The sequence below is a fragment of the Camelus ferus genome, chromosome 31 (assembly GCF_009834535.1).
Source record: "Camelus ferus isolate YT-003-E chromosome 31, BCGSAC_Cfer_1.0, whole genome shotgun sequence".
NCBI classification, from domain to species: Eukaryota; Metazoa; Chordata; class Mammalia; order Artiodactyla; family Camelidae; genus Camelus; species Camelus ferus.
The window spans coordinates 9,017,586-10,140,781 of record NC_045726.1 but is presented as its reverse complement, the minus strand read 5'-3'; the positions used below and the strand labels follow the sequence as shown (position 1 = coordinate 10,140,781).

Below are 1,123,196 nucleotides of genomic sequence, written 5' to 3'. Positions count from 1 at the left end.
TACTCAGTTCATTCACTCAACTTGGCTTCGAATTACTTTCTGTGTTTTCCTGAAGTCGCATCCACCCGCAAAGGACACAGATTGCCCACACTGGGCAACTCGGAAAAGGGCTCTGTGAGTGCTGAAGGAACATCCCAAGGTCACGTTCAATGCAACTTAGCAAGGAAGCCAGCATTTGTGGAGTACTGACCTCCCACAAGAGCCGGGATTCAGGGGTGAGTGAGAAGAGCCTGCTGTCCTCAGTGGGTCGTGATCCAGGCCGAAGGTGGGCTTGGGCACAAATAACTGTAAATCTAATGTAAGTGTAAGCATGACCGATGCTGTGTGAAAAAGGAGATCTCATCAAACTGCTAAGGGGGTCATGACCTTCAGATTGGGGTGGTGATGGGAGAACTCATCAGGGAAACTCCAAACACAGTCTGAGCCACTGCGCACAGTTTACGCGTCCACCCCCCACCCCGATCCCCCCACTGCTGGGACAGAGCTCTGAAGGTGGCATTCATGAGCACACTCCTGTTTATGGGTTACAGGTTCCGCCTCAACACTTGAGGGTCAGGCCTCATACATGACACTAGTTTGCCAAGGCTCAGCTCTCTGACCACTGTGCAGCCACCAAGCCACAGCTGAGTCAGAATTGCCTTAGTCATTCTCAGTGCCTCACCTCCTGACCGTCCCTGGGAGGCAGCTACCAGATGAGGCTCCAAGGCTCCATTTTACAGCAGGGAAAAACAGTATTTACATAATAATGATGGTGACAATCATAATAATTGGAGGAGGAGGGGAGGGGAAGGAAAACGAGGGGGAAGATGTGAGAAAAAAACGCTTTATAGTATGTACCCTGTGCTAGGCAATTCCAAATGCTTTCCATATGTTAACTCATTTAACCTTGACAACAACCCTGAGAGGCAGGTGCTGTTACATTCCCACTTGATGGAGATGGAGGGACTAAGTAATTTGTCCCAGGTCAAGCAGCCTGTAAGTGGCAGAGCGGGATTCCGCTTCAGGCAGGGTGACTGTAGAGTTTGTGCCCCAGCCCCTCCCCCAAACTGCCTCTGGTTAAAAGGAGTGTTTTTGCTTTTTTTAGTCACGCATCAATTTATCAATATTCCTAGGAATGTAATTCATCTTAAAACTAGCAGGAAATGTGCTCAAAATGTTATGGCCAGGGACCTCGTTGCAAAACCGGAAGTATTAGCAATAAATGCAGTAGTTGGTGAGACCCTGGTGCTGTCCCACTTTACATAACACAGAGCATTTTTCTTAGCACTCCTACACCAGTGTGCCCTGCCCTAGGGGAAGGGAAGGATGGGAGCCCAAATGCAGACCAGACAACTGGCTGAGCCTCTCCTCAACATTGGTGATTGATGATGTGGACATGGAGAGGTCTAGTTTTCTACACGTGAGACCCACAAGTAGATATAGAACTATTAAACTGTAACAGTGCAGGACGAATGAAGTTTATCCTTTTAAATTCAGTAGCTTCAGGCAAGAGGTCATGTCTTTCTGTCTCGTTTCTGATTGATTTCACTTCTTATAGTGATAACATTTGTCCATGTTGGTGTGTATAGCAGTAGTTCATTCTTCTTTTCTTTTGGCTGGGTAGTATTCCATTATATGCATATAGTGCAATTTGTGTATTCATTCTCCTTTTTTAAATTAAAGTATACTCAATTTACAATGTTGTGTTAATTTCTAGTGTACAGCATAGTGACTCAGTTATAGATATATATATATTCTTTTTCATAATTTTTTCTTTGTAGGTTATAACAAGCTATTGAATATAGTTCCCTGTGCTGTACAGTAGGACCTTGATCTTTATCTATTTTATATATAGTAGTGTGTATCTGCAAATCCCAGATTCCCAATTTATGCATTCTCCTTATGGTAGGCATTTGGGTTATTTCCCATCTTTTTCTATTATGAATAAAGCTGCTCAGACATTTGATAACAAAGTATAGGGATGACTTCGGAGGCATGTTTTCTAGTGGTTGAGGGTCCTTCCGGCATCTCATAGCTCAGAGGAACTTCTTGTCTCCTGAAATCAGCATGGTCCCCAAAATGGTTTGCTTCCGTTCAACCACGGAAGGTGTTTGTAAGAGATACCCCCTCCCACCCGAGATGGTATGATGAAACTGTGATTGCATTGAAGGAGATTGGGATCAACTCCTGAAGAAGCTGTGTCTGTGGATATGGAGGCCAGTGAGGCGCATCAATGTGCTCAAGCGCTTCCTGCTTTCTTTGATCTCATTTGATTGTCCCAACTCTCTAGAGCAGAGGTTGGGGAGGGAGTTATCACCCTCAGTTTTCATAAGAAGAAATCGAGCAATGCTGAAACCGAAGGACACGATGCTGGGCTGTTGGAAACAACCTCCACCACTGACCTCTACCTCTGAGGCCTCTACTTCTGCAAGGGATTTCTTCCATACATTCGGTTATTCATTCAACAAACATCTGGTGGGTAACTTTCAAGCAAACTATTTCAGATATTTTTACAAACATGAATTGGGCCCAGCCCCTGTCCTTCAGGATTTCCTTTGACTGTTCCATCTACCTGGAATGGTTCCCCCAGATGTTTCAAGGTGAACTCTTGCCTCCTTCCAGTCTTTTCTCAAATGTCTCCTTCTCAGTGGAGCTGACGGTGATGATCTTGTTTAAAATTCCTCTCCTTCCCCCACCTTCCTGATTCTCCTTCCCCACCTTCCTGATTCTCCTTACCCTGCTCCACTTTTGCTCTTTTTAAAATCACTCTGATTGACTTAACTCACCACGTTTGCGGATGATGACTGACGTACTGTTGACGGTCTGCAGTACACGCACTCTGTGAAGGCAGCTCACTCATGTGTCCCAGCTGCCGAGACCCGTGCCTGGCACACAGTGGGTGCTCCACTGATACATGTTGTGTGAAGATCTGGGGAAAGTGTTGTAGACACAGGGAGCGGGCAGACTCGAAGGCCCCTGTATGGAAGCAAAGTGGACCTGCTGGAGGGGCAGGCATGAGGCCCATGTGGCTAACCGGAGAGAGCGAGGAGGGGGAGCTGGACCATTCTGAGCACAGCGGGAAGCCCAGGCCACTGCTCCTCTCCTCACATCCTCTTTTCCCAGGGAGTGCAGAGGTCCTGTGTCATATATTTAGGGTTTTTTTTAAACATACATCTTCACCATAATTTGCTATTTTTTTTATTAAAGTATAGTTGATTTACAATGTTGTGTTAGTCTCATGTGTACAGCAGGTGATTCCATTTTATGTGTGTGTGTGTGTGTGTGTATACACAGATTCTTTTCCATTATAGGTTAATACAAGGTATTGACTATAGTTCCCTGTGCTATGCAGTAGGACTTTGTTGTTTATCTATTTTATAATCTATTTTATATATAATAATGTGTATCTGTTAATCCCAAACTCTTAATTTTTTTCTTGAAGTATAGTCCATTTACAAGTGATTCAGTCATATATATATACACACACACACACATTCTTTTTCATTATAGGTTATTACAAGATATTGATTTAGTTCTCTGTGCTCTACATTAAGACCTTGTTGTTTATCTATTTTATATACAGTAGTTAACAGTTGGACTTAACTGATGTTTTTTAGAACATTACATCCAAAAAACCCAGAATATACACATTTTTATTTTTACAGTTTAAAAAATTTAATTGTGCTCAAATACACATAACATAAAAATACACCATCTTGACTATTTTTAAGTGTCCAGTCAGTAGTTAAGTATATTCACAGAGTCATACAACCAGTCTCCAGAACTCTTTTCATCGTGCAAAACCAAAACTCTGTACCCATCGAACAGTAACCTCTGCCCGCTTCCCCCTGCCCCTGGAACCCTCAATCTCTTTTCTGTCTCTATAAATGTGACTATCCACGTACCTTGCTGCTCCTTCATTTGTGGCCTGCTCTACAAAAAATACATTCTTTATAATGTTTACATTTAGCCTTTTCTTCTTCATTTGTTTTAAGCCTGATTCATGGGATATACAAATATTAAAAAACAATTTTCATCTGTGGTTCACAAACCAGTGTTTATCTTCTTCTGTGGCTGTTCAGCTTCATGGGAATGTCCTGGCGAAAAGCACGTCATCTCTCAAAAGCCAGAATTTAGATTTGCTGTTTTAAAAAAGTAACTCTTGTTTAATCAGACGGTGAATTTCATCGCTCTATTTAGTTCTTGTTCAGGGGAGTTTTGGTAAGAAGTTACTGTATACACGTGAGATGATGTGGGAATTCGGCTTTTGTGGTTTTCTGCAGTTTTGTTTGATCAATAATATAAATGCTTTCTGGCTTGTCATCTTACTGTTTATTTCAATCTTAACTGAACTCCATCAGCTATCTCCAGCCACTAGCCCCACGGGCCCTGCCCACGGGAGCTATGTCAGCAGAGAGGAGGTGGACCCGAGGAAAGGGGCTTTTGAATCAGACCAGCCCGGGCCTCTGGGAGCGTCTCCATCTGATTGGCTTTAAGTCATTCCTAGTGACTTATTACCTCCTCCACAACTTTCTGCATCCACCCCTCTCCTCCAGATAATTATGTATACTTTGTTAGGAAAAATACAATAATCCTGTTCAAAAAATGACAGGCACTGTAAGGCTGAATTAGGACAAAGCTGTAGACTCGTAGCATCGAGTCTAGACCGTAATCTGAGCATTCCTACTTGCAAGTCCTTGGGCAAAGCACTAAAGTTCTTCATCTCAGTGTCCTCATTGGACATAAAGATGATAACCCCTTATCACAGGGCCCTTGTGAGAATCAGATGGGATATGACAGTGACTGTGAGCCCACTAGTTTCAAGAGATGTTCCGAGGATCCCCTTGAAAAAGGGTTCTCTGGTCAAAGCAAAAGTGTCCCTTCATTGCAGGACTTATCAGAGCCTTTAAGATGCTATTGCACATGGCACCTCTTCAAGACGGGGATGGAGAATTAAGGCTTCTGCATTTTTAACTGCACGTAGAGAAAAGGGCTCGTGTTCCACAGCACACACTGCAGGAAACGCTCAACTGAGGTAGTAAAAAGACTTTGTTTATAATTTAAACAAAAACAAACTTTAGAAAATTGAGAGGCTCATCCCTCTGACTGCCAAACAGTAGAAGATGTCTCATGCTACCAGGGTGTGGGAAGGAGACATTCATTCTGTGAGGACAATAAGACAGTCCCATCTGTCACCTTCCTGAGGGAGGGGCCGTGTGCCACTTGTCATTGCCTCCCCAGCCTTCAGGACAGCCCCTTAAGTGTCTGTGAGCTGGATGCCCAAAGCATGAGTTCCACTTCCTTGCTCCCAGCCAGTGGCTGCCTGCTGCCACCAGCTCATCCTCTTCAGCTTGTTTTCTTCCACCTTGACCCCACTTCGGCCAGTCCCTTCTCACCCCTCCCCACCCCACCCCTACTGCATGCCCGCCACCACCTACTCCTCAGACCTTCCAACACAGCTCACCCTGCAGGACCAGCCCAGGCCCTGCCCCTTGCCTGGAGCCTCCTCCTCCACCCACCAGGGCCTCCTCTTCTCTCGGTGGCTCTTGTGCTCAGGGGCCGCCCCACCCACTCAGGTGCCTGAACAAAGTGCAGTAGGTTGCTCTGAGCTCACGGAGGTCAGAGTTCACGTGCTGTATTCTGTAGGTCCCCGCCCGCTGCAGCATCCAGCCCAGCGATCAGCCCAGAGCAGGGGGTAGATCAACACTTACTCATCGGTGACCTGCCCGTAAACCTCAGAGGTGCCTCGTAGAGGGAAGGCTGGATTCCAAGGCAGGACACCCAGCCTTGCCTCCCAGCTCCACCCTCCCAAGCCCTGTGGGTCTGGGCGAGTCACAGAACCTCTTTAAATCTGGCTTTCCTTATCTGTCACACTGGGTTACTTCTCCCGGCCTTCCCCTCTCAAGGGTAACTGCGAGGGAGGGGGATGTTAAAAACAGAAAGCCTGTCCCAAATGTTAGCCATTGTTATTATTTTGCAGAGTTGACAGCCCCTGACAGACGGAGTATTAATTGTGATGTGGTTCTTTCTCTAGTGTCCAGCTGCTGACAGCTGGCGCTGAGTCCGAGACAGAGGGGGCAAGGGCCTCCGCCTCGTGGAATTCCCTGCTCTGCATCCAACATGGAATCCACCCAACCATCTGCCTGGTCTCCTTGCGCCCCGCTCATTTTCATTCATTTCCCAGAAGGTGTGGGGGTGATGGATTGCATGAGACAGCGCAAGTCTTCTGACACTGGTCCAGAGGTCCAGAAGTAAAGGCAATGAGCCCCCTCCCCATCATGTGCACCGACCAGAAACCCAAGAGCAGCACTTGCCCGGACCTCCTCCTATTGTCAAACTCAGTAGCCCAGGGTACCCAAAATGGGTCCTACAGTGAGGGGCTCTAAGGAGATCTGCCTTGGAGCTGAGATGATGTAAAGTTTGTTGGGGAATTGGGTGATGAAGTCATTTTAATGTGAGCAATTTGTAATTGGGAGCCAAACATATTCATTCATGTGAATCATAAGAAACTTCCCAAAACAGGATGAAAATTTGGGTCAAAACTCTGAAGAAGGGATTTAGTGAGATAAATGTAAAACAGACAGCAGTGTTGGAAAAACTCAGCTGTTTACATCCAGGATATGGGCTACTAGGCTTCTCAGGAACACAGAATTTTAAAAAAAAACTAAGATTTTAAGTGAGTTTGAGGTTGATGTAAGTCAGGAAGCGTTGAGAGAAACGGCTATTCAGCTATTTCAAGACTTAGGCTGCATTAATAGAAGCATGATGAACAGAAAAATGGAGGTGACAGCTCCTGTAGTTTGCATCCATGAGCTCATACCTGGTGAAGTATGTTCCGTTCCAGGTGCCTCTGACTGAAAGAGTAAGTCACAGCTTAGATGGTGCCCTTGGCGGTGATAGGGTGGAGAAGAGTCCAGAAATCCACAGGGAAGAGCAGCGTTTAGCCCCGAGCAGAAAGCACTCAGCAGACATGATTTCTGTTTGCAGACATATGATGAGCTGTCATGGGAAGCACTGTTGGTTTTTATTTAAACTATTCTAGAGACAGAGAAAGGCAGACTGCCATTCAACATACAGAAGCTGGATCCGGGGATCACTGGCTGATGACTGAAAATTCATACCGTTTAATCAGAGCCTGGGTCATCTGTCCCGGACGGAAGCACCACAGAGGGGTTTCCTCCACCAGGAGGCCGGTCGGACCCAGTGATCTCTGATCTCTCCCCAAGTCTAAGAGCGCCTTTGCATGGAAATTTTCTCCACCTTATTAAAGAGTAACTTAAACTTGATTTTGCTTCTGAGATTGCTTTGGTTGGGGGAAAGGAAGGACATTCCATGCATGCTTTGAATATTAAGAACTAAGAACAGGAAACATTATATTCAACAAATATAATAAGTAATAATAATGAAGATATTTTGGCCGTGTGTCATGCCAGAAAGAGAGAAAAGGAGAAAAAGGGGAAAAGATGAAGAGAAATTGAGAAAGAATGATGGAGACAAAAGAGAGTAAAACAAGCAAATACATGGAAAAAGAAAGGGAGAGAGAAGAAGAGGGAGGGAAAGAGTGAAGGAATCAGACAGAATACAAAGTGAGAGAATATTTTCCTTTTTCTCTCCCCCTTCCTGAAGCATTGGACGCATAGCCTGGCTAGGCAAAATGAAGGTTTTCTTTCTTTAATTTAGATGTTATGTTTATCAAAGATATGCATGATTTTAATATGCTTTTTAAAAGAATCAAATATTTCTACAAGCTTATTAGGAATGCAGCAGCTCCCTAAACTCTCACACCCGTGTCTTAATTCCTATAGGCAACCATTTTCAGCCTTTAAACTGTGACTTTTTAGTTATTTCCACATTTCTAAATGACACTGTTATGCTGCTGTTTTTTGATTTTTGTTTATTTGTTGGATGCATTATCCATTCCCATTAGGGAGAAAAGAATTCTCTGCCTTTCCTCCATCTCCCACCTCACACACATTTCTTCCCCTCCTGGTACAGCTGTATCCTACCTTCGTTTAGGCCATTTTTCAGTTTACTTTATTATGACTATGTAAATGCTATTTACAGCCAAGCCAGGCAGTATCTTTTCTTCTACAACATTTTACTTTCCCTGGAGTTAATAATTATCTTATTTTTCTGATTCAGTCGTTTTCTATTTATCAATCACGAATTCGTCTCCAGTCTCCACCCACCCCCACATCACTGGCATCTATCTCTTCTAGACATAGTCAAATACATCAGATAGTCTACTAATTTATATTTCTGTAGATATTCCCCCAAATTTTCCAATTTGCGTCATGTGGACCAATTGCTCTCTACACCTAGTTCGTGGCTAGTATACAGAGGTTTTCCTTCACCTTAATCCTAGAGCTTTTCGTTCTTTCTGTCTTAGGGCGGGGCCTCTGCTTTCTTGCTGTCCTGTCTCTTTCTTCCTCATTTGGTGGAGCACATTTATGGTGGGATACTTTTATGGAGACCTTGCATGTCTGAAAAGAGCTTCATTTTTACTCTCACCCTTGAATGATAGTTCATCTGGGTATAAAATTCTAAGTTGAGAATTTTTCTTCTCCAAATTTTGAAGACATTCTACCATGGTCCTCTGGCTTCTGATATTATGAAGTTCAAAATCATTTCTATTCCTGACTTTTACCCATGACCTTCTTTCTTTCCTCTTAGGAAGCATTTGAAACTTTCTCGAACCCCCCACGTTTTGAAACTTTACAAAGATGAGTGTTGATGTGGGTCAGTTTTTACCCATTATTCTAGACACTAAATGAGACTTTTCAATCTGAAATCTCAGGTTCTTTATCTCTGGGAAATTTTCTTAAATTATTTCCTTCACAATTTCTTTCCCCCCTTCCCCTCTCTCTTTTCTCTTTCAAAACTCGTCTTACTCACATGTTGGGCTTCCTGAACACATTCTCTAACTTTCCCATCTTTTCTCTCCTAGCTTCACATTCTCATTTTTTTTTTTTGTCCTACTTTTGGGAACATTTCCTTGAACTTATCTTTCAAATGTTCTTTTTAATTTTTAAAACATTTCTGCTAGCCTATTTTTTAGTCTCCAGGGGTTTCTTACTCTGTGATACATTTTTATCATAGCACTTTGTTTTCTCATTGATGCAATATCATCACATATCTCCCTAAAGATTTAATAATAGTTCTAAGAAATATTTTCTTCTCCCTGTTTCCTCTAAGCTGTTTATATTGTTTGTTTTGGTCTTTATCTTTTACGTGAAAGACTTTTCTCTAAAGTCTTGGTTGTCTCTCATGTTTAAGAGTGGAGGACTGAAAAAGCTATCTGAAAGATCTGTGGACATGGGCGAGTCAACTAAGGGTTTCACTGTGGGGTGATCTCATGAGCTGTTTTACAAGGGAACCCCCAATGTTTGTAAGATTTTTTTCTTATTGTTTCATCATCTTCAGCCTTCTCTTTGGGGAGTCTAAGACTGGCAACCAATGTTCTGGTAGCTGAAGGGGAAAGAGGGCTGGCAAGTAGGCCTCAGCACCTGCTGTGCACTGGATTTGTTTTCAGTTATGCCATCAGTATGACATAACCAGGCTTGATGCTCAGTCTAGAAACCCTTCAGAGACCAGCCTATGGTCTTCCGTTGAGGAGAGGAAGGAGCAGTTGCCCTGGAATATGGAGTCAGAGAGCCCACCTAGGAGTTGAAATGGTTAATATTTACATTCTCAAAATTATCCAGTTTTATGCTCTACCATCAACCCAGTTCAAGAGGTATCTGGTGCTGCCAGCTCCTGAGACCCTGGGGAGTTTTATGGTGTTTATCGGCTACTATTGCTGTGTAACAAACCATCCCAAGTCCTCGTGGCATGAAACAAAAACAGTTTTAGCAGGTTCGTGGAGTCCATGGGTGAGGAATGTGGAAGGCCAGACAGTGATGTCTGGGGTCCGTTGGGCACTCAAATGGCCAGAGGTGACTCAAAGAGCTAAAGATTAAAGTGGCTGCGGCTGGAGGAGCCACATCTGAGATGGTTTCTTTATCCCTTGCCTAGTACTTGGGCTGCAATGACATGGACTGGACTCAGTCTGCTAGGCTCGACTCATCTGGAACTGCCTACGTGGTTTGGGTCTCTCACAGAGTGATGGCTGGGATCTGAGAGGGATCATCTTGAGAACAAGCATTCCAGGAGAACCAAGCAGAGGCTCGTGGCCTTTTATGAACTCACTTCAGAAGTCCTAACTCCAACTCTCAATTCTAACTCTTTGTTAAAAACTTCTAACTTTTCACGGTTCATCCATTCTTCTCCCACGTTCTTCAGGCATCCCTGTGACCATTACCTTGAACCTTTATTGGATAGATTCCTTATCTCCACTTTACCTAGTACTTCTTCTAGGCTTTTATCTGTTCATTTGGAACATATTTCTCTGTGGCCTCATTTTGCCTAATTTTCTGTTTTTATTTCTATAGATTTGGTAAGTTGGTTAGGTGTCCCAGCCTTGGAGAAGTGTTCTTTTGTAGGAGATATCCTGTGCATCCCAGAATCCCTCTCCCCTCTGGTTACCAGAGCTATAAGAGCTAGGGGTACCCAATTTGTGCTCTGGGGGTCCTTCTATTGTGGTGTGTTGACTACCATGGATGGTGTGGTAGGCGTGACCAGCCACCAGTCCAGTTCAGTGCAGAGGCTGCCAGCCACTGGTGTGCAGGGCTGGGTCACGAGGTAACTAGCTTCAGAGCACAGGGGCATCCCAGGGCTAGTGCTGGCCCACCGATGGGCAGAGCTAAGTTCCAGGGTAAGTGGTTGTGGAGCAGGGGTCCTGGATCTAGGGTCAGTCTGCTGGTGGAGGGGCCTGTTCCTCACACAGCTGGCTGCAGCATCTGGGGTGTCCCAAAGCTTTTGTTGGCCCTCTGATGAGTGGTGCTGGATCCTAAGGCAACTGGCTGAGGGGCCTAAAGTGTCTTGGAGCTGGTGCTGGCCTACTGGTGGGTTCTTCCCATCTACCCATGGTGGCCGGGTCCCCTAGCTAGCACACCTCTCCTACCCTGTCCATCCTTGCCCCAGTTACCCTCCAAATCAGCCAGTGTCACTCAGGACCATAAGCCACACCAGTTACCCGAACAGAGAGAATTTTAAATGAAGACTTGAGAACTAGAGATAAAGTTGTAGGTAAAAGAAGGGGGAAAGTAGCACCCTTCAGCCAGTTGCCTGGAGGGGGGCAGGTGTTCCTTCCCCTTTTCATATCTGTGGGATGAATGAAACCCTTTTCCCTTCCCCTCTGCTCAGCTCTGATCTCTGAGAAACCTATGCAAGTCCTGCCCACCCCCCCCCATCACCCGCTGAAGATTGCTCTAAAATTAACCTTGAGAATAGAGTTTTAACCAGAGAAACTTGGTCAAAACGTGCTGGACCGACGGAGCTCTAAGGAAATACCCTGGGGGGACATTTCTCTTTGGTCCCCATCTCCCCTTCTCCTACCTTGTCATTTCCTCTGCTTTTACGCAACCCCCCTGGCCCTGCCCCATCCCTCTCATTCACATGGCTCACCCTGCCTTGTCTATAAAGTCCCAATAGAGTTGGGAGTTGCTCTTTATTAGGTTTTTAAAAACAGAAGTAAATCTGATTGTTTGTCTCCAGGTTTGTATCCCATCCCTTTGGTGCTCGATCCTAAGAATTAAATCTGCTTGGTGGGGGAGCCTTGCTGGGGGACATCCTCAGAAGGAAGTCCTGCATGCCCCTCCGCAGCACTGCATTCTCAGCAACCTCCCGCAGGCTTCGGTGCAGCTTCTCCATCTCCTTGTATTCGCTTTTGACATCTATGGAAGAGCGGGATTCAGGGTCCTTCTCAGAAATGTCCCCAGAAAACAGTCTCCCTGAGTATCCTGTTCTGACCTGGTCACTGGTCCCAGAATGTGAGGTTGGGAATTGAGATTGGGAATGGAGCTTGGAGATCAGTCCAATGGATGTGTTTTATAAATAACCTGGTCAAACTGGGCATTCCTACTCTTACCTTAAGGCTTATCTCAGCATAAGGGGCACCCTCAGAATAAACACAAACCTACTCATTAAAAAGGTCTGGGAAATCACTGGGTCTTTACGAAGGCCTCACAGGTGCTCAGTGGAAGGAGTTACAAAGCACACCCCACCCCAAAGCTCCCCCAGGTCCCCTCCGGGCACCCCTCTCCTTCTCTGACCCCTCTCCTCCCAGCAGGCATCGTTCTAAGTGCATTTGCTCCATTTTGGCATCTCAGGTTTTCAGCCCACGTTCTGCATTCAGATGACATCCCAGTGATGGTCTCGGTCGGGTGCTCAGCCAAGGAGCCAGGCAGGGATGGGGGCAGGGGCAGTCGTAACTGTTGTCATCATCTCCATCCCTTGCTCTAGACGCTCTTCCTAACTTAATTTCTTTACACCCAGCAAAGAGCAGCCACGCGGTGGGGGGGAGGGCCTGTGCCACTGCCCCTCCCACAGAGGTCACGTGGGTTTACCTGCAAGCTCCTTGTAGAGCCCGTCCCCCTGGGACGAGGCCAGTGTCAGCATGGTGGCGATGCTGCCCTTCACCTTCTCCGTGATCCCGTTCTACATGACAGAGCAGGGCATTGGGTTAGGACAGCACGGCCCAACTGGAGAGGAATCTTATAAAGGGATCCCACCCAACACCCCCACCAAAGTCTGCAGGGATGGGGGCTGCCCAAGGGTAGCTGACCAGAGTCACCAGGACATTTCTCAGGGTCCCATCTGCCTCGGCATCTCCCTGCTTGCTTCTCACGACTCACAAGGGCTGTACCCCTGGTGCCGAACCAACAGCTACTTCTTCCATCTTCTGTACCTGCTCCCCGTGCTCCCCCAGGAGCCTCTTTGGGATGGAATGCAAACCCTGGCGGCAGAATACCTTCAGCTGCTGGAACTGATGCTGCATCCTTTGCTGAGCCCTTTCGAACATGCCCTCGGCCACCTGCCGGTCCACCCCTCTTCTGATGACGTCTTTCATTCTTTCACATGCTTTTTTGCCAGTGATCTGAGCTGCCTCTGGCAAAAATGAGAGCCACGGTCACACCACAACAAGGACCTGCTTAGAAATCTTCAGCATCAGAAAGAAAGACAAGCAAACAAACTATACACACACACATACACACACACACACACACACACACACACACACACATATACATACCTACATACACACACTTAAATGTACTCATACATGTGGCACCGTTTTCTACACAGTGGAAACAGAATAACGTGATCCAAAAAACTAACTCAATATTGAGATCATTTTCACTTAGAAAATCTAAGGAGTATATTAAGCAGATGCTTCTAAAATTCCAAACTCCCCTGCCCGCCCCAGGAAAAAACCAAAATGAAAAACCAATGGAACCACCTAAACAAGAAAGAGCTGGAAAATGAGTTTACAAATACTTAAGTATGAGGATTGGATCATGGATTTTATAGTTTAATTGGCAGGGACACAGACTGGAGAGGACAAGCAAGGTGTCTAGATAAAGGATGACCTGAAGGAACCAGAAACACGCAGATTAAAAATGGTTTGTGACTTCTCTCTCCCCACATCCTCGCAATTACTTGGTTTTCATTTGCAGACCAAGAGTGTTACGGGGACTTAGGACAAGCACTTGGCGGGGCAGGGAGCAGCAGACAAGGACGCCAAAGGAGCTGACAGATCCCAGAGGAAGCAGAAATGTCGCCTTCCGGGGCCCCCACCTTCGTAACAGGGCTTCAGGTCGCTCTGAACAGAGGTGGTGAGAGACTCATAGATCCTCCTCCTCTTTCTCAGGATGTGTCCCTCCAGGCCGCCCAGGATGGCACTGATCTGAGAATCCACATTAACAAAAGGCCACTGGTGACAACTCCTTCAACAGAGCAGGTCGGGGGTTTCCATCTGTGGCCACCGTTTCTTTTGCCTCATTGACATTGGTTGGCTGTGTCATCTCCACAACTAGGCTGTGAGCTTCTCATAGGCAGGAACTTTGTCTTAAGCAGCCTTGTATCCCAAAGGGCTTCCCACAGTGCCTGGCACCTCAGCATCTTGTTAACGATCAGCTGAGTTGAACACGGGCACATGCAAGGCGCTAGACCAGAGCATCCTTAGGGGGGCGGTGGGAGGCACAGGCTGCTTCTCTCGTGTTATTGTGTCAAGTGGGCTGAGCCTGTGCTGTGGACTGAATAGCTGTGTCCCCCCAAATTAATATGTTGAAATCTTAAGCCCCAGTGTGATGGCATTAGGAGGTGTGCCCTTTGGGAGGTGATGAGGTCTTGAGGAGACAGACCTGTGCTGGGATTGTTCCCCTTACAGAAGAGGAGCCCTAGAGAGCTCCTTTCCCCTCTGCTAGGTAGGCACACAGCAAAAGGACGGCCCTCTGGGAGCCAGGAAGTCGGCCCAACTAGACCCCAGATCTGCCTGTGCCTTCATCTTGTATTTCCAGCCCCCAGAACAGTGAGAAATAAATTTCTGTTGTTCTTAAGCTGTCTAGTTTGTGGTATTTCATTACAGCAACCCAAGCAGACTAAGACAGCCTAGGAAAAAATGAGTGATGGGTGAGAGTGTTCAGTACTCAGAACTGAAACATGACCTGCAAAAAAATGACACTTCTCTAAATGTTTGCCACTGCTGTGGCTAATACTCCATGATATTGGCAAAAATGAGAAAGAGGTTGGTGAAAATGTTACAAGCGGATGCGCGTTTTTATACATCAAAGGGTTCTTTGAAGATTCTTCCTGGGAACGGAGCCTGCTTGACAAGCTCAGCATTTACTGCTGGTTGCTTCTCGGTGGCACGAAGTTTGCTACGTCCACAGCAGACTTAGGACTGCTGCCCTCGCCTCCATCCCACTACATTCCGTACCTCACAGCGCCTGCTCAGAGACACATCCAGACCCTGGGCCCTTCAGCAGAACAAGCCGCAAGAGACAGGCTACCTCCAAACTCCTGGTGGGAAGAAAGCCACTGCCCGACCCTACCGCCCTGTCCACTTTATAAGCATCTTACCTCCTGGATCAGGAAACTCCTCTTGTAGCTATCATATTTCCAGCCATTTCTTATCCCAATTTCTGTCATTTTCTCCTGCAGAGAGTGCTTAAAGGCATCTATATGAGGCATCAGAGCTAAACCATCAGTGGGCTTCCCAGACCTACTGAGGAAAGCAATGTAAAACGTCGAGACAGCGGTGGTTATTGTGGGGTTAAAACAAAGAGGAACCTAGCTGGTATCCTTTTATTCATTTTTAAGAGAAGGGGTACAAGATCTAACAGTTATAAAATCCCTGTAATGTGCCAGGCACAGTGCTGTGCCCTTCACATAAAAACCTGTGAAGTCAGTACAATGATGCCCATTTTATAGATGAGAAAACCAAGGTTCAGAGATGATGTATTCAAGGTCACAGAGCTAGTAAGTCGCAGAGCCAGGCTTTGAACACTGACCTGTTTAACCTTAAAACTCAGTCTTTCTGTTCCCAAGGTGTTCCCACTGAAAAGATGGGACTTGAACTACACCTTAAGAGATGGGTAAGATTTAGGGAAGTGAAAAGAAAGAGAAATCGTCCCCATGGGAACAACATGGTAAGCGAAGTTTCAGAACATCCCAGGAGTACGAAGCAGCAGGTTATTAGAGGAGAGGGCAGAGGCCTGACATCCAAGCTCTCTGCCTATGAGCTGGTGACACTGAGAAAGCTGCATGATTCCCCTGAACGGCGACGTGTTCACTTGTAAAAAGACAGAAGCCATTTCAGAGGGTTGTTAGGAAGCGGTGATGACCTAATGTGTGCAAAGTGCTTAGCACCGTTTCTGGTCCACCTCAGCTGCTCTCTGCTACCCTCCAGGCTGGTTAAAGCCAGGGGCTGACACTGGTGGGGAGAGGTGGGAAAGGCTGGCTGGGGGCAGGTGGGATGTCTTGATGGCCATTCTAAGGAATCTGGAGTTTACCCTACAGACACACAAACAGGGTGAGCGGGCGTAGGTGGAATGACAGGATCCCAAGCAAGTTTAAATGAAGGCTGGGCGGGGGCAGGGGCCACTGAGCGAGAATGAAGCAAAGGCAGAAAGGTTCAAGCAGGGACAGGTGATGGATCAGGTGACACGCCAGAGGTGAAGGAGGGAGGCTGGGGACCGGCTGGGGATTAAGAGATTCTGTTTCTGTTAATGGAGAAAAGCATGGGAGGTCACGGAAGAAAGGAAGGAGGGCGCACTGTGAAGGTACACGCCCCCCAACTCACACCATGCGTGAGCGGGCCAAGTGCGGAAAGGAGTTACCGCGAGCAACTTTTCTTTTTTGCATTCGAGGAAGTTTACAACAGCCGTATGTTTGCTTAACTCCACTCTCTCCAAACAAAATATCCCGTCCCAGGCTCAGATCCATAGGCAAACTGATCCCCTGCTGCTCGTAGGAGATGTTTGAAAAATAATGAGAATCATAATATTAGTCTGAAAGCAGCATCTCCATCTGCGCTGCAGGTACCGTGGGAAATTTTTAAGCAAACCGGACCAAGGAGTCGCTGTGTTTCACCGAAGACTAGGTTTTCCTCATCAAGTCGCAAGCTGCTCTTGGCGCTTCCTGATCCAGGGCACAAATTCTTAAAGACTCTGGCCCAACGCTCTTCACATGTTTGTTCACAAAGGAGCAAGATGAAGTATGCCTTACCTGAAAATGCCTCCAAAAACGGGATCAATCCGGTCGTAGATGGGCTGAGTGATGGCTTCGTTCAGATCTATTCTCGCGAGCGTCCTGGAGGCATAGATTCCGTTCTTCAGGCAAACCGCTTTCAGAGTCTGGTGAAAACCCTGGTTCCCTTTACTCCTCTGGATAATTAAACAAGTTAGCGGAGTCAGTGGGCATCGCCTAGAATGTCCTAGGATCAGAATTGCACTGCCCTTGGCCAAACGCTACTACCAAGACTCACAAGGAAGAGTGGGAACAACATGATGAAGCTATGCAAAGAGGGCGGCAGTCACACCTGTCGGCAGGCGCCCCCGCCCTGGGCTCCCGGAGCATCCTCCCCTCACTTCACTCCCATGCAGCTGTGTGTTTTGTCTCTTCTCTACTCATTAGGCTTTTACGCTAGACCATCAGCTGGTTGAGGAAGGTTTGCTGGGGCTCCCAGGGGCAAGTTCCTTCACTGTTATGGGAGAACTTCCAGAAATGACCGCCCCTCTCCTCCTCTGGGCCAGTGGTTCTCAGCCTGGAGAGATGCTGTCACTGCTGAAGAGATGGGGGGTGTTAACTCTGTCCTAACCTCTCCTAGCTCTTTACTTCCTTCAGAAGCCATGGGGGAGGGGGGAGGGTATAGCTCAGTGGCAGAGCGCATGCCTAGCATGTATGAGGTCCTGGGTTCAATCCCCAGTCCCTCCACTAAAAAATAAGTAAGCCTAATTCCCCCCATGACAAAATCTTAAAATAATAAGTAAATAAATAAGGTAACATTGTAGATGAACAACCCCCAGTACCTCCATTAAAAAATAACTAAATAAATTCTATTTGAAAAGCAATGGGGTAGTGAAGAAAGTGACGGGGGATCAGGCAGATCACTCACCACCAGGCACGCCCCGAGGAGCCGTCGGTAGGCAGTTCTGGCGTCCCGGACCCCCTCCTGCAGAGGCCGCTCTATGTGGGCAAAGCACCGGTCGATGCTCCTCTCCAGCAGCTGTATCTTCTCTTCCACAAACCTCCGCAGGACACTCACGTGCGAGTATTCATTCTAAGGACGAGGACCACGGGGAGCATGAGGCCACCCCCTCCCGAAAGGCCCCTTCTCCTTCATCTGTTTCCTTCCAGCCTGTCACCAAGACAAGATTTGGCTCGAGCTAATCACCCACAGTGGACCCCTCCCTGTCACCCCAATAAGGTCCCGCAGCACACAGTCCTCTTAAGCTTTGTGGGATTGGAGAATGGAACAAAAATATGACTCCTGCAGCTTATTTTAGGGGTACAATCCATTAGGCTATTCGGAAGTGTACATTTTTTTTAAAATCCAATTGCTATTGAAACATTTTTTTTCCCCAATGACATCTGAGTCGACAAATATTTAGTGAAATTTTGGGCACAAAGCAGTTTTCGAGGAGAGCGTTTCTCAAACTTCAATTGTGCATAGAAATCACCAGGAGAGTCGGTTCAGACCCAAGGGCCTGAGATTCTATGTTTCTAGCAAACCCCATGTAATACTGGGCTTCTGGGCCCGGACCACACTTTGAATAAATAAAAAAGCTACAGGACTACAAAAATCAAGGCTTGGTTCCTATATCAAAGGAGAATAGTCTAGTCAGGGGAGAAAATCTTGACTCAGATAATACAAGGGAGTGACCGCCAGGGTCACTACCCTACCCCTTGACCACTAGGTTCCAAACTGGGATCTCTGTAGTGTCTGTCCCCTGTGTGAGAACCTAGGGGCCACACAGCATCTGACTACAGCGGAGGGAAGCCACACTCCTTAGCTCAGACCTTCAGGTGCTTTGCGGCCAGAACTCAGCCACTTCTCCAGCACCTCCAGCCTTCTGTTTGCCCAAATGTCCTCCCACGTAGCTGCCCCTGAACTAGCTGCCCTTTCCCAAACGTGCCATCCCTCTGTCCCCTGCACATGCTATTCCCACCTTCTCATCCTCCCAGACAGAGCTCAAAGGTCACTTCCTATGTGCTGCTTCCCTGCCTCCCCGGGCGCAGCTGGGGCTCCCGTTGCATTTTGAACATCCCTGCTGAGCCAGGTCCCTCTCATGCCACGTGTCTCCTGCCCCCGGGGCTGGGAACTTGCGGGAGAGACAGACTGTGTTTTTCATGTGTCTTTATTCCGGGGCAAGGCACAGAGAGTGGAGTCCACAAACATCTGTGGAGCGAGTGAGGGACAGAGAGAAACTGCTGGGTAACGCAGGCTTTTAAATTCTGCTTCAAATTTGATGCCAAAAATAGCTCTTGAATTGAGGTGTCACCTTCCAGAGGTGAGTTAGCATCTCTAGATCTCAAGCACACCTTCTGTGGAGTAAGTGAATGGACTGACTGGTCCTGAAAACGGCCTCTAACGCCCACTGCCTATGTGTCTCAGGATAGACGAGTTTCAGAATTGATGGAAACCATTCCGCTTCAGGCCACCGCTGGGGAGCTTCAGGGTTTTCACTCATTAGAATTCTATAAGCTGTGCTTTTTTTTTTTTTCCCCAGAGTGCCCTCTGCATTCTTTTGAGGTCACTGGTGATCAAAATGAAATAAGGGTTGGAGGTATAGCTCAGTATATATAAATAAATCAAACCTAATTACCGCCATCCCCAAAATATAAAATAAAATAAAATAAAATAAGAAGTCACAAAAAGAAACCCTCAACAAATCTTTGTTGAAGAAGCAAAAGAATGATAAGGGGGAAGAGCTGGGAATGACAGAGCAGGAAGAGGGGGACAGGCTGGCTCCGACTCCTTCGACACTGAGATTGTCCTAATCAGCTTCCCGCTGATTCTCAAAAATAAAGACCAGATCCCTGTTCATTTAAAACCACTAACTATCTGAACTCTACATTTTTTGGTTTGAGTCACAATCTTAAAAACTGATCCATCACGTACATTTTTAGGTTCGATCCTTTTTTTCCCCTAGCATGCAAAGGAACTGACAAAACTCTTGCCTTCCAACTTTCCATCAAAGAACTAAGACTGAGACCAATATCTGAGGCCAAAGAATTTGGAGGAAAGCGGCCTGGCAACTCCCTCTAAAAGGCTATCACAGAGGTGCCAGCCAGCCCCGCCCCCGTGTCTTCTGTCGCCCGGAGTCTGGCTTCAGGGAGAGACTGAGCCCCTCCAAGTTCTGCACCTCCACGTCACACTCCAAGTTTAACGGCAAAACGCTTTGTCCTGCTGTTTTGAAAGGAAACCAACCACACACAGCGTCACATCTGATTCGTTTTCCATCCGCACTTCCAAAAGCAATCTTTGGCTGGGCAGAGAGGCCACATTCACCCCGAAGAATTCTTTTGGGAAGTTAGAATGTCAAGCCCTTCGCTAGTATTTCAAAGGACAAAAGTCAAATGAGAAAATTTCTGATTCCAGGATGTTTTTTTTTTTCTCACAGAACTAGACCAAAACAAGGAAGAAGAAATACAATTAAAAAGATAGTAATTCTTGCTCTGTCTGTCACTTTTATATAGAATTTCTAAAATGTGGGCATTTGACCGATGCTGCATGGACCATCAACAGCTGGCATGGCTTCTTTTCACACCAAAGTCAGTCTCCACCATCTGTCTCTGCTTGCCACTCCCAGGGCCCTCCCAGGCTCCCTGTCCCACATTCTCAGGGCCAGCCCTACTGGTCCACTTTTTCTGCCCCTTCTCTATTCTGCATAACAAGAAGTCAGACAGTTTGGCTGTGCAAATCTGATAGGTGATGACAAGTGAGGAAATAAAGAAACACCAACCGAATGACAACACCCAAAGGCTATTCATTTTCTGAGCTTGCTACATAGCAGGGGGGTCAGCTTGCATTTGGTAGGTGCTCAAAAGCAGGCAGAGGGGTAGGAAGGCTTCTGGGATGTCCTGATCAGAGGCCACCGGCGGGGGTATGCTATGGGTGTCCACCTCGAAGTGGGGATCCCATGTGACCCATGAGGGTGCCTACTTGTCTTTCTTTGGTTGGTCCTCGGCTGGAAGCAGGGATAAAGATGAGGGAAGCTGCCAGCCATTAACCAAGGTCTGGCCATTTGGGGCTGATGGTTACAGAAGTTGCTGTTTAGCTTCTCAGCTAGTTAGTAGAGATTGCAGTCTGACTTCCTGCAAGTCCAACTGAGGGTTGGCTGGCTGCTGGAGCTGTTCATTGTAGATAAGAAGCTGGTTTTCTGGGCAGATTGCTGCAGGCTGTGGGTCAGAGTTCTGTTTTTATCTATGATTGTCTGTTTGTATATTCAGTCCCTCACAAGGAAGCAATGCAGTTGGTGACTGATTCCAGTAACACATTTTTCTCCAAAGCTCCGTCAAACCTCTAATTTAGCAGTTTATCCCTCTTATCTTAGGGTAAAAAAAAAAAAATTCATCCATCCAAAAGATAAATTTGTCCACTACTATGAAGAAAGTCATTTATAACTGGTTATGCAGAAGACCTGCATTCTAGACTGTGAAGATAATATCTAACTCTACGCCGAAAAGGCCTCCTAGTTTCGTTCCTCTCACATGATCTAACTATGCTGCTCTGAGTTTGAGATTCTGACAGCGCCAGGCCAAGTAGGAAATCCACAGACAGAAGAAATGTTACAACTCTTTAGCCCTCAATTTATCTTTTTGTTCTCTTTAGAGCCTCTGAGCTTAGGGTCTTCCTTGAATAGGAAAAGAAAAATTCTCGCAAGTTAATCTTCTGACATGGTGAGAGGGAGGCTCTGCCCAGGCTGGGGCAGAGGACACACAGCCCAGGGGTCTCTCCTACCTGCAGGTTCTCCGCGCAGTTGAAACTGTCTGTAAGGAGCAACAGGCCAAAGGCTTCCGTGACGTATGTGGTCACCATCCTCCTCTTCTTGTCCAAGAGCCTTCTCCTGATATATTCTCTTAACTTGGGGATTTCTGGAATTCACAGGCAGCACAAACAATTTTAAGAGACCAGAGTTGGCAGTAAATAGAAGTTAGAAAAATTAGCCGATCAGGACAGCAGTCTGAATCAGCCACAGCTGGGGTCCTGTGGGCGCGGTGTCAGTGTTTCTGCTTTCCCCAGTCTAGGGTGGGCAACCACGGACAGTAGATTAGCAGTGATGAAGATTCATTTTATTTAGTGGTAGGAAACAAAGCAAACTACGTGGAAACGTGCAGGCTGGTTTAAAAAACTGGGCACTCGCCTTTCATTGGTACTGACCTGGGTAGTAGAAACAAAGGGGCTCACCTTTCTAGGGTCTCAGCAGTTTTCTGGTCCCCCTAGATTTTTCTGTCTACATCAAATAACCATTAATATCAAAATAGGTCACGCTGGCTGTAGAAAGGGATAAGAGCTCTGATGACCACGATTCCAGATTAGAAACGTGTCTTAGTCCTGACCCTCTGGTGGGAATGACAGCTGTGGTGCTCCTGTCCCCTCTTTTTCCTCTAAGTGGAAATTGTTCTATGCTATGCGCTGTGTGCACCGTGCTATTTCTTTTATATCCTTGTTTAAGCAGTTCCTCCACTTCTGGGGACTTTTCCCACCTTCTGCTCCTTAACCTCCTTTCACATGCATCCACATCTAGGGAAATGCATGCACATTTTAAGCCATTCGCAGCTCAGATCAAGGTCAAGCTCAGAGCCTGCCTCCTCGCCCAGCTCTCCCCAAGCACTCCAGTCTTTGAACTTCTGTTGTAATCAGAGCACCACTGCACGAAGGCTTATTTTTTTTTTTTTTTACTGTGCTTTTTGCACGTGGCTTAGTATTAGCTCCTCATCTAAATGGCAAGTTCTCTGAAGAAAGGGGCCATGTCTTCCAGCTCCCCCACCCAAAGACAAAGCATGCTGGAGATGCTCAGTAAATACTCCCACCACCCGTCACTGGTGAGTGAGGACTTGCAAGGCAAACGCTAAATGACGATTCGTGGTAAGATCTGGAGGAGAAAGGAATTGTGGTCTTGGTGCCACAACAATGCAGAGAGAAGTCACACATATATTTGCTTATAGGTATAGAAACTGTGGCAAGCGGAAAGTTCAGCCCAGAAAGTTCTAGAGCAGGAAATTCAGAGAGCGAAGCTTTATCTTGAGAATTTTAGTGATTGAGATTGAAATATATATACATATATACGTGTGTGTGTACATTACCAGTTTCCTCCTCAGCGAGGAGACCCTGCTGCCAGTACTCCTGGGCGCTGACTGTGTACACCAGCTCTGAGGCTTCCAGAATCTTCAAGTCAGCTGGGAGTTTACTCTAAAGTGAGAGAGGCACACAGGGAACAGAATAACTCAATCGCAGCAAAGGCAAGAGTGCTCAGGCCTCACCAAAGCCTTCAGCAAACTCAAGCCCATCCGCTGTCAGTCCTGCACAAGCCCCATAAGGAACAGGCAATATTCCCCGTGTCCAGGGTCCGCACCTCACCAGGTCAGAGGTCACCAGGAAGCTGCTGCATAGAAACTAGTCTCCTGGGAGTTAGAAATAGCAATGCTAGAAGGAAATGTGTAAAGAAAATAATTCAAAGGGGTATTTCAATATTCAGAGCAGGAAACATACCAAGATCCGTTTTGGGAAAAGGAGCATAACTCTGGCCAAGGCCGTGACGGGCAGGAAGCCCTGTATCAGCTCCCAGGAGTCCATCGCTCACAGCTCCTCCCAACTCTGCCTTCAGTGGCAGCACACTGGTAGCTTGAAACTGGCAAGGGAGCATTTACACCATGGGAATCGGCAAATGCTACCAACTGGGCCCCCCCCCCTTTTTTTTTAACAGAGAGCTGATTTTTAAAACATTTACTAGCAGAGCATAACACGACACTGGGCAGAGGTCCTATAAAAGTGCAAGTTTCAAGAGTTTGGGATTAACAGATCCGCACTACTGTATATAAAATAGATAAACAACAGGTCCTACTGTATAGAGAACTGTATCTTGTAATAACATATAATGGAAAAGAATCTGAAAAAGAATATATATATCTATATACATACCAAGATCCATTTTGAAAAAAGGAACATAACTCTGTTGCTCCTCTGTTGTGTTAGTGTCAGGTGTACAGCAAAGTGATTTAGTTATACACACACACACATACACACACATACACACACATAGAGATATATATATGTATAACTGAATCACTTTGTTGTACCCCTGACACTAATACAACATCGTGAATCAACTCTACCTCAATAAAAAAATTTTTTTTAAATTTTTAAGTGCAAGTTTCTCTGCCGGGTGATTTGTGAGTCATCACACACTGTTGAATGCAGAGTAATATGGAAGCAAATGATGGTCTTAAATGTCAAGGAATTAAGAATCAGATGAGACCCTACCTTGTACACACCAATCGGCCACATTTATTAGCAATACATATAACTGTGAGTTGTGTATTGAGGTATTTTATGTTTCCGCTTCCAGAAACATAATTAGGTACTCATAAAATGCATATTTCTTTATTGCCAACAAGAACAATTAAAGAGAATAAGGACAGCTTTACTGAGTTATTGCCTCATTAAAACCAGCGTTCAAGAATTGCTCGGTAGAAGACTTTGGCTTAAGTCGGACGTCTGATTATTCTGAATTAGAAACAAAAAGCGTTGAAATTTTTAATTCCACACTGTCCCACAGATACGTTCCGCATCAATAGAATTGGAGTCAAAATAGAGAAAGCAATTAAATACAGAGCCAGACGTAAGGCTGTATGTTTTCACTATTAAACTCAGCACTAAAGATTTAGTTTCATGGGAGTTTGATATTTGCAGATACTACTATACATAAAATAAATATACAAGTTTCTTCTGTGTAGCACAGGGAAATGTATTGGATATCTCATAGAAACCTATAATGAAAAAGCCTATGAAAACAAATATATATGTATATGTACATTATGCTGAACACCAGAAATTGACACAACATTGTAATCTAACTATACTTCAATTTAAAAAAAAAAGAAATCACAAAAAAACCCCAAAACAAACGAAAAGATTTAGTTTCAGCCAAACCATCCCATCTCTCACATTATACTGACTGTGATATAACCCTTATGTTGTTTTGTCTATATTTTATCTTCAAATTGGTTTTAGTTTTATAGCTGCCCCAGACTATTAGAGGAAGGAGTTTTATGTTTGTGCCTCTTTTTGTGACAGAATAATCAAAATAATTTTAAGGAAACACCCAAATTCCCACAGAACAGTTACTCAAGCTTGAAAAGTACAGCTCAGATCTGATCTCCCAAGACGCCTGCATATGCCCTTTCCTGAGCCATTCATTCAAAACTGCTTGCATACAGTTCACCAAGCAGAGCAGATTTTTTTCAGTCGGGCTCTTCCCTCTGTCTCGAATGCCCTTTCCCCTGCTTCACATCACTGAAGACTACTGGTTCTTTGAAATTCTGCTCAAGAGGCTGAGAAGTTTTCCCTGAACTCCTCAGCACCGCCTTCCCCACCTGCCAGGGTGACTGGGGCGTCCTTGGCCTGTGTTCGCACAGCCCCCACGCATTTCTCTAGCCAAGCACACCTCAAAAATGCACGTGTTTCTCAGTAGACCATATGCTCGTTCAATCTTTCCACCAGTCACAGGGGGTAGATATTATTATCTCCCCACTTGACAGATGAGAAAATGGAGGCTCAGAGAGGGGCCGTAATTTGCCTAAGGTCACAAACTTATTCATCAACAGGATGAAGTCCAAAATGTCTACTCCAAAGCTTTTGCCCTTGCTACCGCACGAGACCAAACCCACGTCTGTTTCTCAAAATCTGAGACGGCTGAAAGGCAGAAAAATGAATAGAAGAACTTGTAAACTCACCTTTAGTTTTTCCTTGAGCATTTTATTCCTCTGTAGCTTTATCACTGTATTTCTTTCTAGAACAGCCTCTCGCTGACTTTGAATAGCTTGCTAGATTGTGAAAAGAAAGAAAAACACAGCAAAGAGTCCAGGGTTATCAAGAGTGATGAAGGGATAAGATGCACATTTTGGGGGCAGATCTTCATTTGGCCCAGACAAATGTGCATGTGTTCGAATTATATAATATTAATCATAAAAAGTAGTATTTAAAAATAAGTAGCCCAAACTCATCAAGATATTTACACTAAATGTGTGCGATTTTTTTTGGTCTATCAATTACATCTCAATAGAGCTTTAAAAACAATTTAAAGTGAAAATAACTAGTTCATACTTACATTTCCCACTTTTCTTTCCCTGAAATGAAAAATGTAACAATTACTTTACTCATGATCTGTCACAGGGGTCTTGACTTTCCCTGAAAGCAGCATTCCAGTGCCATCCCTGTAATCCTCTGCCTAAGCTCTTTCTTCAGTCCCAATACTCTCTCTCTGATCTAACCTCCAGTGTCTATTCAAAAAAAAAAAAATTTATTTCTCAATATTTTGTCATGGGTGGGATTTTCTGGGATGTCACCCCCTGGCCCAGTCAAAATGCAGCCCTCGCTGTCTGGGTCCCACAGCACTTTGCTTTTCTTTTCCATATCACCTTTCACCCTCTTTTAAGATAGCAACCTCAAGGACTAGGCGACGTGCCTCTCGGAACCTGCTGCCCCTACCACAGGGTTCAAGAAACGTTTAATAAATTCGACTGAATTATGTTCACTTTTAGAGCTGGCACTGGAAAGGGAGAGCTTGAGATGCTATTCTGCAGTAGAGGTTGGGGTGAACGGACTCACAGAGGGGCAAAAAATGAAGCTGAAATTCCAACCTAGACCATGAAAGCAAGAAGTTGGGGGGAGGCCTTAGGCTACTTCTTCATCGAGGTTTTCTCTGCTAAGTGAACTCCTGGAGCCAGCAGACTCATGTTTCAGTGGGGGAGGAGGGAAGGACACGGCAGAGGTGGCAGGTGAAGACACTCTTGGTAGAGCAGAGAAGCACCAACCAGGACACATTCCATGACCACACGTCCCGTGTACCCAGGACAGACCAGTTTATAGCTGCTGATCCTCTGTAAAGGTTAGTAACACCCCCTTTCACTTTCAGGATGTCCCAGTATAGAAGATAAGTTACAGTCTTCCTAGTTATAGGGGAAACAGAGATCTGCATGGAAAATCAGCATGTATTAACATCTGTTGAACTCTGAAATGTTTACCTTTCATTATTTTTGGTTAGAGTGTATCTCCGTAAGAATGCGTTTACTTTTGGCCAAAGTTCTAAAACTTTGAGAACCTTGCTCCAAATGGGTTTAAAATCTCAGGAGCAGACAAATCGGAAACAGAATCTGACACTTCAAAGCTTCACGGGGCCAGACAGTGTCACAGGAGCGCCTGCTGACTGTGGGCGCCTGCCCTTTCAGCATCGGTGGGGGTGGGCAGCTCCATCACGCGGTCCAAAGCCAGGAGCCGCTCTTTGCATCTCAGATGTGTGAGTGGCATCCCCTGAGCTGTGCAGAGCACAGCCTGTGAGGCCTTAAGCAGCCACTCTGGAATATTCCCAAGACAATCCGCCCAAGTGTCTTGGTGTCCCAGGAAGTCATCCTGACTTCTCTTTCCTCCCCAAGAGTCACTTGCCTAGGTCCACAATCCCCAGGGGTCAAAGCTCTGTCAAAGCTACGGTGGTGGGGACCCGGGAGCAAAGCCCACATCCCTGCAAGCCCAGCGCGGTACCTTAGGTATTCCGGCAGGTGGAGCTTGTCGGTCTTGGTGACCACCAGGGCCACGTCCCTGCAGAACCCCCTTTGGCAGGCTTTGATGCTCTCATTCAGAAGGTCTTCATGTGCTCTCCCTCCAGAAACTCTCTCAATGTCACTAATCACCCAGATTACTGAGCATTTATCGATAGTCTGTGAAAGATGAAACCACGGTATGTTTAAGAGTATAAATGGTGCCTTGGTTTTAGAGGACGGGCTTCCGTAACGAATCAGGTACATCCTCCAGGTCTGCCCCGTCTCTCTCACCACTCCCCACCGCACTCTCCACGCAGCAGCTATGCGAGCGTCCCACAGTTTCTCGGACGGAACTTGCTCATTTCTCTCTTGAGGCTTTTGTACTTGCCACAACCTCTGTTTGAACTCCATTTGCCCCTCGAGTCTGCCAAGGGCCACCTGAGGATGAGTTGGCCACTCCTCTGCACCCTCCAGCACCTGGACTCACCTGCCCTAATACTTCTCAGACAGAGCTATTGTACGGGGCCGGCACTCTGCACCTTCTTCCCCCTAGATTGTGAGGACCTGATGGGAAGGGGCGGCACCTTTCGATTTGGAATCCACATCATTTCAAGCACAGTGCTTGGCCCGTCCTAGAGGCTTCATAGATATTTGTGGCATTAGTGATTGATAGAACTCAAGAAATCAGACCTCTAATCCTCGATCTATCACTGGCTTGATTTACCCCAGCTGTCATCTATGGAAAACTATTGTTTTTCCAGGACTAGCGCTGGTCAAAGCTATCACCCCTGGACATCATTTTGAGGTCTGACTGCCCCTGCATATTCACGATACTACCACCAGGTGGCAGCAGGGAGCCAGAAACCGTCTGATTCGAGTTGCAAAGGCCAGTGAACCCGAAATGACCACTTAATGACTGACAGCACACATATTGCTTAATCAAATATGCAACTTTCATGTGACAAGAAATCATGGGTTGCCTTGTGACATTTCCCTTACTGCACTGTTTCATTCGTCTCTTCTCTCCGTGTAAGGGAAAAGCTGGTCAAACTCCAGGACTGAGTTTATTAATGATTCCTCAGAATAGCACTTTGTATGTAAAAGTGGTGACACGTTTGCAAGTTGCCAATTAAATCATTATTTGCTTTAGATCCACGGTTCTTAACTAGTGGCGATTTTGTATGCCAGAGGACACTTGGCAATGTCTGGAGACATTTTAAATTGTTTTGACTTAAGGAGGCACTAGTCATTAGAGGCCACGGATGGGGTTCAACACCCTGCAATGCCCAGGACGGCCCCTACAACAAAGAATTGTCTGGCCCCAACATGTCAAAAGTGCTGAGGCTGATAAACCTGGGCCTAGAGCAGGAGGTTCCTAACTTATTTGTAGCAGTGGAGCCTTTTTCAAATGAAAGAAAGAATCCAACTGCCAAACTCGATTTTTAAAACCAGAACCGCTTTAGTTGAATTGGGGCTGGAGAGTTTGCTGTGCGCCCCCCACCCTCTGCCCAGGAATCTCTGGGTTTTATGGATCATGCTTTTGAAAGCATCCAGCTCTAGAGTCAAACAAACTTCATTATTTTCTAGAAAAAGTACATAATAGGCCACCAGGGGCAAAGGACCCACTTAAGGCCACACAACTATGGGTCCTCAACCTCCTCTTTTGAGGATGGACCCAAATTCAGGCAGGAAAATTAAACCAATCACTCCCTCCCTCTTCCCAACTTATAGCCAATATAAGGAAGCTTCAGGCTCTTCAGTTGGGTTCGGAAGGAGGTAGGTTTCCAGGCGGCCAGCTCCTCCTCTAGGGTGGGGCCTCTTTCTCCTTTATATTCCCCGTGGCCCTGGTAAACTACAGGTGCTTCATAAATGCTTATTAACCAGAGAAGAGAATGGCAATCATAAAGGCTGCGGTGGTTAAGTTTCAGGCCCTACACAAAGCTCCTGACCACCAGGATTTGGTAACGTGAGAGTCGCAGAAAACACACTAAGCCCATCTCTGAGACAAGAGCCCCTGGACTTAGGAGCGAGGGGGGTGGTCCCCTGCCACCCCCGCAATGAGAAAGGGCCTCCGAGAGGTCGGGTGACGTGCCTGAAGTCTCAGGACTTCTAGGCGGCAGCAGAGGGATGTCTGCATTCCGAATGGTTTTAGTTTAGGGAAGGTACCTAAACTAAAACTGGAAGGATGGGGGAGGGGCACTGTGTTCTGTGCTCCCTGGAAAGAGGGGAGTCTTTAGTGACTTCTTGTGAGAGGATATCACAAAACCACAAGAATGCAGGGGAGCTGAGGCCAAACGGAGCAGGCTGGGAACCATCGCTTTGCTTCAGCCCGACCTCCTCAGAGCCAGTGTTCTGAGTCAGATCTGCTGGCTCCTCTGTTCTAAGTGGCCTTTGATAAGCTGCCCACTGTATCTGAACTGGCAGCAACCCTGGCTCCAACCTGTGAGAGGCTGGTCCCATGCTGTCATTCCCTGGGCCTGGCCTGGAACTAGCGGGGGCTGGCGATGCTACTCCAAGGGCTGAGATCCTGCAGAAACAAGGGCTGTCCTGGCCAGGCCTGAGCAGACCACCGCGGAGAAGGATGCTGGGCAGCCCCCGACTGCAAGAACTTAGGAGGTGAGACATCCTCAGGGGGGAGAGACAGAGCCTCCCTGGGAAGCAGGAACCTGCTCTCTGGTTCAAGTTCTGCCGCTCAGTAGCTGTGTGGTCTTGGGTAAATTACTTCCTGTCTCTGAGCCTTCATTTCCTTGTCCATAAAATCAGGGCATAGGCTGATTATCTGTAAGCTGCCATCCTGATCTTTACTGAAAACCACAGTCACAGAGCTTCCCCAGCCTGCAGTCATTCATTTAGCACAAATCTGCTCAATGTAAAGTCTCCCTAGAACAGAGAATCCGTGGTCCCGCAGTGACTTGTTCGGCAGCTGCTGGTTCCTTGGCTTCTCTGCTTTGTACCCAAATCTTGGCCTCCCCCCGACCCCCGTTCTTGTTGCCTCTGCTCACCCTCAGGCTGGTCCTTCTCAGATGTCACATATGCTTGCTCCAGCTACCAGGTCTATCTCCTGATTCCCCCCCTCATCTCCGTTGTCCCTGGCCACCCATATCCTGCCATTGTTCTGAGGCTGAGAGTGCAGAAAAGTAGAAGAATTCAACCCCAATGAGCTCATAGAATCCCTTAAACTGAAAGCAGAGCATTCTTTGTTGCTTTAGAAAGAGTGTTAGCACTGAGGGGAGAGGGAATGAAGCCAAAGGAAAGAGAATCACCTTCTTCCACATCTCATCCCTCTTGCTGTTGAAGTCGCCTGTGCCTGGAATGTCCACCAGCACAACCCCTTCTGGGATCAGCTCTGATTTGGGAAGAGTCACTTCCACAAGTTTGATCAGGGGCCAGATGTGTGTCTCAGCTGATTCTCCATCCCAGCCTCTCCTCTGAGTCCGGATGTAGGGGTCCAGCTTGACAGACAGCTCCCCCGCCTGGAGAAGAAGGTCAAGGTCACACACACGAGACATCCTCCCAGCCTTCCACCCTGGACTGGCTGTGATTCAGGGTCGTCAAAGGCACATTGAGTGATGCAAGAAGCAGCGCTGGGCAACGGGCACCAGGAGGCCCGTGATCCAGTCTGCAAGAGTCTAGACTCAGAACCAGAAAGGACGCTGGAGATCCGGAATTTCAAGCTCCTTCAGTGACAGATGAAGAAAACAAAGTCAGTTAGAATGGGACTTCGGGAAAGTTACAGCTTCACTGGATGATGATTTTAGCTCCTGAATTCCATTTCAGTTCAAAATTAATGTCAATCATGCAATTTCCCAAACTTAAGAGAGACAGGATTCTTCCCACATGGCTAATATGAACATTTTCATTACCAGAAAGCCCTGCCTATGGAAAATTGATAGAGACGGGGACCATATTTTCCAAATTGAAAACTGGTCTGAAGCTGATCTTTTAAAAGGTTTTTAAAACGCACCTTCCAAATATAAAACATGTATTGACGGAGGCATTTTCAGGATGTTTCAATGGTGGTGGGTGAGATGGGGAATCATTCTCAGACTATTGCTTTTCCGTAAACATGTCTTGGGATAAGGACACATTCGTGCCAGTAGCTATGTATGCTAGCAGGTCTCCCCTGGGATCCTTCCGAGGACAGAGGGCATGCGCTGCATGGTAGTCACTGTTAATAAGTGTCTATAGAATGGCCCTGAAAGAAAGACAGAGTAAATCCCTAGGAGAATTGAAACTGAATCACAGGATTTGTTGCAATCTGGGTAGGAAGTAAGAGATTCCATCCATTCTAATCAAATCATAAGAAATTGTGAAAGAGGAGATGATACAAGTTCTTTACGATATTTTGATTAAAAAATAAAGGAGACACAATAAGTGAAACAGAAAAGAGAGAGCATGGGCTTTCTATAAGAAGAGGGCTCAACCCAATAATCCAGCTGAGGCAACCATTCTAGGGAGGTAAACTCAGATTCTTTCATCCCAGTCTAGAATCCCCGACCCAAATGCTGACTTTGTGCCCTCACTCATGGAGATGGAAATTCTGTCCTCCTTGTTCAGTGAGTAAATCTGTAACACTGGGAGGGAATATTTGTAAATACAGAGTAGTGAAGAAATGCATATTATATTGATACCTTCATGTAAGTTGTGTGTATTCAGATAAAGTGACTAGTTTTATAATCAGTGTGTTTCTTTGGACATGTGTGGTCTATGTTTCAGACATTAGGAACATAATCAGTTTTAATTATAATATGCATTTAAATATAAGAAGTGGTTGCAACATGTGTTTGATTTTCTAGGTACATAAGCGCTAAGTGCCTTTAAAGGTTTAATTCATTTGACTTCTAAGTATGCTTGGTCAAGTGTTTCAAATTTTGTGAGAGAATCGAATTGAATATATTCAATTTGAACTATAACATAAAAAGTCTAAGAAATGTTGATTAATTATGCAAGTAGCATTAACTTTTAAAAAATTTTGTTACGCAATTTTTAAAGGTAACTTTCTATTTACAGTTATTACAAATATTGGCTGCATTCCCCATGTTGTACAGTACATTCTTTTTTTTAGCATTAACTTTTAAAGGAGGCTTCCCTGTGTTATTAAACTTAGGTGATAATTGGACATTAAATTTTAGAACAGGTATAAGTAATTGTCCTTTTTCACTACAAAAATTGCCAGATTTACAAATAGAACAATATTTTTAAGATGCAAGGAAAAAAAGAGGTGGGGTTTTTTTTGGGGGGGGGGTTCTTTCTTTTTTTTTTTTCCTCCTTAATGGAGGTGGTGGGGATTGAACCCAGGACCTCATGCATGCCAAGCATGTGCTCCACCACTGAGTTCTACCCACCTCCCCTAAATAAGGTATTTAAATGTATAACATTTATAAATTGCATATTAGTCCCACATGTATTCTGGTTTAATTTAAAATTGAATTTTAATTTAAATAAAACGACTCGATTACAAAAGGGAGGAGTGTGTTGTTCTACTGTTGCATGTCCAGTCTCTGTCCCGTCCTTCGCCCAAGCTAGAGGTATCCTGACTGTTTCTCTGGGGAGGCACTGCTTCTTGTTTACTCTGGACTCCCTTTCATCTCAGAAAGGCCGTGTGACTCAGTTCTGAACAAGAAAATCTACACAGAAATGTGCTGGGCATGTTTCTGGGAAAGCTTTTACTTCCCAGTGAAAGGGGAGATGTGGTTGGTGCCACTTTTTTATCCATGTCTTCCTTCCATGAAGCTAGCTGTGAAGTCCAGCACTTCAGCAGCAGTTATGTGACAATGAGGCAACAGGGTGATGGAAGGTCAGGTGATCCAGAGGGATGTTGATCTTGACATTGGTGAGCTACTGAACCTACCTACAAACCCAACTTGCCCCCAGACTTCTTATGTGAGAAAATGAATAAATCCCTATTTGTTTAAGCCCTTCTAAACTGGGTTTGTTTTTTTAAAAAAATTATTTGCAGCCAAAAGCGTCCTTAATTAATCTTCAAGTAACTGTAAATAATCTTTCCTGTGTATGAACGCTCCCCAAATGGACACTGAAAATTCCCATTTGATAGCCATAAATAATGAGAAGTCACTTGGCTAAAGATCCTCCTGATTTTGGTATCAACTTATTTTCAGTGAAAACACTGTACCTCGTGCAAATCCCCTGCACGGGGTTCAACTATTATCCTTGAGACTTGGGATAAAATAAAGAAAAACATCTTGAAGCTACCTCTTCTGCCTTGAGGGTGATGACTCTGGAGGTGGGGATCTTCCCTTTGGGCTTTGCCCTCAGTAACTCCTCATAGTTCTTCCCTTCGGCCCCATTTCCATAGAACAGTTGTAGCTTCCAAACAGCTTCCTCCACTGCATCATCCCTGCCCCACGCGTCCTCCTCTTCTCCGCTTGGCTCCTCCGCCCTGTGCAGGAGCCTTGTCAAGTTCTTCAGCTCCTCCTTCCACTCCTGTCAAGGCAGAGCAGAGCCAAGCACCTCATGACACAGACACAGAAGACGGCAACAAAGGGTGACAAACACTGTGCCCGGGGAGGGGGAGGGGCGGTGTACTCAGGAAATCTAAAATCGTCTAAGACAACCCTCTTGTTTTGCCGAAGAGGAAACAGGAGCCCAAAGAGGGAAATGTCTCACCCAGTGTCCCATAAGGAGCTATGACAGGACCCAGGCTAGGACCCTCTTCTACTGAACTTTCTCATTCTGTATTATGTTCTTTTTGTTCAACAAAACCATGAAGTACATTTACAAGGAATATAGTGTTCATCTGTAGGAGAGAGGCGAAGGAAAAGAAAAGGAAGAAGGAAGAAAGAGAAGGAAGGACGAAAGAAAGGGGGGAGAGAGAGAGGGAAGGAAGAAGGGAGAAAGGAAGGGAGGGAGGGAGGCAGGGAGGCAGGCTACACTGACCTGGTCAGAGAGAAGGTGGATTTTGGCCTCGTACTGCTCACAGCAGCCCGAGCTCACTTGCACAATACACGACGTACAGATACTTTCTCCAGACACTGGGAGCAGCATGTCTTGCTGGATGATGGCGTTGATCAGGGAGCTCTTCCCAGCCCCAGTGCTTCCAAATAATCCAATGTAGATTGGGTCCAATGATGGCTTTTCAATCAAGGCAAGGAGCCTGTTTCTAGATCAATTTTAAAAATGTCCCATTGTCATGGTCATCAAAGCAGAGTGGGGAGAACAGCAGAACAGAACACAGAACAACTGAGTTATAAATCCTGGACAAGTCACCACATCTTTCTGAGTCTGCTCTCTCTTTGGCCAAAGGGGAATATCAACCCCTGTTTACTATGCAGAGTTGTGAGGATCAAATGAGATTATGCAATTGGGGTCAAGACGGCGTAGTAGAAGGATGCTCGTTGCTCACCCTCTCCCATACATACACCAAAACTCACATCCACGGACCCACCCAGCCAACCAGAGCACGTGTGGAACTCCAACAGAACATCGCCCTCTTCAAAAGACAAAGATGCCACAAATCTGGCAGAAAAGGAAAAAAGAAAGAAGAAAAAGCAAAACAGCACAGGACCAGTCCCGAGGGGAGGGAGCGGCAAAGAGGGAACAGCACTTGTTCGCTGAACCTCCCCCCTCCAACAGAGAGGCCAGCGGGACGGAGGGGGAGCCTCCGAGGCTCAGATCTGCCCCGAGCACCCCTTGACCGACAGAACTGAGTAAAACGGGCACAAAGGGTCCCCGCGACACCCAGCCCGAGATGCGGGCCGGCAGCTGGGGCCGGGCCGAGCCGCCCGAACCGGGCGGGGGGCAGGGGGGAGGGGGGCTGCACTGAGGCGGCCCCGGGGGGACTGCAGGGGGCCACACTCCGTGGCCGGGAGGGGATACGGAGCAGAACAACCTCGGTCCCCCATAATAACGGGAAAAAAAGCAAAGCAACCGGCTGGTGTGCCCTGGGGGTAGGGGCGCCATAGCCTTTGTTTCCTCAGCCCTGCGCCGCCATCACTGGCGCTTCTCGCGAGAAGAGAGGTGGGGCGCGGCCACAGCTGCCACCTCCTCCCGTGCGCAGCGCCCGGGCGGGGGCGGACCGAGCCCTGAATCCGCACCAAGGGCTCGGCAACCTCCTAGGCAGGACTGACGCTTGTTTACAGCTCGAGGCAGATAGGATCTTTCTGCCCTGGCACCTCAGAGAACTTGCGCCGCCAAGACACACAAGGAGCTGAGTTTTGGCACAGAGCAGGGACGGGACGGTTCCATGGTCCTCCCCGAGCCCGCCTTCTGAGCTCCGACCCCAGGCAGAGCTGGCAGCCACACAGAGCAGCAAAGCGGAGCGACCGGCGCCAGGAGAGGGCGGGTGGCCCCGCCTCCGCCTTCCCAGCAGGAACACAGCACCTGACTGCAGTGCTGGAAGGGGGCGTGACCCGCCCGCCTACCTGGCCAGTCTGCAACATCTGACTGTGGCATTGGGAGGTGGAGTGACCCGCCCGCCCATAGCGAAGGAGAGCTGCACCTGACCCAGTGTTGGCAGGAGGCGCGATCTACTTGCCAACAGGCACTGGGAGCAGCAGAGACGAGAGTGCCAACGGAGGGCCTTTGGAAACAGCAAGCTGAGTTCACGAAACACAGCAAAGACAGAAGGACCTCTTGATAAAATCATTAAGAGTGCACAGTCTTCATGAGAAAACAGCCCTTTCTTTTAATCTTTTTTTTAATCTGTTCTATTTTCTATTACCTTTTTAATTTTTACTTTTTAAACAGTTGTATTTGCTTCCAGTTTTAATCCCTTTTAAATTTTTCTTTTAATATATATATATATATATATATATTTTAAATCCACCTCATTTCATTTTTACTTCTCTTGGTTTTGATCTCCTGTTATTGATTATACACAGGTTTCAAATATCTTTTTTGTCCTTTTCTCCTTTAAAGTTTTTAAAGCACGTCTCAACTCGATTGCTATTCTGCTTCAACTTGCTCTTCTATTATTGATTATACTCTGTTTTCAAACCTTTTTTTCCTCCCTTTTAAAATTCTTTTTTATTTTACCTTTTATTATGTTCTATTTTCTATTACCTTTTTAATTTTTACTTTTTAAACAATTGTATATGTCTCCAGTTTTAATCCCTTTTAAATTTTTCTTTTAAAATATTTTTATTATTATTTTTAAAAATCCACCTCATTTCATTTTTATTTCTCTTGGTTTTGCTATCCTGCTATTGATTATACACAGGTATCAAATATTGTTTTTTGATCTTTTCTCCTTTTTCTAAGATTTTTAAAAGATGTCTCAACTCAATTGCTATTCTGCTTCAACTCGCTCTTCTATTATTGATTATACACTGTTTTCAAACTTCTTTTCCCCATTCTTTTAAAATTCTCCTTTTTTTTTTTTAAAGTTTTATTCCAGCATAGGCATTAGATAGATAAATAAATAAACTCCTTAAGGACCACAATAGATAACTGGTACTCCATAAGCCACAGTGCCAGAGAGATATGAGCAAGATAAAGAACCAGAGGAACCACTCCCAATTAAAAGCAAGAGAAATCCCCTGAAAGAACAATCAATGAAATAAACACTGATGGCCTACTAGATCAAGATTTCCAAAAAGGAGTGATCAAAGTACTGAAGGAACTGAAAGAGATAGTGTTTAGAGGTATAAAATACATCAAAAATGAAATTGAAGCTATAAAGAAGAGCCAAGTACAATTAGTAAACTCATTTACTGAGATGAGAGCTGACCTAAAGGCTGTACAAAGCAGACTAGATAATGCAGAGGAACGAATAAGTGACCTAGAAGACAGGACAACAGAAAGCACCCAATCAGAACAGCTGAGAGAAAAACAAATAAAAACCAATGAAAACAATATAAGGGACTTATGGGATAATATAAAGCATACCAATCTACACATAATAGGGGTTCCAGAAGGGGAAGAAAGAACAAAGGGGATTGAAAAGGTATTTGAAGAAATCATGACTGAAAAATTCCCAAACCTAAAGAAGGAGTCAGATATCCAAGTACAGGAGGCTCAGAGGGTCCCAAACAGGAAGAACCCAAACAGACCCACACCAAGACATATAATAATCAAGATGGCCAGAGTCAAGGATAAAGAAATGATCCTAAAAGCAGCAAGAGAAAAACAAAGAGTGAGTTACAAGGGAACCCCCATAAGGCTCTCAGCTGATTTCTCTACACAAACACTACAGGCCAGAAGAGAGTGGCAAGATATATTCAAATCCTCAATGAAGAAAAGATGCAGCCTAGTATACTTTATCCAGCAAGGCTATCCTTTAGGATAGAAGGAGAGATAAAGAACTTCACAGACAAGCAAAAACTAGAAGAGTTTAGCAACACTAAACCCATGCTAAAAGAAATATTGAAAAGTCTACTCTAAATAGAAAAGGAGCAGGATGCTACAGAAACGAGAAACTCATTACTGGAAAGGTGACAACTATCATGAATTACAAATAGAATAAACACAAAATTGTAAAAGAAGACATCTAAACCATTAAGAGTGGGAGGGGGAAGCAAGTAAATATAGAGTGTATTTTTCTTTCTTTATTAAATTTTTTGTTCTCAGTAGGATGGGTTTGAGATTATATTACTATCTGTTTAATACAAATACTTATAGTAATGGGTTAATAGACTTTTAAAAAGGGTAACCACAAGCCAAAAACTTACAAGTGAGTCACAAAAACCAAATAAAATCCAAGATAATAAAAGGAAAATTACCAAACCACAAAAGGAAGAAGAAAGGAACAAAAAGGAAATACCATATCAACTGCAAAAATGTTCAAAATGGCAATAAACAACACATCTGTCATTAGTTATTGTAAATATTAATGGAAAAAATGCTCCAATCAAAAGACATAGAGTGGCAGACTGGATAATAAAGCAAGAACCTTCAATATGCTGCATACAAGAGACCCACTTTAGGGAGAAGGACACATATAGATTGAGAGTGAAAGGATGGAAAAGGATATTCCATGCAAATGGAAAAGCCAAAAAAGCAGGTGTAGCAGTACTGATTTCAGACAAAATAGACTTGAAAACAAAGGCCATAATGAAAGATAAAGAAGGACATTTTATAATGATTAAAGGAGTAATACAAGATGAGGATATTACACTCATTAATATATATGCACCCAACATAGGAGAACCTAAGTACATAAAACAATTACTAACAAAGATAAAGGGGGAAGTTGATGGGAATACAATCATTGTCAGAGATTTTAACACCGCATTAACATCTCTAGACAGATCTTCCAGACAGAAAATAAATAAGACAACAGAGAAATTAAATGATACAATAGAAAAATTAGAGTTGGTGGATATTTTCAGAGCATTACACCCCCCCCCCAAAATAGGATATATATTCGTTTCAAGTGCACATGGAACATTTTCTAGGATTGATCATGTACTTGGGGACAAAAGAAGCCTCAGCAATTTTAAGACGATAGAAATTATCTCAAACATCTTTACTGACTACAATGCCACAAAACTAGAAATCAACTACAGAGAAACAAAGGGGAAAAAAAGAAAGCATGGAGATTAAACAACATGCTATTAAAAAACCAATATGTCAATGATAAAATCCAAGTTGAAATTAAAAAATACCTTGAGACAAATGAAAATGAAAATACAACCACACAAAATTTATGGGACGCAGCAAAGGCAGTGCTAAGAGGGAAGTTTATAGAGATACAGGCCTTCCTCAAAAAGAGAACAAATCTCAGATAAACAATCTAACCCACCAGCTAACAGAATTAGAAAAAGAAGAGCAAACAAAAAACACCCAAAAGTCAGCAGAAGGAAGGAAATAATAAAGACCAAGGAGGAAATAAATAAAATAGAGATTTTTTTAAAAAATAGGAAAAAAATCAATCAAATCAAAAGCTGTTTTTTTTTTAAAGAGTAAATAAAATTGACAAAACTCTGGCCAAACTCACAAAGAAGAAAAAAGAGCACAAATAAGCAAAATAAGAAAGGAAAATGGAGAAATTACAACAAATGACATAGAAATACAGAATATCATACAAGAATATTTTGGAAAACTATATGGAACCAAAATAGATAACCTAGAGGAGATAGACAAGTTTCTGGAAACATAGAGTCCACCAAGACTCAATCAAGAAGAAACTGACCACTTGAACAAACCGATCACTAGAAATGAAATCGAAATAGCAATGAAAAACCTCCCTACAAATAAAAGTCCAGGACCGGACGGCTTCACTGGGGAATTCTACCAAACATACAAAGAAGAACTCATACCAGTCCTTCTCAAACTCTTCCAGACGATTGAAAAGGAGGGAATACTCCCAAACTCATTCTATGAAGCCACCATCACCCTGATACCAAAACCTGGCAAAGACACTACCAAAAAAGAGAATTACAGAGCAATATCACTCATGAACATAGATGTAAAAATCCTTACCAAAATATTTGCAAATAGAATCCAACAGTACATAAAAAAGATTGTACATCATGATCAAGTGGGATTCATCCCAGGGACACAAGGGTGGTTCAACATATGCAAATCAATCAATGTAATACATCACATCAACAAGACAAAGGACAAAAACCACATGATGATCTCAATAGATGCAGAAAAAGGTTTTGATAAAATTCAACACCCATTTATAAAAACTCTCACTAAAGTCGGTATAGAGGAAATATATCTCAACATAATAAAAGCTATATATGACAAACCTACAGCCAGCATAGTACTCAATGGTGAAAAACTCAAAAGCTTCCCACTAAAATCTGGGACAAGAAAAGGCTGCCCACTATCACCACTCCTATTCAACATAGTCTTGGAAGCCCTAACCACAGCAATCAGGCAAGAGAGAGAAATAAAAGGGATCCAAATTGGAAAAGAACAGGTAAAAGTGTCACTATATGCAGATGACATGATACTGTATGTAGAAAACCCTAAAAGGTCAACACAAAAACTACTAGAACTAATCAAAGAATTCAGCAAGGTAGCAGATTACAAGATTAACGTTCAAAAATCAGTTGCATTTCTTCACACTAACAATGAATCAACAGAAAAAGAAAATAAAGAAACAACCCCCTTTAAAATAGCACCAAGTAATAAAATACCTAGGAATAAATCTAACCAAGGAGGTGAAAGACTTATACACGGAAAACTATAAACCACTGATTAAGGAAATTAAAGAAGACTTTAAAAAATGGAAAGATGTCCCATGCTCCTAGATTGGAAGAATCAATATTGTTAAAATGCTCACACTGCCCAAGGCAATCTACAGATTTAATGCAATCCCTATCAAATTACCTAGGACATATTTCACAGAACTAGAACAAATCATAAAATTTATATGGAACCATCAAAGACCTAGAATTGCCAAAGCATTACTGAAGAAAAAGAGGCTGGGAAAAAAAAAAATAGGCTGGAGGAATACCTCTACCAGACTTCAGACAATACTATAGAGCTACAGTAATCGAGACAGCCTGGTATTGGTACAAAAACAGACATATAGACCGAATGGAACAAAGTAGAGAGCCCAGAAATGAACCCACAAACTTTTGGTCAACTAATCTTCGACAAAGGAGGCAAGAATATACAAGAATATACAATTCGGTAAATGATGGTAGGAAAACTGGACAGCAGCATGTAAATCAATGAATCTAGAACACTCCCTTACGCCATACACAAAAATAAACTCAAAATGGATCAAAGACTTAAACATATGACAAGATACAATAAACCTCCTAGAAGAAAATACAGGCAAAACAATCATCTCAAAAATGTTCTCCTAGGGCAGTCTACCCAAGAATAGAAATAAAAGCAAGAATAAACAAATGGGATCTGATTAAACTTAGAAGCTTCTGCACATCAAAGGAAACCATAAGTAAAACAAAATGACATCCTATGGAATGGGAGAAAATTTTTGCAAATGAAACCAACAAAGGCTTGATCTCCAGAATATATAAGCAGCTCATACAACTTAATAAGAAAAAAAACAAACAACCCAATCCAAAAATGGGCAGAAGACCTAAACAAGCAGTTCTCCAAGGAAGAATACAAATGATCAATAGGCACATGAAAAAAAAAATGCTCAATATCACTAATCATCAGAGATATGCAAATCAAAACTACAATGAGGTATCACCTCACACCAGTCAGAATGGCCATCATTAAAAAGTCCACAAATGACAAATGCTGGAGAGGCTGTGGAGAAAAGGGAACCCTCCTACACTGCTGGTGGGAATGCAGGTTTGTGCAGCCACTGTGGAAAACAGTATGGAGATTCCTCAAAAGACTAGGAATAGATTTACCATATGACCCAGGAATCCTGCTCCTGGGCTTATATCCAGAAGGAACCCTACTTCAAAATGACACCTGCACCCCAATGTTCATAGCAGCACTATTTACAATAGCCAAGACATGGAGACAGCCTAAATGTCCATCAACAGATGACTGGATAAAGAAGAGGTGCTGTATTTATACAGTGGAATACTGTTCAGCCATAAAAAGTGACAACATAATGCCATTTGCAGCAACATGGATGTCCCTGGAGAATGTCATTATAAGTGAAGTAAGCCAGAAAGAGAAAGAAAAATACCATATGAAATCACTCATATGTGGAATCTAAAAAAAAAAAAACATAAATACAAACCAGAAACAGACTCATAGACATAGACTACAAACTTGTGGTTGCCAAGGGGGAGGGGGTGGGAAGGGATTCACTGGAAGTTCAAAATTTGTAGATACTGACAGGCATATGTAGAACAGATAAACAAGATTATACTGTATAGCACAGGGAAACATACAAGATAATTGTGGTGGCTCACAGAAAAAAATGTGGCAATGAATATATGTATGTTCATGCATAACTGAAAAATTGTGCTCTACACTGGAATTTGACACAACATTGTAAAATGACTATAACTCAATAAAAAAAGTTTTTAAAAATGCGATTATGCAGAAATATTTGGAAATGATAATTCTTTATACATGTAAATCATCCTTGCTTGTGTTCTATGCAAATGACATGGTCTTGATCTTAGAAGTAAAGTTTCTGCCGTGGTGAAGTATTATCAGGACCAGCATTAAGCGCTTACGGGGCAGGAGGTGGAGTCTTGACACCACGCAAGTCCTTCAGGTCTGGTGGGTCCAAGCAGTGAAGGGCACAGGCTCAGAGTCACACAGGCTAGGCTGGGCTCCGGGCCCCTTCACTCACCAGCAGTGTGACGCTGGTCCACGTCTTGGCCTCTCTGAGCCTCAATTTCAGTGTGATGGGGATGACAGTGATACCTCCTACTTTATAGGGGTCCTGGGACAAGGAAATGAAATTTGATACATGTAAAGTATTTAGCAGATTACCTAGCACCAGGGACAGCTCTGTGAATGGCAACTATGGGTAGTAATAACAATGGCCCGGAGCTACTGAACTTTCCAGCCTTCTTTGCTTAGTCTCTAATTGAAAATTCCCTTTCATTGTTAGAGAAAAAGCATCGACTACCACCTGAGGCAAGACATCCTAGCAAGACCTGATGGTGGCTGACACCAGACTCACATGAGGTACTTGACGCCGTTAGGAATGCTGTCATCCAGGAACACAGACTGAATAAGTTTCTGGTACGTGTTGCTCAGAACCCTTCTGGTCCGGGACTCCAATCTTTCATCTGGAAGCAACAGGGACGGATTAGCTGGGAGGTACCTGGTAGGGACCAAGTACAAGGTCTGCACGGGTGGAGTCTGCTCAATATTGCAGAGAAGGGAAAAAAGAAATGAAATGAAAAGCCAGTGAAACAGGAGGGCAAGTTATCTGACACGAGAGATCATGGCTCGTGGGAGAGAGTCATTGCTGCTAACCAGGGCCTCCCAAGGAGCCAGCCTGCTCCGAAGCTCCCTGTCACGGCAGTCAGCCTGTGTTTCACCATGGGCTGTAGCCCTTCTAGAGGTTTCTCTCCTGTGGTCATAGAAAGAAAAAAATGCAAGGACATCATCTAAATACCCACTAATGACCAAATCAACCATATTCAAGGTTCTATCAGGAAGAGATTATTTTTAAAGCAAGTCTCCTATCCAAAGACTCCTAGAGAGAAATTGTCACTCTACGTCTCTCTGCAGAGACTAGGAGGCCTTGTGTTTTGGATCAGGATCATTCAAAGATGTTCCATCCTGCATCTCAATTTAAACTTCTCTTCCTCTGAGCATTTTAACACGTCTCGAAGAGAACAGAGTCACAGCAAAACCAGGGGCCTGGCACTCACATTCCTTCAGGGCACTTTGTTCCACGGAGGGAAATGCTCGGAACCTCTGGTCTCTATCTGATCGTCTTCTTTTTTTCATTGGTTCTTTAAATAAATCATCATCAACTAGAGATAAACAGAGGTTATATAAAATTATAAATTTTGTATATAATTTGTCTAGTCCCTGTTGGTCTTGAGGCAGAATATATAACTGACCCTTGAACAGCAGAGTCTGAACTGTGGAAGGTCCATTTATATGCAGGATCTTCGACTACAAAGGGGGGTTGGTGCTCTGTTCACAGGTCACTGTATTTGCCTGACCTCTATCCATTCACAAACCAAAAGAGTCTAAGAGGACCCCTGCCAGCTCTGGAAGCCTGTAAGCTCATTTTGGTAGCATCCCTGTTGGGCATTTCCGGTCTGGTTCCCAATTCCCTGAGTCCCAGGATTTTGCATCTAGTTCCAAAATGCAAGTCCAACATGTCTTCCCAGAAGACACATTGAAAGGAAATGATAAGTTCCTGTTTGGAAATCCTGAGAAGCCAAAATGGCTGGACAGTCTTCACCAAATGCCAACAGTGTATAGAGAAGCCCAAACACAGGGCTCATGGTGGGACAGAGGAAGGCCTCTGGGAGATCTTTTCAAACTGGGAAATGGATGGGGAGCAGAATCAGAGGAAAGAACGGGTCACATGACCAGGGCAAATCCCTTCTTCTCCCTGAGCCTCAGTTTCCACATCTGTAAAGTGAGATAGCTGACAAAAATACAAGCAATACAAGAGTTTTGGAGGGTCCCCTACCAGCGGATGTCCTCTAGAGATTAAACTGGCGGGGAAAGTATAGCTCAGTGGCAGAGTGCATACTTAGCATGTGTGAGGTGCAGGGTTCATTCCCCAGTTTCTCCATTTAAAAAAATGAAAAAAAAAATTGAGGGGGATTTTCCCCCTTCCTCACTGGAACACGTTAGCAGCTGCTTCCTCACAGAGGCAAGAAAAGGAGTCGCCAGGAAGAAAATCTTTGCGGTTCTGCAGAGATGTATTCCTTCCAGTGGTTTCCCTTCCCTTGGTTCTGAAGTGAAGGGCTGGTAGGGCCCCTAATCCCCTAGAAGGGTAATAACCCAAACGGTGTGTTCGGATGGGTTTTAGGAAACACTCTGTAGCAGGATTCACCTGGTAGGCAGTGTTTGAAGTCAAGGCTGTTGGAAGTGGTCCCAGCCCAGTGCCCCCAGGGCTGCAGGGGCCTAAGGAAACAGCCGCGAGGTGAGCTGGAAGGACCATTGATCCTGAGAGTCACAACACTCTGAGTTCATATAAGGGCGTGAGGCCCCAAACTGAGCATGAACTTGGGAGGTCATTTGCCCTCAAAAACCACAGAGAGGGAGATTCACTCAGGGACCCAGGAGGGCAGTCGGAGCAGAGGGCCCAGCCTCCACCCCTGGGCACTAGATGCGGGTCTCCCAGACAGCTCGGTCACAAACCCGCCGTGTTCTGGAGCCCGCTCACACCCCCTAGAGTCTCGCGGTGCAGGGTAAGCTGTCTGCCAGCACGGCATCTCTGTCACCTGGGGCGCACACGGTGACAGCGAGCTGACAGAGCTTGTACTCAGGCCCTTCTAACGCAGATGTTTGCACTTTATGAGGGAGCTCGACTCAGAATCCATCCTGGCTCCGTTGAAGGACTGGATGAGAACTAAACACCAAGTGCCTGCTGCCTCAGTGGCTAGAGCTGGGGAGGAATGGGCAGAGAAGGAAAAAAAATACGCCCCTCGGGCCCCTGGGCAGCGGCCGGATGCAGGACACTTCAGTCTGTGTCATAAAAGGCGTTTCAGGATTCCAGGGTATTTTCACACCCGTCCATGGAAAGAAAGGAAAAGGATGGAGGGCCTTGATCTTGACTTTGTAATTCAGGAACCCGTTTGTGTAAACAATGTCTGCACAGTGTCTTAGCCACACAGACAACTGGTCTCAGTACATTCTGTACATCCATGGCCTTTATTTCAACTTTGGTAAGGACTGGCCATTAATCTGAGAAAAGACGGGAAGCTTACTTCTCAAGTAAAGCAAATGCTAAGAAGTCAGATAAAACAGCAGGGTTTTAAACTTCTGCTTCAGTTTCTAAGATGAAGAAACATGTGGAAAGAAGAAAGTATTCCGCCTGGGATTTAAACCATTTAAGGGTAGTATATCTGTGTTAAATTGCAACCAGAATGAATTGGTGTGAACTGGCCACGTCCCTTCTTCTTGCCTGTGTTTGTTCAAACACTCCCTAACCTTGTCCAGCATTTTACACTGACTGATGCCAGGAAAGAGTAGAGTCTGGGGACGTCAACCTTAGGCTCTGCTGCTATTGCTTCTTGCTGCCACAAGGTGTCGCTTTTGAAAGCTGATCCCAATACAAGCTCTTGGTTGATCCAGATGGCGGCCAGAGCCGGCCACACGTCTTCCGAGTAAAGTGCGCCACGCCGCCGTGTCCGGGCTGAGCTCAACCAAGGGAGCCCCAAAGTTACAGCTCTTTCAGTGTGCATGCCCAGCCATGCCTCAGATGTTCACACCGCCCAGTGACCCAGAAACTCCGCTCCCCTTGCCCCTAAAGGAAATCATCCCCAGGAGTAAAGAAAGTTTTCCTCTTCAATTCTCAAAACACAAAGGATGTGATACACCCCATTTTCTGCACATCGGGGTTACTGCCCTGCATCATCCGAGGGAAGCTTCCCTCCTTGGCTCCAGGGTCCCAACACCCAGCCTTCTAGGAAGAGAGTCCACTCTCACTGACTCCAGGGTGATTCATTCATCCTACAACTCTCCTTCTAAGGAAAGTACATGAAATGATTCCAGGGGCCTGACGGAGAGACCACCCTCAGAAAACCCAAGATGTTTTCCTGGAAACTTCTTTTAAAGGAGAGGGGAGCAAAATTTAATTGCTGCTCAGACAACCCACTCTAGTATGCACAGGCTATTTTAGTTATTGAAACAATTGATATTCATTCACTATTAAAACGTGTCATGAAAAAAGCAGCTTCTGAATAGAGAACAAGGGACAATGGCTACAGCTGAATGCAGTCTCAACCCAGGTGCCCTTGGATATGTAATGATTAACAGTCCTGTTCACTTCATCAGGGGATACGGCAGAGATGTTACCTGGATGTGGTTCCTGACCCAGAAAATCTTCAGTTTCTGCCATTTTCTGTTATGTAAACACCTGCTTTTGTCCACTTGGAGAATCAGCCTGAAACAATACATACGAAGTATAAGGAGTGGACAGGAGAAATTGTAAATACCAAGCCAAAAGCCAAAAATAATGTGTAATTTTGCTTACGTCCCTCCAACTAGATTCCAAGCTCCTAAAGGGTAATGGCCACTCTAACTTATTTTTGAATCCCTCACAACAGTTAGTACACTACATGTTGATTTCAATATGATTAACATCAGTGTTTGACTCTTGGTTTTCAATAATGTTTGTAGCTATAGAAACTTCAACTGATATGACCTGAGACCTTTAAGGCAACTCATTCTGAAAAGAGAATAAACCTCTCATGACCAGAACCTTGAAAGTGCAATGACACGCCTTCTCTGCTTTGGGAGATGCCAGGTGCCCCAACCAGGTAAGCCTTAAACAGTGATATTTATCCCAGCAGGTCTCAGCGAGTATCTTGGAGATGGATGGAACATTTGATATTCCTAGGGTCCCCTGGAGTTGCTCTGGGGGCTACTGGGTGGGGAAGGAGAGATGCAAAAACTGGGTCCTCTGGACCTTCTCACCACCCCACCCCGACTTCAGTCAGGAAGACACTCTTCCTAGGGGCTTCCTGCCGTTCCACCTCATGGGGCATCTGCAGGGGAAGGAGAAGGAGAGGTACTTCTCAAAGAAGAAGCACCAGATCTAACCTGTCTCCCGCCCATGGGCAGACAGGGCTTGGGCAGGCTCAGAACAGGGGGCACCGCACAGACTGGGTGGGATACATTATCCTGGAGTTTCTCGTCTCCACGCATAGGGGAGAAACTGAGGAACACAAGTGGGGAGCACCCTCATTTCTGATGTTGCTATTTGGATCCTCAGCCGCATCATTCAAAAGCAGAGAGTCACCAGTCCTTCTGAAATATGCAAAAGCCCGCCTGATCTGTCAGCCCCGACTAGACCCACAGTCCGTTAGTGAGAGAGTCTGTGCCTCATTTACATAGTAACCCCAAATGAAAATCACAACTCATTGGTCAAAGCAGCCTCTTACTCTTAGTTTGACTCGTGGATGCCAACGAACAAATGTTTTATGTACCTGATGGGTGTTGGCTGAATGTGGTGTGAACCCTACGAGGTCCAAGGTTCTGAACCTTCGGTAGAGTTCCTTATCTCTCCATTCCTTCTCCTTTTTTTTTTTTTAATTGAAGTATGATTTACAAAGTTGTTTTAGTTTCTGGTGTACAGAATAGTGATTCAGTTATACATATATTTTTTCATATTCTTTTTCATTATAGGTTGTTATAAGATACTGAGTGTAGTTCCCTGTGCTATACAGTAGGTCCTTGTTGTTTACCTGTTTCAGATATAGTAATGTGTATCTGCTAATCCTGAACTCCTAATTTATCCCTCCCCCTTCCCCTTTCCTTTTTTAAGTTTGTTTTCTATGTGTGTGAGTCTGTTTCTGTTTCGTAAATAAGTTCATTTGTATCATTTTTTTTTTTTAGATTCCACATATAAGTGATATCATATGATATTTGTCTTTCTCTGTCTCATTTACTTCACTCAGTATGATCATCTCTAGATCCTCTTGAGGCAGGGAATCCAGGAAAGAACATGCTGTTCCTTGTGCAGGGTGCCCTTCCCCTCCTCTTCTCCCCTCCCCCTTCCTTCTTCCTGGTGACTTCCTACTCTTTCTTCACAATCCCGTTTTAGCACTTCTTCTGTGCAACTGTGCCTTGATTTGCAGTCATTCCCTGCTTGTGTCACCGCTGCCCCGAGCACACCAGGGCCACAATGCTGACTGAGCTCCCTGCGTGTCTCTCCCTCCTGACTGAACCACGAGCTATTTGGGGTCATGGTTGCATCTGTTTCAATGTTGCACTTCTATCAGAAGTGCAATGACTGACAATAATGATGAATGAATGAATTAATGAATTAATGAATGAAATAATGGATGGAGAACTTTGGATGAGATTCTACACCAAAGGATGTTTAAAACCCAAATTCGTTTCTAACATGGTTAGACTCCTGGCTTAAAGAGTAGGAATAAACAGACGTGGGCAGCGTTCATAGTGAGGACTGCTCCCCTGGAACTAGGGATGTTTAGCTTAAGGAAAGGAAGACACAGGCCAAGGCAGAAGACAGGAGAGGACTTCATGGGGGTCTTCAAATACATGACCTTAAAGCTACACTTAAAAGAGGGACAATGCATGTTTCCAGTGGTCCCAAGAGGGGAGAATTAGATCCACTCGGTGGAAGGTACCAGAAAGCGCATTTTTGCTTGACATTCTCTGGTCATCAGCGTTGTCTAAAGTAGAACAAGCTCCCTTAGAAAGTGATGACTTTTCTGCCTCAACCTTTACTGGCAGATCCACCTAATAATGGCATTAGACTAGATGAATTTTCAGGCTTCCTCAAATCCCGAAGATTCTACGTTTTTGCTTGAAATGTTCACCAGCAAAGCTGGCACTGGGAGTGCTCTTTGGAGAACAAGGTTATGAAAATTCATGAGTTCCCTGGTTTGAAACGCTGAGCTGGAAATGCCAAACCACATCAAAACCTAGTTCAGAGTAAAAATTGGGTAAAGCCTGCCAATAACTTTAGATACGGAGCTAGGAATTCCCCCTTGGAAATAGATCGGCGGCTCCATGAGCCACAGTCACACAAAATGTCAGGCATTCGATCATAGTGGGCACTGGGAACAAAACAAAATGTGCAGACCTCTCAGGGACAAATCCGCTGTCACCCTCCAGGACAACCTGTGCTCCAGAAGTCAAATTCCAGGAACAGAGAGAGGAGTGGGATGAAGCCCCGAAGACCTGAGAAACTGATAAGTGTGACCCCCATTCCAACACTGATTCTAAGGCCCTCCAATCGGAGAGGAAGTGGATTTGGAGTGGAAGAGACATGTTGACCAAATTTTAGAATGTGGGCAGGGGTTCTGGCTTCCTGCAGGGTCACAGGACTGCATGTACTAAATTAACAGCACACAGTGGCCAGCAAGGGCAGTTAGCATGGAATTACCCAGGGTTGGACTGGGTTTAGCTTCAGGTAGAGGAGACACCAAACCATGACCCTCCCACTGTAGCAGCACCTGCGGTCCCAGCACACAAGGAATTTGTGACCCCGAAATGCACAATTGGAGAAACTGGAAGCTATCTGAGTCATGTTGTGGTGACTTGAGCTTCATTTGTTTCTTCTGCCAATGTTCAAGCACTGCCAGAGAGGAAGCCTCTGACCAACAAAATAAGATCTTGGAAAATGTAAAGGGATCGTTTACCAAAAGGGCTCAGGGGGCAGAATGAAATAAATGCCAAGCACATACAAAAGAGGACCTGTAAACAAATATATCAATTACTAGGGGGGTAGTCAGTACAGACCCTCAGTACAGAGTCTTTGAGTTGAACTAAATGATCTGGAGGGAAGGACGCTAAGCTGGAAATGAGGTGTGGAAGTTTCCAGTTCTGGCTTTGCCAAAATCAAAGGAGCTGCAGGACTTCACACCCAGTCATCAGATCTCACAGTTTTCCCATCTGTAAATGAAAGACTGACCTAGTCCTTAAGGTGCGAATAGTCTCTGATTTAGTTGAGAGCCAAAAGGATTAAAGTTCTTAGTTTGCAATGTCGCCTGCTGTTAAAACTAAGGCTGTCCCAATGACCAGGACTACTGAGTAACCAAAAGTAGCACAACTGAGATACTGTAATTTCAGGTTCATTTTGCTTTAAGGAGCAAAAGACCCATAGTCCTTCCTCAAATTATGTTGAGCCCCGCTTTCCCCCAGAGAGAGGCAGCAACCATGGTGTATTTTGTGAAAATTTGGTTTCTATTGAGAAGCAATTGAAAACATTCAAATGTATTGCTCACACAGGCGAGGTTTTCCCGTGTGGTTTATTTCACTGTCGCTTCACCTATGTGGTTATCGCTTAAGTTTGCTTTCAGTACTTGTTTACATTCATGGGCACTGAGCTAAGAATATCTTTCATATGAGATCCTCTGCAGATTTAGCTAGATGTGGGAAGGCTGCACAGAACCAGCTTCCTGTTAAGTAACTGCCTTTCGACGGTTTTTCTTGCTTCTCTCACTCTCCCATTCTTCTGTTTGGATTTGCTTATCATCTTTTTTTTTAAAAAAGAACTTAGCAGAGGTGACACCAAGCAATGGTCATCCCTATACTAGAACAGCTTCACATAGTGCAATTAAATAAAGAATGTTCTAGAGCTCCTTCTTACGCAGATATGGACACTGAAGCCCAGAGAGGGAAAGGAGTTTGTCCAAAGTCACACAGCGAGTCCAAGTTCAGTATTCTCTTCCCTCCACCAAGCAGCCTCTAATGAGTACAATGTAAACAAAGCCTCTGGAGCTTAAGAGTAGAATGGACACAACATTGTAAACTGCCTATACTTCAGTTAAAAAAAAAAAAAGTAGGAGAATGGAGGGGACAGGGCCGGCCAGTGAGGGGCTCCCTCCAAAGCATGACAAGGCATTTGAGGAGTGAAGGGCATTGAGCAGGAGGGAGAGTACTTGATAAAACTGGACTTAGGGACTCCAACTGACGCCTGAAAATTCTTCAATGCGCTTAGAAGCCAAATAAGCCAGATCGAGCGTAGGGGTAGGTGGGGGGCTGGGGGGGAGTGGGGGAGTGGGGGAGTGGGGGAGTGCCTGTGTGCGAGCATGCGCGCGTCGGCTGGTGGGCGCGGAGAGAGACTGAGGAGAACCTGTTCACCGCACTTAGTTCGCATCAGATGCAGAATCGAATGTGTTTATGGAGAATTACAAACGTCCGGGCCTCTTCTCCTTTAGTCATCCAGCTCTCCCTTGCCTCGTGTCATTAGCCTCTCCCAACACTATTCTTGTTTTCCTTTCATTTCTGTCCCCTACTGACCCCCCACACCAAGGCAACACCAATAGGGAAAAAAAACGCTGCAATTAGCACAGTTCCTTTAAGAGACATTTTGATCATTAACATCGGTTTAGTTCCTACTTTTAATCAATGTGGGAAGTGCTCAGTGCTAAGTAAACTGAATAAAATACGTGTTGAATGAGGAAGTGTATCTTTCAAATGTGTCTTAGATGGTAGGATTAAAAATGGCAGGAATTATATTCATTCATTCATTAAACAAATATTTGTTGAGTATCCGCTGTGTCCCCGGCACCATTCTGGGTGCCGGAGACACAGCTGGGAATAACGCGGGCGAGGCGTCTGCCCACCGAGGGCCGACGTTCCATACTGCAAACGGTGCAGTGGAAATTACTCAGGATTTGGAGTCAGAATGCCTGGATTTGGGGATCCTGCTCCAGTACTGCGATGTAACACTGAACACACCCCCTAACCTCCCTGAGCCTCAGTTCATTCACATAGAAAACCTGAATGTAAAAACACTTCGGGCTGGAGTTCATTGCGGGGACTAAACGCCATCGTTCCTGCATGCAAAGTTGGTCTACAGACACTCATCTGTACAAACGTCACTGACTTTCAGAATATCTGGTGAAGACAGTTAAAAAGAAATCAGTACTAATATTGACCTGGGCCAAGTCTATTTATTTCGGAGGGAACAGATGCCCCCTTAACTGATAAACTGACTCCCACTCTTGTGCCCCTTGACCAATCACCTGGAGGGGTCCCCTCCCCTTGGTAGAGTCCGTCCCCTCCCACAAGGAGGTAACTGAAGAATGAAGTGAGGCCAGGAGGAGACTCTTAATTACATCACGGAATGTGGATAACGTTTAGGATTCATCTCCTTTCTTTTTAAGTTTTAAGCACCTTTGGTGTTGGCAGGAAAAAAAAAAAAAGTGGTTTCCTAACGACTTTATTGGACATTGCACTGCTTTCAGCGTTCCAGAGGAACAATTTAAACACATTAGCCTTGAAGCAAAAGTGAAACAAGGGCCTTCAAACCCCCAGAGGACAAGAGTTATGTTTTCAGCACTAACGCATCAGCTAACATGAGCAACATGAGACGTGCAGCCATCAGTGGTGGGCAGAGCAGAGGAGGCACTGCATGAATCAACAGAGATTTTCATAACGTACTTTATCAGATTCTAAGGAAATGAACCTGAGTCCTCTCATGTTGCTCCCCGAAGCTTGCCAAAGTTAATGAGGCACAAAATGACATTAATTCTACCCTCAGTGATGCCTGGAATATATGTTTTGCTTGGGGAGGAATGCTCAGCACCTTGCCTAAGATCACACTGTTCAGTAAGATTCAAACTAAACCCTGGTTCTCCAGATTTCTATCTAGTTCATCAGCCTTTACATAACCTTCAAGTTCACTTAAATAAACAAGAAAGTAAAATTCACTTTCCCTCAAGAAATAATTTACTTCAGGCAAATCAAGAGGAGAAGAAACAAATCTCCCACACAGAAAAATTCCAAATGACTTTGGTACATGCTTTACCCTCCAGGAAAGGGAACTTAATCCCCAACTCCTTCAGTATGGGCTTTACGGAGTGACTTCCTTCCAAAAGGGACAGGATGGGAAGGAGGAGGAAGGGAGTAACTTCATAGTCAGAAGACTTGACAAACAATCCCTCAGCCAGATGATCGAGGTCAACATCAACAGTCATAAATCATGTGGATGACGTGTCCCTCGATATGATGGGATGAGAAAGACATCTGAACTCTGTCATCTTCCTCCCTAAGCCCATAACTCCAGTCTAACCGTGAGAAACACAGCCAAATCTCCATAGAAGTGAGTCTTTCAGGATATCTGATCAGGACTCCTCAAACCTGGCCAGGACTCTTCAGAACTGTCAAGGTCATCAAAAACAAGGTCACAACCAAGAGATGCCTAAGGAGACATGACAACTTAACGTAATATGGTGTCCTGGACAGGGTCCTAAAACAGAAAAAGGGCATTAGGTAACAACTAAGAAAATCTGATAAAGGTACAGCCTTTAGTTAATAATAATGTTATAAATGTTGGTTCATTAATTATGATAAATGTATCATGCTGGTGTAAGATGAGCAAGGAAACTGGCTGTGGGTTATATGGGGACACTCTACTATCTTCATTTTTCTGTAAATCTAATGCTGTTTTTTTTTTTTAAATCAAACATAAGTTACGGCATAAATTGCATCAGAGAAACAACTTACCAGATGTCACTTTTTCAGCTTCAGCTCCAGGGTGCCACAGAGGAGACAGCAGCAGTTTCTCTGCCTTGGTACAGAAATGTGAAACCAGCTGGGGTATGTAGCCCTTTGTGGCCACAGTCACAAAGCCACATTAACACGAGCAGAAGTGAAACTAATTTGCCATTGGAGGGCTATTTATGACAATCTCCTCCCTCAGAGGTTGATTGGTGCTATTTGCCCCTGTCATTTAAATTTAAATTGTATGTGAATTGGGGATCATATATTCTTCTCTGTCCTATCCCTATGAACAGCCAGATTCGTCATTTTTCCTTTCCCAAAAGATTGCGGCATCCTTTCTTTGAGGATGAGAGTTATTCAGATAAATCTGACTTACACGAGCAGGCAGGAAAAATGCCCCAGTCCTAAGAGGGACAAAGTACTGGTTCCCCCACCCCTAAATACAAGACAACTGGGAGAGATGGTCGATTTAAGAGGGTGAAGATAAACTGATTCTTGATACAAAATCTTGAAATTCACCAAAAAGTGAACAATATTGTATCAGTTGATTGTAGAAATGAATGTCATTCAGTTTTAAATAACTCTTTTTGGAGCTTAAATTTTACTTCTATATTAAACAACAACAACAACAACAACAAAAACCAAATACTTTTAAAATACTATCCAGGAGAAGAAAGCAGAACCTAGTCCACATTGCTGTATCTGGCAACCCGTACAGTCACATCAAGTATGGGGGGGGGGGATGTTTTTTTAACCTTCAGCTTCAGGTACTGTTTGACTTTCAAAGACAGACTCAGTTCATTTCCAGGATAACCCTCAGTAACTCCAGGTATGTGTTCAGCCCAACTGGGGATTCAGAAAACACAAAAGTCAACAAGCATTGAAGATAAATATTTAGACTGTTGTCTCAAAAACTGCTTTTGAACTTTGGACAAGATGATGTGCCTCGTCCATAAAAAAAACATAGAAATACCCATAAAAAGTTCAAAACCAACGTGAATACCGTCATTAGTGTTGGATCTGCTGCTTATCTCTGAGCAAGATAAGCCCTTATGTCCGTATTCACCTCATGTGTGCTTAGCACTCCCTCTACCGGCTGTTTCTCTGCTTCAACAGTTAACTGTATTTTTTGTTTGTTTGTTTTCGAGGGGAGGTAATTAGGTTTATTTCTGTTTTAGAGGAGGTGCTGGGGATTGAACCCAAGATCTCGTACATGCTAAGCATGCGCTCCACCACTTAAGCTATACCCTCCCCGCCAACAGTTAACTGTATTCTTAAATCACAGGTACTACTAAAGTACCTAATGACTAAAATTAATTTTGATCATGTTTAAAGCTGCCTGGGTTCTTTACAGTGGTCCTGACATCTCCTATTGGACACTTGAATGCTAAGTCTGTTAGAAGTCTGGGCAACCTACCAGGCTGAATTTTCTGGAACTTGCTGGAAACATTGAAGCAATTGAAAGAGAACTTCCAGAGTCCCACCATCACGCCCAGCCACCTGTCAGGATCTGCACTCACCGGCTCCGCCTGCCAGCCTGTTAACAGATGAAGTACCCTTGCGCCCGTCAAACCCTAATCCCTTCTCTGTGCAGCAGATCCCACCCGTCTCTCCAACTGCAGGACGAAGCATAGTACTTCCCTGTTTACTCATCAAATTTTCACTCCCCACTGGATGATTCCTGATGGCATACAAACTTGCTGTTATTTGTTCCATTTTAACAAACACTCCCTTTGACCCTAGTTTCCCAGCCAGCAACTGCCCCATTTCTCTGTACTTTTTTAGGGCAAAACCCCTCAAAAGAGTTGAGTCTACACTCCCTGTCTCAAATCTCTCTGCTCTCAATCTATCATAAACCCACTCCAGTCTTGTCTACCATTCTATGAAACTGTTCTTGTTAAAGTCCCCAGTGACCCCAGTCAATTTTCAACCTTCCTGATTCCTGACCCATCAGTACACGTGATCACTCCCTCCTCCTTAACACATTTTCTTCGCCTGGCTTCCAAGTAACCACACTCGCCTTGTTTTTTTCCCACCTCCTTAGAGACACCACTTCAGCCTCCTTCCCTAGTTACTCCTCTTTCCCCAACCTGCTAATAGGATGCCCCAGAGTTTAGTCTTTGATCTCCTCTCTTTCTTTTCCACATTCACCCTGTTTCATAGCTTTAAATATCACCTTTATGCCCATAACTCTCTTTTGGCATCTCCAGCCCCAAACTTTTTTGTGTCTTAATGCTCACTTAGCATCCCAAACAAAACGTGTCCAAATTGGTACCCCTCTGACTCTCCCCCCAATATCCCATTCCACCTTCAGTCTTCTCCATTTCAGCTCACGGCAACTACATGGTGACCAGCCCCTCAGTCCAAGAGCTTTAGTGTGATCCTTGATGTCGATGCTGTCTGTCACATCCCACATCTGGCTGTCGGGAAGTCTGGGTGAAATCTTCAAAACATATTCAGACTCTGAGCACTTCTCACCGCCTCCGCTGCTTACTACCGTGACTCAAGTCATAACCATCTCTGGCCTCATTCAGTGGTTCCCAGACTTTGCAGCACATTGGAATCATCCAAGGATCTTAAAAAATACTAATGCCTGGTTGCCACCCCTTGATATTTTGATTTAATTGGTATGGGATGTGCCCTGGGCACGGGGAGGTTCACTACTCTTTGTGCGTCAAAGTTTGGGAATCTCTGGCATAGGTCTGCTAATAGCCACCTAACGGATCTCCCTGCTTCTACCCTTCCTCCCTACAGTCCACTCTCAACACAGCAAATCGAGGTACTTTAAAATTATAAATCAGATTATATCTCTGCTAAAAACTTGCCAATGGCTCCCCATGGGACATAGAGTAAAAGTCAAAGCCTTTACACTGGCCTACAAGGTTGTGTATGAGCTTCACTGTCCACCACCCGACCTCACTCTATCCCTTCTCTGACCTCTGTTACACTTCCCCCTTACTCACTGCTCCACTGACAGCAGCCTCCTTACTTTGCTTGAAAACACCAGGCATTCTCTAACCCTAGGACCTTTGCACTAAGTGTTCCCTCTACTGGAAATACTCTTCCCCCAGATCTCTGCATATCAAATATTAGCTCAAATGTCACCTTCTCAGTTATAATTTAAAATGTACAACTCTACTACTCATCTCTTTCTCTTCTGTGAGGTAAGAGTGATGAGTTAGATGAAGGTGTCTTCAGATAAGGAAGATTGGGGGAAAGAGCAGATTTGGAGTAAAAGCAGAATTTCTTTTTGGCCATGTTATGTTTCAGATACATATTTGATACGCAGATCTAACAAGACGTCAAATAGGCAAGAAGTTGGGGCTGAACTATAAAAATGGGGACAGATGATATTTAAAGCTTTGGTACTCTGGTGGTCACCTTGGGGGAAACAAGGCTGAGGAGTGACCTCTGTGGTACACCAATATTTTGATGTGAGGCACAAGAGAAGTCCACCAAGCAGACTGAGAAAAAGCAGAAGAAAAACCAAGAGTGTGGAGGGTCCTAGCATAAAAGACTCTAGACTGTCACTTGGTACTAGGATGACAGTAAGAACATAAACATTACTGAATTTGTCCCGATGGGAAGTCACAAAAGTTGACCAGGACAGTTTCAGTGTCCTGAAACTGGGGCAGACCCGGAGTTAGCTCAATTCTAGTGGGAAGTAAGGAACCGGAAACAGCACATATTCCTGTCTTTATTAATGAGAAGTGTTCTTAATTTCTGGTCCAGTAACAAAGGAGATCATGCACAGGCTTCAAGAAAACATGATCCCAAGTCTTGCCTCCAGACTCTACAAAACTTTATGCGTGTGTGTGCTTTTCTGGAGACACCTCTGGACTTTTCACTATGGTTATTGATGCATGCCATTCTTCTGAGCCCAGGGTGATCAACTGGGGTCAAAGCCTGGACCTCAGATCGTAACAGAAAAGAACAAATCTCACTCCATATTAGATCTGTTTCTTTTGCTATAACCCTGTGTCCTATTTTCCAGGCTTCGTCTTGCTAGCTCTACACCTTTTGTAAAAGAATGTTGCCGTTAACCTTAAATATACAGGAGAGCCTACTCTCAAGGCTCTGACCTTTAAGGATATTAACACTTTTGCACTTACATAAAGATAACAAGTTGCAGAAAAGAAAGTAACATTTACTTTGTCAGAGGTTTAACAGGGACACCGTGACCTGACCATGTGGACAGCTACAAGAACAAAGAATTCCCACACCAAGAAATTTGCACCAACCAACCACACCGCCCCCCCTTTTTTTAGTATAATAGGAGCCTGATTTCTGACGAGTAAAATGGTTCTCTAAGACATTAGTCCGCCACCTTCTTGATCTGCCGGCTTTCCAAATAAAGTCGTTATTCCTTGCCCCAACACCTCCTCTCCTGATTTATTGGCCTGTCCTGCGGTGAGCACAATGAGTTTGGACTCGGTAACAAGATTGTTACTTGATTTCTGCGCGGTCTCTTCCCAGCTCTGAGCTTAATTTCCACCACACTGGCGGGCAGGCCCTCACGCGACCTCCCACTCACGTTAGGCCCAGCCACCCAAGGTGCTGCACACTGGGCTCTTCAACCTTTATTTAGAGACCACCCATATCCACCCTCTTATTTAGGCTTCCTGGCGCAGCCTCTATCCATAAGCCTTGTCGGTGGCTGTACTGCCCAGATTCAGCTTTCTAACTTGCAAGCGGCGATGGCGTTAAGACGCTAGCATCCTACAAGCCTGAGACCCAGCCGCAGGACCCCAGCCGCAGCGTTTCCCCGCCTCCCGCCGGCTCCGCGAACCGCCGCCGGGAGGCGGGGCGGACCTTTGCGCGCGCTGTTTTCTGGGAACAACTTTACGGTACGTTGACCGTCGTTTTACGACAGGACAGGGTTGCTTTATGGCTGTTAATTTACCCCGAGGTCCGAGCTAGTAGATCCAGTACCTGGGGTGGCGGCTGCTACGACATCGGAGAAATGAGGCAGAAGCGGAAAGGTGCGAAGGGGAGGGAGGATGTGGGAAGGTGGGAAAGGGGCGAGCCCGGGCCGGCAGGCGCTAGAGCCAGTTATTCCCTCGGGAATCCGCTACCTGACCTGACCAGTGGCCCCACCACCTGTCTGCCCCAGACCCCTGCTTTCTCGTTTAACCTTTTGTACTTTTTAAGCCAACCTATCCTTACCTTCCGTTTTTGGCAGTCACTTGGTGTCTTTTGCGTAAATGATAAGAAAAGCTTTATTCCAAGGTATGCCCTCCAAGAAGTTAACGTGGTCGGTAGATCTAACGCGTTCTGGGACTCCTAATTTGCTAACATTTGTTTTACGGCACATTTCGCTTGTTTTTTTGAGGTTTTTTTTTTTTTTTTTTTTTTTTTAAGCTCTACGTTTAAAAAAAGAAAAAAAAAACCACTGAATTATTCTTGGGTTCTGTGTGGCAGTTATGCAGTTATTCACATTTGTATTACCTCCTGAGTTAGCATTGAAAAATTCCATCTTTAGTTTTTCAACAGGTTGGAGTCAAATTTCAAGTATTTTCTCACAGATTATAGTATTATCTCTGTACACTCATTTGAGCAGTTGGCCTAATAATTAATAATGATGGTTATGATAACCATAGCTATCATTTGTCGAGCCTTTGCTAATAATTATTAGGCCAATATCATATCCATTTCACAAATGAAGAAGCTGAGAGTCAAAGAGTTAAGTAACTTTCCTCGCCCAAAATTATACTTAGAAAGTGAAACTGGTTGGTCAGGCTGTCTCTATGAACCCCCAAACAAAAAAAATTTTTTAAAGATAAATAAATCTGTCCTTAATCACTATTCCTCTTGGCATCACCTGCAATTTCTTGAAACAACAATTCCAAGTGTTAAAAATTACCTTCAGTTGCCTTGTAGCATCAAATTCTACATGCCCCAGATAAGTCATCTCACTAACTTGCTCCTCCTGGGGGTGTCAGGCCAGACAGCTTTTACACTTTTAACTTTATCACCAAGCCCTGTTAGTTCTTATTTAGAAATTGCCTCTTTAAATAGCCGTCATCATTCCAGCCACCATGCTCCTCATCCACCTTCATCAAGAACTAATATTCAGATAATACTTTGGCTTTCATAGATATAATATTTCAGTTGATTCTTACAGTGGTCTTGGTCTTAAAGTATTCTTTAAGACATAATGCTGCTGCCCACTTAACAGACTACAGTACAGTGTAAACATAACTTTCACATGCACTGGGAAACCAAATGATTCGTGACTTGCTTTATTGTATTCGCTTTATTGTGGTGGTCTAGAACCGAATCTGCAGTATCTCTGAGGTTTGCCTGTATTTTTATCACCTGAATCCCCTTTTGCCCTCCAAATAATTCTTACGCAGACCCTCAATACATAAACAGTTGAAAGCCCAGCTGCTTTGGTTGAAATGGAGAAAAAGGCCCTCCCTGACCTTCCTTTCCCGCTCCCAGCTCCCTCCCACTGCCGCCAACCCTCCCTCCGCTCCACGGCCCCCCTCGGGTGCCTTTGTAGAACTCCAAAGTGCTGAGTTACACGGTTTAGAAAACATTTAGCCCTTGATTATAGATAAACTTCTTTTTCTTTCAGATTGTTTTATATGTGTTAGCTTTGCCTCATTGAGTTAGAGGCGGCTTGGTACAGTGAAGAAAAGCATGTGACTTGCGGAGAAAAGACCTGATTTTGAGTCTTAACTATACCACTTACTGTGGTGTCTTACCTTGCCTTAATTTCTCACGTCTGTAAAGTGGTATAACAATACCCACCTGGCTGTATTGTTGTGAGGTTTCGAACGAGATGAAGTAATGAAGGGCTCTGTCGGCGCCAGGTTTCTCATCCGTGCTAGTCTCTGTTGCCTTCATTATCTGCACACCTGCTTTCTCTCCAGGCAGGAGGCATGCTCGTGAGCACTCCCAAGTTGAAATCTCACAGCTTCTATCACTGGAGAGGGACTGGTGTTTTTTGCCTTGAGAAAAAGAGCTCAGATTGGCCTGACTTGGATAGATACCCATCCTTGAACCAGTCAGCCTTAACTGGGGAGGCGGGGGAGGGGTCGTGTAGGAACACATCAGCTTCTGCTGTTGGCTTGTAGATGAGGAGGGAGGCCTCAGTTGCCAGGAGAAGGTTGGGATGGTGGACAGACTATATCTCAGAGGTGCATTAAGATCTGTAGGCAAGTATAGACCCACATCTTTTTATTTCAAAATAGCATTATGTTGCTTTGTAATTCTGTTCTGCGGATACCTGGATTTTGGTTTCAGCTGCACCCCTGGTGGCATTTTAATGAGACAGGCAAATATTCCTGTTCCATCTACCTCACTCTGTTCTGAGAATCATGAAATAATGCATCTAAATGTCATTATGAATCTGGAGATAAAGGGAAGCTATTTTAACTACTTGGGTCCTTTCCTGTGTGATAGGGTTCTTTTTCCTCATGCTTGTCTCTACTCTTTCCTGTATCATTCTCATGGTGTCTGTGCTTCTAAAGTGAGCTTTTCCCGTATATAGGTGTAGGCAGGTTTCCTTTAAGTTAAAGATACAAAATATATGATCAAATTGTAAACAAAGTTTTAGTGTCTCATGAACTTGAGCTACTCATTTGGCATGATTGAAATGATTTTGGAAGGAAAATTGCTAATAAGTACAAAAGTCTGTACTGAATAATATGATTTTTTACATTGTTAAATATTGTCTTTCCAGGAGATCTCAGCCCTGCTGAGCTAATGATGCTGACCATAGGAGATGTTATTAAACAGCTAATTGAAGCCCACGAACAGGGGAGAGACATTGACCTAAATAAGTAAGTTCATCTATAAGGGTAGTCTTGTTCTGGGGGAGCAGATGTCTTTGATGAATTTATCAGATACAACTGGTTCTAGCTCACATTTCATTTTTCAGTTGAGAATTTAGCTTTCTGCCCTGTTCTGTCAATTATTTATGGCAAAATCATCTCATGGCCTAATAGTACTAATAAATTCTAACATTTCTTGGGCATTTACTATATTCCAGTCACTGTTGGTAGCGCAGTATATGTATTTGCTCAGCTGATCCTCTCAAAAACTATGAGGTTGGTGCATACGTCACCCTCATGACACATGGGTCTCCTGAGACAGAGACAGGTTAAATAATTTGTCCAAGAGTAAATAAGTAGTAATTGGCAGAGCTGGGATTTGGAATTAGGTCGCCTGTCTCCAGAGCCCATGTTCTGTTCTTCTGTGCTGCCCCACTGCACATCTTTCTCTCTTCCCTGTCATCTCAGAGGAAGTGGTAGCTCTCTCCCAGGAGACCCTCTCTTTGGGGACTTTGATCTAATCCACCCCTTCCTTACTGGAGATCCTCTATGAATGTTCATCCACTTCCTCGCCACAGTCATGTTCAGTTTTGACTTGCTACATCCTCAAGTAAGACTGGTCCTTCCTCTCTGCATCTGTTTATTACTGTGTATTCACTGTGTAGATCTGCTCTAGTGAGAGGGTTCCCTCCCACTCCCAAGTCGTCAGTGGTCTAATCACAACACACATGACTTTTTTTAGACCCTGTCTTCTGTTACTGAGATACTGCAGTAATTTTCCTCTTCCTTGGAACATTGTGCTTGATAAACATTTGCTAAAGAAATAAATAAGTAACTCTTCTTTTTTTTTTTTTTAACTATGAAGACATTATGTTTTATTGATTTTTCTACCAAGTGTTTAGCAGAGTTGTTCTTTTCCTGTTTTTGTTGTCTCTACCCCTAATTATACAAATCTTTTCTTTCTTATGAACATCTCCCCTTCTTGTATATTTTTGTCATTCTCTTGAATTTAGCACATCTAAAGCTAAAGCTAACATCTTCCTTAAAACCAGCTTCAACTCAGGTGTCCTCTTTACCTAATTGTTTTAACCTTCACCCAGGCTTGAAACTATAGTGTCGTCTTTGAGGCTTTTTCCTTAGGTCCAGTTGCGGTCTAAATTTTGTCTAGTCTTTCTTCATTGTGACTCTCACTTCCATTCCATCCCTTTTTAAACTTCTTTACTGTTAAATTGAAAATCTCTTGCTTTCCATCAAGTTGGTCTACCCCTAGTCCTTAAAATATGTGCATTCCTGGTTTTGCATCTTCACATGAGCCAGCCTGTCTGCTCTTGGTGTCCCCTCTATGTCTTTACTGCCTGTCTGAAGTGTACTCTTTTTTCTGTGCACATGACTTATCTCCGCAGCACACACTAAGTTCCTCTCTTGACCTGTGGAAGCATTCATTGTTGTGTGTGTGTTTTATTACGTGTGTTTTTATTACTTGTAGATTATTTTTGTGTCTGCCTGTCTGCAAACATGCAGCCATAGAGTGCAAAACGGCGATGCCTTATACCTCCTGACCTGCCAAGTACTTAGGTAGCCTCTTGTACTGGTCAGGTACCCAGTAAGCATTTGTTGAAATGATTCAAACACCCCATAATATTTCTAGATGGATTACAATGAGAAGATAAAGTGGCTATTAGGATATGGCATGCAGCCACAAAGAAAAGAAAAGCTGGTAAAATTATAGAGGAAAGCAAGGAATTATTAGTTGGGGTAAAGGTTACTTCTGGGGGTTAGGGACAGGGTTACAGTCAGGAAGGGGCAAACAGGGGTCTCTCTGTCTTGGAGTGCGATTACGCGAGTGGTTGCTTTATAGTTGTTAAAGTATGTTTTATGTTCTATTCTTTATGTATATAGTACTTTGTATCAGAAAAAGTTTTAAAACACTTTAAAAAATACATAGTTTATTTTCTTTTTGGTTTTACATAGATTGGCTTAAATTGTTTTGTTTTGTTTTGGCCTGAGACAGTGGTTTGCAACCAGGCAGCCAAGTTTGCAACCATGACCCCCCACTTCTCCCACCCTCTTGGCAATGTCTGGAGGCATTTTGGGTTGTTACAGTGGGAAGACAGGGTGCTAGTGGGTACAGGCCAAGGTTGCTGCTACACATCCTCCAGTGTACTGAACAGTTCCCTGGGACAGAATTAACCTGATCCCAAAGGCAGTAACGCTGAGGTTGAGAAAAGGGTAGACTCCTTTGAGGCTGGAGCACGACTTCGAACGAGACTTCCGTTGTGTCACTGTCCTGGGCCCCCTCGCTGTAGTCATCTCGTTTTCTTTCTTATACTCCAGAGTGAGCACAGGAAGTCACGGATTTTGTTCTTCTATTTCCCTGATAGTTGCAAATGTTAAAGCCACTATTGTCATCTGGTGGGAGGGGGGAATGACAGGAGTTGTTGGTGTTATTCGTAGGTTATCCTGCTGGTAGCTTGCCCTTGAACTATTGTGACTTTGATAATGCTGGATGCTTTCCTTTCAGGGTGAAAACCAGGACAGCTGCCACCTACGGCCTTTCAGCACAGCCCCGCCTGGTGGACATCATTGCTGCCGTCCCGCCTCAGTACCGCAAGGTCTTGGTCCCCAAGTTAAAGGCAAAACCCATCAGAACTGCCAGTGGGGTGAGTGATTCAATTCATTAAATACTGATTGTGTATCTGTTCTGCCACAGATCCCTGCCTCCATGTAACGCCCGGTAGTGAGGCGGAGGTCGGGGATTCAGACTGATAACATCCATGTGTTACGACATATGCTGGAGTGGAGACGTGCAGAATGCTAGGAGGGCAGAGAGGGAAAAAATTCGTTGTGCTTAAAGGAGTAGATGACATTTTGGATTTTGGTGTCTTTAAATGTATAGATGAGGTTTGGTGACGATCATAAGATGATAGCTATTGTTGGCCATCTTAAGCTCGTGGTTTATAAGATTGATACTTACAGGGGGTACTTTTAAAAGTTGCAGTGGTGCAAAGTCGATCTGTATGTGGTAACCGTGAAATAGTTGACACTGTGAATGTGTAGAGTGACGGGGGAGTCCAGGGGATGAGATGTCCCTGCAGTAAGAGGGACAAGGGAAAGCCCAAGAGAAAGCATGGGGCTTGCTTGATGTATAAATGGTGCTCCTATAAGCAGAGAAGAGCAGGCTCAAAGGGGAATGGGAGCAAGGGCACAGGACCTAAGGCACAGAAGTAAATAATCTAAGAGGGGTGTGTGTGTGTGTGTGTGTGTGTGTGTGTGTGTGTGTGTGCGCGCGTGCATGTGCGTGCGTGCGCGCGCGCGCGCGCACGAGCAAGGAACCATAAGTGTACCAGGCTCATTGGGTTTGACAGTTCATTTTTGAAAGCAGTGAAGAGTTAGTTTGTGATCAGCTTGTAAAAGATCTTAAATGTCCTGCAAAGAAGGCAGATGATAGGAAACAGTTTAAAAAAATTTTTTGAGAAGGGGAGTGATAGGAACCAAATAGATTTTCAGAAAATTAATTTGTATGTAAGATGTAGGGTAGGTTGGAGACAAAAAGATCAATTGAGATGCCTTTGGTTTGACCTGGATGTGGTGTGTTAAGAGCCTGAATTAAGGCAGGGCCTCTAGGATAAAAAGGATGAGTGTGAAAGGGAAGAATTGATTTAACCTGATCCCAAAGAAGGATTTGGACCCTCCTAAAACATAGCATCCAGAATCGGAGTTCTGTGTTCCTGATGTGATCTGAAAAGTTCAGTCTGATGTTTGTTTTCGTGGATTTTTTTTTAATAATCTAGTTTTTTTGTTTTTATTGAATGAAAGATTCTTTAACAATTCTGTAGTACCTTACAGTCTGTTATTTGGATTGGGGATGTTATACTCCTAGTAAATGCAGCTTAATACTGACTTGTTTAGTAGCCCTGTCTCCTGGATCCTGTGACATTTGTGTCTAACTAAACCCCAGAACTTTTACATACAGTATACCTACCACCAATCCCAGTCTCTCCTCCTTTGTATTTAAGTATTCTTGTTTGTACCTAATGTGAAAGCCTCTTTCAGAAAAACTAATAGTTCTAAACCCCTCTCTTTCCATTCCTCACCCCCCACCCCCGCCCCGGGCAAGCACTTGTAAGTCTTTTAGGACTTTTAAGTCTTAGCTGATTTCTTGGCGTTTACTTCCATATCCCTAAATGGCACGCTTTGTAGATGTGTTGAATGTTCAGTTTTCAGCATTATGTATGAGCTTGCCACTGTGGAAGACACAGATTTAGCAGCTTTTCAACTTGACCCACACACCTGGCTTCCGTGACACCTCTCTGTACTCCTCCTGCCTGGGATCGTTTTTGGTTTTGAGAGCTCCTCCTGTTCTGCTCGCCTCTAGAAATGGATGTTTTCTGTGGTCCTGGGCCCGCTGTTTTTAGTGCTGTATGTGCATTCTTTGGTGATCTCACCCACTGACAGTTTGAAGCATTGCCGTTTGCGGACTCCCAGCTCCAGCCTCTCCCCAAGCTTCACATTCAAGTCAAACTGCCTGTCGGACATCTCTCCTCTGATTCCTGTGACCCTCAGGTACAACATGACCAAACCTCAAACTTGCTCACTCATCGTTCTTGTCCATCTTAGTTCAGGGTGCCCTATCTGCCCAGTGTCCAAAAGATACGAAATTGTCTGTTCCTACCACCATGGGTAGGAGTGTTTTGGCCTTTCCTATTTCTCGTCTAGACAATTTCAGGCATTTCCTAGCTGGCCTGCTTTGTCTGACCTGCACCAAATCCATCTTTACAGTGTCAGGAGGGTGACCTATTAAAAATACCCGAAGGACACAGCTGGTTGTCATTCCCTCACTGCTGTGCACTGTAACCTCCATGCTTTTATTCCTGCTGTCAGTGTAGTGCTTTGTTTTTATTTTTGTTTTTTATAGAGCAGCTCTAGGCTTACAGAAAAACTGAGCAGAAAGCACACAGTTCCCACATACTTCCTCTCCCTCTTCCCCACGTTGCCCTCTTATTAGTACTTTGCGTTGATCTGGTACATTTGTTACAACTGATGAACCAAAATTGCTGCAGTATTATTAACCGAAGCCTGGAGTTGACATCAGGGTCACTCACAGTGTTGTACATTCTGTGGGTTTTACCAAATGGATGATGTCACGTATCCACCATTAACGGTGTCATACGTAATAGTCTGGCTGTCCTGAAACTCCCTTAATCATCCTTTCCTCTGCTTCATAGACCTTTGGCAACCACTGATCTGTTTACTGTCTCTGTAGTTTTGCCTTTTCCAGAATGCTATAAAGTTGAAATCAGTGTGTTTTGTAGCCTTTTCAGAATGGCTTCTGTCACTTAGCAATGTGCATTTAAGGTTGCACCATGTCTTTTTGTCACTTGATATATAGCTCATTTCTTTTTAGTGCTGAATAATATTCCACTCCGAGTGTACTATAGTTTGTTTATCCACGCACCTCTTGAAGGACATCTCAGTTGCTTCCAATTTCTGGCAATTATGATGAACAAAGCTGCGGTAAACATTTGTGTGAAGGTTTTTGTGTACATACAAGTTTTCAACTCATTTGGGTAAATAAATACCTAGGTGCATGATTGGTAGGTCATATGGTAAGACTATGTTTAGCTTTGTGAGAAACTGCCATGCTGTCTTCCAAAGTGGCCGCACCATTTTGCATTCCCACCAGCAGTGAATGAGAGTTCCTGTTGCTCCACATGCTCGCCAGCATTTGATGTCAGTGCTCTGAATTTTGGCCATTTTGGTAGATACAGAGTGCTGTCTCATTGCTTTAATTTGCAATCCCCAGAGGACCCACAATGTTGAGTATCTTATGTACTCATTTTGCCTTTTGTGTGTCTTCTTTGGTGACATGCCTGTTCACATCTTTTGCCCTATTCCTAACTGGATTGTTTGGTTTTTTATTGTGAGTTTTAAGAGGCTTTTTTGTGTGTGTATTTAAGATATATGTCTTTTATCAGACATGTGTTTTGTAAATATTTCCTCCCAGTCTGTGACATGTCTTTTTAGTATCTTTCTCAGAGCAGAACTTTCGAGCTTTAATGTAGTCTGACTTCAGGTTTTTCTTTGGTGGGTCGCGTTTTTAGTGTTGTATCTAAAAACTCATTGCAAAACCCAGAGTCATCAAGGTATTCTCCTGTGTCATCTTCTAGTAGTTTCCTAGTTTTGCATGTACGCTTAGGTCTGTGGTCCATTTCGAGTTTGTATTTGAGTTTTTGTTTGTTTTGCTTTGTTTTGTTTGTTCTTTTGAACAGCATGACTTTTTATCATCTGGAGTAGTATCTTTATTAATTACAGCAGTAACTACCGTTCGTTGCCCACCTGTTAGATACCAAGCACTGTGCTGGTGTGTTTTCTAACTTAATCCTCAAAACAGTTTTGAGGGTAGGTAGTACTGTCTTCATGTCACAAAATAGGAAAATATACAGTAAGAGGCAGAGAAAAGATTCAAAGCTTCACCTCTCTGGCTGACTTTTAAAGTCATTGCTTTTTCTACCTTATGAATAATTTTTAAACTATCTTCTGCAAAACTGCAGGACGCTTGCAAGTTTTTTAGGAGCTACTGTGGGGAATAATAGGGAAGCTGTGGGAGCAGATCCCATCTCTGCTTCACCCAGGCCCGGTGCTTTTCCTCTCCTCTGTAAATTGAGATTTAAGCAAAACGTTATGGGAAAGGAGAGCTCTGCCGCTTAACAAATGTTTGGAAACGACTGCAGTTGCTCCCCTGGTCCCCACTCCCCCGCCTTCTTAGCGCGGGTCACTCATCCTCAGCATGCTTGTCGGTCCCTTGGGGAGGCATCCCTGACTCCCCTGGTCAGGGCTAATTAATTGCCTTCTTTGGGCATCTCTAGTTTTTTCTGCATGCTTCTTATATGTGGTTTTGAAATAGCCTAGTTTTTGTATGTCTTCCCTGCTGGGTAGTATGATTTCAGAGGACAGACTTAATATTTTTGTAGTCTCAGGGCCCACCTGCTGTATGGAGCTCGGAATCTGGCCTATATGTAGGCCCTCAATAAAAGATTGTGAAATTAGATTGACCTCATCAGTGGTGTTTGTGGTTGTGTCTCATTTTAAATAAAAACATTTGTTTGAAAATAGAAGTTTTTAATTCCGATTTGTAAAATGATTTTGGAGTTCCTCTAGATGACTATTCAATGATTTAAATTTTAATAATTTTTGTTATGAAAAATGATCACAGTCTTATAGAAAAGTTGAAAATCTAGTACAAAGAACACTTTCTCCCTGAACTATTTGAGTGTAAGTTTCAAAGCTGATGCCTTCGAATACTTTAGTGTATTTCCTACAAACAAGGACATTTTCTTACATCACCACAAGACAGCCATCAAAATCAGGAATTTAAAACCTATGCGTTATCATGATCTAGTCCCCAGACCTCCTTTCAGTAGCTCTTTCAAAAATGGTCTACAGGACCCAGTGCAGAGTCAGGTGCTGCGCTCGCCTGACATGTCTCTTCAGTACGGACGCTTCCTCTGTCTTTCCTTGGCTTCATCACCTTAACACTTTTGAAGATTTAGGGCAAGTTATTTTGTAGACTCCATTTGGTTTAATTAGACATTTCCTCATAACTAGATTCAGGTTTGCATCCTTGGTGGGAGTGTCACTAAAGTGAGACTGTGTTCTTACTGAATCTTACCAGGTGGGGCATAGTTTGTTGTCCTGCCACTGACGTCCACTTTGGTCAGGGTGGTGTCTGCCAGGCTTCCCCTTTCTAAAGCTATTCTTTTCCACTTCGTAATCAAGAAGTTTTGTTTGGTGAAGTACTTTGAAACTTTGTAAATATCCTGTTTCTTGTTAGACTTAGGGTTCCTCATTCCTCTGTATGAAAGAATTCATGGTTTCCTGGTTGGTGGGTCATAATCTGTTTCTATCATTATTTATTTTGATGCACAAATTTTCCCAGTTTTGACTAGTGGAAGCCCTTTCAAGCTGATTTCTGTGTCTTTTTGAAATGTCCCCATCATTGAGCAGTTTCTACCTTTCTGTCATAGTAAAGTGTTCCAGGCTCATCTTGTACTTTCTCTGCCCCAGCCCTGGAGTAAGTCATTTTTCCAAGGAGCCTTGATTTCTTTCAGTAGAGAAGGGTATTTAGAAACAAAGATCTGAGTGATAAATGTGGTCAGGACTATTAAGGTGCTGCTGCTCCCAGACCTTCTCAGCCAGCCAAGCTAGGAAATACACACATATATGCACACACACAGACATGACACATTTGCATCTATATCTGTTTGGTGTGTGTGACTGTGTGTGTGTATATATATTGAAAACAACAGTACCTTTAATTTCATCCAGCACACAGGTTCGTTCTACTTCTCTGCCTTTCCATATTTGTAACCTTCTTCTGTGGCTGGCATTCATCTTAGTGCACACCCTTATTTGACCAACTGCCCCCGTGTATAACTGGTCTTCTAACTCTGCTGTCATCTCCTTTCTCAAGCAGACGCTCTTCTTACCCCGCTGGGGCTCTGACAGACCCCTCTGAGAATATCTTACACACACTCCGAAGTCTGGCTCCAAGTTTAGTAGTCTTTGCTCTAAATATTGAGATCTAGTGGGAGGAGTTTCAGTTACAAAGGTTAGGTTTAGTTACAATTTTATAGAGTTGCATAAAGTAATTTTTTTCTTGTAGGCTATTTTAGTAAAAACAGATCAGAGAGAACAAGAGAATAAAAATCACTGTGACTTTAAAAATTATCATTTTGCCTTCAATTTATTGTAGAATAGAATACAAACTAGTATCTACAATGCATGCATACATTTTGAAGATTAATAACATTGAAAAACAATCACCTACAGCCCAGCCTAGGAAACACAGCATCACTGGTACCTTTGCAGCCCTCGTGTGCCTCTCTGACTGCAGTCCTCTCCCTCTTCTTGAGTGATAACAACTGTCCAGAACTTTGTGGTAATTATTTCATAATTACTTTTTTATTAATCTCTCTTTTACAGATTGCTGTTGTGGCTGTCATGTGCAAACCCCACAGATGTCCACACATCAGTTTTACAGGAAATATATGTGTGTGAGTATGGTGATTTTGAAAAGTCGTGTACGTGTGTGTATTTTAATTGAACCAATTAAGTCCCCCTAGAGCCTTGATCAGTGCATGCTGGTGATATTTAAAATTTTGACTTAACAGATGTGTAAGTTAGTTCTTTGAAACAAGCAGCTATCAATAGGGTATTTCAGTGCTTTAAAAATGAAACATACAAAGATTTTAATTTGTTGCAATATAGAATAAAAAATGCATAGGTTACAGAACTCAAAAGAGTAGATATGCTGTTAACTTCATAAATGAAACATGGAAATATGAGCTTCCTAAATTCCAGATGTCGGAAATTGAAAGTGAATTTGGGATCAGAATAGTATCAAAATAAGAAGTTATCCTTGTAAATAATCTTTAAACTTCTTAAAGTTAGATAATTGGAAAAATTAGCAGAAGAATATGCGTGATTCTAGGTTGGAAGATTAACGGGGAGAAAGTAATTACTGCGAGAGCACAGTGAGCATCGTCCAAACTTAGGAAAACAGGTCCTATTATTTGCCCCTAGAAGTTTAAGCCTCTAAAATAATAGTGACTGCAACATCCTGAAAAATGACTAATAATGTTCCTTTATATGTTTCTCTTTTTACTTGCTGGTAGAAAATATAAATATTTGCAGATGCTGCAAAGGTAGAATCTTCTCTTAGGATTTGAAAATGAAGCTGGTTCAATCAGGACTTCACGGAGACCATGGATACTTGAACTAGACTGTTGGACTAAGTTCTGTATCTGACAGCCTCATTCTTTTGTTGTGTTGGCAGATACTGCCCTGGTGGACCTGATTCGGATTTTGAGTATTCGACCCAGTCTTACACTGGATACGAGGTACAGGAAAGTGAGGCTGTCTTGAGGAGGGTTACATCATGCCTTACCTAGAGTACACTTTTACAAGTACTGGCTTTCTTGGAATTTTTTTTTTTCCCAAATTGCAAAAGTTACTCATTCACCAGACATTTGCTGAGTGTCTGTATTGTTCTAGTCACTGGAGAAATACTTATGAAAGCACTTATTATTAATATGTGTCAAACACTGTTCTAGGTGCTTTGTAACTTTAAACCTCGTAGCAAGATTTTGAAGGTAGACACTATTATTATCCTAGTTTTATGGAAAAGGAAACAGGCCTGGAAGCCTTAAGCAGCTGGCCCAGGGGCACACTGCTAATAAGCGACAGGGCTAGGTTTTGAATAATGCTCCTCACCAGTTCTCTGTCCTGCTTCTGCCCCCGTGAACAAACAGGCCAGGTCCCTGGTCTTGTGGAATTTACATTCTACTAATGGGAGACAATAAAGAAACAAAAAAGAAAAAAAATATCAGGTACCAGTAAATGCTAAGCAGAAAAGTAAAATCGAGTCAGGTGTAGTAGCTGGGTGGGTACTTTAGCATTGGTGGCTGGCAAGGGGTGGTCTGAGGAGGTGACATTTAGGCGGGGCCCTGAATGACAAGAAGGAGCCTTTCAAGGGTCTTGAGAAAGAGCACCCCTCGCAGAGAGAACAGCTAGCCCCAGGGCCCCTGGCCAGAACGGCGGCGGGCGTTCTGGTGAGCAGGCGGGAGGCGGGTGGGATTGGAGAGACGGCTGGCGCGGGGGGTTGTGAGCAGGGCAGGGCGTTTGGGTTTTATTAGGGGTGTCGTGAGAAGCCATAAAGGTTTACAGCGGGGGAATGTATAATCCCACACAGGTGTTTAAGAGGTCATCTGATGGCTGTGCGCGGGTGGGGTTAGAGTAGGGGCAAGAGTGAAAGCAGGAGACCAGTGAGCAGGCTCTTCAAGCGGTCGCCTCCTCAGAGGAGGTCAGCAGCCAGCAAGCCGCGTGACTTATTTTTCTTATCTATGGTTTTTCTTTTTTTTCATAGTTAAATTTTTTAAAAAGTACAAAGGAATTTGTTGGTGAAAAGGCCCCTCGCGCTGCTGTCCCTTAGCCACCCCTTTCTCCTCCAGCCCTGTGGACAGTCAGTGCAACCCCTTTCCTATACATTCTTCAAAGATATCATAGAGGTATTAAAATAACACATATCCTTTATCCTAATTGTTTACACAAACGTTGTCTATCAAAACCTGGCACCTTGCCTTTTTCACTTAACAGTGTATCTCAGACAACATTTTATATCAGTCTGTTGTTTCATGGCTGTAGAATATTCCACTGTGTGATCACATAAAGGCTTTTTGTTAAGCTGTACAAACTATGTTGTATTTAGTGACCTGGTTTGAAGGTTATTTTATCCCAGTAACTTTTGGGTATGTATGCACATCTGTGTCTTTGAGCAGGATAGCAGTGTGGTGACCCTGGGGATTCTGTAAGTGTTTACACAAAGATATAAATATGATCCAAGGAGATGTCTGCTTTTAAGATACTTCTGACAGCGGGAGTGGGGACCAGCCAGGTGCTATTCAGGACATTATTTGAACCCTGACAAAGCTGAGAAAGGAAGAAAGGAGCCCAAGGGAATTTTATTTTTAATACAGCTCTTTTGAAACTACTTTTTATTTTTAATTCAGTTTGGGCATAATAGGATATTTTTCCTTCTTAGCCAACCTCCATGCGAGCTATCCGTGCTAGATATGACCCTTATCTACAGACAAGACACCGAATAGAACAGGTAAGTTTTAAAAAAAAGCATTTTAAAATTGGATCTCTATACTTAGAAGGTATTATTGCTTGATTTGAGTTGGACCTGAAATAAGAACTAAAAGAGTTTTTTTCCTCTTTGTAAGTTTTTAATATCCATCTGAGAGAGGGGGACTGTTTTGCAATACCTAGCAAGGTCAAAAACTACATCCTTTGAAGACTTATTTTCTGTAAGGATTTGATAATCTCTAAAAAGTCTTTTAGTTTGTAGAAGGTCGTTTATGGTATGAAGTGTACAGAATGTAGATGTGTGGAAGGTCTTAGGGTGGATTGAATCGTAGCTTCCGTAAGCCAAATGAGAAGTATGGTGACTACTTTGCTGGGGTGAGAATACGGGATTGACCGCAGAGGGATACGAGGGACTCTTGGGAGCTATGGAATTGGTCTGTGTCATGGTTGTAGTGGTGGTTACACAATTCAACATTTATCAAAACTCATTCAACTGCACACTTAAAGTTAGTGGATTTTATTGTATATAAATTATACCTCATAACTGATTAAAAACAAGTACTACGTAAATGGCCTTGCTCTGTTCATGAAATCTGAAGATTAACACAAATTTTCTTTCGCATGATTTATTTTAAACCTGTCTGATTTAAAACTGTGAGCACTGTCCATAGTTTACAGTTGCATCTAGTAGGGCAACCAGAAAGTCTGAAATGGAAAGTGGCATGTACTGCGGTCTGTAAGTCGCTTCTGTGTTTCACTACTATTGTTAGTGAACGCCGGCCGGTTCTAACTGTCACATCGCTGTCACCCGAGCATGCGTGGCTCAGGATTGTCAGCTGGAGGAGAGGACCCCACCTGCCAGGAGCCTGCGTAGTTTCTGTACCAACTATTGCTTCAGTTTCTGTTTCAGCCATGATAGTTAATTCATTTGAAATGTTTCAGTAGAGTTCGAAATGTTTGTGTTTACCAAAAAGAAGCATGGATTTTGAGAGCTTTAGAAGCGACCAGAGACCAGTGATTCTTTCCCTAACTATAAAGGCACTGGAATCACCTGAGTGACTTTCCAAAATACATGCCGATCTTCCCCCCTGGAGTTCTGATTAAGTCTGGCTTAGGGTCCGGGCAAGATATTTTGAAAAGGCTACCAGTAAGATTTTGTCGTTTGTACTTTGTGAGCAACCATAGTTGTATTCTTTCAGTGTTGATGGCTCTATACGTGTACTTATGTATATATGTATATTCGTATGCATGCGTGTGCAGGCACATAAACATATATGTGTGTATAAATTATTCTCTGCCATTTTCAGGGACAAGTATAAAAGTAACTTTTTACCCATATTAAGTGTAGGCATCCTTTTTACACAGTACATTCGAGTTCATAATTTTTAGTCTACTTACCTAGTTTTTCTCAATTCTAAGATCTGGCAAGAAATTTTAATACCTGTTTTTAAAAATTAGAATCTTGGCTTATTGGGGTTGACAAAATGAAAGATCTGTACCATTCCATCTCCTAGTAGAGGAGACAATGTATTTTGGGGATTTTTTTGGTTTTTTAAAAATATATTTTTATTGAAGTACATTCAGTTTACAGTGTGTGTCAATTTCTGGTGTACAGCACAATACTCCAGTCACATAGGAACGTACATATATTCATTTTCATGTTCTTCACCATAGGTTACTGCAAGATACTGAATATGGTTCCCTGTGCTATATACAGTATAAGCTTGCTATCTATTTTATATATATTAGTATCTGCAAATCTCAGACTCCCAGTTTATCCCTTCCCACCCTCTTCCCCCACTGGTAACCATAAGTTTGTTTTCTGCATCTGTGAGGGAGACATTGCATTTCAGATTTTATCAATCAGACTTTAATCTTCTCTCTCCCCTACTCCCAGCCACGCCCCCAAAGCAGGCTTGGGTGCCACCTGTGCCCAGGATCCTCACAATTGATTTAAAGCTTTGAAGTTTTGATTTAAAACTACTTTCTTAATGTTTCTTTCTAATCTAGCGTTCTCTTTCATTTACAGCAAGGCCTGAGTATGTTGCAGATAGTCAGCTTTTTTGTACCCAATGCTTACCGTAAAGTCTGGCATAAAATACATAATCAGTAAATATTTGTTCTATTACACTGTGTTATATTTGCCTTTACTGCTCTGTAATTTATGTTCTATGTTTTTAAACTTTCACTTAAGTATTGACATCATACTTATTTTTTTTAATTCTCAGTCTTCATTATTTGAGCTGTAATTTTCTTTTTTTCTTTCAGACTCTAGAGTCTTTTTTTTTTAATCTGTAGAATTCTCTTAACATGTTTCATTGCTTCTCATTTTTAAACTTTACTGATGAAAACATTGCATAATAAAATTAGAAACTTGCAGTACCCTCTTAGGGTAGTTGATTATATCCTTCTAATGCTGATGAATTTATATCTTTCAGTTAAAACAGCTTGGTCACAGTGTGGACAAAGTGGAATTTATTGTGATGGGTGGAACGTTTATGGCCCTTCCAGAAGAATACAGAGACTATTTTATTCGAAATTTACATGATGCCTTATCAGGACATACCTCCAACAATATTTACGAGGCAGTCAAGTAAGAAATTCTTGTTTTATCGTATTCTCCACAGTGGTTATCAGTTTATTCTCCTAGCAGCAGCTTATGAGAATTCCTTCTGCCCTGTGTCTACATTCCTAGTTCTTTTTATTTGCATATTTTTCATAGTTGTAAGGTTAAATACATTTTCCCCCAGTTTTCTCAAGATATAATTGACTTACAGCACTGTGTATGTTTACGGCATACAGCATAATGGTTTGATTTCACATGTATCATGAAATGATGACACGATAAGTTTAGTTAACATCCATCATCTCATACAGCCCTAGTTCTGGTAGTTATTTCTGTTTTGTGGGAAAAAGGGATTATGGTTTTAAAAAGTGAGTAAGGCTCATTGGTATTATTCTCAAAAAGTCACTGTGAAGCTCTTTTCAGCCTTCGGCTGCTCTAACCTGCAGGAGTAGCTTTGATCGGGCTAGTTGAGCACTAACTAAAAGAGCACTGGGAGTTCTCATTATCTGAAATGTTTAGCTGCTATAAAGTCAACAAAACATGCGACTATTATTTTAAAATTACTGTTTTATTAGTTACTATGTAATAACTATTAAATATTTTATGAGAGGGATCTCTTATTCATTTCAAATTCTAGTTGACAAAATGAGAATTATTCATTCCTTTGATACCTCAAATCTCAGTTTTTAGCAGGACAAATACTAAGGTTTCATATATAGTTCGGTGATTTAAGAAGTGAAAGTCTTAAAATAGTTCTTATTTTCAGAAGTTTCGGGAACACCCGGCTGAGTCACTGCGTGCCATTCCCTCTTACCTGCTGAGCGATTATTGAAGGCCCACTCGATACCATGCGCTGCTCTGGGCACTGAGACAGCGTGGTAAATGAGATGCGTGTTGTCCCTGCCCTTGAGGTGCTTCCATTCTGCTGGTTCAGCAAATAAACAGTCAGTGCTGTGATGGAGATCGACTGTGTGATAGGGAAGAAGTGGGTGATCCCCTGGATGAGGTGGTGATATCTAAGCTGAGACCTGAAGTGTAAGGAGGAGTCGGTCAGGCCAAGCGCAGGGAAAAAAAAAAAAAGACAAAGGCACTAAGAAGAGGAAGAACTTGAGGTGTTCTCGGAAGAGAGAGGAGGCCAGTGGGGCTAGATTGCAGAGACCAAGGAAGAGAGTATCATGAGGTGAGCTTGAAGAGTTAGGTATGGGCCAGATTACACATGCTTTTGAGGCGTTAAAAACTTTTCCAAAATGCAGTAAGGAGATGAGTAGTTTTAAGAAGAGTGACATGTTCAGGTAGGTAAGTATAAAGGTTGTTCTGGCTGTTGTCTGCCTAGTGGGTTAGAGTAAAAGTGGGAAACCAGACAGAAGACTGCTGTGTCCATCCCAGCTCAGATGAGGGTGGAGGCCCTAGTGATGGAGAAGAGAGGATGGGTTAGAGTTGCGTTGGTTTTTGCAACTGACAGGCTTGGATTGGGCTGTGGGTAAGAAGGAGGACGGAGTCAAGGCTGACGCCCAGGTTTTGGTTGTAGGACGTGATTGAGGGTAGTGCCGTGTACTGAGAAGGAAAGAGAGAGGGAAGAACAGGTTTGTGGGAGAAAACAACAGTTTTACTTTGGATACATTAAGTTTGAAACGCCTAGGACATGTCCAAGTGGAGAGAGCCATAAGTTGTATCAGAGACGACTGGGCTGGGCGTATAAAATTGGGGGTTTATCAGCTCAGGGATGGTATTTATAGCCATGCAAATTGATAAGGTCACCTTAGGGAGAGTTTCAGATTTCCAAGGTATACTACGAAAAAGCAATTTTTAGAGCAATTCTTCCAGTGTGAGCCCACCTGTGGGACCCAGTGCACGTGTAGGTGTAAATGAGTAGAAGAGGCGGCAGAATGATGATGATCGCAGGCTTGGTCAGAGCTGAGGAGGAAGGGACGTGGGAAATGGGGGTGAAGGAGGACGTTTATGTTTATTCCATGTCCAGTGTGCTGGGCATTGTGTCAAGTGTTCATTGTTTAATGCTGATAAGACGTCTTCGAGTTAAGCGTTTAAAGTATCCCTGTGTTACAAGTGAGGCAGCTAAGGGTCAGGGATTAAGCAGACTTGCCTGAAATACGCAGGGAGTTGGTGGTGGAGTGGGGCTGTGAAACCCAGAGCCTGAACGTGGCTGTAATGCAAGAGACCGTGCTGGGTGTGAAAAAAGCATGAGCGTGTGTGTGCACACCATCCATAACTTCACAATATTGGAAGAGATGTTTCTTTTTCTTGCACTCCCTCTCCTACTGCCTTCAGGCTTTGTTCTGACTTCTCTTTTATAACACGGGAGACGGGTCATATAGCTAATTATAAGATTGTTCAAATAGTGTCCCTCTTAGAGTTTTTTGGCAGGGTGATAAGTAGGACCAAATCTGCATGAACCCAAGGGTTCTTTCATTACCCTGTAGTTAAGTTCTTGGCACATAGTAGCCGTGAGCAAATGTGTGAATGAATTTTGAGCAGTGGATCTGTTGGTCAGATACTGGCAGCTAGTGACCCAGGTGGGGCTGCCTCTTAGAACTGGGGGCAGGGACATCTTTTTGTGTTCTTCCTACTTCTCCTATTCCCTTAACTTCTTTTGTTCTCTTTGGGGTTTATAAAAATGAAAAGAGTAGAGAGAGCTTTTCATAAGTTTAAGTAAATATGAAGGGTAGTTTGAGGGACCTGGGTAGAGAGTTCAGCAGCTGGGAGTGTGTGTGAGCAACCTGCTTTGCTCGATTGCCACTGGAGGATGCGACAAGTTAATTCTGTCCGTGAATCTGGACTCTCAGCAGCAGCTGGCCAGGGCGATCTCTTCATCCTGCAGGACCTTCAGTGGCAGGATAAGGTGGGACCGTGTTTTTACTGATCATTCATGAACATGAGTCATGCTTAGTAAAACGCTGAAGTCTTTCAGACTTTAGAGGAGTAATGGTGTAATGAAACTCACTCCTCTTATTTTGAAAATCAGATGATAGTTTAGAATAAAATGCATTTGGAAGAAAAACAGCCTTAATTGGTTCACAGCCCCGTGACTTTACGATGGCAGCTGTACCTGGGAGGGTTACTGACTGAAACCCGTTGAACTCTGAGAATTCCCTCGCTGGGTAATCTCTTCAGACCATCGTTGTTTCTCGTCGTGCTTGTGTATTGTATACTCTTTTCTCAGTCCAGCTGTTCTTATGTTTGCAGACCTTGCCCATTAAATGGATTTAAGCCATAAATATCTTGGACTTGTCCCACTGCCCCCAACCCCCATGCAAATTTGCCGCAAAGCTTTTTCATCTACAGTTTGGGTCCCCTGGGTCATGTGAGCTAGGCCAATTGAAGCTCTGCATAAGGGATTTTTAGGATGCAGTCAGTTTGACATTTTCATCAATTGAAACTTTAAAATTTTTGCTTTGTTCTTCATGTAAAGTTTTAGCTTTATTTTTGCAGAAATGGTCCAGAGCCCAGTGGGGTTTGTAAATTGTCTGGTTTGGGGGTGAAAATTGAGTTTTATAGTACAACTTCGGATCACAGTGTGTGTGCAGAAAAAGCCCTTCGGTGAAGAAAGCCTCTTTCTGTAGTGGACTAGGCAAAGCCAGCGTTGTTTTGCTTCTGTTCTTGAATTTACCTCAAGGGGGCAACAAACACTTTACTTTCAGATAAAAATGTTCATATGACTTGAGTCTTCATTGCAACAAATCTCATGAATGGCTCTTGGGAAGTAATAAAAGTACAATCTGGGAGCCATAAAAACCATCCATAAATGTTACACTGAATCCTGCCCACCCACGCTTGCCATGTTTTTGCTCTTTTCTCCTGGTCTCTATATTTTTATGAGATATTCTGGAAAAAGCCAGTTTTGGGCATCATGTTTCCTTTGTTGAGGTAAATTTTTACTTCCAACTCCCTATGCTAGAGTTGGTATTTGTTTTTTAGGGAAATTTTGCATACTTTGAAGAAATAGTTACCTGGTTTGCACTTTAGAACTAGAGACAGAAAACTATTTTCAAATGTTAACATCTTTGCAAAATAAAGAGCAACTCAGAGATACTGTGTTTTGAACATAACATGTTTTCTTCTAAATTTTTGGATGAGATTTTTACCTTGCTGTTCTCTAAGTTTTTTTGCACAGAGGGTATTCGTGAAAACTGGTTGGGTTACCCAAGGTGGCCCACCTCTCTCAGACACAAGGCAATGAGTTCCATGTTTATTTTGTTAGTGGTTGACATTAGGACAACTACACAGATGTAGTACTGACCTGACTAGCTTGGCATAGGTTTTTGGTTTTGTTTTTTAAGATTAATCTTAAATTAGGTTAAAAGTTATGTATTGTGACAGATGAGTCAACCATATTTAAGAGGAAAATTCTTTGTTGGAATTAGGGTCAAGTCTCAGCTCGTGTCCCTGCTTTGCTATCATGTGTCTAACCTGATTAAAGTTTTGCTTTTTTCTTTAAAGATTGAGTTAGGGTAAGGAATAGCCCTAACAAGGTGAACTTGGTTATTATTTATGACAAGTTAGTAGCAAGCAGTAAGTTTTGTCCTTACGGGTGGGAACATTGGAAAGCTGAGTGAACAGAAAGTTCAAGGGCAAAGCAGGTACGGTGTCTGTGAAGGCTCGTTAAATCAAGCAAAGTGATAATCACTCATCACTATCAGCGGTAGTCTCCAAGAGCATCAGTTACTGGTGACTGTCATCCTCTAAAAATCATAGCTCTGGAGATGAAAAGGACCGGCAGCGCGATCTGAGTCACCTGTTCACCAGAACGCAAACATTGCCAAATAACTCAGAGCAACCTTTTAAAACAGTTTTATTCCTTATTAATCAGCCTTGCCCAGAAGCAGTTTTACATTCAGTCCCTAATGCTCCTTGGCTGTTTTCACAAGATGCAATTTAAAAGGCTAGTTACCCATCCAGAAGTGGTTGAGTCATACCTTCTCCCTCTGGAATTTTTAATTCATTTCCGTTCCTTCCTCTTTTTTCCCCTCCATCAATGACTTTACATCCTTCAACTGTATCTTGTGTCTTGGAAAAGCTAGAGTGCTAAGTAATCCTGGGTACCAGGCCCACAAGACGGTTTCATAGACTTGCAGCGATGAAGAAAGCGAAGCAACCGAAGAAGGCCTGGAAGTGACGTCTCCTGCCTTGCTGCTCTGGCCTTATTTCTGGCAGGCCTCAGGACCGCCTGCATCTCTGGGTTTGGGCTCTAATACCCGCCCACCCCTCACTTCATGTGTTGACCACTTTTATTTCCTCCCTTGATCAACGAGATTTTCATAGATGGTGACCAGGGTCCTTAACATTGGCAGTCCGACCTAGAATACAGTCTTAGTCATGATAAAAAGAGATACTAGTTGTTTTTCTTTAAACATTTTATTTGAACCAAAAGTTGAAAGAATTTTCCAGTGAACATCACATACTTGTCGCCTCGATTCTCCAGTACTTGCATTATCCACATACTTACCCAGCTACCCATTCCTCTTTCCATCCATCAGTCCCTCTTTTTTTAAAAAATGCACTTCAAAGCAGGCTGCAGACTTTATGCACTTCTCCCCAGATGCATCATCATGCATATCAGTAGCTAGTTCGCTGTTTGTGATATTTTCTTTTCAAGTAAATTTACGTACAATGAAGCGCAGATCTTATGGGCACTATTTGATGGGTTCTGACAAATGCATATACCTGTGCGACAGAACCCTACTGAGACACATTACCACCACCCCGGGAGGTTTCCTCGTGCCTCTTCCCAGTAAATCCTCACCTGCACCTCCCAGGGGCAGCCATTGTTCTCATTTTTTTCCCCTTTCGTTAGATCAGTTTTGCCTTTTCTAGAACTTTATATAAATGGAATCATATCGCATGTGCTCTTTGGGGTAAGGCGTCTTTCACCGAGCACTGTATTTTGAGATTCATCAGTGTTGAGTATTTCAGTAGTCGTTACCGTTTAGCGCTGAGTAGGATTCCACTCTGTGTAGAGACCGCAGTTCCTCCAGTCCATTGATGGGTAGCTGGGCTGTTTCCAGTTTGTAGCTATTATGGTAAAACTTCAGGGAACATACTTATGCAAGCCTCTTTGTGAATGCGTGCATTTATTTCTCTTGGGTAATAACTAAAAATGGAATTGCTACATCATATGTTTATAGTTTTAAAACTGCCAGACATTTTTCCAAAGTGGTTGTACCATTTGTGCTCCCACCAGTGCTGTATGAGTGTTCAGTGGTCCCACATCCTCACCAGCATAAGGTACTGTTAGGCTTTGAAAGTTTAGCCGTTCTGGTGGGTGTATCTCATTGTGCATTTTCCTGGTGACTAATGATGTTGAGCACTTCATTATGTGCTTTCTGCATATATTTCCCTTGTGAAGTGTGTGTTAAAATCTTTTGTCCATCTTTTATTGGGCTGTTATATAGCTTGGATACCAGTCCTTTATTCGATCTGTATTTTGCAAATATAAAAACTCAGTCTGTGGCTTAACTATTCACTATGTTAATATCTTTAATCAGAGTATTTTGTTTTGGTAAAGTCTAATTTAGCAATTGTTTTCTTTCATAGTTATTGCTTTTTGTATTATCTCAATTAAATCTTTGCCTACTCCCAAGGCAAGAAGATATTCTGTGTTTTCTTCTAGTTATAGTTTTAGTTTTTCTGTGTAGCTTTCATACTTGGGTTTATAATCTATCTTGATATTAATGATGTAAATGATATAAAATGATTAATTTTATATGTAGCTTGAGGTAGGAGTCAAGGTTTCTTTTTTCCATGTACATACCTAATTGTTTCAGCATTACTTGTTTAAAAACTTCCCTTTCTCATTTACATTGTATTGGCACCTTTGTCAAAAATCAGTTGACTGTATAAATTTGGGGCTGGGCTCTCTTCTGTTCCATTGATCTGTTTTTCAGTCCTTATGCCAGTACCACACTGTGTTGATTGCTGTAGCTTTGTAGTATATCTTGAAGTAGTGCAAGTCTTATAATTCTGTCTTTGTTTTTCAGGATTGCTTTGGATATTTTAAGTCCTTGGCATTTCTATCTAAAGTTTGTTCTTGTTAATTTCTATTGAAAAGTGTGATAGTATTGGGATTGTGTTTAAACTGTAGCACAAATTGGCAATTTAACAACATTGAGTCTTCCGGTCTATGAACGTCGTCTACCTGATTAGGAGAATAAAATGGTAGCATTCTCGTCAGCTGTTGAAAGAACTGAAACCCAAAATGTTACAGGTTGTTTCTCATATGTCACACTTTGTCAGCTAGCATGACAAGGGGGCAGGGGTCCCCGATTAGTCTCTAATCTGTGTCACCAGGTTAGCTTTTCATAGGTTGTACTCATTTAAAAATCAAAATTCTGTTCCTCTCTGTTTCCTCAGTTTGTGTTTGGAAGAACCTTATTATTTTATCGACCCTCTTGACACAACTGCCAGTATCCAAGAAGCAGGAAGCAAACTTGACCACCGTCTCAAACGGAAAAACAGAGTTGCTTTTAAATCCTCCACCACACCAAACATCCAGCTCAGTTGTTCGTATGTCTAGAATATCACTAGCACCACATTATACAGAACATAAAATTTTGTTTGAGATATTTTCTAGGTATGATTATAGCCAAAAAAGAGTGTGTTCTATGGTACTGCTGCTGAGGAATTAACACCAGTAACCCCCAGATGTTGCTCGACAATTCAAACAGATTTTTGGCTATCCAAAGAAGTTTATAAATTCTACTTAGTTTGGGACTGTAGGTGCAGAAGAGAGTTTATACATTGTGACTAATGAAAATCAGTATTTCATTTACATAACATTACTATTTACTTTGTAATTTGGTTTGAATAGGTTGAGTTTGAGGTAGAGGAATGTCCACGTAGAAGTTTCCCTAAGCCTCTCGGGAATTTAGGCCTAGGCCTCTAGTGACATTTCACACGGGAAATCTAAAAGTAAGACACATCCTGCATTTATAATCTCCTCCCTTCACAATTACTGTTTTTGATACCATATTTTATATATTTAATTTTTTGTCTAGCCCTTAACTACTTATTGTGGATATAGTAGATTTTACTTTTTTTTGTATTTTAACTTTCCATGTAGCTGTGTGCATGGATGATTTCCTACCTTTACCATATATTTACCTTTAACCATGAGCAGGATTGTCTGGGCATATAACCAGAAGGAACCCTACTTCAAAAAGACACCTGCACCCCAATGTTCATAGCAGCACTATTTACAATAGCCAAGACATGGGGACAGCCTTAATGTTCATCAACAGATGACTGGATAAAGAAGAGGTGGTATATTTATACAGTGGAATACTACTCAGCCATAAAAACACAACGACATTTGCAGCAATATGGATGTCCCTGGAGAATGTCATTCTAAGTGAAGTAAGCCAGAAAGAGAAAGAAAAATACCATATGAGATCGCTCATATGTGGAATCTTAAAAAAAAAAAAAAAGAAAGAAAGAAACAAAGAAAAAGACAAATGAACAGAAATACAAAACAAACAGACTCATAGACATAGAATACAGACTTGTGGTTGCCAGGTGGGAGGGGGGTGGGATGGGACAGACTGGGAGTTCAAAATTTGTAGATACTGACAGGCATATGTAGAATAGATGAACAAGATTATACTGTATAGCACAGGGGAATAAAAAAAATAAAGTAAGATACATCCACTTAATTAATGACAGAGGTTTAGAGAGGACTGCAGCAGATTAACAGCAATCAGAAGTATTCTCACAGCCTTCTTGTAGTGAATCAAAAACAGTTTACAGAAGATGATAAAGTGACTTTAGCATCGGCGTGCTGTGTTCCGTCAGTGTCCCCCTAGTTGGGGCCTTAGTGTGAGGAGGCAGTAAGTGATAATAAAGATGTTACTTTTATGGGTCACCTTCTTCCTTCCAGAACTGGAAACAAGCTTTCCAAGAAATAGTTTATATCCGTTTAAATTTCTACCACTTCTGGCTCTTTGTTCTTAAGTGGTTATTGGTTTAATCTCCATGTGTTATTCCTGCAGCTAGATTGTTGAGCAACTCTGGGACAAGAACTATTGTCATTTTACTTTCTGTAGAATTCCTAGCCTAGTGTTAGGCACCTTCTAGGGTTAACTGTTTGCAAAAGGAAGGAACCAGTAGAATTATCTAGAGGCTGCTGTGAGAGTGAAGGGAGACCTTTGTGTCCTCAGCTACTCCTAATCCATTTATTCATTCTTCGTATTTATTTTTTTTATATTGAAGGAGAGTTTTTAGTGCTAAAGCTCTTAACCTCTAAACGTATACGAGCCTACTGCCTTCCAGGAGTTTCCTGTCTAGGTGGACAGACAGACCCACAAATAACGAGGCCAACTGTATTCATAGTATGGGCAGGGAACTTTGGGAATGGGAGCACAGAGTTACTGAGAGGTGCTGGGAGGATGTCACAGGAGGAGAAATGTATTGAGCTATGTTTTGAAGGCTGAGTAGCATTTAGGTTTTATATGCGTTTATATTCCCAGGTTATTGTCCCATTTCCCACCCTCCTACCCCCTTGGTTTAAAAAAAATGTTGTTAACATATGTTATGCTTCACAGAGAACATTAGCATCTTTTATGGTTGGTGTGGCTCTGTGGCATACAAAAGACTGTAGGATTCAACATAAGCCCCACACTAGTGGTGTATAGGCTTAATTAAGGTGACCCTATAATGCCACAAAAAGAGAAATGGAATTAGAATCAGAAGACCTGGTTACAGGTCCTGACTTTGTCTCTTAGAAGCTTATGATCAGGGTTGGAAAATGTTTGGCACATTTCCTAAATGCCCAACAACTTAACAAGTCTATGCCCCCCTCCCACCCACCACAGGTATGGTAATTGAACTAGGTTTGGAAGGAGAGCCACACTGTTGGATGGCTCTCTGAATGACATGGAAGGGTAGAGCAGGCTGTAGAATGCTAGCTCGGATATTTTGCTTAGATTAGTTGAAAGCCTTTATGCACGTATTTGCATATTGAAAAAACAGTCGTATTGATAGCTCTACATCTCTGTTAAATGAAGGGGCAAGGTTCAGTGATGCGTAGGACTAAATATAGCATTAACCAAAAAATCCTTTTAAAAAAAATGATCTTATTCTTGTGTAAGTATAAGATGAACTTATACCCTGTTTTTTAGAAAACACTCCATTGTTTTTGTTCAAATTTGATAAGAATTTGTGTTTAATTGCTTTTCAGATGAAAATACAATTCTGAAAGGAAGACAGTGGTAAAAAACCTTTTGTAAATACAAAATATTGGCTTTTAAAAACTTAGGTTATTTTTTTATTCCTCTACTTCTGCTCCCACAAAAGGTAATGACATTTCCCCCGGAGGAAAGATATTTTTGAAATGGAGTTAAATTATTGAGAACCAGGTTTGTCTCTGTGTCTTATACTGTATTCTAACCACTTGTAAAGAGACCTTGGCATCCTCGCAGCAGCCTTCCTGATCAGCCTTGGTCAGGCGTTGGTGATGTGTGCAGTAGAGACATTAGCTAGGGAATTTCCTTCCTCCAGACAGATTCCCATCTGTGCAGTTATCTGTCCCCTAGTTCTGCTCCCAGGAATGCAAGGTCCTGTTGTGCTGCCAAGCTTGCTGACTTAATGGCATCCTTTTAAGAAATACTGTGAGCTTTATAAAAATATCAATCGACAGAGAAGTCTGTGGTATGATTTTGGAATGGCTGATTGTAAGATGTTCTCATTTACCTTGTTAAATATACATATTTAGTCTTCTGCTCTTTGTTTGTTTTAAATCAACCTTTGTGCAGTTTGCTTTCTCTATAATGTTTTAATTTTTAAAAATACTGGTTTTCTCCAAGCACAATAGTTGACCTTCCAGGAAGGCGAGTCACAGTGTCGTGTGGCATTTGCACTTCTCTTGCGTGCCTTGGTACCCGCCTATCTGAGAGGCCTGGGACTTTGCGATCCAGTTGTTATCAGAGAAGCCAAGTGGTTTAGTATCCTGTCAGAGGCAAGATTTGCTAAGATCTGACCCCTTTTTTGTCTTGGTTCCTGGTTTAGTAGCCGTGGAGATGTTTGCCTTTAGCTCTTGCTGCCCCTGGCAGTCCTACACGGCACCTTGGAGCGCAGTGTTATGTGAATGCGCTTGAATGTCTGGAGTGAAAGGCTTCAGCCCCAGTCTTCCAGTGCAGTGATTCTTAACCTTCTTAATAATTATTACTAACACTAAAATTAAAGATGTCAATTTTTATTGATAATTATGAATGAATGAACTTAAAGGAAAGCAGTAGTTACAAAACTATGGAAATTTTATTATTTTTATTTGTCAAGGAACAATGAACGTCTTTGGCAAGAAGGAAATTGAGTGGCAAAAAAAAAAAGGCTCCCTTCCCCCGCCCCGAAGAATTGAGAAAGCTGGGGAAGGGCACACTGAGAAGAGTGATTTCGTTCTGGGACCTTAGAGAGTTGAAGAGACAGAGCTGATGTCCCCCGCTGAACTGTCCAAGCAATCATGGGACAAAGGGAAACACAGAGCAAGGATTCTGAAGTCAGGCAGATGCACCTTCAAATCCTGACTTGGATTTGATGAGCTCTGTACCCGTGGACAGAGTATTTAATCGCTGCAGGAACTTCAGCTTCTTTATCTGTAAAATGGGGATAGTGAGACACAGTTCATGATGCTGATGGGAGCGTTCATCATGTGTGAGGTGTGCAGCCTAGTGCTCGGCCACAGGGGCCGCTCTAAATACTGGTTCCTGTTCCGTCACATCAGCAGCCCCCTTAGCAAGTCATTTTCACTTTTCTGGATTTGGGCCCAGCATTAAGGCTATTAATTCAAAACAGCTTGAATCTAACATGGTACTCACTGCTCTGAGACCTGGTTTTAGTGAAGGAGAAAAATGATCCCTAATTTTGTAAGTCACCACTCAGATTAATAGACTTGGCGAAAAGACTTGTGTATATAGAAGACATTTCATCTAAATTATTTCTGTGATTATTATACATGCCTCTCCCCCTTCTTTTGTTTTCTTTTATTTAATATGACTCTGAAATATAGAGTGGGAAATAAATAATGCAGATGGTTTTCACTTACATGAGCTATTGTTGCTAGGAATTTAAAAATAGGGTTTTCAGTTGAAATCACTGCTTTCAAGATTATGGTCTCAGCACACGGCAGAGAATAATAATGATAATGATGGTGGTACATTACCATGCGCTCGTTCTGTCACGTCAGTCTCAGCGACAGGTAGGTACTATTATCCTCATTTTGCAGATAATGAAACCGAAGCACAGAGAGGTTAATGACATTCCTGCTTGCATAGGTAGGAGGCAGCAGAGCCAGGATTTGAACTCACGCAGTCTGGCTGCATAGCCCATGCTCTTAACCACGGGGTTAGAGCTGGGAAGACATCCTCTAAATGAGAGCAGATGTCCTAGCACTGCAGCAGGTTGTTTACGTTTAGATTTGCTCTGCAGGTATTCTGAGAGGAGCCTCACAAAATGTATCGGAATTACTATTGAGACCAGACCAGACTACTGCATGAAGCGGCATTTAAGTGACATGTTGACCTATGGCTGCACAAGGCTGGAGATTGGAGTGCAGAGCGTCTATGAGGATGTGGCCAGAGATACCAACCGGTAAGACGGTGGCAAATGATCTTGCACAAGCCTTCCTCTCCTCCCACCAGTTAGATCTGTGCTCCTCCCCACCTGCGAGAGAGGTCTAGATATTCCTCCTCTTCAGTCATTCTCTGTCTGTGCTGTTAGTTCCCTATCCTCCTTCCTTGACTTTCAAACTTCCTCTACTGGCTTTTTCCCAGTAGCCTATAAACATGCTCATCTCTCTTCATAGTCTTGTCAGAATAGCCTTTCCCATATGGAAAGCAGAAGGCAGGGCTCAAGGTCGGTAATTGAAAGCAGGAGAGAAGGCCAGGGAGAGTCAGAACAAAGAAAAGGATCTCAACAAGAAGGGAGCTGTGATGAGATTGAAGAGATTGGTTTTTGTGAAGCCAGTACCATATGGCAGGTTAGTGAAAGGCTGGTGACGTGATGGGTCCAAACTTTGAGATATTTGAGAGTGTAAGGAAGGAAAGGAACAAGGCTGGATAGTGCCGAATGAAGTCTCTTCTCTCTAGAAATAAAGACGGGCTTCAGGGAGTAGGTGTGTGTTGAGTTGGACCTTACCGGCTACTTCACTTTAATGGGATTTGGGTAGACATGCCGGAGGGTTGTGCTCAGAGAAGGAAGCAAAGGGAAACGTACGGGTCAGCATCTTAGAAGCAACCAAGAAGAATGTCAGGCTAAGGATGGAGGACTCTTTCCTTTAGATAATAGAGGTCTGTGAGATATTTTTTGAGCAGAGGGAAGACTGAGGGAATCGGGCTTGAGAAAGGTTAACCCAAACAGGATGCCTTCTTGGAGGGAAGGCTCAGCCCAGAACACGGCCGGGCTGCTGCAGTAACCCGGGGCTGTGCTGGCAGGGCCCTGGGAGATGGGGAGAGTCTCTTGAAGATCAGGGAAGCCTTCTGGAGAAAATGACATCTAGGCTGAGACTTACAGGACGAGTATGAGTTTGTCAGGTGGGGAAGAGGAAGATTGTTTCAGAAAGAAAGAAAAATACGGGCCACTTCCCAAGGATGGGAGCCCAAGGCGCATTTAGGGAATTGGGGTGGGGCGGTTCGGTTAGGGCGTGGTGCCTGAGATAAGAGGTGAGGACAAGAAGGTAAGCAAAGGGGCCGAATTATGAGGAGCCTTAGAAGTCAGCCCAGTGAGTGTGAGCTTTAATCCAAGGACAGGCTGTAAGCTCAGCTGTGATAAAAGCATACCTGCCTTTTAGAAATTTCACTTTATGGGGATCCCAGTACGAGGATGGGCTAAGCCCAGCAAGCTGGAAGGAAGCCCAGTTAAGTGACTGTTGCAGTCACTTAAGCAAGAGATGCTGTCCTGAGAAGAAGTGTTGGGTGACTGAGTGGAAATGAGGATGGGAAAGAATGGGGAGTAGAGAGGCTTGGGGGAAAGCTGAGTTTCATTTTGGGTAACCTGAGTTTTAGATACTTGTGGACCAACCAGTCGAAGGTGTGCTTTAGAGCAGGGCTGCCCACCAGAACCTTCTGCCATGACTGAAATGTTCTGCACCTGCACTGTCCAAAGGGTCGTGCAACTGAGGGACTGAAGTTTTCATTTTAATTAATTTAAAGATAAACTTGAATAACCACGTATGCCGAGTGGCTACAGTATTGTACGGTGCAACTTCAGAGAATTGGCTATTAGGGTATGGTATCAGAGGAGGGACCTAGCCTAGTCTTATAGATTGAGAAGTCATTAGCAGAAGGAGATTAGAGAGTGAAGCCAGAGAAATGGATGGGAGCATTCAGAGAGTGGGATGGAGCCCATGGTTTCTAGGACTTTTTCGTGGTGAATGGGAATGTCTTGGTGGTGAAAGGATTGACAAAGGGCTTCAGTCTTTAGTAGCCCCACTATTATTAGGGTTTGCTGCTCACTTGGAGGTGGCGCTAGAATGTTAAAATGATTTATCCAGCTGGCCCCAGATGATTCTGCCTTGTCACTAAGTCATTCTCTCTTCTTTTTCTAGGACCCTCCAACCCACCAGAGTGAAATCTGCTTTGTGTATAGGTGTATCTCTCCCTGTCTTTTTCTCTCTCTCCATCTTTCTCTCTCCCTCTCTCTCTCCAAATAAAATTATTTGTAAAAAGACATTTAAATGAAAGGGCATCACAAGGTGCTGCTTCTGCGTAGTTTTGAGCTCATTATTCTTGTTTTAACTTAGATATTTACACTAGCAAGCTTACTTTGGTCAATGATGCTAAACCAAATAATTTTGACATTCATTAACTCCTGTTACCTCATTTACTGTCAGAACTTTGAGTAGGTACATAAGGGAATTTCTGAGAAATATATCAGAAGTAAAAAAAATTTTTTTCCAGACTTTCTTAGAGGTGGAGATGTAAAAATGACATTCTAAGATTTCTTTTCCCCCCAACCATGTCATTCTTCATTATGGACCTGCTGTTACATGTCTCAGAGATTGTTTTCCCTCTGTTCCTTGTACTAAGCTTGTTGCCCATTTATTTGTGTAACAGGCAGTGAATTTTCTTTCCTCAGGGGCCACACGGTGAAGGCAGTATGTGAGTCATTTCACCTGGCCAAAGATTCTGGTTTCAAAGTTGTGGCTCATATGATGCCGGATCTGCCAAACGTGGGACTAGAGAGAGACATTGAACAGTTTACAGTAAGTCCTGCCAAAAGCCAAGCTACCTTAGAATCTCCTCTGCGTGCTGCTCCTACCCTCTGCTCTTTCTGATTATTTACTATTGACTTTTTTCCCTCATTATTAAAGCAATACAACCTCATAGAATAGTAGAAACACATAGAGAAAGAAAAGTCACAGCTCCGTCACCAAATAAAACCCTAATTTTTTAATACACTCCCAGGATTTTTTTACACTTAGGCTTTTTAAGGGGATGAGGTGGTTTATGCATATATGCATTATGCACAGACACACTTAAACTTGTATATATGATAGGTAATTATTTTAATAGCTATTTTGGATAACATTAAAACAAAGATTTATTCATTTTATAGCCTGGTGTCAATGAAAATGTTAACATATTTAAATGCCTGCCTAATTTCCATTGAATAAATATGCCATACTTTGCTTAACCACTTCCAAATTTTTTAAAACCAGTTTTTGATATTGTAAGTAGACGGCACATAAAACAATTTTATGCCTGTAATATTTTGCAGAATTTAAGATGATTTCTTCAGGATAAATTCCCTGGAGTAGAATTATCAGGTGAAGGTGTAAACACTTCTGTGAATCTTCCCATGTGGCCTGGTTGCTTTTCTGAGGGTTGTCACAATTTGTACTCATTTCAGCAGGGTTGTCTTTTCCCCCAAATAGTTCTTTTATCTTTGTTAATTTGATGGATAAAAGTGCCATTTCAGCTTGCATTTTGTAATTTTAAGTAATACATTTTTCAGGTTTGTATTTAATAATTATGAGTCTTTCATCTTTTTGGAATTATGTGTTTTTGCCCTCTGACCAATTGCTCTATTGGATATAATATTTTTAATCTTAGATGAACTTTCTAGGTAAGGACATTGTGGATTCGTTGTTTTTTATATTAAAACTATTTTCCTGCAACCTATCTTTATCCTTTTACTTTGGTTCTATTGTTAAACCTGTAGTATTTACTTACTTATTTATTTAGTGACAATTTCTTCCAATGCTTCTAAGCTTAGAACTGCCTTTCTCTTCCAGGATTTAATTAAACAGTGAAAGAAATAATTATGTTTTCTCCCAGCCTTTTTGTTCTTTGGATTTTAATACCTAACTCTGGGGTTGGTTTCTTTGTTTTGACTCCTCGCTTATTTGCTTGATCCATGTTAGCTTTGTCTTGGGAAATGAGATTGGTCAAAATTCTTTTTTCCTGCAGATTCTCAGATAGGGCAAGTGGCTTAGGGATATCCTTTTACAGTAGAGGATGAAAAATATTTATCAAGTTATTTCACCCACAAAAATACTTTTACTTTGCTATGTTTATTAGAACAGTGGTATTCATGATGCTTTATTTGTGAAGTTAATAATTTTTCTTTTATTATTTTTAAGCCAATGAATTATAACTAAAGGCCTATTTATAAGACAACATTAATTCACATGTTCACAGATGTTACTGATCCCCCATATTGGCTGTGTAATAGATTTCAAGTCTATCTTCCCTTCAGTAGTACTAGCCAGGTACTCAGACTTCAAGCCTAAAAGACACCTGAAACATACTTTTCTTAGTACAGTTTCTAGGTATAGCCAAAATTTGCAACTCTAAGTGCCCTTGGAAAAAACATGTCAAGTAATAGTGAATTGCTGAGTCTCACTATTCATTTTCCTTAATGTCTTCAAAATAAAGAATAGTTCGAAAGTAATATTGCAGAGACAGCCTCTTCATATAAAAAGATTTAACTGCTTGTTTATAATCTTTTCAAAGAAACCCCCAGGGAATATAAGTAGACCATATGCCTTTTCTAACTGCATACCAGCAAATGAGTAACAAAATAGAGCTAAAACGAGAAACCTGTTTTCTCTCTAGAGAAAAATTCTCTGAAAGTTTATAGATTGCTTTAAAATAAATATTTTTTTACAAATCAATTAAGAAGACAGACAACCTAATAGAATGGGCCAAAAAACACTTGAACAAGTGCTTTGCAAATCAGATATTCAAATAGTCAATAAAACTATTTAAAGGTTCTCAAAGTCATTAATCTTCAAAGAAATGAAATTTAAAACTACAGTGCATGGCTACTGTATACCCTCCAGAATAGCTAAGAATAGCTAAAATGAAAAAGACAGTATCAGTTGTTGGTAAGAGTATGGAGCAACTGGAACTCTCATTTACTGCTGGCGGGAATATGAATTGGTACATCATATTAGAAAACTGTTTGACAGTATCTACCTAAAGTGAACATACGCATACATCATGACCCAGCAATTCTCCTACTTATAGACCCAACAGAAATGAACACACATGTTTACCCAAGGACACGGACACAAATTACTGTTATCATCAGAGTGGAAACAACCCATGTGTCCATTAACAGTAGAATACAGAAATAAGTTGTTGTGTAGTCAAACAATGGAATACTGTAAAACAATCATTTAATTAATGACTTCATGCAACAACATGGCTGACTCTATTCAATATAATATTGAGCAAAGGAAACCAGATCCAGAAGACTGCCTAACGTACAGTGCCTTCATGTGAAGTTCAAAAACTTTGGGTGGAATTGCAACTGGAAACAGGCATGCTATGGGCTTCCGAGGTTTTGATAATGTTCTTTTTCTTGACTTGAATGTCTAGGTGCTGGTTACATGATTAGTAAATGCCTATCAAGATGTACACTTACGTCTCGTGCAGTTTTTTGTACCTAAGAAGTATTTCAGTTGAAAGTTCACAGAAACATTTTCAAAACTAGTTTTTGTTTAGGAGGTCTTGTTTGGGCCTACTTAGGAATTCACAACTTTTCCTGAATTAGCAGGCAATATATTTTACACTTTAAAACCTTTTTTCCCTACTTTATTTTATTGTCACATTATTAGCAACCCACAGATATAGTTCCCTTAATGTGTTTTGTTCCATAGGAACAAAAGGGTTGCTCGGTAAGAGGTCTGCTCGTGTAACTGTGGAAGTCTACAAATGTTCTGTCTGTAGAGGACAGGATAGCCTTTCCTGGCACGGATCCATAAAGCCACTGCCCAGCCACTGAGATGCTGTTCCCTAGGGTTGTGTGCCTCCGTGTGTTAGTTGTAAGTTGGCTTTGATCGCCCAGCTTGTGATTTAGGTCGGTTCCGGATCGCTCAGAGCGCACTGGTCATTTGCGTCTGTTCGTGGCAGAATCATTCTCTTACCTCGTGGTAGGTGCAGTGCTCATAGCTGTGTGTGATAAACAGCGTTTATTATATTTTCCAGTGACTCAGATTATTTTTGAAATGAACTTTTCCTTTTTCTTACAAAGCTGGAAGTGCTGATTGTGATGGAGGATGTTTAACATCTTAGGAATTGATCCTGTGAGCATTAATTTCACTCTTTCCACCTAGCCTCACATAGGACTCATTAATTACTCAAAATAACTTTTAGCTGTTTTGGTATTTTGTTCTTTTAAAAATTAGACTGCTCCTGGATATCCAAGCTCAGGTTGCTGAAAATGTTTGAAGAATGTCAGTTGCTGTTGAGGAAAAATTATCTCCAGAATCTCCTGTCAGTAATGAGAAATCTTTCAAAGTCCATTAATGTTCTCCTACCCTTTGACTCTTGGTTCTTCCCCCACCCACCCCTCACTGAGCTGTTTTTCCCAAAAGCTAATGTGATCAAGTTATGGTTTGGCAGGTATGGTTAGAGGTATTTATTGTTACTTCTTTCTTTGCTTGGGTTTTTGTTTTGTTTTCGGTGTTTTTAATATAATATTTTTATTGTTTTTGAAAATGTACATATGGACCTTCTGTATTTCTTTTTTCTTTTAATTTTTCATTTTTCAGTTTTATTAGGTAGAATTGTTACAATTTGACTGCACATATGCAATATACTGCATGTAAATACATATACATACAATACATATATATACACATGTATATAATATAAAGGCTTGTTAATTAAGGTAATGTCATAGAATACAGGTAAGTGTAGAATTATATCAGAAAAGACCGCCTGTTGCAGCCTCCTCAGACAAGGAGAAGAGACCTGATGAGGTTAAGTAACTGTTAAAGGCAGTGGTGAGTCTCAAGGAGAACCAGGCTCTTAGGAAAACCCCCTTTCTGTTGCTCCTTTCTGTGTTTCCTTTCTTAGGTGAAGGGAAGTCTGTTTTACTGTGAATGACTATTCATGACCTGAATGATGTTGAAATCCAGGTCAGGGTGGATCTTACAGAAATAAAACTTTAAACCTCATTCCATTTTCAGTTATTTTTTATTTGTATGAAAGCAATACATGCATAACTTAAAAAGTCAAATTGTACTATCAGACGTGCAGTGAGAAACAGCAGTCTGCTTCCCTTCCTCTCCCTGGAGAGTATCCAGGTCGTTTACAAATGCTCCAGCGTCCCTGCCGCCTCCTCCCACTCACTGACACACACGCTCCAGCAGCTTTCTAGGAAAGCATTCATCCTGTGAACTCAGCCTTTTACATGCTCAGAAATGTCTCTGTTCTAACTTCACACTTACAGAATTCTATAAAATCATTTTCCCTAATTTTTTTTTTTAAACACTGCATCATTGTCGTGGAGCTCTTAACACTGTTGTTAAGCACAATGTCGGTCTTACTCCTAACCTCTATTCCCTTTTTTAAAATTTTTATTCTTTTTGGGAAGGGAGGTAATTAGTTTTATTTATTTTCTTTTTTAATGGAGGTTTTAGGGATTGAACCTAGGGCCTCATGCATGTTAAGCACACACTCTACCACTAAGCTATGCTGTCTCTCTTATATTCCTTATTTTTACATTTTATAATATATATAACCTTTATTTTAAAAATTCTGGGATATGTTAGGAAAGTCTTTTCATCCCGTATGTTGTGAAATTTCACAGTGGTATGTCTTGGCAAGAGTTTTTTAATTAATCATGCTGTATTTTGAAGGACCCTGTCATCTGAGAAATTTCCTTGTACTGCTAGATAATTTTCCCTCTTTCATTTTCTATGTTCTCGTTCTAACACTTCTGTTAAGCAAACATTAGATCTTCCAGATTGATTAGCTAATACTCTTATCTTTTCTATTTTTCATCTTTTTTTCTGCTTTCTTACTATCTTCTCACTTTTATCTTTCAACTTTCCTATTAGATGTTTTTGTTACGGTTTTAATTTCCAAGAGTCCTTTCTTACATTCTTGTTCAGTTTTTCCCTAGCATCCTGTTCTTGTTTTATGTGTGTAATATATCTTGTCTGTCTGAAGGAATTATAGTTTGTTTGAAGTTTTATTTTTCTTTGTGCAGTGCCTCTGTTTTCTTCGAGTCCCTTCTTCTCTTTCTGTTTTGGTCCACCCTTCATGTTCTATACTTCCCCCCAGGTTTCCAGTAATCCTTAGCCAAATGGTCATACTTTACGAGTGAGGGGCTGAAAAACCAAATTGCAAGCTCTTTGTGGCTACCTGCTGATAAGCCTCACTGAAGGATCTTCATGTAATAAACCCTCCTTTCTTTAGAGGATTTCCAAATGTCAGTGTCTTGAACTCTTAAGTAGAGCCATTTGATTAATCCAGAGATGACTCTCCAGCTTCTTCTTGGTGGGTGGGTGGTGTGCGTAGGTCACAGAAAATTGGCTGCTGACACCCAGGGAGCAGGGCGGGGAGTCCACCAGACACTGTGCTGACTTTCACTTAATCTCCCTGTTTTCAGCTTTGATCCTCTCCCACGTGTTCCTTTGTGTCTGGAATCTGGAAACCCAGCAGCTTTCTACTTTCTCCAGGGAGCAGACAGGCAGGTGACCACCTGTACAAGGACTAGGGAATAGGGATAAATCCCTCCATGAACAGACTTAAGCAGTGCTCCCTTCCATCCTGCCCAGTTCCCAGTACTCCTGACCACGAACCTTGCTGGGACTCTGGTGTGACTGAGCTGCCCTCCCTTCGGCAGCCCCATTTTCTGTCTTCAAAAATTTATTGCCATCACTTATTTCTCCTTTAGTGTGATTTGGAAAGGAAAGGAAAGGAAAGGAAAGAAACATGTATTTTAATTCTCTGTGTTTAACCAGAAGTCCAGAACTAATTTCATCTATCATCATTCTTACAAAAGGAGTATGTGAGCCTATTTGTCTCCTACCTGAATTTGTCATACAAGTGACCAGAAGTAATTCACTGAAATATGTCCCAGTATGGATGCAGACTAGTGACAGTGACTTGCATACATACTCTTTGTGGATGGCTGTAGAATATTTATTAAAGACCTGATGAATCTTTAATATATAAACATTACAGCGGAAATTACACGCAGTTACAGAAGAATATCCCTAAGAGCAAATGATGCACAAAGATTACAGCACTTAAGACTATGACAGAAATCAATGAGAGAGATCGAAAACTCTGTAGTTAGATTTCTTAGAAAAGCAAGTTAAACAATGGAAAGCTCTGCAAGAATAACGTTGCACAAGATAAAAAAGCATTTTCACGGTTCATAAACCGTACTACTGCTGGCCGTGCAGATACTGACGCTAGGGTCGGGGTGAGAGGGAGCTGTGCGGGTCCACCCTCATTCCTCCATCACATACCAAGCAAAATCAAGATAAGAGCAAATTCCCAGTGCAAGATTCATGGAAAGGAGAGTGCCTGGTGTCCCTGCTACAGCCCCAATAAAGAAATAAGTCAGCCAGCTGGGATGATACAGTGCAGGAAATGACTGTGTCAAAGTAGATGAATTAGATGTATCGCTCAGTGTCCAGATAACAAATGGACAGTGTGTATCCCGGGTTAGGAATGGTACCAGTTGGCCTGGGGACAAAATAGTTATACCCAGGGGTCAGCATACTTGTTCTGCAGAGGCCATATAATAAACATTTCAGGTTTTGGAGGCTAGATGATGATCTGTCACACAACTTTTAAAAGTTTGAACAGTTACATATATTCCATTATTAAAGGAGGGTACAGCCTGGGGGCTCGGGCAGGCATCAGACAAATGGTCGGTGTGAGGATGTTAAGAAAGCACAATTTTTTTAATTGAAGCAACTTGTATCTGAAGGTCAGGGAGACCTCTCTGAAGAATTGGTGTTGGAGCTGAGACCTGAAGGTTAGCTCGATGAAGGAAAACAGATGAAAGTTCCAGGCAGAGGAAACTACCTTTGAGGGCAGGAAAGCAAGGGGTGAAGGCGGGTGGCACGGGATGAGACCACAGCTGTGGACAGGGGCAGGGTCAGCGAGGGCGTGGTCACCCAGCACACCCGTGTTTCCCTGCAGGGAGGCTGTAAAAACAAGGAGTCTCTATTCTGTCTGCCTCCCCTCGCTTGATGGGAAGGAAAGGCAGTGTAAGGACCGGGTGTGTGAGAGATGCTGGCCCAGGATCGAGACTTCAGCATGGGTAATCAGTGCATAATTAATGGAGACCTCATTTTCTCTGTTCACAGGAGTTTTTTGAGAACCCTGCCTTTCGTCCCGATGGTTTGAAACTCTACCCTACCCTGGTGATTCGTGGAACTGGGCTTTATGAGCTGTGGAAATCCGGAAGATATAAGAGCTATTCTCCCAGTGACCTGATCGAACTGGTGGCCCGAATCCTTGCCCTTGTGCCTCCGTGGACCCGCGTGTACCGAGTGCAGAGGTAGGGCGCTGTCTTTCACGCCGGATATAATCAGTGACTAGTCTGTTCACAGTTTCCAGAGAGAATGGTCTGATTTCAAATTAAAGGATTTGAATTTTTTTTCGTTGAATATGGGACACCTGGAATGCTCTCTGAAGAGAGGATGGAGGTGAAAGGACAGCAGGTCCCGGCCACGTTGCCAGTACCATACTTACTCATCCGTTCACCTCTCCATCGCGAGCCGGGAGGTGGAGTGTGCTAGTGACACACGTGCTGATTGGTTCCTGGAGCTTAAGGTCTAGCTCAGGGCTTCCTTTTTCAGATCTGCTTCTACCCAGATACAGTAGTGAGCGTGGGAGGAGGAAGTATTGCCATGTGTCTGTTATCCCTGCTCTGGAGGAAAAAAGAGTGGCAACCAGCGCTCTTTACAGATATTAATGTAACATGGAGAAAGAGTGACATATTCCTGATGGCGTCAAGGAAATCATCTTAACTTTTTTTTCTAGGAGAGAGAAACTAAGATCTCATCTATGATCATGGGTTTTGTGGGTTTGTTTTTTTTTTTTAACTAGAAACGTTACGTTGAAAAAATTTAGGAGCCATAAAGTTACCTATTTAATTACAATCCCGACAAAGCCATTCCAGTATTACCAATACAAGGCCAAATGGGGACTGACGGGAGCTGACGGGGTACGGTCACCTGCTGTCACTAGTGCTCCGCTGAGCACACGATTATGTTCCTAATAACACACAGCAGAACTGTCAACTAAAGGAAAAGGGTCAAGGGTATAAAATAATGGATTTACATGAAGGTCAGAGGATGTTTATACCATATTTCTGCCACAATGTATTGATTTCTTAAATTTTTAAAATTACTGGCCCAACCTCAGGACCTGAATTGCTTAATGATCTCTATTTTTTAAAATACAGTTAAAAATACTAAGGAGATAGTGAATAGAAAACTCACCTATTAAAATTGTCTGTGTTATCCTTCCTCTTCTTTTCAACCCTTCTGGAACAGTTGAGCCCAGAAGACAGTAGGAGGTAATAAGCAACGTAGGCGTCCTCGTGGGTGACGCAGGGAGCCGCAGGGCCCAGAGCGGGACAGGGGCGTTCCTGCCCGAGGACGTGGTGCGGGTCAGGCTGAGGTGGCCCAGATGTGTGAGGTGGGGGGTTCTCACAGAGGGCTCCGGATGTCAGAGCTCAGCAGGGCGAGGAGGGGTCTCTGAGGGGTCGGAGAAGAGGACAGCAACAAGAGGTCAGCTACTTGCAGGGGCTGATCTGATAAGGAGACAGGTTTAAGGTTTTCTGTTATCTGGAAAGGGAATTACAAATACGAAAAAGGAGAAAATAGGAATGTGCCCCCATGGTGTTCTGGAACAGGAGATATCAGTGTGAACTTGTGGTTTTCAGCCTATTGGTAGGTACAGAAATAACTGTCAGTGTCATAAACAATAATTAATACGATGTGTGCATGTGCACATGTCCTTTTCACAGTCTACTTAAGGGCCACGTTTTTGGCATTTTTGGTGCTGCTTGTTGGTGATTTCGCTGTTTGAAATGGTCTCTAACATAGTACTGAAGTGTCATGTAGTGTCCCTAAGTGCGTGAAGGCCATGGTGTGCCCTGTGGAGAAAATACATGAAAATTATCTTTGTTCAGACATGAGCTATAGCACTGTTAGCCATGAGTTCAATGTTAATGAATTGTCTATCTACTTACTGAGAGAGACAGTTTCAACAGAAACACACATAAAAAAGGTCATGTATTGATCAGTTGATGGAAATGTCGTGCTAAAGGCTCACAGGGCTCTAACCCTGTATGTCCCCTGGGAGAAGCATTCTAGTATTCCACTAATGCCGAGTTCACGGCAATTTTGTAAAACGTAACTCCGGAGAATAAGGAGAACTGACTGTTCATTGTTTTAGAACCCCCCCGCCCCATGTGAATTAATTACAAAGTAGAAAAGAGTGGCCTGACCCTGGAGAAGCCTGGCAGCTGGTCAGAGTGGATGTCGTCAGTAATAGGACCCGTCACAGCTGTGTGCCACCTGGTCGTGGACTGAAAACTCAGCACCACTTCTGTGTTACTCAGCCAGAACTCCATAATCCAAATCTAATAATGAGGAAACCGCAAATGGAAATTGAGGAACGTTCTGAAAAATAACTTCAAAAATATGAGGATCAAGGAAGGGAACTAAATACAACACAGAGTTCTGCCTGGGTCCTTTTGCTGTAAAGGACGTTATTGAGACGCTGGTGAAGTCGGAATGGAGTCTAGGATGAGACAACAGTAAAGTGCCAGTGTTAGTCTCCTGGTTCTGATGGTGGTATTGTAGTTATGTAAGAGAATATCCTTATTGTAGGAAATACTTAGCATATTCTGGGGATGTTGGGACATCTTGTTCCCAGTTTATTTTCAGGTAGTTCAGGTATATAGTTAGTTACTCGTACCACACTTGAGAAGTTTTCTGTAACTTTGAGGTTGTTTCCAAAAAATTAGATTAATGCAACAGAAAACAAAGATGTAATAAGTGGTATTAATGAAACAAAAGAAAAAGTTCATTTGCATTTAACTTGGGCATCCAGAGAACAGTGAAAATTTAAAATCTCAGCAGCAGAACCTGGCAGCAGATACCACAGAGCAGATAGAAATTTCACAGCCACGGACCCCAGAGTTTTCTTTCCAAGAGTTAGGAAGGCATAGATTACGTGAGCAATCAGATGAAGAATTTGCATTCTCCCCATTCATTTTTAGCTTTAAATTTCTTACTGCTGTAACCAGTCAGTCAAAAGCAACTAAGACACTACTATAACATTAACAGCTTAACTTTATAGACTTGAGGAAATATCACTAGGGGACGTCATCCTGGCTCACCACCAGCTGAGAAAATAAGGGCTTGGAGAAAATGGGGGCAGCAAACATAATCTTTGTAGGAAAAGTTTAGAGGAGTCACTACAGGAAGAATTAAGAACATGTATATTATACAACCGAAAGGTTGTATGAGGAGAAAGCAGGATGTTATGGGCAACCAACATGGGACTGGTTAAAGAAACTTCCCTGTTCTCAGTTCTCCTGTCCTGACCCCACTCCAGCTCTCTGGACAGTGGGCCAGGAGAAGAGTCCCCGAGCTCTGATCCCAGGTGGCACACTGTCGATTTTATTTCTTTATCAATACATCACTTGCAGGGTTTATGCGGGGCAGATGGTACAGGTGCATGTAGGCTTAAGATTTTGAACTGACACCCTATTACTTTACCAGTGTGTGGGTGAATTAAAGCTCAATAGAATACGATAAAACAAGAGGTAAAATCTCTTTTAAAATGTGGAATTAGTAATGTCCTCGGTGAGTCTGAGGGCAGTTTGCTTGAAGAAAGTCATGACTAACACAGTACCTGCCTTTGGTGGAGAGAGTCCTGGAGTCTAGCTGTCATGTCAGATTTTCATGCTTCGGGACTGATAATTTACTTAACTTTGACGGTAATTATTTCTTTCTAGGTTTTTTAATATAAAGAGAAAATCTTTATAATGTTTTTCATTTTATTATTATGTTTTATATGTTTTTAATATAGCTATGGTATTATACAAGTTTCCATTAGAATTCCGTTTTTTTATGTAGCTTACTGTGGACTGATAGCAATAAAGCATTTGTTTTTCTATAAGCATGGGCAGAATTCCTTAAATGTATTATGTTACTTTATGTTTTACCTTGAATATTACCAGACTGTTACTGTGGCTACCTGCATAGGAATTCATTCAAATCTGTTGTATTTTGGGGTTTGCTTTTTGCCCATTTTATTTACATAATTTTCTCTGTATATACTGCATAAAATGATTCATTACTTTATATTGACTTCCTTTTTGTTATCAATAATCACTGAAATTCTAGACTTGGCTTTTGTGGTACTGAGGTGCAGGGTGTGATGTGTTTCTGTTGTGGACCGCTGTTCATTGACCCCAGTACTTTGCCTTTTGATCATGTGATTTTATACTTTTTTCCAACAAAGTTTGTAACATAGTACTAATTACCAAGAACTTATATTTTCTTTCTTTTTTCCAGCCATATAGCTATACTTACATGAAGAAAATGATACTTTCTCTATAAAGGTACTTTAAAATTCACTTTCAGTATGTGTATTAATAATAGGCTTACATTATTTTTCCAAAACTTTCCTTGTATGATTGGGATGCTTCAAATTTATCCACTGGCAAATAATTCTTTCTTCATTTTTGCATCCCATTTCTTGTCAAGGACTTAAAAATCTTCCTAGTTACAATGTTAATGGCAGCATAGTAGTCTAGCATTTAAATTTTTCTTTTTCAGTAAACTGTTCCTTAATATTAGACATTTATGTTGCTTCCAAGTTTCTTCGCTTTGTAAAAAAAAAATCATTATCCTGGCCTCACGACAACTAAAATCCATGTGCCTAGAACTCTTTACTTCTGTGGAAATAATCTGTTAAGAGCAGTATAATCTAGGAGAAGGAATTACTCAGGATAAAGGATTTAAGCATCGTTGTTGTTGTTGTTGTTGTTATTATTATTATTAATAATAGACTTTCTGGAACAAAGGGAGTGTAAATGAGTGTTGTAGTTTTGCTGTGTATATTGATACGGTTTTCCAAAAGGATTATACCAGTTTAGAGTAATTATGTAGTCATCGGTTTTATCACAACCTCTATAGAATTGGATGATTATTTTTTAAATTTCATTTACCTAGAAGTATTATTTGCATTTTTCCCTAGTTATTAGTGAGGATTAACGTTTTTTTTCCAAGTAGCTGATTATTTGTGTCTTACATCAGTTATCTGTTCATATACAATTTGCCAGTCATGGAATTTGGATCATAAAGGAGGTAGATGGTGCTTTTATTGAGATAGCTCAAAAAAAAAAAAACTTTATAAATTTTACTTTGCCTTTCAGAGGCCTTTGAACTGATCTACTCTTTCCTGGACAGACTTAGAGACTAGGAAACCGATAAAGCCGTGTCCCTGCTCACATAGCACACTTAACACTTAATAACAACTTGATGGCTGTGCTCTGGTAAAACAGCTTCATATATCTACTTAAGAACTGTATATTCCATTTACTGTTTTTAACATCATGTTCAGAGATCGCTAGAGTTTGGTGTATCTTGACTTCTGGAAAGAAGTTTGCACCGAGAGCCAGGTGGAAGTGCTAAGTGTTAATGGGGAACTCAAGCATTATATACAAGTGTGTGCAAGGGAAGGCTGAGTGTTTAGAGAGTGTTAAGTGGCTGAGAAACCTGATTCGGGAAAAGAGAATCACCGGGGTTTGACTCTGCTGTGTTTCTCCTAACTTGGGTTTTAACCTTTCGAAACAATTCTGAAAATGTAGAAAAGTGTTAGTGGTCTAAGAGTGCAGTTAGTTTGGAAGCAGTTGGTTATGTCTTGGTAGAAAGAAACCATTGGCAAAGGGAAAAGCCTCCTCCCATGGTGTTAAAGCCAGGTAATTTTAATTATTACAGTGTTTTGTTTTTTTTTAAATCATAGTAAAGGAAAATCATATGTGACTTTGTGTTCTATGCCTTTAGAACATCTGGCTATTTCTACGTAGGTTCATCTAGTGACAGCTTCTGATTATAGGCAGTTTGCTTAGTGTTGACTAGTGACACTAAACTTACACATGGAGAAGATTTTAGAAATTATTTTTTAAACAGCTATCAGAAGGGAGGAACAGAGGAAGGAAAGCAGGAGAGAAGATATTTCAAGCGAAAAACGCAATGTTTTACACTTTAAAAAAAAAACTATAATTTACTATTAGATTACCTGCTGTTTTTTAATTGGCCATTTTTCCCACTTCACCCCCCTTTTTTTTCTTAACTAATTTACACTTTACATTTCCTGACAGTTGAGTCAGTAACGTTTTACTGGGTGTTTTTATGAAATAGCATCTCAACAGATGATTCTCTATTGCAGCCCTGAAGGGTGCAGTCAGTGATTAAACGTAAAATTCTGTCCAGACACATGATGGAGCCACATTAAATTGCTGCTGCCCACAGGCTATTTGGCAGCTGTCTGCCTTGATACGATTTTTAAATCACTGTGAAGTATTAGAATAGAATACCAATTTGCAACCAAAACATGCTTCTGAAGTGTGAGAAACTTCAAACCTGAAAAGCTCTAGACATCACTTTGAAAGTTTTTTGATGAGCAAATTGCAAATATTAGTGCCTCTAAGCTTGAAATGTTACCTGTTGAAATAGAAAAGAGAATATTCTTGAATGTATTATCTCTTTAAGCCAAGAAAATGAAACTAGATTGGAACAAATTGAAAAACCTAAAAATAATTTTAACTCCTGCCCAGATGGCTGTAGCAAGTTCAGATGGTCAGTAGTTTTACCTGGGTTTTGAACTCCTGGGAGACTATAACAATGTCTGTTTACTTTTATATATTCCAGTCTGTTTAATATACTGCTTTGCAATAGGAGATGATCTGCATGTGTAGAACTCTCTCCCTTCATTTTCAGTGAAAAAACTTCATCACTGAAAGTGGAGATTGCCACATTCCTATTCCTCAGTGAGGAAAAACTCCCATCTGGTATACTCCAGGCATTTCACTGCCAGAGCCGTGTCGCATTTTGGCAGTGACAGACATAAATTTAAGGACATTTGTGAGCAGATTTCTCGTTGTCTGAAGGGGTTTACAATAGTTGAAGGGCAGAAAGCTGAAAAGAACACTGATGTCCTGGATTGCAGTTGTAATTATCAGCATGATTTCACAGCTTTATAAATTTGCATATACAAATAGTTATATGTTTATGTGTGTGTATATATGAATATATATGTATATAGATACATAAATTTATTAGTTGTGTACACTGAGACGGGGGTAGGGGCTATGATACCACAGTAGAAATGAGCACAGTGAGTGCCCAGATCTTGGTTTTTAAATACTCTCCACTGGAAGGAATCAGGGCTGCATGGCGATATGGCCAATTCCAGGGCTGGGGAAGCCAACATATAAGGTAAACCTGAAACATCTTGTTATTCCAGAAAGTAAGGAAATAGTCAAAGAATGACGGGGACAGGTCAAAAGGACCCAGAAACCAGACGAAATGCATGCCCACGGTGCAAATCTTGCTTAAGCAACAAAATAAATAATGTTAATATCAGATTACAACTCATTGAATAAATTAGAATCTGTGCGTTCATAAATAAATGGAGGAAAATGCAACGTTATTCCTTAAAATACAAGCTCAACTAATAAATGCAGAAGGGATGATAGAAACAAATAGTCACCACTGACAACACTGTGGGGGAGGTGACTGGTGGATGCTAGCCTGGTGCTGGAGGGTCCGTGAGGCACAGGATGTTGGTGACGCTGTGTACCCGTTTCACCTCTCATACTGTAACAAGTATCCTTTCATGGTCTACATTTTTCACATTTTTGTGCTTTCTGTTGATTTTGCTGTTTAAAATGGTCCCCAAGCATAGTGTGGAGGTGCTGTCTATGTAATGTTCCTAAGCACAAGAGGGCTGTGATGTGTCTTATGAAGAAAATAAATGTGTTAGATAAGCTTCACTACGGTATGAATTGTAGTGCTGTTGGCAACAAGGACAATGTTGATGAATTGATTCTGTTTCAAATAAAGTGTCTTTAAACAAAAACACACGTAAAGCAGGTTTTGTGTTGATCAGTTGAAGAAAATAGACTGAAAGCTTACAGGAACCTAAGCCCGCATTTTCCCCAGGAGCCATGCTTCAGTATTTGCTAATTCAGTGTTCATGGCACGTTTAGAACATCACTGCCATGGATAACAAGAATCAGAGGTATCCGTCACGTAACGGGCACTAATAGTGGTTGCTGTTGATTGTATCAGATCAATTTCATATCATGTATAACAGTGTCTTAAGCTTTACTTTATAGTGAAACTATGTACACATATTTGTAATTTATAAAATATTTCAGGGTGAAAAGGGGCATTTGGAAGACTAACCTTGGTTTATATAATACGAAATAGTAAGATATTTAAAACAGTTGTTTGCACATTCCTTGCTAAAATTGTACTTTTTACTTTACTCGCCTTTCAGCTTCATCTGATTACTAACTTAAAATGTATTTGCTTTTAAGAAATTATAGTTCCAAAGATAGAAAGTTTATTTCACTAAAAATTAGAAGTAAACTATATATTAACTAATTGCTCTGAAATATTTTTTCTTACGTCAGTCTCACTATGAACTTCCTGGCACGTCGTTGTCTTAAAGAATTTTCGCTTATCATTGCTTTACAGTAGCTTCCAAAACCTAATCGGTGTATTGTGATAGCTTTTCATGCTAATTGATTGGCTTTTGATACTTTTGAGAGATCGAGAAATATCTTACTAGAGTCAATTGGGTGAATTAGCTAATTGTGTTAACATTTGGAGGGATAAGGGAAAAGAGAAAGAAAAGACTCAAGTTGATTCAAAAGCAAAAGTGAGAAGAAAAGATAATCAGCGTATTCTTCAAGTCTCTAATTAACCAAATATTAGACAAAACAAACTGGGGACTTGTCTCTCAATAGGAGATGCTGAGCATTCTCTTACTTCAGATGTTTTGTTTGTTTGGTTGTTTTTAGTTTTGGGGGGGGGGTTTAAGTGGAATTCTTTATTTTATTGGTGGTTTTTTGCGGGGGGGGGTAATTAGAGGTTTTATTGATTTATTTATTTTAATGGAGGTGCTAGGGATTGAACCCAGGACCTTGTGCATGTCTACTGCTGATCTATACCCTCCCCCTCAGGTTTTTTTTTAAACTGCTTTGTCTTTAGATATTGTCTTTGTCTAGAAGTGGCGTTGAAGGCTACTGAAGTGAAACTCGTAACTTCAACTTTTGATTGAAGTTTCCTTAATACGCGCTGCTTTCCACCATATTGATGCCCGGAAGTGAGTTCTGTGTATTCTCATCTGTAGGCAAACTCTTAGCCTTCTAATGCAGAGTCACTTCTAATTTAGATTTTTAGGAAATAGGAGGAAGAAGTTATTCCTTTGAGACCAGTTGTCATCTAAGCCAGGCTTTTGATTCATGGTTACCTGTCATTCAGCAACCGTATGGGAAAGTGTTTGTAAGCTGTAAATCAGTGCATTAATAATAATTTTTATTTCTCTTCTTTAAACAAATCAGATTTTGTTTTTTTAAAGAAAGTTTTATTTCTTGTTTTGTTGAGTACAGATGTCTCTTCAGCCAAAAATCTTTACTAATGGTTATTGGACATTTGTTTTGTACTTTATAATCTTATAAATTGATTTTCATCAGAAAAACCCTGAGTGGTGGGTGAAAATCATAATTTCATAGATGGGAAAATGGGTAGAAAAGCTGTGAACCTTGCTTCCCTGGTTAGAATACTCAGCCTCTGTTTTCCTAGTCTGTTTTGTAGATTTGAGGGCAGGGTTTTTTTGGGTTTTGTTCTTCCCCTCCCCCGCTTTTTTTAATGTCCTGTCTTCCTCCTGTAGAAAATGATTTATATTTTGCAACAGCTGATGTTTTTCTCCTACAGAGATATTCCAATGCCCTTAGTCAGCTCAGGAGTCGAGCATGGTAATTTGAGAGAGCTGGCGTTTGCAAGAATGAAAGACCTTGGAATACAGGTAAGAGTTTGACCATAACTGTTGAGATCGAAGTAATGTGACACACGAAAACCTTTGACACTATCGCATCACACACTTACGGGTTTGGTCAAAGAGCTTTTGTACATTGAAGCCGTTCTTACTGTATAGCGTGTTGAAGTCGAAGCGAGTGGTTGCAAAAGCAAAGGCTGCCTATATCCCCATACCCCTTCTGCTTTCTTCTGAAAGAATGTAGGTTTGTTGATTTAATGGTGGTTTTTTCCTGCCTACTCAAATTGCCAACTATGTTTCAACTCCTTTTTAAAAGACATTTTTCCTTTTGAAGTATTCTTGGCTATTCGACTCTTGACTAGTGGCTATAGGGAGAATATGACATTCGAAGAAACAAAGATTACAGGCATGAAATAATTACCAAACATTGTTACTGCCCAGAAAGACCAGCCTCGGTCGCCCCCTCCACCCCCATGTCTATTCATTCACTTACTTATTTCGTGAACATTTACCAAGCACCTCCTTTCTGCTTTGCCTGCGAGTACAAAGAGCCCGGGAGTCTGCAGTTTAATCGTCTCTGTAGATGATTCTGAAATCACGGTAAGATTTGAAACTCAGTGCCCTGGGAACTACTTCTTAGAGCTGCTGAAGAAGAAAGGCCAGGAAGGTGCGTAGGCCTGAGCATTGACTCCTGGCCTCTGCCTTCAGAGGTTCTGATCCACTAGGTCTGGGATGGAGCCACGGGTGGGATCAGCCCAGCCACCGTCTTCAACCTGGTACCCCTCATAAGCCGTGATAGCATCTCATAAAGTAAACTGGGGTTGAGTCTAACAACTGGGTCAGTCAAACCCAAAAGACATCTAGTTCACATAGACAGTGTCTTCACTAGAAAACAAGCACACACCAATCTCTGCCTTAGAAAACACTCCCCTCCCCTCCAAAAAAAGAAAAAAGCACGCGTGTGTTCATTAAGAGCTTGTAAGAGTAGTGTGTTCCACATGCACGCTGCTGTGTAGAACTGCTGTAGATTAAATATATATATAAATGTAATAGATTCAAAATTACAGAGATTTGTGATCCTTGTTTTCTGTACAATTTTTGTTTGAGTTCATGAAATCCACATCAGTAAAGCATTATTTTGGGTTTTTCCTGGCGCATGGAAATAGCTTTGTTTTAGAGAACTAAATGATGAGCTCTTATTTTTCTCTTGGAACCCTATCCATATATAGCAGTCCTTCCTAAGTATGCTATTAGTAGTACAGCTTGCGTGACAGCATCACATTTCCTAGGATGATCTTTCCTCATTGATGGAAAATGTTAGAAGCCTGGAAATAATTTTTACTATCCGGGAAAGTGTACCATAGGACATGTACTGGAATACTGTAACGGTTTTGTAAGTATAAATGTCAGGCTGTGTAGCATGCACCTGGGGTTGTGGAATAGAAGCCAGCGTTGCCTCACATAGCTTGGCTATGCAGACCAGCTCTGCATCCATGTTACCTGCAGGCAGCTTTGTGCCTCCCAGGGACACTCGGAGAGCCAACCTGTGACCATGGTTCAGACTGTATAGTAAATGACTCTAGGTTCCTTCTTTCTTTTCATCTTTCTTCCTTTCCTTCCTCTCTCCCATCCTTTCTTCTACCAAGCCTATCTCTGCAGAAAACAGCAGTCTTAGCAACCCTGTCTTTGACATTTCTAAAAACGATACAAATATGGTGATGCTAAAAATGTTAACTGCCATAATAAAATGGTGAAGGTTTTTAAAAAATGAGGAATTTGCTTTTTACTCTTCTATAAACATAGTTTTGGGTTGCACTTTCAGATACGGTTCTATCCTTTGGGTAAAACCATTTGTAGATTTTAGGATGCATGTTCTTTACTTTCCATATTATATTATATATTGATCTCCTTTGGATTCTAAACTGATTTTTAAAGAAATACTGTACTACATGTATTTTCACTTTGTTTTTCTCTATTCTCGGATTTATTTAAAAATGGCTTTATTTTTAAATTCAGATCTTTTATTCCAATATACATTATGTCCAAACTTAATTTTGAGCCCAGGATTTGGTGGAGAAGTTTCAATAAAAATGGAATTAGTGACCAGTTTTATATTTGTCCCCCCCCCCCGCTTTTCCTTTCTTTCGTCCTCCCTGCCTTTCTCCTCTCCCTCTCTCCCTCCCTCCCACCTTTCTTTCCTGCCTCCCTCCCTCCCTCCTCTCCTTCCCTCCTTCCTTTTGTCAGTGTCGAGATGTGAGAACCAGAGAAGTTGGAATCCAAGAAATTCATCACAAAGTACGGCCATACCAGGTTAGTGTCTTTATTTTTTAGAGAGATTAGGTCCTGTTCATCAGTGTTTGTCAAGCCTGGGTTTACACCTACTTACCAATAGGACCAAATCCTAGAAGTTAATGAGTAAACCAAGAGCAAAGAGTAACTGAGAGGTAAGATAGCAAGCCAGGAAAGCCAAATATGAGGGTGGCTCAACTAAGAGTCAGGTTAGGAAAACCAAGTTTGAACTTCATTCTAGATCAGTACCATCCAGTGGAACTTCTGCGGTGTTGGCAGTGTTCTGTAATCTGTGCTGTGGAGTATTGTATCAGCCACCAGTCACGTGGGACATTTAAGCACTTGAAAGGTAGCTAGTGCAAATGAAGAATTCAGTTTTTAATTTTTTTTAATTGCAAGTAATTCAAATGTAAATAGCCAGAGGTGACTAATGGCTGCCTTCAGATAAAGGGGATGTGATCTGCTTATCTCTGTGCGGCTGTTAAACCATGGCCCGTTGCTGGCAATCAAGTGAATAGAGCGGCCTTATTAGCAGGGGTTCCATAAAACTTACTTGTAATGAATTAACTTCTCTCCTGTAATGTCATAATGTTAGCTATTTGCCAAGTTTTCTGTGGGGTTTAGCTCTCCTATGGGAGCCCATTTGAGAAAGGCTAGAATAGATGATATCTACACAGATATTTCTGTTCTCAAAATGAGTTGTTTATTTCACATTTTTCACATTTCAGACCTTTTGAGGGAAAAAGTAGCCTCAAACACAGTTAATCATGTTGCCAGATTCTTGTGCAATCCAGTTACTCAGCAAACATGAGTGCAAAAAGGAATCTAAGTCTGAATTGCTCCCCTCACTGTGGGCGCAGCCTGCCCATTGTCAGACCTGCCCACACGTGTGGCTTTGTCTGTATGCATTTTGCTTAAGTTTATGCTGAGTGCAAGGGCCACGTGAGCAGTGAGCAAGAGTCCAACGCTATGGGGATTGCTAACACACAGGCTTCCCCAGGAAGCTACTCTCTGGTGATTGGGTTTTCTTTCACATGGTAATTTCAGAACTAGGCATACTATTTTAAAGGTCCTATGGGACACTTTTTCTTAAAATCCCATCAAGAAATAAGTGACCAGTAATAATATTTTTTTTCTCCCAAGAGCAGGTTTTAGTGGAGGAGGTAAGGACTAGAAAATGAAATCATTGAGCACCTGACAGTTCTGGGGCTCAGGGCTGCTTCTAAGACGTGATGTAATGTGTCATTATACCTTAGAGATTCTTCATGGAGGGTCAGAGATCTAAATACATGGAAGCATTTACTGAGCTGATCTCTAAGAATTGGAAGGTTAATGAGGTTCAAATATTTATGAAATTGTAAAATTGTTTTCCTTTAATAATAGTCCACGAACAAGTCATGAACTCTCATTTAACTGGTGGTATTTGAGAGTAGACAAGCAAAAAGAAACATAATTTGTGATTATTTATTCTTTATCCCTAATTGTGGCTATCAGTCTAAATAAATACATATAATTATAAAAATGAACTTTGTTCTCTAATTTTAAAAAGAGTTTTTGTGTGGTTTTCCTATTAAACAGGTTGAGTTGGTAAGAAGAGATTATGTTGCAAATGGTGGCTGGGAAACATTCTTATCATATGAAGACCCAGATCAAGACATTTTAATTGGCCTCCTGAGATTACGAAAGTGTTCAGAGGAAACGTTCCGTTTCGAATTGGTTGGGGGTGTTTCCATAGTCCGGGAGTTGCATGTGTATGGAAGTGTCGTCCCTGTGAGCAGTCGGGATCCCACTAAATTTCAACATCAGGTATGCTGTGTTCCATTTCTAGTTGACCATAATTAAGACATGGCCCAAAGGAGGAAAAGAGAAAAGGAATGAGGGGAGGGAGGAAGCAGAGGAGGAGACAGAGGAAGAGGATAGGGGAAAGGGAAGTATAGAAACAGCAGTCAGTATTGCAGTGGTTCAGAGATGTTTTCTCTTTAAATTGTACCCTTTTGGGTGTGAGGGAGGAGGAAGAAGAGACAAATTGGACTCAGTGAAGTGGAATATAATAATAGTCTGAACCATATGAAATTGCTATTTTTGAAAGTCAGAAATGGTCTAATACCGGCAATTTCGTATGATTCAACAATTGTGGAATCAGAGATGATAATGTGAGTGAAAGCAGTTATGAAACATTAAAACACTTCGTAAATGCATGCTATGTGATAGACTGGGACACTGCTCCGCTCCCCCTAAACCTGAATAAATAACTCACTTTTTTAAATTTCAGGAAACTAGATTAAAACTACTAATGGTAGATACAGCATACACCCCCAAGTCCGTGATTTAAGACTATTGCCTGGTTTCAAAAAGCCTTTTAGAAATTGAAGGGGTGACTGATAAATACAAGATTAGATGCCCCAGACTTTCATCACCTGGAGATTGCCTAGAACTTGTTTAAAAGAGACAAAAGTGGAGAGGCAGTTACCCCCTCGCTGGAACTAGGCTACATCATCCACAAAACACCTTTTGATGGCTTTTGTTGCACATTATTCCTAGTCCACTCCAGTCTACTTTTGGAATAATTGAATGGTTTCTTTCCTTATTCCCATAAATGGTTTGTTTCACTCTTACTTTAAAAGGTTTTAGCAAGTACTAAAATTAGCCACCTTATTTTCTCGACCCCTCTTAACTACTTCTTTCCTTCTTAATTCTCTAACCCCCTCCATTGCTCCTCGTAGGGGTTTGGCATGCTGCTGATGGAGGAAGCAGAAAGAATAGCTAGAGAAGAACACGGATCTGGGAAAATAGCTGTTATATCAGGTAATGGGGGAGGGCAAAGTTGCTGGTTCATTCACATTTTCAGCTTGATACCACAGTTAAAAGTACCTCAGGCCTCTCTTGCCCCTGTTTATGATTATTATGTTCAAACTTAGGCAGAGCCAAAGAGGGAAAGACTTGTGCTCAGACACAAAGAAAATTCCCACATGCAGTTTGGTGGAATAGAGCTTGCAGACTCACTCCCTCTTGAGCAATAAGACCAGAAATCCTTATCCTGTCTTCCTCGTGGTCTGTCACGCTGGTCATTGTGGTCAACTCGTCTCTTATATTTTGTGCCTGGTTACTCTTTCTGGGAGAATGAAATTTGATGACATGGATCCAGGAAAAACATAAATCAATGTTGTTGTTCAGAAAATTAAAGCAGAACCTAGTTGCCAGTACAATATATTTAAATGCAGAATTCCTCGCTCCTGAAAAATTATTTTCAATGACTGCTTCCGGGGAACAGCTTTCCCCTGTTTGGTAGCTTTCCCCTACCTAACCTACGACATCAGATAAACGGCAGGTGGGCATGAAAGGGGAAGTCCGGTGTGAGTGGAGCAAGAAATAACTCGTATGCACCCTTTCGCTCCTGCTCTTTAGTGTCCTTACAAAAATCGCTATTCCCAATGAGAAGCTAACATGGTGAGAGCCATGATCAAAAGTTAGGTTACTTTCCCTCCAGCATTTGGCTTCCCTTTAGACTACTGCATTCTTAAATGAGAGCCGAAATGAGACTTGAAAAAAAAATCAGTAAGTTGTTGCCAATCAGTAAGTCAATCCTCTTGCCCAGGGTTTAATGGTTACAGTTATGAAAATGTAATGATCCAGGCTCGCTTAATCAATGATTTAGCCTGGCTGTGGTTTTTGGCGTTATTACCCAGGCAGATTCCTAAAGCATTTCTTAACATGGCTAGGTCTGTATATTTTTCTGGGCTCTCTTTAATCGCACTAATGAAGTAGGGACTAAGGCTCACCTGACCGGTACCTATACTTGTAATAAAAACATGTTTACTCCTCAATTGTTTAACCTGTGGTTAAACAGCCTTTCCAGGAAAGGGCCAGATGGACTTGGAACTCATTGTTCACGTGCAGCTGTGGATCCCCTGAAATTTCAGTGGCCTCTTTGGTCAGTGTTTTTTTAGTACAGTACTTCCCAAACTTTCCCGTGCTTGGGAATCATCTGGAGGTGTTGTTAAAATGCAGATTCTGACTCACTAGGTCTGGGGTGGGACCTGAAAGCCCAGACTTTAACTCCCAGCGACACCTGTGCTGATTGTCTTCAGCTCTTACTTGGAGTAACAAGGTTTTAGTATTCTCTTCCAAATGTGGTGTCCTCTTCCAGGTCGTTAAGGTAAAAATGTTCTCTGGGACCCTGGCAGTGCCTGCGTTCCCAAAGTATGATACACACTCATGTGATTCTCCTGGTATCTGTGGGAACCAGATCAGTTTTAAAACTGAAGAGCTAACACTTCTCCACATTATTTAATTTGCCTTCAGGATATCTATCTCTTTTTAGAAATGTTACATGCGGAGGGGGCCTCTGACTTGCCTGAGGTCACATTCAGTCACCCCGTAAAAAGCCTCCGTTCCTGCTTTTTCGAGCAGTGTCTTTCTCAGTGGAAATCGGCAGCTGTCCTCTTTCTAGCTGTTTATTATAATCTAAATAGTAGCTCAATTTAAGATCATCGGCTTGTAGAAATTTTTAAATAACAAGAAGAGGCTTGCTAAAAATAGCAGAGAAGAGCCTTTCTCCTTATTCGCTATCACAGTAGGACTCCTGGGTTTCTGTGCAGGGTTTCTTTTGGCCAGTGGGTTTCTGCAGGAGCAGCCGTGGAGTGCCTTCATGGAACTCAAGTGAGTTCTGTGGGAGGAAGGAAGCGTTGCTTCCTATCTCTCTGGTCAGTAAGCCCCCACCGGTGCTCTCCACTGGGGAATCCAGCTAGGGCCTTGACTGACTCAAGATGTGATCACCCTTCAAATGAAAACACTAAGAGACACATTTGCTCAGATGCGATGCATTTTATTTCTCTAATTTAGTAATATATTACTGTTCTATTAAGAGGTGTCCACTATTCAGAACTTCAAGGAGAGCAGATTTAAAATGTTTTTGTATCGTAATGTGTTTTGTTGTTGTTTTTGCCCATTCATATTTGTTTATTTTTAACTTTGGCCTTTCTGATTTGAATACCATGCCATGTGTGTGCGTTTTACTTGTTTTTTGTAAAAAGTCAGTTATTCTCCTTAAGTTGACCCTTAAAATGAACATCTCTTTGTGGTAGTGCTGGTGTTTGCGTGTTGCGTTTATTCGCAGCACGTCTTTAGATGCGGTACAGAAGAGACACTGGGTGGAGTGTCGGAGGGTCGGGGTGTCCGGATTCTGTTCCTGCATTGACAGTCGCTCTCCTTGTGAGCTTGAATAATTTTGCTTGCTCTCCAGGGACCTATATGTCTGTACTAAAAATAAGTGGGTTAGGTTATCTTTTACAGTTCTAACAGTCTAGAATTCTGCCCCTCAGTATCTTCTTTTCTTTTAGCTCTCAACAAGACCAGTTGCATTTCACGGATTACATTTTAAGTAGGTTCTTTTCTGAAACCGTGTTAGGAGACCCTTTAATTTCATTAGTAGTTGATCTCAGTCTCATTGTAGATTGGTATTTGGTGATAGAAATAAGCAAGTTTCCTATAGGTAGCTAATCCTATCCGTGATTTGTGGATGTGTATTAACTTTAGCCCCAACTAGTGATACTTTGTGCCCTAAGTGTCCTACTTTTTTTTTCTGACCTTGTCCTTGATTTGTAAATCCATCCATGTTTTGAGCCATAGGCTTTTGTGTAACTCACACACAGTGGTGGCCTAGATACTCTATCTGGGCATAACTAGCAGCTTGAGTAAGGGAGAGACAGATCATTTATCATTCCGGCTACTGTGACTGTAAGAGTAATGCATTTATATAGTTTTCTTTTAAAATTACATTCTGATTCATTATGACTTCCCTTCATCTTGCCAGCAGATTTTCTGTTGCTTGGATTTATAATCTTTGATTCTGCCTCTAGGCAATGTTATTAATTGCACAGTAGATCTGATTTGAATCACTAGTCAGAAAGACTCCATGTATTCTATTTCTCCCTATTAAAAAACAAATTGTTTTTGATCTGATATCTCAATATATTTTGTTTATTAAAGGTACATACTGTATATTTTATAGCTGATTTAACTTTCTTAAAAGATTAACTTTATAGCTACATGAGAAAATTGAGAACTCGTTTATCAGTCAAATGAAGCACTTTCTCAGAATGACTTTTAAGTTAATCCATTCTGGTTTTTTAAGTATATAAAATCGTCTTAGTAAGTAGCCTGTGTTTTACAGTTAACCATCAACTCTAAATGTGAAAATTAAACAGTGCAAAAAAGAAATGTCTCGCTTCACCAACATCAGAATAACCAAGTGTATGGAGTCTCTCCTGTGTGCAGGGGAGCAGGGCTGGGGGGAGGGCAAGCAGAGGAAGAGCTGCCCTGTCTTTGAGGGATGTTCACACTGGGCTAGAACAGCTCACCAGTTTTCACCCGCACGTTGTCTTTAACTGCAGAAGAAGACAAGTGTTTCCTCCTACTTAAGACTGTTTCTCAACTCAGCATTAATTGCTTCAGAGTAAGAAAACAATCTTTTTCTACATATAAAAACAGGTAAATCAGTAGTATGAGAACAACCAGCTTATAAAGTAATGTGTAGGAAGGAAATAGCAGTTATTTTCTGCTAAATATTTAAGCAATTAATTAATCCCTGTTAAGCCCAAGTGCTTTAGTATCTTTCACCAACTTATTCATGTCGCTTCTATCAACATACATTTGTTTAAGATTAACAGATCATATCTACTTGAAAGCCATGATATTTATCTACTTGGATGATCAGCATTCTTTAAAAATGTTAAGATGGAGCAGTTTTCTTCTCTTCCCTCTCTTCTGGTGTAATGTGGAAAGATTATACTGTGGAACCTAACCACAACGTTTGAAATGCCATCACTAATAATCACCATGGAAACTGGAGATCTCTGATGTCACACTGCCCGTACCATTTCCAAAAGGGCAAATAGAACTGTCAATAGCCACTGTTTAAAAAGCCACTTAATACCTCCAACAAAATGATTTTTTTTTCCTTTAGGCAATTTTGGCTAGGTATCAGATCCAATCATCTTACTGCTTGTTTGCCAAGCTAATTGCTATGCATCAAGACAAACAGCTATTCCCCAAGCTCCCCTACTACCTTCGTCATAAGCAGCATCCTATTTGTGTTCTTTCAAGTAGAAAATTAACATGGCCATTGGCCAAGGATTGTGCCAGGCTGACAGATTACACAATGATGATGAGAAATGAGGAAAATGTCCGAGTGTTTGATGACAGAAACTGCTGAAGTCAGAGACTGATAGCCATTTTGTTTAAACCTCTTAAAAAGGCAAAGAAGAGGAGAGGGGGAAAGAGCTGAAATATAGGATGGGCAGACGAGCCACTGTGGGGACGAGGTCACTCTAAATCGTCGTGCTTGGAGTTGTGGGATCCCATAGCCACATCCACAGTCCCTACTACTGAAAAAAGTCAGTGTGCCTGGGATTTACGTGGTCCGGTACAGCTTCCTGGGGCTGAAACTAAGGGGTGCCCCAGAGCCCCAGATTAATAAAGTGATACGTGGGCAGAAAGTAACAGTTGTTTCATTGACCACAAATGGCTGAGATTTCCTTACTGGACCCCAGAAACTCTGTTCCAGGCTGTAACACGTGTCTCTGCGTTTGAGGTAAAGGGAGTTCTATTCTTTGTATTATAATCTAGTTGGAAAAAAGTGTACATTTGTAACTAGATCTGTCTGGTAATGGACTCATAATCCTTACCGAAATGCCTAGAAAGGCCTTTCCTCATTTGCCTTACCTGTTTGCTAATGGACACAGGAAGACTGCCAAATGCAAACCAGTCTGTGCCGCATGTGTTAATACAGGACTTCTCGGAGCGGAAGGGGAGAGCTTGTTTGCTCTTTTATAATTTGTTTCATCCCTTTACATAATTTATCTTTCCATGAATTATCCCCTATCCCTTAATTAAATGCACATTGTTAGGGCTCTGGATAGTCCTCTGTTTCTTTCATTTTGATATTCTGTTCTATGACATAACAGTAATCATACATTTTTTGAAGCATGTTCCAGTGGGGTTGTGTTGTGCTGGTGAATTTTTTTTTTTTTTTCAGAAACAAGAGTTACAACATAAAATACTGCTTTACTATAAGCACTTTATTAATTTCGGCATCATTGTTAATGAGACTAGCATTGATGACACAGAATACTGTTTGGCTTAATAACAAATTAGCTGAATGTTTGCCCCGTGGTGTCTGTACTGCAGCTGGACTGTGAAAGCATTATTGCACAGCTCGCCCCAGGACTCTTTATTCCCCGACTTCAATGTATTCATTTGTAGATGAATCCAGTACCAGGATACAGTACACTGCATACTAGTGCATTAGCCCCATCCCTCACTTGGCATCACATGACTGTGTTAATTCATTCATGTTTCTCCGGTATTCCTGAATAGGCCACTAGTGAGTTTCCACTGTTTGGATCTGATGGGCAACTGGATTTTTGGTGACGTTTCCTGGGCAGAAGCTAGGGATACCAGGAGGCAGTGGCTTGCTGGCACCTGAGAACCAGGATTTGGCGACTGCCGTTGCTCTTCCCAGGTCCATATGCTTGCTGTCAGGTCTTCTTGTGTCTGAAATGTCTTGGAGGACGGCGTCACCTGTGCTGTCACACCTACATGTGTGGACTTTTTCTCCCCATTCTTGTTCCTCTTCATTTGTGGACATTGGGAATGATGGTTGTATGCTTCTGCTCGGGTAGAGGAATAGTGTTATATTGTGTGGTTCCTAATGATCTTCCTGAGGGGTCTTCCTGAGGGGTCTTCCTGAGGGGTCTGGGAGCTTTGATATAAATGACTGCCTTTATTGTAAAGTTACACACTTCACAGACTTTTTTCTGGGGAAGGACGCCTTTTCCATAGTGGTCTAGCCATCTGCTACCTGCCACTAAGTCTCTTACAGTTTGTTGCAGTGTTAACTCCTTATCAATGCAACGTTCATGTGATTAGTACTGTTCTTTTCTCTAAATATGTGACATTGCTATAACTCATTCAGTTTGATAAGGCTGTTCTGTTTTAGGCCTGTTAGAGGCAGGGATTTGGCAGGTTCTTCCCCTTGGGGTGAGCAGATGGCTAAATAATGCTGGGAGACACTGATGCTGCCTTTTTTTAGCAACAAACAAGATACTGATATTAGCGAGCCATTTTAGTTTGGGCATTTGTAATTCCAACAGGACATACACAGGGAATTTCTTTGATCACCCTGGCTTAACCTGTTGTTTCTAACCAACGGCTCACATTTCCAGGACATTAAGTGGTGGACTTGGGGTTTTAGATCATGGCAATGGGATAGTGTTTCCTTATGCACCTCATTCTCTGCCTCCCAAAGTCACCAGTTGTTCAGTTTGTCCATCGTTCATGAAGGAATCACTGGTGCGTGGTATACAGGCCCGAAGCCCCAGACCTGCACCCTGCGTGGCCTGTTACCTCTTACTGCAGAGCCTACTAATTAGTGGTTGTTGGGTTATTTATTGTGGTGTAACACACCACTCCAAAATTGAGTGGCTCAAAACAACCCATTTATCTGCTCAGTGATTCTGTGGGTCAGAAATACAGCAAGACATGGAGAAGATGGCTCATCTCTGTCCCAAGATGTCTAGGGCCTTGGCTGGAGTGGCATGAATGGCTGGCAGCCGGCTGGGGTGGCTTGTCTGGAGTCTATCTTCTAGTTCGTAGTGGGTGCTCGGCTGAGACTGTCAGCATGGGCACGTTGGTCCTTCTCCACGTGACTTGTGCTTCTAGCATGAGGGCTGGCCTCTGGGATGCAGGAGGTGAGGGCCTAGGCTTAGAAGTCGCAGAACACCTTATATTCATTATTTACTGCTGTTTAATAAAAAAAATCACACAACTTAGTGGCTGAAAATAACAAGCAGCTATCTCACAGTATCTAGACATCAGGGATCTAGAAATGACCAGCGGGTGCCTCTGGCTCCGAGCATCTCATAAAGCTGCAGTTAAGGTGTCAGCCAGGGCTATAATCACTTCAGGATTCAGTTGGAGTTGAAGGGTCCACTTCCAAGTTCACTGTGTGGTTTCTGGCAGGCTTCAGTGCCTCATGGGCCGTTGGTCTCAGGGCCACAGTCCCTCCCTGTAGGGCTGCTCGTCACAGGGCACCTGCTTCCCCCAGCGGAGTGACCACAGAGACAGAGCCCGTGTGAGATGGAAGCCGCAGTCTTCATAACCTGCTCTCAGAAGAGAACCGAGTCAACCCACCTTGAAGGGAAAGAAAGGGTTTACACCTGACCATGAATACTAGTAGATGGTAAAGTTTGGGGGTTATTTTCGAGACTGCCTACCATGGTGTGACTTCTGCCCCATTCTCTTGGTTAAGGAGGTCAGCCCAGATTTACAGGGAAAGGAAAAAAATCGCACTTCTCAAAGGGAGAGGATCTGGCAATGGCCGTCTTTGGATACTAAGTGGCAGAATACATTTTCATTAACCTGTGATTAACAGGCACCCGGTCCCTTTCTGCAGGGAACCTAGTTAGCCTTCGCCCAGGATGGACTCGCTTTGGGCATACCTAGAGTCAAGGGCTCCTGTCCTGGTCCCGATATCAAGGTTTTCATACATTCCTGAAATGTATTTCCATCATGGCAGCACAGTTACACCTAACTTGTCCTAAGCAGAGTGTGGCCGGCGCCGCAGGAAGCACCTGCATCTGACCTTTTGTCTGCCATCTCTCCCATGAGGACATTCTTCTATTTTCCCTTCAAGCCTATCTAAATGTTTGATGCTTTAGGTCTACAATATTGGCCATTTATACCTTCCTGCTAGGTTTTGGAGTATAGAAGACCATCTCTGGGCTGTGGGTACATGCTTTCCCTAGGGAGAGCTGACCCTGATCTACATTCCTTCTTCCCTATAAACACCTGAAGATAGTAAATGCACCCTCAAGTCTCCCCATCCCCAATTTGGGGAAGTAGTAAGTTGTATATAACATAAAATTTGACATTATAACCGTTTTTAAGTGTATGATTCAGTGGCATTAGTTATATTCACAGTGATACGCAACCGTGACTGCTATTTCCAAAACATTTTCATCACCCCAAATAGAAACTCTGTCGTCATTAAGCAATAGTTCCCAATTCCCCATCTCCCAAGCCTCTAATACAGTATGTGTCCTTCTGTGTCTGGCTTATTTCACTGTCTTCAAGGTTCATATCTCTCTCTCTCCCTCTCTCCCTCTCCCTCCCCCCCCCCCACATGGGTTGTTTCCATCTTTTCACTGTTGTGAATAATGTTGCTGTCACGTTGATGTACAAGTAACCATTTGAGTCTCTGCTTTCGATTCCTTTGCCCAGAAGTGGAGTTCCTGGGTCAGTGGTAATTCTGTTTAACTTTTTGAGGAATCACCAAATTGTTCTCTACAGCTGCTGCATCATTTTACTTTCCCATCAACAGTGCACAAGGGTTGCAATTTCTCCACGTCCTTGTCTGCACTTGGTATTTTCCTTTTTTCTTGAATAGCCATTCTAATGGGTGTGAAGTGATGTTTTATTGGGTTTTGACTTACATTTCCTTAATAACTAACAGTGTTGAACATCTTTTTGTATGCTTCTTTGTCATTTGTTTATCTTTAGAAAGATGTCTATTCAAGTCCTTTGTGAAAGACTGAGGGTCTGCCCCACAAAACTAACTTTCATCAGGAAAGACAGACCTAAAGCAATTTGATAAATATGTCTGTGGACACTGCCATTAAGGAAACAAAGAGATGAGACAGAGAACAATATATTGGAGGTGACAGCAGATGTGGTCATCAGGAAAGACATCTCAAGAAGAACCATTTAGGGCTACACCTGGACGAAGAGAAGAGCCAGTCACATAAACAGCCAGGAGAAGAACATTGTAGGCAAAGGTAACAGCACACGTAAAGGCCATGGGCTATAAAAGCTTAGCATGCTTAAGGAAATGAAAGAACCCCAGAGTGGTTGAAACTTAATGATCAAGGGGCAGAGTGAAAGGAGACGAGTTTGAAGAGACAAAGAGGCACCAGACATGTAGAACCTTGCTGGTCATGGTGTTGAGACAGGAGGGAAGGGGGCAGGGCCTAACTATTAAAAGAATGACACAGCAATTAGCACCAAGATGGTGGAAGATTCAACTCCCAGTAGACCTTGAGCTTCATTATATGCTCATTGTAATACAACAGCGTGCTAAATGGTACTCCCACAGGCGCCATGACAGTTTCAAGGCTAACCATGAAAGGTCAAAAAGTAGGTTAGGACCCAATTCCTGGGAATGCCAGCCCCTTTCCCAAAGTAGTTGGAATAATCCTCGCGCTTGTTAGCATATGAAGTTACTGGCCTATAAAAACTCACAACCCTGCACCTCGTGCGCGGCCTTTCTCCTGCCTTTTGAGATGGCCTGCATTCTGTCTATGGAGTCTGTATCTATTTTAATGTAAACTGAATACCCACCCATATGCCTCATAGCCTCTCTGGCCTTCTGAGACGGCCTACATTAGGTCTATGGAGTGTGCACCTCTCTGAATAATAATAACCTAGTTTGAATACCATTTTAGTTTGCAAATACTCTGCTCCTGCACAGTCTCTCGCTCTCATTTATATTGTTATTGTCTTAGGTTACATCTTTATGCCTGTCTGACCTTTAACATAAATTTATAATTATTATTTTATGAATTTGCCTTTTAAATTATACAGGGAAAAAAGAGGACTTACACACCAAAAGATCAATAATATTTTCATATTTTTGTATTTACTTATGGAGTTACCTTTGCCAGTGTTTACTCATTTGTTCATTTGGCTTCAAGTTACTGTCTAATGTCCTTTCACTTCAGTCTGAAGCCTTCTTGTAGGGTAGGTTTAGTGGTAACAGACTTTCTTAGCTCTGGTTTATCTGGAAATGTCTGTTTCTCCTTTATCCTTGAGAGAGACTTTCGCCAGATAAAGCATTATTGTTTGACAGTTTTTTGTTTTCTCTCTGCACTTGAAATGTGTCGCCCTACTGCCTTTCTGCTCTCCACACTTTCTGGTATCAACTCTTCATCTTACTGAGGATCCCTTGTATGTGATGAGTCACTTCTCTCTTGCTGCTTTCAGGATTCTCTGCCTTTAGCTTTCAGCAATTTGACTGTAATGTTTTTCGGGCTGGATCTCTTTGAGATTATTTGCTTGGAACTTGTTGAACTTCCTTGACGTCTAGATTCATGCCTTTCATCAAAGTTTTTGTCCATTATTTGTTCAAATGTTTTTTCCTACCCTTTGTCTCCCTCACCTCCCACTGAGACCCCTGTGATGTGTGTTAGTATGCTTGATGGAGATGGTGTAACCCAGCCCCTCATCTTAGTTGTTGTACTTTTCAGCTCCAATATTTCTGTTTGGTTCCTTCTTATAATTTATCTTTGTTGGAGTCCCCTCTTTGTTCCGACAGTGTTCTGATTGCCTTTCGTTCTTTTTATTTTCTTTTTTAATTGAAATATATTTGGCATATAACTGTAAGTTTAAGGTGTAGAACATGTCGATTTGATACATTTATATTTTACAATTTCATTGCTCTTGTAGTAGTACTGACATCTGCAAGATCACACAATTATTTCTTTTTTGTGGTGAGGATAATTAAGATCTAGTCTCTCAGCACATTTTATATTGTCGTCTATAATCACTATATTGTGTATTACATCTCCAGGACTTACTTATCTACAAGTCTCAAGTTCATAAGCTTAAATAAACATCATCCCTCCTATTTCCCCACCCCTCAGCCCCTGGGAACCACCATTCTAGTCTCTTTTTACAAGTTTGGCTTTTGTAGATTCCACATGTAGGTGATACACAGTATTTGTCTTTCTGTCTGACTGACATTACTTAGCATAATGTCCTCAAGTTTCATCTGTGTTGTTGCAAATGGTATGGAAATGGATTTCCTCTTTTCTTACGGATGAACTGTATTTCATTGTGTGTGTCTGTGTGTCACATTTTTTTCATCCATTATCCACTGACAGACACTTGTTTCCGTATCTTGGCTATTGTGAATAACACTGTGTAACATGGGAGTGCATTTATCACTTCAATATCCTGTTTTTATTCCCTTCGGATGTATACCCAGAAATGGATTTTACTGGATCATATGGTAGTTGTAAATTTTTGAGGAACCTCTGTTTTCTAGAGCGTCTGCCCCCATTTACATTCTCCCAGTGGTGTGCAGGGCTTCCCTTTCCTTTGCGTCCTCACCAGCACTTGTTACCTCTTGTCTTCTTGAGGATGGTCATGCTAACAGGTGTGCGGGGACACCTCACTGTGGTACTGACTTGCATTTCCCTGATGATTCGTGGTGCTCAACACCTTTTCGTGTACCTGTTGGCCATTCAGATGTCATCTTTGGAAAAATGTCTGTTTAGTTCCTCTGCCCTTTTTTTTAATGAGACTGGTTTTTATTGTCGAGTTGTATGAGTTTATATATTTTGGATGTTAACCCCTTACTTACATGGTTTGCAAACATTTTCTCCCCTTCTGTAGGTTGCCTTTTCATTTTGCGGATTTCTTTTGCAGTGCAGAGGCTTTTTGGTTTGATGGAGTCCCACTTGTTGACTTTTGCTTTTCTTGTTTGTGCTCCTTTTGTTCTTTGTCCATGGTTTCCTTTAGCACAATTAATACAGCTGACTTTGATCTCGTAATCCCAGTGTCTAGTATTCCTCAGGCTTAGTTTCTGTCAGCTTCTTTTTTTTCTTGTGAATGTGCTTTAGTTTCCTAATTTTTTGTATGCTTTGCAGTTTGTTGTTCAGAACTGCACATACTCAAGAATTATAAGTCAGGTTCTCTCCTTACTCAGGGGTTGTCCTTGAGGGCTACAGTCATCCATTTGTATTTTTTCAAACTATTTTTGCAAAGTCAGTGATCTTTGTTGCGTGTGGTCACTAAAATTTCTGTTTCATTATCTCTGCAATTAGCCTGTGACCTGACAGGGATTTCCTAAACTGTCTGGATCTTAAAAAAAAAAAAAAAAAAAAGAAAGTTGGTGGTGGCAGGGGAAGGTGAGGGAGTATGTCTCTTCAAATCTTAGAACAGAAACCCTGGGGAAGCCAGCACAGCAAGGGCTGGGGGCGGGGGTGCAGAACAAAGGCAGGCGTCTGCGCTAGTCCTTCCAGGATTGTCCAAACCAAACAAAATGTTCAGCCCTCAACTGTTGGAGGACACCAGTTTACTGCCCAGCCTGGCTCCAGCCAGCCACTCTAGGATTGGGGGGTGGTAGGTGGTTCACATCTGCCCTCTTGCCAAAGTTCAGTGGCCTCTCCCTTCACTCCCCGGTTGCTGTAAGTGCCTTATCAGGTTCTGGTGTCCCCGGATAGTCGGCTCTGATTGTTTTTTCCAGCTTAATGATTGTTTCAGTAGATGGACTGATCTCTAGAATTTCCTACTCTACCATTTTCCTTCTTAAAGTCTCCTTTTTTTTTTTTTTTTTTTTTTTTTTTTTTTTTTACTATGAATAGAAGAAAAACCTTCCTACCAGGTGATAGATGGCAGTCTTTAACTCCTGCAGGAACACACTCATGACTTGGGACATGAGCAGAGTAGTAAAAATTATCTGTGACACAGCAAATACTCTGTGCAAAAATGAGAGCCATCGTTTTTGAATTAGGTGATTGTGGGCCCTCCTATGTCAGACTCCCCGTGAAAAGTAAGTGTCAGAGCTATAGGATGACCTCCAGCGTCTCCCTACTGTAAGTCACCATAGTAGCGTCTGTCTAGACTCTGTACCTGCTTTAGAAGTTACCAGCTTTTATTCTTTGTTCATTTTTATTTTGTTATTATCTTGGTATAACCATTTCAAAAGGGACAGGGGAACCTTTAGGCTGCTGGTCAACAGGTTGAATCTTAAACTTCTGAAATATTCTCTGCATCTTCCAAGGTGATGGAGAATAATGTACTAATGTGCTGTGTGAATGACTTGCAATAACTAGCTGCTTTGAAGAGCTAAGATTATGTGTGGGTAACCTTGTAAAGGTTTGTTTTTTTTTTTTTAACAGAATAGGGAAAAAAAATTCTTTTTCAGAGATTTAGGTCATTGAGTTAATTGGCTCATTTTCAAACATTCAGAATAAACACCTTTCCCCAACTCTGATATCAGTGTGCATTGTTGAAGAGTGAAATATTACCATCTTACTAAAAGATCAATGAGATGTAATAAAGTCCATTTCAGGAGCTAATGAACGAAACTAATGAATACATTTGCCTAGGCATATATCAAGCACTCAATAACTGTTGATTAATTGAACCCAAAAGTAATTAAAACAGTTCTTTGAATTTTATATTTCACTGATTTTTTTTTCTATTAAATGATCATGAATCATTCTCTCAATCTTTTGCATCTCATCAGAGATTTAAGTTTCAAAGGATAGATTTAGCATATTTTCTCTTTTTTCAAGTTTGGCTTTAGGAATGAGATATGGGCTCAATTTTAATTCAGTCCAGCACAACTAGCAATGAAGCCCAGCTTTGTGTGCTAACAAAGGTCATGTCAAAGAGCAGGAAGGTGCCTCCAGACTTCTAATTCATTTTCCTGCTTCAGACATGAAAATGTCTAAATTACTAGGCCAGGGTATTTCCTTCCTTGAAGAATTCCAAGAGAAAATTCTTTAATTTCCAGGCTCCTAGTATATACTCAGTAAATACTTGATCAGGTAAACTTCCTTATTTCTTCCTCTGTTGAATCACATTAGAAATTTCATGTTCTTTTTTGTCCAGTGGAATCACTAAACCCACGTCCTTGCTTAATTTTCCATATGCATGAAGAATTGATTTATTTCCACATTTAAACAAGCATTCATGTCATTGAAATAACTTGATCTTGCCCTCTCTTTTTCATTTTTAAAAGTTGACAGTAAACTGTAGCAAATGACAGCCAGGTTCATTAAATGTTAAAAATGAATTGCTTAACCAGTGTGTGTGTAATCCTCACTTAGGTCAAAGCATAACCACCCTCCAAGAAGCGCCCCCTCTTGCCCCTTCCCAGTCGTAGTCCCCTCCCCCTCCTTGCCATCTTCCTTCCCCCAGTAGCCTTTTTTTTTGTTTCTATTTTCTTCCATGTGTTTCTTCATAGTCCACTACCTAATTATGAATCATTTAACAATATAGTTTAGTTTTGTTTTTAATTTTAGATAAGTGGGATCATTTTAGTGTATTTTTGTTGTTGTTCAGGCTACTTTTGTGGAACACTGTCAGACTGAGTCATACTGTGTGTGACTGTGTTCATTCGTTTTCATGGATAGGCAGGGTTCCATTATTCAGATACCTCACAGTTTATCTGTCTTACTCTTGCTGGGTATTGGGGTAGTTTCCAGTTTGGGCTTATGAATATTTTTCTACATATATCTTGGGACCCAGAAACACATATTTCTGTGGAATATGTACCTAGGAGTGGCATTGCTGGATTTTAGGGAGTACATGTGTTCAACTGTAAGTCTGCAAAGTGGTTTCTAAGATGCTACCAATTTTCACTCCCACCAGGAATGTGTAAGAGTTTCAGTTGTTCAGTATGATGAGATGTAATGGAATTTCTCTGTAGTTTTGATTTACATTCCTTGATGACTAATTGAGTTGACTACCTTTTCATATACTATTGGCCATTTAGAGATCCTCTTTTCTGAACTGCCTGTGTGATATATTTTTTCAGAAATCCACAAGGCATTATTATTATTGTTGTTATATATAATTATTATTCACTTAGGTTCACTGGTATATTTACCACTTTCTTTGCTCTTCAGTCCTTGCTGCATCTCTGAGGTGATTTATTCATTCTCATTGACATACAGGATTCTGTGAATGTGGCTATATCACAGTTTATCTGTTTTTACTATTGATGACTAATTGGGTACTTTGCAAGTATTGTTTTCTCTGTGCCTAAAGATTTTATTTTAGTAATAATCTGCTGGTAGCAAGTTATTCTACTTTTGATTGTATGAAGTGTCTGTTTTTCTTATTCTTGAAGTAAGTTTTCACTTACTATACTTACGAGTATAGATTTCTGGGTTTGCATTTATTTTCTTTCAACATCTTGAAGCTGTCTTTCCCCTGTCTTCCGGCTTTTAGTGATGCTGTTGAGAAGTCATATGTCTTCTGTCTTTGAGGCTATCCCTCTGGCTGCTTTTATGATTTTTTTCAAATGTCATCTTTATTTTTAATTGTTTTCTCTAGTTTTACTATGATTTTCTAGATATGCATTTCTCCTACTGGGCCTTGCTTAGGTTTCATTGGGTTTAATTGGTAGTTGATTTTTTTTTTAAGTTCCAGGTAATTTTCAGCCTCTAATTCATATACTGACTCTGTCCCATTCTCTTACCCCCTCTTCCTGCTCCTCCAGTTAAACACACGTCAGACCTACTCATTGTATCCATGGTGTCTCATATGCTCTTCCCCCACCCATGTTATTCTGCTTTTCTGTCCTTCATTGTTGATAGTTTCTTCTGACCTCATTTACAGTTCACTGATTAAGTCTGATCTCCTGTTAAACTCATCCATTGAGGCCTTAGCCCTTATCTCTCAGTTCTCTGATTTCTGGTATCTTTTTCAACTCTGTTCTATCATGTTTTATAGTATCCTGTTGCTTTTAAACATTCTTAACTTCAGCTTCTGTCTGCACGTAAGTGGTAAGCAGAGCCCTTCTACAGCGGCGGCAAGTGTTTTCACATCTGGAGTCTGCAGGCTCTCACCTCTCATCGTGTTGTCTTGCTTGAAGTGTACCTCATGGTTTTTATTATTTGCTGAGCACTTGATGAGAGAATTCGCTTTCAGGAATACTACAAGACCTGGGTGGTGTTAGCTTCCTCCAAGGAGGGTCTGTTTCCTTTGGCCAGGCATCTGAGAGCACTCGCTGTCCAGGAACAAGGCTTGAGGTTTATCCAGGACATCTAGGTGACCCCTCCCCCCCACTTCAGAGTGGAGCCCTCCAGAGAACAGTCCAGAACGGGGCTGTTGTGCTGGGCGCCGCGCCTCTGCCAGGCTCTCAATTCAGACCCTTGTTCCTTCATTCCATCTCCTTGAGTCTTTTAAGCAACCCTGCCTCTCAGCTGCTCCCCCGCCTCCCACCCAGCACAGAGCCAGCCCCGCGCGGAGGGGAGGGAGGCGGTAGCGGGGCAGTGCGCCCGCCTCCCGGTGGTCACGTGACTGCGGCCCCCCGCCCCCCGCCGGGGTCTGCGGCCTCCGCGGGTCTCGCTGCTCTTTGCGGGCTGGCGGCCACTGCAGCGCGGAAGACGCGCCGCCGCCTTCCCAGGGCTCGCGTCTTCTCCCTGTTGTCTGCCCGACAACCGGTAACTGTTAGACCTTTGATACTTCTTAATGGAAGCATTTTTAATTTTGTCTGAATTTTTAAGTTGTCCTCAGCTGGGAAGTGGGCCCTAATCGGTGAGTCTGCCGTAATCAGACCCGAAGCTGCCTTTTCTGTGAGCTTAAACACTCCTGATTTGTCTGCTCTTCCTCTGCGGTCCAAGTGTCCATCATCGTTCCATCTTTGTTGCTTTTTTCCTCTAACCTCTATATCGTATTTCTCTTCATTTTAACAAATAGGTGACCACATTTATCAAGCGGTTGTTAAAAAGTATCCCCCTTCCCAGTAGTTCTCACATTGGTAAGCCATATCTGTTAACAAAGTTTTCTGTTGTCTGCCTATGTTTGCAGACCCTTTTATAGGTAAGTATTCTAATTCTTACTGAGCCTTGTTTATCAAAGGGAAATAAGGTTACATACTTGTTTCATCTAGTGATTTATCAAACAAAGGGCACCGAGAGACTGGACAGAAGTATAGGAGACAAGATGATCAAGACCAGTCTGATGTCCTTTCTGTGCTGTTTAAAAAAAAAAAAAAAAAACCACACCATGGCTGTGTTATTACCAGGGCCGACTTGATGTGTAAAGCCAGAGCTGGGGAAGCAGGGGCACGCGGTACCCGCAGCACAGGCGCCGTGGCGCCTCAGGAAGCCCGCGTGAGGCCTGGAGTTAAGCTGGCTCTGAGCGATGGTTCTTCTTCTGAGCTGTGTGACCTTGAGTCGTGACCCTTGCTGAAACTAGCCTTGCACGTTCCTCACAGGATAGTGATCTCAGTCTTGGTTGGTACGTGTGGAGCATCTAGCATGCAGCGCCTGGCGTGTAACTGCTCAAAAACTGTCATCTTCCTCTTGCTTTGTCCTTTAGAGTCCCTCGGCTTTAAAGCTGTTGCTGCTTTTGTTTTGAGATGGAGTTAGTCAGAATCACAAGCTATGTTGAGTTGAGGCTCACTTCCTGCTCCTGACTTACTTTCTCTTAAAGGGAATGTGGGTTTATTTTCAGTTTCTAAGCCTTTACTGTGGTGTGGGATTACCCACCGGAAAGAAAGGGCTGTGGTAACACGGAGAAACAAAGAGTTTTGCAGTTAAATCAGGTACCGTATTGACTAATTTACGCCTTTCATCCACTTCCTCTGTGTTTATTTTAAAATGGATTCTGTATTTTCTAATATAGAATCAGAGTAGAATTTAAGAAAACAGTGAGGTTTGTTCCATTTCCGTCTTTGATTCATCCTTAAGGTTTTGTGATCCCTTAACACACAGTTGATAATTATGAGCCAGCCCATGATTAACTGCTCTAGAGCCAGTGGCTACGGCACTTGGCACTTTTTAAGGTGATTGCCTCTCTCTCCTCAGTTTTTAGAGAAAGGGAAACGATCCCGAGCTAACTGGTGTGCAGCTTTCACAGAGGGAGGGGGGTGAGGACGCAGAGGCGTTTCTGCCCGCCTGGAGGGGCTAGAAGGCACTTGGTGCAGAGCAGTGCTGCCACCCTGGTCCCCACCACGCTGCAGTTCAGGGCGAGGCTGGCAGCTCTCGGCAGCAGCCCTGGAGCCACAGGCCAGAGGGCAGAGCTGGGGAAGGGAGGGCTTTCCCGCCCCGTGCTGCGCCTGGCCGGCTCTCTGCTCCTCCCATCCACCCGGAGCGGACGGTGTAATACTCAGCCCTAGGGCTGTGCACCCACAGCTACAACATCACCTATCATTTTAATGCCCTAGTTTTTAATATCAGAAGTCTATGCACACACACGTGTTTCTTTTCCTCTCCCGAGAGAGGTGTACGTCGTAGGGCAGTGGTGGAGGCGTGGAAGGTAAAATACAGAGGCTGGTCCCTGAAGCCGAAGCTCAGAGTGGCCCTCTAGGCACAATTCAGGGGATTCTTTTTTCACCTTCTGTCCTTTCATTGACATCATAGCTGGTAAAGTAGTGAAGATAAAAATATTTATCCTGCCTCCAAGAGGAGGGAGAAGGCCCCTGTGATACAGGTAAAATGGGGTTGTGGGTTTGGTAACTTGGAGGATAAAATAAGCAAGCATGTAGCCCGTCCTGCCCCCGACAGCTGCTGGCTCTGCTGATCAGGCCCCAGGACAGCTCGTCTGGCCCTCCTGCTCCCTCCCCAGCCCGGGGACTGGCAGAGGCGAGCCGGCTGTCAGGTGGGGAACTCGGGCACTTGCGCAGCCTGCCACGTCTCCTCAAGGGCAGGAGCAGCGTCACGCCGAGGCCTGTGAGACAGCTGCCCACGTCAGTCAGTCCAGGAGGTTGGCTGACGTCAGCTGTGAAATGTAATTGCTTTTTCTTGGCTGGCTAACAAGAGGAAAGTTACTGTGATGAGGACTGTCTCGGAGCCCTGCGAACAGGAAAGCAGATGGGGACAGAGTGTGGCCTTCACCCGGCCCTGGTGATGGCACGTTCCCTTCTAAGCTGGCTAAGAGTGCTCGGACTTTTGCCAGCCTGTTCTGCAGAGTGTAGAAACGAAGGGAGATCTTTCTTCACAGAAACAAAGAGGCACAAAGAAATACAAATGGGGAATATTTTTGTTTAGATGTTTAAGTAAGAGGTTGGAGTCCAGACTGGCTAGAGGTCAAATTTCTCTCCCCGCAATACTCAAAGCTTCCCTGAACCTGACGGTCCAGAAGTAAACCTTCCATCTTGGTGCTAATGTGTGTTGTCAAAAACAAGGACAGGAGCTTGAAAATGTGCCTTTCCTTCAGAAAGGCATGTAGCAAAGCCTGAGCGACTCTCCTCACGGTGGTGGTGGTTTCTAGGGCCCACCACCTGTGTCAGGGCCAAGGTCGGGGCCCTGGGGAGCCCGGGGCTTGGTGGGAATCGTGGCTGAGGAATGCTTGGTTGCACCCCAGGAAAGCTGTTCCTCTGACCAGCATCCGTAAGAAATCGGGGCACGCCAGAGCCTGGGGCTGTCCAGTCCTGCATCAGGGGAGGCGCGGCTTCTCTCTTACCTCTCAGCTGTTCGTGGTGGGCAGGTCGGGTCATGGCATGTTTGGGGAAGTAAAGCACATTGACCAACTGCACATCTTCAAGCTGGTAATGCCTGGGAAAGAAGACGGTAAAGATTATTCTCATCTTTATTTGAAAGAGGACAGTTAAATATGCCTCCAGTGACTGAGCTGAGCAGGACCAAAAAGAAGCATTAAATACGCTTTTTGACTTCACATGGGTAGAAAGCTAGATGCAGTAGAGGTCTGATGGATGAACTGATAACTCGGAGCTGGCTAGTGGGTTTGTGGAGGTCCAATATACTGTCAGCTCTCCCTCTGTGTACTTGAAATTCTCCATAATTGTTTTAAGTCCATGGGAAATGGCATCTGTTTTGTAAAATTAGAAGTATAGAACGCCAGAAATAGTTCTGAAAACTTTAGGGGCAGTTTTTGTTAGCGATAATAGTGTAAAATCAGAACGCTGCCTCCAAATTTTTAAGCTAACAAAGTAGGAAATCTGTAACTAGACTAAAGAGCCGTGCCCGTCGTCCCTTTTACGTTGGCTTGGTCCCACTCCCTGGCAGCTAACACACGGCCAGTTCTTTCTTTTCTTTTTTTTTTTTTTTTTAATACACTTCCCCGAGGAGCACATTTCTGCATATGTGCACAACATAACAATAACGGACTGCAGGACAAGTCTGCAAGCATTTATTGCATGTTGATTATATGCAGACACTGTGCTAAGCCCTGAGGATGGAAATCATGGACTTCAAAAGGCTCACAGTCTAGATGGGGCTGGGCATGCTAGTAAAATAGAGCACAGCGTGGGTACCAGAGCAGCAGAGCTCTCTGTGAGGGACACAGCCAACCTGGAGGGGGGTGGTTATGGATGTGGAGGGGGGCAGTGTGTGCAGAGGTCTCCTGGTGGTGGTGGTGTCCGAGTGGGGGTCCAAGGGGTGCCCCGTGCAGTGGCAGCTGCAGAGCCAGCTCCATGGAGCAGTGAAGTTATGCCTGGTTTGGTCACCCTGGACCGTGAGGAGTGAGGTCAGTTGTGGCAGGAGCTAAAGCTGAAGCAGTAAACCAGACTGGACGTGGAGGACTCTTGTGTGTCAGGCTGGGGACGTGACAGCAGGGGAGCGGCGTGGTCACCCTGATTTGTGGTTTTAAGTGGTGGCTTGACCTCGTGTGTTTCTCTCTTCCTCTTCTCAAGCTCACATGTCAGTTTCAGTATTTTCAGTTACAAGTAACACAGAACTCAACTCGATGGTTTAAACTCAGCATGGATGAACCTTGAAGATATTATACCAAGTGAAATAAGCCAGTCACAAAAAGACAAATACTAAATGATCCCACTTAAATGAGGTACCTAGAGTAGCCAGAGACAGAAAATAGAATGGGGGTTGCCAGGAATGGGGGTGGGAGCTTTGTTTAACAGTACAGGGTTTCAGCCGTCCGGGAGGAAGAGTTCTGGAGATGGATGGGGGTGAGGATTGCATAACAGGGTGAGTGCACTTAATACCACTAAACTGTACACTTAAAAATGGTAAATTTATCTTATGTACATTTTATTACAGTACCAAAAAAATACCAAAACAAAGAGGCTTAAACCAAATGGAAAACATTATTTCATAACAGCACCTGGGCTGAGCAGCATCTGGGGTGGTTGGCTCATGGTTCAGCGGTACCACAAAGGACCCAGGCTGCCTTCAGCCTCCCCCTCTGCCTCGTCCACACCTGTTCCATCCTCAGCCAACTCCCCAAGACAACTGCCCCAGTCAGAACTGTCTTCCCAGCAGACTCAGGTACAGAGAGCAGATGAGTGGCTACCAGTGGGGAGAGGCAGGGGAGGGGATTCAGAGGCACAAGCTACAAGGATACAGAATATACTGCACAGCACCGGGAATGGAGCCCACACTTTATAACAACTTTAAATGAAGTATAATTACAAGAATTTTGCATCAGTTTGTGGCGCACCTGAAACTAATAATTTTCTAAATCAGCTATACTGCAGTTAAAAATTTCTTCCCAAACCAATACCCAAGAAAGACTAAGAGCAACAAGAAAGGCTTCCAAAATCACAGATTACTCAGCACCTCCACTTAAACGCCCGCCAGCCATTTCCCTGGCAGCGTGGCCCAAACCGAGCTCCTGGCGTCCTCCTGCGCTGCTTCTCCCCACCTGTCTGTCTCATTAAACGGCCCTTCATTCTTCCTCCAAACCATTTCTTTACTCAGACCAGAAACCTTCGAGTCCTCTTGGGCCCCTCTTTATGTCACACCCTCCATCTGTCAACAGATTCTTTTGATGCTGTTTCCAGATCCCCCCTCCTCTTCACCACTGTGACTGCTCTGAGCCAGCGCCATCTCTGACCTGGAGTGTCGCATTCGCTTCCTAACTGGTCTCCCTGTTTCTGCCCTTGATCACTCGTTCATTCATTGAGCAGGTACTGGCTGAGCACCTAATATGCACAGCCATTGCTTCAGGGAGCAGCAGTTCTGTGGGTAAAACTCCCTGCCCTGCAAGAGCTTTCATTCTGTTCTCAAAACAGCAGTCAGAGTGACCGCTTTCAAGCTGAAGTCAATCATATCACTTCTCTGATCCGAATTCTTAGATGATTTATGTTGTCATCGGCACATGTAACTGATGGTGCGGAAAAGCACATTTGAATCTTAAGGTGCCTGTGCCTCTGCTGAATGCCGTCATGTCCCAGAGCGGAGTTCAGGCTGAATGTATAGTCTAAACCCAGAGAAAGTTTCTAGCATGTAGGATTCTAGCAACGGAAAGCACTGTAGTGAATGACTTCCAGGACATCTCTGTGATAATAATGGTCATTCCAGTAAGGGTTTCTTAACCATCTTCCTCTCATCCTACTCCTCTGCCTTATTTCACTGAATTCTGTGGGCAAATTGAGCTCTCAAAACACACTGAACATCTAGTAATTGGATGTGCCCCTCCTTGAATTTTTTTTTAATTGAGATGTAACATACATGCAATAAAGTACATTTTAAGTGTACCACTTAAGTTTTGCATGTCTGTTCCCAAGTAACTTCTAACCCAGATCAAGATACACCATTTTCGGCACTCCAGAAGACTCCCCTGTTCTTTCAGTCCCTGTCTTCTTCCAAACAGAACCAGTGTTCTGACTTCTGTCACTGTATGGTTTTGCCTGTGTCTGAACTTTGCACTGATGGACTCTTTTATACCTGGTTTCTTTTGTGCAAAATTAGGGCTGTGGTATTCATCCATGTTGTTGCGGGTGCTATAGTTCCTTCCGTTCTTTCACAGTTTAGTAAGTACCCCATTGTGTGAAAATACCATAACTTACCCGTTCTAGAGTTGATAGATATTTGGGTTATTTCCTGTTTTGGATATTATGAATAGCGTGTCTTTTGTTGGCTGTAAGCATTCATTTCTCTTTTCACTTGGGGAGGATAAGTGCTGGGGCACAGGGTGTGTTTATGGCTCTAGAGCTTTAGGAGATAATGCCAGTGATACAGCGGTGGTGCCCGTCTGCGGGCTGTGAGACGTCTGCCTGTATCCAGCGGGTCTGAGCAGCTGCCTGACCCGTCACATGTTCGTGTTTTTGTCTTCCCCCTGCTCCACCCCTTGCCATGATGTTGAACAGAAGTAATGACTAGAACACAAAGACGAGGTGAAACTGTGCAAGACGGAATGTCAGTAATCCTTGGATTAAAAGGGAAATTCTCCTGTGACCTGTTATCACATGATACGGTCCTGTTACCTCCATCACATCAGCTTCAGTTCCATTTTCTTAATACTTGAAAAATTTTGAAGGGAGTAAGAAACAAAACATGGTAGGAGATCCTGTTCCTAAATTGCAAGTGTTTGGGCTAAAGAATCAGACTAGACCAGGGAAGGCTAGCCATGCTGTGATGTCGCGCACAGTTCTGATCACGAGGAATACAGAGCAGTGAACAAGACATGCAGAGCTTACCCCTCGTGCGGAGGCCGACCACGCTCACGGCGCAGCGTGGGGAGAGCTGCGGAGGCAAAGCCTGTGAGGAAAAGCTCCACTGTCTTCAGTTACCTTATACACATACTCTGAATACCCCACCACCCCTGCCCCCAGAGGTGGGGGTTCTCCACACATCACGCAGCTCTGCAACACCAGCTGGGTGGCCCACGTTAACTCGGTTCTGACACTGCCTCCCTGGAGGTAGCAGCAGACCCCATAGGTTGAGGACTCAGTCCCACAAGACCAACAGGCTGTCAATCACAGGTTCCCACGACCCCCTCCTTGGGTTTGATTAATTTGCTAGAGGGACCAGCAGGAATAGAGACTGGGAAGCTAGGCAAAGAGCCAGACACGCAGGGAATTTAGAAAAATTAGCTCACCAAGGCTGAAGCCTAGTGTGTCAGGGACGAGTGGTAGCAAGAGACGGAGCCAGAAATAAAATAAGGCATCAGATCATGAAAAACTTTAAAATAATAACACCCAATGTTTCCAAGGAACTGGCTTTTTCCCAGACTCTGGACTGAACACATTTCAAGGACTATCTTATTTCATATTCAGCATCCTTAAAATACAGGTACATTATTACAGATGATAAAATGTAGCTTCAGAGAAATTAAGTAATTGGCCAAGGCCACGGACCTTAAAATGGCAGGTCTTAAACCCATATCTAACTGATCAAAAGTCCATTCTCTTACCCACTCCCATCAGTAATCCACACAAGCCATGCTTTATCCGCCTGTGAGCTCAGCTTCTTCTACGTGATCCTGTTTGATTGTAGAGGCTCCATTTAGGACAGTGTTTCTCAAACATAATATATAGATTCCTTTTAAAGAAAAAAAGTTCACATATCTTTAGTACCGACTTAAATCAGCATGTTCCTTAAATGTATGCAAACATAAAACCAGTGTAAACTCCTAGTGCTTATTACTGCTCATATATCAAAATAAATACACCAATCAGTACAAACAAAGCTACAGAATAGTGAAATGCAAACCAAGTAGCATGAATTGAATGTCATGGATGGTGTTTTGCTGAAATCTCCGCCCTGGATGTGTAGCGTTGTCAGCGAGGTCCCTTTCTCGGTCACATACCTTCACTGCTGGCAGCTGCGGGGACCCTACTTCTCTCACCCCTCCTTGGTCGGCCTTCCCGGAAGCCAGAGTGCCGTGCCTTCATCTGGAGCGTGGCCTGGCCTCCCCAACGTGAAGTCCACCCCTCATTCATCTGGGGTCGTGCTGCACTGTGCCCGCGAAGGGTTGTAAACTCACAAGCTCTGAAGTACGGAGTTTCTGTGTTTTAATGCAACTTGAATTCAGAGTTTTTAAAAGTTCCAAACTTATTACAGTGAGAGTCGATCTGGAGTGGAATTTGGTCCGTGGATGAGCGTGGGAGCGGGAAGGGGTCCGGCCAGGAGGGGCGCCTCGCTGGCTTTGGAGGGTTACTGAAGTTATGCTGACTAGAGACTTCCTGCTTTTGTTTTCCTGCTTCTTCCCAGGGGTTGGCACCAGGAATTATTACAGGAAGATTGGCTACAGATTGCAAGGTCCGTACATGGTAAAGACGCTGAAGTAACAGCTGTGCCAGTCTACCTGCTGCATCTGCTCCCTGGTAGAAAACAGATTCAGGATGTCTTGGATACTCAACAGAGAGGCCGAGCAAAACAGATGGACCGCACGCCCCCCCTGGCAAGGAGCCCCACCCTCACCCTGGAGCTGCAGGCTGGAAACCTGCTCAGGGCTGGGCATCCACTGACCAAGCGCTCGCAGCCTTGACGCTCAGCCCTCCCGCACTGTCCCCTTCTGCATGCTTACAAGACATCAGTCCTGTTCTAGGTCATGTATCCAGTTTCTAAATTCTGCATGAGGCCTGCAGGTGACCTACCACAACTCAGGCACAGTGACAAACACAAATTAATCAACTCGTTTGGACATGATAATCCACAAAATGAAACTGACTAGGTCATTGGAGGAAGAAACCTGGGAGTAACTTATTTATATGTACTATAGGGACAAGTCAGACTGGGACATGTGAAAACCTGACTTGTCCCTACAATATAAGCTGATCGGTGGCCTGTTAAACTACGTACGCATTCCAGCACAAGTTAAGAAAATGAGCTTTTGTTTTAATGGAAATCATTCTGGTTCCTAGTGCGGATGTTTGAAATAACAGTGTGATGGGGAGAGAAGTGAGTTGTTGGTTTGTGTTTTGAGCTTGAAACCAGCCTTTGTCATTTGGGGGCATACCGCCTACAAAGGGCCATCACCACAACATCCAGTCGGTTCCCATGCCCTTGACAGCTGCACAACAGCGTGGGCAGCTCTTACGCCCGGAGAAGCGTGCGGCTCCTCCGTCTGTCTGTCCTGAGCAGGCGGACTCCAGCCGTAGACAGGGCTGAGTTCCCATGGCCCTAAGTCAAGGTGCATGTCCACGGGAGCTGTTCCCTGCACTTCCTTTCAGGTGGATTCTGGTTGGTTTTAAACAGAGAAAAGTCAGCGTTAATCTCATGTATGAAAGCAAAAAAAAAAAAAAACCACGCCCAAGTCTAAAAATAAGAAACAGATTATTGGCCTTTTCCAAGGTTCATCATACAGAACTGCCTCTGTAACTTCCAGACAATCCACTAAGGAGACTCAGCCTTCAGGTGAGTTTAAGAGCGTGGCTTAACCCTGTAGCCCCTGATTTGTGGTACCTGACAAACATTTATTAAATGGCACTGATTCCCCAAAAGATTCGTAAAATAAAATCTCCAGCACACAGAGAAGAATCACGCCAGGTTTCTTCCTCTGCCCGTAAAGGCAGTGACGTTTGCCATGAGTTGACAGGTTTGGGTTTCCTGTCTGTGGCACCGTTTATTGTCTCCCGGGCGCCGTTTGCCGTTTTGTTAAACTGCCACTAGGCCGATGGCAGCAGCGTCCTCGTGGGCCCGCTGTGGACCTGCAGGGGCTTTCCATGAGTGCTGTTTGGGGGATTCAGCTACTTCTCAATGATGCTTGTTTTCTTTTTAAAAATAAAGTGATTAAAAAAGCACACACTATCCTGGCTGTTAGCGCACACGCCTAGAGACAGGACAGAGGGTGTGCTGGCCCCGGCTGGCCTGCGCCAGCTTCGGTCTCTGGGCCTCCGTTGTCTCATCCATCCTGTTGACCTAAATGGATCGAAATGTGTGACGTACAACAAGGCCCTTTGGAAACCTGTAAAAAGGCATTCACTTGCAAGGCTTAAAACCACAGAGCAAGGTTTTACAAGGAAAGTGCCTGGGAATTTACACATTTCTAATAGAGGTCAGTCACTGATTCATCTGGATTTTCAGCTCAGAGTCGGAATACCTCTGTCTAGCTTGTCCGCAGCCTGCCTTGGAGCGAGGCTCCAGGCTTTGTGCAAAGCTGCAGGACTTCTAAAGCTTCGCCAGAGGGTAGCGCTCCTGCAGCCTGTCAACAGAAATAATGAACAGTCTATAATAGGAATAGAAAAGTTTCATCTGAGGCAGACTGAGGGCTATAGACTGGAAGACAACCTCTCAATAGCTCCGAGGAGCTGCTCCAGGGAAGCACGGTTTTCAGCAGTTTTACGTCCTGCCTGGACAAAGAACATGAAACAAGTCAGAGATACATTCCATCAAGGTTCGAAAAAAGAAAAAAAAAAAAAGATCACGTACACAGAAATCAGCATGGCCTTGGCGTCTGGGAAGGGAGCCTTCTCATCCAAGGAGGACTAGCCTTGGCATCCCAGCAAGGGAGGCATTTAATTTTTTTTTTTAAACATGGACAGTCTTCTGGTCTGTGTGCTCTTTTCATTAATAATTAAAGCAGATGTACAGTGTATGTTTGATAGGCCACAAACGGGCTGTTTTAATTAGCAGAAAAATTCAGGTTAACTCCTGTATAAGCCAGAATGACCCAGACCTCAGTATGTGAGCATTTCTTTCATCAAGGGTTTCTGCCACGAGAAGCCTCAGCTTCTCCCCTGACTGCCAAGGACTTTTCCTGGCATCTGTGGCACTCGGCCCCTCCATGGCCTGGCTGTCCTGGTCCTCCCATAGCTGTGTGCTCAGTGGACCGCCTCACAGGAAAGGTCAGTTTGGCATGATCCTATTGGCCTCAGCACGAAACTTATCTGTATTGAACGGCTCCTTAGCAACCACCTCCAGCCCAATCAGATAGCTCTGCTTCTGATTCGCATTTTTCTTAAATCACCTGGGGAGGTTTTTTGTTTTTTTTTAAATCAAGCTCTTACTGAAAACAGACTGACATCTATTTGAATAGAAAATGGAATTTTTTTAAAAATACATTATCTCCAAGTGAAAGGGCCTGGTGAAACTCACAATTTCTCAAACTTGGGATTGAATGATGAAGCCCTTTTAAAGGGAAAAAAAATCCTTGCTGACCCAAAAGAATACTGACAAGTACGAAAAGCCTTTCAAATTGCAAATTTTCACTTCCAGAGGTGTGTGTGTGCATGTGTGTGTGTGTGTGTGTGTGTGTGTGTGTGTGAAGATTATCATCTAATTTAAAACAGGGTTTTGTTCATAAAGAATTCACAGACCCCTGAGTTTATGGAAGATCTCAAGATCTGGGTTCTGAAAACCTGGGCTCCTCTATTAACTCTGAAGCTGTGGGCCGGTCCTCTCACCTTTTTGAGCTGCACATTCCCATCTGTAATGAGAGAGACACCAGTCTGGTGGGGTGAGTGCAGGGATCAGATGCAAGGACATCTGAGAGATGCTGCATAAACCATATCATTCTCTGTAAAGCATTACTCCAGTGAAGTGGCTCCTCGGCAGATGTTAACCAAAAAAAGCAGAGGTAGCTATACTTATATCAAACAAAATAGACTTTAAACTAAAAATATAAAAAGAGACAAAGAAGCTCATTATATAATGATAAGAGGGTCAATCCATCAAGAAGATAAAACAATTGTAAATATTTATGCACCTAACATCAGAGTGCCTAAATGTAGAAAGGTAAACCTAAGGGAGCTAAGAGGAAAAGTAAACAGCAATACAGTAATAGTTGGGGAATTTAATACCCCACTCTCAACAATGAATAGATCATCCAGACAGAGAGTCAATAAGTAAACAGATTTGATCAACCCTATGGACCAAATGGATGTAACAGACATTACATTGTATCTGACAACAGCAGAATATACATTCCTCTCTAGAACACGTGGAAAATTTTCTAGGATGGACCAAATGTTAGGCCACAGAACAAATCTTAGCAAGTTCAAGAACAATGAAATCATACCAAGTGTCTTTGGCCACAATGTTATGAAACTAGACATTAATAATTGGAAAACATGAATAATGGAAATTAAAAAACACTCTTCTGAACAACCAATGGATCAAAGAGGAAATTAAATGGGAAATTCAAAAGTATGTTGAGACAAAACTGGAAACACAACATATCAAAACTGACAGAATGCAACAAAAGCAGTTCTAAGAGGGAAGCGCATAGCAATAAACACCTACATTAAGAAATCAGATGTCAGATTAACAACCTAATGGTCTAAGCTTCAAAGAACTAGGGAAAAAAAACAAACTGAGTCCAAAGTTGGCAGTAGGAAGGAAAAAATAAAGATCAGGGCAGAAACAAAGGAAATAGAGAATGGGAAAACAATAAAAAAGATTAATAAAACTACGAGTTAGTTCTTTGAAAAGATAAAATTAACAAACCTTTAGCTAGACTAACCAAGGAAAAGAGGGAGGAACCAAATCAACAAAATTATAAATGAAAAAGGAGATATTACAGCTGATATCACAGATACAAAGGATTGTAAGAGGCTACCATGAACAACTACATGCCAACAAACTAGACAACCTAGAAGAAATGAAAAAATTGTTAGAATCACACAACCTGCCAATACTGAATTGGGAGGAAACTGAAAATCTGAACAGACTAATTACTGGTGAGGAGATTGAGTCAGTAATCAAAACTTACTCAACAATGAAAAGCCCAGGACCAAATGGCTTCATTGGTGAATTTTACCAAACATTTAAAGAATTAACTTCAGTCTTTCTCAAAGTCTTCCAAAAAACGTAAGAGGACAGAACACTCTCAAATTCATTTTACAAAGCCAGCATTACCCTGACATCAAAGCCAGAAAGGTCATTATGAGAAAAGAAAACTACAAGTCAATATCCCTGATGAATATAGAAGTAAAAAATTCTCAATAATATACTAGCAAACTGAATTCACATTACAAAGAACATTCACCATACTGAGTAGGATTTATCCCTGGAATGCAAGGGTGGTTCAACATATGCAAGTAAGTCAATGTGACACATCACATTAATAAAATGAAAGAAAAAAATTATATGGTCATCTCTGTCATATGATGCAGAGAAAGCATTTGATAAAATTTATCATACATTCATGATTTTTAAAAAACTTACCAAATTGTGTATAGAAGGAACATACCTCAACATAATAAAGGCCATATATAACAAGTCCACAACTAACATTATTCAGTGGTGAACAGTTGAAAACTTTTTTCTAAGATCAGGCACAAGACAAGGGTGCCCACTCTACCACTCCTATTCAGCACAGCATTGGAAATCCCCACCTTAGCAATCAGCCAAGAAAAAGTAATAAAAAGCATCAGAATTGGAAAAGAAGGAATAAAACTCTCTATTTGCAGATGACACGATTGTCTACGTAGAAAATCCTGAAGACTTCGAAAAACCATTAGGTCTAGCCAATGAATTCAGTAAAGTTGCAGGATGCAAAATTAACATACAAAAATTAGTAGCATTTCTATACACTAACAATGAATTACTGAAAAAGAAGTAAACCTATCCCATTTATAATATCACAAAAAACAGATTTTTAAAAAACTTAGGAACAAATTTAGCCAAGGAGGTGAAAGATCTCTACAATGAAAACTACAAACACTGATGAAAAAAAATCAAAGAAGACATAAATAAATGGAAAGGTATCCTGTGTTCATGGATCAGAAAAATTAATATTCTAAAATGTCCATACTACCCAAGGCCATCTGTAGATTCAATGCAATTTTTATCAAGATTCCAATGGCACTTTTTTACAGAAGTAGAAAAAAAAAATCCTAATTTATATGGAACCACACACACACACACACACACAAACACCAAAGCAATCATGAGAAAGAAGAACAGAGAGGGAGGAATCACCCTTCCTGACTTCAAGCTATATTATAAAGCTACAATAATCAAAACAGTATGGTACTGGCCTAAAAACAAACATATAGACAAATAAAACAGAATCAAGAGCCTGGAAATAAACCCATATTTATCCAGTCAACTAATATTTGGCAAGGATGCCAAGAGTACACAATGGAGAAACGACAGTCCTCTACTATAAATGGTGCTAGGAAAATTGGATATTCACATGGGAAAGAGTGACGCTAGACCCCCACCTTACATCTCACAAAAATTAACTTGAACTGCATTAAAGACTTAAATGTAGGGCCAGAATCCATAAAACCCCTAGAAGAATACATAGGGAAAAAGCTCCTTGTCATGGATCTTGGCAGTGATTTTTTAGAAATCACATCTAAGGCACAAGCAACAAAATAAAAGCAAATCAGTGGGGCTATATCAAATAAAAAGCTTCTGCACATCAAAAGAAATGATTATTGAAATGAAAAGACAATCTGTAGAATGGGGGAAATATTTGCAAACAACGTATCTGATAAGGTGTTAATATCCAAAGTATATAAATAATTCATACAACTCAGTAGTAAAGTAATCCAATTAAATGGATAAAGGACCTAGACATTTCCCCAAAGAATATAAATAGCCAACAAGCATGTGAAAATGCGCTCAATATCACTAATTGTCAGGAAAGTGCAAGTCAAAACCACGTGATATGTCACCTCACACCTGTTAGATGGTTATCATCAAAAAGACACGCAACGATAAATGCTGGCAAATAGATGGAGAGAAGGGAAGCCTGGTGCACTTCAGGTGGGAATGTAAACTGGTGCAGTCACTATGGAAAACGGTATGGAGTTTCCTCAAAAAATTTAAATAAGAATTACCATATAATCGAGCAATTTCACTTCTAGGAATATATCCGAACAGAACAAAAACACTGTCAAAGAGCTATCTGCACCCCCTCCCCCACCATGGCCATAGCAACATAATTTACAATAGCAAAGACATGGAAACAACCTAAATGTCCATCAACAGATGAATGGATGAAGAATTTGTGGTATATGTATATACACACGATGGGACACATACACACACACACACACACACGAATATTATTTAGCCATAAAAATGAAATCCTAACATTTGTGACAATATGGATGGAACTTGAGGGCATTATCCTAAGTGAAGTCAAGTCAGTCACTTATATGTGGAATCTTAAAAAAAAATAAAAAGGGAACGAGAAAACCAAACTCATAGAAAGGGTTGATTTGTGGTTACTAGCAGTAGAGAGTGAGGAGGGGAGAACTGGATAGTGGTCAAAGGTACAAACTTGGAGTTACAAGAGAACTAAGTGCTGGGGATGTAACACACAAAATGAGGACTGCTCAACACTGCTGTATGTTATATGAAAGTTGTTAAGGGACTAAATCCTAAGAGTTCTCATCCCAAGGGAAAAAACTTTTTCATTCTTTTTTGTTTTGTATCTGTATGAGATGATGGATGTTAACTTACTGTGAGGATCATTTTGCAAAATATGTAAGTCAAATCATTATGCTGTACACTTTAAACTAACACAGTGCTTTATATCAATATTTTTCCTAATAAAACCGGGGGGAAAATAAAGAAGAAACAACAGAGATCTCTCTCTCTTTCCCTCCTCCTCTGTCTCCTCCTCACCACCACCATGTTGAGGACACACCAAGAAGGTAGCCATCTGCCAGCCAGGAGAGTCCTCAACAAGAACCAAACCTGCCAGGACCTTGATCTTGGACTTCCCAGCCTCCAAAACTGGGAGAAAATCAGTGTCTGCTGTTTAAGCCTCCCAGCCTGTGTCATTTTATTTTAGCAGCCCAAGCCAGTGTGTTCACCCACACATTGTAGACCCAGAGCTTCCGATCAGCTTTTAGTTCCCCTTCCCTCTTAATCATGAGCACACAGCCAAGAATTATTAGATTTCTGAGGAAAACCTCTATCATAGAAGATAGAAACCAAAACAAACAGGGCAAAGTGACTTGGAGAAAAGATACATTGGAGGAAAAAACTCCAAAAACTATTAATAGCCCCAAAGAGATGAGAGACGATATCACATCTGTGAAACAAGATGCACAAAGGTAAACACATGTTTAATTTCTCTTCATACTTTACATTTGATACATTCTAAAAGATGATACATTTTCCTAGTTACCTAAAGGTTAAAAAAAGAACAACTATATAAGAGGATTATAATATAATCATAATGGACTAGAACAAAAGTTCAGCTACAAATAAAAGGAAGTAGACGAAACAGAGGAGAGGAAGATGTAATTTCCTCATATTTCACAGCAAGAAGCAGTAGGTTCAGCTTCATTTTTTAAGATGACATCAAGAAACAGACATTAAAGTTATAATGGTTGTTAACAGAGGACCTGAAAACAATCTATAAACTTCCAATTTTCAAGAACAGCAGAGGAGGAGAGTACAGAAAAGACAAAGCATAAAGGATGAGGTCAAGAGACTTGCAATATATATATATATACACTTTTCTGCTCTATCCTGTTGTACTTTGGAGAATAGAATTGTTTAAAAAGTAAAGTAATAAAGGAAAATTGCAAGGAAGTATTAAAATCAGAACAAAACAAAACAAACAGACAATAGCAATAAGACCAAACATATACTTGTAATTTTAACAAACATGAGATGGAACAAACTCACATTAGGTCAAATAGTAAAATCCAACTATATGTGGAATATGAGATATTTAACATAAAGCAATTCAGAAGGATGGAAATTAACGGGTATCTAAGCTGCTGTTTCTGACCCATGACGTACTAAATATCAACCAAAAGCAACAGCTGGGATTCTTAATATCAGGCAAAGCTGAATCTGAGGTTTTAATACTTTAAACAATACATTAATACTTTTAAAAATACTTTAAAGGTATTAAGCCCATAAAAGAAAACTTTGATCATAACTGTCGTCAATTATTATGCACCAAAAAACAGAATTCAAATGTATAAATGGTTGAAGTAGAATTTTCAAAAAGGTAAAAATCCTGACTCTCAGGCAAAAATGAAAAGGAACCTGTGTCAAGGAATTTATTTAACTAGTTAATGAGGTGACCAGAAAGATGTTAAAGCCTGTCCAAAGACCAAATGAGAAGCTAGATATGTATGTTTGGCTAATGATGGGTTAAATACAAAACTGGTTAATATCCAACAGGGCCATAAACCGCAACCGGCCCCCACCGGGGAGAGGGCAGAGGTCACACCCTTGAAGTGTGGATTTTATATGGAACAGGACATTCTCCTTGTTGAACTGAGATTATGTCGAGACACTCAGAGAAAGGGAGGGGCCTTTCACAACCTAAGAGAGGTCACAAAAGTCATGGTGGCCGCTGAGAACATCCCATCCGCTGGGCTCGCTCTAGACAGGCATGACACTTTTCTGATCCCTCTCCATCTCCTCAGTCCGTTTAGAGCTCACGGGCAACCCTCGGTATCTATTTTAAATTGAATATCGAAAAAAATGGAAGAATAAATATTTAACTATTGTTTTTGTTTAATTCTTTACCCCCTTTGAAAACAGACTTTTTTTTTCCCCTTCTGTACCAATATCTTGGCCCCAGGTGTGAAATTTGACCCTGCCCTGCAACTCGAGAATGCAGCCTTGAATCTGTGGACAAAAAAAAAAAACAAAAAAACGTTGCTGGCCATTTCAGTAAACAAAGAATGTTGCCTGCTATTCCGGTGAACAGTGAATTATTATGCTGGCCATCAAGCCGTCAGCCTCGGAGCCCTGAGGGGAATTCAGGATGGAGAAAAGCTGGATGCTGGCCCCAGATAGTTAAGGTGCTTATCAAAGGAATAATTTCAATCAGCCTAGACTCACATCTTCCTATATGCAGAAAACTGCTAAAATTATTAGCTTGAGTTGTCCGGCTTTTTGTGGTTAGCAATCATCTTTTGATGTTCAACTACATGTTTTGGGGTTTTTGTTTTGTTTTGTTTTGTTTTGTTTTTTTCCAGCAACAAAAAATGCCTATAGATCCCGGCTCCTCCCTTACCTCTTTGGAAAAGAGTAAGAATTCCCTCAGAAAAATCTGAGAGGCTGCCTTCCCCAACCATATTCCTTAGTAATGTCCTTAAATAAAACATAATTTTCAATTTTTAGGTTGTGCTTTTTTTTTTATTTTTCCAAATCCTTAGAGTCAAATTATATAATGGGTGAAATCATTTTCAACCATGGAAAGTTTAGAATGAAATGAAATTCATATTATCAATACTTTGGGGTTAAGGTTAGACATAATCCGTGTATTTGGTATTTAAAGTGTCACTTTTCAGGGAATATGACATTTTAGATTACTTGACAGATGGGCTTGTGATTCCAATTTCAGATGTGCAGGTTTTTAGATTTACAATTTTAAGTTGAAAGGTGTGAATTTGTCTGAATTTGTAAACAATGCTGGAACAGCTAGGAAAATGAGGCTTGTGATATTTGAATTTTTATGTATTAGATTTCTAAGAATTTTTTAGAATTACTTGGGAAGGTTGTGTGTGTTGAGGTCATCAATCGCCCAGTCAGGATTTGAACTGTATGAAAAGAAAACCAAGTAGAAGGAATTCATGTGAATTTATGAATGTGATTTATAACGTCTAAGGAAGTTTTATCAGCTGAGTTGAAAACAGGACTGGTTTTGAAGATTTGTGCTTTAACCTGCACACCAAGTATGGAGCAGTGTATGGACTCACAGCGCAGTCTCAATGTAAAGTCTCATTTATGTTCTTACCCCTTGCAGGTCTGGAAGGGAGGCAGCAAGGTTAGCTGAGAAAGTCCGTATCCTAAAACTGCCTGATGGTCAGTTCATGGCATTCGTTATTACCAAGCATTGACTGTAGCAGGAAAATCTACAGAAGCCTAGGGGAGGCCATTCAACAGGAGGAAAGCCTTCTACCGGGAGGGCCGCGCGGACAGACGACAGTGGCCGGGGCACAGGGAGGCAGAGGCAGCTGTCGGTGAGGGAATCTCACGAGCCTGCACAGAGAAGTCACAGAGCAGAGTGCGCCCCAGCGCTGGACCGGGGTGGCGGGGGGATGTCCACCCTGGGACCTTTTCTTCGCACTGGTGGTGTCGGCTGAAAAAAATGCACAACCTTAAAGCTGAGAATTCTATTTTATTCCGCAGACCTGCTGAGGACTTAAGCCTGGGAAATAGCCTCTCAGTTATCTCTGAGGGACTGCTCCAAAGAGGTAAGAGGAAGCCAGGATGTACAGGAGGTTTTGCAAAAAACAAAAACCAAACAAAAAAGCAAGTAATGAACATCAAAAGATTACTGCTAATTAAAGGAGAAATAGACATCTCAAGTTAATGAATTTAGCACTTTCCTTTGTATGGAAAGATGCAAGAGTCTGGGCTTACTGAAATTATTTGTTTGATATGTACCTTAACTATCTGGGGCCAGTGTCCTCTTTTTCTGCATCCTGAATCCCCTCAGGGCACACAGTCAGGCGGCTGCGGAGTGGTTGGTGGCTTGATGGCTTGACAGTTGAAACATCCTTTGTTTACTGATACGGCAGGTGACCATTCTCCATCCACAGTGGAAAGACTGGTTTTAGAGAGAAGTAGGTTGACAAGGAGAACAAAGTAGGATGAACATCCGAGAACTCAAAATGCAGCAGCACGTGGACAAGAGGGCGGGGGTGGGACGCAGAGCTGCAGATGCAGTGAGCATCCTTGACCCCACCTTCCTTAGGCAGGATGATGCAGGATTTTTAGAACCATGTCGAAGCAGAGGAGGTAAGTGAGGCGCCCCCGCTGCCCGCGCCGGGCTGTGAGCTGCTGCAGCCCAGGCCCCTGCTCCCTCACCTCTGTATTCCCAGAGCCCGGCCCCCGGGGGGCCTCAGGAGTGTTGGCTGGAGGAAAGCCAGCAAGAGAAGTCAGGGTCCTGCTCGTGGAATCACGAGCTGATTGGAGAGGAGCCAGGCCTCTGCCCAGGGTCTTGTTGTCCAAGAGTTGCTTCTCTCTGAATCTTTGTGCACTTGTCTTGTTGGCACAAAAAATCACCAAAGCTGCTTAATATTCTTTGTAGCTTGCTTTTAATAACTGGTAAGTCAGGAAGCTTTTGCTTTAAGCGCTTTAACACAGAGTTTCCTCTGCTTTAAAATGTCAACATGGATCTCCAACTTTAAATTCCGCAGACCTTTTTCCCAGAGTTTTCCCCCCCAGGTCTCTGTCCAACACAAGGAAGCTCCTTCCCGCCTTCCTTGGGCTCCGAGGACACCATGTTATACAGTTGAGCATCCCCGCCATCCTCCCCTCCCAAGTCACCTCTCCATGTGGACAACGGCCTCCACTCTGATCTAAGATGGACCGCAAAGCCATTAGTGACCATCAGGTCCCCTCTTCTTGGGCTCCAGTCACCCTGTTTCCCAATTGCATACTTGACATTCCTACTGTCATGGCCACTGTCACCTCAAAGTCATCTAAAATTAACTTGAGTCGCTTCATCCCCATAGGAGAGCTGTCCAGCCTGACTTTTACTCCCGTTAATGGTTCCCAAACTCTGAGTTCATGGTCATCTTGAACATTACCCACTCTCTTGCCTCCCCTGACTCCCGGCTGCAGAAGTAGCCCATTACTGAGTTGTTCCCTCTAACCTTCACTAGCATTCACCTGGATCTTCACTGCCTCAGCCACTTTTTAGGTTCACATTTGCTCTGCTCCTAACAGATCTGCCTGCCTCCATTTTCTCTCTTCCTTTAAGCCTGACCTGGCAGATTAATCTTCCCATAATCATGTGAAAGTAACCATCACCAACATTTACTAGGCTCTTCCACATGCCAGGTTCTGTTCTAAGATCTTTACATACATATATTCATTCAATACTCACAGCCATCTTCATTTGGTTATTCTGACTTTACAAATGAGAAAACTTGAGGCCCAGAGAGGTTAAGCAGCTTGCCCCAGAACACACAGTTAGGTGTGTGGAGCATTAGGATGACATAAGGGCACCACCCCCCGGCAGTGTCTACAGAATGTCGACTAAACTACATCCCCCCCAGAGTCACCCCCACTCCACTCTCTCTGCTCTACTGGTGTCAGCAAGCCTCGTGCCTCTCCCTTAACTAAGTATGTCTGGTGTTTTCCTTCTCCTGTCTTCCCAGGTCCTCTCCCATCCTTCCTGCCCTCCTGACCCTGCTCCCAGGTACAACTGTACTAGTCCTCCTTCCATCCCATCTCTGAGGCCATCCTAGCTTGTCGTGGTCCCTGCTGCTTCTGGACCCTGTTATTGTCAATGCCACTCCTTAGTGGTGCCAAGGGTGTCTTACCTCTTGGGGCATATGTGCCAAGTAGGATGCTCTGGCATCGCTGGTCTGACGGGGCCGTTCTGGCATGGAAAGTGTTTTGAGGTAGTAGGGTCCAAATGGTCTATCTGAATGCAAGTGAGCTATTGTTTTTGTTTTTTATTATATTTCACTTTTAATAACCAAGAAATGTTTATAATAGACATCCTTAACCCTCCCCCTCCCTCATTTCTCACCCTCTCCCTGAGCCTGGCTTTTGCTCAGGAATGGAGTAGGGGCGGGGTCTGTGACACACATGACTTGATCTTTTTTTTTTCTTAGCTACTGTAACTTTTCTACTAGGACATACATGCACATGGCACAAAGTTCCAAAGGTACAGAGGGTATATCATGAGAAATAGGCCTTCCTTACTACCCTGTCCCCTGCCACCCCATCCTCTCCCAAAGACAACCAGTCACCTGTTCAGAGATACTCAGTACATGCTCAAGCATATAAACATATATGCTTGATAGTTTTAAAGATGAAAGTTTAATCACTTATTTTCTGACATTTGGATTATCAAGGCATAGATATGAAAAACTATTCTGATGTTGAGGTAATTAGTATTTAATCGGTGCAGAGTTTCACTGTTGTAAGTTTTAGAAATCTGTTGCACAAAATGTGAATATAATACGTACAATTAACTGTACACTTGAACATGAGTAAGGTGGTAAGTTGAATGTTACGTGTTTTTTACCATAATCTAAAAGAATGTTCAGGATTTACAGATACTAACTACTACATATAAAATAGATAAACAGCAGGGTCCCACTGTATGGCACAGGGAACTACATTCAGTACCTTGCAATAGCCTATAATGAAAAAGAATATGAAAAGAAATATGTGTGTATAACTGAATCACTATGATGTACACCAGAAATTAAAACATTGTAGACTGTCTATACTTGAATAATGAAAATATTTTAATAAAAAAATTTCGAGAATAAAAACCTGAGCCTGATGTCAAAATGGTGGCGTTGACTTGTCATGCACCAGCCCCCCCAGCTCTCTGTAAAGCACCTGTGTCTTCTACATCCTGTACCCCTGCTCCCCTCTTCCCCAGTGTCCAGGGCTGGTTCCATGTCTGGACTCGGAGCAGACACTCAATAATCTGGTCTGGCAGGGTGGGGGGCTCAGTGAAAACCACAGTGTAGAGCAAGGAGGGGCCCCAAGTGAGAAATGGAGTGAAAGAAGCAGGGTAAAGAGAGGGAAACGATGGAAGAACAGACCCAGGAGAGAAACCCAGACACGGAGAGGAGTGGAAGCGAGGCAGAACGCTGAACTGCATCCCTCGCCAGTGCTCCCTGCCCCACCCGTCAGCGCGCTGATGCGACACCCAGAGGCCCCGCCTTCCTCTCTGCTGGGGCCCCGCTCTCCCAAGTCCGACCTCCTGAGAAAGGGGGGTCCCAGCGTGGCCCACCTTCGCTGCACTTGGTTCGCTTCGCAGTACTGGCCTCTGCTTAGTTTTCCAGGTCGCATTCCCCAAACAATTGCCACCCCTCTGAGAAAATTGCTTCTCTGATGACTCACAGAGAAGGAGCCAGAAAGCACTGAATCACCAGTGCCCCCTCCTGCCCTGCTCCATGGCTTCTGCTTTGTGTTTTCCCTTCCAGAGACGATTTAGGATCTGCTTCTGTGCCCCTGGCCCCACACAACGGCTGCCACTGGCGGCTAAACCAGAATCAACAGTAACCTTTTTCCCAACTCATTGTTTACCTGAAACTGGCCGTCACTGATAAATGCCCTGCCTTGCCTGGCTACTAACCAAGTCGAAAAAGAAAAGAAAATTAGATCAACAAGAGAACAAATCTGTACTTGGCTGAGGCCCACGCTGTTTCTAAATGATAAGCAAGAATTTCATGCCCCTTACACTCTGAAAAGGCTTTCTCTGTAAAGACTGTTTAAGAATTATTTCAAATGATGCAACTTTGAAAAGGCCCACATAAAAGGGAAATGAAATAGTCCTTTAAAACATACAAATTTTTTTCTAAAAAATACCCAGCAATTGCCATGCCAAAAAAAAAAAAAAATCTAGACATAGACCTGATACTCCTCCCATAATTAACTTAAAATGGATCAGAGCTCTAAATGTGAAATGCAGAATTACAGACTCCTAGAAGATAACAGAGGAGGAAACATAAAAACTTGGGTATGCGATGACTTTTTAGATATAACACCAAAGGCACAATCCATGAAAGAAAGGATTGATAAGCTGGAATTCATTAAAATGTAAAAACTCCTGCTCTGGAAAAGACACTAACAAAAGAGTGAAAAGACAAGCCACAGACTGGGAGAAAATATTTGCAATAGACACGTCGGGTGAAGGATTGTTCTCCACAATGTACGAAGAACTCGTAAAACTCAACAATAAGGAAGAAAATTAAGAATAGGGCAAAAGACCTGTATACGCACCTCACCAAAGAGGATATACAGATGGCAAATAAGTTTATGAGAAGATACTCAACATCACATGTCATTTGGGAATTGAAAATTAAAACAATGAGACACCAATGCACACCTACTGGAATGGCCAAAATCTGGAATGCTGACAACACCAAATGCTGGCAAAGATACGGAGCAACAGGAACTCTCATTCATTGCTGGTGGGAATGCGAAATGGTACAGCCAGCTTGGAACACAGTTGGATGGTTTCTTACAAAACCAAGCAGTACTCTTACTACACAATAAAGCAATTTGCGCACCTTGGCGTTTACCCAAGAAGTTGGAAACTTATGCCCACGCAAAAAGCTACACGTGAATGTTTATAACAGCTTCATTTGTAATTGCCAAAACTTGGAAGCAACCAAGATGTCCTTCCATAGATGAATGGATAAATAAACTCTGGTTCATTCAGAAAATAGAATATTATTCAGCACTACAAAGACATGAAGGAATCTTCAGTGCATATTACTTAGTGGAAGGAGTCAACCTGAAAAGGCTGCATACTGTATGACTGGTTTCAACCAAAGGACATTGTGAAAAAGGCAAAACTATAGAAACTAAAAGGATCAGTGGTTGCCAGGGACTGGGGGAGGATGTGTGATTAGGTGGAACACAGATGCCAGTGAAGCCGTTCTGTATGATACTGTAATGGTGGATACTTGTCATTATACATGTGTCCAAACCCATGCAACGGACGCCACCAGGAGTCAGCCTTACTCAGTGTAAACTACACTCTGGGTGACAATGATGTTCACCATGAGGTTTGATTATTGTAACAAATGCATCACTCTGGTGGGGGCACTGGTAGTGGGGGCAGCTGTGCATGTGTAGGGGGCATATGGGAACTGTCTGTACTTCCTGTTCAGTTTTGTTATGAACCTAAAACTGCTCTAAAAATTAAATCTACTTAAAAATCACAAGAGGAAAGATTTTTAAGAATAAATTAACATTCAAAGATCATGTTGAAAAAATGCATATCCCTGCTAGAAATGACCACATGAGTGACCACATGAACCCCTCAGGCCAGAAGGCATGGGTTCTCCACACATACTCTCTCTTGGACCTGTTGGGATGTGTGTTTCTGCCCTGACTTTTTTTAAAAACACCTTTATTGTGGTGTGATTCCTGTACAGTAAACTACATATTTCAGATGTACAACTTGATGAATTTTGATGGATGTGTATACCCATGAAACCACTACCACAATCAAGACAGCTAACATTTCCATCGCTCCCCAATGCCAACATTTTAAACCAAACCGTTCAGGTGTGGCACAGTATTTTTTTTTTTGAAAAATTAGTTTCCTCCTCGTATTTCTTCCCTTGTTCTTCCGCATGCTAATAGACTCCATTCCTAGCCTCAGGATGCAAACCCTTATTCCCCTTACCTTGGTGGAGTTAACACGTGGATTGGCTAGATTGGCAAGACATCAGGGAAACAGAAGCTTGAACCAGGAGGAATTAGAGATTGTGCAGAAGACTTTGTGCAAAGCCCATCAGTTGCTCATGTCTACATGGACCCCAGGGACCAGCAGTCAGAGCACTCGACCAGGTCAGAGAAGGGTAATTCATGTAGTCAGGGGCAGTTATTCACACGATGCAAGTGAAGAGGACAAGTGCAGCCATTAAGGAATAAAAAGGATCTGACCAGCAACTTGCACAGATCTGCACATGCGAATACTAAACTCATTTGCATGAATATGTGTGCATCTCAGTTCATACATAAATTATACACGCAATACAAGATATCCACTCATGGACACGTGTATACGCAAAAGATCAGAACAACTTCTGAGTAGGCACCATTAGACACAATGCAAAAGAAAATATTTCGTTTTCACCATTATCGTCATATTAAAATTAATGAGCAAATCACAATGTAACGCCAGCTGGTTTGCTTCTCAGATAACAAGTTGTGCCCTAATACACAGCTTTTTGGGTTTTTTGTTTTCTTATTCTGTTGTTGCTCCTTCTCCTAAAATTATAAGCCGTTCTACAATCATTATCCTGAATTTTTTTTAATCCCTCTGAGTCTGGAATGTAAGCTCTGAATATATTTATACTAATTTTTCTTTCTTTTTAAAAACAACTTTATTGAGTTATAACTCACACCCTAGACAATTCACCCAAAGTGGACAGTTCAATGATTTTTTTAGTATATTTACAGAATTGTGCAACCGTCACCGCAATTTTGAAAGCTTTCATCTCCACAAACAGAAACCTTGTGCTCTTAGCTGTCACCCTCCTATGCCCACATCCCCAGCAGCCTTAAGCAATCACTACTCTACTTTGTATAGATTTGATTATTCTAGACATTTCACATAAATAGAATCATATAATACACAGTCTTTCATTACTGGCTTCCTTCACTTGGCCTTATGTTTTGAAGGTTCATCCACGTTGTAGCATCTATCGGTGCCTCGTTCCTTTTTATGACTGAATAATGTAAAATTGTACGTGTGTATCCTTGTTTGTCCATTCATCTGTTGGTGGACACGGGTTGCTTCCATCTTTTGGCTATTGTATAAAGCTGCCATGAGCATTGGTGAACAAGTTTGGTTGAGCTTCTGTTTTCAGTTCTTTTGGGTAAATACCTAGGAGTGGAGTTGCTGGATTATATGGTAATTCTGGGTAGAGCTTTTTGAGGAACTACCAAACCATGTTTCATAGTTGGCTGTACCATTTAAAATTCCCACCAGCAGTGGGTTCCAGTTTCTCCACATCCTCACCAGTACCTGTCAGTTCCTCGATGACAGCCACCAGGAGGGCCATTTAAGTGGGCATAAAACGGTATCTTACTGTGGTTTGGATGGCGTTTCCCTAATGACTAATGATGGTGACATCTTTTCATGTTCTTTTTGGCCATTTGCATATCTTCTTTGAAAAAATGTCTGTTCAAGTCCTTTGCCCATTTTTGAATCAGATTGTCTTTTTCTTGTGAGGTCAGTTTTCTTAGTGGTCATTGTTTTAGCCCAGTTTTCCATAGATGTTAGTAAGGGAGGCCCAGAGGTTAAATTCCACGCCCCTCACTGCTATGACTTCAGGAAGATGCACAAGTCTCCTTTGTACGGTGCTGCTGCCCTGCCCTGTTGTCCTCACCGGCAAATCTGTTCTTCTTACATCATCTGGGGACACCAAGTACTAGCATTCACGTTGTACACACTGGAAGACAGATCTAGTCAAAGCCTAATCGTTGCTTGAAGAGAGTCTGAGGCAAGGAAGATCATGAAATAATTTCGTGAAATAGAGTCTAATCCTCCCCCTTTTAATAAACTACGATGTGAAGAAAAAAATTTAAATTATACCAGCCACAGAGGAAGTGGTCAGTAATCCTTGGTATCATGTGCAACTTAATCTTGATGGAAAATGTGAGCCCCAGTGAAGGATAAGCTGAACTTATATGAGGAAGAAAATCTGATCGATTCACTGCTAACTGCTGAGACATCAGAGAAACATCCCGTGCTGAGTGGACGTGAACTGCCATGTCCACACCCACTCACCCGGCAGAAGCTCCCCTGTAAGCAAGCATCACAGGGCTCCTCAAAGCAGGTTAACGTGCGACACCGAGGGTGCTGGCTCATAATACATATCCCCAGGTCCCGCGCCAGCCTGGAAACATACTTTCTGCACCTGGGCCCAGCAATCTGAATTTTAACATATTTCCTAGGCAATTCATATGCAGAGGACAGTTTGACAAAATTGGGCTGGAAGGCCTTTATCAGGCTCTAAGGGAGCTGGCAAATTTAATATACAGAAACAGTGATCACTCTTAAAGTCCTTAGATTAAGCATAAATAGTGTATGTTAAGACTCCCTCCTTCAAACAGGTACTCAAGATTTGTTTTTACACTAGTCCTTTATTAAGGTAATATTTATATGCAGTAAAATGCACAGCTCTAAAGTGTACAATTGAATGAGTTTTGAAAAATGCTTACACCTTGTGTAACCAACACCATAATCAAGATACAGAAAATTTCTTACCGTCTTAGTCTCATCTCTCACAGGTAGCCACCATCCTGATTTCTATCATCATAACTTTTAGCTATTTCTGAATTTCATATAAATGGTATCATACAATATATACTCTCTGAGGTATGTTTAAGATTTTTAAGAGTTGTCGTGGTAGAATTATCCTGGTTACCCCGTTTCTAGTTATCATCTGCCTATTGGACCCAAGCAGCCTGGGCGCTGTACCAGCACACACTGACCTTGACATTCCATTCCCAATATTTCCAACATATACCTCCTTTAGAGGACATTTTTCTGTCTCTGTCTCTGTCTCTGTCTCTCATACAGTAAAAGAATAGAAACAACCACATTTTCAATAATAGAGAGGATACTAAACTGGCCCATTAATACAATGGGCTACTATGCACTTACTAAAGTTATATTTATAAAGGCTATTAACAGATGCTTATAATGTGGTGTTGAGAACAATAACCTATATAGACTGATTATTATAACCTATTATAGAAAATACAAAATAGCTGGAGGTAAGTTCCCGAAAATGTTAACAGTGGCCCCCCCCCGCCTCTCTATATATATGAACACATGGCTAAATAGATACATCGATATAGACTAGTTTGTTTCCTTCCGACTGTTCAAAACGTCCAACTTTAAAGACCGTATATTATTTTCATAATGTAAAAACTTGTTTTTCCAGTAAAGGGGGCCCTTTATTGTCATGAACACCTACTGCTGCTCAGTCCACTTTCTCTAAACATTGGCTTGGCAGCAGTCCTCTGTCTGGCCTGCAGGAGAGTTCATCTCATCAGAAATGCAAGGAAGTCAAGTCTTCCCGAAACTGAGGACTTGTCTTTCTCGTTCGCCCTGCACTGGGCTGGCTTCCCTGGGGCGAGATGCTGAGAGCATTCACTGCGTTGTTGACTTTCACCAAACTGAAGGTGTCACCTAGACAGGGTGTAGTGCTTCCTGAGATGAAATTCAACGAGTGAACAGGGTGGCATCAACTCATCTGAAAGCATAGAGTTATGAAACTTGGGTTCTGGGCCCCAATCTGCTCTCAGCTGCCTGCCTGGTGTTGGGAAAATTCCTTCCCCTCTCTTAGCCTCCATTTAACTGAGCATGACGAGGTTTGATAGGTCCACAAGGTCTTTCCAGCTTTCATAATCTGTGAATCCCACTTAAAGAGGGCAACAGGCCAAAGAGACCACTATTTTAATAGAAAATACCTTCCTGTGTGTATGGGTGTGTGGGAGCATGAGAAGGGGCCAGGAGGATTTATCCCCAAGAAATCGTAGACAAAGGGCATAAAGATACGAGCAACAATATTCTTTACAGTGTTTGTAACAGTGAAAAAATAGATACAACGTAATTTTCCAACAATATGGGAAGAATCAAATAAATTATGGTATAGCCCCAAAATGTAATATTTGGTAGTAATTTAAAATTATCTAGAAGAGGAGGGTAAAACTTAGGGGTACCGTGTGTGCTTAGCATGCACGAGGTCTTGGGTTCAGTCCCCAGTACTTCCATTAAAATAAATAAATAAAACCTAATTACCTCTCCCCTACAAAAAATTTACCTAGATCTGTACCTACTGATGTAGAAAGCTATTCACTACATATTCAGTGGAAAAGCTACTTACAAAAATGTAAAAAATAAGCCTTTTTGAAATATGTGTATCTACACACAGCTCTTGAAAGGTTGGTAGTGATTGTTTTGTGATGATGGTGAGATTGTTAGTAAGATTTTTCTTTTGGTTTTTCCATAATTTCTAATTTTCTATATTAAACATGCCTTACTTGTGCAATTAAAACAAATACACAGGGTATATCAGTCAGGGTTCTCCAGAGAAACAGAACCAATAAGAAATACGTAACTACAGATATATAATGTATTATATATATATATATATATGTTTATATATACATATATACACACACTCACAGAGAACCAATAGGAGAGATAGACAGAAATACATAAACACAGGATATATATGTATGTATATGTGTCAAGATTCATTGTAAGCAATTGGCTGTGTGATTGTGGGGGCTGGCAAGTCCAAAATCTGTAAGGTAGGCTGGCTGGCTGGAAATTCCGGTAGGAGTTAACTTTGCAGTTTTGAGGCTGAACATCTTTGTGGGGGAAAAAAAAAAACACCTCAGTTTTTGCTCTTAAGGCCTCCAACCATTGGATGAGGCCCACCCACACTGACTTTACTGAAAGTCAACTCATCTACAAAATACCGTCATAGCAACACCTGGATTAGCGTTTGAGAAAATAACTGGGTGCTGCAGTCCAGCCAAGATGACACTCAAAACTAACCGTCACTTGGCAGAAGTCTCTTCAAGGGATAGAGTAAAACAAGATGGAGACACTTTAATTCCCCGGGATCTCGGTGGGTCTGGGCCCAGCAGTCTGTTTCCTCCCAGAAGAGCCCGCAGGGTGTGGCCTTTTCCAAGGTCTGGCTGTGAATGGTCGGGCAGGTGTGGGAGTAGGGAGGCCTCAGGTAGGAGGGCACAGGAGACCGGGCAGAAGGTGAGTGGTGCGTGGAAATGGTCCCTCCCTGAGAATCTTTACCAAATTCACGAGACACCCGTGACCCAGAGCTGCTACCGCGGAAGCAGCGTTGCAGAAAAAAATTGACAAGAAAAGCAAGGATGGAAAGTGTAAGGAAGCTTAATGTCCCAGGCTGTGGAAATGAGTTTGGGTCAAGTTCCCCTGGATGTTCAAGACATGCGGGAGCCCCCAATAACATCCGACTTTTACAGATCAAACCCACATCTAGAGGGCTTTGCAGAGCTCCTTCCCCCCACCCCACCACGTTGGTGGCAATCAAGTGGCGGAGGCTGATGTAACATGTATTTCATACAGATCTCTCCATCATTATCAGTTCTAAATTAACCAGTGGGATCATCTCACTGCAGGAAGGAGCAGGCGGGTCGGGGGATTCCTGGGCATCCACGGGGTGCTGAGCAGCATAGATGAAGGAGGATTAATAAAATGGCCGCACTTAGGCTAACGGGTTGCTCATTCTTACACTCGCCCTAAAACCGTTGATTGTTATCAATGCCTCATGGTCTGAGCTATGGTTGTATAACCACCCTGCCCCATCCCCAAGGTGGGTTCACAGTCCTGAAGGCACCACCCTGCTGTGAGTCCCCTTTGCCTGGCAAAACAATAAAGCTGCCTCTTTTCTTCTAAGCTCTAAGACCCTGAGTTACCTGGCTTGTCAGGGTCGGGGGCTGATCTTTCCACAACACAAGTGCAGACCAAGAAAGACGTTAGACCAAGTGAAATTGTAGAAGCACCAGGGACGACTCGAAAATACCAATAGAAGACCCTGCTACTTCATTTGGGGAAATGACAAGGCAAAACTGGATGATCTTTGTCCGACAACATTTTTGGCAAATAGGAGAAGGAGGTTGTTTCTTTTCCATTTCTCAGTCCTGGCAGATGAGAGTGATCTCCACTCTCCAGAGAGTGAACGCCCTGGCCAATTTCTTGTACCTCTACACCTTTTCAAAAGCTCAGGGGTGTTTCCTCTTGGCTTCACATGGTTTGTACGATGAACATGCATTACTTTTCTAATCAGGAGGAAAAAACAATTTACATTTTAAAAATCTATCAGGGGACTCCTGCTTGTAAGATGGCAATTTGAGGACACATGCTTTACCTCCCCTGTAGACCAAAAATTCTTTGAAACGGTCCAATAAACAGTAATTTGGGGCAAATATGTGTAGCAGGGCTGGAAAACGGAGAAGGATACCACAAATGGAACAGAAGCTCTGCGGACTTTCTGGAAATCCTGAAGTAGGGTAGAAGCAGGGAGACGTATTGGGAGAGAATAAACTGGTACCCTTTTCTAGAGGGTGACTTGGCAGTATATTAATTATAAATGTACACACCTATATTTGCAGCCACCCAGCCCCTGGGAATTGATCCTAAATGTAAAAGCTGTATGTTATGATGATAGCTGTAGTTTGACTTTTTGATATATTTTCAAGGCTTATTAACTTTCACTCTGTCCTTCATCTAAGTGTTCCCCACTCATACGCTCACTCTAAAAGGTGAAACCGATAAAAGAAAGAATTTCATTATTATTATGCAAATATTTTCCCATGCTGGGCTGTATAGTGTGTTAGAATTAAATTAATTTCTCTGTGGATTTAATTTTATAACACCAGGCCACTTGAAAGAGACTATCTCTAGCATCAAGGAAAAATAAGATTCTCTATTTTTACATCCCATTAATGCCTTATAATTGTGTCACATTTTATGTTGGCTTATGTATTTCTTGTGCAATTTTATCCCTTCCAATTTCAAATTTACTTTAATGATTTACCTTTACACTCTCAATATTTTCCCAACCTTTTAGTCATACTCTCCATTCTGTGACCCTCTCCCCTTTTTTTGAAGAAGATCTCTGGTCCTCTTCTCCCTTGTGGGCTGGGACTTCCAAAGTCCACCCACAACCATCTCCCAAAACTTTCCTGCTTATCCTCCCAGAACATGAGTTCCATGCTTTCCTCTTTCCTGGTTTACATCTTTGTTTTTCTGGAGAACATCCTCAAGTAACTTCCTGAGAAAGATAGTAAACAATACTAGAAATGAAAAAAAGGAATACAACTCCCAATGCTGCAGAAATGAAAAAGATACGGACCATCAACAAAATGAAAAGACAACCTATGGAATGGGAGAAAATATTCTTGAATGATGCAACTGACAAGAGGTTAATATCCAAAATATATATACAACTCAATAGCAAAAAAAATAACCCAGTCAAAATGAGCAGAAGACATACAGATGGCCAGCAGGCACATGAAAAGTTGCTCAACATCACTAATTATTAGAGAAATTCAAAGCAAAACCTCAATGAGGTATCACCTCACACCACTCAGAATCTCTACCATCAAAAAGTCTACAAATAATAAATACTGGAGATGGTGTAGAGAAAAGGGAGCCCTCCTACACTGCTGTTGGGAATGTAAATGGGTGCAGCCACTATAGAAAACAGTATGGAGGTTCCTTAAACTAAAAATAGAGCTACCATATGACCCAGCAATATCACTGCTGGGCATATATCTGGAAAAGAGAAAAACTCTAATTCAAAAAGATACACCCCAGTGTTCACAGCAACTCTATTTACAATAGTCAAGACTGGAAACAACCCAAGTGCCCATCAACAGACAACTGGCTTGAAAAAATATGGTGTATATATACACAGTGGAATATTACTCAACTATAAAGAAGAATAAAGTATTGCCATTTGCAATAACATGGATGGACCTAGAGAATATTACACTTGGTGAAGTAAGTCAGACAGAGAAAGACAAATATTCAATATCACTCATATGTGAAATCCAAAAAGTCATACAAATGAATCTATATACAAAACAGAAGATTACTCACAAACATAAAAAACAAATTTATGGTTACCAAAGGCGAAGGGGAGGTGGAGGGATAAATTAGGAGTATGGAATTAACAGATACAAACTACTATACTTAAAATAGATAAGCAACAAGGATTTATTATATAGCACAGGGTATTAATATCTTGCAATAACCTATAATGGAAAATCATCTGAAAAATATGTAGATTATAACTGAATCACTTTGCTGTATACATGAAACTAACACAATATTGTAAATCAACTCTACTTCAATTTGAAAAGATATGGAGGATATACATTTTGAGCAAATTTATTGTTTGAAATATTAGTTGAAACGGATCCATTCTTTTAAAAAGTGGAGCCTACCAAAATTAATAAGAAAACAGAAAACCAGATCATTCCATAACCAGTTAACAAACTGAATCAATTGTTTAAAATCTTTCCACAAAGAAGCATGGTCAAACAGCTTTAATGGAAAAATCTACCAATAACTTAAAGAATGAATAAATTTCAGTCTTACCCAAATGCTTCCAAGAGAGAAAAGGAAGATATAAATACTCCCAATTTATATATCCTTTTATAACTAGTATAACTTAGTCTATCCTTAAATAGCAAACACCAGATGAGGAACATATGAAAGAGGGAAGTTAAAATCCAATCTCATTCATATAAACACTATAGTAAGGATGCCTGATGCTCAACCAGATCCACATTCTCCTTTTCTTCTTGGCCACCATGACGACCTTTGCCAGCCTCCCTTGCAGTTTGCGTGGCCAGGGGACTGGGTTCCATAGAGTGGGGTGGGAGCAGAGTGATATGCACGATTTCAGCCCAAGGCTCTGAAGTGCTCATACTTCCCACTGGCTGCATGCAGAGGATGACAAGGTCCTTGGGGACCAGGAATCCACAAGACAGAAGGAGCCTGATTCCCACCATCCAGATGGTTACATGAGCAAGAAATAAACTCTGATCCTGGAAAGCGATAAAAATTCTGGATTTGGGGGGGTGCGTTATTTGCTGTAATGAATGTGACCGCAGCTAACAGCATCCTTAATTAGAGATTGATGGTTTGAAGTGCGGAGCTGCCACGATAAAACCAAAAATCTGTAACCTCAGCTTGGAGTGGAGGGCCAAGCTGCAAGAAAGCAGATTTCACGGGCCAAACTGACACTGGGTAAAACATTTGGTAAAACTTATACTTGGGAGAACTTGGAAGGTAGACTGTGGGCCCACTCGAGTTATAAGGAAAATGGTCAGACAGGCCACAGTGTTAGCACGTGTCTGTTTTTACTTGTTGCATTCTGCAAATATTCTGAGAAAAAGGTGAGCACAGACGACCATGCCTGGTTTGAGAACAGAGATGAGCACAAAAATTGGTGCTGAAAAGTAAGGGGAAGAGGGTGAGAAGGGATAAACTGAGAGTTCGAGACTTGCAGATACTACTACATATAAAATAAACAGCAAGTTTATACTGTGCAGCACAGGGAACTATATTCAATATCTTGTAGTAACTTATAGTGAAAAAGAATATGAAAATGAATGTATGCATATTCCTATATGACAAGTATTGTGCTGTATACTAGAAATTGACACAACATTGTAAACTGACTATACTTCAATAAAAATATTCTTTAAAAAGAAAAATACTCAAAGTTGAGTATTGGACAATGCTGACCTAACATGGACCTACTACTTTCATTACTGGAAATGCTCTTCCCTTCATAATAGTTGGCATGAAGTTGAATGGCATGATATTTGATAATTCTATGGTTTTGAATTTCTCTGTTCAAAATTTCCCAATGTAAGCAAAGAATTCTTAGTTACCTGAAAGCTATATAGGTATGAGGTTCCAACAGTGATAAACAATGATAAACTTTAGACACGCAGCACATCTGAAATGTCCTCAATGAATCTGGGAGTTTGAGATTTGCAAATGTTCGCCACTATGTATAAAAACAGTTTTTTTAAAAAACGAGTTTCTTCTGTCTAGCACAGGGAACCATGTTCAATATCTTGTAATAACCTTTAATAAAAAACAATATGAAAACGAATGTGTGTATGTACATACATGACTGGGCCATTGTGCTTAAACCAGAAATTGACATGTTGTAATTGACCATACTTCAGTAAAAAAAAATAGAATTTTTTTAAATTAAAAAATAAAAAAATTTGTAAAAATGAAATGTCCTCAGTGACCACATTAGATGAAAGAGACATGGTATAATGACTTGAAATGAGCGCAGCTCCTGACGTCCCACTGCCTGGCCAATACCACAGCCACACTCTGACTGTGGCCCCGAGAAAGCTTCTACATGCCTCAGTTTTTAAATCTACAGACTGAAAATAATAATAGTATCCACTGTGTAGGGTTGTTTTTAACTTTAAATCTGTTGATTGAAAACTTTGTGCTACTTACAAACAGGTATAGTCTCTAAGATTTGTAATTGTCATAGTATCAGAGGACTTTTTCCCAAGTTTTTTTTTTTTTGAATACCCCAAAGACACGAAAAGTTTAATGGGAAAAAAAAATTTACATTGAAAATGCTGAGCCAGGAACCTAAACCCCAACAGTTTGGCTGGTTTATCCAGGCTTCTCAATTACTCAGAGGGACTCAGTCCTAGAGCAACAACCGTCTTAGGAGAGTGGCCATCCACTCGCACCATTCCTGACAGCTCCAGGTGTCTCCCCTTAAACTGAAGCAGAGCAGCTGGAGGGTGAAGCGAACAAATAAGGCCGGCTTGAGAGTCGTGTCTAGAACTATGCTGTCCTATAAGCACCGGAAATGTGGCTGGTTGAAACCGAGATGCACTGTTCAGCGTAAAACCCCAGATTTCAAAGTTTTGGTTTTTTTAAAGTAAAATATTTCACTAGCAATATTTTTACATATTGGTTACATCTTGAGACAACATTTTAGAGTTGTACTGCCCCCAGAAAAAAAAAATTGGCTTGACCTAAAGAGGCTGCAACTTAAAACAAACTTCAGACCTTCAAACTCACAGCAGCAAGGAATTCTCACGCCCATGTGGTTCTGTTTCTGGGCTCCAAACTTTCTGAAAAACGTAAAACCCCCAAATCAGTGGACTAAAATATCTGATGAATCATCACTTATTCAAACTTAAGGAATAGAAAACACCTGAGGAAAGGAAGAACGTGAGCGAGAAAAAAGGGCTACCCAGAACACATTTTGTTTTTCACTACTCAAATTCAGAAGAACCGACTTAATAAGAGTACTTTAAAAGGACAATTCCCTATGGCTTGAGATCTAGAGAGGCTAACACTTTAAGTAAAAGGTCTGTAAATACGCCTGCTGGAGAGCAATGCCCGCAGGTAAAGATGAAGTGCTTTCAGATTTGCACAAGCTATGACCCCTTGGTACCAACTTACTTCTAGAAAACATGCTCATTAAAATACTAGATTATTTTCTGCTACGCACCAGCCTCTGGGCTGGCGGTACAGCCACTTTATGAAAACGCATATCTCATTTTCTTTAAGAAATACCTCTATTCTGGAACAGCGCTTCGTGGAAGCCATCCTCACAGGGGTCCAGCGATCAGGACTGGATAGAAGCAGCATTTCCACAGGCATGCTGTTCCCAAAGCTCAGTGTTGTTCCCTCTTGAAGGTTTTGAAGTCCTGCCCTCTTTCTGTAGGTCCTCTGGCCCCATGCCGGATGGAGGGACCGCCGTGCCCCACACGTCAAGGCCACAGCAGTGGGCTCTCACCTAGACTCCTGCGGCCGCCTCCTCACAGGGCCCAGCAGGAAGGACCCACTGTTCGGAGAGGGGCTCCTGATAAAGTGAAGAGCTTCACGAGGAAAGCCTGTGGTCTGCCGTTTTTAAAGAGCCCGAGTTCCTTTTTCTAAGCACATGGACTTGTAGCAAAGGACACTGAATGGAAACAGCTGCCATGTATTTTGGAATTTTCCATTAAATAAATTGCTTTTTCCAGGGAGAAAAAAATGACGGTCGTCCTCTTCTTGGTTGGTTGCTGCTATTTTAACCAACTTACATCCCATGAGTTCTTTCTAGGATAGTGATAATTGGCCTCTGCCTCAGTTTCAGGTAGACTGTTGAATTTTTGCCATTTGAAGATCAACCAAACTGAATATTCAGTGCACCTCAGTCAAGCCCAATTTATCCAAGCACCCATTCTAATTTAAAGAAGCACCCATGTTAATTTAAAGAAGCTGGGACTTTCATTTCTAAGTCAGTTCAGCACAGTCACGACGCTGACAGGGGCCCACGTGCCCAGAGTTCTAGCCTCTGCTTCCCCCACAGTGACCACGGAGAGTGAGATTAACAGGAGCGGGCTTGCTCTCTCCCCGGTACCGGGGTGTGTGTTGGCAAGGAGCCTGCAGGGCTGCAGAGACCGACTCTGGTCATTAGAGACCCAGACACACAAAAACTACGCTCTCTCCATATTAACGAAAGCAGAAATGGATCTTACACCCCGAGGGGAGAAAGCCGCCCGGGTTACACCGGCCCCTCCTCAGGCTGCTTGGGAATTTCCTAAATTTGGTCCGTTTTGTCTCTCAGAGGACTCGTGTATAGTTGGGCGACGTCCCTTACAAAATAAAACCAAGAATAAATAGGGTTTGGACACCAACAGAATCTTCTGTGTCTCTTACTTGGTTAGGAAAATAAAACTTGATTAAGGTGAAAGAAATCACGTACATCACCACTTTGGCAGAATCAGAGGTGATGTTGTTAAGCAATATTCGTTTGTTATTTTCCTGCCATTATTTTCACCTGGGAGCCTTTGCTTTGAAGGTCAGGAAATTCCGGACTGTCATTGCCCCAAAGAGAAAGGAGTCATGAAGAAACTAGAGAGAGGGGGAAAAAAAAACTTTTTGCCTTTAGGTTGAGAAAACCCCAAATTCTGCTGCCATTGTGATTCGTCCTCCCTGATGAAACAACCAAAACTTGGACAAAATACATGAAAAAAATGGTTTTCAAGACAGCAGATATCAAACAGGGAAGGCCTGTGATCCCTGAGATGGGAAATAGACAAGAGGAGTCCTACAGTTGCCCCAGGTAAAGCCTTGAGAGAGTTTCCAAGGTACGGTCCAGAGATGGGGGGACCAAGTGGGACCTGGAAGATTCTCTAAATTGGAAAGATGAGACTCTAGAGAGATCAAGAAGGCTAGAGTTTACAGGACATAAATCTGCACAGGGGGAGAACGCCTGAGCTCTGCGGGGGTCACCCTCCAGTATTCAGCAGAGCCCTGATAGTGCACCTGTGAGGATACAACCCGGGCCGGGAAAGACTCACCCAAAAGGACTAGAGGGAACAGTGCCCCGTGATTACAAGAGCTGGGAATAGGGGTCTGGGATTAATGGCAAATTAGATAGCAAAGCTTGATAACAGTGATTTCAGATGATAGGGTTCCCCCAATGCAGTACCCATTTTTAATCAAAAATTTATCCAGGGTTGACCCCGAGGAAGAATACACAGCCTGGGAACCAAGGAGGCAGCATCACTCACCATCACACTCTGCCCCGTGTGGGGAATTTGTGCTTTTTGTCCTTCTGGCAATCCAGGAAAGAGGGGGAGGCTGTCACCAGCGCTAGCCAAGGCGGAAGGGAGTCTAGAGAGTGGGGGAGGGGGAAATGAGCATCACTGTGGCTCAGAGGCAGGTGTTGTGGGTCATCCCACTAACCTTCCCCTTGTAAATTTCCCCCAGGAGGGAAAGTGCACTGGCATCCTGGGGTAGCTGCTCCTGGAACAGATGGAGAAGCAGAGCCAAGCAGTGGGATGGACGGTAGTGGACACTGTAATGTGTCACTTGATTTGCAGCTACTCGGTGTTGAGAGGGGGCTATTGACAGACAGCTGTCAGCCGTCAGCTCTTTAAGAGGTTGCCCCAGCTGCAGAGAGCGGCCTTGCCTGGGACCACATCACTTCCCAGGGCAGCCCACCTCCAGTGACTGACCAGTGAGGGAGTATAAGGACCTGGCCATCTCAGCCCAACTGGGGACAATGGGGAGTGCTTATCCTAGCTTCAGGACAGCCTGTGGGGTTGGCCAAAGCTGTCATTGGGCCTGCATCACAGTTGGACATCTCCCTCTGTCCACCTCTGCTCATGTCCCTCCCCTCAAATGTGCTCCTTCGCAAACATCCTGTATCTCACTCATAGTTGGCTCCCAGGAACCCAGTCTACAGATCTACAGCACCAAGACTGCACAGGTTGTAAGCAGAGATGCTGGTTTTCAGGGCAGGTAGTGTGAGTTCAGAGGTTTCACCCTCTATGGCCTGCCTAAGACTGGGGCTTAGACTCAATCCCGGGGAGAGGCAGGGGGGTAGGGGAGATCCCTAGCTAACTTTACATCTAAAAGGACGGAGAAATCATTGAAGGGGTTGAATTTTTTAGAAATGGCTTGATTAAATTATGAAAGCTTGAGATAGAAATTATAGGAAAACAATTAAGGGTTTCCTCTTTGCCTATCTGAGTTTTAGAAATCCTACCCATTACATAATATTCAGAATCAGCGAGATTTCACTATAGGAACTAGAGCAATCATCAGAATTACAGTGTTTATATAGTAACAAAACCATTTCTGTGTTTTCCCAGAAACTATCTAGTATACGTTTCTGTGCCCAGAACAGCAAGGCCTGGAGCTAAGGAGACGATGTCTGTAAGGCGCCCACTGGAAGTCATTCTTAGTCCTCTGGGGTGGGCTGAAACAATGGCCCCCGAAAAGATACCCAACATCTCATCTGGAACTTGTGAATGTGACCTTATTTAGAAAAAGAGTTTTTGCAGATGTAATTAAGTTAAGGATCTTGAGGCGAGGATTACCCAGGTGGGTCCTTAATCCAATGACAAATGGATTTAAGAGAAAGGCAGGTGGAGTCATGAGACATACAGGAGAGGGTGGAGAAGACCCAGGCACACAGAAAAGAAGATGATGTGAAGATGGAGACAGAGACTGGAGTGATGCTGCACCCCACCCCCCGGCCCAGGAGTGCTGGGGCCGCCGCCAGAAGCTGGAGGAGGCAGGGAATGGACTCTGTGCTAGGGCCCCCAGGGCGCACTGCCCTGGTAGATCTCAGACTTTCTGGCATCCAGAACTGTGAGAGAATAAAATGCTGTTTTAAGCCACCAGGTTTGCAGTCATTTATTACAGTAGCCACACCAACACACACTCCCACCTTCTGCATCAGAACGCATCCTTGCCTGTTGGTGAAGGACACAGATTTCCCTCCCTCAACTGGCCAAAGAAGCAGAACGCACAGCATCCCCCGGGTGTAAGCACGATGGGTACAACTGCTGTGTAAAAACTGCCCACCGCTGAGGACACGGCTGCGTTCACCTGCCTGCGGAGAGGAATCACAGCTCCTTTCCTGAGCGGGTGCACAATGGGGTGGGTGTGCTTCAGCCATGTCTACCCTCAAGGTCAAGGAACCTACAAACCCACAGGCAGTCAATCTTAGATCCAAAGAATTGATCTCACCAGCATCCTGATAACAAAAAGTAAATCACTTAGCTTTCCATGACGTGCAAATGACTAATGCCACACTGGGAGTCAGACCTTCGCTTTGATCCCATTTTCCACTATAGAAAGAGCGTTGATAAACTGGTGAGGATGTCTGAATATGGAAGAGGACGCTGCCAAAGAAAGCCAAGGAGAGAGATTGTTCTTTCACCTACACCTACTGCAGCGGGAGACTCATTTCACAACAGCCCTCTGACAGTAACGTTATCTGCAGAGAATACGGCCCTCTCCCCCGGGAGCGCACGGAATGATTCAGCCTTATCTGTGGAGGTTCAGGAACCTCTCAGGAGTTGATTAGGGGCCCCCAGCTCAGCACCTTTTCTCTGGGGAAGGTGTGGGCAGCTGAAAGGGGGAGCAAATTAACGAATAAAGGATGGGTTTTTAAAGGCATTGGAGAGAACTCCCAAGTGATGGCCAATTGTCTCGTGCAGAGGCTTAACAGTGAAGAGGCAGAGAGGAATAAGTATTTTACTAAACTCTGCGAGCAATTCTGAGAGGTAGGTGGTATTGTCCCCACTGTACAGATGAAAAAAGTGAGGTTCTAAGACATTGAGGCACTTGAGGTCACGGTAGGAGATAAAGCTGGAATTAGAACTCAAACCAGTCTGACTCCAAAGGCCCTGCTCCTTGAACTCTACCCTAATTCCCCAAGGTCAAATATACACATAAATAGAAAGGAAAATAGAAAAAACAGAAAAATATTTGGACACTTCCTTGGGAGAGAGAACAGGAATATTTGTCTACCTCACAACACACGAGGCAGGGGTCAAATAAGATAGTTAACTTATTCATATAAATTAACATTCATATTAATATATCATATATTGAGTTATTTCCATATTTAACCAGTAAGAACATGGGGCATAGAAAGATGAAAAAGGCACAGTTGTCTCTACTTTCAAGAAATGTGTAGTTTAGAAGGGGAAGGGTGAAATACAGAAATAACCAAAGTGAGGATGGTGTGAACCAGAGAACCCTGGTAGTGATCCAACACAGAAACTCAGAAGGGAGAGGCTACTTTTAGATGGAGGCGGTGTTTTACCAAGTGGGAGGAATTTGGTCACGTGACAAAGGAAATTTCACGTTAAAGAGAGCATACACGAAGTCAGAGAGGCAAGATGGGATATGAAAAGGCTTTGAAGATGTATACAATGCAAAGAATTATTTGGAAAGAAGCCCATATGGAAATAAATATTGAACAGATTCCAGCTTTTGTCCTATCTGGGGACAGACAGACGCCACGTATCCGGGAGAGAATTCACTGGCCTCAGCCCATCGACTATTGGGGGTCTGAAGTCGAAAAGGATTCTTTAGAACTCCCCACTACGCTGTAACTTCTCAATAATGTCGTATGTAATACATTCATTTGATATATCAAATCAAATGCAGTAAAATAAGCATAAGGGTGAACTGAAAATTAGAGAACAGAGAAATTCAGGTTATAAAGACCATTTTAAAACGTAAACTGTTGTGTGATATAATATGCAGTGGAGACTTCTGCTTCTGGGAAGATGGAGTCAGCATACTTTTCCTTATCCCTCTCGCTAAGTGCAGCTAAAATTCTGGCCATTTTATGTGAAACAAATACAAGAAGACCTGAAAGATAGAGAGACGACGGCCCACTCTGCAGAGACTTTGGCTCCCAGGGAGCCTAGTAGTGACCTCCTGGAGTTTTCTCTTCCACCTCACGTCTCAGACTTGGAGCTTAGAAGCTGCCAACTCAGAAATGCCGGATGATAACACTGTTCGTCACCACAACCACCACCACCCCCCTCCCCGTGGTGTCAGCGGAGATCGCCCTGGGAGCCCGCACTGCCACGCCTACCCGGCAGGAAGTTCAAGATCAACCAGGTACAGGCACGCCTCCTGCAGCACCAGCAGTGGTGTGTGCGGTGCAGGCACTTAAGGGGTGGCTGTGGGGCCGGGGTCTGGAGTGCAGGTGTGCACAAAGCTGGGTCCAGATCAGGGGTGTGCACGGAGTGACAGGGGCCCTAGGGTCCAGGTGCTCCACTGTGGCAGTGGCCCCACCCATTGGTTACTTTATTTTTCAGTTCTAAAATTTTTATTTGATTCTTTTTTATATCTTCTATGTCTTTGCTGAGATTTTCTCAACTAAGGTCCAGAGACCAGAAGGGCTTTCCCCAGTCACACAGCTAGGAGGTGGCAGACACAAAATAGTAACCCAGGTTGACTCGACTCCGAGTCCAGGCTACATCTGGGTTAGGGCCCAGAGGGACCTATTGTTGTACAGAACCAGTAAACAGAGACTGTAAGTGGCTTCCCGTCACACAGGTCTTAAACGGGACCTTAGCTTCTTCATGTATTAAAGGTGGGTTCCTACCTCACAGGGTTAAATAAGGATCCAGTAAGACAGAATTAAATGGGGTGAAGTTTAAGAAGTGCTTGACAGTTGGGAGGGTATAGCTCAGAGGTTAGAGCACTGCTTAGCATGCATGAGGTCCTCAGTTCAATCCCCAGTCCCTCCATTAAAATAACTAGCTAAATAAATAAACCTTGTTCCCCCCACCAAACAAAAACAAAAAACCCACAAACAAAATAAATAATTTTTTTTTAAATGAAGTGCCTGGCTCCTGCTAAGCACTAAGTAAGTATTAGTTTCCTGACCCTTATCTTAAAGATCGCGTATCCTCAGGTAGCCTGTAGACTGTAGACTGCTGGGTACTTCCCCATAGCTTCACATTTTCATCTACGTTTCACTTGATTTTCAGTTAAAATAGGAAGGGGAAACATAGCCCCGTGTTATAGAGAGGGGAAGCTAAATGATTTGGACAAAACGCAGAGCTAAATGTAGGGGAGACGAGAGTCCAGGCTTCCTGTTTTCCTGCGACTGCAGAAGGGAGAAAGTTCCCAGGATGGAACGTGGCTGTGCCCACAGAGGACAGGAATGTCTGTCGTTGGAGGAAGGGGAATCGGGGGTGATGACACTGCTTGTAAATACAGCCGAACTATCTAGTAAGAGATATAAAAGCACTTGATCCAGTAATTCCACTTTGGGGAGTAACCTCCAAGAAAACCCAAAGGAAAAACAATGCTAATTGAATACAAAGGGGTTCACAGCGGTTTCACAGAGAGAACTGAAAGTTTGGGCATTCCTCAAACGCCCCCCTCAGCATGTACCACCAGCTCCCCCCTCCTCCAAAATTAGGGACATGGCACAAGAAATTATAATAAGTCAAGATGCTGGACTATTCTGAAGCTATAAATAATGTCAAACAGATGAATGATTTTAACGCATGGAAATGTGTTTGAAAAAAACAAGCAGTGAAAACCACACACGTGACTGCACCCACGGAGGCGTCATCTGTGCAGGCGTTAATCACCCAGCACTGACAGACCCGGGCAAACGGGAGTGGTGGAAAGAAAATGTTTCATTCATTAGGTTTTTTAATCTGTAAAGTCCCTTAAAAGTTTTAAACATGATGCCAAAGGAGTCCTTCCGACGTGCCACTATTTTAACCACGTCCGCGCCAGAGCTGCAAGCATACAGAGTCCCTCACCACCTTCCGAGTGGTCACTTTACCAGTGTTTCAATGAGCAGAGCAAGCAGGAGGTGCTTCCTCGTTCCTAAAGCTCTTGTGTTTTCTCCTCTTGTTGGTTTTGGAGCCCTGTCCTATTTCTGTAGGTCTTTTGGCTGAAAGCTCCAGCGGGGTCTGTCCCAGGAGCCCTGAGCAAACGCAGCTTTGCCAAAGCCCAGAATTCAGGACTGAGTCTCCCCCTTACTTCTCCTCCCACAAAACTTCTCCTCCCTCCAAAAACAGCTGGGGAAAAGACATTTATATAGGATGCCTAATCATAAGAGTTTCCCCAGATACTGTTTTTCCCTTGTGCAGAGGTAAGGGGGCCTTGAGAATCTGAATTCTGAGCCTGAATTTTGAGCTGGCTTGGTCCAAGTCCAAGATTTCCAAGTTGGCTCTGGACCAAGTGTCAATTTCTTCATCTGCAAAATGAGGACCCTGCCATCAACTGTGATGGGGTGGCGTTGAGTATAAGCATGTGATGGGCTTGATACCCAAAGGGAGAACCATCATTCCATCCTGCCCCCCACCTTCCCCTCCCATCATGCACCACATCTCCTCATCTGGTTTTCAGTACTTTAGCTCCTCAGCTGTTTCTCTCCTGTAGACACTTTTTGATTCACTGAGGGAAGGAGTGAGCTACCTCCCAGGAATGTCTCTAATTCTTTAAGAGTCCCACATGAAGGAGGCTATGTCATACAACAAGGAACAAATGAGTCTTCTCCAGAATGAGGGAGGACATAACTGAGCACACCTTCCCTCTCACACACAGCCTTGCCCAGCATTGGTGCCCACCAGGCACCCAGGGGACCGGTCTCTACCAACCTTCTCATCCAGGAGCACGCGGACCAGGAGTCCTAGGACTTGAGTTTGAGTCCTGGTTCTGGCAAGTGCGGAGCCTCTGGGTAGACTGCCAGGGAGGCTAAGCCTTCAATATCCCAACAGCCTCACTCTAAGGGGTATCCCTGCCCCCCTAAATTCATTCAGACTCATTCTTCTAAAACACACTGTTCATCCCTTCTCTTCTCAGAACCTTCTCTGGCCCCTCTCCTCTGATTTCTAAAAGAAACCCTGCTCAGCACTTCCATCTGACCTTCACACAGCTCCGTGGCTGGCCTCATCCTCCTTGCCCACCCTCGTCCACAGGCCCCTCCACTCTGGGGGTCCACTTCCAGGCCCTCCCTCGCCAGCCACACTCACGTCCACCCGGAGCCTTGGCTCCAGCTTTCCTTCCTTGCCCCTTTTCTCCATGCAAAACACCTTTATTCTTCTCTAAAGGCTTCCCGGAAGACAGTAACCATCCCACCCCACCCCACCCCCTCGCCTTTCCCAGCTCGGCATACCTCAAACACTGCCCCCCCTCCAGCTCCCATTTCATTGAACGATCATTGCCTTTGCTTAAGGATTACCCTTCACTGCCTCACCACCCCCAGGACTCAGAATGGTCCCAAATGCAGCTTCCGCTGGTGAGAAAATCTTCTTTCAAAATAAATTAGTAAACAAGGACCCAGGGGCTTTTTCCTGAAAGGAAAATTAAAGGGTTTGTTTGAAGAGTCTTTTTCATCTTAAAATGTACAGGGATGTTAGCTTGGGGCTTCCTTCTGAAAGCAAGAAAAATACAAATTTCTTTTTAGAAGGCAAACATTCCATTTTTGTGGATTAAATCCAATCCTCGGGAGACAGACTTGGTAAAAGAGAGTTGTGCTTTCTCTTAACACCACAGACAACTGGTGGCTGGCTCCCTCTGGGGCCTGGCTGAGCCCCAGGAAGAGTGAGGGGGCGAGGTCGAAGGTCAGAGGGGAAAGAGGACTAGACATCCCACACACTGGCTAAAATGAGTTCCGGAAAACTATTTCGTAAAGATGATCATAAAGCAGATTATATTTTCCTCATGGAAACTATGTTATAACTGGAAGTTAATTGAGCACCATTAATATGCCAAGAAAACAAAGATGTTATCATCTATAAAATAGTCCTCTAATTATTTACCAGAAAATTTGTGCATAGAATTGGCATAAATATACCATAAATATATGACATATGCTCATTAAAAGGCGAATTCATAGTACACTCATTAATGCATGAATGTACAATCCTGTGTCATAAATTTTTATCTACAACTAACACATGAGTCATAATAACTGTGAACAGTGAGTGAATACTGACTTTCCTTGTCTTCTTGGTATTCGGACGAGTTTTGAGAGGACGGCTTGGATGGCCTCGGTTTCCTAGAGAGTTTATCGGGGAAGTTTGAACGTATGTAGCAGATAGATGTGTTCAAATGATCTGGTTAATCTTAGAGTGACCTCAGGTGGTAAGCAGAACAGGTGAGAGGGACAGGAAGAGTGTAAAAGCCAAAGAAGGAGGGAAAAAAGCAAGGGGGTCATCCAAACTTTAGTGAAAGTTTTGGCGGAAGAAGGAGAGAGGAGGACCAGTGTGGATGCTGGGGCGACAGCCGCCCGCATTCTCTTTGTGCTGGTGAACTTCATGTGTCTATTTGGCCAGCTCTGGTAACCCAGTTGTTCGGTCACACACTAGTCTAAGTGTCTCTGTGAAGTGATTTCTTAGATGGGATTGCATTTAAATCAGTAGATAGAGAGATATTTTTGATTCGCTGTTAGTGATAGGGACTGAATGTTTGTGTCTCACCAAAATCCGTAAGTTGAAGTCCTAACCCCAATGCAGCTGTAATTAAGTTTACATGAGGTCATAAGGATGACGTCCTCGACTGGTCCCCCACACTTATTCACTTTGTACTATAATTAGCTGGATCCTTGTCTCCTTAAGGACGGGGAGTTTCTTGAGGGCAGGGATACCCTGACACCCAGCACAGGGCCCTTTTAGAGCTGAATGCAATAGAGGTGAGGCTGGAGGCAAGTTAGGGCCACGCCAGGAGTCTAAACCCAATGTGCTGGCAAGACCATGAACTTTCAAGTCCAAAAGACTGTGTTTCAATCCTGCACTAGTCCTTACTGGCTGTAAAACACAAGGAAGTCACTCAAGGCTCCCTAAACCTCCCTTTCCTCATCTGAAAAATGAGGTACCACCTTCCCAGGTTGGGTGTCAGATAAAGTGCAGGATGCCCAGTTAAATTTGAATTTCAGATAAATAACATTTTAAAAATATGAGCATATTTTAATGTTTTGGACATTGTGAAAAACTATTATTTATCTGGAATTCAAATTTAACTGGGAATCCTGTCTTTTATCTTTTTTTTTTTTTTTTTTTTTTTGCAAAATCTGGGAACATGTTCAGGGGTATTGTGAAGATTAAATAAAATGATTACAAGGGCCTGTCAGTGGCCTGCATACAGTAGGCGCTCTGTGGTATTACTTACTAAACCACAGGACACCATTAACATTACTTGAGCAAGAGTGTGACAGAACTATCCATCTTAGAGGTTCTAAATTTAGCTCTGGCAAAAAAACACTTTTTTGAGATTTCTTAACATGCCTACAAGGAGAAAGTTGAACTCATTTAAAATCTATCACGGAAGTAACTTTCAATTATAACCTCATCTTTTGCAGGTTCCACCCCAGCAAGTTTGTAATCTAGTGGTTTCTGAAGTGTCTAAAGTCTCCACACGTAATGAATGGGGATAATCATTGTCTCCCCAAATGCCTTGGCTGTGATGATACAGTGTCAGACATATGGTCTGACTCGAATGACAATTGACTGAATCATTGTTTCCGCTCAATTACCTTCCAGCCCCCCAGGGAGCAGAGCCTGAGTTCTGCGCTCCGGTCTCCTGACAAGACCTCTCCCCATCAGCAGCCCCAGATCTCAACCCAAGGTCTCCCTTGAAGAACGGAATACAACTTCTTTCATAGGTGACTTCTGCAGCACGCAAAAATTTTAATAAATATGCAAAGAAATCATGTAAAACTTAAAACAGGTGTACTTGTCTCCCGCATCACTAAAAACACGATGCACAGACTCTACCAGCCAGTTGCTCTCCAATTATTTATTCCCTCTTTCCTGAACATGTGGTTGGACAGCTAGAGACAGGCTCTCCCAGTTTCCCTTACAGCCCAGTGTGCCGATGGGTTTGTTCCAGCCCGTGGGCTGTAGATGAAAGTGTGACTCCTACAGACTTGTTGAGAATGGTCCCTGTTAGTCTGGGATCCTGGATGAAGTCATGGTGTAGAGGCCACCCCCCTGTCCTAGACCAAATCATGAGAGAGCAATAAACTGTTACGTTCTTGAAGCCACTGAATGTTCTCGAGTTGCTTTGTTACATCAGCCTTGTGTTTACTCTGTGACATTAGCCCATGTGACTCGTCTTTCTCACATCAATTCCCAGAATGAAATCCAGATGCCTTGATCGAAGCCCGTGGGTCCTTGCATGATCCAGTGCTCACCTGCCTCTGCAAACGCGATGCCCCGATTCTTCTGTTTCTGCCTCCTTTCTGACTCCTCCCAAGTCTCACCTGCTGCTGTGGTCTGAACATTTGTGTCCTCCCAAGATTTATGTGTTGAGGCACTAATCCCCACGTGGCTATGTTTGGAGGTGGGGCCTTTTGGAAGTAATTGCGTTTGGATGAGGTCATGGGGGTGGAGCTGCCAGGATGGAATTGGTGCCCTTATAAGGGGATAAAGATGAGACAGGCGGGACAAGGGCAAGGGCACAACCACTAAAAGAATGACATAGCCGTTGAGGATACAATATAAACCAGTTAGAGCCAACCTAGTCCCAAGATGGCAGAAGATTCGACTTCCCGGAGACCTTTAGCTTCATTGTAGGCTCATTGTAATACATTAGCATGCTAAGTGACACACCCACAGGCACCAGGACTGTTCCCAGGCCAATCACAAAGGGCCCAAAAGTGGATGGGGCCCAATTCCTGGAAATCCCTGCCCCTTCTCCAAAACAGTTGGAATAATTCTCCCACATGTTAGCATATGAAATTATCTGCCCATAAAAACTAACCACCCCCACACCTTGGGGCCACTCTCCCTTCTGAGATGGAGGGCATTCTGTCTATGGAATGTGTATCTAATAAATCTTCACTTCACTTTCTTGACCTCCATGTCTCGTCTCTGAATTCTTTCTGTGATATCTACTCTCCAGTAACAAAGAGACTAGAGCACTCTCTGTATTACTCAGCCATAAAAAACAATGAAATAATGCCATTTGCAGTGACATGGACAGACCTCGAGATGATCATACTAAGTGAAGTAAGTCAAAGACAAAAATCATATGTCACTTATATGTGGAATCTAAAAAAAAAAACACAAATGAACTTATTTACAAAACAAAAATAGACTCACAGACATAGAAAACAAACTTACGGTTACCGAAGAGGAGTGATAAATTGAGAATTTGGGGTTAACAGATGTACACTACTATATATAAAATAGATAAACAACAAGGACCTACTGTGTGGCACAGAGAGCTATGTTCAATATTTCATAATAACCTATAATGTAAAAGAATCTAAAAAAGAATACTTCTATGTGTGTATCTCTTTGCTGAACACCCGAAACATTGTAAATCAAACTATACTTCATTACAAAAAAGAATGTTGATTGTGCATAATAGAAACAAAACAAGTCCCCAAAGATGGAAATAACCTGCTGCCCATCCGCAGGAGAATGGATGACTAAAGTGTGCTATATTCAGAGATATGCAGCACCATATGGCATTTAAAAATGAAAGCACTAGAGCTACATCTATCAACTTTGAATAAATCCCAGAAACAATTCTGAGCAAAAGAACCAAGAGGCTGTGGGACATTTACAATAAGATATCATTTCTATAAACTTTTTAAGTGGCCAAAACAATGCTTTATAATTTTTATGGATACATAGCATATGTGGCAAAAAATATATGAAAACATGGATGGAGATGATAAAGGCTGAATTCATGAGTATGATCCCCTCTGGGGGGAGAGGGAGGGGAGGAAAGTGCCGAGAACGGTACACAGGAGGCCTCCACTGTATCTGTCATGTGTCATTTCTTCTAAAGAATTCTTCAGCAAATGTGGCTTGATATTAAGATGTAATGATGCTGGCTAATGGGTATGTGGGTTTTGATTATATTCTTCTTTTGTCATATCTCTGTGTTTGAGACAGTAAAGTTCTTCTTTGATTTGAGTGGGAAGAGGCAAGTTCGTCTTTCTAATAAATAAAGAGCAGGGAAGGAACCAGGAGACGGAGGTGGGAAGCTATGGCACTGGGGCTGGCTGCAGAGAAGAGGCACAGTAAAAAGACCTGGAATGTTTTCAGGACCTCCTCCAAGAAAGCATTTCTTGATCCCACCCCTAACCTTGGTCTGGTCTCCTGTAACGCCCTGTATGTTCATCTGTCAATCATCACACTTACCATAGTCAATGGAAATGATCTGTTTTCAGTATTCATAACACGATCCCATTATTTTATATTTGTAATATATATTTTTTTCATATATATAGATTTTACTTATATATGTAAAACTGATGCATAAAGATGGTTGTCTCCAAGTGGACAGGATCAGGTGATTTCTACTTTATTATATACTCTTTTAATTTTAAAAAATTTATTTATGCATTTATTTTACAATATCATTTTTTTAATTCAAGTATAGTTGATGTACCATGTTATATGTTACAGGTATACAATATAGTAATTCACAATTTTAAAGGTTATACTCCATTTATAGTTATTATAGAATATTGGCCATATTCCCCATGGTGTACAATATATCCTTGTAGCTTATTTTATACCTGATAGTTTGTACCTCTTAATCCTTCACCTCCAACTGGCCCTTCCCCTTTCCCTCTCCCCTCTCCCCACTCCCTACTTTCAATAACATTTATATGTCTGTCTGCCTATCCCAGAATGAAGCTTCCTTGAAGACCAGCACCACATCTCATCCAGATTATTTCCTCCTCTGAGTCCAGCCCTGCATAAGCTCACAGAGGACGACTGCAATTTGCTGAATGAATGTTGGGCCATTTAGAGGAAAAGCTGAGGTGGTGAGGAAGGAGGTGACTCAGGCAGGAGGGAGGGACCAAGGATCAGTGTCCCCACTAGGATTTGCTGTCATGGAACCCAAACGTGCTCTCAGATGGGCAAAGAGAATCATGATGCATTTAAAGTTGTAAACAAACAAAACAAAACAAAACAAAAACTGATGGCCCAGAAGACCACGTGATTTTCACAGAATTATTAGAGCTTTATTATAGGTGTAATCCTAAAGACACCTTGTTCTATTGCTCAGCTAATACCAGAGTCCTCACAGTGTCCCCAGTAAACCCCTAGCCATTGAGCACATCAACCTCTCCCGGGTGTAGCCATCCTATCTTTGGAAAGCTCTGTTGCAAACTTTTCCTTTTGATATTGTAAAATCTGACACCCTAGCTCCAGATTCTATTTCTTGGAACCATTAAATGAAAAATAACCTTCTTTGGAACCTTCATTCTGGTCCAAAATGGAACCTGGCACATCACTGTAAATCCCTAAGCCAGCATGTAGACAGTGGTCAAGGACCAAGGGGCTAAGAATGAAGTTCCCTGGACCTGGGGATGCGAGCAGATGTCTGAAGGGGACATGGAAGGGAGCCTTCCACCTAGAGAGCTGAGAAACTGTCCCGAGACCTTCTCTTCACCTTGACTTAGCTTTCTACCTGCTGCCAAAGCTCCAGGACTGGTTCTGTCAGATTTCTGAGGCCAAAGGAGAGATGGTACAAAAAGGAAGAACAAAGTAGGACTGAGCAAACCTGGTTCTTTGATGACTATAATTTCTAGATTTCCCAGGTCCTGTTCTAAGTGCTTCAATTTCATCCTCACCGTGGGGTAATCCTACCTAATGGTAGTCCTATTATCTCTTTTGAAAGGATGAGGAGACAGACCCAGAGAGGTTATGGGATTTGCCCAAGGTTGTATAGCCAAGATTTGATGCTTGAGGTCTGGCCCCCCAGCCTGTGCTTTGACCCCCTCCGCTCACTGACGGACGGAGCGTGTAATACACAGCCTGCCGCTGGTCCAGTGCTGGAAGGAGGGACGCCAAGACTCTGCTCACTTCAGCAGATGGCAGGACACAGAGTTCCCAAACAGTTGGCGACTAGACACTGGGAAGCAGCAGGCTTGCTGGCAAGAAGCAGCAAATACCAAATCAAAGCCCATGGGACCTGGCGTGAGGGCAAGGCCACTTCCAAAGGGAAGGGAAACCTGTGCACACTCTGGACAGGGTATGTGTATAAGGCTGCATCTATGCTCTGTCTGTGTGATGAGTAGTGTGTGTGTGTTGTGTGTGTGTGTGTGATCTGAATAAAAGTTAGAGCCACTCTAGATGCAACTCTAATGGTAAACCCTAACTAAAGAAACATCGATTTGTGACTGGCAGCCGAAGCTTCCACACCTTGAGCCAACAGTCTCCATCACCACTGACAAAAAGGACTTGAGAGAGGAGGGTACAGCTCAGTGGAAGAGCACATGCTTAGCGTGTACAAGGTCCTGGGTTCAATCCCCAGCACCTCCATTAAAGTAAATAAATAAACCTAATTCCTACCCCCATCAAAAGCTTAAAAAAAAGGATTTGAGACCCAGATGAAAGGCAGGAGCTCTTCTCTGGCTACTTTGAACCCCAGAGTCTGCTCACTGAAACTGCCTTACTACTATTTCATTCTTCAGTGCCTTGGCCCAGGACTTTTTCACTTCGGGAAACTGATTATTATCACAAGCCCAAGTAAATGCAACCCTCATTTCCCAGTCCTAGTGTAGTGAGCATGGGCTGGACAAGCGACCACACAGATCTTAGGAAAATAAGCCATTTTTTTCTGCTGTTACCTCCTTTCCTTTCTGGTATCATCTGTAGGCACGTGCTCCAGTGAAAGGTTATGACATCCTGAAATGAGAATACTTCCCTCTACTGAACTGCTCTCTGAATTCCCCAAATACAATCATATCTGAACAGCAAGGCCTTGTTGCTCACCCTGTGACTCCTTCCTTGGAGCTGCTTCCCTGAAAGCAACTCTTTCAACCGTGGTCCAATGTAATCTTAAGAGTAAAGATAACACAGCAACAGCCGTCTCTCACCCTGGGTGTCGTGCAGAAGTCAGGAGAACCATGCTGCGTGCAGAAGAACATAAACGGTGACTCACTCTGGCTTTCTCCTGGCACCCTCTACTGAAGACGAAAATGTGTTCCCACAGAACAATGGGGGAGAAGGATTCATTGGTTTGAGTATGAGTAACCAGTTCAGCAAAGAGAGATTTCCAAGCCATTGAGTCTAAAGAGTAGACTGGGGTCCCCAACCAAGAGGCATCAGATAACATGCAGAGAAACACAAAATAAGGAGAGAAAAGGGGAAAAGAGCCACAGACACAAGAAAAATAGACAGAAATAAGAGCTAAAACATCCAAGAAAGTAAGAGATCGTGTGGACAGCAGCAGCAAAGGGCTTAGAGGAGAAATCGCAGAGAAGAAAAATGACAGGTAAGACGTGGACAGAAAGAAACAGACACAGAGTCAGCTGGAGATGTGATAGAAATTGACATGTAGAGATAAATGCAAGAAAAGACAATAGGAAAAGCAACCACTGGCAGAGGTCCTGTGTCTTAAAATAACCCAAAACGATCAGCCAAACCCTTAGTGACAAGTATGTTATTGAAAGGACTGTCTTTTAAAGGAAGGCTGCAGGTGAAGGTCTACAGTATAGTTTTGTCCGCTCTGTGTCTCCAGTAAGCTATCCCCAGTGGAAAAGCCTGGAGAGAGAGAGCCCTCGGGCTCATGCATCCAAGTTAATCCATGCGCCTGAGGAAGAGCAGGTGACTAGCCACAGGTAACAGTGGAACACTTCCCTTGAAGGTAACATCAGAGGTTCTTTTCCACCGGCGGTCTTCCCTTGAACCCAGTGAGCCTGGAGCAGCACCCTCTGGAACGTTCCAGTGGGCACTAGCAGAGACAGAGATGTGGGTGGGAATGTGGAACATGGGCAAGGCTTTAGGGATATTTTTCTGCAGTGATTGTCAGGTTTTTCCTCTTATTTTTTGAAACATTTTATTTTCTATATCTAAGCTCTGTATTGCTGATAAATACAGAGGTTCCTCACTATAGGCTGGTTGCTAGCCTCAATTTTTTCCTGGCCTAACCATGTATATTCTAAAGCTCCAACTGGTTGCTAATAACCCCTTGTTTGGCGGACACTCAACAGTGTTCATAAGGTATTCATATCCATTGAGGAAAGGATGTTCACAGAGATGCTAAGGAGGGTAGGGCCAAATGTGGTTTTCTCTATTCTGTAAAAGGGAGCCCAGAAGAAACTCATTCAAGGTCTCACAACTCAGCCAAGGCAGAGATAAGACCCAAATTTAGATCCCCATCCAGTTCCCTTCACTTTCCCCTCCATCTCCTTGGCTGTAGCCTTGGGGAGTTTCTGTTCTCACGCATTTCCCCTCCTTTTGCTTCAGATCTTTGTTGTTGTTGTTGTTAGATTGATTTTTTTTATTAAAGCCTAGTTGCTGTACAGGATCTTTGTTGTTTTTAATTAAAGTATTACAATACTTGATTCCCTACCTAGACCCCATTGTCCTTTCCTCCCTCTTCAGAGATAACCACTCTCCCAAACTCAGAACTTGTCATTTCCGTGTATATTTGATAGTTTTATTACCTGGGTATATACACACAAATATCCTGATGCATTGTTCTGTAGATTTCAAAATCTTTTCTATTATTCCCCAACTTGCTTTTTTCTTTCCACAATCATTTTGAGCCTTGTCCATATATTAGCTCTAATTCATTCATTCAAACTGTTATTAGTATTCCATGGCCTCACCTCTTTTCAGCAGCCAAAAGCCTGGCTGAAATTCCAATGTATCCCTTCTTTACACCCGCGTCTTCAGGACTGAGTGTCAGAATTTGGAACCAGATGGGCTCAGGGATCCCTCCTGTGCTTCCGGTGGGCCAATCCCCTGCTACGTTACAGACTTTACTAATTTCCATTGGGGTTTATCCTGAGTGATTGGATTAATGAGACTGTTGATATTGTAATTTCACTGCCATCCTCATAATTAGTTCTCAGTGGAAATGGTTATAGTCATGATCCTTCTCAGTAGGAAGAAATCGAGATAAAATTCTGGGAATAGAGCTTTTCGAAACTATGGGAAGCAGGAAATTTGAAATAGGACCTGACTAATTCCTACTCCATAAACCTCTTTTTTCTTGCCTTTTTTTTTTTTTTTTTTTTTGAATGGAGGTACTGGGGATTGAACCCAGGACCTTGTGCATGCTAAGCATGTGCTCTACCACTGAGCCATACCCCCTTGCTCAATTCCTACTCCAGAAGATCACTGAGACTAGGTAAATAAAAGTAAAGTTGTAGTTTGGGAATGTTGGGAAAACCTGTGTAGGTAGGGATGTCATTTTTCTAAAAATATCCTGATAAAATAATTGAACCAAATAATCATTATCTGAAAACTCATTTTGGGGGAAAACTCTAGGAATTATATGGCATAACAATGGAATAAAATGGCATGTCTGTGCTCACCTCTACCACAGAACTCACCGTTACATGAGAGCGACTTACAAGCCCTTCCCTCCTACTGCAACTGCAAAGTCCGTCATGGGAAGATCCAAGTCATTGGTCCCTGTAGCCCGGCAAGTATCTGGAGTTTCATTTGTCAAATGAACTGTTCAGTAAATAAAGAAACGTAGCATCAGTGAAGTCCTATTGACATGTAAAAATCTCCTAGAGGCTGTCCATGAAGAAAGGAATCCCACCAAGTCTCTAAAATTGCAACAGAGCAAGCTTGGATATGGTGGCTACAAGAGGAAGGGGCAGGAGCACATCTATGGATGGACAAAGCCAAGGTCATTCATTCAGCAAACACCACCGAGTGCTTTCCAAGCCCAGTGCAGGACCTGAGGAGGAACAGAAATGGTCTAAAGGGAAGGGAAGGAAGGAAATCGTTACTGAACATCTACTTTCTAAGCTTATTTATGTTGGATATAATACTGACCACCCAGAAAAGTGGGTGCAATCTCTATTTACTCACGAAGATACCAAGTCTCAGAAAGACCGCCTTACATAACCACTATCGTTTAGCTAATCAGCAGAACACCCAGGATGCAAGCTCAGTTCCAGCTGACCTGCAAACCAATGGACTTTCCATGGCAAACAAGGCGTCTCTCCAAAGTGAGGAATGGTTCTTAACTTTGAGGAGCTGATGGTCTAGTAAGGGAGGTCATTTGGGCTGAATAAAAAAATAATAATAATGACAAATTAGAAAATAAACACAAACAGAAATTGAGATTTCAGTATCCTTCTAACCAGGTCAAGTTTAGCCTATTAAATTTGGCCTCCTACTACTGTTTTTCCTACATTCTAGAAAAACACCACGTCCATGCTTTCACTTCTTCTGTTTCTTCTTTACTAGCTCTACCCGACCGTTTACACTGAAGGTATGTCGTGGACACTGTCACTTTGGTGTCACCCGGAATCTCAACCTTTGTCCAACATTTGGGGAATTCCCAATCTTATGAATTTTAGCGAGGCAGAGCCCGTCGCCCATGACAGAGGCTAAAAATGTCACCTGGTCACCTTCCAATCCAACCTTGCAGCTAGAACACAGCCCCAGCTCTGCCAACCAGGCACACTCGCCCCAGACTTTGGAATAGGAGCAAATGAGGCACAGAAGCAAGGACCACAGATGATTCTGTCTGGAAGTGGAACAAGATGGAGGTCCTAGAGCAGGAGCGGTGCGGTGCTCATGACGGCAGCCCAAGACCAGAGCCGATGTCTCGGTGCTGCAACAGGTGGCCCAGTACTCGCAGGACAGCAGTGGTGTCCTCCCCAGGCCAGCTCTGTAGCGGGAGAGACTGAGATTTAACCCTTGATCCTGGCCCAGCGGCCTCAAAGCCCACATCTATGGGCCTCTACCATTCTAGTCTGCTAGCCGATATAATTTCTTCTAACATTTTAATTTACTGAGCAAAATGTAAGGGATAGAGGGTATCAGGATAATAAACCTTAAAAGTAAAACTTCGACCAGTCAGTTAGATCCCATTTGCCTCTTCCCAGTGAGGCAACCGCACTGCTCTGAATCGGCGTCATCATTCTTACATCTTTCCTCCATATGCATGTAACTCTGAGCACTAGATGGTAATCATCTTGCTTATTCTTAAATTTCAAGTAAATGATGTCATACGGTATGTGTCCTTCTGCAGCTGGCTTTTCTTCACTCAACATTATGATTATGGAATTCTTCCAGGATGAATTATGTGCCTGCTAGTTCATTCATTTTCACTGCTGTGGTGTTACAGAATTCTACTGAATGAACATGCCACAATTTCTGCATTCCCTTATGGGCAGACATTTAAGTTATTCTGATATTATGCTAATATAAATAATATTGCTACAGACTCTTCTGTACGTGTCTCCTGGTATGTGTGTGTAAGGGTTTCTGGAGGGTATAGTTCTAGGAGTAGAATTGCTGGGTAGGACCATATGAGCATTTCTAAGTCTACTAGCTGTTGTCATATATCTAGTCCTCGAAAGTGGTTGTCTCTGACATCATTTTAGCAAGTTTCTTCTGCTTAAACCAGCCAGAGTCAACTTGTAACCATGAATGCAGACTGATGCTGGGAAGCAAATTTCTGTGGGTCTCTCATATCTCTGCGTGTCTTAGAGCAGATGCTCTGATTGTCTTGATTTAACACTATCTTTTTAAGAATGTTTGTATAGTGGACAGCCTTGGGAAACAGAGATAAGGTCTTCCTCAGGAGCAGAGGGGAGGGCAGATTTGTTACTGTCCAGTCTAATGAAGACAATGTCTCCTTCTAAGGCAAAAGTCAGGCAGGCTCACATCCAAATTGTATAAAAGGTACAACTGACTTAAGCTCTGGGCTCCTATCTTGAAATTCACCCCACTGTGCGTGTTGGTATCACCGGGGCCTCTTGGCATCACCCCGTGGGAACTGAGGCCCACAGAACTGGTGTAGATGTTGATATAAAATGTTCTGGTGGTTGCATTACCCAGGAAGGAGTCTCATGTCTTCTGCCAGCATCTATGAAATATGGGTGAGCTAGCTTATTAGTTTGCAAGTAGGATAGACTCTCATACCATGCACAGTTTTTCGACAGTTGACACAGGAAGGGGGTGGTTTGGGCAATGGACCATCAGGGAAACCAGGAGGAAACTGGGATTGGTTATCTGAAGTGGTCTGAGCTTAAGACAATAAAAAAATCCCACTGGCATTAACACACATGACTTCAGCAGTCCCTGTGTGTCCATTAGGAAAGCTTTCAGTGCTAAGTCATAGAATATTGATGTTAATTGTTTAAACAAGAAAGGCTGTAATTATATCATATTAAAAGAACTCTGGAAATAATAATTACAGGGTTGGTATGGAAACCCAGTGAGGCCAAAGTTCCGGGCTTCTTCCTAGTGCTCTGCCCTACCATCCTCATTCATCACCTCATTGTCACAAGGTGCCTGTCGCAGCTCCAAGTATCTTGTCCACATCAAGGTGAGAAGAGAGGGAAGGAACTGTACCAGTCATCTGTTCTTTTTAATCAGAAGAGCAATACATTGCTCTGAGGGCCTCAAACAATGAGTTCATCACAACTCATTACTTGGGCAATCCCTCCCACAGCCCCCCACTCCCACCCCATGACAAAATCCAGGTTCTGCAAGCAAGCAAGAAAAGACCAAAGGAAAGTGGGGCAAATGGTGTTTGTCAAAGATTCAACAATGTCCACCATAGTCTACCCATGAGACCAGCCAACATCTCAACTGAGCTCAAAGTCCTGAATCTCAGACCCAAAAGTGCCTTCTTGAGGGGAAGCTACAAAACACATTACTCACCCAGTTGAATTCACCCAATAAATAGGGATAAGGAAGGAATAGGAAAAGGGAATTGACATTTTCCAGAAAAGGGAAGAATGGCAAACACAAGGCAGGCATGAGTCCTAACACACACAGCATTCCACTGAGTAGAGGACACTGTGGTGGGCAGAAGAGTGAGCTCCTTGGTCAGCCAACCCAGCAACCCCTGGTCCTGCTTTTGGAATGGTCCTCTTTGTCCGTTGGCCTCTGTGACAGCTTGTCTTGGCCTCTGAGAGAAACTTCCATGTCCATTGTCCTCAAAGCCCCATCTGAGGCGGGCACTGAAGAAGACAGCCTTCCGGGAGGTGTATGTCTTTCACAGCCTTTTTAAAATGGATACAATGGTTCTTACTATTGTGAGTAAGACTACCAGGTACAGTCTGCACAAGGCTCTCTGTGGATATGAGAAACTACTTTTCACTCAACAGATAGGGAAAGATCAAAGACTTTGATCACACTCTGCATTGGCAAGCCCACGCAGGCAGACACTTTCATCTATATGCTGACAGGAGCACAGGCTAGAGCTTCTCCATGGAGGGCAATTGGACTAAATACATTACTCATATATACATCGGAGTAACGTTGAGATATACATAGATATTTCCCTATACATTTGGCTGTATACATACACATTAGTCGTGCAAGGTCTTCTGACTAATTTCACTTCTAGGAATTTATCACACTACATTTCACACAAATAAAATGACATTTCTGCAAGATTATTCATTGCAGCTGTGTGTCTAAAGCACAGGATTGGAAACCATCTAAATGACAATCAGTAAAGGACAGTTAAATAAAGTATGGTACACGCACACAATGACATCCTATACAGCTATGTAAAAAAAGAATGAAAAAGTTCTCAATTTAGATCTCCCAGAAACATTGTCAAATTTTACAAACAGGTGCAGAATAGTGTGCATGGAATAGTAAGTGTCATCTGTGTCAGAAAGAAAGGAAAGTCACACATCTCTGGAAAGACACACAAGAAGCAGAGAACAGAGGCCGCCGTTAGGGAAGGGAACTGGGTGGCCGTGAGCATGGGTGGGGGAAGACTTTTCACTGTGTATCCATTCTTTTGTATTTGAGCCATATGAATGTCTCAGCTATTTAAATTTTTAAATTAAAAATGTGATAGGCCACTGTTTATAGCAGCATTATTTACAGTTCTGAAAAGATAGAAATTATCCAAATGTCCAAATGAATGAGTAAACAGAATGTGGTCTATCTATACAAGGGAACATGATGCAGCCTTAAAAAGGAAGGAAATTCTGACACGTGCTACAACATGGATGAAGCTTAAGGACGTTCTGCTGAGTGAAATAAGCCAGTCACAGAAGGGCAGATACTGTATGATTCCACTTATGTGAGGCACCTAGAGGAGTCAAATGCATAGACAGAAAGTAGAATGGGGGCTGCCAGAGGCTGGGAGGAAGGGGAAGAGGGGATTCTTGTTTACTGGCTGGGGAAGAGACAGATTTCTGGAGCTGGATGGTGGTGATTGTTACATGACAGTGTGAATGTACTTAATGCCACTGAACTACACACTCAACAATGGTTAAAACAGCCAATTTTATGTTATGTATATTTTCCTACAATGATTTTTTTTAATTTGGTAGGTTATACTGAAAGCCATTGAATTGTACCCTTTACACGGATTAAATTATATCTCAATAAAATCATTTAAAAAAAAAACTTGGAGGCTTCCAATGTATTTGCTTCGGACCAATTTCACATGTAAGTAACCACCATCAAAGACCTTGTTTAAACAGAAACCGGAAGCCTGAAAATGCGTGCCTTATACATAATACCTCCTTCTGTTCTACCCATCCCCCTTGTCCAGGGCTCCTCAAATCATGGTCCTCAGACCAGCAGCAGCAGCATCACCAGGGAACACAGAAATGCACATTCTCAGTGGGGAGGGTATAGCTTAAGTGGTGGAGCGCATGCTTAGCATGCACGAGGCCCTGGGTTCAGCCCCTAGTCCCTCCTCCAAAAAGTAAATAAATAAACCTAATTCCACGCCCCAACCAAAAAAGGTTAAAAAGAGAAAGAGAGAAAGCAAGAAAGCAAGAAAGAAAGGAAGGAAGAAAGAAAGAAAGGAAGGAAGACACATTCTCAGGCCCTGCCCCAGACCTACTGAATCTAAAATTCTGGGTGTGGGACCCAGCAAATGGGGTTTTAACCAGCCCTCCAGGTGATGCTGAAATTTAAGAAGCACTGCCCTGGCGCGGTCTCTGACTAATGGTTATTCGAACAGGGGGCCTTGTATTAATGAAGAACTGGGCCCAGCTGCTAATAACTGAAACCAAGAACTACCAGCAGCTTCAACAGAGAGTTTCCCTCTTTCCCACACAAGACCAGTTCAGAGGTGTGGGGTGCTGGTTCCACTGTGATCACTGGGGCACTGAGTCTTTACCATTCTGCTCTAGTACACTTGACTTTTTTTTTTAATTTTTAACATTTCTAATTGAGATATAGTTGATGTACAATGTGATACAAGTTACAGGTGTATAACATAGTGAGTCACAGTTTTTAGAGGTCATGCTCCACTCACAGTTATTATAAAATAATGGCCATATTCCCTATGTTGTACACTATGTCCTTATTTTATTCACCATAGTTTGTACCTCTTCATCCCCTGTCCTTGTCTTGCCCTCCCCGCTTCCCTCTCCCCACTGGTAACCACTAGTTTCTCTCTGTATCTGTGAGTCTGTTTCCTTTTTGTTACATTCACTAGTCTGGTGTATTTTTCAGATTCCACATGTAAGTGATAACATATAGTATTTGTCTTTCTCTGTCTGACTTATTCATTTAGCGTAATGCCCTCCAGGTCAATCCACGTCGTTGCAAATGGCAAAAGTTCATTCTTTTTTATGGCTGAGTAGTACACAGTCACAAAAAGTCAAGTAGTACACATTTGACCTTTAACCCAAGGTCACCACGTGGTCCAAGGTGAGTACTGGAGTGCCAACCATCACATCTGAAGTGCAGACTGAAGAAGGAGGAGGAAGAAGGGACAAAAAGGAACCTATAAAACTCAGTTACCTCCCTTTAAAATAGTCTTTCCAGAAATTCTCATACCTCACTGACAGCACCAAAATCCCAGGTTCACACCTACCAAGGGGCTGAGACATGTAGTCCTTTATTCCAGAAAGCAATGTGTGCTGCAATGTGTTACTAAAGAGGAAAGGGGAAACGGATCTGGGGAGAAATAACCTTTAGTGCTGGCCACTGTGAGTACGGCTGCTGCTGACATCAGTCTGCTTGGTCTAGAGAAGTCAGCTTTCCTAACCCCTCAAGGCTCCAAGTTGCAAGAGACCTCAGTGAATGTAGGTATCAGGCTACAGGAAAAGAATATCTCTCTTTGAAAAGTTCTATTTTCTTTACTCTAAATTCCTCCCTCTCTTGTGGGACTTTGGTGAAACCTACGTGCAAACAAGCTAACGCAATATAGTGTCCCGAATTCCTCCTGCTATTTGCCCCAGTATTAGAGCCCCAGTTCTCAGAGGAAGAGCCGCCCACACTTCATGAACGCAGCCATGCCACTTGGCCGGCTCCCTGGCCAGTGCATCCGGTGCTGATCCATGTGCCTGTGCCAGATCGGGATGCCCTGTGGGGACCATGGCAAGCCCAAGGGAGAATCTCAGCAGGAGCCCCAAGGTTGTGGAGCAAAGCCACATGCCCTCTGCAGTACATAACCATCTTCCTACTGAGGAAGAGCACACTTGACGGGGGACCCCATGAGGCCATGGCAATGAAGAGCCCATGAACTAGATAGTCACTCAGCAGCCATAAAGGCAGGGGAGCCCGGCGCCCTCAGGGGAAAGCGGTATAGGCAGGACTGGACCAAGCAACTGGGATCCAGGTTTCTCAATGTTCAAGAAAGAAGTTACAGATAAGAAAGGAAGACTAGGATGGACCATGTGATACTAGATTAGAGTTGTTCAACTTTTTGCAGATACGGGTGTATGTTACAGTTGAAAAGATACAAAGCAATTACAGATACATGTGCACACATGGACTTGTATATATACATATATTTCCTAGTTCTGTCTGCAAAACACACCCAATGGCAGTAGCACCCAAGTAGTAACAAGAACACCCAGCCCTCAAATCTTGTTTTCTAAATACACTTTCCCTGCCTAGGGCTGAGGAAAGGAAAATACAAGAGGAATTAGGAGTACCTTGTAGTGCCAGAAAGTTAGAAATTGTTCCAAAAAACAAAAAATGGGAGAAGAAGGCGTGTCAGTGATCAAAGCTGGAATCATTTGAGCAATGAGGTAAAGAACAGCACTGGATTATAATTCAGGGTAAATCGTTTTATAAATAAATAACTGGGGAAGAAGCAGCAAATCTTCGTTGCAGAAAGATTCCGAATAATTTATGTAGCTGATGCCTGCTCCAGAAGTGGTTTAATCCACCACTCTCAACCTTCACCACCCCAAGTGTGGACCAGATTTATGACTTGATTCCAAATATCAGAGTGTGGAAAGGGGTGGGGGGGAGGGGGTAACCTGAGACTGAAGAAACCTGGCAAACATGACCTTGATCAAGATTAACATCACTGGGGATAATTCATGTTGATATCCTGTACCCTGTGATATGACGTGACAAGAAGAATGCTTCACCTCTTCAGTACTCTTCCCCAGGACCAACAGCCCACCTCATCATAAGAAAACCATCAGCACAAAGTCTGATGCAGAGGCATTCTGCAAAATACCTCACCAGAACTCTGCAAAACTGTCAAAATGTTGAAAAACAAACACTGTAACAGATCTGCTAGAGAATGAATGTTTATGTCCTCTCAGAATTCATATGTTGAGATCCTAACCCCCCAAGGTGATGGTTTTATAATGTGGGGCTTTTGGGAGGTGATTAGGTCATGAGGGTGGAGCCCCCATGAATGTGATTAGTGCCCTCATAAAAGAGATTCCACAGAGCTCCTTTGCCCCTTCCACCACATAAGGACACAGCAAAGAGACAGCCATCTATGACCAGGAAACGAGTCCAAACCAGACACCAAATCTGCTGGTGCCTTGATCTTCAACTACCCATCCTCCAGAATTATGAGAAACATATTCTGTTGTTTACAAGCCTCCCAGTCTGTGGTATCCAGTTATAGCAGCCTGATCAGAAGGCAAGATCAGAAGAAACTAAGGAGACATAACAGCTAAACGCACTGTGGTATTCAGGATTGGATCTTGGAACAGAAACTAGTTTTAAAACTAGTGAGATCTGAATAATGTCTAGAGTTTATTTGATAATAATGTGCCAGTGTTGGTTTCCTACTTTTGACAAATGTACCTTTGTTATGCAAGATATTAACGATAAAGAAAATTGGGTGAGGGGTAAACCAGCACTCTGTACTAGCTTGGCTGATTTTTCTGTCAGCCTAAAACTACTCCAAAATTTAAAGTTTATTTTGTAAAAAAATTAACCCAACATGTTGAGTTATTTCCAGAAAGCAGAATTTATCAAAATAATCTGATTCACCTTAATTTGACAGTGGGACTCCTTCCTCCAGATACTCCCCTAAGTATCTCCTTCAGGTCTCTGCTCAGATGTTACCTTATCAAGGAATCCTCCTTTGATCACCCCATTAGAAATAGCAAACCCCTTACCTGGTTACTCTAACCTGCTTTGTTTTTCTCCCGAGCACATATCACCAACCTAACCCCATACATAGTTTATTGGTTTACTTTCTTCCTTTCCACCTCCCCCAACCAGAATTTTTCATGAGAGCAGAAAGTTTTGTTCCCTGCTAAATCCTCAGTGCCTTCGGCTGTGCTGATACACAGCTAAGGAGATGTGCCTGACCTAGTGTGGAAAGGAAGGGCAACTCTTTAAGAAGAGTTGTTATACTGAACCAGGATTTCTCTAACTTGGGGCATCCACAGACCACTTAATGGACCAAATTTTAGGTCATTTCTAAAGATAGACATTGTAATTTTAATAATAAAAATTAAAACCTTTAAAAATTCATAATGTTTATTTCATATCAATTGAAAGGGATGAGAGTTTGAAATCTTTCTCTCTTTGGCTTGATGACGTAGTTTATGTCACCAGATTCCACATCTAATTGGCTTCTCCTTTCTATTTTTTCCTACCTAATTATCAAATTCTAAGTCCCAATTATAAGTTATTGAGCGTGGCAGCGAGAGTTTGGCTCTGTCAGATAATGCTAGATATTCAGGTTGAACAGGGACACGGAAATCACGGAGAGATGACTCACTGAAGACTTCTTTCAGCTCTCCATCAGATGCAAAGTCAATAAGCACATCACACTCAAAAGCTGGAGGGATGACTCTCAGCTTGGAAATCGGTGCTGAATGGATTCCTAATCTACTCTGCGGAAAGTAGCTTTTCATGGTCCACTGCAGCCCTTAGAGGTAATTGTGAAATATGCCCAATAATACGTCATTGATTTCTTTTGCCCTGAGAAGAAAATCAGCAAGTGCTGGAGAAAAGACAAACTTTCTGCAAGTGAGCTGTTTGCACCACAAAGAAATTCTGGTATCTTAGGCTCAGTATTAAAATTCATGATCCTTCAGCCCTGAGGCCATAGGCTCAGGCTCTAAAGACAATCATAAACATATTGCTGAAATATACAGTTGAACAAAAACACTTGAAGTCCTAGAAATGGAGTTTATGACATTACCAGGGTCATAAAGAAATGTTTTTATTTCCTTCCTGGCTTCAGGAACTCCTGAGAGCTGCTCTCTCTCTGACAGCTTAGGCATTTCAGCAGGAAAAAGTCACGTACCAGATGTCCATTTCTTGACACAGCACATTAAAAAGATACGCTGCCAGTGCGTATAATTTGGATGGATTCACAGTTTTCACTATTTCTATTAACCGTAAATCAAGATCAAGATGTGTGTTTGAAAATGCAGGCTTTATTATTATTCAGATGTGGTGAGGCCAACAGATCTGGAGAAAACTGCCACTGAAAAGACAGATTGCTACACAGATCTCAAGAAGTGAGGGCATGCCATGCCATGGCAGAGGGGCACACGAGGAAGCACCACGGTTGGTCACAAACCAGAGGGATGAAGGGAGAAGCTTGAGCAAGGGTCTTTATTGAGGTTTCCATGGGAAGGAGTAGGTGATTTAGGGTAAACCATTTGAGGATTGGCTAAATAAATAACTTTGGCAGGCCCTGGGGCATAAGGGCTGTCCCTAGTTGTCTGCTATCTGGTCCTGGAGTGATTAGTGCAGATGGATAGTGGCCGGAGTGTGACAGCCTGATAAGGAGGGTGGGGGGCAGTATGGGCTCTCAGTTGATTGATCTGCCTATGAAAGGCAATTCAGGTGACTTTCCTTTACCTTCTCTAGGAATTAGCTACCCTGGGAGGGGCAGTCCCTCCAGTGTCAGCAAGACCCCGGAGGTCAAAGCATCATCACACAGAACACAAAAAGCAGCTGAAGGCAGGATGCATACTGTTGGCCAACAATTGTTCTCATGTGTGTGGCTCGACATTACAGAGAAACCTTTTTTTCTTTGCAGAGCCATCAATGCCCCTCTTTGCTTGACACACAGCTAGGTATATGCAGAGAAGGTCCCCACACTTACTTGCTAGTCTACATCATCACTCAAGAACTAATTAGCAACTAAGGGAAAACGCTCTTCTGCCGCATGTGCTTTTAAAGTGATAAACAAGACAAAAAGTCTCTCAGCACTTCTCTCTCATGCATGTATCACACGTATCCCAAGAGCTATTTCTCACTCTATACATCAGTAGTTGCGTCCAACCGCATGTGGTGGTAATTGCACATTCATATTGCCTGCGAGGTCCAACAGCACCACTTTTTAACAGCATCATTTGTAAATGAATTTTTCAAAAACTTGTTAGGCTTTGTCTCCCAGCATATTTGTCATCCTATTTGGCTGGTTTTATAAGCTTCCCTTCAATAACATAAATAATACCTTTTGCCATGAGGATGGCAACTCTGAATGAGGCCTCCAGTTTGGAGTGCTCTTCTGCCTTTAACAATAAAATTAATCAGCTGGAGGTTTGCTAAAGAAGTTTCTGTGCTTCATTTGCAAGAACTTTGATGGCTCTGCATCACTACTTGACAAAGTTTCAGACGACGGATTAGGGGCCAAGGGGAAATAAATGACCTGCCCAACAAAATCCAATTTCTAATTTATTACCTCGTTTCTTCTTTGCACTCCTCTTTTGACAAACTGTGCGGTTTTGTTTGTTCCAGCACACAGAGTCACGTTCTAAGTTGAGTTGTAGTGTTTACATGATTGTTTTCACCTCTATTTTTATGCTTCATTGAACCACTTCTAAGCCGTATCTTCCTTTGTAAACTAGGGAAATACTGCAATACATTTTAATCTAGAAATATTCTCTTTGACATTGCTTTCTCTGTTCCCAATAGATTTTGACATAAAGTGTTCTCCTGTTCTCCATTTCATTGGTTTTCTAGACATTACAGTACAAAACTTAAACTATGATGAAATTGAAATTCAACAAATGTAGACAATAACATGCAAATGACACGTAAGTGATATGGAAAACGGAGGGTGGGGGCAGGGGGTATAGTGAGAGGATGGCTGTGTCCCAGGTCTCAGCTGAGTCCCTGGGATGCACCCTGCCAAGTGAGGGCCCCTGGTTTTGTGCAGGAATGAATTCAAGTGCAAGTCACAGTTGAGTAAAAGTAGATTTATTTAGAGAGGTCTACACTTCATAGACAGAATGCAGGCCATTGCAGAAGGCAAGAGAAGAGCCAAGAGGTGGAGGGCTGGGGGGGTTAGAGTAGAAGTAGATACACCCTCCATAGGCAGAGTGCAGGCTAGAAGGCAAGACAGAGAAAGAGTGCAACCAAGAGCTGTTACTGGTTTTTATATGCTAACAAGTGAGAGGATTATTCCAACTACTTTGGGGAAGGGGCAGGGATTCCCAGGAGTTGGGCCACTGCCCTCTCTTTGACCTTCTATGCTTAGATTCAGAACTATGATGGCACTTCGGGGTGTGTCATTCACCATGCTAGTACATTACAATGAGCGTAAAACGAAGCTCAAGGTCCACTGGAGGTCGAATCTCTCGCCATCTTGGACCTCCAGGTCTACTGGGAGTTGACTTTCCTGCCATCTTGGTGCTAACTGCTATGTCACTCTTTTAATGGCTGTGCCCTGCCCCCTTCCTTCCTGTCTCATAAGTACAGTGACCTAGATGAACTGATTTCTATTCACAGAAATGTTACAGGAGATGATGTTGCCAACAAGAAAAAAGTACCTACACAACCTTTCTTACAATATACAACCTTTAAGAAGATAAACAATAATGTAGTGAGATTTCAATAAAAATTATAACTGAGATTATAAATTTATAAAATGTATATGAATAATATGGTCCAATAATATAGTAAGATTTGTATAATTTTTTAAAATCTCTTATTTCTTCCTAAAGTCTTTATCAGAACTCCCTATTCTGGTTTCAGTTTGATTTGCCTTTAATCTCCTGAGTCCATTATATGATTTAGGGGCTTGCTTTGCCTACTTGCATCACTTAATGCAAGTCAGGACGTTGGGTTCTTGCAGGGAGTGGGGAGCTGGCTACTACTTCTTCTGTAGGTCAGAGCCAAATGGCCTGGCAAGCTGGGACTTCTTGATTGAAGCACCTGAGGAGGCACCCAACTTTCCAGGAAATACAGGTGGAACAGTCCTCTCCCAAATGTGTGGAAAGAGAGCCATTCAACCCAGCAAGGAAGTTCCCCTTAAAGGAGACCAGGATCAATGGAACCAATAGTCCACACCTTTGGATCGGTGGGCTGTGGCTTAGGTTTCGCCAGAAAGTCTGGCTTTCTCCAATGACCTTGGGTTTTCCTTCAGAACTGCAAACAATGATGCCCCAGTGCAACCATGCACTGGCCCACACCCATGTGTAGCCTCACACCCAAAGTTCCAGATGTGTTTGGGGTTTCCCTCCAGGCTCCAACAGTGAACCATGCTTTTCCTATTAGTTGGTGATCCCAGCAGAGAAAAGGGGACAGGGGTCATAAAAGTGGGCTCCAGCCAACATTTTCCCAGCGTCCTCAGCATCCAGCCCATATTTCCACATATAAAAACAACACATCTGATGAGAACCCTTCATGATTCTTCACCAGCAAAGCCAAAGGGCAAAGTCTATGGCAGGGTTTACCAGTTGTACACGACCGCTCACAGATGCACATTCCACCCCTGAGTGGGATGGGACCCCTTGTGGCTCAGCATCGCTGCTGCAGACCTGTGCGCTCCAGCTGGGGCTGCCACATCTCCCTTCTAAGTTTTCTTTAACCTCAGAATTAGCTCAGGGGTCAACTCCTTCCAGAAGCTGCCCCTAAACCTTCAGGCTGGGTTGAGTATCAGTACTCCCACAGCACTTTATGAATGCCTCTCTTCTAACGTTTACTACACATCACCCCGAACTTCCTTTGTGTTGTCTCCTTCCAAGCTGTTAGATCCTCAAGGTGGAGGACTTCGTCTTATTCGTTTGTGTATCTCCAATGCCTAGCATAGCGTCCGCCATGTGGCACATCCACAAAATGTTATTTGTTGAGTCTTATTGAACGTACGTCACAATTTCCAACTAGAGTGAAATGTCTATTCTTTTTACAATCCACCCCCAAGTGTTCCCTGATTACTGCTACAGTTTGAACGTTTGTGTGCCCCCCAAAATCGCATATCCAAAACCTAACCTCCAATGTGATGGTGTCAGGAGGTTGGGCCTTTGGGAGGTGCCTAGGTCAGAAGGGTGGAGCCCTCATTAGCACCCTTATAAAAGAGACCCCAGAAGGCTCCCTGGCCCCTTCTGCCACGGGAGGACGCAGCAAGAAGGTGGCTGCCTGTGAACCAGGAAACCACCCCCCAGCAGACACCAAATCTGCTGGCACCTTGATCTTGGACTTTCAGCCTCCGGAACCGTGAGAAGTAAATTTCTGTTGTCGGTAAGCCATGCGGTCTGTGGTATCCTGTTACACCACCCCCAAAGGACTAAGACAATGAATTAATTGAATTGAAGTATTTAACCTACAATTCACATGATAATAAAGAATTTTCCTTTTTTTTAACATGTAACATTGGATTTCAAGAGCCATTTGAGATTAGAATATTCCCCAGGTCTCTGCTAATGGATACCTTTGCCAAAACAATATCGCCTGGCTTCTCTGATACTTGAAACTCTTGTTCATCCAGACGGGAAGAGCTCATTCCCACTGCCAAGGTCACAAAGTTCTACAACGAACCATGTGAAGTAGGTCACTGTGTGCTCTCAGCACCGAGCGATTCTCACCTGGCAGAAGACTTGGATGCTTCGCCAGAAGGATTCCTTCAACCAGACCAGAGTGTCAGCTCCTCTCTGAATATTCCACGTATCCACTCCATCACGATGCATTCTTTTCGCAGCCCCTTTTTATATGGCCTCATTACCAACTGCCACACCACCACCGTAGAATTTCCACAACCCACTTCCTATAGAGTATTAGACTTGGCACCAGATCTGATTGTTCAGTTATGCTCAGGTGGAAACAGCTTGGGGGGAAGAAAACTTTTGAAGAGCACACGCATTCTTAGGTTTGAAGGAAAGGAGGGGAAAAGGAAGGAAGGAAAGAAGGAAGGAAGGAAGGAGAGAAGGAAGGAAGGAAGGAAAAGAGAAAGAGAGAAAGAGAAAAGTAGAACAGAGTACATTTTAAAACTTAACCGGGAGGATATATTTTTGCATCCACATGACAACGAGCCACCACAGGATCACTTAGTTTCCCAAAAGATGAGTGTTTTCCTTAATCAGCAACAGAGGTACCACCACTGCAGGCCATTAGCAGACAATATAACCCTGAACCACCTACTCTGCTCTTTTCCGAAGACTTGCTAAGAGATGTGATGTTTAAGGAGGGCCTAGAGGCCTCCATTTATAAATTCAATCCTACCTATTGTTCAGGTTAAAGCACCAGAAGTCTTCATACCTGGCCCCCAAGAGCCTGAGCTATAGAATCGTCTTCCCTGAAGTGCTCTTAAAATGTTTTAACATCAGCTTTCATTAAGCACCACTACAGAGGACAGTATACGAAATGTGATTCTGCTTTGGTTAAAACTCTGGTTATTAAGTAAATTACTCCACATTCCTAATAACAAGGACAAAACAATAAAAACCCTGAGTGAAGGAAAGCCTGAGAAGCTCACAGACCAGAGGAGACCAGGGAGACAGGCGATTAAATCCATGCTTCAGCACCAGATACCTGGGTACCTGGAGACCCAGACTGAATTTGGGGTACCTGGATATCCAGGACTGAATCTTGGATGAGAGAAAGGAGGCTGGTGAAATTCAAATGAAGCCTCGAGTTTAATTAATAGTTACGCACCAGTGTTAATTCCTTAGTTTTGGCAAATATATTAGGGGAAATTGAGTGAGGCGTCCGTAGGAACACTGTTACTATCTTGGCAACTTTCCTATAAATCTAAAATTATTCCAAAATAAAAAGTTTATTTAGGAAAAAAATGTAAGCATAAGAAGCTTAGAGTCAGGGAAAAAAACACATCTCCCAAGAGGGTATTCTGTGTTCCTCTTTTTTAACAATAAATTCCAGTACCATAACTTACTGTCCTTATTTTTACATTCGCTGTTCAGAAGCTCAGAGCCAAATTCCACGCTGGATTACAACTTCATTAACCTTTAGAGTTATTATATTTATTTCCTCATTTTTCCTGAATCTAATTTCCCATTTCTGTTAGGAATAAAGCCTGACCTTGCTGCGGTTTGCTGTTGCTGTCAGAAGCCACCTCTAATCTTTTTAGGAAGAAGGCTCTGCGTTAATTACAGACAGACGTGAAAATTGTCCAAAAGCAGGGAAGCAAGATCGTGAAGGCCCAGGAAGTCATGGGTCACAATGAACAGTTCCTGTACACAGAAAGATGACTCAGGGGAGAAACAATGGTTGTCTTCAAATGACTGAAAGATTGCCCTTGAGAGAGCAGGGAAGACTTTCTCCGTGTTACACCGAAAGGCCAAACCCCAACCAAGGGGTGCACATCCCTAGAGGATGATCATCAACTCAGAGTAAGGAAGAAATAACAAAGCTGACCCACGGGGGAGTAGTACCCCTGCCCTAGAGATACTTAAGGCGTATCTAGATTATTTCAACAAGATCCTCTATTTTTAAAAATGCCATTAAAATGCATTAAGTCTGATTCAATGAGTAGCAAGACCCTAACCTAGACCATCTGTCAGGAATTCCTCATTGAAGAGGTAAAGCTAGATCTGGAAGCTTCTTTCAGCTGAATATTCTTAGTAGTTCATATTGCACTTCTGGGATGTGGAATGAATAAACAAAACAGCTGTGGGTGACATTCATTAAATGCTTACTCCGGGTTGGGAGCTGTGGGGTGCACTTTGCAGCCACTGTCTCTTTTGAGGGGGGGATGTAATTAGGTTGATTTATTCATTTATTTATTGTTAAAGGAGGTACTAGGGATTGAACCCAGGACCTTGTGCATGCTAAGCATGCGCTCTGCCACTTGAGCTTTCTATTTTGACCCTCCAATAACTCTTCCAGCTGGCCAACAGGAGACTTTACGCCCTCCTGGTCATGCTTCTTGATGCTCCCCTCGTCCCTAGCAGCAGTGTCTGGAAGCAGGCTGCAGTGTGATACCCAAAGGCAGAGTCTAAGAGCATAACTTGTGTCTCTTTGGAAGGGGTATGACTGGCCGAGTCAGATGACACATTTAGTCAATAGCTATGCACAGGCAATCAACTTAATAACGTGCTGAGAAGATGGTAAGTCTGTCTGCTCAGGGAGGAAATCTTCCCTTCAGCATCCTTAGCTTCGAGCAGAACTTCCTCTTCTTCCGAGCTTTGGGCTAATGCTGTGTCATATATGCAGCGTGGCACCCATTCGCTGTGTGACCGTATTCCAGTCACTTAACTTCTGCCCACTTCTCACTCTCTCCAGGGAGCCAAATATTTCTGAGAACCTTTAGTGCCAACATTACAGATGACAGAGGTGAACTGGTGTTTTCAGCAACATCCAAAAATCAAATAGCCAGTAAAGGATCATCTGCATGTTTCATCTTGAGGTTTAAACTTTTCTTTATAAAGTGCTCATTTGCCAGCAATTTTATTTTTATCCTTAATACCCCTTGAGAAGTCATTACTGAGCTCCATTTTTAACGTCTGCAGAATAGGGACGTGGGCCTCACCCAATGAGTCAGCCCTTCCGACCCTGGTGGGTTACCACGCTGGGCTTCAGGGCAGTGAAAATGGCACTCTTGTGAGATCACAGCTTCTGATGACATTAACTGCTATGACACCATCCAGAGGAACATTTGGAAGCAAAACAGCATTGGCTCTACAGAAAATCAAAAACAGGACTTTGTGGAAGGGACCTGGGAACCCAAGAGTAATAACATGTAGGAAGAGAATCAGTGATGCCCAAGGTTCAAGGGAGGGAGTAGTGACAGTTATAACAATTTGTCCCTGAGTGCTGAGGTGCCATGTGGCATACACAGATCAATCAGACACCAGCCGAGCTCTCAATTACCTGCAGTTCACAGGGAAGGCAGAAAAACAACCAACAAACGAGGCAAACTGGGTTACAGGCGATAATGGTGCTGCGCCAGCAGAGAAGAGAAGAAGATGGATTCAGAGAAGTCTCGATAAGCTTTTTGAACAAAGCAGCACCAGAACTTGGTCTGAGGGATGGTAAGAGTCCAACCGATGAGGTTAAGGGAGGAAGGAGGGAAAAGGAGGAGGTTCTAATCAGGAGGACAAGTTATGAATAAAGACACAGAGGCAGCAAAATTAAAACCGTGACTTTCTGTAAGATGAGGAACAGAGGGGATACAGGATGTGAGAATAAGAAAGCCAAGCTGAAAAGGCTAAGAAAATCAGCTGCCCTTGGAGGGCTGACGGGGGAGGTTTGGAGGGTTTTTCAGCCAGAGGAGAGGCTCGTGGCTGTGTTTTAGTGAGACTGCTCCAGAAGGAGTGAAGAAGTCGTCATCAGGAGAAGGGACAGAGGCAGGAAGCTCAGGTAGGAAACGAGATGGTCCAAGTCTACATCATTAAAGGGCTCTATCAATTGAAATGGAAACAGTGTGCTGTGCAGCTGTTTGGGATATTACCAGGGTTGGAAGTCCAGGGGCACACACTTGCTTAGTGTTGGAGGGTTTCCACACTACTTCCCCATCCCTTTTCTCATGCTGGGGCCACACCCGACTCCCTCAGGGTGTCACTCCCCTACCATCCAGTCTTTCCTACCCCATGATCCATTCCCAAGAGGCCACTAGAATCACCCTCCAAATGCATTTTCCTAGTGGCTCAAGAACTGACGTGGATCCCAGTTCACCCCCTCAGATTCCTGGCAGAAAATGGAGAGAAGGGATTTCTGGTGACTAACAGTCGTTCAGTTTCACCCACATTCTTTCCCTCCCGGGCCCTGGTGGCAGCCGAAGTCTGTTTTCCACCGTGTGAGTTCTGCCTCTGGTGTTCCCTGAAGTCATTTGCCCTACTCCCTTCCCTCCATCCATCTATACCCATCACGGTCTTCAAGATTCAGCCTGGAACTCACCTCTAGGAAACCTGAGACTGACACACAGATGACCGTGATCACCCGGACATGCCCCCCAATTTTGGCTCCCTGTCCCTCGCTCACTGCTGATTCGATGGGCAGCCCTAGAGGTGGCCCTTCTGCCCAAAGGGACCCCTTCTGCTCTCCCCCACCTGATGGGAATCACAGCTCCCTGAATCTCTTCCGGAACAACAGAATTCTGCATGCTGCAGGCTTCCACCTTCCGAGGTCCCTGGTTCCCCCTTTATCTTCCATCTGTTCTCAGAGGAGTCAGCGGGCAGAAAGTTCTGAGACGCTGACATCTCAGCCTCACTGAGACTAGACTGCCGGGAAGACTCACAGGTCCTGGGATGACCTGCCATCCTTCCTACCAGCAATCTGGCAGGAATAGTGAAGGTGCCAAGATTTCTTCAACTGGAGAAAAGAGGGTGCTCAGCAATGGAGAGAAAGATAAATACTGTAGATAACTGGATAAAGCCCTTGAAAACACTCAGTGGTGCAGCCATCTTTTAATTACCTTGGGAAGAGGAGATAAGAATAATGGAAAGCTACAGACAATCCACTCGTTTCCAATAAACCTCCACGTCAAATGTGCAATTTAAGTCGATGTGTGCAAGACACAAAAGAGACCAGTGAAAGGTTTTCAGGAAGGAAGCAAAATCTAAAGACCAGGAAAGACACAAAAACATCCTCCATAAATGCTAAGTGCGACACGCCACAGTTAGTAACCGAAACTCTGCACACGCTTTCCCATTAGTGGAAAGGCTAAATCTTTGGCATCCGATCACTCACTGGGGAGTCTCTGTTCTTGAGCCACTTAACAGTCACAATAAATTTTTCTGTAGCTCCATTTAAAATATTATTCTCCAGGGGGTATTCTAGTTTACTTCGAACAGCCTGTGGCAAATATCCCAACCAAGAGCAAAACCACTTCATCCAACCCACTCTAAGAGGCATAAAAGCCTGCCCAGCCCAGGGAACTCTGAGGGTCAGGGAGCGCCTTGGATGGAAACTGGCTCCAGCTCTGATCTGAGGCTCTCTCACTTCTATAGGTGAGAATGGCTAGCCGAGGGGAGGGGAAAAGACACGCCCAGGGTCACACAACTCATTAGTGGCAGAGTCTGCCCCAGGTCCGGGTCCCTTAAATCTGAGACCACACCTAATTTAAAATAGAAATTTTCGGGAGGGTTACAGCTCAGTGGTAGAGCACATGCTTAGCATGCACGAGATCCTGGGTTCAATCCCCATTACCTCCATTAAAAAATAATAATAATAAAATAAAATACATTTTTTTAAAAATAAATAGAAATTTTCTTCCTATTTTTCTGTTCTTCCTATGACAGCCTGGGATGAACAGGGGGATGTATTCCCCATACACCCCCTTTCGGGAAGGACTGTGGCCCAGCTGTGTGATGCACACTCAGGACATGGCCACCAGCTCTCAGCTCCTTCGGGGTCTGCCTCATACATGAGGCGGGGTGTAAGGCCCCAGCCACTTCCGCCCAACACGGGCACCTCAGATGGGCAATATTGGCCGGAGAGCTCCCCATGGGCCACCCAGAATTACCCCAGCCCTGCATCACACTGTGACTTCTTCCTCTGTCCAATCTTGTTTCCTTCCCCTTTCTTTCACAGATCCTGATCCCTAATTCACTTCTCACACTCCAGACTCCTCCAGGGCCCCGGCTTCTGGAGAACCCAACCTGCCACACAGCACCCCCTCCCCCCCCGGGCCATGCCGTACCCACACTCAGCTGGCCACCACCTGTCCTGGCTTTTGCTCATCCCTGACTTGCCCATCCTAATTCTAGGTTTGGGCTATCAGCCACCAATTCAGGAAGTATTTTTTCCATCATTCTGTACCCCAGGTCTTCCTCTTTACCCTTAACTGCAGCTCTCTAGACTGTGGTCTTCCTGCCTCCAGACCAAAGGCAAACACAACAGAATAGAAGCTTAGGTCAGCTGGACCATCTCCCTGCAGGTCTCTGCCCATCAGCCCAAACCCATCCAGGGACTTCAGCTCACAGGGCATCAGTCAGTTCCGGGAGCTGCTCATGTGAGTGGGTGTGTAGATACCCTCATGGCATGCCTTCCCTCCTATCCTGGGAAGTGTGGATTGCTGATGGCTCCTCTAACATTTGCCAGTTTTGCTTTAAGGGATAGGAAGTTTAAAAATCAACGCAGGATTCTGGTAGAAAAACATAGGACTCTTGGGTTCCAGTGAAATTTGACTTTTCATGGGTGGAGTTATCACACATCTGGTTTACCCAGAATAGCTCTTATTTGAGGCTGCCATCACAGCCTAATTATTAGCAGCACCACCTTTCACTCCCAAGAGTCCTGGTTTGGTGGTAATGAGGTTACCCCGTGTACAGGACAGGTGACCTCAGAGTAGGTCTGTCTGTTTGTCTAACCCCCTCCTCAGTTTTTTTTAAACATTTGTTATTGATTTATAATCATTTTACAATGTTGTGTCAAATTCCAGTGTAGAGCCCCAGTTTCTTGAACACACTGAGAGAGAGAGATGGTGATGCTCTGGGTGGTAAGTGGGAAGGACAGTGTCCCAGGACAGACCTGGGTTTGAATGACCTCTGGACTTGGCACCAACATCACCAACATGGATGATTTCTTTAGTTTTTTCTTGCTTTATCCGAAAAAAATGGTAGTACTAAATTCACACAGTTTTTTATATGTGGTTGTTGAAACTAAACTAAAATAATGGATATGAAGGTGTTTGAAACTCTAAAGCTGTATTTAGATGTCAAGCATGGACAAATATGCCCAACACAATAAATACTTGCTGAATGATAGACTGATCGATAGATTGATTGATTGAATGGCAAAGGAGAAAAGTTAGGTATAATTATTATCAATATGTGGTAGTAAAAAAACAGCATTTTTTTTTTTTTAAAGTCAGTGGGCCTCCCATCAAGAGGGAGAGACTCATTCCCTTTCCCCTGAATTGGGCCGGACTCAGGGACCCACTTCTAGTGAAGAGAATGCAGCCACAGTGACACTGTGTGACTTCCAAAAATAGGTTATAGCAGGCGCTCTAGCCTGGCTCTTCCTCCCTTGGGATCACAGCCACCATGATGTGAGGAAGCCCAAGTGACAGTGGAGAGGCCAAGTGTAGGACCTCCGGTCCTCCGCCTCAGCCAAGGTCCTAGCAAACAGACAGCCTTTGAGATGACTCCAGCTCCGGTCTCAGTCTGACTGCAACCTCAGGAGAGACCCCAAGTGAGAACCACCTCCCAAGCCCAGTCAACAATAAATGATTGTTTTGTTAAAAGAAGAAGGGTGGGGGAGGGAAGGGGAGGGAAGAGGTGGGGGAGGGGAGGGAAGAAGAAGAGGAGGGTCGGGGGGGAGGAAGTCATCACTGGGCATGAGTTCTGAAGACAAGATGCTCTTTTTTGTGCAGACTGCCTCCCAGGGATGGAGGAAGGGGCACAGTAGGCGTGACTCTGTCCAAGCAGTGAGAAACATGCAGCCCTGACAATAGCCTTAGGGGAGGGCCACTCAAAACACTCGGTTTTCTTTAATAGCCAATTATGACTGTCATCTCCACATTGATCTTAATCTTTGAAATTACTTTTCAGGCACTACCACCTCTTGGGATAATGGTTCCCATAAGCTTCTTCCCTACAAAACTCTTCCAGAATTTGAAAAACAAATGTGTGCTCCCTTTATCTACCGCCATTAACTGTTTCAGCACATAACAATCACATTCATTCTTATACTGCAACCTTTCCAGACTTAGAAATGTGTATTTTTCATCACATACCCCACTGACAAATAAAGTGTGGCACCTGAAACCCTCAAGGTCTGTGGAGTCAGTGCAAACACCCAATGGAATGGGGTTTAACTAAGTAGCTTATTTGTTAAAATGTGTATAGTTTTAATTGACTTTGGAGACAGTGTGTGGCATTGTAATTTGTGTAAAAGAAGGTAATACATATTGAAGTGCTTGAAAATAAATGCATAATGGTCTGAGCTGAATGTGAAGATTCTTATGTATGATTTTTATCACACATTAAAAAGTAAAAACTTCCCTTGGGAATAAAGCATTATAGTCATAGAAAACAGCCAGAAAATGCTAGCATGCACCAGGACACCCCGGCTCAATACCTTTCAAAGCTTCAATGCCTTGCCTTGCAGGATACAGTCCACATCACTCACCTTGGATGATGGCCATGAATGGACCCCCCCCCACCTGACACCCTCTGCTTCCCAACAAAGCAATATAAATCGGATCTACTCAGACACACAGTGCTACCTCGCCTCTGGTGTATCTGTTTGCCAGCCCAGCCCCACACAGCTGGAGTGCCTGTCCAACTTCACCCACTTTTCCAAATCCCCTTTTGCACTTTTTTGACTTCTATTTATAAGGATTGATACTTTTTGACTTCCTTCTTTCTTAGAGGCCTTCCAAAGAACAAAAAGAATTTGCATAATTTTTAATTAAATAAAAGCTTCCATCTTGCAATTACCATACAGAGCCTTTTATCTAAGGGCAATGTGTCTAAGATACAACGTGGGATCTTAATGATCTCATTTTTCCAGCACCTTAAAACTTGTCACTCTTCCAGTCCCTGGGAATTATTGTTACTCATCTTTCCTCATCCTTACTCATCAACTGTTCCCAACTATGCTAAAAAAGATGAAAATAACTTTTAAATGGAAGGATGATGAAATCATCTAGGAAGATGATGTGATAGTGAAGAAATCATCGTCCTTCTGTTTCCTTCTTGTCGACAGGAACACATCATCTTTCAAGAAGGTATAAAAGAAGGCAATGGACGCCACCTTTGCAGTCTGCCCTCAGCCTTCATTGAACACAAATGACAATTTGGAATTTTTTTTTATTTTCTACCTTCAACAGTAAAGAAAAGAAAACAGACAGAGAAAGGCGCTTCAAATTATTAGACAAACCAGAAAATGAAATGCAAGGAGACAGAGAGCAGTACTCTAGGCTCGAATCATGATGGGAAAATGTAACCTGTAAGTGAAATCTCGGCCGCGAGTCCTCAGATGACTGAAGATTTTTGTCAAATCTAAGAACCAATGTGTGAACAATGTTTTTTAAAGACAAAAAGGGAATACGACATTTTTATCCAGTGAGTCAGTCAAAGAATGGGTAATTGTTACAGGAACCCGGCCTATCCCGTTTTGCTAAAAAGGGCATGTAATAACACTGCTTCATTTCTGATAATGTTTGTGCCTCAAAATTTACTTGATACAAAGAGGTTTCATATGTTTGAATTCTTATTAAAATTTCAGCAGTTGTTTTTCGCTGATCCTTTAGTTTCATGTCTATAGAATATTCATAGAATGACTTAAAATATACAAGAAAAATAAATAAGCCATTGGACCCTGATGGTGACTACTATTCCTGGTGTCCTGAGAGTTCAGATCCAGCTGGAGTCCCACCTACCTCCTGGAAACTTCCCTTCTGTTTCAGCCCACCCTGACTGTCCCTTCTCAGAATTACTTTTCCAAAAACCTCCACCATAACCATGGTTTCAGGTCGGTTATACACTTGCTTGGATTCTTACCTAAACCAAATCATAATGCTCTTTAGGGCAAAGATATTCAGTCAACGAATATTGAGTGCTGTGATTGGTACTTCAGGAGGCCATGGGGACAAACGGTAAGCACATGAGACACCATCCTTGCCTTGAAGGCACCTGCTCCAGCTGTGGCAGTGCCAGAACTTGACTGAGGGGGAGTAGAGTGAAAACAGTCAGAGCTTTGGTGTCAGACAGACCTAGGTTTGAAGTCTGGTATCACCACTTCCTACCTGCAGGAACTTGGAAAGTTTGCCTCTCTGAAACTTGTTCTCTTTCTTTAAAAAATTTATTATTTTTTTTTAATGGAGGTTCTGGGGGTTGAATCCAGGACCTTATGCTTGCCAAGTACATGCTCTACAACAGAGCTATCCCCTCCCCTGAACCTTGTTCTCTTTATCTGAGAAAAGGAGGTTCTATTTCCTTCCTCGAATGGGTATTAGTTTGTTAGTGCTTCCATAACAAAATACCACAGACTGGGTGGCTTAAAAAACAGAAATTCACTTTCTCAGTTCTGGAGGCTGGAAGTCTAAGATCGAGGTGGTAGCAAGGTCTCTCCTGCAGCCTCTCTTTGCCCCACAGACGGCCACCTGCTCACTGTGTCCTCACATGGCCTTTCCGCTGTGAGCAAACATCCCTGGTGTCTTTTCCTCTTCTTATAAGAACACATTGGATTAGAAGCCCACCCTTATGACCTTATTTAACCTTAATTATCTCCTTAAAGGCCCTCTCTCCGAGTCACACTGAGGGTTAGGGCTCCAACATATAAATTTTGGGAGCCACAGCTCAGTTAGTAACAGGGTGATCTGAGGATTAGAGCATATACCATATATGACATTCCTAGCACACAATAAATGCTCAATTTAAAAGTATCAATTATTAAAGTCTTTTGGCTCCTGGGTCAATTCTTTTTCACAAAGTCCTTCAAACAAGTTGAAACGACATCACAGTTGTGACAGAATCCATTCACTAGACATTTATGGCACTTTTTTACCCCACATTCTTCAAGCTAACATGCACCTATTTCTTTGTATGAGATTTTCCACGTGTTTCCCCTCACTCCCAAGTGTGAGTGTGAAGTCCTGAATAACGGGAAGCGTGTCTTCCATTCATCTGCACATCAATGAGCTTAACACGCAGCACACAGTCAGTGCTTAATAAATGATGCATCCCCAAACATGCCTAACAGAACGGTGAACACAGAGGGGGTACTCAGGACCCGCTTGATTGACAGTATCAGGGTACCAGCTGTTTTCATCCACGGGGTTCTAAAGAAAGTGCCACCTTGGGCGCCTGAAAAACTGGTTCAAGTCAGGACACTGCCACTTACTAGCACGTGACCTGGAGCAGGTTACTTAACCTGACGCCCCTCCCCTCGTTCGTAAAAGGAGACTAGAAGTGTCCATGCTGCCTGGCTGTTCTGAAGTCTAAATGAGGTAATGTCTGTGAAATCCACTATCCTGGCACGTGTGGGAGATCAGTAAATATCAGCTGAGTTTACGAGGGTTTGTCTGCATCTGGACCTCTAGGGAGGTGAGGGGCCCAATACACAAAACTGCTCCCACCAGCATTTCCATGCGGGTAAAACCAGGGTCAAATGAACATCAGAGGTAGGTTTGAAGTATGTTTCGTTTTGTAAGAAACCACCAAACAGTCTTCCAATGCAGCTGTGTCATTTTGCGTTCCCACCAACGATGAATGGGAGTTCCCGTTGCTCCGCATCCTCGTCAGCATTTGGTGTCGTCAGTGTTCCAGATTTTGGCCATTTTCCTAGGTGTGCAGTGGTGTCTCGTTGTTTTCCTTTGCATTTCCTTGACGACATATGATGTGGAGCATGTTTTCACATGTTTTTTTCCCATCTGTATAACCTCTTCGGTGAGGTGTCTGTTAAAGTCTTTAGCCCGTGTTTTAATCAAGTTTTTTTTTTATTATTGAGTTTTAAGATTTATTTGTATGTTATGGATAATTGTCCTTTATCTCATGTGTCTTTTGCAAATACTTTCTTTCAGTCTGTGGCTTGTCTTCTCATTCTCTTGATGTTGTCTTTTGCAGAAAATAAGCTTTAAGTGTTAGATTAAGTCCAGATTATCAGTTCTTCCTCTTATAGATCATTCCTTTGGTGTCAGATCTAAAATGACACCTTCATACTCAGGGTCATCTAAGTTTGGCTCCCCTGTTATCTTCTTGGAGTTTTATAGTTTTGCATTTCACACTTAGGTCTGTGATGGATTTTGAGTTAATTTTTGTGACGAGTATAAGGTCTGTGTCTAGATTCTTTCTTTTTTGCAGGTGGATTTCAAGTTGTTTTAGCACCATTTGTTGAAAAGACTATCTTTGCTCCATTGTATTACATTTGCTCCTTTGTCAAAGATCACTTGACTATCTACATCTGTATGTTTCTCCAGATGAACTTTTACTTTTATCTGCATGCTTTTTTTGGTATAGTATAAATATTATTTGTTAGAATGAGCACACATTGCTTGTATAGTTAGAAAGAAACTATTTTCATTTTGAGGAAAAATACCATTTTCTGTTCCATACGTGGCCTTTCCATCCCTGGAAATTATTGGAATAATTGTTTGTGTGATGCAACATTCATTCATTCAGCAAATATTTCAGTATGAGAGGATATTCTATTGTTTGTGAAGACTCTAGATATAGCTTGAAGGTTTTTTCATCTAAAGTTTTTTATCCTTAATTTCCTGTATAAATATTACTGTAACAACATGAAATAAAGTTTTGAAAAGAAGGAAAAATCACCACATCGAGGATTTCGTTCTTGTTTCCCTCCAATCTGTGTCCATATCATTTTACCCAAATGTAATCATCTGACCTTTCCTTTACTTCTTCATTTAAAACCCTCTGGAATCTTCCTATTTGGGGCATGTTCTGCTTTGTGTTAATCCTAAATGCTATGTTCAAGCATCAACAGCTGTGACGTGCTGCAGACGGGATGCCGTCTGGTTCTTGTCTGTGTGCCCAGCCCCGAGCCCAGTGCCCGGCACAGAGGAGGCCGTCAGTCCGCGTTTGTTGAATGAATGAACAAGAATACGGAGCGTTGTGTTGGCGAGGAGGGGGGTGGTCTGTGTGTGTTTAGACCAAGCACACGCAGGAAACTATGGAATGCAAATGAGAATGCTCCCACCCCAACCCCAAGCCCTGACTCAGAGCCCTCTGGTGCCTTTTGTCTCCAAGCAGCAGGGAATCCAAGCAGAAAATTCACTATTAATGGTTCAATAAAACATTCAGGTCCTGGATGCAGCCCCACGGAGGGCGGAGGGCGCGTGGCAGCCCGGAATGCAGCTGTGCCGGCTCGGGAGGGAGCCTCGTTCTCATTTAGTCGTACTGTCATTAGGACAGGAGCCTGGTTCCCTGGGGCCAGGCCTGGGGAACTCTTCCACACTGGTGGGCAAAGCGGAGCAAAGTTTTGGCAAGGCCCACTTAGTTTCTGGAAAAGTTCCTCTCCTGGAGGGCTGCACCCGGTTTGGTTCTATATGACACAAGACCCTAATCGCCTACCTTTCCCTCAGAGAAACAATTCCATTGTCTTAACCGACCATGTGGCTTTGGATTTTTTTAGGCGCTGTGCTGGTGTGATTCAACGAGATACATTTTGCAAGCAATTCTGATGGCACCAGCTTACACAGGGTCTTGGGAAAAGCTCTTTGATTGTAATGATGGCAGACAGAGCTGCAAGTACCTGCTGTGTGTGTGTGTGTGTGTGTGTGTGTGTGTGTGTGTGGTGGGCAGGGGACAAGGATGCGTAGAGGGTGTGAGGGAGGGGGAAGGTCACGACGAGGTTCTTAGGAAATGTCTTTTAATTGATGCAGAAAACTTGGACTTAGAGATCCATTATTTTATTTTGCAAAAGACGGAAACAATTTTCTTCTTCTTCAAAAAAAATATGTATATCTGTTTCGTATTTTCCTCTTCTGAAACCATGAAATAGCTTTGGGAAGATAGTCATCTTGAGTGAACAGCAACACAATTTCATGAAGTGGCATTCTATGAACTTTGTTTGGGGAGAGGGAGGAGGGAGGGGCCCTTCCCCATGAGGCCCAGGCTCAGACCCTGGCTGGTGGTCAGGCCTCTGACGGCGCTGGTGAAGGAAAGATGTGAATGGATGTAGAAACAGGAAATGTCAAGAGATTAGGAGATTTTCATGTGACACTATTTGCTGGAAAAATAGAAAGCTTTCAGTGTGGGTGCTTGACTATTTTTATGGCTGTTTCTAGCAGAATTTGGAGGCTATAGTCATCCTTACAGAACCAGCCACAGGGAGACAGAAGCACACCTCTGCAGACATGATCCCACTTCCTCCGATCAATAAGTATTTAGTGTCAGCCCTAGCTTACCGCTCCCAAAAGACTGCCTTAAGCATATCACCTCCCTGAGCAGAACCATGTCTCCCGATTGCCAAGATAGAACACAAATCCCTGAGGCCGCCATCCAGGCCTGCTACTGTCTCACCCAGCCAGCCAGTCCAGACCCTTCTCCAACCACCCTCTTCTGCAAAGCCTCCTCCATTCCAGGTCGCCTGGCCTTTTCACTGTAATTGTCTTCCCCCATCTCCCACCCTCCGAGACTGGCTCAGATCTTCCTTTTCGGCCAAGCCTTTCCCACCATCCCAGCTGGAGGGGCTCCATCACCCTCAAACACCTGCATATCTTTTGGTAACACTGTAACTGTCGTACACATCCTCTTCTGTTCTTGCAGCTCATCTTCCAAGCCAGACTGTGAGCTCTTTGAGTGCAGGGATTTTTAATGTATTTCAATGAATCTCTTGCCTATTAATACGTGCCTTGCGTGGATCAAATATTTGGTAGTCAATGTACGTGCGATTGTTTGGCTTCAGAGTGCTTGGCACTGTGCTCGGGGGTGGAGGGGAGTCAGAGAGGGTGTAAGTGCGTCCCTCAGGTGATTTGTGATCCTCCTGAACAGACAAGATGCGAAACCGGCAGGGGACAGCAGGGGGCGCACCACACAATGCAAACCGCAAATCTGAATACAAGCAATTGTCCGGGAAGAGGGTTGTGGGAGCTCTGGAAAGGAAAAGGCCAGCTTGTAACTCGTTGTAAGAGGTGGTTGTACTTGAGATGGTCTTGAGGGATAATTATATTTTGTAGTATTTGTATGGTACCTTGGCGTTTTTCAAAGCCCCTTCATTTACATTAACTGAATAAATTTCACACCGCTGCTGTCCGGGGTTACTATGCGCATTTAAAAGAGTAAGAGGACAAGGTCCCGGAAGCAGGAGTGATTTGGCCAGTCACATGGCAGGTAAGGGGCAAAGCTGGGACTCAAACTCAGGTCTCTGGAGTTCAAGTTCAATTGGGCTGTGCAGTTCACCCCAACGACTTTCCAAGTCTCTCGTCCTCTGTCTTTTAAAGTAGAACCTTGGAGAAAGGTAGTAACGCAAAATGAAAGCGCAATTTAAAAAATATTAGTCAGGATAGGATAGATGTGTATAGGATAGATGGGCGAGAGAAGGGAGAGCTGGGGGCTCTGACGAATGGCAATAATAGCGAAATGACTGCACTTGATATCATCCCGAATACAAAGGTATGGAAAAAAGGGAGAAGAGAGAAGACTCAGGTTGTCGAGCTATGTGGCCGTGAGGATGCTGTTTGGGGGACACTGGAGACACGGGCAGGGGTGAGTTAAAGGGGGCATCCACGTGGGCATCACGGTCACGTGGTGAGAACGTCTGAAGTTACCAGCAATCTGGCACCAGAAGTCCAAGGGCACATTTGGGCTGAGGGAGACCTAGGAGTCCCCCCCAGTGGGTGGAGCTGGGAGAGGAAAGGAGCTCGCCTGCGACACCTGTGCTTAATAAACATAATTTAACTTGTGCCTGATTTAAGCAGAAGAGGGGGCTTGTAGCATTTATTTATAGAAGGCATGGAACCTGAGGATATGGGAGCCACCCACCAGCATTCAGATACTGACCCCACAGAGGAAAATGGCACCATCCTATGAAACTTCTCAGGGACCATGATCTGAAGCGTCAAGATGCCTTCTTACTCTGAGCATGGCATTCCGGTGACCTTCACACTCCAGGGTTCAGGATACAGCTCCCTGTGGGGATGGGACACTGAGACATGGCCATGGGAACTGCGTGGGTTCCGAGGACACAGTGGTACGACAAAGCAGGACATACATTATCAGCTTGGTGTCTGGGGTCACCAGTGCCTGGGTCTGGGAACCAGAGGGGAGCAGGAACCCACCGTACATATAAGTCACCCAGTATCCCACAGTGACCTGTAGTTCCCTTTCGGGGTTTTATCCCCATTATCCCTGGGCACAGTATCAGTTCTCCCTGTTATAGGTTGAATTGTGCCCTCCTTCCCCACAAAAATGTATCTGTTAAATCCTTACCCCCAGGACCTCAGAGTGTGACTGTATTTGGAGACAGGGTCTTTACAGAGGTAATTAAGGTGAAGTAAAATCAGTCGGGTGGCCCCTATCTGAGACGACTGGTGTTCTTGTATAAAGAGGAGATGAGGACACAGACGTGTTACCGAGAGGAGACCACGTGAAGACATGGGAAGAGACAGAAGGAGAGAGGAGGCCTCAGGTGGAACCAACCCTGCCGACACCTTGACCTCAGGCTTCCAGCCTCCGGAACTGGGAGGCTATAATCGTCTGCTGTGAAGCCCCCTAGTCTGGGGCCGCCCAAGCCAGCCCATTCATTACCCCTCACTCTGATCCTTGCCCACGAGGAAGCCCAGCTGCCCTTTTCTACCCATTCAGAACCTGCAGCTGACCCTCAGCATCTTAACATTCGGTTCAAAAGATAAGACAAAACTCACGTTGTCTCTCCTCACTCAGACTCCTCTTTCACTTCCGGTCTGATCTGCCATCAGCACCTTCTCACGAGGGCCGTTCTCATTCTCTCATTTCTAAGCCACTCTGGTGTGTGCTGTCCCGGCCACCATTCATTAGCGTGTGTCTTTTCCCCAGGCTCGTGGCTCGAGGGCAGGACACCTGAGTCCACCTCCCTTTTGTCCTCCCGTCACCCAGCACAGCACTGGGCTGGACACCCCAGGTTGTAAAACCTACCCTTGCAAAGGCAACAACTGGCTAATGGCCTTGAAATTGTATCTGCCCAACTGTTCACTGAAAATGACACCACCATTCAACTTTCCCTCCAGAGCTCAAAAGCCCATATATTTAGTGCAGCAGCATTGAGGAGAAACATGGGAGTCTCTCTATTTTAAACATCCATTTGTGTTCCTATTTAAGGGGTTTTAAAATGTGAAGAGGGTCTGCCCTCTTTGAAAATACGTAGCAGCTTTTCCAGCTGGGACCCTGCTAGTGTGGTTACTAAGGAGACCAGTTGGCTGTAGGTGCCGTAATTAATCACTAAATTCTGAGCAGCCAAGTCCCTGGTGGTGAGGGGCTCTGTGGTTTGAGAGGGAGAAGTGCTGGGTGGGTGGAGGGTGGAAGAGTTCACCGTGGGAGCCCAGCTCTGGCTGCCTCCTTCCCTCTCGGCTGAAATTTGCTGGTGGCTGTTTTAAAAGCAGCTAAATCTGCCTCCAAGCTGACCTGTCCGAACGGAAGGGTGTGGGATTCTTGCAGCCACCCTGGCTCCAGCCCCTTGATTGTAAGAGGGTGGCAAGCTGGGGTGAGCAGAGGTGACCTGCACTGGACTAAAGCTGGGTGACCTTTCCTCTCGGAAGGGTTGAATAACTGTGTCCTATCGGTAAGAAGAGCGGAGGGCAGAGTGCTGCTCCAAGACCAGGCCCCGCCCCCGAGGGAAAGCCCGCCAGCCTCACGGTGCTGGGACTCAGCCGCAGAGTGCTAAGCAGAAAGCCTTTACGTGGCCACGAGCCCCGCAGTCTACACCCCAGCTAGTTCGCTCCTGCTGTTCTGAGAAGCAGTGTTCTCACCCAGCCCCAACACACACACACACACACACACACACACACACACACACACACACACACCCGTGGCTGTGAACTCCCCCCTGGGCTCGCTCCTGCCCTCCCCTCCAGGCGTTACAGGAGACTGCCCCACACAAAATGCAGCTTCGTACCACCCAAGGGGGGCTTCCAGCTCGTTTGGTTCCATTCTTCCATTCGGTAAATGAGAGAAGTTCAGAGAAGTTAAGTGACTTTTCGCTCCTGCTTTTTCTTCCCCTCAACTGCAAGGGAAGAAAAGCATTTGGCCATCAAACATCCCGGAAATAACTAGGTGCTCAAAGGCAGGAGATTATTTAAGATACTTTTCTATCATGTGTAACAGAAAACTCGAATAAGTGGCTTCAACAAAATGTGGGGGGGGGGGTGAAAGTTAGGAATGGCTCCAGTGAACGGCCTTGTGGTCTCCACCCAACCTAGCTCTGGACTGGCCTTATGGCTGCCTTTAGCCAATAAATGCAAGAAAAGAAAAGGCGCGGGTCTCCAGAGGTTCTATATGCTCCTGCTTGGTGTCCTGGCTCGTGCTCACACCTCAGCCTTGCTGTGAGATCACACCAAACCAGCCTGCGGAAGAGGTGTGAGAGATAAGACCCAGGGAAGAGAACCAAGGTGCCCCCAGCCGGCAGCCAGCTAAGCTGCAGCTGACTGCAGATTCACGGGGGAGTCTAACTGAGACCAGAAGAACTGCCCTGCTGACCCCAGGCTAATCCACCAACTGCAGTAGCACCAGCCAAAGAAGTGGTTTGTTGTTTAAGCCTCAGACTTTGGTGTAGCCTGTTACAAAGCAACAGCTAACTGAACTGTAACTGCTAAGTGAAATAAATCTTTGAGTTTTTTCTCTTAAAAAAAAGTTGGAAGTTGGAAATCCAAGATCGGTGTGGCAGCTCCATAGTCATCGAGGTCCCAGAATCCTTCTATCTTTATGCACCATTGTCTTTAGTCCATGCTGTTTCATGATCCAAGATAGCTGCTGGAGCTCCAGCCATCATATTTTTGTTCCAGGCAGGAAGGAAAGAGGGCAAATAAGGAGCTTCTTCTAGTTGAACTGTCCCCCTTTAAAAGAGCTTTCTTAGAAGCCCCACCCAATGACTAGCAGCTTGATTCTCATTGGCTACCCTTGGCTGCAAGGAAAGCTGGGAAAAGTAGCCTTTTAGGGGAGCTCATTGCCACCTAGAATAAAATCAAGGGTACTGTTCAGTAAGGAAGAATGAGGGAATGGGTGCTGAGTAGGCAGCCAGCAGTATCTGCCACAGCATGTGTCACAGCAAGCTCCAGGCCCCAACAGACATCAGCATGACCACATGTCACGCTGATTTCTCAGAGTTCATAGTGGTGGCTTTGACCTGTAGTAACGAAGTGTAAGATTTGGGCGTAGAGACCTAAGTGGAAAATCAAGAGTATGCTGGTCTCCTGGACCCTTTGGTTGTGATTCCACATAGAAGGGAAGTTTTATTCTTAGAACACCTTGCTCTTAACCTGGGGTGGCTTTTGTTTGCTGTTGCCTGCTGTCTTCCTTTTTTTTTTTTTTTCATAAAGATACAATTCACCTAACATAAAATTCACTATTTCCAAGCACACAGTTCAGTGCTTTTTAGTATATTCACCGTGTTGTGCAGCCATCAGCAATATCTAATTCCAGAACATTTCCATCACCCGAAAAGAAACCCCATACCCAACAGCCGTCAGAGCGGATGTTTTTAACCCTTCTCCACCCAGTCTCAGGTTGATGAGAGAGCCGGACTTGCCACGTGAGACGGAGGAGTTTTTAAGATTCTCCAACAACCTAGGCTCAAACCCTGGGTTTCTGGAATATTGGTGGATCTTCTTGGGTGAGCTAAGGAGAAGGCCATGGTGCAATTCACCCACAGCAAGGAAAAGAGGGGTCCCCAAGAATACTGCAGAATCTAAATATTCCCTGCCTGGGCTGACCATGAGCTAGCTACACTGAGTGGCGGGGGCATCTTCAAAAGCTTCCAGGACTCCGAGGCACTTGGTGGTGATGCCCTAAAGTATAGTAGAAGCTTTAATAGCTCCCTGTTGTGACCACAGATGTTGACAGGGGATTTTTAGATTCAGTTGGTGTTATTTAACATGAAAGGATGGAGAGGATGCAGAACTCACATTTATTAATAGGTGCCAAAGACGAACAGAATATTGTTTTTCTACCACCACCATCCTGGAAGGCGTTATACTCATTTCACAGAAGGAGCACCCAAGGTTTGCAAAGAGAAGTAACTTGCTCAAAGCAGAATTTCAGACAACATCCTGAGTCTAAAATCTAAGCGTCTTTCATTGTGCTGGGCAGCGGGCACCTGTGGTGTGGCTCCGGACCTAGCCCGTGGCAGGTGGAGCCACTCCGCGGAGCGGCCTAGTTGTTGCTGCCTGTGGGGTGGTGACAGGAGGAGGGGGCTCATCGGAGCTCGGCTCTGGGCTTCTCTGTGCCAGTGGGAGCTCCCCTCCCTTCTGCTCGCTCCCTGTTCTTCATTCCTCAGGCGAAAAGGTTGCTCAAGGAGACTCCAGGACTGGGGTCTGCCTCGTCACTGTCACCAGGAGCCTTTTTTCCTTCCTGACTTGCCAGAGCTCCCCGTCAGTCCTCACAGCGCCTCTGGAAGCAAAGGGAAGGCAGCTGTGGGATCCTGGCTGAGCAGAGTCCAGGTAAAGCAGGCTTGGGAATGGACTGGTGGGGAGGTTGGGATGTCACAGGTCTGAGCACAGAGCCAGGGGGGTGGGGAACAGCCAGGAAGGATTGTAGGTTCTGCTGCTCGCTTGATTAAGGGGGTCAGCGTGTGTATGTGTCATCGAGGTGGGCAGGGAAGGGGAGGGCTGTGCGTGGGGGGTGGGGGGAGGTTATATAGGCTGGTGTGGCTGATACAGCGGAACTGAGCCTCGCATCTGAAGGAGCCCGGCTACTGACAGCTCCCAGGTAGGCAACTGCACGGGAACCCCAGCCCCAAGACACACTGCTGGGAGCCTCGGGAAGGAGCAGGGCATCAGGGCTCTCTCCCCAGCCCCTCTCCTTTGTCCAGGGTGGCTGCTGCTGGCCTCCCGTGAGGTTATTCCTTCATTTGTCTTATTTTCCGTGCTCGGATGGGAGGGTAGAGAGGGGAGGGCTGAGGCTTTTATCCTGAAGAGAGATGCAGAAGAGCTGAACTTGGAAATGAGGAAAAGTTTGGATTCCCCAGATGTAGCCCCTACTTGGTCACTGCTGCCAGTCGAGAAAAGCTGGTTATAGGAGTGAGGAGAGGGGAGGGGCAGGCACTTGGAGGCGGGGGACTTGCATTTCCAGGCAGCCCTCGGGAAGCCCCCACCCCTCCAGGCACCTTTGTGAGTGGTTTCTCCCTGTGGCTGACTTCCCTTTCATGGTGCGTTCAGCCTGGTTTTCAACGTATCGCTGAACTTGATTTGGATTTGGGTTTTTCATCCTGAGGAGACCCTGCTCACCGAGGCACGGAATACAAATCGCTAGTAATGATGTGGGGGGAAAGTCAGACCCAGGCGTTTTATGCTGCTGAATGGGGTCGCTGTGTGTGAACTGCACGCAGATTTCTGCAGGGATGACCTTGGTCTCCCAGACCCTGAATCCTTTGGAGGGTTCCTCTCTTTCTTTGCATCCTTCTCCTCCTGCCCATCTCTTCCACCTAAAGGTCTCCGCCCGCGTCCTGTGGAATACGACGTTCAGAAGTCATCCAAACTCTCTCGCTCTCGCCCAGCCTCCTTTTTCCGCTTTCTCTCTTTGTGCGTCTGTCTCTCTCCCTGCGTGTCTTGCTTCCCCTCCCGCCGCTACCCACCCCCTCCTCCCCCATCTCATTCTGAACATGGGCAAGTTCTGGGGGGAATTTCAAGTAAGGCAGGATGATTCGGGAAACGGACTATTTAAAGCAAGCTGCTTTGGACTTGAATACCCTGCTCCTGGGCTCCAACATCTGTGTTTCGCTTCCTCTCGAGCAGCCCATAATTGCCCCAATTATAACCAATAACATTGTTCGGCAGACTAACAAAAGATGAGCTTTGCATGGCATTCGCCAGCAAGCCTAAACCAGACTTATCAACATAGAGTGGGGGGGGGGGGGGGACAAGTAACTGCCTGGCTTCTCATCAAAACCTCCTAAAGAAATCACTGCCTGTGGGTGGCTGCTGCAGGCACGCTCCTCGTTCTCATTTGTAAAGTGTGGCAGGGAAAAGGTCTGCATGCTTCCACGGGTGCTGTGACACCTTACACAAAAAGCATTCGTGTTCCTCTGGCTGAGTCTTCTGCAAGGGAGGGTCCCTGGGAAGACGGCCCCCAGCCACCACCTTGGGAAAAGGAGCCGCTTCCACTGTTCCATGTGCTGCCCATCGAGGGCGCTGTGATGCATCCGGGGTCGTTGAGGGGTGGGTGGTGCAGTTCTGTTCTTTGAGGGGCAGCAGCTCTGGCTTTGTCAGCTGAAGGCTGAGGGTACTGGGGGATTTAGAGGATGCAGGAGATTTTGCATTGTCAACAAAGAGGGTAATTGCAATATTAGGCTCAAATCGGTGCTTTCTGGAGCCCAAGACAGGAACTGTCATGAAGCTATTATTCTGTATTCCATCAATCAGGTATTTATCATCTACACTCCACTAGGCAGGGGAGGCGCGCAGGGGCTCCGATGGATCTGATAGAGGTGATAATAACAGCTCTTTACGTTCGTAAAACGATTTACATCTTAGCGCTTTCACACCCATTATCCCCTTCAACAGCCCTGCAAGAGATGGTGTCATTATCTCCATGTTGCCAGTGAAGAAACTGAAGCTGAGAGGTTAAATAATTTGTTAAGGACATGGCAGAGATGGGACTGAGTCCAACCTTGCTGGCTCCTGGGCATCGCCCACCCTCTTGGGGCCAGGGGTGCTTACAAACTATCGGGGGTTGGGGTGAGGCAGCAAACACCGTGAAGTAGCTGCAGGACGGGCCAGGCTGGGTGTAATTAAGTCCTGAACTGCGTGGTCCAGACAGCAAGTGCTGGCGGAGTCTGGGGGAAGGCATGCTTGCTGCAGAGATTCCAGGGGTTCAAGACAGGCGGGGAAGGAGGTGGAATCTTGGTGGGCCAAGGGCTTTGGAAAGGGAGGTGGCAGCAGGGACAAAAGCCACAAAAGGAGGGCAAAGGAGTGAACGTTTATTGAAACTTACTATGTGCCAGGTAGTGAGCTAAACATGTCCATATGCTCATTTCATGCTAATAACACACGGACAGTAAGGATGTGAGGTTTAGGGTGAGTGTTCCATGCTTTTATCCACACGGTTCAGTCAGCCTTGCCCCACAGCTCCCACGAAGGAAATCTACCTGTTTTGAATCTGGGTGGAACTACTCATCAGATATTCCAGGGAGGGGATGGGCCCCTCCCAGAGAACAGGAGTCATTGTGACAGACAGCCCGCAGTGGCTTGAATGGCTGGGAGCTCATCAGGCAGACTGGAGGTTCTCAACGCCTCTATTTCCATGCCTGTGCGTCCTCTCACTATCCGACATGAATGAAGCTTTCCTCTAACCACAAACTAGCTATAAGATTTAGGGCACACCAATTTGGGGGGCAATTTGGTTTTCTGGGCATCTCCCTAAATAGCCGAGGATTACGTTTCCTCTTGATTTTCCGTGATCCTGTGGTTTTTTTCCACGCACCAGCTTCTGCCTTCCGCGTTGCAGAAACACAGTATCGCCAGTTCTGAAGGGCCTGGCTCGGCGGGTGATGTGCAGGGTCTCGGTCACCACCAAAATGTCAGCGCAACACCACCCCACCCCCAGGGCTCTTCATTCCCCCACCCCGGGGTTCAGAGCCAGCCTCCCCTGGGCTCACGCTAATCCTGTGCTCCTCCCCCGCCCACTCCCCATTCATCCTTTCGTTCATTCAGCGGAGAAACGTGTGCAGCGTTCCTGATAGGAGCCCGCAGTGCTGAGCGCCTGGAAAACAGACCCAGCAGCCTTTCCCCAGCTTCCTTAGAGCTCAAGGCCAGTGTTATTAGATGTTAAGGAGTTTCGGCCAGTGGTCTCCAAAAGGGTCCACTGGGCTCTGGGAAACTGAGGCTTAATTTTTTATGTTATCTTCCTTAATTTACACCTTAGTGGGTTTTACAATGTATATAACTTATCAATAAATTAGAAAGGTGGGCTCAAAACTGTTTGATTGCCGGAGGTATAAAGTTTAAGAAGTCTGAAGATTTCTAGTCTAGACCCATTGCTTTTTCGCCTGTCTGCATTTTCTAATCTTTCTGAAAGGAACGTTAAGTGATTTTATTCTCAAAGTAAATAAAAGCTTTTAAAAATCCATTTAAATTACTTTGACCGTGTATGGGGAACCATGGTCCAGAATCAGGAAGATCCAAGTTAAGAGTGATACCTCTCCAGGCTTGTGACGGCACCAACAAAGTGTCTGTTGCCCACCCCACCCCACCCCGCAAAAGAAACCATCACCCTGCAGGCCATCTCCTGAGCCCCAGCTGGGCTGTTGTAACAAGTGATCTGGCCACTACTAAAATCAAAAATAGTAACCATCTAATCCAACTGCCTCTTTTTTGGAGAAGGGGAAACTGAGCCCTAGGGAAAGAAAGCGCCTTGGCTCAGGATCCCACAGGTCATGGCAGAGCCGGGGCTGGAACCGAGGCCTCTTGTTCACTGATGGCCCACCAGATCCAGGCACACCCGTCTGTGTAGGGCGGGGACTTGCTTTGCCCCTCCCCTCTGCCTAGCCCCTCCTTCCAGGTGGAAATTGAGAGCAGGAGAGGGACCTTTTTGGAGGTAAGCATATTAGGCAGAGGAGGAAAAAAACTAAAGGAGCCTCAGTCATAGCTGGTGAAGAAGTAAAACTCAGTGCAGGGGTCGTATCCACATGGGATGGAGACATGGGGCGTGTGGAAGACAAACCCCTGTGCTGATGGGCAATGAAAAGTTCCTCTGGAAACTGAGGAAAGGCAAAAATAAAGAGGGAGTCATCAGAGTAGAGGATCCCCAGAGTTCAGGACTAAAGGAGGTCCTTAGAATGACTTCACCTACCCGAAGACAGACAGACAACTGCCGAGAGCACTGGGAGATCTGGTGAGAGCAGGAGCTTAGGAATCAGATGGGTGGGAGTCTCAGCTCTTCCAGTCCCCATTATTTCCCCTCTTCCAGCCTCAGTCTTCTCGACTGTAAAGGGGGGACAACAGCACATACCCCTGAGGATGGATGCTTATAAAGCAGTCAGCACAATGCCTGGGACAGAGGATGCTAAGTATAATAATAATAGTTGGATTACTATTAAATACAAGCAGATTCGACCAGAATTCACCAACCCATCTAAAGCAGGATCAACGTGTAGAGCTTATGGTTTCCCAGAACACATGTTTTAGAGTCAAAACACCTGAGTTTAAGTCCTGGCTCTTTCATAAGCTGGATGATCTAAAGCAAGTTGCTTAACCTCTCTGAACATACGTTCATCTAAAAAAGGGGGATAATATTAACCCTAGACTATAGGGTTGAATAAGAAAATAAAAACTCTTTTGTAACCTGCAAGAAAGATATCTACACATGCAATTGATGAGAAAGAGAGGACAGACACGCCTCTAGGAGAAAGGCTGGTCCCTCTTTCCTTCTCCACTAAATGCACTAAAATTACAGGCTTTCTCATAGGTCATAAGTCAAAACTCAATTAACTTTTAGCTTCAGCTAAAGCTTCACATGTAATCCTCCAAACAGATAAGCAACTAATTATATTGCCTCAGAAGCAAGATTACATGCAAATAGATTAAAGCTAAACACAGCGGTAGTTTTATCTTTATAAAGAGTGAGGTGCAATTAAATTTATGAGGTGTTATTACTGAAATAAAAGGTAGTTAAACATTTCTTTATTCAATACGAGATGTCCAGATTATAGCATCCCCACACAGGAGTGCGAGCTGAGTTTGGTTCACTAAGTGAACACGAGCCATGCAAAATTCAAAATTACTCAGGGAGATTGTACTGACTGATGGTTTCTATTGTACAAACAAAACAAAACAAAACAATAACCAAAACTGTTGTTAGACCCCATTTTGCAGGTGGGAAGACTGATGCTCTCAGAGGTGAAGTAACTTGCCCAAAGTCACACAGTTACAAAGTGTAAAGACCAAACATAAATATAACTTGAGTATTAATAAATCACTCACCTTCATTTAATCAGCATTCTCTGATATACAGAACTACAAAGAAAGCACACAGATGTCGTCAAGTACTTCTCAAAAACAAAAAACTTCTACTGAATTTTCAATAGTTTAAAATCTAACTTCACCTAGAACACAACTGTACCAGAGGTGAAGGGGTACCTAAAAGGACAAAATGTGGTCCCTTTCACAGGGATAATTACATATATCTTGAGCTTTTATTTATATTAATCTTATTTAACTATTATAAACCACATGTGAGGTTGTACTGGGTGGTGATTCTCATTTTAAGGATTCTCTGAATCGCAGAGGAAAATGAATAGCCCTGAGTAATAAATGGTTTTTAATGAATAGGTGGAGTCACTTGTTAAAAGTGAGGGGTAGAAATCTCTGGCTTCTTTTTACAGGATAAATGCCCCCTGGCATTGGTCAATCTATCTGTTTCAGTGCAGATGGAACATTCTTATGAAAAAGAAATAAAAACTTCAGCCTTCAGCATCAACTACTCTTTATAAACTCGTGCTGATTCATAAACAAGGATAAGAAGGAACCACTTCTCCCCGCACTGAATTGCTTCCAAGTGTTTTTCATTAAAACCTAAGTGAAAACACTTCCCAGGATGCAATGTTAGGGGATTATTATTAATCGCATGCCTTGAGTAGCCTTGGGGAGTGGAATACGCAAACTGGCTGAATAAAAATGATTTTCTTCTTTCTGAAAAAAAGTAAAATTTTAAAAAATTTAATTTAAAATAAATAAAAATTAAAGGTGGGACATGGAGGGGTAGGGAAGTCAGAGACTGGTGGGTAGGAGGTAGGCGGACCATGGGCTTGCAGGGAGGGTCAGGCTAAGGCCAAGTAGATTTGATAGGGTTTCCCCAAGTGCCAAGTCAATGAAGACCCACATTTCACATGCAGGAAAGGCTGTCAAATGGGACACATGCTACATGCTAAATGTCCCGGGAGCTCATCTATTTTCTTCACCTCTCCCTAAAAATCCATTTACCCAGAATTTGAGATAACGAGGAACAGCCAATCCACCAGACATTTCCTGAATGTGCAAGTTGCCACCGGTAATGAAGTTCATGAAAAACCTCAGCCGGAGAGCATTTCATTAACATCTGTCACAACCGATCAGCTCAGCCTCTGCACACATTCCGTACTGCAGTGTTGTATCAGGAAGGGAAGGAAACCGTCCCTTTCTCCTTCCCCATCTTCTGTGACATACAGGCACTGCCATCATGTGGCCGTAGAGAGCACAGCCTAGCCATTCTGGGCGAATTCTACAAGACTCTAGAAAGACTGAAGTTGAGTAGAATAAGAAACTTAAAGACAATTATCAAGTGAAACAAAAGACAGTCTCCAGGCAGCTCTCAATTTAAGACCTTTGCTTATTTGGCGGCTGCCTGGAACTCAAGACACATTTTTCATCAGAAGATCCTGTAAGTGGTGATGAGTTCCCCGAGGTGCCCCTAAATACACCCCAACTCCACATCCGCGAAGGAGAAGGGAGAGGGCGCCAGAGACAGTCCACTGTCATTTATCAAACTTTCTTGAGCATCTCCTAAGTGCCTGGCCCTATGCCGGGTGCCAGAAATACAGCGAACCTTAGAACGTGATCTCTGCCCTGTGGGAGGTCACAGGCCAGTGGGAGACACAGACACACAAGTCCAAGCTTCCTCATGGGTTAATGTTTTTAGGAGTTAAAATAACCCCGGGCACAAGCACAATATAAAAGCTTGTAAAAGAACCCAGTGCACAGCCTTCACTCAACAATACCAAACTCTTATTAAGGTAAGATTTATACACAGTGACATGCAGAGTGTAAATGTACACCTCAGCGGGTTTTTGGCAAATGCATACATCCCCGTGACCGTCCCTTAGTCAAGAATATTCACAGCATTTCCAGAAAGTTCCCTGTTCCCTTTCCGTTTAATCCACCAAATAAAGATGGTTCTACAGGGACCCAAAATGATACCATCCAAGAAAACAGCTTTCTGATTCAGGAGACTTGATCACAGGATAAATTTCAAGAGAAACAAGAAAAACTGTACATCTTTGTATAAAGAACATTAACTACTGATCTAATAATCATTGGAGCTATTACCTTAGAAGAGTCTCCATTTTTCAACAAATAACTCCACATGCCTGGTCCTGTGCTTTGCACAGAACAGCAAGGTGAATACATTGGCTCCGTGCTCAGGAAGATAGCTCACTTCTAGCAGGGGAAAGGACAAGGAACTTGGAATCTTCTCGAAAGAGCAAATTCTGGGCCGTGGGGCATTCCTGGCGGAGGATGGAATTGGGGTGGGGGATGAGTCACTCATAAATTTCCTATTTAAACATATTCACTGCACTTTGTAAAACGTCCCTTCTGGATCTCACCTTTGCAACAGTCCTGTGATGAGGTGGGTACCACCATTCCCCTTTAAGAGCTATGAAAACTGAGGCTGGGAGAGGCTGTCCTGAGGTCACACACTGGTAAGTTGCAAAGGGAGGCCTTCAGCCCCCCAGAAGTGCTTATGCAAGTGGGGGCCAGCCGAGTGGCAGGAATCACAGGGGTGCTCCCCCCAGGAGCCCAGACACTAGCCCCTGTGTGAACATTATGCCTGGCTGACAGGTCCAGGGTCACCAGCACCCTGGACAATCCACTCCCTCCTGGGAGGCGAATCTCGGGCCCCAACTGCGCTGTCCCCTCAGGAGCGTGTCTTTCCTGAATCCCCTGTGTGAGGGTCTCTGGCCCCAACGGGCCCCCACAGAAGGGCCGTTCTAATTGCCTCTCCTGTGTTTTAGCATCCTGCTTCCTGCTCCTTCCTGCACCATGAAAATCCTGTTCTGTGACCTCCTGCTGCTCAGCCTCTTCTCCAGCGCGTCCAGCAGCTGTCAGAGGGACTGTCTGGCCTGCAGGGAGAAGCTCCGCCCAGCTCTTGACAGCTTCAACCTTGAGGTAGGTCCAGGGGTGACCCTGTCTTCCCCTCCCTCCCCCAGAGCGGACCCAAGGTGAGAAACTGAAGCTACTACCCCCAGAGGGTCACGTGACCCTCCCAGTATCAGGAAACAGCTGTGGACGAGAGCAAACCCTGTCATCTTTCCGCTGGACCACATTCAAATAAGACCCACTCATGCTGCCGTCTTGTTCCCATTATTTAAATAATACATACACATTGTAGGGAATTTGGCAAATTCAGAGAACCACAAAAAAAGACAAACACACCTTTAATCCCACCAGAGAAAAAAAATCCTAGTTTTTTCACTTGCTCTATGACACCAGGATAAATATGCCATTTTTAAGTTCCTTTGTTGAACCGTTCCCCTCCCGTTGAACCTGTTTTGATATAGTAGACAATTCTACGATGAACACCTATATGCTTCTCTGTAACTTAAATTTCGATTTGAGCACTACCTTTCTTTCCATTAAATATGCTGCTTTCTTAGCTGCTTCCAATAGTCTGAAGAGTTACTCATCTCCTATTAAACCCAGTAGAACTCAACTATTTTTCTTTGTAGTCAGGCAAACTTCTTTCAAAAGATGTGATGTTTGAAACTCCTCACTCTTGAAAAACAACGTTGTGTCTACTTTTCCTTAAGGCAAATGTACAAATATAGAAACCAAGTGCTCATGGTGGGCTGACGCACTAAGGTGAGCGGACACAGCCCCCAGCCCACCCAATCACCTGGCCCTTCCCACGCCAGCTCAGTGCTCTTCAAGCCTGTTTTCTGAACAGTGATGACTACAGTGATGACTACCACATCCCGAAGAGCCCCAGAGAACCCATTCAAAGTTCACCCCTCATTCAGCCATCACGGTTTTTCTGAGCATCTACTTAAGTGCTGAGCACTGGGTTATGCAAGGGTCCCGAAGGTGAGCAGATGGATGGGGTTTGCGACTGGTGGGAGAGAAGACCCCACAATGCCTCCATAAGAGCCATTACTGGGCACCCAGGGGGCACAGAGCAGTGGACCCCAAGCTAGTCTAGAGGGGCAGAGGGGGCTGTTGGAGGAACTGAAGTCTCTAAGGAGACCTGAAGATGAGTGGGAGTGAGGAGACAGGGAGCCCCCGGTGCCCAGGGGCCCGCGTGGCAGAGGGAGGCGTGGGGGCCGGTGTGCAGTGCCTGCTGGGGGCAGGGGATCGGCATTTAAGGAACTGAGAAAAGCTGAGTTTGCTAGAACACAGAAGGCTCACGTGCCTTTTCTGTGCAGCCCAAAGAGGCTTCAAAGTTCACCCCAAAAAACGCTTTCCCTTCATCTTAGTAAACAGAGCAGACAACTTGTTGACACATAAACCAGAGAAGTAGTTCATTAAGCGATAATCTCGTAACAACCACGCCGTGAAGGTTCTGAGGTCGCAGCCTGGACAAGACTGAGAGTCGTGCACAGTTTCTGAGTCACCAGCTTTCATTGCAACCCTTTCCCTCCCACTCAGAAAGGCACTGGGACCTGAACACACATCTGTACTCTCATATTCATAGCAGCATCATTCACAGAAGTCAAAAGGTGGAAAAGGCCCAAGTGACCATCACAAGACGACTGAATAAACAAAATGTGGCATGTACAGACAATGGGATATTATTCAGCTTTAAAAAGGAAGGGGATCTGGGGTGTAGAGGGGAGGGTATAGCTCAGTGGTAGAGTGTGTGCTTAGCATGCATGAGATCCAGGTTCAATCCCCAGTGCCTCCATTAAAATAAACAAACCTAATTACCTTCCCCCACCAAAAAAATAATAATAAATTAAATTAAAGCGATGTATTTTTAAAAAGGAAAGAAACTAGACATTAAACAAATAAAATTAAATTTAAAAAAAAAAAAGGAAAGGAATCAAAACACAGGCTCCGGCTGGAGGAACCCTGAAGACATGTGCTGAGTGAAATAAGACAGACACTAAAGGACAAAAACTGTATGATTCCACTTAAGTGAGGTTCCTAGAGTAGTCTGGTTGGTGGGAACAGAAAATCGGGTGGGGTTTGCCAGGCGCTGCAGGAAGGGGAAACGGGAGTTAGTGTTTCATGGGTACAAAGTTTCAGTTTGCAAAAATGAAAAAGCTCTGGAGCTGGATGCCTGTGGTGGTTGCACAACCAGGTGAATGTACTTAATACCACTGAACTGTACACTTAAACACAGTTCAGACGGTAAATTTGATGGTACGTGTATTTCACAATAGAAAATAGCGTTAAGAACTCAACTGCAAGGCTAACTCTGAGTCTGCTCCTTTGTTAACAAAGAAGCATTCACAGATGTAGGTAATTTGTTTGTAACACATCACACCTGACCGTGAGGCACCACGACTCCCCCCTCCCCCACCCCCGGGACACCACGACCTTGGGGGCCCTGTTCTGAGACTACACCACTACCACGTGCAGATTCTCTCCAGCCTCCTGACTGCCATCTCGGGATCTGTCCTCACTCCCTTCTTCCTCCTCCTCCTTTGTACCATTGACTTCCATGCTGGGCAATTTCCTTCCTTCTTCCCCTCTCCCTCTTGCTCTTTCCTTCCCTCCATTCTCATGTTTTTTGAAAAAGCAAAGACGCATGTGACTTTGACCCCCTTGCTGCTTTCGGAGTCACCAGCAGCTCATAACCACAGAACCCCCGACCAATTTGCAATCCTCTCCTTGTCCTCCTTTGGTGAGCCCAGCTCTCTTCTCCACTCCAACTCTTCTTTTTCTGTTTCCTAATGGGATCCCGTTCCTCTTCCTCCTCCCTAAACACAGGTGATCCCCAAGATGCTCTGCTTCTTACCTCCAAGTCCTCTGTCCTTCTGGGACATCACTGCATCCCAGGCTGTCCGCTCTCCCCAGGTGGCAGGTGACTCCAAGGGTACCCTTCTCACCTCCTCTCTGCTGGGCTCCAGTCACTCTCCACAGTTCCTGGGAAATCCAGCTTTCCCTTCCTGGCCTTCCCATGGCTCCAGGAACTTGTCTGGTCATCTTAGGCATGCCTCCCGCCTCCCCGAGCTGATAAATCCTACTCAATCTTTGAAACCCAGATTAAGTTTCACCTTTTAGGGGAGAACGCTTCGCTAATTCTCCACCTGCCCCCAACTGAGCCAGCCCCTGGCTCCTTTGTTCTCTGACAGTTACTTGCACCTGCTGGTCTATCTCTCCCCACAAGGTCTGCGCTATCTTTTCTGATCAGTTTGGGTAACCCCAGCACGTGGCACGGTGTGGAGCAGAGCAGTACTTAGAAAACCTGTCCCATGGTAACTGTAAAATTGCAAGATGTCCAGTGTCCTCAGAGGTACATCCACTCTAGACAATGTGGAGCTTTCACATTGGTGTCTATCAAAGCCAGAAAAGAATTTGGAGCATGTTCCTATTTCTCCGTAGCATCTTAAATCTCTGGGGTCCCAACAACACTATTAGAAAATAGCTGGTGCTAGCCTCCCAGGGAGGGGTGACCCCTGCAGCGCCTGCCGGCCTCCCAAGGACCTGGCTGCCTGGTTGTTTGATTTCTAGCTTGTATTCACTTTGAACCTATTTTTTAAAGTTTTATGAAATGCCTAGAATTTAGGCAATTATATCTTATTTATTTCCAAATCACGCAAACCTTGAGTATGTCCGCACTGTGAATGATGGGGGAGACTCAGATATTTCAGCAAGGGTCACCTTGTTACCAGAGGCAAGTTCGTGGCCCAAAAAATCCCTGAACTCTTTGAAGGGTTTCAGCAAAGCATATTTAAAAGCCAGGTGAGGGAGCGGGGTCGCAGGGTACGTGTTCAGCTCGTGCACAATTCTCTGATCGGTTGATACTGAGGTAACAGGGTGGTCAACACTATCAACCCTTAGGCACCAGAAGGTCAGGGCCACATGCTCTCGATCATCAGGGAGTTCATTTCTTCCCATTGGTGGTGATTTTAAGCATCTGAAAAACTCTGGAAATATACATGAGATACTATTATCTGGTACTTCAGAGAAGAGCTACAGCAGAGGATATGGGGGAGGGGTCTGACCCTGGAAGGCCCCCCAGGGTCCTGATCAGTTATAACCTCCCCAACCCCTCCACCAAGTTATGTAGTCCTGAGCAACTCCCAGGACCCTCCGGACTGTTGGCCTCATCCAGAATTTCTTTATTTCTCTCTCCAGGTTGATGGTCCAAGGATGGCTGGCTTTTTTTTTTTTTTTTAGGCTTTTTTTTTAATTTTGGTGGATGAATGACTCATACACCCCAAACCACTGCAGTGCAGTGACCGGGGCTTTCGGCTAATTGTGAGTGATACCTACCCCATCAGCTTAAGTAGAAAAAACTAGATCCACTGAGTTGTTTTTAGAGACAAAGAAGGGGGTAACTACCAAGGAAGTCCTGGGGAAATTTATCCAAAACTCTATTATAAACAGCGGAAGAAACCAACTGCCTTCTGGTAGCCTTTCTGTCTTCTTTACATGACAGCTCTTAGTTGTTGACTTGCAGTGGGAGTTTCTTACATGTTTTTCTTTCGAAATACTCATCTGCTGGCCTGCCAGTGTTGGCCCTCAGACATTCTGGCAGAATCTTCTAAAGCAAATAGATCCCAAATGTCTCTTGGTCAGAAATGATTCGATTCCTTAATGGCAGAAACTGACAATCTCAATGAGCTGCTTCTTTTCCTTCCAATCGGCTCATGGGCTTGTTTCCCTAATTTTTTTTTTTTTTTTTACTTTTTTTTTTAATGGAGATACTGGGAATTTAACCCAGGACCTTCTGCATGCTAAGCACATGCTGTTCCACTTAGCTGTACCTTCACCCCCCATGTTTCCCTAACCTTTGGTCCCAGACAACCAGATAGCCCTTTGTTCAGTTTCCCCACAAGTCCAGCTTTACAGATCAATTTGGCACCAACCTAGGACTTTTCAGACTTTCCTCCACACTCTGGCTTAATATAGCAGTGCCATCAGTGTGGGCTGAGAAAATGTGTCCAGCTCGCTTAACGGGCCATTAACCCCTCTCTGGAAAGAGGCTGGTGGGTCCCTCAGACCCGAGGCGTAGGCATTAAGCTCCTATGCCCATCTGGTGCTACAAATGCTGTTGTCAATTTGGATTCATTTTAGCCCAAAACCTTCTCCTAAAGCAAGCGTTGAGATGATTTTTGTGAGTACCTAATGCATTGAACAGGATGCTGAGTCTCCGTACGGGCTATGCATCTGGTTCGGTCACAGAAATTCATTTTCTCTGATTGACACACAGCCTAATTACCATCTGGGCTCAGAAACCCAGCGGCTCACAGAAGACCTGATAGCCTCTAGGTTTAAGAACTTCTACCCGTTCCTGTAAAGGAAGGAGCCAGCCCACACGATGTCCCTGGGGCTCCTATTCTGTGAGGATTGGACCAAGTGTGCTCAAACGTCCATTTCAGCTCTAAAACTCTCCATTCTGCTGGCTTTCCCAGTGCTGCCCGTGCCTTCCTCCTTTCCCCTTGACGCTGCAGAGCAGGGCTTCTCAGACACACCACTATAGACATTCTAGGCTGGATCATTATTTGTCAGTGGAGGGGCGCACTGTCCTATGCATTGTAGGAAGTCTGCCAGCATTCCTGACCTCTACTCGTTAGACAGCAGCAGCATCCCCTGCTCCCACCTGCTGTGTGATAACCAAAAATGTCCTCAGACAGCCAAATGTCCCCAGGCCTTTGGTGGTGGGGGGGGGTGGTGGCAAAATTGCCCCTAGGTGAGACCTACTGCTACAGAGCAATAACCCCAAAGGACTGTGACCTAGAAGAATGAACTACAAATCGGTTCTACTCGGTTTTCCTCAAAGTGTTTCAGGAGCAGGCTAAGTACAGACCCAAGTGACTCTTTCTTGGAAGGAGTCTCCAAACACTACGCTCCATGCTGGCTTCTTTCTCGTCAGAGCAAGTTACAAAGCAGGATTTCTCAAAGTGTAGTCCAGCCTAAGGTGCTTGAAAATGCAAACTCCTGGGCCTCGGCTTACGGCTTACAGAATCAGAATCTCCAGGGGGTAGACTATGAATTTTCATTCCAACAAACTTCCAGTTCTTAAAGAACGCTCAAGTGTGCAGCTCTGTTGTTCTAAAGGTCGCCCTCCCCATCTATGGAACGTGCCTGTCATTCACTCTTACCCAGTGAGTTTGTGGGAGTGAAAAAGTGGTTTCTGTATGTATTTCACTGAGCTGGCACTAACGACGTCTCGGTTCTGTGAGCATCTCTGAGAAAACTCTAAATGGAAAAGATATTCTCAGAAAAGGCTTGTGTATCAGGAGGGGCCAACACCGCCACCTCCGGCCGGCAGGTGGGCTGGGCAAAGGTGCTCCTTGGAAACCTTCCCAGTGAAAGAGAACAGCTCTCCCACTGTCTCTGTCTTCTCTCTGGTCCAGCAGAAAATGAGCAATTTCCCCATCAGAGCCTTACCTTTTGGTCTCATAGAATCCTTATTTTCACACTATTCGTATTGAAAGCACAGAGAGGCGGTTGAGTAGGAGGTGTTCTGGGCTGGGACTTGAAACATCTGAGTTCTTGTCCAGGTTACACTGTTATCTCATGATGTCGTGTTGGACACAATACTGAACCTCATCGCAACATGCAAACACTGACTACGTGTGTGGTTTCTGAGCCTGGGCAAATATCAGAGTTGTCTTAGCTTTGTAAAAATAAGTTTTAAACCCTGGTTCTAGTCTTCAGAGATTTAACTGGGTTGTGAAATTCTGTGTTTTCAAGAGTTTTGCAGATGATTTGGATTCACACCCAGGTGCAGGATCCACTGGACAGGTGTTGCCGAGGCCCCTCCTGGCGCTAGGATTCTCTGCAGTGCTTTGCTCATGTACAAGAGAGCTGGGGCATCTCCCAGTATGGCCACTGGGTGACCTCAACTGCAAATTCCCTCCTTTCTCTCCTTGATTCTCTCCATTTCACATTCTCACTATGGAATCCACTTTGTATTCCAGCTATGAGATGCCTGGAATGCATGCACATCCTCCCTAGAGCACAGCTTACAGCCAAGTGAAGAGGTCCCCAGCCTGGAGTCCACAGATGCCCATCCATGGAGAGACTTTAGAATATTGATGAACCCTCTAAATTTGTACTCAAATGTGACATGATGAGCATTTATATGGTGAAAGGGTGGGTTCATAGCTTTAATTAGCTTCTCAGAGGAGTCCACAAGCCAGAAAGGGTTAAGAACCCTGGTCTAACGGGACAGACAAGTAATCAAGTAAACCAAGAGCGGCAACAGGGTGACAAGTACAACATCAGAAGCGTGTGCTGAGTGCCGGGGGAGTTCAAGCCTGGTTGCAATTCCTGTTCTTCCAGTGACTCTTCCTCATCTTTTAAATTTTTTTTAACTAATTTATTTACTTATTGGTGGGGGGCAGGTGATTAGGTTCATTTATTTTCAGAGGAGATACTGGGGAATGAACCCAGGACCTTGCACATGCTAGGCATGCGCTTTACCACTTGAGCTACATCCTCCTCTGCTCTTTTTTGTATTTAAAAAAAAAAAAAATTTTTTTTTTTCCTCTGTCACCCTTAGCTAAATATAAAGTGGCCTCTTGATTAATTCAGCTCAGGGCAACAAATCTCTACTGAAACCCTCCTACTCACTGGATGGAGACGATTCCTCATTGAGTACAGTGTGACCCCTGGCTTGTCCTATTCTGCTGTGTGAGGTGTTACAATTACACTAAGCAGTCACACTTCCACAAGGACGATACAAAGTTCCGCGGGAGCACAGAGGCAGGAAAGAGCAGGTCTGGCCAGGAGACCAGAAGAAGGTGTCATGGAAGGGTGGCTCTGGAGCTTGGCTGGCCCCAGAGGATGGATGCAAGGAGGTCATTCCATCAGAGGGAACAGAGTGAGAAAAGGCATGTGGTGAAGGCGGGGGAGCTTGGGGGTGTTGGAGGTACAAGGAGCAGCCCCACACGCCTGAAGGGATCGGGGCATCGTGCAGAGGATTCAGAAAGAAATCTGAAAGATGGGCTAGGACCAGACGGTGGAGGAATTTGAATGCTCTGCTCAGGAGTTTGGAGTTTTTCTCTAGACAAAGACAAAATATTGGACAGTTGTGAATAAGTAGCGATATGATTAGATCTATTCTTCAGGAAGATTGTTCCGCCAGGGACATAAAATGGCTTAAGACAGCAAAGATTAAAGATGGAGAGGTCCTTTAGGAAGCCACTGCACCCCAAGAGGGACTTAGGCAGAGGTGATGGAGCAGAGGGAGCAGACTTCCAGACCGACTGGATGGAGGAAAGGGGTCGTGAGAAGGGAGACATTGGAGAGAAGCCCAGGGTTCTACACTTGAGTCAACTGGGGAATAAGGTGCCATTCAGAGAGAGGCGCAGGGAGACGGAACAGGAGGACAGACTTGGGGCAGGGAAAGTATATCAGATAAGAAATAAATTCACCTGCTAGTAACAAACACCTTCGTAAAGTGACATCTTTAATGAGATGGAAGAAGTCAGGAGGTGGCCAGTCCAGGGCTGGCCTGGCAGCTCCTTCTCCTCACAGACTCCTTATCTTTCTCCTTTACCTGTCTCCGGCCGCCTATGGCTTCCATCCTCTGAGTCACCCCATGGTTTCAAGGTGGCCCATTGAGCGCCAGCCAAAATGTCCACATTCTAAGCTGGAGGCTGGAGGAAGGGGAGGAAGAAGCAGAAAAAAGATGTTCTTCCCAGATAAGTCTGCCCGTTACTTTCCAGAAGACCCACCTGGTCATATCCATTTATACATCGTTGGCCACCTCTGTCTACAAAGGAGGTTGGGAAACATACCTGTGGCCTTCAGGAAGAAAACACGTGTTCTGTTGGCACGGAAGAAGGGAAATGGGGACAGAATGAGCAATTGGCAGCCTCTGATACAGAAGGGAAAGTGAGCTTTACTCTTAGCAAATTGCGTTTAATGTGCTGGTCAGACGTTTTGATGGAGAGAGGGGACAGAGATCAGAGAAGCGTCTGGAGCTCAGGACATAACAGGGGCCGGACACAGAGACCCAGGAGTCCCTAAAAGAAGTAATGGGCAAAATCACAGAAATGAACAAAGTCCCCAGGGGGCAGATTGTAAAGAGAGATGACAAATTTAAAGACAGAATCTTAGGAACACAGGAGGAAGGAGCTCAAACGACCTGAGCGGTGACTGCGGTATCAGAGAATTTTCCGGAGGGTGTGGTCCACGTTACCAAACACTGCAGGTCAAGGAGGAGGAGGCTATGGAGGTGGTGACAGGGAAGTCACCAGAGGTCCTCAAGAAGGCAGAGATAGTGGAGGGGTTGGGGGAGGGGAAGCAGATTTCAAGGAACTGAGGGGAAAGTGGAAGACGCTGAGAAAGGCACTAGCACAGTCAGCATCGTGGAGAAGCCTGGCAGTGACAAGAGGGGGTCAGGGTCGGGAGGTAAAGGCTTGCAGGAGAAGTAGGAATGAAGGAAGTATGTTTAGGGTCTGCTGGAACAGGCTGTGAGGTCTGTGATTTAAGCGGCATACGCGTCTCACTCCTTGGTTAGGGATCTGGTTGGAAACCTTGCCGGTTAAGGCATCTGTGCCGCTCTGAACACCCGGGTGAAGGTTTCTGCCCCCAAAAGAGGGCCGATGGGGCAGTCTTCTCACACCTGCACCTGCCCAGGCAGAGCAGTAACTCTTGATGCCCAGAAAGCCCAGCTGAAACTCCAAGCTTTGACGAAGGGCTCTGCAGCTTCCTGTTGACCGTGACGTCAAGGGCAGGTTGAAGTGGGGTTTTCACCTGGCGAAGGCCAGAAACAGAGGAGCATTTGGGCTGAAGCTGAAACAGCTAATGGAAAAAAGTTGGAGGCAGAGGCTTCCAGGAGAACCAATCAGAGACGGAAACGTGGGAGGGAGGGGCCAAGGCCAGGACCAGCCTGGAGGGTGGGGAAACATCACAGTCAGGTGGTCTAGATGAGAAGTGGGAGATGCCTGGAGACACAGAGCAGCAGCAGGGGTTCCTGGGAAGCTGGTGGGTCTGCTGGATTGCATCTGATGTTCCCAGATTGCCTAACCTGCCTACATCCCCAAGAAACTTAACCCCAGTTTTCTATAACTGATACACAGATAGTGATGACTAGTGTATGCAGGGTGAAAAATGACCACCACCAAGGTTGATCTTTACCTGATGACCTTAAAGTAACCATGCAGATTTAACTACATGACTATGTGCTTTGACACCCCCAATTTCTTAAACCAATCTGACCTTTCCTAAGCCTAGTAAGCGAACAAGATAAAATTCTTCTTTACAGGTGACCCTGATGAGCTGTGTTTGGCTCCAAAAACCTAACTATGGCTATGACTGGGTGCAGATTTGATGCACTCATTCTGTCAATTTGCTGTGTCACCTGAGGTGGATTAACCTCACCTCTCTGAGCCCCAGCTTGCTTTGTTAGTGAAATGAGAGAGCTGGGCCAGAGAGTTTTTTGTTTCTTTCCAACTCTGAAATTCTGTGAACCTACATGTAAACTGTAAAAGTGACTGCCTGTAAAACGGCTGCACGGCACTTGAGGAAGATGATTCAGAAGCATTTGCATTGGAACCGAAATAGACAACAGAGGGTCTTCATCTCATTGCCTTGGACTAACAGATGGCCCTGGTCCTTCTCCTTCCTCCCACCTCTGTCTCTGCAGCTGTGCATCCTTGAATGTGAAGAAAAGGACTTCGCCAGCCCTCTCTGGACTCCGTGCACCAAGGTCATGGCCGGGGGCTCCTGGCAGCTCAGCCCGGCTGACCCAGACCACGTGGCCGCTGCTCTTTACCAGCCAAAAGCCTCTGAGATGCAGCATCTGAAGCGAATGCCCCGCGTCCGGAGCCTGTTCCAAGAGCAGAAAGGGACAGAGCCCAGCATGGGTGAGGCTGGAGAGACGGAGCAGAAGCAGCTGCAGAAGAGGTTCGGGGGCTTCACCGGGGCCCGGAAGTCGGCCCGGAAGCTGGCCAACCAGAAGCGGTTCAGTGAGTTTATGAGGCAGTACCTGGTCCTGAGCTTGCAGTCCAGCCAGCGCCGGCGCACCCTGCACCAGAATGGTAATGCGTAGCCGGAAGGGGAGCCCCTCCCAGCTGCACCGTCCACTTCAACCCATGAGTGAGTTGGGCCCAAATGAGCTGGGGGCAAAAAGACACCTCCTCCACCCCCATCTAAGGCTTCCTCTCGGGCCTGCCTGGGGAAGCTCATGAGCCCCCAGACTCATACACACACCCAGACCACCTCCAGGTGTTCAGCTCCCAGGAGGCCTGGGAGGTAAATCCACCTCCCTGCCTCCTGCCCACCCTTCCTCTGGGAGCCAAGATTTTCTGGGGTTGCTCCTGACCACTGCCATTAAGAGATTGGTTACCATGGGGATAATAGTAGTGTGTTAAGATAACTAATTCCTCTATAGCTCTCCAGGAGCTTAGTTACTATGGGGACAGTTAAGTGGACCGAGCCTCCTATCTGGTTGCCATAGAAACCATTCAGCTCACCTTTCCTCTGAGACTTTATCCCTGAGAACCAAGAGCTGGACCTACCCTTAACCGTCCCCGGAGGCTGATTTCTGCAGCTGTGATGTTGCTCTCTCACCTTCAAAGATGGCTTAGCTCTCTCTCCTCCTCCCCCCTCTACATCTCAAGGTGACTGGACTCCATGGAAACCGGTAAACGTTTCCACTCTCCACCACCCTGTCAAGGAGTTCTGGGTAGGACCAGTTCCCATCAGGACACTTTCTGTTCTTCTTTCTTCCACACATCACTTGTCTGTCTGACCACTCTGCCAGAGATGGGCTGCTTTTTGCAGCTGATGGTACCTGAGCGCGACACTGAGGATCTGGCCCAAACGACCTGCGTAGCTTTTAGAAGAGGGGCTGAGGGAGCATCACTTTTTCTCACTTTTTGCTCCTTCCCAGGTGCCATTTTTACTGTGTGTGTGTTTGCTTGTTTGCCCTCATCCCTTTCTCCCTCCTCGTCTGTTCTTACCCCTGCAGGTACTTTTATACACGTGCCCATAATACAGATCGGATAATAAACATCAGCGATCCTAATTTATTGCCCAGTCATTACAGACTCAGCTTTCCTCAGCCCATCAACCTGCATATAACGTTGTGTGGCGTAGGTAACTAGCAGAGTGGAATCTTCTGAAAATCTAAGAAAACCCCAAACATCTGGGCATATCACATGTGGGGAATATAACAATCGGCAGGGTCTCGGACCTCTTTTTAAAGCCTAGAAACTTTCCCTAATGGAGAGAACCCATCAGTTGGTCAAAAACATTCCCAAAACATTATTACCCAAGTGGGGGCTTTTCCCTGACTCAGAGGCATAAAAGGAAAAAGTCTGCGTGCGCTGCTTTATTCTGCTTCCTGTACGTCAAAGGTAGCCAGATCGGGAATAATCTCCCCTCAAAGTATGTTAATACACATGTTCATCGTTGGCACCCATACTCCAGCAGGGAGGCAGCCCACGTCGCTCTTTGCAGGTAGGCTGCCTCGTTTGCAAAAGGTCCACTGCCAAATACGGGTATAGGTATTAAATTGTGAGGTGAAGGTTGCATGTTTATTCTAATAGAATGACTAATCTCAGATGGCCCTGAATTCACCTGCACTGTTCTTGAAGTCAGACTCTTGGATCCTTAACAAGCATCCTATTTCTTCCTAAGCAATATCTGCAGGACCTAATGGTGGATCTTTCAGAACTAGCATGGATTGAATTCTTTCAAATCTGCAAGGCATTCTTCTTTAAAGTGACTCTTGGTGGGGAGGGTATAACTGAAGTGGTAGAGTGCATGCTTAGCATGCACAAGGTTCTGGGTTCAATCCCCAGTACCTCCTCCAAAAATAGATAAATGAATAAGCCAAGTTACCTCTCCTCCCACCTAAAAATAAAAATAAATAATGAAGTGAATCTTAAGGGATGCTAACTCTGAACTGCCACCATTTTCTTTACCTAAAAACAGTTTGAAATCAGTCACGTTAGCAAGAATCAATTTATTAAAAAAAAAAAAAAAACTATTTGAGCCCCTATTCAGCCAATTGGTTTTTCTAGTTTTCTATTAAGCTTCCCACTGAGCAGTACTGAACGTGACTGGTAACCGGCTTCTGTCTGCAGCTTTGTTCAGGATGTAAAGTTCTTGATGGAAACGCCGAAGACGTTAACCAACTCATCTGGGTATTACTGATCACTCGCCAACTGCAACCATCTCACTCATGCTTTTCCCCCACACATTCATGGTTGCTGAGTTCCAATGCAGATACGTATCTATGAGCCCTTTAAGCTGTCTTTTTTTGTCTCTCCGCACCCCAACCAGCCCCATGCATGCTTGGGGTCTCTCCACAGTGGAGGCCACCTGTTGCCAGGGCTATTCTGGACTTCCGAACTCCTCTGTACTTAGAAGGCTGGAGGAACTGGCGCCCCCTAAAACATGGGATAAAAACCCTACTCAGAAAATGTAATGATGTCTGAGAAGGGAGGGACCTCGAGGTGTAGGACCAGTCCCAGATAGACTCGTGAAAAGTGGCCAACTGGTCTCCGTATCCACCATCCCTTCCCCTGTTGCTCATTCCTCCTCTCTTCTGCTACCCCAGACCTTGAACTTCAAGACAGTGGAAAGTGAGTTGATTTATTCCTGGTGAGGAATGAGTGAAGTTAGCACTTGGAATATGAGAGAGCCAAGAACGAGGGCTTTATTGAACCTGAAGGAATGAATTACTACACATGGATTCCAAATACGAGGGATGATAGAACTGTTTCCAGGCAGGGGGCCTATCCTATGCCTTTCAAGTCCCAGCCCACATACCTCTGCTTTATTCTGCTGGTCCTGCCAGTGGACTCAGGGCCAAGGAAAGCAGGTGTGTAGAGGGAATCAGGGACCCCTTTTTGCTGCTTTAGGCACTGTTTATTCAATGTAGAGTTTTTCTTTGCCTCCTTTCTATTGCTCAGTCACTAGGGCAAATAGGATGGATGGAAGGGTCAGAAAAACTATCGGGTTTGCTATTTTAATCGTTTCTGTCTCCCCAGGTGTCCAGGCAATCCCCAAATCAGCATGTCTCCAGCCCCAGACCTGCCGGACTCGGCTGGGAATCAAGATTCCTTCTTCCCCAAGGCACTGAGGCCTCCAGGACCCCACCCCCAGGGCCCAGCACCGCCCTGTCTGGTTGTCTGTCCCTCCCCCTTCTCCCCCCACGGCATGTTTCATGACAACCCTGTTGCTACATCAGAGTGTATTTTTGTAATTCCTCCAGCTAACATCTAAACAGCCCATCTTCCCTTCTCACCCGCCTCTTCCCTCTTCTAGGGCGGGTTAAAGGAACAGGAAATCAAGCCTGGGGTTTTGACTTGTCACTGCCATAATTTGTTTGTAAAAGAGCTGTTCTTTTTGACTGATTGTTTTAAACAGAGATTTCTCCATTAAACTTCTACTTAGAAAATGGTTAATACATTGGATGGCTGTTTTTAAATGACGTAACTGAGAAACAGACCCCAGACACACACACCGTCAAAGCTGCCTCTCTTGGTAGGCAGAGACCAAAAATAAGCGGCATCTCTGTTTTCTGTGAAGTGTGCCGGGCGAGATCATCTCGTGGGCATAAACACCCGACTGGCTGTGTCCCCAGATCCAAGCCCACAGCTGTGTGAATGGATGGGCGGGATATAGGGGGGGCCTCATCCTCAGTTTCTGCCTCACTAGGAATTTGCATTTTTAACAAGTTCCAGGAGACGCAGAGCCTGACAGTTTGGGAACCCTGGATTGGGTTTCAATGGACACGAAACATATTAAGATGTGTAATGATCAGTTCAGCCAGGAAACCCCTGGTCCACCCAAATGCAGTAACCAAGGAGAGTCAAGCACCTACAGAACTCGACAGGGCCATGGGAAATCGGTAAGGGAGAGTCAGGCACTCTGCTGGGGCCCTGGGGGGCCCTGGGAAGGAGGTGGTGACTGGAACCCAGTGAGAACTACAGCTCCCTCTGGCGGTCAGTAGGGAGACAGCCATTCATACATTGTGCAGGGCAGTAAGGGCCGCGAGATTCCAATACCCTTGCTCCTCTCTCCTCCAGCCCTTCAAACTCCGGCCCAGTGTCTCCTGTTGGTCAAATGCAACCGGAAGCCAGAAAGTTAGCGGGTCCCCCAATGCAGCCATAAAGGGAAGCCTGGGAGGGCCCAGGGCTGCAAATGGCCAACGACCGACCCAAGGGCAGTTAACTGGTTTGTGGGGAGGGGCGAGGGGTTGGGAAGGGGAGATGCACTGACTGCAGTGGAGCAGTGATTCTGTTCCGGGGCTTTCTTAGACAGGGCAGAGCAAGGAAAAAGGGAAGGCGGAGAAAGAAACCCTCTGTTCCACCCCAAGGTGAGGGAGAAGGAACACCTCCCACACCAGCCATCCAGGCTGCTGAAGCCTGCCCCACTCCCGCCTTGGACTAGTCCCTGGGTCTTCTCAGGATGGCCCTTGGACCTGCTCCCAGACACGCCTCATGGTCCCAGTTTAAACTGCATAAAGCAGTCCTGGTGCTACCAGGGTAAGACATCACTTTCTGCTGCCAGCTCCCCTCCCACCGAGGCCAGTTTTTAACCCGCCATCTGGGCCATCACAGGACACGGAATCCATGAACTCATGGAGCAGCCTGTGCTGTTCCCTGGGGACAGAACTCATTGCATAGGCAGAGTGTGACTTATTTTCTCCTCGGTCACTTGCCCGCTCCCCAGCAAACTCAGGCACTTGGCCAAGAATATTCCACCCACCTTCTCCCCCTCCCCCGCCTGCTGCTGTCAGTACAAGCAGTATAGAAAATGGTTACTGCCTGGATTACAATCCCAGTGCCACTACGTCCCAGATTATGACTTTGGGCAAGTTTTAAAATTTCTGTGCCTCACTCTCCTCATCTGTAAAATGGGAATGACAACAGTAAGTCCTTCCTGGGGTTATTCGGGTAATCCACATAAGCACTTGGCCCCGTCCCCGGTAATGTTGCGTCTTGTTCTTATAAGCAAGTGAGTCTGTGTGCTTCGCCCCCAGGGCCATCACGTGGTTAACACCAAGGACAATGATAATCTTATCCTTTATACTGGGGAGGGCAGACAGCTGGGCACACATTAAATCAGACAATGTACCATTTTATTCTTTATAAAATATATTTCATATTGTTGCTGTAAAAACATTACATTTCACATTTTTTAAAAAAATTTTTAACAGTAAAAATAATACTTGGAAGACAGCTGGGGGGAAAGGAGCCAAGAAGACAAGTTCACAGATGGGATTTACCTCCCTCTTCTTTTTTTAAAAATCTTTTTTTTTTTTTTTTTTTTTTACCCCTGGTAAAGTCAGAACCTGGGAGGACCAGAAAGTAACAGGACAGATTTTTTTCAAACAAAACAGAGTTTCCACAACAAAATGAACAGTGTCCTCCAGGGAGTCAGGCCGTGGGCTGACTCAAACTGCTCTCTGAAATGACGAAACTATTTTCACAGCCGGCTTCAAAGTCCCATGATTAGACCCAAGTCATCTTACGTGCTCGTGGGTCCTTGTGCTTTGCATCTGTGACCTCACTTGAGCACAGGTACTATTTGCTGGACTCTCTCTGCACCGAATGAACAGGAGCAGATGCACATTCAGTATCATTAAGGCTGCTCAAAGCAGGCACCACGGACTCCAAAACTAATTCCGAGAGAGGTTCTGAATGAGGGTAACGCCCCTGGAATAGAGTTTCCCAAGACAACTGCTTTTGGCAATCAGTCCTGTTAGTTTCCCACGCACACCTGCGGCATCCCACCTTCTAGCAGATTCTGAAGCACAGGTGGGCCAGGAAGCAGGGAGAGACACAGAGATGAAGAAAACAGGCACGACCACTGGACCAGTTCACAAACCACCCCCACCCCGGGACAGACCACACGTCAGGAACCAACACTACAGCCACAAGACGGAGCAGCGGGAGGAGGGAGGCCGAGGATGGCCGGAGGAGGCCACCGCCACCAGGAAGGAGGCAGGAGCAAATGCTGATGGGGAAAGCCGCACCAGAACATTTTAAAAAAAAAAAAAAAAAAAAGAAAACTAAAAAACCCTCAGTTTTTAAAGTGTTGCATCCATGTCTCCTTTCTCTCTTCCTTTTCTGCCCTGTGATCTGAGAAGCCTACTTCACTCAGAGAAAATCTTCATATCCATTTACATCTACACAGCCCGAGCTGAGGGGGAAATAAAAAGAGCTTTTCGAAAGACTAGACTCAGCAAGCGCTCTGGTTAAGAAGGGAAGGGGGGACGCTGTGGGGCTGTGTCCCCGCCTCCACTCGTGGGTCAGACATGCTGTGGGGTGGGGGTGGGGTCAGCCCAGCAACAACCTGCATCTGCTTTGACTTCTCAGGGAGCTCGAAGGGGCGGGAGGAAGAACCCAGGGCCCCTCTGGCTGGCCAGGTTTCAAGCTTTACCAAGGGACAGAATTCCACATACTTTTTTTTTTTAACTAAGTTACAAAGATATACCCCATCACCACCAAAGACACCCATGTATGAGGGCATCTTTCCCTTCTGCCCTCAAACCCAGGTCACCATCACCCTTCACAACATCACACTGCTATTCTTAGGTTTGCAGGTTTCAAACACTCGGCGTGTCTCCGATTGAAAAGCATCTTCCTGGTTCCCACATGAAGAGCATCAGTATCGAGGTGTTCCCACCTGGACCAAGAGGACAGCCTCGATCACAGCCAAGGGGTGGACTGCTGCTGTTCAGTCCCCAGACAGGTGGCTTGGTGGCAGTCCCTGAGCCCCTGACGACTGGGACACAGGCCCTGAGGAATCTCCAAACCAGTCGTGCTTAGAAGAGAGGCGAGGCGCCAAAACAAAAAAGGCCCAGCCTTTGTTCACCAGTGGCCGGCGTGGCACTGAGCTCCCCACATCTCGCTCCTCAACAAGAACAGCTCTGCTTATTTACCTCCCAAGCAGTGCAGTCCAGGCTCCCCTCAATTCCCGAGGCTTCCAGAAGCACCAGCAGCTGATAATTCAACCCCAGGTCCCCATCACGTGACCTCGGGACTCTCTCTAACCTCCCTCATCCCACCTGTCAGCAGGGATATCTGGGAAGGTGACACCGCATCCAACTGACCCTCCCCGTCCCATGGACTGGACCAACACTAGTAAAACCCAGAAGCCTCCTGAACTGACTGAAGGGTCTTGTCCTATCTATCATCTTAGGAAGAAGACCCGATTGTCCTCAAAGGGGCAGGTGAGCCAACGGAACAGTGGGGGAACATTCAACGCCCTCTCACCGTGGGGGAAGCGGCCACCTACCTTTCTGTCGGCTTTCTTCGCCAGCCCTGCCTGCAGCCTCGAAGGAAGATGGGGAAAGTCTCTGGTGAAACGGGAGACAAAGAGGAACCTACCCCGGGGCGGGGGCAGGAAGCTTTCACAAATGCTAAACCCTCTCCCTCCTCAAGGAAAGAGTGATCAAGGTAGTGTTTAACTGCCGCCTTGCAAAACGGGAATTCGTTTCAGCCTTTTGGCTCAGCTATCTTTACAAACCTCTGAGTCTGGGCTTGGAGAAGCAGCCAGTGACCCAGCGTCTGAGGGAGCCCAGATGCAAACAGTCGTCACCAAGGAGGGGGTTTACTTTCACTTCCATGGAAGCTGCTCGGTGAGGACAAGATCTCCCTTCCTTTGGATTTGGGCAGACAAGAGGGGTGGCTGCACCTTACAGAGCACAGACACCCCCGCTCTCCCCACCCCATCCTCCCCTGGTTCTGCTCTCTGAGTCACCAGCCAGAAACCTTTTTTTTTTTTAAAGTAAAGTAAATTCATCTTGCTCACAGTCCCTTCTGGAAGAATGAAGAAAGCAAAGAATTCACCAACTCAGCAGGAAACAGAATGAGCTGTTCCTTCTTTCCCTATGTACAAACTAATCCCCTAGAGAGACGGGACAGGGGAGGGGAGGGGAATCAATTCTTTGGTCTCTGGTTTGCTGGAGAACACCCTCGGTAGGTCTTGGCTCTCTCCTATTTGAGGGGGAAAAAATAACTTTTGTCTCTTTTTTTAAAAAATAAAATGTCCCTGGGAGGGAGAGGGAAGTGTTTTAAGTGTTAAACCTTAACCAAAAGAGCCCAAACTCCCACTGTCCACTCTTCATCTTTTAAGGTTTCTGCTGAGGGCTGGGGACGCGTCTGCCTTTGTCCTCCGGGCGCAAGGGCCGAGCCGCCGGCCCGCTCAGTCCAGGAAGCGCTGGCAGGCCTTCTTCCAGCGGCAGGCGGTGCACCACTGGTCCCGGTGCTCGATGCCATACACCTTGCGGCACTTCTTGGCCTCCCCGCGGGTCTTCCTGCGAGAGAGCGACGAAGGCGGGAGGTCGGTCATGCACTGGCAGGTGGACCCGGAGCCCGGCCAGGCCAAAGGCTGAGCCAGCGAGCAGCAGCACAGTGGAGCCACCGGGGCCAGAGAACCAATCACGGCCCCTTATCAGGTCCTCCCCTGGGACCAACTCTGAGGCCGAGAACCAGATGGAGCCAGAAATGGGGAGGAGAGGTGGGGTCGGCCAAAGACAATCTCACCTGGCACTGCTCTGGGCCCGGGGTGGAGAAGTGACGATCAGGTGAGATTTCACGGCAGGTGGTGGCTGCTGGGGCTCGCTGAAGCTTAGTGACCGGCTCCGGACCTGGGCATGGGAGAGGGGCCGTGAGCACAGGGCAGTCGTGAAAGGGGAGAGGACCACTCCAGCTGGCCACATCCGCCAAGCCTGTCTCGTGTCAGAAGGCCTTCTCCGGATGGAGAGTCCAGGTAGGGGTGAGCAGGGGCCAGGGAGGGAGGGGAGGTGGCCAGTGAGGAGCAGGCCTTTACAGCCACACTACTGACAGAGCAGGGGTGCCGCTCGGTCTGGCCACCTTGTGGGCCGCTCCCTGCAGATTTCGATGGAGCCACCACAGGGTGGGACCAAAGGAGGGACAGCACTGCCGAGACCGCACCTTCGCGCCCTTGGGTTTTACAACATGTGACGCCTCCCTACAGAATATGCTCAAGATCAGAGCCCACTATGCCTGGTTCAAAAGGCCTTCCGATTTATTTTAGTCTGGAGGCAAGCAGCTGAAGGTGCTGGTCCACGGGGGCCTCTGGATTTCGGATCCACCCACACAGCCCCCCAAAAGCCCCTCTCTTCTTTATCGCCCACCCTCTTCCTCTCCAGCTTTCCCATGTTCTCTCCCTTTTTCCTCTCAGCATTAAGTCCTTACCATACCCCCGCAGACACTCAGGGCTAAACACTTAGGGGGTCACTGCCCTAAACATCAAGTTTATTGTGCGGTTCTCACATTCCAAACTCAACCCCCTCTCCCAATGGGGGGCAGCAGAGAGAAGGATTTTCACAGTACCTATATGCCTCCCCACCAACTTCCCCTTCTTAACCATCAGTCCATCTATCCATGGTCCACTGAAACCCAGCTAGGGACAAGGGCTGTGGAGAAATGGGAATCTCCTTGTGAAGACAGGAGGAAAAGGCTAGAGAACTTGGTGGCCCCTACCTCCCGTGCCCTAGGAGAACAGAGGTCAGCAAACAGAGGACATTGACCCCACCCCATGCCTCCTGATCTTCCTGGCAATAAAATTGCTTGACCTGGACCTCCTCTGCAGGCTCCCCCCACCCACCATCTACAAGGGGCCTTGGGGGGCGAGCCATGGGGAGAAGACCTTCAGCACCAGGTAGGTATGGAAGAGCCCTTGGGGGGTTCTAGGGCCCCCGGAAGTGCCAACGGGCTCAGAGATGGGCACACTCACCGGAGAGAGGGAGGAGGCCGTGGAGGGGGCGGCGGCCCAGCTAATACTGGTGTAGATGTGTGGTGACACTGGGATCTGAAAGGACGGCAGGGCCTGGGGAGACAGGAGAGTGTCAGCTGAGGCCCCAGTACAGGACGCTTGTGGGGCCCATCCCTCTCCCTGTAAGCTCAAGGTCTGCAGCAGCAGGTGCCCCTGGGACTGGGAAATACTGGGCTACCCCAGAACACTCTCCCCAAGAGGAACATCAGAGTACCAACACTCTGTGGTCTCCTTGTCCTCGAGATCCGGTCTTTTTTTGGAACACTTCTCTTGGAGCTGGTTTACATGCCAGCTTCATGACTTAATCACCTCCTTGAATTAACCTCTTGGCTGAATCACCTACCAGGAACAGGCTATATGGCAGCTCTGCAAAGAAGTCCAAAAGCCCTGAGTGCGGGCGGTGGTGCTGCGCTGAGTATGTGGTGTCCCCAGGCAACCACTTGGAAGCAGCAACTCTCTCCTGCCTGCCTAGGTTTAAGTTTGTAAAAACACCAGCTGGCCTCCCCAGGCCCCATCTCACAGGCTCAGCAGCTGCTGGAGGGGCCACCTAAAGTTGGCCAAACATGAAACAGCTAAGCGGCCACTCGTTCGAATGAGAAGGAGAGCTGCCTCGTTCTGTAAAGGCTTCCTGATGGAAAGCACTGCTTCTGAATTACCAACCTGCGAATCAGCCTAGAATCAGATAAAACCAAGCTATAGGCATAAAAGGATTTTAGGAAAAACCGGCACACAGCAACCAGAGTGGTTAGTACCCACTACATGCAGTGAAGACCATCGGAAATGTCACTTTCTCAAGTTGTCACACGCGTAACAGCTTGCTCTTTCTTGTACTCACAACAATTTCTTGTGCCTCTAATAAAACACTTGGACTACTTACTGTAATTAATCATAGTTACATACTCATTCTTCTCTCTAGCTAAACCATGTACTTTACAAGGTCAGGAACTATGTTTTATTCCATCTGCAAAGCTTAGCACCATGCTTGACACGTAGTAGGCATTTGGGGAAGAAAATGCCAGATGATCTGTTAATGTAGCACAATTCTAGAAACTAGGGAACTGCTCTGGGAATCTCTATCCCCATTTATAAGCAGCAATGGAACAATTCTCCAGTCCAAATCCATCAACCTAGGTTACTGAGGGATTCAGCCAGATTTCCCATAATCACTCGAGAGCCACCAATGCAGAATTCTGGAATTCCCATATTTTTTTTATACCTGTGTTTTAGTTGTTTTAATTCCCATGTTTATTGAGGGTGAAGTCACTTCCCTTTCCTTCTCTGTAGGAATTAGAGATTAGTAATCTGGCCAAAGGATTCAGCATTCAAGCACGGTGGTCTGGCCTGTGATCAGGCTGGCCAGTGACAGACACTGACCATCCTTACTGCCACCAGGCTGAGCTCCCAGAGTGTCCCCGCCCGGTACCTGGTATGCATGGTCGGCCTGAATGTGCCAAAAGGAGCCAGGAGCTGACTTGCTGAGAGCAGCAGAGGGCAGGTAAGACTCCAGGCCGGGGTGTTCTGGGCCTGAGGGCTGGGCTTTGGGAGGAGGCGGTGAGAGAACGGCCAGGGGTGGGCTGGTCATGCTGGGGGCGGGAGCCGGGTCAGCGGCGGGGGCGCCAGCAGGAGCAGCAGCTTCCTCCTTCATCTGCACCTCTGTGTAGTAGAAATCCTCCTCCCGCTTGAACTGGTCGGAGTCCACCGTGTCCCTGCGTAGGGGGAAGGAGGGGATGCGGTGATGACCAGGGACCGAGGCACGAGGAATGCGCTTGCTCAGGACCACCTGGCAAGTCAGGAAAGGGGCTGGAGGGACACCAGGGAGTCCCCCTCCTGATGCAGGGTCACAGAGGGTTACACGCTTGTACATCAGTGGAAACTGTTACTTCCTGGTACCGAAGGCTTCTCTCCCAAAACGTGTGCAAACTTCTCCTTCTGCAAGAGCTACCTGACTCTGAGCTCTGCCCCGGGGTCCTCTCTAGGTCCCACCCACTCGCCGACCCGCTCTCTCCTCCGGCGAGAGGGCTGAGTCCGTTCCTCCACCATAAGCAGCCCGGGCCCCAGGGGGTCAGTGTGGAGGGAGCCCTGCTTCCCTAGGGGAAGCAGGCGCGGAACTCACAACAGGCCCTCACCAGCCACCCTCCGTCTACCCAAATCGAAGCATCTTCCTTCCTTCCTTCCTTCCTACCGTGGCTGCGGGGAGAAGACACACCCCCGAGGTGGGCGGAGCTCCCGTCCCACCAACCGCATCAACACCCACCAACCGCATCAACACCCACCTACCGCATGAACACCCACCCCCGCAGGACGGGTCTCCCTCCCCAGCAAAGGTCTCTTCCCAACGGGCTATTCTTTGGGGCATCAGGCAGGGATAGGTGGCGTCCTCAGCCAGCCAGTTTCCAGGAGGCAACCCGGGCTGGGGTTCCAGGTAACCAGTAGGTGGAAGATGCCTGCCCGGCACCCTCGGCATGCCGAGGGGCCCTGGGCTCATACCTACCCCAGGTGGAGGGCTTTGACGTGACGTTTGATGCCCACGATGGAGCGCAGGACTTTGCCACAGTTGGGCCACAGGCACTTGTACATCACCTTCACCGAGTTCTGGGGGAAAGGAAGACGGGGTAAGGGGGATGTGTCCTCTCCCTCAGCCCCCCTCAGCCCAGCCCAGCGGGGACTCTAGCTGCAGACTTGAGGAAAGGGGTTCTCAGGGACCAGAGAGACAGACAAGCAGAGGCAGAGAGCCTGGACCCTGGAGCTGGTGTGTGCCTGAAGTGGAGGAGGGGGGAGACCCACCAGGGGCTTCTCACACACAGGCTCTAGGGGAGATCAGGAACAAAGGCAGGGGTTGGGGCAGAGGTGAGAAGGCCAAGGAAGTGGCATTAGCGAGGAGCAGTGGGCTCCTGGGAATGTCAGGAGGAAACAGAAGCAGCAAAGGAAACAAGATGGAGCCTGAAGAAGGCCCAGGGCCCATGGGGCCCCATCCCCACATGGCCGCGCTCCCACTCACAGCACGTACCTTCCTCTTGCGAGGCGCTGGTTCATCCAACAGGAAAGCATCCGGATCGGTCTCAAATCCATTATCAGTTTGAGGAGAACCAAAGGCGTCCCCCAAATACTTGGGGCTGGCCTGGGGGTGGGGGGGCGACGGGGTGGAGACGCCGCTGCTCCCGCTCCAGTGGCCGCTGGTGGTGCTGCTGCCGCTGTCCGACACGTCACCGCTCTCCTTCCATGGATCACAGGCCGCGCGGGAAGCTGCCCGGAGAGAAGATAGAGAGGATGCTCACGGGCCCATTCCCGTGTCTATGCAGATTCCGCAGGGACAGCCCAGGTCGGAGACCAGGAAACTCTAGTTTGGAGTCTGGGTTCCTGAATCTAATTCCTGGCTCTGGATTGCCTAGCTTTGCCACTCCAAGGAGGAAAAATCCCAGCCCTCCCCTGCAAAGAAAGCCCTCCCCTTTCTGAGCGTTGGTAAAAATGAGGAGCGGGTCCATTCGTTGCAGCACTGTCTGCGGGCGGCCCGGCTCTGCTCTGCTTTGCTCTGGTGGACGTTTCCTGCCACAGTCATGCTGACGATCACTGAGACACACACTGCAACTTTATTCTGTGTGCAGGTGTCCCCCGCTTTTCAAAGGTTCACTTTATACCATTTCCCTTTTACGAAAGACCTACAGTTGGCCCTCTGTACCTGTAGGTTCAACATCCAAGGATTAAACCAACCATGGATTGAAAATATTCAGGAAAAAATTTTTTCAGAAAGTTCCAAAAAGCAAAACTTGAATTTGCCACTTACCAGCAAGTATTTATGCAGCATTTACACTGTTTTTACAACTATTTACATTGTACGTAGCATTCACATTGTATGAGATGTTATAAGTAATCTAGAGATGATTTAAAGTATACGAGAGGATGTGCAAATACGATGCCATTTTATACAAGGGACTTGAGCATCCAGGCATTTTGGTGTCCGCACGAGTCCTGAAACCAATCCCCTACTAACAGTGAGTGACAACCGGACCTTAGTAACTGAAAGAAATCTGAGGAAGGGTTTCACTTTCTGAAAAAAAGGCGAAAATAACAGCATTCAGCGTTGGTTTTGCAGAGCGAGCTGTTAGAGAAGCAGTGCACACCCCAAGCACTGAGCGCGGCACCGCCAAGCTCTCTCCCTGGGAACCACATGCGGTATCTCAGCATCCAGCTGCCATAGCTCTGAACTGTCTGTGAGCATCTGTGCTTTATCTCCAGGTATTTTGTGCCTCCATTAGCAGGTATGTCCTAAGGTAACTGCTTCTTTGCTTTATGCCACTTTAGTTTAGGAAGGTTTCAAAGATATCTCTACTTTCAGAGAGGGGGGAAACCTGTACTGTTAATGGAATGATAACTAATTAAAGTGGACTTCTCACTTTAAAGGCAGGGGGAGAGTGTGGAGAGGGGAGGGGAAACGCCTCTCCTGCCTCCTGTGCACAGGCAGGTGGGCTGCTTTCCCCATAGAAGAGAAGGTTGGAGAAGCCAAGTTAAGGGCCTGTTACCAGGCTTTCTTGAAAAATGCCTTCAGATGATTTAAACTCAGGCTGGTACATCAAAACCTGTGTGTGGAAAGAAACCATTCAGCCAGCTCTCACAACTGCCGGGAGGCGCAGCATCTACCAGAGTTACTGCCCTGGTGGTGCCGGCTTTTATCCACAAGGAACACATTTGGAGAAGGAAAGACAAGCTCGGGGAGCAGTTCAGACTCATCACAGGATGACAGGAAGCCAGGATGCCCCACGTGGCCTGAACCAGCAACCCTGCTCCCAGCAGTGCATGTGAACAGAAGATCACAGGGAGATGGGTGAAATTTTCAGTTTTTAAATTGCCTTTCTTCAGGCTACTTTAGGCCCAACCCTGATTCCTCCATGCCTCGGCCATAAACCCATATTAATTTATAATGTAGGAGAATCTGACATTTTGATACACGGAAATAGCAAGAGAAGGGGGGAAAACTGTGACATATGCAGGTATGGTGGCCTTGTCCCCAAAAGCCCTAACTCCCAATGTGGGCAGAGTTCCATGGAGCCCCCTTACCCTGGATTCTGAAATCGTCTACCACACACCCTGTGGTCAGGATATAAACCCCACTGCTTTTCTTTCTTCCTTCTCCACATTCCCAGCTTCTAGGCTAACCTAGACACCCAGCATTTCACATTTCCAAGGCAGGCGCTCCTCACTTAAGACTCACGTGCCAGGAGAAGCCCACTCAAACAGAACAGGACAGAAGAACTCTGCCCTCCTAAGTCTCACTGTCAAGTCTCAAAGCTGTGACTTCCTGGAAACCCAGAGTTGATGCTATCTACACGTGGGGCTTCAAATAAGGTAGCCCCCCAGGAAAGGACTCAGGAGCCAGCCACAGGCCCACAGGTCAGGGGTCTGCACACATCCACTCAGGAAACCCATCAGGGGGAGAAGAACACAAGAGCAGAAGGCTACATCCAGCGTGCTCAGGACTGCAGAAGGGGGCCGGTCAAACGGCAGGCCCACACTAGGGGGAGGATAAAGCAAAAAGTCAGTTTCATCCATTAACCTGTACCTTGTAAGATGAACAGAAATTCCTCTACCTTAGATCATAAGATTTTCTAGGGCAGGGGCAACAGAGCTTCTATACCATGAAAGCAAACTGCTCTCCTGCAAATACACAGCAGCAAGAGTTTATGGTGAACTTCTAAGAATTACCTCTGATTCCCTCTGCTCTATACATACACACACACCCCCTCACCCACACAGAGCCACCCTAACGATACAGAAGAGACCAAAGGAATGGGTGGTTTCCGTGCAAACAGTCTCTGTGATTAGAGTGAGGTTCTGGTTCTCGTACAGACCTCACCTGGCAGAATACGTCAGCATAATTCACTGCCCGGGAGGCCTTCTTTTTCCACTGACTTTAACTGTAAGATCAGAAATATATTGTAACGGAAAAAAACCCTTTAACAGACAATGAAAAATGTTTATCCAAAGAGACTCAAGATATTAGGATCACGGCATAGTATCAGCTAGATGTATATAGGTTGGTGTTATGGATGGGTGGGTGGGTGTGTGTGTGTGTGTGTACGTGTACGTGTACGTGTACGTGTGGCTTCCCTGCTTGGCGTGTGTAGCCCCCAGGTGCTCCCAGAGCAGGCCTGCGATGCTACACCTCACAGCTGTTGCCATCAGACTGAGTGACCTCCTCTGGCAGCCTGGTCACCGACGACAGGCCCTGGGTGCAATAAGCAAGTCCGCCCTATTGCTAAATTTAGTTTCTATCTAGGGAGATTACTTACAAGGCATGTTTGTAAAGGCCACTTTCCTCCTGGTGTGAGTTCAGAGCTAACTTCATATCTTCCCATAAGCTTTTAATAAGTAGCTTGCAACTCGGTTAGATCTCACCAGTGAAAATGTTATTCCCTGGAAGTAAGTTAGGCCAGCCCTACAGCGAAATTTCCAGAACCTTCAGATTAACTGCCAGTCTTGTCACAGTACCAACATCCAGCAACCCGTCTTCCTCCCCTATAACTGATATTCAATGTATAAATTTGCCGTGAAGTCAGACTGTCGGCTTGTCTTAAACAATTCGATTTATCGAGACTTCAGCTCAGTTATTCCACACTAATTTACGAGGCTGAATCAGGCACTTGGAACAGGGGCATGAATCGGCTGAGGCCACTAGGAGACCATTCAGTAAGTTTCTGCCTTTATTTATTTATTTTTTTCGGGGTTTTTTTTTGGGGGTGGGTGTTAATTAGGTTTTTATTTCTTTACTGAGGAAGTACTGGGAATTGAACCCAGGACCTCATGCATGCTAAGCATGCACTCTGCCACTTGAGCTATACCCTCCCCACTTTTCTGCCTTTAGAACTAAATATCCCTCCACCTGCCTTGTTCAGCCCCACAAGGTCCTCACTCGCTTATGCCCATAGAAGAACTGACTCCAGGCGCCAGTGTGGCTCAGTCCTGTGCTTGAATCCTCACACTGCACCAGGAAGCTTCTCCCCAGAGGAGGAAGCCAAGGGAAAAGGACGGAAGCATCTAACTCTGTATCACTCAGCCAGTCTGGGCTACAAGGGAGAAGAGACTCCAGAAATCCTGCTGCCAGGCCGGTGACTGTGGCAATTAGCTGCTCCGGGCAGAGGAAGTCGACGGCGGACCTCTGCCGCGCCCAGACCCCACCCGGGCCCCCGTCCTCACCAGAGAAGTTGGCCTCGACCGCAGGAGGGCTCTGCACGACGGGGCTGCAGGACAGGGACGTCAGCACCATGGCCGCCATCATCTCATCCATTTCCACCGCATCAGACTTCCTGGATGCAAACAGGTGAGCGCCAAAGTTACTTCCCCACACAGCAGGTCCTGGGAGCCTCTTACGTGTCTGGACTGTTCCCTCCAATCAGTCAGTGTGTACTCAAGTAAAGCAGTTAAATAAAGCAGGAAAACCTCTCCCCATTCGTGAAAAATACTCATTCTGATAATATCAAGTCAACCCCAGGATAAGCAGACGGGTCCTCATCCCACTGCTGACACCCAAAGGCAGTGCCACCCTCCCCTGAATTCACTTCCTAATTCTAACTCTGCAGCTTAAAATCAGGAATTTTATTTGGGGGAAGGGAAGAATAGTCAAAGCAATGAAATAAAGCATGGGCATGAAAGTCAGCCAGCTGGAATTTGAAAGCACCAAAATTACCTTCCTCTCCTGTGTTATATTTAAATTTAAGGGATAACAATTACACTAACCAATTTCCTTCCCCTCTCCCCAAGGTATATCAGAATACCAAGAGGTATTCTGACAGATTCTGAATGACAACAGAACCTGGTACGTAAGCCAATGAGAAAAAAAAGAAAAAAGGAAAAAAAAAAAAAAAAGACCAGAAATACTAACATAAATCTCCCAATGCAAATCTCAATGCTTTATATAGCAGAGTTCTATAAAATTTTACATATAATGTCTTTAATCCACATAAGGTTACATTATTCGGAAATAAAACGAAAGCTGTCAAGAAGTTAATGCTAAAGTATGAAAAATTAGTGTGAAATAAATGTCTGTGTGGCTCATCTATTTCAAAGGGCTGTATTAATTCATTCTTTACAATTCAGATCCACTAAAATATGCGACTGGGCTTTGAAGCAGCTAAACCAAGACTAGTCATATACTAAACATGTCAGCATCCCCTTTCTTGTCTGATTGTTTGAACTTTTACTTCCATAGAACAGAAAAATTCTTCGCCAGCATTCCACTAAACACACAATCACAACTGCTGTTGCTCGGACCTGGTCTCAAGACACTGCCTGTACTGTCAATAACAGTAGTACCCACAGACAAACACAGAGACAGAGAGGTGGGACCAGGACCAACTGCTTACACGTTCTGCATGTAAGAATTTCATTGGCAGGTTTTCTTTTTTAATCTTAAAAAAAAAAAATCAACACACAGAGAGTATACAATTTAGAAGTCAGAATATACACATGCTCGAGGGAAAAAACCGTGTCATAAAATTCTGAAGCAAAGTACTCATCCTTCATTCAGCATCAGTGGTTTTGACCAACTAGCCAGGGGCAGATGGTTCGCAAGCCAAGAATGGCTTAACAATTTTTAAGTGGCTTTAAAAATCAAAAGACAAATTTTATTTCTTGGCATGTGACACAGGAAAATTACATGGACTGGAAACCTGAGTGTCCATAAGCGAAGTTTTATTGCAGCACAACGTGCTCACCTGTCTCCGTACTGTCTGCCGCAGCGCAGAGCAGCTGGGACAGAGAACGCTGGGCCCACAAAGCCTGCGTTCTTTACTATCTGGCTCATTCAGAACACGTTTGCTGACTCCCAGTCTAAGCCATTTTTTCCCCTCTCATGAAAAACTAAGAACTAATTTTAGTTTAAGCATGAAAAGGGGAAAAAAATAGCCCTTAGCCAGATGAAGCTGTATCACCCGTAACAGAGTTACGGGGAAGAGAAGACGCCCTTCTGGGTTTTTTCAAAGGATGCTCTCTCAGTGTATCCCATCTGTCTGATACCTTGACAACTAGACACCTAGGACGTTCACATTCCTTCCCCATCACACAAGGCATCCCACAGCCCCATACCTCACCACCCACATGTCTTTCAGAGCCCAGGTTCTCCCACACAAACCTCTTTGGGACGTCAATGTTCCTGGAGACAGGCCTGTAGGCTGGTGCCTGGGTTCCCTGCTCTGGCACCTGCGGAATGGGGCCCGGCAGCTCGGCCAGCCACACCTCCTCCGCCTTGCAGCAGATTTGTAACTTCTGGTCCAAAAGCCAGACAGTCACCTTATCCTCGGCCCAACTATGCCGCTCCACTAGTCCTGTGCGCTCTTGACCCCCGTACCACACACAAACCTGGGGGGAGAAAAGCAGCAGCCAGTGATCAACTCTTGGGAGTCTCACTCCGTATGCCCCGAGTTCTGGGAGCCAGGAGCCACCTGCCACAAACTGCATTCTCTGACACCTCTAATTCAAGCAGATGTTCCCAGGTACTTGCTTCCCACTTGAACACCCAGACTAGCCTCAGTGAATTGGTTCTTCCCAAGACAGATCCATAGAAATTCTCTAGATGGAGAGAGTGAATGCATCCGTTTCTGAGATTTTTTTTTGGAACTTGGAATCTATATGCAACTAAAGTTAAGTCACTATCATCTTAAAATAGACTGTTAGAACTATAAGATGTTTTCTATAAGCCTCACGGTAACCACAAAGAAAAAGCCTCTAGTAGATACACAAGAGATAAAGGAATCAAAGCACAGGACTATAAAGAAAAAACAAAAAACTAGATCACAAAGGAAGATAGCAAGAGAAGAAAGAAACAAAGGAAAACAGTCAGAAAACAATTGACAAGGTAGCAATACTAAGTCATGACCTATCAATAATTACTTTAAATGTAACAGATTAAATTCTCCAATCAAATGAATTTGGAATCTGTGTCTAGTCTCCCAATTTCTTGCCCAGCCTTAACTCTGTAGTCCTATATATCTGTGGTTCCCGACTATTGCCTTGGGTTGCTCACAGCCTGCGTTTTTCCCTTCAGAGAATTCTGAGTCTACCTGGGAGCAAGATGGTAGTGGTGTGTTCATAGCAGCACTATTTACAATAGCCAAGACATGGAAACAGCCTAAATGTCCATCAGCAGACGACTGGATAAAGAAGATGTGGTATATTTATACAATGGAATACTATTTAGCCAAAAAAATGACAACATAATGCCATTTGCAGCAACATGGATGTCCCTGGAGAATGTCATTCTAAGTGAAGTAAGCCAGAAAGAGAAAGAAAAATACCATATGAGATCGCTCATATGTGGAATCTAAAAAAAAAAAATAAGTAAAGAACATAAATACAAAACAGAAACAGAAACAGACTCAGACATAAAATACAAGCTTGGGGTTGCCAAGGGGGAGTGGGGTGGGAAGAGGCCTGGATGCCATAAGCCTTGACACAGAGGCAGAAGGAGGAGTCCCCGTGTACTGGCTCTGGAGAAGGCAGTGGGAGAGAAGCCCATGCACCTGGACCTCATGATAACCGCAGGCACAGGTGATGACCAGGCCCTGCCACAGAAGCAGGGATGCTGCAAAGGGAAACCCAGGTGGCACCCCAACTAAACATGAAGGTGTTCTTCATCTCTCGAAAAAGTCTAAAAGTAATTCAAAGATGCAGTCTTATCTGTCTCTTACAAGCCTGAGGTTCTTTCCCTTGTCCTTGTGAAGTTGTAAACTGAGGCAGATGAAGAGGAAACTGAGTTCTGGCCATGCTCTGAACTGAGGTTCTGAGCAGGCCTGAGCCCAGAACTGTCACAGAGGAGCCCTGGGTCTGCGAACAGTGGCTCATTCTCTCAGGAAGCCTGCTCCCCAAGGGCTCGTATGGCTGCAGGGAAAAGGTCTGTGCTCCAGACAGTTCCTGGCCTGTCACTTGGGGCACTGCTGGGCTGCCAGCTCCAAGCCTGGGGAGATCAGGGACACCTGTCCACTCAAGGACCAACCTACCTTCTGCCCAGGCTGGAAGGCCACCTGCTGGAGGCGTGAGGTGCCAGGAGCCTTGAGGACTTCCTTGGGCTGCTCCTGGCAGGGAGTGTCCTTAGAGGCCAAGAAGGGCTGGGGAGCCACCCCCTCCAGCAGCTCTGCCTGAGGCTCCAAGGGTGGGGCAGCCCCAGGTGGACCCAACACCCGGGCTCCCAGAAGGGACCGCTTGCCAAGGCGCCGGGACAGCACGCTGGCCATGCTGCTGCCGTTCCTGGGGAGGCAAAGGGGACACACAGTCATTTATCCATTATCTGGAGGAATCAGGAAGCCTGACACGCAGCAGGAGCACAGGAGTGTCCACTAAAAAGGATGACACCTTTTAAGGTAACTTTTACACCTTTTTTCCTTTTACAAAAATGATACCTATTACTAGCAGGACAGTCAGAACATACAGATGAGCACATAGAAAAACAAATCACTCAACAAGCTGCCTCCCAGAGAGACCCATGTTTCCTATACATTCCAAGCTTTCTTCTATACGTAGATTTACCTGCTTTTATTTCTACAGAAACAGGACCGTGGCTTGGTAAAAATGAATTTTCACTTATCCTGTGTAGTTGTACTGTATTATTAAATATTATTCTATAAAAACACTTTTAGAAGCCACATAGCATTTTCTTAGGCAGATGCATCCTTGCTAATTTAACAAACCCTTCATGACTGCACCCGAGGGCTGTACCCAGGGCTGTGCTGCTTAAGCCGCTCTGTCCACAGGGAGCATCTCCGCTCCACCTCAGCACACGCACCAAGGGCCACTTCCCAGGGCAGGTTCCCATCACGCGATCTCGAAGCCGAAGCAGGAGGGATTTTGTTGGATGCTTGTGGACTATCAGGCTCAGCTGGCTTCAAAGATGCAAACAGCCTCAGAAACGAGCCATGCTAACTCCTTGTTTTCCATGTGAGGAAACTAATGCTGGGAGCTTAAGTGACCTATTTGCGGCTACAGGGGTAGTTGGTGTCAGAGTCTGAACGAGCTCTGGTCTCCTGACTCCAAATCTCACCACCTCCCCCGGCACCTGGGGCCAGGCCACTCGTACACTCAGGGGTGATGGCAACACAGGACCACAGCCCTGACAAGAACCAAGGAAGACCATTCCAGGCCTCTGCACATGCATCCCACGAAGGACAGGAGCTAGCTCTGGAAACCATGCACATCATTTCTATGGGCTCTGGGGCATCAGTGCATCCCCACATGTCATACTCCAGAAAGCGGGGTCCCGTAGCGCCACCCTCCACATTTTATACCGGGGAAGAGCTAGGAAGGAGACAAAACTAGGAAGGCTGGTGTGATGGTCCTTTAGTCAAAATCCGCCTGCCCGAGAGGTGGTTAACCACCTGGCACTCTATAAGCCCCAGGGCTGAGGGCAGGGGGAGCACCCTTTGACCTTCAGGTGCCTACCCTATTCCAGAAAAAGAGGAAGGTGATCTTCCAGGGCCTCAGCCAGCCCTGCTTAGTGGTATGCAGGGAAAACACAGCAGATCTGCCTCAGGTCCCAGTGTTGGTCTCCACTCAGAGCTAGTTTCCTTGTCTGCAAGTTACAACGCTAACATTCCCCTGACCAACACCTCGGAGGAGCAAATGAGGACGTTCCAGGGAAAGACCATTGGGCACAGGCTTCTCTCAGATTCTTAAAAAGATGATGAATGATCCCCTTTCTTCCCCGTTAGGTAATAAGATCTAACCCCTGGGTCATCTGGACAGCTCACCCCTAAACACCTCATTTGTGTACAGACAATATTATCTTCAGACCTAACACTTAAGGGCATTTCCTATGCGCTGGACTCTGTTCTAAGTGCTGTACTGGCATCCTTTCGTTCCTTGGGTACCATGAGCAGCCATCCTTGTTCTGTTCTCAAAGAAACAGGGACTGGGAGAAATTAAGAGAACCAACCGAGGTAAAAGTAAAAGGCCAAACCAGGGCCCCTGAGACCTGCTGAATTCAAAGTCTGTGTTTTTTAGGATTACACCATGCTCCCCCTCCTCTTTCCAAAGATGCTCTGCCTGGGGCCCAAGACCTATGACCTCTTCTTCCCTATTCCTCACCTCCTGGGACTCCCCTGACTTCCAACCCTGCCATGAACTGGGTCACAAGGTCTTGCCCAGCCTCCGGTGGGTCAAGCTTTGTGCTCACAACCCCCAGCCACACCCTCCCTTCTCGTCCCCAGGCTATGAGTTGGCCCTTCTCACCAGCTTCATTCCCACCAACTCTTCTCTGAGAACTGACTTCCACTGGTCACCTGACAACAGATCAGAACTCTGTAGCCCCTGCTCCACCAGAAACCTGAAGCCCTTGCTCCTGCCCAGGGCTTTGGGGGCAGATCCCTTCAAAGGGGCCCGGGTGTTCCCAGGCGCGGGTCTGCTGGCAGAAGGGAGGAACCAAACCCAGCATTCAGCAAACTCATGCTGCCCCTTCTCCAGAGAACTCATGGTTCCCCAGCCATCCTGAGGTTCATTCACTCTGGGGCCCCTAGCACGTTCCTGGTCCTCTGTTTCCTCCTAACTCATTGACTCAGGAAAATATTTAGTTGAGGAACTTATGAGTGCAAAGCATATTCCTGGTGCCGTGGCAGATATCAAATACTAGGATTCTCCTGGACCCGGTATCAGCGCGATTTCCCTACCTGGATGCCCACCAGGCTAACTCCACCCCCATCTATGAAGCCTGGTGTTTCAAGAGACTGTTCCATCTCTCTGTTCAGAGACTGCATCTCTCCTCCCCACCGCCCCCTTCCCCCTGCCGCATTCAGGCCAGATGAAAACTGCCTCACAACTCTGGGTTTGAACTTTCTTTAGATCATTCCATAAACTTTCTTTACTTTCCACCCTCGTCCACAAGTGCCACTGGGCTCTGTGTAGGTCCTACACCATCTCCACCTCTCCTGAATTCTGGCCTCCTTCCCACCCACCCCAGCAAACTATGCCAAGCAAACATCTCCTCTGTCATAACAAAGCATGAATGGGAAAAATAAGCTTTAAAGATAATAATAAAGTCACAAATATGGAGGAAAAGGGGTTAATTCATTTTTCCAAGTGCTTTACTCAAGAGTTTCAAGGGCTGGAGTCAGAGAGCATGGTATCTCCCCCATGAATTCCCTAGAAAGCAAACAAGAGGTAAGAAAAACATCAGAGTCACCTACAGAGTTCCAGCCTAGGTGCCTGGTGACTTTACATCCAGTAACACTCTGTTGGAAAGTTTTACTATGTATGTAATCAAAATGAAAAGTAAGGAGTAAATTCTTTACTACTATCGGGAAAAAAAAAAAAGGTCCAAGCTAATATGGTTTCAAAAACTCAGTCACCTACCATCATCCTTGAAGCCTCAAGGCAGAAACAAGAATCTCTAACCCTCAGTTTAATGTCACTGAGCTAGAAGTGAAGCCACAGTGCCACTTAGAGACATCAGATGGCAGCATCTACCCAGAGAAACAATCCTGCTCTTGACCAAAAAAAAAAAAAACCAAAAAACACACACACAGTGGCCACCCCCACTTTCCACAGCAGGAAGTTTGAGGTTTCTACCACTGAAAATGAAGAAAGGGTAGTATTTCCAAAATTCCTGGGCTTCCAGTCTTCAGACAGAGACTGAAATATTTGGCTAACAGACTCTGACGATGTTTCTCTAAGTCTTTTTTTTTTTTTTTTTTAACGTAAAGAACACTTTTTATTTGGCGGGTGACGCTGCACCTCCTAGGGCCTGCTGGATTTGCAGAGGTGATGAACCTGCCCCCTTCCGGCTTCTTCCTCTGGGCCTTTCCCCTTTAACTGGCCCGAATTCCACCCTGAGATTCAGCTTATTATTTGTTTTATTTATAGTATGCCCCAATCTTCATTTTTAAAAGCAGAAGAGAAAGAAGGAAGGGAAACTGCCTTTATAAAGTGCCTGACAGCACTGGCTTTCACAAATTGTATCTAATTTAATCCTCAGAACAACTCAAGATAAACATATGGTCTTTTACTTCTGATGAGGAAACTGAGCCACTGAGAGGTTTGGTTGCCAAGGCAACACACCCAGGAAAGGCGCCCCTAGGGGCTGAACTCGTGTCTACCTGGTGTCACGGGGCAACATCCTGCCATTATTCCAGTACGTGTGAGATCTCTCAAAATAAAACACTCAGTTAAGTTACTTTTTATCTACATGTTTTTTTGTCCTCCCCTGTGTCAGTGAACCGCAATAGGAAAAAACAAAAACAAAAACCACAGCTGCCAATCCTGTGAGTCCCTACTTCCATTTCCTTGTGTGTTTTCTTTCCTTGAAAGTCCCTTCTCCACTTGCATCTTAACCTCCCACCTACAAAATAAAGGTCAGTGCTTTACCCCAACCTTGTTCAGCTGTCCAGTTCACTGTTAATCATTCAGCAGTTTGGTAGGAACTTTATACACCTATCGCCCTCTGAGAGGGTGCAAAGAGATAATGTAATTGATCCTGAAAGATAAGGAAAATTTTAGCCAAATTTACACCAGGGATGGATAGTGTGGAAAAGATATGAATCTAGACCAAGTGTAGGCTGGGCAGGATGCTCAGGTGTGTTCATCTGCACAGTCATATTATGAACGTGGCTCAGTAGAAAACCCAGTCAACAGAATCCTTCAGGGATTCAGAAGTGAATTCAAGCACCTACAGAGGTCTGCCATGCAGGTGGGTGGAGGAGTCAGGTTATCTCTGGACCCTAAAGGAACTTTCCAGGACCACCAGTTACTTTGTATCTCAGACTGAGGGTCCCAAGCCCCTCCCAGCGTGTTTCTATCAATGTAACTGCAGCTTCCTTCAAATCACTCTTCCCTGGTCTCTGCTTCTACTCATTCCCCTGTTGGTTTCTTTCTTGGGAGCTATCAATGGTCCATATAAACCAGCCAGCCCCTAATTTGCTATGTGGTTCTGGTACCACAAAGAGAAATCAAGAAACATCTATCACAGGGTAACAGTAACAAGGTTTCATCATGGAGTCAAACCCAGCTTTACAATGTTACATTCTCAACGTATGGAATTCCTTGATTGAAATATAAACTCATGCTGAAAAAGACTTCCCGGCTGATGTACAGTTCTAAGGAGATCCTGAGCCCTCTTTGCGTCTCACCCCTACCGCTGTTTCACCAACAGGGAGGGGTTGGCTCCCCAAGAATATTTATTTTGGTCAATGTCCAGAAGGGGTTAGCCCTTTTCCAGGCTCAGCAAACATCTTCTCATGTGCTAATAGCCCTTAGTGAGGACATCTGCCATTAGTTAAATAACTGGAACAGACAGAACAGGAAAACAAACCCTCTCTGTGGTTCTAAATTGCAAATTGCCATTTGACATGTGACTGTTGCCGGACAACCACATGTCTCAGCACATCCACGTGTGTGTGTGTGTGCACGCGCTCATGCACGATGGTTGCTCTCTCCTACCTCCTGCGGACACTGCAACAAGCCATGACATTGCCTAGTGGCACTTCCAGGACACAGGTCATAAAGTTCAAGTGATTCATTACACAACTAACGGGGTGGTTTCTTTTTCTTGTTGTTAAGGAGGGTGAAGTTTAGAGTAAGGTTCCCATGTGCTGAAGCTTGGGTGCTTGCTGCCTCTCTAATGAACGGTTTAGGGACCAAGATGAGGGACATCATTCCTCTGCCAAGAGTTTCAGGTTCTCCACTTAACCTCAGCTCTCCAGCTATTTTATGACCTCCACTGGGTAACCACTGCACAGAACAACAATTTGAGTTTTTAGTTCTTTGGCTAATATTCCGCATATCATTCTTTATCTTTTACCAGAAAATTGCTAATTTTTTTCTTTTAAATCTGTTAAGTTTTAACTTAATTTCTTTTTTCAATGCGATGTTCTAAGTTCATCCAAAGATCAAAATGCTGTAGCCAACCACACCTTTTATTTCATAACAGAACTCAGTGGAGAATAGGACAATTCATTTGCCCAAACAATTCATTTTTCAGCAATTCCTGGCCAGGGATGATCTCTGTTGAGAGATACCATGTGCGTTCACAGCCTATGATTATATGCAAATATGTCTGTGGTTCTCACCATTTGAACCTTGGGAGATGGAAGCAAGCTGTCGAACTCTGCCATCACCACCTGAATGCTGCCTGGTAGTTCTCAAGCCTTAGTTTTTTCCGGGGTGCCTTTTCCAGAAAAAAATTAAAAAATAAAAATAAAAAAACAACTTCACTGAGCATATCTTGACCTTTTCTTCCCAGAGTATTCTCTGCCCAACCTGGCCTTCGATAGAAAGTCTCCAAGAGTAACCAAGGGTCTGAGCTAAAACTTCTACGTCTCTCAAGTTATGTATCCGACCCTGTTACACTATTTTTTTAATGTGTGGTGTGCATCTTAGATTTTCATGAGTTTAAGATACAAAGCACTGAGCATATTAGTAGTTAATTCAATACCAACATTTCTGTATCAGCTGTTCAGAGAATGACCATCTGGATTCTCAGGGCATTCTAATCATGTCTTTTTCCAAATTTTTTTTTAAACCTCTAATTTGAAAACACATATGCACCCCAATGTTCACAGCAGCACTATTTACAATAGCCAAAACATGGAAACAACCTAAATGTCCATCAACAGATGACTAGATAAAGAGGTTGTAGTATGTATACACAAAGGAATACTACTCAACCATGAAAAAGAATAAAATAATGCCACTTGCAGTAACATAGATGGACCTGGAGATTGTCATTCTAGGTGAAGTAAGCCAGGAAGAGAAAGAAAAATACCACAGGAAATCACTTATATGTGGAATCAAAAAAAAAAAGGACCCAAATAAACTTATCTACATAACAGAAACAGACTGACAGACATAGGAAAAAAAACTTCTGGTTACTGGTAGAGGGTGGGAAGAGATAACTCAGGAATTAGAAATTTGCACCTCTTGGGGAGTGACAGAAATGTTAGCTATCTTGATTGTGGTGGTGGTTTCATAGGTGTCTACATCTATCAATAGCCATCAACTTGTACCTCTGAAATATGAGTAGTTTGCTGTACAGGAATTATACCACAATAAAAGCGTTTTAAAAAATTAAAAAATAAAAACTGGATTACACCACATTCGTGTATAACAAACAGTTTAGACTATGGTACAATTAAAATTAGACTACCAGGATCGGCAGGGATCTGAGGGGTTGCCCATCCCCCATTCAGGGCCAGTATCCTCTCCACAGCATCTCCTAGGAGTGAGTATCCAGCCTTCCCATTATTGTGAGTAACAGATGTAACACAAATGGAAAGGGAAAATAAGGGCCCCAAACAGCCATGCTATTTTCATATTCCAACAGATGGGCCACAGAAATAGGTCACCTGATATGGTTACACTGAATTTTCTCCAGCAAATAATAAATGACCCTGATCAACAAATACTTCTGCTGGGCTGACTGCACAACAGTCATTCAATCAAGTCAAAGAGACCGTTCTGTTTGCACTGCCGGCAGGGAAGGAAAGCGTTTTCACAGTTCAGCCCAGGAACAAACACACTTCCCCTTCCTTCACACCTAGCTCCCCGTTTGCTTTCAAAACCACCAGCGCCCTTTATTCACTGCCCCGTAGGGCACACTGTACTCTGTGTTACATAAGAGAAGTCTTAGGCTCAGTACTTGCCACCCAGGGCTCAGTGATCTAGAAGATTTCTATTAGTACCAATGGACTACATCTCCCTTAGACTGCAAGCCCCTTGAGGACTGAGACCATACCTTGCTTATCCCAACAGGTTTGTGATTGTGAATGATACCATTCCCAGAGGTAAAGAGAGCCACAGATTAAAAAATATGTTGTAAGAAATAAAATGAAGACAGCTATCAAAAGCCAGAGTAGAGGTTTAGTGTTCAAACTTGGTTCTCAGACAGCTGTGTTCTCTTGAAAACGAGGAGTGAAGACTGTATAAGGAAGCAGGGATAAGTAAAACCATGCCTACAAGGACCTGCTGTATGGCACAGGGAACTATATTCAATTTCTTGCAATAACATATAATGGAAAAGAATCTGAAAAAAAAACACATCTATACGTGTAAGTGAAACACTTTGCACTATGCCTGAAACATTGTAAATCAACTAACTTCAATAAATAAAAATTAAAAACTAAAAACTCTTTATAAATTTTTTTAAGTCATGCCTACAAGCACGCCACGTAGGGTGGAGAGGTGATCCAGCACTGTTTTCGTACACGAACGGGGGCACGCATGCACGTGTGGGCGCCCGCACTGTGATGAAACCTGATTTGGACCATAGGAAACCATGTGAGAGCTCCAGCAGGAGGCACACAGATGAATTATTGCTGCCCCAGCAATTCACCCAGAGCCAGGTGGCAAGGAGGGAACTGGGAGCTGAGCATCTCTGGGAGAAAAAGCCTCAGAGAACTAACAGTTCCCTCCAGCGGTTTGCAGAGGAAGCTTGTAAGCTGCGAGTTAATGCAAACGGCCAATGAATGCCTGCACGGCACTCGGCTTTCCATTCTCTTTGATACACACATGTGGGGACTTCCTTATTTTCCCAACCTCCCAGCAACTCAAGAAAACATGGAGGGACAATATAATCCTAATTTGACAGCTCAGAAAACTGAGGTTCTTTCAGAAGGCCACTGATTTGCCCAAACCAGCAAGCTGTGGCATCTGCAGCATTCCTGGCCCCTCCCTGGTCTAATTTTCTCTTCCCCAGCAGCAGGACGGGGGCTCGGGACAGAGGACTCTGGAGTCCCTCGGCCTGATGCCTTCATATCCCCTTGTCTGGTCTTCACAGCACTGCAAGGAAGACAGTGTGAGTTTCACTGGGAAGAAGGGATCTATCGGAGGAACTTACAGGAATGAAAAGTGAAAGCTGGCAATGAAAGAACCATCCCCCAAAATATAAAACACAGAGGGGAGAATTTAAAACGCCTGCAATCCAGGACCCATTAGCTTAAGTCCCTGAGTGTTGCTTGCACACGCCAGGAAAGGATGCCTTCGTGGTCATGCTGCCTGAGGTGCCAACCCCCAAGACACGAGGAAAAGGGTTCCTGATGTTCTCAACGCTTTGAAGGCAGAGAAATGCAGGCTCTCTATTGTTTCATTGAAGTGGTTAAAGCAGAAAAACTATTTGAAACGCAACAGTCATTTGAATGAATAATCATGTTCCCCCCCCAAAAAGAAATCATGCTCCCTGACCATGCTAAACAAACAGGAGGGTTGCAAGGGAGGGGAGAGCCACCTGGTGACTTTCCTGGCTCAGATCAATAGGTAATAAAAAGGCAGCAGCCCTCGCCTGGGGTGGGTAATCAGAGCACACAGGGCTGCAGGTGCCCAAGAAAGGAGCCACCTGGGCCAGGGGCCAGGCAAGGAGCGGGAGAGCCAAAATTAAAGATGCGAAACAATGCACCCGCAGATCAGAGGGCCAACAAGACACCTCACAAGAAAAGAGAAGCGGGTGAGGGAAGGGATCGAGGTGCCCGAATACCCCCTCGGGAGCCCCAGTCTCACCTGGGAGCCACCTGTGCAAAAGGTAAAGGTAAGCCAATGGGAAAGCAGCTGTAATCTTGGAAATTATAAATCACAAGATAAGCAACATGTGCTGCTGGAATGACAGAACATTCTAGTGGCAATAATATTTAAAAACCTGAAATAAGAGCTGGACACCAGAATCTGTTCCAAGACCAGGATGGCTGTCTGGCCAGAAGGGAGGTACCAGGCTTCTACAGACCAGCTTTTAATCCAACTTTTCCCTTTATTCTGACCCCCTAGTGTACAGGCTATTTCAGGATCGGAGTAGTTCCTCACCCTGTCACTCTGTCACCGTCTCCTGGGAGACACTGCTCTGCTCTCCTGGGACTGGAACATTTCCTCCAATGCCAACGGGAATGCTTCCAATCCCCCAGGAGTGCCTGTGGCTGAAGGTGGGGCAGGAGTGGGGGGAGTCTGGATACACCTGGGGAACTAAAACCAGCTCCTCAAAACAGAACCAGCACATGCAAGAGCGACCGAGCCCGGGCTCGCTGCAGAGGACGCCTCTCCGGGGAAGTAGCACATGGCAGCCTGTCACCTTGACCTGTGTAACTTGTGGCAATTGGCCGCCACCTCAGAGCTTCCATTTCCCACCTTACCTGGGGAAAACGAGAACAGTGCCCAGCATCTGGAAGGATCGCAGCAGCTGTGCTCCCTCCCCTATTCCTCGATTTCAGCCTGGTGCTAGACAGCTAAATGACACAGCAAGCCGTGGGGAGTGCTTAGGCGCCACTGTCCAGCTGGCATCTGGGGACTGAGGCTGCAAAAAGATACTCAACCAGAACCAGCAACACAACTACGGACTCTAAAGGGAATCAAGGAGCTGACCACGGGGGAGCCACTGATTCACTGAAGTCACAGAAGAACTGATTTCCGCAAGACGGGAACCCGGGAATCCAATGGATTCCATTCAGAGGCCAGCTGGCATCGATGGACCAACCCCAGGGCTCCCTGCTTTCAGCTCGACACCCAGCCAACCAGCTCTGCCCTGAGCCCAAGCCAGGCCCCCACCACTGCCGGTCTCCCCCGTGGCCTGGCCCCTCGCCTCACTCTTAGTACCCAGGTCCCAACCCTGCTCTCTTCTCCCAGCCGAAACCTGTCTTGCTGCCCTGCCCGGGGCGGGTCAAGGCCTGCGGCCAGACCTCCCCAAGGCGGAGCGTGAGCAGCCTCTGCAAGCAACCTCCTGAATCTGATGCCTGGGTCCCAGGTTCCAGCTGTCCTGGATCCGGATCCACGTTTACCTGTGCAGACCCACACAGCAAACAGGTCAGCACAGACTCACCAGGAAGCCGGGGGAAGAGGCACCACGGAACCAAAATGCCCCTGTTTTAAAAAAAATCTGCTAGTATTCAATGCAGGCGCCAGGCTTCTGCTGAGGAACTGAACAGGACAACCAAGGAGCCTCCGCTTCAGACCCTGCCTTTAAAGACCTGTAGGCCTCACTGAGCTCCACCTGCAACCCACCCCCAGCACTTGCTTATTAAAGCACTTAATACGCTCCAGAGCTACATGCACATACTTGTGCTATATAATTAGATGAACGAATCAGAATTTGCTTTTCAGGAGAATGCAAAAACCATCCAGCAATCTGACACCTATGCCTGATTTTAAAAAAAAGACAATTTTTAGGATGAAGCTCATAAAGTTAAATGAATGTGCGTGCTAAAATTTTAAAGTGTTTGACATAAGTTACAGAAGTCGAAATTAAATGTGTTATGAATCAAGGGGAGAAAAAAAACCTGCTGAGTGACTGGAGGGTGAAAGAGACAGACTCGTTTCTCCCAGAAAACAGAAAGTCAGCCTAAGTGAGGAGACTACAGACACCAGAAGGAAGATGGTTAAAGACACGGTGAAATGAGGGAGTGCAGGAGGGGCTGGCCCCAGGCACAAGCCACCAGAAAGCAGCCTTCTCTGAAGAGGCGGTTTAGGGAATCTTCATGCCCCATAACTGTGGGGCTGAGGATGCGTGCAGTGGCCACACAGAGATGCAGACGCAGGCTAAAGGAACGGGCATCCCTGTCCTAGCTCACGATATCGGGGCGTCCACTCTCGGATGTCCTTCCTGAAATGGACAGAGGATGAGAGCATGCTCACTGGTGAGGACGTTCTAAGCCAAAGTGACCAAATAAACATGGATCGATCAGAAACCAGAGGGCCCGCGAACATGTGCTGAGAGAAATGAAGGATGACGCTGAGGCTCAGTAGGTTGCGGCCATGACTGCCCAGCGCTGGTCCTGCCCCAGGACAACTGACGAGGCTGAGACCACATCAAATCCTGCCCCAGGTCAAGCAGGCAGGCAGGCAGGCAGGCAGGCTGAACTTGGTTTAGGGCCAGCAGAAGACTAGACTCTTTCGAGGGGAAAGACAGGAGGTGTTCACAAGCCACAAAATCGCATCTAACGACTTCCTTAGAACTGCTACAGAGTCAACGGGCAAGAGAAAAAACACGATTCCGTGCAATCCACAACCTTTCGAAGACGGACAGTCCTTGAGGAATGTTCCAATAGCTATCACTTCTCAAAGACGGATATGCTAGCCGCTAGTGAAGCATTTCACGGACTGTATCTCACTCTACCCTTCACAATAAGCCCATGAGATCAGTACCATCGTCTTCTCCATTTTACAGATGAGGAAACTGAGGCTTGGGGAGGTTTGAGAATGCTCCCACGGCCACAGAGCTGGGAAGTGACAGAACAAAGACATGAGCTCAGATACGTCTGATTCCCAAAGCTGTGCCCGTTCCACTTCATTAGACAGGAAAACTATGCATCAAGTGAGAGTAAGGGACGAGACGAGACGAGGTTCCTTGTTAGTGAAAATTTGAGCCGCTGGAGGTTAATGTGGTGGCAGTGGTTTGGGCACAGAGGGGAAAGGAAATGCAAGCTAGGAGAGCCCAGCATCGAGCCTGGGGCTCCCTGGGATCAGGGTTACAACTACTCTTTTTTACACTTTTACAAATATCCCAAAGAGCATGCCCAGGGGAACAATCAGGGTTTGCAAACGAGCTCTAACTGCCCAATTCTGTGAGCTCGGGCAAATTACCCCGTCTCTCTGTGCCTCCGTTTCCCCACCAGTAAAATGAGAAAAACTCTGGCTCCCACTCCAAAGGAAAATCGAGGGCTTTGATGAGGCAATGCAGGTTATTTTCAACAGTGTCTTTAGGAGTCACCAAGCTCCCCCCTCCCTCGGGACTCTGATTCCCCAGGTCTGAGAGAGAAGCCTGGGCCAGAATGGGAAAAGGCACCGCCCATGCAAAGCTCAGTAAATATTCGCCTAAAAAAGGCACCAGGCTCTGGGTGGCGATGAGCCAAACTCAGAGGAAGATTACAGGAAAAATGTTGCTCAACTAGGGGAAAAGCAGACAGTAAAGTTTAACATCGATGAAGGCAGTGTACTACACTGAAGGGAAAAAAAAATCGAAATCATGGAGGAGCTCTGTGGCAACAGTGAGAACCCAGTAAAGGGACCTCTGTGTCACTGTAGCCCAGAATGTCATCCTACTGTGGTCACAGAGGCCAAAAAACAAACAAATCACTTTGCCCAGTACCACTGCAAAAGTACTAAAAACAGGAAGAAACACACTGCCCACTACGCTCCTATAAACTTACAGAATCGTCCACACTGGGAACACGGGTGGCCGCCCACCGAGAAAGATGTAATAAAACCAGAGGACAGTCCCCTTAATGGGCTGTGTGATGGGGAGGGCACGCTAAGGGAGCCAGACAGACCAAGGCCAGTAGGGCCCTCTCTAGCAAATGAGAGAGATAAGACAGGGCCCCAACCTTGACCAGAGGAGGAGATGCCTCAACACCCCCAAAGGCAGCAGTATAAATGCCTTACTGGGTTTGAACAACTGTTTGAATGCAAGAGTGGGGGTCCCCTGGGGTCAGAACCAGAAGGTTTTCCAACCTCTGAGTTAGGAATCTGAAGACAAACGCATGGGGGGTAATTAAGGCTGCAACAGGGCTCTGCCCTCACCAGCAGGGTGACCTGTGGCAGCAGCACGGGCCCTTCAAACGCAACAGAGCCAAGCCCTCCCTTACCTGGCTAAGGCCTGGGTTTGGTCTGCCATGATGAATTTGCATGTTTTCTAGGAGTTCCCAGAGATCTAGAGATGATGGCAAGAAGTGTAAATACAGAGAGACACGCACCATCCTCCAAAGAAGATGGAACTGTTAATAGGAGTAACACGACAGTGTTGAGGTTTTAAAAAAAACAAAAACAAAAACATGAAAATGCTTCCAAACGCCCCACCCTTGGCTTGCACGATGAAGCCACACTTTGTCTTCTAAAGACAGACGGAGAAGCATCAACAAATGCACGGAAGGTCTCCAGCCAGGGAATGAACTGGGTTTAGAGTTTACCATCCAGAGTCCACCAAGTGCTGCCCATGCACCCAATGGACTGTCCTCCAACCAGGCCAAAGTCCTCAGGGGACCAGACAGAACTGACTCTGGGGCTCAGCCGAGCTCTTCCCAACACCACCCCTTCCAGCTAAACAGCGCTGAGGCGTTGGGGCCACACGCCTAGCACAGCCTAAAGCCCACCATTCTAAGAAAACAACTGCATTCTGTCTGAGCCCACCTCCAGGACGCCCTGCCGACATTAAGTCTGAGCTTGGAACTGACCTTGTAATGGGTCTTTATTAAGATTTAAAATTAAAGTCCGGTCCCCACCCTAGAGAAACACTCACACGAGTTTCAAAGAGGCCTGTGCAGCCATGTTTATTGTAACAGCATTTGTAACCATAGAGGATCTGGAAATAAATGTCCATCAATTAGGCTAAATCAAACAAAGGTTTAGCCTTCTGAGTCTAAGGAAGGCCATGCAGGAGCTCAACAAACCCAAGGAAACCTCTCCGTGCTGAGAGGGAGCGCTCACCAAGACGCCCCGGCACTGCTGGCGGCCGGGGCGGGGGGTGGGGGGGCCAGCACACTACTATTTGCAGGGCAGCGCGCTTCACTTTTTAAAAATTCTATAGGTATAAATGCAAGTATGTCAAGCATCTGAAGAATACCAACAAATGAGTAACAGTGGTTAACCTCTGGGGAAGGACTGGGATTAGAAGTGCTTGTCAAGGAAGATTCTGTTTGCTCTGAAAGGTTTGCATTTTCTTTTTTTTTTTTTTTTTCCTACAGAGAATGTGTTCACCTACTACTTGCGGAATGAAAATTTCATTTCAGCATTTAATTTTCTTAAGACAGGCAGAAACTAAGCCTGTTCCATACATTTCAGTCAAGTGTCTGGGGGGCAATTTCTACCCGAATCTGGACGTGCTTCCCGGGAGGCTGAGAGCTCAGCACGGCAAAGCCATGGGCTTTGCAACAGATCTTGTTTCACTATTAGAAGACCAGCTTTGGGACTCTGTGGATGGTTCCATTTAGATGCTAGTTCAAGGAAGAGGCAAGAAAAAGGAGAAAAGCAGGTCAGGGGGCTTCTGGGTAATTCAAAGGGGTGTCTTAGGAGTAATTTCAGTTCTCTGAGTTGAGCATTCTAGCTCTCCAACACCACACACACACACACACACACACACACACACACACACACACACACACTCTGTCTAATGGCAGCCTTTGTGCAATCACACGTAATCCACACCAGGCCTAGTTGTCTGTGCCTCAGACCCTTCCCTCTGTAATCAGGATTTCTAACGTAAATTCGGATCCCGTGGGCTAATGAGAAGGAAGAATCCAACCACCACATTAGACAAGCTCCAAAATATTATTTACTCCCCCGGCTCACCTAACCATACAGAACAGATTTTTAAACACACACACATACTCCTCCACCTCTTCAAAACACTATGTATAATGTCCTTAGGAACACAAATTTCTAATATTAAGGACTGAGTAGGCAAAACTAACCTAGGGTGATAGAAATCAGTTGCGGTCCTTCTGGCTGGGAGAGGATTGACTGGAAAAGGTCATAAGGAACACTTCTGAGGCGATGGAAATGTTCTGTCTCAAAGTGCATTTGTCAAAACTGATTAAACAGCACACTTCAGATCTGAGCATTCCACTGTATGCAAATTACACCTCAATTTAAAAAAAAAAAACCTACTTAAACACTGTCTCTCTGCTGGCTGCAGCAGAACTTTGAGCTGTCCTATCAGACATCTGAAATCTCTGTTGTGCTATGTAAGGAGCACAAGTACCATGGCGACAGTCACCATAAAAATAGATAACAAGATTAAAATGGATAGAGGACACATGAATTTAAGAACGGCACACCAGGAGCAATTCATTTTCAGTAGAAGAAGTAAAACAGAAAGAGGAGAGGGAGTTTTTCATTCTCCCCGCACTGTGAAAAACAGTCACTGAATGTGGTTGTTTTTACTAAAAGAGTTTTATGGCTTCCCAATACTCAAAGGACAAAAAAGGCTGAGAGCTGTTATTTCTTATCGTATTTTGCCTTAAAAAAAAAAAAATGCTAGTCTAAGTTTCTCCCCTCCCCACTGTATGTGGCCCACAAACCTGATTCCTACAGTTTAACAAGCACAGCTGACGTGCCAAACACCGTGTCCAAGTGACAGTGACATAAAGGCCGCTTGGGCCCTTTATCATCAAGTGCACAAAGATTTCCAGCTTCCATTCTGAATAACCAAGTTCTGCCTATAGTTTTTACAGACATCGAAACTGGCACCCCCGAGGTTGTGCACCCCGGAATTACCCCACTTTTATGCCCAATGCTGATTTTGCAAATGCCAAAATGTGGGCACGAATCACATGGCGACACAAATCATCTTGTGTCATTCTCCAAAAGATGAGATAAACCTCTATTCTCTTTGCAGAGCCCTCTAAGAAACTTCTGCTCTGTGCTTTGCCCCAAGCACTGCCCCCAACAACAAAAGAAGTAACCCAAAAATATCAGGAAGAAAACCTAATTTTTTTTTTAAAAAAATCAGAATGGATCCTTAAGAAACTATGTATTTCAGTAAAAATGTTGGCAAAATTAAATTTCCACATGTAAGCGACAAATAATAAAATCACAAAAATGAAAAAACTTTCATTCAAACCACAAATTTATTGTCTGATATAAACTAAATCATATGCATTCCTGGAAAACCCCACTCAAGATTTTCTTTTAATGTATCTGTCCCTTGTTCTCTCTGTCACTAAACCTACAGAGCAATCGCAAAGTTCTGACTTGTCCCTGGTGTCAGGATGGCATTTAATGTGCTGTACCTGGTGATATAAATCTGCAGGGTAAAAATGAAGAAGGAGACAGTGAAGGGCACTCCCAGGTCCTCCACAGCCACGCGGAGGACCCAGGAGTCAATTAAAGGTCCCATCTTGATTCATGCATTATAATGAATGTAACTGGCCAATAAACACATTAGTCTTCTGTATGTCGATCTATTTTATTCATGGTTATTTGCCATTTCCACCCCACCCCCATCTTCTTATTTTTCCTAAAGACCAAGTTCAATTTTCAGCAGCTCTGGGGCCACAAACTCAGTCCTAATCCACCTTGGAATAGTTCTCTTCACCTTTTCTAAAAGGACCCCAGATCCATTTACAAACATTTTTTAAAGCGCTTACATGATGATGTTGACTCAAATACTATAAAACTTGAGGTATAGCCCATATTCCACATTATCTTTCAGTTTTAACAAGTCACACAATAACCTGACCTACGAATTGGAGAGGACTTTGGAGGTCAGCCTAATTCCTGTTCTCTTCCACAGCACCCCTAATCCACAGCATTCAACCCAACTTTAGTACCTCCAACGATAAGAAGGTCACTAGTCCATGGACACATTATTTCCATTGCTGGCCAGGTCTGCCAGCTTAGAAAGTGCCTTTTCAGACTGCACTGAAATCTGCTCTCCCAGTCTTTGGGGTTAAAAGGAACCTTCAAGCTCATCGCCTTCAGTGTAATCATTGACCAGATGAGGAGTTACATAATGGAATCATTCTGCAGAGGAAAAATCTGGAGCTAGAGAGGATACAGCAATTGTTCCATCCATTGGTCATATTCCAACACCAGGAGCAAAAATGAAGAAGTCTACTCTTTCCTATAGCTGACAACCATGAAAATATTGGAAAGCACTACTGTGTACCCCATGAGTACACACTAGTCACACCTGATCCCACATCATCCTAGTCTCCTTCCTGTGGATGAAGTCTTGTTTGTTCATGTTTCTTTTAAATCATGGCCCCACAGTGGTCCAAGTGTCACATGACCAGCAGAGGTCGTTACGACTAGATCCTCTGATTGGACTGATGAATTTCAGATCCTGTTATGAACCAGATTCAATTTCTAAGAAGGTCGGTCTCCCCCTTTCAATCAGATCATCAACTTCAGGTCAGGGACCGAGTCTTCTTTTGTGACTCCAGTGTCTAATCACTGCTTGGCACATAGCAGGTAGATACTCAAGATTAGTCATTGAACAAACCATCTACATTTACCACATCCTGTCCTTGAACAATAAAATGTTTTTAAAAAAGCAATGTTTGGGGCAGAGGCGGGATATAGTTCAGAGGTAGAACATGTGCTTAGCATGCACAAGGTCCAGGGTTTATTCTCCAGTACCTCCATTAAAATAAATAAATAAATAAGCAAGCCTAATTCCAATGTTTTTATAAATAAATAAATAAATAAATAAATAAATAAATAAATAAATAAATAAAACTAGTTTTTTGAGAATTAAAAGACAAACCACAGACTGGGAGAAAATATTTGCAAAAGACACATCTGATAAAGAGCAGTTATCCATAATACACAAAGAACTCTTAAAACTCAACAATAAGAAAACAAACAACTTAATTTCAAAAAATGAGCCAAAGACCTTAACAGACACCTCACCAAAGACATACGGATGACAAAAAAGCACATGAAAAGATGTCATCACAAGTCATTAGGAAAATACTAATTAAAATGAGAGACCACTACACACTAATCAGAATGGCCAAAAGCCAGATTACTGACAACACCAAATGCTAGTGGGGATGTGGAGCAACAGGAACCCCCATTCATTGCTGGTGGGAATGCAAAACAATGCAGCCACTTTGGAAGACAGTTTGATGGTTTCTTACAAAACTAAACATACTCTTACCCTACAGTCCAGCAACTGCACTCTTTAGTATTTATCTAAAGGAGCTGAAAACCTACATTCACACAAAAACCTGCACACAGATGTCTATGAAGTATCATTCATAATAACTGCCAAAACTTAGAAGCAACCAAGATGTCCTTTAGCAGCTGAATGGAAAAACACACTGTGATACATCCAGATAATGAAATATTATTCAGCGCTAAAAAGAAATGAGCTATCAAGCTATGAAAAGACATAAAGGAAGGTTACATGTATACTACCAAGTGACAGAAGCTAATCTGAAGAGACTACAACCTGTATGATTCCAACCATATAACATTCTGGAAAAAGCAAAGCTGTGAGGCAGTAAAAAGATGAGCAGTTACCAAGGGTCAGGGGGTGGGAGGGATGAAGAGGCAGAGCACAGAGGATTTCCGAGCAGTGAAAGTACTCTGTATGATACTGTAATGGTGGATACATTTGTCCAAACTCAGAATGGACAACACCAAGAGTGAACCCTAACGTAAACTATGGACTTTGGGTGACTATGATGTGTCAATGTAGGTTCATCAATTACAACAAATGTACCATGCCACTCTGGTGGGGGAGGCTGATAGGGAGACTGTGCACGTGTGGGGGCAGGGGGTGTATGGGAAATCTCTGTACCTTCCTCTCAATTTTGCTGTGAACATAAAACTGCTCTAAAAAATAAAGGATATTAAAACACATAGAGAGCAGTGTTTTTCCCACTAGATATACATACACACTATAGAAAATGCAAATAGTAAATTTGTTTCTTTAAGATTTGAAATCATACTGCAGATGCACCTTAACTTTTAGCAGAAACATCTGTCCATGTTATTTTTAAAACTATTTCTAAACATTATTTTTAATGGCTATAATACTCCATTATAAAGACACTTCCATCAGGAAACCATAAACAAAACAAAGACAACCTACAGACTGGGAGAAAGTATTTGCAAATGATGCAACTGACTAAGGCTTAATTTCCAGAATACACAAACAGCTCATTCAACTCAGTAACATAAAAACAAACAACCCAATCCAAAAATGGGCAGAAGACCTAAAAAGACATTTCTCCAAAGAAGACATACAGATGGCTAATAGGCACATGAAAAGATGCTCAATATCACTAATTATGAGAGAAAACTACAATGAGGTATCACCTCACACCAGTCAGAATCACCATCATTAAAAAGTCTACAAACAATAAATGCTGGAGAGGATGTGGAGAAAAGGGAACCCTCCTACTTTGTTGGTGGGAATGTAATTTGGTGCAGCCACTATGGAAAACAGTATGGAGATTCCTTTTAAAACCAAAAACAGACTTACCAAATGACCCAGTAATCCCACTTCTGGGCATATATCTGGAGAAAACTCTAATTTGAAAAGATACATGCACCCCAATGTGCATAGCAGCACTACAATAGCCCAGACATGGAAGCAACCTAAATGTCCATCGACAGATGATTGGATAAAGAAGGGGTGTGTGTGTGTGTGTGTGTGTGTGTGTGTGTGTGTGTGTGTGTGTGTGTGAGATGGAATACTGCTCAGCCATAAAAAAGAATGAAATAATGTCATTTGCAGCAACACGGATTGACCTAGAGATTATCATACTAAGTGAAGTAAGTCAGACAGAGATAGACAAATATCATATAATATCACTTATATGTAGAATCTTAGAAAAAGATACATATGAACTTATTTATAAAACAGAAACAGACTCACAGACAGAAAACAAACTTATGGTTAGCAAAGGGGAGAGGGGAAGAGAGGGATAAATTAGGAGTTTGGAATTAGCAGAAATAAACTACTATATATAAAATAAACAACAAGGTCCTAATGTATAGCACAGAGAACTACACTCAGTATCTTATAATAGACTATAATGAAAAAGAATATGGAGAAGTATATATATATACACATATATATACAAAAAATTCAATCACTATGCTGAACACCAAAAACTGACACATTATAAATCAACTATATACTCCAATTAAAAATAAAAGACATCCATCAGAATCACTTATGGGTTACTTCCAGCCTAATCACACCACTGGATATTTAGTTTTTTTCCAGTTTTCCACTATAGTTTTTTTAAAAAAAAAAAAACCTCTAAATAATCTCTGCGCACAAAGCATCATCTACATTTTGGATGTGGTCTCTGAAAGTGGAATTATCCTGCCAGCAAGCTTTACATTTATTCCTTTTTGGGTTTCTTTCTTTCTTTTTTTTAATCTGGGCCCTCATTCTGGGTATCTTTGAACCTTGATTTATCTACCAAGTAAGCAATTCCTCCCACCTCCACTGACAAAAGCTGACAAACATACCCACCGTATCTTCATCCACAACACTGGAAAAAACGGTGAACAGCTCAAGGCCAAGAATAGAACACCACGGCACTCATTTTCAGACTCTTTTCCAGGCTGACTCAGTGCCACTAATTAACAGTTTTTGCATACGACTGTCAAATTAAATTAATAACACCACTCAGCCCACATGCCACCACTTATTTAATATGGACCATCCTATCTTAAGAAACTGTTAAATACTTTACTGAAGCCAAAGTGTACTGTAGCTGCTGCTTCATTTCTCTGAACTAGTAACCGAAACACCATATGAAACAGGAAATGAGTTTAATTTGATATGATTCGGCTGACTTCTTGCACCCTACGGCCACACTTTTTTTAAGCAACAAGCACTTCAGTTTCGACCTTTTTTTACAAAAGCAGTACTTTAAAATAATCAGACTGCGCACCTGTAAAAAGCAGGGTGACTCTTGTTCGATCCCTGTCACCTGTAGCTCCCCTGGGAAGCGCTCTGAATCCCAGGTGGTTACTGACCCACAGGGTAAACCAAACTGTCTCCTGACCACAGAGACCTGAACTTACTCACTCGTCCCCAAACCAGCCTAGTTTTCCAGGGGTCCGTTGCATTCACACCTGGGCTTGAACCAGTTATTCCATGACTATTATGAATCCCAGATTATCAATCTCTGGATCCTGGAGGCATACCCCTAGACCCATCCCAGGGAGGAAATAAGCAAAGAACATAGCCCCCCTCCTTGCTGTTCCTTTATTATTGAGTCACAGAACCTAAGCTCCTGCGAATCCAATGTCATACGGCACTTGGCGGTCATGACTCACATCTCACCAAGTTATTACCCCGCCATCGCTCTCAGAGGATATGTACCAGGAGCCACCATCCAAACAGGCCAGCCAGAAGAGGAAAATGGGAAGGCCTGAGAGATCTTGGGGTCACTAGAAATTGGCCTCACTATTAGATAATATAGCCCAAAGCCGTCTCTAATCACTACCATTCCAACCATCAGAAAAATCTTTCAAAGTCCCAGCCAGCAGCAACTCATAAAGTGTTGCTGACCAGCCTAAAACAAATCATTTGCGCAGAAAGCTCTCAGATTCCATAATGTCATGCTCCTACTCAAATCCACCAGTGGCCACCCAAAGCCTGAGACAGCGATCCCAAATTCCCTACTCGGCTTCCACGTCTCTTGAAAACTCAGGTCACAAATCCGAGGGCCTGAGCAGGGAATTGACAGCCACTGGATGGAGGCAACAGGGCACCCTGGGCCAGGACAGCTAGTGGCCACAGGGCCTGTCTCCCGCCCATGGAGGGCAGCCACCACTCAGCTGCACAGGCCTGCCTGACCTGAGTCTTCCTGAGAGTCCCAAATCCAGAGGCTTGCTGGATCATTCCCAATCTTTGAAAACCTTGGTGTGGTCCAAATTACAACGGTCCGAAGGCTGAACACATTCTTTGGGCCTCCCATTTATAACTCCTCCGCTACCCTTTGATCCCAGCCTACCTTTCCAGCCTGATTTCTCCCTCCTCTCTAACAAGGACTCCGTTCTGGACTCTCACACACCATGTGTACATCTCTAACTCTAAGCCTTGGCCCGTGCGACAACCCCCACCTGTGTGGCCCCATGAGACACCCCTAAGGGTTCATCCCGGACTTCCTTCCCTCTCCCAGAAAGTTCTTCCAAGCTACAGCAGCACAGCCCCTTCCTCGGAACCCTATGAGTGCCGATTTCTCTCTCTGGCATTTCACCACCTTGCCGGGCTCCTTCAGCACAGGTAGAGCCTCTCTCTCCATGGAGCCTGGAAACTGCCAAGCCCGTGCTCAGGCCTCCTTCCACCTACAGTGCCAATCAGGGCAGCTGAGCACACAAGCAGCTTCCTAAATCCTTCCTCGATGTGAAGGTGCTCTAGCACTGTTTTCCAAACTGTGGGTTACCATCCATTACAGACCAGTTAAGTCAACTTAGTGGGAGTCAACAGGCATTTTCAAATGAAGACTAACAGAAAAGAAAAGAAAATTATCAGCGGAGACTGCACCAAGCAAGAGGAGGTAGTATTTCATGAACTTAAATTAGATTTTTTACATACATACATGATTGAGTGTACTAGGTCATGATGTAAATTTTATTTCTTAATGTAGGTCACAGTCGAAACAGTGTAGAAAACACTGCTCTATTACCAGCAGATCAGCTCAATCAGTGCGCCATGGAACTTTTTTTTTTTTTTTTTTGACAGTCACGTAATCCCTAAAAAAAAAAAATATCTGATGAACACTTCTTCCCCCCATGAGTTGGCTTCCCCTGTTAGTTCACTGATCCTGCATCTCAGAGACACAGGAAAGCTAAGTAAGTGCAATTACATTCTCACTTATTCTGCAACTTTTTGCAATCATCCTTCAAATTCACCAGCCCTCAGATGTTGCAAGTTATGAGGCTTGGGGAATTTGCTCAGCAAATCACACTAAGCCACCCCTGCAACAAGAAAGCAGAATTCCGAGCTCAGGAGAAGCACCAGTTTTCCCTCTGCCAGCGAGTCGCTGGCTTCCTGGAACCTGGCAAAAGCTCCGGTCAGGAGGGACCTGGTCCCGGGAAAGGCACTCCCCCAAGGCCCCAAATTTCCTCCTTGCTCTTTTACATCATCCTGCTGGCCCCTCATCTTGTTGCTTCCCCCACACACACCCTGCGAAGGACACCAGGACTAGACTGAGGGTCTCAGTGGAGAGCAAAATGCAGCTTGTTTCAAAGCCCAACAATTTCTGTGTTTAGCGAATCTCATTCGACTTCCCTTCAATCTCAATGCCACCTTCCTGGTTAGAAGAGTAAGTGGCCCCTCCTCCTTGGAGCCTCAGTTCCCCAGAGGCACTGTGCCAATTTCAGGTTCAGGACCAGGGGTGTCACCTGAGTGGCAAGACAGAATAAAGCCTTCTAACTCCGACCTCTGTCCCCTTTACTAGCAGCCTCTACTGCCTCCCTATGACCAAGAAGACACTCCTCCCCAGAGCCCTCCCTCCCCCCAGCTTTGGCAGCCTTCCCCACCCTACACACCCCAGTTTCCCACCAATCTCAGAGCTGCAGCTGCCTGCAAGACACCTATGTTTGGATGTCTTGGCAAACACGAGAAACTTCTCTGCAGCCTGAGTGTCAATTACTTCTCTCCAAAACACACATTTCCGATTTCTCGAGTTACCAACTACAGCAGCTCCGAGGCCCTGGCGTGTAATCAATTTCCACAAAGAATTAATTCCCCTTCATCTCCTTCCTTCACCCTGCCCCTGTCAACAGATTATTTCAACAGCAATGCTTCTAAAACCCACCCTCTTTTCCATGTCCAGTTATCCCAGTCCAACCCCTGGGCACTCCACAACTGTAACAGCCTACTAACTGGTTTGTCTTCTAACATGACTTTTTAAAACCATTCCAAACACCATTTCATTACATCAGTCTCCAGCTCAGAGACTTTACTGTCTCCCCAGGACCCACAGGGTAAAGTATAATTTCCCAGACTGGCTTTCTAGGGTGCTCATAATCTCAACCACTGCTTCTCTCCATCTTTAGCTCCTACTGTTCAGGAAATACCCCCTAGTCTGGCCAAAGCCATCTCCTTGTCCCTCTGCAGTTATGTTCATTTGCACCTCAGGGCTCATCTCAAGGGTCTCACGCTCCAGGAATACAGTCATGATTCTCTAACTCCAGCAGCATCTATTCCACACCTCACAGTTTGACAGGTAACTGTGCCGTATCTTGAGGTCTTAGTTCCCAGGCTGGAGTCTTTCTGTCCCCCCACCACCCCCGAGATTATAAACCCTGGAGGGAATCATCTCACATATCTTTTGTGTCCTCTCACACTGAGATAACTGCCTGAACCTCTTTCTCCTCCCGTAGTCCCTTTGCGACCTCTCACACCTGTTACTTCCTCCTCCCTTGCCTCTGGGCCCGTGCCAGAGGTATTCTCCGCGTGCACAGCATATTTCATAACTTGGTACTCTAAGTCCATTCCCTCAACTCTAACCATGCCTTTGATAGTCCCGCTGTTTTTGCAGCATTTGCAGTCATTCTGGCAGTCAGAGCACATTCATTTGAACTTGAGCTCTCAAATCATTTCCACCTGGTCAGCTGGCTTTCTGAGGTCTTCGATTTCTTGGGTGCCTCTTATCTCCCAGAGAGCCTGGCATGGTGCTGAGAATACCGCAGCCCCCGTGTACCTGTAGCACTGAACTTCACTGCTATGTGCTCCTGGTGTTTCAAGTTCCTTGAGGCCCGGAACCTCTACACAACACCTTGGGATAGCGTCATAAAAGGTCTTCAATACCTGTTGATCACTCACTTTCAGGCAAAATGCACCAAATACACTTTTCTAGAAAAGGTGGTGTAAAGAACGGACTGGTGGCCTGTAGGTAACCCCTGCACCCGGCCGCCTGGCGGAAGCGCTCCAAAACCCACCGGGGCACAGGCCAGGGATGCCTGAAATCAAGGAAGTAGCGGCACCCTCCTCGTTGCCTGGCAGGTGGGCTGCTTTATATTTGAGTCCATCCTAAAGTGGAGGCGCTGAGCCCTGAACTCCCAGGCAGGGAAGAAATCGCAGCCTTTGAAATTGCTTGCACATGACAAACTCCGCGCCCAGGCCCCCACCCGGGCACCCCACATGCCCACAGTGCCAGCTTCCAGGAGGGCTGGGGGCCGCCAGGGAGCAGAGGCAGTGAAAGCGCGCAGAAGGAAATGGGGGTGGACAGAAGGGGACCAGACGGTGGGGGCCAGCCCCCGGGGTGGAGGGTGTGTCGCGCCGCGCGTCCTGGAGCCCGGCACTCGCCCGCCCGGCCGCTCAGCGGAGCGGGCAGGAACGCGCGGGGCGCCTGGAGGGCTGGGCCGGCGGCCCGGCCGGAAAGGGTCAGGGAGGAGGCAGGTCACCCTCTGTCGGAAAGACGACTCGGAGACAGCGCTCAAAGTTGGGGAGGGGATTCCTTGGAGAGCGCCGGCGGCAGTCGAGATAAACAAGGCGGCGCACGGGAGAGCGGGAGGCCACCCCCCTCCCGGCCGGCGCGGCCACTGCCGCAGCGCCCCCGCGCCCCGACCGGCCGCGGCCCCCGCGACGCCCGCCTTCCGCGCCCTCCGGCCGCCGGCCCGGCCCCCGCGGGCGTGCGGAGCGTGGGAAGTTCCCGGGGCCGCCCCCGTCCCCGGGCTGCAGCGCCGCGAGGTCCCCGCGCAGCTCACCTCGCCCCGCCACGAGCTGCGGCGCGGGCCGGGCAGCTCCCGCTCGGACAGCTCGACTCGGCTCAGGGCTGCAGTGGCCGCGGCCCCTGCCCGCCCACCCGGCGCGGCCCGCCGCCCCACTCCGCTCCGGCCGCCCGCCGAGGCTCCGTTCGCGCCCACCTGGCCGGCCTGCCCTCCCTCTCCGGGACACTGCGCTCACGTACGCGGCCGCGGCCACAACCCGGCCCGGATTCCCCGCCCGGGAAGGGAGCGGAGGCGCGCGCCAGCCAGCTAGCGCCCGGGCGAGGCTGGGGACACACCCCCTCGCCGCCCTCCCCCCGCGACCCCCGCCCCCCGCCCCGCCCCGCCCCCGGCGCCGCGCGCGCACGCGGCCTGCGCGCCTCTCGCCGGCCACGCGCGCCCGTGCCCCACAACCCCGCGCCGGCGCCCCCACCGCGCGCCCCGGTGTACACACCCCCGGCTGCTCGTAGACAGTGGGCGCTCAATAAGTGCCCGAGTGACTCCTCGCGCACATGCGCACTTGAACCTGACCGAGTGGTGACGCCCCCGCCCGCCTCCACCCGCCCCCACCCCCAATCGGACCCGGCGTCTGCAGCCCCGAACCAAACTTGAGTGTTGGCTTGTTTCACTGAGCCGCCAACCGAGCCAAAGTTTCTTGCTGTTGTTTTTCCAGGCCAGGCTCTAGGACAGCCTTCTCCGAGAGAGGCCGAGCTCGCCTCAGGGCGGGAAAGGCCGCCAGAAAGCGCCGGGCGCCACCGGCGGGCGCTGGGCGGGGGCGATCGAGACCCAGGCCGCGCAGCCCCGACCCGCCGAGCGCGAGCGAAAGGCGAGAGGAAGGGAGCCGGGAACCAACCTTTCCATTTTCCTTTGCTTTAATGTTTTCTTCTCCATTTTATGACATTTTACTGTATCTCACTCGTTTGTAGTTGCAAAGTGAGGCGTTATTTACTGTTTCTGGAATTAACAGGAGAGAAAGTTAACTATTAGCTTTCAGCCCTTAAGTAAACAATACCAGTTGCTTTTGGCACCGTTAGGCTCTGGCTTTTGTATAATTTGTAACGAGAATTGAAGCTGTTCCATTGTGTTGCTCTGTGTTTTTCAGAGATAAGACCAGAGCCACAACGGTAGTGAGGGGCCCCGGTGCCTACATGTATGAGCGTAGACAGATTCATAGTCAAATAAACTTAATGAACAGAAGAAATAATTCCCCTTCCCCCAAAAGTTTTAAAATATTTTTGGACATACTTGTTGAATGTGCAGTCAGTTCACCTTCTGTCTGAGTTACGCCGTTTCTCTTGCAGAGAGTCAGTGGGAGGGTGCTGGAAAGGAGTGCCGGCTTTGCAGTCAGACAAGCCCGGTGTGCAATCCTGATTTTACTGCTGAACTAGTTTTATGATCTTCAGCAGGTTCTTTTATCTCTGTTGAACCTCAGCTGCTTTATCTGAAAGGTGAAATAAAAACATAAGTATGGTGCCTAGCTCAAACCAAATAAGCAATACATACTATCTCCCTTCCCCCATCTCCCACCATTTGTGACAAAAATATCTAAATAGAACCAAAATTCCTATAGGACATTGGTTCTCAACTGGGGACGATTCTGCCCCCAGGAGACATTTGGCGACGTCTGGAGACATTGTTGATTGTCACAACTTCAGGCAGTGGTAATTCTCGAAGCTAATAGGTAGAGGCCAACAATGCTGCTAGATGTCCTGCAATACACAGACCAGACCCACACAACAAAGAATTACCTGGTCTGAATTGTCAATAGTGACACTGTTGAGAAATCCTGCCACAGGATAATTCTGCCATGGAATAACTCACCAAAGACTGGTTCTACCTTTTAATTCTCATCCTCAAGGAAACATTCTTATTTTGGCATTTCTAAAAAAAAACAAGAAGAAGAATGAAGGCATTTGGGGATCACAGCAATTATATTAATTTGCAAAGCTTTCCCTTCACATGAAAATGCAGGTGAGAATTTTACACTTTATTACTAAAGGAAAATTTTACTTACTTCACAACAATGTATGCTCCCTTATTATTAAGGTATCTGGTTATATATTATGTATTACTACAATTTCCAAATAGCTTTCTGTTCTGTTTCCCTTTTTTCTCAGACGGTGGGTGTTGACTCACTTCTGCACACTCACCTCTCTGCTAAGTCCCTCACCTCTGCTGAAGTTTATAATATAGTCCGTGCCCCCAAGGAACGTCCAGCCTAGTTGGAAGTAGATGAATGCACGTGCAACAATTAAGGAACAATACAAGAGCATGTAATTAAGCTTATTGCAGCACCCAGACTAAGGTGGTTCAGAGGAGAGGGAAATGAGTTCCCGCAGTAACGCCCAGTGCTGTCGGGCTGAGGTGTTCTGGAAATGTTTGTTGAATGAAATAAAATAGTGAAAGCTTTTGACATGAGGGTAGGACTCTGCCAGTATATAAACTCCAATCTGGTATTTAAACTGCTAGACTTTGTAAATGGATGGCGGTGCCTGGCTGCGAGTTTATTTATCTTCAAACGTCCAGTTCAAACTTGTAACCAAACCTATATATTTCCTAAGACGATTGAACTTTAATAAAACGGAAACAGTCATTCATTGGACAAATATGTGAGTGCCTGCTGTGCGCAGAGTGAATCAAAAGTCTCTACATTTGAACAGAACCCATGGCTTGTTCTGAGACAGGCTGTCCAGAGGCATGTGCTCTTGCAGCACATGCTGAATGAATATCCCCTTTCTCGGCAGGTATGTACTTGCTCAGAATGCATTCCAGAGTTTCGCACATTAACTCAGACTTGGGGAGAACTTCCCCTCACAAACATCCATTCCCAAACACACACCCTGCACTCAGCACCTTTGCACAGACTCCTGTCCTAAACACACACTGCACAGCATGTGGGACACGAAGCAATTTGTGCAGAAAAAAGGTGTAAGTGATAAATGACAAGGCCCTACTGTACCACACAGGGCATGATTTTCAATATCTTGTGATAACCTACAATAAGAAAGAATCTGAAAAAGAAGAGATGTATTTCATCATATGTATATGTATAAATGAATCACTGCTGTACAGCAGAAACTAACACAACGTTGTAAATCAACTATATTTCAAATAAAAAAAAAAAACAATATAACTGGTTGGTTTCCAATTTTGGTTCCCCCGAACCCTCTGTGAGTGGAGCCTGCCCTCCCTGAAGGCTGTCCCATCCTACAACTGCCTTTCACCTCGCTTCCTTCTACGCTCTGGCCCCCTCTTAAAATGTAGGCACGTGTACCTTCTTTCCATCAAAGTAAGTAGCTTCTCAGAGACTGTCCCCCCTTAGCTGGGGTTAAGCAAAGCAGAACCCGTCCTTGCTTCCTATTATAGGAACACATTTAAAGGTGATCTTTAGGGCAGTCTCAGAGACCACCACCTTCTCCAGTCCGTCAATGGAACTGTTTTCAGGCTTGCCTCCCTCCAATCCCCATTTGCCACTAGCCTCTCTCTTCTGCTTAAAACTCCTCAAAGGCTTCCTGGAGCTTTTATAATAAAGTCCCAGCATTGTTCATTAAGGTCCTTCATGGCATGGCTTGTTAATTCCTTCTCCAGCCACCCCTTGCCTCTCTCTCTCTCTACCTCCTTCACTCTGCACTCCACATGTGCTAAACTGGACTTTCGTCCTTTGCCTGAACTGACTTTTTTTCATTGTTTTTCTTCGCCTAGGACACTCTCCACCCCTCTCTCTCACTCCTGTACCTGGCTATCCCTATCCATCCTTCAGGAGTCAGCCCAGATAGCACATTCTCTGGCCTCCAAGACTGGATTAGGTGCCTCTCCTTCAGGTCCAATAGCACCTATACTCGCCCCTGCATCTCATTGTACCAAAATCGCCATTCTCCTGTCCTCATCCTCTACAAGACTGAATATTCTATGAAGACAAGCAGTGTCTCTTGTCTCCATTGAATACCCAACATCTGGTAGAGTGCCTGGCATGGAGCAGGCACGTGATAAACATTGGTTAATGATGAACTGCTAGCTGGACCTAGGGGACTGATGAGCTATTCCACCTGTGGTCCAGGCACTCCCTGGTTGCAAGCATTCCTCAGATGCTTAGAAGATGTCAGGGTTGGTGAACTTTCTAACCATTTATTTAGAACAGGATGAGGCCTGTGGAATGAACCAAGTCCTCAAGTTCCACCAGAGCCTCATTTTATACATAACTTGGCTTCTTGAACTCCAGGTTTTAGTCACCAGTGATCTACTTGACACATTCACTTAGATGTTGGATCAGATCTCAAATGTTTTATGTCTAAAACCAGACTTCTGATTTCCCTCCAAAATTGGCTTCTCCCCATCTCAGTAAATGGCAATTCTGTTTTTCTAGTTGCTCAGGAAACAAATAGACAAGCAAAAGCTTGGAGTCCTTTCTTTAATTCTTAATGCCTTTCTTTCTCTCATGTTTCACATTGAACCCACCAGAAAATCCTGTTGGTTCTACCTATGAAATATAGCCAGAATTCAGTTACATCCTTCCATTTCCAGGACTGAGTCACCAGCTGGACCACTGTCTCTCCGAGCTGGACTTGCACAATAGGCTTCTAACTGCTTTCTCTGTTGTCTACCTACACTCCACTCAACACCACAGCAGCCAGAGTGATCTTTTTCAAACCTAAATCAGATCAGATTACTATTCTGTTCAAACCAACTGCTTCCCACCTTCCTCATTACAAGGCCCCCAGTCAACTCTCTGGCCCCACCACCCACCACTCTTCCCTGGCTCCCCCAGTGCCAGCCCCACTGGCCCCCTTGCTCCTCCTCAGACCCACTCCAGCGCAGCCTTTGCAAGCCTATTCCTTTAAGCCAGAATGGTCTTCCTCCAGATCTCCACATGGCCAGCTCTATCACTTGATTCTGGTCCCTGTTCAAAAGCACTCATATGAGAAAGACATTCCCTCGCTAACCTATCTAAAACAGCACCACCCAAACACCCCTTGGCCCTGCTTTATTTCCCTTCTTAGCACTTATCACCACCTGACAGCCTGTTTCCATCCACTTGGCTACAAATTCAAGTATAGTACAGACTGCAATTTTCTTTACTGTGTGTCCCCAGCTTCTAGAACAGTGTCTAGCATACAGTGGGCATTCAAGAAATAATCATGAATCAAAGCTCTGGTTTGACTGCCAAAAAGCTACCCCTGAGTAGGTTCGTATCTCCTGCTTTAATCCCACTCATCCATCCAGAGTTTAGCTCTCCTACATTAGGGCATCGGGATACTGGCTGCCCAATTGCCCGCCACCCTGCTTCTCATCCACTTAGACCAGGGACTTCTACTACCCCTAGGATACAGAGTTCTAAACACAGATTCCACATCACGACCTCAAAAGAATACTACTGAAAAGAATGATACTGCAAATTGTGCATTTGTAGCATACTTGATGCTTTTCTTTTGACTAAGAAAAGTCACAGTGTATCCGAGTGACAAAAACAGACCCAGCACCTATTTTAAGCTTTTCGTTCTAAAAGGCACAAGATGCAGGCACTCTAAAGAGAAAGTCGTTTGCAGGTATGCCTGGGGCAACTGGCATCTTCTCTCTGACCTATGCAATCTGTAAGGCCTTCCTGGAGAAGGTGGGCTTTGCATCTCATTGAAGAGAAAGGATTGATAGGTTGCACGTAGGTTATTCAAAGCTAAGGGTATCCCTGGAATAGCAGCTTAGATCTGCACAGCCACACTTTCCGGCAAACAAGCCCCAGCACGTGTGAAGACACCCACAGATACACCCGATGCATAAGCCCAGGTCCCTGCTTTCTTCTTCCGAGCTCTGAAACTGGGACTATGAGCAAGAGGACGTATTCAAAAGGGGAAAAACTGAGCTGGCTTTGGGAACACAGATCATAAAGCCCTATGACTCTGGGTATGAAAGAATGTGTAAGCCCAGGCAGGCTCTCCGTGCACATCTGGTTTTCCCTTTTATGCTTCTGTGATTTCTATGACACAGGAAATCCATTCTGGAACAACCTTGTCTGCTTTCTAGTGAGTACATAAAAAATGGGGATTAAAAGTATGTTTATCTCACTGTTCAGGGCAGGAAGATAAAATCCAGAACAGGACCAATTTGAGGCGGAACCGACTGCAGCTTCACCCTCCATTGTGCCCCAAGGGAGGTGCTAGTAACTGAGACCAGAGGAATGAGAGGCCAAGGGAAGAATGTCTGCACAGGCTTCAGACTCTCTAGACATGCCTCTCACGCTGAAACATACCAGGTACTGGAAAGTACCACGTGGTGAAAATACCAGTTCGGTCAACTCAACAGATACTTTTGGAGCAGCTCCCAATATCACTGGGAGTCCTTCTCTGTTCGGCCTCCAACCTTTGTAAAAAGTCCTTAAAATGAGTTGAAGCCTCCAGCTTTCCTGCCCCATAAGGGAGATAGCACAGAGCTGTTTAAGAGTTAAGCAACAGTAAATAAGATGGAAAAGGACAAGAAAACTTAGACTGTGAAGGTGAAAAGAGGACCAAGCTATACCCAGTGGGGGTGGGGGTGGGGTAGGGGAAGTCATCCCCCCAACCCAGATGACAAATGTTGCTAGGAAAACAGATTGGAGGCCAGCCAAAGAAATAAACAAGAGCTCCAGCAAAGGCAGGACAACCAGCAAGAAGCAAAGAAGTGCCAGAAAAGTGGGTGTTGTCAATGCACGTCCATGCCACCCCCTATTTTAGTTTCTTGGGTTCTGGTCAACAATAATAATGCCTTTTTCTGCCCCATGTTTTTGGACATGTGATTTTGCTCTTAAGCCTTCTATTTTTATTTTCCCGCCCATGGCGGCAGTGCTCTGCCCACCCCCACCCCCCGCCCCTGTCTCCCACAGAAGGGGCTGATGGCCTTTTCTCTGGAAAACATACCAGAGTTCCATTTTGCCAAGCTGTTAAACTGTATCCCATCAAATGTCTGCCATGTTGTCCACTAGCCCCATGGCAGCATTCTGCCACTCTGCCTTCTCCTGCAAGACCAAACTCCTGCCCAAGACAGGTGTGCCTGCCACCACCCAGACCACCCAGATGGTCAAGAATGGCCCAGACCCTGTCTAACTCCTCTACGGGGGAAGGAGCACCTAGGGGTACCACAGTTCTGGACAAGTAACAAACAAAGGGCACAGGACGATCTGCACCCACCATACATACCGTGGGATGACAGCACCATGAAACACTAGGAAATACTGACAATCTCTACCCAGCCAAGCCAGTGATGTGCTAACTAACCATTGCCCAGGATTGAGGGTGATTAACTGAATGACTTCTTGACAAACAGAATGGAAAAAAAAAAAATTATTTAAGTCCACGAACCCATAAGCCAATCAGACCAAAACTCAAATATAAATGCTTCTTTCTAAAAAGCATTTTAATGGCTGCCAATCATTTTATGACCATTTCTGGCTCTTCTGAATGGAAGAGCAGCCACTGCTCCCTAATTGTATCAGACATCTTACTGTACGTGCAGTCAGCACAGTTTCTTTACCTCCATCACAGGCTGGCCTCCATCACTACCCAGTGGGAAATGCAACTTCACAAGACCCGCCTATAAGACACTAGAGGCAAAAGGGGGTTGATGCACACTATTGAATTCCCTCTGGTGTTTGGGTATAGATATCAAGGTCTGAAACTTAGATTCTCCTTCAAATTTAATTTTTCCGAGTTGAAATCATTTACCAACAAAAAGTTTCTCTTCTTTCCACAGACCTGCCTAAATGAACTTAGATGAAAAGAGTGAACCTTCCTGACCTTTGGCTTTCTGAAAAAAAGTCAATCAAACATGTGCCCAGGAAACCTATAATCTTACCTTGATAATATAGCCATATACTCACCATACTGATTCTCTTAACCTACAATTCACCTAGCTTTAGACCACATCCTGCCTTCATAATCCTTATAATACATTAGAGGAGAAATCCTGTGAATTAAGAAAATCCTGTTCAATTACCCTTTTGTATTATCCACCTGGGAGCACTCTGACTTTCCAACATTTGTTTTAGACATGGCCACGCACAACCTTCTCACTATAAACTGTTGAATCACCAAAACCCAACCTTCTCCATCTGACAGTATAATTGATTGCCTCTCAGATCACCCCTGACAAGCTTTAAATGACTCCTGAGGGCAAAAGAAATGTCTAGCAACTGGGTTTTCAGTCATTTCCCACCCCAACATGGGAGTGAGATCTGCCATATATAAGAACCAGACTTCTATCCACTCCCAGATCATCCTGGGCTATTATTCTTCTGGTATTTCTCTTCTTCCTTCATGGATTACCTCCCAATCCAAACTAATCACCCAAAGAGCTTTGAAATTCACTAGCTAATAACTTGATGATACTAAGAGTCAAAACGGCAGGAAAATCATTTCTATCATGTACTTTAGCATCCGCTGGCCCCATAGCCAACATGCTAACCCACCACTTGATAAACGGAAGTTATCATTGTTACTCTGATTTCTTCTGTGCATTGGGAAAGATGCAGGAGGTGAGATGCTACAGCATCTTCAGTTAACTGGAGCGGGGGGTGTGGAAATGCTGTTAGCAGACTCATGAGGTCTGGGTGACACAGCCAGGAGAAAAACAAATTCAATTCAAGGAAGTCTCAAAAAGTAATGTAAGTCTTTGTTAACATCTTCTTTAGGAGGAACCAAGGAGGAATTTCATCTCACCACACACAACAAAGCTTCCAAAAATCCTCTTTTCAAACTTCTGTCCCCCCAAATTCGAACCCCATCACAGCTGTTTTTCTCCCTTTCTCCTCCTTCTCTTCCACTGCCCTCAACCTCATTCTCCTGGTCTCCTTACTACCCTTTCCTCTCTTTCTCCTCCTTCCTCAAGTGGAAAAATAGCCTGTGCCTGACTTCTGTCTCTTAACTTTGTCAAAGAACTAGCAGCTGACCGGGCTAGCCAAGAATCCTCCTGCTGGAAGTCAGGGAGTGGCAACGGATTGGTATTGTATACATTTACATTTAATTTTTTTTCTTTTCTTCTTCTCATGACGGCAGTATCAGACCAGTTCCAATCTCTCTGGTGCCGCTAGGATTTTATCTCCAGACCCTTAGAGTAGCTGACAGAGGATGTGAAGGACCATCCTTCCCTGCTCTCCTTGGACCACTGGCCACCTTTTGCTCAGTGACCTACCTAGCTTTTCATCACCAGAATTGTTTAGGAGGAAGAAGAGACTCTTCTGTCAGGGACTCCATCTGTATCTAAGATCCTGTGATTCCTAAGACCCCTGCCTCTTGTGGTTCAGTTATCTTGTCTTTTTCATTGCTTCTCTAAAACTGACCCCTCCCCTTCCCATGCTTCAGCCTGAACCAGCTGATAGAGTGGTTGTTACTGAAGCCACATTCTTTACCATTTCACTCAAAGCCTTCTAAGAATCTCATCTCAAAAATCTCAGTCTTATCCTCTTCATGATTCAGACTGCCACAATGGCCCAAGGTTAAATGTTATCTCCCCGACTTCTAATTTGGGTTTATTGGCTTGTGTCTTATTTATTGTACAATAATATTAAGGAAGAATTACATTTTCTTCTGTCTACCCCTATCTATGGGACTCAAACTTGGTATGACTCATGGGAACCAGAATACTTAAGAAGTGATAGTTGTGGCCAGCACCCAACTTCCATTATTTTCTAAGAGATAAATAAATAATACTGTGCCAAACTTATTAGTCAGGCCTCTCTTTAGAGACAAGTGACAGGAACTCAATTCATGCTAGCTTAAGCAAAAAAAATGAATTTGTTGGCTTACTTAGCTGGGAAATCCAGGAGTTTGTACTGGCCATAGACATAGCCAGACCCCAGGTTTAGACAAAGTTGTCAGGGTTTGTGCTCTAAATCTCTCGTTTCTGCTTACTCCCTCTTATCAGCCCCTTCTTTCTTACTTCAACAGAGCTCCTCCCCCCACCCCTGCCAACCCCTCCAAAAAGAGCTTCCTTCATACACTTGGAAAGCCTGTTGCTGGCAACTACCAACTATGACATCCCAATTTAGCAACACTAGCAGAGGACAAAATTTTCCCTCTTCGTATTCACATATTAGTTCCAGGGAAAGACTCTAATTGATTCTGCTTAGTTAAAATGCCCTGCTTTGGACTACTATTGCCAGAGGGATGAGTTACTGTGATTTTGAGCCTAAATAAAATTACAGGGAAAAGAGGACTGATGTCTCAAAGGAATGACTGCCCGACAGAGAAACCACATGCCTCGGCTCCAATACACCAATGGGAGGGAGGGAAAGAAGGACAGCATTTGGGAGTCCCAGGACGCATGTTTCTGTGCTTTTAACAGCTGGGTAATTTCTCAAAAGCCACTTCGTCTTGCTGAGCCTCCATTCCTCGGGTGTAAAATAGTTACACGGTATTACTAGAACAATATTAAAGTATATGTTACAGTATCTCTGAGTGGTACCAGGTGATCTTTCAGATAATGGAAAACCGACTTAATTGAGGAAGGCATAGCAACAGTGCCCGCCGTCCTCTATTTTTATACGAAAACATTTATGGAGCAATTTACATTTTACAAAAAGCTTTTTAATCTATCATACAAATTGGAAAAATGAAGTTCAAGCGGCTAGAGTGCCGAGAATATAAAGTAAAATTAACTTATTTGTGTAACTGTAGCCACACGCAGACACGCAAAATATGTGACGATACTGCAACTGAATCATTTCCTGGATTAAGAAAAGTGGCAGAGACTCGCTCCGGGACAACACACACGCAGACATCCATCCCGTAAGGCAGGCATCCTAGAAGCACGTCCGCACAGCCCTTCTCCTCCGGGGAGCCCACTCTCGGTTCAAGGAATTTTAGAGCTGCAAAGGATTGCGGCCTCCACCAACTAGTGAGTGTGTGCTTGTGCTTGTGCGTGTGTGTGTGTGTGTGTGTGTGTGTAGAGAAGAGGCGGGGAGAGGGGGGCGGGAGGTGGCGGACACCGAACAAGCTAGGACTTTCAAAACACACACACCAAAAAAAAAAAAAAAAAAAAAAAAAAAAAGTCCTGGGCGTCTTTAGCTAGACCCTTCCAGGAACACAGCGGCCTTGGCACCCTCGCTGCAGTCCCGCCTTCCGCCCCTCCTCCGCCCCGCTCCCGCTCCGGCGGCTCGTAAATCCAGCCCCGCATTTTCCCGGCCGCCCTCCCGCCCTTCGGGTTAAAGCTCCCCCGCCAGGAGTAAACAAGCAGCCCGACAGGCAGCCAGTAGGACCGGCCCCCTCTCCCCGTTTCCTGCGCCAGCCCCAGCAACAGGCCCCGCCCTTCGCGACAGGCCCCGCCCCGCGCCGTCCGCCCTCCTCCCCCAGCTCGCGGCGTGCGGCGTCCGCCGGCCCCGGCCGGGTCCGGGCAGCGGGCCCAGTCCCCAGCCCGCCCCGAGCCTCCTCCCTCGGGACCCCCGCGCCCCGCCCGCGTGCCCCCAACTCGCGCCGGAGGGAGGGTGCGTGGCGCACACGTGACTCGTGTTGTGGGCGGAGCCTGCGCGGGCCCTGGCTGGCGGCTGCGGCCGGGAGGGCGGGGCGGGCCTGGCCTCGCCTCCCTCACTCCCCCGAGCCCGCCCGGGCCGCGGCCCGCCGCCAGCCGCCTGCCCCTCCTCCGGGCCGGCTGGGGCCCCGTTCTGGCCCCTCGCCCGGCGAGCGCTGCGCTAGGCCTCCCAGCGACTTTGCCGCTGTTGCTGTTCCTCCTCGCGCAGCCCGGCCATGGGGCTCGCCCCCGACCCCTCGCCCGCAAGTCCCCACGCTGCGGAGCCTGTGAAGTTTCCGGCCCGGTCCACAGAACCCTGCAGCCTCCCAGCCCCCTGCTGCATAAACACACCGCCTTCCTGCCTCCACCCGCAGAGACGTCCTCCTGCACACAGACCCGTATTGTACCGTCTTCCCACACCTCTTCATTCATTACTTCCCCGTAATCGGAACGTTGGAGGGACCCACGAGCTCACCCGACCCAGCACCCTTCCTTTTCTCTTACTTTGAAGGCGGGGAAACGAGGTTCTAAAAGGTGAACGGATTTCCTAGACCTGGAACTAAGACCAGACCTCCTGTTGCCAGGGCCTTCTCTCTACCCAGATCCTTTCCTGCAATTCAGGGTCAAACTGACTACCCTGAACCGGTAGTTCCAGCCTTGGTTATCACTTAAACACCGTCCAGATCTTAACCCCCCGGAAAAATGTATCTGCCCTCTACCTTCTGTCTGTCTCAAGGTAGCTCCAGGAAATAGATCAGAGCTGGCAGAAAAGAAAACCTTTACCAAGAGGCAGTTACACCTAGAGGCTGGGAAAGTGGAAGTGGAGCCTGGTGGCCAGGATTCGCATTCTAGCCCTGCCACCTACTAGGTATCCTGGGCAAGTCATTTGACTTCTCACTGCCTCCAGTTCCTCCTTTGTAAATCGAGGATAATGACACTACCTGCCTCGCAGAGACGTTGTGAGGATTAAATGAGTGAATAGAAGTAAAGTGGTTAAGACAATCAACATATATTAAAGCCATCAAAAAATCACTCTGGGCTAGCCACCATGCTGGGTTTCTTTATGTCCTATCCCTCTTTCCTGATGCCTCCCTCCCTATATTGCAGCCAGATTAATCTATCAGGCCAGGCTCAGCTTTAGAAGACTGGCTTCAGGCTCCAGCAGATAGTGACTGGAAGGGCAGAGGCAGGGGAGCCATGCTGGCTGGGGCCTCCCCAGGTTGACTGCAGCACAGCTGACTTCTAAGCCAAGTGGAACAGGATGTGTGCAGAGTGAGGACAGAGGCAGGGAGCTTCTGAGCAATGCCCTTCCAGGCTGTGCATGGTGGGGGATCATACAGGGAGACAGGTGGGATTCAGAGATGAGATCCAAACAGTGCAGTGGGGAGACAAAAGCCACTACCAGCCAGAATGTCAGATAGATACTCCACCAGTTCCTGACCTTCTAGCTCCTGACTCCTCACTGAATAAATTCCACAAGTGAGTACCTGCATCTGGTCCTCCCTTGAAAGTTTCCTGAGAGTAAGCTCTGTGCTTTGTTCTCTTTTTTTATCTTTTAGCACCCAGCTCAGTGCTTTGGGAATAAGTGATCAACAAATGTTTGAATGTTGTTTTTTTGTTTTTTTTTAGTGAAATTATAATATACAAGTCATTGAGCTGGGCCTTGTGCAGAAGGTCTTCATTTTTAGAAAAAGGATCTCAGAGTTTCCCTATCCAACCCCCTTCACGTCAGAGTTAATTTGCCCTGGGGTTAAACAGTGAGTCAGAAACAGAAGCCAAGTCTCTGCTTCTGGTCTGATGTTATTTCCCTGACATTGCACTGAACTTACAACGCAATTGGAAGGAAAAATAACCTCCCTAAGAACTACAGAACAAAATAAGGCAGTGTGTGGTTAAGGTCTGAATGCAGGGTACAAATGGGGGAGTGGTAGAAGCTGAGAGGGCTAGAATCCCCAGGGCCTGGGATCAGGAAGAATAATGCTCACTGCAGGAGAGGGCTTGAACTCGTCCTAAGGATGGGCAGGATTCAGGACTGTGGAAAGGAGACACAATTCCTGGCCTTCCCTGAGGCCAGGGTAGATATTTAAAGGTCAGTGAAGAAACCAGTCTGGTTAGAAGAGAGGTTTGGGTTGGGTTGTACTAGGGAAAAAAACAAAATGTTAAGAGGGTTAAGCTGAGATCTGGGGAAATTTCAAATACCAGGATACCTTAGTCTGTGGATAATTGGGAACCCCTGAAAATAGACATTGAGCTAGGCGCTGCACCAAGACAAGACACCAGGCAAATATCTGCCAACTTGGTCTGATTTGCATCTTTTGTAGACGGTTGCTGGCCATATATGTGCATTTACTTAATTTACCCACACACGAAGGAAACTCTACCAACCAGCTTGTCTATATTTACTTTGTCTCCAAATACATATGATATCTGTGTGGGAGCAGAGGAAAGAGAGGGAGATTGAAAGATTTGTGTGCCTGCACTAGACCAGGCACTTTCATCTGTGATATCTCATGTAACCCTCAGTCTTGTGGGCTGTGGGTTTCATTCCTCCAGGAACACCAGAGATGGTAAGTGACTTGCCCAGATCACAGAGCCAGGAAGTGGTGAAGCTGGAATTCAGACTCAGCTTCGATGCCGAAGCCCTTTCCAATGAGAAGATACAGGAATTGTGTTCCCACTCTCAGGTTCCTTCTTAAGGTCAAGTGTGGAGATGACCAGCTAGGCTCACATTTCCAGGAGTGCTTTCTCATCCCTGGTTTTCTGTTCTTATCTTTAGAAGGAAATTTCCATTTTGTGTCTTTAGAGGCAGACAAAGCTGATTCCATTCCACCCCTTACTAGGTGGTGACCGAGGCAGATTTGCTGTGAAGCTAATGAATCTTAAGCACCAGGACCCGTCCTTGCATAAGCTCCTGGGAAGCCCTCTGCCCAACTGTGAATCCCTAATTGTGCATTATTGTCTGTAGAGGGTTCCAACAATTGTATAAGCTTCAGGCTCCATAAAACCTGGATTTGCCCCATCTGGATGACCTTCATCAAGTTACTTTCTGAGACTTAATTTCCTTGTCTGAATAAAATCATCCTAGACTCTGGCCTACCAGCTAAATGTCCAGTTGACGCATAGTACCAGAGGTGCTGAAATAACTTAAAGAGCCTGATCTCACCTGGCCTTACACCTAAGGCCAAGGTTCACAGAGAACCCAGGCCAAAAGAAATACCTACTGGGTCCATTTATCAAGCAGTTAGGCACAAACAAAAATTTAGTAAGTATTTATGTTCTAACAAGTTAGTGGTTATTGGCAAAAATAATGCACGCTGAGGAGAGGGTATATAGCTCAGTGATAGAGTGTGTGCTTAGCATGCACGAGGTTCTGGGTTCAACCCCCAGTACCTCCATTTAAAATAATAATAATAATAAATACAAATAAATAAATGAACCCAATTACCTCCCCCCTCAAAAGTAACGCACATAAATTGAAAGAAACTGACATTTTTATATTATTCTTAAATAACTACAATGACTTTCTAATGAAGTGCACTGCAAACTTCTCAAACCTTGGAATCAGATTGTCCACAGCCACCCTCATTTCCTTTTCCCCACCAATCATCTCTTTAACACAGCATCCACGAGAAACCCAACTCCCTAAAGACAGGATGGCACTGAAAGGAATGTAATGCAATTTTATGTTGAAATTGTGGATTTCCTTTAACTAGTAATGCATGCAATGTGTAACTGATGTTACACAGCACTGTGTTTCCTTTAACAATTTAAAATATCCCAAGGTGCCCTGGTGAATTTTCTGCAGCACCCTGGGGTGACTTGGCACACCATTTGGGAACCATAGGATTAAGGACCATGTTAGAGACTATTTCAGGAAGCAACCAGAGGGCAGAAGAGTTCTCTCTGATAGAACAGAAGAGAGGGAACCACCAGTACCCTTGTTCAAGGTCCGCCAGAGTGTTATCACTCAGCCAATCCCAGGATATCCTCCAGAAGTTGCTCTTCCTGCTGGCTCTCCACTCTCGGCTGTGGCAATTTACATGACATTAGCAATGCAGGGGAGAATGGTGGTTTGTTGGGAGGCCTGGGCTCCAGTTCCAGATCTGCCACTTGGGAGGTCCAACACCTTGACCATCACTTCTTCTTTCCAAAGTCTCTTCCAGCTTTAAATATGTGTGAATCTATGAATCTACCCTCAAGCTTTCTCCTGAGAAGCCCAAGTTTTTGATGAACTTGATTTTTAAGTTGGCCTCATAAGAGTAGGAAGGAAAGAAAGAGTTCTACTGGACACATTCTATGTGCTAGGAAGCTGGGGAATGTGCCATCTTTAAATCAAATAAAAATCCATTTTCACATCAGGCAAGTTTATGAAAAGACAGAAGAAAGAACAACAACAAAAAGCTCTGTGCAGGGGGGCTTGTGGAGTGATGGAAGTGGGTCTGAATGCAAGTAACTGGGTGTGTTCCATTTGGGAAAACACATCAAAATGTACACTTTTGATATTTACATCTCTCTCTCTCTCTATATATATATATTATACTTACAAAAAGAGAGGAAAGCAAATTGAAGAATTATATAAATTGCACAAAAATACAACACAAATGATGCTATTCAAATTAAAAAACAAGAAACAAACCCTAACAATGAATTGTAAAGGTGTCAGTATGCTGTATGTTTGTGGTAAGGTATTGAAATCAATTTTCAGTCATTTGAAAAACAAAATAAAAGAAAGCTCTTGCCAGCTCTAAGGAAGCTTAAGACTTGGGCCAAGAGGACGGAGGTGCCATTCCTTCTGTTTACGCTATGGTAGGATTTTTGACAGGTTCTCCTTGGTACCTGCTCTTCTCCCTGTGACACTGGGAGGGTCAGACGCTTGGCCAGTGCAGACCTGTTAAAAAGGCAGCTTATCAGGATATTTTGCTGAGTTAATCTAGGCAAAATCCACATTTCTCAAGAATTCAGGATTGGCTAAACAATCCCGAGTACCTGAAAGACAGAGGCCTCTGCTCAATCTAAGGGCACACCTGGTGGTCACCTGCTCTGACGGTGAAGCTAACAGAGGAGAGCCCAGAGCCACGGGAACAGCCAGTGAGCAGAGGCTGCAGGAAACACTGGACACCGGTGTCTTGGCCTTGGTGACTCAGCTAGCAGACTGACCAGAGCACCTTCTCTTTACAATGATAAGTAGACAATGGATAAGGTCCCTTCTAGCTTGAAAATTCAATCACACTGTGATTTAGTGATGCTAAGAGAATGGTTAATAGTCTTAAGGAATCCCCAAATAAGTCCACTCTGGAAAGAATAAAGTGGTCTTTAAAAACATCACCAGGCCAGTGGCCCAGATGGGAGATGCAAGGGAAATACATGAATATAACTAACTTCAAAGATGAGGGCAGAACAGGAGGCTCTAGGTGCAGCAGGAATGAGCTGAATTTATGGGGCTAGGAGGCCAGCTTAATGGACAGAGTACAGTAAAATCACGTGATGATGGATTAGCAGCCAAATAGAAGTCAACATGAAAAGTGGTTGCTGCTGCTTTATGTTTTGATCCCATCAGGGCTATGATTGGGTTGACACAGTACATACGAGTTTAGAATTTAAGAAAAAGTGCAGATCTTGTTTGGATTCACTCTCTCCACTGGTACAAAGGCAGAAGAGAGAAAGCAACACATGCTACCAGTTACAGGGTATCAAGGAATCAGACGAACCACTCTGACTTCATCCGTAAAATGAGGGCCATAATACTACCTTCCTCAAAGGGTGATGATGACCTAACACTCAGAGCATGCAAGCTGGTTATTTATTCTTATAACACAATGCCGAAGCTCCAAAAAGTCTTGCCAGGCAGTCCTGAATGGAGAGGCACTCAGTTTTCCAAGAGATTCTTTTTTTACCCCTCTCTCGGCATTTTGCCTTTACCTTTATTATAGCACTTGTCCATTTAAATTTTAATTGTTTGTGGGATGAGGTGAGAGTGAGGTTATTTGTATGCACAATGTTGCTTCTTTTCTAATTTATTTTATTCTCTAAGGCTTTAGCTCTATGGGACTTATTTTTTTAGTTGAAAGATATTTGACATATAACATTGTGTAAGTTTAAAATGTACAACACGTTGATTTGATACATTTACATATTGCAATATGATTGCAATTGTAGCATTGGCTAGTACTTCCATCACAAAATTATCATTTTTGTGGTGGGAAGAATTAGGATTTAGTCTCTTAACAAGTATTGTTGTCTGTAATCACTGCACTGAGCATTAGATCTCTAGGACTTACTCATCTACCAGTTGTAACTATGTATCCTTACACATCTCTGCTACTCACCTCCTGCACCGGTCCCCGCCCCTGGTAACCACCACTCTACTCTGTTTTACAGGTTCAACTTTTTTAGATTTCACATATAAGTGATATTATACAGTATTTGTCTTTCTCTGACCTATCCCGCCTAGCATAATGCCCTCAAGGTTGAATTGTACATATATAGTATATATGTAATATTTATCTATATATCTATATCTGTATCTATTCACATCATCTTTAGGCACACCTCCCTCTCCTGGTATTTAGGTTGTTTCTCTAGAGAACCAGAGAATTCTTAATGGGAATATTTATTTAACCCCTGAGCTTTGACTTCTTATTGGCCTGACCCCATGGGACCAGGGCATCTATTAGCCTGACATTCTGAGAAAACACACTCAAGAAAGCTCACCTGGAGGCACACCTCATCCATCTTTAAGACACTGTTTGGGTGGCATCCTTTCTAACCTTTTGGGGATAGAAAACAACGGAGAAACTGATAAACAAGAACTGGCCAAAGCCCCCAGTAGCCCGAATGTCTGAATCCAAAAGGCTCTGGTTTTTCTCTACATTTTTATTGAAAAGAGGCAGGTAGGGTAGAGGTCTGGTGCCTAGAAGGAGAAACGGGGTTACCTATTCAAGGCCCTGGTGTCTTTCTCTGACCAATATTCATGGGTAGGGTAAGGCTGGCCATTCATTCAGCGCGACTAGAAATATAAATTAGTACAGTCTTCGTGGAGAACAGTTTAATATTAAGAATTAAGAACTTTTAAATATGTATTTTAAAATATTTTTTTCCTTTGGACCTTTAAAAAATGAAAATGGTTACATTTTGGTATACCTATAGAAGGTTAGCATAGAACCACAACAAATGATGTGTTCAAAAAATGGGAAATGTTTATAAGCTATTAAGCACAAAAAAGCAAGATATCAAATAATTTGCACGGAATTATCAGCTACAAAAGAAAAGTACACACACAGCCACATGTGAAGCGATACCCCAGCACGTCGAGTGTTTGCGGGTAGTGGCATCACGGGTGCTTTTTCTTTTCTTTTTGGTCTAATTAGTCACACTTTTCTGTACTTGCCACAGTTTCTACAGTAAACACGTATTACTTTGATTATACGGTGGCAGGCCGAGGTTGAAACCGACCTCAAATATCCTCTGTTTCCTTCCCAATTCTTTGAGTCAGGTTAATCTCCTCCCTTTTGAAACTGCTGAAGCCTCCGCAGGGCCCCACAGGCACCCACCCGAGCTCCGGGAGGCTGGAAGGAAGATTCGAGAGGCCACGGCGAAGTGGGGAGGCGGCGTGGGGGAGGGCGGGCGTCTGCACGTCCCGCCAGCGCCGCTCGGGCCGGTCCGCTTCGTGCGCCCGGGCTCGTCCGCCCGGGACGCGCCCTGGCCGCGCGGGGCGACGGCTGCCACAGGGCCCGCCCGCCCCTCCCCCCTGCAACCGGCGGGCCCCCCCCCCCCCCGGGCCCGGCGCCCGAGCCCAGGCAGCGGCCGGCGGAAGCGCCCGGGCCCGGAGGCAGCGCGAGGCCCCTCCCCGCCAGCTCAGCCTCCGGGCGCGCGGGGCCGGGAGGGCGGCGGCGCGGACGTGCCCGGGCCCACGGAGGCCTTCCTGCACCGCCCCGGGCGCGCGGCCGGCGGGCGGGGAGAGCGGCGGGGACGCGGGGAGGGAGCAAGGGGCCGGCCAGGCCGGCCGGGCCGCCCCACAGCCCCGACGCTTGGCCTGCCCCGCGGCCCCTTTGTCCCCGAGTCGTGCTCCGCCCGCGGAGGGGAATCGCGTCGCCTGGCGGCGCGCGCGTTTCTGCGCCGGGGTGGCCGGCCTCTTCCCGCGCGCTCCCGGGGGTCGGGCCCTGCGAGCTCTGCACCAGCCCGATCGTTGAGGCCGGCTCAGTCCAAGGCCCCAAATCGGCGCTTGGCTTGTCTTTGGCCTGTCCCCTCACTTTCATGGCCTCGGCTGTCTTTCTGTCTCGACATTCCTCCAATCCCAACGCCTGTGCAAGGCTAAGTCTGCCGCCCCTAAGGCCTTGAACCCACCGTTCACCCCTTCGGTAAATCCACCCGCACTCCCCAGCTTCGATGATCTCCTCCCACCGTCTAGTACCCACTGCCAACACACATGGCCAAGGCTAAGAGGAATTTCACCTGCGCTTTTCCCCTCGGGACAAGATACTGCCCTCTCTCTGTCACCGACAAATATTCCCAAAGGCAAGAATAGTTTAAACACACTTGCTCCGCCACTCAGGACCAGCTATGTAATTTGCCGGGTCCCGTGCAAAACGAAAATGCAGGACCTCTTGCCCAGAAATTAAGAATTTCGAGATCATTAAACCAAGCCTGCAATTCTTCAAAGCGCACAGCCTTAGAGTTGTCCACCGAGGAAGCCGACCTTGCCAGCACTCTTTCTATCCTCAAACCTAAGCCCTAATCACCCTCCCGCCCCGCCGCCCACCAATGTGTGTAGAATGCATACAAGAACAATCTCCTTACTGTACCTAGTTTTGAGAACTAGGGCTCTTTCCCTGGTCAGCGGTCTCCTTTAACTTCTTTGCAGTGCTAACATGGCTGAGTACTCTTTCCCTTCTAAAACCCTCTATTCCTTTGGTTTCTGTAACGCTGCACCATTGGATTTCCCTCCCTCTTTGATGCCTTCGTCTAGGTCATTTGCTGGCCTCCTTTCTCCTTCTATACCGCATCGGTGCCTGTCCCCAAAGGTTAGGTCCTCAGTTCCTCTATTTCTAATTTCCTTGGAGAGATTATTCTCCCCGCGTCAGGCACCACCTTTGTGCGCGTGTTGCCCCAGCCTTTATCTCCAGACGGGATTTCCCTCCCAAGCCCTACTCATGCTTTGCTAACCCTTAGATATTCTGGCCACTCAAATGTTACAAGTCAAAAATTGAATGTATGCCTCTTTGCCCCTTCCTTCCCTCCTCCTTTCTGGGAACTGAACAAAAAAGTAAACCAAACCTGGGACCCTTCTAAGTGCAGGACCCAGTACAACTACGCAGGTGGTACTGTTCGGCAGCCAGACTTGCCAGCACGCTTTCGAAGCATCTCTGCACAGTGAGTTTTCAGTAATTAGATTGGGAGGGACGAGTCACTTCACACCATGGAGAAAACTGGTAGATACAGTCTTAATCACATCGTGAAAGTTAACACCACAAGTAATGAGATAATCTCTTTGCCTGATGCCAGTGAGAACAGGGTCACTTCTGTGACAGTCCGGTCAGAGATGCGTCACCTGGGTCTAATCATGAGGAAACACTGGACAAAGCTACACTGAGAGACAAGCCTACAAAATGGCCTGTAATATCCTAAAAACTCATGGCCTTTAAATTAAAGGAATATCACGGTTTCTCTAGATGGAAAGAGATTTGACAGACGTGACGGCTGAGTGCACTGTGTAATTCTGTGTTGGATCGTTTTGCTAAAAAAGGCGTTTTTGAGACAAAAAGTGGAAGTTGAGTGAATCTGGGCAAAGGGAATGTGGTAGTTATTTTATACTATTCTTTTGGTATACCTTTTCTCTAAGTTTGAAATTATTTCAAAAGAAAAAGAAAAAGAAAATTTATTGTTATAACTCCCCTCCTCCCCATTAGCTTTTTCTCTAGGCTTCTGTTCAATAGCAGCCAAGTGTCCAAGGTCAAAAAGTTTGGGATCATCTTTGATTCCTCCCTTCCCTTCTGCCTCTTTCCCCACCACCCTACCACTCACCAAGTTCTGTTTTTGTTTTTGTTTTTTTAATCTCTCTCAAATAGCCACCTTTTAAATTAAACTTTCACTTTTTTTTTAAATGACACTTCCTCACATAATCGTTGTAAGGACTTGCCTGTGAAAAGAATGTCTATAACATAAAGCAGTGTAAATAGAAGGTCCTGTTACTCCATCTCACGTCTGGATTACTGCTGTTTACTGCTGTAATCTCCTAACTGGTCTTCCTGTCTTTGGTTGCTCCCTTCCACAACCCATCACGTATACAGTTACCAGAGTAATCAGCCTAAAAGCTCACATTGATCCTTTGGGGGCCTTGCTTCCCACGGTTCACAGTGGGACTTAATCCACATTCCCCAGGAAGTCTGATGTTCCATGGGCTGAACTAAGGTGGTCTGCCCGCATATCAAATAACCTTGACCTTTTCCCAATGCATAGAGAAAAGAGTATGTAATGGGTAGAGTTTCCTCAGTTTGTAAGGTCCCCCCCCCCATATTTGTTTTTCCATCCTAGTCAGGATCCAAACTTTTATCTGCTAGCATTAGCAGATGACAAACTGAGTGAACAAGCAGCAAATAAATAATAACAAAGATTTGGCAACGGCAGATCGAATTTATTTCAACAGCTTGGTTTTCTCATGGGCAGATGGGCTGGTAGTTGTGATTGTTATAATGCGTGTCAAAGGTAGAGTCATTTTCTTTCTTAAAAATTGTTTCTTTTGGGGATGACGGAATGAAATATATCAAAATTTCATCATGAACAAGTTAGAGAAAACACTGCACTCCCAAGAAAATACCTTGGCTGCTTCTTCAGGGTTTTTCCAGCTTTATCACTACTACTCCCCTTCATGAAGCCTTGACTTCAGAAAAAGCTGTCTAATCTCTGCTCACATTTGCTTTTTTTTTTTCTTTGCATAAACCATCTTATCTCGCTGGAACTCTGTCCCAGCTCACGCCTACCCATCCAAATCCTGTCCAGCCTTAAAGGAACAAATCAACTCTCTACTTGGTGAAAATGTCTAAAATCACGATACTCTCTCCTTCTAACTCACTGCATGACTGTGAAAAGTGCAGGGGAAAGAACAGAATGGTATACAACAGTGTTCTTCAAACATCAGAGGGCATAAGACACACCTGGGGATCTTTTTTAAATGCAGAGGGTTTGTTTGTTTTGGTGAGAATGTTTACGTTCTACTCACAGCAAATTTCAATTACACAACACAGTGTTATTAACTACAGTCACCATGTTTTATATTAGATCCTCAGAACTTTTTCATCTTACAGCTGAGTTTGTACCCTTTTAACAACCTCTTCTGTTTCTATCTTGCCTCCAGCCCTTGGCAACCACTTCTCTACTCTCCGTTCCTATGAATTTTGCTTTTCTTTTTTTTTTTTTTTTTTTTTTCAGACTCTATAGATCAGTGGTGCCATCAGTATTTGTTTTTCTTTGTTTATCTTATTTTACTTAGCATAATGCCCTCAGGATTCATCTATGTGGTCGCAAATGTCAGGACTTCCTTCTTTCTCATGGCTTAATAATATTCCACGTGTATATACACCGTATTTTCTTTCTTCATTCATCTGTTGATGGGCACTTAGTTTCCGTATCTTGGCTATTGTGAATAATGCTGCAATGAACATAGGAGTGCAGATACCTCTTTGAGACCCTATTTAATTTCCTTTGGAATATACTTATCAGTGGACTTGCTGGATCATATGGTAGGTCTATTTCAATTTTTTGAGGAAGCTCCATATTGTTTCCACAGTGACTGCACCAATTTATATTGCCATCAAATGTACGAGGGGTCCCGTCCCTCCAGATTCTTGCCAACACTTGTTACTACTTGTCTTTTTGATGATAGACATTCTGACAGCTGTGAGGTGATATCTCATGGTGGTTTTGATTTGTATTTCCCTGACGATTAGTGACGTTGAGCACCCTTTCATGTGCCTGTCGACCATCTGTTTGTCTTCTTTGGAAAAAATGTCTCTTCAGTTCTTCTGCCCATTTTAAAATTAGATTTTATTTTATTTTTGCTGCTGAATTTTATGAATTCTTTATAGATTTTGGATGTTAACCCCTTGTCAGTTGGAAGTCAGGAAGCATGATGCCTACAGCTTTGTTCTTTCTCAAGATTGTTTTGGCTATTCAGGGTCTTTGGTGGTTCCACACAAATTTTAGGATTGTTTGTTCCATTTTTGTGAAAAATGCCATCGGAATTCTGATAGGAATTGCATTGACTCTGTAGATTGCTTTGGGTAGTGTGGACATCTTAACAATATTAATTTTTCCAATCCATGAGCACAGAATCTTTCCATTTACTTGTATCTTCAATTTATTTCATCCATGTTTTATAGTTTTCAGTGTACAGATCTTTCAGCTCCTTGGTTAAATTTATTCCTTTGTACTTTATTTTTTTTTTTGATGCAATTGTAAATGGAATTGTTTTCTTAATTTCTTTTTCTGATAGTTCACTGTTAGTGTATAAAAATGCAACTAATTTTTATATATTGGTTTTACATCCTCCAACTTTACTGAATTCAATGGTTAGTTCTAACAGTTTTTTGGTGGAATCTTTAGGGTTTTCTATACATAATATGTCATCTGCAAGTAGAGACAGTTCTCATTCTTTCTTTCTGATTTGCATGCCTTTTATTTCTTTCCCTTACCTAATTGTTTTGGGTAGGACTTCCAGTACTATGTCGGAAAAAAAATGGTAAGAGTGGACATCCTCGTCTAGTTTCTGATCATAGAGGAAAAGCTTTTCACTTTGCACCACTGAGTATAACTTTTCACTGTTGAGGGATCTTGTCATATACGGTCTTCATTATGTTGAGGTACATCCCCTCTACACTTAGTTTGATGGGAGTTTTTATAATGAATGGATGTTAAATTTTGTCAAATGCTCTTCCTGCATCTATTGAGATAATCATGTGATTTTTATCTTTCATTTTGTTAATGTGGTGAATCACATTGCTTGATCTGTGGATGTTGAAAAAGGCCTATCATTTTATTTTATTTTTTTTAATTGAAGTACAGTCGATTACAATGTGTCTATTTCTGGTGTACAGCACAATGTTCCAGTCATGTATATACATACATATATTTGTTGTTATAAAACATAGGTAGTTTCCTGTGCTATACAAAAGAACCTTTTTAAAATCTATTTTTACATATAGTGGCTAACATTTGTAAATCTCAAACTCCCAGATTTATCCCTTCCCACCTCCTTTCCCTCAGTAACCATAAGATTGTTTACTAAGTCTGCAAGTCTGTTCCTCTTTTGTAGATGAGTTCATAGTGTACTTTCTTTAGATTCCACATATGAGTGATATCATATGGTATTTGTCTTTCTCTTTCTGGCTTACTTCACTTAGAATGATAATCTCCAGGGCCATCTGTGTTGCTGCAAATGGCATTATTTTATTCTTTTTTATGGCAGAGTAGTATTTCATTGTATAAATATACCACAGCTGCTTTATCCAGTCATCTGTCGATGGACATTTAGGTTTCTTCCATGTCTTGGCTATTGTAAATAGTGCTGCTATGCACATTGGGGTGCATGTATCTTTTTGAATTAGAGTTCCCTCCAGATATATGCCCAGAAGTGGGATTGCTGGGTCATAGGGTAAGTCTATTTTTAGTTTTTTGAGGAATCTCCATACTGTTTTCCATAGTGGCTGCACCAAATTTACATTCCCACCAGCAGTGTAGGAGGGTTCCCTTCTCTCCACACCCTCTCCAGCATTTATCATTTGTGGACTTTGGAATGATGGAAAGGCTTATTGTTTTAATTCATCCATTTCTTTTAATCATTAGGGCCACTGTCCATAATCCAGTGCATCATCATTTTATCCCTGGATTGTTGCTGCAGTAGTCAGTTTACCTATATAGTCTTTTCCCACGTGAATTGATCCTGTATCTAACTTTTTGGAAATGCTCATTTTATCTCATCATTTCTTGATGCAGGCACACACAGAAGCTCCTTACTGCATCTTGCTCAGGTGCTGCCTGCCCTCAGCCCCACCCTCCCACCGCCCTTCCTGCTCTGCCTTCACAGGGTGTCAGTCAAGCCTTCACTCCCCTCCTGGTAACAAACTGCCCTACCTCCGTCCTCTTGCTCCTACTTTTGCTGCCTCCTCTCTGCCTATCCAAGCCTTACCCTTCCTTCAGGACTTGGGTCAAGATTCACTTTCAGAACTGCTCTTTAATTATTACAGCCCATACTGTGTTCTTTGAACTACAACTATGCTTAACACTTAAAATGAAGACTAGAGCTTTGAGGTTCTCTAACAGTTTCTTGCCTACAAGGAAACTCCCTGCTACATTGTAGTTTCCTTGATTGCCGGGATCCTGTCTTGCCTTTAGAATCCTTATGGATACGGAAAAGAAACAACTTTTTTTTTTTTTTAAAGTACAAAAGGATGGCATCTTGGTTAAACACACTGATGACAAGCAGATGGGGGCTCATGAAAAGTCAGTTATTGGTGTTTCAATGATATTAGCAAGGGAGTATTTATTTATTTGGGCTTTTCCATAAGATGGCCTCATAACCCAGATGCTTGTGTCCTCCCTAAATTCATATGTTGAAATCCTAACCTCCAGAGTGATGGTTTGACTATTTGGGGCCTTTCGGAGGTGATTAGGACATGAGGGTGATTTAGTGGGATTAGTGCCCTTATAAAAGAGACCCCCGAGAGCTCCCTCACCTATTCCACTAGGTGAGGACACAGGAAATGTTGCTGGCTGTGAACAAGGCAGAGGGCCCTGGCCGGACACTGAATCTGTCAGTACCTTGACCTTGGACTCCCGGCCTCCAGAACAGGGAGAAGTAAGTGTCTGTTGTTTGTAAGCCCCCAGTCTGTGGTATCTTGCTTTAGCAGGCCAAACGGACTAGGACAGCATGAGAGTACAGTTGCCCTGAGGTTCAGGTTGAGACCAGGTTTTCTGATTTAAGGAGAGTGGAGATTGAAGAGAAAAAGCAAGATACACATATAACTTGCAAGAAAGTGAGATGAAGGAGGGGAACAAGGCTGGGTCACATGAAAACCCTTTTAGGACAAGTTGTGAAGTGAGGAGTAAAGAATGTGAGACACCTGAAAGAGGCTTAAATGAGAACGCACCGTCCCAGGACACCAAAGGGGGTGGAGCCAGAGCCCGGGTGGGTGGGACACAGTCTTAGCAGGGGTCGTTCTCAGAAGCCTTGGTAAGAAACAGGGCTGTATCTGAAATGGAGTTTAAACACACATCTCTGTCTCTCTGTCTCGCTCATTCTTCTACCTTTCAGTGTATACTTTAGTAGAATTAAGTAGATTCACATTGTTGTACAACCATCAGTATTATCCATCTTCAGAACTTTTTCATCTTCCCAAACTGAAAGTCTGTTCCTATTAAATACCCCGTGCCCCTGGCACTCCCATTCCACTTTCCATCTCTATGAATCTGACTACGCTGGGAACCTCGTGTAAGCAGAACCACACAGTATTTGTCCTTTCTCCATCCAGGTTATAGCATGTGTCAGAAGTTCCTTCCTTTCTAAGGCTTAATTGCATTCCATTGTATGGATGTACTACACTTTTGTTTACCCATTCATCGGTCAAGGGACACTTGGGTTTCTTCCACCTTTTGGCTATTGCAAATAATACTGCTATGAACCTGGGTGTACAAATATCTCTTTGAGTCCCTGCTTTCATCTTTTTGGATATACACCCAGAAGTGGACTTGCTGGATCTTATGGTAATTCTGTTTAATTTTTTGAGGAACCACCATATGATTTTCCATAGTGGCTGCCATTTGACATTCCCACCAGGAATGCACAAAGCTTCCTGTTTCTCCACATTCTATTTTTGATAATACCTATCCTAATGGGTAGAAAGTGGTTGGTTAATTTTTAAAATAGATGTTTCTTCTTTAGACTGTAAGTTCTTTAAAAACTGTGAATATTTGTTTGATTTGGGTGGAATCAAAGACTTGAGCTGAATAAATATTTCTCTAAAGGTATCGGTATAAATATTCAAAGTCTCCCAAAGCCTCTCCCCAGTAGAGGTAAAAAACATGTTTTCAGTGGCGCCTGAGTTTTGAAGATACAGCCCAGTGGGCAGAAAAGGAGCAGCTCCCTGGACTCAGATAAGAAGGGAAGGAGCGCCCTCTGGTGTCCTTTGTCTGCCAGTGTCAGTAAATAAAGAAGCCAGCTGAGACATGAACATCTCAGATCTGGTGACCCACCCTGCAATGACAACAGTCAAACTCCAGTCATGTGCCTACTGCGTGAAAGAAAATGTGAGAACATGGAGTGAGTGAAACTTGGATCTTTTGAAGAATTCCCAATCTAAAAGGGGGACAGGAATACAATACATGCAGAAATAATAATAGGATACTCTAAGCAAAATGGATAGATTACTATGTGAGTTCAGAAGGATTAAGACTCTGCAGAGATAAATCGAGATTCACATCCAAATGTAAAGCTGTGAGGCTGGGTATGATGGAGCTCAAGTTGGCAATGGGCTTTCTCTTACGGCTCCAGCTCCAGGGAGTCCAAGTCCTAGGAGGGCAGCCTCCATGGAGGGGCCACACGGGTCTAGCTGTCAGGTTTCCAGAGCCTCTTCTAAGGTTTGGACAAGCTCACCTGCGCACACCCATCTTGTGGGGAGGGGCCCTGAGGACTCATCCCGTGGTCCTTCCGTCCCTGTAGCGTCCTGCCCTTGGCTACCTATCCCTTGAGTTCCATCTCCGGACACTCCCTCCCTCCCTCCCTAAACAGGCTGTTGATGGACACACTGTCTCCATAGCTTCCCTTACCTTGATGCTTACAAAGATAATTACATAGGACGTATGGCTTTGGGGCTTTTGCAGGCATAATCAGCGTGGGGACCAGTTACAGAGCATTAAGAAGCTCTTTTGCAATCCTTGCTCCAGCAAGCAGCCTTCAGCTGGCCTCTTAGAGCCCTGGGAAGGGTGGGGTGGGGTTTAGAGTCCTTCCCTTGGTCCGCATCCTTCTTGAATGCTGAATGAAGACAGAATCAAGGCGTGGCATTAGAAGTGACAACGTGTGCATTTGGGTAGAAGCAGGTGCTCATCAGCATGGTGGAAAGAGCAGTCTTCAGAGTCAGACACACCTGCGCTCAAAGCCCAGCTCTGCTGCTCTGTGGCTGGGACTCTGCCTCCACTCTGCAGCTATGAGATGGGGATAACAGTCCCACCCACTACCTCCTATGATTAGAGTATGTAAACCTTTAGGAAGGACCTAGTGCGACAAATGCCCCCTGCTTTCCCTCTCTCGCCCCAAACCTCCTCCCTATCCTGATGTTCCTGTCAGCCTCCTGACAGTTCAGGCCTGGGACTTCTGGGGCAGTTGCACAATAACTGAGATTTTTAGGTCAACAGAGCAGCATGGGAAGCAGAAGAAGGGCTGCTTTGTCTGTCTTCTCGTGGAGGATGCTGGGGGGAAGGTATTTCCAAAGCATCTTAATTACTTCCTGAGACTTTTTCCAGTTTCCCAAGCCAGCATCTGAGAGTCATCCTTGATTTTTCTTTCTCCCTCACCTCCCACAACTGTATTTCATCTGTAAGTTCTCTTACTTCTTAAGATGTTCCTGGCCCTCTGGTTCTCTCCATCTCCTGCCATTATTTTACTTTAAGTCACCATCATCTGTTCCCTGGAAAAACACAATGGCTTCCCAACTGCAGTCTTGTCCCTCTTCTTTTTTTTTTTTAATTGATAAAACAACTTTTTTCTTCCCATGGTGGGTAGTAATTAGGTTTATTTATTTATTTAAAACAGAGGTACTGGGGGTTGAACCCTGGACCTCATGTATGCTAAGCATGCGCTCTACCACTGAGCTATATCCTCTCCCCCGCCTTAATTATCCAGCAGATAGAGCTGTTTCTAAATGCAAGTCTCAGCACGTCGCTCCCCTATTTAAGATTGCTTATTGATTGCTCAACTACCTCTAAGAGAGTCTTAACTCCTACAGCGGCTTGGTTCCTGCGTGGGCTCCTGCCCCCTTTTCCAGCTTTTCTCCCACCAACCCCGCTGCAACCCCTGCTTCTCTGTGCGCCAGTTCCACTGAGCCATTTACAGTCCCTGGATAAGGCACAGTGACCTATGCATTCCCTGGACGTGGAACTTTAAGTGCCTAAACCAGGACAGCCCTGGGCAAACCAGGATCGTGGTCACCCTAGTTTCATCTCGGGCCTCCGCATACCTTCCCCTGAACGCTTCCCCTTGTCTGACCCAGCCCTGCTTACTACTCGGTACTCCTCAACCACAGTTTCTACTTGGACATCACTTCTGCAGCTCCCAGGAGGTGGTTTATTCCCAGGACAGGTCTTTGTAGGAGCTGTCACAGCAAGCTGTCCCTGCAGCCATCACCATCACTGTGTCACAACGGCTGCTCTGTCTTCCTCACAGTTATAAACTCATTAAAGGCAGCAACAGGTTTTTTGTTTTTTTTTTTTTTTTGGTCCTACCTATATTCCCAGAGCTTCTTAGCAACGAGTCTCGCACATAGGTTCAGTGAAGTTTTCTTGAATATCAATATAAATTCATCTTTATCAGCTGTTGTCTAATTCATATCGCTGTGGGGGATGTTATGGACTGAATGTTTGTGTCCCCTCTGAATTCATGTGTTGAAGTCTTAACTCCCAGAGTGGCTGTATTTGGAAATGGGGCCTCTAAGGATGTAAATAAGGTTAAATGAGGTGTTAAGGGTGGGGCCCTGATCTGATTAGTGTCCTTATAAGAAGAGACATCAGTGAGACACACTCTTTTTCTCTCTCCCTATACTGTCTTGGAAATGGACCTTCCAGCCCTCTGTTGGGGGGAAGATGTTGTATGGATGGGAGACAAGGACACCCCCCACCCCGCCAAACCCTCCCAACCTGCAGATTTATGAGAACAACAGACTGTTGAAAGCAACTACATTTGGGGTTGGTTTGTTTCACAGGAACAGATGACCCGGTACAGCTTAAGACAAGACATAGCCACTCCTACTGGACGAGTACTTCTTTCTGTTGATTGTACCTCTGCCCCAGGAGATTCTGGTTTATTCCAGAGCGGGGCTGGGGACATACTCCAGACTGGCCCATTCAAACATATTCCTGCAACGTGACTGGCTCCAGACATAATCAGAGGGGTTCACTGGGGCAGAGTGGGGCAGAATCCTGCAACTGCACCCCCTACCCCCACCCCTGCAGCTGACACCACTGCCCCTGGCTCCCAGGGGCCGACCGTGTGGGCTCAGGCCCCTGGAAGAGGAAGCTAACTGACAGCTGTCTGCTTCGCCCCTGGGAAGAGCAGCAGGTCTCACTCCTGGCGTGTTTTCCTTCTCTCAGTGCCACACGTTAGCCTCACCCTGGGAGGTGCAAACCAGGAATCCACTGTAAGTTGGTCGTGTTTTGTCTCCACCGATCATTCAAGCATCCAAACCACTGTATCCTGGGCCATCCCACCAGGCCACCATTTCAAACCATTCAAAAATACACACATTACAGTATACAGAATAAGAACGTAAGTGCTCAACATGGCATGATTGACAAACATATTTGTCTTCCTAGCATTCTGCTTTACTCACCCAAATAAGTATCCTGGAATGGCAACTTCTGGGACCTTGAAATGGTGACAGGAGTAGGTGGCTGAGTTGAGAATGTATGATGAATATTTTCACAGCTAAGTAGCATTTTCTGTTCTCCAGTAACTCTTTAAAGCCCATTGACGTTGCCTGAATTTCCATCGTAATTCCTCCTTTGGAAATGTCTACTGTGGCTCCTCCATCAGCTGCTTATTCCTTATTGTCCTCCTCAAATCCTCGCCCTCCCCGCCCACTCCCGGGCACACCCGTCAGCCCCACTCCCTGCCTCAAAGGCTGACATTGACCAGCTGTAGCCTCCAGGCTTCTCTGTTCTCTGACTTCTTCCTCTTTCCTCCCTGCCAGGCCCTGACTTTCCCAGTGATCACAATGTGCAGTGTACTACTCTGTGCCTGGTAGCTGGGTGGCCCACTCCGGGGTTCCGCTTTACTGGGTTCTAGGAATAGCATGACCTTTCTCTTCCGTCCTTTCAGGCTGAAGGAGGAGAAAGGTTTCCGCTGTTGCTAATTTCCAGGTGCCTCGCCAACTCGTCTTGATTCTCTTAGCCCTGCCCATGGGGAGTGTTAATGGGCTGAGTTGCATCCCCCCAACCAAGTTCCTATGTTGAAGTCCTCTCCCCCCCAAGACCTCAGAACGTGACTGTCTTTGGAAATAAGGTCTTCAAAGAGGTACTTAAGGTTCAGTGAAGTCATATGGGTGGGCCCTAATTCAGTCTGACTTGTGTCCTTATAATAAGAGATGAGGACACAGATGCACACAGAAGGAAGACCGTGTGAGAACCCAGGGAGAAGGTGGCCGTCTGCAAGCCAAGGAGAGATGCCTCAAAAGAAACCAACCCTGCTGACACCCTGATCATGGACGTCCAGCCTCCAAAACTGAGAAAATAACTATCTGCTGTTTATAAGCTACTCATCAGGGGGTGTTTTGTTATAGCAGCCAGAACGGACTCAGCCAGTGGCACTTTGTTATGACAGCCGTAACAAACTCAGACATCACGGTCAACAGCCCCATCTTTAAACTGCTCAAGCAGCCCTGGGAGTGTGCTGGCTTCCAGGACCCTGCCTCATCCATCCCTTTATCAACCCCATGGTACCCTCAACATTTCTATCTAAGTTTATAAATATGTCAACCTTTGTGTCATGAATACTTTTTACTGAAACACTGTATCATTTGCACAATGAGGTACCTAGACTGTTTCTAACAGAGGAACCAAGGAACATCCAACTTTCCAACCTGCATTGCGTCATGTCATTTCTAGAGAAGTCCTTTCACATCTTTAAATCATCTTCGCCTATAAGGCCTGGGGTAATGCTTGAAGCCTGGAGTGTCTCTGGAGATGCTGCATGAGAGTTTTTGTTGCTGCTTCGGTGGCTGGGAGCCCCACTGACTGAGGAGGAGGCCAGGCAGGATGGGCTAAACCTGCAGAGGGGAGCTGAGCTCTGCACTCAGGGAAATCTGGGGACAAAAAAGATATCACTAGAGTGAGCATCGTTAAAACATCAGTGGAAGCTGTATCATTAAACTTATTTTAAGGATAAAAAACAATTTTATAAATAGGGCTGAATGGGATTTATTGAGACTTGCCAATTTCCCCACCTTTCCCCTCATGCACTCTTCACCTTGGGCTACAAATAACAAGCTCCCTAGTCTCCAAAGGGCTTTCACAACCATGTTTCATTTGAACCTCAAGAAAATTCTGCGAGGTAGGGAGGCAGGGGTTAACATCTCTGTTTTATGAATACATGAAACTGAAGGACAGGTAGGTCAAGTGCCAGCTCAAGTTCATGGAGCTAGAGGTGTTAGAACTGGGTGGGGAGACGTGTGACACTTAGACCAGGTGGGCATTGGTGGAGCTCCCACCTCTGATACTCCCTAATCTGCACATGCACACAAAAGGCTAACGCCACAGGCTGACATTCCAACTGAAACTCACAGTGAGAAAGGATTTCTCCTCGACATCTGGCCATAGCAGGACCGGAAGAGGGAAGAATGAGAGAGCAAGGGAAAGAAAGAAAACCAGCTGAGCTTGCAGGGAGCAGGAGGGATCTTCCCTCGTGCATTCACCCTCCTCTTGGCCCCAACTGCATGCAGACTGACAGAGGAGATTCAGCAGATGTACAGAGGCCGAGCCTTCCCTGAGCGCCGGCCCCCTCCTGTGACTCCATATTCAGCTGGCAGGTCCCAACAGTCAGATCACCCGCTGCATCCCTTTAACGCCCTGATGGGTATGCTTGCAGCACATAGGCTTTCTATTAACCTGGGGAAAATCCTACTCTAGACTTTCATTGAATCAGAAGTTGCCTCAGCCAATGACTGCTGCCTCCAGAGAGCCAGGTCCCTCTTCCTCCCCTTCCTTCCAGAGGCGCCCTCCACCTCCAACTTGCCTCACCTGCTGTCTTTACTCCTTCTCTAAATCTAACTGTCTGGGAAGCCCACCTTCTCCAAGAGCCTTGAGTGTCCTGACCCTCAAGGATTTCTGCCTCAGCTGGATTCCTGAAGCCATTATTATCCTGACTCCTAACTTGGCGCTGAACATACACTCTTGAATGTTAACACTCATTTCTTTTTTCTTTTTCTTTAATTTAAGTATAGTCAGTTACAACGTGTCAATTTCTGGTGTACTGCATAATGTTTCAGTCATACTTATACATACATATATTTGTAGTACTGGTTTCTGAATGTAACTTTTTTGCCTCCTGATGAGGCTGTCAGCTCCCTGAGAGCAAAGCTGGCATCCTATACCTGCTTGGTACCTCCCTAGAGGGAGATCCATGCATATTTGCTGATGACTTTTCTGGGAAAGAGTAGGCAAAACTGGGGTTAAACAAAGCTGGTTGTTAGAATCTAAGAGGAGAGGGAGGAGGAATGGGAGTAAAGCATCTTCCCATGTTTGAAGTTTTCAGTGTTGCTTTAAGATCGGCGTCCAGTCAGCATTTTCAGCGTTGTTCTAAGATTAGCCTAAGGTAAGATGACAAATAGAAGCGTTCCTTTGCGCTATTTTAGGAACAATGAGAATAAAATAATACCAGTTGAATGAAGAAAAAGCCTAGGTTTCTGTGATACAAGAATGGGCTGGTAACACCTCATCTGTAACAGTTTCAAGTTTAATCCTATTACAGTGCAAAGCTTATTTATTCACTGTATTTGAGGAACCCTTTCCTCCTAAGTCCCCCGGGGAGGTTCACAGGCCCAGGCAGGCTGCTCTCAAGTTCTCTTTTTTCACTGTGGCAGGTCCCAGGGGTTCCCCCGCTCCCCTCCTCTCCTCTTGGTAATTGTCACCACCTACACAGACCGTGGCTTCTCATTCTTCTTAGATGGGCTCTGGAAAATGGTCTCCCTACACCCAACTTCCTCGCTGCCCCTGAAAACAAACTCGCAGACCCTCTTCATTTTAAAACTTTAATGTCCACTATTACAAGAAAAAAGACAAGATTTAAGGGGAAAATATGGGGAAGGTATAAAAAAGTATACAAATCTGACACTCTTGGACCTTGGTCCTGAGCATTTGACGATCTGGTTGAAATAGCTGGAAATTTCTTTTTTACTAACATTGGGTACTGAGAACCAGGTATGGCTCTCTTGACACAGGAGAAGCCATTTTTGGCCTAAGTCACTGTGATCCAAGCCTGGCCACAGTGAATGCCCTTAAACAGGTCTCAGTAACTAATGATCTTAAGGGAACAAAGTAAAAGCAATCAAGAAACAATAGCTCAGTGATAAGACAGAGTCCTAGATATTACAATCTGATATGTATCTTCCAGTTCTGCAGAATCTAAGGCCCAGGTTGAGGATGGAAGGACCACGTTGATCTTTTCTGATCCTCTTGACTTCTATCAACTAAGGCTTGGACTCTGTCAACCTTGGCCCCAATTCTATGCTAAATTCTCCTCTACTTAAGCCCCTTCATGAATATGCATGTACCCTTAACTTCAAACTTCCCCAGTTTTGCTGTTGGGGAGACACTGCTTTGTTCGGAAAGATCCCCAGCGTTCTCCTTCCTTGCTGCAAGTAATAATGAATCCTTCCTTCTCCCACTCTTTGGCTTGATTGTGTCTTTTGGCTCGACACCCACCAAGAGGCAAATCCAGTTTTTTCGGGTAACAGATCCACACCAGGAGGGTGACAAACCCCAACTCCATGGGGACAGAAGCTCCTGTGCTTGGGAGCCTTCCAGACCTTGCCCGAAGTGGCTTTTCATCTGACTGTTCATCTGTGTCCTTTAACATATCCTTTAATACACTGGGAAATGTGTTTCTCTGAGTTCTGTGGGCTGCTCTAGCACATTAATTGAACCCAAGGAGGGTGTTGTTGTGAGACAGGAGGGAGGTAGGCAGGGCACAACCATTAAAAGAATGATGTAGCCGTTTAGGATACAATATAAACTGGTTAGAACCAACCAGTCCCAAGATGGCAGATTTGACTTCCAGTTGACCTTGAGCCTCATTACACACTCACCATAACACATTAGCTGCTAAGCGACACACTCCCAGGCACCATGACAGTTCCCAGGCTGACCATAAAAGGTCAAAAAGTAGGCAGTAGCCCAATTCCTGGAAATCCCTGCCCCTTCCCCAAAACAGTTGGAATAATCCTCCGATGTTAGCATATGAAATTACCCAGCCCACAAAAACTAACCATCTCCACACCCCAGGGCCACTCTCCCTTCTGAGATGAACCGCATTCTGTTTATGGAATGTATATCTCTCTAAATAAACTTGCTTTCACTTTTCTATGGCTCACTCATGAATTCTTTCCTGCGCAAGACAAGAACCTTCTCTCGGTAACAGTTGGAACCTCTGATCTATAGCTGGTTGGTCAGAAGCACAAGTGATAACCTAGGCGGTGACAGGTGACTGAAGTGTGTGTTGAGGTGGGAAGGAGGGGAGTCTTGGGAGACTGAGCCCTTAACCGGTGGGATCTGAGCTGTCTCCAGGTAGACAGTGCCAGAATTGAGTTAAATTGTATGACATTCAGCTGGTGTTGCAGAGAATTGCTTGGTGTGGGGAAGACCCCCACCCATTTGGTGACCGGAAGTACTGGAAGTATGAGTGTTCTGCATGCGAAGTAAAAGCAACAGATAGGCTGAACTGAGATTTTCCCCTACAATGGGAGGGAAAGGTTGGTTTTTTCTGTCACACTGGGACTCATCAAACCTTTTTCTTCCTGCTCATCTTTGCTGCCTTGCTGTGAAAACCCCTCTCTTTTCTTGCCCCAGACAACTCCATCTCCCCAGCACAGAGACTTAACAACAAGGACTGTCTTAGCCGGAGATGGTTGAACCTTATTTCAAGTGGTTTATTTTAAGTTCTGAGCACTCTGAGACCAGGCGAGGCTTAGTTTACTACCGTTCTGTCCTACATTCTTCCTTCAAGACCTTTTCCTACAGCTCCTCTGACTTCTCCCCCTTTTCTCTGTCTTTTAAAATAATTGTTAATTTTTGAATAGGTTACTTTTCTGCATAGTTCAGCACTGGAAATAAACAAAAAAGGACAGTGAAACACCTCCCTCCACCTCATCTCCCAGCCCTTCAGTTCCCTTCTGCAACCAATATTATCCTTTTTCGTGTGTATCCTTCCAGAGGTAGTTTATGCACTGCAAGCAAATAGACATATAAGATGCAAATATATCCTCCCCATCTCCTTTTTGATACCATTGGTGTTATACTACAAACACCATCACTTTTTGTTCACTATATATATATGATAGTATGTGAATGGGCGTGTGTATGTGTGTGATTGTTACAAATCAAAACTTAAAGAACTTCCTCAATCTCTCAACGGTTGTACTATAGTCCATTTACGGATGAACCATATTGACAGCTGTTTGAGCTGTTCCCAATCTTTTGCTCCTAGAAACAATGCTGATGTAAGTCATCTTTACATTCAAGCAGGTCCGCCTGCTGTCTCCTGTTTTCTGACGGGCTTAGGGTGCCAACGGCCACGCAATCTACCAGTAATCCTAGGACTGGAGCATCATCACAAAGAGTATTCCTCTCCTTGATCTGATACCAGATGGAATCAGGTAATCTGAATGTATTTTTCTCATCAGTTGAATTTATGGTTCTTTTCCTAGAGAGGTTTCGCCAGTAGTGTCTCTCCATGTTGCTATCACATCTACACAAAGCCACGTGTTACACATCAGCATTCTCCGGGGTTCTTATCAGCATTCTCCGGGGTTCTGTTCTTGGCCCACTTTCTGGGCAATCAGTGCCTAAATCTTCAACTGTTGGATTTATACCTCTCGCCTCGCTCTCCCTCCTGAGCAGGTAGAATCAGTCCTGTTGGAGACGCCAGGGTAATTTACGATGCACAGAGTGAGAAAACAAAGGGCCACAAGACAGAACAGGTAAACTATGCTCTCTTAGAGGCAAAGGAGAAATGCAAAGACTCTAAGTAGGGGTCCTGCCTGAGAGTTAATTTTGCCCTCAGGATTCTTAGCCATTAGGCATTTTCTTCTCGTAGGTATCAGAAATTAACAAGAGCCAGCACTGTAGTTAGAAGGCAGGGGAGGGCACACAGCACAGAATTCATGGCACTGAGTTTAACTACACACACACTATCCCAATCTGGGAGCATGGAATAGAAATCCCGACACAGATGAGGAGGAATGAGCAGGCACAAGATGTTAGAGGTTGTGCAGGAAAAGAAAATAGATGACTTATGTTTCTGTACAGCTCTGGATGCAACCATCTTTACACAGCAGAAACTGTGAGGGAGAAGACAAAGGAGAAAGATAAAGAAAAGTGGGAATTAAGGTAAAAGTGAGAAGGAGAAGCTTATGCCACAGGCTAGAGCCTCCTCCTGGCCACCTGGCCGACCCCCATCAGCCTCTTGCAGCTCTCAGCATCCGTGCTCTCCCACCCTTCCTTGCCAGCTTAGCGGGGGTCTGGTGTGATTCCCATGGCTACTATGGCTACTATTACCTCTGCTGGCTACCAGTTACTGAGTGCTTACTTTGAGCTCGGCACTGTTGTTACTAACTCCACTTTACAGACCAGGAAGTAGAGCCTCCAAGATTGTTAATAAGTTGGCCCAACTCAGCGAGCTGTTAAAATTGTTCAGGCACTGAACCTAGGCTGATTAAGTCCCAATCCTGGGCCATTGGTCAGCAAAGTGAAAAATAAGGTATTTAATAGGGGAGAACACAAACATGTATTGAGTGTTTAAGATACACCTGGCATTTAGTCCTCACCACAGTCCTGCAAGGGAGGTATCATTAGTCCTATTTTACAGATAAAGAAACTGAGGCTCAGAGAGGTTAAGTACTTATCCAAAGTTGCACTGTTTAGTAAAAGAGCCCAAGTCTCACCAACTGCAAATCCCATATTCTTTCTGATTCTTCTTCCAAATAGCATTCTCAGGAATTTCACTGATTGAACTGAATCATTAAAAATCTCTCCTTTAGATATTTTTAGTTCTGCACATCCAAACCAAATAGACATTATAAAACAAACACGGGGGTGGGGGCAGTTCGTTAGGATTTGGAAGAAATCTATTAAAGATTGCCTGCAAGGAAGCAACTGTGTAAACTCTGTTTTGTAAATTCTCTTGTTCTAATTAATTATGTTTTCTAAGGTTCAAAGAAAAAGATGGGAGATAAACCAGTTTCCATCAGTTTCTAATTAGGATTCATGAATATGCTGGATTCTTTGTTGGTATTCTATGTAAAGTCACTTTAGTCACAACAGTGTCCCTCAGGTACTAGATGGGAGAGAGGATCTTCGGTCTGCAGCTTCATATTTTAGCCTGGAATGGACTTTAAAGATGTAGTTTAAACATTTTATAAGTGGGGAAATGAAAACTCAAATGGGTGCGTGGCTGCCATTTAACAGTAGAGGTGAGGCTAGAAGTCAGGGTTTCCTGATTCTTAAACCATTGTTCTTTCCAGGACATAAACCAGGAATCACTTTCGAGGATACTCTTTTTTCCTCCTCTTTTGACCCAGAAGGAGGAGGGGTGGGAGTGAGAAAGCTTAAAGAAGAGTTTTTAAAAGAATCAGGACACTAAGAATCAAGTTTTCCTGGAAGGCAGTCAAGAAGGTAACTGCAGAGGCTGGAGTCAGCAGAGCGAGGAAAAGATAAGGTCTTATCTAAAGCAATTAGAGTAAGCAGGCAATTAGCGGCTTCTGTTAACGCTGTGAACAGCAAGCTTTTTGAAATCCTTGGCCAAATCAGCACCTAGAAAGTGAGGACTTCTAATCTCCAAGAAAAAGTTCAGTGTGAGACAAAAGGTATCTGTTTTTATACTTAACTTGATTAGAAAAAGAAAAAACAAAAGACCTGAAACAAGATGGCAGCTGGGGTCCTGGGAGTCCCAATTCCAGGGCCTGGGAAGTCTGAAGCCCACCGCCTTGGTTTTTATGAATTGTCATGAGGGGATTTCGTTTTCTTGGTTTCTAGAGATTTTGCTCCCAGGTGTAAACTGAGTAAAATTTATTATAGAGATGGAAGGCAGGGTTTACATCCCAGTGATAGCCAAATTAATTTGATGGGCATAGATGGCGCACCATCTACCACTGACCGCCCAGCTCCCCTGCCTGGTCTCAGCTTCTCTCAGTCTGGCTGGCTTCTCTCTCCTCGTCCTCTCTTTCCTCCCCCAACTCTACTCCCCCGCCCTCCCCTGGCAGGAGCAGAAACAACAACTCTCCCTTTAATCTACAGCCGGCGGCCAGACAGGTTTTCCCTCCTCTATAGTCCAACCCCTCCCGACAAGTGGCTCTCCCCCAGGGAGACAGCTCCCCTTCCCCTTCCTGAAGAGGACTCACGGGGCCAGCTGTTGAGAGTTTGGAAAAGAAAAAATTTTTTTCACATCTTTACACAAGATGGGAAAATCTCTGACGTCTAAGATGGTACCCGGCTATACTGCAGTGTTTATATTTTTTAATTGCTTTGTTCTGTATGGAATTTTTTAAAAATAATAACTAATGGTAGCGGGCATTTCTTGTTATTTTATATACTTAAAAAAAAAAAGACCTTCAAAATTGCAAAGCATTAGTGATCAGATCTAGGCTTCTATCTTCTATCAAGGATTCACACCAAAAGGTGGTTCAGTGAAGCGGCTGCAATGAGGCAGCACTGGAATTAGAAGAAGAAAAGGAAATCAGGTGCCTCGGATGGAGAGGGGGAGGTTTTGAAAACTCAGACCTAATAGTAACAGAAAACATCACCAACTCACAGCAACATATGTGGATTCGCAACTGTTTCCCTGAGAATGTTTCTTTTTGGAGAGGACTCTCATATTTGAAGACTCTGAGTAATGACAGGCAAAAAGTGAAGATGTCGCGGTGGCCTGACAGCCACGCCCCGGAGAGATGACCTAAGGAGTATTCTTCGGACTCTTCCATTTCACAAAGCTTTAGCTTCTCCCAGTATCACGTGCCCCTTTTCGGCTTAGAGGGGTTAAGGAATACTCGAGGGCCTCGTGCTCGCCTACCCATCAGGCTTTGGCAATCTGTGTCTCATTCTTGTCTTCACAATGTGTTCCCCTAAGTTTTGCCGGCTCACCTGTTTGTCTAGTTCCTCCTGAATCTTCCTCGATAAACCTGTCTAAATGATGCAAGAACTTCCTATCAAAAGAGTGTGTGATCTTCTCCGCTGCAGTCACACCCGGGCTCCGCAGCTGCACACTTGTCAGAGTTTCATTTGCTCCCTGCTCTCCTAGGTCCTCTCACTGAATTTCCTCAGTCCCCATTTCCTCTCCTCTCAGGCCCCATATCCAGCATTTCTTCATTTTTACAAGCACCTTGCCTCGCATAGGAGGTTGCTCATCTCCTCAGAGCTATGTGGCCCACTTACCTGCCACCATGTGTCGGGGGGGCCTTAGTCACATGCAGCCTGTGGCCCAAACAGCCCTGCTTATCCGGAGGACACTGCTACGGAGTCAGAGATCCCTGCTTACTTTTGGAGGGTTTAATTGTGCCTTATGCATCTTAGCCGAACTACTAAGCAGCAACAGTGGTGCTAATTAGCATATTTACATAAACATACAGACCGATACAATCACATTTCATTTGTTAACAGCTTAACTGCTCTCCACCATTGTCTAATTTGCCCTGGTTTCCCTTTCAGCTTTCATTCGCTCAACTTGTAAAGTTTTCAATTTATAATGATTATTTTAACTTAAGCAAGCCCGGCTCCTGTGTGACAGACAGTGACCGTCAAAAATCCACAGGGAAGGCTTCTGTTTAGCCTTTGATTTTATTTTGTTTTTATTTTGCTTTTTAAGCTGGAAAAATGTTCGACTGTGTGGATGATTTGTAAGCATACCTTACGGATCAACTTTGATCGCCCTTCAAATTTCCTGTTCTCCTTTAGACTTCTCTTGGCCTCGGAGGGGCTGGGGAGCCAGGCAGAAGCACGACTGAATGGCCCAGGTGATAATCCTCCTCAAGTTACTTCCCTCAATAATGGTTTTCACTGACAATTTTACTGCTCTGTTTTAAGCTTTCCCCATCCCCTGGGCATCTGTACATATGTCTATGATAAGCCTCATCCAGCCCAACAAAATTGGCCCCTCAGAATACAGACTACTCTATTTTTAAAAGCTCTTCTCTCTCTCTCTTTTTTTTTTTGAACATAACACTTGAAATGCATTTAAACAGAAAGTAATTGGGCTTTAAAGGAGAGCCATAAAAGTGATTTATTCATGAGTACACATTTACTCCTCTCCCAGTGGACATCCATCTGATGTTAATGTTCCTTGAGTGTATATCCTCAGCCCTTTTCTATCCTCACGTCTACTATGAACTTTTTATTCCAACCTTACTCCTTTCTACTGTGCTCCAAAGACCCTCAGATGTGCTGAAAGGGATCCATTGTGGGTACAGAACCACAATCTGGGAAACTCTGCTATCAAATAATAATGCTCCCTAGTCCCAATCACTGACTTTATTAGGTAGTCAATTAGGTATTTTTTAATTAGGGAAAGAAAGTTCTTCATTTTTTTCCCTGACGTTATTTGAAATGCACTTTTGTACTCATGCTGCACTGGTAGCAGGAACGCTATGGAAAGCATACCTTTTTCTTAGAGCCGTGGAAACTTCATTCTACAGAGAAGTAATTTCTATACAGAAATTTCTATAGGTCCCCCTCCCCAACACCCCAAAAGACTCACAGCAGAAGAAAGAACCAATGACAATAATGTTCCCTTCAGATAGTGTAGGTTTCAAAGTAAATTCATAAACATCAATTCATCTAAGCTTTTTTTTTTTAAACAGGTGAGAAAACAGGCTCAGAGAGTTAAGATAAAGGACATTATCAAGGTCACATAGCTTGTCAGTCAGTGTCAGAGACCAGGATTTAAACCATCACTTGATGATTCCAATAAAAAAAAAAAACAAATTCAGTCTCACAAATAGAAATCCAGCAATTTTCATTAACGCTTTGATGGGGAATCTTTTGTAAGCAATACTTACCAGTGAATGTGCTTTTCTTAGTTTAGATCTGTCCTGCAATTTCTTTTTCTTATCACGTGACTGTCGGCTGACCTCCGGGGTCATTTCATGTCTTTTCCTTCTTCTGTAAATTGGAACGCATTGGGGAAAGCACAAATATTATTTTAAAGCTTTGGTGTTGGCATAACTATTTGTCCACTTGATTTTGTTGTTCCTGTGGTTTAAAAGATTGTTTTCACTCAGCTGGAAACAAGCCAGATGTCCATCAACAGGAAACAGGTTGAATAAACTCTGGCACATCCAACAATTGAGGACTATGAGCCTTGAGAAAGGAAGGCAGAATGCTTCTTGATGTAACTGTGGGGTGATCTCCAGGACATACTGGTGCGTGAAAAATGGGGTAATAAAGTGTCATGTCATGTGTGCTACCATTTCTTTCAGAAAGGTGTGTGTGTGTGTGTGTGTGTGTGTGTGTGTGTGTGTGTGTTTGTTTATATTTTTTTAACTGGAAGGGCTGTACCACAACACTTTGAAAAACAGTTACCTATAAGCAGGATTCCCAATCAGGAACAAGCAATAATATGGAGGAGTAGGAACAGAAGCGAAACTTCTCCAAATACATCTTGTTTTGTATTTGACTTTGGAACCATCTCAATTTTTCCCAGAATTACAAAATAAAACGAAGGAAGAAAATTCCTAAAATCTAAAAACAAGATGAAACAAATGATCTTGTCTATCAAGTTGGTGGCATTACCCCACACAAAGGAATTACTTCATGGGATTTTAAGACAGTAATTTGTCTGAATATTCTTAGTAGTAAGGACAAAAACAAAGGTAAAGAAATCTTAAGAGGGGGGAGGGTATAGTTCAAGTGGTAGAGTGCATGCTTAGCATGTACGTGGTCCTGGGTTCAATCCCCAGTACCTCCATTAAAAATAAATAAATAAATAAACTTAATTACCTCCTCCCACCAAAAAAAAAAAAAAAAAATGTTAAGCTGTGTTTGTATCATTATGAGTATTTGTTTTTTAAAACTATCACATATAATAGGATAAAGTAGGGATCCACAAACTACAGCCCAGAGGGCAACTCAGACTCATGCCTATTTCTGTAGATAAAGTTTTATTGGAACACAGTCATGCCTATTTTCGCATATTGTCTATGGTGGTTTTCAGGCTATGATGGCAGAGTTGAGCAGCTGGGACTGAGATATGGATATGGCCTGCAAAACCTAGTGCATTTGCTGTCTGACCCTTTGCAGAAAAAGTTTGCCTAAAATAATGGACCAAGGTTGATCATCAAGGGCCACAAACATCAGAAAAGCAGAGACAACCAGAAATTATGTGCTTTATGATGGAAGTATATGATCATTATATACTCAAGCCTCTAGATCTGACCACCAGTGTGACATTGAACAGGAGGCAGAGGAACGTGTTCAGCTGCAGTGTTGGGAGGACAATCACCAAAATCCAGAAGGTGAGAAGTTTTACAGGATAAATGACTGGATTTCTATAACAAACAACATGCAAGGGGGAACAAAAAAAAAAAAAAAGGACAAAGAGGAAATCTATGGATCGAAAACAAAACAAAGCAAAACTTATGTGACATGGATCAAATGCAATATGTAGGTCTTACCTGGAACCTGATTAAACAAACTGACGGTTTAAAAATATCAAACCCTTATGAGACATTCAAGGAAACCTGAAAACTGACTTGGTATTTGATTGACTTTATTAAGGAATCATTCATTGATTAGAAGTGGTATGGTATCAGGTTATGATTTTTAGACAGAGTCTATCTGTAAAGGACAGGCATTGAAATATGTATGAATGAAATAATCTGACATTTGGAATTGCCTCCAAAGTAACCTGGGGGAAGAGCAGAGTGGGTGAGGAATGAACTGGTCACGAGCTGAAAACTATAAATGCTGGGTAATGGTTACAAGGGGTTCTAGTCTCTCTACTTTTGCATATATTTGAATTTCTATTATAAAAAACTTTTATTGGAAAAAGATCGGCTTTGCCCAAATATTTCCTGATACTTGATTTTCAAAAATTTCCCCCAACCTTTATAAGAGATACACCTTAAACATTAAGACACAGTTAGGTTTAAAAATAAAGTGATGAGAAAAGATGTACCATGCAAAGAGGAAGCATAAAAAGGCTAGAATGACCATTAATATCAGATAAAATAGAATCAAGACAAAGAGTATTATATTAGTAAACATAAAGAGGAACATTTCATAATGATACAGGGATCAACTAAACAGAAAGACATAACTGTTGCAAATGTGTGTGTACCTAATTACAAAGCCTGAAAGTACATAAGGCAAAAATTAACAGACTTAAAAAGATAAATAGACAGTTCTACAATTTCTTTTAAAGTACATACACTATATTCACCAAAATAGAGGAGATGCTTGGACTCTTCAAAGGGTCAGTGCCACAGGGGAAAAAAAGAGGTGGGGGAACTGTTCTAGATATGAGACATAGCAAATGCAGTGGGGGTTCAGGTTGGGTTTAGTGCAAAAAAGAAAGACTATAATGGGCATTCTTGGGAAAACTGCAGAAATTTGACATGGACCAGGTATTAAAATATTAAAGAATTACTGTTCATTTTCTAAGATATGATGATACCAGTGTGGTTGGGTAGGCAAATGTTTTTATCTTAGGAGATGAGTGTTGAAGTTTTTATTTAGCGGTGAAAGTCTTTAGTTTACTTTCTTATGGCATGGGAAAAATATGTAAATATAGAGACACAGAAGATGAAGAAAAATAGCAAAATATTATCAGTTGTTGAGTCTCGTTGGAGAGTATATGAGACACTATATGCACTCATTTGCAACCCGCGTTTCTCACTTAACAATATACCCTGGAAATCACTCCTTACCAGTTCACAGAGGTCTTTCTCGTTCATTTTTACAGTTGTTTAGTGCTCCATTGTGTGAATGGACCATACATAGTTTACTCAACAAACACTCTCCTATTTTGAGCATTTATTTCCAATATTTCAGACTCATTAACAATGCTGCAAGAAACAAACTTGGGCTGATGTACTTTTGGTATTTTCAAGGTTTATTCCTTGAAGTAGGATTGCTGTGTCAAAATGTAAACACATATTACTTTTTGCTGGATATTATAAAATTTTTCTCCAAAAGATTTGTGCCAATTTATATTCCCACAAGCAATGTCCTAGGGTACTGGTTTGCCCACAGCCTCACCAACAGAATGTATTGTCAAACTTTAAAGTTTTTGCCAATCAGGTATTTGAAAAATGGCATGTTTGGTAGCTTTGTGCAAAAAAGCAACATGGAAAGGATAAACTAGAAGCTATGGATTGGTAAGAGGGAAAGGGTGGGCGAAGTGACAGTGCAGAAGTGGTGTGGAGGAGATGGGGGTGTGGTGCTGTTCTGGGCATGCCTTCTGCACATTTTTTGTGTATTTTATAAAGTTTTAACTTTAGAGTCATGTAACATACTCATCCTGAAGGAGATATTTTTTCAAGAAAGAATTCACATAACTTTTGAACACAGTTTTATGAGTATACACCCAAAGGCTAAAGGCAAAAAGAACCATAAACAAATACTGAATTTTAGTTAGTAGATTGTCTTCATAATGATATGGGTTAGCAATCTGAAATTAGTTTCAGAATTAGTAAGTCAATATATATTCTGTGTATATACTACATGTAATACCTTTTTATACAAAATTATATATGTACCTATAATATAAAATCAAAATTATATGTGTGCATGTATGTATGTGTGTGTGTATGTATGTGTGTGTGTGTGTGTGTATCTCTCACTGTCAGAGAAGGGAGGTGCAGATATGGAGAAGGAAAAGACTAGAACGAACCCTATGGTGCTAGATTGGAATCTGAGGTATTAAAATATTAAAAGAAGCTGTAATGTTGAAGCATTACAGCTACAAAATGCAAACAAATCCTAAAGAACAGGGCAAATTTACCAATAGTGGTTCATTTACTCTTCAATTACTTTTTGCTTCTATGTAGTTAACAGCACTTGTACTTCACAGTAAGTTCTGTTTTCATCTAGCCATAGACTGAAGAGCTAGGAAATTGTTTCTAAAAGCAAAGAAGTGGAGGAGGGTACGATTCTCACCCTTGCCAGCTTTGCTCGTTGGGGTCACAGTTGTCCAGGTAATTGAAGCGAATGATATCAGCTGGATGCTTGTCGGAGGATCGCCAGGGTGGGAGTTCTTTCTCCCCTGGGTGGTTCTTCTTTCTTAAAGAGGAAGAGGACCGGAAAGCTAATGAAGGAGACGGCTTTGCCTCCAGAGAACTGCTTGTAATTGGCTGAACGTCTGCGATCACAAACCCATCTTTTGGAGGTGTCTAGAAGAAGAAAATTTGATTATTTCTGGTCTCAAAACACTATAATAATAACAGCAGTAAAACAAAGAACATCATTGTCATCATCATCATCATCATCACCACAATGGCAATGATAACGGTGGCAGCGATCACAGGAACCACCAGCCCAGAAGGACCTGCTATGTGCCAGGCACTGTCTCAGGAAGTATTCATGCAATATTTTATTTAACCTTCACGATCACTCTAAAAGGCAATCGTAATTACTCCCATTTTACAGAAGAGGAAACTGAGAGAGGATGAATTAATTCATTTGCCCACTACTACTACCACCTAAGCACTAAGACACAGGGTCAGAATTTGAATCCAGGACTGTTCTGCTTCAAGTCCACATGCTGACCCTCTCTGTCCCATATTGCCACCTCTTCCACCACATCATTATATAGTTTTTCCACAATTGCAGTTAATTTATTCATAAAAATATACACATTCCAAAAAAAAGTACCCCAGCCCTAACTACCTATAACATACAGAGACAATTTCGAGTTATGTAGGCGTACACTTCAGATTTTATCAAGTATCAAAACCTCGACCATTCCCAAAGAATACTTCTGCTTTAATTGCCCAGACTGAAAGTCTATTTGTGTGTGTGTGAAATTTGTAAGGTTTTTATGTGGTTGTAGCCTAAGGGAAGTGGTACTGGTATGTTGAGAAGCCATTAAAGGCTTAATTTTTGTTCTTTAAGCGATTAGGGAAGCTTTGGTTGGTAAATTGGTTTGCTTGAATTGTCTGTGAAAATTAAAAAATCTCCCAGTCCCTCCAAGCAGAATCAGTTAGTTTCTTATCCTTGTTTCGACTGCTCTTTGTCTGCATTTCTATTACAGGATAGCACGTAGTATTCAGTGCTGTGATATTTGTTTATTTGTCTATATCCTGGGCTCCCAGAAAGCAGGGTTAAGATCACTGTACTCTTAGCACCTAGAGCATAACAGTATTTAATAAATATTTACCCATTTAATCAGTGATTATGGTAAAGGAAGAAGACATTTAACATTTATGGAATAGATAGCTCATTACTGGTTTAGCATTCAGTATTTTGTGCAGATCTCATTGTTCCCTCTTCCTCTATTTTCTGAAAGAGTTTATGTAGAATTGGTATTTCTTTCTTAAATATGTCACAGAATTCACCAGTGAAGCTATCTGAGTCTGGAGTTTTATAGAAAGTTTATTAATTCAATTTTAAATTGATGAAGATTTATTCATGTATTCTATTTCTTATTGAGAATGTTTTGGTAATTTGTGTTTTTCAAGCATTGTCCATCTAGGTTGTCAAGCTTAGTGACATGGACTTCTTCTGTTCATAATATTCTCTCATTATCCCTCTAATGTCTACAGGATCGGTACTGATTCCCCCACGTCTATTCTTGTTGCTAGTAATTTATGTTTTCCCTCTTTTTTCTCCTTGATCAGTTTAGCTGGAAATCTATTACATTTTTTTTGTTTGTTTTCAAAGAAGCAGCTTTGGTTTCACTTTTTTTTTTTTATTGTTTGTATGTTTTTAATTTCATTGACCTCAACTCTTTATTATTTCTTCCTTCTACCTACTTAGGGTTTAACTTACTCCTTTTCGATGAAGACTTTTTGAAATTGTTTGTTTTTTTTGTGGGGGGAGTAGGTAGCATAGACTTATAAACAGTTATAAAGATCATTCTGGTCCAGTCCTCTCATTTCAAGGTTGGGGAAATGAGTATTAATCCCTACCATCTACGCAACTCATCAAATGCATTCAAAAGCTCTGCTGAAGCACATGCCAGGTACCAGGTACTGGGGGGAAGGGAGACAGTGATGGGGCTTGAAGGAAGGTAAATTATGCTCTACTCTGGCAACTGTCTATGTTCACCATCTTTGAAGCAACCTTGGGGAATCACACCAATTATTCAAGTACTGACAGTTGACTCTGTTAACCTTAGTCAGATGGCTTTATTAACCTTCATCTTCCATAGGTCTATTATTTTAATCAATAAATTTAAGTTTATTAGTTGATTTTCCTAACTTTTGTTTTTCTGATATAGGTCTATTTCTTCAACAGAAAAACTGAAGTTTAATATAACAAAGTTCTCCCTACAGAAATGTAATACTAAGCAAAGATGTGGCAACTTTCTTGCATTAAAACTATTCATTATTTTAAAATATAGTTGTGCATAAATATTTTGTGGAAAAAGACTTCTTGCTGAAGACAAAGCATTAAAGTCAGTATTATATATAATATTCAAAACGTTTTTTCATTCTACAAGTTGGCTCATCACTTTTCTCTCCTCTGCCCCAGTCTTCAGCTATTGAATCCCATTTCCTGCCTACAATTGAGAATAGAGTCAAGGGAAGCCTTATGATAAAAAGAAGTCACAGCTATTGTCATTTTTAAAATAACTTTTCTACCACTGAAGTTTAAAAAAATTTTTTTGAAAGAAATCCTCGTGGAGAACACCAATTATTGAAATCAGAAAGACTTAGTTTTATCATTGCAATTATAACAATATTATCTATGCATAGTTTATTACTATATTAAATGTAGATGGATTCTACTTTGAGCAAACACAATAAAACTGAACTTAAATGGAGCACGTTAGGAGTTGACTATGCATATTCCAAAAGGATTCTTCAGTTTGAAAAGGATTCACTGCAGCTTTTTCACAGAAAACCCCTGTGGTTTTAAAAATCATTAAACATTTTAAAATTTGCATATAATTTTTCACTCATCTATTGTGCAAAACTCTGCATGTGTATAGATCACACCATAAAGAAAAGGCTCATAAAAAAACTCCCATAAGTTATCTAATTAACTGTGATTGTAAGAATGAATATAAACATTGGTTATAATGCATAGAAAACCACTAGAAAAAATTATGCTCACATTACTTTTTATGAGTCTATGTGAATGCTTTACATTGCTAGTTTCTAGCTTAAAAAGAACTTTAATGTGCCCGTGATGCCCTTCCCTAATTACTGATTTATTGGAAAAATCTTTCTTTACAAATGATACAAAAATAAACTTCAGCTTGTCTAGTAGAATCACAGAAAATGTCAATTGTTTAAAATTTGATGACCCGTAGGTAATAAATACTGCACACTGCCCACAGAGCCCCAGTGTCAGGACCGTGTGGTGCAGGAGTCAGAGACACAGAAATCCAGGAGTCTGGGCAGAGTCCTGACCTGGGCGGGAACCGCGGTTGGGGAGTATCAGATGACAGCTCTCAGCTGACGTGGGTATCTTGAAAAGGGTTGTCAAGTTCGCAGAAGAGGAGAATTTTGAAGTCGTAGTATCTTTCCTTTGAACCAACTGCCTCCCCCAACTTCCGGTTTGATCACTTAGTCTTAGTTCTAGAATTCCCAAAAAGCTGATTGTAATTTTGCTGGTTCCGTCCCCAGATGTACCTTGGGCTTGGTAACGGGGAGCTCTTTCACCATTTGAATATAGTGCTTCTTCCATATACCCTGCTCAAAGCGAGTCGGAGAGAAATTGATGTACCAGTTAAACCGTAAACATTTGAGCATCCAGAGCTGATCCAGTTCAGTTAAGTTCTTCCAATGCCAGCTCACCTGGAAAAAAAACAACAATTAAAAAAAAAACAAACTCTATTCAGTTTACATGCCTGCTTTCTCTAGGTTTTGAACTGTCACCCTGAACTGAGATCACTTTTTCGTCCTTTTCCTCTAAATCACAGCTTCATTACCTCCTACCTGAAGTGCTTCCTAGCCAAGCAGATGGATTTTTTTAAAAAAATATTAATTCAGACTTAGAATCAGAGTCAACTAATATTTACTGAGCGCCTATTAACCATCCTCATAGCAAACTAAGGAGGGAAGCATAATTACTATTCTCATATTGCAAATGAGGAAGCTGAGGCTCGGATAGAATTTGGGACATCCTAAAGGCTCCTGAAGGTCTCCATATGAAAGCTATATGAAGGGTACAGAAACTCAGGTCTGCACATTGCTTATTCTTCTCATGATGTGTTTCCATTTTCCCTCCATTCCTATGATTTAACTAAATATAAATTTTATGAAGGGAACACAATTGCTAATACTACATTGGCAGGTCCTAAACAACCTTTAAGATTCAATAGAGCATTAAGAATTTGTTCTGTACATTCCACTTCCACAGCATCACGGTCAATCCCACACATCCAGCACATGGTGGAGGTGACTCTACTATGTGTAGTAGTATTTATGGTAATTTACTTCAGGTTTTGAGTAAGTCTTGCTAGAAACTAGAGTCAAGCTCATATGTAAAACTGACACTAGGCATTCTATGTCTCTTATCATAAGAGTCACAAAGATGACATCTAACCTTCAAATTCAGGTTTCATTCTTGGAAAACTGGCCTCTTTTTCAAGATTAACCAAATAATGAACAATGTTTGAGTGCCAAAAAAATAAGCAGAATGCTCTATAATGGAATTTGCTACCCATACATCCATTTATCTCCCTTCCTCCCTCCTTCCATCCATCATGTACTGAGTTCCTATTATGTTTATCATTGTTTTATGTGCTAAAGATGAGACTGTGCAGGAGAGAGGCATACAGGAGAGGGCACAGTTAGAAGAAATCACAGGTTGGAAGGAGGAAAAAGGTTAATGGGTCCAATAGAGCCCTGCAGGCAGAAACAGGAATCACATCTACTTTGTTCAACCCAGAAATGAAACTACACCCACCTTAATCCCCATATGGTTAGTTAACTCAGAATTCAGTCAAGAGGTGAAGTTTAGGAGGGAGGGGCTGGGGAGAGAAGTTTCTCAGTTCTCACCCTTTCCTTCTTTTTTCTTAGATCTTGTTTATACCTGGGTATTTAAGTTGTGGTTTCCCCAACTCCGGGGTAGATAAGGTTTTGTGTGTTTTTGTTTGTTTGTTGTTTTTAAACTAAGCAGGAATGAAGAGAATTGAAGGGTAGGTAAGAGCTTTCAAAACTATAAGACATTCCCCTTCCGTATTGTTAAACTGCTCAAAGCTCATCTTGGTGCAATGACTTCATTGTTTGCTTTAAATCTGGACAAATAACTGCTGCCTGTGTTTGCTCACAGTCGGTCCTGGGAATACAATACAATGCTGAAATCTTGCAAGACTGACACATGGTGCCTGTGGATGATAGGTTCAGCTATTTCAAATAACGTTTCCCTGGAGTGATGACATTCTCATTGTGGAAAAACATGAAAAATTCTGAAAAGCTTGAAGGAAAAAACAATAGCCATAACTCCCATCAATCAGAGATGATCATTATTAACAACCTGATAGAGTTCTTTTCCCTTCTATCTGTTTTCTAGGCACATACGGAACAAAATCGGGAAACTGTATACAATTTAAAAACATGCTTGCTTAGGGGGTGGGAAGGGATAAATTTGGGAGTTTGAGATTTGCAAATGTTAGCTACTATATATAAAAATAGATTTAAAAAAACAAGTTTCTTCTGTATAGCACAGGAAACTATATTCAATATCTTGTAATAATGTTCAAAGAAAAAATATGAAAATGCATATATTATGTATATGCATGACTGGGACACTGTGCTGTACACCAGAAATTGACACATTGTAATTGACTGTGCTCCAATTTAAAAAAATAAAAATAAAATCATGCTTTCTTCATTTTACATATAATAAGCACATCTGTTCTTTCAAAACATGTTTTGTAACGGCTGCATAATATTTCATTATATGGCTGTATGATACTCTCCTATTTTGGACATTTAAAATGCTGTGCTTTTTAAAAAAATTATTTCATTTTTGGAATAATACGTGTACATGAATACTAAATTCAAAGACACAAAGGGCCACACAGTAAAAAGGAAGTCTCTCTCACCCCTGCCATCTAGCCACTCATTTCCCTCCCTAGATGTAACCATTGTTACCGGTTTCTTGTGTATCATTCCAGAATATAACACATTCGGATATATTCTTTTTTTTCTTTCCAAAATGGTAGGACAACTTGGTACCTTCACTTTTTTCACTGATGATATATGTATCTTGGAGATGGTTGCAATTTATTTCACTAGTCCTCTAACAGTAGACATTTCCATTGTTTCCAACCTTTTGCTACTACAAACAGAGCTGCAATATTCTTACATAGACACAATTTTTGCATGTGTTGAAGTATACCCATCAGACAAATTCCAAGACATGGAACTGCTGAGGCAAAGGGAATCTTTATTTAAAAACTGACTACTACCAAACTGTTCTCCACAGTGGCTGTATCAATTTATCTGCCAGCAATATACAAAAGTGCTTGTTCCCCACGCCTCTGCCAAGATAGAATATTACCATTAAAAAAAATAACTCAGTCAATTTGAGTCATGAAGGATGGCATGATAATGAGGCTAAGCATTTTACATATTTTAGAAATGTCTGCTTTTCTTTCTGTGAACTACTTATTCACTGCCTTTGCTCATTTTTCTGCTGGGTTTTGATCTTTTTTCCCCCCTTAATATAGATTTATAGTATTTCTTCAAAAAGTAAGAAAATTAGCCCTTTGCTGGCAATATATTTTTTTCCCTATTTACTGTTTGGTTTTATTTATGGTGTTCTTTTCCATGGAGAAAATTTTAATTTTTATAGTCACAATTTGAAATCTTGCTTTCTTTATGCTAGTTTATAATATATATATATATAATATATATAATATAAAACACATGAAGCAAGATTTTAAGTTATATATTTTCTTTTGAAGCCCTAAGTATTATAGGATACTCAAAAAGGCCTCCTTCCCTATGTTTCCTTTGAGAACTTTAATGGTTTCCTTTAATTTCACATCAATCTTTTATTCTTCTAGAATTTTTTTTTAGATAGCCGCCCAACTGTCCCGATCATTTATTGAATAATTTATCTATCTTACTGCATTCACTTCTTTAATTTAAAAAACTAAAGCTAACGTGTTACACATATGCGAATGCAGGGTAACAAGGTAGTTTGCGGTCTTACTAGATTCTATGAAAAGAATCAACAAAATGACTACCAGTTTTACACCTTAAATAATACACTTTGATACACCAGGGAATTACCTGTAAGAAAATAATGGTCAGATCCTTTTCCAGCCCCAGCCCCTGCCCCTCACCCCCATGAGCACATCTGCTCACTCTGAACTCTTTCGGTCTCACATTGTTTTGTGTTTATGTCATCAGCACCTTATTTTGAGTTTTTCTATTTATGAATGGGCTGCACTGTCTACTTGAGGATTTTGCTGTTCTGTGCTGCGTAATGTAAGACTGTTCTGCTGACGATGTTACCCATATGTGTCTTTGTCTCCCCTACTAGCTGATACTTTTTTGTGGACAGTAGTGGTGTCTTATACATCTTCCCCTTTTGAGCACAAAATGCAGAGTTAGACACAAAGGAGACGGAGGTTAATTCCAACTGTGCAGACCAAACATACTGACCATCTCATCAACTCCTTGGTTCTGTGAGTGTGTATTTTTTTTCCCTCAAGTTTCAGAATTTTCTAGGCTGCCTTTACAAAATGCTGGACACTGCTTCATTGTTCTCACCTGTGCACAACGACAAAGGCTTCGGGGGTCCAGGAAAGAAAAGATGTATAAAGATAACACCCTAGGAAGCTTGGTAGTAAAATCCAGCGCTTCTGCCGGAATTTTTTCCTGAAGCTTTCGACAGCAGAACTTTTGCTGTGACAGGGAGCAGCGTTCTAACAGGCCTGTCAGGATTCTTCTCCTTTGAGAGTCTGTCCATTTGTCAAACTGGAAAAAAAAAAAAAAAAGCAAAAGGGAAAATAAACTCCAGGTTTAGTCTGCTACCAGAGATTTGTCATGCAAAAGAGATAAGAATGGCACAGAAAGCGAGTTTAGTCATTTATTCTGAATGGATAGCATATATTTCTTTCGCAAATTAGTAAACTCCATGTTTTTCCACTTACCTGTCCTTTCTCACGTTTACATCTGTGAGCACGTGCAAGACCAGCGTGTGCACAGAAGTGTACTTGACCTCAAAACTTTTAGTTACGTAAGAACAATAAGCTGGAGGCTGGCCATATTCATAAACTGAGAATATGTATACTTTTAAAAGACAATTCTTCCTCAATTTATAATGGGGTTACATCCTGATAAACCCCTTATAGGTTAAAAACATCACAAGTCGAAAATGCATTTAATACACCTAACCTATCAAACATCAGAGCTCAGCCTAGTCTACCTTAAACGTGCTGAGAACACTTAACATTAGGCTACAGTTGGGCAAAATCGTCTCACACAAAGCCTGTTTTATAATAAAGTGTTGACTATTTCATGTAATTTATTGAACAGTGCACTGAAAGTGAAAACCAGAATGGCTGTCTGGGTACAGATGGTTGTAAGTGTATTTGTTGTGTACCCTCGTGATCACATAGCTAACTGGGGGCTTCCCAGCATCAGAAGAGAGAATCCTACCACATATGGCTGGCCTGAAAAAAGAACAAAATTTGAAGTTTGAAATATGGTTTCTGCTGAATGTCTATTACTTTTGTACCATCTTAAAGCTGAAAAGTCATTAAGTGGAACCATCCTAAGTCGGGGACGTTGGCACAACTTCAAGAGAAGACGCCTGGGCAGCCTCTCCCCACCCCCCAAGTTTCTGTATTAGCTCATTAGTGATTAAAACTCCAGGACCAGAAACAAACCTTTGTGTTCACACTGGAGATAAGGTATAAGGAGCACATATTCCTGAGAAGGGGAGCATGTGGGGTTGAAGTCCTACTAATACGTAAATGATTGATATGACTGGAGAGAAAACACTGATGGGGGACCTGGGAAAAAAGAGTGCCAGAGACAAGAAGTACATGCCAAAGCGACCCGGGGCATGCCAAACAAAAGCTTCGGTTACTTCACAATTTTCGGCAGAGATAACCCCAGACTGGTTCCAAGATCAGTGACGGGTCAGAGGGAAGAACTTGAGGGCTGGCCAAAACCAAAAGAAAGGGTCTTATGGGAACATCTAGCAGCTGAAGGAGTCATTAGCAGGGTATAAAACTCTCCTTTCTCCACTAGAGAAGAGAAAATAGAGAAATCTGGGGCAACTTGTGTTTGTATACTAGTGCATTTCACAGATGGATATTTATTAGTTATTATAAAGTAATCAGAATTTTATAATGCACTTTAGTTGCAATCATAAAATACACTGACCACCTAAAAAGGCATATAAAGCAAAAATGTATTTTTATAAGCTTTATGACAAGTCAACTTCCTTATAATCATAGGATGTATTTTTTAAATTAGAAGGAATACTTCTTGATTAAAACTATGCACTGTGACAGATCTATTCAGTGACCCAAGAATCTCACTTTGGAGACTAATTCAAGAGCAGGGTTGGGGGGTAGGAATTCTAAAAAACAACAACAACAACAACAAAAAACCCACCAAAAACCTTAACTTACAAACAAATGAATAAAATGTATTCACATGTGAGTGTTCCCAGATTTCTTTTATGCCTGTTTCTGCATATCCATAATCTACAACTCCCAGAGACTTCTCTCCTTTGGGGATGGATTATTAAAATGAACAGAGAGAAGCCAGACCAGAATGGCTGAGCCCAGGGCCCAGGAAGCTGTACTGACCCATAAAATGAAGAGCCAGTGGGGAGGCGTATGGAGACAGAAGAGCGGTGGAGCTTGCGCTTGTAGGGACTTTGGGGCTCAGACTCTAATTGACTTTGTAGCAGTTACAGATGAGAGGGAACTGGGGAAGGAAGGAGGGAGAGCTGAGAAGCACCATTACGAGTTTTGAATTGGATCCCCTGTGATTCCTTTGAGAGACAAAATGAAGATTGGTATTCATTTTTAAAAATGACTTTTGGGCAGTGCTCTGTAGCTTTCTAGAAACTGAGCTACTTGGGGACCCAGGATGATTAAGGTTACAAAGAAATTTTTATGTGATATTATTATCACTGCAAAAAATCAGAAATAACCCCAAATGCCTAACAATAGTGGACCAGCTAAGCAAACTAATATATCAACATGAGAGGAGAAAGTATGGCATTATGGATGGATGGTGGGTTTGGGAATGAGGCCCTTGGGAGTCTCCCTTCCAACATTCTATTATTTCTAATACGCTTCGGAAATAAATGAATAAATCCCAGCTCTACCACTAACAACCTCTTAATTTCTTCGTTTATACATTAAGAATAATCATACCCCAATTGTAAGGTTGTTCTGAGGATTAAATAAAACAATATGTGTATAGAAATCCTAATTGAGTAAATGACTCATTGTAGACACGGCAGCTAGTATTATAAAATACCATGGTCATGTTAAAACAATAAGCACGTGAGATAAACCAACGTAAAACGAATAGATATGTAAACAGTTAAAAGGCATGAGATCACCCTGTTTGTACACTGACAAGGATGGGAAGTATGTTTGGAATGGCTGAGGTTAGCTCATTTGCTTTCCTTGGTGCCCACAAAAAGAGAACGACCTCAGCTTGAAGAACAAGTGATTTAAAATGAATATAAAAGAACATTAGTATTATAAAGTGCTGAAGAAATCCATAAAAGAAAACATTAAAACCTTTTCCTCTAGAGATTAAAGAGATAATTACATTGGTTCTTCATTTATTTCCCTGATTACAACCGTCAAAGGTAATTTATATTTGGCTTTCATAGGTGTTCTGTGCCTGGAGGGGTTTTCCTTTCTAATTGTGTTTATTTAGGCTAATAGAAAACGAATTTGCATTCCTTGAACTCCTACCAATTGAAGGTGGGTAGGTGACTCACAAGAATGCTTAACAGTTGGGGGGAAATCCCTTTGGAATTTAAAAGGTGCTAGGAATAATCCAAAAAGTAAATAATCCCTGGAGGAGTTAACTGTACAGGAATTTGGTAATCTCCCAGTCTCTCATGCATCACCTCTCAAGTGAAAATAGCCTTAACACTGTAGCCAGGGATCTGATGTGTGAGACTGGGGAGCAGCTAGGACCATTTTTCTATCCTGGTATCATGTACGGTACCTCACTTCACAGTTAGTTCCTTTTGAATATTATATATTATATTATATTATATTCTGCTATACTATCTTATATCATATAATATAATCCTAATTTATAACTACTTTAATGCCTTTTTATAGGGCTTTTTTGGCAAGAGAATTGTGAAATCCTCGTTTTTAATATTACATATTATATTGCATTATGTTATATTATGCTATGTTACACTGTCTTATATCATATAGTAGAATTCTATTTTATAATTATTTTAAATGTCTTTTTATAGGGCATTCTGGAGAGAATTGTGAAACCCTCTTCTCAGAGTAGTTGTTACAAGGATTCTTGCTGCACTTTCGGGAAGTGAGGATGGTGGCTAGTGCCTCTCATCTCACACTGAATGGCAAGGAAGGTTCCCGGGGTGTGGGGGACGAGATGAAGAAAGACACTTCTTTTTTTTTTCCTTATTGGTTATATGATCTTAACTTGGTTGAGTTTCTGAATCCTATGATCAAACACTTAATTTCGCAATTAAAGCATGAATACTTTATTGTTTTAAAAGTTTCAAATAGGCACTTACAGAAGTAAGTGTGAAAATCTGTTATGATTCCTCACAATCAAATCTCACTCCATTCCCCAGTAATAACCAGTTTGCAGTTTGATGCTCAAGCATTTCTATGTATTTACGTATACATATACATACACACACACACACATATATCCATCAATAGGGAAGCAGTTAAATAAATTAAGAGTATACCCATCCCATGGAATATACACAACAGTTTAAAAACAAACGAAGGAGGTAGGTATAGCTCAGTGGTAGAGTACATGCTTAGCATGCACAAGGTCCTGGGTTCAATCCTCAGTATCTCTATTAAAAAAAAAAAAATATATATATATATATATATATATATATATATATATATATATATATATATACACACACACACATATATATATAGCCATAAATGTCCTGATGTGCAATGAACTCCAGTGCATAATATTTTCTCCAATCATTCACAGTAGAATGGATATGCCATAATCTACTTATTCAACGATTTATTCAATTTCTACTGATACCATTTAGGATGTTTCCAACACACACACACACACACACACACACTGCAAAATACTTGTGCATGTTTTTTCATGTCCCCTGTGAATATTTCTCTAGTCTGGATAAACACGCATAACCATGTTTTCAATCCTCTTGGGTAGAAGAGACTATTAGGTGACACTCCTGAGGAATTTGATGAGTAAGACACGTTGCCCAGAGAGGGATGACTCAAGGATGGACAACAATCACTAAGACTCTGTGTTTCCTTTGAGGAAGAGTGTGAAAGTCTTCATTTGTACTAAGGGTAGTTGTATCTTGTTAGATAAGAACATAAAGTTGTTACAGTTTTCCTTTGCAGGTTTAAGTATACGCATGAGGGGTGTAGATGGATGTTACATGCGCATGAGGGGTGTAGATGGATGTTAAGTGGTTAAGTGGACGGACCGTGCCGGTTCTTTAGCCATCATTTCTCAGATCCAAACCCACCTTCCTATACTCTGTGGACATGGGAGCTTGGTGCTCTGTGAACCATATTTCTCCTTTGACAGTTGGCTCTTGGTTAAATGCTGCTGGTGGGAAGGGGGGCATTAGAAGGAAACTGAGGAAGTAGATCCTTACTTCTTTGCTTCCTTGCTGCTCCTGGCACTGTCCCCCTAACTCTTCACCCTGGCCGTCGCAGTTGACTCCTGTATCCTGCTTTTTCCACACTCCCAGAACCATGCTTCCTCAGATATATCAGCATCAGCTGGGCATGACACCATCTACTTTTTACTCCTTAGACGTCTAAGTCCTCTAGAAGGATGGTCCCAGCTCCAGAGTCCTCTCTCTGGGCTCCTGAGGTATCAGTGAAGCTGGTCATAGCTACTTCCTGCATCTCTATCTCCATGGTACCTCAGTGGTACCTCAGTGTTCTCTTTTTGCCTTTTCTAGTATTTGTTTAACCTGTTCTATTCATTAAATTGTGTCTGTTAAAATAACTGGTATGATTTCTATTTTTCTGACAGAACCCTAACTGTTATATACAGAAAATACCCATCAAACGTCCCAGGCAATGAGCAATCACGCATTACCTTATGTACACACTGAATTCTTTGGTCTCTATGATGATGTAACATAATAAAAAAGTAAGTATACTTTCAACAGTTACCCATTTTCCAAGCAGGGCTCTTCTTTCTTCAAATAACTACAATAAATAAAAAAAGAATGGAATGACTTCATATTTCATGGTTCAAAATACCCGTTACAAAAAAGCATCAATAAATAAATACTGGGCAGTCTTTTCATTATATCAACTGAGTACAAAATGACAGATTTTATACCTGAGAAGGTACTTTATGATTTTGAACTTGGGCAAAGTTTCGCTTTTTCCTCCATGTAGGATAACTCACCTTAAAGAAGAAGTAATCATTTTTCTTAAAGGCAAGGCATAGGAAAAGAATGGACTTGTAAAGTGAAATCATTTTTGGAATTTGAAAGGAGATGCAAAAACTGACAAAGGAAAAAAATAGGAAAATGGAGAACCTCCTGCCAAATATTTCAACATCAAAAGTATGAGAACTTGTGAAATTTGCAAGGGAGAGACTCTGTTTTTACATCTCCATGTGGACATGTATCAGTGGGTATACACGACATATGTCTGCAGCTTAGAAATCTGTGTGCGTGCACCTCGGCACAATGTGAGTGGTATTTATATATTGGTAAAGAGGTGATTTTCTGAGAATTAATCATTTGTGTATTTGAATGAGCGAGGGAGGGACAACTAGTGTGAGAATGCTTGGCAGGGGAGGGAGTTCTGGGGAGAGGAAGCAAGAGAGAGTCATGAACAGATGTGAACGTCTCTCTCACTCCCACACACACACACCCTCCGGCAGCTTTCAGAACCGGGCTCAGTGTTTCCCCCTTCCTCTTGGCACTAACTTCTCTAGCACTGTCAAACGTTCCTACTTGGAAAGTAGCTCAGGCCTATTTCTTCCCTTTTGGGTGGAGGAGGATGAGAAGCTGGCTTTGTGCTTCCAACAGATAATGCTTTCTTCTCATTTTTAGACTCTCAAACTCTAGTTTCAAAGGGCATTCAAAACGGAGACTGAAATAATTGGTTCAACAACAACCTCAAGACCTGTAAAAGGTCATCTTTGATACCAACCGTAGAATCTCACACATCACAGGTAGACACATTCTGTACTTTAAAAAGAATACCCTTCTCCCCTCCCCCCAATTAACTGCCACCTGGGCTACTAAGGCTGTCAAAACACAGGAACAGATAAACTCACAATTTCTAGATGAAAAAAGGAGAGAACCTATAGAACACAGAAGATTCAAAAATCTGGATTCGAATATTTCCTGAACTCTCCTGTATCTAAGCAAATCTTATCAATCCTCTAATTTCCAACCCTGGTCACTGGCACCAGCACTTTGCTGATGCCCACTGATCTGGCTCCTTCCATATGCCACCTACAGCCCACGCTCTGCCTGGACTACTGGGTTTGCTGTTTGCTCTCCAGGTGGTCCTGTTCCTTTCATCTTCCCACGCAGATTACAACCACTTTGTCTTCTATGCTCTGCAGTCTTGATGGCAAGCCCTGAATAAACACCTGCTGACTGAACAACAACAAAATGTCTATGGTTTCTGAGGCTTTGGCTTTGACTTCAGAAGTCATAGAAGTTCAGTGCTCAAAGGAATCCTAAGATCTTTTTGTTCAATTCCCTTATTTTAGAGAGGATAAACAAGGCCCAATTGGGTTACATTTATAGATTTTTTAAAAAATCATTGGTTCCAGACTGTCTGTGCAGCTCAACTCTGAACCTGGTTCTTCACTAGAATCCTGCTGTTCCCTGACTTCCAGTCCTACATTCTCATTGAACTGCTGCCAATGCTTTGGCCTGACAGTGGGAAGAAAAAAGGTCCCAAGACCACAATCTCCTTTCAAAAGGAGGCTGGGATGACCACCATGGTGTCCAATGACAATGGGGGGCGTTGGTAAGAAAGGGGCACTGACTTGAAGGGAAGAAGAGAGTTAGCAAGAAGGTGGCCGGAAAGGAATAGGGTGGGTGGTGGGGTCTTTAGAGGGCCAACGACCAAGACTAAGCAGAAGCCGAGCAAATCCATTTCTTCACCAAAAGGCATTTAGACCCAAGTAGAAATGGATGGGAGTGCAGAGGGGGAGGAGACACGCCAGACAAACTCAGATCTGGTTCTGACTGTACCCTCAACAAGAAATATAAGTGGGGACAAATTTCATTGTCAGGTCCTTGGTCAGACTCAGAATCATGTATTCTCTGGTTTGGAGCAAGTCTTTATTCCAAAGATTTGCAATCAGGTCTTTCATCTTAAGGAGCTGGGAAACAGTATGACTTCAGGTGGAAATATTAGAATGGATTTTTTTTTTCCTTGCAGAATGCTGCAGTCTGTTTACATCACAGTTTACTCAGAGCATGCTGTCATGTCAAAATCCCACGGTTGATATTTTAGTCTGTTGACACTGCAGTTACATATTGCACCATGTGACATCATTACAGTGTAGGAGTAAGACATTTGGGGGCTCCTAAATGATGACTGATGGATGGTAATTAGATGCTTTTTCTCAGAACACCCTTTTAACATGTACTGAACTAGACGTGTGTACCATACTCCAAAAGAAGTGTTGATCACTTTCAATTAAAATACTGGATGGCAAAGAAATGCATAGTTTTAAAATATTCGCCTCTCAAAGTTCAAAATGCCTGAATTATTTTCTAATCTGCTACATTTTCCTAAACTGATGATGCTACTTTTTTTAGGCGTGTACATTTGAATTTCATCTCTACTTAGAGCCTGCTGTGAAATTAAAATCCTATGATTCTGTTTCAGTCTGAAACAGCTACATATTTCACATTTTTACTGTAGAGTAGAAAAAAGGCAAAATCAAAAACCAAAACCAAAAACAGAACCTCAAAATTACACTGATCATTCATGACATATGCCTGGTTGCAGAAGTGTAGAAAAGTCCTTATAATTATTGTATGGACATCTTCTGGCCAGTTGTATTCTTGGGCATTTGTTTTTAATCCCTTTCACACAGTCAGAATGTTAGATCTGGAAGGGAACTTTGAGGTGGTCTGATCCAACCCACTCATTTTTCGAAGGAAGGTAGTAAAGACCAGAGACATCAGTGACTTACTGAAGTCACACAGGAAATTAGTTGAAAAGCTGATCTGGAATCTGTATTTTCAATTCTCAGAGTTATTTTTCTTTGTTTGCTTTTATTTATATATGTTTTTAAATTGTTTTAAAATTTGAAATATTATTGCACTGTATAAAGTAAAAAATAAGAGCTCTTTCTTCTTGAGCTTTTTAAATTTTTTTTTTTCTTTTTTGGGGGGGTAATTACGTTCATTTATTTATTTTAATGGGGGTACTGGGGATTGAAACCAGGACCTCGTGCATGCTAAGCACACACTCTACCCCTGAGCTATACCCTCCCCCGAGAGCTCTCTCTTCGAATAGACCTCCCTCCCACTTCCCTATGCCACCCAACTCTTTGGGGCAACCACTATTAATAATGTGCTACATGCATATGCATATTCCAAGGGTGTGTCTATGTCCATTAGGACACACACAGATGGGTACATACACAAGCCAAGATTTTTAAAAATAATTTTACTCCAACCTAGAACCTAACTGAACCAAAATAAATTTTTTGGAATCAAATGGGAGTTGTGAACAACAAAATAAATACTATCTCTAGAAATTATCATGAAATTTGACAAAAGCTATTCAGGAACTGAGATAAGGCCGTGGCATGCTCGCTGTGATGCACTGATCTGATCCACCTCCAGAACTGAAGGATTTACTCCCTCAACTGTTAGGAGTGCTGCTGGCTGATAGCCAGGAGCTTGCGAGATCTGCCTCGTCCACGATCCCATCCGCCACATGGTCAGTGTGGCGCAAGACTCGGAGGGTCTTCAGGGTGTCCTGTGGGGTCTGCAGAGGCCTCGTTGCAACTGCCTGACAGCCTGGCTTCTTCCTCTGCCCCACATCTAAGTCCTGTCCTTCCCTTGCCTCCTAGGTCTTGATCCTGAGAGCCCTCCCACATCAATGCCCTACACACCAATCTGAGAGTCTGCCTCGCTAGGAACCCAACCTGCGGTAGGCAATCAGACCATTAAGATACTTTTTCTCCATGGCTGCTAAATCGATCAAGACTTTGAATTTTTCAAAGAAAATCTCTGAAAATCAAGGCATCTAACAAATACGTATTTCAGTTCAAGTCACTTTTTCACACGTGGGTAAAACCTTTACAATTCTATGGGAAAACATTTCAAAACCAAGCACTGGAGTCTCCTGGAGGGTGGAAGCAGAGAAGCTGTTACAGAAACTGTGGGAGAGCAAAGAGCATTGCCAACAGGTGCTCAATAAGTAACTGCTGAGTTGAATAAAAAAGACTTTCAATAGACTTGCTTGTTCGTCAGGCTTGATGAAGGCTGGATTTCTCTCATTCTGTGCCTCTCCTTTTGTTTCTCCTCATGCCTCTTTTTCCCCTGTTTCTCACTCTTTTTTCCTCACTTCCTTTATCTTTTTCCTTTTCAGTCTCCCTCCCTTTTATTTCTCACTATTCTGATCGCGAAGCTGGCTCCTCTGTCTCTCTCCCAGATTTGCTCATGTTTTGCATCAGAGGAGGAGAAATAGGAAAGTACGTAGAGGGAGGGGCCAGGATGGATGCTCCAGCTTTGCCAGAGCAATGAGCATATCTGTTAGTTCAGAGAGGCAAAGGGTCAAATCCAGACTCAGGAAGGAGAGGAGTGGGGACAAAAAGATGAGTCCATGAAGGGGGTCCCAGGGAGTACAGCCGATCTCTGCCTCCATTCCTTGTGCTTCAGAGACATACCGGGCACTAGAGATGCAGAGATAAAAGACAAAATCGCAACCCTTAACACCTTAGAGTCAAGTGGGGAAGCTGGTAAACAGGGATGAGAACAAAGAAAAGTAAGCCAGAGGAGGCTTCCCTGAGAAGTGACATTTGAGTTGACTCTTGCAGGAGGCAATGAAGAGCACACTGCAACAGCGTGGAGGCATGAGAGAGCATGGTTCGTGGGGGCCACTTAGCTCGGCCTGGGTGTAGGATGAGAGGAAGCAGAGGCAGGGCTTGGAGCTGGGAGGTTGGTTGAGTCAGCTCATGAAGGGTCCTCAGTGCTATGCGTGGGAGGTTGGAATTTATCCTTTGGAGCAGCCTGTTATTAATTTTAAATAAAAGGATTATATTGGTGCTTTAGAAAGATCATTCTGGAACCAGAATAGAGGATGGACTGCTAGGGATAGAGGCAGTAAAACCAGTTGGGAGGTTATTGCAATGTGCCAGGTAAAGAGTGATGAGGGTGTGAATGGAGAGTGTGGAGCTGGAGGTACCCAGGTGAATGAAAAGGGATCCAGATGGAGACCGAGGAAGAAGATTCATTTAAGACTTGAAAATGAATTGGATGTGGAGGTGAGGGGGTTCCAGCAGACACTCCTCCCTGAACCTCTCATCTCCTACATGTCTTGGAATGCCAGGAATGCAAGGTCCTGACTGCTCTTTTCCTGGGCCGTTTCTCCAGGTTGTATTGGCAGTAAGGAACCTTGAGAGATGTGGTACTAACTCCCTTTGGGACGAAGAGTACCCTTGTTTACTGCTTATTATGAAAGCAGGGGATTCCCTGGACTCATTGTTCCTCAGCTGTGATGCAAACATAGTGTGTGTGCAGTATTTATCCGCGTCCTCTGCATCATCCCCACGGGAAAAGATGGGCAAGAGAACCCAAGCTTATGCTGCTTGCTGCACTGCAAGTAATAAAGTTCTTTGTCTCTGACCCAAGAATCTCGTGTCTCCTACTGTGGAAAAAGTAGCATCTTCTTTGCCATAGTCACAGGCTAAGTTATAAACCTGTAAATTGGGAGAAATCCCAGAGCCTGGGTCAAATCCCAGACCCAACAGGGAGAAGGAAGATGTCTCGCTTGAGTGGCTTGGTGTAAACTGGTGCTTTTCACTGGTGGGAGGAACTAGAATATGGTAGCAAGATAATGAGGTCAGTTTTACTGATGTTGATTGTAACTTACTGCCAACTAGATGTGGTCCTTGTATGTAGCTACTGATAATAGGAGCTCACAGACCTGCTGGAAATTCTGCCCCTAAATGAAGCAGGAGTAGAAATCCCCAGAGCCTGGCCAATCTCACATGCCAGTATGATACTCAGTTTCCCACCTTTGCCATGCTTTGTTTGGTCCCTTCTGCTAGTGCCTCTCCAGAATATAGGGGGAGAACAAACTTCTTAGGAGATCCTAAGAAATGTGAGCAATAAGTTGAGATTTACTTATTTTATTTATTTGGTTAAATTTACAGCATTACCCAGTAGCCTCAACTCTAGTAAGAAAACCTCTTTTGGAGGGAACTCCTCACACAGCACCCTCTTGTCTCTCATTCCTATTGGTTTCAGCAAAGAACCAGCGATAGAAGAAAAAAAAGGCATTTGGGGTGGGAGAGAAGAGCAGTGACAGTGGAAGAGAGAGGAGCAGTGACAGTGGAGGAAAGAGAAATCTATGACATTTCTTTCTGGGCAGAAACTATTGCCAACCTTGCCCATGTAGCAAGGATTCAATTAAAGTTTTTGGAAAAAAAAATCCTTCATTTTGTTTTTTCATCAATTATACAATCCTAACAATTTCTGTTCCTATTTTGATAACCAAAATTTTAATTGTTTTTTTCCCCTTTAAGGCACAGCTCCAACTGGTAAAATAGCGCTTTGGTCACTTACCCGGTCATTCAAAAGCTGATGGTTTAGGGGTGTCCAAGTACTCATCTTTGTCTGCATTTTGGGACCATCTACGTTTTTTGGAGGTGCAAATGCCATCGTGAAATAGCTGGATATTGTTCCATAAGAAAAACTAAACCTACAGAAGAAATGAATCATATAATCTTTAGAATACTAAAAGTACTAATATCGTGTAATCTTTTAGTACGTTGGGAGAGGTAATGGGGGGGATAACATTTATTGGGAACATTTTATATGTCAAGTACTTTATATGTATGCTCAATTAGTACTCATAACAGTCTGGTGAGGTGGTAGGTTTAGCTCATTTTACAGATAAGAAAATGAGTCTCACTGATGTTACGTGCTCTGCCCAAAGCTATAGAGACAGTAAGTGGTGGAACTGGGAATCAGACCCAGGTCTGTTTAACTCTGTTTTATTTTCATTGGACCATGGGGGTTGGGGGGAATCCAGAATCACTTCTAGCTAAGAACATACCATATTGGACAGAAAGAAGAAGGTATTTTAATTTATAAAATCACAATGCAATATAAAACACTCCATCTTTGTCCCTTGTGACCTTCTTCCTCCCCTCTTAACTTTCTGACATCCAGGTAACAAGAGTTCCAGCTTGATACAGTATTTAAGAAGCAGAACGATGCAAGGGACGAAGCCCAGCCTTTGGAGATGGACAGATTTGGGTTTACTAGGGGAACGTGCTGTTTTTTTTTTTTTTTTTTGAACACTTTTATTATAGTATGATTCCTGCACAGTCAACTACACATATTTCAGATGTACAATTTGATGAATTTTGATATATGCAGACACCAATGAAATCACCACCACAATCAAGATGGCTAACATTTCCATCACTCCTCAAGAGGTACAAATTTCGAATTCCCAGTTTATCCCTTCCTACCCCCTTGACCCCCCGGTGGGAATATGCTATTTTTAGATGCCCAGTATATGTGTGCCTTCCTTTGATTAAAAAACTCTAATTTCCATGAGGAATTCCTTTTCCTTCATTGTTCAGAGTCTGTTGGGTTGGTTAATCAAGGTGGCTTCCCCTTCCCCAGTCATGAGACCAAGGTAGGCCAGTTGACTGATGCTGGCTTATCCTGACTTTTTGTTTACAGTACCACTGATGTTCCGAGCAGACTGTTAAGCTGTCCTTGCGGCCTCACCCCTCAGAAGCCCCTTGTCTTTCCTTGTCTTTTGTGAGCCACTTGATAACTTTGCAATGAATCTCCTTTTTTTTCCCTTGTATTAGCCAGAATCTATTTATGTTGTTTGCAATAATTTTTTTTTACCGTACAGTTTTGATCCTGGCTCTAAAACTTAACTAGCTGTGTAACTGTTTTGCAAGTTATGTAATAGATCTGAGCTTCAGTTTCCTCATTTGTAAAATAAGGATATACACACCTACCCTCAACTGCTGTTGCCGATATTAGAGAAAAAAAGGTCAGGCAGAGTCGCAGAGCAGGTGGTCTCCATAAGCAGTAACTTCCCTGCAGCCTTTCTTAGAACATCCATCATTTATATAGAGAGTGCCTCAAAACCTGTCTTTTGAAGGACCATAACAAAATATTTTAAGGTGAAAAATACTTAAAGCAAACTGATGATAATTTCATTATATATCCTCAGTCTTTCTGCTTGTTTATGTCTTCCTTCCTCTCTGAAGGTGGGTTTCATAGCCAAGAGAGTAGAGCTGAACGAGGGGGCCAGGACGTGCCTGCCTGACCTATGGGCTCCAAAAATTATTCTACAACAGCAAATATTGGACAATTTAAAAAAAATCATTAGTTTTTCACAGATATAAGATTCCCCCAAATGCTGGATCTGAAATTTTTAAGGCTTTTATTTGACATGTAATATTCTCTTTCAGGTTTAAGTTATAGCTAAAGATAAAGCCAATGTTTTAAAACCTCTGGGTTTTAAACAATAGCCAATATCTTCCTGCAGTTGCCTGCAGCCACCAGTCCACTGGAATAAGGGGGCTCAGATCAGCTGTCACATTCTTAGCTCCTAAGAGCTAAGGTGCAAAAGATATAAGAAATGATTTCATTATAGTACTATTAATAGGCAGCTATAAAAGTACATGTGAGCAGGCAAATTACAGACACAAGGCATCGTCACTGAGTCTAGATCTGCCCAGTTAAAAATTATATATTTCTTTTTTGTTACTGTTATTTATTTCCATTTGACTTTTCTTCTCTTTAATCCAATTGTTTTTAATCTTGTTTTTTTGAGGGCCATAAAACTGAGAATAAAATGAAAGCCATGTATCTTCTCCCTAGAAAAATGCACATGAGCAAAAAATTTTGCTCACCCCAGGTAAAAAAACTCCTGCTGTAAACAAGAACTCTCTCTCCTCCCCATTTGTTTAGGAAACAACTGACTGATTCCAGGCACAATTTCTGAATTAGGACAACGTAGCTTTTCTAGGGCCTCCTCAAGGCCCTGCACTGGTTGTTTTCTTCTTCCTGGTTCCTCAGAGCTAGAAATTATTCGAATTAGGCTTTCTTCAAATCAACCCGAGGAAAGCATGTTCTCAGGAGATGATCCTGGCCAGGAGAAACAGCCCTCTCACTAATAGTTCCTGAAGCAGACAAATGGAGGTGTCCTGCCCTGCCTTTCATCATTATCCTTTGACAGTTCTTTCCTCCTCCATCCAGTCCAGAAGATGGGCAATGTGCACATCTGTATACCCACAGAGGTTCGCAGTACGGACCACTCAGACATGTATATACAGCATACACAAAAACAACAACACAGAACAAGTTGTCTTCCCTCCTTCCACATATAAAGCTTTCTGTTGCTTTTCTGTGACCTCTTTCCCCCTTAATGGCTGCCCTTGAATGTTCATCCTTAATTTTTCTTTGGATAAAAAGGAAGGAAAAAGGGCCGATGACCCTTGCCCCCAATGTGTGGTTCTAGCTCTACATTCAACGGCAAGGATGGGTCCCCTAGAAAAGTTCCAGAGGCTACACCCCTCCAATCCTATCTTGACACCATTCTTCACACTGTCACCATTATCCAGCTTTACTAAGGACCTATTAGGCCTGTATTAGAGGAACAAAGATAGGAGTCTTGGCTATAACAGCGTTTACAACCTGCTATTAGAGAGGTTTTTGTTTTGTTTTGACAAATAAAAGTGTATATATTTAAGGTGTACAATGTAATGTTTTAATATACATATACATTGTGAAATGCGTACTACAGTCAAACTATTAACATATCCATCACCTCCCACGGTACCTGTTTGTGTGTGCTGTGTGGTGAGGCCACTTGAGATCTACTGTCTTAGCAAAATTCAAGCATATGATACATTATTATTAAATATAGTCACCATGCTGTACAGTAGGTTTCTAGGACTTACTCATCTTATAACTGACAGTGTGTATCCTTTGGTCAATATCACCCCATTCCCCCTACCCTTGGCACCACCCTGCCCCAGCCTTTGGTAACCACCATTTTAATTAGGGAGTGTTTTTTTTTTTTTTAAAGACCAGTTAATCACATCATTTTTCAGATCAAAAACCTTCAGAGGCTTGATAATGGCTACAGAATATCCAGGCTCCTTAGCATGCAAATCTAGGTCCAGTATGAATTTACCTCCACCTACGTTTTCAGCCTCATCCTCCTTTGTCTCCCTTCATGCACCACCTTCCCAGACACACTGAACTTCATATCAGAGAACACAGTAAGAAACTCTGATGCTTCTTTGCCTATGTGGTTTTCTGACACGGCTCACTTGAATCCTACTCTCAGTAGTACATAACAGGTGCTCAATAAATATTTGTTAAATCAACTGAGGGAATGAATACAATAGTGGAGGGGAAGTGGTTTAAGGATTAAAACTAGCAGAAATGTACAGTAAAACTAAACATTAGGAATTGAGCACTGGGATTAGACTCAGGATAATAGGATTTTTATTTGGAGTTTACAGAGCAGAAGAGGATTGAATTTCTCTGCTAATACACAGCTCACCCATTGCACACTGCAGTACCATCAGAGAAGGAAATCAGGTATTATCAGGAAATAATTAGGGAACAGGGTATGTTTAGATTTAAATACGAACTCATCTATAATCAACTAGAAACAAAGAAAAACTGTAATAAATGCAAAGAGCTAGTGCTTGATAGGCACAGAAATAATCATTTGTTGGTCGTTAATTTCATAAATAGGAAGCATCTGGCACTTTAACTGCAGCTGAAACGGAGCAAGATGTACTAATTCCCAGGGGCACTGACAAGGCTTGTAAAAGGCCCAGGAGGAGCTGAGAGGAGAGCTCTCGAAAGAGAATCTCCATCCTTTTCATGCACTGCCCACTGTTCTCACCTCTTTTAGTTCGTCTTTCTCTTCAAGCCTCTAGCGCTGGTTGTTGCCATAGCTGCTGTGTCTTTGACTCTGTCTAGCCCCCACCCTTTCCAGTAGTCCAATCACCGTCTATAAATCTTTTCGCTGGCATCCGGGGTCTCTTAGGCAACAATGTGTGGCCTCTTGATTGGCCAGGAGATCCTGGAGGGCTGGCTCCAAAACTGGGCACAGGGATATAATGAAAAAGTGTCAACGCCAAGAGGGTAGGAGGGGCTGCAATCTCCCAATGTAAAGCTAGGACGAAGATGCAGGTAGTCCTGAAACAAGCAGCATCAAAAGCCCTCGTTCAAGACATGTTTGTGTTCCAAATCAGGCCAGCCTACTGAGCATGCCCAATTATATCGGTCTGGTCGCTCCAGGGCTCAGAGATTCCGTTTCTCCGGGTTTTAAGAGTAGCCAACAGGTAAAAGAAGGTTGGAGGAAAAAGAAGCCTCGACAGGTTTAATGAAAGAATAGCACCTGCAATGGGAAGTGGAAGGACGTGGGAAAACTGCCCAGCACACAAACTCGCAAATGCGTCCACGTGAATTTTAATTTAGTGGGTGAAAGAATTCAGGCCAATTGACAGATACACCAGGGAACCAGCAGATGGCATGCCTTCATAAGAATAACTCCAAATCTGGGAAATTTTACAACCCAGTCTGACTTAATTAATTACATTTCTGAAGCACCACCATGTAATGAGAGTCGGAGTGAGGCTGCAAGAATTTCTTAAAAAGCACTCTAATGAGGAAGACTTGGAAAATGTTATGTAGAAATAACCACTGTAAGGACCACAGTGGTAACTGTTGCGATGGAACTAGAAACAAGTGCTAGAGAAAAAGAAAACATTCACAATTTCAGAACGGAACTGCTTTGGTAAATGCAAAGTTCTTACGGGCATCAGCTAACCAAATTTTTTTTTAAAAAATGACTTTTCTCAATATCAAATGTTTCCTAAAATAGATAAAAATGTACTCTCCTCCAAATTACAAAATGCAAACCCTGTGTTTGTATTGTTTCATAGTTTTGAAATAGTCAGCATTTGTATAGCTCCAATTTAGAAAGAAAATGAAAAGTGAAGCTCATAGAAGTTGTTGCTTTCCTGGAGTTAACAAAGGCACAGTAAGTGGCCAGACTGAAATTAGAACGCAGGTTGTCTGAACTCCAGCCTAGCAGTTTTTCCACACAATCAGGTTGTATGTAAATGAGTAAACAAAGGCTTTGGAGGGAGCAGAGGCCTGGGGGAGGTAGGAGATGCAATACTAAATTACCACGTATTACCAGTTAACATTTATGGTTTCAAAACGGGTTCATCCAGAAAGAGACCAGTTTTAACCACATACTGTGTGAGAGTGCTGTGTCTCTGTGAAGTTCCCGCTCATTAAAGACCTTCTATTGGTGGTTACAACATGGATTGAGACATGGGATAAAAGAGAGCACAGTACTTTATCCCTGTTGGATTTGAGTATTTTTATCCCTGAAAGTAAGGTCTCTTTCATCCATCCTCTCAACCTGCATCCTCCAGGCCTCCTCTTGTCCAGCCCTTCAGCAGTCTGACTGCTGATCCCCCAAGTCTCAATGACATCACTCACATTGTGTTCATGGTGAGCACACTGGCTCAGTGTCCTCCATAACTGAGCATTACTTTTAAACGAAACATTTCAACCATAAAGAAAAGTTTAGAGACTTGCATAAGAAACATCCTTGTCTCCCCAGGGAGATTTTTTTTTTTTTTAAGTTAACATTTTGTTTCACATGTAGTTCACAGGTGGAAGCCCCTTTTGCAAGCTTCCAGGATCTCATTCCCCACCCTGCCTGCCTGGAGGCCACCACTGCTGTGAAATTAGTGAGTAGCCTTCTAGTCCACTTTTTATGCATGTATATATACATGTCTGACCTCATAAACAATATGGCTAGGTGCTGTAAAGAGGTATCACAATTTACATACCTTGCAGTTTGCTTTTTTCACTCAGTGTTCTATTTCTGAGACGTGATCATGTTGATACATTCAGTGATCATTTCTACAGCATCCCTACCTCCGAATGTGAGCCAAGATATGTCCTACGCTGGACAGCTTTCACAGGCCTGTGTGTAAACTGCATAAAAATGCACCCAGCAGCACAGCTCTAGAGGATCCGCAGGTGCAAGGGATCTGCAAATACACAAAGCAGGTATGCACAGCTTTCACAGGCGCTCTTTGCCCTCTTGCTCACCCTCAGGAGAGGCAGTATTGGCTCCCCCAGACGCACTGACTTGCTAAGAATCAGCCTACGGATCAGTATTATTTTAAAAACAAAATTGTTATTGCACAAGTGCTTATTAACAAAATTGAAAATGTCACTTTATATCTCTTTTATAATGTGCTTGCCCAGAGCTCATCTTCTGGTGTTAAACTATATTGATGGCTATCTAAGCTCGATATTCAGTATTTATTTATCAGTTAAGGAGCACCGTTAAAAAAAAATACATGAAACATAAAACTTGCCATCTTAACCAAGGGTAACGGGTGTTAAGTACATTCACATTGTTGTGCGACAAAATCAGTTACTTTAAGTCCTGTGTGCTACCAGTCTAGGTGGAAAAGGGACCAAAAGACAGAGAAAGAAAAGTAGGTAAAACGATGTAGGCAAAAAGAACAGCTTTGTCATTGACTGAAACCAGACTCCACCATTAAAATGCTGTGTGACTTTGGGTAAGTCATTTCACCTTTCTGCGCCCTCCCGAGAGGTTGGGTTTAGATGATTTCTAAGAAGTCTTTCAGCTCCAAAAGTTCTTATATAGAAAAAGCGAGGAGAAACGCTTACTAAGGAGCAAAAGATGGGGAATGCCACCAATAACAAGCTTTACCCGCTCACTGAGGTGTTGGTGAAGAGGATACAAACTGTTCACGGGCCGGAATCCTGTCTGCTCGGTGGCTTCAACCTGGAGCTCTGCATAGGCCAGATGACTACCTCTACCTGCACCCAGTGCCACCCTCAGCACCTGGTGACCCGCCTCTTAACCACCTCCAGTCCCCAGGTCCCCAGGGGCACAGTGATTCTCAAAACAGGTTTTGAGGGGTCTTGCAATAATACCACCCCAGGCTTGGGTGAAGAGGCGTTGCGCTGTCTCAGCAGGGGAGGCTTTGCAAAGGGGGCTGCGCGCATTTAAGAAAAACGCTCCCAGAGCTCGGAACCGCTCCGCGGGGGGCAGGACAGCGCCAGACATCACCCGGGACGCGAGGAAGGGAACAACGAAGCGCGCGAAGCGGCGTCTCGCAGCTGGGCTCAAAATGGGAGCGCTCGGCCGAGCGGGTGCAGCGCGCCTGCGCCGTGCGTGCGCGCGCGCTCGCCTCCTGGGCCGCGCGCCCCGGCGCTCGCGAAAGCTCGCGGTCGCTCCGAGGCGCGCGCAGGCGGTCGTCGCTCGCTCCGTTTACCTACCTGAGGGACCCGCGGCCGCCCCCGGCCGACGCCGCAGCCCTCCGGGAGCCCAGCCCCGAGGTGTGAGGTGAGCCCCAGGGTGTGCAGCCCCCCGCCCGGCTCCGCGGGAAGAGGGTTCGGGGAGTGTGGGGACTGAGGAGGTGCCGCCGCGGCTGCCTGCTCTCTGCCTAACCCCGGGCGGAGGAGCCACCGGCAGCCCTGGCACCTCCTCCTCAGGGATCGTTATTCTCGTCGCGGCCAAAACAAAAGCCTTGGGCGCCGGGCTGTGGCGGGGTGTCTCGGGGCTTCTCGCGGTGGGCGGCGGGCCGACGGGGTGCGGGGGCGCCAAGTTCGGGGCTGGGGGCTGAGGCGGGCAGATGCCCGCAGACCTGATTAAGCCCCTCGGTCCCTAGCCCGCGCCGGGCAACCTGTGCGAGTGTGGCCCGCGCTCCCTCCCCGCCGCCCCCGGCCCAGCCCTTCGCAGGGGAGGGTGCCCGGCCGGAGCCCGCCGCGGGGGCGTGTGGCGCTGCCCGGCTGCCCGGAGCGGGGGTGGGGGACGCGGGCGCCGGCGGGGAGGACAATGCACTGAGCGCTGCGCGCCCGGCCGCCGGAGACCCGCGTCGGGGTTTCCCCGGGCCCGGGCGGGGTCCGAGCATCTGGCCGGCCTCCTGCTTCCAGCGCCCAAAAGTTGTCCCTTCCCTCCCATCAGTTCGCAAAGTCGGCTCCCTCCTGGATGCTTCCTCCGCTGCCCCCTTTGCGCTCGGTGTGTTTGCCTGGTTTACTGCGGGGTAATTCGTCGGTGGCCTCTGCAAGAAAGCTGCTGTTAAAATATTTCAAGCCATTTTAGCATCTCCCTAGAGGCTTTTGAAGAGTTAGGTGCTTCCTCTGTAAGAGAAAGAAAGAGGGGTTTTTCTTTTCATCCTTTTTTCCTTCCTTCCTTCCTTTTTTTTTTTTTTTTTAAACAACAGCAACAACAAAAGCGAATGCCACTAATTTAGACATGCGAGTCAACTTGAAGTTGAAAAATATCTACCCTATGAAGGAGGCCCGGTGTTTGGCCCAGAATTAAAATGAAATTTTGGATTTTGGTTCCCTCTCCTGAATTTAAACAGATGGAGCAGTAGAGCAGATCAGTAGCTACAGAAATAAATGCTGTATAAAAATATCCAAACAAGATCTTATTTTATAAAAGTAGTTTGGATAGACCTGTATTGTTTATTGATGGGAACTGGATTACTTTGCCAAGCCAGTACCGCTAGAACAAGGAAACAAAAGACCTGACATTAAGGATGTTACCTCTCTCTTCAGCCTTCTTTTAGCCTTTAGTGGTGTGCTGACATTCAAAGAAATGGATAAATCCGTAGTTTTGTTATTAAGAAGCAGTTCCTCCTCAAGATAATGCTTTCCATCCGTACTTTTAAGCAAATCAATAGCATCTTTTTCCTCCAGGGGAAAAGCGTTTACTTGAACTACCAAACCACAACATAGAGGTAATAAGATAGGAAAGTGATGTAAAAGCTTAAGTGGGCAGGCTTGCAAGGATAGAGCTGAAGATAAAATATAATTGAGATGCAGCCGTTCTCTTACCGTGTTGCCTTTTATTTAGTGAAATAACATGTTTCTCTGCTACCCCCCAAATGCTTTGAAACTGTCAGGAAGGTAAGCAGGTAATTAGTAAAGCCTACCATCCTACTTTCTCTTTCCTCCTACTTCTGTTTTTTTCTCATCCACTAATACTCTCTACCTCCTCCTAAGTCTGTATGCCACATTAATAGAAGAAGAAAGGACTATAGGCTCTTTCATTCCTTTTTTTTTTTTTTCATCTTAGCTACCATATTCCTTTGAGCTTTATTTTGTACTTTGAACATTTAGGTGGATTTTTCTGGGTTCCATGATTGAGATATTTAAAGTAGGGAGGATTGAAGGGAGTATAATAGTAAAGTGCACATTCTTTCTTTGGATAGTACAATGTGAAAACTTCATCATTGGGCAGAGGGAGGGGAGTTTTTAACTCACAGTAAGCTCTCTGTTTCCCACTTGACAGGAAAAATTATCTCTACCCAACTTAAATTTCTTATTAGTTTGTTAATAAAACAGATTTTATATTCAACTTATTCTGAGCATATTAGGTTGTTGATGTTAGGCTGCTTTCTTTAGGGGACAAGTGGTTGGAAACAGCTCTTACCATATTTTATAGGGGAAACAGTGTTGGCTCAAGTTTTTTTTTTAATCTCTTAAACTCTGTAGTCAAGGCTGCTTGAAGATGCAGCTGCCCACAAAAAGAGTAATAATGCAAATAAAAAGCATGGCTTTGAAATATATACAGGAGAAATTGTTCAGTATAAATTTGGGGAAAGATGTATAGCAGGGTCTTGAGGAAAGAAATGAAGGTTTTTAATGGTGGCATTTCCATAAAGGATAGGAAAAAATGTTTTTAAGATTAACAAGTCTTCATTGGCTAAGAATCAGCTTTAATTGACTATATTGCACTGAAAATGACAGCTCTCTGCTTTCCAGTTCATTATGCTGAGAACTATCAACAGTTTTGGTGGATCTGTGGAATGCACTGCGAATGAAGTTTGAGATAAATATAAGTAGGCTAGTGGACTTCAAAAAAAAAAAAAAAAAGATCCTGGTCCAGAGGATTTTATCTCACTGAAATAATTTTATAGTTAAATCGTGCAAACCATACAACCGTGCTAAAGGGGGAAAAATCAGGGACTTGATTTTAGAGAATTTTCTGATGAGCAGATTTTAATTGAAAGGGAGGCCAGACTGGAATTCCAACCTGACTTTTTTTTTTTTAAAGTCCAGAGTCTGCCCATTTTTTAACTTTCCAGTTTTGTTTTCAGGTTGTTAGTTTTACAAGATCTTCTGCTTTCTCTAGTGTTAAAAGTAATATGCAACTTGTAAAATGGACTGCATTCTGATGCCTACCATTCATTTTAATTTTGAACTTAGGTGTATTTGTTTTTCCTGTTTTTTTGTTTTGTTTTTTCTTTTAAGCCCTATCTCTCAGCGCACTGGAAGACTAGGTTATCTGTTGTAATCAGTGGATGACGAGATGGAGTCTAAAAATTAGATAGATGGAGTAGGAAAAGATCGGAAAAGAAGTACTCTGAGATTAATAGGAATCTAGGCCCTGTGAATTAAATACGAAGTTATACAAACTTTCTTTTAGCAACCAGGAGACAATATTTTGAGGATGAATTTATTTTTTAAATAATAAGATACAGAAAACAAAAGGCCAAAAACCACATGGGTTTTAGGAAAAGGAACCTAACACTTAGAGCAATGAGTATTCTCTGAATGTATATTTTGCTCTCTAACAAGACAATCACTTCCTTGAGAGAAGAAACTTTCTTAGAGGTAGTCATTGCTAATCCTTGTTTAATGCATCCTTGGAAAGCTCCTCTGAAAGAAGACAAAGAATATCCTTCCTGTTTCCACTGTAGCTTCTGTGTTTGAGGCAACCTTTAGATGGTATTTCAGAATTGGAAATGCAAAATGTTACCTACATTTTAGAGTGTCAAGAAAATTAAACTTAAACTGAAAATGATGAAACAGATCACTTTCTGTACAGAAAGTGTGAATTGAAGTAGAACTGCTGAACACAGTCGTTTGTTGCAGGACCCTCTTGACAAGCCATCAGGGCCGCTTCTGTCATTGTTTCTCCTGGGATTCAGCCTGCTTTCTTCTTCACATCTTGCCGTCTCCTGCTTTCCCCACCTGAGTCCTTTGGGACTGGCTTCACAGCCATCCTAGGAAGACAGTCTTCCAAGATTGCATCCCCTTTATTGCTGTTCTTCAGGACAAATACTCAGCTTATTTTATTTTAAGGGCTTTCACTGTTTATCATCAAAAGAAAACTGGTAACTGGAGAATATCAGATTCCTGATGTAACACATTGATAAAAATTAAAGTATAGATTTAAATATATCTAGTCCTTTTTGTTTTCTGATGGAATGGTAGCCAAGGAGCTTAATCTGAAATCAGTTTTCCACATGTCTTATATTGCTCTGTGGAGAAGTAAATGTGCCTCTTTTCTCACAGTTAGGGCGTGAATAACTGTTGCCATATCACTCATTTTTTTCTGGGTCCTGGCTCCTGAAGCTGATCACTCTAGTTATGTTAATCCAGCAGTTCCCTTTATTCAGCTGAGATTCTGCAGATTTCCATAATAAAAAATATATTATCAATAGGAATGCCAGAATGACTTGTCAACCTTTATTTAATGAGTTGCTATATTTTGGCAGTATCTCTTTGGATCCAGAATCTTCTCTATGTCCTGCTCTCTGGAACTTTAACTTACCAGTTTTTCCGTGGATGATTCTACCTTAGGAAAAAAATGACTGTTGCTATCCATACTCATATGATCCAGATTAGAAGCATATATTTCATTATGTTATTGAAAAACGATTTAGAATATATATCGAGGTTTTTTTTTTTTTTAACGTGTATTACATTCGATTCAGCTTTTAGGTGATCTGATTTTTTTCAGTATTGAGTATCAGTTTTTGACTCATGCTAAGTTGATCATCACCTTTTTGCTTTTCTTACTACCTACAGGAGGGCAATTTTGTGCCCTTTGGTTTGTTGCTTAATTAGCAGCCAATAAATCAGTGATTCAACTAGTAGTTTTTTCTTGTCAGCTAGTCAGCACACATTTATAGATTTAGCAGAGTTAATTATTCCATACACAAATAACATATGACAGATTTTTAAATAAAATCTTGGAGCATTTATATATTTTATTTTTAAACAATTGAAATGTTTTATTCTGTTCTATGTACATATAATTTTGACAAAAATGGTATATATGTGCCATTTTATAAACCATTTTTTAATTTTATTTTTTACTTATTATATTACTACTGTCTTACGTCAATTTATACAGATCCTGCCCATCATTTTTAGTGAGTATATAATATCTCATTATGCAGTGGTTGTACCATAGTTTAACCAGTTGTTTATTGGTAGACTTTTAGGTTGCCTCCAGTTTTTTATTTTATAAATAATGTCACAGTTACATTTTGGTTGTACATCTTGTGTACTTATATTTATTTCTTAGAATAAATTATAGAATAGACTTTGCTGGATCAAACTGTGCACAGTTAAAGGGCTTTTGATGTATGTAGCTGTTTTTTGAAATGCCGACTAGTTTACATTCCCACTAGTAATATTTAAAAGTGTTGGAATGTTGAAAATGCTCTTTTCCCTGCACCCTCCCTTATACTGTGTTCTGTCTTTATTATTTTGGCCATCTGATTGACAAAAATGTTATACATCAAGTTTGCATTTTTTAATTAGTGGTAAAGTTGAATATCTTTTCATGTGCTTGGTTTTTATTTGTATTTCTTTTGTAAATTTATGTCCTTTTCACGTTTTTCTATTAAAATATTATACTTTATCTGCTTAATGTATTACTTTTGCTAAGCACATAATTATATACAAATATCCTTTACTCTTTTCAGTTATTCTGTTTTAGGATAGCATTTCTCAAAAATATGACTTACAGCTCACTTAACAGTACCTGAGATAATTGTTAGAATGCATATCAATCTCCAGAGGTTCAGATTTCTTAGACCTAGAGGGGATCTATGAATCTGCTACACATTAAAAGTAGGGAACCTCTGATTTGGGGGAAATACATCTTTAAGATTTTGACTGTTCCTGTTTTCTTTTTGTCTTACTATATTCCAGTTTTTTCTATTTATTTTAATAATCATAAACTACAGTCTTGATGTATTAAAATTATTGTTCTACCCCAGCCTAACATAATAGATTTTACAAAAGCATTTTGATGTATGGAAATTTGGATGTCATAGTACATAAAGGAAAGCACTTTTATAAGATGGGGGGGTGGGAAACTTTGCTTGTGAATGAAGCAAAAGAAATAATTGAGAGATAATCAAGTAAAATAGAGTAAGCAGAAGTATAAGGGGGTTTTTCATCTAGTTTTAAAAACTCTATGAGGTATTGCTCAGTTTCTTCCTCAAGTTTTATATGGTAGTCTTCTCTGAACCATAAATTTGAAACCCATACTGCTTGAAAAATAGTCTAAATGAAATTTTTGAAATTATTATATACATATTCAATAGGGAGCAATGTTCCCTTTAATTTTTTTTAGTTGCAAGCAGATGATCATGCTGCATAAGCAGCAAACTACAAAGATGGAACTTATATGGATGTTCTAATACTGTAACCAGATAAAGCTTTCAGTGGTTATATGACATATTTAATGATATGCATAATTGTTATTGTGCTGCATGGTAGTTAAGCTTAAATATAAATGACTGTGTTTAATAACAGTTTTCTCTAGCCAGACATCACATTTCTGGGACCAGCTTGAAGGAGGAAAAAAATATGGCAGGCCAAGAGCTTTTGCAAGTATTTCTGCTTTAGAGATTTCAGTATTAGAGAGATTAGACATTTGGGTCAGGGACTGCTTGTAACTTCAGTGTTCCTAACTCTAGAGGCCACAAACTTTCCTTTTCCCTCCCACTACTCAAGACCATATGCAAGAGGGTGAAATTGGGAAGATTCAGCCATTGCTTTACTTTCTCCAATTAGTTTTTTCTGCCTAGTAACTAAAGCTTGGGTTGCAGAGGTCTTAGTCATTGATAATCAGTGCACAAAGGACAGTTTCTTTCCATACTTGAGCCAAACCAGGTCCAGGTCTCAAGGTCTAAACTGTCATGGGCCCTAGTATATACCTAAGTTGTCCTATTAACCTAGGGTCTCTGAGAATTTCTGAATCAGAATTTCTCATGTTTTCCTAATCTAGGCTCTCTCCTGCAAACAGAAATAGCCAATGTATATGAAACAAAATGAAATAAAAGCAAACTTAACATCATTATGAAACCAAATGAAAGTATGATAGCTTAGAATATGCTTTTTTCCTGCTAGTCCTGTCTTCCACTTCACCCACACCCTCCCAGCCCCAAATGACATAGATATTTTTGCCCCTGGAAAAGTCATGTCAAAGGATCATGTCAGAGATTCTGAAGCTTAGTGGGATCTATAATGGAATCATCCCTATTCGTGTTGTAATTTTCTGGGGATAATCTCTCTTTTCTGCAGTTTGGCTGTGTGTAATGAAACATTTTTTGATCAAATGTTTCTACATCTATGGTACTAAATTTTTACACTATCTAAAAAGATGGCATAATGTTGGGAAAATTTCCTGATAACTACTATTAGAATCTTCAATTTGCCAATTCAATATTGGTTGATAGAGGTAGTCTTTGTATCAACTGTAATTCAGCAATAAAACTACCTAATGTTTGATGTTGCTTTACCAGTTATAGAGTACTTTTACATGTATTATTTCATAAGTCACTCATACCATCTTTGACAGGAAGGTGCTATTTTCAGGAAGGAAAATTCTGAGTTCAGAGAAGTTTAAATGATTCAAACAGCTAGTAAGAGGCTTGAATCATATCTTGATTTATTTATATCACCTTTTTCACAGATAGCATCTGCCAAATCAGTTAATATAAAAATGCCTATTAGTGGTTAAAACACATATAATAAAATTCAAATTCAATAGCTCATAAGTATGGCAGATATTTAAATAAAATACAGGACAACAGCATAAACATTTTTCAAGATGGATCTTATGTCTTATGACAAATGAAAAATTGCCATCATAGATGGGAAATTAAACTCTATGCTGTATAACCAACTGAGGGAGGAAAATTTGCCTTTAAGTGTTCTCTGTGAATTATCTTAATATATGTGTAGCATAAATGATAAAGTAGAAAAACTATACTGTATATTTATGAAATACCCATGTATTTTATCTTTTAGGTCAGTATAATATCTTATCAAGAATTATTTTTTAAATTTCTCTTTCTGATTGTTCATTGTTAGCGTATAGTTCATGATTAGTATATAGAAACACAGCTGATTTTTGTATATTGATTTTGTATCTTGCAACTTTACTGAGTTCATCAAAGATTTTACTATCAAGTTTATAATATTTTAAGAGGAAATGATTAATTTCCCCCTTTTTTTAAAAACTACTTTTCAGATATTTCAGTCAAAAGAAGAAATAACTCTTCTCCTAAGATGGAATCTGTTGTTTGGGAATGTGGTTGATCGACATGATATGTTGGCCGAATGTGCCCTATGTAATAAAATGAAAAGAAGAGACAAGATGATGTCACTTTGCCATATTGTGAAACCAAAAACAAATGCCTTTTGTGAGACCAAGCTAACAAGCCTCTGACGGTGCAAAGAGTATTTAACTGTTTGAAGAACTTAACAGTAAGATAGAAGAACTACTTTCAAGCTGAGACCTGCAGGTGTATAAAGATCTGAAATACCTACTGAGTAGGCCTGATCATCTGAATCTCATTCGATCGAGGAAGCATGGCTATGAGTTGGATCGTCTTCTATCTGTGGCCCTTGACTATGATTGTGGCGCATATAGATGGGCACAGTTTGTTTTCTTGTGAACCTATTACCTTGAGGATGTGCCAAGATTTGCCTTATAATACTACCTTCATGCCTAATCTTTTGAATCATTATGACCAACAGACAGCGGCTTTAGCAATGGAGGTAAGACTTGATCTATTATTTGACATGTCTTAGAAAATGATTCTTGTATTGCCCTGTTAACCAGTCTAATGAATGTGTCTGATAAATAACAGGCAAAGAATATGTTACTTTTAACTACATCTTGTAAATTAAAAAGTTATATATTTAGGTTCAAGCTAACAGATTGAAGATTTCATGTTTGGGGAATGTTACTCAACTTAGTTTTCAGACATTATACTTTTATAAAGAAACTTGAAACACTGGAACTTGGGAGATAATAGCCATTCAGAAGTTTAAAATTGTCTGAGTTATGATATGATTACATCTTTTCTGTCATTTGGCTGATAATAAAACTTTAAAGGGCAGAATATAATAATAATATTCATAATTCATTTATTAATATTGAAGGTAACGTGATTTTGAAAAGTCAGTTCTTTTGTTTAACCTTTAGGCTGGTGGAATATTTGAATTTTCTTAAATAGTTAAAATACTTTCTTGGTCTTAGCATGTTCACATCATTTTAAGAACAATAACGCCTAAGCAATGAAAAAGGTTTTGTTCTGTTAATTATTTGTTCTTGGCCTCTCAGGACTTTATGAAAATTTGTTGCCTTGCTTGAATTTTTCTAATGATAATTCTTTAGGCACTTTTTAATGATTATACTATGACAAATTAATGGATATAGTTAATAATAGGTTTAAATAAGTATGTATGTGTTTCTGTAGTGGTTTTCGAACTGTAGACAAAGATACGTTTACCCAAAAAGAACTAGGAGGCAGTAAACTGGCAAAAAAAGAAGCAAAGGCTTTGTCAAAAAAAAAAAAAAAGCAGCAGCAGCAGCAAAGGCTTTGGAGTTGAACAAACCTGGGTTTGAATTCTAGCTCTACCACTTTATAACTGTATTACTTTGGGCAAATTATGTAAACTTTCTTACTATAATTTCTTTGCTTGTAAAATAGTGAATAATCATACAAGGTTTTGTAAAGTACAAAACGAAATGTGTATCAAGTACCTGGCAGAGTACTATTATAGTAAGTACTCTAAAAGTGATAGCTTTTACCATTTGCCCATATTCTCATATTAATGTGGCTATGTAATACATAGAATTTAACAGAGAATGTTTTGTACTTTAGTCTTTAATCCATTGTTGCAGTGCTTTTAGCAAATTGAAGACTACATGTTTTGGAATTCTTAGTCTTACAGTAAAATTCAAAGGTTCATTACCTCCAAGTAGACTAACATAAATCTGTCTGGGAAAATTTGTAGGAAGATTATTATTCATAGATTTTGAAATGTGGAGGGTATCTTATATATTCCAAATATATGAAAATATTAAAGAGGTTGAATAAAACATTTCTGTTCTTCCTCTGACTACACAAAGTCTTAACTGGTAAAGAGAGATTTGGTATAGATTGTCAGATTAGAATATATGAAAATGGTTATTGGTTTAATATAGTAATTGGGTTCCAGGCATTCTAATCCCTGTTATGTATTAAAGTTATCAATACTCTCACAAAAAATTGAAGTAGGAATACCTTTGTTTCTAGTATCATTATAAGTCAGTATAATTCCTTTGGAAAGCAAATAGTGTTGTAAGAAATGAGTCATGAAGATGTGTGTACTGATTTGGATTCAACTTTTGGATCTGCCATGTAGTAGTTGTCAGACTTTGGGCTTAAGTCTCCTAATATCCCTGTGAAAATCATTTGTGAAAAGGCATTAATAACAAAAATACCTTGAAGGGCTCTTAGGATTAAATGAGAGACTTAAGTAGCTAACACAATGCATGGCACACAATAGGTAATCCACAAATGTTAATTCTACTCCAAATTTCATTTCTTAGTGATCCCAGAGACAAAGTACTAGAAAGATGATATATTTGTTTCAAATGAACTTGCATCTCTAGTTGTGGGCTCTTGGGGCATTCATTCATAATTATGGCATAGTAAGCTGTCTCTACCCTCTTATCAAACATGCCATATGTTCTAGATACTTTATTAGCAATGAGATTGCATCTGTTTGAATTTCACACATTCTAGGGAGAGCACCTAAATGGGTAATAATTTCTAAGAGAAGGCTCCAGTGATATGAAGTAATTAATGTTGGGGATAGTTGCTTGTTCCTTGGTTGTCGTATCAGGACAGTGATGCCACTGACAGACTCATCTGACATTTTGAGTGTGTAAAGTTTCTGTAATAACAAAGGAGATGGAAATTCAGCAGAAAACACTACATACTTCCAAATGGAAGTAAGGGTTCTTGGGTCCTTACAAGGACTTATATCTGCTCATGACACCCTCCATCTCTGATCCAGGAACTTTGGATTAGTTTGCCAGCTTTTACCAGGAGCATGTAATTCAAACAGATAATCTCAGCACATTCTTGAGTGTTCATTGTGGGACTGGATGAATTGAAGGAGTTTCCTAGGTGTGGGAGGACCTAGGCTTCAAGCCTCCCTATGGAGGCTTTGACTATTGGACTATTGAGTTACTCCCATGTTCATTCCCGTACTGATGTTTGGTGAGTCAGAATGGTGCTTCGAATGAAGTAGTATACGATAATTAAGCTAGGGAATGCCACAGAAGAGAGAAAGTGCAGAATTGGGGTCATTTCAAATTTGATTGTTACTCTTCACAATCAACAAGTTGGATGTTCTTTGATTGTATATAGAGGATTCCTAGTCTATACTTTCATTGAAATTGGGACATGTGTAAATAAGTGGGATATGTCATTTATTAAGTTGGAAAAGAAGACCCTTGTTAGTATGTTTATATCTCTACCCTGCTTTGCACACCTGTACACAGACACACACATTAAGTTTTTGTAAGTTCTTAACTTGATGTCTGTCTTTTCCCCCAAGTATCACGGCTTTTGATTAAAAAAAAAAAAAAAGGTTCATTCCTGAGTTTCCCAACCATTTTGAGCTGTCCAAATTGCTAAGTAAATTTTGGAGGGCTGTCCAGCATGGACAGACAACAAATTGTCAATAACTATCCTTATGAACCTACCCGTTACCAGGTACTTATGACTTTAGTGGTAATAAAAGATCTGAGCAGCTTTTTTCTCCTATATTGAATAATTAAGCCCAGTTGAATAGGAAGGGAACAGTTCAGCGAAAGAAGCACTAATTAGGGATAGAAGTCATGTATTCTGCCACTAGTTTTTTTTTTTTTTTGTAGTTTGAATGAATTCACTACTCTTTTATTTTTTTATTTTTTAATTTTTTTTGTTGTTATCTAGGATTTGCCACTAACTAGTTTTGTGACTTCTTTGTGTTGGTTTCTTCTAGGAAGTGAATATTTTCCCTGTCCATTTTATGAAGTTATTGTTAAGATCAAATGATATAAGTAATGTGTATATTAAAGAATTTTGAAGTTAAAGTGCTATGTGAATGAAGAGCATTACTCTTTTTTGCTTGTCACCCTGTTTAATTTCGGTTAGATTGTGGAATAAGCAATCTTTAATCTCTTTGGGAGGTTGATTGCTAGTCTTTTTTTTTAATCGATTTTTTAAAAATTTTTTAAACCTCTATAACATAATTAGAGGAAAACTCTGATGGGGTGGTTCATGCTTGCCTCCATTTCCTGTTTTCTTTTGTAATTGTCATTGAAGATTTTCTTATAGCATGGGAAACTGGCAGAGGGATAGATCCTGGTGGAAACGCAGAGCCTAAAAGCCTGAATATCCTTGGTATTCTTTTTGACTCATTAAGAACAAAGCATGTTTGAACCAGTCTCCCAGTTATCCAAACTCAAAATTCAGCCTTTTTTCCCTTAACTTTTTATTATGGAAAATTTCAGTTATATAGAAATACAGATGGAATAATATAATGAATACCATATACCCATCATCCAGCTTCAAAATTTATCAGCTCATAGCTAGTCTTGTTTCATTTATGACTGCACACCCAAGTGGATTACTTTGAAGCAAATCCAAACACCATAGTTTCATCCATCAATATTTTTATGTATACCTCTATAAAGAGTCTTTCAAAATACATAAGCACTATACCACTTCCTCAGTATCATCAAATATACAGTTAATGTTCAAATTCCTCTGAGAATTTCACAATTTTTTTTATAGTTGGCTTTTCAAATCAGGGTTTATGCATTGCATTCAATTGATACATCTCTTAATTTATAGTTGCTCCTTCCCTTTCCCCTCTCCTTTTTTTCTTATAATATGTTTGCCCTACAGAGTTTCTCATAGTCTTTATTTTGCTGATTGCATTCCTGTGGTGTTACTTCCCATGTTCCTCTGTCTCTTTTAATTTTTTTTTTGAAAGAATACTTCGTAGGCACATAATATCTGCTTGTCACTGTTTGTAATTTTAGCAGCCATCGATCATTTTCTAGGTCAATAATTTTATTAGGGGTTTGCAAAATGGTGATATTCTAATTTTGTCATTCTTCATTTCCCAGCTGGAATGCTTTTTAAATAGGAAGTTCCTCTCTTTGACTATTGGACTATTGAGTTACTCCCGTGTTCAGTTTATATAACAAAGACAGGATAAATACTTGATTATTCTCCTTTGTTTATTAGTTTTTAGCGTAATAAGTTGATTACCAAGACTCTTTCAAAAGTGACTAATGAGGTCTTTTTTTAAGTATCGTTATAAACTCATGGATTTTTACCCATTTGATGTGTTTCAGTCCACTGCAGTTACTGTTTTATTGGGGCTCAAACTGTTCTGTCTTTGGTGGGGGGAGCCTCTTCTAGGTTGCTGCTAAGTGTTTTTGACACTACCCTAGTGGTTTCTAATAGCTTCCTTGCTTTCTGGTGTGATCCAAGCTCATATCATAAAATTCTGCCTCTGATTTTGAGTTTTCAGTTTTTTTAGGGCACACGGGTTCCTTTAGTTGAAAATTATATTCACAAACTGCTTTCTGGGTGATACTATGCTTATTGATCCTAGGTTAGTCATTTTTAGGCCTATTCATAGAAACAGCTAGGAAGTACTTTTTCTTTTCTTTTTTTAAAGATAGTACATAATGGGTTTATACTGATACTTACAATTCAAATAATATTGCAGAGTTTTTGTTTAACATTTTTAAATTTTATTTTTTGTTTCTTATACTGAAACCTTATTATATACAGACATATAATTCCAGAATAATAGCAGTATTATTACTAACAGTATGATCACTGAGAGCAGTTTAAGATTTCTTTGTACTTCTTTTTGTCCTTTGGGATGTATTTCACCAAGGATGCACAGTCAAATTACTGTGTTTTAGATTTCTTAAATATTTCTTTATTTGGTTAAACTCAATACACAGGTTTATGTTTAATTTTGATTTTGAAGAATGACTTAAAATTTTTTTGTTTAAATTTATTTTATAGTTATGTTTTAAAACTTTGTACGTAGAACAAAGTACATTAGGAGAATTCTAGTTTCAGGCCCTCTCCCTTCTACCTTATTCTTTCCTTCCCTTAGTGGGTAATCTTTTTTTTTCCTGTGTTTTATTTTTTAATTGAAGTATAGTTGATTTACAATGAGATAGAGTAGTTAGTTATTTTTTTGTTTATCCTTCCATTAAAAATTGTAAATATAATACACTTATATAAAATGTTTATATAGTATCTATCAATATGTGTATATTCTTTCACCTTCCTTTAATATAGTGTTATACTGTTTTCTCTGCCTTGCTTTTTAAACTTAATATATCCTGGATATCCCGTAGAAGTATTTATAGATATTCCTCAAATTTTTTTTTCCTCAAATTTTTTTTATAACAGATGAAATTTACCATTCCAACCATTAAGTGTGCCGCTCAGTGGCATTAAGTACATTCACCCTGTTATGTCATCACCGCTATCCTTCTCCAGTGCTTTTTCAGCTTCCAAAACTGAAACTCTGTACCTGTTAAATAACTCCCCATTATTCTCCTCTCCCCCGAGTCCCTGGCAACCACCATTCTACTTTTTTCTTTCTCTCTGATTTTGACTACTCGTGTACCTCCTCACATAAATGAAATCATACAATATTTGTCCTTTTGTGATTGGACTTGTTTTGATTTATCATAGTATCTTCAAGATTCATCTATGTTGTAGCTTGTGTCAGAATTTCCTTCCTTTTTATGGCTGAATAATATTCTGTTGCATATATATACCATATATTTAGTTTACCCATTCATCCATCAGACACTTGGGCTGCTTCTACTTTTTGCCTGTTGTGAATATAGCTGCTGTGAGTATGGGTGTATATCCGTTCCAGTCTCTGCTTTCAGTGTTTCTTGGGTATATACCCAGAAGTGAAATTGCAGGTAATATAATTCTGTGTTTAATTTTTTGAGGAACCACTGTACGATTTTGTATAGCAGCTGTTCCATTTTACATTTCTACCAGTAGTGCAGGAGGGTTCCAATTTCTCCACATCCTCAATAACTTTTGTTGTTTTCTGGGTTTTGTTTTTGTTTTGTTTTCTTTTTGTTTTGGATAGTAACCAGTCTGATGGGTATGAGGTTGTTCTCATTTTTTAAATTCTGCTCCTATAGGAGAACATTTGATTTGTTTCCTGTCTTTTGCTATTGAAAGTAGAGCTTGTCCTTATTAATTTACTTTGCCCCCTTTTTTTTCTTTTGGATCAAAGTGAAGCTTTCAACATTATGTGTTTATACTTATAAGTGGTGTAATTAAGTGAAAGGATAAAGCAATGCAACTTTCCCATCTCTAGACCTTTCATGTTCCTTCTGCCTTAATAGTCTCATCTCCATCTTTGCCTCTCAGAATTCTAATGGTTGTACTTGATACATTTGTAAGTAGAGGAAAAAAAGTAGGATAGCAAAACATTATGTGTGGTATCATCCTGTTCTTGAAGAAAAAGTCTTGACTTAAGAAAATAAATATACTTCTGTGATAATGTCACATTTCTGCAAACCAACTCATTGAAAGACTATTAATATTTAATATGCTATCATGAGACTTTTTTTTAAAAAATAAGATTTGTGAAAGAAAAACAAATCTTGGGATTAAAAGTATTTTACAAACCCAGAATTTTTTTAACATGTGTGTATGTGTGTGTATAAATAAAGTAATTCTGAAAGTTTTGGACCTTTTCTCATTAGAAATTTTATTGTTACAGAAAAATCTTATAACTTATTTATATAACTACATATAAAAATAAGGTCTTATTTTTAATCACTTAAAGTTATTCTAAAAAGTTGTTTTTGAATAATTTATTTCTCTAATTTGGATCTGAAATAGAATGAATATCAGTTTTGAATTTTCAAGGCCATTCTACATTTATTTCCACTTTTAGTGAATAATATTCCCAAACCCAGTAGGATACAGTTTCTATGGTTATTAGACCCTTTGTAGAGTGACAAAGATTGGAATTCTGATTCTCCTGAGTCAAATTTTGGCCTTTGACTCTGTCCCCTTTTCACACTCCTTGCTGAGCTTGGGCTGTTGCTATGCTTGAAGGCTTGTCAGCTAGCAGGTTCCTATGGTAACGGGGATGGAAATTTCAAAGAAGAAAGAGAATGAGAGCACAAAGGCTTGGTTGATTTGAATTTGAACAAAGAATAGAAGGTTCCATGTTGTGTACATTTGTTGAAGAAACCAGAAATTCAATTTTAGAAAGTTACTTTTCAGTTTGTAAACTTCCTATACCCTGGCCTTAATTTAGTGAACAGAAGTATTATTGTTCAAGGAAGTACTAAGAATCTTTCAAAAATTTAATCAGCTAAAGTTTCTTTTTTCAACTTTATAGAGCTTTGATAGTATTCTTTATATATATTCAACTTTGCAATATTCAGACTACCTTATTTAATTTTGTTTTTGCTGAGGTTAAAAATTGTTAGGGTTAAAATCAAGGCAATTTGCTTTTTTGAAAAATATTAATATTTTTGTTTTTATGTAATGGTTTTATTGAGGTATAGTTTGTGTACAATAAACTGCACCCATTTAAATGTTCAATTTGATGAGTTTTGACAGATGTCTATATCCATGAAAACATCACCACTATTAGGGTATAAAAATTTCCATCACCTCAAAAGCTTCCTTGTGTCCCTGTGCAGTCCACCCCAAGTTGACTCCTTGCTCTAAGCAACCACTGATCTGTTTTGTCATTGTGTATTAGTTTTGGGGTTTTTTTTTTAGAGTTTTATATAAATGTAATCATATAGTATTTACTTTTTAATGTCTGGTTTATCTCACCCAGCATAATGATTTTGAGATCATCCATGTTTTGTTTTGATTTCTGAAAACCATTCCAGTTGACAGCTGACTTTCTCACTTGGCAGTTGAGAACAGGGAATTCAGCAGGGATCCTCAAGTCCATCAAATAGGCCTTCTTCAGCTTTATTAACTTGCAACTCTTTCCTAATCTCCTTTTAAGCTATCATTTACTGGGTTCTGTATGCTATTTTATGTATTCTTATTTATATTATTAAGACAATTTTAAAGAGGAAAAAACTGAAATTTAGAGAGATTATGTAGAACAAATTGGTTAAGCTCAAGGGCTCTGGATAAGAACGCTAGAGTTCAACTAATTTGCGGCTGTCTTTGTAGCTGTGTGATCTTGGACAGGCTACTTAACTTTCTTGTCTCATTTTCTTCACATGTGTTATAAAATGGGATTACTAATAATAATACCTACCTTATGGGAATGTTGAGAAGAGTAAATAAGATCATGTGTGAGGCACTAGAACACTGTCTAGCCTATTAAGTGCAGTGAGTGCTAGCTGAGATATAGCCAAGGTACTTATAGCTAATAAGTGGCAGAAGCATAAACTGATAGCTTTAGACTTAGTGCAAGCACAGAATAGTCACTCAAATCTCTCCTTCATTCCTGACATTGGTAATTTGTGGGGTTTTTTTCTCTTTTACTTATTATTACCTTTCTTCTATTTTCTCTAAATTTAATTGGCCATTCTTTTTCTTCTTGAGGTAGAGCTTACAGTTGATTGTTTTCAGCCCTTCTTATTTTCTGATATATGCAGATCAGGTTATAAATTTCCTGAGTATAGCTTTTGCTGACATTTTATTATCTTTACTATTGAATTCTGTATGTAGATTATACACATATATACATAAAAATTATATTTGTTGTTAATGTAATGTAATTATATATAATTGTATATAATTTAAATTTCAGTTATGATTTCCTTTGTTGATATGGGTTATTTAGAAGGTTTTTTTTGGTCTAATTTCCAAATAGCCAAACAGTTGAGTATTTTCTAGGGTTCTTTTTGTAACTGATATCTGCCTTAATTCCATTTTAGTCATAGAACATTCTCTGAATGATTTTAGTACTTAGAAATTTGTTGTGGCTTATTTTAGGAGTTAGAATATGGCCAGTTTTAATAAAGATTCCATGTGTATGTTAAATAGTTTCCACACATTGTTGGGTGCCATAATTATAAATGTTATAAATATGCCAAATTTGTAATTGGCTTGTTTAGATTTTCTGTATTCTCACAGAATTTTTGTCTCACTCTTATTGAGAGAAGTGTATTAAACTCTCACTCTATGAATTTGTGTATTTCCCCTTTTAGTTCTATTTTTTAATTAAAATAATTTGAAGCTGTGTTATGTGGTATGTATATGTTTAGATTTGCTTTTTAGTCTTGGTGAATTGATTCTTTTATTTTATCTTTAAGAAATGATGTTCTTTATCTCTGGGAACACTCCTTGTCATGAAGTCTACTCTTTCTTTTGGCTAGTTCTTTCGTTTATTTTTTTACCTTCCTTTTACTTTTTTAACCTGTCTCTGTCCTTATAATGAAAGCATGTTTTAGTAAACGGCATAGTTTTTTTTTTTTTCTGCTTTTGTTTTTACCTAGTCTGACAATCTTATTCTTTTATGTAGAGTTTTTAATCCATTTACATATAATGCAATTAATGATATACTTGGGTTAATATCTACCATCTTATTTGATTTCAATTTTTTCAAACTGTTTTGCACTTTTTTCTCTCCTATCTGGACTTCTTTTGTATTATTCTATTTCTCTTTATTGCTTTTTTAGTTGTTCTTTCTTCTGTTGTTTACCTTAGCAGTTATATGTATCCTTGACTTATAATATTCTAATATAAATAATAACTTTAATCACTCTCCCATTAAGTGTTCCTCTGACCCCCATCTTTATCATTTTATTATTATACATGCTAATTTACCTGTATTTTGTACATATTTTAAGGCATTATTTTTTGTTTTTACAAAAAGTATTCATTTATATTTTGCCACATATTCACCTCTTTTGTTGCTCTTTCTTTTGAATTTTCATCTTAGATTGTTTTTCTTCTACCTGTTAATGCAGTTTGCTAGTGACTGATTTTCTCAGTTTTTGTTTCTCTGAAAATGTTTTTACCTTGCCTTCACCATCATAAAGAATATTTTTGCTGACTACAGAATTATAGATGAGGAGTTATTTTCTCTCAGCCCTTTAAATAAGTCATTCTGTTGTTTCCTGATATTCCAAAGTCCAACAGTAGTTTTCTGTGGAAGGTAAGGTGTCATTTTTTCCACTGACTTCTTTCAAGATATTTTTCTTTGGTTTTCAGCAATTTAAATAAACATGTGCCTAGGTGTGGTTTTTTGTTTTGTTTTGTTTTTTTGTATTATTCTTCTGGGGATTTGCAGAACTTTTTGAATCTGTAGTTTGTTGTCTTTAATCAGTTTTGAAAAACCCTTAGCCATCATGTTTTTATGTATTGCTTCTGCCAACTGTCTCCTCTTTTGAGATTCCAATTATGCATATTTTAGACGTTTTCATGTGTTTTATGTGTCTACTATGCTCTTTCCTGTATTTTTCCATATTTTTTGGTCTGTGTGCTTCTGTTTTGGATATTTTCTATACCCTTGTTTTCCATTTTGCTAGTTCTATCTTCTGATGCTTATAATGAGTTCTTAATTTCAGTGATTATGTATTTCAGTTACAGAATTTCCATTTGATTCCTTTTGTGATAGATTCCAATTTTCTGGTGGAATTCTTCATCTTTTATTTTCTTGGAACATGTTTGTCATATATAATCTTGTTTATTAAGTCCAATAGCTGGATTACCAAAACTTTGTATTTTTTCCTTTGTTTTTCAGTCACATAGTCCTGTGTCTTGGAATGCTTAGTATTTTTTATTGAGTAGTAGACATTACAAAATATTGGTAAGGCTCCACATGATGTTATATTACTCCAAAGAAAGTTCACCTTTTCTTCGAGTTAGCAGATAAATGAGGGCGGATCACCTTGATTCACTGAGGGACTGAGCTGAGTTGAGGCTCAGTTTCAGTTTTGTTGGATCTCTGCCTCCCTCCGTTTTGGCCCTGCTACTAGAATATAATCACTCAGGGGCTTCCAGCTGAGATTCTGTTAGGTTCAGTTCCCCTGGCAGGAGCTGAACATCTAATCACGTTTCCCCAACCTGATAAAATTGCCAAAATGTCCCTTCTGCTTTTCAGAGGCTTTCTGCTTAGATTCTTAGCCTCCTTCCCTGTGAAGCTTCAAAATTTTCAAGTATCTTGAAGGGAAAACTGGTTCCATGTCAGGCCCAATCCTAGGTACCTACGCTTTTCACCTATGTTGTTCCTTTCATTTTGAGTTTTGTCTGTAATCTTGCAGTACTACCAAAGCTCTGCTGGTTTCTTGGTTCTCTAGCACTAGCCAAGGCACAGCTTGATTCTCAGCCTCTTTCCTTACACCCAGGCTCAACAGATACCTCCCTGGAAAAGTGGCTGCGTTTATCAGGCCGCCTCTCCATGTTTCCCTGCTCTCTGGATTCTTGGGCCCTTTAGTACTTTTCCTTCAGTGGTTCTCTAATAGCTTTAATTAGATTTTTTTTTTAACTTTTTCCCCTGTATTTTGAAGTTGTTCTTAATGGAAACATTGGTTTAACACAAACTACTTCTTCATACTTGGAAGTAATAGTCATATACAGTTTATTGTTATGTATCAGTTATCACATCCATTGTACAGTTAACTTACTTGACATCGGTTTCTGTAAGTGACTCTTGGTTTTCTGACTGCATTGTGTTTAGAAGGCCTCTGGAAAATGTTATATATCAAGTAGAAATCAATTGATTGAGTCTTCATAGACAGACAGGCCTGGTGGTGAGAATATCTGTTACCAGTTCAAAATCAGCAGTGGCTGTGAAACTATTAGATAAACGAGTAGAAAAACATTTGGTAGTCAGAAGCTTAGATGCGCATTTCTTGGGATATTTGATCTATTCCTATTGTTATAATGATTTTAGTGTGGTTTTATGTTTGGAGCCACTATTTTTTCTTTTCGTTTCCTTAATGATCAGCTTACAATGTTAGCTCCATTTACACTATGTAATTTCAGAGTTGAAAGAACTCTGTTTTCAAAAAAAAAGTTAATGTAAAAACAGTAAGAAAATAGGAGACCAAAGTGAGAGATCTCTTCCCTACCTCTCACCCTGTGTACAACCACTTCTCTTCCTCCCTAGCCCTTTCCTTCCACTTCTTTTTCTCCTTTTGATACATGTTAATTGAAGAAAATGTAGAAATTGAAATATATAAAAAGAAGAAAATTAAAATCTCCTGTAATCCTATCGTCCAGTAGTAATCATACTTCTGAGCATTTGACACATATCTTTTGTGGGTTTTTCTATATAAAATGGTTATTATTGCTGTTAGTGGTTCTCAGCCCTGCCTTTTCATTAATACCACCTGTAACAATGAAAATATACATACAGATTCTGGGATGCACCTTAGACTCAACCAAGTCAGAATCTCCAGAGGTAGAGCTAAGAGGATTTTGTTGAAAAAAAGCAAAAACTCCCCTTCAAAAATTTTTAATAGCCTTCAGAAATCTTTTAAAACAAACAAAAAAATGAGTATTGCTGTATTATATGTAGAAAACTTTAACTTGTATGCAACTCTTTATATAATGACACAATGTTAACTTTTTCCTAGCCATTCCATCCCATGGTGAATCTGGATTGTTCTCGGGATTTCCGGCCATTTCTTTGTGCACTCTATGCTCCGATTTGTATGGAATATGGACGTGTCACACTTCCCTGCCGTAGGCTGTGTCAGCGGGCTTACAGCGAGTGTTCAAAGCTCATGGAGATGTTTGGTGTTCCTTGGCCTGAAGATATGGAATGCAGTAGGTGCGAAAATCTTAGATTTTCATGGATTATTACTTGTGTTGCAGTATATTTAAAATTATTTGCCTTCTAGTTCTCATTCTAGTTTTTGAGAACTGTTTTGAAGTTGTATGTATTAGTCATAATTTTGAACAACAATTTCATGACCTTAGAACTGTGCATTTACTTAGGAATTTGGAAGCACTAAATGAAAAAGGGGGAAAGAGAAAAATGTTTCTGTGAAGAAATTTTTAAATAATTAAATTTTAAATAGTTGAATCAAGATATTCAGCTGATTTTTCTCCCTTATGAATTTTTTTTCTGGTTATAAAGGTAATGCCATTTATGAAAAATTAGAAAATACAGAGAACATAATCACTCGTTACCTCATTATTAAAAAGCATTGATGATGACTTAATTGGACTTGAATATCTTTGTGATTTAAATGTGTTAATTAGTATAGTATTTCTGTCAGTTCTGTTTTTCTGTCACGTATTAACATACCCAGACCCAAAAATGTCAGGTACTTTTCAAATCACTTCCAATATATGTAGATTATAAGCATTCCTAAAGGTTTGAGGATGTTTACTAGATAGCTTTATAGATTTGTACAAGAGAATATTAATCGTAGTGATAATGTATACAGTAGTAATACTGAATTTCTTATGTAGTAATGTGCCTTTTTGTATTCTTAAACACTTCAGGGATAAAGAATAAGATGAATACTTATGTACCTATTATTATCTGGCTTTGTTCAATCTTAACATTTTGCAGTATTTGCTTCAGATTTCTTTTTTTTAAGAAATAAAATAATACAGATAGAGTTGAAGGTTCCTTCCATAGTACTCAGTTTGATTTCATTTCCTTTTTCCCTCCCCAAAGATGAGGTAATCATTATGTTGAATTTGTTGTTAATCATTCCTATCTTTGTTTTTTATACTCTTACTACATATATGCATATCCATAAGCAACATGTAAATTTTTTTACATGTATTTGCATTTATATCTGTAAGGGTGGTTCATTCCTCTTAATTGCTATATAGTGGCCAGTTGTATTACTATCCTGTAGTGATTTAGTCATCTCCTACTGGTGGTCATTCATGTTGTTTCCAAGGTTTTGCTATTATAGGCAATGCTGTGTTGAACTGTCTTTTCTCCTTCATGTTTAAAATTAATTTTTTAAATCATCTGACAGTAGCTCTTGGAGGTGGGTAAAAAGCAGGTGTTGTTACTCATTTGACAGACGGAAAAACTTAAGAAATAAAATATATTAGTTACTTGTAGTCATTCACTGGCATTTTGCTTTCTCATGTTTGTCTACCCTATTTCCTACCTATTTAACATATTCTCTTATATAGCCCTATCTAACCATTCATCTACTCTCTCTCTCCCCAAAACCTGATAATAGTCATAGTCCCTCTTTTAGAAGTCTGTGCATTTCTTGGCATTTATAACAACAGTTATGAATTGCCTGTGCAGGAATCCTATTTTAAATTTTTTGTATCTAACCCCTATTGTTTAGTGGTCTTTTTATTTTAAAAAATTATATACAGATATAGAAATTTCATTATGTTTTGTCTTTCTCTATTATGGGATGAGATTAAATCTGTTTTGTGTCTTCACTATTGCCTGGGATTGCCTAACTGAAATCTTAAATTCTGTCAAACTGATCTTTCATAACAACCTTTCATTTTCATTTTACCACATTTGTCATATCCTTGTTCCTACTGTACCTGTTCTTCAGTTTCATGGACACCCCAGACTTTTGGGGTTTTTTTTCCCCTTCTTAATAACCCCCTTCCTGATTTTATTTATTTTCTTACTTAGGTTAAGCTTTACAGTCCATCACATAAAAGTAATACTTTTGCCATCCATTTCAGTTCATTCCTTTCACTGTACTTGTTCAGATCTCCAGTTGGATAAGTTCAGCTAATTTCTTACAAATTAATTATGCCACATACTTAATGATGTAAACCGTAGCAATTCTATTTGCTTTTTGTCTTTGTTCAGTTAACAATTTGTCAACAGGAGGATTTCTACTCATTCTCCTTAGTACCTATGCCAAATTCATGTCACTCACTTCAAACTCATATTTCACCTTTATTCTGTGTTTGGCCCTTACTCCCCTCAACTGCAGCCTGTCCTTTTTTTCCTGAAAATCTGTTAGGCTATTTTTTGTGAATTATTGTGGTCTGCTACATCTCAGACCAGTCCTTCTCAATTTCCCTTCTTTTCATCCTCTTTCTCTTTCTGGTGTTTCCTAGAGTTCTGTTCCTGTTCTCATTGATTCTGCACGTTTTTCCTGGATAATCTCATCTCACTGATTTTAACTCTTATTCATATACTGATGACTCCTAAGTCTAAATCTATAGCCTTGACATCTTTCTGCTAAGTTTCAAAGCTGCATATCCAGCAGCCATTGGACATACTAGCTTGAATTTGTCTTAAATACCTCAATTTCAACATGTCTAAAGTTGATTTTATTCCTTGCTCGTTTTTTTATTTCCTGGAAGGCATATTCCTCCTTCACTGACCTAAGCTCCCACATCCAATCAGTTCTAAATTCTGTAGCTTTTGTCTAACTAATTTCATATCTGTCTGATTCTCACTGCCTTATCTAGTTTTAGTTATAGCTCTGCTGATATTGCTGCTTACATTTTTGCCCAGCTCAAATGTCTTCCACACTCCTAGTCATCTTTCTAATTACTTGGTTTAGGGCTATATGAATATATTTTTATTCAGCAGGCATCAATTCAACAAAGATTAAGTAGATGTCTTCTGCATGCTAGACATTATTTTAGATAGCGAAGATGAGCATGAACAAAACGTAGTCTCTGTTCTTATGGAGCTGAAAAATTGTAGTGGTGGTGGTAGTGGGAGGAGATAAATAAATACATAATTTCAGATGGTAGTGAATGCTAATAGGAGAGAGTAGAGTTAGGTGATAGTGATACAATGTGAGGAAGCAAGACTCTACTTTCTATAGAGACATTGGGGAAAGCCTTTTTAATAAGGAAGCTTTGGAAAAGGGACCTGAATGAAACTAGAGAACAAATAATGCAGATATGTAGAGAAGAACAGTCCAGGCAGAAGAAGCAGAACAACAAGTGCCAAGGCTCTGAAGTGGAAACGTGCTGGTGTATTCACAGAGCAACGAGGAGACCACAGAGGCTGGAGCCAAGTGAGTAAGGGAGGAGTGAAGGAAATAAGATCAGAAGAGCACTGGGGGTGGGGTCTTTTAGGTCTGTTATGGAATTTGGAGTTGACTCTGAGTGAGAAAGGAAGCCATTAGAGGATTTTGAGAAGAGATATCATGAGCACAGGAATGTTGTGTCTTTAAAAGATCACTTTGCCTCTTGTGTGGGAATGGAGATCAAAATTGGAAGCCACTCTAGAAGGCCAGGGATGAGGTACTCGTGGCTCAAACTGGGTGGCTGCAGTGGAGGAAATGAAAAGTGGTCAGATTCTTGATCTGTCCCAAAGTAGAATGACAAGGAGTTGCTGATGGGTTGTGAGGTGGATATGAGGGAGAAGGGATTTCAAGGATGACCCCAGGGTTTTTGGCCTGTGCAGCTAGAAGAATGGAATTACCACTTGAGGAGGTAGAGAAACTGAGGAGTGGAAATCAAGAGTTTGGATTTGGAAGGTTAAAAAGGGAGGGGTGTATATATTATGAATTGGCAATTGGATATACAAATATATCCAAAAACATATATAAACCGAACTTTGCGAGATTTTAAGTTTGATATCAATGTTTATACATACATAAGACACACACACACACATATATTTCTGCAACATGCATACCTCTCCAAACCTTGTCTCCTGTCACAAGTCATATACTCTTCATGTCCCAGCAATACTGAACACACCCTGTTCAAACCTCTATGCCTGTGCTTGCATTTCTTGCTAGGATACTGATTGGCATACTGCCAGTACTGGCAAATACGGATTCAGAATCTTGTGTTGAGGGGCTTACTTTACGAAGTCTTTCACAACCTCTTCTCCTGAAATAATTAATCCTTTTCTATATCATTTTTGTATTTGATATACAGTTTGATTGCTTCATATGTCACACCGCTGTATTTTATGTTGTATTTACAAGTTTCTGTCTCCTTTTAGACTCAAGGATAGAGGTCCTGGTTTTCTTGGTCTTTTTCTGTTAAACCTCTGGCGTACTACAAATTCCATTAAATGCCTGAATGCAATAAGTTTCTGTCATTTAACTTTATAATTCCAAGCCCTGTGAAGAAAATGGTTTGTATTAAAAAATAAAAGATTAATCAGCTTCAGTATAAGGTTATGTATGTATTTGGCAAACTTAATAGCAGTGATAGTTTCTTGGAAACTACTTGATGCATATAACTGCTAAACACCTAGTTGTTGGGAATCTGAAGGCTTAGAAACTAATGCTGGCAAGAAAATTGAAGATGCAGGAAGTTCATGAGAATAGTATTTTCAGTTGTGTAAGTATACCCTGTTTTCTCTGTCCTGAGGCTATGACATTTTATCAAGTCTGTGGGTCATGTCTCTCTGGAAAATTGTTAAAATGCAGATTTCTTGAGCCCTAACACAGGCATACTGAAATAAAATTTGAGGTGGTATGGACCAAGAATTTGCATTTTCAAATGACCTTAAATTTTTGTCTTGCACATCAGAGTTTGTGAATAAGTGGAATAGAGAATGCAGTGGATTGGAGAGAAGTTAGTATAGGAAAGAAATAGTTAGCATTAGAGACCTTAGAAGGACTTTGATCAACCAACATAATAAGCTGAGAGCAAGTGTAAAATGGGGAGAAAGAATCTAAAACTAAGTCACTTATAAGGATTTTTAGTGCTAATCCACTCAAAACACCTTGGGCCATGCAATTAGGGAAGATTTTTAGCTCTATTTTTTAAGTAAGTTCTATTTGAGTATAGGGTAAAACTGAGGACTATCATGTAATTAAAGGTTATTACCTACTATTTTGATGGAGCTTTTTATATGTATATTTATTTCATTTTATATATATATATATATATAATTTATATTTTGAAATCTTACTCTAAACTGTATCCTGAGTAAATAGTAAGTAAATACACTATTTATTGATGGCTATGCTTGACTGTTTTAATAAAGAGTAATCCTTTTGAAGTCAAAACAAAGTTAAGTATAAATTTTTCATTTGTCAATTGTGGAACACCTAGTTGTGTGACCCACAAACAAGATACACAATTTGTATTTTTTCTAAAACTTACTGTAATGTGCTCCAAGGACATAAATAAGGTCCCAGGTGCTAAACTTGGAGACCCAAATACTTAGGTCTCAATAAGTAAAAATGATTCTCATCTTGTATTTTTAGGTTCCCAGATTGTGATGAGCCGTACCCTCGACTTGTGGATCTGAATTTAGCTGGAGATCCTACCGAAGGAGCCCCAGTGGCTGTGCAGAGGGACTATGGTTTTTGGTGTCCTCGAGAGTTGAAAATTGATCCTGATCTTGGTTATTCCTTTTTGCACGTACGTGATTGTTCACCTCCTTGTCCGAATATGTACTTCAGGAGAGAAGAACTTTCATTTGCTCGATATTTCATAGGATTGATTTCAATCATTTGCCTCTCTGCGACGTTGTTTACCTTTTTAACTTTTTTGATTGATGTCACGAGATTCCGCTATCCTGAAAGACCTATTATATTTTATGCAGTATGCTACATGATGGTATCATTAATATTCTTCATTGGGTTTTTGCTTGAGGACCGAGTAGCCTGCAATGCATCTAGCCCTGCACAGTATAAGGCTTCCACAGTGACACAAGGATCTCACAATAAAGCATGTACCATGCTTTTTATGGTACTCTATTTTTTTACTATGGCTGGCAGCGTTTGGTGGGTAATTCTTACCATCACATGGTTCTTGGCAGCTGTGCCCAAGTGGGGTAGTGAAGCTATTGAGAAGAAAGCGCTGCTATTTCACGCCAGTGCGTGGGGCATCCCTGGAACTCTAACTATCATCCTTTTAGCCATGAATAAAATTGAAGGTGACAATATCAGTGGCGTGTGTTTTGTTGGCCTCTACGATGTTGACGCCTTGAGGTATTTTGTTCTTGCACCCCTCTGCCTGTATGTGGTAGTTGGGGTTTCACTCCTCTTAGCTGGCATTATATCCCTAAACAGAGTTCGAATTGAGATTCCATTAGAAAAGGAGAACCAAGATAAATTGGTGAAGTTTATGATCCGGATTGGCGTTTTCAGCATTCTTTATCTTGTACCACTCTTGGTTGTAATTGGATGCTACTTTTATGAGCAAGCATACCGTGGCATCTGGGAAACAACATGGATACAAGAACGCTGCAGAGAATATCACATTCCATGTCCATATCAGGTAAGGGAAACCTTATTCTAAATTTCAGAATATATAACAGTGAAAGAGCTAATCTTAGCTGGTGTTGGTTTTTTGTGGTTTTTGTTTGTTTGTTTTTTTAACTTCGCAAACCTGCCATCTGTACATTAAAATTTTTAAGTGCAGGTAATGAACAAGTTTGTTGTAGTAATAATGTCATACACATGTTTCTATAAATATCTTCCTTTTAAAAGGTAACTTTTGTAAGTCCAAGCTTTGGGCTTTTAAGTACTTCTGTTATCACAAAATAATTGCTTGTTGATTCTTCAGAAGTCTGCAGGTTTAAGGGGAAGACGTTGATTAAAAGGCAGTGTCTTTCTGTGGAAATTTTACTGATATTCAGAATAGGAATTAATTGTTTTAACAGTTTTGCAAAAAAGAAAAGAACGCCATTATACAAACAAGTTCATCTCTTAATTGGTCTTGGTTTTCCTTTTTTGTATACTGAATACTTTATGATTTACCTTTGAGTTCAAAGAGATCAGATAATCGTAGTCATAGAATCATAGAATTTTACATCTAGAGAGAACTTCAGAGATCATTTATTCATGTTCCCTGTATAATTTAGAGTTAAACTTCTGCCTCATTTGAGGTGTAGAAATAATAAGCGACTTGCTCACGCTTGGCTTGGATTTAGTCCTAGGAGGGGAGTGGAAGAAGGAGAGGTTCAGAGGAATTGATGCAAAGCATTTATCTCTCTCATCTTAAAACCTTCCCTAGAACCTCTGCCCCTAGCTATTACCCTCTCTTCTTCCTTTTGAGACAAGTTTTCTTGAAAGAATTGTCTCCACTTGATGTCTCCTTTTCATCATGCTCCAGCTTTCCTGTTCTCAAGGTGCACCAGCCACCCTTTCATCTCCCCCAACCCTTGTGTTTCTCAAATACCTTTAAAATTCCTTTATTAAAGTACTGATGTAGATAACTTTTGTTTACTTGTCTCTTTCCCCTACTAGACAGTGAACTCTTTGAAAGCAAGAACGTCTTTTTATATTTTCTGAAAGCATGTTCTGTAGGTCAGTAGATGGTGTCATTGAGAATGTGGGTGTATAGATAGAGAAGAAAAGACATTTTAAAGAAATGATAACAGTGGTATTGGGGACAAGGAATGTGTGATTAGCACATAGTCAATGCTCATAAATATTTGATGACCGAGAATGCCAATTACCCTTTTTTATTTTGTGGTATAAATAGTCCTACACAGAATTGTATTTTTACTGTATAAATATTAGCTACTGGCTTTTAAAAAATAAACCAACATCTAATTGAGAGACCAGAAAAAAAATGAATAATTGAAATTGTATTACATTTCTTGACAGAATTACTTATTAAAAACTCCTAATATGAGTTTTCAGACCTGAAGCTAAGAATCAAATTTTGCCTCTAATGAAAGAAAAAGAGATGATTGAGTTTCATCATATGCTTCCCCATATAAGGTATCTAGGATTCTAAATATATATTATCTTAGGGCTGTTGAAGAAATAATGTTTGGCTGTAAAATAATCTGAAAAATACCAAACGTCAAACATGTAAATTTGCAAATTAGGATAGTTGGGATGCTGCTATTTTCAAGACATTACTAGAATTCTTTAGGCATCTTTAGAACTAGTTCGAGCTACACAAAAATGTGTGTGTATGCATCTCATTATAGTCATAGGTTAAAGTGTTTTTTATTTCCAACATACAGAAATAATGTTGGATTTCCAACATCCTAAAAAGAATAGAAAATGGTATAGTAACAGTAACATAGTTACTAAGCTGTAAAGTCTGGGCCAGGAATCCTAGCTTCATATTTAACTTTCATTATTTACTAGATTTATATATAACCTTAGATCAACCTCACCTCTCTCTGCTTCAGTTCCTCATCTGTGAAATGAGTAATAGATTCTAACAGTAATAAAAGAGTAATCATATTAGATAGTGTTAGAAATAGTAATAGACTGTGCCTCCTAGGGTTGATTTTAGGAGCCTGTATGCAAACACTTAGGAGAATGCCTCCTACATAATAAGTGCTCAGATATTAGCTCTGTTAGTTTCTTCATTTATTGTTGCTGCTGTTACTGTTATTTACACACACACATACATACATACATACGTATATAGATGTTTTATTAAACCATCCAGTACCAAGCTTTAGCAGATGCCATAATTGTTTTAAATTTTTGAGAATATACATGTTGATATGTGTACCACTAATTTATTCATCTTAACTACAGTAATCTAATGTATGAATATACTACAGTTTATTCACTCATTATTCTATTGAAGAATATATAGTTTCCAAGTTTTTTTTGCCATATAAACTATTTTGCAGTGAACGTTCTTGTAATACCTATCTTCCTTGTATATGACCAAAAATTTCCATGGGGTGTATGCCAAAAAGTGAAATTGTTGCATTGTGACATACAGACGTCTTCAAATCAAGAGGTTGTTTTAGCTTATGCTCACAGTGTGGAATATGAGTTCCCCATTTCTCCCCATCCTGGTGTTCTCAGGCTTTTAGGTTTTTGCCAGCCTTTGAAACAGTATTTTAAGTCTACTATAATTTTTATTTCCCTTATTCCTCATGAGGTTTAGTATGTTTTCATATGTTTATTGTCCGTTTGGGGTTTCTCTTCTGTGATCTCCTTATTTGTTACCTTTGTCCATTGCTCTGTTAGGTTATCTGCCTTTTGTTGTTTTAGTTCTTTGTCAATTATTTACATTGCAGATATCTTATCTTGTTCTTAGCTTGTCTTTTCACTTTGTGATTTCTTTGCCTTTGGGTTTTAAGAAATCCTTTCCTGCTTCTAAAAGTCATAAAATGGTCTGCCATATTTTTCTAGAAGTTTTTAAAATTTGACTTTTGATGCATATCTCTAATCCCTTGAAATTTATTTTTATATACACTATGAGTAACAATTTTATTTTTCATATGAATAAGCAGTATGCTTTTGGCACCATTTATCAGGTAGCCCATCTGAATTGCAATGCAACTTCTATTATAATATACAAGTTTCATTTATGGGCTCTCTCTTTTGTTCCACTGGTCTATTTGTGTAACTTTGTATCAATTCCACATTTCCTCTACCTTGTTCATCAAAATTATTTTAACCATTCTTGGGACTTTCCTATGTGACTTTTAGAATAATTTATTATTGAAAAAGTGTTGGGATTTTGATTGAAATTGTTTTAAGTTTTAAATAAATCTGAAGGAAATTGTCATCTTTGTAGTACTGAGTTTTTGTATCTTTTTGTTTATTTATGTGTTTATTCATTCATTTGTTCCTAAGTACCTTACAATTTTGTTGCAATTTTGAATGGCATCTTTTCTCTCTTACATTTTTCAACTGCTTATTGCTGGTGTACAAGAATACCACTGGTTTTTGGATATTGATCTTATGTTGAGCATCCCTGCTGAACTCTAATTAGTTCTAATTGTGTGTAGATTCTCTTAGATGTTCTTTGTAGAAATCCTGTTGTCTGCAAATAAGAACAAATTCATGGCTTGCTTGCTTTCCATTTCTTATGTTTTATTTAAGATGTTTGCATCTGTACTCCTGAGTGAGATAGATTGTGATAATTTTTCTCTTCCTGCCCTGTCCTTGTCCAGTTTGGGTGTCAGGGTTATAATAGCTTCATAAAGTGAGTTTTTTTCTTCCCTTCTATTCTTTGAAACAGCTTTTACAATAAATAGGGGCTGTCTGCTCTTTGAAAAGGTTGGTATATCATACTGTAAAAACCCTCTGTCATGGTATCTTTGAGGTAAGAAGAGAGAAGTTTCATCTTTCCAAACTGAAATTCTGTAGCCATTAATCAGTAACTCCTCATTCCTCCCTGCCTCCCAGCCTTTGGCAACCATTATTTTACTTGACGTCTCTATGAATTTGACTACTCTGGGTACCTCATGTAAGTGGAATTCAAATACTAGATTTTTAATACTAGTTTTCATTTAGAATTTTACTTTAGAGGACTCTTACACAGACTTGTGCATTGAGCATTAGAGATATTAAATTGCTCCTTGAAGTAATATCCATACATAACTGAATAAGATTTGCTGTTACTGAGCATGCCTAAAAGAATACTTAGCAGGCTTTGATGATAATTCCTAATGAGAAGTTTTTAAAATGTATTGAGCAATGATGTTATCCTTGGGGTAGCCTCCTCAGGTGACTTATCTGAATGTATGTTCACTTGAAAATCAGTGAGGTTGCTTTATAGTCATTTCTCATATTATTGAAGCTTTCAAATATTTGAAAAAATCAGTTTGTGAGGTAGTTGATAAAAATACCAGTTGGGTTTAATGCAAATTGTATGTATTTAAAAGTCCATAACTTGAAAAATGGGCTTGTGTAAGGTATTTTAAAATATTTAAAGTGACTGTCCTTGCTGAAATCAGAAACTCACTGCTTAGATTTTAGAATACTTTATACCAAGTATTTTTCACAAGAACACTTTCTTAAAGTATATATTAAGTAAAAATGAGAAGGTAATACTTAATGCCTGAATCAAGAATTAATTGTGAAATATAACCTGACCTTTCAGAATAATTTAGATTTTACAATTTAAAATCAGTAAACTTTATTCCTAGAATATGTTTACATCTTATGTATTATTTAAACATGTTAGTAATTTTCCCTGTATTTAGGGGGTTTTTTCTTTCAAATAAATTTCCTCTTTATTTAGGGCTTTCTAAGAGGCTCAAAGCATTTTATGAAAGAATTACAAGTTTCAGAGTTTGTTAATATTTCTAGAAAACTATTCTCATATAACATTATTGATTAAGAACATGGGCTTAATGTGGGCTTTAAAGTCAGGCTGGGTTTATGTCCTGTCTAATAACATTCTGAGCCTCAGTTTCCTTATGTAAAATACAGGAAATAATATATTAAATACAGTAATATCTACTTCATGTGTGGCTGTGAAGATTAAATGAGAAAATAAACTTAAACCTCTTACTAGAGTGCCTTGCACAAAGAAAAATTTCAGTATTCTGTTGTTACAAGTACATACATAATTCCTGAGGTTTAAAAAAGTATTGTTCTTATATTCTGCACTAGAATCTTCATTTTTTTCTTTTAAATATTGACTTTCAAAAGGACACATTTCCTTTCCTAAAATGCCCCTTCATTGTTCTTCATCTCTTTCATCCATCTAATCCAGTGCTGTGTGTCCTAAGGAATTCTGATACTGGAACCTGTGTTTCAGTGAAAGAAATATGTTATGATAATAGAAGCAGCTTAGCTAAGGCTATCAAATTCACATGAGAGCCATTTGTAGAATTTTTAAAAAATTATTTTTGTAGAAAACAAACAAACATTTTTATTTTTTCAGCCACACAAGGCAACCCATCTGTTGTTTATCTAATCTTGATTCAGAAACATATAAAAATAGCAGAATAATATCAGATCTAACTTATGATTTCAGCTTCATTTTCTAATAGGAGTGTTTCCCTTAACCAGGCAATTCCAAAAGGGCTCAGCATTGTTTGTGAAAGGACCATAAGGGAAGGGGTCTGTTTTGCCCTTCCAGCATTAGTGATAGCAGATAATTCTATAGTACATACTACTAGTCTTTTTTTCTACTACTGATCTTTAAAGTGGTAAATATCCTGCCTGTGACTTCCTAGTACCAAATTAATTTTTCCTCGAGGTTGTTTAGTGTCTATAATAGAAGAAAAGAGTGAAAATTCTCTGAAAACAATATTCTAAATCTCTTGTAGGAAAATATTTAAAATACTATGTTACAGAAATATAGAATATTAAAGAAATTCATACTATTATGTACAGGCTGTAAAATGCTGTCAAATGCCACTTTTGGATGAATATTTTAAAACATTCAAGTTACTATTATTTTGGCCTCTGTTAAACAATAAATAGCCTAAGCCATGAGTTCAGTTTAAGTCTCAACTGCAGATATGCCTGGTGTACAAATGGTTTACAAATACTTAGGAAAAAATTCAGTGCATTTGCCACAGTCTACAGCAGGGCACAGCTCATTTTCTCTAAAAGGTCCGATAGTAAATATTTTAGGTTTTGCTAACCATGTGTTTTTTGTTGCAACTACTCAGCTCTGCTGGTGTAATGCAAAAGCATCCACAGACAATATGTAAACAAATGGAAGTATTCCAATAAAGCTTTGTTTACAATAGCATAATTGGGGCAAATTATGTCTGTAGGTTGTAGCTTGCCAATCCCTGATCTATAGCAAGCCTTATTCCCTATCACATTTGATAATTCTTTCATAACAGTGGTTGGTGACCTATGGCACTTTGCTGTCCCATGGAAATTGTCACTTTCATTTTCATTACTACTTTTGAGGATCGTCATTTTACTCTAATGCTACGTTAATTCTCTAATAGTATTACAAATATTCAGTACAATCTAGGATTGTATCATGAAAATAAATAAAAATAAATTCTAGTACATCATCATAATAAAGACATGCCAAAAAATCTTATTTCCAGTTATCTTTGAAATCATTACCACCCCGATTTAAGGAAATAATTTGAGTGATTTATGGGAATAGTAAAATAGAAGCAACGTAATGAAGTAGTCATAGAAGCTTCTAGTTATTAAGTATATGTTACACATCAGGTTCTGTACTCAATGAATTTATATACGTTATCTCCTTGAATCCTCACACTAGCCCAGTAAGTTAGATTGTACTCAGTTTTACAAATGAGGAACTGAACCTCATAATAAAATAATTTATCCAGATTTTTACAGTAAGTGATAGAGCCGGGGGTGAATTGTACTTCTGATTCCAAATTCACAGTCTTACCATCACTCAACACCTCTTAGGCAAAAAACACTGGTTTGAGTATTTGAGAGACACATTCTAGTCCTGGCTATCTCTCTGACTGGTTTTGTGTCTTTAGACTAGTCACTCAGTTTACAATTTCTTCATCTCTGAAATTAGGGGATTGGCTTGAATAAACTCTCAGGTTCTTCTCAGGTCTAATATCAAATGAATCTGGGAACTTTTCTCCCATACCAGCCTCTTTTCCTTTTTTTTATAAAACTCATTCATTAATGCAACAAACACTTATTATATATTGACCATTCTGGCATATCGATAGTTGCTGAGGAAGCAATAGTGAACAAGATGCAACTCCTATCCTAAAGGACTTCATAGCCTACTAAGAGAAAATAAATATGGAAATCAGATAATTCTTTGATTAAAGTACAGTTATTTTGAGTTCTTACTCTCTTTTGTTCCTTTAAAAAATAGAGAGCAACTTAGTGAAAACACCTTAAAGAGTATGATATTGATTAAACTATGGCTAAAATACAAAGTTGTTTAGTAAGTATACAATGATTAATTTAGAAGAGTATATTTTTCCAGCACTTCCAATGAAAATGCTTCAGAGCCAAGTTAAAATATGTCTCTTTATCAGTTGAGTAGGAAAAACTTCCCTGAGGTCTTAAAGTTTAAAATGACCAAGTAATCACTTTAACCAATTCTTAGATAAATGTTTTGTCACCTTTACCGTCAAATAAAATACAGCACTTTAATCCCAAAGGGTAACTATGGAAAAAATAAAAATAAGTGTGTCTTAAAATTATCACCAAACGCAGCACTGTGCATGCACATACACGTTTCTCTGTGAACACCACGTCTATTTGGCATATCTGATGGAAAGAGAATAGTGGCTACAGCTCTGAAGCCTAAATCCTCTACTGTTCTGCTTACGGTGTTGTGTATTTCAAACGTGGGTGTGTGTGCATGCCCGTCCATCTGTGTAGGGGCGTTCCTCTGGCCCTTCTACAAGAGAAGGCCAAATGATTTGCTTTATAAATTTTTGTCCTAGGTCTGCTTCTGGTCTTGGCCCTATCTGAGGCTTACCACTGGCACCATAATTGGAGAAAGTGAGCAAAGATCTGAGAATAACTCTTTTCCCTAAGGCCTAAAGCTGAGCCTTCATTAGCCACCGTTCTCCATGTCTCTTCTCTCAGGCCCTTCCCTAATTCTAGTAACCCTTCCAATGGAAGGAACACATCAGCTAGCGAAAAAAGAGAAACAAGATTATTAGAGTTTTCACCCATCCCTTTACAGTTCTTTTCCTCCTCCTACAGAATGTCCATCTGTTAGTACAGTGGTGTATCTGTCCTCTCTGAGGACTCTGTTTTGTTCTTGGCCCATATCAGAACACCTTTCTGTCAGAGGTAGAACCACATTATATCCAGATGTCATGATAAATCTTTTGAGATAATATTCTGTGGTTACTTCTCTTGAGTACATATGCTCTGTACCAGTCATTCCCTTCCTAATCAGGCAAGCTCTCCTTTATTTCCTCAGTTTACTGAAGCCATTTCCTCATCTTTTTGCTTACCTAGTCTCTCACTTGGAAAGTTGTGTGTCCCTTAAATAATGGGATAAAAATTTGTTCTTTAATCTTTAAATTTTATTTTTCATTTTCTAAAAGTTGACACCACCCAGACTTTTACAGTAATCATTGATAAAGTTAATTAGGACCTAATTGTTTAACTTTCCTCATTGCCATTAGCCATTCTTGAGTTTAGAAGAACACATTCTTTTAAGAAGGTAGTCTCTGTGTTTAGAAAAGAAAATGAGATTATTTGCAAAATACTTGAAATGTGGAGTTTGTATTTTATCATTTCCTCTCGTGATTGAGGAAAGCTTGGGAATTGAAATCTCAGCTTACTATACTTATTTTTCACAGGATTACAGATAAATTGATGGGCAAAGAATGGAAGAAGATAAACTTAGAGAGTAAAAGGAAGATACAGATCTAGTTAAAGGGGTGAATTACTAACTAGTTCTCTTTTTACTCTACTAATGCTGCTTTAATTTCAAAACTATTGCCTCTCTGAGGAGCAATGTATATTGTAATTATAGGAGCCTTGACTTCGTTTTGTCCTTTTTTTTAAAAAAGGTATTTTAAATGTTTCTGACACACGGGTATTTATATATATGTATGTATGTCATGTACATATACATGTATATTATATAGAATAATACATTGAACAACAGTAGATTTTACCCATTTAGTAAGTAAAACACTAACAAAACATCAGGTCCCCCTCCCTGATCGAATCTCCCTTCTAAACTGTCATTATCCAGAATTTGGTGTTATTGTGTGTTTACTACATATTTACTCACCTAAACAATATATAGTATCAGTTGAAGTATTTTAAAACTTTACAATGTCAAAGCTATACAATGTTTGCATTTTCTTTTGTCATTCATTATTTTTGTGAAATTTGTCTATGGTATTATGAAGCTTGAAAACCCAGCAGAGTAAACATGAAAGTAAATAGAAAGAAGAGCATATTAAATATAAGAACAAAAATTAATAAGATGAGGGGGAAAGATGAATTTTATATTGTGATGACCAATGATAGGATGAGTGAAGTTGGCTGAGAATGTAGGTATTATTTGAACCTCTATTCCTGTTCGTGATTTATTTTCTACATTAGTAATCTTTTTCTATAGAAGATATCCAACATGAGCTAATAAGAAAACTGTAGAACTCAAAATATAGAATATAAATTTATTGTCAAATTTACAGGAGTATATCTTTTCCGTATAACAAGAAAATTAACTATAAAACTGTGTAAGTAAAAACATGAAATTCATAGAATTATTTTATTATTTTATTTAAAAGATTTTATAATGGTGTTTAATAGAATTATCTATTTATACAGTGAAGATATTTTTCTTTCTGTTCTTGTAGGTTACTCAAATGAGTCGTCCAGACCTGATTCTCTTTCTGATGAAGTACCTGATGGCTCTCATAGTTGGTATTCCTTCCATTTTTTGGGTTGGAAGCAAGAAGACATGCTTCGAATGGGCCAGTTTTTTTCATGGTCGTAGGAAAAAAGAGTAAGTTGAAGTGAATTATCATGTTCACAGACTTTACATTTATATAACATTTTTTGTGTTGCCAGTGTTAAAACAATTCGGATTTGAAGGAAGTATTCCAACCAGACTGTAACCTCAGCTGCCACCAGTTATGATTAGTACAGTAGCATATCTTAAATCAAAGCTAAAAACTAATTCAGAAAAGATAGCCAAGTAGAACTAGGCTGCAAGTCTATTCCTTACTAATTCAGAATTTTTGGGGCAAGGCTAATCTTTGTTTTAAAAAATTGAAATTATAATCTTCTTAAAATTAAAAACAAATCAATGCTTTTATATATATTCTTATTAGATCTTGAGATTTTTGTGAGGGCTGGTATGTATTATCTCTGTGTTACAAATGAGAAAACACAGAGGTTAAGTGCCTTGGCTGAAGTCACGTAGGTATCAGGTAAGACTTCCATTTCCAATTGTCCATTGTTCTTCCAAGTTACACCATAAATTATTTAAAGAGATAGCATGTTATTCCATTCTCATGTAGTATACTTTAAAGCCAAAATAGTAAAATATTAGTAGATAAAATGAAATATGTTAAATTATTTTAATTTGTAGTTGTTGGCCACACTGCATATTAGTGTCATGATAAAATGTAAAATTTGCCAAAACAGTCTTCTGAGAGTATATTTAAGAAATCTTTAATTTTCTGAACCCATAGTTAATAAAATACAAAATAAGACCCTGAAGTATTCACAAAGGAACAAATGATTTCAAACTTTGTACTAAGTATAAATCTTGCATGTGTAACTGTATTTGAATTATCATAAATTCTAAGTTAGTGGAGTCCATATTCTTACAATTTAACTTAACTTACAGTAAATGGAAAGATTTACCATGGAAAATGGGTTTTGGGGGATAGTCTGTAAAAGTCTTAAGATTATATTTAAAATGTTGTTGTGTCTTGCATAGGTTAATGTAATTTTTTATACAATGTAAAGTACTTCAAAAGCAAAATCTGTATTTTCTATAATATCAGTAATTAACAATTTCTGTCATACAGATTAGATTGAGATTAAAAAAAAAACACAATTTAAAAGTACACATTTCTAATTACCATATCTGAGACTACTACTAGGGATACCAGATAATGCATTTCTCCTTTAAATACAGATTCATACGGCAGAGAAGGACAGAAGGGGAAAGATTAATTCAGCAACAACAAAAATGTATTTCCTAGGAATTCTTTGAGAAAGTCTTTAGTGAATGCTTACTATGTGCGGTGAACTATTTTGGGATACCAAGGATTCAGTAGCAAACAAAACACGCCAAGTCCTTGCTTTCATGGAATGTCCTTCCTTGGGGGAGTTATCTATATATTCTTTGAAATTTTAAAATATGTTTTAATCACAGTAAAACATAATGCTAAGGAAAGAGTTTGAATTAAACATTTCTGGTCACCTCTGGAGCATACACAAACAATTCTGTAATAGGATTGTATTAGAAATTCCAGATAGAGCTACATGCAACTACCCTTATGGGGATTCACCTTAGTTATTTGGGGGATCCTGGTTGGGCCAGAATCCTTTTGAAACTGGTTACAGCTACCAAGGACCCTCCTATTTGGTTTTCTGCAACCATGGATCTCCTCCCAACGAAGTCATTGTGATCCTCCTCGCTGGGACTGTGCTCTTTGCTAGACTGGCAGCTCTTTATTCTGGAGCTCAAGAGTGTGAGCACTGTAGAGCTACTTCTAGCATTTGTCTGGTTTAGCCTTTGAGAAATGACTAGATAGTAATCATAATAATGGTAACCAATTAATTGAGAACATTTAATACTTCAAGCACTGTTTTAAGCTTTTTACATATTATTAAGTCGTTCAATCTTCTAAACAATCCTGTGAGGTAGATCATCGTTTTACAGATAAGAAACTGAGGCAAAGAACCAAGGTTTAATAGCTAGTGGATGGTAGAATTGAGATTCAATCCCAGGCAATCCAACGCTAGCCTCTAGTCTTTGCTTTTAACCCCTCTGTTATTCTGTGCTGTAGAGACTGGCTTCTAAAATCATGCTAGTCAAATTAGTGTTCTTCCTCTTAAGTGAAGCCATATTTAAGACTGTTTATGCTAATAATTTTGACACTGATTGAAACATTTTTAGAAATATTCTTTTGGAATTATCTGGGTCACATCACTTAACTTCTCTGGACCTCTGTTTTCTTAATTTGTAAAATGAGGGGACAAACCTTCACCATTTGAAGGTGAATTAAATTTTTGGAATAACCAGAAGTCAGTTTGAACCAATTTTTATAAATGTTTAGAAAATAAAATCAGCAGTCAAGTGTAACTTGGGATGTGTGTATATATGAATGGGGCTGTTGATGGGAGGAGAACAAATGTTGTTGTTCTATTTTTGACTTGTTCTTTCTTCTGTCTATTCTTTGACATTTTGTTTTTAGGGTATATGTAAACATTATGTTTTATCATTACTTTATGATGGACTTCTAAAGTATTTAACCTTAAGTTTGATCTCAACTGTTGTTTTTGTTGCGTGACTTTTGGAAAGTTCTTTAATCCCTTAGAGCCTCAGTTTCTTCATCTATAAAATGGGGATCAATATTTATTCTTAATAGATATCTATCCCAATTTGGAACTATCTTCTTAGAACATTAATCTCCATAATAAAAACATTATTAAGGAGGATCAAAGGAGAGTATTTGTAAAATACCTGGTACGATGCGGGTACCCAACAAATATCAGTCCTCTTTGAGCCCTTCTACCCCAGCACTAAACACAGCAGCAATAACAACAATCCTCTTGTAATTTGAAAACTGAGAATATATGCACTTTCTCAATGTACTATCCAGTCTTTACATGTTAGAGGTTTTTTAAGTGAAATTGTTTCTCTAATTTTAACTTTACATATGATTGTCATAGTCATCTATTTACATAAATTGAAACAGTGATCTTTGCAACTTTTTAGTTGGCTTTTTTATTATTACTGCTTTTTCATCATCATAAATATCTATCTGCTTTTAACCCTTTCATAGCAGTTAAACAGTTTTGCTCTTGATAATAATTCATCCCCTTAAATTTTTTCTTAAGCCTTTAATATGTTAATTGTACATTTGTTTAAATTAACTTCTCATATGTTTTGTTCTAATTATGGCCATTTATGTTTATTCCAGCACTTGACAACTGCTTCTGTCATAAAATCAATTTGTAGCCTTAAAACGACTGCTCTTACAAGTTAAAAAATGTGTCTATGCCATGATGAGGCCTCCACTACTTCTATAAACCATGCAAGGAAATAATTTCTCTACTTTATAGTAATATCTTTGTAATACTTCAGTGTCCTTGAGAATCATAAATTTCTTTAGCTGAAAGGGGCTTTTTAGAAATGATAAAACTGTATACCTTCATTTTATAGATGAGGAAAATTAAGGAAAGGGTATAGTGACTTGCCTAAAATCACATTTATTGATAGAATTGGAACTAAAATCCTGATTTCCTTATTATATATGAACCTCTTTCCATCATACCATTTTAGGGGACAGATTGACACAGATTTTTGTTATATTCTTTCTTCTGTCAACAATGTTACCTTATATTTGTCCTAAAGACATTATTTGGGGAGCAATTAATTTCAAGAATAATGTCTGTTTTTCCAAAAAGGGTTTTGTTTTGTTTTGTTTGGTCCATAGGGATGTTAGTCTGTATCTTAAACTTGATATTTTGTTGTCTAGGATAGTGAATGAGAGCCGACAGGTACTTCAGGAACCTGATTTTGCTCAGTCCCTCCTGAGGGATCCAAATACTCCTATTATAAGAAAATCAAGAGGAACTTCCACTCAAGGAACATCCACTCATGCTTCTTCAACGCAACTGGCTATGGTGGATGATCAGAGAAGCAAAGCAGGGAGTGTCCACAGCAAAGTGAGCAGCTACCACGGCAGCCTCCACAGGTCCCGTGATGGCAGGTGAGTTGTATTGGTAGCTTAGTTTATTTCATATACTGAGTTAGAGTCACATAGCTTCAGAAGGAATAGTAGCCAATTCTGAAAAAGAAGTTCATCATTATTAACCTTTTTTGGACTTTGCTAGGTAAAGTTGTCCCAGATTATGGCCAGACTTAACATTAGTCAGAGGGGTTTAGGGTTTAGACTTGATGGAGTAAGCAATATGGAGTCATTGAAGGGTATTATTGATCAGGAAGAAGGCAGGGTAAAAGTCATTATTTTAGTAAGATTAATTTAACAAGCTGTTATGGAATACCTACCGTGTCAGGCATTGTGCTAGGCTCTGGGAATACAAAAATGATTTAGGCATGATCTTTGTTCTTAATAAATGTAGTACAGCCACTATGGAAGACAGTATGGAAGTTTCTCAAAAAACAAAATTAGAACTACCATATTCTCACCAAAAGTGTAGGAAGGTTCCTTTATCTCCACACCCTCTCCAGCATTTGTCATTTGTAGACTTTTTGATGTTGGCCATAATGGCTGGTGTGAGGTGATATCTCATTGTAATTTTGATATGCATTTCTCTAACAATTAGTGATGTTGAACATCTTTTCATGTGCTTGTTGGCCATCTGTCTGTCGTCTTTGGAGAGATTTCTATTTCTTCTGCCCATTTTTTCATTGGGTTGCTTGTTTTTTTGATATTAAGGTATGTTAAGTTGTTTGTGTATTTTGAAAATTAGTCCCTTGTCAGTCACATCATTTGCAAATATTTTCTCATTTGGTAGGTTGCTGTTTCGTTTTGTTGATTGTATCCTTAGCTGTGGAAAAGCTTTTAAGTTTAATTATATCCCATTTGTTTATTTTTGCTTTTATTTCCAATACTTCAGGACCTGGTTCAAAAATATACACAAATGAACTACTTATTATTTATAACTTAGATGATTGATTTCTTGAATATGTGTAAGCACATTTGTCCTTTATGATTAGATTACTGCATTCTGTTGATTTTTACTTTGGTTGGCTTTATTCCTTTGATAACTATGTTAAGTTTAAAAAGCTAATGCTCTAAACTGTTCTTAGAAACAGTGCACAGTACATGTATGTAAATTTTAAAATGGTTTCATCTTTCAATGAGTTGCTCTTCCTAGAATAAACTTTGTTTTAAAATAAATAAAGTTTAAAAAAAAAAGAAACTACAATATGATCCAGCAATCCCACTCCTGGGTATATATCTGAAAAAAAAAAAACAAAACCACTAATTCTAAAAGATACATGCACCCCAGTGTTTATAGCAGCATTATTTACAATTGCCAAGATAAAGAAGCAACCCAAGTGTCCATCAGTAGATGAATGGATTAAGAAGATGTGGTATATACAAAGAAATACTACTCAGCCATAAAAGAGAATGAAATTTTGCCAATTGCAGCAACATGGATGGACTTGGAGAGCATTATGCTAAATGAACTAAGTCAGAGAAAGACAAATACTGTATGATATCACTTATATGTGGAATCTAAAAAAATACAACAAATTAGTGAATATAACAAAAAAAAGAATCAGACTCACAGATACAGAGAACAAACTAGTGATTATCCAGTGAGGGGAGCATTAAAGGGGTGAGGGGAGTACAGACTATTGGATGTAAGTTAGGCTACAAGGATGTATTGTACAGCACAGGGAATAGAGCCAATGTTTTGTAATAACTGTAAATGGAGTGTAACCTCAAAATTATATAAAAATTTAAAATTAATTAAAAAAAAGAAAGATAATGTAGTCAGTATTTGTGTTGTAGTTAAAAGCATTGGGTCTGAAATGGTAAGCCTCAGTTTCCTCATCTGTAAAATGGAAATAGTAATACTACCTGCCTCTTTAGGAATGTTGTAAAAAATTAATGAAATAATATACCTAATTGTTTGGAACAGTGCTCATCTCAGTAAGTACCTGATATCAACTTCTATTATTATCATTATAAGTGAATAATTAAAGTAAAACGCAAGGATAGTGGTATGGTCCAGAGGTTGGCAAACTTCTTCTATAAAGAACCACATAATAAATAACTTGGCTTTCTGGGTCATATGGTCTCTGTTGCAATTATTCATCTCTGTTATTGTAGCACTAAAGCAGCCATAGACAATATGTAGTCAGAATGGAAATGGCTGTGTTCCAGTAAAACGATTTACAAAAATAGGAAGGGGCCATATTTGACCAGTGGACCATAGTTAGCCAACCCCTGTTTGTAGGTGTGTAGTAGCACGGAGGAAGGAGTGATTGATTCTGGTGGGGGGATGGTGGGAGAAAGCATCACAGAGAATGTTTGGGAGAAGGCTGTTAGGTTTGATGGTGGAGACACTAGAATTAGAAACTTTTTAGAAGCTTTGTAGTTATTCAGTTGAGAGATGATGCAGGCTTCTAGGAGAACTGTGGCAGTGGCAAGAGAGGAAGAGCTGATCTGAAAGATATTTAATAAGAAATGAAATGATAGGAGTTGGTAGTGGATTAAAAGCAATTGGAGAGAATGAATGTGCCAAAGATTTTTTTTTTTAAGATTTCTAGTTTGGGAAAAAGAAAATGAAAGTTCTAACGCCTAAGATGGAAAGTGTTCTATGTTCACTTTAAAACATCTCTGTTTCTGTAACTGTCCTGTATCCTTCCAATCTCATTCCATCCTTTCTCTCAGACTTCTCTGTCCTCCCAATGTAGGATATGACTCCCATACTTCCTCTATTTTTAGACCTTCTGGTTTTTCCTCTCAACTTGCTTTCCTTTGTCTTCTAACTTGGTCAGCTACTCTGTGTTTGAAAAAGCAGGAACCTTTCTTTGATTTTTTTCTCTTTTATGCATTTTTTTCTTCTCCATGCTAGATTTTTGAAATGCATATTTTGAATGTTTCCTTTCTACCGGTCCCATCCTTCATTCCTTGTATTTCTAGTCTTTTTCACATTCTTACCCACCTAAACTATACCTTCTAACATGACCAATAACCAGTTTTTTTAAACTACATTTTAAGATCCTTTCTCTTCCCTGCCTTTTCCTTCCAGTCAGCGCTCATATATGAACAGCATTCTTTTAAGGGACACAGAAATGGAAGACAGAACAGTAAACAGTCAGTTATAATATACAATATAATGGGTATGATAAAATCATTTACAAGGTGCTTTGGGATCCCAGAGAAGAAAGCCATCTGAGTCATCATGGAAAGTCAGAGAAAGCTTCACAAACAAGACAGCACTTCTACTTTGAATAGGGTTCAGAGGAGGCAGTTGGAAATGAAAGACAAGGAAACAGCACATGCAGAGAAAAGGAGGACAAACAGGTAGTTAGGTACCAGGGCAACCGTAGGACATGAAACATGCTGAGAGGAGTTTGGGGTTTTTTTCTTTTTATTTATTTACAACAGTGAGAAACTATTAAAGGACTTTGAGTTTTGGGGTGACAAAATCAGATTTGTATTTTAGAAAGATCACTTTGACAACAGCATAGGAGAGGAGATTGTAAGTAAACCCAGTTGGGAAGTTTTTACAGTAATTTAGCAGTCTTAAGACACTCATAAGGAGGTTGGGAACCAGAGAATCTTTTAGAATAGGTTCTGTGAATACCACAGTCCATGAACTGACTCTCAGCATTTTTTGATATTTGGCATTTCTAGCCTCACCCTTTTCAATAAGGAATGAACAGTTATTTATAGTACATTTCTTATGCATCGTGGTATCCTGTGTGTAAAGAGATATACAGAAGAAAGGTGAAGTATAATTTCTGTTTTCTAGGAGCAATAACCTTCTAGGAAAGATAGGACATATACATAAGAACCAATTAAAAAACAATGCAGGCCAGCATAGAACTAAAACAGTAAGTATTAGAGATGATCAGTGTTCTAGAACTTTAGAAAAGGGAAAGATCAGATTGGCCCATGAAGATATCTCAGAGGAGATAAATAGGATGAATGAATGGTAATAAAAGATAAGTTTATATCGAGTAGACTTTCTGAAGGCAGTTAAACACAGGAGGATTTCAGCTTCTGTAATCTGAATGGAGTTGGAGTTTAGATAAGAAAATTTATAATCATTAGGTAGTTGGTAGTTAAAATTGTGAGACAGAATCCCTTGAATCTTAATAAAAAAAAAAAAAAAACAGACCAAGAACAAAACCTTGGTAAATACAGGAATGATAATAATACATTAAGAATAGCCTAGCATGTGATTCAGAGAAAGTGCTTATAGACATATGAAGGTGTCATGGAAACTACGGGATAGATAACAGCCTCCTGTAATGGCTTTTCCCACTTCTCTGCTTAATTAAAATCATACCTATCCTTTAAGGCCTGCTCAATTCTCATATCTATGGCAATTAATTAATTGCTTTTTCATCATTCTTTTAATATGACCTATTTTCAAAATAGTTTTCTTTCCTGAGCTAAGTGTGCAGCTTCTGGAGAATGAAAACTAGGTGACAGACATGTCTGAATTCCCCCACAGTATCTTGCCCAGTGCTAGTCATATATATATATATATATATATATATATATATATATATATATATATATATATATATATATATATATATATATATATATATTAGGAGACAGATCTATCAAACAACTTTAGAAATAATGTGGGCATGCCATCTCGTGGAGATTTCTTTCTGCATCAGTCAGTTTTTAAGTTTGTATGTTGACACTGTATTTTGGCCATGGTTTTCTCATCATCTCATGGTAGCTTGGCTATGAGATCATACATACATGCACATACCTGCTTCTCAGTACTCACTCTAGTCCAGACTCCTTGATGGATAATTACTGATCTCAGTGCTACATGAAATCAAATAGGCTTAGGTAAGTATACCTACACATGTGTGTACACTTCAGAGAAAAAGTAATTGGTAGTTAGATGAGAGGATGTAGGAGAGGAAGTAGATGAGTAGGTAGGTGGAAGTTTGAGAATGAGTGGTTAGGTTGGTAAGTAGGTAACATGACAAGAGAAAGCTAAGGGCTGAATAATGAGATACTAGTAAAACTACAGTGAATTCGATGACTTGTGTTAATGGTAGCAAACAGTATAGAGAATCAAAAAGAGTGAATCATCTTTTAGTTTCTTTCATTTTGACTTAGGAATACACCATATTATCTTTGTAGCAAATTAACCATTCTAACTGGTTTGCCCAAGCTTGTATTAAAATGTAATGTACATTTTCATATTGTGTATTAGAGTAGATGGTCACAGTGGTTTAAATGATTGTCAAAAGATAAATAAACTTGATAATTCCCATATATACAAGTGAAATTAAACACTCATTAAATTTATTTTTCTGCGTAGTGGATTCCTAATTATCCGTGGGCAGTGTTGTTCATATTCTAGAATTTTGTGGACAGCCATATATTTCACTTAGACAGTTAGACATAAGAACTCAATATAATAATTTTTTTCTGTGAAAAAAATGCATTCTTTGAGTCTTATTTGTTAAATTAAACTCAAAGATTTAGGTTTCATTTTAGAAAATACCCAATTCATATTTTTAATTAATTTGATATCATTCCTAGAACACTGCATCATATTTACTTTTTTTCACTTGCCATATTTATTTGAAATAGATATTCATTAAGCCATTGAAAGGTGAAAGATCTCCAAATTAGCTGATAAATCATACTTAGTAAAATCTTTCAGTTTAGGGCAGTAATCATTATGCAAAATAATGAATTATTAACTAGAATAACAAGCTCATTCTGAAATACTTTCATTTGCAAACATTGTGATTATTTTACCAAAACATGCAAATCAAATTTAAAACTATTTATATTCTGAATGTGAAAAGTCTTTTAATAAATAAGAATTAAGTGCTATTTTATCCATTAACATGAGAAATTTTTAAAGTATTTTAAATGTAGCTTTTCATTCTTAAATTTCTTTTTCGCTTTATTTGAACTGGAAAAAAAAAAGGCATGCTTTCTTTTATAATTTTCAAAGGACATAATTTTTAAACTCTGATCTAATGAAAACATTACTTGACAAGCACTGCTATAAAACCAGATTACCTTGGTAGTGTATGAATCAGTCTTTAAAATCTTTAAATTTTATGAGTAATTCATATTGAGTTATGAAATTTGTTATAATTCTTATGAAAGAAATGACAAATTAATGCATTTTGACAGCCAGTAGGTTTTCAGCTGCTTGTGATTAGTTCTTTTGATGACTATTTAAAAAAAGAATGGCCTGCTACCTCCTCTTTATTTTTAGAAATATTACTTAAAATATAATGTATAATAAGGTTATAAATTATATTCAGTTAAGTTTTCTTTGATATTTGTTACTCTAAATTAAATGCTTTTTATAAATAGGTGTTATAGTGTGTATGTGTGTGAGTTCTTACCTCTAATAGGGGCTCAGTGAATCAGGATTGCAGCAAAAGAAAATGTAACAGCTCCCATTGCTGCTTTTCAAGATAAGAACAATGATGGAGAAGAAGATGGCCTGCAATAAGCAAAGTAGCCCAGTTGACATACTCAAAAGCTGCCTTTTGGGCTAAGGGTATGGAAAGAACTTGCTTTTGCAGGAATATGGGTTACAAAGTGTTAGGAGGTTGTTACTTGTATATTTAAGCTGATATATCTTCTATGAAATAGCTTCCTCACAGCCGCAAGCCCTCGTGAAAGTAATTAAGACCATTTACAGGTAGTTATTTCTGCTGTTAACTGGGTGCTCTGGAAAGAAGCTGTCCACACTTAGTCCTCATTGCTTGCCAGTTCACTCACTTTTTTTAAAGGTTATACTAATTTTTCCTCTAATTTCATACGCTCTCTTTTCCAATCCTAGTCTTTTAGTAAAATGGGAGTTTGCTGTACTACTGATTATAATCAATCTTCTAGACTCCCTGGGACAATGCCATATTTCTTCTGTTTTTATTCTTTCTCTTCCTGAACTCACTTCATAACCCAAAATTTATTTGAATGAGAAAAGTATCCATACTTAACATAGCTCCAGAACACCCACTCTGCTTAACTTCAGCTTCTGTCCTTTTGGAAGGCATCCCTTAATTCTGAGCCTAATTGGCCGTGTGAATAATTCTACAGTGTAAATCATCAAAAGTTGGTTGTTACGCTTTCACTTGTTAGTTTCCCAGTCGTTTCACTTAATGAGATATTTTCATGAAAATTTTTAGTATTTTCTAGTGTGTTTTGTTACCTACTTCAAAGTAAACTCTTCTGTATCAGGTATACTCCCTGCAGTTACAGAGGAATGGAGGAGAGACTACCTCATGGCAGCATGTCACGGCTAACAGACCACTCCAGGCACAGTAGTTCTCATCGGCTCAATGAACAGTCACGACACAGCAGCGTCCGAGATCTCAGTAACAACCCTATGACCCACATCACACATGGCACCAGTATGAATCGGGTTATTGAAGAAGATGGAACCAGTGCTTAAACTGTCCTGTCTAAGGTGGAAAACTTGTGCTGTTTAAAAAGCAGATTTTACCCTTTGCCTTTGCATGACTGATTGCTGTAACTCACCGTTATGATGCTTTCAGTCAGGTGCAGATTGTGTCCACTGAAAAAGTAAATTTTTGCTTTTTATATTGCATCAAACTTGGAACATCAAGGCATCCAAAATGTTAAGGATCATATCATCACATAAATAATTCTTATTTCTAGGCTATGAAGAAAAATTACTTGTCTGGTAAGCATTTTTACAAACCCACTTATTTTATATTTAGAAAAATTCTAAACGTGTGGTGACTGCTTTGTAGTGAACTTTCATATATCAACTCGTCATGAGATAACATTCTGGTAGTTCTGTTAATAAAATTTCAGAATTAAAGAAATTTTCTATGCAAGGTTTATTTCTCAGATGAATAGCAAGATTTGTAGTTTTCTTTCCACTAAGTGAAAAAGAACTGTGTTTTTAAACTGTAGGAGAATTTGATAAATCAGCAAGGTTATTTTAGCTAATAGAATATAAAATCAACAGAAGAATCTGATTAATCTATTGAAGGCTCTTTTGAAATTCTATCAAAATAATCCTTATCCAGAGAAATGCAGGAAGGGTCAGCAATGGAGTAAAAGTGGAGATGGGCATTTTTTTTCCCAGTAATTATCCTGTTTTTATTACTTTTGTAAATATCACTTTTACTGGCTGTGTTTTTGTAACTCACCCATATGCATGATGGAAACTACTTAATTTGTAGCCGTCTTTTCCCATGTAGTGGTATTGATTCATAGAGAGCTTCATGTTCAGATCTGTTCTGTGGAAGCATGTAATAAGATAAGTATCACATTATAAGGTTTTTTGTGGTAACCATAATTACAGTGGCAGAATGTTTCCTCTGTATTCATTGTTGTGTTTCTCTTCAGTGAGATGTGATCTTGCCAAAGCCACCAGATCTTGGTATCCAGGCCCTTCCTATCAGTGAGTCCTATTGTCCACCTTTGCATTGCCCGATACCCAATAGACTACAGCTTTTGTCCCACACCCTTATTTTCAGATTCTGGATCATTCTTGTTTACAGCTGAAATATATATAACCTGAGTCCAAAGTAGTGATTAATTTGGGTTATTTGAAAATCATTGTTGCTAAATGAAGCATGATTAGTCTTGCTGTGACGTATCTTTTACTCTTAAAAAAAGTCAACTCAAAAATGTTTGACATTTTGTCTTGTAATGTTTATATAATTTAACAATAAAAACTGCAAATTTTATTAGGCATGAAATTGATCAGAAAGGAAGGAAAAATTCTGGAAAATGCTGGATGTGTTGTTATATAGAAAAGCATATTTAAACTAGTTGTCCTCAACTCTGACTACAGATAAGAATCACTTGGGGAACCTCTGGTGCCCAACACCTTCCTCTTGTTTAGATGAGAATTGGTACTTATTTAAAAAAAAAAGTTTTCCAGATTATTCTATTTTGCAGCCAGGCTGCAGGCTTTTTTAAACTAACTTGCCCTGATGATGATCTGATGGCATCATATTATATCATGTGAAAATCAGTGTTATGCTTTTATATCATTACCTGATACACAGTTGGAATTCTGGACCCCACTCCTAAAGATTATTCTCGAAAGTAAGTCAAAGGTGATGGTAGGACTTAAAAATCTGTAGTTATAAAAATACCACAGGTGATTCTTATGCAAGTATCTAAGAATCACACTTTAAAAAATATTCTAGGCTCCAGAGAGGCTGGCTTTGCCAAATGCTAGTTTTTGACCTTTAACAAGTCAACCTCTCTGAGCCTCAGTTCCCTTGTTTGTAAATGAAGATAGAAGATAAATACCTACCTCACAAAGTTGTCAAATAGGGATCAAATGGAAAATCATTTGAAAGCTCTTTGAAAACTGTAAAGTGTTATGAAATATAAGGGATTAAGATTTTTGACGATTTAAGAGATTTGTTTGAGGGCTACCATGGTACATTCCTTGACATGTGTTTAATTCATGTGTACTTTTTTCTCTCCTTCTTTAAAACAAAAAGTACCAAGAAATTAGGTATTGAAAAAGAAGCTTTCATCAGACACAAGAGTCAGTTTTCTGATAATAATAATTTGTTTGCGTATCATGTTTTTTCTTTCAAGGGACATATTTCTTAATATTTATTATTAATTCTTCATGAGATATATTTGACCATTTGGCTGAAATGTCTTACTTTTCCTCTATCTTCATTGTCTTTCCCCTTTGAACTGGAGTTAGAACTCAAGACAAGGAGTCTGAATTCTCTCATATCTGACAGTTAGTAAACTTTTTTCTCTGAAGGCCAAACTTTAACAACTCATTTATAGTAAGTCGGTAATTCATGAGGCTTTTGTCGGAGAATTCACCCTGAGAACAGCATAAGAGACCAAAACAAACATTCAGACACAAAAATAAGAAGTTAGTATAGAAGGTACCAGTTTGAGCTCAAAGATGTTGTCATCCGTCACCATCTGTATTACATTATCAATTGCCAAAATGTTAATTGGTTTTCTTGTACAAGTGGGCTGTATAACTGTATAGACAGTCAAGTGAACATCGTTATGAAAATCTTTGTGCTTCCTGATTTTTATATATTCATTTGTATCTTCCCTATTAAACTGTTGGTATATTTGTAAATGCTATTTGGCCTTTCAGTTACTTTCAGTACCTTAGTTTTGCTCCACAAAATTTACTTAATATTAGTATTGTTAATCCATTGTTTTAAATAACAGTTTAGAAGTAAATAAGTATTTAGTTTTGGCCACGTTATTTATCAAACTAAGTACTCCGAATTAAGATTTTTTTTCATTAAAGAGACAGTTGAAGAACTATGGCAAAACAACAATTTCAAGTCTCAACCAACTTAAACCAACTTGAGCAAGTCTGCTGAACAGCTTTCTTACCATATGTTTAACTTTAATTTGTGTTGTGATTGGCATATGATAATGTTTAGTATTTTATTTGTTCAGTTGTCAACTGAGAAAATAGTAGTTCTCTCCAAAATGTTAATATAAAACCAAAAGTTTTTTGAGAAGTACTCTGATTTCAGCAATACTGTACTGAATTTTTTCAGTAATTAAAGCAAAAGATTCAAGACAATATTAAGCTCGAGACAATAATTAGATTCAAAGAACATTTGATTAATAACAACAGCTAGCAGAGGACATAGTAGGTTTTCAGTAAATACCTAAATGAGTCAATGACTCATGTCATGCAACTCACTTTTACTCTAGTAGTGAGAGTCTCACTTCAAAGAAGTTTGGAGAATCTAAATTTAAACTAAGTGAAATGAAGTCTCTGCTTTACCAGAATAATATGTAGCAAGTAACAATAAGTGAATTGCACCAAGTAAAGCTAATTTCTCCTAGAGTAACAGTCCATATTACTATTTTAATTAAAGAAATATATATACAAACTTCGTTATATTAATTTTAAAAGGTGAACAGCAATTCTTAGAAGTATTTAGGTTCTTGGTGGTTTTATGTGAAGCTAGATCTTTGTGTACTAGTTGGGTGAATAAATATTCAAGAAAACCATTATTAATGATGATTTTCTTTTTCTAAAGCTGTTTCTTAGAGCAGACTTACAAAAATTCTAAGAATTTCTTCAAATTAGAAAATTTACTACATTTTAACCTACCTCATTAGTTTCTTTGTGATAATAATAGCTGGAAATAACTGAAGTTATAACTATATTGGTTTAGGCTATATACCCATGAAATAAAAGGAACTACTTAAAAATCTTTGATAAAATAGTGGATCATTGGCTAGAGCTTAGAAAACATTAATATACCAAAATTTCATTATGATTATATTTATATTGCTTTTGACATGCCAAAGGTGTATTTATATTTCATCATACTTGGATGACTAACATAGTCTAGTGTAATGAAAATTCTACTGAGCTTGGAATTCAAAAGACCCATAATTATGATGTAAACTGGATAGGTCATTTAATTTCTCTTAGTCTCAACTTCTTTGATGTAAAATAAGGTACTTTTAGGTCCTGAAACCTACCTCACTGACATCATGAGGATCAAATTAGATAACAGGCATTATAGTGCTCTTTAACCTGTAAATTGCCCTACTGATAGTGTTCTTGTTAGAATTTGGGGTTACAGAAAACAAGGATAATAGTCTTCAGTTGTATTTAGCAATAACAACAGAATAGACAATTAGATCAGTGTTCATTTGGTACAGTCTTTAAATCAATTCAATTAACCCTTTAAAATGAGGTTCTCTTTCAAGAGTAGCTATGCCCTTAGATTGTATGGTCTCTTTAGTGTATGTTACAGCAGAGTATGCTCTCAGATTTTATATGGCTGAATTTACAGGTCACTTTCAACAGAACTTTAGGGATCTCCATCATATTTTTCCTTTGATAATGAATGATATAAATATATGAGCTTGGTTTCACTGAAATTTATAAGAAAAATATGAAGAGGAGGATAGGCCCTGTTTTTTTTTCCTTTGAGGATTTTCATGTGCCTAATTCTTTGCAATTAAGAACAAGTTTTTAAAAGGTGATTATTTTAAAAGGTGACTATTGTAACTTGTTGGTTTTTCATTATGGCAAAACTTTAAATTTTAAGTCATAACATTATCTTAATTGTATGCATATTTGTATATGTAATTTTTTTAAACTGTGTAAAGTAAGGATTTCTCCATTCTTTTCCATACATAAATACACAAAAGAGCATTTTTATAGAACCTAGATTTACAAAGGAACTCATGATTCTTTTAAATTTCTTTTATGCCTTTTCACAACTGATTAAAATAAGAAAGTGTACGTTTATTTCAGTTATGTTTCCTAGTAGCTGTGTAATTTTTTACATTACTTTTGTATCATTTTTATTTTATATGAAAAAGTTATATTGACATCTCTCTATATTTTAATTCTCTTCCCTTCTTTTTTGTTCTAATTATATGAGTTTTGTGCAAGGAATAGGAAGACTAAGCAGCCTTTACCTTCCATCTGACTGTGATTAGTCTCCTGGGTTTTTTTCTAATGTAAATCCTACACTTCTTTAATAGTCAAATTGATACAGGATTATAATTTTCTCTCAGGATCCAACGTCTTCTGGAAAAGAAAATGTTAAGGTCTACCCAGAACCAGCCATCTTTGTAGACATTCCTATTTGGTTAATTTATAAAGATTTCATATAATAAATTAATAAGGATGTCTCTTACTCCATGGTCTCTAATTAGAAAGTAAAATTTTGTTGCCATAAAGATAAAAGAAAGTAAAGCTTCACTCATATTTTAGCCAAATCCTATACCAGTGCAACATTACTTCCTATAAAGAGAGAATAGTTCAGTCTGTTTAAATGCATTGAAGGATGATTTCCTTCAGAGTTTTTTTTTTTTTCAGTAATCACTTTTCTCAGGAAATCTATTATGTCCTTTCTTGGACATTTTCATTTTCATTTCATTGTTCATTTTTTTCTCATTTTATTGGCCATTGTCACCAGTTTTCCCTAATCAAGAGAAATAAGCTTTTACCTTATAGTAATTCAGATTTTGAAGATTCAGTGTTCATTATTTCGATAATTATCATTCACTAGTAACAGTATTTGTAAAAGTGATATTTTCAAGTTTGTTATTTTATCATATTTCCCAAAGTAGGGTGAACTACGTTATTATAATTATTATTATTATATAGACTTGGGGGTTTTGTCATCAAGTCAGCTTGTTTGTATTGCTAACTTGCAAGTATTTCTTTAATTCTGTTGACATACATATTGACGTAAAAGAAAAAGTTTTAGAGTTTAAATGATTTCTGTTTTCTAAGTTGGCAGTTTTTTTACTGCTTAGTTAATGCACTATGTTAATTTCTAAATACCACAGAACTTTGTATCAGAAGACCTGATTTCTCATCTTGCCTCTCTTTTCAATGAGCTGTGTAACTCTGGAATTTTATTTCTTGGGGCCTCAGTTTTCTTATCTGTAAGTGAAAGAAACAAGATTAGGTTAGGTAGTGTCTCAAATTTCACTTGTCTCTGATTTGGTTATCCCTTGACTATTTTATAATCATTATTCTAGGTTTACTTTTGTTCTTGTTGTTCTTCCCATGAACTATATTTACTAGATCAGCCTGTACTGTTAGTGCAACTTATACTTAAATTGATAGGATTCAGACATGTTGCTAGTTTTGTTTTCCATTCGTGATTTTAAGTACTTTTAAAGGAGTAAAATTATATTACAGATAATAAAACCAAGGTTACAAATAATTGACATGACTTTTTTTCTCCGAAGGGAAAAGTCTCCTAAAGAACCAATATAAGCACCGTAAAACTGATATACAGGGAAAAATGGCATGTAAAATTTTGTGATCTATGGTCTCTTAAATATGAATTTAGCCATTTAGCTATGTAGAAAAATTATTCAAGTTAAAATTAGCAAAGAAGCAGTGATAGCACTGGCCCATATAGCTATTAGGTTTTACCAACATTAAAATAATTATAAAATGTAAAAGGAATTTAAGAGGAGTGGATTGAAATTTTTCTGATCAGGAATTATTCTTATTCTTAGGCTGTATATAGTTGCCAGATTGCCAGATTGCCATGGGCAAGTGAGTGTCCTGCTTTAAAGTATTGTTAGAGATAAATGTGATTTGTTATTTTTAATTTTTTTTTTCTGGCTCTGCAGAAGATGTTTCTGTAAAGCCTCCCTCTGTGATAAAATGTAGAGATTCCATTAGTTCCCTCTCTCAGCAGAGTTATCTTGTAGATTTAATTGTGTCCTCTGAGAATCAGGCCAAGAAGCTTCCTGTTACTTTTAAAGATCATTGTCTTTGTTCTTCTTGTCTGCATTAGCTCATATCAATCTCTTGAACACTTTGGTCTATATATTTACAATCTAGGTATTGGGTCTGGTGTCTGATGGGTAGGGAAGACTAAAGGAAAGCTGATACAGGAAGCCATACTGGTTTCTGGTGTGATTTCTTCAGCTCTACTTGATTCCTTGTCTTTGGTCAGTTCACTGGATCAGGCAACTTTCCTGACTTCCAGAAATTAAATTAGATGCCCAGCTTCTCTCACTCAGACATGCCTGTATTACAGTGTTATTTTGATTGCCTGTTAAAAAAAACAACAGCAACAACTTTATTTTCAGTTCTTTGGCTTTGCATGTTTTGTTATTACATTTGTTAAACTTGAGCCTGAGGTCAAAACATTTCATGGAGTGTTTTCTGCGTTTTGATAAGAGAATATTCTACAGGATAAAACAGATCATCCTAGGGTGATTTAATTTATATTTATCCATCCACCATTTTTCTGTTTCTCTAACTGCTGCTCCTCTCCCCAGTTTTAAAAAGGAAGTTTATAAATGTCTTCCATCTCTCCCTTAGCCTTGCCTCAGATAATTTTTCTTTGAACCATTCTTGTCAGCAGAAACATTTAGTATGAAATAATTCTATAGTTCTGAGATAAAATCAACACAGTAGTCCTTTATGTTGAGCTGAGGTGATTAAGTACTTGAAAACATTGTGCTTTTTTTTTTTTATATGTGAACTTAAAATTATTATTTTTTTTTTAATCATGAAAAGGACTGTCTGATGTGAAAATGTTAGTCTGGGAGTTCTCATCAGGTGCTATTTCTACCTTCCTGTGAATTGGCACAGCAAATCTCAATTCTTTATCATTCATCTTTTTAAGACATTTTAACTTGTGTAGAATTATCCCATTTCACAGATATTTAACACAAACTTCAAACAACTTTTCTGCTTTTATTTTCAACTGACAAATTATATTTTTGAGAGTTGTTTTTTTTTTTTTTTCATTGAAGTTTAAACATACTGTATATGTGAAGGAGTGACAGCAGTTTAAACATTTACTTTGGCATGATAATGACAGCAACACCGATGTCCCTTTGCACAGTCCCAAAAAGAAAAGTCCATGTAACACACAAAAGCTATTAAATTGTCTTATTTTTGTTATTTAAAAGAGCTATGGAAGCTGTTTCTCCCAATTTAAAAATTTTGTATTAAGAAAATTCCAGCTTTGCTGTACTTTATCTGATAGTGAATTGGGAGGATGATTTATACAAGTATGTATGTCTTCAGTTTATTATAGTTAATAGTTATTTCACTTTCTGTATTATGTGATACCCAAAGCTCACACTTATTTAATGTGAATTTTATTTTGAGCCTTTTTTTGTTTCACTTTATTTTCTTAATGTTGTACAGTGTTGCATATGTTAGGTTTTCATGGTCATCTTGGCAGAAAACTGTTCTGTAGATGAACTATTCTTTCTGAGAATCGGGCCAAGGAGATTCATATTACGTGGTCATAGTTGGGTAATATTATTTTGAGCTGTGTGAGGTTGTTGGATTTGTTGATCGGATGCTAGCAATTTCACTGTGTATATTCAAGAAACAGCCAAACAAAAGATTTTTTAGAACAGATATATTGACTTCCCATTTCGACTCTTTTTATCAGCCTATCAGAGGCTTTATGAAGGAGACTAAAACTACAGATAACCATAAGTATCAAGAAAATTCTGCTTTGTTTTGTTGTTAAACTGCCCGGTTTTCAAAGATACTTAAAATGACTTCAATAATTGACTTCAGTAATTGAAGTAATTGAAAAGATATATCTTTTGGGAATACATAAGCCTTTCATGAAGTCTGTGTGTAGTTTTTAAGCTTTCATAACCTGTGATATGGTCATATATCAAAGGATTAGCCTGTAAATATCATTTAGAGGCAAAATAACTGCCCCCCCCCCAGTATATAATATGGACTCAAATTTTGCCAGCTATAGAATTTTATCTTCTTGGTAGGCATTCTAAAATAATGAATACTAGTATGTAATGAACAAACTTGCCTTAGAATGCCATTGAAAGATTTTCATTATACCTACATTTCAAGTTATAAGAATTAAAGTATATGAGTATAAAAAAGCATATAAAAATATGAAGCTCCTTCACAGGAAATCCCCAATTTTAAATAAAGCTATGATCTAGAAAGTTGTAAAAGATTGGATTGACAAACTCAGACTGTATCTCCTCATATAAATAATATCATTGTGCATAATAAGGGTAACAGGTTAGCCAACAAGAGCTGACATAGTGCACTCCAGTATTAACCTAGGTGTCTTGGTTTAGAATAAAGTGTTAGTGACTATAGCCCTTTTACCTCTCTGAAAATCTGCATTAGGAACAAACACATTGCTGTTAGCACAGATTACTATCAGTTAGTAGAATATTAAGCTTTAAAGCAAAAGTGGAAATAATTTAATTAGTGTTGGTGGAACTGTTTTGAGACAAGAGTCAACATTTAAGTGACCTAACTTGGGAATCTGCTCCTCTTTCCCTGAACCAATGTGATGTCTGACAGTGCTGTATATTGTCAGTGACGTTGAGGAAGGGAGCTAGTCATTCCTTTTTATGGGTCATGTGAAGTCAGGGCTTTGCTGGTCCCATGTTTTTCAGTTCGAGGGCTGGGTCTGAAACATGCTAGATACCCATCACCCACGCTGCTCTTCTAAGACTGACTGTGTTTCAGGCTCAGTCTGCCCTACCTTCAGCTAAGCCTGTCTTCTAGCTCTACTCCTTGATACTAAATTTAGAGATAAGCACCTTCCATTCTTGTTTTAAAAAAGCCTTTCCTCATTTTACCATTATCAACAGTGGCCACCACCTTCTCCTTTATTCAAGAGAGATAAAAGTAGAAAACATACTCCTTTTTCATTATTTTTAAACAGCCAGCACTTAGCAATTTAGTTTTCGAATCCTCTCTGGAGTAAACTGATGAGGTGATTCCAAAATTGATCTTAAAATTTTAATCTTGCTTTATCATATAAACATCTAGTTAGAAATTGTTTATGCTAAGAAAGACTTCTATTTCAGTGGCATTAGTTCTTCATGTTTCTTTTCCTATGTACTTAAAATTGTTCATTCATTTCCCGATGAGTGGAAAAGTTACTGTTGTTGAGATATGTGTAGGGCAGGTACACTTGATTAGAGCATGGACTGTACTTTCACATTAGCTGGATGTGCTTTGCACTCTGCTCTTGTAGATCTATTTTGTTTACAGTAGACTGATGTCAGTTTTTGTAAATGTTTTTACTTAGCACTTTAACTGTGAGTGTACAAACTGATTTTAAATGTAGTGGTTGTATATTTTGGTTATAAATTGGAAATTTGTAATAAAGTTAAATGATTCGTTCTCTATTTTGTCATTAGTGCCTGATCGAATATGATTTTCTACATCATCTCCTAGACTCTTCATTTAACCTATTACACTGCTGTTTTTAAATGAGGTTTACTTTACATTCTTCTAATTACTGATTTTTTCATTCATATTAACACGGGATGCACACTTATCTGGAAGATAGAAATATGTAAACACACCATTCTGTATCATTAATCTCTTTCACACTTACTTTGTCAATACAAATAAGTCCCATCTCTGTTCACTGTTATATCCTCAGTACATACCACCACCAGGCACATAAGAGGCACTCAACAAATATCTGTAATTGGAAAAAGTGAATATGGTAAAGTATCTGTATCAGTTTCCCAATACGAAATCCTATCCACGTAAACAAATCAGTTGATTTTTTTTTTTCACACACAGGAGGGCAGATCAGGATTTAAACTACTGTTAGAGGTTTTGTTTTTTTTTTTTTTTTGCCTGGGCCATACAGTCTTTAGTAGGAAGAGACCTTAGAAATCATAAGGTCTAACTTCCAACCCAGTACATAAACCCTTCAAAACCATTTTTTATAAGCCTCTGCTTGAATGATTTCAGTAACAGGAAGCTTACTACTCTATAAGGTTTTCCATTCTATTTTGAAACAGCTCTACTTATTATAAAAGAATTTATATATATTGAATCGAAAATGTATTTCTTTGTTACCTTCACACACTGGTGCTTGTCTACAGATAAATAATAATTCTTTCACAGGACTATTTTCTAGATATTTGAAAAAAGGTATGCTGTTTCCTCCAGATCTTCTATAGCACACGTGTCCTTCTGTCCAGTTCTCCCACTCATGTTCTGTTCTTCAATTCCCCTGTGACTTCTATCAGACCCTAGGTGTTCCCCTCCAGAAGATTACATTTGTGAGTATTCCTCTTAAATTTTTCACGGAACTGAACACATATCTTCAAGTCCTATAAATTGAGTGGAGAGTCCAGAGTATGGTACATTCTGTACACTAAAGTTTAACACAGAAGAATGGGGCACTTTTTAAATAACCATCTCCCTTCTATATTTAAAAGGACATGAAGACAAATATATATCTGTGTGTGTGTTTATCCATTGTTCAAACTCTAATTTTGCTAACTGAAGTCAAATATTTCTCTGAAGCACTGATTACTATGTGCCAGGCAGTGAACTAAATAAAGTTCATGATCTCCTGACCACTTATTTCTAAGGTAAACCAAATATTTGAGATGAAAAAATATCCTAAATTATCGTTTCATGGTTGTTAAAGGTAGAGTGTTGATGTTTGAAGGGAAGGGAGGGTTTTTTTGAGTGTTTTATGTTGCTTATTAGCTAACTTTGTAGATAATTGTTGGTCATTTAGCAGACTGAGTACTAATCATGTACGTACCAGAGCACCAGCATAGTTTCTTCCTCTGTAAGATAAAAGCTTCTAGCTAAGGGATCCTTTTGCCAAATAAAATGTGTATGTAGTCTGAGTACATAAAACAGATCAAAGCAGACTGTTTTGTTTAAAGAGAAAGTATCTGAAATCCCATTTAACTTGGCCTAGACCTTCTGTCTCTCCAGCATCCCTGGAAGCACCTAGATGGAACTCTGAGAGCTCAAAGAACCTACTTTAAAAATTGCTAAAACCATTCTTTGACTTGACTGGTGGTGATCACACAAATCTACACATGTGATAAAATTGCATAGAACTGTACATGACACACAAAAAAATGAGTGCATGTAAAACTGGTGAAATCTGAATAGAATAGATGGATCGTATCTATGCCAATTTCTTGGTTTTGATATCGTACTATAGTTAACAAAAAGTGTTATAATTGGAGGAAACTGGGTATGGGATTAATTATAAAAACTATGCTTTAATTAAAACAAGAAGTCTGCACAGGCAACTATAATATCTTGTAGTAACTTCTATGAAAAAGAATATGAAAAGAAATATATGTATGTATATATGTGACTGAAACATGCTGTCCACCAGAAATTGACACATTGTAAACTGACTGTACTTCAACTGCAAATAAATAAATAAATAACTCTGAAATTTAAAAAAAAAAGAGTTCTAAGAAGAAAACCACATTGAGAAGTCTGCTTTCATCTGTTTTATGTACTCAAGAATACGTACACATTTTAAAATCTTATCTACTTTTTATTTATTTATTTAGGGAGGGGAGGTAATGAGGTTTACTTATTTATTTACTTGTTTTTTAGAGGAGGTACTGGGAATTGAACCCAGGACCTCATGCATGCTAAGGGAGGAACTACACCCTCCCTCACGTGTACATTTTATTTGATGAAAGGATCCCATAGCAAAAAACTTACTTTACAGATGAAGAAACTTATGCTCATGCTCCAGCACATACAAAACAATTAGTACTCAATCTGAGAATGACCAATATGCATCTATAAGGTTAGCTAATGATCAACATTAAACACTCAAAAAATATAATTATCTCAAAAAGTTTAATGAAATTTTAAAAATTGTAAATTAAGATAATCTCTAGATTCCTTCTATAATTCTATATTAATGCCCCATTTGTTTTCTAGCTGTCTTTTTCCTTCTGCTAATTTTAAAGGACCTATTAGAATTTTTCCCAGCTGAGGTCAGAGAGAGGCTGTGACAATGGATGGAGAGTGAGAGATGCAACACGTGAAGGACCTAACCTGCTGCTGCGGGCTTTAAAGATGGAGGAAGGAGGCCGTAAACTAAGGGATGGCTCAGAACTGGGAATGGCTTTCAGCTGACAGTGATCAAGAAAACATGGATCTCTGTCCTACAACTGCCGGGAACTGAAGTCGGCCAACAACCAGAATGAGCAAGGAGATAACACGACCCTAAAGTGTACAGAAGGGAACTGCTGAATGACATCTTCATTTCAGCCCCATGAGACCCATGTCAGACTTCTGACCCACAGAAGGTAGTAAATTTGTGTTGCTTAAGCCCCTAAATTTAGGGTACTTTGTTGGAGCAGCAACAGAAAACTAATAGACTCGGCCTCACACACATCTGCAAAGTGTAGGCAATGAACAAATGAGTAATGGAAAACGGTCCAAGGAGTCCATTGTCAACCAGAAACTTTTCAGAGAGCTGGCCAGTTGCCATAAAAGAGACTGTTGTGGTGGGTGGAACAGGTTGGAGGTACTGAGATTAGTAAGAGCAGTCAGTCCCTGGTGCCCTTCTTCCAATTTTATTCTTTTTTTTTCACCGTTATTTTTCAGTTTTCTTTTTATTTCCATCTCCCCTTTTATCCTCTCTTCCATCCTACTTTGCTCCTCTTTTAAACACCCCTCTTTATTTCTCTCCGCTAATCAAGTGTGTGTTTTTATCAAGCCCACACTCCCACCAGCATACCCACCCACTTGCCAGAAGGAGATAAGGAGCAGAACATGACATAAGGAGCCTTGGGGAAAATGTTGAGATTTTCCAGTGTGCGAAGAATTAAAAAGGTAAGGAACAAAGCTTTACCACCTGGTCTCTGGGTACTCCACAGCAACACACACACTCACGAAAGAGGGTTATATACAAATCCATTTATTTAAAAAACAAAAATAAAAAAGCAGAACTCAAAAGTATTCTGAAAATAACAATAACAAAACGTTTTGCTAACAAGTCATTCTATTCTGCTTCGGAAGAATTATCTCTGTAGACAGCTCAAAACTAAAGGCCCTAAGGGGCTAGTGGAAAGTCTCTGTCAACTTCAAATAATATTAGATGAGCTACTGTACAGTCATAAGTGCAACAGAAGCGTTGAAACGCTTCACATGGAGTGAATCAGCAAAACGTGTGTTTTTAATTTAAGAGTTTTTTGGCATCAGATTTGCTAGAAAAGTGTTTGCTGATTATGGGGAATTAAGCCATGCACTGAGATCTGTATGCAAGCGTCTGATTTCCCACATGTCCTAGCGGCTGCAGAGGCAGCAGAAGGGACATTGTTCTCTGGCAATAGATTGGGCTTGGGCTGAGCCAGTCTAAAGGAGCTGTTGGTAATAATCCCGAGGGCAGAGGTAACACCTCTGTCCTCAGCCATCGATATAGTAGATTCCAAATGAACCTTCACCATAAAGACAAGGAGAGAAGCCCCTTGCCTTCCCAGTGCAATGATAAGCATTTCTGAAAATTCCAAGGATTGAGTGGGCCCTGTGGCTGCCAGAAGTTGGCTTGTTTCTGGAGCCGTTGCTACAGAGCTACAATTGGTTGGCAAATCCAGAGAACAAATGAAATCTTCATCTAAAAATCCTTTTTTCCTCTCTTTTTGTCCTATCCATTGTTAGGAGTTTTTTTTGTAGGAATATGGCATATTTAGTTCACTGTAAGCTTGTTTTAGCTGTTAGTTTTAGTTGTTTTTCCAGAGCCAAAGTTGTATTTAGATTGTTTTTCTTGTCTGTTGATGAAAGTAATTTTAGAAAATGATTTTTCAGCTCTCTGGTACCATTCATTAGCGTGAATTAATTCAGTAAACACTCATCTGTTTACCTTCTCCTCACCAGGTAGTGAGTAAGACCCTAGGAATTCAAAGAAGAAAATGTTGTGATTTATACTCTTGCAAAATTCACACTAGTGAGAAGACAAGCTTTTAAACACCTGAGTACCATAATCCTGCTGTGTTCAAAGTGTTATTCGAGCACAAATGTGGAATAAGTTATTTCTGCCATGAAGACTGAGCATTCAGAGAACTTTATAGAATATGAAAGATTCGATCGATAGGTTTTTATTAATCCCTACCTAAGGTTATGGTAGGAAACAAAACAGGCAGCTGTTCTGTAATCAGAATTTTGAGTCTAGAGGGAAAAAGCAGACAATAAATAAGTGAAGACATTAACAGGTTAATTTCAGATAGAAGTAAAATGTGATAAGACTATCCTGTACGGAAAGGCTTAAAGGTCTTGGTAAAGAATATGGAGTTTGTGCAAAGTGCAAAAGGGCGCCATTGAAGTATTTTAATTAAGAGATTGACATGACCTAATTTTCCTTTTTAAAAAAAATTATTCTGGTAGCTCTATGAAAATGGATTATGAGGACTGAGAACACACACAGGGAAACCAATAAAAAAGCAACTTCACTAGTACAGGTTAGAGATAATAATGGCTCGGATTCAGATGGTAGTTATAGAGATGGACAAAAAAGGGAAGATTCAGGATGTCTTTTGAGGGTAGAGTCAATAAGGCTGATATACTGGATGTGATAGATGAGGGAAAGGGATGAATAAAAGATGACTCTTACTCAAAAGGCACAAACTTTTGTTATAAAACAAGCCATGGGGGTGTAATGTACAGAATGGTGGCTATAGTTAATACTGTATTGTACATTCAAAAGTTGTTAAGAGTAGATCTTAAAAGTTCTCATCACAAGAAAAAAATTCTGTGGTTGCATATGGTGATGGACGTAGGCTAGATGTGTTGTGATGATCATCTTGCAACATGTACAAATCATTATGTTGTACACCTGAAACTAACAATGTTGTATGTCAATTATACCTCAATTAAACTCCCCTGCCCAAAAAAAAAGATGACTCTTACTTCCTTGGCTAGGGCAGCAAGGTGAATTAGGTTGCCACTTACTGAAGTGGGGACTGGAGGAAGTACCTGATGTTACAGGGGAAAATCAAGTGTTACGTTTGGACAGGTTAGGTTTAATGAATGATTAGTTATCAGTGAAGATGCCAAGTAAGCAGTTGGATATGAATCTAGAACTCAGGTTAGGGGTTTGGCCTGAGATAGAAATGCGAGAATCATCAAGATGTAGGTAGGATTTAAAGCCATCAGGTTATGTGACACCACCTTGGAGAAGACTGGATGGAGAGGAGAAGTTGTGTAGAAGACAGATGGTCAAGAAGGAGAGGCCAGTGAGATAAGAATACCCAGGGAATGTGTCAGAGAAGCCAGGAGAGAAAAGTGTCTTATAAAGGAGGGAATGGTCAATCCAGTCAAATGGTGCCTAACGATCAAACAAGATGATGACTGAGGAAGACCGCTGGACTTGGCAACGTGGAGGTTACGGAAAAGAACAACTTCAATGGAGTGGGAGGGGAGCCAGCCTGGAGTGGATTGGAGAGTGACTGGGGAACTTGCATTTCCAGCAGCTGGAAAATTAGATACTTTCAATGACCCTCCCAACATAAGCAGTCAAAATACTGGATTATAAAAATCATCTTTGTAATTGTATTGCTGAACTGGCGTGATTTTACCAACAAAGATCAAAAACAAAGAGAAAGTAAGAAGTATTGGCGATAAAGAAGCACCAACACCAGCTTCTGCTCTTAGAGTTTTTTGCTGAACCCTGAAGACAGCACAGTATTTGGGGCACAAGAGATTAAGCTAAGGTCAACATCAATTGGAGAATGTATTAGATCTCTACATAAAGCTGGGACTTCAATGTAAAGGAGAAGGAAGAAAAAGTCACACAGAACAGAACATCAAAGAAACTTGAATCTAAGTTTAGCCTTAGTTGGCAGGAGTATGGTGGGATTTCCCATGAGAATGTGTAATGGCCCTCATGCACATTTTTGGTCTAAATATACACCATCTATGTGTGATCTGATCTTAAGCGAAGAATATTAACTCAAAGGGTTCTGGATTGCTCATTACTTCAGGCAGTTGTCAGAAGCAAATGCACATCTTCTTTGTAAGGAAGTAATTTTATTTAATTCAGGTGCCAAGGAATTTCCACAGAGAAATTTCCAGTCAAAAGGATCCAATCATAGTCAAAACTAGCAAAACACACAACAAAAGAACAAGCTGTCACGAGTGAGAGCCTACTCTCCACGGATTTAAGATTACAGAGTCAACACACAGCATAAAATAACTAACATCTTTAAAGAAGTTAAGGTATTAGATGTATAACTAAGGAACACGATACTTTGAAAAATGAGTAGGCAGGTTTTGAAGAAAAAAGATCCAATTGAATTTCCAGGTATGAACAATTTAAGAACTGAAACTGAAAACAACAGTTTGAACACAGCTGTGAGAGACTACTGACCGGAAACATACGTGATTTTTAAATCTCCAGAATTTGATCTTCGCTTCCAGAGGTGGAGCTTAATTCTCCTTTCCTTAAGTATAGATCCAACTTAGTGATTTGTTTCTATCAAATAGAATAAAGCAGAAGTGAAGATGTGTGATTTGGGGGACTGGCTCATAAAAGACACTGTGTGTGCCTTCATGTTGCTGCTTTCGCTCTCTCCGACCCCTGGCTTGGGGAAGCCAGCTGCTCCGTCGTGAGGACACTCGGGCAGCCCTGTGGGGAGGAACTGAGCCCTCCTGACTGAGCTGCCCTGGAAGCAGTTCTGCAGCCCTGGTCGTGCCCTTATCTGACTACAGCCCCCGGGGGCAGCCTGACTGCCACCTTGTGAAGGACACTGAGCCAAAACCACTCAGCTAAGTCACTCCTGGATTCCTGACCCTCAGAAACTGTGTGAAGTAATAAATGTTTCTTGCTTTAAGCTGCTAAGTTTTTTTTGGGGGGGGGGTAACTTGTTATGCAGTAAATGACTAATACAAGATTAATTTGAAGAAATTACCCTAAATGCAGCACAGAGAGAAAAAGAGATAGAAAACAAGAAATGAGATTAAATCAGCATTCCAGAAGGAATAATGGGAACAGAAATATTTGAAATGTTAATTAGTAGGAAATTTCCAGAACTGTCGAAAGACAATAGTCATTAGGTCTTTGGAGCCTAGTGAATCCTAAGATGAATAATTTATTTTACAGCACTTAGACATCTTATAGGAAAACTGATGAATACCAGCGGGGAGAAAAATCTTAAAGCAGCCAGAGAGGAGACAGATCAATCTCAAAGGAATGGCAATTACACTGAAAGCTGACTTCTCCATAGCAATAATGGAAGTCAGAAGACAGGGATAGATCTTAATTTACTGAAAGGAAAATAACTGTAAATCAAGAATTATAAACCAAAAAAAAAAAAAAAAAACCCCAACTGTCTCCTGGGTTGGTGAACAGTGAACACATTGAGATCTGGGGAGAGTGATGTGCTTGGAGGGCCATGGAAGCTCCGTGCTGTCTCCTCATGCTTTGCCCCGTGCATCTCTTCCATCTGGCTGCTCCTGAGTTATATCCTTTTGTAATAAACCAGTAATCCAGAAGCCACATGTGAAGATGGTGGCATCAAATAATGCTTGGAGGAGAGCTGCAGAGAGAGTCATCCAACCTGCATCAGACTATAGCATGAACAATAAATAAGCCTTAATTGTTTTAAGCTTCTAGGGGTCAGGGGGAAGAAACAGGTTAAAATAAACATCTGGGTAACTAAGGTGACTGTGGCCACCCACCCCAAATCTTTCCACATGTACCTCTTCTTACTATTCAAGAGGAGGAATTAAATGATACAAATCACACACCTTCAACATAACAAGAAGAGAGAAATATTACAAACTTCCAAATGCCTAAAGCAGAAAAATACATGCTATAATACAGCAGTGACTTCTTTGTGCTCCCAAAGCAAAACTTGGCAGAGAGCCAGAGGGTCCAGAAAAACTGCAGAAGAGAGAAAAGGAGATTGAGTGAAAATCAAAGTCCACTCCTAAGTGAAAAATACTGGAAAAGGATCCTGTCGAGATTAGAGGTTAAAGGGGCTTAAAATGCGTGCAAGATTTAAGGAGGCAGTTTTCTTCTGGGACTGAAGAGAATAAAAAACATGAGAAAGGAGAGACAAGTGCCTTTGGAAACTGAGTAGCAGAGGAGAAAAAAAAGTCAAGAAGGGGATTTTGGCAATCTGCAAGATGAAAGAAAACCAAAAAGTCAAGGGACACACGACCCCTCCTCTTACTCCTTCCCAAAAGCACCCAAAGAAGAAATGCAGTTCACTACGGGATCAGAGGAGGGTCCTCCTGAACTAATCCCCTACAACTACGGAAGGCATAGACGTAGGTCATCTTCATTTATATAAACCTGCTGCAAGAAGAAAACAGGAAATGAGAATCAAAACATTTCAGCTGGTAACACTTGCACCCCCTCTCCCCCAAAATAACCACAAAACTGAGACAAGCTGCAACAGAACACTATCCGGAAATAAGAGAAGATTGAGCCTACAGACTGAAAGGCATTAAGAAAACTGATCAGGAGTGACCAACTGAGACCTGTCCTAGGAGGAAAACTGACGGTGGCTGCACGTCCTGGTGCTCACACCCCGTGTAACACCCTCCCACAGTGGCTCTGGGTTCGGCCATGTGCGTTGCTTTGGCCAAAAGGACATTAGTAAGCATGATGCGAGCAGATGCTTGATAACTGTGTATTAGGGGTTGTCCTCTTGGAATGCTCCTACTTGGAGCCGTAGCCCTTATGTAAGGAGGTCCAGCTGTCCTGTGGAGAGAGAGCTAGCCACCACCACCCACCTCCGCCTCCGCTGTCTTAGCCACCCTAGCTAAGGCGATAAACATCTAAGTGTCCCCACAGAGACCGTGTGTAGCAGAAGAACTGCTACCGAATCCAAACTCGTTCTGCTTGCTGGCAGGACAGGCCGATAAATAGGGAGACGAGGCGTTGGGGCAAGGGGTTAACAACTTTATTCAGAAAGCCAGTAGACCGAGAAGATGGCAGACTAATGTCCTGGGGAACTGTCTTACCCAAGTCAGAGTTCAGGCTCCCTTTATACTGAAAAGGGGGAGGGGGTGTGGTTAGTTTTCTCAGATTTCCTGGTATTGGAATCCTGTTCTTGTAGCTGTCCACACGCAGGTCATGTCATGATGTTCCTGTAAACCTCAATAAGACAAATGTTATTCTCTGTTCTGCAGCTTTTTATCTCTATACGAATGGAAAAGTGTTAACACCGTTAAAGGTCAGAGCCTTGACAATGGGCTGTCCTATATATTTCACGCTCTAGGCAACATTCTTTCACAAAAGGTGCAGAACCAACATGACTAAGCAGAGGAAACAGAGCACAGGGTTAGAACTAAAGGAACAGATCAATATGGAGTCAGATTTGTTCTTCCCTGTTACAGAACTGCCCTGGTAAGCCCTTCTCAAATTGCAGAATCATAAGAAATAAGTTGTTGTTTTAAGCCACTAAGTTTTGGCATGGTTGGTTAAATGAAGGACCTGGTAAAACTATTAACTTTTTTTTCAACTATATAGAGGTGTAACTGACAATTCAAATTGTAAGATGTTTAAAGTGCAACATGATGATTCAATATACATATATATTGTGAAAGGATTCCCCTTGTCAAGTTAATGGACACATTCATTACTTCACTTATTTACCTTTTTATTTTTCAGTGAGAACATTTGTGCCCTGCTCTCAGCAAATTTCAGTTATCCAGCATTGTTATCAACTACAGTCATCATGCTGTACATTAGATCCTCAGACCTTATTCATCTTATAACTGAAACTGCATACCTTTTTACCAACCTCTCCCTATTATAGACTTTAAAGATACAGAAAAAATCCCCAAAGACTTGAGAATAAGAAAAAAGTTCAAATAACTTAAAAAGGCAAGGAAATCAGCCTAGCATTAAACTTTCAAAAGCAACATACAAAGCAAGGCAAACATAGAGCATCATTTTTAAGAAACTCAAGAAGAGAAAGGATTTTATATCCAGCCAAGATGATCTTCAAGTATCAAGACTATTTAAAAAAAAAAAAAAGCTTTAAACATGCAAGAACTAAAGGAATATTGTCCTCAAGAGACCTTATTGATACGTCTATGAAGTTAAGCTTTATTCAGCCAAGAAATGACCGAAGAAACTTTGGCAAAAAGGCTATTGGTAAACATTTAATAGATTTAATTTAGGTCTAAGATTAAAACAAAAATGGGTATCAAGAATAATCTATAAATGTTATATGTCCTCATGGATTAGAAATAATGCAGTTTTAAAATAGGAAGGGATTACTGATCATTACAAAAGTGTAATTCAAAGCCACAATGAGATACCACCTCATACCCATTAGGATGGCTACTATCAAGGAAACAGAAAATAATGTAATTGAAGAGAACAGATCTCCCCGATTACAATTCCATGTGATGATCATGGTGCACTGGCTACGTTTCTTAGGGAAGACATACAGGAAGCCTAAAGTGAAGACTTGAGTTTGCAGGAACAAAGCCAGAGATCTTTGTTCTTGTCACCAAGATGACCTTTTATCATGGACGGTGACAGGGGAAATACTGAATGGTGGGCTTTGCATGGGACCTCTCAGTCTAAGGCTTTGCACCCTGGCTCATTACCCAAGGGGACTGGCAGCTTCACTCAGGGACCAAATGCTACCAGGACCTTCCCAGTGGCCTCAAGAACCACATGTGAGCCATTGTGACCAGAATTGCTCAACAGCTGCCCAGCCTCCGCTCAGGCCCCAAGCTTCCTGCAGTCTCCCTGCAGTATTACCATTGCTGCCCAGGACCCCCAGCCTGAGAGAAGAAACTCTGATAAACTCACCTGCACTGAGAGGGAGAAGTTAGCCCCAAATGCCTCAGGGTTCATAGGGTTTCATTGTTATGAATTTTGTTTATTTTTTAAACAAATAGGTTTTATAGGTTATTTTTCATAGCATTCAACTCCCACTTCTCTTGTTTAATACAAATATATAATTATATAATAGAGGGGTTTTTTGAAACCAAGAGTTGACTAGCTAATTCATTCAGCAAATATTGTTTGCTTACCTACTATGAAAAGCACACTGATAATACAGTGATAAATCAGTGAAATTATGTGTGGCGTTCTTTTTTTTTTCCCCTTTTAATATTTTGATATTTTGACCCCCTTCATTCCTTTGGCCCACACCAATCCCCACCCCTGCAACCACCAATCTCTTCTCTAACTATGAACTTGGGTATACATAGACATATATATACACACATCATTTTAGATTCCACTTACTATGTATTAAAAATAAATAGATGGAAATTCTGGGGACATAATGTACAGCATGGTGACTATAGTTAATAATACTGTGTTGTAGAGGGGGAGGGTAAAGCTCAGTGGTAGAGCATGAGCTTAGCATGCATGAGGTCCTATGTTCAACCCCCAGTAACTCCATTAAAAAACTAAATAAACTAATTACCTCCCCCCTCCAAAAAACAAAAAATAATAATACTGTATTGCATATTTAAAAGTTACTAAGAGAGTATATCTATATATCTATCTATATATATATGTATCTATCTATATATACATATACATATACATATATATATATATATACACATACACCACCAATTCTAATCCAACACCATACAGTTCATTCTAGACCCTACCCTCCCAATAGTTATCATTCCTTTTTTCTGACAGTGAGAAACTGGCTCCTCTTAGCCTCAATCTCTTTACTCATCTACTCATTCCTCTGTATGTAATTGATCTCCCAAATTGTCGGTCACCTCCTTGCTTCTGACTGTGCCCTCAGCCACAGCACTGGAGGCCCTGCCAACTTCACCTGCTTCAGTTAGGTCCAGCTAACTTACCTTTTCACTGGCCCACTCTGGATGCTGTTATGAGAACAGACCACAGCAGAGACAAGGCAAAAGCAAGGAGACCAATTAGAACTGCACTGACATCATCCAGGCAGGAGGTGATGGTACTGGGGATGGTGAGAAGTGATCTAATTTCAGATACATTTTGAAGGTAGCAACTGAAAGAATTTGCTGACAGATTGGATGTGGAGTGTGAAGAAAAAGGATTCTAGGATGCTCAACATTTTGGGCCTGGAAAACTGGAAGAGTGGAATTGCCCTTAACTGAGATGGAGAAGATTTCAGGGAAAGCTGGTTTTAGGGAGAATATCAGGAGATCAGTTTGGGGATGTGCTGAGGATGAGATGCCTGTCATAGGTCTAAGCGGAGATCTTAGGAAGACAGTTGGATGTGGGTCTGAAGTTCAGGGGAGAGGACTGAGCTAGAGATAGCCATTTGGAACACAATTGCATATAGATATTTAAATCCATGAGACTGGATGAGACCACCTGGAGAGTGAGTACAGGTAAATAAGAGGTCCAGGGACCTGGATACTCCACATTTAGAAGTCAGGAAGATGAGAGGAAACCAGCAAGAAGGATGGAGGAATGGCCGCTGTCCTGGGAGGCACGGGAAGAAAGTTTTCCAAGGGGGACTATATGGTGAGCGAACTCTCCCTGTGGTCAACCGCAGCAAAGCCCAACAAGAGGAGGACTGAGAAATGGCCATTGACTTAGCATCTGGAGTCGATGTCAAACAAACACTTTTGGTGGAGGGGTGAGGCAGAAGACCTGCCTAGGTGGGACTGAGATAGAGTGGAGATAGGAAGTCCAGGGTATGTGTAGGGGAGTAGAGTATCTGAGTGCCTGCGATGGGTACTGGAGATGAGATAACTGAGCTGTTAATAGGTTAGAGGAACAATTAGATAACCGAGAGATGCAGTTAAAATGTCCTTTTTCCACCTGAGAGTGGGCTTATTTCCTTAAGTTCCTTAGCTTATCAGAGTGGGTTCATTTGTAGATTAACATCTTTATTTCTGAGTGAGAGAAAGATAGGAAATGTTGTAAGGCAGAAGGACATATATCGGTTTAGCCTGGGGAGGTAGGCTCTGAATGAGGGTAGGCACCAAAACCAAGTTCACCTACTTCACAGTTTTAAACCAGAACACCTTCCTCCAGTTTAAAACGAACTCTTAGCAAGGAACCCTGCCTTCTCTGGAACTCCCCTTTTCTTTTTCTGTGATACTAATTGCCTAGTTCTCAGTCTTGAAGGCTATCTTCTACCTCTTCCATCTCTGGCTTCCCTCACTTTTCATAGCAACATCTAAAATAAAAGAAATTGTTGACACAGAAAAGACATAACATGTGTCTATGAAGGGGTAATTAATCCTCTTAAAGACTCTCAGGATTGGAAAAATCCTTAGAAATCATCTAAACCAGGGGCAGGCAAACTTTTTTCTGTAAAGGGCCAGACTACTTTAGGTTCTCTGAATGCAAAGACCTCCATCACAACTACTCAGCTCAACCGTGGTAGCAGCCAGAGACAACACATAAACAAATGGGTGGGGCGAGAATTTACAAAAAACCAGATTCTTAGGTCCCCTCCTCAGAGACTGAAATTCAGTAGGTCTGAGGTGGGACCAGGAGTCTGAATCTGGAAGCACACAATTCTGATTCTGACGCCTCTTGGGCCGAGGACCGCACTTTGAAAAACACTCCCCCACGTCGTGGATTCTTAGATCCTTTAGGCGACAATTAAATCCTGTGTATCATAAAAGGACAAATAAGCAGTGGATGATGAGTTGTTTTGAATACTTGGGAGATTTTTTCCCTTCCCCTTTGCCCCAGCTTGCCTGAGCTGTGGGGTGGGTGTGTGGGAAGCACGCGGACACCTGCCAGCCAGCCTAGTGGGCACAGTGCAGCTCCAGGGAGTGACAGGGCAGTTCTGAGTCAGCTTTCCTAATGAGCATCACTTGTTGACTGACTCAGGGGAGGAGCTCATTATTCCCATCTGGCCCACAGCCTTCTCCCCTAGGACTGCAAATGAATGGAGGCGGTACGGCTTCCACCACATTCACCTCTGTGGAAAAAAGTGGAAAGATCATCAAAGCAACAATTTAGTTCACCCTTCTCATTGAAAAGGGTCAGATGAGCCGGCAGGAAGCTTGTGAGGCTGTTTGGCACAGAATTTTCACACTTGATCTATTCCTTTCTTCCTCCATCCATTACTCCTGCCTAGCCCACCTTGATGCCTTGAATAGGGACATTGTCTGCTCCAAGTCACCCAAAACAAAGCCTCTGTTTTTTTTGAGCAATTCCTGCCCCCGGACCCCAGATGCTTTGGAAACATAACCCCTAAGAAAGCAACATGAGATTAAGAATGTTATATCGGTATCCCTATTCCTGTAAAGGGCTGGCCTAATCCAGAAACTTCATTTCTTACATTACCCCTCCTTCAAACCCCCAAACTAGTTCTTTCTCTTGTAGCCTTTTATGTCTTGGTAAGAACTCGGGAATAAAAACTTTAGAGCCAAGCCTATCTATTTGGAATTAAAAATTAAGTTGGAAGATAAGGTGAAGTTTGTGGAGCTCGACTCCAAAGAGCTTTCCTGGGCCATCCCCACTGCCACTCCAAGGAAAGCGGAGAAGCCTCGGGCAGAGGTCAAAGGTAGACACTTCAGGTTGGTGGTTTCAATATAGATAGCCACCTTCCTTAGTCTGGAGACCACCCTATGCAGAAGTGCAACAAGGAGGTTTCTCCCTCCCCAGAAGAGAGAGGTTCCCTCCACCCCTGCCCCCACTTCTGTAGCCTGGGTGCTGGGAGAGAGGGATCCTTGGCTGGTCTTCCTGCAGCCTTTGCTTCCTCTGAGCCCTGGACAGCTTCTGAGCTGACATTGTATTGATTCAAGAATGTCTGTTTTCACTTGTGTGAGTCTTTTCATTGTACAAATGAGACACGGGCCTTGAGAGGTGAATAGTTTGCTAAGATAACACGACTCAGGAGGGTGACTCTCCTTTGATGCTACTCTAGAATGGCTCCTGTCAATCATTTCTAAGGCCATGGTGCTCCCTTTTAATGTGGGTAAGAGAGAAGATGGGACGGGGAGGGGATGCCCATCTTCCCAGTAGAGCCCAGGGTGAGTCTAGACGTGTGAGAGGAGGTAGCCCTTCTCTCTGCTGCTTCCTTTCTTCCCTTGGGGCTCTTTCTATCCATCTCTCCATCTTTCTGCCTTTCTGCATCTTTCTCTTTGCTTTTGCTTCTCTATAGCCCCATTTAAGCCAGGAGTTCTTAACCTGTGGTTCATGATCCCTTGAATATATAAGAATATGTCTATTGCATGGGGAAAGGCCCAGAGTTTCTCATATTCTCAAAGTGGACTGTGATGAGAAAAAAGTTAAGAATGATTATTCTAGCCCTCTCCTTTTTCCTTTTTCTGACCCTCTCCCTGCCCGCTTAGGTTTCTGACTATGGTACTGTTAACACCCTTCCTCTCTGCACGATGTCTCTCACGTCTCTCCTCTCATGCCTCCTCACTTTCTCCTTCTATCTTTGGTTTATTCCCCTGTGACATCTGTCTGCTTTCATTCTGAAAACTGACTGTAAGACAAAACTGAATACTAATATTTGTCATGGGTTTGAACAATGTTCAGTAAATAAAGGTTTCATTTTCCTACTGATGTTCCTAACTAGGGTTAGATGTTTTATATTTTTTGCTGAAAAAATTCCACGAGGGGTAGTTGTTGTCTACTTTTAAACTTACCTGTGACAATTCATTTTACCCCCATGAGCCCTCAGCGGTGAATGAAAACATAGCTTCCTGACCTTGGTCTAGTCAGACGTCAGGAGCACCATGGCTCCCTCTAGTGTCCCGTTTTTAGATTGCATGCTGCGTTAGAGGAGGAAGGTTTTAAGTCAAAAGGCAAGAAACCTATTGGAATTTGCATTTCTTTTCTTTTCTTTTTTAATTGAAGTACCATCACTTACAATTGTCAACTGGAATTTGAATCCACGAATGGGAGTCGTTTTCACCAGCTTGCTGGTCTATTCCAACAGGTGGCTCAGAAAAAGAGGCAGAGAAAACAAGGAAGGGACCAACACTTAGTCATCTGAGCAATATGAACTTCCCTTGATTTACCTCCGTCATTAGGTAGAACAGATCTTCGGCCTTCAAGAGTACAAACTGCAATCCCACCTTCTAGTATTTCAACTTTTTGATATATTAATATTCCAGTATTTTGTTGGCATATGCTGCCATCATGGTAATTTAAAAATCTGAAACACTTACATCTTGAGATGTATTTAGACAGTTAGATACTGATTAGTTTTCAGATGAGGTTCTTTTATGCCTTTATATAATTCAAGAAGGGAAAAAAAAAAGAATCTCCTGTAAGAATGAGTCTTAATTTTCAAAGAATTTAGAAACTTCATTTCTTATATTATCCCTGCTTCAGACCCCCTACAATAGCTCTTTCTCTTAGTGGCCCTTTATCTCTTGGTAAGAACTCCAGAATAAAAACCTTAGAGCCAAGCCTATCTATTTGGAGTTAAAAATTAAGTTGGAAGATAAGGTGGAATTTGTGGAGCTCAACTCCAAACAGCTTTCCTGGGCCATCCCCACTGCAACTTCATGGAAAGGGGAGAAGCCTCGGGCGAAGGTCAGATGTAGACACTTTAGGTTGGTGGTTCCAATACAGCCACCTTCCTTAGTCTGGAGACCACCCTATGCAGAAGTGCAACGGGGAGGTTCCTCCCTCCCCAGAAGAGAGAGGTTCCCTCCACCTCTACCCCCACTTCTGTAGCCCAGGTGCTGGGAGGGAGGGATCCTTGGCTAGTCTTCCAGCCGCCTTTGCTCCTACTGAGCCCTGGACAGCTTCTGAGCTGACATTGTATTGATTCAAGAATGTCCGTTTTCACCTGTGTGTCTTTTCATTGTACAAATAAGACACAGGGGCCTTGAGAGGTGAATGGTTTCCTAAGGTAACACGGCTCAGGAGGGTGGCTCCCTTTTGAGATCGGTCTCTTGTAAAGCATTTTCTCTATTTTACCGGTAGCGACTGGCAGCATGCTGCCTTGACATTCAGAGACTGAGCGAGAGCCCAGGTGGGGGCGCCTCTTGTGTGTTTGCCTGAGAACCATCTTTCTGGGTAGATAGGTCTTCCCGGTGTTATCACACGTTTTCTCCTTCAATTCTTTGGCCCAAACACTCTCCCTTCCAGCCTCCTTAGGTTTCTCTGAACTTTCCCATCGCCCCTACCTCGCTCCAGCTGTTTGACTTAGGTGCTTTGTGACATAATTGTTTCATTCAGCAGTGTACAAAAGTGAAATTATTGTTGCTTGCTTGGCTTTTCGTTGTAAGCAATGTGCAAAATTGACATTCACAGGGGGGTGGGAGATGGAAGCTGTCAATGGGGGGCTCAGGGATGAGGGGGAGAATGGCTCTTTCTCACATTATTTGGTCATGTTTCTGAAGGTTAAAAACAATGATGGCATTTTAGGCCATATCAAAATGCTTATACGCCAAAGCAGCTGCACCAAACTGTCAGAAACCTAATAAAATTCGCAGTTACTGAGAGACTGGGAGGCTGGAACCAAGTTGGCCCTGCCCACATGGGGACAGTTTATCTTGACTGCAGGCCAAGTAGTCAGAGGCAATGAACTTACCAGCTCATCTTTTTCATGGGACATGGGGTGGGATGAAGTGGGACCCAACATTTACTGAGCACCTACTGTATGCCGGGCACTGCATCTCATTTAACCCTCAAAACAGGTCTGGCTGGTAGGTATTATCAGCCCTAATTCTTAAGATTTGGGAACTGAGAATCAGGTTAAATGGCATGGTTTTTCCATGTTCCTACTGTGGATTCTTTTAAGGGTCAGACAATCCCTCCCTGCAGAGCTGACTCAAAGGTGAGGCCAGTTGTAGCTGCCCTGACATCAGTCTCTAAAGAGCGCCCATACCTTGCTGGAAACGTAGGGAGTTGGAGAATGTTTTATTTTCAGCATTTTTCCTTGGGGAGAGTAGAGTAAAAAGCTGTAAGAATAGAGAGGCTGCTGGAGGTCGGGTAGAGTGATCATGTATGGTTCCTAGCCAGCCTTCTGGAGTGCGAGGAAGGGTCTGGTTAATTCAGGGTTCTGGTGGCCGAGTTGGTGCGCAAGGTTGGAGAGCCTAGTGCTGTGGGACAGCAGAGGAAAGGCAGAACGGCTGCCACCAGAGGGCGCCCTTCCCCCTCCCCGCAGCCCTCCACCGTGCAGCTCCAGCCTCCCTTTCCAACACTGAACAGGCAGTTAAAACCCTCCTGCCGGAAGGCGAGTCTAATGGGTCCAGCCCTGACTCCATCTGTCCCTCGTCTGCATCCCATTCATTTCTCTAGTCTTTTCCTGTCTCCCCGCCCCCGTCTCCCTAAGGGAGCTTCCCGCCTTCCTCTGCTCGCACCCCTCCTCTCCTCTCAGTGGGCAATAAAATATCAATGAAACAAATCTCCCAGAACTGCTTTTCCACTGCTAGGCACTTTGTCAGTTATTGTGTCTATAAATGGAGGTCATTTAGAAATTTTACGTGACTTTCACTTTAAGTCTTTTAAGCCCTTAATCACAATATGGCTGGATATTGTTTTCCTGAGGGGAAAACAGCTAAGCCCACCTACTATGATTCCAACAGGCTTTGTTTGTTTAACTTTTAGAGTGACGGCTAGTTCAAAAATCAAATTTCCATGTGATCATGTACACGTGAGTCTAAATTAACCGGGAGGATGTTTCATTAAACAAAATCTAGCCTCCTCCAAATTCCTTTTTTAAATGAAATAATCTGGAATGCTGGAGAAAATAGTTCAGATCTTTCTTCTACGTTGTAGAGGAAAGACGTGAGTGGGAAGATTGGGAAGAGACGGAATCACAGAGGGATGGGGTTAGAAAAAAAGCAGGAAGATAATGAAGGTATCGCGGGAGGAGGGCGCGGAGAGCGATGTGAGGAAAAGAGGATGGAACAGGTGATGAAGAGGGAAAGGGAGAGAGGCGTGATGGGCCCTGTACCACGTGCCCAGAGTGAATTCAATCGGTGGAAATTAAAGCGTGGCCGAGGGTGGCGGGGGGTATAGCTCAAGTGCTAGAGCGCATGCTTAGCATGCACTAGGTCCTGGGTTCAGTTCCAAGCATCTCCTCTAAAAATAAGTAAATGAATAAACCTAATTACCTCCCCCACTCAAAAAAAAAAAAAAAAGCGTGGGTATTGGCACTTTCTCTTGACTTTGAGGTAGAGCGTGCGGCGGAAATCCAGGGAAAAGCAAGAGGGAAACAGTCTTCGAGAAACGGCGAATTCCACCATCTTTCTCAGGCATACGCTCATCTTCTCCACCCACAGCTGAGGAAACTGCAGAAAGAAAGTCCAGATCGGTTCCCCCACAAGGTGAGATGCTTCCATCTGCCAGGCGGTCTGCTTGCTTCGCGTGTCTCCCCCACATCATATGCTGACAGCACCCCTCCGCCGCCGCCCTGGCACAGACGCAAAAGGAGGCAGCTAAATTAGAATGTGGGGGGCAGGGAGTTCTGGAATTTGTAGTAATTCGTGGGCTACTTTATTATTTTTTAATTTTTAATATATTGTCTTGCTTTTAAATTGAGATATAACTTACGTGGTGTAAATTGCATTCATCGGGACAACTTTTTACATGTATATTAGGATCATGTAACCTCAAGCCAGATTAAGATATAGGATATTTCTAGACTCCAGGAGGATTCCCTGTGCCCCCTCCCAGTTAGTATCCCCTCAAAGGAGAGCAATTATCCAGTCTCTACCACTACGTTAGTTTTGCCTGTTTGATTTGTACCTATGGAGAGATAGGTATTTGTATATTTGGCATCTTTTTTCATCATTGTCTTTGAGATTTATCCAGGTATATTATTGTATATAGCGATGATTCATTCTTTTTCTTTGCTGTGTATCATTCCACTGTGTGAATATGTCACAATTTATCCATTTTGTTGTTGATGAGCATTTGGTTATTTCTGGCTTTTGGTAGGTGTGAAGAAAGCTGCTGTGGATATCCTTGTACACGTCTTTGGTGGACACAGACGCCCATTTCTCTACTGTTAAGTACCCAGGGGTGGGGTTACTGAGTCAGAGGGATACCATACCATGCCATTTAGTAAAGCATCTAGTTTTAGTAGGTACCAATCTTGGTTATGTTGGTCAAAGTGCTTGAAGAGAGAAGAATTCTCCATGGAGATTTCTTTCTGTGGTTTTTAGAAGACTCAGTAAATTGCCAGAGGATGGGAAGCAGTGAGGGACATAAGGAGTAAACTGACAGAAGATTGTAAAAGAAAAGAAACAGAGAAGGGAAGAAAACAGAAGGAGACGGGGCTCCAGCAGGTGAAATGAACTTGGTCATGGGATGCTGAGGTCAAGGCAAGTGAAGGTGGCAGAGAGGACACTAGCTGTTTTTGAATGGCTCTTCAGCATCAAATATTCTCTTGTTGATCACAAAAGAGAAAAAAATGGAGAAGATGAAGTTTTTATAAGAGGTTAAAATTACTTAGAATGATGTCATTTGCCTGTAAAGATGGACTGAATGCATCTTCCTGAAGACAAAAACAAGAAAAAAATACCCCTAGAATCCCATGGTGTGGTCGTCCCACGGTGGTGGCACAGACCGAGTTGTCCATGTCTTTAAAATGTACATTATTTAACTTTAAAATGTACATTATTAAGCAAAAAATGGGCAGAAGACCTAAACAAACATTTCTCCAATGAAGACATGTAAATGGCCATATCATAAGGAATCTTAAAAAAAAAAAAGACACAAATGAACTTATTTACAAAACAGAAACACACTCACAGACATAGAAAACAGACCTATGGTTACCAAAGAGGGGAAGCAGGGGAGAAGGGATAAACTGGGAGTTTAGGATTTGCAGATACTAACTACTACATAAAAAACAGATAAATAACAAGGTCCCACTGTATAACACAGGGAACTATATTCAATACCTTGTACTAGCCTATAATGAAAAAAATATGAAGAGGAATATATATACATATATATCTGTATAACTGAATCACTATGCTGTACACCAGAAATTAACACAACATTGTAAACCAACTATACTTTAATAAAAAAAATATATAATTTACGTATAGTTCATACAAAAATGTATGTTTATAGAAACAGTTTTATTTTAGAGATTGCATCCTGGAATAACTTTTTGAGCATATACTCAAGTAAAATCAGACATTTTCTTCATTAACCTAAATTTTTCATCTATTAACTCACTCCTAGCTTAGTAGTTAACTTTTTAAATTTATTTTTTATATTATAGTTGATTTGCAATGTTTCAAGAGTACAGCAGAGTGACTCAGTTTTATTTATATGTTCTTTTTCAGATTCTTTTCCATTATAGGTTATTACAGGATATTGTGCTCTATGTAGGTCTTTGTTTATCTACTTTATATATAGTAGTATATATTTATTAATTCCAAATTCACAATTTATTCCTCCTCCCACTTTCCCCTTTGGTAACCATAAGTTTGTTTCCTATGTCTGAGTCTATTCCTGTTTTGTAAATAACTATATATATATATATGTCACATCTTCTTTATCCATTCATCTGTTGATAGACTTTTAGGTTGCTTCTGTATCTTAGCTATTTAAATAGTGCTGCTATGAACATTGGGGTGCATGTGTCTTTTCAAGACAGAGTTTCCTCTGGGTACATGCCCAGGAGTGGGATCGCTGGATCATGTGGTAAGTCTATTTTTAGTTTTTTAAGGAACACCCATACTGTTCTCCATAGTGACCGCACCAATTTACATTCCCACTAGCAGTGTAGGAGGGTTCCTTTTTCTCTACACCCAATTCCAGCATGTTATTTGTAGACTTTTTGATAATGGCCATTCTGACCAGCATGAGGTGGTACCTCACTGTAGTTTTGGTTTGCATTTCTCTAATAATTAGAGGTGTTGAGCATCTTTTCATATGCCTGTTGGCCATCTGCATGTCTTCCTTGGAGAGAGGTCTGTTTAGGTTTAGTAGTTAATCTTCACCTGTCAGGATGACTGGACATCACATACATTGGGGTGCCTGTTCGGGAAGGTCTTTTCCTCTTGTCTGGGTCAAGAGCAAATCTCAGCAAGGCTTAGGCTTGTCTTTTCAGTCCCCCTGTGCTGGGAGGAGAAAAGGCAGCTGTGAATATATATAAATGCTGTCAGAAGTTTAAGATCCCCACCCCCTCTGCTTTTCTCAGCCATAAATTGTGTTTAACCACCGAGGTAGGAGTAACACTGCCTTCTCCTATTCCTTTATTCATTTCACTCCTTTTTTGAGTACCGCCTTTGTATAAATAACTGTGATTATTGCTCAGAGGAGATTTAAAAAATGAGCGACATGATTTTTCCTTCAAGGAACTTGTAATCTTACAGGGTAATTCTAGGTGTATAAAAGTAGTTATAAAGTAAGGTGAAATAAAATAAGTATTATAATGGATTTATATGCAAAAGGGTAATGGAATCTGGGAAAGCACTAGCTGATCTCAACTGGAGGAGATCACAGAGTTTCTGAGAGGCTCTGGTGCTGTTGCTTGTGCCTTAAAGATGAAGAAATAGGATTTCAGTAGTTGGCGCATAGGGGTGGGTGGGAAAGAGCCCAAGTAAAGACAAAAGGTATGAAAGTGCATGGCCTGTGGTGAAAATTAGGAAATTCCACATTTACTTGGGGAACTGGTCCTCCTTAACATCGGCCCAGCTCTGGCTTGACATAGCTTCTCCCACTCCAAATTGTCCCTGATGACAGAGGCCTTAGCACTTACGCTGCAGAGCACTTGTAACACAGTTCATCTGTGACACGGATATTTGAGCTGATCTCATAAGAGGAACACATAGAGAACTGCATTTCCAAAGGTCTGCTGGTAGAGAGAACTTTGGGTGTCCAGCCAATTGGAATCCTTTAGAAAAGGATTCAGGATTTTGTGCTGAACTCACTCCCTTCTCTTCTCATTCCCGTACAGCTGCCTGGTTGACCTGGTGAGTTCCTGAAGGTCAGAAGATTTTTGTGACAATCTTAGGATTCAGTTAAAATGAATGTGCTCCCAAGATAAGGCTCTTTAGTTCACTTTTGGTGGTTTGGAGTTCATTCCTTTTTCTACTCAGACAACAAGTACTTGTTGCATCCTACTGTGTGCCGGAATGGGAAGTGGGTAGATTGAAAGATCCCTGCTGTCCCATAGAGCTCCCTTCTCATAGAGTGAGACTAAAGAAATAGATAAGGAAGCTATTGACAAGTGATGAGAGCTACACAGAGAATGAAAATACGGTGACACAATCATAGTGAATGGGTGGCTTCTGACAAGGATCATCTGAGATGGTGGCATTAGGGTGAGTTCCAGAGGAGCCCATCCTGCAAAAATGCGAGGGAAACACATTCCAGGCAGAATTATGGCTGGTGTGAAGGCCCTAAGGTAGGACCAAGCTTGGCACATATGAGGAGCAGAAACGAGGCCAACTTGTCCTGAGCACAGTGAGTGAACAGAGAGAGTGAGCATGAAATGAAAGACAGTGAGGGTGGGAGGGCTACAGGTTGTCAAGGATTTTGTGATTCCCAGGAAGGAATTTGGAATTTTTTCTAAGTGCAATGGGAAATCACTGGAAAGCTTTACGCTTAGGGATGATTTGATCTGGTGTGTTCTTAAAAGGTCACTCTGGCGGGTTTGTGAAGAGGGGACAACTCTGGGATCAGGGAGATCAGCTGGGTGGATACTGCAATGGTAAAACAAAAGCTGGTGGTGGCCCGGACTTGGTGGTGGAGTCATAGCGATAGAGGTGGAGAGAGGAGAATGGGTGTGGGTGCATTGCGGACATGGAGTCTAAGGTGATGAGGACGATGAAAGCAAGAGATCCAGGAAAACCCCTAGATTTTTAGTTTAAGCAACAGAGTGGCTCTCATTGCCTTTTTATGAGTCAAGGATGCCTGAAAGAGGAGCCTGTTTGGATGTGGGAGGGTATAATCAAGAGTTCTTTTCTGAGGAAGTTCATTTGACATGCCTGTGAAACCATTCAAGTGTTAGTCTAGAGTTCTGGGCAGAAGTCAAGGCTGAAAATATGGATTTGGGGAGCTATGGGGCTGTAGGAAGAACCCCCTAATGCTCTTTGTTAAATTGTTATTGGCTTTGTCTTCCTCTGCCAGTATTCTCTTCTCTTTCTAAATCCCTAGAGCCTCACTCTCCCAAGGTCATGCAGCCACCTTCTCTCTCTTTGCACTTTGAGGACCTGAGCTGACCAAAGTCCTTATGACCCCTATCATGTTTCTATTTAGAATAGGACTACCTTCCCATCCATTCCCACCACCCTCCAGCCTCCACAGTCACATACATAAATATACACCCATACATAAGCATACACACGCACACACACACACCAGCACACACATATATACACACACATACACATTTCTGGTTCTTGCAGCAAATATAGGTGTATATACAGACTATGAAAAGCTCATTCAATTTAGCAGTTGGGAAGGCTTCCAAAATACCAGATAATATCTATTTTTTAAATTGAAGTATAGTCAGTTTACAGTGTGTCAATTTCTGGTGTACAGCATAATGTTTCAGTCATACATATACATACATATATTGGTTTTCATATACTTTCAGATAATATCCATTTTTAATGACCTTTGCCCTATTTCTCAGGTGGAAAAATTGAACTGTAGGTGGATCTGGGTTTTCGGGCACTGCTTATCAGTGGCAGAGGAAGAAAAAAGTCCAGTTCAGTATCTCCTTTGCTGGATGGCAGAACCACAGAGCCACTGGAACACACTCAGGGATCCATTTCACCTCAAACTTGACCTGATAGCTACAAATACACTACCCGTTGCTGTCATTTGGATCAGAGGAAAGAGGGATAAACTGGGATTCCAGAGCCCAGGCACTGAGTTCTGGCTGTGATACTGGGAATGAAAAGAAAGGAGAGAATTATTGAGCACTTTGATGTGGCAAAAACTATGCCAGCTGCTTTGCAGGTTTCTCTCTCAATTTCCACATCAGTTCTGTGAAATGATTCTTATTATCCCCATTTTACAGATGCAGAAACCGAGGCTCAGATTGGTGCAATGACTCCTTCATATTTAGGAATCAAGCCCAGCTCTATTGGAGGCTATTATCCTATATTGCCTCCCCTTACCAGGCATCTTTGGGCCAGTCTTTTAACCTCCCCTGGGCTGGGGTTTCTTCATGTATTAAATGGGACATGAAATTTTCATTTTTACTGTCTCATCCAGCTCTAATATTCTGGATTCTAAATGCATTTAAATGTTTAATTTTTCAGTTTTCCAAGCAAGAGTTTGAATCATCCTGTAACTGAAATGCTTCTGCCAGAGTATGATTTCCATCCTTTCTTTGCAAGAGAGGATAATTGACCTCGCGTTTGGAGTGGATTTGTTACTCTGACACCCAGAAGTGAAAGGCCACTTAGAAATATAAAGGATACTGACATAGCGTCTTTGTTTCCCTTGTTTACAGCTCTTGATTTTTTTTCTTTCTCTATCTCTGGGAAATACTTCTCATTTCCTAAATCCTTGTGCTTTGAAGACCAAGTTTGTCATAGAAATGCCAAAGGAGACACGGGGTTAAATACAGAACTGATTCTGTTCACTTCTAGATGCCAGAGCCTGACACCGTCACCCCAGACCTCGTCATTGTGCCTTCATGGTGAGAGCAGAAGCTTGGGATTCTGAGATCATCACTTCCTTTAGACTTTGCCAACAGCAAAGGGCAAAGGGCTCTTTCTTAATTGACTTTTGCCTGTCTGGGTCCAGAAGAACATTCTGATGGCAGGAAGGAAAGGCAGCCCCAGTCCAGCGGCAAGACGTCTTGCTCAAAACCTATCTCCTTTGCAAACACTATCTTGGCATTTTAATCTCATATTTAATCTCTTTTGATGGTTGTCCATTTATAATATGTTTTAAAAGTCTAGAAAGGCAAGCCTTCTCTCTCTTGGTATTCTTGACAATTGTTTATTCAGGTAAAATTTATTGTTATCGTCTTCATCTTGTAGAAAAGATATTATCATGAATGGGTGTTGGATTTTGTCAAGGACTTTGGGTGCATCTATGATATGATCATAGAGATTTTCTTCTTTAGCTGGATTGCATGGATTGATTTTTGAATGTTGGACTAGCCTTGCATACCCAGGATAAACCCCACTTGGTCAAGGTGTAAAATTCTTTTTTTTTTTTTAGTGATGGATTCAATTTGCTAATAATTTGTTAAGGATTTTTGCGTCTATGTTCATGAGTAATATTAGTTTGTAGCTTTCTTTTCTTCTAATGTCTTTGTCTGGTTTTTGTATTAGGAAAATACCAAAAAAAAAAAAAAAAAAAAAAAAAAAAAGCCTGAAAAAAAAAAGCACAACGTGAGAGTTGTGAGATAATTTTTGTTTGAGGCAAAAAGACTATAGCCCGGGAGACAGCATTTCAGATAGCTCTGAGTAACTGCTCCAAAGAAGTTTTGGGGAATGGCAGTATTATCTGTGATTTTACTGAGGTGGGGTACATGTGATCAAGCACACATTTAGGTAAAGTCTTTCTGCTAGTCACCCTTAATGATTTCAGTGCTTTTCTAGATATGAGAAGATGCCAGAATCTGGGCTCATAAAATCTTCTCCTGAAAATATCTATCTGAAGGCCTGTTCTGCCAGTTTTTTCCAGAGCACAGAGAGCCTCATTCCTGATCTCCGCCCTGACCTCCTTTCAATGTGTGTTGGAGGTCAGCGGCTGCAGTGGCTCACAATTTAATCCTTGTTAGAGGTAGACAACAAGTGCCAATGTGATTCAGTCCTTGTAGAGGCAGGTGGCAAGTGCCAATTTTTAGTTGGCAGGATAATGCTGTCTTCATAGAATGCATTAGGAAGTATTCCCTGTGCTTCTATTTTCTGGAAGAGATGGTTGTGAATCGATGTAATTTCTTCTTTAAATGTTTGTTAAAATTCATCAGTGAAACCATCTGGACCTGGTGCTTTCAGTTTTAGAAGGTTATTAATTATTGATTCACTTTCTTTAATAGAGAAAAGCCTGTTCAGATTGTATATTTCTCTGTGTGAGTTTTGGTAGAAAAGAGTTTGGAAAAAAACCCTGCATCTTCCAGGAATTGACCCCATTTCCTCTAGTTGTCAAATTTGTGGATGTAGATTTGTTCATAATACTCCTTTATCATCCTTTTAATGCCCGTGGGATCAGTAGTGATGGCCTCTCCTTTCTGATATTAGTAATTTGTATTTTTTCTCTTGTTTTCTTGATTAGAGGTTTAGCCCTTTTATTGATCTTTTCAAAGAATCAGCTTTTGGTGTTGCTGATTTTCTCTATTGATTTCTTATTTTCAATTTCATTGATTTCCACTCTAATTTTTTTTTCTGCTTACTTTGGATTTAATTTAATCTTTCTGAGTTTCCTACAGTACAAGCTTAGATGACTGGTTTTAGATCATCTTTTCTAATAAATGCATTCAATGCTATAAATCAAAGAATGTGTATTCTGTTGTTGTTAAATGAAGCCAATAGACGTCATTTGTATCAGTTGATTGGTGCTATTGTTGAGATCAACTATATATCCTCACTGATTTTCTGCCTGTTGTATTTTCCATTTCTGATAGTGTCTCACAATAATAGTAGATTCACTTATTTCTCCTTGCAGTTCTGTCAGTTTGGGCCTTATGTATGTTGATGCTCTGTTGTTAGGCACTTCATGTTAAGCATTATTATGTCTTCTTGGAGAATTGACCCCTTTATCACTAGGTAATGCCCCTCTTCATCCCTGACAACTTTCCTTGCTCTGAAACCCACTTTGTCTGAAATTAATATAGCTACTCTGGCGTTCTTTGGCTTAGTGTTAGCATGGTATATCTTTCTCCATTTCTTGGATTTAAAAAAAATGTTGTATCAAATGTATCATTGATGAAATTATGACTTTGAAAAATGTAACTACTCTTGCAAAAGGCAGTATAGTAAGCTATTTTCAGTCATTCATACCTTAGTATGAATTAGTATATAAGATCATTCCAGTAAACAAGTAAAGATAATTTTATGTGGAAGGAAATGGGGAAGTTGTAAGAGATGAACAGTCAGTATTGGAGACAGGGAGATGGAATACCCACAGAGAGAGGTAGTCATATGTAAAAGGCAAATCTTGTGCTCTTTAAGAGTTTTGCACAAAGCTGATATTGCCTGAATACTTAAGAGCTTCCCTTTGTAAGTGAATTTCATTAGTAGTTGTACTGAGTGTGGACTTGGAGATGGAGTGGGAGCTAGGAATGCACAAGGGCTCCCAGGAACAACCCAGTGACCACAATACCTAGTGGCTCCTCATAGTCTGTTTTAGAACTTGCTGTGGTTTCTCATGACAGGGTTAGGAAATTGGAGAGAAAACAAAATTGATTTACAGGCTTATCCCCATGGTTCCTTTTTGCTTCCTTCTTTTAGGCACTTCCTCTTTTATCACCTCAGATCCGTTTTACTCAGACTACATCAAGGTAGCCCCATATGCCCAGTTATGCTCAACTCCAGGAAATGGGACATTCTTTCAAAGCCCACTTCCTGTCAGAGTGTCTCCATCTTGAGAGGATCTGTCCAGACAGAACTGGCCTCTCAGCCAAACCGAGTGTGTGATGTGTCCTGATGGTGTGATTTGAGGAGTGCCAGCAGGGTTGCCACATCCAAAAAATTTCTTTCCCACTCATGCCGAGAATTCCACCCTTAATGATTCATACCTGTTGCTAACACCTGGCGCCTGGAAGGGAAAGACACAAAAAGAAGATGCTGACTGTTTGCTTTCTAATTTTGCCTGGCAATGGCCCATGATTAAAGTCTTAAAGGGACTTCTGGCTGTACAAATTGGAATGTCTTGCAACTTCTCATAAATGCTGACAAAATTCAGCACAGGGCCTCAAGGCTTTGGGGCAGGGAGAAATAATCAGAGGCTTTCAGTGACAATTTCTTAGAGGGCAGGTTAACAGCAGTGGGCTGGTTTTGAGCAGATTTAGGCTAGATCATGGCATTCAGTATATGCTCAACTACATCACCTTGTTTGTATTCAGTTCATGTAAAAGCATGTGACATAAAGTTGCATGCTGGAATCCCACTATTTTGTCTTTATATATTTTTATTTCTTTATTACAATAGAAAAAAATTCTATTTTGTCTTTATGAGCCAAATTTGTTATTATGGTAGGGATTTGGTAGCTTGACTAAAGTTTTGCTGATGGAAGCTGAGAGTAATAGCTCAGTGGTAGAGCACATGCTTAGCATGCACACGGTCCTGGGTTCAATCCCTGGTACTGCCATGAGAAAAAATAAAAATAAAGTTCTGCTGAGTCTTCATTTATTCTAATCTCCCTTCTTCTCTTTTATCTACTTTTCTTTTATCTACATTCCTCTCCACTATTTTGTTATCAACCAATTCATCTATACATATCCACAGCGATCTCCACACTGTGTTACTTTCTGAGAATGGCTGCATGTGGAAATTTATGAGTATCAAACGTGGATCCATTTTTACCACCCCTGGGCCAAGCCCTATCTCTAACTCCAGGTTGACTGGAGCCTCCTGACTAGCCTCCTCAGACTCTGCTACCTTTAGTCCCCCCACATTCATTATAATGGTCTGTCTGGGAAAGCCTGTAATTCAGGGGGACAAAGTGGAAACATCCCTGGATGCTGTCAGGAGGTTTGAGTTTGGGTTTCTGTTCCACCATTTTCTACTTATAAAGGGTTCTGAAAGATAAGCAGAAGTTAGCTAGATCTGTAATAGAAATAAGATCTTATCATGTGGAGGGGAAAACATGTGAAGTGTATGCCAATGTTCAGAGCCGAATTATTCACAATAAGGTGGGAACACAATAGGGTTCCCAAAGATGGAAGCAATGCAAATGTCTATCAGCAGATGAATGGATAAATGAAATGTGGAATAGCCATACAATGGAATATTACTCAGCCATGAAAAGGAATGGAATTCTGACGCATGCCACAGCGTGGTTGAACCTTGAAAATGTGCTAAGTGGAAGAAGTTAGATACAAAAGGAAAAATATTATATGATTCCATTTATGGAAAATACCTAGAACAGTTCAATTCATAGAGACATAAAGTAGATTAGACATTAGTGGAGGTTGGATGAAGGAGGAAGTGGGGACTTATTGCTTACTGGGTACATAGTTTCTGCTTAGGGTGATGAAAAATTGTAGAAATAGTGGTGATGGTTGTACACTATTGTGAATGTAATGAGTGCCACTAAGTTCTACACCTAAAAATAGTTCAAGTGGCAAAGTTTATGTTACATATTTTTTCCACAATAAAAGATAGCAGAAACCCAAACCCTAGGGGTTTAATAATAAAACTATAAATGTGACTCGAGATTCCTGGCATATGAAGAGACCCATAGAGCTAAGAAGGAGTAAAAACTCAGAGGAAAAACAAATATGAAGGCCTAGAAGCAAGCAAACAGCTCGTTTGGGGATGGCAACCTAGCTAACGGAGCAGGGCAGCAGATAAAGCTGATGAGAGACGTTTGATCAGGAAGAGCCTGTGTCCTGTGCAAGAGTGAACATGACCCCGGAAAAGGTTTTAAGCAGAAGGGAACATGTGTCTGATCAGCTTTGCCCGTGAAAAATGTCGCTCCAGCAAGGATTGGGGATATATTACACCAGAACAGAACTGAAAGCAGAGTGAACTGCTGGGCTGGGCAGTAGCCCAGAGGCACTGCTATTCTGCACCATGTGCAGGCCCTTGAGATCCAGTTTAAGTGACAGGAGACCTAGCCATTTCTCTTGGTTTTGTTACCTGCCTTCGCAGAAGCTTTCCCGGCTCTAATAGGAGCCCACGTGTGTCCTCAGCCTGATAGCAAGTCCCCAGAGGGGGAGAAAACCTAAGTGGGATTTAGCGCTGTGACAAGACATCTGTGTGAGTCCTGGAAGCTCTAGCCTAAATGTCTCTCTTCCTGGCAAGGTCATCTCAGGGAGAAAGCTCCAATAAGGGAAATGAAGGCGAAGTGTTTCCCTCCAGCCTGAGAACATTCTGATTCCTTCACTTGTGCCCTGAAGCTGCCTGACCTACTTCTCTTACCCAGACTGGCTGAGCCTTGAAAGAACGCACTTCTTCCTGCCACGTTTGCTCTCCCTGCCGGTTCCCCATCCCTACTGCCACATCTCACAGCCGCCCCACTGCCCGCTGCTGCGCGGCTGCAGGCTCTGCTCTAACCCCGCAAGGGCTGCCCTCTGTCGGCTCCTCCCTCTGTCAGCTCCTCACTGGGGTGCTCCCAGCCACGGCTCCCTGGCAGCCTCCCTGCTTGGAGACTGTGAAGCCACTTCCCGGGGCCCGGTGGTGTGTGATGAAGCTCCCACTCTGCTCGCAGTGACCTCACCCTGGTAGCCTGAAATTAGCCACAGTGGAGGTATTTACACCAGAGAAATGTGCAAACGCCACGAATCAGAGCACCATGTGAATGTGAGGACAGCTGTCTACAAACCAAGAGATGGCCCGAACGTCCGTCCCTCACAGCCCTCAGAAGGAACCAATCCTGCCAACACCTAGACCCCAGGCTTTTCGCCTCCGGCACTCTGAGATAGTAAATTTCTATTGCTCACGCCCCCAAGTCCGTGGTAGTTTGCAGCTCTAGCAAACGAATACACTCCCCAATAAATTTACTTTTCTTTTGGGCCCCACTGGGATTTTGCAGATAAGCAAAACTGTCATGGTTCAGGAAAACCTCAGAATTTTTTTCCTTTTAGATAACTTTTTTTTTTATCATTTAGAATAGAGGGAAACTGAACTATTGCAATGCCATCCAAAATTAGAACTAGTTCTCACAAGTTAGAAATGTTGAAAAAGTTATTTAATAAAAATAAAAGAAACTTAAGACACATTAAACCCAAACCCTAAGCTATTTACATTGCTCCAAAGTTTCTTTTTACACTTGTCAATACATATATTTTCACACAGTTACAATCACTGGCCATGTGCTTTCTTGGGTTCTGTGGTTTTCATTTAACATTATTTGATAGAAGTATTTCTACGTAATGATAATGTTCATATTCTTATTTAAATACCTACATATTATTTTTGTGCCTTTTGTGTATTATTCGTTTGTTATTTTCTAAGTTTTCACTGTGAATATTTTTGTATACTTTATTTTTACTCCATTTGAACTATTTCCTTGAGGCATATACTCAGAAAAGTCCTGGATTACACAATTTCATAGTTCCAGTTACATATTGCTACCGATAGATGGAGCTCATCTATGGTTTCACAGAACTAAAAGCTAAGTGTGCAGGTTCTTCCATAATCTTGATGTCACTTAGTTTTATAATTTTAAAATTACTTTTCCTAGCTTAAAAAGCTTTGCCTAGACTTAAAGTTGCTTCGTTTTTTACTTATGTCACTGCCAGGGAGGTGGCCCCAGGCACTTTTAAAGCATCTGTTCATTTTTATGTTTGACTGAGATGTGAGCACTCTGCAGCCCGCACCAGCTCGCTGCGGTCCCGGTCCCGCAAGCGCGGGGCCTGCCCCCTCTCTCGGCGGGTTCCCGCAGGCGCGCCCCGCGAGCCGGGGCTCCTTTCGGAGCGCGCCCACCAGGGGTCATCGCAGGCTCAGCGGCGGGCTGCCGCTTCCCACAATGCACCGGGCGCTCGGGTCCGCACGTCGGGAGGCGTCCGAGCTACGGCTGCGGCGGCGGAGCCCCGAGGGTTTGCGGGCGTCCGAGGGGCGGGGCGTCTTGGGGGCGGGGCGTCCGAGGGGCGGGGCCAGAGGCGCAGCTCTGGCCGGGGACGTCTGCAGCCTGCGCCCCTCCTGCGGGCAGCAGCCCCGGCTCCGGTCGCGCCCTCCACGGCCTCGGAGACCTGTCCACCTGGCGCTGTAGCAAGGTAGGGGGGCTCTTCCGCACCACCCCTTTTCGGGGTGTATGTGTGTGTGAAGTCTTTTCTTACTTGTGCCGGAGAAGTCTTAACGTTGCTAAAATTTAGAGATGGGGCAACCAGGTTTGTTCGGAGGGGGTCTATTTTAAAACTCTTTTGTTTCCATCCCACTTTCGCCGTCCCCCCAGACTCTGCTGGGCTTTGGAAAGCCTGAACTGGGGAGTCCGTGCCGCTCTTGGTTCACCCTTCATGCCTTGGGGAGGGATGCAAACTCCGGGGTGGGGTTAGAATGTGTGGGAACTTGTATGGGCGTGGGCTGGCTTTCTTCAGTTGCGCGCCTGTGTGAGAACTGAGAAATTACATGACCGTAGTGTCTAATTCTCGGTGTGGGCGGGGGTCCTGAGCCCCCGCTGTTTCAGGTACTTAGTGAGTGGCGCCTGTCCCGGGCCCGCCTCCGCCGCCCTATCAGGAGGTGGCTGTCCTGTGGTGTGCCCTCAAGTTCTACACCCCACCCCCCACTCCTCTCCCTGCCGCCACACCGCAGAGCGCCTCAGCACAGCTGACCCTCGTTTAGGGAGCTAGTTTAGTTTGAGCTTTTCAAAAAATAAAGTTTGGCAGATAGAAAGCACTGGAATATGGGGCACCTGGGATGGCTTAAGCTTGTTGGGGTCTGTCCTTCTCAGCCTATTTCTGGGTCACACCGCGTGGCTCCATCCAGCCCCTCTCACTTACTGTAACCCCATGGACTCCCCTTGGTAATAATGCTAATCTGAAATACCCCAGTCTGAAACCTGCAATTCTAGGGTGACGCCACCTCTGCCCAGTTTTAAAGGCTCAGGAAAGCACTTTAGTCCTCTGATCCCTATTTCCAGTAAAATAAATTATGTTTTTAAAGATTTATTTTTGTTTAAAACCCTCACCCTGTATTATTCCCATAAATATCAATTGATTGATTGTACTTGTGAAATCCAAGCAGTTTCATTTGTTGGTGATAAAGGTGATAACTAGGAAAAACCAGCTAAAAGATATACTCTTCAGGTTACCATGATGCTAATTAACAAATTAGCTGATAGTGAAGGCAGAAGATAGGAAGTCAGACAAGCTTGGTTCTAAAGCACTTCTGTCTCTGAGAAGTTCAGACAGTTAAAATCATCTTTATCTTCCCTTACAAATGTAAAATGCTGTGAATGAGCACACATTCCTTTTTTGCTAGACACACCTCTTGATTTTTTGATAATCAAAAATAAGAAAATTCTTTCAAAGTGTTATCACCTCACCCATGCCCAAGGAAAGAAGTCTAGGAGTTGTTAGGAATCTATATCTTTGTAAGGCAGAAATTCTTAAATGATCCTTAACCCTGTCTCTGGGTACTTTCCTCCAGAAGTGTTTCTCCATCATATATGAAATTGTGAATTTCTCATTATGTATATTATTTTCTATTTGGAAAAAATTTGTATTTTCCAAATCTGACATTAATGTTCACTTAAAAGCATTGTGTGTTTATAAGATGATACAGATCTTAAAAAGATTAAAAGCAAGAAAAAAATTAGTTTCAGCTAGGGTATATCAGTGATTCCCACTGTGAGGTCCTTGGTTACTGGCAATAAACTGAAAAGATAAAATCAAAATCTAGAAAGTCATTAATCACCAACACCCATGAAAACTAGAGGGCATCGTTTAAAGCTTAAAAGGAGCTGTTTAAGGACATGTTAAAGATAACTTTGCACAGTAGACTGCAGTCTTGCACTTACTAAGTTTCATCAGGATGACCCATGTATGGGTCAGGCTATTTCTCAGATACTGAGGAAGTAAAGCATCTCTCAGGAGAACCGTGAAGACTCAAGGAGCTCAATTTAAAAACAGCCCACTTATTTTGGAGGGAGAAAGTTACCTTGAGAATATTTACCCTTTGACTTCCATCCTTTGTGGTGCCAATTAAATAGAAAAAACTCTTCATTATGTAATGATTCTAATTATTCTAATAATAGAGTCATGTAATATGAGACTATAGAAGCAGTTATTCTGATTAACTCAAGAGTTACTCATGTGTGAACTATTCCAACTTTCTAATAATAAAAATACCACACATATCTGTACATTTGTTCAGTAGACATCCTAGCACTGTATTAAGACTGGAATGCAGAGATGAATCCTCTAACCCTTGATTTTAAGAAGCTGAGCTAGTTGAGGAAATCAGCCCACAGATAGTTAAAATGAAGTGTGTGCTTGGGATGGTGATGGATTTCGGCTCCCGCTGCTGTGGGCTGCTAGTATAGTCTGGTGGCGTCAGCAAAGGCCTCCTGGAAACGTCGGAAGTTCGTGATTCAAGGATGTCTTTAAAAAAAAAAAAGGATGTCTTTTATATATACATATTTTTTTAATTTTTATTTTTAATGAAGTATAGTTGACTTACAGTATATTCATTTCTGGTGTACAGCATAGTGATTCAGTTTTATATATATATATACACATTCTTTTTCATTTTAGGTTATTATAAGGCTGTTGAATATAGTTCCTTGTGCTATGCAGTAGGACCTTGTTGTTTATCTATTTTATACATAGTAGTTTGTATCTGCTAATCCCAAACTCCTAATTTATCCTTCCCCCACCTTCCTCCTTTGGTAACCATAAGTTTGTTTTCTGTGTCTGTGAGTCTGTTTCTGTTTTGTAAATAAGTTCATTTGCATCATTTTTTTTTTTAGATTCCACTTAGAAGTGATATCATATGGTATTTTTCTTTCTCTTTCTTCACTCAGAATGATGATCTTTAGCACCATCTATGTTGCTGCAAATGGCATTATTTCATTCTTTTTTATGGCTGAGTAGTATTTCACTGTGTGTGTACATGTATGTGTACACAGATGATGTCTTGTAGCCAGGACTGGTGGAAGAGTGCTCTGGGTGGAGAGGACAAGCATTAACAAAGTCCTGGAGGGGACAAGCGTTAACAAAGTCATGGAGGGAAAGTGGCAAGATCTGAGAAATAGACTGAAGAGAGGAAGGCCTGGCAATTGTCAGGGGAGCCGCTGTGGACCTTCACAGAAGGTGACAGGGTCATATCCGTTTTAGGTAGTTCACTCTGAAGCCGGAGTAAGGGGTAGACTTGAGAGACCAGGAGGCAGGAAGAACTGTCAGGAGGCTGTGGCGGTGATTAGGGAAGAAATGATGTAAGCATGGCAGCTGTAGAACGCATTATCATTTTCAGCTTTCTCACCCATTATTTTGTTTGGTTTTCATAGCCACCCTTTGCAGTCCGTAGGGTAAGATTCACACCTTCATTTTGTAAGTGCTTATCCCAGGGCTTTGTGTACCTCATCCCTGACCCTTATAAAAACCCCAAAGTGAGTATCATTGACCCACTTTACAGAAGTTGACGCTGAGGCAGCGTCAGGCTAAGACTCAGGGCCAGTGTCTAAAGCAGGACTTATTCTCAACAGCAAGTGGGTCCTGCTCCTCTAGAGAATGAGGCAAGACAGGCCTTCTGGGCAAGTCCTCATCCTGGAAGCATCTCTCCGGAGCCAGCATGGCCATACGGCGGCAGTGCCCAGCTCCCTAAGCGGCTCTGTCTCTGCATTTGAAAGTCCCATTGAACAGAACAGTGTGGTGGTTCCTCAAACTAGTAAACATGGAATTACTGTGTGATCCATCAGTTCCACCTCTGGGTGTATGCCCAGCCAAGTCGACGCAGGGACTCAGACAGACGCTTGTACACTTGTCCAGAGCAGCACTACTCACCAGAGTCGAAAGGTGGAGACAACTCACGTGTCCACTGACAGAAGAATGGATAAACAAAATGTGATACGTACGGACAACGAGATATTATTCAGTTTTAAAAAGGAAAAACATTCTGACGTGGATAAGCTTTTTTTTTTTTTAACATTTTTTTATTGAGTTATAGTCATTTTACAATGTGTCAAATTCCAGCGTAGAGCACAATTTTTCAGTTATAACTGAACATATATATATTCATTGTCACTTTTTTTTTTGCTGTGAGTTACCATAAGATCTTGTATATATTTCCCTGTGCTATACAGTATAATGTTGTTTATCTATTCTACATTTTGAAATCCCAGTCTGTCCCTTCCCACCCCCCGTGGATGAGCTTTGAGGATGTTGTGTAATGTAATAAGCCGGTCATAAAAGGGGCAAATACTGTATAGCTCCACTTAGAGCTATACGATTCTTAGAGACAAAGTAGGATTGCGGGAGTGGGGTGTTGCCAGGGTTGGGTGGAGAGGGGAATGGGAAGTTGCTGTGTAATAGGTAGAGAGTTCTGTTTGGAAAGATGAGAAGAGTTCTGAGGTGGGTGGTGGTGATGGTTGCAGAGCAACGTGAATGTACTTAACACCATCTGAACTGTACATTTTTAAATGGCCACAGTGGTCAACTTTATGTTATGCGTATTTTGCCATTAAAAAAAGTCCCATTGAGCAAGTGATTTGCCCAGGGTCACTGAACAGGTTCAGGCAAAGGGAGAATTCAGAGCAAAAATGTGGCCTCTGCTAGTTGCACCCGGTACAGGCAAGGAAGCTCTTTGGGCTGACAGACATGTGCTCTGGCTTTCTTTTTAAGCACAAAGAGAAACCAGAATTTCCATTGTTCTCAGCTGTGGTGCAGCAGATTCAAAGAACCACAATCACTGAAGAAGTTTGGGTGCTTAGAATTTGGTCTGGTTGTTGGCTCTGTCTAGGTGACAAAGTGGGAGAGTGGTAATAAGTTTGAGTTCGTTCGTTCATTCATTCATTCTAAAATATTTGAGGGCCTGCATTGTGCCAAATATCCTCTCCAGTTTCCAACTTTTCTGTCTAGTAACATCCGTCTGCCAGCTTTATTCTAGCTGCTCTGCCGGTTTCCCTTGGACATAAACTAAGTTACATAAACCTTCACGATTCCTGGAAAGGTCAACAGGGGAACAGGGAAAGTTGGAGGGGAGGTGATATGAGGTGAAGTGGGAGGTGCCAAATGCCCAGGGGAGTTGCGATTCCAAGGAAGAAGCCATCCAGCGCTCAAGGAGTCTCATCAGGAGGTGTGTCCAGGGGTTGCAGGTGCAGACAGATTGGAGTCCAGCTCATGGAACTCGCTCCTGGCACAGCCCAAGTGTGCGCACTGCCTGGAGCTCCTAACACCTGCATGGGGGAATCAGGGTGATACCCACAGCGGAAACCCCGAGAGAGAGAAAAGAGTGGTAGATGGAGACAAGCAGAGGTACAAAGAGAGAGAGCGATGTGGAAAATTCAGTGCAATCTGGAAAAAGCCTGACTTTCATCAAATGACACCCTCGTCTTGTGCCTCTAAGGATAAATAAAGCCTGGTTGGCTCTTCACAAGTATGTGCATAAGTGTGGGTTAAAAAATGCACAGTATGTAGACCTGCCTGCTTCCAGGAGATCTGAGGCATAGGATGCAAGGGAAAGCAAGCTTTAAAAATACGGCACTGAAATAGTTTAGTAAAGCAGGGTTTGAAACGATGTAAGGCGGAAAGGCACACTGGGAGAGGCACGGTGCCGGGTGTATAGACACTCAATCTATTCTAGCGGTTTTTCAAGACATAAAACATAAAAATGGTCATGGGATTGAGGCGGGAGGAAATCCTCCTGGGCACCTGAGATGAGACCTTTTGGCATGGAATTTGGTTTTACGTTTCTTGGAAGCTGTGATATAAAAGGAAATAGGTTGGGTTGCATCGTTTTCTTATTCTGGCAAGACCAAGTACACAGATTCAACTCTAGAGGAGACAGTTCTTTTCTTGGAATTAAACTCTGGGGAGGATTTACCCCATGGGCTGCTTTGAATACAGTGTTGAAGCTGCGGACAGTATCTTTGATAACATTTTACGGACAGCTCTGAAGATGTCATGCAGATAAATGGATGTGATGCAACAACACCCTTCTTGTCTTCGGTGGGAACTATCTGGAGTCGTCACTGGATGTGGACGGTATTTTTCTGTTAGAATGCTGTAGCGGTAGGTTTCTGAGAGGGTCGCTCTCGGGAAGTTACCTGAGGGTGAGTCATCAGAAGAACCTGGAGAAGTGGGCTGAATTGGACACTCAGTCGGGAAAGGGTCTCGTTGTCCTTTGAGCTTGGTCATTTTTACTGTTCTCGTGGAGCAGAGGATCCGTTGGCAGGAAACCAGAGCTCAGTGGTCCAACAGGCGTTTAAGCTTTGAAGCAAGAACGGAATGAGTCTGGTGCTAATCTTGACACAAGATGTCAGGCTCCAGGGACAGTAATGCCTGTGCTGATTCACAGCCAAGGCTGTGGTTTTACTTCAGCTAAACTAAACGGGAGGTTGTGATGTGTTGAAAAGGGCCTGGTCTTTGAAGTCAGATAAATCTGGTTCAAACCGAGCTCTGCTACTTACTAGCTATGTGATTTCACAAATTATTTAATCTTTCTGATCTTTGATGGGATAGTAATAGCTACCTTGTCTGTGTCATTTTACAGTGTAAAAGCATTAATAATAGAGGCTAACCATTCTTGTCAGTTATTGTTTTTTACTCAAGATATCGGACATTATGTTTATTCCAACTTAAATCGCTAATATCATTCAGATTTTTCCAATTTATTAAAACCATGCTGCCACTTCCCCAGACTTTGACAGAGGCGGCAGCTGACAGCTACCTTGCTTACCGCAGATCAGGCATGAAGCCAAGTGCTCCACAGGCATTATTTCATTTGTTCTTCAAAGCAGCTCTCGGTGGTGCATACCACGTGGCACCTAGTAAGTGCTCAACAAATGTTATGTATTAGTATTACGGGTATCAGTTGTAAGAATATAGTGATTATGTAAAAGAGAAGAGGCCATCTTTGCCCTGGGAATTAGTGCCTGGAAAGAGTTTGTCAAACTATAATCCACAGGGCCAATCTGGCCCATCATCTGGTTTTGTACAGTCAGTGAGCTAAGAGTGGTGTTCACGTCCTTAAATGGTTGAAAGAAAATCCAAATAAGAATATGCTATATTAGGGAGGAGGGTATAGCTTAGTGGTAGACACGTGCTTAGTGTGCACGAGGTCCTGGGTTCAATCCCCAGTACCTCCATTAAAACAAATAAATGAATCCCCCCAAAATTAAAAAAAAAAGAATATTTTACAATAAATTAAAATGATGTAACAGTCAAATCTCGTAAGTCAGAGAAAGATAAAAACTGTATGATATTGCTTCTATGTGGAATCTAAAAAATACAACAAACTAGTGAATATCATAAAAGAAATGGACTCACAGATACAGAGGACAAACTGGTGGTTACCAGTAGTGGAGGGTAGCAATTTAAGGATGGGAGAGTGGAAGGCACAAACTATTGGGTGTAAGACAAGCTCAAAGATGTATGTACAACACGGGGAATAGAGCCAACATTCTGTAATAACTCTAAATGGAAAGTAACCTTAAAAAATTATATTAAACAAGTTAAACAAAAACCATTTCACATTCAACAACCTCTTACTAAAGGAGTGTCTGGGTGATGTTCTTCAGGAAAAAAAAAAGAATTCCAGAAGGAAGATTAAAGAAGCAGAAAGAATACCAAATAAAGAGCAGTGTGGACTTGTGGGTAAAACTAAGCAGGTATTGACTATAAAACATATTGACAATATAATTCAATTTGTGGTATTAAAAAAAGTAAACATAAAATTTAATATTGAACAACAATGAAAAAGCCCAATTTCAATGTACGTAAATAAAGTTTTATTTTGTTTACACATTGTCTGTGGCTGCTCTCCTGACGCAGTGGCAGAGTTGAGTAGTTATGACAAATACATACAGGCCCCCAAAGCCTAAAATATGTACTCCAATATGATCCTTTGTAGAAAGCGCTTGCTGACTCCTGGTCCAGAACAAGACCTCCAGGGGAAGCTACAGAGGAGGAACTCAGCCAACCTCAGTGCAAGCCAGACTGTCCAGGGGTGACTATTAAGAAGTGGGGTGTAAAGGAGCAAAAAAAAAAAAATCCCACTGGCCTCATGTCTGGGCCGGTGGACAAAGGAAGGGTAGGCTGTCCCAGTGCCAACGTGGACGACTTGAGGAGAGAAAGAGGGCTTGGGCTGAACTGTCTTTGTACAAGTTCTGATCTGGGGCTAGCACTTAGTGAAGCAGCTAGAAATCTGGGATCTGTGAGCTGTTCATCTCAATGTTTTTTTAATGTTTGCTTTTTGCCTTGTTTGCTTTTCCCTTTGTGCTTTAGCAAAAAGTCTCTTTCAACAATTTTAATCTTAGCTAAGCCGAGGGAAAAACATGATTGATTCACACCTGGGCCAGGAGGAAGTTCAAACTGCTTAACTGCTCTTAAGCCAGGCAGTGTCTGGTCTGGTCCGTCCTCACCTGTCTAGACCCATCTCCGAACTCTCCCGACAGCCTGTGCTCTGCCCGTGCTGTGCAACCTACAACCCCCGGAAGTAAGCCTGTTCCCTCATCTCATGCTTTTTTATACTCTTCTTTTCCCTCTGCCTCCCACTCTTCTGTACGTTCCCTGCCCGGAGAAATCCCCATCCTTCAAGGCTCTGCTGAAATGTCACCTCCTCCGGGAGGCCTTCCTGACTCTGCCCATCCTGGAAGAGATGATCACGTCCGCCTTTTCACCCGTTCTGCCTCCTATCACAGCACCTGTCACTGTATTGGCATCATTTACCAAATCCATGAATCCTTCGAGGTTAGGGATGATGCTAGTCTTAGCACATCTCCCTGCTCCTGGCACGTGGTAACCTAGATATGTGAGGGCTGAGAAAGAGAACCAGAGTACTCTGAAGGGCCAGGAGCAATGAACTTTCCAGCTCAAGAACCTGGAAATGATAAGTAAGAAATGGGGCAGATAAATGAAAACCCAGGCAAAGAAGACCTATGATAGCAAAGTTCTTGTCTGCGTTTTTTTGTTTTGTTTTTGCTTTATGAAGAATATTGAATAATTCAGAGGAAATACTTTCCAGAGACAAAGGATGCTATTCAGAGTGTTTGCATCATACCTCTCTGAAGATGGATCTCTGTAATGAGCCTACATCGATATTCAGAGATGTTTCAGGAGGGGCTGAGACAATATGGTCCAAAACCTTTGTTGAAGATGAAACTAAATATAAGGATAGAAGCTGAAAATATAGTTGGCTGATGTGGCCAGTAGAGGACGTCTTCAAATACAGTTATCTCTCATTCACTCTCATCACTCTCAACAGAAACTTCAGAGTCATGACACTGGAAAGGACCTTATCTAGTGGCCTCTTGGTATTTGTTGAATGGAAGGGTTGTGTCTGCTCATAAGAGCCTTGTTCTGGTACCTTTGATCTCTTAGTTGAGTGGCCACTGAGATCTCAAGACCTTTATTTTACAAGCACAGTTTGAGTTTTATTTTGCGTTCAAAACTCAGGTTCATGACCATGTATATTCTAGCCTGCTGAATCTCATTGGCCACTTTGGCCTCTGTCACACCATTTCGTGAGCTCTTCCTGTGGGTTATCTCCATCAGGTTGGTGGTTTACTATGCAGAAAAGCCGAGCGACCTATCAGCAAACTTAAAATCTCCTCTTTCAGTCAGTAATGAAAAATATACCTATACACACTAATTTTTTTTTTAATTTATAAAGGAGACAATTTATAAATTGGTTCTCTCACCATAATCAAACATTTACTTTCAGATTCTATCCTTTACCACATTTTGGTGAAACTATGGGATGGTCTCTGTCATCCAATGGGCCCTCATAGCTTCTGGTCAATTCTTCTGTAGTCTCCTAGTCTCTCTCCTATTCTCCACAGCAACATTTGAGGTGGTCTCCATTCTCCTTAAACCTCCCACCCCCCAGATTCTCCTCACTCTCAGCAGAGGACACTGCCTGCTACTTTATGGGAAAGACAGAGGCTGTCAGACAGTCAAGCCATATGTGGAATCTAAAAAGAAGACAAATGAACTTATTTACAAACCAGAAACAGACTCACAGACATAGAAAACAAACTTACGGTTACCAGCGGGGGAAGGGGTAGGAAGGGATAAATTGGGAGTTAGAGATCTGCAGATACTAACTACTATATATAAAATAGATAAACAGCAAGTTTCTACTGTATAGCACAGGGAACTATATACAGTAACTTGTAACCTATAATGAAAAAGAATATGAAAACGAATATACATACGTATATGTAAGACTGAACTATTATGCTGTACACCAGAAATTGACACATTGTAAACTGACTATACTTCAATAAATATATATATATATATTACTTACAAGCCACCCGCCTGCCCCCCACCAAGAAAAAGAGAAACCAACTATGGCAAAAACAAACAAACAGCCTTTGTTTTTCCTTTGTGTTGGTGCCATTCTCAGGAAGCCTCTTTCTAAATGATGGCAAAATGCCTGCCAGCAACTTTAGGCTTATATCCAACTCTTACCAAACACAATGGAAAATTTTCTACCCAATTTCATAAGCTGGAAGTCTAGGAATCATTTTTGACTCCTGTTCCCCGACATCTTAATCACCAAGTCCTGTCCCGTCTTCTAAATCTCTCTGCATTCCTGTTGCCACTGTTGTAGTTCAGGTCATCAGCTTTTGTCTGATTCCTGCAGCAGCCTCCCAGTGAGTTTCCGCTTCTGGTCTCGCTGCCCTCCAACCTATTATCACGTCCCAGTCAGGGTCATCTTTTGAGAATGTTCATCTGATTCTGTCACTTGCCTGCAGAAGGCTGTGATGACCCTGCAGTGGTAGGAAGCTGAAGACAGAGCTCCTTGTTATGCTCTGTAAGCCCTTGCATGATACAGCCCTGCCTGCTTCTCCTCTCACTTTTCACGTGTTGTTCAAGGCAATTCAGCCACAGACTCCAGACTAGCCAACGCCCTCCCAGCTCTGCCCTTTTCATACAGTGCTCCCTCCCCCTGGGCTATTTCCCTCCCTAATGAACCTCTTTTTGTCTCACATTAGATATAACTGCAGATTTGACAAAATCCCTCCATACTGCGTTACTATACACTCTTCCTGCAAGAACATTCTACTTTTTCTGTCTTAGCAGTGATCATACTTTATGATCATTGCTTGTTAAATCATCTGTGTCCCTCAGCAGACCACAAGGTCCATGAAGGCAGATCTTTCCCTTGTTTTGTGAAATATTCCCAGCGTCACAGAGTAGATGCTCAATAAATACTGGTTAAATTGTAAAATAAAGTGAGATGTAATTGTACTAGGTGACTTTAGAATCTAGATTGATTCAGTAAGCTGCTGGAAAATCTATAGTCTACTGCTTTTCTTTTTTATATGCTTGTTGGTCCTCTTTAAAAAATAATTCACTTCATTTGACAGGTTAGGAGTCGGCAGCTCAGAGGGACCCAGTAACTTGCACAAACCACAGGGTGCTATTTATAGCAGCCTGATTGGACTAGAACTTGGAGCTCAGGTCTCTCAGTGCAGGGCGGTCTCCTCTCACCATGACACCAGCACTTTTAGCAGACTAATGCAGTATGGTTTTTATATTAATTCAAAGGAGCCTTATTGCTTCACATGTTTTACTTCTTAAGATGTACTTGCCGACCCTGTACATCTCAGCCGATTCTGACAGTTTTTCAGGATGAAAAACTCCCTGGTCCATAGATGCTTAAGTCTTGTCCAGAGTCCGTCCTCACAGGTAGGGCTGGCTCACGAAGAACCAGAAGTTACACATTGGATTCCCTTGTGCCGCTGTTTCTCCTCAGAAGGGTAATTCCTGAGTAGATGACATCTGGATTTGATCTCAGGAACACTCATGTTGTGTAAAAGAAGTAACAGACTTCTGTTTAACTCTTTGTATGAACTACCCTACTCCAACTGCGAGGCTGACTGACTGATATCCAGTATGAAATAGGAGCTTGAGCAGAGAATTGCTTCTATAAAAACAAGTTGAAGTTTGGAAAAGACTGAGTAAGAGCAACTTCCTAGAAAGAATTGTAATAGAACGGGGATGAGTGAGAAAACATATTGGAGAAAAATTTTAGTTAATTAAAAATAAGTTTTAAACATTTTAATTTATTAAAAAAATTTTTTTTAAATCAAGGAAACCATAATTGGTACCTGATGACCAAAGCATTATGAATCTTCAATTAATTGACCTATTCTGTACATGAATGTCTTCAAGTGTTCATTTAAAAGAAAATATTCAGTGTGTCTTTTTATTATGGTTTCTGCTTTAAGTGATTATTTCAATTAACCGAATTACCTACCCTTCTGCCCTTTGTAGGTAGACGTGTTATATGTAGCTCGAACTTTCATGTGGTTACAATTTCGCTTTTGAACTGAAGTTTAAGCTTTTCAAGGGCTAGGACTGGACCTATGTATTTCATTTCCTGTAAATCTTACCACAGGGCCGAGTGCAATTCTCTACATCTGCCTCTGATGATGGAAGTTTATTTCTCTAGCTATTAGCGGGCCAACTCGTCTTTCTCACTCTGGGTCAGCATTATTAGTTTGTTTCCATCTCTACTCCTTCCTTCTTCCTAACTCACGGACATCGTTCCTCCTGAAAAGGAGAGAAAGGGAATGTATAAGGAGATGGTCAATCTCGTGTGGGTCTTAACAAGCATTTGTCATAGTTCTTGATACTAAAAAGGAAGTGAAAGACAAGTTTCAAATATATTTAAAACAGATGTTTGTGCTTAAATTTGAAAATTCCAAATGCCACCCTTTGACCCAGAAAGTCTGCTTCTGGGAACCTATTCTATGGAAATAATTAAATGCAGGCAAAAAGATTTAGCTCTGCCATGGTCATCTCAGCCTTGTTTATAATGGGGAAGAATTAGGAACAACTTCAGTGTTCAACCTTCAGTTTTCAAAGACTTGACATATAAATATAATGGAGTTCCATTATTATGTGTTTACTGAAAAAGTAAAGATAGGTACAGTTTGTTAATTGGAAAGCGACCTATAAAATGTGTATAGTTTCTCATTTTTGTAAGACATGCAAAAATGATGAGGAAGATAGACATAAAGATTATATGATGGTAATGAAATTAATTTTTTTCTCATCTGTGTTTTAAACTTTACTACAATAAACTTCTATAAAGTTATTTTTAAATTAAAAGCTAGTTCAAACAAAATATTTCCATTTTTAAAATTTTTAAATTGAAGTATAGTTGGTTTACAGTGTTGTGTTAATTTCTAGTGTACGGCATAATGTTTCAGTTATACATATATATTTATTTTCATAGTCTTTTTCACCATAACATCCTCTGTGTTCTGAGAACAGCTGCTTTTCTGCTTCAAGGAGATTCATCATGTGACTCAGCATAAATTCATCACATGACTCAGCAGGAGCTGCCCTGTTCTTACCGCCGGTTGGCCCATGGTGGACACCAGACCTTCACTGGCCAGAGACTCTTCTCAAGGTTTTTAAACTTACAACCAGAAAAAGCTTGAGGAATTCCTTGCCAGTGGTGGTTCTTGACCTCTCAGTGGTCACTTTTCCTGCCATGTGGGGAAGACAGTGAAATTGGCTTGCAGTGAGAAGCATGAAGGAGAAATGGGTGGAGTCTTGGGGGTGTCTGTGTCCTTGGGTCTTGATTTCAGGAAAGTTTACTATACCTCTGGCTTTTCCTAGATACGGTTGTCTGATCGTTCCTTGAATTCTGTCCTCTGGCCTTCCCTTTCTGTCGTTCGGGTTTCTATCATTTACAGTCGAGAGAGTCCTGCCTAATAAAGGAGGAAGAGTTGTGCGCTGTTCCCAAGTTTGGGACTCAGGTTTTAGGATAGATTCCTCGTAAATATTGAGGTCTACTGTATTTTTTCCTAAACATTGAGGGATCCGTTTTCGCATCTAACTTTACTGACTTTCCTTTACATAAAACTATTAAGTGGTGAGAAGCTTAGCCTAAAACTACTCAAGTAATTTGAATGTTACCTTACTTTTCTCACTATTACTAAGGAGCTGAGAAAAAAATGGCCATGTTTCAAAATGTATTTAAGTTTCTGAGATGAATAGGGCTGTCATCTGCATCTGGGTTTAGAGAGTTGGGGGAGGAATGTGGTTTGATGGGCTAGATATCGAGTTTCAAACCCAGGGAGGGGAAGACTGGGAAGGTGCTGGCTCTGGGCTGGAGAGCCTACAACCAGTGCAGGCGTCCCTTTGATGGCTGGAACCGTGGACAGTTCCACGCTGCCTGGCCTGCCTAGGGAGGTCACACTGGCCTGTAGTCAGGTGACATCTTCAGCATTATAGGAAATTAAAAAAAATTACACTCTTCTGATTTTTATTGTTTTACAGCTGTAAAAGTCTGCTCCTGCCCATTTGAAATTCTTTTATCTTCCAGAGTTTTGGGACAAGATAAGAATAGTGGTTTAGTTTGGTTTTTAATATACACATCTTTTGCATTGTATGCAGTAGTTTTTGTCTTTTAAGAGTCATCTCTACTCATTTAAAAAAAAAATTGGAAAGCACATCAAAGCATAAAGACCAGGGGGAAAAAAATCACCCATGATTATACAACTTGAAGCCGGCAGCATTCACATTTGGGCAGATTTCTCCATGGTATCTTGGGGGAGTATTTTCCAAGCTTGACTTGGCAGCCAACCAGGATCTGTCCCAGACTCTATGACCTCCTGCGCTTCACTCCTCCCTTAAAAGTTTACTTAATCGACCCTGCCCGCCCCCTTCTGCCCTCCTTTAGTAGAAATTAAAGCCAGCTGCTGGAGGATTTGGTAACCGCTGAGGATGGCTGGTGAAGAGCGCTCTGGCCGCGGGGGGAGGCAAGGCGGCGGTGGGGGGAGCTCTGAGCTGCGGTGAAGAAGAGGCACCTGGCAGGAAGGCACCCCAGCTGGGCGGCGGCTCAGAAGCCTGGGGACATGGTGGCACAGACAGAAAGGCCCAGGGCTGCCAGTGCAGAAGCGCTGTGCTCCCCGAGTCAGTTCCCTGCTGTTCGCAGAGCTGCCCAAAGCTTGAGTCCAAGCTCCACCCAGAGCAAGGACTCCTGCAGAAACTGGCGTCCTCCTCACTTGGCCTTGCCTCTTTGGGGGCTGTCTTTTCCTTATACTCTTCGTAATTGTTCTGAACCACTTTCGTGTGGTTCAGAATGTATCTGTGCATTTTATATGGCGAAAGTCTTCCTCCTGCCCTGACACCCCCCAGACTCTTCTTACCCTCCCACAGCTCACTGCAGGTAATCGACTTTTAGCTTTTTGTTCTGTTTTTGTTTTTTGCGTGTTCATCCAGAGTTTACTCGCGAATGTTAAAGCAAATACAAATACATTCTGTATTCTCATTTTTCTCCCTCTTGTAAACAAAAGGATGCGTTGTTTGCACAGTTTCTGCACTTTGCTGGGCTTTTCCCCCCTACTTAATATATCTGGGAGACTTTAAAAAAATATCTGTGCTTTGAAAGCTCCCTTGTGTGTTTTTATACTTTTCAAAATCTTCCATTGTGTATATGTAGCATAATTTATTTAACCAGTCCTTTGCGACCTTTTGTTATTTTAAATAATGCTGCAATGAGTAACTTGTGTGTGCGTTACTTCTTACGTGTGGCCGAAGGGTAAAATTCCCAGATCTTAAATTACTGGGTCAAAGGAGATAAATTCAGTTGTAATTTTGATCTCTATGCCCAAATTTCCTCCCACAGGGGCTCGTACCAATTTATATTTCCGCTGGGAAAGTGTGAGAGTACTGTTTCTCTTGAGGTATTCTTACGTACTGCCCCCGTGTTCCTCTGGATTGTTCTGCAGTTGTTTTAATTTTGATGTTGTCCTCCCAATCAGGTGGCAAGTTTATTGAGAGCAAGGGTCAAACATTTTATTGCTTTTGAATTATCTGCATTTAGGAACAGCATGATATGGGGCCTTTGGAGCACACTAAGTTTGTTTCCAGTGTACTTTGGGAGAATAAGCCAGTTAAACCTTAATGATAAAAAGATTTCTATAGTTTGTTAGAATTCAGCTGAATGGGTTTTCTTACCCCTCCAAAGTAGAGTTATCATGAGGTCTTGTTTTAAGTAGTTGCAGGATGAGTCCTGAAAGGAGGCGTTATGACCTGGGCTTATAGCAAGTTAATTTGCTTATGTGTGGGCTTCTCTCCTGGATCTCACTGTCTTTTTACCAGACTCAAGCTGGAGATGCCCCAGCATCAGCCAGTCACTTCTTTTCCTGTGCAGGTGCCAGGGCCTGCCCTACAGTGAGCAGGAGAACAAAGAGCTGCTTTTAAACTTTTTTATCTCTCCCGAGTATGTAAACATGACGTTGTAATTTAGCCTCCTTACATCCTAGTAGCAAAAATGTGCTAATTGCTCCTTTGTTCTCGCGGTTTCTACTGTGTTGAATTCGCCCGCATGTATTGTTCTGAGCTGGTGTCCAGTGGTCTTCAGACTCTTTGGCTTGCATATTCCCCAGAGGAATTTTGTAAAATTCCATGCCCTCTCCCACATTTAGAGTCTATATCTAAAGTTTTATTCTAAGTTTAAGTAGTTTGTAGAGGAAGTATTTTACAGTATATTGTCCACATTAACTTTTTAACATGTTGAACGTACGTGTATACATACGTATGTGTGTACATATAGGTGTGGATTCTCAAAGCTGATACTCAGTAAAAGTAATTTTTTTAGCATCTGTATGCTTGTTTAAGCCGTGGATATTTTCAGGAAGGTGAGTTTGACATGTATGCGTTATACATATGCACCTAAAACTGATACAATGTTATATGTCAATTATATCTCAATTAAAAAAATAAAATTATGATAGATGTTCTGATGAGTGGTAGAAAAATAGTTCACCATGAGGCTAAAAAAAAGTTCAGTGAAATTTGGTGGAAATGTAGTTGCTGGGGGAAAAAACAAGAAGAAAAGAGTCAATTGCCTAACCTGGCTATAAATTTATGAGTATAGGTTTTTCAGGGATGCGTGCAAAAGAGGCAGAAGCTAAACAAGTAAGCTGATGGGCTTTAATACTAAAATATGAATGTTTACTTTGTAGAAAGAGCTATCCAGTTTCAGGTCAGATATTCAACACCTCCTTCACCTGTAACAGACCTGGACCAGTGGTAAAGAGGCATTTGATGAACAACTGATCAGAGAACAAGCAAAAAGAAGTGAAGCAGGATTTGGCTGAGTGTCTGAGTCTTTTCAGGCTGCTGTAACAGAATGCTGTAGACCGTGACTTATAAACACCAGACGTTTATTTCTCATATTTCTGAAGGCTGGGGGGGGGGGTCCACGATCAAGGCAGCATGGTGGGTTTAGTGTCTGGTGAGAGCTCAGTTCCTCCCTGATGCTGCAACCTCACAGCAGGAGGGGGCGAGGGCTCTTTCTGAGGCCTTTTATGTAAGGGCACTAATCCCATTCATGGGGGCTTCACCCTCATGACCAAATCACCTCCCAAAGACCCCACCTCCTAATATTTTCACACTGGGGATTATGTTTCAACATACGGCTTTTCTTTAGAGGGGTGGGGGGGGGCGACACAAACAGTGAGTATAGCAGCCTGCTTAGGTGAGTCAAACAACAGAGATTTATTTTCTCACAGTCTGGAGGCTGGAAGTTGGAGACCAGAATGCCAGTGTGGTTAGGTTCTGGTGAGAGCACTTTACCTGCCTTGCAGGCAGCCGTCTTCTCGTGAGCTCATATGGCCTTCCCTCCGTGAGCGGATGTGGACAGAGAGATGTGAATTTCTTGTTTTCTTCTTATAAGGCACCAACCCCACTAGATTAGGACCCTACTTTTATGACCACATTTAACCTAAGTCACCTCCTAGAAGCCCCATCTCCAAATATAGTCACATTGTGGATTATAGTTTCAACATATGAATTTGGTGAGGGGACACCATTCAGTCCATAGCACCAGGAGTCAGAATATGAGGTTCTAACTCAGACTCTGCCACTCAGTGGCTGTGATCCTGGTGGACATGTCCATTGTTTTTCTGGGTTTCAGGGCAAACATTTGTGATGATGGGGCATGGTGACCCCTTCCATGGTGATACATGATCTTGCATTGAGGAACAGTTGGGATTTTGTTCACTGTATTGTTTTCTCTGGCAAAAGAGGGGACCAATATATTCAAAACCATTTGAAAAATAATAAACCCTGAAAGAGGGTCAGGGATTTTAAGGCATTAACAAGAAAAGTTCAATTTCCAGAGAGCCCTCTGGATAACTAGGGTTCTGTGGTACACCAGCACCAAAGTATGACCAGAAAAATCTATGTGGGGCTGCAGTGATTAAAGAAAGGGATAAGCCCAAAGTCTGAGTTCAACATTGGTGGCTGGTCTGACAGCCAGCACCAGGGCAAAAAGAAAGGGCAAATGCTCAACAGAGGAACACTGAGCACCTCATTCCTGAGATCGCCTGTCATGATTTTGTGTAACCAGGCACTCTCAGATTTTTTTTTTCATTTTGTGTGAGCAAACACCTGAAGTATTTTTTCAGCTAGGATGAATGTTGTAAACTGTTTGAATTTTTATAGGTCTGAATATTGTAGATTGACTCCTTATAGAACTCAGAGTTCAAAGTATTCTTTCCCTCAGGAGCTTCAAGACGTTACTCCATTTTCTTCTAGCACCCACTATTGTTGGTGAGGTCTGATGTCAGTTTCACTCTGTTTCCACCTCCCTGGAAACTTTCAAAATTTCTGGAAGTCTGAAATTTCACAGGAATGTAACTGACTTGGGGGTCTTTGTTCGTTCACTCTGCGCAACAGTCAGTTAATCTGAAGACTTGGGTCTCTTTTCAACTCAGGGACATTTTCTCTAAGCTCTGTGACAGTCTCCACCCTTTCCTTTTCTCCTTTTGGAACTCCTACTGAAGGAGTATTGGACTACCTGCAGCCATCATCCCTGAGCCTTACCTTTTCTCTCATATTTCCATATTTTTGTCTGTTTGCTCTTTTTTTAGTTTTAATTTTTTTTGGCGGGGGGGGGGCGTTATTATGTTTCTTTCTTTCTTTCTTTTTCTTTTAAGTGGAGGTACTGAGGATTGAACCCAGGACCTCGTGCATCCCAAGCATGCATTCTTACCACTTGAGCTATACCCTCCCCGTGTCTGCTCTTTATATTGAAAGTTCTCCTTTATTTCCAGATCACAGTCTTTGCCTGTGTACATTTAAAAATTCAATCCATCTGTTGGATTCCTCCCATCTCCCTGACCCCGTAATCATACCTTCATTACCAAGCCCTTTCTTTTGTTCTTTTCTAGATCAGATTTCTATGTTTAGCTGGAGGGTGGAAACTGAAGATGCTAAGGGAGAATGCTGGAGGTCCCGACCTCCCCAGCTGCTTGGAATGGTGATCTGCAGTGCCCCTCTCTGCACTTTCTGTCTTTGCCACTCAGTTTGAAGCTTCCATGAAACTTCTTTTCAAGACCTATGTTTCCCTGACAGGTTTGAGCTGTGGTTTCCATAGCTTCTTCTTTGTCAATGTCACTCTCATGCTTTCTGCCCTCTGCGAGGTCTCAAGATTTCTGGTCTACTGATGGCCACCTTGCTCATTTTTGTTCCTTTGTTGTGGTCTTGTTCTTTCTCAAAATGTCTTTTTCAGCTTTTGAGTGAGTCCTTGGATGGGAGAAGAGAAGGATCTTGTACTCAGCTCACCAGTTGAAACTGGAAGGTTCTTTCCTTTCTGAAAACTGTAGGCAGGTCCTCTCCTTCCTGCCTCCCGTTCTCTGGCTTGTCTCCTTAGCTTGCAGAAAGGTTTCTGCAGTCGTGCGTTCTGAACCCTTCTCCCAGCAGGCTGGGCTTGAAGACTGGGGAACTCCCTGGCTTGCAGACTCCTCACAAGGTACCCCGGGACTGCGGGGTTGAGAGAGCTCCTCCGGTGTTTACATAGTCCCCGCCAAAGGCAAACTGCATCAAACAAGTTGGGTGGGCAAAGAAGACTTTATTCAAGACTAATGTGATGGGGTCAAGATCGTATCAACAGGGGTGAGAGGTTGAACTCAACTGTGAATACAGCGGGGGTTGCTGGGGAATTGTAGCCACTGGGCAGGGTTGAGGGCATCAGGGTATGGAAAAGTCACAGAGGAGCTTGGTTAGATGCCAAGGGTTAGGGGATTCTTGCTAAACTTGGTAGGATTCTTGCTGAACTAGGCTTAAGCAGGCTGAGGATGGAAGGTCCAGGATACGGCCTCATCAGGAGGAGAGCTTGAGGAGACGGACCAAAGTTTGGTCAAAGAAGGGTCCTTGCCAGCTTTTTCCTCATTCTACATGTGAGGTACTATGACTGTTTCTGTTCAGTAGTGGAACTGTTGGCCGCGTGTCTCCCATCCTGATTAGACTTCTAGCCTAGGCCTGCTGTGGTATCTCTACCCAGCTATCTGTTTATTTTTTATTTGATTGGTGATCTTGCCTTAAAGATTAGTCATTCCTATCACTTTGGAAGGCAGCAGTGAATTGTGGCTAAGAGCACATGCTTTGAAATCAGAAGCACTTGGGGTCAGATCCCAGCTCTGCTAGTTATTAGCTGTGTGATTTGAGGCAGTTCACTTAACGATATCTTCTTCCTGGAGTTGTTAACTGTGAATGTAATTACCATTGCTCATTCAATGGAAGCTACCATTATTAGTTGTAGTGTTTTGACCCCGATTCCTACCATCTGGATCTCCAGCCAGCCGCAGCAGCATTCCCTCTTCCCTGAGTAACATACAGATTTACCTGGGCCTGGCAGACTGGCAGGTGTCTCCTGGGGACCGGCAACCTACTCAGAACCCTGCTTGCTCCAGTAGAAGCAAAATCCCCAAGGTCCTCTCTGGTAGCTGTCTTACTCTGAATGGTAGCCTGCGGTTCCTTCAACTTGCACTGCGCTAACTCTAAAGAGAGCGTCTTAACTTTGTTCCAATTGCATTGCACATCAAGGCCATTGGGGCCTTCTTTTTTGTGGCATGGTTATCAAAGTAGTTACCTCCATCAGCACTTAGAATGGAGTGTTAACGCTACAGAGCTCGTCTGCTCATCCGTGCTTGTCAAGTGCTTCTCTTCAAGTTACCCCCATTAGATCAGTATGTTCTCTGTCACCTCTTTGCTTTCAAAAGTGCATCTTGCGGGGAGGGTATATCTCAGTGGTAGAGCGTCCTGGGGTTCAATCTCTGGTACCTCCATTAAAAATAAATTAATAAACTTAATTACGCCCCCAAAACAAACCCCAAACAAACCAAACAGAAGAGATTGAGAGCACACTGGCATTACAGAAAAAATAAAATTAGCCCTTAATTAAAAACAAATGCATCTGAAACTTTCAGAAGGTGGAGGAGTTGTACAAAACTAGGGGGCGATGGGGAGGAGACGGCCATGTCGTTTCTGTAGCAGAGCATGTGGGAGATTCAAGATGACAGACAGAAATGGAACAGGATCCTTGCACATCGTGGAGACTGCAAGTGTTGTTTCTGCTTCTGGTATCACCTCTAACGCCTCTGCTCTCAGATAAGAGCAGAGACGATTCCACATTGCAGTGGGTGATGAATGAGCTGGTGTTTCCCTTCCAGCAGGTCTCAACCCTGACATCATTTCCAGCGCTGACAGCACAGCGGGGCTGAAATCACCCGTGAATCACTGAATCTGAATCACCCCTAATGAAATGTCAGACATCCTTTAAAGGGACTTCGGTGGAAGTTGCTAGAAATAGTGCTGATTTTTAATGAAGTATAAATTAAAGAAGGAAAGAGGTGAGTTAGAAATTTTTGCCTAGTACTGTATTAGGATTCTCCAGAGAACCAGAACCAATGGAGTGTGTGTGTGTGTGCATGTTTATATGTATATGAAGATATTTAGTCTAAGGAATTGGCTCATGCAGTTATAGAGGCTGAGAGGTCCCAAGATCTGAGCAAACCAGAGACCCAGGAGAGCTGATGGTTTGAATCCAGTCTGAGTCCCAAGGCCCGAGAACCAGGAGAACGGATAGTGTGAATTCTAGTCTAAAGGCTGGCAGGCTTGAGACCCCCTAAAAAGTCAACGTTTTAGTTCAAGTCTGAAGGTAGAAAAAAGACTGATATCCTAGCGAAAGCGTTCAGGCTGAAAGAGTTCTGTCACTCGGCCTTTTTGTCCTGCTGAGGCCTTCCGCTGAGGCTCACCCCCGTTGGGGAGGGCAATTCTGCTTTCCTCAGTCTGATTCAGATGTTAACCTCATTCAAAGAGACCCTCACAGACATACCCAGAGTCATGTTTGACCAAGTGTCTGGGCTGTGTCCCCCCTCAACCCCGGCCTAGTCAAGCTGACACACAAAATTAACCATCACAAGCGCCTCATCCTCTGTATTATTTCGGTCTCTTTTGCAAATGGAAAGTAGGAGAGTCTAGTACAAGGATATGTCCAAAATTCTTTTCCTGACAGCACTGCAGCTCCTGCTTTAAACATGGGTTGGATCCTTGACTCAAACTCACCTGATGTTAACGCATCAGTCACTGAACCAGGATAAAAGTTGTAGTTACCGAAATTCTTTCCACTGGCACCACTGTGAGAAGGAAGGGAGCCCCCAGGGGAAGGAGAGTTATGGGAGTGACTTCGTTATTGGACGTGTATTCTGCCTTTGCTGTGGTTACTCTTCAGACAATAGAATTGTGTGTGAGAACCAGTGTTCCTCCTGCTTTTTTAACACTTGGCTTTTACATACCCAGGAGCCTGGTCCCTTCAGTAGCGTGGAGGAGGTGGAGGTTGTTGAAGTGTGTGATTGTAACGATTATTTGCTTTCCTTACGATATGATTTTCTTAAAGCAGATCAGATGAGTCTCCGTTGGTGGTATCGATGGTCAGGTAGAGCCAGAATACTCTTGACTTTCCCGGTTCTCAAAGTGTGGTTCCTGGATCAGCAGCAACAGCACCACTTGGGAATTTGTTAGATTAGAAACATCTCAGTCCCACCCCAGACCCACTGAATCAGAAACCCTATGGGTGGGACCTAGGATCTGCATTCTGACAAGCCTTCCAGGTGACTCGGATGCACATTCACATTTGAGAAGGGTTTACCTAGTGTATTTGCAGTTAAGTTGCTTGGGAGTGATGAACACACCTTGAAATTGAGCAGAAAGCTAGAGAGGCAACAAATTGTGATCCCAGAGAATTCCAGCACTCAGCACAGATCACATTCTTCCTCTGAGCAGATATTTTCATCACTGTGTGGTGACGGTTAGCCCTGCTCGGTTGACTCAGATGTCCTTTTAGGCGTCTTTATCAGTTTGAAGAAGGCCCGCTCCCCCACAAAGGGCACACGTCGTACCTCAGTGTCCTTGAGTCGTGCGTTAAAGAAGACTGGAACTGACGTCCCTCTCTGAGAAGCACAGGGCAGGCGAACCTAGTCTGCTGAGTGGTGGGACCCAAGTTCTACTTCCTGTGGTCCAGATGGTGTGAAATGGATGGGGGGGGGGGGGAGACTTAAGCAGGTGAATTTCACATTGCAGTTGTGCCTTTTAGCATTTTCTTACCCCGGTAGTTTGACAGAGCTTCTGAAGATCAGGTTAAAGCAGCTCATTGAATGTGGACAGTGATTAAGCACACTTGTTAGTGTCAGCAACCAAACGACTTACTGCTTCCTCAGCTCTGTTTGAAAGAAAAGTCTTCCAGGGCTTCCTGCTTACCTGTGTCATATCTGCTGTGGAGACAGTTAGTTCACTTTTTTTTTTTTCTTCTCAGAATTAAGTAGAGGCAGAGAGATTTACTCCAGAGGGACAGAAATGCCTGTTATTGGTAATGACAACATTTTGATATTGATATTCTTTAAAAATATATGTTAATAGTTTTTCCTGCCAATTCCAAAGACTCTGCATGTATTACCAAAGGCATAAGAAGGTTACCCCCAAACTGAATTAGATGTTTCTCCATGTAACTCTCTGAGTTATCCATATCCTGGAATCAAGTACAGTGTTAAAGTGATCTGCCTACTTGTGAGCTGCCTTATTAGGGGATAAGTTCTTGGAGGGCAGAGGTTTCTCATTCTTGTTCATTGTAGCTACAATGCTCCTCGCATAATGTGTGTTCAGTCAATTTTTGTTGAGTGGATGAATTTTGTGACACCTCCTAGGTGTCAGGGTGTGTACTTGGTGCCGGCTACACAGAGGCAGATAAGGCTGGCTCCTGGCCATGAAGACATTACAGTCTTATAGGAGAGAGAGACACCAGTCAGTACTCTGTAGGGTGAGGAAGACTTCACAGAGGAAGTGACATCTGAGCTTTCGAAGGGTGAACAGAAATTTGCCAAGGAGACAAGCTGAGGTGGGAAGTTACATAGAAGGCATTAGAATCAAGTGACAGGATGTGCCAAGAACTGGAGGTAATTCAGTGTTAGTGAATTTACGGAGTGGGGAATGGATGGGAGGTATGTTGTGGAGTGAGGCCAGGTTAAGGGGCTTAGAAATTGTCATCTGAACAATGGGGATTCATTAAAGAGATTTAACCAAGGAGGTCATGAGGTGGCCACTTGGAGGATGAACTGATTAGGAAAGATGAAAGCTGACAGGGCCTGCACTGGGGCAGTCGTGGACAAAACTGTCTGTGCTTGGAGACCGGAAGGAATGAGAGGAGGAATTGAAAGTGACTACGTGTGGGGCGGGGCTGCGCTGCAGCCCAGATTGTTAAAACAGATGCAGAGTGGGTGCAGGAGGAGATACTGGGTTCATCTTAGTTTGGTTAGCATCCTGAGTTTACAAAACTGTGCAACATTTTGGCAGAAGGGCCCAGAAGGCTACTGGACATTCTGGGGGCTCAGAGAAGAGGCCAAGGATGGGGTGATGCTCAAATTTATACACACCTGTGTTTAAACAAACAAATAACCAAATCAACCTCTGGGTGGCTGAGATCATGTAAAGAGAAAGGATGAAGCTCAAGGAAAAATGAGGCCAAGACAGAGCCTTGGGGAATCCAGCATGAGAGAGAAAGAGAAAGGCAAGCCACCATGGGGGAGGAAACAGGGAAGTGGAGGACAGGCTTCTCAAACTCGAATGTGCCTCAGAGTCACTGGCAGGGCAAGTTAAAGCACAAATCTTGGACCCACCACCCATGGACTCTGATTCAGTGGGTCTGGGGTGGGCCTGAGATGGGCATTTCAGATGTGCGCCCACGTGGTGCTGGTGGTGCTGGCTCATTCAGGGCACGCTTCCGGGGGCATTGGAATGGACTGTGAGAAGGCAAGGGGGTGGTCGTTGGTGGGTAGTTTGAGGTTTCTGGGTTCTGTAAGAACCCTGGGCATGTTTGCAGGTTGAGGCAAAGGACACGGCAGAGACAAAGAGAAGTTGGACATCCTGGAGAGAAAGGGGATGATTAAGGAAGGAAATTCGCTGATGAGATTAAGAAGGATGGTACCAAGAGGATGAGACATCAGAGATGGTCACAGTAATGAGATCAGTGGGCTGTGGTGTCCTCTTTCGAAAGCAAAGCCCCTCTGAGTGAGATGGTTTTCTTGTCACTTCCCCTTTTTCTATTTTGTTTTTTCGTCTCCTGCCTCGATCCGCTGTTCACTTTCACCTTTCTGACTCTTCCACTGCGCCTCAGAGCCTTTGTCTCGCTGCCAAAATCCTCCCAGTGCTGTCACTTCCGTGCTCAGATCCACAAAGAGACTACTTGCTACAGATGAATGATCAGTAATGAATAGACTTTCAGCAACACAAGGCATTTCAAGGATAAAGGAAAATTTCAAAGGATGTTTGATCATTCTTGCTAAAATTGTGTTTCTACCACCGTCTTGCTAGAACGCTGCCAAGCTGTTTGACAGCTCCCCTAGGATGTCGCTCCCTGGTACTGCAACCATAGCAAAGCACAAAGACACAGCTTTCTCTCCTCTGCTGACTAAAGCCTGCTTCCTTGTCGCCTCAGAGCCCTCAGCTGAACTAGAAAAGCTTCAAAAATCACTTTGTATGATTAAAAAAAACAGCCACCACCCCAATGATAGCTGTGCACCTATGTGTGTCACACTGTCTGAGTTCAAGATGACAAAAATGTAGTGGAGGCTTGTCATAGAACAAGCGCTGAGGGAACCCTGAGAGCCAAAGAGGAGAAAAACACTGTTGGGATTCTGAGAGGGTCTTCATCTCCCTTTCTTTTCCGAGTCCTGAACCAGATGATAGAGGAAACAGGCTGGGATTAAAATATCACCTTCCTTGCTGCTAGAGCTAGTCTGGAGAAGGTAGCTTGGACCTGAGGCCAAAACAGGCTTCTCCTGGCTTCCTCCATGAACTTGAACTTCCCCCCAGACATGGGCGAGGTCACAGGAAACTGCTTGCCCTGCTCCTGCATGAGGAGAGAAGAAGGCATGTATGCCGCCTGTGGGGCGGGCGTCTTTGAAAGAGAAACGGAACTCCAGAGGAGCCTGGGCAGAGCGTGCGGTGACCCTGTGTCTAGGCTCATCAATAGTAGCAGCAGTTTTTCTTCCTCGAGGAGGAGTGAATGAGGGAGGCAGGCAGAGAGAAGAATAGAAGCTGTTTCCTCAATACCGTGGACAGAGAATGTCTCCTGTGTTCTTGATCAAAGCCGCCTGGGGAGATGGGAATAGCACGCTTTCTCCATTTGATCTCCTAACCTCCGGGTTTTATAATCAGACCTCCAGCCAATTGAGGATGGGCTGCCCTCCTGTGGTACGTGTGTTGGAAGTGACAAGGGTGGTATTCTGGGCATCACGGGAACTTTGGCTCCAACTTGCCTAAGACTTTTCCCTCTTACAGCACCTTTGTGTACCTGCCTGAGAACCAGCGACGTGCTTTCCAGCTGCACCTACAGAATGTTCCAGAAAAGGACAGAACAAGTACATTGATTAGATTAACTCTAGCACTGAGCTTTGCTCCGAACCAAAGATTTATTTTTTGTTCTAGTTCTCAAGAGTGTCCAGCCACGTTTTGCTGTGAGCCCAAATTGTAGCATCAGAGTATTCCAGTAATACCATGCCAGCAACATAAAATTGCCGTGAATTACAATACTCCTCCGTGATTAAATTCCAAAAGGCAATTTAACTTCCTGCCTCACAAAGCTCTCAGTCTAATAGAATAAGACAAATGCTTCAGCAAATCATTACAAGCATTTTAGGGTAAAAATAAAAACACAGCAGCTTAGAGGAGACAGCGAGCGTTAATTCTATCTAAGAGAACAGGAAGGGGTTTCACGTGATAGATTTTTTTTAAAATTTATTTTGAAAAAATTTCAAACTTACCAGAAAAGTTGCAAGAATGGTAAACATTAACTCAGATTCATCACTTGTTAACATTTTGCTATATTTGTTCTTTGTAAGTATACACACACACACACACACACACACACACATTATTATTGTTAGTATTAACTCTGCCGAAACATTTTAAAGGTGCAGTCATCCTCATCCTTTGCCCCTAAATATCGCAGGATGTATCTCTTAAGAACAAGGACTTTCTCTTACGTAACCACAGTGTAATTTTTTTTGATTCAGAAAATTTAATATTGCTGTAATGCTGTTATATAATAAAAAGTCCAATTTCTAATTTCACTACTTGTTGCAATAATGTATTTTATAGCAAATTTTTTCCAATCTAACATCCAACCCAGGGTTACACATTACATTCACTTGTCACATTTCTTTAGCCTCCTTTAATCTCGAACATTTCCTCAGCCCCGCCGCTCCCTCCTTCCTTTCCTTTTTTCATGATATTGACATTTTTAGAATATAGGCCAGGTGTTTGATAAAATGTTCCTCACCTTGGGTTTGTTTGATTGTTAGATGGTTAGATTGCCTCATGTGCTTTGTTTTTCTTTTGAAATAATTTCAAACTTACATATAGAGTTTTCCAACATTTTTGTAAGTTCCTAGTGATTCTTCCCCAGATTCACCAATGTTTAGCATTTTGTGACATTTATATTTGTTCTGTCATTTTCTCTTCCTGTCCCTTTATGTGTGTTTGTGTGTGTACAGAGTAGTTTTTAAAAAATCTAAACCAGTTAAGATAGGTGTCACCCTTTAAGTGACAGCTTTTAATTTTTAAAACTTATTTAAAATAAGAATTGTATGTGTTTAAGGTGTACAAAGTGATTTTGTATGCATATGCATAGTGAAATGATTGTGATGGTCAAGCTAATTAACATATCCATTTCCTTACCACCAGTTACCTTTAATTGTGGTGAAAGCACCTGAAATCTCACCTCTTGGCAAATTCCCAGCATTCAGTACGGTATTATTAACTACAGCCATCCTGCCGTGGAGTAATCTCCAGGCACAGCATCCTATAGGATGGCACCTTTGTACCCTTTGACTGATATCGTGTTTCCCCCACCTCCATTCTACTCTCTGCTATGTATTCAGCTTTTTTAGATTTTACGTATAAGTGAGATCATGCAGTTTTTTTTAATTTCCTTTAGCATAATATCCTCCGGGTTCATCCATGTTGTCACACATGGCAGGAGTTCCTTTTTTTCAAAAGGCTGAATAATACTCCATTGTGTGTTTCTTTATCCACTTATCCATCAGTGGATAATTAGGTTGTTTCCATGTCTTGGCTCTTGTGAACACTTCCACAAACATGGGGGTGCAGATAACTCTTTGAGGTACTGATTTCATTTCCTTTAGGTGTGTACCCAGAATAGGATAGTTCTGTTTTTAATTTTTTGAAGAACCTCCATACTGTGTTCCATACGGCTGTATGAATTTACATTCTTACCAGTAGTGCACAAAGGTTCCCTTTGCTCCACATCTTAGACAACACTTGTTATTACTTGTCTTTCTTGAAAAAAAATTTTTATTTATATTTTATTTTTGTAATTTTGTTGGGAGGGTAGGTAGTTGGGTTTATTTATTCACTTATTAATGGAGGTGCTGGGGACTGAACCCAGGACCTTGTGCATGCTAGGCATGTGCTCTACCACTGAGCTATGCCTTTCCCCCACTTGTCTTTCTGATGGTAGCCGCCCTAACACATGTGAGGTGATATCTCACTGTGGTTTTGCTATGTATTTCCCTAATGATTAGTGATTTGGGGCATCTTTGTTGTACTTGTTGACCATTTGTATATTGTCTTTGGAAAAATGTCCCTTCAGGTTTTTTTCCCATTTTTAAATTTGGGTTATTTGTTTGTTTTGCCACTGAATGGTAAGAGTTCCTTATATATTGTTTATGTTAACTCTTATCAGATATATGGTTTGAAAATATTTTCTCCTAATCTGTAGGTTGCCTTTTCAATTTATTTATTTTCTTGGCTGTGCAGAAGCTTTTTAGCTTGTTTATTTATGCTTTTGTTGCCTGAATTTTTGTTGTCATGTAAATGACAGCTTTTGAAAGAATTCTCAAGGGGGTGAATCAGCTTGCCAGTTGGACTAAACTTGGACATGGGAAAGGAATTATAACCATAGTGATCAGCATGTGTGGGGTTGTAAGCAGGTATGTGTATGATGTAGCTGGTGAGGAGCCAGTGTTTGAGAGTAACTGGGATAGGGGACAAAGGACTAGGATGGCAGTTATGGAATTCATCATGTTAACGAATTTGGACTTTGTTCCACATGGAAAAAGAAATATTGAAGATATTTCAGGAAAGAGATGATAGCGTCTTATTTATTTTCCAGAAGATTTAACTGTAGGGCAATTTGGAGGAGAAAGGGCAAAAGAGACCAGCAGGGTGGACCTTGCCTTACAGCAGATGATGATAAAGACCTGAAGGAAGGGGATGCATGTTTGTTGACTTCCTACTATTTGCTCATCATTTTGCATATGATAATTATGATATGCATATGCATTTTGCATATGATAATTGCATATGATAATGATCATTTAATTATCACAAAAACCTGAGATCAGAGAGGTGCAGTAACTTGGCCAAGAATAGTCATAGTAAGTTTATGGCATATGTCATATTTGAACTCAGGCCCATGTGACTGAACTACCATGGGTTCATGTGGGATGGAGCAGGACTGAGAGGACCCATAGGATTCTGAATGTCAAGCTCTGATGCTAGTCAGATACAGTGGACAAGGCAGCTGATGTTAATGATGAAAAATGGTTACTAGGGAAGAGAAAGGGAAGGTAGGGAGAATGATGACTTTTGTTAGCACTTCCTGTGAATTTGGTTTGGAAGCCTGGGCTGGGTTTGTGAAACACCTCGGAGAAGATGTCTAGTGGGCAGTTTGGCTTAAGAGCTCAGAAGAAAGTCAAGGTTAAAAGTAGGGATCTGGCTGCCAAAGTCTTGAACGTGTTCAGCTAGTGGGTGCTGAATGAGAACAGAAGATGGCTGAGGGCAGAATCCTGGGCACACAGACTTCAGGGGTGCTGGAGAAAGAAAGGCCAGTGAAAGAAAAGAGAAAGAGTGATGAGAGAACCAAGATTGGACCATCTCAAGAAGGCAGGTGACCAGGATTTACCATGTACTCTGCAGAAGAATTCAAAAAAGGGGGCCTGACTGTTGAGAAAAGGGAGACCTCCTACACTGCTGGTGGGAATGCAGTTTGGTGCAGCCACTGTGGAAAACAGTATGGAGATTCCTCAAAAGCCTAGGAATAGGCTTACCATATGACCCAGGAATCCCGCTCCTGGGCATGTATCCAAAAGGAGCCCTACTTCAGTAAGACACCTGCACCCCAATGTTCATAGCAGCACTATTTACAATAGCCAGGACATGGAAACAGCCTAAAAGTCCATCAACAGATGACTGGATAAAGAAGATGTGGTATATTTATACAGTGGAATACTACTCAGCCATAAAAACTGACAACATAATGCCATTTGCAGCAACATGGATGTTCCTGGAGAATGTCACTCTAAGTGAAGTAAGCCAGAAAGAGAAAGAAAAATACCATATGAGATCGCTCATATGTGGAATCTAAAAAAAAAAAAAAAAAAAAAAAAAAAAGAACATAAATACAAAACAGAAGCAGACTCATAGACATAGAAGACAAACTTGTGGTTGCCAAGGGGGAGGAGGGTGGGAAGGGACAGACTGGGATTTCAAAATTTGAAATAGATACTGACAGGCATACGTAGAATAGATAAACAAGATTATACTGTATAGCACAGGGGAATATATACAAGATCTTATGGTAGCTCACAGTGAAAAAAATGTGACAATGAATATATGTATGTTCATGTATAACTGAAAAATTGTGCTCTACACTGGAATTTGACACAACATTGTAAAATGACTATAACCCAATAAAAAAATGTTTAAAAAAAGGCGGGGAGGCCTGAAAAGATTCACTGGGATTCCTGACTGATGCAGTCACTGGTTACCTTAATGAGAGCCATTTCAGTAGCTTGGCAGGAGCCAGCCTTCTCAGGATCAAAGAGAGGATGGTGGCAGAGGAAGTGGACACAGAGAAGAGCCTACTCTTTTAAGAATTTCGATGAATGGTGATGAGGACAGCAGTTCATATTATGAGGGTTTACTGTTTGCCCAGCACTGAGCTAAAGAGTTTACACTCATTATCCAGGATAATCCTTACAATACTCCTGTGAGGTGGGTGCCATTATTTTCCTCATTTTCTGAGGAGGGAGTTATGGCTGAGAGTGTGTAGATAGGTTAAGCAATATGCCCAAGTTTACAGCACTAATACATAGAATAAGGATTCAAAATCTAAATCTTTCTGAGTTGAAAGTCTGTGTTGTAAGGTGTTGGTGGTTTAGGCCTGAGCCTGTATGTAAGTGGCAGGGGAAAAAGATCCCTGTAGTGAGGAGGATGCTGACTTTATGTAGCAAAGAGAGAAGAATCGATGGAGCAAAGTCTCAAGGAAGGATATTAGATCACATTAAAAAATAAAGTGCCTAGTTTTGGACATCTCTTTGTCAAAAGCCAGAATAGATGAAAGAAGAATCCATGAATGTGCACCCAGATGTCAGCCAAAGTAGCGTTCTTTTTTTGAGATTTAAGTAAAATTGGCTTAAGTTCCCATTGCACATCCATTTGGGAAGTTCAGTACCTGCTCCAAGATTTCTGATAATTCCTGGGAGTTGATCTCATGGTTTCTTTGGCTTTTGTGTTTCTGTTTCCGTTGAATTCTTCATCTCAGTTGTAACTCAGTTCACATGATCTTATTCCTCGGTTCCATGCAGACCCAGTTGTAGAACTCAGACCTGCCCTCAATCCTTTTTTCTTGATTTCCCCCCAAATCACTTACATAAGGCATTTGTACATGTGTCAGATATTACTGAAGGCTTAGGGGATTTTATATCCTTAGCAACACAAACAATATAAAGTCTAATAATAGATATTTCTATTTTAAACATACTTTTAGCTCCCCATCACTGGCACTCTCTCCCGAAGCTTTAACCTCCCACGTTGATATTTGAGCCCCATCTCTCCTTCCCCCCTCCCGTGTCCTCTCTTTTCTCTCTTTCAGTCCTCATATTTTTGGTCTTTTTTTTTTAATGTAGATCTGTTTAGTTATCTCTACATTTCAGTTTTATTGTAAGTCTAGTTTTCTTCTTTCATACTTCATTCAGGTGTTCATATCAAGGTAGTTTCTTCGATAAGGCATTTTCTAATCCCTAAGAGGAGCTCTGGCATCAGCTGCTAAAATAGTAATTTTTCACCCCAATATTTATAAATAGGTTTAGAAGTGGGAAGGGGGAATTTAAAAGAGATCACATCTGTTAATTCTGTTTTCTCAATGAATATGGGACATGCTCCTCTGTTGAGCTAGGGATGGACTAGTAAAGATTTGACAGCTAAGGTGAGGGATTCTGTCAATAGAAATTTACAAGATTTCTAAAATATTATGAAATACCATATTTATATAGGGTGATTCCTTTAACCAACCCTACAGACTTGTAGAATTGATTCCCTTGCTAGAGATGGATTATTCAGTTTACTGAGTACTCTGGTCAATATGAGAAAAGTAGAAAAACCAACAGAGAAGGAGAAAGTTGGTGTAAGCAAACTAAAGCCAGGGTCATGGGGATCACAGTTCTGGCTAATCCTTTGTCCCTCTCACCGCTGACACGTATATACGTTAAACAGTTTTGGCATTGCACTGGGGCTAGAGAGCTGTTCATCTTGCAGCTGAAAAAGGATAAAGGAGTTGTGTTAGTTATTTATTGTCCCATAACAAATTACCTCAAACTTAGTCGTTTATTACGTCTTAATGCCTACAGGTCAGGAATTCAGCAGCAGCTTAGCTAGGGTGGTTCTGGCTCAGGGTCATCCCTGAGGCTGCAGTCATCCGAAGGCTGGACTGGGGCTGAAGGGTCTGCTCCCAGTCTCACTCACCTGGCTGTGGGCAGGAAGCCTTGTTCCTCATCACAAAGACCTCTCCATTGTATTGCTCCTGACACGGCAGTACTAGCTTCTTCCAGACCGAGTGATGGGAGGAAGAGAGAGCAACCATGTGAGAGCTGAATGCCTTGTATAACTTAATTGCAGAGTGACATGCCATCACTTTTCCCGTGATCTCTTGGTAGCATAGACCATCCCTGGTACAGTGTGGGAGGGGGCCACAAGGGAGCAGGGATCACTGGGGACATTTTGGAGACCTCCTATCGCTGGGGTCTTTCCACAAACATTTTTTTGAGTGTGTAGGTCTGTGTGGGCTCATATTTTAAAATTCCACAAAGGGGTATATTTAGGCAGACTGGTAGTTACCTGACTTTTACATTTAATGGACTAGTAAAATGAAAAATAATTGGTGGTGGTAGCAGTAGGGGGAAAAATAGGTATGTCTCAGTATTTTGTCACATAAGGAAGATAAACAAAAAGCTATTTACCATCACCAAAATTCATAAAAATACATTTTAACACAAGCAAAGGGGAAGGACATAATCTCAAAATAAAGGACAGTCTTTTCAATTGACTAAATTTAGCTTTATTAAAACTCAACTAACTTGCCTTTGCTTTTCTCATATAATGGTGAACTGATGAAAAACTTCATCCTGTCTTGGTCTACAAGCTGTCATTCAGGAACCACCGAGGCAGACATGGAATGTTCTAGTACCTTTAGAGATGACTATGAGAACCATGCAGAAATGCATAATAGGCCATTAAAAGTGAGTGAAAACAGAACTGGAAATGGTTGACACATAAAGATAGCAGTTTTACAAAATTATGCTCATGAGCTGGAAGGAAACCACAGAGTTGGCAAATATTTATCAATTTTTGTGATTTTTTTGCTATTAACTTGTGTTCCAACTAATATTTACATGTTTATTGTTTAAACTAATTAAATATGAAATATAAGGAAATATTGAACATCATTGCAACATAGTAAAATGTACATAAAAGTGTATACAAATATATGTAGTATTGGAACTTTTAAAGGATTTTCATACTTAGCATATTTCACACATGGTTAAAATATTTTTGGATTATTTACATCACTTACGTCAGTCATCCTATTTCTAAATAATCACCTTTTCACTTTATAGATATGCTTTTCTTCATAACCTACATGGTGTAATTATGTCTGGCCCTTTTTAAGAAGAGGATGATATATGTGACACTATCCATTGAGTTGAGTTGAGAGTTGAGCTTTGGATTGTTAGTTTTGGCCCCCAGAATTGATATATTTGTAGAAATGTGGTCACACTTTCATTTGGTTCCATTTTTGACCTGTGTTGTAGTATTTGCAAGGCTTCTGAAGGCTTGGGCTAAGGAAGCAGTCAATGATGTTTTGCCCTGGTCCCACCACTTAGGTTGGGAATTAATATTTAGGAATATTTGGGAAAATAGTGAAAAACTTTCTCTAATAAAATCTTGTTGCAAACCTTCATGAATTGGCTTAAAATCTCCACAGTTTTCTTTTGAAAATCTGGTTGGCAGAGAGTACTGGGTTTTTGGGGGGGTGGTTGTTTGTTTAACACATAAACTCCATATGTTATTAAAAAGTTATATATTTTAAAAGTTTAGCAAGATTACCCGTGGGAATTGCTCTTTCAATTTTGGTTTTACAGCCAAATTGGTTAAGACATTGATTGATGTTCTCTGAGTACTTCTGCGACACTTTGCTAATTTTCACTTGGAATGCCTTGTTTACAGGAAGCATTTTTAAGTGAAAGTAGTGAGCAATTGATTTTTTTTTTTGACTCTATGGGACACTTTTTGGTATTAGGACAATCCTGCAGTCATAGGGCTGCATACAAATTGTGCCATTGGAACTCAGCCGTCAATGCTCTGCCTAACTTTTCTTTTTTCTGGTTATAGCTCTCATTATGTTAAGTTCTTCAACTAGTCATTCATGCCATGTTGTGGCATGTTGTGCCTAGCTGGGCACATTTTTGTTACTCACTGGCCTAATATAGGGCGAATGTTAGGTACCTGTATATTTGCCTTGGGGAACATTTGTATCATTATTTGGGACTCCCAGGAGCAAGCTTAGGACATTTTGATAGCATTTTGATCTCTCTTGATTGTCCAGTGTGACTGCCTCTACAAAAAGCACTGCTGACATGGTGAGCAGAGAATTAAAAACTCACGAGAGAGGGCTCTTGAGGGGAGAAGGGAACTTAGTGACAGATACCTTATGTTTTAGGGATAATAAGTAATTTTTAGACTATTAATCGGTCATTACAGATTACATGTCTTCTGGAGATAACAGGTTTGCCTCAGGCTAAGCTTCCCGATGTGAACCTAGTACAGAAGTTGTTTTTCATAGCCACATGCAAGGTAGTGAGTACTATGACATGACAGAGATGAGTTAAATCCTTTTTTGATGATGATACGTGCTTTGTCTTGGCGCCAGTATTAACTCAGTGGTCTCACTACAAATTATTTGCAAACCACTCAAACTGTTCCACCTTTTGCCAGATGAAAAACAGCTCTTTTAAAAGGTAACACGAAAGCAAGGACTCTCAGACTGAGCCATTTAGCAGGCTGAACAGTGCTGCCGGCAGAGCCTCAGAAGATGACCTTTTGTCTTTTTGGCATTGATGGACCAAAGAGAAGAGTAACCTTGGAACTCTAATCTAGAAATTGTCATGCATTGTTCTAAATATAAGCCATAAAATTGCTCGATCATTTATATATAGAAAAGATCTTGGATAGTGTTGTCAGCACTTTCTTTTAAAATCAAAGCATTATGGCTAGAACAAGTTCTTACCTGACTTAAACTCACTGATAATGCCTGAATCATACCTTTTGAAGGTTGCCAGGGGTCACCAGTGGCTGCGTTGTGATTGATCTAGAAGCCTTGCTGAATGGATTGTGGGTCTGGCTATCATCTTGGAAAGTGACCACTGGCGCCTCCCTGTGACTTGAAGTAACTTTTATCATCAGTTTCTCCTTCCGTAGGACTAAACCCCTCTTCTCCTGGATATTCATATTTTAGGAAAACTAGGTAATCAGTGGGGGTCCCCTACCAGAGTGTTTTGCCAAAGTTTCTAAAATAAACAATTTCCTGGCATAAGAACACAGTCTTGTTTAGTATACGTTGTCACACTATATGCATTTTATCTTTCTCAGACATCTACAACTCAAACTGTAATCCCCTTTGGAAAGAAAGAAGTGCTTACCAACTTCTTTAGACAGCCAGTTTTAAAATCTTTTCATCATTTCCACATTTGAACTTATTTAACAGAATCAGATGCCTTCGTTAAACCCTTAATGCAACATGCAGTTCACATTGCTGTTTTCAGCATTTCCCTTGCACTGCAGTGTAGTTAAGATTTCGGCTCTGGGGTCAGACTGCTTGGGTCCATATCCTGGCACCACCACTTGCCAGGCATGTGATTTGGACAAGTCACTTAACCTCTTCCGGCTTTAGTCTTCTCATCTGAGAAATGAGAATCATAATGGCACTTACTGTGTAGGGTTGTTGTTGCGACTAAATGAGATAATATGTGACACAAACAGAAACCTATTCACATTTGCTTCAGTAAGTAAGGTTTTGTTTTTTGTAATAGTGAAGCTACATGAGCAACCTCATGGATACCTCTGAAGCATCTCTCTCCATCTCCCACGTGTTTCTTTGCTTCCTTCTGTGTGTTGGCTCTGTTTTCTGCAGACCAGCTTTCTTGGCTTATCACTATGCTGATGTCCAGAAATTCTTTACCCTGAATCTGGACAACTTATTAGATGAAGCACTCCCCATCACCTGACCCAGCTCCACAGTGCCCTCCGCCCAAGATTCCAGGTGAGAGCAAGTCCAGTCAGCTGAGGCTGGAGAGGAGGAGGCCGTGCAGTGAGAATGGTGGCTCTTTCCAAAGGCTGATGGGGTTTAGGTCTTTAAGAAGGTGGTGGGGGTTGGGAGCAGCACTCGTTGGCATCTCTAGGATAATCATAGCAACAGTGTTCAAGGGATTAAAGGCTCCTTGCCTTGACCATTAATTATGTATTTTTCAAACCTTTTTAAATTTAATGTACATACAGAAAAGGTAACATATGGTAAGTGTACAGCTGGACGGATTTGGATAAACTGAACACACCTGTGTGACCACACACAGCTCAGGAAACAGAGCAGGACCATCGCCAACCTAGCCTGTTTTGCTCCCCTCCAGTAACTTTTCCTGAAGAGTACATTAGTTTTCCCTATTTTTATACTTTCTATAAGTGGAATCCTACCATATCTACTTTTTCATGTCTGGCTTCTTTTGCTTAATCTTATTTGAGGCATTCATCAATATTGCTGTGTATATTTGCAAAGCCTTTGCTCTCATTGCTGAAAGTATTCACTGTATGAACACACTATACTTTGTTTATCTAGTCTACCGCTGATGGCCATTTAGGTTGTTTTTTTTCTGTTTCTGTCTAGTTCTGATGGTGTTACTGTGAACTGGCTTGTTGAACATGTATATGTTACTACTGATTATTTTTACGACCAGAGGCTTATATAGGGTGTGGTGAATTCTATGCGTTACATAGAATTGGACTGATGGTCTCTTATGGGTGAATATTGCTATACTCTTTATCTTGTGGGTTCTTATCTTTTATGTTGTGATGTTCATGGTATGAGAGCAGCGTCATGTTTCAAACATTTCATGTGTATGAAAGAACCTCGCATATATTTTATAGGTGCTCAGCTTTTTATTGATGGAATGATGAACAAATGAATGAATGGTGTTTGCCTCCTTCTTTTCTGGGAACAAGCCCTATTTATAGAAGAGGCTCCAACTGCTGTATTTAGACAAGGATGACCTGCTTGCTTAGCCAAACCTGATTGATTGAGGGGTGGACATGGGACTCAAGCCAGGCCAATAATGTCTCTTTTCTGGGAATTTAAAATATAGAAAAGCCAGAAAGGGACTGGGCACTGCTGATTCCCTATGACTGTGCTCTAGAGAGAAATCTCCTAGGCTCCTGCTATTTGGTACCAAAGGCACCCTGGTTTTTGCTCTTCTCTGTCTCCTTGAAATGGATAAAGAGCTACATATATGATTGTTAAGTACCAATGCAAAAACTATTTTGATTAAGTTCCAAAATGCGAAAGTGGAGACCGTATGTTGTAAAAGGTCACAGTATGAGAGATGGATGAAGACAAGCTTCACGGTGTATCCTGTTGCCTTGGCTTGCTTTCTTGAGAAGAGCACCTGTGAATGTGATTGCATTTCCTGAGCCAGAAATTGCAATTTTAAGGCAACAGTCCAGGAGAGGAATCATGAGGACGTGTACCCTAGAAGTAGGTGTGGGACTGCAGGGTAGCAATCCCCCAGGTCAAGGCTTTTAGTCTTGGACACTGATTTAACTTAGGGGTAAAGAGAGAAGTTAAAGATGATGCTAGGTTTTGAGTTTCTGAATTAGGAAAGATAATGGTCACACTGTTATAAATAAGGGCATTTGAGGAGAGCATAGGAGGAAGGGATAAGAATCAGTTCAGTGTTTAAGGTCCTGGTGAGACGACCTGATTGTTCTGGTGAATATTGGACTCTGGAGTTAGGAAGACTTGGAGTTCCATCTGTACTTGGCACCTCACTCTGTGATCTTGGGCACCTTATTTATTTAGCCTCTTTACATGTCAGTTCTGTAAGCTGATGCCTGCCTGTAAGGATTTAAATGAGACAGTGCCTATAAAGGGTTTAGCTTATTGCCTGACAATTAAGTATTCATAAAATACGTATTAATTGGATGATGACAGTGTGATGATGTCTGGAGTACAGTTGGAAAACAGGGATTGGGGTGAGGCACTGAGGGATCTGCTTCAAGGTAGAGGTGATGCTAGGAAGAGTGTGGAGAGGAAAAGAAAGTAGCCCAAGTGGTAGCTAGAGATATGACCTGTGAGAGGAAGAAGTGAGAGAGGAGGGGTTTACAAGATCCAAGGGAGGTGAGTGGTCAGCCACACAGGGATCGAGTGGTGTCAAGTTAGGCCAAATTTTGGTTGGGTATCTTTTTCTCCCTAAAGCTTGACTATTGTTGGTATCAAATAAGTCAATGTTAGGGGTAGTGATGTGTTAAATCACTCAGATGTCTGCGAAGACATTTAGGCTGAGTCCTCCAGGAAGTAGCTACCTACAGGTCCTCTCTTGTCCATGTCGAGATGAACCAACACCTGGTGATGAACCAGCCCTGGCTTCTGGGCTTCTCTTGTGTCTCCTCCCACACTGCTAGACTTGTGCCTGCTGCCACAGATCTCTGGAGAAGAGCCAAGAAGATGAACTGTTTAAAAAAAAAAAAAGACTGGCTAAAAACTTCAGGCTATCCATGATATTTGGGCAACAGTTTTCCCTATTTTCATTTCTTGGAATGCTTTTGATTTTTAAAGCATTTTGACTTCTGCTTCACCCTCTCTGACTTCCCTCAACAAAACTGGTGAAGGTTAAGGGTTGTTTTTGTGCATCTGTGCTAGTGGTAACACTTTTAAGTTTGTTCATAGTAATAAAGTGAAAAGAAGAGAAAAGAGTGTGGGGGTTGGGGGGGAGAGCAAGGAGATGTCATAGGAAAGAGAGAAGGAAGAGGGGGATCAGAAAAAGAAGGGGCTGATGGGTGTGGAGAAAGAGTGGGCTCTGGAAACCAGGTTGCTAGGGTTTTAAAAGTTTTGTTTTACAAATGGAATCCTTAGCCCAAACTATCCCCTGTGGGAAACTAATCAATCTTAAGTGTTTTGTCGGCCCCTGGGCTCCACCGGAAAGGGTGTGTGGATGAGACAGGGCAGCCGTGGAGCGTCTCACTGGGTTTAACGCACAGACCACCCAGGCACAGGGATAGGATCCAGCCCCTGCCTGGCCCTCCCCAGCTTCTCCCGGTCCTGGTGGGTTTACGTTCCCTGGCAGGGACCCTGGAGGAGAAGCCTTGCCCTTTGAAAATTAAAAACATGTTTTATAAAAAGTTGAAGCAAATTGGATCTTAGATTACGTAGCAGCTAGAGATTTATAAGAATGGTTTCAACCCATTCCTGAGTTAACAATCATGATCAGGTGTGTCTTTTAGGATTGGTGGAGTTCCTTCGCCCACCCCCGTCGTTTCAATTATCCAAAAAGGCTTGTCCTGACTTTGCAAGTGTGGAATTAGTCACAGGTCTCTTAGGACCGTAGACTGTGTGCACTTTTTGGTTCACAGCGGTTGGCTCTGAAGTATTTCAAACCATATCGTCTTTTCCTCCCAGTTTTGGTTGAACACGCCAAGGCGATTAGACTAAGCTATTGTTTTTTTGCAAAGGCCCGGGACTTTTTTTCCCTAAGCATCCACGCCGCCTGGCCTTTTCTTTGTGGTTAAATATTCAGTGTTCACAGCTCCCGACCATTGCCGGAGCCCTGTCGGCTCGCTGAAGGCGGCCTTTTCTGTTGGGATGGGTTTATTTTTAGTTCCCGGGGCCAGCTTCAAGCAGCTGAGGCTCTGGAGTCGGAGTCCGGAGCCGGCGGGAGCACTGCCTCCGCAGCCCCCAGAGAGGTTTTTTTGGAAACGTTGGGGGGCACTAGCAAGACGCGGGTCTGAGGACCCAGGGGGGCGGGCGGGTGCGCGCGCGCTTCCTCCCCTCGGGCGTGTCCCACAATCTCCGGCGCCGCTGCTCTGGGACCCCGGCGAGCCGGAGCCCGGGGCCTGGGCGGCCCTTCGGGCTCGGCCCGCAAAGTGGCAGACGCAGCCAAGCCCCGCCCCGCCCCGCCCGCCCCGCCCGCCCCGCCCCTTTCCCAACCACGCCCCTCTCCCAACCCCGCCTCTACCCGCGAGGCCCGAGTTCGGCCATTTCCGGCGCTGCGCACTTCGGCAAGTTCCGCCGGCGCTGGTCGGAAATGGTTGCCCGCCAGTAGGGGGAGCGGAGGATCCGGCGCGGCCTGGAAGGCGGGCTGCAGGCGGTGAGAGCGGCTCTTGGGAACCCGCGTCTCGCGCAGGCGGCGGCGGCTCGTCCCTGAACTGGAAGCCGGTAGGACGCCTGGCGGCGGCGGGAACCCCGAGCAGCCGGAGCGGCGGCCCGGGAGCGGCGGCCCGGAAGCGGCTCGTGGTAGGGATCCCCGGGGCTGGCGGCGAGCGCCGGGCGCCGGGCGGGACCAGGTCCGGCCGCGCTGGGGCCGCGGGAGCCGGGGGGAGGCTGCTGCCCGGCTCGGCGGGGGCGTGCAGCCTCGGAGTAGGCCTTCCCAGACGACTCGGGGGCCTGAGAAGGACCTCCAGGGCCGTAGCCACCAGCGAGGAGGGGTAACGGCTCCCTGTGGGGCTCTAAACGCGGCCTCCCCACCCCCACACACCCCCTGTACCCCCAGTTACCTTGCACCCACCTCCGCCCCTTTTTTCTGAGGGCTCCACTTCAGCTGTGCAGCCTCTTCTGCTCCCTGAAGCCCTCCTCCCTTCCCTTGCCCCCCGTGTTTGTCCAGCTGCTTATGTAGAGCATCTTCTGTCGACGAGGGGGCAGCCGGGACTGCCCCCTCCCATTTTCTGCGTGCACTCACTCCCACATCTGCTTTGCGCTGCATTCAGACCCAGTCGACTGCAGCTGCTCCTCCTCTGGCTCTTTTCACAGGTTCACCTCCTTTCACGATGAGCCTACAGTCAGAATAGCCACTTCCGGCCCAAGGGTCCAGGTGCTGCTGTTCTGTGCATGTAGGGCTCCTGTGCCCAGGCTCTGTGGCAATGGGCCTAGCCCTGCTTGGGCAGGAGAGGGGCCGCGGAGTGCTTGTCTACACTGCTGAAATCTTAGCCGAGTTGTCCGACCGCGCGGCAGGGTGCGGTGCGAATCCGGAGCCCTTTAGAGATAGAGCAGGGCTGCCAGACTGCAGATAGGGGTTTCTCTTCACGTTGAGCCAGTGGTTCAGGACCTTTTTAGGTAATTGTGGCTCTCCAAAGACTTGCATTTGGTGGTTCCCACCAGCCTTTTTCTTTTTTTTTTTTCCCCCCAAGAGTCTAAGGGGCTTCATCAAGTCCTCTTGGTTCTACTGCTTTGGAGGAGGCGGCCAGGCTGAACAGCATGTGTCCATTTTTTTTTTCTTTCCCATATGTGATACACTTAAGAAGTCTAGTATTTCTCCTCCTCACTTTCTTTCTCCAACTTAGCTTCATTTTTGAAGGCTTGGCTCCCCACGTTTTCTTTTCTTTTCTTTTTTAAATCTTTGTGTATAGTAGTCACGGAGACTGCATTTCCCCCCGTTTTGCTCAACACTTACTTGCGCTCTGATTCAGTTATTATAACTGTATCGAGTGCCTGGGATCCTAACCTGGGAGGTCCTGACAGTCTTGAGTGAAGCTCAGCATTCTCAACTTATTTAGCAGGGAGACTTGAATATTTCATAGTGAAAGACAACCTATCTTAAACTCTTACCTGGTGTGTTAAAAATACCTTATCCTGTGGGAATTTCCTGATCTTCTGCCTGTGGGGAGCCTGAGGAGTTGTAAGTACTCCTAAGTGTGAGGGAAACTAGCTTCAGTGCTTTCTGGAAGAGGGTTAGAGTCATGGATCTTCAGAATACTTGAAACATGATTTATTCAATACTTGAAGATGTGGCCGATGCGCTCAGATCTACTAAACAAACGATTGACATGCTGTGTCTTCATCCTCCCACCCCTACTTTACTAAGGGGGAAAAAACCTGGCATTAAATGTTTGGTATGTAGTTGGAATCTCTTTATGATTAGGCCCCAGAGTTTTAATCTATGATTAAAAAGACTTTCAGTGAACAGGGTAGAGAGAAATGAGTCAGAGGATAAAGTTAAGCCTGAGAAATAGACTTCTGGGATAGAAGGGGAGGTTCAAAGGATGGTTTGGAGCCATCAGAAGAATGTATGGGGATTAGATAAGGACCTGTCCATTCCCTCAAGGCTTTAGACTAGCTGTTGAACAAAAAGTCCTTGAAGGGCGGTGCTAGAATGAGGCTGTGGCACGCAGGTCCTGTGCTTGTGCAGGGTGGGGGTCCTTATCTAAGAGACTGGTAAATGGTTCCCTAGAGAAGGGTTGGAAATATTGCCTGATGCAGAAGTAGAGTCAGGTATTAGAAAAAAAAAAAAGATCTCTCCAAATCTGCCGTTGGTAGAGATTTGAATGTCTGCATACAGTTACTTCAGAGTGAGGCGAGGAATATGAACCTTTCATAAAGTCATCAAACTGTGCACTAATTTCTGCTGGATGTTAAGTTTAGCTCAGAACACTTCTAACATTTATCTCCATCTTGTTTTTGTTTCCTCTTAATTTTTGGTAGCTGTTTCTTTCGAAAACTCTGTAATGATAGAGTAACTAAGAAGAAAGAAAGGATTTTTCATGCCTTTGTAGCTTCCATGAAAATAGCGGAGCTCAGGCAGACGGAGGTTGAGAACTAAAGAGGGACAGGGAGAGGCTCACTGGTAAGTGTGATCCCCTGCCTGAACCAGTCCCACACTCCTTGTACACCTGGAGTTTTTCAGCTCTCTTTGGTGATATCACTTGGTGGAAGAGAAGCAGGATTAAAAATTTTATAATCTTTGGTATATAAGAGGACTGTGGCAGCCTCATTTAGTGATGTATTTACCTCCTCTGCACTTAGGCCATAGTGTGTAGTGTAAGATTTTGCTCACATACACCGAAATGACCCATAAAAATCCCAGGGATGGAGCTCTAAGTCTCAATATTCAGCCACTTCGACGATTTGTAACCCGAGAGTACTTTTAACAGAAAAGTGGGCAAACGTGGTAAGTATTCCAGGCCCTGCAGCATTCGGTCCTGCTGTTGTGGAGGAGAGCAGCGTGTGTATGTAGTACATATACGTGGTATGTATGTAGGTAACACCTGCATACAGCCTGCATCCCAATGGGCCTGCTGTAATCCAGTGCGACTGTATTTACAGACCAGGCAGCTGGCTGTGGTCTGCCGGTGCCTGTCCTAGAGGATCACCCTGCACCCATGTGTCATTGCTCTTGTGTTAGACTGATTGGTGATGTTAATGATTAATGTCCTGGGTGTTCACTTTGTTGACTGTTATCTTATCCTCTTGTATTGTCATCATTTAACCCTCTTCTCCAACTTCCTTTTAAACATTTTTTTCAACAAATGTTTGATACTTTGAGGGAGGAATAAAAAAATTCATTGGCTTTGGAATCTTCTATTAGCCTTTATAGTAAGAGAAATAAGATACGTAAGTACATTATGATGGTAGATTACAATAATGTTTTAAATTTCTGTAGTTCTTTGAGACCCTATAGTACCTTCAAATATTTTTTTCCTTATGTAGATTTTGATCTTTAGGGTAACTCTGAGATGTAGGAGGCTACATGTTACAATATTCCTCTTCTTGAGGGGAAAGAAAGGTAGGAAAGAAAACTGAGACTTGGAGGGGGAGATTTAGTTATTTGACCAGATATGGTAGGAGGCAGTTGGCTAGTAATGCTTGCTGACCTGCCCCTGCTTGAATACTTACAATGAGGTGACCCTCACTGGGCAGCCCATTCTAATTTGCAGACCAGTTTTTAGGACACTTCCTCATTGAGCTGCAGTTTGCCTCCCTGTTAGCGTCACCTTTTAGAGCTGTGTAGAACAGGTCTGCTCCTTTTCCCTGTGACAGTTGTGCCAATGCTAGGGGGTGGCTGTCCTTTCCCCAGACATGGGGATCCCTCAGGGCCTGTGTACATACCATTTGGCCACCCAGCTTACACAAAGACTTGCATTGGGAGCCAACTTTTAGAAATGGGGAGATTTCACATAAAAAAAATCGCTCATTTCTACCTTTTCTTGCGAAGAAATTAGAGGCTTGGGTGATACAGAGCCCTGATGGTAGTCATCTCCCTTAGCTGATGTGTGTACTCTCTGTTTTGCTAAAGTCTCTGCCACCAGCTTCCCTCGTTCACTTGACTCTCAGGGCCTCCGTAGTCGTGGGGATTCCCGCACGCTTCCTGGCCTTCTACTCCACGGACTCTTGATGGCAGTTTCCTTCAGGTGCTTCTTTGACAGTTTCAGGTCCCCTCACGGACTTCTCAGTCCTCTGCCCCCCATTTACTTTGTTAATGTCCCTCTAAAACTGTGGCGCTCAGCACAGCATACTCAGTTTACAGTGTCCCCTGTCAGTACCAAGTAGGGAGTAACTTTCACTCTTCTGTTTTTGACACTATACTTTATTTAAAAGATAACAACAGAAAAACAGGTGACAGTGTTTTTTTCCTAATCAATCACATTCTTGACTCACTGAAATTATAGTTAACTGAAATCACAATTCTGTGCGTGTGTGCACTGTTATTAAACTGAATCATTTCCACGTAGTTTTGGGCTCTTAAGTGCTTAACTCTGCCTTTTTTTCTTTAAAATGTTATCTGCTTAGATATTCCAGACTGAAAACATCTTTTTGTATTCTGGGTTTATTTTCCAACCTTGACTTTCTCTTCCCACCATGACTTCCTTTATTTCTGAAGCAGAGCTGTACAGTATAAATGCATTGTGGCTTATAATGGTGAGGATCCTAAACTATTATTAATGATTTCAGTGGAAAATTAAGGGGGGAGGTCTTGAAAGAAAACATTATGCTTGAAATTTTGGAGGTAAACAAAAGGCGGTCTTGGGAATAACCTTGCTACTTGAGTTGATATGTTGGTAATATTTTCCCCCCAGGAAAACCGGTATTTATGTGCTTTTTGTCTGCAAGGCAATTACAAGTCAGTGGGGGTCCTAGAGTCTAAAAGGATCTTTGAGGTCCTATAGTCTACCCCTTTCATTTAGGGATTCAAGAAGGCTGAGGAGCACATGAGTCAGGAAGGACAAAGAGTTGTGAAGTTAGGGGGTCTGATGAATCAGACAGCTGATAGCAGTAAAGGGACGACAGAGTTGGAGTCTCCGGTTCAATTCACCCATGAAAGTTGAAGTTGGATGCCTGAGTGATAAAGCTGATTTATGTATGGTTTAGCAAACTTCTACTTCAGTTTTGTCTGTTTTAGGGAGGCCTGGAGCGTTAATGATATCAATTATATGCCTCCGTAGCATCAAGTGAAAATCCTATTTTCTTGAGAAATGGAAGCCCCTAGAGAAATTAGTTTACGCTCCAGGCACTTGCACATCAAGCTGACTGTTCTGGAAAGGTTCTTTAGCAAAATCCACCCAAAGACCTTATTTTAACAAACCTGTTTTTACACCACCTCCTTTCATACAGTGGAATCTGTATTTTTCCACTTAACATCATATTGTGAACATTTTCCCATTTTATTTAAAATGATAGAAAAGCTTATTGATAACATGGTAATTATATCAATGACATGGGTTTTATCATACTTTCTATATAACCTTCCTCCTAATCTTGGCCATTTATTTATATTTATATGTGTATATGTATATATATCTCGCTATTATAAAGAATGCTGTGATGATTACATCTTTATAATACAAATCTTCACATAGAATGCATTCCTAGAAAGTGAACTTGCTGACTCAAAGGTCCAAATATTTTAAAGACTTTGTTACACATGGCAAATTACTTTTCAGTTTACTTTCCTGCTAATACAACGTATGAAGACCTGTCACTGTAGCTGCCTGCAGGACAGAGATGTACTGTACTTTATTATAGTGAGTGGTATACTTTGTAATGGTTTAGGGTGGACATTCTTGAAATTAAATCTTTTTTCTCATTCATGATTCTTTCCTAAGAATAATTTCTGGAAGTGGAATTGTAGGGTCAGGGCCTCGGCACCGTTCCAGGGCTTTTATTACTCGAGGCCAGACTGTGCTCAGGGAGGGCTGTCTGTGCTCCCTCCCAGCGCCCGAGTGTGAGGATGCTGCCCTCGATCCGGGCTAGCCCCAGGTGCTGTGGTTTTACAGTTCTTTGCTAATTTGTAGGTGGGAAGTGTCACTGTGTCTTGTTTAAAATCTACCTTTGATTTCTGGAGTGACTAAACATTTTTAAATGTTTAGCCCTTGGGCCCTTTCTTTTTGTGAAGTTTCCTGTTTATTTCCTTTGATCGCTGTTATCTTGCCTTTACTTCTACTACTAATGCTGTGTTGTTGATGCTTCCCCCAGTCTTTTCACTGAATCTCAGCTTTTTTTTCCTTATAAATATATAGAAGCCTGGGATTCTTATGTAGTCAAATTTGTTGAACTTTTCTTTTGTGGATTCTGCTTCTGCTTGGATTCCTATAAAAGTGGCTGTACTTATCTTGAAGTGAAATTACATTTATGTTTTCTTTTTGTTCTTTTTATGGTTTCATTTATTACAGCTACATCCTGAATCTGTCTGGGACTTATTTTGGGATTTGGTTTAGGAATTCAGCTTTATTTTTTTCCAAAAAGCTAATTGTCAGCATTATTTATGGAAAAATCTAGTGTGGTGTACTTTATTTTTTCCTTATTTTCCTTTGTTTAAAAGAAATTTTTTTAGTGTGGTGTACTTTGAAAGGAACTGCAAAAAGATAATATTTTTCTTTTTTCTTCTTTTTGTTGTCAATGTATTCGTTTCTTTTATATTAAGGAAGTGATAAAGAATAATAGAGAATCTATAGTTTAATTTTGCACAAAATGGTTCTCGCAAATATCTACTTTATACTTGCATTTCTACTGGCATTTATGAAGGAATTGTGTTGAGGTTTTGACTTTCTTTTTCTTTTTTTGTCTTTTTTTGTTTGTTTTTTTAACTTTTATTGATTTGTAATCATTTGATAGTATTTTTCTTAATCACAAAAGTAATACATACTTATTATAAAGAGAATGAAGACAAAATGAATCTTTGAAGTAAACAAATAGTAAACAGGTGGGTAGCAGGGTACAGGTCAGACACCTGGGTTTATGTCTGGGCTCCTCAGCTTCTTGCTGTGTGGCCTTAAACAAGTTACCTAACCTCAGGGATTCACACTACTTTTTCTGCAAAGTAGAAATAACAAGCCTAGCCCCCAGATGGCTGATTTAAGGATGAGATGAGATGGTATGTGTAAAGTGTGTTCTCTATAGTACATTCTAAATATAAATATAGTTGTAACATGTGAAAGGTTCCCCTACCCCTCGCATCTTCCAAAAGTCTATGATGTAGACTTTCTACGTGAATAAGGCATATTGCTCTTTGACTTCCTTAGTTGTCTGTGATTCCCTTGATTGAGATGTCATCAATCTGAATGAGACTTGTCACCAGTTCTTTGTTAAGCCAAGTTTTGAGTTAGAATTGTGTGCTCTGCTTGTATTTATTTTATTTTTTTTATGATGGGAGGTAGTTAGGTTTCGTCACTGACTTCCGCTTGGAGGAGGTGCTGGGGATTGAACCTGGGGCCTCTTGGGTGATGAGCATGCGCTCTACCACTTGAGCTGTACCTTTCCCCCCAGAATTATGTGCTCTGCATTTAAGTCACCTGGGACCTTTGTCAAACTGCAGGAGCTTGGGCCCCATTCTTGGGATTCTGATTTGGTTAATACTGAATGGGCCTTGGTTTATTGTGTGTAAACATTCTTAGGTATTTGTGCATCTGATTTGTAACCCTAGTTAAAAAATAAGACCATATTATTTTGGTTTGTGGGATATTATCAAACTGGTGGGAAGGGAAACAGATGTAGGAAACGGCATAATTTTCAGATTGAGAACTTACCCTGGGAGTTGGGACTTCTGGATTCAGGTGTATTGCTGACTAAACGCAGCAATATTGTGACCTGAGTTAATCAAGACTCTTAGTTTAATACCTGTATATACGGTTGAGCTGTGGAAGGAATGCTATTACTTATGGGTGAGTTCCTTTTGTGTATATTGTGATTTGTCTGCTAGTGGCGTTTGTGGAACATCTTTGGACTTAGAAGTCTGTTCTGATGCTGTAATAATGGTGGCTCAGCTCTGTGGGTTCTCCCTGATTGTATCATAATCTTGACCCAGTATGTCAGTGCACAACCAGTATTTCTTACCTGATTTTGGTTTTTAATTGCTGACAACTTTCTATTTCCCTTATTTTACATCCGGGTTAAATTTATCCAGTAAATAAACTGTGGTGGTTGTATTGTGAAAAGCACATGGCCTTCCTCTCCTGTAACTTGTGAATTGCCTACATTCAGTTTTTACAAGTCATTCTTTATCTACAGTTAACTTCCCTAGAAAGTGCCTCTTGTTATTATGAACGTAGAAGAGAGAAGTCAGAGTCTTCACAGTGGTAGTAGTATTGGGAAATCTGTTTTTGTTAGTTTAATTTGTTTAGCTTAGTAACATACCTGCTGATTTTTGAACTGGGTACTGCCTTGATGACAGGCTGCTTGCCATGCCTGTGCTTAGCAGAGAATGAGGAAATTACGTTCTTTGGGGTCGTTACAGTGTTTAAAAGCAAAACAAAATCTCTGAAGTATTGCTTTCAACAACCTTCCTGAAATGATACTCTGCACAGAACTGTCGTTACCTAGTTTGAAGGTCTTGTGGCAGTGACAGTCACAGCAGCACTGCAGACGGTTCTGTGGAACCTGCACCTGGGCTGGGATAGAATTTTGCCTGCTTGGTGGGCCGGTTTTGACTTAAAAGAAGAGGAAACACTACTCCACACACAGATGCACTGGTAGGTCATTTGCTCTGAGTATATTGTTTTCTTGTTTTATTTAGCAGATAAAGAAATATGAATATAGGGTTGACTTTAGGTTCTGGAGTAGTGTTACTATGTGTTTTAATTATAATTAATCATTATCCATGATTACAGTGCAGCAGTAGTAATATGGGTAATTTAAAAATAATTTATGTGTGTAATTATGTACATGTGCCTTGTATTCCTTGAGTTAACATCACGGGCAGTTTACCATAATGGTTAAGACATCAAGAGAATGGGCCTTAGAGTTAGAGTAACTTTGATTTGAATCCAAGTTTTACTCGATATGGATGACCTTGGGCAAATTACGTAACCTCTGTGCTTTGGTTTCTCACGTACAAAATGGGAATAATAGTAGTACCTACTTCATAGGATTGTTGTGAAGATTAAGTATGTTAAGGGATATAAGAGGCACACAGTAAATATTTAACAAATGTTAGCTGTCATCATAATTGTTTAAAATGTTGGGGGGAGGGTAGAGCTCAGTGGTACAGCGCATGCTTGCCGTGCATGAGGTCCTGGGTTCAATCCCCAGTACCTCCTCTGAAAAAAATAAACCAAATTCTCCCCCCTCCCCCCTCCCCCAGTCATGTTGAAAAGTCAGTTGAAGGTTTATTTTGGGAGCATCTGGAAAGTGTCTAGCTTCTATGCGTCTCGCCGATTTCCCTTCATACCTTTTGAATGTAACGCAGAACAGCAGCCCAAGTAGAACCAGCTATTTATTCCCTTGTTTCCTCCCTTCTGTTTTCTTTCTCTCTTCCATTGAGTGTTTTACTTTAGTTCCGTTTAGTTTTTTTTTTTTATGAAGAAAATTATACAACCTTTTTGAAAGGCATTGACCTTATTAAAAGGCATTGAACAAGATCTGAATAAACAGAGAAATACACCAAATCCATGATGGGAAGTTTCAATATCAGACTGTTTTAGTTTTAAAAGAAGAAAAGTCGAGTCAGTAGGATGGTTGTTGTATCAACAAACTTGAAAGTAAGGTCCTGATCACAGGTGATGTTGCTACTGATGATGAAAGGGTTTGCCATTGTGAGGAATGTTCAAGAGGAGGCAAAGAAGAGGCGCTTATAGAGGGTGTGGGTACGTTGGGGTGTGTGTTAGGAGGGAGAAGGTGAAGTGGGAAGCAAGAGTATGTACAGAATTCTGAATTGGAACTCTGAGCCCCAAGTAACTTCTCAGCTTATCTCCTGGATTTTTGACTTGAGTCATTTACCATTACAGCTTTCCAGGAACATAGCTGGTTTCAAGCCCTCAGATGAGTTTGGTTAGCAGATCAAGAATTCTGTCAGGAAAGCAAGCCCCGGAGTTCACTATTTCAAGAAATTATATACTGGAGTCTAATGTTACATGAGTCAGAGAAAGGAAGGACCCTGAACCATATGGTAAGGAGGGAATGAGTCAGCTGAGTTGCCTGGATTCTGCCTTCTTTTTTCCTCCACTCCATTCTTTCTTTGTTATGATTTGATTGTAAGTCCACAGAACGTTTTTTGAAAACAAAAAGATTTTAACATTTGAATTCAGAGGATCATGCTTTAGAAGTGCTGACCTGCCTTCTGTGGGATATTTGTTCACCTGTTAATTATCCAAATTTAGGTCATTCAGATTTAGGCTTTTTCATGGTGGGTGTTTTTTGGTTTTTGTTGTCCTTATCTTGTGATATTCTTAATCAAGCCTTACAGTAACATCGTCATCCCTTTTTATTTAAAGGAAGAGGAGACTGTCACTCATTTAATAGTAGAGCATCCATGGAGCACTGCTCACTGCGCTGCCTCGTAGTCGTGCCCTCGCGGTTTGTTTGTATCTTTCTGGGCTAAAGGAAGTTCCATGATGTCAAGGATAATCTTACTTTCTGGATTCTCCCACAGTTGCACTTAGCATATCTTAGACATGTTAAGAGTATGGTAAGTGCTTTTTCGAGGAAACCAATGAAGGAAGTTGGGAGTGTTCTTTGGTGCAGAGTGTCATGAACTCACGTCTCAGACGTGTTGCCTTTAAGGGGAAGGCAGCTGGAAAGCTGTGACCTGTGATAGTCAAGTGTGGCAGGAGAGCAGGGCTGGGAACGTTGTGTCAAGATTTATTAGCCTGAAGTACCCTCACATCCTCTAGCCTTTATCATCATAGCCACACAGTACATTGCTGCTGTCTCTATCTGCTCATCTCTGTTTCGGGAGACTAGAAAACTGGGGCCCAAGGGCTGATAGCAAATCTCTCCAAAGGATAAGAAATAACGCCCCTCATTTCTAAATATAGTGCTCTTTCTGAAAGACCAAGTTACTATTTATATTTTAAGAAGGAGCACATGATGTCTGCTAACAGAAGATAAAGGAGAAGCAAACTGGGAAATACATCTCATCTCTGGATTACCGACCCCACCACTGGGTAAAGATCAAAAAGAGTTCTCTTCAGCTCTTTTCAACTCTGAATGTAATAAATGGAGCTTCTCAGGAGTGTTTTTTGCTTTTTTTTTTTTTTTAATAGTTCTAAAGAAAACTTATATGTTAGCAATGAACATAGCTACTAAGGGTGGGTTGGAGGGTGTTTCTCTTCATTTAATGATGATGCCTAAGTCTAGAATAACAAATTGTCATGAACATTTTGCCCTCTGTTGAGTGTGGTTGACCATCATTTTATATGGCTCTAATACTGCTCTGTATCCACTCAGTTAGGAAGGTGTGTGTGTTCTAAACACTGAAGCTGTTTTTGGACACTTACCTTATCCATTTCTTCCTAACCACAAGTAAAATATCCATACCAAACAAAACCTACATTGGACTTAAAATGTTCTGCAAGATACACACCAATGATCCAGCCATTGTTCCATCTTACAAGATGAAAGTTACTGAGGGAGGGCAGGGTTGTAGAACATAACCTCTTCAAGGCTGACTTGGTTCTCTTTCTTTTGCAGGCCTGATTGTTGGCAGTGACATCGATGAGAGATTGGCATTTATTTCTGTTCTGACCAACTACTTTATAGCTGTGAATGAGAACTATGCATATGTGTTGGTCAGCAAAACCAAGGAACCAGAGCTATGGCAGTTGACAGAGTCTGTCTGATTCCAGGATATTTTTCCTGGGTTCCAGCATCAGGGACCTCCTGCCTTCCATCTCATCCACTATGTGGTCCCTTTTACCGTTTGTTAAAGATTAAGGACATGTTCTTTGGTCAACAGCCAGAACTTAAAATCTGCTGGAATAGGGTCAGAGACCATTTCAATCACAGCTGAGGAAGATGAAATTTCCGTTTTATCTGGTGCCTTGTCCAGGGAGCACACTAACTGTGGGAAACGTGGGAGTGAGAAGAGATTGAGTTTTGTTTGATAGAAACTCATGGTTATGGCGAGTGACCCAACGTGACCAGAGGGGCCAGAGCCACAGAGGAACTCATGACGGGCTATACCATGTTGCGGAATGGGGGCGTGGGCAACGGAGGTCAGACGTGCATGTTGCGGTGGTCCAACCGGATCCGGCTCACGTGGCTCAGCTTCACTCTCTTCATCATCCTGGTGTTCTTCCCCCTCATTGCTCACTATTACCTCACCACCCTGGATGAGGCTGATGAGGCCGGCAAGCGGATTTTCGGCCCGCGTGCCGGTAACGAGCTGTGCGAGGTGAAGCACGTGCTGGATCTCTGCCGAATCCGCGAGTCTGTAAGTGAAGAGCTCTTGCAGCTGGAGGCCAAGAGGCAAGAGCTCAACAGTGAGATCGCCAAGCTCAATCTGAAGATCGAAGCCTGTAAGAAGAGCATTGAGAATGCCAAGCAGGACCTGCTGCAGCTCAAGAATGTCATCAGCCAGACCGAGCACTCTTACAAAGAGCTGATGGCCCAGAATCAGCCCAAACTTTCTCTGCCCATCCGGCTGCTCCCGGAGAAGGACGATGCCGGCCTTCCTCCCCCCAAGGTCCTGCGGGGCTGCCGGCTGCACAACTGTTTCGATTATTCTCGTTGCCCTCTCACCTCTGGCTTCCCAGTCTATGTTTATGACAGCGACCAGTTTGCCTTTGGCAGCTACCTGGACCCCTTGGTCAAGCAGGCTTTTCAGGCTACAGCACGAGCTAACGTTTATGTTACAGACAACGCGGACATTGCCTGCCTTTATGTGATCTTAGTAGGAGAGATGCAGGAGCCGGTCGTGCTGCGGCCTGCTGACCTTGAGAAGCAGCTGTCCTCTCTGCCGCACTGGCGGACAGATGGACACAACCACGTCATCATCAATCTGTCCCGGAAGTCAGACACACAGAATTTGCTGTACAATGTCAGTACGGGCCGTGCCATGGTGGCCCAGTCCACTTTCTATGCTGCGCAGTACAGACCCGGCTTTGACTTGGTGGTGTCACCGCTAGTCCATGCCATGTCAGAGCCCAACTTCATGGAAATCCCGCCACAGGTGCCTGTGAAGCGGAGATATCTCTTCACCTTCCAGGGTGAGAAGATTGAGTCTCTGAGATCCAGCCTGCAGGAGGCCCGCTCCTTTGAGGAGGAGATGGAGGGTGACCCTCCAGCTGACTACGATGATCGGATCATTGCCACCCTCAAGGCTGTGCAGGATAGCAAACTGGATCAGGTCCTGGTAGAATTTACCTGCAAAAACCAGCCCAAACCCAGTCTGCCTACTGAGTGGGCTCTGTGTGGGGAGCGAGAAGACCGCTTAGAATTGCTGAAGCTTTCCACCTTTGCCCTCATCATCACTCCTGGGGACCCTCACTTGGTTATTTCCTCTGGGTGTGCCACCCGGCTCTTTGAAGCCTTGGAAGTTGGGGCCGTCCCAGTTGTGCTGGGGGAGCAGGTACAGCTTCCCTACCAGGACATGCTGCAGTGGAGTGAAGCAGCCCTGGTGGTGCCCAAGCCACGAGTGACCGAGGTCCACTTCCTGTTACGGAGCCTCTCGGACAGTGACCTGCTGGCTATGAGGCGGCAAGGCCGCTTCCTCTGGGAGACTTACTTCTCGACTGCTGACAGTATTTTCAACACCGTGCTGGCCATGATTAGGACTCGCATACAGATCCCAGCTGCTCCCATCCGGGAGGAGGCAGCAGCTGAGATCCCCCATCGCTCAGGCAAGGCAGCTGGGACGGACCCCAACATGGCGGACAACGGGGACCTGGACCTGGGGCCAGTGGAAACTGAGCCGCCCTACGCCTCCCCCAGATACCTCCGCAACTTCACCTTGACCGTCACTGACTTCTACCGCAGCTGGAACTCTGCGCCAGGGCCTTTCCATCTCTTCCCCCACACACCGTTTGACCCTGTGTTGCCCTCAGAGGCCAAATTCTTGGGCTCAGGGACTGGATTTCGGCCTATTGGTGGTGGAGCTGGGGGTTCTGGCAAGGAGTTTCAGGCGGCGCTTGGAGGCAATGTTCCCCGAGAGCAGTTCACGGTGGTGATGTTGACTTATGAGCGCGAGGAAGTGCTCATGAACTCTTTAGAGAGGCTGAATGGCCTCCCTTACCTGAACAAGGTGGTGGTGGTGTGGAATTCTCCCAAGCTGCCGTCAGAGGACCTCCTGTGGCCTGACATTGGCGTCCCCATCATGGTAATAGAAAAATGAGTAGTTTGTTTTACTGCATGAGAGAGTATTTCACTCTGAATCTCTTTTCCATATATATATATATATATATATATATATATATATATATATATATATATATATATATTTGTTTTGTTTTGTTTTTTAAGCTATACAGATTCTTTCCCCATGAAATTTCTGCTTGCTTCTTTTTCAGTCCTTTCAGGCCTTGCCAGTTCTCTCTCTGCTGCTCACTTCTGAAATCTCCTCTAAGATGCTCCAGTACTGAAATTGGTATTGGCCCCATGAAGGTTTACAAAACCCCTCCAGTGACCTCACACACTTCTGTGTCATCACAAAGATGTTGATGACGAGAATGATGACGCAGAGCTAACATTTAAGAAGCACTCATGATCTCTGCACTTACAGTTTAACGTTTATAGAATTTACGTGACTGACTAGAATGATTTCTTTGTTTTATGTCTGTGGAAACAGGCTTAGAGAGGTTAGTTATTTAGCCCAAGGTCGTGATTAGCAATCATGGAGGAGCTTTAGTGTGTCTGATTCCAGAAGGTGCAGTTTTAATCACCTGCCAGTGGATTTAGGAAGAAGACCTGTTTCATTTAACAGGATCATATGCATGTCCTTTGGGAGACGGGAGTCAGGGTTTGGTATTTTGGGAGTTGAAGATCCTGATCCTTTTCTGTAGTCTCTTGCAGGTTCCTTCTCATTCTTTACTCCATCTGTTATGGCTAGGATGCTGTATTTTACAGGAAAAAATAATAGCCAAATAGGCAGGATAGAGCTTCAGGTCTGAGTACTTTGATTATCCACCTTCTGATGTAATTTGTCAATCCAGAGGGAGATTACCCATTTCTATTAAGTGTGAAGTCTTAGAGCAAGTCTTCAGCAACCTGGCAACTACTTACCCTGCAGCATAGGTACTTCCCAGAAAAAGGTAGCAAAGAAAGGCAGAGGTCTGATGGGCTGTGCATTACTAGAAGGTTGCTTAAGAAAATAAAATTAGTGTAGTTTTTTAAATGTTTATTTCATTGAGGAATTAATTCATGTGAAATATTTTCTAAGCAACATCCTGATATAATGGAAAAGTGTGAATTTTGGAGTGATGCAGACCTGGGATCAAATACTCATTTTGTGATCTTTGGTAAGTTAATTAATTTCTTTGACTTCAGGATTAAAAAGGAATCTAAGATAATACAAGTAAAGACTCTAGAAAGATGCCCAGTAATTATTTGATTCTTACTCATCCCTTCATGTCAAAGCAGATGGAGGGCTGCATGGTTATTCTGCTTGTTTATGGACGGCTTGAACTCCCTTCACTGACGAAGCCCCTTGTATCCGCTGCATCATTTCCCTTGTGTCACAGCTGTTCCTACCTTCTTTCTCGTGTGCGATTCTTTGTTTTCATGTTCTATCTTACTAATGCTGCTACTCTCACACTGCTGCTAATCTTTGCTTGTGTTTAATTTATTATCTGAGGCTATTCAAAGACTATAGAGTTCTAAAAACTTTTCATCCCAGAATTTATCTTGTGTATTGAGAAAAGTGTTGTAAATGTGGAGATTTCTTTATAGACTTCTTCTCAAATAAATTTCATGTTTTTCTTTCTCAGTTACAACTTTTTGAATGTCATCGAAATTAAAAAAAAAATAGCATTTGTTCTGTGAAAGGTAGATGCTGCTCAAATAGAATAACCAAGTAGGCTTTGTTTTCCCTTTTCCTGAGTTTCCTTCGAATTTGATAGCGATGTAGAGAAGCCGATGCCACTGCAGTTAACAGGGGCTGAAATTCGTCAGAGAACTTACCAGAACTAATCCTTCCTTTTCACTCTGGTGGGAAATAAGTCGTCCTCTGTGATTACTGGGCAGCTCATTGCAGCAATACAATGCCTAGTCACAAAATGCCAGAAACTTTCCAGATGGAAGGGTGTTCTGAATAGCTTGCTCATATCAGCAATACACCCTTTTTTTCTAGTTCTTCTGAAAAAGAAGAAACTTTCAAGCTGGAGAATTTCACTCCATTCTCTAAATATATGGGCTGCTTTCTATTTAAGAGAGGCAGGTTTTTGGGGGGAGCAGTTGAATTGCTGACCTCTTAGGCCCAGAGCCGACATTACTGCCCAGGTTTCAGGGCTCAGAGGGACGACCTGGCGGCTCTCCCCGTGGGAACTACCGGGGGCATCTTGGAGTGGTTTTCCAGGAAGGATGCAGACGTGCCCTCTCCATTATGTTACGGTTACAGGTCTTTATAAAATTAGCAGGAGGGTGGTTCCCAGTCCTTCAGAGAAGATGATTGGAAATCAGCATTTTGGCCAAAAGAATCAGCCCCGGCGCCTGCCTGCCATTTCAGAGAGCGCTGGGCAGTTTGTGCTTCTCTCCTGCTCAGGTTGTCTTCACAGCAGTGTGCATGCAGGCTGGGCGTTTGTGGGCTGTGAAATCTGTTGAGCCCTAGGTGTTAAGTATTTTGAGAGGGATTGTGTTAGGGGTACCTACTGCGATTTATATGTTAAAGTTCCCCATTCTTTTCTGTTGTTTACATAACAAAGAAATCACATCAGATCTGGCTTAGAGTAAATGTAATCTTCTCTGCCCCCATGCTTGGACCCCCCTGTCCCAAATGCTTTATGTAAAGAGAATTTCAGTTCAGGTGGGCTAGGGCCTGGGCACGGTGACTGGCCTGCCCCCCGGGGGGTGGGAGACGTCCACTTGTGGTGGCTCTCTCGCCTGAATGGTGCGGGGTTAAAGGCTTTCCACTGTTTCCAGGCCTCCATTGTTTCTGATGATAAGTCTGTGATTTCTCAAGTTTTTCTTCCCCTGTATGTAATGTGTTATTTTTCTCTGCCTGCTTTCAAGACTTTCTTTACATTTGATTTTCAGCAGTTTGACTGTATATGCCTCAGCGTGGTTTTCTTTGATCTGTATTCTGATTGAGATTTCACTAAACTTCTTGAATCCAGTAATTTATGTTTTTTTAATCATATTTTGGGAAATTTGTATTCAGTATTTATTCATTTTCCTGCCCCATTCTTTCCCTCCTCTCCCTGGGGACTCCATTCTATGTGTATTAGGCATTTTGATATTTTCCCTCAGTTTTCAGCAGCTCTGTTCATGTTTTAAAAAATCTTTTTTATCTTTGATAATTTCTGTTGATCTGTCATCAAGTTTACTGACTTTTGTGTCTACACTACTGTTAAGCTCATTTAGCCAGATAGATTTATTTATTTATTTATTTATTTATTTATTTATTTATTTATTTATTTTTCATTTAGCCAGTTTTAAATTTCAGATACTGTATTTCCCAGCTTGAGAATTTCCATGTTTTTAAAAATAATAGTTTCTGTTTCTCTGCTGAGATCTCCTGTTTTGTTCCCTTTCTGAGTATACCTGACTTCACTGAGCATAGTTATGATAGCTACTTTAACATCTTACTCTGCTGATTCCAACATACAGCTCATTGGAGTATTTGTTGTAACTGAGTTTCTTTTTTTCCTGAGGACTGGGTAATGTTTTTCTGGTTCTTTGTACATCAGACAGTTTTGTATTAAACATGAATGTTATGTTGTAAAGGCTGTGAATTTTGTTTTGTTTCTCTACAGACTGTTGAGATTTCTGTTTTAGCAGGCAATTAATTTGCCTGAACTCAGACTGCAAGCTCTTTCTTGAGTGGCAACTCAGATGTCCAGTCCTTTTATCCTTAGCTGGTCTGCTTGCAAACAGCACCAAGCTTGCATGGTTCAGGGGGTACCAGAGACTGGGCAGTTTATGCGCAGAACTTGGAGCTCCCTCTGTCTGGCTCTCTCCGTTCTGGAATCTTTAGTCCAGGGCCTGTGATTGCCCCAGCCTCTTTCCTCGTATTCTTCAGGCCAGAAAGACTTGGGTGTTGTGTGTGAGTGTAAGCTGTCCTGCATGGTCCCGACTCGACTCTGGCCTGCTCTCTGTGCAAAAGCAACAGTGATGCGGGTAATTCCTTCCTAAATTTCGGCTCCCCTTCATAAGTTGTCGCCTTCTGCTCACTGTCTGGTGCCTTCAGGAAATTGTTTTTTTTGGTATTTTTGTCCAGAGTTTATGTTACCATCTGCAGGAGGCCAGGTTTGGGTGGGACTTACTCAGCTATCCAGGAAGCAGGAACCTCCAACTGGTCTCTCTTTGGATACATAGTCATAGTCTTACTCAAAATTTTGGTTCGAGTTACTACTTTTTCTGGCCAGTTAACACATCTTACTTACTCTGCTTTATATTCGGGAAAGTAGTAACGAATAGAATGGCCTTGTTGGAGCATCCCGTAGAAATGAGAACGTCCAAATCTGTCCTTTTGGAGTTTCAAAATGTGAGCTGTTACAAAGGGGACGTTGTTATTCAGTGTCGTCTTGCTCACTCAAAGCGATGCCCATCTCTGCACTGCACACTCACGCACTTCACAGTTGTTTGACAGCCAGTCCCTTGATTCTTAATTTTTAGTTCTCTTCTCTGAAAAAGGTACAGCTGTTTACACAAGGCTCCTGGGAGGGCCTTTCTGAAGAGGTGACATCTGAGCAGAAGCCTGAGCGAAGTGAGGGGATGGACCATGTAAGTTCTGGAGGAATATACAGAGAGCGGCACGCGCAGGAGGCTTGTCATGTTCAGGACGTGGCAGGAATGCCCATTGTGTCCGGGGTGCAGTGATGGAGGGGAGAGTTTGGAAGGAGGTTGGAGGAGACAGAGGCCAGCGTGTACAGACATGGTAAGGATTCCAGGTTTTATTCTGAGTGTGTGAGGTGCCACTGGAGGGCTCTGAGCTGGGAGTAACGTGATCTGTGTGGGACTGTGGGGAAGAGGGCGGAAACAGGTCAAAGGCGACTGCAGTAGCCCAGGTGCGGGGTGCCTGTGGCTTGGACCCGGGCAGCAGTGGTGGGGATGGTGATTGAGAGATAAGCGTGTCACGCCACCTTAGTCAACTCAGGTCTGTGCGGAGGAGAGCCAGAACACGCCATTTCTTCCAAGTGAAAACTGAGATTCGAGATGATTTTTGAGCCCTTTTTCCTCTCTCCCAGCCCTTGATATTAGAGCTGAACAAGGAGAGTTCTGTTTTGGGAACATGATGTCACGCCAGGGTGGTTATTTTAGCAGTGGGGCCCCAGTAGTCTACTAAGGGGAGAAGAAGGGAGACTGGGAGAGGAACCAGCCCTGCTGTCCGCGCTCATCGTTAATAGGCCTGGGCCTCCACCCGGCAGACAGTTAAAGGCTTTATTTCTGGCTGGACTTCAGGCAAGAGTAGAGATGATTCTCAAACTTTGTTCTTTGGAAAGTTGATACACTTTATTTTTTTGTCTGTGACCACTGTACTTTTAAAAATATTACTTGACTGTATCAGATAATAAGTTTCTGAATTTGTCATTTCTAAGCCAAGCTAATGGGAAAAGAAAGCCTTGTCCAGTTTCTCTAGGTCCAAGATTGTACCCAATCTGGTAGACTTCACCAGTGAATGGCATATCTGGGTTTCCTGGTTTTTATTTTACAGTATTTTACTTAGTAACTGGGTGTTTACAGTTACGGCTCTCTTTCTGTTTGAGAATGGGCTGCATGGCTGTGAAGGAGCATTATGTAAAACCAAGTTACCAGAAATGAGAAATTAATAGCTAGAGTTACAGGTGTATGGTATGTATAGATGTGTCCTGCCTTTTCGTGTTCTCTGTTCTTGGTCTACCCTCTGACTTAGGTTAGTTCACTTAATCTCTTCATGACCTGTTTTTCTTTCCTGCCAACTTTAAACACCTGCCTATGGCTAGTCATGAGCTGCTTTCATAAAAGATTCCATGTTTAGGTAGTTCTTCCATTTGAATCCAAATTCATTATTCTGCTTCACTTGAACTGTTACTAAGTTGCTGAAATGTTCCATTGTTCCTTATTAATTGTAATAACGCCTTACATTTTTATCTCTTAGATATTAAAAGATATTTGCCATTAATTGGGAATCAAACTTATTATGGTAGCTATTTAAATATTTATGATGTGAATTGATGCTTGGCTAATTAACGTGGATGTGTTGATTCTGCCTGGATTTAGAAACCAGATGTCTTGGTAACACACTAGGGAAAGGGCCCTTTAGAGTAGTAGTTTTTTATTGTTCATCTGCTCCAGAATTCCTCAGGAACCAGGCTGAATGCTAACTGAAGATACTGATAATTTCTGGATCGTGCATTCACTGGATACATTTGCACATGGCGGGGTTCTGGGCCATGCTTGTCCACTGTTCATGGTGCTGAGAAGGAGGGCACACTGAGAGGGTCCAGGCTTTCATGAGTGATGGTGAGCGGAGAACTAGGGAGTTGTCATCAGGGAGGACTGAACGTGAGACCAGAAAAAGGAGTGCGAGTGAGCATTGCTCCTTGCAATGTTGTTGTAGGTCGATGGATTTTTTTGCGATGGAAGACTGGATTAGGTACTAAGAGGTGTCAGTTTTTCCAGTGTCTGTAGTTTTGATATAGAAACTTCTCAAGTTTTTATTCCATATTCTGAAAATAGGATGGACAGGGCCAAGTTAGGTCTTGTTTCCTGTTTGTTTATTCATTCATTTATAAAACATTAGTTGAACATCTGCTGTGTGCCAGGTACTGTGCTTTATATGTTCTGGTCAGTGTCATACCAGTATTTAAGTCAATAATTTGAAGGTCAGTCTTTATATTCACACATTATTAAGGTGTAGGTCATAAAGCATGCAAAAAAATAGCCAGTGTTGAAGGAGGGGGGAGCATTATTTTAATTTGAAACAAAACAAAACAACATCAACAAAAATGAGAATATTCCCTAAACATGACCCGTTACTTCTGGTGGACTCATTTCTTTCACGTTTGATCTGCCGTTTCTCAGCTCCTTAGAGGCCAGTGCTGATCCGCATGTCTGCCTTACAAATATTTGAATCTTTTTGTCCTTCTGATTTTTGGTGCCAGAATGGATAACGGTTGGATTGCTGAGCTTTTGTCTAGCCATTAAGCGCTACAGCTTTGAAGCAGAACTGTTAGAAGGAAGCTTTTACTCTCCCCACCTTACCCCCTCCTTTAATTTTAGTTTGTATTTACGGAATTTGTAAGGGCAGAAGTCTCTTTTTGGTTATCAGGAACAGGTGATTGTGCTTAAAGAACGAGTTACGTTTATTCAGAGTTTACTGTCTCCTGATGGTTGACTGTAAGTCAGGATGTCTCAACAGTGGCAAAGTGACACTTGGGCTGGACAGTCCTCTGTTGTGGGGGGTCAGCCCTGTGCATCGAAAGAGTTAGCAGCACCCCTGGCCTTGGCCTATTAGGTGTAAGTAGCTCACCTGCCCACCCAGTTGTGACAACCAAAAATGTCCACAGACATCAGATGCCCCTAAGAGGGTCAAAATCACTACTATCTGAGAACCACCGCTCTGAGTTCTGAAAGCAGACCTATTGACCACAGTTGTCTGTGAGCCAAGCACAAATCAGTTGTGGTAGCACTTGATGTTGTGTTTCTGTGAATCCTTAAAAGCTTCTCTTTTATTGTGATGGCTGTTGCTTCACTTCCCTAATCTTGAAAGTCTTGCTGTCATCCAGCCTGGAGGAGTTGTGCCAGGTTGAGCCAGAGAAGGTACGTGTGCTGTATTCCTGGAATCCAGAGTACTTGTTCTTAATGGACTTGCCTCTTAATGGACTTCAGTAAACTTGCTCAAAACCCTAGATGTGAAGTCTTGGCCACAACACACTTGATATTAGATCTTCAGCTCTTCTAAGTCTTCCAAAGGCCAACCAGGTCTTTTTGATTTGATTTACTTTGTAATTAGACAACAAGTTTGGACATGTTCTAGGTATCAATTCATGATCATTTTAGTTTGTCTTGTTTCTTATTTTTAGATTAAGAGGTTGTTGGTAGGGTTGTCAAATTTGGCTGACAAGCAGCTTCCATTTTTGCGCACAACGTAGTGCAGTGTTGATTTAGCAGAGAGTTGCTTACCTGTTACGTTCACACATCTAGTAAGTGGCTGAACTGGAATTTGGACTCAGGTTTTTCTGATTGACTTTAAAGCCATACTCTTCCCTCTGTACCAGCACCTCTCAAAATTTAAAGTGTGTGGGACTCACTTGGAGACCTTGTTAAAATGCAGGTTCTGACCTGGTAGGTTTGGGGCAGGCCTGTAGTCCTGCATTTCCAGCAGCATCTGGGGTGATGGCTGTGTTGCTGGCCTTTGGCTCGCACTTTTGGTACTAAAGCTCTGTGCTGTGTCCCCGGATTACTAATTTTGCTATAGGTAACCCTCTTGGTGATTAACCTACAAAATTGGTAATCGACAATTGAGTATTCAAGAATTGGAGGTTTCAGTGATTCTTTTTTCTCCATTTTAAGCTACATATATTCCTCACTAGATTTTAAGCTGTGCATGTTCAGTGGTAGAGCTGAGGAAGAGCTTGTTCACCAGAACTAGTAGCATTGCAGTTCTGTCTTAAGTGGACGCCGGGTATGATGAGGAAGTAAGGTGTCAGATGCGAGGGTCGTTTGTGGGGACGAGCATTTGAGTGAACACCTGCCATGGTTCATTGATTATTTTACATTTCATCATCTCCAAAATTGGGTATGTCTTAAGATAGATGGCATTTTACTGTCACTGAGGTGGGCATTGGCTTCTGCTACTTCTGGCCGCCCTCCCACTCCCTGGGGGTGGAGCCTGGCAGCTGTCACCGTGAGTACGTGGCCATCTCCCCTCCTCGCTCTTTTTTTCCCCCCAGGCCTCCCTGCCTTTGTCCTGTCACTGCTGAATCTGAGATTGGGAGGTGTAGGCTACAAGCTTGGAGATTTTTATATTGGTCAGAAATGCTGCAGGGCAACATGGTTTCTCTGCTGATTGCTTGGCTCTGACATCTGCTCTCTGTAGAAGCAAATGTGTTACAGATTTTTCCTTGTCCTGACTTGGTAGGATCTCCTCTGGGACTGAGACGAAGTCTTAAAAGGCTCTTTATTAAAGTAAACATTCTAAATGATAAACTATTTCACATCTTATTTGGCAGTATTTTTGTTTCTTGATGGTACACGAATTAGTAATGTATTTTCCATGGGGCTTTATTGATGAGATTGAGAAATTTAACCTAAGTTTAGCAGAAAAAGACTGACTGCCTTGGCGGTAGGAAGTGTGAAGTAGGTCTAGCTCTGCTGCTTGCCAGTTGTCCATGTGTACAGTGGAAGTTGAGTATGTGATCTCCAAGTCCCTTCTAGCTCTGAACTAGTTGGATTCTAAGTGTGCTGTAATGACCTAATTGAACTATGAGGGCTCTGCTTTAAAAATGTAGAAGTGATTAATTTTGACAAGGGTGGGGAGTGACAGGCATCTGAGCTGAATCTCCAGGGAGAGAACAGTTTCGGTAGAGGAACAGGAGGAAGAGTATTTTAAATTGAAGAGACAGTACTCGTGAGGTCATGGGAGTGCCTTTGAAACTGTTCATAAACTTTTAGACCCTGGATGAAATTATGTTCATCATGCTATGTGGAGGTTAGCCTCGGTATAAGTAAAGTGTTCTAGTGAAAGTAAAATGACCCCTCCTGGCTTTCTAAGAAGGTGATTGCTCAAGAAGTTCTTTTTGTTTTTGTTTTTTGAGAATAAAATGATGATTCTTCATTAGTTGAATTAATTAGATATAGAAACCGAAAAAATAAAACAAACCATCAAAGGACTGAGTATGTTCACCCTTGTTTGAGTATCAGGCAAAGTGAATAATGAGACTACTAGCTGTGTTATAGTATTATGTATTTTTTATATATATATATAGTATTATATATATATTATATGTATTATATAGTTCTACCATCTGGGCACTAATCTTTGGTTTACGAAGGGACTTCTTCTTTGCATATATGGATCTCTTTGCATAGAGATTCTTTGGGGATTTTCTGTGGACATAGAAGCTCTTAGTTTTGCTGAGTTAGATACACCTTGAAAGAAAAAGCTTTTTTGTAAGTGCAGTCAGTGCTGCAGGTAGGAATTGGCAAAGGTGAAGTAATTAACCTCAACTGGATAGGCTCTTTTGGTTTTTGATACCCAAAACAAGGCCTTAAATTTGGGGGGTCAGAAATTACATGGACTCAGGGGATTTCTGAATTTGATATTAAAGTTTATAAACGGGATTCCAGAGCTGGGAATCATAATCCCAGGTCTGCTCTGCCACCTTGTGTTCTCTCGGAAAAGTTATTTTTAATTCCCCTGGACTGTGTTTATTGCATACGGAAAATAAGCCTCAGCTTTAACTTCTTTCACAAGAAAATTAGTTAGCACAAGAATAAAGCTTAAAATGTGAAATCCTTATATATTTGCTGAGTTACAAGGTGGTTTTTTTTCTTGAAAGGTGTATGCTCAATTTTATAAGTGGTGGGTAAGCAGTGTATTCAGCCAGTCCCCTTTGACTTAAAGGCAGTTTTGCGTGTGCATTGTACAGTGTGGCACTGATCGTTAGTGTTTCTCCTTCCTCCTCCCAGGTGGTTCGTACTGAGAAGAACAGTTTGAACAATCGATTCCTGCCCTGGAATGAGATCGAGACAGAGGCCATCCTGTCTATTGACGATGACGCTCACCTCCGCCATGATGAGATCATGTTTGGGTTTCGGTGAGGAGAGATTTTCATCAAGAAACACTTTTGTTTGCAAACAATAGAGAACTAACTCAAAAGCTGGATTAGGTAGCCAAGTGAATTTCCTAGCTGATAGTAACCGAGACATTCGCAGAGGCGGTCGGGGCTATCGTAAGACATAGCTGGATCCATTTCTCTTCATTTCTGGGTTCTGCTTTCCCCTGGGTTGCCTTTGTTCTCCCGTAGGCTCTTCCTCTGGGGCTAGGGAGATGGAATTCTGTGGTTGGCTGGCCCTGGGTCACCTGCCTGCCCCTGGAGCTGCGAGTAGATCCTCCTCCACCTGCAAACCACGTGGACTGAGAGTGGAGGCAAAGGGTAGTTCCCTAAAGGGAATGGAGGCTCTTGTGTTGGGAGGAGTGGGGAGTAACTCCCAGGCAGGCAGAAGCAACGTGTTGCTCGTCACTGTGGGAGCCCCGGGGAGCTCCCTCTCCAGCTCCCACAGCCCCCTCAGCCCTTTTGCATGGTCCCCTCTCATCCCTGCCCCACTCAGCCTGCTTGTTGGCACTGCACATCAGCAGTGGCAGCAGTGCTCAGTGTCCAAAGTGGGGATGTGTAGCATTGGGGCAGTGGAGCAGTGCCAAGATCCCAGGGCCTGGAAGATTTGATAAAGACGGGGTTGGGAGCAAAGACCCAAGAGGAAAGAGAGGAGGAGGAATAGGAGGTTATGGTGGTGATAATGCATGACATGTGTCGAACCTATACTGTGTGCCAGCGTCTAGCGGGGCACATTGACTGGTTTATCTCATTAGTCCTCCTAAAATTTGATGATTTAAGTTGTAGTTGCCTCCATTTACTTAGGAGTAAATTGATATCCAAGAGAGCAGAACCACAAAGCCTGAAAATAACTGGCCAAGCTGGAATTCGAATGCAGGTTTGTCTGATTCCAGAACTTCCACTCAGCCACTAAACTATTCTGTTTTTTGGAATTTAGTAGTTCTTATTGGGCTTAAATATCCCACTTTGAGGGAATAGTACAGATAAGAGAATGTAGTAGGTCAGAGCTAATCAAAGGGTGTCCTGGACTGGTATGCTGGCCCCTGGACAGTTTATTACCTGTCCACAGTAAGGAGGGAACAAAAATTGAGGGTAGGCACTTAGAAACTTTTAAAACAATTTGACCTTTACCATGACATCCGAGTGTGAACATTTTTCTTGTAATTCATTTTTGGGTAACATTGATTAAATATAATCCATACAACTTCAGTTCACTCATTTAAGTGTACCATTCAGTGGTTTACAGAGTTGTGCAACTATCTCCATAATCTATTTTAGAAGTCTTCATAACCACCAAAAGAAATCCTGTGCCCATTAGCAGTCCTTCCCCATTTTCCTGCACCCCTATAAGCCCTTGGCAACCATTAATGTACTTTGTTTCTCTGTAAATTTGCCTATTACGGACATTCCATATAAATGGTACCATTTAATCTGTGCTTTTTTATAACTGGCTTCTTTCACTTAACATGGTGTTTTCAAAGTTAATCCATCTTGTAGCATCTGTTAGTACTTCTGTCATTTTGTATGGAAGCACACATTTTGTTGATCCATTTATCTGCTGATGGACATTTGGGTCATTTCTGCTTCATGGCTATTATGAATAATGCTGCTATGAACATTCATGTACACGTTTTTGTATGAACATTTCCTTTCTCTTAGATATAGCCCTTGGAGTGGAGTTGCTGGATCGTATGGTAACTCTTTGTTTAACATGTTGAAGAACTACTAGAATGTTCTCCAAATAGGCTGCACCGTTTTGTCTTGCACCAGCGGTGTGTAAGAGTTCCAATTTCTCCGCATCCTTGTCAACACTTGTTATTTTCCATTTTTTATTTATAGTCATCCTGCTGGGCATGAAGTTGTGTTTCAGTATAGTGGTCATTCAATATAATGCAAATTTGATTTGCATTTCCCTAATGACTAATGATACTGGCTATCTTCATGTGCTTAGTAACAATTTATATATCTTCTTTGAAGAAATGTCTGTTCAGATCCTTTGCCCATTGTCACTTGGGTTGTCTTTTGTTATTGAGCTGTAAGAGTTCTTTATATTTTCTAGACGAAAGTTCCTTACTGGAGGTAGGATTTGTGGTTTTTTCCTCCCATTCTGTGGGTTGTCTTTTCACTTTATTGATGGTGTCCTTCAAAACATAAAAGCTTTTCATTTTAATGAAGTCCAATTTGTCTCTTTTTTTTGGTTACTTGTGCTTTTGGTGTCATATTTCAGAAACCATGAAATTCATTTTTACTGTATTTTATAAAAGTATGAATCCACAGTAAGCCATGGGAAAAATTACTTCTTCACCACAGATAGTTTGAGGAGCACTGGACTAGGTTTCCTTGGAGATCTTGTTCAAATTAAGTATAGATCCAGGCTGGAGAACTGTTCTCTGTGCTTCTGTTTTGGTCACGGAAAGCCTGACCTGACTGACCCCTGGCTCGCAGGTTTCCTTTGGTTTAAGCGGGTAAGTGCAGGTGCTCAGTTGAAAGGAGTGGCAGCTCTAGTGCTGTATTTGTCTTAGATCCGTCTATAAAGAATTATGGGACCCATTTCTGACAACTTAAGAACATCCGTTCTTCCTCTCCCTCACCCAGCCTCTCATTTCCTTTGACCTCCTCCACCTACTATATTTTGAGGCAAGAGTCTGTTGTTAGCTGTGATAAAAATCCCACTGGAATATGCTCCTTTGTACCGTGATAATAAGTAGCCAGCTCTCTCTACTGGTTTTGATGAAAAGGGAAAAAGCCATGCGATGATTCCAGAAGTGGTCTTTGGCCGTCGCAGTTGTGGCTGTTGACGGTGGCGGGGAAAGGAGGGGGAGGTGGTGCAGTGCAGAGTGGGCTAAAGGACTGGGGGCTGTGAACAGTCATGGGATGTTGACAGGAGAATTGCCAGTCATCTCTAGATCCAAGAATGATTAGATAAGGGGCCCTGCTTTGATGAGTTTGAGGCTTATTAAGATAACTGGCATTTGCTATCTTCTGTGGCTCTTGATTTAGGAAGACTTTTGATCTTTTCCATTTGTCAACAGATTCCCAAGTGGTGAAAGAATAATGGGATGCCTGTGACAGTGATATTGAGCATCTTTTCATGTGCTTAGTGACCATTTGCATCTTCAGAGAAATGTCTGTTCAGATCCTTTGTCTTTTTATTATTGAGTTGTGAGAGTTTCTTAATCATTGGAAATTTGATTAGCCTCTGGTAATATCACTGGCAAATTATCTCTGGCTCTACTTCCAAACTCTGATTTTTTTCTAATTTGTTTGGGTATCCATTGACCTGAAATCTTTCTTTCTCCTCCCCAATTTGCTTATTTCACCTGAATGGGAGCGAAACAGACCGAGGTTCAAGAGGAAAGGGCAGGTATAACAAGAAATCCTGCCTCTGGCAAAAGATAATATGGATCTTGGCTGACTTCAGCTTCTGTAGCAAAGAAAGAGACAAATATGTTCTTAAGGGACTGATGAAACAAAGGAGACCTAAGAGAACTGAAAATGTTAACATCTGTACAAAAGCAGTGCATGAATGTTCATAGTAGCATTATTCTTAAGAATCAATGAGTATGAACAACACAAAAGGATAAATATTACGGATTCTACTTATATGAGACATCCAAAGTAGTCAAATTAATAGAGACAGAAAGCAGAATGGTGGTTGCCAGGGCCTGGAGGAAGGCAAGAATGCAGAGTTAATGTTTAATGGGTTAGAGTTTCAGGTTGGGAAGATGAAATTCTGGAGGTAAATGGTCGTGATGGTCATACAACAGTGTGGATATACTTAATGCTGTTGAACTGTACACTTGAAAATGATCAAAATGGTAAGTCTTATGTTGTGTGCATTTTGCTACACACCAAAAAAAATCAGTTGTCAGAAAAAACAATAACAAGAGACATTTAAACAACCCAAAAATCCATCAGGTGATGAGTGGATAAGCAAAATGTAATATATCCATACAATGGAATATTACTTGGCAACAAAAAGTAGTGAAATACTGATACCTGCTACAACACGGGTGAACCTTGAAAACAGGCTAAGTGAAACAAGCCAGTCACTGAAGGTGTCATATAATATATGATTCCATTTGTACGAAATGTCCACAACAAGCAAATCCACGGAGACAGAAAGTAGATTAGTGATTGCCATGGGCTAAGGATGGGGGATGTGGGGAATGACTGCTAATGGTTATGGGGTTTCTTTTTGGGGTGATGAAAATATTCTGAAATTAGATAGTGGTGATGGTTGCATAGCTCTGTGAATATACTAAAACCCAATGAGTTTTTTAATGTTTTTAAGTGAGTGAGTTTTATGGTTTGTGATTTATATCTCAGTAAACTTCATTTTAAAAAAAAAAGGGCGATAGTGTCAGCTTTATGAGAAAGGATGGGATTGTGGAGAGGAAGGTGGATTTCTCTTCCTGGATCCTAGTGTCTCTTATCGTGGACCCAGAACTTCTGAATTCCACCACTGGCTCTATTGTTCATCTTTTTCTGTATACTTCACGGCTCTGCTTTGTGAGCTTTCTTTTCCAAAGGGAGCTACAAAAGCCTTTTCCTTTACCACGGTTTGGTACAGGTTCCTGAAATACTTTATTTTGGAGAGGAGGAAAAGGCTTACATATCATCATAATACAAGAAGCATGGGATTTGGAAAAGAAACTGCTGTTTTAGATAGCCGGGAAGCAAAATCTCATCTTATTTTTTAAATACATTTTTTTAATGATTTGATTTTACACTTTTTCTTACTGCATTTCAAATCTTTTGGTTGTTAATGAACCAGAGGGAGAATCATGGAAATATAACCAACAGGGATAAGAATGTCTCTGTGTGACAAAGTCCATGTTACTTTAATGTAATGAATATTTTAAATATTCTGATCTTTATTCAAAACCATTTGCCTAAGTTTTAAAGATCAGAAAATCAGTTTTACATTAAACATTAATAATAACATGATTTTTTGCTTCATTCAGGTAACTCATTAAAAAATTATTTTGAGTCTCATGAGACTTGGACAAAAATACATCATCTTTGTTTAAAATATGTAGTATTTGGGTTGTCAATTTTTTTTTTTAACTTAACTGATTGTGCTAATATGGAAGTGATGTGGTAAATGATGTGCCAAAGTTCATACCATGAGAAGGCTGAGTTGATGCATTTATTTCAAAGGTGCTTTAAATTTGAAATGTTAACAGAAGAATATTACTTGTGATTCATATTCTTCAGTGGAATAGTATTTTGATTTCATTATTTAAACATTTCTCTTTTGTTGTTTGGTGAAGTTGGATTTATCCAGTGAATTTTCTTCAAATTTGAGCTATAAAATTAACTTCGAAACTTTTTTCCTAACACAGTGTGTAGGTAATTAGGACATTAACACATTTAAAAAATAATTTATTAAAGATAAGGTATACCAAAATCTATGCTGTGGCACGTAGGTTAAAAATATTTAGTGCACCATAAGTTTGAATATAATGCTAAGGAACTGCTTATGTGTAGCACTTTTATATGTAAATTTATATTGATACGTCTAAATGCCTAACTTTTCAGATACCCGCTGGGACCTCACTATCTAAAACTCTTGGTGCATCATCCCAGGGATTTATTTAAGCCTTTACTTGCATTTATCTGGTACTTCAGCTTCCTCATTGATTTTTTTCCTTATTATTTAATAGATAATTAACACCTAGTTGGCTATCAACAGCTTTTACAAATCAGATATGTCACCTTTTGATATCATGTAGCAAATGAGATTCTGCCTTATTAAAAACTGTCTACATTATGTTAGTTTAAATCAGCCAGATCTGATGATTGAAATACTCACTTTCCCATTCTTTCTTGCTAATACTTCAGGACTAGTAGGATCAACAGGCAGATCAGTATTTTTAGGAGTACTGATACAACATTTGGTTATATCCGTGGGCATTTATTAGCAATCATTAAATTCTATAAATATCAAGATGTATTATGAAAGCATTTTACAGATTTTTAGATTGGTAATTGGGAGTCAGTCTTAGGAGAAAAATCAGGATAGATGTAGGAATTTGGGCAGGATGTGGCTAAAAGCCCATCTAGAAAGCTGCTATGTTTGTGATAGAAATTTCTTACCTATTGGACTAGGTCAGCCACTTTCAAACTTAATAGAAGAGGAACTCTTTTGAAATGAAATCTTAGGTGTCTTAGGAATTAGTTCCTACAAGTTCCATGTAGATAATGAGGGAGTTTCTCAGGTAGTTTAAATCTCTGTTGGGGGGTGGGGTGGAGTGGGGAGGTGATGGTTCACTGCTGGCGGGACTGCCAAAGCGCTCTGCTGGGCTGTAGGATGCTGGGGCACACAAGTGCGTTCAGCTCTACTGTTTTAGCCTGTGAAACTGGGTTGCTGATTTTATTCGTTCTACCTTACCTTACCTATAAATTTGAGGATGTTATAAAATTTTATCCTGGAATCATTGAATTCTCTGTTTCTTGCATTTATAAATCTTTCATTTGTACAGTTCTGTAGACCACTTCTTTTTATGTGCAGGTGTCTACCTCAGGAATTAAGACTGTTGCACCTTACTCTAGGCAGCAGTCTCCTGTGGTTAGACTGGTGGTCTTTTTTTTGGTGTACCCTCCGTAAAAGTGAAATTAAGTATGCAGTGTACATAAAGTACATAACATAAAGTACTAACATAAAGTTAAGTATGCAGTCAACCTTTTTTTGTAGCAACTGGCTTCCACGGCATACATGTTATTATTGGGTCTACCTTCCTAATTGTTTGCTTCTTAAGACAATTAAAATTTCATTTCACATCTAACCACCACTGTGGATTTGAAGCTGCTGTCTGATACTGGCACTTCATCAATGTTGTATGAGTATTCCTTTATGTTTCTATCTATCGATTCATATTAATTAGTACAATTGACTTCGAATCAAATCTACTGTTGCTAATATGTCATACTCATTAAAAATAAACCTGTTTTTTTTTTAAAGAAATAAGAATAACAATAAATATATATTAAAATTACCTCCTTCCTGCTTCTTAGCAGATTACCTCTACTTACCCCATTCTGGAGACTCTTTTAATGCCTTAGATCCTTTAATCTTTAGATCCTTAAATTCTTTCCATGTTATTCCAGCTTATTCTTTTTGTAAGGGCTGGAAAGATGCTGGCTGCCAGAAGTTAGAGGATCAATTAGCAGGTGCTTATTAAGGAAGCTATGGGTAACACTGTTTGTTTGTTTTTATCCTGTTTGGCTTGTGATTGATTTGGTATGTAAAAATTGTTTAAAAAGGAAAAAAGTAACAGCCCAAAGGGCCAGACCTGCCAGATAGAGGTGGTAATTTTAAACGTTTCTGATAACCTTAGAGCTCTCTACTCAGGTGTGTGCATATACTTGTTTTTTGAGGGTGTGGAGGGAAGCACGGGACCGCATTGTGGGTTTCCCTGGCCGTTACCATGCGTGGGACATCCCTCATCAGTCCTGGCTCTACAACTCCAACTACTCCTGTGAGCTGTCCATGGTGCTGACAGGTGCTGCCTTCTTTCACAAGGTAAGAAAAAGCTTGGTAAGATTGGCATGAGCTTGGTGGAGGTGAGCCTTTGTGTGGTCGTGAAATGCTGCTTTAAAGATAGTTCTCCTAATATGTCCCTTCTATGCTGGAATTAAGTTATTTCTATTTTTAAAGACAGTGATCAAGATGATTAGAGCAACTTTGGAATAAAAAGTCAGGATGAGAAGGCTGCCTGTGTAATGGCACATACGCCAATTAGGAAAATCAGTTCATCCTTCTAGTCATTGGCTCTCCCTTTGTAAAACTGAGAGCATTGGGCCAAAACATTGTCCACATTTACACTGTCATTCAGACATGGCCTGGCCAATAGAAGGCTGAACCTAGCCCTCTTCTGACTCAGGCTAATCACTGTTACCCGAGGCCCTACCACAGCCTCTGTCTGTTGGGGCTTTGCAAGTTCTGTTTGATTCCTTAGAGCTTTTAACTTTCACCTTGCCTCACATCCTGATTTTCACTTGAGTATCCAGAATGCAAATCCTTCCAGTCATTACTCCTCTCCTGTATTGTGGTTGCTGAACTCTTCTGTTTTTTCACTCCTGACTCATCTTCCCTCTACCTCTCATCTCTTCTGTAAAGCAGCCACTGGCCACACGTGGCTACTGAACACTTGAAATGTGACTGGTCAGTTTTGAGATGTACTGTAAGTGTAGAGTATATACCAGACTTTGAAATCTTAGTGTGAAGGAAAGCGTAAACTATCTTATTAGTAATTTTTTATATTGATTGTATGTTAAAATGCAGTTATTTTGGACACACTGGGTTAAATAAAATATATTACTAATTAGTTGTACTATTTATTTTTATTTCTTAAACATGTGGCTACTAGAAAATTTAAAATGAGGAAGGGAGGTTATAGCTCAGTGGTAGAGTGCGTGCCTAGCATGCACAAAGTCCTGGGTTCAATCCCTAGTACCTCCATTAAAAAAATTAATAAACCTAATCCCCCCCGCTAAAAAAATTCAAAAAAAAAAAAAAAAAAAAGAAAGGAAAAAAATGTGTAAAAAGAAAGAAAAAACTGAAAGGAAAACCCAAAAAGTAGAAAAGGGAGGAAACAGTTAAAAGAAAAAAAACAAAAGTTAGAAATGACACAGGTGACTCACATTATATTTCTGTTGGATAGTGCTGCTCTGTACCTTCCCTCCCAGGTCATCCCCTCTGGGCTCTGAAGAACCCCTATTCTGAGAGAGCCACGTTGCCTACACCCCCCTACTTCGCAGGATAGCTCCTTTGTCTCCTTGATCTGATTGAAACCTGACCTTTCTCTGAGAACAGTGCTTCCCCTTTAGCTGGCTCCTGTATTCCTTCCAGGGACAGTGATTGAAGATGCTCATTTCCCCAGATTTCTACTTTGGAGCAAGGTGTAGAGAATTTTCACTGCTTATCAGTGACACTTCTAGACAATTACTTCTCAGCTGTCATGTAAAATCTCATTCGAGGCTCCTGGCATCTGTCTTGTTGCTCCATCTTCCAACCTCCTAATCATCCCTTCACAGTCATCAGAGACGTTGGCACCTGGCCTGTTGTCCTGATCACCACTCCATGCCCTCTGTCATTCTGGGCGACGTCATTGCCCTCACGGAGGACCCGTCTAGCATGCTGTCTCCCCATAATTGTTGAAGTATCCCAGGGCCCCAGCTTCTGACTAGTGCTCTTCTTTGTGTTTTCCTTAGGTGTTCCCTTGTACTCTCAAGATCTTGTGGCTTTTCTTAGCATCTATCAGCTGGTGATTTCCATCCTTATATTCCAGCCTTGGCCTTTCCCTGAGATCTGTGCTCATATATGTAATTGTTTTCAGGACATCCTCTGTATGTCCCTTTGGTACTTCAAACTGAAAATTTCCCCCAAAAGCTCATCATTCCTCTCCACCTCCCTCAGATCTTATGTCCCTCATATAATTCCCATTCCAGATGGCGACATCTTGCAAGTCTCCTCAGAACCTTAAACATTGTCTTACCAGGGACATTTTGAACCAGCCTAAGAGGTCATTATACTCTTGCTTTTTTTCTTTTTAAAACTTAATGTGTGAAGCTGATAAGCTCATCCTGTTCTTGAACGGTGCCCTCGTGCTTATTTTCCAAACTTGGGGAGGGGCTTTGGCTGGGCGAGGAGCTGCCAGTAGGATTGGAGAACATCTGGCTGAGAACTCACCCCTGTCTGGGAGGCGCTTATTCTCACCCTGGTCATTTGAGAAGGAGCCACTGGTTTAGCAGTGCCCACTCACACCCTGAGAATTCACTTGCTCTGAAATGTCTACCTTGTCAAGTCTCTAACTGCTTTTTAAAAATTACAGTAGTCATATAATGGAAAAGAATCTGAAAATAAATACATACATATATATACCTATATATGTATGTATATGTTTAACTGAATCGCTTTGCTGTGCACCTGAAACTAACATTGTAAATCAACTACACTTTGATAAAAGTTTTTTAAAAATTACAATAGTCAGACCCCTTTACTTTCAGGTAATAAATAATTTATTAATAAAGCTTAGGTTTGTTTGTTTTTTTCTCTTTGAAAATCTAGAGCAGAATTTACAAACCAGCAGCCCTGAGGCCTTCTGTGGCTACAGAAATGTTTATTTAGCTCCCTGGTGCTATTCCATACACCACCAGGTTTTGAAAATCAGGATCTCACAGAAGGATCTGGACCTCAGTGAAAGTGCAGGTCAGGTGTCCTGGAGCAGGGCCCCTCTTGACGCCAGCTGGAGCTGCATAGCCCGTCCCCTGCAGGTGGATGCATCTGTGCTTACTGTCCGGTAACACTCTTTCTTACATCCATTTCTTTAAAATGTCACTTATTTTTCAGCCTTACTTGTTTGGCCCTTGAAAGCAGTTACGTTGGTCGTTCCTGATCTGGAGCAGTCAAGTGTTTTTTTTTTTTTTTTTTTTTTCATTCCAGGATAAGTGCCTATCAATAAAAAATTTTGGTCCCTCACAAATACTTACTTGTATTTTTATTGATAAATTATAATATGTATACTGCTAGACTTGTAGAAATAGTTATAAGGTTGAGATAAATATGAAGTTTCAAAAGGGTAATATTCTCACTAAATTCTTAAATTTTAGTGAAAAATATGATTGACTGTGGTTTATTATTTTTGAAAATCTTGATTTTTGACACTCTATGTTATGGTAAGTCAGAGGTTTATTTTAAATTAAACGTATTTCTGATACTTGGTTTTAATCACTGTCCCTGGAAGAAATACCTGATTGCCATGCCTCCTAGGTTGTGATACTTATATACCAGTTCGGTAACTTTTTGTTGAAACTGGACTAGAATTTCCATTTCTGTGATGCCTTTTTTTTTTTTTTAGCAAACTAATAAGATGTTATATTTTTATATTTTATAGTAGGTTCTAAAGATTTTTTAAACAGGTTACAAAAGTTTTTTTTTCCTGTTTTAAAAAATGATTTTTGGCATTTAAAAAGTCATATAACAGTGGAAATACTTCTAAACATTCATTTTCATAATGCTTTCTCCATTATTTTTAAGGTAATTCTCTTTTCTTATAACGTCACCTTTCCCTTGATGAAGATATGGATTGTATTTGGTTAATCCATATTCTCATTAGCATACTGATGACAACCACTGGCCACTGAACGGGGCAACAGATTTTAATCACATGCCTTTTTGTAAAAGAAAAATACATAATTCATATTTTAAGTTCACCATCTCTTAAGTACTTTGCCACAAGAGAACCAGTAAACCACCATACAAAAATTTTATTATTATTTTACAATATATATTCTGCTATTTAAGGTCATAAAATATATAAATCAATTTTATTGGGCACCTCATCTATTCATTCATCATCAGAATACTGTGACATATCACAATTAACAATTGCCCTGTTTTATGGCATTTGCCCGTTTCTGTGGTGTAAATATTCTTACCATGACTAAATTCAAGTCATCAACATGAGTCACTGAACATGGAGTTGGGAAGACATGGGCAGTTGCTTACTGTTGTATAGTATTTTCACCATTCGGATATGATAGATTTAAATAACCTCAGGATGACAGTAAAACGTAATAAGTAATTGTAAAATGAATGAATTAACTAGTTAGTTGAGGAGTGATAAGCTTCAGGTACTTATTGGTGTTTAATATAACTTAATTTTATGTAATTATATTTTTAATAATGGCTATTTTTTTTTTATAACAAGCTCACAAAATTCCTAAATAGTCTCACAAAACCCTTGAAAATTTAGCAGTCATCACTGATTGCCAAGTCTGAGCTGGAGCACCACTCTGGGTCTTGCAGGGCATTGAAGAACTTAGGCTTTTACTCTGAGGTGAGAGGAGAAGCCATAGAGGGGTTTGGAGTAAAGGAGGGACGTGATCAGTTGCACTTGTGTTTTAACACGATCACTGTGCTGTCCTGAGAACGGACTGTCGGGAAGAAAATATGGCAGCAGGGAGACAATTTAGGGGAGATTATGAATAATCCAGGGAAGAGACAATGGTGGCTTGGAGCAGGGAGTGGGTGGTGCCAGGAGAGAGGTGACGAGACTCTGGAGTCTCATTGAGGCACTGAGGGATTGGATGTTTCTCAGCTCAATGGCTTACTGAGGTCTGAGACGACAACCAGGCCTTCCCCCTCACTTATCCCTCATTGCCTTTGTCAGAGGTAGAATGTTCAACTGAACTAGTATCTGACCTAATTTGATAAGTCTTTATATTGTCACAGAATCACTGTGGTGCCAAGGAGCTTCCATGAAATTTTGATTCTCAATGAGGGTGATCATGGGAACTTGGATGGGATAATTCCTCACTGCAGATCTGCCTTGCAGGGTGTTGAGCATCCCTGGACCCAACTCCCTAAATGCCAGTCGTGCTTCCCGGTGATTGCCACACCCAGCCTCCCCCCACAGCACACTTCCTGTCTGCCCCCTGCATCTTTTTGCTGAAAGCCAAAGAACTGTGGCCTCTAACAAAGTATGTGATTCTTTTCTGCCTCTGACAGTATTATGCCTACCTGTATTCTTACGTGATGCCCCAGGCCATCCGAGATATGGTGGATGAATACATCAACTGTGAGGACATTGCCATGAACTTCCTTGTCTCCCACATCACTCGGAAACCCCCCATCAAGGTGAGGGTCCCCTTGCCTGCGGGGGCGGGGGTGCGTGCGTACCTGATTCACTTTGTAGTCATGTAGATGTAACTCACCATACCTCAGAGTCCTCGTCCGTAAGATGGGGATGGTGACACCACCAACCAAGTAGGGTCATCTTAGGGTTTATTGAGTTGTTAATACAGGGGCTCTTCACTCCTCAGTGTAAATGGACAGAATTCAGAGGGTTCAGAACATGAATGGGAAGAATGTTACATCTTTAATTTTCACTAATCTCGAATTGGAATTTAGCATTGTACTCAATAGATTAGTCAATTATATAGAAAAGCAGTTCAGTGAAGCGGAAACCCAGATGACTAATAAACATGTGGGAAGATGCTCAGCGCTCTCAGCGGGGGCGGGGATACAGCTCAGGGGTAGAGTGTGTGCTTAGCATGCACGAGGTCCTGGGTTCAATCCAGCAGCTCCATATTAAAAAAAATAATAAAAAAAAGATGCTCAGCTTCTGTAATAATCAGGGAAAATGTAAGGTGAAACAATGGGATATAGTTTATGCCCATCCAATGGGCAAAAATGAAAGTGTGATAGTACCAGACGTTAGTAAGGATGTGCAGAAATTGCAGGTGTTACCCTGGCTGGTGGGTGTGTACAGTGGTACATCTATTTTGAAGAGAGTTTGGTTTTATCAGGTACAACTGAAGGTCATGTTCCCCATGACCTAGCAGGAGAGGGACAGAACGGGGCGGGTGACACAAGGATAAACTCCATTTGCAATGTCTTGTTTCTTAAAAAAAAAAAAGAAGAAAAAAATATGTAATCTGAAACAAATAGGGCAAAATGTCAGTTTTGACAAACTGGTGCTTGTTTATGTTCTTCCCGCTTTTTAAGCATATTTCATTCACGTATTTTAAATCAGTAGTAGCAAGTGTTTTCTAGTAGCAAGTGTTTTCACTTGCTAGGTAAGGACCTTATTTATGTATGTATAGCCATATATAACTCTTTGAATATACTCCTTCTTTAAACAAACACCTGTACAGTGAAAATGACGCTCAACATAAGAAGTTTCACATTTTCAGTCCCCACCTGGTGTATGTGTACGTCCATAATTCCATCTTACTTCTTCCCTCCATAGATAATTGCTATCCCGAACTTTGTTTTTTAAATTCCCTTCCCCTCCCCCCTTTAAAAATTGTTTTCCCGCATATGTATTCATCCCTAAATGATTGGCTTTTTTTTTAACTTTGTGTAAATGAAATCAAACTATAAGCATTCCTCTGCATTTAGTTTTTTTTTAAAAACACTCAATTTGAGCTTAGTCAGTGTTGATGCTTGTAACTATGATTTATTAATGTCCATTGCCCCAAAGTCTTAAAGATGCTCTCCCCCATACTCTTCTGAAAGTTTTAGGTTTTGCCCTGTTGTATTTAAATCATGAACCCTTCTGGAAGTGATTTTTGTGTGTGCTGTGAGATAGGGTCCCAATTTCAGTTTTGTCTCATAAGCAGTTTTCATTGCACACTTAGTTTATCCATATCCAGTGATCTGCAGTGCTGGCCTGTCACTGATCAGGTGACTCTGTGTACTTGGGTCTCTTTAAGGATTCTTTATTCTGGTCTGTTGATCCAATTTGTTCAGGCACCAAAACCACAGTAATTGTCGTATCTTTAGAATTATTTTTTATATCTGCTAAGACAAGTCCTGTCTGTTAATCTTGTACTTTGAATGTCTTGTCTATTCTTGGCCCTTTTTTCTCCCACATAAATTTTGTAATCATCAGCTTGTTAAGACGGACACGTACACACAGAGTTGGAATTTTGATAGGAATTGAATCTGTAGGTGAAATGGGGAAAATGGATATCTTTAAAAATATGGCGTATTATAAGATCGCCAAGCTATAAAGTTCCATGATAATTTTCCAGTAGAGGTCTTTGAACATCTTTTTAGGTTTATTTCTAGGTACTCTATGTATTTTGTTGCTATTATAAATATTTTCCAAAAGTTACGTTTTCTTTCGTTGTTATAGAACTATTTATTTTTGTTTCTTATATCTAGAAAACTTGCTAAAACTCCATTTAAAATTTCTTGTTGATTGATACCGTTTTCTGTGTTGACAGTCATACATCCCTCGTGCAAGGCACTGTATTGTTTCTTCCTTTCTAATCCTCATAAGCCATTTTATTTTATTTTTTCTTACGATAGTCGCCCGGACACCCAGTACAGCATTAATAGAAATGGTGACAGTGGGCATCTTGGTTTTATTTAAAGGAATGCTTTAAATAGTATGCTGTTAGCTGTGATGTTTGCTTTACATTTTAGCTTATTGACTTTTCTTTCTATTCCTAGTTTGCTAGAATCTTAATTGTGAATGATTTTTTAAATTTTATTGAGTGACCTTATTATCCGTTGATACAGTCCTCTGTTTTATCTGTAATCTCTGGTGTTGACATTCATGTTTTCTTTGGATAAACACATTTGGTCACAATTCTTTTTATAAGTAAATTTCTGTATTTAGTTTTCTAGTATTTTATTTAGAATACTTGGATCAGTGTTCATGGGTAAGTGGGCCCATAATTTCCCTTTTTAGTATTTATTTCTGGTTTTGGTATGAAAATTGTATCTAGTCTCATATGAGTTGGGGCATGTTCCCCTCTTTTTTTCTTTATTATGGAAGAGTTTGTGCACAATTGGAACTGTCTTTTCTAGAAGGCTTGGTAGAACTCACCTCTGATACCTTTTGGGGCTTTGCATGTCCTTTGTGTGAAGGTACGAAACTGGAGATTCTGTTTCTTTAATGATTTTCAGGTTGCTTGTTTCTTCATTTTCTTTATTTTTTTCAAACTTTTAAATTGTAAAATATATAATGCTCATATAGAAAAAGGCATAAAATTTAAGTGCATAGCTTAATTATTATAAAACAACCTATTAAACGTGGGGTGTCAGGACCCTGGAAGCTCCTGCCACTCCCAGTCACAGCCTCCTTCCTCACCCCCAGTTTTAGCCACTGTTGTGGGTTCAATTGTATCCCCCCCAAAAGATACGTTTGAGCCTGAACCCCAGTACCTATGGATGTAATCATAATTGTAAATAGGGTCTTTGAGAACGTAATCAAGTTGAAATGAAGTCAGACTGGAGTTGGATGAGTCCTTAATCAAGCATGACTGGTGTCTTGTCGCAAGAACTGGAGAAGAGACCCAGAGACAGACACACAGGGAGAACACCAGTGACCGTGGAGGCAGAGGTCCGAGTGACGTGCACGTGAGCCTGGCTGGGATCTCCAAAGAGAAGGGCATGGAACCAGTTCTGCCGGAGCCTTCAGGGAGCACATGATTTCTGACGTCCAGCTTCCAGAGCTCAAACACTGCAAGCTTGACCGAAGGGACAGAGGATGAAATGAAGGGAGGATGTGGAACTTCTGGGATCCTACCAGCAGCAAGTGGGCTGGTGGAGCTACTTGGCTGAGAATGTGTTACTTACTTCGAGTGATGGGAAGAACAGCTCAGAATCCGGGGGCTGCTGCTGGCCAGGGCCTGTGGGTGTGGGCCCAGCGCCAGAACCCCCGTCTCCTTGGTTCCAGAGAGTGGCGCCACCTTCACAGGGCGGCTTCCCTCGCAGTCCAGGAGGACAGGGAGGATTGCTCTCAGGTCTTGAAATCTAATGGGATTCGCCCTGCTGGGTTTTGGACTTTTGGGGACCCTGGACCTCTTTTTCCTGCCTGTTTCTGTCTCTTGAAATGGAATGTCTCTCATATGCCTGTCTCACATTGTGTGTCTGAAGCGGATAACTTGTTCTCCAGGAGTCACGTGTCCACAGATACAGAGGGATTTTATCCTAGGATGGACCATATTGAGTCTTAACCGTATCCAGTGTAGGTGATTTAAAAGAGATTTGGGACTTTCTGAGTTGATTATATTTAGATGAGATTTTTGGACTTAGTGTTGATCCTGGAATGGATTAAGACTTTTAAGAGATGCTGGGATGAATGTATTTTGCATGGGGGAAGGTCATAAAATTTTGGAAGCCAGAGGGCAGGCTGTTTATTATGACTACGCCCCCCCCCCCCAAAAGTATGTTCACATCCTAACCCTTGCACTTGTGAATGTGACCTTATTTGGCAGTAGGGTCTTTGTAGATGGAATCAAGTTAAGATGAGGTCACAGTGGAGTAGAGTGGGCCCTCAGTCCAGTGTGACTGGTGCCCTTGTAAGAAGAGACACAGAGACACACACACTCAAGGGGAGACGGTCACACAGTGACGGAGGCAGAGGGTGGAGCGTGTACCAGCCAAGGAGTGCAGGGACTGCCGGCAACGCTGGGACCCGAGAGAAAGGCCTGGAACAGATGGTCTCCTGGAGCCTGCGGAGAGGGGATGGGCCTGTAGACACCTTGGTTTCAGACTTAAAGCCTCAGGGCTGTGACAGAACAAATTTCTGTTTTTTTGGGTCACTGAGTTTGTGGTAATTTGCTACAGCCGTCCTGGGAAATGATTGCTTTTATCACCTAAGCATGCATCCCTGAACACTGGGATGGTGTAGCTTCAAAATAAACTTCCTATATTATGATGGACTGACTTACAGGGAAGTTACTGAGGTAGTACATTCTCATCTGCCCCCATACAGTTTTCTGGTATTAACATCTTACTTTAGTTCAGTTGTCCCAATTGATGAATCATTATTGATAGATTTTATATTACCAAAGTCTGTCTTTTATTCAGATTTCCTTAATTTTTGCTCAGTCTTTTTTTTTTTTTTTTCCTTTTAAACTAGAATGGTCAGGGAGAAGATAATACAGAACACAGCAAAGAGCCACATGTGAGAAAACTGCCCGCAAGCCTAGGGGCGGGAACTCTTGGTTCCTGGATTGGAACATATTCCATGGTTCTCTGGGACAGAAAGGCTGCTGGGAGCCCCAGGGTCCCCCTGCTCACTCCGCATAACTAGTCCACGCCCAGGGCACGGGCCAGACACGCGGAATGAGGCCTGACAAGTTACACCTGTTCCCCGACGAGCCCTTAAGAGAGGATCGCTCTCTACAAAGGCCCCCTGGCAGGGACCACGGGGCCACGAGACCACGGAGAGCTTAGAGGTAGTTCCTCTGCAGCCAGACACGTAACAAACCCAGACTGATCTATGCCCGGCAACTCCCTCCTCCGGATGCTCACTAACTGGGGATGTGGGAGCGAACGAGATGCCTCCAAGCCAACATTAGGTCTTTGGTAAACAAGGATAAATATAAAACACGTTCCACAAGTGAGCTTGAGCAGAACGGAGCACAGCAGGTGAAAGGTTCCAAAGCCCCATTTAGTGCCCAGCACAGGAGGAGACAGAGGGGAGGGTGGGGGGAGATGTGTGTGTTCTTTTTTGTGTCCATTAGGACTTTTGTGGTCCCTCGTTTCTTCCATCAAACTTTGAAAGCTCACTGTACATATGATACACATTTATTGTTATAGTCAGTGTCTGATAATCCTATTCTGCAGTGTTTGGGGGTCTTGCTTCTGTTGTTTGTTTCTGCAGCTTCTCCCTCACGTGACTCGCCCCTTTTGTGACTTTGGGTTGTGAGGTCATACTCTTTGCAGTTTTGCTGAGGGCTCTTCTTTGAGTCCTGAATTGACACCCGGGAGGGCCTGCACTTGCCTCTCCGTGTGCCTGGGCTCACTGCCCACCTGGGACCTGTGTAAGCTCAATGAGCATACTGGGGTTTTTCAGGACACAGAGGTAACAGAAATTCTAGCCTCAGATGTGTGAGGGCCAGCTGTGGTTGTAAGTTCTCAGAGGCCGAGTTTCCTCTCCACATAGAACTCAGACTGAGAAGGAAACGGTACGTCACCATCTCTCTTCGCGGGGCTGCCTCCTGCCCACGCAGCCATCCACTGGGTCCCAGGGCTGCAAAAAGTCTTCAACCTGATTTCATGACCATTGCCTCCCCAACCTCATAAAAACCACAGCTCCTGGCTGTCTCACTGGAGTCAGGCCTTTTCATTACTTAGGCCTCTGAGGATTTCATTTCTTTCATTACAGGCTCAACTATACTATTAAAGAGATGGTTTATATATATTTATGCTGCATTTTCAGGGTTCTGTCCTGAGGAGTTTTTACCTTATTTGGCCTGCCGTGTTGTTGATAGTGAAACTTACAATATTTTTCATACTTGTGTAATCACTTGAAATTTCACCATAATAATAATTGCTAAAACGATATGACCACTTTCCCACGTCTTTAAATATAGCTTTCTTAGACTTAAAAAAAGTAGATGGGCAGTATTTAGTAAGTATTTAAGCAGTCCCCTTTTGGTGGGGAGTTTTCCAGTATTTTGCTAGTGAAAACATTGATGAAATGAGCAATTTCATACCCACTTCTTGCCTCCAAGATAAGTAGCAGGAGTGGAGTTACTGGTTTTTGGTGTCTGAAGTGCGGGCCGTTTGCGCAGCACATCCTTACCAGTGATGTAGATACGCGTGGGGCAGAAGAGCCCCGGGCTCAGGCTCCCGACTTGCTCTGCAGGTGAATGTAGCCCTCGGGGTCGGGGTCGTCCCCACGGAAATGGTTGGAAATGGTTGGTTAAGCTGCCGGCTCTCTGTCAGCATTAGCCCCCGGGAGTCTCACCTCTGCTCTTTCTTCCCTGCTCCCTCCCAGGTGACCTCACGGTGGACCTTCCGATGCCCGGGATGCCCTCAGGCTCTGTCCCACGATGATTCCCACTTTCACGAGCGGCACAAGTGTATCAACTTCTTTGTCAAGGTGTATGGCTACATGCCCCTGCTGTACACGCAGTTCAGGGTGGACTCTGTGCTCTTCAAGACCCGCCTGCCCCACGACAAGACCAAGTGCTTCAAGTTCATCTAGGGGCACTGCGCTTGTGGGGAGGCTGAGCAGAGTGAGGGAGGTGGCTCCCCAGGTCCCGAGACGCTGAAGGACCTCAGGGACGCCCACCAGGTAGGTGGCTCCGACCCTCTGCTGGGAGAGGCGGCAGGGAGAGTGGGAGGGCGAGGCCGCCTTTCCCCTGAGGTCGGCCACACTGGGCCCGGAAGTCGGTCCGAGCTTCCCCCGGGCTCCCTGCGCAGGCACTGATGATAGCTCACACTGAGGACCATGGGGACTGCAGGGTCACTCTCACGGTTCAGAAGCCCAGGACAGCTGGTTTGTGGTTTTTAAATTCACTAACAACTATTATTATTTAAAAAGTTTCAGATTTTGCCATTCAAGGCTTATTTATATGTGTGTGTTTATATACATATATGTGTATACACACGTGTGTACATATGTGTGTGTGTATATATGCACACACACTCACATACATATACATATATATATATATTTGAAGGGGAGTTTGACATTTCTGCCCATCTCGCAAAGTGAGGGACCCACTGAGGTGGTCTGTGTGTTGGTGGAAATGGATCCTGGCCTTACGGTATCTGGCTCATCTGTAAAGTGTCATCTCCGTCCTCGCCAGGGGCGTGTGTGTGCAGAAAGAGAAGGGCTGAGCATGGCTCTTCCAGGGCCTCCCAGGAGATCAGGCCTGTTGCTTTGTTCCTTCCCCATTGCCAGCAGCGCTCTGTAGCTCGAGTTGTCCGCTCAGCCGAGTCCTCGGTGTGGGGGACCTGCACCTAGGGGGCAGCCGGGCTCCCCTCTGCGGGACTTGGTAGGTTTGAGGCTCACTGCTGGGCTGTTCTGTCCTGGTCCCTGCGCTGCTCTCTCCCCTCCCGTGTTTGAGAGAAAACTGAGGAAGGACTGAGACCTGCAGACAGACCCCCAAATGGCTTTTTGTTTGACCCTCCTTTTTGTTGTGCTTTGGCTGCAGACTTTCCTGAAGGTTCTCTCATGTAAGAGAACAGAAACCTGGGGGCTGCACTCCATGTGTGGTCTGAGTGGTTGCGGGTCAGCCTACTCTCTCTGGTGCAGGACAAGTGAGCATCCTTTGCAATCCCACCCGGCTGGCCGGGAAATCCACAGCAAGGCACCTGCCTTGGGATAAATCCTTGGTGAAATTCACCTCCTCTTCCTCCCATGTCTGGACCTCCGTCCTATAGTTATTGGATCCCTAATGCTGGGTTGGTTCCAGGACCCCCTGAGGTGTGGTATGTGCCAGGATCATGGGAGGATTAAGCTCAAATCCAGCTTGAAGTGTAACAGGCACTCACCTCCCATAAAGCTGGTTTAAATTTCTGTTCCCTGGGCTAAAACAGAAATAAGCTATATGTATTTTTTTCTTTTTTTGGTAATGGCAGCAGTGGGGGAACTGAAGAGGGTGTTGGTGGTGTTTAGCAGGGGTTTAGCCTGTGACCTCTACCGTATTTCTGGGCCCCACTCCTCTAGTGATGTTGAGTCTAGGAGGTTTCCCACGACGGATCGATCGGAAGCTCAGGTCTGCCCTGGGCACGCACATGCCTTAAGCCAGCTCTGTCTTCCCCAGACCTCGATGTCCTGTGCTTCTGTTTCAGGGGAACATATCTTCCTCTGACCTGCCTGCACCAGGTGGGTTCTCTTTAAGTTTCATTTTGAAGGCAGGCTCTGTCCTGTAGGTAACACCCACCTGTAGGGCCTCTTGACCTGGGGCTCTCCCCGTCAGCAGACAGGACGGGGACCCTGTCCTCTAGACGCTCCCACTGGCATCTTCTGCCCAGTTCCCCTGCTGAGACAGCCACCTAGGAGACGGCTCTGCTGCTCTGCAACCCAGCGGAGGGGTCCAGACTCCTCGCCCTAACTTTCTGATGACCCCTTCTTTGACTTTGGACTTGATTCTTTGTAGCAGTAGCCTTCTTCCCTTTGGGAAGCCAAAGAGTGTGGTGTTTTGAGCTATATATGTGGCTGCTATTTTTATCTTGTCTGTTGTAATGTGAGGAACTCCTCTGGGTGGGCCTGGTGAGGAAGGAGCCGGCTGTGTGAGGAGCCAGAGCGTGGGGTCCCTGAGCGCTGTGGGCAGATCCAGGAGCAGCTGAGTGGCCTAGGATTACGGATGACCCCAGAGTGCACTGCAGGGAGGGCAGTGATGTCAGAGCACAGACGAGGACAGCACTCTTTGGATCTGAACGGGACACTGACTTGAAGGACTCCGGACAGCAGGCTGTGATGGACACTGGCCATGTTCTTAAAGGATACTTCTCACGGCAAGAGGCAGGGTGGTCAGAGCTTTTGGGGGCTTGGTTAGGTCTCCCAGAGGAGGGCTGTTGCTTTTTGCAAGTTGGATTAGGGAGAGGCCCAGGTCCAGGCTTAGAATGCCATCGATGCTGATCGGTCACCTCGGGAAGCCAGATGTCACCTGCACCACCTGACTCCCTGGAACACGGAACCGCCCTGCAGACACGCGTGGGCCTCCTGGGCTGTCCTGCTAACACCTGTTGCCGAGTCGTTGCTCCCGGGGCCCAGCACGTTCTTGACCTCCAGCTGGCCAGTTCGCTCTTCACCAAGAGGGGGTGCCCACCGAAGGGGGAGCCTCCTCAAGGTGTTGATCAGGCCATTCTGAGCTTTTGCACCTGTGCAGTGGCCCTCCGTCTGTGTGGACTGCAGCTCGAGCCAGGGCCTGTGCACTGAGGCAGTGGGGTCCTTTCTTGGCGCGTAGGGGTGGGTGCTGCAGGGGCTGCCGGCCTGGGTGTGCACTCGGGGAGCTCCTGTTTGCAGTGATGGCGTTTGGAAGGGGTTAGCTCTCTGATACCCATGCCATGTCCATCCACCCCACCCCCTTTCCAGTCATGAGCACAATGGTCTTACATTGGATTTTTGTAAAAAAAATAAAATAAAATGAGACTCTAACTCTAGCAGCTTGGAGCTCTTTTGTGATTTTCCTCGGCAGCAATAGAAGAGTGACGAGAGAAGGAGCCTATTCCAGGAGCCACCCAGGCGTGGCCTGCAGGGACCCTCCCAGCATGATGTGCGCTGTGCGATTTGGTCCTGGAGCAGCCTGCGTGCCCGAACCCAGGTGATGCTGTCAGTGTGGGTGGACAGGCAGCCTGGCCTGCATCTGTTTCTGGGATTAGTTATTTGATTACGCAGAGAGGCACGTAGGTATCGCCGAACTGATTTGAGGGAGTTGTGGGAGCACGTGGCACAGGTGTGCCGCCTTGACGTTCATAGTAAATTTAAAACGTGTGTGCGTGTTCCCAGTCCAGACAAGAGGGCTGGCTTAGGATGGCTCGGTTGGTCTAGAGGTTACTCTGCTGACTTGGAAGGAGTCACTACAAGCCCTGCATCAGGTTGTGTTTAACTGTCAAGAGACCCGTCCTTTTGATGTCTGTGGTCCTTGGCTTCTGCTCAGCTATGGGATCAGAGCCATCCTCGGAGGGGAGAGCGCCGAGCCACGGGCTTGGAGATGGTTGGAGTGGGAGAGGAGGATGTGGAAGCAGAGAAAAGCTGCGTCGGGGTTGCCCCGCTCCCGGGCTCTGCAGTTGCGAGTTTGGTTTGTACTGACAATCTTAAGAATGAGTGGGACCTGAAATTCAGTGCTACTCCAAAGGTCGGGCTGACAACTGATCAGGTAGGTTTTGCAGTGGGTGAGGGAGGTAGACGTCATATTGGGTGGGGATGCCTCCTTGGGTCTGGAGTTTTGGCTGTCAAGCTGCTATTATTCCAACCATCCATCGTCTTGTTACAACTTGTCCCAGGATCAGAGAGACTTGAGGAAGTTGGACGAGGCTGTAGAAATGAGCGCCTTGCTGTACACAGAGGTAACTTGTCCAACTTAGGTTCTGTGCCTGTTAGTTCTGGCCTGGGCGTGAGGTAAGCCAGAGTGGTCAAGTGGTAGTGGTTGATGTTGTCATTGAAATCGAAGGTTCCACAATATTTGCAAAAATGTGGTTAAGGAGGATAATGTTGTGGTTAAGGATGTGGACTCTGGAGTAGACTGCATGGGTTCAAGTCCTGGCTCGCCCATTAAACTGTGGAGGGGAGCAAGTTATGTTCTAAACCTCTCGTCTGTACAGAAAATGGCAAGAACTGTGCCCACGTCTTAAAGACTTGGTGAAAGTTCACGTCGTAAGTGTGATGAGTCCACTGTTCGGCACACACCAGAAATGAACTGTTAATGGGGTAACACACTGTGAACTTCTTAGTGGCTCTTTCTACATTCTACTCATTCTGACGTCAACTCCTTCAAGACTCAGCTGCAGCACTGCTTCGAGAAACCCTCCCTTCTCAGAAGTCGCTGCTTCTCCCTCCCCAGTCTCCTGTTACAGCAGCCTGACCTGTCTGTCTGCACTGTGCACGGTGGTGTCTTACAGGTCTGCTTCCCACACCAGATTCAAAACCCCTTGAGAATAAAGCACTTACACGCTAAACAGTTTTTTGATGAATGAAATGACTTGAGAACAAAATTAAGGAGGGTCACGTAGAAATCGTAGCTGAACAGTAATCAGAACCTTAGCACTTCTGGAATACAGCTAAGTGGTATTTATTACCAGAGCATTAAATGAAGCTGGCACACAACGGCTAAGAAGTCGTATAAAATTCACGATTTTTATTATTTAAATATTCATTGACAAAGGGGAATAAGAACTAAAGACCCAGAATGGATCCCAGAAGAGGTCACTGAAGCCATGCCCTCAGGCCAGGCTTGGTTTGCTGTTTAACTTCACTGTTCCTTGACTTGTTTTAATTGGGCAAATTGTTTCATATTGCTTCATTTGTCTTCTTATTTGTGAAAGAGTGCAGTCCTGCTCATACTGTAGGGTTGTCATGTTAGAATTTGAGCTATGTAGATCCTATTTATTTAACCGATCAGTATTAGTATTTCATTATGAAAAAAATTTCAAGAAAGTACAGAAAAGTTCAAATAATTTTTATAGTGTACACCTGTATACCGAGCAACTGTTCTACTACAGTTGTTTAAAGCTCCCTATATACTCATCCCTCTGTCCATTTTTTTCATCCCTTTATCTGTCCCTCTATCCTTTTATCCATCCTATTTTTGGTGCATTTCTAAGTAAATTACTGACATTAATACCCTTCCTTCTAAAGAACATAAGAACACATATTAACTGGGGTCAGTATTAGTTTCTATGTGTTTAATGTAAACTTTACATATTAAATTTACACACTGAAATGCACAAATCCTAAGTGTATTCTCTGACTTGTGACAAATGCATACCTGTGTAACCAACCCAGTTAAGATATAGAACATTTTTCTCAAACCCAGAACATTCCCTTGTGTTCTTTCCTAGCCAGTCTCCACCTCCACCCCACAGAGATAACCAATGTCCTATTTTTTTTCCACCTTGGGTTAGTTTCCCCTGTTCCTCGAATTTCATATAAATGGTGCCATACAATTTTTACTCTTTTGTGCAAGTCTTCTAGACACTCAGAGTCACGTGTCTGAGATTCCTCCAGTGTTGCAGGGATTAGCAGTTTGTTCCTTTTATTGAGAGGTACCCCTTGCACGGCATCTGCTGATAGGCACTGGGGCTGCTGCCAGCTTGACTGTTAGAAACGAAAGGGTGAACATTTCTGTGCAGTCTTTTTGTGGACTTGTGTTTCCAGGTGAATACCTAGGGGTGGAATTGTTGACGAGGCAGGGTTATATACGTTTAGTTTTATAAGAAACTGCCAGAGCTTTCCCCAGAGTGATTATACCACTGGTTCTCCCACCAGTGATTCTGAGTGTCGCAGTGGTTCCACACCCTCACCCGTCTGTGCTGCTGTCAGGCTTTTTGTCATTTTAGCCATTCTGGTCGGTGAGTGATGGTGTCCTGTAGTTTGAACTTGCATTTCTCTGATGGCTGATGATGTTGAGTACTTTTTCATGTGCTTATGCCATTTATATGTTATTTTCTTTGAAGGGTCTGCACGAATATTTTGCCTGTTAAAAATCTGTTAAAATTTTTTTTGTCTTTTTTTGTATTGCTTTTAAAAAAAAGACATATTTTTAATAGACTTTATTTTTTTGAGCTGTTTTAGGTTTACAGGAAAATTGAGTGAAAAGTACGGTTCCTCCGCCTCCTTTCCCGCCTTGCATTAGTGTGGAGTATTTATTACAGCTGATGAGCGAGTACTGATGGGTTAACTGAAGTCATAGCTTACAGTAAGGTCCATTCTTTGTGCAGTGTCTTCTTTGGGTTTTGACAAAAGTATCATGAGACGTGTCCACTACTACAGTATTGTATAGAACAGTTTCACCTTCTGAAAAACCCTGTGCTCCAGGCGGTCTGCTCTCCCTCTGACCACTGGCAGCTGCTGCTGTTTTACTGCCTCCATAGTTTTGCCCTTTCCAGACTGTTGTGTCACGTGTCAGTTAGATTCAGCCTTTTCAGATTGGCTTCCTTCACTTAGCAATATGCATTTAAGGCTCCTCCATCTTTTTGTGGTTTGATAGTTAATTTTTCTTTTTCTTGCTGAATAATATTCCCCTCTGCATGTATTGTTTCTTTTTTTGTTCAGTTACAAGAATTCTTTATCTTGGATACCAGTCTGTTGTCAGGTGTATGTTTTATAAATATTTTCTCCAATTTGTGGCTTGCCTATCCATTTACTTTATGGTATCTTCTGATGAGCAGAAACTTAATTTTGATGAGATCTTATTTATAACTTTTTTCTTTTTTGTCATTGCTTTCTGTGATTCAGGGAACCTGTGCCTTCATGATCCCAAGTCATGAAGATAGTCTTACGTTTTCCACTAAAAGCTGTGTGGTCTTGGACCCCTCCCGAGCGGACATTTGTGTGTGGTGTGTGGTGGCGGTCAGGGTTCTAATTCTTTCTCTTTTTGTATGTGAATATCTAGTTGTTCCAGCACCACTCGTTAAAAAGCATTTCCTTTCTCTGCTGCATTGGCTGGGGCCTTGGTTGACGACAGAACGGCTGTGTGAGTGTGGCTGGGTGTGTCAGAGCTCTCCTTCCTGTTGTGCTGATTTGTCTGTCCCTGCTGCTAGTCCCGGACCGCCTGGATTAACGTAGCTTTCTCGTTCACCTGGACGTGAAGAAGTTTAAGTTCTCCAACTTGCTCTGCTCATTCTTCTCAAAATTGCCTTGGGTACTATGGTTACTTTGTATTTCTATGTATAAATTTTAGAATTAGTTTGTTTATTTCTTTTTTTTCCCCTTAAAAAAAGGTTTTCTAACCTGCTGGAATTAAAGATTAAAAAATTCCTGTATAATATACAGAACTAAAAATGACCATTAGCCACTTTTAAACATACACTTCTTGTGGTGGCTCACAGAGAATGTGACAATGAATGTATGTATGTTCATGTACAACTGAAAAATTGTGCTCTACACTGGAATTTGACACAACATTGTAAAATAACTATAACTCAATAAAAAAAAGTTAAAAAAAAAAACATAACACTTCAGTAGCACTGAGTACATTCACAACGTGTAACTGTCACCACAAGCTATTTCCAGAACTTTTGCGTCTTCCAAACAAAGTCTGTACCCGTTAAACCAGTAAGTCCCCAGCCCCTCTTCTCTTAAGCACCTGTTACGCTCTGTCTTTTCCTGTGGATTTGTCTGTCCTGGACGTTCATATGAGCGGAATCAGAGTATCAAGCCTTTCATGTCTGGCTTATTTTACTTAGCATGTTTTCAAGGTTCATCTATCTTGTGGCATGTGTCAGAATTTCATTCCTTTTTGTGCTGGACAATATTTCACTGTATATTGTGTGTGTATGTATGTATACACTGTGGCGTAAAATATGGCACATATATTTTTTTGTTCATCCATTCACCTGTTGATGGATACTTGGGTTACTTCCACATTTTGACCATCGTAAATACTGTTATGAACATAGTGTTCAAGTATGTGTTTGAGTCCCTGCTTTCAGTTCTTTTGGGTACATACCTATGAGTGGAACTGTTGGGTCATATGGCAACTCAGTGTTTAACTTTTGGGGGAACTGCCAAACCGTTTTCCACAGCAGCTGCACCATTTAATGTTCCCACCAGCAATGCACAAGGAAGGGTTCGGTGTCTCCACATCCTTGCCATCATCACTTGTTTTATAATGAATGAGTTTTAAATTACAGCCACCCTCGTAGGTGTAAAGCGATACCTCCCTGAGGGTGCGATTTACATTTCCCCAGTGACGAATCATGTTCAGTACATTTTCATGTGCTCGTTGGCCACCTGTATACATTATTCAGAAAAATGTCTATTCAAGTCCTTTGCCCATTTAAAAAAAAATTGGATTTTTGTTGTTGTTGTTGTTACCCACTGGGATTTTGATGGGATTGTATTGAGTCTAAAGATCAGAGGGTAAAACTGAAACATTCGTCATGTTGAGTGTTTTCACTTATTCTAGTATTTTCTATTGAGATATTACTGACATATAACGTATGTAGGTTTAAAGATTTGATACACACATTGAGAAATGATTACCACATAAGGTTAATTATCTCCATCCCATCACATAATTACCAGTTCTGTGGTAGTAACTTTTAAGATCTACTCTCTTAACAGCTTTCAAGTATAGAATGCAGTGTTGTTAATTGTAGTCACAGTGCTGGACACTGCATCCCTAGGACTTACTCATTTTAAAGCTGGAAGTTTATAATCCCCACTTCCCCCACCTCCTGGCCCTGGCAACCCCCATTCTACTCTCTTTCCTCTGAGTTCAGTTTTTTAGATTCTTCTTATGAGAGCATACAGTATTTGTCTTTCTCTGACTTACTTCATTTAGCATAATGCCCTTAAGGTCCATCCATGTTGTTGTAAAAAGCAGGATTTCCTTCTTATTATGGCTGAATAATACTCTGTTGCATATGTGTATGTAGCCCACATTTTCTTTATCCATTCATCCATCAGTGGACACTTAGGTTGTTTCCATGTCTTGGTTACTGTGAATAATGCTACAATGAACACGAGGGTGCTGACATATCTTTCAGATAATGATTTCATTTCCTTGGGATATACACCCAGAAGTCGGACTGCTGGATCATATGGTAGTTCTTTGTTTTAATTTTTTGAGGAGCCTCCATTACTGTTTTCCATAGTGGCTGCACAAGGGTTCCCTTTTCTCTTCATCCTTGCCAAGACTTCTTGTTTCTTGTCTTTTTGTTAACAGCCATTCTGACAGGGTGAGGTGATATCTCACTGTGGTTTTGATGTGCATTTCCCAGATGATTCGTGATGCTGAGCACCTTTTCATGGACCTGTTGGCTATTTGTATGTCTTCTTTGGAAAAATGTCTATTCAAGTCCTTTCCCCATTTTAAAGTCAGATTCTTTTTTTTTTTTTTTTTATTGACTTGTATGAGTTTCTTATGTATCTTGAATATACCCCTCATCAGATAGTCGGCAAATACTTTCTCCCGTTTGGTGGGCTTCTCATGGTGTTGGTTTTCCTTGCTGAGCAGAACCTTTTCAGTTCGATGTCGTCCCATCTGTTGATTTTTTACTCTTGTTGCTTGTGCTTTTGGTGTCACAGCCAAAAAACTGTTGCCAAGACCAATGTCAAGGTTTTCCCGTTTTCTTCTAGTTTTTACAGTTTGGGGTTTTACGTTTAAAAAGTGTTTAGTGCTTTTCAAGTTAATTTTTATGAGTAGTGTTAAGACAGGAGTCCAGTTCCTTTCTTCTGTGCATGGTTCTCCGGCTTTCCCAGCACCACTTACTGAGAAGACTATCCTTTCCTCACTGGGTCTTCTTGGCTCGCTCCACCGTGTATGTGTGAGTTTATTTCTGGGCTCTTGATTTTGTTCCATTGGTGTTTGTGCCTAATTTTATGCCAGTACCATACTGTTTTGATTACTATAGCTTTGAAATAAAGCTTGAAATCAGGAGTTGTGCCTCAGGCTCTTTCTCATGATTATTTTGGCTATTCAGGGTCTTTTGTGGTTCCATACAAATTTTAGGGTTTTTTTTTCTTCTGTGAAAAAAATGCCTTTGGAATTTTAACATGGATTGCATTGAATCTATAGATGGTAAAATGCTTTCATGATGTGATTAAAACCTATGAAGAGATCCAATACAGTGTTGGCTGCAGCCTCCAGCAAGATTAGACATGTTTTGTTCAGTTCTACACTCTCTCTCTCCACGATTTGGTTGTGACTTCCTTCAGAATTGTAGCTGGTTACTTCTACCTCATTCTGGGTTCAAAAGAGAGTAATGTTATTTACCCCCAGTTCCACTGCAGTGCATCTGAGAACATCAGAGGTCTTCTGCCTTCCCACAGGGAGGCATGGAACAGTGAGACAACGTTCAGCTGTCCTCTGGCTGCAGGGGAAGAACAACCTGGGCCAGAGAGAAGTGGCCCCTTTCCTACCGCCGGTCTGCTTGGCTCCTGTGAACAAATGACTGTGCAGCTCTGGGGGCTTCTCCACCCTTCTCTCCATCGAGGCCGCGTTGCACAGGCGGCCCTCGTTTTGCTGTGCTTTGCAGATACTGCATTTCTTACAAATTGTAGGTCTGTGGCAGCCTTGCGTCAGGCAAGCCTGTCGGTATGCCATTCCCCAGCAGCACTAATTTTTAATTAAGGTCTGTTCAGCTTTTTTTTTTTCTTGAAATAATGCTCTTGCACATTTCATAGACTACAGTATAAACATAGCTTCTGTATGCACTGGGAAACCAGAAAATGCCTGTGCCTTGTTTTACTGCAGGGTTTGCTTTATTGTTGTGGTCTGGAACCAAACCAGCGGTATCTCCAAGGCATGCCTGTAGTTTGGAAAGGCCAACTTCTGTCTGTATTATAAGGCAACTGTGAGGGCCAAAATCCTCAAGCTGCTTCCGGGAGAGGAGCAGTTGTTACCTCTTCTTAAGAAATGGCTAACAGGCCCGTCTCCCCTCCCCAGCTCCTGACCCCTGATCCTCATGTACAATGTATGGTCAGGCAGAAGCCACAAACTTACCAGCTCTGTGTGTTTAAGAAAGTTAACCTCTATGCCTCAGTTTCCTCACCCAGCACCTGACTGTAGCCCTGCGGAGAGACGACCCTGGGCCAGGAGCACCCAGCTCAGCCATACCAGGATTTCTGACCCACAGAAACAGTGAGATAATAAATGTTTTGCTATTTTAAGCCACTAAATTTGGGGGTAATTTGCTACACAGCAATAGGTACACTACTTTGTAGAAAGATTGTGAGAAATAAGAAAATCAGGTTCCTCATCCCCATTTTAGTGGATTTTTAGTTACTGTTTAATCATTAGGATTTTTGGGGGGGAAATTTTGTAAATGTCAGGCTCTTCACCAGGTCGGTGTCAACAGTCAGGGGGCTGCATTTCCAGTAACAGAGCTGCCATCAGTGGTATGACCCTAGCAGTGAAGGCAAGTCCCCATTTCTCCTGGGTCTTCTACACACCAGCCTGGTCGGGCACCCTCAGCCCTGAACTCACGGCAGCCTTATTCATGACCGCTCTCCTGACATGCGAGAGGGCCAGCTCTAGATTTTCCCTCTGTTCTAGCAAATGCTTCTTCCTGCCTCTGGCTTCTGCCACTAGTAACTTGGTTAAAATCTTCGTAATTTAATTATCTCCTGCTAACAGTTTATTGACTAATTTGTATTTACATACCGTTTGATCCCTCGAGAGGTGGTTACTAAAGAGACAGTGCTTTGGGATTGATTAAGCCCTTCACAGAAATCAAACTTGGACAAATTCAAGCCATGCCCGGACATAAGTTATTAGGAAAGTTAAGTGAAATAACCACTTTGATTTTATTCTGTGCTGCTTTGCATTTTTCAAGATGTCAAACACTTTAACAAAGAACTGAACTGCGTTTCCCTCGGGGGTTTGTTGGGAAGCACGCCTGCAGGTGCACGTTCCCCACCTCCTCCTCCTAAGAACAAAACTGTACTTTGGAGCCAAAGCACGTCCATCTCTTTTAACGGGAATCCTCCCCCACCGCTGAGGCTCCCACAGTGTATTGTGTAGACACAGCCAAGACCCCGTGGTTGGAATGACCTGCACCTTGGGGGACAGAGACCCACCGAAGCATTCCCGTGCCCACATCGGGCAAGTTGGAGATGGCAGAAACAAAGCTGCCTTTTTCCTCCTCCAATGGAGAACTCCTTCCAGGGGAAGGTCCAGTCCAGAGAGAACCGCAAGTCACCTCTCCATAAAACCTGCAGGCAGCTCTATGGCATTAGAGCTCTGGGGTCACTACGCCCCTTGGTGATGCTCAGCTGCTGGCCGAGCTGGAGGACTGACTGCTGACTGAATTGCAATCAGTCTGAGAAGGCTGTAAGCCTCCACTTCCGCTGTGGCCAGTTCCGAGGCCCGGGTGCTATCCCTGCCCCCCCCCCCCCATTTTAATACTTGCAAAACTGGCAGGTGTGTTACAACGGCTGCTGCCTTAGAGTGGACGTAAGCTGGGCAACAACCTGTTTTAGACAATTCCGTTACTTCAAGTGCAGTAGTTTACTATTACCAGTGGGTCTCCAGGCATATAGGAGTTTAATGCTCAGCTGAATGCAAAGAATCCTGACGGACCAGGAGAGGCAGCGATGGGCCACATGGAGCCTGAGATGCTGGTTCAGGACCTCTGGAAGGTCAAGGCTGGTGAGCAGTCGGTGTTGGTGGTTTTCATAGTTTAAGAAATGTATTAATGCACATACCAAACTAAAACTTGTGTTTTCTAAGTTTATATTCTGTATATTTTCATATTTTTTCAGATACTAAGTGAATGTATAAATTATAGATTCAACAGAACACAGATACTTCTATAAAAAAATAAATTTTAGTAGCAAATGGGCTCACATTATATAAAATACCGATACATGGGTTCATTTTACTAGTTTTGGGGGTATCATCTTTCTTATGAGGCACAGCACTGTAGACGAGTAAATAACGAAGTCAAAGACTAGCTGCCCTGCCCGGGGCCTGTGAAGCCACAGACACCAGGCCACATATCATCCCTTTTTACTCCCCTCCCACCACTGTGCCCCTGGGAGCCACTGTCACTCTCCTGCCGTCCTCAGCTCGCTGCCACCTCCCTTCCGGCTGCCCGAGAGCCAGGTCAGGAAGAAAACGAGTCCAGCTGGAAGGGGACACTCTCACCTGAAACAGTGCCACGGAGCCAGCCCGGGAGATCGCGGCCGTGACTCCTGGTCATGTCCCTCAGCAGCCGCTTCTTTTGTCCTCAAGCCTGAGGCCACCCCAGGGAGCAGCCTGGCCTCACGCCCCCCGCAGCCGGGGTGGGCCCTGCCGCGAAGGCTGGCAGGTTTCAGGAGGGAGGCGGCTCTACTCAGAACTTCTGTAGAAACTTGAGGACAAGGTCCCGCAGGCGCACCCTGAGCACCTCGTCATTGTCACAGATGATGTGGGTGGAATCTTCCTCAATCTGGATGAGCGTCTCTGCTTCCTGCAGCAGGACGATGTGGCCCTTGGCTGTGTCTTCCACCTTAATGTCACTGAAGCCGTGCTGCTCCAAAAGAAAAGGGGTGGGAGGATAGCTGAGCAACTGAACTCTAGAAATGATACTTCTAGACTTGGCTAAACTGAACATTCTAGAAGAAACTGGCGTTTTGGACACTTCTCGATACAATTCTTCAGACTAGTCACAGGACCTACTACAGCAAGAGAGTTCAACCAGCTTCATATACATTAAGTGAAGTCCCCAAATATGCTAATCTCATGCAAAACAGCAGAATTCCTAGGACCTGCTTAAGCTTTTGAGAGTTATTTGAGGGGCACATCCAGGCACCGGGTTCAGGAATCTGGGATGCTGGGCTGTGCATCACCAGCCTCCACACCATGCCTGAGGACCCTGGTTTAAAAAAGCTCCATCCTGTCCCAGGAAAACGCCATTCTTCACAGCAGGATACCAGACCGTGTCATGTGGCAGATCCCTCCCAAGGGAGAAGATAAGGCAGCAAACCAAGTATTTCTCCAGTGCTGCCTCTGATGCTCACTCAGAATATTCCTACGCAGCGGACATACAGTGGAGAAAGAAAAGAAGTGGAAAGAAGACTGATTTGTCTCAAAGGGACACAAGACAGGTAAAAAACAAGGCCTGGGGAGATTCTCGACACTTGGTTCTAGAAAGCTCAGCATCGTCTGGGGCAGGCACTGATAGTTCTCCTGCAGGAGGAGATGGGGCAGATATGGTCGGGGCAGTCGTCGGGGTCAGGTCCCAGGGTCAAGTCCTGGGTGAGCCAGGCAGAAGAATTAAACAAAGTCTTTCTGGGAAAGCAAGTTGTTTCAAGCTTAAGTCCCGAGGAATCAGGTACTGGTGTGTCCACAGCCCACGGCGGGGGAAGTTCGGGGTGGGGTGATGCTTCCAGGAGGAGAAAGCAGCTGAGCAGCGGCAGGACGGACGGGGCCGTGCAGACAGTGTGCACTTAGCACTCACCTTCTCCAGGGTCTGCACAAACTGTTCCACGGGGATGGAGCCGCTCAGCAAAGGCTTCAGAACCTTGCAGTCTGGAATGTCATCACTCGGCCGCTTTCGCTTCTTCCCGCCCGTGGGCTGGGCGGGCCGGGGCGGGGGCTGGCGCGGGAGGAAAACGGGGAGCAGCAGAGGTCAGTGCGGGCCCCTGGGGCTCCAGCTAGATTCCCACACAGCACAAACAAGCTAAAGCCAAACTAGCCACCCAGAATCCGTGTCTTATTTGGTGTAGATGTCTCCTCTTAGCGTGCTCCATGTGTAATTTTCAATCAGTTCAGAACTGTCTGAGTAGATTCTTAGTAAGCGTCCTGGCAGCTGCAGGTAGAGCAACAGGACAGCGGCCAAGGACACTGGCTGTGGGGACAGATTGGCTGGTTTTAATCCTGGTTCTGGAGCCTTTCACAAGAAAGTGAAGGTCAGAGAAACTGCCTATAAACTGGGGGTAATAAGGGAATGTGGTGAGGATTAAGTCAGACAGCTGAGAACCAGCGGGGTCCAGACATCATGCAGGGGCACCAGAGCGACACCGCCCAACCCTGAAAGGGGTTCTCGGGGCGGGGGGGTGGGGGGGGGTGGGAAACGTGCCGTGATGTGAGGGGAGGGAGGTGCCCAGGCCTCCAGGCCCTGCCTGCCTCCTGCAGGTCTGTTGTGTTTCGGGGCCTCCCATGGGAAGGTGGGCCCCCCAGCCCCCGCCCTGCGGCCCCCAGTCTCAGGGTGGCCGACTGGTAAGAGCCTGTCTAACAGCGTGTGGCTGGGGGGCTCTGAGGGATGCTGACGCGCTTGGAGCTGAAAACGGCACTCGGGACCGGTGGCCCTGTCCCTGTGGGTAGTCACTTCTCTTCCCTTTTCTCTCCGAGGCACGTGGCCAGAGGAGTAAGTATGGGGAGTGTGTACATGGTGCGCCTCTGTTGCAGACCGAATCCCTTGCGTAGCCTGTTCTCCGGTGTCTGCTAGTGTGGGAGGCCCCGTCCCGGGGGCCTGGACTGCCAGCACCTTCTTGGCAGGAAGGGGTCTAGTGTCACAGGCCCCAGAGGCTCATCGTGGATTCGAGCCCAACCCCCCATCCCCCCCGCGGCGGTACCTGAAGGACGTGCTTGTTATCTTTCGTGTGCAGCACGGCCGACACGGTTGCCAGGGAAATGCCAGGCTTAATCTCCATGGGCACCAGCGAATCCGCGAGCTGGGAGCAAGCAGAGGGGTTTCAGTCAGGCTCACTGTGAAGTGGGGGGAGCCACTGTGCCATCCAGAGTCGGGAGGCCACGCTGGGCTGCAGCGCCACCCACCGCAGAGCTCAGGGACGGGTGGTGAGCCCCCCAGGGTCTGCTCACCAAGGCCACCGGGCTTGCAGCGCCACACACCCCTGCCAGCCTGGTGGAGAAGTACCAGGCAGGTGTCGGAGCCGAGCCTTGAAGGGCTACCATCATGCATGCTCTTTTCTTCTAAATTTTTATTTACATCGCTGTAGGCTAAAATCACCAAGTAACTTTAAGAAAGAAGGTTAAAAAACTTAATTTTTAATAAAAAATACACCCCCTGCACACACGTAACTGCAGTGCAGAAAGGAGGTGAGCTCGTTCAGCCACAAGCACACCGGTGCTGGCAAGCGCCCTTCTGGAATTCTCCCTCTGGTCTATTAATGCAGGGGTTCACCTGCCCACCGGGGGGCTGGCAGCAGCCCCAAGACCCCGTGGACCCCACAGCCAGCTGTGCTGGGCCCCAGCACCGCCCACCAATGGGCCAGCTGCCTCTGCACCAGGCAGAGGCTGGCAGTAAACTGGGCTAGTGGCCAGCCCCACCTCCCAGCGTGTCCACAGCCGTCAGCTCGGCCATAACAGAAGGGCCCACATGGCCCTCAGAGAAGACACCCCAGAGGGGAGTGTGCTGCTAGGCCCCACAGGATGTCTCCTACAAAAGTCCCGTTCTCAAAGATTGGGAAATGTAACTGACTTCTCTAATACATAGAAATAAAAACAGAATTAGGCAAAAGGAGGAGGCAGGAATGTGTTACAAAGGAACAAAATAAAACCCCAGAACACAGCAAAGAGGGTAGGTACAAGCAATTTCCCTGATAAAAAGAGTTGAAGGTAATGATCACAAGGATGCTGAATGAACTCGGGAGGAGAATGGATGAATGAAGACAATGAGAAGTTAGAAGATTTTAACAAAGAGTTAGAAAATACAAAGAACCAAATAGAGCTGAAGAATACAATAACTGAAATGAAAAATACACTAGAAGGAATCAAGAGTAGACTGATAGATGAGACGGAGGACAGATCCATGCACTGGAAGGTGGAGTAGTGAAAATCACCCAAGCTAAACAGAAAAAAGGGAAAAAAAGATCCTTTAAGAGACTTCTGGGACAATACCAAGTGCATTAACATTCACATTATAGGGAACCTAAAAGGAGAAGAGAGAGAGGCGGGCAGAGAACTATTTGAAGAGGTAACAGCTGAAAACCTACCTAACCTGGGAAAGTAAACAGACATGTAGGTCCAGAGAGTCCCAAATAAGATGACCCAAAGAGGTCCACACCAAGATGTACTGTAATTAAAACGGCACGAATTAAAGATAAAGAATCTTAGAAGCAGCAAAGGAAAAGTAACTACATACACGGGGAGCTCCCATAAGACTAGGTGATTCTTCAGGACAGAAGAGAGTGGGACAACACATTTAAAGTGATGAAAACCTGACAAACCAGAACACTCTTCCTGGCAAGCCTCTCGTTCAGATCTGAGGGAAAGATAGAAGAGCTTTACAGACAAGCAGAAGTTCAGCATCACTGAACCGTCTTTGTAAGAAATGTTAAAGGGGCTTTTGATCTTGGCCAGAAGGCCGAGAATTCAAAACCTGTACCTCTTGGGGAGGAATGGAAATGCCAGCAGCCTTGACTGTGGTAGTGGTTTCTCTGGTGTGTACACACATCCAGCCAAATTCATCCAGTTGTACATCTGAAATCTGTGTGGTTTCCTGTTCAGCAACCACACCACGATAAAGGTGTTAAAAAAATACAGGGGCTTTTCTAAGTGGAAAAGAAAAGGTCACAGCTAGAAGTATGAAAATTACAAAAGAAAAAACCTCATTGATGAAGGCAAACATATAGTAAAGGTAGCAGATCAATCACTTTTAAAGCTAGTAGGAAGGTTAAAAGACACAAAAAAGCAAAATCCTCTGTATCTGCAATAAGTAGCTAAGGGATGCACAAAAGAGATGTAAAATATGAAGTAAAAACCATTAAATGTGGGGGAGGGCAGTAAAACTGCAGGGCTGTTAGAATGCACTGGAATTTAAGAGATCATTCACTTAAAATAATCACATCTGTAGGTTTTTATATATAAATCTCATGGTAACTACAAACCATGAATCTATAATACAAACAAAAAGATAAAGGAATACCAATGTAACACTAAAGATAATCACAAGGGAAGAGAGCAAAAGAACAGAACATAAAAGAACTACAAAACAGAAAATAATAAAATGGCAGTAAGGACATACCTATCAATAATTATTTTAAACGTAAATGGACTAAATTTGCCAATCAAAAGACAGGGTACTGAGTAGACTGGAAAACAAGACCCATCTATATGCTGCCTGTAAGAGACTCATTTCAGAAACAGGACACACACAGACTGAAGGTAAAGGGTTGGAAAAAGATGTTTCATGCAAATGGAAATGAAAAGCAATCTGGAGTAGCTATATACATATCAGACAAAATAGAGTTTAAGACAAAGACTGTAATAAAAGGCAAAGAAGGGCATTACATAGTGATAAACAGGTCAATCCAGCAAGAAGATATAATATAAATGTATACGCACCTAACACAGAAGCTCCAAAATCTATTAAAGCAAACATTAATGGACTTAAAGGGAGAAACTGAAAGCAATATAATAAAGTGAGAGACTTTAGCACCCCATTTACATCAACGAACAGATCATCCAGACAGAAAATCAATAAGGAAATACTGGCCTTAAAATGACAATTTAGACCAAGTGGACTTAAGAGATACATAATATTCCATCCCAAAGCAGGAGAGCACACGTTCAGGTGCATATGGAACAGTCTGTAGAATAAATCACATGCTCAGCCACAAAACAAGTGTTGGTAGATTTAAGAAGACTGAAATCATATCAAGCATCTTTTCCAACAACAATGCTATGAAACTAGAAATCAACTATATGAAACTTCAAAAATTACAAACATGTGGAGGCTAAACAATATGCTATTGAGTAACCAATAGATCACTGAAGAAATCAAAGAAGAAATTGAAAAATACCTTGAGACAAATGAAAATGTAAACACAATGACCCAAAACCTATGCAGTGTAGAAAGGCAGTTCTAAGAGATGTTTATAGTGATACAAGCCTACCTCAGGAAACAAGAAAAATCTCAGATAAACAAGCTAATCTTACCCCTAAAAGAACTTAGAAAAAGAATAAAAAACAGAAAGCAAAGTTCAGATCAGAGCAGAAAGAGACAAATAAATAAGATCAATAAAACTAAGAGCTGGTTATTTGAAAAGGAAAGTGAAATTCATAAACCTTTAGTGAGACTCATCAAGGAGAGAGGGGCCAAATAAAGCCAGCAATGAGAGAGAAGTTAAAAGCAACACCACAGAAATACAAAGGACTGTAAGAGATTACTATCAACAATTACATGTTAGTATGATGGACAACCTATAAGAAATGTATAAATTCCTAGAAACATACACTCTCCCAAGACTAAATCAGGCAGAAATAGAAAATACAAACAGACCAATTACCAGATAACTTCATGTCTGAATTCTACCAAAAATTTAAAGAGTTAACACCTATCCTTCTCAGACTATTCCAGAATATTGAGGAGGGAGGAATACTTCTAAACTCATTCTACAAGGCTAGCATCACCCTGAAACACAAACCAGGCAAAGCATTAAAAAAGAAAATTATAGGCCAATATCACTGATGAAAACAGATGCAGAAATTCTCAACAGATTATCAGCAAACCAAATTCAAAAGGATCATACATCACGATCAAGTGGGATTTATCCCAGGGATGGAAGGATAAGGATAGTTCAAAAATCCCAAAATAGTCAATGTGATAGATACACCACATTAACAGAAGAATAAAACTAACATGATCATCTTAATACACACCAAAAAAGCTTTTGACAAAACTCAACATGGATTCATGATAAAAGCTCTTAACAAAGTGGGGATAGCGGGGACATAGTAAAGGCCATATATGACAAGCCCACAGATAACATCATACTCAACAGTGAAAAGCGGCAAGCATGTCCTCTAGGATAAGGGACAATATGAGGGTGCTCACCCTCAACACTTTTATTCAACACAATATGGGAAGTCCTAGCCACAGCAATCAGGTAAGTGAAAGAAATAAAAGGAATTCAAACTGGAAAAGAAGAAGTAAAACTATTGCTGTTTGCAGATGACATGATACTATATAGAGAAAATCTTAAAGACACAACCAGAAACTGTTAGAAGTAATAAATGAATTCAGTAAAGTTTAGGCTACAAAATTAATATGCAGAAATCTGCTGCATTTCTATCCACTACCAACAAACTATCGGAAAGAGAATTAAGAAAACAGTCTCATTTACGACTGCATCAAAAAGAATAAAACACCTAGGAATAATTCCAACCGAGGAGGGAAAAGACCTGTACTTGGAAAACTCTAAGACACTGGTGAACAAAACCGAAAACACAAATAAATGGAAAGATCTACTGTGCTCACAGATGGAAAGAATGAATATTATTAAAATAATCACACTTCCCAAGGCAAAGTGTAGATTCAGTGCACTTTCCATCCCACCCGCCCATTGATGGCACCTGGTCGAGCTCCGCCCCCAGCCTCTGTCAGGGTCACGGGAGTGGGCAACATTCAGGGGATCAGACTTCAAGTCCGAGATCTGGATACTCTCCTGAGCTCCAGGGGAATCTGGGGACTCTGCTTCTGATAGTAAATTTTCCTCCCTCTTTTTCCTGTTTGTTCAAAACGTGTTCAAGCGTCTGGAGAGGCAAGAGGAAGCCAGAGCGGCCTCCTTCAGAGCCCTGCACACTGTCACCGCGGGCGCCGGGCCACGGGCCTCCTCTCACCCTCCCTCGCGCCCAGCGTACCTCAACTGTCCGGCACGCGCGACATACTTTTTAACTTTTTCCCTATTAAAACATGCTCAGATTTCATATAACTAAAAAGATTTAGACTTCACTGGAATAAAACCTTTATGTTACACTAAAATGAGTGCAAATAATGAAGTTTACATTCCTTACTTTTTAGTTACTCTTATCTCCTTCATCTGTCTCTGGCTGTGGTGAAACTTGCCCCTCACTCATCCCGGAGGCCCAGGAAGGAGGAGCACGCCCACAGCCCGAAGGCGGTCAGGCCAGAGTGGGCCCCCGCATTTCCGTTCTCGGGGCTCTGCCTGCGCGCTGGCCTCCGGGACCCCCCGCCCCACCTTCAGGCCAGCGGCGCTCGGCGGGCCTGATGCTAACGGCTGTCACTCATTGCCTGACAAATGAGCAGCTCTGGAAACCCCACCTCTCTTCCCAGTTACCTGCTTAAGGGTCTATGTGCTTTGGTTCATCCCCGTGTGACACAAACTCCGCAGAACGCCGCCCACCTGGACGGTCTCCCAGAGACGCGGGCGGAACCCCGGGGGTGGCCCCGCAGCGCGGGGCGCTCACCTCCGGCATGATCTCGATCTTCTCGTAGCGACGCCGGAAGGGCAACGCCAGGACCTCGGCGCGCCGGTAGGACATGGCAGGCGGCTGGCAGTCAATCATCAGGTCCACCCTGTGGGACTGCGCTGGGGGCGGCTGCGTGTACTGCTCGGGACAGACCACGTGGAGCGGCTGGGGACCGGCGGGGAGAAACAGGCCGTGAGGCAGAGCGCCAGGCCCAGCCCGATATTTCTCCCTGCCTGAACTCTCATCCTCCCAGCGAGCAAAGTCGGGGGGAACAAGGATAAACATTCCAGGGAAAACCTGACCTGCCAGCCATGTGGATGAGCGAGGGGTTTACTGCCTGGGTTTGCACGTGTTTTTATTTTTTCATTATATTTAAGTCTCTTGGATGGTGGCCTCCTCAAACTGGTCTCTGAGCCCCTTGAGGGCAATCTTCTTGTCACTCACTGTCACTGACTGGTACTGCTACTGGCTGACTAGGAAGAGCTGTGCCTTTCTGTGCTAGCTGGGCTTTCTGGGGTGCGCGTTTCTCCTGGTGTCTGCAGGTCCACTGGTGTTAGGCAGTGGGCAAGGGTCAGGCCATAGCCTCAACTGTGTATGACACAGAGTCAGGGACAGGTTTCTCTTCTTTTTTCTTCTTCTTTTTCTCTTTTTTTTTTTTTAAACAAAATATCTCTATTTATTATCTTGCGAGAAAAAGAATTAGTAAGCCAATGTTTACTTTGGACAGATACCACCCAACTGCAAACCGACCCTGGCACCCAGAGAGTCACTGTATTGTCACTGCTTTTACTTAAGAGACTGGACCAGGACTCAAGTTCCCCGAAGAACGAGGCTTCCAACAGGCCTGACAGGTTGCATTTCCAACAGTGCCTGCTCTTTAGGACTGTCCCCTCTCCTCCTCCTCAGACTGCCTTCTGCTCTCCTTCCTGACCCGTCAGCATCTTGTAATTCTGTCTCAAAGCCAGTTGACTCCACAGCCATCGCCTGAGGACTCTCCCCAGGCTGTCCTCGCCCTGGCTCGGGGACTGCGTGTGAAGTTACTCAGGAATGAAAACAACAAACTCTTCACTGTCCCTTCCAGCCTACTGATGGGCACACAGTGGGCAGTAAATCAATCATGTAAACCAAGCCGGTGAACTGCTCTGTGTCTAGAGAAAGCCCGTGTGCTGGTGGTCACCACCCGCTCCCTCTGCGCTCCTGAGGCCTCCAGCTTTCTGTTTCTTGTTACCCCTTCCTTAGACTTTCATGTCAGTGCCTCTCCTCCTGAGGTCAAAGGTTCTGTAAAGAGGAGGAAAGCGAACTCCTGACCCAGGCCAGGAAGCGAAGGGAGCTAAGCACGCCTCGCTGACAGACCAGGTGCCAGGGCCCCTCAGGGCCCCTCAGCGCCCACGTGAGGTCCCGGGACATCAGAAACCTTCCTCTCGCCTGTTCTGAGCTGTCTTCCTCACCGTCAACCCCACCCCTCCAACCGCCCACCGGGGACCACTGGGTGCTAAGTGGCCTGGGGCGGTCAGCTCTTCTCCCCCATTCTCCCTCCTCATCTCTGGAGCAGATCCTCCTCCTTTCACCCAGACTGCTCCCTCCCTTTCTCTAGGGCAGGACACGCAAAATAAAAAAACAAAAGCACTAGCAAAAACCGAACTGAAACAAACCACTGACAGAAAGCGTCCCTACACGGCTTGTGGGCCTAGCCCACGTGTACCACAAGGGCTCAGTCCGTGTTTCATTTCAGCTGTCTTTCAGCATGATGAGTATGTTTCTATAATGATTTCTTGGGGGGGTAGGGGACACTTTGCTTTTAACTGGACACAAATGGTCCTCATAAATGATAGGCTGTTCACGCTTTCTTTTCCTGCCACCTCTGATTTCTAGAGCAGAAATGTCTTTCACGGGGTGCAGCTACTAGTCTGGAGTCTGGAGGACAGGGGTCCCAGCACCCTGCAGACCCTCAAGGGGGGAGGAAGACAAGAGGGGCAGCGAGACCTCCCCCACCACTGCAGGACCCCCAGGGTGCCACCAACAGAGTTTCCTTCTTTACCTGCACTTCTTTGAGCAGCTTTGACACCTGGATGAAATTCAGTCGTGTATCAATGGGGCAATAGATGCACTTCATGGCCAAGGGCTGGTAGGGAGCCAGCGCTTCCAGGTATGAGAAGTCAGGTTCTAAGGAGAGAGCAAGAGAGAAAATGTAAATGCAGACGACAGAGGAGTGGACAAGTGGAGCAGGGACGGGATGGGGTGAGCCAGGAAAGGCCAGATTCCTTATCAGAGAGAGAGAGCAGTGACTTACGACTAAGGAGAGGGGAGGCTAGACTGGGTGCGGTGGGGTGGATGTGGAACTGCAGGGATGGGTGTGGGCTCTAGGTTTTCAACACAGATGGAGGGATGGATAAGACAAGTAAGTAAAGGGGGAGAAAGGAAAGCTTCTCTCTACAACCAAATGCCAACAAATAAATGTTAAGAAAATGATGAAATGGAAGGAAAAAACACCATTTGGCAATCATTACAGCAATAATTTACTCAGACGAGCATCGTCAATAGATGCTAGAAGAAGTCAGACAAACATCTGGGGAAGACCAAGACAAGTACCCAGTCCCAGCGTCCCCGCAAGATACTGATCCAACACAGAAGCGGTAACTTGGCAGTGGAGAGCCCTGGACAGCCACGCGGCCCAGGCGCTCAGATAACCCCGGCTCGCAGACAAATCACAGGCTGCCTGCTTGACAGGGTGCCCCCGGGAGGGAAAAACGGACTGTGACCCCAAGTCGACAAGGTGCTTGTGCTGAGACAGTGCTGCTCCGTCAGCAAAGCCAGCGCAGTGTGCCAGGAAGCACCCCTGCCGGATGGGCCAGCGTGTCCTCCCCCGACCCGCTTCCTGCGGTGGCCTGGCAGGGGCTGCCCACCTCGGGCCAAAAGCACTGGCCCAGTCCTGGGCGCAGAACAGATCTTAGTTCCCAACAGTCTGTGTCCTGTGAGGACACCACTTCCTACAGCCCCCAGGCTTCCTCTCACCCCCCCTCCCCCGCCCAGGCTTCCTCACCCCCCAGGCTTCCTCTCCCCCCAGGCTTCCTCTCCCCCAGGCTTCCCCTCATCCCCTTAGGCTTCCTCGCCACCCCCCCCCCCCCCGCTTCCTCCCCCCTCCCCCATCACAGGAACTCACCTGGTGAACTCAGGATAACTGATAGAAATTCCAGAGTTTTAAATGACTACCCCTCCAGGGGATCCCGTTTCCCCAAGAAGAACCCTCCCCCCCACAAATGAGGCCAGCACAGGCTGCCTGGGGGGATAACTGGACTTTTTGCTTTGTTCTTACCTTCTCCCTTCTGCTTTCTTTACCCTTGGGTATTTACAACAGAATAGTGTTCATATTTACGCCTCACTGTCAAATTCTTTCCCGGGGGTCTCTAGCTGGTAGGTACATCCTACCAGGCACTCAGGGGTGGTCCCAGGGGAAAGGGCAGGGTTTTGTTTGTTGGCTCACTTACCTGTGAATATGACGGTGTTGAGACTTGACTTTCCCCAGAGCTCCATGAAGTGGACCACGTCCCCGAACCGGAGGGAAGGGTGTCCGGTGAAGACCACACACGGCTGCCTGAAGTCATTGCTGAAGTCTCCATGGATGCTGGGATAGTGCTTCAGCTTGTTGGTCTGAATGAGCTAGAATACGTATAAAAAGCACGTGAAGAGATGTTAGCCAGCCCAGGAAGGAAGAACTACAGCATGGGAAAGTGAGCAGAACAAAACAAAAAACACAAGACAACTGCATTAAAATTAGCCAGAGATCCAAAATTTTCACCTACAATGTGACTTTCTCAAAAGATGGGATCTTTGGGTCAAAATACCATACTTAACGGAAACTTTTATTCAGGTTGTTATGGCCTGACTCTAACCCTTCCTTGATAGTTTCTTCACTCCCAGCCCCATGCCCAGAAGTCCCCGTATCAGTTACTGTTGGAAGTACAAGTAACCTTCCCCAACTGTGTGCATGGACGGGATAAGAACGGTCAGGATGGAGCAGTCACCGCACTCCCACCTTCCTTCCAAGTTATACACAAATAAAACTGACAGTCTTCATCACCTGTCTGGCCAGAATCATTACTTGCCCCGGTTAAATGGGTGAGCGGCTGACTTAAAGGACCATAGGACTAGTTCTGCTGTATCCACAGATGTCAAGGAGATAAACAGGATGCTAAGAATGGCAGCAGGTCTCTGCATATATCTTAAGTCACTTTTTAGGCAAACTAAGATAAATTCATCTTTTTTTTTTTGCCAATTGGATCTACTTTTCCAGCTGATTTAATACTTTTGACCATCCAGAACTACCATTGTGCTGATTTAAGGTCCAAACTGTACAGGCAATGAAGCTGCAGGGTGGGAATTCTGCAGAGCAATTGATTATCAGCACTAAAGGCAGAACTGTATTTTCCCATGGGCACTGACCACACAGTACTGACTACCAAATCCATCACGCCCTAATATTGAGAAGTGCATTTCCGGAAGGCTGACTGCAGTCATGGTCTTTCCATGTTCCTGACTGTAAATGGGACAAAGGTCATCGTGACAGACATGTGGGTAAGACGGTGGGAACACCTTTAGAGAACCAGTTTTAAAGAAAGGTGAACTGTTATTAGGGGAGTGTAAAACAGACTTTCAGTGGCAAAGCCCACTGTAAAGTATGTTTTGCTACACTTAATTTTCTGACATTATTACATTTCCAGCCTGAATTTCACTGTAGTAACGACAGAGCTTGCAAAACCCTTGGCTGCTGTAAGAGAGTTATGAGGACTGCAAATAACTGCCTCAAATCCTTCCAAGTGACGTTCTGCTTCAGGAAAGACCTGTCCTTTGGAGGAGGAAAAGAGTGGTCAAATTTAAAATAATGAGCAGTACATCTGTTGCAATTTACTTGAGCCAAATAGTTAATTGTATAAGAAATAAGTCAACTAAATCCCTATACTTAAGCACCTGCACAGACATCTCTAACTTGATGAAATTTTTACAAACTGAAAACGTCCATGTTCCCATAGATAGATTAAGGAACAGCGTTACCACCTCCTCAGAAATCCCCCTTTGTCCCCTTCCAGGTACCACTGCCCCCACTGCTACCTCCAGGACACCCACTATCCTGGCTTCTAATATCACAGATTAGTTCTGTGTGTGTTTGAATTTTTATACAAATAAAGTCATGCCATATCTACTCTTTTGTATCTGGCTTCATTCACTTATTACGTTATGTTTGTGAAATTGATCTACATTGCTGCATATAACTGGAGTTCCTTCATTCTCTTTGATGTAGTGTATGGCACTGTGTGAATACACCACAAAACCCATCCGAGCGTTGATGGGCATTTGGGAACATGTCAGCACTAATACCAAGAGGGCCATGAAGGCTTCTGTGCATCTCTCTTGGGGACACACCTGCATTTATTTCTGTTCCGTATAGATTTCAGGAATGAAACTGCTGAGGCACAGAGGATGTCACAGTCCTATGCTCGGCTTTAGCAGATACTGTCAGTTATCTCAAAGTGCTTATACCAATGTAAACATCCTTTTAAAAAAAAATAACAAAAAACTGGGAGCAGCTCTACTGTCCAGTAGCAAGGGAACAGTTAAGTGCATTACAGTATGTTCATGTGATACACCATGGAATATTAGGCAGTAGAAAAATAAATGAGGCACACAGAAAAATGCCCATGATACCCTGTTTGGTGAAAGAACCAGTGGAAAAAAATAGTCATATAAAAACACTCACTGGTTCTGAGGAAGGGGGAATTTTTCTATTTTCTAAACTGAATTGTTATCTTTATCATTAAAAACTTACATCAGTGATAGACATAACTAACTGAAAGGAGAAAGTAAGTAAAAGACTACGTAAATCTGGTATGCAAAAAGGTCAGCAGACACTGGAATAAAATTCCTCGCTTGGTCAATAAAACAGAGGTAGGCTACTAACAGAATGATATACTGGTCATATAATGTTATAATAAGAAGAGAAAGTGATGAATCTTGAGTGAGAGTACTTCGCTGCCATCTTACAAGGGAAACCAAGTGCTGTATCAGTTTACCTTGGGATTTTTAAAATTTAATGACCTGCTATCTCTACCCACATCCATTTATCTACATTTATTTCTTACACTGATCCAGTAACTGCATTTTCTTACCTCTGCATGAGGAAAAGGCGGTTCTGGGAGATATACCTTAGTCTGTTTGTTGTGACAAAGCCTTTTTAAAAGAGGAAAAACACCAGCATGTTAGGTCAGGGCGCATGGTGGCATCTGTTGCCACCTAGTGGTAGCAGAGCAAATTCTGAATACTGAAGCTTATTGATAATTTTCCTGCCAATGAATATCATTGTGAATAAAAGCCAGTATTTGCGGAGTATTCAGGACATAAGTCTCTTGTGAGCATTTATTTATTTGTTTGTTTGTTTGTTTGTTTTGTTTTTAATTTTTTTTTAATTTGGGGGGGTAATTAGGTTTATTTATTTTAATGGAGGTACTGGGGATTGAACCCTTGACCTCATGCATGCCAGGCATGCACTCAGCCATTGAGCTATACCCTCCCTCCGTGAGCATATTTTTAACCTCTGAAATTCCTCAATGTATTTTTTCTTAAAAAAAATAAGCTTCCTATTTTGGAGTAATTTTAGATTTACAGAAAAGTTGCAAAGACAGTACAGAGTTCTCGTGTACCTTTCACCTGATATCCCCTAAGTTAACACCTTGCATAACCCCGATATGTCTGTTAAACTAAGAAGTTAACATTAATACATTACAATTAACTAACCTCTAGACTTTACTCAGGTTTCATGTTTCCACTAATGCTCTTTTCTGTTCCATGATCCAATCCAAGAAACCATACTGCATTTAGCTGTGATGAATTTTGAGGAGAATGTGATATGCTTATTTTCAGAGACATGGCTTTCTGTTTTATACGTGCACTGTTTCATTAATAGCAGAACTGGGAACTCAAACTGGAGAGGAACTAATCTCTCCAGTAACTCCATCTCAATCTACAGACACTGAATGTTCTAGGTAGTCTATGTTTCCCCCTAGTCAGATATGACATTTAAAATATGGAGATTTCTGGATAAAGCAGATGTGGCAAAATGTTAACAACTGTTAAATCAAGGTATGTGGGTGTTCTGTAGGTTTGCCGTTTCTAAAAGTTTAAAAGGAAAAAATATATGTAGTAAAGTATATTTGTTAGAGCCTGCTTCTAAGAATTCTACCAAAATATAATTAAAGCATTTCCACAATTCTAATGGACATTACTTTTGGTGGAATAATTCGGGACTCCAGAGCTTGGATTTTTTCTGAACTTCATTAATACAATCTATCATCTAATTCTTCCTATCCTCAGTTTACTTTAACTTGATTTCAAAAACATCACTTTATACCCTTTTTGGAAGAAGATGTAAATATAGAAATAAGATACATTTGAAGGGTTACTTATTATTAACATCTAAACAGACATCAGTACTGTCTTTATTTCAAACTCAGGAAGAGAGACAAATGAAAGAGCTTAGTTTAAAAGTTTGATTTAGACTGTTGCAAAGGGTCATATGCTATGTCAATTAGCACCAATACATAAGACTATAAAACTAAAATACTTTGTCAAAGAAACCAAAGCGCTAAATGCAATGTGGTACCTGGACTGGATCCTGGAACAGGAACCAGGCATAAGTGGGAAAACTGGTGCAACCTGAATAAAGACTGAAGTTCAGTTAATAATCCTGTGCTTATGTTAATTTCTTGGTTTTGGTGCAGGACACGCGGCTGGGTAAGGTCTTAACATCGGGAGAAATGGAGTGGAAGGTATATGGGAGTTCTCTGTACTCTCTTGGCAACTTTTCTGTACCGAAAATTACTTTTCCAAAGTAAGAACAAAATCAAAGACAAAATTGAAAAAAGTATCAAAATGGGAAAAAATGCCTGCAGAAACATAACAAAATGTTAATATCTTTAATATATAGAGAGAGTTCAAATAAATTTCTACAACACCTCTAATACGTAAATGGGCAAAAAAGGAACAATTTACAGAAGACGTAAACATTCTTCTGGAAAGTAATTCAGATTTGTATAATGAACATTAAAACATATTTATACATTTTTGTTCCAGTAATCTTATTTTTAGTAACTTACCTAAAGCAAAAGATGTAGTCATATATACATAGAATGGTATTAATTGAAAATTTATTACTAAAAGGAAAAAAATTGGGAAAAGTCTGTCCACCCCATAAGACAATAGCTAAGTAAATTATACTATATATAAATGATGACAAATCATGTAATAATGCAGTCGAGCAAAAATTATGGTCTCAAAGATTTCATAATGGTCTAATCTAATAAAATTAAAAAATTTAAAAGCAGGATTCACAATTAAATATTCAGCCACGATCCCTATATAGAAAGAAGAAATAAATCAGAATCTAACATTGATATTTATTTGTGGATCATGGGATCATGGTTCTTTTTTTTTTTTTTTTACTGTTCTCTGTAACTGTGTCTTTTTCTATAGTAAACATGGATTACACACATAAGAAAAACTAACACATATCAAAAAACAGAAACACAAAAACAACCTACTCTTATTTTAGTAGTCCTGAATTCCACCCAATCAGACATTTCTGCCAATAAGAAAAGTCTGTAATGGGTGAAGGACAGACATGAAGGGCACACGTCTGGCTAGGATGCCATCCACAGGGGCCCACAGGGCTGGCCCGGGAGTTTGTATTTTTCAATATTTTTACGGAGGATCTAGATGAAGAAATTCCGCACACGCTGATTAAATGTGCAAGTGATACTTAGGATGAACTACTAGTTATTCAAGATTACCTTCCTATGTTGGGGGAGAAAAGACTAAGCAAAGGATGAAATTCAGTGGGTACCAATAAAAGTGACTTTTTATTGTTAGTCACTAACTAGGCAAAGAACAACAGAAAGTCCTATGGACAAACACGAGTCACAGGCACACAGGATGGAGAAGCCTGTCTGAATCTAAAAACAGAAAAAAGGACCTTGACAGCAATTAAAATTGGAAGAAAAAGAGCTATTTAAAAAAGGGGAGGCAGAGCATAATGTTGAGGTATGTTGTACAAATGATGTACGTTGTACAGAAAGATGTACAAATTCCTTCTAAATGAGCAGCTTAGTGGACTATCGCGTGCCTCGGGCTACCTCACTGCTGATTAAGGGCGCCCTGTATCTGGGTCACAGCCCCATTCTAGGGCGCTATTAACTATTAGGCCCACTGTAAAAGTTATGTTGCTCTGTTTCCTCCCACTCTACCCTTTTGTTGGCCAGGTGAGTTAGAGTCAAACACACATCTAAATAATCCTGAAAAGATTCACCCACTTCATATTGTTCACTAATTTGCCCATCCTAGGATTTGATCAATTTCCTGCTGTAATTAAACTTAATTTTGCCAAATATTCTACTACTGATGGGAAAAAAATAAGCCAGTTTTTCCTATCAGACATGGTATTATAAATTTTAGACAACATGAGCTTGGCCTTTAAGCTGTTTTTAGCCTTTAGAACATAACTTCACTTTCCAACAGGCCAAGGGTAGCAGGCAGGAAGGTAAGTGTACCACAGTTTCGTTACTGATTTGGAAAGTGCTGGCTATGTTAAGTTATTTGCCCTCCCTCCTCGATAACAATTCTTCTCAACTCTGGCAACAGAACAGAGGTGGCTTTCATTAAGATAATCTTCATATTACACACACAGAAAAACAACAAAATGAAGGTTTCCGAGGAATGTGAGAAAAAACAGGATTATTTCTATTTTTTAAAATTAAAATTAAAAAACACTTTTCTATTCTTACTGCTTGAAAGTACTGAATCACAGGAAGAGAGACATACCACTCGGCAAAAATCTGGGAAAACTCGAGTGAACTGTTAGCCACTGGGGAGATGAAATAGAAGGGGATGCTGGAGAGGCCGGCGGAGTCAATGTACTGGTACAGGCATTCCAGGAGGTCATAGATCACTCCGGAGGGGTAGCAGGGAACCAAGACGTTTCCTCCGTTCCGGACTGTCAGTGCTAGAAAGGTCGAAGCCAGAGGGGGAAGAAATTAGTATCAAAAGAACAGCTTTATGCAGGTGAAATGGACTCTAAATATCTGCATTTCTTTCATTCTCCTACTTCTGTAAATCACTTCACATGTATAACGATTTACTTCTTTTCTAGAAGAGCACCAGAGTGGGAGCACCCAGAGGCTGGCTGAAAATCAGCTGAGTTTTTAGTCAATGTCGGGGTCCCCAGGAACAAGGTGTGCAATCAAGGGCTTCGGTCTTAAAGGTTACCCATGGCAGACGAGCTTCAGGACAGACCCGCCAAGCTCCTTGTCTTTTTAGCTCCTGCTCAAAACTTTGCTGGATTTCTCCATGTTCGGTCTCTGACCACTGCTGAATGACCTATAAGGAAATAGGCCAAGTTTTTCCGTTTGACTCATTTTAGTGGCCTTTTCTTTCACTAATGTTTTACTTATAAGAAAATGCTTTATACTTTAAATACTTGAAATAAGTTATCAAATGAGGAACTGCAACTTATGGGTAAAATCATATTCAAAGTTACAGCTGGCTAAAAAAAGTCAAAGATCTCTTAACTTCGTGTTTTGTTTAGTTTCCAACATAAATTGAAACGAGCAGCTCTTGGGAACGAAACTTGAAGTCTCCGATGCCTTACATCCTCCTCTGTCCCCAGCTCGGACACACAGGTTCTCCCAGGTGCTGCACCTGGAGCAATGGCCAACCTGCTATTACTACAGCACTGTAGTATCCACGGAAACAGACAAGGTCAGAGGTCAGGGCTCAAGAGGCCGGTTCCAGTCCTGCCCTGTCACAGGCTACAGGACCCTAGGTAAGCCACTACACCCTGCTGGGCCTGTTTCCTCACCACTTACGAGAGGAGTGAACTAGATTAGTGGCTGGCAAGCTTTATTTTGCACAAAAATTGCCAGAACATGTTGAAAATGCAATTTTTTTTACTGAGTCTCTCCTCTCCCCAGAGTCTGACTTACTAGGTCTGTGGTAGGGACTCTAAATTTGTGTTTTTAATAAGTAGCCTCTCTGATCTTAAGGCAGGTGGTTAGTGGACTTGACTTTAAGAAACAGCGGATTAGATGTAAGTTTCCTTTAAGACCTGAAGTTCTTTGAGTCTATGATTCTAGATTATAAACAAACAAACATACAAGGCAACGATTCTATTTGAGACTAGTTCAATAATTTTTCCAAGGTAAGAATCAATTACCTTTGGCTTAAAATTAGCAAAGAACAAAAAAGACTATGATTATTGCCATGGGCAAGTGAAATTTCAAAGGATAGTGCCTTTCATGTAAACATAAGATGAGAACCACTTCCCTCCCCCAGAGCTGAGGGGCCTGAGCTCATCAACTCCTCTTTGGTAACTACTATGGATCGAACATTTGTGTCCCTTAAAATTCACATGTGGAAGCCCTGACCTCCAATGTGATGGCATTAGGAGGGGAGCTTTTGGGCCCTAACTAAGTGCAGATAGGCCATTCAGGTGGAGCCCTCATGATGGGATTAGTGCCCTTATAGGAAGAAGAGGCCCCAGAGCAGTTTTTCTCTGACAGGTGAAGACACGGCAGGAAGGCTGCTGTCTGCAAGCTGGGAAGAGGGCCCTCACCAGAACCCGACCACGCTGGCAACCTGATCTCAGACTTCCTAGCCTCCAGAACTATGGGAAATAAATGTTGTTGAAAATCACTCAGTCTGTGGTATTTTGTTACAACAGCCTGGGCTGAGACAGTAAGCGATGTTCACATTCCTAAAAGAAATGCAGCATTTCTCGATTTCACTGACAATTTATATCCAAAGAAACATACATTTCTTCCAGGTAGAACGCATCCCACAAGTCTCTCAATTTAATCTTTCTCCAAAAGAAGGAAAAATAACACCAACCAAATATTGGTAAGGGGAAAAATATACCAGTTCAGTGTATCACTATTGTGAATTCAAAGTATTAATAGTCTTTTCTGTGCTATTATTTGCAAAGCAAAGATGCAATTCTTCCTTTCTTTAACTCTGCTTACCCTATAAGCAGCCCTGGCCCACCCCCAAATTCCACCAAGTAAGAAGAATGTTCTACATAAATCAAGTGGGAGAGTGTTGAGTACTTGTATAAAGTGCCTAAAATTCAGATTTACTGCTATAACAACCATTCCTACTGCATCTTCAGATTTTAGTTGCTTAAGAATTGCTTTTTTTCTTTTGACAACAGTAGGCTTTTGAAGGATAAGCAGAAAGGGTAGGAGTAAACAGGGAAAAAGGCTTTAAAAGGGGGCATCACAGGATGAGAATGTGAAGGAAAGGGACAAAAAACATGATAGAAGGTATCAAAAAAGATTTTAAAGCATTTCATCCCATTTAAGCTTTGTGTGGGATACATACCCAGGTTGCTACAGAACTCTCCCACCATGCCGTCTGGGTTTGCGGTGGGAATCTGAGTAAGGCCAGTCAGAATGAGAACATCACTGTTTTTGAGGGAAGCTTGGTCCATGGGCTGAAAAACCACAGAGAACTATGCTTAGTAATTTAGAAGAAAAAAAAAAGTTATCTACAAGTGGTGAAGGAAAAGGAGATTACAGGCATTGCTTTTTCTATGTCCAGCTCATGATCAAGTCATCTTATTTCCTCTAACGAAAAGTATATCACTGAATGGTGGTTGCCCAAAGGGGATCAGGATGGATGTGAGGAGGCACAAAGGAACTTAATGGGGTGATAAAAAAAGTTCTATGTCTCGTCTAGTACGGTGATGACACGATATGAAAACTGACAGAATTGTACATCCAAGATTTTTGGGTTTCACTATATATAAATTTTACCTCAATGAAAAATAAGCATATAATCGAGACAAGCAAGATGGTGGAGTAGAAGGACGCTTGTAGCTCACCCTCTCCCACAAATACACAAAAACTCACATCTACGGACCTACTCAGCCAACCAGATCACCTGCCGAACTCCGACAGAACATCACCCTCTTCGAAAGACAAAGATGCCAAAAATCTGGTAGGAGAAAAGGGAAAAACAGAGAAGAAAAAGCAAAACAGTGCAGGACCGGTCCTGCGGGGAGGGAGCAGCAAAGGAGGACTGGCGCTCGTTCGCTGGGTCTCCCCCTCCCCAGTGGAGAGGCCAGCGGGAGAGAGGGGGAGCCTCCGAGGCTCAGATCTGCCCTGAGCAGCCCTTGACCGACAGAACTGAGTTAAATGGCCACAAAGGGTCCCCGCGACACCCAGCCCGAGACGCGAGCCAGCAGCTGGGGCCAGGCCGGGCCACCCGAGCTGGGCAGAAGATGGGGGCAGCTGCACTGAGGTGGCCCCGGGGGACTGCAGGGGGCCGCGCGCCATGGTCGGGAGGGGATACGGAGCAGAGCAACCTTGGTCCCCCATAAACTGTGAAAAAAGCAAAGCAACCGGCTGGTGTGCCCTGGGGGGAGAGGCGCTGTAGCCTTTGTCTCCTCAGACCGGCGCCGCCATTACTGGCGCTTCTCACGAGAAGAGAGGCGGGTGCAGCCACAGCCGCCACCTCCTCCTGTGCGCAGCGCCCCAGCTGGGGCGGGCCAAGTCCTGAACCTGCACCTGGGGCTCCGCAACCTCCTAGGCAGGACTGAGACTTGTTTACAGCCCCAGGCAGATAGGATCTTTCTGCCCTGGCACCTCAGAGAACTCGTGCGGCCAAGACAAACAAGGAGCTGAGTTTCGGCAGGGAGCTGGGGCAGGGCGGTTCTGGTGTCCTCCCCAAGCCTGCCTTCAGAGCGCCCACCCGAGGCCGAGCGGGCAGCTGCACAGAGCAGCGGAGCGACCTGCGCCGGGAGAGGGCGGGCAGCCACCCTACTTCCTGCAGGAACACAGCACCTGACCACGGTGCTGGGAGGGGCACGATCTGCCCACCTGCCTCCCCTAAAAGTGCAGCATCAGACTGCGGCATCAGGAGGGGGAGTGACCCGCCCGCCCACTGGGTAAGAGCTCAGCTCCTGATCCAGTGTTAGGACGGGGCGCGATCTGATAGCCAACAGCCACTGGGAGCAGCACAGATAAGGGCGCCAACAGAGGGCCTCTGGAAACAGCAAGCTGAGTTCACGGAACAGGGCGAAGACACAAAGACCTCTTGATAAAATGATTAAGACCACACTGTCTCCCAGAGAACTGGATAACTGATACTCCTTAAGCCACAGTGCCAGAGAGATATGAGCAATATGAAGAAGCAGAGGAACCATTCCCAATTAAAAGATCAAGAGAAATACCCTGAAAGCACGATCAAGGAAATAGACGTTGATGACCTACAAGATCAAGATTTCAAAAAAGGACTGATCAAAGTACTGAAGGAACTAAAAGAAATAGTGTTTAGAGATATAAAATATGTCAAAAATGAAACAGAAGCTATAAAGAAGAACCAAGTAGAATTAGTAAACTCATTTGCTGAGATGAGAGCTGACCTAAAGGCTGTACAGAGCAGGCTAGATAATGCAGAGGAACAAATAAGTGACCTAGAAGACAGGACAACAGAAAGCACCCAATCAGAACAGCTGAGAGAAAAACAAATAAAAAACAATGAAAACAATATAAGGGACCCATGGGATAATATAAAGTGTGCCAATCTACGCATAATAGGGGTTCCAGAAGGGGAAGAAAGAACAAAGGGGACTGAAAAGGTATTTGAAGAAACCATGACTGAAAACTTCCCAAACCTAAAGAAAGAATCAGATATCCAAGTACAGGAGGCTCAGAGGGTCCTAAAAAGGAAGAACCCAAACAGACCCACACCAAGACACATCATAATCAAGATGGCCAGAGTCAAGGATAAAGAAAGGATCCTAAAGGCAGCAAGAGAAAAACAAAGAGTGAGTTACAAGGGAACCCCCATAAGGCTCTCAGCTGATTTCTCTACACAAACACGACAGGCCAGAAGGGAGTGGCAAGATATATTCCAAGTCCTGAATGAAAGAAAGATGCAGCCAAGGATACTCTATCCAGCAAGGCTATCCTTTAGGATAGAAGGAGAGATAAAGAACTTCACAGACAAGCAAAAACTTAGAGTTTAGCAACACTAAACCCATGCTAAAAGAAATAATGACAGGTCTACTCTAAATAGAAAAGAAGCAGGATGCTACAAAAATGAGAAACTTATAACTGGAAAGGAGATAACTGTCATGAATTACAAAAAGAATAAACACAAAATTGTAAAAGAAGACATCTAAATCATTAAGAGTTGGAGAGGGAAGCAAGGAAAGCCACTGTGGAAAACAGTATGGAGATTCCTCGAAAGACTAGAAGTAGACTTACCATGTGACCCAGGAATCTCGCTCCTGGGCATATATCCAGAAGGAACCCTACTTCAGAATGAAACCTGCACCCCAATGTTCATAGCAGCACTATTTACAATAGCCAAGACATGGAAGCAGCCTAGATGTCCATCAACAGATAACTGAATAAAGAAGATGTGGTATATATATACTGATGGAATACTATTCAGCCACAAAAACTGACAACATAAAGCCATTTACAGCAACATGGATGTTCCTAGAGAATGTCATTCAAAGTGAAGTAAGCCAGAAAGAGAAAGAAAAATACCGTTAAGAGATCGCTTATATGAGGAATCTTAAAAACAAACAAACAAAACATAAATACAAAACAGAAACAGACTCACAGACATAGAATACAAACCTGTGGTTGCCAAGGGGGCGGGGGGTGGGAAGGGACAGACTGGGGTTTTAAAATGCAGAATAGATAAACAAGATTATACTGTACAGCACAGGGAAATATATACAGGATCTTGTGGTAGCTCATAGCGAAAAAAAATGTGACAATGAATATATACATGTTCATGTATGACTGAAAAATTGTGCTCTACACTAGAATTTGACACAACATTGTAAAATAACTATTACTCAATTAAAAAATGCCCTTTGGATGCATCGTCCTTTAGCATTTTATACATACATGGGTACAAGGGCCTCATTTTTAAAAAAAAATTATGTGATTGTGGTTATATAAGCTGCTTTATAATCTGAAAAACACTTAACATGGATACAGAAAAAATAGAGTTGTGCCAATTCCACTGAGTAGCTTCTAATTCCTATTTGCACCAATAGATAACCACGCACGTAAGAGCTTTTCCTCTGCTCAGGCAGAACTGACCTATCTGCACTTCTCCAACAAATACACAGACGTTCACTGTTAGGAAGGGGGAGGTCAAGTACAGTGGTTTATAGTAGCAGATGCATGATGAGCCTGGGAATGTTCACTGTGTACACATCAAACAGAGGGCAATCGGGATGGTGACAAAGGAGACCAGCTCTGTTGGGTAGCATATTTAGCTTAAAATGACAATTTTATAAGGACCATATTAGAACAAGCCACTAATGACTCACAGGGCTGATGGGGGGAATTCAGAGAGCTAGGGACCTCCTGAAATGGTACCTAGAATTCTGTGTGCTAGTAGACATCTTTCCACAGATTTAATTAGGTTGTCATTTGGGGGCATGACTACCAAAAGATTAATTAAGAACTACTGATTTAAACCAAGACATAGTGGGGAACAAACTCTAGCCCTGAAAACATCATCTCTGAACCTCAGCCATTACCACTGTCCTCTGAAAAGTAAATGCTCATAATAGAAACAAAGGCAGTATTACATATAATATGACTATGACCAGGTTGGACATTATGAGATTCTTCATGATCAAGTCAGACTAGATGTTCGTAGTTTTAGCCCTGTAACTTGGAGACATTTCTTGTGGATTCCCAGGGCAACTGTAAAAGAGTAGACTTAAAAGGCTTTTAGTGACACTGTCCAAACCAAACTGACACCACCACCATCTCCATTTCACCACTCAAGGGCAAATGTATATTATCACTGGTGTTGCACCTCTTAGCAACACCATAGCAGCACTTTTTACATTAGCCAAGACATAGAAACAACCTAAATGTCCCTTGACAGATGACTGGATAAAGAAGTTGTGATATATTTATACAATGGAATACTACTCAGCCATAAAAAATGATAAAAATAATGCCATTTGCAGCTACATGGATGGCCCTGGAGAATATCATTTTAAGTGAAGTAAGCCAGAAAAAGAAAGAAAAATACCTTATGATATCATGCATATGTGGAATCTAAAAAAAGAGACAAATGAACTTATATATAAACAGAAACAGACTCACACACATAGAATATAGACTTGTGGTTGCCAGTGGGGAGCTGGGTGGGAAGGGATAAACTGGGAGTTTGAGATTTGCAGACACTGACTGGTATATATAAAATAGATAAACAAGTTTATACCGTATAGCACAGGGAAATATATTCAATATCTCATAGTAGCTCACTGTGGAAAAGAATATGAAAATGAATACATGTACATTCATTTATGACTGAAGAATTGTGCTGTACACCAGAAATTGATGCAACATTGTAAACTGACTAAACCTCAATTAAAAAAAAAACAACAAAGTAAGACTGTCAATGAATCAGTACACTCTTATTAAAATGCAAAAAAAAAAAAAAAAAAAAAAAACCCAGAACCCTGAAATTTAAGTATGACTTGACAAAAGTCTTGTCTAACCCTAAGCTTAACCATACCGAATGGACTAGAAACAAAGAGAAGTATACTATAAAAAAGCCTTTGGTTATTTAAATCTGGAACATTAAGAAGGAAATTATGATATACTTAGATACAAATGACAAAGAACTTCGTACAAAAATTTAACAGTTAAATGATATTCAGAGAAACTGACAGCTTTAAATACACTTATTGGAAAGCAATGAAAGATTGAAGCAAATGAGCTTAGTATTAAAAGAAAAGCAGCAGAGTAAACCCAAGGAAAGAAATAATAAAGGGCAGAATAGAGAGTAGAAAGACAACAGAAACCACTGAAAGCAAAAACTTTTTCTTTGAAGAAAATCAATAATGCAGGCAAACCTCTGGCAAGTCTGACCAAGGGAGAAAAAAAGACGTAATTAAAAAAATTTAGAATGAAAAGAGAATTATAAAAAAAAAACCTAAATAAATAATTAAATAAATAAATAGTACACATAAAATTCCATGTGTATGATTTCAAAAACCTAGGCAAAATTGACAAATTTCTGCCAACATTGGCACAACGTTGACCAAGAAAATACAGTTCAATAACTATGAAAAAAATTAAAATGGTAATTCCAGGCTTAAACAATTTTATTTGACTTTCAAGAAAAGATAATCCCTATCTTATAAATTGCTGGCATTAGAAAAAGATGGAAAGGTGACCAAATCATCTTATGAGACTAATGCACCTTGATTCCAAACAAATGTATGGGCCCATTTTTCACTTATGGATACAGATTATAAACTTCAATAAAATAGTGACCAAATGATTCCAGGGAGGTATTTTTAAAAGAATAAATTGTGATCAATAAGATTTATCCCAAGAATGCAAGGATGGTTAAATGTGAGAAAAGCTAACATTACAGTTCACTACTTAAATGGTCTAAAGGAAAGAAATCACATGATTATCTCACAGACTCAGAAAAAGTATTTGAAAAAGTACAATATCTACATCTGATTTTAAAAAGCCAGAAAATTAGGAAGAGCAGAGAAATTCCTTAACTTGATAAATAAAAACATATAGTAAGCATCATATTTAATGAAGAGACTACAAAAGCATTCCCTTTAAAATCTGATATAGGATAATGATGCCACCACCATCACTTCTGCTTAACCCAGGACTGGAGAGCATAGTTATAAGACAGGGAAAAGAAATAAAAGATAAAAGGATTGGAAGAGAAATAACAAAACTGCTACTTCTTTGCAGATATTATCATCAATAGCTAAACACTAGAACATGAGACTTCAACATGGTTGCTGAATCAGACCAATTAAAGAAATTAATACTGAGACCTTGTGCTCAGTAAAGGCTAGTTCTCTTCCTTTTCTGTTCGGGATGCTGTACTTTTTTTGGCCTCAGTTCTCCTCTAATTCTCCATTCTTATTCAAGACCATTTTTCTTCCTTCCACTGTTTGCCACAGCTCGGTCTTTAGTCCACAGCCCTTTATTTATATATTTAAAAAAACCCTGATGACTCTCCAATTTGTCTCCAGGCTTGCCTTCACATCCAAGTTCCAGCTCTGTACTTCCATCTGTCCAACGTTCTGTCAAATTCCTATTCATCATACCCACTACCTGCTTCTGAAACTAACGACCCCCCTGCCCACTCCTCATTGTCAACTGGATTAGTGTCATTATCACCATTCTCAGTGTTGCCCAGGCATGAAATCTGTGACTTGTATTTTTCCCTTCCCTGAAGACAGTGGGCATTCAATAAATGTTTGTTAAAGATCTGCCAGTGTTTTCTTTAACTTATCTTCCCATTCTCACTATTTCAGGCTTAATCCATAGCCTCATTCCCATGTTTATTAGATCAGTACAGCGGCCTGCTACATTCTTCCTAGCTTGTAAGGGTTCCATTATTCAAGTAGACCAGTGGTTGGCCCTTTTCTGTAGAGTCTAACGTTAAAATCTAACTGCCATGGTAGTGTATAAGCAGTTGCAAATAACCCTTAGACATATGGGTGTGGCTGTATTCCAATAAGACATTATTTCCACAAACAGGTGGGGGGCCAAATTCGGTCCAAGGGCCACAGTTTGCTGACCTCTGAAGTAGACTACCAAGGTTCTTCAAACCAAACCTTTTCTTATCCCTGCTAATGCAATATAGAATCCAATTACCCAGGTAAAAGAAAACCTAATTTATTTTCTTTTTTATATACCATAGTGGTTGCCAGCTAGAAATTAAAATTAATTACTTAGGTATGTTGCTCATTACTTTCAAGACCTTATTTTCCCTTTAAATTTACAGACCTTGTAAGAATAATTTACTGGAAATTACATCAATAATACTGTAAAGGCTTTGATCTAAGCAGAACAAATTGGACGAGTTGGCAGCCAAGTAATCTTCCTGTCTTTTATGGAAGAATCTATCAGGAATGATAGAAGCTGCCAATAAAATACTTTGATTCAGTGAAGTGGATTAAGATGACATTGATGGGCTTTTGATTTCAATAAGTGGAAAAGCCCAGAATTCTGCTAGCTATAGGAAAAAATGGCAACTTGTCCCCTCTAGACTTTGAAATGAAACTTGATTATAAATAGGGAATGAAGACATAATGCAGAGTGGCAGCTCAGAAGCATCCTATTGTTCTGGACTTAACAGCAGTCATTCTTTTTCCCAAATTCAAATGGGATACAGACATCCCCAAGTTATCTATCCATTGATCCATCCATCGATACATCCATCCACCCTCCATTGGCTAACTATCTGATTTCCCTTGCACTCATTTACAAACATGGAAAGAACCAGGATTTATGAAATAAACAATAAATTCATTTTCCCCCCTCAGTGAAGGTACTGGGGATTGAACCTAGGACCTCAGGCACACCAAGCATGTGCTCTACGACTAAGCTATACCCCCATCCCAATAAATGCTTTACAAATACCTAAAATTGAATAAGTAATACATTTACAGCAATACTTATGCACTTAGCTTCTTGCCAATATGACCGTCAATGAATGATGAACTTAAGACCTTCTAATCGCTTCAGTCTACATATTCAGATAAAATCCAAATTTCTCATCCTGGCCTATCAAGTCCTCCATGGCCTGGCCTCCGCTAACCTCTTGGACATCTCCTGATCATACTCAGCATGCTGCAATCACCACTGTCTTCTTTGCTCAGCAGACATGCCCAGCTTGTTCAGGCATCCGGAGCCCTTCATCTGCCACGTCTCTGTAATGCTTTGCCCACACAGCTCTCCGTGCCTCATTTCTCCAGGTATCAGTCGCAACGAGATCACCCCCAGAAGCTCTCTCTGACCATCCAGTTTAAACTAATCTCCGTCAATCTGTACATAACCCTGCTCTGTTGTTTTTAGTACTTGTGTCACGACCTGGAATTACTTCTCATTTATTTTCCGCACACCATCCTCCCTCAGTACATCAACTGAAAGTAGATGCACGAGCAGGGACCTGGTCTGTGGGTCAGCAGTGAATCTCCTTACATGAGTGCTTGACACATAGTAGGCCCTTAGTAAATTTTGAGTAATTTAATATCTGCTGTAAACAAGTGACCATCTCTGTCACACACATCAAGCTATGGTTATTACAAGTACTGGGAAATCTCAGAATCCTAGAGGTGACCCTAAAGGCAGCAGGATCTTACCGGGGAACTAGGATCCTCAATGTTTGGACATGAGTAATCTAACTTTGCTGAAGAGCAGAACAGCAAGTTTTAGGTAAGCAAGATGAAAAAGCTCTAGAAATCTGATGTACAATGCTGTCCTTACAGTCAACAGTAATGTATTGTACCATTAACATTTTATTAAGAGGGTAGATCTCATGGGAAGTGTTCTTACCACAGTAAAATAAAATTAAAAAAAAAACAACTAAACCAAAAAACTGTAGACACTGAAATTAGAAAGAGTTAAAAACAGCTGATTCTACTCTGGATACATTCTGAATTTGGGCTAAGTAACCAAAAAAAGGTGAGCTGTCAAAAGAGAATGGAGAATTACCTGGGGGTGTGTGGTAAGCAAGGAGGATCCAGAGACGTAAGACACTTTCTCATAATGGGATTGGATAATCCAGTTGGAGCTTCCAAGGGCGTAGCCAGAGCTTAGAGGGGTCACCTGGACCGCACCAAAAAGCTCCTAGGAGAAAACCACAGTGAGAACGTGTGATAAGCTTTCAGCAGTCATACTAGTCATACTGCAGGGAACAACAGAAATATCCTCTCCATGTAGAAACAGAAACTATTTAAAAGTGAACCAGAAAGTCTAAAGTAAAACAGAAAGATGATGGAGACCCGGGGAGACAGAGCAAGTAATTCTACAGTCTGAGAGTTTCAGCGCATCCACACGTCACCAGGCACCCAGGTCTTGCTTGTTACAAGGCAGAGATGATATATTATGAAATGGACCACAGGCACAAATACTTAGGTTTTCTTGTCTTTTCTTTTTTCTCTTTTCAGGTTAGGTGTTACTCTCTTGGTTGTTCTGTAAAGAGCGGCTCTGGGCAACAGGTAACAGAAATGGGAACCTTTACCATGATCAGGTCAGACCTCAAAAGTTATACTTACCAAATTGCTTCTTGATCACTTTTATGTTCTCTGTTTCCTATTTCACTAGTCCAACACCTATAAAGCAGTGTCTACTGTTCTAAAGTGAACGGAATGAGATGCCTTTCTCTTGACTCATGACAGGCTGGCCAACTGAATGCTAACTAGTGACGGGGAACATAAGGGCTAGGAAAGAGCGCCGGTAAGGACCTGTGAAGGATGGAGAGAAACAACAGATGCTCTGTCTTTTCACCACGAACTAGCTCAAGATTTGTAGTGACTGAATGGCGTTAAAAAGGGAACTAAATGATCCTTCCAAAGAACATTATGAATTGAAAGCATTCATCATTCACTTAGAATCATATTAACACTCACAATTTTCTGAGAATATCCCACCAGCTGGATTTTACTGAGGGCAGAGTTCACCTCTTGCATTGTATAGCATCTTCTCCAGGTTGATACTTCCACTGCATCCTTGAGAGGAGAGGGCAGCAGCCTGTAAATGCATCCCAATGTCAGTTCCTATGCAGAGAGGGCCCTGTTCAAGTAATTTGTCCATTTTATCTAAGTTGTACAATTTACTGGCATATCCCACTGTTCACAGGATTCCTTTATAATTGTTTTTATTTCTGTAAGGTTGGTAGAACTCTCCCCTCTTTCATTTCTGATTCTAAAAACTGGAGTACTCTCTCCTTTTTTCTTGGTCAATATAGCTAAAGGTTGGTCAGTTTTGTGGATTTTTTTTTAAGAATTAACTTTCGGTTTCATTGATTTTTCTTTATTATTTTCCTATTCTCTGTTTTGCTCACCCAGCATATAGCTGGATCTTGTTTTTGTTTTGTTTTGTTTTTAAAAAAAAACAGTAAAAAATTATAATCTCTGTCATCTTATAGGGTTGCTTATGACATTCACATTTAATGTCATTACTGATGTAGTTGGCTTCTGTCTGCCAATTTAGTTTTTGTTTCCTGTACATCTCATGCCTTTTTTGTCCCTCTATTCCTCCTTGACTATTTTTTTAAAACAGTAAGTACATATTTTCTATGATGTAGCCCCTTAATTTCTTTCTTGATTTTTCACTTTTTGAAGAAGTTATTTCCTAAGTGGTTATTCTAGGGTTTATTACATACATCTTAACAGAGAGTATTTCTGTGTGGCATCTCATATCCTCTTCCCTGTTCGCAAAAGATAAATGAAATAAACATTACTCATGGGCCTGCCAAGCTACAGAAAAGATGGGGGGAGGTATAAATTAGGATTTGGGATTAGCAGGTACAAATTACCATGTATAAAATAGATTAACAAGGTCCCACTGTATAGTACAGGGAACTACATTCAGTATCTTGTAAAAACCTATAATGAAAAAGAATATGGAAAGGAAAATATATATGTATAATTGAATCATTATGCTGTACACCAGAAACTAACACAACACTGTAAATCAACTATACTTCAATAAAAAACAAACAAAAATACATCCTTAGAAAAACATTTAATCACTTGCTCAAACACAATCTAGAACAGGCCTGAAGAATGACTTCCAGGAGGCTCTGTACAGTATAGGTGAAGGGACTTCCGGAGAACTGGACACGTGTGCTGGTCTCTCCCCTGAACTATCATTGAGAAGTGTAAAAGGCTTGACGCACATGCACACACACATACACATACGCCCCGCTCCAGACAAAGAGATGGGAGAAGAGACAAGAGCACCAGCACTTCAGAAAGTGGGAAGCAGAAAGACAAATGATGACTGATTAGCAGACCCAGGAAAGTTCAATTCAAGGAACTTAATTTACACTGCAGAGCCCAGGGAGGGAGGGTATAGCTCAGTGGTAGAGTGCATGCCTGGCATGCACGAAGTCCTGGGTTCAATCCCCAGTACCGCCTCTAAATAAACAAACAAACAAAATTAAAAAAATTTATACGGCAGAACCCATAAAAAGCTCAGCAACTGGAAACAATAGGGCATCTCTGGAAGTGAGGTTGAAGGTGGGCCTAAAAACAAGAAAATTTGTAGAGAAAACTGATTACAAAATAGAACCTTTCAGTTCTCCTCACCTATTCCATTAGCTCAGCAATTGCCCCTTTCCCACCCAGGCATGTCACCAGAAACTTTTCTCTGGAGAGAGTGAAAATGAGAGTCTGGCCTAGGGGGAACCATCGACAGCTGTGGGCAGCTTCTGTAAGCAGAAGTTTCTACACTGAGTGAGCCAATGTTTTCCTCAGAGCAGAACACCATCAGTTAGGCTTATTCCCTGCAGGGTCGGAGACTGGAAGAACCTACTGTGAAAAATAAGACTAGCACCAAAGAAAAAACTCAATGAGCCAAGAAGGGGGTCCTTCCCAGTGGAGCCTGAGATACGGGCAGCCTTGTGGGAGACCTCCTACATTCTATTTTATTACTAATACATTATAAAGTATTTTGGGCCATGTTCTAGTACAAAGGCAATGCTTCAATATCTCAACTAAGTTTGGGCTTTTCTCAGGTCTTCTCCATGACATTTTTAGAAACTTAAATTGTACAGGACTTTTGCAGAAGGTTCGTCTTCATATCCAATTTAACTTTGATCTTAGCTTTAGTTGCAACATTGAGAAATTGACCTAGCCTCCTTTTTCCCTCCATGTATCTATATTGAGGGTAAAATGCTTCCTTCAAAAATTGTTGAGGACTACAGTAAATGAGTAATTATACACATACACACATATGTATATATAACACATACTATTAACATTATGTATCTGTGATAGTCATTGCATATGAATTCCTCCCCGTCACCCTTATGCTTAAATTCTTGGGTTAGCTTATATACTGACTACACTACTTTCACATCTAAAACTGATTGTCATTTCTCTCTATGGAAATGTCTAGAGGTTTCCTTTATCATACAGGTTTGGTGACTATATTTTCACAAACAAAAATTTGGTAAATTTTCCATCAGCTAGACAAAGGAGTTAAATTATAAATTAGTTAAATTGCTGGCTTTTTCAAAAGAACAAAGCCTCAATATTCTTGTGTATAAGGTTAGCTTTCAGTTCTTTTCCCTCCTTCCTGGTGTGCACTGGCTCATTTTAATCCAGCCAGTTCCCTTTGAAATCAGGCCATGTCGCCAGGCTTTTGCCCACACTGTTCTCTTATCTTGGCATGATCTCCTCCCTCATTCAAACAGTGCTCAACCTGCCAAGCCCAGCCTGAGTCTTGCCACTTGGTATGTAATCTGCCTGACGAGCCCCTTGGGTACAGGGACTATGTTTTAAACTTTTGGAGGCATTTTCCTACCAACTTACCATAATGCCAGGTACTTGGCAGTTAATCAAAAATAAGTCTGAAGTTCTCTGAATTTCATATTTACACCCGCCAATTCCTTTTGCTAACACCTTTCTTACTCTTTCGAGATATTCAGTCCCTTTGTCATTACTTCCTTTATCTCCTAACATCTTGTCTAACGTATAGCTTTCCCTAAAACTCTCCTTACGCTTGAGGCCACAACAGAGAAGCATTTATAGAGCCGTTCAAAGCCATTAGGATTATTGGCCGATTAAGGATAAGCCGGATAAGGAAACCCAGTGGGAACTAGTTCCGTTTTTTCTGGCTTTCTAATTTATCAAAGTCAAGTTCTCAGAGTCTAAATGTTTAATGAGTACTTTCTAAAAGATTTCATTGTCTTGTTTTGTTCTTATCACACTTGAGTGCTTAATGAACTTTTTTCCCAGGGCTTGCATCATGCCAGAGACTTGCTGTGTCTCCTTCCATCCTACCAGCACAAGATCATGGGTTTTCGTAAAAGAGCAGGACTTTTAGGTCCACAGAGATCACTTACAGCTTATAAATAAAACACTGGTTGGGCTTTTCCTAAATGTTTGATGAATGAATGACAAAATGAACAAAATAAATATAAGAGCAGAATACAAAGAATAAGAGAAGCAGAAAAGTTTCTCGTTACAGTGAAGTGTGCTTAATACACACGTGGATGGGGTGGGCTGGAGAAGTGTTAGCAGAGTGATGATCTACATGGAATTTACCAAAAGCAAAGCCTGAAAATCAAACATTTCTCAGTACCAACATGAAGCCAGATTATAATCCCTGATTTTTGTTCTAGATCAATTTATCTCTTTAAAGGATAAAGGCAATTGCTCAGGCCACCATAGTGTGATAGAAACAATTCTTGAGAGTACCTAAACTATCTCTGCTTTAATTCCATGCTCATCGAAAACTTCTTATCTATAATTTGATCTCTTTATGTGGACTTGCTGCCCAGGACAAAGTCCTGTTCAGATGAACCTTCTAGTTCTGGATCCAGGCCGATAGCTCAGTATAAAGCAATGTAATGGTATTTCTGTCAGTCAGTCAGTATCCTGGGAGCTTAGTTAGCCCACATCAGCCCCTCAGAGGCTGATCAGCTCCAAGTGAAATGGAATGGTTAAGCTCCTGAAGAACAAAGTCGTGATGGCTCCACCCAAGTATGGCCACTCTCTGAGCCCCTGCTTGGACATTTTTAAAAAGTATGACATGAGTGAACTTAGAGATAGTTCAACTCAATTCTCCTATTTTACAGGAAAGAAGACTGAGTCCCAGAGTCCGAATGACACTGCCAACTAACTAGAAGCAACAGTGGGATAAGAAACATACACCACTTCACTCTCATCAGGAAAGGTAGCGTCAAAAGATAAATCAGGCTGTGGAAGGCAGCCGTGTGCTGGTTACTGAAAGGGCGTTATGTGAGCCACGTGTATTATTCAAGGAAGAAAGGATGCTGGTGCTTACTGGGCACCCACTAGGTGCCTGACACCGTTTTAAGGACTTTACTTGTATTATTCATTTAGTCCTCACAACAACCTTGTGAAGTTGCTAAATAATATTATTCCTATTTTATAAACGAGGTAACAGCACCTAGAAGAAATAAATTGCTGCAACTACTTAGAAGCAGATCTCAAATTCAAGCACCAGTCTATTTGACCTTCAAGTCCACAGCTTTAATTTTCTTCCTACTACATAGTTAGACCTGATAAATTCGTCTATAAATACCCAAGGAGTGTCAGAGCAGAGGAACTTCAAGTACAATATGCTTTTTTTTTCTTTTATGTCCTCTGTAAGTTATAAACCCACATTTTAAGCTCTGAGTACTGAAAATTGCTGTAACATTTCAGCCAGGAATATATATCAATCTAATTCCTTAAAACTTGTTAGAAGATTATGACAATATCCTATAATGATTTATTCTTAATTATAATTGTAGATTCTTAAGTTTTATACAAAAAAATACTAGCCTTATTCAAAAAATACCAGAGGCTGGGTTAATTTCTTCAGCGGAATACTGTGCTTTAAATTTCCCCATTAAACACCTAAACTTGGAAGTACGTATGGGAAAGTCAGAGACTCAAAAATTATATTGTAAGGGATTCTCCTTTTCCTACCCTTCAAGATCTTTCTCAAGAAGTGTAAGCTACAATGTCAAAATGAGGAAGAAGGATGGTTCCCTTCCAAATAAATCTCAAGGCATGGTGTCAACTGAGGCAGGGAGTCAGACAGCTGCCAAGAAGCAAGAATAATAGATTTTTTTGGTTTATATGCTAATACTAAATCAAATGCTAATTCAAATTAACTTCTTCTGATTTAAGGGACTCTGTCAGAAACCAAAGAGTCTGGAAGATTTTAATTCATTGTTTATTTACTTGATGGTCTTATTAGTAACTTAAGCTACTAAGATGCATTAATTCTAGATACTTAACCAAGAGACTGCTTATATAAGTGTAAGTCAAACACTAGGGGCTCAGAGGAAGAGGGTGGGAAGGGATAGACTGGGAGTTCGAGATTTGCAGATACTAACTAATACATATATAAAATAGATAAACAACAAGTTTATAATGTACAGCACAGGGAACCATGTTCAATGTCTTGTAGTAACTTACGGTGAAAAAGAATATGAAAACGAATATATGTATGTTCCTATATGACTGAAGTATTGTGCTGTACACCAGAAATTGACACTACATTGTAAACGGACTACTTCAATAAAAATATATTAAAAAAACAAAAACAAAAACAAAATGGGAGCTCAAATCCAACTCACGGAGGTGTTTTGCTTGGACCACAGAATTTTATTTTAATGTGAGATTCAACATTTTAAAAAGATAAAAAAAGATCACATTTAAAACATTCAGATCTTAAGCTTATTTAGAAAAAAAAAGATTTGGCAGCCATGGGCTCATTTTCCCACGTGGCCACAGTCTGCTGAAGCTGTCAACTGTCCCTTTAGAGGGGTGTGGTCACTGGGCCACAGCTCCTGGCAGCCCCCCTCCCTCCTGTGCTCACCTTCCCCACCCCTGCAGGCATCTGAGTTTGTGACTCCTACTTTATAGGAACTGGACAAGGGAAGCGCAGGAATTTTTTTTTTAAATAAAAAAGACATAGTCCATATCACTTAGTCAATGTACTAGGCAGCAAAAAACAAAACAAAACAAAAAAACCCCACTGCTTCTCAATATGATAGGTCACAGTATTTTCGGACACCTGATATCAACTGGCCTCATAACAGAGGAAACTTTTAAAGTGGTCTAAGTCCTTCAGCATAAATATTGTTTAAATGAAGCACGGTACTATTCTGGGCCAAGACTAAATTCTAGGTGACTGTTTCAAAAGAACTCTTGTCTGCTGTCAATTACAAAATAGCTCTTCATGTACACACAGGGAAATACATACCAGATCTTGTAGTAGCTCACAGTGAAAAAAAATGTGACAATGAATATATGTATATTCATGTATAACTAAAAAATTGTGCTCTACACTGGAATTTGACACAACATTGTAAAATGACTATAACTCAATTAAAAAATGTTAAAAAAAATAGCTCTTCAAATTTTTCTACCACTTCTAACATTCAAGCTGAATTTATCTAAGATAAAAAGAGGACACAGTTTCTTTGCCTCTTTAATACCTCAGCATATTCTTTCCAATAATTAGACTCTTCTTTTTATCAGTAACTATGGTTTACCTCACACTCCAAAGCCAAATCAAAATACTTGACCAGGATCAGAAATACGGTCATGATATATGAATCCTCTATCAAGTTAGCTCTCAACAGTTCCTGATTTTTTGCCCAGCAGGTGGCGAGATAGCAAATTTAAGATTTCACATCAACTAGCACCTTTTTTAGAAAGGGTGATTTCCTGAGTATCTTCGGAAATAACTTTCAGGCCCCCTCCCTTAGCCCTCTGCTCCTTCAAGCTCAATTTGCCCTCCTCCCTAATATACGAAGGCACTCCCTTTGTTGGCCAGTTATTTTACAAAGAATGGGAAGCAAAAAGAACTGCCAAGGACTCTGCCCAAGGTCACAGAAAAAAAAGGCAAAATAAGGACTTGGACTTCCTAAGACTTGGCCCAGGGAGTCAGGAAACAGTGATCTCTGAACATCATTTCTAGTGTGCCAAGATTATTTGTGGCAGAATATTTAAGGGTATAAATTAAAAAGGAGGAAGTGAGGGAAGCCAAGGTGTGCGTGTCCCACAGGGAAAGAAAACAAAGTCCTCAGGTTTTTAAAGAGGGAGATGTAGAGAAATGGGTCGAACGTGGTCCAGTGGGCATATGGGGGAGAGGAAGGAAAGGGGAAGCGGTGTGCAACGGGCAGGAGGAGAGGAGCTGAGAGTAAGAACGCACAGTGCGGAGGGGAGGGGGCCCTGTACTAGGCGGGCAGCTGGGCAGGTCACGGAAACCATTCATGAGCACACAGACGACTCAGACATGTGCGTGTCCTGAAGGTGATTCCTGATCAGAAGCCGGACGGACACTAAATCCCCATCAAGGAAACAGAGACAAAAAGAAGATCCATAAAACACAGGAGAAAACGCACACAGTTAAACGTACTTGTCCCCTCCTCAAGTGAGAGGGGCTCACAGGCGGGTGAGAAAAGGCCTGCACGTGGCCCAGAGGTGGCCCAGCCCAGGGGTTAAGGGCACCGACTCTGCAACCAGCCTAGCCCAGCTGCCTGGGTTTGAATCCAAATCCTACCGCTCACTAGCTGGCTGACCCTAAGTAAGTTACTCAACCTCTCTGGGCCTGTTCTCTCTTCTGTAAAAATGATAATGTTAAAGAAGTAAATTAAATAAAACACTGAGAAGAGTGTTTGGCACAGAGCAAGTGCTATGTAAGTTAAATAGAGCAAGTAGCACGTATACAAAGGAGTGTGCAGAGGAGACTCCTGTGCTCAAACCTCTGAAACAGTTACGGTATGAAAACAAAGCATCTTTTCCTAGCTACATACACAGATTCTTGTAGGAAGAACACCCACAAAACTCAGACATTCTGAAATTTACGTAACCAGATGGCTACCCAAGCAGGATCTACAGGGATAGAGAACTCGGTGGCGAGGGAGCTGGAGAAGACTGGACTTGGGGAGCAATGCACACCACACACACTACCTAAGAATCCGCAGATGAGCTTGGACTCCGGGCTCCGGATGCCAGGCCGTCGGCCGGGCTGTGGTGCCGGGGGCTGAGGGCAGCAGCTGGGAGGGCTGGACCAGTGTGCTAAGACCCCTGGTGTCCTCCGCTGCCCATGTAACAGGAGGGCGGCAGACACAGAGCCGAGCTGCCTCCCCGCCTCCTCTACTGCATTTCCCCTCGCGTCGCCTCTTCACTCTCCTGCTGCCGCCTTAGTTCAGGCCTCCGCTCCCTCGGGTTGCCTGGGTTTCTGGATTGGCTCTGCCGCTGGACTTCCTGCCCCCACCTCTGCACTCCCATCATCCTCCACGCTGCTCCCAGGGTCAATCACCCTGAACAAACATGTGATCATGCCATTCTCCTCCTTTTCAGCCTCCCCTGACGGACTTCCCATTCTCAGTAATACAAAATTCAAACTTGACGCAGTAGATGCTCCGTTATCTTGCTCCAATGTCCCCGTGTAGTTTCATCTTTCACCTCTCTACTTAACCAGTTCTAATCCACCCTGAACTTCTCACTGTTCCCTGAATATCCTGTATCCTCTGATGCTGTGCCTGGACCCCACTTTATGACCTTTTCTGTCAGGAAAAGTCCTGTTCTTCCTCCAAGACCCACCTTAACTGTCCTCTCCTATGGAATGTCCCCCTCAGTTCCCTAAGCAGAGAAAGTTCTTCATGTTCTGAGTGCCCACCACAGCATGACCAAGCGTCTGGAACAATGCACGCCACCCAGGACTGTCATTTACCTGTCTAGGTGTCTGAGTTCCCATCAACCCCTTGGTGCCTCAAAGAGAGAGCCAACTGTTCTACTAATTTTTGAAAACTCCCAGACCCACTGTAGTACCTTGCATACCTCTCAAAATATATTGGTTGAATCAAACATAACCCTTCCATAAAATCGGGAAAAGAGACTTAGTTCTAACAGCTTAAGCAGAAGATGAGAAAACAACTGAGTCCGCTTTGCAGCGTCTACAGCTTTGCCGTCAAGGCGGGTAGACCAGGCCTCCGCTCACCGCTGAGTGTCCTTGTTCTTCCACAAGGAGGCAGACTGCGCCTTGGGCACTCGTTCAATGAAGTTCACCAGCTCTTCCATGAGGAGCCTGAGTTTAAACAAAGAAGTAATGAACACTCAAGAAAGAATTTGAAAGACATGGCATGCTAACGCTGCAGCCAAGGGAGATGGGCTTGTCTGTGTTCCCCTCCCCAGTCACCTTTCTTTCTGTTGCATATAAACTGGGGCACAGTTTTACATTAAGCTGAACAAAACCCCAGCCTTCTCATTGAATTTCCACGTTAAAAATTCTGAATGTAAATGATTTAATTCGCGTTTAAAATAAGCCTGGAGTGTTTCTTGTCTCTACACGCTGAAACATATAAGCCTGTGGTTTCACCCTCACTCTTAAAATCTCTGCCTTTTTTTAATGTGATTAAAAATACAAAAGGAAAAAAGCTAAATGAGTATGAAGTACCGGATGCTGGTGGCAGCAAAAGTGGGAGTAGAGTTTTTTTTTACTGACAATGTTATATATTAAGTGGACATTTTAAACTAGCAAAGTAAGTTTTCTTTTTTAAAAAATATTTTATTTATTTATTGGCTTTGTTTGTTTTGGGGAGGAAGTAGTTCGGTTTATTAATTTACTTATTTATTTTAACGGCGGTACTGGGGACTGAACCCAGGACCTTGTGCATGCTAGGCACGCACTCTACCTCTGAGCTATATACCCTATTTCCAAAATAAGTTTCCTTGATATGTTTTAGGAATTAACACAATTCCACATGGATGAATACTCTAAGGACTAATCCTAAAAATCTAACTCAAGGACCTGCAAAAGGACAGGCTCTGTAGATCACAAGATGGATTACCACAGGTTCACAACTGAGGGAATCTAAGAAATGCCTCTCTTGACCGGCTCAATGACCCACATGCTCTGAGGGACACATGAACAGAGCACTGCTAGGGTCCTGGATGGCTGGAGATTGACCAGAAAGCTAGAAATAGATTTTCAACATCTTGAATGTCCTACACAGTCCAGTACAGATGCTCCCCACTGACTTAAATCCTCTCCCAATAAACATATGGACATGGAAAGCCACAAATTTATTAGCATTTGAAAGCTGAACAACTTCATTTCACATCCATTTATTTTACTTATTCCTAATACTGCCACCTTCTTCCATCCTGAAGGAGCAGTACTAGCTCCAGCACTCTAAGAGCCGGGATCCAGGCTTATCACTGCTCTGGTTGTAGCTTTCAGAACAGTCTGGTATGTCCATCCTCACACTGCAAATATTTCAGACTAGAATCTAATATTTCCAGCTTTCTCTCTCATTGAAAATGCCCCATCACCTTGAGTGTTCTGCTTTCCTACAATGCTCTTCCTCAGATCCTTTGTGTTTTTCTGTGTATACTGCAGGTAATAGTACGGTTTGACACAAAAAAGGACGTATTTTGTTTCATTTCTAGTAATTCCATCTTGTTGGAATTTAGTAAGACACTAGAACTCAAAGCTAAGCGTCTGTATCGACACTTGGATCCCATATTTTGGGTCCCGACAGTTTTTACTTTACACCATACTTGCTAGTTTGCTTCAACACAGTGCTATTTTTCTGGGGTCATTTTCTTCACATAATTTTTTTCTCACTAAATGATGCTACAGTTAGTTGAAACAACCAATCTGTACCATGGGGGCTTGGGAGGGGCAGAGGAAGAGACGGCGCAGCACTCTCCAGATCAAAGGCAGGCTCAAGGTTTTACTCCATAAAGTCCTGAGTTTCACTCTGTCAACAGTACAGACAACTTATCTAATTACTTTTCCTGTTTTCTACAAGCTGTCTCCATTCACAGTCTGCACTAAACCACAGAAGGGGGGAAATTCTGAAAGTGAAGTTGTAAAATTTCTTCTTCTTTTCTTAAATATGTGATGATCCTTTCTCCCCTGAAGCTCTCTGCATTGCACCTTGGTGGCATCTTACTGAAGGTACTTCCCCTAATTAGTATCATCTGCACAGAGGAGCTGACTCTGCCAACTCCTTCCCGTTTTTCTAAGAAAGACTGAACGACTACTCTTCGCAGCGTCAATCTCTAAGCAACTCCAGGGAACATTTGTTTCACAGAGAGAGTTGTCTATTCAGGCCTGTTCTTTGAGTCGGCTGCTCAGAAGGAAATAACAATCCCTTCTGGCACAACAGTCTATTAAAACAGTCACCACTGCAGGAAGGAGCTCTCAGCCCCTGTCTGACGACACAGAACAAATGCTCTCACCTGCCGATCTGAACGGTGGGCTCCGTGGCGTACACTGTGCCCGTGAAGCCGGTGTGCTCCGTGATGTAGGGCAGAGCCATCATGCAGTGGTAGTTAGAGATGAGGATCACATCTACCGTAGACAGATCTATTAGCTCGGTCTGAAAAGAAAGGGGAGGGAATGATACATGTCTGTTCAGGGCACACAGATCGGCATGAAGTGCCTGAAAAATGATGCTTTCAGAATGCAGAGGAGCTTGCTGTGGTACCCTGGCGTAATGATGCCTTTCCCACAACACTTCTCATTTTAGGATATTTCCTAATGTTGACGTTAAGCAGCAGGACACAGTGACTACTGATGAGCCTGTTCCCCAGGAGTGCTCTGATTTTACTAAAACAGAGTTCTGAGTTAGATATGCGAGGATAAATGATAACAGGATACTCCAGCAGCCGCTGCCTGGCAACTGGAACCAGGTAACGTGGTTCTACTTGTTCTTTTTTTTTTTTTTTAATTTTTTTGGGGTGGGGGCATAATTAGGTTTATTTATTTTTAGAGGAGGTACTGGGAATTGAATCCAGGACCTCATCCATGCTAAGCATGCACTCTACCACTGAGCTGTACCCTCCCCCGCTCTACCTGTCTTTTAAGGCTCAATTCTCTTCTTCCACTAAGCCTTCCCGATTTGTCCAGATGGAAGACACTGCTTCTTCCTCAGAACTGTCCAGGCACTTTATAATATCCCTCTTATGGCAGTTATTATTCTGCACAATGGCACCTCAAAGTATCACAAGGTATTTTGGGGGGAGGGTATACCTCAAATAGTAGAGCACATGCTTAGCATGCTGAGGCCCCAGGTTCAATCCCCAGCACTTCCTCCAAAAATAAATAAATGAATAAACCTAATTACTTCCCCCCTCAAAATTAAAAAAAATTATTTTGTCTCTCAAAAATTAAATGTCTCTGAGCTCAAGAATCCTGTGTGACTCATCTGTGTCCCCTCCCAGCTGTGGCAGCCAGGACACAGCAGGCCGGTGCACTGCTATTGGAGGAATGTGTTGTTACACGCGGCGCCCTCTGCAGAGAAAAGTGAGGCGCTGTGGTTCAGAGACATCACCTCCGTCACTGAGTTTTCCCTCCCGCAAGTTACCCCGCAGGAACTGTACGGTGCAGCACAGACACCATGGGGGGAACTCACCGAGTGTTTTATTTAGAAGAACGGAGCACAGAGGTACTGTGTCCCGTACCTAGAGGAAGTAACAAAGATGTCTGTGCCATCTTTGCAAATGACAGAGACAGCGTGCCACTCTGGCTGTGGGTATTTGCTGGTTGAATGACTTTATGTGTAAAGAAAGTTAATTTAATAAAGTCGCCAAGGTGTAATCAGCCCGAGGACAGTATAGAGATTAGAGGTCGGAATCCCCTCACCGCCAGGGCAGCGGCAATCTGTGTGACTAAAACGTCTAATAACAATAATAGCCAATTGATGTCACCCTTAGCTCTGCATTGTGCACTGCACTTCCAAGATAACATCCTCGCATGACGAAGGGTCGTGGACTATTCTGCCGGTCCTATTCCCCACCACCTCTCTAGAACCATTTTTACAGAAATGAGAAAATTAAGACAGAGTAGCAGAGTGACAGGTCCAGAAAGGAACAAGGGGAGGCAAGTGAAGCTACAGTAAAGTTCAAAGCATCCCCACCTTCCTTCTACCTAGATAGAAACTAGGAATATTTGAAATTTCTCTTTAATATTTAAGAATCAGCCCACAGAGTCTAGAATGATAACAAATTTGGTGAGGACAGCTGGAAAAAAATATATATATATTCTGCATGTATAAACCTCAAGTGCATACCTAAAAATTTTCTTCTGAGAAGTAAATTTAACATCCAAACTATGTTTACAGATTCACATTTATATATTTACTTATATACTTTCACTCAATGAAATCCAATAGAGATTATTTTTAATTTTAAACTTTTTGTGTACAGACACTTGGGTTCTACAGAGCATGAGTTGTGTCAAAATAACCATAATTTATTGGCTGTTACTATACTGTCCTAGACATGAGACACAGTCTACGGGACGGACTCTGGGGGAACACAGATACAAAGACAGGTAAGGTAGTTGCACTAGATTACAAATTCCATGAGAACTGGGATGTTAGTCCTGCCTGGCTCACCCGCCAGTCAGCCAAGACTGGACTGTGTTGTTAGCCCTTCTCTCCTGATTCTGCATCCCCTATTTGATCCTGGTCATGCAATGCCCTGGTTTACCTTGAAACAGTGACTATTACTAACTTGTCAGACACCACAAGTTAAAATGCAAGTGGAAACAATTTATATAGCTCTAGAACCCTACATATATTAGCGATGCTTCAGCTTGGCAAAGATGAACTGTGAATTGTCTAATTTCAACGTTTAGCACTCTATGGTGCAAGTCAGAAAGTCATCGGAACACCAAGCAACGAATCCTACACTGTTGGCCATAAGCTGAAGGCTGCAGCAGTGAGTGTCACAGGCAGTAAACTGAAAATAAATGTAGCAATTGGGAGCAGGAATCTTTGAACAGATGGGGAGCTGCCCCACCAACTACTAAATGACAAGTGAAGGTGACAAAAAGATTTTATTAGCAGTTTGGGGGAGCTCAGGATTTCGGTAACTGTCTACTTTCACCCTTGTTCTTCCTACGTTACCTCAAACTTTCTCCCTTATCTGTCAACTTTAATTACCATGTCCTTCTTTGTTTTTCTTCCTCTCTTTCGCTCTGGTATCCTGCAAGGGCACATAGACATATGTCAAAGAGAGAAAAAAGTTTATCTCAAGGGTATCAAAGGAAGTTGGAGAAACAGAAAGAGAGAGAGGAAGAAAGGACAAAAATAAGGGACCTGGCACTCCCAGTTTCTTTTCTCTCTGGCACTGAATTGTGAACATATTTTCAACAGGCACTGAAATCCCTTGCGCGCATGGGAAGAACAGAATGGTAGCTTCTTATTGATTTCCTCAGGAACCCCGGACTGGCTATTCACTGGCTCTCCTACACGTCATCTGTGTGCTGAGAACTCCATCTAGGCCACTTTGGGGATTAGGCTTGTCAGCTGAGATTAGTCTCCTTTAAAACTAATGGAGGCTGACCTTTTGTTTCCTTAAAAACAATGAAACTGGACCCAAACACTTACAACAGGTCTCACTGTGATAATGATATGTAAGTGACAGATATCCATCACTCAGGTCAGAATCCATGAATTTCAAGCGATAGTCCATATGGTATTTCAAGTCAGCAAGAATTTTTATAGCTTACTGCATTGAATAATGCAGCATTCATTATTCAGCCAATTCCCAATTTCCCACGACTAGGAAAAGTATGGCTAACCCAGGACAGGCATTATCCAGGTGGCCCTCTGTATCCATGGATGTGAAACATGCAGATATGAAGGGCCGACTTTACTCATTTTATATAAGGGACTTGAGCATCCGGGGATTTTGTATCCATGGGGGCTCATGGAACCAATACCCCTGCAGATACAGAGGGATGACTGTAATCACAAAACTAAAAGGCTTGAGTTATTCCTTCAACTTTGCTCAAAACTATGCCCAAGGTATGAGTGTCAGTGGGGATTATGGAAAGAGCTAGGAATAGGAAGAAGAGAGTGACTTCAGTGATTTACAGACAATATAAAAAGCTCCGAAATCATCATATTTTAGCTGTACAATTAAAAGTACCTGGAATAACAGATTCATTTCAATTTGAAAATCGGAAGCTAAGCCCCTTAAAATTATTTCTTGGCTTCAATTTGAGAGATGATGAGGTATGCTTTGTGTCCACAGTAAAATTCACTTTACTCTTACCTCTGGTAGGCAGAATTCGGGCACAGAATCCACAAATACATGACCAGAGCACTCCTTTAGCTCCTAAAAGACATGAAAACATTCTAGGAAGAGATATCTGATACAGCACCAAAGAAATTTCATCCCCAAACCAAATTTTCCACGAAGTATCTACTATCTCCAACTGCTCGAGTTCCTTAGAGTTTCGGGGCAGGAAGGCTAAATATTTATTCAGGATAGAAAAAATGCTGGTAGGTGGCTGACTCAGACTTGAATGCACATTTCCTGATGCCTCTTTGAGGAAGCCATGTGTGGACACACGCTGCTTCCGTAACTCAGGATCCAGTGCTTCCCAAGTACGTCACACAGACCACGCCAGCAGTATCAGAATGAGCTGGGGACACTGATGCAAGCAGATTCCTGGGCCCCAACTCAGACCTAAGGGATCTGAAACTCTAAGGGTGAGGCCAGGGAACCTGTATTTATAACAAGCACCTCCAGTGATTCTGTTCCGCAATTAGGTTAGGAGCCCCGGCCTCAGACAAATCACTTAGAGCCCCTTTCTCCTCCTGCCAAAGGTTGCGGGGCAAGTAAGGAGAAAAATGCAGAGTAGCGGGTAGGAGTTAAACCACCACCACCATATTCCAAAGGGAAAACGGTGTACTTATAAAGAAAGAGAAATAATGCAATGGCCCCCTCCATGACCCACGGTATTTACTATGCCGGTCTCAGTTTGGATTCTTTTCACAAGCAGACCCTGAGCAAAGGGCGTGTGCAAGCTTATAAGTGAGGTGCTAAACAAACACCAGGAGGAAGGGCAAGTACAAAGGGGAGAAAAAGTGGCCGATAATGGATGTTACTGAGCTACATACCACTGTGGGCAAGAGGGACTCACTCCCACGGGGAAACTCTGAGAAATGGTACCATATATACACCTTGGAGTTATTCCACCCAGGGGCAAAGGACCTGGAGTATTTACACAGCAAATCCTGCATTTGGAGCAGCTTCAGGAAAAAGCTGTTAGGCAAAGCCATACAGGAATTGGCAGCTGGAATTATGACGGAGGACACTGAAGAGACAGAGGGGCCACCAACAATTCCCCCAGGAGGCCACTCGAGTTGCTGTCTTCCCTTGATGACACTTTATACTGAAATCTATGCAGGAGTTTTGCTCCAAAGTTAAAGCTATCTATGACTCTGTAACAAAACCAGGAAAAGACAGAATTCAGTTGACAGTCTGCTCTTTCCAGAAAGAGAAAAATACTGTGAAATTTTTGCTCCAGCGTGTTTTCATTAGTCACTGAACATGAATTTCTATATATTCATATTTATGTATCTGTATTTATACATCAGAGTCTGAATAATTTGACTCTCAATCTCTATTTGAAAAATGGGGTGTTAACTTGTGTTATTTTCCTTTTGATTTTACAAGTCTCATATCAGGACCTGGATTAGAATATTTCCTCCCCTCGTTTTCCACTGGAAACTCTGGTTGCTCTCCTTATACAACTACCATTTAACCAGTGAGAGGCTGAGCCAAAAACAGACTGAAAACCATTCTTAATTACAACGTACCTGCCAGCTAAAAACAAATGAGCAATTACGTTTAATGGAAGAAGACTCCCAACTCCCTTAGGATGAAGTTAAAAATGCTTAAAGACAAATCCTGGGGAATTTCAAAGCTCTGCCTGGTCTTAAATTGGCTACATAATCTTCTTCCCCTTACTGCTGCCTATCAGGGTGCGTCCACCTTAGGTGACAAAGCTGCATCCTTCCTGGCCCGGAGCAGTGTATTTGCCATTCCACGCACCTACAATGTCACTGTATTTTATTCACCGCTCCCTCCTAATGAAATGCTACCACATACACATGCAAGTCATTTCACTCACAATGCACGGGTAATGGGATGCTTCTGAGCCTTTCTCCGGGAACAATGATTTACAGCCCGCAGGAGAGTCAGGCTGAAATCAGGTGCACAGATTCTTGAATGTCACATAATTTTACAGTTAGTTATGAGGGAAATCTGGCTTCAAATCATGCATCTGGCTTCCACTTTACGTTGGGGTGTAGGAACGGGAATTAATTCTGTAAAAAGGGTATCTCTTTATTTAACAATATCTATTATAAGAAGGAAATGCCCTATTCAGATGAATCATTTTAAGGACCTTTACACTTAGGCAGCCTTTCAACTGTGAAACTTGGGAGAGGAAGAATGATTTAGAGGTCTAAGAATGGCATGGGTATGCTTTACAGTTTTTAATCTTCCTTTACCTCTGACACTTTTTCAGTAGAAAATTTTGACTAGATTACAGTTTTAACTTTTTTCTGTGTGTCTTTGGTCTTTCGTATATGAGTTAGCTGCCTAAAAACTGATCAGAGGAAGGAATTACTGGGAAGATACTCCAATGTCAAAAATTTAATAGTCCCTGAAAAGAGAAAAAGTAATTTGAGTCATTTCCTACTTTAGGCCTAGTTAGTGATCAAAGTCATACTAGGACCCCAAATCCTAGATTCCTAGAACTGTGTTCTTTCCCCACAACCTATAAGAGTGCCCATTCTAGGCTACCAGGAAAGACTGGAACAGGGTCACAGGTCATAGTCTGGACAGCCCTTTGTTCACATGTACCTAAAAACATGTCTCCCTCCTGCTCCCTCAAGAACACACTACCCGGAAGTTAAACACCCGGCTTCTCAGTCTATTCTCCACGTGGTCACCAAAGTGGTCTGATCAGAAGATGACACTGCTCTCCTTTCATCACCCGAAGAATAAGACCCCAATTTTTTTTTTTACAAAGCCCTATCTGATTTGACCCCTGACAGAAGCAGTTTAAAACTCATAATGCTTGAGGGTTTTAAAGTTATTAAAAAAAAAGTTTACTCCTTACTGGTGGAGAGTCAGTACAGCCTCAAAATGAAATGAGCTGGATGGAATTCTCTAACAAGCATCACCTTTGAAACTCACTCCAGTTCTAAAAATAATAGTTTTCTTTTTGTGGTGATAAAATGTATTTGCAGCAGAAGTTCTTAGATTTTACATATGAGAAATGGGATCTGTATCTGAACACTGAGATTCCCTAAAAGGCTCTTAAAAACAATAATCACCAAGTTCTAAAGACTACATGGGTCATGGGCTTTTTCAGGGAGAAGACACAGGGGTAAAAATGAGCCCATGAGTCACACTGCTGCAGGGTGGTTCCGCTGTGACAAGATGGCTTTCACTGGGCATAGATACACTTTAGCTAATCATTACCTTGTCCAAGAAGGCATTTCCATCCTTGAGGGACCAGCCAGGAAGATTAGACAGCCTGGGACTGCAAAACAAAAGATTAAATTATCCTAAATAGATTATAATCCTCAGTGATTTCATGGTGACTGTACTGGCTCCATAAAATGAAAAACAGTTTGAAATTACTGGCAGCAATGTTCACCCAAATTACTAATCAAAAAGATGAAAAATAACCACGTGGCATCAAGCTGAAGAATTATGTGGCAATGGAACACTAAAAAGCTAAACAGTTTTGTGCTAAACTAGGAAAATTAAAAGAATGCTACGCAGAATAATAAAGAGGAAAAAAAAGAAAGATGAGACACCAGAGCATCATACAGTTTCCCAATTACTGACCCGACTTCACCTTGCTTGTGTTTGACAACAAGCCTGCGGGGAAGGCTGAATGGGACCATCCTACTGCGGATGAAAAAACAGACTCAGTGGGTCAGGTGCTCTGACAGCCAGAATTCACCACCAATAAAAATATCTGCATTCTGGTCAAGTCCACATTCTGGAGCCACTGCTTATAAATGGATTGGTCACTTGTCACCTGCGGCTTGAGTTACCAACTCTGGAAAATGAAGCTAGTTTTCCGTTACAAAATCACACCATTTCTAAGTGAATACTTTGTAGAAGGTGAGGTTAATTGCATGTATTTATTACATTAAAAAAAAAATCTGAATCAGAAATCACTCACTCTGGTAATAACTGTGTGTTAGTAGCTGACGAGAAGTATACTGGAGGCTTTTCGAAAATGCAAATAACTCAGGAGAAAAAAATGCTAGTAAATGGAAAAACTTAATGACCAAGGGGATATGTGGAGAAAAGCTCACAAGGAGTGTAAGCTGGATGGCAAAAGGATTCCAGTACTTTACCGCATTAGTCTGTGAAGCAAAAATTAAGGGCAAAGTATACGGGCGTGGGACTAAAAGGCGCTATTATCAGAAACCAAATTCATGTATAGTCTTTCATCCTTGTGCCAAAATAATTTGATCAAATTCTGACTTCATAATTAGGTGATAGGTATGAGAGTAAAATTAAAACATAAATATGTGAATACTTGTCAATCTTCTAGGAAAGATTAAAAACCTGAATAAAATATACATGTATCTAATATCAGAAAAAAGTGAGAATTTGGGGGGTAATTTTTAACTGACATAATTCCAAGCTCACAGAAAAGCTGTACGAATGTAAGTACGATGAAGTCCTGTATGCCTTCTGCCTGGATTGTCTGTTTACATTTTGCTTTTGTTAATCAAAAAGCGAGAATTTTGGATTTCATGCTTGAGAATGAAAATTACTACTAGGAGAATCAAATTTGGTTGGCATAAATTATGCCTGATAAACTTTTCTTTTAAACTCTGGGAGTTTTCTCAGAAAAATATCCTATTATTATCAGCTGTTCAATTTCCATCTCGTTTCATAGTCACATATACGCCTTTACTTAGATTTCTTACAAAATATTATTTACTATCAGATCAGATTAAAAAACCAAGCATTGTAATAAAAGTGTAATGACAAGACAATATGAATACTGTTCTCATTTCATGCACACTAACTCTCTATGAGAAGGCTGTAAATATCCACTTCCCTATACACAGAACTGGATCAAACGACATGCATCCTGTCTGTTTCTCATCGGACACACACAAATCAGCCTTCAAATTCCAGATGACTGATTCAGTTAGTTCTGTCCTCAACAAGTGATTAGAAATGGTACTTTCCTTATCAAAAAATAATTAATTTTTTAAAGTAAAAATTCCAGGTATTATGGCTTTAACTCCTGCTAAACATTTTTTATAACATCAAAGCCTTTTATGAAATACCTATAGTTACGGTGGATTTGAGAAATTGCTAGTAATGAGACTGAATGTTCGAAGGAGAGCATGATCATGTTATAGCAAGAGTGCCAAAGAGAAAGGGCCACGGAAATGTAACGCCAGATGGCAAACGGATGCTGACTATACAGGTGAAAATATTTGGTTACTGGGTCCAACAAGTTAATGACTAAACCATGAAGAGAGTAAACTTTAAGCTACCAAAGGGGAAGAGCTTTATTATTTTGCTCTTAATGATTACAGAATTTGACTATGTAAATTTTTTAAACAAGGAAACAGAAGTCTCTTCAAAGAAATTTACATTAATAAAATACAGAAGGCAATGATATTAGAGAAATTCTGATTATAGATGTATACATCTTTGCATTTACCATTTAACAATAATTTCTAAGGAAAAAACAGATGCCATTAAAGTGTTAGAGTCAAGAAAAAACATATGTATATAAGCTTTTTTTCAGTATTATAAAAAATAGGTAAAATATTCCCATAACTAAGTAAACAAATAACCTAAAGCCTTTAGAAGTAATCTATTAACTAGAAAAATAGTGAAAGGTAAACAGGATATGCAATTCTTTTTCTCTTTATACATTTCATTTTCCTAATTTCCTACTTTTATAATCAGAAGATAATGAGAGAGGCATGGCTACATTCATTCATTCAAAAAAATATTTATGAAAGTTTACTGTAAGTCTGCAAAGTCCAGGGACAGGACAGTAAATAATCTTTGAGTTTTAGTTTGCTGTCTAGTGTAAGGAGATAGTAAACAGCAATACAACAGAATAAAGTAAAAGCTATGACAGGAGAGGGCAGAAGCCATCATGGATTCACACAGAAAGGGCACTCCTGACAGTGGGTGGTGGTGTGAGCAAAGCAGGCAACACGAGTTACGAGGTGAAGATAGAGGGTGTTTCTCCAGAAAGCAGGACAGCACGGCCTCATCATTTGGTGCAGTATCAGAGGATGAGATGTTCATTGTCACCCATTCACTGCTGAATCTTGATTTATGTGTCACGCATTCAGCTGCTGGTGATGTGACTGTGAGCAAAACATACCTGTCCCCCTGAGCTGGTAGGGAAGACAGACATATCAAGTAATCACACAGAGGACAAGATGTTACAAATGATGAGGCTGGACAGCACAAAGCACCACAAAGCTTCCTCACAAGGGACTGGTCTAGGCAGCATGAAGATGTCCCTGGGTTTATGATGACTGAGCTGAGGTCTGGACAGTAGTGGAGTCAAAGGGAAACTGAGTCAAGGGGCTGGGTTTGGAGGAAAAAGAAAGAAGACAGGCACAAGGCCTGGGACTGTCCTCCAATCATTCTCACCAGCCTTGGGATGGACATCTAACAAAAAAAGTTATTCAGATGAAATTTCAAGAAAAGTCCCATATACTACCCCCCCATCTAAAATGCCATCTCTCTGTCCTTCCTATATGGAAACTAGAGTCATAAATGATCTGAGAGATGAGCCCCTGCTAAACAGGCTCAGGGAAGGTGGGATGTGGGAGTGGGGAAAGCCTTCCTGGCTGAAGGAACAGTTTGTGGAACGGCTTCCAGGCAGGAGATAAAATTTCTTTGAAACTGAAAGGAAACAAAGAGCAAGACACTAGAAAGGTAGGCATAAAGCCTAAGGTACCAAGATGAACTCGGCATTTATCCTAAGAGTAATGAAAGGCCACTGAAAAGGTCTTGAACAGGTGAGAGACGATTAGATGTGTGTTTCTAAAAGAGGATTTTGGAGAAAACTGACATCCAGTGCCTTCTGATAACACATACCATCATTTGTGTGGTATTCCTACCGAAAAAGTAACCCCAACCTAATCGTGAAGAAACACGAGACAAATCCACGTTGAAAGATGTTATATAAAAGAACTGGCCTGTCCTAAAAGTGGCAAGGTCATAAAAGGCAAGGCCATGAAAGACTGTGAAACTCTTCCAGATTAAAAAAGTGACAAAATGCAATGTGTGATCTGGACTGGATCCTAGACCAGTGAGTTATTCTTCTTTTTTGTGATTAAATGGCATTATAGTCAAATATGAACTGGTGTATCTTGGGAAATACGAACAAGGTACACAGCTTAAATCCTATCTAGTATAGCATTGATAAAAGTTTCTGTATTTTGATGACCATACTGTGGTTATGTAGGAGAAATGTTCTTCTTATAAAACAGGCACTCAAGTATTTAAATGACAAAGAGCACTGTGTCTGTATCTTTCAAATGGGTCAGAAAAATTATATGCATACAGATAAAGAGGAAGTGGTAAAGCAAGTGTGATCAATGTTAACAACTGGTGAGAGTAACTGGGAGTTGTCTGTTCTATTCTTGCAACTTTTCTGTAAATCTGAAGTGATTTCAAAATAAAAAGTTACACAAAAAGAAAGACTCTGGCTTTATACAGGTGCAAGAATAGAACTGGGGAGACTGGGTAGGGGCTTCAGCAGTAATGCCTGTAAAAGAGGAGGCGGACCACTACAGCAGTAGTACTTAAGAGAGGTGACCGGACTCGAGCTATCGAGAAGGTGAAAATGACAAGGCTTATTTAATGAAAGCCTGGATGTGGGGAGCGAGGAAGGGGGCACGTGGCTTTTTAACAGGATGCCATTCCCTAAGATGGCAGCGTAGGGGGAAACCGGAGGGTCTGCTCTCCTCTTCTGGACTGAGTCTAATCCTGAACTCAGCTCGGGGCACGTTAAGTTTTGAAATGCTTTCAAAGGCTTATCCAAGGAAAGAAACAGAGTAGGCATTTTGGATTTATGAATCTGGAACTCAGTAGAGAATTATTAACTAAAAATACACATGTGTAAGTTATCGTCTGGATGGTTACCAAGGCCCTGAGCATTTATTAAATTCCCTTGAAGACGCTGATGGCCAAGCACTGAACATTGAAGAATTCTGATGTGTGATGGCCAGCTAGAGGAAAATGGATCCCCAAGCAGACAGAAGAGGAAGAGTCAGAGAAATAAAGAAAACCAGGAATGCATTATCACGGAGGAGAGCGGTGCTGAATGCGAAGGAGGATGAGGACTGACAAATGGGCTTCGTGGCTAATGACATGGAAGTCATTTGTGATTTTACCGAGAGACGTTCTAGTGGGTGGTGTGGGCAAAGCAGACTGGAGAGGAGTTGAGTTAGAAGTGCTGAAGGGGAAAGCAGAATTGACAGGAGGTTAAAAAAATTATTTTTTAATTTTAATTTAAAAGTGACTGAGCATAATTAAATGGGAAGAAGTAAGTCAAGATGGAAAGATTCAAGAAAAAGGAAAGATTACAATAATGAAATGACTCAGAAGGTGAGAAGGTTGGAATCCAAAGAAGATAAAAGGATTCACTCATAGATCAAGTATTTACTGAGCAGTTACTATATGCCTGGAACTATTTTAGGCACTGGGGATACAGTGGAGAACAAACAAAATCTCTGCCCTTATAAACCTTATCTTTTAGTGGAGAGGAAAGACAATATATAAACCAAATATGAATATATTAGGTAATGATAAGTGCTATGAAGAAAAATAAAGCAGGATGAGGGGATAGGGAGGGACTGGGGATACTGCTTTAGCCAAGCAGATCTCCAAGGTTTCTAGCCTGAGCAAAGGAAGACACTCTTTGTAAGGAACTGCCATGGGCTGCCAATCATCCCATGAGTGTAGCCTCCCTCTGAGAGAGGAGCAATGACAAGGGGAAGAAAGAGTGGAAGCGGACTATGCATTCACTCAGAAATACAGAATCAGGTAAAGACGAGAATGAACAGCAAAGGGGGAACCTGCAGCTAGGGCTGTCTGACTAACTCAGGTTCTGAACACCTAGGTGATTCATGCCCTGCACAGCGTGTAGGCCCCCTTTTAGAAATCCTGAGTACCTTGTGTTTTTTTTTCAGTAATTACCCCAAGTATATAGTTGCTTTCTTAACACAAGTATAATTAAACCTTCAACTGTGTAATTCCTTCTCCCTAACAGTCTATAAATTCCATGAGTGAAGAAAAGTTGTCTTGTTCATGTCTATATCTCCTGGTCTAAAACACCAAATGAATGAACATTTTAATCTTTGGAAGAACAGACAACAACGTTAGGCTATTTTAGTAAGAAACAACCTGTCAGTCATTTTTGTTGAGAAATATATGAGAAAAATACCTACAGCTCTTGAACCAACCGTGGATAATATCTGTGGATGGTATATGTATTTTTAAGTGTTGGATGTCATTATAAATGGATTTTATCAGCTATGCATACAAGGTAATCTGGAATTAACTTCGAGTTTGTCCCCAACACCTTACTATATCCCTTATCTCAGAAAAAAAGTCAATGGTTGATTTTTAATTATAGTTTTTCTACATGGTTCATGGGGTTATCATTATGAATAATCACTGCACACAGCGATGTCTTCAGGAGCGAATGAGATACATTAGATGGTTTACCTAGCTTATTATGCTTTTAAGCTCTTAAATCTGCTTTAGATAGCTTTTCTGTCTCTCCTCTTTTATGTGGTATCACTTTTCGCTACTGGGAGTATATTTGCTTCTGAAAATTACCCACTTTTCTTAGAAATTTCTGCTTCTAAATAACAGCAAGCTGGAAAAATCAATCTCTAGACAAGGTCTCAGTAAGAGGAAACAGAGCTGACTGTAGGCCTGGGGTAATCTGCCTGCTTTAAGACAGGGACTTTGGCTTCATGTATGATTCTATGATATCCACAGATGATTAGTATGAAAATAATGCATAGATTTCTATCAAAAAGGAACATCAGGCTCTATGATGTCAAGTCCCTGCAAAGGCAGTTAAGTCATTCTAAAATTCAATTCTTGGGGCTTATCAGTTGACCATTTATCAGCTCTTACATGAATTAGCAAGAAAGATGAAATATATATGACCTCACTTGCACTAAGCAGTTGCAGAAACATTTTACAGAAGCTCAGAAGAAGTTATAATAAAGAAGTCAATCAATAAATCAATACAACACTTTCCATCAACCCAAGCCAAAGCATATTTTGATGAAGAACATTTTTAAGGGAACGAAGTCAACTTAAGACAACACACGAGGTACTGGTAATCTTTATGCTACTGGGTACCGCTTCTCAGCACACTGGAGCTCATTTTGTCTCAGATGCATCAGCACTTACTTTTGAACAAGCGGCAAAGGAAGGAAATTGAGGGTGGAAGTCATGTCCAGTCCACAGTCCAACATAATGGTGGTTGATTTGAATTTGAGCACATTGCATGGTAAGGTTGGGTGCCCTGAAAGGCAATACTGAAAAAAGAAAAAATCAAATCACTTTTGTCAATAATCAATTATAGAAAAAGTCTAAAAAAAAAAATTGTGAATTAAATAAAGTTGGTTATCTTCCCTCATTAGAACAGTGTGTAAACTCAGCAAACTGTGTATACGGCTTCCTCTCCTTTTACAGCGCTGGCTACCACTTCCCCTGACATTCAGCATACTCAGAAGTCTCGGAATGTACTCAGTCTTCCTTAGGGTGCCAAGTTAGAGCCCAGGCAAGCAGAGTTTTAGAAGGGCTGAAGTTATTCCATACAGAAGGCTTCCAGGCTGCAGTTTCCCACTCCACTCTCACAGGACATTTCCGAATTCCCATTATCCCGTCATGACTAAGTGCTGTGCAAAACTGTGGATGTCAATTAGACTCTGAGCTGGAACTTCAAACTGTGCTACAGGTTAGGTTTTCTCCTCTGTAAATAAGTCAGGGGGCTTTCTTCCAGGAAGAAATGGTTGGGAAGGGTTACCAAACAAGCATCAGTAAGGAAGTTCAGGCTCAGCCTTGTCACAAGAAATGACTCAAAAGGACAAGTGACTTCCCTGACGTGCAGATACTAGACAGGAGCGAGGGACACCTATTCTCGACCAATCAAGAGTCTCTTGCCTGTGGCAGCAGACCTCAGAAATCAGAGGGGCACGAGCCGCATGTTCAAAGGAGAGTGACGAGGCAACACAATACACTGACCTCAAACATTCCTCACGCCCTCCTCGGTGCAGTGGGGAAGACAGACACGCCATGCTGAAATTATTTCTATGGCGTGTACTCTGAGTCACCTTTCGTAATTCGACTGCTGCTCTGAAGAAAGTAAATCAAAGAAGAGAGAAAAGACCTTTCCCTCGACTTTTGAAGTCATCCTGTAGAAGCTTCTCTTGAACCAAAGCCCCCAAAGTGGAGAGATCAGGGGTCTTCATCTCTTGACAAACACATTCTTTCTTTCTGAGTTAAGCACAAGTGAGGGCAACGGAGCATTAGTGCTCACGCCCATGTGGCCACGGGCGCTCAGGCTAAGTCCCTCCAGGCGTTGGTGGCTCTTGTCAGTTCTGACACTGGATAAATTTCCTCCCCTTCTCCAGAAGACATTATAAAAACTGATGATTTTTGAAAACTGTAGGTTCTAAAACTGATAAGGCCAAGAGCCAAAAAATTGTGGGTATTCTGCAAGCTTCTTGGCATTCCAAGTTTATGTATGATAATCATATTTTCCAAGCCATAATTCACAACTCATGGCCTGAAAGGGTACAAAGTTACTTATAATGAAAACAGTACTGAAAAGTACTAAAGAAAAGACGAGGAAGCAAGGTTTTGGTAATTATACTTTATGTAAGTTCATACTTTGATAGATACCAGAACTACAGAGAACATTTTCCCACTACTCGAGGCAGAGCCATTCCCCCCCCCATTCTCCACCTGGTTCCCTGCTGATAGCTTGGTCTTTACATATTTACATATTTGTTAAAGATAAACTATCTCAGAATGAACACAAAGCATCCTGTTAAACCTGCCCCAAACATAACAAACGTTCTAATAAGAGCTTTCCTATACTCCTCCACAGAAAGAAAAAAAATCAGATATTCAGAAAAATTTAAAAAGAAATGAAATGTATATAATGGTTATTTCTGGGTGAAAAGACAGCTTGGTATTTTCTGAACATTTGATGACAAGCATTTCCCATACTTTTACCATCAGAAAAAGAATATATGCTTAAAACAAAACTGAAAAGTTAGCCAGTCAAACTGAATAACAAAATTCATCTTTAAATTATGGATATTTTAATTTAACGTTGCACCAGAAGACAGAAGATGGACATGTAAAAAGCTGCTGCTCGAAAGATTTCAGGTAAAAGAAGTTAGCCGACAGACTGCACACTTGCTCCTGCCGTCCAAGGATACAGAAAGGAGAGGGACACTTTACAAGGGCCATAACTGAACGGAAGAAATGTTTTCAGAGTGTCTACTAAAAGAGTGCCAGACCCTGATCTCACTAGCTCTGATTTTATGGATCAGGAAATTAAGCTTTACACAGTTTGAGTGGCTTGTCTGAGAAGAGCCAAAGACATGCAGCAAGGTCTCCTGACTCCAAAGATCCCCACTCGTGCTCTCCAAATTGCACTGCTCACTTTGTGGGGCAACTCAGTCAGCTAAGACACACGGCACAGGGTAACTGTCGCCAGTAAACGAAGTACTCGGCAAGGTTCCCCTATCTCTAGTGATGCTCTTTGCCCATCTCTAACATGCTGCCTACAATCACCAAACGGATTATAATCTAGCGAGGGCTATGAGATTAACACACAGAACATTAAGTAATCATGTGACTTTAACTTTACAACTAGAAATAAGTCTGTATGACAGAAAATTTGAAAACTAGCAGAAAGAAAAATATTACCCGCAATCATTTTTATATTTCCTGCCTTTTTTCACACCTGTAAAAGCTGTAATTTCAGTGCACACTCTGTTCTGTACACTGCTTTTAAGACTCACTGTGTTGCATCACACTTCATTTTTATTGGCTGCCTAAGTACACATACCATGCTTTGTTTAATCATTCTCTTAGTGTTGAACACTCAGGGCTGCTTCCAGTTGCTCTTTTACAAACATGGCTGTGGTGATAACTTTAGCGCTTAAGGCTTTTTCCATACTGGACTATTTCTTCAGAGGATTCCCAGAAGTGGCATTAACTAGGTCAAAAAATATGAGCATTTTATGACTCTTGAAATACGCTGCCAAAATGCTTTCCAAAAAACGCTGTGCCTATTTACAGTGTCATCAGTGATACAGCAGATCTGTTTCACTGCTGACTCCCATCAGCAGTGTGGTCAAAACCAACTAGAATCTACACCAAAATGCAGCATATAATCTTAGTAAACGTCACTAATAGCTATGTGGGAGCAATTGAATGGCCCTAAACCAGGAAATCAACTAATTCATAAACGCTTTAATTTTGAGAGGCAGTTTGGAGAAACGATTTAAAGCAGGGAGCCTGAAATCAGACTGCCTAGGCTCAAAGCCTGGTCATGCTTGCTATGAATGTGTGATTTGGGGAAAGTCACTTAACTTTGCAAAGACTCAGTTTCCTTATCTGTAAGATGCGGTTTCCGAAGCTAGCCTCCTAAAGTTGTGAGGACTCAACGGATACAAAGCCTGACTGGAGTATGTGCTCATTGTTGCTATAGATAGAGAATCATTACGGGGCTGAAGAGCTCACCTACATTGGGGGGGGGGGGCACCTAAATTTACAGCATTTTAGACAAGAAATTCTGTTCTATGTGGCATTTACTAATGTCTTGGATGTGCGTGTATCCCCTAAGACTAGGTAAAGTGAATGAAAATTTTTACAAACATTGTCCATTGCTAGTTTTCCTCCCAGGAAGACACAGTTACTACTGAGTACAGAAGTGAATATTTTAGACAACATAAGGTTTTACAATTTCTATTTTTTCTAGCTTAACAAGCACATAGCAATGCTTTCAAGTTAGTTTTATTTCTACTTAATAACAAAGCTGCAGACTTCTGTGTAATGCTTTACTATCTATATTTCCTTGTGTGCTTGTTCATCTTTTTTAACCACTGAATAAATGGAAACTGGTTTCGGAATTTATATATGTTTAATACATACAAGCATTGTTTACATTTTTTGGATAAAATCTTTTACCAGTTATACTTAATTAGTACATATATTCCCTTTCCCTCACTTTCATTAAAAAAGTTTTATTATGGAAAATTCCAAACATACAAGTAGGCAAATAATAAACTACTGTTACTCAGTTTTTACAACTATCAATATTCTGACTTTCTTTTTTTTTGCATTCCTTCTGTTGACACACTTTTGCAGAATAGCTATTATGTTGACAAACCAATATGATCTCTGAAAACACTGTTTTCATAAATAGTCCTAAATTGATCTCTTATCCACAACTGCGACAAAAACATGAGTCCGTTTTCTTAAACGTCCTAGCAAAACTCATTAAAGATGATTCCTTTCTAAGTTATTCTCAGCTTTTAACACCTCTGAGCCCTGTAATAGTTTGAATAGTTTTCTGAAATCTCTATTTTGTCTGTCAGTCTTTTTTTTGTTTTTGTTTTTCATTTTTGCCCCCAATGCTGTACAGTTTTTACTTTGTAGTATCTTCAAATAAGTTAGGATGACTAGACTTCAATTCTAAAAAATTTTTTCCAAGGATGTAAACAGAGGCTACATTTAATCTATATATTTAGGGAAGGCTGCCATTTTTACTATATAATAGCATTTCTCTGAGCCAGGAGCAATGCACTGCTTTTTCTTTTGTTACTATTATTTTCCCTTCCTTTACAGTTTAAAATGTTTTATTCCTTTAGTTCATAACCAACTAGTCAATTATCATTAACATAAATGTATCTTTGCAGTTACTATTTAATTTCTGCTCTGTTTTATTGTTCTATTTCAAGTTTTATCTACCATACTTAAAATTTCTGCAGTTGGATGTGTAGTTGATTAAAATTAAAATACGCACTCAGGCTACAGACAGCCCTCTAAGTGATACTCTGGATGCATTTTATAAGTTTATATTGTTTTCAATTTATCCATTTCTAAATACTATGTGATTTCTATTGTGATTTCTTCTCTGAGCCACAAAGAAGTGTGTGTTGTGTGTGTGCACGTGTGTTTGGTTTAATTTCCAAATATAAAGGTTGTAATGATTATCTTTTGGTTATTGATTTCTAATTTTCTTATGGTCACAGAACAGATTTTGTACATAACTTTTTGATATTGAAACTTCCTTTTGACTCTCTACATGTGAATAGTTGTTTCTTTTTTAACAAATGATCCAGTGTGTATGAAAATTGCAAATGTGTAATTTAATTGTTGTACACAGAGCAGATTAAGTGTATTATCTTATTTAAATCTCCCATATCCTTACCTACTTTGAGTCTTGAGAGAGAAGAACTTGTCTATTTCTTTTTGTAATTCTATCACATTTTGCTTTATACATCTTGAAGCTACACGGCTAGGTACATAATGCTCAGGATTACAGCTAGTGAATGGTTTATTGTCAAGTAATGCTCTTTGTCTTGAAATCTATTTCTAGGTTTATTTCTAAATAATATAGCTATACCAATTCTACCTTCAGCTAATCAGTCTTGCATCTTTTAAATGAAATTTTACACACATACACACACAGTTAAAAATGAATCACCCCACAGTAATCAAAACAGCATGATATTGCCCCAAAACAGACATAAGGATCAATGGAAAACCATAGACAGCTCAGAAATAAACCCACATACTTACAGTCAACTAATCTTCGACAAAGGAGACAAGAACATATAATGGAGAAAAGGCAAGTGGTGTTGAGAAAACTGGACAGCCACATGTAAATCAATCAAGTTAGATCCCTCCCTCAGACCATACACAAAAATTAACTCAAAATGGCTCAAAGACAAACATAAGACAAGACACTACAAGCCTCCTAGGAGAAATTAGGCAAAATATTCTCTGACATAAATCTTAGCAACATTCTCCAAGGGCAGTCTACCCAGGCAAGAGAAACCAAAGCAAAAATAAACAAATGGGACCTAATTAAACTTTTCAGCTTTTGCACAGCAAAGGAAACTATAAACAAAACTGAAAAGACAACCTACGGAATGGGAGAAAATATTTGCAAATGATGTGACTTGACAAGGGCTTAAATTCTAGAATATACAAACAGCTCATATAACTTAATAATAACAACAACAACAAAAACCCAAACAATCCAACCCCAAAATGGGCAAAAGACCTAAACAAGCATTTCTCCAATGAAGACATACAAACGGCTAATAGGTACATGAAAAAATGCTCAATATCGTTAATTGTCAGAGAAACACAAATCAAAACTACAATGAGGTATCTCCTCACACCAGTCAGAATAGCCATCATTAAATAGTCCACAAACAATAAATGCTGGAGAGGGTGTGGAGAACAGGGAACCCTCCTACAATGTTGCTGGGAAAGTACTTTGGTGCAGCCATTATGGAAAACAGTATGGAGATACCTTAAAAAACTAAAAAGACTTATTCTATGATTAGGCAATCCAACTCCCAGGCATATATCCAGAGGAAGCGCTAATTCGAAAAGACACATGAATCCCAATGTTCACAGCAGCACTATTTACAATAACCAAGACATGGAAACAATCTAAATGTCCACCAACATTTACACACGCACGCACGCACACGCGCGCACACACACACACACACACACACACAATGGAATACTATTTAGTCATAAAAAATAAAATAATGCCATTTGCATCAACATGGATGAAACTGGAGATCATCATTCTAAGTGAAGTAAGCCAGAAAGAGAAAGAAAAATACTATATGATATCACTTATATCTGGACACTAAAAAAATGACACAAATGAACTTATTTAGAAAACAGAAACAGACTCAAAGACATAGAAAACAAACTTATCGTTACCAGAGGGGAAAGCAGGTGGGAAGGGATAAACTGAGAGTTTGAGATTTGCTGATACTCACTATTATATATAAAATAAACAAGTTTCTACTGTGTAGCACAGGGAACTATATTCAATATCTTATAGTAACAAATAATGAAAAAGAATACGAAAAGGAACATATGTATGTATATGGATGACTGAAACATTATGCTGTATACCAGAAATAGACACACTGTAAACTGAATATACTTCAATTAAAAAAAAAAAAAGGAAAAAAATGAATCACCCAATTTGAGAGGCAACTACTTTTGACTCTTCTATTTCTTCTAGTTACCTCTGTATTTCTCAGTAATATCATTATACTGTTATTTCTTGATTTCTTGAGTTTTAGTTGTTATTTCTTGATTTTTTTTCCTACTATGGAAGTTATTTACAAATTGATGAAACTTTGCTATGGTCTGTAACCAAGATATGTACAAAAGGATTCCCCATCACATTCGAGGCAATGCATATGAAAGCAACTGCCAAATTCCTTGGGCTGGAAAAAAGAAATTTAAAAGGAAAGAGAAGTTCATGTAACAGATTAATGTACTGACCAGCATTGTCAATAAAGCAACTTGTCATGATTTAATCCTTAATGTTGTTTTTCCCTCAGTGCTAGGTAAATAAAAGAAAGATTTGTCTTAACAACAATACTGTAGAGTCAATGAATCATTTTATACTATTTTTCACAGTTAATGATTACTTACCATCATTTTAACCAATTTCTTTGTTCACCAATCTTCCTGTATTCCATATCTTTCTTTTAGGTTGAACTTCCTACTTCCTTCAGTGATGGTGTTCAAAAGGTAAACCCTTAGTTATTATTAGTTTGGAAATTTCTCAATTTTGACTTTATTACTCAACAGTGATGGTGGTGGAATTATAGGATAGCAAATTACCTTAGAAACTAAAAATATTAATCCAACTGTCTTCTGGCATCTACTAGCATTGATGAGAAATCTGCTGCCAGTCTAACCAGTATTCCATTATAGGTCACTATTAAAATCTTCCCTTCGCCATTGGTGTTTTGATCTTTCATTAAGATGTATATTAGTGTGATTTTCTTTTTTATGGTGGGGGGGCGGGTTATGCTTCTAACATTTAAGGACTCATCTTTCACAACTGTGAAAACAGTCAGTCATCATCATTTTGCATACTATCCCTCTCTCATTCTTTCTAGTTTTTACTAGTGGAATGCCTATTAAAAATACGTTGTAATATTTCATTTTACTTTCTGCCTCTGTAACTAAATTATCCTTTCATATTTTGACTTTAGCTCTGTAGAGTGCATTCTGGGTACTCTCCTCAGCTCTATCTTAGTTTGCTAATTCTTTCTTCAGGGGTGTCAAATCTGCTATTTAACTCATCTACTGAAATTTTCTTTTCAAAGACTGCTTTTCATTTCAAGAAGTTCTCTTTTTTTCCAAAGAGCATCTTGTTCTTTTCACAGGTCTGATATCTTCATATATGTCTTTAATCATTTTAACATTTTAATTTTAGAATTTCCATCAGCTTGTACAATTGTCTGAAGTTCTTGGGAGTCTTACGTTTGCTGATTCTAACTCATGGTGGATTTCATTTCTGCTGTTTTAGAATTTTGGATGTGAGCCCACCTTTGGTTGGGCTATATCTGTGGGAATTCTATGCAGAATGGGTTGAAGCAGGTCCTCAAGAAATAATCATCATCTTGAGATCAATCTTTAAGTTGATTCTTCAGTTTGAACATTTATACTTATAGGTAGCATACAAATCAGACTTTCAGCACTCTCCAAGCACTGGCCCAGGCTCCTTGCAGAGACTAGCTTCCTTACTGACCTCTTGAGCAGCAAATGCTAGTTTCCTGTTACTCCTTTCATTGAGGTACATAGCCCTTGGGGGTTTATAGTTCCTGATTTTGAAATAAGTGTTTCTTAATGTTACATCTATTACTAAGAAGACTCACATTACAACCTCAAGTTTCAGCGATTATCTAATACTTAAAAAGCTGCTATGAATACAAAATGACAACCAGCCAACCCAGCCTCACAGAAATCTTTCAAAAGCAGTATGAATTACTGTAAACTTCATTTAAAAAAAAAACAAAAACAAACAAGAGCACAAGAATTTAGCAAATCAACTATATCTCAATTAAAAAAATAAAGAATTTGGCAAATTAGTGCATTCAGTAAACTTGGCAATTTTGTCATATGGCAAATTGAATTTTAGTAAATTGGCTTTGGGGAATAAGTCTGTCTTTTGCAGAAAGAACCATGGACTAAAATGTCACATATATTCTCCTCTTCCCTAGTCTTATTTAAAATAATTATAATATACATAGTTAATATGACACGGTGTTTATTAAATGTCAGGTACTCTGACAAGTTCACAAGAACTTTATATTTAATTCCTTTAATTCCCCCATGAAGTCTATGGTAGGAACTACATTCCCATTTTACAGATGAAGAAAATGAAGCACAGAGATTATGAGGCCCCAAAGTTGTAAGGGGCTGTACCAGGAATTGAATCCAGCACAGTAAGATTCAGAGAGAGGACACTTTACCACCATAGTATGCCAAGCTACACAGAGAGAAGGGCATCGTCAGAAACTGAAAAAATCTGCAGAGATGATGTGCTCTACAAGACCATACTTTGAGTTGATAAGAATATAGAGTGAGTTTATAATCTAGTTGTGAACTTCCACATACTCATCATCCATCTTAACACTTTTACCCACATGCAGTTTGTTTCTTCTGTTATCTCACCTGCCACCCTACCTGACTTCTAGATTAAAAAAAAAAAGTATACTGTTGTAAGATTCTTACATTATAAGTCAAGTGAGCCAATTCCTTAAACTAAATCTTTCTATTAAAAAAAAAAGGCAGTTCTCACTAGTCTATATTTTATGGAAATTAAGAATCATATGAAAGAGTCAAGTGCTATAATTAGCTAAAAATTAAAGAACAGTGATTAGAGAGGATTTAAATTTTCTGATGTTACTACAATGTAATCAACAGCAGGATGTTGCATTGTGATCACTAATGGACCAATGGAAATGGAATAAACAGCCCAGAAGAGAAGCACACACATGTAGGAGTCTGACATATGATAAAAGCAGCATTACCAAGATAGTCTGCTGGGAGTTTGTAACCCATTTGGAAAAAATTGCTTCACACCATTCCAAAAAAAATTAATTCCAGATGACTTAATTACTTAAGATACGAAGACAAAACTTTACAACTTGTGAAAAATAAAAGAAAAAGAGGATGATACCTTATTACTCTGGGATAATGGGGAATTTCCTAAGAGACAAGCAACATAAGCTATAAGACAAAAGATTCATGTATTTGACTATGGAATTTTAAAATGAAAATCTTCAAATACATCATAACAGAGTGAAAACACAAGTCAGAAACTGGGGGAAGATATTTCCAATATATGTTATTAAAAAAAAAAATCGGTAACCTGCTCAGTATAAAAAGCTTACACAAAATCAAAAACAATAAAAAGATTTAAAAACCTAACAGAAATGGGGAAACAAGAGTGGTCAATAAATAAAAATATAAAGAAGCTCAGAATCACTAGAATCAGGGAAATGTAAAATAAGACAATAATGAGAAATCCTTAAATAGGCTAAAATTAGACTGATGATATTACATACTGGAAAGAATGCAGTCCAAATGGAGTATAAATTGTTACACTCACTCTGGAGGATGATTTGGCAATACCTAAAAATGCTGAATATATACACACCTTAACGTATACTAAACTAATAAAAGCATAGATATGCGTGACACACGTGAACTTGAGGAAAGCAGTAACCTCTGGAGAGGGAGGAAAAGTGAAGGTTGGGGATCTTAGTTTTAGATAGAACTTATGTCTTTAAAAAAGCGGGGAGGCGAGGAAGATCTGATCCAAAATAAAGAAGCAAACTATTAACACCTATTTAATGTTAGTAACATTGTTACTGTATTGTTATCGGACACTTCCGCAGACATCAGAATTATGTAAGTATACCTTTCCTACTATTGTCAAAATTTGTAGTGCTATTTTCCTTATGACAAAAGTCTCATGGTACAAAAATAAAATCTAAGAGATCTTAATGGATATTTTAGTATTAGTACAGCAATCTGCTAGGTATTCTTGTTAATTTTGAAGGAACTGTGCTCATTTTCAAACTAGTGATAATGGTTCATGCTACTGACATGACAATGGAAATGGGGTAAAGTGAAAATGTTACCTCATGAGAAGGATGATTCAACAAGATATTGCATTGAGGGAAAGAAACAAAGATAACGCCCAGATTTTTGTCTAAAGTTTTGAGATTACGTTAGTAACTTTAAAAAACTCTTGATTCTTTTTATGAAGTTTGGCAAAATACTTCTTTAACAGGATTCAGCAAGGCTTTTAATTTTATGAGAAAAATTTCAAATGATATTGATAATTATCTATCAGAAATGTTATATTAATATGATAGCTATATTTATAAAATATACATATTCATAAAAAATACACATCAGGGCTGACACTTGAAAAGGAATTCTAAAAATAAAGGTAGATCCTAGCTTAGAAAGGAAATAGGAATTGAAAACTTCATTGTATGAATTACCTTCACTAACAATAAGAATTATCAACAAATATTTTCTATCCAATCTTTCCCTCAAATGGAATAGTTAACACTATCGATACCCATTTGACTGTCAAGGCCCAAGGTCACACAGTTAATAAGAGACTGATTTTTGCACTCAAACCAGTATAAATTCTCAATGTGCCTTCTTAAATCATTCCACTAATATTAGAAGAAAAACTATAATAGTGTATTATACTAAAAGCAACAGATTTAATATGAGGAGGATAGGTGGATAGAAGAAAATCCAAGAAGCTTAGAAATAAGTGACTATAGTTTAGTCATCATTTCTAACCTCTCACTCAGTATTGTTTCCCTGTTGTACCACTACCTAACCTCTGCTAGACTGCCTCTAAGGCAGCCAGTTTGGAATGGACCAAGAACAGAGAGCATTCAAACAGTTAATTACAACTACCAACACAGTCATTTCCACATCCTTGAGAAGTTGTACATTAGTATGTTTTAGTATTTAAAAAATGTGGTTATTTCCTAATTTAAAAAATTCTCAATTTTTTAGAATTAATTTTCCCCCAATAATCTTGCTTATGTTCATCAAACTCTTAAGCTTCCTAAAAAAAAATCATAAAATATTAGGGTTAGAGAGGACTTCTAACTCCAAATGGATCACAGAACTAAATGTAAGACTAAAAGAATATGACTTCTGGAAAAGCACTGTATGTATATCACATACATAATTTAAAATTTTGTAGTAGCTAAATTGAAAAAGTAAAAGAAATAGGTGAAATTAATTTTAGTAATACATTTTATTTAACCCAATATATTTAAATTATCATTTCAACATATAATCAATATAAAAATATTAATGAGGCATTTTTACATTACTTTTTTTTGTACTAAGTCTTCATAATCTAGTGTGAACTTTATACTTACAGCATATTTCAATTCAGATGCTAAACTGTCATCTGAAATACTTGATATGCATTTAGAGTTCATAAAACTTACAGTTGAAAAAGTGGATCGACATATCCAAGATCTTCTGAATATACTTAAAGTTTCCTCAATAACTGAATCGAGTATCAGCTTTTAACTTAAAGTTTAATTAATTAAAATAAAATACAATTTAAAATTGTTTAAAAGCCACATGCAGCTGGTGAATACTGTACTGGCAGGGCAATTCTACAAAAAGAGAGGGAAAGTTAGGCAAAGATTTCTTAGATTAGACAAAGAGTAAAAACTATAAAAGAAAACCTATAAGTTGGACTTCATCAAAATTTAAAACTTCTTCAAAAGACACTCTTAAGAAAATGAAAAATAACTCAGAAACTGGGAGAAAATATATGAAAGACAAATATCTGATAAAGAACTTGAAAACAAAGCTTAAAAATAGAAATCTCACAACTCAGTAAGAGCACAAACTATGCAATAAAAATGGGTAAAGTATGTGGAGAGGCATTCACTGAAGATATGGATGGCAAAAGAAAAGATGCTAAACTTGAGTCCTTGGAGAAATACAAATTAAAACCACAATACGACACCATTACACTCTTATTAGAAAGGTCAAAATTAAAGACTGACAAATGCAGGCAAGGATGCAGAGCAATTGGAAATCTCGTACAACACTAGTATAATGTTTCTGAGAGTCATCCTTATTGCATGTATCAACAGCTCACTGCTTTTTATTGCTAAGAAGTATTTCATTGTCTGGATGTACCACAGTTGCTTATCAATAACATTCACAAGCTGATGGACATCTGGGTTGTTTTCAGCTTTTGACAATTACAAAAAAAAGCTGCTATAAATATTCACGTACAGGTTTTTATAGGGGCATATATTTCATTTCCCTTGGGCAAATATTTAAGAGTGGAATTGCTGGGTTAGGTATGTTTAACCTTGTAAGAAACTACCAAACTGTTTTCCAAAGTGGGAATTTATTTTTAGCTTAAATAAACCAGAGTCAGATTTTATTGCTGGGCTGTACATCACAGCATCCAACATCTCATTTAACATAGGCATAAAGTATCAGTTTTAACTTTGTCTCTAAATTTGTATTAGTCCAAATGAGTCCCTAAATTCTTTGGGCCTCAGATTTCTTCATCGGACCAATAAGGAGACTTGACTAGATTATTTCTAAGCTCTATTTTAACACAAAAATGTTGTTTCTTATTATTCCATCATTTCACTGGGTCAACCAAAACTCCTTGTTCTGTTGTAAAACCTGTCATCAAGACATAACTATGCCACTGTGTTCTTTTACAACTTACCTCTCTGAAAATACAAGAAATTACATGATTTATAAGCTGGAAGGAAGTGTAAGATCATATAGCCCAAATATTTCTTTTAAAAATGAGGAACCAAAATCTTCCAAGGCTGGTGAACTTTTCTCTGCACCAACACACCTGAGTGTACACATTCACTGCTGTCAATAACTGTAACGCTGCAACTCGCCAGGAGACACTCCACACCCCAACAGGGTGTGTAAGAAGATTCTTAGCATGGCAGAGAGAGGGCGAGCACACTCTGGAGAATCCCTGCCTGACACGAGACCATCCTGAGCTAAACTACCTTCCACTGAGCCAAATTTGCCTAATTTGGAACCACTGCCCCTGCTGAGAATTTTGGGCCAGGCCCTCCAACACTCAGAGATTCCTATAAATACATTTCAATTTTATTTGGTAATCTTTCACTTTCTTCCACTTTGTATCTCGAGTCTATCTTCAGGAGAGCTGTTAAAGGTGCCAATCACACTCACTGTCAAACTGACTACACAGCTGGATAAGATAGAGGGCTAATTTTCCACTTGAGCAGAAAATGTGTAGCATGCATGGTGAACACAGAGAAGCCACTTTCTGGTTGGAGAGTGGCTGAGTGTCACACACAGCTGGGTAACTGACACTAAGGCTGCTCCCTCTTGCTTATCCTGTCCTCTGACTTGGCTTTTGATGAAAATGAGTAAAGATGCAGAGAGCTGGTCATAAAGCAACGCGCACCACCCCCAACAGAAGCTCAGGAAGGGTGGGAATGTTGACAGTAAATATTAAGGGTAAGGGAGGGAAAACAGGGGTTGGATTGGGAACACGACACACAAACAGAACTTTAAAAATGTTAAAAAGTATAGTTGATGGAAAAAAAAGCAGAGAGCTATGCATATGACCTCATTTATGTCAATACATATATTTAGATAAAAATTTTTAATTAAAAAAAGACTGGAGACACATATATACCAAACTGGTAAGAGTGGTTACTGCAGGGGCGAGGGTGGTTGACCAGATGGGAACTTTTACTTTCTACATCAGATACTTCTGTTCTGTACTCCTGACTTCTTCTTAAAAAACACTAACTAGATTTTTTTTTTAAATCAGAGAAAATTTTTTTCACTTTTGGAATAAAGAGCAATCACCAGAGGTTTCTGTTGGCAACAAAGTTTTAAAAGAGGTTGAGTAAGAAAGAGGTAACAGTACCTGGAGGAAAGGAAATAAGAAATATGAGAGATACAGACAAGGGTAGAAATACCTAATGGTTATAATAAAATGGCAAGTACTACTCTAACCTAATCTTCCACAGAAACTATGAACACATCTACTCTCCAGAGCAAAAGGTGTGCCCCACCACCATCAAAAAGAAATTGTGTTAAAAGTCACATATGATTGACTTACGCACTGCTTTTTTGCTTTTGTTCTACAGTGTTTGTCTTACCTGTAATTCGTTTTCCAGTATTTAATGAACAGTATTAACCCAAAATATCCTATGAACAAGAGAAGTTAGGGTGATAAAAGTGCTGGTAAAAAGCAACTTATGATTATGATGAATAAAGATAAATTTAATGGAAGTGGTAAGTATCATCTATGGGATGAATTACTTAACAGTAGAGACAACTTAAAGACGATATAATTTATACAAATAGCTGCAAGTCTGCAGCAATGACAATGAGCAAGAAAGAAGGAAAAGGGTTAGCAAAATGTAAATCTTGTAAGTGGCTAAGAGGATTGGCATCAATAGGGACACCTGTTAGTCTAATATTAATCAAGAGTAAGCTAGTTTATTCTACGCATGTTAAAAACATTTCGCATTTTTTCCCCCTCAACCCACAGATAAATGCATTGGTTCCAGGTTCAAGATCCAGACAGATCTGGACATCAGAGTTAACCACAAGGAAGAGAGCAGAGTTATTGTGGTTACTAGGGAGCTTGCTGGGGCACTTGTGCAAATAATCAGGAAGGGGTGTTACCTAACTGAACAGACTTTCACTGTTGACAAGACTGTTCTATTTAGGGGAAAGATGACCAAAATATAATGCCTATCAGTACAGAGAAGAATGTGCCTATATTCAACCTTTGAATGAATATGCTTCTGCGTCAATCAGAGGAAAAGTTCACACCCCTTTTGGTCACATAAGATTTCAAAGAAATGAATTTACAAACAGCTTTTGATTAAGTGAGTAAGTTTCTAAAAACAGCTACCATTTATGGAGCACTTCATGCTTGGTTCTTCATATGCATTTATGTCAGGACAAAAATCAGGCTGTTAGCAATGTTCTGACGGTCTCAAAAAGGCTTTTGAATAAAAAAAAATTTCTTATTAGTCCACCAGTAACGAATCAGGGGTCAGGAAAGGGGAGAGCTTTCATTTGACACTACCATCTGGGTCCTTGGGGGAGAACAAAGAGGCGGCTTTTTTTTTTTTAACTAATTATGTAATACTGATCTTATAGAAATGGCAGTAGAGAGACCCATGCTTAATAGAGGAACCGGTTTGATTTTGATTTTCAGTTTGTTGTGGTCTATGATAAAACACTTCTTCGAAAATCTTTGTATGGAATGTGAGCAGAGAAATTCTAAAACTTTAGGGAAATGTGTGATATAATTCCCGGGGTAGAAAAGAGCTTTTAAAGCACCACCCTAAAGCTATGATCCAGAAGAAAATAGTGATAAATCTGATTATTTATACTAAAAACTTCAGTAGAGTAGAAACTGCTATGAATAAGGCAAAAGATACATTGGAAAAAAAATTTATAAAACTGAGGCAAAGAATTGATATCCTTAATATAACAAGAACTATAACAAATGAGTAAGAAAAAGATAAAGATTCCAAAAGAAAAATGGGCAAAAAACACAAATAGGTAATTCACAAATAAATATAAGGGGCAAATAAAAAAGTACACGTGTTCAAACGTTAACAAATAATAGAAGTGCCAATTAAAACTGTGCTGAGAGAAAATGCTCTGTCCACACACCGGCACAGGATAAAGAAACCAATCATGGGGATGCCAGGAAATGGAAACATTTACTCTTGGTAGGATGAAAATGAAAGAGCTTCTGAAGAGCAATACTGGATCAAAATTTAAAATGTGCATGTATAGCAATTTTCACTTAAGGAATTTACACAAAGCAAATTCCAGATGGGTGCAAAAAAAAAAAAAAAGTTAATAAAAACATGTTCTCTTCAGCATTGTGTGGGACCTGGGCTATTTACCCCAGACTTCCTTTGTAAGAGAGAAACAAACATCCAAACTGTTTAAGCCGTGGTTCCTTCAGGCTTCCTCTCACTCGGAGCTGAATCTAATCCTAACAGATTTACAGCGTCAGAATCACTGACACAGAAAGATATTAGCACACAAATCCACAAGAGGAGATTACATACCAAAATGTTAAACAGGGGTTATTCTAGGTGGTGAGATGACAGGTGATTTTTGTTTTCTTCTTTATACCTTTCAACTACACTCAGAAAAAAAAATTAGAAGCACGTATTGGTTCTATAATAGAGCTATTTTTATGTTGAGAAAACTATTCTAAAAATTTAAGTGAATTTAAGAAACAAGGTTTCTTTTATTTAGTCCCTCTGAAGAACTCTTGATAGTTTAGTCAGATTGATTTCTTTTTAAAAGAAACTGTGTTGTCTTAGCTGATGGTCCCCCACTGAATCGCGGCAGCTTGCCTAGCCTAGAAATAGGCTGTGCCAGGCTGAGTTTCTCAGGGTCCCCTCAAGAGAGGGAGAAGGCAACCCAGACAGGCACTTTGCCAGTCCTCTACCAAGTTGCTGTTTATAAAAGGTGACACAGTTTAACCAATAAGTCAAGAATTTCACCCTTCAAAACATTCAGGTCAACAATACATTGAGTTACAGAAGCCAGACACAAGCAAGAACACACTCAGATGTACAATTAGGTACAAATTCACCAAAATGAATGTACACTTGAAATTTATGCTAGTTTTACTGCATGAAAATTTATATTTTAAAAAATGCTCTGAGGACAGTATCACACTTTCTAGTGATTTATCTCTATTCAATCTGTTGATGTGACCAAGAATATTCTACATATTTATCCGTTCTGCAGGAATGAGACCCTCCCCCCACCTTTTTCTCAGTGAAGATGAAAATCAAGGAATCACTGAGGGTCTCTCTTCTCTCCTTTTTCCTATCTGGGCACTCTTCTTAATGGTGCCCATCAGCTTGGTCCCACTGATTCTCTGGATCCCTTTCACTTTCTGACATATTTGCAAATTCTGCTATTGTTTATGAGGTCCTTGTAAGATGTTTAGAAAAAACTTGTCTTAAGTAGGTAATTCTGACTCTGATCATTTGCTAAGCTCCCTAATGCCTCTTGTTTTGATTATATTTCACTTTTTAAAATATTTTCTGTAACTGCCAGAATTGTACTTTTTGATTGCACATTCCAAAGTTTGTCTTAAGTGTGTAAAATACAGTTCTTCTAACTCCTTTGTCCTACATTTCCAAAGGGATGAACTTAAAGGCTCGAGGTTTTAAAAATTCTTAAACTCCTAAACTTCCTTAAAACTTTTTCTTAAAAAAAAAAAAATCCTCATTCTGTCACTTCCCAAATCACTAAGTCTTGTATTCAAAGTCCACCACTGTGGCTTCAATCTACCTAACTTTCACTCCTAGTACACTCAGCAAGTTCGTCCCTGCCCCAGCTGCAGTGAGCTAGAGCTCCAATCACACGTACAAATCTTTCAGATATTAATAACATATATAAAAATGTTGATATTCTAGAGCAATGAATTAGTGCAAACGGTTCTTTTGCCCCTTTCCCGTTTGCCCATTTCTGCCCATCTCTAACCTTGAAAAAAATCTAATTATAGGAATGAGCTCACAAGGCAATTTAAACTAACTCCTGACTTATTCTCTCCTGAATGCACACCACACCTTGCCTAACCTGTTGATTCTCTTCCTAGATAAAAAGAAGAATGAAGAATGAAGTAGTTAAAGAATGACTAGCTCTCTACTCCCAACAGCCCCCTAAGCAATCCTGCAGGCAGATCACATGGGCAAGATAACATCAGAAGAGAGTCAGCCAGTCTGCACACAATGGAGAAGGATGCAGAACCCAACCTCCTGCCTCAATGATTCACTGAGATTGTACGTCCTTCTTTTTTCCCCCCCCCTTTAAAACTGTCTTGGCTGAGCAGGAGCTTCAGAGTTGATCTTAGGACATGAGTCCACCTTCTCCCCAGATTGCTGGCTTTTCTGATTAAAGCACCTTTCCTTTCTACTGACATCTGCCTCTTGATTAGTGGCTTTTGAGCAGAGATCTAAGTTCGGTAACATTAGGGGGATGTTAGAGGACAGAAATGTGCCCATTTTTGTGCACACTGCTACAGACTAAAAAACACATAAAGTGTATACGCATATTACTGGGGAAACTGAACACCTCACTTCCAAAGTTTTAAAAAATCACTTTATTGAGGTATGACTAACGTGAAAAGGTGTATGTATTTAACTCATGAAATAATCACCACCACCAAGTTCATAAATATATCCTTCACCTCTCAAAGTTTCTTCTCACTCCTACTGTGATTATTATTATTATTATTTTGTGTGTTTGCATGGGATGGGGGTGGTAAGAACTATCAACATAATCTAAATCCTTTTTAATTGTTCCTTCTACATGGAATAAGACCACAATGTTGCTCCTCTGACATATTTGTCAGCCACAGTACTTCTCAAGACCAGCTCAAATTTTACTTCTCTTAGAAATTTTGATTCTCTGGTTGGAATTCATCTTTCATAATCCTAATCTTACATACCTCATTACTGCCTTTATCACAGTCTATCACTAAAACTACATATACTCAGTCACATACCTAAATAGTATACAGAGTGCTTTGGGTCTATGGCTTGTTGAATAGTGAGTTATTGCGAGGTAAGGTCTCTGTTTTATTCATCTTCAGTTTGCCAGACAGCACCAAGGAGGTTTTGTACAAGATAGGTATTTAATAACATTCCGTTGGATTCTACAGCCGAACAATGGGTTTTTGATATGCCTTCTCTTATCTGTGAGTCTTAACTGTCACATAGTTGTTCATCAACAGTTTCTTCCTACTGGACCTACACAGCTTGAATCACATACAACTTAAAATAAATAAGCCACTGCCTAGGGCTCTGAACCCCTTTTTGTTTCTACAGATTTTTTTGCTGTGGTAATTATGTTTATTTTAACAGATGGTTTGCTTACATTTTTGCCTTTATCAGGCCTGTCTCTTAAGTACAGAGGGAGAAACTATTTCTGGCTGTTCTGTTTTCCAATGAAACCTTGCAATTTTCTTTTAAGGTCATAGAAGTCTTTTACTTCTCTGAGTCTGCTATGCACCACCTAAGACTTTAAGTTATAAAATCCATTGTTTTCTCAAAAGTCTGGAGATTGCTTGCAAGATATTATTAACTGCCTAGAACAAAAAACACAACACAAATAGAGCTTCCCCTTAGAAAATAACTTAGAAACCCTTATGCTGGGTTATGTGAAACAATCTCACTTTATTAGTGACTAGAAAACTTTGGAGCAAGAAAGCAGTTATAGGATGTAAATTAAAATATATAAAAATTTCAAGCCAAAAGTCAATGATTACAGTGACATGTTGAGTTCAAGCCGCATGTCCACGCACATCAGAAACAGAACAGAGGTGCCTACCACCACCACTCCTATTCCAAACTATTCAGGAACTATAAGCCAATGTAATTATACCACAGGAAAAAAAAATTTAAAAAATTATTGGCAAGGTTATACATCTGAAAACCTAAGATAACTAACTGGAAAAACTACTAAAAATTAAAATAAGAAAATTCAACAAAGGGCTGTGTAGAGAATGCAAAAAAGAAATACCTCTCTTGTAAGTAAACAGTGTAGGAAAAGATTCCACTTATAGTAACAACCAAAAAGATAAAAGACAATGTTTAAAAAAAGATTTAAATAAAGGAAAAGACATTTCCTGTTCTTAGATAGACTCAATGATATGCTGAAAGAAGTCAATTCTCTCCTTAAATTTTGTGAATTTAACCTGATTCCAAGCAAAATATGAAAAGGATTTTATTGGAAACTAATCACTTTAAATTTTATATGAAAAATAAACGGAAGCAGTCTGGAAAATTCCGAAGTGAGAACAACAGGTGGGAACAAGTACTACAAGATACTGAGACACACTCCAAAGGTAGAGAAGGTAAAATAGTTCAGTAGTGTAATATTAATAGATCAAGTGGGCGAGAAGAGTTGAAAAGGAAAAGGAAATACAGATGCTTTCATAAACATGAAAAAATGTTCCCCACCTTACACATAAGGGAAAAAGTAAATTTAAAAAAGTTAAAAAAAAAAAAAAAAGACAGCTTGACAATAACATTGCAATAGTGTGTTGGGACACGCTGCTGGCAAGAATGTAATCTGCCAAGTCGCCGTGGGGACATTTTGGCAGTAAAATGAAATAAAAAATGCACACACCCTTTGAAATGTATCCTACAGGTATACTTCCACAAGAGAGACTATCTATGCGACACGATTTCTAATCGCAAAAGATTGGAAACAACCTAATCCTCAGAGAGGAAGGTCTGGTTGGATTAAACTACCGTATATCTAAACAACGAAACACTATGTGACTGATTTCTTTCTAGCAATAGTTTGAACATATGTTTGAGATATGTTGACATTCATTACTTATATTATATTTTATACTAGCAGCAAAAGCCATGCCCTAAACTTTAAGTAATGATGAATGACTTTCAAATAGTTGGGGGGCACGGATGTAGGGTAGTGGGACTCTATCTTCCGTATTCTGGAAGCAGATGACTCGGGAGGGGTCCTGTTAAATGTAGACTCATTAGACATGGACATGCAGTGTTTTATAAAACGTAGAAAAAGGAATATGCAAAACCAGTGTGAGCAGTATCTCACATTACACCTCAATAAAGCTATTTTTGAAATGTATAAAAAAGTAACAATTATAATAATATCTTTTATATTAATACCATTGCTTGTTTACCTGTATTTTCATACCCTGGAAAAAATATGAAAAGGAAGACTTATTAAATTAGAACATCTAAATATGCTTTCCTCTATTTTACCAGAATAGAAAAATGCAGAAGAAATACTGTATTTAGGAAAAGTCAATCTCTGCTTAGGCCATAAATGTGAGGAATGGATTATGCAAGACCTTTTATTATTCACCTCCCCTCCACCTCCTTCATAAGCATGAGTGATGAAAAATAAACTGTATCTTAAGGGCAAAAAGGGTGTTACTTCTGCAATTCCTATTAAAGAATGGCCTTCTTGGACATCATCTATCTGATTATCTATCCTTCAGAGAGCTAAAGTTCATTCAGTTGTGCTTTCAATAAATTTAAATGTTTAGACCTTTAGGGCTTTTCCTTCAGATATATGGTCATTTGGGGACAATTTAAACTTCCTGTTTTTCTCACAGTCAAGTTCCCACCATACAATTTAGTCTTGATCTCTGAGCCCCTTAGGGCTTTCAAGCTAACTCCTTTCTCCTAGTCTTCCCTACTCCCTTCATCCTTCCTGTTAGCATTCTTGCCTTTTCTCAGGATCTCTGCAAATTCTGACACCTCCCCTTCAGATGTAGCCCTTCATGGTCTGTCAACTCCTAGCTTCATCTCACTGGTCACCCCTTTCTTTTCTGCGGGGGAAAGGGGATCTCCTCCACCATTTATGCATACTTGACCCAGGTGCCACTCCAATCTGTTGGACTCTATAATACTGTCATCTTACATACTACACTTACGCACCAGCAGTTTCAAAGCAACACTGTAGGTTCTTTGAAAAATCCCTTTTGAAGATTCTTATGATGCCACTTTTTTATCTGAAGAAATCTGCTCCTCTTTCTGATACATTTTTCCCCCACGTCCATAAATTACTATGTAAGGATGTTTTACTAAATATGGCTGAAGTCTAAGAGAAAAGAGGGTGTGAGGATTGATGAAAGAAGATAGTTACATTAGTAAGACACATAGTAAGAGTAAAGTAACAGATGGCATCCTTGGCTTGGGTAGGGAAATGTATTCTTATACACTACTGATACATGGTAAACCAGCGGCAAGTTGGCCATGTTTGTTACAATTTTAACAAGGCATCTTCTAGGATACAATTAAAAACATTTTTTGACCATTACATTCAAAAACTACTTGAGCCAGTACCCAATGACTTCTCTACACTAGAAAGTTCACTGTAATATTGTCTGAACTGCACAATGAGCCCGCTGGACTTCATATTTCATAAAGGCAGGGAGTAAATCTATTTTCTTCACTGGAATATACCCAGTACCTTAAGCAATGTCTAGCATAAAGGAGGCAGGTGCTCAGGAAGATTCGTTGAATGAATAAATGAATGATGATGACTGAAGGGCACTTTATGCCTGGACCTCTGATGGTATTTAGGAAGCAGGGAACAAACTTTCCATTTGGAATGCTAGGTTTCACTGAGTTCCGTAGCCATGCTCCACTCTTGGCCCTTGGCCTTCAAGTACACTTTGCTGATCATAAGAGCAAATGGCAGAGGGATTTGAATACTCAGAGCAAACTAGTCACAAAATAAATGTGCTACTGCAATTACGAACAACTATTGACGTGCTTGCTTGGACTGTATGTCAGATTATGTATACATGTATAATATATAAAAATAAGTATTATATACAGATACAAAATTTTCTTCTCAATTTAACTGATACTGAAAAAAATCCTTGGTATATATATTTTTATCTTAATTATAAAATAGGTTTAATCTTCAGAGTAACCATTAGGACTCTGAAATACCCAAGAGTTTTATCCCAGAGCGCTACTGAACAACATATGTGATTTGGCCTTATGTCACTTTTCAGAGTTTGAGGAAACCATTCTAAAGGGAAAAATACCTATCACACTGAAGTGGTGATAAAACATGACCTTTCTAAAGCTTAAAATGATATTACATCATAAAGACACACGAGGGCACTGTAATCAACCAGCAAAGAGAAACAGAAAAGAGTGCAATCAGGTTGACATTTTAACAATCACAGTGAAATAGGCGAATTAAATCCTGGTAAAAATTGTGACTATTTGTAATGTATAGCAAGAAATGTTCTGTTCTTGATCCAAAGTCTAAGAAGCCAAAAGGATTCTATAAGTCTGAAAACTGCAGGAGGAATCCATCATGCCCAGATCCAAGAAGAGATTAACCACACCCTTTTCTAATGATTTGTTAAATTGACCTTGGGGCAGGATTTGTCTCTTTCAAGCCAATATTTTCTATATAATCTGCAGTTGCCCTTGGTGTTTTGCTTGTCCTCCACTGGAAGCAGCCCGTGAGTCCATTTCTTTGCTGCATTTGTTTTCTTAAGAGAAATGGTAAGTTAAAAGTTTAAGCCTTCCTCCCAAAGCCAGCAGTAATGAAACAGCATTTTGTACAAAGGAGCAGAGGCCGCTGAAGAATATATCCCCTGGCCTTCTTGAATTTTTAAATTTGTAAATACAACTACAGCATATAATTTCCTCCATCAAATTCAAAAAGGGTAGCATGACAAGCATTTAAGTGACCTTTCTTTCGGACCTTTAACAAGAGCGCAACTAGAACTGCAGGGCGCCCTGGACCGCGAGGCAATCAGGCTCATTCAGAGGATTATCATTCATCTTAAAGTCACATTCAAATCTGTGCCTCAGCAAAATTACAAATAATTCCTTGTCATCGAACTTTGGGGTCAAATGTAATAGTTAAAATGGAAAGTATTAAAACGTTGAATGCCAAGGTTATACTGTGGTTGCATTATACAATCTCTGTTGACTGAATAAACTAGAAGAGCCCCTCCAGCCCTGGAACTATCTACAGGAAGTATGACACATGCGGCATTCCTGACCTGCTTATTATTTTATTCACTTTCATCTTCATCTACTTGAATGACTAAGTTCCTGGCCATGATGCTTCCAACCCAATTTCTGTCAATGTATTCAGTATGTTTTTTTTCTGTTTTACAGTCTTGTGTTAAAGACCCTGGTGAATTCTAGTTTCTAACCTTTGCTCAATTTGGCCATCAGGGTGCACCCAATTTAGCTCAATCTATACGAAAATCAGTCCATGCTCTGAAATGTGCTAATTTAGAGGCTACACTTCTAATTTTCCTGTTCTTTTCAAAATGATTCTGGTTAATTGAATGTGCCAATGAATTTTCCTCAGTTAAACAAAGCTGCCTGATCTTATAGACAGTCATTAAAATCCTCTGACTTGGTATCTAAGAAGGAGACAGACAAGGATTACATTATAAATGGCATCCGATGTCTTCCATTGGGTTTGTGAAAAGCCACCGGTGATGTGTGAAGTTAGACTGTAAATGGCATCACAGAAGCTAAACGGGGTAGTACAGACACTCAGCCGGCATGCTCTGATATTGAGCCCCTGGGATTATCAAGGATGTCTCCAAAGTTTAATTTCTTTACCTATTATCTTTTTTAAGATCTTAATTTAACCAAATTCACATTCAAAGCCAATTTAAAATATAGCCTTGAATTAACGGTCTCTTGGTACATATTCTGGCTTCCTTTCTGTAAGAGATAACCTAGCAGGTACCAGGCACTGTGCACAGCGCTGGAGCCCCAGCCCTCATTAAGTAAGACTCTTGAGGAAGGAATCTTGGGTACCGATCTTGGCTCTATCACTTTTTTCATTTATGTAACTTTGAGTCACCTCACCTCCCAAAGGCACAGATTTATTTTATCTGTAAAACGGGAATACTATCACCTACATCAAAGGATGAAATGGGACACTAGAGAGCAAGTACATACCCAGCACAGAGCCTGGGACACTGTAACCGCTCCATTAAAGGTAGTAATCATTTTTACTCCACTGGTTGTTGCTTACTGTAGTGTTTTGACTTCACTCTTTAATCTTTTCTGAACAATATTCACAGATCTTAATAATCCTTCAGAAATTATCTATACAACTACTATTTAGTGGCATCACACAATGGGTGGGGCCCTGGGAACAGAAAGTCTACAAGAGGCAGGACAGATAGAAAACCAGTAATTTCAAATACTACCGAAAGAAAGTGTGCCCTGGAAGCGTGTAACAGGGTTCCCTAATTCAAGGAAGTTTTGAAGAAGTGCTATTTAAACAGAGCTCTGGGAAACATGAAGAATTTAGCCAGGCAAATAAGTGTTGGAGGCAATGGAACATACTGAATGTTCCAGAGGCAAAAGAGAGCAGGGGGACTTCAAAGAACTGGACAATGTGCAAATACAACTGGAAGGAGGAGCTCAAGGGAGAGGAGGGCTGAGCCTGGAGAAGTCGGCAGGGCCAGATTCCGCAGGGCCAAGTAAGTCAAGTTCAGAATTATAAGACTTTATCCTAAGGGAAAAGGAAGCTACTTACTGAGGGGTTTAGGGGAACTCTGCAATTTCAAACAACTTCTGGGATGCAGAGTAGAGAATGGATTTGAGGGTTGCTGAGGCTGCATGCAGGGAGACTATTTAGCAGGTCTTGTTGAATTGCAAGTGTCAAGTGAAGAGGTCTGTACAAAGGCAGTGTTAGTGGGACTGGAGAGGAACTGACCTGTTCAAGAACAGTAGAATCAACAAGATGTGGTCCTAGATTGTGCGTGGGAACGATATTTTGGGAAGTCATAATCTCCACAACAAGAATGTGCTCAATAAAGTGTCTTTCTGTGTCTCATGATAAGAAAACAAAACATGGTTTACTACATGCTCCTGAAGCCGTACACAAAGTTAAAAATTTTAGGCCATGGGAGGATTTATTCCAACTCTATGGGAGGCATGAAAGTAGTCTAATGTACTGAATGTCCATGTTTTTGAAACGACTTTGTTGTGTGGATAGATATTCTGCATTATTGATCAACTACCAACCACGTGTTAGTTATGTACCTTGCAGATTAAACATCAAAACGGAGGGAGTATAGGTAGAACATTTCCTCTTCCTCTGAGGCGTTTTTTGGTTCTTAAAAAAATGAGTTTCTACTTTTTCCTTTGTTTTCACATCTCTAAGTACAAAGTAAGCAGGAGGATTTTATAAGCAAACCAAAGTATACGTAAACTAAACCCCAACTCTCTGGAACCTTCAGCAAATGAGTTATTATGGAAAACTATGTTTTGCACTTGCCTGCCTTCACACCAAATGTGATTTACCCTTTATTGAGGAAACATGGTCTGTGTTTCAACCAGGTACCAAGCTCTCTTGCTTCAATCAGCTGAACCCTCTTCAAGGAAGGACCTCGCCTACTCACCCTTCTTATCAGTTAGTCACCTTTCCAAGGAGCTGCCTTCCAATCTCCACGCACCCCTACGCTCCTCTCAATCCCTAAACCCGCTTCTATTTAGCATGAACACAATGAATTCTAATTTTTAATTATGTTTATATCTCCCTCATTAGATTGCATGCTTCTTTAGGGAAAGGGTGATGACTTTCAATTCTGCATTTTTAAATGTTTCGAAAACTGATCCAGAAGCAAAGTGATATTCTCAAGGTTTACTGATCTATGGTCTTCCTCTTACTTAAGCAGCTTCAGATAGAGACAGTTTTGGAGTTGAATACACTTTCAATACTTTCTCTGACTTCACAGAAAACAGCTGACACTGTGCAGAGTATAAGCCTGTCGTAAATGTATGTATGTATGTGTGTGTGTTGTGTGTGTAGTGTATGTGTGTGTATACGTGCACACACTTTGGAAAAGCATGCTCAAATAATTAAGAAAATAAACATTTTGTTTTTCTATAAAAATTACAGAAAGTAAAACTTGACAATACTTGGCTGCAGGAACATGAACTTTAAAAGACTGAGAAACAACATCTCACACCTACTTTTCTACTCTAATCATGCTGATTATACTAATTCCATAGAGTTGGAACAAATGGGTTAAATCCGTGCGAACACTGAGAGTAAAATTGCTCAAAACAAAGGCCTGAGCAGCTTTCCTACAAGCCAAGTGTTGGAGTTTTGTGATGCAAGGACTTTTCCAGGTATCCTGGCATGCTCCACCTAACCTTGGCCTATAGCCCTGGACTGGAACGTTTTAACACTTTCTCTCAGCCCATCTCACACGGGGTAAAAGACTCAAATCCTCCAAGATCACACCCTGACCTCGTCCTTCTCTGAATATAAAGGGCAGTTAGGAGTCTATAACAGGAATTTAATAAGTGATTACGTTCTACCCAATAGTTTCTAAACTCTGTTCATATGCAACCAAAGCTTTCTCAACAACTTTAAGAAGAAACCCTAATCAAGTGCCAATCACGTGGAAAGAAGTCAACCAATTATATATAACACTCACGTGGCAGCTGAGAACCAAGCCAAGCCTAGTCCATAGAGCCCAAGCTTAGTTTGTGTGTAAAGAAAGGTGACAGTCAAAGGGACCCACCAAAGGATAAGATCTAGCCGTTGCGGGGGGTCGGGAGTGGGAGCTTTCCTTGGTTCACCCCACTCTCTAGTTCCCTGTCACCCCTCCTCCGCGTAGGATCCTTTCCCAAGGAGGAAAGGACGAAGTCCAAAAGGATATGGCATCACCTTTGCCCTCTGACCTAGGAGCTGAGACTCACCAGTTTCATATTGGACTTTTGCTTGTTCAATATCAGTCACTCGACTCCTCAGACCCAGAAAGCGTCTTCCGGTTCGGTCTCCGCCACCCGCTCGCCGAGAGCATTGCGGGACATGCAGTCTTTCTTCCCTACGCTCCCTTCCCGGTGCATCATGGGAAGTGCAGTCATCTCTCCATGCATCATGGGAACTGTGGTCATCTTTCCTTTTCCTCTCTGCTTTCAGAACACCTCCCTCCGTCAGCTCACATTCATCCCCGCCGCCAATTCATCCTCCTCCACCCGAGCATGATATCATGTCCCTCATCTGGGCCCGGGACCCGGGGTATTCTGGGATGTGTAGTCCCCACGGCTCTCGCGCTCCTTTCCCCTCCCCCTAGTGGGAAGGCGGATGGGCGCGAGCCTTGCCGGGAGTTGTAGTTCTCTGGGGTCTCTGGACGCCAAGTACCGCGCTTTTACTCTAGGGACGCAGGGACTACAACTCCCAGGGCCGCCCGGCGGCAGCAGGTGGGAGCGGGGCTGTTGATATCAATATGGCGGTTGTCAGCCAGACAAAGACAGTCAGTCTGATGTGATTGAGACAAGGGAGGTTTTCAGGGGGAGACTGGGAGATAAGGGCCTCCCCTCCCCCTTCTCCTCTTCCTGCGCCGGCCTCAACCCCTCCCCAGTCCCCTCCCGACAGGCGCCCCACGCGGAAGACACCCCTCCCCCTCCCGCTTTCCCCTCCTCCTACCTCAGCCCTTCGTACTGGGACGTTGGGGAGGGGGCTGTGCCGGGCGGAGAGAACTCTGCAAGGATTCTGAGGTGAGTCCAGTGGTTTGGAAGCCGGACTGCCTTAAGTCTCTTTCCTCACTTCTTTTTCTTCACTTTGTTTGTTTGGGTTTTTTTTTTTTTTTTTTTGGAGGGGTTTTGGGGGGAAAGTGAGTGGGCTGGAGATGGGTCTCTTAAGCGGCCCGACTGAGAGGAGGGAGGAAGCGGGGGGCTTCGGAGGGGGTGACCCGGATGCAGGGTCTGGGGTGGGGCAGTTTGTGGGGGGCGGTAATTGAAAGGCGTCGGCGGCTTTCCAACTCTTTCCTCCTGGTTGCCTCCGCGGTGGGCGGAAGGTTTGAATCCTGGAGGTGGGGGCTCCTGTTTGGAGTTTGGGAAACTGTGAGGGGAATTTGAGGTGTGTGGGTTTGTTTGGGGGTGCATAACTGTGTTTGAAACTGTGTGACGTGTACTTGGGTGATGTGTTAGCCTTGAATTAATGTCTCTGGAGAGAGGAAGTTGGAGAGCCCGAGTCGGAGCTTTCAGCTGGGCCTGGGCGGAGAAGCGTGCGCAAGGTGCGGGTCCCGGACCTCTGGACTGGCGACGCGGCGCGGCCGCGGTGAGCAACTCGTTTGTGTCCCGTCGCCCGCTCACACTCCTTCTCCCCGCCTCCCGGGACACATCTCCACCCCAAACTCCGGGCTGGAGCATTGTAAAGATGAGATGGTGTGGAGATGGCTTTTTGCATCCTTAAGTCGGTAGCTATAGGTGGGAAAGGAAAAGTGTTCTTAATATTTTATTCCGGAACCGTGTTTTGGTTACACTATTGGGGCTACTTTGAAAGCAGTCCTCCACCCACCCTCACCCCGAAACAGTAGGTAAAGGGCTCTCGTTGTGGTCTTCTTGTTCAGTAGATGAAACTACTTAAGATTCGGGGGCGTGGGGTGGGGGTCGGGAGTGCTGACATGTGTCTGCGTCTCTGTGTGCGTACTGAAGACACAGAATGACTGGTGTAGCTTGAGATTGGGCGACTTATTTTCGTAGTAGGAAAAACTGTTGGAAATTATTGGAGGGGCGGGGGGTGCAGCTAACAGGCGCTGCTTGTATTTTTCTTCTACCCCACCCTGCTCTGTCTCGCATTTGTCTGAAAGCTGGTGTGGAAGAGAGAGGAAGCATTGGGTGAGTGAAGAGGAGAATGCAGTTGGCATTAAAGATGCTATACTGTGTAAAGTTGAATGGTGGTATGAAGTGCTTGCTGTTTTTGTTTACTCTGAAGCTTTAAAAACCTTATGTATCAGGTAGGGTAGAGTGATGTGACTAGTTCATTTCTCTGGGATCCTGCAGGTATAGAAACCTCTGCCTTCTCTCCCTGCCGGGCCGCCCGCCCGCCCGCCTGCTTGTCTTCCTTCTTCCTTCAGTCCTTCCCTTCTTTCTTAGCATGGTACATTTCTCTTCCTGGATGGACATAATGCCTCTTGTGCCTGTTTATTTAGTTTGTGCTATATGGTTGTGCTTCTTGTGGTTTTGCTATAAACTAACATCATTCGACGAAAAGAACCTGCATTTGTTTCTATTTTGCGTTTATTCCACAGGTAATTATCACATCACGATTGCATTGCGTTGCATTAAACTTATTTTAAAATTGCACAACTAAGTTAGATCTAGCTGAATTATATATAGAAGTCAAGTTTGGAAAATTTGAATTCTTTTTTTTTTCCGAGTTTCAATTAGAATTATAAAAGAAAGAGGATTGCAACATCTCTTGCTTCTCACAGTCTTTAATATTTAATAACATTACACCAGGAGAATTTAAGATAATATATTTTTTACTTCCTTCTGTCTGAAATAGAAGTTTTTCAATAATCATTCTTTTGTGACAAATTTTTAGTGTAATGGACTTTTAAATAACTAAAGGAATTGGCATAATTTCTCATTCGACTGCTGAGAATTTAATGTATTTGAGTATTTGGCTCCAAACTTATCAATTCTTGAACCTGCCATTAAAAGACCTTAGATTCCATAAAAACTGTAAGTCACATAGTACGTAATTTTATGGTATGTTTTATAACCTTTGATTTGAAATTTCTGCAGTTGGTCATTCACACAGATAAGCTGACTATGAGCATGAGGTGGCATATATATTTAGGTTGACCTGAATAGAAAAAAAATTGATTAGTCTTCTAAACCTCGAATTTAGAACATACAATATGTTGATAGGAAGCTGAGTTTTTAATTTGTTATAGATTAAGATTTTCAGAATTATTTGTTTTAGCCTTCTATTTTAGCCTGACATGTTACTTTGCAGAAACCATGTTACTTTGCAAAAACTGGAGGAAATCCTATATAACTACATAATAGAGTGGTGGGGGGTTTTTGTTTTTGTTTTTGTTTTTTCTGAAAGATGTTCGGTTAGATACGGCGTTTTAAAATGTTCAATAATGGTTTTGGTAATAAAAAGCTAAAATATTTGTTAGGAGTTGAAAAAATACTAAAATATAAGAATATTTTTTCTTCCATCCACTCTCACCTCAGATTTTCCATTTGTTTGTTTTCATATATGGAAATGCAGAGTTACTTAGTGGGAAAAGCGTTCATTAAACTTTTTCTGGCTAGTAGTTTGGTTGAAACCAAATATATTCCTTCCATTTGGTGGGGTGATTCTGTTGCATTTTAGGCGCTGAGCATTAAAATGATGTAAAGCCTTCACTGCAGGTTAAAGCATAAAACATTCTCAGCATGTGAAAGTCATATGGTTTACGAAAAAAGTAGAAAATCAGGGCATTGGTGCCTGTCCAGCTTAAAATTTCATTCCATAACTGTGAAAGATGCATTTATTTAATATGACTGCTTCTAAAAGTGTTGCCTGTAAATGAGAAGTTGAAAATCCAGACTATTTTTAAACAATCTGTTGCTAGTTCAGTGTGCTGCATATTGTGAATACAGTGGTTGCAAATGTGCATCAGGGAGCCTTTAGGGGTCAGCTTTATATTGAATGTCTTTAGTGAGGCTTCATTTTCACTGCTATATGAATAGGTTTTAGTCTTTTTAGCACAAATCCTTAGTTGAAGCATCACTAATAGAAACTTAATAGCTCAGTATTGGTGTTATAAATGTATTGCAACAAACCTTTCATTGTTTCATCATTTATAAAAAGTAGAACCAACTTATGGCAATTTTGTGGCAAGTATCAACTGGAATGGCATTGCTTGTTTCAGAAGATGTTAAACACACTGGCAATATTTATGCTTGATTTGTTCATTTTGGATCTTTCGTTTGTAATATTAAGTCCATCCCATTTTTAATGTTTCAGATAGCTTCCATGTTTCCTACTTTTTTTAAATTCAATTCTTTACAACTCTTGCTTCTATTATTTTTGTAAGCAGATCTTTAAACTTGAATTATTTCTCTTAGGAATTAGAAGTTTACTCTAGGATGTCATTTTTCATAAATGAAAGTTGGTGTACTCAACTTACAAGAAACGTGAACATTTAAAAATGCTCAGTGAAGATGTGTTGGGCTGGTTTGTTTTGTGGACCTGCTTTATTTAGGGATTTTTTGGCTTCCAGAATTAATTTTATAGCTCCCTTTGTGAAGGAAAAGCCAGGCTGGGCTAACAAGATAACTCACATATCTACGCCCGGCTGGGCTAAGAAGATAACTCACAAATCTAAGCATCAGAATACTGATCTGAGTTCTGCTGGACTAACTCTTAAATCTAAGTTAATTAGTGTTGGTTTGTTGCTGATTCCCTGTTCATGTTTTTTTTTTTTTTTTGCTAACCAGCTGGATTTTCAAAGAGATACATCTGGCTTTGGAATGTTGGTTTGCTGCCTCCCTGCCTCCACTTTTGTGATAATGATGCTGCTAAAGCTGTTCCATGCCTATTGGCCAAACACCCCAAGCTTGTACTTTACCCTGTAAAACCTCATGCACACGTCTTGGAGGTGCTCAGAGCTTTGGAGCAGAAGCCCCCCTGAGCCCGCCGGTGTAATGCATCTGAGTACTCCAACCCTCCGAGTGGTGCTTGTTTCTTGGCTGGCCTGTCGTTTCTGTAACACCTTTGCTATTTGGCTAGATTTTTCTCCTAACTGTTGGCCTTTACTTCTCAATTTAATAGAACTTTATAAAAAAAAGTTATGAGTAGAAATCACAGCTTATCTGAAGTGTCATATATATATACATTCATATATGCACTCACATATATAGAGCACCTTAATGTTTGTTTATATGTGAAATTGGTATATATCTATCAGACATGCAACCCATAGAAAAGGAGTCTGAACCATAGATAACAGGAGACTCTAAGCAGTGGCTCAAGCTGGACACCAGAGTGAACACCACCACATGTCCACATTATAGAATCAGTGGAGATTTCAATATTGCTGCAAACTATGATTTTTAACAGATTCTGCCAAAATCTGTTTCTTTCAAAAAGAAAGCTATTGGTACTGAAAGTTTTCTCAAAATAATACTAAGTAATATGTGCTTTGGGTTCCTAGGTGCAGCTGTTCCCTCTGATGACTTCCTGGTTTTAGGTCCCATCCTAACTAAAGAGTATAAATATATTTCTCAGTGATTATTTGATGTAAAACTTTTAGTTAGAGCCTATTTATGTATAATCCAGTACTTTAGATGACTTGTTTTTCTTGATCTTAGATGAAGCAAGTTGGAAATTTACTATAACATTGTTCTGGACACTTTCCAAAAGCATTTGGTTACTGGAAGGCCCTGGTGTTAGCATAGTTTTACTCTTAACAGTGGTAATAAGGTTGAAGTTACAGTAGGTTTTTCCAGTGGTTATTATAATCCTAATATAGTATTATGCAGATCCTTGACTCGGGCTCTAAGGATAGTGGGGGTTTCTGTTTGTTTGTTTACATTTACAAATAGAAGGAGAAAAAAGAACATGATCTTTTAACTTTGAAGTAATGAATTATTTCACTTTTTTTGAATCTTAAAAGAGATCCCTCCTTATAAGTGATAAAGTGATTCTAATCCATTTAAAGGGTATTTAGATTTTCTTAACATTTAGAGTGATTATAATAATGTTTACTAAATTTCATGTATTCTCTGTAGTTTCTTTGTCCATCTTACGTTCAGTGATGGTCTGCGTGTGGTTTATTGAAAACATTTAATAGCTCTCTTTACTGTATGCATGTTAAACCATTAGTGTGGGGTTGCCAAGTGGCAGTAATTTTAAGTTATATAGTCACATTTTTCAAAGAAGAGAGAGTCAAATGCTTTGGCTGTTGCTGAAATGAGGGTGATTTAATACTTAACCTTTCTGTTTTAAGAGTTTGATAAAGTGATGGTATGATTAAAATGTGAAGCTGTTGGCTTGGGCCTAGTCAGTGAAGCCCTGGAATCGTCCTCGCTTTCCTTTTTCCTATCATGCAGTCAAGTTGATTTTATATCCTTCGTATCTATCTGTTCACTTATTTTCATTCTATTGCTGTTCCCTTAATTCAGGCCTCATCACCTCTGTCTTCCCACATCAGTTTCTTAACTCTTCTTCCTGCTTTCAGTTTTTTTCCTTATTTGTGCATCACTCCCACCGAGAGATCTTGCTAGCATAAAATGTGAATTTGATTGACGGTCATACTTGGCTCATAATCCTTCACTGGCTCCTTAGCTTTTCAGTTGAATCCAAGCTGTCATTCCACCTGTGTCCAGTCATGGCTCTACCACTTACTAGCTGTGTGACCTTAGGCAAGTCATCGAATTTGTCTGTGCCTCAGTTTCCTCACTTGTTGACTGGAATAAATAGTCCTTACTTCATAGGATTATTGTGAGCCCTGAGAATGATGTTGAGTCCTTAGACTGCTTCTGGCATATTGTAAATGTTGACCATATAATTATCATGTTATACCAGATACTTGATGTTCATTACCTATCCAAGACCCTGTGCCTTAGCCATGCCAAACTACTGACAGGCCATACAAGCCTCGTTAGCCGAGATAAGGAGGGCTGGGTATTCGTCTTTGAGGGTTGCAGTTGTTAGTAGTGTCTTCAAAAGTAAAGAATTTCGAGCTTTAGAACATATTGCTGTGTAAGGAATGCTAGAGTAGTCTTGTGCTCTGGCTTCTATTTTTTTTCCCCAAAATAAAAAGTAGTATTAGTTAAACTATTGCCTGATTCAGGCTGCAATTTAAAAATTTACTTTTCTGTCCTTGTTAATACATTTTTATGTTTCTAACCTAAATTTCCACTTGTTAATCCAATGTTTCTTACCTTTTTCACCTAACTTCCTTAAAGACCTATTAACTTTGGGTAGTTTCTTCCACTTTTTTCCCCACAAATCTGAATTCTTCTTCCATTTCAGGTAATGTGTTTTCTTTACATTGCTGCTGGGACAGTCAAATAGTTGCATTATGTGATCTGGAAGCCACTTTAGACCGACATCTGTTTTATTTACGTACTAATGTTTACACTTGAAGTTGGGTGGCTCCACCTCTTCAGTTGGTTTTCCAAAGTGGTAGGTGATATACATATGGTGATTTGTATCTGTCTCTCATTCCTCTCAAGAAGGAGAGAGAGTATCCAAACTGAGTCTCATAAGGTCTCATAAGGATAAATGCTACCGAAAATGATTGTTATAGAGGAAGCAGGGTGAGAAGGTATCAGTCCAGACTTTGGAATGTAATTTTTGTAGGAGGCTGTATTATGGCTATAGTTCGCAACCACTAATTTAACCAGCATTTGCCTTCATGGGACATAATTGTTCATTGTGGAGAACTTGAAAGTAGCAATTCTGAATATTATCTTTATTTGGTTGAAAATCTATTTTCTGGAGTCAGAGATAGCCTGTGTTTAGTTTTACATAGTAGCAGTTTAGAACCATTCAGGAAAAAAATAGTTGCTGTACACTTTGTTGTCTGCGGAAGAGCTCTCTGAAAAGATGGCACGATCTTACTTATTTGGAGTACTATCTTATGCTTTTCAGTCGGCTCATTTTCTTCCAAATGTAGGTCTGAGATTAAATATAAATTTGAGTTTTTTTCCCTCAGAAAAAGTTCCTTTAAAGTATAATAATTTAAAAATATATATATATTGCTTGCATTTTAATGCAACACAGGCATCAACCAACCTGATCTTCTTTCATAAAACAAGATACTGTTCATGACCACAGGTGATTGGTTACTTCTAGTTTTAAGTTCATTAGTTGACAGCATATCAATTAAATGTCTTTACTCTGTTATTAACCTTGTTCTGTGTATTACCTGGTTAGTCTCAGTTTTCTAGTCTGCAAAACAGGATTTTTAGGTTAATTTTTTGATATATATGGTATTTTTGTTGTCATAAATAAACTGTAAGTTGTTTGTTTGCTTATTTATTTACTTTTAATCTTAAATAATTATAGATTCACAGGAGGCTGCAAAAATAGTAGAGAGGGCCTTTCATCTGCTTTCCCGTAATGGTTACATCTTATAGAACTTCAGTGCAATATCAAAACCAGGAAGTTAATATTGGTACTCTGTGTGTGTATATTCTATGCCATTTTTTCAAGTACATCTTGAGAGTTTTTATGGAAAGTTCCAATTAAACTTTCTTGTGAGAACTTAAAAATTAGCAAACTTTATTTACTTGAAGATTTATAATATTATTACCTATTAAACTTTTAGTAAAAGTTAGTAAAAATATTGAAAATTTCTGTAAATCAAATGTGTATGATTTAAACGAATTCAAGACTTAAGAGGTATATTTCTTGCCAGAGAAGATGTATGCTACAATCTGTATTAGATAAACAAATTTACAGTTATTCTGACGTTAGTTTGGTCATTGACAGTGTTGTAGCAAACTTGTCAGATTAATTGATTGTAAGTTCATGTTTTAGCTTTATTTTGGATTTGTTGTAAGGGAACTCTCTTTGAAGAAAGTCAGTTCAAAGACTGTTTTCAGAGAAAATGTCTTTAGAGGAAAGAAAGTGGTTCTAGGTATATTGTTAGTCTGGGTACAAGAAAGGACCATCAGGTTAAAGGGCTGGCCTTTGCCTCCCCTTTATCAGCTGTATGAGATATAAAGCCTGTATTCAAAGATGAGGCTATTAATCCAACGTACTACTGATTATTACAGACCTCAAACAACAAAGATCTGCTTTAAACAGGCTTGCAAAATATTTTCGAATCTACTAGAAGAAAGGATTATATCATGTGGTTTTTGTCTCTTCTGGGTTTGAGATAGTTTGCTTTGAAAATGTCAAATTTTGTTTCTGTGATAAGAATATGGTAAATATTGGTAGTACTTCCTGATTAGTCAAATTCATATGTAAAGAACTTATTGGCTAAGATTTTCGCTTTCTTCCTGGTACAATTTTTTTTTCTCTTTATGTTTATCTATTGCCAGCTTTTTGTATACCTTGGTGTACATTCTAAAAAAGTAGTGCTTTAATCAGGAATTGTTTTATTTCAAGGAGAGGTTGTTGTGGGAATCCAGCTCTTTTCGGTTGATAAAGAGCAGCCAGATCTTGTGCAGATGAGAGAACTGTCAGGATCTAAGAAGCTAGTCTGTGTCTCATTCTGGGCACGTATGGTTTCTTGTCTGTCCTCTTCCCAGGTCTGCTTCATCTACCTTTCTCACTTCTCCCTTCCTCTTCTGTTTGCCTTGCTATAGTTTTTCATAGTTTATGCTTCTCTGTAAGTTTGACTTGCACGTGTGGATTTGGTTTGCCATGTCGCTGAATTGAACTGCTCTTTCGTTTCAAGTAAAGCTCACCTCCTAATGGTGTTTCTTTTAGTTCAACTGGTGAGAGAGCTATCTGAATGCATTGCCTGATAATGAATTAGATTGTCTATTCCTGTTCCATTACTTCGGTGCATAGGGCGCAGGAGGAAGTCACCTTTTATATAAGGCTAGTGCTTTTGGATGCGCTACACAAGGATTCTTTTGTAGGGATTGAACAGGGCATTCCGTTCAACATGTCACGTCTGGTGGAGCATGTTTAGATACTCTGGGATACAAAGATGAGTTGAATTTAATCCTTTTCTTCAAGGATCAAATAATTTTCGGAAAATGGCAGAAGTCTTCCAGTATAATTTAGTGTTAGCTTTTTATGTTGGTCATCTCAGGCAAACCAGAAGGATGACACAGAAGGACTAGAGAACTAGCCAAAGAAAGAGAACCAGAGGTAAAACTAGAGACACGGATGTTGGTTCCGTCTCTACAATCTGAATCACAGATCTGCTAAACCATGAAAGTACCTAGAAGCCCTTCTTTCAGGATCCTACTATCCCAGTAGCTGTTAGCATGGAGCATCCCTTGTTGATTAAAGAGGCTCTTTTTTGAGTTCTACATCATATCAATAGATAGCCTTTTGGCCACCATTTGTCCCATCATTGGGGTCAAGAGACATCTTAGAAGAACTCACTCCTTCACTGTTCCAGAAATTGGAGCATTCTTATAGACACTATCTATATAATAACTATCTTCTTAGAAAAAGCTTCATAAGCTTTTGCAGTAAACCAGGACAAAGACAGGCACATTTGTGCCTTTTTACTTTCAGGAATTCAGTGGTGAGTCTGCAGTAATGAGCATCTTTAGCATAGATCTGGCAACATAAGAATTGACGTTGGATCAGTTCAGTGTCAGCCAATACCATGTGTTATTTTTAACAGAAGATCCATGATGTCAGGGAAAATAACTAGAGCTTTTTTTCCTTCTATGTCCGTATTAGAGTTGATACGGATTTCAGGGCTAAAAACTCCAAAGGCACATTTTGATTATGTTACCAAACCAAGACTGAAGTTTTAGAAATAAGCACAAGTCAAGCATAGGGCAACGAAAGAACCTGGAAGAACTGAGTCACCACGAAGCCACAGGAGATAAACAGTAGGGGAGTCTTTACTTCCAGCACACTGCAACAGAGAGAGGAAGGTGGTGCAGCTTTTGTGCAAAAGGATTGCCTGGAAAAAGTATTAAAATTTTCATTTCCTGAGCCCCACCCCCAGATTCCTAAAATCTTAGATGGGCCTGGGAATATGCATCCCCCATAAGCATACCAGATAATTCTAATAATGTGGTCTTAAGAATATTTGAAACATTCATGGACATAGCATAATACCTACTGAGAATCTACTAAGTGCTTGGTTCTATGGTAGAGTGCTTGGTAATTTTAAATATTTGTTTGTAACTTGAAATGTTTCCTCCCTGACATTTGCCTGCGTTATGTTAAACACTGCATTTCCATCCTCTGTAATTGTTTATGCCACTAAATTGTGCTCTGGGATACTGTTTTGGTTAATCAAGGCTGTTGATGACCAGTATTATGCCCCAAACATCTAGTCTTTTATGGTTATATCATTAGTTCAGTTTCTTAACCTTTTCTGTTTTCACATACCAACTCTTAAAGACAGTCTTCCTTCCTCTTTTTTCCCCCTTGATAAATTCCTCTCCTAGTCTAGTTTTCTGTATCTACTAAGCAAGATTTTTTCATAGTGTTCACTTTTGTATAGCAACCATCTCTATAACCTTTGCCCTCACAAATTTAATTACTCACCTTTTTTTAGGTCTGTCATCATTCTTCTCAGAGTCTTAATTAATCCTGGAATATTGAGCTGGTTAAGAACATGGACTTCGGACCTAGACCGTTGAAGTGGAAGTCTGACCTCCACAACTTACTCTGTAACTGCATAAACCTTGTGTGGGTCTAAATGATAGTACCCATGTCATAGGATTGTTCTGAGCATATGAGGCAATATTTAAAAAGTACTTAGAATAGTGGTTGGCACAGATTAAGGCACACCTTATTATGTTATTGTTAGTTGGTCTCTGCTTCTGTTTCTAAGGTATTTACTCCCCTCCTGAATCGTTAGAATTCTCATATCTTGCAAGTTATCTCTTCCTGGCTAACTTATTTTTTGTTTGCTGATTATTTTTTCTCAGTTATCCTTTTGTAAGCCTTATTGATGCAAAGGCCTGTTTCCTCTTAATGTTCTTTCTACCCAGATCTTTTCTTCCTCCATCATCTTTTTCATTTCTTGTTAAAATTTACCTCTGGTCTTAGAGTTCCTGCGTTTAAAGCCTTTTTAGTACTTTCCTTTTCATACTTTTCTCTTTCCTCCCCCATCTAATTTATCAGCAGCATTCTTCTGATTCTTTCACCATCTTGTCTCTGAAATCATTCTCTTCCTTTTTACATCTGTAGTTGCCCTCCTCATCACTTCTTGCTGAGATGATTGCAGCAGGAAAACTGGCCTTCCTGCCTCTTCCCTACTCTACTCCATGGTGCACAGTACTGTTAGAATCATTTTCATCAAACACTTTTCATCAAGTCATTCAAGAAGTGCCTTAGTTCAAATTGTATTATATTCTAGTTTTTAATCGTTGTGCCTTTTAAAGGTTTTTTTAACATTTTCTTTCCTCCTTTACTAGCATTCTATTTTTTTATTCCTAAAAGTGTTTTCTCTGTTACATTCAGGTAAATTACCTTTCTTCCTGCCATTTGTTTTTAGCCTTTATTTCCTGGTATTTGCTACTTTCTCCACTTAATGTGTTTGTATATCCTTATCTTGCAAGTTAAAACATTCTTAATAAAATCCACTTAAAGCCTTCTTTCTCTGAGGACACATTTTCCAGGGATCTTTGTCACACTTGGACCAGTCATTTACTTTGTATAAGCTGCACTTATGTGCTCAGTTACTAGTATGTGTAAGTTTTTTGAACTTACTTATAAGGTATATCACATTTTAAATGTTTTAGTTTTCATTTCGTGTGTATGAATTGGATTCCTAGTTGAAGTGTAAAGTTCTTGAGTCTCCTATTGGCTTATCCCTCTCTGCATTTTTTTCCCTCCCCCATTAATTTTCACAGTTCATTTAGTACTTTGCATTCATCCAACCAGTACTGATTACATATTATGTAAGGCATAGGCCTAGACTTTAGGAAGCTCACGGTTTGGTTTTCATAAGATCAGGACTCAACCCTGTGGTACAGATTTCAGTACTATACCTGACTTCTTCTTGGTTCAGTGATTTCTCTGATCCACCCTTAAAAATAATAATTAGCACCTGATAGGTTGCTAAGTTCTTGACAAATACTTTTGTTATGGAATGCTGGGGCTAATGACGGTAGTTAAGAATGCTCATAGCAGATGACAGACAAGACTTTTAGGTTCATTGTCTTCTGGGGGTAAGCTCAGTTGTTCCCTCTTTTTACCAGAACAGCAAGAGATCTAGGGACTTAAAAATTAAAATTATGAAGTTATTATATAGAAAAGAATCCAAGCAATGGTGAAGTATATATAAAGTAACAAGTGACGCTGCCCCCCCCTCCTCTACCCCAGTGTTCTTTCTATTGCCTGTAACAAACCTCCCTAAAACTTAGTAGTTTAAAAAAACAATAATCATTTTGTTATTCTGTCTCAGAGTTCTGGGGGTTGGCTCGGTATGTGGTTTTTCACTTGGGATCTCTCTTCTGGAGTTATCTGAAGGTAGCTCACCAATGTGTCTGATACCCAGCTTGGGAGAAGTCAGACAACTGATGGCTGGGATACCTGCAGCTTCTTACGCACCTTTCTCGGTCTCTGTGATCTCTCCAGTATGATGGCTTCAGGGTAGCTGGTCTTCATACGTGGTAACTCAGGGCTCCAAAGGCAGGTGTCCCAAAAAAGAAAGAGGGCCAGGCATTTTTATGATCTAGGCTTGGGAAGCTACCCAGTGTTACCTACCCAGTAATGCTGGGCTGCCCAGGTTCTAGCAGGGAACACAGACTCCACCTCTTGATGGAGGAGTGGCAAAGTTCTTGAAGAACTTTGTTTGAAGGAAATATTGTTGTTGCAATCATGAAATATACAACACATCAGGGATAAATGCTATTAACAATTTTGTTTACTGTCACATCCTTTTTTGTACAAATCATATTTCCAAATATATTGTACTCTTAACTTATATTTTTATTTAACAATATATGATGGTGTCAGTACATAATGACTCAGCTTTTTTTTGAATATCATAAATTAATGAATCGTGATTTCCTATAACCTTTTGCCTAATGGTAGACATTTAAACTTTCTGGAGTTTATATGTAAGAATCTCTCTTGACCGGTAGTGGATGGGCTTACAGTAAATGCTGCAGTGAATAGGACTGTGTAGTCAAGAGTTAATAAGTTTTCTCTTTATTCTGCTCTTCCAACCATCAGGAAACTGTTTCTTAAATTTTTTTTCCCTTTGCTGTTGCTGCCTCCTTCTCCTTTCCCTGCTCTGACCTATTCAGTAATTCTGTGCTTCTGTCTTCATCTCCAAAAAGATGTGGAAGAAATGGGAATATCATCATATATAAAGTAATCTTATCTGGCACTTTTATCATTTCAAGGGTTTTTTGTTTTCTTTTGTTTTGTTTTCTTTCTTCCTGTAAAGTATAGAAAAGCCATTAATTTGAGCTGGTAGTTGATCAGTTAATCAAAAAAAATTGGTTATAGTAAGAAAATCATTAAAAACTAATTACTTAAACATTTTACTTGGATGAAAAAATATAAATATACACATTTTAATTAGTCATTTGATACAGGGCAGTGGTTCTCAATTGGGATGATTTTACCCCCTGGGGATAGTCAGCAGTGTTTGGAGACATTTTTGATTGTCAAAACTGGATGAGGGTCTGCTGTTGCCATCAGGTGGATGGTCGAGAAGCCAGAGATGCTGCTGAGCATCTTCTCATTCACAGTATTAAAACTAAGTCATACTGTGCTTCTCACCCCGACCCCCACCTCCAAACAAGGGACTCTCTGGTCCAAAATGTCCAGTGTTGGGATCAAGAAACCTTGATCTAGGGCCAGGGCCTTTTCCTGTTGTATGAATCCACAGGCTGGCACACTGCATCACATTTTCATGCATAAACCATACCTATAATGTATTATTTATGATTTCAAGCTTTGATTTCTTTAAAATGGAGAGAGACCTTAAAGACACTTATTATATAATCTGTGAGTCAAATTTTGATATTTCATTATTTTCCCTAAGTCTGCAGTAATCTCACCCATACCCAATTCAATAGCATTTCTTTTTTAAAGTAAATGATCTACTATACCAAAGTATTCCATCTGTTTTTTAACTTAATTTTATAGAAACAATTCTTCATACTCATATTTAGTTGTTTTAGATGAGATATAATTAAATTCCACAATTGCAAGGACAACTTATATAAACACTGAGGGAACAAACCAACTTACTCTTGGTTGGCACACAGTGGAGAATATGATATAGTAGACTTTAGTATCCCATTCCAGTTTGTTTTAGAAGGGAAATCTAGAAGGTTGATTGTAATGATTGGTTAAGTGTGAGCTGGCTAAGAGCTTCTATATGAATAATTAGGAACTGCAGAATTTTTTGCTATTAAAATTTTTTTCTCAAAGTAAGGTCCCCGAAAACTAATTCTTACTTAAAACAAAACAAAAACAAAAACAAAAACAAAAACCACACACAAAGCAAAAATAGACAAGCAAAAAAAAAAAACCCAAACTATAAGCATAATATAATGTTATATTACAACAGGGTTTTGTCTTGCCCCAAATTGGTAGGATTTGTGAGGACATGATGGAGGAGAAGGGAACGGGGTGATGCTGGTGGTGGCCTCCAAAAGATTAGCAGTGCTCTTCTCTCTTGATTTACATGCTTTTGTGATAGGATTTCAGTGATCCTTAGGTATTTGGGATAATCAGGAGTGTGTTCTGTTTAAGAGTTATTAAATTATTTTGCTGGGTTCCAGTCCCTCTCATGAAATATATTTAATCATATTTTCAGTTTGCTTCAAAGACCAGCTGGTGTTATCCTGTTTAACAGCTCTCTGTTTTAAGCAGGCTAACTTCCATGATTGTTGTCTGTATTTCTAGATTACCTTCATCTGGACATGTGCGTATTAAACCCCATCAGCCAGTCTCTTGCCTTTTACCAAAACATTCCTTATACGCCTTTAAAATACCTAAACTCAGTATCTCAATTTTTACTGGTTAATTAAAGACTTGGTTCTGACTCATTTTCAATCTTTGCTTTACTTGCAGAATTTTTCAGCTTTAATTATATGATTTTTCAGAACATATGCATAATTTTGGCTACATGAACTTGTGCAAGCTGACTAACTACCTAATAAAAATAGTGTTATTTAGAATTTAATCAGAGATTAATCACAGAAATCCAGAAACTGGCGTTTTAGATACTCTAATGAATTATCTAGTAACCAGTGGGAAATATAGCCTGAATAGATGGTTGATCTTCTCGGAGCTAGAGGATTAAACTGAATTAGCATAGGACTGTTAAAGTTGTTAATTACTATTTCTGTAGTTGTTGGGGGAAAATGTTAACTCTTTTTTTTTTCCCCTGTGCTTTCTGCTAATGATGGTGATTTCTTTATTGAGAAAAATTTGTAAGAGAAGGATAAGAGATTACTTAGAGCAGCACTGAGTGGGTTAACTCTTAGTTAATGAGATTTTAAAAACTTACTCTTTCCCCTCAAGCTTACATTAAAAACAAAATTCACTGTATAAAGTTTATTTTATTTGTGTATTTATGTAATTGCTTATATGACATTTATAAAATATATTATATTTATAAAATACTCAGTATCTAAACATTTTTTAAACTTTGCTTATGCATTTTCCTTTCCCTTCAAGCATAATGGGATAAGTAGAGATTTTTAGGAAAAACTTTTTGAAAATGATAGTTTTGAGTGGATTACCAAACTAATAATTTCAGGCTGATCAAGATAGTAAATTTTAAATCAAATACATTTTGTAAATTATCAGAATTATTTGGAAAACAATTAAATGGGATTTTTGAGGAAAATTAATTTCTTTTAAAGGAAAGATTATTTTCCAAATGAACCATATATGTAGGGTTCAATATAGAAGAGACATAGTAAACATTTTAAGGCAGTTTATTCCATGTGTGTGGTGATGGTGTTTTGCATTGTTGGTACTTCTTATCAACAAGCTATAACGTAGAATCCTTGAAAGGAAGGGACCAGGAATAAGCTGGTTTATCACTTGCGTCCAATAAGGAATGAAGGAAGAAGGATGTTCTTGTCTGAAGTCTTACTGCCAAGGTAGAACTCAGGTCACTTATCTCCTAGTTTCACACTCTCTCCGTTGTTCTGCCTGTCACCAAAGACAGCTGAAATTCACTGTGCTCAAATTCTACAGATCTGTGATGGGTGCTCACGGGATTTGAATAACTTCCTTTTTCATAGATGGGTCTAGATTTTTAACAGTAATTCAATTTATCTCTCTTTTGTTTTCATTATTAGTTCTTTGTATAGTATACATTATCTGAACAGTCTCATCCAGGTAATATGAAAATGATTTGTTCAGTCATTGATTTGTTATATGCCTTTCTTTGCACTTGACTCTCTTGTCTTAGGAGGCCTGTGGGTTGCTCAGCCTCTCTCTGGGATCTTAGGCAGCTTCTCTTCTGGTTCTTTTGAGTCTTCCAGCCATTTGCTGACCCTTTCATTATGAAGCTCTTCTCGCAGAGATATCTTAGGTAATATTCGTATGCTTAGTCATTGTGTTGCCTAGTATAATTCATTGATAGACATTTGAGACATCGTGTGTTTAACGTGTAGGTATGAGTTTATATTGATGTAAATACCATTTTTCACATTAATTTACAAATGAGCATAGGAACATTTTTTGGTTTGGATTGTACTTTTATTTTAAAATGAAAATGTAATCAGCTTGTCTTGTTTTGATTTACAGAACCTTTCCTACGACCATATTTTATCCAAGTTCAAAGACTAGGTTTATTTTTTTTATTTCAGTCTACTTTGCCATCCAGTTTCCCTACTCCTTAACCTGGCAGTTCCCGCTGATTCTTCATGTTTCAATTTAAATATAATTCCCTAGACTAGGTGAGGTCATTCTTTTACGTGCTTCTGGAGTACTCTGTGCTTTCCCTATAGTAACGCTCATTACAATTTTTTGTAATTATTTGTCTTTCCTCTCTTAAAACTTCAAACTACATAGGGATATGAACCATGATTAGAGGTACGTACACATACACACCTGTATAGCACCCACCATAGCGCTCAACACATAATGTTCAATAACTATATGTTAAATGAATAAGAGACTAATCTGTTCAAACAGAGAAAGCCTTCTTGTATGACAGTAGAGCCCCTTGAGGTAGGTAAGTTTCCTAGAGCAGCTCTGTCCAATAGGAATATAATGAGTGGCATTTGTAAACTTAAATATTCTAGTAACTATGTTTAAAAATGTAAAAAGACACAAATGACAATTTTAATAATATCCTTTATTTAACTTAGTATGTCCAAAGTATTGCCTTTTTAACATGTAATCAGTGTAAAAATTGAGATATTTACATTCTTTTTCATGCCAAGTATTCAAAATCATTATATATTCTACACTTACAACACATCTCAGTCAGGACTCACCATATTTCAAGGTCTCAGTAGCTAAGCATGGCCAGTGGCTACTGCAGTAGACAACACAGTTTTAAAATTTCCGCTTTATCTTCATGCTTCTCTCCCCATTTCTTCAAGTTGGCCACCTGCAGTGAGTGAAACCATCCAGGCCTGGAGTTTTTTTTGTTCGGGTATTTTTAAACTATGAACTCGGTTTCTTTAATAGCTGTTGGATAATTCAGATTATTTCTTTTATGTATTTCAAGGAGTTGGTCCATTTCATCTAAGTTGTTGAACTTACGGACACAGTTTTTTTTTACTTTATTCATTTAAGCTCTAGGATCTGTAGTCATATCCTCTCTTTGAAAAAAAACTGTACCTGTTGAAATGTTTGTGCTTCATTTGAGTATAAACATCATTTTACCGACAGCACACCATGTTTAAATGCTTCCAACCTTTCACTTAGCATAATTGTCTAAAAGTAGTAGAATTGAGATCATTCAAAAACATAGTCATTTTCTGGGGCATGAGTGAATAGATAACTAAGAAAAGGTCTACTGATGGTGTTTCTAGTGTGAAGGAAAAGCAGGCCTGGGCTAGCAAGATAACTCACAAGTCTTGGAATGTGAAAGAAAAGCTGGGCTGGGCTAACAAGATAACTCACAAATCTAAGTATTGGAATACTGATCTGAGTTCTGTGGGACTAACTCCTAAATCTAAGTTAATTAGTGTTGGTTTGCTGTTCATGGTTTTTTTTTTTTTTGCTAGCCAGCTGGATTTTCAAAGAGATATATCTGGCTTTGGAATGTTGGTTTGCTGCCTCCCTGCCTCCACTTTTGTGATAATGATGCTGCTAAAGCTGTTCCATGCCTATTGGCCAAATACCCCAAGCTTGTACTTTACCCTGTAAAACCTCATGCGCACGTCTTGGTGCTCAGAGCTTTGGAGCAGAAGAAGCCCCCCTGAGTCTGCCGGTGTAATACATCTGAGTACTCCAACCCTCTGAGTGGTGCTTGTTTCTTGGGTGGCCTGTCGTTTCCGTAACAATAGTATATTATCAAAGTCATTAAAGCACCTGAACTCAGTGAAGACTACTAACCAGTTTTAAATAGCAGAAACTTCTCCTGAAGACATTATCCAAACATTGTATCAACTTTTAAAGCACTGATATATTCTATCAATTTTAAATTGAAAAGGTAGGGCATTAAAGAACAAGGAAGTTATTTTTCTTGACCAAAGTACCAACAAAGAGGAAAGTGGCAGACAGAATATTGGTTGCACAATGTCCTGGTCATAGCCAACTTTTCTTTAATGATGAAAGATTAATCCTGGTAGCAAGTATATACAAAAGAAAGATGTAGGATATCTACAACCTGAATGACCTGTTTATAATTCGGAATGTCAAAGTATTACATGTGTTTACTTTTCTTCCAGCAAAAAAAAAAAAAAAAAATCCTTAAAGGGTAATAAATAATTTTTGTGTACCAGATTTTGTTGTAGATGTTCTAAGGGAGAACAAGCAAAAAAAAAATCCTGTTTTAAATATTTTTGTAAAATGAATACTCAAAGATCATTGTTAGAAAAATTTAGTCTTTGTTGATCCTTTTTAAAGTCCAAAGGTAACTGTACATATGAATTTTGTTCGTAGGTGAAAGTTTTGCAAGTAAGTGAAAGTTAACATTACCTTAATTTAAAAATGAAAGTCTTAGTCAAAAAGATCTTTCAAATGTTAAATATTATAAAGAACAAGCAAAGTGTTTTTTCAACAGCTAGGCTTAGAGATGTATTGCATACAAAATTGGCTTATGAATAAACAATTATGTTTATTATGACAAATATAGCATTTTAAAAATATTTCTTCCAGAATTTAACACTAGCTGGGTAAACGTAACAACAGCTGCAGCTTCAAATCTGTATGTTAACCTTTTATTTGCGTTGTTTCTTAAGTCATTCATCAAATCTCTATTAAGTTCCTTCTCTGAACAAAGCACAGTGGAGGGGCTTGGAGTACAGTTGTGAATAAGACAGACTTATTCACATTAAACTAAAAAGTCCTTCATATTTACTTGTCAGGAAAGGCAGTCAGTTTCTGTATTATGAGAATTTTTTTGTTTTAGTTCAATTTCAACATTAGCTGATGTGTTACATGTACATGCTCATTTTAACTCATATATATTTATTCCCACCCATACATATATATGTATCAAATGGCATGTTTGGAACATAATTATTAGAGCATAGTGGTTAACAGCATAGACTCGAGTTAAGTTACCTGAGTTTGAATTCTCAACCTGCTGCTTGCAAGCTGTGTGATCTTTAACAAGTTAATACTATCACTGGCCTGATAAGGTTGGGTTAAATGAGTTACTTGATGTAAAGCACCAAGTATTTAGTGCCTATTAAATACTTAGGGCTCTGTTAGTCTTATCATTATCCTGTTGACCGCTACCAACATTTTGTCAGAAAAGAAGTGATTCTGTTTAATATGGAAAAACTTAGGATAAAGCCTGTGAAATCTCAATTAGCTTGCAAATGAGCTATTTCCTATGTTGTCAGTTAAAATGTTGACTGCTACCAACATTTTGTCAGAAAAGAAGTGATTCTGTTTAATATGGAAGAATTTAGGATAAAGCCTGTGAAATCTCAGTTAGCTTGCAAATGAGCTATTTCCTATGTTAACTGCTTTTTTTGACTTTCTTCTCTGATTTGACTTGACATGCTCTTTCAGCCTCCATCTCACAGGCCAGAACTTTATCACATAAGTGGCCACCTGTACTTTCAAGGGGGTCTGGTGATTCCCATCGCCACCACAAACAAAATCAGAGCTTGGTTAGTAAGGTTAAAGGAAAAAACAATTTTCAACAGGCAATTAGCAATGTCTGTCATACTTGTTTCTGTAGAATCATTTTTCTTTCTCTTGTTTTTATAGTACATATCAAGAAGTTTCTTTGTAAGCAAAACAAAGGAATTATATAAAATTGTTACAGAAACGACAGGCCAGTCAAGAAACAAGCTCCACTCAGAGGGTTGGAGTACTCAGATGTATTACATCGGTGGGCTCAGAGGGGCTTCTGCTCTGAAGCTCTGAGCACCTCCAAGACGTGCGCATGAGGTTTTATAGGGTAAAGTACAAGCTTGGGGTATTTGGCCAATAGGCGTGGAACAGCTTTAGCAGCATTATCATCACAAAAGTGGAGGCGGGGAGGCAGCAAACCAACATTCCAAAGCCAGATATGTATGTTTGAAAACCCAGCTGGCTAGCAAAAAACATGAACAGCAAACTAACACTAATTAACCTAGATTTACAAGTTAGTCTAGCAGAACTCAGATCAGTATTCCAATACTTAGATTTGTGAGTTATCTTGTTAGCCCAGCCCAGCCTCTCCTGCACATTCCTAGACTTGTGAGTTATCTTGTTAGACCAGCCCGGTTTTTCCTTCACAAAATAAGACTGTTGAAAATAAATATTTTTTAATGTGACCCACATACCATCTTTTAAATCTAAATTATTGGCAAATGATTTGTTATTATGATATAATATGGTATTGAGAGAGTCACCAGAAATCCTTTTAGGAAATATTTGGCTGCCCTTTCTCCCAAACCCCTTCCTCTTTCGTCTGTTTTGTTGTTGTTGTTGTTGTTAACACATTGCTTTCTGGCATGATATTTTAACAGATTTTTTCCCATTGAACTTGTTATGAATTTTTAATCTTAATTCAGGTGGGGAGATTTAAAGCTTAGTTAGATCACTTCACAATACTTAATAATTCCATATGATTAAAAATTGACAAATGTAGGAAGTTACATAGTGACTGTTGAAAAGTCTGCTTCACCCACCAAGTTCCTTCTCAGACCCCTTCTTAAGCCTCTGGTTTGTTGTATATCCTTATAACTTTTTCTATGCAAAGACATAATCTTATTTTTAATTCCTTTTTCAACAAAGGTGGTGCATTACATATGCTTTTCTTCATCTTATTTGACAATTACGGAATGGAATTTTTTTCATATCAGTACATAGAGAACTTCTTCATTTCTTAAATTTGTGAAGTATTGCATTGTGTGGATGTATTACCCTTTATTTACGTAGGTCCCATATTGCTCATTCCATTTAGATTTGGCTAGGATACAGATAGCACCATAGTCTTCTATTATTATGGTTTTAATTACTTAAAAGAGCCATAACCAAGATAATACCGATAGAGGAAATAACAATGACCATCAAATGTGTGTTTTTTATGCATTTGGCATAGCAGATTTAAATGAAATTCAAGAAAAATCATGTGTGTTGAATTCCTGCCAACTGTAAAACTGTAGAAGTGTTTTTATTCTCAGAAGTTATAACAGCTTTTTAGAAATGAAAATCTCTGAATTTGACTTACATGTCTAAAATATGAATTTCACTTTTCCCTAGTGAAAAATAATACACAAGTTTTGTCTGTCATATTAAAGGGAGACTGTATCATGAATTTGCTTCAAGAAATTGGTTTGAGTTCATTCATAAGAAACTGTAATACAAAAAATATAGTCAAGCCCCAGCTGAGTCCCAAGAGATTAAAAGCTCCCAAGAAGCAGTGTTGTTTTGAACGGCAGGGTCATTCATAGTGAGCAAGATGTGGAGAAGAGCAGAAGTTTTTAGTTGTGTGTTAGGCTAGATTTAAGGTAGCTCTCTGTGACTGGTGTGCAAACCAAGCTTCTGCCAACTTCCAAAAAGAGGGAAACCAGAGGCAGGAAAGGTGGAGTGTAACAGAGAGGGAGAACTAAAATGGTAAGCACCAAGGTGACAAGAAATTTTGTGGGTAAGCAGAAAGCAGCAAACTGGGAGGAAAATTCAGATAAACTGGAAATTGTTGGGAAGTTGGAAGGAAACTGAGACAAAGAACTTTCAAGGAGTATCCAGGAGTTGATACAGATTTTGCCTATTTCTGAAAATATGCACAATAGCAAATACCTAAATATTCAAAAGATCTAGATTTTTCTTCCTGAATGAAAGTATACTGACATACTTTAGAAGGTTTGTCAATGATCAGTATTGATACCATGGAATATTATTCCTTTAAAATTAATTCTCAAGTAACCAGAGTGCTTAGGACCCATTCATGATCATTCCCGTTAAATACAATTTACTGTAAATAATTGTTGATGACATCACATGAAAGACGTGAAATGATAACTGAGTTTTCTTACTAAGAGCTGAATCCAGGGTAATTTTGTTTGGCTTAGTTACTCATAGTGTCTCTTTTTACTTTTTTCATATATTCATGTATTTCATATATTTGCATATAAGTGACTATCACATTTTTGTGTCCAAAGTAGTGTATTTCATTATTGAATGCCTGTGAACCTGGATTCTGTTCTGCATCCAACTATTATGCTGTCTACCAAAAGCTATATAATTAGGTGAAGTTTTATACATGCATTTATTTGGCCATTAAATAATATTCTGTTCTACTTTGTAATTAGTACTGTAGTAAGATACAGGGGAAAAAAATACAATTGCTGTACTCCCCTGTGAATTTACATTAAGATCTCCTAAGTTCAAGATGTCACATTCCAGACAACCCTTGAATATTCTCAAAAATTACTCCAAAAAAAAAAAAAAAGAAAAGAAAGAAAGAAAATAAGAAGAAGACAAATGAACTTAAATATAAAACGGAAACAGACTCATAGGCATAGAATACAAACTCATGGTTGCCAAGGGGGAGGAGGGTGGGAAGAGACAGACTGAGAGTTTGAAATTTGTAGATACTGACAGGTATATATAGAATAGATAAACAAGTTTACACTGTATAGCACAGGGAAATATATACAAGATCTTGTGGTAGCTCATGGTGAAAAAGAGTATGACAATGAATATATGTATGTTTATGTTTGACTGAAGAATTGAGCTCTACACTGGAAACTGACTATAACTCAATAAAATAAAATAAAATAAAATAAAATAAAAATTACTTCAGGTTGCATCATGAAATTTCCCCACACCTAGAAATGTTATTATATATAGGACAGAGTGTTAACAAAAGTTGCAGAGGAAAACTTCAAATGTGCCATCTTTATAGCAGAGTTGTTTAGTGATTTTTCTACCTCAACATAGTTGTCACGTTGAGTTTATTCCCATGAGGATGAAACATTTCTTTTGGCGGGGGGAGCATTTCTCATTACAGAGTCCCTCTGCCTCTTTCCATAATACCATAAAGATGTTCCTGGTGTTCCCTGTGGGTCTTCCAGAGGGACCAAAATCACTTAGGCTCCCTGACCCAGGAGATGGAGTGGATCCTCTTCCTTCCCAGTAGTATTGGAGAGTTCCTACAGAATCAATCTCAGTTCCCAATGTTGGCTTTCTTTGGAGAAAGTGCCCTTTGATTATGTTGGACTCACCTCTTATCTTAATAAACAAACAAAAATGTATTTTAAAATCAGGTAGATTTGGAGACCCTTTGAATTTATCTATTCCTAGGAGCTTTCTTCTAAGACAACCTAAAAAAGTTGAAATGGTCCTTTGCTTTTGAGACCCAGTGACTAGTAATTTAGACTGGTTTTTAATTAGAGAATGTACCAGGAAATTTTTTGTTTCCTAAAGAAATAGCTAAGGTAGTTAATATCATCCAATGAAGCTGTGTTCTTCTTATCAAAAAAGTATGTTAGTGTATAATTGTGATCTCTGATTATTGTGATCTGTCTCTCTTCACTCTTTTTTCCTTCACTCTTTTTGTTTGAAAGAGACAATCAGAATTTAATGATTTCTTTTTAAAGTGAGCTTATTACCAGCAATGTCTTTTGTGTGATGTGAACTTGTTTACACATCACTAGAAAGACTATTCAGAATTACAAAATACATGACCCTGCACAGATCAGTTTAAGATTAATGTATAATTAGTTTCCTAACAGTCGTCATATATCTAGCAGTATAGCAGTGGTCTATAAATGTAACAAAGTTAGTAACTCTTTTACTCTGATTGAAAGTTTAGCACTTTGGCTTATAGCTAATCTGGTTCTTATCTTTTATTTATTACTCATTTGTGCTTGCTCAATAATCCCAAAGCACTTGGGGTTCAAAGTGCCAATCAGAGTTGGAAGAGAGCCCTGAAATGTAGCAACTGTCAGTCAAAAACCAAACCAGAAAGCCACAAGAGCCCTCTGACTCTTCTACATCGTGATACTTACTAATCAACTAGCACTAACAGTGCACCCACTTTTATCTGACCTCAATTTGCAAACGCCTCCTGTATGTCAAGACAAGTTAGTATTTTAAAATGCCAAAATGCTTGAGTGACTGTTTTACCTAATGTGGCATAATTATTCTATTGATTAGTACAAATGGTCGAGGGAAAAAGGCTCTACATACAGTATTACAGTCTCCTTTTAAAATATTAATAAACATTTTCCATGTCATTAGATGTTGAATTCCCAGATTTTCCCCTAGGAATGTATATTAATGAATTCTGTGTGTCATAATGTATTTAACAATCGTCTATTGTTTGACATGTGAATTGTTTCCAGTATTTCATTATTCTAAGCATTCTTGTAATTTAAAATTTGTACACATCTATATAGATACAGATATACTCCATATTTTAAAGTCTTCTATAAATACATAATTTTATTTTAATAGTTGCCCTACTGGTGCCTTCATACATATATAAGTAAGCCTATTCTTGGTATGTTCTTCTAGTATAGATTTTAGTTAAAAAAAATGGATAATCTTTTATCAGAAGGATAATTTAAATGCCAAATAGTTATATAAACCATACATTTAATGTCACTGAAGACCTGAGTACTCAGGAAAGACTTTCTGAAATATTAGTTATTTGCAACTGGACCTTTGTATAAGTACTCTTGGTTGCCTAGTCAGTGGGTCTCTCTTTCTCCGTCCTTGCGGAGCTCTGATTGTGTTCTTGGGTAGGTTGGTGTACCTATACTTGACCCTGACTGTAGCTGAAGAACACTAAGACATTGTTTCTCAGTGGGGATGGCAGAGTAGGGGAAAAGGAAAAGGGTTTTTTGCTAAAGATTATTGGATTTCTCAGTTAACTTATTCCAAATCTGCCTTATCTTCCAGACTTACTGTTACATGAAATAGTTCTTATAGTTTAAAACATTTTGAGTGGTGCTCTTACTTGCTCCTGAAAGCATATTGGTAAAACTTTGAGAGAGAGAATTGGTTTTGAAAAGGTGAAAAATCCTGCATATAACATTTCTGGTGGGAGAAATCACATAAGCAAAGGGGAGAATATGTTCAAGGATTCGTCAGACTGATGGATTCAAATAAGTTTCTCAAGTCTTCCTCCAAAAAATGGAGTGTTACCACATCAGACTTTAGGTTTTCAACAAAAGTGATATCTCAGTCCTAAAGAGTCCTGTAAGGACTCTTGGGGCATCTGAAGGCTACTTACCTCATTTTCTCCAACAAGCTTGAAACTTGGCTTTCAGGTTTAAATTGTATTTCTGGTTCTCCTATGAGGAAAGTTATAGTCAAAACTCTGTCTTCGGAGCTAATTAGGGAAACACTAGTTCAATGTCATGTGCTCACACATAGCCCTGGTCTGCAACATAAAGTGTGGAGGTTGTGCTAGCATAGAACCTGTGTAATTAACAGTGACAGTTTATTAAATAATATTTTTCTTGTGCCTTTCAAAATGCTTAGTTCTCTGTTAATGGGGAACTTGATCTTTCTCATCCTTTCCCCCATGGGAGTAGGGTGAGGGTCCTAACTAATCCCTTCTTTTTACAAAATTCATTAAGAAAAGAAGTATGTAAGCACTTCCTGTGTGCCAGACTGTTTAAAGTCCTGGGAATATAATGGTGAACTAGCCTGAAACTTTCCTTACTTTGATAGAACCGGGAGGACAGATGTACAAATAAACAAGTAAGTAATTTTAGATAATACTAGAAGTTCTAGAAGAATATATGTCAAGGTTATGATACAGTGTTTTAAATTAAGAGGTCAAGAAAGGTCTCTCTGACATTTGAATTAGCACTCAAATAAGAAACTAGGTGTGAAAAGAGTATTTTAGGCAGAGTGCAGTAAAAGGCTCTAAAACTGGAGTGAGCTTGGGGTATTTAGGAATCTACGGAAGGCAAATGTGCCTAGGGTGTAGGGAGTGAAGGATAGAGGCTGAATCTTGTACAACAGTAAACTTCATGATAAGGAATTTAAATTTTATTCAATATACACTGGGAAGCCACTGTAGCATTTTAAGTAGGGGCATGGTATTATTTGAATTATAGTTTTCAAAGATCATTTTGGCTGCTATTGAGAATGGTTTGTAAGCTCTGTTTTATGAAGAAAGCAGAGATTAGTAGACAGTAATAGACAATGTAAAGCCAATGTATAAATTATGGGAATCCCTTATTTAAGTTCTTCGATCTCATGCTCATCCTTTTTTTTATTTTAATTTTTTATTTTTTGTGGCTTTTAAAAGAGTAGATTTAGCGGTATTTCAATTGACTTTATTCTTTCTTATGTTTTTCCCTTATCAACTCCTTACAGAGAAAAATCTTTTTTTTTTTTTTTTTTTGAGAAAAATCTTTTAATCTGTTTTTCTTTCGGTAAGCAGTAGTTTCAGTTAATTAGAAACTAGCCATTTCAAAACTTAGTGAATTGAAGCAATAAGAGTTTTTTATTTCTCATGATTTTGAGCATTGGCTGGGCTGATCCTCTGTTTGTTTTGCCTGCGCTTACTCATGTGACTCCACTCAGGCGGAGGTTTGGCGAGGCTGAAGGTCCAGGATAGCCTTACATGCATGTCTGACTGTCATCTGATGAACCTTGGTACTCCTCTGCATGGCCTCTCAACTTCCAATAAACTAGACCATCTTCTTTACCTGATAATTTCATGGTAAGCTCTCCAAGAACATGAAAGACAGAAGTTACCAGAAGCTCAGGGTTTAGTTTCTGAAGTTGTATAGCCTCACTTCTGTTACTTTGTTGGTGAAGACAGATCCAGTCAGATTCCTGGCCTCTCTCTTGATGGAAAGAGGGGCAAAGCTGCATTGCAAGGGAACAGTTATTATGAGCATCTATGAAAGTAATCTGCCACAGTCCACTTTCTGTCCACTGAAATTTATATTCCTACCTCATGCAAAATACACTCATCTTCTCCCCTGGTTCCCCAAAGTCTTACCTGATTGTAACCTTACTCTCCACGTCCAAGATCTCTTGATCTACATCAGGTCTAGATAGGAATAAGGCTCTTCAAGTTCAGTTCCTTTAAATCCTTAATTCAGAGACTTGTGAATTAAAAACAAATACCAAATCAGTGATCTAGGTTTCTAGCTTAAGAAACTAGGTAAGGGTGAGCAAATTAAACCCAAAGTAAGCAGAATATTATGAACAAATTTATGCCAGTAAATTTAACAACTTAGGTACATGATCAATTCCTTGGTGGACACAAACTATCAAAACTCATTCAAGAAGAAAATAAATAACCTGAAAAATCCCTGCATCTATTGAAAAAATTAGATTTGTAGTTAAAAATCTTACCACAAAGAAAACTCCCAATTCAGTTGGCTTCTCAGTGAATTCTCCCAAACATGTGAGGAAAAAATAATATCCATTCTACATGAGCACTTTTGAAAAATAGGAGGGAAGAAGAACGCTTCTCATTTTATGAAGCCAGTATTACTGTGACACCAAGACAAAGACATGACAGACAAAGAAATCTCTAAGCCACTATCCCTCAGAAACACATGCAGAAATTATTATTAAAATATTAGGAAATGATAAAATAATAGTTTGAATCCAGTGATATAATGAAAAGTTAATACATCATGACTAATGTAATGTCAAAAAATGTGAGGTTGGTTTAACAGTCCAAAATCAGTGCGATTGACCATATTAACAGACTTAACTAGAAGAACTATAATCATTTCAGTAGATGCAGAGGAACACCATTCATGATTTAAAAACAAAACAAAGCAAAAAAAACAAAAAACCCTCAGCAAACTAGTAAGAAAAAAAACTTCCATAAACTGATAGAGGTATCTGCCATAAACCTAAAACTAGCATTATACTTAATAGTGAAATCCTGAATGCTTTCCTCCTATGCCTGGGAACAAAGTAAGAATTTCTGCCTTTAGCACTTATATTCAACAGTGTACTTGCCAATACAGTAAGGGAAGAAAATAAATAAAAGGCTTATAGATTGGAAAAAAAAATAAACAAATGGAAAGTGGAAGTTCAGTAACAGTGCCATTTACAATAACATCAAAAAAATAAAATACTTAATAAATAATACGTGTGTATAAGAGCTGTTGCTGAAAACTGCAAAACACTGCTGATATAAATTAAAGACCTAAATAAATGGAGCTATCTAATATGTTCATGGATCAGAAGACTCAATTTTAAAATTTCAATTCTCCAAATTGATCTATAGATTCAACAAAATCTCAGTGAAAACCCTTTTTTTTTTCTTTTAGAACTTGATAGGCTGAGTCTTTAATTTATATGGAAATCAGAAGACCTATATGACCCTTTAAAAAAAGAAAAGGAAGAACAAAACTGGAGGGATTGCAGTATCTGATTTTAAGACTTAAAGTTGTGGTGATCAGAACAGTGTTGTGTTAGAATAAGGATAGATCAGTTGAACAAAACAGAGGCTAAAAAGACCCACACATTTATGGTAAGTTGATTTTTGACAAAGATGCCAAAGCAATTAATTGAACAAATGGTGCTAGAGGAATTGTATATCTCTATGAGGTGGGACCTTGACCCTTGTCACATATGCAGAAATAAACTTGAATGGATTATAGTCCTTAACCTAAGTGCTGAGACTTACTATAAAACTTCTAGAAGAAGCACAGAAGAAATGTGACTTTGCTTAAGGCAGTGTTTCTTAAAGAAAACCCAGTGAGCATGAGTGATAAGAGAATGAATATTTATAAATTTCACTTCATCAAAATTAAAAACTTTGAAAAGCGTGATTGAAGAGCAACAAGGTCATGTTACAAATAGACATGCATACTGAGATTTCTAGTCTTATTTTGCAATCCATCACTCCAGTATAGTGTAGAAGAAAGAATGCTGAGTTTAGAGTCAGGAGCGTCTCATATGTAATCCTAACTCTGACACTTGTCAGAGATGTAATTTACTAAATTATTTGGTGGTGTTATGTTCTGGGAGCCTTAGTTTTCTCTCTCTCTCTCTTTTTTTTTCTTTTCGTGAAATGGTAATATTAATAATACCTACCTTATAGGATTACAGTGATGGTCAAAAAAAAAAAAAGAAGATATAAAAAATAGAGTGCTATTGCTTTTCTTACTTAATGTATCATTATTTTGATTGTTATCATTATTGTTATACATATAGTTGATACTTAATTCCTCCACTTGTAAAATAGTAAGTATGAAAGGACCTCTTTTTTTCACATAACCAACTATAATTAGCTCTAAGAGGGTCTAAATTTTAATGTTTCAATAGGTATGTAAACAGATCTATAAACTCCAGTGTACCCTTCGGATCCTTGTTGACTATGGAAACCAAAAGTGGGTATAGCCACTTTTTTCATTTTCTTTTAAGAGAACTGCTCATGCTACTTTTGTGTATGCCCTATAGTTTTATGCCAAGCCAATCCTTTTTACTAATAATATTTTTATGAGCAATTAACATTTTCTAGGTGTGTAGAGATAATAATAATCGTATTACTTATTAAGTGAATAGATGTCATAACATTTAAATATATACTCCACAACAAGCACATGAAAAGATGCTCAACATCCTAATTATTAAAGAAACGCAAATCAAAACTACAATGAAGTACCACCTCACACCAGTCAGAATGGCCATCATCAAAAAGTCTACAAACAGTAAGTGCTGGAGAGGGTGTAGAAAAAACAGGAACCCTCCTACACTGTTGGTGGGAATGCAAATTGGTGCTGCCACTATGGAGAACAGTATGGAGATTCCTTAAAAAACTAAAAATACAGTTACCACATGATCCAGCAATCCCACTCCTGGGCATATATCTGGAAAAGATGAAAACTCTAATTTAAAAAGATACATGCACCCCAGTGTTCATAGCTGCACCATTCACAACAGCCAAGGCATGGAAGCAACCTAAATGTCCACCAACAGGTGATTAAATAATGAAGATGTGGCATGTTAATAATAATAATGGCATTTGCAGCAACATGGATGGACCTAGAGATTATCATACTAAACGAAGGAAGTCAGACAGAGGACGTATATCACATGATATCACTTACATGTGGAATCTTAAGAAAATGATTCAAATGAACTTATTTACAAAACAGAAACAGACTCACAGGCATAGAAAACAAACTTTTGGTTACCAAAGGGAAAGGGAGATGAGGGACAAATTAGGAGTTTGGGATTAGCAGATACTATATATAAAATGCATACTACTAATGTATATAAATATATATATAGTTATATATTTTATATAAACTATATTTAAAATATATAAACAACAGACCTACTGTATAACAGAGGGAACTATACTCAATCTCTTATAATGACCTATAATGGAAAAGAACCTCAAAAAGAGTATATATATATTCTGAATCACTTTGTTATACACCCTGAAACTAACACGACTTTGTAAATTAACTGTACTTCAATGAAAAAATATATATACTGTGTATTGTATATTTAAACTATAATAATAATAGGACTAATTGATCATCAGTATACTTTTTGCCTGATAGCTTTCTCCATGCACTTTTTTAATGTAGTTAGGCCCAGCTCTACTGTAAAGCATGCTGTTACCCACTGTGAGGAATGAAAGACAATTAAGTGGTTCCTGAGAGCATATTAGGCACTTTGAGCTAAAAAGAGGATGATTTCATGTCAAATGAGACAAACTCCACTGCTTCACAAATCCACTTGGCTTTGGCACAGAGAAAATGCCTTTTGTAGTATCTGAAAGTTAGATTGTAGAGACTCATCCATGACTCATCCATTATATATTTAAACTTTCTGTATTACAGAGGTTAAGAACCTTTTCTCTATGAAGGACCACTGAACCAAAGAATTAAAAAACAACAACAAAGGCCACTTTCAAAAAAGCCAAATTAAAGGATTTGGGGGCAAGGAAAATAGAAAACATTCCCGTCATTCTGCTTTTAAAGTACAGTATTGTTCTTCATTTTATATCCGGGTAGATAAGATAGGTTATGAGACAGTGGTATGGAAGAGAGCAAAAGGAAAAAAATTGTTTGTCTTCTATATTCCTTTTTTCTGTATTCTGTATGTCCTTTCTGTATTCTTTTTCAGTTGTTGGTCCACCATCTTTTCAGACCCCCAAACTATCTTGCTGAGACAGGGTAAGAGAGATGGACAAGAGGAAGGACAAGATTGGTAGTGAGGATGATATATAGCAGAGGTGGAAAAAGATTTATAAGTTTGAACTGCTTGTCAGTATTTCTATACAGATATCCAAAGACCTTTGGACTGTGGTAGTAAGTTATTACTGTTTGTTATCCATACTCACTGAAATTCTGTTTTTCTTCTTAGCAGTTAATCATTATTCCTAACTTCTGATCCTTCCAACTGTATGTTACCTGTAACTCTAAGGGAAATTATCCTTATATATACAACATTATCACTTGATAGAGTACTTATTGTAGGCCAGATGGATTCATAAGCCAAAGACACCCAGTTCCTTAAATCAGTCTTGATATGGCATGGAATCTTCTTATTTATGGCTTTGAAAATGTCTGTTCTTCTGTATAAAAAGTCCTTTCTGTTTATGAAAATACAGTAAAGCCCATCAAATTTTCTTGAGTACAACCTAGTGGTTGTATCTGCTAATGTTGCCAAAACAAACCTTTGGGACTGGAGACCTTGTCTTTGTATCTTCTATAATATTTTGCACAAAGTAGAGGCTTAATATTTGTTAATAAAAGTAAAACTATTGTTTGCATCATAGAGTCATCCATGTGTTAGTTAGAAAAGGAAACAAGGAATTAATGTGTTTGATGACTAAGAACAACATAGATTTTCAAAGTGTGACCATCAAGAGCTTTCTTGAAAGCACGTTCTGGAAAAAACCTGAAAAATCACTTTAAACCATTAGAAAGTGCTATTTGAAGGTGAAGCATGTCTCGCCATATCTCTGCATTGTTGTCCCTCAGTATATTGTGCTGCTTTGTATTTTCCCCTCTTCCCTCCAAACCCTCATCCACAGTTGCTTTTTTTTTTTTTAATACCTCAGTTATTAGGTCTCATCAGGGGTGCCTCATTTGTGTGTCAAACTCTTCTTCCTCACTGTCTGAGAAGACCAGCTGCCTGTTACATTACTTTCATTTAATTAAAGCCAGGACAAACTGGCGTTTGCCCCAAATGATCATAGTGGAGTTCTTATGTGTCTAGCATCCCAGGCTTAGTCAGTTCCCCATATTTCATATTACAGACTTTGATATCTGTCCACATCCTAATGATTAGGAATCTATACTGTTAAAATGAAAGAGCAGTGTGGAAATATGACCTTGCACAAGTCAACCTCATTCAGCTGGCTTTCTTTATCTGCAAAATTGAGAGAATTAATGTGTGTCCTTGAACCTAATAGAATTTGTTGTGAGTATAAAATTAAACAAAGCTTTGTAAGCTACAAGACCTCTGCAGCTTTAAGATGTTATGCGAATGATATTTCTAACGTACCACTTAGGAAAGACTGCATTAAAATGAAATATTCACACTCCTATGAAGCAGCAAGTGGTATCTTTTCAGTCTCTTTTTTATCTGTAGTAGCCTCTTTATCCTCTGTCTGTGGAAATTCAATCTACCTCTAAAAGCCTAGGGCAAATGTCCCCACCTTCATAGATTTTCTCTTTATGCCCTAAATTAACAGTGATATCACCCCCTGGAATTCAGATAACTTGGCAACTTTTTAATGGATGTCACAGTTCTCTTAATTTTGTATTCTTTTCATTCCACCCCAAATACCAAGTGAGCCATCTAGATGTTAAAAAAAAGTTATTAGACTAAGGTGGTAGTCACTCACACCTTAATGTGTCTGAAATCACACAGGGCTTCCTGATCTCACCTTTGGAAGCTGGGGATCAGGACTTCTGCTTCAACCACCAGACTTCTCTTCCTTCAGTCTCTTGTGTTTCACAAGGCCCTTCCCACAGTAGGACTTGTGTATATGATAGTGCCTTCACCTAGAATTTGTGTTTCCTTTCTTTGTCTTTGTAATGCCGATCCTTCAGTTGTGAGCTTTATCATTAATTCCTAGTGAATCCTTTCCTAGGTCAACTTTCCCACATTATATGTTCTCATAGCTCTGGGTACCCCATCACAACACTTATCACAAGTAAAGCTTTGCCATTTATTTGTATAATTATTTAAATAATGACTCCTACTTAACTGCCAGCTCCATGAGGTGGACACTTTGTATGTTCTTGTTCTCTGTTATATTCCTGTTGTCAGGATATATGCCTGTTGCTTGCAGTTCCTGGAACACAGTTGTTACCTAAAAAATTTGAATAGGTAGATGAATAATAGACTACAAACACTTTGACAAACATTGAACCAGAAGTTTTGGACCCTTACATTCAATCCCTGGCTTACAACTGACTCGTAAGTTTTCTCTTAAGCTTTCTATGTCTGCTTTGGAATCTTAAATTGAATGAACCCTGTCCTACCTTCCTCAGAGGGTATTGTGAACATCAAATGAGAAATATGAAGATACTCTGAAAAGTATAAAGTGCTTTTCAAATATAAAATTACATTAAATAGGTAGTAATGTAGGTGAGAGACACTGTCATGGATACAAAGTATAATACATGGACCATGTTAATGTTATTTTTTCTGTAAACCATAGGAGTTGCATTTCGAGATGAAGTTTTATCTCTAGTTCTTGTATATTGGACTTCTTGCTTAGAAATTCTGTTTCTCACAATCCATTGTTTAGGATAGTGAATATCATTTATTTCCACTTGTGAAAAGCATATGAACCAAAATTGCCTAAAATTCAAATTCCTTTTTATGGTCCAGCAAGCCCTATGGTATTAGTACAAATCCCATCTGTCACAAATGGCTTACCTTTGTGTTTATAATTACTTAATGTTATGTGCTGTGAGGCGTAACAGGATTATATATGTTACTTTAACTCTGGATAAAATGGAATAGGAAAACATCAGTTAAATAAATTGAATTGATACTTAGTTGTAATTTTTAGAACAGGGCAAGTTAGCCTCAGTTTTTAAAACGAACTCTGTGTTTTGTCATCCCATAATTTTCTATCACTAGCCTCTTAAAGAAGAAAGTTCCCCTCTTTCTGTTTTCTGTTCCCATTTCTTCCTACCTTCACTCCTTTTCATTCCTCTAATTTATCTTCTTTTTAACTTCAACAATCTGGGTTGCAGGGGAAAAAAACTTGGCTCTTAATCAAGAACATGATCTCATTGCTTTCAATGTCTTAGAAAAGAAACATTTTAAAGCAGTTGAAAGATTTCACTTTGCAAAGTAGGTACTGCATAACTAAGTGTGTTGGTTCCCAGCAGAGCCTTGAGTAACCTCTTTCCAGCCATCCTCATATTTTTTCTCTTCTTCCTGTTCAGTGAGCAATAGCCTAAGTTAAAAAAAAAAAAATCCAGTAAGACTTCTCTTTTGGCATTCTTGCCAGAGTGTAGTTTTCTGTTATTTTCACTGGTCCATGTATACTTTTCATTCTTTTGTATCATAATTGTTTCTAGGCTTCATCACTTATGAAGAGATGGAGTATAATTTTTAGTGCCCTCCTATTCCTACAAACCCCAGTCCTCTTTAGAATTCCCTTACGTATTTCTGGGAATCTTTGGGTGGAATGTAACATGTATTCAGAAACAGAAGTGAATATTATTTTCCTACAGCTTCCTTGGAAGTCCATCCCTTTTGGCCCATCCTAATGTGGTACCTCACCACTGTCCCAGCTGCTGGTCCTCTGTGAGGGATAGGAGCCGTGCCGGGAATATTGTCTTTAGTTCTTTCAGAGTAGCCAGTCTTCAAGTACTCAGAAGGTGTGGGGCTGAATTAGATCCCCCATCTCCCATCTCTGTGCTGTACTTTGTCCCCAAGTCCTAATGCAGGCAGGTTTGTGCTCACAGTTTCACAGTCTGTTGAAAAGGTGTCTTATCTTTTGAATCTACCCTTTAACTCTTTCTGGACTCAAAACCAGTTCAGAGAGCCAGATGGAAAAAGATACCATGCCATTTCTGCCATTGTCCTTATTTCATCTCACTTTCCTCCTCTCCTTCTGCTCACCCCTCACCCTATAGGTTCCCACTGAAATTTCCACCCATGAACTAAAAGGCAAAATACCACATATGTGGAGAGGGGTCACTGATTCACTGGTTCTGATCATGGCTGAATACATAATCATTCTTGGAACCAACTCAGCCAACCTGTTACAATTTTAAAACCTGATTTTTTTTTAATAGGTACCTATTTTTACCTGCTACAAAATCCGAAAGTTAGAAAAACATGTCTAGTGAAAACTGTCCTAGGACTTCAGTCCTTCAGTTCTCAAGTTCCCCTCCTTGAATCAGTTTCTTCTGTATCCTTCCAGAAACACTTCATGCCTGTGTAAATGAATCTATATACAGTTACTTACATATTCTTTCCCATTCTCCTCCTCCTCTTCTTCCTGCCCCTCTTTCTCCTTCACAAATGACATATATGCTGTACTCTTCCTTGTTCTTTTCACGTGGAGACTGTTTCATATTAGCACAGAAGGAATTTCCTTATTTCTTATGGCTGCATTGCATGGTTATACCACAACTTACTTATCTAGTCCACTAATGGTGAACATTTAGGTTATTCTGATCTTTTCCTATTACAAATAGTGTTGCAAAAAATAATACTGAACATAATTTATTTTGCTTATGTATGGGTATATCTATAGGCTAGGTCCCCAGAACTGAAATTGCAAGGTTATATGTAATTTGGAACCTGTTAGCATTTTCACGGTTACTAAATTCTAAGGCGGTTTTTGTCTGCTTGTTTTGCTCTGCTTTTGATTTATAGCTCATATTCTAGAATCCTCCTGGCTTTGTCACCAGCTCATTTTATTAGGTAATTGCTCAGACAGTGCCCAGGCATCATAACCGGTGTGGTCCAGGTGTAAGGAAAAAAGTAGATTTAGTTTTTGTTTTCAGACTTCATAGAGATGTAAGTATAAAGAATTATTTTTCTATCATGAAACAAGCCACAGTTTAAGCTGGGTGATGAACAGCAGCTGACACTTAGTGTCTGGAGGAGGCAGTGGCTGTGTTAACATGGAGGGTGCGTGCCTCCTGTAAGAAGGGATGAAACGCCAGTCAATTACTGGCACGTGAGAGGGTACACACTCAGTGGTGACTCAGTGGTAACAGATGCAGCAAATTTTTTCTGTAAAAACAAAAACCTCCATGTTTATGTTGTCTCCTGACTTTTAAATACCATGTAGGCCAAATAAAAATACATTCACGGGATTGACCCACCTCCCTAAGCCTCCAGTTGATGGCCTCTGCTATCGTGTGTACAGGGACTGCCCCATGGTCCGTTTCTTTGGCTCTGACTCCACATGTTCTGGTTCCTTAGTATCTGCTGTCAGCCAGGTGTTGCCCCTAGATATTCACTGATTCTTCAATATTCAGTTTTGCGTATTATCAGTGTCCATCTTAAATCTTTATTTAGAATTTCCTTCTGGATAGTTTTCCAGTCACAACATACAGAATCATGAGATTTTAGTTTCACATTTCTATTCATTTAGTCACCATATCCTGTGACTCCAACAAGCATTCTCTGTTTTAGAGGTGCACACTTTTAGAATTTTAGCAGCCAGGAGCAGCAAACACTGATGCCCGTTATGTTCTCTCTGTGATCTGTACCAGGATTCTTGTTAGGTTTTGGCCATCATTTGAAGGGATAGGGGAAACATGATCATATATTAAAAAGTATTAAATCTAAGCAGGAAAGTTTTTTTTCTCTCTGAAGCCATTCATGGCATTCTTTAAGTGTGGTTTATCTATGGTGTATTGGAAGAGTCTTGAGCCACAATCTCCCATACGTTGATTATGATTCCCATTGGGTCAAAAACTCTTACTTGGTGGATCTCTACTACTATATGCGTCTTTATTCCATTTTTCAGAATTTCCTGCTGGAGTGGAGTATACAGTTGTCAGTATCACCTCTTCCCTCTTGTCAGAGACTTTCTTCTACTCCCACCCTCTGCACCCACCTTTTCTTCAAGATATTTAGAAACTGCTGCCTTGGATGCTTTTTCTCAAATACAAGTCATTTATTCATAATTAGAGTAAATAAAAGGTTAGTTAGGGGCACTATAAAAAACTGAATTGTAGGATAAAAGTTGGGACAGTGAGTGCTTGCAGTTTCATAGCAGGAGTAAGCCTTGTCCAAGCACTTCTTGGCAGAGAACTATCTGCCTAGCTCTGGATTTCCACATGCTTATGAAACTACTTTCTCATAGTTTAGTTTCCCAAATAAACTCCTGTACTAGAAAGCAAGTATTCTCAGTACCAGCCATTGCATTGCTTTTCTGATTCTCTCCTTAAATCATTTTCCCCTAGGATGTGATAACCTTTTTGAAAGATTCATGGTTCAAACTTACAAAAGGGCAAGGGAGCTAATGTTTCTGGGTGCCTACATGAAGAGCCTTTTTTTTACTCTATCCTATTTAGTCCTCATAGTGACCCATTGAGGTAGATAACATTGTCCACAGTTTGCAGAGGAGGAAACCAGAGTTTAGCAAGATAAGACATTTGTACAAGGTCACACCACTAACAAGTGGTAGAACCTGGGATTTCAAACACAAAATAGTCATGCTCCAAGTCTCTTACTTTGTGTTATTCTGTCCTACTCCCAGTTTTTCACTTTAGAAAGATTAACTTAACTATGTGTAGCAAGAATAAGAATGGAGGCAGGGAAGGCATTTGGAAACCATGGCATTTATATAGCAGAAAGAGACGATCTCAAGCAAGATAGAGAAGGTCACAGATTAAAGAACCAGCTAAGGAGGGTAATTAGCACTAATTGGTTTAGCATATACTTGTGTTTTGTTATAATTCACCATATGAAGAGTGGATTTTTCCAGCTATAAATTTCAGTTTAAAATGACAACCTATCAATTATACGTTGAAGTTGTCTAACACTTAGTATTTGGGAAGATGGCAAAAAGTATAACCTCAGAATTTTAAGACTGAATCATCTCTGCATTTCATAGGGATTATCTTTAATATGAATGAGCTTGATGAGTATTTTAAAATAAACTTTTATTTATATATTAACTCATATAAAAAGAAGTAATAAGGAGCATGGGATACAGATTTAGCACATTTTTAATGCTGGTTAGACATAATATAAAAGAATTTAAAACTGATTTGAGTCTGGAAATTATTCCAAAGATTAAAAAAGTCTTGCCACCTGTAATTAAATATAAATCTATGGTACAGAGGGTGCTTTTTGAGAGCTCATTGTATTTGGTAGCATATAATAAATATTTTAAAATATTAATACTGTATATTTCTGCGGTACATTATACTTTATCATTTTCCTTTTAGTTTCAGAACTCCTGAGCTTGTCAGTAGATGTCTGAGGAAAATAATTCAGAATAAGGAATCGGAAATATCTGGATACAATTGAGATAAGCCATTTTGATTCTGTAATACATACTCGAATGACCAGAGCATAGGGAACATGGAGAAAAAAAGAAATAGAGAAAAAGCCCCAGGTTTTTAAAGACAGAAGTGTGAAAAGTTGTTTGCTCTCCAACTCAGATAGAGCCTTTACTCATGATTTATGCCTGTCTGGTCAAGCAATTCAAAAACTGAGCCCCTAAAGTAACTATAGTAGACTATGGAAAATGTGAAAAATAAAAGAAATAATTGTTGTCCTTGGGATGCTTCCGGTATTATAAGTATTGGGGTAAAGCATAAGTTGGCTCCTGGCATTTGTTTGACTTCAACTTTTAGTTGTAAAACATTATCTGATTGGCCACCTCCTTATTTTGAATTATATTTTAGCCTACCTTCTGAGACATGGGAGATAAAACACTTCTTCACTTCTCTGCAATGGAAAACATATGGATTCCCTCATCCTCTGCCTTCTTAATCCTCCTTTCAGCACTCATCTCCTAGTAAATTGACAAGAGGATGCTTCAGAGCTAGTCATTTATGAAAGTAGTTGATGATGCTCTCTGAAGTACAGTTTAATGGATGCTGGGGATGTCCAAAAATAACATCTCTGCTGGGACTTCCGGGCAAGATGGTGGGCTGGTAGGACCAAGAACTCACCTCCTCTCATGATCACAACAAAACTACAACTTACTGCTAAAAACTATTGATGGGAAAGAACTGGAACCTTGTGGGGGAAAAAAAGGATCTTCTTCAAGTGGAAACATAAAGAGGAAACCATAAAGGGTTAGTAGGAGGAGCGTGGTTGTGATATAATCAGGCCCCCATACCTCCTGGGTGGGCGATCCACAAGTTGGAGAAAAAGTATATTGTAGAGGCCCTCCCACAGGAGTGAGAGTTCTGGGCCCCACGTTGGGATCCCCAGCCTGGGATTCCAGCACTGGGAGAGGAGGCCTCAAAGCATCTGGTTTTGAAGGCCAGCGGGGCTTAATTGCAGGAGCTCCACTGCACTGGGGGAAGCAGAGACTTCACTCTCTTGGGAAGCACACACAGTCTCACGTGTGCTGGGACTAAGGGAAGAGGCAATGATTTCATAGGAACCTGGGCCAGACCTGCCTGCTGGTTTTGGAGGACCTCCTAGGGAGCTGGGGGACGCTGTGGTTCACCCTGGGGACATAGAAGCTGGTGGTGGGCACAGTTTGGGACAACTGTCCTAAACTGACATGGGGAGAAAGTGCTACGTCCTTTAATGTATTTGTACTGTAATTCAACGAGAATGGAGTAGAGTCATGGAACATTAACAATCCCATGAGAGTAGAGAACCCTGATGTCCACAGCAGGGAGTGCTAAATTATATAAATAGCAGCTGCTCCGTAGATGTGTTTTGAACTTAAATGAATCAAAAAATCTGAAATCACACCACAGAATGTACAATTACTACTCTAAGTAATAATGAAACTACAAAGGAAGTGACATCTAAACTGACTATGGTTTAACGATGCTGGTGGCTGGAGTCAGTACATACAGAGGCAGAGATGGTGGCACAGCCTCTGACCACAGGCTGATTAGTCTCTAAGATTTCATAACATAGTTCCGTAGAGTTTGCCAATGACCTACTATTAATAATAGGGAAATGTGTATTTATTACAGGTTGTATAATTATTTTAGAATGGAAAAGCATAGGAAACATGTTGAGGGTAACATCAAAACCCACCATATATCCTGTATTAGACTATCATAGGATGCAAATGTGAACAGTTTCTAACTTTACCCTGTACATTTCACATGTATCATTAGTCACTGTTAGGCACTTTGGTCTTGCTTAATATAATTCAGTGCTGAATGTATATTTTAATGTGAAAATTTTTGACATCAACATTTTAAACTTTCATCTAATTTGTGATATTAACTTTGAGTTAATGGAAGTAGTTGCCTCTATAGATTGTGGTTTGAAACCGCTGCTAAGTTCAGTCAGTAATACGTGATCTTCAGCTCCCGAACTGTGAAGAGTAGATTTCATTTGTTAAGATCTATGTCTGAATTGAAAGGGGTCAGAGTGTCTGAATGGTGACTAAAGCAGTAAAATGCTAATCAGAAGATAAAAGTACTAAACTCAATCCATTATTAACTTACACTCCGTTCAGGGATCTAAATGCAACATGGGTATTGGTGTCTTTTTTAAATTGGTGGTAATAGTCCCTGCTGCTTGATAGTTCGTGAAGTGCTTCATCACCACCATTTTTAAAATGTTCTAAATTCTTGTAGCTTTTTGAAGTAGTTGTCTATTATCCCTGTTTTATAAATACAGAAATGGAGACTTAGAGAAATTAAGTCACTTGAGATTTGGCTAGCAGTAAAGTCAGTAATATACTTGGAACTTGACTGCAGAATATACACTACAGTTAAGACCATTAGCTGTAATCGTGCTGTGGTGTTTTTGGTTTGTTTGTTTGTTTATAGGATTCTACCTAAATGCACTGATATAATTGTGAACAAGTTATCTTGAGCGTCACTATAGTGTGTGTGTGTATATATATATATATATTCCATTGTATGTTTAAATCTGTTACTCTGAGTGGTGTCTGGGAATAGATTAAACTTCAGGGGTATGATTTTCATTACTTATTCCAAGCGAATAATTTTAAAAGCTATCAAAAGTATTTTTCTATTTTCAATATTTTCTTCAAACTAATGTTTCATTTAAAAAATTACAAAATAATTTTTAAAAACATGATTATCTGATGTTAACTGTTAATATCCTTAAGTTATATAATTAAAAATTTTATTCAATACTTAATTAAGAAGTATCTCTGAATTTTGTCTTTATTCTACAGAATGATAAGTAACGCTGATAATCTCTGGAAAGGATATTGATTCACCTCATGTAAAGTATGCTCAGTTCCTTTCCAGTGCTGTAAGTATCTAGTTGTTTTAATTTTTATCTTCTCAATTGTTCTAATAAAGTTAAGAAATAATTATGATTATGATCTAAAACTGACAGCAAGCATTTGTAGAGTTGAAAGAATTTTTTCATAATCATGTGGCAAGGAAAGAATTTTCAAATCTATCAGCTTTCTCTTTTACCATTTCTGTTTTCAGCTTTGAAGTCTAACATTAATTTTCAATTGAACATAAAATTACTAATTATTTTAAACTGCGTAATAGCCTAGAAACTTGTGAGACAGATGGCTAGTAGTAGATTCCTTGTGATGAGCAGAGTATTGGAAGTGTGTTACCTTCATACTGCGTTCTGTGTGCACACTGCTAAGCATCTTAGCCATTTTCCTTTACCTGCTGCGGGTGATAATGCAGTTAAGCCTATTAGCTAATGTAGTTGGTAGCCTTTCTTTGGAGTCGGGCAGAAAAATACAAATTGAGATAGTGGTATTATGTTGAGAGTTTTTTGTGTGTGTGATTGTGCTAGTTCATTTAAATACGCCTCTGAACAAAAGTATTCCAGGAATTTCGGATATTAGAGAAGATAAAGCATCTGTTAGCTCACTGAGTGCATCTTTAGTCTGCTGCAGAGTGTCTTTAGCATAAGTATTTTCTAAAATTTGGTGCAGTGTACGTTTCAGTTAAATTCCTTCTATTTTGTGACCGTTCTATAATGCAGTAAGTAGACATTGAGATAGGTTTTTCTTGTTACTTAGATTTTTCATTAAAAATTTTTCCCCCTCCCATTGACTTTGTCATGAATAGTCTCTGGAATAGGCCAAGTGGTGTGAACAGTAAACTGCATTGCTGCTAAGTGGCTGTGTCCTTGGGAAGACACAGCCTTGCTTTGGGCCTGAGTTTCCCCTTTAAAAAAAAAAATTTCTTTGTTAATCACTGCTCTCAATAACCGTTAGAATGTAAGCATCATAAGGTCAGGAATTTTTGCCTGGTTTGGTCCTTGTTGCATCCTCACTGCCTGGTGCATGATCTGACACGTAGGGGTCACTCAGTAAATGTTAGTTGAGTGATTCTTGTCTAAATGGTCTCCCATTCTCTAACTCCACACCTAAATTATATCTCCCTGTATGTTTTTACTTGGAGTTTTTTTTCCCCAAATGTGTGTAAGGCATCTGTAATTTTAAAATCTCAATCTTAATTAGTGTTAATTTTAAAATAACTGTTAAAGAATGACTGTAAATTGAATATTATTCTGTTTTTCTCAGTCCTTTTATTATAAGAACATTTTTGTACTATTATCTGTAGTCATAGCCTCTGTTCTTTTGCATTAGTTCTTCCATTGGTTTGAATTATAGAATCATTTTACCATATTGTCAAGCTCAGTCCCCAGCAAATCTTCCTTTTTTACTTATTCTCATTTCTTGTCATTTTCTTCTTTTAAAACTGCTTTGATGGTAATAATAATTGTGAGAGTAATGTGCCATAAATAGTAAAAAGGGACTTAGTACATCTTTAGTTGATTAATATGATTGACTATAGTCAATCATATATTAAACCATCATGCAGTAAATACTATGTATGAAAAACAAAACTAAAATATGACTGGACTATATTTTGCTTAATCATTCTAGATAAAAAGATAAAGACAGCAGAATCAAGCTAAAGAAAATGCTGTGTTATCCAATAAGATCTTATTAACTATTGATGCTTTACAAGTAAGATCAAGTAAGATAGTTGTATCATTTATGCGCAGATGATTTCAAGATTAATCATTTGTGAATGCTTTAACTTTCTTTGCTCTACATGTTTGTAGAATTTAGTTTAAGAAAGTATGTTCTGAACCTCATGCCTTATCCAAGTAGGGTTTACATATCCAACTAGGGATAAAATTTATTGCAAAAATAGGTTTAGTGTTATGGTCTAATAGTATGGTCTTTTAGAATGTCAGTTTCTGAACTGAGCCATGATTCCAGAATTTAATTGTTCTTTTATGCTTTAAACATTGTCTGTGTTATTACAATGTCAGAATTCTTCTCACGTCATTTTCAATTATTGTTGGCCTGAGTCTGCTTTCAGATTAGTAATTTAAAGTGAAAGATGTTCCTTATCCTGTGAACGGTTCTTATGCTACATAGGAAAATTAATTCAGTTCTTACATGTTATCTTTTTCTGTTATAAAAGGATTGCTGATATCATGGACTTAGATGACCTTTGTAGGTCAGTATTGCCATAATTTCATGATTATGTGCTTAAACTAGGTAAATTAGAAGAAATAAAGTTCGGAAATGACAGTATGTGTGCCTTTGTTTATGGTAATGCACACTGGAATATTCTACATATCCAAGAAAGCTTCTAATCTTGGCATTTTTCTCAGTAAAATATTGTACCTTCAGTGTCATATGTGTGATTTGATCCTGCTCAGTGTGTCATTATTCTGCTCTATAGCAGTTAAACATTTTGTATAGCAACTGTAGATCTTTTTACTTTAGGTGTATCTTTTTGTTAGGGACTGCTCTTGGTACAAAGCACAGACTTCTGATTTAAACAAGGTGAAGCATAAAGGGAAGTTTGTGCTCATATTTAACAGTGCAGCAAGAAAGCAGGAATGTAGTAGGGGCTTAGGAATTACTAGAATAAGGGAGGTGAACACTGGAGCTTTCTCCTTTGCTCTGCATTTCTTAGTATACCTGCTTTATTTCCCTACAAACTAGCTTCTCCTACATGGTGAGGAGTAACCAGAGAAACATCTTCCCGCAACTGAGCACAGCAGTAGTGACTGTCCATCTTCCTGCTAGTCTCACCTGAATATTTTGAGGAGAGCAAGGCTTGGCTTCCTTGTGTGCCCACCCCGTTGGCAAGAAGGTGGGGTATTATGAGTGGCAGCCCCAAGAACACGTGGTTGGAAACAATGAGGCATTCAGACAAAATAATACGTGCCCCTTTGTTATCTATTTTTAAGACTTTTGGATTAAAAGTGGTTCCCATAGTCAGTGATTCTGAAACAACATGAAATATTACATTGTTTCAGAGACTATAGAATCTTTAGTTTTGATAATTCTAATACAAGCTTTAGGATGGATACTTTTCAATTAACAGGTTAAATTCATGTAATTTATTTTAGTCTTATGCTAATATACAGAGTGCTTCTGCATACAAAGAGAGGTTTGAAGAGTTATATACAGAATATTATCTACTATCTCCTCTCATATAAATGGGATAGGAAAATATCATGATTGATTTTTTTTGTCTGTATAATAAAACAGTTCTTGAAATCTCATATCTAAAGTAAGGTCAGTTTATGAAGTATTTTCAAAGTATGAAAACTGAAGTAAGCAGTGGGTAGCTGTACTTCAATTTTGAGGGGAAAGAATAATGTATAGGAACGTGAATTTACCCAATCAAAAAATTAAGGGGTAAATTATTTGGATTACTAAAGAGATTTGGCAGTTGCTTTTAAAAAGAACTTCCTAGGATTAAGAATTAATATGTTACTAAACACTTGATAGAAAAGACCAAGGGCTGAGGGTTAAGATAGAAACTAAAGTGTCAAGTATCTCTTATAAGCCATTAGGAAAATGTTTATGCAACTTTTTCAACAAACTTGAAGCATGATATACCTACTGAAAAATGTACAAGTCAGAAGTGTACAACTTGGTGAATGTTCACTGCTTATGCCGCCTGTGTAACACGACTAGCATAGAACAGAATGTTACCAACACTGCAGAGCATTTCCATAATAGATCATTTATGATAAGCAAGGTGCGCTGTTGTTTTTAGATCGGTCAGGAGAAAAAGTAAATGAGCTACTTTATTGAAAGCTGCTGCTTCTCTCTCAACCAGATGATGATATATTACGGGGATATACGAAGCAAAAAAGAAAATTAGTAGAGTACCATTGTAATAGCCAAAGATTTGGAGTAGCTGGTAATGGTCCAAGTGTCCAAAATAGAATGGCTAACACAAACCTTTGGTATATTCCTACAATGAAGTACTATTCAGCAATAAAAAGGAATAAACTGCTGATACACACACAACATCTTAGATGAATCTAAAAAACTTTATGCTGAAAGAAGCCTTACACAAAAGAGTACACAGAAATTCCATTTATATGAAATTCTAGAACAGGCCAAACTAATCTGTGGTAGGAAAAAATCTGAGCAATGGTTGCCTCTGAGGGCAAAGGACAGGGATTGACCGACCAGGAAGGGGCATGAGGAGACTTCCTGGGGGATGGTCAGATTCTGTCTTCATACGGACTTGAATTTCATGGGTATATGTACTTTCTCAAAACTCGTGTCATAGAATGGTAAACATAAGATTTGCATATTTTATTTTATGTACATTTTACCTCAGAAAAAATACCTGAATGAATACTGAGCTCTAGTTAATGATATACATGTGGAAATATTTAGAGGAAAGTGTACAGGTATCTGTAACTCAGTTTGAAATGCATCCAAAAATGAGATGAATAGAGGGATCGATGCTGAGGGAATGGATAGATATGTGATAAAGCAAGAAAATGTTAATGGTAAAATATAGGTGATTAGTGTATGAGATGGGCATTCACTGTAAATTTATTTCAACTTTTCTGTATGTTTAAAATTTTTCATTATAAAATCTTGGAGAGGAAAGACTAGGCAATCAGGAAAGAATGTAATAATCATGAAAACAGAACTTTTATGATGAATAGCTTGTCACAAATGAGTATTGGAAGAGAGAAAATGTGTATAGGTGTAAGTCAGGTACTGTGGCCTGTGGGCACGGATCACCTGCAGCATGTTATTTTAGGTCCCCAAATGTATTTGTTTTCATTTTTAATGAACTTTCCTCTAAAACTAGAACTATTTCACATGAAAATTACAGATTTCTGCATGCTTATTTGTAAAAGGACTTGGAAGACGAAACAATCATTGGGATAGAGTAGAGAACCCAAAGGTAGATACAGATTTGTGTGGAAATTTTGTATATGGTAATGGTGGCATTTCAGACCAGAGAAGAGATATTTTACTCAATAAAGTCTTTATGTTAGACAAACAGGCTATCCAATTGGGAAAAAATAAAGCTCAAATTCTTTCACACTCATTAAGTAAATATAAATTCTAGATGAAGCAAAGATTTTAAGTATTAAAAGTGTTACTAGAATGCCTAGTCCATCAGTAGAGTGGTTTTATCTAAATGGTTTAAACTTAAAAAAGGACAGAAGCCTATGTTCCATATCATATGATTCCAGTAAGTCCTGCCATATATTGGAAATCAGAATGAGGTATGCTTTTGGGTCAGTAAGACCTAGGTTTAAATTTTTTTTCCATATCTTAACCAGACTTTTTTGCATGATACACAACCATCGTGTGCCTTAGTTTCCTCAACAATCAATCAATATAAAATTTTAAAAAATTAACAGAGAGGTGTGTTGTGAAGAACTAAGATTACATTACATGAAACTCTTGCCCAATGCTTGCGTAGCAGTGAATGTTCAATAAATTTTTATATATAGAAATAAAGAAATAAATCTCCAACAGCTTAGGGGAACTGGCCCAGAGTAGATGTTTACATGTAAAGGATGACAAAATTCTTTAACATTTATTTCCATCAGCAAACACTTAACTGAGAGCCTACTGATTGCCCTGTAACCTATTTAGCACTAAAACTATAAAAATAAAAATAGAAGAAATTACCGCTTTAAAGAAACCTTAAGAAAGTCAGGTTTCATAAGAAAGGAATTCAGACAGTGAGAATTTTTATGATATTTGACAACTTCCTTAAATATTGTTATTGACTCTCAGATATTTTCTGGTGTGCTACAGCATCTTGTGTTAGTTAAAGGAAGCATAATGTAGAAGCAATTTCCTAAGAAAAATGAATAGTTCAGTTTGGCCACAACCACGAAAGATCCATTCCTTGGGATAACTTAAGGGAGAATGCATTACAGAGATGAAATACTCATGAAATTGCTAAGTGGTGGGTGAAATGGTGCTTAATAAGTTTTTTATGTGCCTCTCTTACTTTTCCATTTAAATATTTTTACTGGTTATTAGTATTTACTTGGGCTGAGCTTGCCAAGTTGTTTGTCTACACTAAATAAAGTTAGAGTTCCTACATTAGTTTGGTTGAGAAAACAAAATAATACGAACTATTTTTTTCTGCAACTTCCCATTAATACTCCAGTGTAGAATGATAAAAAATTGGAGATTCAGGAAACACCTGTGAGTAATCACATAGCCTAGTCTTAATACTGTTTGTACCTTAACTGTTGTTTTAGTAGTATTGCCGTAACTGAAATTTTGGTTCAGATATTTACCAAATTGGGGAAAATGTAAATTGTATGCCATATGAAATTGGGTTTTATGTTATACCTAATGTCCATCTGCTAATAAATTCAATGTCTTATACCAATCCATTTGCTGTGATAGAAACATTCCAGCACAGAGTATTGATAATTATTGTTACTGTAATATAACAAAGCCTTAATCATTTGCGGTAAAGACGTTGATACAGAAATACTGCATCTTCTAGGGGAGGGTACAGCACAGTGGTAGAGCATGTGCTTAGCATGCACAAGGTCCTGGGTTCAATCCCTAGCACCTCCATTAAAAAATAAATAAATAAAAACCTAATTACTCCCCCCAAAAAGATTAAAAACAAAAAAGAAATATTGCATCTTGTGCTGCGCGTTCTCCATACAGCATGATATACTCTTCGGCAGGTGTTGTAAATAAGGGACCTTTTTTTTTTTTCTTCCCAGTTTGCTGGAAACCATGTCTCACTATACAGATGAGCCCAGATTTACCATAGAGCAGATAGATCTGCTTCAGCGCCTTCGGCGAACCGGAATGACCAAGCACGAAATTCTCCACGCCCTCGAAACTTTGGACCGTCTCGATCAAGAGCATAGCGACAAGTTTGGAAGAAGGTCCAGCTACGGAGGAGGTTCATGTGGGAATAGTACCAGCAATGTTCCGGCATCTTCCTCCACAGCTACAGCTTCCACACAGACTCAGCATTCGGGAATGTCCCCATCACCCAGCAACAGCTATGACACCTCCCCACAGCCTTGTACTACCAACCAGAATGGGAGGGAGAGTAATGAGCGATTACCCACATCCAATGGGAAGATGTCACCCACTCGCTACCATGCAAACAGCATGGGTCAGAGGTCATACAGCTTTGAAGCCTCAGAAGAGGACCTAGATGTAGATGATAAAGTGGAGGAATTAATGAGGTTAGTTCCTTTCTCATTCAGAGTCCTCCAAATGTCTCTGTTCTTAGACTGGCTTTGAGTAATAAATCTGTACTTCAGCTATTTACCTGTAAGAACTGTGATTTCCCTCTTCCCCTTTGATGATAAGAGAAAAAAAATTTTAATTTTATAGTTCTAATTCAGATTTTCTTTTTTCTGCTTAAGCTCTTTTTTCTGCTTTGATAACTCTTTTCCATTCTCTCTGTTATCAAAGTAAAGGTTGGCCTTCTGTTTATGGCTCTAATTGCTGACATCTGAATTTTCTCAATTGCTAACACATTCTAATCCTTCAATCCATTGTAAGCACTTTTTTTTGAGAGGGTGATTTTATCATGATATAGAATATGTATACTCTTAATTTTTACCTCCAACATGCCAATCAACAAAATATAATATGAAATGCAGTGTTCTTAAGAAAAATAGACGTGGTTTTCTACCCCTAAGAAGCTAAAGTTGTAATTTTAGCAATAGATGCCATATATATATATATATATATATATATATATATATTCATTCACACACAAATTTAATGTTATCTATTACAAGGTAAGTGTATATACTTAGATTTTGAAACAGTGAGAAAAGAAGTCCACTTTGAATGGAGGCAGTTAGGAAAGTCTTCCCACTGGACCTGGACACTTTGAAGGCAGAACCAGTGTGTTTCCAAATTGTTCTGTCTGCAGGATCTAGAACTGTCCTTGGCACATGTTAAGGGCTTAGTATGTCAAGTGAATAGATGAATTTGAGCTAAACTTTAAAGGATAGCTTCTGTTTTGAAATACGAGAACTTTATTCAAAGTTGAGGGAATAGTAAAAGATAGAAAAGGCAAGGCATATTTAGTCTTATAAAGATTGCAGGTTGGCTATACTATGGTGATAAGAATAGTATATAAGGAGGCAGTACAGGTTTTGGGAAGATTTGAGTTGCATATCAATAATTTATGTTTAACTTGGTGGAAATTAAAGGAGTTTTTACAAGTCTGTAGGAAAGAGACAATAAAAGCATTGTTTTCGGTAGATGATCACTACTGTAGTGTGGAGGAGAGCCTGTGGATGGATTAGTTACAGTAGATATGAAAGAAGCTGTAGCAGGAATTTGTCAGAAATAAAATTAAAACCTATAATTATAAGTTGTAGTTCTTCCATAAAATTTTAGAACTTGAAGATAATACAATGGTGACTTCGTATTGCCATGTATAAAAGAGCCATCCTATAGTATCACAAGGGTAAAATGTCTTTTAAACAGACTGTTCTGAATTTACTTTTAGGGTGAAACTGCTGAATAGGGAATTCTAGGCTAAATGGACTGTTGTATCTAGATTCCACTGTAATTCCTGTAATGAATAGTTTAATAGAGCGGCCAGAGGACCCTATTATTTAAGCTTTTGAAACTTAAAAACAGAAGAGATCAACTTGGCCTTTAATTCATTTTCACTTGCTAAAACAACTGGCCGAAGTTTAGATGTTCCTTTTGAATATAATATATATATCACTGTCAAGATTAAGAGAGAGAACCATCTTTAGTAATTAAAATATAGGGAGATTAACTTTTAATTATCCTGGGAAGAGAGGATATCAGTGATAAACTTTGTAAGGATACTGTCCTGTTTTTGTTATTGTTGCTGTCGTGAATCAGTTTTAATATGCTTTTAAAATAACACTTAATCCCCAAATGTATTTTAGACTAAGTTTGGGAAAACTTTCTTTTTAACAAAAGCCTCTGGAAGATTGTTCAGAGTCTAAAACTTGACGGTAAGGATTGAAAACCTTGACTATTAGCTCTTAGGTTGTCGTAATGTTATAATTTAACTATGTCCTCAAAATAAACAGAAAATCTATTTCGCAAGGACTAGGATTTGTAGTTAAATTCAACAATTAGACATATTCACATTCCATCATTAAAGACGTATTTGTTCATAATTATGATCAGTGTTTAATTTACATACTCCCCCTTCTTGCATGGGTAGGATACTTCATGGCTTCTTTCTTAGAACTGCTCCTGTGGTGTCCTCTAATCACTCAGGGGTCTCACTGAATCTCTGGCTCTCTTGTGGTCCTCTGCCATTGTGCCCTCACCCACACTGGCACTCCCCCTCTGTATTTAGCTCTCTTTTTCTCAAGTTTGCAAAAGATAACAATCCTTAGGTTTGAGAGGGAAGTTTATTGCGTGACTGTTCTCACTTTTAACCATTACAGCCATGCTGTGTGTGGGGTAGAGCAGAGAAATTGAGATTCTCAAAAATTAAATAATTGACCCAAGAAAATTTAAATATTAAGTGACAGTGCAGAATTCTAACCGATGTGTTTATTACTAGTATTTCTATTGCTGGTATCTGTTGCCTCTGTAAATTTTTTCATATCTGAAGATTTCAGAAAAATTTAACAAATGGTGGTTAATGTAACTCAAGACAAAATGTGAAAGCCTTAATGGACTTGTCCTCTACTCTCCCCACCACATGATATTTGCTACTTCAAATTAATCACTTCACTAGGCAAATGAATTTCTATTTGGTAGAATGTTAGAGAAAGTTTTGAGCAATGGATCTTTCTGAGTATCATGTGCCCACGTAGGGCTACACTGCACTTTCCCCACTCAACACTTTGGTGATATAGTGGGTTGGATTTGGTGATCTCCAGGTGGGGAGATGGGTACCTAAATGCATTTCTGCCTCCTTTTCTACCCATATCAAATATCATCTCTTGCATGCTCACATTCCCCAACTTCCAGAGCACTCAACCATAAGGTATTTTTCAAATCTCATAACCCATTAGGTCCACAAACTTAACTCCTAATAATTTCAAGATGCACAAAGGAGGTTTGGTTTTTGTTTTTTGTAGGACTTGATTAAGTTGTAACTGTACACATGATCAGCTTCTTAAGAATCAGAAAGAAAGTAACTGCTACTTTTTCTACTTTTGAATTGATCAGGGTTAAAAAATGAAAGTGAAACTAGAATGTGAATGCTTAGCAAATTGTTGCATATAAAATTTTACGAAGGACTTTAAAGCCAAAAGCTAGAATGAAGACCCATTTTACATATTATTTTTAAATGCATGTATTAGTATATATGTTTATATGTAGGTATCTCTGTACATCTGCTAACATAATAGTGTATATCTATTAAAGTTTATCTGTCCCATTGTGTACAAATAAAATAATTGAAATGAGGCTTATCAGAATTGATGAACAATCCCATATAAAAGATGTTGTTCTTAGCTACCCATGTACTGAATTTCATGAGTGTTTAGTTAGTATTTTATATAAGACTCAGACTTTCTTCCAAGTTGGTTATCTGTATGTCTAATAATAGCTTATTTACTTGTGTAGGTAGGTATTTATTTTCTATAGGAGATAATACTCAGTGACTATGTTGTTTCCACATATAGAGTAGCTTTTGTTTTAACATTATTTTTTAAAATTCTAAATAATGCTCTGTTTATCTCCATGGGTAGAAATTAAAGGGAGCAGGTTTTTATTCATATGTGAAAGAATTTGTGTGTAATTATATTCTTCCACATGTGAAGTAGTCTGTCTTGGTAGGGACGCTCCATCTCTGGAAGTCTTTGAGGTAGATGGCTACCTTTAAGGGTTCGTAAAGAATGTGTCGTTTATATCAGCTAAGAGAATAGGGAAGGTCTTAAAGCATACCACTTTAAACACTCAGTCTTTAATAGCCTTTGTTTGAGAAAAGGAAGCGCACCATTTTGAGCTAGCATAAATAACTTGTTTCCATTCTGATTTGAGAAGCTTAAACATACTTGAGATTCAGAATTTAGAGCTGTTTTATATATTTTCTAAATCAGGTTTTCCCTTTTACAACCTTTTATCTTCAAATACAGATTTGTTCATTCATGGCACAAATTAAGCTCTATTATATGCAAACCCTGTGATGAATAAGACACAGTTTCTGTGCTAGAGGACTTTGCAGACTAGTAGGAGACAGAAGACCAGAGCAGAAACAATGTAATACAGAACAGTATGTAATGAATTAGCATGTGAGTTGTGTAATTGAAATAAAGTTAGCTATTGGAAGAAAAGGTCTTTTTCAGCTCTGAGAATCAGGGACAACTTCTCTGAATAGATGGCATTATTATTGTTTTAAGATGTCTTTAAAAAGGGTGATTCCACAAAGAAGCATTACTGATTAATTCATCCAAATATTAAGAAAGCTCTGTAGGCAGCAGTGGGAAGTTTAACAAGTTAAAGAAATATTGGCAATGGAGGGTGGAAAGGAAGAATTTTATCCTTGTGTTATAAGTCACTCTGATAGATCATTCCAGATGGCTGTGTTTTGGAAAAGGTAGGAGGAAGAGATGACATGGACTTTAAGTGGTTAAATGCAAAGAGAGTGGTAGCTTATCTTGGAAGTAAACTACAGAATCAAAGAAAGGTCAGCCTACACTTCACTCTAACTCCATAAAACTAGAGGAGTAGAAATCATGAGTGAGATTTTTTTATAAGAGAAGGGAGGAAAAGTGGATTTATTCTTTTTAAAGAGGATGTTGCGGGGAGGGTATAACTCCGTGGTGGGGTGTGTGTTTAGCATACATGAGGTCCTAGGTTCAATTCCCAGAACCTCTGTTAAAAAATAAATAAATATACCTAATTACTTCCCTCCCAAAAAATAAAAATAAAGTGCAGTGAAAAAAAAAAAGGATGTCAGATTTTAGGTGAAGAGAGGAAGTAAGATATAGGAGATGAGAGAGTTAGATTTGGAGTAAACAAAGGAGTTTTCACACCAATAAATTGGCAATTTCATGGGATACAAGTGGACAGTAGGTGAGGCAGGTCACTGAAGAATGGAAGTGTTTGAAATACATAAAAGAATTGGACACAATGAAAGTTGAATGCTGTTACTATTTTGAAAATACCTAGTGAAACCAACTAAATGACACATCACTCGTGTCTAAACTGACTTTGTAGAAATCTTTTTGTTGTGCCTTAAAATACACAATGCAGATATTTACTTCAGTCTTATCTAGTTATAGCAGGTCATTTGTTTCTTCTTTTCCTGGGATTCTTTCTGGGGTTTTATAAAGTAATAGTCATTGTTTATGTAGTGCTTGTACAATTTCAAAAAGTTGAAAAAACTTTAAATTTTATATATTATATACACACACACATTTAATATTAAATTTCATTTATATTTAACATCAGTGCTTGGAGAAGGAAAAGGTTTGTGATGGGGGAGGGTGTCTTAATGTTCTCATTTTACTGGGTGATGAAACTAGCTTTATTAAATGACTTGCCCAAGCACACTATTATCTTTTAAGTCTTATTATTTTTTTTTTCAATTTGAAAAAGCTTCTCTGTGGGAAAGCAATTGAGTGAAGAGGTATTGTTTTTATTTTTTAAACTCACTGTGGATACTTAGAAACTTGCCAGGTATCTGAAGGTTTAGTCTGTGAGAGAGGGTAAGTGAATGGCTGCTATCTTGCAGACTTTTTGGGGTTCCTTCACCTTGCCGTGGTCCTTGATAGTATCATACTGCACGGCTGTGAATAATTCACAGACTGGTTATGCCCTATTGGAATAATTGAGTGTTAGCTCCTCTTCATGACTTAGTCTCTACTCTAGGTGAAATTGATTTTAAATAAATTGATTTAAATTCCAGTTTAAGTCAGTAGTCAAGAAAATACCATTTAATCATTTTCCCCACAAAAGTACATTTTTATATAACCCTAACAGATACTCTTTTAAACTCAGTTTTCATTTTCCTAGAATAGCTTTCTATACATCGAAATGCAATGCTTTATTTAAATTCTTTCAGGTTAATTTTGTAGCTGTATCAGAAACCAAATGACTTGTTTTATTTACATAAGCCAATTGAAATAGGTTTTGCTGAAGTTATCTCTTGCTCTACTGATTTTTGATGGTCATTTGAGAGCCATTTGGTAATGTAGACAGTTTTTTTGTTTGACTTTGAAATGTATTTATTTGTGCCTTTTTCTTTCAGATACACAATTCTAAAATTGTGTGTGAGAATGCATATTTTTCAAAGAAGTATTTCATATACAAGTAAGCATTTTGGAAGGAATCTAATTAGTATCTAGATCAGAATGTAGACCAGTGTGAGAAGATTTAAATATTGGATTAGGAAGCTGACTCTTTTCTTCCTTTGGGAATCTTTTTGATTAGGTTTTCCAGCCAGTAGTTCAGGAGTGTAGTGTAGAGCTCCAGGCTGGAAACTGTCCCACTACAGCGTCTCTGCTCTCTTCCAGAGTTCCTGAAAGGGAGCACAGATTTCACCAACGTAGTGTGTATGTCCTTCTCAGCAAAGGACTGAAATATCTGCTCCGAGTGAAGTCACAGCTGATTCTTTGGGGACAGAATTCTTTCATTGCTCCAAATAATCTGTAGAGAGATTTGAGCTCCTATAAGGAGTTTGTGGATTATTCACAAAACGGTTTGTAAAGATTTCACAATCCCTTTGTCTCAGATCAGGGGTTCACAGACATTTTCTGTAAAGGGTTAGGTGGAAAACATTTTAGACTTTGTGGCCAAGAGGCAAAATTGAGGATATAATAGATATAATATAAGAGAGAAAGCAAATGGTCACAGATTTTTATTGGCAAAATTCAATATAGAATAATAATGAATAATTGAATACAAGTTTTTAAATACAGTCCTACTGCTGAGAAAAATGGAATTGAGGGGGAGGGGATAATATTTTGCTTAATTTTTGTTCAAAGTTAATGTTCCCTGTCATCAGATTAATTGTGAATGTTCACCTGTGAAGGCTCATAGGTTGTATAAAAGCCGATGGGAGGCCAGATTTAGTCCGTGGGGCCGTAGTTTGCTGACCTCCCTGTATTAGATCATAAGTTACCGCTTATGCTGTTACTTTTGAGCTTGAACAAAATTCCATTTAAGTAATCATTTTGAATGTTCAAAGAGAAATTGGTCAGTTTTAAGGCTTTAAGTTTAATTTTTACTGAAGTATTCTGTTTGTTCTGGTGTCTATACAGCAGTCCTGGCCTTCACTGTCATTCTAATGAATGTCTAGTCTTTTGAGAATTTGTGGAATTTTTAAATAAGTAAAAACTTATAAGATGTCTTAATGAAGGAAAAATTAGGTCTATCCCAAGGACACATAATATAGTGTAGTTTTAAGAGTTAAGTATCCTGTATATTACATGTATTAGAAAATTAATATATCTTTTATATTAAAATTTTACATTTTGTTTAAATTTGCTTAAATTTTTTTTGTTTATACAGGAAAAAGAAGGCAAAGTAAAAGGCAAAAGCCTTTTTTAGGATGGCTAATGTTTTAGCAGTTGTGAGAATGATGATTTCTATTCCTTTAACAAAGGTTTTACAAATGAACGGAACGTTATTTATGCAGTTGCATAGTTAACATGCGAACCCATAGTCTACTCACAACTGATTTTTGTTGTTGTTGTTGCTTTTTATTTTTCTAGGATTTCTGTCTGTGTAAGATAAATTCATTACCCAGTAATGAAACTTTGTATATACCATATGGCAGCCTTGTTCCTAATGTGAATTATACACAGCATGCGATTAACCATCCTCTGGTATGAGACTTATATCTACTGTGGCATTCACTAAAGCGTCTGTCTGGTGTGATGTTTTAGGACTTGAATATTTGGTGTTTCTTGGTTTGTTTTAATTTCATATTTTCACACAAGCTCAGTCTGTTTACCTTTATTTTTGTGTCCTTTCTTTCTGTGTTCTCCCCACCTCTCTGCTTCACCTTTCTTAGCAAAGATGAGGATTTCTACCTTCAACATACATTGTTGGTCTTGTCTTCTGTTTTTGTTAGGAGGGACAGCAGTGTGATAAAAGAGGAAATCAAAGCCTTTCTTGCCAATCGGAGGATTTCCCAAGCAGTTGTTGCACAGGTAACAGGTAAGAGCTGAAGAGCCCTTTATTCTGGAATCTTGTCTAGTCTCTGCCTTCTGGTGCAGATGTTGGAATATTGCTTGCATTTCTGCATTGCAGTGCAGATCTGTCAACTTAGGCATAATAATGTATGCCTGTGATTTAAAACCCATTGTCTCCGATATCTTGGAACTTCTCCAGTGATTTTTTTTTCCACTTGTGCTAGTAAATTTTATAGCATTTGTAATAAGCACAAAATTTCCTATTTTATGGCTAAAAAAGGATTCTTTGGTTTTCTTGTAATTGTGACAGAGCTCATGACACATGCACATCCAGCTGCTATCTACATTTCATATTTTTAAAAGCTTCACAGTCCTCCAGATCTAACCCCTGATTTTTTTTTTTACCAATTAAAAAATGATTCATGAGAGTAAAGGAAGTTTTTTTTTTTTTTTTAAACCACTTTTCTGTATGTGAAAGCTTTCCTCAAACCATTAATGAGAAGATAAAAATTACCATCGTCTTCTCTTTGGTCTTTATATCCCATCCCATTACCCACCCCATTGCAGCCCCATCCTAAGTATGTGGTGTATATGTGTCATTCTCTATTTAGATTGCATTTTTATGATGTTCTTAAATTTGGGGGTAGCATGTCTTTTCTTTGTTGGTCTGTAGTCTTCCTTTCTTGGATATCAGTGATTTGTAATGCCTTAATAAAATCAACTATGCCTTAGTCATTACAGGAACCAGAAACTTTTAACTGTATGTTGTAGTTGATACGTTGTTGTATGTTTTACATTGATAGATATGAAAATTAACTTATTCCTCTCCCTTTTTTTTTTAACATACCGCTAGCAGCTATTCAGTGAGTTTGGGCTTTTTAGCCTTTGCACCTCAGTTTCTTATGTCTACAATGAATGGTTGGATCTGATCTAAAACAGTACCTTCCAATTTTAAGATAGTATTTCTAGTTCTCTAGACATTGATACATATTGAAGCTAATTTACCTAAAAAGTTGTTATTGACTGTTATTTGGTTAAAAATGAAACTTGAGATTTCGGAAGTCTTAACTTTCATACCAAGGATCTAAGGTCAGCCAATCTTAATGTGTGTGTAACATATTACACTAGTAATGTATTTTTATAAATGACAGTTCTGTTCATGGTTAAAAAAAAAAACAAAACTCTAATTAAAGGCATATCCTTTCGTATAGGAATCTTAAAAGAAATTTAATTTTTGTAATCTTCAGGTGTTTTTCAGTAGCTTATTTAAAATAAATTGTTACCTTTATCTTCAAGGATTAAGTTATGATGCTGAGGGCACTGTGAGGACAAGTTAAGTGGGTTTTATGAAGACCCACTGGTGTGCACAGTGGAAAAATGGAGCATTCATTGTCCTTCAGGACTTTTACTTCAACCCCCAAGATTAGAAGGAATTATATCTTCTAGTTTGCCAGCCTAAAAAAAAAGACGAAATTGTAGTGTTATAAACAGTATTATAAAGTTAATATTGCCTAAGTGGGAATATTTCTGAATATCTTTAATACCCTGAATCTTGAATCATCTTGGACTTTTAAAATTGCAGCTTTTGAAACCCACCCGACATTGATGGAAGTTGTAATGCCTTTAAAAGGAATTTCTTAGATATATCTAAAGCATTAGCTGTACCATACATCAAATACTGCCTTTCTGGAAAGGGAAATTCGAAGATTTTTTTTAGCATCTTGCTACTTAAAATGCAGTCCATATAAGAACAGTATTGGGAGCTTGTCAAAAATGTAAAGATACAGAGTATCACCCTAAACCTACTGTATCAGAATTCACATTTTTAAACATCCCCAGGTAATTTGGGTTTGAGACGTGCTATTCTAGGAGACTGGTAAGCTTTCCTGATATAAACTTCAATGGATTGACGTTGTCTAACATTACCCTAGTCAGTGATAGATATCTTGACGCCGTCTCCTGTTTTTAAAAACAAGAGTTGAAATTTTACAAATGTTTTATCTGTTACGTCACATGAACCTTCCTTTTGCTGCTGTAATCATAGGATTTGGCACTGCTGAAAACTTCTTCCCTGCAGCTCTGCCTCACTCAGCTTACTCTTCCTCCTCTTCACTCATAGTCTACACGCTTGGGTTCATTTTCCCTTGATCAGATATCTTTGATGGTTCTCTGTTGTCTGGAAAATGAAACTCTTTCTCATCTACCAGCCTTTTATTTGCTTCCATCTCCTATTCAGTACATTCCCTAACTGGATTCAACTTCTCTCTATTTCCTGTATTCTGCTCACCTGGACGCTCACAGCCTAGCCTTCACCTCACCTTGGTCTTACTGATTCTTGTTTATCAACATTGCCTCAGTTATTAGCCTGATTCTGACTTCTTTGATCACTTTAGCCCATGTAGACCTCTCTTTTTTTCTGAAATTAAGTACACTTAGTTCACTACCCTGAGATACTAAACCTCGTGCCAGTTCTGCATTTTGGAGTATTGTTCTTTAAAAGCAGAGATCTTTCTTACGCATTCTCAGAGTCTAGCGTTGCACATGCTCTCTGAAGATCTCATGTTTACCTAGAAAGGGAGTATTGGTGAAGCCAACACAAGCTGTACATGTGAAAACTGATCCAATATGACTGTCCAGTGATGTTCCCCTTCTAGAAATACATATTTACTCAACAAATGCTGCATGAATTTCTGCCCTTAAGGAACTTACATTTTTCTTTTATCTACTTTAATTCAGTTATTTACATAAGGCAGGGGAGTGAGGATGATTTATAATCAGATTGGTTCATTGTCCCTTTGGTCAGCTTACTGAATTCATGTATTTCTCATGTGTTGCTGTGCTGCATTTTTACCCAGCTTATCTAGCCATCAAGCTAAACTCAGGGACAGTGCTTTTCATTTTTGAAAAGAGACCCAGCTAAAAAATAGTGAGTGAGTGAGAACCAGTATAAAGCCTGGTCCTTGTAACTGGCCCATCATGGATAGAGTAGCCCAAGTAGGAAAACCTTCTGTGCATCCAGGGCTTACTCATGGGAATACCTGATTAGTATACAGGCACATTTTTCTGTCTTTAAACAAATTAGTCAGATGCATCTTAGAAGAATATCTACCTGATGAATTCTACCCTTGAATAAAGTTTAGGATGTGGTGCTCTGGAATCTGTCGTGTATTAGAGTCTCTTAAAGCCAGTTAAGTTTAACTCTAATATGTGAGATAATGAAGTAAACCAACCTTGAGATAAAAATGAGAACGAGTGGTGCATAACAAAAGGAAATGCTAAATAAAAAAGTGTAGTGAGGTGCAAAATTATAACACATGTGCTTGTTCCAGAAACAAAATACAGAGGCTTCTTTTTATAGATTTGGAGGATTTCTATAATAAGATAAACAAGAAGTTCATGGGTGGGGTCTGTATAAATAATATCCTACTGATAGGAAAAATGACAGTATAAACAGGATATAATAACAGTGCCTGCTGAATTTCCCAGCATGTTATTTGTAGCTTCTTTCACAGAGTCGCAGCTGCTCCCACCAAGGGTGGATTTTTACCTCTGTCAGAGGTCGAGCAAGATTCTAAATTCTTACTAACAAGTTTGGAGTGGGGAGCATACACAGCCTTTGCTTCAGTAATAGCATGTGTTTTATATTCACTTTCAGGGTAAAACATTTTCTTGGGTTGTTAGAATTCTTAAAACAAGATTTTTTTTTTTTAAATGACCTCTGGGAAAAATCGAGCAGGCAGAATAAATGAGTAAATGGGCAGCACTTGACTGTATGCTTATCAGCCAAATATACTAATTAGATTCATCTGTTCTTAAAAAATAAATAAATGAAAGAAGAAAAAAATTGTCTCTGACTTTTAAGACATTTATCATAGTTTTGTTTTCTTGAATGATAGTAGTATGATGGAAAAACAGCCATTAAACTTCTGAATGCCAAAATTCTAGTCCTTCTGTCAAATGGCCTTGTGATCGAGGGCAAATCACATAGCTTCTCTGAGCCTCGGCTTCTTTATTTGTAAGATGAGGGGTTTGACCAAATGTTTTCCAAGTATCTTTTCTAACTGTAAAATTCCATTCTGTTTTTAAACTGCTAAGTACATTTAACAAGTATGCATCTTACCCCTATCGAGTGACTCTCATTCCCAAAATATAAGAATTTGTGTAAGGAGAAGCTTTGAACCAGTTTTAGGAGCGTTCCAAATGTATTCAGATCACTTCTCTTGTCTTACTTATCTTTAAAATGAAGAATAAAAAGCACTACGTATTCAGTTTAATTATGCTAATTTCGTTACAAAGTTGGGTGTATATTGATCCTCTCCCTAATCAGAGGACTTCAGACCAGACACTGAAAACCAAGTAAAATGTCAGTATACTTTTTAAAAAAATAGACTTGACTTTTTAGAGCAGTTTTAGGTTCACAGTAAAAATGAGCAGAAAGTGTAGAGAGTTCGCACATGCCTCCTGCCCTCCACACACACACGGCCACCCCTACTACAGCATCTTCACCAGGGTGGTACATTTGTTACAGTATGAACCCACATTGACACATCATTATCATCCAAACCCCATAGTTTATTTTAGGCAAATGATTTTGTACATTTTGTTTGGTTTTGAAAAATGTATAATAAGTCTCTACCGTTATAGTATCATAAGGTAATAGTGTAGTTTCACTGCCTGAAAATCATCGGTGCTCCACCTTTCATCCTTCCCTCTCTCTCCCCTAACCCTTGGCAGCTTCTGATCTTTTTACTGTCTCCACAGTGTTGCCTTTTCCAGAATGCTATCATACAGTATGTAACCTTCTCATGTTGGCTTTTTTCACTTAATAATATATATTTAAGATTCCTTAATGTCTTTTCATAGCTTGATAGTTCATTTCTTTTTAGCACTACATAATACTCCATTGTCTGGATATACCACACTTTATCCACAGTTTATTTATCACGTACTAAAGGACATCTTGGTTGCTTCCAAATTTGGCAGTTATGAATAAAGCTGCTATAAGCAAGTAGAATTTGTATCTGTATCAGAAAAGCTATGTTGGTAGGGTATAAATCACAGTATTGTCCTGTTATAATACAGCCTAATATGATGCTCATTTAACAAGATTTTATCAGTTCCTACCTAATGAATTTTACTAGTTTTATGTAGATCTCCAATTTGAAGGCTGTTACCTGTCTACAAAATGGGCAGATTTCTACTTATGAGATGCAACTTCTTCAGATTGAAAAGGTTTAGAACTTTACTTTCTATTAGGAGAAAAGTTCTCAAATATAAATGTTATTGCACAGTGTATTTTAGGATTTTTCCCAATTGCAGTCTCTGAAGGATAAAAACAAATGTCCTGTGGCTCAAAAGATTCTTACTTTTAATCTCACTTTCTTTTATGTTCTGCAGTTTGTTGATAAACTGTTTTCTTGTAAACACAACACCTAGTTAACTCTCTTTTCCACATGAAAAAATCCAGGCTGAATACCCATATTTTCTCAGCTTTGGTTATGGCTAAGTGAAAAATTGGAGTGAAAATAATTTCAGAGGACACTTTTTGTTATTAGAAAATCAGTTTCCTACAATTCTTAGAATTCATTGTCCTACCAGGGCTTTCATTGTACCAAATGCAGTGTATAGGACCATACATTTTTAGTGTTAAACTTACGAAGGTTGGTTTTCAAGTATAAAACAAGATTTCTCAACCACCTGTATTTAAAATAGAAACTGTATTTTTATTATTTTTGGTGGATGTACTGGGGATTGAACCCAGGACCTCATGCATGCTGAGCACACATGCTACCACTGAGCTGGACCCTCCCTCCCTAGAAACTGTATTTTTAAAAATTTTATTCTTCCACAATCTCTGACAAGAGTGACTTTAAAAGGTTAGGCACAAATGTGTTTTTTTTCTCCCTTGGGTAATTTTCACTTTTGTTTCTCCTCAATTCTTGTTTCCTAAGATCATGGAGAAAAGTCTGTACTTAAGGTATAATAGTCCTTCAGCACTTTTTTGAAAATATTTCTTACCTAAAGTAAGTTAATTTTCTTCATAGTTAAAAAAAAAAAACCCAAAAAACTACAGGGATAAATGACAGAAGGAAGTGCCCCTAGTAAGAGTCAAAAGATACCTGGTGTCTGATAAACTAGCATAACCTGAAGTTCATCTGTAGTCCATGTGAGTCATCAGACAATATTATAAATAACATCCTGCAGAAGGAGGCTCTAAAGGGAGGGGAATAAATACCATTTTTGTAAACTATAGACATGATCTTTTGTGCATTAAGGAATTATCTTATTAACACTTGAAGTTTATTCAGGGATAGATCTTAAAGAATTTGACATCAGTTGCTACATTTATTTAGGGGAGGAACTGAAGCTTGAACTTACCAAGCTTGAAGGCCTTGATATCTGAGAGGCCTATAAAATTTTCAAACAATCGTTCAAATTCTTATGGCCTTTAAGAAAGCTTTTAACATCAGAGTGTATCAACTTCAGCTAATGTAACTGCACTTGTTCCTTAGACAATTGGTTTGTATTGTGTGGGTCCACTTATATGCGATTTTTTTTTTCAGTAAATATTTACTACAGTATTACACAGTCTGCAGTTGGTGAATCCATAGATGCAGAACTGCAGATTTGGAGCGTTGACTATAAAGTGATATTCAAGATTTTAGACTGGGTGAAGGGGTCAACACCCCTGACCCCAAAGTTGTTCCAGGGTCAGCTGTGTATCATTGGATCCTCACAAAATGAACTTGAGGTATCCAGGGGAAGTTTGGTTTCTTCTTTGTTTTTAATCACCTTTGTTGAGGTAGAATTTAGGTAAGAGTGGAGTTCTCTGAGTTCCAGCAAGTTTACACAGCGGGTTGATCATTACCAACATCAAGATACAGACCACTTGGAGTATTTCAGCAAGTTGTCGCATGTCTCTTTACACTCAGATACCCCTCCCCACGGCAAGTGCCTTGCCGCCGCTGATCTGTAATGTTACGTGACTGGAATCATACAATACGTACCTTTTTGTGTCTGCCTTCTCTCACTTAGCATGATACTTTTGAGATTCATTAGTGTTGTTACATGTATCAGTCATTTAAAATGCTGAATACTAGTCCATCGAAAAGATATAGCAAAATTTGTTTATTCATTAATCAGTTGATGGACATTTCCTGGTTTTGGCTATTATGAATTAAGCTGCTATGAATATTTGTCTACAAGCTTTCGTGTAATATGATTTCATTTCTCACAGCTAGGAGTAGGATTGTAGGGTTATTGGTAAGCATATGTTTAACTTTTTAAGAAACTACCAAGCTTTTCCAAAGTGACTGTACTATTTTGCAATCCCACCAGCAACAGTGTATGAGATTTCCAGTTGCTTTGCGTTCTTTTTGACGCTTGGTATTCGTGCTTCTCTTTAAGTTTAGCCAGGCTCGTGCATACATAATAGCATCTCACCCTAATTTTATTTTGCATTTTCCTGATGACTAATTATCTTTTCAGATGCTCATTTGCCATTCATGTATCTTATTAGATGAAATGTCTGTCACATCTTTTACCCATTGTTTCTTAATCAGGTTGTTTGCTTTATTATTGATTGTAAGAGCTCTCTGTATATTGGGGATACAAGTCCTTAAATATGTGGATATACAGATATCCTGGCCTGAGGCTTGCATTTTCACTCTCTTAATATTGTTTTTCACAGAGCAAATGTTTTTAATTTTGATGAAGTTAAATTTATCTTTTTTTTCTCCTTTGTGGTTCATGCTTTTTGTGTCCTAAGAAAATTTGTCTAAATGAAGACTCAAAGATTTTCCTGAATTTTCTTCTAGATGTTTTATAGATTCAGGTCATAAATTTAAGGTCTGTGGACCATTTCAAGTTAGTTTTTCTGTGAGGTAAGGGTCAGATGTATTTTTTTTTTCCACATGGATGTCTAATTGTTGGAGTACCATTTTTTGAAATAGTCAGCAGTGGTCAAGAGACTACTCTCTCTCTATTAAATTACATTAGCACTTCTATCAAAAATCAATTGAATAGGTATGTGTGAGTCTATTTGTGGGTTCTCTATTGTGGTCCATTGGTCTTTATGTCTATCCCTGTACCAGTACAAAACTATAAATTATTGTAAACTTATAGTGAGTCTTGAATCTGAAAGTGTCATTTCTTTCAACTTTGTTTTTCTTTTTTTACAATTACTGTTGCTATTCTAGGTCTTTTGCATTTTCATATCATTTTAAAATCAACTTCTTGATTTCTACAAAAAGCATATTTGTAGTGAGGTTGTAACTGGGATTATGTTGAATATATAGATAAAGCTCACATCAGGACTCTTAATCATATTGAGTATTACCATCTATGAATGTGGTATATCTCTCCATTTGTTTAAGTCATCTTCATTTTCCCTCAGCTATGTTAGTAGTTTTCAGACTACATATGTTCTTAAATTTATCTCTAAATGTTTTATATTTTTGGTACTGTTATGTTGGTACTATTTTAATTTCCAGTTGTTTGTTTCTTGTGTCATAGAATAATTGATTTTGGTATATTGACCTTGTGTTCTGTAACCTTGCTAAAAATTCATTTTTTTTGTAAATTCTTAGGGTTTTCCACGTGGACAAGCACGTTATCTGTAAATGGAGACAGTTCTGCTTCTACCTTTTCAATGCATATGTCTTTTCTTTTTCTTGCCTTATTGCAGTGACTGTAACCATTAATTAAATATTACAGCGATAAGAGCAGACATCTTTGCCTTTTTCCTAGTCCTAGACTAGAGCAAGAATTCAACCTTTCACCATTAAGTGCTATCTTAGCTATAGGTTTTTCATAGATGCCCCATATCAAGATGCCCCTTTAAGGGAAGTTCCCATCTATTTCTAGTTTCTGAGAATTTTTATCATGAATGAATGTAGTACTTTGTCAAATGCTTTTTCTGTATCTACTGAGATGACCACACAGTTTTTCTTTTTTAAGACTTGTTAATATGGTGAATTACATTGATTGATTTTCAAATGTTAAACCTTGCATTCTGAGAAAAACTCTACTGAATTATGATGTATTATTCTTTTATATATAGTGTGATTTGATTTGATGATATCCTGTTCATAAGGGATATTGTTCTGGGTTTGTTTTGTTTTTTCTATTGTAACGTCCTTGTCTAGTTTTATTATGATGATGTGACCTCATAAGATGAATTAGGATGTGTTCTTATATTTCTAAAAGAATTGGTATAGATTTGCTATTATTTCTTTCTAAAATATGTTTATTTTGAGAGTATTTTTTAATTACAGTAAATATCTTGAACTTGGTCACGACTTACTGTCTAAATCTAATCCTATAAGGCTTATACCCTATACTGATATCAGAAGAATAAATGAGAGTAGTAGAGATTTGGGGGTCATTAATACCTCAGAGATGCCAGCATTTTTCTACATGATTTTACCCTTGGCAGAAATATTTCCTCCTTGCCAGTTGCCTGAGATAGCAGGGTTACAAACCACAGACCAAACTGAATTTGCTTTAGATGCAGCAGTAACCCTTCCCCTGTGCCCTAGTATGCCTGAGTAAAGAACATAGTTTTCTCTCTCTTAAGCTATGAGGTTTTGCTTTTTGTAGTTGTTATACAAATATTGACTGACCTATCTCTAAATCTATTTCTAAGCAGATCCGTGGACAACATACTGGTTTTTGGACATACTGATTTTAATGAACATGTCCAATGTAAAATTACCCCAGCATTGTTGTGGTATTATTCATAATTCATTATTAGTGTGATTTCTATTTAATATTTCTAGACATTTTAAGAACTAGAGTATGCTATTTTCATAGAAGTGTTTCTTTTTTCTCCTTTGACTGTTTTAAACATAAAGGTTGTCTGTTGTGCCCAAGCCTTTCCACTGCTAAATATTTTTGGAAAGAGATTCATTACCAATTTGCCTTGCTTTTTCTAGGACATAAGGAGTGTCCATTTGAGTGCTGTGTGTTAAAATAATTATTATCACATAAAGAAATATTTAGAAAGAACTATATCTCTTAAACCATTGTTGCCCATGCTGTTTTCAGTCTTTAGCTCAGCTCTATCATGCTGAATACCTACTGGGACAGCATATCGCTCTCTGAGTTGTAGACGGCCAAATTGCTCTGCTTTTTTACTACTGTGCACCTTGTTCGCTAAAACTCTCCTTTTGGAGAATTTTTATTTTTAGCTATAATTTATTTTAACACTTACCAAGTGCTAGATGCTGTGCTAACTGTTTTATGTATTTGAGAGTCAGGTGTTAACTTCTTCAGTTATAGACGAGAAAGCTGAGGATAAAAGAGATGGACTCATTTGCCCATAGTCACACAGCTGATCACTGTTTGTCTTGGCGCACAGCCCGTGTTCTTGACAGTATTTCGGTATGTAAAGGCAGTATGTGCAGTGGTCAAGAGCATGACTTTTGAGGATTTAAAATATTTCTATCACTTTACTAGTTATGCAACTTCAGGCAGGTTATTGAATGTCTTAAGCCTGAGTTTCTTCTTTTGGAAAATGAGAATAATAATAATACCTACCCAAGAGGGTTCTTGAGTAGATTAAATGAGTTAAGTTATGTGAAGTTTCTGGCACATAGTAAATGCCATAGAAGTTGTTTATTATTATGATTATTAACCATTATACTGCTTAATGTGCAGACAGCAATCATTTCCCCTTCATCTCTTTCCAAACTGACTTTTCTGAAGCTGAGAAGCTAAACATGTTAACTAATGTCTCTAGCCTTGGACCACCTTATAAAGAACTTTTAAAAAGATATAGCACCCCTTGTTCATTGCAGCAAATTTGCAATAACCAACACATGGAAACAACCCAACTCTACATCAATGTATGAATGAAGAAAGAAAATATTTGTGACAACATGGATGGACCTTGAGGGCATTGTGCTAAGTGAAATAAGTCAGACAGGGAGAGAGAAATACTGTAAGATATCATTTGTATGTCGAGTCTTAAAAAAAGATCAGAAAAAATAGATTGGTGGCTGTCAAGGGTAGGGTATGGAGGGTGAGTGAAATGGGTGAAGGTGGTCACAAAGGACAAACTTTCAATTATAAATAAGTCCTGGGAATACAACGTACAGCGTGGTGACTATAGTTAACAATACTGTATTATTTATTTGAAAGATGCTAAAAGAGCAGATCTTAAAAGTTCTCATCACACATACAAACAGAATTTGTGATTATGAATAGTGATGATCTTAACCAAACTTATTGTGGTAATCATTTCACAATAAATACATATACTGTACACTGTATATACATGAGGATATATACAGTGCTAAATCTCTCCTGTTTCTGTCTCTCAGCCATAGTTCCCTTCCTTTTCTGCAGGGATATTTTATGCATTTATAAACAAAAAGGTGTATCTGTAGTCCCTTTTCTCCTTTTTTGTCAGATAGGTGGTATGCTGTATACGCTATTCCGCACCAGGCTTTTTTAACCTGGAAAGTATCCCACCTCAGGACATAAAGGGTAGGGTATTACCACCTGTTCCCCACATCCCGGCCCCCCAGCAGGTTTTTTTTATTGGTACATAAAGCAATGATGCATCTTGCAGTCAGTGTTGTTGATTTGATGAAATGTGGTATAAACATTGACGAACATCCTCATCCTGCTTTGATCGTTCTCTCAACCAGTTGTAAGCATCTGTACTCATTGTTCTCCATCTTTCCCAATAATTGATACATTGTTAGACTTTTCCATGTTTTGCCAACCTGATAGAAGTAAAATGGTATTTCTTTGCAGTTTTATTTTATTTTATTTTATATTTCTTACTGAGGTATAATTGACATATAACATGTTAATTTCAGGTTACTGCATAATGATTTGAATTTTTATATATTGTAAAATGATCACCACAATAAGTCTAGTTAACATCCATCACTATACAGTTACAAAAAAATTTTTTTTCTCGTGATGAAGGCTTTTAAGACCTAATCTCTCAGCAGTTTTCATCATTGCAGGGTGTGTTTTGTATATATATATTTGTATTGAAGTATAGTCAGTTTATAAAGTTGTGCCAATTTCTGGTGTACAGCATAATGCTTCAGTCATACATGAACACATATATATTCATTTTCATTTTCTTTTTCACTGTAAGTTACTACAAGATAATGAATATAGTTCTTTGTGCTATACAGTATGAACTTTCTGTTTATCTGTTTTTTTACGTATTAGTATCTGCAGATCTTGAACTCCCAAATTTATCCTTTCCCACCCCCATTCCCCCCTGGTAACCGTAAGTTTGTTGTCTATGTCTGTGAGTCTATTTCTGTTTTGTAAATAAGTTCATTTGTCTTTTTTTTTTGAATTCCACATATAAGTGATAATATGGTATTTTTCTTTCTCTTTCTGGCTTACTTCACTTAGAATGACAATCTCCAGGCCCATCCAGGTTGCTGCAAATGACATTATTTTATTATTTTTATGGCTGAGTAGTATTCCATGGTATAAATATACCACGACTTCTTTATCCAGTCATCTGTCAATGGACACTTAGTTTGTTTCCATTGTCTTGGCTATTGTAAATAGTGCTCCTGTGAACATTGGGTGGCATGTGTCTTTTTGAATTAAGGTTCCTTCTGGATATATGCCCAGGAGTGGGATTGCTGGATCATATAGTAATTCTATTTTTAGTATTTTGAGGAACCTCCATACTGTTTTCCACAATGGCTGCACTAAACTACCTTCCCACCGACAGTGTAGGAGGGTTCCCTTTTCTCCACAGCCTCTCCAGCATTTTTTGTTTGTGTACTTTTTAATGATGGCCATTCTGACTGGTGTGAGGTGATACCTCATTGTAGTTTTGATTTGCATTTCTCTGATAATTAGCGATATTGTGTATTTTTTCATGTGCCTCTTGGCCATTTGTATGTCTTCATTGGAGAATTGCTTGTTTAGGTCTTCTGCCCATTTTTGGATTGGGTTATATTGTTTTTTTACTATTAAGTTGTATGTGCTGCTTATATATTCTGGAAATTAAGCCCTTGTTAGTCTCATCTTTTGCAAATATTTTCTCCCATTCTGTTGGTTGTCTTTTTGTTTTGCTTATGGTTTCCTTTGCTGTGCAGAAGCTTATAAGTTTAATTAGGTCCCATTTGTTTATTTTTGCTTTTATTTCTCTTGCCTGGGTAGACGGCCCTAGGAGAACACTGCTGAGATTTATGGCATACAGTGTTTTGCCTATGTTTTCTTCTAAGAGGTTTATAGTGTCTTGTCTTATGTTTAAGCCATTTTGTGTTTATTTTTGTGTATGGTGTGAGGGAGTGTTTTGACTTCTTTGATTTACATGTAGCTGTCCAGTTACCCCAACCCCATTTGCTGAAGAGACTGTCTTTACTTGTTTCTCTGATTGCCATTCAGGTTAAACACTCTTGATGCTTACTGGCCATTTATTTATATGTCCTTTCTGTGAATTGCCTGTTTAAATCTGTTGCCCATTTTTGTAGGCAAATGTCTTTTTCTGTTTCTTCTTTTATTTTTATTTTATTTAAAAATTTTTTGACAAATAAAATTGTATATATTTAAGGTGTACAATGTGATGTTTTGATATGTGCATACATTATCACTGTTTTTAATTGTCACTGTTTTTTAAAAATTGCATTCATCTTCTGAATTTTAATTTTCAACCAGCTATTAACATTTAGCAATTCTATAACTACTTTAAACCATTTTTTGCCATTATCCCACACAGAGACCCTAACTAAATATTTTTTCATGTTAAATATTTAATTATTTAAATTTTTTTCATGTACTTTTTGGCCATTTCTACATATTCTTTGGCAAATGTCTAGTCAAATCCTTTGCCCATTTTTTAATTGAGTTTTTGTCTTTTTATATTGAATTGTAAGAGTTCTTTATGTACACAAGTCCCTTGTCAGATATAGAGTTTGAAAATAATTTTACATTCTTGTTTTACTGCCTTTTGAAGTACATAAGACTTTAATTTTGATGAAGTCAAAATGTTTTGTTGTTGCTTTTGGTGTCGTAGCTAAGAAACCATTGCCTAATTCAGAGTCACACAGATTAATGTCTGTTTTCTCTAAGGGTTTTTATAATTTTAGCTCTCACATTTAGGTCTGATTCATTTTCAGTTATTTTTATGTATGATGTGTGGAGTTCCAGCATCATTTTTATTTGCATGTGGATATCTAGCTGTTCCAGCACCATTTTTTGAAAAGACTGTTCTTTTTCTCATTGAATTTTCTTGTCAACTTTATCAAAAATCAGTTGACCATAAATGTATAGTTTGATTACTGGACTCTCAGTTCTGTTCTGTTGACCTATATGTTTATCCTTATGCCAGTACCACACAGTCTTGATTACTGTGGTTCGATTGTAAGTTTTCAAGGTGAAAAGTATGAATTCTTCAACTTTGTTGTTCTTTTTAAAGATTGTTTTGGCTATTCTGAGTCCCTTACATTTCCATAGGAGTTTTAGGATTTCTGTAGAAGAGCCGGCTGGAATTTTAGTAGGAATTATGTTGAATATGTAAGTCAATTTGGGGAATATTATCATTTTAACAGTATTAAGTCTTTCAATCCATGAAAATGAGATGTCTTTCTGTTTAGGTATTCTTCAGTTTTTTCCACCAATGTTCTATAGTTTCCATTTTACAAGTCTTACACTACTTTTGTTAGATTTATTCCTTAATATTTTATTCTTTTTGAAGCTGTTGTAAGTGGAATTGCTTTATAAGTTTCATTTTTTGGATTGCTCATTGCTAGTGGATAGAAATAAAATTTAATTTATGTGTTGATCTTGTATCCTACAACCCTGATGTACATGTTCATTAGTTCTAACAGTTTTTTGTGTGCAAGCACTCCTGTGTGTTCCTTCAGAATTTCTGTCTACAAACAGGTAGTTTTACTTTCTCCTTTTTAATCTGGATGCCTTTTATGTATCTTTATCTTGCCTTATTGTCCTGGCTGACACCTCCCCTACTCTGTTGAATTGAAGTATTAAGAGTGAACATCCTTGTGTTGTTCTTGATCTTAGTGGTGAAGCTCTGTCTTTAACCACTAAGTATGATAGCAGCTGTGGGTTTTTCATGAATGTGCTCTATCGAGGTAAGAAGTTTACTTCTATTCCTAGTTTGTTGCGTGTTCTATATGATGAAAGGGTGTTGGATTTTGTTAAGTGCTTTTTCTGTGTCTATTGAAATAATTTCATGGGTTTTTTTCATTTATTAATATGGTGTATTACATTGATTGAATTTTGTATGTTGAATGAACCTTGCTTTCCTGAGGTAAATCCCGCTAAGTCACGTATAATCCTTTTTATATGCTGTTGGATTCAGTTTGCTAGTATTTTGTTGAGGATTTATAAATCTATATTCATAAGGGACGTTGAATCTGTAATTTTCTTTTCTTGCAATGTCTTCATCTGGTTTTGGTATCAGGGTAGTAATACTGACCTCATAGAATAAGTTGAGAAGTGTTTCCTCCTTTTCTATATTTTGGAAGTTTATGAAGGATTGGTGTTGACGTGCATGTGTGTGTGTGTGTGTGTGTGTGTGTGTGTGAATTATTTTTGAAACATTTGGTAGAATTTACCAGTGAAACCATCTAACCTTTCTTTGTGGGAAGATTTTTGACTACTAATTTAGTATCTTCATTTGCTATACATCTATTCAGATTTTCTATTTCTTCTTGAATAGGTTGTTCTAGGAATGTATCCATTTCATCTAGGTTATATAATTTGTTGACATACAGTTGTTCTCAGAATTCCTTTATAATCCTTCTTACTTCTGTAATGTCAGTAGTAAAGTCCTTTCTCTCTTTCCTGATTTTACTAATTTGAGTCCTCTTCATTTTGCCTTGTTAGTCTACCTAAAAGTGTCTCAGTTTTGTTAAGCTGTTCAAAGAACTGGTTTCTTATTTCGTTGGTTTTCTCTACTACCGTGTTTCTATTTTCTATTTCACTTATTTCTCCTCTACGTTATTTCCTTCCTTCTGTTGGCCTTGGGTTTAGTTTGCTGTTTTTCTAATTTTTTAAGGTGGAAGTTTAGGGTATTGACTTTAGTAATTTTTTTGTTTTTTAATATAGGCATTTATAATAACAAATTTCCTTCTAAGTACTTCCTTAGCTTCATCTCATAGATTTTGGTATGTTGTGTGTGTGTGTATGTTTAGTCATCTCAGAGTATTTTCTAATTTCCCGTGTGATTTTTTTCTTTGACTCATTGGTTAGGACTGTGTTGTTTAATTTCCACATATTTGTGAGTTTTCCATTTGTTTTTCTATTATTGTTTTCTAATTTCATTCCATTGTGTTTGGAGAACATACTTTATTTGATTTAAATATTATTGAGACTTGTTTTATGACCTAATTTATTATCTGTCCTGGAGAATATTTCACAAACCCTTGAGAAGAATGTATATTCTGATGTTGTTTAGTGGAATGTAATATAGATGTCTGTAAGGTCTAGTGGGTTTATATTGTTTAAGTCTTCTATTTCTTGTTGATCTTCTGTCTAGTTGTTCTATTATTTAAAATGGGATATTGAAGTCTCCAACTATTGTTGAATTGTCTATTTCTTTATTGAGTTCTTTCAGTTTTTGCCTCATATATTTGGGGCCCTGTTGGTTGGTGCATATATATCTTTAATTATGTCTTCATCATGAATTAACCCTTTTATCATTATAAAATATCCTTATTTTGTCTTTTGTAACAAATTTTGTCTTTAAGTCTATTTTGTCTAACATTAGTATAACCACTCCTGTTTTCATTTGGTTATTCTTTACATGGTGCATCTTTTTGCATTCTTTCACTTTCAATCTATACATGTCTTTAAATCTAAAATGTATCTCTTGTAAAGAGCATACAGTGTGATCTTATTTTTTTAATTGATTCTGCCAATTTCTGTCTTCTTATTGGAGTGTATAATCCATTTAAATTTAATGTGTGATCAGTTAGGATTTACGTCTACCATTTTGTCATTTGTTTTGTATGTCTTTTGTCTGTTTTGTTCCCCCATTGTTCAGTTACTTCCTTCTTTTGTGTTAAATACATATTTTCTACTGTATAGTTTAAATCCCTTGTCATTTCTTCTAATTTCTTTTGAGTTACTGTCTTAGTGGTTGCCCTGAGAATACCATTAACATCTTAGTTTATAATAATCTATTTCAGATTAATACCAACTTAATTTCAATAGTACAGGAAAACTTTACACCTTCACAGCTTCATTCCTTACGCCCTACTTTGTGCCAGTATTACCATTCAATTACATGCTTATACATTGTGTGTCCATCAGCTTAGATTCATAATCATTACCTTATCCAGTTTTCTTTTAAATCAAATAGGAGGAAAAAAGAAGTTATAAGGAAAAATACATTTATACTGTTCACTTCACTATATGTAAAATATGCCTCAATTAAAAACAAAACAAAAATATACAGAGCATAGGAGTGGAAAAACTGGGAGACTGTATGTAAGTCCTGAATTCATTTAAATCTACAACTATGAGTAAACAACTATGGGAATTATGAATCCAGAATAGAATATAAATGTTGAGTATGCAGAAGTATCTTCCAGATAACAGGAGTTGCGTGTAAAAGCTGGGAAGGGAGATGGGGAAAGTATAGCATATGTATGTGTATTAGTTATCTGTTGCTGCATTAAAGGTTATATTGACCTTAGCAACTTGAAACAACCTAAATTTTTATTATCTCACTTGGTTTCCATAGATCAGGAATCCAGAAGCAGCTTAGACAGGTCTTTCTGGCTCAGGGTGTCTTAGGAGGCCACAGTCATCGGCAGCCTTACCTAAGGCTAGGGAACTCACTTCCAAGGGGGCTCACTTGCATAGCTGTTATTAGGATGCTTCAGTTCTTTGCCACATGGATTTCTCCATAGGTCTGGTTGTGGTCTCATAACTCAGCAGCTAGCTTTCTTCAGAACCAACTATCTGAGAGAGAAGGCAGAGCAGAAGTTTTTTATGACCTAGCCTCAGAAGTCACCACAGTCTGCCATGTGCTGTTGGTTGGACAGACTAACCCTGAAGCAATGTTGAAGGGGATTACACCAAGGTAGGAAGACCAAGAGGATCATTAGGAACCATCTTGGAGACTGGCTATCACAGTCTGCTAATTTCTTTAGCTTTTTCAGCCAGGAGCCATTAGATATAGCTCACAAATTAGAAAGTAATTCTTCCAACCTCCTAATGTTTTTGTATGATTCTTTTTCCTTGCTTTAGTGCACTCTTAGGAACCTCATTTCCACTATAGAAGCATTTACTAAACTTGAGTAGCTCTTTCACTCTAGTTTATTTAAAAATTTTTCCTTGTGTTAAAATCAAATCAAACTAAATTTTAAAATTCAGTGTATAGTACGATCTCATTTTAGTGATTATTTCTGCCTATGCTTGGAGTGAGCTTGTAATGAGTGTAGTTACTTCTCAGTAGTAAAAATTTAGATGAATCTTTTTTATTAGCTTTCCTCTTAATTTTTCTACTTTCCTCTGAACTGCTTAGAATTCTTTTTATAATGAGCATATGTTAATGTTTACAAAAAGAAAGTCAGACTTTAAAAATAAATTTACAATATTCAGGAATGGTGAGGATATGGGGAAACATTCTTATCACTGTTGGTTAGAATATAAAACCTGGTACAATATGTACCAGGGGACAGTATGATAGTATCCATCACAAACTTGAATACCATTCACATGCTATGAGTCAAATTCCATTCATGTGCATCAGCCCTAAAATATTTATTTATATACACAAAAATGGGCACAGAGTGTTCATTGCATCATCATTTATAGTGTAAAATGTTAGCAATAATTGAAATGTTTGATAATAGGTAAATGTTTAAGTGGATTATGGTATATTTCTGGTATAAAATACCACATAAATGTTAGAATGATGAAGGTTCACTGTGTACTACATGAGAAGATTCCAAGACATTTGTGAGAAACATTAAATCACTTATTATGTATAGGATAACTCCAAATGTGTGTTAAAAAAAAAAACCTAGATGTTTATATGTACATGTTTGTGTATTACATGCGTAGGAAGGAGTCTAGGATTCACACCAAATAAGCAAGGATACCTCTAGGATAGGGAATGAGAGAAGGGTTGGAGGAAGGACTTTTTTCTCTGCATGGTTTATTTTTACGGAGAATGTATGTACGTGTTCTAACTTAAAAAATTTGAGGTGTATCTCTAGTTCCATAGTGGAAGGTGAATTGCAGAGATGATACCTGCTCTCAAGTAGAAAATTACTTGAAGCACGTTTCAGTTTTTCAACTGTGAAATGATCTAATTAAAAAGGATCTGATCATGAGGATTTTGTACTTTGTGGGTTGTAGATGACTTGTTCTTTTCATCAAAGTGACTTCAATTGTGTAAGTGAAAGAGGCTGAGAATCCAAACTGCAGGAATGAGGATTGGAGAGAAGATGAAGAGAATTTTAGGAAGAGAAAGTGATTGGATTTAGTAAGCATGTGAGAGTTGGGGGAAAGAATAGAACGGAAGATACAATTGAGATAGGGAACACAGGAAGAAGAGCAGATTTAAATGAAGAGGATAATGAATTATGTTTACTGTGTTGAAGACCTGTGGGAAATTCTCTTGAAGCTATCTAGCAGATCGTTTGAAACAAGAGTCTGGTGCTCTGTAAGTCATTGGTATTTAAATATTTTAAATCATGATTGTTGATAGTTGAGATGACCAAAGGAAGGGTGTGTTAGAGGGAAGGAAGATGCTTACAGATGGAATCCTGGGGCATTAACCTGTAAGGAGGTAGCAAAGCAATCCCTGAAGTCGACTGAAAAGTTATGTTGGAGAGTTGTATCCAGCATTCCAAGGATAAAGATGATGTGAGTGGTCAGTAGCATCACACTCCACAGGAAGTTGGAAGAAGAGACATTTAAATTTGTATAGTACTAGGGACCTTGACGAGAATGGGTTGTAGTGGAGAGCCCTCTAGTGGAAGGGAGCATGGCATTTGGGGAACTGGAAGAAGCCTGGTGGAGCTGAAGCTCAGAAAAGAATGTGAATGATACTGGCTGAAAGGCTTTTCCATCCTTCGAACACAACGTGATCGCTTTTCTTATCAGAAAGAAATTAATCAGGGTTCATTTTAGTCTCTCAATGTGTGAAGGTTATATGTAAATTTTTGTTTTCTTCTGCCCTGTGAAAGGTAGAAAAGAGCTTTTGAGGAGCTAAAACTTGTGGAGAATTGACTTTTTTCCAGCAGTGGAAAGTGAGGGGAGTTAGGAAAATTTTCTCCAAAGGAGAAGTGCCAAAGCTGACAGTAAAGATAGACTGCGGGGTCTATTGACACCCAGCTCAACTAAAGTTCCAGAGACATGGACCTGCCCCAGAAGGAAAAATGAAAGGAACCTCACTTATCAGCAAGCTGCTAACTAAGAAAAATCATTATAAAATATGTTATTTTCCATATTGAATTTATATATTATATAGTACCTTTTCTGGAAAAAACTACTTACCCTATTACTTTGTTTTCTATATTTATTATATGAAAACTGAGATTAAGTTTACAGGGAAGAAGTTCTTTATTTCCGCTTCTCACAAAAGATTAGATAGGAGAGTATTCTTTATTATCTTCTCTCCCTTTGTTTTATTAAATTAATAAATACACATAGAGAAAATTTGAAACAATATATATTAACAGTTAACATTGCTTACCCCAGAGTAGAACTGGCTAGGATAGGCTGAAATTAACATCTTTTTGCACTTCTTTTTTTGTTTAAGTTAATTACAATGTTTATAAAACAACCAATAAGTATGTAGTACTTATAGGGAAAGGCTGAAAATAAATTAATACATAATTGAAGAAAGATTGAGAAAATAATATAGAGATGTACAATGGAGGAGGAGTCTGCCCCTCTGAATTCAGATTGTGTATCTTTGACTGTATATAAGATTTGATTACTACACAAAACAGAATGTAGATTATGTGAAAAGATATGTATTCATTAAACTATATATTCTTTCATTTATATCATGGGCATCTTTTCATATCGATACATATCCATTCTTTTTTTTTAAACACCACATGGAAGTTTAAAAACTTTTTTGGGGAAACTTTTTTTTTACTGAAATATAACACATACAGAGGAAACTGTCTAGTTTAATGACTTTTACAAAGTGAAGACACACATGTAACCACCATCCAGATCAAAATCAAGAATGTTGGTCACTATATAAGCCTTTCTCATCCTGCCTCCAGTAATTAACCTCCCCCCTCCTAACCACAGATAATCACTATTCTGATTACCATCCATGTAGATAAATCGTGTCTGTTTTTTAACTTCATGTAAGTTGAATCATACAGTGTTATGTGTGGCTTTTTTATGTGTGTGTCTGACCTTTTTTGACTCATGTTTGTGGGACTTATCCATGTGGTTGTACACAGCAGTAGGTTTCCCCTTCTCTACTTGGTGCAGTTGTCTGTAGTAGGATGCATAAATACCACAGTTTACGCCTTCTCCTGTTGACGGGTGTTTGGGTTGTTTAATGCTTATTTAAACCTTCTCCTGCATGTCTTTTGAATACATTTCTTTGGAGTATGTACACATTTCTGTGCACTGTATACCAAGGGAAGAAATGGCTGGGTCGTATGGTATGCCTTTGTTCAGCTTTAGCAGACATCACCCAGTTGTTTCCCAAGAAGGCCCTGACATTTTACCCTTCCATCAGCAACATGAGAGCTTCACACACTCCATGCCCTGCCGACACTTGGAATTGATGGCTTTTGGTTGGTTGGTTTTGTTTTTTTGTTACTTGTTTTCATTACTCTTTTAGAACATTGGTTTTTAAAAGTGCCCAGTATTTTGTTTTATGAAAATGCCATGATTTAATCTCCTTTTGATGGGCTTTTGCCCTCTTCCCCAACTACAGAACAGCCAGAATCTGGACAGCTCTAGTATCTAGTAGGCTCTGTGGTTTGTTGTACGTGCAATCTGACTGGGAAAGTTTTAATACTGACAGTAACAGAGTCAATATATTCTCTCTTTCTTTTTTAAATAGCTCTTCCTCAGAATCCCAATGTTTTTGAGTAGTATGATACCAGTATAAGAATCCATGTAAAATAGTTTCTTTTTGTTGACATGAAAATCAATTTTGATTTCATGGTGGTAAATGGTTGTTTTCTTACTCTTCTTAAAAAGTGATGTAAAAAATAGTATAATGTCTGAAACCAGGTTTTTGGTGAACGCATTGCTAAACACAGCCAATTTAATTACACTGAATAATTTTCATTCTCTTAGAACAAGCATACAGTGATAGCTGCCAGCACCTGCATCACATAGATCTTCAGTCCATTGGAAAACTGCTGTGTGAATGACTTGAGAATATAATCCCTTTGGTTTTACAAAACTCTTTGAATTTCACCCTTTGAAAGTAGAAGGTGTTTCCAGTCAGACAACCATACTTTGCAGCCCAGTCTTTCTTCTAACAAAATTCCCCTCCCCCATTTTCTGAAAAAATTTTTTAATGTAGGTTTTTTAAAATACAAAACTCTAGGGGCTTGCTTTTAATGAGTTAAATGTGATCACCAGACCTCCTGCTGCTTCTCATGTTAAGGAGGTGTGATTACTTCAGGATAACCGGTCTTCCAGCTATGCAGTGCAGCTTTAAACAGGTGCTGGCACAGGTGGCATTGAGTGCTATCCAGTTACCAGAAGTAATTCCTTGGGAGAGTTTAGATACTGTTAACCCTCTATGTAGCTGAATGGTCTTTTGGAAAGTGCTTTATGGGCATATTAGACAGTTTTATACTTCCTATTATTCTTTGCTTTTGCTAGTTGCATGTTGAATTATTTATGTTTCAAGTGGCTATAATAACCAGAAGGAGCAGGTTATCCTCATGTTTGTAAGTTTTGGACTTTTTTTTTACTTTCACATGTGGAGGTTTTTTCCATTTCTAAGTAATTGCTGTCAGTAACTTCTTAGCTGTAAGAAACTCCTGAAAACTGAAACTGCTGAAAACTACTGCTTTCTATTCTGCTCTGTATTTTGATAAGTCTTTGTTAGAAGAACATCTTTACCTCTTGAGATTTCTTAAAAGGTCATGTTGTAGCATAACTCTAGAAGTCTTCCAACTGTTAGTTATCTGTGCTACTAACGAGTCTGCAAATGAATTAATAGATGAATTACCCTAAGTGAGTTAACAAATAACCCAGAAACCTTATTGAAGAGAGTATTTTCAATGACCTCTTTTTTCCCAGCCCCTAAATCTTTTTATCAGTATCAATAATGAATAGCAAAATGTGCTGGCTTGATTTTTTTTTTTAATTCTCAGTATCTCTTAAAACTTCTAATGTTCTAAACCAAGATGGTAGTTGAAGGAGCATAAATCAGATCAACGTCTGACAAATAACTATCACTTAGAAACCTCTTTATTTATCTCATATTCATGGACCTGGTTTAGAGATTAATTTAGAGACCACTTTCAAGTCTCGGTAAATAAAATGCTTTGACCTCTAATAGATCATTTCTGAATGTATCCTTGCAGTCAGCTTCTACAAAGAGGCCCAGTATTAAAAACCTTTGCTCAAGTTGCAGCTTCCTTATAGACTAACAGAGAATAAAGTACCCTGTAACCTAGAACTGACCCCTCATTAACTTCCCTGTAACTTCAGTACGCACAACAGCTATTTCTCTTTCTGCGCAGGTATCAGTCAGAGCCGGATCTCTCACTGGCTGTTACAGCAGGGATCAGACCTGAGTGAACAAAAGAAAAGAGCATTTTACCGATGGTATCAGCTCGAGAAGACGAACCCTGGTAAATATTCTTTCCTTTTTTTATTGTATCTGAAACAAAACAAATGTAACTAATTACTTTATTGAATCCACATGCTGATTTGTCTTTCCCCAAGGTAATTTCGTACTTCCCCAAGTAGTTTCGTTCCTTTATGCCAAAGAACATCAAGTCATTTTCACTGCTTCCTCCAAGGTTCCTCTTTGTTTCCAGGTTATATAACATTTCTAACCACAATTTGGAGGAAAGGTCACGATTGTCAGTGGCTGATTCTTTTCCCTCAACTATAGGTACACACATAAGATTCCATATCTAGTTTTGTGTGTGTGTCTGTCTTGTTTTGTTAGTAATACAAATTTAACACCTTTATTTTGTTCATTCTATACCATATCCATACCGTATCCAATGATTTCTGCTAATGATTTTCTGTTTCTAATTCTACTTCTGGGTCATGAATGTGTGTTTGGATTTTAGGATGAAGCTGCCCTGATGACTTCAGGAGCAGCGATAGGTTGGAATGTAGAATGAAATTTTAAAAAGAAAAGGTCACAAAAACCTTTGTGTCTGAAGTTGCCAGAAACAGGAAAGATTTATTGCAGGATACTTTTAACAGGTGGTATATAGAGTAAAATCCAAAGTTGTGTGACAGACTGTCTCAGGGTACACGTTACACAGACTGGTGGCAGTGAGATCAGTACCAGTTTAACCTTGTGGTAGAGCTGCCTTCTACCACTCCAGCATTAAAGCCTTTGCTTATAGGCTAAATCACGAGTTGGAATATTGTGTATTGAAGACTTTTAGCTAATAATAGTATTGGTTCTGAGGTGGAGATAAAGTTATAGAGACACATTTTTGTGTATGTGTCTGTGGTAAGATCTTTTTTTAAAGATCACTTTTTTTTTTTTTTAATTTGAAAGGCTCATGCAGGGCAAGACAGAACCGACCATATCAACCTCTCTGCAATGAATTTTTTGTGTTTAATCTACCCAGTGCCCCATTTTCTATATTGAAATGTTTCAGATGTACAGAAAAGTTGAAAGACCAACACAGCTAACCTGTTTACCCTCTTCTTAGATACAACAGTTGTTAACATTTTGCTATATTTGCTTTATCCCTATAAAAAAAAGAATAAATTTTAAAATGTATTTTCATATATACAAACACACACTCCTTCTTGCTCTTTAGCATTCATCTCCTGAAAAAAGAGTGATTGCCTACATAGCTACTGTCCCCTTTATCACATCTAAGAGAAGTAATTATAATTCCATTGTATCACCTAATATTCATGTTCACATTTCTTTAGTTATAGCTTTTTTAAATTAGTTTTTTAAAATTGAAGTATAGTTGATTTACAATATTGTATTAGTTTCAGGTATACAGCAAAGTGATTCAATTATATATATTTTCAGATTATTTTCCATTATAGGTTATTACAAGATACTGAGTTTAGTTCCTTATGCTGCACAGTAAATCCTTGTTGCTTATCTATTTCATGTATAGTAGTTTGTATCTGTTAATTCCATACTCCTAATTTATTAGCTATTTTTTATTAAATAGTATGTGATTTAGGTTGACAAATTAGAAGTTGTTATGTCTCTTTAGACTTTTGGGGGGGGGTAATTGGGTTTGTTTGTTTGTTTTATGGAGGTGCTGGGGATTGAACCCAGGACCTTGTGCATGATGCTAGGCATGCGCTGTAACACTGAGCTATACTGTCCCCCATTATGTCTCTTTTGACTTTTAGATCTAGCCACTTAAACTTTTTTTCATGACATAAACTTTTTAAACCATCTAATCTTACATAATGTCCCACATTCTGGGCTTTTCTATTTCCTCTTAGTGTCAGCTAACTTATTCTTCTGTAGCCCCTGTATTTCATATAAACTGGAAGTTAGGATTAGAGGCTTGCTTAGATTCAGGTTAAACTATTTTGGCAAGAATACGTCATAGATAGTTTAGGGAGGACATTTATTAATGGCTGCAATTAACTTTGAAATTCATCAAAATAAAATGGATAGGGAGATGAATATATGATTAAGTATAGTAAATTATTAGATTGTATGGGTGCATATTTTCACTGTAAAATTCTTTTATTATTGCTGTATGTTTGGAAATTTTCACAATAATACACTAGGGCAGAACACTTTGTAGGTAATGTTTAATGTGTTACCATGTACCAAGAGGCATCTTGTCAGGTTGTAGCACTGTTCATTTGCTAAGTTTGATTATTTGTTAAAGTAGTGGCCTCCAGATCCTGATTTTGAAGTTTGTAAATAATCTTTAGGGCATTGTTTTGCCACTGGATAAATAGCCTTTTCTGCAACAACCTTTTGCCAGTGGTCTTAGCATCCATTGATCATGCTCACCTGAATCAATTATCCCAGTGGGGGTTTTCAAAATGGTGATACTGCAATGTAACATTCCTTCAATATTTAATAGCTGGTAGTTTTTCTACAAAGAAGAACTTTCAGGCAAAAGAGAATGTGACAATGAATGTATGTATGTTCATGTATAACTGAAAAATTGTGCTCTATGCTGGAATTTGACACAACATTGTAAAAAGACTATAACTTAATAAAAAAATGTTTAAAAAATAATCAAAGAGGAAAAAAAAGAAGAACTTTCATTTTTAGATACTTTTCTAATGATACCTAGATATACAGGCAAGCTTCTCAAAATACTGACTCTCTTGTTGCCGCCATTAGTTAAATGTTCTAAAGCAGCACAGTTCAGTAGAAGTATAATGTGAATGACACATGTAATTTAAAAGTATCTAGTAGCCACATTTTAAAAAGAAGAAATAGCTAAAATTAATTTTGATACTATATCTATGTATGTATTATGACTTATTATGACTTCAACATTTAATATATACTTTAAAAAGTTATTGAGATCTTCCTTTCTCTCTCCCTTCTTCTTTTCTTTCTTCCTTCCTTCCTTCCATACTGATTCTTTGAAATCTAATATGTATTTTACACTTAAAGCACTTGTCACCTCCAATCAGCTATATTTGAAGTGTTCACTAGCCACATGTGAATAGTGGCTGCCATATAGGACAGTGCAGCCTAAAGAAGGCTCATGTAGAGGCAATACTTCTATCTCAGCTCTAAGCAGCCTTCCCAAAGACATCACTTCTCCTGTGATTCACAGCAGAGCAGATGGAAAGGGACAAAAACTTGGCACTTGGTCTGTTTAACAGAGCAGCTTAGGCAGTGATAGCGAGGGTTGGGCTAGGTAGATAAGGAACTGTGCCCAGGGGTTTCATAAACCTGATCATATGCCAGCAGTTGGCTACCAGGAGGGTATCCAAGGGATTGACAAGATGTTCCAAAATATATATGGCAGAGCACTGAAGAATTTGGAGGAGAAACACTAGTCAACTATGTCAGGCAGTCAGCCTCTATAAGAGAAGGGATTTTTGTCTCTTGGATTTGGCATTTAGATTAGTGCCTGACATAGAACCTAATCATAGCTGGTAGCGCTAAATTCCCACACTGGATTTCACGGTTCAGCTTCAGTCTCAGGTAGGAACTCAGATACCGGGAAGAGGGATTCACTGGAAACAAGAAGGCAGACTCTCTGATCAGCATTGTTGCAGCTGATCTGATAGCACTGCCAACTGTGGAATACTTCTGCTGGAATCCAGTTTTTAGCATTAGGGTGATATATTGTTCTTCTGAAGCTGTTTTTGTTGTTGTTGTTGTTTTATTTTTGTTTTTAATCTTATTTCCTATTTCAGTTTATCTTGATGTCAGAGCTGGGCTTGCCCACCATTAGGAAATTGGAGGAAGATGGAAATAAAGCATTGAAATAGGAAAAATGGGAAGGGACTAACAGCATTCATCCAGCTGTTTATTAGCAGCTGTTTTTTTTTTTTTTTTTAAGGGTATAGTGCCTCCTTCTAAGAATGAGTTCCCCTAGTTGTATGCATTTGTTTTTCAGTGAAGTTGCATTACTAACTGTCCCCCTCTTAAAGGACTTCCTGTTTTTGAGAATCAAATCCACTCTAGTTCTGAGTTCTTTCTAGTTTTCTAGTCCAGTTCTTTATAGTTTAGTTTCTAGTTTTCTGTAGGACGTAATTTAAAGTTAACTGAAGAGAAGAGGATAAGTTCATAATTGTCAGTTGGTAGTTTTCATTGCATCAACAGTAATTGGGTATTGCCAATTGAAGTTTAACTTTTTAAATTTTTCTTTGCACTTTCACCTTTATTATAAGAGCTAATAGGGTATAGAATTTTTTCTAGATAAATGCAGTTTTATTTTGTTGACTTTAAAATAACCTTTGATTTTAGCTAAAGAAGTGTATTCTTATTCCATGGACACTTTGGAACTATTGTAAAATAATAGTTCAAAATTAATTTTGTGTGATAAGATGAACTAAAAGTACACTAGCATCTAAGAATAGCTTATCCGCTGTCTGGTCAATAGTTGCTTGTAGTACATGAGAATCTTCTTTGTAAGTCATTGCAGAGCTGATTGGAATCCAACTAAGTGTCCCTCAGTCAAGAATGGTTAAGTGAGTTGCAGTGTGCCTGCACAGTGGGGTACTGTGGGGCCACACAGCTGCTGCTCCTTGGAGGCAGCTTTATATGGATTGAATTTATATGCGGCAGCATCAAATTAATAAGTGAATACAGTAAGGTACAAAACAGTGGATGTAGTATATTGCCATTTATATTGGAGGAACACACACACACAAATAAATTATGTAAACATAGACCATCCCGGGAGGGTGTGGTAGGAACTGAGAAGAACAGCTCTGTGGAGGGGAACTGAGAAAATGAGGACAGGAGTGGCAGGGAGACTGGTGACTGCATGACCTTTTTGTGTCTTTCTAAATTTTGTGCCACATACTTGTGCTGTATATTCCAAAAATACAAACAAAGTGTGATGAAAAGGAGAGAGGAGGGAGGCACTGAGGGAGAGAGACAAAAAAGAAATTAATCTACCTTGTTAACAGCTTTCAAGATATGAAAAACTGAAGAACCTAGGTTCGCATAGTTCAGACCTGCGTTTAAGAGGCAGTTAGGTAGAAAATAAGATGTCAGTGATTTTTATTGATAGTTCTTTTATTTCATACTTTTTCTCTGTCCAGGACAGATAGCTCATCAGAAGAAATGTAAATGGTACCATCCCTGTGCAAATATTCTGAGAAAAAAATGCAAAATTAAGGACAGTCACACATGAAAAATTGCTTTTTTTTCCTCTAAATTTAAGCATTTAGAAAACAAACAAAAAATGTACATTCTTGTGCCTTTATTCCTGGGCTCAGAGCATTTCACTCTGTATACATTGATTGAGTTCTTCTCTTTTTCAACCTCTTCACTCTAGATCCATTTGATCAGGTTTTTTTAGTGGCTCTTTTAGTGGACTCAGCAAGAAAAATAACAGAGTGGATATTTAAGTTATTTTTTACTGATAATCCTATAGATACAGGGTAGTTCTCTGATAAACGGACCAGTCATCAGAATTTCCCAGCAAAACCCAGAGCCTGCCAAGGCGTGTGAGTATAAAAAGCTGATGGAAACTGATCAAATACGTTTTATCTTATTTCTTATGAAAACATTTACAAGAAAATGTCTGTTTCTTTTAAAAGCAGTGAGTACTAAATTCAGCATGGTTGACATCAAAAGCCCCTTTATTTAATCAAATTAAGCTCAACAGTCCTTTCCCTTGTCTAATTTAAACATTACTATAGCAGACAGGGTTTGATGAGTTCTTCTTGGCTCATGGCAGTGATTCTGCATATTTCTAAATTAAACAATTAAATAAAGTTTGCCAAGAGGCTTATGCAGCAAGCATATGAAGTAAATTTGGAGATCAGAAGTAATGCCTCCTCCCTTCACTGTTGCGGAGTATTAGAGCCTCAGGGAAATTATGTGTATGACATGAGGAAGATGAAAAATTACTTTTGGAGAAGCTAGTTTCCATGAATGGAGCAGTAATAACATGCTTGTTGTCATTCTTTTATTAGCTGATTGGCAAAGGCTCAGCCATAAGTAACCCTGATAAGCAAGAAAATGATTATCTATGCAAAGAGAACATTTACCAAAATGTTAAAATCTTTTGATAAGTTAGGAAGAGTTTTTTTTTTCTCTCTCTTGGGTTTAGATTTGCCAGATAAATCTGTAAAATTTTGTCTTAATGGGAGCATAGATAAAATGTGGAGGGAAAAATGTTTCTGTTGAGAACACAGGGAACATGCTTCCTATAGGGAAAAACATAAACTTAGCCAACCCAGAATGCCTGTGATTTACTTCAGAGGGATTTAAAGTCTTACATACATTGTTCCTACATCCTAATATCTTTGTATTTTTCCATCAAAGTCAATAATTTTGAACCCATTCTTGGGCTATTCATTGCTCTCCATTCGTTCAACCAAAGCAAGAAGAACCTAGGTTTCTGGAACAAATATGTGTGTGTTGGAGTGTCTCCAGAGTGCTTCTTGTGCTAATTTTAAGGGCTGCTGCATTGAAAAAGAAAAAACAAGGAAAAAACCCTCAGAAGTAATGTGATAATATTATGTTTCAAATTAAGTATGTTTACAAGTTTAAAATTATTCAGTTTCCACCTTCTGTGTATGAATTGCTTTGATTTCTTTTAAACTAACCTGACCACTATGTACTTCTCTCTCTTCTTTTTGTCCTCCTTTTTCTCTCTCCCTTCTTTTTTTCCTTCCTGATCAATTTTTTTTTCCATCTAAATTTCCTTTTTATAGAGCACTTGGATAGTACAGAATGCTGTAAAGAAGCGTAGTTACATTACCAATAAGCCCTAATACCAGGAAAGAATCATTATTACCAGTTGGCTTTTTTTCTTCAGCCTCATGGCTCAGTTAAGATTCTTTGTATTCTTTGTGCCCACTGAAGACTCTAGAAAGCATGCCGTAGTTCTAGGTGTGGCCTGCTAGTTGGAACTCACTGACCTGTTTCTCATCCTCCACCCACTGAAGCCCTGAAGCTCTCTATCCTTTTATTAGAGCCAGACCTGGGATGAGAGGACCTGCTGCCTTACCCAGTTCCCTTCTCCTTATGTCTTTGTCAGCCATGGTGGCGAGTTTGGCTCCGTTTTAGACCTTTTAACATGGCTGTAGAACAAAGTTTATATACTCTAACTTAGATTCTAGAGCCCTCGTTGTACTTAAATCCTGCTTGCATTCAGAAAAGTACCAAAACGAGGACTTTGAAGCCCTCCAGCACCGTAGTTCCTTCTTACGCCTAAACTTTGTTAACTTTTAATTGGGCTCAGACCTAATCACCAAGTTATTTTGGCAGAATGGAACCCTCCTTCTTGAACTATCTAAAGAAGAGTTTCAGTTTAGTGTTTCATAGTGTGTAGGTCAGGAATTTTTTAAACCAGGGGTCAGTAAACTTCCTGTGAAGGCCCAGATAGTAAATATTTTAAGCTTTGCAAGGTGTGTGGTCTCTGTCTCAGCTACTCAACTCTCACATTATAGTACAAAAAGGAGACACTATGTAAATGAACAAGTGTGGCTGTGTGCCAGTAAAACTTTAGCTAAACTGTGGCAGCAAGCCAGAGTGTACCACACATTGTAAACCGTTAGTCTCTAATGTCTTATAAGGTGCCATTTGAGGAAGAAGTCAGATATTTACTTTACATCACACACAACAGGAAATCATATCTCTATCACGAGTTTACACAAAAATGAAAACTGTAAAAATATTCTGAATAATACAAAATGCATTGACCATAAAAGAACAGATTAACAGATCTGACCACACAAAAATTAAGATCACAAAGCACACCATAAATAAAAAGAATAACGACAAACTGGAAAGAAATAGTTACAGTCTATAGGACTAGCAGTTGGTGTGGTATTTCTACACCAATAAGAGGAATAACTCAAATGAAAAAAATGACAAAAAGTATGAATTCACAAAAGCAGATTATAATGGGCAGTAAACAGGAAAAGATGCTCATTCTTACTGAAATCTTTATATTAAAGATAATTTTTTTCCCTGCCAAATAAATTTATAAATGTGAATAATTAGTAACACAGTACTCGGTGTGTTGGGAAATCGGGGAAATTAAAAACTGGAGATGGCTGTGATGTTTTATATTAGTTCTGTATTATTGTGCAACAAATTATCCCACAGCTTAGCAGCTGAAAACAACAAACATTTATTATCTCACAGTTTCTGTGGGTCAGGAATTCAGGAGCGGCTTAGCTAGGGTGGTCCTAGCTCAGAGTTCTCATGAAATTGTAGTCGAGCTGTCAGCCAGGACTGTGGTCAGCAGGGCAAGACAGTCTGCTTCTAAGGTCACTCCCATGAGTTTTGGCAGGTCCCCAGTTCCTTCCTGCCTGTTGGCCAGAGACATCAGGTCTACCACATGGGCCTTGCCTGAGTGTTGGCTTCCTGAGTGTTCTTAGAACATGGCCGCTAGTTTTCCCCTGAGCAAGTGATCCCAGAGCCAGAGCAACGACACAGACGCCACAGTGTATTGTGCAGTCTAGTCCTGGAAGTGGCATGCCGTCACTTGTGCCATACATTATTGGTCACGCAAACTAATCCTGGTACAATGGGGTGAATACCGGGAGGTGAGGGTCCTTAGGTGCCACCTGGGAAGCTGGCTACTGCACAACGGTATTGGGACTGCATTTCTAGCGCCTTTTTTCTGTCAGCTGGCTTCTTGCAGTTCTCCACATGGTGTCTGCTGCAGCTAGATGTCCCAAGTGGCTTTTTTCCTCAAATGTCTTTGGCAGGAGCACCTGGGGGCAGGCTGGGCACCTTTCACTCCATGTGGCTAGCTTTGGCTTCCTTCACAACATCATGGCCTCAGGTTAGTCAATACGTCTTATGTGGCAACTGGCTTCCCCCTGAGCCAGCATTCCAGAATATCTAGTCAGAAGCTGCAAAGTTTCTTGTGACCTAGCCTTGAACCATTTCCATTTTCTGTTGTAAAAAACATGTCACAGGACCAGCCCAGATTCAAGGCGGTGATTGCCAGGAGGTGTGACTTATTGTGAAGGGCCATCCTGGGAACCTATCCCAGGAAGTTATGCTTAGGAGAGATGGTGCTGGCTTACTCTGAAGTGGTAGCAGTAAAGGTAATATAAATTGGTCTGATTCTAGATATATTTTGAAGATAAAATTGACAGGATTTGCCTGTGAATTAGATATATAATATGTGGGAAAAATAGCAAAGTCAAAGATGAATCTGAGATTTTTGAGCTGAGCAATTTGAAGAATAGGGAGCCATTTACTCAGATGGGAAAGACTGCAGGACAGTAGGTTTGGAGAGGAAAATCAGGATTGGTTAAAATATTGGACATCTGTATAAAACAATGCATGTAAAGATGTAGCCATTAAGGGGAGATCAACAAACAGATCTGTATGTAGTAAAGTAGAACCACCACCCCTGTACTAATTGCAAGGTACAATAAAGAAAGTATAATTCCTGTTATGAAGAAAGAAATGTGTACGTACGTGCGTGATCATCAGTTCAGGTTGAGAAAAGGCTAGTCGGAATTAGTAAAGTATCTCAATTATACATTTTTTTCATTAGTTTTATTATGTTCAAGAGGTAAAAACAGTACAGTAGTGACGGGTAGTAGACTTGTGGAGATCTGATTGAGTTAATAGACTAAAGGCATATCAAATAACATCTTTTTTTGATGCTGTATTTGACTTTTTTTCTTAAAAGGAGTTTGCAGTAATTAGGGTTATTTAAAATTTATCCCCTACTTGTATATATTCTTTAAAGGGCTCTGTTTTCTCAATAACAAGAAGTCTTTTGAGTGGTAATGGAAGATTCTGAACATATTATAGTATATATTGCTCAGAAAGATTAAAACTATCAAATAGGAATTTCAAGAGCGATTTTTCAGAGGAAAATAATCTGATTAAGTTGTCACTGGGCCAAATACCGTAGTTCCCTTTTCCCCTGAAGAGAGAGATTTTGAGCTTTGCTTCAAAAATTGACATAAACAAAGATAAAAAGACAAACGATAGACTGAAAAGAAAATGACATTTAAAATTTTTAATGATGGACTTTTTAAGAAAGAGTTTTTGTTTCTTTGAATTTTTACTTTGGTCGAATAATTTTTTTTTAAATGTAAACATCAAGTGTATTGGGCCTGCAAATTTCAATGGAGGGACAAAAGTTTATTGTTTATTTCATATATATTTCATATATATCTGTAATGTTGATTTTAGTAAATTGTGGGATATTTGCCAAAAATGTCTTGTTTATTGTAGGGGCTACGCTAAGTATGAGACCAGCCCCCATTCCAATAGAGGACCCGGAATGGAGACAAACGCCTCCCCCGGTCTCAGCCACATCTGGTACCTTCCGACTTCGACGAGGGAGTCGATTTACCTGGAGAAAGGAGTGCTTGGCTGTCATGGAAAGGTAAGTGTCTCCTTTTCCTAGGAGCAATCTCCCAAACTTAGGAAAGAGAAACTTTGGATAGATTTGGACAGTCTTCATTTCAAACAGGTAATTTGAGACCTAGGTTCTATCTCTAAAAGTGTTTTGGAGCATTATAAATGCTGTGTTATTGAAATAAGATGATCTCACCATTGAGAATTCAGAAGACTGGAGTTAGCATCTATCAATATAGTTGAATAGCATCCTCAGTAATTTAAGAAACTTTAGGAGAATTTTTTTGTTTAGATCTTTGTGTTAGATTTCAGAAGAACTCTTTGAAGTCTTATTTTCATAAAAAATATTGAGTAATTATGTAGGAGGCCACTAAGACTTAACTTTCTATGATAAAGAGAATGACCTAAAAGAGCTTAGTCCCAAAGGTTAGAAGCACTAGTTTTTGACTTTGATTTTATAGCTTCTAACACCAGTACCTGATCCATAGTAGGTACTTAGTGCTTTTTAAACTTGAATTTGACCTTAGCTTCAGTCTTCCCATTTGAGATGGTATAAATTAATTAAATGTGGTTATGGAATATTCAGTATATTTAGGGTGGATCCCACAGTATAATTATCCTTTTAGTCTAGTACCTATAAGTAATGGTTACAGAATTTTGATGGAGAGTTTTATATGCAATAAGGTAACAATTTTCTATTAGAAAAGTATTTACATCATAAGATTAAATGTAGAGAAAGAATATATTAGGCAGAGGTGAAAACAATTGAAAATAACAGATATCCGGGAAAAAACTGAAGGAAAAAACAACCTAACCCAGTTACTGACTGAACATAGAGATGACAGAGTAAAAAGTGTCAAAGAGAGTTTAGCACTGGAGATGCTCAAAGAGCTTTCCCCTAGGAGACAACATCTGTACCGTTAGAAAATAGACTGACTTCAGGCAAATCATTCAACACCTCTTAACTCCAATTGCTATATCTATAAAAAGAAGAGTTAAGTAAAAAGTCAGAGTCCTACAGACTTAGGATTCAGTCCTAGTTTCACCCTATGTTAATCTGTGGGAATTTCAGTTTTCTGTAACATGAAGATGGCGAGAAGAGTTACGAGAGTTACGTAAGGTGATCGGTGTAAAGCGCACAGTAGCCTTTGTCGTAACCAGAATTGAGCAAATGTTCCTCTTCTGCTGGAATTCCTTCCACTTAGAGCTTTGACTGTGAAGTCAGCCCAAGATTTCTATGTTAGGAAATTTCAGCTGGAAAGGGAAATTTAGCAGTCATCAATACAGTAGGTACAGTTAAAGCCATGAATACTAATGTACCCTGTTTAAGTCTGTCTCTTCTGTTTCCATGTTTTTGCTTATACTGTTCCTGCATTTTTTGCAGCTAATCATAGCTGGAGAAAAACTTAAAACCCTTCTGTCTGATCTCATTTTAAATACATGACCGTGAACCTCAAGTGGGTCTTTAACTGTGCCAGACGGTCATACTATACCTTCCTGGTTCATTCTTTCCCACTCTCCTGAACAATTATTTCACACTTTGTGCTCTTTGCAAACCCCCATCCTCATTCTTATGATGATCTTACTTCCTAAATAAGGAAAATGAAGTGCTCAAAGGAGAATGTCACTGACTACCCACCTGTTAGCAGGGTAACACACGCCTCTTACCATCCCCGAAGCACTTCAGTAATATTCCCTAGCACGTATCTCAGTGGTGCCTGGCTTACAGTAGATGTAGATAGATAGATAGACAGACAGACGGACACACAGCCAGGAAGAAAGAAAGAAACCAACCAACCCACCCCTTATTAGGCCTTTTGCACTTCCCTGACCTCATCACATTGTCTGTACCACGTATTTAACTTTTAAAATATCCAGTTCCAGAAACATTTATTGTCACAAAGAGTAATATTGTATGATTCCCTTTATAAGAAATAACCAGAATAGGCAAAACTATAGGGACAGAAAGTAGACATGTGGTTTCCTAGGGCTGGAGAGGCTGGGGATGTTGGAGGAGAGGGAATAAAGGGTATAGAATGTTGGGTTTCTTTATGGGGTGATGGAAATTTCTAAAATTGTGATAATGCCCACACAACTCTGTGAATATACTAAAAGCTATTGAATTGTACAATTTAAATGGGTGATTTTTTTTTTTGGTATGTGAATTTTATCTCGTTATAGGTGTTTTTAAAAAGAAATGTTTGTTTAGTACAGTATTAGGGGGTTCACATGTATTTATAGTCCACGTTTAAGCCTCACTGCGCTCTTGGTTTCTCCTTTTCCTCATGAGGCAGCCAAGGCTGAACACCTTCCCAAGGCCACAGACGCGATTAGTGGCCCAACCATGTGTAGGCCTTTAGACAGTGCTAACCATGGACGTGAGTTCTCCTTGTTAACCAAGAGGAATGTATTTTTATTTGGGTGTACACTGATTGTTTTTAATATATGGACTTGGCCTTGGTTAACTCTGAAGTCTGATGCCACTAGATTAGCGTGTGATGCAACCTTCTATTTGCTAAAGAGCAAATGGAGATTATAAAGAGAAAAGATAAAACAAAAATGAAAAAAATGATAATTGTTGAAGCTGACACTAAGTACATGGAGGTTCATGGGTATATTATACTTGTGCAGGTTTGAAATTTTCCGTAATTAAAAAGATTATTGTTTTTATTTAAATGAGACTTGACTAGATTTTAATAGATAAAAATAGAATTAGATACTGACTAATATTTATTCATTCAGTCATTTATTTATAGATGTGTTACGGGCTAGCACTGAGCTAGGCTACCTCAAGTAGTGTACATACTCACAAGGGGAAGAACACCATCTGGATCCTATGTCTGAAATACCTGCATGTACACATAATGGAACAGAATACCCAAGTGGGATTTTTATTCAGGAAACCTAACCGTCCTTTTGTTCCTTCATTCAACAAAGTAATTGCTAGGTATGAGGCAAAGTGCTAGGGACAGAGAGAATGGATGCATCTGAGGGTGAAGAAGTAAAGCGTGATGAACCGAGGAGGCCTGAAGATGCTCAGAGCGCTTTCTTCTGGGAGACAGCATCTGTACCATTAGAGTTCATGGTCTAAGTTTTAGATGCTTTATGGCCTAGAAGCAAAGCTTCTGATGTACTCTTTCCTTTTAACCTTTCTGCCATTTGGGCTGGGTATTCTCTTAGCTTTAGAAACAGGTGTGTCTTTGGAGTGTTGGGATATTTGACTGGGACACCAAAGATTAAGACCTGGCTGTTGTATCTATTCTGGTCTCAAGAGAGAAAGGTGAAAGAAACCTTCAAATCTCCTTATATTGGTTTTTCAGCCCCATTAAGTAAGACAGAAAGAGAATCAACAACTTGGAAAAGGCTTTGACTAGATACAGGAATGAATAAAGGCCCCTAGCTGTGACAGGTAGAAGCAACAGAATATAATGGTTACGAGTGCCCGCTTTACAGCTAGATTTAAATATATACTTTACTTATTGCTGTTATTTTTGGTCAAAGTAGCTGAATAATGAGTCCGTATCTGGATGTGTCCAGGAAAATGAAGGGAAAAGGAATATCTCTGTGTTTGTCATTAAAACGGTTGCATGTTTTTTTAAATGGAAGCAGAACACCTGTAGTATGTTTTTTGTTCCTCTTAGATTTCTTTTCGTGTTCATCTTCTGTGAACTATTATAAAACAAAATTGTTATTAAAGCCCAGAACCTTCTGAAATTATAAGGAAAACATCTTTTATTGTTGTTTTAACCTTTGTCAATCTTCAAAACAACTTTAAAAAATTAACCCAAATTATTCTCCCCAACAAGCAAAGATTCAGTGTTAAAAATTTCAGCTTAAGAGTCTCTTTCCCCCAAATTTAAGCATCTAAAAATAGTTTCTTAGGATGGAAGTGCCTCTTTATGAACAAAAATAACTTCACAACCACAGTACTATAACAAACCAGAATTAAATCATAGCTCTAAATTTGGTGTCACTGCTATTAAGCTGACATGTTGTACAGTCTGAATATGTAATGTGAATAAGAGACATGGATCTAGTACACAAATGCATTTTATATAAGTGTATCGTACATCCTGGAAAAAACAGCATAGAAGAGACAAATCTGTTTGTTAACAGTGTTTCTAGAATGCTGCTTGAGGTTTCTGTAATTTAATTCTCTTGGTATTTACTGCATTTTGGAATTCTTCCCAGGACAGTTTACTAGTACTTGGATTTTGGTTTCAGTCTCTTTCCTTTCTCCTCTTTACTTTTAGTTTTTTTCAGTGAGTGCTTGGACTGTGAAGGTTAAGAAGACCAATAGTTCCAGAAACTGAATTCTATATTTAACTGTAGACTGGGTGTGGTTTAGAAGCTGCAGGGCAAGCTTGCTAGTATTTGGCCAGTCATCAGAACCCTGATCTGCAGGGAACATTCCTTTTCCTGGCCTTCTGACTCTGAAATGTGCTAAGCTGTGATGATATATGATGTACACTTCTGTATGCGTAAATAAGACAAAAGAGATCCACAGGTTCAAACCTGAAGTGGCTCTGGAAGGTGTGTTTCTTCCGTGTTCCTTTATAGTAATCTCAAATGATGTTAACCTTTTATTCATTCCCTGGCGCCACTTCCCATTATTCTTTTATTACCTTTAATTACCACTGTGAGAATTAAAAAATTTTTTACACAGGAAGCCTTCTCTACTTCAGCTCCCGTTTCATGAAACCACATTTTCTTTTAATGTTTTTATCTTCTCGTTTTGCTTTATGTAGTTTGAGACTTTCCTAATTCTCATAAAAATGGATAAGTAACTGCTTTTTCTCCTAGTAAAATTTTCCACCTTTGAAAAAAAAATACTCTATCTGTTGAAGAGAATCTTATTACTTGGTAAATTAGAAAAATAATCCCCTTTTCTTCCTTAGCAGTATCCTCTGTATTATTTAGTGCAGTGTAGTGTCCCAGTTAGTATCATTTAGTATCATTCATACTATACGGAAGTAGACGGAGGAAGAGACCTTGCTCATTTCAGTAAGGTTACACGTAGCCAGAAAAAAATCGGAGTGGAAATGCTTATAAATGCTTTCCTAATATTGCTCTTCTGAGAGATTTGAGACCCATCCAGATGTTTCTTTGGATGACAGTTTGTATCATGTGACCAATAAAGGGACAATTTGCCTTTGTTGTACAAAAATATATAAATTGCATCTGCTGACCAGTGATTCAGTTTAAGCAGCAATTAAGCTAAGACCCTTCCTTTGATTTAATTTGCCTATATTTGGTCACCATTTCTGCAGAGAATACAGAAAAGAACCTAAAGATCATCTAGTTCAAATAATTTGTTTTTTTAGAACAGGAATCAAGAAGTTAATTAACTTGGCTAAATTCCAGAAGAGATGAGTTTAAGTTGCTTATTTTGAGTCCATAGCCGTGTGAACCATAGAGTATTTTTTAAGCGTATATATTGAACTTTTCAACTCCTTCTCTTTCTCTTCTTTAATTTTTGTTTGATAAACATTTATTGAGTGCTATGCGCTAAGCAGTATGCTAAGAATTGGGATCCAAAGATGAAAAAAACAGAAGTCCATATTGCATTTAACTAAATTGCTTCTGGTCTGTGTTTCCTTATTCATCTCTGATTTCTCTCAAGCCCTCTTAATCTTCTCTTTTCCTTCCTAAACTCCTTTTTGCGTCTTCCTTGAGTTTCCTGGTTTTTAGTTTAGGAGTTCTTTAGTTTGCCAGAAAAATTTCTATTCATTTTTTTCTTTTTCCTTCTCACATTTTCTTTTCTTTTAAGTATACCTCCTACCCTCCCACTTCTGTTCTTAGTTGATCCTAATGTAAACTGAAGTATATGCTTTAATTTTTCTTAACTTATTGAATGAAGCATTATTCTCCTATTCCATTTAAAAAGCAAATTGGTCAATATATTCTTTTCAAAGAATTAGCACATTTTATATAATTTCTAAGGGTCCTTACAATACTCAAAATTGCATTGCTGTATGATTCTAAATAATTTCTTGTTTTATGTAGAGCCTCTGTTCCCTCTTAGACTCTTGATAGGAAAATACTTCTCACCCTAGAAGTAAATCTTTGAAAAATAATTGGTGCTTTGCACAACAACATGAATGAATAGACTAACTTTAAAGAACAAAATCACCTCCATGATAACCATGTTCTATGAGAAGACCAGTTATCTAGGATTTGATTCATCCATCTCTCCCTCCCTCCCTCCCTCTCCCTCTCTCTCTCTCTCTCTCTCTCTCTCTCTCTCTCTGTCTCTCTCCCTTCACATAATCTCTCAGTACCTTGTTTGGCAGTCAACTTGTATTCTGGTCCCTCAGCTTCTATGTTTATAGTAATGATTTCTTAAGGGTATTGCAGCCTGAAATGCAAAGAAATCATTGTTCTACCTGGGTCTCCTAGTGGAATCAGATTTTTTAAAAAACTCGCAGAAGAGATGGGCACCAAGGACAGTAGGACATGGAGGAGAGAGAGCGGTATGAGGAAAGTCCATGATGGGGTCACTGAAGCTGGGTTCTGTAGAGCAGTGTGGTTTTGATGGGCTTGAAACTGGAAGAGAGGCATTTTTGGCAGTGGAAGCAGTGTATACAAAGGCACAGAGGCATGAAAAATTAGGTAACTGGAGTGTATGGTTAGTCAGGCAGGAAATGAGGCTGGGGAAGTAGGTTGCATCCAGTTTGTGGAAAACTCTTGTCTTGCCACAGTTGTAACATTTGTCTTTCTCAAGCATTCACATTTGTATCCATAGAGAAGTATGGTGGTTTTAACTGAAAAAAAAAAAAATCTCTTGAGCCATTTTCTAAGTTCTTTGTGCCACTTTCCTCTCACATATAAAGCATCGCTAAAAGTTCTTTTATGATAGGGATTCACGTTATTTTTGGGAGTGGGGTAGATTTTCTGTCTAATATTTGTGAAATATCCTGGGAAGTAAAAAATTGAAACTGTTCTGAAAATCTTTTCCTTCTTAAAGACAGGAGCCTAGGGATTAATGTCCAAAATATGCAAACAACTCATAGCTCAATAAAAGAATTTTTTTTTTTTTAAAAAGGAGATCTAAGTAGACATTTCTCCAGAGAAGACATACAAATGGCCAGCAGGTACATGAAAAGATGCTCAGTATTGCTAATTATTAGAGAAATGCAAATCAAAACTACAATGAGATATTACCACACACCAGTCAGAATGGCCATTATCAAAAAGTCTACAAATAATAAATGCTAGAGAGGGTGTAGAGAAAAAGGAACCCTTCTATATTGCTGGTGGGAATGTAAACTAGTGCAACCACTATGGAAAACAGTATGGAGGTTGCTTAAAAAACTATAAATAGATTTCCATATGATCCAGTGATCCTACTCCTGGGCATATATCTGGAGAAGGCTATAATTTGAAAAGATACATGCACACCAGTGTTCATAGCAGCACTGTTAACAATAGCCAAGACTTGGAAGCAACCTAAATGTCCATCAACAGATGTGAGATAGATAGACAGATAAAATGGAATATTACTGTCATAAAAAAGAATGAAATAATGCCATTTGCTGCAAAATGAATAGACCTAGAGATTATCATACTAAGTGAAGTAAGACAGACTGAGAAAGACAAATATACAATATCACTTATAAGTGGAATCTGAAAAAAATGATACAAATGAACTTATTTATAAAACAGAAACAGACTCACAGACATAAAAAACAATCTTATGGTTACCACAGGGGAAAGGGGAGGGGAGGGAAAAATTAGGAGGTTGGTATTAGCAGATTAAAAACTACTATATGTAAAATAGATAACCAACAAGAACCTACGATGTATCCCAGGGAGTTATACTCAGTTTCTTGTAATAACCTATAATGGATAAGAATCTGAAAAAGAATATATATATGTGTTTAACTGAGTCACCTTGCTGTACACTTGAAACCAACACAACATTGTAAATCAACTATGCTTTTAAAAAAAGTAAAGTAAATTAAAATTTAGAAAAATAAAATAGGTAAACAAAGTCCTACTATGTAACGCAGGAAACTGTATTCAGTATTCTGTAATAAACCATAATGGAAAAGAATATGAAAAAGAATATATATGTATATATCTGAATCACTTTGCTGTACACCAGAAACTAACATAACACTGTAAATCAACTATAGTTCAATTAAAAAAAAAAAAGAAGCCTAAGTGATAGTCCCTTTTCTATGTGTTCAAGGAAATATGTTGAAATTCTGCCATTTTCAATGAAAATTTTTTGCTTCATTTTTTCTTGCTAACTTGTATTATAAAGGTGGATTATTATAAAATTATAAAATCCAGTTTTCCTCCTGCCTTCTGTTATGGCAGTACATTGTTAGGAAGAAAATTTGAGCCATATCTTTACCAGAATGAATTATTGTGCCATCTGTAGAGTAGATTTTACCTGTTACTTCAGTGATGTAGGTCATGTGCCCCTGCAGGCCGGGGTTTGGTTACACCCAACTGGCTAATAGGCAAGCAAGTGCTGTGCATAAACTCTGACATCAGTAAGTATTGCCTGAACTTAATTGAACTGAATATTTAAGAAGACCCTACAACTTTGATGAAATTAGAAAATGGTGTCCCCCATCTCTCCTGCCAGACTTATTAGACTTGGGCTGGGGGTAGAGTAATACAGTATATTCTAATTTTGTTAAAATTGTGAGGCCTTCAGTTCAATTCAGTGATAAACAATAATTCAAAATGATTCACTCAAAACGACTCAGAAACAGCAGAAAAATTACTTTTAAACACCTCGATGTCATTTGTCCTTAGCCTGATCATTGTTCTGTTTTCCCCCAACAAAAACCACTTTGGGACTCGGGTCCTGTAAGATCTAATGGCTGTCTTTCCATCGCTGCAGCTCCTGGCAAGCTGGCCTTCCTTTTCCTCTCTTCTGACGTCATTGCTGTTCTAGGATAGAAAGGGCTTCAAGAATACACTATAAATTTTGGAATTAATGGATGCTGGAAGTTGAATTTTAAAAAGAGTTTAACCTCTTTAATACTTCTTATGGAATGGCTGGAGTAGAACATGATGAACTACACCTCCTGTATCTGCAAATAGAAGGAAGTTCTTAACATTTATATAAGACAGCAGGAGCCTGAACATGACCTCATTTCAATCCATTAGACTATTTGAGGAAAAAAACAACAAAACTTTCCCACTTATTGACAGGTAAAGTTATCCCAGTCCATTTCTCATGGCCAGTAAGAAGATGAACTGTCCTTAAATGCATTTTAAAATTGGCAAATTATACTTCCTGGTTCCTTTTTGGTCAAACAGAAATAGCCAAAAGAGAAATTATCATGATTTTTTTTTTGAGGCAGATTAAAAATTCTCCCCATCCTTGTATAGAAGATTTGCCAGCAGTTTCATTTTATGTCAACAACACCCCTCATTTCTCTAGTCCCTGAGCCAATTAAACAGGGCAAAAGACCCCAGGTTCCTCATGTTGTTCTGTGGCCACAGTTGACAAAGAAATGAGGTATAAAGTTTGGTAAATATCGGTGTTGTGATTAGTCACCAATGAAGACATGAGTCATCCTAAGAAGATGAATTATAAGCATCATATTATAAATATTAATACTGATAGAGACCAATTTGTAGACTAACTGGAAAATCTTCACAGAAAACGAGGGAGCTTTTTCTTTTTTATACTCAACAAGTATTCACTGAGCTTCTACTTCGTATCCCTCCTCACGACAGACACTGGCTGGGATGGCGTGGTTAACAGGACCGACGTGGTCCTGCCCTTAGGACAGCGCATCCCAAAGTCATTGTGGACAGGCGAGGCATTCATGGCATGGACCGAGGTTTGTGTATGTGTTTGATCTCAAATTAGTAGAATATGAACTTGTGAGTAAATAGTCTACTTCTGTTTCAGTTGCCTTTTGGTTGAGGAAGCATGCATGAACCGTGTGATTTCAGTGATAGAAAGCATGTAAAAATGACCCTTTTGAAAACCTGTGTACCATAGAAATCCCAATCATAATAATGCCTCATCCAAATACTCTTATTTTATTGGTTCCTACATTGACACATCGTCCACTTAAAGTCCAGACCAACCTATAGTTCTAACCATTTTGAGACTGTCCTATCATTATCATCTTTCTGGGGATAGAAACCTTAGTTTGTGATCAAAATACCTTCCTTGGAACATGACTGTACCCTAGATTTGCTCTTGTGTCACTGAAGAAATTTATTTATCTTGTGTACAATTGATAAGATAACCTTTTAGCTCTGACAATGTTAATGTAAGTAACATTTTTTTTTGTCAAGTGTTATCAGAATTAATTTGGCTTTTTAAAAGGCAATTAAGCAGTCATTTATGTATATACTAGGTAGTTTGATTGACTAAACTAAAAACAGCAGCAAACCCACAACACTGGAAATAAAAAGGTAGATTTAAGAGAAAGTAGCAAGTACCTGTCAGTACAAAGGTCCTGTGTTTCTCCCTCTTCAGGGAGGTATCAGAATAATCCCCAACCAGTCACCTCTGATTCTCTAAAGAATCTATGCTATTGTCTGTGTTTGGTTTGCTTTTTGTTGAGACCTGGGAGGACAAGTTCTCATTTTAGATACAGACAATATCCTTTTAAAAAGAGGTAGTCATTTTGCAGAAGTATTGATCATAGGAAAAACCATGCAGGAGACAGTGGATTGATTTTATCAACCCTGTTCTATTGATCTCTGCATCATAGTAAATTGTTGGTCAGTAGCGTCAGATTGGTAAGTGACCAGTTTATATTTCAATGCTTTATATTTAAAAACAGGCTCCCTGCCCCAGGATAACTTGTACACCAAGTGTAAGAAACTAAACAATCCCAAACCACCTTAGAAATATTTTTTGTAAACCTATTTCCTACTAGCAAAGGCTGACAAAACAGAGAGAAAGATGCAGCTGCTAACCAGCCAGAGATGAAGCAAATGCAGGAATGGGCATCCCAGCTTCAGGGCCTTGATAGTGTCAGATCTGGCAGATGCAGCTCACTGTCCAAGATGCCAGTTTCCTGGTATGAACTTCGCGTAATTATCACTCACATCTGGTAACTTCATTAGGAAACTAGGCGATCCATGGACCAGCAAAACCAAACACTGCCCTCTGGTGCATGTTATTTTTCTTATTAAAGTGGAGGGTTGAGCAAGTATTTAACGAATTCAGTGGTAAGCAGTCAAGAGACACGTTTCAAGAGAAGTACTATTTCTCTGCTGTTTTTCTCTAAGGTGGTTAGAATTGATCAGTTTTACTGTTTTGGCCTGACAACTCCAGGAAATCGTCTCCATTCTTCCTTTCATGGTCTTCATAAAAAGACTGATGACTAAAAGGTAATACACATTAGGAGGAGAACTTGCTCTGCATTGCCATGTGGTAATAAAACTCACAGCAGGTCTCTGCTGTGGTAGAACTTCGTTTAGGGCTGCATGTTACTGGACAAATGATAAGCCTTTGTTGTTTCTAAGGCTTAGTGATTGGGTAAAATGTGTTAAAAACTCAGCTTCTAAATTCACTGTTACCCTTGAAACCTGTTTATCAAATAGCAAGGAAGGTCTAGTGGCGATTAGCATGCTGCAAGTAAATAAAACATTTAAACATGGAATCTTTGCGGTGAAGGACTTTGGGGTATGAATATTTTCATCTCCCAAGGGCACATTTCATGCATGGTACCTATAATTTTCTCATGTATGGAATTTTTTTTTCCACATTAGTAAAGAAAGGCCATTCTGATAAGGACTTGGAAGCTTTTTTTGATGCTAGTGTCTGAAGAGTTTCTACAAATAGGTTAACTGTGCTATATACACAGTCTTCAAATGTGTATTGATGTGTTTTGAAGAAGTCCCAGAATTTATTAAATTCTCCTCTGCTCAGAGAAAAAGAAGGTAGGTGAGTGCCATTATGATTGTCTCCAGAGCAATTAGATTTCCTTTCCCAGGAGGAAAAAGCCCCTAGGCGTAGCTGTGGTCCTGGGGCTCTCATGGGTTTCTTACTAATGCAGTCACATCTTTGCTTCTAGGCGCTCTTGTGAAGTTTATGGGAGTTTGGTTTAGGTGATTCATCGCTACAGAAATTTGAATCTTACAGGAAGTCTGAAACAATACTATGTCTTAGCAGAATAGTGTCTGCCATTCCTCTGACCCCTTTGAGCCAATGAACTGAGTTGGGAAGCTTGAGTTCTAGGTTGTGTGACCTTAAGCAAGTCAGGTCTCCTTTCTGGCTCTTCATCTGTCCAGGTGACTTGGTCATATTTCCTTGCAGCTTAAAGTCCTTTGATTCTTTGTCAGGTTCTATTCTGTGGTATATCTGAATCCAAGTGTAATGAGCCATAACTCATGTTGTGGCGTTCCACTGCATTTATGAATTAGGATTCCAAAATTCAGCTTCTCATGCCTGAATCCTTTAATCTGTCCACTGGCCAGTATTAATTTTTCCACTTAGAAGACCTCCCTTTCCTTTCTGCACACTCTTCTATTCTAAAACTTTAAGCTGCGAAACCATGAAAACTTACAGCTTTTTCTGTGATAGAACTCATTTATGTTTTAGCTTTTACTTACAGTCATGTAAACCCCCCAACGGCTGATTTGGCGGGAGCTGTTATTTATTTTACGTCTATAGAATTACAAGTGAACTCAAAACACATTAGTTTAGGACATCTTTTGTTCTTATACTTTAGTGTGTTTGCAAAACAAATGTTTAAAGTGTGAATTTGTTGCCAAAAGGCATTGAGATAAACTAAGAAATTTTATTATTTAAAAATAAGTTTATGCAGTTCTATTTTGTTTATGCTTTGAGATAGCAAACTTTATTTTCAAATAATGCTTTTTAAAGTACAAAATTAGCACACCCTTATTATGTAAACTATGGGGAAATGCAAGAAAATATAAAGAGGAGAATTAAAATACTCCTTAACACCACCATCCAGAGATAATCATTAATATTTTGGTATTTCTTTTTGGCCGTTTTTCTGTGTTATGTATATCTCTGCATATCTTTTTAAACAAAAGAAGGTTATATAAGAATATACCGTAATTTGTTACCCAGTCGCCTACAGTTGAACATTGGGGTGGACGGCTGTATCTAGTTCAGGTCCAAACTTCATAACTGCTGGTGTTACTGGTTTTTAGACAGATACAGGGATGGCGAAAGAGAGAAAAGTATTTTGAAAAGCAGTTATAATATTAATCAGAGTTTGGTTTTTATAATATTACATAACTGAGTCTATTTTTATTTTGGGTAACATTTTTTATTAGAATATTAATAGTAGCACATCATAAGCTATTTGGAAAATAGTGTGTAAAGAAGAAAATAATATTTCCATTCATAAATAACCACTGAAAATATTTTGGTACACTCACATTTAGTGTTTGTATCTACATTTAAAACATAGTTAGAATAACTTATATATGGTTTTATAACCTGCTTTTTTTCACTGACATTTTCCAATGTCAGTACTCTTTGAAGACAATTTTTTTTTATGGCGCCTCCCTTCATCTTCAGAGTCCTCTACCATAATCTGTTTAACCATATTACTTTATTAGACATTTAAAGTGTTCCCAGTTTTGCTCTATTAAATCGTACTGACACAGACACCCTTGTACTTACCTTTTGTAAGAATAATGATGAGTTTGGCCGTATTACCACCAACACCCTCCAAAAAGCTGAATTTATTCACGTCACTAACCATGGCCTTGAGCTGCTCCTGTCTCCTGTTTCCACAGCCTGCCTTCCGTGCGCACCATAATCATCTTTTTAGTCAGTGAAAATCAACTTCGTTTTGCTTATTTGGTGGGTGAAACACACTGCCTTATTTTTTTCTACATTTGAACTTCTCTGATTACTGGTGAGACTGAATATCTTTACATGTTTATTAATCGTTCATACTTCATATTTTGGTGTTAGTTCTTTTCCTTTACCCATTTTTCTGTTGTGTACTGACTTGTATATTACCTGTTCGTAGAATGAGATCATTAGCTCTTTCTGCTGTATATTTGCAGTTTTTTTCATTTTTTATTTAAATGTAGAAAAATCCAGTGCTTTATTCTTGTGTGACTGCCTCCATCACTTTTGCTTCCTCAATCAGATTATTTCTTTTACATTTAGCGATAATATGCTGGGTTTATAAGGTGGGGATCAAATTCACTCTTATTCTACAGATAGCCAATTTTCCCTTCCTTCTTAGATTTAAAATTCTTTCTTTCTTGCCTATGAAGTTATTATGTTTGTTGGTCCTGTTGAAAACATCATCAATTCTTGAACCACGGTCTGATTATTGTTACTTTATAATTTCATAATATTTAACAAGAGAGGACCCATTCATTACTATTTATTTTCAAAATGTTCTCAACTGTTTTCATCTGTTTTTCCAAGTGAACATTAAAATAATATTGTTGATTCATACCACTCCCACTGAGAAAAAAGAAGAAAAATATGTGGTTGAAGTTAAACATAAAAATGAATTGGGAAAAAAATGACATTGTCATATTATTCTTTCTTATCTGGGAATGTGTTATCTGCCTCTCCATTTCTTGTATCTTTTATACCTATCAGTGAAGTGAGTAAAATTTTTTAGTTTTTTGTATGATTTCTGTATTTTTCTTGTTAGGTATTTTTATTTTTATTTAATTTTCATTTTTCTTGCTCTCATGAATAGGTGCTGTTTTTTCTTTTTTTCCTCTTTCAGTTTTATTATGTAGAATTATTATATTTTGCACATATACATTATATTGCAAATGTAAATAAATATATACAGTATACTGCACATTCGTTTTAGTTTACATACATGTACTGATCATTGTTTCTAAGAACAGATTGGAGCTTTAGCTTTTTCAACTTACATGGTTATCAAAGGAATAAAACCAACTACAAAATAAGGATCAACAGAATGTGGTAATCCAATCTTAAAGGACAGTCAAATGTGCTTACACATATTTGAGAAATCAGTCATCTAAGTTATAAATAATCAGTAGTTCGTTTGTGTCCCTATTCTTCTTCTTATTTTCTTAGATTCCTCATATAAGCGATGTCATATGGCATTTTTCTTTCTCTTTCCAGCCCACTTCGCTTAGAATGACGATCTTCAGGTCCATCCATATTGCTGCAAATGCTTTTTTCTATTAAGTTGTCTAACTGCTTACTACTGATACAGGGAAAAGTTTTGATACTTTTGTTGGTCTGTTTAGTACCCAACCATCTGTTGATTTCTGAGGCAGTTTGAATTATTCCTTAGGTTTTCTTGGGATAGTATAATATGCAAATAACAATTGTGTGGCCCTCCTTCACAATTTGTTTCTTAATTCTGTTTCATGTCTTAAAGTACTGACTAGGGATTTCAGAAAAACATTAAATTGTAGCAAGGTTGTATTGGGGATAGTGGGCTCTCTTGCCTTGTTTCTGATTTCCTGGGTATGCGGCTAGCATTTTATCATTTTATTTTTAATATTACCTGTTACTGTTTTACCAATAATTTATTAGGAAAATTTTTAAAAAATTTTTATTGAAGTATAATTGATGTACAATTTTGTGTTAGTTCCAGGTGGGCTGCAGAGTGATTCAGTTATACTGATACATACACATATATTCTTTTTCAGATTCTTTTCCATTATAGGTTTTTACAAGATACTGAGTATAGTTCCCTGGGCTACACAGTAGGTCCTTGTTGGTTATCTGTTTTATATATAGTAATATGTATGTGTTAATCTCAAACTCCCAATTTATGCCTCCCTCTGCCCCTTTCCCCTTTGATAATTGTTTGTTTTCTATGTCTGTGAGTCTACTTCTGATTTGTAAATCACTTCATTTGTATCATTTTTTTGTAGATTCCACATATAAGTGGTATCATATGGTATTTGTCTATCTCTAGGTCCATCCATGTTGCTGCAAATGGCATTATTTCATTCTTTATGACTAATATTCCATTGTGTGACTAATACTCCATGTATATATATATACGTGCGCACACGTTTTATTTATCCATTCATCTGTTGGTGGATTTGACCAGAGCCTGGCCTGCATTTGTGGGCTTGTTCCACAGGCTGCAGGGCCTTAGTTTTCTTGCTTCTGGTGTCTGCTCCCTGGTGAGTGAGGCTGGTTTAGAGGTTTGTGCAAGCTTCCTGGCAGGAGGGGCTGGTGCCTGCTCACTGGTGGGTGCGTCTTAGTCGTGGCCCTCTGGTAGGCAGGGCCATGTCTAGGGGCATGTCTAGATGCGGCTGTGGGCTTAAGAAATCTGTAGGCTGCTGCATGGGGATGTGTCCCCACTCAGTTGTTCAGCCTGAGGCATTCCAGCATTGGAACCTATAGACTGTTGGGTGGGACCAGGTCGTGGTGCTGATAACCCAAGCAAGATGTCAGCCTCAAGAAGAGTTCATTCAGATGAATATTCCCTGATGTGTCTGCCACCAGCTTTTATGTTCCCAGGGTGAGCCCCAGCCACCCCCCACCTCCCCAGGAGACTCTCGAGACCAGCAGGTAGGTCTGGCCTAGGTTCCTATGAGGTTACTGCTTTTGCCCTTGGTCCCGATGCACATGGGATCTTGTGTGCCTTATTGTGAAAACTGGTAAACATACAGCAAAGCTGAAATAATCACCTAGATTCTACCATTATTTTACTATTCTTGTTTTAGTATACTTCTCTTAAAAGATTTTTTAATATTGATAATCTATTGTATTTCAGAAACATTTATCTGTAGTTGGTGTTCCGAGATTTTAAAAAGTCAGCACTGCACTTACTGCTGACGGTACGGACGATACAGCAACCTTTTAGTTCCTCTTGTTGTCATGAGGTCATCTACCTGAAAGATTTCAATGAATCTTTGAAATGCAGGTTTATTATGATAACTGTTCAAGTGGAGGGCCGTGTTAAGCATCCAAGAAAAGCGTAGCAGTTCAGTTTGGATTACAGAAGGTAAAAGAATTGAAGTTAGAATTGTTCTGTATTCAGCCAGACTTTCTAGAAAGAGAATGCCTTTCAGCTAACAGACTGTAACAGAAGTAGCTTATCCCAGTCTACTTGCCAGGTGTATTTCTACAGTGAAATAAAGTCCATCAAGCTATGGTAGTTGAATCACATTATCTCTGAAGATCATTCCATTCTTTTTGTACTGATTCTGTTTACCTAGAGTATTAGTTTCCTAGGGCTGGCAGAACAAATTTCCACAAACTGGGTGGCTTAGAACAACAGAGGTGTATCTCCCACACTTGCGGAGGCCAGAATCTAGAGTCAGGGTGTCAGTGGAGTCGGCTCCTCGGGTGGCAACCCTCCCAGCCTCTCCCCCAGCTCCTGTCGGTTGTCAGCAGTCCTTGGAATTCCGTGGCGGGCAGGTGCATCACTGCAGCGTCTGCTTTCACTTCCGCATCGTCTTCTCTGTGCTGGTGCCCTTTTCTTCCTGAGGACACTCTCACTGCATTTAGGGCCCAGTGTGACCTCATCTCAGTCTTTACTGTAATTACATCTGGAAGGACCCTATTTCAGATAAGATCAGTTTATGAAGTTCCAGGTGGACGTGAATTTTCAGGTGATGCTATTTAACCCACTATGGCAGGAGCGAAGCAAGCATAGGCCTGGAAGTCAGGAAGGCTGACCCTAACCCTAGCCAGCTCTGTAACTGTGAGAAAGCTTAGTGTCTGTGAGCTTGTCCTTTGCCCCACTTCTCAAATGAGGAGGTTGATCAATGAATAATCTCTCAATGTCCCTTACTGTCCTAAAGTCCACAGTGACTGACGGAAAGTCGTATGCACAGCTGATCTCTAGCCCTGCCCTTATTTCTCTCTGGCCCCTGACTGTTTCTCAGGGATATTTTAAGGTATGATTAACATGAGAGGGGCTCTGAGACCTTTGGATAAAACACAGACTACCACTGTCCTAGTCTGTAAGTGAACTGAGGATGTTCCTTGGGCCTTTGTGGATTAACAAAAGACAGCTGCTGTACTTAGAGAAAGTTTTCCCGTTTTCTTTCATCTCTGCCTTCACTCTGTTGTTTAAAAACAAACAAAAAAGAAAGGAAAAATTCTAATTATTTTGTTTGCTGCTGAAGATCATTTAACACATAGATGCGCTCAAAGAGGAGAAGGGACAATTAGGTTCCCAATATTTTAATTTAATGTTACTCTCTTTCCTGCCCTCCACCCGGTAATTTTACTTAGTGGTGAAAGAATGCACACTGGATTGTAGATGGTGGGCAGTGTCTGACAATCCTGAAACCTTATTTTTGAATTACTAAATGGTGAGATATAAGTATCTCTTCAGGAAGGATAGTTCACTTAAAGGCACAGAAAAAATAGATTTATTTACATGGCTTTAATCCCTTGCTTAGAAAGCCAGTCCCTGTCTTTTCCATGTGTTTCAAGACACAATAGGAATTTTCTGGCTGCACTTTTTATAGCCTTAGGTGTTACTGAAATGAAAATGCTTCAAGGACATTTCCATTTGTTACTAGCTTATGGTTTCTCATCTCATGTAAATTATTTTGCCACTTTTCAGTTTAATTCTGTGCTGTCATTTTCTTGTAAAATGATCATTTGGCTTCTCTCTGTGAAGATATTCACTGATCACTCAGCTGACAATGCCCTTTGTCTATAAAAAGTGTAGTGTCCTTAGGATTTATTTTATCACTTTTATATTACTACCTGTAGATTTCTGTTTACATCTCTTTCCCTTTTTTTTCTTAAAATGTCTAGGGCTATAAACATCCTTATATGGGACAGTCTTAGAACCAAGTTTTCCTACAATTTATCTGCCTGGTAATGGTAGAAATATCTATTCCTCCAATGTAATTTAAGGTTAAAATGCTTGAAGGTGAATAATGAATAACGTGTACTATTCCTAAGGCTTTTTCGGGTGGGGGTGGGGTGCCTAAACCCAGGAGGTGAGGCTTTCTTGAATTTTTATTACCATTCTGAAATGACTCTTGAATCTCATCTTTCCTATTTTCATGCCTCAGCCTACTTCACATCCTGTCCTCCGCTGTCGCCACAGCTGCCTGAGGGGCGTCTGCCTCTGGTATCACCAGAGATACTGCCCTACAAAGTGTATGATCATGTAACACTCCTGCTTAAAATATATAAGAAGGATGGAACTCCTTTGCTTCCGGCTGCCTAAAAAGTTAACTGCAAACTCTATCATACCCTTCAAAATCTGGACCCATTATTTTTCTTCAGTTTGATCCCCATCCACCCCATCTCATGGACCCACACTGAACTCCTTCGCATTCTCACCACATTTTAAGCTCTTTCACGGTCTCCCTTTCTTTTGCATGTTGCATCCTCTGCCTTGTGTTACTTCCCTTTATCCACCCTCCATGCTCTGTCTTCAAGAAGTCTGCACAAATGTTGATTCCTCTCTGCACCCTTGTACTACATCCATACCACTAATCTAGTCCATTTTACAGTAGACTTTACAGTGTATTTTGTTACATACATACATCCCCAGTGATTACACTGGGAAGCTTTGCACGGTTCATCTTTGCCACCATTTTGCAAATTGCCTGATATAAACCAGGACTCAGTCAACATTTTGGGGTGATTAAGTGAATGAATAATTAATTATGTCTAAAAGTCAAAGTCATTAGACCTATTTCCCAACTTCATTGATAGTCTACTGGTTATGTATAGTTAAAAAAATAAACACTATACTAATGTAACTGTTCTCAGCTGTATCTTTGTGTAAAACACCTGAATGAACCTAGAGAAGATGGTGTACAACGTGGTGAGATCCCAGCAGACTTTTTCCTGAAAGAAGCATTCTTGGTTTCACTAAAAATCTTAACTGAAACCACTATTTTCTGTTTTCACCTTTGTTTCCTTCTTTCATTCATTTTTCCTACATGTGCACATTTCTTCAACCATCTTTCGATCAGACAGTTACTTACCAAACATCTGTTACACGCCAAGCAGATTCCTTAGGCTTAGACAGTTCCCCTTGTAAGTAACTAGCTAAAAACTGTCGTCACTGAGGTCTTTGATGCCTCCTGTTTTCCGACAGTTGCCATGTCCTCTCCCACAGAGCACGTGTGAAAAAGCCATAGGGGTTTTAGTTACTATTAAATTCAGATAAGTCAATAATGTGATATGGTCCCACGGTGACCATATAACTTAGTGTCTAAATGGGATACTTTGGAGGAGTGAAAGGGGGTTTTGTTAATAACCCAGCGTAACAGCACTGTCTCAGGCAAACGCTGCGTATAATCCCTGTAGTCTAACCAGACTGCACTGCTAGTTGCCTTTTGTTTTCCAGGCACATCTTGGGTTTTCGTGCCTTTGTATCTTTGTCTTTAGGGGTAACTTTGCCCTTTGCTGTCCAGTGCCTGGAGCCTGTGCCTCCCTCGGGGGCCTATCCAAGTCAGTGAGCTCTCCCGGATCAGCACAGTCCACGGAAATAACCGCTCTAACCCGAACTTGTCTAACATGTCATTTATGTACTTAATTAGCAGATAGACGTATTCTGGTTTGTCACAATTTTACTATTTTGATTGTTGTTTTGACTCCTATTCTTTTAACTCTTTCATATGTGACATCCTCAACTGAACCGTATATTGTTAAGATCAGGGTTCATATTTTGAACTTATATCTGTTCCTCAAGTACATACTCATACATATTTGTTGAATGTCTCATTGCCTGGCCTACCTTTGTCTTTCCTAAAAGCTCTTCACTTCACATCAACATTGTATGTCTGTTCACCCTTCCACCGCCAAGAAGAAAACTTTTAAGAGCTTTGTAAATTTTTTGCAAAAAATTTTTACCTATTACATTTTAAACTTAAATATTTGTCATGAGGTATCTTAAAATGTATCACTTTATCAGTTGAGGTTATACTGTCTATATTTAATTAACATTTTAAAAATATTGAAACATTAAAGAAAAAGTGGTGCTCACACAGTTGTGTACTCACCTCCAGCTATAATAGCACATTTTAATGAAAACTGATATTTTCAGTAGGCTTAATTTACTTTTTTTTTTTAATTGAAGTACAGTCAGTGACAATGTGTCTTTCTCTGGTGTACAGCACAGTATCCCAGTCATGCATATACGTACATATACTCGTTTTCATTTTCTTCCATTAAAGGTTATTACAAGATATTGAACATAGTTCCCTGTGCTGTACAAAAGAAACTTCCTTTAAAATCTATTTTTGTATATAGTGGCTAATATTTGTAAATCTCAAACTTCCAAATTTATCCCCTCCCACCCCCTTTCTCTGGTAACTGTTAGATTGTTTACTAAGTCTGCATGTCTGTTCCTGTTTTGTTGATAAGTTCATAGTGTCCCTTTTTTTTTTTTTTTTTTAAAGATACCACATATGGGTGATGTCATGTGGTATTTTTCTCTCTTTCTGGCTAACTTCGCTTAGAATGGTGATCTCCAGGTCCATCCATGTTGCTGCAGATGGCATTATTTTATTCTTTTTATGGCAGGGCAGTATTCCATTGTATAAATATACCACAGCTTCTTTATCCAGTCACATGTCGATGGACATTAGGTTGCTTCCAAGTCTTGGATATTGTAAATAGTGCTGCTATGAACATTGGGGTGCATATGTATCTTTTCAACTTAGAGTTCCCTCTGGATATACACCCAGGAGTCAGATTGCTGGATCATATGGTAAGTCTATTTTTAGTTTTTTGAGAAGTTTCCATACTGTTTTCCATAATGGCTGCACCAATCTGCATTCCCACCAACAGTGTAGGAGGGTTCCCTTTTCTCCACAGCCTCTCCAGCATTTATCGTTCTTGGGCTTTTGGATGATGGCCAGTCTGACTGTAGTTTTGATTTGCATTTCTCTGATAATCAGTGATATTGAGCATTTTTTCGTATATCTATTGACCATTCGTATGCCTTCATTAGAGAAATACTTGTTTAGGTCTTCTGCCCATTTTTGGACTGGGTTGTTTGTTTTTTGTTATTAAATTGTATGAACTGGAAATCATACATTCTGGAAATTAAGCCTTTGTCAGTCGCATCATTTGCAAATATTTTCTTCCATTCTGTTGGTGGTCGTTTTGTTTTGCTTATGATTTCCTTTGCTGTGCAGAAGCTTGTGAGTTTAATTAGGTCCCATTTGTTTATTTTTGCTCTCATTTCCATTGTCTGGGTAGACTGCCCTAGGAGAACATTGCTAAGGTCTATGTCAGAGAATGTTTTGCCTATGTTTTCTTCTAGGAGATTTATTGTGTCTTGTCTTATACTTAAGTCTTTAAATTAGGCTTAATTTCTTAATTATAAAAATAATAGGTCTTTAACAGAAAAGAATTCATTGACAGGCCTAGAGATTTAAAACTGTAGTTAATGAATTATGTTCTTGAGCCTTTGATTTGGAAGAAGTTACCAATTCACATTTACTCTGACTTATTTTATTTTATATAGTTGGATCCTAAAAATACAGATTAAATCAGATTTCAAAATTGTTTAACTCATTAATCATATATGCCACAAATAACTGCAGATTCTTATTCAGCTTCCAAAAATACTCGAATTTTACTGTCAGTCACTAGGATGGCAGTCACAGTCTAGATATTTTCTAGCGGATTCAAATATATTTTCCAAACGTAAATTGTTTATGGAGTTATATTAATCAGTAAACTAGTTCTTAATTTCAGTGTTCTCCCAAAGTTCTTTTATTAAAAAGAAATTTATTTTAAAAGCATATTTTCATTTCAGAAATTCAACAGAGAAGTATATGAAACAGAATGTAAAAATCAGTCTTTATCACCAGTATTTCCCTGTCTTCCACCCACCCCCAGCATTCTTGCTCCCAAAAGATAGTCGTCATTTGTTAACAGTTTAGCATGCACCCTTCAAGACCCCCTCGTAATAACTCTTAAGCCCTGATGGTCAACAGTTCATTTACAGAGATATCCATTTCTTTTGGAGGCCCCTACCCTGGACTGATGGTGACTTTTTCCCTCATTACTGAGGAATGCATGTAAAGATGAGGCAGACTTGCACCCTGGCCTCAGGTGGCTTTCAGTGTGGTAGGAGAGAGAGGTGGCCAGTGACAACTGTAATACGAGATGAAAGGGGAAGAGCAGATGAAGTGCTGTGACATTCATGGAGGGAGGAAATTATTTACCTTTGATTGGCCCAGAGGTGACATTTGCGCTATAGTGTGAAAGACAAGATGCGTTCTGGGAGGAAGGTGCTAAAAGCAGATATACTGGCAGGAGGAAGGCACAGAGGTGCGGGGGTTTTACAATACAAGGTTGTTGCGTTTTCCCAGAGTGTAGCACGCATATGTGAGAGCAGCAGCAGAGAAAGGTGCAAAGGTAGTTTGGGGGAGAATTCTTAACACCTCTATAATAAATCTTATAAAAATTTTGGACAGAACGGTGGCATAACTAGAGCTGCACGTTAGTCTGTCACTGGGAGGGCAGCGCGTCAGTCACAGGCCCTGCACTGATTTGAAGGAAGAGTCAACACACTGAGGTGAGGGGGCTGCTGAGCCGTTGCTGTTAGAGGACCTCTAGGTTTGCAAGCTAACATGTTTCATCAGATCTAAAAAGGCTTTGACTATATGACACCTGTATTTTACGCAAGGGGGGTGGGGAACACTGCCAGTTAATTACCAGACACCACCACTATGAGACGTATCCTGACTTTAGAGATTATAATGATGAAGAAATGTGTATCAAAATCAGTGAAATAGAGTAAATGCCTGGGCACAGGGAAGAGATGGAGTATGCAAGAAAGAAAGGAGAGAGCTGAGAAAATGAAAGGGGCGATGAGCTCAAAGACACATGTGGAGAAGTAGACCTTGAAGAGGAGACTGCAGCTTCCTCTGCTGTGAGATGAAGCGATGAATGAGCAGTGGCTCAGAGAAGCTGAAGACGTTAAGCAGACTCACACCAAGTAACCCCCACCGGGGTGAATGAAGACAGCAGGGGCATCTGCAAAAACAATGGCAGCGGTGGGTTTGAGGGCTTGGGACTTACGAGGAGGAGGTTTCAGCTAAGTAAGTGGGGCGTGAAAGATGGAGGGTTACAGACAATTGGCTAGAAAGGACTAAAATAATCCCCGTCAGAAGTGGAGGGCCCAGTTAAGGTTGAAAAGCACAGATTTATGAAGAAACCAGTTGGCCCTATTTTATGACTTTGTCCAGGATCGCTTGGTACCCTGAGGGAAGGATGGAAGAAAACGAGTGGAAGGTGCTTTCTGCAGGGTGGGAGACGGGCTGGACAGGCATGGCGGAAGGACAGAAAAGCTGAATAATCAGAATTTCTCCTAAGAGATACTGTTGACTTGGCTTGCCTTGGAGTTCAGGCTGAGAAATGAGAGGTGAGGCCAGACGAAGAGTAATAAATGAACAAATGTTGTAAGTTGAGGGAGGGTTTTAAAGAACTTGAGACTATAAAGAAGGTAAACAACAAATCATTTTGAAGAGGTAGAGTAGGTGAATAGGAAGTTGATTGGAGACTCTCAGAATTTACCATCATGGAGGTGGAATTCTAAGGGTTGAGACTTGAAGATGTGTTGTCTTTCTAAAACACAGATAGGAGTATATCTCTGTGTGGCTTGAAAACCTCAATTTCAGGGTGAAGTCTTTACTGTTTATAGAACAGACAGGGCTCCTCACAAGCTGGCCCCATCCCCCTCTTCCAGAGTAGTATCTCCCCATTTCTTCTCGTGAACCCCGAATTCTAACCACACTCAAGAGAATCCTCAAGGCTTTTATCTGCCTTGTGCTTTTGCACATGCTTCTCCCCTTGCATGAAAAGTTCTTCCTCCTCTCCTCTGCCTTGCAAACTCCTGTCCACCTTCAGGACCTAATTCGGACAGCACTTCCTCTGCCAAGTCTTCCAGCAGCACTGAGCACACCTTCATCTGTGCTCCCAGAGCCCTCTGTTCAGGCATCTTATGGAATTTTATCACAAGTTATAATGTCTCCAGTAGATTATAAACTCCTTGAGGTCAGGAACTGTCTAATTCTCATCTTTACCCACAGTGCCGGCACGTGTTACTTAGGTACTTAATATCTGCTTTTGTTGTCTTTGTTGTTGAATTTTAAATGGATGAGCTAATCCAGTGCTTCTCAAATATTAATGTGCATTCCAGTCAACTGGAGATCTTGTTAAACTTCAGGTTCTGATGTAGTCTGAGCTGTGGTCTGGGATTCCTCTGCCTTCCTAGCAAGCTCCCAAGTGATGCCAGTGCTACTGCTTAGTGGACACTAATCCAGAGTGGCTTTGCCCAAGTAAACAGAAGAAGTGGAGTAAGGATAGAGGTCAACAGTGATATGGAAGTGGAGCCGTGACTTGGAAAAATCCTCAATATGAACACACAAGCCCTAAAAATGATAGAAAATCACATGGGAAGAGATGCTAAAATCTTGGAATAAAAGCAGGAGACCATTGTGGAGGGGGGAGCTGACAAGAGTGGATGATGTAGTTCTATTGCTTATATTTTAGGAATGAAAGGCTATTTGGTGATGGCAGCTTCTCTGTCGGGACTACAGCAGGGATGCTGTCTGCGGAGAGGGCTGCAGGGGGCAGGAGCGGCGGTGTCAGACGTCGGGTTTGGGGATTCACAGGAAGGGTTTCGGGCCTCCAGTGTTTATTCCTAATAGAGTGGCATTTCCACCAGCACAGACAGGGCGAAGTAATGGGAAAGCTGCATTCTGGGTGAAGGGAAACCCCTGAAGAAACGAAAGGTACCAGAATTTGACAAGGAATCGTTTCCTGATCTTAAGTTGCCAGGTTCAAAGCACAGAAATTCTTTTTCTTTTTTTAAACTCAGAGATGACAGAACAAGTAGTACTAATCAGCATTCTCTTCCCACGTACGTTCTGCAGGTCTGCTCATGCTAAGGGTGGGGTCAACAACCGAGTTTCTTTTAAGTTCAATTGTGCAGAAGTAATATATACTTTTTTAACATATGAGAAAAGGCAAAAATAAAGAAATGTTTAAATTTCCTCCCGCTGATCCCCTTCCCCCACAGCGAGGTAATCTATATTTATAGCTCTGTGTGTACTCCTCCAGCTTTTATCTGTGCAAATTTAAGTACACAGGAATTTTTCACATTTCTTAATGGTACTTTTACATGCACATTATTCTACAGATTGTTTTTCTCACTTAGGACTGTCATAAGCATCCCTCCATGCCAATGGATAGAGCTTTAACTTATTTTTTTCTAGTCATTTTTAAATAGCTGTGTATAAATATAGATGTCCCATAATTTGTTCTATTCTCCCGTTGATGGACAATTGGGTAATTTCCAATTTCTGCTACTGCAAACAATATGACACACGAAGAGTCCTATTGTTACCAGTCCCTCAGTAACAGAACTGTGATTTCAGCCAGCCATCCATATCACAGGGAACTTCTTCATCAAGGACATCTTCTAATGGAGCATAGCCGTGGCTAGACCTGTGCTGTCCAGCGTAGCAGCCACTCATCACATGTAGCTACTTAAATTTAAATTTACTAAAATCAAATTAAAAATTCACTTCCTCAGTCACATTAGCGTCTTTTCAAGTGCTCAGCAGCCACATGTGAGTAGTGGCCACCCTCCTGGACAGTACAGAACAGCCCATTTCCATCCTCCAGTGGGCAACCTGGACTGGACGCTGTGTTACATCCTAAAGAAGATCTTTTTCAGTGGGCTGGTGTTCTAATGAGAGCACACTTTTCAAAGTACAAACTTTGTTTCTTAATTGGTTGCCTCTGCAGTTACTTCAATGAGAATCAATACCCAGATGAAGCAAAGAGAGAAGAAATTGCAAATGCTTGCAATGCAGTTATACAGAAGCCAGGTAAGGCAGCAGGCCCCGCCCTGCTCTGTGGGGGCACTCCTAGCTTTAGATCATCATTTAGGACATAAAATCTCTTACTCATCCCACCTGGGTGCTCTTGGCTCCATTCATGCCGTCCTCCTGTGGAAGGCCACCGCCCAGGTCCTGTTCAAACAGTGCTTCTTCGGGGTTGATTGTGGGACTCCAAATCAAACCTTCACGTGAGAGTTCTCAGGGAGTGTCCTTGCTTAAGATATACGACCTTGGTACTGTTTTGAAGACTGTATACAGCAGTTCAGAGTTCACATGACAGTGTATAAAGGCTTCATTTATTAGTATCATTCTAGATGAATATGTTGTTATTTATCAAGTTTCCGGATAGCGTATCAGTGTCAAAGTAACTGTAAAGTTCGGGACACAAGCAGGGTTTGTTAATGAAAATATTAAGTTGGGATTTTTGTTTGTTTACAACTGTTGAAAATTACATAATTCTGTATTCCTGTTTGAAGAAAGAATTCTTTTTGGAGATGGTTTCTGTCTCCTTTCTACACTGGGATGACTTCTACGCAGCTGGGGGAAAACCTAAGGTAATTCCATCCTGAAGTCTGTTGTCACTGAGCGAGTCAGCAGAGTCCCTTGAACGCTCATACATCTTTTCCATGTGCTGAAATGCTCTTCCACATTTTATGTTGTTTTTTTTTTTAACCAGAAACCATTCTCAGTTAAGATGATGCAGTTGATCTCCATTTGGCCAGATAATTTGATTGGCTTAAAGGCTACATACAAAAGTATCAAGGTTTTTATAGTAATTAAGTAGTAATTCATTCTCCTTTGTTAGAAGCCAGACTCCTAACAACCTAGAACATACAAACTCAGCTGCAGCGACATCTCTATCTTTATCTTACACAAGCCAAAGCTGTGCTGGAACTCAGACTCTTCCTGGGAAATAACTTCACCCCCATATCATCAAGGGCCTAACCTGTTTTCTAGTTTCTCCACCCACTATGGATTAAAAGCTGAAGAGGACTGAAAAGGACAAGGTGGGAGGGAAAGGGACAGGTGGATGCCATCTTGGTTGGCGAGCATGGTGCTATCCATAAAACGTCACATTTGACAGTGAAGGAGATAAATTGGAAATGCAGCCTGAACTGTGCTACGTGTTCCAGCATAGTTACCGTAATGGATGGTCACAGTGACTTTAGTCTTCAAGAAAACATGGATAGGATTCTCCATCTTAAGACAGCAGGAAACTACTTCATATAAGGCCTTAAACATGTAAGTAAACTTCAGCTATCTAGAAACTTATTGATAAATAACATATTCATCTAGAATGATACTAATTAAATGAAGCCTTTATATACTGTCATGTGAACTTTGAACCCTAGCAGACTGACTTTGTGGAATTCTGTAACACCATATTTAATATTGGAATTTCTTAATATTGTGTGGCTTTCCAAATGGAAGCATTTTGTGTTCTTAGTTGCTACCTGTATGTTTGTTTATATGTTTGTTCATTCAGTAATTGAGTATGTGTATAGTACTAGGTAATGCTAAAAAAAATCCCTTTATATCTGTTACTCTGGCAGTCAGTGCAACTGAAAAAATATTTAAAAAAAGAAAAGTATTATCCCTTAAAACTAGTCTCAGGTATAGATTATCTGAATTTTACTGCATGCATTCACAGGCAAAAAACTGTCAGATCTGGAACGAGTCACCTCCTTGAAAGTATATAACTGGTTTGCTAACAGACGGAAGGAGATCAAGAGGCGAGCCAACATCGGTAATGTACCAGAGGGGCTGTGGTCGCTTTTGAAGCAGTTATGGACATTGTGTCCAAGAGCATCTTCAGTTTAGAGCTGCAGGGCTAAATGATCCACCCTTACATTTTTCTTCCCTGTATTTTTAATAAGGCAAAGTTAGTATCAGTTACACTATTTGTATTGTAGTTAGAATGGCATTATTATTTCTAAAACTCATTATTCTTAATGTTGTGGAATCTAGAATTAGACACGGTCTCTGACCAGTTACTCCTGTGGTGCATATTAAAGGTGCTTGTAAGGTCCTGAGAGGGAGAGTGTGAGACACCCTCAGTGCCTTGGTTGTTGCTGAGCTGTGACCGAAAGGTTAGGAAACGTCTGATTAATAGAATTGGAATAAAGGAGTCTTAATAGACAGGGAACACAGTGAAAACCAGATTTTTTTTTATAAAGAGCATTTAACAAACTTGAGTTGATAAGATTGCAGTGGGGGATTGGTTTTGAGCTTCTGAAATTGTATTTCAGTTTACAAACTTCCTGTTCATCATTACAATTCTCAAATGCCTTATAGAGAACCCCAAGACAAGAGAGCTGTTTAATTAGTTGGTAAGTACTAATGAAGCACCTAACAGCCAGCCACTCCACTGTACATGCATAGCAGCAGGGGCTCCAGACTGGCAGACGTATTCCTCCCCTGACCTCTGTGGTGTTGAATTTCATCCGTCTGCAAATTTAAAAAGAAACAAAACAGAGGAATCTAGGTTCTTGTTTAATTACATTCTGATTTCCTCAGTACAAATTCATTCAGTGTTTAGGCCATTATGATGATGTAACAGATAATTTAGGGATCTATTTGCTTTTTTCGAAGAAGCAGCAATCCTGGAGAGTCATGGGATAGATGTACAGAGTCCAGGAGGCCACTCCAACAGTGATGACGTGGACGGAAATGACTACTCGGAGCAGGTACGCAGCTGAGCAGAGGTCCTGGGACACAGAGCGGGTGGGACAATATGACAACTCATTTCTGCGGGCGCGTTTTGTGTGGGGAGGGGGAGGGGAGACAATCTGATGTCCCTCCACTCTGCTCATGCGTTTAGTTAGATTTTCATGTAATTTGAAAGGAATGCGGTAAGATTCAGTTGTCCTGGTGAACTTGTGAGAACTCGTTATTCACCCACATGGATTTATTGTCATAAACAGGATACTTGGCAAGTACGCAATGGGGAGGAGGAGGAGGGAAGAAGTTCAGAGGGAGGCAGAGAAGCAGAGAAGGTAGAAGAAGAGAGGAGGATCTGATCCAAACAAGCAAGTTCCACCATTCACCACACACACACTCAGTGTCCGAGAAGCGCTAGGGCTGCCGGGCCGCTGTGACAGTGACACGCCGCACACAGCGGGGGGCCCGCACCTTGGCCCGCTGTGCGGGGCCCCTCGTGCCGGGCAGTGCTTCCTCCAGAGCCCCTGGCACGTGGACACACACGCCCTGTCATAAATGCATGCCACCCACCTCGCCCTGACTTAGTCTTCATTGCTTGGGGGAAAATATATTTAATTGTAGCCACTGGATGGAATAATTCAGTAACTGAGAATGTGGGAATTTTCCCCCCACATATCTGTTGACAGATGTCATTAAATTTTTTTTATAGGCTTTAAACTTTACTTCCATTTGGAAATATGAAGAGAATGTGGGGTCTCTTCTCCGAGACCCCAGCAGGACAGCGTTTGCCCTGCCCTCTGGTGTGCGCACCCTTTCCTCGCCCCCTCAGGCCGCTCCTGAGCAGAGGCCGCCGCGTTCTCCTCCTGCTGGTGCTTTTACAGCCCCGTCTGCCTGCTTGGGCGCAGGCGCTGCAGGAGCAGCCGCGAGCCCGTGCTGAGCCCCCCCTTAACCTCCAAAGCCCGCTCTGTGAGAATGAGCACAGGACGGCTTCGCCCGCGCTCCCCAGGGCTCCCCTTTGGGGCTCCAAGTCACAGCGCCACGTCTCACTCAAGAGACTGTTCTGTAAGTCAGAAACCCTAAGTGGAAGCAGTCCTGCTCTTCAGTGTTGTAGATGGATCATTTCCATCTTTTTTTCCAGATGCCCTACGGGCAGCATGTTCCCGTGCTTTTTTCCCCCTGAAGGGACTTACCCTTTCCAAAGCTTTTTGATGCAGAGCTCCCCTGAAGATACAACAGGTGAGAAGCTTACCCCTTATCTGTAACACCGTCTTCGGTGCCTGGCGGATGTCCTGCAGCGCCAGCTTCCTCCACGGCTTCATCGTTTGACACATGGGGCCACGCGGAAGGCCAGGTGTGCGAGCACGCAGCCTGCAGCCCGCCCGCAGCCACTTCCCGCCGTGCTCTCTTGTCCTGTGGTAACTGAGAGGTTTTTGTATTTTTACAAAAATGCATTTTTATCCATAAGATGTTGATGTCTATGGTTTTGTCTAGTTTTTTTCAGTTGAGTGGAGAGCTAAACCACGCATTTTAATTACCTATTTGGAAGAGTACCAGTTCAGAACTTGGTCGCTTACTAGTCTGGCCTTCAGTAGCTGATGCTGTCCCATAGAGCGGGGTGGTCCGGGGCTGGTCAGCACCACCAGCAGTCCTGGTAGAAGAAATGAAACTCTCAGCAAGAAAAAAACGTTTTAGTGCTTTTTACTTGTTGAATCATTAAAATGCCAACCCAGAGTCTCTGGACTGATATCCATTCAGTGTCTACTTAAATACATTTCACCTCTGTTGTCACGAGCCCTCTCCACCCAACTCGGTTTCTTCCCACGAACGTCCCGCCTCCCCTCGCCCCAGCATGCCGTGCTGTGAGCTAGAGAAACGTCCCAGCCCACTGATGACGTTTGTCTCCTGTCTCTGCGCGTCTAGGATGACAGCACGAGCCACAGTGACCACCAGGACCCCATCTCATTAGCTGTGGAAATGGCAGCAGTCAACCACACTATCTTGGCCTTGGCCCGACAAGGAGCCAACGAAATCAAGACAGAGGCCCTGGATGACGACTGATCAGGGAGGGCTGAACACAAGAAGTTAACTTAGTTTAGACGTAGCACCTTAGCAGACTTTCCTCGGTCCTTAACATGTGTTCTTACAGTATAACTTGCAGTTTCTTGTATGTCAGTTAGCCGTTAGGGTCTTGTTCTGTGGAGATGGCATGGTGCCCTCAGCCTTCGCATATACTCTCTCAGTATTAACGCCCAGTAACTAATCACCGACCGACTGACCAGACTTCCCTCTCCCAGCCCCTGAGGCTAGAAAATCTTGCTGCTCTGTCTTAGCATTCCAAGAAAGTGCTTCCAGGTATTTAGATAGCCCTCGGTTCTCAAGTATTAGGCTACGTGTCAAACCTCGGGTTCCCTTAGATTCCTATAACACTAGTCTGTACTCCTGTTCCTTCCCCAAGACTGGTAGGATGCAAGCTGAGGTAGTGTGGCCCAGGACGGACAGACACCACGTGGGGAGTGTCCACAGAGTAAAAGGAACACTAGAATCCCCACCTCGGCGTGGGAGTCATTGATTTCCAGCTGCAATAAGCCGTGCCTCCTATAGTCACACCGTGGCTAGATTACACTTCTTTGGGTGCTGTGCTAAGAATGTCAAAGGAAAAACTTGATCTCAGATTATGGGTGATGCTAACATGCCTGACACAGACATCCTTTCCTCTCACAAGCTGTGTGACGTAGTAGATAAAATACTGCCTTCTGCCTTTGGGACCATGATTAAAACAAACAGAAAACAAAAGTCATTAAAAAAAAAAAACCCCACAAAACCCAGCTTGAGAGAATTGGGGAAAAAACACGAGCCGAATGTCTAATGGATGTTAGTCCAGTTCTCAGAACCACTGTACGTTACGGGGCACAGCTCCGTGCCTGCCTGGAAAGGTGCTGGAGGTGAGCATGGAAGCGGCTTTGCCTCCTGTCTGTGTCCCCTTTCCCTGCTACCAAAAAAGAAATGGTCTTTCGAGGATGGAGCTAAGGTCAAAAGTGAGTGAATGAACTTCTTTCTTTGTATCAATTAACCGAAGCCCCCTCAATGAGAGGTTGCTAGAGTGGGATTGTGCTGACTGACTATCACAAATGCAAACGCTGTCCTCAGTGGGAGCAGAAAAAAGCAGGGGACATTTGCCACCTGCATGTAGGTCTGCGAGACACTACAAGATGTGACTTCTTGGTGTGCTCTTTACTCTGTCCTTGGAGAGGTGTGAAAAGCTACATTGCCACAGGCAATTTATTTAATAATTGGAAGCCATATTGATAATGGATGTGGTAATATTTGTAAAGTTTAATCTACTTTAAGCGGCAGTAACTAATGGAATTTTTTTCCTTGATCACATATGTAGCACTTTTGTTACTTTTTAAAGATATTTATATTTGATAAATCTTTTTTTCATTTTGAGAACTCAAAATACCAAACAGTGAGCTTGCGTTATAAAGTCACCCTGTGATCACCTTGTCATCCAGTAGCAAAGTGATGAACTACTCATGCGTCAGAGAAAATTACACCTGCTGGCCTTGTATGAAAGTCATCTCTTGGCATCCCGATCAGAGGACACACTGTCACTGTGGGTAAGAGGAAGCAGCCGTCAGTGCGGCGCTTAGGGTGCGCCTGAGAGAGTATTTCTGCCGTGTGTTTCCTGCCTTGTCCCCTCTCCTTTCTGCGAACAACAAAGCCCTGTTTAAAGGGGAGCGTGGGGCTGGCTCCGAAGCAGGGCTTCGTCTGTTTGTCCATTACCTGAAAAGGACTTTTAAGGAGGGCGCCACTTCCTTACCTCTTCACCCTTCCTCCTCCGCCAAATGTTTTCAACCTAAAACCATTGAGAGAGAGTGAGGATGCCAGAGCTGCTTCCTTTCCCATCCTCGTCAGTGAGGTCTGAGGGCCCGCCGGCGTCCCGCGGGGCCCACTCCGCCGGCCTCTGTGTCTGTCAGTCCTGCTCCGCCAGCGCGGAGGCCGCAGACAGGCGAGGAGACGCCACCTCCCACGGGCCCGCGACTTCCGTGCGCTGTTGGCGGGACCTGGGCCTGCTTGTCCATGATTTCAGGGGGAGATTGTATATATATATTTCCAGCTTCCAAGAATTGAAGTAAAATGGAGGAGTCTTTTCTGTTTTACTGTATTACTTGAACCAACGAATTCAAGAGTAGCATTTGTTATTCTCAGGAATGATCCCCCCGTTCATTTTCTTTCTTGACGTGTTTAACTTTTTATTTCAGTTAGGAGATTGTGTTATCTTTCATTCCTTTTATGTTATTTAGAAGAAATATATTGTATCTTTCCATTTCAGTGGAATTTTGTCTGCTTCTTCTCAGTTGAATCAGAAAGGAGAGAAAAATACACTGTCTGACAAGCCACATCCATGATTTATTGTAAGGAGATTGTTATAATTGATGGCTTCGTTATGAAGGGACTGCTCGTATCATTTGTTCTTGCTGGTCCTTTTAAAGAAACAGACTCAGACTGTTAAGACAGCCGCAGCTTCTGAGGAAATACAGTGATGGCCAGAGAAGAGCTGAAAGGTTTCGTTGTTTTAAGACCTTTAAGAAAGGAAAAAAAGCTTCAGAGAATAAAGCAGAGTGAGTATCCATGAAGCCTGAGTACCAGGTCTTACCTGGAAATCTTGACAAAGCGCAGGACTGAGTCTGCCAGTGCAGGGTAGCATCGCATTGGGTTCAGTAGGAGCTGGAGGAAGGAATCCTGCACCCAGAATTCTTCATTAAAGAAGACCGCTGGTCTGCTCTAAGATCCACTGCCTTACATATAACTTTTGCTTTTTCACCAAGAGTAAAAATTTAGTTCTTTGAGGCCTTGATTTAAATCTCCCGTTGGTTGTTTCTCTGTCATCAGGTTTAATTCCGCTGTCTTCTCTGGGCTACCTTAGTGCTCACAGTGGCATATGGAGTTGCCACTGTCAAACTTGTAGTATCTTTGGATTGTAAGGTTTTTTTCTTAAGCTTTTTCAGGTTTGACAGGTAGTATTAAAACAGAAACCCTAAAACTGCTCTCTTACCGAAGGGAAAATAGCCAGGCTCTTAAAGAATCCCATTTTGTGCTTTCTGGTTGTTCTGTCCTCTTCTCTCACGTTTGCTGTACTTTTTTCAGGCCCCAGAGGACTCTTTCCGGGGCTGCTCCTTCCCGGGTAAGGAAGACTAAACGTGTCAGGTGGGGGAACCTTGCCAGCAGTTCAGGTAACTTGTCTGTTATTTTTTTTAAGACACTTTCCTTGAATTACTATGGCAATTCAATGGGTAAACTTCCTACCCTTCTTAACACACAGCCTTACAAAGAGACCTTTTAAAGATGGACCATCCTAATGACATTTCCGCCCACCTGCTGATAACATGTACACGGAATGAAGGCCAGGGAGGGCTTCACGCTCTTACCTGAGACTTTCTAGTACCAGTCGGTACCAAACAGACATCTTGGTTTTTCCAGCAAAGCTTGTCATGTTGGAGCGCCCGCTTACAGCAGTTCTCTTCACGTTCTCAGTCCTTTGAGTGGTTGATAAGCGGTCACCTTCCACCTCCCTGGGGAGTCTGTCCCGTTCACACACACTGTCATTTGGTGTGTTGGGTCCTCCCCCGACTTTCCTCCACAGGAAGAAAGAGCCTGGAACAGGGAGACCACTGGAAGGGACCTTTCACTCCAGCTCAGTTGAGGTGAGCACCTGAAAGGACAGGAGTGAGGAAGCAGCTCCTCGGTAGGGAAGGAGGTGCAGCCCGTCCTCAGTCCTGCGGGCTGCCTGTGGCAGCGGCTGGTGCTCAGCAGCCTCTCTGCCCACACGTCCAGCTGGGAGACCATTGTTGCGGTTCTGCTTGGCCTTTGTCTTTACAAATTTCCCTCTTGGATTTCAAGTCAGGCACCAAGCATGAATAGACTTCCACTTCATCAGGAATCTCCAGTCACATCCTCTCTGTGAACAGCCCCTCTTGTCTTTCCTGTGGGCTCCACACCAAGGCCTCATCTTGAGCCGACTTTGCTGGAGTTTTTATCTTCTGCAGCAGACAGTGTAGGTGAGTGTGGTCATCTCTTCACACAAACACATCTTCCTGTGTTGCAGACCAGCTGTGTATTCCACAGACCAGCTACATTATCTCTGCCCACAGTAGTGGGAGTAATTCCTTTTTCATAAATGACTCCTCACCCCTGTCCGAAAAATGTGAACGTCAAGTCCTTACTCTCTCTCTGGTCTTCAGAAGGGTTTGGTTAGAGGCTGTCTTCCCATTTAACTCGTGGCTCTTGTCTTGTTTTGTTCAGAGAACCACCAGGGGATCTTCCCCCGTGCGTCTCAGCGGATTCTTAGGCAATAATTTCCCTTCTCGTCGGTGGCCCTGTGCTCGGTGGCGCCCTGCATCGGGTAGTTCTGACCCTCTACTTGTGTGTTGGTTTTCTGTGTTAATCTCTGTGATTTAACCTTATGTCAGTGGTGATAGAGTTTGTCATTTTGTTGTTGTGAATATTAGTAATGTTTTACTACTGTATTCATTGGGGCTGCGTTGAGACCAGCCACATCCATTTATAGCTTTACTGAGCCAGATCTGTCTGTCAGGATTTCCCAAGTGAAAGGTGGGCACATCGGCCAGCTCCCGCTGCTGGTACCTTTGCAGGGCAGAGGGGTGGGGTGGGGGGTGCAAGGGGTAGGAATTACATTCAACATTCCTTTTTGTGAGCTAAGTAGCAAGGATGTTTGCTCAGGGTTTGGGGTCAGGTGTCAGCCATATTGAACTTGGCAAACTGAGCTGCATGCCCTGGAAACCCTCTTCTGTTTCTTAATTTCCATATTGTCTAATTTACGTTACCTAGCAATACCCACGTTACCCAGTTTAAAGGTGTTGCGCCATAATGAAAATGGAAGGTTTTCCGGGGGAGGCAACGCTGAATGACCAGGTTCTCCTGTAAGGATTTCCCTGAGGGCCACATGCTGTCAAAGCAGAGGCTCTTTCTTTTTCTGTACTTCGGTCTCCATTATCTGCTCTTCTTTTCAGAAGATGATACTCACGTAAGAGGAAAGATTTCCTTACTGCTAAGAGACTTGCCACACTACGGTGGTGGGAAAGGCTTTTTAAACACATCAAGTCTACAAGTTCATTTTTCGATTACAGAAACTTCTCTTGCAAATAGGTGATGTTTGGAAGGCTGTTCTTAATTCTCTTTACTTATAAACTAAAAGTGATGACTTACCACTCTCGCCATCAGAGAAGGCCGATAATTGATCACTGGAAGTTTATAAATTGAGATGTTTCTGTGTCAGCTTCATGATTCTTCCCTAGTGGGGATGAGAAACGCAGCAAAAGGAAAGCTAATAAGGATCTGAAAAATCTACTCTCCTGGAACAATGGTTTTCTTTTCTAATCAATAGGGGAATAAATATAAGAGAGGGAAAAGCTGGCTCACCCAAGGCTCTCACATCCCCTTCTCACCGTCACTCAAGGACTCAGGGATGCGGCGGGTGCCTGGGGATTGCAGGTGTGCACGTCCTGGACGTCATTCTCATCGTTCTCAGTCTGAACTAAATCTAGTTGATTCCATTCAAGTGAAATCTAACTAGCACTTTGATACCCCCGACAGTTTGCCGCACACATTTCACACCCACTGTCCCTAGCCAGCTCCCGGAGAACAGACAGAAGGGTACATCTGCGGGGGCCCTAGCCTTTCTCTCCTGACGTCCCTGTTACTTGGCAAGTTTTCAGGCACTTTGCCCCAGTCTGGACAGCAGTATCGTGCCCTCCGATGGGTGCGCGCTGCCGCGGCGGCGGCCACGCACAGGCCTGAGCGCGGGAGCGTGGGCGCGCGTGCACAGCTCAGCTGGCGCCCGAGACACCTTGGGATGCTGGCTCCCTTGACTGCATTTTCATTTTCTCTCTTAAATAAAAGTGGCTTTATACAGCCGTAATTAACTCTCACATTCACGTTGGTGTGCTGTGATCAAATGAAGGTTTGCCTGCATCCTTTCAAATTGTAACCATGGTAATTGAGGGGGGTGGCATGGAATGAATATATAAAAATATAATGACAATTGTTCTGAATGACTGAGTGTCCCCCTGACATGTAATTAGCTGTTTTAGCAAGATGTAGATTGGCATGGTCATAATTAAAAGGATTTCTGTCCTTTATGTGATTGGAAATGGCAGCGTTCCCATTCCCTGTTCCCTTTTAGCACGGGTGCTCCCAAGAACATTTGGAACAGCAACTCAGTAAACTAAAATAATGACATGGTCTTCGCGTCTTCTAAGTGGAAGAGAGGATTTGGAGTTTTGTTTCAGCTTCAAAATGGAAGCCTTTGATTACTGCTCTCCATTTGACTTCTAAGTCACTTGAAACCTCTCACATCCAGTTCCAACCTGCTTCTCCTTTGGCAAAAAATACAGTCAGAATCTCAAACTGAGTCAGCCGCTGACGAGGCCTCCAGATCACTGTCCCACGTGCTAGCCGGTAAGGGTGTCCTGTTGGCTTGGCCCAGCGTTTCCTGCTTAACGAGCTTGCTAGAATTCTAAACTTTTCCTTGGTCACTTGGTATTTCCATTGCCATCACCATCAGAAAGTATTTTTCAAACAGGAGCTTATACATGAGTTAAGCAGGGTTTTCTCGGTCTAGAGCAGAAGACTGTGGCAAAAGTGGACACTGGTATTTGCAGTTTCCTAATAATGTTACTGGAGGAAAAGGACATGCATGAGTGTCACCCAGGTTTTCTCGTATTGCTGGCAGGCACCTGCTTCCTCCTGTCGGCAGCCCCTGCTTATCCTGAGTTTTTCTCATTGTTCCGCTGGGTCGGGGGATTGTCCCCCTGCCCTTCCAAGTCCACGTTCTTGCCCTCCCACTTTTCCATCCACCCTGTCCACTGAACATCGCGTGGTCCTGGCACCTGACACGGCCTCCTGCCCACAGAGCCCACGTTCTCGCCCTGAGGCCTCAGGCTGGGTGGGAGCTGCTGCATCACTATCCAGTGTTTCTCTAGAATGTGCCTGCTTTGGTTTTTTCCCATCACTTGCGGAAGTCTTTATTCAGTTATGTGATCAAAGGTGAGGCTATACCAGCACCCAGCACAGTGCCAAACGACCTTCACAAGCTGCTTCGTTCCCTGGGGCTCCTGGCGACCGCAGAGTCTGGCCCCGGGCTCTTTCTTCAGGCCTGGACGCTCCAGGGCTGGGGAGCAGCTACTTACCCTTACACAGATCCTCCCCTCTCCACGTGTCAAAGGGAGTCCTAACCCAGCGCTCAACTTCAGAGAAATGCTGAGGTAGGCTGCTGCCACACACACACACACACACACACACAATTTGGATAAAGTTTCTGCCTTGGGATTCTTTTTTGTTCCCTTCAGAACACCTACAATCAAACGTACAGTAGTTGGGCTAGAGCAGGAAAAATAACGCCACAAGAGGTTTTCAGTCAGGGCTGTTGTTCCCGTAAGATCTACAAGTGACTTCGCCTCGCACCTGCTTTCCACGTGTGCGCGCGTGGAGACCCGCCTGCAGGCTCCTGCCAGTCTTCTGACAGTTGGAATGGCTGGGGTTTTATGGCCCCAAAGACTAGAGTATCACATCCCTTTCTTACTTTCCCAGCTGCTGAAAGATAAACATCTTCATTAGAACTGAAAATCTGTCCTAAGATTAGCGATTCTGAGAATTGACTAGATGAGTATAATTCTGTGACTTGTGAGACATGCACTAAAGCAGCCAGCAGGACATTCTGATTATCTGCTTACATTCAAAGAAAATAGAATTATCACTGCAGTTAAAACCTTCTAACACGATCTACTATTTTAGGGATCAAAGTATGAGATGTGCTGCGTAAAGGATGGTGCTACTTAAAAGAACTGGAGTTGGCAGGATGTTTACCTTCCCAGCTGTTTCCGGAGGCCGCTTCAGTCATTCAGAAAACCCTTCACCACATGTTCCTTTACCACCCGCAGCCCCCTGCTAAAAAGAAAACAATAAAGCCAGCTTACCAAAGTCAGTGAAAATACAGGTAGTGCTTCCCCAGAATATGTATTTTTCGGAGCGAACCACCAGAAGTAAGTTATTCTTGCAGGACACCACTGTAGAGCTGTCACTCTAAGTCACAGCAGACGTTAACTACCCCCCACCTCCGAGCACTGGAAGCTCGGAGTAGCCACTGATGTTTCCCAGGCGTGGCCTGTGTGCCCAGCACCGTGCTCAGCGTTTTCACGGTCTCGTTTATTCTTGAAGGTTCGCAGACTTGGCCCTGAGCAGTGCGCCCTTAACAGATCAAGTCAAATCTCTCATTGCTTCTTTCATCTTAGTGGGTTGTTCATGAGATGTGTGCCTGGCGCTGCTGAGTGAAATCTCCGCACTTAAGCCATTCCTTCTCGTGAGCAGTGCTGGCTGGTCCCCACTGGCACACTGTCGCTCCACCGTCATTTCTGTGCACTTAATTCCCCCGACACTGGACCAGCATTACTGTGATGATCCAGACACCAGAGCATCCTTCTCCTTGGCCTTCCTCCTCCGATACTGACGGTGATGGGAACACAGCGCAGTGAGGTTGGGCAGTTGTGACATGAAACCTCTTGTTTCAAGTCCCGTGTCCCATCTGGTGAATGTGACGGTCTTGCCTTTTGCTGGAAAGGAGCGTTGTGGCTGCCTTCAGTCTTGAGTTCGAGGGGAGCGCAAATGTACTGGCTCTCCCTGGGTCTGGCTACAGCCAGCTGAGACAGAGAAACTGCAAGCTCTCTCCCTGTTTTCTCTATTCAGCTCTTCAAGCATCTTTTCAGTGCCTGTTACTTTTAGGCATCCTGCTTGTGTTTGGAAGTTTTGCTAAGCCATTCCAACTCACCCCCCCACCCCGTCCCTTCCGTCATCGTCCCCATAGGCCCTGGGGTAGGGCCAGCCCTCTGGGGAGTGGAGGCTCTAGAATTCCTGTATCTCATCGGGTCTGCCCTGCCTTGGACTCTCTGGGGCTCAGCGTAAGGACTTTCTAATAACCACAGCCCTAGCACAGGGCTGAGCGGCCTCCAGGTTCACGTGGCAGCTCAGTGACCGCTGTCAGAGTGACCGTTGTCAGGGACACGGGCTCCAAGCTGACCTGCAGACTCGGCTAACAAATTCCATGTTTCTCCCTCTCCCCTTCTCCTGCTCCTTCCTCTCAATAAGTAGTTCCCCAGGGGCCGGCTCTGTCACCTCTCTCTCCTGGCTCCTCGGTCATGCCCCAGGCACCCTTGAAGTCCGGGAGACAGAACCACCCCAGGGGCAAGGCATCGCTTGGAGCGGCCCCGTGAGAGGGTCCACCAGGCTGACCACTGGGGATTGGGGGCCCTTGTAATAGGCACCTTGTTTAACTAGCTGGCTGATGGGGTTTTTGATTATCCACCCCCCCCCCCGAAAAACCCACCCTTAAGGTGAGGGAAGGCCTTCCACTGAGGTCCACCCCTTCAGAATGGAGACGAGGCTCCTCACAAGGAGCACAGGACTCACCAGCCGGTGTGCACGGCCGAGCTGCTCTCAGGACGTGGCCCCTTTACAACTCTGTCATCGCCCCGTCACTTCTGGGTCAAGTCTAAATCTCAGTCTGGCTTCTGGCTTCCTTTGAGCATGGAGGCCTCTCCTTTCTTTTGCTTTACTGGAACTAGGAGCCGAGCATGAACTGGTGGGGGTCACTTTTCCACTTCATCATTCACTGAAGCTATTAAACTGGAAACAAAATGACATCAGTGGTGTATTCATGTAAACAGCAGCCCCTCTAGCGATACTACCCTGAACTCTTCTGTTTTATGCCAGCTTCATGGGGCGGGGGGCAGTACATACATTAGTAGCGGATTGAATGAAGGTTAGAGAGCCCGGCTCTGGGCTCCTGTCAGGACTGTGACTGTTCTGTTCGTGATCATTTGCCTTGAAAACCACATGTGAGGATTGCGAGTCAGTGAACCCCTTAACCATGCATCTCTGCAAACGGGCCCCACGAAACCAAAACCAAAGTTACCGGGGATGGGACCAGCCCTGGCAGCCCACTGTCGCTCTCCAGGGCTGCCGGAACGCTCCTGGCAGCAGGGCCTCTCCTCCCCTGGTGGTTTTTCTCACACTGACGACAGAAAGCAAGTCGGCAGCCCGGGCCGCCACCGAGGTGTCCCTCACGCGCCCTGGCCCGGCCGGCCTCCCCAGTTCGCGGGGCTGCCGGCTGGGACACGGCCCTGCCAGAGGATGCCCAGAACATCGTGGCTGCCTCCCCTGGAAGAGCCCACAGCCTTCTGTGACCCCACGGGCTCCCCTCCCTCCCACGGCCATGGTCACATTGGGGATGCAGTCCCTTTGAGGGTAAATTTCTCTTTCTGTTTCTTAAGTGCCTACACAAGTTACAGACCTCTGGGACCGGCCCCTCCCTCCCCCACCCTGCCCTCGGCCCAGCCCCGCGGCGGCCGACCCCCTTCCGCCGCAGGGTCCCCGGGTTCTGCCCGCTTTCCCTGCTGCTGCCGCGGGGCTGCTTCCACTGCCGGGGTCCCGCTCTTGCTCAGAGACTGTTAAGGGGCCCGCTTAGCGGAGTCCACGGCTACCGAGGGAGGCCGGAGGGCGGCGGCCTCAGAGCAGGCACCGGGGTCTCTGACAGCAGCCGGGAGGTGCACCCTGACCCGACAGGGGCGGAGTCGGATAATCACAGTTAAAATTAGGATGATGCCTTTGCCATCCTTACTTCTGTCGGAATCCTCTCTTCCTAGATTTGAGGGGCCGGGCGTCTGCCCACAGGGGCCCAGAAAGGCCGACATCAGTAGGGGGAGGAACAAGATCAGAAGTGCGTCTTTGAACACAAGTGTGAGATGATCTGTCTGCTTCTTGTTTTGAGTACTTTTAAGTCTGACCTGTGTGGGGCCTTAACCGCGGGGTAGGGGTCTGAGGGTTACCGTGTGGCTGCACTGGGGGCATCCCGGCACCAAGCAGCACGGAGATGATTTGTTGGTGCATTAGAACGTTTTGCAAAATGGAACAATCCATACCCAGGCACTTTATTTTCATTAATCCAGCATTTTTCTTCAGACAATGTAACATCCAGAACGCTGGGCATTCCCGGCTACCACGTGTGGGCGAGTTTGCCAGAGGACCTGTGAGCTGGGGGGGGGGGGGGCGTGGCTGGAGGTGAGCAGGCGGGGGGCACTGCCCCGGGGAGGTTGAGGGGGCTTCTCTGAGCCCCTCCCCGCTCGGGTGCGGTCCCTCGGTCCTCCAGGTGCGCGGGGCAGCTCGCGGGGTGGAACGAGGCGGGGAGAGAGGCGGGTTCGTCCCCACTCACCTGGCCCCGAGCAGGGTGCCGGGGGATGGCCTCCACCTCAGAGCGGCTCTATCTCCGGTGCCTCGCGGGGTGGGGACTAGCTGCGCGGCAAGCTCTAGGCCGGGAAGCAAGTTTGACGGTGGTGATGTGACCGGATACCACGGACCAGATGCCTTGGGGCCTCCGGCAAGTCTTGAGCATCCGCCAAGTCCTCAGTCCCCGCGCAGGCTGTGTGGGGCCCCCGCCTTCGCCGCTGTGTCTTAGTCTTTGTGTTTCCCTTGGGCGTCTCTGGGTCTCTGTCCCTCACCTTGTGCACCATGTGTCCCTGAGGGGAGCCGCACCTGTGTCCGAGTCTGCTGTAAGGTGTTCAGTCTACCTCAAGGGGTCATCATGGTCAGCTCTGTCCCATAGCAATCCTCCGACGTCGCCGCACACACTGGAATGTATCTCTGCCCGCCCGGCCCCGCCTCCCCGTCAGCAACCTTCTGACCCCACCTTCTGTAATCACCACAAACTCCTAGTGCAAATTGGATGCTGCTTTAAATGTGAAAACAATTGTTCAAAAGCTATAAAACCTGAATGAAAGCTAAAGCTGAATTTATAAGCCTTGTTGCGTATGAGCCAAAAGTGCAAAAAGCTCTATATAATGAACCTGCCACTCGTATAAATATAAATATATATAAATATATTAAAAATCAGACTGTTCTACAAAATTGTGTATTTGTATTTTTGTGTACGTACAATTTTCTGCTAAGCAGAAGGAGGATGTAGTATAGGGCGCTGTGAGAAGAGATTTGGTTTAATCCTGTTTCTTTGTTACTTATTTTTGTTAACATCAGATGCCTGTCTTCGTCTTACGTGTATGACACTGTTTGGAAAGCTGCAGTATCTCTCTTCCTCAGGGCCAGAGTCCATCAGAGGATGAAATCTGGGTGGAGAGAGTTGTCCAGGCCACCGAATATGGAGAAGTGGGCCGGGCTGGGCCTGGGAGCTACCGTGGGAGGGTGCGGCCTCTGGGAAGCAAAAATCCCCTTTCTAGAAATCAGCTTCCAAAACAAGGTTGTCAGAATCCCACCAGGAGGGGACGCAGGCCCTCTCTGAAGCAAGGGACAGGGCCTCTTATCTCTGGGCCACAAGTATGCCCAGAGAGCAGCAGGGGCTGTGCCTGGTGGCAGCACCCAGCTCACCGGCCATCCCGGGGTTCGCATCCCTCTTCCAAGTAGTTGCTGCCTTTATCCGATCAGGTTACAAAATGCCTCCCCTCTGCTGAGCTGCTGGCGCTTCACCACCCAGTCCTCCAGCCCCAGTTCCCTGGAGGGTCTCAGAACCCACTTTCCCGGTGCTAACACCCAAGAGGGGGTAGGGTGGCTGCCAGTAACGGCCAGAACCAACTATCAGAGAGGCCAGGCTGGAAGATAAGCCCTGTGTGCCCACGACAGTCAGGCCTCCCCCCACCCGCCAACTGCCCGCCCACCTCGCAGCCCCGTGACAGCCCCTCTTGACGTGAGCCTTCTCCTGGGAGAGCGATACTGCACCTTCACCTGTGGGGCTCATATTTATAACATTGTGTGATGACTGTAGCAAAAAGCCCTTGTTTCCAGATGTAAATGGTCAAAGAAACAAGTGCTCTATTGTATTGGTTAAAATAGTTCAAATGAGTCCTGTATCATTGTATCTCCTATTCTGGATTAGTGCCTTTTGGACAGTAGACTGTTCTGTAACTAAAATGTAGTATACTGCTTTTTTGTACAGTTTTGTTTTAATAAAACTTTTTTTTAATTTGTGTTTATTTTAGTATTGTACCTATTAGAGAATAAAATGTATAACTGAACAAAGACTGGCTGGGATTTCTTTGGGCAAGGACAGTCATTTGGGAAGCTCCCCGACAGTTCTGTTCTCAGTTATCTCCTAGTGCTTTAAAAAAGAACTGGTGCCCCAAAGACCCAAGGACGCTTGACAGGGGTCAAGGGGACAGTCAGACAGCACTTGGTTGAGAGGCGATGTTGGCCCCAGCTCTGGCCACTTCTGCCTCTGGCCTGTGCTCCCTTCGTGTCTGCCCCTAGTTCCCCAGGAGGGGCCGTGCCTTCCCGTAACTTCCCTGCCTATGGTCCCCTCACTGCAGGCACCATCATCTTCCCACATCCTAAAACCACTGGGATGCTGGCAACGTCTCTTTCACAAGGACCACAGCCTTTACTGTGCTGCGCTCCCACCCCGGACCATGCCCTGACCACCTCATTTTCATAAAAACCATCTTTCCTTTCCCGGGGCTTCACCTTTGGTATTTAAAAAAAAAAAAAAAATGAAAGAAAGCTGAAGCTTTGCCATTTGTGTTTCTTTAAAGCATCCAGTGGTCGCGAGCCAATTCTTAAGCGGGACTCAAGGCTCAGATGGATTTACTGGCCCCTTCTCAGAAAAAACTGAGACATAAACGGTTTCTTTTCTCATTATACATAATTAGAAAAGATTATGCAAAACTTTAAACCGCCCTCAAACCCTAAGTTGCCAATGACGTCAGGCAGGAGTTGGGGGGAGGTGGGGGTGCCAAGGGCCATCCCCTCTATGCTCCTTTATTTGGGCCAGAATGGCTCCTGGTTCTCTGCTTCAGGCCCCACCTGCCCCGCAGCACTGCCTCCCCTCGCCTCATCTCCAAACACACCTGCCTGGAGGTAACCTCGAACCCTACGGCTCTGGGGCCCCTCCCGCGGGCATCTTGGCCTCACCCAGTGCAGGGCGAGAGCACAGGTGTTCTGAGTGACCCAGTGAGTGAACAGACCAAACGTGCCATCCCCACCCGAGCCCATTCTGGGCTCTGAGCAATCGTAAAAACCCCATAGCCTCGTGCAAACAAAGAAGATCTCATTAAGTTGCAAGACAGTAAGTAGCAGCTCAAAAAAGAGATTCATCCTGGGAGCTAGATCAATCTGAGCCTCCTTCCTCAGAGCAGGACGGCTCCAGGCTGCCAAGTTCCTGTCATTATTTGGCAGGGCTTATCTCTGAGAACAACTCTTGGGCACTTACGAATATAAACAAGTCCCGCTGAGATGTGCTCTGACTGATGGCCACCTCCCATCAGCCCAACATCTGCAAGCACATCTCACACCAGACGCAGGCAGGGTGGTTCACCAACGTGGGGCCGCCAGCAAGTAGGCGTCCATGTGGGAGTAGCTGACCGCACCCCTCGCCAGTGTGGGCTGTGCCTCTGGCCCACGAGCAGGACCCCGCAGCCACCTCAGGAGGCCTCCCTCCTCCTCGCCCGAGCTCTGGGCTGGGCCCACCCTGCCCTGTGCTGGTCTGAGCGCGTGCAGGTCTACAGCTGGGTGCCACGTCCAGCAGGTGTCCGCCTCAGGGCCCAACAAATGCCATCGGGTTCCACGGCCTGCAGGGACTGGACCCGGCCTGCCGGCGACCACAGCCATAGTCCTCCCCACAAACACCTTGTTGCAGAACCTCTGAGGGTCCACTCACCTGTGCAGCAGTAGAAAGAGGTCCTCTGCTCCCCAGCTGGGGCATCCAACGCGGGGCCCGTCATGCAGGGCAAGGTGGACATGAAGCCGAGGCCTGAGAGCTGGGATGTCTGCTCCAGAGAAGCGGTCTCCTGATTAGATGGTCCAGAAGCTCCGATTACCTTGGGTCTAAGGCCATCAGAGGTTTCTGCTGGTTCTTGGCTCCTGAAAAAGGTCTCAACCAAGGAGTGGTTTAAGACTGGCCACAGAACCATCATGAACCCAAACCTCCCCAACCTTGAAAAACCCACCTCAGTCAGTCAGAACCAGGCCACCCCAGCCTGTGGGACAGTTGGAATGAGCCCAAACACCCCTGCCTCAGGGTGGGGAGAGGAAAACAGTAAGACGACCTCAGACGCAGGCATGAAATCATCTGGTTTTATTTAGAGGCTGCTGGTCATATGACGGAAAGGCATGTATGGTACAAAATTACAGAAGTTTAGTTCATTATACAGTACAAATCATTAAGTCTTTACAATTCATTACAGAGTCTTTGGATTTAACTCCCATTTCACATATAGCAAATCAATACACTCCCCCAATCAGAATCACTTCTTTACGTGAACCCACCATACAGAACTCCGCACACACAGAAGACGTTCCAAGACTCCCCGCACAATTAGCGTCAGCAGCACGGCAGAAGGCACGCAGACTCCTCAGAGAGAGACGCGCGTGGGGACAACGGAGTCAGGGTCTTGGGCTGCACGACCCGTCCTGGAGGCGAGGCTGGACAGACAGAGGGGCAGCCAGGCCTGGGAGCTGGCTGGCACGTGAGATGCGGGCCGCAGGCAGGCCTCAGGCAAGTGCAGCTAATCAGCTGGGAAAACAGGTACCCGCGACGTCCTGGTCAGTTTCACATACAGGGAACTTTAAGAGGAGGAAACGTAAGGGACCAACAGGGCTCTGAACACCTCCTAAGCCTTTCAGACTCAAGGGGCCGGTTCACAGCTTGATTCCCTCACTGAGCACGCCGGGGCCACCACGCAGGCCCAGCCTGGCCACAGCCACACCCATGGGCCGGGTTTTCTCGCCCTCCTGCTCCCTCTGGCCAGGCTGGGCATCTGGGACAGCCGCCCCCACTGCCCCCCACAGACCCCTGGGGTCTGGGCTGGATAACCCTGCATGTGCAGAGTGGGAGGCAGAGGCCCAGGAGGGCTCCCGCTGGCCTCTGACCTGACCTCGTGCAGCCTGGAGCCACAGACAGTCCCTCACCGGCCCCAGCGACCACACAGCCACCCTCTTCCTGCTGTCATGTTAAATCCCAGAGCCTGGCCTGCTAGAAGCCACATCTCAAATCCTAAAGCTGACATTTATTTAAAATTAGGTCTGTCTGTCAGTAAGGCGAGAACAGAAGGTGGGTGAAAGGGAGCCCCCCCGCCACCGGCAGCCCAGACCCTGTCAAGCTGCACCCTCCGCCCGAGAACCTCGGTGTGTGGGGGCTGCTTGGTCCACGGCTTTCCCACTCACAGCTAATATTAGTCTGCAAGAGAAGCCAGAGGAGACACGGCAGCCCAGGGCAGGATGGGCTTTCTTCATCACCTACGAGTTGGAGGACGGTCCCCCAACCCCCGCTGATGGCAGCACATCCCGGGTTCCCCTGTCCACCCATCCAAACACCGGCCCGAAGGGATGTGCACATCTGGACCAAGAGGACAGGAGGGTCAGGACGTGGGCCCTGCACCCCTGCAAGGACCCAGCACTGCCCCCATGCCCCGCCTGGTTCTTCCAGAGGCCACCTCACTGCCTTCGAGGGTCTCGGACATCTGAGGGGCCAGAGCAGGGTCTGGAGAGACAGGTCAGCCACAGCCTCCCGACAGCAGTGCTGGCCTCCAGCCGTGGGGACAGCTCACTGAGAACACAGGGGGATGACCTCTCCTCTCTCACACACCACCAGCACAAGCCCAAACCTGCTTCATTCAAAGCCTGGGCAAGCTGGGAGCTGCAGACTTGAGACCAGCTAGGGTGCCGTCCTCCCAGAGAAACGAGGGCTGCGCGCAGGGAAACGCCTTCCCCAGGGGCAGAGATGCTGGAATCCCGGGAAGGGACCTGGGCTGTTCACAAAGCAGGCCTGGGGAGAGGCGGAGGCCAGGCTGCAAGGAGGAGAAGGTGGCCCTGAGGGCTCTTCAGACAACGTAGCTGCGAAGGCTGAACGTCTCATCCAAGGCCCTCAGGGCTCCCCGCAGCTCCGAGCACAGGCCCTCAGGTGGCGGGTCCCCTGGAGGCCTCTCCCATTCGGTTCAACCCAACGACAAAGGAGTGTGACCCCGCACACCCGACCCAAGCTGGTTCTGCGAGGTTGTCGACGCCCCGTTACAGGGCAGATGGGCCCCAACAAGTACCTGGCTACATATATAAGGATCACACACACCCACACCACCTCCCATGTCTACCGGTGGGCTCGGTGCACAACTTTCTGCCTCAGGGCAGGTCACCCGAGGCCATATGAGCAAGAGCTGCTGTCGGGACCAAATTGCGATGGTGGTGTCCACAGAGGAGAATCTCACACTGAAAACAGGTTTTGCAAGAGCACTTCTGTGCTGGGAAGGAGGTGACGTAGAGAAGCTGGCACAGTGACAGCACTGGGTTCAGGGCCACCCTCCTGGCAGGTGTTCCCAGAAATGCAGCAGAGGACAGGAAAGGGTGCTCTACTGGCCCCTCAGGGGGCCCCTAACCACCCATCCTTCTGCTGGGGCAGCTGATGGTGGCGGGGGAGCACCGGGCTGTCGCTGAAACCTGCAGACTGCGCGCTGGCCAGCAGGGAAGAACAGGGACAAGGGAAAGAGCCTGGGCCGGGAGTCAGAAGCCAGAGCTTCTCGGTACCCTGGAAAAATCACTGAACTTTCCTCGGCTTTAGCCTGTTCCCTGTGAGATGCCTTCCTGCTCCAAAACCCCAAGTATTTGCTGAGATCAAGGGGTGAGACCTCAAGACTCCCAGCCTCGCCCTCCCGCCAGCATGAGAGGAAGTGCAGGCCAGGGCAGCTCCGGCCAGTGCAGGTCTGGTCTGGGGTCAGTGAGCTCCGGTGACTCCGTCCCACCCAGCAGTCCCCACGGTGACAGTGACTGGCGGTCATCACATCCTAGAGAACTGAAATTTCTTTGGAAAAAGCTTTCTGGATGGATGTCTCTTTTAAGAGCCTAAGCGTGAGAACTAAAGAGAGACAGACAAGAACACTGTGTGTGAACCCCAGCCCTGGACTTCCATCCCCAGCTGCCAGGTGTCCCCCATCCCTTGCTCATAGCACAGGCCCTTGAGGCTCCTGAGGTGACAGGCAGGGAAGGCGGTGAATAGTGGGCACCAGGTCACTGGGCTACCGCCTTGGTAATCCCAGGAGCACCGACCTCCCAATACCAGGAGTCCCGCCCTGTGCCTCCCTGGAAACCCTTCGCCCCCCTGAGAGCGAGATGCTGGCCGTATCCCAGCCTCCAGACCCTCCCAAAGAGCCCGCAGGGAGGGCTCTGGACCAGGGCGGTCCTGACGGAGCTGGGTGATGCTCTGGGATGCTTCATGTTGTACCAGGCACCATCCAGGACAGCCTGGCTGTGGCTCTGCGAGAGTCCCAGGGATAAAAACAGGGCGGGGAGCCCTCCCTCCACGGCCCATCTACTGGGCTGCAGCCCCACGCTGAGCCAGGGCGTCAGGGCACAGAACAGGCCTAAGGATCTCCCCAAAACCAAAATTGCACCAAGTGAGGCTGTGACGCCTCTGACTGACTTTGTCACCGACTACGAAAGCACAACAAAATTCTCCAAGTTTTCGTTATAGCTTAGAGTAAGGCCACGTGTGTATCTGCATTAAAGGACACGAGGAGGGGCACTGTCCTCTGGCCCCTCCAGAACCTCTGCCCGAAGTAGGAGGCTGGCAGCTCCGAAGAGACCACAGAGGCCAGTTGACGTGCAAGGCAGGCCCTGGGCATTTGTGCCAGGCGGACGATTGTGGCTCGCAAATGATTTGAGATTTTGAAAAAATAAATATAAATAAATATATTCCAAGACCTCTGTTAAGGGAACAAATGGCAAAGAGAAACCTGCCGGATATAAAGATGCTAAAACACCCACAAAGAAACCTAAGAAACCCCGTGGAAAGAAAAAGGGAGAGGCAGAGGGGGTCAGGCCCAGGGCCCCAGGCACTTGCAGGAGCTGGAGCTCAGTGTGGGGGTCAGGGCGACAGGGGTGCCACGAGCCTGGAGAGCAAGCCAGGACTCGGGGCAGAACTCGGGTGCTGGCCCTGAGGGCAGAGGGAGGCAGCCCACCTTCTGTGGAGACGGAAAGGCACTAGTTACGAGTATGTTTTAAGTTAAGAGGTTAATGGGGTTGTCAGACAGAAAACAGCAGCCCCCACGCCCAGGGGGTAAGCCCCAGGCCCAGGGGCAGGGAGACGCAGGACCCTCACTCCCCACAATCCGGGACCACCCTGGCTCCTAGAACCTTCCACCAGGCCAAGACTCGCCCCGCTCTGTGGGGGAGAGAGGTCCCCAGCCCCATGTGCGCGTCGTGCAAAAAGCATTCCTGGCCCGCTTGCTCCCAGGGGAGAGGGGCCCCGCGCCCCCAGCTCCGCCCGGCCTGTCCCCGCCGAGGCCCGGGAAGGGGCTCAGCTGGCCCAGGACTTGCGGTTCTCGGGGCTCCTGTGGCCGCGGTCGGCCCGCAGCGCCGCGCCCTCAGCCTTGGCCAGAGCCGCCGTCAGGGAGGCCAGGTTGGTGGCCGAGCCCGAGAGGCCGCCGCCGCCGCCGCGCCGGGGCTCGGGGGCGCCCTGCAGCCGGAGCCCCGCGCTGCGCCGCCGGCCCGCGCCCGCCGCCCTGCGCACGCGGCCGGGCCTCACCAGCAGCCCGTAGCCGGGGTTGCACCTGAAGTACTGCTTCCCGCCGATGGAGCCATCGTTCTTACCTGCGGGGAGAAGAGAAAGGCGACGTGGAGGGGGCTCCCAGCCCGGAGGGGCCCCCACGCGCACGACGACCCCGCGCGGCTGCCCCGGGTTGAAGGGGGCGGCAGGGGCGGCGCCTGGCGGGGGGCGTGGCGGTCCCTGCAGGCGACGGACCAGACCCTGACACGCACGCACGTGCCACCAAAGCAGAGCCCGCAGTCAACATGGACAGTCAACATGCAAACCTAGGATGGAGGGCCTTGGTAGAATGATTATTTTTCCTAAATCCTGTTGTTTTTCCTAAATTAGATGGAAACTGGCAAATTACCAAATTGTAGCTACTTAGTTGGCATGTTTCGTGTATCAAGAAGGCGTGAGGAAGTTTCCTTTGTAAAAGCAAACAGAAAATGCTTGAAGGTGAAGGATGAGCTAACAGGGAAGGGAAGGGGGTTCCCCGGATCCCTAAGCTACCACGCCCCATGGAGATGGGCTGGTGGGGAATGTGAGCTTTGTAAGCAGAAACAGTCCTGAACTGTCCACATTCACTGCACGCCCCGTCGCTGCCCTCTCTCTCCCCCAAACAGGCCCACCCTCCACCAGCTCTGCACACGGTCAGCAAGGGTCACTCAGTCCGCCTCTCGAGGTATCTAACAGGTGACCTCTCCCACTCTCCAGCCACCGCCACCACTTGGCTCCTGGGATAGGCTCCCATGTCCCATCTCACTGCTCGTCCCTTCTTGCCTTACCTCGCAGGTGTCCCTTGGGGGCCCGCCCATCCAGCCTACACTCCGAGAACCCAGATGCCTCTCAGCTGCCTGTCCAGGCCAAGGTGGCCTCTGATGTCTCGTCTCCACCGGACGTCCCACGGCACCTCCAGCACCACATCTTGACACAGAATTCCTGTTCCTCTTCACCATGCCCCTACTGCTCTCGGGCTTTCCCACAGGGTCAAGGGCATGGCCATGACCCCCTTCACAGGCCACATTCAGGTGTCAGGTGACTCCTTTCCTTCCCTGACGCTCCACAGTCCCTCGGTCCCAGCCAGCACCATCCTATTCTTCCTAATTCTAACCACTGCTCACCACCTCCACATACCCCTCACCTGCAGCCTGGACATCTGGCAGCCCCCTAAGTGGCCTTCCTGTTCCCACTCTCATCCCAAGTCTATTCTCCTAAGTAAAAGCTGTCTTTTTAAATCCTCCAGGGGTTTCCTCTCCTACTGCACCATCCTGACCCGGCCGCCATGTCACCCTCCCCTGGCTGGCATTAGGCTTCCCCAAGCTCGTCCCTGCTCTGGGGCTTGTACTCTCAGTGCCCTCAGCCCACCTGCCTCCTCACATCTCTCAGGCCTTTGCTCCCTCAGTATTTAATATTTAATACCACCACCCCACCCCCTCCATCCGCTCATCCCGTTTTCTCTTCATCACAGCACTTACTACTATCACATTTTACTTGTTTGTTTACTTGGTAATTCTCTTCCCTCTAAAATGCAAGTCCAGGGAAAGGAACGTAGTAGGCACTTAATACTTACTTGTTGGCTGAACTCATCTACTTTCTAATCTACCTTAGATTACTCAGCTCACAGATACACACCTCTTTCCCAATTCCCCTCTGCACTTCAGCAGAAATGGAGTTTAGAAAACATTCTAGCCTGTGCCAGACTAATCTGCTACAACCTCTTCCAATTTATGACTTTCTTTACCAAAATTATTGAGAGACGGTGACCTCACATCAGAGCCTACTGGCCCAGAGGCAGTCCTGGGGCCTCTGGTTCCCAGAGCCCCCTCCCGACTCTCACTCTCCGTGTCAACAGCAACACCCAGCAGGCTCTCCTAGAACCCATCCCCACAGCCCCAAGCCTCGCTTCCCTTGGACACGCTGGTGGGAGGGAGGAAGGCGATCAGATAGGCAGATCTCAGCATGTCAGACACAGAGGGAACTTCCTGAATGTCCGCGAGAAATGAAAATGCGTGTCCACACAAAAACTTACACACGCATAGTCCCTGCAGCCTGATTCACAAAAGCCAAAAAGTGGAAGCAATGCAAACATCCATCAACTGATAAGCAGATGCAAACATGTGGGCCATCCTGGCAGTAGAATATTATTTAGCCATAAAAAGGAATGAAGGGCTGACCCAGGCCACAACTGGATAAGCCCGGGAAACATGGGACATGAAATAAGCCAGTCACCGAGGCCACATATTATACGACTCCACTGATGTGAAGGTCCAGACCAGATTAGGACCCTTCGTATCAGCTCAGACAAAAAGTAGATTAATGGTTGCCTGGGGCTTAGGAAGGGTAGTGTCTTGCTAATGGACCTGTGGCTTCTTCTTGGGGTGATAAACCTGTTCTACGATTAGACTACTGTCAAGGTTGCACAACTCCGTAAATATACTAAGAATCACTGAATTGTACACTTTAAACAGGAGGACTTTATGGCATGTAAAGTACATCACAATAAAGCTGTTTAAAAAACAAAAAAAATCTGCAGGACATTTGTGACAACATAGATGGACCTGGAGGGTATTATGCTAAGTGAGGTAAGTCAGAGAAAGACAAATACTGTATATCACTTATATGTGAAATCCAAAAAACAAAACAAACTAGTAAATACAACAAAACCAGACTCACAGATATAAAGAACAAACCAGTGGTTACCAGTGGGAAGAGGGTAGGGGGAGGGGCAAGATGGGGTAGAGGACTAAGGTACAAACTACCATGAATAAAATAAATAAGCTACAAGGATACGTTCCACAGCACAGGGAGTATAACCAGCTTTGTACAATAACTTTAAATGGAGTATAATCTATAAAAATTTTGAATCACTATGTTGTACACTTGAAACTAACGCTGCAAATCAACTATACCTCAATTTAAAAAAACAAAAACCAAAAACACTGCAGGACAAAGTATTTCCTTAAGTCCTGCCCTCAGTTTTTTTGAAAAAGGTGATCTCCTCCCTTGAAGGTGAGCCATTCTAGAAGGAGACTGCAAGCCCCAACAGCTCTTAGATCAGCCTGCCGCCTTCTGTCCTCCACCCCGGGCTGTCTTAGGAACACCCGACACATCTGAGCCTCCCCGCAGGGGCATCAGTGTTTGTAATTCCAGCAGAGCTGCTGTGACAGTTCAAATGCAGAGGCTCCTGTGACTTAAAAAATACAAACCAGCATTTATGTTCATTACTAGCTTTCAATTAATGTCTTAGGTTTCTGAGAAATTTCTTCAGGTTAAAAAAAAAAGAGAATCTGACTCTTAAAACGCTTAGGAAACTCTTATCCAGGGAAAATTCCTGACTCTGAAAAGTGGTGGAGGCAGGGGACCAGTGAGGTCAATAGCCTGAGCAAGGGCAGAGAGCGGGTGCTTGGCAGCCCGGGCAGCGCCGACACTCATCTGCCTGACCACCGTGGGCACAGTGAGCCACCTCAGGTGCCAGGAACTGGCCCAGACAAGCGCCACTCACCTGAAGGTAAGTCCAGCTCCACTCCGACCCACGTGCCCTCCTGAAAGTTGGTGGGCCCCACGTATCTCACGATGCCCGTCTTGTTGGTGCCCACTGTAACATACTCTCCCTCTTTGAGCCATTCTGGAACTTCACTGGCTTCTTCAGAATCCGAGGAAACTTCCAGCTTTCCCAGGGCCTGTCCCCCAGCGCTGCCGTTGCCCAGGCCTCCTGAGGCCAGCGGGTCCTCCTCGGTCCCCGAGGGGCCGCCGGGGTCCCCACCAAGCATGCGTGTGAACGACTTCAGCTCAGAGGTCCGCACCTTATGGATCCTGAACGGAGACGCCGGAGCGGGTGGCAGGGGCCGGGCATCAGGGGGCAGCTGTGGCTTGGAGACGTCGGGCTCTGAGCTGGCGGCTGCCTTCGCCTGGGGCTGGGGGCTTCCCGGCTGCTGGAGGGCAGAGGCACCGGCGCCCCAGCTCTGCTGGCCCTGCGGGCAAGTGCCTGCTGCTCCGTCCCGCTTCTCCGCGGAAGCCCCTTCCTGGGCCGCGGCCGCGCCGTCGCCTGGGGCCGTCTGCTCTGCACGGTCGGGCAGTGATGGGAACTGGGCAGCCGGTGGGGCCAGGGGCTCGGGCTCAGGGGTGGCTGGGCAGGGCCCGGGAGGGGGCGAGGCCGTAGCATCCAGGCCGGGGACGCAGGCATCAGACAGGGTGGCACTGGAGACACTGTGCGAGAAGTAGCCGCTGGATGCTTCGCTCAGGGGGCTGGGTGGCCCGTCCGCACCTTCGGGGCCCGGGGAGCCGGGCGCCACTCTCGGGGGCCCATCACAGGTCTTGGGCGCGGGGGCGGCCGGCATGGCTGGGGCGGGGGCCATGCGCAGCCCCGCGCTCTCTCGCCGAGCCTGCAGGGGGAAGGGGAGAATTCAGAGTTAGGGTTCACTCCCAAAAGGCTGGATTCGGTCATCGGTTGAGACCACAGCTTTGACGGTGGACTAAGCACAGCGGTGCAGCAGGGCGGCCGGGTTCCCACATCAGCCCCCGATCCAACCCTCTGATCCCTCCGTGCAGCCTGGCCTTCTTCCCGCCAAATACCCATGCCACCTAGGCTCCAGGCCGGCGGGGCACCTGCCCGGCTGAGAGCTGAGCAAGGCAGCCACGGGCGCCCTCATCGCCTCACCTCTGCGATACGGGGTTTCTAGTAAGGAATACATATTTGGTCTTAGACCCGCTTTTTGGCACAGAATTCCTCAAACCCTTGGGATTTCCTACTTGGTAAGAAGATGAAGGTTTCCTGACTCTCATAACAAGACCCTTTCAACTGCATCTGAATTTCTGTTAATGGGGTGACTTCTGGAAAGCTACCAAGGGAAGGGGCTGGTTGTCCATAAAGCTAGAGGGTTGGAATTTTCCATCCCACCCCTGACCTCTGGGGAGGAGAGAGAGGCTGGAGGTGGAATCAACCACCAATGGCCAATGATTTAATCAGTCGTGCCTATGTAATGAAGTGGGGCCTCTATAAAAACCCAAAAGTACAGGGTTGGGAGAGCTCCTGTGTTCAACACGTGGAGATCTGGAGAGAGTGTGGCACCCAGAGAGCTCCCCGTCCTTTCCCACCCCCAGCCTTACGCATCTCTTCCATTTGGCTGTTCCTGAATTATGTCCTTTTATAATAAACTGATTACTAGTTAAGTAAAATGTGAGTTCTGTTGAGTCACTCTAGCAAATTAATTGAACCTGAAGAGGGGGCCATGCGACACTCTGATCTGGAGCCCGCTGTTCAGAAGTACTGGTGACAACCTGGACTTGTGACTGGCATCTGAAGTGGGGGCCGTCTTGCAGGAGTGAGCCCTTACCCTGTGGAATCTGGCACTGTCTCCAGGTAGCAGGGGTCAGAGTGGAGTTAACTGTAGGACACCCGGCCGGTGTCTGAGGATTACCTGGTGGACACTGTGGGACGGCCACACCGGGCCGGTGCGGTACCAGTTGGGCAAGGAAGCCCTCACTCAAGCGTGGCACACAGCAGACGCACACGTGAATCTCAATCCTTTGTTATCCCCCAGAGCCTCCCCCGTCCCTGCACTCAGCTAAGAACTCTGCTCCCGGGGAAACAGCTCCCCTTGCCCGACAGCGACTTCCTGGGGAGACTGAGAGGATGAGCAGAGGCCAGGAGAGCCTCTTCCTCCTGCAAACCCCAAACGGTGGTCTCACTGGAGGCCCTTGAAGTGCCGCCGCACAGCTTGGCCAGCTCTGGCAGGAAGTTACGAGCCTGGGGCCTGGCGTGGGGAGGCAGGGGAGGAGGGCGGACAGAGGCTGCCTGCAGGCTGTGCCCTTTCTCTGAGAGGCCTCCCTTCCAGCTGCTGCTCAGGCTGGTCCTGCGGCACCGGTCAGGGAGACACAGGGGCCGAGCGAGGACAGAGCTGCGGCCAGCCTCTCCCTGTCACGTCACCGTGTCCGAGTCACTCTGGCAGAGGCACACAGAGCCCCCTCTCCCAGGGATGACGACACCCACTGCTCATCCCAACACTACGGTTTCTGAGATGCTCTAAGGTGTTCCTCCACTGATAACTTTAGCCATTTGGAGCAGGCGGATTATCTTCCTATTCCCGATGCACAATGCTGGAGGGCCAACAGACGGAGTAGGGAATGGGCTGGGTGTGGGGGAGAGGGTGCGGCTCAGAAAAAGAAATATGTTTTCAATATTTACGGAAAGATTATTTATATTACAGGAATGGCCATTTTCCATTTGAAATACAGGATTTATTTGAACTGGGAAGCAGCTGAGATCTATAAGTCTCTTACAGTTACTTGGCTTAACTCAGCAGTTTGATAAATCATGCATTTTCACGTGAATTGTCATTTATAATCCTGTCTCCAGAGGCCCTCCTTCCCCCACAAGGCACACTCTCGGGGTACAAAATTAACGGCACCTCTTGAGATTAACAACCCATTTTTGTGATGGATCTCTGGGCTGCAAAATTTACTAAATCCAATAGATCAATAACTGTCACCAGCATAAATACTCTAAAAGATTAGGCAATCCTTCAATCATTTTTCTTTTGCAACTTGTACATGTTTTATTTATTCTTTTCTATTTCATTTTTAATATCATTGACCAGGCAGGGAAGAATACACAAATTACTGGAGTCTAGAATCTGAACAGTAACTACGGTCCTGACATAGCCTGCGTCCCTTCCTCCTTCTGGGTAAGACCCCACCACTGTTGGACCTGCTGTCTGCTAAGGGCAGCGGGGTCAGCCCGAGGAGGGGACAGTCTGGAGACAGTATTTGCACTCCCTGCTGTTACCCAAATAAGCTTCCACTGAACCCTCTGATATGGGCCAGAAAGTATTCACTGTACAACATGGCCCAGAGAGGTTAAAGGACTGATCCAAAGCCTCCAGTAAGTGAAAAGTCAGGGCTCAGGGCTCAGGCCCACAGCGACAGTGGAGAGGCCGCGGAAGACGAGCAGAGCACTGATCACGTGTCCTCCCTGCCGAGCCAGCGTGGGTGGCACTGCAGGCTGTCCGCTCCCCACTGACTGGAGCTGATTTGTGAGTGGGAACCTCCCTGTCATCGTCGGGTTATACTTTACCACTGACACTCCCAAGGCTGCTGGGGAGGCCCAGATGTGGGCCAATGAGCAGGGTGCACAGCAAAGCCGCCCGAGGTGCACAGGCCACGCAGGGCAGCGCCTGCAAGTAAGGGATGCGGTCTCACTCTGCCGCACCGGCCTTGGGGCCCCAGTCCCACCTCCACAAAATAATAAGTAAGACCGCGGTGGGTGGACGTGGGGGGCCACGGCATTCCCTTCAGTTAAACTCATGAACGCCAAGGATGTCCTGGATTGAAAAGGGGCATTGAAAAAGGAGTGAATCCCCGGACATCTGAATTTTCAAATTATTTGGCCTCTCTTACTATTGTTTTAATAAATAAATTTTTTCCTATGAAGATACAGCATTTCCTAAGAGAACGAACGCACAGTGGGAGAAAATAGATTTGCTATTCATAAGACGAGAAGTGCTGTTCATCTGTGGGAGATCATAAGAGACTATTTTCTCCCCAGCTTAGCATCAGTCTTTTCACGCTGGTATCATGAATCAGAATGAAATGTAAAACTGAGAATTAAGCCAACACTTAGAATAAGGAGATTGTTCTGTTTATAGAAATCGCCTTTGCCTAGCAGTGGGCTATTAAAGCAACAGACTACATTAGCAGTCAAGCACCTAAAAGTTTAGCAATCATATGATTAACAAGTTGAAAATAGAAAAGTGTAACAAGCAAAATATAGAGGGAGAAGACAATGACCTATATTACAATTATCAAAACAGGAATGCTAAAATAAAAAACCACGGTGTGGACTAACAATTAGAGCACCAGGGCCACCCACCTGGATGTGGGGCAGCCACCAGCAAAGGTGCCACCCCTGCTCCCACCAACTCACCTCCGCCATCCTGGGTGCCCGGACTTCCGGGAGGGCAGACTGCACGGTGATCCGGGGCACGGGCTGAGAAAACAGGGCAGCGGCGGGCACGGGGATCAGGAGAAGCAGAACAGAGGAAACCAGAGAAGGTTTCAACCGAACAGACAGGAGAGCTTTAGGAGGACCCACCCAAAGAGAATCTACAACTTTCAGGAATTCTGACAAGTCACTGGCATGCCGAGGGCTGGGGTCAGCACCGTGTACAAGGACGTGCAGGAAGTCAGGGGCACAGCCAGTGGCTCCCCCTCCATGAGCAGAACCAGACACGTGCTAAAAACAGCGCAGTGTGCGGCCTGCTGGACGCCGCAGGCTCCCCCTTCACCCAAGGCACACGTTAACCAAGGGCCGTGTCTACACACAAGTATCACCGCACTTTACAGAGATGCGACCAGGACAGGAAAGATCGAGAGAGGTTCCAGGGGAGGTGGAATCCCAACCAAGCCTTTACTCGCCAGGAAGACTCAGGGTGCGAGAGGAGCGCGGGCAGTGCAGCCCCAGGAAGGGAGCAGGACGGCAGCCAGTGTGGCTGGAGCTCAGCCTGGGGCACCAGGAGCAGGACAGGGACGTGGACAGAGGCTCTGGTGTGGGGAACGACTAACAGGCAACACCAGATCCCCATGACGCCCGGGCAAAGGAGGCAGAACTCGAGAAGACCACTCTGCTGGTGGAAGGCAAACTGGCTGGAGAAATCACAGACTCCAGCCGTGTGTGAGGTGGTAAGAGCCTGAATTAATGGGTGCGAGCAACACGCCAAGAACTGACTTGGTCACTTACGGACATGTGGTTCAAGGCACATTTAAGAAAAAGAGAGAGAGAGTAAAAAAATAATTAGCCCCAGGATAAGGAAAAGGGCCGTGAAGAGGTACCAGTAAATGAAAAGGAAAGGAATCAGAAAGCCACTTGGGGGGCTAACCTGAGTTCACTCATCAAACAACCATGTTTCAGCAAAGGTACCGCTGCACCCAATTATGCCCTGTGACCGCCTGGGGAGAGAAGTGCAAGGAAGGATTTTTTCTGGTGAAGGTAAAGGGACCAGCAACAGGATGTGAGGAGAGGCGATGAAGTAGGAAATAGCAGGAGATGCGGCTAAACTGATGGGAGGGCCTAGAGGTAAACTAAAGGAAGACACGCTTGACCCTGCAAACACCTGGGAGTTCCTCGGGGCTGAAGGACAGTGAGGATCAGAGATGTGCTTAAGGAAGACAATGTGAGTGGCCAGCAGAACAGGATAGGGAGGGCAGCCTGCAGGCAGCAAGGCCCCAGACCCTCTAGCCCCTTCGTGGATTCCTGACCAGGGAGAACCTCCTGGCAGCTCCCACCACACGTCACTGCCCGCATCCCAGCCCCACTCCAGGGGCTCCATTTCAGGCACATCCCCTCCCTGAGCCTCACAGTCCCTCATTGCGGGGCCTGCTCTCTGTTTTTGTCTCCCCAGAGTATCTGAAATCCCCCCAAATGGGGTGGTGCTCAGAGCCTATTTCTCAGTAAGGGCAGAAAGAAAGTTTGTTAAGCTCAAACTCCAAAATACTTACGTTCTCCAGTTTGATCTTATTTAAAACAGACCAAGATTGGGGTGAAACATTCTCCTTTAAAGCATAAAAATGTAAGATCCCACCAAGGATGGAACTACAGCCGGCCAGGGTAATGCCTTTTCTAAGGTGATACGGTATGTCCTAAACAGAGCATGGAAACGTGATTTATAGCTTTTTTTTTTTTTTTATGATTCAGAGTAACTGGAAAAGTCCAGCAAATGCCTGAAAAAATACCTGCTGAAATGAATTAAAGGGTCAGCTTGACTGGGACGCGATGCTGGAATCCAGGGGGTCCGCACAGGTGGTCCCAGGCTAAAGACCTCAGGTCCACCCCTCACCACCACTCAACTCTCAGTGAGCACTTCCTGGCCAGGCAACATCGGGGCTTCGCAGACATGCCCGCCCCAACCCCCACCATTGGGATGACGTGCAAACCAGGACACTGGGTGATGAGACACGTCTGAAATGGCTAAACTCTGTGCCAACAAAAGGAGCAGATCAAGCCTGAGTGGGGCCTGAGTGAGACTTCAGGTGCTCTGACCGCAGCGACTCCTCCGTCTCACACCACTAACCTCGTGGTGCCTCCCTCTGAGGGATGCTAGGCAGTAGTGGTTTCCCGGTTACTCCGAACAAGAGAGGATCACGGGTAGAAACCTCTCCAACAGAGGACAGTTGAAAGGCACATGCTAAAGGGGTTGGGGTTCAGACACACAAGATGGGCCGTGCACTTGGGTGACAAGTACACAGGGATTCACTACAGCAGTCACTCTGCTTTTGTGTATTTCAGTTTTCTCCGTAACACTGCCCGACACGAAGAAGTCAGCTGGGGCCCTGATAACGCTGTATACACTCAGCTCAACGAGGACCCAGGTCTCAGGCGCACAAGGAAGGCACTGCAGTAGCGCTGTGGGAACACAAGATCAGAAGGATGCGGACTCCTCTCACAGGAGTGGCCAGCCAGTCTGGGGGAGGGACATGTATGCAAGTAAGAAAACATCAAGGAAACCACAGCTATCAGAATGGAAGTTTCCAAAAGCAGAGAAGATTCTAAGGAGGAAAGGGTCACCCGGGCCTAGAGCATCTCCACGAGGGTGATTTCACTCTGAGGCAGGCCTTTTAGATGGACTGGCTTTTCCCAGGGCCAAGGGACACTTCAAAGGTCAAGAGCGGCGTGACAAAGGAAGGCAGCCCTTTGAGTCTGATGTGTTCCCTCCTCTACTTTCCTGCTCGAGAAAGCAACTCAACCTTCCAAGAGGTCTTGGGAGAGGCAGAGTGATCTAGACTGACCAGCAAGGCGGGGGCATGCAGAGAAGGCCTTCGTGGATAGGCTGATGGTGGATTTTCACAGGCAGTAAAGAGCTATCGAAATACTGAATGAAGCGGCAATAAGAACTAGGCTTACAAATGATTAATCCCTAAATAGGGGAGAGAGAAAACTTGGAGAGTTCAATTAAGCAGCTGCTGCGATGGTTTAGTGGAGAGCCAGTAATACAAGAGCCTGAACCTGGATGGCAAGAGGCAGAGGAAATAGAGATGAAAATCTAGACGTGAAAGAGAATACTAAACACCTGGACACCACGCAGGGAAGGCTGGCAGGGCATCTTTCAAGACGGTGCCCGCGAAGAAGGGGACGGTGAGAGGTTTGGGGCGGGGGGTACCAGCTTTCTGTATTTGGCAATGGCCTGTGGTGAATTCAGCAACCTTATTTAGCAAGGGTACCAAAAATACCTAAAAAGTGTACTGAAATCTTCAGTGTGTCATTTGTCCTTCACATGTAACAGCTCAAATTTCCAAATGGTATTGTTTGCATCTTAATGCTCTTTTATATATCCCTTGTGCAGGCGGTTGCCTCCTATTTCAAGAGCTCAAAACATTTCAGATCATAAGTTCATTAATCCTTACGACACATCTGGTAACCATTAATAAAAATGACTGCAAAGTATTTTGCAGCTATAAATATTAAGGAGAAGTCCCATGAGGCACGCAGATATAAGTATAATTATCCACATTTCACACTACAGAAACCAAGACTCAGAAGCATTTACCTAATGGCTAAATGCATACAGGCTGCCCAGGGAGTCAGTGGCAGGGATGGAAAGGGGCTGTGTCCTCGAGGCCAGCTGAACCCAAGAACACACTGTCTCCTGAGCATGACTAAAACCTAGTGGACAAGCAGAGGGTCCACTAGGACCCTTGATCAGAAGCGTTTCAGGGAACAGATGATGGTCACTCCTCATACGGTATCTTGTCATTATTAACCCCTCGCTCTCACATGCCACCTGGATGAAAACATAGCAGATTAGCCCAGAATTTCATAATTGGGCAGTAAAGCTAATTTGGAGACCTCTTTGCCTAGAATAAAGTTTTAACTCCTTGGCATAACAGGATAGAACCTCACCTGCACCCTTCCCTTGCTCCTGAGGCTAACCAGCTGTGAGTTGAAGACAGTGCTTTGCCAGAACCTTCCCTGTGCTGTCCTTCCCCCAGGAAATCACCGTCCACCTGGCGAACACCTAGTTACCTTTTGCTCTCAGCTCCAGCATGATCTACTCTCTCTGAAACTGCAGGCAGAAATGCCCACTGCCTCACTGTATCACCTCCAACACACACACTACAGCGCCAATAACATCGTCCTGTTTCTCTGCCGACCTGTCTCTATGGGAGCCCCTCCCAACAGCAAGCTCTCTGCAGGGTAGGGATCATGTCCCATTCATCTCATCCATTAAACAGGAACTTAATGTTTATTGAACGAATAAACAAATAAGTGAATAAATGAACTACTTCAGTCATGTGAAGGCCAAATTATACAGTTAGATAGAATCTGGAAAAGAACAGACATTCCAGAATTTGGGCATGGGGCAGGTAGAGGGGAGAAGAGATATCTGTTGAAGCACAGAAAAAAAACTCTGTTCAAAAACACTGCATTTTCTGATGACTTTTTCTTATTTGAAAATGAACCTTTCCTAATAATCACCCTTTACCCTGAATTTGGTAAGTTCTTTAATGTCACTTTCTAATGGTTCCTAAATGAATATGATCTAAGTCTTAAAAAAAAAAACCAAAAAACCCGAAACTCTAGCCAATCACTTATATTCAAGCACAGGAAAATACACCAAGAGATGTAACATTTATTTTTGCTCTAAATGCCTGTTAGCCAGTCATCCTTTGATTTTCATGCTGCTGAAGTGGGAAAAACACAAGACCACCACCAAGCAGGACAGTGCACATGAACAAAATACTTCCTCATCTTTGAGTATGTCCTGATAAAAGTATAAACATTAGATAAAATCAGACACATACAATTACCTAAAGACCAAAAATCAGCCATAGCCTAACCAATACAAATTCTTAAAGGTTACATTCATCAGAGGCTAGATGAATGGGAACTGGGGGCCTCAGGGGGAAGGCTGGCCATGCCCCCAGCACTGGCGCAGGGACCGGGTGACACCTTAGTGCCCGGCCCACACAGCCCCCCCCCCCCCAGGGCTCACAGCAGCCTAAAGAATCTACACTCCGGCTTTCCAGGGGAGTCTGGATAAGACGATGCTGGCCGTCACCATGCCAGCACTTCTATTCACCTGGCAGTTACATTTCTTAGTTTAAATGAGTGACTCAGCATTCCAATCGATCCCTCAGTCCTTTGTGTAAACCGCATCACCCCTGGGGTGGCACATCTGGAAGGCGGTGACCCAGCCCACATGAATTCTCTAAGCAATGCTACCCAGGGAGGATGGCAGGTGGTCACCAGCTGGTCTCTGCCAGAGACATTGCTACCCGACCTGCCACATGCTCCTTTCAATCAGTGACATTAAAGTGTCAGTGTGTCAAGCATAGGAAGGTGACTTCATTTTCCTGACCAATAATGCAGGTTTGTACGCACACTTGAACACATTCTTCCAGTTCTATCCACCTCCCAAACTGCAGTCCGAGGAGCTTTCTGAGATACAAATCTGACCACGTCACTCTCTAGCTCTAAAGTTGTCAATGATTCCTCATTGCCTAGAGATAACTTTTTTTTTAAAGGGAATAGGTAAAAAAGGAAATATGGATAGATCCTACTCAGTGTTTTCCATGGCGTGATCAGTTCCTCCTTCAAATACTTTATAGATTCATTCATTCTACAAATACAACCACTATTTTAAATCAAATGCAGTGAAATCTCTTAAGATCACAATTGTACATTAAATTTTTCTTCTTGAATATAAACCCCAGTATGGCTACTCACGAGGCGCTGTAACCTCAGACATGGTGCTAAACCAACCTGAGTCTCACTTTCCTCAGCATCAAACTCCGTGTTGTCCAGCATGGGGGCCCCAGCCACACGTCACTTCTGAGCACTTGATAATGCAGCTGCTGTGACTGAGGAAGTGAATTTTTTACTTAATTAATTTTAATTAATAGTATGTAAATTTAAAAGTTAAAGTGCCTTTCTTTAAGTATGTTGGGAACAACTTGGGCATGTGGATCTATTTTTTCAGCGTTACGAACTCTAAACGCAGTTCAAGAATTTCCAAAGAAAATTCAGTATCTGAATTGCGATGAGTTGGAAATGTAAAATGCACACCTGATTTTGAGGACTATACAGAAAAAAAAGATGGGGACACCTCAGTAAGTCTTTTATATTGATTACAGGTTGAAATGGATATATAGAGTTATCAGGTAAATTATTTTACTGAAATTAATTTGACCTGTTTCTTTTTACTTTTTAAAAGGTGACTACTAGAACATCTTAAATGACACATGTGGCTCCTATTATACTTCCATCAGACGCGCTGATCTGCCTCAGCACTGCTGTTGAGCTGATGCGTATAAAATCCCTGGCACACAGTCAGTACTCAGTATATTTTTAAAGTATCGTGGTAATCCTAATCATTGCAATTTTGTGCCCTGTCTTCCAAGGTATTTCCAGGTTGGCTTCCTATCAGCACATTTTTAATCAATCAACAATCCTATCTAATCTAAAGGAAAACTGAAAGTTTCTATACTTGTGTTTATCAGTTCCAAAGCCATCCAGGACACAATATTAATTCTATTTTCTTTCAAAGAAAGACCTTGAGATTTTATTAATTTAGCCATTCACAAATGTGTACCAGATGCCTACTACATTGTAAAGGCTGTGCCAGGAACTGGGGATACATGTGTGCAAAACTGAATAGAGCTCCTCTACTCCTCAGAAATAAGCACCAGGGTCTAATACCCGATATTCCTATTTAATTTTAATTACACAAAGCAACTAAAAGGCCCATTTCTTCTACCAGCAAGTAAATTATTTCATCAGCTTATAAAACTGAAAAAGTTCTGCCCACCCAAATAGACCTTTTATGTCACCCTATTATATATGTGTTAGTGCAACTTACTTGAGGTCCTAGATATAGAAAAATTTAAATACTAGTATTTCTGAAGTTGTCAGGAGAGTTTCCTATTTTTTAAGATTTAGCTATTCACTTTTTAAACTTCTACAAAATTGTTAAAACTTACTTAAGTATTTATGTGAGAAAACAATTTATATTTTTAAAAAAGAGAGTGCAATATTCACTCCATCCACTTATTTTTTCAAGTATCCATGAAGGATGAAGGATTTTTACTTGAAACACAGAATGGCTGTTAATCTGAAAATTTTAAAACAGGGTATAAATCTAGACCATCCCCAGCTTGGTGTGCCCTGTAAGCTAAGAATGGTTTTTACATTTTGAAATTGTTGAAATAAAAGAATACTTTGTGACTTGTAACAATTACATGAAATTCAAATTTCAGGGTTATAAATAAAGTTTTACTGGAACAAAACCAGACCCCTTGTTTAGTATTGTCTACAACTAGTTCTGACAGCAACTGAAGAGCCTAAAATAATACTACCTGGCCCTTTACCAAAAGTGTTTGCCAACCCCCAGTCTAATGAATCATACAAAAGTATATGATGCTGATGTCTGAGAAATGACCTGCAGACTGAGGTCTCTTCAGTCAACTCCTATACTGCCTCAGAAACTGTCTTCTTTTCAATATTTTTCAGATCAACTACTAACCCTGATTCTGAAGACAACTTGTCAACTTGTGTGTGTCAGTAGCTATACATTTCTGGGGCAAAGGCAGACAGCAGGATGTTACAATTTTGAAAAACAAAACAGAGGTAAGTGTCTCATAACAGTAGTAGGAATGCCGAAGAATTCATCCCCAAAGCAACCAAACAGAAATCACTTGCCTTGATTTTGTTTTTTAGAAAGTCTGTACTCCAGAAGGGCTGTGCAAACTTCCCTTTGTTAATTCAAGAATAAGGAATACAGCATGCCACATTCAAATATAAACTACAGGGGGAAAGAACCTTTAAAAATAACCTGAATAACTAAGGAAAAGTCAAGGCTAGAAAACAAGGTGTAGCTCCCTTTTCCTTAGTTAGTTGAGATGATGAATCTTTAAGAAACCAGGATAAGCATTTATATGGCTCGTTTCATCAAAGGAGCCCAAGTAGGAATAGCCTAAAACAGGATCTCAGTGCACAAGGGAAGAACCAGTCACTGTGTTTCTTCCCATTTTATACATGAAAGCTGGAAGAACATAGCATCTTTTCAACTAGACCAGAGATGCACAGGCTCCTTTCTCTACTCAAGGATTTGTCCACCAAACACAGCGGAAGAAGCCGTGTTGAAACTGGAAAGAAACATCCCCGTGGTCGGCAAGGCAGCCCCTAAGCAAAGCACAGAACACAAAGGAGAGCAGACAGTAAATTAAAAATCGGCCGGAAACGTGACTGTGTTTCTGATGGTGGAAATTAAATGGGAGCGTTAACTCTTCAATTCCCCAGAATCAACCAAAGACGCCATTGGGAGAACCAAAGTTTGAAGTACATAAATAGCTTCATCTGAACACAAACTTCTAGATACATGGAAAAAGCTATTATGCCAAATTAATTCAATCTAACTAATTAGAGAGCAGGAAGTTCTTTCAATTATTTCATGTGCTGTCTGAGAAACACACTTGAATATGAGTACAGATTTCATTAATTGCAGTTCATTATTTTCCAGATTAGTTACTAAACTTGCATCAGAAGGTCAAAGACAGCACCTTTGTCAGCTGCCACCTCTTTCAGTGCTGTATCTTTTGCATTTCTGGAACTCAGAAATTGATTACAAACAAAAGCAAATCTCCATAAAAATGAGAAACATAAGTCTTTATGAATATGTTCAAGCCATATGACTTTGTAAAATACAAGTATCTTTGTTTTAAAAGACTTCTTTAAATCTTTTTCTTTCTTTAGATTTTTTTTATTCAGGATCAACTGTCAACTTCTATCTTACAAGAAAAGATCTATGCATCTTTTCAAAGAATGAAATATGTCCCTCCAAATTATAGAATCTTGATCTGAGAACCTGCTGATTCCAAAGAACAAGTTAATAAACGTTAATCTTTTCATTAGAGTCTCACTATGGTTCTGTGTTTGTATCTTTGCATGAGGGAGGGAACTGAACACTCTTGTTTGAAAATGTCAAGGACACTCTGATTAAAAGTACTTTTTTTTTTATATAATAATCATTCCTTCATTACACAACTTCTGCCTCTCTTCCACCTAATCTAACAAAGAAAATACGCGGGATGACTGGTAGAAACAGGACCCATTCCATTCCTCGGTTCTTATCGGGAGTAATTTTATATTCTCAGAATTGTCTTATTTTTCAAAAATAGAAAGTAACAGAAATCCATGAGTTTTTTGGAGCGCGCCCTGCTGTCTACAAATCACTCTCCTCGTTCACAGCTGTGACCGTCCTGGTTCACCTCACTTGTGTCGTTCTGCGCCTTTCATCCTGCCGCTTTACTGGCACCATCCTCACACAACTCCTCCCGCCTTTGGTGCCGATATCCCCTGAACGCTTACACAGTCAGCCCTCTTAGTCATTGTTTGGTCACGCTATAAATAACTCCTTTAATCCTTCCTCATAAATCATTTCTGGTATTATTCTCTGAAATAATTCCAGTTGGTCAATGGATGTCTGGTAGTAACATATTCAGAACTAAGTGCAACGATCCAAGTGTCGTCTAATGATGCCGGAGAGAACGCAGGCGCGGTGGTCAGGCAGGCTGGTGTGAGGGCTTCGTTACTGTGACTGTTTCAGAGAAGGAGTTAAAGTCCCCAAACTAACCTGGGACAGAAAGCATAAAAAGGAAGAAGTTTTAAGATCTGTCATCACAGTTAGGTGGGAAATGGGGAGAGAAACAGCTTTGAAAATGATGAAAAGAGAAAGTTGGGGGTGGGGTCGAAATAAGAGCGTGCTTATCTTAGTACATGTCTGCTGAGTTACCAGGTCCCTTCTCTGCTGACCCATTTGGGGGTTTCTGTTTAGTTTTTTGTGTCATCTCACATTATAAATCTTAAGCAGGGTTACCATCTGTTTATTGTCTCTTGAGTTTTATGCAATATTAGTATTGACATTTATCCCTTCCTATACTGTGTAGAATTGATCCAGATTCCTTTTAAGCATGTGTGCTGATTTCTAATTTTCTGGGTTTTATCTTTATGTTACTCTAAAACCTATGTAACTTTTTTAGTCTGGTATTGACGATTTAATGACTATTTATAGAGGCCATTGAAATCAGTGTACTAAGGCACTACCAGCAAATAAAAACCAGAATCAAATCAGAGAGCAAGGCTCAGGGTATTACACTCTCGGTAAGTCGTACCACTGGACACTCACACAAGGGTATAGCAAAGCCAGAGGACAGGGTGGACTAGGAATGCTCGTCAGAATGGATTTTCATCCTACGCTTACTAGACTGGAGATACAGAGGAAGGCGTGGTGTCTCTCTATTTCCGTGATGCATCTAACAAAGTCTCCCATAGTCTATTTGGTAGAGAGAAGGGGAAGTGTGGACTGGAGATGGTAGTGACTGAAAATGGAGAGCTGCAATGTGTTCACCTGTCACTCTGGGACTTGAGGAACAACCTCTAGTTGCATAAGACAGAGTTCTCTCTTATGCCCTAATATTCGATATTTCATGACTCAGATGCAGACTATGCCCTTAAAAAGTTTGCAGATGATAATTAGAACAAATGTATTTTTAAAATAATTATTCAAAATATATCTTGCTATAGTGGGAATGTTAAAACAAAATCAAGATGAAGAATTTTAGAAATGGACCTAAAAATCCTGATTTAAGTATCTGTATGCTTCAACTAAACAACATGGTAATACAAGAAAAGTGCACTGACAAGAGTGTAAACAAATAAGCAAGCAAACCAAAAAAAAAGGGAATGTTAACTGACTAGAAGCACAAAGAACTACAAATACTTGACTTCTTATAAAGTGTGATCACATGCCGTTTTGGTAGAAGTACATTATTCAGAAGAGGAAGCTACAAGCTGTACTCTTCAAGCACAGGGATTATCAGGCCACCTCTGGGTTCCCCACTTTAAGCACAACCCTGGCAAGACAACTGAAGAATGAGGAGGCATTTATTACAGGAGATACAGTGGACTCATCTTTAGCTGTTAGGTCTGGAGAAAGCCTAAGAGAGCACAGAACCCTGCCCTCCCCTCCCTTTAACTCCTGGGCAATAGCAGGGAAAAAACAGGCAAAGAGTGGGTGGAAATGAGCCGAGCTTTCTCCTGGGGGATTTGGAGGTTCCACAGGAGGGGTAGGACAAAGTATCAAAAAAGTAAGAACCTCAACTTTTAGGTATCAAATCTGATCTCCATGTGAATAGGAAGTCATTATAGTGAAGGTTACTATTTAAAAAAAAAAAAAAAAAAAGGGAAACACTACAGAAGCCCAGCCAACACAGCACTGTTCTTGTTGCTGTTACTCTGAAATTCTGGCGTCACTAAAGTGCTCCATCTCTAAGGATAAACCATCATTCAGGTGGTAACAACTTAAACCACATTTAAAGTGGCCCTAGTGAGGGAAACCTCTATGCTGGCATGGTCACTTAAAATTAGACTTCACTTCTCTTAAAGCTTAGCAGAGACAGTGAAAATGAGAAGCACACAAGCATCTTTGATCACCGAAATCCAAAATGATGAGCTCAAGCTTTTCCCTCCTTTAAGAATAGTTCTTTAGGTGGAACTGGAATCCATCTAGGAAAGAAACTTCATAAATATGTCTTGATACCTCTAGTCCCCACTCAGATGTGACTCCCTCACCTCTAAACTGTAACCATAGTCCTTTACGCCACTGGATGGCACTTGGGACACACAAACCACCCAGTATTACTATCTGTATGCATGTCATACAGATAGTATGACAACCAGCACAAATTCTGCACCGAGTATGCCGCCGCTCTCAGGACTACATCCCAGACGGGAGATAGCCAATAAACACGTAAACATAATGACTCCCAGAGAAAAGATTAAATAAGGTAATATAGTGTATTGTGGATGGGGGAGGGTCTGGTTTTAGCTTGGCTGGTCCAGGCCACTCTAAACTCTAACATACCTCCTAGGAGAGGCCTTTCTTTTCCATCCTAGTAGAAGGCCAGCCTACTGGAAACCCAGCAGCCATGCAAAGACTTTGGTAAAGAACATTCCAGACAGAAGGAAAAGCAAGTAGAGACACTCCTGAGACCGAAAGGGGCATCGTACGTTCATGAGGTCAACAGCAGCAGCAGAAAGGCCAGCGCGGCTCAGCGCCGAACACAGGAGGAAACAAAGGGAGCAAAGATGAAGCGCGGGGACTGGATCACGTGGGACGCTGTAAGCCACAGTCAGGAGTTTAGCTTCTGTTCAGTTTCAGTGAGAAGCAGTGCAAATTTGCAAGCCATGAACTCATGTAAGGCCTTGGAAGACCACTCTGGCTACTCTGTGAGTGACAGACTATGAGGCCAGAAGCGTCAGTGGGACCATTCGGCCGGCTGCTGCTGCAGCCAAGGCACGTCATGACGGCACACAGGAGTGAGGAGAAATGCAGACAGACATCACCGGACTCAAAGTGGTACCTACAGAATTTTACTGATGGACTATTTGTGAGATGAAGCACCTAGTTGGGCATTTGCGCTATACACGAGGTGGGCATGAATTTCTGTGTGTCAGGAGGAAACAGATTTGTGAGCTGAAACCAACAGAAATGCTTCGGACTTGTAAAGTGTGAACGTCTGCTTGTAAAGTGTGTAAGTGGAAAAGCTGAAAGGCCACTTAGCTCCAAGAGGCCAGAGGTCAGCGGCAAAGACTGGGCTGGAGACAGAAACGGGAGCACTGTTAAGGCATAAACAGTTAAAGCCACGGAACTGATGAGATTACCCACGGAAAGAGGGCCAGGCTGGGGCTCTGGGGCACCTGAACACTAGCGGCCTGATGGAATAAGTGGTCCCAGAAAAGGCAAGTGAGAAGCACTGAGCAGTCAACAGAAAGCGTGCCAGGCAAACGGCTCAGGGCTGAAGCCCAAAGATGAAAATGCTTCCTGCATGACCATCCAATCAGACGAGGAAGGAGATACCGGCAAGACAGAGCTCTGGTGACCTTGAGAAAAGGTCCTCCAGTGTTGCAGGGGTATTGGAAACCAGTCGGAACACTTTAAGCTCCACTACTGGGGACAAATTCGTTAAGGCCATCTTTATACTTATACTTTCATTTATTTAGGAAATACAAAACATTTACAGCCACCTCCTCCAACACCTTAACACATACATGCTTATAAAAAGTAAACTGAATGAACAAATATTACTTAAGATAGCTTCAAAATGTTTCAAGATTACCTCTCTTATTTAAACTGTACAGACTGCACTAGATTTCTCTCCACCAACCCGCCAATCACTAGATTTCTTTCTAAACCATTGCTGTCCCTCTCAGATCCAGAAGAACCAGTTACTCACTGGCAAGAGAGTAAAAATAATTTCTTACTGTAGCAGGTGACCTGACTTCCTACATCAAAAGCTTAAGGTAGCTTTAAAAAATAACTGTAACCACAGTAGTCTGATTTGATGATTTCTAATGCCACTCCAATTTCCTCCAGTTTATGTAATCCTGTCCTCACCAAATAGCAGTTGAAAACTGGTGAATACCAAACTTTAATGTGAGTAAGAGTCACCCTGGGTATTTATAAATGCAGGTTAGAAGGCGCCCTCAGGTGAGGTATGGGTCAAAGGTCAAACTGTAGTCCTGTTAAGCTACCTTTCTTAAAAGCTACCATGGAAATTCTGACACAAACAGTCCATGACTCATACTCTGTGAAACAGCAATGCAGAAGTTTAGAATAGAATAACATAGGCAATAACTAACTCTTGGAAAAATCCTTTTTGCCCACCCTGACGCCCAGCAGGCATTAGTCTTGCTGTTTCCTCTAGCTCTCACCATCACAGATTCCTTTTGATAACTGTCAAGCACTTGTGACGGGCGCAAATTTAAACATTCACTAAATCTTGATGTTTAATTTTTTCATCCAATATGTGTACATCTGTGCTTATATACATGCTCATACAATGCTAGATTGAAAAATTATGTATCTGCACAGCAGCCTTACAAAACTAACACCATCACCCTTGGGCATGCACTCAGAATCTTAGAAAATTCTTTTAAATAGTTAAGGATTCAGACAAGGACTTGCCCACATTTCTGCAACCTGAATGTTTAAGGGACTGCAGAAGCTGATGTCAAAAGACCTATTTCAACAACTGAACTTGCACTGTATGTGTTTTTGAAGGAGTATAAATAAATCCTCATTCATCATTTTCTGCTGAATTCACACCCATATAAAACTAGAAATTGCATTTCCAACAGGCACCCCATTCACCATCACATAAAAGCAGTTTCCTGATTACTTGGAAAAACCCTTTAACATTTTCTCTAAAACTTATTCTAAGGCTGGGTAGAGACTTCTAAGGAAAAAAGGGAAACAAGTGATCACTTTTAATATTTAAGTCATAAAACAAGTAAACCACAGTAGAGGAGAAAGAGGTTGAGAGGCAAGGACAGGGATGATGTAAAATTGTTTGGAATAAGAAATGAAATCAAGAATTAAAAATAGAATTACATTTTCTGTTTGGCAAAACACAAACAACTCTAAGTGCACTTCATAAATTTTACTATTGTTGCTCTAAGTGATATTACCATAAATCACATTAGTAGCGTACTTGGCATTTTTTTAAAAGCAAAAAGGACTGAGAGTGTGGACAAGTTTAAACAGCTCTGTGATCTCCGATGGGAGGGGCAGGGAAATCATCTGAGCTCTACCAGGTCTGAAAGCCCAGTTCCGACGGCCCTGCCCTTGCCGTCCCCCGTCCTCTCCCCTCCAGCTTCAGCGCAGCACAGAGCATCGCAGGGCCAGCAGCCCTCCAGGAGCGCGCTCTTACCTGATGCGCACGGGCGGACGGCTGCTTGCCCCTTTTCTCGTCGCGGACGGGGAAGAGAGACTTCAGCAGCTTCGGCATCTGCGGCACAAAGGATCTTACTGGGTTCAAGTAGGAGGCGGCGAGGCTACCAAGTCCTGCCAAAAATATTGAAAGGAAAAGAGATTTTAAAAAACCTAACATTACAGATACCCTCAAACACAATGGTGGTTGCTTTTCCAATTAAATAGCAGCAACTGGGCAACTCTTAAAATGCTCTAATACCCAGCATTCCTATTACATCTGGAGGATGCCCCAGCCCCAGTCCTTGTCACTAACTAGTCAAGTACTGACTTCAGCCCTAGAATAAAACGGGGCTTTTCATCTTTAAATCACATAGCCAATGACAGACGTGTATCACTCTCTGTCTGGACTTTAAACTCTTCAAGCCAAGGACTATATCTTACTCATTTTTCATGCTATTTACTGAATGAAGGTGATGAAACTGACCTTCTAGGAAGACAGTGGTGTTTGGGTTGTTTTTACAAGAGAGGGACAGATGCCCTGAACCAACCATGTTCTTACCTGCTCTTAATTACCAAAGGCTAGGGTCAGACGTGCAGACAACGCCTATGATATAAGAAGACTTCTTTCCTCTTAGTGAATAAAACTAAAATTTCAGGAGAATCTAATCCAATTCATAAATGATAATAAAAAAAAAAAACTGTATCCCAATCACACTTAAGACAAGCAAGTCAGAAGAGAAATACACTGCCAGCCCCCTTGACTCCACACTGGCCCCTGAGATGACTCTTAAGATGACCACGTACCAACCACGCTGGTACGTGGACCTGTACAGTTCTAAGGCTTTACACTTTCCATACAGTATATTAACTCTAAACTATGAAAAGTTATGCAAGTAAATTTTTAATCATGAGCACAATCACTAAAAATAAAGAAAAGAAATATTGCTATTTGCCAAGAGATCTGTCAAAACTGAGTTCAGAAAAGTCAAACAATTTATAAAAAAGCAAAAATAGGGATAAGAGAAACCAAAACGAAAAGACAAACAGAGAAAAAAACAAACTTAAGATGAATAAAGAGCTGGAAGATATCATCTAAATGCTGAGAAAAAATTAGGACAAAGTTCTACATGCCATTAAACTAACATTCTCAAGTGAGGATGACCCTAATTAAATGACTATCTAGCCAATAATCAACCAAAGGCTGCATTCATCACAAAGAGAGAGACAGTCAGACACGATGTATATCCCAAAGGAAATACATAAAACCACCCATTCATATATTCTTGCTCTAAATCTGTGAAAAATGTCCTGGGTAACTTGACAGGGATCGCATTAAATCTGAAGGTTGCTTTGGGTAGTGTGGCCGCTTTAACAGGACTAGTCCCCCCATTCCGAGAACATGGGCTATCCTTCCAGTCAAGTCATCTTTGATTTCCTTCGTCAATGTTTTGTAGTTCTCCACGTACAAGTCTTTCACTTCCTTGCTCAGATTCATTCCTAAGTATTTTATCTTTTTGGATGCGATTTTAAAAGGGATAGTTTCTTTCCTTTTCTGGTATTTCATCATTAGTGTAAAGAAATGCAACTGATATCTGCATGTTAATCTTGTATCCTGCTACCTTGCCGAATTATTTTATCAACTCTAGTAGTTTTTGTGTGCAGCCTTTAGGGTTTTCTATAATACAGTATCATGTTATCTGCAGATAGTGACAATTTTACCTCTTCTCTTCCAATTTGGATGGGATTAAATCTTTAATTCTTTTCATCATAACAAGATGGGGAAATTCAGAATTCTACGATAAAATCTTAGACTAGTCTCTCCCTGGTCAAAAGGTTCCCTTTATTACTTATTAAAATGCCTGTTACCAAAACAAAACCCCTCAATGTAGGCAGGTGTGGGTATAGCTCAGTGGTAGAGCGCTTGCTTAGTTAGCATGCACGAGGTCCTGGGTTCAATCCCCAGCACCTCCATTAAAAACAAACAGAACTCAGAATGACTCAACACATCAAGATAAGAAAGGGAAAAATTCAGACTGGCATTAACTAGTCAGATAGTGATTACTGACAGAAAAATCTTAATTTAAACTACTTCTGAAAGATGCTCAAATTTCATGACAGTGATTGAAAAATGAAAATGTAACTTACCCGGATCGGGAGAATGGTTATTTTGCGGACAACCAGGGAGGGAAGGGGCAGCCGGAGCTATTCCTCTAGAAACTCCAGTTTGCGATACATCCTGCTGACTTTCCCACCGGCCCTAATAAGGACGAAAATCAGTCATTTTGATTCGTGTCAATTAACAAAAAAATCTAAAGGTATTGAAGACAAAGCTGTTACACGTCACTGAAGCTTTACTCTCACTACAGGACGTGATAAATCTGATCGCTTAAGTACTTTTCCTCTTCTTTGTGGTACTGATTTCCCTAACAATAATAATACCTCACATCTGGGTATCACCTCCAGTTATACTTACAGTCTCCTAATGTTCCTTCTCCTTTGTCATGTTGCTTCTCATAAAATACGGGTCTAGTAAGACAGTCCTTTTGAGACCCTCCCTTACGATCTGCTCCTTACGCCGTTTCTGCTCTTCTGCCTCAAGATACCCTCTCTCACTTGAGATTCGGGACTGGAACCCAGGACCAAGTCTACACCATCAGGCGTCTCTCCTGTCCCCTTCTGTCCTCTCCTGGAGTGTGTCTTTCCAACCATGAAAGTAAAAATTCTAGGACAGTGTATTACCAAGTCTCTCATTTTTAATAAATATTAAAGATGTGGTCCAGGTAAACCCAAGCCAAGTAATCACAAGTTCCCGAGAACAGCAGTCTCTGAATTAACAAGTCTGACTGGACTCTCAACTTATTTTTATAAATTCCCATTAAAGAGGTTTTACTGCATAATCCAAGAACAATGCCCGTCAGGTGACAGATTAATTTACCATTCTAGAACTTGAGGTGAGTTATAAACACGGAGATACCAAAGCACTTTTAACATTAGTCTCATCCTTTTAAGAAATAAACCCCAACCCATGCTGTAAGTACAAAGGCCAGCAAAGGGGATAAGATGCAAATCCTTTAAACGCTTTTAGTTCCCTTTTGAGCCTCTGATAACCGCTCTGCCTTCTTTTTCACTAGAGTTTAAAAACGGTATTTTACATTAGTTTAAGCTAGTACTCCACAGATGAGTGACCCTAACGATCAACTTGAGTCTTCATCAGCGATCGCTGCAAAGTAAGCTCTTTGCTGCTCCTGCGGACGAATGGAGGTAGAAAGCCCTCTCTGGTCACAGGCATGTATTGGAAACCTATCTGCTTTCAGCAGCAACCTAAGTAGTGATCATAAAATCAATAAGCCCTAAGTGATCTGGATCTGGTTTACCTTAGAGAAGGTCACTTTCCCTAGGAACTCTCTCAGGCCTTGATTTAAAAAAAAAAAAATAGTATGATGCACAGAATTAGGGAGCAAGGAAACAAAAGAGACATGAAGAGATGATGAGGGAAAGCATGAACTCGGAAACCCTTCACTGTACAAGCATTTGTGTTACTACGAATCACACGCTGATTTACATATTTTCATGTTTCATGAATGTTTTTCGCATTTAAATGTAATGCTCTGTCTGGGAAGCTACAGCCCTGTGCGCTCTGGGACATCAAATCAGGCAGCTGAACACCGAGGCCAACACTCTCGGAGCTTCTCGGAGGAAGAGAAGCCTCGTGCTCTGTTTACAAGGGATGCTCGCACGAGGCTGCTTTGAAGACAACTTACTCAACTTGAGAATATGTTTCTTTTCATACTTTAGACTCTTCCCCTTTGTCTGGCAGCTGACACAGCAGCACTCTGTCCCTGAGGGAAACCAGGTCGCTCATGTGGAGTCAGCACCTCAGCTGTTTGGTGTAAAATGTGATCTGATGGCAAATAAAGTAGGTGTCACCTCTTCCCCAAGGCACACTCGGGGCTCTGCGAGCTTCCCGGGTGATTGTTCCCAGCTGGCACTCCCACACTCAGTGTTACTCCCAAATCAGAATGGGAGCAGTAACTCTCACTGTCTCATATATTCAAATGTCTCAAGTGAGACCATCAGAAAGGATGCATACGGTCCTTACCTACTGCCTCAGCCACACTGGGAGCCCTGAGGGATAACGAAAAACAGAGACACGTTTCACTTCATCCATCTCCCTTAACTGTCACCTTAACCTTGAGGAATCCCAGGCACTAAGTGTTCCCTGGTCTCACTGATCAGACATGGGGCACAGAGTGTCTTCAATCGCTCAGGGACAGAACAGGTTCTGCTTCCGAGGGAGCAACAAATTCTGATACCACACGGGGCACCACACTTCACACTTCTCCTCTTTCTGACACCCACGGCTCTCTGGGGAAACACTCCACTGAAATCATTCACTGTATTCTTCTCCTGCAGTACGTGTCCATTCTCTGACCAGAAGCAAAACTGAGGGTTCTGAGTCTAGCAACACACACCGCCCCCCGGGGCCAAGGCAAGTAGTGCCCTTCCCATAAATTTTACACGCTTGGCTGTTCCAGAGTTATTCTCCCTTTACTGAAATGTCGGGGAAGAAAAAAAGGAACATCCCAGTTAAAGGTACTTCAGAGGGAGATGAACTCAGGACAGTGAATAAAAAAAGGACTTGGCTAGATGCTGGACCTTTCTGCTCTCTTTATGAGTTCAGCTCTCAAAGGCAAAGAGTTGAAAGAATATGGATTTTTTTTTTTTACTTCTACCACAGTAATCTACACTCCACTACTGAAATCTCAAAAGATAAATCTGTGATGTTTTTGATATTTTTCTCATCTATCAACTTTCAGAATCAGCCACAATAAGAAGATACAAGAGACAACTCTAGCTTCGTTTTGGGTCCCTAAACTAGCTTCATACCTATTAGGGATTATTTGTGCTAACAGGCTAAATTCAAAGAAATAAAACCCTACTCGAGATAATAGTTGCTCCCCCTCGCTCAGCCTCTTCATGTCCGCAGACTTCTAGGACGCCACCTCCCGAGTGTGTCCGGCCTCTCTCCCTCCCCCTCCCATTGCTGAGTCTTCTCCCCCACCTATCCTCTCCACCCTCCAGTTTAGGGTTTTTTTCACACTTTTGCACTGACAACTGTATACATTTCTACTATACACACTATTCTAATGTAACTTTATAGACCACAGCCAGGAACACGAGTGGGGTTTAGGTGGACTGTTTTAAAAAGCTCCTTCAGTGGCCCAGCTCCCCCATCACTCCTCGTAACACAAAGTGGGAACTTCTGAGAAAAGGCCCCTTCTCTCCGGCCCCACACTATGCCCTCTGCTTTACTGGTGCTGTGAATACTGCCATGAACACAGTAAGCTTTCTCCTCCTTTGGGGGGACCTGATCATCTTTCACCAGTGGGGGGTTGGGGGGTGGTCCTCCTCACTGCAGCCTCTCTCAATCCCCAGATAATGCCTATCAGAGCGTCCACTCCCTCCTCTGGGCGCCCACTCTCCTTAGGCATACTTCTGTTACAGCATCTACGTTCCTTTACTCTATTTGGTGTGGATGAAACAGTAATTTTCTTTCAAGTAGATATTATTTTCTATTATTTTTCTCCATTTAAACATAAGGAAATTAGGGGGAGGTAGAAAAGCTGAAGAAATTTTGCCCACTTTTTTCAAAAACCTTGTGATCGAGGATTTGGATTAGATGGATTTCCAGAAAAAAACCACAGAAAGTCATGTTTTCTCTTATAAATACATTTTCCTTAAAATCCTACATTTATTTATAATTAACAGTAATGACAATCAATTTTCCAAAAACTCTGCTTTGTTTAGGGAACCACAACCCATGCCTCCCAGAGCTAATCACACCTATCAGTGGACCAGCACCAAGGAGGACTAGTCCTCAGCGTGTGTTCAGAGGCGCCGCAGGTGCCTGGTAAACAGATGAGCTGCAGAGCAATTTAAATGTCCACAAACACTGACATACGAGTGTGTGTATATATATATATATAGTCTAGATTATCGGTAGTTTGCCTCAAATAGTAGTATACACATACATACATATGTTTGTATTATTTCAGGCAAACTTCTAGTAACCTAGATCTTAAAAATGAGTTTAACTGTTCATCAACTTCATTGTTCTTCTTAAGTTTTTATAAGGAAAATTTCAAACATACACAAAAGCAGAATGTAGACTATTTAACAAGAATAGAGTCGTGTAAGGTTAGTATAATGAATACCACTCAGCTTTGAAAGTTATCATTAAATAGCCTATCTTTTGTATCTTTACCCCTACTTTTCCCCCCAATTACTCTGAAACAACTTCCTGATGTCAGACCATTTCATGTGACACTTCTGACTTCTTCAAGGGTTAAGATATGGATACAGAGCTTGCCGCCCGCAGCTGGCAGCACCATCTAACCAAACAAGCTCCCTCAAAAACAGGCAGGCACGAGACTGTGTTATGTAACAACCAGTTATGACCATTCCTAGTGGGATTCCTTTAAGTAAATGATGATGAATTATCTATGCTTAAAACGATTAAATTGGGGAAAGCTGTACTAACAAATAAACACACCCCAGCTAACAAAATTTCTGTTCCCTTATTCTTCTTTCTTCTAACAAATAATATTAACTTTTGGACACAGTCACATATTTTCAATCATTACATCAATATTTTACTATTAAAAATCTGATATGAAGTTCCTTTTCTGGCACAAAAGGAAGAATACTTTCAAAAGAAAAACAACAGTTTTTCGGTGGTGTTTTTTTTTCCTCCTAAATTTGCACCCTTAAAAAGCAGAGTAATACAGATGCCTAGGTAACATTATTTTAACTGGTAGAGAAAAAGAAATGAACTCTATAAACACTTTCCAATAAATTTGACATAATATAAAAAAGTGGGAGAAGTTCTGGCATCAAAACTAGCGTGTGATATTTGAGAGAAGGAAGGCTGAATGGGAAATAGTCTGATAGAAAATGGTTATAAACACTTACCTTGTTGCTACCTAGACTGTACGATGGAATAAGATCCTGTCGGCTGCCCGACAACTGGAGAAGAAATAGAGGGGGATTAGTTCCTTATGTGCAAAAATACATAAATCTATGGTCCTGGAAATACAAGACTTTGAAAACTGAATCAACAGAAGATCAAAGTCGGATGGTATCAGAGACAGACTGCCAAGACCAAAGCTGCAAACTAGGCTTGTGGCCTTTGGGACACTGTTAGACACAGTTAGAAAAAAATTAAATTGATTAACAATTTTCAGATGGGAGGTTTGCAGAAGATCAGATATCCAGTTAACACTGAAGCGACAACCAGCTAGGCCTGAGTACAAGACACTTCATCTGTTTATCCCCCACCGTGTCCCCATCTTTCTCTGGGTACTGTAGCAAACGGATACACACAACTTGCTTATTTTCATCCAAAGGATTCTAGATAACAAATCTCTGGACATACCAGTAGATTTTAATATATCATTTTCTGAAGGAATGAGAAGATATTTATGCTGAATTAAAGTGATATTTTTTAATGTCTGAGAATGTCCCCAGTCTTTCCATCTGAGATCATCAGTGATATCACTCAGTCTCGCAGGGGCCACGTGTGCCCTCCAGATGGACATCTGTCCTGCCTCTCACTGTGATCTCTCCAATATGAAGGCTGAGGGTCGCCTGCTCTGTTACAACCCTTGTACCGTAGTTTTTCTTGATGTGAAGTTCGGATAAAGACGTACTATTTCTCATATCCACATTTTTATCAAAAGCAAGGAAAGGAGAGGTCAATCACAGGGCCACAGGCACGTTTCTTTGCGTAGAATTATTTGTATGCTTAATATGCATATAAATTGTATCTATATTTTTAAAAAGTGACAAACTTGTGACACTGTTACAAAACCAACCAAACTTACTCTACTAAACAAAGGTAACTTGTTTTACTCACTTATGCTACTCTGGATGGCCTCTAAGCAACCGAGTTTGTAAACCTAGCCCAGACTTCTCAATTGGAAACAAACTGAATTTAAGCCCCGAAAATTCAAATGGCTTTCCCTAGGTACTTGGCTAGTTTCATTTTAGTTCAACAAATACTCACTTAACAGGCACTGACGATCGAAAGATAAACAAGAAACAGAGAAGGACTTAAACGGACACCTTCCCTATAATGTCAGACAGGGCGGTGACAGGTGGATGCAGATGCTGCAGGGCAGAGAACGAGGACCGTGAATCAGCTCGGAGAAGAAAATGATACCCGAGCGGAGATTTAAAAGACGGAAAGGAGTCACCCAAGCAAAGAGGAGGGAAAGCAGGTCCCAGGCAGAGCCCAGGGCGGGCCCACGCACTCACCCTGTTCACATTCGGAGAGCTAAGACTCCTCTTGCCCAGCTTCCCTCTTCCCGTCAGCTGTTCCTTCACGGCAACCTCCTGCCGGTCAGAGAACACGCAGGGGAAACACACGTGAGAGGCCCGCTTCCACGGTAACAGCACCTGAAGCCGCCTCTGAGCTACGGGCAGGCTCCTACTTCCTTCAACAACGGCAGTCACTTCGCAGGACAGAACGACCCGGTTACAGTCACCGCGGAAGAGTCAGCGCTAATCATACAGCTGACAGCTGACCGAGGTCACTCCCTGCTTTACCTACTCACGGCCCCCTCGAGGTTGGCCAGGAGTTAGCCCCAGGAGAAAGATTATGGAAATCAGACCATTTACTTTCAATTTTTCGTCAGTATTTTTGGTTAAAACAAAAAGTCGTGACACTGCTATGTGAAGTGAGGTTTAGGGTTTTTCTAAGGCTTAGGTTTACCACTGGCATTTCTGTTTTCCCTTCCAGAGACCCACTCCAAGGCTGTGGCAGGCGAAGAAGGGGACAGCATTCTGCCTCAATACTACATATTTCTTCAGAGACATTCTTGCCCAGTATCAAGGATTTTGTAAAATAACTCTTTAGCCAGCAAGAGTTAAATATTTTCTTTCATTACTTCAAGGCAACTAGATACCATTTATCATCTTGGAAAAAAAGTAACTTTCCAAATGTGGTTTTGGATCTTCAAAGATTTATATGGCAAGTTTAATCTACATTAATATGCTCCACTTGAAGGCTTCGAAAGCTTAGATGCAACAATACCATGAGTTGCAGAAAGTCAAACCAGAATCAGGCTGGGTTGGCACCACTGCCACCAGCTCTGTTGGCTGACCTGGCGAAGACGATCCAAAGTGAGAAGGTTCTCTACCGCCAGCACGCTCCTGAGGTATTTCTCAATGTAAGCCTCTGAGTCAGCAGAAGCCGTGTTTTCAACATTAGCTGCCATTCTTGCTAATGTTTCTCGTTCCTCTACTCCCTGGGCATCCTGGGGAATGGAAAGCTGTCTATTAAAATTAAGTACATCGCAGAAGAAAAATGTTATAAAAACTTCCTGATCTATACAAACACACACACACAGAGTACTGAACAAACAAATGGGATGCATTCCAAAATTCCACTTTAGAATCAGCTTTTGGAACTCAAAATGCATTTCCCACAGAAATCATGGTCTAAATGGTGGTTATGTTGACTTGAAAGGCTAGTTAAACACGGTGCAGCTGAAACACCATCAACAGATATGTTCTCTCCTAAATCTCCACTGCAAACAAAGACACGCCTGGCTAGAGAGGATTCAGTGGGGGTGTCGGAAATCTAACCATAGCAGCGCTCCAGGAACGTATCTTGAGGGGCTGGAAGGAGGAATGAGGAGGAATGGGGTGACAGCTGGACGAGTGCGGGGTCACAGCAACCCTCACAGGCGGCGGGCTCGGGTATGGAGGAAAAGAGGGAAAGGAAGGCTGGATTCCAACGCTTTGACTAAACAGCCTCCCATGAACTACATATTCCAAATGTGGTCTTGATCCCCAGCTCTGGAGTGGTCGAGGCCCAAGGCTGGGAGCCAACCAAGAAGACAAGTATCCAGGCAAACTCTCGTTCACTGTGCTTTCCAGCAGAGCCGCCCCTGCTCCTTCGGCATAGGTGGTCCAGGCATGTAAATGGGATGGTCATGCGTCAGGGAGGGACTTCGTTATCATTGTCAACTATCTCAAGCTAACCTGGTTTATAAACTGGTTTATAACAAAGTGCTCTTCTCAGGGAACATCAGGTGCTCTCCTTTACCGGTGAATTTGTTACAATAATGTCAAAGACTACAACATACATATCCACCTGCCACTGCAAGTTAAGATGCCATCAACTTTAAGAAACAGAACATTTTCTATACCACTAAGGAGAGGGAAAAAATCTCTGCCAGTTAACTTTACGATATCATCAGTTATAAGGCACATTCTAACTTCAAAAATATTTTCAAAAACTTACATGAGCCCTAGAATGGATAAAATATGGAAAAATTTGGAAGATGGCTTAAGTTCACAAAACTTTTGTCTCCTACAGTAACTGGTTTGGGCTTAGGAATCAGCCTCATTTTACAGATGAGGAAAGAGGACAGTTAGAAAATTAGCAAAAGAGACAAGACTAAATAAAACGTGGGTCTCCCGACCCCTGATGGAGCACTCCCCTCACCACTCGGCACAGAGCACCACGTGCACCTGAAAGAGATGGACGTTACCCTGATTCTCTAAGAAAGGGGATACTTGGGCTTTAAAGAAACGCATGTATCCATGTTACCGCCCCCACCCCCCGCCCCTATCAGGATATAAAACATCTCCATTACCTCAGAAAGTTCATTCATGGGCTTCACAGTCAGTCCCTCCCCTGAGGCCAGATAATTTCTTTCCCCATAGATTAGCTTCACTTGTTTTAGAATTTCCCAAAAATGGAATCACACTCTCCTGCATCTGTCTTTTCACTGAGCATAGTGATTCAGAGATTCATTCATAAAGGCCCTTTCTTTGTATAGCTAAGCAATATCCCACAGTATGGATATGCCACAATTTATTTACCCATTCATCTGGTGATGGGTGTTTGGGCTGTTTTCGGTTTTAGGACATTCTGAATGAAGCTGCTTTGAATACTCCTGTGCAAATCTGTATGGACATATGCTTTCATTTCTCCTGGGTGAGGACCCAGAAACAGAATTACTGGGTCCTGGGGTAGGTGTCTATTTAACCTTTATAATAAACTGCCATGCAGTCTTCTACAGTGGTTTTATCAGTTTATATTCCCACTAGCAATGAAAGCATTCTAGCTGCTAAAACAGAAAAGAAAGCCAAAACCTTTTCTTGTTGCCCTCTGGTCTGTGACCACTTCTTTTTGCTAACAAGCCCTCCTAGCTTCTGTAATATGGAACACAAAGAACTTTTCTGGGCTTTTTTTCATGATGAAACCTAGCTTTTAAGAAGCTTTTTATTTTGTTTTGAAATAAAAGATAAACTAGGTGTAGTCCTTACACTATAAGCGTTAAGTCTCACTTTTCCTTTTTCTTTTTCATCAGGATTTGATACTGTGAACAAAACACTTGTCAACCTAGACATTTAGCTAATTATTAACAGGTAGCCCAACCACATGGGGCTATGTGTTTATCTCGCCGCTGATTCCCCCACATTTCTGCCCTTTGAAAGCCGTATCACCTGAAGAATAAAAGCACTTTTAAAGAGGATAAGAAAATGACAAATGAGGACAGAGGAAAGGAAGAAAGATGAAGGGAGAAAAGGAAAAACTGAAGACAGTTCAATACAGCTGTCACATTTCTCAACTGCATTTAAGCCATTCAGAGTTAAGATCTGAAACTGGAAAAACACAGAAAACATTCAGATACAGAGAATAAACAGGAAGCCTCTAGCTACACATGTAAGTGTACAAAGAGTCATCTATTATAGATCCAACACTTTGCAACTAGTTTAACTCAAAAACAGGCTCAATTTTTAAATGTTCAGCAGGTTCCAAGTTAAACAGTTAAATAATTAACGTTTGCTATGGAAGCCTAACACTTTGAAGACCCAGGAAAGAATTAGTTACTATTTGACATTATTTGGGAGGAAAAAGTGTTTTGCAACGTAAGAACTCTAAAACAAAGCCTAAGTACTGCATAATCTTTTCACTCTTCCAAAAATGGATCTCTGTCTTAAAATAAGTATTGTCCATCTACTGCGCAAAAACTCAACAGAATCAACCAACAAATACTGAGCCCCCGAATGAACAGAATGAAGGTGATGTGGATGGTGTGCTTAGGAGGGAGTGCTCCTCCCAGGGTCACTTCCTATTTTCCACCCCCAAGGACAGCACAGTCTGGACCTCCCCACCCATTCCCCAATTTTGGATGGTCAGTGTGGCAGAAGGACGCACTCTTCTTTTTTTCACAGAGTCCCTTTCTTAGAACCTCACTTCTCTTTCCCCTGTAAGGAGGACCTCGTTACTAGCTGTGCCAATAACCAGGTGAACACCTCTGTCTAAATCAGCGATTAAATGCTAGGAGGTATATATAAACTACATCTTCTAGCAAGCGTCTATCAGGGATATTTTCAGCTCCATTTGTTTGATTCCTGCATCTATCTTGATAAGCTCAGAAGGGAAACAATAATAAAATAATAATAGTAAGTATTATAATAACAGCAATTACAATTTACTTTTTAGCATGTGCACAACAGCTTGTGTATATTGTCCCATTTAATCCTTAAAAACAACCCTGTTCAGAAGGTATCACTAAACACCCAACTTGATAAATAAAAAAATTTAGGCTCCAAGTAACTTTACCAGGTTCACTTCACTAAGACGTTACAGAAACAAGGTTTCTGTGTGATTCCAAAATGAGTCCCTGAAACTGTTATGCTTTGATGCCTCCCTTTGAAGGTTCTATCCTCTTCTATGTGCAAAAAGATGCTGATTTGCTTTTCAAAAGATTCTTCTTTAACAAAATACTAAAACCAGAACCTTTAAAGCCACAAAAGCACATGTTAGTATAAATCAAGGTAAGACTGGGAAATCCGCTACAAATCTACAGCATTTCCCTAAAAACACATTTTCATTTAATACGTAGTCCTTGGGTAGATGGCTTTTCAGAGAGTTAGCTCTTTTTACATGTTTATTTTTAGTAAATTCAAATTATATATGATTCTTCACCTCTGGAATGTTGGAGACAATTTCAAAAGTCACTCCACAGCCTGGAATAGAACTTCGATGTGACATCTTTTTTAGGAAACTCTGAGCAAAACCCTAGAGAAAAACAAAACAGAAGACAGGGTTCCCACCTCAAAAACTGAGTTTTCATTAACAAAGAGACAGCACAAAGGATACTGTATTTCACACACACACAAAAAGACATTTCCAATATAAGCAAATCAAAATCCAAACCATTGAATACAGGTTTCCTCAACTTCACCTTAGTGCAGAAAACCAATTTATACGATGCCTGCCAGGTGACAGGTCCTGTACCCAATATATGAGAAGCACAGACCCCGCTCTGGAAACGGACACCGGGGACCTGGTGCAGTCCTGCCTACGGGCTATGGAAACAGGACTGTTGACTTCCACCCAGTAAAATGACCTTCTAACTAAGACGTACGCAAGGACTGGGGACTCTCAAATTTTTTTTTCTTCACAGCACGATGGACATCTTGCACCATGAATATTGACAAGTTCAGGCATTAAATTCTTGACCAAAGCAGGATCGTTATGAAGAATGATTTAAGAGTGCATGGTCATTGTTTATGCTGACGGCGCTCTTTGCACAGTTAAGAATTGAACTGTTGAATTAATGCACAGATGACTCATTTGAAGATGCTGCTAAGACTGAACATACTGTAGAGGTTGAAGAGAGCAGGGATGAGGGCAGAATACAATTGGTGAATAACGATAAGGAGGAGAGGGAATATTAAACTGACACTGAGCCTTTTACCCCCATGCAAAAAGCAACGTTGGAAACAGGCAAAAAAAAACCCCACCAAACAGAACCGAAAAAGAGTTGTTCGGTCTCAGAAGTACTTATTCTCACAAACTTACTTAATTATAATTTAGTTAATTTGTTAAAAGGTTTTAGCCTCTTAGAATGCATGAATTTCATCCCCTCATGCTCTCGACTCCAGCCTTGCAAAGCTGAGCCACCGCTGATCACACAGGTCAGAGGACAGATGCAGTTTGGTTTTTTTTATGGGTGGTGGGAAGAGGTGTGGGTGCTGCTGGTATCTTGCTTTTTTGTTTTCTACTCGTGCGGAATTACTGAAGCTAACCTGCACGTATTAGGGTCAGAAGGAAGTCCCGTTCTTGCTACAAAGGAGCAGTTTTTAGGAATGAACTATCTGAATCAGGAGGGAGGCTGCATGCAGCTTCCATCTGATGCCATCAAATCATTTCAACCAGGAAGAAAATGCAGCAACTCCTTATCCCTACAATTTAAAAATATTACTTGAAAAAACAAAAACAAAAACAAAAACAGAAGAAGCCCTGTGACTCTATAACCCACCCTTTCTGCTAAGGGTTTTTCAGGGCTGGAAGTTGTGCCAGGTCAGTCTCAGCGCCCAGCAACCAGAACCTCTGGTTCTCAACTGGCAAGTAACTCTTTCAAATGCTCCCCAGGAGTGATCGTCTTTTCCAATCCCTTAAAGACTTCCGAGAAAAGGGAGGCCGAGAAAAGTGAACGGGAGCTGCACCATGTCCGTCCGCAGCTACGCCGTGCCCTGCATCTCATGGATGCTGGATCGCCAAGCTCAAGAGCTGCAATTTTAACAGCATTACTGCCAGTCTTCATTTCAAATGCTGCTATCAGTGTGACATTTAGAACTAAAGATTAATTTTGAGGGGTGCAGATTACATCTAGGACTCTGTCAACCATGGCTGTGCTCTTTTAAATGAAAAGATTTATTTTCATCTGCCCTGGTTTTAGTCAGTGTATTGAGAAGAGTCCCTAGAATCAACCTCCCAAATCCTATCTTTGCAAAGCCAGTAGCAGAAATTGTTTATATTCTTATCTATAAGTTTTCTACTAAACCTGTTCATAGGGCACAAGGTCCTCCGTAACCCAGCAGCAGCTGCGTGGGCAGCCGTGGCCTTGGCCTCTGCAGCCACCCTGTCACACGGAGCTCCTCCGGGCCCCCAAGCCTGCTGTGCCCTCTCCTTCCTCACCACCTCGGGGCGTCTCCTTCCTCCTCTCCCCTCCTCTCCATGAACAGTCAACAACTCCTCCTCCTCCTGCCAACCTCCCCGTCTGCAGAGGGGCAGCTCACGGGCACCCTCCTCCCGGAAGCCTCCCCGACTGAACTCTCACCCTCTCCCCTGCCATCTCCCTGCACGTGGCGAGCTCCTGAACCGTCGCACTATCACAACAGAAAGGAGTCGCCTGTTTTCATCCTACAGAGGCCAATGGACACTGGCTCTTTAAGGGTGCAGACCATTTCTTATTTGTCTTTTTATCCCAGTGCTCGACAGAGTACTCTCTCCGAATATATGAATCAACGCACTGGCAGAGATGAGTGAAAGGAGAGAAAGGCATGGAAAACAAAGGGTAAGCAGCACAGACATCAGCCCGACTGCACCATCATCTCCTCCTGCAGGACCCAGACGAAAAGTCAAAGACAAAAACATGAACTCTGCCTGGACAGGCTCCATGGTACCTGAAGGAACGGCTGTGAGTCGTGACCGTGTAGTAAGAAAGATTCAGCGGAACAACCTAAGGCCGTTTAGGAGGAGGTCGGGCTGACGCGTTCCAGGACTAAAGCAAATGCAGTTACAGGACAGTAAGAGTCGTGGGAAAGAAAAGCTCAGAGCTTCACAGAGCCTGCTGGGACAGGGGACCAGAACCATCATTCCACGGCCCTGCCCTCAGGTCTCACCCAAAGTCATTTTCTTCAAGGAGGATCAAAGACTCACCTGCCGGCCATGAACACTGACACAAATGCGTTTGCGTAACACCAACTGCATGTCGGCCGGGTGGCTGAGCTGGACTGTCACCCGCACGATCAGGAACACGCGCTCGTCCGCGGGCGTGCCCTTACTGAGCTGCGGGCAGCTGTGCACCGCAGAGTCCCAGGAGGCTTCTGCTTTTACCTGTGGAGAAGACAGACCGACCCAGTCTACCCTTCCTCCTAAAAGTAAAAGACCTCACGAGGAAACATCCTGGCTCGGGCCGAAGTGGTCCATGCCAGTCACAAGTGTAGTTCTGTTCAGAGCAACGCCCCGGAAGACCGTGGAATACGAGGACGTGGCCTCCATCACCCTACTCTGGGGAGGGCGGAGCACGATGCTCCTGCCTGGCTGGTATCTAAAATTTAGTTTGAAAAACACCCAAAGAAAAGTTCCAAATTTAGCATAATGATTTCCTGTATATCTTTCACGTAGATTCATCAGCTGTTAACATCTTACCCTTCTCTCTCTTTCTCATATATATACAGTACTGTTTGTTTTGTTTTTTGCTGAACCACTTTAAAGTTACAGACGCATAACTCTACATCCCAAATACCAAGAGGAAGGACATCCTCTGACTTAACCAGAGAGCAAATATCATATTCAGGAAATTTAACATCAGTGCAATACTACTACATAACATGAAGTCCATATTCAAATTTTCAATTGTTCTGATCCAGGATCACACACTAGATTTGTCATGTCCTCTTAGCCTTCTTTAATCTGGGCTGCTCCCCAGCCTTTCTTTGTCACTCGTGACACTGACTTACTAACGAAGGGTGCAGGCCCGCTGTCTTACAGAATGCACCACAGTTCAAGTTTTGCAATTTCAGAATACCACTAAGTGATGAAGTATCACGTTAGCTTTCCTTCCTTAAAATATTTTATAATTTCTCCAATATACTCAAAATTAGAAAGTAAGTCGCCACTGCGTACCCATTACTCAGTTTCAAACATCAAGATTTTGCTTCACTGACCTCATCCATTCTTTCCTCCCCCTTTTAAGAAGTCCTTACTAAAGCATTTCAAAGTCAATCCCGAACATCGTGCCCTTTAACCTCTATGTACTTCAGTAGCATTTCCCTAGACAGTGGACCACTGCTGACCTGAACTGTACCAACAGAGACCCTTCACCAGGAAAAGAAGTAAAACAGTGAATGGACGTAATCTGACTGGTCTACTCCTTCTCAAAGTGGTTTCATTCTTTCTGGAAGTCATAATGAAAGGTTTTCATTTATATTCCTTGAGAAATGTAAGCAATGAAATGAGTACCATGTTGATTGCTTCAAAAGGCTCATGGAAAGGTTAAAGAAACCACTTTTCATCCCATCTCCCCAAGTCATGCTTTGTTTACCTCTCCGTCGTGCTGTCTGACAATCTGCAGTTCAAAGAACTCGTCCTCTTCTTCCCCAGTCAGGGTAGCATCCCATCCACCAGCTTCTGGGTCATCAAGGTTATCCTGGGAGCTGAAATCATCAGCTAAAAGCAAAGAAGTCCCATTAAATCTGGAGATCATTTTAAAGGATCACCCCTACCAGCTAAATTTCAATGTGCTTAGTATTAGAATTCTTCTGCTACAGATTTCATCCGCTTTTGGCTCTGAAATCTTACGTAACACAGATGATGACCACTAAACAATTCACGGATCTCAGAGATGGAAAGTGCCTCAAGAAATTATCTAATTCAATCTCCTACCTCCATGCTTTATTTCACATGGAAAGCAACTGAAGTCAAGAAACCCAAGAGATCACTCCAGGTCAGCCCATAAATGTTAATGACAGGGTTGTAACTCAAATTCCTTGTCTTTTAGAGCACCGAAGAAATGAGAATGAGAGTGACTCCAGTTACCCCCAGTTAACTCCAGCTATGCAGTGAACGAGATATCCAGTTTCCCTGCCAAAGAATCAATGGTTACATGAGCTAGAATGAAGGGCTGCCCTGGGGCCTTCGGTTATTCAGTTCCAAGCCTCGCCCTCCAAACTCCCGTTCCATCTTAAACTTGTGACTAATCATCAAAAGTATCTTTCCTGGTGTGTGGGCTTGGGTGGACCAAGAAGCGGTATAGGGCTAAACAGGGTCCTGCTCCTGTCTTGGAATATTCATACTAACAGGTCTTCTTGAAGCTTATTCTTTTCCACTTTCTAACCCTCCTATACACACACACACACATACTCCCCTCACCCATCCAGGAACCTAACGTAAGAACAGGCCAGAACTGCCCTCAGTCTCCAAGGCAGGACAGAGTGCTGTGGCAATTAAAACCCCAGCAGTGGACGGACAGTGCAAGAGGCTAAGTGCTCTTCTCTGACTCTGCATATGCATAAAAATCTCCTACATGTCCGAGTAAGCTTAGTGGCAGAGGACGCTAAACACCTCGGATGTTGTAATGCACTTTCCCTGGACGGAGGAAAACCACTGTGGACAGCCAAGCTTGTCTGTTTTGGATAGTTCAATCTAATACACAGCTCTTTTGCAGGTGTTTTTGGAATTTAAATGCTGACTCTTAACTTATTTTTAGCTCTTTAATCTCCCTTTTCATTTTTATTTCCCCTCCTCAGACGGAATATATGTAAAATGTAGCCACATCCAAAATACTTTACATGAAGGGGGAAAAAAATGACAGTTATGCAAAAATAGGCGATGCAGGGAGGAAGAGCACAAGAACTCACAGAAAAAGTGAGAAATCCACTAGGTGATGCCAAGAAGACACCACATAAAAGAAAGCACGTTACAGAAGCATCACTAGTTATTAGTCCTTGCAGAAGAAAGGTCGTTTCCTAAGAATTAAAGAAAGCATTTTAAGTGCAGGAAAACATTACTGCCGCCCTAAACTGATGGGAGAACAAAGCACACGCAGTGGTGTGGGTTGCAGGAAGAAATGCGAGAACACGTCCTGATGAAACATACCTATCATGGTTGTATTATAAAAACATTCTTACTGAGAGTTCATCCTCTGTCAGGTAGTAGAGTCCTCTGGCACACAGAAAACAGACCCTAACCGTAGGCTTACAGAAGTGCCTGACTGCACTTTTTGTTAGAACCTGAAGTGTTACCTGGACACTGAGTTGTCAGAGGTAAGCCTTCAGAGAGCACCTCCTAACTTACCATTTAGGTCAAGGAAGATAACAGGAATGTGTGTTTCCATCCCAGGAACCGGGGTCCTAAAACATGGTGAACAACAGCGTCTCAAATAAAGCAGACGTTCTCAGCAGTGTGTCCCTCCTGATTCAGCCTTAATACATTCCGAGCTATTGCAGGTCAACCAGTGGTAATTCTGGGTATTGGGTTTGCTACCATTTCCCACGAGAGATGCCACAGACTTAACTGTGATGCTGCTACTCTCGCGTGTAACTATTGTATGTGTGACCCCAGAGCTCAGTCTTAGAAGACATGTGTACCTGTTTATAATGGAAGTTGAGGCTCCCTTGTTTAAAGGTACTCTCTTCTAAAATTATATACCTAACAGCCCCATGTGGCTGAATTTATCATTTTTAATTTCTATAAAGTGGCAGAGAACATTTGCTGACAGTTCAGTTTAAGCCAGCACCAAAATCAAAAACTCCCGGAGATGCAATTTTATTATGGCTGGATAGTCTTTTAAGGGAATGACCCAAGTAATTAACATGTTAACTATTTTTTTAAAATGCTAAGTGCAATGGTACTAAATATTGATTTAGAATTCTCAGAAATCTTAATTACTTGGGCCAATAACAATATTACTTAATAAAACACAGTTCAAGGCCACAGTTACTTCAACTCATGAAAATAATTTAACACTTCTTCTAATTCAGACAACTTTTTCCCCCGCAAGCTATGATGGGTCCTCCATTAATCAACACGTAGGCAAAATGCATAGAAAAAGCACGCAGCCCCACGAACAGAAACTTCAGAAGACACGAGGCAGCACGCATACCACTCCGCGGGGGCCCCTGGGATCCCACTGCCGGCAGAGGGGACCATGACTGCGTTCCTCTCCTCCGTCAGAGTCAACCTCATCTCCAGAAGCTGAGCTTCTCGGTCAGCGTCATCCTCTGTCTTATCTGGAACATCAGGAATGAAGATCAGATACTGGTATCCCACTGCTCACCTGCTGTTTAAGCTTCGTACCGTGTAGCAACAGGATGTGCCTATATTCCAGGTATTGGTAGATGCGGGTTCACTAGCAACTTTCTGCCTCTAATTCACAGTAAAAAGTTCACGATAAGAAACTAACTATACACTAGAGAGGCCGGTGTGCTCGCACAGAGAAGCCACCTTCAGTTCACGGAAGGCCTAGGGTGGAATGCGCAGGAATGATTTCTTCCGGTCAGAGGGTTCAAGTGCTTTTAAACAAGAAATTAAGAAATGCTAGCACCTCGTTTAGTTATTTTTGAGGGACAATGTTTACTGTATGTACTGTATTTTCTCTTTCTTTGGAGGGAGGGGGGACCTACAGAAAGACATCCTTACAACTGGATAAATGTCCTCCTGAGAGGATATGAGACAAACACGTCCCATCCCTCCGCTCTCACCAGCCCCATCACTGATGTGTTCATTTACTTTCAATTTATGTGGCTGCAGATGGGGATTAAGTACATACTGACTTCAGGGGAGGGAAATACTCGAGTTGCTTCTCCTACCATGTTTACTGACAAGCTTCTGCAGCTGTTGGTCTAAGTACTCCTGACGTTTTGTTAACGCATTTAGCCATTTTCTACGCAGTCTCTCTAAATCCCGATCCTGGAAGGAAACAAGGGAAATTATAGTAAATAGAATGCAAGACAAAATACACCTGAAACCTATGCTCTGTCTTATTTTACGCAAAACATCAAGTGTTTACGACCACCACTAGTGACTCCAGCCATTACTCAGAACAGAAACTTCCAGAAATTAAAGCATCATTGTCCTAGTTTAAGATCATTTCTAAAAGGGCATCTCTGACACCCAGAACTAGTTTATTTCTATTGGCTTAAAGGATAGAACTCCCACGCATTTGCGAAACAAAGATCTTCTAAAGGCCTCTGCTGGATAAAAATCACAAATACTACTCGATAATCCTCAGATTTATATCCCTTAGAACCATCATAAGAATTCTTCAAATTTCTTAACTAAGTCTTCAACATGTTTCACTAGTCTCTACAAATCTTTTAAGTGCTTCTCTTCCTGGTTTCTGTGGATTTTTTTTTTCGGGGGAGGGGGTGCGTCCATCAACAGACTAACAACTCTACCAGTCAACACCTGACTGGGGGCCGATCTCACCTCATTTCCTCCTGTAACACAGTTACGGCACTGGGTAGATCAGTGGAATGCTGAGGATATTGTGTGTATCTGGATTTCATTAAGGCACTTAACCAAATAGCTCATGACATTCTTGTGGACAAGATGGAGAAACGTGCAAGGGATCTACTTGGACAAAATTATAAATGACTGAAATATCACATCCAAAGAACAGTGATGAATGGAACAATGACAGCTTAAAAGAAGTCTCTATGGTTGTGCCATAGGACTCTGTATTAACCCCATCTGATACGGTACTTTTATCAATGACTTATAGGAAGGCAGACATTTTTATCAAATTAGAATGATGCCAAACCAGGAGAGTGACTACACTGGATGACATAATCAGGGTCCAGAGAGCTCTGACCGTTCTAAACGATGAGTAAACAGACTCACAAAATAAAACTTAACAGACATAAACAAAATCTTGCAGAAGAATTAGGAAAACAGGGGGCAGGGAGGAACAAACCCAGAAGTAGGAAAAGGAGACCTGGCTTAAAGGACAGAAAATACCTAGGGGGCATGGCTTGACTGAAGGTGAGTATGAGGCAGCTCTTGACGGTGTGGGGGAGGTGGGTGACTCCATTTGAGGAGAGAAAAGGTACAAAGAAGGGGATGTGAAGAAACTGATCTGTAGGGACCTGGAAGGGGCGGGAGCTCCAGGCTTGGAAAGGGATAACAGTCACAAATGATTGTTTCCTGCTCTGTTTTAACTTGAGAAAAATCAATATTTGAATCAAAACTAATAGTCTAATTAGTAAGTAACAGTATGCTGAGAGTAAGGAATGTGTAATTTAGCACTTGAATCAAGCCTATTTGAGGAGGCTGACCAGTGCTCCATCACCTGGTAGCTGTCCATGTCCTCCTCTTCCTCCTAAGAGAAGAAAATACATTATGGAGAACCAAAACAATTATTTATCCAACAATCAGGCTATGCCAAACAATCTGAATCTTTTCCCATACTTTAGATTTTCTAATTTAATGAATATGTTTCTCCATCTCCCATCAATGCCCTCCCTCTCTCAGTTTTACAGTTTTCGGAGTTGGAGTGAAACCCTGAGCTTCTCTACAGGAAAGTGAACACGGATTTGACCTTTTCGGGAACCAGGACAATACTTTCCCTGCTGGGTTTATAGCCCCACTCCCCAGGGGAAATCAAACACCTGCTGGCAAACAGTCTTTACAAGCAGTAGGGGGTTTCTGCAGACGGTGGGTGGTGGGGGAGGTTCAACACTAGCAGGCACAGAGGAGTTTCTGGAGGCTGAGATGTTTTAACCCTCAGTTTGCCATGTACCAGGGAAAACCAACGGTCTGGTGCAGTGACTCCATGCAGATGTAACACAGTAAGCAAACTTTTTTAAAAAGGACATCAAAGGAAAACAAAATGCTGAAAGAACTGTTTGCGGAAGGCAGTTTTCTGACAGATTCCAAAAGACTCTCTTGTCTTATTGGGTCTGTCAACAGAAACGTACATGGAAGGTCTCATGAGTCTTGGGCGATCTAGGAGCTCTGACTTTTACACATCCAATGCCAACAGACAATATACACTCTTCCATCAGCGGTAAAGTCCCAGATTCCTGCACAGACTTCACTTCTACTTGGACTCGCCGGGACTGCCCCTGTATCACAGACAATTTTAAGAGTATCTTAAAATCAGTTTGATTTCAAAAAATTTGGTTTAGAGAGCCCCCTACAGGCTGATGTTAAGAAAAGTGTTTATCTTTAGAGACATCATCTCACGGTATCTTAAACGTTAAGTAGCAAATCTCACATTGAAAAGCTAATCAGGAACAAATATATGGTTTACTTATTTTTTTCAACAAAAAGAAACATTAAAAGCAGACATTAACAAAAGAAATGCAAAAAGCTAGACAATATAAAATGTTCAATTTACTAACAATAAAACAACAAAATAAGCATGAAACACCTTTATTTTCACTTACTAAACTAGCAATTATCTTTTAAAAAGGCAACTTACAATATTGCCCAAAGTTTATGAAAAAGGCAATTATATACTCTGTTGGTGGGACTTAAATTGGTAGATATTTCTGCAGGACAATTTTCCTTAAAAATTAAAGTAACCCTCGACCCAGCAATTCAACTTTCTAGGAATCTGTTTTAGGTAAATAATCATATGTGAACACGAAGAAATCTTGCAGCAATGTTAAGAATAACAAAAAAATTAGTTACAAATGAAAAGTATATTGATAACTGCTTAAATTGTAGTATATTAATGAAATATTTACAGTCATTAAAATACTGCTATAGAAAAACATACATGACACATAAGTTAAAGAGTATGGTGACAGATGTTAACTAGACTCTTTTTAAAAAGGCAGCTTACCAAACCCAGTATATACAGTATGTATGATCCACTTCAAAAAATAAGCAATCAGAGTAATAAGAATAATTACACTCTCCTGAATTCACTGCTCTGATCCCAAAATAAAATAATTTTAAACCAAATTGCAACATTAAGAATTAATCAGAGAAGCTGTTCTTTCTTTAAGCCCATCTGCACAATAAACACCATGTGACTTTGTATATTCACAATGAAGTAACATCTTAAAAGAAAACTCCCAGGATTCTCAGTCATTGACTTCAAAGTTGGTTTATAAATTTTAGGGATGTAAAGTGGAATTTGAAAAATAGAATCTGAATATACAATGTCAAGTCAGCTACTCTTCCCTTCTTCCACCAGATTTTAATTCCCAAGAGCTTTGCATTATCAGGAAAATCAACTTAGACAATGATTGATCCTATCAAGCTAGATTTAAAGAGATGAGTTGCAGGTGCCTTTGATTTAATATTTTCCAAGTACCATGCATTAGCTGTTTTGTGGAAAGAGTACCCCAGAAAACATTCTAATTGTCTAAAATCATTTAGCCATTTCAATTAGCTACTTTTTGTCCTTACTTTGCCTGGAACAGAAAGCGACCTATTTTGAATGTGTACCCAAATGTGACGGGTGAGGTACCTATACTTCGGGGGAGGATAAATAAGGAGGGGGGAAAAAAGGAGGAAAAGATCCAGGAATGTCTTAATGTCCCACAGAAAAGCTTGGGAACAGTGTACATAAACTATTAGATTGAACTGCTTGTAATTGCTGTTATTTGACCATTTTTAAACCACAAAACCAGCCCACACATATGGTTAACCTAAACAGTTCTCCTCTGCTACCTTGCGGTTCAAGGACAGCAGGTTCCAAGTCTTAAATACACCAATTCCAAGGCGCCTCCCATCCAAGGCCCTCGATGACCCGGCTGCCACAGGCTTCTATAACCTCTTCCCTTACTGCTTTCCAGCTCTTCCTATGTGCTACTTTCTACCCAACCTTACCTAACTCCAATCTCTGTGTCTTTGTTCTTGCCATTTATATATGAGAAACTTTCCAGCTTTGCATGATTCTTTCAGCTTCCAGGTGAAGATGCACAGCCTTCAAAAAAGCCTTTCCTGATAAACCCAACATATCTTTGAACACGTTTAGGAAAGGTTGCCCAAAGTATGACAAACACTCAAATACTCGATTTATACTAAACCACAGAAAAGTATCTGGTCTTGCCTTCCGGATGAATTTCTAAGGCATCCAAAGAAGATATACATAGTTTAAACAAATGTTCAGAAAAAGATGTTCCTCACACCTTCACGAATCCTATTTTTATGTATATATCTCATGCTGTAATTTAAGCTAATTTCCTTTTGCTTTTAGTGCCTTGTCCATGCACGAATGGATTTGCTAAAATTCATTTGCTGAGGTCAAAGAACAAGGGCTTATCATTCTCCTCCTCCTAAGACATTCAGAAACCTGAATTTTTAAGTAAACCTTCTTTTTCTTTTAGCCTATTCTCATATTTTGCTTTGAATGACTTCAACATTCATTTTCTTGAGCCATTCTAATATTTTAACTATTGTTTCAAAGTATGGAAACTATCATAGGACATAATATTCTACAAAATACTGACTTCATGTGAAGTATAGCAAAAACCAGGATGTCTAAATCTTACATGTAAACTCTATTAAGACATCCTCTCTCATCTTTAATTGGCAAGGCAGACACTACAGATCACATCTGTCTGGGGTTAAGTGACAATTCCCACATGTCTCTGCTGTATTGGTTTCTGGCAGGTATTCATATCTACCTAGCTGCACTTACTTAACATGTCCTGTGGTATCACAGAAAGGTCTTTGTCCTCAGTTCCTAGCACAGAGCTCCTAAAACTCCTGGAATTTCCTTAGTGATAATGGTGGCAGCATGTATGCTTTTTAATGATGTCACTTTTCATTTGGTGACTCTTTTCAGGCCCTGAGATGGCTTCAGGATGGGGGCTGGTCATCAGCAAGACCAAGCCTTGATTAGAAGGGTGGAACTTTGAGTCCCACCCCAAAATCTCAGAAGAGAGAAAAGAGGGGCTGGAGGTTGAGTTAACCACCAAAGGCCAACACTCTCATCAATCACGGCTACGTACCAGTACATCCGTAAAAACCTATGAACAATGGGGTTCGCGAGCTTCCTGGCTGGGAGGCTGGCACACCCAGAGAGGACACAGAAGCTCCTCACCCCTCCTCCACAGCTCGCCCCCTGCATCTCTTCCATCTGGCTGTTCCTGAGTTGTACCCTTTATAATAATAAACTGCTAACAGCAAGTAAAGAGCTTTCCTCAGTTTTGTGAGTCTTTCCAGGAAATTACCAAACCTGAGAGTTTCGGGAACCCTTGACTGTAGCCATGTCAGACAGAAGTGTGCGTCACCTGGGGACCTGAAACTTGCAGCTGGCATCTCAAGTAAAGCAGTTTTGTACTTAAGTCTGGGCCCTTAAACTGGTGGAGTGTGAAGCTCATGCAGGTGGTTGGGGTCCAAACTGAACTGAATTATATAGGGCACCCAGTTGATGTCTGCAGGGGAGCAGAGAACTGATGGGTATCAGGGGGAAAAAGACTTCCCACCTCCCACGCATCAAGCACTGGGCTTCATATGCATTATTTCCAATCCTCACACTTATCCTGCAAAGCTGGTGTTACCATCTTCACCTTACACCTGACCTATGGCTGAACTTGCTCCCGGATATACAGGCCACGAGAGTCAGAACCGAACCCTGACATACTTGGACTCTAAACTGCATGGCTCCTAGTCTTTATACAGGTTCTAATGCTGCTTGGTATGTTTGTCTTATTTCCTACAATTCAATTCCAAGTTATTCTTTAAAGCTTATCTTTTTCTTACTTAAACCTAATGGAAGCTGGTTTAAAATATTATAAAGAGCAGTATTTCTGAAAATGAAAGAAAATACACATGAAGCGGGAGATAGCTGTAATACAAGAAATGGACTTGGCCAATTGAGATTTCATCATCATGGATGTTTGTTAAAAGGACTCCAATATTGGCTTCATGGTGCCAAAGAATTCAGTGTTAACATTCACAGCTTTGTTACCTGCCGGAGTTGGAAGATTCCTCCCGTTGGCACGTCCTTTGCAGAAATTACCTCTACGGGGCAGTATTCACCATTCTCGTTCTGTTCCAAGATTTGAACCCAGAATTCCACTTTCCTGGTGACTTCGCTCCATCTAGGAAATAGGGGAAGTTCTTGGAAAATCATACTTTTCTATTTCAATACAGGCAGCTTAGGATCTGACACATGAAAATTAACAATGAAATGACCTCCAAACAGAATAACTCAGTAGAGTTAATTACCTGTAGTTCAGTGAGTAACATGCAAGTATATACTGGAAAACATAATTAAAAGCAAAGGTCAACAAACTCAATATCATAACTAGCAATAGCTCCTTTATTTCATTCAGAAAGGCATGATAAAAGTTTATTTATTCAAAAATCTAAACATCAGATGTACAGAAGTGAGTGCAGTGAGTAACTTTTCATAGATAAAGGTAGTACTGTATGCTTTAGTGACTTGACAAGTGTCTTGGCTGAGGTCAATAAGAAAATCAAGAAAAAAATCTCAATGTCTAATTTAGTATTTGCTAAAACTTTCTAAGTGCAAAAAAAAAAAAAAAAAAAAAGAAAATCTGGTTCTCATCTATAATTAGATGCAGTACAAATATCCGCTCTTTCAGTCTTTTCCTTTTAACTCTTCTTTTTAAGATTCTGGTGGAGAGGCATGCAGGGATAAGTCGGGAGTTTGGGATTAGCAGATACTAACTACTATATAGAAAATAGACAAATTGCAAGCTCCTACCGTACAGCACAAGGAACTATATTCAATACCTTGTTAGTCTAATTAAAAAGAATATGAAAAAGAATATATAGATGTATAACAATCTCTATGCTGTACACAAGAAATTATCACATTATAAATTGACTATACTTCAATTTAAAAATTCTTTAAATAAAATAAAATTTTAAAAAATTAAATCCTTGTCAGCAAGTAAGCATTCCTGCTTCCATGATTGATGTTGCTTGGAAAAACCTTCAAGATAAAGATAAAATAAGTAAACCTGAATTCCAGAGTATATCTTTATCCATTTTCACTACTGTTATTAATTACAAGTATTTCATACTGATAAGCAATCTAGTCTCCAAAAATTCCTTTCACCCTTTATTCTTAACCACTATATTCTTAAACTTTTCCCATCACTCTTCAAAGTTCACTCCTCTAAGGAAGTTTAACTGTGCTATTGATACCCTGGAAATAACACCATCCACCCCTGGAATACTGGTACACTCAGGAATGGGTAACCTTGATAAATGGCAATACTAATCTCTGGCAATTTTTTTAAAATTATAAATGGAATCAGATGAATATCTAAAATTCACCTATCCCGAAGACTCCGTGTTTTTGCTTGGATAATCCCCAAATCCCATAGGGCTGGGTTTTTCCGAGGATCGTTCATCTTATGGCCATAGATTTCAATTGCCAATGCCCCTTCCGAAAGATGCTCGATAAAGTCTTCAGTGATGCTAACAGAAAACTCCTGAAAAAAAATAAGAGCAGAAAGAGTAACACTTTCTGGTGACCTTGTGATCACTTATACTTGACAACATATCCTCACTTCATCATGGAGAAGAGAAATCAAAAAGAACGTTTCAGTTACAAAACAAAACACATCCAACACTCATAATGAATGCTCAGGTAGCCTAAGATTCTTAACTTTAACTCTGAATCTTTAAAAAACTTTTCACCTTGAAAATCTATTGTGAAAGGCCAGCACTGTACTCTATCTTGTTAGCAATATTTTGGAAGCTATTTTTGAAAGTATAAATAATTATATTAAGAATAACAACAGTGATCTATAATGACTTAATATAAAAGTTATTATATCCAAAAGTTATTATGTTAAGTTAGCAGCGTGTTGGAAAAACATTTTTTCGCAGTTTTTAGGAAGCTATCTCCAATAACAGAAGAAACGGGATAATGATCATCAGTGCAAAAAAAAAATTGCCTAATTTTTCAGAATTCTCCAATCTGTCCATCATCGTAAGACAGATATAAGGCAGCCTTTTGCTATAATTAGGATTAAGCTTTAAAACTGTTTATTTTTTAAAGTTATAGAATCTCCACTCTCTCTCTTGATCTTTAGCACACACAACTATTTCTATGCTGTAATCAGATTAGAAAGAGACCTCTCTCTTGAAAAACATGAGATGGCTCAACTGAGATACAGTAGAAAACGAGAATCTAGGATCTGGCAGTCCTGGCTCTGCTAGTTCCTTAACCATGGGCAAAGTGACCTCTGAACTGGCTTCCTCAGCTGAAAAAAGCCCTAGCATCAAACAACTGTGGGAAAGACAAGCAGAGAACAACAGAGGGCTGAGCAGCACGCGGTGCTCCACAAAGCTGGTTCTTCTCTCTCTTCTGTCTTCACGTTCTCTAAAACACTAGTTTCTTATCCTTTCTAGATGACAGTTTCTCCAGTAACTAATACAGAACTAGGATTCCTTTTGGAGAAGTATACACATATATAGTCACACAACAGTTAACCTCTGATGGTGGAGGAGTTACACGCACTGACACTACAGTTTTGAGTTTTTCCCAGCTTTACTGAGAGACAACTGACATGGAACATTGTGTAACGTTAAGGTGTACGTACAGTGTGCTGATGACACTGTCGTCTTTGACTCCAAACCCACTGTAAGAAACTGATCTTAGACATATTATTGGTACCAGACTATTCAACAAAATATGGGTCATTTTCCTTTCGTTTTGCACTGAGTTACTAAATGCTGACAAGAGTCTGGAAAGCAAACTTACGTTACAATGATCAAAGACAACCATGCATTGCGGCTCCTTGCTGACAGGAGAGGATGAAGTGTCCACCTCAGGTGCAACAATTACTGGCTCCTGCTGATCCCAGAAATCGTATTTGCAGAAAACGAAGTGGGACAGATGCTGTGGCAATCCAGTAGCTTGGAGTATTTTAACCTGAAGGAAAAGCAAAGCTCTGCTTAACTCAGAAAGTTCCAAGGAGTACATTGAGTCAGAGACCCAGGTTCCAGTCCTGACTCTGTCACTAACAGCTGGTTTATGCTGACCAAACCCCGTTCACTCTGGGACAATCTTTCTGCATCTGTGAAATGTCATATTTAGCAAGAGACTGACATATGGTATCAATGAGCATGGCTATATACAAATGGATATTTTAAAGCATTTACAGGCTGATGAAGAACACTTAAAATTCTGGTTTTTTATATCGTCATCATCTTCTTCAGACGAAGCAAGTTCTCAAACATCAGTATCATTTAATCATACAAACATGGCCAACCTTGGATACAGCACAAGAATACAAGATTGCCAAGAATGATAAATGAATGAAAACAGGGTGCATACCAATAAGCAACAAATATTCAGAAAAGGGCAAAAAAATGTATTCGATACTTCAGTGAATAAAAGGAACAAGGTTCTCAAGTGGAATGCTACTGAAGCATTTTTTGGAAAACTTTAAAAGTATCAGGAATGTGTACTCTGAAGACTGGAGAACTGAATGGAGGAGATGAAAGATGGTGACTGCTGACCATTCTCTGCACCGGCATTTACTGACACCTTCTCTGTGCAGATTTAGGGAGGAAAGCTGGATCAAAGGAAACGTGCCCTGAACTGCAGCGTACGGAGTTTTGTGATGACTACGTGCAATTAGAAATACGTGTTTAATCAGACTCAAATGCCCCCAGAAGAAAAGCCTATGACAGACTTTAAAGCAATCAAACAGTGTACCTATTTCTTTAGGCAGGCGGCACCAGCTTGATTTTTAAGTTGGAATTTTTGTGATACGTAGCGACATTCTAAAATCCCTCCAACTAAAAGAAACTAAATCCTAAAATTAATTAAACTAAACTAAATCCTGATTTTATACTCAGTGAGGCCAATTTTCCTATGACTGCTATTGTTACACTCTGCACCTGGTCACGTCCTGCACGTTGTGTGATCCACTCCAAACCTCCAGTTAATAAATTAAACAAAACCAGATCTGAATACGTGGCACAAGTTGAAATAGTTCAGAAATCATGATTATAATCATCTTATTGCTTCAGGAAGTATTAATACACAGAAAATCACACAAAGCAGATGGCTCCTTTCTCCTGTACCAGGCACATCATGGGTAAGTGATGGGTGGGAACTCCCAGCGTTATTTTTTCCTGTGATGGCAACAAGAATTTCAAACATCTAGATAGCAATTCCCTAACAGGCTACGAAAAACAGACTGACTAACACATTTTATGTATCCAAACCAAAGAGAACGATCAGTATTTGGCAATTAATTTTGCGTTAAATTTTAAAAACCATCCCTTCTTCATTAAGTGTTTTAAAATGCTTTATATACACACACACACACATACGTACACACACACATACGTACACACACACACTTTAAGATGAGGCAGTGTGGTATTTGGGAAGATTACAAGATTCTGGAATCACAGTTCTAAATAAAAAATCTCTGCCACTCATTAGCTTCCGTTTTTGAGCAAATTACTTAAATTCTTAGTTTTCTTAGGCTTAGCTTTTTCTCCTACACAAAACAGGACAGCTACCAACCATACTCGTGTGAGGACTAACCATACCAACGAAGTAAGTGAATGAAAACAGTGCCAGGCACTGAGTGGATGCACGTTCAATGTGTACTTCTTTGTGACTGAATTCCACCAGCAAGTTAATTTTGTTTCTCAGAAATCAATCTCAATTTTAAGACTGAAATGAGTAAGAATGCAAGATTCCATATGCTGAACTCTCCCCTGCAGACAGCTCCGCAGGAGTGAGACTGCCAGGAATGAAGACCACCAGGGACAAGGAGTATCTTAGTGTCTAGAGCACAGGCTGTCTGCTGAAGGTCCTGCACACAGAAACCAAAATCGCCAGCAGGTGTCAGAATACCCCCAGCTTCAACCTGCCGCTGCTCAAGACCAGGGCCCAGGAATGTCAGAAGACACTGATGTTGTTTGGGGTTTTAAAATACATGAATTTTACTTAATGTAATTAAAATGATCAGTATGTTAATATGTGCACACTTTATTTTTCAACACAGAAAAATAAATCCAGTCTTAGTCTTCATAGGCCAGTGATACTTATCACCCATGATATCTTAAGTGTCCCCAGACTGGTTTGTTTTGTTTTTTCCACCAGTATTTTATTATCATACAGTTTATTATTTGTCTTCCTCCTTTTACACAAAAGGCTATTACAGCTCAGAATATGGTCTCTTAAAAACTACTTCCCACCGAAACGAATCCAGTTCCTTGGAGACATGGCTGATTCCAGGTCTGAGACAAGAAACGTCCAGGATGCATCACACCCCAGAGAAGCAGAGCCAGCAGTCTCTGAGGGTCAGGTTCTGTCCAAGGGCCCAGAGCCAACCCGAAGGGCCGAAGATGAGATCGCCTGCGCTTTGATAGAGTCGTAAGTACAGTGCACCAAGCACATCAAGTGTATTTAAATCCAAGAGCTCACATAATGATATGAAGACTAAAAACAAACAAACAGAAATCTCACCGGTCACTTTGGGATATTACTAGGAAAACCAATTCATAGTTTTGAAAATCAGTAAATAAAGGGAGAGAACGGAGCATTGGCCTGGACTTCCTGATACAAACTGTACCTCTGACAGCAAAAGCGCTGACAGCAGGGGAATTTTCCCATATATCACCTTTATATCTGGATCCCAATTTACAGCAAATGCATCTTAACACAGTAAATAATACCAAGCAGCAAAATCCAGACTGTGAGAAAACACAACTCAGTGTCTACAACAACCAAACTGTAGTTTGTGTGTTTGCGTGCGTGTGCGCGCGCGTGTGCGCGCGCGTGTGTGAGGGTGACAGTGAGAGCAAGCGAGCGCCACATGTAGGAGGGAGCAAGCACGAGGGCCAGAGCCTGGAGATTGAAATACAAAATAAACTAGAGACACATCAGCGGAGACAACCCACGAAGCTGACTGGATACTTTACAATACTGAAAAAGTATTAATTTTTTGTTACAGTATCATGGCTGGTTTGTGGCTGTATTTTTTTTTTTAATTACTCTTCCTTTGGGGATACATACCGAACTATTCTTGATGAACTATGATGTCTGGGATTGCGTCAAAATAATCCACGGAAGGGACAGCGGAGAAGCAGCTTGTGTGATGAACGGAACAAGGCTGACCGTGAGTTGATAACCGTCGAAGGAGGGTGAATGGGGCTCGGGGACACTTTTCTCACTGCTTTTCTATATGTTTGCTATCTTCCATTAAAAAAGATCTTGACACATTTAAACTTCATTTCTTTTTTAAAAAGTTTAAGTTATCCAGTGACAAAGATAAATTTCCCAAGTGAGAGAATATCCTCTTAGGTTACTTCACTAACGGCAACTCTCACACAATGGCATTTCTGGTCCACCCCCCTTGACAGTGGGCCATTATGGAGTCAACAAGGCTATGTCTCTGTCTTTGATAATCACGTAAGCTCAAAGAAATGTCCCAAAGTCAAGTGCAGTACAATACAGATTAACCTTGTAGTAATTTGAGAATTTCACCCCCTCATACTGAAGTAATTGACAAACATCTGAGGCCTTCTTAATCTATGCAAAGATCTACAGAAGGTGTCCCAGCTAACTGCTTTAGTGTCCCCATACCTTGCAGCTGATGCCTAACTGACTCCTTTCAAAATCAATTTTGATTCTAGAAATATTTACTGAGACACAAGACTGGACCTGGGAGAGATTATGGAGTAAGAGCTAAGTGCCGGCCTCCTTCGTCTCACTTTTTAACGGCCTCCTTTTCATTCATACAGTGTTTCTAAGCCCCTTGCTGATTTCTTCTCCTCAAAAACCTTTTTAACTGGTTCTTACGGTGGTTCTCAACCTACAGCGTACTGACCCACTACGGTGTGCGTAGAAACTTCCAAGGGGACTGTTTCACTGTCGCAGTGAGTGACGAGGTGGCACCACCTACGTGACTGCACACGAGCCCAGGAAGGTGATGACCTACCTGACATCTATGCAGCGCCCACCCAAGACAGTACCACAGCGCCCTACAGAGAGTTTTCCATAATATGCTCTCCTTCAAGTGCACATTCTTCCAGAAATAGTCCTCAGATCTTACTATCTGCATTAATTAATGGTGTCTCCTCTGTGTCCCATAACAACTCTTGTCTACCCCCTCAGAGCACATAGCTCGCACAATACCGGTGTCTTCTGTTCACTTGTGTGTCCCCTACACACAACGCATCAACTACGCAGGCTGCTCCCTGAGAGTGGGCATCCTGTCTTGTTCATTTTCCTATTCCCAGCACCTGGCATGATGTCTCACAGGTAACTCAACACACAGTTCACGAACAGTGTGCACAGGAAGAACAGAAAGAAACGGGTCTGGGATTAGAACATGATGGAACAGCATAAGCAAAGGCATATTCCTGAAGAAGAAACACAAAACATGTGGAAAAACAGCTCGGCAGGAGCTTAGGAACAGGACCAGGGCTGGGAAACACCGCCAGCATCAGAGGGCATCGCAAGACCCAACAGGAGGAGGAAACTTGTGGGAAAACATGGCTTCTCTACAGAGAAGTTTGAGTAAACATAAATTCATATGATTTTAGAGCAGAATGGCCCTGGGCAAAGAGGTGACATATCCCAGACTCCACAGGACGGGTGTGGTGGTACCCAGGCAGGACATAGGATGCAACGTGGACCAGAACACTAAACGCTGAAGATTTATTTAGAGACAGATATTTTCAAAATTTGAAGAAGGACACAATGTTTACCATCTAAATACAAACAATCCTCAAATTAGCCACACTTCTGCTGCTTCCAAATGGGACTGGACTTACCATGCATACAAGCTTGTTGTCCTGGGTCTCCTTCTCAAAGGAGACATCGGTGGCATCGTCACCTCCAGCAATTCTTTCCCCGATGTCACCGCTGATACGCATCACCTCCACGTGTAGCCGGCCTGCCACCTGTAGCAACCAGGGCAAAAGCAGATCCTTTTTCCAGACTTTGTTCTTTCTTCTGTTTTAGAGCCAAGTGGTTAGGTTAATGGCATAGCGGGTTCTAACAGTTACTTTTCCTCAAAGTACTTGGAATAATCACCGTCAAGCAGAACGGAAACACGAGTATGAATAATGCACATAAACCGTGCCTGCCATTACTGACGGAAAACTGTAACGGTGCGCTACCACCACCCTGCTGCTCCTGAACTACGCTCTGCAGGATCCAAGGCATGGGGAGGACACTAACCTCTCCCTTCTGGTTGACGATTGGAACAGCATACTGTAGCTTCACATCATAGAAGAGGGACTCGAGGAAGACATTAGCCACCCCGATGAGACTGTGGTTTTCCTGCTCATCAAAGAACGGATCTGCACGCTTGAAGTAAGACCGGATCACCTTGTGTGTTCAAAAAACACAACTTCAGAAAATCACTCCAAATAAACGAATCCAACCTATCACTTTTTGATGCAGTAATGAAGTCATTAAACTTAGCTGAAATACAGCACTGTGCTACGCATGTGTGCACAGGTACACGCATATATATACACACACACACACACTCCCTCACGGCCAGTTAGTGGTGGTCAGCAATCCTAGTAACACATCATTACTTTAATCATCTCTTCCCCTTTACGTAGAAACCTTGCCATGAAAACAGAGAAAATATACACTGACTAGAGAAAGCACAAGAGTGTATGAAAGTACTCTGTTTTGGGGTTTTTTCTGGGGGGGGGGGTGTTATTTATTTATTTTATATGGAGGCACCGGGGATTGAACCCAGGACCTTGTACACGCTAAACATGCGCTCTGCCACTGAGCTATACCCTCTCCGTTTTTCAGTCACAGCTATTTCACTTGTTTCACCAAATCCTTAGACACACTGCTGCTCATGAGAGGCGGCCCCCTTACAGGAGCATGGTTTGCTTTTTGCTATTTGTTATTAATATTGTTTCATTTCTAAGTTGAAATAGGAGAGGAATACAGAAGGAAATAAAAACAACTTTTTAAGCAAAAAGGTCATCTGACTATAAGAAGTCATGTTTATTGAACATTTTCACAAAACAAGAGGCTAAAGAAGTAAACAACTCCATGTGGAAACAGGACCAGCAGTGTTGAAAATACGTAAAAATATACAGAATTCTTATTTCTCTCTTAAATATGTCCAAGCACATGGCTGACCTAGATGAGAAAACTTACAACTTGAGGACAGAGGACCAGCATTCAGATCTATGGCACCTACTTTAGGATCCAAACTCCTTCAAAATATGTTCCTAATAGTATAAATATTAAGGTACCACTGATGTTCAATTCAAAAAGCAGACGTTGTAGGTTTATTATCTGCAAAACTAAATGTATTGAGAAATAAGAAGAGACATAATAAGGCATGGTCTCTGTCCTAAATAAAACTACAGTTGTGGGGGCAGGGGGCAGGGGGCAGGGTACAGCTCAGTGGTAGAGTGTATGCTTAGCATGCACGAGGTCCTGGGTTCATTCCCCAGTACCTCCATTAAATAAATAAACCTAATTACCTCCCCTTGCACACGTGCGTGCGTGCACACACACACACCACAGTCCAACACGGGAGACAGATTCATGTAACACCAACAGAACCCAGAATGAATGTAGATTCTACTAGAAACCCAGAGAACACAAAAGAAGATGCCTGAAGAACAAGTTATTAAAGCTCCTTATCAGCTAAACAATTTAAAGGACTAAAGTAAATAATTTATAAAACAACATTATTTTGGAAAAGTGAACAGTTCTTTCTTAATATGGGCATTCCTGTGTTATTCCTTCTATGACTGTCAGGGAGTTTTTCTCAAGTAACTTACTGGGGTATCTTCTTCACACTCTTTCCACTCCTGATAAAGGTCTCTCATATCCAACAATCTGTTGTCCAGTTTTTCCAAAGACCAAATCTGCTTTCCTTTCCCTTTTCTTCTCACCTGGATTGCAGGTTCACTAAGGAGAGAGCCTCGCTGCAAAGATAGTAAGAGTGAGAATATGAAACACAAAGACATCTATCTGTCGTGGAAGTCAACCCTGAACATCCTGTACCCTCCAGCCCAACGTTATCAACTAAAACTGAAACTGTATCCTTCTTTAATCTGCTCAGTGCAAAACTTCCAAGAAATCTTACAAGCTTACTACAATGCCATTCTATCCACCTGCAATCAAAATTTATATATAAATCTACATTTAACTTTCAAATCCAAAACAGTAGACCATGTTTAATAGGAAGTCAAAGATGTTTTGTTCGGGCCTTCACGTGACCAAAGAACATCAGTGGTAGGAAAAGAGTTATAAGCCCTGAACGAGAAGGGAAAGCTTGCTGGGACGGGTAGTTAACCTTTCAAAAGTTTGAATTTTTAAATTTTTTTGAATGGGTGGTATCTTAATGTGGTACAAAACACAAAATGATTAAAAGACTAAACTGTGAAAAGTATCCTATTTACCCATTTGGAGGCAACAAATGATACCGACTTCCAAATACACATAATTTGAATTTTTTTTTTTTAAACAGTATAGAACTAGACAGAGATGCTGGTTACACAACACTGTGAATGTATTAAACGCCACTGAATTGTTCACAATAATTAATTTTATGTTACGTGAATTTCACCTCAAAAAAAAAAAAAAAAGTACTCATTGAAGTTTTCCCAGCTTAGAAAAGCAATGGGGTTTTGATGTTAAAAAAAAAATTTTTTTTAACTTTTTTAAATCACAGAGTAGAAAATAAAACTGCCCCTGTTCATCTCCTCCAGAGAGGTACCAATCAGGGATCTAACCAGCTGATTTACTGGCTAAATTTTTCAACTGTTCTGAAATGTCTACTTAGAACTTTTAGAGAAATGTGAAAGTCACTAACACTGCATTAATGTCTTGTGTATAATTGTTTCCAAAGAAACAGAATTTACGTTAGGAAGCAAAGATTTAAGAACCCTGAAATTCAAAAATTACCACCCTCTCATGTACTGTAGAGGCCCTTCTGCCTCATATTCAGCCAGCTGGGGAATGAATACAGGAGTCTCATTAGTGCTCTGCAAGTGGGGCGGAGGGAGAGGTTTCAGGGGAGAACGCGAGAACTGGAACTAAATGGCCACGAGCAAGATGCTGTGGCATCGTGACCTGGCCCTCCTGCAATAACCACAAGGACTGGGAAAAAGGGAAAAAAGAAATGCCTGCCCCTCACCAAAAAGCACCAGAGAGAGGTGAGCACAAGGGCAGGAGTGAGACCAGAACAACGGCATTCACAGTATGAACAAGACACTAAGAGAATTTTAAGTACCTCCCCCCTCAACAAAAAAAAAGATTTTGTTAGATAAAAGAGAACAAGACCCAGCCTGAGTTAAAGGAGATCATCTCCTTAGAAAATACTTCTTGTCTAGGTCCTCTTTCTGGCTGAAATCTTCAAATAACTATCTTTTACATCAGTCATAGTGGAGTGGGTTAGCAGCCACCTGTTAACAACAGCTACTTCCACTCCAGCAACGCGTCATCTCTACCAGGAACAGGAGCAGTCCCATGAACACACTCCCAGGTGGCTCGAAGGAAAGAGATGCCCAAAGTCACTTCCAGGTGTTCACCTGGCTGCCCCCGAGGCAGGGCTGCTCATTCCAACAAGCCCAAGTCAGGATACATGGAACAAGGTGACAGTCATGCTCAATGAGGAAAGTGTTCATGTTTCTGTTTCTTTAACTTAAACACTACGGAATGGAAGAAGACCGGCTCCTGCTCTTCTCAGTCTTCTAGAAGAAGTTGAGCCCTGGACCTTCTGTCTACGACTGGCTTTCTTCTACTGTTGTCTGTCTGCGAGTCCCAGTGCACCCATCAATTCGCCCTCCAAATTCCACCAAGGAAAATAAAGTTCTAAGAGGGCAAAATCTTTCAAGCCACACACAGAATACGTATCTAAAGATAATTCTCCAGAGAGTAATGACTGTGTCGCAATACCTCTATTACGAAAAACATTAAGCATTGTATTTGCCAAATATCTACCCCGTGCAAAAACATCAATTTTGATGCTATGATGCCACAGGAGGAAGAAAGATGTGGTCCTTGCTATCAAATTAACACCCAAGGAGGATTCATTAAAGCTGTGCTGTGTCGGGTACTGTGGGAGAAACGAAGCACAAGGACCCCTGTAAATATTTATCTGAATGCAAGACTCTACCTAATCCATCAAAAATTATGTATTAACATGACCAAGAACTATAAAAGAACTTGAATAAGAAAGGGAAACAATCAAATGGAAAGGATGGGAGATTCTGATGGGATTTCCCCCTACATTTTACTAGGCTTCTTACATTATGCAAAAGAAAAAAGAGAGAGATCTGTGATCATGAAAACCCACGTGAAACAATGTGTGATCAGTTTCGCCATGCCAACTGCTGACAGGTAGAAACTGACACACACGCTGCAAGTAAAATGAACACAACTGGGGCAGAGGGGTCAGGGTGGGGTGTGGCAGAGAATGAAGGGAAGAACCACCTGGGGAAGATTCATCAGGAGAGACTTCTCAGAAATAATCTAAACAAGTTTGAAAATAGGAGTTGAGTAAAATTAATTGGTAGAGCTGGAGGGTGGGGAGTACAGGCAGTGAAAGAGGATATTTCTAGCAGATAAAACACATATACGCACAAAGAGAAATGGAAGTAAATTCTGCTCAACAGAGGACACGTACAAAAGGACCCAGACTGCAGAGGGTGCAGATGGGGACGAGGGCAAACCCACCAGGGGTCAAATAACACTGGTGAAACACGAAGCGGTTTTAGCCAATGATACCATTTTTTTCATCAATGGCAACCTCACCTTCCTGTTGGCATCGAGGCTGGAGGCTGGAATCTGTAGGGTTACTTTATACTCTGTTCTTTTATCCAGCTCTTCTGCGATGTAACTGGCTTCTCTCACCAACAGATTGGCTTTGACGATCTGTTCCCTCAACCTCATCAGGCTATTATTCAGTGTTGCTTCTCTTTAAAAAAAAAAAAAAAAAAAAAGGTGGGGAGAGGCAGATAACCATCGAGCAGCACATCAGAATATTACATAGCGCATAATGTTAATGCAAACTGCGGACCAAGCTTGCCAACTGTCTCTTGCACACAGGGAATACATCACCGACACTGACCCATGCACTCACTTGAACGCGGGCTATGTGACAAGCACTGGCACACGCTTCTGTAAGAAGCTGGCCAGAGACTGGGGCAGAGCTTTGCAAACTTGACTGTGTATATAAATCACCCAGGAGTCTTGATCAACTGGAGATTTTGACTCAGTAGGTCTGCGGTGGGGAGCCTGAAACACTACATTTCTATCAATATGCAGGTGGCAGAAATGTTGTCTGTCTGCCAACCAACTCTGAAGAGCGAGAAGTTAGTTAAATACGACCTGTAATCATGGATGAAACATTTAGTGCAACGCCAATCAGCCCACAGAGAGATCAAACTTGCAATCTGAGTCTCATTGGCACCATGCGTACCTACCTGATAAACCACCTTTTTTTCCTTTTTTAAAAGAGCATCTACCCAAGCTTCAGAACCTAAAGTATAATACAATGATAAAGTATAACTTCTAAGTACAAATATTTATTTACTCAAATCCGAAAGCCATTCAAACTGAAAATGGGGACACACCTAACAGGGACTGTTTAAATAAATCAATATAAATTGACAGTTTCCCCATCTTTTTTTTCTCCAAAAATGGGGGCGGGGGCATAATGCCAAGTGGTTCTTAGCTGTAACACTCTCTTTTAATATAATTCATTTTCACTTTAAGGTCTAGCTTTTTCTATCCTGTATGTTGCCCAGTGGGTTCAGGGTGACGAGCACATGCCACACATGTGACAAGGGCCCTACGCACCACCTACCTCTCTTCGGCCCACTGTCTCAGTCGCTGCTGAGCGCTGGGTGAGTGGAAAGAAAACCTGTCTGCGCTCCGGCAGTTCTGCTTCTCAGGAGACAGCCGCCGCCGCAGCTGCTCCAGCTCGTGCTCATACATGAGCCGCTGGCGCTCCAGCGCGGACCGTTTCTCCTCTTCGTGCTGCTGTTCCAGGCTGTTCAGTATGGACTGCATTGGATCTGAACAAGTTTTTTTAAGGCAAATAATAAACAAAAGGTTAAAACTGCACAACACAGTATACTTCAAACGTTGTTCTATATTGTTACGTTGTTTGTCATCCTAATTAATAAAATAAAGACAGTCAGGAAAAGCTTAGCTTTCCTTACTCCCAATTACTGATCACATTATCTGTTCTGTCGATACATGTCACACTATCTTATGCACAGGAAAAGCAGGTCTACTGTACGCTCTATTCATAACCTAAAATAGAGGGAATGCTCCAGAAATCCACTACGTAAGTCAGTGGCAGTCAAGTTTCAAATCTAGAAATCCTATCAATAAGAACAAAGTCTGCAGTGATTTGTATATCAAGGCAGAAGAAAATTTAATTTATTGCTATAAAATATAGTAAATTAAAACCAAAGACACAAAAGAAGTGAGTACAGAGAACAACAACTTTTTTGCTAACATTTAAAAAAGTCTCAGTTGTCAACAACTCTAACATTCCACCGACTTTAAAAGGTTCTAAAACGCAAATAGGACTGCTCACCATTACTGCCCAGAGCCTTCATGGTTACCTCCATCTGTGCATACTCATAATTGAAGTTGATCTCACTGGATACCTCACTGGAAGAGTCTCCATCTACATCCAGCTGCTCAGAACTGGTATCATTCTTCATGGATGTGTCTTGCTCCTCATCCTCTCGATCTGCTTTCTTTTTCTTTTTAGGCAAATTAAGTCTTGAGGGGAAAGAAGAATATTTCTTAAAGATATGCATTGATTCACTCCATACATTAAGTACTGGCATTTGCTAGATGCCAAGGGGATACCATGTAAGAAGGCAATCACTGTACTTGGAAGTTTCTGCTCTAGAAGAAGAAATAAAACACACACAAGTGCACAAATAATGACCACAGAGGGTGTGACACAAGGCCACGAGACAAGCTGAGGACCACTTCAGACTGGAATAGCAGGGGAAGGGGTGATCGAGTAGGAAGTCACTTGAGCCAAGCCTTAAAGGGTAAGGAGAAAGCAGGGCATTAGGACAGAGGAATGGCACAAGGAATGGAAACTTTCACAGTCTCTGGAGAAATTATAAATAAAACAACACAGAGAGACACAAAATTTGTATAGCAGAATAGCAGAAGTTGTGTGAGATTATGGTGGAAAGATCAACTTAACCTAAACTATGAGGGCTTTTTTTAATTGGAGATTTACAGTGTTTCAGGTGTACAGCAAAGTGATTCAGATATACATACACATATGTATATATAGATATATTCCTTTTCAGATTCTTTTCCATTATAGATTATTACAAGTTACTGAATATAGTTCCCTGTGCTACACAGTAGGACCTTGTTATCTGTTTTATATGTAGTAGTATGTATCTGTTAATCCCAAACTCCTAATTTATCCCTCACCCTGCCTCCCCTTTGGTAACTGTAGGACTGTTTTTTATGTCTGTGAGTCTGTTTCTGTTCTGTACGTAAGTTCATTATTATCCTCTAGATTCCACAAACAAGTGTTACCAGATGATATTTGTCATTCTCTGACTTCACTTGGTATGATAATCTCTAGTTCCATCCATGTTGCTGCAAATGGCAAGATTTCATTCTTTTTTGTGACTGAGTAATATATGCAGAAAGAGCATTTGATTAAATTCAATCTTCACTGATGATAAAAAAAAAAAACTCTCACCAAAGTGGGCAGAAAGGGAACATATCTCTATATAAAAGCTGTTTATGACAAACCTATAGCCAGTGTAATACGCAACGGTGAAAAGCTGAAAGCCTTCCTGCTAAAATCAGAAACGTAACAAGTATGTATGTCCACTCTCACCACTTCTATCTAACACAGTAGTGGAAGTTCCAGCCACAGCAATCAGACAAGAGTAAGAAAGAAAAGGGATCCAAATTGGAAGAGAAGAGGCAAAATTGTCATTATACATGGAAGACATGATACTATATATATAGAAAACCCTAAAGACACCACACAGAAACTATGAGAACTGATAAACGAATTCAGCAAGGTATCAAGATACAAGATTAACAACAGAAATCTGGTGTGTTTCTTCACACTAGTAATGAAATCAGAAAGAGAGAGTTAAAAAAAAGTCTCTTAAAATCATGTCAAAAAATAAAATAGCTAGGAATATACCTAACCAACGAAGTGAAGGATTTACACCCTGAAATCTATAAAACACTGATAAAGGAAACTGAAGATGATCCAAAGAAATGGAAAGGCATCCCATGCTCTTGGACTGGAGGAGTTAATATTGTTAAAATGGCCACAATACCTAAAGCAATCTACAGATTCAATGCAACCCCTATCAAATTATCCATGGCATCTTTCACAGAACTAGAACAAGTAATCCTAAAGTTTATATGGAACCACAAAAGATCCAGAATTGCCAAAGCAACACTAGGGAAAAAAAAAAAAAAAAAGAACAAAGCTAAAGAAATAACCCTTCCAGTCTTCAGACAATACTACAAAGTTACAGTCACAAACAGTGTGATATTGGCACAAAAACAGACAGCTGGACCAATGGAACAGAAGAGAGAGACCAGAAATAAGCCCACCAGCCTGTGGTCAATTGATCTTTGACAAAGTAGAAAAGAATATGCAAAGGAGAAAAGACAACCTCTTTAGCAAGTGGTGCTGGGAAAGCTGGACAGTCACATGAAAATCAATGAAGTCAGAATATTCCCTCATACCATATATTAAATAAACTCAAAATGGCTTAAGACTTAAATAACATTCTTTGACATAAACAGTAGCAGAGTTTTCTTAGGTCATTCTACCAAGGCAATAGAAATAAAAGCAAAAATAAACAAATGGGACCTAATTAAACTTACAAGCTTTTGCACAGCAAAGAAAACCATCAACAAAACGAAAAGACAACCTACAGAATGGGAGAGAATACTTGCAGGTGAAGTGACTGACAAGGGGTTAACTTCCCAAAGGTCCAAATAGCCCATACAACTTAATATTAGAAAAACAAAAAACAAAAAACAAAAAAAACTCAATTTAAAAACAGGCAGAAGACCTAGACACTTCAAAGAAAACATGCACATGGCCAACAGGCACATGAAAAGATGCTCAGCATCTCCAATTACTAGAGAAATGCAAATCAAAACCACAAGTAGGTATCACCTCACATGAGTCAGAATGGTCATCATCAAAAAGTCTACAAATAATAAACGCTGGAGAAGGCGTGGAGAAAAGGGAACCTTCTTACACTGTTGGTAGGAATGTAAACCGGTGCGGCCACTGTGGAAAATAGTATGGAGGTTCCTTAAAAAAACTGAAACTAGAGTTACCATATAATGCAGCAATCCTACTCCTGGGCATATATCCGGAAAAGACGAAAACTAATTCAAATGAAATGAAAAACATTTCCCACACACTTTGTACTCCTCTACTCTTTCTTGTATAATCAAAACAGCAACTGGCCCACGAGCAAAGGATCCAGTCAGTCTGATAACTGAAGCACAGCGGCAGGAAGTGGAATGGAGCAGGATTTTATTCACACTCTATCCAGCCTGCCTGTCCTTGTCAATCCAACACCAATTTTGTATGGGAAACAAGGTGTGCAGTCCCAGGTCAGACACTTTCTTTCTCAGCCTCCCTTGCAGCTGAGAGGCAAATTTTAGCAAATAAGATTTAAGTGGAAGGTTGCCGGGGACTCTGGGAAGACTTCTGCTTCTTCTGATCCAACAGGATAGTCAGGGCTGGTCCTGCCACCCTTCCACCTCATTTTCTTCCTGTGTGCCCAATTGCTGCTTTGATGTCTGGAGCGGCACGGCCAAAGGGAAAAGCCAAGATAATGACAAGACTTCTGCCATGACATTTTTGAGGGGCTTAGCCAATGTCAATAACCGTCTTCTTTCAGAGTCCTTGTTTTGTCAGAGAAATAAACTATCTGTTTAAGCCATCAGAGCCAAGTTTGCTGAAAGCATTCCTAAATGATATATGAACCTTATTATATGGATAAGGAAACTAAAACCACTGCTTACAAAATAATAATAAAAAATAAAAAGATAAGCATGTCAGAAAATAACTAATATATTCATATACCAGATGGCAAAACAATATTCTTCCACTGGGAAACAAAAAAGAAAAAAACCATGTAAGTAAACACAGTAACTTCCCTGAGTGTACTGTTCACATGTCCCTCGGGCTCAAGCCATATAGTGAACAAATACATATATATACATATAGTGAATAAATATATATGCACACAAAACAATGTAGCATTTTTATGGCACTAAGTTTACTTCTGTTTCAGAGTATAACCATCAATAATCTCCTTCTTTAAGAGCCACGAACATCATACCTGAAGAAGTGGTTGTTTCCCCATAATATCCTGTCCCCGTGGTGCAGCTGAATAGGACTGGATACAGAAGAGCCATTTACAAATGTTCTGCAGGGAGAAGAGGGCAAGGATGTGCACAGTGATTCTCATCTTTTCTCCTTTAATTTTCAGTGCAATATAGGAAAAAAAAATCAATTCCCCAAAATAAAACCTGCTGTTGGTGAATTTTATTATTTGTATTTACTTCTTTGCTGATTTACCTAAAATGCCTATGGAACCAAGTATAATAGGTTATTATCCTCTATTTTCCAAAGTTCTAAATTCTCATATAGAGCATGTTAAGGAGTAAATATGGAACCATTACAGCCAATAATAAAAGATGGTAGCAGTGAACAGTGTAACTAAAACAAGTATGTCCAATCTACATGGATAAAAAGAGACGTCAACCAACTAAACTCGGAAGTATCTACAGGTATCAGGATAAGAAATGAGACCTATGTTAAATTATTCTGTAACTTCCTATAGCATAGAAAAATGTCCATATCCTATCAATATATAGAAAATGTATAAGACTGACTTGACTGCATATCTTAGAAATGGGGTTCAACAGAAGAATGATGGGGACAAGGGTATTAAGGGAAAATTTTAGAGGGGCAGGAAATAAATAGAAAATCATGCATACCACAAAGACTGACATTCCTGGAATACCAGTGTCATCATGCCTCTCTCCTACTGAATGACTCATCTGCTTAGATACAGGATAAAGGTCAAGTTCTTTACCTTGACATTTAAGGCCCTACAAAAGGAAACCCTCTTTATCTCCTCCTTTTCCTCTTCTAGTGAATTTGCAACACGAGCAAAAAAAAAAAAAAAAAAAAAAAAAAAAAAACAGGGTGGGGGTGAGGTTACGTTCTGCCCACTAAACATGACTGACTCTTCCTCCAAATCGAGGTTTAGTCCCATCCTACAACCTGGAATAGGGTTCCCGTTCCTCCCCGTCCTCGAGTCTCACACAGTTTGGTTTCTCAAAAGCTTGGTTTGGCTCCTGCTTCCTGTGTCACTCCAGCCTACAGTATCCTATGTTCTTTAAATTCCTAAAGCCCTCCCCTAGCTTTGTGCTGCCAGTTACTTGTGATGTACGTGCACACACACCACACCTTACCTTACTCTCTATCCAGAGTTCACTTACCACGTGGGTTTTGAATACTGAACATAACTGGTCTCTATGCTCCTACAGTCTGATCATTCAAAACACAAGCTCAGAAAACCAGAGTTATGACAAGAGGGGACCTACTAAAATTAGCAGATTTTAGGCTTTAGGACACAAATTCTTTAAATACAATGAGGAGTTTAAGGAATGGCAAGCACATATATAGGCTTATTTTTTTTTAAAGCTACAGCAGTTAATAAATAAAAGCATGACTACAGTACCAATTCTCCAGGTGTGGTCTGTACGGAGTCCCCAAGATCAAAGCTATCCGTATAACAGCACTAAGCCGCCCTTTTCCATGGCCCTGACATTCGTATCGGCAAGGAGGAAGACCGCTGGGTGTGAGCAAACACCTGGGCAGCGGCACCGAACTTTTATTAGTTGTCACTGGATTATTCGCTGCCGTGCATTCACGATTTTAAAATATGTTTCATTTGAGAAGGCCCTTGATGAAGCAGCAAATTATTGTTTTTAGTAAATCCTGACCTTTGAATACACATCTTAAACATTTCAGGTGGCTAAATGAGAAGTACACACAAAGCACTGTGCTGATGCAAACCAAAGCAGAATGACTACACAAAGTGGTTTTCTGGCAGACATTTTCTTCTTCTTTTTTTTTTTTTTTAATACTTTTTGTTTGTTTGAGGGGAAGGTAATTAGGTTTAGTTTTTTTTTTTTTAATTTAACAGAGGTACTGGGGATCAAACCCATGACCTCATGCATGCTAAGCATGTACTCTACCACTGAGCTATACCCTCCCCCCAGACATCTTGAAAATGACAAAGCCAGTCTGTCACTTGGAGAAAAACAACTGACAGTATTTGTTGCCAACTGTAAATTTCAAGCTTTCCAATGACTTTGAGGAAATTGGTGTCAACGTCCTCCAACCAAAGACCACCAGGAACATTCCCGCAATTGAACCAGTTGGGTCGATTACACACAGTGGAAGAGGAGACATCACAGGAGGCATGGGGTGTCTCAGTGAGAGGGGACTGGGGGGACCTGCTGCAGGAATGGGCTTCAGCCGGACAACTTGGGAAAGAGCATAAGGAGGTGGGGGTTGTGTATATATCGGGAGCTATCAGAGAACAGGAGTAATTCTATGGTATTTTGTCAAAAATCTTATCTATAGAGGGGAGATGAGGATAAAGTTGCAGCTGGTGAAACAGTCACTCACACTGGCCGGGAGAAGGTGTTCGGCATGTTGTGTGTGGAGCACTGACCCTGGATTTTGTCTCTGCTGAAACAAAGTTATGTGGCCTGCTTCGTCTCCCAGCCTCAGAGCAGCCCTCCCCGGGGCTGGTGCCAGGGAGATTATCTGGGAGGAGAGAAGCGTGCCTGAGCTGGCAGTGCCAGGCCAGCTCAGGCTCCTTTTGTCCCCTTTTCTCACTTGTATCCTTCACCATGAGCTTGACAGCTTCCAGATACTTAAAGACTTTACAGATGAAGTTAGTGATGATATTAATGATTTTTTTTTATATAATGATTAATCAACATTCAGAAGATCAATGTAAGTCAGTTAACCATCACCTGTGACAGTTACAGACACTTACACAAAAGGGGCGGTGACAGTTTTATAGCTGAAGGAAACAAACTGACAAATACTTAATTTATATAATGTTATGCCTCTTCATTCATTACTTATTGAACACTTATATATTAGTCTGTATTACATGCTAAGGATAGGGACCAAAAAGAAAGGTTTTTATCCTTAAAGAGCTCACAGTCCCATAGGGTAATGAAGGTTAACAGCCCACAAAGACACAATTGTGAAGTGTTAACATAACAGGAAGTATAAGGCGCTCTTGGAATATATACTAGGGGCCCTTAATTTAGACCAAAGTAGATAATGACAGAGCTTAACCTTGAGGTCAAACAGGAGTTAGCTGGCCAAAGGAATGGCAGATGCAGAGGAATAGGAGATAAACAGGAAGGATGTAAGGGATTTTGTATCAAAAATAGTTGAAAGCCATCTAGCTGTATGGTGAGTGGACCAAGAGAAAGATTAGGGTGCAGGCAGGGGTTCCAATCAAGATCTGATGGGGTCTTATTTAAATAAGGCCATGGTAGTGGGTATAGAGAGGAAGGATGGGTTTAAGCGATATTAAAAAATTAAATATTAAGGACTTGGTAACTGAGTATCTTCATTAAGTGGACATAAAAGCACACAAAGATCAAATGTCCTTATACCATCCTAAGCTAATCTACTTTCTTCCTCTTAAAAATTACTGTGACATTAACACTAATTAAAGTACATTACCTGGTATTCTTCTGAGGAGTCAGCATAACCTGGCCTTCTGACGTGATGTCTATGATACAATGTTCGGGAAGAATTCCCATTCCACACAGCTGGATATCTTGGGAATTTGCTGAACCTATCAATGTATGCTCCTACAAAAGAATCAAATTCACTGATTAATACTGTATTCTTACATGTACACAAACTGAAATCGTCTACTTTGAACTCTTGTATGTTCATCTGTTACCTTAGATAAAAGATTTTTAAAGCAAATGGAATGGTAGGGGGAATTTCTGGCTTTCTCTGAAATTCATTCTACAAGTTATATTTCCTCATAAGGAATAATGCACTGAGTTAAGTTATAACTTTTAAGCTTAAAACTATAGTTTTATATTAATGTCTGTGGTACAGCACATGCTTAGCATGCACCAGGTCCTGGGTTCAATCCCCAGTACCTCATTAAAAACTAAATTGAGTAAATAAAAAACAATAAAATTTTTTAAAGGTATCTACAAAGATATAGAGCTATTCAAATGTAAGGCAAATGTCTACTCCTTGCTATCGGCTGAGGCTTCCTGGCCAATCCCATCCTTTCCTAACCTAGAGAACAGGACTTGACTAGGTGTAAACTTCAAGTAATGCTTTAGTGATGGTCAGGAGCAGGCCTAAAGCAGCTATTTCGTGTTTGTCTCCATTCCCTACTTCTTCCCTCTCCGTCTCACAACACCAACTGCAAGGTGGAGATAAGTTCCAAAGGGGAAAAGAAAAAAATGAGTTCGGAGAGAAAAAGAGCCCATGAACACTGAAAAAAGGGAAGAAAAGCTCCCCAAAGCACTTGGCTTAGACTATTACTGTGTATAATCCCCTTCCCCTCCCACGAGAAATTCTCTCAGGGTCCTAACTGTGACTCTGGAATCCTCTGTCCCTGGGGGTGGAGGTGAAGAAAAGCTCTGAACCACCCCCAAGGGGAGCTGGAGTGCAGAACCAGCTCCCACTCCCACGCTCCAAGACAGCAGTCGGGCTCACTCCCATGTCTCCGCCCTTGCTCTGGTCCTCTCTGCCCGAAACACGCTCTCTTCCCTTCATCTAAATATAAAATATCTTCAACACCTACTTCTACTTCCACAGGTTTCATTAGTAGCCTACACTGACTTTTCCCTCCTCTGAACCCTAGTTACATTCAGAGTCAGAATCACCGTTTACTACTGCACGAATGTTGTTTTCTCCCCTTATTTAACGCATGCAACCTAGGCAGGACTCCTGCATCTTCAACAACAGGCACAGTACATGATACACAGTGGATGCTGCTACGTATCTGTTGATAAACTGAATTGAAAATCAAAGATACTAAGTCAAACAGCAAAGGTCTAATCCAAAATCTAGAAGGAAAATTTCATTTTCTCAACAAATACTCTATTGAGCATCTTTTGAGCTGGGCACCGAGACAAAAGATAGACAAGGCCCCATAGAGCTTACGTTATAAATGACAATGTCAGTGTCTCATTTGAGGTTATAATCTATTCTGATTTTATGGGGGAGGGTATAGCTCAAGTGGTAGAGCACGTGCTTAGCATGCATGAGGTCCTGGGTTCAATCCCCAGGACCTCCTCTAACAATAAATAAATAAACCTAATTACCTCTCCCTACAAAAAAAATTTTTTTAATCTATTCTGATTTGGATGATGATTTACTGGAATTTCAAATATTAAGTTCTAAAGGCTCAACTCTGCTAAAGCCCAATTGTTTGATGCTTCAACAAGTCAGACAATAAGCTTTTTGATATGTTCTTCCTGTGGTGTTCTAAGGACTGCAATAAAAACACTGATGAGGGAAAGAAAGAAACTTAGCAGACATTGTGAGTAACTAAATGCTGTGGAAGTACAAGGTATCAGGGACACCCTTTCAGTCTCTATGTGATATGAGTATAATAACCCCAAGGTTTATTAGTTTTAGGGAACACTTTAGCAAATACCTTTCTTCATCCATTTTATTTCATTTCACTAGAGATAATTAGTTAGGTGTTCTATGAATTCACTGTCACCTGCTTCCCTATGAAGCAACTATTTATGTGGTGCTTCTGAAAATCTCCCTTTGATCAACTAAGACCTAAAAGAGTGAGAAAGAGGAAGGGGAGGAAGACGGAGAGTGACACATTTCAGGGGGCGGCTTTCCCCACGTGGCAGACAGAAGAGCAGTCAGTGCGGCCCACCCAGTGCCTCAGCCTTATCAGTGTCTCAGTTCCTGAAGGAAAAGCTGGGTACCGGGGGCAATAAGCAGAGAAGGATTCGTTCCTCTTTACAGATCTAAATAATCAATAGTCTTTAAGAAAGAAATCGCTCTGGCTTAACAGAACTAGGCTGAAGACAGCCTTTCAGGAATGGAGGTGAGGAATGAAGGAAAAGTATCTGTCTTTTGCAAATTCAAATATTACACTAGGTGAGCCCAACTGCTGCCAACCAAATACTCCCCACGGCCACACCTGGGTCCCTGAAGCCCGGCCCATGGCTCCGTCAACACTGAACGGCAGCATCCCTGCCATTCTGATCACCACCGGTGACAGAACGCTGGCGGGCGGTTCACCTGCAGGGGGAGCCGTGCTCGCTGCAGGGCCAACACACTCTCTGAGGCTGCTGTGGGACCTCTGGCACAAGTCTTGACCAAGTGTGTATGTGTATAATTTGCCCCAAATCCTTCAGAATCACCTTGCTTCCCAAGGCATTATTAGCTGACTTGTGAAAAGAGTATATCCAGAAAGGTACAAGCAAAACCACTCAAAGATCTGGTGGATAATTCAAAGGCGTGATTAGAATCAATCATACTATGATTCTACTTCTGTAATTAAAAAATATGTATCAGTATAAATCTACACATCCATAAAGGAACAGACTCAGAATACAGATAAAAATATTAAATAATGACTGTGGTCTTGTCTGGGTGTTGGAATTTGGGTTCTAATCCCCCCTTCTTTTTCCAGTATGTTCTTCTAAGACTTTTTAGGAAAAAAAGTGTATTGCTAGCATAATGTTAAGGCGAGGGGAGAAGTTCTTCCCTCTAGAAGCTTGGCTTATGCTGATATAAATCTCCAAGTCTCTCAAAAAACTAAAAACAGAATTACCATATGACCTAGTAATTCTACTGGGTATACATCAAAAAAAAAAAAAAAACAACAACTACTAATTCGAAAAGATACACACCTCAATGTTCAAAGCAGCATTATTTACAATTACTAAGATATGGAAGCAACCTAAGTGTCCAACAATAGACAAATGATAAAGAAGATGTGGTGTGTGTGTGTATACATATATAGACATATGTATATACATAAACACAATGGAATACTACTCAACCAAAAAAATTGAAATTTTGCCATTTGTAGCAACATGGGTGGACTTGGAGGGCATTATGCTTAGTAAAATAAGTCAGACAGAGAAAGATAAATACTGTATGATATGGCTTTTATACAGAATCTAAAAACTACAAACTAGTGAATGTAACAAAAAAGAAACAGACTCACAGATACAGAAAACAAACTAGTGGTTACCAGTGTGGGGAGAGGGGCATTACAGGGCTGGGAGAGTGGGAGGTACAAACTACTGGGTGTAAGACAGGCTCAAGAATGTACTGTACAACACGGGGAATAGAGCCAACATTCTGTACTAACTGTATATGGAGTGTAACCTTTGAAAATTGTATAAAAATTTCTAAAATAATCAGTTTAGAAAGAAAGAAATCTCCAGTCTACCTCAGAACTGCAGGCAGGCCTTGCTTTGCACAAGAGGGCAGGACTGTAAAAATAACTTGGCAAAGAGATCTTAATCAATGGGGAAAACTGCAAAAATTCTGTGACATTTAAAAATGTCATGTTTGAAGAATTCTCTCACTGTTACAACATATAGGGAAAAAACAGTAAAATTATTTTATATTTTAGTAATATTTATTTAGTACACTGTCACTGAGATCATTAGAAACACTGAAACATACAGCAGTTTATTTCTTTGTTAAAAGCTTATTGAGAGTAGTCTGAACGCTGCTTGCCTGCCTCTTCGCAATACAGAACTTGCAACATGGAGTAAGAGTATTCTCCACAGCTTGGCAAATTGTCATACTCCTTTCTAAGCTTCTACCACTTTATCCTTTGTGCCTTCAACATTGCAAAATATCTCCAAGAGTTCCCCTCATGTGAATTGCTTTCTGCTATCACTCTCTTCAAGACAGCTTCATCCTTCCCATCACAACCACTTTCATTATTTACATCCATCTAAGTTCACCTCCACTTATCTCCTCCAGCTGCACATCTAGAATCTCATGAACGGCAGTGATTTCAACATCATTTACTAAACTGTGTTAACTGTGTGCAATCTGTGTATATTGGAACCATGCAAAGCAAGAGCTGCCTATGCATGCAAATTAGATGCAAAATTACCTTGTGAATTACGTTCCACCTATGATCTGGCCACCATACCTTGCCTCTGCCAATTCTAGACAGAACAAATAAATGGAGGATCCTATTCTGGAAGAGAACCATTCAACTGGGGACTAGAAAGAATGTTAGAGGTAATTTAATCCAGCGCCCTCATTTTATAGATGGGGTGCTGAAAGTCACTCAGTGATGTGAAGTTATCTGCTCAGCACCTAAACTGACTTGAGAATTTGAAGGCAAAGAAATAAAAAATGCTCAGCCTCCAAATTCCTCCATCCCACATCATGGTATCGTTTTACTGAAGCAAAAACTGTTCTTGGACTGAGATCATCCTTTTGAATGTGCTTTGTCATGAATATACTTTTGTCATGGGTTTAGCTTGGGCAGTGAAGAAATCAACACTGCCTCAAACTCTGCCAAAACCGGGTTGACCACACAGTCTGAAACAGAATCCAACACCTCCACACAAGATGACCAGAAATATTCTGACTGCTCTCCAAAAGTCCTTAAATAGTTTCTTTGTGTAATTTTTTAGTTAAGGAACAGATACGAATCAAGTTTGTGGGTTTTTATTTTGTGGGGTGTATGTGTTTGTGTTCCAATTTGAACTTCATCACATCAGAAAGAAAAAATTCACAGTTCTGAAAATTAAAAGGGCAGAATTCCTAAGTCATATTCTAATACTGCATCTCCTAAAGCATATGAATGTCTACAGCTGAAATTCCAACACAAAGTGCTGCCAACACTGCTTAGAAGCACAGCGAGTGATGTGCTAGTGCATCATTTCTTTCCAAAGGACAAGGATAATACAACAAGGTGCTAGAGTATCAAATGAGAAAACGGCACGTGGAGTACTTTATATGTGTATCGTGCTTCTGTTTATAAAGTGCTCCTATATGTCAAATCCCATTTAATCCTCCAGGAACCCTGTGAGGTAGCCAGCCAGAGAGAATTTCCCTTTACAGAGGAAGAATCTGTAGACTTGGCGGGGGGGGGGGGGGGGGGCACAAAGGACTAGAGATCTAACATCTGCTAAGCCAAGGTACGAGACAAAAACTCAAGGCATCACACCCCTAACTCCAGGTTGCTCACACCACACCACAACCCCAGATGTGCACACGTGACTGTGTGCAAAGACACGCTTTAACTTACAGCATAATAAAGCATGGTATGGGATACTTATGCATAAAGGGGCCTTATCAAAACGCCACAGAGCAGTTATCCCAGATATCACTGATAAGAACTGGGAAGCCAGCCAATGCGTCATGAATTCTTCAGTCTCTTTGGAAATGAAATGACACAATTCTCTCATTTTAAAGCTGCTTCCAGCTGTACCAGCTCATTACCTTCACTTTGCCAGTCACTAACTTAGTTAAACCCACACAGATAGTTCCTGCATTATGAGGGGGGAAAATTTTTCCTCCCAATATTTATTAACCATATGTCAGAGTCATATATAATCCATTACATAATGCAGTTATGCTCTGGGCTTGGCAAAGGCAATTTTGACAAAGTCCTCATAATTTATGTAGTGTCTCAAGAATCATGCTCATTCTAATGTCGGCTCTTGTCTTCCTGACATGTCCCGTGACATATAGATTTCAGTGTATATGAGTATACACACAGTGCATATAGATTCCAATGTATATACTTTTTTCTGATCCATACTCTGACCCTCAGTCTCTAAGTGTCCTACTCTCTCTCTCTCTCTTTCTTTTTTAATTTAAGCATAGTTTACAATGTCGTGTCAATTTCTGGTGTATAACATGTTTCAGTCATACATATACATACATATATTCATTTTCATATTCTTTTTCATTGTAGGTTATAGTCTTTTTTTCCTTTCCTGTCAGTTTTATTGAGGTATAACTGACATACTGCACTGTGTACGTTTAAGGTGTACAGTCATTTGACTTGTATGCATCATGAGATGATGAAAACAAAAGATTAGTCTCATACAGATACAATATTAAAAAAATAGGAAAAAAAATTTTTCCACGTGATGAGACCTCTTAGAATATACTCTCTTGACAACATTTATATATAACACCCAGCAGTGTTAACGATATTTATCATGTTGTACATTATATCCCTAGTACTCAGTTATCTTATAACTGCAAGTTTGTACCTTTGGACTGCCTTCATCCAATTCCCCCTCCCCCGACCCAGTTACACTCTTTTAAGTTGAAAATCCAAAAATTTTAATGTTCCTAAGAGTTACTGGAAACACACGTTTCAAACCGAGTAGTCCTAAGAACGTAACTTCCTTTAAATATATCCTCTTGTAAGCTAAGAAACCACTCACAAAAACGTATGCTTCACACAAAAATAACAACAGCTTTAGTCTACCAATGAATCACTTAGTTTAAAACTCATTCTTCAACCTTTAAAGTTACCTGCTTAACTCCCTGGTTTTATCATGTAAAATGATAGAAGCTAAGCTACTTCATTTGCTGAAAATAATATCAGAATGTCAGTTTTTATATTTACTCAGTTGAATGACATCACTCAAAGACTTAAAAAGAGAAACCGATCCCAGAAATTCAGGTTCTTCTACACTTCAGCTTACTCAAATAAAAACAATTTGCTAACTCGTTATTTCTGAATATGCCTGGTTCTCCAAGTGTGAAATACTACTCTGAAATACTGTTCTATTTCATGGCAGGAAACTGGAAATAGTAGCAAAGCCTGTTACTTCACCTTTAAGTAGTAAACCAGGAGTTCATTCAGAGCAGGATCAGCATTCAGGTTAACAAGGAAACATTTATCATCCCCAACTTTAATTCCCGAAGACTGAAGAGATATTCCAAGACTCTCAAGCTGTTTCTGTCGCTCCTGTAAATGCAGTACACAATTATTAACTCCACAACGGCAAGATATAAAAAGTCTTAGAGTAATTATTAAACAACCTTATAACTCAAATATGTTATCTTAGGATATGGTATTATACAGATTACTGTATTCGTTCTCCTTCTAAATAATATAATGTTGTTCTGTTAACTAAAACTTTTTTATCAAAAATAAAGCCATTAAAAATAGCAACCAAGTGTACTACTGAGGTCTCAATTTTCATTCCTGAAAATATCTAACATCCTGAATTCATCTTTCTCACTTAATTCTATACAAATAAGCAAATGTAAGTGTGTTTTTCACAACTGTGATTTTTCTAAAAAGCCAAGTTCTTAATACTACTCTGCTGCTTGACACTCAGCCAGGATAAAGGCCAAACTCCCTCAAAGTCCCTTCAGTCTGGCCTGTTTACTCTCCATCATGGCATCTTGATACTCCTACCCTCAAATCCTGTACTACAGTTACATGGAACATCTTCCAGGCTCCTGAAGGTGTCAAGAATGCTCTCTAGTCTAAGGGATTTTACACCTACTCCTTCTATCTGGAGCATACCTGTCTTCACGCTTGGTAACTGTTCACGTGACCATTTACTTCTCTGTTAGGGCATGGACCCCATCTATCCACTGTGTATTCCTAGCACCTAGCACCGTGCACACACACAGGATCACTCAAATCGTCAGTCCTGTGAATTTATCAAAATAAAATCTGTATATTCATTCAAGCACCATTTTCGTAAGAGCATGAACCTTCCCTTTTTGTGCCTACCTGTCTCTGAAACCACACAACATATGAACGTGTCCACACAGGGAGAGGCATATGAACCCTGCAATCTAGGCTCTATGACGAAGGAGTATGAATTGGGGCAGAACAGGGGTTCTCTGACTGTGTATAAATAGCAAATAGTAAAAAGTCACCAAGGACCTTTGATTCTGAGGAAAGACAAGACAGAATAAGTTATTTAACTAGGGCTATGCAGTAAATTTGCAGAATAATTAAACTGCAGCCTTAGAATTTGCTATTTCTCGGCATGCTGTCCTAAGTTACACAGCCACTGCAACCCAGTCAACCTCACCTAAAAGCATACCATTACAAACGCAGGGAAGGGGATATTTTGGTTGTGGGTCTTTGAATCAAGCCTCTCTTCTGACGAAAAAATACTACTGGGTTCTTTCAGAAGTTCTGAATAGGTTAGCACTAGACATTAGAGTTTTCAGCACATAATTCTAAGAAATTACTATCCTTGAAAAAGAACTATGTTCTTCAAATGAGGAAAGCAATTCTAATATATCCTGTGTAGTCCCGTCTGAGCAAAGGCTCCTTTACTTAGAGATACTGGTGTAACTGAAGAGTTATTCCAGGAATAAGAAACATTTCTCTACAAAAAGTATTTTTTTTAATAAACTAAAAATGACATGGGTAGATGCTCATGAACTAATGTTAAAATGAAAAATGCAGAGTGTAACTAGTACAACCATCCATGCACCGGGAAAACCTGAAAGAAACTACAAAGGTAGTAACGGTAGTTTTCTTTGGATGATCGGATCAGGTAAATTTTCTTCACAATAATCTTTCTGTATTTTCTATATGTAAATATGACGTTTGAAATACAATCCTTTCTTCTACTTTTACATTTACCATGACCCTTAATTCTCACTGGGAAATAATTAAAAGATTTAAAAGAAATTTGGTCACTATCAAAATTTTAATTTGTGGCAAAATTTTAATTCATACAGAGACAAAGTCAAGCCTGAAAAAGAAAATATGACTTAACAAGGGGAAAGCTGCTCAGAGGGAAAAGACAAGACTAAACTGAGATAATGTACATAAAACAGCCAAGATGTACTTACGTAGCATATGGCATATAGTAAATGTTTTAACAGATAAATTAATAAATTCTTTCTAGTTCCTACTGGTGAGATCTAAGAATCTTAGTTTGACATCCAAGCCCTATAACAGCCAAACTTACTAAGCTTATTTCCACCTACTCCCACACTCCCTAATAGTAACTTTCTGACTTTTGCTCAGTATTGATGACAGAATATGGAACAAATGTTAACTGAATACAGGTTTGTCCAAGGTCACTGAACAAATCTATGCCAAAGGCAGGAATGTAAATTCCTGGTTAGCAGTGGGAGTAAGCTATTGTTTTATCCTACTTCTTAAGCACCTTCCTGTCACTTGAGAGTTTATAAAGATAAAAACATCACAAAATTTTTGTCCAAACCAAAGGGCACAATATTGGAAAACTATCAATTTGTTGTTACAGCTGCCACCAAAAAAATTTACAGTTTTTAATCGTCTAAAAAATTACAAAAGTTTGCAACATCTAGGAATCAGTTCAAAGAATAAAAAAGTATTGTATGATGAAATACAGTTATGCTTAATGATATCACTAAATACTGCTTCTGATATCAAAAACTGACATCTTACAGAAAAAGTGAACCAAACAGTAAACAGTACAGCCATCTGGGTCCGATGGTGCCTGTCACAGCTCTTCAAGTCTGCTGCTGAAGCCATAAATAACACAAAAACCAATGAGCGTGGCACATTCCAATAAAATTGCTTATGAAGAGAAATGGCAAGACGGGGTTTGGCCCAAGGACTTAGTCTGCCAACCCCTGGTCTATCTCACTTAAGCGTACGTTTCTTACTAAGAACATAAAAGAAGAAAATAAGAGACACTGTGGTATCATAGATATGGCACTGGGCTTAGAAATAAGTCGACTTGAGTTCTGACTGTTTACTCAAAAATATTATTAAGCATATACTTTCAGAAGCTAAAAGATATGACCTTTTTCTTGGGAACAAATTCATCAGGTAATAAAAGTATACAGGAGAAACTGAATAGTAAAGTTTAACGTGATTAAAAGGTCACAGGATCTCACTGGCACAGACAATCTCGGGGGCTGGCATACTAGAGGGACATGCCACAGAACACAGAGGACTTATGGGGAGTCTGGCTGACTTGGAACAGACCCCCAAGAATGACATAAAAAGTTCTTCAAAAAAGAAATCTACTTAACTTAGTTCACCCAGATTTCTCGAAAGTTATCTGACCAAGTACCCTTTATCCCCCAAAAGACCTGTTAACAATTTGTGGCTATGGTGCCAGAAATACACTTTAGGAAATGTCAGTCTGTATTGCAGATTAGTCAATGATTAGTCAATGACCACCAGACCAAGTGTCTTCCAGTGAGAGAGGGGAAGAAAGCCCAGCAGCACTGAAGCCTGGGGGCTTGGAAAGATAAGGTGCTGGATAACATCAAAGAGGGAGTCAGGGAAGGAAAGATGCAACCGACAAGCTTCACCAGCCCTGCAACCTCACTCGGGCCTCCCCCGCTTTGTATCAGCGCAGAGCAGCCCAGGTACAGCAGGACTTCAAAGCCAACGTTTTACTTCCAGAGTAGCTCAAAAATGCTCACACAAGTTCATTCCAAATTGGACAATTATTAGAATGACTTTAGTTTATGAAAAACAGAAAGTAAAATACGTAATGAGAGATAAAGTTTATACACTGACGTATTCTTTGCTCTTTGAGGAATATGCTTTGAAGTAACCCAGTGCTGGGATATCAATAAGACCAGTCATACGTTGATCTTTAATGAAATCAGGTGATGGGTATCTGCGGACTGACTATACTCTTCTTTTCATCTGTTTTGAAAAGGGCTGTAACAAAAAAATGTTTACAAATGGACTCAAATCCTAGTCTGCACTAATATAAATCTAACATCCACTTTATGCTACACAGTAGCAGTATTGCCCTACAACATCGGATGTATCAATCGCTTCCAGACAGCATACTTAACGATGGAATCTACTGGGGGACAGAAGTGGCAAGTTCTGTCTATTCGCTCACACAAGAAACAGTTGAAAACACTAGAGATTTTTAACTTCAGAAAAGGAGGGGAAGAGGCAGGGGTGACTTCAAGTATCTGGGCAGTTAACAGTCCCCGTCTCGCCAGGCTGTTGGGAGGACTTGGGAGGATTAAATAAAATATTCTATTTAAAAGTGATCGTAACATGTAAGTGTATTCAGTTAGTATGGATATTATTATTACTATTAGTTACCGCATCCAAGTGGGACACTTATTCTCCTGGCTTTGGAAGAACAAACTAAGGCCAAAGAGTAGAAATGAAACAATAAAAGATTTCAATTAAATAGCCACTATCAGAGTTGTCCAATCATGAGAAGACTGCTCGACAGGTTACTGAGCTCCAGATTACAATACGCAATATATATTTCTAAAACAGAGGCTGAATAGCCATCTAACAGGAAAGCCATAGAGTAAATCTTTTACGAAGTAGAAATTGGACATTTTTGGATTGTCTCCAAGTGCCAGTGTTCCCACTCTAAGATTTCACAACTCTGTCTGTATTAAGTGGTCTGAAAATGAGAGGCAGTCACCTCAGATTTAGGTATTTCCTGTTATTTTACTAAGCTGTCATACTGAAGCCAGAAGCTCACAGCCTAAGTACCTAGTGCTAATAATTTTGGTTGGTGAAGTTCCTCAGGTCTGCAAAGCATGTAACAGAATCAGGCGTTCAGAGCCAGAGGCTACAAAGTAGTTATTTCATTTAAAAACTATACAATCCTAACAAAAATATTTCTTACATAACGAACAATCAATTAATTTTAATTATACCTTCAAATTAACGCTGTATAAACTCCTGGATTTAGATCTTATTATTGGTGCTAGATTTGCCATTTTCAAAGCTAAATAAAACTCAAAAAGGAACCAGAAACACGCGTGAGCTGCACTGCACAAACTGCTGCAAGGATTCTCTCCTTAAGCAGGAAACACCAACCTGAGCGATCTCCTCAGTTTTCCTCAATTTCTCCTCCCAGGTCACAGTCATCTCCTGGATGAGCTTCTCTGATTCTTCTAGCCGGTCTTTCAGCTCTGGAGATTGCATTGCCTACGAGCAAAATGTTTATTTCATGAAATGTCTGCACAGTGCCCTGAAAAAAGAATTAACTAAATTCAGAAGGTCAAGAGGAACAATCTGCCTCCTCTCAGCTTACTGAGGTCTCTGATCTGCCCAAGACACAACAAGGACTGCCACTGGCCCACTGCATCCAGACTGCACGGGTCCCACAGACTCATCCAGTTACCCAGCAGGATTGAAATGCTTAACTTTTTTCCTTTTTTGCTAACCTATTGCTATTGTGAAATCTAATTACATTTAGGGAGGAAAAAAGTTCCAGCTATCAAGAGCTTATTTTTTAAATCCCAATGCATCTAAACTCTTACACATGATTCATTTGAGTCTTCACTGATGACTGGGTATGTGCAGATTAAATTTGCACATGTTGCAAACTGGATGGTGTTGTTAACACCAAGAAGACAGAAACAAAATTTCAAAAAATCTTAATGAACTGTAAAATTACTCCTGCAAAAACAGGATAAGATTCAACAGGCAAAAATACAATCAAGGTCATTGTTTTGACCATGTAATTTATCGATTTACTGCTAGAAAACAGGTCATGAGGAGGAAGAGGCTATGGTCCCAGGCCCAGGAAAGAGTCCCACAGTGCTGGGAAATCGTGGGAATAAAAATGCTAATTAAACTAGGGATTCTGAATCTGACATTTTATTCCTCTTTTGATAAAAAGATAAGCATTTGATTTGTGGTTGGAATGGTGTAGGTTTCAAATTCAATAATGGAAAACAAATATCACACATCATAGAATGTACAAAGGATGGTGAAAACAGAGCACCATTAAATAGACGGCTCCTTCTGTTATCAAATATTCTTTCCTATGAGCATAACAAATCCACAACGTGGAAAAACTAGATCATTATGGTGTGGAAGACCTTCCTAAGATTTCTGTTCTGACTTCAACCTGTGAACACATGATACAACAAAAATCCATTTGATTCCTCTTCCAATTAGTCTGTGCCCACCCTCCATTTTCTGCACTAATATGAAGTTGTATCTATTTTTGTTTCATGCATCTTCCTCTCTCTCCCCCTTATTCTATTACACCTCTTCCCTCTTGTCTGCTCCCTATAGTGTGGAAAGAAACATTTTCTCAGTTCCCTTTATTCTCTGCTCAAAGGCCATCCTTTAACACCTGTGACAATGATCTAAATCTCAACTATGACAATTTATCTGTTTTCCTTTGCTACACATCCCAAATCTCTCTTCCTACAGGAAATTCAAAAATTCTAAGTAGAGTACTCATCCCTGACAGCCCCGAGGGAAGAAAATTCAAGTCCCAGCTTTGCTGGATTCCCCCAGACCCAGGAAACAGGCCCGTGCCCTAACCTCTGCTTTGGTCAGCTGCTCGCGCAGCTTTTCTACTTCTTCGCGGAGATCCCGGATAATCCGTGCATTGGGATCCTCGTTCACCACTGCGTGGTTCACGATGTGCTTGGCGCGATCTGCATACCGCAGGGTTGAAAGGGTTTCGTCATAGTTGTCGGCTGCCGGACTCACAGTAGCTACCATGGCAGTCTTGCTGTTACCCCCAAGACTGTCCTAGAGGAGGAAAGAAACTGAACATCACTTTAAAGTTGGAAGAAAACATATGGGAATGTTGCAGTGAGAAATGATGAGGTAATGTCCCCAGGTCAAACACAAATTTAAGGACAAAGCTAGGACTAAAATACAGATATGCCAACTCCCCTAGTCCCAAGTTCTGTCTTCTCAGAAAGCTACTTTTCTGCAAAAGGGAGTTTTGGGTTTTGAGAAAGAACAGGGAAATACAATGAAGCCTACATTAATTCCAGTTTAATAAAAATTAATTCTAAGTCAATTTGTACTCTTTTAACAGGCAACATGATACCATCAGTCAGCAGACTGCTCAAAATAAAAATGCTTTCTTAAATGCCTACAAAATCTTCCTGAACAATCGTAACAGTATCTGATCAAAGAGTGATTACCTACAATCCACTCCATAAAGCGATACACCTGGAGTCTCTGTGAAGCCTAAGTCATGGCCCAGAAAGTGGTGCTGTTATAAGCTATCAAGCACCTTGTAAGTTTTTTAAAACAAAGTACAATTACAGTCTTAAAAAACAGAAGAATACACTGAAGGCACTTCATCTCATTCCCTCTGACAGCACTTTAAAAACCACTGAAACAAGCTTCATGTTCTATACAACTGCTTCTAAACTGGAGACGGGGTGCTGAAAAAAAGACATCTGTCTCCACTATCCTAGAACTGCTAAGTACAGTGAAGTGCGCTATGGAACAGGCTCAAACCAATTCTATAAGCTACTTTCACTCAAGAATATTAAAAATGACTAGATGTAACTCAGAATTACCAAGTGACACTTGGGAACTCCAGTCTACTCCATGCAAAGGGGCCAGACCACAGCACACAAATGCGGGGTGAAATCCTGCCACGGAGACGGCCTCAGTCCGGCCCCTGGCTCGTCCCCCTGCGTCCTTCCCTTCCCTTGAGGGTGGGTGGGACTTGCTGCTCCATCTCTAAGGGAGCGAATACAGCATAAGTGGCAGCACGTCACGTCTGGGATTAGATTATAAAAGACTGGCTTCTGGTGTGGGTGTTTTCTCTCACTGTGAGGGATCCCACTGCCATGGGGGGGGGAGGGGTGGCCCTAGGAAGAGACCACAGGAGTGAGTTTGGACACACATCTTCTGATGCCAGCCAACAAGCACTTAGGTGAGCAGATGCAACCCCAGCGGCCTGGTGAGGCCTGCAGCCCCAGGTGACACTTGGGTTGCAGCCACATGAGAGACCCCACCCACAGCCACATGGCTGCACCTGGGATCCTGACCCAGAGAAACTGTGAGGTGACAAGTGATGGTTGTTCCCAGCTGTCAAGTCTTCAGGGTAATCTGTTATATAGCTACAGATAACTACTAATACACTAATATGTCATCCCAGGATGAGAATTACTCAGGAACAGATTCAATACCTCCTTTCACTAGTAGAGTGTCACTGAATTATGGATTCATAAGATTAGACAGAATACTTGAACAGGCCAGTAATGAAGAATCCAGGAGATCGCAAGAAAGCCAACTCTACCTTTGGGCAGCATTAACCTTATTCATCTTACAAAATATATAAATAACGTAAAGTTCTTTTGAAGATATAAAGTTCTTCCAGTATCAATATATCTAAAATTTGTTTGAACAATCCGTGATCTACACAACTTTGTGCATAGACTACGTAGTCCTCAGCCTCTTGTGAACCGGATTATTAGTCTCCCCATTTTACCGATGAAAAGCCAGAGGTTTGTCCTGGACAAAGGAGGTTAAGTGCCCTGCCTAAGAGCCAGGTCTAGTCAGCTGAAAATATTCTAGCCCAGCTGTATTCTGCCTTCCAGTCTAAGATGATTTCCACTCCCGGAGAGCTACCCACAGTAACACAGTAACACTTGGCAACACAGAGAGTTCAGACAGGACACCTTTCCAAATGATTCTGTCCTTGTGCTCGAAACAGAATAATTCCCTAGGTACTGCCAACAGTTTAATACAATTGCAAACAGTATGTCCGCTTATTCATGCATTACTGAAAAGCTGGTTTTCCACAGAAAACAGAGCTAGGACAATTCTTTCAAGGAAACACACTTTAACGCATGAAAAGGAAGGAAATGTAAGCAATTTCGGCTTCAGGAAGCAAAAGTGACTCTGCAGAGCCTGGAGGACTGCTCGCTACAGTCTTCACATCCAGACACCGATCCTATGCTGCTGGTGCCCAGGTCTGCCAACCTCCAGAAGAATGTCTGGAAGAGTCCCATGCGTGTTAATGAAATTCAAATATTATTCAAGACCACATGAGTTACACCTCAGGGTGGAATTCAGTCCCCCCCGCAGCATCGTGGTGGAGCGCGGCCCTTCCAGAACCACCACATTCTGTGAGCCCACACGAACAGCAACTGCTAGTGGGTAAAAGGGGGAGTTGCAACAATAACGACCAAAGGAGAAAAGCACGCACATTGTGCTTCAATTTGTGCTGAGAAGAGGAAACCTGGCAAACAACAAATACTTGCTATTTTCAAAGCCCTTGTGCATTAGCAACAATACGCTTATATTCAAAAATGGCCTCGTGCCATTAGCCAAAAGGAAAGAGTAACAAAAGGCCTGGCGCTCATTCAAGAGAAAGTAGAATGCTTCTTGTCTGCTCTTTAATTGTTTAATTAGGCAAATCAGATGAGCTTCGTTTCGAATGCGGCAACTGCAAATTAAATGGACATAGGAAAGAAATTTAATTTTGCAAGTTGGAATTTTTTGAAGCTGAAAGAACTCTTTGAACTCATCTAATCAAATTATTTCATTTTACCGACAAGAAATTGAGACCCAGGAAGATTGGCAGACTTACCAAAGGTCACAATGCTAGTTCAGAGCAGAGCTGAAATTATTCATTCATTCAACAGTTTATGAAGTTTACCATTTAGAGGGTGACCCTGGTGAGCAAATACTATATGATGAGAACTAAAGTAGAGATAAATACACTGTGGTCTGGGAAAACAGAGAAAAAGCAGAAAGCCCAGTCTTGAAAGGTTAGCAAAGACTCCCAAGGAAAGTGACATTTGACACCTCCAGATGAATAAGCATCACCAAGGTAAAGGGGATGGCGGAGGGAAGTAGGAAGAGAGATTGAGGAGGGGAGGAAGAATGTTCCCAGCAGAGTAAGAGCGGAGTCCGAGAAGTCAGCGCCCTCATCACTCAGCTAGAGCAGATAACGTCAAGGAGGAGAGCACTCGCGTCTATCCCCATCAAATCAAGCGTGGCCAGTCTCTCACTCTCGGACGTTATAAACATCAAGAGTACAACAAAATTATAACACAATTACAATGCAAAATAAAACTTTAAAAAGAAATTCAAATCTTATAAAGATGAGCAATTTTATGAGTTCGACGAAAGTTCGATCCAAGTCAAACAAGGACCAGGGAGAGTTAGACGAATTAAGAAATAAAGAAGGAAAAATCAACATAAAAGACACTTCAGAGGAGAATGATTTGCATATCAACGGATTCCAAAAGGCTTTGGGGAAAACTGTTTAAACTCCAGAATGTCTTACAAAAATGCCCCTACTTTTGTTCTTGCTTCAAAAGTCGAACATGATAAAAGGTCATGTAGTTTTTATGAAAAACATGACAAAATCCAAGGAAACTAGTCATTTCTTAAGCCTAAGAATTAACACACAGAAGTTACAATTATACCCTAACTTTACTAAACAGAAGATAGTGAGCTTTTAAAAAAGTGTTTAGTTTTGTTCTTCAATTTCAAGTATATTCAACAATTTCTATCACACTCGGTGAAAGTAAGGTGCTTCTCTTTCTTCTTTGGGGGAGGACAGTGGTCATTAGGTTTGTTTATTTACTTGTTTATTTTTAGAGGAGGTACTGGGGATTGAACCTGGGGCCTTGTGCATGCTAAGATTGCGCTCTACAGCTTGATCCATACCCTCCCCTCCCAGGTGCTTCTCTCTCTAATGAAAAGTAACCTTTGATAAGAAAAGCATAGCTGAGGGAACAGAGGATGGGCAGCAAAGTCAGCCCTGGGTTCCAATCTTGATTCTATTGTTTGAGTTCTGCGTCCACTGCCACATCTGTAAAATGGGAAAACCACCATTTGCCTTCCAAAGAGTAAATGAGATAATGTATGTGAAACACTTTGCATGGTACCTGATTCTCCTGAACCAAGTTCTCCTGGCCTGCAGCCTATGGCACGGACACTCAGTAATTAACCTATGTCATTTTAACTATGTCACTTAACAAAACATATTGCTTATTGTTGGTTTAAATGGACTTAAGTACAACACTGAAACAACAGGACAATGAATATTCTGTCTCTTAAATAAGGCACATCTAGAAATAATTATGAATGATCAGATAATATTTCTGTGGAAAGTTTTAGGGAGAAGGAAGTATCTTATCGAGATTTCTTTTGAAATCAAATGAGATTTCAAGATTAATTATTGACACATGGAGGCCAGTACAATTATTTGCTTGGTAATGAAACGTTTTGTAATATGTATGCCTTTAATTAAAGAGTTATTTACAAGTGATTTTTAATTACCAAATTTTGTTTATCCTTTTGTTTTAAATTTCTACATTTATTGCATTTTAGCCAAAGGAAGTAATCTACCTGATTTTCTACTGTGGCAGATTTCACTTAATAAAGCACGTTCAAACAGTGTGCAGAGTCTCAGAAAGTAAAGAGGAACTCTAATAACCCTTTGAGAGGGTGCAGGAACTAGGAGAAAACCCTACTCCCCATATAAACACAGTTCTCCAAACGTGTCAGGGAATGACTCGAAAGCAGTGTCCTCTACCAAGCTGCCTGCACTTAACTCATCTTTTTATCCTCAATCCCTGACACAGTGAGTAGGAGGGATTTGACAAATTCTTGATCAATGAGAAAATAAGCCATCACAAAACTAAACAGGGCTCATAAAATTGTTTCTCCATTAAAGAATATTTTAATGAGTATTAGGTAAAGTATTTTGTTCCGGGTTGACAACTTTATAAGGAGATAAACTATCAGTAGATTTTATATCCTCTAACTCCCAGTCCAATTCCCAGCTCACCACTCCAGCTCTCAAGACCAAAGGGAACCTCAAAGACTGGAAGAAACCTGGAAATAGTCTCTCTCTTCATCATTTCCTTGTCTCTCAAGGAATCACCAACTTGTGTTAGAATATTCTGTGTGCACATCTTCTCTCCCTTCCTACACTCTGAGTAATTACAGGGCAAGGAGTGTCAGGCATTTCTCTACATTCTCCTCACAGCATTTCATAGTTTTTTTCTTTCTAGTTGCCATTTCTCTCATTCTACTGAACCAATTAACCAGTGAATGACTGTGAGCTCTGTTCTGTATCCTTAAACACCTTTAAGAAGCTGAAGGCAAATTAAAATCATGAGTAGTCTTAAAACAGAAAAACAAGGTCCAAAATGTCAGTCAAACAAAAGGCGCCTGTGAGAAGGATGCAGCAGTCCGGCCGGGCCTGGAGGACGGTGGAAACTCCTTTCCTATGACTCACTCAGCTCTCAGATTAGCACTAGGTCCTCATTCTAGTCCCTAAAGTCTCAGGGACAACTGTGTGGTTCAGCGTACCCAGAACGTCCACTGCCTCCAGGTTCCGGTGAATCAGGAAGAAACCTGTGTTTAATCCATTAAAATTATGATTATCATACAAGAATCTAACGATTATAAATCTGAACACTGACATAGGAAATGATAATTGGGAGAAATTGATAGACTACTTTTTATTCTTTCTTTTTACCAACCACCAAGAGCATCCCAGGAAGAAGGGGAAAAAAAACTTACTTTGAGCAGCCAAGTGAGAACTGAGTCACGATATGGAACAAATTTATTCTTGTTTTTGCCAGCACCCTGATCCGCCAGGGCTGAGATAACCAGACCGAGGGTTGTGAGGGACCTGCATGGTGCAACAAATCATAATAATCAGAAAAACCTGAGGAGATCAAATGTCACAGTTTAGTACACAGATTGAACACCAAGATGCCTTTGTACCAGTACGAGAAAGCATGTTGTCAGCACTGTGCTGCTCGGGTTAAACACACAGACACTCTAAAAGCTGGTATCCCTTTACGCTAAGCTATAGAACTGCTTAGCTGAATTTTGTTTTTCATTTTTGTAAATAAAAATGTAAGCTATAAACCATTAGGTCAAGATAATGACGCAAACACACATATCTTTAAGAAAGGAAGCAAGAAACACAATACAATTAACTAAAACAAGTACAAAGCAAAAGCTTTCATACACACACACACACACACACACACACACACATCTCAATGTGTAATAGCACAGCGTCTGGAGGATGGTGCTCCATAATCTCTAAATGATCATGCTGTGTGTCCTTCCTGGAGCCACGGGGATAGAAAAGACTCCTGCCCACAGGAGCTAAATTTAGCTTAAAATATGAAAATATAACCATACGAAGGACTCGGTGTACAAAAATGACTTTATAAAGCCCTAGCTTCTTGGCATAAACGAGCACCACGGCAGTCATAAAAGGGAAAGCCCGACGTGGCTAGCATATGTGCCGTGGTTTGTTCAGACAGTGACACCCACGCCCAGATCCATAGCTGGACCCTGATACTCTGTCTTTGTCTTTTCTACAGCTTAGACCAGTGGTTCTCCCCTGGAAGGTGGCTGTGTCCCCACAGTGAGCAGCTGGCAATGTCTGGAGATAATCTGGGTGGTCACCACTGGGGGTCGGGGAGGGAGGTGGCAGGCACTGCTGCCACCTAGTGGGGAGAGGCCAGGGATGCCACTAGACAGCCTGCAAGGCACAGGACTGCTCCCTGGGACAGAGAACTCCCTGGCCCCAAACCTCAACGGCGCTGCCCTGGAGAAACCTGTGACCTGAGGCTGTGCGTCTCAGCTCCACAGACATTTCAACACAACATAAAACAGGCTCGGGCTCTTCAAATATACGGATGAAAAACATTCTCAACTATTTACTCTTTACAGCCCCGGTGGCTCCAGAATCCCCCTCCCTCAGGGGCCGCAGCGCCCCCGCCCGACTGGCAGGCCAGGGAGGCACCTACTTGTTGATGTTGCTCCCCTCCTTCAGCCGGTCCCCCGCCGCCCCCGTCTTCGTGGCTCGCTCGCTGCCGGCCAAGTCCACCAAGCTCAGTTTGCCCACTTTCTCTCCAGAGGTCTAGGAGGGAGACCGGCAGGTGCCGGTTAAGAGTTCAGTGACACGCTCCACCCAGAGTGTGTATTGTCCAAGTCCTCTCTTAAACAGTGTTTACTGTCATTTTAAAATTCATTTGTGATGCTACAGAATACAGTAAGAAAACTGTCCAGTCCCGCAGCAGATACACACACACATGTACACAAGTACTAACGCAGACAGAAAGTCACCTCAGAGAACAGTGCCCCCAAAATGGTACATTTTGAAGGGAACCCAACAAAATTTTCATAGAAGAGTAGATAAAATTTATAAGGTACAAATTTTAATATATGAAACCGTGCTTAAAATTTCATGTATATTTACCAATCATCCTAAGGGTAAATATTTGCATGTCTTATGATATTAAAAAATCTGTCTTTTATACAACAGAAGGATCCCTCAAAAACTCAACACTTTCTAAAATTTCATATTATTCATATAATTCCCTTGTTTCACAATTTCAGGTATTAAACTTAAATATTTTTCTAGTTATTATGACATTTTCCTTTATCCAAAATGTTCCATTATCAAATCACACACAGAACAGATATTTAATACTTTAGCAGCAATATAAGAAGTGTGGGAAAGCAATGCCAAAATCTATAAACTGGACCATTTTTTAAAACTTCCCTTTAAAATACACATTTATATTTGTTTCCATAAATAAACATGTGGCTAACAAAAAGATATTCAGCTTCCCAAATCAAAAGTACTTTTGGTTAAAAAAACGTCAGTATGTTTTTTGTTTTATGCTGAAAAGGAAACAGGAAACAAAGAACTTTTTGTCATTACACTAATCTTGCTGGGATGGTAAAAGAAGACAAATATTCTTTCAGCAAATGAAAAATCTTGCCAAAATGTAGCTCTTTGCCAGGGTGATCATTTTAGCTTCTGGTATTTGAAACTGATTCGCTGGAGGGTAGTAATAAAAAATGCAAAAGTTCACAGAAAAAATAAGAGGGAAAACACAGATGTATCAGTCGATACAGAAGTTTTCGCTCTGGTAGGAGCGCATACATCTCTGGCTCTGTTGACGCTTCATAAGTTTCTCAAGAAATACTCAAAAATTATTCTACAAATCTAGCAATCTTACAGTACAACTTCCCCAGTGTAACTTACACCTTCTAACACTTAGCTATTTAGCAGAAGGTAACACTTTGAAAGAAACTCCACTAAACCAGCTAGGGGACTATTAGCCTACACAGTCTGCCATCAGAGTTTAAAGCTCAAAAAGCGCTGTGGCAGAGACCGTGGGCCATCCATTTATATAACCTGTTTCAACTTCTTAAAGTTGGAGAGGGTGGAGAACTAAAACCTCCATTTCTCAGACTTAGGGTGTGACTTCGGCTCTGTCAGTCAGATACACCTTCTTTAGATTTAGAAAGCAGAAACCAAGCAGAGGTCATCCATCCCCCTGGGCCATTCTGGCTTTTTTTCTGCTGGCAAGCAGGATTGTAGACATACGAGTTTTCCTGAAACAGGGTCCCCGCTCACATTCCCCACCTCCCAGGGCACAAAGAGGCAGCCTCATTGACCCCTGTGTCCTGGACCACAGCTTTGGGAGTGGCCTCAGAGGGAGGACCACCCTCAGTGGATGAGATCTGTGCCATCCTGAATGTTATTTCTACAGGTCTAGAACCCACTCCTCTGAAGGTATTCCAACAGCTTCATAATTGCCCAGTTCCCTCCACTAAATCCCTTTCTGCTTACCTAGAGTGGCTTCTGTGTCTTGTCCTGAGCCCTAACTGACAAACATGCCTCACTAGGACTTTAAGTCATATAATACCTGAAGGGAATAAGATAAACCACGATTCACTTGAGAAATTTTTTTAAAAAGGCCACGCATCTCAGCACCTACCCCAGACCTCACGTCGTATAAAGTATGTGTGAGGGTGATTTTGAAGACCGCGTGGGATCGGCTGCTCTCCTCGTTCATGTTGGTGGCAGCGACGGTACGAGACTTGTTACCCTCAGACATCAGAGACTCAATATCCTAAGTGGAAACAAGTCAGAGACACAAGTTTCATCACCTAATAACCATTAAAACTCTCCTATGCTACGAAGTGCATTCCAAGTTCCACTACTTAGTCAACCATGTTTGCAGTTTACATTCTGTTTTTTCAATGACCATTAAGCCCCACAGAGTACTAGAGCCAATACCATCTCTGAAAACTCAATACATTATTTGCAGTGGGTGCAGATCAAGTGGCAGCTCTGAAATTAGACAAGTTCGGAAGCTACATGCTGAGTCCCACGAGACGGACAAACGCGCCATGCCAACCCTCATCTAGAAATTTGAAAAAAACTTTGTTTCTTTAATTACAGCAACAGAAGTTAATTGCTAAATCAAATTAGACTATATGCATAAACAGCAAACAATAATTTGCAACCCCTTCTAGCACTGTATCACCACATCGGTGTATAGATCTTTACTAGATCTGTTTTTAGAAAATCAGAACATCAAGAGACTAATTTTCTGTACAGATTTACCACTTTGTTGCCATTATAGCTAAAAAAGAGAGAGCCTGATACACTCAAAAGTTATCATGAGATCTTCATTTATTTTTAATGTTATAACTCTAAAACAGTTACTTAAGCAATCTGGAATTTAGTTTCATAAACAACAACAAAGCTATAACATCCTCTACCTTACAAGGATTTTAATGAGGAACAATATAGATAATGAGTCCACTAGTTGCCTCCTTTTATCTCCCCCTCTTCCCGGTAAAGCTGAGCACACTGCAGTGGAACTAAGAGACTACATTTCCCAGATGCCCCGGCAACCAGTCTGGCCATATGACTAAGTTTCAGTGAGCAAGACAAAAAGTCACCTTGGAATTCACCTTAAAGGGAGTAGGCAGACCACCATATCTTGGTTCTAAGGGCCATCCTCAGCTATGAGAATAAGGCACCACTACAGAGCTGGCTCTCTGGGGAGAGTGGGACGGTCCTGACAGCATCTTTGGAGCCGCCATACTAGCCCCCCCCATTTGTTCACTCTAATATAAACTGAAAGCACCTACTATAAGCCAGGTACATTTTAAGATACTGAGGATACATAATGAACAAAACAGGTAATTCATATTCTAAAGAACTTAAGTCCTGTTATGCTTTTCTGTTATATGCAGCTAAATATAATCTTAATTGACACATATATGAAAAACTTTGAAAACCACAGGATTCCGTTTTGCTATATAAATGAAAAAGAAGAGTGTTTAAGGGAAGAATTCAACGCGATAAATAAAAAGCTTCAAAGTAAACATCTCAAAAAGAGGTATAAGTAGGCACCAAAATGGAAAAAAAAAAAGGTAAAATTCACAATTTTCTCGATTTATTCCAAGTCCATTTTAGATCCATTAAATCTAACAACACTGACACTTAATGTTAAAAGCTTTATCCTATTTAGCCTACATTTATTCACTGGTCTATGATCATCTAAACATCCATTGGTCTTTAATCTGTTGTCTCTTCCATAAACTCTCTATTGAGCCTTTTTATTTTTTTTTTTAACAAAATGGCTTTTTATACTTCCCAATCTCCTCTGAGCTCTCAAGAAAATCTTGATCTCCCTCCACTGTTGCATAAATAAACTCTCAATCATTATTAAAATAACAATACCTAACATGTATATGATTCCAAGGAGGTTTCCAAGAATTTTCACACGCGTTATCTCACTTGATCTCCTCCAAGAAGCCTTCCTGAATCCCACCCTCCCCAAATACGTACACATCCATTTAAGTTAGGTACTCTTCTTCCAAACTACCATGAATCCCGAACATGCATCTCTCACTGCACTTAAAATTACGTTGTTTTATAATATCTTTGTAACATCTGTAAGCATCTTTAGAGAATAGGCCATCTCATTCATTTCTTATTTCTTCAGCACTCAGCACAATGTCTGGCATAGACAGGTGTTCAATAAATGCTTACTAAATGAAGTAACTAATGTTTACTAAATTAAGTATCATTGACCAAATAACAGGATTTGATTAATGAACAAAGGAATTAATGACTCTACCTCAAAAGACAGTCAAAACAATAAAGCTAATTTCCATTTAAAAAATTAGGACAAAGAGGCTTGGTGAGATGGAGTTAATGATCCAGAGTCACAGAGGAGTCACCAGACCAGCATCCTCTGACTCCTACTTCAGTGTGCCGTACATTACGTCACAGCTCACCCACCTCCACTTCCCCAATGAGGAAAGCCCAATGGCTTACACAAAGCAGAACTACGACGTTTGAAAATGAAGAGAACTCTTAACTAGAGGCCAGTGAGTGATTATCTCAAATTAGAAACAGGTTTTGAATTTCCAACTACTCAACTCATTTTATCTCCTATCATTAAATTAACAAAATCATAAGCAACATCATTATTTTATGTAATACTAGGTAAGAAAAAACACGGCTTTTTATCATTTTAAAGTACAATTGTAAGGAGTATCACAGTTTTAGAGACCATAAAATATGGAAAAAATGTGTCTCACAATAAATGAATAGATATGCCTTGCAAATATGTATACCTTCTCTCAAAATTAAACAGATCTAGCAGCCATATACAGCTTTATAATAAAGACTTTGTAAAGTGACTTCTTAAGTGACACTATCATAAATTTATTTTAATTTTTAAAAAATCACAAATTTAACAACAAAAAAATTTGCTATAATGAGTTTTAGTAGTTTACACAAAGGATGCTGTTACCTTGTAGCTTGTGACAGCCAGTTTAGAAAGTCCATCGACATAGGGTCCCAACACACTGTGCTCTCTGACTTTTAATGTTTGACGGCTTCTGTTCGTTAAAATCAAAAGAAATGGTTTTTAAACAATAACCTGTTTTTAAAAGAATTCAACTATGCTCCATAAAAATATATACTGAATTCAACAAAAATCTCAAATAAATGGAACAAACAGACTTGATCCCAGAAGAATTTTAAACCAAACTTTAAAATCTCAACTAGTAAGAACTTCATAATGTGGTAAAAGATCACATCATTCAAATGGGTGCACTGTGGGATGTCTACTACCACAAAGAATGCAGAGTCAAATAAATACAAACAATCTACTTGTCAGATCATAGAATGTGGCACAAAGAGCAGAAACTCAGTAAATGTTAACTGCAGGAAAGAAAACTACAGACCAATCTCAATCAGGAATAAAGACAAATATAGAGAAACAAAAATAAAGACAACAGATTGAATCTGAGTGATTTAAAACCCTAAAACTGGGCTGTGCCAGGGCTGTTATGCTGTTTAAATATTGAAAAGATTCATGCCCTTTACCACAATGAGAGACTGAAGAGAAAAAAAAAGCAATCATTTCAATAAACTATTAAAATGACATGAAGAATGATTCAATAAAATTAAATACTCATGCATGATTAAAAAATAAATAAACCTCTTGCAACCAAGGAACTAATGAAACCAGTAAAGGGCACCTTCCAAAAACCTAGAGCGTATCAAGTACTTAATGACACCAACCAAAAAAGTATTAAGAATAGCTGATGATCGAGTCTATCTCAAAAAGCTCTTCAAAAAAACAAATATTGCAATAAAAAAGAATACTTGTTGATAGCAAGGTTGTAAGTGAGTCTTATTTTATGTAACTTATTATTTTCTAATGATTTGGAATTCTATAGCACCCTAAGGATCAACCACCAAAAACTTCACTTATTACTACAAAACTGTATATAAAGCAGATATAGAATATTTGACTTAGTTCTGATCTTAAGAATAATATTCTATCAATTTTTCTCCTTTCATGTTTCCCTTTTTTCTTTAAGATAGTGTATATTATCTCTTGAGTAAAGCAACGTTATTACATTAGGACACATAGCAGACAGTGAATTAACAATCAGTACTTCAGTAAAGTAACTAGATTCTCTCAAATAGTCTTTCACTGAAAAGGAATCACCTTCAGAGGTTGTAATCCGTTCACTTTGGCTCTTGAGAAACACCACAAAAATCCTCAAGAAACTCCGACGGAGGAGACAACAAGAGCTAACACTTCCTGAGCACTGACTATGTGCTAGTAAATGTTCTAAGACCTCCGGTGTATCATCCCAGTGTAACTTCACAATAGCCCGCTGAGATACTATGTAACATTATCATCCCCTCTGTACAAATGTGGCCTAGAAAGCATAGGAAACTTGCATAATAGGTAACAGGTAGAGGATCTGGATCCAGATGCAGGTGAATCCAAAGCCCATGCTACTAATTACTCGATTATACACAAGACAAACATCTAAGAAATTACTAAAGACTGTCGGCAAATTGTAGATAACGTTCAAGCTACTCACCCAAGCACTGTGGAATATGAAACATGAGAACGAAGTCAGCTAAGAACTTCTGGAAAGAGTAGGTCTGGGATCTCAAAGAAAGGGATGCTCTTCACAGAGGTAAAGGTGCAAGAAAAAGTATCCAAGGCAGACCCAGAAAAAGTACAGGGGCACAATATCCAGCAAGATGTGGGTACCTAAGGCCATCACCTTCCTACCTCTGGCCACCTTTTGTTCCCTGTCTCGACATCCATGCATACTGCCCTCCACAAAGGACAGCTGGGTCACTTTCCAAACACCTCCATGCTTTGGCACAGGCTGTCCCCATATCTGAATTGTTCTCACCTAACTTCTCAGTGGACAGACTCCTGCTCAGCACAAAACTCATCAAGCATCCTCTGCAGAATCCTCCCTTTTCCTCTGGACAGTCACCCCTTCTCTGCTCTCACCTATTCTGTATAAGCCGTCTTCACAACTTAGAAGCATTATTGCATTGATTCATAACTATTTGTTTCCAAAACTCCCATTCTGTCCACACTGAGGTCTTCCTCTGTGACCGCATGGTGCCTGACATACAGTGATCACGCGGTGTTAGGTTTTGTATAGAAACACTAAGGGTCAATTCAATCTCACTCTGAAAGCCCTGCAGATCATTATCTTTGCTAAAGAAAAAAGACGCCATTGAGGAGGAGGCAGGTTTGGTTTTCTCTTGCCTGAGTATCACTATGACTCACTGCCTCTAAGACCATCTTTCCTTGATCATCTTTTTCATCCAAACATAACTAGATGCCCCCTTGTCGTCCTCTGCACTTTCTATACCCCTCAGCTCTGTTATGCTGTGTGGCTCTTTGACCTTCCAAATGCCGTTCTTACATCAATAAGCCACAGGCTGTGGTTATTATCTGTTTCATTCTCTCCACTGTTGCACTTCCTTAAAATCTGAACTTAGAGAACTCTCTGCAATGAACAAATTTCCTCAGAGTTATCTTAGTTTCAGTTATGACTGCAGAGTGAAATCTGCATGTTTGAAGGCTTTCTAATACTTTTGAGCCACTTCTCTTTCAAAGTCTATGCCACACAATGGACACTATTTTCTCTCTAAGCATCATTAATATTAACTATCTTGAAGTCCAGGTTTCATTATTTCTGATTATGCCTCTCCCTCACTTCACAGCCTGCAAACAAACAGATGAACTCCAATCAAAATTTCTTGGTTTAAAACAAAACAAAAAAAACCCTACTTCATTAAGTTACTTGGTTTCAGGGTAACTGGTATCCTTAACTGTTATTACATCTTTTTTGTTTGTGGCTTTGGATGTATCTAAAGAGGCAACATGACCCAAACACATACTGTTCAAACATGCTTCCCTGCCCCATCTCAGCTCCAAGTCCAAAAGCCTGGCACTGGCTGTAGGAAGCCATTTTATGTAATGAAATACAAATCATAAAGAAAATAATGAGGTAAATAACTCTCTACTAAGGTTCAGTGTGAAAAATTTCACGTAAGCCAATTTATTAAGTCTGTTTTAGTTCATAAAACCATAACATCAAAGTCTCAAAAGTCATTTACCCTTTGGGATCAAGAAGGTCTCTAACTTTTTCATTATAAATTTCCATATAGGACACTTCTACTTTAAAACTCTGCTCTTCATTTTCCTCTTTCTGGGTTCGTTCAAAGAGCCCACTGCAAAGTCTTGGGATTAATCCAGGTTGGTCTGCGGTGCCCATCATGGTGTAAGATTTTCCAGATCCTAAAAAATGGAAACCATCATCATCACTGTCTCCCCGAGAAGTTGAAATAAATAACCCTCTTTCCAGTGCTCATAATAAAACCCTAGCACTTAGCAAAATGCCCCCAATAAGAAATATACTCAAATACAATGATGTCACTAGTAAGTACAGAAGCTTTCCTATTGCACACATAAAAGTCAAAAGTATACATCCTTTAGGAAGAAAGCAAAAATCTTCTTTAACCGTCTTCATACTTTAAAAAGAAGTTCCCTAAAATGACAGAAAAAGTGTGAGATCTGAGTAGTGTTCTAAAACTGAACTGGGAAGATCCACATGATAAACACTACGTGCCTGTTCCCAACCACTCATCACAGTGCAGAAAACACGCATTACCCCTACGGGCCCCAGAGCAAACCCGCTCACTGCCACTGGCCTCCAGCAACAGTGTGCAAATCAGACTCATCTTCTTTTCCTAATACAAAATTATTTTCTCCGCTGTACCCCAAATACATATTCCTTAAAGAAAATTTCAAAAACATATGAAAATACAAAGGAAAAAATTAACTCACTCATAGTCCTAACTTAAGCATAACCCGTTCTCCTTTTTGTGATTTCGAAAACATACTTTCAATCATTCAAGCTGCTGCTTTGATCGCCTGACACTTGATCATTACCGTGACACCTAAAACTAACACAGCACTTCTAGCGTGCAAGGCCTTTTCTACAAGTTTTCACATGGTAACTTATTGTGACAAGCCTAAGGAAAGTCTTTAATTATTGATGTTTTACAGGTAAGGAAACTGAGGTGCCAGTTTCCCAGCTGCCTAGAAGCAGGGGCAGAGCTGGAGCTGGGCCGGCCAGGCTCAGAGTCCACGCTTATAACCACTGCCTTTGAAAATACCGTAAGTATTTTTCTGTGAAGAACAGTTTTCAGTTGGACAAGCTATACGAGATACCCTCATAGAAGTGACTACTCCGCTTTAAACAGATTTCTTTTCTGTTGACCACAGGGGTACAAAAGTCAAAACACTCTATCAGCCATAACTAATAAGATGGTAGCAGCAACACATATTCTTTTCGGTATTTTCTTTGTTTGGATCCTTAAAGCTTAAAAAAAATATATTATGTAACAGTTACCAGTCTGTCCATAAGCAAAGATACACGCATTGTAGCCGTCAAAAGCATTCTGAAGGATATTCTCCCCAAGGCACCTGAAAACATCATCTTGACCTGAAACAGAGAAAAAGGATGTTTTAAGCCAAAACTACACACGAACAATTAAAACAACAAACAAATCCCTCAAAAATGCACATTTTTTCAGCTTGTTTAATCTCCAAATGAGATTGTTAAATTTGATGAATTCTTCCAAAGGCTTATGTCTTTCAAGTTATTTTCAGTTAGCACATGACAGAAAATGAGTAATAAGGTCCTGATAACAGGAACTTGAATTAGTAAACACTGGTCAAAAATCCTCTGTAACGGAAAAAAACAGTGAAGTGCTAATTTTATAAACAATGATTATAAATACCTGAAATTTATACTTGGGACCTAGGTGGACCTGAATTTAACTACATACCACTCAGCCAATGCCTTATTCAGTGCGTACTAGAGTTTGAAGTAATCATATGTATCAATCCCCTCTCCTTCTCCTCAACAATAATGTTTAATTGCAGGGTCTACAATTCATAGCGGCCAAGAGAGGGAGGACAGACTTGGACATTTCTTCTAGCTTTCACTCATGGACATAAATAGCAAGATTAAATTCTCCTCTACAGGCTAAATTAAATACCTCAATAATCAAATGTGACCGTGACAAGTTATTCAGCCTCTTTGAGTCTTGAATATAATATGAAAGAACTGGCTGCTGTTGTATTTGTTATATTTTGAACACTATAAATAGCAGCCCATTATGCCTCACTTCCTAGTTAATTTACCAGATTAGTACACCATCATCACACTTTAGACACTGAAGCAATCCTTCAAGTCATCACTGGGCCAGGTGGCCCAAATGAACCTTAACTTTTGGAAACAGCTGTAATACTACTGTTTCTCATGATAAAAGCCAAGACAACATGACACTCAGTATTTAAGACACTGCTTAGAAACGAGTGTCACAAGCAATTAGGAATAAAGAAAATGTAACGCTGTCACTGTAGTCCTCAATTTGTCGTGATAAGAGGCTTGAGAAGAGAGTAAGTCATCACTGAGGAGGGTAAGAGAATAGAATCCCAGAGCAAATTTAGAGAGAATATGGCATCTCCCTCCCCATTAAAAAGAGAAAAGGAACACTGAAAGCTCAAGTGATTTATTCAAATTCAGAGACAGTCAAGGGTGAAGCTCAGTGCTGGAGCATCTGACTGCTGAGACAGTCAGGAGCGGAGCTTGGATTAAACTCGAAGTTTCCTTTCCTCCTTGGCCAGCATTCTCCTTTCTTTACACCAAGCTGCCTCTCTAGAGGACCACATCACAAACACTAAGGGGTCTAAGTGGCCAGTGCGTGCTGTGGTGCCATGTAAGGCCTAAGGATGTTATAACACCATGAGCCCTATTCATCCAATTTCATCATCTCATACCAACAACAGTGCACTGTGAATCTCCCATTTCCCAATCAATATAAAAACTTTAACAGCAAAGACTAGAGGAAGTTCTCTATATAGTTTCTAAAATTACACAAAATTCTACAATACTTCATAGGGAAAAAAAACCCTTTCTATATTATCAGTAGTTAATAGGATGCTGTATTCTTACCTGAATACTTTTCTCTGACAGATTCATCCATAGACCAGAAACAATGATCATATGCAAACACCTGTTGAAAAATACAGTATGTATTACTGTACTGTATACTTATAATGTTATTAACTATGTCATAGCATTGATAACATTGCTCGCAATAGTGAAATAAAAACAACTTACTGTCTTACAATGGAGGTTAAATTCTGTATGGTACAGACTCACAACAGACAAGTCAGCACCCTATAGATGATACGGATCTTTATTTCACATGGAAAACTCTTCACAATGTTAAGTGACAAAGGGGAGGTTACAAGACAATACGTACAATGAGACGGCTATTACACACGTACACACACAGTCACACATATCAGGTTCACTACTGCATGATGAGACGAGCGATATCTTTGTTTTCTTTATGTTTTTATGTATTCTCTATATCCTTAGTTTTCTCATCAAAGAAAAAGTTTTTTTTAAATGAAATGTAAAGATGATTACTATAGCATGCTGAAAAAGATTCCTTAAATAAATTATAACACAACCATGGTTTTTACAATGTAGCTTTAGACTGATAAGAAAATATTCATGTATTAATGTAAAAATTATAAAAGTCGGACCATGATCCCATATTTGTACAAAAATCTAAACACATAAAAAGTAGTTAGAATATACACTGGAAGTACTGGTAGTACTTAATGCTACTTGGTGGGATATGAAAATTATTTGTTTTGACCTTTTTAAGTTTACTACTTTCTAAAATACGTGGGGTTTTTTGGTTTGTTTTTTTGGCAATCTTTTAAAGTCCCTTTTACCTATTTAAAATTTTTTGATTTCACTATAATTTAGTGGATTTTAGGTGTAATTGTGTTTAAATTTATTTCAGCTTGCATTTCAAACTCTCCTACTTTGGGAGTCTGTTGCCTCCCTTCCCGATGACGGCTTTCCTCTCGTGCCTTTTTATAACGTTAGTTTGCAAGTACATCTGAATTGGGAGTTTGTATTTTCCAGTTTGTGTGATGGCTTGTTTTTCCCTCTCCCTTTGGCTACCTTTCACATGACTAGCTATGCTGCCGCTCCCAGCTACTGAAGCCCAGATCTGGGTCTTTCCAAAGCCCAATGTCTCTACTCCCTCCTATTTACACAGAAATTAGCTCAATGGTGGTGGCCAAAAACCCTTTTAAGCCTTTTTTCATGATGGAGCCTCACCCAAATTGGTTTTCACATGGTGAGCTTCTCCGGCCCTCGACCACACATCAGGGTCCCCCCTAGTCTGCAAGAGCTGAACTTCCAATCCCCTCTGAGAATCTGTATCTGATCTCAAGGGCCCAGGAAGCGCGCTGCTGCAGCCCCAGGTTGCCACTAGTCCCTGAAGTGACATGTTTATCAATACAGTGACATGATTTTAGTACTTTCAAATGTTTTGTCTGTCCCTGCTATGAGTTTCGAGTTGGCAGAAGAATGTTTCTATGTGAACTCACAAGGCTATATGGACCAGAGGCCTCAGAGTTAAATTTTTTTTAAAGGAAATTAGATTAGGATGGTAAATGAAGTATGCATGCCTATACCCACCTCCCATCTGAAATTCACTCAAAATAACAGAGGGATGGAGGGAAAGAGCCAAAAGGAGAAAGGAGAGGGGAAAGGAGAGCAAGTTTTTAAAAGCAAGACTGCTTATTTGTACCTGGACCAGAAACTACGAATGCCTGAAAGACAGCAGCAGTGAGACTGATGGGGGGGGGGGGGACCACAGGGAACTGCAGGGGGAGATGGCTGCAAAGCTAAGAGCAGGTGTGGAAGAGCACCAGGAGAACAGCTAAATGAGCCATCGGGGGCCCTGGGACAACCAACAGGATGACTGGTTAGAAACATCTTCAAAGCAAGGAAAGATCAGAACAGCCGTATCCCTGTGCAAAACTGTGGCAGGAGGCATCTGTCCCCTGGGATGGGGCAGTGATGGGGGAGCCAGGACAAAGGGGCATGAGAAGCCCAATGGCTGACAACCCCCATGAAGAGGCTGGAGCCTGGAGCCCGGAAGCTGCCCACCAGCCTCAGCACTGTGTTTTCCGTTACTAATCCTCAACATTTCCCCAAAGCTAAACGTGTATCTATCTATCAACGGTGGTGGCTCACTAGGTTAGCAATTCAACAACAGGGAGAGGAGGAAAAGAAGAAGATGGAAGGTGATCCCAATGGACTATGTATCAAAACTTCCAGTAGGGGCTGCTTTTCAAACTACATTTGTCAGCCACGGTGAGACTCTTTCAAGCAGGGTAAGATGAAGTAAAACGTGAAACTCAAATTAAGTTTCTTCTGTTCCAGCTTTCAACTCTCATCTCTCTTATCATTGTATTTGGTTCCGTTCTCACCAAGATGAAGCAGAAACCATCCTGATTCTCTGCCTGTAAGCTCAGCTCCTACTTCAACAGCCCCATCACCACCTGTGTGCGCTTACCTGCGATCAGGCTCTAAATGGCACTCCTCTCCCCGTGGCTACGGTCTTTCTTTTCTAAGTTTAGGGATTTTTAAATTTAGGGATTTCTTTAACAACTCGTTCTCAGTTCCAGTAGAGAAGCCATCATTAAAGTAACCGTAATGACAGCTGACACTACATGCGAGGCCCTGGGGTACAATGAAGTTAAGAACCCGGAGACCAGCAGGTGGGGGAGCTGGGACCTGAGCCCAGCCTCAGAATGGGGCCCATCACCACGAGGCTGGATTCGTTTTCTTCCCCAATTACGTGAAGGCGCCACAGCCTGGTACAAAGTTGGGAACCAGGAACACCTCGTTCTTACTTACTAACAATACTGAATGGCCCTCTTTAAATTTTAGCAGTTTTGTAAATTATCATAGGTATCTTCCAGCCACGGATTTCCTAAAGCAGAAAGCCCTTTTCTTCCTTAAATAAATACTTTTAAAGTTTTTTAAAAAGAAGGACTTTTTTCAAGTAACAGAAGAAATACACATTCATTATAACAAGTCAAATGACACAGAAGCATAAAATAAAAAATAAAGGTCTCCCATTCACCCACCATACTTCTCCCTAGAGGTAACCACCATGTTAATAATGTGGCTTTGGTCCCTCTATTTCTTATGTCAACACAACATTTTCTCTAAACATTAAGATACAGTTGAATTAAATAAAACATGAATAGTTTTTAAATAGTCATGTAAGGTTCCCTCACATCTTTACTGCAATCTCCAGCCTCTGCTCCATCAAAACAACACAAAAACAAAAATAACCCAGCATCTTTTCACAGAAAAGATAACACTAATAAAATTAGTTTTACATATATAAAGAAGTCAGTGCCATTATTAAACTATTTTTTTCAATCATTCAGAGTCCCAACAGCCAAGTCTATACATATTTTAAAAACAATAATAGAGAATGGAATTACAATTCAACCGCGGATTCTAAAACAAACCTTCAGGAATGTAGATAAAAATCTAAATTTCCTGCAAAGTTCCAGAGAATGATCAATTCAAAACACAGCCCTGTGCCCACTCCGGCACACCTATACTCCCTGGGACACACGGGAACTGGCTCACCGCACCAGAGGTTCTTTAGAACCTGGGCTCAAATCTAAGATGAAAGCACACTCCCCTGAGGAAGCTGTGGGCCAGGGCAGGTTTCCACTGGCCTGGGAACACGTCCCCAGCCATCCCAGAAGTGACATGGATAAGTCTGCCTAGTACGGTTCTGACCACAGTTTGGAACAACCAGTTTTGAGCCAATCCATGGCGAACAGCAGAGCACAAAAGGAATCTGTGTTGCAGTTGCTGGGAGACTGGCCAGAACTGGTCAAAGTACAAATACAGCTTTTCCATAAACCTCCAATCCCTCTTATGCCAATAAATGGCTTTGGATTTATGAATAGGCTGACAGCTTGCATTACATTTCTTTTTTTTTATAAAAGTGACAGAAAATATTTTTATTTTTAAGAAAATTACCAGTACTTCAAAAATATGCACATAAGATCTTTACAAGCATCACATAAGAAACCAAATCTCTTACCTTTGGCTGACTTCTGGGTTCCCAAAAGATGTCATCGATGACATGAAAGAAAAGAAAACATGGGTATAAAATTTTTTTGAGTTAGAAGATGCTTTTTGAAGGGTAAAATGATAATAAATATCGTGAAAATCTTTATGAAGAGTACAAAATATTAACTTTGAAATCAAATAGCAATTTGATTTAGAAATCTCTTAATAGACAGAGTACTAGTTACAGAAAGCTAACTTGTATCTCTCAGGGAGAAGAAAGATTACCTGAGCACTGGATAATTTTTAGATTCCTAACATTTCTGCCTTCTACATTTTGTTTGGCTTTGTATATAACTTGTAAATACAAAAAAAAAAAAAAAGAAATTCTTTGCTTTTTGTCATCTGACTTCACTTCCAAGAGTTTTCTCGCTTTGGCAAAGTAACAGCTTACTCTCTGTCTACATAGGACGTTCTACAAAAAATCAATTCTGTTCTAAGAAAAAAAGGTTAAAGGAACAACTAATTTTTTGCCAGTGAATGACTACTTACTGAATTACTCACTATTCCTCCATGCTGGCTCAGATGCTTCCAATCTCCCTCCTCTGAAAATGCCACTAGCTTACATCTCCTCAGGGTACAGGAATATAACTCAATCCAGTATAACTCCGAGATCATTTAAAACTTGGAGAAAAGTTATGGGTAAAGCACTAAGAACTCCCTTCACCCAAATTCACCAACTGTTAACACTGCCACAGCCACCATGTGAGGGTAAGTTAAAGACATGCCCCTTCACCCTAAACATTTCACTGTATAACTCCTAAAAAAAAATGATGTTCACTTACACAACCATAGGAACAACTGGTCCTTTCAAAATGCCAAGTCAAACCTGAAACTCCAAAGGAAACTATACATGGAAACGCTTCCTTTCAATTGTCTATATACATCTTGTGTCTCTGTCTCCCCAAATTTTCTTCTAAATGTTTTAGTTAAACTTAATAAATTTAACATTGTATCAAATGATTTCAGATAAGAGCAGTCAAACGCCAAGGAAAGCAGCAAATGAGTGGCACTCGCTCTACACATTTTGGAGTAACAGCCAGTGTGGCTAACATACAAAAGAAAGTAATTTCTCTGGAATAAGAGATATGGGGAAACTTCCCAACAAAAAGACTTGGAAAATACCAGTGGAGGTGACTGACACATGGTATCACCTTTTTGTAGGTCTTTACAAGCAAAACAGATTCTCATCAATTGCAGAAGGTTTGGTTATAAACCGAGCTGGAGGCTAAGCACAGAGCCAGCATACATGAAATGCCCATGCAAGGCCAGGTACCTTGCATGCTACTTCATTTAATTCTCACAATAACTCTAAAAGATGCTATTACTATTCCAGTTTCACAGATGAGAAACTTAAGGCTCAGAAGAGTTAAACAACCTAGGTTGTTCAAGACACAATAATAATCAGTGATGGATCTGGGATGCAAAAGTAGGTCTTCTGACTCCCAAGTCTGTGTTTTCTTCCCCTCCCACACTGGTCAAAACAGCCTCGTCAAGTTTCCCCTAGACTGAAGAATCTATGAGTCATACATTAACAACTGCTCCTGGTAACAGAAACATTTCCCAATGTATTAATTTCCTCCATTCTAATTATTACCCAATAAAAGGTTACCACTTGGCGCTTATGCCAGAGTAAGTTTACTTATTTATTATATTTATAAAAACTCCAGACTGTCTTTTCTGAGAGAAAAATCAGATATTTAGCATGATATTCAATTTTAAGTAAAATATTTTTATATAAAAATCAGCTCTTCCTTCCTAGAAGACAACCAACAAATGTAAAATTCAGTAACATATGATACATAGCAGAAGAATCCATGGGGCTAACTTGAATCCAGAACATGATAATAAAAACAGAAGAAACAAACCAGTAAATTAATTACAGAGCTAAGTTTCCAGCTAGGGATCCTGGTGGCTACAACAATAAAGCTCAAATAACCTACAGAGTTACTGGAAACCCGAAGATGTAATTACAGCTCTGTACAAAAATAAGTAAGTAAATTAATTAATTAAACAAAGCCTTTCAACATGTAGTTGCAATCCAACTCCACAGTGTCTCACTAGTCCAAAATCCCTTCTTTAGAAACCTCAGCTACCTAGATCACAGTGGGGATTCAGGAAGCAAAGAAAACCAGCTCCTGGACCAGTCAAAAGAGATGTCATAAAGTAGAAGCGGGAGAGTCTGAGTTTATGAGTTTGTTGTTACTGTTCCTTAACTTCAATTTGAACTTTCAGACTTACAAAAAGTTCCCAAAACAGTACGAAGAATTCCTTTGTACCCTTTACCCAGTTTCCCTAAATGTTAACATCTTACTATAACCATAGTTACAATGATCAAAACCAGGAAATCAACCATCTAACACAAGATTTATAAATACCTTAGAGCCAACCTTAAATTCGTGCCAACCGCCCTGCTGATGTCCTTTTTTTGGTCCAGGATCACACACTGCATGCAGGTGTCTTGCCTCCTCCAATTGAGGATGGTTTGTCTCTCATGACCTTGACACCTGAAGAGTACTTACTGGCCAGCTAGTCTGTAGAATGTCCCTCAGTCTGGGTTTGTCTACTGCCTCCTCATGACTAAATTCAGGTTATGCATTTTGGCAGCACCACAGAAGCAATGTTGTGCCCTTCTAAGTGCATCAGTACCAGAAGGCACAGGAGGAGATGCCCCAGACTCACTACTGACGATGGTAACTCCCATCACCTGGTTACAGCTGTAGCTCCCAGGTCCCTCCACTGTACATTACTAGTTTTCCCTCTGTAAGGCCATGGGAGACTTCAAGACCATGTAAATACCATGTCTCAACATACTTTCACCCACAGATTTCAGCATCCATTGATGAGTCTTGCCCACAACTATTACTGTTGCCCAAATGGTGATTATCTAGTTACTGAGATGTTAAAGGTTCAGGCAGATGTGCTTCTTAGGGAGAGGGCGGCTCGAGAAACAACAAATGATCTGGCTGCATATTTTGGATAGAACTGTTATCTACAAAGAAGCTGGTCACTTCCTTCTTCTTACTGACCTGGTTTAGGGGCTTGTGCTCACTCTTCATTTAAATAATAAATTACACCATAAAATTAAGTCAAATTATAGTCCCAATCTTTAGAATGCCACAATATGAAAAAGAAATTTAGTGATGATTTTATATAAATCGAAAATTATTATTACTACTTCTATGACAAAAACAAAATCGATAATGGTTCCAAAAATACACCAAAAGTATGTGAAAACCAAAGCCATGTCAGAATGATGAGTTATAAGTCAATTACTGCTGTAAACTACCAAAATCAAACATTATATCCAAATCTCACCACTTCTTTTAATTTTAAAGATTTAAGTTTCTGAAACTTTCACAATAAGAAATATCTGAAATCTGTTTTACCAAGATCCCACCGAAACCCGCTCTCTAATGGACAGGCTACATCACAAAGATTTTATTCTCACACGGCCATACTATGTCATGATACTGTTTCTTTTCCAGACCTAAGCTGGCAGCACCAGCAACCAAACAACATTCTGTGTGATGATCGTTATTTTTTCTCTGTCACCCCTCCCCCAATGTGCTTTTCCACAGAAGGAATAAAGCTGATCGGACTGAAAATTCAGACACTGATCAGACTCACAAAGGAAGTTTATCAATCTTTGCTTATCTAGCCAACTTTAAGAAGTACAAATATCACTAAAAGCCCCATCACTGTTTCCTGAACATTGGAATACTCCATTCAATTGTGAAGACTGAACTTTAAAAGCATCATTGATAGAGAATTCTGGAGAACAGCATTCCGGATGTAGAGAGGTTTAAAAACGCTCCACTGAAAGAATAAATCGAACAACTAGAAATACGCAGCCTGGACCAGGGAAGACTAAAAAGCCAGGATGCCATCCTCGGTAGGATCTACTGAACAAAGTTAAAAGGGTTCTCTCTTTCACGTAAGAATAACTAGCGCTGTGTTAAGACACAACCAGCCCCCGTTAGGGGTATTACCTGAAGAGAGAACAGAAAAGCATCCGATGAGGGTGCTGAGGAAGCAAAGAGCAGTTACACTGGATTACTTGTATACCTCTTATTTACAACACTTGCACAACATTGTTTACAATGGGAAAGCAGACATTAAGCGTTCAACAAGTTCTATTTCAATATTTCTATCAGGGACACTTGCAGATGGCTGGTACCTCAGAGGTAACACATTTCCAGGGTCACCTCCCACGTCACAGCCTTGGAAGAGTCCCCCCCTGCAGCAGGCCCGCGTACTTCCCGCATTCCACACGCCCACACTCAGATAGCACCACTCCCTTTAACAACTCTACTTGTTCAGGCCCTATTTATGTGGGAAAATCTCTGATCAAATTCTGTCTCCCTCAAGAATCCTTCCACAAGAGCCCTAGCCAAAAGTGAGTTTTCCCTCCCTCAATTCCTATAAGTCAAAACTCTCTCTATGGCTCACGTATTACCTATCATTGTCACGTGGTACAAACTTTTTAAGTATATATGGGTCATCTCTTCAGCTAGACTATAAGCTTCTGAAGGACAGAGTGTGTCGTTCAGCATTTATCAGCATCCAACACGAGGATTTTGCTTCTTCAGCAAGTGTTCCCTAAGCTCTCTAGGTGGCCTGGTCCCTCCCTCGATCTCAACCACATCTTGCCCCGTCTGCCTTGCGCCCTCGCTGGCCTCATTCTAACTGGCCCAGTGTCCACAGTTTCCAGTCTCGGAGCTTTCATACATGATTTTTTTCCTGCCTTGAAATCTTGAGGTTACCTCCTATTCATCTGTCATTCTCAATTTAATTTCTCTATATGTATCTTTTATAACTATTCAGTCTAAATTAGGCACTTATTAGATAAACAACAAGGTCCTACTGTATAACATTCAATATCTTGTAATAACCTATAATGAAAAAGAGTATGAAAAAGAATATATCCATGTATAAGTGGCTCAGTATGCTGGATACAGAAACTAACACAACAATGTAAATCAGCTGTTCTTCGATTAAAAAATATAAGTAAGGTCTCTTACATTGATCTCAATCACAGTATTCCTGATAGAATAAAAACATTTCCACCACTACCTCTGCTCTCTAAGATTATCCCCAAAACAATAAAGCAAATGAGAAACAAATACAAATTCCATCTTCAGTGAAACTAGGAGATAATTATAAATGAAATATACTACATGAAGACAGAAAATGCATCCACAGAAGGCAAGAAAAGATCAGAAATGAGTGGCACTGGGTATCCCAGAAGGTAGGGAAGAGGGGGCCTGAAAAAAGTGGAAGAACATTCAGGTCACTATCGCTAATATATGGTTTGTGGAGAAACTTCTTTAAATCAAGAGAAAAGGCAGTGTGACAATTCTCTCTTCCACCTACGCAAACTCCAATTGGTTGAAAATAGAGAGATGTACAAAGGATACAGTCACTGAACTACAACAGGCATATTTCACAATCACAAAACTTTAGAAATGTGAAAACCCTGGTTTGTAAATTTCATAATTTCCGATTGCTGTATGTTGAGAGAGCATCATTCAAACCATGTACTATTAACTCAGTCATTTGCAGTCAACCTGCTGCTTCTTATCTGTCAAATACACAAGCAGAGTAAGTTTTAATTCACTGTCCATTTTCACTAAATGGAAGTTTAAATCTGGCCAAAGAATTAAATCAATATTCATTCATTTGTGGGGTTTGTTTGTAAAATGTATTTCACAAGCTATGTTAACAGTAATAACACATTCACTTTAAATTACATGTTAAAATAGCCTCAAGGTAATATACAAAGATAAGATTATTGAAATACTCTTAGATTCCAAGCAAAGAAAACCCTTTCAATTTTTACTTCTCTCAGTATTTGTGCTTATCTCTGGTTTTTAAATTTCATGAACATATTTCTCCCATTTTCTTAAGGGATTAGTGATTAGATTTGTCTGGAAAAATTTTTCACCGAGTATGAAATTAACTAACTCTCCAGTCCCCTCACCCTTTCTAGAACCAGACCCACACTTCAGTGTCCAAACCAGAGGTCATACACTCAAGGTTCACAGACCCAACATAGCCCACAGCTGTACTGTTTAATCCTCACGGTACAGTCCAAAAGCAGAAAAGCAGATTTCACATTAGAATTCTCTTGAAAATTCAGAAGGTCTGGAAACACAAGGCCTACGTTCCCACACAGACACCAGCTAGATCTGAACAACTGTTGTCTTCTACAAGGATCTGCAGGCAGGCAGGCAGGCAGGCAGGCAGCCAAGGTTTAAATTCCTACTATCAAGAAAGAAAGCAGAACAGCGTTGGTTCTCTTCATACTCAAAGAAAACAAACTCACAAATCCACACCAATAGAGAGAAGATGTCCAAATGTAATCCTCAAAACCTAACCTAGAGCGCCACCACCACCACATCAGGACTACACTCCAGATCTACAGATTCTCCCCACGTAGTGAACAATATGACCCCCTTCACTAGCCCAAACCTGACCCTGGCTATCAAATCCTGAAAAGGAATCCTAAACTCAAATGTCACCTGGAGCAGTAAAGTCATTAGAATTAGTATCTGTGAGATAGAATTAAAGCTAACGCCCCTGCCGTCACTATGAGCAGTGGCAGGTCTACAATTCAGACTTAAACTGGAAAGCCGAGGGGCTTCACAGGGAAACGGCAAGCACACACCCATTCCCGCACGCTCAAGGATGTTAGATCCCGTCATTACTATGATTTTGATTCATGATGCAATGTTAACTTGGGGCTGCAGTCAGCTAGCAGGTTCAGAAAAACTAAAATTTCTAACTCAATACCATAATTACTTCCCAAACTCATTGCTTAGGGAAGATTACCTTATCTTCCTTAAGTGGCAACTGAATTTCCACACATTCCCCAGCTAAATACTTCATTACTTACAAGGGTATAAACTGCTTAGTTAACTAACTGAAGATTGCTGTTTTTATCCCTTTCCTGAGACATGGTTTTCATCTTTGAAATGTCTCTCAACCTATCCCCTCCTTCCTTCTCACATTCACTCTTTCATTCAGCAATATTTACTGAGTACCTACTATAAGTCAGATGCTAATCTCGGTACTACAGAAATTGCACTGAATAAATCAGACAAAAATACTAGCCCTCTAAGACCTTAAATTCTATTACAATAGAATAAATGAATGAATGAAAGCATAATATAATAAGTGCTATGGAGAAAAAAAAATTGGGGGAGGGGAGTACAGAGTGCAGCTAGGATCGGGTGGTCAGAAGCTTCAGGAACAGCGTCTGCACAGAGGCCCACGGGAAGTAACGGGGTGGGCCACGTGGACCACCACAGCCACACCGAGGCCCCTCTCCCCACCTCCCTCCCGGTCTACCTGCGACGTGGTACTACCTGCTCTCACTGCCTCCCGTCTCTTCTCCACAACTCTTCACTCATCCAGGATGTATCTAAACCACAGAACTGAGCAGGTCATAATCCTGCCTAAAACCCTCACTCCCTACAAGATAAAAGTCCAACTCTGTAGGCAAGAAAGATCTTCACGATATCACCTCTTTCCACCTCTCCAGCCCCACCATCCTACAACTCCTCCCCTGATACCTCGGCTTCACACATATTTGACCGTGTCATGCCCTGCAGCCTGGTGACTTCTGTACTTTCAGTCACCTGTGTACCTCTTCCACTTTTCAGACTAGTGATTAAAAAACAAGTTACCTTCGAAGTCCCTTTTCAGGACTCTAAGTCCCTCACGTCTTCTTTTCTAAAAAGTATTATAAGTGCACTGCTCCTCCCTGACCGCGAGCACACGGCAGTCTGACCCTCCTTCCCTTCCCCGGTGGATGACGGGGGCGTTCTCCGCAGGGCCTGCTGGAATCTTCTGTGAGGTGATGAGCTGTCTAAATTGTTCAGCTGTTGAGTTACCTCCTGATTTACACTATCCTCAGGGTCTCTCTGACTCCCGACACTCAGCCAAAAAATCTTTTACTGTTAGATATATATAGTAATACACTTTTTTAATCAGGTTAGAATTCCATCTATTAACTATTCAGAATACATTTGACTCAAAAGCAAAAAATGCTTCCAGAAATAGAACAGAGCAGAAACCACGCTTCTCTTGAGACAAGGCCTAGAGACTCAATATTGTAACTGGAATGTTACGTTACAGACCAGAAGAGTTCGGCTCATCTGCTTCCAATGATTTTATAGTTTGGGGGGTAGTTTGAGGTGATGGCTTACTAGAAGCCAACAGTTGTTGTTTGAAGAAATGAAAAGAAACATCAACTCAGAAAAGCACAGTATCCTAGGGCCATTTACCGTAGGGGCAATGAGCCCTGGGCAAGTTTTCATTTCAACATTTACCATGAAATTGCAGAATAAGGGCATCAAGGTCCTCACCATCGAGGAGCTGACAATCTAGCAAAGCCAGGTATTTAACCCATTAGAATATCTTGTATTTGCAATTTATCAAAGAGACTCTAAGCCATTCTCTTCCACTGACTCCCGTGGAGGGGGGGGGTAAGGGAAATAAGATATATTTCAGAAAACTCTATGTAAAAATCAGTTGAAATGATAAAAGTTCAACCTTTTTTGATGTTTAATGATCTCATTTCTCAGTACCATCAAATACTGATTCATCCAAGGTATCATCTCCCCTGAAACTGTTTAAAAATGCTGCTGTTTAAACACACCTATATATATATACTTAATAACAACGACCCCTAAGGTACAGGGAAGAATACAGTAGTCAAAAATTCTCATGAACAAAATACTGTATTACTTTTTTAAAATATTGTATTACAGTAACAAAATGATGAGATTGCTACAGGTGCATATAAATAAGTGAGATCTTTGGTCCACAGGTGAGCCTCAGTGGGTCTATGAATTCCTAAATTTTTTTCCCCCTGGCAGAGGAGCTATAGCTTTCAGATTCTCAAGAGTCTACAGATCCAGGAAGGTTTAAGAAAACGGTGCTGCAGAGAATTTCCCTAAGAGCTATGGAGCTTCATGTCCTACCCAGTGTTGGTCTTGAGAGACTGAATATACAAGTGGACAATGGCCAGACTGCAACACTAGATGATCCCAAGCAGGATATAACTTGTAAGATACCTTATGCTGCTTCTGTTCCCTCACTTCTAATCATCAGGACGTGGCACAAACTTTGGGCAGGTATCTGTCTAGATGGCGAGCCACATGTCCACTCTGGGAACTAGCTGGTAGGGCTGAAAAGAACCCAAGGTTAGCACTTAAAGCATCACTCATCCACCCTGTGAGAGCTAGGAAGCAGTGGGATCAGTAAGCAGTGAACTACAGTGGGTCAAGGAATGAAAGAGAAGTGTAATTAAGACAGGTATTATATATTTGAAAGTTGCTAAAAGAGCAGATCTTAAAAGTTCTCACCACAAGAAAAAGAAATCTGTAACTATGTATGGTGATGTAGTTTTAACTAGACTTACTGTGGTCTTATTTTGCAATATATACAAATATCAAATCATTGTGTTGTACACCTGAAATTAATATAATGTTATATGTCAATTATATCTCAATTTTTTAAAAGAGGGCTTTTCCCCCCATCCTCAAGGGGATGGAACCTAAAAATAAAAGTTCACAGAGTTATCATTCATTATACTTTTTTTTCTTTAAACTGCCAGGAAAACTTGAATTCCAGGTACCTTTCCAGGGCACAAAGCCACTCCTGTCAAGCCAACCATCCCCCCCTCATACACAGAGGGCTATGTACTTAAGTGTTTCTCGTAGGGGACACAGCACAGAAGTTTGTTCTGGACCTTTCAGGTGAGGTCACACCCGAACACACACAACACGACTTTCTTCTAGCCTCACTGCTCAAAATAATGACTTCCAGAAAACACCACTGCCCGGCCCGAAATGCATAGGCCTCCATTTTGTTTAGTTTGATGGAAACAAAAAATGTGTGGCAGGTTAATATTTCTTTCAAATTATTGAGAACTGAAAAGGAAATATTTGGTCGTAAGATACTTATTAAAATGAATTCCTGAGATCGTTTCTTACCATGGTGATTCAAAATAAAATAACGTGAATGGCCTTTTCCTTTGTCCTTTCCCTTTAATTTCTTGCCAAATTTATTTAACCCCTCTTTCGAACGGGGAATATAGAAGAAGAGTCTTTTGGAAAGTTTTCATCAACATATGAGGTATAAGTAGAGTACAAATATTTCAGAATAAAAGTATTAATTTTTGTTTGCCCTCCAGCAATTTACATACATACTAAATGCCGCTGGAGGAAGAGCTGTAGCAGGTGGTCAGACTACCAGGCCAGGGTAGACCAGCTGTATGTCTGCGTACTTCACATATGCACCTGGCCCAGAGGCACCGGGGTGGGGGTGGGGGTGGGGGGAGGCACAGCCCCTGCCACAACGGCGGCCGAGCACTAAAGGGGCCCAAGCAAATGAAGGGGCTCAAAGACAAAGGTGCCATTTGCTTTTCACAAGGCTGCAGCAGTTCAGAGGGATGCCTGTTTCTAACTGGTCTGGCCAGAGGGGCCACCTTCTCCTAATTTGCACAAAAGCACCATTTGCTTTACGTATCTAAGAGCACAATGACTTCCGATTACTGTTTGCTAGAGGATCAGCAAAAAATGTCTCCTCAATAGTCAACAGTTAATAATACGTCCAAAACTCTAGCCATGACAGGAAAAACTGGTTCTAGCTCTCATGCCGTAAACAAAAAATCCTTGACAAAAGATACGTAGCCAATGTTTTCAGACAATGGATAACAGGCAGTGTGGGAGTGTATCTCAGAGAGAAGGAACACAAGTGGGGTGGGCCCTACAACTGCCCAGGCTTCCTACTAAAGACACCTGTTGCAGCAAGAGGAAATCCAAGACAGAAGAAGGGGGCCTGAACTGAGATGATGGAGACTGGAGATCTGAGAAGATGACACTGCTGAAGATGACATTGCTGGCCAGAGAGAAGGAAGCAATCCAGAGGAAGCAATCCAGGAATCTGCATGGAGTCCCCTTGTCTTTGACTGAATGCTAAACTGGACATGCAGAAGGGGACACTCCAAGAGGCCATAAAAACTGTCCAGGGAAGACCTACTACTGGAGAAGTAGTTGTACACTGAAGAGTGTCCAGAGCTCACGCAGGGCTCAGAGACACGAGGAACAACCAGTCACAGTGGACAGAGTTCCCTGAACACAAGGGGGCTTTTTGGTATAGAGCCCAGAAAGGCCACAATTTAAAAGCAGGGCTGAACTCGCCCTAGAATAAAGGCTACTCTGGCCCCAATCTAACAGAGCTGAAAAACAAGCCAAGATGCAGCTGATCCGCTAGTCAATTCCTCACAAGGAGTTTCCAACATCTCACTCACACCAATAGAAAGTTGGGGCTATAACTCATTCAGTCTGGACCATTCTAACTTGGAATCATATAGTTACAAGCTTAGCATAGAATTTTTTTTATGGAATAATGACTAAGCACCAAGCACTACATTAAGTACTTTATATTAATCATACTTAACACAGTAACCCTATGAGATATCCTCATTTTACACTTGAGTCACTTAGCATTCAGAAATAAACACAGCTAGTGGAGGTGGAATTAAAATTCAAATTATTGTCTGCCTGATCCACGGCCTACATTTAAGCTGCTGGGGCAAAGACAAGGCCCTCTGACAGCCACCTTCCCATTTCAAGCTCATGATGAACACCACTAACGAATCACAATACTTTCCTCTTGTTCATTAAAAGAAACTTCATAACCCATGGTACCACCAAAGGGAATGTGCTAAGAAAAATCATAAAATATTAAAATAATGCTAAATGTGTCAGAGACCAAAGCAATGAGAAACAAGCTATTTGGAAATTACTTAGAAAGCTTTACAAAAACAAAATATTTTCACTGTAAGCCTCCAAATCAAATTTGAATTTGTATTTTAATCAATTTCAATTACATTATTAACCTCATCTCCCAAAAACTAACTGGGATTTATCTGCTATATGTCACAGACCCAAACATTTTACCATTTTTCTACTAAAAGTAAAAACTAACATATGAAGGAAAAAAAGACAGCTATTCCTCATTGCACAATTATGGCAGCCTTCTTCTTCTGTTTTTTTTGTTGTTGTTTTTTTTTTGTGTGTAAGCAGGAACTGTGTTCAGTCACCTTATAAAATTTCCCAAAAGAAAAGCTTTAGGTCACCCCAAATAAACCATGTTTCCATTATTCCCATGTTTGTAAATACTGATTTTAATCGGCGGAAGAATAACAGAGAAGGTAAAATAAATCAATAAAAGCCTTGGCCATTTCCGGAAAGAACAGTGAAGATACAGAAAGAGGGAAAAGGATTAAGGACTAAGTTCAGGTCACTAGAAAAAAGTGGCAATGTTTTGCAAAGATGTAGAGATAGATATTTTGAGGAACCAAAAAATGCCTGGAGCAGCAAAAGCCAGAAACCCCTGATTTAGACAAAAAGGACTCCTTAAACCACACGCATCTGCAGAGTCACCCCAGTTTCTTCATTCTAGTCTGAACTAGCCAACTGGTTAACTGAAGGAAAAAACCAGCTACCAATCGGCTGCTGAAGGAAGACTGGGAAGAGGAGTTAAGTGCTAAATAAATCAGAAGAGGGAGAGTTCAGTTAAACCTCGGCATTTTCTTGAGTTACCAATTCTGATGTCTTTTAAAAAGGTATAAATAACCTAATATATTCTAAATATATATTTATGTAGTTTTAACAGTTTCATTAACATAATTTATATACCGTAAGATCATCCATTCTAAGTGAACAATTCAATGACTTTTGGTAAGTGTATAGAGTTGTGCACTCCTCCCCACAAAAAATACTTTAAGAACATTTCCATTATTCTAAAAGGTCCCTTCACACCTGACTGCAGTCAGTCCCAGGTCCCTCCCTGCCCCAGGCAACCACTGATCTGCTTCTGTCCTACTGCTTTTGTGGATATTTCATAAAAATGAAATCATACAACATGTGGTCTTTTGCATCTGGTGTCTTTCACTTAGGCATGTTTTTGAGGTTCATGCATGTTGTAGCATGTTATCACAGTTCTCTGTTCCTTTTATTCCTGCAGAATAGTATTTTGTTATGCCTGGTTGGCAGGCATTTAGACTGTTTCCAGTTTAGGGCTGTTATGAATAATGCTGCTATGACATTCAAGAACAAGTCTTAGTGCAGACATTTATTTTTATCTCTATATATCTATACAAGTATAGATACCTAAGAGAACTATTGGGTCATACAATTAAGTGTATATCTATCTACCTTTTTAGGAAACAATTTTCAAAAATGTGTATACAGTTTACACTCCCACATCACTTAGCACTGTCTGCCTTATAGCCACGCGAGAGGCTGTGAAGTGGCATTTCACTGAGATTTTAATTTGCATCTCCATGATGATCAGTGATGTTGAGACCCTTTTAAGATGTTTATATTTCACTCCAAAGAACAGAAAAATTCTCAAAATCTGGTTTCTATCCCTATTTTTAGAGTATTATAAAGATTAACAAACACCTGGTCAAACCACACTTTTTCCTTATTTTTATTCATACTTATTTCTCTGTACCATTTCTAATGACTATTTCGTTCATTGCTTTTACCACTTTAAATACTTCTGAGATTCTTCAGTCTTTGTGTAGACATTTTTATTTCCCTTGAATACCTAAGAGTAAAACTGCCGAGTACTATGGTCAGCATATATTTAACTTCACATTTACTATTTGTTTTATGACCCATATGTGCAAAATTGTCCATCTGAAATTCAGATCACTCTTTTTTGGACCAAGCTCAATATGTACACATTTATTCTAGTAAACTGCATTTAATTGCTAATAGCTACACTGGATGATTCAACACATATACCTGAATCATTATGCCAAAGTCATCTTTATTGCATTAAGTTTCGAGTTTCTAACTCTATAATCAGATGGCACCATGGACTTAACAGCTGAAATCCCCAAGAAGCTTGCAGTGTAGTTGAAAAGACAACAAATCATTAGGCATTAAAGATACTGTCTTCATGGCATGATGCTGTAGGGAAAAGGACTCTGAACTAGCAGTTAGAAACCCTTCATTCCGTTTCTGCTCTGCTTTGCATTAGCTTTGAGATCCCAGCGATCACTTAACCTTACCACACGTCCGCTAATTCAATAATCAGGCTATAATCCACTCTACTCTGCTGTAGAACATCACCTGTGGTGGGGGAAGAACCTGCTTTGGGAACTAGGCAGTCGTGGGTCCAAATATAGATTCAATAGATGTTTGTGCTTCTACCAGGTCCAAGCGCTATGCATTCCATTGTTTCCATATTTTCTTTAATCCTCACTGCAATCCCACAGGATAGGTCCTATTATTGTCCTCACTTTACAACTGAGGAAACTGAGGCTTAGAAAGATTAAGTAACTTGCTCAAGGTCAACAATTAAGTATTAGATTGAGGATTCAAACCCAAACCAAGGCAGAAGTAATCCTCTGCTGAAGGGACAATCAAAAACATGCAGGCCTTGTGAGATCATCAGTGCTGAATTCTTTCCAGGACCAAGTTGGTAAGGTTAATTTTGTATAGGAGCTCTTCCGTCTCTGAATTAGTTTTGTTTTGCTTTTGTTTTTGTTTCAGTCCTTCTCTCCTTCATGAAGTCTGGTCTCCTGATTAGGCAAACAAACCTCAAGGAAATATGTTCCAGTTACTAAGTAGACTAAGTGGTATGTGGGGAAGGGGGATGCAGGTAGAAAAGCTTATTTGCCTGTTTGGATGCAGGTTTGTCAAGCCTGCCTGAAAAACAAGCAAAATACATCCACTTTTGTGCAGTACTAAGTGGGGGAAGGGATGACACATGACATGGGAAATGGCTTAGAAAAGAAAAAAAACACACCTACATCCTTTGGTTATTTCATGTCCCACAATATAACCAAATAACTCTCAAGAAACAGTATGGCTTCAGAAGTCAGGGTATTTTTCAAGTAAACTGAAAGGTTCTGAAGAAAGCTGCAGTCTTTGAATGCAGTAGTTTGAAGGACAAAGAAAAAAGTACTGAAAGCTTATGAAGGCAAATTTGACTCTTGGAAATAAAAACGTAAATGAGGATATGAATTCTTAAATGTAAAACTTGATCTTCATACAACTTACAGGTAATCAGTTCCATGTATAGGAGGTATACTTGCAAATTACAGTTTTGTACACTCCCCTTCATACATGAGTATATGAATAACCAGACGAAATACCCAAATATTAATCAGTTTCCCTGTAGTGTTAAAAGGAGACTTGCCTAAGAAGCTTGCTTGTGTAAAACTGCTGAAATTCTTTTTTAAGCATTTCACACGTTTAAGTCTGTATTTGTTCATTTCTTATTGCAGTAAAGGCTACCTTTCATTACTATGTGTCCGTTACCTAATACACTTCAGCTCTAACCTTCCCACCAACGCTACCTGGTGGGTCTCACACTGTTTTATAGAGTAATTACGGAGAGAAGAACGCAGAGAGGTTAAATAATTTGGTAAGTTGCAAAGCTGGGATACAAACCTCAGTTTCTTATCCTAAAACTACACTCTTTCTACGTTACCATTCGGCCTCCCTCTCTCCATGGCAAGTGACGTGGGAGAACAAGTTAAAGACAACTCTGCATGTTTCAGGAAACTGGAGGAAGGGTGCTTGTTTAAATAACCTGATTGTGGGGGGAGGGTCTATTTGCTGGGTTTTTTTCCTTGCCTTCAAATGAAGTAGGCAGCATAAGAAAGTGGGCTATAAATGAAGGAAACCTATGTGGATAAATACATACACTGACACCAGAGCTGAAGCTACATGACCTTCAGGCGCTTGGCTTAAATCTCATTTTGGGGGAAGGCTGCCCTTTCTTCTGCTCTTGCCCAAACTATGCCAACTCCCACAGAAAGACCTGGTCTTAAACGAACCAAGAGTGCTAAGAAGAGACTATTTTGTTCCTCATTCCTCGTGTTTTCCCGTGGAGGAACTCCAAGGAACACTCCTGATGTCTCTAAACCACTTACTCTGGCTTCCCGAGGAAAGGAAGGATGAACTATCAAATCAGCGGTGTTCAGGGGAAGGAATGGGGTACGCAGGCTCTGCACCTCCACATCACAGAGGCGGCTGCAGTGGCCAGCGTGCCTGGGCAAGTCTGTAATTCGGGATGGGGTTGGGAGGTACTAGCAGGTCCACATGGCCAACAGCTCTCAGTGCCTGAGGTGAAATGAGATGCAGGCAAAAGCCTTGGTAAAAGAGACTGGGCTCTGGAATCAAACTGCCTGGTTTTGAATTCTGGTTCCATCATTTACTGTGTGACTTTGGGCAACTAACCCAATCTCACCTCACCTCTCCGTGCTCCAGTTTCCCTTATCTATAAAATGCAGATAATAAGAGAGCCTATGTCACAGGATTGCTATGGAGATTAGAACTGGGCCTGGTACATAGTAAGTACCAGGCGCTAGAGTTTTTATTTCTGATTTGTATTATTTCCTATCTCTGTCTTACTGATCCCCATGACTACTCAATTCAGAAATGCAGTGTATGGGGAAAAGTGGGGGGTTTTGTACAGGCTTCCTAAAATCTCACAGAATCTCTTTCAAAAGTAACAGTAGAGAAATGCCTTTTGGCTACAGTGGCCAGATGATGTAAATGTCTTATTCTAGTCTTCAGTGAACTAGTTTGGAGAAAACTCCAGAACAAGAGCTGGTCCAGAGAAGACAAGGCAATAAGGTTACCCAGTTTAAAATCTCTACCCATTGGAAATTCATTTGCCAACAGTACGTTTTCTCCAGAGTGGAAAGCTGTCGGGCCCCATCCCCCAAGACAGTTCATCATACTTTGCTGTATTATTCGGATCCATCACTCCCTAATAATAAATGTTAAAGTTTGGTGGCTTTCTCTAATACCACCTCTCACCTCTCCCTCTCTTTTCTGGGTATCAATTGATTCTCCCTTGACCTTATTTAACTATTTCCTATCTGAAATACCCTTTGCTTCTTGGGTCTTGGGACATTATGAGCCCAGCTGCACTGCGCTTATTGGATGGCATAAGAAAATTACAACAATTAAAGATGAAAACATAAGGTTCCCAGAATTCCTTGACTGTGTTTCCTCACCACACGTACTACATGGTATCCACTGCTTACAGGTGCGTCTGCAGCTGGCTGTCCCCACCCCGGCTCCTTTATCCAGATATCCTTTATCCAGGTATCTCAGCACCTAAACTTAGCCCAGTGCTTGCCGAATTGTAGGCACTCAGTGAATGTTTACTGAAATGAGAGACTAGGAGTTAGGTTAACCATGACTACATCCTGCCTAAAATAAAATCTTTCCTTATAAGCGTCTTTTCAAATCTCCAGATGCCACTTTTCCTATGTATACTCTTTGTCAGCAGCTTGTCCTTCCTGTGCAGTTACACATTAGGCTCTAAACTACCAGTTTCCTTAAGAAACCCTGATCTAAAAATTAAGAAGAGCCAGAAAATGTTCGTAATTCTTCACTGGATTTCAGATATGTCTAGAGAGCAACAAGACAGAAGGCTCTGAGACAAATCTCTGGAGGACACTAACAGAATGGTATAGCTAAGAATCTGAGAGAAAAAATTCAAGAACATGCTAAAGACAGAATAAAAGAATAAACAAAACTGCAGTTCAAATAAAAAGTTCTTCAAATGAGTCATGATCTAAAATGTGGTACAATCTGATGTAATTGATGGAATTTGAGAAAAGAGACTTTAAACTTTATGCTAGAACACACTCCATCAAGTAGCCTACGGGTTGTGATAATGAATCCAGAAGGACAAGCAAAACTAACATACTATTTGGTCTAACACTGAGAGAGACAGACAACTGGATGGATGGATGGAATGACGGCTGGATGGATGGATGGATGGGCAGGCAGACAAGTGTGTAGATAGGTAGGTGGATGGATGGATATATACATATAAAATAATGTCAACTTATGAAAAAAGTGAGTTGTGAAAGGGCACAGAAAAGCAGAAGAGCAGTCAGTGTCTTATCTTGGTGAAGAAGCAGTGAAGAGACAACGTTTAAAGTTGATTTCATAAGAAGTACAGGTTTCAATACGTTATGTAAAAACACCACAAAAATGACCATAGAAAAAAATTACAATATAAAAATTAAACAGTAGGGGAAAAAGTAAAAAGTTCATACATCTAAGCTAAAATCTTCTTCAGGGAGTCAATGAATAGATGTCTAAGATTAATAAACCTAGCTATGTGCATACCTGGAGTAACTGTTAAGATTTTTTTGCTCATGTACCCCCCCAAAAAAACTTATACATTTTTAAGTTGTCATGTAAAAGTTTTCAAAAATGAGCTTAAACAGCTGCAAAGAATATAATTTCTGAATATTATATTTATATAATATATATTATATATAATATTTAAATATTTATTATATATGTATTATATTTAAAAATATAATTCCTTAAATACAGCCATTGGTATCCAAGTACCACAAGTTTTTTTAAATTTAGATAATGATATTTTATTAAATACTATCCACTATTTTTTAATGAAAAAAACTCTTCTTTAAAAGTCAGTAATTTCATACCTTTACTTTTTTCCATGAACTAATACTTCCATTCCACTTTCAGCAAAGTATTTTTAACCTTATGTAAAGTCTTGTTAACCACACTATCATTCTTTTCTGCAAAAAATCTACATAAATTAAAATTTTAAATTTCTCTGGTTACTCTTCTGCACTGAGCTATCAATACAATTATTAGTAGCACATGGCTGATCAGAACAAATATATTCAAATTTTGATAAACATAGTAAGTAAAAACTGTAATGGAAAAGCAACTTTTAATGAAATGAGGCAGGAGAGGGTACAGCTCAGTGGTAGGGTGCACGTGCTTAGTATGCACGAGGTCCTGGGTTCAACCCCCAACACCTCCTCTAAAAATAAATAAACCTAATTACCTCCACACTCAAAAAATAAACTAAATAAATAAAACTGGGGAGGAGGGTATAGCCCAGTCATAGACTGCATGCTTAGCATGCACAAGGTCTTGGGTTCAATCACTGGTACCTCCACTAAAAATAACTAAGCAAACCTAATTACCTCCCCCACAAAAAAATAGAAATAGATAATTTTTTTTTAAACCTAATGAAATGAGTCCATGGGATGACTATAACTTACTACTAAAATAAGTCAGCACCGAACACGAATTTCATTCCTATTTTCTTTTGTACAGAAGCATTGAAAACCTTGCTCAAATGTAACAGGGGACTAAACTGGAAGGAGGTTTGTTATAGCAAAGTCACTCAACTCTGCACTTCTGCAAGGTACATGCCAAAAAAAAAAAAAAATCACACAACGATCTGACATCAAATATTATTTTTAAGGATCTATAAGCTAATGAATCGATTAGGTCTCCTAAAAGGAAAAATTTGAAACTATCTTACTTTGCAAAAGCAGTTGTGACCCAGGTCACAGACTACTCATTTTCTCAGTTTCGTGGACAGATGCCAAAGATTTTATCAAAACTTAGCAAGTTAATCACATCTGCTATTGTTTCACTTAATGGAACTTTGCTTAACCTCTAAAACTCAGAAAGGGTTGAGAAAACCAAATCTTGTTAACTTCATTATACCTTTGACAAAATAAAACTATTTGACAAAGTTATTTTATCTTATGATATGCTTTAACATTCTTTAAATACATTTTTGTCAAAACACTGAAGCTACATATTTAACTGATTCAATTTATGGAAAAGTCTGCCCTATAAACTAACCAGAACATGGCTTTATCATCAAATCAACATCTTACATATCTCATCAAATCTTAATTATCTTATTATCAAAATAATCAGATTAAATCAAACACATTTTCTGTAAAAAAATAACCTGACCTCATTTTTTAATTCAAATAAAAGTTTTAACACTCATTTCAAGGAAATTTATATCATAGAATACATTTGGTACAACAGATTACTAAAAGTAATCAAGCAAGGAATTATGTACATCTAGTCATTTAAATGGAGGTTTCTGAAAAACCTAAAAATAAAACTGCCAAATAACCTAGCAATTCCACTCCACTCCTGGGGATACATCCAAAAATACAAACAAACAAACAAAAACACTAATTCAAAATAATACACGCACCCCAATGTTCAATATGGGTAATCTAAAAAATACAACAAACTGGTGACTATAACAAAAAAGAAGCAGACTCATAGACAGAGAACTAGTAGTTACCAATGGGGAGAGGGGAGGAGCAACACAGGAGCAGAAGATTAAGAGGTACCAACTATTAGGTATAAAATAAGCTACAAGAATATATTGTACAACATGGGAAATATAGTCAATATTTTATAATAACTATAAATGGAGCATAACCTTTAAAAATTGTGAATCACTATATTGTACACTTGTAACTTATATACTATTACTGTACATCAACTATACTTCAATAAAAAAATTCTTCTGATCAATGAGAAAGTAAAATAATATAAAATGGATAAAAAACAAGATGGATCAATATGCTGTTTCTCGTTAATTGATTTGCAATAATAAAATTTAATGTGTAACTAAAACTAGAGCTATTTACAAAACAAGGAGTATGATAAAGATATGGTATTCCTTGGGTTAACAAGTGTATCAAACTGGTATACTGAGTTTTTTTCCTTAATAATTAAATAAGAATGAGAAAGAAGTCCATTAACCTTCTCAAGCATCAAGATTAGACTTTTCCCATGTATGTAATGAAAGAGTATAGTCATCCCATGGTACATGTAGGATTCCAGGACCCCCTGGATACCAAAATCCAAGGATGCACAAGTCCCTTATACAAAATGGTATAAATGTATTTACATCATCTCTAGATTACTTATGATACCTCAATACAATGTAAATGATACATAAATAGTTGCCTCACAGGAAATTCAAGTTTCGCTTTTTGGAACTGTCTGGAGTTTTTTAAAAATATTTTCGACCCACAATTGGTTGACTCCATGGAGGTGGAACCCGTAGATACGAGGGCTGACTGTATACAGAAATATAAATCACTCTGGCAGTTGACATAAAATGTTTTCTGTTAACAGATGGCAGAAAATATTACATATGTTACAGCTTGAAATAAGATGAGGATTGACTATAACTGAAATAAATAATTTGTGATGTGATTTAATTAAAATAGGTTTCAATCCTATTATTCAATAAGGTACACCAAAAACCTAAAGAAACGGCATAAAACTTTTATCTGTGCATTTAGTCAATGCATCCTCAAAGAACAACTCCTGTCTTCCTGCTTTGGCTGTCTGAAAGTACTATGCCTCTCAGTTAATGCCTTATCCTAGGTATTGAGTATTAAAAATAAGAAAGAATCGTTTATATCTTCCAGACTTGAAATCTACAATTTGATAACTGTAATTAACAATTAAACTTAAACAGAAACTTTGTGTTAAGAAACTGAAGTTTAAATCAGACTATTTGTCAACATGAAAGTGAAAAATAAAAATACAGAAGTGAAGAATGAGAAAGTTAAGAACAGATTTGAATGACTATAAAGTTGAAAATGTGAACATTTTAGTCTTGACTGACCTGAAAGCCCTCATTGTTTTATGGTAGATTAAAAACAAATCAACAATACTTCTGACCAGAAATATCAGTTAGAGGGTTTAAGATGGAAGCACCTCTCCAGGGCCTGTGACAGCAATGAAAGGGCTAGAAGGATTGTGTGGGTGAGGGAAGCCCGCCCACAGGCTCCCAAGAAATGTCTGTCACATCAGTGAGGCCACCAGCTGAATCTGGATTCAGCTGACAGAAAGCTTTGTGACCAGGAATCAAGTGACTTAGCCTCTCTGTCAACGCAGAACGTGGATTAGGTGTGTTTTATAAACTCCCATGTAGCTCTGATCATCTATTATGTGGAGAAGTATGGACCTGGTTATTTATTAGGCAGTTATGTAAGCTCACATTTTTGAAGCCCCCTTGAATCTCTTTATTGGAGAACTCAGTAGACAGCCAGAAAACTCTTTTTCTGGGAGTAGGAAAAGTCAGGACTTAGTGGGGTGCTTGCTGTATTTTACATCAAAGATGAATCAATCCTACTTTAGATCCTGAATGTACTGCTAGTCTGCCCTTGACCTAAAGCTTCCCCCTCCCACTTCTGAGTTTTCACTAACTGACTGCGGGCAAATCAGCCAGATTCTGAATGTTCCCTTTGCTCTGACAAGGTCTAAGTATTGTGTACAACTGTAAGCTTAGTCACCACACAATGTAACATTTGCAAATAGTTCCACTGGTGTTCCTATCTGGACAAGCGGCTACGGGGGTGATCGCTGTAAACACTAACTGGTGATTACAATAAAATCCTGTCCATAATGAATATTCTTCAGTCAGGGAGACATATTTGTAACACAGGAATTGATCCAGCCGAGTATGTATTTCAAAACGGCTGATAAAAATCTCTACTCAGAAACACTAGATTTTCGTTTCCTATTTTGCGGATACTGTCTGACTTGAAAACATAAACGTGCAGATTTCTAAGCTAGAAAATTCTATTCATCAGTTCCCAATACTCAGTGTTCAGGCCACCTTTACCATCTCTTGACAGTATCATCTTCACAGTCTGACCTGGTTTCCCTATCTCCAGCCCTGCTCCCACCTAATCTACCCTTCACACTGTCATCAGTGTAATCTTGTATTGAGTCGTATGAGTCCAGCAGAGCCAGACAGGCCTAGTTTTGACTCTGAGCAAGATATTTAATCTCTCCATGCCTGCTTCTCCATTTGCAAAAAAAAATGCAAACAGGACTTCTGTGAGGACTAAATAGTATGTATAAACTGCTTATAACTGCGGCTGGACAACTGTCACTCACATGCGGAAGAACCTTCTCTGCCGTCCCCTCCTCCATGGGTGGCTCCGTTCTGCCCTTCCACCCTCCATCCCCACCATCATGCTATCTCTGTATTTGAAATGTCTATTTCTGAACCAGACTTAATCGTGTATTCTTCTGTGATGTCTTTTTCAGTCTTAAAGAATTACAGTAATTGCAATTTTCATTCTTTTTTTCTTAACACTGAATCACTGTATTCACGTCTGTCTAGATCTCTCATGGTACTGTCTTTATTTTAGATGAGATCCTCTTGTCTTTATTTGAAAACACTTCTGCCTAATCCTACAGCACTTCACAGCTCCAGCCTATGGAACTTGTCACACATTGTATATCTGTTCTTCGTACAGACTCATCCATCCTCTCTACTAAATTATTCAAAAAAAGAAAAATAGTGAAGAAACCACTTCCACGTAAAAGAAAAAAGAAAAAGACAAATGTTAGTTTTAATCCACATTTGGGGATAATTGCTTAACATTTGGTATCCTAATCACAAATACACAGTCCAGGGTTGATGAGGTAAAATATAAAAGATTCTAATCATGATACACACTCTAGAGTAGGGGTTTTTAGCCCAGAGAGAATAAATGGGCATCTATGAAGATGGATGGGGAAAAAAGTTACACTCTTGTCACTAACTTATAACTGAAATTTAGCAATTACCTCAATTATTAACGTAGTTAATAAATTACAGTACCAACAGTGACGTTGTCACCAAAAAAATCACAGCTATTTTCATATCATATTAAAACTGTTGCAAATATATTGCCTTTACATTCATCACAACTTTGAAATTAAAGCAATTATTCCCAACACTAGATCTTATTAATAATTAATTCAGCAATAAAGAAGCACATATTACTGTATCACATGTCTTTAAAAATACTTCTGGTAACTATATTTCATTATATTTGGTTTCTTTTGTAATCTTCTGCATTTTATGCTTTTGAAAGATTACTCTGAGAAGGGTCTACAGACTTCATCAGACTGCCAATTGGGGTTTATGTCAAAACAGGTTCAGCTATCTTCTTTTCTGATCAACACTACAGGGGTCACTAATCAGCACAAGGAATGCCAGAAATAATTTCTAACTGGTAAAATGTGTAGTGTTAAAACTATGCAGACTGACAGAAATATACAAGCACCTCCATTTTTGGGAGGACAAAGTCTAAGACACTAACAAACCTGGCATCCTGGGCCACTGGGAGCAGGGTTCTAGGCTCAGGGCTCTGGCCAGATCTGCATTCAGACTCTGCCACATAACCGTAAGCAGAGGTCCCAAATCCTGCTACACTTGGCTCAACGGAAACTTTCGAGCAAGGGGCCTGTCTGAGAGCTGTGACTTCGTGGAGCTCTTTATAGGAACAGGTTGTCTGAGCCTACACGAATAAATCCAAAGTAGAATTCATCAGAACTTCGTGGTTAACACACACCCTGGTAGCAGAGTGATGAGGGAGAAGGCCTACAAAGTGTTAATCCTAGGAGGTTACTAACACCCGATTATTAATGACCAAAATGCCTTAGACCAGTTCAAAATACCCCTGATAGACTAAGAAGTTCCATGAAGCCTGGGACCAAATCTCCTTTTGTGCATCAATGTTTTGTTAGGGTCAACACTATCCTGATACACACACAGAGCAACAGTAAACAGCTGCTGAGTGAATTAATAAATGTAATATACTCAGCTGGTATGTGTTTCCCTAACTCCAGAATGTGATTCTTTAAAAAAAGAGCACATTCCCTGGAATTTGACACAACACTGTAAAATGATTATAAATCAATAAAAAATGTTAAAAAAAAAATAAAAAAAGAGCACATCATACTTATCTTTCCCTTATCAGGCACCTTGCCAGGGATGCATATATTAGATATCAATCAGTAATTGCTGAATGCCTATAGTTTTGCCCTAATCTGATTTAACCAATTATTTTTCTTTTTACTTTATTTTTTTAACCAATTATATTTTTTCAAACATTTAAAGATCAAGAAAAGTCTTCTGTGAAATCTTACAAGGCAATAAGAAGCAGTGAGTGCACCTGCCTTCAGAGAGATGTGCTCAGACCTGAGTTCAAACCCCAGCCCTGCGACTTACTGTGTGTTGGAAAGTCGTTAACACCTTCCTGCCTCAATTTTCTTCTGAAAACTTTCACATAATCATGTTCATACCTGTAGGTAAAATCCTTGCAAAGGATCCAACACACTATAAGAAATAATAATGCCTATAAATGCTATTTCTCATCAATGAGAAGACCCAAAAACTAAGTTCTCTGTTCACTTCTCGTATTTCCAAGAACACCACGCTAGCTCTCCCTGCGTTATCTACACCTTCTAAGTGTTCAAAGACCTTGACCACAAAGCTCCTTTGACTATGATAATAGCTCTTGGCTCAGAACAAGGAAACCAACTCTGGGTAATTATTATGCAAATGAATGCTCTTCAGCGGAAACCCACAATCCCTGAAATAAACATCTCATAGTTGCTATCTATAGTAGCTATAGCTTAAGTCACCTAAGACTATTGCCAATTAAAAGCAAAAGTGCATGATTTGTTATCAGGAACATGATAGTTTACCACATGTTTAACCTAACCAATAAATATTTACTGAGTAACTAGCATATACTAGTGTTGTTTGAAAAAAATTACTTAAAATATGATATATTTCAATGAATAAGATTTTTCTAAAGAAAGTTAATCAGAGTAAATAAATCAAGGAATAATAGCAGCTATCATCTACTAAGTACCTACCATGCAGTAGGTATTTCACAGAAACAACTCGTTTATGCCTTCAGCAATGTTACAAGATCCATATTATGGTGTTCTCACCTCAGTTTTACAGAAAAGGAAATTGAAGCTCAGGGAAGTCATGTGAACTCCCAAAGGCACACAGCTGGTAATGGAAGATCCCAAACTCAAACCCTAGTCTGAGTCACACTTCTCTGAGCCTTTCAACAACCCTTTCATGCCTTTTTCTATCCTTCAGAGCAATGATGATGGCTAAATTCCACTGGCAGCACCTCAGTCCTGGATCCTATCTCATGCTTATGGGTTGAACTTTATAAATTAAACCACACTATGAAGAACAGACCTGTCCTCTTCCTGATTTTTAAGTTCAGAGTCAGGTCAACATTCGTCAGGTCAACTGACAGTGAATATAATACATATGCAAGAGATCCCATTTCGTATACAAACCAAGGGCATACACAAAGGATGTTCTTAGCATGGATTCCTCTGAAAGCAAGCTTAAAGGCTTATCATGGATTACAGCCCGAGGGGACAGGGAGATGGGAGGGAGGCACGAGGTGTCAGACTATGTCCAGTCAAGTTGGTCAGGGTCCAGTTTGAGTTGGCAACAGCTGAGGTTGTAAAATGATCAAAGGATCCAGGGAGCGTGAGGTCAAGAGGATCTAAGGCAGCAGAGAAGAGATGCCTGATACAGGGGATAAAGATGAAATCAAGGTCAAAAGACTTCAGTGAAGCTCATGGAAATGGCAAGGCACAAAGTTCTAGTTCAGCGCCAAGGTATGACTTAACCTTGAACCAGTCTCTGTCCCAGCGTCCTACTTTTTTAAGCATCCTTCCTGATGTAAGTGGATGAGGGCTAGCACATGGCTTCAGTCCTAATAAACCTAACTTTCAGAGAAGGGACATTCAGACAATAGGGTTTTTCAGTACTGCTATATAACTTAATTAGAATGACTAATGCAAAAAAGTACCAAATGTATGTACAGCGTCTGGTTCCTCCCATTATACTGCAGTTTCCAATACCCCAAAGAATAGAGCAGATTGCAAGGGCAGCTATGACTGGACTAGTGACTAAGTGGGAGTAATAACTGAACAGACTTTGCTTACATCTGGGTTTCTGCTGTGGTAACATCTGATGAGAATACAGTTGAGCAAGGAAGTCTGTTACACATGACCAAAACATCAACTCACCCAATCTTCTACCCAGAGGAATACACAGTCTGACAAAATAAGGTGCAATTACAAGAACAGTAGCTACTACGTAGAGATTCTTATGGTTTTTATTTCATAGGTAAACTTTATTTTTTAAAACATTTGATAACTCTGTAAATGATTATTCCATCTGAAAAATAAAGAGGAAAAGATCAGTGACTACATTTTGCTGACATCTGAAATCTTTAAGTTATCTATTTTTTACTTAGGAATATTTTGTAAAATTTTTGACATTCAGATTTATAACCAAATAATTCAATCTTGATGACAGTAAGCAGATATTTTGATTTGTCAAAGGTTTCTTGCTTTTTTCAGATCAATTTTAATATATATTTCTTTCCTGCCTTTTCTGTCCCCTTTAAACATCCTGGTAGACACAGGAACTTCACAAAACCTACCCTAGGAAGAACAGAGCTATGCCAGGAGTCTCAGGCCCAGAGACGCTCCTTCTTGAATGGTGGAGCAGTACTGATATCGTGCTATACAGTAGGACCTTGTTATTTATCTATTTTATATATACTATCTGTTAAGCCCAAGTTTAAGAACAGCATTGTTTTTTACATTTTCGCAAATAAATATACTAAGTCATGTCAAAAATAATGGAATTCACATAGTAAACCTAATAAAGAAAAACTGAGAACATAACATATGCAGAGTGCAGAGGTTAAGAGTTTCAAAAAGTAATGTGAGCCCCAAACCCAATGCCAGGGTCAGGAAGCCAGGAGGGATCTACACCAAGGTTGGATGGAAAGGTCCACAGGGACCGGGCAAATAACATCAATGAGGGAGTCCACCAGCTGGGGACCTGAAGCGCTTACGACTTTGTCAAAGAAGGCAGTAAGCCCAGGGATGCCAGATTTTCAGGCTGTTTAGGAAAAACTGCAAATCTGAATTTTTATTTGAAACCCCCTGATTTTTTAAATATTGAAACTACAGGCCAAACAAAACATATCTACGGGCAATGGAGCCTATGGCACCTCAGTTTGCAACATCTACTCTATACATCACAAAGAGAATTATTTCATCTTCAGGAAATTCTTCCCAAGGAAATTTATCTTACAGTATGATCCTAATATTAGATCACCAGGAGACAGCAAGCTTAAAATGTAATCAATGAAACAGAAGGTTGTTGTCAAAACAAGAAAAGCAAAACAAAAGCTATGGTGCCATGGGAGTGAACAGGAGACCGGATCGAGTGGACAAGACTCTCTTCCTAGAAAACTGCACCCTACACAGTGGAATGGATGGGATGGCTCATCGGGCCCTACCACTGCCTGGAGAAATACTCTTTATAAAATCCAACTCCCAGACTCACAAGTCACCTTTCCAACTACTGACTGGGGGTAATATCTAACAGAACAGCTGTAATCAACCCAGAGACATTCACGGAACACCCACTGCTTGAGAAGATCTGTACCAGACGAAGAAGTGGTCCTGGCTTTCAAGTAGCCATTCTAAAAGGCAAGGGGGACTCAAAACACATAAGGAAAAGCAAAACAGTACAAGTATTAGAAATCAGGATGGGACAAACAAAAGATGTCACCCAGGCAGCGGCATTTCTTAATTAGTAGAAATAATAAAGGCTCCAAAATCAAAAGACAGATTACAGGAAGTAGGAGCAGGCTTGAAGGAAGATCAGCCTGGTATTAGTGGGTTCCAGAAACCAGTTAGAAAGCTACATTGTAATCTAAACAATTAAATGGGTCCTAACCAGGGTAACATCAGAGAATGGAAAGGAATGTCAGCATAAAAATACTCTCAAGAAAAATCGTCAAGATTTGGCATCTGACTAAATAAGGATAACATATCCTTTGTAATAATTCACTTATTAATCCATCCACAGAACAAATGACCCAGTTTCTTCAACAACCAAGGAACCAATAAATTAAAAGACACATAACCCAATCACAATGTGTAGACCATATTTGGATGCTCTTCAAAACAAACTTTGGGGGAAAATTTCATGAAACAATTGGATATATGAACAATGATTGAAAATTTGATTCTATTGCATAACTACTGTTAATTTTTTAGGTGTAATACGGTATTTCGGTTACGTTAAAAATAATAAAGATGGAGGCCTGGTATAGCTCAGTGGTAGAACACGTGCTTAGCACAGACAAGGTCATGGTTTCTATCTCCAGTACCTCCATAAAAATAATAAAGATACATTAAAATATTTGTAGGTAAATGGGATTTACTTCAAAATAATATGGGAAAAAGGAATGAGTTGAAGATTTGGATAGGACAGTATTAGCTGAGTGACAAGCACATGGGGGGGTTCACTATACTGTTCTGTCTACTTTGACACATCTTTTAAATTCTCCAAAACAAAGAGATTTTAAAAAATCAAACGGCAAATGCAACTTTCACCTACTCAGTGATGTTTATGTAAATTCTACTTCAGTTTTCTTAAAAGTAGAACAAAAGCATTACTGATCTGTTTCATTTATGGGTCAATACACAAAGATAAAGATTATTATTCTTAAGTATTACCCATTCTACAGAATTTTTTATTTAATTATAAGTATATATAAATTAAGTTTGATGAAAAGTGAAACAAAAGTGAAATTCACCATCATACAGAATACTTCTCTATCAAAGTCTACGGATGTAGTTTGAAGGGCTCCAGAACTCAACCCTACTAATTTGCAAAAGAAATCATTTTTCATTTTAGCTAAATATCACACTCATAAGAAAATGCACAATGCTCAAAATTAAACAATAGCCTCATTTCAAATCTGAATCTTCAAAAAATCTAGCTTTACAAGGTCCACAACAGAATAGTTCAACTTCTACTTTTCTGTTTTGCTTTGTTTTTTGTTTTACTAGTATGTTGATAAATACTGTGTGCTGAAAATAATTTAGCCACAAATTAATGGAACTAAGGATTAATAAAGATTATCCGAACTCTTAGCTTGACACTTGGCAAAGTTGATGTTCAACTGCTGAATGGATCGTAAAGATTTTAAGATATTGTGATACAGCAACTTTCAGGGTTGGACTGGTTTTTCATGTCACATTTCTTCATGGAATACTGCCACCTCCATCTTAAAAACATAAGTCTAGCTTCTTATACAATATCTGGCTTATATTAGCAACAACTCCTACACTGGAGATTGAGACAAATTGCCCTTAAAAAGAAAGTATTGTCAAACAAAAGACAAAGACCATTTTTAAAAACATCAATAGTGGGGCTTGGTAGTTTTACCTAAACTTTACTCATAACTAGTTATCTTATCTAGTATATCAGATAGTATCAGTATATCTGATAATTTTATGCTGAATCCAGAATTCTGGGGAAATTAAAAACATTTAATTCCTATTACCTATAACTCACTTAATCTAATAACTAACCACACACACATAACCCTGCGTCCTCATTACATCAAATGTTCGCATCCAAGTAGTACCTCAAGCACGGTGATATAGACTCTTGCATTAAAGAAAAAAGTTTACTTCTCCTTTTTGCTGTACCAGTAAAAGCAATAAAAGCATGAACCTGACACATGTATCCAACGACAATGCTAAGATATCACAGATTCTACTATAACAGTCTAATTTTTGTTCAGACAGGTTTACTAATCAGCTAACAAGCAGCTCATTTTCGCCACCTACTAGCTTTTGCCAGTAAAACTGTGAAAAAATCTGTACTTACTGCTATTTGATTATCTATATATATGTAACTATGCAATGATATGAATTCAACCATACGTACTTTACTATTTTTTTAGCTTTTAAGAGTCTTCGTGAATAGATAAATAAGTTTATACTGTATAGCACAGGGAATTAGATTCAAGATCTTGCAGTAACTTGTGGTGAAAAGAATATGAAAATCAAAATATGTATGTTCCTATATGATTGTAGCACTGTGCTGTACACCAGAAATTGACACAACATTGTAAACTGACTACAGTTCAATAAAATATATATAAATTTTTAAAATAAAATTAAAGAGTCTTCCTGATTCATTTTTACAACTATATTCAAAAGTAGTAAATGATTTATACGCTCAACGGTCATAGTATTTTTTTTTAAAGGGGAAGGAATCCTCTAAAATTTCTGAGTACACAGAACACTGCTCTTTCCACTTTCCTCTGACATAATCAGGGTGGACAAGCTCCCCCAGGAAGAGCCTCCTTATGAAATTAAAACACACCACATACTATTCTCCAGAGGAGCAAATTCTATTTGGGCAGAATTATTAGCCTCACTCAAGTCATTTCACAGCAGAGAGAACAAACAGGTCTATTGTATATACTATAATTACATTTTGCATGACTTCCTTCAATTAAAATCTTCACTTAAATTAGCATCCATATAGCAATAAAGAAATTTTAAAAGTCATTATCTAATATGACCTAATGATGCCTTCCTCTAACAAGGAATTAGTCTGAAAATGACTTTATATACTTCAAAGTAATTATTGGTATAAGGTCCTCCCCTTAGTAGTATTACACAACACAGTTGCAAGAGAAATGTATTTACATGGGTCAACTTCACTTAATTCTGCATACATTTTATAGACATTTTTTCTGCATATATTCATTCATCTACCAGGAACAGAGTACTTTGAGCCTCCAGAGGAAGACTGGATATGCTTTGCTCATATTGGGTACACATTAATTACCCAATGATCTTGACTAAGATCTGATGTCTGGTGAACAATTAGAAGGATAAAGAGTTTAATGACCCTTCTGACAAGTGCTGGCTAAGATCAACATCACAGACATTCTTTTCACTATACTGGCAGCTATAATCTTCACACCATCAATTAATCATTAGGTTACACATAACCCAACAGGAAGGAGTAGGAAGCCCCACAGTTTTACAAGAAAATGATCAGCATTATCTGTGCCATCTACAGCTAATTCCATTCATGCTGGAGAGTCTCTTCCACATGCACTAGAGAACAAACAGGCCATTTCACAAAACACCAAAGAAATCAGCGGTCCAGTTCATTAAAATCTTCAAGTCAAACTCCCCAACTATTTTCTATAGAAAATTCAGATCTTAAAATCTTACATTTTGTAGGGCAGTGTAATAAAGAATTATAAGAGAAACTAAAAAATAACAAGTTTCTTCTGCATAGCACAGGGAACTATATTCAATAATAACCTTTAATGAAAAAGAATATGAAGACGAATATATGTATGTATATGCGTGACTGGGACATTGTGCTGTACACCAGAAACTGACACGTTGTAACTGACTACTTCAATTTTTTAAAAAGCTAAAAAAAAAAAATTATAAGAGAAACTCCAAGTTAATCTATTAATGCTTGTAGTGTTAATACACACACATGCACACACATACAGGATAGAAAACAGAGGGCTAAAAAGAAAATGGATTAAACGACCAAGGGATTTGCAGTGCAATTTATACTGAGAATTTCTTTCCCTTTCCAGTTTCAGTTCTGGTGTTTAAACCAGCACCTCTGAACAGGCATAGCTCACTGATTGACAGTCCCTTCCAAGCTGGAGGTGCACTTAAACAATTTTCACTGCCACTCTTGCTTAGAATTCACCACAAACAATAGATAGAAGGGGAAGCTTTTGTTTTGGCTTGTTTTTTTTTTTTTTTAAGAGAAAAAAAGGAGGAACAGAGTATTTGATAAAACATCAACATTTAGCTTTCCTCACCAAGATAAACTTGAGATATTACTGGCTCCTTTTAATACAGGTTTTGTGGGTTTTTTTTTTTTTTTTTGCCTTAAAAAATGAGGCATTTACTTTAAGCAGTCTTTTAAGTCACACATCTCTGTGACCTTTGACTAGAAAAAGGCATTTGTGTACACATTATATTGTAGAAACAATTTACAAATATACACAGTAAAAATGTAAAGAAATATAAGGAGAAGATAAAAACCAAATTCAGGGAAGTGGTTAACTGTGGTGGGAAAGGAAGGGGTTAAAACTGGAGGCTATTCACAAAAGGCTTAAATTGTATTGGCAGTGATTTGTTAAACTGAGTGATAAGTACATAAAAGTGTTTTAGTATTTAAACCTTTTTGTGTACTATATTTTTAAAACTAGGCTCAATTTTTTAAAAACCTTACCAGAAATACAGCTCAACAGAAAAGTCTAGTAGAACCTGAGGTTTCAAATCAGTAGCCAAGAGCTGAATCTGGCCAAGATCTGTTTTGTTTGGACGGCACAATGTTTTGTTTTGCTTTTTAATTGTAATCTGAATGCCTTCAGGCAGAGTATGCACTCTCCAACTGGCCACAGGCACCACCATTTTCCTTACAGTAAATAAGGGTTCTTTAAAAGCCAGAGAAACTGGAATCCTCATACACTGCTGGTGGGAACGTAAAATGGAGCAGCCGCTTTGGAAAACAATCTGGCAATTCCTCAAAATGTTAAACATAGAGTTACCAGACGACCCAGCAGCTCCACTCCTAGACAGCTACCTAAGAGAAATGAAAACACATGTCCACACCAAGTGTACCCAAGTGTTCACAGCAGCATTATTCATAACAGGCAAAAAGTGGAAACAACCCAAATGTCCACCAACTGATCAATGGATAAACAAAACAGAGTAACAACAAAATATTATTCCACCATAAAAAGCAGTAAGTACTGATAAATGCTGTAACATGAATAAACCTCAAAAACATTATGCTAAGAACCCAATCACACAAGACCACAAATTGTATGATTTCATTTACATAAAATGTCCAAAACAGTCAAATTTCAAATCTACAGAGACAGAACATAGATTAATAGGGTGATAAAAATGTTGTAAAATTTGGTAACAGTGCTGGTTGCACAACTCGGTAAATATAATAAAAACCATTGAATTGTTCACTTTAAGGGGGTGAATTACATGGCATGCCTATTATATTTCAATAAAGTAGTTTAAAAATAAACCAAAGACATCCTTTCAGTTCTTAGAGCTCATGAATTAAGATTAATCCCTAAATTTGGTTCTCATTGTGGTCTGAGGACTCCTGGGCCCCCCAACCCCAGAGCTATTCAGTGGATCTTGAGGTCAGAACTATTTTCATAATACTACTAAGACATATGCCTTTTTCACCCTGTTGGTATTTGCACTGATGGTACAAAAACATTGGTGGATAAAACTACTAGCACCTTTGGCACACTGACACCAAAGTCTGCTAGTTACTGAGAGTCACTGCATTTTTTTTTTTAAATCACCACACACTAACAGCAAAAAAAAGAGAGAGAGAGAGAGAAGAATGTTTATTGTAGGGCCAAAATAGTTACTTTAATAGAACAGCATTTTTATTAGAAACAACTGTCTGTTCCTATGGGAAAGTGCATTCCCATTTCCAAACTCACCTAAATACAACTCTTACAACGCTACTGTTTCTTAACTGTCCATGGGAAATCTCATCTCAATCCCTTTTAAAACAGCTTTTTAACTATCTCCATTTTTTAGCCAGAATGAACAGGAAAGGCCTGTTTGGTAGGTGGGAGAGGAAATGAGGTAAAAGGTAGAAGATAAAACTTAGCCTAAGAAACGAGTTTGCCCTATCATGGTAACAAGCAGGAGCATTAACATTCTGTTATAAGATATAACTTTCTTAAGTTTTAAGATATAATTCAAACAAAATAAGGCTTAAAGATTTACTTAGCTGTTTAAAAGGGGACTGTTCTACATCGTGGTACTATTGTAACTAGTTACAAAAGGGACTTCAAGTGCTCCTAAATGCTAAGAATTACAAACTGAGAATTACACTTATAAAAATCTAGTAAGAATAGACAATGAATTAGTCACTTATTAGCCCAAAATTATGATTTGTAAATGTTACTGAAGATTTGGGAAGCCCCAAGGGCCAATCTAGAAAACTAAATTGATTCAGGGCAAAAAGGTAATTCCAAAGACATTTAATTGTACCAGCAGGATAAGCAGTATGGCACTGCATGAGAAAACAGATCAAATCTATCTGTGTACCCTGCACTATACAGAGAAGGAAAAGACAGAGCTGCTGGGCACAAGTATTTCAGTCACTAGGGTGTTCCAGCAGAGTCTTGTGGAGAAGAAAGAGTCTGTCCTTAATCTTTTCCATAATTGAGAAAATGTCCCTTCGTTTTTATCCTACGTTCACAAGCAATGTTTTGACCTGGTTCCCAAAGTTGGCTGACACTAAGGAGAAGCCAGGATGGCAGAGATCAATGTTTTGTTCACTGTTAATATAAAATCAGGGGCCTATCTCTCTAACAGATGGCATGTTAGTCCCTAGATGCCCCACCAACTTTGGACAAACTAGATAAAATAAAGTTTCTGACTTTGCAAAGCTGAAATTTTTCTAGAACTAGCTAATTTTGTGACAGACATGTATACTCAAGTATTGAATTATTTTGTTTTAAAAATTTTTTATTTCCTTTATGAAGTTATATTATAGCTCACTAAACATACCACAGACTACAACTTAAATACGGGCCATAATAACAATCACAGTAATACTAAAAGTAATAGCTAACCTTTAGGTAAGGTTTGTTGTATACCAGGCACTGTCACTTTACATATTTTAACTCATTTAATCCCCATAACGAGCTGGAGGCAGGTACTATAATAATCTCCACTTTACAGATGAATAAACTGAGGCAGAGCACAATTAAGTAACTTGCTCCACATCACATTAAGTAGTAGAGGTGAGATTCAATCTAGATGTCTGGCTCCAATGTCAGCATTTCTTAATCTCTTGTTTACCATGTACTATGAATTTTCTGAATTTTAAGCCTCTTTTTTTTTTCAAAAGTTTTGGAACTCCATATACATAGCACAGCAAAAATGTTCCACAAATCCCCATAATTAAGCTTTAAGACAAAAATGGTTTACATGTTCATCTAACCATGGCTTCTATTAGCTTTTTATAAGCATAAACACCAAATCATGAAATTTTCAGAAGTTAATGCAAAATTAATCAGAAATATATACAAACCATTGTTTTAATACGTGTATGTTCACTTTCAAAGCATACTAACTTAGGTTGTTAAGTATACATATAAAGTACACAGTTTTAGAGTAACAGAATTGGATACTATTCTAAAAAGAAGGGTAGTGTAGCTTTTAAAGGAAAAATATTAATCTGAGCCTTTCTGATTAGTGATTTAAATGGACTCAAATCACTTTTTTATGCCAATTTCACATCCCTGGCTCTCTAGCTACGAGTAACAGCTCCTAGAAAACCCTAACTTGTTTTATGAATTAATCATTCTACAAACTAGACTGTAATTAACCTTAACTTTAAAAGTTTTTTTTAATTTATGTTTTTAAAAATATTTTAGCATATTATTTAATTATTTTATTTTGGTGAGGGAGAGGTAATTAGGTTTATTTTTAGAGGAGGTGCTGGGGATTTAACCAAGAACCTCCTGCATGCTAAGCATGTGCTCTCCCACTTGAGCTACACCCTCCCCCCTCTTAACCTTAACTTCTAATTTGTGCTTTCCCTCCTATTTTTTTCCTTTTAATGAAATCAACATATACCACTGAACTACTATATCCCAAAATTTCTATTTTCTCTTTTCACCTCCATATTACATTAAAAGAAAAAGTGCTTCTCACGAGGTGGTCTTTTGTCATACTAGTAATGTTCTTGTTTTTTATCTTGGTGCCAGTTATCAGAGTGTGTTCAACTTATGAAAATTCATCAAGCTATATATACATTTCTGTATGTATATTACATACTTCAATAAAGAGTTGGTTTTTTTTTTAAGACACTAGGTTTCTTTACTTCAGCAAAAGCCATTACATACCAACCTTATTGACAGTCGTGATTTTTAAGTTTCTCATCAGACAGTATGCTATGACACTGAACTAATATTCAATTTGTATTTTCAGCACATGTTAAAAAAGAGCCATCCAAGATATTCTATGGAACCAAAAAGTGCTATTTAATTCTTTCACAAATCCCTGAGATTTAAAGATCTCAAAAGGAAAGAAACTTTTTTTTTTAGCTTCTATGTGCTCATTTTCTTCTCAAAAGGTAGGTATGATACAATTGTGGTGGATGGACTGTGTTTTCCAAAGACAGCCACAACACACTTCCCACCCCAAACCCTTTTCTTATGTGACACTAACTTTCCTCCACTCAGAGATGGATGGGTCTGTTTCCTCTTCTTGAAACTGTGCAGAGCTCTGTACCAGCCTCGAGCAAGAAAATGTGAAAGAGTGACGCTGTGTGACTCCCAAGGTTAGGACATAAAAGGCCAATACCACTTCTGCTTGGCTTTCTCACTCTCGGGACGCTTGCCCTGCTACTTTGTGAGGAGGTGTTCTGCCCACAGCCCCAGCGGCATCTCCAGCCAACAGGGAGCATCAACTACCAGACCTGGGTGACCAGCGAGCCTTCTCCTGATGACTCCATCCCCCAGCCTTCAAGTCTTCCTGGAAGGCCCCAGACATCATGGAGCAGAGCAAGCCATCCTTGCTGAGCCCAGTCTGAATTTGACCCACAGAAGCCATGAGATAATAGATGATTATTGTTGTTTTAAGCCACTAAGCTTTTGAGGTAATTTGTTACACAGCAATAGAAAACAGAAACTCTTTACAAATAAGGAACACAGGTAGATAACCATGCCAGAAAGTGGCAAAGCCGGAATCTGGATCCGTCAGTCTGTATATAAAGCCCACATTCTTTCTACCAGAAGGTATTGCCTCCTAGTTTGTTCACAGCTGTCCACATTTCCAAAGAAAGCAACAGTCTTCAGATTGAAAGCTCTAAGGGCAATAAACAGCCCCCAAAAGTAGTATTTTCAACTAATACTCAGGACAGAAGGTCCTTCATTTAGCAGGCTCAAAATCCCAGCACCTTTCCTGACACGTCTGTATCCTTCACACCCTAGTAACAGCATATCCTGGAGATGCTTAAGAAATATCTCTACATCAGTAGCAATAAACCTGAACATTTACAGGACAGTTTACAAAGCACTTTCATGATCACTAATTTGATCTTCAGAAAACACCTCTATGAAACAGGTAAGGCAGGTATTATACAGATAAAGCTCAAAAAAGTTTAAAATAACCAACTATGATAACATAGTTAAGTAGGGATTTGATTTCAGATTTTGACTCCAACTCCAATGCTCTTTTCAATTCCGTTTAACTCAACTCAAAAGAACCTTTATGGAGCGCCTTCCGTGTGTGCTTCCATGTACCACACTGTCTCCACAGGTGTTGTGAAGTGCCCACTTCGTGCGCAGCACCATGGTGGGCACCCTCCTCTAACTTGTGCTCTCCACTTCCAGGATCTGATCCCTACAAAAAGCCAGTCTTTCCCCACCCTGACCCACTGTCTACACAGCAATCTGACAACTCTCCCTAATCCACCTCCTTAATCACAATAATTCAAAAACTGTCAAAGATGCCATCTTACCTATAAAAATACAGGCCAAATCTCCTCATCTGCTCTTTAGGCCTTCTAGAATCTGACCCCAGCTTATCTGATTAAATTAATTTTCCTGCACTTACTGAGAAAAACCAAATTAACCTCTTCCTTCCTCCCCACGATCACTTTCCTCACACCTTCTTGCCCTCCCTTTTGTTCATACTATCACCCAAATCCACAAATGATGCTCAAATATTTATCCTCAGCCCAACAGAGTCCCTTCCCTCCAAGACCTTAAAATCTACTCTGGAGTTACAATTAAAAATCCAAAACAATACATAATAATTAAATTAGGTCGTAGACATTATAGCTTACAGGGACTAAAAGGAGAGGGATCCCTGAGGGCTGCAAGAATGCCTACTGGGAAGAAAGTAGCACTGGAAATGGGCTCTGACTGACAGGCAGGATGCAAACTGGCAGAAGTAAAAACAACCCATGCAGAGGAATGACCCAAAAGCCTTCCCTTCTTACCGACTTCTTCCCATTTACATCCAACCTAATCCTCCGGCCAGTACCATCTCCCTCAAGAAGCCTTCCTCAATTACCTCACAATCTAACTTAAGCTCTCTTCTCTGAGCTTCTAATACCATTCCTGCCTACAACACTCATTCCGGCACTTAGTCATTCCATATCATAGACCTCGTATTGCTGCCAAGTGGAAGAGAGATCTCTACACACCAAGCATTCAATGTTTGTTCAATTGAACTCAGTTCAGCAGCCATTGCTGCTTTCAGTCATTTAAAAACCCACTGATCGTAACACTGGTTCTTAACTTACCGGGCGTCTCCTTTGGAAAGATTAGTATTTACAGGATTAAGAATAACCTTGTTTGCATCTACATCCACCACACATTTGGTATGCAAGTCAATTTCTGCAGATAAAAAAAGAGAAAAAAAGTCATTTTTAAAGTAATCTATGTTAGAAAAAACATCTGACACACACAAAAATAAATAAATCCAACAATCTTTCATGATAAAAACACTGCAACTAGAAATAGAAGGGAACTTCCCCAATCTGAAAAAGGGCATTTAAAAACCTGCAGCTAACGTCCCATTTAATGGTAAAAAACCAAACAGCTTACCCTCTAACACCAGAAATAAAAGAGGGTATAGCTCAGTGGTACAGTGCATGCCTAGCATGCATGAGGTCCAGTTTAGATGACTAAACAAGCAAATCAATCAGTAAACTGATTACCTCCCCCGTTTAGTCATCTGCTTTTCTAATTCTCCAGAAAATTAGTAATTTTTTTCAATTACCTCCCCCCACCAAAAAAATTAATAAAATAAAAATTAAAAAAAAAGAATTTCACATGTTAAGGAAAAAAAAAGAAATAAGACAAGGATGTCTACTACTGCAACTTCTGTTCAATGCTGATCATACTAGAATTTCTGGCCAGGGCAGTTAGGCAAGAAAAACTAACAAAAGACACCCAGAGTGGAAAGAAAAAAGTAAAACTACCTTTATTTGTGCATGATATGATCTTGTATAAAGAAAATCCTAAAGAACCCACTAAAAACTACCAGAATAAACAAGTTCTTCAAAGTTGTAGGACAATATACAAAAATCAGTTGTGTTTCTATACACCAACAAATGAAAAATCCAGAGACAAAGAAAATTTTATTTATAGTAACATCAAAAAGATTTAAATACTTAAGTACAGATGTAAAAAAACTGCAAAACATGTACACTGATAATTCTAAAGTATTGTTAAAAGAAATTAAAGACTTAAACAAATGGAAAGATAACTTAAGTTCATGAACCGAAAGACTTAATACTGTTAAGACAGCAACAATATTCCCCAAATCAGTCTACAAGATTCAAGGCAATCTCTATCAAAATTCTAGCTGACTTTTTTTCCCCAAAAACTAACAAGCTGATCCTGAAATCTATATGGAAATGCATGAGACCCAGAATAGCCAAAAAATCTTGAATTATGAAGACAACATCCGTCAACCTCAAACTTATTACAAAACCGCAGTAATTGTGGTACTAACATAAGGAGAGAAAAACAGACAAATATATCAGTGGAACAGAGTCCAGAATTATACTGTCATATTGATGGCCAAATGATTCTGACAACAGTACCAAGACAATCCAAGGGGGAAGTACAGCCTTTTCAACAAATGTGCTGGGGCAACCTCACGAAAATGAAAAACCCTTGTGCTTCAAAGGACACCATCAAGAGAGTAAAAAGACAACCCATAGAATTGAGAAAATATTTGTGAATTGGATATATGATCCAATAAGAGAACTGCATCAGAAAATAAAATTTTTACAACTCAATAATAAAAAACAAATAATCCAAATTTACAATGGGCAAGGGACCTGAAAAGACAGCTCTCCAAAAAAAGATACAATAATGGCCAGTGAGCAGAAGAAAAGATGCTTAACATCACTAGACACTGAGGAAATGCAAATCAAAACCACAGTGAGATAACACTCCACACCCACTAGCATAACTATAACCAAAAAGACAGATAAGTTAAGCTAATATTGTAAGTCAATTATATTTCAGTTTAAAAAAAGAAAATAAGAAGAATGTAAATTGGATCATGTCAAAAACAAACAAACAAAAAACCCAGATATGTAAGTATAGGCAAGGACACGGACAAATTGGAACCTTCATACATTACCAGTGGGAATGTAAAATGGTGGTCACTTTGGAAAACAGTCTGGCAGTTTCTCAGCGGTTAAACATAGTTAGCATATGACCCAGCAATTCCCACATCTAGATATACACCCAAGAGAAACCTATGTCCACACAAAATTCTGTATGTGAGTAGCAGTATCATTTGGCTATTCACAATAGCTTAAAAATGGAAACAACCCAAATATCCATTAACTAAGGAATGGATAAATGTGGTATATCCATAAAAGAGAACACTATTTGGCAATTAAAAGGAATAAGGTACGGATATGTATTACAACATAGATCAAACTTGTGTTAAGTGGAAGAAGCCAGTCACAAAGGACCACACATCGTATGATTTCACTTATTTCAAATGTTCAGAACAGGCAAACAGAGACAAAGTAGATTAGTTACTGCCTAGGGCTCAGGAGTGACTGCTAGTGGAAATGGGTTTCTGTTGGGGGTGAGGAAGATGTGCTAACGCTGACTGTGCTGATAGCTTTCACAACTGCAGGAGCACAATAAAAACCACTAAACTGGCTGAATTATATGATATGTGAACTGTATCTCAATAAAGCTTTTTTTTTTTTAAGTATAGGCCACATCATGTTTATGTTCTCATATTTTTATATTCTTATAACTTTCTGACCCCAAGTATGAAACTTTGCCTTATCTCCACTACCCAAAGAAATGCTCTAAGGAAAGGACCTGCGCTACACTGGAGTCATTTTGCATTTCCCTAAAAGCCTTGGCCAAATGTCAATGTCAAACTCATTATAACTTCACAGAATTTCTACTGTCAGGAAAGATGATTTCTTTTTTTGTTCACTTGCTTTAACTTATTTAACTGAGACAAATATAAAACAAAAACTCCCTTCCCTGTGCCTGCCACAACTCAACTTTTCTCATATCAGTTATTCTACATTTGTCCTCAAAGATATAATCTAAAAGTACGAAAAAATGTAGTGGTCTTTCTCTTAGCCAATCTACTTTTCAGGCAAAGAGAAGTGAAAGGAAAACATTAGAGCTATGTTTTACCCAGGCGTGGAATACTAACCCCCAAAAGGCATATGTTTCACTGTGGTCAACTAGTATTAAAGTCTATTTCTAATGCTTTGTGTTTAAATCCACTCTAGATTATCACAGAAATGCTGCAAGAAGCCCTCAGCCACCATGCAAACACTTTTCACACATGCAGTTTTACTTCTTCCTTTCCTCCAGCCCAGAGCTCAAGAAAGTTTGCAATCATCGTACTCTGTTACCACCACTCCTTAATGGTCTCCAACCATATCATATTGGCTAGCCCCGTACAGTCAGATCTATGCTATACACAAATGCTTTATCAAGTCTCCGGAAATTGTGCTGTGACTCAATCTACTACCTCACCACCCACCACAAAGTTAGTTATTAGTTTCTTGCAAGAACATTTGTTCTGAGCAAAGGAGCTGCATGTGTAGTTGTGTATGCAGAAGTATGCATCTAGAATGCATGCCTGAAAATCCCTCAATCAAATACTCCCCCCACCCTCACTAGTGTTTTGCCTTCACTGCAGATGATCTTGAATTGACAAAGGATCCAAACATTTTCCTTCAATATTTGTAGGCTTTTTACCCATCCTCTTCACAACGCCCCTTTCCTCCCCCTCATGACTTATTAGATACAACTAATAATCTGGAAGCCTTAAATGGCATAATTAAAGAACCAATCCTGGAAAATCTAAAATTCAAAGAATCACATAATAACTAATACATCCAACCTAAACTCATTTCGGCCTAAAGAGTGCAACATTTACAAATGTCCCTACATTTAACACCCACTGGAGATGGCCTTTAAAATATAAACAACAATCTTCACTCCTTTAGTAGTTCAGTTTTTATTATCAAATAAAATTCCCACCCTGACTCTGTTAAGAGAAGGCTTTTCACAAGACTGTTTAGAGTATGGGTGGAATATCTAGTAACACACACCTAAGCAAACAAAAGCAGTGAGATTTAGAGAGTCTAAGGATCAGATATATGAAAAACATTTTAATATCAAATGCCATGGCTAGTGCACCATCAAATGTTACTAATGGTTGAATTAAATCATACTGCTGCAGGATTCTAAATATGACACTTTCTCCGTGGAAAACTTCTTGCTCTATACTGCTTAGAAAGCAAAGCTGTGATTAAGTAGCAACACCAAATTTAGGCTTTAAATTTAAGCTGAACTAAAAAAAAGAAAAGAAAAGAAAAAAATTTTAACACCTAACAAAAATCCAAAACATAAACATCTTCCTCTTAGTTTGGAAAACCTGGATTAAAAAAGATAAAGACCTAGCTACTATGCACTTCCTTTGCAAAAATAGCATTAAAGCACATCCATGTTTATAGCAGCATTATTCACAACAGCCAAAAGGTGGAAGCAACCCAACTTTCCATCAATGGATGAACGGATAAACAGAATGCGGTATATGTATTTCAATGGAAGCTTATTCAACCTTAAAAAGGAATGAAATTCTGCTAAAACATGGATGAACCTTGAAGACATGATGCTAAGTGAAATATACCAGTCACAAAGGACAAGTTTTGTAGGATTCCACTTACATGAGACACCAGGAGTAGTTAAATTCATAGAGATAGAAAGTATGATTGTGGTTGCCAGGGGCTGGGCTGAAGGGACAACAGGGAGTTAGTATTTCATGGGTATGAAGTTTCTGTTTTGCAACATCAAAAAGTTCTAGAGATGGATGGTGGTGATGGTTGCACAATAATGTGAATGTACTTCATACCACTGAACTGTACACTAAAAACTAGTTTAAGATGGTAAATTTTATGTTATATATATCTGACCACAATTTAAAAAAAGCACTGAATACTCATTACTATAATAAGTAACACACGGACAACAGTTTATTCCCAGGGAAGCCTAAAATAATGAGATTGGGATTTAATTAGTACTATGTTTGAAAAGCAATAATAATAATAAAAAAAAAACCCGAGAGTAATCTTAGAGTCAAGTAGTACTATAAGTTTGTGTCATGACTAATCAAGCTTTATAGTACTCAAAACCACGAATGCTACGATGTACCTGTGAGTCTTGGGAAAAAAAGAAATTTACTCCTTTAACATTAAAGATCCCAAATTATTTCTGAAACAGGATCCTTTTCTAGGTCAAGTCCCTCATTATGAATAAAATATCAACAGTCGACAATCCAGCTTATTCAGCCAGCATATTAGTCACCTTGTAAAAGTGAACAATAACTTGAAACAAGTCTTTCTTCAATGCATAAATCAGCTATGGCTCGTTCTCCAATGACATCATAGTAAAAGATGGGCAGGGCCTGGGAGACTCCCTTCACATAACTCATGTTCCATCTGGGGAAATGCATCGTTCTCAGTGTGGACAAATTAAGAGTTGCCCATTTAGTCATCTGCTTTTCTAATTCTCCAGAAAACTGATAATTATTTTCAAACCAAATCTACTACTCAGAAATATAAATGAATCTCCCTTTACCCATCAACCACGTTCCTAAAAAGCTAACTATAACTTACTGTTAAATTCATGCAGGTCCAGTTTTAAAAGGATAGTAAATTATTTGTAAGATTCACATTTTAATTAAATTACAAATGTTGAAATACAAAAATAAATATATATATGTATATGCAAGACTAGGATATTGTACTGTACACCAGAAATTGACAAATTGTAATTGACTGCACTTCAATAAAAAAAATAATAAAATATGAAATTGCAAATTTTGCAAGGTATATATGGGTCTATTTTCAACTAATTTGTGTCACATGCCTAATAGTTTTTACATGGCTATATACGCTCCTACAAATAAAATATTCATCACTAATATTTCATGTATGAAGCACTTGTTTTCCCCATTGGAATGTAATATTCTTAGTTGCAGAATGGGGAGTGTGACTTCTACTTCCTTACCATACTTAGAATCATGGTATCATATAGGACCCCCCTGAGGCCCACTGACCCAAGGAGAAAAAAAATTGTGATGTCACATAAGTAAAAAGAAAATTGGCTGTTTGCTTTCTAGTAAGAGATATATAAAACATCCTAATCACTCAATTTTCATGTTTTTACCATTGAACATGATAATCTGTTCAATAGACAAAAGATAAAATATAACTGAGCTCTAAAACGGTTCAAGAAAAACTGAAAGAATGAAGACGATCCAAGACAGGACTCCTGGTAAGGGGAAGAGCAATTACAGTATGAAAATAGTTAAAATAATCTTATGTGATCCAAAACATAAAATGTGCACCTTCAAGAAACAAATCAACTTCAGAGTGCTAGGAAGTAGGTATTTACAAACTTATAAGGCAAAACAATCTTAAAAAAGAACAAAGTAGAAAGACTACACTCATCATTTTCAAACTTACTACAAAGCTACAGGAATCAAGACAGTGTGGTACTAACCGAAGGATAAGTGTAAAAATCAGTGGATTATGATTAAGAGTCCAGAAATATACTGTCACACTTATGGTCAACTGAGCTTTAACAAGGATGCCAGGACAATCCAATGGGGAAAGTATAGTCTTCAACAAATGATGCTGGGACAACTGGGTATCCACATGCAAGAGAATGAAGTTGGATCTCTATCTCCTACCACATTCAAAAATCAACCCCAAGTGGATCAAAGACCTAAATGTAAAAGCTAAGACTATAAAACTCTTACAGGAAAACACAGGCATTAAATGCACATGACCTTGGGTTAGCAATGGTTTCCTAGATATCAAATCAAAAGCACAAGCAAGGTTAAAAAAAAAAGATAAATTGGACCACATCAAAATGAAAATTTTTTGTGCTTCAAAGGACACCGTAAGAGAATGAAAAGGCAACCCACAAATTCAGGAAAATATTTGCAAATCATGTATCTGATAAGGGACTGGATCCAGAATTATATACAGAATTCTTTACAAGTAAATCATAAGATGACCCAATTTTAAAAATAAGGATAGGGTTTGAATATCTCTCAAAAGATACACAAACAGGCAGCAAGCACATGAAAAGATGATCAACATCATTAGACACCGGGGACACACAAATCAAATCCATAATAAGATACCACTTCACACCCACTAGGATGGCAATGATCAAAAAGAAGGACAATGAGAGTGTGGGGGAGGACACTGGAACCCTCACACACTGATGGTAAAAATGCTGCAGTAACTCTGGAAAACAATTTAGCAGTTCCTCAAATGTCAGAGTTACTATATGATCCAGCAATTCCACTCCTACATATACACATACCTAAGAGAAATGAAAATACACATCCCCACAGTAACTTTTACACAAATTTTCATTATTCATTAACAGCCAAAAAATGGAAGCAAGCCAAACGCCCATCAACTGATGACTGGGCATATAAAACGCATATACGTATCGCAGAATATTATTCAGCTTAAAAAGGAATGAAGTATTAATTCATGCTATAACCATGATAAACCCTGAATACATTACAAGTGAAAACAGTCGGATACCAAAGTCCATATGTTATATGATTCCATTTATATGAAATGTCCAGAGCAGGCAAATCCATAGAGACAAGTAGATCAGGGGCGGCTGGGGGAGGAGGGCATGGCAGGGGGTTGTGGGACTAGGGGTGGATGAGAGTGACTGCTAATGGGAGAGAGGCTGTCTTTGGGATGATAAAAATGTTCTGGAATAGGATAGTGGTGATGCCTGCACAACTCTGCAAACACACTAAAAGCCAGTGAATTATTTGCTTTTGATATGTGAATTACATTTCAAAAACAACTTAGAAGGAATGGCCCTACTGCCCTCAGTACATATAAAATACAGTTAAAGTCCTTCAACCAGACTTCTAAATACTCACTACTCTGAAGATTCCAGCCAACCCAGTTCTTCCAATTCTCAATAGCCTCACATTCTACCTCATCAAGAAAATTAAGCACTCCAGGTCTTCCCCTGCATATAATTATCCTCTTCCCCCCATATTTCAAAAAATTCCCACTCTTACTGGCTTTTTCTGTCTATAACAAGGCTCAAACATATCCCAGACTTAGGAACAGGCCTTTCTCCTCCCAACCCCACCTCTAGAGACCACTCTTCACCCTTCCCTTCCACATGAGGCTTCCTGAGGGAACACTCCGTATACTCACCGCCTCCGCGTCGGCACACCCCCCAATTTCTCAGGCCACCACCAACACACCAACACCAATCCGTTCAGTCGAAATTATTCTTCTGAAAATTACCACTGACCACCAAGATGCCAAATCCAATGAGCACAATTCAGTGTCATCACACATGCCACTCCTGTGATCCTGACTACTGACTGTCCATTCGGTAACATTTTTCGCCTTGGGCCCCCCCATTACTTTAACCTGCTCCTCCTTATGTCTCTCTTCCTGGCCTCTGTGACCTGCTCCTTCACGTATGCCTTAATTTGGTATTCTAACTCTTTTAATTTTTAATTTTTTGGGGGGGAGGGCAGGGAGGATAAGGCAATTAGGTTTACTCCTTTATCTTTAGAAGAGGTACTGGGGATTGAACCCAGGACCCATGCATGCTAAGCATGCTCTCTACCACTTGAGCTGTACCCTCCCCTCATCTTCTAAATATAGTAATGACTCTCAAATCTACACATATCTCCAGTCCCTTGGTCTCAGACTCATGTACAACAGTTTTCTGGATCCATCCACTTGGCTGCACTTTACAACCTGAAACTCAGTCTGTTGAGTTTCTTGCAGGCGTGCACTGTATCTCTGCACAGCTGAGGTGTAGTGCGCGGCATATGATAAGCACTAAATAACTGTTAAAGTCCAAGAACAGAGCTTTTAAGTCCCACACCTCCACCCTAAAACCTGCTTCCCCCACATTTCTGATCTCAGTTAATGACACCAGCATTCCTTCACTTAGTCATCTAAACCAGAAGCTTTGCAGTCTCCCTGTATCTCCTAAATTTCAGTTGCTTTCATACCACCTCGACCCATTCTTGCTGGGGGTATCGAGAATGCAAGGCCATCAATGCTCTCTACCCCGCCCACCTCTCAGGAATGTGTTCGCAGCCAGCAATCTTCAGGCTGGCTTACCCCTTAAAAGCGATGAACTCCCCAAGCCCAGTGTTCCTCGGATGCGACACAAACCCACTGCTTGCACAGCATCCATCTGGACTCTTCCATGTCACCCCTGCGAGATCTGCAGGCAAGGGGAACTGCTCTCCCTACTTGCTGTGCCAAGTCCTCTGACCCTAGAGTCTTGTGTCTTCCACCAGCATCCATGAAACATAACAAGCTAACTTATTAGCCTGTGAGCAGGATAAAGACACACAGATTAATTTATCTTTCTAAAGCATCACATTAACAGTACCACTGCTCTATTCAAAAACCTATACGTTTGCAACATGATGGACCCTGAGGGTCTTATGCTAAGTGAAGTATATCAGAGAAAGACAAATATTGTACGATTTCACTTGTATGTGGAATATCTATTTTTTAAAAATGAATAAACAAAAAACAAAACAAAACTCAGACACAGAGAACAGAATGGTTATTACAGAGGGGAAGGGGGTTGGGGGTGGGCAAAATGGGTGAAAGGGGTTAACTGGTGACAGATGGTAAGGTGACTTACTGTGATCACTTTAGTGTTATGTTGTACATCTGAAACTAATGTTACATAACAATTTTATCTTTAAAAAAAAAAAACCCTCTAGTCATGGTACTCCTTAAAGCTTGTCTGAGACCCTCCTGAACCTGCCTGTACTCAACCTCTAACTTCGTATCCCTCTGCTCCCCACAAAGCTCCCCACTTCAGTAAGGCCACCTTCCGTCACTCTTCTCACCCCTCATGCACTGTGCTCTTCCGCTTTTCCAGGAAAGCACAGATTTTCAGGGCTGGGGCTCTGGAGTTGAACTGTCTAGGTTCCGATCCCTAGTTTCGCCATTTGAAAGTTTTGTGATTTGGAACAAGTTGCTAATTAAGCTTGTTCAAGTTCCCCTTTTTCCTTCTGTGAAATGGAGTCATGGTATAAATTCTTCCTAGCACTTTCGTGAGGATTAACAGAAATAATCTAGTTCAGTGCTTGGGACCATGTCAGCCCATGGTAACCTCTTGATAACTGCTAATTATACATACAGGTCTCCTTCCTGCTGTCTGAATTTTTACAGTTAACTTCCTCACTGTTCTTGCAAATGTCTTGCTAATTCCTACAACCAGATTTTGCTAATTCCAACAAATCATGTTGTCATGTATAAAAAGTAATGAACCCTGTAGCTAACAGAAAGCTCTCAAAAAGCAGCTATTTTTTTTCCTTCAATCAAGATGTGTTAAATTGAATGGGCTAATTCAGGAATACCAACTTCTAAAACTATCTACAGTTTCTGAGTTAAAGCCCAGTGCCAATTAAGTCATGGACTTTGTCCTACATACCAGCTAGTTTCACACTTCCCTCCACCAAGGTTTTTTAAGAACACGCTCTACCAAACACAAGGGGAAGCCCACCAGCAAGCACAGAGATCAGTAAGAAATCCATCTCCACTCAGTAAGCAGCTCAATTCATCTGCTGAATGAATACTGGTTTCCTTCATCTTCAGAACTTAAAGAAGGAAAACGCTGACACTAGGCATTGTTTTACGGAGGTGAGGGGCTAAAAGTGAATGCCGATTCAAACAAATTTTGATTTGATTTGATAAATGTGTACTTTCTTCTCCAAAAGCCTCTGGCCCTGTGTGTATAAACCCCATTCTCAGTCACTGAGTTGACAGCAGACACAAAAGAATGTTGTGATACATGTGTCTCATTCTCCATTAGCATATCAAGCAGATGCAAATGAAACAAGCATCTTCTGTTTCAGAAAATATGCCAGAAATTTCCATCCATGGTCCTCCCTAATTCCAACACTAGGTGTCTCTCTGAGAAGGCTTAAGAAGCATGAGAGGTCTCAGGGTCAAAAACACCTGGTTTCAAACAGATTCTCCAGCCTCTGGATTTCCCAAGGACACCTGTTTCCTCACTGACGGCCGGAGTCTTCTAATCTTCCTCCTACCTCCACCCAGTTTTAACCTGTCTCCTTACCCTTCCTATTCACGTGGCTTCATTTTCACCACACGCTCTTCAATGTGGCTCAGCAATGACCTGAATCAGTCACCTACCCAGGCTGTCAGTCTTGCCCGGGGATCTGGCGATCTTTCCCCATCAGGCTCATGTCTGAAACCCACACGAGGTTCTAAAAAGCTAAACAGGACCCATGGAGCAGCCACCCTAAAGCTAGACAGCTGAGCCTAGCTAGCTGTCAGGGCTCCCTGCAACTTCACCTGATCTTTCTAATCTCATCCTTCTCTAGTCAACCTCCCAGAACCCTCCCTACTGGCAGGCTTATCTTGTCTCTGCTGCCTAAACCTGCCTGGCTCATTCCTGCCTCCAAGCCTTGGCTCTCAGACCATACCTCCTCAAAGAACCAATTTCCCCCACACCCCTCCCACGGGGTACCCATTCCAATCCTAAGCTTCCTCCCCTCCAAGTAGAACCAAAGTTCTCCCTTCACAGTGAAGCCTTCCCTAATCACCAGCCTGAGAAGTGATCCTTCACTCCTTTAAATTCCTCTGTCACCCTACCACTCACTTGGCACTTTTAATAACCAGCAATCTGACATAGGTGTTTACCTTTTAATCAGATCTTTTCACATGACAGTCATTTCCTCATAAGCATACCATAAAGCATACTTAAAAAAAAAAACAAAACTAGAGGTGGGGGTATAGCTCAGTGGTAGAGTACATGCTTAGCATGCATGGGGTCCTGGGTTCAATCCCCAGTACCTCCAGTAAATAAATAAACAAACCTAATTACTCCCTGCTCCAAAAAAGTAGAAATTTTAAAAAAAATTGTTTTAACTGAATGCTACCATACTAGGCAACACTAGGAGAAAATTTTTAGGAAATAAAATTCCCCCAACAAGAACAATCAATCTCATTTTCTGTTTCTTTCTAGCCCTTGCCCATTCCTGTTTACATTTTTACATAGAAATAATCACAACACTAGATTCAATCACATAGCTACCATACTATTTTATACTGTTTTTTCTCCTAACATAAAAGTCGTCCTTGTTAAATGGTTTTGACTTAAGCCCTGACTTCTATTATTGTAATTTCACTGTACTGGTTATTGTTCGTGACTTTCACTGCATCAAGTATGGAAAGAAATGCAAAGCAAACCCTTGAGAAATACCTGTTAAAATAAGTTTATTGTCCAAGCTTCCTAACACCTGAAATAACCCATTTCACTGTTTTGCTCTCTAGCTAAATGTCTAATGTGATTTCTGGTTTCATCACTTTAGGCTAGGTAGACAGCAAAGCATATTTTCCAAACACTTTTTACATAGATTTATTTGCTTCGATAGTTAACCTTATACATATTTAAATTAGGGAAGCCCCAGGTGAAAAGGCAATCAGATCCGGGACTATCTAACATAAGACAGACACCTGGCAGGCACTCAATAAGCATTAAATATTTTTAAGCCGCTGAAAGTTATAAAACATCAAATTCCTGAATAGGAGTGTATCACTGATCTAACTAGTGCCATCAATTATGATTGTGAAACTTTCGGCTCATTTAATAATTAGATTGGTTAATAATGTATGAACGGGTGTTCCTTACAGTACACAGAACACAGCCAGGTTACCTGATGAGCAGAACAAGTCTGAAAGATGACGTGAAAAGACAAATAGAACTTCCAGATCTCATGACAAAATAAGCTTAACCCCTTCTACTTCAGCTGTTTAAGTCTGTATTTTAGATGAAGAAAGGCCAAAAAAGGTGTAATATTACAACTATGTACAATTACATATGCATGTGAATACAAACTGGAATGAAAATAAGAAAATAAGTGTGAATGATAAGATGGATGAATGTCAGAGACTTTTTCCTTTTTATTTTTTGTTTTGTTAGTATAATGTTAGAATGTATAAGAAAAATATTCCTGACAAAAGCACATTCATCAGTCATTACAATTCTTGCTACTACTGAACTAGGGCCTAATGCTTAATGTTCAAATAACGAAGTTTCCCAAACCCACAAATAATTTAGCAAAAAAGACTGAAACACTCTTACTTCCATGATAAATGTTAAATAATAAACCAACTGTCTACCTTAACACCTAAGCACAGTCAGAAACTCAGCAGTACATTAGGAGCTTCTTGCAAATTGCAGACTTTCCTCAAAAAGTAGCTAATATGATTCCAAATATCAGTCTATAGAGTAAAACTACATCATCCCCAAAACCCATTCTCATCTCATTTTCATTAGTGATGAATGATTTCTGAGGTTGCTTCCTGCACTAACCTGCTAAGAGAGAAATTCTGACAAAATTCACTATTCAGCATAATTATATACCATTACTCAATACATTAATTTTCCCAGAAGTAATAATTGGCCAAAGTATTAACTTTTTTCCAAAATGACTGGAAGGAATATGGCTGTGTTTTAGACTTTTTAAGTAAACTCTATTTAGCAGTTTAAAAACCACTGGCTTTAGAATTCCACTACATCGTATTCCACAATAACCTCTAGATTTATGTAAATAACTACTTTAGAACAAAACAGAAATAGAACTAATTTTAATTATCTGTAGTGACCATGGAAAAAAAAGTCCACGTGCACTCAAGAAATATAAGGCTAAGTAAGAGATGGCACTAAATAAATGAGGAGGCAGTTTACCACAAATAATGCACTTATATTTATAGGGTAATGGATCCATGCTTAAACCTTAATTTTAAAATGAGTTCAGCCAAAGGAACAGCCATCATCTACTCCATAGCTAAAAAGATTTTTCTATGCATCCCTTGAAACTCTGATACTGACAATTACTAGAATTTAATCAATGATAATTTATAAGTAAAAGTACTTCCCCTGGAAAGCTGAAACTCAAGGTGGAGGGGGAGGTGAAGGATTTTAATTATTTGAGATTGGCTTTTGGTGGTGGCTGATTAGCTGCCTCTTTTTAGCACTGACATTTCCAAGTTTTTTGTGAATAGGAAATTTTTTTTTTGATGTGCTGAGATCATCCGTTCAGAATCAAATCCCAGATCAGTTGTGTCTTCTGTGGCTTGGTGTTATGTTTTGTTTTTAATTACTGTGATGGTAATAAATTTGAGGTGAATTTAAATAAAGCTGCCTGAACACCTTAAGACCAGAAGCTTTGGAAAACCTTCAGAGTTCATCTAGGTTCTTTCATTTTGTCAGAGCATGGAATTAGTGAGGCAAAGATTGAAGACCCAAAACGTGCACTAGTTGAGAACTTAAAGTAATTACGTTCTTAGCGAAATTTCTTCTGTCATCTGACAGCCTTAAGCCGACCTAGCAGGGACAGGAGGAATCATCAACTCAAAAAAAAAAAAAAAACCTTTCAAGAGAACAAACCAACAAAGCACATGTCAACCTGTTGATCTGCGTATCTCAATATATACAAAAGACAGCAAAGAAAACTGGAAAACAGCTCAACTTCTACACAGACTTAAGACAACACTTGATTATGAACAAAGAAGTTGCAAAAACGACTTAGAAAATAATTCTGGTACTTACACGAATGATTCGGATTAGTTACAGCCTTGTCAATTGAAAAGTCATTTCCTGGGACCATAATGATTCCAACAGTACCACTTGGTATAAGAGTTTACAGTATCTCATTTAAAGTAACTTGCCCAGTCACGCAGCTAGTTACGTATTACAGCCAAGGCCTGGCCCACCTCCTCTTCTAACTTCGAGTAGGGGTTTTCTCTATTCCATCTGACTGTCTAAAGAGGATTTAAAATGTACTCGGTTTATCTTTCTCTACCCTCCCTGCAGAATTGAGAATGTCTGAAAGATACAATTTCACAAGAATCTTGGCACCTAAACTATTTATTGTTGAGAGATGACGAATATGACTTCAAGCAAAAACAAAACTTTCTCAACAGTCAAAAAAAGCGGGGGGCGGGGGTCTCCTCTACCCAAGTTCAACCAAAGTAAGGAGGGGCGGGAAATCTCTACCCACGTTCAATCAAAGTATTTGCAACTCTTTATGGCTGTGCGGGTTAAAGGAACATAAAGTGAAAATCCAAGAGGAAGGACTTTTGCACTTGAGCGTTTTCTCAGGAGGAAACCAAATTCCCTGCCCTTCTTCCTGCCGCCGCGGGCCACAAGGGTGCAGGGCTGGGGCGCCTGGGCCACCGACATGGGGCCTCGGGGTCCCTGGCTGTCCCGGCCAAGCGGGGGGTGGGGGTGAGGACCCCAGGGGCGGGGGCCGCTCTGACAGCTGGCGGGCCGAGAGCGGGGACGCCGCAGGCGCGGGACGAGGGCCGAGTAGGAGGAGGGGGAAGCGAGCCGGGGGAGCGGGACGCGGTCGCCCTCCTGGAAGGGCAGGGAGACGAGAGGGCGAAAGGGCGGCGGGGCGGGCGCGCCGGCGGAAGGGGCAGCGGCCCGGGACGTGGGGCCCGCGGCGGCGCGGGACGCTGTGCGGGCGAGGGGAGGGGCGTCCCGCGCAGGCGGGGCGGGCGCGGGGAACCAGGTTTCGGGGTGCGTGGGCCGCTCCCCCCTGCCCGGACGCGGACTCCAGGGGCGGGGCCGGCCGGACCCCACACGGCGGCGGCGGCGGCGGCGAGGGGAAGGGCGCGCCAGGCACCTGCCGCCTGAGCCGCGGCGGCCCCAGGCGGGCTCGGCGCTCACCTCTTCGGTTCATGGGCCGGATCCGGACGGCCACTTTCACTTTGGAGTCCCCCATCCTGCCGTTGCCGAGGCCCTCGCTCGGCTTCCGTCTGCCGCGGCCACCGGGCAACTCTTCGGGGCTGACCGGGCGGGAGGGGGCTGCGGGCGAGAGGGGCGGGCCCGGGGGCGGGCCCGGGGAGGGGCGGGGCTGGCCACGGGGCTCGGAGTGCGCCCCGCTGCATGACGGGACTTAGAGTTCCCGAAGGGGGCCGTGGGCGGGGCGGCAGAGCTCGGGTCGGGCTTCCCCGGCTGGAGCCCCTGAGTGCCGCTCTGCTTCTGCACCCCTCTTACCCTCGCAGTTAGTTATCGCTGAGACGCAAGCTGTCGTTGAGCCTCACCTGGAAACAAACAGTTGACTAGGTAGCATTGGAGACCTTGCGACCTCTCCAGACCCATTTCCTGCCCATCTTAGTGTTTGATCCCTGGCTCAAATTATTTCCTCTGCCTGGATTGCCCTCCCGGCCTTTTTTGCTGAACTCATCCTTCAAGATAAGTCAAAAGTTAACCTCTTCTGGAAGTCTTCACAAGTCCACAGGTTACCCTGTACCAACCTACCCCCTCCCCTCTTCTAGTCAAGACCTTGGGCTCTGGCATCATTTTGGGTTCAAATTCGCCCTCGGCACTTTCCAACTGTGTGACCAAGGCAAGTGACTTGACCACTCTGTGCTTCTCTTTTCATATGTAAAATGAAGACAATAAGAATGCCTACTTTATAGGATTGTTGTAAGGTTTAATGAGTTAATATAAGTAAAGGTCTTAAAAACTCCCTGGCACATAAGAAGTGCTCAGTAAAGTTACTGTTTTGCTCTGTTACAGCACTTATGCTGCAACTATTTGTCTCTCCTACCACAGATTCTTTAAGCCACATCTTGTGTGTGTAGCCTAACCTTTAGTACATACCCAGTGAACATTAATTTCATGAATGAATCAACGAAGCCACAATAAAATGTGCTTTTATTTTTTTAAGCCCTAGCAGAGATGCTAACTAGTGGCCGGTGGGCAAGATCTGGACTGGAAATGTTTTCTGTTTGGCCTGATGATATTGGCCAACACATGAAAATCAGGAGATTTTTACATGCAATACTAGGCCTACATTACATTTTGGAACTACATATTGGAACTGAATAGCAGTGGCCACCTTTATAAGAGGCAGGTCTGCCTGGATCTGTTTAAATGATAGAACAGAACTCAGAACCATGTTACAGATGAATAAATACAGAAAGCTGGCAAGATTTGCCCTTTTACCAACCATCCTTTTGTTGAAAGAGCTTCAATGCAAGCAGAGTTGTCAAAAAGGTTAAAAACACCTTTAAGAGGAATGTAACTCTGACACATAACACAATATGGATGAACCTTGAAGACATGGTGCTAAGTGAAATGAGCCAGACACACATTAAAAAAAAAAAACAAAACACTGCATGATTGAACTTATATGAGGTACCTAGAGTAGGGCAATTCAGAGACAGAAAGTAGCGTGGTGGTTGCCATGGGCTAGGGGGAGGGGGAGGAATAGGGAGTTAGTGTTTAATGAATTGTTTTCACTTGGGAAGATAAAAAATTTCTGGAGATCGATGGTGCTGATAGTTAAACAACGTGAATGTACTTAACACCACTGAACTGTACACCTAAAAATGGTGAAAATGATACATTTGTGTTATATATATTTTACCACAACTAAAAAAAGGTAGAACAGCATATCATTATGTTGTACACCTGTAACTAACATGTCAATTATACCTCAATTAAAAAATAAGTAGTAAAAAAAGGTTAAAAATAGAAAATGTTACCCCAGAAGGTCTTCTTTACAGGAAGGGAATTTCTTTCTTAGGGACACTTATTCTGAGGTTTTAGGAGGGACTGCTCAGCTAGAGAAGTAGTAGGTTTTAGTACAGTAAAATTTTTTTTATTTTCACGGCCCAATAAAGTAAACAAGGGGAACCAATTTAGGATTGTCAGCTTTTTCATTTTACCAGGGAGAGGTAGGGCATACCTCAGTGGTAGAGTGTGTTCTTAACATGCACAAGGTCCTGGGTTCAATCCCTGGTACCTCCACTAAAAATAATAAATAAATAAACCTAATTACCTCCCCCAGCAAAAAAATATTTTTTTAAGAGAAAGCAACACACTTTTAAATAATACATGATTCCAAGAGGAAGTGTTAAGAGAAATGTACAAATATTTTGTGGTGGAGGGAGGGATAAATTGGGAGTTTAGGATTTGCAGATACTATTAAATATAAAATAGATGAATAACAAGTTTAAACTGTACAGCACGAACTATATTCGATATCTTGTAGTAACCCATAATGAAAAGGATCATATGTTTGTATACGTATGACTGAAACATTATACTGTGCACCAGAAATTGATGCAACATTGTAATCTGACTACACTTCAACTAAAAAATAAATAAATAAAAATTTTTAAAAATCTTAATTGATAAATACTGATTTTGAAAAAAAAACTAATTCATAACAGTTGCTGTCCACTATCACTATCATTATTTTTTTAAAGGAAGGTCACAAAGAATACATATTTTATACTGAAATTATTTGCTCGATGAAAAACCTTACTACTGTCCTTTTGCTCTTATTTAGAATTGAAAAAACTTGTCACAGCCCCGGGACTGGTTACTAGAGTTGGGTATCCTGGTCTTAAGACAGATTTCCTATTGACCATCTCGCCACATGAAGGTTATAACAAATCAAGGTTTGCAACATGCCCAGGTTCCTGGGCATCCGCTCTTCACTTTGTACCTCCTTTATAACCTGGTAAATTTTGTTTTTAAAAGGCATGTTCTGATGACAGCTTGAATCTAGCTTTTTAAGCAGAAATAAGGCAGGCAGAAAGAGAGAAGGCTGCCAGTTTCTATGGGAACACTGTGTTCAAATTTAAGCTCAAATTTCAGAGAGGAGAAAGCCCCTTAAGAGTTGAAGGAGGGGGTGGATATAATGGGGAAGAGGTGAGGACTTTCTCAAAAGTTCCAAAACCATTTAAGTTGTCCTGGGAACATCTGATGGGAAGAAAATGAGTAGCTTTCCCGGGGACTGTAGAGAAATGCCCCTGTGGGCTACTGTCCCTTTTGACCTCTTGTTCACACTAATCTCCCTCTTTTGACTTCTGTAATAATGCTGAGGAGAGAGCCGGAGACTAGGAATGCCTTTATCTTCCAGTAGAAGATCTTCCTGAGATAGAGAGAAAGGACTTAGATGCGAGTTACAACCTGCAGCCCGGGGGGCTGGGGGGCTTTCCCACCAGGTAACTGGAGAGCTGCCCAGTCACCTCGCGGGGGGTGCTGGCTCAGGCTCCAACAGGAGAGAGGGAAGGTCAAGGTTTCTCTCTTTTCAACTATCAGAGGAAAAAGAGAAAAAGAACTAGTCAATAAAGCACTCCCTTGGACCTTTGTCTTGTAAAGCCAGGACTTAAGAAATCAACCAATATTTATGGTAAAGATACTGCAGTCAAGACACTGTTAAGGCAGAGGGTAGAGCTCAGTGGTAGAGTGTGTGCTTAGCATGCACAAGGTCCTAGGTTCAGTCCCTAGTACCTCCATTAAAATAAATAAACAAACCTAATTACCTCCCCTCAAAACCTATACATAAATCTTTTTTTGAAAGACTTGAATTTTAGCTGTGTTGATAAGAAGTCCTTTGATAAAATGCCCTGATCTTTACATATTATTTGATTTCTATTTTACTTTTTTGTTGCTTTTTAAACATATATTTATTATTATTTTTTTATTTATTTCCCCTTAACAGGAGCACCGGGGATTGAATACAAGACCTTGTACATACCAAGCATGGGCTCTACCACTGAGCTCTACCCCCACCCCACCCCTTTTTTATTACTTCGATCCATGGTTTCTGATGGTCCCTGTGCAGGCTGAGGAAGATATTTTGCCCAGTCTTTTCATTATGGGGGAGACCGCCATAATTAAGAGTTGATGAGTGGATCTGAGCAGGGGGTGACCCCCAGAGGCCAGGCTGGACGTACTCTGATACCCTTCTGCCTCCCTGGCCAGAGCAGGGGAGGCATATATGATGGCCACTGGGATGTCTGGGAGGAGCCCCTCGAATGGCCTTTCTGGCCCCCAGGATTTCTGCCTGCCTCTCAGGGGTGGCCCTGCCCTCCACCTCCAGTCCTGAGGTACCAGGGGGGCCCCAAGGCAGGCAGCAACTGCCCCAAAGTGCTGCAACAGCCGAGGCTGCAGCAGAACTGGGGAACCTGTCCCCCTCTAATAAGGAAAGCCCACTCTGGCAGGCTGGGTAGTAGGCCTCCAATTGAATACTTAATAAAGTTATAAAAATATGAAAAAAAAAGAATGATGAGAGCTAGCATATTGAATACGCACTATGTGGCAGACACGGTCCCAAGCGTTCTACATCTGTCAACTCACCCATCCTCACACTAACACTAGGAAGCCGTGACTGTTCCTATCCCCGCATTACAGACCAGGAAACTGGCCCTGGCAGTCTTACTGAAGCTGCCACTGTGCTGCTGTGCTCTGAACCCTTCTCTACAATCCTTCATGATGACACATGTCTACGTGCAGATTGTCCAGCCCACCGGAATTGGAAAAGATCTAAATTTCACCATTCTACTTGCCAAAATAGTTTCTAAAACCCCATTATTGTTAAAAAGTGGGAACTGTGTACTCAGTTCTACTTATTACCTTTAAAATGGAGGGAAGGAGCTAATCACTACATCAGGGCGAAAGACGTCTCTCCAGCGTAAATAAGGATTTACCTGCGTGCCTCAGACTTCACTTTGCCAGAGCTCTAAGTTTTCCCAATTATAATTGTCTCTTCCTGTCTCTCCAGCTACACGGTAAACACAGGAATGGCTTCTTCAAGTCTCTCTATCACCAGCACCCAGTACAGTGCCTGGTACACAGGGAGGCACTTACATTTTGGGGAATGAAGATATTAACAACCCAGCACCTTGGTTAACCACAGACAGGCGAAATGGCTTGCCTCAAGTCACGTAGCTAGAGAGCTGCAGGGTTGGAACGCAAACACAGATTTGATTCCAAGTGTCTGCCGTTTCCACAAAGAAGACCGTCCCTATGAGTCCTCTAACGTATTTTTCATGTTAGCAGTATCTTTTCTATGTCATGCATTTCTAGTGGAATTAGGTCTCAATAATACCATTTATTTTATAGATGTTATTTATCAATGGCTTATTATGGGCCAGTCATTGTGCTCAGGCACCCATTTAATTTTCACAACAATCCCATGAGGTTGGCGCTATTACAGCCTTTGACATATAGGCAACTGAGACTTACAAGTTAACTTGTACACTGGGTTAGTAAGAGGTTCCTACATGCAAATTCTGGGTCCTCTTGTGTGTCCTTCCTGGGCCGTCAGACCACTGCCACTACCCCACCCTGCTTCATGTAGCATGTGGTGCTCTGCTGGGTCCCTCAGCCTTGACTGATACTTTATCCGCCACCCACTCGCAGGGCCACACCTGAATCTTGCCGTGATCTAAGACTGCTCCACCTATGAAACTCAGTAACTCTCATCCACCACATCAACCTCATCCCACCTGACTCACTCTGCTACTCCCAGGGACCAACACACTGTCTTAAGCCTCCAGTTCCTCAACTTACCCCTTTCCTCAAGCTCAAGCTCCCTTGGGGGTTCATTTCCCTATTCCTCTAGCTTAAACCTCCCTCTTGACCATGTCATCACTACCACTCATGCCCTGTGAATTCCACAACTCAGGTATCTTCCTTTCCCTCCTGTTCCCAAACTTGGCCAGTGAGATGTTGTGATTTAAAAGAAATAGATATTTGTCATTTCTCATATATATTTGATCTTCAGCCACAGTTGCTTTGCTGGCTCACAACTCCCCAAACCCTTGGAATTTCCTAAGAGTTGAGCGTGATCAAGGTGTCTTGTTAAAGGCGACTTTTGGAAAGTGCCTCAGGGTAGGGGTGGATTGCCAGTGAAGCCAACCTGTGATTAGACCTCCAGGGAGGGCAGAAGGGCTGGAGGTTGACTCAATCACCATTGGCCAATGATTTAGTCAACCACGTCTGTGTAATGAAGTCACCATAAACCCACTCAAAAGACAGATTTTTGGCCCCTTTTCAGAGTTTCCACATGGAGGAACCAGTTTGCACATGGAGGAACCAGTGCCCACGTGGGCTGCATGGGCCACCATGCTGTGCCCCAAGCTCCATAAGGACAGAACTTCCTTTGGGAACTCGCCCTAGGCATCTCTTCCTCTGAGTATTGATTCATATCCTTTAATATCCATTTATAATAAGTCAGTAATCCAATGAGTAAATGTTTTCCTGAGTTTTGTGAGTTGTTCTAGCAAGTTAATCAAACCCAAGGAGAGGGTCATGGGAACCTCTGATTTATAGCCAGTTGGTCAGAAGTACAGGTAATAACCTGAACTGAGCCCTTTACCTGTGGATTCTGTGGAATCTGATTCTATGTCCGGGTTGATATTGTCAGAATTGAGCCGACACCCTGTTGGTGTCCAAGAATCTCTTGTAGATGTGGGGAAGCCTACACACACACACACACACACACACACACACACACACACACACACACACACACACACACACACATGCACACTTTGAAATTGGGTCCAGGAACCCTGCTGGAGGAAGTCACACACCTGTGCACGTTGGTGCCCTCATGAATCTGTGCTTTGATCTCAGCGTGGCCCCCAGCTCCCTCTCCTGTTCCTCCAGGGCCTTTACCATCTTTATCACTTTCCCTCAACCCTTAGTCCACTTCTAGTTGCCAGCCTCTCTGCCTCCTCCATAGCCAGGATCCCCCAACTAATCCACACTCACTGCCTTCCCTTCCTCACCTGTCATTAGCCAACCAACTATTAATTCAATCACACTTCCACCCACCCTCCCTCCTCCAATCAACCTGTCATGGCTAGGTTCCATCGGCCCTCAAATGACAAACCCGGTAGGATGCCTTTCAGTCTTCGTTTTCCTTGATTTCTCTGCGATACTTGGTGTGACTGCCCATCCCCTCCCTGAAGGCCTTGCTTTCTATGATGTCACTCTGTTCTCCCTGTTTTAATTAATTATTTTCATCAACAAACTTCCCTACCTCGAGCTTGGCATTATGGCATTAGATGCTGGAGATACGATAAAAAAGACATGGTGACTGTCCTTAAAGACTAAGAAATTTGGTGAGATTCTTGGAAATGTTGTAACTTCTGCAAGTTGTTTTGCTGCCTCCTTGTTTCTCTGTCCTGGGCAGGAACCCCCTTTCAGGATGGTGCGCTGGGAAAGGAGGAACTCAGTGTGCCTAGCTTGGGAGATCATGGCAAAGGCAAAGCCAGGGGCACCCCACCCAATCCCAGATCTTGGGGGAGAGAAGAGCCAGTACGCGGAGCGGCAGCTGAACAGTCGAGAAAGTAGGTGTGAGAGAAAGGAGGCAAAGAAACACTCGTCTGCATCAAAGAGTGGCTGCAGGATCATAAATTGCAAAAAGCTCGTCTGGGTTCCTTGACATCGAAAGCCACATCTCTTGGTAGGGAGGGTATAGCTCAGTGGTAGAGCTCATGCTTAGCAGGCGTGAGGTCCTGGGTCCGATACCCAGTACCTCCATTAAAAATTAAAAAAAAAAACAAAAACAAAAACAGCAAAAAAACCCAGCCACCTCTCTTATGCCTGTTTGCTCCATTGCCATTGCCACCATCCTTTTCTAAGTCTTCTTGCTTTCAAAGCCTCTGCATGACCCCTCCCCAAAAGACGCCTCTGGGCAGGAAGTATCACTCCATCCTGTGTACGGGATTTACTCTGGGGTTATAGAAATGCGTTTCTCCTGAACGTGTAAAGCCACAACTCCAGGGCTTAGGTGGCTGCGTGGAACTGGCTTGGATTTTGAGAGATTTCAGTGTTTGGAAGGGTCCTCCTGGGTGTTGGAGGTAAAAGGTATCCCCTGAATTGTGCTAGCTAGGTTGGACCCAGGCAAGGCCCCCTCGCCCTGGGGTCTCACTTGGAATGAGGTGGGGCTTATGAGCCCCAGAGGGTGAGGTGTCCCTTGTGAGCATCTACACATCAGGTGCCTTTCTGTTGTCGCCTTGTGCCTAGTAAACTTTTCTTCAATGTGTGTGTATTTGACCTATGCTAGGGAGAAGCAGAGGAAGGGACTTTTTGGCAGAGCTTTGGAAGGGAAGAAGTCTGCCTCTGAGGCCAATGTGGTGAAGGCAGTGGGGACGGGGGAAAGACCACAACCGGAGTCAAATCAGAAGTGAAGATCTGAGATCACTGGGCTCTGCTCCAGGAGAGACCTCTCTTCATACTAACCTCACAGCCCTGGGTTTTACTTTATTACAGAAGGTGGCATCCCCTCACACGCCCCTCACCGCTGGCAGTCTCTCTTACCCCAGGCTTCTGCTTTGGTTGCTCTCACTCACGGTGCTACCTGCCCTAGGATGTCCTCCTTACCTCTGCCAATTAACATCCTCAAGCCCTGTTTTCTTCGTAATGTCCTCCTTCGTTAATCCTACACAAGATAATATTCCTTTCTGGAAGCTTCTAGCTCTATGCCACGTAAGCAGCGATGACTGGCTGACCTAAGTGATGTGTGTAGGTCTCGTCTCCTCTAGTTAGGTGGAGAGTTCAGTAGTGGAGAAGCCGTGTTCCCCGGTATTGCGCCAAGCACACAGCCAACCCCACCTGTGCTAAGAGACTGGATTCTTCCAATTTAAAAAGCACAGAGTGGAAGAGCCAGGAGGCAAGAGAAGGGCTTTACATTAATTGTTTTGACTGATTATTCTAGAGGAACAAGAAATTCCAGGAGTAAAATAAGCATGAGTGGAGGGGTGGAAGGTCTTTAAAACATCGCTTCGCCCACTTTATTGAGGAAATATAAACCCCTCCTTGTCTCTGAAGATCCAGAACTAAAAGCCTTCCCCAAATGCACAGATATCACTCTAAACTCCCCCAGAGTGTTCACTATCTGTACACACATAAACCTTCCCCCTTTGTTGGGAAGTGTCTCTAAAGGACAACATCAGTAATGAATCTCTGATCCGCGAGTTCGTCTCCATCAATCATTTAGGGACAGAGGTCAGGGGAGGGTGTTCTTTTGGTATTATTCCAGGCAGATTGTACAGTTCAGGCCCCATTAGTGAGCACAAAAGAACGTCCATAAAATATTCATAGGCTGCGGCACAAACACACTGGCGGTTTGGGGGACCCACCGCCTAAGGGATTCGATTAGTCAGATCTGTGTTTACAGCAGTTTACCCCTTTAAGCTCAGAGGTTTCCACAGCTCATCCACAAATCTGATTGAGAACTGAAAGGGATTTTTTGAAACCACAAGAGAAAGGGTGGTGTAAGCTGGATGTAAAGTATTTTGCCCAGGTCTCCCAGCCTGAGGAAAAAGGAACTGACTTCTCCCAAGGAGGGCTGTCTGGAGGAGGAGCAAATATGGGAGAAAGTTAGAGTTGGAAGAAAAAGAAATCTCCCAGAAAAGTACCTGGGGAGGAACCCCTGGGGGTGAAAAACATGCTTCTCTCCTTTATTCATTGTGAATATTTTTATCACACATAATTCCATACTTGATTGTATATGTAATCAATGCAGGATACTTGCCTGATAAGGAATCAAAAGGTGAGGATGACACACTCAACCTGTCTGGGTTAGAATCTCCTTGAAGATAATTATGCTGTTACGATGGAAGAAAATGTCCATCCAGTGCCTCCTTTGATATCGCAGGTGGTTAAGGTCCTGTTTTCCCAGGGAGGGTGTTATTTATTGCAGCTGCAGGTGGGTGGGGCGGAGGCCTGAGCCTCGCTGGGGAGAGAGAAGGATCCTTCTGAGTCACCCCAGATTCAGATCCAGAAGGTGTCACCTGTGCTGGAAGCGTGAAGGTGGGGGCGCCAAACCCCCGACGCTGGAGGGAAGAGAAAGGCAGAGGAAAGGGCCCAGGCTGGGATGGCTGCCTCTTGTGGTCTTAATCTTCTAGACACTGGGCATGAAGTGGTTAAAGAGAAACCCAAGGCAGCTGCAGACCTGGGCTCTCGAGTTCATTTTGCCCTGCCACCAAGGGAGACTTTTTTCAGCTGAGACCCGATCTGGAAGCTGTTCTGCCCACTAGAAAGCCAGGGGCAGTACAACCTCCCAGTGCCACAGTGTGACCCACAGGCAGCTGAGCAAGGCCCAGGACAGAGCCGGGAAGCTGCAGCCCCACGGTAGCACCAGCTATGGGAGGAGAGCAAAACCTCTTTAGATAGAACAGTGCAGCCATCCTCCACCAGTATAACTTCCAAGCAGATGCAAGGCTTACCTGGAAAAACCTGAAAAACGAGAGGACAGTAAGAGTGAATACTGAGCTGAGCTCAAGCAAAGAAAGACGTCATCAGTTGTAGAAAAAGTACTGAGAGACTTGCTCAAGCTCTGCGGGTGGAGCCTGGGTCCCTGCTACACCGGAGCCTTACTCTTCGCCCTGCACAAAACTGCTGCTTTAAGGAGAAAACAAAAACAGGTCATTTGGAAAGCAATGATTTCTAAAGTGTGCCCTCTCCCCCCAAATTCACCAAAAACAGAAAGAGCAAGCAACAAATAGGGAAGGCTTGGCAACATATGACAGACATAAGAGTTCTAGCACTAAAGAAGACATTAAAAACAGAAACCAGAAAGAGACCAGTAGAAGGTAACAGGCTGTTTCCTCAGGGAAAAGTGTGGACAATGCTTAAGATACACAAATGTAATGCTTTTAAAAAGGAGAGTGTAAATACAATAGGACTAATTAAACAAATATTAACCTGCATTTAACGAAAAAGCACAGTGGGGGAGTGTAGCTCAGTGGTAGAGTGCATGGTTAGTGTGCATGAGGACGAGGTCCTGGGTTCGATCGCCAAGTGCCTCCATTAAAACAAACAAATAATAATAAGTTTATTACCACCCCCCGCATAAAAAATGCAGACACATGGTTTTTTTTTGCATAATACCATAGGGTATTTTAACTCTTTCTGTTTCCTTTTGCCATAACTTAGAGCATCCTTCTTTGCTTTTATGCTTCCCAAAACTGTTCATCCACTTTGTATCGACACGCTTGCTTTGGTAGGTCAGCTCTTTGTCAGCAATGTCCTTTACATCTGTAAATCCATCGTGTAGATGATCCATACTGAAAACAGTGATCATTTGTGACACTCCAGAACACCTTGCATAACAGCCTAAATTAAATCTCTCTCAAGGAAAGTGATTTTAAAGCATGGATGTAATCTGAGCTCGTGAAGCGAACACTGGATTCCAAATAAGTTACAATTTTAGTAAAGAAATGAGAGTCCTGTTTAACTTGGTTGCCCTTTTTTTGGTGACCTTTTTTTTTTTTTTTTGAGTTCTGAAGCAGTCTTATTTCTAAAAAATGCCTTATGAAAACTTTTTTCACACCGTATACATGACACTAAGCAATTCCAGTGAACTCAGTTTATCCTTGGCCGGGCTCTTTATGGCCTCTTCAAAGATGATCAAACACTTTTGGAGAAACAGCATACAAATTTCTGTTCTACAGTAATCCTTTTTCCCATTCTTATTCTCACTGTATTTTCAAATCAGAGAAGGACAGCCTTCTTGTCCCTCGTTTTGAAAATATAATTTTACAGAGAACATTCAGTATCTTTTCTTCAGCCGGCAGCAAAGATAGCCATCCTACAGGCATCTGTCTAAGAAGGCAATCCCTTTATATTTTTATAAAGTCAAATATCTCGTTAAGTAACTCCGCAGCTTTCAAGAAACTGAGAAGTGACTAAAACGTTCATAATGAAAACCTCAATTTCAGAGGTGAGCAAATCACATTCTCTTTAGCAATATGGTGTCTATGGTACACAAAACATTCAGCAGGAAAGATCTTTTGTCATTTGGGAAAGAAAATGTATAGACTGAATGGAGTTTGCCAAAATTTACATTTGGACTATCTGCCAAATAGGCAGATAGATAAGCATGGTCCAATGTGCCACTGGATAATATGACAACAATCGTTTCTTCTGTGTTTTCTGGAATTTCATTTGTCTTCATAGAAATCAAGAAGATGATTTAAGATTCCATTTTTCATATCAAAGTACCTCAGAAATAAAACTTTTTTTTTTTTGATGAGGAGGGAAAAAATTTCCTCTACCCTCTTAGATTCTGTTTCTGAGGCCTGTGAATTAAACTGGCCAAAGACAGATTAACAGGAGAAAAGACACATTTTTTTTAATTTAATCTTTACATGGACAGGAGTTCACAGAAAAGAAGTGAAACCCAAAGAAACAATTAGACCATTTTAACAAAGGAAAGGACATTTGGGCTTCAGGGATGATAAATCATAGGGATGTGACTAGGAACTAGATGGGGAAATAGTTACTTTGGCAAGGTCTTTTTATGCAAATTCATCTCAGTGTTGAGTCCCTATCTCTGGTGATCAGAGTGCTCTGCCTGGAGCCAGGAGTGGGAGCAGGGGGATCACCTTTCTCAAGGGGAATTGTATGCCTTGCTTTCAGGCATATATAAAGAGAGGGCAGGAAGTTCTTCCTGTATCTGCTGTTTCTCAAGTGCCTTTGGCCAAAATAATATGCCAAAGCGGCATATTTAGGGGTGGCATGTCCTGCTCCTCTTCATTGTTACTAGTGTGGCTGTGATTTGACCCCTCACTTGATTCCCCATAGAAAGCATGATGGTTGGTAATTTCCTCCAGAATCAACCCAACATTATAAGAGGCTAGTACATTTGTTATCAAAATTTCCTCTCCTGTTTTCCCACAGGACACTTTAGTTTTAATCTTTGAATCAGGAAATGTAACTTTACTTGGTTTCATAGAACAATCAAAGGAACAATATGAGAACATGTGTTCCTTAGTGTGGTGTGTGCACACTAAGTCAGAGGCCAGCTCTGTTCCACTGAGCACTGGTGTTTTGGAGACACCAAAAACTTTTGATTGATTTAGTAGGACTTGCCCGCCTCATCCTAGACTTTCAAGATTCGGTCTCCATCTGTGCCTTTACATCCCCTTCTCTGCCGTGCCCAACCCCAGTGTATTTTGTGCACTTATGTAGTATGCTCTGTTTTGGTGGCTTACCTTCCTAATTACATTCCTGGGTCCTTGCATCTGTCATTAAAATGTCATGGTCCTTGAGCCTTGAGCCTTCCCTTTCAGTGACGTCTAGGTCATGCTGCTGTTTGGTATTGTAATCTGAACTCTTAGAAAACAGAATCAAAGTATTCACCATGTTAAAAATTAAACCAGCACTCAGTACAAGCAAATTCTCAACACAAACAAAGCACAAGAGTTAATCCACAGGCAGAATCAAAGACAGACTTAAAGCTCGAGATTGTAAGGCACTTGACCTGCACACTTAAGTCATATCACCCCCAGGGATGTAACAGTGGATGACCCATTACAGGAACCAAATATCACGGTAGCCAACATCGAGAGTCAGTGACCAAGGAGGTGGGTAATCTGTGCCACATCCATTTGACACCGAAAGCAGCGTTGCTTTCAGCCCATAGGGTTTTAGCTTTCTTTCCCCCCGATCTTCCAAACTCATGCCAAAAACCATGCTTTCTCATGTACAGTTAGATGGGTTTCCTGAAATGCGGAACATTCAGCGCTGATGCCACAGAGGGACAGTCCCTGTGACTGTCAGATATTTCTGGTAGGAAGTTTATGTTGCTGCACTTTTTCTGGAGGGCAGCTTAGATGTGAATTTCAAGAGCCTTAAACATGTGTAAACCTTTGAATTAGTCATTCCACTTCTAGGAAACTTATCTTAAGGAAGTAGAGGAGGTCATAAACATTTATGGTTATGGACAGCCAACTGGGTTTTATTTATAATATTCAAAAATTAAAAATACTTTAAACTTTCAACAATAAGGACATAGTTTATTTAACTGTGGTATTTTTTACAGTAATTAAACACAGTCATTAAAATTGATGTTTTGGAGAGAATGTTTAATGTGTGGAAAAATATAGCAATAACTTTAAGAGGCAGTTTACAGTATGATCCCATTTTTACCTAAAATGTGCATTTATACACATGTACAAAAAATACATAGTAAAAGAAAAAGAAAAACTAGAAATACCCCAGAAGGTTACATTTGAGTGGGAGGTCAAATGGCCATGAAAAATGCCCAATATCGCTAATGATCAGAGAAATGCAAATCAAAGCTTCAGTGAGGTATCACTTCACACCAGTCAGAATGGCCATGATTCCAAAGTCCACAAACGATAAATGCTAGGGAGGGTGTGGAGAAAAGGGAAGCTTCCTACACTGTTGGTGGGAATGCAGTTTGGTGCAGCCATTATGGAAAATAATATGGAGATTTCTCAAAAAACTAAAAATAGACTTACTATATGATCCAGCAATCCCACTCCTAGGCATATGTCCAGAGGGAACTCTAATTCAAAAAGATACATGCACCCCAGTGTTCACAGCAGCACTATATACAATAGCCAAGATGTGGAAACAACCTAAATGTCCATCAACAGACTGGATAAAGGAGTTGTGGTACATTTATACAATGGAATACTATTCAGCCAGAAAAAGAGTAAAATAATGCCATTTGCAGCAACGTAGATGGACCTGGAGATCATTATTCTAAGTGAAGTAAACCAGAAAGAGAAAGAAAAATACCATATGATATCACTCATATGTGGAACCTAAAACAAGAAAAAAGAAGACACTATCAAACTCATCTACAAAACAGAAACAGACTTGCAGACATAGTAAACAATCTTATGGTTACTGGCGGGGGAAAGAGGATGGGAAGGGATACATTTGGGAGTTCGAGATTTGCAAATACTAACTATTATACATAAAAATAGATAAAAAAAATTTCTTCTGAATAGCACAGGGAACTATATTCAATATCTTGTAATAACTTTTAATGAAAAAGAATATGAAAATGAATATATGTCTGTATATGTATGACTGCGACATTGTGCTGTAAACTAGAGACTGATACATTATAACTGACTATACTTCAAAAAAAAAAGATTTTAAAATGTCAAAACAGAATTTTGATAGCCATCATCCAAAGTACAGTGAATATCAAAGGACCCTACCCAAGAGGTCACTTCATTCAGCTGTGTGGGATACATTTTGCATGAAATTCAAGCTGGGATCGCTCGGACACTTCTCTCCTCAGACTTGGAGCCAGTGTCTCTTTCTTGCACGAGGCAGACAATTAACGCAATTGTCCTTCAGACCCACTCTTGTAGATTTGCCTGATGAGTTTTTAAAGTATTCAGATGAAATGTTTTAATATCATCTGAAGGTCGAGCAATTGCCAGGCATGAATGTGAGTTTTCTGGAATTAGCAGTAAGGGACATAATGTACGGAAATGACTATTTTTATTGCAGACTAATATGAGATGCCGACGATGACATAAACCATGAAAACACAGGAGTCTCCACAAAGGAAAAAAGCTTTCACCAAGACGTGGAAAAGAAATTAATATCAAAACACTACTTGATATTATTTATAGTTATGATTTATATAATTATGTTTAAGCTAACTATGAATGGTACACGGTTCTCATTCCATGGTGTATAATCTCTTAGTCTTATGAATATTTTAGTTGCTTTTAAATTCTTGAGTTTAAAAACCCCTTGAGGCGTCACACTAGGTAGATGTGTGAACCAGATTGCTCTCAGCCGACAGCTGCAGGAGGACTGTAGGTGCCCGAAGTGAGCTGATGTGAGAAGCAGCACCTCCTTCTCCTAAAATGGGACTTGCGGCTGAGTCCCGCGTGCCCCAGGGCAAGGAGGGAAGAGACAACAAATCTCAAGTCTATTGCAGGGGCTTTAATTAAACAGTAAGGTCCTTCCAGGTTAGTGATACAAACATTCTACATAAATGTCGAATCCGTGTCACCTGTCACTTTCTTTCCCTCTCCATAGCTGGATGTGGGTTGATGTGATTCTGGAATCTTATTCTTGCTCTGACTGTAAAAGTAATTCTGATCTCCTAGTCGGGTTCCATGTGGCATCTGTGATAAAAGAAGGGAAAGCCAAACTGGACAAGGGAGTAAATGAGGAGTGCAAACCACAATATTAAGATGGGAAGGACTAGTGGGTTTGCACAGCCTACCACAACACCATACGTTATCTGTGACCCCTAAAACACATAAGAAAGGTCAATTGCGTTGGACAACCCCTCAAACTGCCCCCTCCCTCTTTCTCTGGATTATCTTTTCCCTTGTTCAGTGCTCAGCTTATCACCCAGTCCTCTATCAGAAAAGCAAGTGGAAGCTGGCCACCTAAAAGGCACCAAAGGCCAGGAGTGGGGGCTGGGATGGGGTTAGAACTGCAAGATGAAAGCTGAAGGCAGTAGAGCTCAGAGGGTTAGGACCGGTCAAGGAGAAAATCAGAAGGCCAAGTGTGAAGAGCCAAAGAAGTCGCCCATTCCTGCTGGTCTGGGGCGAGGGAGGAGGCCAGAGCACAGGAGATCCCAGCCCCAGCCAAGGGGTGAATAGGGCGCCACAAGTCAGAAACTGGTTCTCCATCCAGGATGTTATCAGTAAACCATAAACCGGATCAAGAATCCAGGAAGTTACGAGGGTGAGTCAAGGTCTGTTTATGGCCTGATTTGAAGACAAGGCTTATTTGCATCAGGAGGTGCCTCTATAGTAAATCCTTCTAGGCCGGGAGCAGGTGTGACCTGCGCCTCTACCAGGCAAACTGGAAACAGGAACAGCCAGCTGCGGGGCAAGAACCTGGAAACCTTGTGGTGGCACGAAGGTCCTACCAGAGGTGACAAAACAGAGGTGCTAAGGGTGCCACTCAACCCTGACTGCACCAGACTCACCTGGGGAGCCTTTTAAATCCCGATGTCCAGCCACACCCCAGACAAATTGGATTGGAATTTCTGGGGGTTGGGCGTAGGAATGCTTTAAAAAATCTCCCCAGGTGATTTTAATATGCAGCCAGGACTGCGAACCACTGAGTCAAAGGTAGGTTCTCAGAACTGTGCCCTCAAGGTTGATTCTGATCGTCATTTTCTTGTGACCAACTAGTAATCACAAAACAAGCTTTACAAAAATAGTGTTTAAAGAAACATTTAAACAATAACAGATGTGTTTTAAAAATAGAGATAAATCAACCCTACTGAGGCTGAGGAGCTGGCACTTCGTTCAAGCTGAGCAGACCCAGGAGGATTTCGATCCAGAAGTGATAAGATGCAAGTGCCAACAAAGTAATCGGATGTGCAGGGTTGAGCTGGTTTAGTTTAACAAACATTTATTAATTATGGTAGCTAGCATTTACAGAGGCAAAGGCTGCAGCAGTCTTAATCCTGCCAATAGCCTATGAGGAGGTAGTTCGGGTACCTTGTTTTATAGATGGAGAATCCAAGAGTGAGAGAGGTGAAGTGACTTGCCCAAAGTCGCAGGTGAGTGACAAATGCAGGGTCGGAATTTGAATCCAGAACTCCCTTCACAGCCACTTTGCTGTAACGCCTCTCACGTCATGATGACTGTGCCAGAGTATTCTTTGGGGACACATTGTGAATGTCACAATCCTTGCCTTCAAGAGAGTGCAGACGGGTCAAGAAATATCCACCACGCTAGGTGATAAGTGCTTAATGGTGTTCCGAGAACACAAATGGGGCACAACTAAGCCTGCCTCAGGGGAGTGATGCTGGAAGAAAGCCACGGTAGACTTGTCTTGTTCTTAAAGGAGAGGAAAAGAGTGGAAGTGGGGAGGCCAGTTAGAAAGTCATTGCAATAATCAGGTTGGGAGCTGGGATCTGGCCGTGGGGATGGGAAGGAAGGGTCCACAGGGCAGGACTAAGGTGAGTGTCATTGTCCACTCAGGCTGCTATAACAAAAATGCACGGACTGGGTGACTTATAACTATGGAAATGTGTTTCTCACAGTTCTGGAAGCCGGGAAGTCCAAGATCAAGGTGCTGGCAGTTTTGGTGTCTGGTGAGACCCTGCTTCCTGGCTCCTAGACTGTCCTTTCCATGTGACCTCACATGGTGGGGGGGGGCAAGGGAGATCTCTGAGTTGTCTTTTATAAGGGCACTAATCCATTCATGGGGGCTCCACCCTTATGACCTAATAACCTCTCAGAGGCCCCATTTCCTAATACCATCACACAGGGAGTTAAGATTTCAACACATGAATTTTGGGGGGACACAAACATTCAGTCTATAGAAATGAGTCAAGGGAGGTCCCTTGGATGCAAAACTTGAGGAGGCACCCACTCTCAGGGCTGTCCCCAAATTTGCATTGGCCTGAGTGCAAGTGCCACCTTAAAGGTTGTGCCAGCCCAGTCTGCCACACCCTAGGTGCCTTGTTTCCTCACCTATTTCTGTCCCCAAGGGTCTACCTGGAGAGAGCAGTGCTAAAGGAAGACTCAGGGATTCAATCACCTGGACATGGAGAAGTCAAAGGTGCTTTAAGATGTCAAGCTTAGGTTATCAAGAGAATAACAGAAGCATAAAAACATAACATGAGATAATGACAGGATATCAAAGTGGAAACACGCAACCAGCACTTAGAGAGCGAGTGGATCTCATGACCGATCAAGACTGGGGATGCTGACTTGGGAGTCACGGGAACGGATACTTTGCAAGCAGTGGAATCATCGGAGGTGAGAGCAGAAGGCTAAGGGTCTCGCACAGGCGGGCGAAAGCTTGCCCAAAGGAAAACAGTTGTGCACATGGCTCTTCAAAAGACAGGCAACAGGGTTCCCAGTAAAGTTACTCTATAAAGCTTGACAGTGAGTGCTAAACACAGATTATTTAACACCCTTCATGCTGTTACTGAGTATTTCCTATAATCAGTAAACTATTCCTATATGTAAGCAATTTCCTATAATTACCACCAGACAGTTCACAATGACAGTGGAGTCCTGAACAGCGAGGGGGTAAGGCCACCAGCACTCCACAGTCAAACATCCCTGTATGACTTATAGTCTGGCCGCCATATACGTGGGTCCTCTATGGATTTGAATTAATAATTATGTATTAATATTGGTTCATCAACTGTAATAAATGTACTACACCAATGCATGATCAACTCTGTGTGTGTGTGTGTTGGGGGTGATGTAGGAACTCTTTGCACTTTCTGCTCAATATTTCTGTAAATCTAAAACTGCTCTAAAAAATATATTAATTTTTTTTAAAAAAAGACATAACTGAATTAATCCCTAAAGTCTCTCCTAGTCCTCTTTGAAACAGCCTGCCATCCTTAATAGGTTCCAGCTGAGCCCCACCTGGAACAGTCCGCCTCTACCCTTCCTATCTTACCTAGAGGGGAAAAAAAAAGTTCATAAATACTACCTTCCTTAATAAAAACCTACTTCCAATGTTAAACTTCCCCTTTCCAAAATGATATCCTTTCTCTCTCCCATTTATTTCTTCTTTAATCCAATACACATTTCACCCTCCTCTCTGAAGTCTCGGTAACTCATGCCTTAAAAATATATATTTTTCATTTTCCCAATCATTTTTATTAAAGGTTATTACAATATATTGAATATAGTTCCCTGTGCTATACAGAATAATTTTTAAAATCTGTTTTTATATATAGTGGTTAATACTTTCAAATCTCAAACTCCCAAATTTATCTGTTCCCACCCCCTTTCCTCAGGTAACCATAAGACTGTTTACTATGTCTGCAAGTCTGTTTCTGTTTTGTAGATGAGCTCATTAGTGTCCTTTGTTTTCTTGTTTTAAGATTCCACATATGAGTGATATCATATGGTATTTTTTTCTCTTTCTATCTCACTTTACTTAGAATGACCATCTCTAGGTCCATCTATGTTGCTGCAAATGGCATTATTTTATTCTTTTTATGGCTGAATACTATTCCAGTATAAATATACCACAATCTCTCCATCCAGTTATCTGTTGATGGACATTTAGTTTGTTTCCATGTCTTGGATATTGTATAAAGTGAACATTGAGGTGCATATATCTTTTCCAGTTAGAGTTCCCTTTGGATACATGCCCAGGAGTGGGACTGCTGGATCATATGCTAAGTCTATTTTTAGTTTTTTGAGGAATCTCCATACTATTTTCCATAATGGCTGCAGCAAACCACAATCCTACCAGCAGTGTAGGAGGGTTTCCTTTTCTCCACACCCTCCATCATTTATTGTTCTTTTTTAATGATAACCAAAAAAAATATTTTATTTACTATTGTATTACTTTATTATTTTTTGGTAGGGTGGAGGAGGTAATTAGATTTATTTATTTTTAACAGTGGTACTAGGGCTTGAACCCAGGACCTCGTGCATGCTAAGCATGTGCTCTACCACTGGAGCTATACCCTCCCCCTTTGCTTTTTCCTATTTAAAAGTGATCTATTTCCAGTAATCCTCCAAACTAGGTTGGGGGTGGGGCTAAATTAAAAATGAAACGCACCTAGTCAGGGCCGATGTGATCATGGGCCCGAGACAGTGGACACAGGCAGGCCAGCCTGAAGAGGACTCGGGGAATTGAGGACCCGCAGGAGCAGTCATCACGCCTGCAGGCAGTAAGGTTAGCCTGGGCCACCGCAGAGCACAGGTGCAGGTGAGATCCAATGTCAGCTAAACCAGGGTTCGCAGGTATCAGACCACCTCACAAGACCAGGGAGAATTACAAGGCAGATGTTTATAAGCCTCCATCCAGCCCCACCAAAGTCTGAAACATACAGCCCAGTTCCACTGGAAGGGAACGAGATCTTACTACAAGCAGATCCCAGAAAATAAGCCAAATCTAGAGAAAAGGCCAAACTGGGTCTGTATTTTCCCATCACATCACCTTTCAGGGCCATAGAGGCAGCGGTCGGTTGGTGCAGGAGGGTTTTCCTGGTTCTGGGTCTCCCCTCTGCGACTCCAGTCCTCCCCCAAGGGGTCCCAACTCCCTCCTGAGCTTGGGGATCACAGCAGAACATCTGCAAGAGAAATAAACCATTTCCTTGCTAATTTAACCTTTCATGGCATATTTTGTTTCGTCTTTTATGATAAAAGACCATGTTCCTACCAGGAAGGGAAAAAATAGAATGAGGAGAGGACAGAAACCTTTATCTTTGCTGTTGCTCACACTTCATTATAACATATCTTTTGATCCTGAGTGGGGGAGGGCTGGGTGCAGCCCCCTCCCCCTGCCCCCATCTCCAAGAGCACGATCCTTTCGGTCTTAAAGAACCAGGATTAGTTCAAGGAAGTATAGCTTTTCCAGGGTGGACCTACATTCTCTAAACCTTTTCTGTATTTGGCCAAGGGGAGAGATACCATTCTTCAGGTGTATTTGGGCTAAACTAGGGGATGGGGAAAGGTCGGTCCATGGCACAGGGGACTAGGTGGCGGCTGGGAAGACCCCAACTCATTATCATGGCTTTTGCGTTTGTGAGCTGGTCACCCTCTGGGCCAGTGCAGAGGGCGACGTAACCCACCCCTCGGACCACTAACTGCCCACGTATCTGTAGAGTTTGATTTTAGGTTTTGTCCCCATTCGCACGTCTCATACAACCACTTAAATTACATAGTTCTCATCTGGTCCTTAAACACTAGTCAATGATTTTATTTCTTATGATTTAAAAAAATATATAACATAACCTGTTATTTATTTTCATCCTGGTATTTTCCGATCATTCTTCAAAAGACCCTGGTTTCTGAAAATTTTATTTCCACCTGGGTAGGAATTTTAAAACAGTACCCTATGTCTAGTTCTTTCTTGTTTTATTGTGATTAAAACAGAATACTGAGTTTTAAAATACTTCCTCTTTCATCATTTCTAACCACTCTACTTTTCAGGGGCAATTTCGCAGCTGGTCTAGGCTATGCCACCCTCGAGGATGCTGAAATCAAACGCGGTCATCTATATGAAAGCAATTTGAGAAGCATGAAGACACTACTCAGAAAGACTGTAGTTGGTGTTGTTATTCCAAATGGCTTTTAAAAAGTTGTGCGTTTTTTTTCCCTCAGGATCATACCCATTTTGCTTGTTAATTATGCAAAATTTAACCTCCCCTCTCCCAAAAAATGATTACCAGAAACAACCAACAGTTTTACTCCTGTCCTTTCCCTCCTTGCTATGAGCACTGATGCTTCAAGCAATTCTCAGCATCTTTCTAGAACTCAGTGGAGTGGGCTCAGGTATAGTTCCCCCTGAGTGTTGTCCCCATGCTATCCTTCACTCCCCAGGCTGCGATGCTGACCTCCAATGTGCCCTGCATCCCCTCTGATCTAAAGCTCAGTGCCAGCCTCTTCCTTGGCCCTCAGTCTCCACCCCTGGCTCCAGAAACAGGTCCCTGCGGGGCCCCTCTGTTAGCAGCCACTTGCCTGCCAGGTCCAGATGAATCAGCTCATCTCCGCCCCTTAAAAGCCACTCAACCACAACCCCCTTTCTGTTCTGAAATGCTTGTTGGAAGTGTTGTCAACACTTCTCAAAGGAAGCAAGTGGTTTTCTCTCCAGTACCTCTATCTCTCGTGGCTTCTTAAAGCTGAACAGGCAGGTAATGTAGTTTTACAGGGAGTGGGCATGAAGGGGAAAATCTATATCCATAATCCCAGCACGTGCAGTGGTAACTGGAGCTTCACAAATGTGAATACATTTTTGGAGAAAAAAAGTAGGATGCCATTCGAGAGCAATGGAGAGAGCATGGGTTTCTTCACAAGTTATCTTTCTCAGTGGGTCAGCGATGAAATCAAAGAGGAAATCAGAAAATACCTCAAGACAAATGACAATGAAAATGCAACCTCACAAAATCTACAGGACTCAGCGAAAGCGGTTCTCAGAGGGAAGATCCTAGTGATACAGGCCTTCTTCAAGAAACGACAGAAATCTCAAGTAAACAATCTAACCTACCACCTAAAAGAATTAGAAAAGGAAGAACAAACAAAACCCAAAGTCAGCAGAAAGAACGAAATAAGAAATGTCAGACAGAAAACAAATAAAATACAGATCAAAACCAAGAGCTGGTGTTTTCAAAGGATAAACAAACTCGACAAGCCTCTAGCCGGGCTCACCAAACAGAAAAGAGAGAGGTCCCAGATAAACAAAGCGAGAAACGAAAGAGGAGAAATAAAAACCGATACTGCAGACACATGCACAAAACATAAGAAAATACTGTGAACAGTCACACGCCAACAAAATAGACAACCTGGAAGAAATGGACAAGTTTCTAGAAACATAAAGCCTGCCAAAATTGAGTCAAGAAGAAACAGATAATTGGAACAGACTGATCACTAGAAGTGAAATAGAATCTGTAATTAAACAAAACAAAACAGAACAAAAACCTCCCTGCAAACAGAAGTCCAGGACTGGATGGCTTCACTGGGGAATTCTACAGAACATACAAAGAAGAACTTACCCTTCTCAAACTATTCCAAAATATTGAAGAGGAGGAAACACTTTCAAAGTCATTCTATGAAGCCACCATCACCCTGATACCAAAATCAAGATACTACAGAAAAAGAGAAAATTACAGGCCAGTATCTTTGATGAATGTAGAAGCAAAATCCTCAACAAAATATTAGCAAACCAAGTCCAACAATACATAAAAAGGATCATATGCCATGATCAAGTTGGATCCATTCCAGGGTTGCAAGTTTGGTTCAACATATGCAGGTCAATCAATGTGATACACCATGTTAACAAAAGGAAAGACGAAAACCACATTATCATCTCCATAGAGGCAGAAAGAAACATTTGATTCAATTCAACATCCATATGTGATAAAAACTCTCACCTAAGTGGGTATAGAGGGAACATATCTCAGCATAATAAAAGCCATTAGTGACGAACCCACAGCCAACACGCTGTTTTCCACAGTGGCTGCACCAAGTTGCATTCCCACCAACAGTGTATGAAGGTTCCTTTTCTCCACATCCTTTCCAACATTTGTTATTTGTGGATCTATTTTGAAAGTAGAGCCGGTGGGACTTAATGATGAATTGGATGTGGAAGGAAAGAGAAAGAGATGCTTCAAGGGTGACTCTTGTTTTGGCTTAAAAAACATTATTTTTACTATGGTAAAATAAATATAACAAAGTTTACCATTTAAGGCGTTTTAAAATGTGCATTTTAGTGCAGTAAGTACTTTCACATTGTTGCACAACCATCACCCCCATCCAGCTCCAGAACTTTCTCATCTTCTCAAACTGAAAGTGTCTCCATTGAACCAAGACTCCCCATCCCTTCCCCGGTCCAGCCCCCCGCACCCGATGCTCTAACTTCAGTCTGCATGACTCTGACTACTCTAGGAACCTCATGTAAGTGGAATCATACAGTATTTGCCCTTCCTTGATCAGCTTATCCCACTTGGCAGAATGTCTTCCTGGTTCATCAAAGTTGTAGCTCTTCCAGGGTTTTTGGTTTGGCCACTTGACGATAACCATTTCAGGAGATGCAGATGAGAGAACAGCTCTTCTACTCAGTTGGCAGTGAGCGCCCTCTTGAGGGCAGAGACTCATCCTTATATGTTCCAGGAGCCAAGTACATAGTAGATGGTCTTGTAAAATGCTTGTTGAATGAAATGTACTTTGTTTATTGTATTTTGGCTTTTTAAATTGAGTAGACAAAGATGACCTTGAATGTGTGGGTCTAAAAACTGGGAAGAAAAGTAGATTAAAAGAAACTTTAAAAAATTTTATTGAAGTACCGTCAGTTACAATGTGTCAGTTTCTGTGTACAGCACAATGCCCTAGTCGTGCATACACACACACACACATATATATATATTCGTTTTCATATTTTTTAAAATGATGAACTTTCGACAAGGATTGAGGAGAATTTCCTCCCCTGAAATTCAAGGTCATGGAGACTCAGGAACAAGTACAGTATATTTAATCCATTCACCTGCTATGACTGTCCCAAAACACAGACGCAGAGAGGCACCGCAAGCAAAATGCCTGGCAACTTGAACCATAAATTTTCTTTTCTTTTCTTTTTTTTGAACTGTAAATTTACTACAGGATTTTCTTCTAGAAGTGGTTGCATTCTCACTTCAAGAGGACTTCCACGTCTGTAAAGTTACTCTGTGAAAAGGGAGGTTGCCACGAGGAGCAAAATGAAGTTTGCTGAAATATTTGCTGCTTCTTGCAGGGACATTCCAAGGATAAAAAAGTGAAAGCACACATCATGATGATCTTCCAAAACCATTGCCAATCCAGATACGATTAAAATGGCTCAGAATACCTTAATCTCTCACTGGCAGGATGAGAAGAGTGGGAACCACAGCAAACAGCCTGTTCGAGCACATTAACTGAGCGTTTTTCTTTTCTCGTCCTGTGTAATCGATGAGACTTGATATTTCTGATATTGCTGCTACGTCTGATATGTTCATGAGAAATCTGAAGTTACTGACGATATTAATCTTTGCCATCTTCAGCTCCAACTACAGATGCTAAACACTTTTAATTGCTCAAGGGATGTTTTTTGGGGGGGGAGGAATTGGGTTAAGAAAAAGTTTAGCAGATTCCTGTAAACAGCAGTAGTATCAATAGCTCTCTCTTCCCTTTCCTGCCATTAATTTTTTCTGGATGTTTTCTTTCCTCTTTGGGGTTAAAAACAAACAAAAACTCTCTGTAAGGTGGTAGAGAACAGTGTGTATAATAATATTTTATACAAGTACAATAATACATGTAAATAAACTAGCATGCAAAAATGCTATGTTGTAGAAAGTGCTTGAAAAGGCAGAGAAAAAAACGTGAAAAAAATGTGGAAAATATTCAATGAAATATTATTCGGCCTTAGAAAGGAAGGAAATGCTGACACAGGCTACGCTGTGGATGAACCTTGAGGACATCGTGCTCAGTGAAATAAGCCAGTCACAAAAGGACACACCCTCTACGATTCCTCTTTGGAGGAATCAAATTCATAGAGGCGGGAGGTAGACTAGGGGTTGCCAGGGATGGGGCTGGGTAGGAATCGGGTGGAGGGGGGAATACAGAGATGTTATTTAATGGGGACAGTGTTTCAGTTTGGGATGATGAGAAAGTTCTAGAGATGATGGTGGTGATGATTGTACAAGTGTGAAAGTACTTAGTGCCACTGAACTGCACGCTTAAAAATGCTTAAAAGAAACTTTTGGTCAACTAATCTTCGACTAAGGCAGCAAGAATATACGATGGAATAAAGACAGACTCTTCAGCAAATGGTGTTGGGAAAACTGGACAGCAGCCTGTAAATCAGTGAAGCTAGAACACTCCCTTACACCATACACAAAAATAAGCTCAAAATGGATCAAAGACTTAAACATAAGACAAGATACAATAAACCTCCTAGAAAAAAATATAAGCAAAACATTATCTGACATACATCTCAAAAATGTTCTCCTAGGGTAGTCTACCTAAGCAATAGAAATAAAAGCAAGAATAAACAAATGGGACCTAATTAAACTTACAAGCTTCTGCACAGCAAAGGAAACCATAAGTAAAACAAAACGACAACCTACGGAATGGGAGAAAATTTTTGCAGATGAAACCGACAAAGGCTTGATCTCCAGAATATATAAGCAGCTCATACAACTTAATAAGAAACAAACAACCCAATCCAAAAATGGGCAGAAGACCTAAACAAGCAATTCTCCAAGGAAGACATACAAATGATCAATAGGCACATGAAAAAATGCTGAATATCACTAATTATCAGAGAAATGCAAATCAAAACTATATGAGGTATCACCTCACACCAACCAGAATGGCCATCATTCAAAAGTCCACAAATGACAAACATTGGAGAGGCCGTGGAGAAAGGGGAACCTTCCTACACTGCTGATGGGAATGTAGTTTGGTGCAGCCACTGTGGAAAACAGTATGGAGATTCCTCAATAGACTAGGAATAGACTTACCGTATGACCCAGGAATGCCTCTCCTGGGCATATATCCAGAAGGAACCCTACTTCAAAAAGACACCTGCACCCCAATGTTCATAGCAGCACTATTTACAATAGCCAAGACATGGAAACAGCCTAAAATGTCCATCAACAGATGACTGGATAAAGAAGAGGTGGTATATTTATACAATGGAATACTGTTCAGCCATAAAAATGATAACATAATGCCATTTGCAGGAACATGGATGTTCCTGGAGAATGTCATTCTAAGTGAAGAAAGAGAAAGAAAAATACCACATGAGATCCTTGTGGTTTTGGTTTGCATTTCCCTAATGATTAGTGATGCTGAACACCTTTCCATGAGCTTATTAGCACATCTTTTGGGATAACTTATCAATTCAAGTCCTGTGCCCATTTTGAAATCAGGTTGTTAAGTTTTAGGAGTTATTTATTCATTCTGGACATTAATTCCTTATCAGATATGTGATCTGCAAATATTTTCTACCGTTCTGTGGATTACCTTTTCACTCTGTTGATGGTGTCCTTTGATGCACAAAAGTTTTAAATTTTGATGAAGTCCAATTTGTCCATTTCTTCGTTGTTTCCTGTGCTTTTGGTGAAACTGCCGAGAGAGCATCGCCAGGAAGGGTTTTTCCTAAGAGTTTTGAAGCTTTAGCTCTTCTGTTTAGGTCTTCGATCCATGCTATGTTCCCTCTTGTCTATGGTGTAAGGTAAGGGTCCAGCTTCTTTCTTTTGCTTGTGGATATCCAGTTTTTCTAACTTAATTCACTAAATCCTCACAACTCCACGATGGCACTTTTACTATCCCTGACGTGCAGAGGGAAACGGAGGCACAGAGGGGTGAAGAAACTCCCTCACGTGGTCACGGCCAGTACGCGACGGAGCCGACCCTCCAACCAGGCAGCCCCGCCCGGGGTCCCTCTGCCTGTAGCCACGATGTTGTGCCGCCTTAGAGTTACAATAACCTGTAGTCAAAATTCCAACCGTGAACCGATCCCTGGGGAGACCCCTCCTAGGGGAGGGCCCGCCCCCCCCCCCCCGCCTGACCCCCCCCCCCCCCCCCCCCCCCCCCCCCCCCCGCCTACCCACCTCCTTTGCTGAAGTTTGTGGGAGAAGCCGCACAGCCAAACTGGAAAGACTGTTCTCCGCGGGGAAGAGCTGTTCAAATCCCAGAGCCTCCCTCAGCCAAGAAAGTCAGCCTTGGCTTTCCCCATCCCTCAAAATGGGGCTGTCATAGCATTTTTTTCTTTTTTCTTTTCTTTTCTTCTTTTTTTTTTTTTTAAATTTCTTCTTCTTTTAATGGAGGCACTGGGGATTGAATCCAGGGTCTCGTGCATGCTAAGCACATGCTCTACCACTGAGCTACACTCAACCCCCATCATAGCGTCCTCACAGGGCTGTTCTGGGGGTTAAATAAAGCACAGACCAGAGCAGATATGAAGGAGCCGGATGTGTTCAGAGGACGGTGGGCGGAGGGGCTGGGGGTGGGGGAGGGGGAATTTGGCTGAATGAGGGCCATTCATTTACTTGGATCCAGATTTGAGACTCTACTGCAGATTCAACTCTGTCTACTTGGATCTAGCCAAGTGTTGCTGCCTATTTGGTATTTGATGACCTTCCCTGCTTTGTGTTATGAAAACAGGTCAGGGCTGGTTGATAGACAGATCTTTTAAATCACCTCTGGAATCCTCCTGCCATCCCCTCGAGCACATACACTCAAACCTCATTTCTCCCTCTTCCACAGGGAACAAGACCTTGGCCACGTCTTACTGACGATCCCACAGAACAGAGACAGAACGGAGCCTGGGCGGAAGATACTTCACCTCCTGGCTGACCCTGCTGCAAATAGAAAATGAGCTTTTGTAAAATTTGTTTCCTTCTCTTTTTCATCTGATAAAATCAAACTAAGTCTCAAATGAACCAAAAGGAGAAGAGTCTGGCAATGACTTTATCATTCTGCTCATCATTATTTTTTTTTTCCTCTTCCCAGATGCAGTAATTAAAACGAAATGGAGGGTCTCATCCGTTGAGACCCACACTCAAGGACCCACCTGAAGCGGATCCTGAGGTGGAGGAAAGGTTGACGCTAGGGCAATGGCGCCACCTGGTGACCAATATTTTTATTGCAGGCAACGTGCCCCAGTTGTGAACCTTTTTAACGGGAATACGCAAAACAAACAAACAAAACCTCCACAATATTCCTTTTCATATCCTCTGAATTTTGTCGATTGTTAATCTTAACTTTAGAACTAAACACAGATCATATATCTAATGAATATTAGTATATTGCCCATTTCCACATGTACTTTCAAAGTTACAGACTCTGGAGAATAGATGATTTTTATTCATCAGGAGCTTCTTCGTTCTTTTGGTTTTTAATATGTTATCATCAACTCATTTATACTATGTGCCGAGCTCTATAGTGGCATTGGAGGGAAAGTGATGTACAGTATAGAATCCCTGACCTCAAGCATATTACAGTTTGGTCAAGATGATTAAGTTCATCTTGCCTTGAATTAGCTTGAGGTCTCTTCCCTCTAAGCTCGTGGTGCCAAAATGTAGATGGCTGCTGAAATTCAGCTGATGCCAAATACCCCACTCCAACTCCAAAAAGTTCGTCATTGGCCAAGAATATGTGATTAGGCGTTTGCCTGAGTTGGAAGATTTCTTCCACACATATTTAGTCCTCCCCCAAAATTATCCAAGAGAGAATGATGGTCTTACTTTGAAAGGGAAAACAGAACCATCCTACCCCGAGGAGATAGCTGGACTCCTCTGGTGAAAACTGGAGTTTTTCGAAACCAGAGCCTCTGGACCCCAAGGGTACTTGGAAGTCAAAATAGATCTCAGAAATTCCTCCCTTAGTTTCTTTCTTTCTCTCTTTCTTTCCTTCCTTCCCTCTATTTATCTCTTCTTTCTGTTTAATTTTCAGCATTTTAATAACTCTTCTTACATTTCTCTTTGAGAAAGTTAACTAAAAAAATTTTGGGGGGGATGCTGAAATTTTATAACACTGGTTATCTCAGAATGATTTGAAATGTATGATGGCTATTATTTGTGTCTTTTATAAATAAAAACTGGAAACCCAAGTTGATTTTTTTCTTAATAAATTCACCTTGTTGGCAGACAAAGTATTTCAAGGTGATTGGTCTTTAGAAAAAAAAGTTGGAAATTCTGCTTTAGGTAGGGGCAAGTGCTGACCTCTAGTGGACATGTGTAACATTGCAGCCTATGACTGAAGCTCAAAGAGAAAAGACAAGTTGCTTGTTAAATTTCTATTGAATGCCTTCTGCAAAGAGTGCTCTGTTTTCTTCTTTTGAGGATTCCTTGGGACCCTAAAAAAATTCCCCTTAATCTTCTGAACCACTGTCCATATTCCAGGATTCACAAAATACTTGCAGTTCTCTGGCTCATAAGGTACCTAATCTAGCTCTTATAACTAGCAACTTCTCTCCTGCCTATATGTGGCTTGATTACAATTTCCTGTTCCAAGAGTATCCAGGTATCCCATTGTCCAGGGTTCCTACTAATTCCATGTTCATTTCCTGCTGCCTGGGCAGGAGGTGGAGAACAAAGTGTATAAAGGAACACTGAGCAATTTCTCTTTATTGTGACCATCAAGGACCAATAGTTGTTGGACTTCCATTCTTGCAACAAGTATTCATTACTTCAGGACACGTGCAGGCCATTTATACAAAACACGTTAGTGACCAAACCCAAGAAGGCATTACTCCTACCTTAACTAGCAAGGGAAGTGAGGATGGAGTGGTGTAAGGACTTTGGATGGGGAAACAAATTTGACTCTAGTCCTGGCCCTTCCCAAGTGCCATGGAGCCCTGGGAAAGTCTCAGTGCCTCAGTTTCCCCCAAGGTAAAATGGATTAAGTGAGTTTTTTTTTTCTTTTGGGGGGGAGGTAGTTAGGTTTGTTTGTTTGTTTATTAATTAAATGGAGGCACTGGGGATTGAACCCAGGATCTCATGCATGCTAAGCATGCAGTCTACCATTGAGCTGTACCCTCCCCCTGGATTAAGTGAGTTTTAAGAACAAGCTTAGCTCTCCTTCTGTATGATTTATATTGTCTGGACCCATCTTAAAGTTTGTATGCAAAGGGGGTTCCTCTGAGGATTTAGTTATTTGCTGGTGTGTAACGATGTCTCAGGAAGACCTGTCAAGTGCCACCACAGCCTCATACTAGTGGTGTGTATTAGCTCCCTACTGTCAAACAATAGCCCAAACTTAGTGGCTCAAAACAACGTTTGTTATCTCTCAGTTTCCACAGGTCAGGAATCTGGCCGTGACTTAGCTGGGGGTCGGGTGCCAGCTGGGGCCACAGTCTCATCTGATGGCTCAGCTGGGGGAGGATATGCTTTTGTGCTCACATGTGTGGTCACTGGCAGACCTCAGATCCTCATGGGCTGCTGGACAGAAGGCCTCCGTTTGTCCACGTGGACCTCTCCATAGGGCAGCTCCTGACAGGGTAGCCTCCTCCATCAGAAAGTAAAAGTGGGGAGAGTCAGAGGGACAGAGAGAGAGTGAGAGGCAAGTTGGTCTTTCGCAACCTACTCTCGGAGTGCCATCCCATCCCTTTTGCTGTATTCTTCTGATTAAAGTCATTCACTGGTTTTAGCCCACTTGCAAGAGGATGGGAAAATACACAGTGTTGTGGGGGTACCAGGAGGCAAAGCTCTCCGGGAGCCATTTTGGAAGCTGCCAATCATACTGTGTGACTTCAGGAAAGTGAGTGTCTTTGTGCTCCTGTTTCTTCCAGTTGTGAAATGAGGATACTAATGCCCATCACATACGTTTGAGGTAAGAAATAAATGGAGAATCCTGGGTACCTAGTAATTAAGAACTCAGTGACCATTACTCCCCATGTACCCCCGTAGAAGCTCTTCCATATAAATAATCACAGAAGTGAATCATTCAGGCTGTTTCGTGTTTTCTCCCTGAATAGGCTTTGGGCTCTTTGAGGAACAGTGGCAAATGGAAAATAATGGAAACACAATGATTTATCTTCCCCTTAAAGTTATAAATCAAAATAATAAAATAATCTTTAAGCCGCCAATTATATCCAGGAAAGAAATTAAAAAGTCGTTGGAGCACTGGTTTCTGTATTTCTCACCATTGTATTCCTCGCACCACAGTGTCTGGTTCATGGCAGACAATAAATATCTCTCGAATTGTATGCTGTTTTGTTTTATAAGCTGTTTCCCAAGGAAACTAACAACATATTGCTTTGCCTGAAAGGGACAAGCTTTTTGATATCACAGAGAATGTAATTAGAAAGAAAGAACCCAGGCATCATTGTTTTATCCTTATCTAAGGCTACAGATTTCTCCATGGAGCATCATTAGATTTCCGGTACTTGAAGAAGACAAGTTCTCAGGGGAGGATCGTTTGGATGAGGACCATAATCTGAAGCCCAAAAGTTCATATCTATAGGGGAAAGATGGACTGCCTCTCAAAGGGATTTGTTCGCCAGGTCTCTATCATCTGGGTGGTTTAGGAAACCCCAGGCAGTGCCTGGACTGGTAGTGTTTCCACACCCAGCAGGAGAAAATGCAAACTCCCTCTGGCAAAAAGAAGCTTCAGCTGAGGCCTCATATTCATACTCTAAGTAATTCATCTAGTACAATAGCAGCATGTAAAGACAATAAATGCAGAAAGGGAACGGAGTCGTGACTGAGAACCGGAAGGACCATAAGGACAAGGCTCACAAAAGCACACACTACTGGAATTGTCAGGCGCAATTAAACAACTATGCTTACTATGTTCAAATGGATAAACGTTAAGCCTGAATATATTTACAGAAAAGTGGCAATAAACAGCAAACAGAGGTAATTTAAGTAGAAAAAGGACAAAACAGAGCATCTAGAAGTAAAACGTACAATAACTGAGATTAAAAGCTCAGTGGATGGGCTCACCACCAGATCAGAAAACAGCTGAGGAGAGGATTAATCACCTTAAAGAAAGGTCTGAAAAGTTTTCCAGAAAACAGCACAGAGAAGCAAAAAGATAAATACAGAAAAAAGGTTAAGAGACAGAGTAAAATGTCTAACAGGTATTTCATAAAGTTTACGTAAGGAGAGGTGAGCATATGGGGCAACAGCAATATCTGAAGAAAGAAAGGCTAAGAATTCTCTAGAAATTTCTAGAAATGTTTAGAGACACCAACCCAGAGATATAAAAACCCAAGAATCACAAGCTGGTTCAATTAAAAAAAAAACAAACAAAAAACCAAAAAGTCCACATTGAGATAACAGTGAAGTTTAGAAGACCAAAAACAAGGAGAAGGATCTTGAAAGCAACCTAAGAAAAAAGATCTTCAAAGGAATGGCAGCAAGATTAATAGCTGACTTTTCAGTAGCAACAATGGAAGGCTGAAGACAATGGAATACTATTGTCAATTTGTTAAAAGAAAATATCTGCCACTTTTTATATAGTAAAGATGTATTTCAAGGATGAGGGCGAAATAGAGGTTTTTCATATGGGCAAACAAAGAGAGTTTGCTATTATCTGAATCCTAAAAAAGCAAATCCCAAAGGATATGCTTCAGATAGAAATAATGTAATATCAAATTAAGAAAGAAAGAAAAGAAAAAAGTGGTAAATATCTAGATAAAAATCTAAATTAACGTTGATTAGATAAAAAAATACCTTATAGGATTGAAAATAAAATTAAAATACATGACAATAATAGTAGATATGTTGGAGAGAGGTAAAGATATACTTCCCGATTCAAAAATTTCTACAAAGCTACAGTCATCAAGGCAGTGAGATACTGGTATCAGGATAAACCTGATCAGTATAGATCAAAGGAATAGAATTAAGAGTCCAGAAATGAACCTTCCCACTTACAGTGAATTGATTTTTGGCAAAAGTCCCAAGACAACTCAATGAGGGAAAGAACTGCCCTTTTAACCAGCGTTGTTAGGACAACTGGAATCTACATGTAAATAGATACTTACACAGAATGAAATTAGACTCATCTCACACAATGTACAAAAATTAACTCAAAATAGATAAAAACCTAAGTGTAAGAGCTGAAACTGTTAAACTCTTAGAAGAAAACAGATGTAAATCTGCATGGCCTTGAATTCGGTAAGAGTTTCTTAAATAGGACACCAAAAAGTGTAACCAATAAAAGAAAACATAGGTAAACTGGACATCAAAATGTTAAACGTTTGTGCTTCAAAGGACACCAGCAAGAAAGTGAAAATCCATAGTATGCGAGAAAATCATGATTTTGCAAATCATACATCTGGTAAGGGAGATACAGGTGCATATCTTGCAATTTAATAATAATAAGACAAATAACCTAATTAAACATGGGCAGTGGGTCTGAGTAGACATTTCTTCAAGAAAGATACACAAAAGACCAAGGAGCACATGAAACGATGTTCAACATTATCAGCTATCAGGGAAATGCAAGTCAAATTACAAGGAGATACTGATTCACGCCCACTGCACTGGCTGTTATAAAGAAGACAGCTACTAACAGGTGTGGGAGAGGATGCGGAGAAACTGGAACCATTCATTATACACTACTGGTGAGAATGTGAAATGGTGCAGCTGCTTTGGAAAACAATCTGGCTGGTCTTTATAAGGTTAAACATAGAATTACCGTATGATCAGGACCTCTCCTCCTTGGTACATGCGCTAGAGAATGAAACATGTCCACACAAAAACTTGTTATGAATGTTCATAGCAGCATGTTCATAAAAGCCAAATAGAGGAAGAACCCTAATGTCCATCAACTGATGAATGGATAGATAACATGTGATAGAGCCACACAATGGGATATTACCTGGAATAAAAATGAAATACGAATACATGCTACAACCTGGATGAATCTTAAGAAACTAAGCCAAGTGAGAGATGCCAGTCACAAAGATCCACATACTGTATGATTCCACTTATGTGAAATGGCCAGAACAGGCAAATCTACACAAACAGGAAGTAGATTAACGGTTGCCCAGGGCTGAGGTTGTGGGGCTGAGCAGTGCTGTCGAAAGAGTGTGGGTTTTCATGGTAATTAAAATGTCCTAAAATTTTAAAAATATTAGTTCTACTTTTTTCAGCTTTATTGAGGCATAAATGACAAGTAAAATGGTAAGATATTTAATGTGCTCATTGTGGGGATGATTTGATACATGTATACAAATATGTTCAAAAATTGTTGATGGAAACACAACTCTGGGAATATATTAAAAACCATCAAATTGTACACTTTGAAAAGGTGAATTGTGTGGTAAGTGAATTATTTCTCAGTAAAGCTGTTTTAAAAAAAGCAAACCAAACCTCTGACAATACCAAGGGCTAAGGAGTATACAGAGCAATGGAAACTCTCAGGTGCTGTTAATGGTAGTGCAAATTAATGTAAACACTTTGGAAAGACGTTTGGCAGTACTACCTAGTGGTTAACGACATGCATCCCTATGACTAAGCAATTTCCCTCCTGGGTAAACCCCTAGAGAAACTGTATCATATACCAGGATACATTGATGAGAATAGCAGCATTACTTGTAATATCTCTAAACTGGGAACAACTCAATTGTCCATCATCGGTAGAATGTGTAACTAAATTGCGGTAGAGTCCTATAATGAAAACTTATCAAGAAAGAGAAAGAATGACCTAGAACTATTCCCAGCCAATATGAATGAATCCTAAAAATGTTGAGGGAAAGAAACAAGACACAAAAGATCACAGACAGTCCATTTACATCAAGTTTAAAACCAGCTCAAACCAAAGGTTAGCATTTAGGGGTATATCCATAGGTGATAGAACATTAAAAAAAAAAATGTGCAAGAAAGTGATTATCTCAAAAGTCAAGCTAGCGTTTGCTTTCCCTTTGTGGGAAAGAGACACACAGGGCATTTGGGGACCCGGCAATGTTCCTTCTTGACCCGCTGTGAGGACGTAACTGTACGGTTAACATTGTTCATTAAACTGTACATCTGTATATTTTTGTCTCTTTCTGTGTATAATAATATACGATAAAAAAGGTCAAAGAAAAGTTTGAGGAAACTTTTGAAACCAATCAAGGGAACATTTTGTTAATATTTTAAACCTACTTTTTATTGATTATTCGTAGGTATTTGGAGTGAAGTGGGGGAGAATTATACTTGCTTACATATAATGCTGGGGCCCAGAAGTTGCTATACTGCTTTATAAACAAAAGTGCCCGCCACCTATAGTGCCCAGAGTGGGGCTACATGCTGAGGTTCAGGAGGGGTTTGGATGAACTGATGCAAGCGAGATCTCGCATGGTGATGCACAGGATAAATTCCTAACCTTCTGAAGCGGGTGTCAGAGAGGGTAATTGGATTCTCTTCAGCATGTTTCTTGTTGCTGGTGTTGGATAGAGAGCTGTGCTGGATCGATGGAGGGGCTGTCCCCGGAAGTCAGATCTCATCTCCTTCTGTAACAACAGACGACAGCTCTTCCCCAGAGGCTCTCAGTCCATGTCCTGGATTCAGAGTGAAGGTCGCGGCTGATCAGAGTCTGCCACACAACCTAGGACTGGAGTCAATTCTTGGTCCCAGTTTTCAAATAATCTACAATCTGACTAGGGAGAGAAAATGACACCCCTGGAGAGAAACTTTACATTTTGAATTATGTGGTTTCAATTATAAATGTACCTGGAGGGAAAAGATTTGCAGATGCCATGTCAGGAAAATTTACAAGTCAATTAGAAACATATAACAGCCTAACAGAAAAATGGGCCAAGGACCTGACTAGGCAGTTTACAGAAAAAGAAATTCAAACAGCAATACGCGCGTGAAAAGCTGCTCACCTTCACTCATAATTACAGAACGTAGATCAGAGCAACGAGGTATTCCTTACCACCTGTCAGATTGGCAAATATCTACAGGTTTGAAACTAGCCAGTGTTGGGGAGAATGCAGGGAACAAATAAATATTCTTTGCTGCTGGTAGGAATGTAAATCAGTGTTTACTGAGTCCTAATTAGTATTACTAATTACTGAATTAATATTTACTAGTTACAAATTACATTAGTACAATCTTTTTGAAGGACAGTTGGCAGTAGCAACTGAAAAATTCCCCAAACCTGCATACTCTTTGACTCAACAATTTGGGTACTTGGAATTTAGCTCTTGGATATTCTCTTAAAAGTGTGACAGCATAGACATTGGTGAGAAAGCAGTGGCATTGTGTCCATGGAGGGGATGAGGATTCTAGGAAAGACTTCATTTTATAGACTTCACTTCATACCCTTTGTACGTTTGGAGTTTGGAATCATGTGAATGTGTTACTCATGTTTTAAAAAGGGACTTCCACATAAATTCACTGGAAAATTATTATCGTGAAAATTACCCAAATGTCCACCAGTAGGGGGCTAGTTAAGTAAATATATGTAAGGTGAAATATTATACAGCTGTTTAAAAGAGTGAGATAAATTCTAAAGAGAATATCTCCCAGGTGTGCACAAAGAAGTCAAGCTACTGATACATATACAGTATAATTCCATTTTTCAAATTTAGAAATATATATGCAGATAGTCTTTGGGGAGATCTAGGGTTGAGGAGGACGATTTAGCTTTGTTTCACAATCTCTGTATCATTTGAATATTTTACATTTTGCTTTTTGTATATCTAATTTTTATCTTGCAACGTTTTAGGAAAGCTCTTCAAGGAGATCATTAATTTGGTAAACACTAACATTTATTGTGTTCCAGATTCTGTTCTCGGAAGAAGGGATGAAGATATGAAAAGACGTAGCTCCTGTGCTGGAAGAACTCATTCTGATTGGAAACCACAGAAGAATTTATAGATAAATATAGCAGAATGAAATAAACCCTACTGAGTGAATAATGCTGTCTGGAGAGTCCAGGAAGACTTGGATTTTGGAGAGTCTGTAAGGGTTTCCTAGGCGGAGAAGGGAATGTTGCCCTAAATTGGGGAAGTGGTGATCAGGACCAAACCTGGGGCAGGAGCAGTGGAGACAGAGAAGAGCTGATGAGATAGAAAACTTTCAGTAGTAGAAATTGACCCACGTTAGGTGATTCATGGGGCTGTGGGTGGGTGGATGGGGTTAGGGAGTGAGGGAGAAAGTTACTTCCCTGTGACCAGGTTAGAGACATCATCTGAATTTGGTATTATTTCAAAACAGCAGAAACCGCTATGCATACGCTAAGCACTGGGCTGCAAGAAATGTACATACAACAGGGTCCCCACCCTCAGAGTGGGTTAGAATCTCGTTAGATACAAAAAAAACATGATCGGCTTCCACTGACTGCTGGTCTAAGCTGACCCTTCACTTTCACTAGAACATGCCCTTTCAGCTGACAACCGCTCAACCTCTCCCGTGCAACATGCGTTTAAGACCCCTCACCATGTGCCCTCCTCAGGCAGCAGGGCCACTCGGGGGTGCCAGCGTCTGACTTTGCCACTAGGCTGTATGCTATGAATACGGGCGTGACCATATCTCTTTGAGTCCCTGATTTTAACTCTTTTGGATAATCCCGGGAAGTGAAATTTCTGGATCATGTGATAATTCCACTTTTAATTTTCTGAGGAATCACCAGACTGTTTTCCATAGTAGTTGCACCATTTTATAATCCCACCAACAGTGTGCAAGCGTTCTGATTTCTTTACTTCCTTGCCAACACTTGTTATTTTTTAGAGCAGTTGTCCTAATGGGCATAAGGTGGTACTTCATAATAGTTTTGATTTGCATTTCTCTGATGTTAGTGACGCTGAGCATCTGTTCATGTGCCTGTTGGCCATCTGTATAATCGTCTTTGCAGAAATGTCTGTTCAGGTCTTTTGCCTTATCTTTAATTGCATTACTTGAATTTTTTGTTGTTGAGTTGTAGGAGTTCTTTATCTAGGCTGGATATTGGTGTAGGTACTTTCGTCACAAGCATCTTTACCTTAAGATATCTTTGCTGCAAGCATTTTTGCTGCATAACTGATTGGCCACAAGGCAATTTTGCCATAAAAGATAAAATAATGAAAAATAAAAGGGGGGCATCAAAAAGGACATAGTGAAGTGAGAAACAACAAAATTAAAAGACTGTTGAGAAATACGAAATATTTGAACACTTTGAAAATGTGTGTAGATTCCAGGCATTATTGCACAAGTTTTTTTTTTTTTTTGTGAGTTATAACTAATTACTTGTCTTCCAAGTCTTTGGTTCATAGTGTTTTGTACATTTTTTCTTGATTCATTTTCTTGTTCAGCATCATCCTTTTCCTTTTTTGCTAAAATTTCTCCCTTTGTTAAGAGAGGTATCATTTTCCAAACACTAGTATGTGTATTTGTAACTGAAGTTTGCATTGCCTTGTGAAAGCGTCTACACTGCTGTGTGTTCTTGCCATGTTGTCACATGTCTAATGATGCAAGTTCTAAAGTTCTATGGGAAACGTGGGTTAAACTCTGTGCCTTTGAGGCCCTCAGCCTCCTTCTCCTCCAATGCAGTGTGTTTCAAAATAAGAAACCAACCCCTGGGGCCAATCATTGTCATCTGTCAGCTCTATAAGGCCATCGATAACGCTGGTAATGCGTTTCAACCAGTTGAAACCAAACTGTCAAACCCAAAACTGTCAACTAATTATTTCATCTTTCATGGCAAAATTGCCTCATGGCCAATTATGCAGCCAAAACATGTGCAGCAAAAATGCTTGTGGCAAAGATGCTTATAGTGAAAATACCAAACAGCGTGTCCAATATTTTCAGATACACTGTTTGCAAATATTTTCTCCCGTTCCATAGGTCGCCCTTTCACTCTGCTGCTATTGCCCTTTGACTCACGAGGGTTCTGGTGTTTGATGAAACCCCGCTTGTCTATTTTTGCTTCTGTTGCTTGTGCTTTTGATGTCTTATCCAAGACGTCGGTGCCAAATCCAATGTCATAAACTTTCCCCCCTACTTTTCTTCCAGGAGTTTTATGGTTTTGGGTCTTATGTTTAGGTAGTGCATTGATTTTTTAAAATTTCCATGAGTCCATATGAATAACTAGAATAGAGATAAAATTAATGGTAGAAGGAATGTTAGAAAGCCATCATTTCTAACCTCCAAAGTAATAGTTGATTCAGGTAAGGGTCATTGATGGATACATAATTTGTTGAGAAATAAGATAGTCTCCTGGTCTCAAAGTGTCACTCCTCAGAATCTTACTCATGACCAAAAGCAATTAAGTAACAATGTCTCTTTAGAGTGGAGAGAGCGGGGAGTCATCACCTGGATCCAGGAATTAAATTTAGCAACACTAATGATGGGACATCTTGACATTCTGTGCCTTCTGAAGTGATGCAACCAGAGGAATGCAACATCACATCACCTAGGATGCACTCGTGTCAAAAAGCGTTCAACTTGAAATGAAGCACGAGGAAGCAATCAGACAAACCCGAAATGTGAGCTATTCTGGACAAAATATAAGACAACCGGACAACTGGCCTGGGCTTGTCAAAAATATCATCATATACTATCATATTAACATATAAAAAATTATTATCATATTTAATAATTATATTTAAAAATCCAAGAAGACTATTCTAACCTAAAAGAGAGTAAGAAGACATCATAGCACATGTAAGGCACAACATCTCATTGGCTCTTGGGATGAAAATCAAAACAACAGCAGCAGCAACAACTATAAGAAACATCCTTGGACCACTGCAGTTCCTAGGGTGGTCCCTAGTACTTCATGGGAATTTGGTAAATGTTTGTTGAATGAATGATTGATGGTGGTGGTTAGTGGTGGTGGGTTGAGTGGGTGGGGGATTTGGTCATAGCTAAATACCAAGATACGCTGGTTTCGTGTTGTTATTCTTATAACAATAAGTAAAATAAAATGCAGTAAGAAGAAAATTCATTGTTAATAAACTCAGAGAATAACAAGGGAAATTTCTGGTAGAGAAAACTTAGCTGGGGTGAGGACCTACTGGAAGAAGCCCCAGGTCAGTGCTAAGGGGCTAATGCGCCGAAAGAACATTAAGTGTGAAATGAAAGGAAAGGCATTTCTGCAGGAACAAGGAGTTTTGAGGCAAAAAAAAAAAAAAAAAACACAAAACAAAAAACCCAAAAGAAAGAAAATCCAAAAGAAGAAATGAAGGGGATTGAAAAAAATGAGTGAGACTCTGGTGGGCGATGTGGATAATGGGGAGGGTCTGCAGTGTGGGTGCAGGGGGTCCATGGAAAACCTCTGTACACTCTGCTCAATTTTCTAGTGAACCTAAAACCGCCCTGAAAAATAAAGTCTATCAGATAAGAAGTGAGTGAGAAGGGAAGGGTGGGGCAGGCAGTGACCTTTTCCTCTCCCTAAAATGTCTCTTCAAAGAAAGAAGCATCTATCAATGAGCTGTAACTCATCCCTCCACTTGGCATTTGGAGATGGTCTGAGAAATCCCGCCGCATTATATCTGGGGGCTGTGCACAAAGCCTGCCTAATCCCGGATGGTGGGAAGGGGTGGGTTTCTTTCCTCCCAAATTCTGTGCTGAAGATGCCTCTCAGAGGAAGATCCCTTGGCCTCATCAGGACTGGAGTGGAAAAGTGAGCTTCCCCAGATGCAGAGAGGCAACACTGGGTGGAGGGATGGGTGGGGGGCCCACCGCAGGGCTTTTCTGGTGACCTGTGCCTCCATCACTATGTCACATCTTCAGAGCCCTGTTGACATGTCTCCATAAATACGTTAGCGTTTCCATCTCAGCAGATGCTAATTCAGCAAGAGCAAGTCTATGTGCCAGTGTGTGGGCTGACCTGCAAGACCCGCCCAGCAAAAACAGAAAGCAGGCGCCAGCAGGAAGCCGACCTCTGAGAAGCGATGTGCCTTTCTGTCTCCTGTTTCTCCTGGGGACACGCATGGGCCTACAGGCTGTCATTGTTACACCCACATGCAGAGAGGGGCAGCAGGAGGAGAGGAAGGGGTTGGAGAGTCAGTTTATAGTCTATCAAGAGAGAGAGTGTGGCCATGCTTTAATATCTTTCTTTATTATTGGTCCCTTTGAGCCATATTTGCAAAGTCACTTAATCTGTTAGGATCTATGGTCATATAGCCTGAGGCCAGTGAGTTTTTAAGGAACTTAAAAAAATGTTTGAGGGGGGGATGGTATAGCTCAAGTGGTAGAGTACATGCTTAGCATGCATGAGGTCCTGGGTTCAATCCCCAGTACTCCTCTGAAAATAAACGAATAAACCTAATTACCTCCCCCCGCCTCCCCCCCCCCCCAAATCAGGATGATAGTAATAGTGTCCACTGCATGAGGTCGAGAATTACATGAGATCATGCGGGTAGAATGCCTGGCACATTACTCAAAAAATACGGAGTAACTACTATTACTCTGTAATTAAAAAAGCAATAGCCTATCCTTGACCACTCAGCATTAGCATGAAGTTTATCAGATACTCTAGCCTCAAAGAAAAGGGTCCTAAACACATGGCTAAAAAGTAAATGCCTGTTGGTGGAATACAAGGTTTGGAGCAAGAGATGTTACAAATGAGGGCAGTGTAAAGGAGGGTGCCTCCTCTTAATAAATGAGCCAGTCAATGGACATCTGGTTGACCACTGAGTCTCTTACAAGTTTGGTCGGCACAGGGCAGCCACTTTTCAGCAAACTGACCAAATCGAGATCCTGGACTGTGATACTGAGAGGAAGAGCTGGAGCTGCAGTGTCTTCTGGAAGATGGACCATCTCCTCCATGTGTCTGAGCCGGGGAAGGGCAGCCCACGCTCCAGGGACGTGCACATAGTAGGGCTGTGGATGTGTGTGAGGCCAGACCCTCACACCTTAACGAGGAAGGGGGAGAAGGCAGACCGTGCTGCTAGGGGAGCGTGTGCCCTCCCTGCAGTCGCCGCTGTCTCTGCTGACCTCCGCTCACCCCGCACACTTCCTGTGCTTAGGCATCTGGCTGCTGGTCCTCCCCCACCCCCACGCCTGCCATCATACTGCCTGTGCTGCTCAATTCTGAGCAGCACAGTGATCGATGACATTATAGTGACTGGGACTTTTTGTTCCCTGGGTTGTTTTGTATCTGCCTTGGCTGCATTTCCCTCTAGGAATCTGTGTCCTGGGTATAGATTTGGCTTTGGGAGAGCTGTCCATCTGGATTTGTTTGGTTGTAAAGTGCTGTCTTGTATTTAAAGCTATGGTTGTCCCTGACGAAGCGTGGACCCGTAGTTGTGGTTTTCTAGTCCAGAGATGGCACAGAGCGTCTGGGACTTAGATGAATACAGGAGGCGTGGGGCCTGTAAAGTCATCTGGTGTTCCGAGACACCCGATTTGTCCCTGGGCTCTGGCGAGTGAAGCTGGGAGAAGCCCTGGGCTGCCAATCTCTTACACAGAGCCTATAAAATGTAGAAATCTTACTTTGAAGGTATCATTTAGCAAGCACATAATTTTTCTGATAGTTTATTGATACACAAAAATAATGTTTGCAATACTTCAAGTTTGGACCAATGTGCATTGATGGCTTACCATCTGGCAACATTGGGAAATAAGGTAATTTTCTCTTTTTCTTAAAAAAAAAGATACTCCCATAAATAGAAAATCACTTTCAAGGCAAATCTTCCTACTATATAATACATACTTCTCTACTTTTTATTCAGAAAATTCCTATCACTATTGAATACTAATTATCTGCCAGCCTTTACATGCATTATTGCATTCAGCCCTTAACAAGTCTGCAAAGTAGGGATTACTATCACCATTTAGCCAGTAAGAAAAATGGAAGCTCAGGGAACTTACGTAACTTGGCTAAAACCGCATGTTGGGCGAGTGCCAGCATGGGGATTTGAGTCCAATTTTGTCCAACTCCAAAGCCCATGTTACTGCTGCCATACTGTGATAACTCTCCTATTTTTACAAATTAGAGCTTCTAAGCATATTTTAACCTTTGCTTGATATGTTAGAGACAAAATGATAAAAATCAGTGGTGATTTAGTGCTGAAGTACTGACTTAGGTGAGACCCTTGGCTGAAGTAACAGAAATCCAAGGGTGCTTGCTTAAGCAAAGAAAGAAAGATTAATTAGAAGATCTAAGGAATGAACTGGGACTTGAAATTCAAACATATCAGACCTTCTCCATCCCTCATCTCTGCGTTGCTCTGTGCATCTATTTTTGTTTTCTTCTTTCTCTTCCTGCAGACCAGCCTGAAGGTAGGCAGTCCAGGGCAGCTCATAGCCGCCCGCTCTGCCCTTCTTTTGCTTTTGTTCTCATTATCAGAACATGGCTGCCATGTCTCCAGACATCAAGTTCTTATTCCAGGCTAGAATAAAGGGAAGGTCAAGGGCAATAGGGAAATTTTCCATTTTATTCAGGGGATGCCTCAGTGAACATCCACAGATTTTTCCCTACCTTGCTAGAGTTTATAATCCTTCAGGGAAGATAAACATACAGCAGTTAATCACACAACTGAAGACCTCCATTAAGAAGATGCAAGTGTATCCAAGAGAAATGAGTGTGTATGTCTGAATGACAGCTATGAGAACATTCATAGAGCTTTATAATAGCCCCAAGCTGCAAATAACCAAAATGTCCATCAACCGAAGAATAGATAAGTAAATTGTAGTGTATCTATACAATTGGAGATGACTTAGCAAAGCTCCCACCTCCCTCCCCCTAAAAAAAACCCCAAACCACTGCCTCATGGATAAATCTCACAGGCATAAGGTTGAATGAAAAAGTCCAGACATGAAAAATCACATATTTCATTCCACTTATATGACGTTCAAGAAGAAACAACAGAAGTTAGGATAGTGATTACTTCACCTGAAAGGGAATTTTTGAGCTTTTCCAAAACAAACAAATAATAAATAGTCCAGGAATCTTGTAACTGGACTTGTAGCTTTCACCGTCAGCTCATGTCTGTGTCGCACAGGGGCTCCCAATCCCGTCTGGGGACTGGCTTCACTTCTATTTCAGTTTTGTTAATTTTAATTTGATTTTTGACACAGGCAACCTATCCACCTGGTTTAAAATGCAATAGATTTTAAAAGGTACGCAGTGAAAAGGGGCCCTCTGACCCCAATCCCCCAACCACCCAGAAGGACTTCAGAGGCAACCACCATCCCCAGATATTTGACGCCCAGATAAGTGAAGACATGTCAGCATCATCAGCCCCTGCACACATGGTGGCCTACAGATTTATAGCAGCTTCATTCATATTACACTCTACTTGGAGATTTTTTCCTTATCTGTATGTAAACAACTTTCTCAGTCTTTGTTGTTAATGTTTGCATAGCATTCCAATGTATGGGTTTGCTATAATTTATTTATTTGAGTCCTGAGGACTTTTAAAAGATGCTCATGCACTGGGTTTTCCCTGGATTTTAATGCCTTGGAGGTGACACCTGGGTATGACGTGGGGACCACTGGGGTATCTTCAGCCTATGACAGGAAGGATGCTGGTTTCCTAGAGCTCAGAAAGCCGGTTCAGGGCTTTGGAAAGTCAGATAAATTCCTTCCTTCTGATGAACAGAAAGCAGTCGAAGCTAAGACTCTAATTAGCAAGAGACACAGTGATAGGAAATTGAGAAGAGCTGGCCGGAAGCCCTGGACCTCTGTATGAGAGTAGGGAGGGGGACGGTGGGCAGCTGTCTCCAAGTTTGCAGACCTCATAGGACTTCTCAGATCCTGAGAACACAAACCAGGACCCATAAAATGAGGGAAATTCTCCAGATTCTCTGAGCTGCAGAAAAGCAGGACATGAGTTTCAGGATGGGCAAATGAAATGTGGAATATTGAGAAACGTAATAATCCAAACTGTACTGAGAGCACCTTGGGCTAAAATATGTCTACTCAGAGACTGTTCTCTGAGTGTATCAGCTTCCAGTAGTCAAAGAAGTTGACTACGTGTAGGGTCCAATCTGGAAAGGTATTAGAACCACGAGGGGAAACACTGGCCTCTTATCATAAAAAAGTATTGCATTTTCCCATCTGAATTCTATGTGGAATTTTGGCTGGTAAATCTCAGAAAAATATGCTAGGACTTAAGAAAGGCACTTTAAAAGTTAAAGGAATGGGCAAGGATGGAGATGAGAAAGGAAACAAAGCAGTTGGGCGTTTGAATATGTTAAAATTGATGCCTAGTAAAAAAATCAAATCAATTTCCAGGTTGGAAACAAACAACCCAAATGTCCTCCAGAATGGTTAATCTGTGCTACACCTATACTGTGGAATACTATTCAGCAATAAAGAGAGACAGACTATTGATACGTGTAGCTATTTGGGTGGATCTCAAATCTCAAATGGTTACATACTGTCTGGTTCTGCTTATGTAATAGTCTATAAACGAAATTATAGAGATGAAGAACATGTTAGTGGTTGCCAGGGGTTGGGGGTGGGGAGGGAAAGAGCAGGGTCTATGGAAGGGGGCAGGAGGGATCTCTGTGGCCGTGAAACTGTTCTGAGGCTTGACTGTGGTAGTGAATATACAAATCTACACACATGTAAAAATAAAATTGCACAGAACTAAATGTGTGTACACACACACACACACACACACACACACAATACCAGTGTTGTCTCCCAGCTGTGATATTGGACTATAGTTATGCAAAATGATACCATTAGTAGAAGATTGGGTGAAGGGGACATGGAATCCCTCTGTATTATTATTTTTTTTCACCGCTGCATGTGAATCTGCAATTATCTCAAAATCTAATTAAAAAAATTAAATAAGCCTAGAATGTTAGTGATAGAGAAAAGTAGACACGGACAAAGCTGCTGTGACATTGATTTTTATCCAATTTAAAAGGGGGCAGCGCTTGACCTTTAATACAAATAGATTTAAAATCCATGGAACTATGTACCTTTTCAGACACTGAGGAATGAACTTTGTGAAATGTATTCACCTACGAGATGAAAGAGGATGAAGATATAAACACAATTTTAAAAAGCAACAGTGGGTCCCTAAGAAACACTAAGACATTTTGGAAGCTTTCCTAACCTTGGAGCTTGACATCACGAAGAACCATGTGCCTTCACACCAGGGTCGAGGCAGAAGACGCAGCCCTGTCCTCCAGAAGCTCCTCACCCAGGCCCCTCCTGTGACTTCGTACATGTTCCACTGTTCAGGAGTTCAATGCTGCTGACATTATTTATGGCACCGAAATGAATGTCATCCTGACAGATATTATTTTTAATGATATCCTGATTAATAGTCACACTTGAGGCTATTTTAAAAATGGAAGCAGTCACCATGAAGTGTGATAGGAATTACCCCAAAATAGACCATTTTATCCTCTGTGAATAATTTAGAACCTAGCACTCCGAGGGCTGCGAAGAGCATGAGGACTGTGAGGGCTGATTGGGGGCTTTTAGAAATGCAGGGCCCATGTCTTATTATTTCCGTAACGCAGGACTTAGCAGGATGCGCTTGGTATGCACCAGGAGCTCAATAAATGCTGAGCTGACAGTCCAGAGGCACTTTTTGCTGTTGTTCTACATGAGTTTCAGCCATAAGGAGCTTATGGGCTTTGCCATTGAGGATTGGGAACTGATTTTGACTAGTGTCAGGAGGATCTGGGGTGGGATCCTAACACACAGACACACACACACACACACACACACACACTGAATGGAGAAGTACAGGCCACTGGCACAGGGCCGACCTGTACCTGTACCCGAGGGACCCCACTGGCAACCAGAGGCTCTCAGGCTGCAGCAGCTCAGCCCTGCGCCGTGGCTGCGCTGCTACCGTGGACTGGAGCTTCTCCCTTCTGGGTGGAGGAACAGAATCCCATCTGCTCGCTCCGTTCCTTGCAGAGGCGGTGTGGGGGTGCACCTTGACCGACCACTCAACTGTCACGTACAAAGCTCAGTCTAGCGTCATTAACATTATAAAGATGCTACCGTGGCGAATGGCAAATCATTCTGAATACTTGGCGGTGAGCCTCCCAGAAGACAATTACTGAAGAGATGTGGGAGGAGATGAGAGTGGCCTCTGGCATCCTCAGCCTTGTTGACTGCCGTCCAGTGTTCTCTTCGCCCCGTAGGAGAAAACAGCAAATAGCTACCAGTCTGGCGGAGACTAGGCAGTGATAAGGAAGTTTATCTGTGTGTGTGTGTGTGTGTGTGTGTGTGTTTTGACGGAAGTGGATATTTAGATCAAAACTCAAGGATTAAAAAACACCATGTGACTGGGACATTGTGCTGTACATCAGAAACGGACACATTTTAACTGACTGTGCTTCAATAAAAACAACACAAAAAACATCATGTGATTATTCTTCTGTTGACCGTAACACTTTTCCTTTTGCCCAACTGGCATTAGAGAAGGCTTGGAGCACTTAGGTGATGCCTGCACCTCTCAGACCTCTAACCAAGGGTCCCTGGTCTGAGCTTAGTTCTGGACTCCGTGGCAGTAGTTGTGCTGAGTCCATGCTCCCCATCGGGAGCTGCCAGTCAGGGACTAAGTGTGCAGCGTTATTAGGACTTCTCTGACAGCTGACCTTGTCTCCAGCGCCCTCTGATGGTCTTGTCAAAACTTCCTTAGACTTCATGCCATCCAGGCTGTTTCCATCCAAATCCCTCCTTCCCTCTCTTTCACATGGGGTCAGGCACAGCTCTCTCTCCCCATTTGCATTCCCATAGGCATGTCCCATAGGCATGCTTAAACCCTCCTTGGTGTTTGCTTCTCAGAGGAACTGAATTAATACAAGTGGTGTTGAGAGTGGTCTGAGAAGAACAGGGGGCCAGCTGGGGATGTGGGCCTGGATTACCCACCCCCCGACCTATGAAGAGGAAGGTTAGGAGGTGGGGCATGGATAGTCTCTGGCATAATGAGGTGGCCCAATTGCTGAAGATTTCACTGGTGGTGACCTGGGAAATGGGACATGGAGGGGAATGACGTGGCACGTGTGATGATGCAGGAATTTGAAAAGTATGGGGGTATTGTAAACAGTGCTGCTATGAACATTGGGATTTCAAAATGTAGAATAGATAAACAAAATTATGCTGTGTAGCACAAGGAAATATATACAAGATCTTGTGGTAGCTCACAGCAAAAAAAAAATGTGACAATGAATATATGTATGTTCACGTATAACTGAAAAATCGTGCTCTTCAGTGGAATTTGACACAACATTGTAAAATGACCATAACTCAATAAAAAATGTTAAAAAAGAAGTATGGGGGGAACAGGACCTATGGTGGAATTCACAATTTACCGCAAAGTTGTGCTGGTACCCTGCAAAAGGATATTGAAAGGCTGAAGGCTATTGACAAGTAGATAAAGGCTAAGTGCAGGAACCAGAATGCCCTGGTGGTGTTTCACAAAGAGGCCTGGCTACCCAGAGTGGAAAGGCAGAGATACCAGAGTGGCAGGCCAAAGACCTCATTGTGAGTCACAGCTCCAGGGATGTTCGAATGCCCAGATAAGGCAGGTCTGTCATGCAAAGGACAGGGCTGTGGAAAAATCTGTGCTATGGACTGAATTGTGCTCCATCCAGATTCTTACGCTGAAACATTAATCCCCCAATGTGACCGTATTTGGAGAAAGGATTTTTAGGAGTTAATTAAGGTTAAATATGATCATAAGGGTGGAGCCCTAATCTGTGGCCTTGTAAGAAGAGGCAGATCTCTCTCTTTCTCTCCACTGCTCCCCTCTCCCATGCAATGTGAGGACATAGCAAGAAGGCAGCCATCTACAAGCCAAGAAGAGAGCTCTCGCCAGAAACCAAATTGCCTGGCACTTTGATCTTGGACTTCCCAGCCTCCAGAACTGGGAGGAAATAAACGTCTATTGTTTAAGCCATGCAGAATGTTGTATTTTCTTATGGCAGGCCTAGCAGACTGAGACAATCTGGGACCCTGAAACATGGGATGGAGGCATGTGGATGGATGTTGAGGATGTTAATTCTATAACCACCCCTGGACCATCAGGGCTTGCAGAGGTAGCCCACCCTTCCCTAGTGAGATCCAGCACCACCACTGTGCTGGAGAATGCTGCAGAATCCTCTCGCCTACAAGGCACCACGTGTTCCCCTCTACTCCTGGCTTCCAGGCTGATAACTGGTTAAATCTCAGCATGATTTAAATCTGGCTGGAGATGTGCTGAGCCAGATGAGGGAGAAAAGTGTCTCTGAAAGTAAAGAACTATAAAAACTTAGACAGCATATACCAGAGGGAGCCAGGGGGGCATATCTGGGATTGGATTTTAGGGATGTTTAGTCAAAGGGGCTGGAATATGAGGCGGGACAGGTAAGCATCTATTGACTTCGGGGCACTTTCATAGAACGTGAGATCTAACACCCTATGAAGGACCAGGGGATGGGAAAAATGCAGCTGCTTGCTGAGGTGGCTCTTAGAAGTCTTGGAACTCTTAGAAGTCAACATTGAATGCAGTAGAAAATACCTGAGTTACTCTGGAGGGTGGCGGTGGAGGGCATAGAGAGGAAGTGGAAATACTAGGATGGACAGATGGGCCAGAAGATCCAAGAGGATTACGTTCTATGAGAACAAGGCGTCAGGAGTGAAGTTCAGTGGAGGTTCTCTGCAGGCTCAGAGAGACGGTTACAGAGCTGAGCTCATTAACCTCCAGAAGGAGGAAGGGCCCTGAGTAACAGGGTCCAGGTGGCAGCATGTAACCCCCCAGGAACCATGAGGTGCAATTCCTGTAAAAAATTCCAGCAAGGTTGAAGAGACAGCCCAGTGGGCTTGACCCTCAGGGACTTGCGGAGATGTTTAGCAGAGCATGGCGTCTCTAGAGGGAAAAAACAGGCAGGTGTCCAAAACGGTGATGCTTAACATCTATACTAAAAAATAATGCAGGAATGGAAGTGTGGTAGACTGCAGACAGCCACTCTAATAAAAATTCAAGATCTTTTGTTCAGTTCCCAGACTGGAGCCAATTTTAAGATCAGAAATCCATTGACTGAAGAGGTGGTCCCTAGAGGGAAGGAACTTACAGCATCATGGCAAATATACACTGTGGTGATACCCCAACCCCTTCCCCGGGATATGTAAGGCGTTTGGGTGATTGTACACGTGGGAAAGGGGAACAACGAGATATTTTGAGGACCATTAGACCAAGAATCTAATGATGACACTGATATCTGGAGATCTAAGGTATCCTTACATCCATCCCCTGGTAAGCCTAGGACGGCCAGGTTATGAAAGAAGTCCTGGCTAAAGTCTAGCTCGTGGTAAGTCCACTCAGCCTTCAGATCTGCCCGGTGGTGTCTATCTATGGCCATACCACCCTGAGCGCACCCGATGGTCATTACCCTAGTCCGGAAGCACACGACTGAAATGGATACACTTGGCAGTTGGAGGAACCTCCATATCAGGTCTTGATCTATGTCATACAAAACTATCGCATTGGGGAAGGCCAAGGGGAACTTCTGAAACTGCACCCCACCACCAGCACACACACACACACACACAGCCCCAGCCAAGGAAAGTAAATAAAAACCAATATAATATACTAGTGGAGGGTGGGAGGAGGAGATAGTTAGTGTCTCCATTAAATAATTAAAGTACGTAGCAGTGGTGGTCCCTTTAATTTGACAGCCTGGGCCCTGCAAAGCTCGTTGGGTCCTGGAGAATGACTTTTACCAACTAGCAACTTCCACTGCGGCCACTGCATTGAATACAGTATCGTTGTTAGAGGAGGTCAGCCAAGCTGTAGGTACATGGTATGCGGCCAACGATTTGGTGAAGGCATTCTTTCCTATTTCAGTTAGAGAAGTAGATCAGAAAAGGATTTGCAGTTGTTACGGGGTAGACAACTATATTCATTTAAAGTTTTGTCTCAGATCTAAATTAAGTCTGCCGTTCTCTGTGCACATGACCCTGGGTTACCAGCTGAAACACGGACAATCCCAAGCTTGGTTTACAATGAGTTGGCTCGATATGTGGGAGCAAATTAAAAAGGGGTGGCAGTCGCTCTCAGGGATGGCCCAGCTGGAAGGCTCCCTATCAGCTACTGTTGACCAATTCCTGTGTCACCAAACTCCAGGGAGTCCCCCAGACCCACATGTCGCACCTAAAGAAGCCACCAAATCCCAAACGAACTTACTCACCATCCGCCAGCCTGAAAATAAGTCTCACCAGGATCTGAACCAGCCGACATCTGAGGCGGACATCTTTTCCAGGATGCCTGGACCAGGCCTGTATCCCTTTTTTTCAGTACTGTCTCTTACTTTGTCTTCTCCCTCCCTTCCCTGGAAGAGTAATGCCCTCACCTGTATTTTTCAACGCTTTGAGGAAAGCATAAACCTCTCTGATTGCTGGATTTTCCATCAGAAACCTCAGTCCGTCCAGGATTGGAATGGCCTTTCAGTTCACACTACAAGAAATTTTTCTGAGGTTCCAAATGCTATTGTCTGTCCAAACTGTTCCATGGGCCCATTTTATAGAGTCAGGGTACCAGCTCACTTAGACTTGTTCCTTGCTTCAACTTCACCCAACCTGGTTATGGGAAAATAAGATCTTTCAAATGTTTGTATGAAAGGTCCTGTGGAGCTGGCAATGCAAGTTGGATCACTTGTAAACTTGCTGGCGTACCTGCATATCTAGGTGACCTCTTGATGTGTAACAACACAATGTCTGAGCTTTGGTTAAACAATGCTAACACCTCTATGCCATTGAGTTAATCCATAGATACTACCCCTGATGCGGGGACCTGATGGACACCCCATGGTTACACCTTCATATGTGGAAGTCTGGGGACCTGCTTTTATGCTTGGGCAACTCAGTGCTTTGGTAGGTGGAAAATCAATCTCCTTGCTGTAGTCACTGTCCTACCCCCCCACCCCACACAACTGAACAGAAGCCTCCTATTGGTTCCTCCTATTCAGCCTCTATAACTGCCTTAAGCGACGATGTCCAGGAGGCATATGTGATGCTGGCTTTGCCTCTGTAAATAGAGTTTCTTCCTATGGATCAGAGTGACTGCCAATGAACAAATGATCAGGAATCCCTCCCTGATACTAGGAGAGTTCGCTGACTCTGTAGCCAACACATTTTTAGCTCAGCAACTGTCACTTAAGTCATTGGCCAAGGTGGTTTTGGATAAAACTGCATAGCCCCTGGTCACCTCCTCACTGAGCAGGGAGGCAGATGTGCAACAGCAAACACCTCTCGTTGCAGGTGGATAAACGCCTCTGAGGGAAGTCGAGACCCAGTTATGCAAAATCAAAGAGCAAGCACATTGGTCACAGCAAATTCGACTTGACAACCCGCTGCCATTTGATTTATTCAGCTGTTGACCTTCAAGTCTGGGCTCCTGGTTTAGAACCATCTTGCAAACTGGGTTTGTTATATCGTTTTTAAATCTACTTTGTATACTTGTTAAGTCCCGCACCTATCCCTGGTTGGAATTTATAAAAATGACATGCCTAATAAGATGATGCTAACTCAGTGCTTCAGGATAATTTCTAGCACTTAGGACCTTGACCAAATATGGACTTTTAACAAGAAATGCTTGAGAGTTCACCTACTACCTTTCTCTGTTACTCAGATGTTGCCTAGTGAGGCTTCTGATTTGTGTTCTTTCCCTCCGAGATGAGACGTGACAACCAGGGAGGGGTCTTCCTGGCACCGAGGGACACAGTGCTGTATGTGGAGAGCCTGACTCTTGCTCAGCAATGCTTTTGAGGAAAAATCTTGATTAAAAGGGGGAATTGTGGAATTAATTTTAAAACTTTAGCTAAAATTGGACTCAAGACAGGCTTTTATGGTGAGTGTTCACACCCAGCCATGCATTAATAATTATTCCAAACAGGACGAGGTGTGGACTTGCATCGCTGTCAGGAAGGTGTTGCCTACTTTACTAGCCAGCAGGAAGAGGAAAACTTCTCTCCCTCTGAGAACAGCCCAGTCAACCCGAAACTAGCAGCCCAAACCACAAGAAGCCTCCATGTCGGGTTTCCATATTCCTCCCTTTGGTTATTACAGTCCTTCCTAAATCTATCCTTTTTTTCTATAAAAGCAAGTTCCCTTCCCTTATTCGCTGGATTTGCCAGTGATCTGCCATAGTTCATATACCATGAATTATAATTCCTCTGGTTATTCCTGAACAAACCCACTTCTGCTGCCAAAATAACTGGCTATTATATTATTGCAGTTGACAAACCTAAAGGTAGAATCCAAAGTGACCCTACCATCATCACTCTCAGCGACCCACTAAAGCAGATTTTGTGCCTCTTGTTCCTGCAACTCTGTGCTTGCAAGGTTTGAGGTCCTGGTCCCAAAAGGGGACATACCTTTGCCAGGAGACACAGTAAGGGTCCCCTTGAACTACAAGTTAAGGCTGCCTCCAGAACACTCTGGAGTCATCCGGTCAAAAAGGGGGTCACCGTATTGAAAGGAATCACTGACTTTCATCAGAAGGAGGAAGTAGGAGTGCTTTTACACGATGGGGACAGGGAGCAACATGTGTGGAACCAGGCAGCCCACTTGGGTACCTCCTGGCTCTCCCTTGTCTCACTGTGACTGTGAATAGACCCGTACGTGCAGCCACCCCCAAAAGAGAAATGTACAGTGATCAAGGATTTAGACCCTTCCGGAATGAAGATCATACCATTAGGTAAGACACTAACACCGGCTCGTTTGAGAGCTAAGGGGGAGGGGGAGTGAGAACGAAGTGTGGAGGGGGAATGCGGACGCTCGGTTGCAGCTTAGCTCCAAGATCAACTTCAGTGGTGGGGGTTGTTGGCTTACCCCTCAGGAAAAAAATCCCACGGGAACCTTGGAGGAGCTGCTTCTTGAGCCTTCCTGTGTGGTGCAAGGGGTGGAGTAAAGCGGTAACGAGAAGGTGCCTCACAGACAACCCAAAACAAGAGCATGGAGGACCCAGGGCCCCAGCTGCTGGGCTCAGAAAATCATCGCTGCATTAGCACTGAGGCCGTACTTCCCACGGCTGCTCCCTGTAAATGACAGAGGGCTACGGGGTACTTAGGTTGGTCCCTGGGAGACTGCCACTGATGGCCAGCTTTGGCTCCAGGACTCTCCAACAGCTTTGCAGAGCCTTCCTTCGAATGCACGTACAATTTAGAACGCTTCCATCAGCTTCCCTTTCCTCACTCCTTCCCTCACTTGGGGTCAGACTTACTTTGCTGCCTGACATGGCTTTCCCAGCCTTTGTTGTCTCACTTTCCTTTTTTTTTTTTCCCCACACAGGTGCTTTCCTAACAGAATCCTTACATGTTTAATTCCATCTGGGCATGTGCTCAGGAGTGCACTGGTAAACTGATCTCCAAAAACAAAAGAACACATTTGTAGCATTGGCTGACTTCCATGGTATAAATACTCCCACCGTGGCGGACTTCCACCAGTGGTTTGTACAACATTCCTAAATGGCTCTTATGAACTGGAATGAGCCACTCCAAGATTTCACTTCATCTGCGTCTGGGGACTAAGAGGATCTGGACCAACACCCATGGGGTTGACCTGGGGGGACGGTATTGTGCTTGAAGGTAGGATGAGTCAGAATCTGGGGTGGAGGACCTGCCAATTGTCAGCATCTGACTTCAGTAAGGAGGTATCTTCCCCATGCTTTAAGTCTCTGGTGTCTGTGATATTTTTTCAAACAGGGATTAATCTATAAACTTACAGGAATCTGACACGTTCCCCATCCTTCATGACATATCATCCATAGTTCTAGGCATTTGTCTCTGCTCCTCTTAATCCATTCATCCACCTGCTGTCTGATGAACCTTTCTGAAGTGGAAAATCTCCGACAGCTCTCTTGTCCTAAAGAGGTGTTTCTCCACGGGTGGGACAACTTCTTGAAGGATGTTACTAAGTGTTGCGAGAATCCAAGTGCAGTGTGATCAAATGAGTCTGGGCAACTCTAAGTTAAACAAAATGAGTCAGGTTTCTTTATGCCAGGACTTGTCATAAGGCGTTATAAATTGCCTACACGGCTGTGCAACATTTCCCAAACTTATTCAACTATGGGTCCCTCCCCTCGCTTTTTTTCCCCCTCACAGCATCTCACGGAACGAGCATTCTGTAGAAGACTCTATAGAAATGCTGGATATAATGGCTTAGAGCACAGAATCCAAGCTCCTTGGTCTAGCCTTTAAGTCTGGGTTGTCTCAGCTTCAACAGCTGTTGAACATTGTTTTCCTTCCTAAACCCTTTGTTCCAGGAAATTTAACCTCACTCATTCTGCCTACCTATCGATATTTCCACTGCCTTTGGATGTTTCATGCTCTTCCCTGTCTCTCATGTTCCTCTTCTCCTTTACAAACTGCAATTCATCTGTCCTTTCAAGCCCAGCTTAGTGTTACCTTTTCTAGAAAGTCTCATCTGAAACATGGTATGTTTTTTTTGATACATTTTTTTTTAATTCAAGTATAGTTGACGTAAAATTTTACCTAAGTTACAGGTATACAATATAGTGATTCACAATATTTAAAGGTTATCTTCCCTTTATAGTTATTGTAAAAGACCAGCTATGTTCCCCGTGTTGTACCAGCTATATTCCCCCACAGCTTATTTTACACATAATAGTTTGTACCTGTTAATTCCCTACCCTTGTGTTGTCCCTCCCTACTTCCCTCTCCCCACTGGTAACCACTACTTTTGAAACAACGTATTTTTTAAAATTATGGTAAAATACACATGATATAAAAATTACCATCATAGCCATTTGTAAGTGTGGAGTTCAGCGGTATCAAGTACAAACACACTGGCGTGCAACCATCACCACCATCCACCCACAGAACTCTTCATCTCGTAAAACTGAAACTCTGTATCCATCAAACAATAACTCCATATTACTCCCTCCACCTGCTGGCAACCACCATTCTGCTTTCTGTCTCTATAAATCTGACTGCTCTAGGTACCTCTTACAAGTGGAATTATACAGTATTTGTCCTTCTATGACTGGCTTACTTCGCTTAGCTTAATGTCTTCAAGTTTCAACCATGCTGTAGCATGTGTCGACATTTTGTTCTTTTTTAAGCCTAAGTAATAGTCCATTGTATGCTTATATTGTATTTTGTTCATGTATTCATTCATTGATGGACACTTGGGTTGCTGTCACCTTTTGGCTGTTGTGAATAAGGCTGCTATGAACATACATGTAACAAATGTGTTTGAGCCCTTGCTTTCAATTCTTTTGGATTTATACCCAGAAGTGGGATGGCTGGATTATATGGTAGTTCTGTTTTTAATTTTTTGAGGAGCTGCCATATTGTTTTCCATAGTGGCTGCACCATTTTACAGTCTTGAAACTATATGACCTTTTAACAGCACTCTGTGTTAGTTATCACTTTCCATGATGTTCTCAGCCACTGTTACAAGCCTTCTCTTCCCTGTATTATAAGTTCATTAGAGCTAAGACCCATGCCCAATTTTTCTTTGTCTCCTCTCAGATGTCCAGATTAGTGCTTAGTGTCCTGCCCACTGACGCCCTACTCCTTGCTGTTGTGCCTCACTGGCTGTTGAAGGACTGAATTTCTATCCACACGGACATCCTACTAATGGTTCACAAGTAGTCACACAGCCGCATCATAATCTTTGTACTCCTTATCTTAGTAAATGAAGCCTTCATTAAAGGATCTTAAGGAAAATCGAGATGTTTATTTGCACCAAGAATATTATCCTGATGTACCAAAGTGCCCCGAAACATTGAGTGGAGATGGTGTTTTTCCACTGTGTTAGCTACTTGCTGCATCAGGACAAATCCACCCGACAGACAGACAGATTCACAAAGATGTGCTAAGAACTGGATGTCTGTAATCACCCCCCACCCCCATGTGTATGTTGAAGCGCTAACTCCCAATGTGATGATACTTGGAGGTGGGGCCTTTGGGATGTGATTGGATTTGGATGAAGTCATAGGGGTGGGGCCCCCATGATGGAATCAGTGCCCTCATAAGGGGATAAAGAGACCAACACTCACTCTCTGCCACATGAAAACACAGGGAGCAGGCGGCCATCTGCAAGCCAAGAAGAGGGTCCTTATCAGAAACTGAATTGACTGGCACCTTAATCTTGGACTCAGAGCCTCCAAAACTATGAGAAAGGAACATCTTTTGTTTAAGCCTCCTAAGAAATAACTATGCTATTTGTTACAGCAAATACCCAGATTGTCTAAGACAGGACACAGAACTGGAGGGCCTCCAGGCAGCTCCCTCTGACGTCGGGTTGGGTAGCTGCCTCCTTGCTTCCATTCTCATCCTGGAATACAGCTTCTCTGAGAAACAAAGATGTTGAAAATTTCCATCCTTCTTACCTGGGAAGGAAACAAGCCTGAGTGGGAAATAGTTCCTTAGGGTCCCTCCATCCCAGCGGCTTTGGGAAGAAGATAGTCCCCAGCAGGCCGGTCCCTCTGTTTTCTTCCTCACATTTCTCTCCCATGGCTACTGTGTCTCTCTTCTCAGGTTAACATTTAACTTGGACGAAAAAGAGAATCAGCTCCTTAGAATTTTGAGCAAATGTTAATCACCACCAGCAGTCTCAGTAATCTGCTTTTCCCATTTCTCCCGAGGTGGGCCGGCTGATTCAGCGTGTCATTGGAGGCTCTGTCTGCTATTAACCTCTTCACCTCTTCGTCTTTCCCGAGTCCAGTTGTTTTTGCAGAGTTTAATTGGATTAGGGTTAGGGTCTCAGGGACTTTCAGATCTGGAACCTTTATTAGATGAGACAATGGGAAACAGGAGGTGTGGGGTGGGGGCAGTAATTCAGTGCCTAGCTAGCGGGAGAGAAGTAAATCCAGAATTAGGGAGACGTGGGGGGTGGGGCCTTTCCGTAGAGATTTCCTTCAGGTCCCAAAGGGCTCTACATCAAGGAACCCCGCGGACAGGTGAGCGCAGGCATTTCTGGTGCTTTCCTCCTTTTTTCCTCTTCTAGGGAGGAGACAAGAAATATTGGTGGCTTGCTAGGGAGAGGGGTAGCAGAGCAAAACAGAAGCAGTGTAGTGTTACAAAATAAAAGGCACCAAAATGTTATACTGTTGGTAAAAAAAAAAAAAAAAAAAGGTAATAATTTGTAGTCTACACAACCAACTTCTGTCATAGGCTAAATTTGGACACTGAAGTGTGCTGGGACCTTGTCTCCAGGGTTACGAGAAATGGTCAGCATTTTAAACCACAGGACTCCAGACGATGTGATGGACTCAGTGCCAAGGTCTTCTGAGTAGGGAAGATGTGGGAGGAAGATGCCAATTTGGTGGGAAATAAGATGTTCTACTGGACCTCCACCTTACAGTGTGCACTGCACAACTTCAGGGGCACCACCCACAGGGCACTGGTGGTAATACCTGTGGTATTACACGGCCGCTACTTTTTTCCAGGTGGCTGCCCATCCCTCCTAACCACGGTTACTATGGGAGCTCCATGCACACGCCCAGCTCACACTGGACCAATCAGGGTTTTCCATCCCTCTGGTCAAGTTGATTGGTCCAGGGATGGGCATTTGACTTAATCTGGGCTATAAAATGTAAAACCTGGGAAATCCCAACGGCCATGTTTCTTGCAGTGTGAACCTGGGAAGCGGAGGCCAGTTTGGAGAAAGAGAGAAGAATTAAACGTGTGCAGAGAGAAGCAGATGCTGGAGACTTAGAGAAAGATGCCTGAGTCCCTGTTGCCAGCTGTCATTGAGTTGCAACTGGATTCTTGTACAGGGTTCCAGGAGATGATAAATTTCCCCTCATGTTGAAGCTGGTTCAGACTAGGCTTCTGTCACTTGAAATCATCAGAGTTCTGAATAATATGCTAGAGGTCAGGGTCAGGGATGTGAATGTTGTCTTAAGTCCTTTCTCAGATTTGGAATAGAAGCCTTCCAGAGGTCAAGCCTAGCTCTCAGAAATTAGAGGCAGGCAAGATGTAGGAGGGATTTCAGAGACCCAACCAACAAGGGTGGTTTGAGGATTTAAGCACAAACAGCTAGAAGACAAATGACGATCAGTGGGCATGGAGGTGAGCAGGGCAACTGCCTGATACTAGATTCAGGACCTCAAGACTTCACTCAGTGGGTAAGGGACTACTGTTTCCACTCCATTTGTCAGAATGTCCTTGGATTTGCCAAAACAATAATTGTCACAACAACAAAAACAACGTGATTTTAAAAATGAGCAACAGATATGAATAGACATTTCTCAAGAAGACATACAAAGGGCCAATAAGCACATGAAAAGATCCTCAACACCACTAAGCTTTAGTGAAATGCAAGTCAAAACCACAATGAGACACCACCTCACATTCATTAGGATGACCACAAAAACCAAAAAACAAAACAAACCCACCAAAACCAGAAAATAAGTGTTGGTGAGGATGTCGGGAAATTGGAACTCTCATGCATTGTTGGTCAGAATGCAAAATGGTGCAGCCACAACAGTGTGGCAGTTCTTCAAACAATTAAAATTATTACATGCTATGGACTGAATTGTGTTCATCCCCAATCCTAACATTATATATTGAAGCCCTAACTCCCAAAGTGATGGTATTTGGAGATGAAAAATGGTACTTGGGAAGTGATAAGGTTTCATTAAGGACAGGGTCATCTGATTGTCCTTATAAGAAAAGACCTGAGCCCCCTTTCTGTCTCTCTCTTTGCCATGTGAGGACACAGCCAGAAGACAGCCATCTGCAAGCCAGGAAGAAAGCTTTCGCCAGAACTCGACCATGCTGGCACCCTGATCTTGGACATCCAGCCTCCAGAACTACAAGAAAATAAATTTCTGTTGTTTCAGCCAGCCAGTCTGTGGTATTTTGTTACACAGCCTGCGCTGACTAAGACACTGTGTGATCCAGCAATTCCCACATGCAATCTGGCCCCACACTTTCCTTCTGATATATTGTCATTATAGCTATGCTCAGTCCTGCAAACCCTCCTCACCCCTTGGAGGATGCTCATGCTAATCTTAGGATGCTCACCCCACCCCCCAATCCCACCTGCCTCTTGAAGTTTCCCTAATCTTACTCTCCTTAAAAAAGGCATCTCTTTTATTTGAACTCTTCCAACATTTTGACTGTTTCTCTTATGTGACATTAACCACGTTTGGCTTTGTCATAGTTATTTACGTATTTGTCTTATTTCTTCTACTGGACTCTAAGGCTATTGAGGGCAGGGAGGGAGGGAGCCCTATGCATCCACATATTCCTCCTGGCTGACATCAGTGTCTGACAAACAGCGAGATTTCAATAAAAGTTGCTTGCAAATGAATCTTGGGAAGCTGAGAAGATTTGTAATCAACAGCATGAGAATTAGCACAGAGATAAATTTAGGGTGTCCCACTCATGTCTATCTTCTCCCGTATCCAATTAGGTCCGTGAGGAGGAACAAATGTCAGTCACTGGGGTGGCTGTGTTAGTCCTTTCTGCTGCACGGAGGTACCAAGTTATTGTTTCCAAGAGTAACTCTGCACAGAAGCCGTCCTATCCTCACTCCTTACACACATGCACGTGGAAGAATCATCCAGGAGATTCTGAAAGGCTTCCTAGAGCTACAGCGGGGAAAGTCAGGGAGATGTTAATGGCAAATGGCCTCATCAGTGACTAAGAATTTGTACCCAGAGAGGCTCTGAGCTCATCTCACAGGCTGTGCGTGGAGCAAACAACAGGCTTGGCCTCCAATTTGGAGCCTGAGGGAAGAGAAGGAGCTATTCCCTGTTCCCACTAGCCCTAAGAGCAACGGCTAGTAAGTGTTTATTGAGCACTTACTATACGCCAGGTGTTATGCTACAACTTGCATCGCCTACTAGTCACATGTGGCTACTGAGCACTTGAAATGTGGCTCCTGCAATTGAAGAATGGATCTTTAATTTAAACCTAAAAACAGGTACTCTATTAGGTTATTAGAAAATATTCAAGAATGATTGGAACTAACTTGGGTGTGTGAATTTATTTCTTCAACTATAGTTTTATGAAGTCTAATATGAAACAAGTCTTTCTGATGAAAATTTAGCATCTGAATTGGATTGCATGGTAAGCGTTAAGATACACACCAGATTTTGAAGATTTAGTATGAATTAAAGAATGTTAGACCTCTCGTTAATAGTTTTTATATTGATTACATGTTGAAATGATAATATTTGGGGTTATATGTATTGGGTTAAATAAAACATTTGATTAAAATTAATGTCACATGTTTCTTTTTACTATTCAAAATGTGGCTACTAGAAAATTTAAAATTCCATATCCGCTTGCATTATATTTCGATTAAACAATGCTTTGCCCTATGCTGAACATTTTAACACACATTATCTAATTTAATCCAGAGAAGAACTCTATGAAGTAGACACCATTATTATCATCACCTTTGTACAGAGGATGGGCAGAGAGATTTAGCAACTTACCCAAAGTCATAAGCACTTTGCTACACACTCTCTGGGGGTTGGGGGTTGAGGGCTGGGCCTGAGCACACAGGGCCCCGAGCTTGGGTGTCAGAATCACAAAAGGCCTTGTGGGCAGACTTTCAGGTAATATTTTTGGAAGATGCTATCCGTACAGCATAGGTATAGTAACAGAATTGAAAGCAGAGATTAATCATCGAATCTCAAATTCTCAACTGTAAGCGTATAACATACATCCCAATTTTGGTATCCCTGCTTTGGCATTTCTTCATTTTATAATATCCAGGAAGCCTCAAGAAATGGAAGAGACCAAATCCCTCCAGACTTCTGAGAGGCCCTGGGATCACATTACATAATTTTCCTGGCTGTCCCCAATGCTGCCTTGGACAGTTTTTAGTCCGTTGTCCGATGAGTGGTTGAGGATTGGATACGGCAGGCTGACCGCAAGGACAGCGCGGCGTGGACAGCGCGGCGTGGGCGGCAGGGAGACCAGGCTCCTACCCGCGCCGGCTACACAGCTGTTGATAAATCACCCACGTGAAGGCGGTGGTTATGCTGAGGTAGGAGGGCAAGCGGGGAAATGAGAGAAAGACTTGGCATTTTCCAAGACCGAGTTTTCTAAGAGGCTGGTGGGAGGCTAGAAAGACAGTCAGGGTACTGGCCTCCAGCTCATTAAAAGGAAAAGAAAAGAAAAGAAAAAAAAGAAAAGAAAAGAAGGAAGAGAGAAAGAGAAAAGGAAGGAAGAAAGAGAGAAAGAGAGGGAAAGAGAGGGAAAGGGAGGGAGGGAGGGAGGAAAGGAGAAAGAAAGAGAGAAAGAAAGAGAGAAAGAAAGAAAGAAAAGAAAAGAGAAAGAAAAGAAAGAAAGGAAAGAAAGGAAGAAAGAAAGAAAGAAAGAAGAAAGAAGAAAGAAAGAAAGAAAGAAAGAAAGAAAGAAAGAAAGAAAGAAAGAAAGAAAGAAAGAAAGAAAGAAAGAAAGAAAGAAAGAAAGAAAGAAAGAAAGAAAGAAAGAAAAAGAAAGAGTCACCACGCGCTCCGCTCCTCGCCCCGCAAGCACCTGCCGCGAGTCCTGACTTTGTATCCTTCGCAACGTGCAGGATCTGCGGGAACGACCTATTCAGGGCGTCGAGGAGATGACGGAGCTCCACTTGGGCAAGGGAAGGCCGACTAGGGAGAGGAGAGCGAGCTAAACCGGCCCGGGGACGTGCCGACGTCGGGTGCCACCGCGTGAGCTCGCCCCGCAGGCCCACAAGGCCTACACCTGCCCAGCTTCAAGACCCAAGAAAAAGCCCTCAGTCAGCGACCGAGACAGATGGCAGTGGTTTCATGGAGGGGGGGATCCTACGTGCCTGAAGCAAGGTCCTGGAGCAACACCTCACTGTGTGCGGCAGGACATGGTGGCAGCCAGCGGTGGCCTCGCTCTCAGCGGGAGGGGGAGGGGGCCAGTTATAGGGGAATCGACCTCTGGTTGGCTCCTTGGTTACCAGGGAAACCAGCAGAGGGGCACGCCCCTCCCCTCCCCTCCGGTAAGCTATCATGGGGGAGCTGTTCTGATCTAAGATTAGAACAGTCACTAGCTGGGGCGGGGGCACGTGTGTAGGGAGATCAGTCACGTGAGTAGGGTTAGGGTTTAGGTGGAGCAGGCACTGGTCCAGCAGGGCTTGTACAGAGAGCAAGAGAACAGCCATCTTGGGTGGCCTGATCATACACCACCCAATCCCCAGGTTCACCTGGACCGCCTCTGAGTCTACTTGGGGTTACTGTAGCGAAAGTGGGCTTGCCAGGTCACGTCTAAGTGTGATTCTTCATGGAACAGTGAAGTCAGAATTCACAGCTATGCAAAGAGATACGAAGAGGCTGGCTTCAAATGCGGTGGCCTTAACCTAGACAGAGAACATTTAATTTGCAAAAATCATAGGTGTCTCTGTTAAAAGCTCGGGGTGCTCCTACCAGCCTTCAACTGGGGCTAGTAAAATGTCAGACCTTGGAGAGGAAACCGATGAGGATTCATCTGAGGTTCCAGAAATGCGTTTTCTTATTAACTGTCATATCGATGTGCTTGGAGCATGGGTGTGTCTGGAAGGACGGAATGAGGATGCTGTCCTTGCACAAAAAGTGGGGAAGTTGATGTTATTCTTCCCACTTTGGGATGCTTTATAAGAAATTCTGATCAGATTCCACCTGTTCTAAGTGTTCTACGATGTAAATACCTCTGGGAAAGTTAAGAGACTAAGCAATTCAATATGTAAAACAGTTTAACCTCACTGCTTTTCTCTTCTTGACCATTAAGAATATAGACATTTTCAAGGGGCTGGGGGTTGTGGGAGGAGAGTAGAAGGAACGAGAATTTGATATTTATTTATGGCACCCCCCTCAGTCGGGAAGACTTTGGTGTGATGTAAGTTAGGGGTGGCGCAGGGAGAGATTTGAGTGTGGAGTTTATCAAAAAGGAAAAGAAGTTCTCTTCAAAGAAAACAGAAGGGTTCAAAGGAGAATTTTTACTCAGAATTTTTGTCTGGGACTGGGAGTGTGGGTGGTCTCTCTACCACGTGTGAACTATTTGAAAATCAAAGTCCACACACCTGGATGAGTGAAGCAGGGCAGGGTGGGGGGCCTAGGGGGTGAACCAGAAACAGTTTTAAAGCCCCTTCCTCATCCATGAGGCCACTGTATCTATTCTCTTCCCAAGAGGCTTTAATGCATAATTGTAGCTTTTCTGCAGCAAAAGCAGAAGGACAGCTGCTGCTAATTTAATTACATCCAATTTGGGTGGTATTTTATCGAGCCTTATGTGTAAGGCACCTTCTTAACAACGTCCCAGCCCTGCAAACACTCGCCCCCACATCCCCCCCTACGGAAAACCTGACCATAGGCTTCCCAGGCCAGGATGAAAGCCTCCAGCTTCCTCAGCAGAAAGGGCCAGGCCTCCAGGTGGCAATGGGAGGCCTCAGCCAAAACCAGCTGCTCTGACACTTTGTTTTCTCTCCGTTCCATTCTGATGCTGACATGATGCAGGTCGCTATAGAACTGCTGGCGGTACATGCAAGAGCACATCGGAGCATTTAAAGCATTATTGCAAAATGGGAGAAGGGAAAACAGACAAAGAAGGATCTCCCTGCTGCCATTCCGATTTTTACTTTTATTTTCCTGTTTCCAGAGCACCCGTAATGGGAAGTGCTTGCTTTCATATATCAGCCAAGTCAGGGCATACAAATAAAACAAGGCAAAAGAACACTAAAAAAAAAAAAAAAAAAAAAAGAAGGCTATTACCCGCAACTGTGTCAGCCCCACAAGGTAAGGAAGTAAAGCGTTCCCTAGGGCATCTGTGGGAGAGGAGACAAAAGCTTCTCTCTTCATCTCCAAAAAGGATGCCTTTCCCAAATTGCTTTTTCAAGTTTCCCTCCTCGAAATGTGAAATGTGAAATGTGAAATGACATCACCTGAGCACTCAGTGTGAATCGATGGTGTTATACGCCTGTGGTGGCTTTCAGACAGGCCCTGGGCTCCTGGGAAGGTGACAGGGAGGGGGGGGGGGACAACCCAAGGCTGAGGCATCCTGCCTTCTTCTGATTGCAAAGTGCTGCTCCAAAAAACAAAACAAAACAAAATGAAATGGCTCCAGAGAAAGAAGGCCCAGGGGTGGTGCAGAGAGGGAGGAAAAACTTACATTTTCTTTTTTAAAAAGGGGGGGATCATTTACTTCAACTGTAAAGAAGTCTTTCTCAAAAGGAAAAAAAAAGCCTAGAAGTTCCCCCCCTCCCCCTACTCCCACTCCAACTGGGTGAAGTACTGGGACAGACAAGCAAAATGACTGATGTGCCCAGTAAATCATCGTGGAGTGGGGGAAGGGTTTGAATAGAGGCGAGGAAGAAAGCAGAAGCCAGGCATAGTGTTAGCTGATTCCAGCAGAGGCTGTAAGCAGCAAGGGGCCTGGGCTATGGGATACATAATTGGCTAACGAATAATAAAGCCAAAATTGGATATTAACAGCAATTAGTTTCTGTAGAGGCACTGGGGAAAGGAGCTGCAGAAAACCCCATTGGGCCTTAAGCCGAAGCAATGTGAAATTAAACCAGTGTCTCAATTAAATGGGAATAGACATTACCACATCAGTCTGTGTAAGTGTCAGGGGCTGGAGAGGAGCCCCTGTGAAGTCCAGGTGTACCTTCCTGTGTGTCACAAGCTTTCCCTGGCACGACCTTTGTCAGGCACTTCTGGTCCTGACCTCTGTGTGGCCTCTGGAGGCCAACAGGCCCCTTTTCTTGGACACGTGACATTGAGACCCAGGCTCTGAAGGTTATTTCAGGGGACTGGCCTGTTAATCCAGAGGAAACTTACATCACTAACTCGGTACCCTGGTGGGCCCAACAGATGAGGAAAAGGAAGAGAGTTTAGTTCTTTTTAAAACAGAGATCATGTCCAGTGGACCGAATGGCTCTATGCCCTTCTGCTTGGAACTGGGGTTTGGAGGTTCATAGAGACAGAAAGAGCAAGCCAGACCGACTTCTCCGCAGCTCCATCCCCTCTGGCGTAGATCTGGAGCCGGCGCTAAGGCTGGAGGAGAAATATGTCGTTTTCCTTCTGGGTTGAGGGTTTTGTTGTTGTTCTGGCTTTTTTAGAGAGTGTTGTGGGGGTGGGAAGGAGATGTTTGGGGATGGCGAAGTGTGTCGCTGGGGGTTGTGGATCGCTTGGTCCAGGGGGGAGATGCGGGACGCCGTGGGGTAGCCAAGGGGGTGGCTAAGAAGTCACTTTCCTGTCGGGTCCTCTCCCAGCCTCCTCCCTTGCCTTACCCCCTCCCGGGCCACGCACCGCCAGCTCCTCTTTCTTGCACAATCCGAGGCTTTCTAGGGCACAGGATGAGGTCGTCGGGGCCGCAGGACCTGGAGTGGACAGGAAGGAGGCCTGGAAGAAGCTGAGGGAGAAGGAAAGAGGCCGGCGCACCTAGCTGTCTCCGCGCAAAGGCCAGGCCGGGAAGCGCGGGGGCGCGGGGAGGGGCTGACGTTTCATCTGCCAAGGCCTCGGGTTTGCCTCGTCCGGTTCCAAGAAGCTGATGAAGGATCACCGCCCTGAGCCGCGCCCCATTCCTACCCCTGACTCCGTAACCACCTCTGTTGACCGTCAAGTGTCCCTCTGTGACATTGGGGGAGCGGAGGTGCGCGGAAAAGGGGGTAAGGGACTGCCCCTGCCGTTGGTGGCCGGATGCCGAGGGCGTCCAGCCCTCTCCGCGTCTACTCGCAATTCGGATCAATGCGAAGCCTGGGGAAACGAGGATTGACCCAGGTCTTTGGGGCCTGAAGTCTCTTGATAAGAGCAAGGGAAAAGACAAAAAAACCCAACAAGAACACAGCGGGGAAAACAGGAACCGAAAAGAAAAGCAAAAGGAAACCAGCGGCTGTTTTCGCCTTGCTCGATTTTGATGTCTCAGAGGCATTAGGAGATAAAGCGAAAAAAGCAAGCCTCATGCTTGTTGGAAAGCTGGTCACTGGGATCCCCGGGCGCGGGGCGGCGAGGCCTAGTCGGGCGCCCCAGCCCCGGAGCAGGATCGCCGGGCAGGGAGCCCGTCCGCCGCAGAACCGCCTTTAGGACGTTCCTTGAAGCAATAGATGGAACTTCCAGCGAAAATACTGCCTCCTAGGTCCTAGGTCTCCATATCTGTGTATGTTTAAGAAATAAATCGATTGGATTTTAATCTAAAATAAACCTCATTCTACTTTAATTTGGAGAGAGACCCTAGTGATCCTGGAGGTTTATTTTTTGGCTTTATGCAGCCATGACCCAGGTCCTCATGTTTTGGGCAACATTTCCATTTTAAGACAAAAGGGAGAAGGATTAGAAAATGAAAAGGTGACTCTATTGAGAGTTGCTGGCACTTCAGTTCTGACCTGGAACATTCCTTGTTCTCAATAATGCCTTTTTTTTTGAGGCCATCTAAATTTGGTGCAACTCTCCCCAGGCCTCCGGCTGCCGATGGGCATACAGCGGCCCAGAGCAGCACACATGGAGGGAACACATCCTATTTGAAGTCTTTCTCTTGTTCTATGTCTACATTGGAGATGCAATTAAGTATTAAATATGGTTTGATAAAAACTTAAGTCACATTGAGTAAAACTTGGCAAAAACACCCAGATGAAAGAATTATAGATGGGACTTGGAAGAAAATGCATCTTTATTAGATATCATAATTTTCATAATTGTTATTGACATACTCAGCACCGTGAATCAGCCAGGCAAGCCTCAAACACATACCACCAGCGCAACCCTCAGCCTGTGTTGACTCATGGACTCTAAAACCACCCACAGAGTACATGAGGAAGGGAGGTTCCATCTGTCCTAGGGAGAATGCTTTGCAGCTGCCCCCAGAGGACTCCATTCTAAGGTTGGAACAAGGGGTGGGGGTATTATGTAATTTCAGTAGAGGGAAAGAGAAATTTATTTTCCTGTGGAGACAGTATAGGGTGTGTGTGTGTGTGTGTGTGTGTGTGTGTGTGTGTGTGTGTGTGTGTGTGTGTGTGTGTTTAAATGCTTTCCTATAAATAATAGCAATGGATAAGATCATACGAGAAAATCTATGTATATATGTGTCTATGGGCATAAGCCTGCTGAGAAATTCCCCCTCCCCTCATATATTTGTTTCACTGCCTAGGGCCCCTCTTGTGCCTGCAGAAACTGTCCCCCCTCCCCAGCCGGCTGGTGATAGGAAGTGGTAGAGGTGATGGAGGAATTTACCTTTGCCTTTGTTAAAGGATCAGTTTCTTTTCCACTTAAACAGAGAGCTGGGCCTGGGCTGTCTCTGGCAGAGGAAAGAAGAAAATTACCATTTTTTTCCTTTGGTACATATCTAAATCCATCTTAAAGGCTCTGGTGTGTCACCTTGAGAAACCTATGAGCTCCCGTCATTGCGAGGACCATAATGATGGTGGTCTGTGTGGAATGATGGCGGTCTTCATAACATATTCGATCTGCAAACTGCCTCAAATGTGTCCTACATTTAAAAAATCATACAGTTTTTCCTTCATTTAAGCCATAGGATGTAATTAGAGGGGCTCAAATAGACAAGGGAGAAGATGATGTTGAGATTTAAAGAAATGCCTGGAAAGAGCAAAAATCTTCAGGTTTCTTACATAAGTATCACTGGGCATAAACAGGCCCCTAATAGAGTGGAAGAGGAGAAGCTGGGGTTGACCTTCACCCGGATACCTCTGGTGAACACAAAAGAGACCTTGAAATTACCCAGGAAGCAGAGCGGTACATTCATCTCTGCCATTGCCGGCCATTAATGCCCCCCATAAAAACACATTTTGTAATGAGACCTGGTGAACACAGGAAAAGCCCCACGCTGATGCACACAGGCCCAGCAAACCCAGAACACTTCCATGCACATTAATGCTTTCTGGAACAAGAGTTTACATAAGTAATAAAATTAAAAAGAAAAACAAAAACGCCCCTCCCATCGCAGATTATGGGCAGCCAGATCCTGGCAGGCCTTGTCCATGGTGCCTGCGGTTTAAGCTCTCAGGGAGAAGTGTGTTAGGTTTCCACCTAAAAGGGGCATTACTCTGGGAGGCATCTGGAGATTGTACCGGCGGCAGCCATATCAGTGAAAGGTACAGCTACGTCTGATGGAATTACGGGAAGCAATTATCGAGACGAGGCTCGCTAATGTGGACAATCATGGGGTCGAAGATTGTTCATCAGAGGCTTAAGCTAGACCCCAAAGAACTGTAAGAGCAGCCTTCTTAGTGAGGAGGGAAGGAAGACCCAAGGAGGGACCATTTTGAGGGAGGTCTATTTTGGAGGCAGTGGCTGCCGGTGCCTCTTAGGATAACCCTGGCTAAGGCTCAGAGGCAAGAGAAGCTGTTCTCTCTGTCCTCCAGCCAGGCTTGACTTTTGGGGCTTGAAGGACTGCACTGCACCTGCAGTTTGCATCATGCAAACTGCAGCCTTCTTGCTGCAGGGGTGAGCAGGTTGTGGCACATTTCTGCAGACCCAGAGCAGATTCTGGGAGTGTCTAGATATAAGGCACCGCACACTTAACCTCGCCTGATTCCAGGCACTCCTTAGAGGGCAAAGGAAGAACTGAAGATTGGCACATAGTAGGTCCTCAATAAATACTCGGGAGGTGATAAGGCTAGGGATCCATGGATACCAATTTATTTAGTGGGCTAGACTGAGGCTTGAAGAAGAAAGAGCTCCTTTTTAGGCCTTCATTCCTGTTTCAGGAATCAAACTAAAATCCTAAGCATCACTTATGGCTTTGGGCTTGCAAAGACAGGCCTCTGCCAAGGGCAGGGAAAGGATGTTAGTAGCCTTCCTGGGTAGGAAGATCCAGCTCTTGGCCTCCTTTCTCTACAGGGCCCTGCCCCTCCTCCATTTTCTCCACCTGGAAATTAATGAGTTTAGGTCTTCTCACCAAGCACTGCAGCTCAGGGGTTAATTCAGAGCTGGAGGTGGGATGGGGATGTGTCTGTGGAGCGCAGGGGGGTCCCTAGGACCAGCTGCTGCTCCAGGACTGGTGATGGGGAGGAAGGCCAATTTGGGAAGCAGGTTCTTCAGGATGAGGGAGGGTTAACCCTTTCCATTCCCTGACGGCCTTTTTCAAAAACAGTCTTTCCTCAGACCTGCACCTGTACACATTCTGATTTTCCTTCTATTCAGATTTTAAAAGGAATGTACCCCTACTTCAGCACAGAGGTTACTGCGCCTCTCCCTTCCTCTGCATCTCCTGGATCTCCGCCTGAAGCTGCAATTACAGCCTCAAGGAGGAAAGCAAGATGTTCCTGAGAGCCCTGGCCATACTCTTAGCTCTGATGGAGCTTGTGAACCTGCTGGGAGTTTGTCATTTCTTTCCCCTGTATCTTAATGACTTCCTCAAGCTTGTCAGGTGGCCACAGCTCAACAGTAAAAGGGGACAAACACCTCCCTCCTCCCTTCCAACTGGCTCTCCCTCACCCCAAGCACAACACAATATATCCGCAGTCTCAGCCCTGGCACAGTCTGCCAGTCTTCTGATGCCAGATTATTTTTTTAAGGGCAAACCAAACGCTAAGCCCAGAGCAAAAACACAGCCATGAAGAAAGGTGTCTACCCACATTCAATGCATCCTGAGCCCAGAGGAAAATCTGCACACGGAAGCCCTCCGCAATGCGCTCACCCTCACCCCCGGTTTGCACAGATCTGTGTCTCTGTCACAGAATCAGCTTCTGTTTCTCTCTCTGAGTCTGTTTGCATCTCTAAGCCCCTGTCTGTCACAAGCCACGCACCTCCCCACCCCAAGGGCTCCGGTTGGGGCAGCCCAGCCGGCGAGAGCCGGCGACCCCTCCCGCCTGAAGTCGCAGCGCTGAGCTCTGCGGAGGGCGACTCGGCTCTGTGGCTCCTTCCTTGGAGGGCCCTCGCGGACCGACGGTGCTCAGCCAGCCCCATTCTTGGCATTCACCGCGTGCCTTAATTGTATGGACATTTAAATCAAGGTCCGCTGTGAACACGGAGAGAGAGGCCTTTCTCCTGAGGAAGGAAGGAGGAAGGAAGGAAAGGAGGAAGGAAGGAAAGGTGGAAGAAGGGAAGGAGGATAGGGAGAAGATGGAGTGAGAAAACAAGGAAAACCAAGGAAAAAGCGGCGCGTGTGCGTGCGCACTGACAGCGGGGAGAGGCGTGGGGGCGGGGGAGCGCAGGGAGGAAAGGACCACAGCATCCTCCCTACCGCAGCTCCCCCAATCACACAGACAATGAGGTAACAGCGACGTCTTCCAAAGGCTCTTTGTTCTCCCCATCCTTTCGGATCCAGGCTTTTTCCTGCAAAGCGGAGGGGGTGGTGGGTTGGGGGGTGTGGGTGGAAGTGGGAGACGGATGATGCCTCTCCCGTGTTAATTACCCCGACTCCCCTCGCCCCTTCCCAGCTCCTCGCTTCCCCTGCAGCCCCAGACAATGAGAAAAACACCACCAACCCCACCTCGCCCTAGCGCAGCAAAACCTACCCACCCACCTCGCCCTCAGCTTTGCCCAGGAAACTGAGGGGAGGGGGGCGGGAGGGAGAAGACGAGGGCGAGAAACGAGCAGGGCAGCCGGGGCTCGGCAGCGGCTGCCAGGGCAGGGCGCGCCGCCGCCGCCTTTACCTCCTTCGCCGAGTCCAGGCGCAGCCGAGCCGGGCGTGCCGCAGGGGCGAGCTGCCGGGGCCCTGGGCCGGGATCTGGGGAATCAGCCTTCCGGAACTCGGCTGCTGCAGTTCTCTCGCTCAGGTCCCAAGTGGTGGAGGGGAAAAAGGAAAAGGAAAAAAAAAAAAAAAAAAAAAGAAAAGAAAAGAAAAGAAAAAGAAGAAGCAAAAGAAGAAGAAGAAGAAGAAAAAAAAACACCCATAAGACCGAGGCCCATCTGGCCCCTCATCAGCTTTGTCAAGTCTTGCATACGCTAAAATGCTAATGACCTAGATAGCTCATGCAAAATGCAGCAGGGAGGGAGGGAGCAAGGGAGGTGGGAGGGAGGAAGAGAAAGAGCGGTGTGGGGGGGCATAGCGAGGGAGGAGGAGATGGAGGGGAGGGGAGGGGAGCGGGAGGGGGAGAGAGAGAGAGAATATATATGTCTTCGAAACACCCCTACCACTCTCCTCACCCCACCCCGCCCCAAACTGTCAACGAGCTTTACCAGGTAAAGGGTGGGCACAGATTTAAAAGGTTACTTGTGTCTAATGCGCTGGATCCGTGGGTCAAAAAAAGGGAGGGGGGAGGGAGAGCCAGAGGATGAGAGTCCCCAAAGCTGAAGGGATAATAAGACATTATTTTAAGCCCCATCCTTCCATGCCCTCCCCTACCTCTGCATTCTGTTTACACACACATCCAGACGTTTCCTTATGTGTGTACATGGATTTAACAGTTTTTCATCAATGTCTCAGAGCTCCTATCAACAGACACCGGTATTCTCATTCCTCGCAAAACTCATTTGTGAACCCAAAGGGGGGTTAAAATAAACCCCTTCTTCTGCAATCCTCCTTCAGCTGGCCCATCCCCACTCACCTCCCCCATCGCGCCACTATTCCCTTGGCCCTCCAGGCAGCAGCTCCGGCTTCTACTCTTCTAAGCCCTTTGAGCCCCAGTCTCCTCTCCAACATCCGGATCTCGACAGGGTGAGGCAGGGAGCAGGAAAGCCAAGTCTACCTGATCTCCCACAATTCTTCTCCCATTCCCAGAAAACAAACAGAACCCCTCCCCACCAATGACACAGTTCAAGCATACCAACAGGATAAATAAAAATTCAATCCGAATACCCTCAGAGGTCCGGACGCCGGCGGCCGCCCTAGGACACGGAAGATCACTCGTGTTCCCGAGCCAGCGCTCCCGCGCGTCCCTTCTTGCCGAGTCCAAAGTGCTTTGTCCGGGGGTCCGCTCAGGGTCTTCCTCTTTTTGTTCTTCTTTTAAAGAGACTGGTCGCATTCCGCAGCGTTCTAGCCGGCCCAACGAAAAGCAGTAGATCTACTGGAATAAAAGGGATCAAGATAATATATATGCAGATGGATGAGAGAGGGGTGCGGAGAGGCAAAGTCCGCATCTAAGGGAGCGGCCGCCGGGGCCGGGCCGAGTAGCTTCCTTCGCTGGGGAAGGGGCGGGCAGAGAGAAGGCGCTGGTGGTCGCTCCTCCTGGCAGGAGGAAATGATAACCATGATAAGGAGCATCATGGTGATGATCTTGAGCAAGATAGGAAAAAAAAAATTCAGAATCTCCCTTCGGTGAACCAGAGCATGCGTGCAGGAGGGACTGCACTGCTGGCGGCGGCGGCCGGGGGGAAGGAGAGGATAGCAGAGCAGGAGGCAAAGGTTGTGGCGGCAGCACCCTCAGATGAATAATAATAACGCGCAGCGCAAGTTGCGGTTCAGCCTGGAAATCCAGCCCTCCGCGTGAACTCGCGTCGAGTGCGGATTGCAGGGGATGAGGAAGAAGGGGGGAAGGGAGGGGAAGAGGAGGGAGGGGGAGGAGAGGAGAGAGGCAGGCAGAGAGGGACAGGGAATTTGGAGCCTTTTAATTTATCCTTACCCAGCCCTAATCTCGCTCGCCGTCCTCTTTGGGTGAGGTCGATCTCCTTTTTAAAAATTATTATTCCTTTAACGGATTATTCAGCTAAAAGAAGCCACATCTGCTGACTGTACCGAAAACAAGAGGATTAGGAGCCAGTCCACAGAGCCGGGCCCGCAGCCCCCCACCCCCTCTCTGCACCAGCACACGTCATTCTCACTGCCCCCGGGTACCTCCCTCTCCCTGCTTGGGGAGAGCTGTGCCAAGGAAAATGCGGATTTGGGGAGAGTGAGAAGTGGGAGCGCTCGGAAGAGCGGGAAAGCCAAGGCTGGAGGTGGCAATTCGCACCCCCATATTCACACGCGCTTCCGTTTATCCGTTTCTATCCTGGGAGAAGGGGGCGCTTTCGCCGTGCCCACATGACGGCATCTGCAGTGGTCCGTGCGCTCTGCCTCCTTAACGTACCCCCGGGCCGCACCGGCTCCGGGCCGACTCCGCTTAGCGGCGGGGGCCAGCAAACCTGCACCTGGTCCCTCGCCCTGCTCCCCTTCCTCCGCCCCAGAGGCCGCGGCCCTGTGGTTGGTCCACCCCCTGGCTCTCCTGCTTTGGCAAATGGAGTAGGGGTACCCGGGCACCGCACGCCCTCTGCTTCTAACCCCAGGCGGGAGGCGCTGGACGAGGGTTCTGGCGTGCGAGGCCCGGGGTAGGGTGGTTGCTGGGGGGACGGGCTGCGGCCGATGCGGTTGACATCACTGCGGAGAGCGCGCGGCTGTCCCGCTGCTGCGGCGACCGGAGCGCCTCTGAGCCTCCCCCCTCCTCCCAGCCCCTTTGCGTCAGGGCAGGACAGCAGCGGGAGTGGGGAGAGAGGTTGCTGTGGGGTGGGGGTAGGTAGTCCCATCCCCCGCCCCCCTGCAGTCAAGGTGAATGTGAAGGAGAGCGGGCTCGCGTGCCCGCGCCACTGGGTACGTGCGCGCGCCTCTCCCGGCTCCCCCCTCGCGGCCCGCGGCGCCCTCCTGCCCGCCCGCCCGCGCGCGCCGCCGGGGCCAGATGGACGCCCGAGATTAGAGCGCTCAGAAGTGCGTCTCCACGTCCGGCCGCCACCCGTCCCGAGAACGTTTAGACTCACTTCGGGAGGCGCCTTTTGTTGTGCTGGTGTGGCCGTGTGGAGTGTTTTTCCGGGAGCCCGGGGTTAGCTTGGCCTTAAGGAAGGACTCAGAATGAATCTGCCCATGAGAACAAAACCCAAAGACACCCCCGCCCCGACCCCCAACAGAAACCCAGCGCCAAGAAGGAGAAATCTTCGGTCTTCCCCAAGAGTCGGTTGAACAGCCTCGGGAGTCAACCCTATCCCCGGCGACGTCCGTACATGCAGGGCCCATCTGCTTCCCCTACTCCGGCTTTTCTTCTTTGATGACTTAAAAAAAGAAAAACCTAAGTGTTACTTGGGCAGCGCTGGATTCAGAGCAACGAGCGATGGGTAGAAAGAACGAGCCCCTGACAGCTAAAGCAGCTCCTCAAGTCAGATGGCCCGCGCTGGGCGGCCGGGAGCCGTCCTGCGGCGTCGCGGCAGATGCGCGCCCACCGAGCGGGACCGGTCGCCGTGACTGGTGACCCTGGGCTCTGCCCTATTCTCTCCTAGGCCATTTTGGTTCTTGTCAATTACTGGGTGTCTGTCCCATTAAAAGAAGCCTAGCAATCTCACAACCTCTTCGCACTGGCTTTTTGCCTCCAACAATGTACCATGAGAAGCTTGAAAATAAGCAGTTTTTGTAAATTTTAAGGAGCTGAAAGCTTTAAATTGAGAGCGAGAGACAGACAGAGGAGAGAGAGATGAAAAGGATATGAAACATCCCTGCAGCAGAATTTTAATTTCTGAAGACTGCAGTTAGTTGGAAAGAGGCTTCATCCGGAATAGCTTTCCGTGGAAAACTTACCATTCTGATAACGTTCCCCTCAATCTAAAATACTTTTCTGGTGGAAAAACTATATTGGCGGTTGCTTGGCTCAAGACTTCCACCATTTTGATCAGAGTTTTATATTCAGGACTGTGTGTCTCCTATTCACTAAGAATTCCTTAAGCAAGCAGTTCCCGAACCCCTTCTACGTGGAGAGATAGGGCTGCGACTTGAGTTCCAGGTTGTCTTGACTGAGAGGTAGCAGGACATACCTCTGCTGCACTTGCCTTGGTTTTTCTTAAAGGCCTGGTGTTGTTTCACTTAAGGACGGGTTCGGTGCGGTCCTTCTACGCAGTTGCTGCAATGCAGGAGATTTGCTCTCTCATCTTGCGGCATGGGGGGAGGGGAGCAGAGAGATGGTTTTGTAACAGGCTCTGCAGGCCTGAGTGTGAACACCTTAAATGATGAGCCCCGGGTTTAAAAAGAAAAGAAAATAAAAGAAGAAGAAGAAGAAGAAGAAGAAGAAAAAAAAGGCAGCTGATGCTGAATTAATAGTTGGAGCATACATACCCCTGGGGCTTTCTCAAACGAGGGTATCACCAGTCCTTTCCCCTCCCCCAGTCACAGATTTCATATCTGTGTTTAAACAGTCTGATCAGATGCTGGGACATTTGTGATGGCTTCTTAAAACCTAAACCCTTGGGCTTAAGAGCTGTCTATACTCCTGATCAAACTCACCCCAAATACTAACACGTTAAGAAATTACATTGTAAAACCTCCCCAAATCCGATTGACTGGGCTGTTTGGGGCCCATATGGCTGGACAGCTGTGCTGCTCCACGTGAAAAGACACCATTGCCCCTCGGATGGTATAAAGCGGGGGTTCCCCAGAGAGCTCAGACATGACCTAAGTATTAGCTTAGCCTGGGGTGAAGACTGAGTTAAATCTCTCTCTTCTTGGAGGTTAAAATAAAGACAACAACAAATATCACAAGAGGTGCACTTTTGAATTAATTGTAAATTGCATACCTCCTGCTGGTCCCACCAAAGGAAGGAAGGAAGACCCAAAAAATCAAGTCTCTCCAGCTTACCAGAAGCATGACGTTAGGCAAACTGAAGACACAGGAGATTGGGAAGAAATATATTATTTGCCAAGCGTACCATGTGTTGGTGACATTTGTGGTTCCCTGTTCAGAGAAGCAGGGTTCTGACCTCAGCCGATTCCTCAGCGTTAACCATGAAGACAGCCATGAGTGCAATTTCCATGGTGAGAAGATGAACTCGTGCTTTCAAAAGGAAAGCCCATTATGAAATGCAGCCGGATTTAATTTTTAATATGATGGCGGATCCTCTGATGCATTCTTTGCTGGTGTTTGCATTCAGGAGGAGTGATTCATCCTGTGGCAGAAATCAAAATAACACTCTGCAGTACTTTGAAACGGCCTCCTCGTTTTTAAAGGTGTCCTGAAATAGAATATTCTCTAACCTTCAAGTTGTGGTGGCCGGAGAAACTGAATACAAAACTGTGTCCCTACTGAAGTGTTCAGGCTAGAAAAGCAGCAGGCTTGTTCTTACTTACCTATCTGTGCTTTCGCCTGCCGCGTCCTCCAGACTCCTACTTCTCTTCAGGCCTTAAATATTTTAAAGGGAAGAAGAGGGGGGAAAAACCCTCATAAATCAACCTGGAGAATGAAACAGTGTGGGGGTGGGTGGGATACAGGTTAGAGAATTAGATTCATAAGATCTGAGTCCAAAGTCAGTCAACATGGATTTGGAGTAATAATTTCAACAGTGAAACTCTGTCCTTTGAAGCCTTACACAGATTTAGCAGAAACTGAAGTGCTCCTTTAGTGTCAGTTTGCATCTTCGGAAATAGCTATGCAGAGTTCTGCAGCGACTGCGGCTTTAAAAAACTAAACAAAACAATTTTGGAGATATTATTTGAATGACATAACTAATGATGGAAACCCGGAGATCATTTGGTTTGCTTCCTACTCGAATAGAAGAGGAAAGCAAGGCCTAGAGAGCAGGAAAATTTTTTTCTGGATGCCATGTGAATGGTTTGTAGCAAATTCTGTGGTTGAGTTAAGAATAAAACCAGTTCTTCTCATTTCTTGCCTCTATATTTTTCTCATATCATAGTTGAACTTTAGGTTTTCATGTGATTTTATTTTATTTTATTTTTTAGTAAAAGAAATAGCCAGCCAACCCTGGCAAGTCCATTTAGTGGCTAGCTTGGATTTAATTTTGAAATTCAGGTTTTCCTATTTACATTTCTCTAGTTTTAGAGATGTATCAGAGCAAATTTAGGAAAACACACACTGCCAACCTCTTGTGGCCTCGGAGCGATAGGGAAAGAGACTTTGTTTCAAGTGAAATGAGCCCCACGATGTGCCGGGAAGATAATCACGAGAGCCGGAGCTGGAGGGTTGGAGGAAGGACCCCCAAGACAGAGGGCTGGCCAACAGCATTCTTTCATAATCATTTTGGGGGAAGGATGAAGCATGTGGCAAGAGTCTCGGACACAGACCTAGTTTATCAGGTGGCAGTTACCAAGTCAATTTGTCTTGTTTCTGCATTATTTAATAAATTGTTCATATTGTACAGAAAAAGAATCTTGGGGGAAAACTCCCAAAGTAAAATAGACTGTGGTCTGATGAAGATGGTTTATAGGCCTGTGGGCAGGTTAGTCACTCTATCGCAGAGGATATGAAATCTCTTCTTCAACATGAGGGGTTCGGAGTAGATGGTTTCTCAAGTCCCCTTCAAGACAAATAGGGTATGATTCTGTCGTTTAAAAACAAACAAAAAAATCCACATGTTCCTGTATTTGGAAGATATTGTTTCCCTTTTAAGATCTACCTGGGTGATACTGTTCAGGGCCTGAGATGTTGAATACAGAAAGCTTAAAGAAGTGATGTGTGTGTGTGTGTGTGTGTGTGTGTGTGTGTGTGTGTGTGTGTGTGTTTAAATGGCATTCATCTGAAAGCACAATCCTCTTTATTCCTGATGACTCTCTGCTTCAGGAGATGGTCCCTCTATCAGGTTCACCTAGTGGCATTTTCCTCTCACCCTTAGGACACCTCACCACAGTGTGACTGTCTGCTTCTTGTGCCTTCATATAAGCAGATCCAAGCTGAGCCCCTTAGCAGATTTAAAAGCCCCCCCCCCCTTAGCTCCATCCTGACCTACATTGCAGGATGAAGACTAATGATTCATTTGCAATGCTTATGACGGGCATCTACTGCAGGGTTCTCCCTCCTCCTTGTGCAGAAAGAAACCCCGGTGCCCTTATCATCTGATATTACCACAAGTAAATATTTTTGTTCAATTGCTACCCAGGGCAGGAGGCTATTTCCTAATGAATTATCTGCCCCAGGGAGATCTATAACTTGCTTTTGCTTCAGGCAATTTTTAGCATGTGTCAGATTGTGTTTGCATTGGAGAACTTGGACTGGTTTTTTTTTTTTTTTTTTTTTTTTTTTTGGTGCGGGCAAACTATCTGTTTTTCTTTTCATCTTTATGTAGAGCTATACAACTCAACATACCTCTACAAAGAGAAAAGCCCTGTTTTTGTTTAGGAGTCTGAGGGGACCACGCAAACAGGGCGTTCATATGCATAAACGATCAGATCACGGAGAGGAAGTCATGTTCGTATTCATATGCCAGACAGTGTTCTAATGCAAACTGGACAAGGTTTTCTTTGAGTTTCATTTAGAGGCAGCTACCCTGTGCTATAAGTTATGAAACCAGTGCATTATGCTTGGAAAAATGGTCCTGATTCATAACAAGGTGCCAATGGGTATGTTCATTAAATATATAGATTTGAGGCAGAATTAGTAGAAATTACTGAAATGGAAATCTTGTCAGTCACAGATGAGACAGCTGACGAGTCAGAGTTAAAAAAAAAAAAGAAAAAACCCAAATGTGATTCATATCTTGTAGGATTGTGTCTGAGGATGATTTAAATAAATTTGGACATTAGGTGGTGACAAGATGAAAATGAAAAATAGCATCCAATTGGGCAAAAAGACTGTAGTAGGGCCTGGGGGAGTGTGAAAAAAAGGAAAGGGGAAAGGGAATAAAGAGGGGGTCGTTTGGAGGATAGCTTGTTTGTAATGAATGAATGAATAGATGAAATCTAGAATATTTATTTCCCAGTAGCCAACACTCAGGAGACATTCAACTATTGTTCATAAAATAAAATCCGTGTCCCTTCTGTGTTGAGCAGCATTGAACAGATTATCTGCATATATAACTCTGCTGGGAGGCCACAGCATCGTCAGCTAGAACGGTGGTGCGGGCGAAGTGGGTCTACTTCCCATCTTTCATTTCCAAACGCGGTAAGACAGGCATTTAAAAACACTGTATGTAAAACAAAGGGCCGCTGCCTGCCAGCCAGCTGCGTGCCAGGCACGGTGCTGTTTAGGTGTTGCCCGTATATAATCTAAATCTCAGAGCCTTGCTAACTCCATGTTACAGAAGAAGTGACTGCCTCCCTGCGCGGTTAAATGACTTTCTCAAGTGCGTAAGCTGGAATTGGAGTCCAGTTATGACCGGCCTCAAAGACTCCGTGCTCCGGGCTGCCCAGAATAAACAAGAACGTTGTTATATAACGTAAAGCTGATATTTCAAAAAAACAAAACAAAAAAAACCTGTAAGCGTTTGTCCTGCCTCCTTTACAATGTTGAAGCGAGCACTGTGAGACTGACAGAGCAGATGAGAAACACCACTTCAGATAATTCTTCCTGCTAAACTCTATGTACACTATGCAAATATGATTGCAAAAGTGGAACGTTATCAACACTTTAATGCTGGTTATTTTTCAAAGATGATACTTAGAGTAATCAACATAAACTTAGTATACTGAATCCTAAATAATGAAACTGTTGGCTTGTAGCACTCTGACATCTTGGTGCAACCTAGAAAGCCTATCTGGACGATGTGTAGTGATAATAACATTCTGCATTCAGGCAGCATCTGAACAGTCATGGCGTTTTGTCACCGGGGTGGGGTGGGGGAGGGGAGTTGGAAAATAGAGGAGGACTTAGGGGCTCCTTTGGGGGCAGAGAACCCAGGGAAATTCCTGGGATGGAGGACTGTAAATCAAGGTGAACATACTTCCATTTGGTTCTGGGAGATCTGCTTCCTGTCTCCCCCAAGGTAATGCTGATAAGCAGGACCCCCTTGGCAGAGATGCTTCCTGTATTTGGTGTGTGATCAGATACCCTGAGCTGATCTTAAACAATAACAACAATAAAAAAAAAAAAAAAAAAAAAAGGAAAGAAAGAAAAGCCTAACAGTGGATGGAAGCAAGTGATGGAAAAGGTAGGAGGGAATAACAGGAGAGTGATGGGAATTTAGTTTTTATGGGATTTATTCCCCTGTTTAATATATATTTTTAAATTACTGAGCTGCCCCAGGGCAGGAAAAGATGGCATTTCATTCCAAATTCCTTACTTGTCACATGTCAACAACCGCGATATCACCCGGCATCCCCTGTCTGGGCAGGAGCTGCATGCCGGCAGATGCAGCCTCGTGGGGTGGCGTCTGGGAGCCGGGAGGCCTGGGTCCTAGTTCTCGGGTTGTTGGCTGCAGTGACCTTGGACAGGGCAGTTTCCCTTGTGGAGGGTGCAGTGTTGGACCCAGGGCTCCAACCTTCCTTTGTTCTCTTCCCTGCTTTCCACTCCTGAGGTGCCTCCTGATGTGTGCAGGACAAGATCCTGACTCTGTATCTGTCACCTAACGACACCTATTCTCCTAAGGGAATTTTTAAAGACTATCACATCAATTAACAGCACTTTGGGAATCCCTAAGCTGATGAGGGATGGTTGTCTGTGGGAGACAGAGGATGCTTTCCCTGCACTTCTGAAACTGTGCTGGTTTTGCCTGGGTCCTTGACCTCCTCCACGAGAAAGCACAGAGTCTACGGGAGAACAAGCAGGGGTCCTGGGGCCAAGACGGACGTGAGACCACACACTAGCTCCACCACCTTCCTACTCGGTGACTTTGGCTAGTTTTCCATGTGTGATATGGGGACAATGATAATGCCGACCTCACAGGGCTAGTGTTTACTGAGAGAACACCCAATAAATACCAGTTTTGTACTTTTCTTTCTGCCTTCTCTCTGAAAGGGGTGGGGGTTCAGGGATAGTCCCCACTTCTGTCAGCCCCTCCCACTCCCCGGCAGAAGACGGTGCAGGGGAGTGAGCAGGGGAAATGCAATACCATGTGTTGTGGGGTCCACGGGTTGGCCCCAGTCTGAGCGGAAGGGGAGCCCGGGGTAGGATTGTTTCATGATGTAGTTGACCCACAATTGTTTTGACTGAACAAGTGATGTGGAAATAGCACATTATGAAGTAGGGAGAAATACAACTCTGAGTGCCTTCTGAACCCTGGGGGATGTTTTTGAATCCTGAGGGTCTCAGAAGCTCCCACAGAAACTGAGCTCGAGCAAGTGGGGGGCATGGCCTCCTCGAGATGACCAGCAGTCTTGGCCCCATTGTGTGTGGTGTGGCCAGAGATGGGAGAGAATCTCAGAGCTACAAGACGAGAAAATTGGGGTTCAGAGGAGTGAAGCACCTTTCCAGGGACTCCCAGTTATTAGGTGGCTGGAAATCAAAGAGGAAGAGGGTGGACAAGTGTGTGGGAGACCAGAGTAGGGTCCAGATAAGAGGGAGGGTTCTGTGTCGGGGGAATTTGAAGTCTGCTGACTTGCTTTCTCCCTGGGCCTGAACAGAGCTCCGACGGGGCCCTAAGCTTTGGAGGTCTCTTTCAGATGGGTAACAGTTATACCTACCTCAGAGAGTTGTTGCCAAGATAAAAATGACACAAGGCATAATAGACACTTAACACAATGCCTTATAAGTGCTCAACGATATTAGCTGAAGATACATTTTTTTTTTTTTTACCTCACACACACAAAAAGGCAGCCATGTTGCTCTTGGCAAGAAAAGACTGTTAATGTAATTGGCTTTCTTCTTAGTGAAAGCCAGAGAAGTTCCCCGACGCCTGTGGTAATGACATCACCATTAACGGCAGAGGAGGCCAATTGTAACCACGTTTTCCAAGGGTCTAAGTAACTCTCTTTCTCTGGGAGACTTGAGCCTTAAAGCTAAGGTCTGTTTTCAAGGAAGTGACAACCTATAGTATCTACTTTATCATCATTTCACTTCTGGTACAATCTATTAGCGGGAACATGAGGAGACACTGAAGACTTCAGCTGTGGATGTGAAGTTCTTTGGGGATGTCTGGGAGGGACAAAATGAGATTTAGGACTTGTTTGATGTGATGAAACAGCACAGCCTGAGTGAGAGAGTCATTTTTTTTTTTTTTTTTAACATCCTAAGGGAGACATTGTAAAAAGCATCCTCAGAAAACTTCTTAAATAGCAGGGCCTTAGACCCTTAATTTCTGGTGATAAGAAATCTGAAAATCTCCTGGAAGTTAACACCTAAAATTTTTAGAAAAGATATATGAATATCCTTTTAATTGCTTAGTAGAGCTTGAAGGAAATAAGTATATCTGAACCAGAAATAAAATCTAGCTATTTGCTATTCCTAAGAGTTGCATCCAAAACATGGAACAAAAAGGCTGGGAGGAAAAAGATGAGAAAAGAAATAAGAGGTAAATACTAACCAAAAAAAAAAAAAAAACAAAACTGATGCAGTTTATTAATGTAAATATAAAATAGACTTGAAGACAAAGACAGTATTGGTGATAAAAATAGTCTCCATATAATGAACAATTTAAAAAGGACAATTAAGTAGAAGAATAATTCTAAACTTACATGCCCCTAGAAACATAGCTTCAAAACATAAAAGCAAAAAGTGAAGCAATTTTAGGGAGAAAAGGGCAAATTGGAAATGATAGTTAAGAGATTTTAATGCACCTTTCTTGGTAATTGATAAAAACAGTTGGGAAGGACCTAGAAGATTTGAACAACACACTATCAAGCTTGCTTTAATGTGCCAGCTTGGAAACCTCTTATCAGTAATTAGAAAAAAATCACATTCTTTTTGAGCATACACGGGACATTTATAAAACTTGATGGTATGCTGGCCCACAAATGAAATCCTAACAAATGCTATGATATGATCTCACATAGATTGTGTTATTTGACAATATAATTTAGTGAGAAATCATTAGCAAAAAAAAAAAAAATTCACTTGCTTCTCTCCACGCATTTGGGGGAAAATAGGCATTTCTAAGTAACTCATTGATCCAAGAAGAAGTCATACTGTAATTAATTAATTAAAATTCTACATATCTACTAATACTACTTTGCGTCTAGCACTTACAGAAATAATTAAAGGAGAACTTATGGGCTTAAAATGCATATATTAGTAAAGAAGAAAGACTAAAGATTGATGATCTGAGTGTCCAATGGAGGAAGATAAAAAAAGAAAAACAGTAAGCTCAAAGAAAGGAGAAGAGAAAAAAAATAATGATAGGAGAAAAAAGTGAGGTCAGGTGGTGAGATTCTGGAAAAGGTCCATGGCTATTTTATGGCTATCTCTCCACTGCAAATATCTAGCTCTCGCAGCAGAATGGAATCTCTCCTCTGAAGGCCCTTTTCATCAAACCTGTACCACCTTCAAAGTGGACTGAAATTGTGTTTTGTTCAGCTCTGTAGCCTTCACATGTAGCACAGGGGCTCAGCAATTCCAGTCAATGACTTTCCCTTTCGAGTTATCTGTTATTTACCTCCTTTGTTAGACTGTAAACTCTTTGAGGCAGAAACTAGATCTTCCTCATCATTGCTCCTCTACAACATGTGAGCCAGGACCTGTGCAAAGGAGCCACCTGATATTTAAATCTGTTTGAAGTTGAATTGAATTTGTAAGCTTATAGGCTGGAAGAGAAATGGAATAAGGAAGGTGGAAGTGATTTCTGATACTTACGGACTTGGGAATCTGATCATAGTTTATAGAGTTGGCTACTGCTGACCTTCAGCACAGAAAGAGATTTCCCATAGCTTCAGCATGATTTTGTGACTTCTTAAGAAACTGGGGGGAAAAAAATCCTAAGCTCTCCGTTGGAGAGGAAACACATTCCTTTCTGATTCCTGTCTGTGGTGGGGATGAGTGAGTGCTTAGGAATAGAAGGTTTTAGAGTTGGATGCTACCTAGGTTGAAGTTCCCATCTGCTTTTTTTTTTTTATTATTATCATGGTAAATATGCATAATATAAAACCATTTTAGCCTTAAAAATTTTTTTTATGGAGAGGGGGAGGTAATTAGGTTTATTTATTCCTTTTTTTAAAAAAATGGAGGCACTGGGGCTTGAACCTAGGACCTCATGCATGCTAAGTATGCACTCACTCTGCCACTGAGCTATACACCCACCCCCGCTTTTTAGCCATTTTAAATTGTACAATTCAGTGGAATTAAGTACATGCATAATGTTGTGCAACTACCACCATTAGCCATTTCTGGAAACTTTCCATCAATTATCCATAACAGAAATTCTGTCCCCACTACTTTTTAACTGCAGTTTTGGTCAAGTTGCCGGTTTCCTCACCCGCAGATCAGAGCTAATCATATTATCTACTGAACAGGATTACTGACTGGATTAAATGACGTAATGCATGAAAACTGCTTAGCACAGTGACTGGCACAGTGTTTTATTGAGTAAGTACTCAACAAATGTTATTATAGAAGAGGGCAAAGGGAGAGAAAACTCAAATCATTTAGAGCCGGGAGGGCAACTCGAGGTAAAGCTGAATAGTTCATGGAGAGCATGCTGGACAGTGTCTTGATGGGGCTCGTCCAGAACCATGCCTGTTGGCAGATAATCTCTCCAGGCTTGAAAGGTGTGGGGCTGAAGGAGGTTACCTCTAAAATTCCTTCCACCACCAGCACTCCATCTGGCTCATCACGGGAACTCAAGGAACACTTGAATAAGTGAATGACTGAACAGACATCAACATTTCCGTGCTCACCAGGAGGACAGAGATCATTTAGTCTTCGTTGTCAGTTTATCAGTGGGAAGACTGAGACTCAGAAAAGTGAAGGGACTTATTCCAGATCATACAGTTAGGGGTAGAGCTGCATTAAAAAACCAAGGTTCCTAAGCATATGGTGCAATCTCAACTTGAACCAGCACTCAGAAAAATAGGAGAAAAACCTGAGAAAACCCGAAAGGCCCGTGCGATGCCTAATTTAGAGTCAAAGTCTCCAAATGTTCAATGACATTTTCCCTCTCCGACTACACATTTGATGCAGAATGTTGCAGATAATTGCTTTCCGTTAAGGATAGAACATTTCCTTCCATTGCAAGGGCAATGGTCATTCTGGTAAGGAGGATCATAGAAAATAACTATTTTGAAAACCATAATTCTTGGAAGAACTAGGAATTTTTACAAGACCCCAAACTGCCCGCACACTTTAACCTCACCCAGCCTCAGTTTTACTTGTCAGGTGCAAATAATAGCACCCCATGAAGCGGTGGTGAGAATTAAGTGAGATAAAGAGTGTGATGGTTGCTTGCCCAGTGCCTGGCAGACGGATGACATTCAGCAAATATTTGTTCCAAGCAAAGGGGGATCTTATTGATGAAGCATACTCTCCAGCTCTATCAACAGCCCACTTGACCCTGCTGGGAAGATTTGCTGGTGCTGGATGCACTTTGTTTGCAGTGTGACCCAAAGAATAACCTTGGGGGAGGAGGTAGCCATTAGGACTGGAGCAATTTGTAGCAAACAAGTGGTGCTTTTTGCTGCTGTGCCCCGGGCTGCAGTTAGTCAGAAATGGCCTCCCGTGTTTACTGGAAACATCGAGAAGGGTCTGGTGACATGAATGCTTTGGCTGCAGGTTTCAGTCTATTCCCAGGGATCCAGGCCACTTGGTAGTCATCCTATACCCAGACAGAGCAATGGGAAGAATCCTGCGCTGGGAACCAGGACACCGGCTTCTAGATCTGGCCACTTATTAGCTCCATAATCTCAGGCAAAGGGCTTCACTTCTCTGAACCTCAGGATCCTCTTCTGTGAAACAAGGGGCTATAGAATGCATAATTTCTCTGCACCCCTCCTCCAGCTCGACAACACTACATTCTGTTTATTTATTCCATCCACAGCTTTCCAAGTATTGCTGCTCACTGAAAATATGAATGTCCATCCATGTGTACAGTCACACACACACAGACACACACACACATATACGCACACTCTCACGCCCAGAATCTTCACTTAAGGAAATAGCACAAAAACCTACATCCCAGTGAATAGCCATTTTACTCACCACCTTTAGAGTGACATAGCCCAGCTGCTTCTGGACTAGAACCTCATCTTCCTTGTGACTCGGTGCTTCTGCTGCCAAGCGAGGGAGAAATGGTGCAATCTGATTTCCACCCCCAGAGCAACTGCTGCTGTGGCTGCCGCAGCCACCCGCCTTTTCGGCCATGGATGCTGCATCAGCACAGAAGTGCTGAGCACAGCACATTTCTGAGCGTTGGGAGGCAGACTGGCTTGCTGCAGGGGGAAAAGGGTTTCCATTCTTCCAAGGGCTATTTCCACCCAGTGAGTTTTAGTGGTGGCAGGAAATTTACTTTGAAATGTTGCAATCCCCAAAGGGATGAATTTGAGAAACCTTGGCTTTTGCCAAGATCAGGCACCCCCCTGGTGAAGTCAGACTCAGTCATCTGGGATTGCGATCTTGCTTCCTGCTCCAAACACTAAGGCAACATTGGTCTTTGTTGATGAGGATAGTGATGGGGTCTTTAAGCATCCTTAAAAGCCAGGGGGAAATGCCTGGCTTCTTTCTTAAAGGGTGATGTTTCTGAGGGCTTCCAGGAGTTCCAGATGACATCATTCAGCCTGATAGGATGAGATGTGCTTTGGGGTGCTGGCTCTCCTGGCATTATCTGTTGGGAACAGAACAGGGCAGAGCCTGGGACTCATTCACTTTGGGGGTGGAGTTTATTTATTAATTTCCACAGATGTCTCCCTGAATTGGTCACTCAGCTTTTGGGGTGCCAGGTTCAGGGTGGCTAGTCTTTGCTTCTGCCTAAATTCTGTAGCCCATAGTTTCTGGGCATTTTTGCCACCCTGAGTTTCAGTTTTCTCATCTGCAAAATAATACCACCCAAAGGGTGGTCATGAAGAGTTTACATGGTTTATGATAATGGTCTACAATATTTTTTGAGTATGTCCTCCATCAGTAAAAACTTATTTGCACATGTACCCCCAGTGTATGTATATTTATGTGTTTGTAAATTATATAACACACATATCACTAGCTAATATCTCAAGTCAAAATATACACTAATGATGGCATTCATTATTATTGTAGTGGATGTTAAATGATATTTCAAACACTTGTGATAATTTCAAAAAATTTTGGCCAACTTCTTCTTGGGTCTGAATAAGTCATTGTTTTGATCTTGTAATATGGTTGTGAATAGGGGTGTAATATGGTTGGGTTCTCACTGGAAGTTGACACTGGAAGTGTCAACTCTACCTTTTCTTGTTGTTTGTGTTATTAGTGCTCACTTCCATTTGGGATTTCTTCATTAGAATCTTTCTAAGCCAAGCATCCTCCTTGTGTGTGGAGGGTTAGTTTAATTAAAACTAGATGGTACACTCTGCCCTTCCACTTAACCCTTCCGCACATGGAACTATTTCCTCAGGACAGCATGTTTCCTGTAAGTGACACCTGGGCTTCTAAAAGTCATCAGTGTCAATTCATATATCAGATATTAATAAAAATTAACTTCTTTCTGGTATTTGAGATAAAACAGAGGCTCTGAGATTTTCTTTTCTGGATGGTTCTGCATATACTCTGGGGTACCTATTTGTAGCCTTTTTTGGAAACCCGAGTTGATGGATGTCAAGCTGCAAAGAACTGACTACATGAAAGTAATGGTGGGGATGCGTATTCAGGGAAGAATGTCTTCATGGGCAGAGCTGTTCTCACCTAAAGCTCTAAGAACCTCTGAACACTTTTCTAAGAAGGATCAATCTCATTGGTGCTCACAGAGACCACGCCTGGTCATCCCTCCTTCGAACCGGAGTTCCAGGCAAGTTGGGCTGATCTTCCCCAAATCTTTTTGACTCCAGCTCTGCTCCTTGCCTGACTGTTAGGAGCACCTTGAGCATAGATCCAAATTCCTTATTCTTTGGATTAGAGGCGTAAGAGAATGCTCGGTAGGAAGGAAGTTTAGTGCAGGTTTAGTGTTACAAATGTGAAGAAAGAAAAAAGGTTTTGCATTGTAATTTCAGAAGGCTTTGTTGGATTTTGGAGAACTGGAACTCTCAGTACAGTTCTAGGATTTTGGACAGAATACTCAGAAATCCTTCCCTGGATCCTGAAAAATTCATTTATTTCTTCAAAAATAGTTAGATCACAGGGTTCTGATATGAAATAAGTGAGGTCAGATCATACTGGGCATTGAGCCAGAAGAGGTGCTGCTTATGACCAGCCAGACTTTGGGAGAGAGAGATGGAATATTCACAAATTGTGACTTCGGCAAAACTTTCACCCAGAAAGCCTCTGTTGCTCGCCCTGTGATTATAAGCGTGGGGAGGAAAGAAGACTCTTAAGTCACTGTGACCTCCAGATTTTGTTGGTCATGTAGAGACTCTAGAACATAGGCCTTCCTGGAACAGAGTGACCATCCCTGAAAGTCTCATTGATAGTTTTCTGACACTTCATGGGCAGATGAGAAAGACCTCATCTAGAGAGCAGCCTGGCTTGACCACCGTCTTGGAGGAAGCAATTCTCTCCGGAGTAAGTTTGGCTTCAGGAAGAACAATAGGGTAGAAGGGACTCAAGGAACATGTGTTATCCAGCTTCAAATGATAGGATAAAACATCAAGAGATAGTTTTAAACATATACTCAGTGAAAAAATAAATGGCAGTTTGGGGAATTCTTTCCTAATATGTTCTCTCACGGTAGCAGAATTGTAGCTCGTTACCTATTTCGTGGCAAGAATATTGTTTCCATTTTCCCTTGCTATTAGGTGTGGCCATGGAACTTAGTTCTTGTTGGTGGAATGTAAGCCACTTCCAGTTCTGTTACTTAAGGTATTAATGTGTCTCTACCACCCTCTCTTTCTTCTTCCCATGACATGAATCCAGACATTACGGTGACTCAGCTATGGACATGCAAATGATGATGGTTCTTTAAAGGATGGCCAACCAGTGATTGGCTCCCTAAATGACCATGTGGAGTAAGGCTGCTGTCCCCTTCCCAAACCTGGGCTGCTACAGTGGATGCTGTGGTGGGCTGCCTGGATCTCCCCCTTCAAGCTGTGGGACCTCATCCACCCAGATTCTGGGAACAGTGACTTCTGCTGGTTCACATTTGAATTTTTCTTCAGCAATTGCTCTTGGCCAAAGAGAGCTGCCCTATCTGAAGTTCCACTCCCTCCTCCAGGGACAACTGACATGCAATGATTGTCAATGCTGGTTTGAAAGGCCTGACCCCTATTCCTCAGTTTTGGACAACTCTAAAGGGCATCCCAACTACAGAGCTCCCTGTGGCACTGGCTGAAGCTTCTTTGGAATTGCAACAACCCCTCTGCCCAGCTGCTCTTCCAGAAAGCACTCTCCAGTAAACCTCTGGCATGCAAGTCTCCTCATATCAGTCTATTTCCTGGGGAATCCAACCCAATATACCACTCACATTGTGACTGCTACATGAGTGGGGGAAAAGCCCTTATTTATTCTTTAAGTCTCTGCAGTGTTGGCTTTATTTGTTGCAACACCTCAAACTTCACCTTAATTCAATTATAGAGCAGTGAGAAATGAAAACTGACCTGAGAATTAAAAGACCTGAAACCTAGTCCTGATTTTCAGGAACTCATTTTTTTTCGACTTTGAACATCACCTTTCTTGACCCTAATCTTATCTGTAAAATGAAGGTGTTGGATTAGAGCATTTTAAAGGTCTCTTCCAACTTTACTAATCTGTGGTCATCTTCTTTCGAAAAAGTATCTCTTCATGAAGCTAGAGTGATATCCAGTGGCAGTTGCATTAGCCGAAAATTTCCACCCGAGCAAAAGATTTGGAATGTGACCCTCCATCGTGACCTCTCTTTTGCTTCTCCTCACCCCCATCTCCTTTCCCTTCTGCCTGCACCACCTGTCCTCCTTCCTTTCTGATTCATCTCATCCACCGGCCAGAGAGTAGGTCCAGAAAACCTCAGTCATTTCTTTGAGCTCAGCTGCTGCTGTATGCTTCCAGCTGAAATTCCATCTGGAGCTCATGTTTTAGGCCAACTCCTCCTGTGAGAGCTGTCTTTTTTCCATTGCACCTCTCTGCCCTGCACCCCAGGGGTGGCTTAGGCAGAACTGGCCACTGAGGACAAACATTGTATGTTTTTCTTCTTCAGCTCAGAGCTCTTTTTGGAATCAGAATGCTCTTGATAACTCTCTCTGGGAACGTGATTCTGTGCTAGGCACTGTAACCAGCAAGAAGGACCCAGCTTTGCCTTCATGGCACTTACACGCAAGCTTAGATATTGTCACTCAAGCAGCCAGGAAAAGGTTAGCTTTTTATTTGTAAGTACTATGCAGTTAAGGAAGTCTGTATTCATATTATCTCAATTCATCTCAAAAATAACTCAGTAAGTCTGATAATATTATTCTTCTCCTTTGACAGATGACTCTCCTAAGAACACATCATAATTGGCAGAATTGGGACTGGAACCCACATCTTCTAACCACAAAGCCTGCACTTTTTTCTGTCTGCTTTTATTAACCTAGTAAGCTTCCTCACTAGATCCATGCCTAGGTCCTCCAGGCAGGTCTCGGGGCTCCCACGAAACTTGGCTCATGTGTTGGTATATAGATGATTAGTTAGCAGTGAGCACCTATCTCTCCAATTAGACTGGGAATGCCTTAAGAATAGGGACTGTGCCTTGGTCATCCTTATGTTTCACTTTAATGACTAGATATTTTTGGTTTATAATAAGTTAAATGTGTCTTTTTTCTGCAATTCCCAAACCATTCACATTGTGCAATGAAAATAGTAGTGAGCACTGGTTATACACAGAGATAGCAGGAAGCTGCCCAAGGATGTGATGCTATAAGCCTGGAGGAACTTCCCCCTTCCTTATTGCCTCCAAGATACCTTAAAAAAAATTTTTTTAAACTTTTTTTGGGGGGGGATGATTGGGTTTATTTATTTATTATTTTATTTTATTATTATTTTTTTAATGGAGGCACTGGGGATTGAACCCAGGACCTTTGCATGCTAAGCATGTGCTCTAACACTGAATTATACCCTCCCCCCACTAAACACTTTTCTTAAATGGCAGTGTAACCTTTCATTTCATGGCATGTAATGGTTCAAATGAAGTCCCACACTGACGTAAATTCACTCTAGTTTATAAAAGATTTCTTCCAGACCCTCTTCCAAGAGTGGGCTTGGGAAGCAGGTTGTGGAAGAGCTGCACTTGAGACAGGGGAAGGAAGAGCCACAGAAAGAGGAAATGGGACATGAAAAGTGGATTCTTGGGGGTATTAGAGGCACATGATCTGACCTGGCAGTTTGCCTGGCACTGGTCTTGAAGATTCAAAATCCCTTTCCTGTGCCCTCAAGGAGCTGGCTTGAGTGGTGAGAGTAAAGGTGAAGATGAGCATTTAAGGCACTCTGTCCCAGCTCTGAAACAAGCGATTCCAGGGTCGAGGGCTGCTTGGCTCCAAAATGAAGTCAGAAGCGGAGCGCCGCGCAGCCTGGAGCCGCCCTCGCGGCCTCTGCGCGATCCCGGAACCAGGCTGTGCTACTTCAGCACCGAAGACAGCGCCTCGCTAGCCCCTTGGAAACTGGGCCCCGACTCCGTGACTGTTTACACCAGGGAGTTCTGCATGTTTGATTTAGTGTCTTCGGCAAGCTGTGCAGAAGGTTGGAACCTGGGGTCTTAAGGAAGGCTCAGGATCCAAGGGTCTAGCTCAGATTCCTTTTAAGTGTATTCTTTGGGCCCCCTTTTCTTTCTCTAGCTACTTGAGGCACTCAATCTAATCTTTCCTGCCCGCTTCTATCAGAAAAAAGATGGAATCCTGTGGCACCTCTTTCCCCATCCCCATTGCTAATCTCATGCCTTTCGGCCTAAGTATGCTCCTTCTTTCCTTGGACCTCTGGCTCACTGTTTTCCAAGCAAGAGTTGGCTAAACAGCCCTGGATTTCAGGGAAAGCATGGATTGACACTAAGATACAAATGGCAGAGAGCAGGATGCCCATTTCTTTCCCACTTTCGCAGCAGCACATGGACCTCTTACAGTCATGGTGCCTTAGATCCCACTATTTTGAATTTCAGGCTCAATTTCAGGCCAAGGTGGAAGATAGTCTCAAAGAATCTCCAGGGCCTCAGAGATGCTGCAGATTATGCAGTAAAAGACACACTGATATTCTACCTCTATGAAAGGTCACCCTGGATGTGGTTCTAATTCTTCACCAGCTGTGAGGATTAGAACAGGTCGCTTAACTTCCTTGAGCCTCAGTTTCCTCAGCTCTAAAGGAAGATAACAACAAATACCCATCTTAAGTAAAAATTAATTGAATTATTTATGAGAAATTGTTTTGTTAACTGCAGAGTGCTACCCAATAATTAATAATAACAGTCCTTACAAAACCGTTGATGAGAAGATACTGGCATTTCTGGTTTCCTAACCACTGTGGGCTGTGAGAGTGTTAAACCATGAGCATCAGGGAGGTGCAGATAGTGATGCCAGGACAATTCAAAGGGACACTTGTCATCCTGCTTTGAGTTGGCTGTTGTCTGTGAACTTGGCTTTAGTCCCTTCTGTATCTGAACAAAATTTTTTTCTTCCATTAACTTAATAAGCCAAGGACACTCACACTGACACCCTTGATTTATCAGATAGTCACAGTGCTGCTGGAAACAGCTAGTGACACATTTCCTCCTCCGTCCTCACTTCCCACTGGCAGCTGGACATCTCAGAACCTTGCAGAAGCCTGTGGGTTTTTATTAGTCATTGCCCACGTGTTTCCATCCATCCCCCAGCTACCTGCATGTCATTTCCACTCATTGCTGCCATATCTCTTGGATGATTTGACCTTCTTGTAGAGTTCCTAGGAAAGACTGCTTTGTGTTGTCTCTAAAGAGGGTGAGCCCTAAGGCTGTGGACAATACAATTCCTGCCTATATGCTCAGATAGGTGTTCAGCCCTTACCAGTCATTCCATTATGTTTTAGGGTGGTTTGTGCAATGCGCATGCCTGGTTGTCTACACAGCCTCCACTCCCCCTTCTTTCCTAACAGAACTCCAGCTGTATTCATGTATCCTTCATTCCCCATGTAGCCATGTGCCTGTGGGAGGCTGACCTCACCTCTGGCTCTATAGTAGGCCTGGTTAGCAAAAGGGTATTCTCCTCTGTGCCAGTGGATAGTGCTGGGAGGTCTCTGCAAAAGCCTTACTTATCCCTAAAAGATGGTGAAATGCCTGGATGAGATGCTGAGAATTGTTGCTGCCAAACTGCTACCAGCCTAATATTTAAGCCAACACCACAGATGACAGGGCAGAGAGATGAAAAGAGCCTGGGTCCTTGGTGACATTGCCAAGCCACCGAATCAATCAATTCTGAAACCTGCATCTCATCTGGCCTTCCTGTTATGTGAGATAATCAAGTTCTTTATTGATTGAGCGGGGGTTTCTGTTACTTGCCGCTAAAAGCATGCTAATACACCCGGTTGCTGGTCAGGAGATGAGTCTAGGTCATTTGTCAAAGACACAGTACGCACTTGACCTGCTATGGGGCCCCTCAAACAGTACTCCAAGTTAATCTACCGAGCCTCTTAAGCCAACAGCATTTTCACTCACTCCTGCCATTCTTAGCCATGTGTGTCCGATGACGTAAGCTGGCAGTAGTTAGGAGACATCCTGCAAGTTTGTGGATTCTATTTTGTTACATATTCAGATTCATTCTTAATCATAGCTGGTTCTATTTCCTCTAGGTGCCAAGCCTCAATTTCTAACTTAATTGCTTGGTTTGTGTAGTTTGTTTGCTTTGGTAGGAAGGATTTCCTTTAGTTACGTGGAACAAGGAGCCTACCAGAGAAGGTGATATTTGTCAAGTACCAAGACCCTTTTGCTTTTTTTTTTTTTCCCCTGGGGATATGGTCCTCACATGTGTAAATTCTTTTCTTTTAAATTTTTATTTATTTATTTATTTAATTGAAGAATAATCGGTTTACAATGTTGTGTTAATTTCTGGTGTACTTTTTGCTCTTTAGAAGTCAGTTTTGGGGCCCAAGATTCTGTATATAAAGGGTTTCTGAGGGCCATATTTGTTAATCTTCAAAGGAACGTATTGAGAGGGTGTCATCCCCATCCTTCTACGCAAGACTCTCTAGCTAATGATCTGTCATCTGGACCAATAATAAATTCCTCTTAGCTCTGGTGTATTGTCTGACTCACAGGGATGGTAGAAAGTGGAGGAAGCCATTTTTTAAAGACTGATTCTTCACACTCATTAATAGATGATTGATGGACCACGAGATGGAAATTAGAAAAGAAAGGACAGATGGGGGAACAGAGGGACAAAAGGAGCTGTAAGGAGATTCATTTCTTATTCTCAGCAGATGCAATAATAAAACCTGGTCAAGAAATCATATCGAGGGCCTCCCAAGTGCAAATTTTGTTGGGAGGAGCACTGAGATACTTTCTCTGTCTTTGGGGTTTCATAGTCTAGTTGAAAGATGATCTAAACAAGCAAAAATTTACTTTGAACTATAAAACTAGCTGAATAGAAGAAATAATAATTGTTCTGGACAACAATAGAAGAGCTATCACAAAAAGATAAGTTGTTAATTTTTCAAACGAACTGTATAGATAAAAATCTAGAGAAGAGAGGATAATTGGGGCTACAATTGACTAAGAAACTACAGAGGCTATGAGAATAACTTCACCAACATCACTGTCATAATTACTGTCACTACTGCTGCTCTGACAGTAAAAGATTCTACTAATTGAGCATCTATTGAAACCAGTGCTTGACACTTTTCTGTAGTCACTAGCCCTCACAATAGCATTTTAAGGTATTATCCCCATTTTGTATTAATGAAACTAAAAATTAGCTGTCTAGGAATTTAAAAAACAGATTTACTGAGATATAGTTCACATACTATACAATTCACCTATATAATGAAGTGTATAATTCAATGGTTTTTAGAATATTCACAGTTATGTGACCATCACCACAATCAATTTTCCAACATTTTCATCACCTTCAAAAGAAATCTTTACTCCATTAGTCCCATTTCTCCCCAAATCCCCAAGATTTTGCTTAAGGATTTTGACCTCGGGCCTGTTGGGCACTGAAGGCTTTGTGAAAGCTTAGAATTCCAGAATTAATAGAATATTATTTAGCTCCCCAAGCCCTGCTAGTTTTGAGACTGATTCTGACAAGACAGGGAAGTAGATGGTTTAGTTTAAATACGAGGATGAATTCCTGGATGACCTCTTACTAAATAGCACCTACAGTGTTCGATTGTCCAATGTACTGACTGGGATAGGACATTCTAGAATTGCACTTTTAGGCCACTTCTTTCTTCTATGTTTATGTGCTGCCCAAGGCTGGGATTGTTGGAAATTTCAGATAAAATTTCCTTTGCAGTTTGGGCTGAGAGCTGAGAGCACTGATTCACAGATGACTAAACAAACAGTGCTTAACACCCTTGGCTTCACCTTCAAACTGGGAAATTGGTTACTAAAGAGCACGCTCTACCAAAGCCAGGGCTCTGTCTCCTTTCATCGCTGAGTGGTTTAGCCAAGTTGTTAACTGGTGTGTGTTCCTGCTGTAGAATTCCCAACAGATCGCTCTGTATTGAGAACTGGTCAACAAGGCTTAAGCCATAGTGACTGAATATAAAAACTTGGAGAATTTGGACATGGGATCCAAAACTTTTTAAAAAACACTTGAAGTGCAAGTACTAGGGTATTGAAACATAAAGTAAGGACCTGAAATCTTCTGATACCTTATTTTAAGTAAACTAGGACAGGGAATCAGAGTGTTGGACTTTGTAAGGGCCTGTCCAGGCTGGTCTTAGCCCTGAGAGAGACAGAATATTAAGTAACTTGCCTAAAATTACACAGCTTTTTAGTGAAGGAAAAGCTGAGCTTTAAACCCAAGTCTGCCTGATTCCAAGGGGCATTTTCTTTTCATTACACCCCTAACAGCAAATAGAGTCATGGAGAAAAACCGAAGACCCAAAAGAGTGAGTGAAAAAATTTATTCTGAACATCCTAGAGGGGGAGTGGAAATTGCTTCTCTCTGGCAACAGGAAAGGTGGTCCCAATATCAGGAGGCTGTTTTGAAGGTGGGTAGCTGAAACTCCTTCCCAGCAGTTTGCTTAATCAATCTGGTCTTTTATTTGTTCCTCTGGAAGATGCCAGGGGGGTGCTGGGTTGGAGGTGGGTATGGAATAGGGCTCGGAACAGTAATCTCTTGCAGTATATTTATTTCTTGATCTTTTAAACTTGATGGGGCAGACCATGGTCCTCACATAAATTCTCACTTACTTGTAACGTTGCCAGTAGTGTGACATCTTTGTCTTTCATGCTGGCAGGAAAAAATGAAGAGGAATGAGTTCAGACACATGGGGGAGGGGGGTCATGAGCCTTCCTCTAGTCTCACCCCGCAGAGAATCATCCAGGTCTCTTCTCTGGTCTCTCTCTGAGGTCCTGCAGAGAAGAATGAGATCATGTCTGAAAAGGGAACTGAACTTCTTGGAGCAAGAAGCTAAATAACTCCAACGCCTACAAGTGCCATTATCCGTTTTCCATTTCGAATCCTGATTCAAGGACCAGATTGAGTTTATCTTTTAAAAGAACTCTCAGTTCTCAAATCAAAGAGCTGAGTCCTCTTCTTTTCCTCTTCTGGGTTTTTGAATAGTGTCGAGAGCCCCTAATGCCATGGCAACGGGAGATGTGGAAAACTGAACCCGGAAACGTGGGATGGAAAGGACCCTGTGGAGATGGCAGCCTCTGAGGGACAAGAGTTATCATCCCAAAGGCAGATGGGAAGCTGGTCCTTTGCTCCATCCTGATGTTACCCACAGTGGTAGGATTTTAGGGAGGTGGAATGATGGGGAGCACAAACATTGGCTCTGGTGTCATGCAGCGCTCAGTCTGAATGCCAGCTCTGATACTTACCAGCTGTGTGACACTCAGCAGGCTGATTAACCTCTCTGAGCCTATGTTATAGGATTGTTTGTTTGATTATATTAGACAATGAATAACTGGAAATGCTTGGCACAGATCAGATGCTCAACAAATAGAAATCATTATTCCTATTTTAAGCATTGGGTTCTTAGCTCTTGCTCCATGTCCTCCGTTGGCAGCCTCTAATGATGTGGTTCATCCATTCGGAAGAGTGTGGGTGAAAACAAGCTCTTATATGCCAGGCTTACTTAGATCTGGGAGGATCAGAGAAAACTTGCGTGAAATTGTCCTCATATATGCGGCTCTTCTCCGCACAAGATGTGATGATAATGGAGGGGTGAGAGAATATGCAGGCAGAGAGCCAGGAACCCGAAAACCTGGATTCTTAGGTCTCAACTCACAGAGACACCCTGGGCCAGTCATTTCCTCTCTCTGGCTTTGGACATCTGCTCTGCATGTTGGTTTCAAGAAATTGCAAGCTCTTTTAGAAAAACAGATGTTAGAGTTTGGACAAGATTGCTCTTCTCTGCAAAATATCTTTCTATTCAGTTTCCTGAGGACTGAAGTCCTACTGCCTGAGCCTCCTCCCCTGGGGTGATCCAAATAGGGTGTTGCCTGCTGGGCCAAGTGCAATCTTGGGATGAATTGCCCAGCTCACCATGGCTCTGGGAAGGTTGGGAAAGGACAGACCTCTGCAGGGGGTGAGGAGGGACAAGAACATAGAAAGCCAAAGCTGTAAGATTCCAGTGCCTTTCTACCTTTGTTTTGCCAAGAGCTGGGCCACTAGCCACCTATTTATGTAGCTGAGCAGGACCCTATGGGGTCTTCATGGGACACACCCTTCCCCCATAACCTCTGCTGTAGCTCTTCTCTGATAATAGTATCTCCTGAGTTTAGTGTTTTTCCTGAGTTTTTCAGATGCTAATACCCACCACCAAAGGGAAGCAATTAACTACTTGATGGTCCCTGACCTTCTGGTGCCTAAGGGTTAATAGTGTTGACCGCTCTGTTACCTCAGCATCAACCCATCAGAGAATCGTGCACAAGCTGCTCACCCTGTGATCCCTGCTCCCTCACCTGGCTTTTAAACATGCTTTGCTGAAACCCCTCAGGGAGTTTTCTTGGGCATAAACCACCCTGTCCTTCTTGCTTGGCCCTGCAATAAACCTTTCTTTGCTCCAAAACTCCGACATTTCGGTTTGCCTCACAGTGAGCCCGGCCCTCGAACTTGCCTTTGGTAACATTAATAAAACCCCCAGGAGTCAACAGAGAGGTTAGAGGGATTCAGGAGCTCACCGTGTACCTTCGGACAGGTCAGTCCATCTCACTGGGTCCCAAAGTCCGAATCTGCACAGGGAGAGGATTTGAGCCTCTTACTCTGACATTCTGATTTGGGGGGAGGCTGCCCTGGGTTCTGAGGGGCAGGGCCAGCGTTCAGGAGCTCCAAGGTGGGGCTCCCATATCCAGCCTCTTTGCTGCTAGGAGCCTGCTTGGAGGGAAAATCTAAGCTCACAGCTGAACTGAGGTTTTCCTGACCTCTCCTGCAAGGCCTCTGAGGGAAAGGGCTGTCTGGAGAGAGGAACTCTACTGGAAGTGGGCGTGGTGCATTGAAGGGAACCTTTCTCCCTTTCCTGTTTAGTATTTTATTTTCTCAATAAATACTTACTGAGAACCTATGGTGAATTCAGTATTTATTCACTTCGATATACAAAACACACAAATCTATGTCTTTGTAAAGGGTATGCCCTAGTGCAGACAGTAGAAATAAACATAGAAAATCATATCTTAGCAGTGTCTTCTTGGTGATAAGGACTATGAGAGACACGGAATCAGGGCTGTGACTGTGGGGTTTTGGCAGGGGGGCTGGTTATAACTAAAATAGTTGACTTTAAAAGGCAGACTGGAAGGACACTGGCTGGCCAAGGGGAGAACATTATTTAGAATATAACCACATATTAATATTCACAAAATGCCCTTTAATGATGCTATTCATTAGTGCTACTTATTTGTTAATAATTAATAAGTGAGTTGTTCATTCTTTTTTTTTTCTTCTTTTTTCATAAAGGTTTCTGCAGCTTTGCGTGTCCTCGGCTGTCTAACTTTTTTTCTCTTTGTCTTCCTCTTCTTGGCCATGTTCCTGTTCCCTCCCCGTTCACCTGGAATTTTTTTCCGTCGCGGTCTTGCTCCGGCCCGGCCCCTCCCCGCTCCCCTCCCCCCTCCCCTCCCCCACCCGCTCCGCGCCAGCTCCCCCGCCAGCCTGTCAGTTTCAGTCCGCTGCGGGCAACCCGAGTGGAACCGCCAGGCGGACGCGCGGGAAAAGGAAGGGAAACCCCTGAGCAGTCAGATCGCGCAGCGGGTGCACCCGCGCCCCACCTCCCACCGCCTCGGCGGAAGTTCCGTTTCCAAAGTGGTTGGGGCGCTGGGGACAGCGCCGCCTGGGAGAGGCTCCCCTCCCCTTTCTGATGAAGCGGGCCACCTGGAGGAAAGGGGCTCAACCGCAAGCCCCCGCTTCTTCACGTTGAGGAGAAGGGTAATGACACCATTAATCATCATGCTAGCTCAGGGTTCTTGTGAAAGTTGAATTTTAAAAGTATGGGACAGCGCTTTGGGGGGGTGCCATGCTAAAACTCAAGACGTTTCTCCGGATGCAGGCCAGGGAGCCGCGTGCCGGGTTCCGGGGGGGAGAGCGATGGCCAGGCCGCCCCGTGGCTGGCGGAAGTCGGTGTCTCCCACCGGGCGGAGAGCTGGGTGTGCCACTCACTGCAGCAGCATGCAGGCTGTGATAAAGCCGCCGCGGAGCTTTGCCCTGGCCTGGCCGGAGGACGGCTAACCATCCCTTCTTGGTTTTGGGCTGGAGTGATCTAGATGGACCTGTGATCGGGATCCGCTCACTCTACAATAACGATCACATCGAAAAGGTTCATGTGTACATGTGGGATGGGGCTTCCGTTTCTCATAAGGAATTTAGTGACCTGACATCCCCGGTGTCACTCAGGATGCTGAGCCCAGCGGGATGAAGGTCAAAGGGCTGAGGTTGTGGTTAAGGTGTTGAGAAGCCTTTTCCCCGCCGGAAGGCCCACTCCTCGCTGAGAATCATTACAGACATAGCTGGTCCTTCAGGCCCCTTGGTGAATAGGGTGTATTTTTACGTTCTGTTTCAGCAGATCACTTACGTGCTGGGGCACTTAGTATGTTATAACTAATTCTCCTTTATTGGCTTGCTGCCAGTAGTTTCTCAAGTTTGTGTTTTTAGTTTGTAAATTTTTTTTTTTTATCCCTTTTCGGGGGTATCGTTGGTGTACAGTAAATGGCACATATTTTAAACATTCAATTTTATGAGTTTTGAAATACGTAGAAATCAGGGAAGCATCTTCATCAATCTGAATAACACATATTTTTATCACCCTCGAAGAGTCCTTGGGGCTCTTGGCGAGCCCTCCTTTTCTGTCCTCATCCCCAGGCAACCTCTTGCTCTCCCTTCTGCCGCTGTAAATCAGTTTACATTTTCTAGAGTTTTATGTAAATGGAATTATACGGTAGGTACTGCCTTTCATCTGGCTTCTATTACTCAGGATAGTGATTTTAAGACTCAGCCATGCTGTTGCACGTGTCAGGAGTGTGTTCTTTGCTGCTGAATAGAAGTCCATTGTGTGGATATACCATAATTTGTGTATCCATTCCCCTGTTGATGGACATTTGGGCCATTTCCAGTTTGTGGCTATTAGAAATAGAACTGCAGTGAAGATTTGTGTACCAGTCTTTGCATGTTGAGTAGGATCTTGACAGCCAGAGATCAAAATGTGTTCCGGACAGAGGGAGTACATGGCCACTGAGGGGTAAAGACAGGACAGGGACAGGGAAGGGGTAGCAGTCTGGGTTAGGAATACAGGATATTCACTCAGAGGGCAAGGGGAAAAGAGAGAGCAGGTTGCAGTCGGATCTGAAAGGGCTTTGGACTTTATGCCTTGGGTTTTATTTCATTCTATACACAGCCAGGAACCATGGCATTTTTTTTTTTTTAAGGCAGAAAAGACACAACTGGAATTCCAACCCTGTTCAGATTAACGTTCCCTCAATCCGTATTTTGCTGAAGAGTTAAGCTAGCTGGTCAGTTTGCTTTTAATGTTAACATTGGGGAACATTTACTTAAGCTAAAGTTCGGGCAGAGTCTCGAGGTCAGGGGAAAGGACAGCCCTCTGTCTCCTATGTTCCCCACTTGTGTAATAAAATAATTGTAATGAACTTTTCCTGGCCCAAGTATCCATGAAGTAGTGGGATGTACATATTCCAAAAGGGTTCGTAAAATCTAAAACTGAATTTCTGGTAAATAAATTTTAATTTCTCATTAACTTCCATTGAAAGATTGGAACTATATTTTTATAGGAAAATGTCACCTTATAAAAATCATCCTTATAAAGTGGATTAGTCAGGGACCTAACAGGAAAAAGGCAGCACACTCAAAATGGGATAAGTTGAAGGGACTTGAAAAAAAAAAATAACAATTACAAAGGTGGTGGGGGAGCTCTAGAGCAACCACAAGAGCTGTGAGATAATCAGAAGGGAAAAGGGGCAAGGGAGCGTCACCCGAGCCTGAGTGGAGTGTTGTGCAGAGTCAGTTTCTCTTTGTTCAGGGACATGATCAGCTCGAGATGACCAGAAAAATAAACACCTTGATCGCATTCTCATCTCTGCCAAAAGCTAACCCCAGCGAGAGATCATGGAAACCCTTCGATACGGTCCCAACAAGTAGAAAGCAGGATGGAGAAGAGTGAGACTACTTTGGGGAGGCGTGTGGAATCTGTCACTTCTGTCCCATTTGCTCCCCCTCTGCCTCAACCCTGGTCCATTCTCCACCCTTCACTCTGCTCCGTGCCTCAGGGTCACCCTTGCCCTCTGGCTCCTGGTTAAATTTGGCCAGCAGGATGCACCACCTGGAAGAGTGGCAGGGTATTTATTTCCCTGGCTTCCTCCTCGCTGCATTGCTACGGCTGGCTGTGTCCCTGTACCAAAGCCACAGCTCCTGTCAGAGAGCACCTCTCTGTACAGCCGCTTTTGTGCAGGCAACCAGCACTTCCTCTTGTCCTTCTGGGTCCAGGAATGGCAATGCGTCCCCAGTGTTGCCAGCCCTGGGGCACCATGCCACCCCTGGTTAGTTTCTTTGAATCCTGACAGCTCCTTTATAAATAGGCTCTTACAATCTCTCCTCTTTTCCCTCGGTTCAGTTGCCATCTATTTCCTGCCAGGACTCTGATAAAAAGTCAAATACAAGTAAAATTCCACTTGGCTGTCCTGGTGTGTTAGGTGATTCTCTGCACCTGGGTGAACCAACATGATACCTGGAACAGTTGGCCCATTCCGGGATCTCTCCTGGCCACCTGGAGGCCTCAAGTCTCCCTGCAGATTGTCCCCAGGGGCTCTTCCCAACTTCTGCCTCCTGCACCTGACCACTCCCTCTTACTTGACCTCTGTTGGGAGCCCTTCACTTCAGGCCTGCTTCTTCCACGCCCACCCCTGTGCTTGCATAAGAATGGGGAACCTCAGTTCCCCTGCACTTCATGCTTGTCGCCTCTTCCAGCCCACTCCAACTCGTGTTGTGCAGAGCTGACACCTTTCCTTGCAAGACAGGGGAAGGCAGACCATATTTTAAAGCAAGACTTGTAGTTACAGTTTCTCTGATCAGCGTACCAGCTGATAGGAACATAAGATTCACTGGCTATGTTGACCAAAGGCCGTAGGAATAGTGGGTCAGTAGTTTCACACCTGTTCTAATTTATCTTTTGATGGGTGACTCCATCTCTAATTCCCAGTCTACTTTTCTTAGTTGTGCTGGAATGTTCCTTGCTGTAGAATTTTTGTTCTCTTCGGAGTCCATCAGCTTGCTCCTCACCCCATCCCTCCTCGTCCATGGTCTCCCTGACAGTCCGTGTCTGGGTTGGGCTTCTGGTAGAGCTGCACAATGGAACAGTTTCTTTTGTGGTTCCCGGGTTTTCATCAATGGATGGAGGGGTTAGGAAAGGCCAGATGTTGCTTTAATATTAGCGAGCTCATAATCCATATGAGACCAGGCACCTGGTTTCACACAAAATACAAACAGCAATAATAAAGATGTTAAAGCTATTTGAACATGAAAATGAGTGTAAACCAGGAGTAACTTTATTTATTCAATGAATATTTATTGAATACCTACTATGTGCCAGGTATTGTTCTAGCACCAGGGAGTGGCTTATACCTGTAGACCATTTATTTCCAGCCTAATGGTGCCAGTATTAGGCTGGTATCCTTAGGCATAATTAGATATTAGTGGCTTATTAATGCATTAGTAAATCGACTGACCAATTAAATCATTAATTAAATTAGAAGCCATTTATCACACACAGTGGAGATTTGTTAGGTTTGGTAAGGTTGACTCTGAGGAATGTTGGTCTACTGATATGGTTTATTTAGAACCGTGTCACATGTTGCATCTGCAATCCAGCATGTTGTCAGGTAACTAGTACCGTTGAGAAGACAGGACAATCTCCTAGGTTCAATCCCCAGTACCTCTATTAACAAAAATAAATGAACTTAATTACCTCCCCCCTTAAAAATTAAAAAAAAAAACAAATGACAGGCTTTGTAGTAGAAGGAGCAAAACTTCAGAGATTAAATTATACTGTGGAACAGAGTGAATCAAACCAGCTGAACATGTGTCCACGATCTTCCAAGTTCTTGTTGACTCCTGCTCCAGTCCCGGGAGGCTTGTCAACTCAAGAGGCTGCGGTCTAAGACTATGAGCTGGAGCCCAGACACTTGGCCTTTGTTGTGACTCCGCTTTTCACTAGCCAAGGGCTGTGCACAAGGAATTCAACCTTTCTGAGCTTCATTATCTATTTGTTTGCTGGAAAGATCTTCCCCAGCTTGGCACTTCTGATTTCATGTAACTTCAGTCCTACCTGCCTGACTGTATTCCCCAAATGTTTCTTTGGGTTCTGTTGTCCTAAGCACAGCTCAGTATAAGTGAGCTATGATTTTTCACCTCAAAGAACTGGTCTGGTGGACCTAGAGAACTGATATGCTGGGAAGGGGATAATCAGGCACCAGAGTAAGCTGAGGTCCCAGTTAAGAATGCAGACTCCTGGGCTCCACCTCCAACATATTGAATTAGAATCTCTGGTTCTTGTGCACAATCAGGTGGAGAAGTCTTGCTGTGCTGCATTTGGATGATGGTGGTGATGGACCACAGATGGATCGCCCAGCAAGAGGTAACTGCCCCACAGAGGATGGCATTCATCCCTGTGCCACCTTTGTGTTCGTTGTCATACTGTGTGAGCCTGCTCTATTATTTACTTAATAGCTTTCTTTACATTTATTGATTTAAAGGTCAGAAATCTATCTATTTAAAATGAAAACTTCACACCAGAAATGTAAATGGTAAGCAAACACTGCTTGCCATAAAAGAATGCAACTGTAGAGGGAACAGAATTGGGAAAAAAAGAAAGGTTATGCAGTGCCAGCTAGATACCGCTGAGGGCTAGAGCCCACATTTTCCCAGTTCAAGTGGGAAATTAGCAAGTGTCAGAGAGATGGGAGATTGTGCTCAGAACAGGGAAGCCTAGTTACTGAAATGGAGGTCAATTTGGTGTTCAGTTTGATGTGGTTGATGCTAAACACTTCGATATTGAACAAGAAGAGAGATTTTCAGATGTACTTTCTTGACCTTTCTTCAGAAAACATCTTACTAGAGATGTAAGTGTGTGAAACAGATTAAATGCAGCAAGAGCAACAAAACAAAAAACAAAGAAGCTGTTCTGAAAAAAGCCAGGGGAGGGGCCCACCCTCTACGGTGTCAGATCCCAAAGCATTCAGGCTGCGCTTGGAATAGCACTGGTTTGGGGAACCAGGGATCCTGGAGACCTGGTGGGTAAGCAGAGTTTGAGGACTTGGGCACCATGACAGGATTCTGCAGGCTTTGTGCCAGCAGGGACCGTAGAGGGAGCATAAGGGGAAGATGAAGGAGAATCATCAGAAGAGGCTGGCCACATGTGGGTTCGGGAGAGGGTTATCAGATTGCTGACCTACGAGTGAGGCTGTTTTGTTTTACTTGTTTCTTTCAGTCTAAGGAGGCAACAGGACGTGGTTCTCTTTCTCTAGAGTGAATAGCTGGGTGTGCTCTTTGGTTCAGGAGGGGCAAGGAAATCTGGGCATGGTGGTTAAGAAAGCTGACTCTATATTTCAGAGTATTTGTAAAGGAAAAGCTTCCTGGAATTTGGGGTTACTGTGGCCTGGCTCCTGCTCCCGTCACTCTGGTGAATCAGGAAATCATCTGAGCCCACAAAGAAAAGTCACGTGATTATTCTAAACACTTCTTGGGAATCTTTTATGGCAACTAATGAATGGGAAACCTTTTTGACTCTGGGAAAAGTCTTGGGTGAATCAGTGTGCTTGCTCGATTTTGGAGGAAACATAGAGTTAGACTAAGTTGTAATTCTTATCATGAGAAGTTTAGTCAAGATGGTAGGCAACTGTTGTTGGTATGGTGACATCGCACCTAGATCCCCATCCCGGCAATTAGGAACCCTGGCTTTGAAGGGCTCAGAGTTGTGTCTCTTGGTGAGATTTGCTCAGGCAGCAAGGAACTGCCTCCACCAAGGTTCCGTTCCCCTCAGGGAGCCGCCTGCCCCATGGCTGGTAAGTGTAGGATACAAAGGCTGGGCCCCTTGCCTCCACTTTGGGACACCCCTGAAGGGCCATCTTAGCTCCAGAACCCTCTGTAGGACTGATCAAGTCTCCGTTGCAATCTCATCCTAGGTCAGCTGCTATCTTCTTGTATTCTGGGTGACATCATGATATGAAACCAGACAATGGAATTGAATAACATTCAGTTTCCAGGAAAGTGGAATTCTCCTGAGTCATAAGGGTGCCTCCATGAAGTAAAACTGTTCAGAGCTGCAGAACCGCTCTCCTAAGCCTCCTGTAGAGGGTGGCTCTTCCTTGGAGACAAATAATACAGGTGCCGCCTGAATGTGTATTATACACATACACAATTCAGGTGTAAAAGCAGCACCCCCATGAGTGGGTGTTCATCTGGGTATACATCTGTTCCAGACCCCATTTCCACTCCTCCCCGCTTTGCTCAGCTTTACCTACCCTCTAGTTCTTGGCTGTCTGATCAACAAAGAACCCCAGCTGCTTCCTCTGTCACCTCATCTCCTAGGACTGCCATCTGTCTCAGCCTCCCCTGAGTGAGGGCCAGACTTTGGCAAGGTGTCCATGGCGTCTGCTGTGGTGGTAGTGGGTCCAGTGTCCAGGGGTGACCAGATGCCAGGTAGAGCCTTTGGTTGCAGGGGAAGCCCCAGGTCCCTACATAGGCTGGAGGAGCTGGATAACACAACTTGGAAGTTTAGGGGGTTTTAATATCCCATGGGATGAAGTCTGACCAAGGAGAGACAGGAGACAGGAAGGAACCAAGAAGCAGATGACTCTCTTCTTCTCCCCTTCCTGGACTGTTCCAGGTGCTACGACTCCATATGGTCTTTCTGGAGACTTCCGGTTACTGAGCAGCTGCTGTGTTGTTTTGTGAGGCTGCAGCCAGCTCGGTAATTACCACCTTGCCTTTGTCTCTGCCCTTCCCAGCCTTGCTCCCCGCCCCCCCCAACCATGGTGGCCCTGGCATTGCATCACTAGTAGTCTGTCGGCACCTAAGATTTGCATCAGTCTGCTTTCTCTGGGACCCGACGTAAGGCAGCTTCTGAGAGCTTTCCTGTGCATTTAAATGAATATTTTATATTTCAGTACTGTGTTTAGCATCCAAATACCAACACGTGTGTAACAACTGAACTGAACGTGTGTGTCACGATTGAATGTGTGTGTTAATATCTGAACAGCTGTGGGAAGCAGCTAAATAGTTATCCAGAGCTGTGGGGTCAAATACATGTTCAAGTCGGTGTATGAGTTGTCGATCGCTGCAATACAAATCCCCCCAACACACAGCAGCAGAAAACAGCAAGTATGTATTATCTGACGGTTCTAAGTGGGTCCGGAATCTGCTCAAGGTCCCTCACGGGGCTGCAGTCAAGTTGTCAGCTGGAGCTCAAGGTTCAACGGGGGAGCCTGTGCTTTCATGCTGACTCACGTGGCCGTCGGCAGCCCCACGGGTGCCTCTCCACAGGGCTGCCTTGCAATGTGGCAGCTGCCTTCTTCTGGAAAGAGCAGAGAGAGCCCCCAAAGGAAGCCATCGTCTTTTTATAACTGAATCTTGGAAGTGGCATGCCATCGTTTCTGCCATGTTCTATTCATTAGACGTGAGTCAATATATACAGCCCACACTCACGGGGAGGAGATTACACGGAGTGTGAATGCCGAAGGTGGTGACGATTGGTGGTATTTTAGAGGCTGCCCACCCCTCCGTGGGTATACTATTTCGGTGGTAACTTAAACCCACTGTCTCTGCTAAGTCTCAGAGAAATCTCCTCCTGTCTCATCCCAGGATCCTCCTGAATTTATCCCAGAAACTATTCTGATTGAACTGAATAATTTCTGCCCTTTTCGTTTCCAGTTGGGCGGGAGCTGAAAATCTGTGTTGGTGGTAGTATTTCGGTCAGGGGTGGGAGTAGTGTGGCATTCACGTGGGAGCAAAGATGGACAGACTCTTGGAATGTCACGGGGACAGGTCACCCTTGGGCACCCTGAGGGGGACACCACAGGCCTGAGCAGTGAGTACTGGACTCTCTAGGCTGCCCGACCCATCTCGCCTTTGTGCCTGGGAGGCAGAGAATTTAACGCAGCACCTCACTGAGACCTACTGTTTCAGTATTGCCCCGGGTACCACGAAGAATGCACAGATGAATTAGGACAGGGTCTCTGCCCTCATGGAATTTATTTATATGGACTTAGCACTCAGAGAAGGGGGTCAAGGCTACTAGCATAAATTTGGGAAGTGTCCAGTGATAGGAACACTATAGAGGAGTAAATGTAGGTAGAGTCCAAAGGGGCTGAAGGCAGTGCCCTGGGCACTCCAGTATTTAGTGATTGGAAAGAGTAGCCAGCAAAGAAGATGGGGAAGTCTCACCTGACTTGTCTACGAGCAACAGCTGACCCAGCCGGGTCAGTGGTTGGCTTGGGCACTTCCTGGTTATGAGATTGCCTCTGGGTCTCCACAGCCAGCTCCAGGCCCCTAGATCCCCAGTTCAGAATAAGCACAAAACAACGGTGCTCTCAGCAACAGTTTTTTTTTTTTTTAATAAACTTTATTTTTCAGAGCAGTTTTAGGTTCACAGCAACACTAAGCAGAAGGTACAGAGATTCTCCATGGACTGCCCACCCCCCACCCAGACATACCTTCCCTGGTAGCAACATCCTTCACTGGAGTGGTCCGTCTGCTATAACTGATGAAAGTACATTGACACATCATTATCACTCACAGTCCAGTGAGTTACATTAGGGTTCATTAGGGCTCTCTCTTGGTGTTGTACATTCTGTGGGTTTGGAAAAATGTCTAATGACTTGTATCTGCCATTATAGTATCAAACAGTAGTTTCACAGCCCTAAAAATCCTCTGTTCAGCAGTGGTTTTTAAAGTCTCTTTAAAAAAAATTTTTTTAAATTGAGACACAGTAGTATTGTCAATTTACAATATTGTGTTAGTTTCTGGTAATACAGCATAGTGATTCAATTTTATATATATATATTCCTTTTTACATTCTTTTTCAATATGTTATTATGAGATATTGAATTTAGTTCTCTGTGCTATACAGTAGGACCTTGTTGTTTACCTATTTTATATATAGTTGTGTGTATCTGCAAATTCCAAACTCTCAATTTATCCCTCCCCACCCAGTTTCCCTCCTGGTAACCACAAGTTTGTTTTCTATTATCTGTGAGTCTGTTTTTGTTTTGTAAATAAGTTCATTTGTGTTAAAACCTCTTTTTAAGAGCAAAGTGGAAGGGATTGGGGAAGTAGAGGAGTATCACCTTGCTTGTGGCTCCTAGAATAATCCCAGGTGTGGTCCTCAGCCTCACAAAGAACACTGTGAGCTCCACTGTCTGCCGAGCGGAGTTCCCAGCTGCCACTGCTGCCCCTGGACTCCGGGTGTGGCTGTGGCTTCAATCCCACTCGCTCTCACCCTTTGTTTTCCTGTTCCATCTACAGCACGTGGGAATGTTTACCTGGTTTTCAAGTCACGCTATCCATGTTTACATGTTTTCTAAAAAAACATGTTATCTAGCAGTGCTATGTGCTGCAGCAGAGAGATCCACCAAATTTTGCACTTATTGCATCATCTTGACTACACATCCCTGTAAGGTCTTTTTTAGAGCCAGAGCTGCTTTTTTTTGGGTGTGAATGGTTCCCAGATCTCAGATCCCAAGAGTTGAGCTTGATGCCAGGCACAAGAAGGCTGAGTTTTATTTAGGTTATACCGGAGGGAGGTGATCCTTCTGGGTAAGAGAATATTGATTCTTGATTGTGAAATAAGGAAAACAGTATCTGGTTTTGCATTGAGTTTCAATGAAATAATAATATGGAAGTGCTTTACAAACCACAAAATGCCCTGTGAATTATCATTATTATTAGAGAACGGTCATCAGTAGGGTGGGGGCTCTTTCCGTAGATTTGGTTCGCAGAAACTTAGTGTAATCACCCTAATTTATTCAAGCAAAGTGCAGTAAGCAGAACCCCGGGTTTAAAAAATGCACATTTGTTTCTCATGCATCCTTCCCCTTAGGCTCTAGGGCTGTAACCAGATATGGATCTGAGGCCATGCCATAATGAAGGGAAAACATCGGCCAGGTGAATCAATTCAATAAAAGCATCCTTTCAAACTGGTCCAAAGATTTGGAGCCCAGACCTCTAGGTAAATGACTGGCTAAATTTTATGATTCAGCTGATAAGATGTTTGGAGTTGTATAAACACTGCTTAAGAGATCAAGGGTCAAGCAGCAAATGGAGAGTCTAATTAGGATTAAAACTTGGAGCCCTTGCGTTGAGACAGGCTGAGCTCACCACCCGGTTCCTGGGCGGGGCCTCCGAGTCTGTAAGGTGGAACCTGGAGAGAGAGAGAGAGATAGAGAGAGAGAAAGATGAGTCCTGGAAGGGACACATCCAGTTCATTCTTCTGGGCATTAGTCAGGGAACTCCTTTCTGTCGGTCCTCGTCCTCTGACTCTTCCCAGCTCCATTTTAAATGTCATGAGTGATGGATCACTTCCTAAGGGATTCCCTGTCCTTAATGCACCGTTCTCTGCGGCACTGTTCCTTCCTGCTCATCTCCATTTGGGTCGAGGCCACCCTGGAGGATCTCAGCCTATTGAGACCAACCTCTTCTCTTTCCCAGAATCACTTTATGACTGAGACCAAAGACAGGCTCAGAGGCCCCACACAGCAGGAAGGAAACTCATGAAATAGAAGCCAGGATGATTAGGGGAAAACTAAGGAAGGGAGGGGGAAAGTCAGAGACATCTCCCGAGCACATTTTCTCTATTATGATTATTATTATCATCATTATCTTCTAAATCTCTCATGGCAGTTTATTCCTTTTCACTTGTAATAGTGACCTCTGAAATACCATGAGATAATGGATGCAAATCTCCTAGCACTGGGCTTGACACAAGTTGGTGCTCAAGTTTTCTTCTTTATACGTGTCTTCTTCCAGGCTTCTCTGCATCTCACAGTACTTTGCAGGAAGCTGACGGCGGATTCAATCTCTTGAGTGAACAAAGAAGCTTCATTCTGTTTGACATACCAGCGAACAAGCTGTTCAAAAATGGTTCTCAGCTAAGGGGACTTTTTGCCTAGGAAGGGGAACCACGGCCACTCACATCACTGCACGAAGGGTAGCAGGGGGCTGGGTGTCTGCAAAGACAAGGGAAGCCTCTTTTCTTTCTACCTGGAAATCCAGGTAGATGTAGTCTTCCTGGATTTCCCAGTGAGCATTGACGGCTCCTCCCTGCATTACATCTACACCCACCTACCTCCACCCCTAACTGGCTGCCCTAAAAAATTTCACTCTGAGACCTCATTATACCTAGTAGCTAAGCAAGATCCTGGCCCATCTTTCAGAAAGCTGCCTTTCCAGACCTGCTTCCTGCCTCTCCAGGGCCAGATGTAAGAGACCCTGAAGCTCATACAGTTGAAAAGACTTACCTGGTCAACCAACCAACAGAGAAGCCCAGCTGCCATTAGAACTCAGGACTCCAGACTCTCCGTCCAGTCCTCTTCTCATTTCACCAAATCTAGTGCCCCTCTTCTTTTCAAAATATGTAATCCACGAGAGGCTCCATTTCCTCTTGTTCTTAGTTGACTGTCTATGAAAAACGGAGTGAATTAAATTAATTTCTAATGAATTCAGCATAAACAACCTCTCCCAGAGACACAGCCACTTTGCAAGGCTGCCCCAATGTGGCATCTCAGGGGCTACACCAGGTTGGACGGGGGGGTGTCTTTTGAGGAGAAGGATTCTTCCTGAAGGGGTGAGACGAACCTGTGGAACAGCTGGGAAGTTGGCCAGGAATTGGTGGCGGGTGGATGGGCTCCAGAATGGAGAGCCTGGCTCATTTGTCAGCAGGCTGCCAGGCAAGGGTGTGTGAAAGTTTTTGCCTCATCATAGTTTAGGATAAATCATCCTCTTCCCTCAGCCAATCTGCAGTCGTTTGACCTATTTATTGAAAGTGCAGGTCCCAGAACTGAGGACTTGCTTGAACATTTTTTTGACCATTCCTTGTGTCCCATCTCTGGAGGTAGGAGGATCTAGTATAGACTATGTTAAGGTGGAACAGGAAGAGCTTTGGGGTCAAATAGCCCTTGGTTCTCATTCTGACTCTCCTAGATTAGCTTAATAGGGATGACGATACATGTCTGGCTGCGTTGATGTGGGATTAAACGTAATGTATGTGCATTCTAGGTGTTCCATAATGGTAGTTATAATTGTTATGAATATTGTTAACTATGTAATCTTGGGCAAGTTGCTTAACATTTCTGAGCTGCTCCAGCCTCTCCTCTGTAAATTGGGAATAATTTTAATTTTAATGTAGTCAAATTTATCAGCCCTTTCAAAAAAGAAATTGTTTTGTTCTCTCAGATCATGAAGATTCCAGCCTCCTATTACTTTTAGATTGATGTGCACCTTTGTTTTCTCAAAAGTTCTTTACAGGCATTAGTATCACATTATAACCCAGAGTTTTGCTTGCCTGCCTCCTGTAATGACTATGAAGTATCCAGTACTTATCCTGGAACTGGATGTGCCTGTACGTTCTGTGTCCCGTGCATGTAACTTCATATCATCTCCATGAGAGAGGTGCTAGAGTTATTCCATTTTATAGATGAGGAAGTTGACTCACAGTGGTTATGTTTTTTTGTTTATGGCAGGCATGTTAGCTTCTGCTTTGCCCTAGAAGTGGTCCTCTGACTGTACTGGCCAATGAGATCTCAGTGAGACGTCTGGATGCCTCAGGGGAAACACTTGTTTTCTTAATAAACTGGAGACATGTTACTGGGGTGACATCCCTTTTCCCTTCAATCTTTCTGGAATGCAGATGTGACACCTGGAGCAGGGGCAGCTATCATAAGACCATTAGATGACACAAAGCCAACAAGCTAAGGATGGCAGAATGGAAAGATGGATCTGGAATTCTTGGTGGCACCACTGAGGTCTAAACCAGTACAAATAGCCATCTACTTCCAAGTGCCTAAACTAACTGGACATCCTGGGGGGAGTAGTGAGAGCCCTCCTTAAGCCAAGAGAGGGTTACAGAACTTCTTGGCTCTGTCTCAGGGCAGACTGAACGGGGTAGCTGAGCATATGAGGAAGTTTGCTTTCTTTGCATTACTGAGAGTTTTGAAAAGAATTTCTAGGACAAATCTCCACAGAGGGCCTGCTATGAGCTGTCCGCCAGGGTGGTGCTGATACGCACATCATGCAGCCTGGCTAGTGAAAAACCTGGCCGCTGTGCTTGCAATGGCCACGGCATGGCAGCAGCAAGGAGAGCACAAGGGGTGTGTGTGTGTGTGAGTTTCTCTCTACCATTTCAGTGATTTATCCTTGACAACTGAGAGAACTCACTGGCCAAGGAATTTCCAAACATTCTTCACTAAGAAGAGAGAACAGGGATCTGGTGGGGATGGAAGGCTAGGATTCTGTGGAGCCCCAGATACATTGTGAGAGACCCTGGCTTATTTCCTAGACCCTGGTTTATTTCCTAGCCCCTTCAATTCAGTGGATCTATGAAGACTAATCATGTGATTTGGTTCTGATTTTCAGGTAAGCAAGGAATAAAATTCTGAAGTGTCTCACAGGAATGTCCCACCAAGCCCTTTTGGGACACACTCTCCTGAGAGCACATCTGGATGCCAGAGATGGACTTCAGGCTTTGATTCCTCTTTTGAGGGCCCCAAGGATTGGACCTTTTGCTCATTTATTTTTTTTGCTTTCCTGTCTTGTCACAACCTTGTCAAACAAGACATAGCTCGTATTTTCCCCCCTTTCCTCTCATCCCTCAGTAAACGCAGAATCATAAGCGTTTTTTTTTTTCTGATAGTAACTACAGAGAAACTGACATGGATAAAAACAAAACAAAAAACAAACATGGGTCAGTTGCTAAGTTACGTGAAGTCTTAAAAGCTTTTGAGAAATAGCTGGTACTGATCTTGGTTGAAATCTAAATGGAGCTTCTTTTGACTCTACTTAACCCCTTTCTGACCCTTTCACAGGCCCATCTCTTGGATTTGTTTTTCAGCCCTTGAATTCTCTTTTGATTCACCAGACTGGTGGTTCTGTATCTCCTAACCTCCTCCTCACTCACCCTTCAGCTGTAGGAAGGGGGCATTCTGCTTTGTGGAAAGTGTGAGATACTGAGAAGGGTGTGATGATCTTAGGTGGCTATTGGAAAGAGGAATGTGCTTGGTCCTTATCTCTCACCCTGGGCTCTTTCTTGGAGTCCTGTACCATGCTTATAACTGGATATATCTTTTTATTTGGGAGTCCATGACTTGTGTTTGGTAACTTAAAGAAAGCATCTTAAATAGCTATACCTCTGGATTTAATTCTGTTTGCCTTTTCCTAACTCCTTGTCCAAATTACCAAACTTTCCCCATCTTTCAATTTCTCATTCAAATTCCATCTTTTCTGTGAAGGCATTCCAAGAAGTCCAGCACAGAAGAATAGCTCCTTTTGGCACTCAGAGTCAGGATATGCTACATCACTTGATTAACACTAAGTTGTTTGTATATTACATTGCTCCCAACCAGAATGTCTCTCTAGCTAGTTAAGAATTCACAGATGTCCCTCAGGTAATTGAATTGACAGTATTTTGAAACATTCTGGATACCAGCAGTAGAAATCTTGAGATGAATAAGGAAGGATTTAATCATGATTTAGGTACAATCTCCAGATTTTTTTCAGTCACTCACACTTTCTTTTGTCTGCCTCCAATGTGATGTCTCCTGATTCATCTGCTCTCTCCTTACCAGTCGTCCACCTGCTTCACTTGACCTGGGGGTCTTAGATTCTCTTCTAGTTGCCAACTTACGTGTTATTCTATCTACTCACAAACCCACTTTCCTCAAAGGAAGAACTCTTATTTCCTTCCGAGGGTGGGTTCCCTAGCCACTGGGCTCTCTTCATGGAATTCAGTCCTCTGGCACACAGACAAATTGTACTCTTCCAGGTATCTGTGGGATGATCTTCCCATCACAGTCTGTTTGGGAACTTCAGCTTCGTAGAGCTCCAGATTGAACAAAAGCTTCATTAGTGGGCGATTATCCACTTTACAAAGGATTCCTTTAAATAACAAAATCCCAGAATGGGCTTAAAATAGGTTTAATTTAACCCCAGTCCAATTGTACACCCTGTTCAATAACACAGTGATTGTTAAAGATGAGGTACATGTGTGCTTATTTATAGACTAATTGCTTATTTGTCCCTTTAAACCCTTACTTCTTACCTAGTGGATCACGTTTCTTCTTTCAGATTCTTCAAGATTCACTTCTGTGGGAAGGGTGTTGTCTGATGAAAAGGAGTGCCTTAGGGTAGCCCCAGCTTAGCCCCGTTATCACAATTACCCACGATCAAAAAGAGGAAATCACCTCCACGGAAGATCACCCCACGACACACAGCTTCTCCCGTCTCTCTTTTCAGATTCTCTCTCTATCTCTGTCTGCCTCTGTCTCTCTTTATGTATCTCTCAGAATCCCCAATCAGCAATTTTAAAGTTCACGATTGATTTCAGTCTGGGTCTCTGATTCCCTACCATTAGGATAGTGTTCACCCCACACATGGTATTTGAGACAAAGAGAGAAAGCCTACAGTCTTATTGCCTGTGTCCATTATCAAAACTAGATAAAGGAACTTTTACTCTCTTCTCCTGAAACTTTACTTGACCCACAATAGAAAGCACTTGACCTGTGGTCCTCATGCTATGATTGTGTCTATGGGATTCTGGCTAATCTGATGGAAAATGAAGGTAACTTGAAGGAAAAACTCAGCTTGTCTACACAAGCATTGCTTGAGTGTTTCACTTATCAACTGGGTGTTTTGGAGGACAGTCTATGCATGGATCTATCCGTAGGTGTTTGTTAAAGAGCTGTTTCAAAAGATGGTATATCAAGTCATTGCCATAGCCTCCTGACTGGTCTTCCTAAAGTTTTACCTCTCTTTTTCGTGAAAATTTCTTCTTTTTAACTGGGCATCTCAAACTTTAATGTACATATGAATCATCAGGAGAGCTTGTTAAAATGCAGATTCTGATTTAGTACATTTGGGATTGGAACTGAAGGTTTTTTAAAAAAAATTTCTAACAAGCTCCCATGTGATGCTGATGACACTGGTTTGTGGACCACACTTTGAGTGGCAAGGCTCTAAAAACTGCTCGTGTGAACATTCTAAATGTGAACATGATCATGTCACTTTCCTACTTGAAATCCATCAATAACCCCCATCACTTCCAAGGTGAAGTCCAAAGTCCTTACATGGCACACAAACGTCTTTATCTTCAGCTCCTTGCCTACCTTTCCAGCTTTATCTGCCACCTGTGCTGTTCCCAGAATGGGCATGTTCTTCCTCACCTGGGTGCAGGTTGTAGACCCCATTGACCTAGCAGACTCCCACCCACCCTTCTAGATTCATCTCACAGTTACATTCTCCGGGAATCCTCACCTGTCATTTCAAAGCCTCCATGCTGCCTCTATGCTCCCCAAGTACCTACTGTGTACTTCTATTACATATCACATGGCTGGAGAGTTTTGTCTACATTTCTTTCTCCCCAGTAGACTGTCAGTTCCTGTGGGGCATCAATCATATTCTCTTCATCTCAGACTCTCTAGATCCTAGCACAGTGCTTGGCGCCCTTAATAGATACTTGCATGTATGCAGAATGAGCTCATACTTTTGTCTTTTTGCTCTCTGTGTGGTACTTTCTCAGCCAGGGTCAACCTTTCTCTGATTGTTGTCTACAAAGCCCTCGTTCTCTGAAACCCATGTGCAACCTTCTATCTGGGGAGATGAATCTGATGCCTAGGAGTCATGTCTAATTCCATTGTCTGAACATTAGCAGCAGTTAATTCATGGGCTGTTGTTTGGAAAATGTTAATTAATCAACATGATTTGTCTGGTGCTCAAGGGAAAAAGTCATACTGTTTTAAAAGCAACATTTACCTCAGTAAATGTTCTGTTAACTAAGGCAGTAGGTTTCAACCCAAGCTGCTCATTGGAACTATTTCAGGATCTTTTAAAAAATAATGATGCTTTGGTTCAACCCCCAAGAATTCTGATTTAATTGGTCTGGTAGTAGAGTCTGGCATCGATATTTTAAAGAACTACCACTGAAAACCACTGCACCAAGTCAGAGCATCATACCCCATTCTGGATGAAGAGTTGCCACTTATCTGATGATGGATTATCCAATCCTTGTTCCTCCTTGGAAACTCTTGATTTAAATTTCTTCTTGACGTAATTAGCAAAGGGGATAAAGTCCTTATTTCAACTTATTCAGTAGCTCTCTCCTGCAGTTACATTTCTGTGCAGTCTATAATTCTACTAAGAGGCCTTCTGAATGAAAACCCTTGCTTATCAACTCAAATTGGACTTGAATCAAAAAGAGGGGAAATCAGCTTTGGGTTGCTTCCCATCAGCTTAGGAGGTGTTCACTGCTTATCTCCAGGATGGACACAGGTATGAGAAAGAGTTCAGGTGAGGGCAGGGGTACAACTTTTTAGCTTTCCCTGGGTCTGTTTGGATGGACTAATTTCTCTGAAGCATTGTGAAGTTGTAAAGCCCCCAGACATGATTTTGGAATTAGCTATAATTTTGAAAAACAGCTGCTAATGATATTCCTCCCTTGACACAGAATTGACAATAGTGCTTACAAAATATTATCATAGACCCTTGCAGAATCAAAGGTACTCTGTTTTCCCTTCAGAGGAGATGAATTTTTATACTGTCTGGGCTGGGCAGGTCCCCTTCACTCCCTGCTCTCCTCACTTTGTATTTATAGGTCAGCAGGGTCCTGGGAGCCACCACCCCATAATGGAGGATTTGAAGGACACCCATAAACAGTGTCCAAGAGCACTCTTGCAGGTTTCCTAAGGCTGTAATGCTTTCTGGCATCAAACCCATCGGTACGAAGGCTCAGTGTGAGGTACAAGACATAGTCTGGCAAACTCTTGGTCAACAGCTGGTGGTTTAAAGTCACTCAGAGTGCCTAGTCTGGTTCAAAGGAGTGTTAGCTTTTTGGCTCCTACATATTCCCAGAAGATTTCCTACCTTTGACTGACAAAGGTGACTCCTGAATAAAATCAAGGGGTTTAGAGTGGTTTTGGCTCAGGCTGTAATGCCATGATAATCCTAGAAAAAATGTTGAGAATTTTTTTCCTGGGAAGTTTATAGGAAAACTTTAAATGCAACCTCACTAGATATAATTATCTTGAAGGGAGGGACTATTTTGTTCATTTTTATATTCTCTCTACCCCTTCCCCACTTTGCCTTGTATATTATGGATACTCATAAGTGACAGTAAATAAATACAGCTAAAGTTTTTGAGTGCTTATTATTTGCCAAGTACTATATACAAGCTCTAACTAAATCTAAGTAATTCTAAGAAGTAAATAATATTATCATCCAGTTTTAAAGATGGGATTATTGAGGCTCGGTGAAGTTAACCTCAAAGCCATACAACTAGAGAGTGGCAGAAACAAGATTCAGCCTGGATTTATAAATTCAGTATATTTATAAAACGTTTGCTCTTAATTTACCTGGTGTATCTTAAATGGCCCCAGGAATATCTCAGTTAGAATTCTGGGGTGGGGGAAATGATTTGTAGAAATGCAATCTTCTGGGCTCTACTCCCATGAGATTCTGACTCAGTTGGTTTGGTGTGGGACCCAGGAGTCTGCAATCTCTCAGTCACATGCGTGTTGAATTGCTTGCTAGACCAATCCAGCTCTCTTGGTGAGCAGACATGAATGTCTTCAGCTCACGTGGCTGTTGTCGAGACACCCCAAATGGTTCAAACCCTGCAAGCCCAGACTTTCCTTAGCAATGTTAGCCCCCACCACATCAAGAAGTGTTCTTGTGTAGTGCAAACACATTTCACCTCCATCTCTTAGGAGGCAAGTAGCTTCACCTGTTTACTGAAGTGGGCCCCATATTATTCACATCAGTATTAATGTATAAATCACATACAGTGAGTAAAAGCTCTTGAAAATATCAAGAAGTTCCTCAATACCTCTATCACTGTAAATTGTGCTCTTGTATGTTTTCTCAAGTGTGGCTTTTCCGTCGGCCTTAAATGTTAATTCTGCGTCACTTTATAAAGGTGGCGGTTCAGATTCTCAGGTAATATGGGATTCTTCCTTCCTGTGAGTTGTAGAATGTGACTCAAAGAAGAATCTTAGACTCCCAGCAACAGAAGGAAATGTTATTGTCCTTTTCTGACCTGCCACCTGCCAGGTACCTGACGGAGGGGAATGACTGTACTGTCTGCTCCATTAGGGGGCGCTCACCCTCTCCAGAGACTATGGGTGCCATTGGTTGACAGCTCCAATTACTCCTTAAAATATATATTTATTTATTTTTCAAACTGTGAAATGTAAATACACATTAAAGTGTATAAAATGTGTTATATACAGTTGAAGAATAATAGTAGAATGAACACTCATATATATTCCTCACCAGGTTAAGGCATAAAACATGACCAGACCCTTGAAGCTTGGCAGGTGCCCCTCTCCAGTGAATTCCCCACATTCCTTCCCCCACAGGTGTCTTCCTTTCGGAATTTTGGGGTGTCAACCATTCCTTGGTCTTCTTTATATGGCCCCACTTACATCTGAATCAAGCTCTTTTATATTTTATTATAGAGTCTTGTGACAGAGGTTACTAGCACAGACCCAAACTTCCCAAATTGTCATCTCACTGTCGCACACCAGGTGTGCGACACTGGGAAAGTGATTTATCTTCTCTCTGCCTCGGTTTCTTTATCTGTGAAATCAGAGGAGCAATAGTTCCTGCTTAAAGGATTGTTGTGAGAAGTAAATACATTTAGGGTGCAAGCCTTTATAACAGGGCCTGATACATCATGAGAATTATGACGATGTCATTGTTGTTTACCTTAAGCTGACATCGACCTTCCTGTAGATCAGTGTTTCTCAGTTATCTGTGGTAAAGGACCTTAAAATATTTTTTCCAATCCACTGCGGACGGATAATTTTGTGAAATACAATAACATGGAATAACTGAAAGGTGAGATTTTAAAAACCTCAAACATATAAAATTCAAACTCCAATTTTTTATTATTACAGTCAACAGAAATAAAATTACTATGTCAAATTGCTGTAAGTGTTTTTAAATGGTTGCTTGCAATTGCCGTGCTTATTTGTCATGAGCTGGTCGCGGACAGCTTGTGGACGGCCACTGGCTTACGGATACACTCCAAGCTGCTCTGCTCCAGGTTTCTGCACGCTGATTTCTGCCTCGTCCTGCAAGAGGCACATTCCTTTTGCGGGAAGCAAATTTTGGCAGTCTCTTGTCGGGCGGTCCTCAGAACGTTGTTTATCTTACAGCTGCCCTTCACCTGCTAGAAATAGAAATGATTTTAAAATAAACAAACATACTTAACAAGTGCTGATTATCACCAGAGGCCACCGTTTTCTTCTTCTTTTTAATCAAGACAGAATTTCTGGTGTTAAGGAAATGTCCCCATGTGGACAAGCAGCTATAGGAGAATCGTAGATCTGCATTTTGATTTTTCCGACTCAGGAATAAGACAGGAGCAGACTTTTAATTTTCTGAGTCTGGAATTTGACTGTAAGCTCTCTGAAGCAATTTAAGGCCTCTCCCTTCCCTCTCCCCAGTAGCGCCTTGAGTATTTGTGGACATAGTGGCTGTTCACAAGACAGCTATTTCGCGACCCATGAGTGCTGTGAAGTTGAACCCTGGGAGCTTGCCAACAGCCTACCATTTTTCACCATAAGAAGGCATTTTCATATGGTGCAATCAGCTGTTTAAGTTTCCGGGTCTGATCCATTTCATCTGGGGCCTCTCCCCGCAGATCTGTTAGGTAATTCTTTCCCAGGAATGGAATCTGCCCATTTCTAGGACCTCAGAGAAGTCTCAAGTGCTGGGAAGGGAAGCGCAGTCTGGTCGGCTTGTCTTGTCTCTTCAGCCTGGCTTTCCGCAGCAGCCGCAGAGAACCCGAGTCCCAGGACCTACCTCAGGTATCTGTCAAGGAAGAGTCTGGTTCACCATTTGAAATGGATAAACCCTGACTGATGTGTGAGCTGTTAAAGAAAAAATTACTCATGACACTTGTTAGAGATGGTGAGATGGCTTTATTCAGAGGGGCTACAGCAATGGGGTTTTGCAGTAGGAGAGAGATCGGACTCAACTCTGAAAACAAGAAGGAAGGGTGAGGATTTATAGCCAGGGAGCAGGGTGGGGGTCAGTAGATGGAAAATCACTAAGAGGAAACTTCAGAAATAGCTGGATTCTTGCTGAAGGTGGGCCAGGGTGATCTGATATCACCTGGGGGGTTGAGGGTGGGGATTCACTCTAAACCGACTTCGCACGATTCTTGCTAAAAGTAGACTTTACAAGGACAGAGATGGAAGCCCAAGGTTGGGTCTAGTTGCGCAGAGGGCTCAGAGGAGCCTGGTTAAGGGTGGTCAAGGGGAGAATCTTTGTCAGATCATAACCGTGTTGATGAGTCAGGAGTCCGGGGTTCTTCTTGAAGCTTGGTTGTGAATCTGTGCCCTGTCTCCTAAATACAACATTTCTACAGCCTGGACCCCAGCACATCTACATTTGACTCCAATCAGGATTTGAATCAGACAGTTTGGAGCTTCTTCTGAGCTAGAATATCTGATATTTATTTTTAAACCATTAATGTTCACATAAGACTAGGGATTAGGGGCTCTGTCCATCTGATGTAAAAATAACTTTAATTCTAGCAATTGATCAGTTCTGTGTGTGTGTGGGGGATCACAAAGGCTGTTTGAATTTCAGTCAAAAATTGTCAGTGTATTGACCCTGGATTAACATTTGTGTTCAGTCCTCAAGAGATGAATTTTCATCGTCATCCTGTCTGAAAGAAGGGACATGTCAGTTTCTGCCTGCCGAAATCTGCCTTATAAAATTCACGCCTGCCTCTGGCCCTCAAACTGAGGGACAAGCTGCCAGAGGCTGTCACAGGTTACTGATCCTGTGTTCAGAAGTGGGGGCCTGAGTGCAGGAGCAGGGCTACTCAACGGGAACCTCGGCCTCTCTCCTTCCTGGGCCTTCTGCACACACATGCTGAGGCTGCACAGATGTCAACACAAACACAGAGATCACCCAAAAACCCACACAGATCCACACTCCCACCGTGGGCACTGCCACACACCCCACTGCTAGCAGGGAGGGCGTATGAACAGAAAAATGGTTAAATTCAACCTCAGCCTAATTAGTAGCCAGTATGTCAAGTGGAGTAAAAGTCTGGGCAGTAGAAGGTCTGGGTCGACCATGTGACTCTGGGGCAGTCGGTTCACCTCTCCGGGTCTTGGCTTTTCTATCTGTCAGAGGTGAGTGTTGGAAGATCGCAGTAGGTCTCAAACTTTAGCTTTGGTCGGAATCACCTGGAAGGCTTATTGAAATGGGACCTCACCCCAGAGTCCCTGACTCAGTCCGTGTGGGATGGGGCTTCTTCAGGTGCGTTCGTGACAAGTTTCTAGATGCTGCTGCTCCTGCTGGCTGGGGAACCGCACTTTGAGAAGCCCTGGGGTAGAGGAACTCTCTGGTTCTTATTAGGTCTGAAATCCTGTAAATGTGGGCAGACGTTCAGGACTAAACATAACTAAGTTGCTGCGGTTCTCAACCGAGGCTGATTCTGCCCTGCAGGGGCTGTTTGGTAATGTCTAGAGCCGTTGTGGGCGAGAGGTTCTTGTCTTGTCGCAGAAAGAATTCAGAAACAAGACATGGAGGTCAAGAAAGCAAAGCAAGGATTTATTAAGAGATAGATAGTACGCTCTGAGGGAAGGAGCAGGCAGACCCGGGTGGGTGGCTTCCCGGAGTTTCCTTGGCAAGCTCATTATATGGGTGTAAAAATGAACGGGCAGAATATTCATTGGGGGTCATGTTTCCTGATCTTCATCCCAGCCCCACCTTTCCGGATGGGGAGGAGGGATTTTTTTTTTTTTTTTTTTTGTCCTTATTTAGTCTTGATCGGATAGTTGGCTGAGGTCGTAATGAACAACAGGTTACATTCAGATGGGGGTATCAAGCAAAAGATTACATTTGGATAGACGTCGTAATGATCAAAAGGTTACATTAGGATGGTGGCGATTCCTGTCCTGTCCCATCCTTCTGCCTCCAGGACACTTGTCAACCCAGAAGATTTTTTTTTTTTATCAGTCTGGAGGATCCTGTTTTTCTTGGTCTGTCCAAGGACCCCATTGTTCACAAGACGTATGATTTTCTGCCGTTTGGCCCATGTCCCCCTTTCTCTGCTCATATCTAGCTACCTGCCTGCTCTAACAGTGATACTTTTGATTGTCTTAAATCAGGGCATGCTGCTCCTGGCATCTAGTCGGTAGAAGCCAGAGCTGCTGTTAAACATCCTCCAATGCAGAGGAAAGCCCCCGACAACAAAGAATGATCTGATTTAGAATGTCACTATTGCCAAGGTTGGGAAATCCTGATCTAAGTGCTCCAGTTCAGCTAGGTTTGGATTTGTGTCAGAACAGGACATGTTGACATACACCACGTAGTAAGATTGATGTCTGCTTCTCATTTCCCAGAAGGAAAAGTTCCACAAAAACTACCAGACCTTCCCTGAGCTAGGTATTTCTCTTTGCTCCAGGACCTCACTCAAGGCTGAGCAGGACAATTATGACTCTCAGGAAGCCTGCAGACCTCAGATCCCAGGGAAGCAGCCCAACAAAGCCCAAGGGCTGGCTCCCAGCAGGACGCATTCCCAAGGCAGCATCCATCCAGGATCTGGCAGGCTTTGCACTAGATTAGGACAGCAGTAGGTGCTGGTCGCACTGTGCCCCCTTTCTCTGCTTCCAATCCATGGGGTAGAGAATGAGGGCAGCTCTTGTGGGTTCTGATTAGAAGCTTCACATAGCAAGTCCCTAAATTTGCAGAATGCCGTGAGCCAGAAAGGCTTGTGGGGTGTGTGTGTGTGTGTGTGTGTGTGTGTGTGTGTGTGTGTGTGTGGTGAGAACCACATATTCAAACCATTCCCTATTTCTGCACCTCATCTTGCCAATTACAATCTGCTTGGTGGTGTGAAACTGACAGCCGGCAGCAGTGACGGAGACAGGAGAACGATGAACAAGGGCTTTGTGCATTCTCAGCTTTAGAGAGAATGTTCAGTGGGGCGGACAGGCATGTAACTGGCAGGTTTAGGAATCAGTAAAAACCAAGAGCTGGAAGTCCTAATTTATCGTCTGTTTCGATACAAGGCTAGACACAGGCTATTTAATACAATGCATTGTTTACAAGTGGAGGAGAGTGGAAGTTATTGATGCATTACAAATGCAGGCAAATGCATCTCATAAGCCAAGGGGTAGGTAATAACAATTGCAGAAGACTAAATTTGACTTTAATCCCCTGAAGAATGGCATGCATACAGTTTAAAATGATAAAAGCTGGAGGGGGTCCGGGGAGAGTGAGTAAGGGAGGAGGGAGGAGGCCTAGGGAGACAGAAGGAGACAGAGGGGGAGAGAGAGAAAGAGAGACAGAAAAAGATAGAGATATGAGAGCTGATTTTCTACTGGGGTTGTGCATTTCTCGATTAGGAAATAGAATGGAAATAGAAAGAAAAGATTTTTTTAGACCTTGTTTTGATAAACAGCATCACGCCTGGCAGGGTGTTTTCAGTAGCAGGTCTGGCGTTGTGGTCAAGCAGCTTGGAGCAGTTTAAAGACCTGCCAATCCCTTAGATAATCCCAAAGGCAGAAATAGAAAACAAGTCTTCATTTGATTAGTGCACATAGGCTGTTTTGTGTCCCCCTCCCGGGGTTGTTAGCGCCATGGCCACACTGGCAGGGTATAAGCAAGCTTGCCCAGCCTTTATGGTTAAAATTCTCCACTCTTGACCCTTAGTGCATGATGCTTTGGTACATAGTAGGTGTCCCATGAATGCTGGTTGAGTGAACTCGGTGTGATACAGCTGCTCGCAAAGAAACAGCGTAGCTGGACTCCATATTTCAGAGTCTCAGCAGGGAAAGTGGTTTTAGAGTAAGCTGAATAGACTCCATTCCCCGTCCACGCTGAACTCTCCTCTGCAGTGTTACTGACAAAGGTGTCCAAATTCTGAGTGAGGAACCACGAGAATTCATGGAGTGGGGTTAATAGCAGTCAACATTTATTTATTTTAGGGGGTGGGGATTAGGTTTATTTATTTATTTGCTTTTTAATGGAGGTACTGGGGATTGAACCTGGGACCTCGTGCATGCTAGGCACACACTCTACCACTGAACTCTACCCTCCCCGCCAAGAGCCATCATTTATTGGGTGGTTACTTACTATGTGGCAGTCGCCTTGTTAAAATCTCCATGTGGTGTATCTCTTTTTGTGCCTCTGTCCAACTTAGGAGGCATTAAGCATCATTTCCTCTTAAAGATGTGGAAATTGAGGCACAGGGAGTGTTCCCAGCTGATGCTGGTGGAGGAGGCTGACTCTGTAGGGGACCCTCGTAACTGCTGGGGATGTTCTTGCTGGGTTGACCTGAAGCTTGCCTCCCGTTCCCATCTAGCGGTCCCACAGCAGTCGTCAGCCCCATGGGCTGGTGTGCCCAGTGGTGGATTTCCACTATCAACATGGTTCACATTTGCCTGGTTTATGGTTGTGTTTGCAGTGCACCATCTGCCTTCTCTGGTGATCCAGTGGCAAACAGAGGGAGAAAGAAGATTGGCACTGGAAGATCTTTCTATGACTGCTTTCTAAGAGTGACAGCCAACTGCGTCCAGCCTGGGTTGTGGAGCACAGAGAGTCCCTGGTCATAACCAGAAGAAGCCACTATTTGTGGATCAATCGAAGATCAGCAAAGGAACTTACTCTGTAGAACAGTGGTCTCTGTGACTCCATCTGTGCGCTTAAGCTGGTTAAATCCTAAGGGGAGCCAGTAATGTCACCTCTCTAGGCTACCCCTGATATGGTGGACCCTCAGTAAACGCCTGTTGACTATCTGATCTGACAGCATTCCGGCTGAGGCTCATGCCGCCAGAAGGGCTAAGCCTGGAGAGATAAAACATTTTTTGTTTGGAAGAATGATCTTGACCATTTGTCTATGACTTTGGGGTAATAGACCTCACAGTCTTGGGTCCTGTTCGCCTGCAACTGGCTTGTATTTTTGTGCTTTGTGTCTTACTGATGGATGTCTGCCTTGGAGGCATGACGGGGGTCCTGGCTGCTCCTGGTTTCCTGTCACTTTCTCCCTCTGGGATATGTAAGTTCTCCCCAGATGTTTCCGAGAGAGAAGCTAAACTATTCCAAACAGAATATATGGCATGCCCAAATATTTTGATGATTTCCTTTTCTTTCTGAGAGCCATTTCTTCTAATGGCACCTTTTCACAGTCAAACAAGCTTGAAAAATTTGAGGAATCTCTGTCCTTGCTTCTGACTCTCACATCCAACCAACTGCCCATCTTAGTGACTTTATCTCGGACGTGTCTCCTCGGCCAGTCCAGGTCTTCATTATCTCTCATTTGAGCAACTGCTGGAGCCTCAGAACTGGTTTTCTTGCTCTCAATCCACTTTCCCTCTGTGCAGGCAGAGAGAGCTTCCTTGTGCAGTGTTTACCCGGGACTATGAGTATCTTTCACCATGGAATGGTGAGTCGATATCGGTTAAGTGATATGTGCTACCTTGTTGGGATGCAGACATCATGATCATTCCTAAAATTTAATGAGCACCTACTACATGCCAGACACTGCTTCAAATGCTACTCACACATAATTTCCTATCCTTTCTACAGCCTTGCCATGTCAATGCCTGTATTATTATCTCTATTTTGCAGCTAGACAGCTGGGGTTCTGGAGACAGCCAGAGCTACTAAGTTGGTACATGGCAGGGCCAGGAATCGGATCCATCTTTAAAGCCCATTCCTCCTCCCCCCTCCCCTTTTGCCACATCCCCCTCGTGCCAGAGACAGAGTCAGAGGTGGAAAAAGGAAATGAACGCAGAGTCATCTGCGAAGTTGCTGAAAAAAAAAAAATAAAAGGATAAGGACTTTATTTTAAGAACTTATTTTCATTAGGATTTCATTTGAGATTTATTTTCATTTCGGCTTCCATGTGGTGATGAATATATACCTTTTTTGAGGTTGATATCGTCAACAGTTATAAAATTGGTAACATGGGGCCTTTAGAGAGCTCTCTTTAAAAGTGAACACATGTATATGTATACATTTTATCTCTTTGGGTAATTGGCTCTGACTCCTCCTAATTCCTCACTCCTACTCAGTTCCGTGAGCAGAATGTACTCAGACTGGAGAGCACTGGGTGTGGGGAGCCCCAGCTGGACTGAGGTCTGGGAGGCAGAATGGTAACTGACGCTTCTTCCGGGGTCGCTGGTTTCAAACCAAAGAATAGTGTTGCTGTGTGATTTGTCATAGAGAACTGGGGGCCACCCAATTGTCTTTTCAGCCTTGAGCAAAGCATCTACTCCCCTTGAGAGTAAAACAGCAAGACATAACTTTTTTAAATTTTGAAGAACTGAAAAGCCTTTTAAGATGGTTTCTCAGAAAGCCAAGAAAAAGCGTTGGTGATTTTCTGCTCTGAACTTTGAAATCCCTGTAGTTGGGTGTCACGACTTTCCTACTTTCCTGCTACCTGGATATTCTTTCTATGTTGTTAAGATCATGTGGCAACTAATTTAGGTCATTTGGAAAAAATTTCAACTACAGAGCCAGATATTTGGGGGGAAATTAAAAATTCTCACTTGGAAATGAATTTTTATATCACATTTAAAAAAATTGTGGTAAACTATACATAGAAGAAATCCTACCATTTCAACCATTTCAAAGTGCACTGTTCAGTGGCATTCAGGTGCACTCACCTTGTGCAGCCATCACCACCATCTCACTCCAGAGCTCCTTTCTTCTTCTTAAATTGAAACTCTGTCCCCTTAAACACTAACTCCCCATTCTCCCTCCCACAGCTCCTGGCAACCACAGTTCTCCTTTCTGTCTCTATGCATTTGACTCCTCTAGGGACCTCATATAATTGGAATCATACAGTATCTGTCCTTTTGGCTTATTTCACTGTGCATAATATCCTCCAGGTTCATCCATGTTAGAGTCAGAATTTCATTTCTTTTTCAGGCCAAGTAATATTCCATTGCATGGATATACCACATTTTGTTTGTCCATTTATCTACTGTTGGGCACTGGTTGCTTCCACCTGGAAACGGCTTTTACAACACTGTTTTAGCTGAGAACAAATACTGACCATTGACTCACAGAGACAAACTATTTTAAGCTTACTTTATGGGACAATCAGATGTATTTTGATTAAAATACTGTTTTATAGACTCGGGGTCCAAACATTTCCTATAAGATTGTAGCTAGTTTGCTCAGATTTACATCTAAAACAAGTCGAGTGTAAAACGTTCTGGAGGCATAGATTTTTGTCATTTAGATAACGTTCAATTGCCAAGTATAGGTTCTGCCTATGGTAACCCACCCTCAACCAACCCATAGAAAGTGAAAGTGTATTAAGGTAAAAAAGCAGGACTCATTTTTTTAAGGATCATGTATCCTTGAAACTTTTATGGTCTTGAGTCCTTGATACAATTACAGTGTTTAACCAGAGTCAGAACGCAAGGAGAAGCCAATTGGTTGGGGGCTTCTTTGGCAGGTTTGTTCTAACACAACGGAAGATGTGAAATGGTTACAGAATCAGATCCAGGGCTGCTGCAGGCGGGGAGGGTGTGCCAGAGGGTGCAAGCCCGCAGTGTTTCTGCAGAGCCACCTCTGCAGAAGAAAATGGAAGAGAAACATTTCTATTTAGGTCTGCAAACGGCTATTCCTATCAAATGGAGCAAGCCTATAAATTCCCTGTCTTCCTCTAGGAGTTTTGGGAGCTGTTTCAGGCAGAGATATTCAAGGCAGAGACAGAAAGCCAGAGTCACGCAGGCGAAAAAGCCACTCCTGAGGTGATAAATGGACTGGCAAATAAATAGGCATTCAACAGAGAGCATTGGGAGAAAAGCAAGCACTCTGCTAACTACAATAGACGAAGACTCTTTTTAAAAATCTGAGGCTAAGAGACAGACGTTTTCTGAAATACATAGTAATGACACTGATATCAGGAAGGAACCATTCCGGCACAGGATGGCACGGAGCAAGAACAGCCTGGGATGCAGAGGATGGGTGGAACCCGGATCGCACGGAAGGAAAATAAGTCCTAGCAGGACCGGACAATGGCAATTCCCTGTCACCTCTGACTGGGGCTTTCCACCCGTTCCCCTGGGGAGGGGAGATGAGCAGTTAACACCCGAGCCCTGATGTATATGTCTTACTGTCGGCACTTTAAGTTAGCGGTTAAGCTGCACGTAGCTCTCCTTCCACGGGTCAGGTTCCTACCAGTCTTTTTGTTGTCTTCATCATGCCCTGAGTTAGAGTGTCTTTTCAGGGGTTTCTTGCAGGTTGATTTGTGAACCAGCTGGACCCTTCTGACTTCTCCAGGTGAAATTCTGGTCCGAGCATTGTCCTTATGGAAGATGAACTTAGCCTGGAGTATTGCCCAGCTGCTGTTTACAGAAATGACAGTTTAGCTGCAGTTTCCTGCCTGGATAGATTTCTATGTTCTACCATCCTTTTTTTTTTAAGTGAGGTATAGTCAGTTACAATGTGTCAATTTCAGTGTACAGCACAATGTCCCATTCATGCATATACATATATTTGTTTTCACGTTCCTTTCCATTAAAGGTTATTACAAGATATTGAATATAGTTCCCTGTGCTACCAGCTCCTTTTTTTTTTTTTTTTGGTGTTATTAAAGATCTTTGGAGATGCAATGCAGGAGTGGGGAGACATATACTGAACCAAGAACTGAGTTCCCCAGATAGCTTCACTCTTGAATGGAAAATAAGAAAAGAAAAGCTTGCTAGGCCAGTGATCAGCAGACTGATGCTAGGGCCTGGGTAGACGCAATTTGCAATGGTAATGTGGCAGCCTGAACTTGGGGCACAGAGTCTACAGCTGGTTGCCGGTCAGCAGCTGCCTCTTGAGGCACAACCCCTGAAGCTTATTAAAGCAATTAGTCTTTTGAATTGTCTAAATCTTCCCGCCCAAAGCCTGTTTCCACACCCCGGCGCAGAGCAGTTGCTCAGCTAAGATAACAGGTCCCTTCGGCAGGGCTGCCCTGAGCCAGCACGAGTTCCCCTGTGTCACTGTCTCAGAAGCCAGCATCCTTGGTGGCCTCTATGTACGGAGTCACTTAAAATAATGTTCCTCCCCCCATTTTTTCCTTCTGGGGAGGGTTAGGGTTCAGAAAAGGGACGATGGTAAGAGGAGGCTCATTTTTCCCAAAGTGAGAACTCACTGCCTGTTATTTTTAGTTGATTGCTCTGGGGCCTGGCTTCTGGGACGCAATATTGTTTTCGTTCGTCAAGTTCGGAGTCACCATTGGTTTTCCGGACTACCTCAGATGGGACCTCTTCCTTAGCCTCTGTTTTGACATCTGTGAATTGGAAAATTCCAGATTGTTTCTCTGTCTACTTCACAGGGGTATAGAATAACCAGTAAGGCTGTGTTCTACACAGTAAAGTGAGTATTTTGGGGGAAAGGGTGTAGACTCAATTTTCTGTGATGTTTCCATAGATGCAAAAGGCATTGTGAGGATATTTACACCTCAGCACCTCTTACTCTATATGACAGATCTGTGGTCCGGAGGGAGTGCTGGACTTGGCAAACGTCCTGGAGGGCTTCATGGCAGAGGGGGCTCTATGACTCAAAACCTCAGGATTCTGAAATCATGTCCGCACCTGCCCCTGCTGTTATACTTTGCTCTTTCCCCATTGCCTTTGTTGAATGTACCTTGCCAATGCTGAAATCCTAGACCTTCAGGCTCCTGTGTGCACCACTCAGAAATGATTCTATGTAGATTTGAGTGTAATTAAACCTGCTTTTCCTTAACAATGTGATAAGATTGACATTTTAGCAGCTTAAGTCCTTTTTTCCCCCCTGACAGATTATTTTCTTTATTCAGATAAAGCCTGTGTTCTGTTTTGAATGCTGGGAGAATGTAGATTTTTTTTTTTCATTCGGAGTTGGAGACAATTAGAGCTACAGATTAATTTCTCACATTAAGAGGAATGTTTTGTCTTTAAATCTGCACCTGCTCAACCCCATTTCCAGAGATTTGTAGGTTGTAGTTATAAAGAGGAAGAGGAAATACTTAGCAGGGTCAGAGGGAATCACTAATGGCTAATCAATAACTGTGGAGTATTTCAGGACTCTAAAGAGACATGGCATAGTGTTGTGGGAAACAGTGGGACCACTTAGCTGTGGTTTCACTTGTGCGGGGTTACCAGAAAGAGCCAGAATTGACCATTAAGCAGCCAACATCTCCATTTATTTGTCTTTTAGTCACTGCAAACTCAGTAACAAATTTTTGTGTCCCCCTTCACCTCTCTGCTCTACCCCCCAAACTTGCTGCTCCTCTTGTATTTCTGGTCTTTGTTAAGGTGTCCACATCCTCAGCCATCCTTGCTGGAAATCTTGGCTCTGTCCTTAGTGCCTCTCTCTTCCTTACTATCATGGACAAGGGTTGGCTTCTTCCTGGCATCCATCCCTTCCCTCCCTCATTGCTCAGAGCACTCAAATTTCCTTTGGGGAGTCACTCCCCACCATCTGGTATTTGCTATGTGGTTTGGGTAGAATTTTCCCAAGTGGTGGGCCCTGATTAGTTAGACTCAGTCAACAAAATTCCATTTCTCTTGTCACAGAGATTGGCTCAGAGGCCTGAACCATTGTTTGTGTGGCCCTCCCCTAGCCCAGAGTTTGGTTCCATTTGATCCAAGTGGAATAAATGCAGGACTTCTGTATGATGGCTGGAGGAAGGAATACTATATGATCTCATTTATTTGTGGAATCTGAAAAAGCAAGCTCTTTTGAGATAGGCTATGTGGTTGCCAGAGGTAGGGGTTGGGGGAATTGGGTGACGGTGGTCAAAAGGTACAAACTTCCACTTATAAGATAAATAATTCCTGGCGATATAAGGTACGGTGTGGTGACTATAGTTAACAATACTGTGTTCCATATTTGTTAAGTTGCTTAGAGAGTAGATCTTAAAAGTTCTCATTGCAAGGAAAAAAATTCGTAACTCTGTGAGGTGATGAATGTTAACTAGGTTTACTGTGGTGATTATTTCACAACATATACAAATATCCAATCACTGCATTGTACACCTTAAACTTGTACAGTGTTATATTTCAATTATACTTAATGAAACTGGAATAATATTTGTTGATTTAGAAAATTAATTGCTCTAACTAAAATGAGTTGACAGAGGTGTGGCTAATGCAGCAGTGAGCAAAACAAAGTTCTTGCCTTCATAGGGCTTACCTTCTCATGGGGAATTGCAGACAGAAAACAAAATGACAGTCAAATGCATAATATGTCAGGTCAATTCACTGATGGGCTGGTGGATGCTTGCCTCAATTTCTCAAGGAGTTCATAAGATGCTCGTGGGCAAAGGGTGTACCATTTTGTGACCCCTAAAAACCCCAGCACTAGACTTGTGCTAAATAGCAGAGAAATGCTTGGTGACTTATTATTTGAGGTTGGCCGAATTTGCATGGCAAGACAGAGGGATACGAAACTGGGTCTCGCTTATGTAATTCCAAATGCCATGAACAATTTGCCTCTTACTGGGTTGGAAGTAATATTTCTAAGGTCCCTTCTAGCGCTAAGATCTGTTTTCTTTCCTTTTTTTTTCTCCTTAACCACCAGGATGGTTTAAAAATCAAGTGGTGCAAATATAGGCTGAATGTATATTACATTTATTTCATCACGACTTGGTTAAAGAACAATATACAAAGGAAAGAGAAGGAATTTTATTAAAATCTTAATAAGCACTGTCCCAAGTGTGCTGCTCTGATCCGTGCTATTCTCCTAGAGTCTCCCCTTTAAAAATGGATTTTTCCCCTACAGACGTGCATAAATTCAGCTTTAAAGCCATTTGCTTTCTATGTCTGTGTGTCATTAAAACTTTATTTGCTTTAATACGAAATTGTATGCTCCCGATTACAACCAAGCAAAATTACGTCTGCACACGGACTCAAGCCAGAACAGAAGCAGCACTGGGTGATAACAGTGAGACTCAGGGTAGTTCTTTTTTCTCCTTTAGACGTTCCTTTAATGCTATTCTTTAACATTTATACAAGAATATAATTGGGGAGGGAATAGCTCAGTGGCAGAGTGAGTGCTTAGCATGCAGGAGGTCCTAGGTTCAATCACCAGTACTTCCATTATAAGTATATAAATATATTTAATTACCTCTACCCCACAAAAAAATTAAATTAAAAAAATAAAATAGTTGGACAAAAAAATTAAAAAAAAAAGGAATATAATTTACTATTGATTTGATTTTGAAAAAAAAAATTTCTCTAGCAAAATACCCAGCAGAACAACCTGGAGAACACTGACCCAGGCTGGGTGCTGCCGGCCTCAGGGAAGCAGGCTAAGGCATGCCCTTGAACATGCCTCATGCACCCAGAAGATGCAGAAAGGGTTTACCCACCCCAGATGTCCTGGCCTCCCGGGTGCAGGAGCTCAGCTTCAGGAGGGCCTCAGGACTCCCTGGAACTGGCCTAATTCGGGGGAAGCCTTGGGCAGGGAGGTCTGGGGAGGCATAGGGGTCAGTCACTGCCCCTGGGGCGCCTTTGCATCAGTCTTTATGTCCCTTATTTGACTCTGCAGACCTGATGTTTTCAGTTTGCACTTCTCTCCCCTCCCCACCTCCCTACCCCCCAAAGAAAAGATATAAGACAAAGAACAAGGAACTGTGAGTTCCAAGTCTGGCTCTGTCACTAACTCTCAGCATGCTCTCTCGGAAAACTATGTAACCTCACACAGGGTCTCAGCTTCTCACAGGTGAAAATGGAGATGGTGGACTAGGTGATATCTAAGACCCCTTCATTTCTGGTGCTCCACGGGGTCATGATTCTAAGAATGAGAAAGAGACAGGCATGCATTTTGTTCACCAGGCAGAGCTTTGGGGCGCAATCCAAGAATATTCCTGTTGTGGCTACCAGAGAGGTCACCAACCCAGAAACTCAATTTATGCACCCGATCCAATGAAATCAACAGTACTTCCTTTTTTTCTTTTTTTTTGCAAGTAAAATTTTATTAATATTTTTAAGCAATGTAATACTTTTGCAGTAATATTACAATACAACAGCTTATTTCTTCAAAGTAAGGAGACAGTGACCTGGGATGTTAAGCTTGACAAAAGTGAGTATCTTTGAAAACTTCAGAGAGGTAGAACATGACTAACACCTACTATTCTTTCTTTTTTCAGTATTTCCTTATTTTTAAAGATAGCGTTGCTAGATATACTTGGACTTACCAATTAAAAAATAATTCTGTTATTAATTCACATAGCTAAGAACTTCCACCCTATTGTGCAAATACACAACATAAGGCATCCCACAACGCAGGTTTATAAAGACAGGAAGGCACGGAGCTCAACTGGAACTGGGGTGGAGGCAGAGGGAGTTGGTACCTACTGGGCATTTTTAAGGCAAAGTTCCAGAAACCCAATTCCAAAGCAGACTTACTGGCTTATGCTACGGTCTGAATGTGTCGGCCCAAATTCAGATATTGAAATCGTAACCTCCGTGGTGATGGTTTTTGGAAGTGGGGCCTGTGGCAGTGATGAGGCCGTGCAGGTCCTCATGAATGAGATTCATGTCCTGACATAAGAGGCTCCCCTGCCCCTTCCACCAGAGGAGCTCACAGTGAGGAGACTCACCAGACACCAAATCTCCCAGCCCTTGATTTTGAACTTCCCAGCATCCAGAACTGTGAGAAGTAGATTCCTGCTGTTTATAAGCCTCCCAGTGTGTGGTGTTTTGTTCTGGCAGCTCGAATGCACTAGGAGAGCCTACATGATTAAGAATCCAGTTCCGTGCTCCGCTTGACCGAAGGACTGTAATTGCATCATCAGATCGAAATTGTTCTGTCTCCTCTGTCTCCTGATCCTGGTTCCTCCACGCAGGCTGCTCTCTGAGGCAGCCCCTCCTCTCAAGGTGGCTCAGTGGTTCCGAGTTTACATCCTTCTCACTCCCAGGCTCATTCCCCAGGACAGCCTCTTTTTTTCAACCATTCCTATTTGGGGTTCTTTTGGTTAGTCACTTTTATAGTCTCGAAGACAAACAATAATACGATACTATAAAGAGGCTTAGCTCTCTGCTTCTTTATTTACCCATATCAGTGTCTCTCCGGGATCGAGGAAGGTCAGATCACTCTTACGCTGTCTGGCAGCAGAGATCCATCACGAGGCTTTGCTTCTTCTTCCCTGGATGACTTGTGCAGCTGCAGGAAACGTACTTCCTCTTCATTTCCCCCTCCAGCCACTCTGTCTTGACTCTTTCATGGTATAAGATGCGGATACTTCTGCTCTTACCCTGTGTTCCTCCTCCCCTTACTTCCTTCTACTTCAAGGAGGTAACACCTGCATTGTATTCTGTACCAATCATGGAGTTTCCAATGTTGCTCTGTAGGTTGATTCTACAAGCTTAAAATCAGGAAGCATGGTTTACATTTTTGGGATCATGTAAGTATGTAAGTGGGTTTATTCTCTGCTGGTGTGATGTCATCTCCACTTTGCTGCTCAGCAGAGATGGTGTCCAACATTCAGTTCGAATAGATAGTTAATTTTCACACCCTACTACTTGTCTTTTATCATATATTCCATTTTTCCAAGCTTTAAGTCATACATCTATTGTTGTTGTTATTATTATATTTTATATTAGTAATGTTCTTTCTTTTTTTCTGCATACTTTTACAATCTCTTTATCTTTGGTACTCTGAAATTTCATAATGCCATGTCTAGGTAGGGTTTTGTTTTGGTTTTTTTTCATCCTGTAAGCCTTTCCTGAGGGGCTCTCTTTTAAATCTAAAGCCTTGTGCCTTTCTTCAACTTTGGTATGTTCTCTTATATTATTTCCTTCATAATTTCTAACCTCCTGTTTTCTTTGCTGTCTCTTTCCTGAACACGTGTCAACCTTCTGGGTTGATCCTCTCACTCGTAAAATTCCTCTTATATTTTTCAAATATATATTTTTTCTTTCTTTACTCTGGGAGATATTTTCAAATTTACTTTCCAACCATCATTCTATGGCACTTTAAATATCTCGGCAACCATACAGCCAGATTTTTAAATTCTAAGAGCTCTTTCTTATTCCCTCAGGACTTGTTTATGCCGAGAATATAATTCTTGGTTTTACAGACTTTGTTTTGCTTGTGATTTTATTTCTCTTCTGTGCCCTGAATTTTTTTTGGGGGGTGGGGGGAGAGTGTCATTTTTTCTGCTTGATTTTTTTATTTACATTGCAAATATTTGTTGATATTTAATACCAAAGCAACACTGAATTGGGAGTTCTGTCCAGAGAACTGGGATGGCTCTGGAAAGGGACGTGTGGGGAGCAGGCTGCTATGCTGGGGGACCTCTACGTGGAATTCAGTGGAGGACTCTACTCTGTGGTGACACTGCTTAGTAAGGGCCTTAATTTCCCCCTAGATGGCATTTAAAGTTGAGAACAACTTTTTTTTTTTTTCCAGTAAAGAGCAACTGAATTTTTGGCCAGGGAGAAATGCCTGATTGTGGCAATTCCTCCCCCTGAAGTAGGGAGGGGCTGGGGGGAAGGCTCACATAGCTGATGAGCAGGTTTTCATCTGCTCCTGGAGTCCTCAGCCCTGCTTCTCATTCCTGTGCCCGTGTCACCTGCTGTCTCAGAATCTAGAGTCTTTCAGGGCCTGCAGCATCCTTTGTTCATCTTCTAGGTGGATGCTTCCTTTGTTCCCTCTGCTTGCTCACCATTCTTCCACCTGCTTTACGTCTTCCAGCAATTTATTACCAACTCTGCACCTACTGTTGGCTCCGTTCTTGGTCCTTATGGGTTTCTGCCTTTGAAGTTATCTTACCATCTTTTCCACAAGATCTTGGGAGGAGCAGAGGTACCCGTGTGTGCTTGGTACCTCACCCTGAAACGCCCAACTTTGTGATGATGTTAATTTTGTGTAGAGGTGATGCTCTGGATTTTCAGTTGATTGTGGATGTGAAGAGACTTTGAGTTTAGTTTAGGATCCTCTAGGGCCGGAAGGAATCTTGGACTTTAATAAATAAATCCCATCCACCTCTTACTTTCTATATTCATCATGGTTCAATCTGAGAAGTGTGACACTAGGTATTCATTTATTTATGATAGATATTTGACCTTACACAATGGTGAGAGGTGATGAACAAGTCTCTCTAGGGCAGTTGTCTTTCTGTTCGAATCTGAGATTTGAATTCTGCTGGGTGGGCAGGAGAGACACAGGTAAAGCAGGGGAGAGTCAGGATAAGATGGACCCCGGAAGCATGAGCTGGAGCCCATGAGGATGGACTAAAGCCCTGTCTGTTCTTGCTGCCTTTGATCTTGTTGGCATGTCCCGCTGAAGAAGCTGGTACCCTTCATCACAGAGTTCAATACACATCTAGTCCAGAACGTGAAGAAGCTGAATGGGGATGTGAGGGAAGACAGAGAAGCTTCAGGACTCTGCCCACGCCAACAGGTAAGTGGCAACGTGCATGAGCCGCCGGGTCCCCCACACTGACCTGCCAGGTGTCACCCCAGTTCTGCAGACCTGCCCCAGCTGGGAACTTACAGGGAAAGGAATTTTAGAAGCCAGTTCAGTTGTGTCAAGTTGACGCACTGCAAAGCCAGCACACTTTCAGATTTGAAAAATTAGGCTCAGGGAGATGATGTGAATTATCCAAAACTCAATAATATTTTTAGTGGTCAAACTCGGACTAGAACCAGGTTTCTTGGTTATCAATTCAAATGCCTTTTAAAAAATTTCTCCCCCTTACTACGGATATAACACAGTCTTTTAAAAAAGATTGAATAACGTAGAAAAGTTGGGTAGGATAAAAGATCATCCATGGTTCCATCATTTAAACTCAATCATTGTTAATATTTTAGTATATTTCCTTTTATTCTTTTTTCGCTTCCTATTTGCCTGTACTTCTATAATTACACTATACGTACATATGTAAATATTTTCTTATGTATTACAATCTTTATCGGCATCATACAAAATAATTTTTTAACTATTTGTCTAGAAATAGACATTAAGGATATTTCTAATTTTCTTGCTACTACAAATAATGCTGAGCATACAAAAAGTGCTGAGTATCCTTGTGTATGTACTTTTATTCCCATTTCACCCCTATGAAAGAATCTTAAAGTTGAAAGCAAATACTCTGATACTTATTTCATCAAAGATAATACCAATTTACTGGAATATCTGTCATCCTAAACCTCTGACAGTATTGGATGTCATCTTTTAAATATCTTTGTTATCATTGTTTCGATTTGTATTGCTTTGGTTACTTGAGAGGGTGAAAATCTCACTTGAATTTGTTCATCTTTTTATTTAATTTTGGTGAATTGTTTGTTTATCCACCTGTCAATCGAGGATCTTAATTTTTTTGTATTGTCTTTTACTATATTAAACATACTAAGTCCTTGTTATTTTGTTACAGATACATATTTTTTTCCCCTGAGTGGTTTGGTGCTCTTAGTCATAACCAGGCCAGAACAATGGGCCCTTGGGAACAGAAGCACGGCCATGTGGAGGGTGGGGATGAGCTGACATTTAGACATATTTCGGTCAGGAGTTCTGATGGGTGTCTGTTGAGGATGCTGGTGGAAAGCCCAGATGAGTCATTCGGTTTAAAGGTAACCCCTGAGCAGATTAGCAAGGTCAGGTGGAGACAGGGGGGAGGACAGAGGCAGGTGAAGGCACATGCCCTGGGGCGCCCTTAGAATCAGGAAAAGTGTTGGGTAAAGTGGATGTGACGGGGACAGCTGGAGAAAGTGACTCTGACATCTTAGAGTGTATAGGCAAGGACTGTCCTCAGACTTCGGAGAAAGCTTATTTGAAAAAGTTCAGATGACAGATGGATGCAGCTCCATTCCCTGGGATGAAGAAAGCTGCTCAAAAACAAAATTATGACAAGTGCACATAAGAAAACCCTAGAAATGTAAACTTGGAGGAAGCAGCCAAAAGAGTTTGCTTTTCAATGTATGGAGAGCAGTGGGAAATATGTTTGGATATGGATTTGATTCTTGAACGACCGATGAATTCTCTACACGTTGAATGGGAATTTGTGTCCTCACCTACACAGCTTGTATATACCATGTATCTCATATATATTGCAAATATATATTTTAGGACATAAAACATAAATGATGAAAGGGGAGGTATTCTCTTATCCTAACTGAAAAAGGCTTTGTTTTGGAGAGGGCTGTTGAGGAGAGAAGTTCTGACCCGATTTGAAGTACTCAAGAAGTAGATTGGGTAAGAAAGGGGATTTTACTCAGTGTTGCTGTAGACCATGTAAATTTCCTCCACCAGCCCAATAGAAATGGGTCAGCAGTGGTGTCCCCTCTTGTTTTCTATTGTCTATTGAACTGTGCCTTTTTGTAAAGCGCTCCAGAACAGAACCACCTGTGTCTCAGTTCATAAAGGCTGTGTCTTCTTCAAGACACTTTTGGGACTTATATTTAGAAAAAGAAACAAAAGCAAATTCCAAAAGTTTTCATTACATTTGTTAAACAGGATTAGAAAGAAAAATGATTGTTTTAGCTTGAGATGAAAAGCATGGATATTAAGCCAAATTTTGCCTTCGACCATGGGGTATTGAAAAGTAGGATGTGATCTCATATATTGTTGTACTCTCGACAGCCTTTGTGTGTTTGTTTATTTGCACCTCATTTCATTCCATAAAGAGTTTGAGCTTTCCTGTCTTTGCCCTGATGCTTCCATTACTGGAAATAATTTCCTTCCTTCTCTTCTCCATCTGTTGAACTCCTACACATACTCCAAGAGCCAACTCATTTATCACCTGCTCTATGGAACCTTCCCCAGTTCACCCAAGGAGAATGAACTCCACTCTTCCTAGTGTGTGGCTATCACATTGGATTGCTAGTAGTTCTACTAGGTTATAAACTCTCTCACTGGTCTCTGTAGCCCCGGCATCCAGCCCAGAGCCTGCAGACTATACATAAGTGACGAAAGCATGAAGGCATAGGAAGCCCTTTATGGTGAATGAACTCTCTGTTTCTCTCTATGTTGACTGGGTAGATAGATTTAATTCTGGGGCGAAGTACGAGAAAGTTCATTGTGGCCCTGAATCTGAACCAGCTGCTACCAGTTATAAGTCTGATGAGTTGATCTCCATCTGGCTGACTCCCCGTGTCTCTCTCTCCACTGGTTCCTGACTCAGGAACGAAGAGCTGCATTATCTATTGCTCCCCTGCTAACCCCCCAACATCTGACATTTGTACAGTGCTTTTCAGTTTACAAAGCACATCCACATCCATTATTTCAAGGGCTGTAAATGAGGTAACAAAGTGCTGTGGGAGTTTTGGGAGCGAGTGATTAATTTCAGTTGGGAAAACCACGTGGCACTGCCTGTGGGCCTTTTTCAGTGCAGGCGTTGGGCTGGGAGGTTCCGGAGCTCTGCCCCTTCCAAACCCTTACAAAAAAGAAGAGAACTGGCAGAGGGCATTAGCCTGTTTCCAGAATTTGCCTCATCCAACATCTAGCTGGCTTTTCTGATCCACTGCACATCTAGGGCATCTTCCCCTGATTCCTGACGTCCATTGGTTTTGTGTTGGTATTTCCAATTCTGCTTATCTTAGGAAGCCCTGGTTTTGTCAGCCTCTTTGGAGACACTACTGTGACATGACCTGGCATCCTTTAGGGGTCAGGACCTGAGGATCACTCTCTAGGGTCATATTCTGTGACTAATGCTCCCTTCCCCAATCACACCGCCATAGAATCACCTGGCACCTACAGCTTTGTGCTGTCATATCCTATCATTGGACTTCATAACTGTAAAGCAACTGGGTCTCTTTGCTCAGTTACAGCCAAGACTTCGTAACATCAGAGGTATTGCCACATCCAAGGCACACACCCGGTGACTTTGTAGTCACCATCAGTTTTCCTACGATGTGGGTCCACCGGTAGACACTGCATTGATGTGGATGTGCTAAAAAGCATTTTGGAACTAACAGCTTCCACAAAAGTGCCAAATTCCAACAGACATCGTTTTTCAAGGTGTTAGAATGTAAATTGAATTTCAAGGCGAAGGGAAAAAAATTAGAATTGGAAGTAAAGAAAGTGAATTTGCAAGCAGAAACAAAACGAGTCCATCTAATTTCGAAGCCTGTCCTGAATGAAGGGTAAAATAACAAACAGGGTTTGTGAAGAAAGAGAATCTAATATTTTCACAGGGAGCTCAACATCTCAGGGACGATAAATGGCACTTGAGAGGAAACGTTGCATTAGATAAATTTTATCTTGACACTGAGCCCTTTAACATGCCTGCAGAGCTTGTCCTGTGCATCTGTTGTAGCCCACATACCAGTCTGTCCCTGGTAGTGACTGAAGGGTTATTTTGCTGAGAGAAAATCTGTTTGACTTAGAAGCTGGAAGAAAGGAGAGGGGAACTCAGAGCCTGGAATCCAAATGAGTAATAGAAAAATTTCAAATGCCACCATGACAGGGAAAAGATGAACACGTCTGTGATAACTGACACCTCTTCTTCCTTTCAATTCCATTCTGTACGATCTCCCCCTCCTCCCAGAGTTCTTAGCCTGGATTAACATCATTTAGGTCTATTTGGAATCACAACAGAGGCTGTGACAAAGGAAATCAAATCAGTGAAACGCATTGTTGGGTGGAATTACCTTTGGAGGTACAAACTGTGGGGATGTGACACTGGTGGTCCTATCTTGCTATGAGCCCTGAGCATCTGGAGTCCCTCCCTGATAACAGGGGCTGATGGGGCAGAAAGGATGAGGAGGGAAGGACTGAGTCCCGAAAGGGGAGTGTGTAGGTTTGGGTGGGTAGGGAGTGAGGGACTAGCTACAGTTCCACGTGGTGTGTGCGTGTGCACACGTGGAGTGAAAATCAGAGCTTAAATGGTGGGGTGAGCAGGTGTGGTGGGTGAGGTTCTGGCCAGTAGGTTCTTCTGCAGCATCTCTTTTCTTTGCTTTGTGATTCAGCTTCCTTTGTTGGTGATTCCCCTCATTCATTAAAGCTTCAGGAGAGATGAATAAGACAATGCATTTAATGACAATTAATCCAAACTGTGCTTTTAGAATGATCCGGGGAAACGGTGGACGTTAACTAGCTTTAAAATTTTTTTTAAAAATTTTATTCCATTTCTGTCAGTCAACTCAATAATATCCTTTATAATGCATTTCTTTTTCTTCTTTTTCTTTCAGTGTGGGATCTGGTATAGGATTGGTTATTGCATTCAGTTGTCATGTCTCCTTTAACCTAGATTAACCAAAACTGTATCTTACCAAGTATTTAATCATTGATAAATGATATACCTATACATGGCTGGCTGATGTAACTTATAATTCAATTAACAGAGCAATAGAATAACCAACGACTATTTATCTGGACATCTCAAGAGCTTGTAACTGCCCACTGCAACAATTCTAAACACATCTACCCCCTTCCCAGTCCTCTGTAATATCTGTAATATACCCTCACTCTAGTTATCTAAACACCACTCCCCCGTGGGGGCAGCAATTTATAGCTGGAAAAACCTAAGCTTGTGGCAGGCAGCTCTGGGTGTGAATTCTAGCTCTACTGCGTGTTGACTGTAGCAAGTTTTTAGACGTCTCCTAATTCTCCTAACTGCTTCCAAAAAAAATGGTAGGAACTCAATAAATAACTGAGGACCCAATTAAGAAATCTACTTAATAAGTTTGTTAGGAGGATTAAATGTAATGATTGTCTGAAATGAATTCATATAGCTCCTTGGTATATAGCAGATTTCCTAAAAAAGTTTATTTCACTTCATTCTTCTTTCTTGGAGACTCAGCCGTTGTCAAGTTCATTCCCGCCTCCTCTCCGTTGCTCATATAGCCCCACTCCACCTCTGTCTTGCCTTCCCCTCTCTTCCCAGCCCACCCAAAGCCTGCATTATTTGTTAAGATTCGACTCTAGTTTTTACACCCTTCATGGAACCCTCCCTGCTTTCACTACTCTCTCTACCTTCTAAACCACCACGCAAATCTTGGACTCATCAAAGATTTAGTAAACGCTGAATGGATGCCATCTTAGAGCATCAAAATTTGGGGATTTTGAACCCAAGACTGGCTCCATACTGCCTTTTATATTGGATCGCCACCTAAGCTGAAATTTATGTTAGAAAATACATGATTTTTGACTCATGGGTGACAAGTACACATTAAATTTTGGAGAACCCGGAATAGTAATAGAAGTGGGGCCATCCTGCCTCTTGCTCAACATCAACTAGTTTTTGTCCCCCTAATTTTGAGTCAAGGGGGTGTCGATGAGCCTGGGGTTGACTCAGTGTGACTTAAAATGACGGCTTTATGTGCTTCTGAGGGAGAACTGGTTGATGAATAGGTAGTTTAAAAACCTCTTACACACAAAGAGCTCAATAATTTTTCATTTTAAACATGTCACTTGAAGTTATCAGTTCATGATTGGTAATGGCGGCTCAACAAGCAGGCATTTATGATGAGTGCTTCGGTGTGAGAGGTTGGACAGAATGACCTCCCGGGGTCTTCCCCATGGACGTCATCGATCTAATCAAACCTTTAGATTGTGCTGGAGCCCAGAGTGGCGCACTTACTGCATTTTGAATTGTTACCCTATGGTTTTGAAGGAACACATTTTATCTCCCCAACTGGTAAGTTCTGGGAGGGCAGAGATGGTTACTTGTTATTCATCTCCAGAGCACTGGGTGCAGACTGGAGCACATAGTAGGTGGTTAGTAAACACTAACTGACTGATTAATCCAAGATCCTGCAACTCCAGATGCCTATAATACCAGGACACTTAAAGTTGGTTCAGATCAACAGGGGACTCTAAATAGTGACCCTTAAGAGCTATTGCAAAATGGATTGCGTGGACTCCTCAGGGAAGCGCCACAGGCAACATTTAATACTTAGATCTAGAAGCCACTTTATCATTGTTGTTGTTAAGAATGGACTTAAGTGAAAGATGAGGTCTTTTTTCTCAACTCTGACTCTGTTTTGGTCTCAACCCTGACAGTGTATGATACATCAATGCGCTTGTCTTTGCCCCTAAAAAAGGGAGTATGTTGAGTTAGAAATACAAATCAGTTTCAGCAGATTTTAGAGACTTGTGGCCCAGCATCAAGGTGTTTAATACTTGACGTACACCAGAAATGGACACAGCATTGTAAACTGATGATTCTTCAATTAAAAAAAGAGAAAAAAATGTTTAATACTTGGGACTACGGGAGACATCTTGGTAAAGAAGGCAGAATGAAACTGGATCACAGAATCTTCCACGATACCTAATGAGAGGAAGCAACAACTTTGAAGAGTAAAAACAAAACAAGATACCAAAAAATTTAAAAAATTACTAGCAGCATTTAAACAAGAAAAAGCTTGTCGTTTAATACTTCAAACATCCAAATATTCCAGCTAAGGAAGGAGATTCTGACATAGCACTTAACCCTGATGCTATACAGTTGGCCTTCCACATCTGTAGCTTCCACAGCCACAGATTCAACCAACTGAGGATCAAAAAAAATCCTTAAAAAATTCCAGAAAGTTCTAAAAAGCAAAACTTGAATTTGCTGTACTGGCAGCTGTTTACATAGCATTTATATTGTATTAGGTATTATAAATAATCTACAGATGATTCAAAGTTTACATGAGGATGTGTGTAGGTTATATGCAAATACTACCCCATTTTATATAAGGAATTTGAACATCCTGGGGTTTTGATATCTGTGGGGGTCCTGGAACCAATTCTTTATAGCAGGGGACAACTCTGTACATCCTCCCGCAGGTGATGCTGTAAATTGAAATATGCCCAAATCTGGAGATGATCTAATTGAGGGGACATCTTTATACTTTCTATTACTGGGATCAGGGTAATGGAGAGAGGAAGTGAGCAGTAAGGCTAAGTCTAACCATTAAGCATACCTCCCAGAACAACACAGACAAAAAGTTCTGCCCCCGTGGAGCTTGCAGTATGGAGGAAGAAAACACAACAAATAAAACAAAGAAGTGTTTTATGCTGTACTAGGAGATAAATACTATGGAGAAAACCAAAGCAAGGAAGGGGATGACAGTGTTGAGGCCGAGGGATGCAGTTTTAAACAGAGTGATGAGGGACAGCCTCACTGAGAAGGTGATGTTTGAGTGACTACCTGAAGGAGGTAAGGAAGCAAGCTCTGCAAATAATTACAGTGAAAGCATTCCCGGCGCGGGAGTAGCAGGTGCAAAGACTGAGGTAGGAGGCTGCATGGCTTGCTGAAGAAACAGCAAGGAGCCCGGCATGCCTGAAAGTGAATGAGCAAGGGGGCAAAAATAGCAGGAGATGGAGTCAGCGAGGTAATAAGCAGCTGGATGAACGAGTGTTACGTTTTATCCAGTTCTCTTTCTGCGTCTCTGAAATAGTCATGTGATTTTTTTCGCCTTTGATTTCAAAATGTAGAGGATTATGTTTTTATATTTGTCTATGTTAATGTCTTTATGTTCCTGGAATGAGCTAAATTTGATCATGATGTGTGACTTTTTTATAAACTAAATTTAGCTTGGTAATTTTTTTCAAGATGTTTGCATCCATATTCTTGAGTGAGTTTAGCCTGTGGTTTTGTTTTTAATACTGTCTAAGTCATATAAGCCCTCACAGAATAAGTTGGAAAGTGTTCCCTCATTTTCAACAGAAATTATTAGCTTGGATCGACCTCTGTGTTTATCCAATTCCTTGTTTTCATTTCCTTCTTGCATCTCAGATCTCCCTTCTAGGGTGATTTTCCTTCTTCCTAAAATACGTATTTTAGGAGTCCCTTTAGTAAAGCACTGCTGCTCTGATGTATCCTTTTATTTATTTGAAAATGTCTTTATTTCACTTTCATTTTTGAAAGGTAGTTTTGCTGGGTATGTTTGCCCTCAATTGACAGTTATTTTCCTCTCAGCACTTTGAGGATATCAATAGTATCAAACTTTGAATATGATACCATTCCACTTTTGTAAACATGTATATAAGAACTGACTGGGAGTAAGCATGAAAAATCATGAACATAGCACCCACATGGTTGAAGTTATCTGTCTGTCCCTCCCTGGTCCTACCTCCTTACCTCCCCAAATGGAAGCTAACTCTTTTGACTCTTGTGTTTACCATTCTCTTGCTTTTTAAAAAAGTTGTAGAGCTAAGATCAAGCAACTGTGAGGCTTATGGTGGCAGAACAGAATATAATGACTAGTATATAATGCTTCCAATGGAAAGAAGAATAATACAGCTATCACAAATAGGAAGATGCAAGGAAGTAGGAGAAATCTGTTTTCTGTATCTTCATTACAGACAGTATTGCCATTGTCAAAAATTGAAACATTTACCAATCTTAAATGAAATGACTCCAACCACTATTTTCCTTAAATTTTTTCCCCTTATAATTTCATAGAATATCTCTAGTGGTGAAAAATATTTATCTAGACTTCAGCAAGTCCTTTAGTTTCACTTTATTTTCTATTCTCTCTGTAAAGTTAAATGTAATACTTTTTAACAAAGATGGAAGTTACATTATGATCATATTTTTATGAAAGTATGTCTTCTATTTAGTTTATCTTTGTAGAGGATGGAGAGCTGCCTGGTATGATGTGCACTTTAATACTGATAATGATTTATTTCACATGGTGGTGTTTGCGATAAATTTTAGTTTGATTTTTGTGTATTCTGTGTTACTGGAATTCCTTGTTACTTGCATTATTACAAAGTCTTTTTTTTTTTTTTTTAATTAAATGCAGCATCAGCAACTTCGCAGGGCTTTTTTTGCAAATTGAGACAACTTCCTCCTCCTTATCTACTCCTGTACTCATGGCCTTAACCATCCATCAGTTTCACTTCTTTTCTTACTCAGGAGGCTAGTCAGTGTGTGCACAGCTAGTCATCACTGTAAAATTTCGTATCTTTGGAGTTCTGCCCTGCACTGTTGCTATAGACAGCATGTTTGTGACTCCTGAAATTCCTATGTTGAAATCCTAACCCTCAATATGATGGTATTAGCAGCTGGGGCCTTTGGGAGGTGATTAGGTCACAAGAGTGGAGCTCTCATGAATGAAATTAATGCCCTTTATAAAAGAGACCCCAGAGAAATCCCTCAGCCCTTCCGTCATGTGAGAACACAGTAAGAAGTTGGCTGGTTGTGAACTGGGAAGTGGGCCCTCACCAGACACTGAATCTGCCGATGCCTTAATCTTGGACTCTCAGCCTTCAGAACTGTGAGAAATAAATTTCTGTTGTTTTCAGGCCACCCGATCTGTAGTATTTTTGTTATAGCAGCCCAAATGGACTGAGACAGGTGTCTGGTCTGCCATGAGGGGGCCTTCTGGCTGCCTTTTTTTTTTTTTTAATGGAGGTACTGAGGATTGAACCCAGGACCTCACACATGCTAATAAGTATGTGCTCTACACTGAGTCATACCCACTCCTGGTTCCATGGCTGCCATTTTCTTAATGTTGGATTTTTACTCTGTTTTTGCAAAAGCTGGCAATTTTAACCTGCCATGACTGTTCTTCTACATCAATCTTCATAGCTGATTACTTTTTAGTATAAAATCTTAAAAGTAAGGTCAAAGCATATGACGTTTTTGTAATGCCCATGATTTTATATAGCCAAACTGATGTTCAAAAAGGCCATACTAACTGATGCTTGTGCTGGAGGTACTTAAAGAAGTGCCGCTTCCATAGCTCTCTTGCCAGCACCTATCATTTTTGTTTGTTTGTTTGACACCTGTGCCCATTTGATAAGCAAAAATGATTTAATTGCTGTTTTAATTAGAATTTTATTATCAGTGAGGTTGAATGTTTTTCGTATGAGGATTGAATTTTTAAAATTTCAGTGGAATTTTATAAGTGGGCAGACAACAGGATCATATTTAAATTTTTAGGACTGTAATTTGGGTGCGAGCATTGCAAGTGGGTGGTGGGAGGAGCCTGATGTCAGGAGCACCAAGAGGAGATCTTGGTGATGGTCTGCTGATGGATGATGAGGACCTAACCCAGGCAGGGAGGCAGGCAGATCTGACAGCATTCCGTCTCCACCTGTAACTTGTAGGCTTCCTGATTCCCTGTTCCATTTTCACTTTGAAAAATTAACCTAACACTTTGACCCAATTAATCTCGTGATGTCCCTAATCTATTTAAATTTAGGGGAGATTTTATAACTCCCCTGAGAGGTCCATTTCTTCGCTTCCCATCTAGAGAATCAATAATTCAGAAAGGAATTTGGCCGTAAGATGATGAATTTTGTCTGCCTATGACTCCTATATGGGGAAAATGAAAATGAGATTCTGTGGATCCAAACACGCTGGAGAAATACATTGATCTGCTACTGGATTTTGCTAGTATTGGTTAGTCTCTTGGCTTTTACTTTATTTTCCTTATATGTTACATTTTAAAAATAGAGACACAAGACATACATAGTCAGGTTTTAGCCAAAGCAAACCCTGATGAGAAAATGACCAGCCCTCTGTAATTCTGAGCTGAATTGTAATTCTTTGTTCTCTGTAGACTTCAGATAAAAGGATTCATGTGGGATGGTAGATAGGGCGGTTTTAATTTGGATCAACTGGACTTACTGCTGAATTTTACACCAGCCATGCTGAGAGGCAGGTCCTTTGTTTTTCGCAATTATCAAACTAAGTCTAATTAAACTTGCTTTGCTTTGATGTGCTGAAAGCTTTTCCATAATTTTATATTCTGCACCATTTTCTTAAGTCCTTGTTTGAAATCAAGGATAGACTATGGATTCATTTTATATCTGTCATGCCATGATTTAGTATGCATCTAATCAAGTTTTAGGACGCTTCCTTTTGGCTGATAGAATTCAACATTCTTCTCGTGTACTTTGCAATTTGGACACATGGAATTGTTTTCAAATAAAATATGCTAATGTAGTAAATACAAGAAATACGTGTGGAAGGAAAGCACAAAGACTTTCAATCCTACCAATGAAAAATAGATCTTAAACTGTAGAATACACTCTTCTATCTTGTAAAATTCAATTGATTCCCCTTTCTGTTATGTTATTCCTTACAGGGACTCTTTTCTTTAAAAGCACATTTGGTCCCATTGACTCCATGTGCATTTCTCTTGTGTGGATGCGTTAAACAAGGTACTTCGTTGTCTTTTTTGTATTCACAGGTTGTTCATTACCCACTTAGCGGTGCCTGCATTACATCTCTCTTGCTTTATGGGTGCTAGCATAGAAGATGTGAGTGTTTTTCAAAGAGCATTTTTCTTCATCAACGAATAGAAATAACTTAAAAACACATTTACTTCATTCAGCTTGGGGTTCTTGTTAACCTCCGTGCCCTTGGAATGGGCAAAGGACACAAAACCCGATCAATTACACAAATTCCTCTTTCAGCCCACGTGTGGAGGGGACTTTGATATGAAGACCCTGTTGAGCATTTTTGAACACAGTAATGCCTCTCTCTGAGATTTGTCATGAAGACGTATTATTCTTATCTGTTTCTATGGAAATCAGGAAAACTTGGAGCTAAATTATTATCCGTATTAGAAAAACTTCGTATTACTGGGCACACTTTGATAATATTTTAAAAAAACCTTTGTGTTGAAGTATAATATACATGGAAAAAAGTGCGCATATTGTAAGGCGTAGCTCAATGAATTATCACAAATTGAACACACCTGTTTAACCAGTAATCAGACCAAGAAAAAGAACATCACCAATACCCTAGAGCACCCCCGTGCTCCTAACCGATCATTGCTCCCCATTAACCACCGCCAAGAAACCACTTTCCTGACGTCTAACAACATAGCGTAGTTCTGCCTGCTTTTGCATGGGGTCTCTTTTCTTTGAAAGATCATTTGGTCCTGTTGACTCCATGTATAAATTTCTTCTGTGTCGATGTGTTAACTAAGGTATTTCATTGTCTTTTTTATACGTGAATTATACAGTGTGCACCCTTCAGCGTCTGCAGCCTTTCATTCAACATTATGCATGGAAGATTCATCGGTATTGTTGAGTGTAGGTGTAGATGTTCATCCTTACTGCTCTGCAGTTTTCCATTGCGTGACTATACCACAATTTATCTGTTTTATTATGGAAGGGCAGCTTTACGTGGTGGGGGTAAAGGTGAGAAGGCGCGGGAAGGAGGCGTCAAATGACTTACATTTCGTATCCTGCACCAGGACCCGAATCGCAGGGACTGTAAGCGAGCTCAGTAGACTTGGTTCTACCTTCTAAGTGCTTGTTCGTTGTAGACAGTAAACACCCCGAGGACAGGGACCAGCTTTGCTGATCTTCCTTCTCCCTGCTCAGTGCCTCCTCCAAAGGCACTCAAATGAGTGTTGATAGAATTCAAAAATAGCTTGCCCATGTGGAGAAATAATAAAGTGCAATTAAGAGGGTGTAAAACTTGAAACATGAGAAGAGTGCAGGACCTTCCACAGAAGAGGCTGCTGAAAGGTAGAGAAGGTGGAAGAAGATGTAACATAAAACACTATGAAACAATGCCTATTTATCTTGCTGTCCCATAAATGAGCCTAATTAAATAGACTAGATCTCTACTAAATCCTCTGATAAAACGTATAAATAAAACAGGGTTGTGGTTTGCTATTTTCTTGTTCACTGCACAGTAACTTCTGGTCTCCCACCTTTGATCATTTTAAATGTATTCTGTTCAATGCACATGATTTTTTTTTTCAATCTTCAAAGTAGCAACTGAACTGAAAAAAACCCAATAATTGTATAAAGTTGACATTCATCACAGCCATGTAAATGTTTGGTATTTCAACCAGTTTTGCTTTTTCCATTTTGTTTTTGTACCAGGCTTTACTGTGGAGTCGACAAATTCTAGAATTATTTTTTTGTAAAATACATTATAAAACTGCTATTTTTTTCATTTCTTTTATTGACTTGATTGAAGTTGCTCTCAATACACTAATACATGAATAATTGTTGTTACGTCCCAGCAAGTGGTAGTAAGATAATTGTAGAGTTAATACCAGTGCAATACATAAACTATTCATTAATGCCTATAGTGCCTATTTGAACGTATTGCTGCATTCTCATAGCCAAGCGTCTAATGCTTTATTGGAGTCTTTCATTTTGATTTAAAAAATTAAGATGGCTTGTTCAGTCTGCTAATTTTGGAGAGTTAATAATTTGGATGCTCTAGAAATTGACCTCAGGAGAATCTGAACAAGTGACAGACCTGAAAGGAAGTCAGGGTGGAACTTGGCTTGGTTGATTTCTGATCTGTCTTCGTGTATTCGTTTGCTAGAGCTGCCATAACAAAATCCACAGACCATGTGGCTTAAACAACAGAAATGTGTTTTCCCACAGTTCTGGAGGCAGGGAGACCAAGATCAACGTGTTGGCAGCCTTGACTTCTTCTGAGGACGCTCTCCTTGGCCTGTAGATGGTTTGTAGATGGCTGATTTATTCATCAGTCTTTTCCCCCCACTATTAGTCCTCCAAGCTTGATCAGCCTAAAGAGTAAAATGACCTATGGAGGTGACACATTACGAGTCGGAGTATTCAGTAGTGGACGACTCAAGCCATTCTATTACTGTAGACAAGCATAAAGATCTAAGTGCTAAGCACATGTTTCACCACTGCATATGTAAGCTGCACATGGAACAGGGCATGAGAGAGCAAAGTAGTTAAACCCCATGGGGCAGCAGGTGGCTGCTTTTAACTCCAGCTGCAGTGAGGGAAGTGGGTGGGGGTAGTGAGGGAGGGAAGTTTCATCGGAGACACCGGGCACAATCGTAGGAAAAATGGCTGCTGCACGATGGGGGAGTCTTTCAGGCGACACTTGGAATTAAAGGCCATTGCACCATCTGAGGACGAGCAGGGGCTGTGCGGAGGGAGGGCCAGCGATCGAGTCCTGTGGCGTTGGAGGGGAATTACCTCCACAGCATCGCCTACATTTCTTGGTTTTGTTGAAAGGCAAACAGGAACAGAAATCACTAGGGCAATAAAAATGCTCTTAATGTTTTTGAGGCAGAAAGCAGGTAGAGTGAATTTGGAGCAGTTGTAGGCAGCAGCCAGGAGCACTTTGAAACCAGAAAGCAAATGGACTATTGTGGGACCTGCGGGGAAAGCAGGCTGCAAGGTGCCTGCGTCCCAGATGCCCAAGCCAGACCTGGAGTCATTGCTGACTCCTGCAGTGTCCTCCTCTTGTCCTCGGGTGGGTTGTTTCTAGGGTTTGTTTTTTTTCCCTCTTAAGAACTATGTTGCTATGGACGTTTTATACATATTTCCTGGTTCATTCATGCAAAAATTTCTATAAGATAATGCCAAATTGTTTTCAAATGTAATTGAGTCAAAAAAACAAAACAAAACAAAACCCAGACATAATGCATGAATCTGGAATTAGGGGGAAAATGTAAAATGCGTATTTGGGACAATTGGGGAAACCTAAATATGGAATGAATATTGGGCGATACTGTTGAATTATTGTTAATTTAAAAAATAAGAATGGTATTGGAGTTATATTTGAAAATGTCCTTTCCTTATTCTTTCTTAAGGGTATTTAGGAGTGAAGTGATAAGATATCTATGATTCATTTTTAAATGGCCCAGCCAGACAGTGTATATATGGAGAGACAGAGAGAGAGGGAGAAGAAAGAAAGAGGGAGACAGAGATTGAGGGAGAGGAGGAAGCAAACAATGTGGCAAAATGTTGGTGGATTATTTACATATGTTTTGAAATTTTTCAAAGTAAAAAGTTGTGAGAAGAAGAGAAAAGGTTGAAAGAGTTAAGGTCTAGTAAGGAAAGCAGAAACCACTGCAGGTATTTCAAACAGAGGGATGTTAATACAAGGAACTGGTTTCAAAGGCACTGGGATGGCTGGAAGTGTAAAAGGCAGGAGGTGGGACTAGAGGACCAAAAGGGAGGAATCAGTGATGCCCAGAAATCAGAAGGTGCCGGTGCCCTGGAGCTCAGCCCCACCAGCCAGTTGCTGGCTGTGGTGAGACACTATTGCAGTTGGTTCTGGATCCACTGAAAAGGCACTATTTCTAAAGCAGAGCTGGAACTGCTGTAGGTGGTGCTGCCTCTCCCCAGGCTGCTGGTATCCAGATCACCTGCTATAACTTCGTCAGAAACTGTCACCAAGGGTCAGAGCCAGAAGCAGAAAGCTTCCCTCTTCCTCCTGCACTGGCAAAGCCTCACGGGAAGCCAGCAGTCAAGGGATCCCGGGAAATGCCTTTTGCAGATTCCAAACCCCAGCAGGACAGAGCAGAGTAGGGAAAGAGGATGTGGCACTCAGAGCATTAGGTAGCAATGGATATATACTCCCACCAGAGGTAAAGAAGAGTTCTCTCTGCACCATATCTTTGCTAGATACTTGGTATCGTCTGACTTTTAATTTTTTTCATCTGGTGAGAGTTTTGGCTTGCATTTTTGCTCACCCTTTGTGGCTAGCTTACATGTTTCTTCCTTGGAGAAGCCATATCTGACACTAATCAGCTTCTGTTATCCTCTGTCATTGCACTCTGGATTTCTGCATTGCACCCATCACAATTCATAGTTACATATTTGATGTGTGTATAAGCATGACTGGGACATTGTGCTGTACACCAGAAATTGACACATTGTAATTGACTGTGCTTCAATAAAAAAAAAGTTACATATTTGTTTGTGAGCTTATTTGAATAATATCAATCTACTAAACCAACGTGTAAATTCCACCAGGGCAGGATGTAACTTTCGGTTTCTGCTGAATTCCTGGTGCCTATGATTTACATATTGGATGGATGGATAAAGAGGGATCAAATACAACACCAACCCTGTGTGATAAAGGTGAGGACCTGGATTGGACTGAGAAGAGGGACATCCCCCCTTCTGTCCTGGTGAAGAGCCACATCAGTCACTGAGTGGGGTGAGGTTAATGCCAGAACTCCAAGGAATTGTGACATTCTCTATAATTTGTCCTATATGTTCTAATAATTTGTTATAAATATTAACTGTTAACAAATTGTATGGAATTCCTTCTAAGGTAGCGATTCACTCACAATCAGTGAGTTGTGAAATCCAAGATGAAAAGAAGGCCTCCAGACAGAGTTCGGGAGAGAGAAGAAGCTGAATTAGCTGGAGCCATGTGAATGGTGACCGACCGTTCTGATTTGCCCGGCACTGCAGTTTCCCAGGAAACTAAAATCATAAAACTCTGGGGCAATCCCAGGGATTGATTGATTACCCTAGTCAAATACCATTTACAGTCATCTTGGGCCCCAACTGGGAAGCCCAGAGAGCATCTGCCTTTATAGGACAGGATCTAACCTTGTTTGAACTCTTACACCGGATTGATGACAGTATGGAAGATGTAGATTAATTTTAAGGGGTAATGAACATGATGAATGGAGCTCGCCTGACTTGTGATTAACGGCTCTGCGTAATCAGGACTTTCAGTCAGAAAAGCAGAGGGAGCCCCTTGCTCAGCTGCAGCAGGAGTCCCAGCGGGCCCAGGCAGCGAAGGCAGGGGCTCCTGGACGGCCTGACCCTGGGGCGCCCGTGTCTAACACCAGAAAAGGCGCCGTTGTTTGAGACACAGCATTTGTGTTCATCAATGTGCTGACATGGACCAAGAAGTCAGTAACCGTTTGAGTTTCCAGAAAGCGTCTTCTGACTGTAAAGTCAACCTTGTGAATGCCAAGTCCATTGAAGGGTGAAGTGGCTCTGGAAGGGTTTCATTTTTCAAGGACTTTGTGAAACAATTTCGTGAAGTTTTTTGCATTCATAGATTTTGTAGACCATCCAATGGACTCATGGAGGACAATTAACTGGTGTGGTGGCAAACACTGAAGTACTGAGAAGCCTCTGCCTTCTTTGTGAAATTCTTTCCTCCACTGACTTCTGCTTACACCCCTCCGTCCTGGTTAGTTCTGTTTTTCCGCTTGCCCTTCCTCCCTTCCTTCCTTCTTTCCTTTCATATAAGATAAAAAACACGTAAGATCTACCCTCTTAACAAAACAATGTTGTACAGCAGATCTCGAGAACTTTTTCAGCTTGCACGACAGAAACACAATACAAAGACGTCAACTCCCCCTCGCGCTCCCCCCAGCCCCTGGCCATCACCCTTCCATCTTCTAATTTCCAGTTGCTCTTTCTTGTCCTCTAGGCTCCACTTCATCCCAAGGGGCCAATCCTTGTCATCAGGGCCACTGTGTCCCTTCTTGTCCTCTTCTCGCTAAACATACTGCTCCCAGGGACACCTCATCACAGCCCTATTTCTAATAGCAAAAACACAATTTTGAAACAATTCAAGGACTCAGCAGTACAAGATTGAAAAAATATAGATTATTCCTTGGGTGGAATACTCTGCACCATTTGGTGAAAACTGCACTATGCAAGTACATTTATTGACATAGAGAGATGTTCATGATATTGCTTAGTTAATAAACCATGTTATAATATTGCATGTATAATGTGATCTCATTTGTGTAAAAAATAGATAAATATACAGTGACACTTAAATGAATGTTCACCAAAATACTAACAGTATTTTATCTCTGGTTGGCAGAATTCTGTGTGATTTAAGCATTATTTCTGCTTGTCAACAATTTCTAGTTTTTCTACAAGGAACATTTATTTCTAGTGAGATGAACAAGAAATATATGTTGTATGAAAAAAAATTATGGATATGAATCCCTGTCAGCCAGTTGACTGCATAAAACTGCAATAAATATTTAACCAATCAGTTCAGGTGCAGAGTCAGCTCTGCTCAGGGAAGGAGGCCATGCTCAGTTACCTACCAGTCTAAGGACAGAATTTTTTTTTTTTTAATTTTGATAGAAGCCCATTTCTTTTTCTTCTTTTTCTTTTTTCCTGGAAACTGGTGCTACAGAACAGTAATAAACAGGTAAGGAATGATCAGACCTTGAGCATGGTGTTATTTTACTGTTGCAATTATTGTAAGGGCCAACCTCACTGCAGAGTGTGGGGATGTGTTCAACCCATGGGAAGGCACAAGACCCCAAAGCACTTATTGTGCACTGCTTGTCCTGACCCTGGACATATGTAACAGGTACCAGAGACTAAACACTTAGAGAAATGTTCCAGAATGTAAGTTCAGTGATGTTATTATTCAAAATCTTTGCTGGGAAGTCTTTTTTGATCAGTAATAATGGCTGTAATTTGGTAAGCACTGGCCGTATTATGCATTATCTCATTTTTTTTTAACCACCCTACGAGATTGGTGATGAAGCGATTTTACTGAGAAGGAGACAGGCTTGGAGAGGTCAAGCCACTTGCTTAAGGTCAACTAGTCAGCGGCAAAACAGATTTTCACACCCTTTCTGCCCGGCTTCAAATCTGATGCAGGAAACTGTCCACGCTGTCTCCAGATCCACACCAGAAATCCATTCTGTATCTTTATGTCAACAATGTTTTGACCTAAAACATTAGTGCCCAGTTTTATCGCCTGCTTTATTCTCCATGTTCTATTCAGAAAGACTTCAGAGTTGAAGATTTGCCACCAGAAGTAACCATTAAAAGAATGGATATCAGGTTCTGACGACCTGAATCTTTGAAGAAGTGTCTCCCAAATTGAAACGAAGAACACCCGATCATCAGACCTGAGGGATGTCTGTGAAGAACGCCACCCATTTGAACAAGTAATTCTAAGTCTTCTTGTGAAAAACAATTCATTGTTTTTTTTTTTTTTTTTAAATTCTGTCACTTTGAGATTCTGAATGGAGTTTTTAAAAACAAAACAAAAAAAAAAAACCCCCACGGCTTTGAGTAGAGACATTGGGCTCTGTCCCTTAGCTTTAAAGTGTGTCTTATACCAACTTCATTAAGTTGTTTGGGGGATTAACGACGGGGCAGCCCGTCTCTCTCACCTGGCCTATGAAGTGTTCTTCATGGAGTGTGAGCTCTGAGAGTTCCTCGTACTGTAAAGTAGTTTTGATCTTTCTATGGCTGATTAACTCACAGAGGTAGTATCTTTTAATGCAAGTTTTATATATGAAATGAGGTGCCAAGTTAACAGCCCAGGAAAACAGAAGGCTTATGTTTTTCCGCATAATAAACCGTGAAGAAACGAGTCGGGCCAGCTTTGCAGCCTCTCCACAAGCACGGTGTGCCCATAAAACATCCTGTACACGCAGAATCTTCTCTAAGACACCGTGCTGCTCTCACTGAGGAATAGGATGCTAAGAGCCATCCAGAAATTTTCTTGAACCTGCAGCTAAACTAAAATAGCCAGGTGTGTTCAGGTTAACACTGGCACAGGAACCCTACGATGGGCCAGACAGTGGGTATTGAAGTTTCAGAAATGAATAGGACTGTACCCCCTCCACTTAGTCTTGGGGGATGACACAGGGACCCACCAGCAGATCATTTGTCTGTGGCAGAACCAGGATAGAAGGTGGCCCAGGATGTGCTTGGAGCCCAGAGAGATGTTAAGCTGAGTTGCACATAAAGAGAGGGGCTGACAAATATTGACGTTATCAACAGCAACACAAGCCCCAATGGAACTCCTCAGTGGGCTTCCGGAACAGAACACAGACGTAACTTCTCCAGAGAGTTAGCGCCACTTCCCTCCTCCCACATGTGCGTCAAAGGAGCTACTTAGCCAACACATGGCTGGGGCACAGCTCCGGGGACCTGAGGAGCAGAATGACTGCTTCACTTCCTCCGCAGCACCTGCCATGAGACAGACACTGAAGGGGAAATGTGCGTGACGCATGGCCTGTCTTCCAGAGGCTTGCAGTCTAGTGGAGTGGGTGAGTTCCCTGGGGCTGCCGTGACGAATTACAAGCTGGATGGCTTGAAAGCACAGAAATGTATTCCGTCAGCGTTTTGGAGGCTAGAAGTCCAAACAAGGGGTCTGTAGGGCCATGTTCCCTCTGGGACTCTGGGGGGGGGGGGTCCTTCTCACCCCTTCTCAGCTTCTACTGGTGACCAGCAACCTTTGGCACTCCTTCCTTCAGTCTGCCTCCATCATTCCATGGCCTTCTCCCCTCGGTATATATATCATCTTCTCCTGAGAGCACTAGGCATATTGGATCAAGAACCCACTCCATTATTACTTCACAGTAACTAATTATATCTTCAATAATCTTATTTCCAAAGAAAGTCACATTCTGAGGTACTGAGGATTAGGACCTCCATGTATCTTTTTGGGGAACACAATTCAACCCATAATAGGGAGGTAGGTATTTTCCTCTATTTTGAGGGGAGACAGTCCCCTAAGGATGTACTATTGGGACTCACCGTGCTGAATGGTGAAAAGAGCATGGATGTAGTGATGGAAAGTCCTGGGATCCCACCTCATTCAATAATGCCGCTTACCTCTTGGGTTTGTGTCTTACATCAGTGAAGTGAAGTGGTTGGGGCTACTTGCCTTCTCTCATGTCCAGTGCTTTTGTCCAGTGGAGAGCACTCTTTTTTTAAGGCTGAGTAGTATTCCATTATATATATATATATCCATTATATATGTATATATATATATATCCATTATATATGTATATATGTATATATCCATTATATATGTATATATGTATGTATGTGTGTGTGTGTGTGTATACACACACACACACACACATATACCACATCTTCTTTATCCATTTATCAGTTGATGAACACTTAGGTTGCTTCCACATCTTGGCAATTGTAAATAATGCTGCTGTGAACTATGGGTTTTATATATTTTTTCAAATTAGTGTTTTTGTTTTTTTCAGGTATATACCCAGCAGTGCAATTGCTGGGTCATATGGTAGTTCTATTTTTAGTTTTTTGGGAAAGCTCCATGCTGTTTTCCACATTGGCTGCACCAATTTACATTTGCACCAACAGTGTACAAGGGTTCCCTTTTCTCCACATCGTAGCCAACGTGTTATTTGTGCTCTTTTTGATGATGGCCATTCTGACAGGTGTGAGGTGATATCTCATGGTGGTTTAGGTTTGCATTTCTCTGATGATTAACAGCACTGAGCGTCTTTTCATATGCCTGTGGCCATCTGTTGTCTTTGGAGAATATCTATTCAGATCTTCTGCTCATTTTTTAAATCCAGTTGTTTTTTATTTTTTAAATGTTGAGTTATATGTGCTGTTTCTATATGTTGGATATTAACCCCTTATTGGTCATTTCATTTGCAAATGTTTTCTTCCATTCAGTCGGTTGTCTTTTTGTTTTGTCAGTTTCCTTTGCTGTAGAATTCTTTTAAGTTTAATTAGGTCCTATTTACTTAGTTTTGCTCTTATTTCCTTTGCTTTAGGAGACAGATCCAGAAAGATATTGCTGTAATTTTTGTCAAAGAGTGCTCTGCCTCTGTTTTCCCCTAGGAGTTTTATTGTTTCTGGTCTTATATTTAGGTCTTTAATCTAATTGAGTTTATTTTTGTATATGGTGTTAGAGAATGTTCTAATTATATTCTTCTCCATGTAACTGTCCAGTTCTCCCAGCACCACTTATTGAAGAGACTGTCTTGTCTCCATTGTGTATTCTTGCTTCCTTTGTTGTAGTTTAATTGACCATAAGTGTATGGGTTTATTTCAGGGCTCTCTATTCTGTTCCATTGATCTATGTGTCTGTTTTTGTGCCAGTACCATGCTGTTTTGATTACTGTAGCTTTGTAGTATAGTCTGAAGTCAGTGTGCCTAATTCCTCTTGCTCTGGTCTTTCTCAAGATTGTTTTGGCTATTCAGGGTCTTTTGTGTTTCTATACAAGTTTTAAAATTATTTGTTCTAGTTCTGTGAAAAATGCCATTGGTATTTTGATGGAGATTTCATTGAATCTGTAGATTGCCTTGTGTAGTATGGTCATTTTAACAATATTAATTCTTCCAGTCCTTAAACACAGTATAGCTTTCTGTCTGTTTGTGTCATCTTCAGTATCTTTCATCAGTGTCTTCTAGTTTTCTGAGTACAGGTCTTTTAGCTCCTTAGGTAAGTTTATTTATGTATATCTTAAAGCGTTTTGGATTAATGTGATTTACACTTAACTCTGTATATATACTCAGCGTTAAAGAGCAGCAAAGTGGTAGTAAAATAATAATGATTGAACCTAAGAGAGACTCACATAAAGAAAATACTGTAATTTACTGAAGCAGAAAAGAAAAAAGGAGAAGAAATAGAGACACCTATCACATTCATGGATAGGAAGATCAAAGATGTCTGTTTTCTCCAGTTTACAACATAGAAATAAAAAGATTGGGGAGCAATTAACAAACTTGAAATCAATCAACAAGAAGAACCAAAATAATTTTGAAAAAGAATACTAACAAAAGAATGTTCACCTTACTAAATGTCAAAATATTTTATAGAAAATGCTTGGTCTCATTGAGAAATCTCTATTTTTTGTTTATCTAACCATGCAAGGTTTGATAAAGACAATAATAAATGTTTGAGCAGAAATGTGGTGAAATAGGTACACACTTTTTACTTTTGAGCGTTTCAATAAGGGAGAACTGAACCACAGCCTGTTCTGGTTGGGCTGAGGTTCTCTTCCACAAGGGTCAAATTCATTCTAATACTACTCTTGTGTGTCCATCATGCCTTCCTTTAGTGTAGCCCCTACTGATTGCCTGAAAGTGACAAGGAGATTTTAATGTTAATAAAGGGGCTTAGTATCTTTCCATTAGAGCATCCCTTATAGTGCTGGGATGTTCCGATTGGTTCCAAGAGCAGATGGATAGTGAGAGCATATAAACGATTGAAAAGTAAGTGTATTATTGGTACCTAGATTAACAGACAGACTTAGTGGATCACTAGAGCCACACCCATAAGCATCCTTCATAATTTCTGGCTACTCATTTTAGTATTAACTGAAATTAATTTCTTTTAAAATATAATAGGGTGGAAGATGAGAGGGTAAAATTGACTTATTGATAGTAGGGAAACAATTCCTTCTTAAAGAATTAGGTAGCTTTTTAATTTAAAGTTCCAGTAGTTGAATAATGTTCATATTTCCCCAGAGTGACCTTGACTGGAATATCCTCCCCCACCCCCGATCTGAGATAGCCAGGAAAAGACGGAGGTGTATTTTTCATAGCTCCATACTGGACACCCTCATCCCCACTCACTTTCCATCTCATTGTGCTGGCTGGGTCTAGGGTTCAATGCTCCAATCAAGGCTGAAGATAAGGAGTGACAGCTTGCCCAGGGCAAGTGACTTGGCACTATGACTTCCAGTATAGGACATTAATGCAGCTAAACACATGTGTGGTGGAAATACTTATTTTTAGAACTATCCATAACATCCTCGTGAAACCAGATCTTCCCCTTGCTCTGGGTCTCCCACCCACTTGACCTCAATGTCATTTCCAGGTGCTGTTCTACAGAAAATGCCAGGCTGGCTTCCACCTCTTCAGCCTGCCAGGTGGTCTGTATATACTCAGGTGTATATAAGAATACATATTACTCATTTGACATTTATTTAACACATCTCTTCCGAGTGTGGGTATCATTGTGTTTTGGTCAGCTCTACCCCATTACCCCCAAACAACACAGTGTTATTGAAGCACTTTCTGCCTTCAAAGGTCAGAGAAGGTTCCTTGGAGGCTGTGAAGTTTGGGAGGAATGTGGAAAAGTGGAGAGGAATTCACAGGTAGATACAAGGGCAAGATCATCCCTGATCAGATAATCTCTTCCTTTCCCATCCTGTTGACACTGATCAGCTCCAAATTTACATCTCCAGCCCTGACATCTCATTGAATTTCAGATCTGTATGTGCTGCTGCCTAGGGGACTTCAGTTTATAAGCCCGAGATCTGGGAATCATCCTAAACTCCTTTATATACCTAATCTCTTATATCCAAGTCACAAAGGCCTGCTAGTCTACCTGTTGTTGTTGTTGTTTTTTTTTTTTTTAACTTTTTACTTTTAACGTATATTCAGTTTACAATGTTGTGTCAATTTCTGGTGTACAGCACAATGTTTCAGTCATACATGAATATACATATATTCATTTTCATATTCTTTTTTACCATAAGCTACTACAAGATATCAAATATAGTTCCCTGTGCTACACAGTATAAACTTGTTTAGCTATTTTATATATACCAGTCAGTATCTGCAAATCTCAAACTCCCAATTTATCCCTTCCCGCCCCCTTTCCCCCTGGTAACCATAAGTTTGTTTTCTATGCCTGTGAGTCTGTTTCTGTTTTATAAATAAGTTCATTTGTCTTTTTTTTTTTTTTTTTAGATTCCACATATGAGTGATATCACATGGTATTTTTCTTTCTCTTTCTGGCTTACTTCACTTAGAATGATATTCTCCAGGGCCATCCATGTTGCTGCAAATGACATTTTATTCTTTTTTATGGCTGAGTAGTATTCCATTGTATAAATATGCCACAACTTCTTTATCCAGTCATCTGTCGATGGACATTTAGGTTGTTTCCATGTCTTGGCTATTGTAAATACTTCTGCTATGAACACTGGGGTGCAGGTGTCTTTTTGGATTAAGGTTCCCTCAATATATGCCCAGCAATGGGATTGCTGGATCATATGGCAAATTTATTCTTAGTCTTTTAAGGAGTCTCCATACTGTTTTCCACAATGGCTGCACCAAACTGCATTCCCACCAACAGTGTAGGAGGGTTCCCTGCTCTCCACACCCTCTGCAGATTTTATTGTTTGTGGACTTTTGAATGATGGCCATTCTGACGGGTGTGAGGTGATACTTCATTGTAGTTTTGATTTGCATTTCTCTGATAATTAATGATATTGAGCATTTTTTCATGTGCCTATTGGTCATTCATATGTCTTCATTGGAGAATTGCTTGTTTGGGTCTTCTGCCCATTTTTGGATTGGGTTGTTTGTTTTTTTCTTATTAAGTTGTATAAGGTGTTTATATATTCTGGAAATCAAGCCCTTGTTAGTCTCATCTTTTGCAAATATTTTCTCCCACTCCACAGGTTGTCATTTTGTTTTGCTTATGGTTTCCTTTGCTGTGCAAAAGCTTGTAAGTTTAATTCTACCTGCTAAATATTTCTCAAATCTGTCCCCTCTTCTCCCCTCATTGCCACTAACCTCATCTAGACACCCTTATCATGTCTTGCCTGGAATATATTAACAGCCACTCAACAGGCCTTCTAGTTCTTGTTGTGAGACCTTTCAACCTAATAGCAATCTTGCTTCCAGGATGGTCTCCCTAAAATGCAAATGATTGTATCATTGCCCTAATCAGAACCCTTCCATGGCCCCATTCTGAGTGACGCAAAAGCCCATCTCCTGAGCATGTGTCGTGCCACCCTCGGGAGGGGGCACTTCCTTACCCCCCCAGCTGCAGCTTTCACCACCCCCTGATCACAATGTCCTTTCGGGCCACTGCAAATGACCTGCAAGTCCCCAAATATGCCTTGTATTTTAATACTTTGCACTGCTTCACAGGTGCCTGTTAAAATGGGATGTCCTAGCCCTTGTATCTACCTGAAAATTCCTCTCTGCTTTTCCACATTTTGCCCCAAATTCACAGCCTCTCAGGAAACTTCGGTGACCTTCCAAGGCAGAAAATGCTGCAAAAATGCTTGGCAGTGCAGGGGTAATGAGGGAGAGCTGGAGGGGGCGCACCTGTGCCCTAGATAGCAGGCTCTGTCTCCTCTTTGCTGTCCCACCTCCTCCGAAGGCTGGGAGTGGAAGTGGTCTTTGGCCGAATGAAATGGGCACCTGGGACCTTATCTACCAACCCTGGGCTCCCAGGTCCCTGTTGTGATCCAACTTGGGGCAATACGGCCTTAAGGGTCACGCGTGACACATGGATGTGAATATTCTTGGCTTTTGCCACAGGTAGACGATGTTCTATAACACACTTACCGCTCCATTACTGTGTTAATAATTACTTTGAGTTGATTCCAAAATGAGCTTTGGTTTTATTTCCTGGTACCTTGCATATTCTGAGAGGGAATAATGTCCGTTTCCTGGTGTCCAGTGTGGGACAGAGAAGAGCCCCGCCTCCACCTCGGCGCTTCTGTTATGACGCTTTCCCTTTGTTTAGGCACCAGTTTGCCTGCATTCCCTGAGAACGCGGGAACTGCACTGGGTTTTCTAGCCCCGGCACGCACACCACTTGTCTTACTGCAAAATCTTAGTGAAATAATATAGTTTCTCTTACTCCATCACCTATAGCCTCCATTTTGTTGCTCTTTTAAAAAAAATTGTATTTAATTTTTGTTTGTCTTTTGGGGGGAGGGGTGAATTAATTCCTTGCGTATCACGTCATCATAACACATCTCGTAAGAGACACGGGAAGGAAATGACCGTGTTGGCGTCTGCGGAGTTGTGCAGGGTAGTTAGTTCATTTGGCCATTCCTTGATGCTGTAGTTACAAGTGAAAGCCACCAGATGGCTTAAGGAAATGAATTTATTTCCAATCCAGATTTTAGCTGAGAAATCCAGGACCAAGTAAAGCAGGACGGGAGGGAGCTCAGACAGCTGTCTATTATAAATCCCAAATAACCAACAACCCCTCTCTTACCAGTGTCATCTGACTTCAGGAATGGATCTGTAGGGACTTCCCTATCTTCAAAGTGAAAAACACTAAACTGTGTATCATCCTTCCAGTGTCTACAGGCTTTAAGAATTACAGAATAATTACCAAAATTCAATTCAGTTCCACAAATATTTATTGAGTGCCTAAGACCCAATTAAACCTTAGGAGAGGTGTATTGGAGCATATGCCACGTGAAGCACAGCTCACTCCACGTGGAAATAACACCAGAGACTAGAAGCAAGGATGGATGTCTTTTTGTGAGCACTAGTGCTGGTTACAGTTTCAAGGAGGAATGCTGGTGGAAAATCACAGTGACCTAGCAAATTTACGCAATTATCTGTAGGCAGAGTAGGTAGGAGACAAAACAAAACAAAATCAAGCAAAACTTCAGATGGCAATAGTGGTTCTAAATCAAAACGTATTTTATATGGTATTTGTATATGAAAACCAGAGTTGAAATTGTTAGAGTAGATGAAAACATGTTAATGGGGTAATTTAAAAATAAACCTATGTGTAAAAAGATCCAGGAGGATATATACATAGGTATACAGGTAGAACATGTTCAAATGGCTCTTTTATTTTACACTCTAGATGCTCTGCATTGTGTGACGTTTCTGGAACAAGCACATGTTTATTTATAATTTTGGAACGTAAAGGATGAAATGTAAACCTAGTTAAAGATAATTCCATTCATTTATTTGACAAATACACTATGGGACAGACTCTGGGAAGGAAGCAACACTCAAAGATAGAGTCATGAATTAGAGCTCCTAATTTCTACTTATACTAACATTGAAAATAATAAAATTTGTTAACCCTTTGAGACTATTTATAAATTATGTCAATCTGCAATGTCTGCTCTTTAATATACACAAAATATATATTTAAATAAACATATTAGAATATTTTAAATGCCTGCTTTTAAAAACATATTAAAAAGGCTTTTCAGAAATATTCAAGAAAAAAGAGAAATATTCAATATCAGATTATTTTTAAACTTCTGAACAAAAGTTGAAGTGGATATAAAGGAATTCAGCAAAGATTTCTGAGGTCACGACACATCTTACAATGATTGGTTAACATTTTAAAAATATTTATTTGCTAATGAGAATTGAATAAAAGCAATCCAATAAATGGGGATCCATTCCCTTTTAAAATACCCAAGAGAGTTTCCTAGAGGCCAGGGAGTCCTAGGAGCTAAACATGGAAGTCTGGTACCTCCAGGCCAGGAGTGGAGAGCGTTTCCTGGCTATGAACTCTCACGCAAGATGCCATGTGCTGAAGATGCTCCCTTGAGCATTTAATCAGAGCGTCTGCCAGCTGCACTGCCCCCCAACCCTGCCCTCCTGGCTTCTGTGCTGGTGGGTGTGGACCTGAGAAGCCAGTAGAGAAACCTCGGGATGAACACAAGTGGCCCACTTGAGGAAGGCGTGCCCTGTTTCCCCCATCCTTCTTCCCAGTCCCCAATCCTAAGAAAACTTGATCCCAGAAAAAAGGAAGACAGAAGAATGAAAAACGGATCCCTCCCCTGCTTCATGCCTTTTGGGAGGGAAGCCAGGTTTGAACTGGGCTGAAAGTGAGAAAAAGAGTGAGTATTAAGGAGACAGGAGTGAAGTCGCCAAGTGTGGACCGGGCTGGCTGAGGTTTTAATAACTGGAAATGAGCACAAAGCTCGCGGAACCCTCCCGACAGCCGGCAGGGCTGGGAAGAGAGATACGGGCTAATACATCGTAAGGTAGTTGACATTTTCTCCTTCACACTTCAGTTTTCTTCAAGGAACTATATATATTACGTTTACATTTAGGAAGCAAATAAAGTGGGTTAACCACTCTTTTATCCCCTACGTTCCGACTATTCAATAAATGAAGTACAAAGCAGATTGCAGAAGAAAATGAAAATCGCCTATATTTTTGCCATCCAGAGATAACTACTGTTAATATCCTGGTGTATATTTGTCCAGACTTTAAAAAAATTCTCTCTTTCAAAGAGGATAGAAAATAAAAGTTAGAGCAGTGGAAATGTTTGGATTATAATCATAAGTGAGTAATAATTAAAAAGACAAAATAAACTGAGGCTGTAAAAATGCACTTTAGAACCTATTAGGAGACAGGAGATTCTAATTTTGCCAAATTCTGGAGCGATCTGGTGTAAAGTTACCTTGGCTGGCTCTACAGGTAGCTAATGCTATGTGTTAAGGAGCACATTTTAAAATATGATAAAGTAGAGGATTAAATAAAATTTATCTCCAGGCTTTTCATTTTAAGCATCAAATTCTCTGGGTTTCTTGAACTACAGTGGAACCTGAAAGTCAACAGCTTAGTCATGGATCAAACAGGAAAAAAAATTCTTTATTTACTATGCACAAACACAGAACAAAACAAATTTGCAATGATGTATGTAGTTACTGTAGGGGAGTCTGAAAATGTTACTGCAAGCAAGGACAGAGGAGTAGCAATTAATTGAATAGTACCCATTACTAATTAAAGATTTATAAAATGTTAAAAAATTTCTCTCTTACACACACATGCTTAAAAATAATGAAACTATGAAATAATTGTATTTTGTTAAAAATAGCATGTTGAAGAAAAAAACATGTACTGTATTGTGTCAAAACTGTCTCCAAGAAAGACAGTTTTAACTAACTGAATTACCTTCATACAAGTAGTTAACTGAATTATCCTTGATAAGTAATATTCAGAGAAGTAAGTTATCCGATAATTGAGCTTTAAAAAGCCTATGTAAATCAGCTGTAAATTAGATAACACGATACTGTTTACTGTTTCTTCATTCCACACACACATCCTGAGGCTGTCTGTGTGGCTAGAGGTGTTGTTTTCTGGATTAAGAACCAGTCAGCCCAGTTTATCAAACCTGGACGACTCGGCAGCACCATATTTAGACTCTGGGTGAACTTGATGGACTCCCCACCAACGGACAGGTCTGCCAAATGCACCCTCAGCTCAAAAAAGTTGGTGATTCAGTGAATTTGGAGAAGCTGTGACCTCCCTCTGCTGCCTTCAACTTCACTGATGATGAACACTAAGAGACTAGTCAAAGTCCACAGAACTAGTTAATCCAAAACTAATATTATAATGCAGCCCTCCACTTTTGTACTCATTCACTTGGCCATTTTCTTCTTTAATCATCAAACATTGATGATTGTCTCTCCAGCGGCAGTCCAGGTCTCTGGGCTTGTTTAATCACAAAGACAAAATAATAGTAACAGCTCTTCAGCATTAGGTACTAGATTACATATTTTCACTTGGATTATCTTGTTTAATGGGTATATAATCTTAGCAAGCACTTAGAGAAGAAAAAATAATGTTGACAAATTATAATACTCTTAAAAAAACATTCTGGAATGTCAGGGTGGGGGAAGGTGACTAGGCAGAAAACAGAGGATTTTTAGGGCAGTGAAAATACTCTGTAGGGTATTATAATCATAGCTGTCATTAAACATTTACCCAAATCCACAGAATGCACAGCACCCAGGGTGAACCCCAAGGTAAACTAGGGACTTCGCGTGATTATGATGTGCTAATGTAAAAACCCTTGGTAAAAAATTCTGGAGGGATGTTGATAACAAGGAAGTAGGCTATGCATGTGTGGGGACACAGGGTAAATGGAAGTTTCTGTTCCTCTGTCTTAATTTTGTTGGAAACCTAAAACTTCTCTAAAAAAATTAAGTCTTAAAAAAAACATTCTAAAGAGATATCTGGACTCCCATGTTCATTGCAGCATGATTCACAATAGCCAAGACATGAAAACAACTGAAATGTCTATCAGTGGATGACTGGCTAAAGAAAATACGGCATACACATATGATGGAATATTATTCAACCTTTAAAAAGAGAAAAATCCTTTCATTTGCTACAACATGGATGAGCCTGGAGGATATTATGCTAAGTTAAATAAGTCAGTCATAGAAGAACTAGTATACTGCACGATTCCACATATTTGACCTAAAATAGTCAAATTTGTGAAAGCAGAGAATAGAATGGTGGCTTTCAGGGGCTGAGAGGTGGAGGAAATGAGGAGTTATCGTTCAGTGGGTATAAAGTTTCAGTTATGTAGGATGAGTAAGTTCTAGAAATCTGCTGTAAACATAATACCTTTAGCTAACAATGTTGTACTGTGCACTTAAAATTTTATTAAGAGGGTAGATCTCATGTTACATGTTTTTACCACACAAAAACTAAACAAAACAAAGGGGCACAAGAAATTTTGGAGGTGATAGATGTATCTGTTACTTTGGTCGTGGTTCTGGCTTCACAGCTATTTGCGTGTGTCCCAAATAATCAAATTTACCTATTAAATATGTGCAACTTTTGGATAGCAGTTATTCCTCAGTAAAGCTGTTAAAACAGACAAAAAAACCAAAAACATATTCTACCTGCATCCTTTGGGGGACTCTGATGTGTATGTGCGTGCGTGCGTGCGTGTGTGTGTGTGTGTTTATGTGTGTGTGTGTTTATGAGTTTAATTTATAAAATAACTGGAGAACACTTTGTAGATAACAAAATAAGAGATAAGTCCTATTTACATCCAGACCCAGCGGACATCGAGAAGTGGCCAGGAGGGACTTTTGGAGGGACTTACATAGTTGGTTCAAAAGATGCTAAGATTGATCCATGCATTCATTCAACCAACGTTGGCTGAGCGTTACCATGTCCTTGCCACTGAGTATGCACTTGGGATACAACAAAAAGCAAGAAATGAACACAATGCCTGCCTTCTTAGAGCTCACTGGCTAGTGGAGGAGACAGATTTCAATCACCCAGATAAATGTGTATAATAATCATAGCTAATGGTTACTGAGGGCTTCCTATGTGTCAGACGTGATTCATGCACTTTTCCTGTTTTAACTGAGTCATCACCAAGAAAAAACAAAAACAAAATCAAGAACCTGTGAGTTAGGTGCTGCTTTTATTAGCCCCAATTGTATTTCTGATAGGAGCTGTCAAGGAGAAGTTCGTGGTGACCTGGGATCATTCCTTGGGGAAACTAATCTGGCCTGGGGGTCGATCCCAGGAAGACTGAGAAAGGATTGTCAAAGGCTGCCCACCTTCCGAGGTGGGCAGGGTACTCTCCAAGTGGGAGGGAAGTGCTGAAGGGTATCGGTTTGGGGCACTAATGAATTGTTAGCAGTAGGTAAGAGAGTGAAAATGAACATTTATTAAGTGCTTACTACTTTCTGTATGCTGGAGTTGCGCAGTACCCAGCCCTCTTCCTGAACTGCTCTCTGACCCGACTTGAGGGTTCCGACCCTGAGTTCCTAAAGGGGCGTGGGGGGTGTGGATGGCTCAGAGAAGAAGAGCATCAGGCTACCCATAGGGAAATCTAATTAAAACGAGGTGACCCCTGAACCCTAGGGAGTGGCAGCAGCATGGGGTTGGCAGTGTCAGATGCTCTGATGGTGGCAGCAGGGGAGTGGCATCTGTGGTGGCAAGAGGGGACACCAGTGACAGCTGAGGTGAGTTCACAAATCACCTGGGACCCTGCCAGAGAAAAAGCTCGAAGCTGTCTCTTATTGGACGCTTCCAAAGGCCACGGCGGTTTGGGGAGGTGTGAGTTGCACACCTGAAGGCTTCCCTGCTTATTCTATGGTATCTGTGACTCTTTCTGCTTTCCGAGCATTCAGCTTGTTGCTGCTGAGCGCTGCTGCCATTCAAACGTTCACGACCCCCCTTTATGGGGAGGATTGCGTTTTCCCTTTTCCATGGTTGGGCTGTTGTTTCATGTGCAGATTTTGATGCTATTCAAGGTGTGCCTGATCTCGGAAGATGAACTATTAAAAAGTCAGAGCTTAATTTAATTTGACATACGACAAACACACGTGGACCTTTCTCAAAATGTGTTTTTAAAGAGCCAGTTATAATTCTTGAAAATGATGGATTACTACAAAGAGAAGTTTTGAATTATCCAGATTCTAGAATCCGGATTTTGAGGGTCCAACAGATTCTCTCAGCTGCCACTGGATAGACTGTATTTTCTGCTCGTTGCTTGGTTTCTGGTATGTTCCAAATCCCTTTAGATTCAGCAGTGATAGCTGTAGACAAATTAATACTGAACTAAGTTTTAGTTTTGGATTCAGTTTTTGGTTTGGATTTAGTTTTAGGTTTGGATTCAGCATGCAACCCGAAGTGGGCAAAGGCAGTTGAGAACACTGTTAGATTTTAAACACTTGAGGTGTGTTTATGGAGAACTGGGACAGTGGGTGTGATATCCTAGAGTGAAGTGTGTGCCTGGACCAGCAGTGTCGGCATCACCTGGGCGTTTGTTAGAGATGCTAAGTCTCGGGACTTTCGCAAACTACTGAGCCAGACACTCTGGGATGGGGCCAGCAGGCCTTCCAGGTGATTCTGTTGTACGTTGAAGTTTGAGAACCACTGAGCTACTCAAAACCATAGAGGCATAAATAAAATCAAAGGTCATTTCTCAGTCATGTATCTGCCTACGAATAAACAGTCTAGGGGTGAAATAGCACCTCCATGATGTTGGGGACCCTGGGTCACTCCCTCCGGTCCCTGCTGCTCTCACAATGCCGCGTCCATCTCATGGTTTGCAGGGGTTACTCCAGACTGGCTCTCGCACCTGAGTTCCAGCCAGCAGGAGGGAAGGGTCAGAAGGAGAGCCTGGCCTGGGAACTGCACACAGTGCTTCTACTCCAACCCCACTGCCCATCACCTAGCCACATGGCCACACCTGGGCATCTTTACCTGCATGCATGGGAGCAATTACAACCTGGGACGGGGTGGAGTTTCTATTGCTGACCGAAGAAGGCAAGGATGGCCACGGGGACTGGTGACCTCCTAGGAAGGACCCGGAAGGAGGGTTTTACCTTTTGCCCAAGTCACTCCATTTTGTTTTCCATTTAGATCGAAACTTCGCAAAGTGATTAAGAGCAGAGGAATTTGTCAAAGTAAGAGCTAGCCAGCTCATTTTTTGGTAAAGGAATGATCTTGAACTTGGGAGCTGGGAAAACTCAGGCTTGAATCCAGGTTCTTAGTAGTTTTGTTTCCTTGGGCACCTCTCTGAGCAGGAGTTTCCTTGTGTATAAAATTGTGAAAATCGGTCAGAGTGAAGGTTAGAAATAATGCATGTAAAGCTCCTAACATAGTGGCTGGGGGTTAACAGGTGCTTAGCAACCAATAACTAGGTCATTCCCATTTCTACAGGGACACGTTCCAAGACCCCAGTGGATGCCCGAACCCCGCGGAGTGCAGGAACACCGGTATATGCTGTGTTTTTTCCTGTACAAACGTGCTATGATAAAGACTAAATTATAAAAAGGGAGGATATAGCTCAGTGGTGGAGTGCATGCTTAGCATGCACGAGGTCCTGGGTTCAATCTCAAATGCTTCTATTAAAAAGAAATTAAATAAATAAACCTAATTACCACCAAAACTTAAATAAAAATAAAATAAATAATAAAAATAAGTAAAATTTTAAAAAGATTAAATTATATATCTGACATAGTAAGAGATTAACAACAATAACGGATTATATAAATAGAACAATTACAACAATACACTAATAAAATTTATGTGAACATGATCGATCTCTCTCAAAATATATAAATTTAATGCCTTTTCCACCTTAACTATGCACTTGTCACTCAGTGGGGCTGTAAAACTAGCACAAATTTCTTTTTCCTTCTTCACAATTTCGCAGATTGAAGATTCATTTTTTATTGTAGATCTTAGCAACCTCAGCATCCGATTTTTTTCCTTTCCTTGGTAAGTCGAGAACTTTCAGCTTTTCACCTAAAGGAAGCACTTTATGGCTTCTGTTGGCACATCTGAATTTCCAGCATCATTCCTCCTGCCCTTTGGGGCCATTATTAAGTGAAATAAGGGTCACTTGTACCAAACGCTATGATACCAGGGCAGCTGATCTGATAACCCAGACCCTGGACGGCCGCTAAGTGATGTATGGGTGGGATCCGCTGGACACAGGGATGAGTCAAGTCCCAGGAGGACGGAGAGGGATGGCGAGCGTTCATCATGCGCCTCAGAACAGCACGCAATTTAAAACTTATGAATTGTTTATTTCTGGAATTCTCCATTTAATATTTTCAGGCCACGACTGACTTCAGGAAACCGAAGGAAACCTTGGAAAGTGAAACTGCAGTTAAGGCGGGGAAAAGGCCGTGTTGTTTTTCTTGTTATTTCTACTTGCCTCCTAAAACTCAGTAAAATAATCTCTGCAATGAATTAATACACTTAAGACAGCTCTGTACCTTCTACAGATAGACCATGAATAAGGCCACGTGGTTTTGAGTCTGCGCATGTAAAGTGTCATATTAACGCTTTCTATTTATTCATTTATAAGGGTGTCTCTGCCTACTTAAGTGGATTTTTATAAAGAGGCCAAAAAAACCTTATCTCAGTTTGTCTGCCAGGGCATCTGTGAAGTTATTCATGGTTTAAGAAAGAATAGATGGGATGGGAGGATATAGCTCAGTGGTAGAGCACATGCTTAGCATGCATGAGGCCCCAGGTTCAATCCTTAATACCTCCATTAAACAATTAAAAAAGGGCTTGAAAAAAAAAAATAAAGACAAGAGCTGAAATTCCTCCTGGAGAGAACAAAGTCTCACCTTTTACACATTCTGTCCTGGAGTTCACCTTCCACACCCGTGACAGTTCTTTTTTCAGCCTTGGTGCATGGTTCTGCCCATATCCACCGCCTGCAACCCCTGAGGTTGACGATTTGTCTTCCTTCTCGAAAGCCCTTTGCCAGGGCTCTGCGGTGGGGTGGAGTGAGCACCCCAGTCTGCCAGGTGTGCAGCTGGGCTGGGGCTGGGGTGTCTCTCCAGCACACCGTGGCCCCTGGAGTCGCGGTAAGGCTGGACTCTTGGGTGTGCACCAACCGGTTGGTGTCTTGTGGATGGTGTGAGCTCCGTGGTGTTTACTAAACAAATGAGGGTACAGCAGAATCTGCATGTAGGGACGATGCAAAAACTGTGTTCAAAGCAACACATCAAAAAGTCATTTATCATTTGTAACTGGGAAGCAGGTGTGTTCTTAATAACTTAGCTAAATGTCACACCTTTACCTTATATAACAATTCACTTCCCAATTCCTACTAAAATGTCTTCATGTATTATTTGACTTTTCAGGGGGTATAGTTTTCTTCCTAGTGGCTTTTTTTTTAAAGTAATCCTGAGACATAGATAATTTTTACAAAAGAAAATTGACTGGCAAAATAACTTGGCACTGAAGTTTCCAAGTTCATAGAAAGTTTTCAGTATGTAATTAGGCTCATTTTATCAGTGATGTATACAGTTTTGTGTTAGATTGAGGGGTGATGCAGTTGGATGAATTCTCAGGAGAGACACCTCTGCTTGCCCACCTCTTTGCTGAGCACCTGTTCCAAATCCTCACCCTTGGATTCTTCCTGGGTCCACGTAGATGTGTCTAGGACCCCATCCCCAGGTGCATCCGAGGGTGGGAGGAGGGAAGATGATGCTTGGCTTTCTCTTTCATGCCTTAAATCATGTCTTTTGCCCTGTCTAGTCTGCCTGGGGAGAGCTGGCTTGGAACCATGTGTGGTTAGGAAATCTGAGAGGAGAGGATATGATGGAGCCAGTGGGAAAGGAGCAAAAGCTGCTTGTTAAGGGCTGATCTCTGTGAACAGGGATGGTAACAGCTGGTCAAAGGAGGAAGAGAACTTCCTTTGATGGAATGACTGTTCTGTGTCAAGGGCTACCACAGTAGAATTGGGCCAAATGTTTTGGTTTTGCCTTAGAGGAACAACTACCATCTCTCACCAACACCATATGAGCAGGAAGGACATTTTGACACCAGAAAATTCAGAGTGTGTTATTGTAGAATAAAGGATAGCTTTTCAAAGTGAATTTATATAGCTTCATGGAAAACTTAATGTATTATCTTTTTTTTTTCTTGGATTTTGCCATTTAGCGGTAGACTGGTACCACACTATTTCACTCATGTATGTGATATCCTGGCAGGCAGCACCCCTGACTCCTAGCCAGGCTAGCCAGCCCTTCTGTGTGCTTTCATAAACCACATGCAATGAGGCCAAAATGTAAACAACATGACTCAGATGTATAAAAAATGTTAACTGCCCTGTTCTCTAGAACTGATCTCATCTTGCTCTCATTGTCTCTCACAATGGAGGAAAACACTTGATCTTGCCAAATAAAAGCGTCTTCTTGGTGTCTTTTGGTTTTAAATAGTGTATTTGGGTAACTGCTCAGTCTTTTGGGATTCTCTCCCGGAGTTTCCCTACTTCTTTCCCCTTTCAGGATGGCACCTGGATACTGAGAGAGCTTACATGTCCTCCTGGTCTTGAGGTCTCCCACTGAGGTGGCTCTCAGCCTTGGCCCCTGTCCTCAGAGTATGTGCATTGGTGTGGCTTGGACTCCTGGTCACCAAGCTCTTGTCACGTTGAGACACAGCTGTTCCCAACTGTCCTTTGGGCATCAAGTTGGCTCCTCGTGCTGATGACTGGGGACTTTATTGTTGCATCTGGCCACACAGGCTCAACTCCTTACTCTAACTCCAGGTTTTACTGGGGTCATTGATTCTCTTAGTCCTTCCATACCCCCACCTGCCTTGGGAGAGCTGGAAATGCTCTTCTGCTTTCCCCACAGGGGAAATTGTGTTTCCCTCAACACAATTTTATAGGATCCTGTAAGGCTGCCCTCAGGGCCACTAGACCTGGCCCTGCCCTCAGCCTTTGCTCCTCCTCTGCACACATAGCACAGTGCACGCCCTACTGAATGCAGTTATAGTCTCTCTAGACCATGGCTTTCAAATTTTTTTCTGACCAGAAGCTACACCAGGAGATATATTTTAAGTCTAGCTACAGTGCAGGTATGGTACACACACGTACAAGACTTTGTATTGTTGCATGCTTTCATATGAAATGGTTGGGCCATGTGTCATATGCGTATTTAACTGAGGAAACTGCCAAACTGTTTTCCCAAGGTGATTGTACCATTTAGTATTACAACCAGCAGTGTATGAGAGTTCCAGTTCCTCTATATCCTCACCAACACTTGGTATGGTCAGTCTTTTAAATTATAGCCATTATGATACAGGAAAAAGTGGGGGCTAAAGTTGGGGGGTGAGAGGATGTCCATGACCCAGGTTCCAGGTGAGTTCCTGGGATGCACCCTGCCAAGTGAGGGTCCTAGGCTTTGCTCAGGAAAGAATTAAAGAGTGAGTCACAGTTGAGTAAAAGTAGATTTATTAGATTTATTTAGAGGGATGTACACGGAGGGAGGCTGGTGGTGGTGGTGGTTAGAGTAGAAGTAGACCGATATAGAGAAGCAAGATGGCAGAGTAGAAGGACGCTTGTAACTCACCCTCTCCCACAAATACACCCAAACTCACATCTACAGACCTACTCAGCCAACCAGAGCACCTGCCGAACTCCGACAGAACATTGCCCTCTTCGAAAGACAAAGACACCAAAAATCTGGTAGGAGAAAAGGAAAAAAGAAAGAAGAAAAAGCAAAACAGTGTGGGACTGGTCCCGCGGGGAGGGAGCAGCAAAGGAGGACTGGCGCTTGTTCGCTGGGTGTCCCCCTCCGCAACGGAGAGGCCAGCAGGATGGAGGGGGAGCCTCCGAGGCTCAGATCTGCCCCAAGCACCCCTTGACCAAAAGAACTGAGTTAAATGGGCACAAAGGGTCCCTGCAACACCCAGCCTGAGACGCAAGTAGGCAGCTGGGGCCGGGCCGGGCCCCTGAGCCGGGCGGAGGGCGTGGAGGGGGGCTGCACTGAGGCGGCCCTGGGGGACTGCAGGGGGTCGTGCGCTGTGGCCGGGAGGGGATACGGAGCAGAGAAACCTTGGTCCCCCATAAACTGCGAAAAAAGCAAAGCAACCGGCTGGTGTGCCCTGGGGGGAGGGGCGCCATAGCCTTTGTCTCCTCAGACCTGCGGCGCCATTACTGGCGCTTCTCACGAGAAGACAGGCGGGCGCAGCCACAGCCGCCACCTCCTCCTGTGCCAGCGCCCGGGCGGGGGTGGGGGCGGGCTGAGCCCTGAATCCGCACCCCGGGGCTCTGCAACCTCCTAGGCAGGACTGAGACTTGTTTACAGCCCGAGGCAGATAGGATCTTTCTGCCCTGGCACCTCAGAGAATTCGTGCCACCAAGACAAACAAGGAGCTGAGTTTTGGCACAGAGCAGGGGCAGGGCCGTTCTGCGGTCCTTCCTGAGCCCGCCTTCGGCGCGCCCACCCGAGGTGGAGTGGGCAGCTGCACACAGCAGCGGAGCGACCAGCGCTGGGAGAGAGAGGGTGGCCTCCAGTCTTCCTGGCAGGAACGCAGCACCTGACCACGGTGCTGGGAGGGGGTGCAATCTGCCCACCTGCCTCCCCCTGAGCGCGGTATCTGACTGCAGCATCAGGAGGGGAGTGACCCTCCCGCCCACTGGGTAAGAGCTTAGCACCTGACCCAGTGTTGGGAGAGGGTGCAATCTGCTAGCCGACAGCCACTGGGAGCAGTACAGATGAGGGCGCCAACAGAGGGCCTCTGGACACGCAAGCTGAGTTCGCGAAACAGAGCAAAGACACAGACTTCTTGATAAAATCATTAAGAGTACACCATCTCCAGGAGAACTAGATAACTGATACTCCTTAAGCCACAGTGCCAGAGATATATGAGCAACATGAAGAAGCAAAGGAACCATTCCCAATTAAAAGATCAAGAGAAATCCCCTGAAAGCACAATCAAGGAAACAGACATTGATGGCCTACAAGATCAAGATTTCAAAAAAGGACTGATCAAAGTACTGAAGGAACTAAAAGAAATAGTGTTTAGAGATATAAAATATGTCAAAAATGAAGTAGAAGCTATAAAGAAGAACCAAGTAAGAATTAGTAACCTTATTTGCTGAGATGAGAGCTGACCTAAAGGCTGTACAAAGCAAGCTAGATAATGCAGAGAAACAAATAAGTGACCTAGAAGACAGGACAACAGAAAGCACCCAATCAGAACAGCTGAGAGAAAAACAAGTAAAAACCAATGAAAACAATATAAGGGACCTATGGGATAATATAAAGTGTGCCAATCTATGCATAATATGGGTTCCAGAAGGGGAAAAAAGAACAAAGGGGACTGAAAAGGTATTTGAAGAAATCATGACTGGAAACTTCCCAAACCTAAATCAATCAGATATCCAAGTACAGGAGGCTCAGAGGGTCCCAAACAGGAAGAACCGAAACAGACCCACACCAAGACATATCATAATCAAGAGGGCCAGAGTCAAGGATAAAGAAATGATCCCAAAGGCAGCAAGAGAAAAACAAAGAGTGAGTTTCAAGGGAACCCCCATAAGGCTCTCAGCTGATTTCTCTACACAAACACTACAGGCCAGAAGGGAGTGGCAAGATATATTCAAAGTCCTGAATGAAAAAAAGATGCAGCCTAGGATACTCTATCCAGCAAGACTATCCTTTAAGGATAGAAAGAGAGATAAAGAACTTCACAGACAAGCAAAAACTCAAAGAGTTTAGCAACACTAAACCCATGCTAAAAGAAATATTGACAGGTCTACTCTAAATAGAAAAGAAGCAGGATACTACAAAAATGAGAAACTCATAACTGGAAAGGAGATAACTGCCATGAATTACAAAAAGAATAAACACAAAATTGTAAAAGAAGACATCTAAATCATTAAGAGTGGGAGAAGGAAGCAAGGAAAGCCACTGTGGAAAACAGTATGGAGATTCCTCAAAAGACTAGGAGTAGACTTGTGACCCAGGAATCCCGCTCCTGGGCATATATCCAGAAGGAACTCTACTTCAAAATGACACCTGCACCCCAATGTTCATAGCAGCACTATTTACAATAGCTAACACATGGAAACAGCCTAAATGTCCATCAACAGATGACTGAATAAAGAAGCAGTGGTATATTTATACGATGGAATACTATTCAGCCACAAAAACTGACAACATAACGCCATTTGCAGCAACATGGATGCTCCTGGAGAATGTCATTCTAAGTGAAGTAAGCCAGAAAGAGAAAGAAAAATACCATATGAGATCACTCATATGAGGAATCTAAAAAAAAAAAAACAAAACAAACAAACAAAAAAACCAACCAAAACATAAATACAAAACAGAAACAGATTCATAGACATAGAATACAAACTTGTGGTTGCCAAGGGGGCAGGGGGTGGGAAGGGACAGACTTGGATTTTAAAATGCAGAATAGATAAACAAGATTATATTGTATAGCACAGGGAAATATATACAAGATCTGTGGTAGCAAAAAAAAAAATATATATAGTAAAAAAAAGAAGCAAAAAAAAAAGTGACAATGAATATATATATGTTCATGTATAACTGAAAAAGTTTGCTCTACACTAGAATCTGACACAACATTGTAAAATGACTATTGCTCAATAAAAAAAATGTAAAAAAAAAAAGTAGAAGTAGATAGACACTCCATAGACAGAGTGCTGGCCATCGCAGAAGGCAAGAGAGAGCGAGTGACCATGAGGTGTCATGTTACTAGTTTTTATATGCTAACAAGTGAAAGGATTATTTCAACTACTTTGGGGAAGGGGTGGGGATTCCCAGGAATTGGAATTCACCTTTTACAGTTGGCTTCAGAACTGTCATGGTGCTTGTGGGTGTGTCATTCACCATGCTAGTATATTACAATGTGTGTAATGAAGCTCAAGGTCCACTGGAGGTCAAATCTCCAGCTATTTTGGGACTCAGGGTCTATTGGGATTTGAATTCTCTGCCATCTTGGTGCTAATTGCTGTGTCATTCCTTTAATGGCTGTGTCCTGTCCCCTTCCCTCCTGTCTTAATTCTAGTGACTGCACAATGGCATCTTTCTGTGGTTTTCATTTTTCCTTAACCTAAGATTACAAAGATTTCCTTCTCTATTTTCTTTTAGAAGCTTAGAAGTCACTATTTTAGAAGTCACAGCCTTTGCACCTGGTTGAAAATCAATCGACCATATATGTGTGAGTTTATTTTGCGACTCTGTGATTTGTTCCATTAATGTGTTTGTCTCTCTTGTGGCCAATATCATACTTTCTTGGTTTTGTTGCATTGTAATAAGTCTTGAACTCAGATAGTGTAAGTCTTCCAGCTGTGTTATTTTTCAGATTCGTTTTTGTCAAACTATTAGGTATTGGGGAGGTCAATTAGGACAATAAGCAAAACTGAAAGTAACAATCAAGTCTTTAGTCACTTACTGGGATAGTATAAGGAAGAGGCCAAAATGGAAAGTGCTTGCTCCTTCTGTTCCATTTTCCCCATGGAAAAACATTGGGTGCAAGGATCAATCAGATGACATGCAGCACAAGTGGGAAAAATTGTCTCACTGAAGGAAAGCACTGAACAAAAGTCTCCTGCTGTTTTATTGGTGGGATGGGGAGAGGCATGGAGAGAGAGCGAGAGAAACTATCTTAGTCAACCTCTCAAGGAGGTCTCCAAATGGGCTAGAAATGCAGATATGATTATGAGCATGGCTGGCCTGGGGTGGGACCCGAGTCCTTGACTGTAACTCTCTCCAGAAGACTACAATTCACTGTCTGTGCACCAGGTTTGGTGTGAGGAGGACAGCTTTTCCTAATGAGGCATGCCAGGCAAAGCCTTTATAATTGCCTATGATTGGGTCTGAAACATGACATGTAAGACTTTGGTCTGAAGCTGGACTCCTCAGTTTTTGGCTAATCTAGGTCCTTTGCATTTGCACTTGAGTTTTAGAATCAGCTTGCCAATTTCTTTAAAAAAAAAAAAAAAAAAGCCTGCTGGGATTTTCACTGGGACTTTGTAGAATCAATGCATCAATTGGGGGAGAAATGGCATCTAACAATATTGAGATGTTGAATCTTCTGATCCATGAACATGGTATATCTCTGCATCTGTTTAGCTCTTGTAAGCTTTCTCTTAGCAATGTTTTGTGGTTTTTGATGTACAGGTCTAACACATCTCTAGTCAAATTTATCCCTAAATATTTAATTTTGGGAGGATGCTATTGTAAATGTTATTTTTAGAATTTCAATTTCTATTTTTTCTCTAATATATAGAAATAAATAGATTTTTGTATATAGATCTCATGTCCTGCAGTGTTGCTAAACCAACATATTAGTTCTATGTGCTTTTCTCTAGACTTTATAACATTAACCTAAACTATGTGGCATTAGTTTAATGGACAGGCAGCAGATAAGGACGTAGATATTACAGACTAGAAAGCTTGCAAACCTTTTTATGCTGCCACAAAACATTTGATAAAATTGCCACATGCTCCTTGAATCTGTAACTAGAGGGAAAATTGTCAGAAAGATCATTTCTCTGACCAACGAGAGGGTATTGGCTGTTCCCCGCCTTTTTTAGCAAAGTCCTTTGTGAAAGACGAACTCAGGTAAAAGCTAGCCATTTTGTTAACAGAGATGGAAGGAAATAAAGCTCTGCTAAGATTGGAGTTCTCTGCCTGCAGTCTGCAATACAAATTGACTGAGAGTGGTTATTTACGGCCTTAGTCTAGTTTCGATAAAGCCAAAAGCTATTATACTCCCAACAGCAGACGATAAAACTGTGACCCAAAGCCCTTCTCAAGGGCCATTAGCAAAGTGTTGTCTCCCAGACAATGGAAGCCAGGCAAGCAGTAAAATCATATTAAAGGGACTGCCTTCCCAACCAAACTCACAGATTTTGCTGGCTGCAAGGTCACTGCCATTAAGTTAATAGATACAGGATAGTTGGGACAAAGTAGAGTCTAGTAAGTAAAAACGAGGAGTGGTTAGGCATAAGAAATACGACTAGTTGAGATCTTTAGATGCGGTTATTTGTACAAGGAATTGTAAAAGAAACAAACAGACCAGAAATCTTTTCAGTACCTTTTCAAACGGAATCAACAAAGAAGCTACCAGCCTAGCTTGCCAATACCTCTGTCTATCTGACAGTCCCTCAAAACTGCACCAGTAAGAAACTGGGTACAAAAGACATGCGTCCTCCTAGGAGGTCATCCGCTTCAGTACACCCTCCAAATGGAATCATGGAGAATCATGAATCCCAGCTGGTAAAGCCAGTACCTTCAGATGCAAGTAACAAGGGTCTTCCTTCTAGAAAGCAGAACTGAGGTCTAACCAAGAATTTACTCCACCATCTGGGCAGTCTTTGAAGTTTCCCTTTTGCAATATTTGATTAGACTGTGGACCAGTGATGACTCCCCCCCCCCCCCATTCTTTTGCCAAATGGGTTTTCATATTCCTGCTTCACCATTGTACACCAGGTATGCACGAGAGGAAACAGGAAGGGGAACAGACACTTTATTTCTAGGTTGATAGGTCACTGGACCATGAGGAGTTACATCCAGACTTGTAAAAGACTGCACGTCATCTTTAGATCGTGGACTCTGAGCTAGATGCAGTACCTGCTTGGAACTTTGGTTTCTCGTCCTTTAAAATAGAGTGTGTTCTATGTCAAGAGAAGGGTAGATACGGCTAGCTGGATGGCCAGAGCAGTGGACTGGAACAGAGTTGTCCATCAAAGTACATTCTTACCTTCTTCCTTTATTACAAGAACTGCCTGGTGTTAGCTGCATCCGTGGTGGCCCAGCTAGAGAACTTCACCCCCCACCTCCCCCACAGTAGCTGTGGTTGTGTCTCTAATCAGGTCAACGAAAGGAGTAGAAAGGACATGTGCTACCTCTGGGACACACCCCTAGGAATACTGAGAAGTGCATCCCTTTCCTTTCTGCTGGGCTAAGACACAGATGTGATGGCACATTCTGGGATGGAGGTCATGTATGGGGACAGCAGTGCTGCCCTTCTGGTCCTGGACCACCTACCTCTGGCCCAGGATATGACAGAAAAAAACAAAACAAAACTGTCTTGTTTCAGATACATTACTTTTGGGTTACAGAAACCTAATCCGTGTTCCAACTCAAAGCTAGCCCTAGTTTTGGAATAGAGTATTAAGTATTCTTTTCTCCAAGGGGTAAGGCAGAGTCATTCTTGAGCAAACAGAAAAGAAACTTTCGGTATTCTAATCAGGGTTCTGACCCAATTAAACCAAATATGTAATCACTGAACATTTAATTTGAGCCCAAACAGTGCGAGATACTATGAAGAAAAGACACAGTTCTGCTCAGTGTTGAACTACCTATTTCTAGATCGTTACATGAGAGAAATAAACTTTTCTGTCTGAACTGCTGTATTTTGGGTCTTTGTTATACCAAAGAGGATGCTTAGACCGCGTCCTAGAGAAATACATTGTTAGAATTTGTTGGAAAACCAGAGCGTAATCTCAAAAACATCACATCAAAGCAGCATGTGTCCAATGGGAATATGGTCCAGAAGAAAAAAAAAAAAAAGAAAAGAAAAAAAAAAGAGAGACTCTGTCAGCATGGTGAAGCTCGGAAGGGATTAGGCCAGTCTGAAAAAGCGGAAATCTCAGTGGTGAAAATGGCATCACTGAAGGCAGGAATATTAATTCTCTCCTGAAGAAAGAAACAAACAAATCTTAATGTAACTTTTCTCTGTACTATTCTGGTAAATGAGATAAGAAACTCCTGTTTTATGAAAAAAGGTATTTTTTCTTAAAAAATTTTTTTTCTTTTTGGCAGATCTCAGGCATGGCAAGAAGTGGGGTTCAGGAGTGTATTAAACGGGATGAGGTCGTGGTCCAGGTTCTAGACAGTTCGGGGCTTGGAGTGGGGATGTGCATAGTGGTTTCAAAAGGGGCAGCCCCGCCCCTGCAATGGTGCAGTGAAGAAAATATGTTTTAAAGTGGGAGGGTCCGGCAGTGGGGCGGGCAGGGTGAGAAGCTTGGCTAGGGGCTGCGGGATGGGTTTTGTTAGGCGAAGGGCGGAATATCCCTGGCCAAGCCTGGGGACTGAGGTGGCTGGAGACTGAGGTGGACTGCGAAGAGCTGAGGTAAGGCCTGGAGGGGAAG

General features: G+C 41.8%; 11 protein-coding genes, 6 long non-coding RNA genes and 2 other non-coding genes across 53 annotated transcripts; 10 read left to right on the top strand and 9 right to left on the bottom strand.

The window, feature by feature from the left end:
• Positions 1–11,488: 11,488 nt before the first annotated feature.
• On the bottom strand, positions 11,489–55,218 carry NUGGC (nuclear GTPase, germinal center associated). Of its 6 annotated transcripts, none has more exons than XM_032470823.1 (20): positions 55,074–55,218; positions 53,557–53,620; positions 46,426–46,513; positions 43,311–43,415; positions 42,611–42,719; positions 34,021–34,243; positions 33,337–33,567; positions 30,387–30,596; positions 27,125–27,300; positions 25,695–25,713; positions 25,321–25,410; positions 22,672–22,777; positions 21,326–21,459; positions 17,477–17,641; positions 16,588–16,745; positions 14,941–15,085; positions 13,657–13,765; positions 12,830–12,966; positions 12,426–12,516; positions 11,489–11,753 (listed from the first exon to the last, which is right to left on the bottom strand). In XM_032470823.1, the coding sequence occupies exons 3-20, from the start codon at positions 46,466–46,468 to the stop codon at positions 11,605–11,607; spliced, it is 2,400 nt and encodes a 799-aa protein (XP_032326714.1). In that variant the 5' UTR covers positions 46,469–46,513; positions 53,557–53,620; positions 55,074–55,218; the 3' UTR covers positions 11,489–11,604. The 6 variants fall into 6 exon arrangements, 5 of the variants coding, with proteins under 5 accessions (XP_032326714.1, XP_032326713.1, XP_032326711.1 ...); XM_032470822.1 differs by lacking the exon at positions 55,074–55,218 and adding an exon at positions 54,971–55,049; XM_032470820.1 differs by lacking the exon at positions 55,074–55,218 and adding an exon at positions 54,309–54,357 and having other exon boundaries at positions 53,557–53,775.
• Positions 55,219–58,416: 3,198 nt separating this feature from the next.
• Positions 58,417–139,314, top strand: ELP3 (elongator acetyltransferase complex subunit 3). The gene is made up of 15 exons (XM_006181219.3): positions 58,417–58,535; positions 61,244–61,343; positions 63,856–63,994; positions 70,317–70,387; positions 71,170–71,233; positions 72,934–73,002; positions 75,419–75,573; positions 87,976–88,137; positions 90,622–90,748; positions 98,111–98,304; positions 107,780–107,870; positions 110,085–110,150; positions 111,708–111,935; positions 112,853–112,934; positions 137,783–139,314. Exons 1-15 carry the CDS (start codon positions 58,517–58,519, stop codon positions 137,857–137,859), a joined length of 1,644 nt encoding a protein of 547 aa, XP_006181281.1. The 5' UTR covers positions 58,417–58,516; the 3' UTR covers positions 137,860–139,314.
• A 45,657-nt stretch (positions 139,315–184,971) lies between these two features.
• Positions 184,972–192,096, top strand: LOC116660746. Its single transcript, XR_004316347.1, has 3 exons — positions 184,972–185,050; positions 186,238–186,242; positions 192,086–192,096. It is a non-coding gene; the product is annotated as an uncharacterized LOC116660746 (long non-coding RNA).
• A 27,588-nt stretch (positions 192,097–219,684) lies between these two features.
• Positions 219,685–242,853, top strand: PNOC (prepronociceptin). Of its 4 annotated transcripts, none has more exons than XM_014556326.2 (4): positions 219,685–220,058; positions 228,323–228,476; positions 239,080–239,473; positions 242,435–242,853. In XM_014556326.2, the coding sequence occupies exons 2-4, from the start codon at positions 228,351–228,353 to the stop codon at positions 242,524–242,526; spliced, it is 612 nt and encodes a 203-aa protein (XP_014411812.1). In that variant the 5' UTR covers positions 219,685–220,058; positions 228,323–228,350; the 3' UTR covers positions 242,527–242,853. The 4 variants fall into 4 exon arrangements, with proteins under 4 accessions (XP_014411812.1, XP_006181283.1, XP_014411811.1 ...); XM_006181221.1 differs by lacking the exon at positions 219,685–220,058 and adding an exon at positions 220,133–220,326 and having other exon boundaries at positions 239,080–239,531; XM_014556325.2 differs by lacking the exon at positions 219,685–220,058 and adding an exon at positions 220,289–220,326.
• A 4,329-nt stretch (positions 242,854–247,182) lies between these two features.
• ZNF395 (zinc finger protein 395) lies at positions 247,183–287,529 on the bottom strand. Of its 3 annotated transcripts, XM_032470866.1 has the most exons (11): positions 287,511–287,529; positions 287,119–287,219; positions 260,183–260,429; positions 258,319–258,545; positions 256,386–256,495; positions 252,205–252,440; positions 251,689–251,789; positions 250,621–250,903; positions 249,159–249,251; positions 247,943–248,046; positions 247,183–247,713 (listed from the first exon to the last, which is right to left on the bottom strand). In XM_032470866.1, exons 2-11 carry the CDS (start codon positions 287,154–287,156, stop codon positions 247,602–247,604), a joined length of 1,551 nt encoding a protein of 516 aa, XP_032326757.1. In that variant the 5' UTR covers positions 287,157–287,219; positions 287,511–287,529; the 3' UTR covers positions 247,183–247,601. The 3 variants fall into 3 exon arrangements, with proteins under 3 accessions (XP_032326757.1, XP_032326758.1, XP_032326759.1); XM_032470867.1 differs by lacking the exons at positions 287,119–287,219; positions 287,511–287,529 and adding an exon at positions 286,266–286,468; XM_032470868.1 differs by lacking the exons at positions 287,119–287,219; positions 287,511–287,529 and adding an exon at positions 286,425–286,447 and having other exon boundaries at positions 247,602–247,713.
• A 13,675-nt stretch (positions 287,530–301,204) lies between these two features.
• Positions 301,205–307,091, bottom strand: LOC106729174 (translation initiation factor IF-2). The gene is made up of 4 exons (XM_032470839.1): positions 307,073–307,091; positions 305,282–305,975; positions 304,443–304,498; positions 301,205–302,619 (listed from the first exon to the last, which is right to left on the bottom strand). Exons 1-3 carry the CDS (start codon positions 307,089–307,091, stop codon positions 304,456–304,458), a joined length of 756 nt encoding a protein of 251 aa, XP_032326730.1. The 3' UTR covers positions 301,205–302,619; positions 304,443–304,455.
• Positions 307,092–315,282: 8,191 nt separating this feature from the next.
• FBXO16 (F-box protein 16) lies at positions 315,283–360,280 on the bottom strand. 2 transcript variants are annotated; one of them, XM_014556311.2, is made up of 11 exons: positions 360,031–360,280; positions 359,132–359,335; positions 357,163–357,362; positions 354,248–354,384; positions 352,827–352,962; positions 346,210–346,245; positions 340,586–340,792; positions 336,488–336,652; positions 332,847–333,079; positions 328,748–328,850; positions 315,283–318,790 (listed from the first exon to the last, which is right to left on the bottom strand). In XM_014556311.2, the coding sequence occupies exons 5-11, from the start codon at positions 352,920–352,922 to the stop codon at positions 318,749–318,751; spliced, it is 882 nt and encodes a 293-aa protein (XP_014411797.1). In that variant the 5' UTR covers positions 352,923–352,962; positions 354,248–354,384; positions 357,163–357,362; positions 359,132–359,335; positions 360,031–360,280; the 3' UTR covers positions 315,283–318,748. The 2 variants fall into 2 exon arrangements, with proteins under 2 accessions (XP_014411797.1, XP_014411796.1); XM_014556310.2 differs by lacking the exon at positions 354,248–354,384 and having other exon boundaries at positions 318,474–318,790; positions 360,031–360,278.
• A 231-nt stretch (positions 360,281–360,511) lies between these two features.
• On the top strand, positions 360,512–419,904 carry FZD3 (frizzled class receptor 3). 2 transcript variants are annotated; one of them, XM_032470864.1, is made up of 7 exons: positions 360,512–360,669; positions 368,617–369,146; positions 381,997–382,193; positions 387,511–388,528; positions 398,223–398,371; positions 402,087–402,320; positions 409,506–419,904. In XM_032470864.1, exons 2-7 carry the CDS (start codon positions 368,958–368,960, stop codon positions 409,717–409,719), a joined length of 2,001 nt encoding a protein of 666 aa, XP_032326755.1. In that variant the 5' UTR covers positions 360,512–360,669; positions 368,617–368,957; the 3' UTR covers positions 409,720–419,904. The 2 variants fall into 2 exon arrangements, with proteins under 2 accessions (XP_032326755.1, XP_032326756.1); XM_032470865.1 differs by having other exon boundaries at positions 360,524–360,662.
• Positions 377,280–384,020, bottom strand: LOC116660745. Its single transcript, XR_004316346.1, has 3 exons — positions 384,009–384,020; positions 378,587–378,591; positions 377,280–377,479 (listed from the first exon to the last, which is right to left on the bottom strand). It is a non-coding gene; the product is annotated as an uncharacterized LOC116660745 (long non-coding RNA).
• Positions 419,905–453,067: 33,163 nt separating the features above from the next.
• On the top strand, positions 453,068–541,275 carry EXTL3 (exostosin like glycosyltransferase 3). Of its 4 annotated transcripts, none has more exons than XM_014556313.2 (6): positions 453,068–453,194; positions 505,681–508,306; positions 518,755–518,882; positions 526,284–526,428; positions 531,418–531,546; positions 538,157–541,275. In XM_014556313.2, the coding sequence occupies exons 2-6, from the start codon at positions 506,159–506,161 to the stop codon at positions 538,364–538,366; spliced, it is 2,760 nt and encodes a 919-aa protein (XP_014411799.1). In that variant the 5' UTR covers positions 453,068–453,194; positions 505,681–506,158; the 3' UTR covers positions 538,367–541,275. The 4 variants fall into 4 exon arrangements, with proteins under 4 accessions (XP_014411799.1, XP_032326915.1, XP_032326914.1 ...); XM_032471024.1 differs by lacking the exon at positions 453,068–453,194 and adding an exon at positions 494,091–494,223; XM_032471023.1 differs by lacking the exon at positions 453,068–453,194 and adding an exon at positions 494,147–494,301.
• TRNAG-GCC lies at positions 503,238–503,309 on the top strand. The gene has a single exon. It is a non-coding gene; the product is annotated as a tRNA-Gly (tRNA).
• Positions 541,276–551,084: 9,809 nt separating the features above from the next.
• Positions 551,085–635,999, bottom strand: INTS9 (integrator complex subunit 9). Of its 3 annotated transcripts, none has more exons than XM_006181225.3 (17): positions 635,250–635,449; positions 607,267–607,394; positions 600,295–600,355; positions 597,067–597,129; positions 593,242–593,381; positions 590,993–591,079; positions 581,923–582,043; positions 581,006–581,140; positions 571,854–571,965; positions 569,301–569,481; positions 565,598–565,658; positions 562,922–563,093; positions 561,475–561,599; positions 559,434–559,601; positions 553,838–553,936; positions 552,721–552,858; positions 551,085–551,790 (listed from the first exon to the last, which is right to left on the bottom strand). In XM_006181225.3, the coding sequence occupies exons 1-17, from the start codon at positions 635,256–635,258 to the stop codon at positions 551,614–551,616; spliced, it is 1,977 nt and encodes a 658-aa protein (XP_006181287.2). In that variant the 5' UTR covers positions 635,259–635,449; the 3' UTR covers positions 551,085–551,613. The 3 variants fall into 3 exon arrangements, with proteins under 3 accessions (XP_006181287.2, XP_032326840.1, XP_032326839.1); XM_032470948.1 differs by lacking the exon at positions 635,250–635,449 and adding an exon at positions 635,980–635,999 and having other exon boundaries at positions 551,614–551,790; XM_032470949.1 differs by lacking the exon at positions 607,267–607,394 and having other exon boundaries at positions 635,250–635,448.
• Positions 635,671–771,474, top strand: HMBOX1 (homeobox containing 1). Of its 15 annotated transcripts, none has more exons than XM_032470952.1 (11): positions 635,673–636,050; positions 677,744–677,823; positions 684,547–685,023; positions 692,826–692,911; positions 716,547–716,657; positions 726,854–727,007; positions 753,627–753,709; positions 755,373–755,468; positions 756,320–756,408; positions 756,646–756,717; positions 758,303–771,474. In XM_032470952.1, the coding sequence occupies exons 2-11, from the start codon at positions 677,801–677,803 to the stop codon at positions 758,438–758,440; spliced, it is 1,329 nt and encodes a 442-aa protein (XP_032326843.1). In that variant the 5' UTR covers positions 635,673–636,050; positions 677,744–677,800; the 3' UTR covers positions 758,441–771,474. The 15 variants fall into 15 exon arrangements, 14 of the variants coding, with proteins under 14 accessions (XP_032326842.1, XP_032326841.1, XP_014411802.1 ...); XM_006181229.3 differs by having other exon boundaries at positions 635,674–636,050; positions 756,317–756,408; XM_014556317.2 differs by having other exon boundaries at positions 635,674–636,050; positions 756,314–756,408.
• On the bottom strand, positions 755,884–763,711 carry LOC116660782. Its single transcript, XR_004316406.1, has 4 exons — positions 763,610–763,711; positions 757,918–758,030; positions 757,632–757,801; positions 755,884–756,429 (listed from the first exon to the last, which is right to left on the bottom strand). It is a non-coding gene; the product is annotated as an uncharacterized LOC116660782 (long non-coding RNA).
• Positions 771,475–773,513: 2,039 nt separating the features above from the next.
• KIF13B (kinesin family member 13B) lies at positions 773,514–939,281 on the bottom strand. 3 transcript variants are annotated; one of them, XM_032470947.1, is made up of 40 exons: positions 939,088–939,281; positions 923,574–923,667; positions 884,647–884,659; positions 880,650–880,710; positions 879,039–879,131; positions 877,741–877,921; positions 874,598–874,685; positions 871,757–871,891; positions 869,771–869,883; positions 868,521–868,632; positions 862,542–862,754; positions 861,078–861,188; positions 856,122–856,256; positions 849,023–849,153; positions 845,574–845,660; positions 841,787–841,977; positions 841,046–841,256; positions 839,992–840,154; positions 837,012–837,158; positions 835,426–835,575; positions 835,017–835,145; positions 829,972–830,142; positions 828,537–828,694; positions 827,197–827,329; positions 823,241–823,387; positions 822,613–822,642; positions 821,132–821,231; positions 820,426–820,552; positions 819,618–819,673; positions 817,867–817,991; positions 816,480–816,656; positions 813,738–813,830; positions 809,893–810,045; positions 809,045–809,122; positions 807,701–807,754; positions 802,874–802,985; positions 800,727–800,860; positions 785,890–785,952; positions 781,471–782,350; positions 773,514–778,030 (listed from the first exon to the last, which is right to left on the bottom strand). In XM_032470947.1, the coding sequence occupies exons 1-40, from the start codon at positions 939,140–939,142 to the stop codon at positions 777,738–777,740; spliced, it is 5,697 nt and encodes a 1,898-aa protein (XP_032326838.1). In that variant the 5' UTR covers positions 939,143–939,281; the 3' UTR covers positions 773,514–777,737. The 3 variants fall into 3 exon arrangements, with proteins under 3 accessions (XP_032326838.1, XP_032326836.1, XP_032326837.1); XM_032470945.1 differs by having other exon boundaries at positions 884,647–884,656; positions 939,088–939,245; XM_032470946.1 differs by lacking the exon at positions 785,890–785,952 and having other exon boundaries at positions 939,088–939,245.
• Positions 900,851–916,880, top strand: LOC116660783. 2 transcript variants are annotated; one of them, XR_004316408.1, is made up of 3 exons: positions 900,851–901,022; positions 902,617–902,626; positions 916,870–916,880. It is a non-coding gene; the product is annotated as an uncharacterized LOC116660783 (long non-coding RNA). The 2 variants fall into 2 exon arrangements; XR_004316407.1 differs by having other exon boundaries at positions 900,851–901,266.
• On the top strand, positions 935,138–935,209 carry TRNAA-AGC. Its single transcript has one exon. It is a non-coding gene; the product is annotated as a tRNA-Ala (tRNA).
• Positions 939,282–940,486: 1,205 nt separating the features above from the next.
• Positions 940,487–961,865, top strand: LOC116660784. The gene is made up of 3 exons (XR_004316409.1): positions 940,487–940,498; positions 955,336–955,343; positions 961,726–961,865. It is a non-coding gene; the product is annotated as an uncharacterized LOC116660784 (long non-coding RNA).
• A 48,658-nt stretch (positions 961,866–1,010,523) lies between these two features.
• Positions 1,010,524–1,013,740, bottom strand: LOC116660768. Its single transcript, XR_004316383.1, has 4 exons — positions 1,013,124–1,013,740; positions 1,012,361–1,012,568; positions 1,011,216–1,011,333; positions 1,010,524–1,010,895 (listed from the first exon to the last, which is right to left on the bottom strand). It is a non-coding gene; the product is annotated as an uncharacterized LOC116660768 (long non-coding RNA).
• Positions 1,013,741–1,123,196: the final 109,456 nt, after the last annotated feature.

Excerpts from the sequence above, each read along its gene's own strand:
- INTS9 (XM_006181225.3), bottom strand. Across the intron at positions 581,141-581,922 it reads TGGGATATTCTCAGAAAATT|GAGCTTTTTGGTGCGGTCCA; the intron begins GTGAGTGTTAAT and ends GTTTTCTCCTAG. Across the intron at positions 563,094-565,597 it reads CGCCTTTTCCTCATGCAGAG|CTCATTCAGACCAACAAGCT; the intron begins GTAAGAAAATGC and ends TACGTATTCTAG.
- EXTL3 (XM_014556313.2), top strand. The coding sequence starts at position 506,159 with ATGACGGGCTATACCATGTTGCGGAATGGGGGCGTGGGCAACGGAGGT. Across the intron at positions 508,307-518,754 it reads ACATTGGCGTCCCCATCATG|GTGGTTCGTACTGAGAAGAA; the intron begins GTAATAGAAAAA and ends TCCTCCTCCCAG. Across the intron at positions 531,547-538,156 it reads CTCGGAAACCCCCCATCAAG|GTGACCTCACGGTGGACCTT; the intron begins GTGAGGGTCCCC and ends GCTCCCTCCCAG.
- NUGGC (XM_032470823.1), bottom strand. The coding sequence starts at position 46,468 with ATGGCAGAAACTGAAGATTTTCTGGGTCAGGAACCACATCCAG. Across the intron at positions 27,301-30,386 it reads GGGATGAGATGTGGAAGAAG|ACTATCGATAAATGCTCAGT; the intron begins GTGATTCTCTTT and ends CATCTTTCACAG. Across the intron at positions 15,086-16,587 it reads GTTTTTGGAGGCATTTTCAG|TAGGTCTGGGAAGCCCACTG; the intron begins GTAAGGCATACT and ends TGCTTTCCTCAG.
- FZD3 (XM_032470864.1), top strand. The coding sequence starts at position 368,958 with ATGGCTATGAGTTGGATCGTCTTCTATCTGTGGCCCTTGACTATGATT. Across the intron at positions 388,529-398,222 it reads ACATTCCATGTCCATATCAG|GTTACTCAAATGAGTCGTCC; the intron begins GTAAGGGAAACC and ends CTGTTCTTGTAG. Across the intron at positions 398,372-402,086 it reads CATGGTCGTAGGAAAAAAGA|GATAGTGAATGAGAGCCGAC; the intron begins GTAAGTTGAAGT and ends TTTGTTGTCTAG.
- FBXO16 (XM_014556311.2), bottom strand. The coding sequence starts at position 352,922 with ATGGCATTTGCACCTCCAAAAAACGTAGATGGTCCCAAAATGCAGACA. Across the intron at positions 328,851-332,846 it reads AACGAGCAAAGCTGGCAAGG|AAGAAGGAAAAGACATGAAA; the intron begins GTGAGAATCGTA and ends TCCAATTTACAG. Across the intron at positions 318,791-328,747 it reads TAAGAAAAGCACATTCACTG|ATTTCCCTGAGTGCAGAGCT; the intron begins GTAAGTATTGCT and ends TTTTGTCCCCAG.
- HMBOX1 (XM_014556316.2), top strand. The coding sequence starts at position 677,801 with ATGCTCAGTTCCTTTCCAGTGCT. Across the intron at positions 716,658-726,853 it reads GCTCGAGAAGACGAACCCTG|GGGCTACGCTAAGTATGAGA; the intron begins GTAAATATTCTT and ends TGTTTATTGTAG. Across the intron at positions 755,469-756,313 it reads CAAGAGGCGAGCCAACATCG|AAGCAGCAATCCTGGAGAGT; the intron begins GTAATGTACCAG and ends CTTTTTTCGAAG.
- ELP3 (XM_006181219.3), top strand. Across the intron at positions 63,995-70,316 it reads CCATCAGAACTGCCAGTGGG|ATTGCTGTTGTGGCTGTCAT; the intron begins GTGAGTGATTCA and ends TCTCTTTTACAG. Across the intron at positions 90,749-98,110 it reads GAGACATTGAACAGTTTACA|GAGTTTTTTGAGAACCCTGC; the intron begins GTAAGTCCTGCC and ends CTCTGTTCACAG.
- ZNF395 (XM_032470866.1), bottom strand. The coding sequence starts at position 287,156 with ATGGAGAAGAAAACATTAAAGCAAAGGAAAATGGAAAG. Across the intron at positions 252,441-256,385 it reads GGTCGAGGCCAACTTCTCTG|CTTCCCGCGCGGCCTGTGAT; the intron begins GTGAGGACGGGG and ends CTCTCCGGGCAG. Across the intron at positions 250,904-251,688 it reads GTCAAAGCCCTCCACCTGGG|GGACACGGTGGACTCCGACC; the intron begins GTAGGTATGAGC and ends CCCCCTACGCAG.
- LOC106729174 (XM_032470839.1), bottom strand. Across the intron at positions 304,499-305,281 it reads TCCAGCCTCCCGGAGCTCGG|GTTAGAAAGGATGCCACCCA; the intron begins GTGGGTGCCTGT and ends TATCCCCAAAAG.
- PNOC (XM_014556326.2), top strand. The coding sequence starts at position 228,351 with ATGAAAATCCTGTTCTGTGACCTCCTGCTGCTCAGCCTCTTCTCCAGC. Across the intron at positions 228,477-239,079 it reads TTGACAGCTTCAACCTTGAG|CTGTGCATCCTTGAATGTGA; the intron begins GTAGGTCCAGGG and ends CTGTCTCTGCAG. Across the intron at positions 239,474-242,434 it reads GCGCACCCTGCACCAGAATG|GTGTCCAGGCAATCCCCAAA; the intron begins GTAATGCGTAGC and ends CTGTCTCCCCAG.
- KIF13B (XM_032470947.1), bottom strand. The coding sequence starts at position 939,142 with ATGGGGGACTCCAAAGTGAAAGTGGCCGTCCGGATCCGGCCCATGAAC. Across the intron at positions 923,668-939,087 it reads CCGGCCCATGAACCGAAGAG|AAATTGACTTGCATACCAAA; the intron begins GTGAGCGCCGAG and ends TTTTATCTGCAG. Across the intron at positions 821,232-822,612 it reads AGGACATGGACAGCTACCAG|GATCGGGATTTAGAGAGACT; the intron begins GTGATGGAGCAC and ends GTTTCCTTCCAG.